This window comes from Heloderma suspectum, chromosome 1 (assembly GCF_057233095.1).
Source record: "Heloderma suspectum isolate Gila_16-S chromosome 1, 16-S_ref, whole genome shotgun sequence".
Taxonomy (NCBI): Eukaryota; Metazoa; Chordata; class Lepidosauria; order Squamata; family Helodermatidae; genus Heloderma; species Heloderma suspectum.
In genome coordinates, this window is record NC_139458.1 from 211,806,494 (window position 1) to 212,959,926 (window position 1,153,433).

At 43.5% G+C, this 1,153,433-nt stretch overlaps 2 protein-coding genes across 3 annotated transcripts; both read left to right on the forward strand.

Moving 5' to 3' along the window:
• The first annotated feature begins 91,419 nt into the window (after positions 1-91,419).
• Positions 91,420-771,333, forward strand: PARD3B (par-3 family cell polarity regulator beta). Its single transcript, XM_084818423.1, has 23 exons — positions 91,420-92,674; positions 133,887-133,988; positions 229,660-229,831; positions 242,891-243,000; positions 287,817-287,902; positions 299,796-299,882; positions 310,205-310,330; positions 313,351-313,709; positions 314,899-315,038; positions 317,023-317,151; positions 348,463-348,648; positions 358,834-359,007; positions 369,811-369,943; positions 383,185-383,281; positions 386,109-386,224; positions 413,486-413,530; positions 477,107-477,313; positions 479,646-479,904; positions 568,059-568,169; positions 602,028-602,324; positions 668,182-668,314; positions 717,361-717,440; positions 769,696-771,333. Exons 1-23 carry the CDS (start codon positions 92,555-92,557, stop codon positions 770,054-770,056), a joined length of 3,630 nt encoding a protein of 1,209 aa, XP_084674549.1. The 5' UTR covers positions 91,420-92,554; the 3' UTR covers positions 770,057-771,333.
• A 78,135-nt stretch (positions 771,334-849,468) lies between these two features.
• Positions 849,469-1,078,251, forward strand: NRP2 (neuropilin 2). Of its 2 annotated transcripts, XM_084818435.1 has the most exons (17): positions 849,469-850,394; positions 888,475-888,652; positions 940,491-940,672; positions 950,275-950,505; positions 952,280-952,435; positions 955,231-955,400; positions 958,158-958,313; positions 979,665-979,809; positions 982,869-983,218; positions 986,857-987,001; positions 993,538-993,654; positions 997,275-997,427; positions 1,019,134-1,019,396; positions 1,022,086-1,022,182; positions 1,029,391-1,029,435; positions 1,070,542-1,070,610; positions 1,073,014-1,078,251. In XM_084818435.1, the coding sequence occupies exons 1-17, from the start codon at positions 850,316-850,318 to the stop codon at positions 1,073,316-1,073,318; spliced, it is 2,841 nt and encodes a 946-aa protein (XP_084674561.1). In that variant the 5' UTR covers positions 849,469-850,315; the 3' UTR covers positions 1,073,319-1,078,251. The 2 variants fall into 2 exon arrangements, with proteins under 2 accessions (XP_084674561.1, XP_084674568.1); XM_084818442.1 differs by lacking the exons at positions 1,070,542-1,070,610; positions 1,073,014-1,078,251 and adding an exon at positions 1,041,211-1,044,115.
• Positions 1,078,252-1,153,433: the final 75,182 nt, after the last annotated feature.

Consider the following 1,153,433-nt stretch of genomic DNA (forward strand, 5'->3'; position numbering starts at 1 on the left):
TTGTAAGTGTCCAGGAGTGAGGTCTTACAGTAACTCAGTTGTATTTCTTCTTGGAAGGTGGGGCTCCCATATGATCCAGCACGGTGCTTTGTGCAGCCTCTGGAATCTTCTAGAAGATAGTCATTCTTTTGCAGCAGAGTTCTTACAGATTGTTGTTATCATTCTAACAAATTAATGCTGTAGGCTGTTATTGGACAGGTCATTTAAACAAATCCTTTGTAGTGATCGTGGCAGTTGTTTTGGAATGGTCAAATGCCAGGCCTAGATCATTTACGTGGTCAGTAGTGGTCAGCAAAAAGCATCACTTTACCTCTTTTGTAACTTTGATAGGACAAAGAGGTGGCACTCAAAGACATTTGTCGCTGCCTCTCACACACACGATATTTCAGAATATATCTTTGAATCCTGCGACAACCTCTCGGGACCCTAGATACGCACCAAGAAAAGTATAGCCCACAGGCATTCTGTGTCAAAGCAGGCTTGCTGAAGGTAATTGCTCAAGGTGGGCCTGAACACATTTATATGTAGAAGGGGGGGAAAGAACTGTATGCTTGCTTCAGGCAAGCATTAATATTATACTCTGAAGGCATCCAAAAGAGAAGAGAAAAACATACCTAAAGTACACTTACTGGAAATAGCTCTCTTCAACCAGACGCATCCTAGCAATTTGTTATATTTCTTTTCTTTATTATTAGTTATATTTGTAATCCTGCCCTTCCCCTCTGGATAACTGAAGGTTATTTTAGCTTCACAACTGGGCAAGGTGGGTTAAGCTGAGAGTCACCCAAGGCTACCCACTGAGTTTCATGGCTGAAGAGATGTTTGAAAACAGATGTCCACAGGCCAAGTCCAACACACTAAGCCGAAGATGGGCAACTTGTGGCCTTCCACATGTTTGGACCTACAAATCCCATCAGCCCTTGCCAGCATAGCTAATGGTGAGGGATGATGGGAGTTGTAGGCCAAAACATCTGGAGGGCAACAAGTTGTCCACCCCTGCTCTAACCATTATATCACTCTGGTGTGGGTGTTTTGTGTTTATTGTTATATAAAAATGCCCACACTATCCCAACTTGGGCCATATATACATGACAAAATAATGATTTAAAAGGAATACTAGTATTATTTGCCCATGTAAACCAGCCTTCTCCAACCTGCTGCTCTCCAGATGTTTTGGACCACAACTCTCAAAATCCCACCCCTGTACTTGATGGGGCTGATGAGAGTTGTAGTCCAAAACCTCTGGAAGTTTTTGACCATGTTGGGGCAGTCTGATGTAAAGCCACCTAAAAAGATAATAATTACCGTCTAATATACAAGTTGTGTAGTAAACCTTTCTTTCTTTTGTCACAGACATGCACTAAGCAAAATATAGAGCTGAAGATTCCAGCGTTAATCTTCTATAACGAAAAGGCTTGCCCTCACTTAATAGACCACATCCGTAGTACAAATAAATATTTCATTGCCTCTCCAAATGCCAGTGGCTCTTAGCTTACAAAGCAGAACTGATACATTGCAACAGACAGAGACCTTATAACATCATATGCTCCAGAAGTCTGAGGTTCATTCTTCACAAGAAAAGGGGGGAAATATTCAGCCAGCCAGTCACAGCCATGTATTTTCTTCTGGGAGCGGCAGCCCTTCCGACACAAGTTGCACCTTCAGAACTGGACGGAGACACTGCAGTCATTTGTGGACATATCCAGGCTAGTGCTAGTTTTGACTTTAAAAGCCCTTTGCAGCTTGGACCCAAGATATCTGAAGGACTGCCTGTCTTCTTCTCATGTGGCTTCCAGTGCACTGAGATCTTCAAGAGAGGCCCTTCATTGGGTGACCCTGCCATCAAAGGTGCAGTGGGCAGCCACTGGGGGAAAGGTCTTCTCAGGGGTGGCTCTCTAGAATGCTCTCCAAGGAGGCTCGCATTGTGCCTGTGTTGATGTCATTTCAATGGCAGTCAAAGATACTTTTATAAGTACATAATTTTAAAGACATTACTTATAAAAACAAATCTGTCTCTGCTGATCACTTTTATGCTGCTTTGTATTTCTTTTCATTCCTTATAAGCCACCCTGGGAATTCACAGATGGGTAGGCTATATATCCCTGCAACAGACAGACGCATAGATAGATAGATAGATAGATAGATAGATAGATAGATGCATAGACAGACAGACGGGCAGACAGACACCTTGTGCCTAGTCAGGCTGTTAGTCCATATATCCTGCTCCATATATTCCAGATGGCAAAACTAACAAAGCCATTTGTGGCACCTCCCTTAAAAGACGAATAGATTGGCTACGGCATAAGCTTTCACGAAGTAGATTCTGCTTCATCAAATGCAAGCCATCGGAAATACCTCAGGCAGGCAGAGTTACTTGTCTCAGATCCCTTTCTAGAGGTGCCAATTGAACTTGGGACCTTCTTAGGGTGGCCAGAAGCCAACCAGACTGCGAGGGTGATTGGCTTCTGTGCATGAAATGGGGACACCATCCTCTCCTTCGCCTCAAGTAGGGAAGTGTTTGGGGCCAGCCCTAGAGTTACAGTATGAACCCTCTTGACTTATGCTAAGGCAAACTTTGATAGCTGCCATCTTGGGCCTTACTGTGAGATTTCCATTAAATATTCCTCATTGAGAGGCCTTATGAAAGACTCACTTCCTTAGCATCTACCTGATGCTTTGCTTTGCAAACACTAATTGCATGACGTTGCCTGGGTTTCAGTGTGGGTTTTGCTCAGCCCCTCAAAATCCATTGTCAAAACGGCCAGAGAAAGGTACACTATAATGTTATCATGAGGTGCACTGCTTCCTGTTGCTAGATGGATAAATGCCTCTCCCTCAAGCTCCCTCTGTTGTGCCTACCTTTGTTTTAAAAAACCCTGGCACAGTGCCTGCCTTGGAGAGAAGAGATCTGTATGTAGGGGCAGAGATGTTATTTTCCTGCAGCAGCCAGATAGGCAAGGCTTTTCAGTAAGAGAATACAATATAGCCTGGGCTTGACTTCTTTGTTGTTGTTGTTGTTGTTGTTGTTGTTTTCTAAGTTTTACAGCCTTCCCTGTCCATAAATAAGAGAGTTAGATTTTTCGCCCCATAATGTGCTGCATAAATACAACTTCATGTATCTGAGAAGCTGACAGCTGCCCTGCGAGATATACTATGACAGCTTAAAAAGTCCACGAATCAATCATTTAGATATAGCTACTATGCTCTCTTCCTGCTAGGATGTATTGCAGAGCGCAGGCACTAGCTGTCTGAGATATGCCGTTATAACCCTGATAGATGAAAGCCCCACATCCTCCAGACAATTGTGTGTAAACTGGAGGGTATGGTGGAAGCCAGGGATGCAACTCTCTGCCAGGTTACAGCGCACAAGCAAAGAGCCAGCCGGGGGAAGGCAGCTCTATCTCCACTTCCAGAAACCTGCACAGCAGCATGATGACAGTTCTGTTCTCAAACAGCCCCATTACGACCTAATTAGCATACATGAAATGCAGATTCAAAGCATTAAAGTGATATACAAATCATTAATTTTTTGTCAAATCCATGTCAGCCTTGGGTACATGCCTTCTTATTTTAATGTTGCATGACAGCAAAAAGCTTAATCCCCTGAAAAGAGAAGAAAAAGAAAGATCTGGTGTGGCTGATAGAAGACCACTTTAAACACTGTAAATTTAAAGCTCGGAAGATTGATAATTTGCGTGTTGCGGGGGAAGAGGTACATTTGTCCTATTAAAGATAGCTGTGGAAGGGAAGGGAATGTTTCAACATCCTACATGTATTTTGCACACATGGCTTGGATGGGTGGCACATAAATGTAAGGAAAGCCTCAATATTAACAAAAAATATACGTGCTGCTCATTCATCTTTATTTAGATTTATTAGCATGTAGACGCATTTTATCCAATAGGAGAGGTGGATGAAAACGAGTAGCTTGAACCATTTGCCCCATGTGCAATTGAGATTTTGCTTTCTTTTTTTGGCCAGCATAAGCAATAGTAAGTGTGACGGGTGTGTACATGGGAAGCACCATTATACCAAGTCTGACCATTGGTCTATTTAGCTCAGTGTTGGCTACAAGCAAAGCAAAATTCCCACCAAGCTCCAGTCCTACAATTATCAAAACTATGGGTGGAGTTGGGGCCAAACCACATGATTATGGAAGCAGGCTATTGGGTTTCTCTTAATGCGGGTTGAAGCTTGAGCGTATGCTGTCTCCGAGGGTTGTGTGAATCAAACACTGGTCTTGAAAGAGGTAACAAAGGCACAAAATTAGCCAAAGAGTCTGATGATTCCAGTTATAACATGCAACATGGGCTTCAATGGTTTAATAAAGGTTACTAGACAGTTCTATAAAAGTGTTTTGAAATAAATGGTACTCTTCACCCAAGAATGTTTTAAAAACACCCATTTTACCACAATCAACAGTGTCATTTTTCAAAAACTACCCTGTAAACATTCCTGTGAATTATATGATTCCTGAAATAAATTACCATAGATTCCTTATATGATCAATTTGTTATCTACAGCACAGTCCTATATATATCTGCTCAGAAGTAAGTCCCATTAAATTTGATTAGACTTGCTCCCAAGTCAGTGTGTATGGGACTGCAGCCTAAATGCTGATTTTTGTAGAAGTGTTATTTGTTAACCTGTTCCATATATGAGTAGTCCCTGCCAGATATGAATATTTCAACTTGCTGGAAAAGAAGAAAAATGGGAATTTAGCGATGATGCATCAGCTCTAAGATGGAGCAATTGTAAAGAAGGATCTCCCAAGCCATGTGTGTACAGGAGTGACATAAATGGAGCATACAAGAACCACACATTATAACATAAAGAGTATGAAAAGTTACTTCAAGTGTGAGTACTTCATCCTATGTGCTTTTCATAAATGCAACTATTTTCTCAATCCTTAGGTTCAGGGATTGGTTGTTAAGATGACTGCCCCTTCTTGGGTTTATCTCACACTTGCCTTCCCAGGAAAATGGCATGTTTCTAATATCTTAGGCTCAAGAGCAAAAAATGGCTCTTAGGGGCTTGGAAGCTACTTGTAACAACTGGTTAACTCAACCAGACGGCCAGTGTGATATAGTGCCTAGAGTGTCTGACCAGGAAGACCTGAGTTCAACTCCTCACTCAGTCACAATGCTTACTGGGTGACTTTGGGCCAGTCCCTCTTTCTCAGCCTAACTTACCTCATAGGGTTGTGGTGAGGATAAAAGGTGGCCAGAGAACCATGTTATGGTGCTCTGAGATCTTCTGAGGAAGGGTGGGATAAAAATTTGGGCTTTTCTACATGAGGCATTTATCATGCTCTCATCATTCCCTACTGTTGTTTACAGGTTCTTTAGACAACAACATGACCCTCCAGTTTCACATCTGTGTCTAACCAGCACTTTCAGCAAGCTTTTGTAGAGCAGGGAAAATACAGCATTTCATTGTGAAAGTGAAAGAAAGAAATGCACAGCCCTCTTGTGTATTTGTGCTATTCTGCTATACCACAGTGCCACCTAGAGGTTATGTAGTGGAAAAGCAGGAAAGGAAGCACTCCTCGTGTAGTGCTCAGACGTCAGTTCCCTAGAACAACAGCCAATTAACAGGCTCATGAAGAAAAGCCCTAAAATCAACACAGCTCTCTCCTTTCTTTTTTCCTTCCCCTTTTCTCCATTTATGTTCCTAGTATGTCTCCTTTCCCTCCCATTGTACCCACTCAGAAACAAGCAGGGCAAAACAAAATCATTTCACAAGACTGAAACTCTTTGAACTCTCATAGAAAAAGGCCACTGTGCTACATACACGTTTGCAGCACTCCTGAACATCCCCTCACCACCCAATCTGTATTCAACCATTAGTGCTCACTGGAAACCCCAGGTCATCCATACAAATTAGGGTAGCCATTTGCAGATCACCAAAAAAGGAGAACAAAAAGAAGGCACAGATTTCCATGAAACTGGCATATGCTGATGTGTATGTATAGATGCAAATTTAGAAATAATTACTATAATTAAAATAGAATGACTAACTGCCACGCATGAGGGGATTCTGGTGAGGTTGTGGTTGGGGAGGGAAGGATTAAACCTCCTGTCCCCACACACTGTAGCCCCAATCTGGATTGGCAAGGCCTGTGCTTACTTTTGAGAAAACAAAAAACATATAAGGAGCTGGACCTGACATATTTAATGCAACATATAGTTTTCCCCCTTGTCTGATGTCCAGGTGCTAACTCGTGATGGGCAACTTCAAGGCCCCTTAAACTCTCCTTTCTTATCTTTATACTGCACTTGGACTGGATAGGACTGTCCTCTATAAAGTAGGGTGCATGGCCACCCTAATACAAATGCATTAGAAGTGTGGGATGGCGGGGGGGAATCCACCTTTTAAAAATTTAATTTTTCATTGTGAATTTCATAAAATATTTCCAAAATGATGGTTACAACAACGAAATGAAATCAGCTTAGCAACATGTTAAATCAACCACACTCTCAAAACTGAAGCTACACTTGCAAATCCCGCACATAGATGAAATTAGAAAAGAAATGTTTCACTGCTCTTTACCTTGAATGTAACATTTTCATTAAGTAGGCACCCAGAACAAGCTACTTCCTATTGCCTTTTTGGCTAGTGCATTCAAATACATTCCTGATGGCTGTTTGTTCAAATCTAATTTCATTTTACACAGGTCAGCCTCTCAGCTCTCTCTCTCTCTCTAGCATAATATGTTGTTCTGTGGAATTCAGAGGAGATTGATGTTGTGCAGGCCAAGATCATTCCCACAAACACAGATCAAAAAGCGTTATTACCAGCAGAATTCTGTGTAACTTCCTGGAAAAAGAAAGAGATGATTTGGCCCCTTTAGACTTCATCATTTCATCTGAAGTATCACTAGAATCTAGTATCACTAGAAAAAGAATCTAGTATCACTAGAAACAGAACGATCCTGACATGTCCCGACAACCGGAGATCTGCCACAGAGCCACCGCTGCATCCCAAAACCTGGTGTAACATGGGCTGGGTGGGGGATCCAATTACAGTGGGAGGAAAAATACCCATGCCAACCTGAGCGAACAGAATTCCCCACCCACAGAATCCTTTTGCTAGCTGCTGCTAGCAAGAACACCATCAGCAGCAGCCTTACATCCCCAGAGATTTCCAGAGGTGTAACTAGGCCTGGGGATAGATGGGAACCCCCCACCCACACCCACCCCATGCACAACTGCAGGAGCTCCTCTCTGTTAGCGCAAGGGAACTGCTGTGGCATTCTAACGCCCTCTAGCCAGAGGACCTGGGGGTTAGGACAGCAATTCACCTAACATTCCTCCATCCATTTGATCTCTTGATCATTTGATCCCCTCGACAGTGGTCTCATATTTGGGCAAGCCCTGAACAGTCTCCTCTGCAATTTTACTTTATTCGTTTACTTTTGGAATATGTGAATTGCACCTCTCTCTCTCTCTCTCTCTCTCTCCCCCTCTCTGTGCAGGCACCCCCCCCCTTCAATGACATTCAACCCATTAAACATATTCAAGTAACAAAATACCTTTCATTTAACATGCAGTGTTAAGGGCTTTCCATGTTCACTCAAGCTCCCAAATGCTGAGAAATTATAGTTGTTAAGGGCCACACCGTTAGCAGACCTGTTATTTAGGCAAAACGAATATGGCTTGGTATGCTACGTTGCAGTTCGTTCTAGCTTCAGCTACTTTGGAACCAGATGGCTGTCAGTGGCAGCCTAAGTCCCAGATTTCTCTGTTCACTGGAATGGACACATGGTAACAATAAGCTTAAATGCCATTAATTAAAAACAACAAACACAAAAGAGAGGGGGAATGTGTCTAATTTAAGCAAGTATTTTTAAAGGCGCTTTCTACAACAAAAAAAAGGTTGTTTATCCAATAGCAAAATGAATAAAATGACAGATCCCAGCATATCTCTTGGGGCAATTAATTTCACAGGGTGAGTGTCTCAAAGAAGACATCCTCCTCTGCACCCTACTTGGTGGTGGTGGTGAGGACCTGTAAAGCATGGGTAGGTTATTAACGATATGACTTAAGCTGTGTATTTGTATAAATAAATTAATACCATCACTATCTCCAGCAAATGCAAGTGATTTTTGTTTTTTTGAAAGAGGTGCATCAGTTTCCATTGTGGCTCTGCCATGGGGAGCTCTCGCTGACAGGCACTGATTCAAATGGAGCCGGCTTGAGTGAAGTTGTTTATGTGGCTCAGGATCTGTTGCTGCAACACATCGAAGGAGTTTCCTTTAGGGGAAAAGATTTGCTTTGCAGCTTGCGGTGTGTAAAGATTTGTGTGCTAGATTTTAAATAAAAACCTACGATGGAAGAGCCAGAGGGACCTTGCTGGGTTTCATGAGCCCATTGTTAGCAATGATGCAGTCCTGGGGCTAAAGGAAGGAAGACAAATACCAAGTTGAATTTAAATCTAGCTATTGGGGGAAAGAGAGAGCTTAGAAAACTGAACAGCTCTCCACAAATGAATGGCCTTACAATAATAATATTATAGCAGGGGTTCTAACCACCCTATTTTCACTATCGATAAATTTGTGGCTCCTCCAGCCTCCCTCTCCCCCCACCCCCCAAAGCGCCTTCACTAGACGGGCTGAAAAGCCCATCTCCTTTCAGGGCAATAGGCAATTTAAAAAGGCATGTACAAGTGATGGCCACCAACTTGGGCTGTTTAAAGGGAGATTAAACACATTCATGAAGGAAACTAAGGCTATCAATGGCTGGTACTCCTGATGGCTATATATTACCTCCTGTTTCAGAGGCAGTATACCTCTCAGTGACAGTTGCTGGGGAACATGAGTGCAAGGATGCTATTATGCGCACTGTGGCAACAGAACGCTGGACTAGATAGGCCTTCGGTCTAATCCAGCACAACTCTTCTTAAGGCGCAATCCTATGGACACCCTCACTGCTCAGAGGCCCCCAAATTCAGAGGCTTCTGAGATTCTTATGCCCTGCCAGACTGAAGCTAGCAGGGTGGGAGGAGCACCAGAGGCATTTGCCTCCCCATCTGCCAATCTTCGCCTTTTTTGTTAGGCAGGCTTTCAGCCCGTCTAGTGAGGGTGCTTCGGAGGGGGAGGGAAGGAGGCTGGAGGAGGCTCAGGATAAATTGTATCCTGACCCCTCCAGTCTCCTCCCCCTGCCCACTGGAACGCCCCTTTCCCCCCCTCTGAGGTCAGAGAGGCAGCTAGCACAGTTCTCTCTGTGCTGGCTGCAAGGGATCTCCAACTCCTCTTCTGAGGTCAGAGCACTGTATCCCACCTCAGAAGGGGGAATCCAAGCCATCCTATGGTCCCTGGGATGCTTGCCCAGGGACCACAGGATTGCTCTCTTACGTTCTTAAATGCATATACATATACACATAATCCAAGAAAAGTCAACAAGGCTTTTCCACAACATATGTGTATATCCCATCCACAACTAGGGATGGTGGCGAAGTCTGGTTGAGGGCTCAGATTACCGCTAGCTTGGCCCCCCAGACTGGTGTCCACAGACCGCTGCACTTGCCCGACTCTGTGCACGCCGAGTTGTGCAAGTGCGATGGGCCCACTGCTCTGCCGAGCCACCATTCTGCACAAAATGGTGGCTTGGCCTTTTCCATAAAGGCTGATTTCACATAAATGGCAGCCATAAAGAGGCCCATTTACACAGCATTACAGATGTAAGCGGTCTATTTTGCGCAGAATGGCAGCTTGGCAGAGCAGTGGGCTGCCACACACCATTCGCCAGGTGTCCGCACATTGCCCCACATGGCAAGGAGGGTCAAGCGGCTGGCAGGGGTGAGTTCACCCATCCCTACCCACAACCCTCCAGTCAGTGGAGGGTGCTGGGTGGTACATCCACTCTGGGTTTCAGTCAGAACTCTAAAGGCGCTATCCAAGGTGCTTTTCTCTCTCTTTCTGCCACCTCTTCTCTCTCCTTCTTCCTTCTCACGCAGTGGTCTGCCAGGGAATGGATAGATCACTCTTACCAGAGATCTGAACTGATCACATGTGGAGGGCTTTTGAAATTAGGCCAAGGAGCACATGAAATACAGCTGAAGGCCTCAAGCAACCCTAGGGCCCTGAGTTACCACATACCCCAATACAACAATTCCATATCTCTAATTCCCTTCTGTGCTGGCATGTCAGCTTTTTAAAATAAAACCTTGGGGCCTAAAACAATGATACTCTCCTACTTGTATTGCCACAGTAAACACAGTAAGAGCAGGTGACAGCCTTTCCACATCCCAGGAATATCACTATCTCCCATTCTCCAAACAATTCACCACTGGAACTTTAATTCCCCCCATCCACACATCCACACTTTAATCCATACACAAACAATCTTACAAAGCCACAGAATCCTTTGGCACCTCCAGCACAACCATAACATCATGCTGACAATACAGTAATGTTGCCTCAGGCACCTTTAGTCAGAAAGGCAACTCATGAATGTTATAAGTGAATAAAAACATCAACAAGCCTTCTCTGGGCACTTAGCAGCCCCTCGATTGCCAGCTCTGACCCAGATACTAAAATCCTGCTTCTTAAAGGGAGGGAGACAGAAATATAGTCAACTAGACCTCAGGGGTGGGAATCACCATTGCTGATTTATGTCCTGCTTTTCTGGAAACATTCAAGTGGCACTGCCTCTGGTCAGGAACTGGCAACTCTACAACTTTGGTTGCGTGGATGATCTACACCAGGAACTCAACAGGAGGAGTCTCTTCCTGTGGATCTCAGCAACATTCAGTACCATCAACCATGGTGTCCTTCTGGATTGCCTAGTTGAGATGGGCTTTGAGGCAACATTTTATAGCAGTTATAGGAGGGTTGGCATCAGAAGGGGACCCCCGGGGACTCTGTCAGGAGTGCTTCTGAGCACAGGGAGTGGGAGAGTAGTTCAGATTCTGAAAAAGAACCACCAGACATTGGGGAGGGATGTTCCCAGGCTAGTCCAGACATGGCTAGGCAGGGTCCTCAGGTTTCAAAGGTCCAGCTCCAAGAGGAGAGTCCCTCTTCACCCCCTCCCCCTGTGAGAGATGGCAAACAGGGAGAGGTGGAGTTTGGGGAATCTGAATTAATAGATGCCAGACGCAGACGCAGAGCAAAGAGGAAGAAGGCCGGGGCAGAATTTAGATGGTCTACCTGATTGGCCTTGCGTGAACAGCTGCAACTAGAGACCCCACAAGAGAGAGACCTCCCCGCACCCCTTAAGTTAGGCTAGTGAGACTGCTTTCCTTTCAAATGGCAGGCAACTTTCATAGTTATCCTTTGAACCCCCTGAAGGCATTTCCTTGTAGACTGAGAGTCCCTTGAGAATTTGCATCTGTATGACCCTTTGAAGAAATGGATTAAAAGTTGTAGATTGAAGCATCTTGTCTGTGTTTTGATTTGGTGTTTGAAGTTCAGTGGGGGCAAAAGGAATCCTGACAGACTCCTTAACACCTTTGCCATTGACGTATGGTGCTTTGCAGGGGTAGGGATGGCGGAGAATTCCACCACAGACTCCAATGAGGCTGTGGCGGAACAGACCTCTCACCTCTGCCATCCTGCGAAGTTCACGCCACCCGCTGCCAGTCTGCAGAAGCAAATGGCATCCAGCATAACGTACGCCATTTGCGTCCCTGCTCTTTGCCGTGATAGGCTACGTAAATCTTTACATAGCCTATTGCACAAGGGAGTGAAAAATCAGGTTTACACTTTGGGGTATTCCTGGACCCGCCTCACATCCGGATATCCAGATAGCAGCTCTGGCCAGGGAGCTTTTGCTGCACCCATTCTTGGAAAAATCTGACCTGGCCATGGTGACACATGTCTTGGGTACTTCGAGACTGAATGATTGCAAGCAATCCACTGTTCCAGAATCTTAGAAAACTTCAGTTGGTGCAGAATGTGGCAAGAGGAACGCTCGTTGGGGTTTGCCCATAGGAGCATATTATGCCCTATCTTGCAACAGTTGCACTGATTCCCAGTTTGTTTTTGGGAACAGTTCTCAATGTTGGCAATTACCTTTCAAGCCCTAAGCAGTTTGGGCCTAGAATACCCGAAGGACTGTTTCCTCCCATAGCAGCCTGTCCACTTCTTGAGATCTGCCAGGGCAGCTCTACTTCACGTCTCAGCAGTGGCCGAGGCACAGAGTCTGGCCGGGGCCCAGCAGAGGGCCTTCTCTGTGGCTGCACCCAGACTGTGGCACTTCCCACCTTGGGAGGTCCATTTGGCCACTCTCACCTTGCATTTTGCCGCCTGGCTTTTAAAAATTATTATTATTCTGGCAGGTATTTCACTGCCAGGTAGCAGATTCTTTTGTGGCTGCCCCTCTGGTTTTGTTTTTTTTTAGAATTTTTTTAAAAAACGTTTATTGGAAGCCATCCTGAGTGCTGCAAATGCAGTGAAAGGGCAGGATTCAAATATTTTAATAAACTCTTGTATCATAACGAGCATCATTAAACCAAGAAAATATGCTTTGTACTGTATTACTCATATAAAACAGACAAAACTGCCTATCTGGAAACACTGTCCTAAGGCCAAGGTATAAGTGGCTAGGGGAGAATGGAGGCTGTAGGAAAGGTGGGGGGAGAAACAGAAGCCTGTCAGTTGCTGCCGCCCCCCTTTTTCAGGATGAAATCTTTATCAGAGGCATCAAAGTGCAAAAATCTAGAAGGCTGGCCTCTAATTGTGGAAGTATTTCCCCCACAGAATGATATCCATCTGACTGGAGAGTTTTGCTTAAATCCCAGGGGTGTTCCAGTGCACAAAAATGAATTATGCTCACCTCACGCACTCAGCCCACACAGCCTTGACACCTGTTTGTCCTAATAATATTTGCAAAGAGCCATGCTGCTTGACATTGTTGTGACTTGTGGCAGGGAATGAAGTGTATTTTCCAGATCATTTAACAGCAACACTTGGGTGAGTTTAAAAAAACAAAACAAAAAACTTAAACTCAACAAATTCATTTTATCTTACCATAAAGAAAACTATAGAAGATCTCCATGAATAAAACATGTAAGAATGAAGTAACACTTGCAGCTACCAAATCCAATGTGTTTTATTATTTATCTGCACTTTCTAAGAAACAAGAATTCCAAACAGAATTAATAGCCTTTTCTCTGCAGACCAGTCCTATGTTCTGGCTGTCTCCACCCACTACTACATTCTGCTTGCACTAACCCAAGCTAGTCAGTATTCTTTGTTCCACTAACAGTGCCACATGCCTCTCTATCTACCTATGCGTACTGCCTGCCACTCCATCTTCCAGCTTTCTCTTGAACTGGCCTGGCTTTCTCCTTGCTGCTCCTTCGTGTGTATCCCTATTCCTTTGTCCTTTGGATGGATTCCTCAGCATAGCTCCCAGCCTTTGAGAGCTCTCCGGAGTATACAGAGTAATGCACTGCACGGAAAGGCTTCTCTACCTACATTCTGACTAGGGCCTCCTCCCTGTGAAGATCTGTACTTTCAGTACTGCTCTTGGCTTCCTATGTCCAGGGCTATGAAAGGATACAGCTGTCTTCTGTTTTTGTATTTAGCTGGTTTTCGGGTTATGGGGTTGAGTCTCTCTGTGTGTGTGTGTGTGTGTGAGAGAGAGAGAGAGAGAGTCAGTTTCAGCTAAAAGGTTAAAAGTTTAGATGTCAAAGGTTTAGTTAGAATGTAGAGCTCAGGAATTTTTGCTCATGAAGCCAGAGATTATGAGGTTCAAGAAAAGGTCAGAGGAAGAGTAGGGAGGGGGAAAGAGTTTTAAACTTGACAAATAGAAACTTAGTTTGCAAAGATAAACAAGAAACTATCCTGAGTGGTTGGAGCAGGGGAGAAAAATTTTAAGAGACAAATACCTAAGTCAGAAAGGCAGATCACCAGAGAAGCAGAAAGGAGAGAGAGGAGGAAGGAAACCCAAAGTCCTAGAGGAAAGAAAGAGTCAGAGTTGCTGGAACTGGAGAACTGGTTGAGAGAGCTAAACCAATTACAGTAAGTCATGGGACACAGTTTAATGAGGTTAGCTGGTTGTTTTATTTGATTGAGTGATTGATTAGCCGCCCATCTGGCCAGCTGCTCGGCCACTCTAGGCAGCATACAATACTAATAACAAATTTACATAATCAACTGAACAAAACAAAAAAAATTACCCTATTGCTCATTTGGGGGGGTAGAAAAAGTTCTTGCTTCTGGTCAAATGAGAGGCCAGGCAGGCGACAGTGGAGCCAACAAAGTTTTATTGATCGTTTTGCAAAACGGGTACAGAGCAGTCTGGACCCAGGGCGTGGTGCGCCCAACCTTTTTATACTCACCCATAACGGCTCAGTACTTTTCCATGAGCTCTCTACATATACTCTCAGCTTAAGCTGACTCATTGGTCACGTGGCATGCCTACGTATCTGAGTCACTAGTTACTTATGGCGTCCTTTTTATCTAACACTCCCCCCTTTAAGGCTTTACTCATGTCTCACAGCTTGGTTTTCGCGGTCCAAGTGCTTATCTGGTTGTTTCGGCTGTGTCGTACCTAGGGATGGCGGAGAATTTCTCCACGAATCTCAGGGAGGCCGAATGCTAACGCATTCGGCCCCCAGAAATTGGCAGTGAAATTCTCTGCCCCCCGCCCCCCCCCGGGATAGGACTTACCTCCCTCGAATGTCCCTCTCAGTGGCGGGTCCCGGCGGCGGTTCGGCGGCGGTTCGGCGGGGGTGGTGGCGGTGGCCAGTCTTCCAACCGGCTGCCACCGCCGCCATTACAAAATGAATTAAAAAAACAACAACACACACCCGTGATAGGCTATGTAACGATTTACATAGCCTATCACGGCTAGATTTCCAAAGTCACCCGTGATAGGCTACGTAACGATTTACATAGCCTATCACGGCTAGATTTCCAAAGTCACCCGTGATAGGCTACGTAACGATTTACGTAGCCTATCACGGCTGACTTTGGAAATCTAGCCGTGATAGGCTACGTAAATCATTACGTAGCCTATCACGGGTGTGTGTGTGTGTGTGCTTTAAATTCACTTTTTTATTTCGCGGCCGGGGAGATGGGGCACTTCTCCCCAGCCTGAATTTCGGCCGGGCGAGGCAGGGCACCTCCCCTCCGGCCTGAATTTCAGCCGGGCGAGGCGGGGCTCTTCCCCCCCCGGCCTAAACTTCGGGGGGAGAACTGAAGCGCCTCCCCACCACCACGAAGCAAGCTGCGGGACCAGGTAAGTGACTTCCGTACATCCCTAGTCGTACCCCAGCTGCACACACAAAACAACCAGATTTGTTCAAGGATTTGGCGGTGTACTTTACCCACTCTAACCATACATTGTCAGTATCTTTGGTCATTTGAACCCCAAGCCGGACTTTCCAGGGGCGATCTTCTATCTCTGGGACCTTTATTAGGGGTGGCGGACGTGGGGCTTTTGTGGCTAACCCGGCTTCCTGCACAACTTGCTTCATGGTCTGATGGACCCGCGGCGGACTCCACTTATCTAATCCCCACTGCCCTCCCTTGGTGAGGCAAACTTTGGCCCCTAGTGATAATTGGCTTTTCCGACCACCAGTGTAATTGGTGTAGGGTTTTGTCAATTGTACCTCAAAAACCTTTTTTCCTAAGCAAGTGATAGACTTCATGAATTTATAGTATTCTGTCCCTAGAGAAGTTCTGAAGACTATTTTTCCCCCTTCTTGGCAACAAGATTGCTTTGATCCCATTACTTCATTGGTAAGCAATGCTAGGACCCACAGCCGTCTCGCAACCCCCCCCTCCCATGAATCTCAGGCTCGGCTGAGTCGGACCTTGGCTTTCCCCAAGTGTTGGAATTTGTAAATTACAGGCGATTGTGGCTCCTGGGTGGTCTGTTCGCCTGTGTCCCTGGCAGCTTCTGAGTGAGTGCCAGGGAGCAGTGGGCTGTTGTTTCTGCCCATGTCCCCCTGTTCTTTCCGGGTAACAGGAGGAGACAGGGGCCTCCGGAAAGGTTTTATCCGACTGCAGTGGGTCCACTTACTTGAACCTACAAGTTTTACACATGAGTGACTAGTAGGTCCCACTAAGTAAGGCCCTTCCCACCCCTCCTTTAGAGCTTCTTTATTCCACTTTTTCAGCAGCAGCTCATCCCCTGGTTGGAATCTGTGGATTGGTGCATTGAATGGTAGCCTCTGGAATGGCACAGAGTAAGCTCGTAGCTGTGAGAGAACAGACTGCAGAGTAGTTAATTGCCCCCTCAACATCTGATCCCCTAGTTCCCATTTAACTTCTTCCCTTCTCCCGCAATGCACCTGGGGGGGGAACCCAAACATTAATTCAAAGGGAGAAAGTTTTATGCCCTTTCTGGGCGACTTTTGTCAGGGCGACGGGCAGGGCTTCAACTCACATGAACTTAACTCCTCTCTGGAGCTTAGTTAAAGTCTCTTTGAGGCTACAGTTGGCCCTTTCAACTTGGCCACTCGCTTGGGGTCTCCAGGGGCAATGGAGATGCCAATCTATCCCCAGGGCTTGGGCCAGTCCTTGGGTAAAGGTGGAAGTGAAGTGCGAACCCTGGTCTGACTCAATAGTTTCGGGCAAAGAAAACTGGTATTACCTCCTGCAATAATTTGGAGACTACAGTTTTTGCCTGGCAATTTTTACATGGGAATGCCTCTATCCATCCTGTCATTTGACACACAATGACAAGCAGATATCTGTAACCCCTGCAAGGTGGCATTTCAGCAAAATCAATCTAGACCCTTTAGAAGGGATAATATGCCCAAGGCCTCCCCCCTTTGGGCGGAGGAGGTGGTTTTGCAGGGTTAGTTTTCTGGCAGATTTCACAAGTTGATGCTAGGGATGTACGAAAGTCACTTACCTGGTCTCGCAGCTTGCTTCGCGGTGGGGGGGAGGCGCTTCGCTTCTCCCCCCGAAGTTCAGGCCGGGGGGGAGGCTTCCTGCCTCGCCCGGCCGAAATTCAGGCCAGGGAGAAGTGCCCCGTCTCCCCGGCCGCGAACTTCAAAAGAAAAGTAAAAAAAAAAAAAAAAGCCCCGTGATAGGCTACGTAACGATTTACATAGCCTATCACGGCTAGATCTGCAAAGTCAGCCGTGATAGGCTACGTTAATCGTCACGTAGCCTATCACGGGTGACTTAAAAAAAAAAAAAGCGCGTACGCAAATGTCGGCCCCCATAGGGAGCCGCCATTCGCGTTCCTTATTTGGTCCCTGTAGTCTACGTAAAGATTTATTTGCGTTGCCCTTATTTTGCTTTAATCGTCACGTAGCCTATCACGGGTGACTTAAAAAAAAAAAAAGCACATACGCAAATGGCGGCCCCCATAGGGAGCCGCCATTCGCGTTCCTTATTTGGTCCCTGTAGTCTACGTAAAGAGCTATTTGCGTTGCCCTTATTTTCGCCGTAGTCTATGTAAATCTTTACGTAGACTACAGGGACCAAATAAGGAACGCGATTGGTGGCTCCCTATGGGGGCCGCCATTAGCGTACGCGCTTTTTTTTTTTTTTTTAATCACCCGTGATAGGCTACGTGACGATTAACGTAGCCTATCACGGCTGACTTTGCAAATCTAGCCGTGATAGGCTACGTTAATCGTTACGTAGCCTATCACAGGGGCGTTGTTTTTTTTTAACTTTCCTTGTAATGGCAGCGGCGGCAGCCAGTTGAAAGACCAGCTGCCGCCCCCGCCCCTGACAAAGACCTGCCGAACCGCCGCCGGGACCCACCACCGGGAGCGAAATTAGTGAAAGGTAAGTCCCATCCCGGGGGGTGCGGGGGGCGGGAGGGCAGAGAATTTCTCCCCGAACAACCTTCGGAGGACCGAATGCGTTGGCACTCGGCCCCCCGAAGTTTCGGGGAGAAATTCTCCCCCATCCCTAGTTGATGCTAGCCGATGATCGTGGACTGTCAAACCTGGGGAAACAAACAGTCTTTTACAGTACTCAATCGTGGCTGAGGCTCCTGGATGTCCGAGGGAGTGATGCACCGTGGGGGACCCAAATTTCAGTGGGTCCTCCCATCGTCATCTTCTCTGCCTCTGTGTTGATCAAGGCTGTGGCCGCCACAGCTCTAAGGCAGCTTGGCCAGCCCCTTGCTACAACGTCTAGGACCTTGGAATAGTATCCCACGGGCCTCCAGGCTGGCCCTTTCTTCTGGCAGAGAACCACTGAAGCTATCCCCTTATTTTCGTGTATATAGAGCCTAAAGGGTTGGTTGGGGTTCGGTATAGCCAGAGCGGGTGGATTTACAAGGGCAGCTTTGAGACTGAGAAAAGCCTTATTCATCTCTTTGGTCCATCTCCACTCCTTTAGTTTGTCTTTTTGCAGTGCCTCATATAATGGTCGTGGTATTTCTCCATACTCTGTGATCCATAATCGACAGAACCCAGTCAGTCCCAGGTAGGCCCGTAGTTCACGAGGAGAGGAGGGAACGGGACAAGCGCAGATAACCTCGAACGTGTCTTGGCTCAAGATTCGTGTTCCCTGCATTAGTTGATATCCGAGAAACTTCACAACTTGCTGGACTAGCTGCACTTTGTCTCTGGACACCTTGTAGCCCCCTTCGGCCAGATGATTTAGAAGGGAGATCGACCCTTCTAAACATTTGTCCTTCGCATGTGACGAAATCAGGAGGTCATCACAACACTGCAAGAGATTTATCTCAGGGTGTTGGTGGATCCATGGCCCTAAATCTTTCTGAAGCTGTTGGCCAAAGACAACAGGCGATAGGTTAAGTCCCTGGGGAATCACTGTCCATGTTAATTGAAACTTCGCCTTGTCTTTTGGGTCCTCCCACTGGAAGGCAAATAACGGCCTCGAGTCTGGATGTAGTGGGATACTGAAGAAAGCATCCTTCAGGTCTATGACAATAAACCACTCATGGCTTTCTGGAATTTTTGTCAAGAGAGTGTGTGGGTTTGGCACCACAGGATAGGGGGCTTCTATCTGCTGGTTAAGGAGGCGGAGGTCTTGCACCAATCGATATCCTTTCCCTTCTCCTTTGGGTATGGCGAGGATGGGGGTGTTGTAAGGGGACATTATCTCGATTAGGCGTCCCTCTTTTTGCAGTCTTGATATTACTGGCTGTAGTCCCATTTTTCCCTGTCGCGAGAGGGGGTACTGCTTCACATAAACTGGCCTGGCTCCTGGTTTAAGCGGTACTCTGTAGGGTGTGGCTGTCTTGGCACGGGCCGCCCCTCCTTTTCCAGCCCAAACCAGGGGATTAACTCGGTTTTCTATCTGTTTCCATTCTTCCCTCTCCTCTGCATGGGGTTCCGGCATGGCGTTTAAGAGTGCCATCTGATAATTACTACTTTGCTGTTTGGGGAGCCGCACCTCCATTTTTCCATCTGGGGTAAATGCAATTTCAAGTTGGATTTTAGCCAATAGGTCCCTCCCTAATAATGCCACTGGACAAGAGGGGGTACAGATAAACACATGCTCTAAATGGGTGTTTCCAACCTTAGTGACGAGTGGTCGGGACAAGGGCACCCGGGCGGCTCTCCCTTCAATGCCCATTATGGTGGTAGTCCCTCCTGTTCCTCCTGGTGGCCGAGTAAGAGGAAGGACGGACAGGGCAGCCCCTGTGTCTATGAGGGCATCGTAAGGACAGCCCCCAACCTTAATTTTGACCATGGGGTCCCTTCTAGCCTCTGTTATGGCCAGGAGGGGGCCATGCCCCAGTCCGTCCTAGTCTTCCCTAACATGGAGGACTCCTTGGGCTCCTCCCTCGGCGTCATCCCTCTCTTTTCGGTTTAACGCTTCACATTCACGTTTCCAATGTCCAGTTTTCTTGCAGAAGGCACACTGGTCCTTCCCGAGGGGAGGCCCCTTTCTCCTTCCTTTCCCTCTCCTCCCCCTTTAAATACAGCTGCAATAAGCTTTGCCTGCCGCTTTTCACGCACTTTCTCTTCTTCTTCTTCTTCTTCACATCTCTCATATACCTTTTGGGCCACTTCCACTAACACCCCCAGGTCCGCTGCCAGCCCTCCTTCGACTTTTTGCAATTTCTTTCTAATGTCTTGGAACTATTACCCACGAACTGAGTCGTGAGAATTCTCAAATTATTGGGGTCACTCAGGTCGATGTCTGTATATTTCCCAAAGGCTTCCCTCAATCTCTGAAGGAAGGCTGCGGGCGATTCATTCTTATCTTGTTTTAATGTTAAAACCTTTTGTAAATTGGGGGCCTTTCGCGCAGCTTGTCTCATTCCTGCTAAAATGAGCCGAAAGTACTCGGCATGCTGTTGCCTTTGGGTAGCGGTGGTTACTCCCCAATCGGGCTGCCCTAGGGGCAACACCGCTACTATTTCATCCTCAGTCGCTTGGGGGCATTCCTCCCTAAGCTTGGCATGCGCCCCGGCAAGAATAGTGGGTTTCTGGCTGAGAAAACAAGTATTCAATAACATTTGAGTATCGTCCCAGGTTGTGAGTGAGTCTCACATTTTCCATTAAAGATAGGAATGGTCCGGGATCCTCATCAAAAGGGGGGTTGAATTGTTTCCAATTGTACAAGTCAGATGTCGTAAAAGGGACATATATGAACATAGTCCCTTGAGGATGTTGAGCAGTGGGATCTGGGACCTCTCTTATGGGAAGCGTCAGCTTGGTTGGTGGTTGCGGATCCTTCCGCAAATTATAGGTGGAACCTCCCTTTTCCCCTCTACTCTCTGTGCTAGCCTTTTGTAAGATGGGTCCCACTTCTTCCCCCATCATCTTTAGGGCTCTCTCAAGTACCTCCACACACTGTTGGAGGTGATGACAGTCTTCCATTACGAGATCACAATCTCCTTCCTCTTTACTGAGCAAGTTTTCTGCCAAGGGGGGAGGGGGGTTAACCAGGCAGGGTCGTGTGACGCCAGACGCGGCCGTTCCATAGGGCAGGGGAAGTAATGGATCCTCTGGAGCCGTGGGTAGGGCGGCCGGCGGCTTTTGTTTTCTGATAAGTCTAGTAGTTATTACGGGGAGGACCAGAGACGTGCATTTTACCACCCAAGTCACCGGTTTTCCTTCTAAGGGCACATTCATTGCCCAAGAGTCAATGTAGGGGAACTGGTCCCAACTTCCCCTTTGGGTAACTATCACATGCACAGCGGATACAATTTTTGGGTCGAAGGACCCCTCGGGCGGCCACCACGGTTCCAATACCGGCCACTCCCGGGTACAAAGAAGGACGAGACCGTCCTTCGTCATTTTTGTTCCATAATCTTGCTTAAACTTATTCCAATTGCGCAAACAACATCCTAAGGGTGTCTGAGACTTTTCTTCAGGCCTAGAGTGGGATCCACCCATGACAGCAGTGGTTTCAGCCAACAATTCGTATGCTTTACGAATTCGTATCCTCTGACCCAGCCTGTCGCCGGGGTAGGGAAATGCAGATCGGGGCTCCTCACTCGCTTCGCCCTGAGGCGTCTCACACAAATCTCGACACACACACCACTGTCCCACGAATTCCCCGAATGTAAGTTGTCACTTACCCTGAAGTCTCAGCACTTCGCCCGCAGCTGCATCCAGCTGCCTCATGGATCCACTGTCGGTGCCTTAAAAGGGTGTTCTCGGTCTCCCTTACAATGGCGTTGGTCCCCGAGTGTCTCCCCGCCGCCAGGGAGGGGAAGGCAGTATAAGTTAACCCCCTGTGTCCACTAGGGATGGCGGAGAATTTCTCCCCGAAACTTCGGGGGGCCGAGCGCCAACGCGTTCGGCCCCCCGAACAAGTTTCGGAGAGAAATCCGCACCCCCCCCCGCACCCCGCACCCCCCCCGGGACGGGACTTACCTTTGGCGAATGTCCCTCCCGGTGGCTGGTCCGGCCGGCGGTTCGGCGGGTGTTCGAGCGAGGCGGGAGTGGCAGCCGGTCAAAAAAAAAAGGGCTATTTGCGTTGCCCTTATTTTCGCCGTACTCTACGTAAACATTTACGTAGACTACAGCCACTAAATAAGGAACGCGAATGGTGGCTCCCTATGGGGGCCGCCATTCGCCTACGCGCTTTTTTTTTTTTAAGTCACCCGTGATAGGCTACGTGACAATTCAGGTAGCCTATCACGGCTGACTTTGCAGATCTAGCCGTGATAGGCTACGTGAATCGTCACGTAGCCTATCAGGGGGCGTTTTTTTTTTTTACTTTCGCGTTCGCGGCCGGGCGAGGCGAGGCGCCTCCTCCCCGGCCTGAATTTCGGCCGGGCGAGGCAGGAAGCCTCCCCCCCGGCCTGAATTTCGGCCGGGCGAGGCGGGAAGCCTCCCCCCCTGGCCTGAACTTCGCGGGGGGAGCAGCGAAGCGCTCCCCCCCACCGTGAACGGCCTTCGAGGACAGGTAAGTGACTTTCGTCCACCCCTAGTGTCCACTTCCCCACCGCGGCCCCTTGGCTCGATGCACGAGGACGCGCCCCAGAAGGCACGATCCGAGTCATGGCACCAAATTGTTAGAAAAAGTTCTTGCTTCTGGTCAAATGAGAGGCCAGGCAGGCGACAGTGGAACCAACAAAGTTTTATTGATCGTTTTGCAAAACAGGTACAGAGCAGTCTGGACCAAGGGCGTGGCATGCCCAACCTTTTTATACCGACCCATAACGGCTCAGTACTTTTCCATCAGCTCTCTATGCATACTCTCGGCTTAAGCTGACTCATTGGTCATGTGGCATGCCTATGTATCCGAGTCACTAGTTATGGCGTCCTTTTTATCTAACAGGGGGGTGTCCATTCAAATTTTAAAAAAAATTCCTATTGACATTTTCTTCAGTAAAATTTAAACATTATTTGAAACACGGTGATTTTTTTTTGAGGGGGGGTTAACCACCCCATGTCTAATAGCCAACTCCCCCCCACACACACTACCTGAGAGTGTTAAGGATGGCTTGGTGGAGGCAGCCAGAGAAATAAAGATTTCCACCCAGTGGCAGATGAATTAGGCCACAGAAAGAGAAGGGCAAAAAGGAGAGTGGTTTTTTGGTGGTTTTCCCTATTTGGTGACTTTCCCTTCCACTCATGGAACAGTGCATTGCAGGTCCATGACAAGGGCTAACAGCATCATATAGTCAACAACTCATCCATTACAGTGTCCATAGCAACTGTGTAGGCCCCAAAGCCATTGCAAATCTTAATGGTGACACAACACAGTGACTGTGGCAACAGCCCTGAAAACACCTCCAGAAAGGCAGAGATTCCAGTCGCATATACAGAGCTTACATGCATACTGTTTGTATGCACATGGGCTGTTTAAGAAGTTACACTGAACATGCATAGGGGATGGGACCACCAGGCCTCATCCCTCTTCCCCCATACATGTTCAGTAGCGTGGCTTGTAGGATCTACACAGCTCATATAAGGCAGCTTCCTGTGAGACACAAAATGAGCCACTCCTGAATCTGGAATGACTGATGCTATTATGATATTTCTCCCCACATCCATTTGAACTGGAATGGCCAGTGCCAACAAGCAAGAATTGACCTGAGTACATGGAACAGCACAAATCCTACCCATAGGCAAATAATCCAAAGGCATGGAAGGCCCTTTAGGTGCCTCTTTCCCATAAATGCCACTGAACAATGGCAGGAAGCTCTCGACATCTTTTGTTTGGCAACTGCTTTTTGCCCTCAGCAAAAGAGTCCCATCTTTCCTTGCTACTCCTTCGCTTTTATTATAGCCTAGCTATGCTCATCTTCAGCTAAACTATTCATTATTTCATTCTCTCTTAAATTGTCTTTTAATTACTTGGCAGGCTCGGCGCATCTAAATGTGCATTAGTCCCTCACATCATCTGACACTCTCTCATGCTATGATATTATTAGAAATAATTGCAGAGCCCCATCACTGAACACAGCACTTTATTAACACAAAAAGGTCAGAGGGATGGTAGACTTTGAAGGAACCTGAGCAGCATTCTTCACTAACCTGAAGGAGCTTTGCAAAGCAAGATCAACTACGCCAGCCTTCCCCAACCCGGCCCTTCAAGTGTGTTGGATTACAATTCCCATCATCTCATGATGGGCATGGTGGCTGTGGATGGTGGGGGTTGTAGTCCAGCACACCTGGATGGTGCCAAGTTGGGAAAGGCTTCAGGTTCACTGGCTATCAGTCTGTTTCTGGGCAGAATGTTGGTTATGACATATACAGCCCTATACAGTTTGGGAGCAGGCTACCCGAAAGACCACCTTCTCCCATATGAGCCTGCCCGGTCCTTAAGATGTTCTGGAGAGGCCTTTCTTTTGCGATCACTGTCATCAGAGGTGCATTTGGTAGTGATGCAAGAGAGGGTCTTTTCGGTGGCTGCTCCAAGGCTGTGGAACTCCCTCCCAAGGGAGGCTAGGCTCACTCCCTCTCTGCTGTCCTTTTGTCAGCACACAAAGACTGCTTCATTGACCTGTAATGGGTTGGGTGCTGTTTTTATTCTGTAATTGTTATGTTTTTATTGTATGTGATGTGTTTTATTCTTTTCATCTATTTTAATTATGCCTGCATGTCGCTGTGAGAGCCATTTGTTATAGGAAGGTGGAATGCAAATTAAATAAGTACATATAAAAACTAGCAGGGAAGGAACAGCCAGCTGGGCTAGGGAGGTGATTAATGCCTCCTTGTGAGAAGGAGTGGTCCCAAGCTGCCTGAAAGAGGTGGTGGTGAGACCACTCCTGAAGAAATCCTCCCTAGACCTAGAAAACCTTAATAATTATAGGCCGGTTGCAAATGTTCCATTCCTGGGCAAGGTCCTTGGGAGAGTGGTTGCCAACCAGCTCCAGGCACTCTTGGATGAGACCGATTATCTGGATCCATTTCAGTCAGGGTCCAGGCCAGGTTTTGGCACAGAAACAGCCTTGGTCACCCTGTATAATGACCTATGTCGGGAGAAAGACAGGGGGAGTGTGACCCTGTTGATTCTCCTTGATCTCTCGGCGACTTTCAATACCATTGACCATGGTATCCTTCTGGGACAGCTCTCTGAGCTGGGAGTGGGAGGCACTGTATTGCAGTGGTTTCACTCCTACTTGGAGGGTCAGCTCCAGAAGGTGGTGCTTGGGGAACACTGCTCGGCCCCGTGGAGTCTCCAAAATGGGGTTCCATGGGGATTAGTTCTGTCCCCCATGCTGTTCAACATCTACATGAAACAGTTGAGTGTGGTCATCTGGAATTTCGGGGTGCATTGTCATCAGTGTGCTGATGACACGCAGCTCTAGTTCTCCTTTTCATCTTCTTCAGGTGAGGCTGTGGATGTGCTGAATCAGTGCCTACCTGCAATAATTGACTGGCTGTGGGCTAATAAACTGCAACTCAATCCAGACAAGACTGAGATGCTGTTGCGGGGTGGTTCTGCTGACCAGATGGAGGGTGTTCAACCTGTTCTGGATGGGGTTGCACACCCCCTGAAGGAGCAGGTCCGTAGCTTGGGGGTCCTCCTGGAACCATCTTTGTCACTTGAGGCTCAGGTGGCCTCAGTGGCATGGAGTGCCTTCTACCAACTTCGGTTGGTGGCCCAGCTATGCTCCTATCGGGACAGGGATAACCTGGCTTCAGTTGTCTATGCTCTGGTAATCTCCAAGTGAGGTTACTGCAATGTGCTGTACGTGGGGCTGCCTTTGAAGATGGTTCAGAAGCTGCAGATCGTGCAAAATGCAGCGGCCGGATTGTTAACAGGGACCAGAAGGTTCGAACATATAAAACCGACTCTGGCTTGCTTGCAGTCGCTGCCTATATGCTTCCAAGCTCAATTCAAGGTGCTGGTTTTAACTTATAAAGCCTTACGCGGCTTGGGACCATAATACCTTATGGCATACCTCTCCCAAAATGAGCCTACCTGTACACTATGTTCAGCGTCTAAGGCCCTCCTCTGAGTGCCTCCTCCAAGGGAAGCTCGGAAGGCAGCAATGAGGGAGAGGGCCTTCTCAGTGGTGGCCCCCCATCTATGGAACAAGCTCTCTCTAATGAGGTCCACCTGGCGCCAACAGTATTATCTTTTCAGTGCCAGGTTAAGACCTACCTCTTTTCCCGACCTACCAGGCATTTGGCAGCACATGATGAGTTTTAATCGGTCCTTTAGTTATGTCTGATAGTTCAGTGTTGTTTTCAGTTATATGTTGTTTGTGTATATTGTTTGTGTGCTTTTATGTGTTTTTTTGTAAATGGCTTTTAAATTTTTTATATTGTATTTAATGTTTTAACTTTTGTAAACCGCCCAGAGAGCTTCGGCTATGGGGCGGTATAGAAATGCAGTAAATAATAATAAAATAATAATCATAATAAGTAAAATAAATAAAATAAATAACTACACTCCTCACTCTATCAGAGTTCCTGGTTCCTGCAAGACTCTACATCCTACTGCATATGGCTTTACCAAGATATGCACGCTTTGTTTAATAAAATGAAAGTAACAGAACTGACAACTGCGTGGTGAAGAAATATCACACGTATCAGAATAGGGAGACCAAAATGAGGGCTGAAGGAGTTAACAGCTGCCGTTTCTGCTGCTGCACCTGCTATAGTTTCATTAATAAGGGTTTGGAGGGTGTTTCTAAGCTCCCCCTTGACAATCATTGTCGCTGAGATTGATGTGTGCGCTGAATTGTCTGGCTCTGACTGGTGATAACTTGAGTTTTAACAAAGAACCTCCAGGAGGCTTAAGATGCAAGGCAACTAGAAGGAAGCCTGTTACGTTTTTGACAGACAGGACGGGCGGCTAAGGCAGCATTTTCTGCAAATGCTGCAGGTTAGTATCTACCTTCCTCGTCAGTATGGAATTAAGTCATGGGAGCGGCTGCTACACTGGAGACCTCATACTAGCCTAACCCCCTTTTTCTGACTGCTTCCATGCAGGTGTGGAGTGACAGCAACCCCAACTCTGCCCAACTAACTGCTCTACAGAGATTGGTCTACCTTGGGACTGATGGGGAATCCCCCCCTCCCCCCAGCAAAGCAAATCTCTTCAGAAGAGAGATTTTCCTCAGAAATGCGGTAGGGGAGGGAAGTCTTGATTTTGCCCTCTGTGCCTGCCTTTATCACATCAACTATCAGATCATTAACAATATCAACTAATTGTATTTGTCTTTGCAAAAAACCCTGGATGTCATCATTTATTTATTTTAAATTATTTTTAGGCCACCTTTAAGGATAAAACCCTCTCAAGGTGGCGTACAAGATAAAAAAAACCCCAATACAAACGTATACAAATAGAAAGGCAATAAATAAATATGCAATAAAATATTATAAAATAGATAAAAGTAATACAGTCTGCAGCCCACCAATTATGAAAAGACCAGCAAAAACAAGTCCAACAAACCCCTGACGGAAGATGCAAAAATGCATTTAATGTCATGTGTACTTCGGCCTTCAGCTCAGAAGCTGTGATACAAAGGGCTTTTCCACCTTTACCTTTTAATCTGCTACCTTGCCAAGGCTTCTGCTTCTGGATTTTTTGTGGGATTAAGATCGGCTCCTTTACATGTGTTTTTGACCATGAGTTTTCTTTCTCTGCCTTTCTATATGTTCCATTACACAACCACTAGGTGGTGCTGCTGGTATAGTGGAATTGTGCAAATAGACAGGATTTTATGCCCCTATTCAGACTTCCTTCTTAGGAAAGGGCGGGGGGGACCTCTAATGGTTGCAAAGCACAGGAGAGGATGGCAACGCTATGTAAAGTTCCCGCAAACTACCATGAGGAATCATGAGTGCACAATAAATGCCTCATGTAGAAAGACTCACAAACTTGCTGGCTGCTGCTGCTGTCCAATCAGCAGTATTCATCCCGAGTTACACAGTTCCAGTGGTCTTCTCCGCTACCAGCAGTATCCACAGTAGGTTTTACTATGTTATGCTGCAAGTACAGAGCCAATGAGGAGGTGCAAAGGTGACACTCTGCCAAATCTGCTGCCCTCACTAAGCCTCTCAAGAAAGCTGACATCATGAAGCACCTTCAGAACATTTCTAATTGTTCCAAAATGGAAAGAAAACATTACATAAATTTAGCATTATCTTAACAGTTCTAAATATATGACATGGCACGACTTCACATCCAACCTATTTATTCTGCTAGAAGGCTCAGACTTCCAGCAGAAACTTGGACACAGAGGGAGAGGGGCTTGCTGAGTCAGGAGGGACCAATAGCACAGACTGTAGAGGTGCTAGATGGCGGGTGGGGCTGATACTGCGCCTGATTCCAGCAACCAGAGACATCCTGTCCGTGAGACCCCTGAGCCCAGACCCCCACTCACTGCAGCTTCTGAGCAGACACCACTAGGCGGTCAGCATCCTCATGCCCAAAGGCCTCACATGCTACTACTGCAGGCAGCTTGCCTGATGAAAGATAATGAGGAAGTGACAGGATGCTCTATTCTACCCCCAAAGGCTACCTCTTTAAGGTGCTCACTTCTCCAGCAAGGGGTGGAGCCGGGAAGAGCTAGGCAAGTCTAAGGGCTATACAAGGGTTCGGTTAGCATCCAGCCCTCAGGGGTACAAATCTTCTCTTCCTTGGGAACTGTCCAAGGCCCTGATCACTCTTGTATTTTGATGCTTGACCTTTGATTGGATACCAGTCCCTTGCTAGTCAGTCCTCTCCTCTGGGCTGCTACTTGACCAGCTTCCTCCGGACTCCACTGTGTGCTCGACCTTGTCCCTGTGCTGGACAGCTAATGCTGGTGGACAGTATGCATAGGGAATGAAACCCACCCTATATGGATTGCAAGTATGAGCATGTCTAAAGAAGTAGAATACACTTCTGTGTGGGTCCCCTCTGCCATGCCTGGATACAGCCCCAGCCAAAAGCTCCCCTCCCTCCTGCTACTAACGGCCACTGCTGAGGACTGAGCCTCCACTGAGTTTAGATCCAACTCCATGAAATGCTGAACTTTCCAATTAAGAATTTAGTGGATGAATTGGCTTTTCCCCCCTCCTCCCTCCCAATCCTCTTTCGTTTTGTATCATCTCTGTTACATTGTAAGCCTGCAGGCAGGGACTGCCTTATTTCTAGTTTTGTAATTCTCTCTGGGGGCCCTTTTTAGCTGTAGGGCAGGATAAAAATGCTATGAATAAATAAGCATCCAACTTAGGTTGACCAAATATTAGCAAATCCTGTCCCAACATTAAAAACCCCTTTAAGTTAGGTAAGGACACCATTAGATAACTATAATGCCAGCTGACACAAAGATATGCTCCCCAGATCTTCATAGAACATGTAGGAGGAACTCTTTTTACTTTCGGGGACTTAAAAAAGAAAATAAAATCTCACTCTGTTTATGATTTAGCACTGTTAAAAAGCAGCCTTCTTATTCCCCCCCCCCAATATACTTTTGTGCTACAAAACCATACTAGACACTTGTACAGACTAATGAGAGAAGGGTTTGAATCATGTCATTTTTCAGTGCTGTCTTGCGCTGTGTCATGAGCACCTAAATGCCTTATATAGGGTGAAATATGGGAGTGACTGTGTAACACTGACCTTTTCAGCATTCTTGGTTTCCATTGGCTCTCTATTCAAGCAGTTCCAGCAAGTTTAGTGCCATCATTATAGAGAGAGGAGGAGTGGAAATGCCAGCCAGTGAAAACACAGAATATTGAAAAGGTCAGCATAGTATAGCATACTGCTGTAATTCATTTAGCCATTAGAAGTCCAATATTTCATCTTATGACAAAGATGATAATGAGAATCGAAAATGGCACCACATTAATTCATCTTTCTGGCAACACAACAATCAAAATGGAAGTATATGCACATCAAATGGTCTTTTTTACAATTTTTAAGAATGTAATCTTGGGGTCCTTCTCCTGTAATAGGGAGACTGATGGGCACAAAGTATGGCTTCTCTCCAAAGAAAAGCCCCAAACTTCTGTTTGTCACAAATGTTATTCAATCTGAACCAACCCCCATACTAATAGCTCAAAACTCTATAAGTGATGGAGAGAAAAGACAACAAAAGGATACAGATCTTAAGAGTGGGGTCTCCAGGTGCCTCATTTCAAAAATATCAGAATGCCATAGAACGTCGTTCAGACTCAGAACACTGTCATGCTTACAATACAGATGGATGCCCACTGTTACTGAACATCTGGCAATATTACATGCCCTTTAAATGAAAGGCTATCTAGCAGGGAAAATTATTATTGTAAGCTAACTCAAAGGCCTGATTTGGGCCAAAAGGTTGGCTAAAAGTTTAGAAATAAATAATGTCTTAAAATATCCCATATGTTTGCGCACTCTCAAGTCTGTATAGCAAGGGTGAGCAACTTGTTGCTCTCCAGATGTGCTCAGACTGCATTTCTCATCAGCCTTAGCCAACGTAACCAATAGTGAGGGATGATGGGAGTTGCAGCTCAACTGCATTTGGAGGGCCACACGTTCCCCATCCTTGCAGTAGAGGCAAGAGGAAACCACCACATCATCAAGTCCACCCTTCCCCAATCTGGTACCCTCCATATGTTTTGGACTACAACTCCCACCAGCCCCAGCCAGCACGGCCGATGGTCAGGGATGATGGGAGTTATAGTCCAAAATATCTGGAAGGCACCGAGTTAGGGGAGGCTTGTCAAGAGTGATTTATCTCTGAGACAAGAGTACTTTGGAATCCAGTTACAATCATTCATTCCAAGAAGAGCCATTGTGTCAGACAAAGCGGTTCTAAGGTAATACAAACGTCATGCGTGGTGTGATACAGAGCCAGTAATTCTGTATTCGAGCTGAAACAGGCTTTAGTAGCATGAGCAGGCCGTATGTATAATGAAACACTTTCCCCTTGTCATTCTGGTTTCATCATATACAATCACACTGGTAGGATCTCACTACAAGTGATGTAGCATTTTATATTAGACAGTATGTCAAGTCAGCATTATGTTGTGTTCTGCCCAGATCAACAGAAACAATCCAACAACTGGGGGGGGGGGAATCAACAACTGGATGTGACTAAAACGAACTATGTACATGCAAGTACCACTCTTGCACACATCATTTGTGGCCACATTGCAGAACTCAGTGGTTGGTATGTAACAAGTCCCAGCCAACAGAGCCCGTGGTGAGGGTTGATGGAAGGTGCAGTCTAGCAACATGTGGAGGGCTACGTGGTCCTCATCCCTGTGTCACAGCGCAACTGTGTGCATGTTTACACAGGGATAAGTCCTGCAGCTCGCAGCATCCCCCACTTGTGGGAGTTGTAGGGCTTATTTCGGTCTACACATGCATAGGATTGTGACCTTAGGGTCTAATTCTTTGCATGCTTACGTAAGTCTTACAGCACAGCCAATAACAATTTCTAGCTATTAATTTGTGGCCAGATCATGCCGTTATGATTAGCCCAGCCAAACCACATGAATCGATTACCTGGGTGGGCTCTTGGGGATGTGCTGTCTGCGGAACTGCTAGACCCTGCTTGATGTGCAGTCCAAGCCTCTGCATGTTTCTTAAGGGCTACGTTCAAGGGGCTTACTCCAAGGAAAGTAAGAGGCTGGTGTCCAGTAGAGGCTGGTGACTCTGATTCCAGTGGGGTGTGAATCCATTCTGGGTTTCGGTCATAACCAGCCAGAACTCTAAAGGAGCTATGCAAGGTGCTAACCCTATCCCCGCTATGGGTTCAGCACCTTGGATAGCTCCTTTAGAGTTCTGGCTGGTTCTGACTGAAACCCAGACTGGATCCACAACCCCATCAAAATCAGACCCATCCACCTCCACTGAGCATGTCTATGATTGCATCCTTAGAGACACTGTGTTTCACGTTTAGGCCCATGTGGCTTAATAGCAAAACATTTAATAGTTTTATGACACAGTGCTTTAAAAAGTCTGTGGAATTTTAAATTGCTTAATTTGCAGCAGGTTGCCTTTTCAGAACACCTCTTTCCTACTGGGATGTCACACTAATTGGTTCTTAATTGAGACATGTGCTTCCAATTTTCTATATCCAACGGACTATGAATCTGGAAAAGACAGGCAGGTTTCAGGCTGTGATTCATTCATTTCAATAGGACTGGCAAATCTGTTTAGAGTGGGTGCCTGCCTATGCAAGTCTTCCATGCGTGGTTTTCACCAGATCGCTTAATAGATACTAATTATCCCTTAACAAACTTTGGCCACCTTTTTGCTCAAACCATCAGAATGACTAACGCATGGTGGAAAGTGGGGATTTTGTCTCCTTTTGCCAAAGAGTAGAGTATTGGGTTGGGCTGCCGATTTGATGTGCTTTGTATGCGGCCTCCTTCACATAAGCCTATAACTGTGTGGCAGCCACTTCCCCCTGGTGCTATCCTATATACTGCAGAACGTGTATAAAGATCACAACCAGACGGATGGGGCAGGCCTTGTAGGTCTTTCTCACCAACAATCCCCCTGTCATGGTTTAGCAAGGCTGTGAACCCACACCTCCTTGTACCAAATCGAACACATGACTTGTTACCTCGCACTGGGTTTCCGAACAGCACAAAACTCCCTTGCTTTTTTCAGACACCAATCCACAGAGGCTGACTCGAACCCACAGCTTGCTGCACAGCAGGGCAGGCTCTTTAAGATCAATTTTACACAGTTGCTCTTCTGCCATCTTTCCACGGTTAATGGACAGCTCTTTTAAAAGGCTGGTGTGAGACTGTAATGCAGGATGGGAATTGCCATTAAGCTATGCTTACTATAGAAGAGGGTTCCTGCTGTTGGGTAATTATCTGGCAACGACTTAGTATTTATTTAGCCAAAGGGTGCAATGCGTTCCCCCATTAAACAGAGCAATGTATGGCCAGGAGGACTACCCCGTTCGCTGTGCCCACTGAGCTCCTTTTAAGATTCCCCACCGTTCAGAACATAATCAAAAAGGGACAGTGACCAATGTTCCTAGCTGTGGGGAGTATTAATGCACTGACTTGCTGAGCTGGATGACTAAGCACACAGTGTTTTGAGGGAGGTTGAAGGGGAATTTTATGTTGCAGCAGCAGCGAGAGACCATATTGTGCCAAATCCTGGAGTATGTGGCTCTTGGTGGGAGATTAGAGCAATAGGCAGGGTCTTGCCTATTTGTATCTGTGGACATACCTACCCAGAGCTTAGGAGAGCAGCTCTTAACACATCCTGTCTCTAGAATGTGTGCTACAGCTGTTCACAGCCTACCAGGCTTATAGGACATTTTGCTGCCTGAAGCAAAGGACAAGGCAGAATCCCTCCCATTCTGCTTGCAGCAGCCAACTGGACTGGCAGGTGAATCTGCTTGCTGGCTTGACTTCAGAAAGGTGGTACAGAAAGACAATCAGGGCAGTTTACAAAGATTTCTTCAACACTGCCAATGGAACGGTGTCATCCTTCACACCTGAAGGCAGCAGATTAGCTTAGGGGACAGAGGGTAGTCCACGGCGCGCACGCTGCTCCAACACCTTACTGGTACTTGCCACCCGCCAGCACCTCCTGCCTGAGACAGCTGCCTCTCTCTGCCTAATGGTAGGGCCAGCCCTGCATGCTTGTTTGCTAGTTCCCACTGCAGACCTTATGGAAAATGAAAGGGCACAGGAGACTCTAGAGACATGGAGACCTGGTATAAAGCTCTGGGGATATGCTTTATGCACCAGCACCATCTGTGAATGCACACACAGGGATGTAGTGAAGCACAGAAACAGAAGAAGGCTGGGTGAGGCCCTAGAATATGGGTCCTTTAATCAAATGTTTGTACAAGGCAGTAGTGAATTATTTTCATGCCATCTATTGCAAATCAGCGACCGGCCTAGCATACAGTCTTTATTTAATACATTTCCCCCACACACTCAATTAATTCCTTTTAGGGATTGTTTTGTGGACCTGGATCCCAATTTCCCCAAGCAACAGGAAGCTCCAGGAGTAGCCTTTACAGGTTTAATTTTCTTGTGAAGACGGAACCCTGGAGAGTTGTGGCATCTTTGTTATATCTTTAAACAGACATTCTGAGCATGGTTGGCAGGGAGAGCAGGTGAGCACAGAGGCAGTGCTCTGGTCTGCCAACCAGCATCACTTCACCCAAAAGCAAACCAGCATTCTCTCCCCACGGCCAGCAAGGCTTTCTTCTGAGCCAGTAGTGAAGCATAGAGTTCTGTTCTCTCTCCTTCCCTGGCCATGTTTCCCTTCACAGACCCTTCTCCGGGTGCTTTGGGGCAGGGGAAGGCAACCTGGTGTCCTCCAATGATTTGGATTACAACTCCCATCATGCCCATCTAGAATGGCTAATGGTGAGGAATTGTGGGAGTTGTAGTCCAAAACATCTTGAGGGCAACAGGTTGCCTACTCCATTACGGTGTGCTCGTTCTGTAATCACTAGCCATCACAGCTCATTAAAAAGAAGACCTGACTCCATCACAGGTGTTGACTGTATTAGGGGCTGAACCTCAGCAATCCCCAGTGGACCCTGCTGTACACAGGGTGTACAGAGTGGTAGACAAAGGGCGATATCATGGAAGACCAGGGACAAGGGTGTTAATTCGGCTGTCCAATCTCAGTTACATGACTAATATGGAAGAACAAAGACCCAACATTTTAACTGAAACAAATCAATTAGTTTGTTGATACACAATGACTTAAAATAACATGATCTTCATATAAAAGATAGTATATGTTTGTATTATCGTTAATGATTGAGAACAATTAGAAAAAGGCATAAAGAAGCAATCAATGCAACAACAAAACAATATAAATGGCTTAAGAATAGCATAAAAATGTCATGAACAAAGCAATCAGCACATGACAAAGTAATACATTAAATCAACTCTAACCCTTTTAATTCCAACTGAGGGTCTAGCTTCTTTCTCCTAATTCCCTCCTGCCCATCTGGATTGTCAGAAAGCATTTCCAAATTTCCTAGAAATTTTAGACTATTCCCATTATGAAAAGCAAAATTCATATCCACCAATCCAACTCTGTGGGTCACGGATCCTTCCATCTCCATCAGAGCCAGTCAGTGCAGTGAAGTGAATTGTTGCCAGTCAAGCTGTATCAGAGGGAAAGGAAATGGAAAAGATCCAAAAAGTATCCCTGGGAAGAAGGGAGAAGTAAGAGTAGAAGAAGTAGCCACTGTATATTCCCAGAACATCTTTTTATAATGATCAGAGACAGGAATAGATTTCACACACACACACACACACACACACACGCACACCAATCTTGTACATCAGTTTCCTCACTTGCGTGAAACTACAAAAGACATATGCAGAGGAAATGTAACTAGGACCCTGCTTTCCTGCAGATTTTAGCATAGGTCAGTGATATGACACATCAGCACATATGCACATTCTTCTAATAATATCCCAACAATGTTTATGTTCTTGCATTCTTTGTGAACCTATTGTGGTGCCTATTCATTATTACTCGTTGAAGTGAATTTTTAGGACCTAATTATCAACCACAATGCCAAGGTCTAACTTCAGTGGACGCTTAAGTTTCAGGGAGACTCTAAGGGTGCAATCCTATGCATGTTTAGACAGAGAAAAGGCCTACAATTGGCTGGGGGATGCTGGGAGTTGTAGGCCTTTTCCCTGTCTAAACATGCATAGGATTGTGCCCTAAGCAGCTTACACAGAGCTGGATTTTGTCCACAGTGAGTATCTATCTTAATCCATCATGTCGGCTCTATAACCTGCAGAATCCAATGGTCTTTTGGGCTTAAGAGGGCCAAACCAAAAGCAGAGCAGAAAAGAATCCTGGCACTATATGGATACAATGCTATTTCTGTTCCCAATACTACACTTCAGTGAGACTGTATTGTGAAAATCTTTTGTAAGCGCTTTGAGGGCCTATTGGGGCTATAAAGTGGGGTATATAAGTATTCTCAGCAAACAAAGCAAACATTTTCTGCCCATCAAAAGTAGCCTTCAGCAAGCTCTGGAGAGTGCTCATTAGCAAGCTGAACAAAAGATAGCTGCCTCTTCACTTGACACACCTCGATAGCCTCTCCAGTACATCACATCGTAACCGTTGTCACTTTCTGGAGCTAGCTGGCTTCCAAAACAACCTTCCTGGAAACAGCATCGCCACCATTCCCAGCCGTGAAGCTCAAAACAAGAGAGAGAGGCGTTGCAAGGAACCAGCAATCCGCTTCTCTTTGGCTTATTTATCATCAACCAAGGTGTAGGAGCCCTTTTATTGCAAAGCCTGCCTAGCAATTTAGTGCGCTGCCACCGTGCCAGCCTGCTGACACATCATCAGGCTAATTACACTCATTCACTAAGTGCCTGTCCTTCTTGTTAGAACAAGAACAGTGAAAAGCTAGTTAGGAAACAAAGTACTGCAAGGAGATATCACGGCAATGAGCTGGCACAGGAGAGGGATATTTGTCTGTGTAGAGGCTCTGTAATAAATGAAACATCTGGCAGAGGAGAATGTATTGGCAGCATTCTTCAATCTTTCCGAGGAACCGACAGTGTGCTTTCCCATCATGTGGCAGCCATTACAAAGAGGTTCTCTGAGCAAACTAATATAGATGATGTCAGCCTGTCATTAATTCTGACCAGACGGTTGATATCTCTCTTCCCCCCAGGAAAGAAAATAAGTATGAAGGGGTTAGGCTGATGTTGTGCTGCTCTCTCAAACTGGGAATATGAGAAATATATTTCATAAGAAGGAAGGGACTGACAAATCGATTTAGAACCAGTGCCAGGGCTGCAATCCAGATGGCTTCATGTTCCTAGCCATCCAGACTGAATCCTATTTTAGCCCTTTTGCCAGTTGCCAGGACTGGAGAATGTAAACAACAACAACACCCACATGGAGCATTCTTACAGTCCTGCACATGGATTTAGAATCATAGAATAGTAGGGTTGGAAGGGGCCTACAAGGCCATCAAGTCCAACCCCCTGCTCAGTGCAGGAATCCAGGTCAGAGCACCCCTGACAGATGGCTGTCCAGCCTCGTCTTGAATGCCCCCGGTGTGGGAGAGCCCGCCACCTCCCTAGGTTTGCTGTCACAGTGTGCACCTGTGCATTAATGAGTCACATGGTGGAGATCGTTATATTTCTAATGAAGCGCACTAGTCTGTTCACTGCTTGTTATCTCATCCTGGGCCATCTCTTAGGGTATGCAGCATCTGTGGGGCCACTGCAACCCTAGGCAACCAGACGGAGTGTGAGGTACAGGACACCAGATTGCACAACACATTCAGTCTCTAGAGACAAGATGAGGCATCCCTCCACAGAGGAAAGTCATTCCACACATGTTCAGGAGCACTTTACCAACAGCTACTTTTTGTAACACAGATTTTCCCCTTGGGAAAAATGATCACTTGCATGCTCAGAGGGACCCAACTCTAGGATCCACAATTTTGGGAAATCAAAAGATGGCAGCCCAGGAACAAAACATCTCATAAGAACATAAGAAGAGCCATGCTGGATCAGGCCAAGGGTATATCTAGTCCAGCATTCTGTTCACACAGTGGCCAACCAGTTGTCAACGGAACCCACAAGCAGGGCATGAGCACAACAGCACCCTCCCGCCCATTTTCCTCAGCAGCTGGTGTACATAGGCTCACTGCCTCTGGTACTGGAAGTAGTATACAGCCATCAAGACTAGTAGCCATTGATAGGCTTGTCCTCCAGGAATTTGTCTAACCCCCTTTTAAAGCCATCCAAATTGGTGGCCATCACTACATCCTGTGGTAGCAAATTCTGTGCTTTAACTATGTGCTGTGTGAAGAAGTACTTCCTTTTATCTGTCCTGAGTCTCCCACTAATCAGCTTCATGGGATGACCCCAGTTTCTAATATTTTGAGAGAGGGAGAAAAATTATTCCCTATCCACATTCTCCACAGCATGCATAATTTTTAGACCTCTATCACGTCTCCCCTTACCCTCCTTTTTTCCAAGCTAAACAATCCCAGCTGTTGTAACCTTCTCTCATAGGGAAGATGCTCCAGCCCCTTCATTATTTTAGTTGCCCTTTTCTGCAGTTTTTCCAGCTCTACAGTATCTTTTTTTAGGTGTGGTGACCAGAACTGTACACTGTATTCCAGGTGTGGTCACACTATAGATTTGTATAAGAGCAGTATGATATTGGCAGGTCTATTCTCAATTCTTTTTCTAATTATGACTAACATGCAGTTTGCCTTTTTTACAGCATCCGCACACTGGGTTGACATTTTCATCGAGCTGTCCACCACAGTCCCAAGATTTCTTTCTTGGTTGGTCACCACTAGTTCAGTTTCCATCAGGTTATGCTTGAAGTTGAGACTTTTTTGCCCCAACATGTATCACTTTGTACTTGCTTACATTGAACTGCATTTGCCATTTAGATGTGCATTCTCCCAGTTTGGAGAGATCCTTCACAATCCCTTTTTGTTTTAACCACCCTAAATAATTTGGTGTCATCTGCAAACTTGGCTACTTCACTGCTCACTCCTAATTCCAGATCATTTATGAACAGATTGAAATACATTGGTCCTAATACAGATCCCTGTGGGACTCCACTATTGACTTCCCTCCAATAGGAGAATTTACTATTTATTTTTACTCTCTGCTTTCTGTTCTTTAACCAGTTACTGATCCATAAGAGGACCTGTCCTCTTATTCCATAATAAGTTTTTGGACACAAACCTCAGACGTGGCTTCATTCGCCCCTCCTCCTCCCCTGCCTGTGCCCCTACCATGTTTGTGCACAAAAAATTGGGAGAACTCCACCTGGTGCATGACTTCAGAGCATTGAATTCGGTCTCGATCCCTGACAAGTACCCCCTCCCCCTCATACTGGAGATGCTGGAGCGCCTGGGGCAAGCCAAGATTTTCACAAAGTTGGACCTGCATGGCGCCTACAATCTGATTCGCATCCAGGAGGGGGATGAGTGGAAGACCTGTTTCGGCATCCGATACGGAGCGTATGAGTACCTAGTGATGCCGTTTGGGCTCGCCTGCACCCCCCCCCCCGACATTTTCACGTTTTATGAATGCCATCTTCTGGGACTATTTGGACACTTTCCTCATTGTGTATCTCGATGATTTACTTATATTTTCTGAGGACCCTCATGCCCATCAGCACCATGTCTCCGCTGTCTTCCAGCACCTCTGCGAGCACCATCTTTATGCCAAGCTGGAGAAATGTGCGTTTGACCTAACCTGTTTGGACTATCTTGGCTACATTATCTTAGCTGACGGCATCAGGATGGATCCTGCAAAGGTCCAGGCTGTCCTCTCCTGGCAGGCTCCATCCACCAAGAAGGACTTGCAACGTTTTCTGGGGTTTGCTAATTTTTACAGAAAGTTCCTGCCCAGCTTTGCTCAGCTGACATCTCCTCTCACAGACCTCCTTAAGGGCAGGAAATCTCCTTTTCATTGGACGGCATCTGTCCAACAGGCTTTCGAGGGACTTAAGAAGCTTTTTAGTTCTGAGCTGATCCTGTTACATCCCAACTCGAGGAAGCCTTTTTTAGTGCAAACTGATGCCTCTGACTTTGCGGAGGGGGTGGTGCTTTTTCAGCCAGATCGGGCGGGCGGCGGGTTGCAACCCTGCACCTACCACTCCAGGAAGCTGAACATGTCTGAGAGGAATTATACCACCTGGGAGAAGGAACTGCTGTCCATCAAGTCCGCTTTGGAGACGTGGTGTCATCTTCTGGAGGAGGCACAGCACCCAGTCGAAGTTAGAACCCACCATTGCAACCTGGAACATCTTCAGACAGCCTGTACCTTAAACCAGCGCAGATTAGGTGGTCGCTTTTTTCCCCCCGGTTCCACTTTAAGATTTGCCATGTGAAGGCCTCCGACAACCTAGAAGCAGATGCTCTTTCTCATAAGCCAGACCTCCAGCCAGGGGGTGAGGGAAATCCCCTCCCTCTGATTCTTCCCCCCCACAGCCTGGCGGCAGCTGTGGTACCTCACTCTTAGGAGGAGCTTATTCACTCTGAACAGGCTCAGGATGCTTTTGTCTGCACAAAAGTGGAGGGATTGGGGCTAGCCTCTGCCCCCACCACACTCTACCCCCTTCTCTTTGTGAGGTGGCCTGCTTTATCATTCCAGCCGGGTCTATGTGCCTTCTAGACCCTTCCGCGAGAAGGTCCTCCATCAGTGCCATGACTCCCCCACTGCTGGGCATTTTGGCTTTGCCAAGACCCTGCATGGAGTGACACAGGATTTTTGGTGGCCTTGTGTGTGTCGGGACATCAAGACCTATATCGCTTCCTGCCCAACCTGCCAGTGGACGAAGGCCTCCTCAGGCAAGCCCACAGGCTTGCTTCACCACCTGCCTACCTCCTCAGGACCTTGGAAACTGCTCTCCCTTGACTTCATCACTGACTTGCCTCACACACACGGTAAGACCATGGTAAGCAATCCTGGGAACCCACGGAAAATGTGCATGCTCCATTGCTGCTGAGATATTTCCACCAGCTGTACCCCCACAAACCTGGGATCCCAGGGGAGGAGCATGAGGGGGGGCCTCATGGGAGCGGGGATGATGTCAGGGTGGAAACTGAGCCCGTACAGCCCCAGAGCAGTTCTGATTCTGAGGAAGAACAGCAATCCATGGGAGAGGAGCTCGCTCATCTCTCACAAGCACAGCAGCTGGCAGAGATTCCTCCTGCCAGCATTCCTGGGATAGATAGTGACCCTGGCAGTGAGAGAACGCTGGAGGGGGGCTTGCTGGATGCTTGGCACAGACGCAGGGAGTGACGACAGATGGAGGGCGTGGAAAGGAGGCGTTCCGCTCGTTTGGCACTCAAACAATGGTCGCGTCCCAAGGACCCGAGGGAAAGAGGGAGGATCTCTCCATAGCCCCTAAGTTCAGAGTCTTCCCGTGGTTCCCCTTAAATGGGGACCAACTGCCTTACCTGGAGCTTAGGCTACTCTGCTATCTTTCCCCAGCGCTGTTCCTTGCTTAGTCGCTAGTGATTAGTATCTGAAAGAGTCATAAAATAATAAAGGAATAAAGCCTTGGAAAGAACCCTCATCATCTGTGTCCTGAGTTGGCTATTGGAGGGGACTGCAAGAGGCAGTTAGGGCGCACCTGACAAAGACAACACTGTCGAACACTCCTTTAAATCAGGAGTGCAATATCTCAGGCCTGGGGGACAAATCCAGCTCTCTGGCTGTCCCAATATCAACCTTTGGGGTTTCCCAGAAGGCCCCACTCCTTTCCCCCCAGCTACTGATCGGTTTAGTGGTTTCCTGACTTTTGTGCAGCTTTTTCCCCATTCCAAAGGGTTGAAATGCCCCTCCTAAGCCTTAGTCATTCACAGTAAGCTACAATATGCTGACATTTTGGCCTCAGCCCGTTTGCCTTTGGCCATACCAGCCACTGGAAGGTGGCCCCCTAGAGTGGAATTTGGTTCTCAGACTGAAAGAGGTTCCACAACCCTGCATATCCCCATCGCTAAGCGTGTGGAAGCCAGACCACCATAAGCAATTTTCAGCCTCAAGCATACCACTGACTGACTGTATCGGGCCTGCCATGTCACAGTTTCAGTACTGTCCTTTGGAGATTGGCAAAGTCATGTTCATCATTTATTCATTCATTCATTCATTTATTTATTTCTATAGGTGAAATAAATAGGTGAAGCTGTCTGAGCAGTTCACAAAAATTAAAACCACATAGTACAACATAAAACAATATAAAATATAAAAAAACTACAATATAAAAGTACACCCAGAATAAACCTAGCAGCTATGCAGAGATTTAAAATACAGATTTAAAACAACAGAGCTAAAAGACTAGAATGCTAAAATGCTGGGAAAACAAAAAGGTCTTCACCTTGCACTGAAAGGAGTACCACATAGGCGCCAGGTGAATCTTAACATCATCCCAAAAAGTTTTTCTTATTACTATTATTATTTTTCCCAGTGGTGTTTTCTCTTTTTGCTGTCTTTTTGAAGGTTTGATGGCTGCTTGAAATTGTATGTGATTATTTAGCTCTGGACTGCTCATTAGGCTAATTAATATGTTTGGCGGCAGGGAGAAGGACACAGCGATAACTTAAGGCTTCTCGACATGATCACTGAAAGTGTGCCAGTAGCATGTCAGTTATGTGCCTGCAAACTAGGGACTAGTGTTTGATGCTTTAGAAGTCCGAGAGAGACTGGAAAGTTTTATGTTGTGGGTCCTATGCCTTCCTACAGCCATACCTGTCCATAATCATTTACCCAGAATACCCCTTGTGGGAACATAAGAAGAGCCTTGCTGGATCAGACCCAAGGCTGTATCAAACGCTGGTCCCTCCATGAGTAGAATGGAGTCCCCCTGGGTGGGCTGAATTCCCCCTTCCCCCCTGCAGCCCCCTGTGCATGCCCCACATCTGGTCTGGAAGGTTGGGGTACCATCTGGAGGAGATCGGAGGCCCTCAGGGAACTGCACGGGGGAGGGAGGAAAAGAAAACTCCCATTGTGCAAGTTGAAGTCTGTTCACATAACATGGATTTACACACACACACACACACGCACCAAAAATTATCTAGCCTAGCATCCAGTTTCCAACAGTGGCCCAAGAGAAGTTCCAGAAAGTCCACAGAAAAGGCATGGAGGTGACAGGTGTCCCCCCACTGTTTGTCCACCAAAGCTAGTTGGAAGACAACAGCACCTGTATCCAGAGATACGTTGTCTTGAACATTAGGCATCATGGCACATCGCTTTTGGGAAGCTGTCAGCCATAAATGAGTCTGATCCTTTTTGTAAAAGCCAACAAAGATGCTGGCTATCAGGACCTCATGCGGCAGAGAATTCCGTGAAACCTTTCAGTCCATTCCACAGTCTGGGTGGTGCCAGTCTACTAATATTTAGGCTACTCTGTAATAAGGTCCAGCATCTAGCATCTGTGGCTTAAAACAAGTGGAAGATCTTGTACATGTTATGTTATAATGTCTTTTGATTAATGTATTGAGGGAACAATATTTGGGCCAGATTTTAGAGATACATTTGTGTAATCTACAGGAATGATTTTTGAGTCTGGCGGTGAAAAGAAAATCCGATGCTGTAAAGTACAATATTGTTTAGGAACCTGGAATGTCAGATCAATGAATCAAGGTACGCTGGAGGTGGTCAAACATGAGATGGCAAGACTGAACATCGACATCTTGGGAATCAGCGAACTCAAATGGACAGGCATGGGCGAATTTAATTCAGGTGACCATCATATCTACTACTGTGGGCAAGAATCCCTTAGAAGAAATGGAGTAGCACTCATAGTCAACAAAAGGGTGGGAAAAGCAGTACTGGGGTACAATCTCAAAAACGATAGAATGATCTCAGTACGAATCCAAGGCAAACCATTCAACATCACAGTAATTCAAGTCTATGCCCCAACCACTGAGGCCGAAGAAGCTGAGGTTGATCGGTTCTATGAAGACCTACAACACCTTCTAGAACTAACACCAAAAAAAGATGTCCTCTTCATCACAGGGGATTGGAATGCTAAAGTAGGAAGTCAAGAAATCACCGGGATAACAGGCAGGCATGGCCTTGGTGTACAAAATGAAGCAGGACAAAAGCTAATAGAGTTTTGCCAAGAGAACATGCTGATCATAGCAAACACTCTTTTCCAACAGCATAAGAGACGACTCTACACATGGACATCACCAGATGGTCAATATCGAAATCAGATTGATTATGTCCTTTGCAGCCAAAGATGGAGAAGCTCTATACAGTCAGTAAAAACAAGACCTGGAGCTGACTGTGGCTCAGATCATGAGCTGCTTGTTGCAAAATTTCAGCTTAAATTGAAGAACATAGGGAAAAGCACTAAACCATTCAGGAATGACCTAAATCATATCCCTTATGAATATACAGTGGAGGTGAGGAATAGATTTAAGGGATTAGACCTGATAGACAGAGTGCCTGAGGAACTATGGACAGAGGTCCATAACCCTGTTCAGGAGGCAGCAACTCAATCCATCCCAAAGAAAAAGAAATGCAAGAAAGCAAAGTGGCTGTCTGATGAGGCTTTACAAGTAGCTGAGGAAAGAAGGGAAGCGAAAAGCAAGGGAGAAAGGGGAAGATCTATCCAACTGAATGCAGAGTTCCAGAGAATAGCAAGGAGAGACAAGAAGGCCTTCTTAAATGAACAATGCAAAGAAATCGAGGAAAACAACAGAATGGGAAAGACCAGAGATCTTTTCAAGAAAATTGGAGATCTCAAGGGAACGTTTTGTGCAAAGATGGGCATGATAAAGGACAATGAAGGCAGGGACCTAACAGAAGCAGATGAGATTAAGAAGAGGTGGAAAGAATACACAGAAGAACTGTACAGGAAAGATCTGAATGTCCCTGATAGCCATGATAGTGCGGTCACTGAACTTGAGCCGGACATCCTAGAGAGTGAAGTCAAGTTATGCTTAGGAAGCATTAGTAACAACAAAGCTAGCGGAGATGACAGTATTCCAGCTGAGCTATTTAAAATCCTAAAAGATGATGCTGTTAAGGTGCTGCATTCAATATGCCAACAAATTTGGAACACTCAACAATGGCCGCAAGACTGGAAAAGGTCAGTTTACATTCCAATTCCAAAGAAGGGCAACGCCAAAGAGTGTTCAAACTTCCACACAATTGCGCTCATTTCACATGCCAGCAAGGTGATGCTCAAAATCCTACAAGCTAGGCTTCAGCAGTATGCGAACCTAGAACTACCGGAAGTACAAGCTGGGTTTCGAAGAAGCAGAGGAATTAGAGTTCAAATCACCAACATTCGCTGCATCATGGAGAAAGCAAGAGAATTCCAGAAAAAGGTCTATTTCTGCTTCATTGACTACGCTAAAGCCTTTGATTGTGTGGATCACAACCAACTGTGGCAAATTCTTAAAGTGATGGGAGTACCAGACCACCTTACCTGTCTCCTGAGAAACTTTTACGAGGGTCGAGAAGCAACAGTAAGAACCAGACATGGAACAACTGAGTGGTTTAAAACTGGGAAAGGAGTACGACAAGGCTGCATATTGTCACCCTGCTTATTTAACTCACATGCAGAGTACATCATGAGAAACGGCGGGTTGGATGAATCACATGTCGGAATTAAGATTGCTGGGAGAATTATCAACAACCTCCAATATGCAGACGATACCACCCTAATGGCAGAAAGTGAAGAGGATCTAAAGAGCCTCTTGTTGAGGGTGAAAGAGGAGAGTGCAAAAGCTGGTTTGAAACTCAACATTAAAAAAACGAAGATCATGGCATCTGGCCCCATCACTTCCTGGCATATAGAAGGGGAAGAAATGGAAGCAGTGACAGATTTTACTTTCTTGGGCTCCAAGATCACCGCAGACGGTGACTGTAGCCATGAAATTAAAAGACGCTTGCTCCTTGGGAGGAAAGCTATGGCAAACCTAGACAGCATAGTAAGAAGCAGAGACATCACCTTGCCGACAAAGGTCCGTCTAATCAAAGCTATGGTTTTCCCAGTAGTAATGTATGGCTGTGAGAGCTGGACTATGAGGAAGGCTGAGCGCCGAAGAATTTATGCCTTCGAACTGTGGTGCTGGAGAAGGCTCTTACGAGTCCCCTGGACTGCAAGGAGGTCAAATCAGTCAATCCTAAAGGAAATCAAACCTGAGTGCTCATTGGAAGGACAGATACTGAAGCTGAAGCTCAAATATTTTGGCCACCTAATGCAAAGAGAAAACTCTCTGGAAAAGACCCTGATGCTGGGAAAGACTGAAGGCAAAAGGAGAGGGGGACGGCAGAGGATGAGATGGCTAGATAGCATCACCGATGCAATGAATATGAACTTGAGCACACTCTGGGAGAGAGCACAGGACAGGAAGGCCTGGCGTGCTATGGTCCATGGGGTCACAAAGCGTCGGACACGACTGAATGACTGAACAACAACAACAACAGTTTACTTATTTTAGTAAGACATCCAGTTGATTCTGTATGATCCAGGTTTGTGTTAACTGCTTATAAATATATAATGACATTTAGTACCTTTTGTTAAATGTTTGTTTTATGACTGTCTAATGACTATATACAAATAAACAAATCTGATCTGATCTTTGCCTTATAGACGAACTATGCAAGAGAGCACTGTGATCTGCATGGAGCAAATTTAACAAAGATGAAATAGTATATCTTTTGTACCACCATTTCATATGTATTTTTTAATCTGTCTCCACCACCACTGATCCCATACATTAATGATGGGACACAAAACCATAGCAAAGGTGAGTTGGCTTGAAATTGCTGAAGCACAGAGGGCACAACCAGGGTTTGAGATTTTATAGAATCATTCAACTCGTGAGCAAATCAAAATGAATGTCATTCATTTCTTTGGGCAGTACGCAACACTGCCACTGCACTCCCGCTCGTTCTGGTGTGTCAGCGAGACTGCGGCTGGCAGAACGGGGAGGTAGCGCTTCCTCAGGCAACCCTGGAAACAAGCACGAATGCTTGCTTCTGGGTCAGGACAAGCAGCAGAACTCCCTTCTGCAAGCTGCAAAAAGGCATGTTTCTGCTCATTTCCAGTTGCTTTAAGAACCACCAGCTCCCCGCTGCACCAGTGGTGGATTCTGCTGGGGCAGGGCAGCACTGGATGTTGCCCTATACCTGAAAGAATCTGAGACTAGAATTCTGGCACCAAGCAAAGGAAAATACAGAATTAGGAAAAGGCTTTCTTAACTTGATGAATTTGGCAAAGGCATTGCCTGTTTCACAAACAAGGTGACATTTTCTCTTATTTCGCAAATGAATCGATTTCGCTAGTTTAGCATGGGATGCAGCTGAGGAATAGCCTTTCTGCCCCCCATAATTTTAACATCTAAGCCTTGCACCAAAACCGACCCACCTGACTTAGGCTTTCAAAAACATTTCTCCGAAGAAAAAATGAAACCAGCTGTGGTAGAAAACGAGGTTATCACTTTAAGAGCGCAATCCTGTGTATGTTTTGACAGAAAAAAGTCCTACAACTCCCAGCATTCCCCAGGCAGAATGGCTGGTGGGATAGTGTTGGGAGCTGTAGGACTGTTTTTCTGTCTAAACATGCACAGAATTGTGCCCTAAGTTCGTGAACCAGCAGAAGAGAAATCCCAAAAGTGAGCCAATGTAGGCATCAGTAGATATGTTTGCCCTATTTGAAGGCTCCAACCTGCACAAAATAAAATATTTATTGTAACCTGCTGCCGCTTAAGGCTACCTTAGCTGTCAGAACTCATACATAAAAATATCCCTTCTCCCCGAGAGTGCCATTCATCATTCAAGCAGTAAATATAACTCACTTCATTGATTATACTGTGATTATATTTTCTCTTTTAAATGGCTGTTAGAATCAGGTTTTAAAAGAGCCATTTGTTTCTTCAATAAACAATCTTCCAGATTTTAAAATGCTTCATTGTTTGAGTGAGTCACTGTAGCTTTTAAGTCAAAATCTAAAGCAGGGTATCTGCAGAATTCTGTATCTCTTGAGTCAGTCACTGAAAATTCCAATATTCTAAAGATCTATAATCTATTTATAGATAATTAATTATTCTTCTTCAGTGTATAGATCTCCATATATGTCAGAAAGATCAGAAATTATTTAAAACCACTCAACAGGTCAGAATAAGAATAGAAAAAGAGCCCTGCTGGATCAGACCATCTAGCCCAGCCTTCTGTTCACAAAGTGGCCAACCAGCTGTTGACCGGGAAACCCACAAACAGGACATGAGTGCAACAGCACCCTCCCACCCATGTTCCCCAGCAACTGGTGTACATAGGCATACTGCCACTGTCACATAGCCTTCACGACTAGTAGCCACTGATAGCCTTCTCCTCCAGGAATTTGTCTAACCCCCTTTTAAAGCCATCACTACATCCTGTGGTAGCAAATTCCATAGATTAATGATGCACTGTGTGAAGAAGTACTTCCTTTTATCTGTCCTGAATCTCCCACCGATCAGCTTCATGGGATGATCCTGGGTTCTAGTATTTTGAGAGCGGGAGAAAAGTGTCTCCCTATCCACATTCTCCACAGCATGCATAATTTTGCACCCCTCTGTCATGTCTCCCCTTACCCTCCTTTTTTTTCCAAGCTAAACAATCCCAGCTGTTATAATCTTCCCTCATAGGGAAGATGCTCCAGCCCTTTGATCATTTTAGTTGCCCTTTTCTGCAGTTTCTGCACTTTTTCCAGCTACACAATATCTCGAATCGATATTACTCTAGAATATTAGCTCTAGAATATTACTGGGCAGGATCCAGCAAAAATCGGTAGTGAATAAGGGTGCAGTCCTATTGATTACACCCTCAGTGATCAGAAGCCCCTGAACTTGGAGGCATCCAATCATCCAGTGCAGGGAGGGAGGAATGGCAGAAGTTATCTTTGCTTCCCCGTCCTCCTGCTCTGCAGAGTTTGGAGAGGGAGAAGAGAAGGCTGGGGGAGGCTCAGGATAACTGATATCCTGGTCTCTTCAGCCTCTTCCCTTCCCCACCCACCAGAATGCCCCCTTTCCTTCTTCGTTGAGGCTGCTTTTCTGACCTTGGAGGGCAGCCCGCGTGGTTCTTTTTGCATCGGCTGTGAGGGAGAGGAGGGCTGGATCTCTGACTTCCCCTTCCAAGGTTGGAGCACTTTCTCCGACCTTGAAAGGGAAAATCTGAAAAACCCTGTGATCCCTGAGACGCTCAACCAGGGACCATAGGATTGCTCTCTAAGCCTCACTGATAAATACAGCAGGGCCTAAGCAACTAAACATGAAGGCCTAAGCAACTTTTGCTGCATTTTGCACAGTGATGTTACATGCTCTCCTGATTAGAATATGAGCACGCTGTAAAAAACAAAACAAAAAAAACCCATGTCTCCTCTAAGGTATCCATTGCATGTGGAATTGGGTAATTTACCAGAAGGCTCTGGGTTGGAATCAGAGGTGTCCTTCCACTAGCTCTTGCACAACAATTCAGAGCAACCATGCCACAATTTCTTCCACTCATGCAGCCTTCCCCAACCTGGAGCCCTCTAGATGTTTTGGACAACATCTCTCAGGATTCCTGACTATTGGCCATGCCAGTGAGGCTGATGGGAGCTGAAGTCCACAACATCTGGAGGGCACCAGGTTGGGGAAGCCGCACTAACACATCTCTGGCTCCAACCCATGGCTTTCTCTAGGCTGAATCTTCCCTCCATTGAAGCCGATGTGAGGCTGGCCAGGCAATGTAAAAGACTAAGGAGACCTTTAGCTTTGACTAAAGTGTTGTGAGCATGCAGCATACAAGGGAATGTACACAGACATAACCTATTTTTGTTGCAACATTGATTATATTCACAGTGGTGTTTGAACTTGGATATGGATTCTAAATTGCTGTTCTATCCACCCAAGGGCAGATGATTTGCACCCCCTCCTCCGTTCCCAGGAGCAGACTTTCAGGGAGCTATGTAAGAGGGAAAGCACCGTTGTTGTTATTATTATTTGAATTTATGCATCACTTCCCACTGCAAAAAGCAGTCTCAAAGCACTTTACACACACACATACAGAAATATAAAAGAAAAAAACACCAAAATCAATAGAAACCATAACCAGCACAATAATAATAAAAACACCATGAAAACATAATCTAAAGACAATACAATACCATTCTGTGAATCCAAGCCATTGTGGTGTCTTATATTTTTAACTAAAGTGTGATATGTGAGTATACCCAAGCTCTTCTTATGTACTTCTCAAGCAATAATATAAATGCATTCCTGTATTTGTATGTTACAATGAATGTTCAACTTTTGGTGACCTTTTCTGAGTCACATATGGGTATTCATATGTGAATACCGAGAACCCCCAATAACGTTTTTTAAAGGCTTATGAAAAGATGTACATTTGCCCAAGCATAGGTGAATGCTGACTGTCCTATGTAGGGGATTACCAACCTTTACTGATGCATCACTTAGTTTTCAGTCATTCATAAGATCTGTCTGGGATTCTCAACATTCATATAGCAACAAACACAGACCCTTAATCTCACAATATGAATGGCACCAGCTACATACATCAGACTGCTCCTTTTAAGGGCTGAGCTTCACATGATGACTTTATTGGAAAATGGCATTTTTACTGACTTTATATAGAAAGGAAATTATACCAAGCCCCCCAACTACACATGGCACACAATGGGAAGATATTCTAGGTGGAATGGACTTCATCCCGATGCCTGCAAGTTTGATTAAATTGTATGCATAGCAATATATCTGCTGTAGAATTTCTCCCTTTTATTTGGTATTTTTACCTTTGACAAGAAAAACAATAAAAATGCATTTTTTTAAAATGAGGAACAACCTCTAGGCCAGGGGTGCTGAACCTCTTTCAGCCTAAGGCCCAAATTTAATTTTGGAGATGTTCTCAAGGGCTGTGTTCCATTGATGGGCAGGGCCGGAGGCAAAAGGGGTGGGGCCAAAGGCAAAGGGGTGGGGTCAAATTCCCCAAATACCCCAGTGCCAGGATCTTGTTAGATTAAGGGCACAATACCATGCATGTTAAGAAAGAAAAAAGTTGCAGGTGTTTTTTTCAGTCTAAACATGCATAGGACTGCACCTTTAACATCTTCTGAAGAATTTAACAAATATTTTAGTATTTTTGTGTTTAATTTTTTTAGTCCTGCAATGTGGCTTTATCTCTTATACCTGAAGTTGTATTTTATGTTCTGTGGCACGTTTATTAGTCGGATATTGTTGATTTCATTGTGACATTATTATAAACACCTAGAATTTTATTTTATGTGGTGTTTAATAGATATAAATAAATAAATAAATAAATAAGGAGAAGCATTTCAACCTTTTAGAATGGGGAAAAACCTGCGCAAACTCCGGAAAACCACCCAAACTATGGGTGGCCAGGGGGAAAGGGCGTGGCCTTCTGGGGAACCCAAGGGGCTGGATTGGGACTCCAGAAGGGTCAGATTTGACCCATGAGCTGGAGGTTCCACAGCCCTGCTTTAGGTCTTTCTTCAGAATTCCAGCTTTGCTGTCGAAGATGCTGACAAACAGCCAAGAGATGGGGGGGGGGGATTGGAACTATGGAATTCACTACCTCAGGATGTAGTGATGGCCACCAATTTGGATGGCTTTAAAAGGGGGTTGGGCAAATTCTGAAGGAGAAAGCTATCAATGGCTACTAGTCTTGATGGCAATGTGCTACCTCCAGTACCAGAGGCAGTGAGCCCATGTACACCAGTTGCCGGGGAACATGGGTGAGAGGGTGCTGTTGCACTTGTGTCCTGCTTGTGGGTTCCTGGTCGACAGCTGGTTGGCCACTGTGTGAATGGAATGCTGAACTAGATGGACCCTTGGTCAGATCCATCATGGCTCTTCTTATATTCTTATGTTCTAGCTACCTGGGGAAAAAAAACTTTAAATGAGTTTAAATGCACCTGAGCATGTGTAGGGTGCATTTTTTAACAGCCCTAAGGAAGGATGGGCAATTGACATGAGATTAAGTGAGAGTAGGGCCAGAATGAAGCCCCAGTGAACAGTACAATGGTGGAAAAGCCATTATTCAGGAAGCTCCTAGGAACAAGCAAACTGGAATTAATCCTTTGTACCAGAGCCTCTTCAGCCATACAACATACTGTTATTGTGAGAAATTGCCTTTTCATCACAAGAGCCTTGTACCATGTACATTTATAGTAACCTAAACATTTTTGCAATCTCTGATGAAGTAAAGTTGTTTTTTTAAGGGTGGGGAATTATAGGTTCAAGCAAGGTGTCAGATAATTTCATTTAATATGATGAAATTAAACTGAGATCCATACATCCATTATCTTCAAATTAGGTACCACCTGTTCTTCATAACTGTCTTATAAGAATGAGGAACACTGAGTTTAATTAAGTAGTACGTGTGGGTGGAACAGGCTTTCCAACAGCAGTGAGATTATTAATGGACAACTATATTGAAGTTCTTCACATTTCTGAAAAGCTAATTACAATGTAAATTTAGTCTTAAATTATGGCTTTGCTGTGGGATAGGAGTTGTCACTTATTAAGGGTTGGGTTTTTTTTCAAATCCTAGGGAAAACATTGGTTTGCCTGTACAAGTTATTCTTATTCCCTTATTTGTTTACATGAGGCTTATAGAATACTGCTACCTTTTACTTCCAGTTTGAGCATATTTCTAGATTTTAATAAAGCAGAAATTAAAAAGTATATATTTTGGCTTCACAGTATCTACACACATTCCTTTTATCTTTGAGTCTGTCACCCCTCTCCACTGTTTGTGTTTTGTGCCCCATCAACAGCATGAGGCAGAGACTTCTCTCTCTCTCTCTCTCTCTCTCTCTCTCTCTCCTTAGTTCTGGCAATCTATAAAGTGACATGTGCATTGATAGCCTTTGTACATAATAAATAATAAAACAAAAAGGTGTTGATTTACCCAACATCCAAAACTCAAAGGGCCAGTGTAGGTGTATTGCAGGTTTCCCCCTAACCCTGCGTAAGACATCAGAAGTCAGACTTGAAAACATTGTCCTTCCCCCCTCTGAAATGAATTTTCCTCCTCCCTCTTTAACTATGATTCAGGGAAATACAGGCACTGACCTTAGGCATGGCTGATGCTAACAGGGTTCCTCTGAACATAAGATCTGAAACCAACTTTAAACCATAGCTGAAGATCCCGGTTAAATGGAAACACCGATTAGCAAAAATCACAGACAACTTTCCCTTAACAGCATTTAAAGCCGATGGGGGGATTTGTTCCAGAGCAGTAAAGGGGAGGGGGGAGGGATATGCATTCCTGACTTTGGGTTTCTTATCCATAATTCAGATACAGCCAGTGTTACATCTGTACTGGCCCAAACTGACGTAAAAACTTAGGTTCTTATAATTAGGGTGATTCCTTGTCACACATTTGTCAGGGGCCTGATTTTGCCTTCTTGCTCCCAGTGGTGCCAGGCAATCTTCTTAGACACCCCTCCCACAATGCCTGACTCTAAAGATGGCCCCCCTCAATGCCAGGCATTTGGGCCTGGCTGGCTCTCTGAAGAGCTGTGCCAGCCATTTTTCCAGACGATGCAGCTCTTCGCGCTGAGAGGATCGTCAGAGCAAGCCAGAGGGCAGGTGGCTGCTCCAGGGAGCCCCACTGCTTGCTCTCACCCTGGTTGCATTCTGGAGCATCTGCTGTGTGTGGCTGAATAGGCAACAGCTCCAGAGAGCCCTGCCAGCCCTGCTTTCGTGCTGCAGTAAATACTGTGGTGGGAAAGTGGCCAGAGCGGCTCTCTGGAGCACTCGATGCAGTGCCGCTCACTGGCATATGGGGATCCTCTTGGTGGAGACGGGAGAGCACACAATCCACAGTTCTTCCTTTGCCACCGCCCGAGGAAGGGCTTCACCCTGCCTCATGGGAGGGCTGGCCCTGCTGGTGGTTGTGGCTATTTCTTTCTTATTAATGTGCTTTTATTGGATGAGTTTTAATGTTTCAGTTATAACTTTGTTGTTTTATTTGTGTTTTACTGTCAGCTACCTTTACAGATTATAAATTACATAAATAAATACATTTAATAAATAGACGGACAGACCAACTGATAGATTGGGTGCTATGCAGTGTGTGCTATGCAGGTTTCAGGTTGCACCTAGGACTGCTGGGAGAAAGAAAAAAATTGGGTAGTTTCACATAGTAGTTGGAGCTGGCTTGCTATTTTGTGACATTTTAGTTGGTCTTAATAAAAGCAAGAGAATTCCAGAAAAACATCTATTTCTGCTTCAGTAACTACACTAAAGCCTTTGATTGTGTGGATCACAACAAACTGTGGTAAATTCTTAAAGAGATGGGAGTACCAGATCACCTTACCTGTCTCCTGAGAAACCTGTACAAGGGTCAAGAAGCAACAGTAAGAACCAGACATGGAACAACCGATTGGTTCAAAATTGGGAAAGGAGTACGACAAGGCTTTGTATTGTCGCCCTGCTTATTTAACTTATATGCAGAGTACATCATGAGAAACGGCGGGTTGGATGAATCACAGGTCGGGATTAAGATTGCTGGGAGAATTATCAACAACCTCAGATACGCAGATGATACCACCCTAATGGCAGAAAGCGAAGAGGATCTAAAGAGCCTCTTGTTGAGGGTGAAAGAGGAGAGTGCAAAAGCGGGTTTGAAACTCAACATTAAAAAAACGAAGATCATGGCATCTGGCCCCATCACTTCCTGGCATATAGAAGGGGAAGAAATGGAAGCAGTGACAGATATTATTTTCTTGGGCTCCAAGATCACCACAGACAGTGACTGTAGCCATGAAATTAAAAGACGCTTGCTCCTTGGGAGGAAAGCTATGGCAAACCTAGACAGCATAGTAAGAAGCAGAGACATCACCTTGCCGACAAAGGTCTGTCTAATCAAAGCTATGGTTTTCCCAGTAGTAACGTATGGCTGTGAGGGCTGGACTATAAGGAAGGCTGAGCGCCGAAGAATTGATGCCTTCGAACTGTGGTGCTGGAGAAGGCTCTTACGAGTCCCCTGGACTGCAAGGAGGTCAAATCAGTCCATCCTAAAGGAAATCAACCCTGACTGCTCATTGAAAGGACAGATACTGAAGCTGAAGCTCAAATATTTTGGCCACCTAATACGAAGAGAAAACTCCCCGGAAAAGACCCTGATGCTGGGAAAGACTGAAGGCAAAAGGAGAAGGGGGTGGCAGAGGATGAGATGGCTAGATAGCATCACCGATTCAATTAATATGAACTTGAGCACCATCTGGGAGAGAGCGGAGGACAGGAAGGCCTGGCGTGCTATGGTCCATGGGGTCACGAAGAGTCGGACATGACTTAACAACTGAACAACAATAAAAGTATCCCCTGACCATGGATTTGGGATTTTTTTTCTTATGGATCAACACTGCTTCCTTCACTTTTTATTATTCTGACTGTCTTTTTCCAGAATGTATAGCTCATCTCCATGTTGTTCTTAGACAGAGAAATTAGAAAAAATGTCATTTTTTATCACTTTTATACATATAAAAACTGGAAAATTACTGTTGCAGCATAATTCAGTTGAGTGCTACCATCATATTCTCCACTGGTTCTGGAGATACAGGGAAATGCATAACAAATGATCCTTGCTCTCTGGTCTAGCGGCTAAATAGATCATTCCATTACTGTTTGATTTGTCGTGCAGTGATTTGCTTTAGCCTTAGGCCACTACCTTAAGCATATTTACTTGGAAGCAAGTCCTGTTCAAATCAGCAGGATTTCTAAATAAGTTCATGTTTAGGATCAGGCTGCAAGTAGGCAGAGAAACAGGAAACATGTCCAGTATCCTCCTTTCTAGAAGAGTGGTCATGATGGGTTGTAAACCTATGCACACTTACCTGGGAGTAAGTACCATGGAACAAAGTGGGACTTACTTCTGTGGAAACATGTGTAAGATTTTGCTGTTAGTCTGTTGCAGCAACAACCATGAAGAGCCCTGTGACATCTTAAAGACTATAAATATATTATGGCATACATTTTCATGGACTAGAGTCCACTTCATTAGATGAATGAAGTATTATTCAAAGTTATATTCTCATGGTTGAGTCGGGGGAATGGTGATAAGTGACATCAGAAGGAAATAAATGCAAACAGCAGACTGTACATGCAGAAGTATTAGAATGACCATTAGCAAGTTGGTAATAACATAAACATCCTGCCATTAGTAGGCTAATTAACCTGTGCAAGTGGGATTTAAAAAACACCTTTATCTTGATTCAAAGCCATAGAAGATAGAGTTGCATTTCTTGATAAGTTGTAATTCAGCAGTTTCGTGTTCAAGTCTCCTTTTGAAGGTCATTTGTTCCAGAATCATGGTTTTAAAATCATGCTCTTGACAGAGTTCCCTGGGTAGCCCAGCTTCAAACAAATTAAGCTGGAATGCTGTGGGAGGAATCAGCGGGGAAGAAAACATTATGGTCACAATCCAGCTAAAGTTAAGCTGGTGTAATCAGTACTGAATCAACACAAATCTCAAACGTTGTCAGTATGCCCCGCACTGGGCAAAGAGAGGGTGAGTGCATGTTAGCTTTAAGGTGTAGCACTTTGTGCAATGAGCATCACAGGCACCTGACACACAGAAGCCATCTAATGCAGACATGCCTTCAGAGGTCTCGTGGAGGGACCATACCTCAGTGGTACAACATATGTTTGCAGGCAGAAGGTCCCAGGTTCTGTCCCTGCTGTCTCCAATTCAAAGGGTTTTACCCTTGGGTCATTGCTTTGAGGTAAAGCAAGGAACAAGGGCCAGGTTATGTATGGTGGTAAAGGCCTTTGGTGAGGCAGGAGGGGGGTTAGGGTTTTATTTTGGTGATTTTGTTTGGCCTTTGTAGTGATCTGATTGGTGGTCTGATGTAGGAACAATGTAGCATACAGAATTTTGGGTAGATAGACTAGGTGGGGTTGAGATTGCATGTAAATACTTCACATTTTTTGGTATGCATTTATTCTAAAATACACATTTTTGTATGTATTTCCTCCTAAAATATGCATTTTGCACACATTTTGGTACTCATTTTAAGCCAAGAACTGCATTACAAAATTTAGAGAAGTGCATAATCTGAACGATAATTGCATTCTGATCCACATATTTGTTCAGGAAGTGCGAATTAAATTAAATTTCACTGAAAAAGGCAGACTGAAAAAATAATCCACAGGCATCCCTAGAGTAAGCATGCATAGAATTGGGCTCTTACTGTATGAATTCAGTGGGACGTATGCCCTAGAAAGTGACCTTAGGATTGCGGACTTAGACTCATTAAATCAATGAGACACGTTTGTTAGTGACTAACTGAAGCCATAGCAATTTCAATGGGACTTGAGTGCGATTAACGTTCTCTGGATCAGGCCCGTGTATTCACTGTATTTGTCACCCTGAAGTACATATGAATGATACTTTTTTTCTTCCCCACCATCCAAAGTCACACACATCACTGTAAAGCATATGTAGTCTTCTCCCAATTAATGTATTTGCATATAGGTACTGGAATGTCTTATCAGAAGCCACAAGTATCCTTTTACATACAAGAACATTTGGATCACAATTTATTCATCAAGTGCTCATATTTCATTTTTGGGACACAGCACAAAACTCCATTACGTGGATTTCTGGGCTGCTTGGAAGTCACATAATAAATGTGAATAAGCAAATGCCTTGGCTTGTGTTCAGATAACAGGGGTTCCAACATATCAGAAAGAAGGAACCTCTGAGGGTGCAACCCTATGCATGTTTAGACAGAAATAAGTCCTGCAACTCCCAGCATTACCCAACCAGGCCGGAGAATGCTGGGAGTTGTAGGGCTTTTTCTGTCTAAACTTGCATAGATTGTGCCCTAACACATTAATTTTACAATTTTCAACATGGCAAAAAGAACAGATATTTTAGTATTCCTTATGTTGTGAAACATAAGGAAACATATTGTGCAGCTTTGAAAAACTAAAGAAACAGCAAGCCTGAAGGGGGGAAAACCAGTTCAAATACAAAAATAAATGTAGAAAATAAGATGCCAGATGCATATACTTGTTTTTGTATCTACATCCTACAATAAGTAAAATGATAAAGTGGTTGACAGCATTTCTCCCCTCATGTCTGGATTTCATGTGTCAGACACTTTTAGAGCTCACTCCTATGCAAGTTTAGACAGAAAAAAAGCCCTACGACTCCCAGCATGTCCTAGCCAGGATGTGTGTAGGATTGTGCCCTTACTTGGGCTGAAATGGCCCTAAAAAAGGTAGATTAATTTCAGAATAGCCAAAAACACAAACCCACAAGATTGGGGTAGGAGGGACGGGGGTGCCGTTACTCTATATTGCCAAGGGAAGTGGTAATTGAGTGCTATTCTTTGGCTATATGTGACTGAACATTTTGAAAAGTGCACTGAGCATTTTAATTCTAAGAAATTTATTTATTTATTTATTTATTTATTAAATTTATTAATCGCCCATCTGACTGGTCACCCAGCCACTCTGGGTGATGTACAACCCACCATAAACAATTTAAAACAATAAAATTTTACCATAAATTTTTTTTAAAAAAATACCCTAACCCACCCCAAATGCCTGCCTGAACAACCACGTTTTTAATGCACGACGGAAGCTCATTAAAGAGGGGGCATGACGGAGTTCCCTAGGGAGGGAGTTCCACAGAGTGGGGGCCACCACAGAGAAGGCCCTCTCCCTCGTCCCCACCAGTCTAGCTGTCCTGGCTGATGGGACAGAGAGAAGGCCATCCGAGGCTGATCTTGTTAAGCGGCCTGTCTGGTGTTGCTGGAGGCGCTCCTTAAGATAGGCTGGGCCGGAACCATATAGGGTTTTAAAGGTCAAAACCAACACCTTGAATTTGGCCCGGAAAACAACTGGTAACCAGTGCAACTCCTTCAGCACTGGAGTGATGTGATCTCGCCGGCGGCTGCCTTTAATCAGGCGAGCCGCCGCGTTCTGTACCAGCTGCAGTTTCCGAACCGTCTTCAAGGGTAACCCCACGTAGAGCGCATTACAGTAGTCTAAACGAGAGGAGACCAGGGCATGTACTACCGATGGGAGCAGATGGTCGGGAAGGTAGGGGCGCAGCCACCGTATCAGATGGAGTTGATACAGCGCTGTCCGGCTCACAGCTGACACCTGAGCCTCCATGGACAGCTGGGAGTCCAAAATGACCCCCAGGCTGCGGACCTGGTCTTTCAAGGGTAGCTGTACCCCATTCAACACCAGGTCAACATCCCCCAGCCTCCTCTTGTCTCCCACCAAAAGTACCTCGGTCTTGTCAGGGTTGAGCTTCAGCTTATTCCTCCCCATCCAGCCACTCACCGTCTCCAGACATTTGGACAGGGATTCTACGGCCAACCTTGGTGAAGATTTGAATGAGAGGTAGAGCTGAGTGTCATCCGCATATTGATGACATTGCACCCCAAACCTCCTGATGATAGCCCCCAGTGGCTTCACATAGATGTTAAATAGCATCGGGGAGAGGATGGAACCCTGTGGCACCCCATAAGTAAGTGGCCATGGGTCCGAAACCTCCTCTCCCAGTGCTACCCTCTGGTACCTGCCAGAGAGGAAGGACTGGAACCACCGCAATACAGTGTTTCCAATGCCCAACCCCTCCAGGCGGTCCAGGAGGATACCGTGGTCAACGGTATCAAAAGCCGCTGAGAGGTCGAGGAGAACAAGGAAGGAGCATTCACCCCTATCCAGAGCCCTCCTCATATCATCCACCAAGGCGACCAAGGCCGTTTCTGTCCCATGCCCAGGCCTGAAGCCCGACTGAAATGGGTCTAGATAATCAGTTTCTTCCAAGTGTGCCTTCAACTGCACCGCCACCACCCGCTCAATCACCTTGCCCAAAAATGGCAGATTTGAGACTGGGCGAAAGTTGTTCAGAACTTGAGGATCCAAGGAGGGCTTCTTTAAGAGTGGTCTTATCACTGCCTCCTTGAGGGCTGACGGCATCACTCCCTCCTCAAGAAAGAAAGCATTAGCTGTGTGTGAAGCGCATTTGAAATGGTAGAGCACCAACAGAAGAAAGCAGATGAACTCAGAACTTACTGACAAGAAATACACAAATACCCGCATTTAGTAAGAACAGGGAAAATGTGGAGAAGAGCTATTGTGGTATCGCTCTCACTCAAAACTATGAACTCCAGCCCAAACAAGTCTCTCTGACAGGGGTGGGGAACATGTGGCCCTCTAGATCTCTTTGGACTCCAACTCCCATCAGCCCCAGCTAGCATGAACAATGAGTGGGGATTATGGGGATTGTAATCCGATGAAGTCTAGAGGGCGATATGTTCCCCACCCCTGCATTATGTTCCTAAGTACCAGCTAACTTTAGTAGGAATGAAAGATGGACTTGACAGGAAGAACCTCATCCTATCCTGTTGCACTTCCTAGCGGTCCACCACTACCATCACTGTTTAATTTGTTTATATTATAAACATTATAAAGCTCGTGAGCCGTCATTCCAATTCAGGAATGCAAAAGGAATGCACATCCAAATCAGCTGGATGATGGTGCTCCTGGAGCTTAAACCAGGATAGATCCCCCCCCCCATTCCTAGCCAGGATGAAGGGAGGAGACAGGGGTACCCCATGGCTTGCCTTATTGGCTATAAACAGCAGATCTGTCCAGCAATTGCTTGGAGCCAGGGTTGTGTTGCCCACTGGAGAGACAGCAGAAGGTTCTCCCTACTCTCTCTTCACAGTTCAGGAGGCCCGCAAGGTTTAGTTCAGCATTGCATTCATCTTGTTGTAGCGTCTTGAGTTTGTATTAATAGAGATGTGGTCCTTATACCCCATGCATGTCTCGGATATTCATTGCAGATGTGGGGTCAAATACGCGGGGGATCCACACATTGGGAACTGGAGTTGGCCTTGACTCTCTTTGTGTTCAGTTCCTTCTACGACTATGTAACGCTTCATGGACAACGTTTGCACAGATATTTCTTCCTTGAATTAGAGAGGCAGCATGTGCAGGAAGGAATAGGGTTTGTTGTTGTTGTTATTAAATGCCCATGTAAAAACAATGTTCTGTGAGGCAAATGTTCTGTAGCGTAGGTTCTAACTATTGTGGTGTGGATACATTACAAATGAAGCCAAAAATGTGTCCAAACTGATACTTACTCAAAGGATTTCACCTCACCTTGCCTTGACAATGCCAGGTATCCTGGGCAGACACACTGCGTCAAAATGCAAAGGGGAAAATGCACTACAATTTTCTTTGTAACTGATGGTGCTGGAGGATGCCTGCTGGGACACTTGTCTCCAAAAGCACTGGAACAGATAAATATTGGAAGCAGAAAATAAAACCTCCTACAGTAATGTTCTCTCCATGTCAGGAAGGACAGATAGATTCTCCACAGGTGGCTGTCATTCTTTACTTATGTACCCTTCTTGGCTGACATGCTTTCTTCCCCATCAATCTACCTTCCTAACTTCACATTTTCTCTGAAAAGTTACTGATTCACTAGCTCATAGTCAAAAGCCTTTTTAGCAGGAAGACCACTTATACATTGTCAAAAAGGAATAAATGCATTGCTGGCTGGGTGGGGGGAGACAAAAGAGGACACACATCTGTATAAAGTCATGTTGCATGTGTTAATGTATAGGTGCAGATGCAAATGTAGAAATAATTACTATAATTCCATTAGAAATACAATACATCTCACCAGGAAGATGGCGAGCTTTGTGCCTTTCTGCTGTCCAGGTGCTAACTGCTGGTAGGCGGTTCCTGTTGGTCTCTCTTCTGATGGTTCTTTATTTTTAAACTGAAGTTGGACTGGGCAGCCATTGAAACAGGAGACACCTTCAAACAGAGGACTGTCTTCTGTAATATAGAGCACATGTGGCCACCCTACTTTCTAGATGCTAAGGTTTTTGCAGGGGACCATGCAGCTGTTATCAAACCATGCATTCTCCAGTGTTCCAGCAAACACTCCTATTGACCCAGTTCACACAACACAACAAGCCAGAGTATGGGTTGAGTAAGGGTTGTTGTTGAACCATGGGTTGTTGTTGAATTGTGGGTTGTTGTGTTATGTGAATCCAGCCACACTTAGAAACCATGGTTTGTTAACCACAAACAACCCACAGTTCACAAGCCAAAAACAAACCATGGGTTCTCTTTGTGGCTAGTTCTTGGTTAACAAACCATAGTTTGTTAGCACAGCTGGGTTCACATAACAACAACCCACAGTTCAACAACAACCCACACTGAACCCATACTCTGGTTTGTCATGTTGTGTGAACCCAGCCATTGTGGAATAATCATTATTTACCAGCACTCAAACTGCTAAAAGCAGCCTGATCAAGTTATTTTTGCTTTCAGCAAGTACAATAGTGGGAGTGTTTTCTGGTGGGGACTGCCATTGCAAAGGGGTCATGCTAGGATTAGCAGATCTTCTAGGGCTCTGGCTCTGAGGTGGAACTTAGGAGATAGAGGTAGTTCCTTACAGATCAGGGGTAAAGCCTGGTAGTGTATAGATAGAGTGCGGGTGGCACTCATAGATTGTGGAGTGGGGGCACAGCTTGGCTGTGAGTGGTGGCTTAGGAGGACTTGGAGATGGAGCTAATAGCAAAAAAAATCTCAAAGTAAGTAGCCCTCCCCTTGATTCTGGATCCTCACCCTCAGATTTTAATCCTTCCCCTAGAGAATCTGACAACTTCAGTCAGATCCTGAGACCTGGCAGCCATTGGCCATGGGATATTGCTTGGCATTTCCATCAGGCACATCACACGCCTCCTGCCTCACCCCTTCTATTTTGTATTCCCTGCCCTTTTCCAACAGCTTTAGGAACATAGGAAGCTGCCTTATGCTGAGTCAGACCATTGGCCTATCAGGTTCGGACCATTTGATCCATACAGCAACTCCATGAAGTAATTTGGGCTTATTCCTATTTCTTACACTTTCCTCTATCAGGCTCCCTAAACTCCACCCCAGCAACCAGGGCCCTTGTTTGTGACAATGTGGCCTAAGAGAATTGTGATAAAGAGAAGAAAATCTCCAAGAGGCATGTCAAAGCAACTGCTGCACACCATCTGGAGCACAGAGCTGAAGACTGCCTAAATTAGAAGTATGTAATTGAAGCTCCTGGAGCTGATACATGTGGAGATTATTACTATTGCCTCACAATTACAAGCCTTCATCCAGTGCCAGCAGTTATATGTCGACATGACATTCTACATGATTCAATGTCTTCATTATTATTGTGTGCAGTGACATCCCTTTATGGACCGGATTAGTGTTTTATTATAATTGTAATTATTTGTATTCATGAAATCCCATTCTTTATTAGGCCAAGTTCCAATATTCAGGTAATCTTTTTATTTGATTTTATTTATTTACTTATATACTGTCCTTTTAAACTGCCCAGTAACAGAAGTTCTCTGGGCAGTGTACAATACGTTAAAACATACAGTACAAACCTTAATACAAAAAATAAAAACAGCATAGCATAAAATCAAGATAAAACCAGCAGCAAAGGATAAAACCATTACAAAATCATAAAACCTGATTAAAACCAGCAGCAGAATACAGTACTAAAAACACAAAAAGTAATTCTTAAAATGCTTGGGAGAATAAAAAGGTCTCCACCTGGTGCTGGAAAGACCATAATGTAGGTGCCATGTGAGCCTCTCTGAAGAGAGCATTCCAAAACCATGGTGCCACTGAAAAGGCCCTCTCTCTTGTAGCCACCCACCTTACCATATTTGATGGGGGTACCTGGAGGAGGGTGTAAGGCCCCAGGCCTGAACTAAGCTATTAGTAGTTTTAGAGAGGCTTAGATGCTCTCTGACTTTGGTCAGAAAGCTGCTGTTTTCCCTAACAGGCCTCTTGATTTACCAGGATGAGTCCAAGAGCATTAGGGCAGCCTCAAGCCCATTCCATACTAATGAGTAGAGTATCTTATCAAGATGTGCCTGGGAAGCAAAGTTTGTTTGTATTAAAGATGTAAGTGGCTGTGCTAGGAATGGATGCTAGTGGGTGCTTGCTAGTGTCATGCTGCCTCACTGCTAACATGTATGATATAAGACCCATTGTACCCCATGGCTCCGGGTTCAGAGAAGCTGTCTGATCCAACCATTAGATATGCCTGTGTGCTGATTGTACTCAACAATATATCTCCTTGTAAGTAAACCTGGATCTGATTTATCACTATCTTGGCACTGCTAAATTAAGAGTTCGAAGCCCATGGCTGGGGCAATACAGAGGGCCTCAGATGATGATCTTAATGTTCAGGTAGGTAAATATGGGAGGAGACATTCTTTGAGGTCTTTAAAGGTTAAAACCAGCACTTTGAATTGGACTTGGAAATGGACAGGCTGCCAGTGCAGATGGAGAAGTATTGGCATTAGCTGTCTAGTCACTGTATTTTGGACTAGCTGAAGTTCCCAGACCATTTTCAAAGGCAGCCCCATGCCTAATGTGTTGCAATAATCCAAACAGGAGGTTACCAGAGCGTGAATAACTGTCACAAGGTTCTCTCTGGCCAGGTAGAGTTGTAGTTGGTATAGCAACCTCAGCTGTAGTTGGTATAGCAACCTCAGGCACTCCAAGCCACCTGTACTTCTAGTGACAATGTTAGATCCAAGAGCACCCCCAAACTATGAACCTGATCCTTTAAAAAAAATTTTTTTTAAGGCATTGTCATTGTTCAACTAGTACAATTATCCTGAACTTTTCCCCCACCATAGAATAAGAATAAAAACCTGCCCCATTATGGGAAGTGCAACCCCCTCCAGAACAGGATGAACCCCACTTAACTGAATAGATGAACCACCCACAAAAAGTATCTCTGTCTTGTCTGGATCAAGTCTCAGTTTATTGACCCTCAACCAGTCCATCACCCTGCCCAAGCTCTGGTTCAGAACATCAACTTCCTCCCCTGTATTAGACGAAAAGGAGAGGTAGAGCTGGGTGTCATCCACATATTGGTGCCACCTCAGCCCACATCCCTGGATAACCTCTCCCAGTGGTTTCATGTAGATGTTAGAAAGCGTGGGGGGTAAAATAGAGCCCTGAACAACCCCATAGCATAAGCGCCATGGGGCAGAGCAATAATCCCCCAGCACCACCTTCCGGAATCCATCACTGGAGTAGGAGAACAACTGCAATGCAGTAGCCCCGCATCCCAACTCAGACAGTTGTCCACTCCAGAAGGATATCATGGTCGGTGGTATCAAAAGCCACTGAGAGGTCCAAGAGAACCAACACGGTTGTACTCCCCCTATCCCTCTCCCAGCATCTATTTCATCCAAGAGAGCCTGGAGATGATCAGCAACCACTTGCTTAAGCACCTTGGCCAGGTCCATTTATCTAATCCTTGGTTTCCATGTATATCAGAAGAGATTAGGGAGTGGTTTGGATGGAGTGAAATAAATGTGCCAGCAGTGGGGCAGCTGCAGTTAAAAGAAGGAGGGCGCTGTTAGGGAGTGCAGCAACTGACTAAGGAATGTTATCATGAAGTACAGCTGCCACGTTTTTACTGGCCCTGTTCTTATATACATGGACATTATGCAAGTGAAGCATTTCCCACCACTTAGGGTGCAATCCTATGCATTTTTAGACAAGAAAAAGTCTCACAACTCCCAGCATTCCCCAGGCAGCCATGCTGGTTGGGGAATGCTGGGAGTTGCAGGGCTTTTTTCTGTCTAACGATGCATAGGATAGTGCCTTTAGAGAGCTGTAGGACTTTTTTCTGTCTAACGATGCATAGGATAGCGCCTTTAGGGAGTTGTAGGACTTTTTTCCTGTCTAAACATGCATAGGATTGCCCCCTTAATCAGGAAAAGCTTCAAGCTGCTAAATTCCTGTCAGCACACTGTTAAAAGGCAGAAGAGCAGGACTAGTAAACAATCAGTGCTAGCCTTAACATGAAGGTATGTGAGGAGAGCGTGAACCTGGACATTATTTTGGGTGACTGATAAAATGTGTTAAAAGCCATGTTTGCCTGTAACAGCCATCCATTTTATTAAGTTAGACATTTCCAGATAGGCCCTTTGAAAATGCACACATCTAACTGGATTTAAATGTACTCTGTTTTTAAGGAGTAGTGGTTAGGAATATCTGTATGACTTGGGGAAGATTAAAGGGATGAGAATGAACACTTCACATCATAATAGGCAATTATGGAATAACCTAGGATGAGCTACCCTCTTATCGGGAGATCTTCGTCATGTAGAATAGGGCTGATCCTTATACAAACAGCCTCGTAGCAGTCATAAGACCTAACACAAACTAATCAGAAGTGAACTAGAGGTTTTGTTTGCTTTTCAAAATGTTGAATTTTATTGGCTTTATACGGAGTAGAACAAGACTGCCATGGTCTCCTAACCATGGAACAAAGATTTTAAAGGGCCCCCGAAACTTAGAGTGTATTTTATCCGACTCTAGGAAAATACCTAGATGCAGATTCTCCTCAGATTTATTGAGGCTTTGCACATGGTCATGTTGAACATATGCCACTTTTGGAGTTTGTGATCTAGTGTGAATTATTAGATGCTGGTATTTGGGGTTGAATCCCTTAGCTGGGACCATAGCTCAGCAGTAGAGCACCTGTGTTACATGCAGAAGGTTCCAGGTGCAATCCAGTTTTAAAAAGAACAGGAAGCAGATGGTGGGGAAAACCCAGTGGAGGCTGGTGGCTCAGATGTCAGTGGGGCAGTAAGTCAGAATTCTAAAGGTGCTATCCAGGGTGCTGAACCCATTTTGGGGATATGGCTCAGCACTTTGTATAGCTGCTTTAGAGTTCTGACTGAACTCAGCACCCCACTGACATTAGAGCCACCAGCCTGCACTGGAAAAACCTCTGCCTGAGACCCTGGAGAACCACTCCCAGTAAGAGCAGAGAATCTTGGGCTAGAGCCTAAATTAGGGGTGATAACCCAAGACCAGCAGGGCAAATTCGGCCCACCTGGGATGCCTATCCAGCCCTCTGGGGTTTACCAGGGGGCCCCATCCTCTTTCCTTGGCCCTACCCCCTTCCCTCCCAAACACTGGTTGTTTGGCTTTTGCACAGTTCCCCCCCCCCATTCTAAAAGGCCGAAGTGCCTCTCTTAGGGCTTAATTACTGGCAGTGAGCGCTTCAGGGAGAAATCCTCTGGCCCTAGATAGCACCTGGGGGCCATAGGATAGTTCAGATGCTCAGATCCAAAGTTGGAGACAGTGCTCCCACTTCAGATGGGGGAAATCTATGCTCCAACCCCCCTCTCCCTCTCCCTCACAGCCGGCATGAACCATGCTGGCTGCCTCTCTGGGGTTGGGAATGTGGACTTAGAGAGGGGGTAAAGGGGGCATTCTGGTGGACAGGGAGGGGAGAAGGTGGGAGAGGCCTCTCCAGCCACCTTTCCTCCCCCTCCGAGATGTCCCAGTTAGATGGACAAAAAAGCCCATGTAGTGAAAATGCAGGGTGGGAGGGCAGGGAGGTGAAGATCACCTCCGCCATGCCTCCCGCTCAGCGCTGGATGATTGCAAGCCTCCATGTTCATAGGCTTATGATCATCAAGGCCAGAAGTAATAGGATTTCACCCTTAAATGACAATATGCTGGTATTATTGGCCCCGCCCCTTTTGCCTTCCGCCCCACCAACCACTTCAGCCCCACCCACAGAGCTTCTCCAAAATTTAATTTGGCCCTTGGGCTGAAAAAGGGTCAACCTTCTTGGCCCAGATGGACAAATAATTTGGTATCACGCAGCTTCCTGCTTTTCCTGGAAGGTTCAGAACCGGTGTTCCAGACAACAGTCAGGCTTCAGGAATAGATTTTAACAACCTTTGCTGAATACAGTGGAAGAAAACTGCAAACGCTTGCACTGAAAATGAGAATTTCAAATCTGGAGTAGTACTAGATTGCAACAAAATGCCGTTATTATTTATACATGCCCCGTCGGTGTGCAGAGCACTTTACAGGCTTTCCTAAGTAGAGAAAGGCTAATTCCTGCCCATGGGAAGTTACAATCTGGAATTCAGCATTGGGAGAAGACAGAAGGATGGGGGAAGACAGGGAAACAGAGAGAAGGAAGAAGTGGGAGAGGCAAGAGGAGAATATGTGCAAATACCACAGTGTGCATCTAAAAACCAGTGCTCTCCATGTTTACATCGGAAGTAAGTGTCAACCGTTGGCATCACTTCATTTGGGGATGAGGACCAAGGAGTTAAAGCAAAGGTTCAGGGCTGGTGTCAGCACCCAGCACCCTTGGGCAGCTGCTAGGGCTCTCCCTGGTATGTCCATCATTGATGGCTTTCCCACTGGGGAGGGGGGCATCATTTTAATTTCCCCCAATGCCCTAGAGCAACAGTATGTCAGGGTCATGGCATGTAAATAAAAGGGTGGGTGTTTTGCTGCTGCCCACCACAAATCACAGCACTGCCCCTAGCAGCAAATAAGCTCAGCGGTGCATGCATGTGGGAGGGGACACACACTGATGCCAGAGGAGGTCTACCAGAGGGCACTTTGCTGGGAGCCCCCTCAAGCCTGGAGCTGGCCCTTTGATAGATTGTCATATAACGATACAAGAGCAACACGTGGAGGTACATACTGATAAAAAACCCAATTGGGGTAAAGTCAATAGAAATTGAAATTAGAATATTTTCAAACAGGTGTGTGTGTATACATTATATCAGAAATAATCTCCATCCCCTTCCTGAAGGAAATATTTTTATCCTTTGATCAGCACATCGCAGCCAAATACCTTGAAATTTACCTGAGCTGTGCCGAATATAAATAGCAGAAACCACAAAAGAACTTGAGATAACACACTTTCACGTTTCCCCCCATCACTAGCTTTGCAGAAATCCCAGACTAACAGGGCCCTCTCACTGACCATCCCTGAGGCACTTCCTACAGTCAGCCATCTTATGTTATCCTAAAAGTAGCATTAAGATTACATAATTGAAAGCAATTCTAAAATAAGAAAACAATAGACAATGTATACTTTTGTTAAACACACACACACATAATTAAAAATAGCCTACATGTTTTGCACATACACCAGACATGCCTAACTGGCAGTCTTTGGCATGATCCAGCTACAGTATGTGCAAGCCACCCTTAGATAAACAAAGGTATAGTAAACCAGATAAATATCCACAGGTTCGACAATGTGCCTATAGAAGAAAATGCAGGCTTACCAAACAGCCCCAGATCATCCAGTCATCAAAATGCTGCCAATTTTATATTTTGAGTTTTGTTTAGTAGAATACCAAATGATCAAGCATTAATCAGAATACCAATGTATGGTTTTAACATACATCACACTCTATGTGATGGAATTACAATATCTCTAAGTACATGATTATAACATTATGCATCAGAGAAAATGGCACAAGAGATAATTTTGCAAGCTATCCATTAAAGGAACAATGCTGCATCACACTGATAAATGTGAGAAGATGCACTTGCTTCAGAAAAGGTCAAAGTTACTTTTTCTTATTTTTAAAAAACAAAAATGAAAATCACTGTAATTTAAGTCACTGAAGTGGACATTCTGATTTCGCCCAAATGGGGGCTGATTATCTTAGTAAAACGTTAGGAATGCCACAGAGCATATTTCACCTGAAAACCATTTTACACATGCCTTACAAAATCTCCAGCAAGCTGACACCACGCAACCTCTGATGTTGCCCAGTGTCCTGAATGCTGGGATGGCTGACAAATTTATAGCAGACTCTTCAAAGGCTTTCTTCCCTACCATTTCTCCATGTTGTGTTATATCCAAATCAGACAAGGACCACCCCAAACTAACTGGAACACCAAGTTCTACTCATCATCCACTTCCTTATCTCCATTGACTATAAGCCAAGACAAGAACCCATTGCTCCTGACCTTCTCATCTACCCTTTCAGCCACATCCTGGCCATTTTACTGGACCCAAATAATAAAGGAGTGTGTGTGTGGAGGAGAAAATGATAGAAACCTAGATTTTGATTTTTACAAATGTATGATTAATTGCAGAACGACAGGGAGAAAGGGTCCCCTTTCTCATAGTTATTACTAAGAACACTACAAGTGCTGCTCTCTAGTTTAATGTGAATCAAAATATTCCCACTCGAGGGATTCTGCTGGTACATGCCCTATTTGGGTTAGCAGCACTTATCCTCCAACATTTTATGGGTTATGCACATGTACGCTAGGATCAAGATAAATATACACACACCACGTCAGAGATTTAACTAGAGGTGGGAAACCTGTGGCCATGCAGGTGTTGTTAGACTACAGCTCCCATTATCTCTGATCTTTGGTGCTGGTGCTGGTGCTGGCTGGTGCTGATGGGAGTTAGGTCTAAGAGCATCTGGAGGGGCACAGATGCCCCAATCCTGAAGAGACTTGGGAGTCTCTACAAAAAACAACAACAGGAACTGTCCCTCATAGGGATAGTTGGAGCATATGACAACAATCATTCCCAACTGCAGAATTGCATGCATTTGTTGGGGAAACATTGTATGGCTGGCTCCCCTGAACTTTTTGCACTGAGTGGGTGTCTTAGGTCAGTCAGTTTTCCTTTAGTCCCACAGAAAGGAGACTGATTTGCACACTGGAGCTTATTATGGCGATGCATTGTGCTTCCCACAAAGTAAAAATCAAGAGGAGAAAGTAGTCGCCCCTGACCTTAAGCCTACTCAGCCAGTTTAATGTCCTGAAAAAGTAAAGAAAGGGAAAGGAAGAAAAACGTATCAGTATTTTGGGCCTAAACTGTCACCATGACCAGACAGGTATTTCCAGTTACTGGAACTGTGAAACCTAGATATGTGGCTAAGGGAAACATTATTTTAAGCAGGATTAACTATAAATTGGTGCGGTGTTGCCATGCTGGCTGGGGAATGCTAGGAGTTGTAGGCCCTTTTTCTGTCTAAACATGCATAAGATTGCGCCCTAAACTAGTGTGATTTCTTAGCTCTAATAGTAGAACTAAGTAATGATTACTTAGGGAGCAATCCTATCCAGATAGGCGGTCGCCTCCGAATTCGGAAGTGACCCCCTACCCAAAGCAGGGCTGGAGAAGCACAGAGGGGATCATTCCCTCCAAGCTTCTCCTGCCCTGCATTTTTGGCTAGACAGCCAATTGCGGCTGCCTAGCCACAGGAGGATGGAGCAGGGAAGGAGGCTGCTGTACGACAGATTGGATGTGTCGTACAGGCATTTCTGCCCTCCCCGCCCTGGAACACCCCCAGCCACGCCCCTTTTCGGCCACTCCGCACTCCTCTTGCGAGCGCAGAGGATGGGGTTGTTCCGTGCTGCCTCGGAGGCAGCGCGGACATGGGGGAAGGTTGGTTCTCCAGGAACTGACCTGGGAGTGCGGGCTCCGAGATCGGTTCCTAGAAAACAACATATCCAATGGTCTTCTAGCCACTGTCTAGTGACCATAGGATTGCTTCCTCCGTTGTTTTACATTTGGCAGTATGCCCCCAAAAGTGTAACATTAAAATTAGAATTCTGTCAGCTGAAGATTGAGTAATGAATAAGCAAAAGCCATCACAGGCAAAAGCCTTGGAGATTATTTTTAGAAACTTTAATGACTCCAGAACATTAATGGCTAAAAGAGAGAAAAATCTATTTTTTTTTCACTTAGCGATCACATTTCATATAAACAAGTATGGCATAAAAATCATTGCCTTCAGATTTTTCATTTACTGAAGCAAGCACTCAAAATGAAATAAATAGCATAGATAAACTCGCATATCAAGCAGATTCCAGTTCCCCAAAATGTAAAACACAGCTTCTTGTATATCAATTCTCTGAACTCTAATCACTGCATTTTTTCCTACTTGTATGGTTAATCACTACTAATCAACACTCTCTTCTTTAGAATCTTGCTAAATATATCCGTTTTCAATTGATCCTCTTTCTATGTTCTGTAGTTTTCTTGTGCATAACTACCTCTGCAGGGTATTAATACTCTGTTCAGGTAATACAGGGAGCACTGTGAAACATCAGCATAATTAAAATAATGTCATCAGTCTGTGAAGTATACTCCCTACTGTGATGGATGGCAAGAAAACCCTCATAATGTACAACCTGGGGGTCTTGTACACAAAACTGATTTTTGCTACCATGCATTTCATTTGAAATGTTGTGGTTTAATACATTAAATGGTTGTTGGTTTTTTGGTTTTAAAAATAAAACCGGTACATCTCTAAAAAAATATATTTGTGTAATATATTCCAGTAATAGCCACTGACATGAGCTGTTACAAATGAACCTGCTTGGCTATTTCCATCAGTTTTCTTGCTAATTGTGATAGCTACTTGCTGCCATGCAGAACACTTCCAAACTGACATGTCCATGACCTTTACTGAACCATATCAAGTGTAACCGACCTTGGATCTGTCAGTCAAACAGACTTACCTGCAACATGGGTGGCTGTAGACAGAAACTAGTTGTTGCCAAGTGTTGAAGATGGTATTGGAGAGCCACTGCCACTCATGGTATGTACTCTCATCCCATAACTGCTTCCAATAAACAGTGTCTTGGGGGACTTCAAAATCCTGCAAAAACTGTTTGATCAAAGATGGCAGTAGCAGGAAAGAAATGTATGGGCGCTGGGCATCAGCATCTGGCAGCTCTAGGGCCAATTATGTCCCCTTGAGCAGTACCAACTGGACCAACTCATTTATCATGGAGATGTAAGTAGGATTGCCAACATTTTCAGTCAGCCATCTAACATCAGCTTGATATGCAAACATTAGCAGGCGGTAACATTTACCTGCATGCTGTGAAACGCTTCACCTGCTGATTTCAACACTTCAGGCTGACGTGAAAGTCTTTTTGCAGGGTATTTGGTTGTGCCTTTGCATGTACAACTGACTTTAGGACCGACATGTGGAAGGGCCAGCAGGTGTAGTTCCACTTCTCCACACGTTGGTTTTGTGACTAAGACTGGGAAGAGGCCAACTTACGTATGTGTGGTTCCCTGGTTTGTGGCAACCCGAAGCAACGCTGCATCTAAATCTGCAATCCTATATGCACTTAGCTGTGAGTAAGTCCCACTGAAATTATTGGGGCTTACTTCTGAGTAGATCTGCTTAGGGTTGCAGTGTAATGCCCATTAATGCAGATCTACTTACCTGCTCTAGCATCACCGATGCAATGAACATGGACTTCAGCACACTCTGGGAGAGAGCGGAGGACAGGAAGGCCTGGTGTGCTATGGTCCATGGGGTCACGAAGAGTCAGACACGACTGAACAACTGAACAACAACTTACCTGCTCACTTCGAGTGGGAAACAGTTACTTACCTCTGGTCAAGTAGTCGAGTCTCTTTCACGCACATTGTATGCAAGCGTGCAAGCAGCCCAACAATCTTTGCTACCATCTAGTAGGCTCACCAGGTGCAAAGGCAGATGGGGCTCCTTTACGGTTAATGGTTGTATGGAATAGGGGCTTCTGGCAGCTTGTCATACAGGGGACATGGAAGTTGCACCTGTGGTCATTTCTGCTTCTAAGCATCTATGAAATGTATAGTGGTGCTGGCCTCCCTTTAATCATTCTCTTTCCGTCCCAAGAAAAGCCCAACACTGCAGCATGATTACAAATGCACAACTCCATTCTCTCCTGGTCTCTTTAAAGTTGGCAGTGACAATGACCGGATTCACATGAACACGGAGGGGGAAATAAGCCACAGTAGTATATTTCCCTTTCCCGCTCCATGAACACACATGCTGGTCACGTGCCGGGGGATTTGCATAATTACCCTCAGCAGCCCAACTTGTTGTGTCATGCAGACCTGGCCAGGGTGGCCTGTTGCCATGGATAACAAGCCATGCAGAATCCATGGGCTATGTTGGGTTCTGGGTGGCTTGTTACCCATGGCCACAAGCCACCCTGGCTGGGTTCGCACAACACAACAAGCTGCAGTGCTGAGTCACACGACTGGCAGACACAGAAGCAGGAAATAAGCCACCATGGCTTAATTCCCCTCTGTGATCACGTGAACCAGGCCAATATGAACAGCCTAAGATAGTGACCAAGTGACCAAGATGTTGTAATAAACATATTGACTAAGTTCAGATGTAATGCTAATCTATGGTGCAGTATTACGTGCCTAAGCCTCAAGCTTGTGTACTCCCCATTCCTTCTGCTCTGTCAGTGTGACCACAAAGAGAAGATTGGAAGCTTTTGCTTCCATTTTCAACAAAGTAATTGCTATCTGTTGTGTGTGAGCTCAGAACTGTGGTTAATCTTTTTAACTATGGTTTAGGGAAACAAGCCAGGATCAGAAACTACAGCTTGAAATTGGCTTGTTTTCCTAAATCATAGATAAGACCAACCCACAGTTTGTCTGAGTTCACAGATAATGACAAACCACAGTTAGTTAAAAATGGTAATTGTTTCTATATGGTGTATCTAAACCAATTTCCTCCATCCAGCTGTGCTGAAGGAGAGAGGAAGCTCATGTGCCCAACTCTCATTCACCTATCTCTAAACTATGGTTTAGTGTTACTGTCCAAACACAGATACCATCTCTTGACTTTAAGTAACACAGGCACACTACATTAAAGGCACACTACATTACTTAAAGAGGCCACAAGCTTTCCTCAGCCATCCTTTTGGCCATTTGTATATACAAAACCTGAGAGTCTTTGGCCCTATGCAGGCATTCACTTGAACAAGTGAGGGCTAAAATGTATAGGGCTGGGGTGGGGGTAGATGCAGGCTTCACTCCCAATGTCCTCACATGTGTGGCCTCCTCATTAGACATTTGGCATTCAGCAAGGGTCTGTCTTTACAAGCGATTTAGTGTGAAGTTAGAGCACTCTGAGATCCTTCGCAACAGATGATGTCATCACCAATCATCTGCTGCCAACCAGCTGCTTCCCTCTTGTAAAGCTGCATTTTCCGAAACTCCTTTTACTCTGACTTTTTTTTTACTGAAAGCAGCTCCCTGGCAGTTTTACCACAGTGTGCCATGTCTCTCCCCACCCCCCCGCTTAAATCCTGGGTGTGTCTCAGGGACCTAGCAGTGATGTGGTCAAGGGGGTGGGACACCCCATTCCCTCTTGTATCCCCAATGGAAGTAGTTTTCCCATTGAGAAAATGCCCAGAAGTGCGGCAGCAACCCCTCACATTACCGTAGTAGTGGGGACACTTGGTCACCTTAGCTAGCCTGCTTTTAATCTTTAACATATCCTCCCCTTCTGTGCATATTTACTCAGAAATAAATAATCTCACTCTCCTGCAGTGAAAACATTAAAGGTTAACTTTAGTAACTCGCCCTAAAGCGCTCTTTCACTTCTCTGTTGCTCTCTTAAATCGCTATTGAGATGTTGGGTTTCTTTGATGTCCTGTAGTTTCTCTGATGTAAAGTTGTTTCTCCATTGTTATGTAAAGTCCCTTCTCTGCTGTATTGCAGTAATGATCTTTCTGGGTTACAGGAGCTTCTCATTGCAAGCAGGGAGAGGGAGAAAGGGGAGGTTGAAAGCAATAGGCAAAACTGCATACATGGGGGGAAATGGAGTGGGAGCAATAACTTCAGAGGAGGTTGCTGGCATGTGGCGAAACTGGGGTGGGAGCTCTCAGGAGCCTTCAGGTGCTGCACTGGAAAACTGGGGATTTTGGTTTCTTCAGGGAAATCTGCACAGATAGGGAAAATTAGTTACTCTCCATTCATAATGTAGTAGCAGTGAGGAGCTTGGACAGGGGTAGGAAACAAGCTTCTCTCATTGGTTGAGTAGCCCTTGCCAGTTTGATGACATTTCGTTCTACTCCCCCAACCCGGAATTATGTTCCTTTCAAGCACTGAAAACCAGATTTTAAAGGTACGGTACACTTAGTTTATCTTGCTTCGTGTGTCCCTGATGAGCCAAAGCCGATTCCGTGAAAATCTGGGTAATACTCCAACACGCTTCTCATTCCATTGTCATGAGTATCCCCCCGCCGCCAGTGTGAAGAGGGTTTCTAAGCACATTTTGCTGATGGTGCTTAGAAGCTCCAGCACAATTGGGATCCTGGCCTTATCATTCAGCTGAACACACTTAGAAACCCTCTTCACATCTTCATGCTGAATGCACAAAGGTCTGAAGAGCAATCTCTGCACATGAGGACAAGGGTGGGGAGAACTTCATGTGCACTGCCAGCCCCCTACATACTTTTAGCCTTTGTATGTTCAGGTGAGTGCCTGAAGTGGGCTTTTGTGGAAATCTTTCTACACATCACCAATAACTATAGATCAGGGGTGTACAACTGCGGCCCCTGAATTGCATGCAGCCCTTGTCCACATCCAGTCTGGCCTGTGGAGTTGTGGAGACCCTGCCCAGAGTTTCCCTTGTTAGCACTGGCATGAGCTGGGGAAAGCCTGAGATGTCCCTTGCCAGTGCTGTGATTAGTAAGGGAAAACCTTCCTTTATCTCCTATCTCTAGTGAAATTGAGGATCTCTAGCACTAGCAAGGGACGGTCCTGTCTTGAGGTGGAAGAGTGTGGGGCGGAGGGTGGGGCGGAAGCGCCTACGTATGTGTGCATGTGGCAGGGGGAAGAGTGTATGTGTATGTGAGTGTACGAGTGTGAATGTACGTGCATATCTGAGTTTGTCAATGAGTGTATGCATGCACATGCATGCGCATGTGCAACCCCTGGCACCCCAGCAAGCACCCGATATGGCCCTCAGGGCTGAAAAGATTGTGCACCCCTGGTGTAGGTAGGTAGATAAGGTGGAATCAACGAATTAATGACACAAAGGCTTTTCTGCCTCCTTTTTTTCACTGCGGTCCCTCACACCTCACAAAAATCCACTTCTGAGGGTCAGGGGAGTGAGGGACCATCTGGAATGAAACAGGACATCTGGCATGGCACAGGCAGCTGTAGCCATAATGGGGGATGTGGGTGGAAATTGGCAGCACTGCCCCTTGTGGAAGTAGAAGCACCTTCCCCTCATACGCTGCCCACCATTTTGCAGAAAATACATAGTACCGTGTAAGGCTGTATCCTCCAATGATCAGAACATTAATCTATGAAATCTAGCCTCTCTAGTCCTTAACCACTACAATATGTCTAGCAAAAGATGATAAGCGAAATATTAAAAATATAAAGGAGAATACATACTCTGGATATCATGGAGAGAGGGGCTCATCTTCAATAAATAGGGGGGCAGATCTCACACTTTGTCAAATAAATTTAAACACATCTTAAAGCACCATGAAATGATTTCATAAAATTGTAGAAATAATTGGTCAGTTTTCAAAGTTTCTTGATGATGAATCCAAATATGTACCAAATCAGCATGACAGGATCAAATATTCCTATGTCAACAATCAAAAACTTTAATCAAACAAACCAAATCAAAAATATTTTCTTGTATACTTCATATGTGCTTTATTGCTCTCCAGAGCTAATGAAGAAGAAAAAAGGGGCATCCCAGTATGAGTTTCACATGGCTTAAAAAAAACACAACTTCCTATTTGCTTTGCTTGCTTATGCATTTATTTATTTTATTTATTTTCATGTATTGCACTCTTAAACTGCCCAATAACCTACACTCTCTGGGCACTGTACATTAAAAACATAAAATGCAGACAATGAAATAATGAATAAAAACAGTACATAATAAAACAAAGATAAAATGAGCACCAAATAATAAAAATACTATAGCATATAAAACCAAGGTACAGCTAGCAGCAAAATAAAAGAGTGCTATGATCTAAAAAGCATTATGGGTGTAATCGTATCAGGATGCCCCTCAGCCTCCAAACTCCATCCTATGCAGAGCGTGACGAGCAGCAGAGGTGATGTTTGTTTCTGCACTCCTCTCGCTCTGCATTTTGGCTTTTTCACCTGTCTAGCTAGTGTCATGCCCTATCTGGAGGAGGAATCGTCTGAGGTAGAAAAGGAGGGGGAGAGCCAGCACAATGGGCCCCAGCCAAAGCTAAGCAAGGAACAGGAGGCCATGGCTGACAGTCCTCCGCTGGAAACATTACAGGAGCAACCTGGCCCCTCTCAAGCAGTTCCTGAATTTCCCCAAACGCTGGAAGCAGAACCTGAGATGATCCATCCCTCTGAATGGTGTAGAATCAGACGTGAGCAGCAAAAGAACAAAAGGAAGCCACCGCCTGGGGCCTCCCTTAAAAGCAACCCACTGACCTAATTAACCAGCTGTGCTGATTGACAACCCGCTGTAAATTCAGCTAATGCCTGCTCTCTGCTGCAAACAACGCCTTAACCTCCACTTTGTATTCCAAGATACCAGATCTGACAGGCTCCCAGACCCTTGGCTACCCATCTGGACAATGCTTTTGGACACCTCCCCCCCTCCCTGACTGGCCTTGACGCTTGATAAAATGGACGCTTTTGAACTAACCTTTGGTCTGCTTTGACCTCGCCTCTGCCTGTGCCTGCAAAACCTCCTCAGAACTCCTGTGTATGACTTTGGACTGAACTGGTTGCTCCCTCACTGCTGCTCCTGGGACTATCTGTGGGTTGCCCAAGGCCCTTGCCTATGTTGAAACAGGACAGTTTGTTTGCAACCTTTGACAATTGGCCAAATGGAGGCTGTGCTGCAGGAGAACCAGGTCCTCAGGAACCAAGTAGCTCAGCTCGCTGCTGCAGTAAACAACCTGCGGCTAGCTCAACTGAAGGCTACATCACCACCCACCATGAGACGTAAGTGCCCAGTACCACCCCCAGAAAAATGTGATGGGACTCCTGACCAGTTCCTGGCCTTCTTGGCACACTGCTAGATGTATATACAGCTCCATCCAGAAGTCTTCCCAACGGACCAAGTAAAAGTAGCCTTTCTGATCAGCCTGCTCACTGGCCCAGCTGCCAAATGGGCCATGCCCTATCTCCTCCGGAATAGCCCTCTTCTGACTGATCTCCCCGGTTTTCTGGAGGCAATGCAGGCCATTTGGCAGGTCCCCTAAAAAGAAGAATCCATTAACCGACATATTCGGTGCCCCCGCCAGGGTAAGCGATCTGTCACCAAGTATGCCAGTGTCTTCTGCTTGCTGGCCCAGGTCTTGACCTGCTGGAATGAGTCCACCCTAATGGACCATTTCTGGGAGGTCCTGGCAGATGACATCTTAGATGAACTGGCCCGTACTGACCCCCCTGAGACCTTGACAGCCCTGATGCAATGCTGCATGTGGATGGAGGGGCAATTGGAAACCCGTCACCAAGCCCACCGGTCATCGGCCTTTAAAGCAGCAGGACCGCCTGCTGACCCACCCGGGACCATGTGACTTGGGTCTCTGCCACCCACTATGGCTAAGGAACCAATGCAGTTAGGAGGCACTCGACCCTGACTGACCCCTGAGGAAAAGGAGCGATGCAGACGATAGGGATTCTGTACTGTGGCACCACAGGGCTTTGCCAGGAACTGTCCTGCCAAGAGAGTGAGACCCACACTGGAAGAAACCAACCAACCCCAGGCCTAGAAGGGCTCCTTCCAATAGCCCCATGGGACCTTCCGGCAGCCCCTGCTCCTGGCAACCTCCTTATGGGGCAATAACGATGGGGCCGGGTGGGTAGGGGCCATGATAGTCTCTGGGGCCTACAGTAACTTTATGGATGCCGAATTTGACTGTTGCCATCACATCTCCATGTGCTGGCTTGATGTGCCATGCCCAGTGGAAACCATTGATGGATGATTGCTCCGGTCAGGCCCCATCACACATGACACAGTGCCTTTGACCCTGGAAATTCAGGGTCACACAGAGCAAGTCCAGTCCTACCTGGCCACAGTACTCAACTTCCCGTTAGTCCTGGGCATGCTGTGGCTCATGTTTCATGATCCCCGGATCTCCTGGTCTCAGAGGGAACTACTCTTTGCTTTGGACTACTGCCAGGAGCATTGCTGGCCTGAGCGGGCATCAGCGGTGGTGGACCCAGAACTCCAAGCACCTGTGCTGTCTCCCAGCTAAGTACCAGGATTTCCAGGATGTCTTTGATAAGAAAGAAGTGGATCGCCTGCCTCCACATCAGCCCTATAACTGTGCTATCAAGTTGGTTCCCGGAGCCCCCATCTCTGCCAGCTGGATCTACTCACTCTCGTAGCCAGAACTTGTGGCCTTATGGGACTTCCTGGAAAATAATATTTGCTGGGGTTTCTTACATCAGCAAAGATTGCTCCCGTCCTGTTTGTTAAAAAGAAAAGTGGTGAACACTGCCTTTGTAATGACTACTGGGCCCTGAACTGATCACCATTTGCAACTGATACCCTCTGAACTTCTGGAGTGACTCCAGACAGCCAAGGTTTTCACAAATTTTATTGTTTTAAATTGTTTTATGGTGGGTTGTACATCGCCCAGAGTGGCTGGGTGACCAGTCAGATGGGCGATTAATAAATTTAATAAATAAATAAATAAATAAATAAATTGGACCTAAGGGGGGCTGACAATTTGATCTGGATCCACACCAGGGATGAATGGAAGACAGCATTCCAGACCTGTTCTGGCCATTATGAATACATCATCATGCCTTTCGGGCTCTGCAATGCCTCTAGTATCTTCTAGCATTTCATGAATGATGTCTTCCGGGACCATCTGGACCACTTGGTCATTATTTACCTAGACGATTTTCTGATCTATCTGCCAAATCAGAGTGCACGATGCCCATGTATGAGTTGTGCTACAGCAGTTGCGGTAGCACCGGCTCTATGTCAAACTGGAAAAGTGTGCTTTTGACCTCTTGGCAGTAGACTTCCTCAGCCACCACATCTCTCCTGGTGGGGTGCAGATGGACAGTTCCAAAGTAAAAACCGTGCTCTCCTGGCATCTGCCAAAAAACATAAAGGATGTCCAGTGATTCCTGGGGTTTGTGAATTATCATCGCTGGTTCATCCCAGACTTTGCCAAGATCACCGCCCCAATTACTGACCTGCTCCAGGGCAGGACCCCATTCCATTAGGGCCCAAATACCCAACTGGCCTTCCAGTGGCTCAAGGACCTCTTTGCATCTGAACCCATCTTACAGCACCCTGATCCCCACACTCCATCTGTGATGGAAACAGACGCCTCCAATGTGGCAATTGGGGCAGTGCTACTCCAGCCTTCCCAGACCGATGGTTACCTTCTGCCATGCACCTGTCTCTCCCAGAAACTGACACTGGCTGAACAGAACTATACAATTTGGCATAAGGAGCTCCTGGCAATTAAGGTTGCTTTTGAGACCTGGCAGCACCTCTTGGACTGGTTGTACCTGCAAAACCTCCTCAGAACTCCTGTGTATGACTTTGGACTGAACTGGTTGCTCTCTCGCTGCTGTTCCTGGGACTATCTGCACCTTGCCCAAGGCTCTTGCCTGTGTTGAAACAGGACAGTTAGGGCGTGTTGGAGGGGAAGGGAAGGAGGCTAGAGAAGTCTCTGGAAACATCGTATCCCAGTTTGCCCAATCCCCTTCCCTTCTCACCCACTGGCATGCCTTGTTTACCCACTCTCTGAGGTTGCCTGTGCAACCTCGGAGAGGCAGCCGGTGCACTCCATGCTGACTGCAAGGGGGAGTGGGGAGGGAGCACAGATTCCTGGATCCTCAGTCAGAGCACAATATCTGACTTTGGATCCAGGAATCTGAATTTCCTACCCCCCCAACTCTATCTAGGGGTCATAGGACTGCTCCCTAAAACTTTTTTTAAATGTCTGGGAGAATAAAAACTTCTTCACTGGGCACCCAAAAGACAGTGATGTAGACACTAGGCAAGCCTCTCTAGGGAGAACATTCCACAGACAACGTGCCACAACTGAAAAGGCCCTGTAGCTTGTAGTCACCTGCCTTGTCTAATTTGATGGGAGTATCTGGAGGAGGCCAAAGATGATCACCTTAGGGTCCAATTAGGTAGATATGGGAGGAGGCATTTGTTTGGGTAACCTGGCCCCAAGCTGTTTAGGGCTTTAAAGGTTAAAACCAGCATTTGGAATTGGGCCAAGAAATGAACTGCCATTGCAGATGGAGATTTACTAGCATAATACGATGACATTGACCAGTTCCAGTTAGTCCAAAATAGGGTGGCTAGATTGCTAACTGAAGTTTCTGGACCATTTTCAAAGGCAGCCCCACCTGTAATGCATTGCAGTAATCCAAATGGGAGGTTACCTGTTGCAGCAAGACCACCTCTCTCCAGGTAGCCTCATCGCTAGAATATCTGTCTAAGCTGATAAAAGGTGCTATGACTCACCAAGGCCACTTGTGCCCCTAGTGACAATGATGGGTCTAAGAACAAAATACAAACCTGTTCCTTCAGGGGGACTGCAACCCCTTCCAGAACAGGATGAACACCACTTAACTGAATAGATGAACCACACACAAGTATCTCTACCTTGTTTAGATTGAGTCTCAGTTTTATTGGCCCTCAGTTTTATTTACCAGTCCATCACCCTGCCCAAGCTCTGGTTCAGAACATCAACAGCCTCCCCTGTATTAGACAAAAAGGAGAGGTAGAGCTGGGTATCATCCACATATCGGTGCCACCTCAGCCCACATCCCCAGGTAACCTCTCCCAGTGGTTTTATTTAGATACTGAACAGCATGGGGGATATAATAGAACCTTGAGGAATGCCATAGTACAATTGCCATGGAGAAGAGCAATAATACCCCCACACCATCTTCTAGCACCAGCCATCCAAAAAGGAGTGAAACCGCTACAAAACAGCACCCCAAAATCCTAACTTAGCCTATCAAGAAGGGTATCATGGCTAATTGTATCAATAACTACTGAGCGGTCCAAGAAAACCAGTGAGGTTGTATTCCCCATGTCCCTCTTCCAGCATAGGTCATCCCACATGGTGAGCAAGGCAGTTTCTATTCCAGGCCTGAAACCAGACTGAAATGGGCCTAGAAAATCAGACCGCCTGGAGTTGATCAGCGTCCACTCATTGGAGAACCTCGCCCAAGAATGAGATGTTAGTGACCAGCCTATAGTTGTTTTCAGTGTCCAGGTTAGGTTTCTTCAGGAGCAGCTAGATTACTGCCTTCAATCAATCAATCAATTATTGATCCAGGCAACAAAGCTCACAGTAAGACTTATACATCAAATAACAAGAATAAAATTCAAAAACATCAATATCCATTAGCCTCTGGGGGCAGACCATTTTAATAGATTCCCTGCCCCTGCAGAGGGGAAAAATGCTGGCTGAGGCATGCTAGGAGTAGTAGGATTTTTTTTTTTCTGTCTGAACATGCATAGGATTGCGCTCTAAATGTCTGAGTTTTTATACCTGCTGGTAAGATCTTTTGCGTTCTGTTGGGGACTTCATCAGTATAGTTACTGTACAGTTATACATAAAATATTAGTGTTCTGATTAGGTATTTATCTTAAAACATGGATATTGGACTGCTAACAAAACTTCAAATGGCCTTGATCCTATGCAGAGATGATAAGCCTGAGCCCAATGATTTCAATGGACTTAGTCATGCCTGACTTTACATGAAATTTGGCTGGAAACTGCACAAATACCCACAGATGAAAAAGCAATTAGTTTGCAGTAGAGTCCTAAGTATGTTTACTCAAAAATAAGTGCCACTGAGTTCAGTCTCAGACTGCAATGCTATACACACTTACCCAGAAGCAAGTTCCATTGAGCAAAGTAGCTCTTATTTGTTTAATAAATATGCATAGGATTGATCTGTTAATCCCAAATACCAGTATGAAAAAAGTCTAGTTTGCTAAAATTAAGGATGCTTTGAACAATGGGAATCAAAATAACCTGTTCTTACTTTTCCTTTTTTGTTTGGTTATTAACAGTTTATTAGATTTTTTTCATTTCTCAGTACAATACAAACTGTAAACCCTTCCCCTCTCCTTTCCCTTTAGGTTTTGCCTTCCTTTTTTCATATAATCCTTTATTTAAAGGGTAAAGGTTCCATGACTATAAGTAACATCATTAAGCAAAAGTTGGATAAATTAATAGTTACACAGAAAAAATTAGAAAACAAACATTAAAGGGTCTGGCCTACACTGCTTCTGCAGTGGACCACATTGCTCTGCATCCCCATTTTAATTGGGAGTTATTTATTTAGCTTTAAAGATAAGAGCACCATATATCACCTACTGCAGGGGATCTCCACAGTAGGGGATTAAATTGGTCGCCTGAAGTTGCTTTCCTCTTCCTCTCTCTTTCCTGTCATTCTGTAGTTGGGGGCAAGTAAATCCACTGTAAGAAGCCCAGCCGCTTATTTCCAAAGAACGGGCAATCTGCAGTCCGAGACACTTCGCTGCCTGAGGCAAACAAGATAGCTCCTCCTCTCATTCTAAGTACAAAAGCTGACTGGATTAGCAGCTGAAACTTTCTTCAATACTGTGACTATGGGACAGCATCCTTCACTGCAATGTAAGGCAGCAGGTTAGCTTAGGGGTGCAGGGCAGGCCAAATGGCCCACAGCTCTCTCCTCCAACATTTTGCTGTCACCTCTCAGCATCTGCTGCCTGAGTCAGCCGCCTCTCTTTGCCTAATGGTACAGCTGGATCTGCAGCTCCCACTTGTATATCCAGCAGCTCCACTTCTCCATTAGGCCCTGGCCTACAAACTACTCGTGCTTAGAGGAAGTGTACATGTAGCCCAACAGCCAAACCAAATGACATGAATACTTGCTTGGTCTTTAAAAATAAAACAAAACTGGGGAGAGGGAGCACTGGAGGCTGCAATTGGGATCCTGTACCTGTCCCCAGGGAAAGGTAGGAAAGGAGTAGGGGTGAGGGGGCAAGTGATTTAAGGCAGAAAAACTGCAGGCAAGAACAGAAAGGAAGATGCTGCTTTTCAATTTAAAACAAATGTCAGGAGACTATGTACACATGCCTTATACATATATTATCCTTTGGTCCTCGCTGCAATTCTCTGCAGGCATACTTTTAAATGAATGGCACTTGCTTCTGAGTAAACATAGATAAGGTTGGGTTGGAAGACTAGTTTAGAAGTAAATTCTGAAATGATCATACTTTACGTAACTTATCTTCAGTATTATACAACATTCTCCTCTCTTTTTTTGTTCTGAATGTACAATTCATGCCTTTGCTTTCAGCAATGAAACTTCGTTGTGTGTAAAAATATTAGAGAGGAGGAAGCCATCACTAACTACAGTCAGACAAGTCGCAGAATCCCCTCAGAAATATCAAGGTGAACACACTGATCATTGCACACAGAGCAAAATAATGGTTTCAGATCATTGTACTGTTAGTAAAGATGCTGAAAAAAAGTACTGGTGCTGAAACAGAGAACACACTGTTAACATTATGGATATTACATATTTTGTTGTTCATACATAAATAGTGGCAAAAGTTAAAAAGAGAGGGAGCTTGGCATATTTTAGGTATACGCAAGAAACAAACACCATCTGGAGAAGAGATAATGTAAGGGAGTGTTCCTGGTTGAAAACAAAAATAAAAACGGAGAGGTAGGAAATTCAGCAAGTCTCGTACAGATGGCTATGTATAACTAGGCTAAGGAAAATGGAGTGTTTGGAGCTCCTTTCCACTTACGTCAGAGCGGGTACCAATTAGCTACCAGCCCTTTTGCACTTTCTGTATTAATACAGAATTTGCTTGATGTTATAAATTTTCATTCCCTGTTAGTTTATATTCATCCTTGTCCTTTGATCCATTTCTTGTTTGTTTCCAAATCCATTCTCATAGTCAAGAAACCTGATTATATTATGGGAGCTTTATGGCTTTTTAAAACAGTTGTGTTGCATTTGTATGGTGAAATTTTGGTGAAGACGTAACCAGAAAAGAAAGTTACAATAAAGAAACAAGGCCTTTCTGCTTGATGATTCCCTCTCCCCACCTCATCACTTCTGTTTAAAAAAGAGGGAATGAATTTGATGTACACATTTTCTGGTGTATACATTTTCTCTATTCCATGTTTCTCAAAATGTGGAATACACCTCCCAAAGGAGGTGTGATGGTTTCCTAATGGTCCCATAACTGGGGACCTTAAAAGGATATCATAGACTCACCAGCCCCTGCTCCCTTCCTCTTCCATTGCTCCGCCTACCCCAAGCCTCAGTGCATCTGTAACTACAAGCCAAACCATCTGTCCCTTTTTTGTCTTAATTTATATTTAAAGAAAATATGACAAGGTTTGTTTCATGGAATATGTAAAATGAGACAGACAGGCTAACAATAGAGTTCTCCAGTCCCTTTTAATGACTGGCACATGCTTTCTCAAATGTGGCTACCAAGTCACAAGGTTTTCTCCACTGACATGTGAAGAATATGACTTGACTATGCAGTGGCTCCACTTCCAGCCACTAGTACTGAGAAAAAACTAGGGGCAGTTTCACTAAAAACTTTTTCACAATAAAAATGAGCCCCCTTCAGTGATCTATGAGATTGTTGCATGCAGAGAAACGGTTAAAAGAGACTTACATCTCCCATGTGACCCAGTTCGAGAACCATTGCCCTCACTTTAATAAGCTTCATTTGCCCTTCGTGACACCAGCACATAGCTAAATTTAATTGGCCTATAGAATTGTGATACCATCACCCCCAGTATATGATCTCTGATTGATTGGGATCAGCTGACAAGGCATGAAGCAGAGAAAAAATGGCTGCCAAAGCGCAAAACAGGCATAAAACAGTGAGGAAGAAGTGGCTCTGAACAGTTGTGAACAGACATGGGAAACTTTTATGTAAGTCAGAATAAATTACATAAATTTTATACACATACATGATATGACAATATATAATGCACCAAAACTGTAAAAAAGAAATAAAAACACAAAAGTCAAAAATGACCAGCATAAGATAGCCTTAAAGGGTAGGTCTTGCACAGTGTTGGGAACCTGCAAAGAACACGTAAACTGTCTAGTATGAGAGCCTAAAGATAGATAAGGCTGCAATCCTATGCATGTTTAGACAGACAAAAGTCCTACAACTCTCAGCATGCCCCAGCAGCATGGCTAGAGTGTTGGACTGGGAGTCAGGAGAACCAGGTTCTAGTCCCCACTCGGCTATGGAAGCTCACTGGGTGACTTTGGGCCAGTCACAGATTCTCAGTCCAACCAACCTCACAAGGTTGTTGTTGTGAGGATGAAATAGAGAGGAGGATTATGTATACCGCTTTGGGCTCCTTAGGAGGAAAAAAGGTGGGATATAAATATAACAAATAAATAAATAAGTTCATATTTGCATCAATTAGCATATACTGACATTTACTTTTCAGACATAATCCATTACTTGTGAGGAATATTATTGTTGACTTCTCTCAAGGATATGTTTTCCCAGCATTCAAGTCACAATTGTTCTGGGGAAATGTAATTCCCCCCCCCCCCCATGAATGGGAATACTGAGATTTGGAATGGTGTCTGAAATGGGGTTGTGCAAATGCCATTACTCTCATATGTGCCTGCCCGGACCTTAAGATCATCATCAGAGGCCCTTCTCCGTGAGCCCCTGCCAAAGGAAGTGAGGCGGGTGGCTACTAGGAGGAGGGTTTTTTTCTGTTGTGGCCCCCCGGCTCTGGAATGAGCTCCCTAGTGAGGTTCGCCTGGCACCTACATTGTATTCCTTTTGGCGCCAGGTGAAGACCTTTTTATTTTCCCAGGCATTTTAGCATTTTAGCTTTCTAAATTTTTATCTTTGCTGTTTTAAATCTGTATTTTAAACTCCTGCACTGCTGCTAGGTTTTATTGTGGTTCTATTGTTATATTGTGGTTTTAATGTTTTATATATTTTAAATTGTTTTATTGTGTGTTGTTTGGTTTAATTTTTTGTGAACCGCCCAGAGAGCTTCGGCTATTGGGCGGTATAGAAATTTAAAAAATAAAATAAATAATAAATAATAAAAAAATTACTGATGATGACCATCAAAACTCTCTTCTCCACCCACAATCCTCCTGGATCCACAGTATAGGCTCTGTATTATAGGTTCTACTGCCGGTACCCTGTGGTGAGTCAGTCCTCTGCTTGTAAAAGAGGGAAATGCCATAGGAGCCACTTTGAAGTGGCAAAGGTAACAAGGGAGATGTTTTGAGCCAATTGTCTAGATCCGAGATACCAAAGTTTGTAGCCTTGACCACTCTGTTTTAAGAGAGTGGCATGGGATGGGAAGTGATCAGCTCCACAGGTATGAAGCACTTCTGCATAGGAGTGCACAAAAGCCACTTAACTGGTCTCGCAGCTTGCTTCGCGGTGGGGGGGAGGCGCTTCGCTGCTCCCCCCGAAGTTCAGGCCGGGGGGGGGGAGGCTTCCCGCCTCGCCCGGCCAAAATTAAGGCTGGGGGGGAGGCGCCTCGCCTCGCAATAAAAAGTTTAAAAAAAAAACGCCCCCGTGATAGGCTACGTGACGATTAATGTAGCCTATCACGGCTGGATCTGCAAAGTCAGCCGTGATAGGCTATGTTAATCGTCACGTAGCCTATCACGGGTGACTTAAAAAAAACAAAGCGCGTACGCTTTTTTTTTTTTAAAGTCACCCGTGATAGGCTACATGACGATTTACGTAGCCTATCACGGCTGACTTTGCAAATCTAGCCGTGATAGGCTACGTTAATCGTCACGTAGCCTATCACGGGGGCGTTTTTTTTTTACTTTTATTGGAATGGCGGTGGCGGCAGCCGGTCAAAAGACCGGCTGCCGCCTCTGCCCCTGTCGAAGACCTGACGAACCGCCGCCGGGACCCGCCGCCGGGAGGGACATTCTGGAAAGGTAAGTCCCGTCCCGGGGGGGTGCGGAGAATTTCTCCCCGAAACTACTTCGGGGGGCCGAACACGTTGGCACTCGGCCCCCCGAAGTTTCGGGGAGAAATTCTCCCCCATCTGTACTTCTGCACAGACCTTGTTTTCTACACACGTGTGTTAATTTACAGCAGGGGTGGACAACTTGGGGCCCTCTAGATGTTTTGGCCTACATCTCCCCTCACAATTGGCTATGCTGGCTAGGGTTGATGGGAATTGTAGGCCAAAACATCTGGAGGGTCAAATGTTGCCCACCCCTGGTTTACATATTGCATACAAAATCTGTAAGAGATTCAATACTGAAGGTGGAACCTCTGTTTCTTACAAGGAAGGGGCAGATAAAATGTGTGTGGGAACTACATCTGATCCTTGAGCAGCCATTTAGCCACCCCTTGTTTAGATCAACCCTAACAAACTGTGGCTTAGTGGTTAAGATGCTGAACTGCAGACTGGAAGGTCTGCAGGTCAGCAGTTCGAGACTCGAGTGCTGCGTGACGGAGTGAGCTCCTGTCTTCAGTCCCAGCTTCTGCCAACCTAGCAGTTCGAAAGCAAGACATTGCAAGTAGATAAACAGGTACCGCCTCGGCGGGAAAGGTAACAGCGTTCCGTGCATCTCGGTGTTCAGTCATGCCGGCCACATGACCATGGAAGCGTCTTCGGACAGCGCTGGCTCTTCGGCTTAGAAATGGGGATGAGCACCGCACCGTAGAGTCGGACACGACTGGTTGGGGACACCTTTACCTTTTTTTTTTTTTTTAACAAACTGGAATTGGCACAGTGGTCCAAAATTGCAGAATTTGTGATTCCAACTGCTTAGGGTAGATTCGTTCAGCCAACACAGCTACTTTAAAGCTAGCTGAATGTGGAAGTGGGTATCCAAGTGGAAATATGTGGCCACTCACCTTGTACAATAGATATGTGAGCCTGTCAGAGATGACAGAGATGGCATTCCACCAAGTGGTGAGAATTTTACCACACATCTGCATCCAGTGGCAGAGACATATTTTGCATCCAAAAGGCCCCAGGTTCAATCTCTGGCATCTCCAGGTAGGGCTGGGAAAGGCCCCTGCCTGAAACCCTGGGGAGCTGCTGCCTGTCAATGTCGACAATACTGAGCCAGATGGACCAATGGTCTGACCCAATATAAGGCAGCTTCCTGTGTTCTTAAAGCCATGGAAGACCCAATGTTTTTTTGATAGCAAAGGAAGTCCAGGTTCCTGGTACAGTGGCCACCTTTTTCTGCAGAGCTCCTATGACTGTAACAATTACATGGTGCATACAGGCTTTCCCCATTACTACGTTTACACGAGGAAGTCTGAACCTGTTGATTTTTTGTTCCTCATATCCATTTGGGGGTGGAGCATCTTTGATGGGAACTTTTAAAGAGGTATCTCCTCTGAGAATATAGTATTAAGATTTCTTTGTCCTATTTAGTTTTGGATAGTTATTACTGGACATCCAAAAGGGAGTTACACGAAGGTACAGCTGAATTATGCAAGACTGGTGCAAAGTAACACTACAGAATGATTAAGCCTCCATTTGTAAATTTTTTTTACACATGAGTAGTTCCATTGCAAAATAAGATTTGAATGTACTTTATTTGGGATGAGTTTATTGTTGCAATACTGGCACCACCTTTCTTTCTGCTGGGGGTGCTATCTCTTGAAAAGCTGTGTAACAAGCAGAGTTTAAACAGGCAAAACTTTCCCTAGCCCTGTGATGCATTGGAGAAAGCATCTACATTTTGATGCACCTGTTAAAGGCACAGTTACTCTGCCAGACCATAAAAGCAGCAAACATTAATACAGTGTTAAAAGACCTTTGTGGCAGCATTATTGGGGTAGTTACTACATGCTAAAAGTGTTAGCATTTTGTAATATTATTTATCCCACAGCATTTAGAAGGAGCATAAAAATGAATCCTCTTAGGGTTGAAAGTTATTAATAGATCTGGAAAAATAAAAAGGACTTAGTCTGACACCAAAAGTGTGACTATGTAGGTACTGTATCAGCCTCCCTGGGAAAAAGAGCATTCCTCAGCCCACCATGGAGAAGTCTGATTCTCCATCCACCATGCGGGGTGGGGTGGGGTGGGGGGCACCAGCCTCCACCAATGACCTCAGGGAACAAGCAGGCCCAGCCATAAATGGTTTTTAAAGGTCAATACCAGAACTTTGAATTGTGTCTGGAAACAAATGGAAAGCCAGAGCAGCTGTTTAAGGACTAACGAAATGTACTCCCACATTATTAAGTGTGGGTTCTATTTCTCCTTACGAAGCAGCTGATGGTGCAATCTAGGCATGTCTACTCAGAAGTAAGTCCCACTGCCTTCAATGGAGCTTACTCCCAGGTAATTGGGTATATGAGTGCAGGCCGAGTATCTCTGGTGAAGTTACTTTGAGGACCACTCCTCAGAGTTTAGGATGACCAAAGATTTGGAGTTCTCTGTGGGGACACTCTGGTTGTAGAATACAGGGCACCAACCTTATTAACCTTAAAATACCATGTCAAAACAATGTTATTCTCCTGAGCCTATCCTGGTCTGTTTTCTACTGCTGCCATTACTGTCATTACTCATACAGATTTTATTGTTGTTTTTTAAATTGTCAGTAGTTTTTATTTAATCGGAATTTTTGTAAAAAGTCCAGAAATGTGTACTCAAGATGGATTAATATGGATTTACAGTGCAACTAATTTTTGTGAACCGCCCAGAGAGCTTTGGCTATTGGGCGGTATAGAAATGAAATGAATAAATAAATAATAAATAAATAAACTCTATGCATGTTCAGTGGGATTTACCCCAGGTAAGTAGGTAAGGGTGCAGGATTGCAGCCTCAGACCGTAAGTTACGCCATATTTCCTAGGAGTAAACCCCAGTGAACAGGATTTACTTCCGAGTAAGCATGCATTGGATTGCACTACTCGTCATCCTTTCTATTGATTTTGGCCACTTATGTAAGGTATTCGAAGAATCGCAGGAGGATGTCCCCGCCCCTTTCCAGGACGTTCACTTCGCAGACTATGTATCTGTTTTGCGTAAATGACTGTGTGCACAGGAGAGGAGGTGACATTCTTTCCAGATCAAGTAATTCGAAGGTGTCAGTCAATCCAAAAAGATTGGAGAGATTTTGGCCAAACGGCCTTTACAGCCCCGATCCCACGCATGTTTACTCAAAAGGAAATCTTTCGTACTTCAGCGGGACAATACAGCGCGATCCTATGCATGTCTACTCAGAAGTTTGCCCTGTTGTTGTCACTGGGGCTTCCCCGCAGGAACAGGTGTGTACAGGATAGCAGCCTTGCTGACTTTCCTGGCTGATTGCAGCCAGAGGCAATTCCTGTGGATGGCTCATTCGGCGCAGTTTAATTCCCGCCTAAAGAAACACGTACAGGATCTCACTGCTCGTCCCACAGCGGCGCTTTAAGGAAGAACACGGAAAGCGCCGCACAGGCTTCTAACTACTCCAAGAGAACTTGGCGTAGCTTCCCCTCCCTCTCTTGCGAAGGCCGGGGGACTTGTTGCGCGTCCGGGCTTGCGCTGAGCGGTTCGGGTGCCCTCCTAGAACTCAGTCTGGCTGGCCAGGCGCCGCCGCGGCCCCTTTAAGAGCCGGGCAGGGCTCGGCGGCTGGGGTGGGAGCAGCGAGGAAGCGGCCGCGGAGATGCAGAGGACGCAGACAACTTAGACCTTTGGAGCGGCGCCTTCCCGCCCGGGATTCCAGAGCGCTCAGCTGCCGCGCGCTGGGAGGAAAGACCCGGGCAGCGCGCGCGCGCGCGCGCGCGGGAGAAGGGGCGGGAGCTGAAGCGGCGGCGGCGGCGGCGGCAGAGCAACAGCAGGGCGCCCCCGCCGCAACAGACCCAGGAACAAGGGGGGGGAGTGTGGTGTTGGGCGAGGGGCGAACACCCGGCCGCAGCCCTCGAACCCAGCCCCGGCATGAGGTGGGACGGCCGCGACTATCGGAACGGCGGCCGCCGCTTGCTGTACCCCCAGGCTCGGCCTGCGCTTTTCCCTTGAGAGCGGACGCTTCCTCCTCTCCCTTCCGGCTTTTCCCGCCGCCTCAGGGGAACAGCCTGTGGAGGAGGTTCAGCGAGGGGTGGCGGCGGCGACAAAAGACCCGCCCTCTTAACTAGCCCCGGGGTCGTGCTTGTCTGCCCGCTTTCTTGTTCCAAACTCCCACATATCTGGCTCTTCGTTCCTGTTTCGGGGTGTGTGCGTGTATGAGAGAGAGGGAGGGAGAGGCCGCCCTCCCTCCTTCCTTCGCCCCTCCCCCCCTTGTCCAACTCTTTCCCATCACTCTTCTGCTGCGTGGAGTTGGGTTTAGGCTGCTGCATTACCTAGAGTAGACCCAGCCTGGCTTAAATCCCTCCTTCCTCCCCTTCTGCCATGCAGACTTGTGTATGACCTTTGTTACCGTTTCGCTTGCCTCAAAGACAAGGGCTGATTGGTTTAATGCCTGCCTTCATTTCCCAGGCCTGCTTTTTTCTCTTTCTAAGCAGCTCTGGCCCTCTTTCCCCCTTCCCCGTCGTGTCTTCTGACTCTCTTCCTCCCGCCACGGTCAACCATAAACACCTGCTGCTGCTGAGAGTTATTTTCAGTTTTCCTTTCCCCTCCCCCCACAGTGCCTTTTATTCCCCTCCCTCTTTTTAAGGATTAAGCTTCTCGTGTCTTCATTGCTAGCAAGGCCGCTTACAACCCCCCCCCCCCGGTCATTTAAAACAACAACCCCAGCCCTCACCTAAACTTGTTTTTATCTGGATGAGATGAAAGTGACCGTTTGTTTTGGCAAGACGGGGATTGTGGTTCCTTGCAAGGATGGACAGATCCCGGTTAGAGACTTAACCCAGCAGGCTCTTCAGAGATACCTGAGAACCAAAGAAAAGGTAAGGAATGACTTCAGCTTTGGCACTGTAGTGAAAGTCACCTGGTACAACTCCTGTGTTCAAGGTGATTGGGTGCATCTGTCTTTCTATTGGATGCATACCTATTTTGAAGGAGTAACATATTATCAGTAGCTGAATGGCCTTTTTATTTAGATGAGAGATGGTAGACTGCTGACAAAAATGACACTGGAGTAAACTGAGAGATGGGATTGTGATGTTTCATGTCAATTTCCTACAAAAATGTTGCTTATGAACACATTGTATAGTTTCCTCTAAAGAATACTGTGGCGTCTTTGTGTGGCTGATGTTCTTCTAAAGACGTAATGTTTGTTACAAACAGCAATATCATACTTGGAGCTCATAGACTGATGTGATCCAGATGTATGTGTGAGGTGTTGCCCAACCAGTGTTGGCTATTGGATGTAATAAAGATAAGAGGTTGGAGAAATACTCTGAACTGTACTGCCAAATACTTCTGTATGAGTTGTTAAAATTGGAAGGACAGATCTACAGCTTTATTTTGTTTATGGCTTAAAGAGTCCTAAACTAATTTAAATGGTGTACTTCTAGAGCTCTCTGGGCCACAAATTTCAATCTTAACTGAGTTATTTTTCTTCATTTCTAAGTTACATACCAGAAGTGACCAAAGGTGCCTAAACTGAAGAGCCATATGAAAGGCAAAAGACCTACAGCACATAACTCATATCAGTGTTATTTCCCAGTATTCCAAGGGCCAGAGCATCCAATCCAATTGCCAAGGTTGTGCCATGAAAACCAACTGCTCTCTGATGAGTTATCTTTGCTCAGCTTGTAACATTTTAAAGCAATTAGGGTCAGCCATTCCTTTTTGAGTTTTCATGCTGCACCACATTCCTGGAGGGTGCTGAAGGAGGTATGGAGAGGAGGCTAAACATATTATGGCTGAGTTCCACTTACCTTTAAATGTTATGGGCTGGGAAGGGAACACTTACCATAGAGAGGCTATCTTCAGTATGCTCTTGCCCTCTACTGTTTTCTCCTGTCATTCTTAGAAATTCTTTACATTGAGGATTCACATTGGCATAACTGATGCCAATTGCCTCCATTTCCTGTGATCCTAGTATGTTGGCTGGTGTGGTAGGAGCAAGAGCAGGCCTCTGTTGCATCTTTGGTACACATATCCTCTAGGGGCATCTCTTAACTTTTTCTTATGCTGGGAATGGTTGAAAGCTGTATGTGGCTCCTTCTACTGTTAGTAAAGCTAACACGGCATGCTATTCATTGTATGCTTTACACCATAATACTATGGTTACTAGTTTTGATCAACAAAGAGCCCTACTTGTTAGTATAGTGACAAACATCACCAGCTGTTATGCAGGAAAACCAGGGTTTTCAAAGAATGTCCCAGGTTCAATGGCTTGGACTTCCAAAAGGCTTTTGACAGTGTCCCTCACCAAAGACTCCTTAGCAAACTAAGCAGTCATGGAATAAGAGGAGAGGTCCTCTTATGGATCAGTAACTGGTTAAAGAACAGAAAGCAGAGAGTAGAAATAAATGGTGAATTCTCCCAATGGAGGGAAGTAAATAGTGGGGTCCCACAGGGGTCTGTATTGGAACCAATACTTTTCAATTTGTTCTCAAACGATCTGGAATTAGGAGTGAGCAGTGAAGTAGCCAAGTTTGCAAATGACACCAAATTATTTAGGGTGGTTAACACAAAAAGGGATTGTGAGAGCTCCAAAAGAATCTCTCAAAACTGGGAGAATGGGCATCTAAATAGTAAATGTGGTCCAGTGTAAGCAAGTGTAAAGTGATACATGTTGGGGCCAAAAATCCCAACTTCAAGTATAACTTGATGGGATCTGAGCTAGTGGTGACCAACCAAGAAAGAGATCTTGGGGTTGTGGTGAACAGCTCGATGAAAAAGTGGACCCAGTGTGTGGCCGCTGTAAAAAAGGCAAACTCCATGTTAGGCATAATAAGAAAAGGAATTGAGAATAAAACTGCCAATATCATACTGCTCCTATACAAATCTATGGTATGACCACACTTGGAATACTGCGTACAGTTCTGGTTGCCACAGCTAAAAAGGATATTGTAGCGCTGGAAAAACTGCAGAAAAGGGCAACTAAAATGACCAAGGGCCTGGAGCATCTTCTCTGTGAGGAGAAGGTTACAATAACTAGGCTTGTTTAGCTTGGGGAAAAAGGAGGATAAGGGGAGACATGATAGAGGTCTAAAAATTATGCATGGTATGAAGAATGTAAATAGGGAGACACTTCTCTCCCTCTCTCAAAATACTAGAACCCGAGGTCATGCCATGAAGCTGATTGGTGGGAGATTCAGGACAGATATAAGAAAGTACTTCTTCACACAGTGCATAGTTAAACTATGGAGTTTGCTACCACAAGATGTAGCGATGGCCACCAATTTGGGTGGCTTTAAAGGTGGTTAGAGAAATACCTGGTGAAGAAGGCTATCAGTGGCAACTAGTCTTGATGGCTATGTGTTTCCTACTGTACCAGAGGCAGTGAGTTTATGTATGCTTGTTGCTGGGGAAAATGAGTGGGAGGGTGCTGTTCCACTCGTGCCCTGCTTGTGGGTTCCTGGTCGACAGCGGGTTGGCCACTGTGTGAACAGAATGCTGAACTAGATGGACCCTTGGTCTGATCCAGCATGGCTCTTTCTATGTTCTTAATACCACTTAAAAAATCACCTGCATTAGGACTGGGAAAGATCTCTGCTCAAAACCTGGGAAGTCACTGTCAGAGTAGACAATATTGGGCTGGATGGACCAGACACACTAATAGTAGAAGCAGCACAGTCACTTGAAAACATGCCTTGAATAGGAAAAATGAGAACATGCACATGAAAAATCCAGAGATTCGTGAGGCTTTTGGCTCCAACTGATTTTGTCTGTATGACAACTTGGTTTGGTTTTCCATTATTAAATGTTGTAAACACGCATTCCTTTCTCTCAACCCTTTTCTCCATCCCCGTGACAGGTGACCACTATTTTAGAACATTTGTTGAGGTGCCAAGCTTATACTGAGCTGTTTTAAATATAGTAGAGCATGGAGGAAAATGGAGTGGCAGAGTAGGGGTCCCCAATTTTTTGGGCTCAGGCTGTCAGGGTGGACACTGAGCCCATAGAATCCCAGAGTAGTTCTGATTCGGAGGAAGAGCAGTCACTCCTGGGAGAGGACCGCGCCCCTTTTTCCCAGGGCCCGCAGCTGACAGAGATTCCTCCCACCACATTCCTAGATTAGAAAGCAGTCCAGGGAGTGACCCAGCACCGATAGCAGACTGGTTGGATGTGCGGTGCAGACGCAGAGAGCGGCGCCAAATGGAGAGCGCGAAAAGGAGGCGTAGCGCCCGGTTGGCGCTCAAAGAATGGTTGCGCCCAGAGGATCCAAGAAAAAAGGGGAGGGATTCTCCCTAGTCCTTATATTCAGGGGTCTGCCAGTAATTTCCTTTCAAACAGGGACCAACTGTTCCAACTTAGGGCATAGGGATGCTGCTGCTCAGATCTAGTTGCTACCTGTATAGCTGTTAAGTTGTAAAAGAAGAATAAAGCTTTGCGTCTGGACTTGGCTACTGGATTAGACTGAGAGAGCCCTCCAAGGAGCCCTTGACACAGGCGCACATTCAGCATTTTAAAGAAATGTGGCTGTGACCACAAAATGGCTGCTGTGGGGATTGTAGCCAGTCACAAAATGCTGGGAGCAGGACCCTTGGTGTGTGTTTTCTCACAAGCGCACAGAGAGAAAACACACACACACACACACACACACACACACGGAAAAAAGGCCCACACACATAGAACACTTTCTCCTGGGGCCTGTTTCCACCAATGAATTACTCCAAACTGGCTGTGTGTGGAAGTTGTTAGGGATACATGATGCCATGGCTATCCAGCAGCTGCCCTGGATCTCGTTGCGGAAAAAATGGATTTTCTGAGACTGCTTAAAAGTCCAATTCTTTTCCTTAAGTTGGGTTCTCCCTGGTATAGTTGTTGTGTGCTCCAACCCCTGCATTGACCTCGGGTATGCTAGCCCTGCCCAGGGGTGCGCCTTTCACCATGACCCTGGTCAAGAGGTGTTTCCCATCCCTGCACAAACTCATTAGTGTCCCCTCAGAAGTAGCTCCCATTGTGGCATTCAAAGGCTTGCCCTTTGAATGCCCACAGAATTTACAGAGATTCCCCTCAATTGACATGGCACAGTTTAAAGCCCTAAGTGCGGTAAAGCGCAGTCTCAAGGCTCTGATTCTCTTTTGTTTGGTTTGTTGCCTTAGGAAGAAGCTTGACCCTTTGTTATAGAGGTCCTGCAGGTTAAAATGGGGGCTGGTTTCTGTCTTTGTGTTCTCCCTCCCACCATTTCCCAGCACAAGCATGTGTGTGTCTACTCGGAAGTAACTCCCATTATGCTCAGTGAGGCTTGCTCCTGAAATGCAGGTGCATCTGGACCTTCAGGGGAAAGGAGAAGGGGGGGAGTTTCTCTTATTGGTTGAACAGCCCCTGCCAGTCAGATGATGTTCACTCCACCCCCCCTCCCCCAGAAGTATGTTCTGTGATTTTTACTGTTGCAGAGAACCTGCTCGTAGAGCCCTGCATGGCAAAGCTGATTCCTTTTAAAAAGTCTGGTACTCCTCCATTAGCTTCTCCTTCCGTTGCTGTGGAAACATGGCTCTGGATGCAAGTGAATGGAATGATTTCTCAATTTATTTGCATTGTGGGAGGGAGGCAGAAGCTTGAGGATGAAAGACACCCCCCCCAACTAAGAACCCAGTTTCTTCAAAGGCCCTAGGTAGTGGATGGGCTTCCACAGCCATTTTTTTTTTTTTTTTTGCAATGCATCTCCCCCCGCTCCCCTCAAGGGAATGGAAAAATTGCTCGGTTGTTTTGCATAAGGAAAAAAAATCTGCACTGCCAAAAAAGCTGCGTTGCCCCTTTCAAAATCTCTGTTGCTCTAAGGGTCCTTGGCTGAGGGAGAGCTTGCCTCCTCCCACCAGTGTTTTTTTGACATTGGAGATCCAGCCCCCTGCCAGCCAATGGAGAAACTGCTCCGTTTGCTTGCATACGATACAGTGGGAGGCAGCCAGAGCCTGGTGAGCAATTTGGCAGGGCCTCACATGTGCACTGGTGCCTGTAGATGCTGTGTTGGTGATGCTGGTGGTAGAGCTTAAAAGGAGCAGTTGTGTTAGTAAACTTTCACTGTGTTACAACTATCTGCCTAAACAATTCTCAGAGGCCTTGGTTCTCAAATGAATGTGTTAGTAGCAGCTTGGTAAAGCCAAATTAGCACAATCAGTTGATTTTTTTAAAATGCACACACACTGGCAATGTAAACCAGGTACTCTACAAGTGTTCTCATTTTTATTGCTCTGTTAACACCATAAAACTAGGCACCTGTGTGTCATATGATTGATTTAGGAGATAGCTGCTTGCAGACACATTTTCTTTTTTGATAATGCTGCTTCACAAGCTGGCCTGAGTATTCTTTCATCCACAAGATATCCTATCAATGGAGGGGTTTGAGAAAGAGCCTTTGGAAACACTTCTAAGTTTTGCTGTTGACAATTTATACTAATTAACATGCATTAAAATTGTCCCACGAACTATGAATTACTTGTATATAGAACACCACATTGTAATTTTTGAACTTAACTTACAGTTCTGGTACTACTGATGTGTCACTACAGTGGTTTCCAATTTGTTTCCAGGCTCAGTTGTTGGTTCTGCTTCTCACCTGTGAAGCCCTCCTTGGTTTGGGGCCAGGATATCTCCTATGAGCCTGATGGTAATTTACAGTCTTCTTCAGAGGCCCTGCTATATGTCCCACCGCAAGAGAGGTTAGGCTGGCAGAGACACCGTGCAGGGCTTTTTCTATAGCAGCATCCCAGTTAAGGAATTCCCTCCAGGGGAGGTCAGATTGGCCCCATCTTGTAGTTTGTGGGTGCTCTTGGATCCAGCATTGTCACTAGAGGCACAGGTGAACTCAGTGGCACAGAGCACCCGTTATCAGCTTAGGCTGATATACCAAGGACATCCATATCTGGACAGAGCTAGCCTAGCTATAGTTATCCATGCTCCGATAACCTCTTGTCTGGATTCTTGCAATGCATTATATGTGGGGCTGCCTTTGGAAATGGTCCAGAAATTTCAGCTGGTCTAAAATAGGGCAGTGAGATTGTTAACGTGAACTGGCCAATGTGGTCATATTATGCCAGTACTTTTCCATCTACACTGGCTGCCAGTCCATGTCTGGGCCTGATTCAAAGTGCTGGTGTTAATATTCAAGGCCCTGAATGGTTTGGGGTCAGGTTACTTGAAGGATCCCCTCTTCCCATACACATCTGCCTGGACCCTAAGATCATCTTCAGCGGTCCTTCTCCGGGAGCTGCCCCCTGGAAGTGAATTGGGTGGCTACCAAGAAGAGGGCCTTTTCTGCTGTGGCATCCCAGTTGCCTGGTGCCTCCTTTGTACTCTTTTCAGTGCCTGGTGAAGACCTTATTTTACCAGGCATTTTAGTCTTTCAGTTTCTGTTGTTTTAAATTTGTTACTGTAGTTTCAGTCTTTGCACTGCCGCTAAGTTTTATTTTGGGTTTGTAGTTTTATTTTATACTGTAGTTTTAATCTTTAATATTGTATTTTATCATGTTGTATTTTATGGTTTTAATTGCTGTGAACCACCCAGAGAATGTCTTCTATTGGGCCGCATAGAAATGTAATAAATAAATAAGGCTTTGAATGAAAACTCAATGAAATAAATAGGGAACTGGAAAGGCTTGAATAATACCGCAGCTCTGTGATAAAGTCCAGGAAATTGAGTTCTTATTGTCCTAGACGGTATTGGGTATTGTCCAGTTTACTATACTTCTTATTGGCTGCAAATGAATGTTTGTAAGAAGAATCTAGGATGACGTCTGAGTTATGTGTGGTGGAGGTTTTGTGTGGATAATTAAACCTCACTCCTCAGCAGTATTTTCAGGGGAGGAAAGATTTATCTGGCTATTTATCTCAGCCCCAATTGACACTGATAATTACTGTGGAAAATCAAACACTCAACTTCAGTTTGTTTCATAAAGCAAGAGGTTATGGAATCCAAAGCAAACATTCCAGAGACCTGAAAAATTCGGGTCAAATGTCTAGAGTGAGAAATTCTTTGCAAACAGATTGTTCAGAATAATACGGATGGGCTGACCTTCATGTGTAAGCTCTGTATGTGAACAGAAACTTTAAAACAAAAAACTTTTTTTTATATATAAAGGAAACTTCATGTCATGTAAAGAAGACATGAGTGAGTAGCTAGTCCTAAAAGTTGGGAACCATAATCTGAAACAGGGGATTTTGATTGGTGGGTCAGATCTGCCCTCTAAAGCAATGTTACCTGGCCTCTGGTAGCGCTGCCAAATTTTAATCAAGGTGTGATTAAAAAGTTCTCAATATGTAAGAAACAGAAGCACTTGTTTTATAATGGAGCCTGACTAGGTGAGAGGTTTAGTTATGTGTGTCAGGATGCACCTTTGGACTAGGTACACTCTCAAGTAGGGATGTCGGAGAAATCAGCAACAGAATCAAATTAGCTCAGATTGCTATGAATCCAACTCATGGATTCCACCTTGGACTGGCTTTTTCTGAGTCACATGGATTCTGTGGGCATGTGGACCTTTCTTTCCCAGATTTTGTGCAAATGTAGTAATAGAAAAATACATTAAACAAAAATCCCTGGCTGAAACTACGCATTTCCCCCATAGGCTAAAGCATGAAAATGGGCATTTTGGGGGGATTTGTGCATTTTGGGGGACTTGGGCATTTTTGTAAATGCAAATTTGTGCTAATTCGGGAACTTGAAAAAAACCTGATTCTGTCAATGAGAGGACAGTGGAACAAAAGGCACCTGACAATCCACAAAACACAGACAGAATGGATTGTAGACGATCTATACATCCCTACTCTCAAAATCAAGGTGTCCTCTAAGAAAAGAGAAGCTAGCTATCCCTTATCTAAACTAACCTCAGGTGGTCTTTAATAGATAAAACCAGCATTTATAATTCTGGGACAAATGTGTTCTCTGCTGGGATATTTTGCCCAGTCTAAAGCGCTTTTCCATGGCAGGCCACATCTTCATTGCTGTTAGGCTAAACTTTGAATAGTATGGGGTCCTCATTGCCAACTTGATGACATCTCAAAATTTAACAGTCAGCTCATACAACTGAACATCTGAAAGAGTACCTGTGTACTGCATTGCTTATCTCCTCAACGGATCATAGTTGGGCTGGGGATGTTAAGAAAGCAACCAACTAAAGAGCAGTGGGTTGATAAAATTTGGAAGACTATGATTGTGTATAAAATTTACTCAGGAAGTGCAACAGGCAAGGAATCCTACCGTTAAGAAAGATATTATGGCACTGTGGTTTCCTATGTTGAAGCCCTTCAAACCTTTAATCAAAGTCCAGCCAAGTACAGTTGCCTATATATTTTTTCTGACTAGTACACAAAAAATAACACACATTCCTTTTATATGCTGTATAAACTGTATCTTTATTCTTTAATTAGATATTGAGGTTTATTAGATATTAGGCTGTTTTACTGTAGATGTTGCATAAGCATATCTAAGAATTCTAATTAGTGAATTCCTTTGCTTCTTTATTATGTATCTGCTTCCTTTTGTTGCGTTTATTTTGTTAACTATATTTTGAAATAAATTTCATGATAAAAATAAATCAGCCAGTGATCCTACCTTTGTAGTAGAGTAAGACTTATTAAGCTGCAGCTTGTAGCAACTGTGTCTCTTCCTTCATCTATTTCCAGCCACTCCATCCCATTTCCCAGGTTTACAGTCGCCCCCCAGCCACTCTCAGTCAGTAAATATTCTGTGCCATTGCGTCCTTGTGTATGGGTGCTGCTGTTTTGGCTACATTTGTGCAAGTAGGCAAAGACTTGAATTGAAAGTAAAGGGAATGATGATGCTTAAGTAATATGCACATTTTTGGGACATGATGCGGCTAAACCTTAATGCGGCTGGTATATTGGGCCAGTCTTTTCAAGCATGAAGTCCAATGCAAGTGCTCCTGCAAGACTGATAGCTCTGTTTCCAGTAGGCTTATTTTTTCAATGTTACTTAAAATCACTGGTTTTTATCAATGTTCTATTAAGTCTCTATAGAACATCGGTGATGCTGACACTTTATAAAGTTATTTACACAGAGAGTAATGGAGACACTTACAGATGTACATGTGTGACTTTCTCTAGTTGTGAGTGATATAAAAGTAATATTTTGCATTGGTTTGAAATGGAAGCTTTTGGACTGGGTGTGGGGAGGATGCTGGGTCTCTGGTTCAAAAGTGCATAGAAAACAGCTCTGAGGAGATTCCTGTGAAGTGTGCTGGAAGGGAAACAAGTGTTAACACTGTTAAGAGGGTGGATTATTGATCCAGTAGCGTTGTAAGCTCTTTCTGGTAAAGGCTTTCTAAAATGGCCATAGTTTTGATGAAATGTAGGGCTAAACTACATGTTCCTTAAATCATGCATAGCTCTGGAGCCTTTTTTTCTTTTTAACCCCCCCTGCGGGGTATGGTGGAATTTTTGGATGACAATGGGGAGCGGGGAGGGAATGCTTAAATCCTCCCTCCTAGAGCACCGTGGTCCTGATCCAAATTGGGAAAATGGGATAGGTAAAAATGGTAATATTAAAAAATATATGTCTCATGTATGCAAGGAGCTGGGGCTTATGGATCAGCCTCCCTGATGAATCTTGAAACTGCCCTAATCTACTTCTTTCGGAAGATCTGTGGCTGCTAAATTGGAATTCGGTCTTTGAGTTGTGTTGCTGCTTTATTTATTACTGTTTTAATTTGTAGTCAGTGCTGCTTTTTACTATTTTTATTGTTTATGTTCTGCTAGGAGTAGGATGTAAATTCTGTAAGTATATCTTGTAATGTATATGCAGCTTTTGTTTTACATTGTCAGTAGTGGTGATAAAAATACTATGGCCTGATTTGTACATAATGCTAACCCATGGTTTATTTTACCTAGGATTTTTTGTCCTACTTTGTCTGGCAGATGATTGAACAAACTGTGGTTTGTTTTCTCAATCCCTGGTTTTTTTTTATCTCTGTCCTCCTTCACCCACTCCCTCTGCATATCCCAAATGCTTGTGTGGCACTGTAATACTGGCATGTAAAGTGGCTATTTTTTTAATGACTCTTGCCCTTTGCCTCTATGAGTGCCCATGAGGGGTTAGTATGTTGTGTGAACCCAGGCTGTTCTTAGCAGGGTGGGTTGTTTTTATGAAACAGCCCACCTTGATAAAAAAGAAAGAACTGCACTAGGGGTTGCTTTACCAATGATGGGCTGGCATGTCGGGCGAACCCAGACATGCCAATCCATCACGGGTAAAGGGCATCAGGCAGTGAGCCACTTGGCAAGAGTGGCAGAAACTACTGCCCCTCTTGTTGGGTGGGGCCACGATTGCCATTCAGGATTGCAGCCAAGCCTCTGCCCATGCCCTATTTCCCTTGCCAGTGACGGCTGCTCCAGTGATCCTGGCTCCGATTGTGATCTTGATTGTGGCCGGAGACCTTTAAATTGTTTTTCCCAGCTCCATATGTGCACAGAAGCAGGACTGGGTAAAAATTTCCTGCACTTCCCTGTGCCTGGGGAATGTACACAGAAGTTTTTTTTTTAAAAAATTGAAAGCACCCCCATGCCGAAATTTGACGGGGGGGGGGGAATCCACCCACCTACCATGGACCCTTGGAGCAAGAGGGTCCCTGGCTAGGGGTTAGATTTCTCTCCGTGGCCGATTTTCAGCACAGGGTGCCTTTAAAAAAATTTGGGGGGAAATGTGCACATTTCCCAGGCTTGGAGAAGTGCAAAAACATTTTCCTGGTTCCATTTTTATGCACAAACAGGGCTGGGAAAATAAAAAAAGGGCTCCAACTGTGATCCAGATTGTGATCGGAGCTAGGAAATGGGACTTGGTGGCAGACCTGTCTTATCTGCTGCCAAGTCCCCTGGGATGCTGGGTGGAGGACTGAGGGGGAGGGAGGGGGGACAAGGGGGAAGACAAGCCGCATACTGTGAGTTGTTTCCCCAATCATCTGACAGGTGTGCTAACCATGCACTGTGGGTTGTTCGCAAAACAACCCACAGTGCATGGCCAATCACCCATCATGGACTAGCGTGTCTTGTGAATGTGCTCAGTGACAACCCATGGTTTAAATAACCCAGAGTTCACAACCCAAGAACAAACCATGGGTTCTCTTTCTGGATTGTTCATTGATAACAAACCATAGTTTGTTAGTGCAGCTGTGTTTACACATCACAACCACCCAGAATTCAACCCGTGGGTTAGCTTTCTGTGGAAACCAGTCTGTAGAGTTCAGTTCTTCTTTAAATATTGCAGGAAAGCATGTTTTTATGCACTCTAAGGTTGCAATCCTGTGTACGCTTACTTGGCAGTTAGGTGCACTGAAGAGTGGGGCTTGCTTATAAGGAAACCTACATAGGATTGTACTGCATAACTGTAATTCTAAGCGTAGAAGTTAAGCCCCCTTAAAACAATGGGAGTTTGCTTTCATGTAATGAGACCAGGAGGGAACGTTTTATCATTTATGGTGGACTTGTAAAAAAGCTAAAACATTTTGGAAGTGAATAGTTTTTAGCTCAAAGAATATTAAAGATTACTATAGAACTAAAGCCAGAAACTTTTTTATTGGGACCAACAGATAAACATGTAAAAGAGAAGGGGGAACCCTCTTTCTCTACATGATAATGGCTGTAAGGTTATTGTATGCACAAAAGTGGAAGAATGAAACAATATCAGCTGTGAGCGAGTGTATCATGAAAATGATGGAACTGGCAGAGATGGCAAAACTTACTATTATAATCAACGAAGGGTCAACAACTAAATTTATGTTAGATTGGAAACCTTTTATAGAATTTGTACAAGAAATAGAGAGAAATGATATCTATGTATGTGGGTTTTGAACTTTGAGATGGTTGATTCTCTTCTTTCTGTTGTTAAAATTAGGAGAAAGGAGATAATGTCTGTGAACTCCTTGTATGATATACAACTAAGATAAGAACTAGAGAATAATAATAAGCATTTGTTGTGTAAGGGGAGCCAAAGGTGGATATCTTACAATCTTAAGATATATTTTAGTGTATGTGTATTGTTGTTGTGTTGTTGTTGTTGTTGTTGTGTTTTTCTTTTTTTTTTAAATAAAAAATTATTATATCAAAAAAAGGAGAGAAGTGTAATGGTTGGACAGAGTCTACTGATAATTCACAAACAAGCTAAATCACAAGCCTTGGATTTAAACCGGTGTAGTCCCACATGTAAAGAAGTTAACTGTAATGTGGCTGCATCTTTTCTGCATCTAGAATTTTCTTCTCTTCAAAGCCCTCTCATCTTAAAACAGAAATTTTGTACTCATGATTTAGTTTTGTGTTTTTTAAGGAATGAGGGTTGCTCTAAAATGTGTAATCCAATTAGTGAGACTTCACGCACCCAGTGGAGTTAATGCTGCATGGATGTACTTCTGTAAGCGTTTTAAAGGAAACTAAGGTGATTAGCCATAGTTAACGTGGATTTTCAAAAACACATGCCAAAGCAACCTAGCGTTGGTGTTTTGCTTTTTTTTTTTGGCAGAGTAACTCATTTTTCTGCGGGTAGGCAGACCATTTACTCGTTGTCAAGCAGCAGGTAGGAAGAAGTGTCCTGACTTCATGATGTGCAATGCGATTCAAAAAAGTTAAGTTATGACTTGGATGAAGGTGTGCATATGATGAACTGAACACTAGAGAAATGACCAGGGCAATGAGAATATTGTGCTGAAAATCTCAATTAAAAAAATAGAAGTAAACTAGAACAGGTGAAAATATTTCTGAAAATAAATTGTATACATTAGATGTGGCTGAAGGGCAAATACTGCAGCTGATTCTCCACAAAGCCAGAGAAGCCAGTGGCAGAGAGATGTTTGCCCTCCTGCCCTAGCAAGAAGATGTATAGGGACTGACTTCCTGCTTGTCTTCCTCTCCGACCTGATAGGGTGCGGGAAGTGCAATGGACAGACTGAAGCCCCTGTCATCTTGACTGCATTCGTGGCTCTTAGGCACCTTTGAACATTTGTGCCTTAAAGGGACAGTGACCTTTAAGCGAATGGGTCTGTGACTGTATAATACAGCCTTCCCCAACCTGGTGCCCTCTAGATATTTATTTTATTTATTTATTTATTTATTTCTATACCGCCCAATAGCCGAAGCTCTCTGGGTAGTTCTATTTTTCTATAAAAATATAAAGTTCTATAAAAATATAGTTCTATTTTTCTTTATAGAACTATACCACAAGATGATCGCATGGATTTCAGATATTTTGCACTTCGACTCCTATCAGCCCCAGCCAGCATAGCCAGTGGTCAGGAATACTGGAAGTTGTAGTCCTAAACATCAAGAGGGCACCAGGTTGGGGAAAGTTGATATAATAATCTTAAAAATCTTTAAAGTAAGAGGGTACGGAGCTGAGAGTACAAGTCAGATGTGATAATGCCAGTTCCTGCACTCTTTCTTGATCTATATGCTTCACCGGCTACATGTGTTATCTGGGTATCGCCTAAGTATGCGTTGCTCCATTTAGAAACTATACTGGCTATGAACCCAAGGGTAAAGATTTATTGACCTAGTTTGCGGGGTTGCTAACGACCTGTGGTTAAACCGTGGGTTGTGGGAAATGTAGTGGGAATGAGCATGCATGCTGGTTCCTGTGTGCCTGCCCACTTCCACTTTTATAAACAACAGGTGGATGGGGTTCCAACCCTTGATTGTTCATCCCCTCGATTGTTCATCCCCTCGATTGTTCATCCCCTCAACAACTAAGTGTTCTAAGTTCAGATGCCACGTAAATAACCCATAGACTGAGCGTCCCTGGATTGTTCACCGCAGTGGAGATGGGCGGGTGTGTGGGAACCAGTACTCATACTTGCTCCTGCTGCATTTTCAACAACTGTGGGTTGTTGGCCATGTGCAAATGGGTCGCTGTCTTTAACCTTCCATTTCTAACAAAGCTTCATTAATGTATCACACAACAGGTACAAAATTATTTTACCGTATCACAACAACAGGTACAAAAGAGATTTTTAAGTTTACGTTTTGCTCAGAGTCGGAACTATTATCTTCTGAAACAGGATATACACTTACTTGAGAACATGTCCCATTGAACCCAGTAAAATTTACTTCTGAGTAAAATAGGGTCAAGCTGCAAGCCACTTGTAGGCAGCTGGTAGCACCTGAGCCAAACCCCTCACCTTTCTCTCTTTCATAAAGGGAAGCCCTGGCCAAATTCCTCCTAATAGCTGGCTTCAGAGGAGAGGTGGAATGTTTCTTGTAACGTCTCACTTCCAGGTCAAATAGAATACTTGTCTGGGTTCTTTCACTATCCTGGAGCTGGTGCAGAGAGAGGGACGCACCAAGTCTACCCCTGTGCTGTGTCCTGGATTGGCCTTTGAGTTCCTTTGGTGATCTCTGGAATTGGCCATTGATTTTAAAGGAATGTATTCCTAGGAATAGATCTGTGTTGCTAAAGCAATATGATACGTTTGCAGAAAAAAAAGGAGATAAAATTAATGCTTGTAACACTGGGTTTAGATATATTTCCTTTAGTTGAACATGGATTGTAATACCCTGCTTGGCCTAAGACAGTTAAGTTTAATTTTCCTGGTGAAAAGGATTATCTGTGTGTTTATAGCAGCAATAACTATAAGCTGAGCTTTTAGATACACTTACTCAGACATATCCAAAACTATACACTCATATCAATCTAAATATTAATTTATCCTCTTATAAATCAGAGTTCATTAACAATCCTCTAATTTTCCTCTAGTGCATCAATATATTTTCTTGAATAGAAAATCTTAATTAAGCTGTACAGCACTCCAGCTTGCTCATCATGACAAGCATATTAATAAGCTCAAATAACACTTTGTACATCAGTTTCTCATGTTATGGTGGGAGTTATGGATGATTGCTTGCCAAGTTTAGCAGAGAACCCCTTTCACAATATGAATCACAGACATGATCCTGTATCTATAGATGAGAGAGAACTTTATCTCACAGTGTTGAATGAAGGGGGAGAATTACTCCATGTTTATACTCCAAGGTATATATTTTTCTTTATAGAACTATACCACAAGATGATCGCATGGATTTCAGACTCGGAATTTCCCATAGTGTTATTTGTTAACCACAACTATTTCCTGTGTTTACACTTGTGGCATATATTGTTCCCCCAGTAATAACTGTTGTGGTTTTCTCTAATTTTTGCTGACGCATGTACTTGAGTCTTTTTACTGCTGATAAAATCTTAACTCCTCACTCCTAGTCCTTTACATTTGGCTTTTATTAGTAATTTAAAAGTTATAAAAACCAGTAGAAATAGTAAAAAAAATTGCTTGACTCCTACTGCATGCTCACAGTTTCAGTGGAATTAAAGCCTGTATATCTGTGTGAAGAATGGTAGCTTTTGGGCTGAACACAGAGTTGTAGGAGTCTGATTGTGCAATGGGGCATTTTTGCCCCTTCCTTCTACTGCAGCCCTCCAAAAGCTCTCCTGAAGATTGGGGGACCTTCCGGAAAGGCTCTGGATGTGGCAAAGGGGGTGCAATGGGAGAGGGAGGGGAGAAAATGGATGGAAATACTACCGCACTCTCTGTGCTGCATCCCAGGCCTTTCCTGAGGGCCCCCCCCCCAGGAGAGACTGTTCAGGGGGTGCAGTGGGCTCCAGTGGGGAATGGGGCTAGTAAATCCCCATTGCACAATTGGACTGCAGCGCACACAACACTGGATCCAAACTTTTTAAATTATTATATTTATATCCCACCTTTTTTCCTCTTGCAAGGAACCCAAAGTGGCTTACGTGATCCCCCTCACCATTTTATCCTCAACAACTTTATGAGGTAGGTTAGGCTGAGAGTCGGTGACTGGCCCAAAGTCACTCAGTGAGATTTATGGCCGAGTGGGGACTTGAACCCAGATCTCTCGAGTCCCAGTCCGGTGCTCTAACCACCACACCGGCTCTATGTTTCTTCATGTGGAAAACATGTCTGAGTGTAATTTCTGATAATTTCCTAAAATTAAAATGTTTTGCTTGCTTAACTCTTTGTACTGTTAGATTATGCGCAGCTTGCCTTAGACCTTTGTCATTAGAAAGAGACTGTTTGATGCAAAGCTGGCTGTTGTAATTATATAAGAGGGGCCTTCATTACTGCCACAGTGGCTATACTTAGTAAAGGAAGCAGAGCTATCCAGCTTTGCGTGCCTGTCTGGAAAATCTCCCCCCCGCCCCTTTCCTTACTATAAGGTGACATTGGCAGAATGGGCTCTTGTGCCTTGTAGAGGGTTGGGCAACCTTATTGGCATGTAGAGCCAATGGCGACTATTATGCAGGTTGTCAGGATTATATCTAGCTGATGGTGGCGTGCCATGAGTTGTGATATTGTTCAAGTCCTAGGATCCTTGCTGCTTATCCTATGCACTGGTGTGCTGGCTTAGTACCTCATAAGATACTTTTCTTCCCTGTAGGTTTTTATTTTAATAGGTTCCATGTACTTCTGTTCAAACAGCATAATACTTAAATCCAAAATCAACTTTGATCTAAAGTTGCCTTGGGGATGGGAAGAGTGGCTAAAGAATTTTCTAGTTGAATGTCAACAATAATTACTGGAATTTTTATTAGCATACAATAATTTGATTGCATGCTTCCTATTCACCAACTGAAATACACTAGTTATTAAGAAAAAAAAGCTTGCCAAATTACTCTTACTCCCATTTTTGTGAATAGCTAGTATCTTTTATATCTAATGAATATAAGATATACATGTAAGCTGTATTTTATAACATTATAAGGCAGGAGGCTACCAGCAAAAAGGCATTTTCTGCTGTGGCACCCCGGTTGTGGAACAAACTCCCTTGAGAGGTTCGCCTGGCGCCTACGTTGTACTGTTTCCAGCACCATATGAAGACCATTTTATTTTCCCAGGCATTTTTAGCATTTTTGCATTCCAGTTCTTTAGCTCAGCTATTGTGTTTTAAATATCTGCACTGCTGCTAGGTTTTACTCTGGCTGTATTTTTATTCTGCAGTATTGATCTGTTATATTTTTTATTGCATTTTCTGTTGCATTTTTGTGGTTCTGATTTTGTGAACTGCCCAGAGAGCTTTGGCTATTGGGTGTTAAAAAATGAAATAAACAAATAAATATTCCGTCTGGTTTGCATTGGTAAAGAAAGTGCTTGACCTTATCTAGATGCACATTGTGTGTGTGCATGTGATAAAATTATACATTAGAATTCGGGAAAGTAAAGCAGTTGATAAATTGTCCTCTTTATTATGATCCTGACAGAATATTTTGTTAATGTCTGACTTTGAAGTTAGCATTTAAAGTTAGCATTTTACTAAATGGAGTCACAGCCCAACCTCTGACGTTTTATCTTTTTTAAAGGTTTAAGAATAGATAATATGAAAGAACACCCTCTTGTCTCCAGATGGTTGCATGCTTGATGTGCTTTTATATTTAACTATCATTCAAATATAAACACAGTAGTAATTGTGTCCTTCCCCTTTTTTGTTTGAATTGTGACACAACCTTTTATGTACTGGTTTTAGATCGACTTGACTACTTGGCTCATCAAATAGAGCCAAGTGGGTAATTTGTGGCTCTCTAGATGTTATTGCCCCATCAGCCCTTACCAGCATAGCCATTGGTGAGGAATCATGGGAGTTGCAGTCCAACAACATCTGGAAGGCAACAAGTTGCTCATCCCTGAAATGGAGAGTCAGGAACAATGAGTGTTACTTTATAATCAAGCAAAAGCTATTCTGCAAAGTAGTTATGTTAGGGTTCATAAACAAATTAAAATGGACACTTGGGTGGTTGTCTTTAATACAGTAATGATAGATTTGTGTCATTTTTCTGAAGAATAGCAAGAGGAACATTGTGAATCTATTGTGGACAGCTGGCATCCTGAAAACTTCACCATATTAATAGACTCAAATTAATAAGCCTTGGGGCTTAAATCCCCCACTGCACATGCTGGTGGGATTTGCATAATTACCCTTGCTGGATCTGCTTGCTGTGTTGTGTCAATCTAGCGAGGGTGGCGTGTTGCTGTGGTTAACAAGCCACTCAGAATCATTGGGTTGTCTTAAGGTTCTGGGGTGGCTTGTTAACCGTGGCAGCAAGCCAACCATAGCAACAAGCCACTCTTGCCAGGTTCACACGACACAGCAAGCTGTGCCGGCAATAGCAATTACGCAGATTACCCCCAGCATGTGCAGCAAGGGAAATAAGCCATCCTGGTTTATTTCCCCCGCCATGATGATGCAAACTGGGCCATTGTACTAAGCACCATTGAAACAGGGCTAATGCAGCCAAAGCTTGGGAAGATGGTGCTTTCAGTTGGAATATGACTTGATTACCTGTTCATGGTGAGTTAGCTGTGTGAATGTCTTTAACAGAAATCAGAGTGCTTTGCATGCAGTGCAAGCCCTACTAAATGTAGATTTGCAATTGCATGGAAAAGGCTTGTTCTGAACACAGCAGCTACTTCACATGATTAGGTTGCATGAGCTGGGAGCCAGCATGAACTCAAATGCAAAGTTGCTACTACGCACTGTGGTTCATCAAGTTTGCAAATGATATATTCACAGTATAAGCTGCTTTGGGGACCCTTCTGAATGAAAAGTGCAAGGGTATGGAGTGAAGCTTTGGAATGAACTCTTGAAAGAATTAGAACTCTGGTCAAAATTTAAGTTCTTTGAGTTTTTGACAACTATACAAGTCAATCAAATGCAATAAAGCAACATATTTGAAAGGTTTTGAAATCCAATGTATTTGTATTTATTCTGTAATTGATTGTGAGTCTTCCATTTGAGCAAAGCATACTGATTTTCTTAATAGATTTATGACGTACCTGACACTCAAATATGCTTACTTGTAGTCATGACAAAGTCTGTTAATGGTAATGCTTTTTTATAATTGATTTATATTTGGAAAGCTTCCTTGTGGTTATATAGTAATTCGGTATCAAGAACATTTAATGACAAAAGGCAACAGATACAGTTACTTTACCCCAGTGGCAACAATTTCCAATTGTTTTTTAGGGTAGCTTTCTACTTTGTTGTTGTTGTTCAGTCGTTCAGTCGTGTCTGACTCTTCGTGACCCCATGGACCATAGCACGCCAGGCCTTCCTGTCCTGCGCTCTCTCCCGGAGCGTGCTCAAGTTCATATTCATTGCATCCGTGATGCTATCTAGCCATCTCATCCTCTGCCGTCCCCTTCTCCTTTTGCCTTCAATCTTTCCCAGCATCAGGGTCTTTTCCAGGGAGTTTTCTCTTCGCATTAGGTGGCCAAAATATTGGAGCTTCAGCTTCATTATCTGTCCTTCCAATGAGCACTCAGGGTTGATTTCCTTTAGGATGGACTGATTTGACCTCCTTGCAGTCCAGGGGACTCGTAAGAGTCTTCTCCAGCACCACAGTTCGAAAGCATCAATTCTTCGGCGCTCAGCCTTCCTTATAGTCCAGCTCTCACAGCCATACATTACTACTGGGAAAACCATAGCTTTGATTAGACGGACCTTTGTCGGCAAGGTGATGTCTCTGCTTCTTACTATGCTGTCTAGGTTGGCCATAGCTTTCCTCCCAAGGAGCAAGCGTCTTTTAATTTCATGGCTACAGTCCCCGTCTGCAGTGATCTTGGAGCCCAAGAAAGTAAAATCTGTCACTGCTTCCATTTCTTCCCCTTCTATATGCCAGGAAGTGATGGGGCCAGATGCCATGATCTTCGTTTTTTTAATGTTGAGTTTCAAAGCAGCTTTTGCACTCTCCTCTTTCACCCTCAACAAGAGGCTCTTGAGATCCTCTTCGCTTTCTGCCATTAGGGTGGTATCGTCTGCATATTGGAGGTTGTTGATAATTCTCCCAGCAATCTTAATTCCGACCTCTGATTCATCCAACCTGGCATTTCTCATGATGTACTCTGCATATAAGTTAAATAAGCAGGGTGACAATATGCAGCCTTGTCGTACTCCTTTGCCAATTTTGAACCACTCGGTTGTTCCATGTCTGGTTCTTACTGTTGCTTCTTGACCCTCGTACAGGTTTCTCAGGAGACAGGTAAGGTGGTCTGGTACTCCCATCACTTTAAGAATTTGCCACAGTTTGTTGTGATCCACACAATCAAAGGCTTTAGCGTAGTCAATGAAGCAGAATAGACGTTTTTCTGGAATTCTCTTGCTTTCTCCATAAAGCTTTCTACTTTAGAGTATAGTAATGTAAAGATCGGTGGATGAGAAGCCTTAGGACATTCTTTAAGCTTCTGATTGTCATCCATAGAGAAACCAGGATGAGAGAAACTAGAGCTGAGAGGCCAGAGTACATGTTTTGCTTGCAAAGGAGGAGGTGCAGGGAATGCTGATCCGATTTGCAGATGACACAGAATTGGGCGGGATAGCTAATACCTTGGAAGACAGAAACAAAATTCAAAGTGATCTGGATAGACTGGAGCGCTGGGCAGAAAACAACAGAAGTACATTTAATAGGGATAAATGCCAAGTTCTGCACCTAGGAAAAAGAAACCAAATGCACAGTTACAAGATGGGGGATACGTGGCGTAACACCACTACAAGCGAGAAGGATCTTGGAATTGTTGTCGATCACAAGCTGAATATGAGCCAACAATGTGATGTGGCTGCAAAAAAGGCAAATGCAATTTTGGGCTGCATGAATAGAAGCATAGCTTCCAAATCCCAGGAAGTACTAGTTCCCCTCTACTCAGCACTGGATAGGCCTCATCTGGAGTACTGTGTCCAGTTCTGGGTACTGCACTTTAAGAAGAATGCAGACAAGCTGGAGAGGGTTCAGAGGAGGGCAACCAAGATAATCAGGGGACTGGAAACAAAGCCCTATGAGGAGAGACTGAAAGAACTGGGCATATTTAGCCTTGAGAAGAGAAGACTGAGGGGAGATATGATAGCGCTCTTCAAGTACTTGAAAGGTTGAAATGGAGAGGAAGGCCAGGATCTCTTCTCGATCATCCCAGAGTGCAGGACACGGAATAATGGGCTCAAGTTACAGGAAGCCAGGTTCTGAATGAACATCAGGAAAAATGTCCTGACAGAGCAATACGACAATGAAACCAATTAGGGAGATAGTGGGCTCTCCCACACTGGAGACATTCAAGATGATGCTGGACAGCCATCTGTCGGGGATGCTCTGACTTGGATTCCTGCATTGAGGAGGGGGTTGGACTCGATGGTCTTGTAGGCCCCTTCCAACCCTACTATTCTATGAATGGTCCCAGGTTCAGCCCCTGGCATCTCAAAATAGGGCTGGGAAAGACTTGTGTCTGAAACCCTGGACAGTGCTGCAAGATAATATTGAGATAATATAGATAATATTGTAGCTAATAGTAGATAATAGATAATAGTAGATAATATTGAGCTAGATGGACCAGTCATCTGATTTGGGGTAAGGCAGCTTCCTATGTTCTTAATATCTTGCCTGACAATACAAGATTAGTCACTGGCCAATAATTGTCCCAAATAGTTGGATCCAATTTCAATTTATTGGCTTAAGCATTACCTCTTTCACAGAGACCTTAGGAACATAGGAAGCTGCCTTATATTCAGTCAGACTATTGGTTCATCTAGCCCATTATTGTCGACACTGACTGGCAGCAGTGGCTCTCCAGGGTTTCAGGGAGGATTCCTTCCTAGCCTATCTGGAGATGCTGGGGATTGATCCTGGGACCATCCGCATACAAAGTATGTGCTCTTACCATTGAGTCATGGCCCTTCCCCAAACAGAGCTCCTTTACTGCGTCTATTTCTAGCCAGGTCCTGGGTGACTTCACTAATAGGAATGGACCAGGGTCTAGAACCCACATGGTAGGTCCCATCCCTTCAGGTATCTTGTTAACACCCTCAGGTTGCACAAATTGAAAAGCATCCATCACAACATAACTACATGGTATTCTAGCTGCATCCATCTCTGACTCTGTCAAAATTATAGCATCAAAGTTGGTGCTGATGTGAGTTACTTTGTCTGCAAAATAACTCTCCAGTGAGCCTTTGAGGTAATCTCTTGAGCCTACATGAAAGAGGCTGTTCAACCACTTGACAAAGCTCTGCTGGACCACAATGTGCAGATGCAGTGGTGGCAGGGAAGTAATATCATTTACCGAAGGATCCAAGCCCAATTTTGGGTGATGCTACCTGTGCTCTATCCCTTATTATTCAGGCAGGTCTCCAAACCTCCCAGAGAGTCATTCCAGTGCATGTGGCTATAGGGGGGAGATAGAGATGGGAAGGTTTAATTCAGTGATTATTCTTAAATTAACTTAGGATCCAAGTTGATTTGTTTCTCTCTTGTTTCTTTTTACATATTTGAAATAAGTGTCAGTGCACTAAGTAAGGTGGGTTGACATAATGAAAAACAGGTCTGATAGTGCTTATGATGGTTGAGTGTAGAGGGAACTGTAACAACAGGTGCTTGTGGAATGTGAATTGATTTTTTAAAAGTTGAAATATAGATTTTGGTGGAGAAATAAGAATCCTAATCAAGTTTTAGATTGTGATAGGCACTATTGTATATCAAAGTAGATTGCCAGAGCAGTAAAATTAAGAAGCATTGTTATATTTAGTTTTATTTATTTTTTAAAAAACACACTTTGAAAAGAAAAGCACCATCACTTTCTAGGCATGGGAAGGACACGAACAGTTCAGCTGAAGAGCCTGAAACAGATCATCTGATTATTCCATAGATCATCTGTGAAAACTACAAAATGGCTAGAAATGTCTCTTATCCAGCGATGTTCCCAGCCTGTTCTCTTTTCTCTTATTATTCGGTGGCATTTAAAATTGAGAACTGGGGCAAAGAAAAGGCGTATAAGTGATTTAGATAATACCGCTCACATCTCAGTTGGCTTCAGTACATTTCAGTTGTAACCTAAATTGAATTCTGCTGTTGCATAATTACACATTTACTGCGTTGTAGTGTTGATAAGAGATCTGGTGTGCTTTGGAGCTATGCTTGTTACTTCTCTTAAGACAAGCCTGGACAGGCCATGTAAATTGTGTGACTAGGGGGAAGACGCTAGGTGACTTGGAAGGAAATTTCAAATAATCATGCTAACTGGTTGGAAAAGTTTCAGCAGCTTGATGGGTTACTTTCTAGAAGATCTCCAAAATCCACAGTTGGGCAATACCTTTATTAGCACCGACCAAAATATCACAAAATAATGATCACTTTTTTTGTTCTCCAGAACTCTATCAGGCTTGATGTTACTGAGGGGAGTAGAAGCTAAAACATTTAACTAAAGAGCGGTATAATCTGCCCTTTTCCATCATTCACTTATATACACACATTTGAAAGAGTGTAGCCCTTATTCAGGTGTTCAGAAAAGGGTTGAAGTCAACGTGTGAGCTTCGGCCCCGCCCTCACACTCCTCTTTCTTTCAACAGAAAGGTTGACCTTTGCCTCCCCTCCAGCTGGTTTTCAACAGGGAGGCTTTTACTTTTCTGTTAAAGCCAATAAACAGTTGCTCCATTGGGTTTAATAGGGAGGGGACCCCCTGCAAAAAATTGGTTGGGAAGTGGGCAAAGGTCAGCCTCGCCTAAGGATCCTTTTGCCCTAGGGGTTCTTGGTGAGGGGTGGACTTCATCCCCCCTCCAGCTTTTCCTTGGCAGGGGGCCTTTTTCCTTCTGTGCAAGTGAATGGAGGAATTGCTCTATTCACTTGCAGAGGGGGGAAACAGCTTTCTGTGCCACCTCAGCCTGGCCTTGTGGGTGCAGTGGCACCAGCAGGCACTGCATTGGAGTAAATACATTAAATAGCTGAAAAAGATCCCAGTGCATTGTAGTATGTGATAGTGAATAGAATCCTGGGCTTTGCCAGGCATTGGTGCATTTTCTTATGTGGCCTTTACATACTCATTTTCCCCAATAACGTGACTTTGGGCTTCTCCACACAGAGTTTTTATCCTGCTATTGAGACTGCGCACTCTCGGACGTTTGCGGGTCCTTTAGGTGACATCGTTAACCTCCCGGGCATCTCTTGCCATTTCCCCCAGCCTGTCCCATGTTTTCCTCAAATGCAAAAAAAATATTTTTTTTCCAGCCCATGACGCAGGAGCACCATAACCCCCCAGTGAAATTCTCCAGTAGCACAAAGAAACTGCTGTGTCTGGGCAGCTGTGGGCATTTGTTTTTGGTTGTTGGGGGCATGGTCAAGATGATGAAGGCATTGGGGATGGGCTGTGGGGCATGTCGCACCTGGGAGATCCTGAGCAGGGATTGTCTTGGCAAGGAGGGAAGAACAGACAGGAGGCACTGGCTGTCAAGCCTGCATGGCCTCCTTCCTTGCATGGAAGGAGACTGAGCAGATGTGACAGGCGTGAGGGCAGGAATCGCCCGCCAACTGCACTCTCTTCCTTCCTTGTAAGGAGGGGACGGCGCATGGTTGGAAGGCAACTCCAGCCTCCACTCGAGCCTTCATGGGCTCCTTGCTTTCAAGAAGCCAGTGGAGGTGGCGGGGGGAGTAAATATCAGATCTTGAGCACATGAAAGGAATCCGGCAAGTCTCTGGAAAACCAGTGCAGGTAGCGGGGGGACTCTCCACGTGTCACTCACGAGCCAATCCCTCAGTAAAATCTGAGGGGAGGAAACAGGGTAGGACGCAGGGAGGAATTTTCGCCATGGCCCCAGCACGTGTAATGAATCATAGTGGGAAAGGAGCAGTCTTTCTGAGCAGCTTCCCACCCCCCTTGAAAAGGTAAAACACAGAACATGGTGAGATGGGGACACCCCAAAGGAGCATAACCCAATCCCGCAATGAAACCGGATGAGGGAAGCACCGGGATTGTTCCAGATTTCTGCCCCCGTGTGATGGAGCCCTTTCTCTCACTTCTTGAAAATATTCCTGTGAGATTGCCATACTGTGTTTGTGTTATTTTTGAAGCATTCCAGCAAGAACTCTCCCAAGGCTCCTTAACAATTTTCATAAGGTATCTCCATCCACATTATCTCTCCCCACCCCCCACCCCCTGGCTTGAGTGCCCCACTTTGATCATACTTAGATGTTTTGCCTAGTTTATATATTGAGAATTTTTGAAAACTGTTGTAAAGAAGGACTTGGCTTTGATTATTTGGCGTAAAAGAGATTTTCATGACATACCCATCCTAACAGATGTTTTGCACTATCAAGTTGCTTCTGGACACCTATTTAGAAATGCTTTATTGCATTTCTCTTGAAATCAAGACCAGTTTTAGATCATTTTACTTGGGAGTTGTGGGGTATTCCACTTTTTCTGATGATTATATCATCCTTTTTGCAATAATGAAACCACTTAATAATGTTGTGGGGAACTGAAGACTCTCTCTTGGCTGGATGTCAAGAATCACAGACACATTATCTGGAGTGACTTTATTTTTCATGACTTTGGCATATTTCCTGGTTTTGAATTGAGGTTTTGTTTATCTTTTTAAGGCATATGTAAAGGAACGTGTTACAGTGATCCTAGCCATAAAGCCTCTGTCATAAGTGGTGACTTTATCAGTACTTCTAAACAGATCCATGAGGGAGCAGATTCTAAATATATTTGCTCCATTCCAGCCGTAAAAACGTACAGATAGTCTTATCTTCTGTTGGCAATTATTTAATATGTGTACACATTCTTTATTTTACCAGCATTTTTCAGCCAATAAACTATACTATCTTGCCTATTTTTATCTCTGTTTTGGGGCCAACAGGGTAATAGCGGTCTATACAAAGTTATACTATTATATATGGGGTTGAATCCAGAGTTTTAATTCCACCAGCGGGAGTGTCTCTGAACAGAGTCTCACTCAGAATGCTCCTGCTGGCAGAAAGGGGAGGGGGCAGAGGCAGTTTTTTCAGATCTCCCCTCCATCTGCAGCCTCCTGCACCCCTCCTCCCCACTGTTGCAGAGGAACTCTGAACCCTAAGGAGAAGATTTTTTTGGGGGGGGGGAACAGGACTGCGGATGAAGAGGGAATAGGTGAAGATTGCCTCTTCCCTTGTTCAGCCAGCAGAAAAGCTTCACTGGATCAAAAGCTTCTAGTGGATAGAAGGAGCCCTTCTATCCCCAGGAGGCTTTTGCTGGATCCAATCCGTTATTTTGATACATAATTTGGCATATTCCTTGGGCTCCGATTTTGTTGTTGTCTTATGTTTAGATGAGGAAAATTATTGTCTCTGAGAGATCACGACTTTGTTGGCAAGGCAAATTGAGGCCAAGGATTAATTCACATTTTTAGTATATTCTGTGTTGCTCGTTTCGTAACAAATGATTTTTCTTGGTCAGCAAGGCAGAGCAGTAGTATTTAGGACACAGTCATACATTTCAAGTTGGCATATTTGTTCTGCTATATATTTGCATCACTTTGCATCCTGTGGGGAGCAGGAAAGATGTAAAACTGCACATTTGTTGTAAAAATGTGCAGTTTTACATCTTTCCTCTCCCTACGTTCCTGCTCTTCACATTTCTGTTCAACTTACAGAAGTGATTTCATAGAAAAGTTGAAAATTAAAAATGTGAAGAACAGCCTTCCCCTGCCCCCACCCCCAACACACTGAACTGTTCTTCAGAAATGAAGTCTCCTGAATATTGTGAATTTTCTCGTGGGCTCACAGAGGAAAATGAGAAATAGTATCACAAAATAATTGGCATTTTCCAGCACAATCTTATGCATGTCTACACAGAAGTGTGTCCCACTGAATTCAGTGGGACTTACTCCCAGGTTGATGTGTATAGGATTGCAGCTTTAGAAACAGAAATCAGATATAGGCCCAGTTGGTATAGATTTATGGGGAAAAAATCTGATTAAAACCAAATAGGGATCAAACTGTGGTTTGTTAATTAACAATAGTTAAAACAAACCATAGTTGCGAGTTTGCATGTCATGGGGAACTGAGGTTAGTTCTTCTTTCTTTTCTTTTTTAAAACTGAGTCCAGGTTATTCTTTCATTACATTATTCTGAACAAATTCATCAATTAATTTCTGTATTACATCCATTCATAAATAAACATATTTGCAAAGAAGACCTGGAAACATAAAACTCATACTGGTCGAATAGTCCCTAGTGGTAAATAAGGTTGCATTGAATCCTGAACTTTCTCAGTCCAATATAAAATAAGACTCATTCCAGTGTGTGTGTATGTGCAGGTGACTTGCTGCCTAATTTAAGCGGCATACTGATATGGAGAGGTAAAAAGTATAAACATAGCTTGATTTAAAGGTAAACTTACCCCTCTGTAGTGGATTGCTAGTGCAAATTTTTGTGGCGCAGCAACAGGGGCAGCATCGGTGTTGCATTTGGCCCTCAGGCCACATATTGCCCACTCCTGGTTTAGTGTTCAGGTTCTGTGTGGCTGATTAAGATTTCACCCATTCAAAACTCTGAGTAATGTAAAGCTAAAATTATTTGGCAGGTATATTTAATAACCACAATGCTACACTGGATAGTAAAAGTACAAGTGCCTCCTTGTGTCTTTGCATCACAATTCATGAGGGCCTTCAGCTGTGTTTCCATCAAGTGAAAATCGTCCTTTGAACGGTATTTTATAGCAGCAGTTTTGTCACTTGACATACCTCATCGGTGAATGTAAGTCATCCCCACCTGAATACTGGCATGTAGTGAAATGGCAACACTTTTCTAACTGCTACAGTGAAACTGCCAGGTCTGAAAAGAGGTTTCTGGGAAAAGCACAGCACCATTTGTGTGTTGTTTAAACACAGGAGATGTGGCTAGGTTATCCAGCTGCTTTGTTCTATTCCAGGCCCGCTTCCCTGGGCTGGGAAAGATCCTTTTGTGTCCTGTCTCAGCTACTGCTCTTGGCACTTTAAAGTCAGGAGAGGCAGCTGGCATAGCACTTGCATTCTCCTTCCAACCTGGGGAATAATCTTTTCTGGGCTGGAAGGACCAGTTCCCGGCTACCCCCAGTTGCCTCTCATTGCTTGAAAAGGCCACAGAAGTTGCTGGCGTAGCTCAATGGTGTACTTTCTGGCTGAGGTAAGAATGCAGTGTTGGCAAAGGGATAGGGAGAGGGAGCAAGAGGTGGTGGAGGGAGGGTGATGTTGAACGTGGGATTTTGCCTACTATTTGCAAGGAAACAGTATTCAGCCAGTAAGGAGTTGTCTTGCTTGAAAATCTGTCAGTAATAATATCTAATCTTGATTCTGTACATACTATACCTTACTTCAGCTGTGTCAGCTACCTTATTTCTGCCTGTTGCTTTTTCTTCTGCATGCCAAATATTTTAAGTTACCTTGAGCAGCGGAAGAGACTGCTATTGTTATATCACTGCTTTATTGTTTTGAAATTTCTTTCTGAAAGGTTTGTGTGAAGTAGTAGTAGTGCTCTGCATCAGGGGTCCCCAACCCTTTTGTACCTATGGGCAAATTTGGGAATTTGAGAAACTGCTGTGGGCAGCACCACAAATGGGTACCATGGAGGATGTGGCTAGTCACATAATGGCTGCTATGGGGGTCTCACTAGTCAAAACACAAGCAATTCACCCAAGAAAATGAGCACAGAGGAAGGGTCCCAACTCCAAAGCCAATCTACATATTTGAGCCAACAGAAGTACAATAAAACACGCATTTAAGGTTGCAATCCTATGCAAACTTACATCATGGAACTTAATGATAATTACTTCTGGATAGATCTACATAGGATTGCTCTGCTCATCCTATTCACACAACCTTTCTCCACCCCCAAAAGAAAGGAAATGCATCCAGCTCCAAAAAGGAAGAAAATGTTTTCCCTTCCTTGACCCCAGGCTCTGCCACTTGGTTCCCCACCTGTCACTCCTACCCTCTTCTTCTGCCATCAGAGCCTCTGCCTGGGAAGGTGCCATGAGTGTGTGAAGTGTGTGTGAAGAATGAGGGAAGGGGCTAGGAAGGGAGAGAAAAGGAGCAAGGCTAGCAGCTGGGAGGAAGAAGAAATAGTGAGAAAAAGAGCAAGACTAGAGGCAGGAGAAACAGCAAGATAGAGAAGCGGGGGAGAGAAATAGCAAGGCTAGAGGCTGGGAGGAGGAAGAAATAGTGAGAGAAAGAGCAAGGCTAGGGACTGGGGGAGAGGGGAAGTAGCAAAAGAGAGCAAGGCTAGGAGGGGGAGGAAACAGTGAGGTAAAAGGGTGAGTGAGAGAAAGAGCAAGACTACAGACTAGGAAGGGAGAGAAAGAAGAGGGCTAGGGACAGGGAAGGAAGAGAAATAGTGAGGAAAAGGTGGGGAGAGAAGTAGCAAGGATAGAGGCTGGGAGTGGAGAGAGATCAAAGGGGAAAGGTCTGTATGGGCAGTAGAAGATTGGGCAGGGCCAGGAAGAAACTCTTTCCTTCTCTTCCTGCCCACTGAACAGATGATCAGCGGAAGGTTCAGGAGCAGGAAGGAGAACCTGACGATCTAATGTTTTTCAAGGTTTTTATTAAGAATAAATTTTTGAAGGGGGCAGGTTGTGGAGAGCTTCATGGCTGCCATGTTGGGGGTCCATGCTGTATACTCTGTGACCCAACAAGCTGACTGTGGCCCACTGGCCATGTCTTGTGGCCTGCCAAGTACTCGGCAACCCCCAGTTTGCATTCTTAGGTAGCAGTATGAAGTTTATTGAACCCCTGGTGGACTGCTGTACAGAGCCGGTGTGCTGTGTTGGGCCACAAGTTATGCATCCCCAGTGTAGACACATTCTTCTGTTCTGGTATTCATATATTTCATCTTCTATCAAGGACCGTGAGTCCTACGTAGTACTGAAAAACTCTGTTTTGTGAATCTCTCCCTACTCTCACATTCCTCTGCTATGTTGTCATTCAGGTAATGAGCTTGGCATTTAGTGCCTGGAGGTGAGGTAAAATTATTGGTGGTAATTTGATTTTCTTGAATAGTCTTCATTGCATGGTGTGACTTAGATTTGTCTAAATAAGCAACAATGGTCCCCACTTAGCATTTCCTTTTATTCAAGTGACTATTTTTTAAATATATGATTAGGAAAATATTTGCATAATAATCCCAAAAGCATTGCTCTTTGCATTTGATCATAAACAACCTTGAAATGGTTTGATGTTGAATATAAACATGGGTTGCAGCCCTTAGGCAAATAGCACATGCACATTAATGCTGCTATTCAATATTCATTTGAGAGGAGCTGAAGTGAATTAAACTAAATAGTCCCCCCCAAAAAAAGTTCTCATCTTTTAAAAATGTAATATAATATCTTGATTGAATCTATAGATAGAAATGCAGCTTAGCATATAGTTTAACATATGTTCATGCCCCACACAAGATATTGCCGTTCCTATTATTAGGAGTTTAGAAGTTTATTCAAAAGAGTGGTCTATACAATTTTTTAACTAAATGACCCCATTAACTCAGGAATGCTGACTGTAAATGTTTTTCAAGTTGTTGCCCAAGAACCTCTGTGTAAGCCTGGCTTTCTTTGGGGGACTGATGTGTTTCTGTTGTAATTTTAAAAAGAAAAAAGTAGGCTAAGAAGGAATGGTCTAGGACTAGTTTGCATGGAACATCCACAAGAGCAGCATAAAAAGGCAACTCAGTTAAAATTAGTTTAAAAAATTGAAGAGTTTTTTCTAGGTGTGTTAACTTTTTTACATTTTGAGAAGTGCATTTTAAATTTATTTTATGGTGATAAGCATAATGATTAAAATAGACTTTCATAATCTTAGTGACCCAATATTATTTTTGACTTACAATGTAATCCTATGCATTTCTACAGAGAAGTAAGTTCCACTGTGTTCAGTGATGCTTACGTGCAGGTAAGCGTGCATAGGATTGCAGACTTAGAGACGTTGCTTACTGAATTATTTTAAGTATCTTTACAAAAATTTCAGAACTTATCCATCGACTCTGTTTTCAGTGGGTTTTTAAATACTATATTGTGAACATTAGAAAAATACAGAAATAAAAAAGATGGAAGAGTTTCAGTAGCTTCGGTCATCCATCATCAGTTTACTAGTCAACCGACCATAAAACGAAATAAAAGTAATACAGTCCCAATAAAAACACATGTATATTTGATTCATACTGTTAGAGGTCTACTTATTAATAATAATATTATAAAACTTTGCAACTCTGTTGCAAAGCTGCCTGTTAACCAGCTCAAGCACCATTCATTGGCAGAAAGATGGGATATAAATTAAATAAATAAACTCTTAATGTTATGCTAAGCATAGATCCACCCAAGAAAGAGGCAAGGAGGAATTCATCAGATCATCCTGGACAGAAGCTCAGCAATAGGTATTCCCTTGCTCCCTATAGTAGCTACTATAAAATAACATATGGGAAATAGACTTAGGGCACAATCCTATGACCGCTAGTCAGTGGCTAGATGGCCATAGGATAGGTTGAACCCGCACTCCAAGGTTGGTTCCCTGAGAACCAACCTCCACCCATTCCTGCAGTGCCTCGTAGGCAGTGTGGATTGGCCCCGTGCTCTGCACTCGTAAGAGCAGTGTGGAGCAGCGAAAACGGGGTGCTCTTGGGGGGGGCTGGGGCGGGGAGTGTGGAAGTGCCTTTCCGACGCTTTTTATGTGTCATCCGGCACCTGCTCCCCTGCTCTGACTTCCTGTGGCTAGACAGCCGAAATTAGCTGTCTAGCCACGAGTGCAGGGTGGCTGAAGGGTGGAGGGGAAGATCCCCTCCACGCTGCTCCTGCCTTGCATTGGAAAGGCAGTCGCCTCTGAGTTCGGAGGCGGCCGCCTATCCCAATAGGATTGCGCCCTAAATCTCACAATTTTAAGAAGACGCTTAGAGTGATATTTTTGTCTTCAGAGTTGTTTTTATATGCTTGTAGCAGGTGTGGGTTCTGGTAAAGAGCAAGAAACTAGATTTTCTGCTACAGAAATTTAAGAGCTTATTTAAGGAATTATTTTCTTAAAAATGGTTACGAAGAGATATTATTTGTAAAAGATGAGGAATTTCGCAGATCACAAAGGGAAATGTGGTGTTAGATGATGATGATAGTAATAATAATTTACTTTTCTATACTGCCCCATACTTGAAGCTCTCTAAAGATAATGTTTAGTGTCTGTAGTCTGACTACTTGCAAATACTGAATGTAAAAAAATATTCTGATTAAAATTTTGGTTGGTTTTGTGTGTGTGCATTTAATCAGGTTTCATAAAAGATTTAGGTTTATGTTTACCCTAACTGGGTTAATACAGATGATCATAGGTTGCTGTTTTGAGTAGAACTTTGCTGAATTATGGCTCACCTATGCAAGCATTACACTGAAAATCCATTCCTTTGTAGTTTTGAGTCCTTGAATAAGGAGTGTGTGTGGCATGTGTTTGCAAGAAGGGTGGTCTTGTCTTCTGGCATCAGGTTGCATTCCTTAACAGCACATAGCTTTTCTTCCTAGGTCTTCAGCATCAATGATTTATTTGATCCTATAAACACATTGAATTCTGCTTTGAGTTTGGGATTTGTGTGTGCTATCTTGGGTGAAGGTAGTCACGCCAATCTAATGATATGTGCACAGAGAAGCTAGGTCTGTAGATGCGGAGTACATTTTAAAAAGCTAAACTCCCACAGACCCGCAGTTTGGGCGTGGGGTGGGGCTGAATGCAGCTTCTTGCTCCTCTTTTGAACAGCTAGTTGTTGGGATTTTAATTTCCAGTAAAAGGGCTCACTCAATGTGTGCAGCTCCTGCTGCTGCATTAGATTGGAACCATGCTTGTAGCATCTGGTTATATGGGTGGCCCCCTAATTCGGCTATGGATGTGTGGTGGACCTGGCTGGATTAGGATGAATGCGTGGCTATGTTAGGTGCCTGTATCTTGGATAAATTTTAGTAGGCATGTTGGAATACGTTTAATTCAGCTAATTTTTTTAGCATGATCTAGTCAAAGTTAACCAATGTTAACTTAGTTAACCAATGTTAACAATGGGATAGTATGTGCTTAACTATCCCATTCAAATATATGGAGTTCAAATGCTTAACTTTATCTAGGTCCTGCCCATAATATTAGCCCTTTGAATTTCATCAGTCATTTGAAAATGCCCTCATAAAACATTTAACAAAAACATTATTCTTCCTCCTATGATTTGTAATCGAGTTTTTAAAATTGTAAATTATGTCCTCAGTGCATTGGGAAAACAAACACCCTTCCACAGTTTTTAAAAAACCTACAAATACTCCTGTTTTTATGTGTTTGCAATGCATATTATAGAGATAAATAAAAATTTATGGCTTGTTTTAAAATTTCATATAAAAACATGTATGTTTAAACCTGTTAACTTGTAATGTATGCTAAATTATATAGAGCAATATACAGTGTATTTTAATTGATTCAGTTAACTTTAAAGTTCCCAAATTAGCATTTATCTATTTAATGTATGCAGCATAAATGGATAAGAATCTTAAACCTTTGATAGCAGCCTTAGTAAATTCCTCATCTTGTCATGGGCTGTTTAAAGGTTACTGCAATTATTCAGTCAACTCTTAGCTTTAAATTTGTGTATATCAATAGATACTTAGTTTAAAAATATTTAAACTTCATGCCCACTGTAATTCCTCTCAAGACCTGGATTCCAAGGGCTCCTGCATCTCAAAATCCAAGTGCTGAAAAAGAGCTAAATGAGGCCGTTAAAAGTTGCTGAATGTTCTGCACAAGTTTTGGTCTTGAAAGGAAATGGCCTTCAGTCTTGGCATCCCTATTTCTGATCCTGAACCACTGAGTGGGAGCTCTGTTCCTGACTGCATTGATGGGCGGACAATCACAAGTTAGGGATGTCAAAGAAATCCGCTGCGGAATCAAATGAGGCTGGATTCCAAAGAAATCCGCAGTGGATCAGAACTGCTTACCTCTGCTCCAGGAGGACTGGAGGCGGAACGGCATTAGGCTGCTTCTTGCCAGCCAGATCCGTTCGCCTCCTCCCTGCCGATCACCTTGTCTTGAAAAAAAAAAAAAGGCGATCAGCAGGATGCGCCCATAGACATATACGCAAAATAGAGCCATGAATTTTGCGTATAAGCCTATGGACACACAGACTTAAGATGCATGATTCATGGCATCCTGCCGATCACCATTTTTTTGTTTTTTTTAAAAGACATGGCGATAGGCAGGGAGGAGGCAAACAGATCTGGCAGGTAGGAGGGAAGGTAAGCGGCTCCCAAGCCGGTCCCCCCCCCCCCAGAATCCTCGTGGAGCGGAGACACTCCGGAGGATTCCGGGGGGGGGGACGGATCGCCTCCTCCCCCCATGGATTCCCCACCAGAACGGACGGTGGGGAATCTGTACACCCCTACAATCACTTGATTAATCCCCAGATGTTCAAGTATCTATGAAATTGCCTTAAAATAATGAGTTAAACTACACTCCTTGCAGATTTCCTTGCAGACACCTTTCCAAGCCTTTCCATTTGGGCTTTTTTTAAAGGAAATTCCCCCCTCCAGTTCTATTGAATTGTGAATCTTTTTAGTTTAGATTTTAGAATACCATCAAGATTTATTTTTAACACAGAAAGGGTCAACGTTACAGTACAGTATAATTTTGAATCTTTACAATGTGGGAGTAAATGCTATTTACTGTTTCCCGACAGACAGAACTTGTCTTTGTGTTGAAAAGCTCTTCCTCCAGTTTATTTCGTTTTAATTCATTGCCTGAGGTACTTCTAGCAAATGTTAAAATAATTGGAAAATGTGAATTTTGTGCACTTAAACTGGATAATACAGCTTCATGTTGGCACATGGTCTGTTTAAGCTATCGTCTTGTGTAAAGAAATGGATATTCAAACCTGCACAACACAGGTTTTATATTTTGCCATGCATCTGCGTGTCTGTTTCCATATTACACTTTGAATTAAACTAAGGTGACTTCACTCCAGAGCAAATAAGTTTGTTTGTTTGGGGCCTAAAGAATCATCTGAGGAGAAAAATCCAGTCCAGTTTTTTTCTCCAAATGTTCCTTTGAAGGAATACATTGGTTGAAAGGAGAAGAGGATTTGTTTCTTCCAAATGAAAAGAACCTCAGGGATGTATCTCAGTTCAGGCATCTGATAAGTGTGCGCACAACTTTTGTCCATACAGCGTGGCTGAAGCCATCAGTGAGATGCTCACCAGAGTGGAACCTTCACGTTCTTTTTCAGTACCAAGGTTCAGCTATGTCATATGCATGGTGGTCTTGTGAACACAGGCAGAGTTGTTGGAATAAGGTGGGCTAACCTGAATCCATGTATGCCTGAGCTGATTGGGAAAAAGAGAAGGATATAAATATGACGGTTCAACAGAGGAAACTGTGCTTAATTGTGGGTCTGGCGAGCACTGTCCTTACCTTTCTCATACAGTTATTCAATAGGAGGGATTTTGGAGCAGTTTGAGAAATAATTTGTACTTGGTGATTTGGGCATTGTCTGGTATGTGTGCAACTGATCCATACAACTGTGTGGTTATATCTGATATATACAGCTCTATCATTGCTGGATCAAATTCTGATGGAGCTTTTTCTGTGTATAAGGTTTTGGAATTTATCAGGTACCACATGAAGTGTGTGTATAGCATGCAGCAAAAGGACAACAAGATTGCTCCTGTGTCTCTGAAAATGCAACTGCCTGTATAAACTCAACAGCAGAGCAGGTGTTTAGCTTCATATTGACATATTAATCTGAGATAAATGTGAAATGATAGCCCCATCAATTTACCCCAGGTGGTCCTAAAAGCTGAAATAATTTGAGATGGGGTATGATAAGTGCTTGAACTGTTGTCGGAGAAAGTAAGCATGCTCTCTCAGCTTGCTTTTAACAAGCACATACCCCTAAGTTTGTAAACTGAATTGGTTAAAATTAGTCTAGTTTACAACTTGTAGAAGAAGGAGTAAAACCGTGTCAGAGGAGAATTGGCTGATTTCTTAATGAGTGCTTGCATATCTTATCAGATAGGTGTAGTACCCAGTTTTCTACAGAAACTTTGAAAAGGAAGTAGTTACCAGATAATACAGCAATGTGCAGAGAAAACTGGAATGTTGCACCGTGAGAAGATTTAAAACTGAAAGGTGTTTGTACCATAATAACCTTGGATATTGCTTGACACATTTTCTGGACTGCCTGGCAGAAACTGAAGCACAATTAGTTGTGCAACCGGTATATGTCAGTCAGTTGCAATGTCAAGTTATTTGTGCCCAGTTAATGTCAACTGCTGGGTTTGAGTGGGCACTTTTAAGTTTTTGGTGTTAATATTACTTGTTGGAAATACTGTATGTTTAACTATTTGTGAATATTGTCTCGTGCCCATATCCGGATAGTTCATTGTGAGTTTTACTAAGTGCTGCTGTTACTTGAGTAGCAGGGCTTTATAAGGTACCTTATATGTCAATCCAGTGTGTGGCTGCTGTGAAAAAGGGAAATTCCATGTTAGGTATAATAAGAAAAGGAATTGAAAATGAAACTGCCAATATCATACTGCTCTTATACAAATTTGTGGTGCAACCACACTTTGAATACTGTGTACAGTTCTGGTCACCGCACCTAAAAAGGGATATTGTAGGGTTGTAAAAAGTGCCGAAAGGGGCAACTAAAATGATCAAGAGGCTGGAGCAATTCCCCCATGAGGAAAGGTTACAACATCTGGGACTGAATAGATTAGAAAAGAGGTGAGTAAGGGGAGACACGATAGAGGTGTACAAATATTGCATAGTGTGGAGAAAGGGGATAGGAGGACATTTTTCTAGACGCTGTCTAGGGAGCATAGAATTGCTCTCTTATTTAGTTATTTTTCCGTTTTTTAAATATACACGCATGGATTTGTATCAAATGCATACAACTTTCTAGCAATTATACATAGGCTTCAACAAAGAGGGTCAAATATCCAAATAGGTATCCAACTGAAGGTGGTGTCTAAATGCCACCTGTTCAAATATTGAAAGTGTTGTAAGGTCCTCAATCCATTGCATTATAGGAGGCGACTTGTTAATCCTTCCAGTGTTGTAATATCAGTCTTTTAGCTGTCAAAAAAGCACAGAGAATCCATTTACGCTGACCATTTGTTAATTTCCATGAAGCAGGTAAATAATTTAAAAGACTATGTACATCAGTTAATATTAAAGACCTTTCCAGTACAAAATTTATCTGTGTTAATACCCCCACCCCCAAGAAGCAACTACTGGACATTACCAAAACATATGTTTAAAAGAAGCATTAGCTGTATTGCACCACCAGAAATTGGTTGAATTAGACAATCCCTTATTAAAGAGGTGTTGCGGTGTGCAGTAGACATGAAACAAAAGTTTTTGCTGAATAAGACGCAGCCAAAGATCCATAGATGCAACAGGTAGATGCCAAAGTGGTGATCCACTGATAAGGCATTTTGTGGTGGTGCCCACAGCAGTTTCTCAAATTCCCAAATGTGCCCATCGGTCCAAAAAGTTTGGGGACCCCTGTCTTATGTTAGCAAGGTGTCTGTCATGGGTGAGGGAATCATAGAAACGTAGAATAGTAGGGTTGGAAGGGGCCTATAAGACCCTCGAGTCCAACCCCCTGCTCAATGCAGGAATCCAAGTCAAAGCATCCCCAACTAGTGGCTGTCCAGCTTCATCTTGAATGCCTCCAGTGTGGGAGAGCCCACTATCTCCCTAGGTAATTGGTTCCAGTGTCATATTGCTGTAACAGCCATGAATTTTTTCCTGATGTTCATCTGGAATCTGGCTTCCTGTAACTTGAGCCCATTATTCCGTGTCCTGCATTCTGGGATGACTGAGAAGAGATCCTGGCCTTCCTCTCTGTGACAACCTTTCAAATACTTGAAGAGCGCTATCATATCTCCCCTCAGTCTTCTCTTCTTAAGGCTAAACATGCCCAGTTCTTTCAGTCTCTCTTCATAGGGCTTTGTTTCCAGTCCCTGATCATCTTTGTTTCCCTCCTCTGAACCCTCTCCAGTTTGTCTGCATCCTTCTTAAAGTGTGGTGCCCAGAACTATGCACGTACCTGAAGAAAGCCTTTTTGTTGCTTTTAGCATCCCTCGCTTGTTCTCAGCTTTGGCCTTCCTGACTCCATCCCTGCAATTCTGTGCTACCTTCCTGTACTGTTCCTTTGTAGCTTGGCTTTCCTTTCTATATGTGTCCTTTTTAGTTTTCAGGTCATCTCTAAGCTTTTTGTGAAGCCACATTGGCTTCTTCTGTTGTCTTCCACCTTTTCTTCTTGTTGGAGTTGTTTGTAATTGTGCCTTGAGAATTTCCTTTTTTAAAAACTCCCAACCATCTTGGACTCCTTTTCTCATTAGAGTTGCTTGCTGTGGGAATGTACTTATCATTGTTCTGAGTTTATTAAAATCACCTTTCCTGAAATCCAAGGGATGTGTTTGACTGCACTCGCTTTTGCTTCGTTTAGAACCAAGAACTCAAGTATAACATGGTCACTTTTTCCCAGAGTTCCCATAACTGCTACTTTATCCACTAAGTCATCTCTGTTGGTTAGGATCAAGTCAAGGATAGCCAATCCTCTAGTTCCTTCCTCTACTTTCTGTAGGAGGAAGTTATCAGCAGCACAAGTCAGGAATTTCTTGTGAAATTGGAGGGGCCATGTTTTGCAGAATTTGTCTCCCAACAGATATCAGGGAAATTGAAGTCCCCCATTACTACTACGTCATGCCTTCTTGAAACATTTGCAATTTACTTTTCAAAAGTTTCATCCTCATCTTCTCCTTGATTGGGTGGCCAGTAGTAGACTCCGACCACCATGTTCCTTTTAGTCTTTGCTCCATTTATTTTGATCCAGATGCTCTTGATGGGGCTACCAAACTCATCCTCCTGTATTTCTGTGCAGAGAAATGTATTTTTAACTTATAGTGCAACCCCACCTCCCTTTCTGTTCCTTCTGTTGTTTTTGAACAAGTAATATCCTTCAATTGCTGTATCCCAGTCATGGGAGTCAGCCCACCAAGTTTCAATTACACCTATCAAGTCATAATTTCCCTCCTGTATTAAGAGTTCAAGCTTGTTCTGTTTGTTCCCACACTCTGGGCATTGGTATATAGACATCGAAGACCATGTACTTTATAGTTTGGCTTTCTTCCTACATGTTTTTGAAGACTCTTACTGGGCATTGTTAGAGCTGTTCTCTCCATTGTGGTGCATGAGCCTTTGTCCACTGTTACCCCCAACTTTACATCTTCCTCCCCAGTATGATTCAGTTTAAAGCCCTTCTGATGAAGTTCTTCATGCTGTGGCCAAACACATTCTTCCCAGCTTTTGTGAGGTGCAACCCATCCCTTGCCAACAGTCCATCTTCCAGGAAGTATAGCCCGTGAATCCAAATCTCTCTCGTCGGCACCAGCTTCGTAGCCAGTCATTCACCCAGAGTATTTTTCTTTCCCTTTCTATCCCTCTTCTAACTACTGGAAGGATGGGTGAGAAAACTATCTGGGCCCCAAAGTTCTTGAGTTTCCTTCCCAAAGTTTCAAAGTCTGATGTGATTTCTTCATAGCTCCGCTTGGCAGTATTATTTGTTCCCACATGGATGAGAAGAAAGGGATACCTGTCAGTGGGCTTTATGAGTGCAGGCAATCCTTCAGTCACATCTGTAATCTGTCCTCCTGGGAGACAGCATACCTGGTGAGTCCATGGGTCTTCGCATACTTGGGTTTCATGCAACAAGGAGTCTCCCGCTCCTCCTCCTCCTCTTCTCTTCTTGTTGTTGTAGGCCTTGGTTTCATTGCCTCTGCTTGACTGAACTTCAGCCTTTTGCTCACTCTCATGAAGGTTCCCCTGTAATTCTTCCTCTGCAGGCTGTCCTCCAGCCTCATCCTCAAGTACCTGGACACGGTTCCATAGTTCCAGTGCTTCCACTGGTGTAGAGTGTCTTCTAGTTCTTCTGCTCCTAACTGTCACCCTTTTCCAAGGAGTATCCTCTACTACATTTTTCCTCACCTCAGTATTTTTCTCTTCTGCCTCAGCTTGCTGTTGCTCTTCTAGCTTCTGTTCTTCATGTTGCTGCTGTAGTTCCACTGCTCTAAGAAATCTTCATGTGCTCTTATTCCCTGGAGGGTCGACACTCGCCGCTCCAGTCCTCTTACTTTTTCTTCCAACAGGGTGATCATCTTGCACTTGTTGCACATGTAGGCCATGTTAATCTCAGGCAAGAAAACAAACATTGCACAGACCTTGCACGTCACCACCACTGGAGAGTCTTGTCCTTCCATAGTCTCTGTGCCCTTTATGTTTCTAGCTTTCTGATTGTACTGGGATAGCCTGTGCTTCATCCTCTACTCACTGGAGGTTAACAACAGAATCCCACTGGTATGGAAGTGTGTGTTACAAGAAAAAGAGAATTAAAAATGTAAAAAAAAAGTTAGGGGCCTCCCCCTTGACCTCCCCTGGCAAACTCCTGTTTGCTGTCCCTGTTTGCTTGCTCTTATTGCTCTCTCTCTGGGAGATTGCTTCCTTGTATAACCCCAAGACCAGAAGAAGTCTGGAGAGAGGGCCTATATATTGGAGGAGTTCTGCTGGTGCAATAAGTTTCTATGCAAGAGTGCATGGCTTAGTGTTATGTCGGAGCCTTATGTGTTATAGTGTGTTGAAGAAAATGTGATAATTTTTTAAAATCTAAAACATAATGCATTAGATCCAGAGATCTCCTTCTGACCTAGTGCAAGATCCTTGAGTGAGAAAAGAGAATGTAAATACAGAGATGTGCTTCTCAATTTTGTATATAGTGGGCCAGTTCACATGTCACGAGAAGCCACAGCAAACGCTGGCCAGGCTTTGCATATTCAGAATGATGGCTGGCACACACCATGGGTTAATTAACCCACAGTGGCTTGTTGTGATGTGCAAACTCAGTCAATTTGTCAAGATGCGTGCTAGTACAAGATCTGGCACAAGTCTTACATAATGCTGCACAGTGTCTCCCATTAACTCTTGCACAAAAATTCATGGAACTTCATAACTGCCAGAATTTCTTCTACTAGTGCATTTCTGGATCCAGCCCAATATGAATTTAAAAATAGCAGTTTCCATTTTAATCTACAACTATTAAATATAAAAAATTCACAATATTCTTAATCAAGCTCAGATTTTTTAGAAAAAATATAATTATATGCAATCTTTATTGAAATAAAGTTACTAACTAAATCTCTTCATATTCTGTTGCTGACTTAAGTATGCTAAAATGGTGATTAATGAGAACATTTACTTATGTTTCATTTGCAGGATCCTTCTTATTGGGTGAATATTCACCATCTGGAGTACACAGATGGGGGAATCCTGGACCCCGATGACATCCTGGCAGATGTTGTGGAAGACAAAGATAAGGTTGATGGAGACTAATACATTAGTTTTAACTAGAAATTGTCAGTTTGAATTAAGGCCTGACTTGACTTTGTAACCTCAAATAACTTAATATATTTAATAGCTGTATGGCAATTCGATATTGGGTTAAATACCCCAAATAATTAAACATATTGACTAGTTTTGGTTAGGTACTACTGCACAGTAAGGATGCTGGACTAAAAACAGCTGAAGCATTGCACCTTTCTATTAAGACTTTAATGAAAAAACAAAACAGTCCTTTAGCTGCTTTTGCAATGCTGAAAAAGATGAGGGCAAGCGTTGATTTTAGATGTGTATTGACTTGATACCTGTTAATTTGGTTTCACCAAGACAGCTGTGCTTCATTGTGTGTATGTGAAATATTTTTAACTCAGAAAACCACATGCATACACAACTTTTAATTGATCAACAATTTGAAACCACTGTGTTTTATGCACCTGTCCCTCTGACACTACCAGTGCATTTTTCATTGAAATTCTCTGCATCCCCTGACTTATCTGTATTACAGGTGCACATATGCCTTGTAATTCATGCTTGGTTTATTATACTGTGACATTGGTCCATTTTATAGATGACAACTATATCCTGTGGAGGAAAAATTTAATGTTATGAAGCAGCCCTGGGCGTTCTAAAACTCTTGGTTAATCATGTTGCATATTCTAAATGGATTTCTTATTTATATAGGCTTATATCCTAAGTTTTCATTCTGAATGGGAGTTAAGAGAATTCTGTACACAGAAGGGGTTCTTCTGTGAGTGGAAGCTCCCTTCATTCTCTTCAGGAAAAAAAGTGGTTGGACTGTTCTTAATAATAAAAATAATAATAATAATAAGTCGTTCGATTCAATAGAGCAGCGGTCCCCAACCTTTCTGGCACCAGGGACCGGTTTCGTGAAGACAATTTTTCCACGGACCGGGGGGGATGGTTAAATGTAAGCGCATTACATTTATTCTGTTCTTTATTTCTATTATTATTACTATCCCCCCCGCCACCCCCTGAAATCCCCCCGGGATGGAACCTACCTGGCGGCGGCTGGTCCAGGTCCATCTGCTGCTGTCCACCCACTGCGCCCGGACTGCAGACGCAAATGGTGTCCGGCATAGCCGACGCCGTTTGCATCCCTGTTCTTCAGGTAATAGGCTACATAAATCTTTACGTAGTCTCTTACTGCAAAGAACAGGGACGCAAATGGCGCCCACTACGCCATTTGCGTCCCTGTTCTTTGCAGTAATAGGCTACATAAAGATTTATGTAGTCTCGCCCACCGCTCACCTCCTGCTGTATGGCCCGGTCCCTAACAGGCCACAGACCGGTACCAGTCCGTGGCCCGGGGGTTGGGGACCCCTGCAGTAGAGTGAACTGCCGGACGAATCTTTGCAGCGCCTTAATCTTTGTTTTCATGATGTTGTCTGCTAGACTTTGGCATCATTTTATTCCTTTCAAGTGGCTGTTCTGTATTTTGTAAAATGCAACCTTTAAAATTTATATGCAACTCAATCTGGCATCCTCCATAGAATACCTTGTTATAGTCAACTGTGAACGGTGTGCATGTTAAAAGGGGAGAAAGAATAATGTTAAGTAACTAGCATCTTCTTAGTAGGCCAGTAGTTAGGAAGTATCTGCAGAAGGAATTAGAGTGAATGGATAAGACAAAAAAAAATTCTTGAAATAGTTTATCTTAAAGTAGTTTATCTTCCTATAATTTTTCAGGCAGAGAGAAAAGAAAAGAAGTGGGCATCACCCATTTCCATTTAACACATTGCCAAATAAAATATAGAGTGTTTTTTTTAAGGTTTGTCTATTAGCTTCTTACATGACTTGTTCAGTGAAAGCATGTTGGGTACTTCAAGCAATTTAACAATCTTAGAGTTGTCAAGGAAACTTGGAGAGATAGTTTTAGATGTAAGGCTAAAAATTTGCTTTCTCTTCCTTAAAAAAAGACACAAATTTGAATAATGTGCTGTTTCTAACTTAAGAAAATTACGGTATAATTAAATGTGGCAGGCTGTACATGTTTACTGTGTCTTGTTGCTAATTAAGTGTTGGGATTTTAGAGAAGAGCTGGCTAACAGCTGTTAGAGGTAATGGGAATGGGTAGGTTTTGGAGATGATGAGCAAAACAACAAAGTATTCTGGTATAATGAAACGCCTAAGTTTCCTATTCTTTTGAGGAACCAACTATTCATATACTCTGGATCATTTAGGAGAACTGTAAAGATATTTGATCAGAGAGGAAATTAAGCACATACCTTTTTAACTCCCGAATTTCCCCTGCCTCTTGTATGTCTTTTTTAAGGCTATGTTGACCAAATATTTCTCCAGCCAAAATCAAGCTGCCTTTCCATTCTGCTTACATAGCTTTTTCCTCTTGCTGCCTGGGCCACTCTTCCCTTGTGTATAATTAAAGCAGTTCACTGTCTTGAAGGTTCCCAAATCAGCAACTGCTACACATTGTTGACAAAACCTACCATGGCCCACCTGCTCTGCTTTATCTACTGCTAGTTAAACCTGCCTTATCTTTTGTGTCCTTATTGCTCCTTTCTCAACTCTTTTCTCCTTTCATCTTTCTTCTGTCCACATTGGTTACATTGCTTGGCTCACTGGGCAAGGAATGTGTCCCAGCATTGCTCCTCTCCATCCTCCTCCTTCCATGCTCTTCTTTCTAGTCGCCTGCTTCCATGCGCCTTCCTCATTTATACCCCTTAAGGTCTGTAATCATGTTACTCTCTCAGTAACCTTTAAACCATCCCTGTAAGATGGGTGGGCAGAAGGTAGAACTCCAGATGTTTGGAACTTCAACTACAGAAGCCCCTGCCAGCATGGCCAACGGTCAGGAATGCTTGGAGTTGAAGACCAAAACATGTGAAGATCTAATTTCTATCCATCCCTGCTGTAAGACTGGCTGGTGTTATTATTCTCATGTTACGGATGGGAGGGTGGAAATAATACTTTTTATAAGGCCATGTAGTGAATCCACTATGTGAGGTTGAGATGAGATTTCCACAAGGAATTCCCCAACTCTCCTATTGGTGTGGTGTGTAGTGGTTAAGGCAGGGGTGGGCAATATGCGGCCCATGTGCTACATGCCATCTACCAGTACAGCAGCTGCCAACATTCTCGGCAGCAAAAAAGTAGTCTGGAGACCATTTTCACCCCCCCCCCCGAGGGCCTCTGTAGGTTGCGCTCCTGCTGCCACCATGCTGCTGAATTTGGCAGTGGCAGCAAAAAAGGCCTTCTGCATATTGGCTGCAAAAAGCTACAGAAGGCGAAAATGGCCAAATTTAGCTGATTTTAACGCTAAATTTGGCAGTTTTAACCTATTGTAGCAGTTTTCTGCCAAAAATTAGTGGGACAATGGCAGCAGGAGCATGGCCCACAGGGGGGTGAAAATGGTCCCTGGATACCCTGATGTTGCCCGTCAGGGATAAGCTGGGAGGTTAAGGGGTAAGCTGGGAGGTTCCTGGTTCAGGTGTTACCTACACTGTGAACTTAGATGTCTTAGGCAAAGCACTTATGCTTAGCCTCAACTCCTCTTCCTCATCAGTACAGAGATAATAACACTGAACTTCCCTCACAAGGTTGTTGTAAGCATTATTGCACTAATGTATGTGAAACACTTTATAAAATGTTCAAAAAGATAACTTAATCCTATTGTTATTAACCATGATTCTTCAGTGTGTATGTGTAGTTTTAAAGGAATCAGTTTTAAGAAATACTTAAATATAACCATTTTTATCAGTGTGTTTTATCCTCCCCTTTTCAGAGATCCACCCATGACAAGTAACAGAAAGCCATATGGTGGTACTCATGGGACTAAGAAATCTGTGAAAGCATAATGTTATGTTGGAGTCAGCCTTCAGTTTGTAACTTTGCACACCATTTTTTTCATGCTGCTGTTTCGATGTGAGAGCACTTGGTTCAGTTTCTCATGTGAAGATAGTATATACTGGCAAGGTGATGTGTGTTGCTAACATAGCAGTGCACTTCACTCTCTCTGAAAAGTTTTCTATTAATGAACAGTGAATTTGGAGAGGGATTTTAAAACTTCAGTCTGTATACTCGAAAACAAATCGTTTGATAGTTGTCACTGTATAAATGGCTGAAAGTATTCATTGTGTGTACTTGGAAAAACTGGGTCATTGAGAATTAGCAGTCCTGCTGGTGTGTTATTAGTAAAATCTAATACAGAACTTGAATGAAAAGACAAATAAAAACATTATGTAGTTCATCTAGTAGATAGACCTATTGTTAATCTGCTGTTCTCATTTTGTTTTTTCAAAACTGTTTCATTACCTTTTAAAAATAAATCTGTCATATACAAGAAATATTGAAATAATTAAACACATTTGACTTTTATGCATACGTTTTCTAAAATTAACTGCCTTTTTCACACTAATCTGTCTTGTCTCTAATTGGGTTGAAATGTGTGAAAGGGAGAGAGCTTTGATAGAGAACAATTTTTCAAAGGAAAGCTTAGCTGCAGACAACATTCATGAGTTACTACTAGGTATGGGTTGCTGCAGAGGAGTGGGATGAGAAGAAAGCTTCTTGCATTAACAAGGAGCAGAAGCTTTTGCACTGGTATCCTTCCTACGGGTTAAATAAAGTATTTGCATATTAGTTACAAATGGATATTGAATATGTATGTGGGAATGAAAGCAGATTATTGCTTTTTTGAATGAGAGGGATGCTTGATGTTCTATAAAGAGTGGAACACTTGCACTTGATTTTCTTTTGGTTATATTTAGAGTGTTACATCCTATCACCTAGCTGATGCTTTTATGTTGATTTGAATATTTTGATGCACAAGGAATAGAAGTCTCTTGGACTATTCTCCAGTGTATTTGTTTCAGTCTGGGTTTTTTTTTCCCCCCTGTGGTGGTGGAAGGTAAGATCTAACGTATGCAAACATTGGACAATGACACCTGCCCAGAGGAAGTGTCCCACACCCATTATGTCTTTTGACCTAGCACTTGGGATTGAAAAGGATGGGAAGAATGTGGTCTGAACCATTAGCTGGAACAGTTCCTATAGCCACTTTTGGTCTAAGGTCAGTGTGGGAAATTGGGAGGGAGCAAATCAGTAACAGCAATGGGTTGTAGTAAGTCTTTGAGCTACATCCCAACATTATGTGAGCAGACTTGCACTTGTGTAACAGGACATCCCCTTGCTCCTCTCCTTCTGCATGCTCTCAAAATCCACACTACGGGGTTCCCCAACCATCCAGAGCAGATTTGGGAGTTTGGAAGGGAGAGGGGAATCCATTGGTGTCTGTTGCACGTGTAGACAGGCATAATTGGATAAACCCCCTGTTTCTCTATTAATTCCTTGCTCTGATATTAGGCCAAAAGCAAGAAAAAAACCACCACCATCACTAATTGGATCAAGCAAAGACCCCATTTTAAATATGAATTTTTATCTCCAATATTGGTTTTTATGCTATCCTGCCACTTGTCATGTTAGATTTTTTTTAATCTCGATTGGGTTTTTAATGCTGCGCTGAGAAGATATGTCTCTCCTTTGTCTTTTTTGCTGTTGGAAGGATGGAATATAAACCATTAAAATATAATCTTCAAAATGTAATCAAATTAAATTCTCCCAATCATTTCCATGCAATGCTAGTAGAGGGAGCCACTTTGGAGGGCAATGGCCCCGCAGAGGATTTCTGAAATATATACATATTGCTACAACCCATTTTTGGTAACTGTTGAACTAAATGTTCCAGAATTTCTATGGCTGTACACAGCCGCAAAGCTGGAAACCCCTGTAGGCAGACAATATTGTTATGCATACTTTCCGTGACTAGGTACAAACTAGAGATATACCAAGAACTGGTACACCAAATGAGACCAGCAAGTATATAATAACAGTAAAGCTCCATATAGCCCGTTTATTCCTCTGAACTGTTCTGTCATCATGCATCAGGTTAAAAACCAGGCATTTCCCAGAGGAATTGATACACTTGCTGTCTATTTGAATAGAGTGCACACGGGGCCTGAATACTCTCTGGGCATTTTTAATGTTTGGTTGTGTAAACACCTGTACTGGTGAAAAATTTCGCTACTGGAGTTCATAGTCTTTGTTACCACATCTAAAGAGAATTCACTGAGGGTTGTGAAGGGTAGACTTATTTATACATCCTCAGGGTAAAATATGGCAAGAAGGTCCCCCCTCAGTCTATCTTCCCAAATCATTGTGGCTTGTTGTAATTGCCTGCAAACATCTACTCCTGTAACAGATTTTGCTGAGTTCGGAAGTATGACCTCTATGGAGGGAGAATGGATAGATTTGATACTTCATCCTGTGCTCTATAATAAAAATCTTTTGTAAAAGTGAAAGGTTAGGAGGCAAAGGTTCATGTAATCTTTGCTATTTTTGCCCCTTGAGGCACTTGCCTGCAAAACGGTGGTAATTTCAAAATTATGGAATTGCCTTTATTTCTTCAGAGCCACTCTTTTCAATTTTGCCTCCTACTGCTGTGGAAAAGTAAAAGGAACAACCCTACAGAAAAAAGCTGCAGTGTTCACTTCTTCTAAGAGGCAGTGGGAGGTGGAAGGAACATCATTGGCAGTTGTCCTCAGGCAGCAAACTAATAATAGGAGAAACAGCTTATTGCCTATAAAACACCTGGGCTGCCTTGTCAACTGCTATGATAAACACATCTCTGGGAGCCATACAAGAGACATTTTGGTTGGACTACCTTTTTTTTTTAGCAGGCTGGAGAAAGACCTCAGTGGTACTTTGTGTACAAGGCCTGTGACTTGAGAGGATGTGATTTAAGCATTTAGAACAGTGTTACTGCAGTGCAACTATTTGGGTTATAAAAGATGGATGCAGGACTAATTCTGGGGTGCAGTACTGTGTTGCGTTTGTTCTTACGTATTTGAAATATTGCATTGGGTAATTACATCCAGAATTTTGGATGTGTAGATATGTCAAGGTCTCTGGGCAGAAGCATTGTCAATTAATTTTTAATAGAGCATGTAGAAATGTATGGGGAGATAAAGATGAAGAGGCTGCTATTGCGAGAGTTTTATCATTCATTTTCACAGCACTTTAGGTAGTATCTGTAGATACTTGTAACTTCATCCACATGAATGGTGCAGAATTAATATTGTGTGACATTTTAACTATCCAGCTTTTCATTTATTTCTACAGATAACAAATGTTTGTGGGCTTATCTGCAAAAAGGAACAATGCAACGTAAGAAATAGGCTGCCATCAAGATTTTTATGTATTGTTATAATTGGACAATAAAAGCTACCATCTCCTTTGTTTTGCATTCTGAGCCTTCTTGTTTCCTCTTCCCCTAGTTGGCTTGCAAATAAAATAAGAAAAAGTATATTGCAAATTCCAGGGGCTTGTCAGGTTCCAAAGGCTGCTCTGGGTGACTTGTGATATGCTTCTTAATCTTGGAATCAGTCCTGGTTGACTTCTGAAGCACTCACTCAGAAGCAAGGCTAAGCCAGTCAGATTTTATGACGGAGCCTAACTCCTCTGAAGAGCTTAATGTCTTAAGGCCATATGAAATGTCTCAGCCTTGCAGGATGTGTATGCTTATTTGCAGGATTGAGGCCAACCAGACAGGTAGGGGTCTATCCAAAAGATTAATAGAACAAAACGAAATGGGGGTAGAATTAAATAGGAGGGGCTTGGTCCAGAAAGCACATTGATGTCCTACAGGTGGGCTGAAGCCTGGAAACCTTGCTCATTGTATTTGGAGCACATAAACATTAAGTAGCTGGAAAATGCAAGGGAGGAATATGGTGGGGAACTAGAAGAAGAACCGAGGTCTATGACAGAATCAGAAAGCGTGTTGGAACTGAACATCCTTGTGGATCATATTCCTAGTAGCTCCTTCCTATTTGATTTTCATTGAATACACATGTGGATGTTCAGTTCTAGTATTTTTCCATGTAGGTTCAGTATTGGTCCATGTTCAGAGTTCAGTTCAGTGTTCTTCCATACAGGTTTCTCCATGGGAATCCACTCCAAGAGTATTCCTATGGAAGAAGACAGGGTTGGAAATGACCCTTTTGGAAAGATAACAAGACAGACAAATCCCATCATCCATAGCAATAGCAATGAATTGGCTAATGTCTTTAAAATGTATGCCTCCTAAATGGTTTGTATTGCTGTTGAACTGGATTCAGTTTCTCTTGATACTTTTCAGATGTCTGAAAGCTCCTGTATCCAGGGTTGGTCCTGTGTGTTCACGTCTTCTTTTCTCAAACTAACTTTCTGGCACATTTTCAGGTTTTGGAGTTTCTCCTTAATCACCATGAGTATATTTGCTGCTATTGCTTACAGTCTGTGGGTGGTTAAAATCAGGGATTTGGGGCACATGCCCTGTGAGGAAATGCAAATGAATTTGTGGGGTTTTGGGGGGCGGGGGGATATATATATATGTATGTAAGGGGGAAGCATAACTTTGAATGATATGGAGGGGTTTTTTGTTTGTTTTTTACAAACAGTAAGGATTTGGGATTATCCATATAATTTATTTATTTATTTTGCTAGTATATCCAGAATAGGTAAAATGGAAGTGTTTGATCTCAATAACACCACAACCCAAGGTCTAGCTTTGGAAGGGGAAAGGGCATCATCTGTGGCCATTGCCTCACCTTTCAAAAACAGTGCCAGCACACGTTTCTGATAGTTCTTCCCTCTTCCAATCAAAGTGGTGGCTGGGGGAGTGGGGATTGAGAGCAGAGCTGGATCTGCAAAATAGGCCTGCCCTTTGCTTTACCTCTGACAGTGGCTTCAGAAACATGGGGGGCGGGGGGGGGCATTGTGGGGAAACGTTCAATCTCTTCACTGTCCTGTCAATCATGAAAATAATTTCTTGCTAGCATAGAGAGGCTGTACAGGTGAGTGGACTGCTGACACAAGTTCAAGTGTGGGGTTGCTGAGCAGGTTAGATGCTGAAGCAATGGAGGTGTAATTGGGAGAAGGATAATCAGGAAGAGGTAGGGCTAGAGCCCTCCCTCCAAAATAACCTCATCCATAAATGCCATGTCATTTGAAAATACACACACTGGAGTCTGCTCTATTTTCTCAGGGGTTTCCCTCTTCATTGTGTTTCCTTGAGCCATTAATGATACTATCTGTTGGAAACTTCCCCCCTCCCCAGCTGTTGAACAAATCTTACATCCTATTGATTTTTGTTTTGTTCTCATCTTCCAGCAATATGTTTGAAGCTGGTGTAGAAAAAGCATACCTTCCCAATTTTAAACACTTCATTTTTAAAAAGTGCATGTAGATTACCATTCTCTTAAACTGCATGGCACATTTTGATGATAGCACATTTCAGGTGGGAGGGGCTGTGAGAAGCGAAGAAATGTAATAACTTAATTACCTTGTTTCAGCAAATTGCTAGTGTAAGATCGGAAGTGTAGAAAATTGCCATGATTCTTCCAAAGATAAATAAAGTATGAATGTTTAAAAAATAGATTTACTATCCCCTTTTAGATTGCTATTAAATCAATGATAATAATTTTATAGTGTGTTTGTTTCATTGTCATGATTTCTTGAGATTTTTTTCCTCTGAGCTGCCTTTATATTTTCTTTGTCTAGAATATTTAGAAGTGGAATGTTTGGATTGGTCAAACATGAATGTGTACATTTTGATTTCTTGCTATTTATAGACTTCCTGCTGAGTATGTGGTTCCTTTAACAAACCTTCGTGGCTATAAACTTTGGTGTGTCATTAACATATAGAAAACCCCCCACTTAATTCTGCAGTTGGATGGTAGATGTAGCTATGCTAAATGTTTATTGCTGGCCAATTTTGGGCTAGTGCAGATGTTAACACTACATGGTTAAGTGATTTGGTTAACACTACCATGGTTAAGTGATTTGGAGCAGACCATAGTATTTTGAGTACATTTTATTTCTCTTTCACTGTCTCTCACTCGTGCACACATACACATACACACAGCTTGTCTGCACATGATGACAGTCCATCAGATTAAAAACAGATGGGTTGTTGTGCATGGGTGGGGATGAGCGAGCATGTTGCCTGCAGCATGCCTGTCACTTCCACTTTTATTGCACAACCCACAATCGGCTCCTTTGTAGGTTGTGGAGTGTGGCATCTGAACCTGGACCGGTGGGTTATTTAGGAGCTAAACAACCCATTGGTTAACCCAACAACAAACCATGGGTTAACCGCTGGGTTGTTAAGCCCCTAAGCAACCTATCAGTCCAGGTTTGGTTGGCATGCTCCACATCCTACAAAGGAGCCGATCGTGGGTTGTGCAGTAAAAGCGGTACTGTCAGGCATGCTGCAGGCAGTGTGCCCACTCATGCACGACAACCTGTTAGTTTTTAAACTGATGGGTTGTTACGTACAAACTAAGTTCGGAGGCGGCTGCCTATCCCGGTAGGATTGCTCCCTCCGAGTGGCTCCTTCCTACTCCTGGCTTCCAAGAATGGCTATCCGGGCAGAGTGTCTGAGCCCTGCCCCTAACTTTTCCCACTTAGCTTTGTGACACACCTTAGTGTCTGTCAAGTCACACTTGTCTTCCTCTTCCTCCTCCTCGGAAACTTGAATTCCCATGGTGGAGGGAGGAGGCAGAGACTCAGACTATGCCATCTGTTTGTCAAGGCCATCAGAGCCCTCCCTGAACCCCACTATATTGGATAATTATCGGCTAGTCTCCAATATTCCATTTCTGGGCAAGATATTGGAGTGCGTGGTGGCCTCCCAACTCCCTGGATGAGACAGATTATCTAGATCCATTTCAATCTGGCTTCAGACCCGGTTATGGGACAGAAACAGCTTTGGTCGCCTTGGTGGATGACCTACGCCGGGAACTAGACAGGGGGAGTGTGTCCCTGTTGGTTCTGCTGGACCTCTCAGCGGCTTTCGATACCATCAACCATAGTATCCTTCTGGGCCGCCTTACTGGGATGGGACTTGGAGGCACTGTTTTACAGTGGCTCCATTCCTTCTTGGAGGGGTGGATCCAGAAGGTGGTGCTGGGGGACTCCTGTTGGACTGGCTTGTGGGGTCCCTCAGGGTTCTGCTTTGTCCCCCATGCTATTTAACATATACATGAAACCACTGGGGGAGGTTGTCCGGAGTTTTAGGGTTCGGTGTCACCAGTACGCTGATGACACCCAACTCTACTTTTCCTTCCCATCTAATTCCAAGGAAGCTGTTGGGGTGCTGAACCGGTGTCTGTCCGCAGGAATGGACTGGATGAGGGCAAACAAATTGAAGCTTAATCCAGGCAAGACAGAGGTGCTCCTGGTCAGTCAAAAGGTAGATCAGGGAATAGGGATACAGCTTGTGCTGGATGGGGTTACACTCCCCCTGAAGACACAGATTCGCAGCTTGGGTGTACTTCTGGATTCAGCCCTGAGCCTGGATGCCCTGGTTTCAGCGGTGGCCAGGAGTGCATTTGCACAGTTAAAGCTCGTGCGCCAGCTGCGCCCGTTCCTTGAGATGTCTGACTTGGCCACAGTGACACATGCCTTAGTTACATCCCGTTTGGATTACTGTAACACACTCTACGTGGGGCTGCCTCAGAAGAGTGTTCGGAAACTTCAGCTGGTTCAAAGAACTGCGGCCAGACTGCTGACTGGGGCTGGTTATAGGGAGCATACAACTCCCCTGTTAAAACAGCTTCACTGGCTCCCAGTCTGTTTCCGGGCACAATTCAAAGTGCTGGTTATGTCCTATAAAGCCCTATACGGCTCGGTTCCAGGTTATCTGAAAGACCGTATTCTCCCTTATGAGCCTACTCGTGCCCTGAGATCTTCAGGGGAAGCCCTTCTCGCCATCCCGCCATCATCACAGGCACGCCTGGTGGGAATGCGGGAGAGGGCCTTCTCGGTGGCTACCTCAAGGCTCTGGAACTCCCTTCCCAGGGAGGTGAGAGTGGCACCCTCCTTGATACGTTTTCGCAGGCATGCAAAAACTTTTTTGTTCCAGCAGGCCTTTGGGGATAACTAGTCTGGACCTGGGAAAATGCGACGTATGGATACCATTTTTGTTGTTCTGGTTGTCTTTTAATGTTTTAATGTCTTTACAATTGTAATATTGATGATTTAATTATATTTTAACTTTTATTCAGTTGTATTTATATTTCTATTTATAGGTTTTAATTGTAGCAGTTTTAACATTGTAAGGCTGCCTTGAGTCCCAGTATTGGGAAAAAGGCGGGATATAAATATAATAATAATAATAATAATCAGAGGAAGTCCTCCCAGTGTCTAGGTGCTCTAGGGAGAGTCCCTCCCCCATGCTTTGATCTAGCAGTTCTAACTCTGACTCAGAATTGGACCTGTCAGACATCTGAAAAGGCTGGGACTCATCCTTGACAGTTTGGGTACCTCTAAATGCTGACAACATAATACATATTCTTAGTAGTACTAGTCCGTTAATACATTTTATCTACACACTTTCTCTTCAGAGGAAACACCATAATAAATAAATAAATAAATAAGCAAGCAAGCAAGCTTCAGTTATTTTTGACAACAACTATATTTCAGGTACATTAAAAACTTAAACCACAGCAGGGAAATTAGGACTGTTTATGGCTGTGCATGTCAGTTAATCAACTTGCAGGTTGGTTGAATTTTCTTGTGCTGGCAATGGTTAACTGCCTCTTGTGTGTTTTGGTTTTCCTTAAAGTCTATCCATTTCTCTAGGACTTTGAATCTGACGATAAGAACAACTGGCATCACCTAACATTACAGTGGGATAATGATTTGTACTATAATAAATTAATTTACCAGTGCTTGAGTCGAAACTTAAAAATGGTCACAATTAAAGTATTTTTCTTTCAGCCCCAGCAGACTAATGCAGTGAATGGCTAGAGTACTACTGAAGCAAAACAGACTTGGATTTTGGATACCACCGTGTTGATATGTAGATAATTATGGGCTTAAATGATTATGCAGTGTTAACGTAGGGAATATTAGTTTTATATATCTTTCCATTTGTTAGGATTTACATTCTTCAGCTTCAAATGGAATTTAGGACCGGCGCCACAGTAGGCAGGAGAACTATTTTTAGATTGTGAGGTGGGAGGTGGTGGCTAGTTTGAATGCAATGCTAAACCATAGTTTAGTGTCATGAGAACCTGCTTGCTTGACCTTCAGGCTTGACTGCCCCTCCTTTGGTGCACACCAGAGGATGAGATTGGAAAAATCTGGTTTGCTGTGTCCGAAAAAGGTACTGCAGTTACCTTAATGATTTATTGAAACAAGCTGGGATCACAAACCAGGCTTGATCATGGCTTGTTTAAATTTTATTTATGTATTACATTTATGTACTGCCCAACAGCCAAGGCATTCTGGGCAGTTCACAACAATTAAAACCATAAAATACCATACAATAAAACCCAATATAAGATTCTAAAAGTTTAAAAGCAGCATGTAAAACCAGAGTTAAAACCAACAGCAGTTTCAACGCAGGGGAAGTCTGGGTGAACAGATGAGTTTTTTAGGAGGCACTTGAAAGATGCCACATTTTCTGCCTCCTGAACTGCACAGGGGAAGGTTTATTGACCATATATTATATGGTCAATAAACCATAATGTAAACTAACCACAGTTTGTACTTGTTGGACATAAAGAAAAAGTCTGGTTTGTTTAAACCTGGAAGGGTATACTGTATTTATTTATTAGTAGTATTTATAGTATCCTTCTGATCTTCTCTTCTGGCGTACACTTGGGGAGAACGCTCAAGTCCAAGGCTTGAGCAGACTCATTCATGTAATGCCAGAACTATGGTTTAGTGTTACATCTGAGCTGGGCTTATAGGTTGTATCCAGTGCTGCATGAGTGGATGACTTCTTGCACAAGGTGGCTTTCCCACCCATTGTCCATACTGCAGCCCCCTGCACCACCCCAAAAAGCATCTCCTGATGGTTGGGGGAACATCGGGAAAGGCCTGGCATGTGTAAAACAGACCTTGAGTAGGAGGGTGCAATTGCTCAAAGGCAGCTTGCACATTTTCTCCTCCCACTGCAGACCACCTAAACCATATTCCAGGCATTTCCTGAGAGTTTCTTGACCTTCAGGAGAGGCTTTGAGGGCATGTGCAGTGGGTAGGAAGGGACGGGAAAGCTTCTCTGTATAAGTGGCATTCTGCTTGCACAGCATTAGATACATCCCAATAAACAGAATGCTTTTGTTTTTAAATAAAATCTGCATAAATTATGTCTGTGTATGAAGATGGGATGAGGTAGGGATTAAGAGAAGATATGAACCAGTCACATCAGTTGGTGCCCTGCACCCATTTTAAATGGGAATGGATGCAACTCTGATGCTTCCTTAACTATGTAGAGCTGCAACAATTGGGTGTTCTGGATTCATTATTGCACCCTGGTCTTCAGATTGTATTAATAGGCAGGAGAACGTCTTACCCATTCTGTCTCCCATGAAGTTCATGGCAGCCAACTTGTGTTTATTAAACATTGCAGCCATTTGTAGGATCAACATGGCTGCAGATAAGAATAATGGTATTTTAGTTTGTGCTCAACTATCTTGAAGAGTGTGTTTCAAAAGTTGAAAAGTCTTCATATTCCCTGTGCTTCAAAAGTGTTCTCTATGCTGTAGAATACTTTACTTAATTTCCTGCATTAAAAATGAGGTCTCAAACTGTAATGATTAATTAGACTATCACAATGTGGTTAATTATGACACAGGCTGTATACATTTCAAACTGTAATTAGCCTTTCATGAATAACTATAGGAACGTAAGCTAATAAACATCCTTGCTTAATACTATGTAGCTTATATTTTAATAAATTCAGTCTGTGAGATTCAGTCTAGTAATCTGAAGCAGTCTAAAATAATGAAAAGCTGTTATAAAAATTTAATTTCTGACTCATTTAGTTTTTGTACTTTAAGGTGCTAAAGTGGGATTGTTCTGTTCCGTATAGCTTCAGTTCTAAAAGCCTACCCTTTTTGTTAAGACATGTCTTGTGAGACTTCTTGTCAGACATTCTAGGGTGATTTATTAACCCTTACACTGGTGAAGTCAGAGCTTTACTAATAAGGCTGAGCTAACCAAAATTCAGTTCTCAAACCTGTCTTGAATACTAATTCTCAACTCTGTTGCATGAAAACCAATAACAGGCTGCTACAGATGGGGAGGGGGAATAATTTTCTTCTTGGTGGACCCCTACTTTACAAGAGCTCCCCAGAGCTTGTGTGTGTAAAAGTGGCTTTATTTCATGAGTTAACCATAACACTAGGAAGGAACAATAGTCGAGATGACTGAAATGGCCTTAAGCTTAAAGATGATGTGCCAGACGGAAACATCCCAATCTTATAAGGGGTAAGATGCCCTTCCCACTAGATAAGATATCCCAATGAAGGAATTTGGAAGAATATATGGGCTGGGTTCACACAACATGGCAACCCACACTCAAGGTTAAGTTTGGGTGGTTGTTGAACCGCGGGCTTTATTTGTTTGTTTGTTTGTTTGTTTGTTCATTCATTTGTTTCATTTCTATACTGCCCAATAGCCGAAACTGTCTGGGCGGGTCACAAAAAACCGACAAGCACACAGTAAAACAATATAAAATATAAAAACATTAAAAACACAATATAACAATACAACCAGAATAAAACCAGCATAAAACCTAGCAGCAATGCAAAGATTTAAAATACAGATTTAAAACAGCAAAGCTAAAAGTCTACAAAGCTAAAATGCTAAAATGCCTGGGGAAAAAAAGGTCTTCACCTGGCGTCGGAAGGAATATAATGTAGGTGCCAGGTGAACCTCACTAGGGAGCTCATTCCACAGCTGGTGTGCCACAGTAGAAAAGGCCCTCCTCCTAGTAGCCACCCGCCTCACTTCCTTTGGCAGGGGTTTACAGAGGAGGGCCGCTGAGTATGATCTTAAGGTCCGGGCAGGCACATATGGGAGGAGGCGATCCTTCAGATAACCTGGCCCCAAGCCATTAAGGGCTTTGAATGTTAATATCAGCACTCTGAATCGGGCCCGGAAATGGACTGGCAGCCAGTGCAGCTGAAAAAGTACAGGCGTAATATGAGCTCGTTGGCCAGTCCCTGTTAACAATCTTGCTTCCCTGTTTTGGACCAGCTGAAGTTTCCAGACTGTTTTCAGAGGCAGCGCCACATATAAAGCATTGCACTAATCCAGACGAGAAGTTATCAGAGCATGGATAACTGGCTATCTCTGTCCAGATAAGGGCATAGTTGGTATACCAGCCTAAGCTGATAAAAAGTGCTCCGTGCCACTGAGTTCACCTGTGCCTCAAGTGACAGTTCTGGATCCAAGAGCACCCCCAAACTATGAATGTAATCCTTTGGGGGAGTGCAACCCCCTCCAGAACAGGTTGAATATTACCTAGCCAGGCAGACGAACCACTCTCTAACAGTACCTCTGTCTTGTCTGGATTGAGTTTCAGTTTATTGGCCCTCATCCAGTCCATTACTGTGCCTAGGCACCGATTCAGAACAGCCACTGCCTCACCTGGGTTTGATGAGAAAGAGAGATAGAGCTGGGTGTCATCCGCATATTGATGGCACCTCAGCCACACCTCCGGATAACCTCCCCCAGCGGTTTCATGTAGATGTTAAACAGCATGGGGGATAAAATAGAGCCCTGTGGAACCCCATGGCACAATTGCCATGGCACAGAGCAATAATCACCTAGCACCACCTTCTGGAATCGGCCATCCAAGTAGGGGCGGAACCACTGCAGTGCAGGACCTCCAACTCCCAACCCAGACAACCTATCCAGAAGGATACTATGGTCGATGGTATCGAGAGCCACTGAGAGGTCCAGGAGAATCAACAGGGTCATACTCCCCCTGTCCCTCTCCCATCAAAGATCATCCCACAGGGCGGCCAAGGCAGTTTCCGTTCCAAAACCAGGCCTGAAGCCTGATTGAAAGGGATCTAGACAATCTGTTTCATTCAACAGTGCCTGGAGCTGTCCTGCAAACACCCGCTCAAGCACCTTGCCCAAGAAGGGGATGTTGGCCACTGGCCTATAATTGTTAATGTCCTCTGGGTCCCGGTTAGGCTTTTTCAGGAGTGGTCTGATTGTTGTCATTCAGTCGTTAAGTTGTGTCCGACTCTTCGTGACCCCATGGACCATAGCATGCCAGGCCTTCCGGCCCTCTGCTCTTTCCCGGAGTGTGCTCAAATTCATATTCATTGCATCGGTGATGCTATCTAGCCATCTCATCCTCTGCCGTCCCCTTCTCCTTTTGCCTTCAATCCTTCCCTGCATCAGAGTGTTTTCCAGGAAGTTTTCTCTTCGCATTAGGTGGCCAAAATATTTGAGCTTCAGCTTCAGTATCTGTCCTTCCAAGGAGCACTCAGGGTTGATGTCCTTTAGGATGGACTGATTTGACCTCCTTGCAGTCCAGGGGACTCGTAGGAGTCTTCTCCAGCACCATAGTTCAAAGGCATCAATTCTTTGGCGCTCAGCCTTCCTTATAGTCCAGCTCTCACAGCCATACGTTGCTACTGGGAAAACCATAGCTTTGAATATACAAATCTTTGTCAGCAAGGTGATGTCTCTGCTTCTTACTATGCTGTCTAGGTTTGCCATAGCTTTCCCCCCAAGGAGCAAGTGTCTTTTAATTTCATGGCTACAGTCACCGTCTGCGGTGATGTTGGAGCCCAAGAAAATAAAATCTGTCACTGCTTCCATTTCTTCTCCTTCTCTATGACAGGGAGTGATGGGGCCAGATGCCATGATCTTCGTTTTTTGAATGTTGAGTTTCAAAGCAGCTTTTGCACTCTCCACTTTCACCCTCAACAAGAGGCTCTTTAGATCCTCTTCACTTTCTGCCATTAGGGTGGTATCGTCTGCGTATCTGAGGTTGTTGATAATTCTCCCAGCAATCTTAATTCTGACCTGTGATTCATCCAACCCGGCGTTTCTCATGATGTACTCTGCATATAAATTAAATAAGCAAGGCGACAATATACAGCCTTGTTGTGCTCCTTTCCCAATTTTGAACCAATTGGTTGTTCCATGTCCGGTTCTTACTGTTGCTTCTTGACCCTCGTACAAGTTTCTCAGGAGACAGGTAAGGTGGTCTGGTACTCCCATCTCTTTAAGAATTTGCCACAGTTTGTTGTGATCCACACAATCAAAGGCTTTAGCGTAGTCAATGAAGCAGAAATAGACATTTTTCTGGAATTCTCTTGCTTTCTCCATGATCCAGCGAATGTTGGCGATTTGATCTCCAGTTCCTCTGCCTCTTCAAAACCCAGCTTGTACTTCCAGCAGTTCTCAGTTCGCATACTGCTGAAGCCTAGCTTGTAGGATTTTGAGCATCACCTTGCTAGCATGTGAAATGAGCGCAATTGTACGGTAGTTTGAACACTCTTTGGCATTGCCCTTCTTTGGAATTGGAATGTAAACTGACCTTTTCCAGTCTTGTGGCCACTGTTGAGTGTTCCAAATTCGGTGGCATATTGAGTGCAGCACTTTAACAGCATCATCTTGTAGGATTTTAAATAGCTCAGCTGGAATACTGTCATTTCCACTAGCTTTGTTGTTAGTAATGCTTCCTAAGGCCCACTTGATTTCACTCTCTAGGATGTCCGGCTCAACCACACTATCATGGCTATCAGGGACATTCAGATATGTCCTGAGTAGTTCTTCTGTGTACTCTTTCCACCTCTTCTTAATCTCATCTGCTTCTGTTAGGTCCCTGCCTTCTTTGTCCTTTATCATGCCCGTCTTTGCACAAAACGTTCCCTTGAGATCTCCGATTTTCTTGAAGAGATTTCCAGTCTTTCCCATTCTGTTGTTTTCCTCGATTTCTTTGCATTGTTCATTTAAGAAGGCCTTCTTGTCTCTCCTTGCTATTCTCTGGAACTCTGCATTCAGTTGGATAGATCTTCCCCATTCTCCCTTGCTTTTCGCTTCCATTCTTTCCTCAGCTACTTGTAAAGCCTCAGCTACTTGTAAAGCCTCATCAGACAGCCACTTGGCTTTCTTGCATTTCTTTTTCTTTGGGATGGATTGAGTTGCTGCCTCCTGAACAATGTTACGGACCTCCGTCTGTAGTTCCTCAGGCACTCTGTCTATCAGGTCTAGTCCCTGAAATCTATTCCTCACCTCTACTGTATATTCATCAGGGATATGATTTAGGTCATTCCTGAATGGTTTAGTGGTTTTCCCTACGTTCTTCAATTTAAGCCGAAATTTTGCAAAAAGCAGCTCATGATCTGTGCCACAGTCAGCTCCAGGTCTTGTTTTTACTGACTGTATAGAGCTTCTCCATCTTTGGCTGCAACGGGCATAATCAATCTGATTTCGATATTGACCATCTGGTGATGTCCATGTGTAGAGTCGCCTCTCGTGCTGTTGGAAAAGAGTGTTTGCTATGATCAGCGTGTTCTCTTGGTGCGCTGATCTCTATTAGCCTTTGTCCTGCTTCATTTTGTACACCAAGGCCATGCCTGCCTGTTATCCTGGTGATTTCTTGATTTCCTACTTTAGCATTCCAATCCCCTATGATGAAGAGGACATCTTTTTTTGGTGTTAGTTCTAGAAGGTGTTGTAGGTCTTCATAGAACCGATCAACCTCAGCTTCTTCGGCCTCAGTGGTTGGGGCATAGACTTGAATTACTGTGATGTTGAATGGTTTGCCTTGGATTCGTACTGAGATCATTCTGTCATTTTTAGATTGTACCCCAGTACTGCTTTTCCCACCCTTTTGTTGACTATGAGTGCTACTCCATTTCTTCTAAGGGATTCTTGCCCACAGTAGTAGATATGATGGTCACCTGAATTAAATTCGCCCATGCCTGTCCGTTTTAGTTCGCTGATTCCCAAGATGTCGATGTTCAATCTTGCTATCTCATGTTTGACCACCTCCAGCTTACCTTGATTCATTGATCTTACATTCCAGGTTCCTAAACAATATTGTTCTTTACAGCATCGGACTTACTTTTCACCACCGGACACATCCACAGCTGAGTGTCCTTTCGCCTTTGGCCCAGCTGCTTCACTCTTTCTGGCGCTACTTGGAAATACCCTCTGCTCTTCCCCAGTAGTATATTGGACACCTTCTGACCTGAGGGGCTCATCTTCCGGCGTCATCTCTTTTAGCCTTGTGATACGTTCCATGGGATTTTCTTGGCAAGAATACTGGAGTGGGTTGCCATTTCCAATGGTCTGATTACTGCCTCTTTTAAAGAGGCTGGCACCACTCCCTCTCTCAAGGAGAAATCCCCTCCTTGTTGGATGTAATAAGCCATGAAGGGCAAGGGTCAAGCACACAAGTGATCGATTGGACTTGGCCAAGCTCCTTGTCTGCATCCTCAGGCCTCAGTAGCTGAAACATCCAATAAAACTGGACCAGACGGTGCTCTAAATGGTTGTTGTTGAAACGTGGGTTGTTCTTTTGTATGAATTCAGCTGCTCTACCAAACCATGGTTTGCTAGCCACAAACAATCCACAAAAGAACCCATGGTTCTTTTAACATCTATATGAAGCTGCTGGGGGCTATCATCAGGAGGTTTGGGGTGCAGTGTCATCAATATGCGGATGATACGCAGCTCTACCTCTCATTCAAATCTTCACCAAGGTTGGCCGTAGAATCCCTGTCCAAATGTCTGGAGACGGTGAGTGGCAGAATGGGGAGGAATAAACTGAAGCTGAACCCTGACAAGACCGAGGTACTTTTGGTGGGAGACAAGAGGAGGCTAGGGGATGTTGATCTGGTGTTGAATGGGGTACGGCTACCCTTGAAAGACCACGTCCGCAGCCTGGGGCTCATTTTGGACTCCCAGCTGTCCATGGAGGCTCAGGTGTCAGCTGTGAGCCGGACAGCGCTGTATCAACTCCATCTGATACGGCGGCTGCGCCCCTTCCTTCCTGACCATCTGCTCCCATCGATAGTACATGCCCTGGTCTCCTCTCGTTTAGACTACTGTAATGCGCTCTACGTGGGGTTACCCTTGAAGACCGTTCGGAAACTGCAGCTAGTACAGAACGCGGCGGCTCGCCTGATTAAAGGCAGCCGCCGGCGAGATCACATCACTCCAGTGCTGAAGGAGTTGGTTACCAGTTGTTTTCCGGGCCAAATTCAAGGTGTTGGTTTTGACCTTTAAAACCCTATATGGTTCCAGCCCAGCCTATCTTAAGGAGCGCCTCCAGCAGCACCAGACAGGCCGCTTAACAAGATCAGCCTCGGATGGCCTTCTCTCTGTCCCATCAGCCAGGACAGCTAGACTGGTGGGGACGAGGGAGAGGGCCTTTTCTGTGGTGGCCCCCACTCTGTGGAACTCCCTCCCTAGGGAACTCCGTCATGCCCCCTCTTTAATGAGCTTCCGTCGTGCATTAAAAACGTGGTGGTTCAGGCAGGCATTTGGGGTGGGTTAGGGTATTTTAGAAAATGTTTTTATTGTAGAATTTTGTTGTTTTAAACTGTTTTATTGTATGTTGTACATCGCCCAGAGTGGCTGGGTGACCAGCCAGATGGGCGATTAATACATTTAATAATAAATAAATAATGAAGTGGTTTGTTGTTGGGTTGTGAACTGTTTGTAGTTGTTCATTGTTCATAGTTAAGAAACCATGGTTTGTTAGTGGGGCTGGGTTCACATAACACAATAACACATGGTTCAGCCTTGAGTATGGGTTATCATGTTGTGTGAACCCAGCCAATGAGACATTCCTGGAACAATGCTGGGGTAAAACGTAGGATGGGGTGAAACTCGACTCTGGTCCCATCAGCATTGTAAGCTTCTACCTCTGGTCCCATCAACATTGTAAGCTTCCACCTCTGACCAGAACAAGAATATCGAAGTAGATGTAGCAAGGCTGACAGACACTTCACCTGACAGATACCTTTCCTTTCCTGTCTTGTCTTGTCTTTGCTTTGCTTTCAGCTTTGGCTGCACTTCCTTGCTTTTGATCTTTGCTGGACCTTTTGGCCCAGGGATCCTGGTAACTGTGGACCTGTTTAGCACTTAGGTCTTAATTTATTTTCTGAACTTAGAACTTAGAACTTCCATCTGAAGGTTGGAATTTAGAATCATTAACCAACTTAGCTACCTTGGAACCAAACTTGATTAACCCGTTCAGTGCCTTGAGATTTTGGTTAAGGAACGTTAGTTTCTCTTTAGATCTTCTGTCCTTAACTATTGAAGTTTCAGACTTTATCTTTAGACGCTGAGAGAAACTTAGTAATGCTTTTGCTTAGCTTTTTCACTTTTAAGTAGTGGGCAAGAGGAAATTAAGTGGAAGCTAGATTATTCAGGATGTTTTAGTTTAGCATTGAAGCGCTGGTAGAGTGCAGGAAAGTATTGTGGAGGAGTCATATTATTCAAATAGCAATGCTAGCAGTCAAATTACTTTAATTGCAAGATTTGTAGTGTTGGCTTTGTAAACGACATTCTTTTTTTTAAATCTCAAATTTGTTAACATTTTCTCTCATTGCTGATAATGTAACAATAGAAACCCTTCTGAATTATGCTCATGCAGCCACCATACTGACTATTAGATTTTGTAATTTTCTTAAGTAACACATTTAATACAGTTCAGTTTAATTCTGAGTCTGTGGTGATGTTTATCTATTTAGACCTCACTTGTTTAGCCACTGGGATGTCTCAATCCCAATTGGTCTAGGTTCTGAAGCTAAACAGGACCAAATTAACAAGCGCCCCTTTGGGGCAGCATATTCCACTGCTCACCCTGGTCTTTGCCACAGGTGCAATGCTCTTTTGCTGTTGCCTGAGTGGAAAAGTGGAAGCCTCGGGGAGAGGTCAGTAATGTTTTCATAGGATGTCACCACTTCTCAGCTTCCTGTCTTGGATGTTGGTATCAAAGACTCCTTTGGCAACAGAACTGGAGCAAGGCAGCGGTGGCTGCTGAGAGGAGGAAAGGTGTATGTGTGTATAAGCCTTGTCAGGCAGCATGGCAGTAGCAATCAAGAGTTTGGAGCAATTGCAGGAGCCAGAGAAACATGGCAATGGCGGCTGAGGATCTCCAGAACATTGTCTTGTAGGCCTAAAATGAGCAAACAAGCAATCCAGAGTTCTGTCTTGCCTGTTCTCTTCCCCTGTGTATTGGAGTGTTATCCCTCCTGGAAGGGGAAGGCTGGGAAGTTTTAGGGTGGGGTGAAATCCCTCAGTAACCTGAGGAGATAACTGCAGCATAGGACAAGGACAAGAATTGCTGCTTCTAATTAAGGAAGGTTCCCCCAAACATCCTCCACCTGCATTTGCAGATGACTTAACCTGTGTGGAAGCTGTAAGGCCATGTTTGTTCAGTTGTGAGGAAAATGCATTCTAAATATAGTCACAGCTTCTCTTTTGTTGTTTTCAAAGTATTATTTCACATTGAAAATGTCCCAGAGTTGAGCTCAGATTAAATCTTGGCTGTCTCTGTTATCCTTCCTGACATAGAGTGCTGGTTTGCACAATCAAAATAAGTCATGGTGGCTTATTTAAATCATGGTGCATGCAGGATATGATTTCCACTGTCCTGGCACAGCTTGTTGTGTCATCTGAACCCAGGAGGCATGGTTTGTTGGATGGGGAAAGAACCCTTCAGCAACCCTACAGCAGCCCATGGGTTACTGAAGGGTTGTTTCCCCCTCCAACAAGCCCTGCCACCCAGGTCTGGACAACAAGACAAGCTGCACCTGGGAAACAAGCTGCATCTGATTATGGAAATTGTGCTCCGCACATGCCATGATTTAAAAAGCCATTGTGGCTTATTTTGATTATGCAAATCAGGTCATTGTGTAGGCCTCTGAACTTACCTACTCTTCTTGGGGAGGTGCAGAGCTGATTACCGGTCCTGCTAGTTCATTGAGTCAATACTGTGGGGATGGGAAACTCCAGACTAAGGCTGATTAAATAAATGCTTTACATATATAAGCCCAGGAAATTTATAACCCTCCCTAAATGTTTATTAGCCTGCATAAGGGGCTGGCAGAGGAACAATGGAGTGTTCTGCTCACTCACCTCGATGCAATTCCTTGTTACCTATGGCAACCAGGTGAGTGGTTAAATACAAGGCTGCCTCTGGGTATACTCTTTTCCCTCCTCAGTTGGGCAAGAGGTGGGCATGTCTTGAAGCAGAACAAGCTGAGTGAGTTCTGCACCACTATTAGCTATCAGATAGTTTACTGTGAGGTTGAAGCTGGGGATTCTAGGATGCATTGGTGAGCGTAAGCATGGAACTTGAAGATAGCGGCTGTTTGTGATTAATTAGACTGCAAGCATAATCTTGATCAAGGTGTTACAGACTGGTCTGTGATCCAGGTGTGCATATTCAAGATTCCTTAATCTAGATTAGTAAAGTGGTCATAATTGTGATGAACAGAGGATGGGGTGTGAGTGTGTGGAGGCTTAAGAATTTTCTGCCATTGGCTCATTGACTGGTTTTTAGGCTTCTCTTTCAGCCTCAGATGTTTTTTGTTATTGTTTATTCGGTCAGTCACTTCCGACTCTTCGTGACTTCATGGACCAGCCCACACCAGAGCTTCCTGTCAGCCGTTGCCACCCCCAGCTCCCCCAAGGTTGAGCCCATCACCTCCAGAATATCATCCATCCATCTTTCCCTTGGTCGGCCCCTCTTCCTTTTGCCTTCCACTTTCCCTAGCATCAGCATCTTCTCCAGGGTATCCTGTCTTCTCATTATGTGGCCAAAGTACTTCAGTTTTGCCTTTAATATCATTCCCTCAAGTGAACAGTCTGGCTTTGTTTCCTGGAGTATGGACTGGTTTGATCTTCTTGCAGTCCAAGGCACTCTCAGAATTTTCCTCCAGCACCACAGTTCAAAAGCATCTATCTTCCTTTGCTCAGCCTTCCTTATGGTCCAGCTCTCGCAGCCATGGGTTACTACGGGGAATACCATTGCTTTAACTATGCGGACCTTTGTTGTCAGTGTGATGTCTCTGCTCTTAACTATTTTATCGAGATTTGTCATTGCTGTCCTCCCAAGAAGTAAAGGTCTTCTGATTTCCTGGCTGCAGTCAGCATCTGCAGTAATCTTTGTGCCTAGAAAGACAAAGTCTGTCACTGCCTCCACGTTTTCTCCCTCTATTTGCCAGTTATCAATCAAGCTGGTTGCCATAATCTTGGTTTTTTTTAGGTTTAACTGCAACCCAGCTTTTGCAGTTTCTTCTTTCACCTTTGTCATGAGGTTCCTCAGCTCCTCCTCGCCTTCAGCTATCCAAGTGGTATCATCTGCATATCTGAGATTGTTAATGTTTCTTCCAGTGATTTTAACTCCAGCCTTGGCTTCATCAAGCCCAGCACGTTGCATGATGTGTTCTGCGTACAGGTTGAATAGAGGTTGAATATGCAGGGTGAGAGTATACAGCCCTGCCGTACTCCTTTCCCAATCTTAAACCAGTCCGTTGTTCCATGGTCTGTTCTTATCATTGCTACTTGGTCATTATACAGATTCCTCAGGAGGCAGACAAGATGACTTGGTATCCCCATACCACCAAGAACTTGCCACCATTTGTTATGATCCACAGAGTCAAAGGCTTTAGAATAGTCAATAAAACAGAAATAGATGTTTTTCTGAAACTCCCTGGCTTTCTCCATTATCCAGCGGATATTGGCAATTTAGTTGCTAGTTCCTCTGCCTTTTCTAAACTCAGCTTGTACATCTGGCAATTCTCGTTCCATGAATTGCTGGAGTCTACCTTGCAAGATCTTGAGCATTTCCTTACTGGCATGTGAAATAAGTGCCACTATTCGATAGTTTGAACATTCTTTGGTAAAATGGTATGGAGGAGGTGGGGTGGACAGCTAGGCATGGTAGGGTGGAAGATAGATAGGTGCAAAGCTACTCAACTTTTTCTGAGGTCTTTTCTCGTAATGGACATTCATATGAATTTGTAAAATCTATGGATGACTCCAGATCTTAGTCCTTTCATGTCAGTGTTACATGAGTCCTAATCATCCCTGATTCTGCAATTATTGCAAGCCTTTTGTTCCAGATGCTTCCCTTCTCAATTACTGAATGATATTCCTTTCCATTGTGATATCACTTTCATGTTAAATGCTGACCTTCATTCCTGAATGATGAGCGTTCCAGATTAGTTCCATTTGGGGTGTGTGTGTCTGTTTGTGGGGTAGAATTAGGGAAGCTGAATCTAATAGCAAATCATAGTGCTTGTGTATTCCCCCACTCCCAGTAATCTCCCTTGATTAATTCATATGTTACATAATTTTTATTTGCATTTTAGTCTATTTTTATCTATGACATCCATGTGTTATGGTGGATGTAGCATGTGAAGCATGACCTGCAACTGGATCTTTGTGGCAATGATTGAGAGATGCTGACTTGGTAGGTTGCTCAGCCTGTATGCTTCTTGGCTCCTCTAGCAACATGAGTATTAAACATATGTGTAATTTCTGCCAATGGAAAACATGAATGTGATTTTAATTGTCAATAGATACAGTATTCTGTAAGATAATTATGTGATACAACTTAGAAAAATTGAGCAAACACTCTAGGTTAAGTGCATTGTGTGTGTTAAAGAGTGGTTTCTTTTTTTCAGAATTGTATTGTACCACATGTAAATATATGGTGCATTACATTCAGACAACCAGTATATCTGGCCTAGGAGCCAAAAATTGCCTGGTTGAATTAAGGATTAGTACTTCACTCCAATCCCCGCTTCCCCTCCAATACGCAATTGATTCTTGGCTCCCAGATCACTATGTGGAAGTGATGGTGGAAGCCACAACTTGCAGAATACCTTTCTGTGCAACTTGCTGGTCGCTCTTCTCCACTTCCTCCTTCCCTCTGATACCTGTATCTAAGTCCTTGCTTCTGAGCTCCCTACCGCTTAAACCTCCCTTTCTTTTGGTGTTGCTTCCCTGTGTGAGTTTTTATCACAGGCAAACTGATGACTTTTCCCTCTCTTTCAGATGTTGGACTGCAAATATTTGTTTCCTGGGCAGTTGGAATGTTTGTGAACGTTTTGGGCCATCACACTTAGTGCCATCACACCAGTGCAGACTATTGATCTCTGCCAATTGGCAACAATACCATATAGATGGTGTACTCTAATGAGAGATCGTAACATTTTCATGATTAAGCTTATGTGAAAGTCCTGAGTCCCAAAGTTGTTGTTTGTTTGTTTTTAAATCGATCACACAATCACTTTGAGATATGAAATATAAAGTCTGCATTATCAGTCTGCTGATCTCTTTCTCTGTATAACAGTGAGTTAGTGGACATGTGGGATGGGGTTTGCATGTCTCTTTCATTTGTGCTTGTTAATTGGAGAACTGAATAATTCAGAATCAGAAGAGGTGGATCTTGCACCCTATTTATAGATACATTTTTGATCTTAATTTTTATAAATAAATGTCCTACATTTATTGTGTAGCACAAGGCATTCAGTTGTGTTGCCTACTTGTAATTGTTTTTGTGCCTTTGAGTCGTCTTTGTTTGTATTCCCCAATTTTTGGTATCTCTTGCTCTCCCCACCTCTTATGTTTCTTCATTGCCCCCCCCCCCCCGGTACTACATACATTTTAATTACTTTGCAACAGAGGTATATTAGTTTCATAATAATAATCAAATAGTACATTGTGTGTGCAGGTACACACTTTGCAGTGTTTCATTACTGAAGCAGAGGAGTATGTGATCTTGAACATTTAAGCGAACTTTCCACAACAACTCTGTTGTAAATTGATTTTTTTAACTTTTAGGGTAAAAATGTATTCAGTAAGTGATGCAAGCTCACAGTATTTCAACTAATATTCATGGTCTGTCATAATAACAGACAAAATGTTATTATGATAACATTTTCATAATGTAACAACGAAGGGAAGATTGGAAAAGTCTGATTTGAGGCTTGTGAGAAGTTGAGGAAGAGATGCAGCTCTTGAGTTATTTCTAAATTCAGTATAAAGCATTTTATATAGAAATTGCCCTTGGTACTAACTGAAATAGATATGGTCATAGAAGTTTGATTTACTGTATTATTTGATAGCCTTCAAAATAATTTCACCAGTGCATATATTATTCCTGCTCAAAATACAGTAGTGAGAAAAAAAATCCCCAAGATTATTACTAAAGGATAATTAGCAGAATGAAGCTGAGTTAATAGGTGCGACATCCAATTATTTTCTGCCCTGGAGATATATTTCAAGTGAAGGTTGAATATTATAGCCGTGGCTTAGCTTTCCTGCTTGTTCAAAGTCACATTGAGGGGATAGAAGTTGTGGCACATAAAAAGATTTCTTTTCTGCCATTGGTATTGCAAATTGATTTCTAGAAGGAGCTTGTGGTTGCTCTAATGTGGTGCTTGTGCTGAAAGGGCTTGTAGCTAACTTCTTGACGTCTGTCTAAATCGTATTGATTTAGCATGAGCAAAAGAATACCTGACTTGCACAAAATGTTTTAATAACTTTTTGTGTGTTCCATTTCTTCTATTTATATAATCATCATGCTTTTGATTGGGACCAGAAAATTGTAAAACAGTCATAAAAACAAGTAATGAAATCCATAAAAGATAAAAACAAACTTAAATTGGGACTAGCTAGTAGGAATTGGCAGGGCAGGGTGGGGGAGGAAGAAGGAGCGGTGGCAGCAGTAATCATCCAAATATCTGCTGAAAAAGAAAGGTCTTGCAAACCATTCCAGGAAGCTACTAAAGAGGTAGATCTCCTAACCTCTTCAGGAAGAAGGTTCCAAGCCTTTAAAGCCATGCCCATACAGATATTGCTTCCAGCCATTAATGTTTTGACCTGCTGCAAAGATGGGATGGTGAGCAGTACCTGTTGGCTAGACCTCAACTGGTGGATAGATTTGTATGAGGAAAGACAGTTCTTAAGATTTAGGGTGCAATCCTATGGAGATAGTTGTTAGCCTCCACACTCGGAGGCTGATGATTATCCAATTTGCCTGTCTAGCTGGGGAGCTTCGGAACAGAAGGGCGGGGAGAGGCCACGTGGCACATTGGAAGCTGCATAATGCAGCTTCTGCGGTCTCCTCCCTCTCCACTCCTGGGACCACCCCCTTTTCACCATCTCTGTGCTGTGTTACTGAGCATGGAGAGAACCATGCTGGTTACGAGGGGGTGGGGGTGGGGAGCGCGGTTTCTGGGAACCAAGGCTTGGCTCCCAGAAACTGAAAAATCCTATGAAAAATCCTATGGCCCTCCAGACAGTGTCTAGCAGCCATAGGATTACTCCCTCCAAGTCAAAATCAGTATTTTGAAATTAGGTCCAGAAACACTGGTAACCAAAGTTAATTGATGCAAAACTGAATGAATATATGAATGCCTTTTCACATCTTATATGTGTAGCTGTGCAGCTGTGTTCTGAATCTGTTGACACTGCCAAGTTATCTTCAAGCTCCACATGGAACTTGCTGCAATAATGATGTTGGATGTTACATAAGCATGGATCAGTAAGGGAACTCAGCTTCCGCACTAAGCGCAGATAGAAAAAAGCACTCCTAGCAACAACTCCAACCTGCTTCTCAGGAAGCAGATCTGGTCCAGAGTACTGTATTTTATTTATGTGATCAGATAAAATCACAGTGACCACACCTTTTATATACAAACTTATTCCCTCTGGACAATGGCTGTTCCATGCATTCCAAAAATTGTCTGGCTTCTGTTTTTCTGTGGATTCAACTTCCTGACACTGGTTCAGAAACTTCTGGGTGTATAGTTAAAAGTATCTGGATGACCCCAATGCCAACACTGATGCTAACACCCAGCCATGTGGCATCTTACATAAGTAGTCTAGGAGGCTGCCCTAATGTCCCCAGTGATAAACCTCTGAGTCTGTTTAGACAACAAAGAGTCTGATCACTGGAATGCTTTCCCCAAGACACTTGACAGATGTTTGCAGGTGCTCCAAAAGAATAAAATGGTACTGTGTCAAAAGCTGCTGAGAGCTTTGTGCTGATGTTGCTGGACCTCCCCCCGCCCCGGGTCAATCTCCAGACAAAGGTAATCCACCAGGGGTACAAATGCAATCCCTTCCCCATAATCAGACTGAAAGCCAGGACAGGCAGCTGACGTTCCTGTATCTGCATGGGCACTGCTCCATGTGGTAGATGAGTGAGTTTGTTCGTGGACACGATTAATCAAATTTTGACCATGCCATTGTGTTAGCTGCTTGGGTAAATAGGGCATTGTGTGCCCTATTTCCTGAACAGCATATTATCCATGACCTATTAACTACTGCAGTGGGATCATTTGTCCTGACTTTGGCCCTGCCCAATCACACGGTTGCATTACCGGCTCCAAGTTTGGGGGGAGGTGGGGCTTGGGTAAGATGCCCCCACTGACTTGCTCTCTCCTTTTGGGCTCAATTTGCCTAGAGGGAGAAGGCTAGGCGAGTAAAGGCAGTGCTGCTGCTGCTCCTTCGTCCTGTCACTGCTTGCTTGCTTAGAGGTCACAGATGAACAGACAGTGACGAGGAGGAGGAGTAGCACAGGTAATCCCCTCCCCCTTTGTTGGGATGTCCCCGTAGATGCTCAGCAATGCCAGTACCTGACGCTGGTAACTTGGTCTGATCCAGAGCCTATCCATCTGAGCCTGAGCTGCCAGATGCTGCTTTGGGGCTGCTACTTTCAAATACAGGTCAACTTCTACAGAAAGGCTTATCTAACCAGGAGTGGGATATAAGGATGAGGGCACAGGTCACTACTAAAGCACATGCTTTGCCTGCAGTCCCAGGTTCAGTCCCTTTTCTCCTTTTAAAAGGCTCTTTGGTAGCAGAGCTGGTAAGGAACTTGCGTGAGGCACTGGAGAGCTGCAGCCAGAGCAGACAATACTGGGCTAAGTGCTCCAGTGGTCTGACTCTATGTTAGGCAGATTCATTTCTTCCCTCTGTCTGTTTTATCTTCTCTGCCCCCCCCCCCAAGTTATGAGGGTATTGCAAAGCAGACAAAATTATACAATGTACATTTCTGAGCTGCTCAGTGCAAGCTAGCTTGTAAAACGTTCTCTTTAAAAGAAAAGTAAAAGGGGTAGAGAGGAGACAGAGGCAGAGACCGCAACCACAAAATCCATTTTATTATGATCTTTGTATGTGTAGTGCAATAAACTACAGTTTCTGTGCAGACCTGAAATACTCCTCAATTTCATTTTATCATATGTTTGTTAAAGTAAATGATGCCCAGAATTACCTCAGATTGGTATTCCTGAGTAAAAGGAATAACGTCTGCATGTTACTGCATGAACTGGTAATGCCTATGACTAGGAAATAATTGTTTTTCTTCGAAGCTCTACAATTCATGATGAGCAAAGAATTTGACATAAGTGGGTGGGAGGCAGGTTTAAAGCTTACAGCTGTGAAAGTACCGTTGCTATTTGTTTGGAAAATGGTTGGTGCAATCTCAGAAGCAAGGTGGGGATAGGGCAGCAATGAACAAGGCTGCTCAACATTTTGGTCCCTGATGCAGAAAATCAAAATGCTCCCTGGTGGTAAAAACATAATAATGAATGATCCAATGGACAATTTACTCAGTTTAGTGCTACACCAAAATCTTATCGGCTCGGGATTGAGCTCCCTAGTGAGGTTTGCCTGGCGCCTACATTGTACTCCTTTCAGCGCCAGGTGAAGACCTTTTTATTTTCCCAGGCATTTTAGCATTTTAGCTTTCTAAATTTTTATCTTTGCTGTTTTAAATCTGTATTTTAAACTGCTGCACTGCTGCTAGGTTTTATTGTGGTTGTATTGTTATATTGTGGTTTTAATGTTCTATATATTTTAAATTGTTTTATTGTGTGTTGTTTGGTTTTAATTTTTGTGAACCGCCCAGAGAGCTTCGGCTATTGGGCGGTATAGAAATGAAATAAATAAATAAAATAAATAATAAATAAATATTCTCCTTAAGGTGGACCTCCTCTCCTTGCTTAAAACATTGTCTGCTCACGGGAGGCTTTTTTTGTGTTCGGGTGGGGGGAAACAGTAAAGTTTCCAGTGGTCCGCAGGTCTTGAATGCTCCGTGTAGTCATCATGCCTCTTTGTCCTTGTCAGGAAGAAGCTAAAACAAAATTAAAATTCTACAAATGTAACTGTATTTGCATGCATTTGCTAACTTTGTACGATTCATACAGGGCATTGAATATTAGTTTCCTTGACACGGAATTGTGTGTCTTTAGAACAGGTGTCATAGCTTGTAGCTGTGAAATTTTATGACATTTTTACCAAGGTAGCTGGCAGATTTACTAGTTTTTCTTTTGTCTTTTTGACAGAGGGTAGCACATTTAACGTTTCCACCCCTTTACAGACAAAAATATAGGTGGAATCCATTGGCTGCTTTGATGTTTTCTTTATGGTTCTTCATAATAAATTATATTTTGTCTCTTTTCCTTAATCTGAGGAAAGGTTTTGACAAATATTGCTGCATATGCCCCTGATTTGTATGTATAATAAAATCATGCCATCTATTTTTACTTTATCTTTAGCTAATTTCAGATGGTAAGTCAATTTTTCTGCTGTGGCTGTTTTGCCACAACTTCATGTACCTAGACTTCAGTCTTAGAAGTTATGCAGCATTCCCACTTTTAGCGATTACCCTGCAAACTGCCATCAGCATGAATATGATTGCGATTCTATGATTAATTCCTTAGATGTCACGTTTGCATTTTGTTCTTCCCATATCGTTAATAGAACGAATGCTGATGTAAGATACATAGTTTGATGTATAATATTTGCTGTTTCTGAGAATATTTATGTTCCAAAACTGTAACATGATGACAGGTCATGAACACTGCATATGAATATATAAACCTTACTAATTACAGTTTCTCCAGCTGTTTGTATTGCTTGTGTTTGCTATTCTTCCCGGACGCACTGGCCTAATATACCATTGGTGCAACAATTATAACAGATTTTCCCTAAGGATTGTTGATACAGTTTTCTTTGAGTCATCCATAATTTATCCCATACATTTTGCTCTATTGTTGTCCCAACATCATCTTCTGATATTATTTTTAATCTATCTGATGTATTTATGTATATTTCTATAATATATGAATATGTTTTAGAGATTAATCCTTTTGTATTGACCATGTGTTCCAATAAAAGGTAAAGGTAAAGGTGTCCCCAACCAGTCGTGTCCGACTCTAGGGTGCGGTGCTCATCCCCGTTTCTAAGCCGAAGAGCCAGCGCTGTCCGAAGGCGCTTCCGTGGTCATGTGGCCGGCATGACTGAACACAGAGGTGTATGGAACGCTGTTACCTTTCCCGCCGAGGCGGTACCTATTTATCTACTTGCAATGTCTTGCTTTCGAACTGCTAGGTTGGCAGAAGCTGGGACTGAAGATGGGAGCTCACTCCGTCACGCAGCACTCGGGTCTCGAACTGCTGTCCTGCTGACCTTCCGGTCTGCAGTTCAGCGTCTTAACCACTAAGCCACCGCGGCCCCTATGTTCCAATAATAGACCTTCAAATTTTGTCATACTTCTAGTTATACTTTGTCTTACAAGAGGCTTCGTAATAAGATAGTATATTTGAAGAAGGAGAATTCAGTTCAGTTGTATTCCCTGCAGTTTTTCTTTTAATTTTGCTATGGTGAGAGGAAGGGTTTCTTTTTCATAGAAATCCCTCATTCTATAAAACCCTTTTTGTTTTCACTTTGCATATTGCTCTTGTTTAGGTACATGAGAAAAATTTGGATGCAACAAAAATGGAAGTAATGGGGATATTTCCAGGCTAGCTGGCAGATTTAAATTGCAGCAGTGAACCAGTTCACTGAACGATTTCTTAACATTCCAATTTATTTTACTTGAAATTTTAAGCAGGCAACCAGATAAGTCATTCAGGTTCAGTTGTCCAACAGGAGGCCTGGGGGAGCCTCCTGTTGATGTGGCTGGTGCTCATGTCAAAGCTATATTAGATCCCTGGAATGAACCAGGCAGTTGACACCATTTCTCCTAAGCACTCTCTTCCACTGTTAAACTTGCTGCCACAAGATGTAGTGATTGCCCCTAGCTTAGATGACTTTAAAAGGGGATTAGACAAATTCATGGAGGATGAGGCTATCAAAGGCCTTATGACTGACTACTATAGCTTGGATAACTTTTGGTTGTTACGGCCTGAGGATGTGGATAGGGTGCTTGGAGTGCTTTGGCCCACGACCTGTGTCTCATTCCTTGCCCATCATAGCTAATTATGTTTTTCCAGGAGAGGGGGGCTACCTCTGTCTCAGAGGTCAATGTCTCCTTGGGGTGTCTCAGAGGTCAATGTCTCCTTGGGGTGGTGAAGGATAATCCTAGCCATCTTGAAGGTAGTAGTGAGGCAATTCCTGAAAAGAACCCTCATTGAACCTAAATGATTTTAACAATTACTTCTAGTGGTCTATATTCTGTTTTTGGGCAAGGTATTTGAATGGATGATGGCAAGCCAGCTGCAGGGATTCCTAGATAACGTTGATTATCTCAGCTAATTTCAGTCTAGGTTCTGAGTTGAGTTTGGTACTGAAAGAGCCTTGGTTGACCTCGTGGATAACCTGCAAAAGTGACAGGGAGAGTGCAGTCTTGAATCTTTCAGCAGGTTTGAGAACATCAGCCATGGTATCCTTCATAGACTGCTGGTCTGAGATGGGAATTGGTTGAACTATAGTTGGGTTCCTATCTGGTTGGTCAATTTAACACATTCTGCTTGGAGGCTGTTGCTCTGCTCTTCAGCATTTGTGATAAGACATTCTACTGGATTCCATTTTATTTCTAGTGCAGTTTGAAAGAAATAAGGGGCACATCTTGCCCATTTTAAAGTAACATAACTGGCTGACAGTTTGTTTCATGGCACAATTCAGTTTTAACTTTTAAAGCTCTAAATGCCTTGGGACCTGAGTAGGTGGGACCTGCCAGCCTAGTTTTTAAGGTCTTCAGCTGGTGGGTGGTGGGGGATGCTGCTCAATTATTCCCATCCTCTGAAGTGAAGTGAGTGAGAGTGAGAAACAAGGCCTTCCCTGTGGTGGTGCCTCATGTTTGGAACACCATTCCTCTCTCTCTCTCCTTTAGGCTGCCTTCTTGATCTCTTTTGGGAAGAACTTGGCTGCGTTTTTCTGCTGCTTTTAACACAAATTGGTGCTGCTGTTTCACCTAATTTTATATGATTTTAATTTGACTCATGCTCCTTATTGCAGTTTTAATGGAGGTTTGTGATTTTTCTTCTGTTATATGTTGTGAGCCTCCTTGTTGACCTTTCTGGCTTAGAGGCAAGATAAAACAATGGCCGATAGTGATAAAAAGGAGAATACTGTAAATATTCTTAGTTATATGAGGGAATATGATGGCTATTAAAGATATTTTCACTGGAAAAACTAAGTTTTTTAAACCATGGGAATATATATGATCTTAAGGTGGTTTCTAGCTAATAGAAAAGTACAATGTCGTAAATCGGGTGTTGAATCTCTTTTAGCCTGAGGGCCAGGTTCTATTTCAGAAAAGCTCTTGGGGGCAACATTCCAGTGGTGGGCGTTGTCAAAGCCAGAGGGATGTGGCCAAAATACCAGCATATTTTAACCTAAAGCTCTTACTGCCAGTATCTATGCCTTAGGACAGGCATTTCAACCTTTTAGAATGGGGACAAAACTGACAAAAGCTGGGAAACCATCAAACAATTGGTGGTCAGGGGGGAAGAGGGCATGGCCTTCAGCTTTAGCCCCCTGCCTAAGGCTCTGCACCCTTATCCTAAATAATATAAAGAAGTCAGTTTTCTAGGTTCTGGTTGCTTTTACAAATAGTGTTTTCACAGGTACGGAGTAGTAATAGGTATCAGTAATGTGTCCTCATGCTCATAGAGATTAAAAAGTAAATCTTACTGTGGAGGATTTTAATGAGGATTTTATCATAATACATAAGCCCATTCCATCTTTTGTCAGGCAAATTCTCTCTCTTCGAATATTTTTCGACTAACATCAGTGAACTTGTTAAGAATAGAACTGCTTTATCAATATGTCGGGTGTTACTTTAACATGATGTCTGTAAGCAGGATTTGGTTGTATCAAGAGTTAGCTGTTTGGATCTTCTTGTCAAAACTATGCATAATTTCCAACACATTTCCAGTACTTACGTACTTATTTTTCACTACCGTTCGTTTATATTGCATTCCTTTTTCTTGAAGGCACAGTGTGGGCAGCAACACTGCCTTATCACAGTTGTCACCACAACAATTGCCCTGTGAGGTAGGTCGTTTCTATTCCTATATTAGAAATAAGAAGCTGGTGCTAAGTGTGTGACATTTCCAGTAAGGTCATGGTAAAATTGGGATTGAATCCAGTAATCAGGATAAAGGCCTGATAGTTTAACCTTTTGAGTAAGAGCGGCTCTCAAATGTTTATAAATCTATCTACTCAGTATCCAAACAAAGTAGAAAGAATAACAAATAGTGGTCATAATACCCTGCCATGCCAAAAAGATTTCAGAGGATGTTAGTAAGATGTAGAATAAAGTTAGTAGTGTATTGTGCAAGGTTTATTCTGTTAATATGTTTGATTTTTTAAGCTCTTTTCAAAATCCACATTAACAGTGAGGCATTCCGTTTTCATCCAGCCTTTTCAGGACTGGTACATCTTAAAAAAGAGTTCTGTTATTAACACATAGTAGTAAAAATACTGCAAAGCTTAGCTAATGGCCCTCATTTTACATAATTCAGGGAAGAACCTCAAAGAGATCCTTGAAGGTACAGTTCTGATTTTAATAAGCATTGTACCAGCATATTTTAAGATTTTTTTAAATTGCGGGATATGCTTGGACACTTTCAAAAGACTCATGAATGGCCAATATTCTAATAGTGTCTTATGCTTGGTAGAATGAGGAGCATTTAGTTAAAACAGTGCCTCCTCCTCCAAGTAGACTACTGGTACGTGTGACCAGTAGGGAGAGGCCATACCTCAGTGTGAGAGAGCACATGCTTTGCATGCAGAAGGTCCCAGGTTCGAACCCCAGCTTCTCCAGGTAGGGCAAGGAAAGAATCCTGCCTGAAACCATCAAGAACTGCTGCCAGTCAGTGTCGACAATACTGGGCTAGATGGACCAATAGTCTGACTCCATATAAGGCAGCTTCCTATGTGATGGGAACGCTTCAACCAATGCAGGAGGGGGCACTGGGGTTGGTGGCAGAAGTGATTGGGTTTTCTAAAGTGGCCAGATGAGGGGGGAAAGCTGGGTGTCTGTTGCAGTTGCGAGTCTGTTAATTATGGTATTTGGAAGCAATCAGAAGCATTCTGGAAAGGTGAAGTCCAAAGAGAAGCAGAAACTGTATGGACAGCTGGGTGGCCACCTCTGTTGGTGTACTTTCTTTCTGCTGGAAAAGTTGCAGCAGAGTTAAATGAGGGTAGCAGGGACTGTTTGTTGGGGCTCATTCAAGGAGGGGTCTCTTCTCCCAACCTGTTTTGAATACCGGGATTATTTTTCCTTGTTTTAAAGAAAGGTTGTTGCCTGTAGAGAAACTTGAACATGTAAACCCTGAAGTCTAAAGAACTGGGTGGCTTTTGTATTCAAATTATTTCAGTGCTTATAGCCATAGACAATGTAAAGCAGAGGGGGACATAGTATAGTACAGACTCTGTTGAAAGCAGGAATAAAAATAATTCTATAGGAACAGATCCAAGAAGGACTTTGCAAAATGAATCATCAGTTTTTGTCTGAAATTATTGTAACTTGGGGCAGATTCTACATGCAGTGGGCTGCAGGAGGGAGTCTCATCTGCTCTCCCCCACCAGTGGTGCAGAACAACATGCATATGTGTGTGATTTGCCTGCCCCCTTTTTTGTGGCATACAATTGTACAAGCCACATTAAGTGGTGTTAGACTGAGGCTAGAGGTACATGGTCTTATGATTCTGTCGCCTTCTGTAATGCAGACTGCAAGGGGAAGGGGGCTTCTGAAACCCTGTTCCACTTGCCATTTTCTGGAAATTTCTTTCTCTCTCCATCACCCCTGTAACTGCTTTTATCCTTGCTGGAGAAAAGATACAGGTACTCATCTCTTTGAGTGTAAAAGCAGCTGTGGGGAGAGGTAAACTAAAGTGGGAAAATGGCATGAGGGGGGAAGCATAACCCGCCCCTCTCCTCTTGAGCTCCCCCCCCCTTCAAATTGCAGTCCCATGGCTTGCATTATGTAAAAGAAAGAAAAAGTTATGGAGCTCCGCATATCATGTAGTTCCATCCACATTTTTGTGCGCTCTGTTGCATAGAGTCTGTATGCTAGGGTATTTATTTATTTATTACATTTCTATACCGCCCAATAGCCAAAGCTGTCTGGGGAGTTCACAAAAATTAAAACCACAAAATACAACATAAAATGCATTATAAAATTTAGAAGTTTAAAATGACAGTATAAAAATAAAACCTAGAAGCAATGTAGAGATTTAAAATACAATAACAGATTTAAAACAACAGAACTAAAAGTCTAAAATCTGTCCTTAAACTCTGAAATATTTGTTAATACAAATAGGAACAGTTACTCTTGCTCTGTTCCATTCATATTCTGCATTGTTAGACTCTGACTTAAAAAGAACTATCAAACCATTTACGTTGGTGGCTATTTCCAGTTGGACTGCCAGGATATTTAATCAGATATCATTTGCCAGACATCTGACCATTTCTCATTATCTGAAACCTTGAAACCCTCGCCAGGTTCCTTACATGTCATTCATTCATTCATTCATTCATTCATTCTATTTAGTGCATTTATATCCTGTCTTCTGTCATGCAATTCAAGGCATCATACCTTGGGTCTTCCCAGGTGGCCTCCCAACCAGACACTAACCAGTCACAAACCAGCGCAGTTTCAGCTAGGTCGCTGCATTATTTGCCCTCAGACCATGCCCCGCCCCCTACATTTTTTAACATTGAGTTCCAAAAACATATTGAAAACCTTTGCAATAAAGACTATTTCTACAATAATGAGAGACTGAAGTAAAGAACCTATTCACATTTTACTATTTAGGGAGAAATTGCCACTTAGTATTCAGCTTGCATATTACAAACCCTAATCGCTGTAGAGAGAAAGTAATGAATGAATCAGGCGGTGCCATCTTTTTTAGAATATGGATAGTACCCAGTCAAAACCCTTCATTTTTCATTGAGATAGATCAGATGGTTCATGCTGCAGTCAAATAAACATAATACAGCCCAATTCACTACTTTTTGTTTGTTTTTGCCCTGCAGTGAATGAAGGCCAGGAGTGCAAGATATCTGATAGTACTACTGGGTTGAGATTTGTCCCTGAAAAGTAAGGAGTGAATAGGCCCTAAACTTTACTAAGCAGAGCTTTGAGAAGAAGTCATTAATGCACTACTTTTAATAAAAAGTATATCCTAGGTATGGCATAGTGAATATAATTACTTTCTAAGTATGTTCATAAGTAGAATAAATGTAGTCTTAACAAAACATTGCCTAAGGTATGCATTTAGAAATTGCCTAAGGTTTCCACCTCCTTTCCCTTGAGGGTTGCACAGGGAACCCAAGTTGCATGTATAAGAAGAATTGCCAAACTGAATTAATAGTTCAGTCCTATGTTTACTTAGAAGCAAGGCCCACTATGTTTAATGGGGATCACTCCCAGGTAAGTGTACATAGGATTGCAACTCAAGGGAACAGTTTAATGAATTTTTTGAGGAACTTTTCAAGAAAATAGGAATATAGCTCTCAGGACAAATTTTTACCATAAGTCTTAACATTCAGATGTTTTGCACTATTCAGATGCAAATTGCCCATGTGAATGTGGAAGGTATGAAATAATTCGTCTCTCTGCAAGAAAGACAGTATAGCTAGCTGAATGAATGAAAGAAGATGGAAAACTGAATCTTCTGCATGAGATGTGTATAGTAAATAACTTTCGGAGCCTCCTAATAGGAGCTGTCATTAATGCCTTTTACTTCCTTGATAGCTGAAATGATACTTGTATCCATCTCAAGCAACATGTAAAATGGACATTCTTGTGTGAGAGAGAAATTTCTTGTAAGTTGCTGGATGTTAAAGTCCTGGATTTTAAAAGCAAGCAAACTACTTTTTATTATCACAACTTAAATCAAGTAGAGAAAGTGCAAAAGCTGGGTTGCAGTTAAACCTAAAAAAAACCAAGATTATGGCAACCAGCTTGATTGATAACTGGCAAATAGAGGGAGAAAACGTAGAGGCAGTGACAGACTTTGTCTTTCCAGGCACAAAGATTACTGCAGACGCTGACTGCAGCCAGGAAATCAGAAGATGTGTACTTCTTGGGAGGAGAGCAATGGCAAATCTTGATAAAATAGTTAAGAGCCGAGTCATCACACTGACAACAAAGGTCCGCATAGTTAAAGCAATGGTATTCCCCGTAGTAACCTATGGCTGCGAAAGCTGGACCATAAGGAAGGCTGAGCAAAGGAAGATAGATGCTTTTGAACTGTGGTATTGGAGGAAAATTCTGAGAGTGCCTTGGACTGCAAGAAGATCAAACCAGCCCATACTCCAGGAAAGAAAGCCAGACTGCTCACTTGAGGGAATGATATTAAAGGCAAAACTGAAGTACTTTGGCCACATAATGAGAAGACAGGATACCCTGGAGAGGATGCTGATGCTAGGGAAAGTGGAAGGCAAAAGGAAGAGGGGCTGACCAAGGGCAAGATGGATGGATGATATTCTGGAGGTGACGGACTCGACCTTGTGGGAGCTGGGGGTGGCAACGGCTGACAGGAAGCTCTGGTGTGGGCTGGTCCATGAAGTCACGAAGAGTTGGAAGCGACTGAATGAATAAACAACAACAAAAAATCAAGTAGACAGAGATAGGAATTGAGGATATTTTTGGTATTGCAAATGACAACGATGGCCTTTCTTGGAAGGTGGTCTCATACTTGACAGAATCCAAAGAGATGTTTTAGGTGTTTCCACAGGCCTGGGCAATACTTAGTGGAATGTTTTTAAAAATTGTTCTTTGAACAGCAGTGCCACATACAATATCACAAACTACTGTTTAAACTCCTTTCAGGTTTTTTTAAAATGTGCTTTGTCATTGCGGGGTGTGTGTGTGTGCAGTGGGTTTGCTATTCAAGAAATATAAGTGCAAAATCCTCTTGGGTATGCAGAACTAGTTTCACAATTGTTTGGATTCTGGCCATTGCATTTATGAAACCTTCCCATACACTCTCTTTGTTTCATATTGGCAGCATTGTCCTAAAGCATACATCATTAAAAATTGGTTTGTTATAAAACTGTAACTGGTGTTGAAACTGCACTGAAATCCAAGTTACTAGCAGTTGTTGAGAAGAGTTAAATTAGAAGCTCTCTGTCCTTAGGGTTTTTTTTCTGTTAAATTAGGCTTGGATTTGTCTTGAGAGGGGAACTTTAAAGGATTCTGCCAATCTATATTTAAGTCTATCGTACCTTGGCTTTTCACTATCCTGAATTCCTTATTACAGCACACAGCTATTAAGATTGATCCTAGAGATAGCTTGTATTTTGTGGATGAAGAAAGCTTGCTGTTCATCGAAGAATTAATATGTCAAGCCATTAAAAAAACCCTCCTTTGTTTGTATCGCCCGCTTTGAAAACATTTTCTTTTCTATGTTATCTCCATCCAGACTCTCACCTTGCTCATTCCTTCACTGTGCTGAAAGTGAATAGGCTTTAAGCTCTACAATAACAGATAGTAGGCTCAATTTCAAAAGTAGGTGTTGATTTTTTTCAGACACCCTTCATTCTAGTCCAGTTTAATCTTCCCATGGCAAGAAAAGCATTGCAAAGGCACACCTTGATAATGCAGTTATTTCAAGCATACAATTAGGAGATAATTGTAGAAGCCTCAAATACCAGCGACTTAAAAAATACTAAGCACTGGCTATACTGTCTGGGGTGACTACCATTTCTAATGGAAGGGTATAGATCAGGAATTAACTTCTGTATCATTCAAGGGTTCACAATCCTTTAATTTATTGACAGAGGTCTATAAATTCTGACTGTACTTAATAGCCAGGTGCTACTGTCTAGCAGCCAGCTGTGAAATCTTAATAGTTAATAAATAAATACCACTGCTTTAAAAGATAGTGCAATCCTATGTATGTTTACTCCAAAATAAGTGATACTCTCATTGGGGCTTAGTCCATAGTAAACAGGCATAGCATTGAATCCTAAGAGTCTAGCATGGCAGACTTAGTTAATTTCTAATAGTCAGTTTATTTACATCTTGCATTTTTCACAGACATTTTGCTCAAAGTGGTTCAGAGAAAATAAAGTGACAACAATTGAAATACAATTACAGCATATATCACTTACCACAATAATTGTAATATATAATTAAAAATACATCAAATGTTAATAGTTCAATAATTCATTAACAGTTCTTTTTAGAGAATGTTAAAAGTTTAAGTGTGAAATGTACCAGTAGGTCAATTAAAATTATAAGATACAATATCAACATTATAGCCACATTAAGTAAATCCATTCAGCAGTTTCTTTTAAGAGACCTAACAATATTATACATAGTCCAAATCAAAACTGGCAGCAAAAGAGGAAAAAATGCAAGTAACAAAACTGAATTACCCTTGGCAGCAGCCCTCCACCAAGGCAGGTGTGCTATATCGCTATATATGAATTCACCAAGATATACAACTATAAGGCCAGATTTGTCTCATGTGAGATCCCCTATCTCACTGGGGCCCCAGCTCTACCCCCCACCCCCAGGCTGATGGCATTAGTCCAGGGATGGGCAACTTGTAGCTCTCCAGATGTTTTGGCCTGCAACTCCCATTAGCCCTAGCGAACATAGCCAATGGTGAGGGAACATGGGAGTTGTAGGCCAGAACATCTGGAGGGACCCAAGTTGCCCACCCCGGCAATAGTCCCTAGAGACTCCCACAAGCTTTTATAGCTAGGTCCCAAAGGCCAGAAAGTCACCTCGCAGGTTCCTAGCGCTGGGGTGTGTGGCAAGGCAGGTGGGGAAATACCGAACCTCTGATGGCAGACATGGAGTCTCTCCACCCTTGTATTCTGCTCCAGAGTCCTAAACCAATTTAATGTAACCCATTTTCTCTTAAAATGATGAAAAGCATGATTTTGATACCTGAGGGACAAATGCCTGGTTAAAATGTTTAATATTAATTATATGTTGTAACTAGTACTAAAGATCAGTGCCTACCTACTTTTGCTTACAAAATGCATACTTTTATCACTTGTAAACAGCCTCTTTTGTTCTTCTGTTGGAAGTGTAATGCAGATCTCTAGCAAAGTACCACTAAAATTTGATAAATTTTTTAAAAGAGCAATGTGCCTTCCATTTCCAGAGATGTGTATTATATTTAATAGTATTTGTGGAGCAGAAAGCTGAAGTTTGCTATCATGATGTCAAACAACTTTTCATAAATTTCTAAAGGGCACTACTAGTAAGCTTTTGGATAACCTACCTCTTTGAATTTTAACAACATTTTCAAGCTACTTCCCCCACCCCCGAGACTAAGGTTACCCAAATAGTCTTCTCTTTCTGTCTTTGAAATGGTCTCGAAGCCTTTCTTTGCTCTGTTACAGTCTGAGTTCATGCTTCACATGGTTTGCCAGTAGCAGGGGAGAAAGAAAGATGCATGATATTTGAACACAGGTGAAGGTGGTGGGGTTGTGGTAGGGGAAAGGGATGAGTAGTTGTCTGTCTTTAATAATAAAAGAGGATGTTTGTGTCCATCCATCTGTCAGTGCCAAATCCGGGAAACCTAGACACCTAAGTGCATGCTAAGGGTCTGCCTTCATTCAGATGGAATTGGTATAACATGTCCATCTCTGACAACTGTGTAAGTTTGCTTGAAGGGTTCATGGTATCAATTGACAGGCTATTCCAACCCATGTAAAGCTGGGTCCGTTTGCTCATACCTCTTAAAAGCTTTGACAAAATGGTCTGGGGAGGAACTCCATCCATTAATACTAGTGCATATTTGTGCCAACAGATCTAGGTGATGGGGTGGTATAATGTAGGTGAGGTGCAATTCATAGCTTTAGGCAGTTGCTTTTATATCATTCTGTATGATGTGGTATACTTTGGAAGTGCTTCATATGCTTGTACCGCAACCACTAAAGCTCTGGATAGGATGCCATTGCCCATTGCTAAGAAAATAATAACTTTAACACTGCCAATGGAACAAAAGCATGTAATCAGTAATTTTTATTTTTCTTTTGTCTCCTAATCTTGAATTCTGTATTTTTTGGCTGTTATCCATGGTAAATGCCAGTTGTTAAAACAATATAAACTCCTCCTCCTGAAAGCCCAAAGCCCAGATATGTTATCTCTGGCTAACAGTGTGTATTCTTGCACAGCACAGCTTGGTTTTCTTTTAAGGCAGAAGACAATATCTTTATACAGAGATGGATAGGCTTCTGTGTGCCCAACAGCATCCATTCAATATTCTTGCCCTACAGAATTAATGTTACTGCTAAAAAAGAAAAGAAAAGATCAAAGCAATATAATTCCTGGGTTGCAAATGAAGGGCTAACAATACAGTAGTAGTAACACTACATCCTTTAGATGAGAGAACATTGGGGAGTGTAATAATACTTGTTTTATTTACAAATATATAAACAGAGCCTGTGGGAAGCAAGCATAAGCAGCATATCTGCTAATCCTGCATTATTAGGATTTCCGAAGAGACCAGCTGCATTCCAAGGATGCCTTAGTTTTTGCCCAGTTTCAGGTAAAAACTCTCGACTTCCTTAAACTTTTCTATGGACTTAAACTTCCTTCTTTTTTGCCATTGACAGAGCATTAATATCAGACAAGATTTGTCCTGGCAAATTGCCCATTCAAGAAAACATTTCCAGTTGTTGGGTCCTATTCAGTAAATATCAACCAATCAATCCTGCCTATTAGTAAGCAATCAGCCTAACAAAGGATGGACAGATAGTATAGTTTTAATGCAGCACATCTTTAAATATGAAATTGTTACAGTTGTAATAGAGATTCAGAGGTATTCTCTGACTTCTACCAAGAGCAGCCACAGCTTCTTATGCAAGAACTTTAAACTGTTTTATTTTTTGGGTAAAAACACTACTGAGGCCCAGAAACTTTTACCACAGCCAGCCATCTTAACAGCAGCGATATTACCACTGACACCACCACCACTAAAAAGATTCTTCTTCCCACACTGCCCCTGGGAGGCATGCTCCCTATCTCAGATATTAAGTCTTCACTCACCACAGTACTGTTTACATGTACTTACCATAGTTACTGATTATAATGTTATATAATTACTAGAGTAATGTTGATGTATGTAGTATAACATCTCAGATGACGTTGCACCTACAGGGATCCTAATTAGATGTAGAGCCTATGTGCACATAGCTGTATGTGTATAGCAACGGTGGGCAACTTCTGGAGGTCTGGGAGCAATTTTTGATCTCTGGAGCAGGCTGCGGTTTCTGGGGCACTGCAGAGCACCTGAAAGAAATAACAACAAAATGGCCAGTTTGCTGCCGAAATTTAGTAGCATAGCACTACAGAGCGCTACAGTGGTTAAAAGTACTTTGTTTCCAGGTGAAATTTAACATTTTGGGTGCTCCATAGCAGGTACTGAGTGCCCAAAGGGCCAAAAGCAAGCTCCATAGTTGCTACGGATGCCATTTTTTTTAGGGGTTAAGTGTGGGCCTCCTCTTTTAAGTACCATACTGAACATGTGGAATTAAGTGTAGGGGCCTCATGGATATCATGGATATGGTCCCACTCTCCCTCTACACATTGGATATATGTATGGAGGGGTTGTTTGAAAGCAACTTATGAAGACAGGTTAATTTAAGAATTTAACTGAAAAAAATGTGGATAGGTGTGATATTAATGTCTTAACCATCAGTTGCATTCCTGGAATATAAATATTTATTATATTGGTATTACTTGAGTTTTCATTGATAGTGTTCCTCATTTTCATGGTCATTTTCTACTTTTGATGATTGAGAGCTATGTTTGCTTCATTACATTCAGTAAAAATGGAGTGGTTGCATTTTCCGCTTTTAAGTATTTTCTGTAGAGCTCCTTAACATACGCATACAGCCATCATCCTTTACCACAAATCTCCAAGCTTTGAGAGAATGCAGAATTATTTTAGTTTCCTTAAGTATGGTTTCAGTTATCAGATGTAGATTGTATTCTGGTTATGAGATTAATAGATCAATAATACTAAATGAGGCTGTAGCATATAAAATAGCAAAAAGAAAATTCAGTTACTGCTAAAACTTCTTTTAGGGCTTATATGCTTCTTTTGGTTCGTGAAAAGTCAGCTATTAGCTTCAAATCGAGCTGTGTTCACAGTTCTGCTTTTATGTTGCACTAAAATAAGGTGATTAAATTTAGAGTGTCATTTTTTATGGATTGAAAAAAATGGTTCACCATGGAAATTAGATAGTAGATAGCAAATATCACCTAGCTGCTAGGTCCTAGCAGGCTCCTAAAAAATAAAACTGCTGATGGTCTGAAATTGGCTATAGCACCTCATCTAAATGTAGCCGTTATCTTTTTAATAAAGAAAGCATGTAATGAGATAAGCCAAGTTTTTTTTTTAAATTACACTGAGTTCATCTACTGTGACCTTTAAGCATAAGAGTCTCACATACAATACCAGTAAGAGATGAGTCTTAAATAGAGAATTTCTGGGGATACTGCATTTCCCAAGAGGCTAAGTCAATTTGTCTTTGGTTTATGCTGTAATGTTCCAGAGACAAGTAATAATTTTACCGAAATACACTGCCCTAGAGTGTCTTAGATTTCTAATTATTCTATTTTTAAGTGCTGACTTATTTAAATTCTTCATATAGTTTAATTGGAATATGAACATACTTTATGATTACAAGTTGGGGTGTGGGGAGAGAGCTTAGGAGACTTTCATACATGAATGTAAAATACATAGGCCCAGGCCTGGATTGGCATGAAGAATCCCAGTTTTAGGATTTCAGTGCCAGGCTTAATTTTGAAGTTGGTTTGCACAAATTTACAGCTTTCACTATCCTCAGGACTTGGGCAGCTTACAATTATATATTAAAAATAAAAAGATGGATTGGAAGAAGTCAATGAATCCAAGGTGGATATGTTGTATTTATGTTGCACTTGCAATTAATGGCCCCCAAATCATACTTTCTTCCTAGTAACTTCTACTTGGATCCACAGGCACCCCTGTCCCATAAAACAGTTCTAGCGACTATCCTTCCTTTTTCACCATCTTCATTTCCAGACCCTGTGATTACCATCCCAAATCTGGTCCTCCTGCCCTAATCTTGAGCCACACAGTAAGACTCATCAGCCTATCCTTCTCCCAGTCCTCAATTTTTATTTAGTTTCAGATTTGAATCCTGCTTTTGACTGGAGCCCCCAAAGCAGTTCCTAACATTAATAAAATACAACACTTTGATAAAATCTCCCAATAAAAAAAGAATCTAAAACATAAAACTGGATGTATAGAACACTTCTTGCCAGCATTTAAACAGTTACATGTGGCTTCAGTTCCATTTGTCAGCAAAATTCAAAGTGCTGATTTTGACCCACAAAACCTGAAAAGGCTTGGGACCAAATTATTTGAATGATTGCTTGTTTCTTGTTTCCACATGAATTTGCCTGAGTGTTAAGATCAGCCTCTGAGGCCCTAGCTCAGGTCCTGTCATTTGTGAGGTGACATGGGTGATGAGAGGAGACAGGGCCTTTTCTGTTGTAGTAGCCCATCTGTGGAACTTACTCTTCCATGAGGTGTGCCTAGCACCATCTATGTTTTCTTTTTGGTGCCAGATGAAACCATTGTGATTGGTCTAGATCTCTTAAGTGTCTGAGGTTTTCTTATTTTATTGGTCTGTTGTTACTGGTTTTATTGTGATGTTTATTCAGTGATTTAAAAACCCTGCTGGTTTAAGACCAGAGTTAAGACTACCTCATATTGGCTCTTGTGCCCCTTTAATGATTGTTTTAAAATTGTGATTTCATTATCTCATTGTAAATTAGAAGTTGCACGGAGGGCTTTGCCAAAAAGTGGCAAATTACTAAACGAATAAAACAAATAGACCCTTGAAAACAGACAGGTGGAAGACTAGACTGGGGAGAAACAAGAAGCCAGAAAGGTGGGACACAAGTGTGTGTGGGGGGCAGGGTGGGGGGCGGGAAGAGAAGACAGTCTTGTCTGCAGCTGCCACCTTCAGTCTGATCCTCACTATGAGAGGAAAGATGCACATTCCTTGTGTTTCATTGCCAGCAAATCAATTGTTTCTTCACTAGCCAGTTTGGTAACATTAGGACAGTGTGACAGTGGAAAGCACTTCTGCTTGTGTGCAGGAGGAGGGGGAATATTTCCTTTTAGAGGCATGCTTTATGAGGGCCTCCTGTCCTGTACTTCTTTTTCTTACTTTTGGCAGTGCGGGACTACTACTGGAAACTCTGATGCAAAGCTGAGATCTAGGCCCCTAAAAGCAAGAGTGTTTTTTTTTTTTAAATCTATGGCTTTATGAAGACATTACATGAGTTTTAGTGCACGTGTTGGAAATTATTTGCCCAATATAGTAGCAAGGAAGGGCCTGACTTGGATATACTACTGCCACAAAAGGCATCTTTTGCATGATTTATCTTGGATTGTTTCCCCTATGCCCTCTTTGAGTTTTGGGTTATACAGAACTGCTTGTCCTATGAAGGGGTCTCTCAGTGTTTTTTCAATGAATGCTCCTACTCCTTCAGTCACCTTAGTTTAGGCTTCAAATAATGGTTTTACTTATAATTAAAGAATGGACATGTGTTGAAAGAACACAGGGACATCTTAAAAAATGTATTCACTAGTTGCCTGAATGCTTCGTATCAATGAGGTATTCTTCTGGTCTTGAATGTGGCATTGATCTGTTGTCCTCAGTTTTTCTTTTAGTTTAGTAAAGCCTAGTTTTAGCTTTCACCAGGTGTTTGGTTTATACTAGGGGTGTGGAATCTCAGGCCTGGGGGCCAAATCTGGCCCACCTGAGGTCCCAATACGATGCTCTGGGCTTCCCAAAATGGTCGCTCCTCATTCCCCTGGCCCCACTCCCTTTCATCAACCACTGATTGTTTGGTGGTTCCCCAGCTTTTGTGCAGGTTTTTTTCCCATTCTAAAATATTGAAATGCCCCTCCTAAGGCTTCGTTACTGTTAGGGTGGAAACTGAGCCCATAGAGCCCCAGAGCAGTTCTGATTCTGAGGAAGAACAGCATTCTGTGGGAGAGGAGCTCACTCATCTCTCACAAGCACAGCAGCTGGCAGAGATTCCTCCTGCCAGCATTCCTGGGAGAGATAGTGACCCTGGCAGTGAGAGAGCGCTGGAGGGGGGCTTGCTGGACGCTCGGCGCAGATGCAGGGAGCGGCAACAGATGGAGGGTGCCGAAAGGAGGCGTTCCGCTTGTTTGGTGCTCAAACAACCATCGCGTCCCAAGGACCCGAGGGAAAGAGGGAGGATCTCTCCATAGCCCATAAGTTCAGAGTCTTCCCGTGGTTCCCCTTCAAACGGGGACCAACTGCCTTACCTGGAGCTTAGGCTACTCTGCTATCTTTCCCCAGCGCTGTTCCTTGCTTAGTCGCTAGTGATTAGTATCTGAAAGAGTCATAAAGTAATAAAGGAATAAAGCCTTGGAAAGAATCCTCGTCTGTGTCCTGAGTTGGCTATTGGAGGGGACTGCAAGAGGCAGCTAGGGCGCTCCTGACAGTTACTGGCAGTAAGAGCTCTACACTAAACTATGCTGGTATTTTTGCCCCCACCCCATTTGCCTTAAGCTCTGCCCACCACTGGAATGCAGCCCCTGAGACCTTCTCTGAAATTGAGTTCGGCCCTCACGCTGAAAGAGATTCCCCACCCGTGGTTTATATGATCTTCCTGGTGTGAGTCCTGTGGGCTCCTGCTTGCTTCTTTTTGACGCTTACTATGTTTCTTCAGCTTTGTCCACCATTTTGGTATAGGTGTACAACAAAAACAGGTGCAGTCTTTGGGAGGTGGGTCTGCACTTGTGTGAACATATTATAAATAGTCTTCTATAATAATGCCTCCTGCAGTCCTTTACTGCTTTTAATTTATTTATCAGATTACATGGAATGCATTGACTACTCTCAGGCAGGACCAAGTACACTTTTTTCTTCTTTTCCATCATGGAGTCAGCTGTGTGCTGAAATAACTTTTGCTTTGCAGCTTGAAAAAAAAATGTTTATGGTGAAGAAGAAGTTGCATCTGTTTATAGCGTGCTATGGCTGGTGTGCTATGGTCCATGGGGTCACGAAGACTCGGACACGACTGAACGACTGAACAACAACAACAAGGCAGCTTGTAGGCAGCGCATGGCACCCCAGTGCTCATTATTGCTTATGGCTTCACCTGAAAGTGATAGATTAGAAAGAGAAGAGATGCATACTGTTCAAGATCATGTTTGAAAAAGTCATTAAAATAAGCACTTATTATTGTTTCAGTATTGTATTATGAATATCTAAAACTTTTAAATAACTGACAGCTTAGTCAATTGAAGCAGTAACCTAATACTTTCATTGTCAAACCATGCATGAACTAACTAGGTTACTTCAAAGTTCACCAATGAATGTCAGAGCAAATATTCATCATTATATACCATAGATGTTCAAAATGCAGCATCAAAAATAAAACTTGGTCTTATGAAAAGTAGGCTATGTGCTATTTACCATGAGAAAAATGTGTGTGTTTAGGTTCATATATTTGTTTTTAGAGTAGTTTTTTAAAAGGACATTTCCCAAGTTCATCATTTCAAGTCAACATTTATAAGAAAAGAGGGATTAAGAGATCATGGAAATTAGGAGGCTGAGGCATGATAACTATGAAGATACAAATATGGTTCCTTAATATTAAACTGCAGATTCTTTTAGATATAAAAATCTTTATAAATATGTGGACTAGGAGAAAAATGAAATAATAAACTCTTAATGCCCCAAACTGTTTAGATATAATATATTGTAATGGAAATACAAGCTTTTCTGGATTTTGCACTTTTAAGATTAGGAGAACAATAATCTTAGAAGGTCCCTAAAACGATACTATGATGCAGACTTTAGATGAAGTTTACTGTAGTAACAGCAGCAACAACAACCACAACAAAAAGCTAGGACTATAAACTATTACAGGAAAGGCTTAATTCTCACTTCTTGAGAGTTCTTGTTAGCTGTCAGGGAACTGTCAGCGGAGTCCATTATCCTTGATCTCATGAACAAACTTCTGTGCGATCCTTATTTATCATACTATAAAAGCAAAAATACAACTTAGCTGAAGCAGCATCATGGTTTAAAAAGTCTACAACTATTAATATATCTATATAATTAACCACAGTGATAAATCTGTGTCTGTGTGTGTCACTATTGCCTCCAAAGCTACTTTGTTAATGTAAGTGGAGGAGAAATGGTTGGAAAGTGGGTTTTGGAGAGCGCATAGGCTGTTTGATGAAAGACCCCTAAAATGTCCCTGCACCTTGGGAATGCCACAGCAAAGTTGTCCCATTGTGTCATTAAGACTGTTCAGTACCTGGCTGACATCAGGTAGTAGGCCAATAAATTTCTTGCTCGCTCGGCTATTTGAAATCAGTTTCCCAGCAATGCAGTAACCCACACTACTTAGTTATTCATTCATTGATTTAATTTACATCCTGCCTTTCCTCCAAGGAGCTCCAGGCAGAGTACATGTTCACTTCAGACAGAACACTTGCATGTATGGTCCCTGGCCCATGACCAATTACTGTCAAGTTTAACAGGACTGTAAAGTCATTGTAGGCTTGCTTTCTGTCTAAGGCTTTGCTTTCTCTGAGGTGGTGAACCTGTATCAGGGCTGTACCACTTCACAGCACATGGCCAATTATGTGATTCAGTGCTCCTTTGTACAACAGTAAAAATAAAACAAATTATACCATTCTGTGTCCAAATAGCATGCTAGGAAAAAGGCTAGAGCCTGTCTCCCTGATACGTCCTATGTGAAAGGATTTTTTATTTTTATTTTTGTTATGAAGAAACAGTCATTCTCCTATCTGCAGTCTGAAGTAATACAGACCAGATACAAGTTTACTGTTGCAGTAAAAATGCAGGTAAGAATCTTCAGATCATCTTCCGCTTTTCCATAGAGCAGTGGAGGCCAGCCTTTGGAAAGTGTGCCACAGTTCAGTTAAAAGTATGATACAATATCTTGGGACTTTATAAGCATCCCTGCTTTGGTTTTCTCTTTAGTATGTTAAGCCAGGAAGCAGATGGCACTAGAAATCTAGACAGGCATTTAGTGTGGCCTCCACGCTACAGCCAGGCCTGTGAGCTTTCTGCTCCTGTCCAGGTATGTCACTAATCCCAGCTGTGGAACTTGAACTGGAGAAGTAATATGGTTGAATCTGGAGGAAAACTACATTACCAGTCTCTAGCCATATCAAGCAAGGCATAAAACTGCATGGTATATACGGGGATATTTTTCGACTGAATATAAAAACTTTTAAGTTGAGAGTTATGTTGTCAATCTATTTATATTGCTCTTTCTGGAATTTTTAAAGCAGATGTGGGTTAAGGTAATCCCCTGAGTTTCTCCTACATCTGCATAGTAATTTAAAAACCATAATCTAGAGGCCATTGAGAGGAAAGATTTTATTATTCTATGCTGAAAACGTTCACTTCCCCGATAAGTAGAACCTCCAGTTTAACCTCTCCCAAATTTAAGCACCTGTGTACCAAGAACTGCAGAAGTGACCGTGTAGCCATCTGAAGACCCTCAAAAGCCATCTCTGACTTTGCTGGTACAAAACAAGAACATGGAAGGAGCAATCCTGTGTCCCCTAGAAAGCATCGGGGGGGGGGATAGGATTTTTTGGTTTCCTGGCTCTGAGCTTGAGACAGGGCTCCATGCTTGGAGCCAGGAAACCACGCTCCCCACCCCTTCATAGCCAGCACAGAGAGAACCAGCTGCCTCTCCGCTCTTGGTAAACAGAGCACGTAAACGGGGGAAAGGAGATGTTCCTGGGGGCAAGGGAGGGGAGACGGCAGGGGTGGCTGGCTTACACTTTTTCCTATTGCCGCCCCAGCCTCCTTCTCTCCCCCTTCCCAAAGCCTCCGCTAGACAGGCAAAATTGCCTGTCTAGCAAAAATGCAGTATGGGAGGCACGAGGCGCCTCCTGCGCGGCATAGAATACTTGTAATCCTCCATGTTTGGGGGCTTACGAGTACCCAAGGCGCAACCGATAGGGTTGCACCATAAGACATACAATTTTTCTTTCTCTCTGGTAACCTGCTCTCCAGTTCTGTATGTTTTAATCCTTTACCAATGTTTTCTTCAACCATGAATGTTTACAGCCCATAATGCTACTTGTGGCAATCTGTTTTTGTCACTAGGCCCATATTTCCCATCACAGTAGCTATCCCATAGTTTTTGACTCTGGGTATCTGAAGCACTGGAAATGACAAACAGAAAAAATCTCAATAAAGGTAGCCATAACATTTAAAAATAGTTATTTAATGTCTGTATTAATAATAAAATATTATTTGAATAAAACAATATAATGGCCCAGTTTAGACATCGTGATAAGCCAGGGTTGTGGGGAAACCCTGGCTTATCATTTACAAGCAGCATGGTGATGCATGCTTCCCTATTGCTTCCACTTTGCATCTCTTGCAAGTTTATTTTACTTATTTATCTATTTATTTCATAGAATAGTAGAGTTGGAAGGGGCCTATAAGACCATCGAGTCCAACCCCCTGCTCAGTGCAGGAGTCCAAGTCAAAGCATCCCTGACAGATGGCTGTCCAGCCTCGTCTTGAATACCTCCAGTGTGGGAGAGCCCACCACCTCCCTAGGTAATTGGTTCCATTATCGTATTGCTCTAACAGTCAGGAAGTTTTTCCTCATGTTCAGCCGGAATCTGGCTTCCTGTAACTTGAGCCCATTATTCCGTGTCCTGCACTCTGGGATGATCGAGAAGAGATCCTGGCCTTCTTCTCTGTGAGAACCTTTCACATACTTGAAGAGCACTACCCTATCTCCCCTCAGTCTTTTTTTCTCAAGGCTAAACATAGCCAGTTCTTTCAGTTTCTCCTCACAGGGCTTTGTTTCCAGTCCCCTGATCATCTTTGTTGCCCTCCTCTGAACCCTCTCCAGTTTGTCTGCATCTTTCTTAAAGTGTGGTGCCCAGAACTGGACATAATACTCAAGATGAGGCCTCACCAGTGCTGAGTAGAGGGGAACTAGTACTTCATGGGATTTGGAAGCTATTAATGCAGCCCAAAACAGCATTTGCCTTTTCTGCAGCCACATCACATTGTTGGCTCATATTCAGCTTGTGATCGACAACAATTCCAAGATCCTTCTTGTTTGTAGTATTGTTGAGCTGAGTATCCCCCATCTTGTAACTGTGCATTTAGTTTCTTTTTCCTAGGTGCAGAACTTGGCATTTATCCCTTTTAAATTTCATTCTGTTTTCTGCCCAGTGCTCCAGTCTATCAAGATCACTTTGAATTTTGTTTCTGTCTTCCAAAGTATTACCTAACCCACCCAATTTGTGTCATCTGCAAATTTGATCAGCATTCCCTGCACCTCCTCCTCCAAGTCATTAATAAAAATGTGGAAGAGCACTGGGCCCAGGACTGAGCCCTGTGGTACCTTGCTTGTGACCTCTCCCCAGTTTGAGAAGATCCCATTGATAAGCACTCTTTGAGTCCAGTTCTGTAGCCAACTGTGGATCCACCTGGTATTTGTTTCATCTAGCCCACTTTGAGCTAGTTTGCTCATCAGGATATCACGGGGCACTTTGCTGAAAGCTTGCTGAAGTCGAGGTATATGATGTCCACAGCATTCCCACAGTCCACAAGGGAGGTTACCTGATAAAAAAAAAATGAGATTCAATTAGTCCGGCAGGATTTGTTCTTGACAAATCCATGTTGGCTTCAAGTAATCACTGCATTGTTTTCAAGATGCTTACAGACTGATTACTTTATCTGCTCCAGAATTTTCCCAGGGATTGATGTCAAACTGACTGGTCTGTAGTTCCCAGGTTCCTCCTTTTTACCTTTTCTGAAGATAGGGACAACATTAGCCCTCCTCCAGTCATCTGGCACTTCACCTGTCCTCCATGATTTCTAAAAAATAATAGTGGTTCTGAGAGTTCTTCTGCCAGTAGGCAGTACAGTAGCACAGTACATTCTACTGTAGGATGCAGTTCATCTGGCCCTGGAGATTTAAACTCATTCAAAGTAATTAGGTGTTCCTTGACCATGTGCCTATCGATCTCAAGCTGCAATCCTGCCCCTTCAGACTGTACTTTACCTTTGCCAGGAGGGTCATAGACCTTCTTTCAGGAGAAGACTGAGACGAAGTAGGAATTGAGCACTTCAGGGTTGTTGTTGTGAGGATAAAATGGAGAGGAGGAGGGTTATGTATGCTGCCTTGGGTTTCTTAAAGAGGAAAAATGACGGGATATAAATGTAATCAATCAATCAGTCAATCAATCAATCAATCTCTTATTTTGCCATCCTTATTTAATAGCTGAACCACGGTTTTATCCTCTTTCCTCTGTCTTTTACTATGTGTGTGTGTATGTATGTATGTATGTATGTATAAACTTATAAAAATTGTTATGTGCAAACCAGGAAGTCTAGTTTGTCTCTTCCCCAAAGAAACCAAAGTCATAAGCTGACAAGCCATGGCTTGGAGCAGGAGCCAGGTGCAAGCTGGAACCTTGGCTTATTGTGTTATCTTAACCGGGCCAATCAGTGTCGGTTGTACCCACCAGTTTGTTGTGTAGCCAGGAAAGTCGGTATGCCCTTCCCTGTCTGGAGAATGAACGCAGACAGGAAAATCAGACCGTCATGGCCACTTGGCTGCTATAATTGACCTTTGGAGGGATGGGGAATGAGAGGCCTTTCTTTATCACTGGTTAGTAGATACAGTGCAGGGAAACAAAACAAAAAGTAGGACTAGAATTCCCAGCTAGGAGCTGTGCTTCACTTTTTTGCAATCATTAGCCTGGGAAACAGAAGGTAGCTGCAGGTTTACTACTTACTGTGAGGGGTACCGCTTGATATTTTTCTTTATTCCTGTAAGTAAGAGCTAGTTATGTATTTCCTTGTCCTTCTCCAGTGAACTCTGAAAGTTCAGTGAAAGGGCCTAGTATTAGCATTGTAGTGGTGTTTTGTACTGTGAGCAAATTATAGAACCTTACTTTTTTTCCTTATTCAAGGAGTTGCGCTACATATTATGTTCACCATGTAAGCGCTCCTAAGGGAAGAGAAACTATAAGACTGGCCAGTGGCATCTCCCTTTCTGGGAGTATGGCTGTGATTCCTCCCAGCTTTTCCCTTTCAGGGGAGGATTCTTCAGAATCCTTAACTAGCTGAATATGGGGGCTCCTATGGCATGGTAAGTGTAACATGTAGCCCAGCTCTAAATCCATTGAGAGATTCTTCCAGTAATCTTTATGCTCTTATGTTCCATTATAGCCGTTTGCTCTTTGGTGTGCTCTTTCAGTCCTACCACCCATGACCATCTTGTGGGATGCAGTACCTTTTCTCCTTATCAATTGCTCTGTGCCCCATTACTTTCCATTGTTACTTTCTGTGTGGAATGGAGAGAGTGTCACAGAGAGCATTTCCCTGCTACCGCTCTCTTGGTCATTATTTATGTGTTTTAAATAGCACCATCAGTGTGTATAGTGCTTTATAGAGTACAGGAGAACAGGATGGTGCCCTAAGGACCTCACATTCTAAAACTGGACCCACAGGAATTCTACATGAATTATAATATTTATATGATGAAGGAAATCTGTATGAACAGATTCAAGGCATATCTGTAACAGGCTGCACCCTCTTTAGCTGAGCTGAGGGATATGTGTTAAGTAGTTTGGAAGTTAATCTTTATGCTTGGGTAGCCTCTTGATATTCTCTGAGATGTGGTTTCTCACTGAAGAAATCACTGATTTGGAGCAGTGGTGGATATATTATGGCCCTCTCAGCTGAAGAAATCTTTTGATAGTTGATTCAGACTGTAATGCTGTGCACCCTTTCCTGGAAGTAAGCCATTGAACTCTGAGGAGAAATGTATAGCATTGTACTGTTAATCTCCTTGATTTAGAAATTGAGTGCTGTAATACATTTAAAGCAAGTGGTAGAAAAAGGGTCAGTGTAGCTGGGAAAGCAGTAATTCCCCTTTCTTCATTGTTGTACATAAAGGAAGATTCATCTTACTGAAGGACTTTCGTTTAAATGAGGATGAGACTGATGTAGTGGGATGTGGATGGAAGGGGGAAAAGGTTACTCAATTTTTTATTTATTAATGGAAGTAAATATGAAACCATTAGTCTTCTAGCCAGTAGCTATACTGTGTTAATTTTAAAAGCTGCTAACAATGCATGTTCAGTAATACACTTCCAGTTTTTATCATTAACACAGAGTTCCATTGTACAGAGCTAGATGGAGCTGTAAGCTCTATCATAAATGATTAAGGCCAATTTCAAATACACTTGTGGCACTTACCAAAATTTCTACTCTGAATCCACCACAGTTCTAAAAACAGGGATGGAAAGCAACAATATAGTGATGCAATAAGCATCCTTGGAAGTGATAGTCATGATGTTATGTAATACAGCTTAAAATAAAGATAATTATTTGTATTAGCTTATAATGATTGCACATTCTTTAACAGAGAAAAATATGTACACACATAAACATACATATACATATACATATATAACTATTTATTAAAGAAGCACAGCAGCGCCCCTTTAGGTAAAGCGAATTGCAAAACCCAACAACAACCCTGCCATTATAAGCTGTGTTAGATCCGGGTCCTGATTCTGTCAGGTCCCAGTCATCAATCAGATTCTTTTGATTACCAAGATGAAACAAGCCACTTGTGCAAAAGATGACAGTTTATTGATAGAAAATGGCTGCAGAATATATACATGCAAAGAAAGTTCACATCTCTTTCCAACTAATCAAGCTCTCATAGCTGGGTGTCTGTCGGGGCCCCATGATAGATAAAAGGCCGTTCCTTATGGCCACATGTTTCTCTAGGCCGGTAGCATGCATGCTCCTCCTTAGAGTGAGAACAAAGGGCGGGCCAGCAAGTTGAATCTTATACGCTTCTCTGTTAGATGCCTCCTTCCAGCCTATGAGCCACGCCTCTTCCCCATTCTCTCAAACCAACAGGCTAACACACACACACACGCACGAAGGGGGGCTTTTCTTTTACCCAAAAGGTTCTTGAAACATTTAGCTTGGGAATCTAACTGCCTTTCGGATGGGGGAATCTCCCTACCTTTCTGTGAGAATCGAAGCAACTCACCCTTATCTCTTCCTTCAGGATGACATAATTCAGCTGGCATAAACAGCTTCAAGGCAGGCTGTGAATTACCAGCCTGTGTTAAAGGCCTGCTTTCTTAACCGTAAAACTGCTGGTTAAGTTAAATTACAGAGGTCTCTATGCATTTAGGAACTCTGTGAAGTCCACATTTTCTGCTCACCAACCCACCCACTACATAAGCCTCAAAATTCTATTGCTTTTAGAAATGACACCTGTGGAGCTAATAAACTGAAACTTCTCATCCATGATCTACTTGATGTAGATTCCTCAAGCAATATGGTAAGACTCCATTACAAGGCAATACAGGACCAGGACAACATGGGACATCTTTGCTGGTCCCAGCAGACATTCCATCTGGATTTGGGCCTGAAAGACCAAGGAAGAGTGTTGGTGCATGGAGGGTAAGTTGTAAGCAAGCATAATTTGTGACATTGCACAACATCATCACTGACCATGGGGCACATCAGTTAAGGCATCAGCCTCAGCTTCCAGTTTTCTGGCATTGTGCAGAGCTAACATGAAATAACCTTAATTGTGGTCTTGAACAGGCAGGATTTTTAATAATTTAATACAGAAAAATGTACGCAGTTTACTGATATGTGTACGCTTTTCTTATAAATGCTGTAAATGTAGCTAAGTTCCACCCTCCTTTATCCTACTGTCCCAAAGAAGTTCACGGTTTGTTTTGCTGTGAATACATGACAAATATAAAGGCAGAGCTTAATATTGCTCACTGAGCAGAGGCAGGCGCTTTGCATTGTCTGTCAAATCTCTCAGTTGGACTGTGTGCAGGCCAGTCTATAAAAAAAAAAAAATGGAAGCCCTTAAATGTGAGTGGCCAGTTTTCAACAGCAGTCATTTTGGGCACACATGGATGGAAGGACAGGACAGTTCTGATTGTGGCAGAGTCAGTCTTTCACTCCTTCCTGCCCTTTGAAATGGTTGCAATATTTTAACAAAAGCAAAGGGGCCATGCATATACATTGCAATACACACTTGGCACTTCTCATACTTTGGGTTTGACTAATGACACACTTGGCAAAATACTTGGCCTAAAAGCATTTAGGCTTTTGGGCAGCATCTGGAGTAAAATGCAGTATAAGTTCAAATGTGAACCATCAAGGTAAACAAGTAACATAGGTCACGTAGTTAAATATTTGTAACCATTTAACATACATGATAATTTTCCTCTGTATATGAACAATTTGGAGAGTTACCTGAGCCCGAAGGAAATGTTTCCTGGGTACTTGAACCTTGCCAATGTATTAGTCTGGTAAAGAGGTTACTAGATCTAGCTTTCATCAGCATTCAAAAATGAAATCTGAGTCAGAGCTAACTGCTTTCTTCCTTAAAAGAAAAAATACTAGTCAGGTTTCTTACCTTCTTTCTAAATTCGTTTGTAGATTGTCTTCCATGATTTCTGATTGCTGCTGCTATATGTGAGCAACTGAAAGAAATGTTATCTTGGAACATTAATTTATTTTTGGGAAGTGTTTATTTTAGGACTTTGAGTTACTTCAGCTTGTTGCTCCCACAGTTAGGCAGTCAAATTACCTATGTATGTACCAAAAATAAATGGCTTGCTTGTTTTTTTTTTATAACTACAAAAGCACTGACCACCCAAGATCTCCAGACTCTCTGAAATCCGAACATATGTTGGCACTATTGTAATTGTATAGAAAGAGGTGTGTAAAACAGGTGTGTATGTGTGTGTCCTATCTATATATATACAAATGCATAGTGCATGTTTGAAAATATTGACCTTAGACCATAATTTACCCAGAATAGCCATTTAAGAGTTTACATTGCTTTCAGTTGCTTGGTGGGTGGCATAATATAATGTGATGTAGCAGCATTCTAATTCTAGGTGTTGGATAATAAAGTGCTAGACAAACTGAATTACTGGTATTTATTTTTTACTCTAATGATCTGCATGATTATCAGTTTTGGATTTCCCCTGCATTAAGCAAACGTTATTGGGCTACTGAGAATTACTGCAAAATGTAATCTATGGTATTTTTAGTGAATAACTAAAGAATAACATTTCTTTAAACGAAGGGGGGTGGAATGTTTCCTACTATTAAAGTTGTAACACGTGGAATAATTGCCCAACATAGAGCAGTCTTTGTTTACATGTACTTGCAAGATGTACATGTGAAGTCTGAAAATGGGTCATTTTTACCTCTCTCCCTCAAAATCCTGGATATATGAAATCCAAGGATATTTATGTACAACACAAGACAACAAGCTTAGGTCAGTGCGGTGCAGTGGTTAAGGTGTTGGCCTAGGTTCAAATCCTTCTTTGTAATGAAGCTCACTAAGTGACCTTGGGTCAGTCACTATCTCTCACCCTAATTTACCTCACAGGGTTGTGAGGATAAAATGTGTGACTGCATGGGGGAGGCCTGTGTACATTATTGCCCTGTACCCCATTGGTAAAAGGAGGAATAAAACTGCAATAAATAAATAAGGTGTAGGTGGGATGACATATTAAGCTACAGAAGTTCTAAATTTCTCCTGGATTCACAGAGTGGGGGCTCCTAGTGTTAACAGTGAATATATATGTACTTCCAGGATGCAGAGGATGAAGTTGATCCTGAGAATCACAAGCAGAAGGAAACTCATGGAAGGGGACTTCTCCCCCCATCCCCTCAGGAGGTTGAGCAAGGTGCATCTGCCTAATATTGGCCACTCCCCCAACAGCCTCCATTCCATGCCATTCTGGTGGGTTCCCTAAGCTTCAGGATAAGTTTTTTGGGCTGCACATAGGGCTGCTGGGAGAGCAGCAGCTGGAAAGTCTTTCTTCCACAAGTTCCTTCCACTTAAAACTTATGTAGCTATATTTTTTCTTGTTTTTCCACTTTTTTTTAGTTTAGTTTTGTATTGTTGAAAATTTACGATAAAAAACTAAGAACGTTGCTTCTACTTGCGGTTTGTAGAATCCATATCTATCTATTTACCTGTAAATTTAATTGGATGTGTACTCACACTGAATATGAACATCTAGTTTCAGAAGGAATTTGTGGACTGGTGACATACTACCTTGAACATGCATCAAACTTGCCCAAACAGCCACAGTTACAATATTTATCATTCCAATACTTTTCCCAATTATATTAGACTGCAAAAATATTGTAAGACTGATCATAGAAACACAGGAAGCTGCCTTATACTGAGTCAGACCCTTGGTCCATCTAGCCCAGTATTGTCGACACTGACTGGCAGCGGCTCTCCAGGGTTTCAGGCAGGATTCTTTTCTAGCCGAATCTGGAGAAGCTAGGCATTGAAGCTGGGACCTTTTGCATGCAAACCATCAGCTCTGCCACTGAGCTATGGCCTATCCCCAATGTAATCACATATTACATTGCGTGAACGTATGTATGTTTGTGTATGAGATCACACTCCCTTCCTGTGATGCACATTCAGCCTAACTTATATATGAGTCTATGTGTCTATCTGAGGTCCCCAGTGTCTGCCTGAGGTCCCCAGTCATGTGTAGAGAGTTGACACCTGTATACAGTTCGTACGCCCATAGGCTCTTTCAGAGGCTATGCCTGTTATGTCTGTCTGTCCTGCCGACCACACACAAGGATGTGTTGTAACATATTGAGAACCAGTATAGTTGGTAAAAGTGTTGCAGTGTTTCATAGCTTAAAACAGGAAATACTGTAACTGAGGCAGCTTCAATAAAATTATGATTTTTTGTTTGTTTCATAAAAACGCCACTTGGAGATAAATGAGTAGGAAGCAAGGATGTTAACCCATTTGTACCACATATTAATTACAGCACTCAAAAACCTGACTCCCCACCCCTATTAATATTTCCTCTTAAGAAGAACACATTTTTAAAATTGGATGGTGTCGTTTGGGGCAGGAGGAGAGCATAAGGTGTGTTCGGCTGCCTCCCCCCCCCCCCCCGCATTAATTCCTCCACATTTCTGTCATCTTTGGCTAGATGCCTGAGAATTATATGAAATGTTCTAGGAGGTGTGCAAAAAGCCTTGTTATTCACTGAAATATACAGCTGTTGTCTGATTTGTACTCAAGTTACTTCGCCATAGACAGGCTATGTTTTCCTGATGGGTTTTTTTTGTGTGGCTTTTTTGTTTTGGCATAAACCCATAGGGAACAGGAAGATAACTAATGTACTAATTACTTTGGAGCACAGCTACCATTAGGCAGTTACATTACAGCAGATGTGTTGAAGTGCCACTGTGATATTGTTCTTCTGAATTCTTGAATTAATGGTTTATAATCTTTCATAACTTTCATAAGCAAAATGTTCAGTAATCTAAAATTTCTGTCTTATTTAACACATGTGTGCATTGGGGATGAGCAAAGAAGGGGATCTCTTCATCTTTCCAAGCAGTAGTGGCATTACCACTTCCCGTTCATGGTTTTATTTTATTTATTATTTATCCTGCTCTTCTGCCAAAAATGATGCTCAAGGTAGCCAACAATAATAAAATACAAATTAAAAACAAAATCTTAATTAAAACATAATATAAAACCAAATCAATTAAAAACTCAATTTAAAAAGTTTGGAAGCCAACTAATTGTGTTCTGGAATATTTCCATCAATTGCATACTTAAGACATATTAAAATTTATTTTTTAAACATTTCATACTGCCCTTCACTGCAATACATGCTAGGATGGTTTACGACTTTAAAATACAACATATAAAACCAGTAAAACCATTTTTTAAAAGATGTAGTAGATGGGCATATTCACACCGGATTCATTCCAATCGTGCTGGTAGTGCTAGAATACTATATTCTTTGTATGTGCTCTACAGCAACCACAGAAGTAAAGAAGATTTGGAGATGGAAGGTCTGGGGCCTATGATGTGCTGTGGTGATTTAAGAAAAACAGATCCACGGGAAATTCATTGGGGAGGGAGGATTAGTTGCATAGAAGCCCTTCTTTACTCAACCTATCATTTGAGTTATGGAGACAAATTTGGCTGTTCACCCATGATGGCTTTTGATTTGTGTGAATGGAACAGAAACATGTTGCAAATGTGTATGTATTAATCAACAGCAGCTTATATAAAGAGGGACCTCCGTGCAACTACCCCCAATTTTCTGTGAAGGTTTAAAAACTTTCTGTAACTCACCTCATTTGTGCCAATATTGAGAAGAATGAGAAAGCAAAGATTTTGAGTTTTTGCAGTGCTTTATGCTAGAATTGATTTGGTGCTTATTTGGTGCTTAGCTGTTCATGGACACATTGCGTGTGTGTGTGTGTGTGTGTGAGAGAGAGAGAGAGAGAGAGAGAGAGAGAACATGACAGGGATAATTCTTCTAATATACTTCCTTCTGCCTTTATTATTACTGGTAAGGTTTGCATGGGCACCACTGTGCTGGCAGTCCTTAGTATGACAACCTCATCAGAGTACTGCTCCACTTTTGCAATGAAACTAGGCAAAATTCCATAGATGCCCTTTCAATCCTACAATTCCTGACCCTGATTCAGTTTATGTTGAGCAGAGAACAAATAATGTTTTATGGAAATGGATACCTTCTGCTTAAAATGGATACCTCCTGCTTAAATACACCTACCGAACTATCACTCTGTATAGAGGCAAATCTCACTGCTAGATAGCTCCTTCTTTGGCTTGATCTACTAGGGCTCTTCTTACGGGGATAATCCCCACCACCCTCTCTACCACTTTCTGGCATGTGTGACAACCCTCTGCATTCCTCCCAGCCTTGGAGCTTCTCGAGGTGTGTTGGGGCTTGTTGTGTCCACCAGAGCACAATGGAAGCATATAGGGCAAGGGTACACAGCCTTTTTGGCCTTGAGGGCCACCTGTGATGGTGGCTCTGGGAGCCACCTCCTGAACGCACATGCAAACATCCCAGTGATCCTGATACGAATCGCTCTTTCCTTGCTGCTAGCTGCTATGAGGATCGCTTGGGGAGGAGTGGGGAGAAGGCTCTTCCCTCCTCCCCCAGCAGTCCTGGTACAGAAGGCTCTCCACCCCCTTCCCTCAGTGATCCTGATAGACAAGGTGAAGCTGGTACAGAAGACTCTCCACTCCCTCCCCCAGAGGAAATAGGAGGAAAAGGGGAACGGAGTAAGTGCACCAAAAGGGAGGGGAACAATAACTCCCCATTGGCAATGTAATCCTTTCATTTTTAAGTGTTGAACTGACACTTTTCAGTGTCCGCTACCTTTTCAACACTTCCCCGAGTCTCCAGTGGTCCAGAACATAGCCACTAGAGTAGCCTTCCTCAACCTGGTGCCCTCGCAGCATTCCTGATCATTGGCCGTGCTGGCTGGGTCTCATGGGAGTTGTAGTCCAAAACATCTGGATAGCACCAGGTTGGGGAAGGGAGAGGGAGGGAGAGACAAGGGTAACCAGGGATGAATATGAACAAATGCAAGGATATCCTTAGGCTTTGTTCCAGTTGGGGTTGAGGATTAAGTGTTAAGCAACAGTGCTGTGGAAGAGGTGGGTTTGGAGAGAGAGAAGTGTGTAGAATTGTTATTCTTTTATTCCTAAAAAAAAATCTCATTCCAGAGGCTTCTTCTGGCCCTGGAATTTTATTTGGATCCTGGTTTTCAAAATCTACTTGGCAGTCATGAGGATGAGCCACATTTTAAATAATCACTGAGATTTACAGCATCTCAAAAGTTCAGACAGCCAAGCTGTGGTGTAATCGCAATCTTGTAGACTTCTCAGTCCTCTGTCTATATAATCAAAAGAATATCCTCATTGAAATGTGACTCTTCGCTGTGCTCTTTGCAGCTTTTTTCAAGCAACTCTAAGGCATATTAAGCTAGTTGAGTTTTCTTTTTTTGAAATCGAGTTTGATTCAAGACAAATGGTTCAGGCTAAGCTCTTAATCTGATCCAAAACATTTTGCATGTTACATAAATATTAAATAACAACAGAAACAAGCAAGCGAGAACATTTTCCTTTTATATGGCCAGTTAACCAAAATGTAGAATGTGAATTCAGTGCCAGGTAATCCACTTTCCCATCATGTAACTTATACTTCATTTATTAAAGAAGGATAGAGAGAATGTGTGTAGAGTGGATTCAACTCACTCATTACAGAATTGTGATGTGGGAGCAAGAGATGATGACTCTTGCAGTCAGTTGCTATGTGGTAAAAGCTTTAAAGAATTAAGCTTCTTTGATGAATAATACCTGAATGTTTCCCTAGAGGAGGGGTGGCCAACTGAGGGAGGTCCAGGGGCCATCCCCCCCTCCATGGACCACATTCTCTGTGTGCTGCAAGTCTGCGGAGTGCTCCCCCCCCCGTGTGTGTTTTTTACGTGAGAACAGCACTGGTTTGCCTCCGAAATCTGCTTTGTCACACCTCAGAGCACTACGAGGGTTAAACTTAGGTCATTTCCAAGCTAAATGTAACATTTTGCCACTCTAGTGGCTATGGAGTGTCAAAAGGGCTAAATTTAGCTTGCAAACAATTTGGGCCTTTTGTACTCCATAGTAGCCATAGCATGTCTTCTTTTGTAAAAAAAAAAAAAAAAAATGGGGGTGGGGGCTGCAGGCAATCCATGGGCCATGCTTTTCCCACCACTGCTCTAGAGTTTTTAAAACAATATATTGTACTAGTCTTTAATATAGAAGCTTCCAAGAATCCTAGTGTTCACCCAAGCAGCTGGGAATATAGTTCAGCAAGACGTAGGCTGGAACTACATGTTACATGAAACATGCACTGCTGCTGAAAATGGAAGCCACACATTTTCCTTCCTTCTCCATAAGAACTAGGAAAATGTACCTCTGACTGACACGTGACAGTTTTTTTTGTGTTCTCACCCTTTGTCTACCAATGATGTGGAGCGGGATCACAATACCAAGACATCGGAAAATGGGTAACCTGCCTTAGCTATTGTAGAGGCCAACAGATAATTAAATGTATGGGTTAGATTCTGACACAAACAGCATGATTAATATAATATGTAGTTCTAGCCTGAGGATACAGTTTATTTCCACCCATAATTATATGATCTCTTTATTAATGGAGATTCAGCAGTTCTTAATGTGGCAAAATATGTTTAAAAGAGTATCCTATGCCTATGTACAGCAGTTGCCGGGGAACATGGGTGGGAAGGTGCTGTTGCACTCATGTCTTGTTTGTGGGTCTCCTGTTGACAGCTGGTTGGCCACTGTGTGAACAGAATGCTGGACTAGATGGACCCTTGGTCTTAATGAGCTTCCACCTCACATTAAAAATGTGGTTGTTCAGGTAGGCATTTGGGGTGGGTTAGGGTATTTTTAGAAATATGATGATTTAATGTAGAATTTATTGTTTTAAAACTGTTTGTATTGCTGTACATCGCCCAGAGTGGCCAGGTGACCGGCCAGATGGGCGATCAAGAAATTAAATCAATCACTTAATTAATCAATCCAGCTTGGCTCTTCTTATGTTCTTAAGAGGCTCTGAAAAATGGATGTATTACAATTTGCCATGATGCAAAAAACAAACTCTTACCAACTGGTTTTTCCCCCCCATCAATAATAAACCTTTGACACTAAAATGGGTTTTCACACACACACACACATACACACACACACACACACATGCACAATTTATATCCCACACCTTCAATATAAATGTATGTTCCCGGATCAGCTAACGAAGTAGTAAGTTTAAATAAAAATATAACACAAATAGAAAATAATAAATAATAAAATAAAACATACAGACATGGGGTTGTCCTTCCACTAGTGGAATGGTTACCACCAGCAGATCGAATTCCCTCTTTTTCCTGCAGCCTCCCCCCTGCTTCCCAAATCTGCATTGGAGGTTTGAGGGACCCTTTGAAGCAGGTTTTGCGGTGTGTGTGTGACTGTAGGGGGGAGGAGAGGAAGGGAAATTCCCACTGCATGAGCAGATGTCTGAAGATAAAGTTGCTCAGATTCATCATGAATTGGACACCATGATTAATGCAGTTCCATTGGTAGAGGCGTTCAGAGCACTGTCTGGTCCAGTTTTATTGGATGAGTTTCAGTTATTGAGGCCTGAGGATGCGGAAAAGATGCTTGGCCAGGTCGGATCAACCACTTCTGTGCTTGACCCTTGCCCATCATGGCTTATTACATCAAAAAGGAGGGGATGTCCGGCTGGGTCCAGGAGGTTGTAAATTCCTCCTTGAGAGAGGGAGTGGTGCCTGCTGCTTAAAAGAGGCAGTAATCAGACCACTCCTGAAAAAGCCTAACCTGGACCTGGAGGATGTTAACAATTATAGGCCAGTGGCCAACATCCCCGTCCTGGGCAAGGTGCTTGAGCAGGTGGTTGCAGGACAGCTCCAGGAACTCTTGAATGAAATGGATTATCTAGATCCATTTCAGTCGGGCTTTAGGCCTGGTTTTGGAGTGGAAACTGCCTTGGTCGCCCTGTGATTGACCTCTGCCGGGAAAGGGACAGGGGGAGTGCGACCCTGTTGATTCTCCTGGACCTCTCAGCGGCTTTCAATACCATCAACCATGGTATCCTTCTGGATAGGTTGTCTGGGTTGGGAGTTGGAGGCACTGCACTGCAGTGGTTCCTCTCCTACTTGGATGGCTGATTCCAGAAAGTGGTGCTGGGGGATTATTGCTCTGTGCCATGGCAATTGTGCCATGGGGTTCCACAGGGCTCTATTTTATCCCCCATGCTGTTTAACATCTACCATCAATATGCGGATGACACCCAGCTCTACCTCTCTTTCTCATCAAACCCAGGTGAAGCAGTGGCTGTTCTGAATCAGTACCCGGGCATGGTAATGGACTGGATGAGTGCCAATAAACTGAAACTCAATCCAGACAAGAAAGAGGTACTGTTAGTGGGTGGTTCGTCTGCCCGGCTAGGTGATATTCAACCTGTTCTGGAGGGGGTTGCACTCCCCCAAAGGATTACGTTCATAGTTTGGGGGTGCTCTTGGATCCAGAACTGTCACTTGAGGCACAGGTGAACTCAGTGGCACAGAGCACTTTTTATCAGCTTAGGCTGGTATACCAACTACGTCCTTATCTGGACAGAGATAGCCTAGCTACAGTTATCCATGCTCTGATAACTGCTCGTCTGGATTACTGCAATGCGTTATATGTGAGGCTGCCTTTGAAAATGGTCCAGAAACTTCAGCTGGTCCCAAATAGGGCAGCAAGATTGTTAACAGGGACTGGCCAGCGAGCTCATATTACACCAGTACTTTTTCAGCTGCACTGGCTGCCAGTCCATTTCTGGGTCCGATTCAAAGTGCTGGTATTAACATTCAAAGCCCTTAATGGCTTGGGGCCAGGTTATCTGACGGATCGCCTCCTCCCATATATGCCTGCCTGGACCGTAAGATCATCCTCAGCAGCCCTTCTCTGTGAGCCCCTGCCAAAGGAAGTGAGGCGGGTGGCTACTAGGAGGAGGGCTTTTTCTGCTGTGGCACCCAAGCTGTGGAATGAGCTCCATAGCGAGGTTCGCCTGGTACCTACATTATATTCCTTTTGGTGCCAGGTGAAGACTTTTTTATTTTCCCAGGCATTTTAGCATTTTAGCTTTCTAGACTTTTAGCTTTGCTATTTTAAATCTGTATTTTAAACTCCTGCACTGCTGCTAGGTTTTATTGTGGTTGTATTGTTATATTGTGGTTTTAATGTCCTAAAGGAAATCAACCCTGAGTGCTCATTGGAAGGACAGATACTGAAGCTGAAGCTGAAATATTTTGGCGAAGAGAAAACTCTCTGGAAAAGACCCTGATGCTGGGAAAGACTGAAGGCAAAAGGAGAAGGGGAAGGCAGAGGATGAGATGGCTAGATAGCATCACCAATGCAATGAATATGAACTTGAGCACGCTCCGGGAGAGAGCACAGGACAGGAAGGCCTGGCGTGCTATGGTCCATGGGGTCACGAAGAGTCGGACATGACTGAACAACAACAACAACAAATGTTCTATATATTTTATATTGTTTTATTGTGTGCTGTTTGGCTTTAATTTTTGTGAACCGCCCAGAGAGCTTCGGCTGATGGGTGGTATAGAAGTGAAATGAATGAATGAATGAATGAATAAATAAAATGTCCACTTGCATAATGTTGGATTTAGCCCACAGCAAACTAAGACAGCAACAGTTCATTCAAATAGGTCAGGAGTTGGACAGCTTGTGGGCTTCCAGATGTTTTGGCCTATAATGCCCATCAGCCCTAGCCAGCATAACCAAAGGTGAGGGATGGTGAAAGTTGGTGGTCAAAACATTGGAGGGCCAGAAGTTGGTCACCCCTGAAATAGACAGTAAACATCGAAACTGAACTAAGCTTAAAAATGCTAACATTAGAAGTTCCTTTTGCTCGATGCCTAAATGATAGTAGCTTTCCTTCTTACCTGATCTTTTTGTGGAAAATGCACATTTTAGATTAAAATTTTGTTTTTGTTTTTTAAATTCAGTGCTCTGTCTTGAGCAATATGCAAAGTGCAAATTCCCAATGAATTGTTCAGTTTATTATGGCATTATAGGTCAGATTCTCCCTTCCCCCCACAAACGCAGTCCTTAATGTGCAGGAGTAAATTAATTGATTTAAAGTGGAAGCTGGAGAGGAACATTCTGGGTGCACGTGTATGCTGGTGGATGGAAGAAAAGGGCCTGGAGTTTGCATTTAACTGGGTTGCCAATTGAAGATTTAAATGTAAGGGATTTCTTAGACTTGTGGTGGTGGTGGTGGTGGTAAAGAACATTCCTTTTATTTTACAAAGTTAGCACCTTTTGGAATAAGGCCCACCCTATCAGGACATCCTGAAACTCAAGTGGTGGTGCCTGCAGCTGCTGAATGTTACAAGCAATTTAAATAATTCTAATGTTGTCTAGCACCTGTTTGATTATGAGGCTCTAAGCATGCATTAAGAGGGAGGCCTCTTTTTGGCTGATTTTCTTTTTTAAAAAATCCTGATTGGTCTATCATCTGCTTCTATGCTATGGAAATAGTTTTACAGAAGTGTGAGTGAGTGTGTGTGTGTGTAAGAGAGAGAGAGAGAGGATTTGTTGGCAGTTTTTCTACCTGTCTGCAGAAGTTGCATCTGATAGTAATCCTAGGTGCTTTACTAATAAGTTAAATGGTGCTGTTCATGAATAAACTGTCAGAAAATAATTTTCTCTTTATAGTGAGAGGTTTGTAGAAAAGTAATAGTTAAGTGGATCATGTCACATAAATTTTTAAACAAGTAGTTCCCATCTGTGGATAAATGATTATTGGAAATGTCTCTTGATTATTAAAATTAGGCAATTGAAATGTTCTTGCCTTGGGTTTGTTTTATGAATCAATCCCATTGTAAGTCAGCAGTATTTCCAATTCCTGCAGTTTAAAAGAGGGTTGTAACAAAGGTGGGGGAAAAGAGGGGGATGGTGAGAGATGAAGACATTTTGTTGAAAGACTAAAATAGAAGGGGGTGGCAGCATCAGCAGTCCTTAGAAATATATTAGCAAGAAAGATTTTTTGTAGCTTTTTCATCCTCTATAAACCCCCCGAAGCTGGTATTTTGGAAAAGCTGCCAAAACCAAAAGTAGTCAGTTCTAAGGTGGGGACATCTGCCCATTTGCAATAACAAAAGTCACTCTCAATATCAAAAGCTGTCAGAATGCGCTTGTTCGCATGGTGGCTTCTTTAAGCCATGGCTCATGCCGGGAACCATTTGCCTAATCACCTGCTGGGTGCAGCACGTTGTCTGAACCTGGGCAGCATGGCTTGTTGGAGGGGGAAACAACCATCAAATGGGCTTTTGTCAGGTTATTTGAGGGTTGGTTCAGCATCCAACAAGTTGTGCCGCCCGGGTTCTGATGACACGACAAGCCACGCCCAGGCAAATTATTAGGCAAATGGCACCCGGCACATGCCATGGCATAAACAAGCCACCATGGCTTGTTCAACCCACAGTGATTGTGCAAACCAAGTCAGTGTATCTTACAGAAGATACAGTAAACAAGTGAGGAAGTGTAATGGCCTAATTCAGGAGCCTGCGTGATTGGTTGTTCCTCCCAGGTAGTAACAAAGGTGCGCTATGACTTGTGATAAAATAAGAGATAATCTTGCGTAACTCATGGCATTCTTGTGTTAATACCATATTTCCTACTATACCTCAAATTTGTGAGACCTGCAAGAAAATGTTGCAGTGTGGAGTGCACCTGTTCCATTATTAGGACACATCAGAAAGCCAGAGAGACATCTTTCGGGTTATCCCATTCTCTTCTCTTCACCCCAGGTTTCCATTCCTTCCCCCCCATCCTGTAGCCACTGAGGATGCTGAATCCCCATTGGGCTGTTTTGATTGTGTTTGCCTCCATATGTTTTCCCCCTAAATAATTATTTTCTACTTCTGCAAACCTTTGGGGTTCATGAAGCATGCTGATACCTTCCCCTTGTTTCTCAATAGCCCTGTTTCTCATAGCCATCCTAATTCAGCCCTTGAGTTTAGTATTGGTATATGCAAGTGCAGCCCTACAACAAAGTAAGTGTGTGTGTGTGTGTGTGTGTTTCCAAGGAGGGAGGGGAAAGCTATAAAGGAGACCTGGAACTAGTTCCAACTACCCTGCAAGGTAGGACAGGCCACTTCTGGCCACAAGTTCCCCAAAACACCCAGTAGCCACCCATTTTGCCCCAAAGGCACTGAAATTAGTACTGAGGTTACCCAGAAGGAACTACACCAACCTCAAGTTGAGTAGAAGTTTATTTAAAAGGGTAGGGTAGAGGGAAAGGGAAGGGTAGAGGTAGTACATTATACAGAGGATTACAATGCTAAAATACTCAAAAAGAAACCCTTGTGAATAGAGAGCCTTTTAACAGCACACCCAAGCAAAATAACAAACTCTGGATAACCTATCCTTCTACATTACTGAAGTAAGGGCCTCCTGGGATAGAGTCCAGCAATCTGAACAAGTCCAAAGACCAGCATAAAGAGGGGAAGCAACCACACCTTCACTTCAGCTCCTTTTAAGGCTCAGCCCTGGCAACCCATTCCCCCAGCCAATCACCAGCCCAGTCCCTGGGCTCCCTCACCTCAGAAGAAGGCAGGATCTTCCCACCAAATCCAGGTATTACCACTTTCCCAATTAACGAAGACTGAGCTTGGCCTTGAGCACCAAGACCAAGGAGCTTCCCAGATACACGTTCACATCAGGTAGTTGCATCATATGTGAGAGCAAGGCCTAGCTTCATGGTGGAGAGAGCTGGCCTGCTTGGTGGAGAGAGCTGGCCCTTCCTGTAGGAGAGGGAGATAGCCTCTGCCTGTCCGTTTACCTCCTTCAATCTGTGTGTTTTCCTCCTTTTCCAGCCACACCATTCTCCCAACCTGATTTTCATTTTTTTTCTTTCAACAGTCCATCAGCATTCTGTAGATAATGAGTGTGCCCAGTTTTCATTGGGCTGTTTGGGGAAGAGGATTTCCTCCCCCCTTAGGGCTGCTGTAAGGTATGCTGTCCCTCAGCACAGCCCTCCAGTCTGCAGTAACGGTGAACTACACTGCAGAGTTGTTGTATACTATTCTCTCTGCCCAGCCTGCAATGTGGAGATAAAAGCAATGGTGATATTACAGGGTTCTTGTAAGCAACTCCCTCAGCTTCAGCCCAACCCACAGTGTTCAATAGGGATCTTATATTGTTGGCCAATATAGCTGGTTTGCTGTAAACCAATCAGTCTGAACTGCAGCTTCATGTGGGCTACACTGCAGAGCTGTGATAAGCCCCTGTCTTCTAGCCACAACCGCCTCCAACCTGCAGTCTGGGAATGAACTGTGATTGCTTTGGCACTTGTATTACCAGGGTTATTTCTTAAATGTTTCACACTAAATAAAAACTGAGTTAGAAAGACCAGGAACTCTTATATTTGCTTTTTCCTTTTTCCTTTTGGGTTTTGTGGGGTAGGGTGTACACTTCCAGCTACATTAAACTCTTTGACTTCGCCACTGATGTCTATGGGCATCTCTCACTTCTGTACCTGGGGACATTTAAAAATAGCTTGTCAGTGTGAATCAGAAAATGGCCTCTCCAAACAACGAGGTGTTTTTCTTTATATCTATGTGTCTCTTATCCCTCCTCCTTTTTCTGGCACTCCATTTTACCCCCCCCCCCCAATTTTCTTACCCTCGTTCCCCAACAGTCATTCTCAGTCCTCATTGGGCTGTTTTGGGGAGGTTCCCTACATTAGGGGGGTTTATTCTAAAGATTCTTGTACTTCTGCAAACTTAGGTCCCCCAAGTTTGTCAATATCTCTCAATTGTGTATGAGTGCTGCTGTTTGGGCTACACTCTTCCTTGAAGATCAGAAATAGAATACAAGATGATGATTCTACAGTTGTGCCTGGGGATCTCTATATCAATCTCCTATAAAACCTTTATTGGTTGTCAGAACATTCAGATTAAGAACTACTTGCTATTGTAACAAACAACATTCATTTACCTTTCCTAGCTTGCTCTGACTGCTTCTTTACTCCACTTAGCAAGTTAAAAATAAAGAAGAAAATCTAATACAGCAATAAAGTTATGTGAAATGAAACAGATAAAAGGCAGCATTAAACCAATTTCAGCAAACATTAAATGGCTCGGGAAAATCAAAAGCTTTGCCTACTGTTGAAAGATAACATTGCAGGTATCAGGTTGGGAGAACATTCCACAAATAGAATGCTACTACTGAGAAGTGCCCCTCTGCAGTCACCACTGTGTACTGTCAGACAGCGGGGGTACATGGAGTAGGGCCTCCAAAGATGACATCAGTGTATGGGTAGGTTCCTGTTTGGATTCAGAATCCTTCAGGTACCTAGGTCTTGAGCTGTGAAGGACTTTTAAGGTAAGCTGAACTTGGAGACAGAGCAGGTGTGAGTGACATTGTTTAAACACCGGTGATAGATGATCCCAGTGAGTAGTTTAGGGTGCAATGCTATGCATGTTTAGGCAGAAAAAGCTCCTCCAACTCCCAGCATCCCCCAGCCAGCATGGAGTTGGAGGACTTTTTTCTGTCAAAATATGCATAGGATTGTGCCTTTAGTGGCTGCCTTTTTAAACTAACTTTGGTTTCCAATGCGTCTTCAAAGGCAGCCCCATGTACAACACATTACAGTAATCTAATTTGTAATGCTCTGTTACTGGAACATGGATAACTGGTTATCTCTGTCCAGGACCTGATGAATTGATCTACTTCATCCTTCTGTTTCTGTGATGTATGAGATATTTTGGTTCGAATGAAGCTGTGGCTAAAATTTTCATATTAGAAAGGGTAGGAGCAGAATTTAGTTGTTTTAAATTTAATTTGTGTACTGTAGTACAGCAGATAGGTGCAATATTTGGCCAAATTGTGCTTTTGATGATAAATGCATGAGACTTGGGGCACAAGTAGGACATATTCTCAGAAAGATTTTAGGCTATAGGGCCAATGCAGATTTCCCCCTTAACAGCAATGGCAGATGTTTTTCAAAATGGCCTCCTAAGAAACATTTTTAGTCTGCCCTAATGTGCGTTTGATGCTCTGTGGGTCAAAATGAATGTGATTTTGCTTGAATTTGGTGTGTAAATACATGTGCAAATATCCACCATATGCACTCATACATACAAGCACAGGAGCACACATGAGTGTGCGCATGCACATGCAAAATGAAGTTAAGAAAAATAAGTTTATTTCATTTATAATGTTATCTTAATATTATAAATAATTGCTTATAATTTGTAATGTTCGGTAGGCTCCATATTGAGATGACAGTTTTCAAGGTACTTGGAGATCTTCTGGATGAAAGTGGGTGGACTGGAGCGCTTGTTCAGGCTGGTGTTACCACAGCAGGAAAAGCTGATTCATTTATACAGGTATCCCATGTGACACACACCCAAAGGGCTCATCAAATCATAGCCAGTAGTCTACGTGCTTCTCCAACAGGCCTATAATGAGAACAGCTAAGACTTAGAAGCCACTTCTTGTTGCTGAAAGACTGCTGTAATGAAAGAAGTAATGTATGTCCCCAGTTCCGATTCTGATGCATCAATCCACAGTTGTAGCTTGTCTTGATGACTCATGTGAGAGCGATACGAGAGGGAGACTTCCAGCTCTGTATTGAGACACTGTCCAAGATTGTTCCCTGGTTCTTTGCTTTGCACCATCCCCACTCTGCAAGATGGATCCCTGTCCACTTACGTGATATGGTTTCACTTAAAGAGTGCCATTGCAACATCTATGAAGAATTCATGAAAGGGAAATTTGTCACAAAAAAAGTCAAAACGTGCCTCCTCTGCTATTGCCATTGACCAGACCCACAAGCAGAATAATGCATCTGTAAAAGGAGATAGTGGGGCTGTAGGCCTAACAGAAAACTCAGCAGCTCTGTGTCGATGCATTGTGTCTGATCCTGAGATGACCCACTTAACTGAAGAATTTGAAAATTCAAGCAATAAGAGGTGGGACACAAATATGCATCACCACAAGGCCCAAAAGCAGTCACAGATGGCATTTGCAAAATCTGTTAAGTCCCTCACTCAAGCTATAGAAGATACGGGAAACCCATTTCGTGAAAACAGCTGTGATCTTACTGTACTTGACAGTAGAAACATTGCAGATCCAACCGTGGCAGACACACTACTCAAGACTGAGAAACTTGGAGTTGCCCAATATGAAACATAGGTCAGTGAGAGGCTTGTCAGCCAAGACAAACCTATCACAGATCCTATCAAATGGAACAACCTCCATATCTTCAGCCATCCTCCAGTCAGAGAAAAGTCAAGTAAATAGCTGCAACAGATATCCTTAAAGAATGACTGCTTGTTCTTCTCTAGACTTTACATTGCATCCCAGACATGCAATGGTGATCTAGATGACTTCTTTTGCCACGAGAATCAAGCCTGTCCTCCAGCACTGTCAAAGATGGGGAATCTGAGAAACAGAGGACCAAAGTCTGATTTGTTGCCCTGTTTGGACGAGTTCACACCTGTGAAAGAAGATTTCTCCAATGCTACAGTGCCCCCATTCTTGATGGTGCTGCCATCGTCAACATGCAGCGACCAGGGCTTGCAAAAACTATCCAGGATTATGCCACTGATGTTTTCCTTCCCTATATCAAATCACAACTTCAGTAAGTAACAAGATTAGACATCATCTAGGATGTGTATAGGCCTGAGTGCTTGAAGAGTGACACACACAGCAAAAGGGGAAAAGGTGTTTGGAAACGTGTTGAGCCGTCAAGTCCAGTCCCCAAAACTTGGCAAGAGTTTCTCCATGGTGACGATAGCAAGACTGAGTTGTTCTCCTGCTTGGCAATGACGCTAGCAGGCACTGACGCTAACAAACAAGTGGTTACTACAAACAAGACGAATGTGCTTTGTGTAAATCGTCAAGGTGTCTTGGGACCGGCTCCATGCTCATACGGAGAGGCAGACATTCGCATCCTACTCCGTTTAAGTGGTGCTGTGCAGCAAGAGCCCTAATGTGTACTTCTGACACTGACATTGTAGTGCTGGCCCTAACATTGGCACAGTGCCTGAACAGTACTGAACTATGGGTGGCATTTGGAGTTGGGAAAAACTTATGGTTCCTTGCTGCTCATAAGTTAGCAAGAGCTCTGGGTCCTGATCAATGTGTCGCCTTGCCAATGATCCACGTGGTTACTGGGTGTGGTGCTGTGTCCCTTTTTAGAGGCAGGGGCAAAAGGACTGCATGGGACACTTGGAATGCATACGGACATGTTACCTCAGCGTTCTGTACTTTGGCTGATAGGCCAAGACTGCAGGCAGCAGAAGAATGGCTGAAGCCACTGGAGAGATTTGTAGTTTTGCTGTATGACCGCACCACCAGCAAAGAGCATGTTAATGATGCAAGGAAGCAGCTGTTCATTCAGAAAGGTAGAGCAATTGATGGTCTTCCTCCTGCACAGGATGTGCTCATTCAGCATATCAAAAGGGCTGTCTACCAAGCTGATCACAGCTTCCCTCGCCGAGTGATTGGGGGTGGAAGAAGCATGGGGGTGGATGGAAAATACGCTGGACAACCCTACCAGAGGCTTCACAAGCTTGTAGGGAACTTATACCATGTGGCTGCAAGTAAGGCTGTAGGGTATATTGCAAGTGTCACAAGGTGGCTCTACAGTGTCCTGCTCTTTGTCTTTGTGGCACACTTTGTGCTGACTAATAAGGTGTGTGTGTGTGTGGTGGGGCGTCCAACAGTATCTAAGTGTATTTGACTTAAAAAAAATAATAATTTAGTGTGGTAGGCCTGGTAATGGCAACATTATATTTACATGAAATAAACAACCATCATTCTGTTCTTTTTAAAGTTATTTTTTCCAATGCCTAGCTTTAAAACAACAACATAGGTCTATATTCTATTACAGAACCTTAAGATTTATTGTTGTTATTAATTCCCACTTGGCTTTTTGTACGCTTCTAAAGTTATAATGCAAATAAATCAGCTCTCATAAATCCTAAAATATGCATGATTCTCCAAAAATTGAAGAACTGTACCTGCTATTAGTGGCCATATTTCAAAATGGCTGCCAATTTTGTTGCAGGGCAAATCTGAGATGGCCCTATAGCAAAAAAACAATAATAATGAAAATCAATGTGATACGGTCTAAAAGTGCCAAATTCTATGCTTGCATCATCAAAGGCACAATTGTTTCACCTATCTCCTGGTTCATTGACTACCTTTGGGCAAGATGGGCAAGTTAGGAGGAGAAGAACTAGATGCCACTCTGCACCAGCGGAAGCAGTGGAGCTGTGGAACCAATTCCAGGTACTTGCGAATGAGACTGGAGGACAGCCTGCAGAGGAAGAATCACAGAGGAACCTGCATAAGAGTGAGCAAGAGGCTGAAGGTCAGTCAAACAGAGGCGATGAAACCCAAATCTACAACAAGAAGAAGAGAAGGGTGGTAGTAGTGGGAGACTCCTTGCTGCGTGGGATCGAGACCCAAGTATGTCGCGAAGACCCGTGGACTTGCCAGGTATGTTGTCTCCCTGGAGGACGGATTAGAGACGTGACTGAAAGGTTGCCTGCACTCATAAAGCCCACTGACAGGTATCCCTTTCTTCTCATCCATGTGGGAACAAATGATACCCCCAAGCGGAGCTACGAAGAAATCATGTCAGACTTTGAAGCTTTGAGAAGGAAACTCAAGAACTTTGGGGCCCAGATAGTTTTCTCATCCATCCTTCCAGTAGTTAGAAGAGGTATAGAAAGGGAACGAAAAATACTCCGGGTGAATGACTGGCTACGAAGGTGGTGCCGACGAGAGAGATTTGGATTCTGGGACCATGGGCTATACTTCCTGGAAGATGGGCTGTTGGCAAGGGACGAGTTGCACCTCACAAAGGATGGGAAGAATGTGTTTGGCCACAGCATGAAGAACTTCATCAGGAGGGCTTTAAACTGAATCCTACGGGGAAGGGAGATGTAAAGTTGGGGGTAACAATGGACGTAGGCTCATGCACTGCAATGGAGAGAACAGCTCTAATAGCACCCAATAATAGTCTTCAGGCACGTGTAGGAAGAAAGCCAGACTATGAAGCACATGGTCTTCGATGTCTATATACTAAGGCCCAGAGTATGGGAAACAAACAGAACGAACTTGAACTCTTAATACAGGAGGGAAATTATGACTTGATAGGTGTAACTGAGACTTGGGGGGGATGACTCTCATGACTGGAATACAGCAATTGAAGGATATAACTTGTTCAAAAAGAACAGGAGGAACAGAAAGGGAGGTGGGGTTGCACTGTATGTGAAAAATACATATCTCTGCACAGAAATACAGGAGGATGAGCTTGGTAGCCCCATTGAGAGCATCTGGGTTAAAATAAATGGAACAAAGAATAAAAGGAACCTGGTGGTCGGAGTCTACTACCGGCCACCCAATCAAGGAGAAGATGAGGATGAAACTTTTGAAAAGCAAATAGCCAATGTTTTAAGGAAGCATGATGTAGTAGTAATGGGGGACTTCAATTTCCCTGATGTCTGTTGGGAGACAAATTCTGCAAAACATGGCCCCTCCAGGAAATTCCTGACTTGTGTGGTGGATAACTTCCCCCTACAGAAAGTAGAGGAAGGAACTAGAGGATCGGCTATCCTTGACTTGATCCTAACCAGCAGAGATGATTTAGTGGATAAAGTAGCAGTTACAGGAACTCTGGGGGAAAGCGACCATGTTGTACTTCAGTTCTTGGTTCTAAGGGAAGCAAAAGCCGAGTGTAGTCAAATGCGTACCCTGGATTTTAGGAAAGCTGATTTTAATAAACTCAGAACAATGATCAGTAAGGTCCCATGGCAAGTGACGCTAACGAGAAAAGGAGTCCAAGATGGGTGGGAGCTTTTAAAAAAGGAAATTCTCAAGGCACAATTACAAACAATTCCAACAAGAAGAAAAGGTGGAAGACAACAGAAGAAGCCAATGTGGCTTCACAAAAAGCTTAGAGATGACCTGAAAACAAAAAAGGACACATATAGGAAGTGGAAAGAAGGCCAAGCAACAAAGGAAGAGTACAGGCAGGTAGCACAGAATTGCAGGGATGGTATCAGGAAGGCTAAAGCTGAGAACGAGCTGAGGTTAGTGAGGGATGCTAAAAACAACAAAAAGGCTTTCTTCAGCTACATACATAGTAAAAGGCAGAGGAAAGAAGTGGTTGTTCAGCTATTAAATAAGGATGGCAAAATGATAACAGATGACAAAGAAAAGGCAGAGGTGCCCAATTCCTACTTTGGTTCAGTCTTCTCCCAAAAGAGGGTCTATGAGCGGGCAAAGGCGAAGTACAGGCTGAAGGGGCAGGATTGCAGCTTGAGATCGATAGGCATATGGTCAAGGAACACCTAATTACTTTGAATGAGTTCAGATCTCCAGGGCCAGATGAACTGCATCCTAGAGTAATAAAGGAACTGGGAGAAGAACTCTCAGAACCGCTGTCTATTCTGTTTGAGCAATCATGGAGGACGGGTGAAGAGCCAGGTGACTGGAGGAGGGATAATGTTGTCCCTATCTTCAAAAAGGGTAAAAAGGAAGAACCTGGGAACTACAGACCAGTCAGTCTGACATCAATCCCTGGGAAAATTCTGGAGCAGATGATAAAGCAATCCATCTGTAAGCACCTTGAAAACAATGCAGTGATTACTCGAGGCCAACATGGCTTTGTCAAGAACAAGTCCTGCCAGACGAATCTGATCTCATTTTTTGATCAAGTAACCTCCCTTGTGGACCGTGGGAATGCCGTAGACATCATATACCTCGACTTCAGCAAAGCTTTTGACAAAGTGCCCCATGATATCCTGATGAGCAAACTAGCTCAAAGTGGGCTAGATGAAACAACGATCCGGTGGATCCACAGTTGGCTACAGAATCGGACTCAAAGAGTGCTTATCAATGGGACCTTCTCAAACTGGGGAGAGGTAACGAGTGGGGTACCACGGGGCTCAGTCCTGGGCCCAGTGCTCTTCCACATTTTTATTAATGACTTGGAGGAGGAGGTGCAGGGAATGCTGATCAAATTTGCAGATGACACACTATTGGGTGGGATAGGTAATAGTTTGGAAGACAGAAACAAAATTCAAAGTGATCTGGATAGACTGGAGCACTGGGCAGAAAACAACCGAATGACATTTCATAGGGAGAAATGCCAAGTTCTGCACCTAGGAAAAAGAAACCAAATGCACAGTTACAAGATGGGGGATACTTGACTCAACAACACTACAAGTGAGAAGGATCTTGGAATTGTTGTCGTTCACAAGCTGAATACGAGCCAACAATGTGATGTGGCTGCAAAAAGGCAAATGCTATTTTGAGCTGCATTAATAGAAGCGTAGCTTCCAAATCCCTGGAAGTACTAGTTCCCCTCTACTCAGCACTGTTTAGGCCTCATCTGGTGTACTGTGTCCAGTTCTGGGCACCACACTTTAAGAAGGATGCAGACAAACTGGAGAGGGTTCAGAGGAGGGCAACAAAGATGATCAGGGGACCGGAAACAAAGCCCTATGAAGAGAGACTGAAAGAACTGGGCATGTTTAGCCTTGAGAAGAGAAGACTGAGGGGATATATGATAGCGCTCTTCAGTTACTTGAAAGGTTGTCACGGAGAGGAAGGCCAGGATCTCTTCTCGATCATCCCAGAGTGCAGGACACGGAATAATGGGCTCAAGTTACAGGAAGCCAGATTCCGGCTGAACACCAGGAACAACTTCCTGACTGTTAGAGCAATACGTCAATGGAACCAATTACCTAGGGAGGTAGTGGGCTCTCCCACACTGGAGGTATTCAAGACGAGGCTGGACAGCCATCTGTCAGGGATGCTCTGACCTGGATTCCTGCATTGAGCAGGGGGTTGGACTTGATGGCCTTGTAGGCCCCTTCCAACTCTACTATTCTATGATTCTATGATTGAACTGGAAAGGTACCGGGGTAAAAGTGGCTCCAGGCTCAATGTCTTTCACCCAGTAGTTGATGGTGGTGATGGAAAGGGCAGAGCAACTGCTAAGCAGGGTCCAGCTTAAGGTCATGAAGATTTGCACAAAGCCTGCTTTCTGATCCAAGATAGAAAACAGTGTGGGGAATGTGGGTTACCTGTTTCCTTTGACATCAGCAAAGAACTTGCAACTTGCTACATGGTGACATTTAATGAGACATTCTCTGAGCAAGAAAACTCATCTTCAATTGGAGGATGGAGAATTAGTGTAAATTAAAGTTAACCTACACCTAGTTAACATTTGGCTGGGTTTTCTATTTCCATGCATACACTTTGCCGGAATTGTGGCTTTTTGTGAAACATAATTCAAAATTTTTCTATTGCAATAACAAACATTGGCCAGAATCCAAAGAACTATAAAACTAGCTGCATAAGCCCATGGGCTTTACACTTGCTGCATGACAAATGACATTTGAAATTGAGATGAGTTTCAAAAACAGTTGTAGTATATGGCATGGGAACCTATTATACTTTTCAAAGAAAAAAAGTATAAAACATGTCCACCAAGTTAATGCAAGCTATCTAAGCAGCAGTAACTTCTAAGGCAGCCTTCCCCATCCTGGTACCCTCCAGATGTCTTGGACTTCAACTCCCTTCAACTCCCAGCTTGTATGGCCAATGGTCAGGAATGCTGGGGGTTGTAGTGTAAAACGTCTGGATGGCACCAGGCAGGGAAAGGATGATCTAAAGACTGGGGGGTCGGTTCTTATCATCATCATCACCCTCAGAGCCATCACCAGTATTAACTGCTTTATTATTATTTTTTAAGATCTTATGTTTGTTGTATGTGTGTTTTCTTTTGTTGTCAGCTGCCTTGGAAGCTTGTTATCAGGTAGAAAGATGGCATAAAATATTTTAAATAACATCCATTATTAAATGCAACCCCAGACACCATCATATTTGGGACATTGCTCTACCTGTCATTACCTCCCATGGGAATATAATGGTTAAAAAGAACAAAAATATACCTCCAGTTGTACTTCATGTTTCTCCATCTTGGTAAAAAATATAGTATTATTGAACGTGGCAGGCCTCAGCAGTTTAAAAAATTGGGAAGGAAAGTATATATATTTTAAATGTTCTGATAAAAAGCTAATAAGAGGGGGAAGAATAATATTATCTCATATCACTATCTCAAATAAGTACCTAGTACTGGATGGTCCAATCTCAGTAAATGTCCTCCACTTAAAAATTAAGAAATGTTGTATTTTGTCCACATTGCAGTGATTTCAGATGTGTTAATGTGTGTACAGAATTGGCAGTTCAAAAACTCTGACTTCAGACATTTCTCAAATACACATCACTGTTTAATACTTGTCCATTTTTCATTAAAACTTATGCCCTTGCCTAATCGCTTACGCTCTGCCAATTCTGCTGTGTAAATGCCCCCCATCGCTTGCGCAACAGCAATTTAGCACTTCCAGGGCGGCCCAAAATGAGCGGAAATGCAACAAACGCTAAATCTCCCTTGTGTAAGCAGTGGGTCCTGCTTGCGCAATGGAATCGACAGGACCCACCATTTGCAAAAGGGAATCAGCAGGGCAGAAGGGAATCAATGGGGGCGTAGGTACCTCATTTGATTTCCCCCATAGCTACAATAATTGGGTGTAAGGACATTTCAAGATTTCTTCTCTGTGGAGCCCAGTAAGATGGCCATGTCTTATTGTACTACAGCTCCAGATCCTTGTATCACCTGATAAGAAAGGAAGATCTGATGTATAAAATACCAAGAGCCCCACTAAAATTCTTATTCCTAGATGCCCATACTAATTTTATATCCTTATTTTGTAGCCAAGAGATTTGACTGATGATCTTGTTGGATAGTAAGGGCTAAGCTCCTCTCTAGCCCATATATGAAAGAAATGTGATCTAACTACTTTGTGGATAATAAGAAATCAAGGGTGCATATCCACATACAATATTTTGCCTACTGAATATAAGTATTGAATGAAAACTGTTTTGTGACTTCCATCTTCTTAAATGTCACTGTCATCGCAGTTCCAGATTTCTAGGGCTTGTGTTTCTTCAAACCAGGAGTTTTTGAGTTGGTTGGCAATTTTAAGAATAGAGCTTCTTGGGACTTGTTAAAAAATGTGATCTTCCTTAAGTTGAAAGGTAGAAGAGAAATAGTTTGTTCAACTAACGTTGGCTGTCAGGCACATTAGGACAACCATATTGCTGCCACACAGAATCTTGATATAGATTTTTCTCTTGTGCTGGGATGTAATGTCAGATACATCTACCAGCTTTCACTAGGATAGACGTTTCAGTGGCATCAACTCTATGCAAGAATTCTGTTTATGTGGCTGCTAAGTGTTTAATGTCACAGTCTTGTTATCCTAAGAGGTGATGCTAGTAATCAAGATAGAAAACATTATGATATATCTTTGCATTGGTGACTCATATAAAGACCCGATCTAATGAGATTTTTTAAAGTCAAGAAATTAGCCTGAAATTAAATGCAAAAATTATTTTTTCTCATTTGCTCATGTGCAGTATGTTGAATCTTACAGGCTTTTTATTTACTTAGCCTGATTGACAGGATTATAAATGAGAGCTGTGTGTGGAAGCCTCTAATTTTTCATAAGTAAATGAATTAATTTATCATAGCTGCACTGTGTTATTGCTGTCTCTGTGCCAGACTGGCCAGCTCCTTTTATTTTCCCCATTCTACCTTCTAAATACTGAATCCATGTCATTGTGTTTGACAGCTTTCCGATTCCCCTGTCACATGCAATTTGGTACTAATCACATTTCCTTTGCTTAGTGTCAATGATACAGACCATGCATAATATTCCTCTACCGTCCACTCACTTATGTGCCATGCAGCTGAAATGTCTTGGGCATTAATCTGATGGAGCTGCTGCATTGAAATGCAAAATTGACGCCTGAACAGTAAGATAATGTGGTGTGGCAGATGTGCAATAGATAAGTGAGGTTCAACTAGTGATCTTTACTAAGCTCTGCTGCATCTTATTTATCAGTTTACTGAATACCTCCTTTAAAAATGGAAACTGTAATCAGTGCTGGTTCATTAGCTTTCCATTGTTGATGATAGAATTCTTTCTTTGTGGTCAAAACATGAAAGAATTAACTTTTCATCTCAGTTTTAGAAGTGTATGCAATTGTTAAAACATCATATTCCTTCTGTTTGCTACTATGCATCTTGTGTGTGAGCTGACAATATGGTTTTACTCTAAAATAAGATCTATGTGTATTTAACAACTTAAATGAAAAATAATTATTTTTCTCTCTTGAATTGCTCTGCAGTTCCTATAACGACTGTGTCTTTAGAAGTTTGGTGTACATTAATATTAAAAGCTGTCTAAATATTAGTTCCCTGCAGTAGTTTTAGCATCGTAAATAAATACTATGGATGTCCTTTATCTGTTGCAGTCTTAGAAGAAAGTTTCCTAGGAAGTTGGAGAGACTGTTTAATATAATTCTCAAACTGGCTATGTACAGTTTTGCGTTATATTTCTCACTACAAAAAAATTGCAATCTCTCTGGGATTTAAGTGAGATTTTGAAGCATAGCTTTAGGGTATACTGGGAAAATTAGCAGGAAATTATGAACATATGAACTACTTTCAATTATGCAGGTTTTTAAAAAGGTTTCTGCATAGTTTGCATTTTCCTAGAAGTACTGGTACTTAGCTTCTTTTAACAAGATTATTCCCCAAGTGTTACAGAGGAGTTCATCTAATTCCAAATGTGCATCTCCTAATTCTCTTTGCTGAAGAATTAGGACTACTTATGTACAGAGTTTCCACCCAAGGGTTTTTTAAAGTTTGCGTGTGTGTGTGTTCCTTTTGTTTTACAAATGAAACACAGAGCCACTTAAACAGAGAAAACAGAATTAAACATAAGGCCTTTTCAGGCACTTTGGCGACACTTGACTCTAATTTTTGAACCATCATCAGGGCTAAGAAACAATGTGCTTAATAGGGCAAAGGGGTTGACCTACAAATGCCTGCCACTACATGTCTCCACTGTCAATGTTTGTGGAATTGTGGAATTTGCAGCTTTCCAGCACTTGTGGAGTATGGTGACTCTGATTATAAGGGAAGTTTAAATGGGCACAGTATGGGCTAGCATATGAGGGGAATTTGGAGGGCAAGCAGTAGAATGTGGCAAAGGGACCTAGATGGTGGGGAGCTGGGTGCTGCAGGGGGGATGCTCAGACATGGGTGCAAGAGCTGATAATTGGGAGCTTGGTGGAGTGTTGAAAGAGTGTTGACAGCCAATGTGTCGAATGGCATAAAGGCAAAAAGGAAGGGGAAAACACAAGAGAGCCTTTAGTACAGTTCAGTAGCAGTTCATGCATATCACACTTGGATCTGGTACTGAAGTTAATTTTTTATGGAAAGATTAAATTTTTGTCTTTAGTGTGTATTCAGATTGTACTGTAAAGTTACTTGACTCTGGTCTAAATGGATGTGGTGATGCATCAGTTTAGCTAAATCAGTTTGTTTCTACCTGACAATTTCCCCCTGGAAAAATTGTTCATGGGTGATGAGAATATATTAAACAAAACACCATAATAATCTAGGGAATAGTGTCAGATTCTGAGCGTTGGATCCAAACTTAGTCATACTTAGAACAGACCCAATGAAATCAATGGGACGTAAGTTAGTCATTCCTAACTTTAGTCTCATTGGTATGAGACTTAGTATGACTAAGTCTGGATCCAATCCCAAGTATGTTGTTATAAATTTTTGATAATCAAGAACAAATTCTGCCTGCCCTTTGCTACAGTGAAGGATGTTGTGCCAATCTGACATCCCATAAGAACAGAATCTATACGAAAAATGTTATGTCAGATACTTTTACCAATCTCATTTGCTATTTTGACAGCTGTATTACATAGTAGTTTACAGTTACCTTGTGATTCAAGCTATTTTCATCTCTTTCTTTAGCAGTAAAATTGGCAGTAAAAAAATACACATAAAAAACAAAGTAGAGGTGGGATGATTGGTAGAATCCATAGTAATAAGGGCCATCTCCCAGGTAGCAGACAGTGTGCACCAATAACCTCCAGAGCTATACTGATCGCTTACATGAGTGTTACTATCTATCCCAGCCTCTTCCTGGTCTTTGAGGAGTGGGAATCATAAAAGGGTATCCTGGAGTCTTGCACTTCATTGTTTTCTGATGGTGGTGGCACTTTGGGGCAAGACCTTTCTGGAAGATACTAACTCATGGTCAGGTTTGTATACACGATTTGTTAAAACAGATGAAGAATAGATTTTTCATTATATCGCCTTAATTTTAAGAGAGAGTGTTCTTCCAGTCTTTTATACCAATTCTGTAGGCAGCAAAGTTAGAGCCAGAAATGAGTTGTAGTCTTCCTTAATGTGTTTTTGTTTGGACAAATGAAAAATTAAAAGCTATTTCTTTTCATTCAAAACTCAGAGGTAGTCTTGCGTATAAATAAAAAATGAATGATTCTGCAAATAATATTGAACATGAACCTCACCAAACAGGAAGAGAAAAATAGCCTTTTGGTGGATTTATTTCACTCAAACCTAATAATGCTGACTTCCCTCAGATACCATAATAATAATAATCCTTAGTGGCTGAATATTAGGAGTTGAATGCATGCAGATAAACATAGATTTGAAAGAATTGCTGCATTGTAAAAAATTTTTTCTAAGTATTGGAGTCTGAATTTTTTAAAATCATTAACAGTCTTGAGTGCCATTTTTTTGGCAGAAAGGTGGGATATTAAACAAACAAGTTTGTTCAGAAGCAAGTCCCACAGAGTTCAATAAGTCTTACTTTCTCGTAGCTTTATAGTCATGGATGTTTTGTTTCAATTATGTAGTTTATTCAAAATCAGTGAGCAAAAATGAAATGGCAAATATATAATTATTTTAACAATAACATATCCACCACGAGAATTACAAGCTGGTGAATCAAAATTAGTGAAACTTGAGAAAAAACTCTGCTCATGGGAAACTCCTGCTGGAGGAATGTCTGTGGTTTTTGTTGCCTCCTCCTTTCCCTTGGGCCTCCTGAAAAGCTGCTATAAAGGGATGGGGAACACTCCAGAACCATGTGAGAGGTGGTGGTGGGACCTCAGAGGGAGCAGGAATTACTGGAAATCACCTCCCACTCTCATCTCCAGTGGGATCTTCTTCTGGATCTCAGTCCTTTCTGTGAGTGGAAAGAGCCTTCCTGTTTGTGGAAGGGACACTCTGGATTCAGTGTAAGATAGATTGGAGGATAGGGCCTCAGTTTTCCGGGAACCATCCTCAGAGCATGGGCCACAGGATTGCTAGCGGCCATAGGATTGCTCCCTTCAGATGTGCTGAGAATGCTGTGTGTACAAGTTATCATTCTGAGGCTGGCTTAGTTCTATGATTGCTGTTATTTTAATTATTTTAATGTGTTGTTTTTATACACTGTTTTATGCATGCTTGGGGTGTTGGGTGCTTTCACTATTTTAAATAGTAAAGCAGGTTGTAAATATGAGGAAATAAATATTGTTTTTAGCACTTTCCTTTATGCTCAGGATATGTGAACAGTTCTTGATTTGTTACTTCACTTTGAAAAAGCAAAAATAAAAAGAACGGAGGCCTTCTAGAGCCCAGCATCTAGAAGTTATGACAGACTCATTATTTTTTAGAAGGGCATTTTATCACTTACTAAAACACTTATTTTATTCAGGATACAATAAAAACAATAAAGCATAGCTTAGTGTGGTAGTCTTTGCAGAGCACACTAAGTCAAACAGTCATGTCACATGGAAACTCCAGAAGTGTGGCAAGATTTGTCTTGTGCCTCCCCCTCTCCTAAAATATTTCTCTCTCCTTTAATTATTTAATATGCTGCAAAGAAGTAAAAATATTTATTTCTTTAAATGATTCTTAACCTGGCAGTACTTGAAAGTTGATGAATTTAATTGCATGCAGGTTTATTTCCCCCCCCTTTTACATTGAAACCATCTTCTCTCTCCCCCCCCCCCGCCCCCACTCCTAGCTTTAGGGATGGGGAAGAAACAGAAATATCTCTTAAACAGTATGAGATCACTGTAGTTGTGTGTTGTTGTTTTCTCTTGGAAGAGGTTAATAAGGTCTTATCTAATTGAAATTGCTAATGTCGTTCCACATTTAAAAAAGGAAAAACAAATCCTTATAAAATAATTAGAATTGTATACAATTGATATAAATTAATTGCCTTGAGTTATAGATCTAAATACTTTAAAACAGAACCACAGTGTTTCCCTCTCCACTTAAAGGTGCTAATTTGTTTTTTTTCTACTTCTCGAAGCACTGAAACCTCAATGTTTTAATTGCATTCAGTAGTTTGTATGGGTTTGTTACATCTTCCATGTACTCTTTTTACCACTTTTATCTTTCCTACTTTGGGGTTTGGGACATGTGTGATGCTCGAGTATACCTTCACTCTCTGAGTTCCTCTGTTACTAAATGCCTGAAGAAGCCATTGAATTTTTTTTCTTCTAGGACTTACTTTTCTCAACTGACCATTTCTTTAATTTGATTTATAGTTTGCTGGCCCCAGCCCAAAGTCTTGGGATACATTAATTCAAATCTGCCAAATAATATACCTTAACTCGGGTGCAGAACCTCAGGCCTGGGGGCCAAATCCAGCCTGCCTGGGGTCAGATTCTGGCCCTCAGGGGTTACCCAAATGACCATGCCCCCTTCTTTTGGCCACCTCCTTTACGCCAGCCACCAGTCATTTGGTGGTTTCCTGGCTTTTGTGCAATTTTTCCCCCATTCTAAAAGGCTGAAATGTCTCTCCTAAGGCTTCATTACTGGCTGTAAGAGCTTTAAGCTATAGTGTGCTGGTATTTGGGGCTCAGTCTCTCTTGCCTTTGGTCCTGTCCCCTTGTACTTCGGGGCTTACCTACGACTGAAATGTGGCCCCTGAGAGCTTCTCTGAAATGGAATTTGGCTCTTGGGCTGAAAGAGGTTCTGCACCCCTGCCTTAAACCCCTATGCCACACTATCCTTGCCACAAAAAGTCAATTTGAATAAAAAGATTTTAGACAGGTCATCTGGACTTGTCCTCTGGCTAGTGTCCAGAGGAAAGGAATTCCAGTGCTGAGGGGCAGCCACGAAATACACTGTTGTGGTCTTGAAGGTGCTTAAGGGGACATTCTCATATAGTGCCAAAGATGAAAAACGACATTTCTGTGAACACCTACTTGGTTTAGTATTATCATTTTACCCAGTAATCCACATCTACTTTATTTTGAACCTTCTCTCTCTCTCTCTCTCTCTGTGTGTGTGTGTGTGTGTACATTGCCATTTCTACAGATCCCCAAGGTTGTTTGCATGTGGATTCTATTCTTCATTTTACGCTTATACTGCATTTATTTCATCTGTGAGTAAATATGGTACAGGTTCATTTAACCAACAGGCTTTGGGGACAGCCAAATTGTGTAAATAAGTTCTTAAGCATGATTGAATTGCCACTAGGCAACTATTTGCATGAATACTGAAAATGAGGAGATTTTGATAACTGAAGCTGATCTAATAGACTTGACAGATGTCAGTCTTGGATATAGTGTAGGTTTATGCCTTTTTTACTTTTTGAAATACTTTGTGCAAGAGAAACTTCTCAAGGTTTTGTTCTAGTAACATTAGAAAAGTGTATTCAATATTATGAATTCTACTATAGTGTAGTAAAAATGAATGTAAGTGTGTATGAATCTCTGTGCATGAAGACATTTTTTTAAAAAGTGCCTTGTGCATAAAAGGGCAAATATTGGAAGTCAGTATGAAATTGCAAGTGTAGGCAGAAGGCAGACATTTAATTTGGGCTAAACATGCTCCAACTTTATTAAAGTAGTTTGAGGAAGACAAGTGTTTTGAGGAGAAAATATGATAAGATGTGTATATGAGTGGTTGAAAGAATTGTACACAAATATTAGTAATAACTGCTTAACCATCTTGTTAGCAAGGGTGTCTAGCACCATTCTGTATATGTCAGTGTTGAGGCTGATGCTGTTCAACAGCTTCATTAATAGCCCCGTTAAAGAAGGTGGGTGGGAGTGATACAAAAATGAGAGATGCTGCAAACATTCCAGTGGATAGGCTAAAATATTCAAAAGTGCAGAGCTAGATAGATTATATTTAGAATGATGTTCTGCAAAGAAAAATGTAAAGTATTACAAATTTGAGGGAGTCCACTTAGTTGCAGAAAAGATGGTGTGCCAGAAACACACTCTGGCTACTGTCTCCCAAGGGGAACGTTTAGAGATGGATGTGATTGCTTAGAATGTCTTTCTCAAGACCTGCATCTTCAGAGGGTATTCAATTGCCTCCTTCTCGACAGCTAGTAACCTTGCATAGGTCTCAGCATAGCCTAACTGGCTTTCACTGACTAAAAGGGATAGAAGTCCAGAAGACTGAGTCCAGCCATCGCTACAATACTGAGGGCTGAGAAAGTCTAACACTGCTCTGACAAGTGGTACTGAGCATGCCTGAAAGCAGGTGCCAACTTTGGTACACCTATGCCCTTTTTCTTAAAGCATCTGTTGGCAGTATTTCTGTATATGTGGAAGTGAACAGAATTTGAATTGAATGGAAAAGGGCCTGGTGGAAGAATACATGCTTTATTTAAAAAGGGGCAAGTTACTATTGTTCTAATTATTATTCATGGGCATGCTGCTAAAACATATATTTGTGAACATGAGCAGACACACTTTTTGCAACCAAATTATACATGAGTAGAAGACGTAAAAACATCAATTTCTATGGAGCAGTTAATTTTTTCCCTGGTTTCTTTTCTTATTTTTCCACTCAGTTCCAGCGTTTGCATTGTTTTCTTGCCTCAGGCAAATGGGTTCCCTTAAATATTTGTCTCTTTGTTTCATTATTTTACTAACTCTAGTGTATCATTTTGACATGAATCTTCAAAGTGACAGAGGATCAGATACTACAGTAGTGTTTTTATTGTAATGAAGCAACACTCTCCCCCCTACCTTTTTGTTTTTGGCTTAGGCAAGCATGTGGAGAGAGTGAAATTTGAGTTCATAATGTTGCAATCCGTTTAATTTAGCTGAAATAGTTCTTCCCTGGGAACCACAGGTTCCCTTTGGAGTAGAAGGTACTTTCACTCATGCAAGTCTTCCACCAGTTCCTGACAGTTCTGTCGTCCTGCTGCAGCCCATGCCATGCCAAGGAGTCCCCTCCCATCTGTAGAAACTGATTTTGAGCAGGTGGCAATGGGAGGGTGGAGGCAGGAAAGCCGTGGTGCACAAGCAAAACTTCTCTTGTACTCTCTGGATCCCATACTTTAAAATCTTAAACATGAAAATCCTTTTAGGCCTTGTTTATATCAATAAAAGGAACTGTTTTTAGGCTTGGTGCATATAGAACAGTTCCCATTCTCTTAATGGAAAAGAATAGGAGGATTCTGTTGGATCATGTACTCCCTCCTCCTCCTCCTCCTGCTCCTCCTCCATGCAAATCGCCCTCCCTTCAACTTTTTAGCATTAACCATGTTGCATAGTGTTAGGGCTGCACTGAGGTCATTTCCGTTAAACCAGATTTGCAAAACAGTGGTAACCTCTAGTTTAAATCTACTCAAGGTTAGTGATGGTACAATTGCACACTTAACTCTACATAGTGATTAAAGTTGAAAATGGAATGAAAGGAAGAGTTTTATGCAGAAGAAGACAGTGAGAGTGTGAGGGAGGAGAAGTTCTTGTGAATACCAGGTATTTCCAGTTTCTTAACTATGTTCAAGAGTTTGGGAAACTGCACATTTACACTGATCTACACTGAATAAATTCAGTGATCTGTCTAACCCTAATGCAGCAACAAAGGGCCATAGCATATATTACTTTAAAGTCGTAGCTGCTTGCTATGTCTTGTTGTTTTTTACTCTAGTGTAAGCACAGGTCCTCCAATCCAGATCCATGCCATACTGTTGGGGGTAAGGGGACTTTCATCCTTTACATCCTGCTGCAGTCCTGATCTGGACCGGGAGGAATCCCTTGGCAGCAATTTATAGTGCCAAATATATGCTTTGATGGATCAGTATTTGGCACTAGAAATAGCAGGTGCAGCGGTCCCACTCTGGATTGGGACTGCATTACTGGGAAGGGTTAAAGCCCTCCCTATTCCCCACATTAGAATCCCCACCTAGACCAGCCCCCTGCACTTACACGAGAGTGAAAAAGAACAGCTAGCAGGTACATCTTTAAAGTACTGTCTGCTTTGGCTCAAAAACCATTTAAAATGGCTGGGGAGAGGAAGAACATAATGTGGTGGGTAGATATTTGAGATTCCCATCCAACATCCTGTATTTGCTAAAAGTGTAGTGCGCAAAACTGGCACTACAGTTTTTAATACTTGGAGGGTGCATTCTGTTTTTAAAAGAATGGTGTAGACAGAATCATTCTATTAAATATATTCTTTCTGCTGCATATTGAATAAATACTGCTGGGCAAAAGCTTCACTATCTAGAAACTAATTTTAATTTCTTTACATGACCTGTAATTCTGTTAAATTAGCAATTCCGGGTTAGTCGAGATATGCTACTGAATAATATATAGCATAATGGTAAGTTGGCTATGATATTCAACTACAGCAACACTTTCATAATCCTGAGGAAACTGTTAGAGCAGTCCCAATTCATCTGCCTGCCACCGAGCCATGACTCTCTGCGTTGTTTTTTTTAAAGTACTCTCACTGCAATCCACTTGTCCAGGTTGAAACTAAAGACCAGTTCAAGTGTATCTGCCAATCTGTGGTTGTCACCTTAAAGGCCTTTGCCTGTACTAGGAATCAACATTTGAAGTCCTCTCTCTAGTTTCAACTGCTCCAGCTGCATACAGTGTTTGGCAGAACTGACCTGGTGGACAGGGAAGAGTTCAAACGTTATTCCTTTTCATGGGTTTCCACCATTGAAATACATTTTGATAGCAACTGAAAACAACAAATTTCAGTCAGCCCTTATTTACCTAAGGTGGCCAGTAGGACCCAAATACATTATTCACCATATTAGACCTAAAGCTATTCCTCTTGCTATACGTTGCTTTAGGGCCAGTTTATTCATTCAGCAGACTCAAGCAGATGAGTGTTTCCTGGGCGGCACCACAGTTGGGGGACCACATTTTTGAATTTGTATTCCAAATGAAGGGGAACTTCACTGCATGCAGGAAAAGTAGCATGTCAAGGAGATGACTAGGCTGAACCCTTCTCTGTCATATGTTAGATTTGTATGTGCAGGTAGTTATTTTTCCATGGAGGAGCATTCAAACATGAAACATCCTGTCACCTGCAGCCTAAAGTAGTATAGTCCAATATACCACTTATTTCTCTTGAATATATCAGTGGGCCTTTAGTTTGGAGTAGTAGTGGCAGTAGTCTTGTTGACTATTCAGCAAGACTATTCTGGTGAAAATTACCTCTAGACTCCACATGGATCCTTGTATATTTAATGTACACAGGTATATGGAAGAGCCAGTGATATTAATGGGATTTGCATATGTTAATGGATGCCCGAACTGGAAACTTGAATTCCCACATTTGTGCTGAAGTCAAGCTCTTCATAAATCTTCTAAAAATCTGTGCAAAAAAGGGAAATAGTACTTGTTAGAGAACCATGTAGGTATCCACAAAAATATTGCAGTTTGGGTATTTTGTGCTTCCTCCTCCCTTCGTTATATCCCCTCCCCCTTTTGTTATTTACATTGTTGTAGAGAGATTTGTGAAGTGGGGTGTCTTCTGATTGCTGGATTTCTGCTGGATTAATGTGATATACCTCACATAATTTTAGTCTTCTTCCTAAAGTGAAAAAAAAAGAGTACCTGAGGCAAACTTTTTTTTAACCTCCTTTTTTTAATATAGAAGGAATTTTGTACTTTCCAAATAATTCTGCAGTCCTTAAGAAACAATATTTCCCTTTTGTTTTGCATAAGAAACTTTCACTACAGTGTCAGACCTGTGTTCAGGATACTGGCCTGCAGCAAAGTTTTCTATGACTTTCTGCTGTTTTGGATTATAAGGTAAAAGTGCTAAGAAGAACACATTTTCCGAAGTGTAGCCATAGTGTTAGAACTTTAACATATTTATTGGGCTTTTCAGATTATTGGGCTATTCAGATAATTCTTAAAAGAGCCTCCCTGTGTGCTAACCTGCAGTGCTGCAGACGGACTAACGTAACTGTCCACAGAAACGTCGGCATGATTATTTCATGTACAAGCCAGTCTCTCTCCTTCTTTTCAGTAGTAATACGCTGCAAATTGTTGGTTAGTTTTATCTAAATTATTGTCTCTTACTGCCCAACCGTAAGACTCAAACTGCAGCTGCATGAGCTTATTTCTGGCTCCAGGCTCTCTGTGTGAATTGTGTGTTATATTGTGATGCCATCCTGTCTCACAGGGTGGGAAGGCAAATACATAGCATGATGGCTCATAGTGTTGACTGAATGGATCCATTGGCATTGGCTTTCCCTGCTGTGGACACAGACCAATATAACTACGTATCGGTATAGTACTATCATGTGATTAAGACCAATTGTCTTGCACCTCTCCTACATGTAGAGTGTTGGACCACCTGCTGTTTTCATTAGGGTTACGGTAAAACCAATGTTCTTTGGGCGTTCTTCCCTGTTTTCCTTCATTAATTTTCTTTAAACCCAGCATATTGACACACGTTTAAAAACTGATACATTGCTTGGTATTTAGCAGGTGCTGCTCTGTTCTGTTTTGTTTTAACACATAAAGACATATTATTTGGTCCAGTTTTTATCACACTGCTGTTTTCTACATTCCTTTGCTTTTTACTTCACTTTGATGAACACTGATCTCTTCAGCTTTTTTGCTTTGCTACTTTATTTTCTGTAATCTAAGTTAATTTACAATGCTCCTGGGCTATGCTGTTTGGATACATGTATGCTTTCCTCTTTGCTTTAGGCATTATCCTACCTCCTTTTTTATTCTGCTTTCTGGATCACCACAGCATGCACAAACCACAGAACACAGTTGTTTGGATCTGAGCCATCATTTGGTTTTTATGCCTCCATAAAGGGATCCTATTCTTGTTATGAAAGTTTCATAAAGTACTCTTTCATTTTACAGTTGATTGCTGTGTATGATGAACAAGATTCACTCCCCAAGGCTGATGACACCAATGGTAGTTTGACAGATGGATACAGCCCGGATGCTTTTGAGACTGATGTAGCTGCCCAGCTGGCTGCATTTCAGCCAATTGGAGGAGAGATTGAAGTGACACCTTCTGCTTTAAAACTAGGTATGTGGTCATGGTTTTACATTTTTAAATAGTTTATTATCTTGGACGAGAGATATGTGCTGTTACTGCAGTTTTCTTGAGATACTTGCCTTCTTCAGGGCTTGTGTAGGCTAAGGAAATATGCATGAAGGAGTGCTTCCTCCCGTACCAGCTTGGCCACTCACTAAAGTCACCAGCTGATGCCTTTCTCCAAATACCACCTCCATTGGAGGGATTTTTTGCTGTCCCAAATGCCTATTCCAAGGAGGTACCCATGATGCCAACTTTTTTATTTACCCAGACATTTTAAAGCATTTGTACTACCTTAAGTTTTTAACATTTTCTGACTTTCAATTGCACTTTTATCTGTTGATTGTTCTATATGAATTTATTGTTATTTTATCTGTTTTAAGTGGCTTGCAAACAATTGCTTAAGCAAGGTGGACCCTGCCCACAGACTTACAGTCTAAAAAGAAGGGCACACAAGGAAAAAGGAGATGTAAGGGAGAGGGAATCCTTCAGAAAAGTCTCTAAGAGTTTTCTCCATTATAAAGACCTGTGTTGAAATGTGTTGGGAAGTCCATTGGTGTAGCTGTTACTTTTTTTATTTTTGTTTCCAGCCTTACACCTGTTTTTTTCTGATACCTATTGGTACTGTGGTTTAGGTGCAATCCTATGTGGAGAGGCGGCCGCCTCCGAACTCAGAGGCGACCGCCTATCCAATGCAGGGCAGGAGGAGCACAGAGGAGATCGTCTCCTCTGCGCTCCAGCCACCCTACATTCGCGGCTAGACAGCCTAGCTGCAGGACATTGGAGCATGGGGTGGGGAGGCCGGACGGCACATAGGAAGCATCATACTGGCACTTACGCAGTCCTCACCCCTCGCTGCCCCTGGGATTGCCCCCTTTTGCCCTGCTCAATGCTGCTGTTCCGAGCACAGAGCCTGGGGATGATCTGTGTCACCAAGAGGTGGCGGGGGAGGGGGCGTGGAGGCAGTTCTCCAGGAACCGACCTCAGAGCTCCAAGGTTGATTCCCAGAAACTGACCAATCCTATGGCCATATAGCTGCTGGCTAGCAGCCATAGGATTGCGCCCTTAATAATTGTGAAGACAAAGGGGCATATCTGGTATTGTTCAGTGTTAGAGAGGTCTAGATTTAGGTGCACCATCAACTACCACATAATTTTATTGGCTGTTAAGATGGTAAGTGGAAAGAAATTATTAGCAAATATTATTAAGAAAATAAAATAATATACATTACTGTTTCACTTGCTCATTGGCATAGTAATCCTTAGGTTATTTTTAACAATTGAACTAAAAATCCTTAGTAGTTGAAAACTGTAGAACATGGGAAATCAAAATGGCATTGAAAAAGTTTGAATTCTCATTTGGTGGGGAGTTATAGCCAATGTAAATAAAATCATAATCATAAAATGGAACTTTAAAATGTGTGCCCTTGCTTTGTCTCCCTTTTCACATCTCATTATTCCTGAATATTTCCTTAAAACATACTGCATGTGCCCATTCTATAACTTTATTCATTTGTGTTGTCGTCCCCCCCACCTTCTTCCCCTTCTTTTAGCCCATACTCTCCTAGAGACTAACGAAAGACCAAACTTAACCCTGTTCTGGGCATTCCTGTACCTACTTAGCCAAACACATGATTGGGGAGCAGGATTGTGCTTCATAGCCCTGTCCCCACATGATGCAGAGAATGTTGCAAAGGAGACTCCTCCTTTGCAGATGTCCACACTGTATGCACAGATGCCAAGAAGTCAGGGTGACATGACATCAGAAGATGGGCTATGTAGTGAAATTCCGAATAAAGCTCTTAAGACAGTTTCTAAGTCTGTACTTCCCTATTCACATTTTTAAAAGTGTGTAGGGAAGCCAGTAGAAAATGTCTGTAATAGTGAAAGGTTTCAACCCCACATGTGAGACATGTAAACTCTGGAGAGAATCCCTAAGGTGTTTGATAGTTGCTAGTTTAGTGCTCATGTGTTACCCTTCTGATACTTAAATGTTTTATGTCCACATCCATTGACCACTATTTTTAGTGGAAAGGAGCGATACAAATGTAATAAAATAAATAAATCACCTGTGTGCACATACGTGTGTGTGTGTGTGTGTATTGGAATGTTATATGGGAAGCGGTCCTCAGTGTTGCTAATGGTTCTAGGAAGCACTATAGCTTCAAAGCCAAGCCATACTTCACAGGTGGAGAAAATGGGGCAGTATCCAGAGCTGGCAGTCTGCCAGCACCAATCACATTGCACTACCAGGAAGTTTCACAGCATAACCCAGGAAACTAGCCAAACAGCCACTTCCAGAACAGGACAAGTCAGTGGAGCTCTCTTCTACAAGCTCCCCTGACTTATCCCATTCCAGCAGCAGTAGTTTCTTCTAGTTTCCATTGTGCTCGCTTGTGCTGGCTTCTTGTCGCACTTGCAGTGGTTTCTGCGAGTGCAGCAGCAGCACTGGATACTGCTCATGGTTTTGTATAGTTTTTGTTGTTGTACAATTGCTTTTGCTGTAAGCTGCCTTGTGATTCTAGTTGAGACTTCAAGGCAGGTTACTAGTAAACAATCAGTCTCTGGCATCTCAGTACAAATAATACAGGTGGAAACTTCTACATGAGACCCCGAAGTGATACTGCATTCATTTTGTTTCTGGGTCAGATAAACCATGGATCGGGCTTGGTTTAAGACACCTCCTTACTATTTTTTTTAAATCCTGTTTTGAAGGTGAGTAAAGAATGAGTGGTAATCTCACTTATCCAAACAGCAACCACAATAATATCACATGTAACTTATATGCCAGTTGGAAGTTGACAAGAAAGTTTGACACAGTCGTATTTGATTTGAAAAGGGAAACTGCTCAAGAATGAGGGGATTATTTAGAAGGAAGTTGAAAGGGGTAAAGAGATGCTTGGAGGTTCTTTAAAACTACAATAATAGAAGCTCAGGAAAGGTACCATCAAGTCCAAGAGGATGCCAGCTTGATTAATGAGCAGAGACAAGGAAGTTATAAAAGGCAAGAAGGCTTCCCTCAGAAAATGGAAATCTTGCCCTAATGAGGAGAAGAGAAAGAAGCACTAACTCTGCCAAAACAAACATAAGTTGACCATTGGGAAAATGAGAAAAGAATCTGAGGGACAAATTGCTAAATATACTTAGGGCGCAGTCCTACGGGGATAGTTGGCTGCCTCTGAACTTGGAGGCAACTGACTATCCATGCAGGACAGGTGGAGCTTGGAGGGGGTCTTCTTCTCTGTGCTCCAGCCGTCCTGCATTAGCGGTTAGGTGGCCGATTTCAGCTGTCTAGCCAGGGCACCTCGGAGTGGGGTGGGGGAAGGCGTAACAGCACTTCCATTGTTCCCTCCCCTTCCTGCCCCCAGGAACGCCCCCTTTTCAGTTGCTCCATGCTGCTCTTGCAAGTGCGGAGCCAGGGACGAACTGTGCTGCCTACGAGGCGGCAGGGGAGAGAGTGGGGAGCCGGTTTCCTGGGAACTGACCTTGGAGTGCTGGCTCCGATTTCAGTTCTCAGAAAACAAAACATCCTATGGCCATCTAGACGCTGCCTAGCAGCCATAGGATTGTGCCCTTACTTACTTATTGACTGCATTCCTATACTGCCTGACTAAACCAATCAAGGAAGTTTACAAAAGGTCAAAAACATCAAAACCATAATTAGATAAAAACATAGTCAAACAGGCAGAACAACATGAACAATCATAACAATTTTAAAAGCCAAGGTGAAAATGAGTCTTGATCCCTTTCCTGAATGCAGGGAGAGTGGGGAGAAGCAGGCCTCTGCAAGCGAAGGTGTTGTCCAAAGGGCCTCTCCCGCTGATATTAATAACTGAGCAGTTTATCCCAAGACAGGGGGTCTCTCAGATAGCCAGGCCTTAAGCCATTTAGAGCTTTAAAAGTGAAACCCAACACTTTGAATTGAGCCCTGAAAACGATTGATAACCAGTGCAGATCTCTCAGTATTGGGGGTATAAAAACATTACGAGCAATAATAAAATATATATATTTAAATTATCAGAAGCCAAAAGTTGGCCAGAGAGGTAATTGGACTATTAAAATGACAAAGGAGTCTTAAAGGAGGATGGGAGGGAGACTGCAGAAAAGTCGAAAGAGCTCTTTGGCTGGGTTCGCAAGATTATGTAGGAGGAAATAAGCCACAGTGGCTTATTTCCGACACAGCACGTGACCGCACATGCAAGTCACATGCCAGGAGGTTTGCATAATTAAGCTTTCTGTCACAATTTTCCATGTCATGTGAACCAGACAAGGATGGGGCTTGCTGGAGCTTACGTTAAAAGCTCTAAATGACTAGGGAACCAAGCACCTGAAAGAGTGCCTCTTCCAGTACCAACCTGCCTGCATACTAAGGTCATCAGACAATGCTCTTCTCCAAACCCAACCCCAACAGAGGTGAGGTTTGTTTCAACAATGGAGGGGGTTTTCTTGCCAGCAGTACCTCAGCTTTGGGATACCCTCCTTAGGGAGGAACACCTGGTGCCAACTTTGCTGTCTTTTCAGCACCAGGGAACACCTTTTTTATCAGCTGCTGTTTTGAATGTACTTACTGGTTTAATTTTTACAGGTTGGTTCATACTGGGGGAAGTGCTCTTTTAGGTACTTGGGTCCTAAATCGTTTAGAGTTTTGTACACAAGTACCAACATCTTGAATTGAGCCCGGTGGTACACAAGCAGCCAGTGCAGTGCTTTGAGGATCAGTGTCACATGATCCCACTTAACTGCCCTGCTTAACAGGGCAGCTGCATTTCACCCCAGCTGCAGCTTCCATCTTTAAGGATAGCCCCACATAAAAGCAACCCAGTTGTGAGGTTATTAGAGCATAGATAATTGAAGCCAGGCTATCCTGTTCCAGGAGTGGCCATAGCTGCGAGCTAGGCATAACTCACTTCTCACCACCTGAGACCACCTCTCCTGACACTTTTGAGTCCAGGAGGACCGATAGACTATGGATCAATTCCTTTAGAGGTAGTTCAACCCCATCCAGAACAGGCCGTCTCCTTAATTCCTGGACTTAAGAACCACCTACCCACAGCAACTCTGGTCTGGAATCTATTGGCTGGACTGGATGCATTATTTTTCCTGTCATAGATTTATCAGGGCAAAGTTTATATTGTTACAGTTTGGTTCCAGTCCACAGCAAGCCATGATCGTGCAAAAAGGCCCTTCGTGTCTGTCTTTGTTATAGAAGATGGCAAGACAGATACCAGTGCCTGAGCTTATTTTTCCAGGAAGAGTGTCAGAAGAATTGAGTCTTTATAAAGCTGAGATGAAGTTCTAGTAGGGCTTATTGACAAATTAAAAATGAACAAGTCACTGGGTCCATATAGCAGCCTCCCAAGAGTTCTTGAAGAAAAGAACTGGAATGTGAAATTGCTGATTTTTAACAATAATGTGCTACTTGTCCCTATAGTTGGCCCCCATAATAGTGGATTGGACAGCAGCTAGTGTAATACCAATTTTTTAAAAGGGATCCCGAGGCGATCCAGGTAATTACAGGACAGTCAGCTAACATCTATGAGGTTAATTAGTGGAAAGCATAATTAAAAGATAGAAATTATTAAACATAAAAAAACAACTTTCCCCAACCTGATGCCCTCCAGATGTTTTGGACTTCAACTTCCAAGAGTCCCAGCCAATATAGCCAATGGCTAGAATTGCTGGAAGTTGTAGTTCAGAATATTTGGAGGGCTCTAGGTTGGGGAAGGCTGATACAGAACAGCAAGATTTGATGAGGACAAACCAATGTGGCTTGTGCAAAGGGAAGTCCTGCCTCACCAATCTTTTGGAGTTTCTTTGAGAGAGTCAACAAGCACGTGGATAGGGATGATCCAAATGATACTATATACTTGGACTTCCAAAAAGTTTTTCACAAAGACCTTCACCAAAGGCCTCTGAGAAGACCTAGCAGTCCTGAGGTAAGAGGACGGTTTCTCTTATGGCTTGGTAATTGGTTAAAGAACAGGACGCAGACAATAGGCGTGAATAGGCAGTTCTGACATTGGAGGAAGTAAGAAGTGAGATTCCCCCAAGGATCAGCATCGAAACCGGTGCTAATTCACTTGTTTATTTCTCTACACAGCTTAAAAATGTGATTAGGAAAATGCATTCTTAGAAGTTGCCCTCTCAAGCTCAGAAACTGATCAGATCCACACCTACTTAGTTTTAACTGTGCTACAACATGAGGTATTCTCAGCCATTTGCTAGGCCAGCAATAGTTGCTTCTGCTACCCATGTTTATGGAACTTTAAAAAGAGAAAAGACTGCTAGAAACTCAGTAGTTAAATTGTATATGCAGCTGGAGCCATGACTGCCAACTCAAGGACTTTTCCCTTCATACTGAGGTTTTTTGTTTGGTTGATTGTTTTGTATCGAAAGTGCACTATAAAGCTCACCTTGGGTCTAAAAATCAAACTGGTTGGTTTCTGGCTTCTGTATCACAGTGTTAATAAATATTCTGCTATTGTTTACATCTCTGCAACTACTTTCTGCCCTCCACCACAATAGTTTAAATCCATAATGCAAATGAAAACGTCCTGTCCTATTTCTGCATGACTGGAATACAATCTGACTTGCTTAATTATGGGTGAGCTGACCCTGCTTAGGAAATTTTTGAAAAACAAAGTGTTGGAGGGTGGTTTTAATTAGAAAAGATATGAGACTTGGTATAGTGGGAAGAAAGCGTGATCAGAATAGAAAATCTACATGTTGATCATTTTTGTGCATCTTCCTTGGTCACTGTTAAACGCAATGGTCTAGAGAGTTTGCATCCATGTATCCAAGGTATTCTTTTGTATATTGGAAACTTATCTTCTTAGGGCAGCTCCATTCTTGAAATGGCAAACTTGTTTGCGTGTTCATCAGTAGTGTATCTCATGGAAGCACTTTAAGTATGGATATATTCAAGTGAATATGCATCTGGGAACAATGTCCAATTGGGTTTCCCAACTGCGTGCACATGACTGTCTGTTACCAGCACCTTTATATATTTATTGGAAGAAAAACAACTGTAACACCAGTATACATGCATCAAACACATTGACCATATAAAGTGTGCAGCTACCTGTAGTTGGCCCCATTCCAGCTTTATACTGTAGAAGGGTTTTAAAAGTCACCTTTAAAACCCTTCTAGAGTATTAAAAAAAGTCTAGCAACTTCTGGAAGCTTTTCTCAGGCAACACTAGGAGACTTTCTGCTCTGAGTTTGCATCTGTAGCATGTAGGATCTGAGGATTGGAACCAAATTGTAACAAAATAAACTTTGCCCTGGTAAAATCTTCAACAGGCAAAGTAATGGGTCTAATCTAGCCAACAGATTCCTGACTAAATAGAGGTGCTGTGGGGCCAGGAATTAGGGAGATGGCCTGCTCTGATTGTGGTTGAACTCCACAAGGCAGTACAGTTGACTTCCATGTCATTGAAATTTTAATCAACAACTAAACACGTATTCGTTCGCCAGGGCTTTTGGGGTGTTAGCTGGCCCTGGGACCTTACTGCTTTAAGAACCAACCTGTGCCATAAGATTGGCCAGGACACACTTGCTCTCAGCCCCACCAGTAGGCATGGCCCATGGTGCAGTGATGTGAAGTAGGGCCCTCTTGGTGGAAATGCTCTGATTATGGAATTTTCTCCACAGGGAAGTGCAGTTGGCTTCCATGTCACTGAAAGTTCAGTCAGCTACTAAAAACGTATTTGTTCGCCAGGGCTTTTGAGGTGTTAGCTGGCCCTGGGACCGTAGTGCTTTAAGATTATGTGTGTTGTGTTTTGTTCTCAGTTGCATGTTACACTTGATATTTTTAATTATGTGCAAATAATGTGCGTTTTATTACGTTGTGTACCACCCTGGGCTGCCTTGGGACGAAGGGCAGTCTACAAATAAAAGTACTATTATACTTATAAGTATTAACCACTTATAAGTCCCATCAGTAGGACAGTGTTGAGCACATGCTTAATTTTCCCAGGCTCGGCGTCAGAACACGGCATCCTTAGGCAGCTGCCAGGACCCACTGCTGATGCCTATGCCCAACTTTGCAATCATGTTTGGGTCCAGTAGCTGCCATTTTAATTTCCCGCAAAGTCCTGCGGTGATACTACATCAGGAGCAGTGTACGAAATTTAAATAGTGGTGCCCGAGCTGTGAGGTAAGGTGGAGGAGGTCCCCCTGAGGGCACTTGACCCAGGGTCCTCTCAGTACCTGAAACCAGGCCTCAACTCTTTCACTGAGAGAATTGGGACTGAAAAGTGCTTAGTATTGGCTAGATCAGCCCAAGTGCTTCTAAACATTTATTTTATTTTTAAAAACACTTGATATACCACCTTTGTTCAATTATTTTCAGGGTGGCTTACAAAAATTAAACCAGTAAGTACGTTCAAAACAGCAGCAGATAAAAAAGGTGTTCCCTGGTGCTGAAAAGACAGCAAAGTTGGCACCAGGTGTTCCTCCCTAAGGAGGGTATCCCAAAGCTGAGGAACTGCTGGCAAGAAAACCCCCTCCATTGTTGAAACAAACCTCACCTCTGTTGGGGTTGGGTTTGGAGAAGAGCATTGTCTGATGACCTTAGTATGCAGGCGGGTTGGTACTGGAAGAGGCACTCTTTCAGGTGCTTGGTTCCCTAGTCATTTAGAGCTTTTAACGTAAGCTCCAGCACTTCCAAATTGGGCCCAGATTTAAGATTGACAAGATGTGATCCTTTCAAGTAGTGCCAATGAAACATTCTGGCAACTGCATTCTAGACTTCTGAACCATTGTAGTATGCAGCCCTATGTAGTTAAATATATATACAGAGATTTGTTTTTGGAAAAATGTCTTAAAATAAATGTTGAAGCCTTTAAAACGTTTACTGTGCTCATGATATGTACAAATTAATACATTCAGATATTGACAGTCTCAGTACTGTGGACTAGTTCTCTGGTTTACGCATTTGGCTATATTTATAGGTTTTAATTCATGTGTCCTTGTGTTGCCTGGCTCTAGAATGTTTTGAAGATTAATCTTCACCCTGTATGAAAAAGAAATAAGCTTTTGCCATGCATCTACTTAGACCACAGCCTCTTAAGTATTTTCTGTGTTTGTAATACAAGGTTTAATATTGTCCTCTGATCCTGAAAGAGAGATCTTTCTCACACTCTTTTTTTATACCAAATAAAAACATGGTACAGTTAAATAGTAGGATCAAGTCTTATTGCTAAGAGTGACTTAAGTTGGACTCTAAAGTCCATGTATGTATGTAATAAGAACATAAGAGCCATGCTGGATCAGATCAAGGGTTGATCTAGTCCAGCATTCTGTTCACGCAGTGGCTATCCAGCTGCCCTCAGGAAACCCAGAAGCAGGACATGAGTGCATTTTTTAAATGAACATTTTTTTGCGGATATAATCTATACTTGTGTGGTCCTACAGGGCTTAATTGGAATAAAACTTGCAAAAGGTTAAATTGAACAAACTTCTGTTTAGAACTAGTTATACAAAACAATGGAACAATTTGCTATAGAGAGCCAAATAAATGCGTAAGTAATCTACTAACATACTTTGTTGGCAAAGTTAGTAACATATATTAAGCATCACTATATGTTAAGGCACATAGTTGCTAACAAGGGTAAGATGAGGATACTTGAAAGCAAATGAGAAAAGGCAGTGTTGTATAGAATCAAATCAATAGTTTAGAATTTATCATCTGCCAAGACAGAACCTAGGAAATTGGGGTTGGTAGCTGTCATGAGCAGAAATGTGATTTTCTGACTAGAGTAGTATCAACTGTATTGGAATTTGTTCAGAATATTTCTGTCAAAGGTAGTTAGAGATATCAAAGAAGTCTACAATATTGAGCACTTTAGTGGGGAAGCAAAAGCTAGAAATGGTAGATGTTAGAGAAAAGTGCTAGGTGGTAGGACAGATATGATGTCTGGTATTACCACCACTGATGCCATGTTTGCTTTGGAAGATGTTGGAAGAGAGTAGTCAGTGTCATGGTTTTTTGTTTGTTTCCTTGGGAGTTATGTCAAACTCCCAAGGAATAAAGAAATCCATTATCTGAAAAATTCAAATAGTGAACACCATTGAGAACAATATAATTTTAAAGTGCAGAAAAGGCCAACTAAAATGATCGAACAGCTGGGATTGTTTAGCTTGGAAAAACGGAAAGTAAGGGGAGGCATGATAGAGGTGTACAAAATTATACATGGTGTGGAGAATGTGGATAGGGAGACAGTTTTTCCCTTCTGTCATAATACTAGAACCCAATGGGGTCATCACATGAAGCTGATTGGGCGGTTCAGAACAGATAAAAGGAAGTGCTTCTTCACACAGCACAAACTATGGAATTTGCTACCACAAGACGTAGTGATGGCCACAAATTTGGATGGCTTTAAAAGGGGGTTAGACAAATTGCTGGAGGAGAAGGCTTTTAATCGCTACTAGTCCTGATCGCTATGTGCTACCTCCAGTACCAGGGATAGTATGCCTGTGTACACCAGTTGCTGGGGAACTTGGGCAGGAGGGTGCTGTTGCACTTGTTTCCTGCTTGTGGGTTTCCCGTTGACAGCTGGTTGGCCACTGTGTGAACAGAATGCTGGACTAGATGGACCCTTGGTCTGATCCAGCAGGGCTCTTCTTATGTTCTTAAAAGTCCCACTAAAATAACATTTTTTTAAAAAGTAAAAGAACACATTAACTGATAGGTTTGGCTCAAGGTTTTGCAAGGCACATTTCCATTTTAAAAATAATGCTGCTTAAATTAGTGGATAGGTTTTCAGAGTATTAGGTTTGATTTGAGATTTGATTTTAACTTTACTGCTACATGAGCTAAGGCAACAAGGCAGACCCTTCCCAAGAATAAGTCTAGTAGGTCAAGCTGGCCTAGTTGCCCTTGTGCTTGAATCATACATAGTGGATTACATATTTGATGCATATTGCAACTTGATGTAATGACTTGTGAATAATTAAAGCCCAAGCCAAGAAAAAACCCAAACTGAATAGAAAACAGGATTTATTCTCCAATTTAAAAGAAGTTTGTCAATGTGTAATACTTGGCATGGAATGAGTAATTAAAGTTGCTATCAGCAGCAGTTCCTCCCTTGAAAAACAAAGCTAAAATATTGCATGTCTTGGTCTCTGGCAGATTTAACTTTTCTGTGGAATGTCTAGTATGGAAGAGCCTCAAAGGGGCAGGAGATGTATCTGTCGGCTGATTCCTGTTCGTTTCAAGGGAAAATAATAAAACATAATTGTTTAATCCCAAAATTCTCAATTTCCCTGGTAACACATTCAACCAATGGAATATCCAGGGTTGGATCCTGGATCTGCCTTCCACGAGAGGAGAAAGGGCTTCACTTGCAGAAGGTCCCTCCACCTGATTTTTGAGGACCACCCCACACCCATTCAGGAGGGTCTCATGACTTAGATTCCTGCATTGAGCAGGGGATTGGACTCGATGGTCTTATAGGCCCCTTCTAACCCTACTATTCTACGATTATTCTATGACTCCCTGTGTAGCTTTCTCAGGGGGCTGGAAGAGATGCTGTGGGAAGGGCAGGGAAGTCCATTTCAATCAGCACAGTTGATCCATGGTAAGTCTGGATCTAACCCTTAGCTTACAGTTTATACCATAGAGGGGAAGGGTGATATGTACTTGGTTAACCTGTAAATGGCGCCAGTAAATGAAAGTGAAAGGATATGGTTAGGAACAACTTCTTTTGCCATAATTGAGAGCCAATGTAAATGACGATAACAGGTATTGATAAGAGTGTGAAATCAACTTAGACTGGAATCAGGAACCTATCATCAACAGATGATCCCACATTTTGATCAGAGAGCCCATCTGAATGAATTTTGCCATCTCCCTCCCTCCCTCCCTCCCTCAAATGCAAATATGGTTCGCCTGGCACCTACATTGTACTCCTTTCGGCGCCAGGTGAAGACCTTTTTATTTTCCCAGGCATTTTAGCATTTTAGCTTTCTAAACTTTTAGCTTTGCTGTTTTAAATCCGTATTTTAAACTCCTGCAGTGCTGCTAGGTTTTATTGTGGTTGCATTGTTATATTGTGGTTTTAATGTTCTATATATTTTAAATTGTTTTATTGTGTGCTGTTTGGTTTTAATTTTTGTGAACTGCCCAGAGAGCTTCGGCTATTGGGCGGTATAGAAAGGAAATAAATAAATAAATAAATAAACAAACAAATGTCTTCAAGTGTATATTTTAGTGATATATTGAACTATGAATTTTGGAGGCATCTAGATAAAATCAGAACACCTCCGTAATATTATCCTGTTTCAAGTTGTTTGCAAACGATAGGAAATCCTTTTGGGCTAATTAGTCTTCATTCTTGGCCCTGCTCCAAGGATAAATTAATCTGGAAACAGTTGAAGGAAAACATTTCTTGTGTTTGAATCAGGATTTAAAAAACAACAACTCACATTTATCACATTTGATGGAAGAAAGACTTGTTTTAAATGTTGCAAGATTTCAGTTGACACAGCATGGTAGCTGCTTTTCTGAGTTATCTGAAGTTTTTGACTGGTCTTAGAGTTGAATGACATGTAGAGTACATTGGCAATGATAAAAGTATGCATGTTGAGGACCTGTTGGAGACATAGACTGGTAGCCTTGCCAACTGCAAACACAAAACATGTTTATCTAGTGATGATAATTCAGGAATTATTTGAGGACCCTTAATAATTGCTGATTTTCTGAGACTCATTGGCATGAGTTAGGCTGCATCACGCTCTCTGTCATGTTTTAGAGTTCCAGACAGATTAGTTTTCCATTCTAGTACTCTTGTATACTGGAAAAACTAAGTAATGGCTGATTATTTTCCAAGATGCCATTAACTCATTTAAAAGAGTCTTCCTTTTTGTTCTGCTAACTACCGGTTTGGCTCTTAGAGTGTCATCTAGTCATTCCTTTAAAAAAAAAAAGCCGTTCTGGACATGTGTGAAGTTGTTACGTAACCTTGTTAGAATGTGTGCATGGAAAATGATATAATTATAGCAAGTTCCCTAGTGCCATATTTCTATCTTTCATTGTTTTTGTCTTTAGGGACTCCACTTTTGGTAAGAAGGAGCAGTGATCCAGCACTGGGCCCACCCAATGACTTTCCTGCAGGAAGTTCATATGCCGCTGACCATGTTCTGAAGACTTCCGTGTTGGTAGGTATTTTATGCTTCTGAACTCTGATATTGCTCTTCCTAGCATTATTAGGCTTCTTAGAAATTATGGGTTGCATAGTGTTGGTTGCATGAGGAGGGCAGCTCAGGCAACCAGTATTGCTCTTCCCTGTCTTCCACCTGCAGCTCCCTGTACTCTCTGGAAACCCTGTCCAGAAGCTAAGGGGGTCCTCCTCAATAATGGGGGCTGTGTTGTACCGGGCTGAAGCGAGAGGTGGGAAATCACCTGAAATCAAGCAGAGGAATCTTGGTGCAAGATCCCACTGCCTGATTTTCAGGTGTTCCCCCCTCCACCCTGTTGCTGCTGCTGCTGCCGTCATTGTAGTAGTGTAGTAGCTTGGATTTGACAGGATTACAGGCGGAGTTCCACTAGAGCTGTGGTGCTTTCCTGCCCCCTTCCCACACTCGCTTCATGCTGCTTGAAAAGTTGTTCTCAAGGGTTGTGGGAGCCTCCAAAAGGATGTTCAATGTGGCATGGACAGCTATAGTTGGAGGGGTGCTGTTGGTGGACAGCGGTGAGCAATCAAGAAAGAAAGGTGCTCAGAAGGCTCTTTGGAGCAATGCTGCTAATAATGATAATATATGTCTTGAGACATGGGCTGGGAAAAAAACTCACCTGGCATAGGTATGGCCTTATTTTAATCATGTATTACACACTTCTAAAGAAATATGCTGAGTACAGCATGTTATCATAAGACAAAGGCAGTTGTCAAGATGAGAGACAATAGGAGATTAGCTTGTAGTCACTCTTTGTCTCTTTCTTTTGTATGTATGTACATATGAATTAGGTTGCCAGTTTTGGCAGCACCATTTTTCTAACTTTATAAAATCCAGACTAGATTACATACTGTATTTAAAAACAACAACAACAAAAACCATCACAGCAGATTAAAATCTCAGTTTTTTACTCCATAAGAAGTTATTTAAATGATAAGATCAATACATCCTCAGATCATTTCCGCATTACTGTTATGCAGCAAACATATTATGGGTAGGCACAGGGCAAACTTGGGGCCCCTGGATAAGTGTGCATGGATGTTAAGGGATGAGCCCATGTGTCATTTGTGCCTTACATGGATGTTATGGGAAGTACAAGTGTAACATTGGTGTACCCCCAGCAAACACAATTGCTACGTAACTGGGGAGTGCCCCTCTCTGTTTCATGCTTTTACCCAGACCCATTGATCTGATGATCCTGATGCAGTTGTGCTGCTGAAGCTAAGCATGTCTGCCCCGCTAGTCTGTCTGAATGGGAAACAACCAAGGGAAACATATTTAAGCCACCTTGAGCTCCTCAGAGGTTGGGGAATAAAGCTAATAATAAAATTATAAAATGGGATGCTTACTAATTCCACTGAATTTGCAGCAAATGGTTTTGCTTGGTGTATGTGTAACTTTCTCAAGGTGACAATCAGCCATTATTGTTACATTTGTTCTTGGGTAGCAGCAGAGACATGGGAGATGACAAATGATTGCAAGAAGAGCATGGATTTTCTGCCTAATTCATTCTGTTGTTTCCAACAGACATGGGTTTTGCTGGCCCAGATAGTCAAGGTTCTCCCACCACCACTGCTAGTGAGGATGTGAGAATTTTTCTGCATAAAGCTATTAAATATTGGGGTAGATATTTGTGGAAAATTCTGCAGCATGTAGAATTTAATTTAATTTGACTGTGCATTATCTCTACAAAACTGCAGGTACTGAATGAGAATAGGCCCGTTTTTCCAGTGAGACTGAAGTATTACCTAATGTAGCTTGTACACCCCTATTTCTGCAAACAAATACGGACAGAAATCAAACAGTTCACAATGAGATATTTAACATGCATCTTATACATTAAGTTTGTCTAGAAATGGAAGTAATTAATCTTGCACTGATAGGCTGCACTACCAGGAAGATGGCTCAAAGGTGACACAGGAAAAGCTAAAGTTTAGTTCACAGAGTAAATTAAAAGTTGAGGATTTTCCTGATACAACATTTCAGGAAAAAAGGACCGACTTAGGCTGGGACACTGAGCCTTTCACCATTTCCAGGTTGTCTAACCAAGCTGGCTTCAGAATTATATACAGAACAGGCATTTCATATTTCTATCACAGATAGAAGCTAAGCCCGTTAAGTTCTTCTTTTTTTGTATATTTTGAGCCAAGTGACCAGGAGTGCGTATAGCTTGAAATGAAACAAAGGTTTATTACTTTGTACATGGTTTGCTGAACAATTGTCATGGAGCGGTTACAACAATTGTTAATCATTTTAAAGAAGAGTTTCATGCTGTCCAGTCAGTGAACTATACTGGGGGTGGGGTGGGGGTGCAGATACCATTTGCCTTAGAAGAATTGTCATTAGAGAGTAATGGTATACTATATTGCATAGTTGTTTATCCCTTACATACATAGTTACAAATAATTAATTGGAAAATTGCACATGATCTAAATTTGTAATACAGACTATGTAAATGCATTAAGTAGGCTAGGGGGAAATGGAACAATTTACAATGTGTATTAACCTAAAGGATGCTATAATATGTGCTCAGGCAAGAAGTATTTTCAATCTAGTCTTCTAAATTCAGCCAAGTTGTTTTTGTGAAATTAATAAACTTCAGGTCAGGTGTTGTTCTGAGATATGAACTAAGTATTGCTTCAATAAATCTGAACATGCCTATGGATTAATTAATATTAATAATTAATTTATTATGTTTAATTAATAATTAATTAAACATAATTAATTAACTATGTTTCTAAAATGTTTCATTGGAAATGATATTGAAGGTATGTTAAATGCTATTACCTTACGATAACAGTGTAGGTAGTTATGTTAAACTAAGTAGTAATTTTAAAGCTGAAATGAAGGTTGGGAAAAGGCTATAAATATTCATACACAGATAGATAGATAGATAGATAGATAGATAGATAGATAGAGTAACCAAGAGTATATTTTTATTGTGAGTTACATAATGGAACTGTGGGTTAGATGTGTAGAGTTACCTATAATTTTGAATGCAGTAGTTAGCTTGTTAGTTAAAGAAAGAAAAAGAAAACACCTTCCAGTGTTAAGAGTTTGGAATAAATTAATTTGATTTAGGACACAACCTCCAGACCTCTTTTAGGTACATACTACTATATGATCCCCCACCCCCTTTGAAAGCCAGTTTGTGCACTTCGTCACTGCATTTGCACAGCATGATAAGCCAGAATTCTCCAGAATTATTGTGAATGTTGGCTCCTGCTTTGCTCTTCCTCGTTACATCAGCTACTGAACAAATCAGGAAGGTTTGTTTAAAGTGTGTTGTCCGAACTGGGACTCCAGGCTTGTTGCTCACTTGAGAAGCCAGAAGCTTGACTTGTGCTTCTGTCTTTTGTTAGGTTAATAAGTAGAAATATGTCTTTGGACTAATGTATATTACACTTTAATCTCTGTTACAATGTATATTACACTTTAATCTTTGTTTGCTACTCTGTAGCAGTAAATATAAGCAAGCTCTATTAGCTCCACCTACTTTGAATTTATATTTAAATGCGTACCAAAATTAATTTCCTTTTATACATTGTGGACATATAATTGTAATTTGGAAAAGCGTTTTTAATCAGGTTTTTAAAAGGGTTTTTAATCAGCCCTTTTAATTTCTTGTTTTTTAAAAAAGAGTCAAGCCTCTGGTTCTTCTACTGCTAATTGTAATTTTAAAGTATTAGCTATTGTGATCAAGCATTTTAATATTAACATAATATATATCATGTCCTAGCCCAATGGATAGTATTTCATATTATTGTATACAGATGGGTCTGTTTGGAGAAGAAACAGTGTTGCAGTTCAAAAGATTATATTTGAGATAAAGCTATATCAGTTCACTAACCCACTAAAAACAAATCTCAACCCACAATGGGTCTATTTTAATAGAGGGGAGGGAGTTATCTTTGAAACAGAGCTAATCACACACATGGGTATTTCTTGACCCTGTGAATTAATAGTTATAGAACTAAGATGTCCAGCTGTTCAATCAGGCTGTGGTTAGGAAACTGAAATGTTATATGTGCCTGTGTTTTCAAAATGATTATATCGCTGTCACTAGTATTTTTCTTGGAATTATTCTTCATACTCTGGTCAGATTGGGAAGTGTTGCATCCTTATCCATGTAGTCCTGATAGAATTTAGAGATGTACATGGAATGTTAGGTTTCCGGTAGAAATTTTATATTATATTATGAAATGTATGCCTGGCTGTGATTAATGAATTGAGAGCCAGCATGATGTAGTGGGACTGGGACTCGGGAAATCTGGGTTCTAGTCCCCACTCAGCCATGAACCTCTGAAACTCCATGTGGTGTCATAAACAGGACCATTCCCTTCCCCTGACTTGGGAAATGGTTAGTCTTCTCTCTAACATCATACTTTGGTAACCAGAACTTGGTGAACTATTAAGGACAACCAAAATGTATGAGGCTCTTTTTTAATCTCTCTAAGGTGTTTCTGTCTTCCATTGATGCTGTTAATTCTGTAGTTCATTTTGTTCATTTTATCTTGGTTGGATTATTATAATTCATTGGTTCTTGACTTACTCTGATTTCATCTTAGTCTTGTTACTTCTGTTTGGGATTCTTCTTCTTGACTTATTTTTTCACCCTGTAAATTCATTCTCTTCATTGATAAACTTCTGTATTCAGTTCAAGATCTTGTTTCTAACCTCTAAGTGCATCCGTTCCATGGTTCATATCTTCTTTGTTTTCACTTTATTCTCTTCTGCAAACTGTGTTATCCTACGATTCTTTTTCTTTCTTTCTGAGCTGTATATTGTTAACCCTTTGTCTAGTTTATGTGCGTTTTCTTTCGTTGCTCCCTCTCTTTTGAATGTTATGTTACGTTACGGTTTATTTCTGTGCTGGCTTTTGGCCAAAAAGACCCCCAAAGCATTTCACAAAAATATACAAATACAATATTCAGACAGTACACCAAATACAAGGTTAAAGCAGCAGCATCACAGTGACTATTTAAAACTTTTTTAAAAAACAAAACTCTAAAGCTTGAGCACACCTTCTTCATGTCCAAAAGCAAAAACCCATTTGCAAAAGTGCCAAAGGATTGCTGGAATAACCCCCAGCTCCTTATAAGGTTTCCGAGGCAGAGGAGATGGAGCAGAGCAGATGAAAAGAAAATTGCCTTGATTGGAGGCAAACTGGAGCTGCAGCTTTGCTTATGAAGTCTCCAGATGGTGGGGGAGGGGTGTGTGGTAGGCAGGTGGAATAGCTCACCCTTCATGGAATAGCCTCTCTCCTCTGAAGCAGTGCTCTCCTTATTGAGATATGGTCCATTTAGTCCCTTGCAGTCTTTGAGAAATATCTTAAAACTGGGAGACCAGTCTGCTCAGGTGCCCAAACTGGCTGAGGTGATCTTGGACATGTTGTTGAAAAATGCAAGGGCAGTTGTCCTGAGGGATTTCAGTATTCACATTGACTGCTTTAAGAGGACCATCTCAGGACTTCATACCTGCCATGACAACCATGGGGCTGTGTCAATATGTTATTGGCTGAACACACTTTGCAGGACACGCTCTTGACCTGGTATTTTCAATGGAGCAGAGGCTGGAGGCCTCGAGTTGGGGGGGGGGGTGTTCTGTGACTCCATTGTCATGGCGAGACCACTTCCTTGTGAAGTTTAGATTGACAACTGTTGTACCCATCCACCAGGGTGGTGGACTTATTAAGATGGTCCACTCCCTGAGACTTCTGGAATCTGAGGGTGTTCTAAACGCTCTAGGGGATTTTCTGTCTGAGATGGCTGGTGAGCCTTTTGAAGCCCTGGTTTCACTGTGGAGTAGTCAGATGGAATGGGCTATCAACACAATAGATCCCAAGCATTCTTTTTGTTGCTGTGGAGCCAGATTAGTTCCCTGGTTTACAGAGGAGCTATGGGCTATGAAACAAGCTAGATGATGACTAAAATACAGATGGTGCAAATCTCATAGTTACTGTGACCAATACAAGCAAAAATACATTATCATGCCTATTTTGTGGCAGTGATGGGTGAAGTGATCCTTCTTCTTTGTCACCATTACATCCTCAAGTAGCCATTCAGCATAGCTTTTCCTGGTTGTGAACGGGCTATTACAACTAGACGCCTCTCCTCCCCCATGGTCTAGTGCAAGACACTTTGAAGGTAAAGTTGCTCATATTCCCTCTGAACCTGGTGTTGTTATTGATAGTTTCTGTGAAGGCATCCAGAGTGGCGTCTAGTCCGGTTGTGTGGGATCTTTTTCAATTGATGCGGCCTTAAGGATGTGGGCAAAGTACTTGGAATGGTTCAGCCAAGCACCTTTGTACTTGATCCTTGCCCATCTTGGCTATTAACAGCAAGCTGAAGGGGATTGACTGTGTTGCTGTACATCCTTATTCACATGGACCTACAACTTGCATGTATATATATGTAACAACCAAGATACGACTAAGAGAATTTTTAACCTGAGGTATGTTGTGCACACAGAGGACTTAATCACTATACTCTTACTAAATAGGGAATACCTATTACTGAAATTGGGAAATAAGCTCAAACATTCAAGGTCCAAAAATATGAATTTTATCTTTACAGATTATTGTTCTCAAAAACATGCATGCACATTCATTACAGAAGGGAATATGGCTTGATTAGTATTACCAGATTGGGGAAATTAGTGTTTACCAAATAAGGAGTGGAAGGTGGCATAACAAAATGGCAAAGCAGGGGACTGGAAGGCTATACAACCAAGAAGCTTGAGTGGCTGATGGAAATGGTGGGCTGTGGGGCGAAATTGATAGATTTAGAAGGAAAGGGAAGGAAATAGAGTAGGAGCAGCTATGATTGCTGGAGTTCAGAGGAAGGGGAACCAAAGAACTTCACTTCCTGTCGTGTTGCCAGATTTTTAAAAAATGCTGTAGGCAAAGTTCCAAATTACAAAAATGGGGCAATAGCTTCACATGCGATTAAGTAACAAATTATCAGGAAACATTAGGAAAGAATGGCTTTGATCATTTTGGAACTTGTGGCAATGATGGGGAGACTGAAGGAAGCTAAGCTGTTATTAACCGGCACAATTTTGGTTAAAAATAGGTTTAGATGGAAACCCTTGTCAATGGGGCTTCCAATTAAATCCAGAAATTTAGAGTTTACCTTGAGACATTTTATTAGCCACTTTCCAGTGCCCTATGCTTCCTTCAGGACCAATTTCATCCTTTGGACTCAGAAGTGGCTACTCTCAAGGAGGTTGCAGTCCCCTGCTGGGCACTGAAATTGTTGTGTAGAGCTGGCAGGTTGCACTGAACTGTGTGTGGAACCAGCCCCAGGACTCAATAGGGTGCTTTTCCACTGGAAACGCTCTCTCACTGGGTTTGTTTATTTACTTATTATTCCAGCTATATCCACACATTTTCCTTATATTTTCCATTTGTCTTGTGGGGACAAGTCTATGTCTACTTCTCCTGGTTCACCAAATCGTGCCTCCATCTAAATGCATCTAATCTCCACATGGTTCATGGCTCACTCACTCTGTCATACAGAAGCATTCATGCACTAATTGCAGTTATACAGGGTTTTGTGTCAGTACAATTCTCATGAGGCAATTTATTTTGTTTAGAGAGGTTGATAAAAGGAAAGGTGACAAACAAGTTTTTTTTGCTGCTTTGATAGTATTAGTAGTTTCAGTGTATCAAGTGATTTACAATTACTAAGTGTGCACTTAACAATCATTACAGCAGAATTACTGTGTTGTAATTCGCCAGGGGTCTCTCTGATGCTGAACCCATTACCTGTGGACCTATTTGTAAGAGGTCTTGAGTGTCCCCTTGTCAAGAACCATACTCCTGCTTCTGGGGTGGGGGTGGGGTGGGATTCTGCAAGGGCTGATTGAGGTTCTGATTAAAACAAGTCATGGGGAGGAATACATGCCTCAAACAGAGATGGATTGGTTCAGCCTCTGGAGAAGGAGAGCAAAGGCAAGGCAGGGTTTTCGGCATAAAACAATGCTGTTCTTCAGATTTAGGTGGCAGTCCAGGAGGGGGAATTTATTCTTCTTGCAGAATTTCCAGAGAGGAAGGGTCTCCCTTAAGTCTCATACCAGGAAGAGAGGAAACACAAGCACTTGGACTCTGAAGTTTTCTCGAGGAGTAATAGTCTGAACCTTTATGGAAAAGGGATTGTAGCTGCAGCACACAGAACTTTGCGTGGGAGGAGAGGCAAAAATGGAAACTTACGGTACTGTTGAGTTGTATCCTATATTGTTCAAGCTGTTTGTCCCTTGTTTAACCTTCATTTCAAAAGTCTATCCTGTAACAAACAGTTATGGAATATCAGTGCAGATCATTCCACTTACTAGAGCTACTTCAGAAAGGAGAGAGATTAACTCCCTTCTGTTTTCGTGGCTCCTTTTGGGAGTACTTTCTGCTGTGGTTACTGCAGTTCCCTGACAGTTGTAGGAAGAACCTGAGAAGGCAGATGAATGGGATGGAATGAATGGGGCCCCATGAGAGAGAGAGAGAGAGAGTAAATACCGATGGTGCTGATGCCCCATTTGCTCCATCCTGTTCTGCCACCTCCATAAAAATTGTTCTGTTTTGTTTTAATGGAGGGGAAATTTGCACATCTAGTAACGGAGCAGTTAATACAGCTGTGCAAATGTCACTTCCATTTACTTCCCAGCCATTGAATTTATGCAAAATTCCCCTTCATTTACTTCCCAGCTGTTAAATTTGCATATATTTCCCATTCCAAAAAATTGTGCAAATTTCCCTGACATGACCCCCACCCCCAAACATTAGAGGGTGGCAGGGTGGGATGGCACAAATGTGGTGCCAGCACCAGCAGTACTTGCATCCGCCCTCATCCAGTTGGGCCCAGTTCCTTCTGTCCCATGTAGTTGCCTTCTCCGGGTTTTTTAGAACTGTCAGGGAATTGCAGTGACCACAGCAGTAAGTACTCCTAAACAGAGCCATGAAAAGGTGTGGGGGGGGGCTTGATATTGCCCCTTTCTGGAGTAGCTGGCGACTCGGAGTAGTGTTGAAAAGGTGGGGGACACTGAGAAGTGTCAGTCCAACACTTAAAAGTTACAGGATCACATTGCCAATAGGGAGATATGGTCCCACTCCCTTTTGGTGCACCTACTTTTGCCACTTTCCCCCCCTTTTCAGTGCTTTTGCATTGATAATTCTACAATTGGACCCTGGCAACCCTGTGCAAATTACCTTATATGCAGTCTCACCTTGTCAGTTTCCTTGTATGTTGCCTTCTGCTCCTCCACACTCCCTTTGACAGCTGAAACACACAAGGAAATTGACAAGGCAAGACATATTGGACAGCCATAAGACTGCACTTGCGCACCTGTGAAAGACAGTAATAATAATCATTTTAAAATTATGAACACAGCTGCCAATTTTCTAGGGTCAGGAAAAAAGACCCCAATTTCCCATTTTGGGGTCTCAAAAAAACAAAACCAGTGAATAAAGTGAACGAAAAGGGGTAGCGATCAGAGAGGGGAGAGGGAGAAAAGATTGCTTCTGCAGTGAAGGCACTGGGATACTGACTGGAGCACTTGCGGGGGAAGGAGAGGGTTAACAAGCCACAGTGAGCCTGACTGTGCATCAGGCACACTGGGGGTTGTTCCACAAACAACCCACACTGCGTTGCTTATTTTCAGGGAGGCTTAGAGTGACATGTAAATGTGGCCAGTGTCTTTAGTATCTTTCTGTGATTCGCACTCTACTAACAGAGCCCAAGAAGATGCTGCTTATCCATCAATGTTATTTCAGTGGGTCGTGCTTTGAGGTAGGTTTTTTATGCTTATTTAGAACTGGCATGCTCTAGCTTGGTGCAAATATAACTTTGTGCAATCTCTTAACCATAGTTAAGAGACTGGGAGTACCTTGTGGACTTGCTTACTCTCCTTCCTCAAATTTCCCCTTCTCTTTATTTTCCCTTGTTAAATCTACACTGCGACACTAATTGTTGTTGTTGTTCAGTCGTTCAGTCATGTCCGACTCTTCGTGACCCCATGGACCATAGCACGCCAGGCCTTCCTGTCCTGCGCTCTCTCCCGGAGCGTGCTCAAGTTCATATTCATTGCATCCGTGATGCTATCTAGCCATCTCATCCTCTGCCGTCCCCTTCTCCTTTTGCCTTCAGTCTTTCCCAGCATCAGGGTCTTTTCCAGGGAGTTTTCTCTTCGCATTAGGTGGCCAAAATATTTGAGCTTCAGCTTCAGGATCTGTCCTTCCAATGAGCACTCAGGGTTGATTTCCTTTAGGATGGACTGATTTGACCTCCTTGCAGTCCAGGGCACTCGTAAGAGTCTTCTCCAGCACCACAGTTCGAAAGCATCAATTCTTCGGCGCTCAGCCTTCCTTATAGTCCAGCTCTCACAGCCATACATTACTACTGGGAAAACCATCGCTTTGATTAGACGGACCTTTGTCGGCAAGGTGATGTCTCTGCTTCTTACTATGCTGTCTAGGTTGGCCATAGCTTTCCTCCCAAGGAGCAAGCGTCTTTTAATTTCATGGCTACAGTCACCGTCTGCGGTGATCTTGGAACCCAAGAAAGTAAAATCTGTCACTGCTTCCAGTTCTTCCCCTTCTATATGCCAGGAAGTGATGGGGCCAGATGCCATGATCTTAGTTTTTTTAATGTTGAGTTTCAAACCAGCTTTTGCACTCTCCTCTTTCACCCTCAACAAGAGGCTCTTGAGATCCTCTTCGCTTTCTGCCATTAGGGTGGTATCGTCTGCATATCGGAGGTTGTTGATAATTCTCCCAGCAATCTTAATTCCGACCTCTGATTCATCCAACCCGGCATTTCTCATGATGTACTCTGCATATAAGTTAAATAAGCAGGGTGACAATATGCAGCCTTGTCGTACTCCTTTCCCAATTTTGAACCAATCGGTTGTTCCATGTCTGGTTCTTACTGTTGCTTCTTGACCCTCGTACAGGTTTCTCAGGAGACAGGTAAGGTGGTCTGGTACTCCCATCACTTTCAGAATTTGCCACAGTTTGTTGTGATCCACACAATCAAAGGCTTTAGCGTAGTCAATGAAGCAGAAATAGACATTTTTCTGGAATTCTCTTGCTTTCTCCATGATGCAGCAAATGTTGGCGATTTGATCTCTAGTTCCTCTGCCTCTTCTAAACCCAGCTTGTACTTCCGGTAGTTCTCGGTTCGCATACTGCTGAAGCCTAGCTTGTAGGATTTTGAGCATCACCTTGCTGGCATGTGAAATGAGCGCAATTGTGCGGTAGTTTGAACACTCTTTGGCGTTGCCCTTCTTTGGAATTGGAATGTAAACTGACCTTTTCCAGTCTTGTGGCCACTGTTGAGTGTTCCAGATTTGTTGGCATATTGAATGCAGCACTTTAACAGCATCATCTTTTAGGATTTTAAATAGCTCGGCTGGAATACTGTCATCTCCGCTAGCTTTGTTGTTACTAATGCTTCCTAAGGCCCACTTGACTTCACTCTCTAGGATGTCCGGCTCAAGTTCAGTGACCGCACTATCATGGCTATCAGGGACATTCAGATCTTTCCTGTATAGTTCTTCTGTGTATTCTTGCCACCTCTTCTTAATCTCATCTGCTTCTGTTAGGTCCCTGCCTTCTTTGTCCTTTATCATGCCCGTCTTTGCACAAAACGTTCCCTTGATATCTCTGATTTTCTTGAAGAGATTTCTAGTCTTTCCCATTCTGTTGTTTTCCTCGATTTCTTTGCATTGTTCATTTAAGAAGGCCTTCTTGTCTCTCCTTGCTATTCTACTGAACTCTGCATTCAGTTGGGTATATCTTCCCCTTTCTCCCTTGCTTTTCGCTTCCCTTCTTTCGTGAGCTACTTGTAAAGCCTCATCAGACAGCCACTTTGCTTTCTTGCATTTCTTTTTCTTTGGGATGGATTTCGTTGCTGCCTCCTGAACAATGTTACGGACCTCCGTCCATAGTTCCTCAGGCACTCTGTCTATCAGGTCTAATCCCTGAAATCTATTCCTCACCTCCACTGTATATTCATCAGGGATATGATTTAGGTCATACCTGAACGGTTTAGTGGTTTTCCCGACGTTCTTCAATTTAAGCCGAAATTTTGCAAGAAGCAGCTCATGATCTGAGCCACAGTCAGCTCCAGGTCTTGTTTTTACTGACTGTATGGAGCTTCTCCATCTTTGGCTGCAAAGGACATAATCAATCTGATTTCGATATTGACCATCTGGTGATGTCCATGTGTAGAGTCGCCTCTTGTGCTGTTGGAAAAGAGTGTTTGCTATGATCAGCATGTTCTCTTGGCAAAACTCTATTAGCTTTTGTCCTGCTTCATTTTGTACACCAAGGCCATGCCTGCCTGTTATCCCGGTGATTTCTTGACTTTCTACTTTAGCATTCCAATCCCCTATGATGAAGAGGACATCTTTTTTTGGTGTTAGTTCTAGAAGGTGTTGTAGGTCTTCATAGAACCCATCAACCTCAGCTTCTTCGGCCTCAGTGGTTGGGGCATAGACTTGAATTACTGTGATGTTGAATGGTTTGCCTTGGATTCGTACTGAGATCATTCTATCATTTTTAAGATTGTACCCCAGTACTGCTTTTCCCACCCTTTTGTTGACTATGAGTGCTACTCCATTTCTTCTAAGGGATTCTTGCCCACAATAGTAGATATGATAGTCACCTGAATTAAATTCGCCCATGCCTGTCCATTTTAGTTCGCTGATTCCCAAGATGTCGATGTTCAATCTTGCCATCTCATGTTTGACCACCTCCAGCTTACCTTGATTCATTGATCTGACATTCCAGGTTCCTAAACAATATTGTTCTTTACAGCATCGGATTTTCTTTTCACCACCAGACACATCCACAGCTGAGTGTCCTTTCGGCTTTGGCCCAGCCGCTTCACTCTTTCTGGCGCTACTTGGAAATACCCTCTGCTCTTCCCCAGTAGCATATTGGACACCTTCCGACCTGAGGGGCTCATCTTCCACATAGCTATGTTTATATTTACAACCAGAATTTCAAACTAGCTTCAAAACCTGGCTTAAATCTATCCATGGTTTAGTTTTAAACTCAGTGCAGAACTAACAAGACACTATAGCCCTATGTACAGGTTTGCCTGCTTGCGTGTAGTGCTAAAGTGGGGATGGAGGTGTGGACAAGCACCTAAGCCCTGTTCCCAACATCCCTGCCAGGTTTCCACTCATGGGAGTACTTTACGTGTGTTCAGCTGAACACACTTATAGAGCCCTTTTCAGACCTTTGTGCATTGAGCAGCTGTCAAGATTGGATCGGAGCCCATAGAGCCCCAAAGCAGTTCTGATTCTGAGGAAGAGATAGAAACTGTGGGAAAGGAACCCACGCGCTGTTCAGGGGCGCCGCCGGGGGTACAGCCCCTCCCTGATCACATTCCTGAGAGTGGTAGCGACCCTGGCAGGCAGGGGGAGGGACAACTGGAGTTTTGGGACACTAGGTGCCGGTGTAGGGACAAGTGGGAGATGGAGGGCGCCGAGAGGAGGTACTCAGCCTGCTTGGCGCGATGTCAACAGCTGCGCCCCGATGCCCCACAGGAAAGGGGTGGACTTTCGCCTCCTAGCCCTTAAATTCAGAGGCTTCCCGCCTTTACCGTCCAAATGGAGATCAACCTATTCACTAAGGCTAGAAACCCCAAGTAGGCAGCTCTCTTAAGTTTCCCTCATTAAGCTCATGCAATTAGCATCTGTAAGCGTCATTAGGTTGAATGGAAATAAAGACTTGGAAAAGAGCCCTATCGTCTGTGTGTTGATTCTGGCTACTTGAGGATTTCAGAAGGAGCAAGGGCCCTCCTGACAGCAGCTTGGCAGGACTTACATGTGCACCCACATTCTGTCTCAACTTTAGCCCTACACGCAAGCAGGCAAACACCTGCATAGGGCTAAAGGTTAGTACTGAAAAGTGAAGAGGAAACAATTTGAGCTAGGGGTAGGCACACTCACAGAGTGCTTTCGGTCTTTGAACCATAGTTACTGGAACCATTGCATTTGCCCCAGGTCTGAGATCTGGCCCAATGGGCATATGGTCTAAGTAGATGTGCTGCTTTCTACATTTGGTTCAAAAGCTGTGAGCCCTGAGATAAATATTTATTAAGTATCTGGCTTTCTTTTTCTTTGACTTTAACTACTGTTTTGAAACTAAAACTACACTGTACAGAAGAATGAAGTTTTTTGGAATGTATGGAAGAATTTTCTGTAATTTAGGATATAGAGCATTTATTTCCCTAACTGCTCATGTGTGCTTAAGTAAAGTCCTGATTTAGATGAGTCAATTAAAAAAAAAATACAACAAAAACCAAAGTTGCTACTGTATGTGTTTATGCTGTGGGAATACACACATACACTTACAATCAGTGCGAGAGCTTGTCGGGGTACAGCTTTTGATGTCTGATTAGATGATCACAGGGACATCTGAAGTGAGTTAGTTTTGGAGCTGTTGCTGTGATGCACTGCAGAAGCCAAAGCCGTCTTTCAGACTTGGTGGGGAGGGTGTTTTTCTTTTCTTTTTAAGAGCAGTCCCCCTCCCCACACTGCATAATATACAATTTAAATAAAGGACTACCAAGTTCATACTTCTCAGTCTCTTATGTGACCAACAATAATGTGCATTTTCTGTTACTTTACATGACAGAGATGTAGTGAATATGAACACAACTAAAATTGTCAGCTTAAGTGAAAAGGGGAGATTTAAATGGAATATGTTTTATGACTTCAACATGCTGAATTCATTGGCTTGGGGAATTGGGATAAAGTCAAAGCAGGGAGAGATCAAAGTGTACTGTAATAGTTTATGTCCTTTCCCTGACCTGTTTTTAATTCTGTAATCTGTGTAGCACTTGTTTGATTGTGTGTTTTTTCCTGTTTTATTTGTGCTTTTGGCTGTCAGCTTAGCAGAAAACAGAAAGAACAAAAGCACAGACTCTTGCTTCAGAGAGGCGCGTTGTGAATAGCTAATTTTTAAGACCTTCTTTTGGCTGCTGTACATCGTAATTTCCCTGTAGTTGAGATTCATCTTTGTTAAAGAAAAAATGTGTAAACTATAGTGTGTGAAGGGCAGTGCTTTGTAATCAACTCTGAATTTTAAAGAATTCATATTGTTACAGCTCCATAGCCTAGCCCATAATAAATGTATATCGTCCAGGTAAATGAGAGCCACTGGCTTGGTCAAGTCCATTGGGTGGCCTGGTGAACATAAACCACAATTTATTTCTTATTGCTCTTGACAACAAATTTTAATTTTGTAATTTATATCAAAGAAGTTAGAAACTATGCTGTAAATGTATCTTGTAGTAAATGTTAAAGGCTTGGTTAAAAAATATTGGCGTTTGCCAGTTTCTCATCTCCTGTTACATGCAAATATGGAAGGTGACACACTGAATGGTTGTGGAGGCACTTTTCCTCTCTACCACACCACCAATCAGGGTGCTAGGAAGAAACTCATTGGCCTCTACCAATTGGTGATTGTATTTCTATTGTATTGGCAAGTTGGCTAAACACTGCTGTTGCACTGCCTCCCCCCGCAAGCTGGGTTAGATGCACATCTACACAGATAACTACCATTGGTTGCTTTTGATCTGGATGTTTGGTGGCAGAGGTCTCCATAGGAAGGTGGGGGGAGGGGGATGTAACCAGAGAATGGTGTGACTACCTTCTCAGTTCTTATTTCTTATTTGCAAAGTTACTCTGTAGGAATCATAAAAGCTTGCATGCAGGCTGCACATCTGGAAGAATGGAGGATTCCTACTAAACAAAACAAGCCTACTAGATGTTGAGCTTTTTTTCTTTCTTTTTTTTAATAACATGCTTTCCCCAGTTGTGTATGGCCCATGGCTGTGCTTATTTTTAGAGGATTCTTCATAAGGCATCACATCCATATCATGCCTTGCAAAGTAAAGCAGATTGAGTTTGGCACCTTTTTCTGTTTTAATTTTACATAGTTGTCAGATGCTAAAAGTGCTTTGAAGCAGGGAGATAAACAAAGAGCTAAAACTAAATTAAAAGGAGCACAAACAGCATTTCATCTTGGTGATTTTGAAATAATCTGAATGGATATAGTAGTCTTGTGCCAGTGTAGTAAGTCTGCACATATTATCCGATCAATCTAAATTGAGTTACTGTATAGGCAGTAAGCAGAAACAGGTGGAAATTAGTTTATCTGTGCCAGACTCTTTCTGCTTGCTTTGAACATTTCAACATAAACTGTTTTTTTGTTTTTTTACCTGATTAGTTTTGGTTTTCCCCCACCCCCAGACTGGAGGTATCAGAACGTGTTCTAGAGCTATCCTAGTTTTAAAGTAGAAAATGTTGTAAAGGTGCTACACAAATGTGAAGTCTGCACCAGATTATGCAGAAACATGAAGATCTAATGTAGCAGGATCTAATGGAGAGACACAATAACAAATACAAATATGAGCAATTATCCGTAATTATGCTAAGGCTTATGATTATAAGCAGCCTGAGAACTTCACTGTTTTCACAGTTGCAGCTGCAGCCCAGCAGTGGTTTAAAACATTCCCTCTCGGCTCTATAGCCAGAGTAAAGTCTTACTGGAGGAGACAAAAAAAATGTCTTGTATGGTAATGATGTTTGGGAGGACTTGTCTACAGAAACTGCAAAATCCATTCATGATGTGTAAAGTAATACTCATTTTCTGAGCAATCCAAGTATTTAACTGGTAATAATAACGCATTTATATGCCACCTTTTTTCCTCTTGCAAAGAACCCAAGGTTGCTTATGTGGTCCTCCTCCTCTCAATTTTATCCTTCTCATCTTCGTATCTATATATGGGGATCTGGGTAATTTTGAAACTGCTTGCCCTCTGTAAAGTTATAGGAAACGTGAAAGATTGCACAGACTAATTAATAGAAATTCAGTTCATATGGTGTGTTTAGTCTTTTAGGCTGGTTCAGATGTTGAAGCTCCCATTCAAATCAAAGATTTATTACAGTCACAAGCCAGTGTAAATACAACTTAAACCAAGTTTAAAACATTCATTCAGCATTTCTACAATCTTATTCTCGCTGCATTTACAAATATTTTCACAAAAAATCCTCAATCTGATATCTGTTATTTATATAGAGCAGTATCCAATGCTGCCTTTGCAATAGCAGGAATGGCCGCTAATGCAACCGAAAGCTAGTGTCAGGAGGTTGCCCCTGCTGCCTTCTGAAATCCTCAGGTAGCCAGAATCAACGTGCAGACAATAGGGCTCTTTTCCAAGGCTTTATTTCCATTCAGCCTAATGACGCTTACAGATGCTGATTGCTTGCTCCTACGAGTGAGACTTAAGAGAGCTGCCTACTCAGGGGTTCTAGCCTTAGGAATCAGTTGAACTCCATTTGGTGGGTAAGGGCTAGGAGCTTATGGGCTAGGAGGAGAGAGTCCACCCCTTTCCCATGGGGCATTGGGGCACCGCTGTTGCCGTCGCACCAAGCGGGCTGAGTGCCTCCTCTCAGCGCCCGCCATCTCCCGCTTGACGCTGTGCTGGCGCCTAGCGTCCAGAAACTGCTGTTGCTCCTCCCTCTCCCTGCCAGGGTCACTATCACTCTCAGGAATGTGTACTGGGGGGGGGGCTCTCCCTCCGGCTGCTCCTCTGAACAGTGCGCGGGTTCCTCTCCCATGGTTTCTATCTCTCCCTCAGAATCAGAACTGCTTTGGGGCTCTCTGGGCTCCGATACAACCCTGACAGCTAGCACTTGATAGTGCAACCAGAAACTAGCCTGAATTAGTGCTTCTGGAATGGGACAATTCAGCGGACCTCGCAGAAGAGAGCTATGCTGATTTGTCCCATTCCAGAAGTGCTAGTTTGAACTAGTTTCTGGGTTTGCGCTCTGAAGCACTAGTTTCCTGTTGCAATAGTGGTCATTCCCACTAGGTCAGCATGATTGGTGCTAGCAGACTTCCAGCACTGGATAGTACCCTGAAATATAACATCCAATTAGCTTATTCAGAGATTTCCTTATGTCAGGGTGGACACTGAGCCCATAGAATCCCAGAGTAGTTCTGATTCGAAGGAAGAGCAGTTGCTGCTGGGAGAGGAGCGCGCCCCTTTTTCCTAGGGCCCGCAGCTGACAGAGTTTCCTCCCACCCACATTCCTAGATTAGAAAGCAGTCCAGGGAGTGACCCAGCACCGATAGACTGGTTGGATGCGCGGCGCAGACGCAGAGAGCGGCGCCAAATGGAGAGCGCGGAAAGGAGGTGTAACGCCCAGTTGGTGCTCAAAGAATGGTTGCGCCCAGAGGATCCAAGGGAAAAGGGGAGGGATTCTCCCTAGTCCTTATATTCAGGGGTCTGCCAGTAATTGCTTTTCAAACGGGGACCAACTGTTCTAACTTAGGGCATAGGGATGCTGCTGCTCAGATCTAGTTGCTACCTGTATAGCTGTTAAGTTGTAAAAGAAGAATAAAGCTTTGAAAGGAATCCCTTTGTCTGTGTCTGGACTTGGCTACTGGATTAGACTGAGAGCCCTCCAAGGAGCCCTTGACACCTTAAATATAATTTTGATCTAGTTTCTACATAAATTGGATAATATTTTATGTATTTATTTAAGAATATTTAAATAGAAATATATAGTAAGACATGTGCAATACTCCGCTTCTCCAATCTCACAAGGACTCACGCGCACACATATATAAATATAAATATAAATATGAATATCAAATCTCCCTTGTAGCAGTACAGAAGTTAAAACATTAAATATAGTAGTTAGTCTTAAAGTACATTTATATTAAGGAAGATTTAACACTTCTAAATAGTTTACCTCTTTAATCCCATTAGCAGGCTACACATGGTAGGAGTTTTGGGACAGGCCTTGTATGGCACTGTACATAGGAAGTCATGTGGAACCTGGACATTAGCACACAATCCTTTTCACAGTTGTAAGGTTGCAGAACTGGGGCAAATCACACGCAGATCTGGGTAACTCATGACTCTCTACTTTTGGTGGCAAATGCACAGAATCTGTCCCTGTATACGAAAACCAAGTCATTCTACGTATCTAGTCATTCTGTGGGCGAACAAAGCAATAACACTTTGGCCTAAAATGTAATAGAGGCATGATATTCAACCCCTAAAAATTATGTACAAATTCTCAAAGTACCCAATTAGGTTTTATTTATTTTGAGGTCTAAGGGTTAATGCTGATGTAATGTTGAGAGATTTCTTGTGATTGGGAATGGGCCATGGGAATATATGCTCCCACCAGCCCTTCTCCCTGAAAGTGAATTTTTCCATCCCACCATAGTTGCACTTAAGAGGCATTGTCAGTGATAATGATAGCAATCACAACTTAATGCTAGCTACGATCAACTAGAATCTGAAACCAGAAACTGAAGCTGGTTAATAATCCCTATTTAGGAGTAGAGATAGGAGAGAAAATAGTTTGGTTTGCGTGTAATATGAACCAAGCTAATTCATACTTCCCAAACAAATACTCAGACAAGAACGCATCCTTCAGTTTGTACACTCTGAATTTTCTGATGCAAGTTCAAAAAAGGTGTACAAAAATGCATACATTATAGAGAATTGTGCACAAAAAAGCATACATTAGGAAAAATGCGTACAACGTGCATGCCACTTTGTACACATTTCTCCTGGTGTATGAATTTTTGAATGCATTTTTCCTCATATATGCATTTTTGTATGCATTTCTATGTACATCAGTAAGTGCATACATCAGGATACGTGCACAAAAGTGCATTTGATTTTTGTGTGAACTTCTTACCTCAACATTTGCACACTGATGTGGAAACAAGACAGAAAGCACTTATGCTTCAGGAAGTTTGAAAGTTGTAGAATCCAATAGATGGATTTGTCCTTCCTTATTTAGTAGAGAACCTAGTTTGCATGCAGCAATTCATGCTCATGCAAGCATGTCTCCTAACTCTGTGTGTGTGTGTGTGGGGGGGGGGGGACATGATTCACTTTGGAGTGTGAATAGCATGGAATGAAGGAGTGTACGTGGTCCTATGACCTGCCAATCTCTCTCAGCTCTGGAGAGATTTTTGCACATTGCAGTAGATACTATAGTATGTCTTCCTATACAACTGGCCAAATCCAGTAGATTCAGATGCTTTCCTATTTGTTCTTAAGAATTGTTTAAGAATTGCATTCTTACCTAGAGATTTATGAGGATATATGAGGACTTATCAGTATTAGTAAAAACATTTATATCTTGTCTTTCCATATTAAAAATGCACAGGATGACTAACATACATTAAAACAAATAACAAATCAACAATAAACAATGCAATGTAGAAAATTAAAATATTTTTAAAAAATCAAAGGAAGATTAAGAACAGATAAAACCAGAGTAATTTCTGTGTATGTTGGATGGACTATAAAGTTTAGCTTGCCACCTGTTGTGGGTGAAGCTACTGCTTGTTTCCATATCCTGGTTCATTTATGTATGCCCTGGCCGTGGGGTGCTAAGGTTTGGAGGTGCCAAGATAATGATAAGCCAGACCCAGGTTTGCTTACAAGGAGACTTTATTGAGTACTTACAGCACACAGGTGTACCCAATGGTTGGATCAGACAGCTTCTCTGAACCCAGAGCCATGGGGTAAAATGGGTTTTATACCATACATGTCAGCAGTGAGGCAGCGTGACAGCAGCAAGAGTTAATTAGTGTTCATTCCCAGCATAGACTAACAGTGCTTGTTCAGAAGGAAAACAATCAGAACTTTCCCAGCACAGCCACCTTTAGCTTGGCATAAACATAGCTTCAACTTCTCAGGCACATCCTAGACCCTGATAAGATACTAGCCTTTGTTAGCATGGAATGTGCTGACGCAGCGCTATCGACCTTTGACTCATCTCACATGCTCAGAGGCCCACTAGCAAGGGAATTGCACTAATAATGAACCTAAGCAAAGCATTATGGATCTCTAGGCCCCTCTAAAACTACAGGTGACATGGTTACAGGCCTGGGGCCAATACAACTCTCTCTCTCTCTCTCTCTCTCTCTCTCTCTCTCTATATATATATATATATATATATATACACACACACACACACACACACATATCAGACTTTAAATTGCTTCATTTAGAACATGAGTTAGAAAACTGGTCACAGCGCAGAAAAAATGTCAGGATCATTAAAAACTGTTCGGTAATTTGAGCAGAATCTGAACCACTCTTACCTTTTTGTTCCATTTAGGTCTTCTTCCCACATAACACAATATGACCATTTTACAGTGAAGTGGGTTTTCTGGAAAATTTTGAACTGGAAAATTTACCAGAAATTTGCATAGGGTCATTTGCATCAGAAAAAAATCAGTTTGTATTGGGATTTTTGGGGGTGTCCTAGTGATCTAATTTAGTGTGTTCATTTTACTTGTATTTCATGAACAACAAAGTATGCCATGTTATTTTTTGTCCCAATACATCCCGTGTATTTGACCCGAAGTATTTTGAGGGGAAAAAATAAAGTACTCTTAGGGAGAAATCCTATGGCTGCTAGACAGTGGCTAGATGGCCATAGGCTATGCTTATTTCCGGGACCTGACCTCGGAGTCCACACTCCAAGATCGGTTCCTGGAAAACTGACCTCCCCTCACGTCCGCACTGCCTCGGAGGCAGTGCGGAGAAGCCCCATCCTCCACACTCGGAAGAGGAGCGCGGAGTGGCTGAAAAGGGGCGAGGCGGGGGCATTCTGGGGCGGGGAGAGCGGATCTGCCTGTACGACACATCTTATGTCTCGTACAGCAGCCTCTTCTCCCGCTCCCCCCCCCCCATGGCTAGACAGCAGAAAAAAGCTGTCTAGCAGAAAAAGCAGGGCAGGAGAGACGCGGAGGGAACTATCCCCCCTGTGCTTCTCCTGCCTTGCTTTGGATAGGAGGTTGCCTCTGAGTTTGGAGGTCGCTGCCTATCTAATAGGATTGCGCCCTTAGAGAGCAATCCTGTGTTCACAAGACGTTGTCTAGACTGCCATAGGATTTTTCAGTTTCTGGAAACTGAGGCCATCCAACCTCAGTTTTTGGAATCCCTCTCCCTGCCCCCTCCCACTCTCTGTAGTAGCTAGTGCAGTTGTTTCTGCTCCACCGCCGTCTCCATGTTCGGAAACAGAGCATATTCAGAAATGGAGACTGGGGAAAGGGGTCCTGGGGGTAGGGACGGGCAGAGACCACGGAAGCTGCTTTAGACAGCTTCCTATCAGGTCTCCAGGCCTGTTCCCTCCCCCTCCCTGTAGCCATGGCTAGACACGCATCTAGCCACAAAAGCAGGGCAGGCAGGGCATGGAGGGAGAGTATCCTCTCTGTGCTCTGTCCGTCCATCATTGGATAGTTGGTAGCCTCCCATTTCGGAGGCTTCCGACTATCTCAATAGGATTGTGCCCTTAATCTGATCTACAATGCAATCCTGTACCTATCTATTCAGAAGTAAGCACCATTTCGTTCAGTGGAACTTACTCCCAGGTAAGTGTGTATAGGATTGCAGCCTTAAAAGTAATATTAAATTATATTATGTGGACATTTTATTAGAATACTTGTAAAATGTAAACACAATATCACGTACAAAGCTACTGAAAACTGCTGACACACTAATCAATTTAGCAACCCAAAGAACTGTGTATGATATGCTGACACAATCACTTACCTATTTCAACAGAGTTCAACTCTCTTATGCTGAGGTTGCTGGGGTACCTTCAGTTTTGCTGTCACTACTTATTTGTTTTATTTCACACACACACACACACACACACACTTCAAGACATATATGTATTCTCTCATATACTTGCTCAGGATAATCACCTGAAAAACAGTAATTACAACCTTGAAACTGCCAAGTATGCCTAATATTGTATTTGCAGTTTGCATCCATTCATTGTTTCTAAGAAATGGAAAATTTTCTGTGGAAAAATAAAGCACCAGAAAATTGTCCACCCCACTTCACTGCTGTTTTAGTAACACTAGTTCTCACACATCTTCAGGCAATGGCCTGGATCTTATGTTTGCCTGAGTGGAACTCCACTCATAAGATGCCCTTGCTGGCATAAGGGAGAAGGCAGCTTTATGGGTCCATAAAAATTGGCTCTACAGGTTTGAGGGATGCTCCTAAATTGTGTAGGGTGGCTCAGGGGGCTTTAGCAGGGATGAAAGATCAACAAAAATCACCTGTCCCCTGTCTGCAGAGGGAGCCTTCACTGGACTGAAAGCCCTTCTGTGAGCACAAGAAGCCTCTCCATTCACGGAACGGAAACTTAGGATCCAAGCCAGTGATTATGACTTCATTCACTCATGTCTTTTAAAATCTAATCTGAGAGGTGGCATTTAGATTAATCTGTGAATTTAAATAAAGTCATCCTTGCTCCCCAGAATAATTTCTATAGCACTTCTATGGTGTTGTCACATTGATTACTATATGTTTGATTTCCATGTTGGAAGCCCACTTTTTTGCTGAATCATTCCTTTAATAGGCAGAGAGATTTACAATCTAGTTTCGCCACTCAAAAATACGCTCTAATTTCAGTTTTATAAATAGGAAACTGAAACTAAGCGCTTCATTCAGTTTTATATTTTGAGGTATGTATTCTTGGCAGGCAGCAGTGATTGCCCTTTATTTGACCTACGTAACTTCTGAAATGGCCCTGAGATAGCATTGCATATTCCTAGGAGACTCATAGCTGAACAGAGATTTGAGTTTCCATGTCCAACAAACAGCCATAGTAATTCTTGTAGGAAATACTGTTGGCCAGAAGAGCGTTTTTAGTAAAACAAGATAAATCATTTGATCAGCCATCATCAATGGCACAAATGATATTTTGTAGCTTGCAATCATTTCAGTTTGTGCTAGCTTGATATGTGGTTTTCAAACGTAGAACAAGAAGACAGTATTTGAAGTCTATAGCAGGGTGGGAAAACTCTAACACTTCAGTCTTACTGTGTAAAAAAAAAAATAATTAAGATTCCCCCACCCCACCCCCCGTTAAACACCTTTATCTTACATTCGGTAGCTGTACTGAAGTTACTTCTCACCGTAGAGTACACTACATCTAATTTTAATCAGTTCTGAAAAATTTATATTTTGCCTATGTGGAGATAGTGCTTTGAAATACTTAAGTGTTAAATAAAATTGCTTCATCTACCATACTTGGTCTTATAAATGAGACATTTTAAGAACTAAATAATTTGCACTTCTAACTTTTGTTAAAGTTTTTCATTTGATTTTCTTACTGGTGCAATAATTAAGGGAACTGCATGTTAAAGCAACATTAATATTTGGATAAATTCAATTGAAATGCCTTATTTAAAAATATTCTTAAATACTCAAAAACACTGAAATGACTTGTCACTTTGAGTCTGCATGTGTCCAATTTCTCAAAATTAGTCACACATGCAACCCAACTCCTGCTGTGCAGCCCTGTAAGGTGGTTATAACAGATAACAGACTTTGAAGGAAGAAAAAGCCTTACTTGGTAAGATTTTTCAAGAATGGAATGGTTAGTGAGATATTTGAGTTCTAGTTTTTTGTAAAGGCTTCATTATAGATCTGTCATTGCTTGTGTGCATAATTCACCTGTCAATCAGCTCCATCTTTCTACACTGGCTAGCTTACACAGGGGAACAGAGCCTCTAACTTAGTAATACCTTTTTTGTCCCATTAAAAAAAGCAACTGCCCTTCTATTAGCAATGAATATTAGCTGTTTTTAAGTGCTTAAGGGTGCAATCCTATGCATGTTTAGACAGAATAAAGTCCCAAAATTCCCAGCACACTGGCTGCGGCATGCTGGGAGTTGTAGGACCTTTTTCTGTCTAAACATGCATAGGATTGCACCCTTAGGCATTTAAACAGCTAATATTCGTTGCTAATAGAACCCTATCACCTAGCTTCTTCTCTGCCCCTTGTTACCTTCAAAGTGCAGTCCTTTCTAGCCATAGTCAAGTCAATTACAAATGTATTAGGAAGTTTGAGATTGACCTGCTGAAAAATTTCAGGAACTTGGAGAAACCAAAATATGGGTTGGGATCCAAAGAAATGTGCACATAGTTCTGGTCACCCAAGTGGCCCTTGGTTAGTGTTTTTTGAACAGCAGCCCCACCTCCCCATATGCCATGTGGCAACTCATTTTTGAAATTGAGGTGGTGCTGAAAATGGATTTTAATGTAGTATGGGGTTGAGGTATGTGCCTGATGTTCAAAGATGGGATGTGTGGGCAGAGTCAGATATACCACTGAGTATGTCCTAGACTTCACTGTGTCTAAAGCAGTTCTTTGGATCCCAACTATAATATATTAAAATACATAGATGGCATTTATTGGAAATGTTAAGAACTGTGCTCTTGGATTTCCTTCCCTTCATTTTGCTCAGTGGGGCTATCCAGAAAAAGAAGTCAATTGTGTGTAGATCTTATAGGCCAAACTGGAACTCAGAAACCCACACGAAAGGGGTACCCTGTTTGAGGGTCATTGTACTGTTGACACTAATTTTGTAGTAGAAACGTTTGGGTTTTCTTTTTGTTGAGGATCAGAAAAAAGATATGACCAGCTACAAGCTGATGGGAAAGTATTGGTGGGGATGCTGAATCAGCCAATAGGCTATGCGCTATCTCTTGACTGACTTCGCAACATCTCAGAATTAAGTTTTAATAATTTTCAAAATGGCAGTCAGTCACATTGAGCTCAGCTCCATCACAGTATTCTACTCCATAATTTCCTGTTTAAATAGGAAACACAACTTGAACACATTAGGGTCTTTGTAACGGTGAAACTAAAGAGGTGTGGACATTTTCATTGCTGATATGGGAAACTACTAGGAATCCCATTTTAAAGGAATTGTAGATTATTAGTTTAAAAAATTAATGTTGTTAGTCTAGGTGATCTAATAACTTTTGCCTGTTTTATCTTATTATGTCCATACCATGCTTGCCTAAGCATCAGCAATTTGCTCGCTGACCCTTACTCTACTAATTAAGGATGCAGCTATTAGTTTACAGCTGTACTTCAGTTAAATTGACTATAACCCCAAAGATGTTATTGTTGTCAATAAACATATCTCCTAATACGAAATGAAGTCTGCTGTGGGTAAATGACGTTAATTTTCTTTGAATTAATTACAATTTAGGAATATCAGCAATAGCTTTCATATTAGCTATTTTTTGTTGCATTAATGATATTATAATTCTGAGAAGGATGTATTATATAACATTCTTTAATTAGCCTTTATTGGGTTCTCGTAGCTGTGCTGTTTTTTAGTCCAGTAAATTTCTACATCGTGATCTCATTGCTTGTGAATGTTAATATATCCTGCTTTTCTCATTAATTTTTATCTTTAACAATTATTTTGCTTTGTTTCATTACAGGTTATGCCACTATTTTGTCAAATTGTTCAGTTGCTTATGTATTCAGAGCATACCCTGCTACTTCAGTACTGATTTCACTGAATTCCATACTAAATTATTAGCCAAATCATATTTTGCCAAAGGTTATTTTCTGCTGTCTCTTTACACACACAAAGGGATTTAAAATATCATTATAGATCCATGTGGATTTCTTAGAAATAACAATATGTTTTCTCTGGTAATCAGACTTTCTAGTTCCAAATTAACTTAGAGTTTAAAAGATAAACTATCAATATTATTTTTCTTAAGTTTGAATATGGCAAACACAACAGATTTATTCACCAAGCAAGTTGGGCTCGGCATCCAGTTTGATGTATGTTCGTAATACGTTTGTATAAAGCATAATCCAGCCAAATTTAAGCACTTTGAAGTCCCATTGATGTCCATTGGGAAGACTTAAGCACATGCCTAGATCTTCCACTGTAAGCAGTGCAGGTTCAAAGTTTATTTAGGGCGCAATCCTATGGCTGCTAGACGGTCATAGGATTATTGATTTTCTGGGAACTGAGCTCAGAGCCAGCACTCCAAGGTTGGTTCCCAGAAACCCGACTTCCCTCCCCCGCTGTCTTGTAGGTAGCATGGTTCGTCCCTGGCTCCATGCTCGTAAGAGCAGCGTGGAGCGGGGGTAAAGGGGACATTCCTTGGGGTGGGGAGGAGACGGCGGAAGTGCCGTTATGATGCTTCCTATGCACTGTCCGGCTTCCCTCCCCCACTTCAAGGCACCTTGACTAGACATACAAAATGGGCTGCCTAGCCTCAAATGCAGGGTGGCTACAGCACGGAGGAGATGATCCCCTCCATGCTATGCTTGCCCTGCATTGGATAGTCAGTTGTATCCGAGTTTGTAGGCAGCCAACTATCCCCATAGGATCGTGCCCTTTATACATTTTTATATCACCCTTCAATATAAATAATCTCAGGGTGCCTTACATTGTAAAGCACAGCAAACAAAACACGCAATAAGCATCATAACATTAAAATAGCCAATACAGCTAGTAGCAAAATTTTATCACAAATTGCAAATTAAAAGCTTAGGAGAATAAAAAGGTCTTCTGGTGGTGCCAAAGAGAAGGAGATGCTAGGTGAGCCTCCCTGGGGAGATACTTCCATAAGCAGGGTGGTTGAGAGCACTTTCCTCCAGTCTCCATCCGCTTCTGATTGTTGGGGGCACCTGGAAAACAGTCTGCGATGACTATCTCAGTGCAGAGGCGGGTGGAATTAGGCATTGCTTCAGGTACCCTGATCCCAAGATTTATGGGGCTTTAAAGGTGATTGTGTTTGAAACAGATTGGTAGGTAGTGAAAACACTTGAGTACTGGTGAGATACAATCCCACTGACTGTTCCCAGTCAAAAGCCTTGCAGTTGAGAAAGGTAATCCTGCCTTTGGCAATGCAGTTACATTGCATTGCGGTAGTTCATTCTGGTGATTACTAGAACACAGATAACTGCAGCTAGGAGGATCAGTATCTGGCACATCAGGTGCAGCTGGTGGAAGGAGCCTCATGGCAGTAACATCACTTGGGTATCCAGGGACAAGGTTTGATATTAAAACATCTCCAGACTTGCAGATGTGATCATTTAAGGCAGGCTTCCTCAGTACGGGTCCCTCCAGATGTTTTGGCTATCAGCCGCAGCATGGCCAGTGCTCACGTTGATGGGGATTGCAGGGCAATTATATAGAGGGATCAGGTTGGGGAAAGCTACTTTAAGGGTGCATCCCCATTCAGAACAAGTTGAACTCCACCTCCCAGATTAGACAAAACATCCACCAGTAGTTCCTCCATCTTGTCTGGATTGAGCTTCAATTTATTGAACTTCATCCCATCCATTGCTGATTCCAGACATTGGTTCAACACATCTATTGCCTCACCTGAATCATATGAAAATGAGTAGCACTGAGTGTCAACAGCATGCTGATTGACATGTTATCACAAATTCCCCTATGATCTCACCAAGTGGCTGCATAGGAGACATGATGGAACCTTGTGGACCATGTGGCATAAAAGCCTCAGGACCAAGCAGGTGTCTTAGCATCACCTTCTGATAATAACTCTCCAGGTAGAAATGAACTTCTTCAAATGAGTGCCTTCAGTCTCTAGCCCACAGAGCCTACTGAAAAGGATGCTATGTATGATGGTATCAAAGCTTGGTGAGTGGTTCAGGAGAATTAGCAAGGTTTCTTCGTGTGTCTTTTCTGGCATAGGTCATTAATCAGGGGAGGCCAAGGCAGTTGCCATATCAAAACCAGTCCTGAAACCAGATTGAAAGGCTTTCAGATAAACATTCTCAACCAAGAGTGCATGGAACTGAGTGGCTACCACCTGCTCAGGCACCTTGGCTGAGAAAGGGATGTTTGAGACTGGCTTACAGTTGTTACAATCCTCGGGAACCAAGGAGGACTGATCTCACAATTGCCCCTTTTAAGGGGGCTTTGACGTCCCCCTCTTGTTAAAAGGCATTCACCAACACTTGCTGGAACCAGCTACTCAACTGCCACCAACTAACTATCGTTAGTCACAAAGGGCAAATGTTGAGCAAACAAATAGTAGTACACATCCTCAGGCCACACCAATTGAAAATTGTCCAATAAAATAGCACTGCAAGTTTCTAGTGTCCTGCAGAAACAGTTACATCCAAGTTGAGGAAAATGGAACAGATTTTATCTTTGAAATGTTAATCAAAGAAGTCACAGTATTTAGCACAGCTTAGAAAAAAAAGACAGGACACCCTGGAGAAGATGCTGATGCTAGGGAAAGTAGAAGGCAAAAGGAAGAGGGGCTGACCAAGGGCAAGATGGATGGATGATATTCTGGAGGTGACGGACTCGACCTTGGGGGAGCTGGGGGTGGTGATGGCCGACAGGAAGCTCTGGCGTAGGTTGGTCCATGAAGTCATGAAGCGTCGGAAGCGACTAACCGAATAAACAACAACAAGAAAAGTAAAAACTTAACCTTAGCTGGATTGTGCCCAGTGTTGTTTGATCAAATATAAAATTTCACTTGTAATGTTCAGTGAGCACTTCTGTCCAATAAAGTATATACATACTGCCTCAGTCCCACCAATTCACTATATTGTATGATAGCTCTAATTTCTCTTAAACTTCCCATCTTGACGTATGTGAAGCTCCATTCACCATCATACTGTTTTTCAGGGGTTTTTCCCCCTTCCACTCACTCTCCATCAGTTTCTATTGTGTTTGACATGCACTCCATCCATTTCTTCTTTCCTCTTTGGATATCCTGCTGACAGCAGTTTATCAGTGACTAGAATTAGGGATGTCAGAGGATTCCGCCATGGATCACAGTGAGGCCGAATGCCAATGCATTCGGCCCCCCAAAATCCGTGGTGGAACGTAGCCCCCCCGCCCCACCACCCCGTGAAATTGGCCCGGAATGGAGCCTACCTTTGTCAGCCGTTCTGGTGCTCCTCGAATGGTGTTCACATCTGTGGCCGCCATTCGCCTGTTTCGAATGGCCGTGATAGGCTACGTAAGTATTTACGTAGCCTATCACGGCTAATGCAGGGATGCCATTTGCGTCCCTGCCGAGGCCATGATAGGCTACATAAATATATACGTAGCCTATCATGGCAATAGACAGGAACGCAAATGGCGGCTGCCGTAACTGCCGCCATTTGCGTCCCTGTCTTTAGCCGTGATAGGCTACTTATATATACGTATATAAATATATACGTAACCTATCACGGCAAAAGACAGGGGCACAAATGGCGGCGGCTACGGCGGCTGTCATTTGCGTCCCTGCGCAGCCCAGTGGCTGGATGTCTGGCTGTGGGCAGCCCTGGACAGCAGCTCCGCAGAGTTGCCACAGAGCGGAGCCGGCCAGGGAGGATTCCAGGGGGAGGGACGGAGTGCCTCCCCCCCACTGTGGATTGCCTGGCGTGGAGCCAGGTAAGAGTTTCATACATCCCTAACTAGAATAGGTATGACAAATGAACAGATTTTTATACTTGCTTTTCTTTCATGTTGTACCTGTTCTATTAATATATAAAAAGATGGGAAACACAGTGTTAGAAGAGATTGCAATAGATAAGTAGTGTGGTGGTCTCTAATTAATTTTTTCTCAGACTGTTAAAGAGCGTGAAGGACCCAGAGCTCAATGGAAGAATGCATGCTTTGCAAGTTTATGGCCCCAGATTCATTCCTTGGTATCTCCAGGAAATAGGTCTGTGAAAGAGACCTGGAGAATCACAGTGACCTGGTTCACATTTTACAGTGGGAGTTCCTGGTTTATTTAGGAAAAAAGCCAGTTGCGTGGTTTCTGCTTTTAATTAACAACCAAGGAATGCTCCCCTGGGTTGTTTCGTGATGTTTAAACCCAGTACTCTGGCTTCTTTATTATTTAAACAACCCAACATTTGCCCATGGTTTGTTGTTGGGTTAAGTCTGGGTTTGCACACCACAAAACAACGGAAGAATAGGGCGATCCTAGGTTGTTAATTAAAAGCAGATATGGGTTGTGTGCTGCTCGCACACTCCGTTCATCTCCACAATTCCTGGGTTAAACAAACCAGGAATTGCTGCTCTGATGTGTGAACCTGGTCAATAAGTCCAAGTAGATAGTAATGAGTTAGAGCAGCGGTCCCCAAACTTTTTTGCACCATGGACCGGGGGAGGGAGGTTTCGTGGGCGGACTTCCGGCCGCTGGGATGCAAATGGCGTCCGCACAGCGGACGCCATTTGCATCCCAGCGGCTGGAAGTCCGCCAGCGGCCGGGGCCAGCCGGCAGCTCCGCGCACTCACTGCGAAGCGGAGCCGGCTGGGGCCAGCGAGGATTCCGGGGGGAGGGATGGATCGCCTCCCCCCCCCCCACGGACCCAAGGTAAGGGGGTTTCACACACCCCTTCACAGCCTGGTTCTTAACAAGCCACAGACCAGTGCTGGTCCGCGGCCCGGGGGTTGGGGACTCCTGGGTTAGAGGGACCAACGTCCTGACTCTGGATAAGACAGCTCCATATGTGTTTTTTGTCCACTTAACATTAAAAAATAATTGAAAGATTATTTTGTTTGGTTATGAAATATATTATTGGTTAAAAACACTCTGAGACTACTCAGTCTAGTACGAAGTTAGAGCAGTTTGAGTTCCTTTGTGACAGATGACATCACCAATCCACTGCCAACCTTCCCCTTTCCTCTTGAAAAGTTGCATTTTCTGAAACTCATTTTACTCTTTTTTTTTCACACAATTCAGTGTGAATTGGCACAGGTTTTTCAATCGGAGGCCATGAAGGTAGTAAGGCAACAAATTATCACTGCCAAACACCAAGCCGATGGCGATGCCAAAGCTATGGTAGGGGCCATCGCGCGTCGCAGATGTGCCTGGTTGAGGTTGGCAGGCCTTGCACAGGAGGCACGTTCTCAAATTGAAGACCTTCTGTTTGATGGTGAGAGTTTATTTAACTCTAAGACTGACGAGGCCATGAACACTATTCAGAAGGCTAAGAACATGGCAAGGAAAATGGGTCTCTCACAGGCTCAGCTGCCCTTTAGACAACGATGGTGGTACCATCAGTCGACTTTTCCTCATTCTCGTCCTCATCAGGATTGACTGGTGCGACAGCAACAGGGTTTCTGACAGAAGCGCCAGTTTGCTTCAACATTGCACTTCCAGTCTTCCCATAGGAGGCCTGAGTTTACAAAGAAGCAATGTCTTTGACTGCTCCTTGGCACCGATTCTTCTCCAGGATTATCCTCCCCTTTTCCACTTCCATCTCATGGCCTTTTTTTGTCATGGCGGAGAATAACAACAGACTTGTGGGTCCTTGCCATTATTTGTCGAGGTTACAGAATCGAGTTTGACGCTCTTCTTGGGCATCACAACTGCACCCTCTTCTCCACTACTTCTTGAAGAGGTAGACAAGCTTCTTTCGAAGAGATCAAACAAACTGGTCCCTCCGATGGAGTTGCACAAGGGCTTCTATTCCCACTATTTTGCGGTACCCTAAAAGGATGGCGGGCTTTGCCCAATTCTGTATCTCAGAGAGGTCAATCTGTTCATTCCACCCAGAAAGTTCAGAATGACCATGTTGGCTTTGATCCTACACTTGCTACAGATGGAAGATTGGTTTGCAACCATCAGTCTGAAAGACGCGTACTTTCATATCGCAGTAGAGGAGTTCAGCCAGCATTTTCTCCATTTCTCAGTCGACGGTCTTGCTTACCAGTTCAGGGTGCTGCCGTTTGGGCTCGCCACAGCTCCATGGGTCTTCGCAAAATGCATGGCCATGGTGTGTGCCCATCTCAGGCTTCAAGGGGTCCAGATCTATCCTTAGATTGATGATTGGCTCCTAGTTGCTCCATCAAAGACTCGTTTGCAGAAAAGCGTCCAACTTAGGCTGGAATTTTTGGAAGACCTCAGTTTGTGTGTGAACATGAAGAAATCATTCTTAGTGCCATCCCAAATTGTTGAGTTCATTGGGGCCTCCATAAGTTCCCAGGAAGGTCAGGCGTTTCTTCCTCGAGATCAGGCACAAGTGTTAATGCAGCTTATCTCAGGTGTTCTAGCCTGCTGTACTGTACAAGCCTACACGGTACAGAAACTACTAGGGCTGATGGTGGCTACAACTGAGGTGGTCCTGTATGCCTACCTTCGCATGAGTAGCTTGTGCAGCTTGATTAAGTTAGGGACTAAGTGATCAGAGAGGCATCTGCATGTTCTGAAGGACTCACGCTGCCCTGCATAGGTGGTATACCTGGTGAGAGTCTCTTCTATTGAGTTAGAAGTCAGCCAGTACTGACTCCTTTGTCCTGGCTGATCCTAAGCCCTTCCTTAGTCAGCCTTCCTAGAAAGAATGGAGATTTAGAGGCAAGATGCTTGGATGATACTTGAAAAGGCAGAAAGAAAAAACTCTTTGGTAACACTGGGTGGGAGGGAGCAGGACAAATGGAATGAAGTATCCTCAAAGAAGGCATGGCTGGCTTTTGATGTGCTAGAGATAATAGGTGAAAGTAAATTAGAAGTGTGGTAAAAATAGTAGTATCGGTCACTTTCAAACAAAAGGGGGGGTGGCATGGCTGGCTGGAACATGGAACAGGAGCAGTTTATCCTGCAACATTTTGTTGTCCCACTTTTAAACTTTGAGTTCAAATAATTTCCTCTCTGAACCCTTGCCCAGTGATTAAATCTGAGTAAAGCAAACAAGTAAACAATCTTAATTTGAAATTATCAGATTTTTATTGTAGAGATTAAAATCTACTGATGAGCTGCAATAGACCTACTCTGCTGAAATCTGTAAATATCGTTTTTACATTCCATAAAAAGGAGAAGACTGGAGCTGTCCTGGCCTAAAACATTTTGGTACATGTGGTGAAATATAAGATGATCCTAATTTTTGTGCAGTAGGTGAATAGACTGGCTCTTGATAGTACTTCAGCACTAGTGACAGGACAACTTCCTCTACCACACCTGAAAGTAGGGATGTGCGAACTCACCCCCGTCCAGGTTCTGCGGACTCCTGCCCAGCCCCTGCCCCTGCTTGTCGGGCCCCGGACTGTGCTCAAACTCCTATTCTCAACGAGCAGCCCAAACTGACCTCAGTGGCCTCATCGAGCTCTGCGGTCACCATTTCTAAAAAAAAATTAAATGGCAATAGCAAAAATGCACATGTTTTTCTATGTACAAAAATGCACATTTTTGCAAATGCATATATTCTCATGTGTGAAATGCGCATTTTTGCAAAGGCACACAGTGTGTATACGAAAATGTGCATTTTTGTAAAATATGCATTTCTGTGCATATGCAAATATGTGCATTCGCAAAATGCGCATTTTCGCATGTGCACAAATTTGTGCATTTTTTTGATTGCCATTTTATTTCTCAGAAAATGGTGACTGCAAAGCTTGACAAGGCTGCCGGGATGAGTTCAGGCTATTCGCCGAGTGCGGACGGGGTGAGCAGGGGTAGGGGCTCAGCGAGTGGGGCTTGGGGGTGCGGGCAGGAGCAGATCTGCCAGATTCCCAGACCGAATTGGGCACCTGTGCTATCCCTACCTGAAAGCAACAGGGCTAACTTAAGGGAGTGTAGGGCAGACTCTGGTACACACAGCTGTCCTACGTCCTTTTCCCCACCCGATGCAGTTGCCTCAACGCACCCAATGGTAGGTCCCAGTCCTTATCTGAAGTTATCTCTTGAACTCTGATAATGAACCCTGAACTTGATGTGAACCTAATGCTTTCTTTAGAAAGAATAGTTACTTGGTACAAGAGATGTGACTTCATTCTTGGCCGCTTTTCACTCTGCCTCTTCTTTTTAGAAGTTTGAGAAGGAACTTGCAATATGAGCTCCACAATAAATAATTTAAAAACACAGAAAACCCCAAACATGTAAATCCTTTGTGTGCCAGCACATGATAGCATAATAAGACATGCTAGCATATGTTCATCACTGTTTCCTATCAGTTTCATTTTTATTGGCTTTTGTGCCAAGTGTCTTTATTGTTTTTTATGCTGAGTATATTTATAAAGCAGTTTGAAGTTTTGGTGAGAGGAAATGTTAATAAATGTCAAAAGTGATCTGAAAAATTCCACTGTGTACCCAGATCATACGCACGTACGTGTGTGTGTGTGTGTGTGTGTGTGAGAGAGAGAGAGAGAGAGAGAGAGATTGTGGATCACATCTTTGTGTTTGGGCATGGAGAAGAATGAAAAGGACAGACAGAGAGAGCATGCACCGAAAGCATTCTTTGTTAACTTCACATACAAGCTTATGTTGGCATAGGGAAACACGGTTTCAGTAAAGGAGAGATACTGGAAGTCAACTTTGGAATGGTTGGTAAAGATTAGCATAGTGGTGTGGAGTGATTAACTGTATAGGTAAAGAAACTTCTCCTAACCATTTCTTTAATGGAGAGGAGGAGGGCCATGTAAGCCACCTTGGGTTCCTTGGAAGAAGAAAAAATGTAGGATATAAATGTAATCATAATAATGATAATCATGAGAAGCTGCCCAAGGGCTTCATAACATATTGAACAGCTTTGGACATTAGTAAATAAGAACTGCCGTCAGGATATTCAGTTACTTCCGCATTCAGCTGGTGGTGTTTCTTGTAAGGATTTTGTAAGGAAATAGTAAACCTCATTAATATGAGTTATTAATATAGAAATCTATCTATCTATCTCAAGCTGAGGAGAAGCTCCTCCCATCTTTGGTTGCTAGTATCATGTGTTACCTGAGCCTCGTGCTCAGTAACGCACTTCCAAAATTAGTCGTGGTGGTTGTGGTAGTGAGGATATTCCCCTGTGGGCCTGGTGAGGCAATAACAGTACCATGATGGTGGTGTTACTGTTACCCCAGCACCTCCAACAGCCTCCTCAACTGAAAGCTTTTGAGAGCCAGAAGCAATTGATAGTATCTGACTGGGTGAGGCCTGCAAGATTCAAGGAAGAGTGCATTTGAAACTGTAGCGGAAACTTTAGAATTAAGGTGTTTTATAATTTTTAAATAGTTGCCTTTTTTTAAGTACGTAAACTGCTTTGAGAACTTTTTTGTGTGGTACATAAATATTCTAAATCAGTACATAGTTAATAAAATGACTCATGTGGTCAGTATCATCATTTTTCCATAACTTGTAATATTCAGTGTCAAAAGGCACTTGAACTTTATTCATTCATTCATTTCATTTCTATACCGCCCAATAGCCGAAGCTCTCTGGGCGGTTCACAAAAATTAAAACCAAACAACACACAATAAAACAATTTAAAATATATAGAACATTAAAACCACAATATAACAATACAACCACAATAAAACCTAGCAGCAGTGCAGGAGTTTAAAATACAAATTTTTAAAACAGCAAAGCTAAAAGTTTAGAAAGCTAAAATGCTAAAATGCCTGGGAAAATAAAAAGGTCTTCACTTGGTGCCGAAAGGAATACACTGTACGTGCCAGGCAAACCTCACTAGGGAGCTCATTCCAGAGCCGGGGTGCCACAGCAGAAAAAGCCCTCCTCCTAGTAGCCACCCGCCTCACTTCCTTTGGCAGGGGCTCACAGACAAGGGCCGCTGACGATGATCTTAAGGTCCGGGCAGGCACATATGGGAGGAGGCGATCCTTCAGATAACCTGGCCCCAAAGCCATTAAGGGCTTTAAATGTTAATACCAGCACTTTGAATCGGGCCCAGAAATGGACTGGCAGCCAGTGCAGCTGAAAAAGTACTGGTGTAATATGAGCTCGCAGGCCAGTCCCTGTTAACAATCTTGCTGCCCTATTTGGGACCAGCTGAAGTTTCCGGACCATTTTCAAAGGCAGCCCCACGTATAACGCGTTGCACTAATCCAGACGAGAAGTTATCAGAGCATGGATAACTGTAGCTAGGCTATCTCTGTCCAGATAAGGGCGTAGTTGGTATACCAGCCTAAGCTGATAAAAAGTGCTCTGTGCCACTGAGTTCACCTGTGCCCCAAGTGACAGTTCTGGATCCAAGAGCACCCCCAGACTATGAACCTGATCCTTTAGGGGGAGTGCAGCCCACTCCAGAACAGGTTGAATATTTGAATATCACCTAGCCAGGCAGACGAACCACCCACTAACAGTACCTCCGTCTTCTCTGGATTGAGTTTCAGTTTATTGGCCCTCATCCAGTCCATTACCGTGCCCAGGCACTGATTCACAACAGCCACTGCCTCGCCTGGTTTTGATGAGAAAGAGAGGTAGAGCTGGGTGTCATCCGCATATTGATGGCACCTCAGCCCACACCTCCGGATAACCTCCCCCAGCGGTTTCATGTAGATGTTAAACAGCATGGGGGATAAAATAGAGCCCTGTGGAACCCCATGGCACAATTGCCATGGCACAGAGCAATAATCCCCCAGCACCACCTTCTGGAATCGGCCATCCAAGTGGGAGCAGAACCAATACAGTGCAGTGCCTCCAATTCCCAACCCAGACAACCTATCCAGAAGGATACCATGGTTGATGGTATCAACAGCCACTGAGAGGTCCAGAAGAATCAAGAGGGTCGCACTCCCCTTGTCCCTCTCCTGGCAGAGGTCATCCCACAGGGTGACCAAGGCAGTTTCCGCTCCAAAACCAGGCCTGAAGCCCGACTGAAATGGATCTAGATAATCCATTTCATTCAACAGTGCCTGGAGCTGTCCTACAACCACCCGCTCAAGCACCTTGCCCAGGAAGGGGATGTTGGCCACTGGCCTATAATTATTAACATCCTCAGGGTCCAGGTTAGTCTTTTTCAGGAGTGGTCTAATTACCGCCTCTTTTAAAGCGGCAGGCACCACTCCCTCTCTCAAGGAGGAATTTACAACCTCCTGGACCCAGCCAGACATCCCCTCCTTGCTTGATCTAATAAGCCATGAAGGGCAAGGGTCAAGCACACAAGTGGTCGATCGGACTTGGCCAAGCACCTTGTCCGCATCCTCAGGCCTCAGTAACTGAAACTCATCCAATAAAACTGGACCAGACGGTGCTCTGAACGCCTCTACCAATGGAACTGCATTAATTGTGGTGTCCAATTCATGGCGAATCTGAGCGACTTTATCTTCAAAGTGCCATGCAAACCCGTCACAGGTGCCACCTTGGGTTCCACCGTCTCTCTCCTTGGCCCAATGTAATGTAACAGGCCGCGAACCACTTGGAAAATCTCCGCTGGATGACACTGAGAAGATGCAATACTGGTGGAAAAGAACTGTCTCTTTTCCACCCTCACCACCATAGAGTAGGCTTGATAGTGGGCTCTTACCTGTGTTCGGTCAGACTCAGCACAAGTTTTCCTCCACCTGCGTTCTAGCCGTCTCCCCTCTTGCTTCATTGCCCTCAGCTCAGGTGTATACCAAGGAGCTGGCTGGGCTCTGCTCAGAGGGAGAGGGCGCTTGGGCGCGATCGTGTCAACCGCCCGAGTCATTTCTGCATTCCACAGAGCGACCTGGGCCTCGACAGGAGCACCAGCCATACCAGCAGGAAAATCCCCCAGAGCCCTCTGGAATCCATCAGAATCCATTAATCTCCGGGGGCGGACTATTTTAATTGGTCCCCCACCCTTGCAGAGGGGGAAGGCTGCCAGAAGTCTAAACCTCAGCAGGAAGTGATCTGACCATGACAAAGGGACAGATGTTAATTCTTCCACTTTCAGATCACCATCCTCCTGCCCAGTTGAGAAAACCAGATCAAGCGTGTGTCCTTTTATATGTGTTGGGCTGATGACATGTTGGGACAGTCCCATGGTTGTCATGGCGGCCATGAAGTCCTGGGCTGCCCCGGATACAGCGGCTTCAGCATGGAAGTTGAGATCCCCCAGGACCATCATCCTAGGGGTCCTCAACACCAAATCCGAGACCACCTCCGTCAACTCAGGCAGGGAGTCTGATGGGCAGCGGGGTGGGCGGTACACCAACAGAATCCCTAGTCTGTCCCGGGTACCCAACACAAAGTACAAACACTCAAGATCTGCACTCGAATGAGCAGGAAGCCTGGAGAGGGAGATTGAATTCCTATAGACCACGGCAACCCCCCCTCCCCAACCCTCAAGTCGGTGGTGGTGCTGCTCTGAGTACCCAGGAGGGCACAGCTGGGAGGGAGTGACCCCTCCCAGTTCCCCCACCCAGGTCTCAGTAATAGATACCAGGTCAGCCCCCTCATCCACAATCAAATCATGGATGAGGGAGATTGTATTTTGGGCCAACCTGGCATTCAGCAGCAGCAGCACCAGACCCGAGGGCAGACTGGTAAGGCTGCCAGGAACCATCAGGTTGGGGGAAGAACCAGAAGAGGGGACAGCTGTAAGGTGTCTAGCCCCTCTTCTCCTCAGCTGGCCTGTTAATCCCCCAACGCCATACCTCCCCCTGCCAGTGACCACAGTTATAGTGGTGCCTCCCTGACCCCCTGAGTTGCCCAATAGTCCTCCCAGGCACATATTAAAATATTAGTGTATAAAATGTTCAACAGTATAAAAGAATATAAAAGATAAAAGAGAACAGCAGCTAAGAAGGAGCAGATAAAATCCACGTTTTCCCCTTTCCCCCTCGTCTTTAAAGCTGCTGCCCTGTGCTGCTGCTATTTGCTGCGGGTATCTGTGGCTGCTGGTGTCTCTGAAGAGGCAGGTGGGTGGATCTTCAGGTGCTGTTCCGTGCTAAGTGTGCACTTATCATCGCACTTGGCGCTGCCTCTGGCAGCCCCACCTTAAGTACCTGTTTGGCAGGGGCAGAAGCAGGCTCAGGATCCACCTGGTGCAGCTGGCTGGTCCTCCTTCCCACAGGCTCCTTCCCCTGTGATCTTGACATGAGAGTTCTGTTTAACACAACTTAGATGCATCCCTCTTCCCATGTGGCTTGCATGGAGGTGAAGGATGAGCTTATGGATGAGGCTGGGGGAGGAAATTACAAAACAGCACTTAAATCCCCATTCTTACCTGTAATCCTCATGAAGAATTTCTTTCTTCAACTCCATTTCTTTTCAGTTTCCTATGGCCCAGAAGTCAGTTTGAACTCTGAATACACTGAGGACTCTATACACACTTACCAGGGAGTAAGCTCCACAGAACTCAACAGGAGGACTGAAGTTTCAAATAATAATGCATAAGATTGTGCTTTAAGTATGCTACCTTCTTTGCATATGTTGTGTGTGTTCTTAATGCAAAGTTTTCATAGAGCTCCTTTCTTTGAAATGGCCCAGTTGCCAGGCTTTGTGGGAGATAAAATTTCCAGAGGCTTTGGTTTATGTAGGGGTATTGAGGACTGTCTAGATATATGTGTTTCAAGTATCATCTTATTACTATAAAATACACTTTCTTGCTTTCCTGTCTTGCCCTAAATTGAAAGACCTGTTTTTCACAGCACTTTCTCTCAATTACCAAAATAGGCTTAAAGTAAAAATATTATTGCTGTTCTGAGACATATGTGATTTCATGGCTTTCCCTTTTCTCAGGTAATTTAGCATGTTATGCTTATTATTTGCGAAGTCAAAGCTTCAGTGCTTTTGTATTATTATTTTGTCTCTTGATCACAGATGAGAAAATTGTATGGTGGCAAGTTTGTTTCTTTTGACACCATTGAAGCATCAAAAATCAGTATTTTAGACATTGCTGTGAAAAATAGTTTTTGGACTGAAAGGTCTTGAGCCTAAATCTGAGGTGGAAGATTTAGTACAGTTCATAGATGTCTTACCCCAGCAGTGTGTGTGTGTGTGTGTGTAGCAACTGAGTTTTCCAGTCTTGATATTGAATATCCCTTGGTACTGTCTGCAGTTTAATCCTACTTTAAGCAGTTTCTCTGTAATTGGAAATCTGCTCTTTGTATGTGTGTGTGTGTGTGTGTGTGAGAGAGAGAGTTTGTGGGAGGCGGGTTCAAATGTGTAATCTCACTTTATTCTTTAGCTATCTAATTCAAGTGAAGATGTGCTCACTGATCAAATACATTTTTGGGTCCTTGGGAGAAGCACTGGCTGGAACTCCACCAGTCAGCACCCCAGGTGGGGAGCTTGCTTTGCTCTGCTCTGGCTTTTTCCAGACAGTGCCCAGTCTAAGGCCCCAGCTAGAGAAGTGCTCCTCTGGCTGGTGCCTCAGAGAGTGAAAGAGTTGCTGTCCTGCTCCCTCTCCCTTCTGAGTGGGAGAGGCTTCACCTGCAGGCCAGATGGGCCAAATTTGGCCCACAGGCTGGAGGTTCTCCATCCATGCTTTAGGAGGACTGCTTCTGTGCAGTGTTCTTGCCAGCCAGGGACAGGAGCTTTGCAGTGTGATTCAGGGCTTGCAAAGGGAGGAAGAGGGTTTATGGGAGGATGGGGGGAAAGGAAAAAGAATGCTGTTCTTTCCCACACTCCTGAAATCTTCTCCTGCTTTTCTGTACATAGCTAAAAGGCACATGTTTGGGGCTGGATGCCAGTTGAAAACCTGGGCACTTTATTGATTTGTAGCATTGAGGGTGGGGGACTGTCTGGAGAGGGGGAAAGGAAAAAGGTGTTCTTTTTCTTCCTGAAGACTCCTTGTATAGTTTTGGAAGCAGCTCCTCAAACCCCAGTTTCTCTTCCCCTTTCACTTTCCAGGACACAAAAAATTGTTAGGTGCTCTAAAACTGAAGTATTATAACTGCCTTGAATCACAGTATTGGGAAACAAAGTTTAAAGGTTATATAATGGGGGGAAAAGAAATGGTTAAATACTCAAGCAGGCTAATTTTCTCCCCACAATTTTCTTTTTTTCATTTCCAAAACACCCTCAGTATGCAAATATGCTCAACATGTCGTAGGTGATGCAAGTTGAGGAATATAGGTCCTTGTTATTTCTATGGCAAAGCCCACTAAGAAGTATTCTTGTGGGATTTCCCACACCTCCCTCAGATACCTGTTAAAATGCAGTCCTGAAATTTGTCCAGAAGTGTTGCAAGACTCTCTTGTTTGGCTTGGCTTTTAGGAGGCAGGATTAAACTGGGCTCATTTTTATTCAGTTCAAAGATTGTGGTAGAATTTAAAGGAGAAAGTGGCCTCTGGTGTGAAGGGTGCATTCTTTTAGCGCTTAGTAGGTTTTAAAAAACCAGCATATTGAATTCTGCCTCGAAGATAATAAGGAGCCGGTGCTGATGTGGGAGTAGTGCTATAACCAGGTGGAGTTGTTGAAAAGAACTGTACATTGATAGTGCTGTGTAAATAATAATTCTGAGATTTTGTTAAACTTATTTTAAGACCCATCATACTCCCAGATCACCCTACTTCTTTAAATAAATCATTACTATGAAGCAAAACACTTTTCCAATACATTTGGTAGTGTACTAATGAAGGCAGTGGGCTTAATTTATTGACTGATTTAGCCAGCCTTCCCCAACCTGGTGCCCTACACAAGTTTTGGATTATAACTTCCAGCATTCCTGATCATTGGCCATGGTGGCTGGGGCTGATGGGAGTTGAAGTCCAAAACATTTGAAGGCAGCAGGTTGGGGAAGGCTGGGTTAAATATTCCAGTGGGATGCAAATAACTTGCCTGTATCCCTTCTATTTTATATCACAACTTTAGCTGATTGTGATGTGGGAAGAAGTGGTGTCTAGAGTATTGTATTGCTGTTTCTTCTTTTCATTATGCATATAGGCATCGGCAAGTTTTTAAGGAGAATGCCATATGTCACAATTTTTAAGGGAAATTATGCAATTATTCAAATTCAGATATTCAAATAATGTTACCGAGGCAGAGGGAGACATCACACTATTTTAAGGACACTACAGAACTAATAATGTAACTCTCTTCCCCTCAAACTCCTTCCCAAGCAGCCTCTGGCAGCCCCACCTTAAGTACCTGGTTGGGCAGGGACAAAGACAAACTCAGCCTCAGGATCCAGCTGGTGCAGCTGGTCCTCTTCCCCTCAGACGCCTTCCCTTTTTAACTCTTTTTCATTATGCAGCCTATATTTGTGTTTGCCCTAGTGAGAAAGAAGTATTATCAAACAGATAAGCCCACTGTCAGCAGATGATATATTGGTGATTCCATGTACTGTACACCTTTGTGACCCTCATAGCAATAATGCAAATACCAAATAGAGCAAAATTCATAACAAAGACTTTCACTGAATAGATCGTTTTTGCTGGCTAAAATATGCATACATACAGGTGGAATACATAAGTGTTCTATTTTAACACTCAAAGAATATTCAACAAAAAGCTTTAGAGAATAAAATAAAGGGTCCTGCCCCAAGGAGCTTACTATTTAATTTTTGACAGTGGAGGAGGCAACAGATGGGAAGAGAGTAAGGGAGGTGCAAGGCTGACCATTGGGAGAGGGGAGAAATGGAAGAAGCTACCATTCAATATATAAAGCTACCAAAATACCAAGGGAGGGGGCTGTGTGGGGGAAGGGTTGGATGCTTCAAGGCCCCCTCCCTCGTGGCAACTCCAATAAAGGCCAAATTGACCCAGGCTTAGAGCACAGGTTTTGCCCTCACCGCCAATAAAGTCTCCAAGTCCAGGACCGCATCTATATGGCACCACTTTGACCCTTCCACCCTGTCGCAACTGTGCAGCTATTCGGCTTCAAGTCAGCATGCCCTGCAATACACTCGTGATGTACTGCGTACTTCTCTTACAGACTCGCCGTGCCCCCCCCTTTTTTTTTTGGCCATTTTACTGAAATGTGCAGCTGTGCAGTCCCATGAGTGTGGGGGTGTGATACTTCAGTGGCTGTTTTGTATCTGAGGGACTCTGCTGTGTCTTTCCATCCCTTTTTAAGTAAAACATGAGTGTTTTGTGCTCCTTCATTTCTGCACCATCAGTTTGTCAGTTCCCTAGCCCGAGACTCTCATGATGGTTCGCACTCACAAGCATGAGCGCTACGTGCCTAGCCATCGCTCTGAAATGGTGGCCAGAGCAATGTTGGTCCTTCCCCAAGGGAACCCCCCCCCTTGAGTACTCAGTCCACAACCATTGCGAAGATACGAAGCTGCAAAACTGTGTGAAAGTGTGATTAAATAGATGAAAACGCCCCTCTGTGCCTCTGTAACTGCGCAGCTGCGAAGGGATGGGGGAGTAAAGGGGCGTCACAGAGTGATGCAGGCACTACGCACGCCTACAACATGCCCACTGTAAGTTGTGAAGTCAGTTCGGGAAGGAACAGATGGCCTGCAACCATGGGGGAACCCACAGCAAACCCACACCATTTCAGCCGTAAAGCTATTTGATTATGCTAAATGCAGCCGTTTACAGCTGCGTTTAGCTTAATCTAAGAGGTTTACGGCCGCAAATGGCGTAGTGGACCCCATTTGCGTCTGGAGCCAGCCTCAGCCAGCGATACGGCACGCCAATGGCGGCCATATCGCTGGCACTCCGGAGCCACTGGCGGGGATTCTGCAGGGAAGCAGAGGTGAGGGATCCTTTCCGCCACGGACTCCAGAGGCTGGATTCAATAGACCTCACTGGGGTCCATGGCGGATTTCTCTGACATCCCTACTTGATCCTATACTTTTTCCTTACAGCTTTAGCTTAATCTGTAGCCTCAATGTTTGATCTTAGCTGCAGGTGTTACATCGTGTAACCAAGCAATCACCAGTATTGCCCAGGAACTAAAGCAGTACACATAGCTTCTTCAGTTGTATACAGGGGGTTTCAGGCTCCCTCATGCTCTTGCTGCCCTTTAGAGCTGGGGGACTATATTTTTTTCCTCTCCCATGAATGAGTAAAAGCACTTTCCTCTCATGTGGTGTGTGTATGCACAATAAATTGTACAATGTTTTAAAAAGCCGCATTTTCGCCTTTTCTAGCCTTCCCACATAAGCTGTCATATAAAATGAGGTAAATATAGTAACATCAGGTCAATTACTTGGACAGCAGTATTAAGTCTGCTCTTGCAGTCTCATTGTAACAGAGGTGTAGAGGACTTAGTCAACCACAATGTGGCTGGAGTTCCTGGGCATTTGCTTTCTGTTTGTAGTTCAGATTCATCTAAGTAGTAGCAACTGTTCTGAATCCAGATTATGATATTGAACTTTTAAATGCACATCTTTAAATCTTTTTAGTGTTCAGCACGCTCATCTTCAGAAGACTGGGATCTCCCTGCACACAGCGAAGTGCTGACATCTCAGAAAACAAAATTCATTTTCAGGTATGAATACATTTATATTTCCTTTCCAATTGTATTGTTCCTTATCTGTCCTAGATGTCAAAACAGCCATACATCTGTGCAGATATATATGTATATGTGTGTGTGTGTATATATATATATGTGTGTGTGTGCGCGCATGCGCGCGTGTTTGTGTTTGCATGTCACATATATGCATGTGTTACATCGTGCCTATTATAGATTCAATATGTTTTTCCTTCAAACAATTTATTGAAGAGAAATGGTAATACAGTGAGAAATACTAGCACTAGGTGGACTTCAAACTAGCTTGAAAGCCTCTTCATTGCCATTTTACCATAATCAGATCTTCAAACATCTGTTCTTTGGTTAAAAACAGCTGGGGGGGACTGGATTGTGGACCTTTTCCCTTGCCATTTCCCCAGTCCCCCTCTCCAAGCTGATATAAGCCATGGAGGGGAGTTGGGGCAGACGGGGGGAAGATATAGTACTATGCTTCTCTATCCCACAACCTCCCCTTCAGTTAATAGCAATCATGGGGGAATTTTACTCAGAGGAAATGATATGGTGGGTGAGGAAAGAGTTAGCCCCCACATTGCCATGACCCCAGTTCAATTCACCCACACCACACACACACACACACACACACACGCTGTGTAGCTGCTTTTTAAAAAAGGACATTAGGAGATCCAGTCATGGATCTTCTACATCATATCTAGTTTGGTCTTTGTTGTCATGCATGCTAGACATTCAGAATTGAAAAAGGGACATGAGCTAAATAGTCAACCCCCCAATATTTGTTTGTTTGTTTATTTGTGTTACTTCCATACCACTTAACGCAATAAAATTCCTAAGTGGTTCACATATAAATATTAAAATACATTATTAAAAAAATTCTAATTACAATAATAGTATAGAGCAATACAAGGAGCAGTAAGATGGAGCAGTATGATTAATTATAATTAATTACAAATCAGGGAAAGCCTGGGTGAACAAGTGTATTTTCAGGAAGTGTTTGAAACATACCACATTTTCTGCCTCCCGAACTGCATGGGGGAGGGTTTTCTACAGGGTGGATGCCACCACCAAGAAGACCCACCTTCAACCTATTACATGGTGACATTCTGTTGGTCGTGGAATGACCAGCAAAGCCTCCTTTGAAGATCTTAATGGTTGGCTGGATATATACAGGGGGAGGAAGTCTGCTAGGTATCCTGGTCCCAAGTTGTTTAGGGCTTTGTATGTCAATAACATAACCTTGAACATGGCTCAGTAGCTAATATGCAGCCAGTGCAGTTCTTTTAACACAGGTCTTATGTGAAGATAGCTGGGTATCCCAGTGCGCACCCTAGCTGCAGCTTCTGAACCAAGCACATAGAGCACGTTCTAATCCCCACTTGGCCATGAAGCTCACTGGGTGACTTTGGGCCAGTCACTGAATCTCATACTAGCCTACCTCACAAGGTTGTTGTGAGGATAAAATGGAGGGGATGATGACTATGTAAGCTGCCTTGGGTTCCTTGCAAGAGGAAAAGAGGCAGGAAATAAGTGTAATAAAAAAATAAAAATAAATAATAAATCAAACTAAGCAAGCAAAGCTTAGAAGAAAAAGAAAGAGTGAACAGGCACGCTTGCTGTCAGGTGGTATGAGGCATGAGAGTTAGATGTTTTCTGTCACCCAGTCAGTCCCACTCTGCTCAGTTGTTTCTTCTGTACTGTAGCAGCTTGAGGAAGTGTGGTTAAAAGTCTTCTGAGTTGAGGCAAAGAGATACAATCTCTTCCTTTTTCTTCAATCTGTTTTTAGGAAAGCAGCAAAAGTTAGTGGATTTTGAAGAGGGATTTAAGAGGGGTGTGTGGGGGGGGTGAGAGAGAGAGAGAGAGAGAAAGAGAGAGAGAGAAAGAGAGAGGTGGCATTGTGTTAAATGTTCTGAGAGAAAGTTTCAGGTATGAGGAGCAGCAAAAGAGAATAAGTAGACCAATTCTGGAGAGCAGCTTGTTATTCGCTGATCCAGTTAATTTTATATAGTTACAATATATGTCTTAATGGTCATATTTAATAATAACAAGATCGTAAAGTGATGGCAATTTCTTTTGTTATAAACTTTATAATAGAAATCTAGCTCTTTAAGAGGTAAAATAGCTGTGAAAAAGAATGAACATTCTTGTTGGACCTTAACATATCAAGGAGCTCAAAATAGCAAACAGGTGCCATACTTTGTTATATAACCCTCACTCTATGCTGTTGAAGGTGGTAGTGGTGGTGGAATGTAGCACTGTTATGGAACTTAAGTGCATACTTTGCCCATTTGATGTGGTTCCCTGTTGTATGAGTACCAACGTGTACATTTTAGAAGCAGCTACCCTGTTGCACAGATAAGCATCAGTTATGAGATGGCACAATGCACAATTAAGAGAGCACAGACCAGCTGTTAGTTTTGATGAAGGTCTTTTAACCATTTGAGTAACCTCCAAAAATTATTGTCATTTATATAAAAGTCTGTTATGCCTTGGTCACACCCCAGTATGACCAAGGGATTGCTAATGCTGTTCAGGCTGCAGAGGGACCTCTAGTAATTCTGGAAAGTTACTGCTTGCCTTTCCCCCTCAATAGAGGAAGGGGCAGCCCTAGACTAGCTGCCCGAGGCAAACCATTCATTTGGCACCCCTGAACCGCAAGGGCAGATCTAGGCTGATATTTTTGGTAAACTGGGAAACATTTCTGCCCCAATTTTCTGTTTAAGGAAGAGGCACCCCCCCTGCAACTTTAGAAGCCAAAATATTATCATTTATACTAAAACATGCCCAAAATGTGTGTGTGTGTGTTTACTAAGCACTGTATCAACACAGAGGATCTGATAAAAATAACAACAGGAGATGAGCACAGCCCTGGAAGAAGGGTCCTGGTTGCATCCTCAGGGCGACATGCCCAACAAGGTGCCACAAGGCCCTAGACTGAATCCTCCAAGGCTGAAGGAAGCAGCTGCTCTCGGGAGGACCTCTCACTCCCTGCCTCCAACTGGGAACAGCAGCAGAGCAGGAGGATATCCTGTGTCACCTGAGGGAGGACCAGGTCCCAAAAGTGGGTGTGGGTGGGCAGCTTGACTTAGCCCCACCATCCTCAGTCAGTCCCTCATTCACCTCTAGCCTCAGTCATATTCCCTCTATACAGGCACGGGAATTGAAATAATGGCATCTTTGTTTAGTTGTATTTTTTTAATTTGAATTTTTTTCCTCGAATGTGGCGCCCCACTTAACTTGGCACCCTAGGCGACCACCTAGTTTTCCTACATGGACACCCTTGAATAGATGGTCCAGCTGTACCTAAATTCTATTAATGAGACTGACAGAGAAAAGGCTAGACCTGGTCTAAAATTTATAAATTTATTTACCTGGTCCAAATTTTAGACCTGGTCTAAAATTTATTTAAATTTATTTAAATAAATAAAATTTATTTATTAAATAAATTTTATTTATTTTTAAATTAAATAAATTTAAATTTATTTATTTAAAATTTTGGTCTCCATGTCCCCAGCAGCAGCACTTACTAAGTACTGCTCCTGCGGCAGGAAGGTGAGGAGGGCTATTATCACTGGAGAGGAATCGTATGGACAAGGACTTCTCTCCCCTTTCCATCATGGTGGTGAAAGGAAAGGCTGAACCCCGAGCAACTTGGGTATCTCAACCCAACATGCAGCTTTCGGACACTGATGTGTTAGTGGCAAAATTTGCCCCTTCCATCTGGTCCCGGGGTGACCAGTATTGTGAAAAGAGGGGTGCATTTGCACCTAGCTGAACAATGTATCTGAGAGTGGCCATTAACATCAATAGGAGAAAATAACAGGCTGCTCTCAGGGACAGCAGTTTGGTGAGGACCAAACCTGTGCCCTGAAATGGACCTGAATAACAATCACCTCACCCCTTTCCCAAGGAACTTAGGGAGGCATACATGCTGCCCCCAATTTTATTGACATAGCAATCCTGCGAACTAGGTTAGGCTGAGGGATAGCTGGCCCAAAGTCAACCTGGGTCTCCTTGGTCTAAGTCCAACATTGTGTCTCCTGATTACACTGGCATTCTCCCATGGTAGAGGTGGTAGGGAGCATGTCTCTGTCCTCCCTCACTGCCTTTAATCATAATGAAATCAAATTTTAACAATATGTAATCATAATTTTCTCTCACTGGTTACTGATTCTAGTTTTTATTCTTCACTGTGCTTTCTTCTGTTCCTTCTATATCTCATCATGTCATTCTGCTTCCGCTAAGCCAATTTAAGAACAGCATGGTCCAAATGAGAGCATTACTTTTAGGGAGTGGTGGAAAAAAGATGTAGTGGATAGTGCAGCTGATCTCTGACCTGTTGATGACTTTGAACTGCAGGGGAAGTGATATTAAGAATCAATGGGAAAACCAGGGTGATGTTTGTGGTAACCTTTCTGCATAGCTGCCACCTTCAATTATGCTACATTAGCATTATTCGTTTCAACATTTTTGAATTCAAGGATCTCTGTAGCCAGATCGCTAACTGGGAGGAAGAAGTGAGTTTCCTAATCAGATAAAGACTTGCCATATCAATATTCTTATGGAAGGTACCTTGTTATACCTGATATTGAAACTTGTTTGTGAGGGCAATGATGAAGCAGTTAAAAACACATTGTTAAAAAGTAGGAAACCTGGGAGCTTGCTCTCTCAAATTCAAAACTGTTTACAATTTTTACATTCTATAAGATTTTAAGAAAATCTCACCTGCAGTGTTGATAACTCAGATGCACGATAAAGGCATGGGGACATTTAGCACTTTGAAGCCTTAAACCAAAGCTTCTGTTTTGGGTGTGTGTGTGTGTGTGTGTGTGTTTTAGCACGTTTCCAGACAAGTTTATTAAATCCTTTCAGTATAGGCTTGCCTTCTTATTCCTCACTATATAGGCATATAGGCTTTCTATATGCCTATCTTGTTAAAATTATTAGGTGTAGCAAGAAGACAAAATAAATAATGTATTTTCCATTTCATCTCAAAATAGGTGATAGAGAGCCAATACCTAATTTTTCCTCTGAAATGTGAGAATATTTATTTACTTGCTTCTAGAAGGATGGGAGATATGCGGGGGAAGAGAAGGGTGTTTTGTTTATTACCAGTGAAAGGAAACTTGGATCTAGAGGGAAAGGCGTATTTTCTTATTTAGCAATAAACAAATGCAGGAATAAGAGGTTTGCTTTAAAAGTAAGCTCAATAAAATCATACATCCTTACACAGAATATTTAATGTGCCCAATAATAGCTAATGACTTAAGGCACTCTTTTACTTTCCTCTTTCTTAGATTCCTGTTTCCTGCCCAGAACTTCTTAATTAAAAGAGGTTGAAAATAAAACAGTGTTATGCTGTAGTTCAGGAATGTATCACAAGCCTTGAAATTCCACCCCATAGCACAACATGTGGAAACCGAAATGTAATTTTGCAAGCCTCATTTTGCAACATGTTTTTCCATAGTAAAAATATCCCTGTTGATGAAAAATTAAACTTAAACTATTAGAAAGTAGATACTTGATTTATTCACACTTGATTACTTGGAATTCTGAAAAGATTTCATGCGTGGGTTATTCATTATGTATTCTATCATAGCCACTGCCATGTTTGCCTTCTATGTTGTTTCAGATGGGGTTGTATCCGGCTAAGTCTGGAACCACTTGATTTAAATACACTTATTAAAAGTAACTATAGTTAAAAACTCCTTTTCTTTATCAGCACATGTAGTTTATGTTCTCATAACAGAGGTAAAACAACTTTACCAACTTTAATACCTGTGACCTGCATGCATTTCCAGTGTTAAGTACAATAGAGCTAAAAGGACAAAGTTTTAGTACTTGAAAAGCTTTTAGTTTTCTAGCTATGTAAAGTTACCACTGCTTGCTGTAGCTTAAAGCAGAACTAGTAACAACTAGATGTTATAGTCTCAAAAATGGAAGAACATCCGTTTTTGCTTTCTTTGCCCCAATAGCCCTGGATGCATCTTAAAACTCTCTTGCACATTGAGAAGCAAATCCAATTCTGCCTGCAAAAACATCTCCTGCATTCCAGCTCAACAGTGTTCTAAACTATAGACCTGGGAAGCAACTATACCACTCCTAGCTTTTTCTCTCCACCCTCACCCCCATTTTGTTTAATATTCTGTTAACCAAAAGAAATCAGAAAAGGAAGTTGATCCCAACCACAGAGGCAACAACAAAAAAATCAGTGATAAAGTTGGGACACACAATATTAAATGAATGAATAAATAAATTCAGCAAAGACTTTGCAGATAACATGTAACACCTTAAATACCCACAAAATTAAAGGCAAGTAGCTTAATGCATCTCTAAAGTAAATAAGCACAAAAATGCTCCTATGTAAAAGACACCAAATGCATTTTAATCATAAATTCATCATATTAGATAGTGGTATAACATAACATAACATAACAGTTTTCCACATAAGCACATGGAAAAATCAGAGCCCTGCCTCTAACCAAATCTGCCAAATAAAGTAAAACAATAATTTAACAGTGGTGTCACCAGTTAAGACATTATCATACCCATATCACAGACAAAGGAAATAAACAATTAAAAATACACACATACAGTCCCAGGCTGCAATGGGACAACTGCCAGTCTCTTTTGGTATTGGAGATCAGTCTCTGTTGGAGCTTAGAGATGTATGAAACTCATTTCTTGCCCTGCTGTAGATTTTTGGTTTTTCCCTAATGGCTGCCTCTGCTTTTTACTCTGGTAGGTTATTTCGTTCGTCTTAAATTAAAGGGCTGATTCACACATGCATGTAGATCACACTGACCTTTAGATGAATGTGTGAATTGGCTTTAGTGAAAAGTATTATTTGAGTTGATATGGAGTGATGTGAAAGTTCTCTTAGTGGCCATTAATCTTTGATGGCTTATTCATGCATGCATGTCTTCATCGAATGGTACAGCTAACGAATGATAAACATAGCTGTTTGAACTGGTGCCATCCATTTAAAGTTTCCCAGATAAAATGTGGTTGGTTAACTTGCCATGGAATTCACTGTCTCTTCTCTCTTATTTGTAGAACTTTTTGTGTCTTTCCACAGCATTTTCTAGCCATTAAATGGTCAGTTTCAGGTAGATTATCAAACTCTTACTATGTTGCCTTTTGTGCTTCCATAGACGCAGCGTTTTTGTGGTAGCAGTTTTCCTTTCTGATAGGGTCACTGCATGCAGCCTAAGACACACTCAGTTTCTTTCTGCTTTTCTAGATATGGGTTTCCTCTGACTTCAACGGCTGAATCAGAACAGGATCACTATTCTGATGGTCTTAGAGAGTTCAATTTAGCAGACTGAGTAACTATTTTTATTCTCATTATTTTGGATTACCCTTCCTAGTTCTAGTTACAACCTGTTTAACATCATCAATAACAGTGTTCTGGTTCTAGGTTCCATTATAATCAATGCTGATCTACTTTCTTGGACTCTTTGGAGGTGATCTTCTACCATGTATCAATACCAGGGAGTACTCAGCCTGTTTCAGTGTAAGCCTGTATAGAGCCCAGTCATGAAGGCAAGGTACATTTTTTGCTCACACTAGACATTTGGGTAAAGTAATGTTGCAGAGCGTTGATCTGATAATGTTCCCACTATAATGAAGCTAGAATTACAGCCTACTTGTGATCTGAAATACCTAGACACAGTGCTTGCATCTCTTCCGCAACGCTCTCAGCTCACTAGGGATATCTCTCAAATATGAAAGTTTACTTCAGCCTCTTTGTGATGTCTGGTGCTTGTCTGGACATCCACTTAGTATTGCTCACTTGACCAGAATGACTCTTCTTCCTGTTTTGTTGCCTGTTTAATTTCCTGCAACATTGTGGATTTAATCAGGAGATAATGCTTTGTGTTGATTGAGTCAATTTCCTGATTACCTTGTATTGCCTCCCCTGTGCTGTCATATGCCATGCTCAAATGGCAGCCATTGCTAATAATTTCTTAGGTCTGCTCTGTATCTGATTTCCACTAGGTACAGATTGGGAAATGCATCAGCCACTAACTAAGAAATTTTGTGGGCACAAAGGATCTTTTTTTATATCCAAAGTAGATTATGAACTGATTGTACTACCATGTGTTAACAATGTGTGTGCTGGTTAAATTGGTCTGTCTTAAGCTGCTGCTAGAGCTGAGTTACATGGTGCTCTCATTCCAGCACTTTGTGAACACCATTGGTGTGATCAGTGCTCAGATTTTAACTGGGCTGCAGCGTAATCTGGAGGCAGTGTTTGCACAGGCGATAATTTTTCTTTCTAGGGATTAGACATATACATTCACTATAGGAATAATGGTGTAGGGTGGTATAGGCTCTTGTGCTACATCATCTGTGTTATTCATTCCATCCACTGAAGATACAAGAAGCAATAGTTGCACGGTACTAGAAGGATCTTAAAACCTTTTCCCAGATATTTGGGGGAAATCCATGAACTGTAAGAGCTTTTCACTACCTGAGACACTATCTAGAAAGATTACAGACTCTCTTTCCTTGGAAAGTTTGAAACAGAGGCCAGGCCTCATGGCACGATTTAGATAAAGGATATTATGCTTTGGGAAAGGAGATTGGACTAGGTAAACCTCTTATTCTTTAACTGCTTTGAATGTAGCTTACATAGTAGGCATTGAAATTGTGAATTCAAAAGCTTCATACTGAAAAGTGCGCAATCTGTGATCTCATCTGTGCACAAGCAGTGGCCTACTGTCTGCTCAGTACATTCAAATATGCACGTTGTACAAATATGCACATTAATTTGTATACACTTAACATAACAGTGGGCTTCACTCTAATTATACATTTTGTCATGTTGCCCTCACTGCTCAGTTGTGATGTAGAGGCTTCATCAGTCATCTTAGTTTTTCAACTCAGCTGGATTTTTTTTTACCCTACAGAAAGCTGTCTTTTTCATCAAAGCAGTAATGGGAAACATGGTGTGGTTTTGAAGGAATAAGTCTTTTGTTTTTTGTTGTTGTTGATATAATGCCATACTTATTACATTTTGTGCTCCCAGGTTGAGTCAGTGAAAAGGAAGCTTGAATGCTGTAGCCAGGCAGGTTCAGAATTGTTGGGATATTATAAATGTATACTGCTAACATTTCACAGATGAAAATAGGGATACCCTGAGGTACTCGAAGCACCCATTATCTTACACTGAGGGCCACTGCCTGAGGAAGGGGTATTGTTCTTTCCTATCTAGTTCACTCTGCATTAGCATATTCTCCACTGACTTAAAAGCAAACAATGTTTGTTTTGGGGAAAATATAATAGAAAAACATTATTGTCCTATTGTAAGTTATCGAAAGTTCAGCGTGGCTGTCATCAGCCGCAGGCTGGGCACTGCATGATGCCTTAGTATATGCATATACGTTTAGATGTAAGAGCACTTACATCTCTTAGAGAGAGATGACTGCCCCGCCCCCCATTGAATGTCTAGAGACCCAACAACTTGCACCAGCAACATTTTTAAAAAGTATCCTCCAAACTCTCTGAAAGATAAAATAGACATAGGGCAGTATCCTATTTGGCACATAACATAAATTATGTTGCGCTAGCACAATTTACCTCTAGCAGAACGCCAGTAGCACTTCCTGGTGTGATGCGTTTCCGCAGAAAACCCGTCACATGAGCAAATGCTATTGGTGTTGTGCTAGAGGTAGCTTACGTTAGTGTTAGCGCCAGATGGGATGCTGCCCATACTGTCCCACTTTGGACAGCTTTTGAAGGCCTCATTCACAACCCTAAACGATGGTTTATGAAGCCAAGAACAAACATTAGGGATGAGTGCTCCTCCCTCAGCCCCTCCTTCTGTCACATGCCACCTTTGGTGCGAGGATCCTGGGTTATATTAACCCCTAGTTAATGTCAGTTAACAAACCAGTAAAATAAGCCAGGATCACATTCTGACATATTTTCTTTGTTAATTGACATTGCATCCAAACTGGGGATTTTGGCTTAAAGGGGAATTCTGGCTTAATGCAAGCCAGGCTCTTCGCACCAAAACTGACACGCAGTGGGATGGTGGAGAGGAGGATGGAGTGGAGGCGTGATTGGCCCCAACACTTGTTTACACGTCATACACCATGGTTTACCAGGAATAGATAACCAGAAAATCACTTCTATCCAAAAAAACATAGAGACAATTGGAGCATATGTTAATATCTACTATTGCCAAAACAAAAACAAACAGAAGTTTGAAAAGGGAAGTTGCTCCATAACACTACTACCCAGTATAATTAAATACCTTAAATAGGAACTGCATAGAATTAGTGATAAAGTGTTTTAAAACACCATTTATTTTATCTTGGAAGGAACAAATAGAAGCACTCAGCTATGTGTAATTTTGTTTGGCCAAAACCAGCTCCAACACAACCTAGCCCACATATTTACTGTTCCATTAGTGAATAGACATGCCATGAAATCTGCCTCACAATGAGCCCAGCTTGGCGTTGTGAAATTATTCCAAATGCTTGACAATACCATCTGGGCTTAATTTTGATTAGACTTCCTTGGGTTTATCATTCTACAGTTGATATACAGTTTGGCCAAATATTGGCCTGCCAACGGTTGGAAGAAATATCCAGCCATTTTTGCACTTACCCCCCAGAAAAATTATGAAGAGATGCTATTCACTTCCCTTTTAATGCCTTTTCAAAATGTCTGAGATATAAGTACTGTACAATACACAATACATTCCTTTTTTAAAGTTTTAAGATTTTTTCTGCCTCATGGAATCACTGTTATTGGTCTTTATGCACATACTATGAGGGCATTTCAGAAAATAATGGCAATTCCTCAACATATAGTTGAGCATTTACTTTTGCCATTACTTTCTGAATCCTTGTTTGATTGCTGCTGTTGCTCAGAGGTTCATACTATCAGAATTCCTTCTGGCATTTGTTTCAAGTACAACTGAGGGCTACTGCACAGGTCTGTTTGGTGGGTATCTTTGTAGATGTCAGTATAAATACCCACCGCTTCCTGGTGGGGTATCTTTGTAGATGTGGATTGAATATGGATATGTTGAAATAATCATCTGAGTGCTTTGTAGTGTTATCAGGACCCATTTTTAATTCTACAGCACAGTCTCTTCAAAGGTATCATAGGTGAATTGGGCTTAAAAGAACTATTGCACAATAAACAAAAATCTTGAATAAACTGAGTAATTTGTCCAGCTGTGCTGGAGGAGGAGAGAAAAGGGGATTTGCATGATTCTCTGGTTTAGTGTTACATCTAAACTGGGGCACAGTGCAGGAATTAGTCAAGTTTTCCCAGCAGGGGTTCCAGTCTTGCCTCCAGGCCTACCAAATGTCTGCATATATGACGTAATATAAAAATAGAGTTTACCCACCAGGAAATCCAAAGTATATAGGTCCAGCTCATGCAGGACAGTTTGTACATGTTGACTTGCATTTAAATAAGTCATCTACGTCTTGATTTTTTAAAAAAACAAAGTTAAATTGGAATTGGACTCCACATGTGCAGGCTGTATGCAAATATCACTTCAGTATGTGGATATTTGGTAGCCAAGCAATGGAATGGGAGACTGTGATCCCTCCCCTTCACTATGTGTAGATTCTACCTGTTTGGAGCCTCATCTGGACTCCTGCTAGTATATGCCAAGGTAACAAAGATATTGTGTAAGCTATGTTATACAGTTTTTAATTTCATAGAGGATAGAGAATACAGTTTAGCACTCTGGGTAGGTGTTTTGTGGACGTGTGAATGGTTAGGTGCAACCATTTATTCTGAGGATTGCAAGAAACTGAAAATAGTTGCTGAGGTAAGTGCATCCATAAGAGCTCAAAAAGATCTTTCTGCTTCTGTCTTGGTCTGTTTTGAAGGTAATCATGTATGTTTTTCTCCTCCTCTTTCTTAGCGGTGTGACAAAAATGGTGGAGATTTCTGGGGAAGGCGGCCCACTAGGCATACATGTGGTACCATACTTTTCGTCCTTAAGTGGAAGGTAGGAGAATTTCTTTATGGAGAAACATGCAAATGGAGAAAGTCCTCTGAGTTGCCCAAAATATCAGTAACAAAAACCTCAAGGGGAATTAAAGGTGCTTATAATACTTCTGTCTTGTACTGCAACCTTCCTCTAACCTGATTGCCATTTTGTTATGTATGACCTTGATTGATTGATTGCTTGTCCTAATCATTTCTGCTCCCTGCTCCCCCAAAGCACTTTAAGTGTAGATATGTTGAAATGACTCCTAAAAGATAGGGCATGTCTTGAAATGTAAGAAGGGGGGAGAAGATTTTGTGTGCCTTTGGGAAGAAAGTGGACACAACATTTTGTGTCCATAAATAGAAGTTAGGCTTCATGGATAGTGAAAGCAACTTGGTTGCCTGGATTGATTTGTTCAAGCCGCATTGTAAATTAAATTATGCTTTGCTTATAAAATATGTTACCATACCTTGAAAGTACTATGTCATGGCCTTTTCCTTGAATAACTGAACTGGAGAAGATTTTAACATGGTAGTTTGCGCACATCTTTATACTGACAAATTCATGCCTATGAATAGCCTATGCCTAAAGGATACTTTAGAGTATCTTTTTTTTTTTTTTTACAGACAACTGATTTTGGCTGTAGAAATCTCTATAGACTCAGTTTTGATACGCAAGCTCATGGTTATTAATTGTTTATGTACCTCATTTATATACTACCTTCCAACAAAGCAGTTATTTGTTAGTGTTAGCTATGTAGAAAAATGGTTGCTTTAAATATTAGGGCTGTACTTGTCTACCCTAAAGAAAACAGAGAGGAAAACTCAGGGTTAGCAGCAAGCATGTTCCAGCCTGTTTTTTAAAAAAATCTATTTTCACACTTTATAAAATCAGACAAAGTTTGGTATTCCTTAATTTTTGATGAAATTATGTCTGAGGCTGGAAATTTGATCTGACTTGTGTCACATGGGCATTCGCAGGAATTTTTCCAGGGAGAGGGGCAAATCTACCGAGCGATATGTGAGTGTAATTTGCACACACAGATCTGCACTGCTACAATGCACACACACACATTTTCCTTTTGTGTGTGTTTTGCTGCTTAGAGTCACATTCCATGAAATTTAGAAGGCTATGCAGAGTGGCAACGAATCCTGCAAATTCAACAGTACTAGTGCAGGACTCCATGAACTCTAATAAAACGTAATTTGAAGTGAGGGATATTAAAACAACAACAACAACAACCTAAGGACCAGGGAAAAAACAGATGCACCAACACAGTACAACAGGCTTAAGAATATATTGGATATTTTCTAGCATTGCCATCCTTATCACATGACTTACAGGAAAGGGGTCCCCTTATTTTAGAATAATTTCCTTCATCTTAGAAAGATTGTTGAACACTCTGTGGAGAGTTACAGTGTATACTGTAAGGAGTGTCTTTGGCAGGGGAAGGAGAAATGGGTACACTTGATCAGAATTTAGGGTTCTAGAGCAGTGGTCTCCAAACTGGGGTGTGCACACCACAGGGGGTGCGCAAAATGATCCATTGGGGTGCATGAGCCGCCTGATAATTGAGCAGCCTCCTGCAGCCCTGACGAGCTGCCACTGTGTGCAATGATGGTGATGACAGAGGCAGCAGGACTGGATGGGAGCCGAGAGAGAAGCTCCATGGCATTTCTCTCTTGGCTCCAGTCCTATCCTGCCTCTGCCACAGCCACCGAGAGCAACTGTACCACTCTCTGCCAGGTACGGCAGAGGAAGGCACAGTTTCCTGCTCTGCCATGGCACTGGAGGAGCTGCCATCCTGCTGAACGACAGCAAATTTCTTCCAAATTTTCTGACCTTTCCTGTGATGACAAGCAGCTGTCAGTTGTATGCTACCTAGCAGATACTTTTGAAAAAATAAACACACGTAATCTGTCCCTTCAAAGTAAAGGTGATGTTTTAACAATGAGTGAGAAAGTAAAACTGCATTTTGAAAGAAACTCATGTTATGGAGAGAGTATTTTGAAAATGGATGTTTGGAAATGTTTCCATCTGTATTTGATTTTGTTGCCGAAATGATGTAAGTGTGTCACCTGTACAGACTCCCATATCTGCACACTTAAAAAACTTGGAAACGGAATTTTCTAACCTGTTTAAAAATCTTCCAAATGAAGAGTTTCAGTGGGTTTTGAACCCATTTGTTAAAAATATAAAAATGCAACAACTTCCGATTAGTTTCCAAGAGCAACTGATTGACATCAGGGAAGATGGAAGTTTACTAGCTGAATTTCAACAAAAACCTTTGCATAATTGGTGGATAGGATTGAAAAATGAGTATCACGGTTTAGTAAGTGCTGCCAACGATGCACTTCTTCCATTTGGATCTATGTATTTTTGTCAGGTGTCTTTTTCAGCTATGACAGCCATTAAAACCAAGTATCAAAATAAACTGAACTTAGAACCAGACCTTTGAATCGCTGTATCACAAAGTGTTAAACCAAGATTTTAAAAAATAATGAAGCATCTTCAGTCACATTGCTCTCACTAAAAATATTATTATTAATAATAACATTCTTAGTGACAGCAAAACGGTTACATATAGCGTTAATAATTTTTTTTAAAAAATTGTTTATTTCATCTTTATCTCATCCTTCTATAAAATTTTCATTTTTGTGTACGTTTTATAATGTACATAATGTATTAGTACAGTAGTACATGTATATATTTATAAATAAATATACATATATTGGGGGTGCATGCTCAGAAAGTTTTATTGATAGGGGTGCACAATCAAAATGGTTGGAGACCGCTGTTCTAGAGGAGCCTGGACCCCTCGCTTCACTTTTCACATTGTTATCAGCCGCTTTCTACAGCCACTTGTATCGACTGACATGATACAATGTTTGCATTACTTGAACTTTGAACTGCAGAAATGTTCTTTCGGAACTGCAACACGTACACACACACTCATGAATTGCAGCTTTTGTGTGCGTTATGCTTTTAAAAAACATAGTATCAGACCACTGTTCTGCTATTTCTGGTAGATTTGGTGACTGAGCAGCTTCTAGGCCTAGGCACCAGGCCTACCAAGATAGGTAGATCTCACATCTGGAAATCGGCATTCCCGGTTTAGCCCTCTGTTTCTCTGTGGGTAGATCTGGTGCCCAGTCATTGTCTGTCCATCTGCAGCTGAACCCTTCAATTCCTTCCGGGGCTCCCTCCACCCATGTATGGAGGTGAACATAAGAAGAGCCATGATGGATCAGACCCAGTGTACATCTTGTCCGGTATTCTGTTCACACAGTGGCCAACCAGCTGCCTGTGGGATATGCACAAGTAGGACATGACTGCAATAGCATGCTCCCTATCGTGAACCCTAGCAACTGGTGTACACAGGCATACTGCCTATGATTTTGGAGGTAGCATATAGCCATCAGGACTAGTAGCCCTTCATAGTCTCATTCTCCATGAATTTGTGTAATTCGATTTTAAAGCCATCCAAATTGGTAGCTATCACTACATTTTATTTATTTATTTATTAAATGCCACTCTGGGCGATGTACAAAGCATATAATAAAACAGTTTAAAACAATAAAATTCTACAATAAAAACATTTTCTAAAATACCCTAACCCACCCCAAATGTCTGCCTGAACAACCATGTTTTTAATGCAGGGCGGAAGCTCATTAAAGAGGGGACATGGCGGAGTTCCCTAGGGAGGGAGTTCCACAGAGTGGGGGCCACCACAGAAAAGGCCCTCTCCCTCGTCCCCACCAGTCTAGCCGTCCTGGCTGATGGGACAGAGAGAAGGCCATCCGAGGCTGATCTTGTTGAGCAGCCTGTCTGGTGTCGCTGGAGGCGCTCCTTAAGACAGGCTGGGCCGGAACCATATAGGGTTTTAAAGGTCAAAACCAACACCTTGAATTTGGCCCGGAAAACAACTGGTAACCAGTGCAACTCCTTCAGCACTGGAGTGATGTGATCTCGCCGGCGGCTGCCTTTAATCAGGCGAGCCGCCGTGTTCTGTACCAGCTGCAGCTTCCGAACCATCTTCAACGGTAACCCCACGCAGAGCACATTATAGCAGTCTAAACGAGAGGAGACCAGGGCATGTACTACCGATGGGAGCAGATGGTCGGGAAGGAAGGGGTGCAGCCGCCGTATCAGATGGAGTTGACACAGCGCTGTCCGGCTCACAGCTGACACCTGAGCCTCCATGGACAGCTGGGAGTCCAAAATGGCCCCCAGGCTGTGGACCTGGTCTTTCAAGGGTAGCCGTACCCCATTCAACACCAGGTCAACATCTCCCAGCTTCCTCTTGTCTCCCACCAAAAGTACCTCGGTCTTGTCAGGGTTCAGTATGACATTTTGTAGCGAATGTCATAATTTAACTACACACTGTGTGAAGATGTACTTCCGTTTATCCGTTCTGAATCTCCCAGCTTCATGGGATGACCTCAGGTTCTAGTATTACGAGAGAGAGAACAAAATCTCCCTATCCAATTATTCCACATCATGCATAATTTTGAACACCTTTATCCATCTCCCCTTGCTCAGCTTGTTGACCACCCCTTGGCTCTACTCTCCAGGCAACACACAGTTCTTCATTACAACAAATAATAAGAAAACCCTAACAGCTGAAGAGTTGGATTGCACACTGCCTCAGCTCCAGGCTGCTAAGAGAGGGAAGGAGGGTCAGCCCCCCACCCCCCAAAGACCTCCAGGAAAAAGTGAAGCTAAACCTTGCAGGCTCTCTTTAATCTATACACACACATATATACATCACAGCACCCCCTAACTTAATACACTGCACTGCCGCTACAAACAACTTCACAGCTCCTCCACTGCATTTCCTTAAAACAAGCCCCAACACACTAGGAGACTGGATAACAACACTGGACTACACTGCAGGGCTGACAATACACTACTCCCATCTTCCTCCAGCAAAAATGAGTATAAAAACACAGGGCTATTTTGCAGGGATGGCATAATCCTCACTCTCTCAGTGTCAGCTTGACGCAAGAATGTGAACCCATTTTTGCTGCTACCTTTTGTTTGGGTAGACGTGCTACTTCCCAATCACAGCTGTGCCACAATCCTGGATTTCTGGGTTGGTTTTTTATGGGGCAGCAATCGCTTTGCACAAGGGAAGACCAAACAAACAAACAAAAACCCTTAAAAATGAACCAGGAAATTCCTTCTCCAGACAGTAAAAACACTGAAACTTGGGAATACATAAGTTTTTCACAAAATAAATGGACAGAATATAGCTGAATTTTGCCTCACAAATGGGCAAAATATGGCTGCATTTTGCTTATTCTACAGTGTTTAGAAATTTCCTTTAAAAAAACAACCCTGGTAATCTAAGATTATGGTTTATCTGGCAGAGTCAGACTGCAGCCCCCCAACCCCTGCCAAGACCAGTGACTGGCATAGAGCCTTTAGTTCATATTACATTGCAGATTTAACAGAAAATAATTACATGTGCTTTCTCAGGCACACAGATTACTTATTTCTATGTACTCTTTTCCTGATGTATTGGCCTGGTGGAGACATAAGATTTTCTGATCTCTTAACCATGGGGTTACATGCTCACTCCTTCTTGTGTGTAAGTACCCTCCCATTTTCAGCATTTCCAGTCACATTGTTTTATGCTCCTGTGCCAACATTAATCATGGTTACATTGAAACCAGGGTCTGAAACAAAGTTTTGAAGCTGTTTTGCATATGACAGATAAATATAATCATGGTTAGTATTATCTTCTGTCCCTCGCTTTTGTTTGTTATATTTGCAATTAAAAAGAGAGGGAGAAGCAATAAAAAAGGAGAGAGAAAAAGAACATGGCATAAAACATATCCATTCACAATAATAGTTTACAATACTGTTAATAAAAGAAGAAAAAGAGGTGAAAAAAGTATTTGACGTTTCTATTTCAAATATGTACATTAATATAAGCGGTCCATACAAGTATCCATACGAAATTGATGACTGTGGAATATATATTCAAATGTAGCAAGAGCAGTAAGATCTTCAGACCTCTGAATGATAGGTGGTGGGTGTTTACCCTTCCAGGCTTGAGATCTGAGTATCTTTGACACTGTAAGGGCTCTCAAAGTCCACTTTTGCTGTCCATCTGTTAATTCCCACATCACAAGAACATAATTTAGAAGCAAAAACATCTGCAATTATCACAGATTTTTCAAGGACAAAATTTATATGAGCAATGACTTCTAGCCCCAAAGAAGCTGCTGCAGGGTATGGTCACATCATATGCCTTAACAAGGCATTATCTGCGTTACATCTCCAGCATCCAGCGGAGCTAGCTATTGTGCTTTCCAATAAAATTGGTCTTCAGTTTTTGTTGAATCATCCCCAATTTTAAATCTACAGAAATAGTACATATGGAAGCTAGGGATACTTTCCATTGATTAGGCTGTATAGAGCATTCTAATTCCCTATTCCATTCCTCTCAAACATTCTGATCATCTACTTGATGACATTCCAAAATACATTGATAAACAGCTATTACGGGCTTAGCTTTCAGTAAAGAACTAATTAATTTTTCCAACAGTATAGGAAATGCTGAAGCACTCATCGCTGATGTCCCATATATAAACTCCAACAGATGCTGTAGTTGAATATATTGCCAACCAGACTAGACAGTAAGTTATTTCTAATCCGCAATACTGAAAATGTAAAAAACTCATCGTCCAATCCTGTCAAGTGATCTAAAGCATAGAGTCCAGTATCAACCAGTTCTTCCACATGAAGGGCCACCTCCCTACTTTCAAGACTGGATTCTCCCATAATATTAATTTAGCATGAGAATATGGATCAAACTGCATCTGATTGTATGCCATGTCTCTCTAGCTGCTAAAATTCCAAGTGGAGCCATTCCTTTCTTTTTAATATGCCTAGATCCTAACGCCATCCAGCCAAAAAGAAGTGCCAAATAAGTTGACTCCGGACCAACCCACGGAGGAACATTAAAAGAGAAAGATTTTTTCCAATCATTTGTACAAGTTAAAATAAGCCTTATGATATAAACAAAGACCTGGAAAATTAAATCCCCCCTCCCTGATCAGCAACTGCATCCTCTTTAGTGAAAAATGAGGAGGACCTTCCTTGCCCCATAAACTTTTGAAATGCTGCATAACATTCTTTAATATACAGAGAGAAATATAAATGAGTATTATGTAGTACACAGATTACCTGTGGCAAAACATTCCTCTTAACCTTACCCCAAGTACTTAAATTAACTGATGCCCATCTTTCCAAGTCAAGAGATGTTAGGCTATTGTGGGAACCATTTCTGTGTGTTTAATTAGTCATGTGGAAAGTGACACTTAGGGCTCAATCCTATGAATGTTTAGACAGAGAAAAGGCCTACAACTCCCAGCATTCCCCAGCCAGCAAGGCTTAATCAAAGGCTTTCCTGGGTTGGTTAAGATTATTCTCTCCCTGAATTTACTTATCTTTAAAGCAGAAGAGGAACTGAGTTTGTTTTATTAAGTACTGTGAGATTTTCAAGTGAAAGCTACCACTTTTTAAAAAGCCTTGGTTAGTAATTTACCCGTTTCACATTCAGTATGTGCTCTGTTATCTCACTAAGCGAGGATGCATGTTAAAAAGAATTCTCCAAAAAGCCTATCATGTTCCCTGGGCTGGTGTCTCTCGTGTCTTTCTTGTTGACAAATGTTACGAAGTCTGACTTGGCAATGTTACCTTTTTGAGTGACAGGCAGACTGTTTCATAATTGTCTTGAAAGAAAGATTTCATAATAACCTTCAGCAGAATTTATATATCAGCATGGTCTCCTCTTTCTTGAAACAAACCAAGTACATTTAGAAGTTGGCTTGTAGGGGTAGTTCAGCTATGAATCAATTTGGAATTGGAGAAAATGCGCATTTTTTCAAAAGGTTATTTTTAAAGGCTTCTCACTGCAGAACCCATAAGCATTGGATGGTTTCTCTCCCCCCCCCCCACTATATAATACTGATAGGGATATTTGTTAAAGAAATCATGTCTATTTTTCAGAATTCTTTGGTTTTGGTATTGGTACGCAACCAGCACCTTACATCTGCACTAACATCGGTTAACTGAAAGATTTTTTATTGAAATATGTATTTTACACTACAGTAAGAGAGAGAAAATTAAATTTTTAAAAGCACATTAAAATAATGTTAAAATTGAGACACTGCATAATAAAAGTAAGGAAGTAATTAGTTTACACTGCCAGAACAAACTTAACTGAATCCATATGTCGTATTCTACATTTCAAATGAAAATATAAGACCAGAGGCTTATCAAACAGAGCTATAGGATTGTTGCATTGGTCACAGCGGGGTTGATTAAGATCACTGATTGATAAAATGTAGTTTTAAAAATTTCCTTTTTAAAAAAAACCATAAATACATTTACTGTTGACATCTTGAGCTGGACTTTAATTGGATATTTCTGATGATAGTCACAAAAATGGAGTTGTTTTAAAAGTATGCTGCTTAAGAATTTTGAATCTGAGTATAACTGCAGAGCAGACAAGTATAATAGGAATTCTTAGTTTAAAAAAGTAAAACTTACTGTACGTAATGATCTACAATTAACATTTTAAAACAAGCGTAACAAAATTATTTTAAATATATATTGTAAGAGATGAAAACGAACATAAATTACTTAATTGTATTCTTTTATGGAATGTATTTTCATCATTCCATTTAAATGTTCAAAGTGGCCTACAGACAAAAAACATGAAAATGCAATACAACAGTGACAACCATTAGCAAAGTATAAGGAGGTAGAGGTAGGAGACAGAAACGGTCTAAGTAGTCCAAACACGATGCACTTAGGGCATGAGTCACCACTGCAGAAAGATCTGCATCCTTCTGGAACAAGTGCAGGTGGCCCACTAACCCAAGTTGGGAAAATGTAGACCTAGCCACGGCCACCACCTGCAAATCCAGGTTCAAGACCAGATCCAGGAATGCTCCCAAACAGCGCACCTTCGTTTTCAATAAGAGTGCTAGCTGCCCCATCCTACACAGGTTGGACTCCATTTCTAAAATCAGCCGTTCTACTATTCAGGCTTGTTGTAGCAGCCCTTCATCTCCCCCACCCTGTAAAGTGAGTCCTGAAGGTCTGACAGTACTGAAGCACCTCAAAAGGCTAGACCTGGCTGGGGATATCAGCAGAGATGTTGTGTGCATGCGGAAACTTTTTAGGTGTACGCAAAGTGGGTATTTGAGTTCCAGCCATTGTTATTTGTCCTATCCAAATGACCAACTGCTCCATATCTTTTTTTTCTGAGTACTTTTCAAATGTTTTAAGAACTGTCAACATATTTTTTCTCCTCTTTTATTTGGTGGGGAGGGCGGAGCAGAGGATTAGATTTGCAGTTTCCCTCTGATGAAAGAAAGGGAAGCTTTGGATCTAATCCAGAAAGGTATCTACACTCCTTCTTAAGAAGACATGAATAAGAATATGTCTGCATGTACAGTGTAAGGTGCCAAATGATCCTATAGCTATTGGGAGAAACTGAAAGGGAAGGCACTTGAAATCAAGGGGGCCTGTGCCCCATAGTGTAGACACAAAAGTGCATGAATAAAGGGAAAGGCTTGTTAAACAGTCCTACCTCTAGTCTGCATTGGCACAATCTCATAGGTATGACTGCACCAACTACCACTTGGAGAGTAACAGTTACAGATAAGCAACCCTGATTTCCTTAGTTTTGGAAAACATGTGTTCGCTAATATGCCTTATTCACTTATAGGGTAAGTCTTTATACACACACACACACACACACACACAATCTTTTAGGAAACTGTTTCTTCACCCTTTATTGTGTTGTCTTCAAATACATATCGCTTAAAAGGTAAGAAGAGTCATGCTGGATCAGACAAAGGCCCATCAGTATTCTGTTTCTCATGCTAGCCAATCGGATGCTTCATGGGAAGCCCACGAGCAGGACATTAAGGCTGCAGCCTTATCTGAGAGTAAGCCTAATTGAAATCAAGGGGACCTGTTTCTGAGAAGACATGTATAGGATTGCACTGTAGAAATACATTGGGTTGGATACTAAGTTGGCTATGGAAGGCTTTTGTTCTGGAAGAAGATCCCTCTGGCAGAAAGAGGGAGGAGGAATTTTCACCTGTTCTCTCCCCTGCGTCCCCCCACCCCGCCAGCCCCTCTGTCCCAGAGGGCTATCTTAACCATCCAAAGCAGATTTTCACAATTCTCAAGGGGCTTCAAGGAGAAGGGGAATTGGCAAACGTTATCTCCCCTTCCCTCCACCACTGGGAGCAAAGTCTGGACAAGCCACAGAAATATATCCAAATCACTTATCTTACTTTTTCCTCCAGGATTCTAGGGCTCTTTATTCGTGGCATTGAAGAGAATAGTCGATCTAAGCGGGATGGACTTTTCCGTGAAAATGAATGCATTGTGAAAATTAACAACATAGAACTTGCAGATAAAACCTTTGCACAGTGAGTTTTACTTTATAGTTTTATTCTGTTAACAGCCAGGAATGTATGCGGTGTAGATCAAGCCATACTTTCAAAAGTCAAGCAATTTTACACTGTTGCATATAATTAAAATACCGCAATTCTGTCTCTGTAACTTAGTTACAGAGTTAACTCTGCTGGGGGATGGGGGAATATAGTGCCCTTGGGAGTAGAATATTTTATCTCTAGTCGCTCTACAGCCAGATCCTAATCTTGACCTGAACATGTTACTAGCTGCTTTGAATAGTGGGTGTTACACAGGCTGTTCTGAGTGAGAAACCATAAATCTATTAATCCAACTCTTTTTAAACAACAAAACATAGTATGAGCAAATCCTTATTCACTGAGTTTATTGTATGTAGCCCCAAAGACTAGACCGTTGTTTTTAAAAATGCTTTTAGGACTATCAACTCAATGAATATATCCATTACTTACATTTCTTTTTAAAGCATAAACAGTTATTTCATTCTTGATTATTGTTTTTAGAGTTGTTCAGAGGACTGGTGCTGATTTCTCTCTATTGTTCATATGCAGGTATCATAATTAGGGATGGAACGTTTAGTCAATCAGATTTAAAAATCCTTTGCTGGAAAGGTGTCTCCAATTATTCAAGCTTTAGATTTTTTTTAAAAGAGATTATTTTTAATACGAGTAGTTACTAAAAATGTAGATGGCTCAAACCATTTTAGGAAAGGATTTTTTACCTAAGATATACCAAGGGCTGTGATAATTGAGTTTCTTTTCCCATTAAGCCATCTTGTGTCATTATGTGTGTTCTCCCTTTTTGTTTGTCTTTTTAACTTTGTTTCAAAATGAAATGCCATGGGAAGGATCAAATCATGTCCGTGCGCTAACACAATTGATGTTGCACTAGCATAAACTAATGGGAAACCTGTCATGCTAGCAAGTGCTATTGACATTGCACAAACATTGGTTTTCACTAGCGCAGTGTCAGTCGCACTAGTGTACGGTCACCATTGGATACTTCCCCGTGTGAACAATAAGAAAATAGATGTGGCTTTCTTCCTCTTTCTCACTCCCACACAGAAAATAATGCGTTTTCTAAGATGATACATATGTATCATCGAAAAATAAAGCATTTTTTTTCCCTTAGTGGGTTTTGTCCTTCACTGGTTTTATTCACATGCAGACTTGATTGATGGAGGGAGCAATCCTATGGCCACTAGTCAGTGGCTAGACGGCCATACGATATCTGGTTTTCCAGAAACTGACCTTCCCTCACTTCCACGCTGCCTTGTAGGCAGTGTTGAAAAGCCCTGTGGTCCACACTTGCAAGAGGAGTGCAGAGCAGCCAAAATGGGGCATTTCCGGGGTGGGGAGGGCGGAAATGCCTGTATGACACAGCCAATGTGTCATACCGTAGCCTCCTCTCCCGCTCTGCCCTCCTGTGGCTAGGCAGCCACAGTCGGCTGTCTAGCCAAAAATGCAGGGCAGGAGAAGCGCAGAGGGAACGATCCCTTCTGTGCTTCTCCTGTCCTGCATTGGATAGGTGTTCGCCTCTGAGTTTGCACCCTAAAACTTGTATGATTGATTGTGGCCCAGTTTAGATATACACTTCTTCCTGTCCCACCCAACTAGGCATGGCTGTCCTGGCTCTGAGACCACTCAACTTAAATGCATGGGTATAATATTTCAATGTGGCATATGTGTGTAAAATCAAGGCCTGAGCAACATGATTAATATCCCACTTACAATATGGGAATCAACTATTTGAGTTGGTCCTACACTGGATGCACTGTATCTATCCAGTTTAGGACCAGCTCAAATAGTTGGATGTATGAATGTATGGAGATAAGCTGTAGCTGGGATGGGGTGCAGTTTCACTCTCCTATTGCAGATTAGGACAAGATCTGTGAGAGTATCGTCTTTTGGGCACAAGATATTTTAAAATCAGATAATAGCTCTAATCATACTATTTCTATCTTAATACTTTAAAAAAAAAAGTTGAGTGGCTTCTTGTAGTGATGTGCGACAGGCAATGATTGAAGTTTAGTTAAACTATATATGTAGCTTCCCTGCATTTTCTAGTTGATGGTTTAGAGAAGAAGAACTTTAACTTGAAAATTAACTGAATGCACTAGAAAAATAAGCTGAATCTATCATTCAAATGTGTGGTTGTCCTCAGGGATCAGGTCAGATGGTGTTTTTCTCTTGTGTAGATAATTATTCCATTGAGAAGAATCAGGAGAGTTTTTTAGTAGAAGGTCGGTTAAGCAGAACTCACTGGTTTTACATAAAGAGACTGGGGTGGAAGACTGCATGTAAATGCTTGCCTGAGCGTTTCTCTCACATATGGTCTATTTGTGCAATTGGTATAGTGTATGAGAAACAAACTTGTGCAGTTCCAACATGAACACCCTATTTTTACAACTTAGTAGCAGGATTAGACAAGTTTCCAATCGTACATTACGCTGCTGATTTGAATATACAGCTCATGTAACATGTTGCATGTATAAGTAAGCAGGGGGAAATAATGTATGTTGCAACCTACTGTCTAACCTACACAGAGAATCTACCGCATTCAGTATTAGATCTTTTTAATAGAATAATACACCCTGTTCTGGTCTACTACAAGCAGAGATTAAAAACAACAACTACCAGCACCACTGAGATACTTACACTCTCAATAGTACTTTGGGGATTATTGTGGTATATCAGATACAGTATTGGGTTTGGGTCATGAAACTCCTGGGTTGAAATCCCTGTCCAGTTATGGAGCTCACTCCATACTGGAGTGCATATTGAAGTGCTGTAAAAGTCATTAAATATAAAGTATACTAACTTTTCTAAGTGGGGGTTTATTTTATATATCCAGCCTTCTACTTTCCTTTACAAAAGTAAAAAGGAGATTAATGTTGTTGGTAAGGATCTTTAAACGCCTTTCCGCTAAGTAATTTAAAACCTGTGCATGTTCACATGTAACATTACTCAAATTGTCAGATCTTTATATATTTTTCCTCTATCTGTGTTTTTTTCCCAAGAGCACAAGATCTCTTCCGGCAAGCAATGAAATCTCAGAATATTATCTTGGAAGTGGTTCCTCCATACGGCCGTGAACAATATGAAAAGTCTGTCATTGCACCTTTATATTCTCCAGATAATGCTGAACTTGTTTTAAAGACAAAGGCTCCACCTCCGATCTATCCAAAGCCAATGACAAAGGAAGTAGAACCGTCTGGAATGAACAATCCGGAGTCTGGTGTGCGGACAGGGCTACATCCTGCCAAGAGTCCCAGCTTTCCAAGAGTTAGTAGGAAGCCATCATCACCATCTTTGTCACCACTGATGGGCTTTGGCAGTAAGAAAAATGCAAAGAGGATAAGGATAGACCTCAAGAAAGGTAATGGTTAAGTGACAAGCTGTTGACCCTTTCCTAATCTGATTATTTTTAGGCATGGTTTATATGTTAAACTAGCAGTATGGGTGCTTAGGTTTGATTCATACGTTGAAGGAGTATTGTGTTTGCCACTTGGAGACAGAACCAAGTAAGCACTTACACGTGGGAGGTCATTTGCACAAAGAAGCTTCCAGGTGATTGGAGGTGTTTGAAAAAGAGGAGTTGTGGGTTCTACCCTTAAAGGCAGTCTAGAAATAATTTTAGATAGATAGATAGATAGATAGATAGAGTCAGTATGTTTGAAATAGCTGCAACTGCTTGTGGAGTTGCTTCACAGAAATTACTCCCCATGTAGAAGTACTTCCCATCAACAAGCACATCTCCACTGTAACATGTGAATTAGGTTTAAGGTAAATTGTGACTTGAAGCCCATTGAATATTAACAAGGTTTACTTAAATAGTCGTGCTGTATTCTACTGAGCAGTACAGGCTGCTAAGAGATTAACTGTGCTTTGGTGAAATAGTCAGTTTCTTAATGAACCTACGCTTGGAGCAGTTCTACCATAGTCCTAGAACAGCATAGCAGAATTAAAGGAATTTGGTCATACATCTTGAATACTTTTCCCTGAGCACTGAAATGTTGGGAAAACAGGATACCATTTTGCATTTTACGTTCAACCCAACAATTCAACCTGTGCACCAATTTTCAAGCATCTATAAGGGGGGAAACACTAATTTCAAATGGGCAACTTCGAAAGGTTTCATCATCATAGAAAGACAGCAAATACTGTTTGAAAAACTCCTGCAGATATTTTTATTGCCCCTTTGATCTTTTGTGTCATGATATCTCATTGGTTTGGGATCATAAATTGAGGCACCGCATTCCTTACCAAAGAAAAATGTACAGAACAGGAGGCGGAAAAAACCATATGGTAAATGATGCTCATGATGTTTGTAGCTGAAAGAAGACTGAAGGGGAAGAGGCTTAGCAGCTGCTCAGAGGAAGTTGCAATTGTGACCTTAATGCACTACTAAAATGAAGCAGGTGATTGGAACCCTGTAATGACACTTGATAACACAGACCCACATGAATTTAAATGTTTGATCCTTAAAATAAATGCTTTTGATAATAATAATCTTTTTGCTACAGTTATTTATCTCAGATTCACAGATTCTTCTGTCTGCTTTTCAGGTCCTGAAGGACTTGGTTTCACTGTGGTTACCAGAGACTCTTCAGTACACGGTCCCGGTCCTATATTTGTAAAGAATATTTTACCACGAGGTGCAGCAGTTAAAGATGGCCGTTTGCAGTCAGGGGATAGAATACTGGAGGTTTGGAAACTATTCCTTTGCAAATTACCAGAACAGTTATTATTCAGTGGGCTTAAATGTAGTGTACCGTTAAAAATATAATATGACACACACAAAAATGTTACTAGATGAATCCTGTGCTAAGGCACTAGGTGTGAGAACTATAGTGGTCTTCATTTGCTTGACTCATAGGACAGCTGATAAAAGGGATTCTCGATTCATTCACCCAAAGGAGACCTGTTAATATAATCTCTTTGTTTCTCAATTTTTAATCCTATATGGGGTATGGAATATGATCCAAACAACTACTTTAGGCATGCCTGAGGACTTGTGTATCCAGTAAGATTTTGATTTCTATATGGTTTGGGGTAGCGAGTGAGCTGCTGTTTGAGAAAGGCAAGTCCCAAGCATAAAGCCGCTTAGGGTGCCTGGAACCAGCTGTGTGATTCTCCTTTTCCCTGCCAAAACACACTAATTTTGTGCACACTGCTAATGATTGTATTGGGAATGCTCTTTATTGATTTTACGTTCTTTCTTTATTTCTATTTTTTCATTTAAAATCTCCCAGACTGTTGTGACATAAAACCTAGAGGTCCCCTTTTTATTGTAACCCTTACAATAACAAAATGCCCTCACCCCACGTTTTATTTCCTTCATCTTCAAATTGCTTGGAGCAGCCCTCCAAGCACTTGATGGTAGCTAGGGTACACTGGCATTTTCATAGCAGTCAAAAGTAAGACGTCAAGATACTTCAGCACACACTCGTATTCAATCAAAGCTAGGCTGACAAGAGCTGCCAATCAAATGCTGGGGAGTTACTTTACATATCACCTTGCCTTGTGTTAGGGAACTGTTCCCTGTGGTCCCAGATAACTTGGGCCTACCCTAGCTTGGTTGGAATGCAGTCATCTTGAGCCAGCTGTGTGTGGAAGGAACAAACGACTACATATAGAATGTCAGTCACTACCACCCCTGCCACCCATGATACAGAAGTAGTACAAATCCTTACACATGTAAATCATAACACAGTTAAATCTTGCTAGTTTGAAAGGATGTTCTTAGGCATGTTTGTTCAGAAATTCAGTAGGTCTTACTCTAAAGTAAGCGTGCTGATATTGCAACTTTCATCATTGTAGGAGCCAGAGTTAAAATTCAGGTACTGGTGGCTCTAGTTCTGTTGTAAGACAATTACTGTATACTCACGCACACACAGTCATACACACCAAGTTAAGAATAGTTGTCTTGATTCAGTGAAGGGTAATTAATTCATTGAAAAAGGTTTCTGCTTATACCCCCAGACACAGACACACGCATTTATTTATTTATTTATTTATTTATTTTATTAACAATATTTATAAAGTGCCCAATAAGTTGTCTGCACTGTTTACAATAACAATAAACAATATAGTACAGCTATAAACCAAGAGATATAAAACTGAATAAACTCAGCATAACAAAAAATGCTCAGTAATACCCAGAAATAAATTAAACACATTTTAGATGTGAAATTTAAAAGCCTCCAGAAAACAAAAGTGTTCCCCAGGTGCACAAAAGGTCACAAAGTAGGCACCAGGCAACTCTGGGGAGAGTATTCCACAACTGGGGTACCAAGACTGAAAGGAGCCTTCCTTTCTTCAGTAGCCAGCCACCATGCCTCACTTACCCAGAGAAGGGCCTCTGAGGATGGTGTCAGGGTCTGGGTGGTGATCCTTCAACTGGATCCCATCTCTTTAAAAGCTTTATAGGTCAAAACCAGGTCTTTGAATTGGGGGCCCAGAAATTGACTGGAAGTAGGCACAAGAGGCAGTGGTGCAAGATGGAACAGTCCTGGGCTGGATTGAGAGATCCACGAGTGCAACAGCTGGTGAAGATGCTGCACTTGTGATACACTCCACTGCCTATCACTAATGGGCAGAGAGCACTAACCGTGAGTTTGATAGTATGTATCTTAATCTGGGGCCAGTAAATGATTTTGCTGACTGTGTTTGTTTGTGGCAACCGCTAGGTGAATGGTAGAGATGTCACTGGCAGAACCCAAGAAGAGCTTGTAGCTACGCTGAGGAGCACGAAACAAGGGGAGATTGTCTCCCTGATCATCGCTCGCCAGGAGGAAACCTTTCTTCCCCGAGAGCTGGTAATATATTCTTTGTGTAAGAAAGTGAAAAGGAGAATTACTATTTTTCTTGGATGGTTCTTAATAACGATTTTTGAAATCGATAATAGATAATTTATCAGGCTCCGGATCAGAATGTTCATATTTAGCTTACTAAGTGTTACCTTCATCTCAGAAAATGCATACTTTGCATAACCAACGAGATGGAATAATTCATATATTGTACTAGAAGCCAGAGAACGACTAAAACTATATTATTCACCTTATTATTTTTCTTTTAATGTTAGAATCAGAGGGCAGGTCTTAATGACTTGTTTAATTACCAGTGTTATGATGTTCATTACTAGCGAGATTCACAGTTTTCCATGGTGGTAACAAAAATATTCAAAACTGTAGTTTAGTAGTAGAAACCTCTTCAATAAGCTGAAACTGAACCCTGACAAAACCAAAGTACTTTTGGTGGGAGACAAGGGGAGGTTGGGGGAGGTCAACCTGGTGTTGAATGGGGTGCAGCTGCCCCTGAAGGACCAGGTCTGTAGCCTGGGGGTCATTTTAGACTCCCAGCTGTCCATGGAGGCTCAGGTGTCAGCCATGAGCTGGGCAGCGCTGTACCAACTCCATCTGATACGGCAGCTGCACCCCTACCTCCCTAACCATCTGTTCCCCTCAGTAGTTCATGCCTTGTTCTCCTCTCACCTAGACTACTGTAATGCACTCTATGTGGGGTTACCCTTGGAGATGGTTTGGAAGCTGCAGCTGGTGCAGAACGTGGCGGCCCGCCTGATTAAAGGCAGCCATCAGCAAGATCACATCACTGCAGTGCTGAAGAAGTTGCACTGGTTACCAGTTCTTTTCCAGGCCCAATTCAAGGTGTTGGTATTGACCTTTAAAAGCCTATATGGTTCCGGCCCAGTCTATCTTAAGGAGCACCTCCAGCAACACCAGGGATGCTGCTCAATGAGATCGGCCTTGGAAGGCCTTCTGTCTGTCCCATCAGCCAGGACAGCTAGGCTGGTGAGGACTAGGGAGAGGGCCTTTTCAATGGTGGCCCCCACTCTGTGGAATTCACTCCCAAGTGACCTCTGCCATGCCCCTTCTTTGATGAGCTTATGCCAGGCTTTGTAAACCTGGCTGTTCAGGTGGGCATTTAGGGTGGGTTAGGGTTTTTTTTAGAGCAATGTTGTTTTGTTCAGTTGATTATGTTGCATTTTGTGTTGTTATTTGTATTGTACGCCGGCCAGAGTGGCCAGGTATCTGCCCAGATGGGCGGCTAATAAATCTAATAAATAAATAAATAAATAAAATAAAATTAGATGTGCCCAGATATATTGGGCAAGCCTGGTTGACCACCTGTTTGCTTGATCTTTGCCCTTCATGGCTTATCACATCAAATAGGGAGGGGATATTCGGCTGGGTCCAGGAGGTTGTAAATTCCTCCTTGAGAGAGGGAGTGGTTTCAGCCTCCGTAAAGAGGCAGTAATTAGGTCACCCCTGAAAAAGCCTAACCTGGACCCAGAGGATGTTAACAACCATAAGCTGGTAGCTAACATCCCCTTCCTGGGCAAGGTGCTTGAGCAGGTGGTTGCAGGACAACTCCAGGCACTCTAGAAGAAAACATATTATCTAGATCCATTTCAGTCAGGCTTCAAGCCTGGTTTTGGAATGGAAACTGCCTTGGCCACCCTGTGGGATGGCCTTTGGCAGGAGAGGGACAGGGGAATGCGACCATATTGATTCTCTTGGACCTTTCAGCTGGCTTTTGATACCGTTGACCATTGGTATCCTTCTGGATAGGTTGTCTGGGCTGGGAGTTGGAGGCATTGCACTGCAGTAGTTCCGTTCCTACTTGGATGGCTGATTCCAGAAGGTGCTGCTGGAGGATTACTGCTTTGTGCCTTGGCAGTTATGCTGTGGGATTCTACAGGGCAATTATGTATGGGGTTCCACTGTTTTATCTCCCATGCTATTCAACATTTACATGAAACAGTTGAGGGGAGGTTATCTGGAGGTGTGGGCTGAGGTGTCATCAATATGCAGAATGCACCCAGCTCTACCTCTCTTTTTCATCAAATCTAGGTGAGGCAGTTGCTGTTCTGAATCAGTGCCTGGGCATGATAATGGACTGGATGAGGACCAATAAACTGAGACTTAATCCAGACAACACAGAGGAACTGTTAGTGAGTGGTTCATCTGCCTGGCTAGGTGATGTTTAACGTGTTCTGGAGGGGGTTGCATGTCCCCTAAAGGATCAGGTTCATAGTTTGGGGGTGCTCTTGGACCCAGAAGTGTCACTTGAGGCACAGGTGAACTCAGTGGCATGGAGTGCCTTTTATCAGCTTAGGCCAGTATACCAACTGTGCCCTCATCTGGACAGAGATAGCCTAGCTACAGTTATCCATGCTCTGCTAACCTCTCGTTTGGCTTACTGCAATGTGTTATATGTGGGGCTGCCTTTGCAAACGGTCTGGAAACGTCAACTGATCCAAAACAGGGCAGTGTGATTGTTAACAGGGACTGGTGAACATAATCATATCATGTCAATACTTTTCCAGCCCGACTGGCTGCAAGTCCCTTTCTGGGCCCGATTCAAAGTGCTAGTATTAACATTCAAAGCCCTAAATGGCTTGGGGCCAGGTTATCTGAAGGATTGTCTCCTCCCATATGTACCTGCCCAGACCCTAAGATCATCTTCAGGTGTCCTTCTCAGGGAGCCTCTGCCAAAGGAAGTGAGGCAGGTGGCTAACCCGAAAAGGGCTTTTTCTGCTGTGTCACCCCGGCTGTGGAATAAGCGCCCTAGAGAGGTTCACGTGGTGCCTGTGTTGTGCTCTTTCTGGTGCCAGGTGAAGACCTTTTTATTTTCCCAGGCGTTTTAGCATTGTAGTATTCCAGTTTTTTAGCTCTGTTGTTTTAAATCTCTGTCTTGCTGCTAGGTTTTATCCTGGTTGTATTTTATACTGTAATTTTAAGCTATTATGTTTTACATTGTATTTTATGCTGCATTTTGTAGTTTTAATTTTTGTGAACTGCCCAGACAGCTTCGGTTGTTGGACGGTATAGAAATGTAATAAATAAATACACTGCATTTATCCCACCCTTCCTCCAAGGACTACATGGCAGGATACATGCCCCCGCTCCATGATGCTCACAACAACCCTGAGAGTGGGTTAGCCTCTAAAGTAGTGTTTGCTCCAAGGTCAGCCAGTAAGCTTAATAGCTGAGCAGTAATTTGGAACCAGGTCTTCCTGGTTCTCTTGTGACATTCTAACATTTTTGGACTGCAACTCTCATCTTCCGTCGCCGTTGGCTATGTTGGCTAGGGTTGATGTGAGTTGCAGTCTAAAAACATCTGAAAAATGTATATTCCCCACCACTGTTCTAACCACTACATCACACTGGTTCTCACTACGGCTGTTAGTGCTGTGGTTATGGGATATGTTCTACAGTGACATTACACCAGTGGTTTTTACCAACCTCTGCTCTATCCAACAACATCAGATAAAAAAATTATTGGCCTGGCTAGCATTGCTCATATAATCATACAGTTGGAAAGAGAAGACTTTTTTGCCAACCAATTTTACCCAGCCAACTCCCTGCAGTCTACACAATACAGACCAAATTGTATCAGAAGCAGAAGGCTGCCTTCAGAGCAAGTACCAGGTGAAGGTGAAAGAACCAGATTATCTAGACGTTTAAAACGTAATGTTACAGTATCTTAAATATTTGAAAATCCATATAGTGTAATACTTTCATTTGGCCAACTCAAAAGAGCACAAACATGTATAAAGATGTATGTGTGTGGAGACAGGGGGTGGGGTGGGGTTGGTTAACTTCGAGTTGGCCAAATAAAGGTATTACAGTATATGGATTTTGGAATTTTCCTTATGGCCAACATGGCTACCTTTGTTTTTTAAAATATTTAATAGTTGCTCATTTGTCAACTCGGCAGTGATAAATTGCAGAATGAATGTGCAGAGATAGAGAATGCTTTAATTTGAAAACGTTTTCTCTTTCTACTGTACCAATACATAAAGAGGTTTATAAATAAAAAGAAGGTGCTTTTCTGGAATGTAACTCTGCCATCTCAAAAAAATTTAACCTCTTTGGTCTCTTCCCTGTTATCTTAATGGATGTGTCTACTTTTTTTTAATCTTGGAATTTAGTAGGATAAAGGAAGGACAGCACTTCCTGCCTTTGTCTCATTCTCTCCTCTTGGAAGAAAAAAACCCTCTGTCTTCACTTTCTTACTCCAAGAACTCTTACTTTTCCCTTTGTCAAGATCTTGCTTTTATTTAGTTCTGTTTTTACACCCTCTTATTAGTATCACCTAATACAAAGATTGCTACTCTTGAGTGCACGTTTTCTCACATTTCCTCCTTTTGTTTCCTTTTAGCACCTCAGTCCTTTTTAGACTGGCTGTTTTGGCAATGAGAGTCCACTGTTGGTTGGTAGACCTACAGGAAGCCTTAGAGCACATTTAATTGTTGCAAGGTGATCCCCTTATCTTTTTGCAGCTTCTGTCACAGTTTCCTGCACTCTGTGTCCTGATAAGGCTAGAATGGAGTAGGAGTGCTGAGCTTATCCTCTTTCTGGGGATGGGGGGTAGTTTTACTTGGTTGTTTGCTTGCTGGAATGCTAGATTACAGATGAGGACCTTATGACAGCACAACAGAACACAATTAATGTTTCTAGTTTCTGGGCAAGATTTGTCTAATTTTTATATATTTTAACTTCTACATTTTATATTTTAAATGTTATGTGTTATAGTATGTTTTTTAATTGTGATGCATCTGACACGAATAAATAAATAGCCAACACAGGAATTTGAGAAACATTCATAATGCCCTACCTTGTAATTTGCCACTCACCAGTTTTCCTTCGATGAACAGCATCTCTGAGGCAAAATGTGCTGCTTTATACAGGATGCTCATCTAACATTTCCTGGAGTTGAGAAGCCTCCACACACTCCAATGCCTAGCCCAAGAATGGCAAATTTGACACTGGGGAGTAATTATCAGAAATTAATGATCTAAGGTAGGTTTCTTCAAAAATGGTCTCACCACTGCTTCCTCTAAATTAGTGGGGGACCAACCATTCCCTCAAGAAGCATTAATCCCCTCCGAGGCCCAAATACCCAGTGCAGCTCTGGGCAATTTCACAAGCCAGGATGGGTAAGTGGTGGGCCTCATCCTCCAAGCAGTTTGTCCACATCCCCAGGCTGTACAAGCTGAAAGATATCCATGATAACACTGCTAGATGGCACTCTGGATACATCCAGCTGTTAAAACGATAGCATCTAAATTGGCAAAGATACAAGCAACTTACAAAATGGATCACAGTGAGATTTGAGGGCTCAAGTTATTGTTTTCCAGGGCCTGCTCCAGCAAGGCCCTTCACCACCCAAAAGAGCTCTGCTAGGTGACAGATGCAGATGCAATGGTGGAGGGGAAATACGATCTCTTCACCACCATCACCACAGAATAAGATTTCAGTTGGATTTCTAAGTGTGTTTGTACTCGTTTTTTTGGCATTTGTGCTCTAGTTGCTGGCCCTGCCACTTCATTGCCCTTACCTCACCAGAATACCAAGGTGCTGATGTAGCTCTGCAACTGGGTTGAGGACATCGGGGAATGATCCTATTAAGAGCCCAGGTCATCCCCTCATTCCAAGTGGAGACAAGGGCCTTGGCAGAACTGCAAGCTAAGCTTGCAGGAAAATCCCCAAGAGACATAAGAGCATAAGAAGAGCCATGCTGGAAGACCTCAGAAAACCACCTGGATTTGTCAGCCTCCTGGGGTGGATCATCAAATTCCATCCACCACTGTCATGGATGTTACAGGCACCTTGAAGGTCAAACTGCTGTGGTAGTGACCTCCATGCCAATGGAGTCTTTAATGGCTCCCCCACCCACCATTATCCCCATGTCTACTACGGAAAACCAAATCTAAGGTATGTCCTGCCACATACATTGGGCAAGATACTGAGACAGGCCCATAGTTGACATGGAGGCCATTAAATCCTGAGCAACTCCTGTCAAGGCGGCCTCGAAATGAATATTAAATACCATGTTGTGGTCCTCAACACCACACTTCAGAACACCTCTGTCAGCTCAGGCATGGAGACTGTTAGGCAAGGGGGTGGCCATTACACCAACAGAATCCCAATCCTGTGTTGAATTCCCAACACCAGCTACTGACATTTAGAGCTGGCTGACTTGCTGGACTGGGTACCTGATGAAGGAGATGGATTTTCTATAGACCAGAGCTACCCCTCCTCCTCCTCATGCTGCACCATGAACCTTGATAGGCATATCTGAGAGAGGTTGACCCGAGCCCCTTCATCGAACCAGGTCTCAATGTTACAAGCCAGTTTAGCATGCTGTTCCATAATTAGTCCAAACTAAGGCACCCTTTTCCATTAACGAATCTGGCATTCATCAGCAGCACCCCCAGACTCGAGCTGATTGCAGGCAAGCACCCCCCTCCCATGTTACTGAGGTTGAGAGGCACGCTGGAAGAATAAACAGCACAGCATAGAAATTTCTCAGTCGCCTTCCTGGTGGTGTTGCCTCTCACCACCGCAACACCCTTTGCCATGCGTTATACTTATAGTTGCCTCAAGTTCCTCACCTCTGGAACACATTGCAGGCATCAGTGAACTTCAAGTCTCTCAGCCATGGAAAGGCCCTGTTGGCTGCTCGCCTCCAGTTGAGAGCCTCAGATCAAGAGCCCTTGTGCTTTTGCGCCAGCAGCTTGTGCTGCCAGCAAGTTCCAAGGCTTAAGTAAGTTTCCTGGGAGGGGAAGAACCAGCAGAACAAACGCACTGTCAAGTGCCAGTGTGTTTGAAACATTCTACCCCAATCTGCTGCCTTGCGTCTTACTAGAATCAGACTTTTTCTTTCTTTGTCTTGCTTGTTAAAAAGACAAGCATTCCTTCTCCCTGCTCCTACAACTTGTTTTCATTTAAGAAATCTAAGAATGAAATTCAAGCATTGCGTGCGAATCACACTTGCGCGCGTGCACACGTACGTGTGTGTGTGTATGCCTGAGTCACACACAATGCTTAACCGTGGTTTAGCACTATTTTCAGAGCTTGAATGAGATAAAGACATTGCTCCCCCCTCTCCCGTTTCTTAACAAGCCAACTTCCAAATGGTGGTTTCTGAAGCTGGCTATTTTAACTAACCAGAGTTTGTTATAAACCACAATCTCTGGTCATATGTTGCAACAAGCTAGTGTTCTTGGAAAGTGAAACTAAATGCAAAACATTCCTTCTCCCAGCTGCATGGGAGGAGCTTGTTCTAACTCGTGCATGTAGCACTGAAACATGGGTTATCACTGAACCGTGGCTTAGTATTTAACGCAGTTTTCTGTCAGGTGTTGAGGAAGCATCTATCACATGTTGAACTGTGGAGTTAATTTTAATGAAACTGACTATACTCTCCATGATTTCACCTTAGCAGGCTTCTGTTTGGCTTGGAAACCTGCTCTCATGATACATTTGACATAAATGGTTAGTTGTGTTCTAGGAAATACTGTTGATAAATATTTTGGAAACCTGCTACACGTTTCTATAATGCTTGTATCTTCATAGCTCCCATAGCCTGGTAATATTGCAGCTTGCTTTCTCTGCTTTGGTATTGTGTTTTGAAACTATCCAGGGAACCATTACATTTTTAGATGGGTAAAGCAAGACATTTGGAATTGTAAATATATCTATAATTTCTGCCTTTGAAACATGCTCGCTATTAAATTCTACGTTCCTGCAGCAAGGATTAACTGTCTTTCAAGGAGGGCACTTTGCTCCTGACTGGCTTGGTTGAGATCCCAAAAGGCAGAGACCTTTTATAATTTAGGTTTGACCTTCAGTGACATTGCTTCCTTTCTCTCTTAGAGAGTGATGCACAGCTGGTAGGCGTCACAGCAGTTGTGACATGTGAATTCTATATGGTACTCAATATAGTTTGGTAGCTCACTCCATAGCTATATAAAATGGTGTGTTCGGTAGCTGCTCGATGAAATAGTAGCTAGATGGTTTTTTATTGTGAGTGTGTTTTAAATCTCATGACACCTAAAACGAATCAGTCTGAAGTTGGCTCCCCCCACCCCTGCGAAAGTTAGTGCTACTCTTGATTTTCTTCCTTAAATATCACGTCCTTTCCCTGTGCTATCAACAGGATTAATACAAATCTTAATAGCGAAAGAAACTATAGAAGAGAATGTATAAGTACTGCATCCTTCTTTATAGTAGAAAAAAATACCATTTGTGGTTTTCTCTGAGTAAACTTCTGGCTGCTTGAGTATAATTTAGTTTGGGTCATAGTTATGGCGGACACAAATGGACTAAAAAATGAAAGGCATTATCATGTCCTTACCCCAGTGTATACAAGTGGGAAGGTATAGATGCTCTGTTCACAGTAGTATATTTGGTATCTGGGTCGGAACACCTGTGCAAGTTTGCCCCCATTTAGCCACTGGGTACAGTGGGTACACTGGGTACACTGGGTACAGTACACGTGTCGTTGAGTCCTATAATCTTCCTGTGCCCTCTTACACCATGTCTGACATGGAATGGGAAGGCAAGGAGAGGCACAACAGGTCGCCCCCAACTTTGGGCAACCAGCAGCTTGGTCCTTTATGCAGAGGCTGGTCCTACTTGAAGTGCACGGTGTACCTTTCTAGCTACAGCCCAACAGTCCCAATGACTGTGGTCTCTGTGTGTGGTGTGGTTGTGCATTGCCAGGCTGAGCCATCATTTAGTGATGAAGGAGAGAAGGCTGGAGAACACTTTGTTCAGTTACTGAAGAGTGTGAGGTGGAAGGGAGGTGTGTGACTAGGCCAGTTTGCAGTCCAAATGATCACCTTGGATTGCACTGGTTGGTGGGGATATAGCCCACTTTCCCAATTTCTCCACTTTTGCAGATCTCCCAACTGGCCTGGCAATTGAGCACTCTGGCCCCCAAAGGGGAAGAATTGTGCCCAAAGTTTAATCAAATTGCCTCATTCTGCACCTACCATAGTAAGTGCTGCATATTCAAGTTGGAGCTTACATTTACACAGTACTGGTTTGTGTAGACTGTGCCCAGTGGTCTGACACAGTTGTCATGGTTTGACAGTTTTACTCTTCTGGATTGTACTATGGCTGAAATGACTAAAAATAGCTTTAAAATTGTTAGTGAAAATGACACCTCACAAAATTTTACACCCCTCCATCTTTTGTTGTTGAGTTCTGCTGAGTGTTGAGTTTCCAAATTTCAGTGTTTGAGATATGGCATGAACTTTGGATTCTGAATTCTTCTGTGAGGAAAAACATGGTTTTTAGAAGTCTGCAATGTAGATTTCACCATCAAAACAAGATTTTCATTTAATTTGAAGCTTTTCTCTTATATCAGATTCTTAATTCATCTATTTCAAATGCATGATATTCATCTGATTTCAGTTTTTTGTGACATTCTTTCTGGCACTAGTTTAACACTGCAAAGGGGTTTCGTAGAAAGCTCACCAGTAGTATTAATGTGTTAGCTACTTCTTGTAGATAATGTAGTTTCAAAGATCGTTGCAGAAATGAGAATAAAATAATCTAGGGTTCCATTCTGGTGTCTGCCCTCTAGGTATTTTAACCTTATATAAGAATACTGGACAACATATTGCCATTGTTTTAGGTAGATAAACATCACAAAATTGATACATTTGTAATTGTTTTGCACAACCATCAACCACCTGGAGCAACTCATCTCCCACTGACCCCAAAACAATCTTGGTGACCTACAGCCCATAAGTATGTGTAGATAGAGCTGCTTCCTGTGTCAGTATTTGTCTAGGTTGCCAGATGCACATCTGAAAGCACCCTAGCAAACCTACGTTTGCCATATGGTTTTATAAATCGTCTTGCTCCTGTCATAGCATAGGATATAATGGCTGTTGATTGGATTACAAGATATTGGGGCTTAGTTAAGTGCAACTCTGTAAACGTTAACATCAAAGAGCTGTATAATTAACATTGTTTTCATATTAGAAGTGAAGTGAAACCCAGACAGCTCTTTGAGGTATTGCCATTGCTTCAGACGAGAATAAGAGAATCTGACGAAAATTCTTTTGTGAAGCTGATCAGCAAAGTAGAATTGCGACCAACCACAGACTGTCCTCCTTATTATCCAGTTAGCCAAATGTTACTAGTAATTCATGCCAGCTGTTGACAATGTAACAGCTGGGGTAAGGAGCTGGTTCCAAAACTCTGGGGGATTATCTTGATTTGCTTAATTACCAGACTCTACAGGCTGCCTTGTGATTAGTATATTTTATAAGATACATTTGGGTTTTCAGCTATGTAGTAAATACTGTGTTGACTTCTCTGAAGACTGTTTAAAGATTAGGAGAAGGGGGTAAACTGTCTGATAGTGATCTGGTTTGTATTTTCTGGCTGTTTTAAAAGTAAATGGAATACATGAAGCCATGCTACTGTTTCACCTGATTCTGGAAATATTCTTGCCTCCTCTCAACTATCATCCCCCAAAAGGATTGATCATGAGCCCACACTTTTTAAACCAACTTAAAGATGATTTTTCTTCATGCTGGCAAAGTAAGCAAGCCACTTTAATTGGAAACAGTTGTTGTTTAACCCGTGCTGGGCTGCAGCTGTATGTGCTCCCTGAGCAAAATGACTGTGAAAGATGCTCCTCTTATTTTAATGATAGTCCAGAGACCTAGAGATAGATACGCATGCTCACATATACACATGCAAAGGCTTTCACAAATAAGAAAGAGCTAAAAAAAAAAAAGATAGATTTGTCCTTTGTTAGGAAATGGCAGTGTATGTACCTGTGTTTATCTTTGCCTTCATATATGTCAATATCCTGGTGATATGATAGCTTTCAAATAATCCCTTTTTGTAGCAATTATTACTTGTTTCTTTAAAGATGTTACATTCTTGAAAGTAAGATTAAAATCCCCCCATTAACATTTGAGAGTTAAAATTTCCAGAAATTTTGAAGCCATGGGGAAAAGAACCCAGTTTTTCCCCACTTTTTTTCTAGAAAAAAAAAAAATTGGGGGGAAAATAAGCAATGCTTATTTTTTAAGCACTCTTTACAGATCTAAAGTTTGCTGCTTTAGGACAGCCTTCCCTAACCTGGTGCCCTCCAGATCTTTTGGGCATCAGCTCCCATCAGCCTCAGGCAGCATAGCCAATGGTCAGGAATGCTGGGCATTGTAGTCCAAAACATCTGGAGGGCATCAGGTTGCAGAAGGCTGCTTTAGGAACATAAAGCAGCCTTTATGTTCCTAAAGTTTTATTATGTATAACTTGGTTTGCTCATAAACTTACTATATTTTTTAAAACTTTAAAAAGTAAACTCTGTTAGTAAATTTGTAATTATTATCTGAACAAACTATACTTTTACATTTTACATTTAAACATGATAATTTTATGAGCAAACCAAGTTATACAAAATGTATTTTACGTTCCTAATTTATGTCTGACCACATAAAGTAGTCCCTGAAACATCTGAGTCATCCTAGAAACCAGAAGAAGCAGGAAGATCTAGAGGCAAAGGAAGACTTGCGTACAGAACTTGTTCCTGTTTATAAGGAAATTTAGAGAAATTTCTAAACCTGTTCCTGTTTGTGGGATGGAGTTTAGGGAAATTTGGTCTGAAGCAAAAGCTATTGAGATTTTATTTAGTTGGGGAAGACTTTCTCACCTATTGGGAATGGTAACCAGCCATATTTAATTTAAGAACCTTTAAGCAATCTCAACCTGTTATTTGAAGAGTGACATTTTATTCTCTTTTATTTCTGTTAATGAACACTGTATTTTTTGTTCATTTTGAAAGGTTGTCTCTAGTGATAGTGTCAATTCTATGCCTATGCTATAGGAACCAGGCTACTGGGATTCTTTTAGGTAGAGAGGGTTTATTCTAGTGGCAGCAGTTAAAAGGCTTTATAGTTGAGGCAGCATTCCTTAGTGTTATGATCTAATTGAGAACTTTATTAAAAGTTGTGGCAGTGAGTTCTATAGATCCAAGCCTCAAAATTAATTAAAAAAAGAAAAGAAACATAGATGAGTTAACCCACATGCTGTTCTGTCACATCTGGTGACAGTGGTGGGATAATGTACAGTGTTTTTTCACATGTGGGGTTTAGATTAGAGCTGCATTAATTGAGTGCTACAGCATCTCACCAGAACAAGTCCACAAATACAGGGCTCTCTAAAACAAAACAAAACTGTCTAAAAGGTAATATTTTCTTCCATGTTATGATATAAAAACATAAGAGCCATGCTGGATCAGACCAAGGGTCCATCTAGTCCAGCATTCTGTTCACACAGTGGCCAACCAGCTGTCAACCAGGACACAAGTGCAACACCACCCTCCCGCCCATGTTCCCCAGCAACTGGTGTACATAGGCATACTGCCTCTGATACTGGAGGTAGCATATAACCATCAGGACTAGTAACCATTGATAGCTTTTCTTCTCCAGGATATGGTGACTCTACTCATATGTTGTGAAACTAAGCATGACTTGGAGCATTCCTAAATGTCTATCAGCAAAAGATACATTAGATCAATAATTTAAATAAGGAATGGAAGAAATAACTCTGCTGGGAATCTTACAGAGAGGATTAAAAAAACATTTTCCCCATGGCTACATTATTTCCAGGCATTTTACATCTCTAGTCTTTCTATAAAAGTCTTCTTATTACACAGTTTTTAGATCTCATTTGGGGAGAGTAAAGGCTGGGTAACTATATATAAACACGTTGTCTTAAATTCTAAAAAATATGTATTTCATAATCCAAGGCTGTTCAATTTTGCAATTTTTCAGAAAAGAACAAAAACAGTCTTTGGGGGGAAAACCTGGGGAAAACCCATTTCCCCCCCAAATTTTTCTGGGCCTTCACATCTCTACTTAAAGGAGAGAATATCCATAAAAGTTTTAACCATAAATGTTCTTGCTGTGTGTACATTTGCTATGTGTACCTGTGCCATACTATGCACAGCACAATGCTCAAGTTCATGTAAAAGCTTCATTTTAAAATATTAAGTTATGAATCAGTTATGTAGATTTTAATAAAATCATTAGGAATAAACGTAACATCCCTTGTATATTTGAGTGCTTTGTATGCTTGTCTATATAAGTAAATTATGTGGTGTTCAGTTAGGAATTTGTTATCAGCGATCCTAATTTCTGGATAAGTGGAAAGGCCAAGAAAGCAGATAACTGGAATGCTTGTGCTTCCTTGCAAATTAGATGCTTTTAAACATGTGTTCAGTTAAAACATGCTGGTTTTGTATGAAGCAAGCAATTCACAGTTATGTAAATATTTTCTGTCCTTGACACAGAGAGCAACTTGACTGCTTGGTGTAGTATAGAGGTTTTTAAGACTGGCTAGGCACAGCCCATTCTAATTAAGTGGAGATTCTTGGGCTTAAGTTGATTTGTCCAGGCCAGTGTGTAGTGTTAGACTTGGATGTTTGAGGCCCCACTTAAAGCATCTTGTGCAGCTGTAAAGCTTGCTGGGTGGGTGGCCTCTGGCAAGTCAGAATCTCTCAACATAATCTACCTCTTGGGTTTGTTATAAAGGTAAAACGAGATCAAAGATAGAGCATAATTTGCCCTCAATACTTAGGGAGGAAAGAGTAGCAAAATCACCTTCACTGAGACTAAAGCTAAAGCTAGTACAACTTTCATTAAATCCCTTCATTCCTGTTATATAAATATGTGGGGGAGAGTTCTACAATTTGGTAACTCAAATTACTGCTAAACTGAGGGTCAAACTATGTAGTCTACAGCTTTCTAAGGATGGGTGTGTGTGTCCTGATCCAGATGAAGACCATGATGTACATGAAGGGAGAAGTTTAATCCTTCCTCCCCAGCCATGTGCCCCTACACCACCTGCACAGCTGCAGAGATAGTAAAAAAGCAAAAAAAAACCCAGAACCATTGGTGTAAATGGGAGCTGTTTTTACTACCTCCAACTCCTTTGCTGGGGAGCAGGGGAGCAATTCTTTTGTTTTCATGAGGGAGTGGCTAGGTGGGAAATATCAAACTTCCCGTCCTTGTGTGCTGCAATCCCAATCCAGATTGTCGCGGGGTGGCGGCGATGGGGGTTGAGTACAGAAAACACATGGGGAGCTTCAAACTACATACTTAATGTATGTGTACTTTGACTATTAACATGGACAATATTTGGAGTCTAGCATTGTTTTAATAAGACTCACTCATTAATATCAGTGCAACATAGATATTACCAAATTCTGTGTCTGTGGCCAGACTTTAAAAAATCTTACTAGAAAGGTAATAATGAATAAATATAGGCTGCAAAGCATCTTATTTTCAAATATTTCTGTCAGATAATAGTTATGTGGCACCAAGATATTGCTCTTTAATCTTGCGTGATTCTTTCTGAAAAGAACACTGGGAGAATGCAAATGCGTAAGCCTTTGAAAATGATCCCTTCTTAGTCCATTGCCTCTTGCACTCAGATCTGAATGGCACTCGGGGGAGTATGTTCCCCTTATCAGAACTGAGCAGCCAGGCAAGGGGGCAGCCAGCACACATTGGAGAGGCCGTGATGGTGTGTGCTGGTCAAGGACATCTGACAGTGAGTGAAAGGTCTCTAGCTATGTTAAATAAATGCTGTTTCCTTCCCGGCTTCAGAAAGAGCTAATGTTTTTGTGAGGTTCTTTTTTGGCCACAGAACAATAGGGATAGCTAAGACAGCCCTTGTGCCAAGGGAGATGTGCATTAGATTATCATAAATCCACAGATAGAAAGTGCAGTGGTCAATGAGTGTCGGCATTCTTAGATTAAATAACAGGGTTTAATTGAAAAGGCGTCTCGGGAAAGGGAGAGGACTGAGACAAGACTGAGCATACATTAACATCAGCTGGACAGAGAAGAATTTATGTGATAGGGAACAAGTTTAGGATGGTTTTAAAAAATAAGAATTTAAGAGTCCTTACCTTTAGTAGAGAAGGCTGACAGCACATTTTGCTGGCATCCAACATGCATGGAAAGTTACAGGTAGCTTCCTACTTTGGGGCATGGGAAGAGGTTTGTTTCATCTCCCCCCCAACACCCCTCCCCCACGCACGCACGAGTTCAATTTCAGTAAAATTGGCAGTATTAAGGCTATGCCATTCCCAACTGCAGAGAAGTCTGTGTTAAAATAAGAAAATATCACTTGTCAGTGTGCCAGGTTACATGTCCGGTATATTAGGAGAAACTTTTGGGAAGACTAAAACTATCTGATGATAACCGAAAGAAAATACTGTTATGAACTATTAAAGATTGGTTACAAGAAGGGGAGGACAGGCAGCAGAAGAGAAAGTAATAGTGAAAGAGAAAGTGGATTGCAATGCCACTTGTGAGCTTAGGAAAAGGGGGAAGGGTGGAAGGAGCGGTCAGTTGCTCCAGTCCAATGTAGCTACTTAAATTATTTCTAGCCTATGTAACAGTGATGGAAGCTTCTTCCTGCATCCAAGAAAACTATCCAAGATGTGAGAATTATTTAGCCAGACTCTCCGGCACTCTTTGTGGAATTTTCTAAGCTTTCTTAGCCAAAATCAAGCACGAGGTTAAATAAATTATTAGATGTTCTTAGCCAAAATTCTGCTCTTCGTATTTTCTTCATGGGGACACAGTAAAAACAATAACTTCTTTTGAAACAGCCAAATGTTCACTGTGGAATGTGTTACCTTTCAAGCTATACAGGAAAGGGTATGGTTGTGAGAGTATGGGGTTGAGCCTGGTTTATGGTTTATCTTAAGGTGGAATGAAGGTAATGCTTGGATTAATCAAGTCAGAACTATACTTTGAACAAAGAACTGCTTTGGGGCAAAAAAGGTTCCAAAGAGGGTTATGCTGGGACAGAAAAGAAAAATGAAGGCGCTTTCGTTGGAAATATTAAAACAGCAATATCTATTTGAAGCACTAATACAAAGGAGTAGGATCATAGCTCAGTGGTCTCCAAACTGTTTTGATCGTGTTCCCCTATGATTAAAAAAGTTTTGTGCGTGCACCACAAATATATGTTTGTTTATTTATTTATAAATTATATACATGTACTACTGTACTAATATGTTACATATATTTTATAAAACATACACAAAAATAGAAATTAAAAAAGGATTTTTTTATTTTTAACAGTACAACCCCCCTTTTTGCTTTCACTAAAGAAAATGTTATTAATAATAATATTTTTAGTGAGAGCAGTGTGCTTCCAATATGCTTCATTATTTTCGAAAATCTCGGTTTAACATGTTGTGATACAGCGATTTGAAAGTCTGGTTCTAAGTTCAGTTTATTTCGATACTTGGCTTTGATGGCTGTCGTGGATGACACAGCTGTCATAACATGCGCTTCCTTCTCGGCTTCCTTCTGCCAAAGGAGAGTGGGGAGGGTTAATCTCCTTCCTGATCTCCTTTGTCAGGGTGATAGCTGCTCTGGTGCTGTGGCTTCCTCTGCTGTGCATGGCTGAGACTGGCGCAGTTGCTCTCGGTGGCCACGGCAGAGGCAGGATAGGACTGGAGCTGAGAGAGAAGTGCCATGGAGCTTCCCTCTTGGCTCCTGTCCCACCCTGCCACCGCCACCATCGTCATCATTGCACACAGCGGTGGCTCGTCCGGGCAGTGCTCAATTATCAGGCAGCTCATGCACCCCAATGGATTGTCTTGTGCGCACCCCACTTTGGAGACCACTGCCATAGCTCAGTGGTAGCGGTAACTAGTTTATTAGTTATTGGCTTTCCACTGTTGTGCTCACATTGTTGTCCAGTTTTTAAAACTTGAAATGCTATCTATATATCTAAAGTGTGTGTGTGTGTGTGTGTATAATTTAAAAATCTCTTATTTAAATGAATGAGTAAAATGAACAGTGATGTAGGCATTTTTTGAATTCTTTTAATAAATTATTGATAGTCATCAGGACAAAGAACAAAGACATTCATGTTGGAGCTTTGGTTTGCTGACATGTGTCCATGCCTCCAATTCTAATTTAAGCTTAAAGAATATTGATTCAGCTACCCATTCCTGTCCAGTTCCTAAGTTTGATATATACTACATATGATGAATTTGCAGAAGCTTGCAATATATGAGTGGGAATTGACTGCAGACAAGTGCTTAAATTTAGTAAAATTACTATTTGTAGTTGTGTAAGAGTCTAGAGTTGCCAGGTAATGCCAGCTGTCATAAAATTGATTGAGAAGTTATTTATCCTTGAAAACAGATATCAGAGATGTACTTGCAAATCTTCCTGCCTTGGGACATTTCCTAGTGAGATGTCTGGTTAGTCCAGACTACTTGTAATTGAGTTGTTACATGTGGATGATCAGTGAACACGCTTGGTATTTTCCCAGTATACCTGATTATACTGCATGGCTTCTTTTTTTAATAAGAGAAGAATACTTTTCTATATGAGTGAAACCCTTTCATTTTCTTTTGTTCTTGCCATAATGTCATAGTGTACATTATAGTAAGGTTTTCTTGCTGATTCTGGTTTGTTTGTTTTATGTTTCTGTTGTAAAGCAGGTAGTTGGAAGCTACTGACACAAAGTGCTGTTTCAACTTGTATATGAGAATAGTTTAAGGAGAAGGGACAGGAAGGGAGAGGATTGGATTTTATTTTTATGTTTTGGTAGTGTAACCCATCTTGTCCCAAGAGTTCAGGTTATGCCGCATAGCTTACAAAATAAAACCAGACTAAAAAAAGAGCAGCCACTATAGCTACCTCTTGGAGAAGGGAGGCCATAGCATAGTAGCAGAGCATATGGTTTGCATGCAGAAGATCCCAGTTTAGTCCCCGGCAGCATCTCCAGTTAAAAGGTGTTAGGAAAAGAGGATGGGAAAGACCCCTGCCTAACACTCTGGAGAGCCACTCCCCATCACAGTATACAGCACAGGGCTAGATGGACAAACAATTTGACCTGATATAAGGCAGCTTCATATGGTTCTAAGCGAAGAAGGCTTAGGATGCAAACCTATGCATGTTTAGACAGAGAAAAGGCCTACAGCTCCCAGCGTTCCCCAGCCAGCATGGTAATGGCTGGGGAATGCTGGGAGCTGTAGGCCTTTTCTCTGTCTAAACATGCATAGGATTGCGCCCTTAATGGTTTAAGAAAATGCTCAAGCTCAGAACTGGGTGTGTCTTTTGGTGAAAGGGAACTCTAACAGAAGAACCATGAACAACCCACAGTTCACAACCCAACAGCAAACCATGGGTTCTCTTCATGGGTTGTTCATGATTAACAAACCATGGTTTGTTGGTGTGGCTGGGTTCAGAGAACCCACAATTCAATGACAACCTACACTCAACCCATATTCAACACTTGAGTGTGGGTTATTGTGTTGTCTGAACCCAGTCAGTGGCTGGGTTCACATGATCGTTTTCAGCCAAGGTGGCTTAAATAAGTGGTGAGCTGGGATCTTGCGGGTCCCTGATCATTTTGAAGCATGGCGGTGAGCCGGGAGTTTGCTGGCACCCATTCTGTAACCCAACCCCTGTTCAAAAGTTGCCATGTCATTCAAACCCAGTAAGGGAGGATTGTTGGCATGCTTAGCAAACCACCCAGAACTCATGGGCTGTTTTAGGGTTGTGGATGGTTTGTTAACCACACCAACAACCCACCGTCTCTGAGGTCAGAAGACACAACCTACAAATGGGGTTTGGGTTATGAAATGGGTGCCCAGGGGCACCTGGCACATGCCACAAGCCACAGTGGCTTATTTAAGCCACCGTGGCTCAAAATGATTGTGTAAACCAGATCAGAGTGATAGTATCCATGTTGCTTTGCAATAGACAGAACTAGTAATTGCTTGTCCCCTTGTGCCAGTCAGATCTCTATCCATTTATTCCAAGTGATGGGGAAAGACAGTCTAATATACCACCTCCTGAAAAAAAACAAAAACAGGGTGGGGATGAAAATCATATGCTTTTGGCTGATGGGGGAGGAGTCAACAGAAAGGTACTGGGTAGCTAGTACAGTGTCCAATCCTTCCTGATTGAGTGCCTTGGCTTCCTGGGGCAGGTAGCCTGATTCCCTACACTGTTCTTTGTTCAACAGGAGCATATCAGTGCCATCTCTTACTTTTTTTTGTTATTTACTTATTTATTTTAAAGATTTATAACTTGCCTGTTAGAGAAAACACTCCTGAGGCAGCTTATAAAATTTAGAACCAAAAAATACAACAATAAAAACAAAAATAAAATAATAATGTCAAAATTAACAATTAAACTAGATAATATCATATACACAGCAGCACCTGATAAAGTTCTGTTTCAATTATAGACCAAGGTAAACAAGTCTTTAGTGCCCCCTTGAAAACCTGTAATGTTGAGGCCTGGTGGGCATGGATTGGAACAGAGTTCCACAAGCAGGGGACCACTAATGAGAAGGCCCTATCCTTTGTGTCCACAAACCTAATTGCTCTTACATGTGGGCACCCATGTATGGCCTCTGATGTTGATCTCAGAGTCCAAGTAGGTTGGTATATAGAATGTAACCAAGCCCGGATGTCACCAAAGCATGGATAAGTACTTTCCAACTACTGCGACAGGCAACTGTTGGAGGGAAAGTGAGTGGATGATGATGTTTATTCTTCCTCTTTTCTTCCATGCAGTAGCGTACTTCTGCATAACAAGCAATGTTGCGGTAATTTACTGCAGTGCTACTGTTAACACTTGATGGCCGATGCAACTGCACCTAAGCAATATGATGCTGTATTCATAAGCGAAGTCTTTGTTGTCAAGAATGTAATAATGCCCTTCTAGTCATTTTAAACTTAAGCTTCATTTTATTTTACTACAGATTTTGCAGGGCATAAAATGTAAAGGGTAAATATAAAAGATATTGATATCTAGATATAAAAATAAATGGGCTATCAGGTTTAAATGTTTTATGCTTCACTGAATTTGAAGAACTGATGTGACAAGAACATGATCAGAATGGATTGTCCCTAATCTAGTTCGATCGAACATAGCTTTGTTTTGTTGTTGTTGTTCAGTCGTTCAGTCATGTCCGACTCTTCGTGACCCCATGGACCATAGCACGCCAGGCCTTCCTGTCCTGTGCTCTCTCCCGGAGCGTATTCAAGTTCATATTCATTGCATCAGTGATGCTATCTAGCCATCTCATCCTCTGCCGTCCCCTTCTCCTTTTGCCTTCAGTCTTTCCCAGCATCAGGGTCTTTTCCAGGGAGTTTTCTCTTCGCATTAGGTGGCCAAAATATTTCAGCTTCAGCTTCAGTATCTGTCCTTCCAATGAGCAGTCAGGGTTGATTTCCTTTAGGATGGACTGATTTGACCTCCTTGCAGTCCAGGGGACTCGTAAGAGCCTTCTCCAGCACCACAGTTCGAAAGCATCAATTCTTTGGCGCTCAGCCTTCCTTATAGTCCAGCTCTCACAGCCATACATTACTACTGGGAAAACCATCGCTTTGATTATAGGGACCTTTGTCGGCAAGGTGATGTCTCTGCTTCTTACTATGCTATCTAGGTTTGCCATAGCTTTCCTCCCAAGGAGCAAGCGTCTTTTAATTTCATGGCTACAGTCACCGTCTGTGGTGATCTTGGAGCGCAAGAAAGTAAAATCTGTCACTGCTTCCATTTCTTCCCCTTCTATATGCCAGGAAGTGATGGGGCCAGATGCCATGATCTTCGTTTTTTTAATGTTGAGTTTCAAACCAGCTTTTTCACTCTCCTCTTTCACCCTCAACAAGAGGCTCTTTAGATCCTCTTCACTTTCTGCCATTAGGGTGCTATCGTCTGCATATCGGAGGTTGTTGATAATTCTCCCAGCAATCTTAATTCCGACCTGTGATTCATCCAACCCGGCGTTTCTCATGATGTACTCTGCATAGAAGTTAAATAAGCAGGTTGACAATATGCAGCCTTGTCATACTCCTTTCCCAATTTTGAACCACTCGGTTGTTCCATGTCTGGTTCTTACTGTTGCTTCTTGATCCTTGTACAGGTTTCTCAGGAGACAGGTAAGGTGGTCTGGTACTCCCATCACTTTAAGAATTTGCCACAGTTTGTTGTGATCCACACAATCAAAGGCTTTAACGTAGTCAATGAAGCAGAAATAGATGTTTTTCTGGAATTCTCTTGCTTTCTCCATGATCCAGCGAATGTTGGCAATTTGATCTCTAGTTCCTCTGCCTCTTCGGAACCCCGCTTGTACTTCCGGTAGTTCTCGGTTCGCATACTGCTGAAGCCTAGCTTGTAGGATTTTGAGCATCACCTTGCTGGCATGTGAATTGAGCGCAATTGTGCGGTAGTTTGAACACTCTTTGGCGTTGCCCTTCTTTGGAATTGGAATGTAAACTAACCTTTTCCAGTCTTGCGGCCATTGTTGAGTGTTCCAAATTTGTTGGCATATTGAGTGCAGCACTTTAACAGCATCATCTTGTAGGATTTTAAATAGCTCAGCTGGAATACTGTCATCTCCGCTAGCTTTGTTGTTAGTAATGCTTCCTAAGGCCCACTTGACTTCACTCTCGAGGATGTCCGGCTCAAGTTCAGTGACCGCACTATCATGGCTATCAGGGACATTCAGATCTTTCCTATATAGTTCTTCTGTGTATTCTTGCCACCTCTTCTTAATCTCATCTGCTTCTGTTAGGTCCCTGCCTTCTTTGTCCTTTATCATGCCCGTCTTTGCACAAAACGTTCCCTTGAGATCTGCGATTTTCTTGAAGAGATCTCTAGTCTTTCCCACTCTATTGTTTTCCTCGATTTCTTTGCATTGTTCATTTAATTAGGCCTTCTTGTCTCTCCTTGCTATTCTCTGGAACTCTGCATTCAGGTGGATATATCTTCCCCTTTCTCTCTTGCTTTTCGCTTCCCTTCTTTCCTCAGCTACTTGTAAAGCCTCATCAGACAGCCACTTGGCTTTCTTGCATTTCTTTTTCTTTGGGATGGATTGAGTTGCTGCCTCCTGAACAATGTTACGGACCTCCGTCCATAGTTCCTCAGGCACTCTGTCTATCAGGTGAAATCTTTTCCTCACCTCCACTGTATATTCATAAGGGATATGATTTAGGTCATTCCTGAATGGTTTAGTGGTTTTCCCTATGTTCTTCAATTTAAGCCGAATTTTTGCAACAAGAAGCTCATGATGTGAGCCACATCAGCTCCAGGTCTTGTTTTTACTGACTGTATAGAGCTTCTCCATCTTTGGCTGCAAAGGACATAATCAATCTGATTTCGATATTGACCATCTGGTGATGTCCATGTGTAGAGTCGTCTCTTGTGCTGTTGAAAAAGTGTGTTTGCTATGATCAGCGTGTTCTCTTGGCAAAACTCTATTAGCCTTTGTCCTGCTTCATTTTGTACACCAAGGCCATGCCTGCCTGTTATCCCGGTGATTTCTTGACTTCCTACTTTAGCATTCCAATCCCCTATGATGAAGAGGACATCTTTTTTTGGTGTTAGTTCTTGAAGGTGTTGTAGGTCTTCATAGAACCGATCAACCTCAGCTTCTTTGGTCTCAGTGGTTGGGGCATAGACTTGAATTACTGTGATGTTGAATGGTTTGCCTTGGATTCGTACTGAGATCATTCTATCGTTTTTGAGATTGTACCCCAGTACTGCTTTTCCCACCCTTTTGTTGAATATGAGTGCTACTCCATTTCTTCTAAGGGATTCTCATGTAGCCAAAGGTCTTTGCCAACTTTCAAATCTATATGTTACATAAATAAACTATACAGCATTATAATATCAGTCAACAATACTCATAAAACCAATCTTGATTAAAACACCAAAATTAAAAATCAGTATCAGCTATCCTAAACTTTTTTTTTATTTTAGTAAATTAAAGTTTTGTAGAATGTATTTTCCTTATGCCTGAAGTGCTTCAGTGAGGTAAATAGCTGTGGAATGTTATGGATTCTAAACTGGATATCAACAGAGAGCTGTAGGAAACCTAATACTTGAAAATGATTTAGTATATTTATATCTGTTGTTTTGCTTCAACACATCTTAACAACTCTGTTTTGGTACAGATTGCATGCCCATGCACTCTGATGATAACCCAGCAGATTGGTGCAAAGAAGTAATGTGTGCAGTAAACTCCCTTTTAATAAACTAACAGATCTTTGGAAAAGCATGGAATGCTTGAGCATCTGAATTTGTTTGCCACGTTGTTTTTAGTGGTGTGTTTATTTTGGTAATCCAATTACGTGGCTATGTATTTATTTAGGAGTATAGTTAGACATAGAACTGTTTGTTCTCAAAATGCTCTAAATTTTCTAAAAAGAAAAATTCGCCCCTGTATTGTTGTTTTTCGGAGGAAACAAGCCACAACAGATTCTGCTATATTGAGCTGAATGTGATCAAAGGTTTCTGCATGCTCGATATAAGTATTTATAATAATACTCATAATAAAATTGTTGGTTACAGATGGAGACAGAGAACATTCTGGTGACAAATATGAACAGGTGCACAGAATATTTGTTGTTACACAAGCATGTTATATAAATTGAGATAATTGCTGTATTCCAATTAATGTTGTTGCTCCATTGGAAGTGGGAAGTGAAGTTACAATTTGGTACAATAAAACAACTTGGCAAAAAGAAAGTAAGCACACAGGTGCCCCTGTCTATATGGAGATGTAGGTGTGGTGCTTGGACATATTGCTTTGGCTGTGTCCAAATGTTTCCCAAGAAGCCAATATTGTTTTCTTGTTTGTATGTTAATAGAAAGGATGAACTGTAGACTAAGTATGCTGTGGGAACAGAATCTATTCCACATTTGGGCTACTCCCCTAATTTAACTATCTGATGGCACCTTTCTCTGCAATCCCGCATAACACATGGCAAATTACTTTGTATAAGGGACAGGTGATCATGTTCCTGTTATGGGAAGACTGAGGATACTTAATAGTCTGAATAGCAAATCATTTTAGAAAAGTTGGATCAGAAAGCTGTGGGTTTCCATCTTCCCTGCAATATGGCTGAATATAGGGTGGCATTACCTTAAATCTAAGTTGGCTTTTTCACTTTTGCTTTGCTTTCTTGGCTTTGTTTAATGGACTACAAATGAAAGATCTTCTGGACTTTCAAGGTGTGATAACTTCAAATCTGTGTTATTTTCTCCTTTAAGGTTGTGTTGCTTGAACAGCAGCACCCTATGCCACATGACAAACTACATTGGAATGGAAGGGATCAGAAAGCAGTTTGCGATATGCTGTGTGTGTGTGCTCTATTTTTCAGAGGACAATAAAACATCCCACTGCCTATTCCTAAGCCCTCAAGCATGCCTAAAGAAGCTATCTGGATCTTGGTCCTTGTCTTGAGACATGTTTTAGTGAAATGAATAACAAATGCCTTGCATTTACCTTGAATATTCTGACTGCTTAGGAGGAAGGTTTAGTCTTGGAATGACAGATGATCTAAAGGAAAGAGGAAGGTTGGTTGCACTGGCTGGAGAAAATCGCACAGTGCAGAAGGTACACTATTGGATAGGAATTAAAAGATGTGGGAGGTGGATGAATAAAGAGTGAACTAGAGGAATTAGTGCACTGAGAGAGAGGAGAATGTCCGAAGGAAAGATACCTTGTTATGACGAAAAAAGAGAGAGGGTGCTGAATATCACAGATACCTTGTTGTTCAGTCGTGTCCGACTCTTCGTGACCCCATGGACCATAGCATGCCAGGCCTTCCTGTCCTGCACTCTCTCCCGGAGCGTGCTCAAGTCCATATTCATTGCATCGGTGATGCTATCTAGCCATCTCATCCTCTGCCGTCCTCATCTCCTTTCGCGTTCAATCTTTCCCAGCATCAGGGTCTTTTCCAGGGAGTGTTCTCTTCGCATTAGGTGGCCAGAATATTTGAGCTTCAGCTTCAGTATCTGTCCTTCCAATGAGCACTCAAGGTTGATTTCCTTTGGGATGGACTGATTTGACCTCCTTGCAGTCCAGGGGACTCGTAAGAGTCTTCTCCAGCACCACAGTTCGAAAGCATAGATTCTTCGGCGCTCAGCCTTCCTTCTAGTCCAGCTCTCACAGCCATACGTTGTTACTGGGAAAACCATAGCTTTGATTATACGGACCTCTGTCGGCAAGGTGATGTCTCTGCTTCTTACTGTGCTGTCTAGGTTTGCCATAGCTTTCCTCCCAAGGAGCAAGCGTCTTTTAATCTCATGGCTACAGTCACCGTCTGCGGTGATCTTGGAGCCCAAGAAAGTAAAATCTGTCACTGCTTCCATTTCTTCCCCTTCTATATGCCAGGAAGTGATGGGGCCAGATGCCATGATTTTAGTTTTTTTAATGTTGAGTTTCAAACCAGCTTTTGCACTCTCCACTTTCACCCTCAACAAGAGGCTCTTTAGATCCTCTTCGCTTTCTGCCATTAGGGTGGTATCGTCTGCATATCTGAGGTTGTTGATAATTCTCCCGGCAGTCTTAATTCTGACCTCTGATTCATCCAACCCGGCGTTTCTCATGATTTACTCTGCATAGAAGTTAAATAAGCAGGGTGACAATATGCAGCCTTGTCGTACTCCTTTCCCAATTTTGAACCAATCGGTTGTTCCATGTCCGGTTCTTACTGCTGCATCTTGACCCTCGTACAGGTTTCTCAGGAGACAGGTAAGGTGGTCTGGTACTCCCATCTCTTTCAGAATTTGCCACAGTTTGTTGTGATCCACACAATCAAAGGCTTTAGCATAGTCAATGAAGCGGAAATAGACATTTTTCTGGAATTCTCTTGCTTTCTCCATGATGCAGCGAATGTTGGCGATTTGATCTCTAGTTCCTCTGCCTCTTCAAAACCCCGCTTGTACTTCCGGTAGTTCTCGGTTCACATACTGCTGAAGCCTAGCTTGTAGGATTTTGAGCATCACCTTGCTGGCATGTGAAATGAGCGCAATTGTATGTTAGTTTGAACACTCTTTGGCATTGCCCTTCTTTGGAATTGGAATGTAAACTGACCTTTTCCCGTCTTGTGGCCACTGTTGAGTGTACCAAATTTGTTGGCATATTGAGTGCAGCACTTTAACAGCATCATCTTGTAGGATTTTAAATAGCTCAGCTGGAATACTGTCATCTCCGCTAGCTTTGTTGTTAGTAATGCTTCCTAAGGCCCACTTGACTTCACTCTCGAGGATGTCCGGCTCAAGTTCAGTGACCGCACTATCATGGCTATCTGGGACATTCAGATCTTTCCTGTATAGTTCTTCTGTGTATTCTTGCCACCTCTTCTTAATCTCATCTGCTTCTGTTAGGTCCCTGCCTTCCTTGTCCTTTATCATGCACATCTTTGCACAAAACGTTCCCTTGAGATCTCCGATTTTCTTGAAGAGATCTCTAGTCTTTCCCATTCTATTGTTTTCTTCGATTTCTTTGCATTGTTCATTTAAGAAGGCCTTCTTGTCTCTCCTTGCTATTCTCTGGAAATCTGCATTCATTTGGGTATATCTTCCCCTTTCTTCCTCGCTTTTCACTTCCGTTCTTTCCTCAGCTACTTGTAAAGCCTCCTCAGACAGCCACTTGGCTTTCTTGCATTTCTTTTTCTTTGGGATGGATTTCATTGCTGCCTCCTGAACAATGTTACGGACTTCCGTCCATAGTTCCTCAGGCACTCTATCAGGTCTAATCCCTGAAATCTATTCCTCACCTCCACTGTATATTCATAAGGGATATAATTTAGGTCATACTTGAATGGTTTAGTGGTTTTCCCTACGTTCTTCAATTTAAGCCGAATTTTTGCAAGAAGCAGCTCGTGATGTGAGCCACAGTCAGCTCCAGGTCTTGTTTTTACTGGCTGTATAGAGTGTCTCCATCTTTGACTGCAAAGTACATAATCAATCTGATTTCGATATTGACCATCTGGTGATGTCCATGTGTAGAGTCGCCTCTCGTGCTGTTGGAAAAGAGTATTTGCTATGATCAGCGTGTTCTCTTGGCAAAACTCTATAAGCCTTTGTTCTGCTTCATTTTGTACACCAAGACCATGTTTGTCTGTTATCCCGGTGATTTCTTGACTTCCTACTTTAGCATTCCAATCCCCTATGATGAAGAGGACATCTTTTTTTTTTTTTGGTGTTAGTTCTAGAAGGTGTTGTAGGTCTTCATAGAACCGATCAACCTCAGCTTCTTCAGCATCAGTGGTTGGGGCATAGACTTGAATTACTGTGATGTTGAATGGTTTGCCTTGGATTTGTACTGAGATCATTCTGTCGTTTTTGAGATTGTACCCCAGTACTGCTTTTCCCACCCTTTTGTTGACTATGACTGCTACTCCATTTCTTCTGAGGGATTCTTGCCCACAGTAGTAGATATGATGGTCACCTGAATTAAATTCGCCCATGCCTGTCCATTTTAGTTCACTGATTCCCAAGATGTTGATGTTCAATCTTGCCATCTCATGTTTGACCACCTCCAGCTTACCTTGATTCATTGATCTGACATTCCAGGTTCTTAAACAATATTGTTCTTTGCAGCATCGGATTTTCTTTTCACCACCAGACACATCCACAGGTGAGTGTCCTTTCGGCTTTGGCCCAGCCGCTTCACTCTTTCATTAAAATGCTGCGCAGTGTCTTACTGTCCCTGTGTGCCAGTGGGAATCGCTGGGGGCACAATGGGGATTCAGTGGTCCTAAAAAAAGTCTAAAATGAGGGGAAACGCTCATTTCCGCAACAGGACAGATCAGCGGAGCTCGCAGAAGGGGCTTCGCTGACCTGTCCCAATCCTGGACATGAGATTTTCCACTTGTTCCCAGGGTTGCTTTTAGAGCTGCTAAATCCCCGTTGCACAAACGTTTGCTCCCAGCAGGACAACAGAATCTGCAGTCTGGTTGGTTATTGGATATTGCCCACTGTTACATCTTTATTTATATATTCCAACAAAAATGCATCAAATTCTGTCAACCTCTGAATAGTAGACACAATGTGGTTTTATACATATAGTTGATGGGAAGGCTAACATGGCAGTTGGCTCTGCACCAACCATTGTGTGTGTGCTTTTTTCGGACTTGCTTATTTTCATCTGATCTCCATTGTACCTCATGCTTATTAATTGTACAGAACTCTCTGTAGCTGAAGTGATCTAGAGCTGAGTTTGTGACAGAAAAGCACAGTCTCAAAAGGCTTAAAACCGGAATGTCTGATGGTATTCTTTTATTCAAAATAGGCATTGGGACATAATAATACGCAAATGGCCTTTATTAGGATTTTGTTATTCATTTGTAACTGGGAGCTTTTATGCATCAGTGATTTCATTTTCCAATAGCACCAGTTCTGCAATTTTGTTTTTAAGTATTTAAACATAAACATATGCATCTTTTAAAAAAAGGGAAAAAAAGAAATAACCCAGGAAAGACAACAAAGACAAGATTGTGGGTATAGGAAGTGCAGGGCAGATGGACTTTTAGATCAGACAATAATTATTAATGTCAACATCAGGCCACTTTTACGTTTTCCAGCTAAATGAAATGTATTAGCTTTGTAATGTGATTAAATGTATTAAATATTTGCTCTTGATACACATTAGAATTGAGGTTTAGAGTTCAGTAGATCCTGTATTTCTGTTTCTTCCCTTCCACAAATAATGTGGTGCCTTCCAAACTAAAAGTGTATTATTTATTTTTGTTTTTCACAGGGCTAAAAACAATAGGTTTTAAGTGCATCATTGGAGATTTTGGTTCAAGGGTTTTGGTGGGGGAGGGGTGAACTATGTTCTTGGCATAACTCCCTGATTTTAAAGGTGTTTCCACAGAAGAAATTCCCAGAAGGTGAAATTCTATGAAAATTGAATTTATTATACAAGGAATTTTGGAGTTTTTGTTGCAATTAAGAGAAGCATCCAGGTTGGCATGTTTGTCTAGGACTGAATCAAAGTGTGTGCAAGTGCACACCCACTTTTCATGAAAGCCCATCCCACTCACAAAAAATGTTTCCTCTGATGATTTTGGAAGGGACATGTGTCTGAAAATAGGGATTTATTATTTACATTTCTATCCTGCCCAATAGCCAAAGCTTTCTGGGTGGTTCACAACAATAAGGATGGAAGTGTTTGCCCATTCCGAGTGAGGATGGGAAGCATAGTGCTTACTTCTGAATTGTCTTTATGATGCCATCTTCACATAGCCAAATCTGATTGGCTACATTACATTAAGGTTCTCTCTCCCTCTCTCTCTGTCTCACCCCCCCCCCCACACACACACACTACATCAGGGAGAGAAATGGGACTGTGGCCATCTGCCCCACCCCAGTGACTACATGCCTTCCCCCAATGTCCATGTATTCAGTGGAATGTTGTCCACCTCATTGGAAGCCCAAATCACATAGGGTTCCAAGTGCAGAACATGCAGATGTAGACAACTTTCTCCAGAATAGGCCTCACGACTGGCGTAAGGAGGCCAACAGAACAACACTATTTTGATGTTATCCTATTATGTGATCCCTGATTGCCTGGGAGCATGTAGTGAGCATGAAGAAACTGAAGGATCAGCTCTCAAAAAATGACCCTGGAGAAATGCAGTACCTGTGAATAAAATTGGATCAAATTGATGTATGGAGTTCACCTTTGGGTACTGCGGGGGGGGGGGGTGTCAATGTATCTATAGAAAACAATCCACTCTTTTCTGAAAGAGATGTTTTGTGTTCTAAGATGTGTGTCCAATGCAGTCACAACTTGAAGTTGGGATTTGTTCATTGGAGATTATTGCATGGTCTTTTAGAATTTACCTTTGATTTTAATTGACAATTATTATTAGTCAGTCAGCTCAATTGGCTACTCAGTTAGATTAGAGAAAGTACATGCCTGTAGTAAGCAGAGCTTATTAGATTTTAAATTTCCAAAACTCTGTTGCTTCAACAAAAGGAGTTTGCTTGCCAGTATATCTTGTCTTACACCCTAAGACTCACCTGTGGCCTGTAGGCAACATTAAATATTCCCAAATAAAGAAAGGCTTTTTTCCATGGCCAGGATTCATCTTTTCCATCAGCAGTCATGGAAGGCTATTTTAAAGGCTTTCTCTGGCATATGAGTGTCTGCCCATGTAGAATGGAACACTACCCCATATTCTTCTGTATCGTAATTTCTATAGGGATATAAGACCTTCATTTATATCCTGGAAATTCTGATGACTTTTATTTCTCTACAGTAATGGCAGACACTAACACTAATAAGAGCCAGGTTTCTTGCTGCAGCTCTTAGAACAAGGTCATAGATACTAAGCAAGGCTGAGGCATTTTGAGTTTGATTTTATCACATCTTTTAGTTATTATGTATTAATTCTGTATATATTGAATGGATATGTTTTTAATTTTAGCTTGGTTTTGATGCCTAAATTGTTGTATATTTATTTATATGGTCTGTGAACTGGAATAAGTATAATAATTATTTAAAATTGAAGGAGTGTGGGAGGAGGTTGCAAAGCTCCCCTTGTGACCTGAAAATGTTTGCAGGCACAAATTCAACAGAGTTCTATTCTTACTGTATTTAATTTCAGTTTTATCCATTACTGTTGCAGTGCAAATCTTCATGCATTCCCTATAGATACTTTTTCCTTCCTCCTGAAACTTTGTTTTTTAGTGGTCTTTCTTAGTCATGAAATTCTCCATCACACCCTATTTTATCATGTTGATTTTGTTTATTAATATGTTACCTAGACAAAGGACACCACAAAAATAATTTGAGTTATACCTGTCATGGAGATTACATTTGGAACATTTATGACCATCTTAGTGAATTGACACATCAGAGAACTTTAGCAGCATCACACAATGGTGATGTATCTGTTTCTTTTTATTGCCACACTTCAGATAGGATTTTCTCATATTAATCCTTTTTAGCTTAGTCAATATGCAGCTCCAAGCATGAACAAAGAAAGCAGATAGCAGAATTAGTAGATGTGATTGGTGGCTTTGATGCTTCCTTTTGCTGTCCTTTTAATAGGACATCACAGTTTTGTCCCACAATCAGCATGGCTGGTCTTGTGAATGATTTTTAGAATACATGACCATATCTGGTTATTCCTTCATGACTAAATGGGAATATATTGGCACTGGGGGATAGCTTGCCTTCTTGCCTGCATATTGGTTTTGTTTATATAAATTTGAGAAGTTAAATCATGTATATTTTGAAATATTTTAATGTGAATACTGTCCGTATTATTAGTATTAATGTAAATACTACTTTACAGTAGTCCTTTCAAGTTGATTTCCAGCCAATGTGAGTTTAAAACAAAGGACATACATTAGATCCTTCGATGTCTGTCTGTTCCCTCAGTTCTTAGTTGTGTGTTGATTTCTTAGAAGATCAGGGCACTTGAGAAGTAGGTATTTACTGTTTGTTTATTGAGATGTTCTGCTTCTTTATTTGTTCATCTGACAGAAAGGAGAGGCCTACTGCAATGTTCTTTCACTTGAGACTACAGAGCAACTGACCTTCGAGATCCCTCTGAATGACTCAGGTTCAGCTGGACTTGGTGTGAGCTTAAAGGGCAACAAATCTCGAGAGACTGGGGCTGATCTTGGGATTTTCATCAAATCGATCATCCATGGAGGTGCTGCTTATAAGGTATGGAAAACATTAATTTTTATTTATAACATTTTAACCAAAACATTCTGCCTCTTGATTGTAAATAGGCAAACCATCTCCCAGGTTTGCGTGCTGTGCACGTACTTAAGAACATAAGAATCTCCATGGTGGGTCAGACAGAAGGTCTGTCTAGTCCCAACTCTGTATGACACAGTGACCAGTGGGGTGCCCCAGGGAAACCTCAAGCAGAATTTGATAGCAATCATGCATTATAGGTTCTTTCCATAGCTTTCCTGTAGCAGCTGTTTCCAGTGTGCCTTGCTCACGTGAATGATAACTTCTGGATTTTGTGGGGAGGGGAGGGAACAAACAGTTTTGCTGGCTGATGCAATTCAGTCATGCTAGGAATTGCTCCAAGAGATCCATTAAGAGAAAGTTATAAGTGTGCATATGGATTTAGTATCATTGCCATTCTCAAGTTTGTTCACATTAAGCTTCTCCGTTCCCTTTCCTGGCTTGGCAACAAACCTCAGGAACCCTGTGAGTTGAAAACACCAGCCTAACCTCATTGCAGCTCCATTGTTTTCAGTGCCAGACAATGGGTTTGACCCAGACTTCATGTTCTGCAAATGGAAGAGTGAGCTCCTTCCATCTGTGGAAGGTGTTTGATCCAGTGGAAGGTTCCACTGGTGGAAGGGGAGGGGAAGGCAACTTTTACCAATTTCTCAAATTAATATCATAGAATACTAGCTTATTAAGGAAATAAATTAAGTGACTTTCTGTAAGTGAATAAGAAAGTGAAACCCCAGAGTTTATTCTGAGGATGTGTGGAAACAACTTGTAGATGAACTTTCCTAATCCTACTGTAGAATTAAACAGTATGTTCTGTCTGTATTGTGGAAGCTTCTCAGACCTGTTCAGCATGGCCTGTCTAGCTCAGTATGGTCTATGCTGTCTGGAACTGGTCTTTACCAGCCCTGTTGAACATGGAATCTCAGACCTTTTACATGTGTAGCATGGGCTGTACCACTGGTCTATGCCCACTACAGGGGGGGGTGGGTATTACATGTTCTTGGCGTCTTTTAATTTACGTTACATTTTTTGTAAAACTAAGTAAGAAATACCTCTAGGAAAAAATTGCTCCTCCGTTTTATGGAGTCCTCCTTTAAGGTACTTTTTTGTCTTGCCGTGCAAACCGTTCCTCTCTGATTCCTAATTCTAAGTGACATAGGGAGCTTCCTTGCATTGAGTCAGACCATTAGTGTGTCTTGCCCAGTATTGTTGACAGTGACTGGCAGCAGTCACTCGCTCTCCAGAGTTTCGGGCAGGATTCTTTCCTAGCCCTAATTGGAGATGGCAGGGATTGAACCTGGGACCTTCTGCATAGAAAACATGTGCTCTACCACTGATTTTTCTCATTGCAGCTTTAAAAAAGTGGTTGTAATGATAATATTTTTAAAGGAACGGTGTAAATTACTATTTTTTTCATTTTCACGGATCTCACTTGTAGAGTGTGAAAAGAACCTCAGAAAATCACAGTTCTTTAAAATGTTCACATTTTTAGGATGGCGTCCTTGAATTTTTATGTTTTAATTAAGGGATTCACACTCTGCTTCGTGTGGCAAACTCAGCACAGTCTTTACTGCTAAGCCACTAGGGCGCCTCCATAACAACATACTGCCGTTTAGCATTCTCTCTGCATTGCTTTATGTTGTCCCTGGGGGCAACACAGCTGGACCCATAAACCAGCACAAAAGCAATGAAGAGACATATTTCTTGATTGTAGGAAGGAATAAACATTCAGCAAGCCCATGAGTTGCGAGAAAATGTATTCAGTTCGCACAAGAAATTAAAAACAGCTTGGCCATATTTTTATTGAATAATTAAAATAGTATTATGGACAAAAGTGCGACTTGGCAGGAGTTATATCAGTTTGCACAGAACTTAATTATTTCTGAGCTAAAACAAATCAGTGCAAGGAAAAGCTTCTGGGTCTTTCCATCATGTTGCAATGCAGTTAATATGTTATATTTTGTTTTAATTTATAAGAAGATTTGAGTAGATGTAAATATCTGAAAATTCATAAATCCTGTATTATTGATTTAATAGTATATTCACTTTTTCTTAAATGAATGTGATTTTTTTAAACTTGTCAATTCCTAAAGATTTTTTTTCCATAGAGGAACACTATTTCATCAATTTATATACGTTTATCTACTGGCACTTCTCTGAGTAAGACAATTTGTAATATGGCTGATCTATGCATTATGGCATATATAAGCAATTGGCCTACATGGTGAATATTCAGTACTCAATTGCCTTTATTTCCCTTTCTTAAAGGGATGGCCGTATTCTTGTTGTTTATGTGCAAATACAACTATTGAATTTTAAGCACCTGGACTTTAATTGTTAACGGAATTGTTTGTTTACGCCAGTGATCTTCAAAGTGGGGTGTGCGCAGGACAATCCATTGGGGTGCACGAGCTGCCTGATAATTGGGCAGCCTCCCGCTGCCCTGATGAGTCGCCGCTGTGTGCAGTGATGGTGGCGGTGGCGGCGGCAGGGTGGGACAGGAGCCAAGAGAGTAGCTCCGTGGCATTTCTCTCTCGGCTCCAGTCCTATCCTGCCTCTGCCGTGGCCACCGAGAGCAACTGTGCCAATCTCTGCCAGGCAGTGCAGAGGAAGCACAGCTCCAGAGCAGCTATCGTCCTGCTGAAGGCGAGCAGGAAGGAGATTAACCCTCCCCACTCTCCTTTGGCACAAGGAAGCCGAGAAGGAAGCGCATGTTATGACAGCTGTGTCATCCACGACAGCCATCAAAGCCAAGTATTGAAACAAACTGAACTTAGAACCAGACCTTTGAATCCCTGTATCACAACATGTTAAACCAAGATTTTTGAAAATAATGAAGCGTATTGGAAGCACACTGCCCTCACTAAAAATATTATTATTAATAATAACATTTTCTTTAGTGAGAGCAAAAAGGGGTTTTGTACTGTTAAAAATAAAAAAACTTTAAAAATCCTTTTTTAATTTCTATTTTTTGTGTATGTTTTATAATATACGTAATATATTAATACAGCAGTACATGTATATACTTTATAAATAAATAAACATATATTAGGAGTGCATTCTCAAAACATTTTTTTACTGATGGGAGTGCACGATCAAAAAAGTTTTGAGACTACTAGTTTATACTGTGGATTATCTCTGTCCAACCGAAAATGAAAATTGTGATTTGGACCTTGTCGTTTATACTGTAAGTTCAGCATTGGAGATAATAGGTTTTGTCTTCTGAGCCTACAGCCACAGTGTGGTCCAGAGGATACGGTATTGGACTTGTGTTGGAAAGGCCTGAGTCCGTCTCTGCTTATTGATTGGCTGTTGTCATGTAGTTCTATGCTGGGGTCAGCAACCCAGTCCCTATGGGCACCCGGTGCCTGCCAAGACCCGCAGTTGCCCCCCTCCACTCACCCCCATTGTCTTCCCCAGTCACCTCCTTTTCTCCCTCTAGCCACACTCAGCAGCTAGGAAGCAGGAAGTTGGCAAATTGGGAGACTTAACTCCAGATCTGCCAACTTCCTATTTCCTCAGTGCTGAGATGAGGGTACCAGGGGACAGAAGCAGTGGTGGGGGTGGGGTGGAATGATGGGGGTGAGAAGAAAGGTAGTAGGGGAAAGAAACCCTGAGCAGGAAGGAGGAGGAGGAGAAAGAAGAAGGTGGGGGGGGGGTGAAGGAAAGTGGGAATTCAAGAAAAAGAATCCCAAAATAAGTGTATGTGAGCTCAAATGACCGCGGGACAAATGCGTCCTTGGGCCTGAAAAAGAATAAGCGTGTCTACAGGTCAGAAAAGGTTGCCTACTCCTGTTCTACACACATTAGGTTCTAATGTGATTAAGGAGATGGGTTTTGGAAAGAACAGTGAAGCTAGATTTCTATATGCAGCACAGAAAACTTTATATAGCTCATATAACTTTTCTTCTTTTTCATATACGTTGTGAAAAGATTATTTTGTCTAGGGCAGCATATCTTTGGCAGATCCTAGAAATAAATGGGATGTATCCTTAGATTGAGGTTTTGTGTTTTTTTTTAAAAAACCAAAGCTTAAGTGATTACTGATGGACTCTTCCTTTCATTACTTCTCCCCTATGTCTCCACACACAGTACAATTCTTGGGTTTGAGCGCATTTCTTACTCTAAACTAATCAACTGGCAATGACTGAATTGAGATATCTTACATTATCTGACCATAGGATCTGATCTCCACTAACCCTCACTCAAACAAACAAAAAGATTCTGCAATTTGGGTATTACTTTTTATAGTGGTGAATGTGGTGAGGGAGGGACAGAGAGGGAACATGCAAGCCAAGAGCTTAGTACATTTATTTATTTATTTGATTTGATTTGTATCCCACCTTTCCATCAGGAAAACGGTGCTCAGGGCACCATGTAGAGTTGAGGGGAGAAAGTATATCCAGAAAGCCCCTGGAAGCAACACAGCAGATATTCATGGGAAAGCTGCTCTTTGGGGAAGAAAAGCCTTCAACGTTCAACCACCAAGAGTCCATTCTCTTCCATCAGAATTGTTCAGTGGGGTTTTTTTCCATCGTGGTTTGTGTGTGCGTGTGTGTACTATGTTGCTTAGCATTAGTGTCTGCTGTTAAAAATAAACTAGATGCAAACAACATTAAACAATTTGTGTATTAATGCGTATATCTTCTAATACACATCTTTTTGTCAACAAGTATGTATATATGTGTATGTGTGTGTTTCATACTGGTGGGAAATGCTGGGAGATGTAGGACTTCTTTCTGTCTAAGCATACATACGATTGCGCCTTTAGAAGGCAGTCCTATGCATGTCTGCTCAGATGTAAGTGCCATTGTGTTCAATGGGACTTACTCCCGGGAAAGTGGGTATAGGATTGCACTAGTAGTGTTGATAGTTTATAAATTCCATGCTCTTTTTATTTTTTCTTGCTGCTCTTGATCTTATGTGTGTGTTCCTTTAGGTAAACTCTTCTTCTTAGAGCTATAAATGTTGTTAGCTCAACCATCTGCATTGAATTTAAGTGGACTGAAGTTCTGCCGTGAAAATATAACATATAAAATCATTATTTTTATAAGGATAGTCTCTTTATAGATCACATGTGAGAACCGAGAGAGAATGTGAGTGTGAAGCTGGTCTAATAAATGAGTTTCAGAAATGCCTTGGGATAGCATCTAGGAAAGAGGTTAATGCTAAAGCAAATTCAATTTTTTCCACTGTAATATTGGACTAGAAATACTGTTCTTAGTTATAAAGGAGAATTGACTCCTGGGTAAAATGACTGTATAGATCTTTAGCAATTGCAGGAAATGAGTTATCCAGCACTGAGAATATAAGACTAGCCTAGTGAAGAAGGTGCTCAAAATGTTGACTATCTACAAGGTTCACTGACTTTTTTTTAGGGATGAGCTTTCTGAACTTGAGGCTTTTGTCCAAACTGTAACTTCCAAGAGACTGATGGACCTCTCCTTCCTGCCTTCATTATGGTTTCTCCCTGACAGGTGTGCACATGGAGGGCAGATCTGCACTGTTCAGACTGCAACATGCTCTGAGGCTTTGGATGGTCCCATGCATGTGCTTTATGACCCCTAGAGTGTAGTGGGTTCTCCCAAGGCCTAGCCTAGCAGAAGAAATTTCAATGCCTGCAAATTCAGTTAAATCCGAACTGGTATGCAAATCCCATATCACTAAATTTTAGATGTAATTAATCATATCTTAAATAGGTAGAACTTACTTTAAATAGTAGTATTATAAAAGGCTGAATACACTCTGAATAAGGGCCAATAAATTAAAATAAAACTCCTCACCCCTCCCTTTCACTTCTCCCTTTGCGTGCCTGGTTTCAAAGCTTCTGTCTTAGCTTGTTAAATCAGTTTCTTATGATGTCTGAACCAGGAAGCCATTGGGGTTGGACTCGATGGCCTTGTAGGCCCCTTCCAACCCTACTATTCTATGACTATTCTATGATTTCAGCACTGCTTACAAACCAGAATATGAAACCAGGGGTGTAGAGGGAGCATGCAGGAACAAAGCTTGTTCATGATCTGATAAATCACGGATATTGGACAAGCATCGTTACATCTGAACCAGGCTGTAGCTTGAAATAATCTGTCATAGCAAGTTAACAGTGTATACCAGAGCTCTCTGTGGTCTGCATAGTATGGAGCAATACAGCCACCCACCCTTAATTTATAGCATGAACGTTCCAAGCTCTACTTGAACAATTATTTCATAGGTTTGCACATATTTTAAAAGATCCTGAAGCAAAGAAGCAGCTACAGCTAAATGTTAACAAAAGAACTGAGACTTGCACGCACGAAAATAGTGGAAACGCTCTTCAAAATCTTCATAAAAGCCCTCAATGATAAAATCATGCTTTGATCTTTGAAATGAATGATTCCTTTCATTTTAGTGAAGATTTTATTAGAATACAAAGAGGTGAATGCATTGTCTAATACCTCTCTATACTTCTTTAGTATAGAAAAAGATCCCTGTCTGTTACAGATCACTTCCTCTAGGTGAATTTTTGATAGCATTGTAGTCATAGGGCACACTTCCTTTGACTTGGGCCTAGAAGTGTTCTTACTGTGTATTTCAATATTTAATTTCTTTTGTCATTTCTTTCATGCAGTATAGAAATGTTTTAAAAAGGAGGAAGAATGGCAGGTTTAAAAAGACACAGTAAAAGTCCAAGTAAAAACTGCATCGTATATCTTATTGTTCATGAGAAATGCTGGGTTGGATGAATCAGAGGTCGGAATTAAGATTGCTGGGAGAATTATCAACAACCTCCGATATGCAGACGATACCACCCTAATGGCAGAAAGCGAAGAGGTTCTAAAGAGCCTCTTGTTGAGGGTGAAAGAGGAGAGTGCAAAAGCTGGTTTGAAACTCAACATTAAAAAAACGAAGATCATGGCATCTGGCCCCATCACTTCCTGGCATATAGAAGGGGAAGAACTGGAAGCAGTGACAGATTTTATTTTCTTGGGCTCCAAGATCACTGCAGACGGTGACTGTAGCCATGAAATTAAAAGACGCTTGCTCCTTGGGAGGAAAGCTATGGCAAACCTAAACAGCATAGTGAGAAGCAGAGACATCACCTTGCCGACAAAGGTCCGTATAATCAAAGCTATGGTTTTCCCAGTAGCAACGTATGGCTGTGAGAGCTGGACTATAAGGAAGGCTGAGCGCCAAAGAATTGATGCTTTCGAACTGTGGTGCTGGAGAAGACCCTTACGAGTCCCCTGGACTGCAAGGAGGTCAAATCAGTCCATCGTAAAGAAAATCAACCCTGAGTGCTCATTGGAAGGACAGATACTGAAGCTGAAGCTGAAATATTTTGGCCACCTAATGCGAAGAGAAAACTCTCTGGAAAAGACCCTGATGCTGGGAAAGACTGAAGGCAAAAGGAGAAGGGGACGGCAGAGGATGAGATGGCTAGATAGCATCACGGATGCAATGAATATGAACTTGAGCACGCTCCGGGAGAGAGTGCAGGACAGGAAGGCCTGGCGTGCTATGGTCCATGGGGTCACGAAGAGTCGGACACGACTGAACGACTGAACAACAACAACAAATATCTTATTGTGAAATAATATTATATAGTATCCCTAGATATGCCTGTTTACAGTTTTCTGTACACTTCATGTCTCTTTAGAAGCGAATATTGCTTTACAACCATAATATATTTCTGAGGGTACTGTTGATATGTAAAAGTTATCGCAAATTTTAATAGAACAGACGATTTCTTGCAGTGTTGGATCTTCAAAAATGTATGTTGCTTATTAGTGAAAATGCAAGGTGCTCCAAAAGTCTGTAAATGTTTGAGCTGTGTCCAAGAGTGAGATACCATTGGTATATGATATTTGGATCATCCTATTACACCTCTCACCAAAACATTTTTTCTAGGTTAGATCTCTGGGTTGTATCTAATGGTAGTCCTACTTAAAGTAGACCCATTGAAATGAATGGGACTTAAGTTAGACTAACATTGGGTATAAGCCCTTGTGTTTACTGTAAGCCACCACCTCTTGTCCCACAAATTTAGTTTCTGATCCTGTTCATACACCTTTCCCCCTTAGATTCTGTGCTAGTTCCTACTGTTCTGTATATATTCTTATAACAGCTTTAATAGCTATTTAGAGGGAGAAAAATGTATGTTTAGACTTGGCAACAATGTAACATGAATATACTGAATGCTTTAATGATGGGAGGGGGCATCAGAATTGAAAATATACATATTATAGACCACTAAGATGTATGAGAAATGTAAGCGATTTTGACAAGTGCTTATAGAAAACTCTTAATGAGTTTATGATTGAATCAAATTCACTGTAAGCAGGCTAATGGTTTTTCAATGCTGCTTCCTCTTCTGTGAGTCTTTTTTCACCGCAGACCCTTTCAGTCCGTATTAGGTTTCTTCAGGTTTATGGCATCAACATGAATAATTTGAACTAAGATGTCTCTCAGATAAGAGAGATCACTTCCTTAATAAGAAGTATTATTGTATCTTTATATATGTTTAAGAGATAAATTATTGTATCCTGTAGGCATGCATGAATCAGTGGCAGATGCTATATTTTAAAAGGAGTAGCAGTTTGAAATCCTGTGTTTGCAATACATGACCCCAGTGGCATTAGAACAATAGGCTTCTGAACAAGTATATTTGGGATGGAGCAATAGGATGAGATTTGGGAATGCGCTTGGTGTTTGGCCATGATTGTGCCATCCATGTACGTTATACTCTGTGGTCGACACACAAAATCTGGTGGATTCGTTTTGTAAGAAGGCAAATTAGCATGCGTGCATGTGAAATATTAGGAGGATCGAAGCAATTTCTACTACATACTCAATATATGGAACCAGAAGTTCTGTAGTCAAGAAATGTAATTTTTCACATGATGGTTGTGCTTGTGCCTTTTACGTGTTGTTTCCCCCATGTTCTGTGAGTTTCAACACTCTTTTCCCAATACCATACAAATGGGACCATTTAGCGTAATGCATGCCACCCCACCCCAAACCATCTTCAGTCAACATTACATATGCAGATTTGGTTAATGTTGCTTGATGGGTTAATTGGAACAGTATACCAGACTCCTTTAGAAATGTTAAGAAGAGAGTGTGTCGTTTACTTAAAAAGATTATTCAAGGGACCTGCCAAAGATGGGAAAAATAGTGTCCACACTTTTTCTTACCCCATTTTCACTTCTATGAGGGCAATGATTGATTCAGATATGAACGATGCCAGAGGGCAGTTTCTTGGTTGAGCTGTTTAAATAACAGCGATCATCCATGACTGCCTCTGTAAGTGCTTTAAAAATTGAAATATGGATTACTATGTCTTGTGTAGTGTATGCATTGTCAGTTTCTTCAGGCTTTGCACTGAAGGAAGAATTACAGGGTCAGTTGGACTTTGAATTGGGAACAATCCCATTCCAAACCCTCTTCTATTGCAGATCACAATATTGTGATCACACCAGCTGGTGGGATGGAATTGATATGCAGTGCAGTACACATTTGGGTCAGGATCCAGACCCGTAGGTGTGTGCAGAGCTTCTAGATGAGTGCTGGGACTCTCCCATTGTTCTTCAGATTGGAGCTTTTTGTGTTGTGTCACAGGTCGCCTCCAAAATTCTGGCAAGTTTTCAATGCAGCTTGTTGGGCACCACGGAGGATGTCTTTCAGAATGGGGTCTGGGGCCTCAGAACTCCCACTGTGTGCCCAGAACACAGCCCTCTGAAGGTTAACTGCAGCCTGTTAAATAGCACTAGTTGAGGCAGACTCAGTATCCATGGTAAAGGTCAGATTTTGGAATACACTGATTATTGTTGCAAGAATAATAATTGAAAAACCTGCCAAACTTGCTTCTGGTGGTTTGTTTCTGAAACGATTTGTCCCTACACCTTGAAGTAGTCAGCAACCAAGATGAACTGTGTCTTCTCAAATGCTCCATAATGTCATATTCATAATACGTTAATAATAATAGTTATTAGCATTGCATTATTTAATAATGATGATTTTAAAAATATGTTTGCCAGTTTGTGCTTTAAGACTTCACAGATTACATGGAAAACGTTACCAGTCTACTATAATTATATTTCAGAAAACAAATGCATTCCATTTCTTGTTCTGATATTTTTCACTTTGAATATATGTACTACTCTTATTTTGTAGGATGGCCGGCTGCGAATAAATGACCAGCTTATTGCAGTGAATGGGGAATCTCTGCTTGGAAAATCAAATCATGAAGCCATGGAGACCTTGAGACGCTCCATGTCTATGGAAGGAAACATTCGTGGGATGATCCAGCTAGTAGTTCTCAGAAGGCTGGATAGGCAAACGGAAGTGGTATGAGAAACCTTTATTTCATATTATTCATTTCTGACAGTTGTATGCATCATTCTGTAAAAATTATTGTGGGGAGATGAACTTCAACGGAAGTTGATATAGTTGGTATTGTTAACGTTTTATTTATAACATTATTATCACAACCCAACCCCCCACCCCCGGTAGCACTGTATCATGACTTTATTACAAGAGCAAGAAGTCAGCAGTACTGACATTGGGTGATTCTAGCATTAGTGGTAATGGTGTTCCACACACCTTGTTTTGAAGAAAAAGCACCCCCTTTTTTGTTGTGGTGCTACCAAATTTTGGTGGCAAATTGCTGCTTTTCCCCATTGTGCTATTTCTGTTGTGCAAGTGTTGGTTTATGGTAGTGCAATTTCATTAGCGCTAGTGCTGGGAAACCATTGGATACTACCTACCAGCTGCATTTGTATATAATGGTTTCTTGAACAAGCCAGGACCTGGCTCTCAGATGATCAAATAGACTGTAATTTGTTTCATTTAATGTTGCTTTGTTGTCCTCCCATCTGCTCTGCAGTTACCCAGCTGCTTATCCCATGCTCCTTTGTGGCAGTCCTCATGGTAGCACCAGTTGTCTTAACATTAGCTGGCTGCAGAAACGGGGAAGGGGACATGAATGCTCTCTGTCTTGGAGATCTCCGGCCACTCTTGGTATGCCCCAAGCCAGACACAGTCCTAAAACTCCCCTCTCTTCCCCCATTCCTAAACACATCCTACAGAGGCTTGCGGCCATTGTCTTAACCCTGTCCTCCTGAGCAAAGGAATCCCTTGCTGCAAGATTTCTGCCCGCAGTCTCACGGGCTTTTGATGAAATTTTCTAGCAACCCCAAAAGTTGACTGGTTACTGACAAATGGATGTGTGAGAATTCTCCCTTCGCCACTCAACCCCACAGCACTAACTCCAGTGGAAATCCTTCTACATCTGACTTTACCAATCACCCAGTAAACACAGACAGCTCTCTTAACCCCATTCTCTGAAGAGAACCCCTGACCTGTGAACCCACCTCCTGTGCTGCAAGTCCCTTTTAATGAATTATTTCCATGGAGTTGTTTATACCCAGAAACACCAGCCACTATAGCACCCTTGAACGCAATTGAAGTCAGCACCCAACTTCCTGAAGACTAGCCCCTGACTCCTGCTTCCCTCATTGTCCGTATCCATTCATCCAGTAGAGAGCTTCAGCTGTTGGGCAGTATAGAAATGAAATGAATAAATCCATCCATCCATCCATCCATCCATCCATCCATCCATCCATCCATCCATCCAATAAAGACACATTTTGGATCGTTAACAAAAAAATACTGGTTAGCAAGGAGAACAACATTTGAAAGCAATAACTTTTATTACTTAGGCTATAACAGAGGCTTGAAGGGGTGTGTCAGAAACACCTGGAAATGAGCAGTTAGGGTGGTTGCTTTAAGACATACAGGAACAGCCTCAAAGCCTGGGCCATTGGTAACATATGGTTAATGGTTCCAAATGAACAGGCCTAAAGTGCTTCTGATGGTCCTTGCTTGACACAGGTAGGCTACCTCAGGCATTTGGCACAAGCACGGCATCCTTCTTGTCATCCAGTCCAGGGAGGTCAGGGTATTCTTCCAGGAGATTTTCAGCTGCGTTACTCTTGGCCACAGGAGTTAGGAGCAATCTACAGATATGAGAGGAATCCAGATCACCTATCCAGGAGAACTTAAGAGATATTGGGCTTTACTCCATTTGCCTTAGTCTTTATATTGAACAAAACTGTGCATCTGGTTTAAACCCATATTTTCTGTAATGCAACAACACGGGTTACCTGACTGTTCATGAACACATGCTCTACTATATGCAAACTAAAAAGAAAAACTACAGTACACTTTTCTGGTGAATAGTTGCCTGTAATTTTTATCCACAAATTAGGATAAAATTTTTGGTCTGCTGAAACAAAGACACTGGCCTTCGACTTTGGCTTTTCTAAAGAGGTTTTCCCATATACCCACCATACATTGAATATCCTGTTGTAATCCTGTACCAAAAGCTGTGTTGTCGTCCCCCTCCATACGGCTTTATACATCACTCAGATGTATGAAATGTGCACACACTTCTAGCACATGCCCTGTGAAGAATACACAATGAGCTCTTGATTGAATCAAACTCATTTTAAACTGAAATTATTTTTATAGGATGTGCTTGCAGTTCAATTGTAATTCCATTTGAGGCTGAAGACTATAGCAAAAAGGGCCATGACCCATTCTTTCCCTTACCTGAACTACTTCCCTCCCTGTTGTATCCCAGCTTGGTATAGCAGGATATGTTTAAAAATCCATTATTATTTTATTGGCTGGGACACTAATGGAACCTTTTCATGACAGCTCTGTTTCACTAGCTGAACACTCTAATTAGGCAGCATACTGATCAGTTGTTGAGCTATTGATTGTGTTATTTATCAAAGAGCTAGAAAGCAGATTTTCTCCCCGTTGCTGTTAATTTAAAGCTGCTTCTCCCACTAGGTATCGGTATTTAGTAATAGCTTTCCCCTGTGATTTATTCAGAACCATATGCAAGTTGTAGCATAAAGGATGCATAGTAATCTGTAACAGGATGGCATCTGTGTTAGAGGGTGATGTTACACTGGTTAAAAAATATGCCATTTTTATTAATAAAGAGAATGTTGGTACACTGGTTATATAGTTGTTGTATCAGTAATCTTCACTACGAGTGGGACCTGCAATAAAATGCTGCAGTGCATCCCCACTCTCTAGGATGAAAGGGATCCAGCTAGCCTGAAACAGCAGCTTTGTAGCACTGTCCTAACATCTCAGGAGGTGGAGGAGCGGAGAAGAGAAGAAGGTCACCCCCTCTCTAGGCTTTCCTCTGCTTTATAGTGCTAGATGTTTGGGACTGGCTGCCAGTTCTGATCGCTGACCATTCAAGAGGTGGTGTCTGGAGAGTGGGAAAGGGAAAAGATGTATTTTTCCTCTATTTCCTCATGAAGGGAAGGGAAGATTTTTAACCACTTGATACTTAGTTCTCTAACACTTATCTTTCCCCACCCCACCATCTCCAGGAAACGTAAAGCTATTACAGACTTGATTGGCCATTTTTCCTCTTTCCCTGCCCTCTATTGTTCTTTACCCCCTCAATTGACACCCTAACTGTCAGGGTGGACACTGAGCCCATAGAATCCCAGAGTAGTTCTGATGCTGAGGAAGAGCAGTCGCTCCTTTGGGAAAGGAGCGTGCTCCTCTCCCAAAGGAGCGACTGCTCTTCCTCAGCATCAGAACTACTCTGGGATTCTATGGGCTCAGTGTCCACCCTGACACTAACGTTCTTTCAACTGCCCTCAACTTGCCCTTCATTCCCCCCTTCATTTCCCAGCAGGCTCCCTAGTATTCCATGTCTTAACTATGGGTTAAATCGATAGACTTATACAATCTGCCAAACTCTGAATCCTGTAACCCCTCCTTTTTTTGCCCCCAGAGAAAAAATCATGCCCATAGAAAACAATGGAGAAATCCAGGATTTTAGCATAGTTGGTTTGGGGCAACAGTGTGTTACTGCACAAACTAAAGGTAGTCACAAAGGCAGGACTTCCTGTCTTCAGTGTTCAACGTGATCCCAGGCGTTCCCTCTCCAGACAGTGAGATTAGTTACTCTAGAATTTTCTTATATCTGTGCATTCATCCCTGCAAGCTTACAGGTCTTTGCTGCATCAGTTTTGGGAATTTATAATAATTTTTTTCTTTTTATTTGGAAATGCATATTTTTTTTGTGTACCTAGGGAGCCTTCTGAAACCACTCTCTTATTTTTGGGTGGCCCTGTTTTGCTTCCAAACCGATAGGCAATCGACTGTCCAAGTGTCCTATTAGATAGAATGATATTCTTATTTGCCAGGCTTTCAGGTTCAAGGGCAGACAGGCAGAGGTTTGGCAGTGCAGGGGTAGGACTTGGAAGGGTTACTGGTAGTTTTATATTGGCCAATAGCACTGGATTAGCCTCCCCACTCCTGGAGTCACCTGACTCCCTGGTCAAAGAAGATTTTTGGCTGCTGTGTCAGTTCTCTTCCCTCGCCTCCAACTCAAACTGGTTGTTTACTTGCTCCTTTTAATCTGTGGATTTGTGTGATTTATTCTTCTCCTGATTCTTGTTTGTATTTCACTCCTGACTTTGGTCTATGTGACTGGACTTTTTTTTATGGAAGAGGACTCCCCCTTTCTTGCCTTCCTGCCTGTACCCTCCCAAATTTGCTCTGGATGGTCCTCTAACACTGAAGGGAGCAAATTTGGGAGGGGGACCGCAGAGGGGAGCTGCCAGTGGTGCCCATTCTGCTGGAAGATGGACACAATTGGATACAGTCCTTCGAGTCCTAATATCCTTTTTGTCTCTTCTTCTGTTCTCACTCTGGTGCTCTTAATATTCATATTGGATTTCCTCTTGTGCCATGCTCCCTTTCATTCTGCTGGTCATATTTTAAACCAGGTTATTTTTCCCAATGCTTTGTCTTCAGTCCTGCTTCTGTTCCTTTTCCTGTTTCTGATCATTGTCTTGTTAACTTTAACCTTTTACATTTTCTTCTACTTGAGTTTCCAAGCCATTTCAAGAGCTTCATTCTTTAGATCCTATTCAGTTCACTGCTTCCCTTCTCACTAACCTTTCTAATCTTCTCCAGTCTCTGTAATATGTGCTGCTCTTTCTGGTCTGCTCTTCCTCATACTTTAGACTCATGTGCCCTCATTTCATTTTGTTTTCTTTGTCTCTCTCCTGTGTTAGAGCTGCTGAACATCTCTAGTGCAAATCTTGCTCTGTCTGATTTTGTTCATTATGAATTCATGGCTTCCTCTTATTCATCTGTTCTGTAATCTTATTTTTCTCCTCTTATCTGATATTCTTCTTATCCTCTGGCAGTTTGTTAATTTCATTTCTCTAACCTCATCCTTTGCCCATTCCTTACATTTCTTCTAATAGCTTTCCCAATATATTGTTGATTAAAATTTCTGTTCTTTGTTCCCCCCTTTTCTGCTAAGTATAATATTACTACTATTTCCACTGTACCAGATCCTCTCACTCTCCTTTTCCTTATTTGCTCTTGTTTCTGTCTTAATTGCTTCACTTCTGTTGTTGTTGTTGTTGTTGTTCAGTCGTTCAGTCGTGTCCGACTCTTCGTGACCCCATGGACCATAGCACGCCAGGCCTTCCTGTCCTGCGCTCTCTCCCGGAGCGTGCTCAAGTTCATATTCATTGCATCCGTGATGCTATCTAGCCATCTCATCCTCTGCCGTCCCCTTCTCCTTTTGCCTTCAGTCTTTCCCAGCATCAGGGTCTTTTCCAGAGAGTTTTCTCTTCGCATTAAGTGGCCAAAATATTGGAGCTTCAGTTTCATTATCTGTCCTTCCAATGAGCACTCCGGGTTGATTTCCTTTAGGATGGACTGATTTGACCTCCTTGCAGTCCAGGGGACTCGTAAGAGTCTTCTCCAGCACCACAGTTCGAAAGCATCAATTCTTTGGCGCTCAGCCTTCCTTATAGTCCAGCTCTCACAGCCATACATTACTACTGGGAAAACCATAGCTTTGATTAGACGGACCTTTGTCGGCAAGGTGATGTCTCTGCTTCTTACTATGCTGTCTAGGTTGGCCATAGCTTTCCTCCCCAGGAGCAAGCGTCTTTTAATTTCATGGCTACAGTCACCGTCTGCGGTGATCTTGGAGCCCAAGAAAGTAAAATCTGTCACTGCTTCCATTTCTTCCCCTTCTATATGCCAGGAAGTGATGGGGCCAGAATCCAACACTTGCTTCTTGATCCAGTTCTCTCTTACTTTTTAATAACGATGGCTCCATCAGTTCTTTTCTCTCTTACTCATATCTTAAATCTCTTTTTTCTTTTGATATTCTTTCTTTTGATGTTCTTTCCTTCGCATATTGTATCTTCTTGCTTTACAGATACCATTGTTCCTCCAGCATTTTAAATAACTTCTCTGAATCATCACCTCCTCTTCAGCTAGCATCCTGTTTCTTTTATTTATTTCTTCTTAACACCACTTCAGAGGGTTGTCTATTCTCAGTGCCTCATTTTACTTTCTTCTAATTTTTCTTTCAGTCCAACATTCAACTCCAGCATTCTAGAGACTGTTTTGTGTAAAGTCTCTAATCTTATATATGCTAAATCACAAGAGCTCTATCCTTCTTAATCTTTCATCAGTTTTTGATACAATTGATAATCTCTGTTTTTAGTTCTCATTCTTTGGAATTTGTGGTATTGGTTTCACTCCAGTCTCACAAGTTGTTCTTTTAAAGTTTCTTTCATGGTTCTTTTTTCTTTTCAGTTTCCTCTTACAGTTGCGGTCCCCGAGGACTACAGTCCTTCTTTTCACTCTTTATATATTTCTTCTTGGCAATCTGATTTCTTCTTTTGGCTTACAGTATCACTGTTACATTGATGCTGTCCAGTTCTGTTTTTCTGTTCATTTTTTCTCTAGTTCTGTTCTTACCAATATTTCCAGTTGTATTATGGCTATCTATATCTGCCTGAATATTGGATCATTATCTCAGACTAAATGCACACTTACTTTCTCTTTTTCTTTCAGTTGACATCACCCTTCAGTCTTCTCAACAATTTAAGACTACGGGTGTTATCATAGTTTCTTTTATTTCTTTTTCAGGTTTCATTTTTTAAATCTACCAACTCTACTGAAACTTTTATTCAGACTCTAGTTCTATATCATGTTGACTACAGGAATGTTTTGTTCATTGGTATTCCTGCCTCTCAGTTTACCTCTGTTGTCAACTGTTCTGTTCTTTATTTTTTCTTTCTGCGTGACTTAATTATGCTTTAATCATGTCATTCCTTTTGTTTCCGTTCACTAGCTTCCTATGCTTCATATCAAGTTTTAAACTTCTTTTCTTAACCTATACATCTCCTTATGATCTTGCTGGTCCTTCTCCATCTTCATTGCGCGCTCTCTCTCTCTCTCTCTCAATCCCTCTGCTCACCTAACACTTGTTAGAATCATAGAACAGTAGGGTTGGAAGGGGCCTACAAGACCATCGAATACAAGCCCCTGCTCAATGCAGGAGTTGTTGTTGTGCCTCAATTCCCATGTCCCTGACTGTTATTTTTTGGTCCCTTTTGTGTGGAAGTATTTTCCTTTAAATATTCTGTGGTCTCTTTGTATTACTGTAAGTAATTATGAAAATCCCACCTTCTCTCTCTTGTGTTTCCCTCTTGATGTACTACTTGGATTTTTTTGCTTCATTCGTAATCCTAGGTTAATTATTGTATTCCAGGGGTGCAGAAGCTCAGGCCAGGGGCACAAATCCAGCCCTCTCCATATGGCCCTACCTCCTTTCCTTCAGCCTCCAATCATTTCATGGCTTGTTGGCTTTTGTTCAGGTTGTTCTCTATTCTAAAAGGTTGAAATGCCTCTTATCTAACGCTTATTTACTGGCAATAAGAGCTCTAAGCTAAAATATCTTGGAATTTTTGGCCCCAACTCTTTTGCCTTTAGCCTGCCCACAACCAGAATGTGAAATGGAATTGGGCCCTTGGGCTGAAGGAAGTTCTGCATCCCTGCTGTATTCTTTAACTCTCTTTCTTTCTTCCAGGTTTTTCTAGCTTGCACAAAGTTTCCCCCTCCCTGCAGCTCCCCTCTTCTTGTCAAATTCTTTTTAGATTTTCAGCTTGGGATCAGAACAGAAATCTGTATGGCACATATCACATATTAGGCACTGTATAAATAATAGATGATAATGATAGTCAGAGCTCTATTTTGGGTGCTGGTTAAACGAAAATTCATCAAAATTCCCATTTTGTGGACTGAGGACCATAAGCAAAATCAGGGGGTCACAAAACTGCTTGAGCCATATGTGGTATAAATGCATATACATAAGACACTTTGGATTGGATCCAGACTAACTTAGTTGAACTTGGTTCCCACTGAAATCAATGAGACTTGAATTAGGTCATGACTAACTTGTCCCATTGATTTCAGTGGGACATAAGTTGAACTAACTTTACTCTACCTCCATTCCATTATAAAATGGATGAGATTTTTAAATGATAGTTCTCAAAATCCACTGCAAGTGATTCTACCCTGAAAGCAAGATATACTTTCCCTGTGAATTTAAATACACAAAATAGAGGCCAGCTTGGCATGAGTTTGCAAATACTTTTGAATGAAGGCAGTATGCTTTTAATAGTTGTAGAACTGGCGGGTGGGGAGGAATATGTCTCTCTCTTTTACAGTAGAACAGTTAATTAGTTCTTTAAAACTAATTCTATTTAGTTAATTGTTTATTTTTACAAAGCAAATGTCAGAAGAAATTTGGATTGGTTGTTGATGGGAGAAAGAAAAACTTTAAAAAGCCAAATACGTTGAGATATGGGTTAAGGGTTTGCCATTTACTTCCAAAGCCATTCTGGTGTGCATTCATTACAGCACATATGTGGCAGACACTGAGAGAAGGGAACCAGCTGGCTGTCAAAAAATTACCGTTGGCACAGCTTTTCTCGTCTTGACAAGGCTACAAGCTGCCTTCACAGATGGAGTAATAATGGGAAGCCAGTTGTGGTCAGAAGAAGCTGTATTCTGCATTCTGCCTTTGCTAGGTGTAATCTGGGGCTGTGCCAAATTTTGTTGGGCTAGAAATATTTTACAAAAAACATTTAGATTGTGTGAATATTCATCCCCCCCCCCCCAATTTGATTCCATAATTTCTCCTGGATGCGGTTACTTCAGTGCTATTTCTTCCCCAAATGCTTGCTCTTTCCTGGATTAGTTACTGCCAGGGAGTGCTAAACTGGCCCGCTAAGTAGTGAAGCAACAGAGACTTGCTGTGCATTCCACAAAACTTTTATTCAGTTAATAACATCTCTTCACACCTGCAGCATTTCGCCTAATTAGCTAAACAAAGCAAGGCAGTTGCCTGTCAACTCAAATGGACAGTTTCCTGCTGTGCCCAGACTTTTACTGGGCTCCTCCTTCAGGGAGGGTCCTCCTGATCCAACTTCTGACGAGCAACCAATCTGGCAGATTCTCTCCACTCTGCCCGCTTAACTCTGCACCAAACTTTGGTGCCTGTTAGTTCTGGGGCTCCCTCCCCCTCTGGCAAAGGGTGAGTTCCCACAGGGAGGGGGTTGACGGTCTCTGAACCTGGGCCTCTGGTCCAGTGTGCCCCTAGGAAGTGTCATCCCTGACTCCTGGAGAGTCTTGGGGGATTTTCTTCCCCTCTCCCGGTCTTGGTTGGGCTTCTTCTAGCTCTGCCTCCATATCTGAATCAGAGTCCAAAACCAAACCAGGGAGCTTGGGCCCAACCCAACAGTTATCAAGGTGATCGTAGCTAATCAGGAATCACACAGGGAGTGGGATGATACCACAGCATTATGTAGCCAATCAGATGATGTCTCTTAAGTCAGTCGATAGTCAACCAATAGTGAGAGCAATAGAGAGTGTTCTAATTGAATAGATGAACATTTTCCCAAGGAATGCCAAAAATCTTCAGAAAGGGGGGTAATCAATTGATGAAAACATTTCTTAAATGTTAAAGCATTTTTACCCCGTTTATCAAGCAAAAAGAGCACCCAAAATGACTTCCAAAAATCAATAACTGGACAGCCCCTACCCTCAGGCTAATAATCTTAAAGTCATGAGATATACAAGGAAAAGGGTTGGGAGGGAGGGATGTAAAGTATCGTGCTTCATGAGGCAAAGCCAAAAATCCCCTGCCTCAGTTTCAGGTGGATGCCATTTTATGTCCCTTGGAAAAATTCAACAGAATGGCACGACATAGCATCATTCTGAGGGAGAATTCTGGTACATAAAAATGTGGCTGCTGGCTTATGGCTCTCATAAGGAGTGCTGCCACAAAACAAGAAGTAGCAAAGACAAAGGGTTAAAGAGGTAGGCGAGTTTTGTCCTCTCCCTGTCCCCGCACACCCCCCCCTCCCAATCTGAGCTGAGAACTTACAGCTCAGACTTAACTGTATGCAGCTTTGATTCAGTCTTAGGCTTTCCTTCACACGGAGCTTTTATCCTGCGATTGAGATGGCTCCTTCACAGAAGTTCACGGGCTCTTTACAGGACGCTGCAACCTCCAGGGCATCTCCTGCACTAAATGCCCTTTGTTCCGTTTTTAAATAGATCACAGATAATGAGCAGTCAAATTTCCCCGTTGTGTACTGCTTGCGTTCCCTCCGTGAAAAGAGGAAAAGCTGCAAGAAGAGGAGCTCTATTAAAGTTAATGGAAGACTCAGATACAGGGAGAAGGAGGGGGAAGGGGGAGGGGGAGGGGAAAAGGAAGCAGGTGAAAGAGGGAATCGTTGTGATCCTGCATTTAAAACGGAAGCAGAAAGTCCTGTTTTAAATGCAGGATTTTAGGCTGGTGTAGAGATGCTATTAGTGTAATCCTGGAGCCACTTATTCTGCAACAGCCCAGCTGTACTGTGTGGGGTTCCTGGAAGACTACTGCAGTAATTGGGAGCATTTCCTAGTGAGTTGAATCATAGGAGGCCATTCCAGATGGAGATCTCTTGTTCCCTTGTCAATATTTACTGATAACTATTTTTAAAAGCAGTTTTACCATTTCAGATTGAAGAATATAAAATACTATGTTTCAGACATTAGAATATGAAATAATATCTTCTGTTAACTAGATAGATACATACATTCGTAGAGTATATATTCAATATCTTCTGTTGTGTATCTCATAAATAATGTACAAATTGAGTGCTGTATTGGGGAGTCTGATATTTTTAGGAAGTATTGTTAGCCATATACATCTATACATGTCATTCTGTTTCCTCTTAGGAATGCACAGAGCGTGTTGTATTATATCCCAAACTGGAAGCTGAGGGGAATGTTAATTTTGCAAGCATTCCTAGGCGTAGTGATGCTGCTGTGCAGTGTTTTGTAACGTATTGCCCTCAGGAGAGGTTGAAAGGTGAGTGCTGTGCACCCTACTTTTGCTTTTAACTTTTTGGTGTTGTATTGTTTTCAGAAACTCACATCAACTCAGAAAGCAATTAATTAGAGTAAGTGCAGACTTTGTAAGACATGAAAATTTCAGGGAAGGTGGAATAGCTGACTCAGAACCTGTGAATTAAATTCCTGGCACAAATACCACTTTTAAGTGTCAGTTTCTAGCTTGCTGCCCAAACACGTAAGGTTGGATATAAAACAAATTACAGGTACAAATTTTAGCTGTAATGTTTGTTCCTTACAGGACTTAAAGAATTCTAGCGTTCCTAAACTTGGGTATCTGGTTCTTATCTGGTACCTTTTTTTTATTGTTCTATGGATGTATTTTTAGTGATTTGTTTTCAGTTGTGTTTTCCATATATTGTTTATTTTGATGAATGTATGACACCTTAAAGACTATCTGAATTATAGGGCAGGATTTAAATTCTATGAATGAATGAATGAATGGCATGAAGGCTACAGTTTTTCATAGTTATTTGTAGCAAAGTCCATTCTGGTGCAGGGGGATAGCATGTGTTTATTTGTTCACAACATTACATACAATTGTATGTTGAATATACCAGCTTGTTCTTTTTTTATCAAAATGGAGACTACCGCAAATAACAAGATTATATATAAAATCTTTTCTTTTTTTTATTATGTTTCTATACCGCCCAATAGCTGAAGCTCTTTGGGCGGTTCACAAAAATTAAAACCACAAGTACAGCATAAAAACAATATAAATATAAAAGGTTAAAACTACAGTATAAAGTAAAACCAGAATAAAACCTAGCAGCAATGCAGAGATTTAAAATATATTAACAAACTTAAAACAACAGAGCTAAAAGACTAGGATACTAAAATGCTAAAATTCCTGGGAAAATAAAAAGGTCTTCACCTGGCACCAGAAAAAGTACAATGTAGGTGCCTGACGACCCTCCCAAAGATGGATTTTTTCCTCATGTACCCACAACGGAAAGCTAGTGGTTCCTGATCAAAATGATCAATCTCTTCCATCTAAAGAGTTTTACAGCTGCTTAAAGGATTCTCACCGAACTATATGACCTGAGGAAGGCCCACTTGGTAAAATAGTGCTTTCAAGGAATGAAATAGTAGCCACTTCTGGCATGCAGTTACTTTGGCTTAAATCCAAAATGCCCTTTTGCCAGCCTCAATCCTTTTCTGCTTGCAGAAGGGTTGAATCTGACCTGGTGGAAGAGCAGTGTGTAAAAATCCAGAGAAGTAGCTCTGATCACACAAGATTTTTTCAAGACCATTCTATGCCCACATGATTTTATGCACTATAGCCTGTATCTTCCTCATTCACCATGGCTTGGATCAGAGTTGGCCTTCCAGGACAGAAAGGGCTGGCAATCCAGCAGAGGCTACTGCTCAAGGAAATGGAAGAGGAAGCAGTGTTTGCCAATTCTCTTTCCCCTGTGCAGCCTCCTGCACCTCCTCTCTTGCTTTTCCAGAGTGTCCTCCAAACCTCTGGAGCAGATTTTTGAGGCAGTACAGGGGGGAGGGGAATCGGCAAAAATCCCATTCTGTGAGTGGAGCTCTGCTCACTGGATCCAGCCCCATTTTACATCTCATAATGCAATGCAGGGGTGGGCAGAAAGTAGACCAAAACCTACTGTGGGTAATTTGATCACCAAACACTTCTGATTCGATCACAAATTTGATCACCAAACATTGTTTTAACAATATCACCTTCTTTTTTCTGAATTCAGCTGCTGAAAGGGGAAAGCTTGGGGGGAAACTACAAAAGGGTTTTTGTGTGAAAGGACAGTGAACTCATTTCTGGGCTGAGATACACTCACATATCCCCTTTCCCTTAATTCTAAGTGTATGTCCGCCCCTCTTTCTAAGCCACTATTTTGCACTTGGCTCCAGCTGGTGGATCTTGGGATTCTAGGAAAAAACAAAAGTAGAACCTGCAAGCTTGAAGTCCACCCACCCCTGCTGTAATGTTAATTCTCAGTACTGCACTGCAGAAGAATCATAAGAGTTGGAGTGACCTCAGAGATCATTTAGTCCAACCCTGTGCCGATGTGCAGGAGTTACAGAACAGCATGAATACATTCTCCTTCCACTCCCAGTTCTTTGGATCAAAGTCACAGGTTCTGAATGAGTTCTTAAAAGGTAATAGAGAAGGAGGGAATAGGGATACAGAAAAGTGTATGGTATGGGACATCTGAACTGCTTATTTATAAACAACACTATTGTTGAAGCAGATATGATATTTGAAACACAGAGAGAAAGTTGATATATTTCAAGAAATGAACTACTAGTCCAGTGTGTTCTGCACTACTTAGAGAAGCACATTTAAGAGCAGATGCATCTGGCACAATTGCTTAATTTAGCTGTGGGGTGGAAATCACCATCAGTAGATAAGTTTAAATGTTTCTGTAGCTCTTATGAGCCCAAACCCCAATGGAAGTTTATTAAAGTGTTACTGTAGGATGATCTTACTGAAATTCCTACATCTCACAAGTATTTCATTATATATTCTTGGAATTGTTTTTTTATTTTGCAAGGTACTTAGAATATCAAATGTTGCTGCCGTGGTTTTTATCTTATTATCACTAACACATTTAGCTTATGTTATTTTCACTCTTTTGACTGTAGCATTTTAAGCAGTGGTAGAATAAGAGACTAGCTACACTCAGTTTAAGCTGGAAAAGCACTCACCATTAATTTAGTTCCTATTTTAAGCATTTGATGGATGCTAGAAATGGAAGAACCTACATGGTAACTTCTATCCAAAGTGTTTAATGCCAATGGTGAAAAGTCAAATAGAATGGCTGAAAAAAGACAAAACACTGGAAAGCAAAAGGAAGTTAAAATTGTAGAAATAGAAATTCCACTCAAAATGCATAGGATTAAAATTCATGAGATGGCAAGATTGAACATCGACATCTTGGGAATCAGCGAACTAAAATCGACAAGCATGGGTGAATTTAATTCAGGTACCCATTATATCTACTACTGCGGGCAAGAATCCCTTAGAAGAAATGGAGTAGCACTCATAGTCAACAAAAGGGTGGGAAAAGCAGTACTGGGGTACAATCTCAAAAACGACAGAATGATCTCAGTACGAATCCAAGGCAAACCATTCAACATCACAGTAATTCAAGTCTATGCCCCAACCACTGAGGCCAAAGAAGCTGAGGTTGATCGGTTCTGTGAAGACCTACAACACCTTCTAGAACTAACACCAAAAAAAGATGTCTTTTTCATCATAGGGGATTGGAATGCTAAAGTAGGAAGTCAAGAAATCACCGGGATAACAGGCAAGCATGGCCTTGGTGTACAAAATGAAGCAGGACAAAGGCTAATAGAGTTTTGCCAAGAGAACATGCTGATCATAGCAAACACTCTTTTCCAACAGCACGAGAGGTGACTCTACACATGGACATCACCAGATGGTCAATATCGAAATCAGATTGATTATGTCCTTTGCAGCCAAAGATGGAGAATCTCTATACAGTCAGTAAAAACAAGACCTGGAGCTGACTGTGGCTCAGATCATGAGCTTCTTGTTGCAAAATTTTGGCTTAAATTGAAGAACGTAGGGAAAACCTCTAAACCATTCAGGAATGACCTAAATCATATCCCTGATGAATATACAGTGGAGGTGAGGAATAGATTTAAGGGATTAGACCTGATAGACAGAGTGCCTGAGGAACTATGGACGGAGGTCCGTAACATTGTTCAGGAGGCACCAACTCAATCCATCCCAAAGAAAAAGAAATGCAAGAAAGCCAAGTGGCTGTCTGAGGAGGCTTTACAAGTAGCTGAGGAAAGAAGGGAAGCGAAAAGCAAGGGAGAAAGGGGAAGATATATCCAACTGAATGCAGAGTTCCATAGGATAGCAAGGAGAGACAAAAAGGCCTTCTTAAATTAACAATGCAAAGAAATCAAGAAAAACAGTAGAATGGGAAAGACTAGAGATATTTTCAAGAAAATTGGAGATCTCAAGGGAACGTTTTGTGCAAAGACGGGCATGATAAAGGACAAAGAAGGCAGGGACCTAACAGAAGCAGATGAGATTAAGAAGAGGTGGCAAGAATACACAGAAGAACTATACAGGAAAGATCTGAATGTCCCTGATAGCCATGATAGTGCGGTCACTGAACTTGAGCCGGACATCCTCGAGAGTGAAGTCAAGTGGGCCTTAGGAAGCATTACTAACAACAAAGCTAGCGGAGATGCCAGTATTCCAGCTGAGCTATTTAAAATCCTACAAGATGATGCTGTTAAAGTGCTGCATTCAATATGCCAACAAATCTGGAACACTCAACAGTGGCCACAAGACTGGAAAAGGTCAGTTTACATTCCAATTCCAAAGAAGGGCAACGCCAAAGAGTGTTCAAACTACCGCACCATTGCGCTCATTTCACATGCCAGCAAGGTGATGCTCAAAATCCTACAAGCTAGGCTTCAGCAGTATGTGAACTAAGAACTACCGGAAGTACAAGCGGGGTTCCGAAGAGGCAGAGGAACTAGAGATCAAATTGCCAACATTCGCTGGATCATGGAGAAAGCAAGAGAATTCCAGAAAAACGTCTATTTCTGCTTCATTGACTACGCTAAAGCCTTTGATTGTGTGGATCACAACAAACTGTGGCAAATTCTGAAAGAGATGGGTGTACCAGACCACCTTAGCTCTCTCCTGAGAAACCTGTACGAGGGTCAAGATGCAGCAGTAAGAACCGGACATGGAACAACCGATTGGTTCAAAATTGGGAAAGGAGTACGACAAGGCTGCACATTGTCGCCCTGCTTATTTAACTTATATGCAGAGTACATCATGAGAAACGCCGGGTTGGATGAATCACAGGTCGGAATTAAGATTGTCCGGAGAATTATCAACAACCTCAGATACGCAGATGATACCACCCTAATGGCAGAAAGCGAAGAGGATCTAAAGAGCCTCTTGTTGAGGGTGAAAGTGGAGAGTGCAAAAGCGGGTTTGAAACTCAACATTAAAAAAACTAAGATCATGGCATCTTGCCCCATCACTTCCTGGCATATAGAAGGGGAAGAACTGGAAGCAGTGACAGATTTTATTTTCTTGGGCTCCAAGATCACCGCAGACAGTGAGTGTAGCCATGAAATTAAAAGACGCTTGCTCCTTGGGAGGAAAGCTATGGCAAACCTAGACAGCATAGTAAGAAGCAGAGACATCACCTTGCCGACAAAGGTCCGCATAATCAAAGCTATGGTTTTCCCAGTAGCAACGTATGGCTGTGAGAGCTGGACTATAAGGAAGGCTGAGCGCCAAAGAATTGATGCATTCGAACTGTGGTGCTGGAGAAGACTCTTACGAGTGCCCTGGACTGCAAGGAGGTCAAATCAGTCCATCCTAAAGGAAATCAACCCTGAGTGCTCCTTGGAAGGACAGATACTAAAGCTGAAGCTGAAATATTTTGGCCACCTAATGCGAAGAGAAAACTCTCTGGAAAAGACCCTGATGCTGGGAAAGACTGAAGGCAAAAGGAGAAGGGGACGGCAGAGGATGAGATGGCTAGATAGCATCACTGATGCAATGAATATGAACTTGAGCACACTCTGGGAGAGAGCGGACAGGAAGGCCTTGGCGTGCTATGGTCCATGGGGTCACAAAGAGTCGGACACGACTTAACGACTGAACAACAACAACTGAAAGAAGAATGGAAAGCAGTAGCCTAATCGCTAGTACTACTGTATCAACAAGTAACATTCTTTGAAAGATGCACCTTGCCCATATGTCTGCAGGTTCCTGGATTATGATGTTATCACTTGTTTTTTAGACTTGGGGGGGTGTTTCCACCAATGATTTACTCTGAGCTGGCTGCGTGTTCAGGTCGTTAGGGATACATGACGTTGTGGCCATCCAGCAGTCAACCCGGAGCTTATCAGGGAAAAACTGGATTTCCTGAGGCTACTTGAAGTCCGATTCTTTTCCTTAAGTTGGGTTCTTCCCAGTATAGTTGTTGTATGCCCCAACCCCCACATTTAGCTCAGGTATGCTAGCCCTACCCAGGGGTGTGCCTTTCATCATGACCCCAGTCAAGGGGTGTTTCCTCCCATTGTGCTGAATGAGGCTTGCCCTCTGAATGTCCACATCAGGACTTACAGAGATCCCCCTCAATTGACATAGCACATTTTAAAGCCCAATTCGTTAAATGCGATTAAGTGCGATCTTGAGGCTCCGATTAATTGCCTTAGGAAGTAACTACTTCACAGCTTCCTTATAGAGATCCTGTGTGTTAAAATGGGGGCTGGTTTCCATCTCTTTCCCACAACAAACTCATTAGTGTCGCCTCAGAAGTAACTCCAATTGTGGTAAATGAGGTCCTGTGGGTTAAAATGGGGGCTGGTTTCTGTCCTTGTGTTCTCCCCCCCCCCCCCGTTTCCCAGCACAAGCATATGTGTGTCTACTTGGAGGTAACTGCCATTATGCTCAATGAGGCTTGCTCCTGAAATGCAGGTGAATCTGGACTTTCAGGGGAAAGGAAAAGGGCGGGGAGCTTCTCTTATTGGTTAAACAGCCCCTGCCAGTCAGATGATGTTCAAACCCCCCCCTCCCCCGAAGTATGCTCTGTGAAGCGATTTTTACTGGTCCAAAGAATCTGCTCCTGGCCACAGCAGGATTTAAAAAATCCGGTACTCCTCCATTCGCTTCTCCTTCCGTTGTCACGGAAGGAGAAACACGGCCTCGGTATATGTTTTAGGATCATAACTAAATAACACCATGACAGTCCCTCTAGCATATGATGCTTTCTATAAGTTCTGTGTGGTGACCTGTAGTAATTGTAAAAAAATCAAAACCCACCACCAGATGTTTTATAAAAATAATAGACCTAGACAGAGTAGTGAGTTTGTAACAAAAGGAGAAATAAAATGGAGCAACAGTAGTAATAGCACTTATTGGTCAAAAGAGTAAGGTGGGAGGAGGGAGGAAAGTCACTGAAGAAACTTTAAAAAGTGCAGTAGATGATCAAATTCCATAAAGACAGGAATAGTGCAGTGCAGAATAGAAGAGAGAGGCTCCAGATGAGAGACAGGTAGTCCAGAGAGCAGATCATTATAACAGGCAGGATAAGTGGAAGAATGTACAAGGGTTTTTGTTTGGGTGGTGGGAAAAGACAGAAGAAGTAATCCTAAAAATACTGAGTAACTGAACTCTTACAGGCCTTTTTAAATTGCATGAAGAAATTGGATTTGGGGTAGAGAGAGCATAACCTTAGTCTTAGACATTGAGGCCTAGTAATACTAGTTTGGAACACACCACACTGACGTCCTCCAATAGGAAGTTGAAATCTTTCTTAGGTATCCTCTTCACTCCTCTCTCCGTACCTCTATAAATGTAGCACAAATGCATAGGTCTTCTACCAGCTCAGCTTGGATTTTTAAAAGAAATCTTCTAATATTCTTGTAAAAGAATTAAGAGACATTAAAAAAAATCAGTTTGCTTTGCCAATGATTATTTGAAGGAATACTTTAAAATCCAATATTGAAATGCCAGTGTTCAGTCTATTTTTATATGAATAATCTAATACTTGCCACCCGGAGGTCCTCAGTTTGTTCCTCTGCCAAGCTGTTGTGCAGAGACAGCATTTTTTTTAGTACAACCTCTTCAAAGAAGTCTTACTTCAGTGCCAGCAATTTCACATTTCTGTTGCAGAAAGATTACTGGAATCTGCCTCATCAGAGAGTTTGTAACTTCCCAAAAAACTATCAGACTGCCAAGGGACTTGCTGTCATTTCTGTAGTTAAGTAGCAGGTTTTTGTTCTAATGTTTGCCTTAAGAAATGAATATTACTGAATCTTAGCGTAACTACAGGCAGCTACAGATAAAAATGTTACTTCATTTGAGGGCAGTCAACCAAAAAAAGAATTTTAGTTTATTAATCATCTTCCACGTAACAAATTCATTAATTGATTACATTTAATTATGTATGTTACCATCACCACATTATAGGGTTGTTGTTTTGAGATGTTAAGGGTGCAATCCCATACATGTTTAGATAGGAAAACGTCCTGTAACTCCCAGCATTCCCAAGCCAGCATGGCTATGATTATTTGAAGGAATTATTTGAAGGAACTTTTTTCTGTCTAAACATGCATAGGATTGCACCCTAAGGCAAGTATAAGAGAACAGAGAATTTACTTTAAAAAGTACTACAACCCATTCTAGAAGGAAATGCCATATTGAATACAAGTGTGCCCTGCAACAAAACGTTGCAGTGTGGAGTGCTTCTGTGCAGGTTACAGCCACACCGTTCCACCCTGCCCACCTTCTGATGGGTTTTTTTCTTCTCTCCTTCCAACACTCAGGCAGCATTCATCCTCTCTGAGCATCCTCAGTCTTGCTTGACTTGTTCTGTGGTCCTTTCTCCATTTTGTTTTGTTCCCCCATTTGGGATTGGGTTTTAAGGGGAGGTACATGTGTAGTGGATACACTGGTGCCCATCCCAGCTGTGTTTAACTACCTGATTTCTCCAGTATTGTCTATGGACAGTTCTATGTTCTGTCTCTGGGGGTATTTTAAATAACTTCTAAGTTTAACCAGGAGATGGTTCTTTCTGCTACTTGTAGTTCTACTTGGGTCCTTCTCCCTTTCCAAACCCCCTATCCTATCTCCCTCCTGCTTAGCTGTCACTTTGTTACTCTCTCACCCACTCGATGTTCCAGGCCACTGAGATTTTATGGGGCTATTTGTGGGATTTGTAGCCTCCTTAAAGATTTTTTTAAAATAGGTTTTGCATATCTGCAAATTTCAGGGTTACCCGAGTCTGCTGATATATCTTTTTTATGTGTCTCTTTTATTTATGTTGAAATGTAGGATTGTGTTCCATAGTATACAAATATGGCTGCCTGTTAAACAATGAGAGGGAGTCCTCTTCTAGCAGTAAGGTTAGATGCTTCTTAAGGCAATACGGGATAAGGACAATGTAGAGCATCTTTGCTGGTTCCAGGTGTTCCATCCTCTCCATCTGGATTTGGGCCTGAAAGACCAAGAAATAGTGTGGGTGCATGGAAGGAAAGGAATCACAATTTTTGACATTATGCAACATCATCACTGTTAATGGGGCATGTCAGTTAAGGCATTAGCCTTAGCTTCCAATTTCCTGGCTTTGTGGAGCTTGAGCCAGGAATAGCCTCAACTAGCAGGGTTTTTTTATCATTAACTTTTCCTGATTTTTAAAAAGGAAATGTATAATTACAGTGTTTATAATTATTGAGGGCAATCCCACCCTCTCCCCTATGTATTTGAATCTGATTTCTTGCAAGTTTACCTATATGATAAATGGGATTTACATTCTTAACTCATGGTAATCCTGGCTTATTTTCCAGAACCAGGACTCTGAAATTTTGGGGAGAACTTCTGTGGATAGAGGAGGCTGTCCTCTACAGAAAGTCAGCTTTCACATCTAGGAAGTGATGAGAATGGCAAGGGAGGGGGTGGAGCTAGCAAGCACATCCCTCCTTCCCTTCTTCACATGTAGAATTTGCACATGATAAGACTGAATAGGGCTAGATTCTCACAACCATCTTAATGAGCATACATAGAGTGGATGCACACTCAGTGTAACGTATGAACATAACTCTGGTGTGAGACACAACCCTTCTATGTTCTTTTCCCACCACACAAAAAGTAAGAGCAAGGATTGGGACCCCTTGCCCTGCATTTCTGCTTTCAGAAAGGTGGTGTGAGGCCCTGATTCTTCTGCTTCCTCCACTTGTGCATTCCATCCCCAACCCTCCCAAACTCTCTGAGGATTAAACTGCATGTTACTTTCAAGATGTAGCTAGTTTTTTCTTTTCTTATTTTCACTCTGAAGTAAGCTTATGGGACTTCCTATGGATCAGAACCCTAGGTAGGTAGGGGGCTTTAACCCTTTGCCCTATGCTTGCAATGTACATTACAAGTGGGTGCCTTTTTTGCGATGTACATTGGAGGCATGGAAAGCATGATCCAGATTGGGACCACAAAGCAAAGTGGCTGTCTGATGAGGCTTTACAAGTAGCTGAGGAAAGAAGGGAAATGAAAAGCAAGGGAGAAAGGGGAAGATATATCCAACTGAATGCAGAGTTCCAGAGAATAGCAAGGAGAGACAAGAAGGCCTTCTTAAATGAACAATGCAAAGACATCGAGGAAAACAACAGAATGGGAAAGACTAGAGATCTCTTCAAGAAAATCGGAGATCTCAAGGGAACGTTTTCTGCAAAGACGGGCATGATAAAGGACAAAGAAGGCAGGGACCTAACAGAAGCAGGTGAGATTAAGAAGAGGTGGAAAGAATACACAGAAGAACTATACAGGAAAGATCTGAATGTCCCTGCTAGCCATGAGAGTGCGGTCATTGAACTTGAGCCGGACATCCTCGAGAGTGAAGTCAAGTGGGCCTTAGGAAGCATTAGTAACAACAAAGCTAGCGGAGATGACAGTATTCCAACTGAGCTATTTAAAATCCTACAAGATGATGCTGTTAAAGTGCTGCACTCAATATGCCAACAAATTTGGAACACTCAACAGTGCCCACAAGACTGGAAAAGGTCAGTTTACATTCCAATTCCAAAGAAGGGCAACGCCAAAGAGTGTTCAAACTACCGTACAATTGCGCTCATTTCACATGCCAGCAAGGTGATGCTCAAAATCCTACAGGCTAGGCTTCAGCAATATGTGAACCGAGAACGAGCGGAAGTACAAGCTGGGTTTCGAAGAGGCAGAGGAACTAGAGATCAAATTGCCAACATTTGCTGGATCATGGAGAAAGCAAGAGAATTCCAGAAAAAAAGTCTATTTCTGCTTCATTGACTACGCTAAAGCCTTTGATTGTGTGGATCACAACAAACTGTGGCAAACTCTGAAAGAGATGGGAGTACCAGACCACCTTAGCTCTCTCCTGAGAAACCTGTACGAAGGTCAAGAAGCAACAGTAAGAACCAGACATGGAACAACCGATTGGTTCAAAATTGGGAAAGGAGTATGACAAGGCTGCATATTGTCGCCCTGCTTATTTAAGTTCTATGCAGAGTACATCATGAGAAACGCCGGGTTGGATGAATCACAGGTCGGATTTAAGATTGCCGGGAGAATTATCAACAACCTCAGATACGCAGATGATACCACCCTAATGGCAGAAAGCGAAGAGGATCTAAAGAGCCCCTTGTTGAGGGTGAAAGTGGAGAGTGCAAAAGCGGGTTTGAAACTCAACATTAAAAGAACGAAGATCATGGCATCTTGCCCCATCACTTCCTGGTATATAGAAGGGGAAGAACTGGAAGCAGTGACAGATTTTATTTTCTTGGGCTCCAAGATCACCGCAGACGGTGACTGTAGCCATGAAATTAAAAGACGCTTGCTCCTTGGGAGGAAAGCTATGGTAAACCTTGAAAGCATAGTAAGAAGCAGAGGCATCACCTTGCCGACAAAGGTTCGTATCATCAAAGCTATGGTTTTCCCAGTAGCAATGTATGGCTGTGAGAGCTGGACTATAAGGAAGGATGAACGCCGAAGAATTGATGCTTTCAAACTGTGGTGCTGGAGAAGACTCTTATGAGTCCCCTGGACTGCAAGGAGGTCAAATCAGTCCATCCTAAAGGAAATCAACCCTGAGTGCTCCTTGGAAGGACAGATACTGAAGCTGAAGCTGAAATATTTTGGCCACCTAATGCGAAGAGAAAACTCTCTGGAAAAGACCCTGAAGCTGAGAAAGACTGAAAGCAAAAGGAGAAGGGGACGGCAGAGGATGAGATGGCTAGATAGCATCACTGATGCAATGAATATGGACTTGAGCACACTCCGGGAGAGAGCGCAGGACAGGAAGGCCTGGCGTGCTGTGGTCCATGGGGTCACGAAGAGTCGGACACGACTGAACGACTGAACAACAAAGGGACAGGGTGGAGTGGTGGCAAAGGATTAAAGTCTCTCTCTTCCCATGCCAGGGTCCCAACTCATTTAGTAACTTGCAACCTCACCTTATGAGGTCACATTCTATAACTAAAGGCATTGAACATAAAAGCCCTCTGTAATAGAATTTCTCTGAAAAGCTTGGGAGTACTGGCAGCGTTGTAGCTTCAGAGTGAAACCGAGCATGCCCAACGTAACTTTGCCAGCAGTTGCTGCCATTTAATTGGGCAGAAAAACCTTAATAACTTTTGAACTGTTGCTCAGAATAGTTGTGCTTGTTTAGTTAGTCTATGCAGGTTGTTTAGAGCACAGTGTACAATTAGCCAATCCAAAAATTGAAGAATTGTCTCATCCTTTGTCCCAGAGATTAGTTAGGCAAAGCCTTTCTTTGCCTCTTGGTGCTTCAAGAGCATGACAGTAAGGATCAGTGCATGAGAGTATATTACTCAGACATCCCAGGAAAACTGTATTGAAATTGGCTGAAGGTTAATCAGGTTTCCATTTCTCAGTAGGAGAGGAAGCCAACTTGCCTAAAATTGCAAACAGTTTCTTGTTCCCTTGTAGTGAACTGAGGAGGGAATCAAAGGTGTCATCTCCTAGCGGGGAGAGAGTGAGGGTAACTTAACTTTGGTGCTTGCAACTCTGAGAAAAAATGTGGATGTTATTTTGAACATGTTTAGCAAACTAAAATTCTTGCCAAAGCTCAGATTGGCATTGTTGCAGGCGTGCTCTCACTTTTTGCTTGCTCCAGTCAGGTTAGAGGTATATTATTTATTTGTTGGTTGCCTTTCCACCAAATGATGGTGCGCAAGGCGGAGATATGTGACCATAGCACTGACAGCATTCTGTTTCGAGGCTCACAAAAACTTGAGGCTAATCTCAATTTGTGGAAAAGAAATCATACCAGTAAACAGCCTAGGCATGTTACAATACAGTTAATGCTGCAGGTATGTAGCTATTGAAAGTTTTATTCAAGCCTTATTTCAAGCATATGTTTTGTGTGTGAGAGAGAGAATATCCATTGAAATTAATAAAACCAATATAGAACTTTGACTCTTCTTCATCATAAGGAGAATTTCAATGTGTTTATCTTTAATTATGCATATGCAAATGGGAAAATTGGGTCTTCTGAAAATCCTGAGGGATATATGTTCTGCTTGGTGTAATTTTAATTCTAGTTTAGTTAGTTGGGAGATTTGTGTAATTTGTTACTGGCTTCAGGAGACATGCAGGCATGCCAGTTCAGTTCTTGATCAGCAAACAGATGTAATATATGTGCTGGTACCATCATTTATTATTTTTTTTCTTAATTTCAGAGCTTCATACATCTGAGAGTGGCATGGCTGAAAATGAACTCCCACCCCCTTTGCCTCCACATCCTAGTGACGAGCTGCTCACAGATTATAGTCATAGGTTTGAAGATGTTTACTATTTATGATTTTATTTCTAGTTGTAGGAATGCTTTTTCTTTATATGTGAAAAACATGCTGTTTTATATTGGCTTTACATCAGAACATATTTATATATTGCTTAGAGCAGGCTTCTCTAACCAGACGTCCTCCAGATGTGTCAGTCTGCAACTCCCATCTAGTGGCCATGCTGGCTGCGAATTATGGGAGTGCAATCCATCTAAAGATGGCTTAGGGGTATAGTTTTCCTAAGGTTTATTATAGGTATACGTTCTTTAGATTTTACTTGTATCCGCAGCAGTAGGTTGTCATTATTCCCACTTCACAGGAGGGGGCTGCTGCAGAGAGTCTTCCATAAGGCCAGCTGAAGCTGAACTGTTAAATCTCCAAAGTTAAAATCCAACACATTAACTTACAGAACTGTTATGGCTCTTGGTAGTAATTGTTTCCTACAATTAAAAGTTGACACAGATTTTATTTTGAAGACCTGTGTAATTTTACATTTCATTGAGCACCAAATCATTGGTTACTTTACTTGTAGTTATGTCAGATTTGCAGTTAGGTTGCACAGAACTTTATGGGCTGTGCAAACATAACAAAATGAGGCTTTTTTAACCATGGTTATAAAAGGGAAACATGTAGTTCCAGTCCCTCCCTTCCAAGGGCAATTGCTTTCCTCCGACTTGAATTGCAGTACAGGAGAGATCCCGCCTGGGTTTACACTTGAGAGTTAATGGTGTCCTTCACTGCATGTGTCCCTTGAAGTATAAAAACATGCAGAAGAGCTAGTCTTGCCTTTGATTTGGAGAAAACCTTTGTGAGGCTGCAGGGCTGAATGTAGCCAATGGCATGAGTTGCAGCTGACCAAGTTCTAGTGTTCTGTGGGCCTCTTGAAAGTGTGATGTACAAGGATATTCTAAACATGTTTGCTCAGAAGTAAAACCCATTGGATTCCAAGAGACCAACTCCCAAGTTTATGTAGGATTGTAGTCTCAAAGAAAGGCAGAGACATATATGTCTGCATACACTTGGTTCTCCATCTGGCCCTCCTACTTCCTCCTCTGCCATCACAGCCCCCACCTGAGAAGGTGGTGTGTGTGTGTGTGTGTGTGTGTAGAATGTAGGGATACTGGAGAAATTCGAGACGGATTAAAATGAGCTTGGATTTCTAAGAATCCAACCTGTGGAATCTACTGAGGAGCTCCCCCCTCAGGCTGTGCAGAGTCCGTGGACTTTCCCAAAATTTACACATATAAATCCATAGAAAAATACATAAGTTTCTGCTGAGGAAATTTTGAATGGAATGGGGGACAATACACTAAATGTTAGGTACTGAGGTAAATTATGTAAATACTTAAATACTTAATGTAAATATTTATGTAAATATTTCCATATTTTTCCACATGACGAAAAAGAAATATTCACAACCGTCTCTGGGCAGATGACGGAACGAAAGGTGCCTGACAATCCACGGAACAGAGACGGAGTGGATTTTACACAGTCCGTACTTCCCTAGTAGAATGAGAGAAGGGGCTGGGAAGGGAGAAAAAAAGAGCAAGGCCAGGAGCTGAGAAGGGGAATAAATAGTGAGATAAGGCTAGAGGCTAGGAAGGGGAGAAACAGCAAGGGAAAGAGGAGGTGTGGAGATAAATAGTGAGTCTAGAGACTAGGAGGGAGGGGGAAATAGCATGGCAAAGCAGTAGAGGGAAGAGAAAGAGTGAGGTACAGGGATTTGGAGGAGGCTAATGCCTGATACTGGAGAGAGAGAAAGCAAATGGGAAAGGGTGGGCAGAAGAAGATCAGGCATGGCCAGGAAGAACTTTTTCCTTCTCTTCCTGTCCGCCTAACAGCTGATCAGCAGCAGGTTCAAGAACAGGAAGTAAAAACTGGTGCACTAACATTTTTCATGGTTTTTCAAATTAAAAATTAATTTCTGAAGGGGGCAAGGAATGGAGAGCTTTACGGGCGCCATTGGAGGTTCCCATGGGTGCCATGGCAGCTGTGGGTGCCACATTGGGAGCTCCTACACTACAGCCTTATTATAATTGCTGAAACTTCTCCAAACCCCATAGGGTGAGTCTGGCTAAATGTTTCTCCTATGACAACCTTTTTTAGCACATGGTAGAGACCTATAGTTGCACCTGGATATGCCAATAGATAGTTCCACCCTTTTGGTGTGCCAGTGGACCTGTTTATGTCGTGATAGGTTGGTGGTGGTGGGGGTGTCTGTAGAGGGAGAAGTTTGGAGAGAGGGCTAATAGTTTGTCATTGAAAGCAGTGAAATTTTATATGAAAAGTTTTTGAAATCTGTGGTTTGTGGCATACAGAGCTGTTAATGTTTTAAAACAGTCTTAAAGTCATGGGTGAAAATGTAATCATCTCAATTAAAAAGTAAAACATTTCAGGAGTTTGGCCTTGACTTTCCTGCCAAGTATGTTTCTTTACTTATTGCCTCCATATTCACATTCTTTAACGTGAGAATGAGGCATATTTTGTACAGCACCTAGGAGTTTTAGGCATCCTTGATTATGATGATACAATGTTGATGATACAAGTATTAGAAGATAGCACTTTTTCTGTGTTTTAATACTGTAATTAATGCACTGAGTAAACCTTTAATATGATCACAGGATGGACAGACAGGATGAAATCCAATGCTTTTTGCTCTAGTTGTAGTTTTCTTAAATAAAGTAAGATTAATAGAGGTACTAGCTCATGCATAAAGCTTGAATGACTTATAATAACTGAGAAGGGGAAATGCATAGGGTGTAATTACTTCATTTGTTTTTGAGCTGGTGCCTATTTTTTTCTGGTATGGCTTCTTTCCATAGCTCAGCAACACATTCAGCAGCGTATTTACCAGATCAGCGCATCAACTTCAGATCTCTGACACTGGCCAAGCAGACGGAATCAATTAATCTGAAAGCCTCCAAGAGCATGGATCTTGGTAAGAATCTGGGTAACATGTCTGTCAATGCAATAAAAAAAGTCTGTCACATACAAGAAACTCATGATAAAGACCTGAGGTGAAACATTTTACCAAGTTTCTCTGTGGAATGTTTGTTCTAAGTGTTAATTTGAGCAGATAGAGAAGTTTCCTTCTAATAGTTTAAGATTACTTTTAAAATATAGGCAATATGTCGCTACCTTAGGGAAATACTTCCTTGTCAACAATACAAAATAACAGAGAACATCTTGGCTCACTTTTACAGACATGTGATTGGTGGCAACATTGTGCCTGGGTAGCAGTTAGAGCTGTGCAGAATCTATTTAAGTGTGGTAGAAAATAGTTTCCACACAGTAAGCACAGCACATAACTATTTCATTTGAAATTGCTTTCTGTGGAGAAAGGTGGCAGATCTTTTCTGCACAGTGGATTGCAGGTGGATATTTCAGCCTGGGCTTGTATTTTGTCACCAGCCAGAATAAATCTCGTGACATTCTGCCTGTGTTCTGAGTCATTGTGCTTTTTAGATCTGTCCATAAGATCAGGGTTTGGTGCCTCCTAGTTTTTAAGACATACCCCAAATCCACAGAACCACAGTTCATATGCCTGTAGGTTATTGGTAGCTTTCTGGAGGTGTACCATAGAGCTAAGGTTTGTAGAATGGCTTCAGTTCAAAAGCAGTGATGATCTCAAGACACCACCACCACCACTAACTGTATCCCAAGCTCCCTTCCCTTCCCTCACTCCATATTGGTATCACTCATTGGTAACTGGAACTGCTTCAGATGTTAGATAGGGCAGAGGCAAGTTCCTGTCGATCTACCACCTGTCTCTACAGAGAACATATTGATGTGAAGGGGAGACAAGCATCTGGAAACACGGCTCCTGGATTTGTGTTCACTGCTTGTGTTTAAACATAGGGCACTTCCACATGTTGCCATATTCGTTGCAGAGATGAAGTGGATGATGAGAAAACTCAGATTTCCCATAATGTGTGAAACTGTTCTAACTGAAAGATTGTTGTTGTTGTTGTTCAGTCGTTAAGTCGTGTCCGACTCTTCGTGACCCCATGGACCATAGCACGCCAGGCCTTCCTGTCCTGCGCTCTCTCCCGGAGTGTGCTCAAGTCCAAACACCTGGCTGAAAACAAATGATGGCTTACCATGTAACTGTTGCATTTATATATCCCACATGACAGCTTTACCTATGTGGGGAGCCAGTAGTCTCTCATTTCCAGCCAAAGTTTGAAACGTGCTTTACCATACCTCCCACTTCCCCTCAGGATAGTGCTTCCTGTAATGAGTGTTTTCAGAGAATAGGAACTAGGGGGTAAAGTGCAGATTGAAGGGGTTGGATTGCAAACAAAAAAAGCACCCGTGAAAGGATTTAAAGCTCTGCCCTTCAAACTCAGTTCCCTAGACTTCTCAGCCTTCGGCCAATCCTGCCTGTCAGTTTCAGCTGTTTTTCTCCACAATGTAGGGCTTAAAAACATGCTTTTGAAAAAGTAGATAACTGAGATCCTTAGGTTTCTATGCTGGATTCTGAATCCTGTGCTTGTCCAGCAGACATGTACAATTTGATTGGCCAAGTTTATGTCTTTAATTTTCTCCCCCAAAGGAATGATGGATAACCCAGAATAGTCAGCATCTCTGCAAAACTAGGACATTCAAATGTTAAAAGAACATTCACAAAGCATATGCGCACGATACAATTTTTGTTTCACCTGCTCTCTGCAGAATTTTATGTATGCAAGTGTTTATCTTGCAAAAGGGAGTTCTCATCCCAGAAGCTTTAAAAGAGCAGACTTCTGAGCATTTAGTGGAAAAAATAAAAAAGTAAGTTAGATATGAATGGTTAAATTATTTTCCTGCCTAACAAAAAATAGCTGCTCTCCTAATGCTTTGAAGGTGTCTGACAGCATAAACCAGTTCAAATGTTCAGTCAGGTTGTTCAGCTCGTGGTATAAATATCTCTCATATGAAGGAGTGACACACAAAGCACCTGAATCTATATTGATAATTCACTGTTTTTGTACGCAAAGCAATATGCAAATTAAATGTGCTCACCATTCCTTATGAACGCTAGTTATTTGTATGCCAACCACAAGTTTACCAAAATCTGAGAGTTTATCTTGGTCCAAGAGATTTGGATTTTAACCATGAGTTCACTGGTTAAATAGCCTGAATCAGTCTCTGTCTTTGTAGCTCAACCATGGAACAGGGATTACAGTACCTACGTTGCAGAAATCTTAGAAAGATGTGCAGCTGTCTTCTTGCACGATAATTATTGGTTCCTAAATACAGTGATCGGTTTGTGCCCTTGTATAAACAGATTAGTGCTGATAATTTATGCAGACAGAGGCTCATGGGTACAATATCAGTGAGAGATGGCTTTCCAGAGGGAGTTCTTCAGACAACAGACTGAGAGCCAATAAAATGAAGCATTAAAAGGCTAATGGTATTGGCTGCAAAAACAGTGACCACATTTAGACAATATTATTAAGCTGAGATGTGCATGAGCCTTTTGCCTGCAGATGCAGCCCATTCATGATGCACAGCAATCAAACCAGGAAGTCTCTCTGATTAACCACAGTTGCCAATTTCTTCCAATGACTACCAGCTTTGGAACAAGCTGGGATATTAAGCCATGGTTTGAAGTTGGTTTAATATCCTTGCTTTTTCTGAATCTGGTAATCATAGTTTCCTGGTTTGTAGGGATTAATCATGGCTTGCATGAAGGGAGGAGCAAATGGCATATATCACTGAGTACCAGTAGCCAGTTAATTTTTATTTTTCCTGAGGCATAAAAAAGAAGACTGTGCAGTATCTGCTAGAACTGGGTATCATTTGGTATTAAATCCAAATTCAAGTTATTCCCTACCCAGTCCCTAAAAATAATTAATTTGATTTGTCAGAGCTCCTATTTAGATAACCAACAATTTTGACATTTGTAATTTTGACATGTCAAACTGTCATAAACTTGAATCCATCATTTTATTAAAGAGAACTTTTTATAGAAAAATAAACAGATTTATATCTTTTCACAAAAACAAATTGAATCCCTTCCTCCTTTGCCATCCAGCTCTCTACAGTTATGACAGGTTTATCCTCCTTTCATGTAAAATATATACAAAACTGTAATTTCTCCTCCTTTTGTTCGCTAGCAAACGGACCCAGCTTCGGACAGGTTGGAATAGTCTTTAGTTTGACACAGTGAAGACTTCAAAGAAACTTACACAGCTGTGAGGGTTGGACACATGATGCCTGCCCTATCTGGTGAGGCCACACCTGCTGGCATTCCTAGGTACAGTCCCTGCTATGGTGCATCACTGTGGCCCCACAAGGGAGAGGTCTCTGTGTATCATCTATGTCCTTTGTAAAGCTAATGGGTCTCAATTACCCATTCAAGACGAAGCCACCTCAAAATACTTTGCTTTACAGCAGGGCAGCTCACAACAATATGTTGTTGCCAGGATAAATCCATTTTGACCCAGGTACTGTGAGGAGTGCACAGAAGGGAGCCGGGGTGCCTGAGGGGAATGGCAGATAACAGCATTGTCCCCGCTAATGAAAACGTCCTGGTGCTTCAAGATTGTGAGCCTCGGCTGCACTACACTACTGGACAAGACTACAGCTTTAATATAGCACATTTACATTTCTAGCTTTGTGCTTCTCAGGACTTGGGTGTTGCCCTCTTTTCCATCATCTCAACTCCATAAATATGCCAAGTGTCAATTTGGGGGAAATCTGAAATGTGCACCTTTTTGTGTATGTTCCATTGGCCCACAACAATATTATTTTAATCATTTTTTCCCTGTACTTTGGCCTAACATCCTACAAGGCAGATGACACATGTCAATCTAGTGACATGCAGAAGATGGTGGCGCTCAGACTGGAACCCTGGTAACATCAGTTCATATTGCTGAGTGAAGGGTATGTAACACAGGAACATAAAAAAGCTGCCTAACATCAGGTCAGACCATTGGTCCATCTGGTTCAATATTATCAACATTGACTAGCAGTGGTTCTTTGGGTTTCAGACAGGAGTATTCCCCAGCCCTACCTGGAGATGCCAGTGATTGAACCTGGAACCTTCTGCAGGCAAGGCACATGCACTACCATGCAAGGCACATGCACTATCTTGAGGGAGTTTTTACCCATGAAGGCAGCATATAAAACTTTTAAACAAATAAATAAAAATTTCCTCCTCTCCTCCTAGTGTTCTTCCCATCAGGGACCAGTACGCTTTGCAACTAACAGAAGAGGAGAGTGCAAGGCCTTTTCATGTTTGCATAGTATTCTTTCTAGCTGGCCAGAAAACTAGTTTCTGAGTTTTGTTTGTTTGTTTTGACATTGTTCTTATCAACAACCACCTTGGGTTTTCTCCTTCTACCCGCACCCCCCACCCCACCCCCTAAAAGGCAGGACATGCATATTAAAAAAAGAATAAATAAATGGTTCTGGTGATACGTTTGAAAATATATAGGCAGTAGTCCTTATTCAGTGAGGTTCTTTTATATATGTGCCTCAGTTGTTGTTACTTTTTTTACATTCTTATGTAGTTGCTCCAGCACTGGTTCAGAAGTGATCTGTGATAGGGCTGTCCCCTTTCCCTCGAGTCAGAAGCAGCTTGCCCCAAATTTGTTAGTGTGTGTGCGCACACGCAGAACATGAACATATAGTTGCAATTGTGTTTTGTAGATTTTGTCTTATGCTGGTGCTTGTTGTTGTTTTAAAATGTTTGCTGTTTTCATTACTGTATCAATTTTTATTATATGAATTTTACTATTGTATGCCCCCTTGGGAGGGCTCCTGCCCTGAAAGGTGGCCAAGGAATTTATTTATTTATTTATTTATTTATCAGACAAACAAACAAACAAACACATTCCTCTTTCCAGTATCTGGCTTCAGGGTACAGAGTTCAATTAAATGATTTGAGGGCACACAGCAAACCTTCCAACATGGTTTCTCTGACTTCTAGTTATGGAAGGTTTTTTTGCAGAAGAGCAGGGTAAAAATGCTTACAATACATAAAAGTAAATCGTGTCAAGTATTTGTTAACAGTACTTTACTCCTTCTATACCCCAGTAGCCATTGTTTTCTGTTACTGTTTGTTTGCTTGTCAAGTCAACCTTGGCAATCATGCTGTCATCTGTGTTACTGCCCAGGCATCGCGCATTAGTCGCTGGAAAAACGTCAGCGTTTTCTTCATTTTTTCTAGAATGGGAGCAAGGAAAAAAAATCACCAGTTCATTCCATTTCCCTATCTACACTTGTTCAGAAGGGCTAATCATGAGCATACGCTTCTAAACGCTTTTTCGTAACTATAACTGTGTAGGGAACTAAACTGCTGTGCATGTACATGCTGGCTTTTTTTTGCTTCCATCTGTAAAATCCTGTGTTTGATTACTACAAAATCAGTTTCCAATTAAATGTTGATATAGCTAATTAAACAATGTTGAGTTGTTGTTGTTGTTGCTGCAGAAGGTGGTACTCCAGAGCATTGAAAGGAAATACTTTTGGGGTCATTTTCATGCTACTGTTAAACTTTTATCTTTGGACTGGGTGAAGGAGGCAATCAATATTTCAGCCTCGGGGAAATGCAGTCCAGCGTAGCTGTTCTCAGGGAATGGTCTCATCATTATGACGAACTTGCCTCTTTCTCTGGCACAGCTGCTTTTACTATAGAAACTCAGGGGCTGGCTCATGCCTTCCCCATCTTTGTAATGTCGGTTCTACTCAGGAAGAAGTATCGGGCTCATGAGTGACCTTCAGTGCATGTAGAAAATGGTGCATGATCTGGGGTGTAAGCATATCCATACAAATGTGCCCCACCTATGCAATCCATGCCCCCTTTTTTTTCCTGGTGGTTGAATTATGCATATGGATGTGTTTTGCATACCAACTGTATAATGTGTAACTTTTTACATTGGGGCAGAGGGGGAGGTGCACATGCCCAAGAGCCTACATGCTGGGGGGTGCGGGAAGCATGATGTGGGATAGGAGTTTGGACACAGCTCAGACTTGGGTTGATTTCAAGGACCATAACAATTCTGGAGCTGCAGTATTGACCAGTTAACTGTGGCACTGACTGGGAGCAACTGGCAGGTTTTTATAGTCAGCCCAGGAGAGTCTTTTTGGAAGTTCCACCCACTCAGGTGCTGTATCTGGCTGTTAAAGGGCCAGCAGCTTTTTCTTGTGGGCGTTGGCTTCTCCTGGGCAGTGAAGGTTGGATAATCAAGAAGCCAATTGGGGACTGGTCCTCAGGGTCTTCCTGTCCTCTAGAGGAGTTTGAGGTCCACTCCTCAGAGTCAGGGGGCAGTGGCACCCTTGGGGTTTGTGTGAATATGATATGGGGTCTGAGGCAGTGGACCCCAGTTCAGAAGGACCAGTACTAGTGACACTTCCTTGGAGTCATTGTCGCTGGGGGCTTCCGTCTCTGTGGGGTCCTGGGACATGACAGCAAAGATTCTTTTTAATGTTTGCATTTCAACCGTGTTTGTTCATGGCAGAGGGGACCCAGTTGGCCCCGTTATCTCCAGTTCACCTTCCCCTGTAGTGCTCCTTCCCATCTCACTAACGTTCAGTATGCATTATGATGACAAGCAAGGACATGGTCTTGTCTGGTCTTGGCACATCTTCCTTGGTCACTCAACTTCATAGTCATGAAATCCACCTGAATAAGTTCGTTCTTGGCAGAAACATGATGCATCAAACTCATCTGGTAAGAATATCCCAAACCTTTGTTTTCCAGATTCAGACCTTTCCAGTGTTGTTTTCAGATAAATGTACTTGACTGTGCATGGCTGGGGGTGAGGGGTCTCTCTAATGACTAAGCTAGCTAGGCTGTTAAAAGGAGTTAACTAGAGGTGAATGACTTGAAACTGAGGGAAGGTTGCCCTTGGTTAATTACAGGTTCTTCTTGACATCTGCTGCTTCTTGGGATAAGTAATTATGTAAATAATAGCATGATCTCTATTTGGGATATGTAAATGTGGGTGGAGTTCAGAAGCCACTGACCTGAGAGTGCCTGCAGGAAGGATGCAAAAGTGGCAGGTGGCTAAAGCTTCCCTTTTGAGGTGGGTATGCTTGGTTTTGTTAACAAGCCAAAATTACTGGATTATGCTGACTATATTTTGTCTCCCACTACAAAGCTAGATGGTAGTTATCACATTTTTCTTTATGCATAAAATCTCTTAGGGCACCTGAATCGAATACAATCTGACCCTTAGCAAACAATTCCAAGGTCTGACCTTGTAGCTTTTGCTTTACAGACCTGAAAATTACAGTCCATCTAATTTAGAGCAGTGGCAGTACAGATGGTTTGTTCTTACTTTTGCAAATAAGCAAGACAGATGATATATCTGAGTGTTATCGGAGTTCAGAAAGGAAATGAGGGGAAATGGCTAATTACCGTACAGTTTATTGTAAGGATGATGCCACTTCCTATTCATGCACAATAGGGTAGTTGTATAGACCATAATTGCCACATTATGTACTAAAATGCATTAACTGGTCACGTGTACCCCAGTGTTCTTCTCCAGCTGCATTACAAAATGAGTTTTTACAAGTTGCAACAGAAGACGAATCTCGATTCTAAAAGCCTAGCATTTTATTATTTATATTAATATAACTTACTGTTTTCCATAAACATATATACACAAAACCTACTTGGGCCTTGTATAAATGATCTGTAAGAACTACAGCCATGGGAATTGCATTCAAACACATAAAAGCCCTGTTAGCTTTAGCCTGCAGCTAAATAGGGAACTGAATAATATTGAAGTACATATAGTTGTACTTCATCTCAAAGAAAACACCTGGTAGTTTTAAGGCAGAAGAATGACAGTTTATAAATACTGTGTGTGTGCATGCACATACTTTCTGACATATTTTGATTCTTACATTGAGTGTTACATGTTTTCAACATAGATATAATATCTGTTTAAAAATCATTTTTGCCTTTATTTTCACTTTCACTGTTAGGTTTTTTCCCTCCTCCTCATTTGAGAAGTTGGAAGCCAAACTGTGTAAAAATGGAATACTACATTTCTCATTAACATTATAAACTTGTTCATGATTAATGCATATCATGTATTTTAGCAAGCCATATGAGTAGAAAGCTGCCGTTGTACATTTGGTTGCCACTGGTAAGTGATTAAACATGGTGCTGTCTTTAATTGGCGTACCAGTTGAAAGGTCTGGGTGGTTGTTCTTTTCTGAGGATTTAAACAACAGTACAAACATCCAGTATTTTCCCATGCTCTTGCACAACAGACTAAAAGCCTTTCTTTAACTCATGTGTCATGGCAAACTATGTCTAGCAAAGACCCGGAAGTAAAGGACAGCCCTTACGTGTGAGGAAGGACTAGCAAGTGTTCATCTCTGTGGAGCAGTCCAGATTTACAAGCCTTGGCTTTGTATTAAATCTCAACAGAGTGATTCTGATCACTGAAAGAAACATAGTGACTGAGCACTGCTACAACCCTGCCCAATATTATTGTCCACAATTGCAAAGAAAAGAGGATAGACTGAGAGGACAAGGAATGTATTCCAGATGAGCCAATTGTCGAGTGTATTGTACCAGGAAATATTGTAGTTGTTTTGTGCTGTCTATACCTCATAGAAGTTCTGCTTTTGAATGCTGATTGCCTTCCATGGTTCTTGCCATGCACGTTATTACTTCATTAAGTGCCTACACTAATGTTGTGATATCCTTTGCTTATATTAAGAAAAACATACTGTGATGTGTCTCATCCTGTTGTTGACAATCGAGCAACTTCATACGATATTTTATTCCAAATTTCTGAGGAGATCTGAATTTCTACATATCTGCGCTTTTTTTTTTTTTTAACCTGGACCTTTTGGCTGCTATGAGATAAAGTTATCTTGACTAGGACAGTCTTATAATTAGATTAAGGTTGATCCAATATCTATTTCAAATACTCTGACCCTAAGGGCGCAATCCTATCCAGATAGGGGGCTGCCCCTGAACTTGGAGGCGACCACCTATCCAAAGCAGGGCAGGAGAAGCATGGGGGGGATCGTTCTCTCCGTGCTTCCCCTGCCCTGCATTTTCTGATAGACAGCCAATTGCAGCTGTATAGCCACGGGAGGATGGAGCAGGGAAGGAGGCTGCTGTACAACACACAGGATGTCTATACGATTGTGTGCTCCAGTTTTCATGTAACCATAGGATGTGTTGTACAGGCATTTCCGCCCTCCCTGCCCGGAACACCCCCAGCCACGCCCCTTTTCAGCCGCTCCATGCTTCTCTTGCAAGCGTGGAGGACGGGGCAGTGAGGAAGTGGGAGAGGTCAGTTCTCCGGGAACCAACCTCAGAGTGCAGGCTCCGAGGTCAGTTCCTGGACAACACGATATCCTATGGCCATCTAGCCGCAGTCTAGTGGCCATAAGATTGCTCCGTCCGCCGTGTAATTTTGTTGTCAAATAGAAATAAATGAGGTAAGAGAGAGCCTGTCCCTCATCTGCTCAACACACATACAAAAGTGTTATTCTTTCTGGGGTACATTTGAGGATTAATAGTAGGATTCATCGGGGGGGGATATTATTTACTGAAGTAGATGTATGTTGGTACGTGGAAATCTGCTAAACTGAGATATTGTATACATTTTGCATGGTTTGAGTGAGCCTCTAAAGTTTTAATTAAAAGTAGGAAGTATTTTCCCCTTCATGGGAAAACTGCCTTGTTGTGGCGAAGGGGCTTGCGTAACTCAGTGAAGCCATAAGCTATGCCGTGCAGGGCCACCCAAGACAGACAGGTCATGGCAGAGAGTTCTGACAAAATGTGGCCCACTGGAGAAGGAAATGGCAACCCACTCCAGTATTCTTGCCAAGAAAACCCGATGGAACGTATCACAAGGCTAAAAGAGATGACACCGGAAGATGAGCCCCTCAGGTCGGAAGGTGCCCAATATACTACTGGGGAAGAGCAGAGGGTATTTCCAAGTAGTGCCAGAAAGAGTGAAGCGGCTGGGCCAAAGCCAAAAGGACACTCAGCTGTAGATGTGTCTGGTGAAAAGAAAATCCGACGCTGTAAAGAACAATATTGTTTAGGAACCTGGAATGTCAGATCAATGAATCAAGGTAAGCTGGAGGTGGTCAAACTAAAATGGTCAGCGAACTAAAATGGACAGGCATGGGCAAATTTAATTCCGGTGACCATCGTATCTACTACTGTGGGCAAGAATCCCTTAGAAGAAATGGAGTAGCACTCATAGTCAACAAAAGGGTGGGAAAAGCAGTACTGGGGTACAATCTTAAAAACGATATAATGATCTCGGTACGTAATTCAAGTCTGTGCCCCAACCACTGATGCTGAAGAAGCTGAGGTTGATCAGTTCTATGAAGACCTACAACACCTTTGAGAACTAACACCAAAAAAAGATGTCCTCTTCATCATAGGGGATTGGAATGCTAATATAGGAAGTCAAGAAATCACCGGGATAACAGGCAAGCATGGCCTTGGTGTACAAAATGAAGCAGGACAAAGGCTAATAGAGTTTTGCCAAGAGAACACGCTGATCATAGCAAACACTCTTTTCCAACAGCACAAGAGGAGACTCTACACATGGACATCACCAGATGGTCAATATCGAAATCAGATTGATTATGCCCTTTGCAGCCAAAGATGGAGAAGCTCTATACAGTCAGTAAAAACAAGACCTGGAGCTGACTGTGGCTCACATCATGAGCTTCTTATCGCAAAATTTCAGCTTAAATTGAAGAACGTAGGGAAAACCACTAAACCATTCAGGTATGACCTAAATCATATCCCTTATGAATATACAGCGGAGATGAGGAATAGATTTAAGGGATTAGACCTGATAGACAGAGTGCCTGAGAAACTATGGATGGAGGTCCGTAACATTGTTCAGGAGGCAGCAATGAAATCCATCCCAAAGAAAAAGAAATGCAAGAAAGCCAAGTGGCTGTCTGATGAGTCTTTACAAGTAGCTGAGGAAAGAAGGGAAGCGAAAAGCAAGGGAGAAAGGGGAAGATATATCCAACTGAATGCAGAGTTCCAGAGAATAGCATGGAGAGACAAGAAGACCTTCTTAAGTGAACAATGCAAAGAAATCGAGGAAAACAATAGAATGGGAAAGACTAGAGATCTTTTCAAGAAAATTGGAGAGGGAACGTTTTGTGCAAAGACGTGCATGATAAAGGACAAAGAAGGCAGAGACCTAACAGAAGCAGATGAGATTAAGAAGAGGTGGCAAGAATACACAGAAGAACTATACAGGAAAGATCTGAATGTCCCTGCTAGCCATGAGAGTGCGGTCACTGAACTTGAGCCGGACATCTTAGAGAGTGAAGTCAAGTGGGCCTTAGGAAGCATTACTAACAACAAAGCATTACTAACAACAAAGCTAGCGGAGATGACAGTATTGCAGCTGAGCTATTTAAAATCCTACAAGATGATGCTGTTAAAGTGCTGCACTCACTATGCCAACCAATTTGGAACACTCAACAGTGGCCACAAGACTGGAAAAGGTCAGTTTACATTCCAATTCCAAAGAAGGGCAATGCCAAAGAGTGTTCAAACTACCGTACAATTGCGCTCATTTCACATGCCAGCAAGGTGATGCTCAAAATCCTACAAGCTAGGCTTCAGCAGTATGTGAACCGAGAACTAAGAAGTACAAGCTGGGTTTCGAAGAGGCAGAGGAACTAGAGATCAAATCGCCAACATTTGCTGGATCATGGAGAAAGCAAGAGAATTCCAGAAAAATGTCTATTTCTGCTTCACTGACTATGCTAAAGCCTTTGATTGTGTGGATCACAACAAACTGTGGCAAATTCTGAAAGAGACAGGGGTACCAGACCACCTTACCTGTCTCCTGAGAAACCTGTACGAGGGTCAAGAAGCAACAGTAAGAACCGGACATGGAACAACCGATTGGTTCAAAATTGGGAAAGGAGTACGACAAGGCTGCATATTGTCGCCCTGCTTATTTAACTTCTGTGCAGAGTACATCATGAGAAACGCCGGGTTGGATGAATCAGAGGTCGGAATTAAGACTGCCAGGAGAATTATCAACAACCTCAGATACGCAGATGATACCACCCTAATGGCAGAAAGTGAAGAGGATCTAAAGAGCCTCTTGTTGAGGGTGAAAAAGGAGAGTGCAAAAGCGGGTTTGAAACTCAACATTAAAAAAACGAAGATCATGGCATCTGGCCCCATCACTTCCTGGCATATAGAAGGGGAAGAACTGGAAGCAGTGACAGATTTTATTTTCTTGGGCTCCAAGATCACCGCAGACGGTGAATGTAGCCATGAAATTAAAAGTCGCTTGCTCCTTGTGAGGAAAGCTATGGCAAACCTAGACAGCATAGTAAGATGCAGAGACATCACCTTGCTGACAAAGATTTGTATAATCAAAGCTATGGTTTTCCCAGTAGTAATGTATGGCTGTGAGAGCTAGACTATAAGGAAGGCTGAGCGCCGAAGAATCGATGCTTTCGAACTGTGGTGCTGGAGAAGACTCTTATGAGTCCCCTGGACTGCAAGGTCAAATCAGTCCATCCTAAAGGAAATCAACCCGGAGTGCTCCTTGGAAGGACAAATACTGAAGCTGAAGCTCAAATATTTTGGCCACCTAATGCAAAGAGAAAACTCTCTGGAAAAGACCCTGATGCTGGGAAAGACTGAAGGCAAAAGGAGAAGGGGACGGCAGAGGATGAGATGGCTAGATAGCATCACTGATGCAATTAATATGGACTTGCGCACACTGCGGGAGAGAGCGCAGGACAGGAAGGCCTGGAGTGCTATGGTCCATAGGGTCACGAAGAGTCGGACACGACGGAATGACTGAACAACAACAACAGGAAGTATTTTCTTTATAATTTAATTTATTTCACTGAAATCATTATTATGGGAGCTCTCTTCTGAGTAGTTAATATTCAGATTTAGAATATTTTACTTCCACATCGTTTTTAACCATTTGTATAAAAGGTACACATTGAATGCAGAAAGAAGGGGGAAGAAGTGGGAATCCTTGACATGGCTTTGTAGAAGAGTATAATTGCACAAGAAAGATATTGCTGCTTTAGTTTTGGCTATGGGGGCTTCAAATAGCATAGTGAACTATGTTCTGATGATGTCTTGTAAAATGCAGAGGGCCCTTTGCATTTTAGTGGCTCCACATCTGTGGAACTCTCTCTCCAGAGAGGCTCACTTGGGGGGGTATGTCCATGGTTGATTTGCTGTGAGCTGGCTCTGTTTCGAGGTTGTTCGGGGCACAGACATCTTGGCCATCCCACAGCCACCCTGGAGCTTTTCGCAGAAAAACTGGACTTCCTGAGATTACTTTAAGTGCAATTCTTTTCCTTAAGTTGGGTTCTCCGGTGTTGTATGCCCCAACCCCCACATTTACCTTGCGGTTATGCTAGCCTTGTCCAGGGGTGTGCTTTTCACCGTGACCCCGGTCAGGGGGTGTTTCCTGTCCCTGTATCTTCCAGCACAACTCAATTAGTGTTTACTCAGAAGTAACTCCCATTGTGGTCAATGAGGCTTGTCCCCTGAATGCGCACTTCAAAATTACAGAGATCCCCCTCAATCAAAATAGTACATTTTAAAGCACTAATTCTATAAAGGCTGTAAAGCGCTATCTTGAACCTGCAATTCTCCATTGTTTAGTTTATTGCCTTTTGGAAATAACTAATTTGCATGTTCAACCCTGCGCTGCATCAGGTTAGACTGGTTTCCTGTCCCTGTGTTTCCTGTCTGTCTTTTCCAGCACAAAGATATGTGGGCCTACTCAGAAGTAACTCCCATTGTGGTCAGTGAGGCTTGTTCCCAAAATGCGCACTCTAGAAGTTACCAAGATTCCCATGCATCGAAATAACATATTTAGGAGCCTTAATGACGAAGCTGCGTGTCTTTGATGTTTGCTTCCTTGCTTTTCTGAAGTAATTCATTCACTGCTTCAATCCTTTGCAGCATCAGGAGCTTCAGCAGAAAGGAGAAAGGGAATTAGAAAGGGGGCTGGTTGGAGCCACAGTGCTTCAGAGCCTGTGTAGTGTAGTGGTGAGAGTGACGGACTGGGAGCCGGGAGATCCGGGTTCTAGTCCCCACTTGGCCATGGAAGCTCACTGGGTGACTTTGGGCCAGTCACAGACTCTCAGCCCAACCTACCTCACAGGGTTGTTGTTGTGAGGATACAACGGTGAGGAGGAGGATAATGTAAGCCGCCTTGAGTTCCTTGCGAGAGGGAGAAAGGCGGGGTATAAATGCAATAAATAAATAAATAAATTCAAGTATACAGAGGGTTAACTCTCCTAAAGGCTGCGCTATGTTGAAGCTGTTTTCTCATCTGTAAGAGAGTAATTAATGCGAAGGGTCAATTGTTCGCAGCTTTGTCAGCTGTAAGGAAGGATGGGGGAAGCCCCTCGCATTGGTTGATCAGCCCCTGCCAGTCTGATGACATTCACTTCAATCCCCCACCCCACCCAGAAGTATGTTCCTGTGAAGGGGCCTAGAATGGTGTGGTGCACTCATTCATGGAGCCTTGAGCAGACCAAAGCCAGCTGCTTGAAAAATCTGGGTAAGCCACCATTGGCTTCTCCTTCTGTTGTCATGGAGACACACACACACACACCCAGTGCTCACATTAATGTCTTTTCAGCACCATGCAAAGTGCTTTGTATTTTTCCAGGCTTTTACTACTTGAGGAGTTTTACCATCTGATATTGCTGCTGCTTTTGCTCTGCTATTTTAATCATTGATTTTGATATTTTATTATATTGTTTTGATGCTTTTATTGTAAACCACCCTATGAGTTATTGAACTGAAGGAAGTTCAAGAAATTTAATTGTTGTTGTTGTTGTTCAGTCGTTCAGTCGTGTTCGACTCTTCGTGACCCCATGGACCATAGCATGCCAGGCCTTCCTGTCCTGCGCTCTCTCCCGGAGCGTGCTCAAGTTCATATTCATTGCATCCGTGATGCTATCTAGCCATCTCATCCTCTGCCGTCCCCTTCTCCTTTTGCCTTCAGTCTTTCCCAGCATCAGGGTCTTTTCCAGGGAGTTTTCTCTTCGCATTAGGTGGCCAAAATATTGGAGCTTCAGCTTCATTATCTGTCCTTCCAATGAGCACTCAGGGTTGATTTCCTTTAGGATGGACTGATTTGACCTCCTTGCAGTCCAGGGGACTCATAAGAGTCTTCTCCAGCACCACAGTTCGAAAGCATCAATTCTTCGGCGCTCAGCCTTCCTTATAGTCCAGCTCTCACAGCCATACATTACTACTGGGAAAACCATAGCTTTGATTAGACGGACCTTTGTCGGCAAGGTGATGTCTCTGCTTCTTACTATGCTGCTAGGTTGGCCATAGCTTTCCTCCCAAGGAGCAAGCGTCTTTTAATTTCATGGCTACAGTCACCATCTGCGGTGATCTTGGAGCCCAAGAAAGTAAAATCTGTCACTGCTTCCATTTCTTCCCCTTCTATATGCCAGGAAGTGATAGGGCCAGATGACATGATCTTAGTTTTGTTAATGTTGAGTTTCAAACCAGCTTTTGCACTCTCCTCTTTCACCCTCAACAAGAGGCTCTTGAGATCCTCTTCGCTTTCTGCCATTAGGGTGGTATCGTCTGCATATCGGAGGTTGTTGATAATTCTCCGGACAATCTTAATTCCGACCTGTGATTCATCCAACCCGGCGTTTCTCATGATGTACTCTGCATATAAGTTAAATAAGCAGGGCGACAATGTGCAGCCTTGTCGAACTCCTTTCCCAATTTTGAACCAATCGGTTGTTCCATGTCCGGTTCTTACTGCTGCATCTTGTCCCTCGTACAGGTTTCTCAGGAGAAAGGTAAGGTGGTCTGGTACTCCCATCACTTTAAGAATTTGCCACAGTTTGTTGTGATCCACACAATCAAAGGCTTTAGCGTAGTCAGTGAAGCAGAAATAGACGTTTTTCTGGAATTCTCTTGCTTTCTCCATGATGCAGCGAATGTTGGCGATTTGATCTCTAGTTCCTCTGCCTCTTCGAAACCCAGCTTGTACTTCCGGTAGTTCTCGGTTCGCATACTGCTGAAGCCTAGCTTGTAGGATTTTGAGCATCACCTTGCTGGCATGTGAAATGAGCGCAATGGTGCGGTAGTTTGAACACTCTTTGGCGTTGCCCTTCTTTGGAATGGGAATGTAAACTGACCTTTTCCAGTCTTGTGGCCACTGTTGAGTGTTCCAGATTTGTTGGCATATTGAATGCAGCACTTTAACAGCATCATCTTTTAGGATTTTAAATAGCTCGGCCGGAATACTGTCATCTCCACTAGCTTTGTTGTTACTAATGCTTCCTAAGGCCCACTTGACTTCACTCTCTAGGATGTCCGGCTCAAGTTCAGTGACCGCACTATCATGGCTATCAGGGACATTCAGATCTTTCCTGTATAGTTCTTCTGTGTATTCTTGCCACCTCTTCTTAATCTCATCTGCTTCTGTTAGGTCCCTGCCTTCTTTGTCCTTTATCATGCCCGTCTTTGCACAAAACGTTCCCTTGAGATCTCCAATTTTCTTGAAGAGATCTCTAGTCTTTCCCATTCTGTTGTTTTCCTCGATTTCTTTGCATTGTTCATTTAAGAAGGCCTTCTTGTCTCTCCTTGCTATTTGTTCAAAATTGTTAAGTGACAAGGCACAGCACACATGGACATGCTTTCAAACTAGTGCCTATGTGTGAAAACCAGGTATCATCTTTTTATTTTATTTTTATTTATTAATTTTTATTTACAATATTTGTATTCCATTCTATATCTAAAACAGATTTCTGATAAGTGAACACAAAAGATAAAACAGTAAACAAATAAAAAGGGTAAAACACCATATTAAAATTATGTTTTTTAAAAAAACCCAGAATGCCAGTAGAAACTGTGGCTGTTCAATTAAGGAATGCCTCCTGGAACATTGTTGTTTTCAGGAGGCACTGGAAACAACACAGCAGTGGTGCCTTCCTGACATCAAGGGGCAGGGAGTTCCAAAGAAAAGGGGCCATCACTCTGAAGTCTCTTCTCCTGGTGGACTCCATTCGGGCCATAGGTCCATGTGGAACCACCAGGAGCATGCCCTCCAATGACCTCAGCGACCGGGCAGGTTGGTAAGGGAGAATGTGCTCTCTCAGGTATCCTATATACACTTACCTTTTAGGCTGCAATCCTATACAGACTTATCTAGGAGTAAGTCCCACTGAATGGGAGTGAGTCAGTGGGACCTACTGAATAGAGGTGCATAGGATTGCACCATTAGTTTTACCCTTGTGGCACTACGTTGCATCATTTTGAAAGTATGCCACAGTGTAGATACTTAATTTAGGGCATCATTCTGAGCCTCATGCTACTTTCCTCAGAGTATGGCTGCCAATTTTTTTTGAGTAATGGCAAAAATAAAAGGGAGCAACTAGGCTCAGACCTAGAGAGATCAAGATAGGAATGTACAAGTGGGATTTTCAGCAAAATATTGTAGTGTATACTTTCTCCTAAAAGAAGTGCTCCTGTTCAAGGTTCCAGCCACCATTCCCTCCAAACAAGGCATTCCACACTCTCCTCTTGCTCATGCTCCATTTCCCTCCAACTGTCACTCTATATCCCATGGCTGTTGAGCATGTTCAGTCCTAATTGGACTGTTTTCAGTTTGGTTTTTGTTGTGTTGCCCTTTTGGTGGATGTTAAAGATTCATATTCTTCTGTAAACTCTGGAATTCCCCCAAGCTTGTTGATACTTCTCTCTTATTTCTCAGTGGCTACAGTCCTGACTTTGCTATTAGATGGATTGATATATTTGTCAGTTTCAGAGAGCTTGCAGGAAGGGAGGAAACTAGGGGTGAGAGAGCTTGTTTGCTGCTTCCTTTTGCTGGTAACAGGGAGTGTGATAGTGTGTATTGCAACAATATTGTAGATAAATTGTAAATTAAAAGAATTTTCTATATGCAGCTTTAAATTGTCATATTCACCAGCAACCAATATTAGGGATGTTGCGAATCGGCAAAACCCAAGCTTGCCAAAGTACTCCAAATTCCATCTTGAAGCTCGTTCCGACTCAGTTAAGGAATTCCTCCGGGAACAGTGCTGTGTTCAGGAGGCACCGATAATATTACAGATTGAGAGCTTTGTTTTTTTCTTTTCGCATAAAAAACCATGCATATTTCTGTGTGTATTTTTCAAATATACACACCAGTTGTGTGACTCTATGAAATGTATGCATCCTAGTTCCATTGATTAAAGTGTATTTGTGTGCATCTTTGAAAAGTACACATTCTTCTTCTACTGATTAAAGTGTTTTTGTGGGCATTTTTCAAAAGTACACATTTTTTCATGCACATTTTTCAAATGTACACATGCTGTCAAACTTTTTTTTTTTATCTGCAAATCACATTGCAAGCTCAGAAATGTATAGACTTTGACCGAACATTGCACCCATGTCTGTGTTCGGGAGTTGCGAACTGGATAAATTGTGATCAAAGACAAACTGAAACGAATTTCTCAAACATCCCTGTCCAGTATAGAACAGGAGTTCTAAGGTGAAAATCTAGACTCAGAAGGCCCTGGGCATAGCAGTGGGAAAAGAGACAATATAGATTCCTTTGGTATAGTACTCAAGAATGGCTTGGTGCTGAATGTTAAGATTATTCTTTGCTAAATTCTGTTCGGTGAGAAGTTTTGATGGCAAAGTGGTGGTTCTTATGCCATGGAAACTGAGCGGAAGTGATAATGGCATACTGCAAGTTGAATTAGGATTTAGATTATTAATGTTTTACAGTATTTCATTCAAAGGGATTATTCTGCTTCATTTAGTGTTTGGGAAAGGAGGTGCAGTAACAAAGGTGTAAAATAAGCTATGATGGCCTTAATTAACAGTGCATTACTTAAGCATGAGAGGTGGAGGTGCTATAAAGAGAAAAGGAACAATTCACATTATCTCGATGACAACAATATTGTTTGCAGCCCAAGTGAGGAAAAAACAAAAAAATATTTGAAGTATAAAGTTGTGAAGGTTTGTCCACATATTATTTTTGCAGTAAGACATGGATAATGAGTTTTCTCCCCAAGTTCTTTGTCATCTGTTTCCATGTAGATTCTTGCTAAGTGCTTGTAAATCATGCTAGACGCGCTTAGAAAGAAGTTTGCAACTTATATCTAAATGTAGTGGTTGAAGGAAAAAAGGGTTCCTTCCCAGACATGCACATAGCATTCATGTAATGTAGTCTTTGTGCCCCCCCCCTTTTTTTAAGTTGTTTCCCTGGCTACAGCACAAGCTGTACCTTAAGTGAGCTGGGGAGAGAAAGAAACTAGTTTGTGATAAAACACAGAGTAGTTCCTGTTCACCCAGAAAAGTACAAAACCACATAAAGGGCATGCAAGCGTGTGGTGCTTTTCAGACATAATGCTAAAGCGTAGTTTAGTATTATGGGAATGAGCCTCTGGCAAGTGCACTTCCCTCTTCTTCTCTTCATGCGAGGAGAAGATTGAATGCTTCTTCTTTTGCTTCTGAACTGGCCAGGTTCCTGAGACATCTGAAGTCGAGACTGTGACTTGTTCTAACTATGTTTAGTTAAAATATAACCCTGGATATTATTTTATTATTAAATTTATTTTATTATTAAATTTATAAATCGCCCATCTGGCTGGTCACCCAGCCACTCTGGGCGATGTACAGTGTATAATAAAACAGTTTAAAACAATAAAATTCTACAATAAAAACGTTTTCTAAAATACCCTAACCCATCCCAAATGCCTGCCTGAACAACCACGTTTTTAATGCACGAAAGCTTATTAAAAAGCTTATTAAAAAGGGGGCATGGTGGAGTTCCCTAGGGAGGGAGTTCCACAGAGTGGGGGCCACCACAGAAAAGGCCCTCTCCCTCGTCCCCACCAGTCTAGCTGTCCTGGCTGATGGGACAGAGAGAAGGCCATCCGAGGCTGATCTTGTTAAGCGGCCTGTCTGGTGCTGCTGGAGGCGCTCCTTAATGTAGGCTGGGCCGGAACCATATAGGGTTTTAAAGGTCAAAACCAACACCTTGAATTTGGCCTGGAAAACAACTGGTAACCAGTGCAACTCCTTCAGCACCGGAGTGATGTGATCTCGCCGGCGGCTGCCTTTAATCAGGCGAGCCGCTGCATTCTGCACCAGCTGCAGCTTCCGAAAGGTCTTCAAGGATAACCTCACGTAGAGCGCATTACAGTAGTCTAAATGAGAGGAAACTAGGGCATGTACTACCGATGAGAGCAGATGGTTGGGAAGGAAGGGGCGCAGCTGCCGTATCAGATGGAGCTGACACAGCGCTGTCCGACTCACAGCTGACACCTGAGCCTCCATGGACAGCTGGGAGTCCAAAATGACCCCCAGGCTGCAGACCTAGTCTTTCAAGGGTAGCCATACCCCATTCAACACCAGGTCAACATCCCCCAGCCTCCTCTTGTCTCCCACCAAAAGTACCTCGGTCTTGTCAGGGTTCAGCTTCAGCTTATTCCTCCCCATCCAGCCACTCACCATCTCCAGACATTTGGACAGGGATTCTACAGCCAACCTTGGTGAAGATTTGAACAAGAGGTAGAGCTGCGTGCCATCCGCGTATTGATGACACCGCACCCCAAACCTCCTGATGATAGCCCCCAACGGCTTCACATAGATGTTAAATAGCATGGGGGAGAGGATGGAACCCTGTGGCACCGCACAAGTGAGCGGCCACGGGTCCGAAACCTCCTCTCCCAGTGCTACCCTCTGGTACCTGCCGGACAGGAAGGACCGGAACCACCACAATACGGTGTCTCCAATGCCCATCCTCTCCAGGCGGTCCAGGAGGATACCGTGGTCAATGATATCAAAAGCTGCTGAGAGGTCGAGGAGAACAAGGAAGGAGCATTCACCCCTATCCAGAGCCCTCCTCATATCATCCACCAAAGCGACCAAGGCCACTTCCGTCCCATGCCCAAGCCTGAAGCCCGACTGAAATGGGTCTAGATAATCAGTTTCTTCCCAGTGTGCCTTCAACTGCATCGCCACCACCCGCTCAATCACCTTGCCCCAAAATGGCAGATTTGAGACTGGGTGAAAGTTGTTCAGAACTTGAGGATCCAAGGAGGGCTTCTTTAAGAGTGGTCTTATCACTGCCTCCTTGAGGGCTGATGGCTTCACTCCCTCCTCAAGGGAGGTGTTCACCACTGCCCTGAGCCCCTCACCCAGTCTCTCTCTGCAGCCCATAATGAGCCAAGATGGGCAAGGATTAAGTAAGCAGGTGGTCGGCCTTACAGATGAAAGCACCTTGTCCACTTCATCAGAAGGAAGAAGCTGGAACCGATCCCACAAAACCGGTTTGCCACAGGCCGCCTCTTGCTCACTAACTGTATCCACAGCTTGTGGAGCAACACTCCTAATCTGATCAATTTTATCTGCAAAGTGCCTTGCCAAAGCTTCACAGGAGGCCTTAGAATGCTCCAGTGGTTCAGGAGCCACAGGACCGACCAGGCTCTGGACCACTTGGAACAGCCTCCTGGGACAGCACTCTGCAGATGCGAGAGAGGCAGCATAATATTCCTTTTTTGCTGCCTTTACCGCCACGTGATAGGCTGAAGATACAGCTCTAGCCCATGTCTGATCGTCTTTGGAGCGAGACTTCCACCACCGGCGCTCTAGCCATCTCGCCTCCTGTTTCAGAGCTCGTAACCGCGGATTGAACCATGGTGCAGTCCAAGCCCTGTTCAGGGGGAGAGGGCGTTTCGGAGCCACCCGATCTAATGCCCCAGTGATTGCGGCATTCCAGCCACCCACCAGGGTCTCGACCGAGTGGCCGTTGGCATGCCCCAGAGAATCCCCAAGCGCATTCAGGAATCCATTTGGATCCATAAGACACCTGGGGCGGACCATTTTAATGGGTCCTCCACCCCTGCGGAGGGGTTGTGGAACCGAGAAGTCCAACGTCACCAGATAGTGATCTGACCATGACAAAGGGGTGGTGGATATATCCCCGACGTCCAGATCACTCCCCGCTTCTCCAGAAACAAACACAATGTCTAGTGCATGACCAGCTACATGGGCGGGCCCAGTTAGAATATGGTGCAGCTCCCAGGAGGCCATGGTCTCCATGAAGTCCCGAGGTGCTCCTGTGAGGATGGCCTCTGAATGTACGTTGAAATCCCCCAACACCAATAAGTTAGGAGACTGTACACGCACATCAGAGACCACCTCAAGCACCTCGGCCAGGGAGTCAGTCGTGCAGTGGGGTGGACAGTACACGAGCAAACCAGAATTCCCCAGGTTCAGACATCATGTGGAGAACTGTTAGTTCTAAACAGGGAGCAGGAGCTTTCGATGTTGTGGCAGTGCACACTTCGGACCTAGTTTTCCGTGCTGGGTTGGGAGAAAATGATCTGCAGGTGGGGGAACCAGTGGTGACTCCTTTGGCATGGACAGATCATTATCTGATCAGTTTTGACCTTCAGGCCATCTGTAATCTCTGCAGGGGTGGGGGACCAAATTTGATGGTCCCTCCCCGGAGACTGATGAATCTAGATGGATTTTTGAGGTCTCTTGGGAATTTTCCTGCAGGCTTAGCTGGCGGTCCTGCCAAGGTCCTGGTCACCGCTTGGAATGAGGAGATGACCTGGGCTATTGATATGATTGCTCCCAAATGTCCTCAACCTAGTCGTAGAACTGTGTCAGCTCCTTGGTATTCTGAAGAGCTGAGGAGGATGAAATGACTATGTCAACAATTAGAGTGCAAATGGCAGAAGACTCGGAACGAATACGATCGAATACAGGTAAGAATCCATTTGCGATCTTATTCTGTGGTGGTGATGGCAGCGAAGAAATCCTACTTCTCCGCCACCATTGCATCTGCTCAGTGTCGTCCAATGGAGCTCTTTCATGTGGTTAAAGGCTCTTGGGTGTAGGCATTGGAACACAAGAACTCAAACCCTCAAAGCACTGCTGTGAACAATTTGCCAGACACTTTGCAGATAAAATTGCTCGTATTCGCGCTGACTTGGATGACATTGTTTTGACAGAGTTTGATATGGACGGGGCTGGTGCACCATCTAGTCATGTTATGGATACCTTTCAGCTTGTGCAACCTGAGTATGTGGACAAATTGCTTGGAGAACTGAGGCCTGCTACTTGCCCATTAGATCCTTGACCATCCTGGCTTGTGAAATCTGCCAGAGCTGGGCTGGATATCTGGACCTCATAGGTGGTAAATGCCTCCTTGAGGGACAGCAAGGTCCCCACAGCTTTGAAAGAAGCTGTGGTGAAGCCCTTGCTGAAGAAACCAAATTTAGAACCCATGGTTCCAGATAATTACTGTGCGGTGTCAAATTTACCATTCTTGGGCAAGGTGCTGGAGCGTGTGGTGTGGTGGCCTCACAACTCCAAGCAGTTTTGGATGAAACTGATTATTTAGATCCATTCCAATCAGGTTTCAGGCCTGGTTACAGGACGGAAACAGCCTTGGTCGCCCTGGTTGATGACTTACACAAGGGAATAGATGGGGGGAGCGCTACCCTGTTGGTTCTTCTGGGCCTCTCAGCGGCTTTTGATACCACCAACCACAAGTGGGAGGCACAGTTTTAAAGTGGTTCTGGTCCTTTCTGGAGGAGCGGTCTCAGACGGTGGTGCTGGGGGTACTTCTGTTCCACCCCATGGCCATTAGCCTATGGGGTGCCACAAAGTTCTGTCTTGTCCCCCATGCTTTTTAACATCTACATGAAACTGCTGGGGGAAGTCATCAGGGGGTTTCGGCTGCAATGTCATCAGTATGTGGATGATACTCCTCTCTACCTCTCACTTCCATCCCAGGGAGACTGGGAACTCTTGAACCAGTGGCTGAAGGCTGTTTGGGATGGATGAGGGTGAACAAGCTGAAACAATCCAGACAAGACGGAGGTACTGTGGGTTGGGGAACCAATGACTTTGGATGTAGGTTTACAAATGGTCTTAGATGGGGTTGCATTCCTCCTGAAAGACCAAGTACGTAGTTTGGGAGTCCCCCTTGGACTCTGAGCTAACTGGGGTAGCCCAGCTGGCTGTGGTGTCCAGGAGTGCTTTTTACCAGCTTAGGCGAGTACGCCAACTGTGGCCCTATCTGGAGAGGACGGACCTTGCCTCAGTTATCCATGCATTAGTCACGTCCAGGCTGGACTACTGTAATGCGCTATACGTAGTGCTGCCTTTGAAGATGGTTCAGAAACTCCAGCTTGTGCAGAATGCAGGCTCCTGAGTATGGGTGGGGGCAAGGCGATTCAATCTCATAATGCCTATACTGCACCAGCTGCACTGGTTACCGGTGTATTTCCAAGCCCAATTCAACGTGCTGGTTTTGACCTTTAAAGCCTTAAATGGTTTGGGACCAAGTTACTTGAAGGACCACCTACACCCATATCAGTCTGCCTGCACTTTAAGATCAGAAAGAGGGGCCCTTCTCATTTGCCAAACCGTGAGAGCAGTCTGGTGGGTGAACACACATGAGAGGGCCTTCTCTGCAGTGGCCCCACATCTTTGGAACAAGCTGCCATCGGAGGTCCACCATGCTCTGTCATTTCAGACTTTTAAGAAGGCCTTGAAAACACATTATTTTACCTTGGCCCTCTCTTGATATGACTGCTATTGTTGCTGTTACTGCTATTAACATTGTTGCTGGTTTTATTGTTGGCTTTTATTGTTTTTATTATGTTTTTATCACTTTTAATACTTTAACTGTTTTTATGTATTTTATTGCTGTAAGCCGCATTAGGAGGGCTTCTGCCCTGAAAGGCGGCCAAGAAATATTTTTAATAAAATAATAAAATAAATAAATAAATAAATTTGATCTTCCTGCATGTGAGGAGGAGGAGAGGTGAGGGAGGAGTGTATGATCTTATTCCTGTAATGCCAGAACATGGTTTAGCGTTGGAGCTGCACCAGGCCTATATATACACATAATGGGAGTTCCTTGGTCTAGGATCAGTGTGTGCCTTAACTCTGAAAGTATACATACACCTTGTTTTCATTCATCATTTAATAGCAGAAGTAATACTATATATTTTTTGAAAATATTGCTACATGCAAACATACAGGATGAAATTAATCTGGCAGCTTTTGTTAGGGTCTTACGAAGTAACACAGATTATGATGCTGTATTGTTCCTGTGACTGTGGCCACCTGACTTTTAGAAAGCAGGTTGAATATGAAACTTCTGGTCCACATTGTGTTTCTCGTTTTAATTTCAAAATCTGTGTCTTGAGTGTTATGAATGAAGATTGCAGTATTTTTGGGAAGTCATCCAAGGAATATGAGTGCTTTCTTTAGTGTATAACTGTAAAGTTAGTTCATTGCTTTAGAGATAAAGAATGTCCACTTACAAGAGAAAGAGCTTTCACTCAGAAATTAAAAAGCTAAAAAATGTATGCAAAAGGATGATTTCAAGCCAGAATTTAACATGTTCTCTGTGAGTAATATGCAACCTTCCCTAGATGAGGAATACTGCAGTGGAGAAATAAGAGCTGCTGTAGTCATGTTATTGGCACAATCATTGACTTAAAATTAATTGATGGTGCTATATCTTTATTATGCTGAAAGGGCTGTGTAAGGATAATATCCATCTGGAGAGCTAGCAACTGATTTTCCCCCTGCCTGCAAATATGTTTAGATCAGGGAAAGTAATTCATTTAGATCCTTAAAAGCATGCAAGAAATTTTTGTGTTTGGAAACAGGACCTTGGCTGACTAATTTGCGTTTTAGAAGATGTTTTTGGTTAAGTTTTCTACAGATAGAGTACTACTTGTGAATTTTATTGAGGTTTTTGGTAGATATTTTTCATTGCATTGTAGCGTGTCTAAATCTGTTGTGTTATAGGTCATCTAAACTTAGCTTCTCTCTCCCAAACCCCAAAAACACAAGCTGTGACAGAGATATAAAAAAGATGTCTGTACAGAGGAGCGATACTGTGGCCATCTTTAATGTAATGAATAAATCTTGACCTGCCAAATTTATCATTTAAAAGCTTTTTGTTCTGGAATGTCTGTTGACGGCATATTCTTGGAGGTTTGACTAACTGCATTAAAACAGATTTCAACCAGGCTCTTCCCTGTTTTTCATCTGAATATTAATCAGCTCAGTGTTAATGACGTCAAACAAATGCCCATGATTGCTTATGTTCTACATGGATCATAGTATTGCTCTTGACCGAATACATTTGTCCCATAGTAAAGGCATAGGACTTTGGTGCCAATGGGAGCTTTCCTCTCATTGTGAACAGCAAGTGCGGGGGATGGGGGGAACAATTCCAGTTGGATCCATAGTGGGGGCAAAGAGTTGATCCCTCCCCCCATGCCATGTTCCTGATCTGGCTTGGGCCTCACACACCAGCTATTTGCTACAAAAATAAAATTAGCCACACAAAGTCAAACTACATGACAAAGTTAATGTTTAGTTTGGCCCTAAGAAATACTCTTGGTAATTCTATAGATGGCATAAACGTCTGTGAACTGCCCAGAAAGCTTTGGCTGTGGGGTGGTATAGAAATGTACTAAATCATCATCATCATCATCATCCAGATCTTTATGGGGCTGTTCGCATGGCATGACAGCCCGCTGGAGGTTATTTAATCCAGGGTGAGGCTGTATGTGCAGGTCACATGTGGTCGCCATTTTGAATATTGAAAGAGAGCTTCGGCTATTGGGCGGTATAGAAATGAAATAAATAAATAAATAAATAAAATGCAGTCTCGCTTGGGGGTTGTGTTGTACAAACCTGGTGAATGTTGGTTATGTGAGGGTAAAACACTGTCTGTTTTAGGATTATGCACAGGTTATTTAACCCTCACATAACCCACTTTTGTTGGGTTTGCATGACACCACAAACCCTGAGCGGGAGTTAGATATGCAACCTGGCACCTGCAGGCACCGCACCTTGTAATGGGTTAAATAATCCATGACAAGCCACAGGATGTCATCCAAACTCAGTCTATGTCTTGTCTTTTTGACAGTCAACCTGTAAGCCTGATAGTATATTGATCTGAATGCTATTTCATGATGCTTGCATTTTATTATATGTCTGAAGTTACTTTCTGTTTTGGTTATTTAGAAGCCCCAGGTGCTTCATAAAGTGTTGATATAGGCAGATATATGGTATGAGGATATGTTCACACCTATGTTCTAAAATAGCAGTAGTTTGCTTCAGTATGAAGTCCTTACACTGAAGCAAATTATTTCTTATTTTAGGGCAATATCTAATCTTTGTGTGTTTCTCTTTTCCTTCCTTTTCCTCCAGTGGCAGATGAAAGCAAAGTTAGCTTGTTGACTGGGCACAAACTAGGTAAGAGATTCTTATTTTGCCTTGCTTTGACTGAATTATGCAAATGAAACAGCTAGTGTTGAAGTATCAGCTATCTAGCTTACAGAAACTAAAGTAACTGGGTTTTAAAAATATTTTAAAAATCTAAGACTTATCTTCAAACTCAGCAGTGCTAAAGTAAGATTTCTTTGTTTCTTCGCATTTCACATAAAATTGTTTCATTTGCAGAAACTGCAATAGTATAACTATTTTTAAATGATACATTATTAGGTAAGCAGAGTAAAAATTAAAATCAGCAAAAGGCAAAACTAGGCTCTTGAACCATTGTTAAATTGGGCTGGTCTCTTTTTCCAACCAGTAAGAGATAAGTAAACATTAAATCCAAGTGGGACTAGAGAGGAAGGGAACATTCCAGTGTCATTTCACAGATTTCTGTCTGCCTTAGCTACGGTAGAGAGCTTGTTTAGGAGCTCACTGATATTCTTCCTCCCTCCCTCCCTCCCTCCCTCCCTCCCTATGTTGTCTTGACAATCATCTCAGTTTGCCAGCTTGGGGTGCTGATGGGATCTGGCACTTCTGTAGATTCGCCTTCAACCATTTGGGGCATTAAATTAGATGAGTTAAAGACACACTCCACACACATCACCATCGCTTGCCTTACTGTTGAGAAATGTCACATGCCACAAGGGAACGTGATGCCACAGTTGAAATTGCACGGCCTAAGTGGCCTTCACTGAGCTTCAGTGTCACCCCAGATATGCAGGGTTGCAATTTCTTGTATTATCAGGTCCATGGAGCAGTACCCAGACCTTCAACTGCTAGGTGTAGGTCACATTCCTGACCAAGTTAGAAAATCCTTTATTTGAAACAATACCTGAATTTGAATAAGCTGGTGCTAGGCTTGGGCCTAACTAAGTATTAGATGAGACTGAATTTTGTACATGGAAACCCCAATTCCAAACTTTGGCTGTATCACTAGTTGAATTGATCCCATTTGTTGGGCTTCCTCATCTTGCAGTAAGTTGTCACAATAATATATGAGGTTCCTGCCTGAGTCATACAGGAATGTTGTGTTCATAAGTGTTACTTCAGGTCCCAGAAGTGAAGGACATGCAGTAGGCTGTGAACTAGATGGCTTTCTCTCTAGGGATGTCAGAGAATTCCACCACGGATCTCGGTAAGGCCGAATGCCAGTGCGTTCGACCCCCCGAACTCCGTGGCGGAACGGCCTGCCCCCCCCGCCCCCCCGCGGATCCCCCCCGGGACGAGACTTACCTTGGGCGGATGTTCCGGACGGCGGTTGTTCCGGCGCCGGCGGCTGGTCTTCCGACCGGCTGCCGCCGCCACCGCCATTTGCAGTTTGTCCCCCCCCCCCATTCGTGATAGGCTACGTAAAGACTTGCGTAGCCTATCACGTCTGGGTTAAAAAAAAAAACGCGTATGCAAATGGCGGCGGCTATGGCCGCCGCCATTTGCATTCCTTATTTTTGGCTGTCTTAGTCTACGTAAATATTTACATAGACTAAGACGGCGAAAATAAAGGGGGACGCAAATAGCGTAGCGGACGCTATTTGCGTTCCCCCTTATTTTCGCCGTCTTAGTCTATGTAAATATTCACGTAGAGTAAGACAGTGAAAATAAAGGGGAACGCAAATACTGTCCGCTACGCTATTTGCGTTCCCCTCTCTTGTCTACGCCTTAGTCTATGTAAATATTTACGTAGACTAAGACGGCCAAAAATAAGGAATGCAAATGGCGGCGGCCATAGCCGCCGCCATTTGCGTACGCATTTTTTTTTATTAACCCAGACGTGATAGGCTATGTAAGTCTTTACGTAGCCTATCACGGCTGAATTCAGGGATGCAAACGGCGGCGGCTACAGCCGCCGCCATTTGCATCCCTGCTAGCCAGCGGCCGGATGTCCGGCTGCTGGCGGAGCCTGCTGGCGGCTCCGTGGAATCCCTGTGGAGCGGAGCCGGCTGGCCAGGATTCCGGGGGGAGGGATGGAGTGCCTCCCCCCCAGCGGAACCCGGTGGAGCCAGGTAAGCGGGGTTTCGTACATCCCTATTTCTCTCATGTGACACTCTTAAGGTACACATCTGGACTTCTGAAAATGCTGATGTGGGCTGTTTAGTTCATTCGTATTCTTAGTTTTGAACCCATCTTATTTTTATACTGTGGAATAAGGCTTGGGCATGGGACAGAAACGACCTTGGTCGCCTTGGTGGATGATATGAGGAGGGCTCTGGATAGGTGTGGATGCTTCTTCCTTGTTCTCCTCGACCCCTCAGTGGCTTTTGATACCATTGACCACGGTATCCTCCTGGACCTCCTGGAGAAGTTGGGCATTGGAGACACCGTATTGCGGTGGTTCCGGTCCTTCCTGTCCAGCAGGTACCAGAGGGTAGCACTGGGAGAGGAGGTTTCGGACCCATGGCCGCTCACTTGTGCGGTGCCACAGGGTTCCATCCTCTCCCCCATGCTATTTAACATCTATGTGAAGCCGTTGGGGGCTATCATCAGGAGGTTTGGGGTGCGGTGTCATCAATTTGCGGATGGCACGCAGCTCTACCTCTCGTTCAAATCTTCAGCAAGGTTGGCTGTAGAATCCCTGTCCAAATGTCTGGAGACGGTGAGTGGCTGGATGGGGAGGAATAAGCTGAAGCTGAACCCTGACAAGACCGAGGTACTTTTGGTGGGAGACAAGAGGAGGCTGGGGGATGTTGACCTGGTGTTGAATGGGGTTACAGCTACCCTTGAAAGTCCAGGTCCGCAGCCTGGGGGTCATTTTGGACTCCCAGCTGTCCATGGAGGCTCAGGTGTCAGCTGTGAGTCGGACAGTGCTGTATCAACTCCATCTGATACGGCGGCTGCGCCCCTTCCTTCCTGACCATCTGCTCCCATCGGTAATACATGCCCTGATCTCCTCTCGTTTAGACTAATGTAATGCACTCTACGTGGGGTTACCCCTGAAGATGGTTCAGAAGCTGCAGCTGGTACAGAACGCGGCGGCTCGCCGATTAAAGGCAGCCGCCGGCGAGATCACATCGCTCCAGTGCTGTAGGAGTTGCACTGGTTACCAGTTGTTTTCCGGGCCAAATTCAAGGTGTTGGTTTTGTCCTTTAAAACCCTATATGGTTCCGGTCCAGCCTATCTTAAGGAGCACCTCCAGCAACTCCAGACAGGCAAGATCAGTCTCGGATGGCCTTCTCTCTGTCCCTTCAGCCAGGACAGATAGACTGGTGGGGACAAGGGAGAGGGCCTTTTCTGTGGAGGCCCCCACTCTGTGGAACTCCCTCCCTAGGGAACTCTGCCATGCCCCTCTTTAATGAGTTTCCGTCGTGCATTAAAAACGTGGTTGTTCAGGCAGGCATTTGGGGTGGGTTAGGGTATTTTAGAAAACATTTTTATTGTAGAATTTTATTGTTTTAAATTGTTTTATTATATGCTGTACATCGCCCAGAGTGGCTGGGTGACCAGCCAGATGGGCGATTAATAAATTTAATAAATAAATAATAAATAAATAAAATACTCCTGGGGCATTCTGCTCTCTAAAGTGTGAGAAGGTGCTTCATGGAAATGTAGAGCTCGCTTCCTTCATTGAATGAAACTGCAAGTCACTCTGGTTTCTCTCTGGACTGGACATTGAACATGAGTTGCTTACTTTGTAGTTCAAGTTGAAGTTTAGCCTCAGTCCACCTGGCAAGATTAATTCATGGATCATGCAGAGAAGAAAACTTCAGAGCTGAAAGTGCATATTTTTCCCCTCCACTTTTTCTTACAAAGCATTTAGTATCTGTCAGATTCAAACTGGTTTGGTGACTTAGGATATAGTCCCATAAATCCCAGCTGCAGTCAGTATAGCCCTTCTACTGACTAGAAGCATTTCCACAGCCAGAATGACCCTTGATTATATCAGGAAAGAGGCACACATGTTAAGAACAGATTTTTATGTTATCTTGCACAAGTTCAGAAAATTATGTCATTTCTCTTCAAATGGAAAGCTCGAAGGCTATCATTCCTGCAGTGTAAATATTAGAGATAAACATTCTTAGTCCATTTTCTACTTATCTTCAGAATCCATTCTTCTAAAAAAAAAGGCATGTGAATAAACTATTTTGAATAAGCATTGTAAGAATTAGGGGGAAAATGGCCTTTAATATGGATGCATTCATATGCTTGATAATGATGATGATCGTGATTATGATTACAAATTGTTGAATATAACTTTCTTCTCTGTATCATATTAATAACATTTCTATTCAGACTTTTTGGCATATTCCCTTGATTCAGAGTAGATATCCTTTAAATGTTCTTTTTTCCCCTGGCTTCTCTCCTTTGCCTTCTGTATTCTATTTGAAGCTGAGTTAATACCTTCCATCTTCCTTGCATCTGAGATATCTATTTCATCCTCATTGAGGAGAGCCTCTTACTATGAACTTTCCAAGAAGTGACTCATCAGCTGGAAAGGTTTGCCCTGCTATTACTCAGAAGGAGGCTTGCAAACGTTGCAGCAGCATTTAGTTTGCCAAAGATAAATGGGGGCCTTTCCTGTCAATCCACATTGGAACAAAGCCCGTTGCAATCATAATAGTTAGCAAGAAGTTGCTTTGAAAGTTATCAGGCTACCGTTTCAAGTTCCAGTTGTGCATGTTTTTCCCCCAGAAGTGTCCTACACTTATGGACAACTAATACAACAACCCTTGTTGTTGTTCAGTCATTAAGTCATGTCTGACTCTTCGTGACCCCATGGACCATAGCATGCCAGGCCTTCTTGTCCTCCGCTCTCTCCTGGAGGGTGCTCAAGTTCATATTCATTGCATCGGTGATGCTGTCTAGCCATTTCATCCTCTGCCGTCCCCTTCTCCTTTTGCCTTCAATCCTTCCCAGCATCAGGGTCTTTTCCATTGAGTTTTCTCTTCACATTAGGTGGCCAAAAGATTTGAGCTTCAGCTTCAGTATCTGTCCTTCCAATGAGCAGTCAGGGTTGATTTTCTTTAGGATTGACTGATTTGACCTCCTTGCAGTCAAGGAGGCCACTATTTTGGCCTACAACTTCCATCAGTCCTAGCCAGCATACCAAATCCTGAGGGATGATGGAGTTTTAAGTGGAAACATCTGGAGGGCCACAAGTTGCTCACCCCTGCTGTATATCATCTCACGGAACTTATTCTTCAATATGCCATCATAATAGATCTGGGACTAAAGCAGAGAGAGAGAGTAGTTTGCAGAAGACTACTTGGCTGAGGTGAGATTTGAAACAGAGGCTTCCTGGTTCACATTCTTAGAACTGCAGCACAGTTGTGCTGGTGTACATTCTATCATGCCATTCTTCTTCTAGCACTCATGAAGACTAGAAAGGCAATGGAGATTCTGTGTCATGGACCTGCTCCTTCAAGCACACACTCTGGAAGTCTGACACAGAACAGCTCAAAGCAGTGAGACCTCCTTTATTGTAGCAAATCCCATGGTAAAAGCTCAGTGGTTACACAGTTCAGAAATCATACATCTGATGACAATAAGCTATAGGCTCCATAAGTAATTCCACAATGGCCCAAAGCTAATAATTATAACCATGTCAGGTATCCAGACAACTTGTAATCTCTGTGGCTCAGGATACAGAGGAAGGGGCTTAAATGATTCCTGAGGTAAGCCTTCCCAGGCAATCAAAGACAAGGGTTTTCAAATACAGGGAAGGGACTTAGAAGATTGCTGGTGTAATCCATCCCAGGCAATCCAAGACAAGTGTTCCAGAAACAGACCTAAACAAATCCACACCTGCAGAGGTTTAGTCCAACCTTGAAATCTTTGTTGGAACCTCCATGCTACTCAGGTTAAGGCCTTTCAAATCGAAGAGTCAAAACAGGTTCAAGAGTCAGTCCAGAGTAATCCCACACGCACAGAGGATGACCATAGCTTTCACTTTGGTGTCTCCATGCTACGTGGGCCAAAGCATAGAAAAGTTGAAGACTCAGGATCAGTCCAAGTCATCTGGCAACAATGAAGACACATAATCCATAGCAAGCAAGAATTCAAGTTCTATGGAAAGTATAGCAGTAGTTTTCATGGCAAGTTCTTAACAATACAAGGTTCAAAGAGACAAGAGTCCAAATTGGATGGAGAGTCCACGTGAAGAGTGTTTCAAGAGGCTCAGAAGGCAGTAAGTCCAAACAGAGAGGATTTGGGGCAGTGGAGACGAGAATGTTTCTCGCAAAGGCTCCAAGCCTGGACATCGGCTTAAACGCAAGGTGTGGCTGCGATAGCCCTTCCCCTGAACAACTAACTGAGAAGGGATTTTAGCCCATCAACAAGGCCCCTGCCCAAATAGGGTGTCTCCATTTGGCCTGCCTGAGTTGACACTTCAACCTGTGTGACATCTCTGAACCCCACTACACCTTCCCCTTCTCTTTGTTCAATTCTCACAGAGAGGCTGCCAATGCCAAAGCTAGTAGCTGGATGGGAGTGACTTAACCCCCTCCTGCTTTCCTCTGAGAACACTGACAGAGATAAGCTGACACTGATTCCGACATTCCACAGGTGGAATAGGCCCAAACTCGTCCGAGCCACTTCTGACCAGATTCTGGCTATAAACTACAAGGCCCACTGCAGTGCTGGAGCTGGGCCACAACATTCTGAGCCTCTACTGTAGCAACTCACTATTGGGTTCTTTGGATTATTCACTCCTACAGCCATAGAATATTTAATGTGTAAATTAGATGGAAAGGCCTGGTGAAGTAAATTCACAGGTAACAATTGGAGTTGGGTGAACTGCTTGGTGTTAGCCTAGTAGACCATGCTAGATTCTTGACCAGAATGTGAATATTTATTTATTTAAACCATTTTTACTCTGCTCCTCAGCTGAAAGGGCTCCCAGGGCGCCGTACATAGATCAATAAAAACAAGACAGTCCCTTCCTAGAGGCTTACAGTTTATAAAACATAATACAAAAGGAAAAGAGGGATGAGAAGATGAAACTAGTAAACTCAGGACCCAGGTCTTATAAAGTTCTCACAGTGACCAGCTTGCATGGAACCAGTTGAGGGAGAAGAGGGGCCAAATGGAGCTCATCTCAGCAGAGCTGATGGAATGGCCCCACTTCCTATCCCTCCCCTGCAGCAGCCTGATGGACTAGCAGCTGATACTAGGTGACAGTTGAGGGAGGGAGGAACCGAATAGAGCTGGTCTCCCAGCCAAGCCGATGGAGTGGCCTTGCAGTCCCATCCCCCCCCCACCACCACGATGGAAATGATCTTTAATATTTTCCCAGGCCCCTTCACCTAGCTAGACACAGTGAACTGGAGGCAGTAATTATAAGGTGAAGTACATTAGAAGGTAAACATAAGAGTACAGAGGTTAATCAGAGGCATTTTGGAGACCTCGTTCTAGATTTTTATGGCTGTTTGTTTTGTTTTGTATTCTTTTAAATTCCACTGTACAGATATGGCATAGTGTTAGGATGAAATTGAGGTTACTGAGCAGGAGCAGCAACCACACCTCCGCTATGTCAGAAACGAGCTTGTTTCTTGCAGTTTTTCTGCAAACTGTGTTTCTGTGGGTGAAGTTTCAAACCTGATGGAAGGAAGTGGTATTACTGGCGTAGTATCCCTGCCACAAAAACACATGTGATGTCCATCTTAATTTAACCTGCTATAAATGTGTAGCTAACTGTTGTGTGTTTCTGTAGTTACAATGGAACAGATTGGAAGGATTTATGTACTGGTTATTGTTTGTATTGGAAAAATACTGCCCTTTCCCCCCCCCCCTTTTATGCAAAGTCACAAATAGTATTCCATTAGCCTCACAGCTATTTGCCTTATTTTTCATTTTTCATACGGCTTCTTTTTTTTGTTTTGATTTAATGCTTGGGGCTCTCTTAATATGTATTGACTGTCTGCTGAGGTCTCTGCTGACACAGCTCTTTAAAATGATGCAGTGCTGGAGAAAAGCTGATGAGGCCTTCTTTACAAGCTTTGACATATTAATTAGCAAAATGGACTAAAAGAAAGAAGCCTTTCCTATTTTCTATTTCAGTTTTCTAAAACACATGTATATTGAGATTTTTAACCAATAGCTCCCACCAAAAATCTAATGTGAGTCAGAAATGTCCCACATTCCAGCAGGTTAACACAGTGGTCTTTTTAACCTCTTAGGAACCTACTGGCTGCCATATTATGCTTCTTCTTGCATGAGAGTCTACTCCTCTTGTAGAGTGCCTTGTAATGTTGTACTTACCATTGGTTACATAAATACCAGTAAAAGTTGTATTTTCAAGGTTGTAGAGTTGGATATAATTCATTAACATCTTCCACTTGAAGGAGCAATTTGTTTTCCGTTAATACCTACAATAGGAAATTGTGTTCCATAGACAAAGTACAGCTATTTCTTATTTCCCTTACATTTTATTAGAGGGTACTTTATTATGGATTACATATTTGCAAGCTCCATTTATTATGGGTTCATTTTTCAGGACACTCAGTTAAAAACAAAGTTTATGAAATTTGTATTAAGCTCCTGGTTAGTTTTTATTTTTTTCCTTGGTTTTCATCTTTCTGAAGAAATATCCTTGGTGTACTTGGTTATTTTACCATATACAGCAATATCATGAGGTACCAGAAGGCATAACTGTTGCAGAAGACTTTCTGTTTATTTCTACTTCCCAGCTCATGGTTCTCAGTCCCTGTAAACTTAAAAACAACAGTTTGATGGTATTTCGGCCCCATCTACACGAGCCATTTACTCTGGGGCTGCTGCGATTCAAGGTCCTTTGGGACATACAATGTAGTCGCCACTTCACAGTCAAACCATGGTTTGCATGATTTGGAAAATGCGGATTTCCAAAGAGGCATTTTGCTGACATGTTTTTGGTTTGCTGCGGGCTTCCCGTGGTTGCGAGCTGTCTGTCCCTTCCGTGAACCGACTTCACATTTTGTGGTGGGCATGTGGTAGGTGCGCCTAGGGCTTGTGTCACTCTGTAACGCCCCTTCACTTCTCCCTGTTCCTTCATGGCTGCGCAGTTATAGAAGCACGGGGAAGTGTGCTCATTTCTGCAACCACACTTTTGCTCATTTCTGCAACCACACTTCACAGCTTCGTATCTTCGCAACAGCTGCTTTGGAGTCAGTAGCCAAGGGCTGGGGGGGGGGGTGTCTGGGAACAGAATGTCCAGGACCAACTTTGCTCCAGCCACCATCTTGGAATGATGGGTAGGCATGTACCTCTCATGGGCACACTCCTTGGCATGTGCAAACCATTGCGAGAGTCTTGGGCTGGAGAACTGCCAAACAGTTGGCATGGTAACAAAGGAGCAGACCACCCACATTTTACCTAACGTGGAATGGACAGGCACAAAAGAACCCCTAAAATACAAAACAGCTACTAAAACCCAAAGTGTTGCACCCCCACTTTCACGTGCCTGTACAGCTGCGCATTTAAATATAATGGTAAAAAAAAAAAAGAGCAGTACAACTGCCGCAGTTCACTTCACTTCAGTGGCTATGTGTCAGGGTACAGCGGATTTTCCCGTTGGAGAAGTATGCAGCAAATCATGCGTGTACCACAGCAGAAGCTAATTTGCAGCTGCGATGCTGTGCAGTTAACGACGGAGTGAAGGTTGAAAGCGGTGCCGTGTAGATGGCCCCTTGGGTGGTGTTCATCAGTAACTTTGGTTTCTTGTGGGATATGGAAATACTCTATGGCTGGCCAGCTACAGCCACTCTTCCCACATGAACAAACTCTCAAGGCAGAAACATGGACTATGAGGTTCTGGGTATGGCATGCTTCCATATCAGTAAGCTTCATGGCTGAATTGGAATTTGAGCATGGCTCTCCCATGTCGCAAGTCCAACATTATACATGCATCAGCATGCTATTATGATAAATTGAGTTGGATGTTATGTCAACCACGAAGTGCTGCAACACAAATGTTTAATGATACTTTAGAGAAGAGAAGCATTTCTATTCAGCATTGAATAGTAGTAATAGTACTGCTCTTCCTACCTGAGCTAGTGTAGCTGTTGCATTCAAGAAGAAATTCAGATCTTTGAGTATAAGATGTCTAGAAACAAAATTGTTAGAAGGAAAAGCCTGAAGATAGTGAATATACTTAGCCTGGAGAGGAAAAGAAAGACAAGTTGACAGTTAGCAATATTGCAGGGATGCCAAAAGAGGATGATCGTTCACTGAGGAAAAGCCAAGAAGAAATGGATTTAAAATATAGGGAGGTTGAATTAGTTTAAACATTAGGAGCATAACATAAGAACATTAGAAGAGCCCTGCTAGATCAGACCAAAGGCCTATGTAGTCCAACATGCTGTTCACATAGGGGCCAACTAGATGCCCATGAGAAACCAACAAGCAGAACATGAGTGCAATAGCGCCTTTGTACTCATGTTCCCCAGCAACTGGAATACAGGGCCTTACTGGCTCTGGTATTGGAGGTATTATATAGCCATCATGACCAGTAGCCACTGATAGTTTTATCCTGCATCAATTTGTCTAATCCCCTTGTGAAGCCATCTAAGGTAATTATAGAGCTATATCTTGTGGCAGTGAATCCCATAAATTATGAGTTGTGGGAAGAAATTTTTTTCTTTCTTCCCTGAATCTACTGCCAGTCAAATTCTTTTCCATGTTCTTGTATTATGTAAGAAGGAAAAAAACTTCTATCTTGTACATCGTACATAATTGTATATGTCTCTATCATGTCTATCCTTACAGTTGTCTTCTTTTTCTAAACTAAAAAAAAAAGCCCCAAATGCTTTATTGCTTTCCTTGTAGGGAAGTTGCTCCAACTCCCTGATCAGTTTGGCTTCCCTTTTTTTGTGACTTTTCCAACTCTGAGAGATCTTTTATGAGATGGGATGACCAGAACTGTACACTAGTCCAAACATATGACAGCACCATAGATTTGTAGAAGGGAAAAAAGTATACTACTCAAATTTATTTATTTTAATCAGGACAGTTAATCAGGACAGTGCATAGTTAAACTATGGAATTTGCTACCACAAGATGGCCAGCAATTTGGATGGCTTTAAAAGGGGGTTAGACAAATTCCTAGAGAAGAAGGCTATCAATGACTACTAGTCCTGATTCATGTCTGTATGCTACGTCCAGTATCAAAGGCAGTATGCCTATGTACATCAGTTGCTGGGGAACATGGGTGGGAGGGTGCTATTGCACCATGTCCTGCTTGTGGGTTTCCCATGGGCAGCTGGTTGACCACTGTGAGAACAGAATGGTGGACTAGATGGACCCTTGGTTATTATTAGGCAAAGGATTAAGAGTATAAAAACGTAAGAAGTTTTTATACTCTTAATCCTTTGCCTAATAATCTCTATCATGGAATTTGCCTTTTTGATAGCTCCTACACACTGAGTTGATGTTCTCTTTGAGCTACCCCCCCCCCCAAGATGGTTGTTGGTTAGTCACCACCAGTTCAGTGCAAATGTGAAATTGGGATCCACTTCACCCCAATGTAATCACTGTACACTTAGATAGATTCTCCTTTGCTATTTTGTTGTCCACTCACCCATTTGGGAAGATCCCTTTGGAACGTCACAGTCTTGTTAGGTTTTCACCATCCTAAATAATTTATTTTTTCTGTTATTTATTTATAATACTTCTCTCCATTGTGAGAACTCGTGTTTACTTTACTCTCTGCTTCTTGTTGTTTAGCCAGTTATCAGTCCAGAAGAGGACCCATCCTCTTATCCCATAGATAGTATGTTTCCTCAAGAGCCTTTGGTGAGGGATCTGGCTTTTAGGAAGTCTAAGTATATAATATATACTGGATCATCCTCTCCACGTAGTGGATGGTTTGTAATTGCTTGGATCTCCCAGATCCTTTAAAAAAATACTCATTAGGTTGGCTACTTTCCAGTCCCCTAATATGATTTGTAATATTTACAAATGAGTTGTATATTTTTGTTATAAGTTTAATGATTTTACATTTGAGTTATTTTCTTTAAGAACTCTCAGGTGGGTGCCATCTGGACCCAGTTACCTGTTCACTTTTTTCAATAAGCCCTAGAACATAATCAGTTACTACCTCTATTTGACTCAGTTCTTCAGAGACCTTTCCTGAAAAAATCAATCGAGACATAAGTATCTTTCCTACCTCTTCTGTCATAAAGACAGATGCAAATAATTCATTCAGCTTCTCCGTAGTCTCCCTATCCTCCTTTAGCCCTCTTTTGTCATTTAATGGTCCAACTGCCTTCCTGGCCATCTTCCTCACTCTGACTTATTTAAATATTTTTTTATGGTTGCTTTTAATGTTTTTAGCAATATGTTGTTCAAATAATAATTCTTCATCATACTTCACTATCAACTTAGATTAATTTTTGCAGAGTTTGTGCTCTGTCCTCTTCTCCTTCAGGCAAGACTTCCATTTTCTGAAGGAAGCCTTCTCACCTTTTTATAGCTTCTTTGGCTCACTGGCATCCTCTTGGACTTGATTATGCCTTTCCTGATCTGTGGCAGACATTCTAGCTGAGCTTCTATTATTGTGACTTGAAATAACATCTTGGAAAGATTTGACTCTCCCTTAAAACTTCCTTCTAACTAATTCTTGCATTACTGAAATGTTTTCCTTTAGAAAGTTGGTGCCAGCTTTGACTTAAATATCTGTTGACTGTGATAGCACTGGGGGTCTCTGTTCCAAATTGGTTCAACAAAGTTGGAAATGTGTGAATAGTGTCTGGTGAAGAGCTAAGGGAGGGAGGGAGGGAGAAATTGCCGAGAATGTGTAAGGTATAGAGCTGTAACGCCTTGGACAGATTGCATGGTGTGCTGATCCTGCCATTCTGACCGTACTACAATTCTACCCATTAGACCTCAGTTCCAGAATTAAATCTTAGAAATAAAATAATTATGCGAACTAATCCAAAATACATTTTTCAGTATTATGGATCCAACTGTGTGTGCTAGTCACCATTGTTAGTACTCTCGGAGCAAAAACAGGGTCCCAAATGCTGCTGCTGTTTACGGTTAATAGAACTTTTGTCAGGGCTCAGATTTCAGATTCTGCTTTGGGTCTTCCATCCTCTATAGCCATTAGTGGCTGCAAAAAGTTCAAGAATGGGAAAGGAACAGCCTTATTTCTAGTCTTGGAGAGGGAGCTAGCTGCTTAAAATCTTAAATACTTGTACCAAAGCACAGAGAAAGAGGCATAGATGTTGAGTATCATCAGAGGAATGGGTAACAAATGTTAGAAAGACATCAGGAAGACAGAAGTCCAGAACTCCAGCAGCCCACGTTTGTATTCAGGTTAAGGGCTATAATACCAGGAAAGCAGTAATAGCAATCATCAGAAGGAAGTAACGAACAAATTAAGAAGGGGAATTCATCGTCTTTTATCTGCAAGGAGAGATGCTCCAAAGTTCTTTGGCAAGTGAGAGTGAGGCCAAGTTCACATGTCTCCACACAATCATCAATTGTGTTCATTGGCAGTTGCTGGCTTAGGGGGTGGGAAATATAGAATGTTATGATGTCAGGAAATGGGCAAATTCTATTAGATAGCAAAAGGAGTGCAGACCTAATATGCAGCCACCATTTTCTGTGGCAACCATACATGTAGTGTTGCATCTAGTTTGGCCCTAAGAATAACCAAGAGCGTTGAGGTATCTTAAAGACTAATGTAAAATGGCATAAGCTTGTAGGTCAGATTGTACTTCATCTGGTGCATAAAAAAGACTGTAAACATGTTGAATGTTATACACACATATGGATTAAAGTGTGTGTGAGGTAGGGGGTGGAGATGGTAATGCTGAGTAAAATTAAAAGATAAGACATATTTTGAAATTGCAGTTGCCAAACCTGAATTAACTAGTTGATAGGTGTCAACCTGCCCGTGGATGTTGATAGTCTCAGACATACCCAACTAACTTTTGTAGGCTGGTGTTTAACCTGTGTAACACCACATAGGCGAAGGGGGTAACAAAATTATTGTTTTGTTGGGACCTAGCCAATCCCAGTTCTGGTGAAGGCCTGAAAATACAGTAGCAGATCTTTCAAAGAGCTCCAGAATCTTTATGCATAATCCTAGAAATCTGGACTGCTTAGTTCTTACTGGTATCCTTTGCTGGAATTGTGTTCCAACTCATTTTGGAGTTTATGTAGACCACTCACTTTCAGCAAACAGCAGACAAAATGCACCTAAACTCCTGGAAATCATGTATGATACATAATACTGTTAAACAGGGGTGGGTAACCTGTGGCCCTCCATATGTTGTTGGACTGCAACTCCCATCATCCCTTATCATTGGCTGTGCTAGCTAGGGCTGATGGGAGTTGCAGTCAAACAGCTTTTGGGGGGCCACAGTTTGCCAACCCCTATGTTAAACAAAGGCACTTAAATTAACATCTTTACCACAGCATCTTGTTATAAAATACATGCAAAATTCCCAAAGCATCTCAAATTGGCAAATAAAATTTGCATTTCTTCATCCAAAAGACCTCTGATTCAAAAACACCTTAATCTTAATGTGCTGTTAGATTGCCTTCCAGAAACTCTTCAGAAGTCCAATGTAACACCAATTTCCAAAAAAAGATCCGGGGGGATCCGGGAAATTATAGGCCGGTTAGCTTAATGTCTGTTCCGGGTAAATTGAAAGCATCATTAAAGATAAAATTAGGACGCATATAGAAAGACAAGCCCTGCTGGAAAAGAATCAACATGGCTTCCGCAAAGGTAAGTCCTATCTCACTAACCTTTTAGAGTTTTTTGAGAGTGTCAATAAACATATAGACAGGGGTGATCCAGTAGACATTGTTTATTTGGACTTCCAAGAAGCCTTTGACAAAAGTCCTTCGCCAAAGACTCATGAGAAAACTTAGCAGTCATGAAGTAAGAGAACAGGTCCTCTTATGGACCAGTAACTGGTTAAAGAACAGAAAGCAGAGAGTAGAAATAAATGGTAAATTCTCCCAATGGAGGGCAGTAAATGGTGGGGTCTCACAGGGATCTGTATTAGGACTAATGGTTTTCAACCTGTTCATAAATTATCTGGAATTAGGAGTGAACAGTAAAGTGGCCAAGTTTGCAGATGACACCAAATTATTTAGGGTGGTTAAAACAAAAGGATTGTGAGGTGCTCCAAAAGGATCTCTCCAAACTAGGAGAATGGGCATCTAAATGGCAAATGCAGTTCAGTGTAAGCAAGCATAAAGTGATGCACATTGGGGCAAAAAATCCCAACTTCAAGTATAGCCTGATGGGATCTGAGTTAGCAATGACTGATCAGGAAAGAGATCTTGGGGTTGTTGTGGGCAGCCCATTTAAGATGTCAACCCAGTGTGTGGCTGCTGTGAACAAGGCAAACTCCATGTTAGGCATAATTAGAAAAGGAATTGAGAATAAAACTGCCAGTATCATATTGCCCCTATACAAATCTGTGGTGTGACCACACCTGGAATACTGCATACAGTTCTGGTCACCTAAAAAAAGATCTGGAAAAAGTGCAGAAAAGGGCAACTAAAATGATCAAGGGGCTGGAGTATCTCCCCTCAGAGAGAAGGTTACAACATCTGGGATTGTTTAGCTTGGGAAAAGGAAGCTAAGGGGAGACATGACAGAGGTCTAAAAATTATGCATGGTATGAGGAATGTAAATAGGGAGACACTTCTCTCCCTCTCTCAAAATACTAGAACCCGGTGTCATCCCATGAAGCTGATTGGTGGGAGATTCAGGACAGATAAAAGAAAGTACTTCTTCACACAGCGCATAGTCAAAGTATGGAATTTGCTACCGCAGGATGTAGTGATGGCCACCAATTTGGATGGCTTTAAAAGGGGGTTGGGCAAATTCCTGAAGGAAAAGGCTATCAATGCCTACTAGTCCTGATGGCTGTATGCTACTTCCAGTACCAGAGGCAGTGAGCCTCTGTACACCAGTTGCTGGGGAACATGGGTGGGAGGGTGCTGTTGTGCTCATGTCCTGCTTGTGGGTTCCTGGTCGACAGCTGGTTGACCACTGTGTGAACAGAATGCTGGACTAGTTGGACCCTTGGTCTGATCCAGCATGGCTCTTCTTATTATGTTCTTAAGTGCCATACCATATTCAAACATGCTGACTTTAGGACAGCAGGCAAGCTATGAAATCCTCTAAACAATGGGAGCGAAGAAAATGGCCTCGAGAGCTCAAGTTTCTGTACTATGTCAAAACCTGCTTACGCCATAGCTAAGCCATTTAGAAATGTGGAGTGCTTTTGAACTTGCTCTTAGTTCCATCACAATTGGCTTTCGGCTCCATACCTGTAGTCATTGAGTGTCTGGAAAGCTTTTCAGGCCTCTTGTCCTGGTTGAGAGGTCAGCAGATGTACAGGAGCGAATCAGGGGAGGGGAAACCTCCTGTTCCACAGAGACATGAGAAGTTGGCTGCTGTCACTGGCAAATGCTATGAGTTGCTGCATGGTACTAAAGAAACCTGCAGTCACTGATGAGTTCCTAATTTTCCTTAATCCTTTCCCTCCAGATGCTAGGGTTTTCTGCTCGTGACACACTTCTGGCAGTGGGCATGCTGAAACCACTGATGCCTTGGACTTAATGAAGTTGGAACACTTCCCAGATAATACATCTGCCCTCCTAGTTTATACTTCAGAGGATGGGGAGGAGGATTAGCAACATATTTTTTGTTCTAGTTATGATTCAAGAATTGGCTACTGTCAACCATTCACGAAACAAAATAAGGGATATCTATAGGTCCCATTACCTCTTGTCATCGCTCCCGTCCCTCTTCCTCTTCCCTGATCTCCCTGCATGTGAAAAACTTACACCTTGGGAACAAAGGTCCTATTGTAGCTTTCTCCCTATGCTAGCTTCCCACAAACAGCATGTTTTTTACATAGAGGGAATCAATCATGTAATTCTCTCATTCATATTCTGAGCTTTTAGTTTAGTGTCTTTTTTGTAAATGAGTGCTTGAAAACCACACCTGTGTTATATGTGGCAGTTTTTCCAGTAATGCAAAGGAAGGCACCTTTTCCAGGTTTACTTGCACTATGTTTATTTTGAAAAGCTGTATTTTCCCCTTGCCACCCATGCTACATAGAGAGTTTCTCTAGATTGTAAAGTTCTGCAGCACTGAAGAGGGTTTACAGGTTATCACCCTTATGGAATAAAGCTGTTTATGTGTCATACATGGAAGAGTGTAAGGGCTTATGTAAAAAATACTTACACTTTTCCACATGGACAGCAGTGTCGATTGCACTACCATGGCCTTTTTAGAAAGCAATTGTAATAGATTTGTGGACATTTTACTATAAATCATGATTAGTGCCAGGAACTTTACTAGTATACAGTGAATGATTTAGGTAGCTCAGATTAGCCCATTACTTCTTAAACAGTTTCCTGAATTGTGGGTGTGTATAGAGTGGGAAGGGGGCAGACAGTAAATCTGAAAATCTCTGGGCACCCTCAACCCAAAATGTAAGCACATTTTAGTCTTGTTCATTTCAGTGGCAGTGGCTTTAAGCATATTGTTAATTTATCTATTGAAATCATAGAATAGTAGGGCTGGAAGGGGCCCACAAGGCCATCGAGTCCAACCCCCTGCTCAATGCAGGAATCCAAGTCAGAGCATCCCTGACAAATGGCTGTCCAGCCTTGTCTTGAACGCCTCTAGTGTGGAACAGCCCACCACCTCCCTAGGTCATTGGTTCCATTGTCGTATTGCTCTAATAGTCAGGATGTTTTTCCTGATGTTCAGCCAAAATCTGGCTTCCTGTAACTTGAGCCCATTATTCCGTGTCCTGCACTCTGGGGTGATCGAGAAGAGATCCTGGCCTTCCTCTCTGTGACAACCTTTCAAGTACTTGAAGAGAGCTATCATCTCTCCCCTCAGTCTTCTCTTCTCAAGGTTAAACATGCCCAGTTCTTTCAGTCTCTCTTCGTAGGGCTTTGTAACCAGTAACAAATCAGTAACTTAAGATCTTCAAAGCCAAATATTCAGATACTCAGTAGCTCTTATTCAAATTTAACGTACATGAAGTAATTATATTAGTGGGAAAGGGTATTTGTAGAGGGAATGTGTGTGTTTTAGCAGGATTGCATAGAAGACCAGCAGCAGTTAACACAAATACACATTCCTTAGGACTTAGGACAAATGACTTTAGGACCATGTGTATTATCTTTATAGATAATCTGTCTTAATTTTAGATAGTATTTTCAAGCATTTTTACATTACTCAAAAGGCTGAAATTTTAAAGATAACCAGTTTAATTTTAAAAAATTAAGACAATCTTGAGATTGATAGCAAACAGCTATACATTCTTCATTGTCATCAAACAATATTAATCAAATACTTTGTTCCAGATTAAAATTCAGACATATGCACTTCAGCATGCTCCAGTCAGTAAGATTGGTGCTACCAATATACAGTGATAAAGAACTCTGTTGCAATGACATATTTATTTTATTTTAGTTATTTATTTCATTTGTATACCGCCCAATAGCCGAAGCTCTCTGGGCAGTTCACAAAAATTAAAACCAAACGGCACACAATAAAACAATTTAAAATATATAGAACATTACAACCACAATATAACAATACAACCACAATAAAACCTAGCAGCTTTGCAGAAATTAAAATACAGATTTAAAACAGCAAAGCTAAAAGTCTAGAAAGCTAAAATGCTAAAATGCCTGGGAAAATAAAAAAGTCTTCACCTGGCACCGAAAGGAATACAATGTAGGTGCCAGGCGAACCTCACCAGGGAGCTCATTCCAGAGCCAGGGTGCCACAGCAGAAAAAGCCCTCCTCCTAGTAGCCACCCGCCTCACTTCCTTTGGCAGGGGCTCACGGAGAAGGGCCTCTGAGGATGATCTTAAGGTCCGGGCAGGCACATATGGGAGGAGGTGATTCTTCAGATATCCAAGAAGAACTGGCGCCAAGCCGTTAAGGGCTTTAAATGTTAATACCAGCACTTTGAATCGGGCCCAGAAATGGACTGGCAGCCAGTGCAACTGAAAAAGTACTGGTGTAATATGAGCTCGCAGGCCAGTCCCTGTTAACAATTTGCTGCCCTATTTTGGACCATCTGAAGTTTCCAGACCGTTTTCAAAGGCAGCCCCACATATAACGCATTGCAGTAATCCAGACGAGAAGTTATAAGAGCATGGATAACTGTAGCTAGGCTATCTCTGTCCAGATAAGGGCGTAGTTGGTATACCAGCCTAAGCTGATAAAAAGTGCTCCGTGCCACTGAGTTCCCCTGTGCTTCAAGTGACAGTTCTGGATCCAAGAGCACCCCCAAACTACGAACATGAACCTTTAGGGGGAGTGCAGCCCCCTCCAGAACACGTTAAACATCATCTAGCCGGGCAGATGAACCACCCACTAACAGTACCTCCGTCTTCTCTGGATTGAGTTTCAGTTTATTGGCCCTCATCCAGTCCATTACCGTGCCCAGGCACTGATTCAGAACAGCCACTGCCTCACCTGGTTTTGATGAGAAAGAGTGGTAGAGCTGGGTGACATCCGCATATTGATGGCACCTCAGCCCACACCTCTGGATAACCTCCCCCAGCGGTTTCATGTAGATGTTAAACAGCATGGGGGATAAAATAGAGCCCTGTGGAACCCCATGTCATAATTGCCATGGCACAGAGCAATAATCCCTCAGCACCACCTTCTGGAGTCGGCCATCCAAGTGGGAGCGGAACCACTGTAGTGCAGTGCCTCCAACTCCCAACCCAGACAACCTATCCAGAAGGATAGCATGGTTGATGGTATTGAAAGCTGCTGAGAGGTCCAGGGGAATCAACAGGGTCGCACTCCCCTTGTCCCTCTCCTGGCAGAGGTCATCCCACAGGGCGACCAAGGCAGTTTCCACTCCAAAACCAGGCCTGAAGCCCGATTGAAATGGATCTAGATAATCTGTTTCATTCAACAGTGCCTGGAGCTGTTCTGCAACCACCCACTCAAGCACCTTGCCCAGGAAGGGGATGTTGGCCACTGGCCTATTATTGTCAACATCCTTCGGGTCCAGGTTAGGCTTTTTCAGGAGTGGTCTAATTACCGCCTCTAGTCTATATTAATACCTTGTCAAATAACAAATGGATTATCATTGACTACATAGTTTACTGCATCATTGGAACTATATGTTTTTCCTCATAGAATATAAGAAAGGCAGAAGCAAGGTTCAAATAGTACTCAAAATGTATTTATCCTAGCTGCACAACAAATATTGTGTCCAAGTCTTTTAGGAGCCAGGTAGATTGTACTTCTAGTCTCTCCAGCTGAAGATACTGCAAAGAGTTGACTCCAGCTCAATTATAGGCTGACACAGGATTCATCTGACGTACTATACTTATCTCAACAATTCAAGTTCACTCTGGATTGAATACATATCTATAGGAATTTAATTTTACATCAGGTCAGTTGCTTATTTTCACTTTTAAAGGGGGCACATCTAAGTGGATTAGAAAAAGGGGACAGGGACCTGCTTGAGGAAGTGTACGCATAAAAGAAAATGAAAAAAAAAGTTATTTGTGTAATACTCAAGCTTCAGTCACCACACTGAAAATAAAGCGTAAAGAAAACCATTATAGTGGAAGGATGAGACTAGACTGAACCTCTCGAAAAGGAATGCAGTGAATGGAGCCAAGTAAGTACTACAACCTTATAAGAGAGTATGCTTAACTGAGGTAGGCAAGCTATTTTTAGGTACATTCATTTCTAAGAGACTATTTAAATGTTTTTTCGCCTTAAATTGTATATCATAATTGTTGTTGTTATGCCAACTCTGGATACAAAACCTTCAACTTCAAAAAATATTCTAATTGGTCAGAACGCCATGGACATCTAATGAGAAGAGAAAGGGAAGTACTACTGCACTTTTGAATGTGCACTCCCATCTTGTGGTACTGGTTGACCACATGGCGAGTATGAATGCCAGTGTGTGGTGCAACTACAAAGAAAAGGCAAATTCGGTTATTGAATCTATTAGGTGAGGGACTTCCAACACTGATAAATAAGAGCTCTTTTCCTTGTACAAGTTTCTGGTTGAGAGGCCACTTCTGGAATATTATGTGCCTCTTTGCTCACCCATGTTCAAGAAGAAAGAATTAAAAAAGTGAATAGTTGCGAATAAACTAAGAACTGTCTTACTTTAGCAGACAAAAGGTCCAGCATTTTCTTCCTAGCCTCGGGACATTTATAAGCAGGACATTGATTGATTTGAAATAGTCTTTGTCCTCCATCATATTAGATTTTCAGTGTGGTATACAAGCAAAAATGCAGATGTGAAGCCAATAGTTTTCCTCTGTTAGTCTCCAGCGCCTGTATTCAGAACTACATTGCATCTGGGCATGGACGTACCATTGAGCTATCCTCTATTAGAACTACCCTCCTCCATGAATTTATCTCCTCCATTTTGAAAGCCATCTAGGTTAGTGGCCATCACTGGGTCAAGTGATTGTGTTAAGTAGGTGTTTTCTGGAATTTCTCCCTCCCATCCTTAAATATTAAGAATTAAAAGTAAATGTCAACATCCAACCTTCAGACATCTCATTCACAGACATTTTGCCATTCAAATATTATTGCTTTGGGAAGCTGCAGCAGAGTATGTTCCATCCCATAATTAGGATCCACCTGCTATATGGCTTCTTTGCATTAAAAGGAGATATAAAGTGGTCCATTTGGTGCTTGAGAATGGGCAGTAGGAGTTTGTACTGTTCTGTAACATTCATCAGCTGTATTTCATTTTCTTCTTATATTGATGGACCTGATCAAAATAATCATGACTACAGATAAGCTATTTGAGCTTTGAGGAAGGCCCTCTTGCCAACCATCTGTCCATTGGAATTCTGCCTAGGAGTTCTTAATATCTGCCAAGAATGTAAGTTGATGGTTATCTAGCACTGGCTTCAGGCAAGAGATTGTCTTACAATTTCATGGTTAGCCTCCAAAAGAAATAACATACTTCCTCAGATCTTACAAGATGTAGGTGGATGATGCCACATATCCTTAAGTGAGCATTTTCCTTCTCTCTACAAAAAGCTAAGAAATTTGGAAAAAGCAAAAAATCTGAAGCTTTTTCAGTTAGAGATCAAGCATGTGAAAGCTTGAAAGACTCATAGGAATAGACATCTAGGCTGTAATCCTAAACCCACTTACCTGGGAGTAAGCCCCCACTTCTAAGTAGACACGTTAAGGATATCACTGTTGATATCTATGTGGAAATGGTTAATATGGTTGCCAGGCTACCTATATAGAGCATCACCCAGAAGTTACATAGGTCTCGATTACATTCACATAGAAGTGTGCAGCTACTGGAGATGTTGTGTAGGAGATACATCTAGAATCAGTATGTGTACCTTACCACTGCCAGCCTGTGCTTTAGCCATACACTGCTAATTTTATACGTATGCAGGCCTTGATCCAAGTGAAAAGAGAGTATGAGTTGAAGTAGAGTACAACTTAACCCCAAGGCTTAATAAGCAGATCATAAATAAGGCCCATTTATGGACATAGAGGTGAGGTGGAATTACAATGACTTGCTGAAGGCATGAAATACCTTTCTGAACCACAAGCTGATTTCAGAAGCTCATCACCAAATGGTAGGAGCCTATTTTGAATTGTTGGGGTGTGACCAGCACCCCAGCGGCCCATCTGCCCACATTTAAGGTCAGTCAAATTCGGTAAGACGTCGCATGCTCCTATGAGTCTCTTATGGTAACGGTGGAATATACCTAGAGACCCACAAGGGAGTAATCATTACGAGATTATTCTCAATACCCACTGAAATTTAAACATTAATTTATAAAAATAAGATCCAAACTTTTAATTAAAGGGAAGATAAAATGGATTTATGCTTTAAAATTAAGCAGCAAGTATGGACCAAATTCTCAGATGTTATTGATCACAGAACATGTACAGCATCATGGCTGTGTATGCAAGAGTTCGTTTACTGAACAGCTTCGCAAGCCACCGCTGTCTGGATTTCGCCACTCCAAGAGCGGACAGTATCTCTTTGTTTTTGACAGGCCATTTTCCACGTGCTCCCATCACAAAGCCATAAAAGCTCACATCTCTCGCTTCAGTCAATCACTTGACTTCCCCAGGTAGATCCTGGTAGTACTTTGCCTTCTCCTCGGCCGCACTCTCCAAGCCTCCAGGCAAGTACTCCCATCTGACCGTCACATCCACTACCAACGCTTGATGTTTCTGCACGAAAATTAGGTCGGGTTTCCTGAGTTCTCGCTGACTGTTCCTCAGGTGGGACTCGTTATACACAGTCCATTTCGCTCTTTTTGCCTTGCTCGCCAACAGTTGGCACAGTTTATTGTGGTGATAAATGCGGGCCTCTTGTATGGACAGACACTGTCCCGGTATATGTGAGCACGTCTCAGATGGGGCAGGACAATTCCTGCAATTTTTCGCAGCCACGTTGTTCCCTCTGCCAAGGAACTCTCGCGTTGGATATACATTAACTTGAAGCTTGAGTGCGGTTATGTATTCTCTCTGGGTTAACTCGCCTGGTGTCAGCAGCCAATCATTACTTATCGAGTCATTCTGAAAGTGACCTACACTATTTCCCTGACACAGGTACCTTTTCCACGCCTCTAACTCTTCCACTTTCCAATTAATTGGACTGACTGGTTTCTGCTCTCCTCCCACCTTCTGCACAGTCTCATCTTTTGTCAGCTTTGGTATCTCTTCAACTCTTCCTTCTGCCATCACCCACACCTTTCTCAGCTCCTCCTCCAGACCCACGCTCCTAGCCATCTGTCTAATCATATCATCGGAGGAACCGGCTATTCTTTGGAGTCGCTTTGATCGCATTACAGGAATGCTCTTTTCTAGATGGGGCAGTCCCAACCCCCCATCCTTCCTTCTTGCATAAATAAAGTTGGAACATGTGCTGGGCGGCAGATGTAACCATCTCTTCACCTCCCTCCTGATCTCACTATCTACTTTCCTCAGAGCCCCTTTCATCGCCCCCGTGTGATCCCCCAGGTACATCACACGAGGTAGCATGTATGTCCTTACCAATTCAACCTTTTGGGTCGGCTTCAACATCGCCTTCCCAATCTGTCTTAGCCAACTCTTTACCTGGCCCTCCACTTCCCATTTACATAGACCCACCCAAGGATCCACCTTGCCACCTAGATATTTTTCCGCCTCCCCTGGCTGGATCATATGTATATGTCCTCCACTCATCTGCCACGCAGCACAGTTATTGACCACAAGCAATTCCTTAGTTGGGTTTATGGCAAACCCATGATACTTCCTTGACTGTATCTGCAGTCCAGAAGACTGGTAAAACTTTTCAACTATCTGTAGGTTCACTCTCATCCCTTCGTAGTTCTCACTCACTATTGCCAAGTCTTCGGCAAAGGCCAATGCACACAGCTCCAATCCTCACCTTTCACTTCCTCACCTTTCTTTTCCAACCTCCCTATCAGGGGGTCAATGGCCAGGTTAAACAGCAACGGGGATAAGGGATCCCCCTGTTTCACCCCGATCCTCAACCGAATCTGAGGGGTAGTCCTCTTTCCCACCTCGATGGTAGTCTCCACATCCCTATAGGACTCTATAACCAACCGGATGATATGATCATCCATCCTTCTCTGCCTTAGGACCTCGACAATGTAGTCATGGGAGATAGAGTCAAAAGCTTTTGCAATGTCGACGAGCACCAGTCCCAGTTCTTTTTTGGCCTTCTTCGCTCGCTTGATCCACAGGTTCTCCGAGCATCCTGCAGCCGCAATGAAGCCTCTCTGGCTCTGATTTATAGAGCGCGCTTTTCCCAGCTGTCTCGCTAAAATCTTCGAAAACAACCGCAGCACCACCAGTTGCCTCTGGGTCTCCAGTTGCCTATAGACTTTAGCTTCTGCTGGTCCGTTGTTTTGGGGATGAGCGTCGACCGATTCACCTTCATCCCCTTCGGTATTATACCGGTCACAAGCCATAGGTTGTACAGTTCGGCCATCTTGTTCCCATCAGGGTTGTGTTTTCTCAGTTCTTTCACCATGATGCCATCTGGTCCCGGAGCCGTATTCGGCTTCATCTCATTCCGACATTGCTCCACCTCCTCTTTTTTGACTAGATCTTGAAAGACCACATTGTCAACTCGGTCCCAGGGGTGAAACTCACCCAATCCAGTGAAAGTCATTTCCGACTCCCACTTCTCCTTATACACCTTGTATACCTCTTCTATAGGGACCTCGCATCTCAGTTTTCGGTGATCGTCCAGAACATAGGTGGCCACCGCAGACCTATCCTTTTTCCACAGCTGCTGGAGTTGTTTATAGCTGTATCTCTTCACTGCCCTTTTCCTCATCCACTTACACCCTCTTCTCCTACCCTTCTTTTCACCCTTCTTCACACCTTGCTCCTTACTTTGCTCCCTCAGCTTCTTCCCCCATCCCTCAAGTAATACTGCAGAAACCTTATCCACCTCCACTCTTATATCCCCCCGCTTCTGCAGCCAACAGCGCAAAGTCCTTCCAATCCCCTCCTGCTGTATGCTGTTCCCTTCCAACATCTCCTTCACCATACTCACATAAACCTCCCTCAAACCCTCTCGATCTCTCCTCCCCCTTCCTCTTCCACTATCTTCCCTACCTCAACTCCTCCTTTTCCCTTCTGTTTGCCACTAGCATTCACTAGCAGCCTCCGCTTATATGAGATTTGCTTAGCTGTTTTGGATTGCAGCTCTTCCTCAATCCTTTTATTGATGTTCCGACATGCCGCATACTTGATGTCCAACAGCCTAAGCTTCTCCACCTCCTGTTCTGTCCAACACGCTTTATGTTTCCCCCTCTGACTGATCTTTTCCCGACCCACTTCCTCTATTCTCTCCTCATTTGTTAAGCTTGGGTGTGTGTGCCTCCTGTGTTGTGATAAGCCACTTTTGGTCTGAAAAGTCTCTTTGCATAACTCGCACACAAACTGTCCTTCCACTCTCAGCTCCAGCTCGGCTCCTTTGCACTTCGGTATATGGGTTTGAATAGACTGCACCTTTCCGTTCATTCGTTTGCAGGCCACGCAGCCATACAAAACCGAGATGTTTCCGTGCACTCCCCGTAAGTGCTGATCTAGCGCCCTCGGCTTGCCAACTATCGTGTGACACACAGGACACTCCAGATTCTCTTGCGGGAGCCAGACAATTTTAATCAGAGCCTGCTCTTTTTGCTCTGCTTTTTGTAGTTCCGCCTGCTCCTTTATCATTTCCGTCCTGTCCAACCTTTCTTCCTCCACCATCATCTCCGTGCGCCCATTCGGGCTGGGGCCTGAGCCCACCATCATGTCTGGGCCTTCTGTATGGTCCCCCAGCTGAGGGAACCCAGTCCTGGGCTGCCCTTCAGGGCCATCCATAATCTCTCTTGTAGTGACACCGACAGTACGTCGGGTCCGATCGGGGTCCTCCGTCTGCACTTCCACCAATCGCTGTCGCAACTTATGGAGGATTCTGCCACATCCGAAATCACTCTTCTCCTATTGCAGGGAGGGGGATTTTCCCACAACTTTCCTTGCCAGAAAGTAGGGGCATTCTGCGGTACGCAGGGAATTGTACACCATGCTTGCTGATTTAAAATGGGGTGGTGCGATCTTAGCTGAACTTCCAAAGAAGCCCATTGCCCGGCGGGGCCGCAAGGAGGCGGAGGATCTGTGCTGGGGCACCACCCTGTAACTATAAGAGAGTCATAGTTACTCCAAAATTTAAAACCATTTGTCTTACCTGCTAGACAACACTGCTTCTGTCACTATGTGGTCTAGCCCAGACATGTTGGAAAAAAGGAAAAGCACTTTTCTACTAGAAGACCCAGAAATGATCTTAGTCTGCAAGAGCCTCTTCAAGCCCATGGGAATGGTGTGTGTGGAGGCATATGTGAGTATAGGTGTTCTCTCTAGCATTTAAGCTGTCTCCTACTTGAACCAGCTGGATTCTGGGTACACCATAGCCCTATTGAGGCGTTATTGAAAGGGTTAAACTCAACAGGGCGGGGATGTGAGTGGGGATTGGGCCATGCTGAACTGAGTAGCCCCACCCCCAGTATCATCTGCACCGTGTAGTTCTGCCCCTAGGTGACTGTGTGTACAGTGTGAATGCATTCATGTCTAGAGCTGTACGCATGAAGGTTTCCACACAATTTGAAACCCCAATTGCACAGAGTTCTGAATTGTGCAGAAGCTTCCTCGTGTACAGCTGTACCTGTGAAGGCCTCCCTGCTGCAGATAGTTGTGCTGTATGTGCAGATGCCTGGGTGTGGTGCTATGGGGTGCACACAACATCAGGAGTGGGGCTACTCAGCATGGCCCCATCCCTGCTCACATGGTGAGTTTGACTCTTAATAATACTTAAATAGGGCTATGGAGTACATTATAAATGCCCTGTAGAAATCTGAATTGCGGCAGTCTCCCTGATTGAATGAGGTGTTCCTTTAAGTCCAAGCATTTTTCGTCCCCATCTCAATTTTGGATTGGTTTAGGATTTTTCTTTTTATCTATCTTGCCTCTTCTTCCAGTTCTCCTGAATACACACTTGCTTCTGTGGAAAAGGAAATTATTCTACATGTTGTGAGACAGCAAGAATATTTATTGATCCTACATAAACATCTTAGTTTAGCTTCTCAGGGTGTGAAGCAAAATCCCTTAATAGGAATATTTATTAGCATTAAACTTTGGAATAATAGAAAAGGCGAGAATATCAAGTAATATTAAACATTACAAGATTTGAAGAAGTAAATGTATTTTGCTTTATTTAGTCAGTAGAGATCTGGGATCAGTAATTGGAGAGCCTGATGCCACGTTCCTGGACGTAGCTTCACCTGGGAACCTCCCACAAAGGAACTGCTGTCCTAAAGCTACAGTGGTCAGAATGGGAGGCAGGAGCAGCAGCTAGGCAAACATTGATCTTTCTTGCCCCGACACAGTTCCACATTAAGCCCTCATCGTTACACATATATTCCAAAGAAACTGAATACAGGTGTTTTGTATGAGCAAAATATGCCCTACGGTTCAGAATTCAGAGAGATCGATGTGCCTTGGGGTGGGAGTGAAATTAGTTGATATAATTGAATAGACTTTGAAAAGGGTCAATCAAGCTATTCACAAGATAAATTAAAGAAAATAGCTACTCTTCCACTTCTAGTAGTGTATCTTTAAACTGTAGCATTGGTCAAAGCAACAAAAGGCATAATAAGATATTTGGGGGCTGAAGCACAATCTAGTTGACCTCTTAGTATATGTGCAATTGATTTTGAATACTAATGTGCATGGCTCTTACTGGCTTTAAGGATAGTATTTGTACAAATACAGTGAAACAGTCCAAACATTCTGCTTCTAGCTACCTTTATGTGAATGTGGAAGAATAAATGACAGTTTGCCCATTTATAATCTCTGAAAATTGAGGAATGCCATCGAAGAGTAGCATGTTCCCAACAACTAAATTCATATTTTTAAGATATAGATGTAATCTAAGACAAGAAGCATTTAAATCTTTTTAAGCATTTCTAGATAATTCACACATGTGCCTGAACATAACTCACTTCATCAATGTTTATCATTTTGTATGGGTTAATGGAAACATTGAAATAGTAGTTGGAGCAAAGGAATTATAGCTCTGCAAGGTGAGAAGAGTAGTAAAAAGCTCATGTGTCATGGTTGTTTTTGATGAAATTATACTTGCCCTTTAGTTCCAAGAACTACAGGAAAATTAAGAACCTCACAAAATTAAGAACTTATTTTTAAAAATAAAGAGACTGGTAAGTAATGTCAGTTCAACCAGCACCCTGAAAACACCCAGGATAATGATCCGTGCTTTTGAGGATTTTGTGTTTCAGCATTGCTCCCTTGGGCTGCTCTGGTTAATAACATGTGTTGTTAACGAGAGGAAAATAACATTTGTTCAATGGGGCTTACTCCATACTAGCAGTGCAATCCTGTATGTATCTGTTCAAAAGTAAGTCCTGTTGGCCATCTTTGCACATGCATCACACTACACCATAGTAAGAATGAGCTTCAGCCTTGATCTTTGTGTGTTCCTCTGACTTATTGTCACATGTCACTGGGAGGAGGAGATTAGGAGCTTTTGCTTCCACTTTTGCTAGACTTCATTTGTTGTGTTGACCGACAAACTGTAGCTATGGTTAGGTTCAAACAAGCTATCTTCAAACCACAGTGACTAAAGCTGATTTGTTTAAGCTAACCATAGTTAGAATTAACCACTGTTCTGGGTCCAGATGACATAGGAAACTGTGATGAAGCAGATGTGGAAGCTTCCAGACATCTCCCAGCTAAGCGGGAGGAGGCGAGGGGGAGCCTGAGACCCACACCTCATTCTTCTGTGTGTGTGTCATGCTAAAATATGGGACCTTTTTCAGCCCAAGGTTCACATTCCTTGTGGGAAAGGAAAGTTTTGTGGGAAACTTTGTGGGAAACTTTCCAGGGACCACATGCCATTGGTGGGCATGGCCAAAATCAAAAGTGAGCAGGGCTAAAGATGGCTACACTCACGCATACACTCATACACCCTCCCTCCCTCCTTCCCTCCACTGCACTTCTCCTTCCCCAAAAATCACATCCCAGAATGCTGGCAGGGCACAGAGACACACTGTCAAAACCCACAAAATAGATCCAGCTCAAATTCCATGTTTGTTCATTTATTTAAAACATTTGTATATTGCCCTATATCATTAAGATCTTAAGGTGGCGTACACATAAAATCAATTTAAACAGTATAAAACAATAAATAATTTAAATAGCTAAAAACATATTAAATTAAATCTAAAATAATAAAACAGGGTGCAAACTCAGGGAATCCAGTTAGCCCTCAAAGGCTTTGGTAAAAAGCCATGTTTTTACTTGGAGCTGAAATGAAACCAGTGTCTGTGACAATCAAGCCTCTAAGGGGAGGGCATTCCACAACTGGGGTGCCACAGCAGAAAAAGCCCTCTCCCACGTCCCACTATAGTGTATGCCTCACACTGGTGGGACGCAGAGGAGGGCTCCTCCAACAGATATCAATCCTCAGGCAGGCATATATAGGGGGAGGTGCTCCCTCAAATATCGAGGTCCCAAGCCACGTAAAGCTTTAAATGTCATCACTAGCACCTTAAATTCTGACCAGAAGCATATTGGCAGTCAGTGCAATTCCTTTAAGACTGGTGTTATGTGATCTTTACGTGATGCTCCAGTCAACAGTCTAGCTGCTGCACTAGCTGCAGCTTCTGAGTCGTCTTCAAGGGCAGACCCACTTAAAGTGCATCGCAGTAGTCTAATCAGGAAGTTACAGAGCATGCACTAAGGTGGCTAGGTTATCCCTGTCCAAGAAAGGCCATAGCTGGCCCCAAGTACTTCCGGCCACGGAGTTCACCAGGGGCTCCAGTGATAGAGATGGATCGAGGAGTACTTCCAAGCTACACACCTGCTCCTTCAGGGGGAGTGCAACCCCATCCAGGACAGGTCGCTTACCCAATTCCTGGACTTGGGAACCACCAATCCACAGAGCTTCTGTCTTGTCAAGATTCAGCTTCAGTTTATTGGTCCTCATCCAGCCCATTACAGCCTCCAGGCACTGGTCCAGCACCTTCACTGCCCCAGCTGACTCCAACAAGGAGAAGTAGAGCTGAACATCATCAGCAAACTAGTGACCCCCCACCCCCAAACTCCTAATGACCTCACCCAGCGGCGTCATATAGATGTTGAACAGCATGGGGGATAAAATAGAACCCTGTGTCACCCCACAGCTTAATAGCCATGGGGTAGAAATCCCCCAGTACCACTCTCTGGAATCGGCCCTGCAGTTAGGAGCGGAACCACTGTAGCACAGTGCCCCCAACTCCCATCCCGCAGAGCTGATCCAGTAGGATACCGTGATCAATGGTATCAAAAGCTGCTGAGAGATCCAGGAAGATCAACAGGGTAGCACTCCCCCATCTTTCACCCAGAGTAGGATGTCAGTCAGAGCAACCAAGGCCGTTTCAGTGCCATACCCTGGCCTGAAATCAGACTGAAATGGGTCCAGATAATCAGTTTCCTCCAAGATGTCTGAAGCTGCCCAGCCACCACACGCTCAAGCACCAAAAGGGGATATTAGCGATGGGGCGATCTCATACACCTCTGGGTCCAGGAAGGCCTCTTCAGGAGAGAGCGCACTACAGCCCTCTCCTTTAAAGGCAGCAGGAACCATCCCCTGACAGAGCAAAGCATGTACAACTCCCTGGACCCACCCAGCAAATCCACCCCTGCTAGATCGTATTAGCCAAGATGGGCAAGGGTCAAGCTAGATCGTATTAGCCAAGATGGGCAAGCAAATCCACCCCTGCTAGAATGTATTAGCCAAGATGGGCAAGGGTCAAGCTTGAATCCTGCGGTGGGCCGGACTGATTCAAGCGACTTGCCCACATCATCAGGCTGCAACAACTGAAACTGCTCCCAGGAAACACAACCAGATGGAGTACTGGACACCTCCCCAGACTCTGCAATAACTGTGGCATCAAGTTCTGAGTGAATACACGCAACTTTCTCCTCGAAGTGCCTAGCAAATTTATTACAGAAAATTACCGTGTTTAGACATGACCAAGCAGGCCACACAAACACACTCTCACTAATCTGCAGCCACCCCCGATACAGGCAGTCCTAAAACTCATCCTAAAAAACAGGCAAAAACATTTAGGCTTGACTGAGCGGGGCCCTATGCAGCCAGGTTAACCTTGGCAGCATGGAAGATAAGCAGATGGAGCTCCAGGGAAGCACAAGCTGTTGCAAAAAAGACCCAAGAAGACATGAGCATTTTGAAGCACTCTGGAAATACACAAATAAGATAAAAGTGTTCTAGAACCACACAAAGAAGGAGGGACATGTCAGAATGCTTTCTTAGAGAGTAGAGTGTGGGCTTCTCCACATGGGGCTTTTATGGGGCTTTTATCCTGCAATCGAGTTTGGTTACTCACAGAAGTTGCAGGTCCTTTACATGACGTATGTCATCCTCCTCCAGGGCCTCTCCCACTCTTTGCAACTATTATTGCGGGTTTTTCATGACAAAGAAAATCTTTCTCTCTATCGCGCTATATGCCGCCATAGAAGCTTCGTGAAAAGCCCTGTATTCCAAGTTCAAGGGACAAGGTTTGGGCTGGTTCTCAGTGGCAAGGAAGGGGGTGGATCAGCGCCAGAGGAGGGTGTGTGGCTGCGGCAAGAAAGCTGGGCAGCTGGATGGAGAAGCCTGGATGGCTGGAGATTCCCCACTAGTGAGACGTGCAAATGCGGCCAGCAAATTTAATGGGGACTCCTCCCAGGAAACTCAGTGCAGGATTGCAGCCTAAGAGATTTATTGTAGCATAAGCTTTTTTAGAGTTGAATTTTGGCCACAAAACTGCATGTCACAATAAATTTACTAGACTTTAAGGTGCCACAACACAGCTACCCCTCTGGAAGGAGGGAAATAGTATCTGAGGTAGAGGAAAACAGTTTTGGTGAGACATACAGGAGTCCCTGAGAGTATTGCTGGCCAAGCTCCATTGCTCTTGGAAGAGGGGGTGGCAGAGGAAGAAAGAAACTAGTCATGTAAGCTTCATAGTAGGGGTGGGCAACTAAAATTGGGTGGGGGGCAGATGATTCTCCACCCAACCCATTGGAGATAATGAAGGGATTGCTCTGCATGCCGCTTGCCCTTCCTGGGGAGACGGAACTGTGCATGGGGGAATCCTCTTCTTATCTCTGATAACAGGTTGGAGATAAGGGGATTCCTCTCTCTGTATCCTCCCAAAGCCCCAGGTAGCCTCCAGGCCACAGGGCAGAACTTGGGAAGGAGACAGAGCTAACCGAGGGGAGTGGGCAAGGCTAGTGGAGAGAGCCTAAGCATCTTAAGGCCAGAGGCACCCCACTTGTGCCCTATACTCATGAAGGATGTTAAAGTAATTCTGGGGAGATTGTTTTCTTTTTTCTTTTTTGCATTCCCTAGGTAGAAGTGCGTAAGCTAACTCATTTCCGAAAACTGAAGTTTTTATATAAGAGCCCGTGCCCCACTTTCAATTTTCATTAATTAAGCGATTCCATCGCTATTTAAAATCCTAAAAGATAATGCTGTTGAAGTGCGGCACTCAATATGCCAACAAACTTGGAACACCCAACAGTGGCCACAAGCCTGGAAAAAGTCAGTTTACATTCCAATTCCAAAGAAGGGCAATGCCAAAGAGTGTTCAAACTACCATACAATTGTGCTCATTTCACATGCCAGCAAGGTGATGCTCAAAATCCTACAAGCTAGGCTTCAGCAGTATGTGAACCGAGAATGACCGGAAGTACGAGCTGGGTTTCGAAGAGGCAGAGGAACTAGAGATCAAATCGCCAACATTTGCTGGATCATGGAGAAAGCAAGAGAATTCCAGAAAAACGTCTATTTCTGCTTCATTGACTATGCTAAAGCCTTTGATTGTGTGGATCACAACAAACATCGGCAAATTCTTAAAGAGATGGGAGTACCAGACCACCTTACCTGTCTCCTGAGAAACCTGTACGAAGGTCAAGAAGCAACAGTAAGAACCAGACATGGAACAACCGATTGGTTCCAAATTGGGAAAGGAGTACGACAAGGCTGCATATTGTCACCCTGCTTATTTAACTTATATGCAGAGTACATCATGAGAAACGCCAGGTTGGATGAATCAGAGGTCGGAATTAAGATTGCCAGGAGAATTATCAACAACCTCAGATATGCAGACAGTACCACCCTAATGGCAGAAAGCGAAGAGGATCTCAAGAGCCCCTTGTTGAGGGTGAAAGTGGAGAGTGCAAAAGCTGGTTTGAAACTTGACAGTAAAAAAACGAAGATCATGGCATCTGGCCCCATCACTTCCTGGCATATAGAAGGGGAAGAAATGGAAGCAGTGACAGATTTTATTTTCGTGGGCTCCAAGATCACCGCAGACGGTGACTGTAGCCATGAAATTAAAAGACGCTTGCTCCTTGAGAGGAAAGCTATGGCAAACCTAAACAGCATAGTGAGAAGCAGAGACATCACCTTGCCGACAAAGGTCCGTATAATCAAAGCTATGGTTTTCCCAGTAGTAATGTATGGCTGTGAGGGCTGGACTCTAAGGAAGGCTGAGTGCTAAAGAATTGATGCTTTCGAACTGTGGTGCTGGAGAAGACTCTTACGAGTCCCCTGGACTGCAAGGAGGTCAAATCAGTCCATCGTAAAGAAAATCAACCCTGAGTGCTCATTGGAAGGACAGATAGTGAAGCTGAAGCTCAAATATTTTGGCCACCTAATGCGAAGAGAAAACTCTCTGGAAAAGACCCTGATGCTGGGAAAGACTGAAGGCAAAAGGAGAAGGGGACGGCAGAGGATGAGATGGCTAGATAGCATCACCGATGCAATGAATATGAACTTGAGCACGCTCCGGGAGAGAGCACAGGACAGGAAGGCCTGGCGTGCTATGGTCCATGGGGTCACGAAGAGTCAGACATGACTTAACAACTGAACAACAACAACAACAATAGTTAACTATTTGGGAAAACCTTTATTCTTTCTAACACTCCCCCCACCCCACCCCACCCCCCAAAAACTTGGGCATAGTAGATTTCCCAGTTCTGGCAAAAAACTCATAAAGAAGTGTGCATAATAAGTAACATATTGGAGCAGCTTTTCAGCTGTCTTGGCAGATTACAGAGATGTGCTGCAGATCACTAAAGCTCTGCATATCCCCACTAGAGCCTCAGCTGGGGCTGGTTTCCAGTCCTCAAGCAGATACCACATACATGTCTCCAAGTCTGTAATTTTTCTTTTGTCATATGATTAAGGATTGTGCAAGTGATCTAGTGATTTTGCTTTTGTTTGATTGTCCTGTTTAAAAAAAAAAGTTCAGTTTCTCAGGATGTTGAAATCTGTGTCAGAGTAAATTGCATGTGTATATCGCAAAGTTATAGAAATGTAGAATATGAACAGCTGTTGCCATTTGGTTAGGGATGGGTGATTCTGTTGATGGAAGGTTGCTAAATCAACCACCTTGGTTAGTGCATATGTTTGTCTTGAATGTTCTTAACCTTAATATCAATGTAAATGGTTTGTTTTGTTTAACTTTGAACCATTAGGGTCTGTACCAGTACCATGTCATCAGTTGGTTCATCTGTGCAGCAAGTGGGCCCTTAAAAATGGACCTTTTTTTTTTAAGTGGAAAGGGATGCCCTGTTTCATCAGAAAAGGTGTTTTTCATGCCTGTTATGATGCTATTATTGAACAAAACACTTGGACTACGATTTGCATCTAGTAGCTGCTATATTTTTTCCTGTATTGTTGCAACCTGGCAGGTATCATATGATTTTTCTTTGAGCTGGGGAAATGGTCATCAAGTAGTTGCTTGAAATCATTGACTTATAATCATTTTCTATATTTAGAAAAGTGGAGTTGTATATGTGTATATGCTGATTGCAGGAGCTTTAGGACTGCACATGCACACTGCCCTAATTCTGTCAGGGAAATGTATGAAATGGACCTGGATGTTAGGCTGACCAGAAGCAAGTGGACGGTGGATTAAAGGGGGAGAGTAGCTCAGTGTGTGTGCTTTCTCTGGGGCCGACACGGCCCTTCTTCAGCTGTATCAGAGCTGATGTAGTATAGAGGAGAGAGTGTTGCACTGGGGAGACCTGGATACAAATTCCTGCTCAGCCGTAAAGCTCACAGAGTGATCTTGGGCCTGTCTCTCCCCTCACCCAACCTAATCTAGCTCTCAGGAAGAATTCCATAGGTTCTATCTTGAGTTCCCTAAAGAGCAGGCCTGATACAAATTTAATCAATTAACTGATTGTCATGGGGCTGATCTTTCAAGCACACACTCTGGCATTCTGACACAGGGCACTCCAAATCAGTGAGACTCCTTTATTGTAGCAAATCCCACAGTAAAAGCTTAATGGTTACATTCTTCAGAAATCATATACCTGGTGACAAATAGGCTCCATAAGTAATTCCAAAACAGGCCAAAGCTAATAACTAGAGATCGAGACAACTTGGTTACCTCATTGCTATTTTTACGGCTCAGAATATAAGGCAAGGGGCTCAGAAGGTTCCTGGCATAATCCATCCCAGGCAATCAAAGACAAGGGTTTCCAAATGCAAAGCAAGAGGCTCAAAATAATTCATATTATTGAATTATTGGCGTAATAATTCATCCCAGTTATTATTGGCATAATAATTCATCCTGGCATAATTCACCCCAGGCAATTCAAGACAAAGGTTCTAGAAAAAGATCTAAACAAATCCACACACACAGTGGTTTAATCCAACAGTGAAATCTTTGTTAGAACCTCTGCACTACACAGTCAAGGCCTTTCAAATCCAAGAGTCAAGACAGGTTCAAGAGCAAATCCAGAGTAATCCCATATGCGCTGAGATTTCAATGACCATAGCTTTCACTTTGGTATCTCCATGCTTCACAGGCCCAGGCATAGAAAAGTCCCAAGAGTCGTGATCAGTCCAAGCCAGCAAGCGCTCTGGCTAATTGACACTACACATACATAATCCATAGCAAGCAAGAATTCAAAGTCTATGAAAAGTGTAGCAGTACTTTTCATGGCAGGTTGTTAACAATACAAAGTTCAAAGGGACAAGAGTCCAAATTAGATGCAGAGTCCAAGTGAAGAATACCTCAAGAGGCTCAGGCAGTGGTAAGTCCAAACTGAGAAGATGTTGGGCAGTGGAGACGAGAACGTTCCTAGCAAAGGCTCCAAGCTTGGGAATCTGCTTAAAAGTGAAGGTGTGGCTGCAATAGCTCTCCTCCTGAACAACCAACTGACAAGGGATTTTAGCCCATCAATGAGGCCCTTGCCCAAACCTGGCATCTCCATTCTGCCCTTCTTGGGTGACGGTTCAACCTGCGTGGCACCTCCGAACTCCCCCCCCCTTCTGTTATGTTCTCACAGAGAGAGTGCCAAGCTTCCTTCCCTGCCAAGCAGCTGGAAGGGAGCAGCCTGCTTTCCTCATGAGAGCACTGACAGAGATAAGCTTGCACTGATTCCGACAATCCACAGGCTGAATAAGCCCAAACCCTTCCAGGCCACTTCTGATTAGATTCTAGCTATAAACTACAAGGCCCACTGCAGCAGCACTGGAGCTGGGCCACAACACTGATCCAGGACATTTTCACAGGTTCCTGCTTTTGAATATCATGCATACCTTAAAGCTGGTAGAAGAAAAGGACGTTGAACTACTCCTAGGAGGAACGGTCTCTCACTGTTCCTGCCGCTTAAAATGCTTACATGAACCTGGACTGTTAAGTGGGCTTGTCACAGAGCAAAGACTATGCTGAGAGAACTTGCGTGTTTGTCACACTTACAACTTCCCCAAATTACTTTTTCTAACAATAACAGCAAGATTAGGTTAGCCCAGTTTTCATTCTGCAAAGATGTCTTGGGTAGAGCTCCCACTAGCCAAGCTTGTCTTAGTAACAGGTAAGTTAAGGATGCCAAATTAAAAAGCAGACAGGAGTTTCTCAAGTGCACCTTTACACAAGTCGAACTTCCCTGGATTTTATGATATTCAGGCTTTTTGGAGCGATGGGAACATCTTCCTCTTTCACATGCCCATACTACTAGTTGTGATCCAGCATTGGTAGGTTTGTATTTATATTATTATTATTATTATTATTATTATTATTATTATTAAATTTATTAATCGCCCATCTGGCTGGTCACCCAGCTATTCTGGGCGATGTACAGCATATAATAAAACAGTTTAAAACAATTAAATTCTACAATAAAAACGTTTTCTAAAATACCCTAACCCACCCCAAATGCCTGCCTGAACAACCACATTTTTAATGCACAGCGGAAGCTCATTAAATATGGGAGATTATACAAATCTGATGGGGGACAGAAGAACTTCATTGCTGCGTATCATCACCATATGTGTGGAAAGGCAGGTTATATGGACGTACCTTGGTGATAGATTGTTGGCACAAGCGTAGGAGTTACTGTGATTAGAGTAACCCCACAAGATCTGAACTTCCATACATTAACAAGGTAAAAATTGGCTGAACTAAGGAAAGTGATGTTTTGATGGCTCCCAAACCACCATGCTATATGAGTTGAGCATCTCTGTGTTAAGCCATTTTAATATACTCTGGTGAGGCTGGTCCCTTCCCAGTCTTCGATACATTTGTAACATGCTCTTGTACAAGTGGATTTGTGATAAGGTTAATGGCTCGGATTTCACATACAGTTTAATTGTCACATGGCTGGCAAATATTAGTGTCCCACCTGGTGTCAGACTGTGGGGACTCGGGCAATGCAATCTATCTGAATGATGAAGGGCAAGCAAAATAAACACAGTACTTTATGTTCTCTTAATTCAGGTCCAAGTGGATTTGGATGAAGTGTTTATTTAGTTTGCCAGCTTCTTCAGATGTGCTGCCATATTGATTTCTTTTATTACTGGCAGCCATATAACCTGACCTCTCCCAGATCCTGTATTTTAAAAGCCATAAATTTTAACTTTTACTTGTGAGCAAGGAGTGAAATGCTGTGAAAGCCTTTTTATTAGTGGAGCTTTGCCTTGCTCCATGTGCCTGTGTCGCCCGTGGCAACAGTATTTAGAGCTTCTTAAATTAGAGTGGCTGCTGGGCAGCTTCAGGAGGAGCCCCAATAAGGCGAGTATATAAACTTTTCAAGTGTGCAGGATTCACTGATCAGACTGAGAACCAGCAGGTGTACAGAAGTGTAAGATTTCCCCTTAGTTCATTTTGGTAGACCTGTTTTGTCTGGTAACTTTGCATTCCTTAATGAGTGGCAAAATTGTGTGTGTGGGGGGTTGTTTTTGTTTTTGAAGTGTGGCTCCAAACAAGAAAATTGAATTCTCTCCTAACTTCATCTTCCCTTACGTTAATTTTCCACATTGTAATAATACCTTTAATAATTCCCCCACATAGGAAGCAGTCTTTATCCCATAGCCATTTATTTGTGTTTGAAAGAAATGTTCTATTTTATGTGAAAGTTGGCAGGGTGAGTTTGAACTTCATCAGTTGTATATTGAATAACTATTTTAGGGAGAACACTTTTTCATACACAAGCAAATAGCTCAAAAAGAAAGAAAGAATTGAAATCTTGAATAATGTACAATGTCACTTTTAATTAGTTGTTTCAGTGCTATATCTAAGGTGTGATTTCTTTTGAAAGTTGATAAGAACATAGATTGATATTCTGGAGGTGACAGACTCGACCTTGGGGGAGCTGGGGGTGGCGACGGCCGACAGGAAGCTCTGGCGTGGGCTGGTCCATGAAGTCACGAAGAGTCGGAAGCGACTGAACGAATAAACAACACAAAGAACATAGATTAGCCTTCATATAAGCCCCCAGTTCAGCCAAATTCATGACTCAATGGTAACAAAACCAGTGAGATTTAATCATGTGTTTGAGTGTGATTCCCATAGTTCAATACTGGGAAAGGTACTGCAAGTGTTGCTTACCAAGTATACTCTTTCCTAGTCTAAACTGTAGCACCCTGGCAAATGTCCTGTTTTTCTGTATCTTCTTGTCAATGCAGCAAAGGTGTGCTACTTTTAGCTGTTAATTGCACACCTATAGGATCTGACAGGATTGGATTTCAGGACAACTCTGGAGTCCTCCTCCATATTCAGTGCAGAGAACTGCTAACAAGTTTTTATTACATGCCCCCTTTATCTGTATGAGATAACTCGATGAGATATGTGGAAATCTGGCATGAGACAGATGCCATCATAAAACGCAACAGCACATCTTTATCGCATGGCCCTAGCCCAGTGCCGTCAATTTCTAAATACCATTGTAACAGCTACGCTTACTGATTAGATGTGGATTAGCTGCTTTAAAAAGAAAGAAGGAAAAAGAAACACTGACTTTAAAAATGGCAACCTTCAGAAACCAGTGACAGAACATTTCTGTCTTCTATGAGACTCTTGTTTTTGTTGTCCAGATTCGGACCTGTAATCTTTCCTGGTTACATAAACTGTGGTTTACGAAGCCTGGAGCAAGTGTTGGGGCTGAGTGCTCCTCCTTCGCTCCTCCCCTTGCATGCCAGCTTCAGCACTTCATTCCTGGCTTGTATTAAGTCAGAGTTCCCTGGTACATCTGAATAATAGTGGTTTGATCTCAGGTAACTAACCAGGACAATAAGCACAGGAAATGGGGAGGGCGGGTGAGGTAGTAGAACTCAGTCCTGATATTAGTTCTCCAGTTCATAAACCATGGACCCAGGAACTAAAGGACAGATTGAGTGAGGACAATTATTTAAATTTGGATGAGTATTCAAAGTACAAAGATTACAGGTCATTTTACCTGTATTTTTAAAAAAACTAGTGAAATGCTTGTTAATATGACAAAAGAGGAAGACTCTTTCCCCCTCTTTGGGCCATCATTGAAGCTGCCACCACCGCTGGGCAAGGGAGAAATGGGATCAGGCCTAGAGAACACACTTTGGTCTTCAGTTCCTTCCTCTCTGATATCTTGATCTGAGAGTGAAGTTGGTGACCAAGGCTGTGAGCAAAGACTCTTCATTGTACTTTGCACGCAAAAGGGCATTGCTCCACCTTCTTAGTATCTTGTACTGATCTTGACAAGAGGCTCACAGCAACACCATTGAAAACTCCGAATGAGCATCTTCCTCAGACTTCCAAATTTACTCAGATTAAGTGTAGGACAGGACTTCTATGTCTCCATAGTCAGACCATCCCTCTCAGGCTCCACCCTCTCTGTGAGGTATGGAAAGACTTAAAGGGGCAGGCCTCTGGCCTGGAGCTTATTATGTCTGCTCTTCTTGGACAATTGCCTCCAGCTTGTTGTTTGTACTGATGGACTAATATGGGTTTGTGGGTTCCTGGCATAAACCTAAGAAGAGCTGTGCTAGATCAGACCAAAGGCCTATCTAGTCCAGCATTCTGTTCATACAATGGTCTAGCAGATGCCTATGGGAAATCCACAAGCAGGTTATGAGCGCAACAGCACCTTCTTGCTCATTGTTTCCCAGCGACTGGTACTGAAAGGCATACTGTCCCCAATACTGGAGTTAATGCAGAGACATCATGACTCATACTCATAGATGGCCTTATTCTCAAGGAATTTGTCTAATATTTTAAAGCTGTCCAAGTTGGTGGCTGTCACTACATCTTCTGATAGTAAATTCCATAGCTTAACTATGTGCTGGGTGAAAAAGTCCTTCATTCCTTCTCCTTAGTTTCCCATCATTTAGCTTCACGTCCTGACACCAGGTTCTAGTATTATGAGAAAGGAGAAATCTATCCACTTTCTCCACACCAAGCATAATTTTATACACCTTTATCATGTGCCCCCTTATTTGCCTTTGCTAAAAATCCCCAACCATTTTAAGTTTTCCAGCCCCTTTATAATTTGGTTGGCCTTTTCTGCATCTTTTCTAGCTCTACAGTATCATTTTTGAGGTACGGTGAACAGAACTATACACAAAATTGCAAGTGAGATTGCACCATAGATTTGTATAAGAGCATTGTGATATTGGCAGATTTATTTTTGTATTCTTTTTCTAATGATCCCCAATACGGAATTTGCCTTTCGCACAGCAGCCACACACCTAGTCGCCCTTTTCATCAAGCTGTCCACCTCATTTTCTTCCTTACTTAGGGATTTACTTAGGGCTGCCATCAGTATATGTTCTCATCTGAGTTCTCATGTAACTACTAGAGTGACCACTTATACATTGCCCCCAAAGAGAAAATGAATCACTAAAAAAGAAGTCAGCATGGACAGCCCTTCAAATAGAGGATTGTCCTCTGACTCCCCTTCAAGTAGAACACTGCTGGATGTAAAGTAGGACACATTGCTACCCTGGTGACTTCAGTGCAACATCTGACTCCTTGTTGAATTAGTCCATATGTTCCCTCCTTACTTGCCTAGAGAAGAGTCTTTTCCTGGCCTTTTAGGTTAGAAGCAACCACTCTTCATTAATGAGATTAGGCCTGCGGTAGAAACTGAAATGCTGTGCACACACACACACGCACACACACAAACATACAGGTAGTAGGAACAGTGTAGCTATTAGTAAAACTGAAATCTGCAATGAGAGCTTTTAATCAGAGAACTTAACAATTCCCCAGACTTTGAATCCTAATTCTTCTTTTTTCACAGGCGTAACGTTATTCAGGCCTTTTATTTCACTTTCCAATTTAGGATCCTTTGCTTAAGGCAAAAGACCAACTAAAAGATAATCGTTATCACTAATTTTTGTGTATGAGGTTTAGCATATTTCTTTGCTTTTATCAAGCCTTTCATAATTCTCTCCATGTTTTCTAAATGAACCAGTGTTGAAAAGGCCATAACATTAGAAGAGCTTCCGATAGCTATTCAGCTGAAGAGTGCAAATTAAACAGTGTGATGAATATTGAAATCCCTCTGCCCCAGATAATTTTTAGTATCTCCGTAGAGATCATGTCTGAAAACATATATGAGTAATAACGAGGTAAGGGCAAAAAAAAAAAGCAGGGGAGAGGAAATCTTAGTGATTTTATAAAATGTTACGCTTAGTGCTAATAAGTGGAATCAATACTATTCCAAAATGTGAGTATTCTGCTGGTTTCTTCTTGTGACTGGGGAAGCAGGGACACCAGCAATCCCATTCTAAGAGTTTACAGATCCCTTTTACTAAGGCTGAGCCAAAATGAACCCCACCAGCACACGCACAGAGAGAGAGAGAGAGAGTTTCAGCAATTTGAGCTGAGAACAAGGACAAAGTATTAGCCCATTTTATCAGTAGTTGGGCTGGTGGTATTGGCTGGTGGTATAGGAGAAGATTCCTGCCATGTCTTCGTGGCAAGGAGCCATGTAGCATGTGGAGCTATAGGCAGACAAACTCCTTCACCTCCAGCCTCAATAGCTGACATGGTAGGAGTACGTTGTCTTGTAGGGAAGGAGTGTGTCTTGTCTGACATACTTACAATATGGAAGGTAGGTGAACATGGGAGCCTTTTCCCCTTGGTTCCAGGATATCACATCAGAATATTCCAATCCTTTTCTGCCCCAGTAAAAGGTCGAAGCAGAAGAACAATACACAGTTCAGAGCTTTTAGATGGATAAGAAATACAGAAATAGATCCATAATAGAACTACAAGACTAAAAGAACATTTTCACCTTGTGCAATCAGCAGTTATCAGTTGGAGAAAATCTTACATGTGATCCATGTAGGCAGGAAATGAACTTTTCCTTAGCATGGATAGGATATTATTTTTGTTACCTTTCCTATATTGTTCTGTACCTTAGCCTTGGAGTCTCCAACCTGTTGAACCTCTCTCAGTACCCACCAGGTTCCTTGCCCTTCCTGACTTTTATTACAATTTGTTTTAATATTTTTTTAACTGGGAGGCTATGGAAAGAACTTGTTCTGGTCCAGGAAGGTTGAGATTGGAGGGAAGATTGCTAAAAAGACGGAGAGCGAGAGAGAAAAAAAAACATTGTCTAGCTGATTTGGAAGTTCAGAGAAATTTGTGATTAATCAAGCAGCTCATGATCAAACTAAAGCAGGAAGGAGGAGAGCCCTCAAAGAAGAGCACCAAACAGATTTACAGACCCTCAATATAGCAAGGAAAGTTGATATTAAAATATATTTGATAGAAAGGTAGATGCATGCACACCAAACAGGACTAGCTGTAGCAGGCAGAAGTGCAAGGTCTCAAATAGACAATGGACCAACGTATCTGAAAAACACAGCTAGGTGTGGTAATAATACGACTGATTGCAAAAATTCTGTGTAGCAGGAATGCATATATGACAGAAAGAGATGATAGGTGATTAGTAAACTTGAGAGATACAGATGGTGTGACATCTACCATGACAAAATAAGTGATTTAAACAATTAGTGGTAATGAATAATATACATTTACCTTGCAAGTAATTACAGTGTGAAAATATATCTTATATTAACAATGGTAAATATACTCATATAAAAGTATGAATTTAGTACGTATTACTATTAAACAAGTAATAATAATAGTAAACAATAATGAGAACTCTGGAATTTGATGCTGTTTCTGTATTTCATCAGAAAGAGAAACTTTTGTTAATGCGTAATCACGGTGTAGTCAGACTGAGTACCTCTCCAATAACACACCCAGTTCTGAGAACTTGAAATTTTTTTGAAGCAATTGATTGGAGTGCTTCAAGAACTCCAAGAAAATGGTATATCTGTTGCTCAAGTATTCCTAGTCCTGAAAGAAGATAAATCCAAGCATGTGGAAGGTTGTCTGTAGCTTAGCTTACCATCCAAGCATGTGGAAGGTTGTCTGTAGCTTAGCTTACCATCTCTATTTCTCAAGTTTACTAATCGCCTATCATCTATTTTGACTCTGTGTTTGCAGCATTGTCATATCTACATTCTTGCTGAACAGAGCTTTTTTGTCAGTCTTATTGTTTTGCAATCAATCGTATCTGAAAAACACCTGGCTGTGTTTTTCAGATACATTGGTCCATTGTCTATTTGAGACCTTGCACTTCTACCTGTTACAGCTAGTCCTGGTATCTACCTTTTATATATTTCAAATATATTCTTATCTTGAGTTCCCTTGTTACATTGAGGGTCCATTGATCTGGTGCTCTACATGATCAAAGTAGACATAATGGATCTGTGGAGAAATAGTACTTAAGCAACAAGATGCAGTAGCATATGGTGTGGAGGAGTGCCGTTTAGTTTCCTTCATTTGCACACTCTTTACATAAAAAAAGAATATAGACTTCCAAAGACCAGGTCCACACCCTGGGGGTCATTTTAGACTCCCAGCTGTCCATGGAGGCTCAGGTGTCAGCCGTGAGCCAGACAGCGTTGTACCAACTCCATCTGATATGGCGGCTGTGCCCCTACCTTCCCGACCATCTGCTCCCATCGATAGTACATGCCCTGGTCTCCTCTCATCTAGACTACTGTAATGCGCTGTACATGGAGTTACCCTTGAAGATGGTTCGGAAGCTGCAGCTGGTGCAGAATGCAGAAGCTCGCCTGATTAAAGGCAGCCGCTGACGTGATCACATCACTCCGGTGCTGAAGGAGTTGCACTGGTTACCAGTTGTTTTCTGGGCCAAATTCAAGGTGTTGGTTTTGACCTTTAAAACCCTATGCGGTTCCATCCCAGCCTATCTCAAGGAGCACCTCCAACAACACCAGACAAGCCGCTTGACAAGATCAGCCTCGGATGGCCTTCTCTCTGTCCCATCAGCCAGGATAGCTAGGCTGGTTGAGAGAGAGGGCCTTTTCTGTGGTGGCCCCGACTCTGTGGAACTCCTTCCCTGGGGAACTCTGCCATGCCCCCTCTTTAATGAGCTTCCACCACACACTGAGTACTTTGTTATTCAGGCAGGCATTTAGGGTGGGTTAGGGTATTTTTAAATAATGTTTTAATGTATAATTTTACTGTTTTAAATTGTACCATTGTACATCGGCCGGGTGGCCGGCTAGATGGGCAATTAAGAAATTAAATAAATAAATAAAAAATAAACACACATCTGCTGTATACATGAGCAGGACAGGCATGTGCATAAATATGCATGGCTGCCCCTGTCAGGTCTAGTTTTGCCAACAGGCTACTTTTTTATGATGAAGAGACTGCTTTTTTGTGAGGGAAATGTATTGTATGCAATTATCTAACTTTCTCCTCTGAAATAGCTGTAATCTCATTATATCCCTTTAACATTTAAATAGTTAAATAACCTGTCTTACACAAATTCATTCCTCTGAACTGGCTCCCAGAAGCACATTCTTCTAGCTGGAGTTTACAAAGAAATTACCATATAAGATAAATTAAAATGTCAGTATTTCTACCACTTGCTAATTTACTGGCTCTGTTTAGTTTCTCAGTCATTAACTCTACCAGTCTAGCTGCCCAGTGGTCTTATGTTCCTGTTTCTTCAGATTGCATTCTCTGTCCCTCTAATCTTCTGTGCTGCCTCTTCTTTCAGTCATTCTAGCACTTGTTTATTTGCCAGTCTATTTGGTTTGGATGTGCAACAATTAGTTGCATGACAGGTTGGAGAGCTGAAGGGCAGCACGTCCTCCTCACCCATTGGTCAAGGGCGACTGGGAGGCTGTCTCTCCTGCCCGCCCACCCCCACCCCCAGGAAGAACATCACAGCAAGAGGAAAATCATCCTAGCCCCATACATCAACCAGAGAAGGAACAGCTGCAGGGAGAAAGAATACCTAGAACTTTATAACTAAGAACTGCTACCTGAGTTTGCTTTTTTCTTCCTCCCTTTCAATTCCCTTTCCTTTTGTGTTGTGTCTTTTAGATTGTAAGCCTGAGTCCAAGGAGTGCCATGCTGGGAGACTTTCTTGGCTGAACAGCTGAATAAAAATGCTTTAAATAAATAAATATAAAAGGGGATTGGGGGACATTGAAAAGAAAAAGCAGCTGCCACTGCCAGAATGGAAAACTGGATCTGAAACTTTGGAGCACATGATTCAAATTCCCTAAACTGAAATAGTTGCAGTGTAGGTGGTAGCTTCAAGGCTCGCTTAGTTTCATTTTGGTGAGATGTACTAGAGATGTACTAGAGAACACCGGTGGGTCCAAATTAGCCAGTATATCTAGTAAATAAATGCCCAGGAATGTATGGGACTGGGGGGGGGGGGGACATGTGTCCTTTGGTTAATTAGAAAGGGAAAAATTTTAGATGTGCAAAAAAAAAGGAAGGAAAAACAATAAGAATTCTGCAGCTGAATATTTCCTGGTACTTATTTCCTTTGCCAGTTTAATTGTACTTAGTTTAGTTTCTCACTTAGTCCAGATCATCAAGATTTACATCTTTCCACTCTCAGTGCTTCTGAATTGCCCCCCCCCCCGAGATACTATTTTGTTTACCAACACTACTCAAGCCAATTACAGTGTTCTACCTTTGGCTTCCCCTTCATGGATCACTGCCTTGTTGTGGCGAAGGGGCTTGCGTAACTCAGTGAAGCCATAAGCTATGCCGTGCAGGGCCACCCAAGACGGACAGGTCATGGTGGAGAGTTCTGACAAAATGTGGTCCACTGGAGAAAGAAATGGCAACCCACTCCAGTATTCTTGCCAAGAAAACCCCATGGAACGTATCACAAGGCTAAAAGATATTTTATCTTTTAAAATATAAAGGACGCCGGAAGATGAGCCCCTCAGGTCGGAAGGTGTCCAATATACTACTGGGGAAGAGCAGAGGGAATTTCCAAGTAGTGCCAGAAAGAGTGAAGCGGCTGGGCCAAAGCCGAAAGGACACTCAGCTGTGGATGTGTCTGGTGGTGAAAAGAAAATCCGATGCTGTAAAGAACAATATTGTTTAGGAACCTGGAATGTAAGATCAGTGAATCAAGGTAAGCTGGAGGTGGTCAAACATGAGATGGCAAGATTGAACATCAACATCTTGGGAATCAGTGAACTAAAATGGACAAGCATGGGCGAATATAATTCAAGCGACCATTATATCTACTACTGCGGGCAAGAATCCCTTAGAAGAAATAGAGTAGCACTCATAGTCAACAAAAGGGTGGGAAAAGCAGTACTGGGGTACAATCTCAAAAATGATAGAATGATCTCAGTACGAATCCAAGGCAAACCATTCAACATCACAGTAATTCAAGTCTACGATACTGAAGAAGCTGAGGTTGATCGGTTCTATGAAGACCTACAACACCTTCGAGAACTAACACCAAAAAAAGATGTCCTCTTCATCATAGGGGATTGGAATGCTAAAGTAAGAAGTCGAGAAATCACCAGGATAACAGGAAAGTATGGCCTTGGTGTACAAAATGAAGCAGGACAAAGGCTAATAGAGTTTTGCCAAGAGAACACGCTGATCATAGCAAACACGCTTTTCCAACAGCACAAGAGGCAACTCTACACATGGACATCACCAGATGGTCAATATCGAAACCAGATTGATTATGTCCTTTGCAGCCAAAGATGGAGAAGCTCTATACAGTCAGTAAAAACAAGACCTGGAGCTGACTGTGGCTCAGATCATGAGCTTCCTATCGCAAAATTTCAGCTGAAATTGAAGAATGTAGGGAAAACCACTAAACCATTCAGGTATGACCTAAATCATATCCCTTATGAATATACAGTGGAGGTGAGGAATAGATTTCAGGGATTAGACCTGATAGACAGAGTGCCTGAGGAACTATGGACGGAGGTCCGTAACATTGTTCAGGAGGCAGCAACTCAATCCATCCCAAAGAAAAAGAAATGCAAGAAAGCCAAGTGGCTGTCTGATGAGGCTTTACAAGTAGCTGAGGAAAGAAGGGAGGTGAAAAGCAAGGGAGAAAGGGGAAGATATACCCAGCTGAATGCAGATTTCCAGAGAATAGCAAGGAGAGACAAGAAGGCCTTCTTAAATGAACAATGCAAAGAAAACAAAGAAAACAATAGAATGGGAAAGACTAGACATCTCTTCAAGAAAATTGGAGATCTCAAGGGAACGTTTTGTGCAAAGATGGGCATGATAAAGGACAAAGAAGGCAGGGACCTAACAGAAGCAGATGAGATTAAGAAGAGGTGGCAAGAATACACAGAAGAACTATACAGGAAAGATCTGAATGTCCCTGCTAGCCATGAGAGTGCGGTCACTGAACTTGAGCCGGACATCCTCGAGAGTGAAGTCAAGTGGGCCTTAGGAAGCATTACTAACAACAAAGCTAGCGGAGATGACAGTATTGCAGCTGAGCTATTTAAAATCCTAAAAGATGATGCTGTTAAAGTGCTGCACTCAATATGCCACCAAATTTGGAACACTCAGCAGTGGCCACAAGACTGGAAAAGGTCAGTTTACATTCCAATTCCAAAGAAGGGCAATGCCAAAGAGTGTTCAAACTGCCGTACAATTGCGCTCCTTTCACATGCCAGCAAGGTGATGCTCAAAATCCTACAAGCTAGGCTTCAGCAGTATGTGAACCGAGAACTACCGGAAGTACGAGCTGGGTTTCGAAGAGGCAGAGGAACTAGAGATCAAATCGCCAACATTCGCTGGATCATGGAGAAAGCAAGAGAATTCCAGAAAAACGTCTATTTCTGCTTCATTGACTACACTAAAGCCTTTGATGGTGTGGATCACAACAAACATCGGCAAATTCTTAAAGTGATGGGAGTACCAGACCACCTTAGCTGTCTCCTGAGAAACCTGTACGAGGGTCAAGAAGCAACAGTAAGAACCAGACATGGAACAACCGATTGGTTCCAAATTGGGAAAGGAGTACGACAAGGCTGTATATTGTCGCTCTGCTTATTTAATTTATATGCAGAGTATCATGAGAAACGCCGGGTTGGATGAATCACAGGTCGGAATTAAGATTGCCGGGAGAATTATCAACAACCTCAGATATGCAGACAGGACCACCCTAATGGCAGAAAGCGAAGAGGATCTAAAGAGCCTCCTGCTGAGGGTGAAAGAGGAGAGTGCAAAAGCTGGTTTGAAACTTGACATTAAAAAAACTAAGATGATGGCATCTGGCCCCATCACTCCCTGGCATATAGAAGGGGAAGAAATGGAAGCAGTGACAGATTTTATTTTCTTGGGCTCCAAGATCACCGCAGACGGTGACTGTAGCCATGAAATTAAAAGACGCTTGCTCCTTGGGAGGAAAGCTGTGGCAAACCTAGACAGCATAGTAAGAAGCAGAGACATTATCTTGCCGACAAAGGTTCGTATAATCAAAGCTATGGTTTTCCCAGTAGCAACGTATGGCTGTGAGAGCTGGACTATAAGGAAGGCTGAGTGCCGAAGAATCGATGCTTTCGAACTGTGGCACTGGAGAAGACTCTTACGAGTCCCCTGGACTGCAAGGAGGTCAAATCAGTCCATCGTAAAGGAAATCAACCCTGACTGCTCATTGGAAGGACAGATACTGAAGCTGAAGCTCAAATATTTTGGCCACCTAATGCAAAGAGAAAACTCCCTGGAAAAGACCCTGATGCTAGGAAAGATTGAAGGCAAAAGGAGAAGGGGACGGCAGAGGATGAGATGGCTAGATAGCATCACTGATGCAATGAATGTGGACTTGAGCACGCTCCGGGAGAGAGCGGAGGACAGGAAGGCCTGGAGTGCTATGGTCCATGGGGTCACGAAGAGTCGGACACGACTGAACAACTGAACAACAATAAACCTTTGGCTTATGGCTAGGGCTAAGTTTGTTACTCCACCCATGTTGAGAATAGAACGGGGAACTGAAAATCTAATCCATCCAATCTAGTGGGAAGCTGTATTCTCTTCAATTCAAATCTAAACTCTAGATTAGGGATGGGCGAATCTGTTGATCTCATCAAGGTTCGCATTTTTCCAATGCCAAGCTCATTCCCAATTGGATTGTGAGTCTCCCCACCCCCACTCCCCCCGCGAACTCGTATATATTTCTGTGTGGATTTTTCAAAATATGTCTATTATTTTTATGCATTTTTTAATGGATGCATTTTAAATTCATCTTTCTATTGGGAAAAGCGGTTTTGTGCACATTTTTGAAATGTAGTTATTGTTTGAGTGCGCATTTCCAATGTTTGATTGGGGGTGGGGGATATATGAAACTCATGACAAGCCTTGGAAATATACAGATTTCATCAGTGACATGCTTTTCATTTTGTATTTAGTCTTGGGAGGAGCAAATTGGGTGTTCTTGCGATAAAATGTGAACCCAACACATTTCTCACCGATTCGCACTCTAGATTTGAGTTTGTCCCATACAGCAGAAATGGTTGCATAGGACACATTGGTCCCCTTTACAATTATTTAAGAAAATTATCCTATTCTCCAGTTTCTGGTGCTGCAACTTAACACACATGATATAGTATTGTCTCATTGTTTCTCAGTTTTGGATAGAGGTCATTGTCCATCTCAACTTGGTCCTGGAAACAGATCTAAGATTCAGAGACAAAATATCATTGATATAATGCGACCCCATTGAACTGAACTTTACCCTAGGACAGGAGAAATGGATTAGTCTCACCCTATTGGTCACCAAATGTATCATTTTGCAACAGTGAGAAAGTAAACACAGTACAACAGTCTGTTGGACAGAAGATCTGTCCTTACCATACACGAACTTGGTACATATTGTAAATAGCAAACATCCTTACCAAGACATATGCAAAGACTATGCTGAACGCTGTGCTTAGCTAAATTTAGAGGTGTTTTTGTTTATGACACCATTGAAAATGAATGAAACCTATGAACATAGTGCCCTACCCCATTTCCATATCAGCCATTTTGTTTTACTGCAGTTTTGCTTTTTGATATGTGCGTTGTATCAATATACACTAAAAACAAAACTCAGTAAAAAAAAATTACATGTTTTATTTTTCTTTTATACAGCTAAAAGTAATATAAATGTGAGATCTTCCCAGTATGTTTGTGTCTAAAAATACCATCTGATAAATAATTATAAATGAAGGGGGCCAAAATATCATTTTGAATAAGCTGTCCCAATCTCACTTGAAACATTGAGCTTGATTTCTTAAGATCTGGTGCTTATTTTGATAGACGTTTTGTGTAATCTATAAACAGGCATGTTTCCAGTTAGGATGGTTATTTCCCATTGAATTCCTGGCTCATTTAAGTCCATTAGTTGAAGAGTACAAGATCAAGATCTGAAGTCATAAACTAGGCCTTAATTGCAACATTAAGTAGTAGCTTGGGAATGAGGAAGGAAAGGAATCTGTAGCCAGGCTAGTAATGAATAGCCCAGTGTGGAGTTTCTTTCCAGGATCTCTAGAACCTGGCTCCTTTTCTACAATGAGAATGTAGAGAGAGTATTAGTCTGCACAGTGCTGCTAATAGATAGAAGGATGCTAACACTTTCAACACAGTTCTGAAATCATCAATACTGTTAGATGCCCATACTGTGTATCCATTTCATTATTTAAGTGGACTGTAACATTCAGTGAAATCCAACATTCCATGAGTGTTCAAGGGAGCTCTTCTCCCAGCACTTCCCCCAAGCCCCCAAAATCTGTTCTGGGGAGTCACCCAACCATCTGGAGCAGAGTTTGAGGCCACGACAGAGGCTGCGTGGAGGAGGAAGCTCTTTTTTCATATTTCTTCCACTTCTTTTTCCCATTTCTACTTATAGTCTATATTGGTTTTATTTATTCTTTTTATTTTACAGCCTAATCTATATGATGTCAAGACTGGTTCCACATATGGATGCCAGTTTTATGCTATGCATCATAAATTATTCATTTTAAACTAAAAATATATCTGCTTTTCAAGTGGCTCTTATTACAAGATGCACTGTGGTGCTATATTTTTGTAGCTAAAATCTTATGAAGACTTAAACATTGCTACATGAGGTAATGAATCTGTAGCTTGCTATATTACAAAGTGTATTTTAATTTGAGTCATGTGGTATGAAGGACCACTGTCCCTGTACTTTCTGTCTTTGACCCTGTCTTTATTACTCTTTGGACATTTTGCCATGAGTTACAATGCGTATGTGATAAAGATTAGAGGGAATAAACCAATCATTACATTCTCAAATAATACAGGGGAGCAGGAAATCTCCTATGGACATAATACTGATTATTTCACAGTCCTATAAGAGTCTCCTTCTGTCAAAGATTGTGTAGCTAGGTGTATATGAAATTGTGTACTGTGTTAGAGCTATGATACAGGACTCTTGCATTTCTATTAGAAATTAGGAAAATTGGCTACCATAATTGTCAATATGCTCTTTAGGACTCATTCATGTATTGCTAGTTTATTATGAGAAGTATCTATGCTGAAGTGGCCCCTAAACCACTTTGGTAACATAAATTGGATTTAAATAATTGTGTAGCTCATTGCAGACTACCGCTTCTGTATATGTTAAGGTCTAAGATCTTCTTGCATCCAATGTAATTTTTTGGTTTCCTACTATTTCCCGGAGTGGGATAGATTTTAAGAAAAGAGATTTGTTTGCAACCGTATAATGAAAGTGGCCATACTTAGCAATGACCATTATGTTGTTTCTGTCCATTTTTGCCCATTTGCCCATTTTCATTCAAATGCTTGCAGGGTTCAGATTTCAAGAGAATCCAGCAGATTTGCTGAAACAGCTTTCCCCAAGCTGATGCCCTCCAGATGTGTTGGACTACAACTCCCATCATTCCCAACCACTGACCATGCAGGTGGAGCTGATGGGAATTATTTATTTATTTATTACATTTCTATCCCACCTTTTTTCCTCCTTAAGGAACCCAAGGCAGCATAATCCTCCTCCTCTCCATTTTATCCTCACAACCCTGGGAGGTAGGTTGGGCTGAGAGTCTGTGACTGGCTCAGTCACCCAGTGAGCTTCCATGGCTGAGTGGGGACTAGAATGCAGATCCTCTGACTCCCAGTCCAACACTCTAGCCACTACGCCACACTGGCTGTCCATTGGAGTTGAAGTCGAAGACATCTGGAGGGCACAAGGTTGATGAAGGCTGGACTAGAAGCTCCTCTTACTGGATATTGGTAATTTACTGGGATTGACTACCCATTAATAGTGTGCATTATATTATAGTGGCTCCTTCCTTCCCAGAAGTGTGTCTGTCAGTAGCCTGGCTGCATCAGAGGGAGTAGTGAGACAGCGAGGCCGTTCCATTGGCTTGACTGGGGCTGACTGCTTCTGCCACTTCTGATCCTGTGATGCTGACTTGGATCCTGGCCCCTGCTTGTTTTTGGCTTTGTGCCTGCCTCTGGCCCCATTGATTATGTTTGCTGCTGTGGAACTTAACCCCTGCTGTTTTGGAATATCCATTTCCTTCCGCTGGCCTGCTTCGGCTGACAGCCAGTTGCTCTGCTCCCAGAACCGGTCTGCCTGTAAGGCTGGACAGGCCGTTTGACCATTCTAACCAAGCTAGACATGGTTGCCATGTTGCCAATGATGTGGCACGTTTTCCACAGTTATAACATTTTCTGTTCTTTAATTTGATGTACAGGATGGTTGCTTAGGGTATTCCAGTTTTTAAAAATGATTTATTTTGATTTGCTTATACAATTAATAACCAACCAATATGTTTAAACACTATACAAAACCCAAAATCTTCTTTTTCACCTGGATTCCAAAATATCCTGTAATTAGCAGGTTTTAATTTTTGAAATTTCCAATGTTGCCAATAAAAAAAGTCAGATAAAATTATTATATAGCCTGAGGAAAAGGGCAACTACCAGAGAGAGTCCTCACTCAGTAAGATTTTTGAATAAATGAGGATAGTTCTTTTTTTAAATGGCAGAACTCAGGGAGGTGACAAGGGGAAACACTTTCATTCAAGTGAGTGGAATGTGTAGTTAATCTTTGCCACTTCACTCCATATTTTGACAGGATCCCTATAAAATGCTGTTAGGCCATAAACTGAACATAAGCCTGCTCAACGTGTTCTCTAATTTTAGGTGCATTAGCAGGAACTTAAATGATCTAATGAGGTGTTTGACTTGTTAAATAAGTGCTGTTGTGTCCCCCCCCCCTCCCTCTTTTAAAAAAGTACCTGGGGAGGGTGTTATGGAATGTTAAAAACAGTATACCATTATTACTAAATTAATTCCTTTCTTGAGGCCAAATGGAACATTTATACAACAACAAAAATACTTTGCCAATAATTTTTTTCTCAAGTCATTCTTGGGTGTTAGAATGCCTTTTTAGAAACCCAAGATAATTTAAGCTTCAAATAACAACAATAATAAACATATCCATATTGCTTTTCAAGTTCACAGAGCTTTCCCAGTGTTTATGAAAGTTATGAAAACTGAGGACTCATCAGTTCACAGCTTTTATGTTCCTCATTTCAGTGTATAGGATCACATGGACAGATCATTATCAGGGGCATTTTGTGAATGTTATTAGTAGTGGTGATTGCATCCGTCAAGTGGGTCTTCTGAATGGCAATTATTTGCAGTCATTCCATCCCATCTGTAACCTGCCTGAGGTAGCTGTGAAACCCAAAGAAGTGTCAAACTGAACTTATAAGAGAACCCGGGATACCTGATCACAGCCATCTGCCCACATTAGTGCACCAAGAATACCATTATCCTTGAGATATATTTTCAAAGGCAAAAATGGCATTTACTTTTAATGGAAGCTAAACCTCCCAAGTGTCACTGTGAACACATATGGCATCTATATATCATTTTTTATGCCATATGTCTTTGTTCTGTCTTCCCAAGTTTATCAACTTAACTTGACTGGTATATGAAACAAGTTTCACGTTTGGTCTCAGTCTTAATTTAACCTTTTCCATAGTGCCAAAGCATTGAAATAAATGCCAACACCTAGATTGATCAAGAGAAAAATCTATTCAAGTCTAAAGACAAACTGAGTAGGTAGTTCCTGCTTCACTTGTTATTTCACCAATGTAATGAACCATTTGAGGACAATTTCATGGTATGTAGAGAGACTAAATGGTAGAGGTGGAGTGAGATCACACCTCCCTGCCCTGCTTACAAGGCCCTGAAAGAGGGACTTTGCATGGAGGGTTCCATCCCCTCCAACCACTAGGTAATTCGCACAACTTTGCCTCAATTGGCTTTTTTTACCTAGTGCACCACCTAAAATTAACCTCTGGCATTTTAATATAAGGACTGTCATGTTCCTCTGCACTTATGCTCTTTGCCGACTTAGGAACCTGTGTGTTTTGCCCAAGGCAAGAGGCAGATCAGAGTTACAGCCATACTTTGTATTTTCAGAAATGGAGATCAGCCATTGCTGCTCCTCTCTCCCAAAATGCATGGCTAGGTGTTATCTGATACTTGCAGCACGTACCACCAACTAATTCATTCACACTGCAAGTCTCCATTTTGAGACTGGGTCTATCTATACACCAGACCTTGTGGCCACAACACTTGGCCAAAATTTTTAGATTCTGCTGTTCCTTCCCTCATTGCCTGCTTTTTCTACCATCTAGCCTGATGGAAAGTTCTGGAGAACTCAAAAGCTTGCAGGGTTTTTTGGTGAAATTTTGGTTCGTATTGCCCACCTGTGGGATTTAGGAAGAGGAGAGTGTATCTGTACTTCCTTTTCCCACCCTCCCTTTCTAGTCAGGTATAATGGTTTTAATGCTACATAGTTGCATATGTTTTGTATATATTCTAGTTTCTATTTGTCCAAACAGGAATGTAGCCTTCAAAGGGCCTGGCGCATGCTCAGAGGCACTCTCCTTATTATGGATCTCTCTCTGAAATATATATATCCCAAGGATGAATCTGAACATTGAAAAGCTCAGCCCTGGCTCAAACTAAGCCCTGCAAGAGGAATCTTGTATTTTGAGCTGTGTAGTGATTTTCCTGTTGAAAGCTAGCAATCAAAGCTGTTTTCTCACTGAAAAGCAGCCTGGCTTTTTTTCTACTGATCAGAAAAGCTTTTACTTTATCTGTTTCTTCTTCAGTTATTATGCTCCTCTTTTCTGTTGTTCCTTCCCAGCCTCAAATGGGCAGTGCTGTACCTCTCACTGATGCTTATGCCTTGAATAATTTTAAGCACCTTTATGTTGCAAGCAAGGCAGTGCTCAAAATCCATTTCAGCAGTTGCTAATTTGGCAATAATGGTGGTCTCCACAATGGCAATTAATGAACAAAGGAAGCTTGCACTTTGTGACCTAGCAACCAGGTTTCCCTTTAAACTGGTTTTTCTCTCTCTCTTTTTTACACTAGATGTCAAAGTCCCCAGGGAACAGCAGTGTTAAATTGCTTTGCCTGTCGCTGATCTTTCACCAGTTGGTGGCAATGCTTACATTCATTTATTTATTTATTTATTTATTTATTTTATTCCTATTCTGGTTCCGTTAATCATTTGCTTTTATTTTAAATAATCTTCCAATTCTGCATTTTCTTATTACTGCGTGGTTTCTTACATTTAATATGGAACAGTGAATATTTCTAGCTCTCAAGACTACCAAGCTGCATTCACTACAGTATTTTGAATGTTAAGTTTCTTTTATAGCCTATGAAAGTATCTGGATATATCATTGTTCTTGTTGGTCCCCGTCCCCCCGCCCCATTTTACAGTTTTAACTATGCACTCTTTATTTCACTTAAGCTTCACATATCATCTATGGGTGCTTCCAAACAAGGCTTTTATGGTGCCACTGCCCTGCCTCATTCACTGAGGGCCGATCTACATTGCGCCCATCGTCACAATGAATTCAGTGTCCTGTCGAGTTAAGCGCTCTCACATTAAAACGTGATTATCTACACTTACCCATTTTCCCCGTTGCGGTGCTTCATCGAATGCACGAGCTCGGTTCACACTCAACCGCTGTGCTGTTTTCCTGCTCTTAAAGATGGAGGCTCTCATTGGAGGATCAGAAACTCTTCCTGTTTCTGCTGATTCCACGCCCACCACGGTCACAGCTCTCGACAGTCCCATGTCGTCTTCCGGCTACTGATTGCATAGCTTCCTCAGCATTTGATGTTTCCTCAGCAACAAGCAAAGGGCTGGATGTGTGCGCGCTTGTCTGATCTCGGAAACTAAGCAGGATCAGCCCCGGTCAGTAGTTGGATGGACAACCGCCTGGGATTCAGGCTTCCTGCATTGAACAGGGGGTTGTTCTATCCCTTCAAATGAGACTCAGTTTTACCCCCTTTGGCTTTTTTAAAAAAAAAATTAAGGTGTTATCTTCGAAGATCATGCCTAAATTAGAAAAAAAAAATCACGGAGAAGCCACGATTCTTCGAAGATAACGCCTTAATTAAAAAAAAAAAAGCTGAAGGGGGTAAAACTGAGTCTCATTTGAAGGGATAGAACAACCCCCTGTTCAATGCAGGAAGCCTGAATTCCAGGCGGTTGTCCATCCAACTACTGACCGGGGCTGACCCTGCTTAGTTTCCGAGATCAGCCAAGCATGCGCACATCCAGCCCTTTGCTTGTTGCTGAGGAAACATTGAGTGCTGAGGAAGCTATGCGATCAGTAGCCGGAAGATGACATGGGACCATCGAGAGCTGTGATTGGACAGGAGGGAAATACAAACACTGCCGTATATGGACAGGCAGGGGAGGGGACTACGAACAGATATGGTAGTGAAGACGGAAAATCAGAGCACATTAAGGGGAAATACTGGGATATCAGGGTATTGAAAGCGGGAGCACGGAAGCAGGAAATTCCAGTTCCAATTCGAGGCGGGAACTGCGTAGTGTGAAAGACGGGCGGTGAAATCTCATTGGAAGCGGAAAAAAAACATAATTGTAGATCAGCCCTGAATATTACGAGAAGCAGGGAGGCCACTGATAAGATCTTTCACTCATAGCCCTCTCATTTTTCCCCACTGTTTCTTCCATCCTTTTCCTTACCACAAAAAATTGGTTGAGGAAAAAAAGATGAAATTGCTCCACGATACCTTCCGATTGTTAGCGCTGGGAGCCCTTTGTCTAGAAGCACCCTGTATCTAGCTCTTCACTTCCTAGCACAACTTGCAAGTTGAAACGTATTGGTAGATTATTATTCCTAAACAGCCACTATTGTACAAAATAGGTCCCTGCTGTAGTTCTCCTGTGGGCCATGCAGGTCATGCACAAAAAGAAGAGAGTGAGTGGGAAGACGGAGCCCTTTTTTTTCCTATTTCATTTTTTTATGCTGTCTCATAAAGTGCAATGAAATGTGTATTAATCAGCATCTTGCTAGAAATATTTATGTTTAATGTTTAATTCATGGAGACCATGCTGATACGTTGATAGCATAGCACTAAGTTTGGCAGGCATAGCTTGGAATGACTTATTGAAGACGTTGTAAAGATTCTCCAATTTAGTAATTCTGGCCCTTGCTAAAAGCAAAACATTAGTCTTGAATATGCAGAGGAATATTCTGCATTACCAGCATTCTTTCTGTTATCAGCCAGTACACATGAACATAAAATGGGAAACTTTGTTTAAACTCCTAATTGGAAGTAGGAGCACTTAGACCTCTGGTTAGGAATACTTTAGTTGTACTTTGCGATACAACTGAGTGATACAGTGCCTCTCCAAAATGCCTCCACTTTACAAGAACCATGTTTTACCTCATGGCTGAACAGGTTGAATCAATCTGAGACCAGTTTTACATTTTTGTTACTAGGGCCTCATGGGAGCATTTACCAGAGAAAAGCATTTTTGTTCCAATTTTAGCTTATTGTGATCCTTTTACCCATTCTCTGTTAATCCCCATTTTCTTTCTATGCCTCGTAGCATCTGTCTGTCAGGGTGGACACTGAGCCCATAGAATCCCAGAGTAGTTCTGATTCTGAGGTGGAGCAGCTGCTCGTGGGAGAGGAGCGCGCTCATCCCTCCCAGGGCCAACAGCTGGCAGAGATTCCTCCCGCCGGCATTCCTGACATAGATAGCGGTCCCGGGAGTGAGAGAGCGTGGGAAGAGGGCTTGCTGGACGTGCAACGCCAACGCAGGGAGCGGCGCCAAATGGAGGGCGCGGAAAGGAGGCGAAGTGTCTGTTTGGCGCACAAGCAACAGTTGTGCCCAGAGGATCCAAGGGAAAAGGGGAGGGACTCTCCCTAGCCCATAAGTTAAGGGTCTGCAAGTGATTCTCCTTCAAATGGGGACCAACTGTTCCAACTCAGGGCATAGGTACTCTGCTGCTCATAGCTAGTCGCTAATAGTAAAGTTGTTAAGTTGTAAGAGGAATAAAGCTTTGAAAAGAATCCCTTTGTCTGTGTCTGGACTTGGCTACTGGATTAGACCGAAAGGAACCCCTAACACTGTCTAGGGATGTACAAAAGTCACTTACCTTTTCGAAGGGTGACATTTGCAGGGGGGGGAGGCGCTCCGTCCCTCCCCCTGAAATTCTGTCCAGCCGGCTCCGCGGAAATTCCGCAGAGCCACCAGCCAGGGCCGTCCGCAGCCAGCCACTGGGCAGCCTGCAGGGACGCAAATGGCGGCTGCCATAGCCGCCGCCATTTGCATCCCTGTATTTTGCCGTGATAGGCTACGTAAATACTTACATAGCCTATCACAGCTTCTGCAGGGATATGTATTTACGTAGACTAAATACATGTTAAATACATGTAAAATACACGTAGAGTAAAAAGTATTTACGTAGCCTATCACGGCTATATGGAAGAAGTGAATGGCAGCCGCAGACACGGCCGCCATTCGCAATGCAGTGCAGACGGCAGCAGGTAGGTGCTCCATTCCGGGCCCATTTCGCGGGGTAGGGGGGGCCGGGGGGTTTCGTTCCGCCACGGATTTCGGGGGGCCGAATGCACTGGCATTTGGCCTCACCGAGATCTGTGGCGGAATTCTCTGTCATCCCTACATCTGTCTCTGCACCATCACTGGTGTCTCTCAACTCCTCTCTGTTAAGTCTCCTCCCTTGAACTCATAGCAAAATGCACTCTCTGTCCTTCACACCCCCCAGCATTTCTGTTTTGTTTCCTCACATACAGGTCTCTCTGCACCCCATAATGTATCTCTGTGTTTGCAGCACCACAGTGTTCTTTGAAACTCTAGGTTTGCTACCTCCCTCCTTTTCTCTCTCCTCACCCAACCCACAGCTCTCCCAGTCCTTTCAGTTGCCCATGTCCATTAGTCTCAGTTTGCACCAGATGTTACTCCTTTCTCTCTGCACCTTATAGTACTCTCTGCTCTCCTGTACAGTTGCATCTCTCTTTGAACCTTGCTCTCTCAGTTCACCACATCTTTTTCCCCCCTTTCTCATGCCATTGGTGTCTGTAATGCATTCCCATCTCTCTGTCTTCCCACCCCCAACTTTTTCCCCTTCAGTCTCTCTCTTTTGTAGAGGCTGTCCTCTCTCCCCCTTCCCTTCTCCCAATATTAACACCCCTCCTTCCTGAGTTTGGCAGCACTGCATACATGGCTTTCACTATTCCAGCAGTTCACACACTGAGGCGTCTCAGATGCACGTAGGCTGTGCAACCTGGCTGGTTGTCTGCAACAAACTGGAAAAGCTGGCATCCACTGCCTTAGGAGAAGAAGTAATTCAGACATAGTAGCTTCCGCCACTTTTGATGCTCTTGGCCAGACCTTAGTTACACAAAAAAGGAGGAAAGGGCTGCAAACACTGGATAGTAGGAATTCCCTCCTGTTGTGCAAGAACAAAGAGAATGCGAAGTCTTGAGAAGGTGCACTTGAAAAAGTATATTGAGGCCCAACAAGATAGCAGATAACATACAGAAATGCTCTAGCTGTCTTGATGAAATTGTTTTGCCTGATGAAGAACCATCTGAGGGGCTGTTCACACAACACGCTAACCCACACTCAGACTGGGTTCGCACAACACACTAACCCATGATGGGTTGTTTTCCCATCCTAGGTTAGGATGTCACAGCTTGTCATCTCTGAGCTGTTTTTCCACCCATGGTGGCTTGTATCCCTCAAACAGCCCACCCTGAGAACCCACAGTCTGTAGTAGAGCTTGTTTTACTTACGGTACATTAGCATGTTGCCAGCGTGAGTTATGGCAATCTCCTACAGAGCTGCTTGGCAAGAGCAGCCCAAAGTGCTGCAGCTGCTCCACTCCACTCGAGTGGTCTCTCTTCCTGAGATCTGTGCAGCAAGAGACTGTGTTGCCGCCGGCGCACCGTCCCCTTCACCACCCATCTCCTCCCTCACCCAGCCTTTGGTAATGCACTCTTCAAAGTTGCAAACTTGCTTTCCCTCACACATGTGCCTAATTGGTGTAGCAACCTTGAGCAACCTTGTTTTCCTGCCATATTCAGCTGTGTCTCTGACTCCAAATCATCTTCCTCCCTGCTCCCACATGGTTCCAAAACAGCTTCACCTATGGTTAAATCCCTACTTTTCCATGGAAAAGCAAAGCTGCACAATTACTCAGTAGTGCATGTGGTGGCTCCCCATAAGGGGAACCTGTATATTGAATTTCATCCAATTTCTGCAAAGTTTCAAAGCGTTGGAACCCCCCCCCCCCTTTTGGTAGAATGTTCCCACAGATAGATTCAAGGCAGTATTAAGCAAGCCCAGTATTAAGCAAGCCAAATAAGCCACTTTGTATACCAATAAAAAGTTTATTTTCTGTGTTGTTGATTTGTTGCTGGTGAAGGGAGAGCTGGCAAAGGCTTGGAAATTGGGGCGGTGGGTAAAGAATAAGGACTTGGGAAAAGGGGCTACGAGTGGGAAGGGAAGCAAATGGTTTGTTTCACCTGTGGTTAAATCTTCACTTCTCCGTGAAAATGCAAAGCTGCGCATTTATCCAGTAGCGCATGTGGTGGCTCCACAAAAGGGGAGCCTGTGTATTAAATTTCGTCCCCATACTGCAAAGTTTCAAGGAGTTGGAGGGGCCCCCCACTCCTTTTTGTTGCACACAGGCAGGGATGGGGGGGCAGCAAAGGCTTGGAAAGGCAGCACAAGGGTCGGCAGGGTCTGGTTTCCCACCCAAAGAAGGCTGGGATGGCTAGGTGGGAGGACTACAGGAGGAGGGTGGGGGAGGAGGAATAAACTACACTGCGTAGCTTGTTTGCCTGGACGTCTGAAGGGAGCACAGTAGGTTGTTTGCAAAACAACCTAATCTGCATAGCTTATCCACCATGGATCAGCATGATGTATGAACAGGCGCACTGAGGTTGTGTGTGGGTTGTTTGTTGAACTGTGGGTTAGCATGTTGTCTGAACGCAGCATGTTTTCCATGGGGTGGGTTATCGTGTTGTCTGAACGCAGCCAGGGTGGCTTGTTAACCACCCTGAACAACCCAACAACAAACCATGGGTTCTCAAGGTGGCTTGTTCAAGAAAATACACCACACTGCATGGTTAACAACCCATCCTGGCTGTGTTCAGACAACACACTAACCCACAGTTCAGCAAACAACTCACGGTTCAAAAAAACCCACACTCAATCACTGAGTGTGAGTTAGTGTGTTGTGTGAACAGCCATGCTGGGCCTTACACTGTATTAAGGACACTTCTTGAAGTTTCCTCTTCTCTTTGTTCCTATGCTGATTTCCCTTTCTTCTTCCCTGGGCTTACTTTGTGCAGCCCTGCCCTATAGCTTCTATTGTGTTGGTCCTTTTCGTGTAGCACCTTGTCCTCTGATGCCCTCCAATGCATTTGAATCCCCTCCCGCTCCTCAAAAGGCCCTGCTCTGTTCTTCAGAATCCTATAGGACAGTCGCCTTTGCTGGCTCAAACAAGTCAATGGTGGGACTTCCATATAAAGAAAATACTGACTTGTTTTCTGAGAAGAGTTCTTCTTTGCCAAAAAAAAACGGAGAGTTACTTAATGGAAAGCAATTAATAAAAATATTTTATTTTAAAAAGGGCTGAGCAATAAGAAGGAACCCCCCTATATGTCCCAGTCTACCTAGCACACAGGTTTAGGATTTCTGTGGCCATTAAAAGTGACTTCCGTTGCAAGTGACTTCCGTTGCAAAACAAGGATTCATTCATCTTAACAAAATCCCGTATCAGTTGTGAAATTAGGTTGGGATCCTGATGAAATAGCTGCTTTTAGCCTCTGCTATTTTGGTTACCCTGAAAGCTCAGAATACTAGTACTGGTTTGAGGTACATATGTTTCCAGACTTTGTGTTTTATATTTTCTATACCTATGAGGTTTACAAATCTAATTTATTAGACTTAAAGCTCTGCTTAGTTTTGGGGAGCAAGAGGTGACTTCCAGTTTTGCAACTGCAGGATCTAACATTTTGTAGGTGTACCAAGTGGAACTCTTCTTTAAAACATGTGCATGTGTATAATTTTATTACTAGTTTGTGTCGTTTAAATATTTCTCCCTCATTCTCTTACTTTAGAATCTCCTGGCAAGGATATTGGTCCCACCCTGGGCTTAAAGAAGTCGAGTTCCCTAGAGAGTCTTCAGACAGCTGTTGCTGAAGTGAAAAAGAATGAGCTTCCTTTCTATAGACCAAGACCTCACATGGTCCGTGGCAGAGGGTGTAATGAGAGTTTCAGAGCTGCCATTGACAAATCTTACGACGGGCCTGAAGATATAGCAGATGGTATGTACTTCAAAATTTCTCTCTTTTTTTCAGCACAGGCAAGTTTCCATATATTTATTTAATTTCTATACCACCCAATAGCCAAAGCTCAGTGTGCCCACTTTGTTCTAAAATACTTTTCAGCCTTCCCCAACCCGGTGCCCTCCGGATATGTTAGATCCCATCGTTGTCAGAGATGAGTTTCAGCTGTTTCAGATGTCTGACAGCTCTGATTTCAAGTCGAGAGTTAGAACTGCTAGTTCAAAGCATGGGGGAGGGACTCTGTCTAGAGCGCTTAGACACTGGGAGAGATTTCTCTGAAAGTTTTGACGAACAGATGGCTCAAGCTCTGCTTCTTCTCTTTACTGTAAGAACTCAAGTTTCTGAGGAAGAGGGATGTGACTTGAGAAACGCTAAGGCACGTCGCAAAGCTAAGTGGGAAAAGGTAGGGGCAGGGCTCAGACACTCTGCCTAGATAGCCACTCTTAGAAGCCAACATAGGAGGGAGCCACCCTAAGGGAGGAGCATCACTGCAAAGGAAGCCTGGCCATGAAGTTCATACTCTACCCTCTGGTTCATCTCCTCTGCTTAGAGATTGTTGATTAGTTGTTTAAAGCCTGAAGCAGTCTGAGAGTTTCCTTGGATGTGCATTTGTAGAAAAGCTAGTCTCTAGTAAAATAAGACCCTGAAGCTTTGTTTATTGTGGTGTTGATTGCAAAGGGGAAGGATGATCCATTTCTGACAATCAAGCCCTGCCAGCATGGCAGTTGTCAGGGATGATGAGAGTTGTAGTCCAACCAGGTTGGGGAAGGCTGACAAGTTCTTTCAATAAAGACCTGAATCTGGTGTATGTTCTTTTGGGTCCTGGTTAAGTTCTCTATACATAATAATGGAAAAGGTCCTATAGATTATTGTGCGAACTGTATTGCAGTTCTAGAGTTGGGGCTCATCCCAACATCTCCAGAAGCATGGCTGGAGTTCAGATATGACTGTTTGGAAACTTCTGCTGTTGCAGAATACAGCTACTGGAGGCTGGGCAGTTGGCTCATGTGACAGTGGTACTACTGCTGCACTGGTTGCTAGTGTGTTTCCAAGCCCGGTTTAGGGCACAATCCTATTAAGATAGTTGGTAGCTTCCGAAATTGGAGGCTACTGACTGTCCAAAGCAGGGCGGATGGAGCACGGCGGGGATCCTCTCCTCTGTGCCCCACCCGTCTGCATGTGTGGCTCGATGTGTGTTTTCGGGAGGAGGGAGGGAACAGGCTTGGAAATCCGATAGGAAGCTGTCTAAAGCAGGTTCCGCAGTCTCCACCCCTCCCCGCCCCCTTTATCCCGTCTCTGTGCTCCATTTCCAAATGCAGAGATGGCGGTGGCACAGAAAGAACTGCACTGGCTACGTGGGGGAGGGGGCGGGAAGAGCACTTTCCAGGAACCAAAAAATCCTATGGCCATCAAGACCGTGTCTAGTGGCCACAAGACTGATCTCTTAAAATACTGTTTTTAACCCTGAAAACCTTAAATGGTTTGGGTCCAAGTTACTTGAAGGACCACCTCATTCTGTATTAGTCCGCTTGCACTCTGAGTTCATCAACAGAGACCCTTCTCACTTGCCCACCACCCGTCTGTTTCCACTGGCCTTTTAAAAAAAAATGGGCTGCTGGTTTTATTTATAATCATTGTTTTAATTGAATTTTATTGTTTTGTGTTGTTTTATTTTGTACATCTCCTTGGCGAGGTTCCCCTTTAGAGGCAGCCTAAAATTAATTTTAAAAAAAATGGTGGTGGCGCTATTGGTGCTGTCTGCTTAGGTTACCTCATGATCTAGCTGTGGCTCACAGTCCACCTGTTGAAAACTAGCGCACTGCAACACCCTGTCAGAAGTTCTGGAAAACTGCTACTTAGAGGTGCCCTTGCAATGGTTCTGTAATGGATTTGACAATATTGGTCTAGCTATAATTACAACATGTGTGCTCATAAATCTTGAGTTCCAATTATGCTCCGTTAGTTCCTTGACTTGAATAACCTCTGCCTCTGTGTGTCCCAAGAGGCACTATATGATTTTTTAAAACTCACAAGGCTTAAGAAGCCTAGTATCAGCAAAGATAGTGTTGTGCTATATCTATGTATTACCAAATATAATAACTTGAAAATAAGAATCCATAACGTGACCGTTTTTAATTTCCAACAGTCATGTTGGAATTAGCTGGATATATTGGATGGTCTCTTGATGATCTCTTAAACATATACAATTTGATTAAAGTGCATTATAGTACACCTTATATGGTCACGAGCCCTGCAGTTTTCATTTGTACTAGTTCATCATAAATGTCTCTGGTCTGTTCTTCTTTTGCAGATGGTATGTCTGATAAGAGCTCTCTTTCTGGTCAGGAAGCCCAAAACTTTGAATCAGCCTTTCATGTGAACTCTGAGTTAGAGGATGTGGAAGGCAAGGCAAAGAAACACAAGAAAACCAAAGAAAAATTGAAAAGGAAAGAAAAGAATAAAAAATCTAATCTAAAGAGCAAATCTAAAAGTAAAGAAAAGGACAAAAAAGAAGAATGTGAAGATCCAGAAAGAAAAACAAAGAAGAAAAGTTTGGGTGCCATGTTGAGGTAAAAGGCCTTGTTATATCTTTATTTTTTCCTGTTACTGCTGTTTTAAAGTATTTATCTTTTTTGTCCTGAGGCTACTTGATGAGTTTGATGATATTCCAGGTACAAGCCAAGCACGGTATCCACTGAACCACATTTGCTTTTGATTGAGGGCCACTTCATATGCTACTTTTGTTTATATAGCAACTAATCTCTACAATTGAGTGTACATTTTGCAACATGAACTTTTAAATTATTTGATTGAAATATATGCCCCACCTTTCTTCAAAAAGAACTAAAGGCAAGTCAGAACATATAAAGCCAGTGGCTTGGATCCAGACTTGGCCGTGCTCACAGTAGACCCCTTGAAATCAGTGATACTTTGTTTAGTCATGAGTAACTTAATAAGCCTGCTCTAAGCATGTCCAGTCTGGATCCAGCCCATTAACTTTAAAGTACATGTAGTAGCTTAATAATATGAACTTCTTGTTGTTCAGTCGTTAAGTCGTGTCCGACTCTTCGTGACCCCATGGACCATAGCACGCCAGGCCTTCCTGTCCTCCGCTGTCTTCCGGAGTGTGCTCAAGTTCATATTCATTGCATCAGTGATGCTATCTGGCCATCTCATCCTCTGCCGTCCCCTTCTCCTTTTGCCTTTGATCTTTCCCAGCATCAGGGTCTTTTCCAGGGAGTTTTCTCTTCGCATTAGGTGGCCAAAATATTTGAGCTTCAGCTTCAGTATCTGTCCTTCCAATGAGCAGTCAGGGTTGATTTCCTTTAGGATTGACTGATTTGACCTCCTTGCAGTTCAGGGGACTCGTAGGAGTCTTCTCCAGCACCACAGTTCGAAAGCATCAATTCTTCGGCGCTCAGCCTTCCGTATAATCCAGCTCTCACAGCCATACATTACTACTGGGAAAACCATAGCTTTGATTATACGGACCTTTGTCGGCAAGGTGATGTCTCTGCTTCTTACTATGCTGTCTAGGTTGGCCATAGCTTTCCTCCCCAGGAGCAAGCGTCTTTTAATTTCATGGGTACAGTCACCATCTGCGGTGATCTTGGAGCCCAAGAAAATAAAATCTGTCACTGCTTCCATTTCTTCCCCTTCTATATGCCAGGGAGTGATGGGGCCAGATGCCATCATCTTAGTTTTTTTAATGTCAAGTTTCAAACCAGCTTTTGCAATCTCCTCTTTCACCCTCAACAAGAGGCTCTTTAGATCCTCTTCGCTTTCTGCCATTAGGGTGGTATCGTCTGCGTATCTGAGGTTGTTGATAATTCTCCCAGCAATCTTCAAATAATGTTGAATTGGATAAAACAGCAAAAGTAGTTAAAATTAACCAATAACATCAGTCATGGCAGAATAAAGATGTCTTCACCGGCTTTCTAAAAGCCTGCAAGGTTTGAGCTCATTGTGCTTCTCTTGAGATGGTGTTACAGTCATAAAAACATTCTCTGCCCCACATCGCCAGTACACAGAAAAGGGGACCATATCAAGGCCCCTCCAGATGACTGAAGGGCACCGGGAAGTTCAGAAGGGACTATGCGTTCTCTAATCCAGCCTCCCCCAACCTGGTGCCCTCCAGATGTTTTGGACTTCAACTCCAGTCAGCCCCAGCCAGCATGGCCAGTGGTCAGGAGTGCTGGGAACTGTAGTCCAAATTTTCTGGAGTGCACCAGCTTGGGAAAGGTTGTTCTAAAGTGATGTGGCAAGGAAATGCTATGTGAATGTATTTCCTGCCTCAGATATATGTGCTGATGTTTTCCCCTGTAGGAAATGCAGGACAGGAAGCATCCCTGAGGAGCTGATTTTATACATAGAATGTCCTCACTATCTGTCTTCCTATTGTGAGCATACTCCTCCTCTTGGAGGGGCATCCCAACTGTGTTCTGTACAATTGCTCTGCTAGGTGCAATGGCTGTAATCCACCACTTTGCATGCAGTGTTCTGTATGCACAAAAGGAGATTTCAGTTTTCCCCTTATAGCAGCAGCTCCCTGCAGCCCTGAAGCCCCCACCCCAAGGTTAGGGACCCTTTGGAGCAGAACCACGTGTTATCAGAAACACTTTCTCGGTGCACATGGTCTTCTTGAATCCTCTGTAATAATATATCTTACAGCTGTATAAAGTACCCAGCATTTCAGACATGGAGCTTGCATTTCTATGTTTTACCATTCTGCGATGTGGGAAAATGATCCTCTGCTTTTCTGTGTTGCAGGCAGAGATGGGTGGGAGGCATAGTGAAGACCAGCCTTCCCAAAATGGTGCCCTCCAGATATTTGGACGATGGCTCCCATTATCCCTGACCATTGGTCATGCTGGCCTGGGGCAGCAGGGGATTGTAGTCCAGAATCTTCATGCTGGGGAAGGCTGGTATAGATGGTCTGTATATGAGCATGAGCTACTTGGCACACAATGTTTTCCCACATTGTCCATGTTGCCAACTTCCTCTTCTGGTGACCATGGAGGCAGAGAAGGCCCTGACAGTCGCCTACACAAATGTTGTCTCGGTTTTACAAAGTGTCTGCTTTTCCAGAATATCAATTTGCTACAGGTATATTCATTTAGTTGGTTCATTTCACACCAGCTTTATTTGTAAGATGTTTGACTTCTCCTTTTCAGTATTAGCTTGTAACTTCAGCCACTCGCACTCCTTCAGCAGCTCTTAACTTAACTGGAAAATGTATGGCTGAATGGCCAGCCGCAACCACTGGTGGGGCAGAGGCAAGAGTTTTGGGAAAGGGCAAGGAGAAGCATCCCAAGGCTCTAGGAGAGCCCCAGACGGCTTGGGTGGCAGCGTTTCCTGAGACTGTGCTGGCCCCAGAAAAGGAGGCAGTGAGAGGGACATATCATGAAAACGAACCATTTTATTATTTGAGGGTTTTTTCCTGCATTTGTTTGTAACTTGTGTTTTCTGTCGTTCATGTTCCATTAAGCCAAAGCACTTGCACCCATCAGCTTAGAAGAGTCTTCTCCAACCTGCCACCCTCCTGGTTTGTTGGACTGCAGTTCCCAGCCAACATGGCCTGTGACCGTGCTGGCTGGAGGTGATAGGAGTTGTGGTCCCAACACATCTGGAGGGTGCCAAGTTGAGTTAGAGGAAAGATCATGTTACTCTGTTCTGTGCATGCTCTTACCAGTCTGCCTTCGGCTTGCTGCAAGAAGAGAGGGCTCCTCCTTGAGACTTCCTACCCAAGGCTTCGCTTACGTTTCACAGTCATGAGGAGGGGCTTAACTATTAAGTAAATGCTAAATGTTACCTTTCTCTGTGGACAAGTCAAGTCTTTAAAAGGTGAATGTTTGGCTTGGCTGGTAACCAAGATGTGTAGGGTCTTACAGACAAGGCAAGTTGCTATTTGCTTGCAGGGTCTGGACATTACTTTGGAAGGTGTTTGCTTTCTTGCTAAAGGTTACCTCAGCATTAAATTTTGTCAGGGCGAATATGGTTTTTCAGAAAAACCATTATACAAATCATGCTGTGACAACTGTGCAAACTGCATGTTGTGTGTGTGTGTGTGTGTGTGTGTGTTTATATATATAGCAGAGCAGGAACTTTAATCTTCCACATTCTTATGACAACCACAACCAACACAATTTGGGTCAGTGTGAAGATAGTAAATCGTTTGTCACTTTCTGAGTGCTTAACTATGGTTATCTCAATGCTTGCTCATCCAAAAGGGTGTTATGTGAAAGCATATTCTTGTGTTTTCTGGAATGGATGATGGGTATTAAGTTCTTAATTTGTGGCCTGGTTAGTTTAGTTATCTGATCTGAAATCATCACAGTCAGTGCATTTTCTTACTGCAAAGCCAAAGCTTTGACTTCATTTTTAAATTAAGTTAAATACAAGCGGAACCTTTTAAATCACCAAGAGAATGTGACATCTGTCATGGTACACTGTTGCTCTGTGGCCTGATCCCAGAGCAGTTGTTAGAGCCACGGTGTATAATAAATGTAATGTGACTGTGGCCCTGTTACTACCTTTTCCAGATAGTGGTTGTAAAATTTCTGGGTTTACCCTTCACTTTTTATGGGTATGAAGGTAAGTTAGCTAATGGACTGCAGCCATACCAATGAAATTTTAATAGCTAGCTCCCTATAGGCAGCCAATAGGCTGGAGTCACAGTGTTTTGCTTTATAAAGTATAGACCAATTGTATATCTGGCGATTTCAGTGGAAAGAAAAAAGAATAACTATTTGTGTAGAATGCAGAGCCTCAAAGCCTCTTATTCTATCTTGAGTCAGGATGCAGATATTTTAAAACACTGTTGGTGGTGGTACAGCAGGAGCAGCATCTCTCTTTCTGTAATTTAATTAGCTTGATTATGGTGGTGGTGGTACTGGTGCTGCTGGGGAGTACTGATGGACAGTCCTGATAAATAGTAGTCATATTTCAGTGCAAAGCTGTTTTCTGTTATGTGTTCCTTTATTAGGCTTGCAGGAGAATTAATAAAGTAGCTAATATGAGCTGTAACTACTATTTTCTTCTTTGGAAGTATTATATTTTCTTGCTAACAATTAATCTTGGAGTATTTACTTTCATTTTCACAGTATGAGCCATTTTTGGCTGCCTTATTTGCCAGTATTGCTTTGAGCTAAGCATCTGAGTGATTTTAATGTTTCATTTTAGCTAGAAGAGAAGAAGCATTTTCATTATTAAATGAAGATCCTTTACAACTGTACTTTTTATGACCAGTAGTGTTGACTCTGTAATAGTATTGCTAAGTAGGTAGCATAATATGAATGTAGTGACATACACAAATGCATAGCCTCTACGATCCTAAATCAACAGATACAGACCAGTAATGGGCTAGTCATTCAGTGCATTATGTGTATAGCCACATGTGCCTAACCAGATTGTCACAGGTCACTGGTGCTATCAGCTTTGAAAGTGCAAATCACCCTTTGGGGAACCTGTATAAAGTGTCTGCAGCCCTCGTTCCCCCCCCCCCAACACACATGCACACGCATAATATATATATATTCCCCCACTTTCATATGGGTAATGCATATATCTTTCCAAATTCAGTGTTGGATGCCATGCCCGCAGCACCTAATACTGGATGCAGAAATGTGGTGCTGAGAACCAGGCATGCAATATACTTGCATGAACCAATTGTCAATCCAGAAGAGAATACCGACATGAAAGCCTGATTTTGTGTATGCATGCATGAATGTAAACAGACTCTCTCTTTGACTCTCCTGGGCCCCACTACGGCATAATTAACTATTTTTAATACCATTTAATGTAGGTAGGAAAGTGATGGAAATAAATGTCTACAGTGGTACTGCAAAGAGAGGACTAAATTATAACCAGAAGTTGTTTAGAAGGTTTTGTGAGGCCTTCATTTTAAATTTTTCTTTCCTGATTTGTATCTGTTGTACAAAACTGTTGGTTGTTAAATAAAACTACCATGTTTTAGTGATTGCAGGCTAAGGGAATGTGTGCAATAATTAATCTGAGAATATATGCATAGCCTATTTGTCATACCATTAAAAAAAAATGCTGGCTGCTTTATGACACCCTCCTCTTCTTACCCTTGCAATCTTGATTACTCCTTAGTTGAATTTATCGTTTGTCAAATGCAAAGATGAGAGGTATATTTTCTTATTAAAATGCTCATGTACATAATGCTAAAGGTTTATTTGTTTAATTAGGGTTCTATTCTTCTCTTAGCATATATGCATAATTCTCATTAATGTTAACGAGTTAGACCAGTGCATCATAGGGGAGTATAGCTTTCTAACTCATTAGTGTACTTTCTTAATAAGATGACCTGTATTTGTGGGCAAATATAGCCAAGCTTCGAACTTGTTTTGGATGGAATGGAAAGAACTAGAGATCAAAAACTTGAAAGAGGCAGAGCACAGTGTGTGTGTGTGTGTGTGTATGTGTGTGTTTGAGAGTGTGCAACTGTAGACAGGGTGCTACCAAATTAATGAAATACCTAATTTTCATTTTTAAATTGAAGTCTTTAGGAGATTGCCTTGTATGAGTATCTTTAAAAACCAACTTCTCAGGGTACAGATACTTAGTTTTCAAGCTTTTGGACATGAAATTAAATACATACATACATACATACATAATCTTCTTTTTTCCTTAGGAGAACATGCCAGAATTGCAGGGTGATTTCTCTCCTTGCTAGACAGACTTTTAAGTCAAAGCTTCATTCTGCTTTTGCTATGTTATTGCAACATAATCTAAAGAATCTTAAGTATGGTGTGAGCTTTCAAAAGCCACGATATTGGTGCAATAGTGATCCAGTCTATAGCAGTATTTTTCCTACTGCCTTTGTGGTGCACTGTTCCTGAGATCCCCTGGGGTCTCACATCCCATTTCCTTCATCTTCATGGGTATTTTAAAGAGCACTAGCACATAGGTTTTGAGGCAGAAATACAACACAGAACGCACCTGGAAGGAGTGTGGGACCTGATTTTGCAGTAGCAAAATTTATTATGAGAACGTTATGGCTCACTACAGCTCATTGTCAGGTACGTCTTTTTGACTTTTGCTGTGACAATGACACACATCTAACACAATTGAACCAGTTACCAAAAAAACACCCCCCTTGCTAAACATTCGCATTATTTTGATATGGATCATTGCCCTTTGTTCCTCTGTAGCTGCTTCTGCTGTTTCTTGGCACCATTTTCATCCTCCTCCTTTACCCTCATTGTTGGCCTCCTTTGCCCATGGTGCTATTTAATCTGCCTGTCTTGGGTAGCCCACATAGTTCTGTTTCTGAGTGTCCATGAGTCATAACATAAAACATAGAATTCTAAAGTTATCAACAGAATAATTTATGCCTGTTAAATGGCACAAAGTGTGGGGAAATGAGGCTGTGAACCACAATGGCCAGAGAAATAATGCATAACAATATGATACAAAATGTGTTACAATACAAATTCATGGCAAAATATAAATAAATCAGGAATTGGGGCGGAGGGAGGAATAAAACCATGAAACAGGGCGAGCCATTTTGGTTCAGCCCAAGGTCCTTTCCGTGTTTTGCTCCTATACAGCTCCACCTTTCTAGCACAGATTCCTGTGAGTGAAATAGCCATCATTATATGCATCCAAGATACCTCTCGGATAGCTGGGAGGTGGGAGTGGGGAGGGAGAGTAGGGGTTGTCTCTTCATAGAATCATAGAATAGTAGGGTTGGAAGGGGCCTACAAGACCATCACGTCCAACCCCCTGCTCAGTACAGGAATCTAAGTCAAAACATCCCTGACAGATGGCTGTCCAGCTTCATCTTGAATGCTTCCAGTGTGGGAGATGTTAAATAGCAAAGATCCTTGCTATCATAGGTGTCTTTCTTTCAGAATGTATTTCCTATATCCAAGAAACTGGTGGCTAAGTTAGAGATAGGATTGCAACACTGATGCAAACAGGTTCTCCGTTAAGTACAAATTGTCAATAGGTATTGCTCCTGTAGAGAAAAATATATTGTCTCATGTTAGGCAAAGGAATCAGACCAGAGGAACATTTATTTTATAGTGCCCTGACACTGATTAAATGAAAAAGTCATCTCAAATCCAGTTGACATTTTAAACCAAGATTATTACAGATATACAGTCATTAATCTAATGATTTAAAAATACATTTGTTGTTTTAAAAGATGAAAATAAGATCTAGCAAATATTTCGGTAAGTTGACCTTTTGTTGGGTGATTATGAAAGAAAGAAAGAAAGAAAGAAAGAAAGAACTTCAGAGTATGCAGATGATTGAAATCAAATGGAACGTAAGTAGCCCACAAAACATCCTTCTCCTTTGTGCCATCTTCCCTGAGTTTGTGAGCTAGTTGTTTTAAACAGAAAAATGACACAACCTTCCTACTTACTCATGTTGTTATCATCTCTTAGGGCAATGTTTCCTTACATTCCAGCCTACACAGTCTCTCTGCAGCCTCCATGTAGTAAGAGAATGGATTCACATGTTAGTGTGCGTAAGCCCAACCCATGCACTCTCTACACCTCAAAATGGGCTGGGCCTGCATGTTTTATACACTAAGGTTATAGTCTTAAACATAGTTATTAGGGAGTACCCCGCTATAGTCTGCCATGAAAACGCCAGCCAAAACGGCGTCCCTCTAGGAGTCAGCAATGACTCGGTGCTTGCACAGGAGGAACCTTTCCTTTCCCATCCAGCACAATGGGACTTACTTCCAAGTAAGCATGCAGAAGATAGCACAGGAAACGACAATTCTATTCACTCTTTCATCCCCTTTTAGCCTGCATACAATTCAGGCATACAGTTCAGTTCCTGTCGGCGTAGACCTTTTGTTTACTTGAGCAGAATCTGTCAAATTTCAATGTTTTACTCTCTCATCTCTCCTTATTTTTCATCTCTCCTATGTACATTCCTTTTTCTTTTTTTTTTTAGGTGTGTCTACATGCTGTTCCTTAGGAAGCCTGGCTTTAACTTAATGTCAACATGTCTTTCCTCACAAAATTAGCTTTGTGCATGTAATGAATGCTCCACATCCTGCACATGTGCAGAGTGATGGGTAACATTGTGATGAGCAACATTGAGTGATGAGCAACAGAGTGATGAGCAACATTGCTCAGCTGATATTTAGTAGCATCTAGCAAAGCTCCCTGAAAATGGTTCACTGACGGCATGTCTCAGTTTTTACTTTAAAACCAAGGAATATTATGGTTGTAAATGCTACCTCAACCTCCAGTTGCGGAGGTGCACAGTCTGTTGTAGGGTGGATTAATAATACATTGCACTGAAAAATCCCCCAAGCACGTGTTTGGTCATAAGAGGTGCCTATACCTCTATCAATGGAATTGTAGTTTGCTCCTTCTTAACTTCATGCTTTCCATTCTCACTTTTTGTAGATCTCACACAAGGGGTACATCAGAGCAGCCTTCCCCAATCTGGTGCTCTCCAGGTGTGTTGGACTGCAGCTCCCATCATTCCCATCCATTTTCCATGCTGGCTAGAAATGATGGGAGTTGCAGCCCAATACATCTGGAGGGCACCAAGTTGGGGAAGGATGTGTTAGAGCCAAGGGATTTTCGTGTTGTTTACCCATTGTCCATTAATGAGATAGCTACTTGGCTGTAAGAAAAAACTGTAAAATATGTTAGATCAAAGTGCTTTCTGAATACCGCAGGAGGTACCCCTGAGTAAAGATTTACCAAGACTATGAAACAGATATCACTGGTTTCAGCCCCACCAAAACATCCCACAGTTTGTTTCCAAGCATATACAGACAAACTTTTCCTAAAAGTTCACAAGATCCGTTGTATGCTGATCTTGCCAATCTGCCACTATCTTGAACTGCATGTATGAACCTTTATGTGAATGTGAGGCAGATACACCATTTGAGTGTGAGCAAATGACATGGTCAAGCCAATTTAAGCACTGCAGTAGCTTTGCATGCCAGTGATAAGCCACATGAAATGACTGAGTCTGCTCAAAGATGGTTGAGGACTGCACCTGCAGATTCAAGGTACTATTGAATCTGCAGAAATACTATTCCTAAATTTGTGGTGACTCTTCTAATGCAGCCTTTCCCAACCTGGTCCCTCCCCCACCTTTGAAGTTTTGGGCTACAACTCCCAGCATCCCTGACAATTGGCCATGCTGGCTGGACTGATGGGGCTTGTAATCCAGAATATCTGGAGGGCACCAGGTTGGACTCAGTCCACTAGTAGAGTGATTGAGTATAGTTTTCTTCCACAAGTTTTGGGCTTGTTTTCCTTTTCATAACCTCCATCTTTGCTAGTTTAGTTTCAACTGAACATTAAAATGACAGCTTCAGCATCCTGTAGCAACACTTGTGTTTCATCAACCCTTAAAACGTAAACAGACTTTTTTTTCCCTGTGAGATTGTCCTATTATATATCTTAGCAGTTTTACAGCAATGACTCTGTGTAAGCTGTTTAAGTTCTTGATTTGTATGAGAAGTATGTTGTACCCACTGGGTGGTGAAAACCGATTTGGCATGCAGCTTCCTAGTTCTGAGTGGATAACTGGCTTTACTCTCCACTTGCCATAATAGCATGCGATTCGTTCTATTACACATCCTGTTCAGAAATTGCTATTACAAATATGTCTTGTAGAGATACTCCTTATTTTACAGAGATTTGTACATTTCTGAATTCTCGCTGGAGGAACTGCACCACTAGGCATTTTGTGATGTCTGCTCAGTTTAGAAGCACATCAGATTTTACAAATGTGTAAAATATGCTTTGAAAATGTTGCACTGGGAAAAATGTTTATACCAGACTTGTAATCATGCATCTTCCCTGGATTAATGTTTTATATTGCCAGGTAACTCTGATTCTTCTTTCATCACTAGGTTCTGAAACAAGGCATAGGCAAACTGATAATAACTCTCATGGGTAGACCTCAGGTTTATTTATTTTGTGTTGTATTTTCTTTACATACATCAGTACTTGATGTGCCATGGCGTGCTAGTATGTTGTTAAAGTGGTAGGCTAGTGTAGGGCAGGACTGAAGTCCTAGGAACCCACAGCAACTGCATGCCTACCAATTCTGATCCAGGGCCAGTATAACTATTGCAGTTTCCCATTTCTGGCATAGTTGCGATGGTGTGCTGCCCTGCCCTCACCTAAACCAATGGGAGTGAGATGAGCATTGCCAAAGATGCTTAATGTAGTTCCTACTTCAGTATCCTATTGCAGAGCCTGTTATCTTCCAGAGTAAGTCGAAGCAGTTACCACTGTGCTCAACCTAAACTCCCTACCAAGTCCAAATATGAATCCATCAGACTATGCTGCTGGGGATAAAAGGCCAGGATGAGCAGGTCATTCAGCAATGTGACCAGCAAAGTGAAGAGACAAAATCCATCTGCCATAGACAGCTTTGCCCTGCAGGCTCACTACCCATTTCCCCATCTCCCTGTTTCCCTTTTCCTGCTAGCAGTCAGTTCGAGATCTTCTTTATACATTTAAGATCAGCAACAGTAAAATTGCCTCTTCATGCTGGAAAACCGGGCTGCTTCTTTCACTCTTGAAGAATCCACATGCCACTTGCCTCCAGCTTTTGCTTCATAAACCTGCCTATTATGCTTTATACTCCTGCGAGAAGAAGAGGAGAGATAAATAAATAAATGTTTAATGAGTAAGGGCAGGCCAAGCATAGGAATTCTCTATACCTGGGACATACTTATAATTGGTACCCCTCCCACCCCACCCAGCTATAGCTATAGAATGGGGAAGGAGGAATTTTTGGCAGTTCCCCTCTCCCCCTGCAGCCCTTGTACCCCCTCCAAATCTCCCTCAGAGGGTCCCCCAGCCCCCTGGAATATATTTGAGGGGCTGCAGGGGAAAATTGCCAAAAATCACCTCTCTGTTGATGGATGCCTTCTGTTGACAGAGGGACACTAGTTGGATCCTACACTTACCTTGTATTAAAAGTAATTCTGTTACTCCACTGGAAATACTGGTTTCCTGTTTTGCGGCTTTCATGCAAATTGGAGAGAAAAGGTGGAATCATTTTGGGTTTGGAACAGGAGTCCTAAAGAAAACAAGATACGGCATGAATATAACGAGGGAACTTTATTTTAAATTCCTATAGCTGTGGCATATTGTGGAAAATGTGCTAACATAGCCAAAAAGAAAATTGTTGGAAATTTATTGATGCAGAAACAGACTTGGTTATACAAAAATACTTTTGAATCTCACGTTTTTATAACATTTATAAAACAAGAGAATGAAATATTAAGATGGTCCAAGACTGGAGAGAGCAGTTTTGAGAGCAGTGCTCACTAAAAATAAAATAAATATATCAAAGTAATAGAGCCCAGGTGCATCCTAGATCTCTATCCTCCACACACATACACACACACACACACACACATTCTCTATGAGGGTTTGCATGTAACATCAAGCCAGGATTTGTTTTAAACATGGTTTGTTGAACCAGCCAGGTTCAGTCTTGCAAGTGAGCAAAGAAGCCCACCAATCCTGATTCGTTTCCCCTCCCCAGCTCTGATATACCAGATGCCTTTGCAGCACCCATGGATTGGCATAGCCTCACCAGCCAATATACCATTGGTGAGCTTGCTAATTGCTCTGAACATCTGGGGCCGATCTTCATGGTAACGGAATGAGACGCACTTCCTGCTTTATTTTTCATGAAATCGGCTTTTGTTTATTAGGTGGACACAAAGCAAGAAAAGCAGAGTATACACCACCTAAAAACCCACTTTCACAAGTCACACACGCACTTTGAAACCGACTTACTTTGGGGTGCGTGGGCGGAGTCCCGCGAGTAGAACTGAATGTCATCAACCAGTAGATGCTGCTCAGCGAATGGGAGAGGTTTGTCTCCTGCGCCGTCCACTCTCCCCTGTTCAAACAGGGAAGTTTAGTGAAAGAGATGAATTTGGTCCCCATACCTCTCCCCTCGCATCCACCATTATTGACTGCCCTGCTCCCCGCCTGCGTTGCTTTGCCATTGAGAGAATTAACGATATTGAAGCTCTGCACAGAGGGAAAGAACTGGCTGGAGATGCCTCCCTCTGCTAGCCCTCAGTGGGGCAACAGCTGCTGCTGCTGCTGCCTCCTCTGCTGGCCGCTGCATCTCCTCACCCTCAGTGCATTCTTTAGTTCTCATTGTATCACAGCAGCTGTACAGAGAAATACCATGGCTACAGGCTCCCGCTCCTGGCCACCACCTCTTCTCCTCCTCCCAGCATCAATACAGCTGGCCGCTTCCTCTCCTTCCCCTCATGCATTCTTTAGCTTTCACTGTATTGCAGTATTGAAACAGCGAAATACCACGACTGCAGGCTCCCACTCCTGCCTCCTCCCCTTCCCCTCTTTGTGTTCTTCATTGTGCACTACATACTCCACTATTGTGAAGGGAACTGCTAGTGTGAATAGGAAAAGGAGGCTAGATAGCTAGTACATGAAACAGCATGGCTCTGATTTTCTCAGTGGGGAAAAGACATTACAGATTCTCAATGGAGAAATGCATGGGAATGAGAAGTAGGAAGAAGCCTGTGTCCAAAAAGAGGGAATGGGGTGGAGGGGAAAGGGGTGGCTCTACCCCTTGACCAGGTCACTGCCATGTCACAGCCAGTTCACAGAATTAGACATGCCCAAGGTTTAATGCCAGGGGATGGTGCACACGACTGTGGAACCACTCCGGAGCCATCTTTAAAAAAACGCACTAACATGACTTTCTGAAAATGCACCTTTTCCAGAGGGAAGCTGCAGGGTGGCTCCAGCTTGGGGACAGTGTCAACTGGCATGAACAATCCTAATGTGCTCTCCCTCTCCAAGCTGAACCAGCTTACCTCCCTTCTCCTTTGTAGATGCAGTTAATGCAGGGTTGATTCCCGAGTTTGTTAAACTTTATCTTAACACCAGAGGAAGAGAGAAATAGTTTTCTCTTCAAGACTGTTCCTTAGCAGCCCTGTGGGATTTTCCTGAAATCTATTAACTGCCAACACAGCTGGTTTAGCGGAGGTGAACAGTTATATGAATACTTATCCATTCAACCACCCCAGCACCTCCCCAGATGCCACCACCTTAGAGTACCTCCAAGTCTCCATCAACTTTTTCTGGGTATTTTAAGCCTCCATCAAAGTTTTCTAATTAACTTGTGGTCACAAGTAGAAGTTCCTCAGCAACAGAACTGGTGGGGAGGGGAGGTGGGGAAATTAACCTGTGAAGAAAGGCCAATAATACCCACCGAGGGTATATCAATTATAGTAGTCAGCTAAGTGTGCTTTTAACGTACAGTCCACGATAGATGTTAGTTAAGTAGGCAGAAGTCTCTTTAAATTTTCTCTTCTTACAAAGCAGCAGGGCGCCAGAACAAACCAGGAATAAGCCAGGATCCTATACTAAATGACAAACTATGCTCAATTCAAAAACAAGCAACAAACATTTTTCCAGTTAGTGGTTTGTGGCTCCAATTTGGGATTTGGACATTCAGACAAACGATGGTTAGGCAAAACAAATCCTGGCTTAGTTTATGTGTGAACATGGCCTTTGTCTGTCTATCTACATGTATACACCCAGAATTAATTTTCTGAGAAGAAATCCCTAAGAAACAAATTGTATTGGGGAGGCGGAGAGTTTTGTGTGTGGGTCTCAGCATTGTCTATCATCTTTCTGGTCTAGTTCAGATAAGTACATCCAGAAGCTAATTTAGGAAAAAGGCAAGGAAAAGCTGTGCCTCCCACTTTGTGAAACGTGGCCTCCTGTGCTTTTGACAATTGTGCCCCTGTTGCAAACAGACAAAGGAAAATTAATATTTTGCTGGAATTCATTTTAGCTACTATCCAATACAAATACACCAAAATTTAGCATAATGCAGCACTTACATCTGCAGTTTAATAACTGTTGGAGGCCTAAGTCCAGTGTTCAGTAAAGAAACCCAATAAACTCCGTCTACACTGTAGATATGCAATCTACCTTTTTTGTCTGAATCTTTATTAAAGCAGTACATTTCACACACAATAAAAGTGGATGGTAAAGCTAAAATGGGAACATTTAGCCCACCCTCTGGTGAAGCCTGTGTATGTGTGTAATACACACATACACACACACACACACACATATATATATATATAGAGAGAGAGAGAGAGAGAGAGAGAGCGCAGTTCATTAAACCACTGAAAGAGGTTGAGGAACCATCTGCTAAAGAGGCCCAGATATAGGATTGTCCTACCTTAGATTACCTATATCCTAGACTCATAGGCCTGGTTCACATGTAATGGCAACCCTGAGTATGGGTTGTTGAATTGTCAGTTGTCATTATGTGTAAACCTTGCACTATGGTGTAACTATGGGTTGTTAACCATGAACAACCCAGGAAGAGAACCTATGAATTCTTGTTGGGTTGTGAACTCTGGGTTGTTTGTAATTAACAACCCACAGTTAAACTATAGTGCAGGGTTCGCATGTAACAACAACCAATGAATCAGCGACAACCCATACTTAACCTGTACTCTGGGTTGTTGTTACATGTGAACCAGGCCATATAGTATGCAGTCTTTTAAATCTTGAATAATTTCTTCCTTAATTACATCAGAGTACCAAGTATGTAACTTCAAATTTCTGAAAAAAATAGTTAAGGTAGTAAAACATCTGGATTGTTAGGGGGAAATCTCCTGAATATCATTATCAGGCTGTAAAAGTACATCTAAAGGTGCAGTTCTATGCATGTTTAGAAAGAAAAAAGCCCTACAACTCCCAGCATTCTCCAGCCAGCCAAAAATTGTAGGACTTTTTTCTGTATAAACATTAGTAGGACTGCATCCTAAAGCATTTTACTTTACTGGAAAATTTCCTTTCCAATTCTGAAAGAAAAAGTTCAAAGCGGCTTACGTTAATATAAAACAAACAATATTGTTATTGATGAAACAATAATAAAAGTTAAGACAGAAGCAAAAGGGCAGCAGGTAATAAGGAGCCAACAATCAAAAGACAATTTTTAAAACTTATAGCTTATTGGAAAGGTAGGGTCTTTAACTGACAGTGGAACACAGTGGGGGTTGGACTCGATGGTCGTATAGGCCCCTTCCAACCCTACTATTCTATGATTCTAAACCATAATTCAGTAGATCCCTCAGGCTACAGTTGTTTTTTGTCCATGCTTCGGGCATGATCCTCTTGCATGGTGATAGCTGTGCTTGTGCATGGAGAATTCCCATCCTGTTTTTCTCCTCTCTCAGTAAACAAGTGTGCAGGCATGCACATAGACAGTCTGTGCACACCTCCCTCCATCTCTCTCTCTGCCCAACTCTCAGAGCACAGGTACATTATGTCCAGGTCTAGACTGGGGATATGGAAAGCATGTTCAAAGCTCCAGTTCTCCATAACCTCCCACTGCCAGGGTTCCTGGAAGGTGAGGCAGAGCAGGTCTAGCGCTTTCATGAGCCAAGGTGAGACCCTTGCTTCAGACAGCAGAACACTTGAGACTGAGGCATTGTAGGCAAGGTGGCCCTAGAGAAGGCCTGCACCGCCACTTCTTTGCCACAACGATGGCAAATAATATTTAAAGTTAATTTAATTTAAAATTAGTTTTAAAGTCTAAAATGACTTTAAACAGTTCTTGCCACCATTGCAGCAAAGCAGAGGTGGCACAGGCTCTCTCCAGGGATACCTCACAGTTCCTTATTCTGAGGAAGACCCCTTCCTCATTGCATGGTATTGAGGGGCAAGAAGCCCTGGGGATGTCCATAGTGCCACCATTAATAAGGCAGCCAAATAGTAAACAAAAAAATGGTAAAGCCAGGGGGCAGGCATAGGCGAAGGAGGTCAGTCCACCTGCCCACCTCAGGCAGTTCTGTACCAGCAGTGGAGCAGAGGGGACTGGACCCCCCCACCCAAGATCAGCCAGAAGAGACTGCCCGCTGCCAGGAATGATCACGCAAAACAGACTGCTGTTGTAGTCAAGGCAGATTGATACTGAAGAAGAAGTACAGCCATCTTCTAGGACCCAGCAACTGCTTGCATTGTGTTGCTTGCTGTGTTTTAGAAGCAGAGCTTGGCTGCAGAGGGAGAAGCTAAGCTAAGCGCTTATGTATGTAGAGAGAAAGGGCAACAGCATTGGGGTGAGAACAAAGAAGCTGAGTCCTGAACAGTGAGTTTATGTTTCAGTAATTGGTTCCTTTTAGTACAGTTGGGGATCCCTTTTGAATTTAATCTTTACTTTAATATTGAGCTGCTGTTAGACCCTCCCGCACCTTAACAACACTACCCTAATCCCTACTCGTTGCATTGTCTCTGCACATAGGTAGGCAAAAACAGGGTTCTTTTGAGTTCTATGGGCATCTGAAGGTACTGGACCTGCAATGTGAATGGATTGTGCTCTTTATAAATATATTTTTAGACTGTTTGTAATTCTGCAAACATCATTGAAAGAGGAATGCAAAGTAGAGGAGTACTGTAAAATAAACATAAATCTATATAACATGTGCATATAGATAATTAAAGCCCTGAGATTTAATTTGAAAAGTACAGAATAGCTGCTGTTCTCAAGAATAAAGTGTATTGCTCCAAGCAGATATTTACTGAATATCCATGGGGATTTTAAGGGCAGATTCTTTAAAAAACAAAAACAAAAATCTGAGCCAGTTTTACTCTGAATTGCACAGGGACTTTAAGCAAACTAGAAGTTGAACCATGAGAAAGTCCAGAGATTACTTCCAGTGTGGTGTAAATCATCTTGCAGCCAACTGTATTGAACATTGCAAAGAAGCTGGATGGAATCATCCTGGACAACAAACTATTTGTCCAGCTAGCAGAAAGATCATTACAAGACTTTAATATGATAGTTTCAGTTGAGCTTTGATGTGTTTTGAAACCCGCATTTAATTCATGAAGAAACAGAAAGTTCCATGGTAAGCTTAATCTTTCAACTGTGAAATAATTTTTTTTAGAGAATTAAGAAATCTGTGGAAGACTGTCATTCCCCTTTTTGAAAAGTATACATTTGGGGTGGACAGTGCATATTAAGATCTGGAAGAAATTAATAATCCATTCTAATACAGAAAACAAGAAAGTATATAATCAGTAAGTAACTGGTTTTGGTGTAGAAATCAACACTGGCATGCAAACTGAAGCTGAGTAAAATGGCCAGAAAGTGATACAAGAGGCTGTCAGCAAGTCTGATGCTAAATAATACCTCTAACATACTAGAAAGAATACTGAAACTAACTATCTCATTACCGAGGAAATTAGCAAGCGACTATGGATTGCTTAAGACTCTTAAAGCTGGCATGACTGGTCCTGAAGCAAAGCTTTAAACATAGGGGCTATAGTTTTTCAGCCTCTGGGATGTACCTAAATTAGTGTAAAACTACTGGTTTTTAATGGGGAAATGTAGACCAAATGTAGATGCAGTCACTCTTCCCTAAGCTTTCTCAGGCTTACTGCAGTAAATGTGTTGCCCCACCCACATACAAAGAAGTCAGCCAGAGGTGTGATATCTGAGGAGTTTGTCAGCTGCAGTAGTGTCCCATGCTGCCCTCATCCAACTTCTTTCTCCCTCACCCCCTACAAAGAGAAGCCAAAGGGAGGGAGCCCAGTTTCTCTGATGTTATAAAAATGCTGTGGTGAGATTTCATTCTGTTACTCTGTATCAGAGGAAGGGAACCCGTGCCCCTTCACATGTGGTTGGACTACAGCTCCCATCATCCCTGACCATTGGTCCTGCTTGCTGATGCTGGTGAGAGTTGGAGCCCAGCAACATCTGGAAAGCCACTGATTCCCTACCTCCCGCTCTATATGAAATGTTTTCAGTTTACTGAAATGAAAGTAACTTTCATTTTTAGTTGTTTTCAACTTGGCCTCATTTTACAGCCCAGGGTGTACACATACCCCTCTTGCCAGCTAGTAATCTTGCATATATATTTCTAAGGACTGAAATTCAAGATGTATTTATCTCCCCTCATGCCTTGCCACAATATAAATGTCTTAGAGACCGTATTCTGACCTCCCTTACACTTGTGCAATCCAGTTCTCTTAAGTGCAGCCATACAAGGAGGGAGAAGATGAAAATGAATTAACAGTTCTGTAGAGAGTTCACAGAGAGGCAAGATGACAGTTCAGCATGCTCTGGTTCTTAGTGCCAGCTCCAGTGTGCATTTGATGGGAGGGTAATGGTTTTGCAATTTGTGTGCAGTCAGATGGGGAATTCTCGATATCCTGCTGATTTCAGCCGATGGTGTCAGTAGAGAAGGGGAGTCATTCATATAACTTTAAAAGATGGGTGGGAGACTCCCAGTCCGCAAGAGGAGAACTTTCAGAGCTCCATAGAGGTTTAAGATTTTTCCTTTGAAGATTCCCCCAAAACAGGGGTGACAACCTTTTTTTCCCCTGAGGGCCGCATTCCCTTGGGGATAAGCTGCCAGGAGCTGCGTACTGCATACAAACCCCAAAGTGAGCAGAGCTGGTGGGCTGGTGGAAAAGGGGCGGATCACTCTTGCCAGAGATCTGAACTGATCACTTACAGAGTACTTTTGAAATTAGGCCAAGGTCTGCTTGAAGTTAGGACAATGGCTGTAGGTTATCTACCCCTGATCTAAAAAGATACATTATTTTAGTATTTATAACAGTATATTTTTCATGGAAGAATCTTTTGTGTAATGTTGTATTATGAACCTTAAACATAAGATTTCCTGGGGATGGATGTTTAAAAGGCTTAAACTAAACTTGTCTGGAGAGTTTCATTCCTCACTACCCAGAACAAACATACAACGAAACTGCCCCCCTGTACTTCTTTCAAGAGTTCCTCCCTCCCAATTTTGTATTTTAATGTAAATGAGGTACAGAATCCTGAAGTGGACTATCATTTATTTATTATTTGTTACATTTATATCCCAACATTCCTCCACAGAGCCCAAGGGGGAGTACATGATCCTCTTCCTCCTCTCCATTTTTTCTCGCAACAGCCCTGTGAGGTAGGTTAGACTGAGAGTCAGTGATTGGCCCAAAGTCACCCAGGGTGGAGTGGGCAGGTGGAGACTAGAACACAGGCCTCCCAACTCCCAGTCCAACACTCTAACCACTACACCACACTGGCTCTCCATGCCACTGGCTGCATCAGGCAGGTCCATGGGGCACACATATTAATACTGACTAGGATCATGCAGTGGCTCAAACATGAACACTGCAGAAGGCTCCTATGTAACATTATCCATATAGTTAAAATCAAACCTATATGGTTACAAGTGGGACCCGCAACAAAATAGTAATGTGGAGTGCTCCATTCAGAGTTCCAACCAGCGGTGTACTCTTCTGGGATGCTCCATTTCATCTCCCCCCTGATTTTCCAGCCCCCCCCCCGCAAATGTTAGCATTTGGTGCCCATGGGGCATGCTCAGTTGTCATTGGGCTGTCTTGAGGGGGGGGTCCTCACTCTCAAATCCTCCCCCCTTAGGTTTTTTGTACTTTTGCAATCTTGAGGTGCCCCAGAGTTTGCTCATACTCTCGTGCATGGATGTTTGTCAGGGCCCAGCCCCAGTGTGGCAGTGAGCCCTACAGTTTGCAGTCAGAATCTGATCAGAAGTGGTCCAGAAGGGTTTGGAGCTCTTCAGTAGTAAGAAGGTGGTCCTGGACTTGGTGTTGAGGACCCCTAGGATGATGGTCCTGGGGGATCTCAACTTCCATGCCGAGGCCGCTGTATCCAGGGCGGCTCAGGACTTCATGGCCACCATGACAACCATGGGGTTGTCCCAACATCGGCCCAACGCATATAAAAGGACACACGCTTGATCTGGTTTTCTCGACTGGGCAGGAGGATGGTGATCTAAAAGTGGCGGAATTAACGTCTGTCCCTTTGTCATGGTCAGATCACTTCCTGCTGAAGTTTAGACTCCTGGCAGCCTTCCCCCTCTGCAAGGATGGGGGACCTATTAAAATGGTCCACCCCCGGAGATTAATGGATTTGGATGGATTCCAGAGGGCTCTGGGGGATTTTCCTGCTGGTATGGCTGGTGCGCCTGTCGAAGCCCAGGTCGCTCTGTGGAATGCTGAAATGACTCGGGTGGCTGACGCGATCGCGCCCAAGCGCCCTCTCCCTCTGAGCAGAGCCCGGCCAGCTCCTTGGTATACACCTGAGCTGAGGGCAATGAAGCAAGAGGGGAGACGGCTAGAACGCAGGTGGAGGAAAACTCGTGCTGAGTCTGACTAAACACGGGTAAGATCCCACTATCAAGCCTACTCTGTGGCGGTGAGGGTGGAAAAGCGACAGTTCTTTTCCACCAGCATTGCATCTTCTCAGTGTCGTCCAGCGGAGATTTTCCAAGTGGTTTGTGGCTTGTTATATTCTGGGCCAGGGAGAGAGACGGTGGAACCCTCGGTGGCACGCTGTGACGAGTTTGCACGGCACTTTGAAGATAAAGTCACTCAGATTTGTCATGAATTGGACACCACGATTAATGCAGTTCCATTGGTAGAGGCGTTCAGACCACCGTCTGGTCCAGTTTTATTGGATGAGTTTCAGTTACTGAGGCCTGAGGATGCGGACAAGGTGCTTGGCCAAGTCCGATCGACCACTTGTGTGCTTGACCCTTGCCCTTCATGGCTTATTAGATCAAGCAAGGAGGGGATGTCTGGCTGGGTCCAGGAGGTTGTAAATTCCTCCTTGAGAGAGGGAGTGGTGCCTGTGGCTTTAAAAGAGGCGGTAATTAGACCACTCCTGAAAAAGCCTAACCTGGACCCAGAGGATGTTAATAATTATAGGCCAGTGGCCAACATCCCCTTCCTGGGCAAGGTGCTTGAGCGGGTGGCTGTAGGACAGCTCCAGACACTGTTGAATGAAACGGATTATCTAGATCCATTTCAATTGGGCTTCAGGCCTGGTTTTGGAGCGGAAACTGCCTTGGTCACCCTGTGGGATGACCTCTGCCGGGAGAGGGACGGGGGGAGTGCGACCCTGTTGATTCTTCTGGACCTCTCAGCGGCTTTCGATACTATCGACCATGGTAACCTTCTGAACTGTCACTTGAGGCACAGGTGAACTCAGTGGCACAGAGCACTTTTTATCAGCTTAGGCTGGTATACCAACTGTGCCCTTATCTGGACAGAGATAGCCTAGCTACAGTGATCCATTCTCTCATAACTTCTCGTCTGGATTACTGCAATGCGTTATACGTGGGGCTGCCTTTGAAAATGATCCGGAAACTTCAGCTGGTCCAAAATAGGGCAGCAAGATTGTTAACAGGGACTGGCCTGCGAGCTCATATTACGCCAGTACTTTTTCAGCTGCACCGGCTGCCAGTCCATTTCCGGGTCCGATTCAAAGTGCTGGTATTAACATTTAAAGCCCTTAACGGCTTGGGGCCAGGTTATCTGAAGGATCGCCTCCTCCCATATGTGCCTGCCCGGACCTTAAGATCATCGTCAGCGGCCCTTCTCTGTGAGCCCCTGCCAGAGGAAGTGAGGCGGGTGGCTACTAGGAGGAGGGCTTTTTCTGCTGTGGCACCCCGGCTCTGGAATGAGCTCCCTAGTGAGGTTCGCCTGGCACCTACATTGTATTCCTTTCGGCACCAGGTGAAGACCTTTTTATTTTCCCAGGCATTTTAGCATTTTAGCTTTCTAAACTTTTAGCTTTGCTGTGTATTTTAAACTCCTGCACTGCTGCTAGGTTTTATTGTGGTTGTATTGTTATATTGTGGTTTTAATGTTCTATATATTTTAAATTGTTTTATTGTGTGTTGTTTGGTTTTAATTTTTGTGAACCACCCAGAGAGCTTCGGCTATTGGGCGGTATAGAAATGAAATAAATAAATAAATAAAAGAAGCTCACGGCCTACACATTTATCTATGCCTTGTTAGTCATGTAATGGCAAGAGGAAAGGTGTGTGTGTGTGGGGGGGGTAGTTTGGGCCTAATCAGCCTGTGGGATGTCAGAAGAAATGTGAGCTTATCTTTGTCAGCTTTCTCAGAGGAAAGCAGAGGGGAGTGAGTCAACCTTGAATGACATGCCTGTAGTTAAGATAGCTAACAGCCAATCCATGAGAAACTAGCAGAAGGGATGGGGTTTTTATTAGAGGTTTCACACTGGTTGATATGTCAACTCAAGAGGGTGGAATAGAAATGCCCTGTTAAGTGTAGCTGTTGTTTATGGGCTAAGATCCCTTGTCAACACGGATGACCACCTCCAGGAAATCCGGCCCTTTGGGGGCTCACCGGACTTCCACCATGCACCCTACTGAGCTTGCTTTTGCGAGCCAAGCCACCTGGTTTCCCACTGTTCCAGGGACTTTTACTGTATTTTTTTAGTCTCAGTCATAATTTGTGCAAATAGAAATTTATGCACATTTCAGCTGCAAAATGTACAAATTTGCATCAGTTGTGCAAATTTTGGCTGTAAATTGCACACATTTGCATGATTTTTGCAAGTTTGCATAATTTGCACAAATTACAGTTGAAATTTGTGCAAATTTGTGTATTTTGCTGCCATAATTTGTGCAGTCTTTTATGCAAATAATAATGTGTGGAAATTCCACCAGGTGGCTGGACTCGTTGCGCGTGGAGTTGGGCCAGCTGGAGGAAGATAGAATGACGTCCCAGTGGGCAGAGCCAACACAAATCTGTTGAGCTCCACCCCTGAAGCAGATTCCTTCAACATCCCTACCTGTCAATTAGATCATTAGCAGGTGTGTAACTGCAGACCCACCCTTGATTTTAAGCAAATGCTCAGGCTGGGAGTCTTTCCTGGGAACATCATCTTTAAGGTCCATCTTTTATTGTTGGTTGTTACGTGGAACCCTGCATGTTTGGGACTTCCCTCCATCTGAGCTGTAAGAAAAACCTTTCACTTGGACTTTAGTGTGTTTCATCTGCAATGTCTTCCCTTGAAATCTGAAACGTTGTCTGTTGAACTGAATCAGTAAGAGCTGCCATGGAAGGTATTGGTATACTTTTCATAGACCTTGGATTCTTGTTTGTTATGGATTGTGTATCTTCATCTTCGATAGCCCAGAGTGCCTGCTGGCTTGCACTGATTGTGACTCTTGGATTTTTCTATGCATTGACCCATATAGTGTGGAGATACCATAGTGGAAACTATGGTCATTGAAATCTCTCTCTGTGTTGGTCTTACTCTTTAACCTATGTTTTGAGTCTTGTATTTGATAGGCCTTGACCCATGTAGCATGAAGGAACCAACAAAGATTTCAAGGTTGGACTAAATCTCTGCATATGTGGATTTACTTAGGTCTTTTTCTAGAACCCTTATCTTTGACTGCCTTGGATGGCTTACGCCATTTGAGTTCTTACTGTTTCTGGTGTTTTGTGTTAGCGTGCCAGGATTTGTTTCTGCCAAAAGATGGGCACAGGACAATGCTGACATTTTAGCTCCATATGGATCCACACTTGGAGAATGAATTTGCTATTAGTAGATAGGACTGCTAGGTCAGAAATGGATGTTACGGTGTGATTTATGGACTGCTGCACCAGCAAACTAGTAATTAACAATGGGACATATTAATGAAACATGAGGTTACCCTGGCATTGTAATGCTGGCAAATCTACCATCGCAAATGGTTGGGAGTGGGATACCCGCCAGAGTAGTAATATGAAAAGTTTTACAGTAGTTTATGTTTGCAATGAACATGTTACTTTTAAAGTAAAGAAATGAGTGACTGGGCAAAGAAATGAAATCCTGCTAAATAATTTCCCTTTCTTCCCCACCCTAAACTAAAATGTAAAACTTGCCAATATGAGAAATTATAGACAGCTTCTCTAATATGGTATTTGAAGCCCCAAAATGAACAGTATAAATATTCTGCAAGTAGTTTAAAAAAATCTTATTTATAAAATCATTACTATTAAAACAAGAACCTGACCTATGACAGTGTTATTGGAACCTTGAGCAGAGCCAAGGGTTTTTTTTTTTTAATGAATTCAGGTTATGATCAACCAATAATGTGTAGTAATATGCCTTCAATGAGCCGCTGTCTCATAAGCATTGGGAAAAGAGAGTAGTCAGTCAAGTGTGTGTGTTTCTTGGTAATTCATTGCTTTAGCTTCTACTCTGAAACTGGGAAAATACGTTAAAGTTGAGGAACTTCGCCAGAATTGTGAATTGGTTCATATATAGTCTCTTCCCTTGAAAGGGCAAGGGAAGTAGGGGAGATTGTCAAGATCCAACCACATGCTTAGAGGTTTCTGCTTCCTAGTGTGGAAAAACCAATCCACCCAGCCTCTTCGGACACATCTTCCTTAACCTTCTAAGTGCAAATGCATTGTGGCTGATGTGAACACATAATTACAAAGTGAGGAAAGAAAATAGTGAACTTGAACATGAAACTTCCTTTGTTTTTCAGATACAGCTATAGTAGCCCATGAAAACAGATGCTACTGTTAGTTCAGCGGCTGCTGCTGCTGCTATTATTATTATTGCCAGAGAGACAAAAATGAGATGTTTGACTATTCCAATTTAATACAGAAATATGGAATTTTTTACATGGGCTACAACAGTTCATGGGTGGTACCTGAGGTTTCTAATGATTTCATCACTGATCTCTGCATGGTCTCATGGATCTCTGATACCTTATTCATGTAGTTTTTCCCTCAGCTCAAAACCTCCTGGAGGTATACTTTTAAAAGCTAAATGATTAATGCCTCCTTCGTTTAGGTACTGCAACAACACAGAGTAGCTGTTGAGCTGAGTTTTCATCAAGTTGGGGTGCAAACACCATCCCTTTAGTTGGAGTCCTGTGTCCTTTTAGAACATGAACACACGCACACACACTATGAAGGTGGGTTGAACCCCTTAGTACACTCAACCTCTTATTCTAGGAGATTACATAGAGTATAAAATAGCATATATTAGGAGAATGTTTTGTATATTTTTATACCTCTTGGTGTCAGTTATGATTCCAAATGTATAGGAGAGTTAAAATTTATCATTATGATGAATATGATTCTACTTCCTATCCTATGTATTTATTACTTATTTATTATTTATTACCAATATTTATATACCCCTTCTCATGTGAAACCAATCAGATTTACAAAAGAATAAAAACAGACAAAAACTACACACGTACATACACTCACATAATATCATGAGGCTAGTGGTACAAAGATAGCCTGTGACTCAGGAATGCCAAAGTAAGCAGATACATTTTCAAGAAATGTCTAAAACATGGCAGTGATGAGGCCTGACATACCTCGGAGGGGAGATCATTCTACAGAGTGGGCATCACTTATGTACACATAAGTGATACTAGCTAAAATAAATGGCCTACTTCTATTAACCTGTGATTAATGTCTAGACTCCTAGCTTTGATAAAGAGCACCAGGCATATTGCTTCTATGGTATGTCCTAAGAATATGTAAAGGGGGGGGGGGGTCTCATGCACGCATAGAAATAAAAATCACAGTCCTCCAATCCTCCAAGGTCCATATGACACACATAACCAATCACATAGAGTTTTACCCTTGTGCATAGGGGCTTTTCAGCCACCCTTCCAGGGGCAGACTCATGTGCCCCTGAAAAGCCACCTCCAAAATCAAAAGGCCCCTGGAGCATAACACCACGAGGAGCTGCTACTGGAAGAAATTGTCATCACCATCACCACTGTGCATAAGTAGAAGGCATTTTCCAGTAGTCCAATAGATTTTGAAGTTCTTGAAAAGATATCAACTCACACCAAAATTATTTAAAATTTTCTTATTTAAAAAATGGCATTAGAATACACATTTGATGACAGGAGAAAGCTGGGGCGGCCATGTGGCCTACTTTACAAAGGGCAATTGTCTGTTTGAAGGCTTATTAGTTCTAAATTTGCATATATATATATAAATTAGCATATGTAGATTTTATGCCAGTTAGTGTCCCCTTTTATCCTCTTTTTTTGTGGTGGCCACCCTAAACACTGAAGAACCACATTTCTAGGTATTATGCTTTCAATCCAGAGTCTGAATCTTTCACTTGATGGATGTACGTGCTTAGTTTTATTGTGCCTTGACACAAAAGCCTGCTAAAATAAAACCTGCCATTGTGCTTGTTCAAGTTTGAAGAGATATTTTAAATTATTTAGGAGGGTCAGAGGTTTTTTTGAGACTTATCTCCCCCCACCCCAATTCTACCTGTATTCTGTGTAAAGAGTAGGGTTGGCGGAGAATTTCTCCACGAATCTTCGGGAGGCCGAGTGCCGACGCATTCGGCCCCCCGAAAGTGTTGGGGAAATTCTCCGCTGCCCCCCCGCCCCCAGGATGGGACTTAGCTTCGGCGAATGTCCCTCTCGGCAGTGGGTTCCGGCGGCGGTTCGGCGGGGGTGGGGGCGGCGGCCGGTCTCCCGCCTGGCTGCCGCCGCCACCATTGAAAAAAAAAAAAGTAAAGTAAAAAACAACACACACCCGTGATAGGCTACGTAACGATTTACGTAGCCTATCACGGCTAGATGTCCAAAGTCAGCCGTGATAGGCTACGTAAATCGTCATGTAGCCTATCACGGGTGACTTTGAAAAAAAAAAACCGCGTACGCAAATGGTGGCGGCCCATGGGCGCCACCATTTGCATTCCTTATTTGGACAGGGGTAGTCTACTTAAAGATTTACGTAGACTAGACGTGCCAAAATAAGGAACGCAAATGGCAGTCCCCATGGGAGCCACCATTTGTGTACGCGCTTTTTTTTTTTTTCAAAGTCAGCCGTGATAGGCTACGTGACGATTTACATAGCCTATCACGGCTGACTTTGGAAATCTAGCCGTGATAGGCTACGTAAATTCTTACGTAGCCTATCATGGGTGTGTGTGTGTGTGTTTACTTTTTTTTCGCGGCCGGGTAGATGGGGTGCTCCTACCTGGCTTGAATTTCGCCAGCGAGGGATGGGGCGCCTCCCCCCCGGCCTGAATTTCGGCCGGGCGATGTGGGGCGCCTCCCCCCCCTCGCCTGAACTTCGGGGGGAGAAGCGAAGCGCCTCCCCCCCATCACGAAGCAAGCTGCAGGATGAGGTAAGTCCCTTTCATCCATCCCTAGTAAAGAGCAGAGATGCACTTGGAAAAAGGGACAAGAAGGTGAATCAAACTTTTGGGTATTTTTAATTGACTTTATGTGTGTACCTTGAAGTTGATGGAAAGGTTGCAGATGGTATGTATTAACAAGTCCCTTTATACTAGAGTTTGTTGTGCTCCTGGGCATAGTGATTGAGTACTCTCTTGTGGAAATGTCTGTTTACCTATGGTGCATATGAAGCATTGCATTTCAGTCCTACACATTCTTCATTTATCATAAAACTAACCTTGGAAGTATAGTCTGGCTTTTTGTAAAGATAGCCCTGCCCTTTCAACAAAATGGGTTGCTTAATAATTGAGTTTGATAATAGGCAAAAACTCCACCCCCCATTTTATTTGTAATTGGTTATGTTAATATACAAGACGTGTGTACAATTACTGTAATACAGTTATTTTAAATTTTATAATATAGAAACTGGCATTATTTCATCCATACTCTGACATGTATCAAAACTTAGTATACTGTATATCTGCAATTTCTTCTCTCCTTCCCATTCTCTCCCATATCATGCAATAAATTAAAACATCCAAAGTGATACTCTACTCCCTGAATCTCACCACCCATAGCTACCAGCCTGTTCTTTGTCTTTGTATCAGTTTTGTATTCTCATACTAGATTGATCAACTACAATTTTAAGTACTGAAATCCTGTAGCATTTGAGACGTAGGTTTGTGTGACACCAATTAAGGGGCATTTGCAGGGGGGGGGAGTATTATAAAAGGCTTGAGAAACTGAAGTTTAGTTTCCAAAATTCCTCAGTGGGGTCTACTAGTTACCAGGTCTCATGGAAGTGGCTTAATTGCTATACCACTATACAAGGAAAAAATTCACTAGGGCATTGGTAGGCAACTTGGTGCCCTCTAGATGTTTTGGATTACAAATACTATCAGCCCCAGCCAGCATGGTCAATGGTAAGGGATCGTGGGAGTTGTAGTAAAAAAACATCTGGAGGGCACCAGGTTGTCTTACACCTGCACTAAATAATTTGGTTCTTGTTACCTGAGTGAAGAATTTTCATTTGACCAAGGTTGGAGGGTTAAGTAGGCAGCAGCATAATTTGGCTGAGACTATCCCATCATGGAGGCCTGATTTAAACTAGCTGTGGATGCCAAGTAGGGATAAGAAAGAGAGCAGCATGGTTGGGTGGAGTGTCAAGGGGACCTAATTTTTCATAAATCTGAATTGCCAGGCTTCTTGGATTGTGGCGAAAGTGTTTGGCATCCTTTATGCTTGTCTGCAATTTTCTTTTGCTTCCAGCTATGGCACTTCAGAAGGAGACTGCTGTTCATGGCATCCCCTCCCCTCCCAATTTTCCATCTGGCTGAATTTGATGGGCTTCCATGAAATGCATGGAGAAACATCGCCTGGCAGAAAAGATTCCCGGAGTCTCATCGTACAGCTGCTGGGTTGCTAGCAAACGTGAGTTCAAGGGGCTCAAGTTTGCTAGCAACTGGCCTTTATACATTTATGACCAGAGTTTTCCTTTTTTTGTCTGGTATAAACAGCTATCCCTACTAAGCACATATGATACCACTGGAATACATCATGTTTGGAGTAGGTGTTGTGAAATTGATTCAGGCTCTAAAAATTAAGGTGTCCAAAACTGTACAGTGGAGAGTTATAATATGTGATCTGTCTCCCTGTTCCTCATGCATCTACAAAGCTTTCCAGTTTATTCTAAAGTAATATTTTAATAATGAGTAATATAATTATCATTATAATTCATTGCCCTATCAGCTGTACTATGAATGGGAAATGTTATGTCAATTCTGAGGTCTCATTATTCCCCATGATAGCAAGGAGAAAAGATTGGAGATTTAAATGGCCTTCCTCTGTGTGATCTAGGTAAACAGTGATGACTTTTGGGGAGTCTGCATTTACTTTTGGATCTATAATTCTTCGGAATACAGTATGTGTAGAACAAAAAGTATATAAAAATATTAAGGTATTGGTTAACCTAGGAATAACATGGAAGGAAAAAGAAACTGTTGTTAACTGTGTTAACTGTGATTTATGAATGCAAAAAGTTACTTGTTGAATGCAAGCATAAAAACAAACAAGAGAAGGTCCAGCAGGAAGATGGAAATATATAGCATATGTAGATAAATGCCTACATATGTAGTACAACCATTAAGCACTCTGTACACATGTGCACATACTGGATCTGGGAATGCAACCTGGGTCATTATCAGTTGCATCAAAGAATGTAAAGTACGTGCTGTGCCATTTGCCAAATGATAGCTATTTCCTGAACAACTGGCCTCTGTTGAAAATCCTTGTGTTATATCTACCTTAAATGAGCAAGCTTCTGCTTGGCGCACAGAAAGAGAGTCTGGAAATTATCTTCAAGATAGCAACCGTGGAACTGGTAATGCTTTTACATTTTCTCCCTGCACATTGTTTTACTGGCCTCCTTGGTTCATAATGCTCAGTGAACTTGAGTATTCTGGGTCAGAATATTTCAAACCATTTAGAAAGGGGTTTCAAAAACATTGTCAATATGAGTCTAAAAGGACAAAAGAGAGATGTGCCTCTTCATAATGTTACTGAAGTTCCAAGTGCTGACCATCCTATGTATTGCAAAAAGTGGATCATTCTTAAGAGATCTATATAAAAACTATATCTCAAATTCCTGTTTAATTGTGATTTTTCTATTAAGTAGCTAAGATTGCTGGACCCCTTTTACAACTGACAAATGTGTTGACAATTCCAAGCTGTCATTCAGAAACCTGGTAAATTTTGATTAGTTCCTGTTATTTTGTTCATTGTTGTTTCATCTTGGTCCATGAAGACGTAAGCTGGTGGTGATGAGCACATTTTTAAGTGAATCAATGTATCTCAGTTTCAGAAATTTTTTTTGCTAATTAGCACAACATTTTGTGTTCAACAACAGATCACTTCTCATCTTCTTAATGTATTTCACTGGTCTGTTTTGTTGGAAAAGGATTTGTCATAAATGTGTCAGTTAGAAGCAGTATAATGCTTCCTCTTTATTCACAAAATGATACCCTGTAGATAGCAGGTACCACAGCATAAAAAACATCGGGCATGATCCAACCAAATTTCTGCACCTTGATCTATATATTTCAATGGGAGAATTAAGTAAATGCTAAATTTTCTCCCCACTCAGCCATGAAGCTCACTGGCCAGTTACACACTTTCAAACTAACCTAATTAATGTGAGGATAAAGATAGGGGGAAGCAAGTACACTGCCATGAGTTTGTTGGATGAAGGGACAGAATAAAATGTAATAAATAACTGAAAATAGAAATAATTGAAAAATTGGAGGGGAAAAAGGCAATTTGTAAACACTGACTTGTTCAGCATTCCTATTCTACTATTTTCAAAATTCCTAGTAATATTGCTAAAATATGTTCATATAAAGAAACAAAATTTGGGGCAAATCATTTTCTGGTTTAATAGCAATATCAGTGTAGTTGGTTGATTTGTTTGTTATACAGTTGTTTCTACTGGAGGAATGCAATACAATAAAGCAATTAAAGCTTCCCTTTTACATTTTCGTTTAGGACTTCTTGCTTGTCTGTGTAGACAAATGCAGTTAAGCTGTTTGCCATGTTCTTCGCCCTTGACTCACACATAAGCACAGAGGAGGACATAGGCTGGGAGGGAGGCTGTATCCTGCTCTGGGGATGGACGATGCGGCTTGATAGGACTCCTCAGATTCAGAAGACTCCTCTTGGGGCAGCCCACATCACCCCTATGCCATAGGTGCAAACAGCTGCAGAGCAAAGCAGCACTCTTTTAGGGGCACAGACAGCGCCTTGCGGAGGCCAGGTCAATAGCAGCAGGATTAGTCCAGGCAGCCTGCCAAAGGCCTCAGAAGGTCTTTGTGCCTTGCTCTCAGTTGGAACACTATGCAGCCCCTGCCTTCTCACAGTGCTCTGTCCAAGGTCCTGACAAGTTCTGCCTTGTTAAGCCAGCTCCTGCTGTACATGCCATGACTTTTCTCACCTGCTATGACCTTATCTTACTGGGTGTGAATCTGCCTTGTCTCCTGTTACACTGCCCTGCCAGTAGGTGCCACTATTGCAGTCCACTTGCCCTGTGAACTCATTATAGGGATGGACGAAAGTCCCTTACCTGGTCCCGCAGCTTTTTTCGGGGGGAGGAGGCGCTCCGTTTCTCCCCCCGAAATTCTTGGCGGGTGGGGAGGCGCCCCGTCCCTCCCCGCCGAAATTCTGGCCAGGGGGGAGGTGCCCCATCCCTCCCCACCGAAATTCTGGCCAGGGGGGAGTGCCCCGCCTCTCCGGCCACGAAAGAAAAAAGTAAAGTAAAAAACAAAAAAATGTGAAAGGCTACGTAAAGATTTACTTAGCCTATCACGGCTAGATTTTCAAAGTCAGCCGTGATAGGCTACGTAAATCTTTACGTAGCCTATCACGTTTTTTTTTTTACTTTACTTGGAAATGGCTGTGGCGGCAGCCGGTCAGAAGACCGGCCGCCGCCAAACGGCCGCCAAACCGCCGCCGGGACCTGCCACCGCAAGGGACATTCGCATGAGGTAAGTCCCATCCCGGGGGTGGGGTGGGGGGTGTTGGAGAATTTCCCCACCAATTTCGGGGGGCCGAATGCATTGGCATTCGGCCTCCCGGAGATTCGTGGAGAAATTCTCCGACATCCCTAGAACTCAACTCAACTCACTCAGAGCCTGAGCAAAAACAGGACACTATTTAGAGCATGAAAAATGTATCTGTCATAGTACATTTTACTAAAAATCACATCTGGTGATAATGAAATAAAATACATGTCTAATTTGTTTCATGTTGTTTAAGGTAAAGCAGCTATATTTTTTCCTGTATTGTGACAACAAGTTCTTCCTTGCTGGTGATTGCTAAACCATGGTTAAACAATTGGGAAGTGGGCTGTAAGATTACACGCTTTCTCCTTCCTGGCATAACAATGGTTAGCTGTTACATGGGCGTTGACAATGATCATGGTTAGAAGAAACCATGGGTTTTGTAACTAGGATCTAAACCATAGTTTCAAGCCAGTTTCAAATTGTGAGAGGTTTGGGAAGTCTGGTTAACCTTAACTGCAATTAAAGTCAATGCCAGTGTTGTGGTTAAGCGTACTTATGCCAGGCAAGGGGAATTCATACTTCAGAAGAGGGAGGGAGTACATGATCCCTCACAATAACTTAATATTAATTTTAGTTGAGTGATCACTAACATTACAGCTCCACCTGCCTCTTGAGTCCATACGAGAGTAGCCACTTATCATCCCAAAGGAGAAAATGCATCACCAAAGAAGAGGACAGAAGAGGCTAGGTATCTGCATAAAATATGCATATGTTAATTTATATGTATATGTGCACTTTTAAAAATAATTACTATCGTTTAAATAGAACGACAATACATTGCACCAGAGTGTGGAAGACTGTGACCAGGTGAGCTGTGTGCCTGCTCAGTCTGCTGTCCATGGGGCTCAGTCTTGATGGACAGTTTCAAGACCCCTTTGTGCTCTCCCTCCTGATGGTTCTTTGACTTTGAACCATACTTGGGTTGGGCAGCCCATCAAATAGATAACACGTTCTGTAAAGTAGGACACATGGCCACCCTAGTCCATGCACAAACCTATGTGAAATAAGTGATCCAAAGAAGTAAGCAACTATTTTTAAGTTGGAGTGATGCTGTATAAGTATAATTACAACTGGATCCCTTTCAAAATTTGAGTATCTTTTCTTAGCCTAGTCTTCCTTTATTTACTGTAGAGAACAATGCTTTCTGTTTATTTTAAAAATGTATCCTAGACAAGATATGCTTTGAACATTTTTCTTTAGTGATAATTTAGTTTTCTCATCCTTGAGCAGTGGATTTCCTTAAAATTTCCATCCACACGTTTGGTTTTTGGCTAGTGCCAGTTCAGTTTGTACTGCCATTCCTTCAATATAATGAATAGATTTCTTCAGCTAAAAGCTCTAGCTATTCTATTTATTTTTTCTGTGTGTGGAGTGGAGGTGGGGATTGCATGTGTGTGTTTGGTTGTAGTTACACTGCATTGTGGGTTTTGTAATCCTAAAGCTGAATAGTCATTGTCGCATGTGTATGCTCTTTAGCAGGAGCTGTCTCTCACTGTCAGGAAGATCTCATGTTCATATAAACACAGAATCTCTTTGTTTGCTCATTACCCTGTAACCATGGTGGGGATTAAAAAGGACGCACGTGAGCCATAAGGCGAGTCCTGATATTATCTCAGATGAAATCTCGGTGGCAAAGTAACATCTGAACAGGCTCTCTTGCTAACCATGAAGGCAAAATAGAACCAACATGAGCATCCTTTGATTTTGATATATTTTTCCTTGCCCGGTCTCTTTGTCTTGTTTTTATTGCCTTTTTTAGGGCATCTGGCATGATTTGTACAACCTCTAAGAGGTTCAGAGCAATAAGCAAGAGATCAGGTTTTTTCTCCCCATAAAAAAGTTCTACACTTGTACCATGGGAATTTAGTGTCGATACAAAGGTTAACTTGTGCTCTTGCAGCACCTTCTTTTCCTGAATACTGAACTCGACACCTCTCTCAAGTCAGAGGGCGGGAAATGTTTTGCTCTCATGAAGGAAAATGTGTCACTCTTTGTAGCTGCTGGTTGATCTGGCTTTCCTAGAAATTTTTGTCTTTCATTCCATTTCATACACACTTATGTAATAGAGCCAAGCCCTTGTAGGCAAGATCAGCCACACTTACTGAAAGGAAGCATAACAGCTTCATTCAAGCTTTCTGAGAAGCTTTTCTTTTTTCTTTTAAGTCTTATTTTATTTTAGTACAGCATAATGCAATTGTGACTCCCTTCCCCAAACAGCCTTATCGTGTAACGCTCTGGTCTCTCATGTGGTGGCCGTGGGCACCAGTGTGCCCACAGATACCCCTCTTGCTGCCCTCCAGGCTCCCTGCCCTTCTTGATTTTAATTTTATTTCTTAAGGTTTTTAAAAAATAATAATACTTAAAACAAAAACTGGAGCCCACTGGCTTGCTGCAAAGGAAAGTGATGCCCTCCAGCACCATCTCTTCATTTAGGTTCAAAAGAGTTGTTTTGTGTTTGGGGGCTCAGCCCCCACCTCTGCCTTGTCCTTAGGTTCTTGGGCAAGTTCCTTTTCTTCTAGCCTCACCACTTTGCCTTCTGGGAAATGAGTGTTTTACGATCAGCCATGCCCACCATTGTAACATATAAACAGACACATACATATGTAAGTTCCTACAGATGGATTTAAAAATCATACATTTTAATTATGCACTAGAAACTGTAATGGCCAGCCAATGCACAAAATAATAAGAGAATAAAAATGAGAGAGAGCAGATAAGGGTGCATGGAGGGTATATACAAATCCCATATAGTAACCAGCCCCACAAATTTTTAAATTGCTCAACTTTCTGCTCATAAATAAGCCTTCCATACATAGCCTGCGCTGCCATTTGCGTTGCCCAGATTGCAGCAAATGGAGGCACAGGGGTTTTTTAGGCACCAAGGACAATGCCACCAGAGAAGCTCTACATAGCCATGAAATCTCCTGGTCTTCCGTACAATTGATATGTAGTCTGATATTAATGTACTGAAACTGAATGAGCATTTAGGTAGATTCACCCTATCTATAATTTCACACCAAAGGGATTCTAATCTGTTAGAGGCTCTTGGCTTGCGATTATACATTTGCATAGAATCATAGACTAGCAAGGTTGGAAGTGTCTTTTATTCCACGCTTCCAGCAATGTCTTGTATGAACCCTTCCTTTTCTTTTAGTTTTTCAGGGGTCCAATATTTTATATGCACTTTTTCTTGTATAAGCTGTAGGTTGAAATCATAATTGGCTGCAAGTAAACTATCCAATATCTTTCCTAGTGATTGGTTATTATATGCTCAGCAGATTATTCGTTTTATTCTTTCCACAACTTGCCAGTATCCCTTAAAGGCAGTATAAAAATGTCATAAACGTTCGGTTTTTCCTAGCATCTTTGATACAGAGGTCTGTTAGGCTAAGAATGTTCTCTGTACTCTTCCCATGCTAACAGAACTGGTGGAAGATATGTAGCTGCCAGGCTATGGAGCCCAAATGGACTCTCCAGTGCATGCTTTCATTCCCACTTCACTTGAGCTGTTAAATTATATGATCTCTTTCACTCTCTAAAGGAGTAACATTTATGGTGGAAGCCGCTTAATTGCTCTAAAGAAAATACTGCTTTTGTTACATCAAATTCTTGCAGATAAGTTGTCTCCGGTTTGAATCATAGCCTACCCCATGCAACTGTGTTCATATGAGCAGATGGATTGGTGTGAGAAATGCCAGTGACTTTCAAGCAGCATGTAAGTGTTGCAATAATAGTGGGAAGTGGTCCCCATGAATCTCTTTGTTCTTTTTTCCTCTAGTGTAAGTGCAGGATATCCAATGGAGATCAGGACGCTAGCATTGGGGTGGGGGTAGGTAGGGGGGCCTTAACCCTTTCTCCACCCCCACTGAAGTCCTGATCTGGATCAGAGGGCCCACCTGTAATTTTTAGTGATCTATAATGGATGTGCTTACACTAGAGGAAAAAAGAACATCGGGCCAATGCTCATGACCAGGTTGTTGACACATTGTGAATGTGGGCTGAGCGGACCTGTGCAGAGTTAAGGATGTTCTGAAGAGGCTGTAGGATTTATTTCTTTAAATTCCAGTATTTATGCACCACTTTTCAAGATAAACATATTTACAAAGCAAATTGCCAAACCAAATAAAACAACAATATAAATATAATTAAAATCAAATTAATTAAACAATAAAAATGCAGCAGTATAACATCCAAGAGTCCAGTATAAAACCAGAGCAAATAGTCACAAAAGGCGTTCCGGAATGATTTTTTAAAACTCTTGAAGGCCCATCTAAAAAATGGGAAGAGAGGGGACTTCGCAAACCTCTGTGGGGAGTGAGTTCCACAGCCGTGTTGCTGCCATAAAAAATGCCTTATCCCACACGCCCATCAATCAGCACTTCGCTAACAACACTACTGCCGATCTCCGCATTCAGTTAGGTTTGTGTGGGAGTGCTTTAGTGTAGAGCTGTGCACCGCTTCAGTCTAAAGCCCAAATAACAAGGCGAAGCAGGCTGACTTGGAGGTGCCTCATCTCACTATGAAGCAGATCAGAACAGCACCGAGGTGGCCTGAACCGAAGCGGGTCACCTATGAGGAGCCTCAGTCCACCTTGTATATTCGGAGCTCTTCTTATGCCTTCTGAGCAGCCCAGACAGGCTGTCTCCAAAATGTATCAACTTCTGAAAGATCATGTGGGGTGGGGAGGGGAGAAGAGGCGGAGATGCCAAATGTATCAATTTGAGAGAGGTCCGGCCACAAGGAGAGGCAGAAGATGAGGGGGGACGGAGCTTTGCTGTGAGTCAACCTCCATTTGCTCATTGTGAGAGAGGTGGCGTTACTGGAGAAGAGAGAACTAGAAGCTAGAGCAGTGGTCTCCAAAGTGGGGTGCACACACCTTGCAGGGGGCACAAGATGATTTATTGGGGTGTGCGAGCCGCCTGATAATTGAGCAGACTCCCGCTACCCTAACGAGCTGCCATCATGTTCAATGATGGTGGTAGCAGTAGCAGCAGGATGGGACGGAAGCTGAGAGGGAAGCACCATGGCATTTCTCTCTCTGCTCCAGTCATATCTTGCTGCTGCTGTGGCCACTGGGAGCAACTGTGCCACTCTCTGCCAGGCACAGCAGAGGAAGCCTTAACCCTCCCCACCCTCCTTTGGCAGAACGAAGCTGAGAAGAAAGTACATGCTATGACAGCCATGTTAGCATCTCCCCACCCCACCCCACCCTTCTGTAATAGGTTTACCGATCATTCTTGTTGTTTGTTCATTTAAAAATCCAGAAAATTTCACTGTAGTTGCTTATCTCCCCACGCACCTGCACACACACCTTTTCAATTCTCTCTCAACCTTTAGTTTGCCCTTACTTTGATTCTATCTAGGGTTTTTATATATATAAATATAGTATTTTAGTTTCCTTGTTCTTGGTTCCCCTCCACCTCCCCTTCTCAGTTCCTGTATTCCTTCCCTTCCCATTTTTGATCTCTTTTCCCTAAAAAAAAAAAAAACCTTTCTCTTCTGCTAGGACTATAGTTAGCCCCACCCGCCCACTTTGCTTGTAGTTTAGTCTTTTCTTTTGCATGTGTGCGTGCGTGCGTGCGTGTGCTGTGTGAACAAGCAAACAGTGTGTGTCAAAGGAGTACACGCAGTCCACATTTCCAGAGACAGTGGGCAAAGGAGTACACACATTAACAGCTATTATTTAAATCATGTAATACTACACTGTGTGTTGCAAAGCAAGCAAGCCCAATATGAGGCATCTTCGGGGTCTTTGCAGGGGCAGTGGTAGGTGAGGTGCTGCTGTGCCCTCCTGGCAGGATTGCTGTGTTGCTTCCTTCCTCTGTCAGTCTAGCAGACAACGGTCATTGCTCTTCATTCAAGTCAATGTGCCCACCTGGGAGGGTTGCTGTTTTTGTTTGCTTCCTGCTTACCAGCCAGTGTTTTCTCAGACATTTCAGCCAAAGAGACCCTGAGGTTACTGACTATGACTAGTAAAGTAGTACTAGGGGAAAGGGGTTATTTGCACTTCAAAGAAACCTACAGCAGAGTTTAGGGATGGTGACCTCCTCACCGCTCAGCACCTATCTTGATTATCCCTTTATGAACTTTGGTTTGAGTTTCTGAGGACAGCACATTTTACCTGTGCCTTGCACAAAAACTCCTGGGCCAAACTGTCTGAGACTTGGCAGGTGGGATGCCCCCCAGGGGGGCTGTGCATTCCCAGTGTTCATGCACTTCTGTGCAAGCAGTGAAAAGATATAGCTCTTTGCTTTGAGAGATTTCTTTGAAAAAATCAAATTTCACCTAGCACAAAAGCTACTGGGCCAAATTGCCTGAAATTTGGCAGTTGGACACCCCTCCAGGGCGGCTGAGAGTTCCCCAAATTTCATGTATGTATCTTGAAAACTGAAAAGGTTATGGCCGTTTGTGATTTCCCTTGCAAGTCAATGGGAAAACGCCAAAAATGAGTAATTCAGATGTCCAAATCTCGATTCCAAACCAAGTCAAAGCAGATGGGGTCCAAATAAGTCTGAAGCAAAGCAGGGCTGCTTTGGAAGTTCCAAAGCAGTATCCGAAGCGAAGCGGAGGGGTCCATATACAGCACTACATTAGTGCAACCATCTCCTGCCTGGTGCCATCCAGTTGTTTTGGACTTCAGCTCCCATCAGTCAAACTAGCATGGCCAGTGGTCAGGAATGCTGGAGTCCAAAACATCTGGGGGATACCATGTTGGGATAGGCTGCTTTAGTGTATGCCCAGCTCTCAACACACAGTTACTGTTGCTGAAAGTGGATTGAGCTTTGGTGCTGTAAATGTTGGTTGAATTTCAGGAATACTGAATGCTGAAGCATTGTGCTTACTAGTTGCTACATGGATCCACATTCTTGTAGCATCAGTTTGGTAGTGTGAGTTGGCTTACACTCTTTTCCCACAAAGCTTTGCGCTTTGCCAATCAGACTTTTACAGGAGACCCGTGCATTTCAGTCATTCTGGTTTGCGCTGTTGCTTTGCCTAATCATCTCCTTCTCAAGATCAAGTGTGTTTGTATTTCCTGTGTTCACATCAGATGTTGATTTACAACTGGCCTGTCTTTGCATGGGCAATAATTTGACTATCTGGTGTCTGTCTTTCACAGATTTCCTGTTCAAAATGTTGCAGTGGGGAGTGCACCTGTTCTGGGTTACAGACTGCCATGTCCCCTTCCAGGAAACTCCATTCTATTCTCTTCCCCACTATTCCCCCCCCCCCCGCTGCCCCAACAGTCAGTCAGCCAGTATTCCCTACCCACTGGGCATGCTCAGCTCTCATTGGGCTGTTCTTAGGGGTTTTCCCCTAAAGATCTTCTGTGCTAATGCAAACTTTGAGGTTCCTCCAAGTCTGCTGTTACCTCTATCTTGAGCATGGATAGTGCCATCTTGGCTTCATAAGAATCCACACTCAGAAAATGAGTTTGCTGTTAGTATATAGTATTAAAGTTGGTAATATTTAGCTATTGTGCATTTGCATCATACCTGAACAGTGTGATCAACCAATTTAACTGTATATACATTTCAGACGAAATCATGGGTAATGGGCATCAGTGCCGAGAAGCCCATTGTTTCCCCCTGGGGTTTGCCAGTAATTGCTAATCATTTTCCCACGCAGAAGTCATTTCTCTCGTATTACTTAATTTGGAAAATGCATGTATGGCCTATACTCTAACTACAGGTGTCAAAGCACATTTCAAAATACTTTATATCAAGTTGCTGGTTTACAGATGTGATCATGGTTCCTCAAGAGGACATTAGTAGGTGTTTGATAGAGACCATGATCTTTCTTTAACAGGAAACAATTCTGTTACATTGTAATAGCTGAAGGAAGATTTGCAAACGTTGGGAACTGCTGCACAGGGTCTTGTAGCAGAGCTCAGTACTCTTGTGTGACAGTATATGAGGTTCACATGCACATAGGGCTGAGTATTTAAACCATATGTGCATGAGCAAAATCAGAGACAATTTTGACTTTGCACTGCACAGTTATGGATTACCTTTCATGGCTAGATTGCCTCTGATTTCTTGCGTCCTGGATCAAAGTGGGTCCTGTAAATAGCTTTCAAATAGATACTTTTGAACCTGAAAATCTCTCTTTGGAATTGATTTTTTGCACAGTTTTAATTGGACCTTTAACACCATGGAGAAATAATAATTGTCTTGATTTCTTCTGAATTTCCCCCCCCCTCAATTCCCCCTGCCCCCACCCCTGTCTCTTTGGTGCCAGTTACATTACACTTACATTGAAGTAAACACCTGGTCACCACAGGCGACAAGGAATTCTATGCAGGTGCAGGCGCATGAGCGGGCTGGCAGAGAAAAAGATCTTGTCCCTCCTCTGCCAGCCCACTTCGTTTCTATGCTGGCCATGGTGAAAGAGCTTCCCCTTCACTGTGGCTAGCATGGAAGTGCCAGCTACTAGCAAGCTAGGGAAAAAAATCGGCTAGTACGATATGTGGGCTTATTTACAAAGGTGCTTTATATGTTATCCAAACTGCGTGGGAGGTGAGACTGCTGTTACATGAGCAGTTCCTGTGGAGCTGGAGTAATGCTTAGATGACTGAACAACTTGGATTGGATCTAATTGCATGGGCCTTTCCCAAAGAATTGGTAGCCCCTCCTGCTAGGGCGCCAATTCCATAATTAGGACTCACACAGTAGATTCTCACCACCCCTCATGTGGTTCTGCTGTCACTAAAATGTTCCCCAGTGGCATGGAAGCTGCTAGCAGAAAAGTGGCTCTCATGCAGCTTAAGTGATTTGGAAACGTCTCTTCCATGCTAAAATGTTGCCCGAGGTTCAGGGATGACTCAGGAGCTTAAAAGTGAGTGAGCGGAATAGACTTTAATCCCTCTAAATCAAGCTTGCACGGGGAAAGCTAAATATAAAATTTTGAATCAAGTTAACGAATTCATTAAAAACAGACATTCAGATCTGAACTGGATCTGTTCCTTTGAAAAGAGTTACGATGCTGATGACAGAAATCTTCTTTCTGCTTTCCTTTGATCCAAGCAATGTGTTTAAAATTAGTTGACTCTATTGTCTTCATTACATATCCTCAAAACATCTGTGATGAGATACTACAGTATTTTAATTGGTAAATTAATCAGCTAAAAGCAAGACGAATGGCTTGTAGAACGCATTAATTGGTAGCCTTGTGTCTATTGTTCTTAAACTTTATTACTGTTATTACTATTTTTGTTTTTATCGTTATGCCTTGAAAGACTTCTTGGATTCAACGAGACTTCAAGCAATAATAAAATTATACATCCTATGCCCTGAATACTACAGAAGTCCTCACTTCTAACTCAGTTTAGCAATCCTAATTTATGTAATTTATAACATGTGGCTAAGAACCTTCTTGTACCCACTGAATAATTCCCATAATCTAAGGCTGCTGTTATGAACAAATATGTTGCTAAACATTCTTGTTTCTAATTCCTTTCATGAAAGGGGCCTTGAAGCTAGCCCAGTCCTATCACAAATGAAGATTCATCTTCAGAATGGCAAGCTTTATGTAATAGACAGAAGAAAGAATGAGAAACACATTATATTTATATTCCCCAAGCAACTAGACCAATCGCCTTCTGAGGTTGAAGTAGAGAGGACAAACAGGAAAATGTCAACAAATCTACAGTTAATGTTCCACGATGTGCCTTATTATCAATAATCAGTAACATGCTGTAGTATCCCCGCCAGCTTTGTATGTGAAGATTATAAATCCTCCTTTGGCACCATGAGCATACCACTATCCATTTATGAATATGTATTGCAGAATGATTTACTTATTTAATTTGCTGTTGACATGATGCTGGTCCATTCTATTAACTCATAAAAAGGATTTGTGGGTGGTAGTAATAATAGTAAATATGCCTCCTTATCCCAGTGTCTTTTTGTTATACAACAAAAGGCACGCTTTTTGCCTAGATGAGAATCAGGAGAGGTAATATAAGATCAAGGAATAAGAAAATTGCTGAGTAAAGATGTTTTACCTGCTGGCCGTGGAAGTCTCACTTCGGTCCTCTCTGATTTATCACCCATCAGCAGGAATACCTAACACATTTTCAAACAGACACCCCACTGTGGTACAAATTTACACTTTTGGAAATGAAATGAAAGCTAAGAAAATTCAGGTTCTTAGTAATGTACAAGATTCTGGGGGTAGATATGAGGGAATGGGGTGTAATTTCCCATAACCCTAGACCTTTTCTACACAAGGCTGTTAATTGTCTGTATCTGTTTTTGGTTTCATCGCAGAATTGAGATCCAAGCACTACACAAAGATCGTTTCTTTTCCTGCTTTTCCACTATATAACCTCTAGGAGGCACTGTGGTATAATGGAATAGTGCAATTACACAAATGGAGAAAGCATTTTCTTTCACTTTAATAAATAATCCCGCGTTTTCTTTCCTTTAAAAAAACTTGCTGAACGTACTGTTTAAAAATAGAAGTGAAACTGGAGAGTCATGTTGTAACCTCGTAAACAACCATGAGTAGGGAATAATGAGTGCATAATAAACTCCTTGTGTAGAAAAGCACCTAGAGAAATGACCAGTGGTCATTATACCCTGTAAAAAGAGGACAGATCACTTTGCCTTCAGCTCCTAACTACATCCTATTCCCACTCCCCCACCCCTTCAGCCTTGCACTATTAGGCTTTCAAAGTGCAGACCAGATCTTACTTATTTGTAACTGTGACTGCTTGTAGGAAAAACTTTTCCAGCACTGAACAGGTTTAACTGATGGTTTTGGAGAAGGGATGATAGGGTCTCTGTTTCCCCTTTCCTGTCTTGGCTGGCCTCATAAGAAGCCCAGCTGCTATCAGTGAAGTTTAAACTGGTTTAGCAATGTTTTCTCAATCAGCCAACATCTGAATATCAAAGAGGGTCAGGTTTATACATTAGGTGCACACTGCACAAAAAAACTAATTCTGTATGGTGTCAGTATGTGCTTTTTAGGGGCTGACAATTAAACCCAATGACATATGACTTATGATGTTGGCAATTAAATAGTTTGATTTAGCAGAGAGAGAATGTTCTGTTAATTTTCCTATGTGCATTTAGAAACAAAACTCTTCAACTGCCAGCTAAGTGTTGTTTTCTAAAAGCATGAGGATTCCAGATGTATGTTGTGTTCCAAACAATCCAAAATCCCATTGACTTAATTTGACACTCTCAGCTATATGTCAGGTCCATTCAATTGCTTTAGAGCATTAAACATGGTGCAATTGCAAATGGACACTCAGATGTCTAGGATGAGAGTCCTTGAAAGTCAACAAATTCCCTAGAACAGTTCTCCAAGCAGAAGCTAACAAAACATCTTAGGAGGTAGGGAAGAATGAGTGAAGTTCTGTAACTTTCTCTCTTAACATGAGCTATATTTTGGCAATTGGAAAAATTACACTGGAAAAGAAAGTAACCTTAATATTACAAATTACTGATTAAAAATTACAAATACTGTGCTGGGCAAGAGGGTGTTTTGTTTTTTGAGATGAGACTGTTTGTCATAGGCTGCATTTGCACATCACCCTAAGCCATGGTTTTATGCAATATGAATGAGGAGGAAGAGCTGCAGCAAGCCACGTGCACCCCCCCTTCCCCTGTGCAGCTGGGAAGAAGTTTTCAGAAGGGCTTTTTCCCCACTTTTTGTTAACCATATGGTGGGTGAACAGCAAACTAACTATGGTTAGCTTAAACAAGCCAGCTTCAGAAACCACTGTTTAAAGTTGGCTTGTTTAAAACTAACCTTAGTAATGTTAACAGTTTGTGACTACAGACAACATGACAAACTGTTGTCTGTAGTCACAAACTAAAAGTAGACTAACCTAACTAAAAGTTGAAACAAAAGCTTGCAAACCCCGCTTTGCCATGTGGGAAGAGGAGCGGGAGGGGGGCCCTGAGAATGTCCCAATCGCCTTTCCATCACAATCCAGCCCATAATTATTGGGACAGATGCCACTTGGTGGCATGGATCATTGCCTAAGCATGGAGCCTATTGTCTGCTAGGAATTAAATATTGTTCGTGATAGGTGAACCACTCCTACCCAGTCCGATTCAGAATAGGCTCAGGGAACTGAATTCATGGCAATTACCTGAACTCTCACAATTACATTATTATAACTTAGGAGCTCATTCCAAATCTAGCTAGCAGTGGCTAAAGCAGGGGGAACGCTGGTTCCTTACGGCTCTAGATGCTGCCATGATTGTGTGTGGCAGCATCTAGGCCCCAGATTTTAGGGCCTAATTTGGGTTCTGCCATGAGCCCTTCTCACTGCCACCAGCAGGTAAACGCTTTGGTTGGAAAGGGATGGGAATGGTAGGGACAGTGGGGAGGTTCATAATGGGGCAAGCCCACTATGAACTAGGATCAAAGGGGGACCAGTATTGTATCTGTGTGTTTTCCCTATAGAGAAAGTAGGCTTGTGGGAGGCCATTTTCATCAGGAAAATGATGAGGGGGGTTAACCCAACTAGATAGGTTGCTAAAGAGTGGAACTCAGATCATGGATCCTACACAGACCCTGAGTTTGCATTTTCTAACAGCAGCCTACATACAGCTACTACTGCAGTCCTTCCTTACATTGATGTTTATTATATTTGCTTCCCAAATACTCAAGCCCCTTGAGATATTGAGCAAAGGGGCAGATAGTGCTCTCACACTTCACCTTCTCTTGGCTTCCCGCACCCACCACCCCCTGTCTCCTCTAATCCCTACAGCTAATATTCTTCCTCCTTCAGCTCCCTCCAAGCTCCCCTTCCCTTCTCTGTGATGTTTGTGGTGATTCGGGGTGCAGGGGTGGGGTGGTGTACACCACCATTCTTGGTGTTTGGATGTTGTCCCTATGAGGCTCAGAGTTGTGGGCAAAAAATGTTCTTCCCCGTGGCCTCTTGCTGTATTGTTACTGGATGGATCCTTGAAGGGAGAAGCCACAGGAATCCCCTTTCCTATCATTTTTGAGTCCTCTCACAGGCTCTGGTTAGGACACTTTTTTCTTTGAATGTATTCATAATTAATCGACACGTGTTATGCTGCCATGACTAAGATTGTTCATCCTTAAACTTGGTTACGTTCCCTGATTTCACTGAGTTCACATCTGGTGTTTTATGCATTGCCAGCAGTCAAGATAATAATAACGACCTGCCAATTCTAAAAGACAAAATTATTTATAATAAGTCCGTTGTCCACAGAAACATCATCATCATCATTAAAATTTGTGTCACTTCCCACCACAAAAAGCAGCCCCAAAATGACTTACACACACAAATTAATGTAAGAGAAAAAAACCCCAAAGATCAATATAAACCTAATCAGCACAATAATGCAAATAAACTCCATAAACAATAAGATACGAAAAGTGTTCACCACAATACACAAATCCCCCACCCCACCCCACCCACAGCTTAGAATGAACACCACAAAAGCACCTCACAACAATGGGGCCATAATTAATGTCCAAATTGCCAAGGGTGCTTAGTCCTTTGTATCTGTTAGGATTGTCCCCAGTGAATGGATCGCTGCCTTTCACTGGCCACATTTTGACACAGAGCAAGGTAAGAGGCAGCAAGGGATTTATCTTTATGGTGTGATTCTGGTACTATGCCAGCTCTTAACCTTCTATTTCTCCAATAATCTGGCCTATGCCTTTGATCTACATCAATTTGAAACCTCAGATTCTGCAACTTTTGCTAAATTTCTCCTTGGCAAAAGATGCTGTGCTGTCATCTTACTTCTGCTGCTGTTATTATCCCAGGGCTGGCTTCTGATCTGGCCTTTTGAGTACAGCGTGATGACCTGTTAACAGAACGACTGCCCTGGCTATTCAACAATTACTTTCCATGTGGTTGTAATATATACTCTCTGCCCTCAACTAGATTGGTGCGTGCCTTCTGACAAGAAGCTATTCTTCATTTACCTTAATTGCATATTTAGTGTTTCTTAAATAAGGTTGCATAGGTTTCTGCCCATGTATCAGGACTACTTTCTGAACCTGTCTGCTTATTATTTTGAGAAATTCCTTCCGAGGTCTGACCCTGTTTAGCTTGTACACTCTGACATAGTTACAGCTCAGAACATTAGACATAAATGCCAGAGAGCACTTGGAGGGAAAGGTGCTATTTACTAAATCACTTTTAACTACTTGTAGCAAAAAGAATGTTCTTTGAATGTTTGGAGCTAGGTTACAAATAATTTCCATTAAGGAGCTACACTGCTACCCATTTCTGCACATTCTGCTCTTGAAGCGCTTCTAAGGCTTGCTTAGGGGAAGGGAGGAATACAGGCAGAAACCATGTATGTATTTTTAACACACGTTAAAACATAGCTGTATTGTATATGCCTGATAGGGTATTTGATCAGAGTTTTAGCAGCAACTTGTTGGTGGCAGGGTACAGCTTTCTACAGATATTTGAAACAAGTGATTTATAATACACCTTTTCCCAAATGGGAACTGAAAGCAGCTTTAAAGGGCTTTTAAGAGGTTTCAAAAAGAAGAAAGGGGTTCATGGTGAAGATGTAGTAATGACAATGTGCTTTAATGTGGGGAAAAGCTCATATGTAACCACACCTGCCAAGCCATTTTACAGTACTACTCTGTCAGTGTTTCCCTTCTTTTCACTCAGAACAGTGCTAGTCATCCGCACTGTGAGCATTCGTGATGTTCTGCTTACATACGAATCTTCAAAGTTCACTTCTCCAGATAATCTAAATTTCCAGGAGTGGCAGCACTGATAATGGAAGGAACTGCGTTGTGGACTCTGCCTTCTGGGCCTGTGGTTGTAGCACTACCTTCGTTGTATGTGAAGAAAATGAATTGCAAGGGTCTCACAGGCCATGCTGGCTCGGAATGATGAGAATTGTAGTCCAACTCACCTGAAGGGTACCAGGTCAGAGGAGGCTGCCTTGTGGGGTGGGAGGAATGATCCCATCCAAATGTCATCTCTCTGAGATCACATAATTATCGTCTTACCTGGATTTAGCTTTAGTTTAACCTTCATATAGCCCAGAGCCACGGCTTCCATGAAGAACAACAGAGTCTTGTGTGTTTAGAACATGTTCAGTAAGAACTTTGTATGGAACATTCCTCAGCAATTACTGTTGTGCTGCACCTGAGGTCAGCTTTTTTGGCTGCAGCTCCTTCTCAACAGTATGTATGCACCTTACTGGTCTTTCAGATGTTTTGAAACAGATTCTTTGAAAACGGTTTATCCGTTATTATTTTTTCTCCAAAGCTAATTGAAGAATGGATTTTCCTCTCAAATCTACTGGGGGGGGGGGGCGGTTAATATATTCATTGCTAAAGCTAAACATCTCAATCCATTCTTTGTTCTGTTGACAAAAGCAATCCAGTGCCTCTTTCTTATATAGCCTTTCCATGTAATGTTTGAATGGAAAATACCAGTAGCCAATGAGGGGGTCTATTGTCCTACCAAAGTATGCAGCTATACATACTAATCAAATCCTGTAAACATTGTCAATGTTCTGCTGCATTCTGCACTAGTTGCAGCTTCCGAACCAGGCACAAGGGCAGCCCCACATTACAGTAGACTAATTCTGAGGTTACCATTGTATGGATCACCATGACTAAGCTGCCCCTTTCCAGGAACAGGTGTCATTGGTGTACCAACCGAAGCTGGGAATGGGCGCTCTGGGCCACTGAGGTCACCTCGGCCTTCAGTGACAAAGATGGATCCAGGAGTGCCCCCAAACTACATACCAGCTTCTTCAGAGGGAGTGCAGTGTCAGGGTGGACACTTAGCCCATAGAACCTCAGAGCAGTTCTGATTCTGAGGAGGAACAGCCGTCCGTGGGAGAGGAGCGTGCTCATCCCTCCCAGGCCCTGTAGCTGGCAGAGATTCCTCCTGCCGGCATTCCAGAAATAGATAGCGGTCCTGGGAGTGAAAGGGCGCGGGAGGAGGGCTGGCTGAATGCTCGACGCAAAGAGCGACGAGCTATGGAGGGCGCGGAAAGGAGGCATAGTGCCCGTTTGGCGCGCAAGCAACGGTCGCGTCCAGAGGACCCAAGGGAAAAGGGGAGGGACTCTCCCTAGCCCATAAGTTCAGGGTCTGCAAGTGATTCTCGTTCAAACGGGGACCAACTGTTTCCAACCCGAGGCATAGGTTACTCTGCTGTTCATAGCTTAGTTGCTGGTGACAGAGTAATTAAGTTGTAAAAGGAATAAAGCCTTGATGAGAATCCTTTGTCTGTGTCTGGAGTTGGCTACTGGAGTAGACTGAAAGAGGCTGGCTAGGGCCCCCTGACATGCAGCCCCATCAAGAATAGGCAAACAGTCATATTTCTGGATCTGTGAACTGACCACCCATAGGGACTCCAACTTATCAGGATTCAGCTTCAGTTTGTTAGCCCTTTAAAAAGCCATATGTGCATTCAGGTAACAGTTCAGAACGTGTGTGGCCTCTCCTGCTTCAGATGTCACAGAGAAATAGAGCTGGGTGTCATCAGCATACTGGTGATCGTTGTTATTCAGTCGTTCAGTCGTGTCCGACTCTTCGTGACCCCATGGACCATAGCATGCCAGGCCTTCCTGTCCTGTGCTGTCTCCCAGAGCGTGCTCAAGTCCATATTCATTGCATCAGTGATGCTATCTAGCCATCTCATCCTCTGCCATCCCCTTCTCCTTTTGCCTTCAGTCTTTCCCAGCATCAGGGTCTTTTCCAGAGAGTTTTCTCTTCGCATTAGGTGGCCAAAATATTTGAGCTTCAGCTTCAGTATCTGTCCTTCCAATGAGCACTCAGGGTTGATTTCCTTTAGGATTGACTGATTTGACTTCCTTGCAGTCCAGGGGACTCGTAAGAGTCTTCTCCAGCACCACAGTGTCAAGGGCTCCTTGGAGGCCTCTCTCAGTCTAATCCAGTAGCCAAGTCCAGACACAGACAAAGGGATTCCTTTCAAAGCTTTATTCTTCTTTTACAACTTAACAACTCTACAGGTAGCAACTAGATCTGAGCAGCACAGTACCTATGCCCTAAGTTGAAACAGTTGGTCCCCGTTTGAAAGGGAATTACTGGCAGACCCCTGAACTTAAGGACTAGGGAGAGTCCCTCCCCTTTTCCCTTGGATCCTCAGGGCGCAGCCGTTGTTTGGGCGCCAACCGGGCACTGTGCCTCCTTTCCGCGCCCTCCATCTGGCGCCGCTCTCTGCGTCTGCGTTGTGCATCGACCAAGTCTGCTATCTCTGCTCGGTCACTCCCTGGACTGCTTTCTAATCTAGGAATGCTGGTGGGAGGAATCTCCATCAGCTGTGGGCCCTGGGAAAGAGGAGCACGCTCCGCTCCCAGGAGCGACTGCTCTTCCTCAGAATCAGAACTACTCTGGGATTCTATGGGCTCAGTGTCCACCCTGACACACAGTTCGAAAGCATCAATTCTTCGGCACTCAGTCTTCCTTATAGTCCAGCTCTCACATCCATACATTACTACTGGGAAAACCATAGCTTTGATTAGACGGACCTTTGTTGGCAAGGTGATATCTCTGCTTCTTACTATGCTGTCTAGGTTTGTCATATGTTTCCTCCCATGGAGCAAGCATCTTTTAATTTCATGGCTACAGTCACCGTCTGCGGTAATCTTGGAGCCCAAGAAAATAAAATCTGTCACTGCTTCCATTTCTTCCCCTTCCATATGCCAGGAAGTGATGAGGCCAGATGCATGATTTTAGTTTTTTTAATGCGCTTTTGCACTCTCCTCTTTCACCCTCAGCAGGAGGCTCTTTAGATCCTCTTCACTTTCTGCCATTAGGGTGGTGTCATCTGCGTATCTGAGGTTGTTGATAATTCTCCCGGCAGTCTTAATTCTGACCTGTGATTCATCCAACCCGGCGTTTCTCATGATGTACTCTGCATATAATTTAAATAAGAAGGGCAACAATATGCAGCCCTGTCGTACTACTTTCCCAATTTTGAACCAATCGGTTGTTCCATGTCCGGTTCTTACTGTTGCTTCTTGAATCTCATACAGGTTTCTCAGGAGACAGGTAAGGTGGTCTGGTACCCCCATCTCTTTAAGAATTTGCCACAGTTTGTTGTGATCCACACAGTCAAAGGCTTTAGCATAGTCAATGAAGCAGAAATAGATGTTTTTCTGGAATTCTCTTGCTATCTCTGTGATCCAGCGAAAGTTGGCGATTTGATCTCTAGTTCCTCTGCCTCTTCAAAACCCAGCTTGTACTTCGGGTACTTCTTGGTTCGCATACTGCTGAAGCCTAGCTTGTAGGATTTTGAGCATCGCCTTGCTGGCATGTGAAATGAGCGCAGTTGTGCGGTAGTTTGAACACTCTTTGGCGTTGCCCTTCTTTGGAACTGGAATGTAAACTGACCTTTTCCAGTCTTGCGGCCACTGTTGAGTGTTCCAAATTTGTTGGCATATTGAGTGCAGCACTTTAACAGCATCAAGTTTTAGGATTTTAAATAGCTCAGCTGCAATACTGTCATCTCCGCTAGCTTTGTTGTTAGTAATGCTTCCTAAGGCCCACTTGACTTCACTCTCGAGGATGTCCGGCTCAAGTTCAGTGACCGCACTATCATGGCTATCAGGGACATTCAGATCTTTCCTGTATAGTTCTTCTGTGTATTCTTTCCACCTCTTCTTAATCTCATCTGCTTCTGTTAGGTCCCTGCCTTCTTTGTCCTTTATCATGCCCGTCTTTGCCCAAAACTTTCCCTTGAGATCTCCGATTTTCTTGAAGAGATCTCTAGTCTTTCCCATTCTATTGTTTTCCTCGATTTCTTTGCATTGTTCATTTAAGAAGGCCTTCTTGTCTCTCTTTGCTATTCTCTGGAACTCTGCATTCCGTTGGATATATCTTCCCCTTTCTCCCTTGCTTTTTGCTTCTCTTCTTTCCTCAGCTACTGTAAAGCCTCATCAGACAGCCACTTGGCTTTCTTGCATTTCTTTTCTTTGGGATGGATTGAGTTGCTGCCTCCTGAACAATGTTACGGATCTCCGTCCATAGTTCCTCAGGCACTCTGTCTATCAGGTCTAATCCCTGAAATCTATTCCTCACCTCCACTGTATATTCATCAGGGATATGATTTAGGTCATACCTGAATGGTTTAGTGGTTTTCCCTACGTTCCTCAATTTAAGCCGAAATTTTGCAAGAAGCAGCTCATGATCTGAGCCACAGTCCGCTCCAGGTCTTGTTTTGACTGACTGTATAGAGCTTCTCCATCTTTGACTGCAAAGGACGTAATCAATCTTATTTCGATATTGACCATCTGGTGATGTCCATGTGTAGAGTCGCCTCTTGTGCTGTTGGAAAAGCGTGTTTGCTATGATCAGCGTGTTCTCTTGGCAAAACTCTATTAGCCTTTGTCCTGCTTCATTTTGTACACCAAGGCCATGCTTGCCTGTTATCCCGGTGATTTCTTGACTTCCTACTTTAGCATTCCAATGCCCTATGATGAAGAGGACATCTTTTTTTGGTGTTAGTTCTAGAAGGTGTTGTAGGTCTTCATAGAACCGATCAACCTCAGCTTCTTCAGCATCAGTGTTTGGAGCAATACTGCTGATACCATGTCCCAAATCTCATAATGACACTCCCAGTGGCTTCATATAGATATTAAATAGCATTGGGTACAAAATAGTGCCCTGTGGCACCCCACAGTTCAGCTGCCATGGGGCCGAGGGACAGTCACCCAATGCTATTCTCTGGATCCAACCCTGCAAATAAGAGCTAAACCACTGCAGAACAGTGCCTCCAACTCCCAAGTCATGGAGGTGGTCCAGGAAGATACCATGGTCAATGGTATCGAAAGTTCCTGAGAGATCAAGAAGAAGTAATGGGGTTACACTCCCCCTGTCCCTCTCCCAAGGAAGGTCATCCATCAGGGCAACCAAGGCTGATTCTGTCCCAAAATGGGGCCTGGACCAAGACTGCAATGGATCCAGATAATCAGTTTAATTCAAGAGTGTCTGCAGCTGAGATTCCACCACTCTCTCGAGCACCTTACCCAGGAAGGGGATATTTGTGACCGGGCAATAATTGGCATGTATCTCTGGGTCCAGGGAGGGTTTTTTCAGGAGTACCATCACACAATGATACATTCACCATTCACCTTTTCCATTTGGTCAGTCCCCCGCAGCTAGCTTGAATAAGCCATGAAGGACAAGGGTCAAGAGGCATCTGGTGGGTCTCACAGATGCATGCATCTTGTCCAGATCCTCAGGCTCCAAAAACTGAAACTGATCCCACAAAACAGGATAAGACCATGCATTGGGCACTTCAACAGACATTGCATCAACAGTGGTGTTCAAGTTAGCATGAAAGTGGGTGAATTTATCCTTGAAGTGTCTGGCAAACTTGTCATAGCAGGCCTCTGAGGGCTGCAATATTGGGTTCACTAGGGTAAATGAAAGCAACTCCTCAACTGCTCGGAAAAGCTCAGCTGGATGGCTGCTCAAGGACGCAATGGACGCAGCAAAGTAAGCCTTCTTTGCTGCCATGCAGAAGATGCAATTATCTGCTCTTACGCAGGCTCGATCACTTTCATGAGGAGTCTTACGCCACTTAAGCTCCAGCCATCTTCTCACCTATTTCTGAGCACCTATTTGGAGCTCCCCAGTAAACAAGGGAGCCTTCCAAGCTCTGTGGTGCTGAAGAGGTTGCTCAGGAACAATCGTGGTGAAGGCCTGTTGCACGTCGCTATTCCATAGTGGGAGAAGGGCCTTGACAGAATCGCTGCTCTGGCTGCTGGAAGATCCCCCAGAGTATTCAGTAATCCCTTGGATTTCATAAGTCTCCAGGGGCGGTCCATTGTAATGGATCCCCCGCCTCTGCAGGGAGGGACTGGCACTGTGAGACCGAACTTCACCTTACAGCTGAAGTGCAGCAGGTCTCCTGACTGCCCGCCCCCAAAGTCTCCTCCAGTAGCCTAAATCGCAGCAGTTGACCCTCTACTGCAGCAGGCAGCAAGACAAGGCTGGAGAAGCAGCGGCTGCAGAAAAGAGAGACTGAGTGAATGAGAGAGAGAGAGGTGGAAAGCCACACTTGGGGTTGATGAGAACCACCAGTGGCCCTCCAGCCTTGCAGTGAAGAACACCACGCTAAGTGATTAACCATCTATTTTTAAAGTACAAAATGTAAGGGACACTGTTTTGATACATACACAGTGGGACAACTAGGTGCAAATTAACTTGCCCATGATAAGATATGTGTGCAATAGGTTCATGGCAAGGGGTAGCTAGTCCTGTCTATAAGCATCTCTTCATAGTAATTCTCTACTGTAATGTTGTGCAGAGTTTACTGATACCAGGCCAAGCTACAGTGTTTAAAAAATAGTCTTCCCACATTTCGATATGAATTGGTGCATGTTCCAATCTTGTCCCAAAATTGACTCTGCTTTAGGAACCACTGAATGACAATGAAGTGTGAACTGTTTTATTACTGTTCTTGCTTTGCATAATATGATGGACAGCTAGTGGAGGAAAATTCTTGATATCACAGACACATTTACTAAATCTCAGGTATTATGGCTGACCTTGGTTGTTTCCTGTTTCTCAGGACATAAAGCTTCCATCTGCTGCATTTAGGCCCTTGGATTTTATCATAAGTTCTACTTTATTCTCCTATATCCTGTTGTTCTTTACCTCTAAATATCACAGGCCAGTATATTCACAATTCCCGCCAGTACAATTGTAGAACTGGAGTATTAAGGTGACAGGAAATTGTATGACTGAAGGAAAAGAATGAAAAAGGGGTTTCATTTCCATCTTTATTAGCAGGGAGGAGAATGTGACTGAGATTTATAGCTTGAAAAACAATGCTGAAAATGTTAAGCTGTCTTATATAAATCGATAGTGTGCTTTCACCAGGAAAACTGAAACAGAAGGGGTCAAGAGATGAACAAATATTAGTCATATGAAGTCCATACAATATTAGTCTATACTGAGTGAGTGATAAAACAGGGTTGAGGCTAGTCAGATTAATAAGAGGTGCCAGCAAGGGAAGTATTATGAACTGATATCAAACAATAGGCAATAGATGATTGGACACAGTAGACGAAAGAGTCTGAAGTCTTTGTAGGATCAAGGCCCTTTTTCTTTCTGCTCTGAAGCATAGAGAGCACTGCAGCCAATCCTGTATATGTCCACTCAGAAGTAAATCCTATTGAGTTCAATGGGGTTTACTCCCATGTAAATGAGTATAGGATTGCAGCCTCAAGTAATCCTTACTTATCAATTCCTCTTAGGCATATTCTAGGAATGTGCAAACCCACAGGAGAAATTCTGTTGCCAATTACATTTTCATGGCCCCGAGTAACAGACTTCTGCCAAACTTTTCATGACCTATTTCTGTGTTTGCTTTCAACCTCCAGTGCTCCCTCAGCTCATTTTTAATTCAAGACCTGAGACATTTTTGCTCATGCGTATTTCATTTGCATTGCATCATGGTTTTGTTGTATTAAAGCTTCTGTTCTTCTGATCTGTAATGAAACAGGAGGGAGCAAATGTTCAAAGTTCTCAGTAGATATCTGGCACAGAAAGATGATGTGGGATGGATGCAACATACATGAGATGGTTTGACATAAATGGGTTAAAATATTTTAAGAACACTGAACGTTAGTTACATGGTATTGAATGCTCTAACACTTCACAGAAGACCGTTTACCAGATTTGACAAAAGCATTGCAGATTTCAATAAGACTGCCTGCAATTTCAGAACAATATTCTGATTTGATGCAATTGCATATCTTGACCTGAATTATGCTGACACAATTTGCTCGCAACCCTATATGATGTTGTTGCTTGCCTGCCTGCCTGGTCCCAGCCATTGTGTATCATCATGCCATTATCCGAACAGCTTTGCTTGTATAGCAAATGTCGGGCTCGTGGAAGGGTGGATGGAGAAGGGAGGGCTTCTTAGACTTCATTTTAGAACATTGTCATCCCACCATGGATTTGATATACAAATGCTAATAATAAACAGATTTAGAACATTCATGGTTAATGTATAGACTGAGAATAGAAAGAAGAGCTCTGTTCAGGACTAAATTATTTACAAATTGGTTACAGATGTGTGGTATTTATCAACACATTTTCATTCATCTCAATCATTGATTTTTCTGTCAGTTACAGTAGCATGCTGTGTAATTGTTTAAAATATCTGCCTGGGTTTTTCTGTCACATCCTGTCTCAGAGAGTCTTAAGTATGTGATAGTGCTGTGTGGTACAGATTATTATTATTATTATTATTATTATTATTATTATTATTATTATTATTTTGCCCTGTCAGGCCCCATTCAGACCAAACAGACCACAGTTTATTGGACTGGCAATGATACCCGCACAGTCCCTCCTTGCCTGTTCCTTTCTCTCCTCACCTCATGCACCCAGCTTCAGTGAAGCTTTCCTTGTTTGTTAAACCACTGTTTCCCATGATATCTAAAATAGGAAAATGTACGGAAATAGGGATCCAAAATAGGAAGATCCAAAATAGGAAGATCCGAAGTAGGAAAATGTACAGACCAGAACATTAAGTCACAGTTTCCTGGTTCTGGTGTCATTGGAAGCTGTGATTCAAGAAACCAGGAGTCTTGAGGGAAAGGGAGGAGCGAGGCAAGATTATTGGAACAGGATCATTACATCTGAACCAAGCCTTAGTGGTGTTTTGTCTTTTTCTTTACTAGATATAATTGCATTCAAGTGCTTAGTGTGGGTTGTTGTCCTGATTGGCATTTAGTTATTACTGTAGGTCAGCAGAATGAGCACAGATTTTGGATGATAAAGTATGCAGTGAAGAAACGGTACCAAAAAGAGAGAGAAAGAGATAGGCACAAAAATGTGCAAAGGAAATAAAGGGCAGTATCCAGCTGAGTCATTCCGTTAGCACGAATGATGTTGTGGTAGCAGAAGCTAGGTTCTGAACTATGTTCAAGAGAAGAATCCAACTAATTTTTGTACAAGCACAGTTTCTCAAGTGGTTGTGCATTATGCTTGTGCATAACTGTTGTGCAACCCCTTATGCAATGTATTGTACATAACTGTTGTGCAATACATTGCACATAACTGCTTGCACAACAGGTTGCATAAGCATAATGGGCAATCACTTGCACAATTGAAAGATTCGGTGGCACTGTTTGAGTTTGTGGAATGACACCGTTGAATGCTGCCCGAAGGCTCCATGTTGTCTGGAAAGTAAAGGATGAAATAGTGCCACTCTGATGCATGCTACAGTAAATATGTAGTCCTTTTTGCTTTGGGATGGTTTGCCTCTGGTCTACTGAGCATTGGACCAGGCTACAATGAAGTTCTCACTCTACCTGAGAGCCAGGTCCAGAGACTCTCTTGTCCCTTTTAATTGTGCCACGAACGTGCTCTGTTTGTGCCACTAGTGGAATCTGTTTCCATGGCTTGGCCATCCATGGCACCCACTAATGTCTTGGTATTTCTCAGAGGTCTAACATGGAAAGAGTGACAGTCTCTTTTTTTCTTTTTTCTTTTCTTTGTTTTGAGGGTGGAGGGAGAATTAGAATTTAAAATCCTTACCACTATGCAACAGTTAGTACAAAACAATACAGTACATTAGCTCCCCAGGTCTCTCTCTCTGTTTCTGTGACCTTAAAGACGAAAAAAAAAAAATAATCCTCTAGACCTTTAGGTCTTGCAATTTGATAAATACTCCTCAGTATGGTTTATTTCAGTTGGATTTTCAGGTTATTATTTGCTTGCTATTTTTATTCATATAGGAAACATGTTAAAAATATAGTATCTAACAAACATCAAGCCTTATTAAAATGAATTACTTAATCCTACAGCTCTTTGTTGTTTTGAGATGCAATTTTATACATATAAGCTTGTATTGGTTGAATAGACAAGTATATATTTACCTAATTTCTTGACATTTGGGGTAAATCTATAGTGTATGTAGCCGTTGAACAAATTCTTCCCTGTCTTGAGCACTTCAGAGCAGAAAGACGTCTTGCTGATTACAATATTGTCCTGAACTTTTGCTTTTATTGATTGGGCTTTCTGCTGGCATTGTATTTGTACTAGACATTCAGGAGGGAGAGAATCTTATTTATCTTACTGGCTTCTTCTTATTCATACATCTCAACCTGTCCATAAGACAAGATAATGAATATGCAATGCCAATATTTAATAAATCCTTTCTTTAGAAGCTAGCTTTAGCCACACTTTCTAAAGCCTAAACGTATCTGCAAGAAATCAATCTGATTTCTAGTAACTGTGTCAAAGCTCCCATCTCGGTCCAGCCTGGGGCACTGAGAGGTTGCAGCTTGTCTCAAATACTTTTCTTTTAACATTGCTATCATCCATTGTGTTGTTCTTGACATTTGACAATTGGCTTTGTGTCAACCTGGCTGGAGGTAGAAGCACATCCTCCCAAGATTGACAACAGAGGCTCCTGCTTAATTAACCAGCAGAGACAGAGTGTTTGAGTGACAGAGCCTCCTTCAGTCCCCATAACAAGGTAGTGTTAATCTCTGCAAAAGCATGCTCCCCTCGATACGTGCACATAAGTCTTATTAACACTAATGAGAGTTATGTGCTTGTATCAAAGAAAAAACAACTACCTTTGCTCCTGAGTCCCCCCCCAATTAGATTCTTCTACTGAGCAATATAATTGCATCCTTCTGCTAGCTTTTATGTACTGTATTTTTCAACTGTTTCATTATTTCCTGTTCCTATTTAGCAGCTGCCTTGCAGTTTTTGCTAAGCCATCTAAGAAGAATGACCCAGATTTGTTAAGATGTCCCATTCAATGAGTTTTTAAGGTAACTTAAATGCATATATAAAGCTGTCTAAGGGGTTAATATTTCCAACACAATTATTCTGGACATAGCTTTTAAAAATGTAGGCATCTATCTCCCCCACCCCACTAACACCCCTTTTTGGTAGGACAGTTCATTTTTCTTTTCTTTTTTAAAGTTTCGCTAACTTAATACAAAATCAGTCTCTCAAATCCCACACACATCACTTAAAAACTCAGCTACCAACAAAACAAAATGTAAGGGAAAATGTATTTACAGTTTATAATTGATCGCCACCCTTTTGACAGGCAGACACATTTCTCTTGCCAGTGCTTCAAGTGATTGGACTCCAGTGGTCCTAAGCATTAGCAGAATTCAGCTGGAAAAAAAATCTACAAACTCATAATAAATCTCACAGGAATGATGTTAACCACATTCTACTATGTCAAATTAGAAATGTATGAAAGTGCCATGGTTATAGCCAGTGAGGGAAGATACTATTCATCATGCAGCCTGCTTTTGACACTTTAAAGATTAGATGTTTTTGATATTGAGACATGTCATTTTCATTAGAAACAATGTGTTTTGTTTGTTTTTAAAAGATTTTTAATTTTTGACTACTGCATTTAAAAATGCTCAAACAGCCTGGACCTGAGCAAGATTGGAATTAATTATGGATAAACTACAGAGCTCCACTGAGAATGCTGATATGAGCCCTTTTGTCCAGCGTTCATTCTTGCATCACTCAGAGAGGGGGTTGGGCCTTCTAAAGTTTGCACTATACAGCCACACAAGAATCCTTCTCAGGTGTTACATTGGAAACACGCCTCATTTGTGTTTCCACTTCTGCTGCTCCTTTAGAACAGGGGTGAGGATGTTGCTGGACTGCAACTCCCATCAGCCCTAGCCAGCATAGCCAATGGTGAGTGACAATGGAAGTTGCAATCCAACATCTGGAGGTCCACATGTTCCCCATCCCTGCTTTAGAACATACAAAGCAAAGCCAATCTAAGATCTGTGGTCTAAATCAGTGTTCTTCAGTGCAAGGCCTGAGGGCCACTGGCAGCTCCCCGTAACCTCAGTCGCGGCTCTCTACATCTCTCTTTTTTGTAGTAGCTGCTCGCTCTTAGCAGGGGCTCTCTAGCTTTGTCTTCTTGTTTGCTTTAGCAGTGGGCTGGCTGCTGTGATATGGGCTAGTGGAGGAGGCTTCACAGATGTGAAGTCAGGAGTCCCACTGCTCTTGTCAACTGTAAGGTGGCAGGAGGAAGAGGGAAACACAGGAGCAGCCAGCCAATTAGCGGGGGGGGGGGATCCAGGAGGCAGAGAACAGCACAGTTGGCTAACTGCACTGATGAACTCAAGGTGCTGGAGGTGGAGGAGAAACTGAATGCATAGGCAAGAGAGAGAGAGAGAGAGAGAGCAGTGTGGGCCTGGGAGACTGTGCAGCACTGAATAGAATAGAGCACTCTCTCGTTGATAAGAAAAAGATACATCCACATCCAGGGACCAAGTCAGAATGTCCCTGCCTGGTGAGTTGGTGATGACTGATGAGGCTTTACTTGGATGACCTAGAGGGAGATGTGGAGGAAAGGACCTGAAAGGCCTCCAGCCAAGTCCGGTGCACAGCATCACACCTTAACCAAGGGAGGAAGAACAACCTGGAAAAGGCCCTCATGCTGCAGTTGTTGTTGTTGTTCAGTCATTAAGTCATGTCCAACTCTTCGTGACCCCATGGACCAAAGCACACCAAGCCTTCCTGTCCTCTGCTCTCTCCCGGAGTGTGCTCAAGTTCATATTCATTGCATCGGTGATGCTATCTAGCCATCTCATCCTCTGCCTTCCCCTTCTCCTTTTGCCTTCAATCTTTCCCGGCATCAGGGTCTTTTCCAGGGAGTTTTCTCTTCGTATTAGGTGGCCAAAATATTTGAGCTTCAGCTTCAGTATCTGTCCTTCCAATGAGCAGTCAGGGTTGATTTCCTTTAGGATGGACTGATTTGATCTCCTTGCAGTCCAGGGGACTCGTAAGAGTCTTCTCCAGCACCACAGTCCGAAAGCATCGATTCTTCGGCGCTCAGCCTTCCTTCTAGTCCAGTTCTCACAGCCATACGTTGCTACTGGGAAAACCATAGCTTTGATTATACGGACCTTTGCCGGCAAGATAATGTCTCTGCTTCTTACTATGCTGTCTAGGTTTGCCATAGCTTTCCTCCCAAGGAGCAAGCATCTTTTAATTTCATGGCTACAATCACCGTTTGCGGTGATGTTGGAGCCCAAGAAAATAAAATCTGTCACTGCTTCCATTTCTTCCCCTTCTATATGCCAGGAAGTGATGGGGCCAGATGCCATGATCTTAGTTTTTTTAATGTTGAGTTTCAAACCAGCTTTTGCACTCACCTGGACCCAAATTGGCTCCCACTTGAAAAATAGTGAAGATCGTTGACCTAGCACCTTAACGATTAATAATGTTTTTGTGGACTAGTTACATGTATTAGTCTTTAAGGTGCTACTCTTTGCTGTTTTTTCCGCAACAGACTTAACATGGTTGCCCCTTTACTAAATGCCTAGAAATTGAAATTAAGAGAATGAACTCTTAATTTTCAGTGCAAGATCAGATATCTTAACTCAGCATATGTCCCATTGAAGTCATTGTCCTATGGCTCCTCACTAAGATTGACAGTGGCTTAGTAATCAGAAGACCAGCCCTGTCTTTGTCTCAGTCTTTAGCCATTTTGGTATGGTGAAGTGGGTAACTCAGACACTGAAGCAACCTCAGAGTGGGAAAGCCACCTGTTGGTTAATAAAGATAACGTTTTGAATGTTTTACACAGAAGATAGGAGGGGACTTTTAGAAAATCAAATGATAATTCTAAGTGTAGATACCACATTCAAGTTACAAACAGGGGACAGAAACAAAATAATTAAAGCATCATGTGCGTGAATGGCCTAGGAAATGGATAAAATATTGATTTAAACGTGTAGAAGGCCCCTATATTTGGGTCTCCTGATAGGTAACTTTTTTCTGTATTCCTACTTTACACTGGAGCAATTCAAGAAGAGGTGGTGGGCTCTCCCACATTGGAGGCATTCAACATGAAGCTGGACAGCCATCTGTCAGAGATGCTTTGACTTGGATTCCTGCATTGAGCAGGGGGTTGGACTTGATTGTCTTACAGGCCCCTTCCAACCCTATTATTCTATGATTCTCTAGGCAAGGGTTAATTAAGCCAAGCCTGCTGACCACCACTTTTCCCAGGTAGGCCCAGGAATAAGCATCACTTTTGTCAGCGGCACCCCCCCCCCAAAAAAAAAAATTGGGAAATGAAAAGATGTAGCTATCATCAATATAAGAAACTAACATGTTTTTATATATTTATAAACGAATGAATGAATAAATAAATGTTTATCTAGCCCATTTCTCTCCTTTTCCTGCCTCTGCGCTTTCTGTTTTTTCTTGTGCTGTTCTCCCTCACTGCTTTGGGAAGTTTCAACCCCCTCAGTCCACCCCACACCCTCTCTCTCTTTCTCTCTTTTTCGTATATACGTTTATGTTCCCCCATCCTATTTTTTTTTCCTACTCCCAACCCAAGAAGCCTACTACCATTATGCACCATCCACAGGTTGAGGGCTTATCCAAGAAATCAAAGCAAATTTAACTCCTAGGCAGAGGAGCAATTGTATCCTCATGATCACAATGAGTCTATAGCTGAGAGTTTCTCTCCAAGGAAGCTTCTCTCCATTACAAGAAAGGAATACAGGATGCATGAACAAACCATTAGAGAGTACACAAGGGTCACTCTTTACACAGTACCCAGAAGTGTAGCTACATAGTACACAAGTGACTTACGCATACTCTTTTACCATTTTTTATAATGTGCAAAGCAGCCCTTAGCTGGGGTTTTAATAATTCTTAGTCCTTCCTGACTAATGGGCAATGCAGGCCAATATCCAAAAAGGATTATTAGCATCTATTTCAACATAAATTACTCCTCTGTCATATTGCAAAAGGGGAAATGATCAGCTTCAGGATGGAAGAAGAAAAAATCCAGGAAAATATGGAGAAATGGTACTTACACAGTCTAGTGGACAAGCAAATGGAACTACATGCATTGGACAGACTATAAATCAATTTCTGATTTCTGTGATCGAGTTGTAAATCATTGCCGTTCTGTAGTACTGTAAGGTTTTATATTTACTGATTTGCCTACAGGTAGAGCACATACATGTATTCCTTGGAATGAATTCTCCCCCACCCACCCCCCAAAAGGAAGTGGAAATGTGCATTGCATGTCAGTGCTCCAATTTTAGGTCTAATTGCATCAGAATATGAAAAGGAATGTGTATCAACCTAAAGGTAATGAGGTGTGGAATAGACAGTATATGTAGTCACATATGCACCATTGTAGCTTCCTCCAGTCACATTCTCTTGATGTCATAGGGACTCATGGACCCAGTTCTCATGTAACACCCAACTCCTGGGTTAAACAACCCAGGAATTTGCATGGCCATGGTTTGTTGTTGGGTTAACTCAGGGTTGTTTAACCCCTAAACAATCCAGAGTTCTGGGTTCAGATGTCACATTTCGAAAAGTAGAAGTGTTGGGCAGGTGGGAGGCTCACTCCCTCATAGCCCTGCCTATTCCGGGGTTGTTTAACCCAGGAATTGGGCATTACATGAGAACTGGGTCATGATATTGGAGAAGGACTTGGATGATGTGGATGGTGGGACTTTAAAACAGCCCAGTTGAAAGAGAAAGAAGGGACGGTTGGGAAGGGCTGCAAAGGAAAGGGTGATAGCAAGAAGCCTGGCCAGAAGTGGCAGCCAGAAGGGCTGAGGCCAGAAGGCTGGAGCGCAGCAGGGTCAAACTTGCTACCTTAAGCCAAAGACACCTCTCCCTTCCACTTTTTTCTTCTCTCCGCCACGCTCCCACTATATCTTAAGTAGAGACAACCCCAAAGTATGAGAGAAAGCATACCATGGTGAGGCATATGTTGAAGAGAGTTTATAAATAACATTTTACCTGTATCTCCTTCAATAAAGAGACTTTGCAACTTACCCTGTGATATGTCCTGTAGTTTATTGTACGGAAGAGCTTCTCCAGAGAAAACAAGTGGGGTGCCACATAAAGGCCCTGCCCCAGTGACATTTGCCACTGATCCTCACCTGTTCCAGAATAGCAGAAGCATGTTCACACAAGGGTAGTGGGGAGAGGATGTCTCTTTGATATGTTGGTCGAAGAAATATGCTATTCCCTACAGTGTTAACTGGGATAGACACCAAGGTTGTTCCAGTTGGTTATATCTGCTCCAGTTGGCTTATTTTTCTGGTTCTTAACAGGTTTATGGGCACTTTGTTCATTTAATGAATCCTTAGAATTTCTAGTACCAGCTGTTTTCCTGAATGACATCCAATTAACACAACTTGATGAAGGAGTATAAAGAAGCTTTTTAAAATTCCAGCTTACCTCCCGGTACCACTTGCATTTGGGATATCAAGCCCATATGAATGTGCTACTTTGTACTAATGTGCCCATCTGTATGTCCTTCCTTAATCGAGGTGACTTTTCATAATCAGGTAGATCTCCCATATGCCCATCTTCAGGGTGACATAGCAGGTTTTGATGCCAGCTTCAGAACGTGGATATGTACATTGTTCTGCAAGCCTATAATTGGAAGCATTTTCATGTACAATGTCAGGGTGGACACTGAGCCCATAGAATCCCAGAGTAGTTCTGATTCTGAGGAAGAGCAGTCGCTCCTGGGAGGGGAGCGCGCTCCTCTTTCCCAGGGCCAACAGCTGACGGAGATTCCTCCCACCAACATTCCCAGCTTAGATAGCAGTCCAGGAAGTAACGGAGGGCGGATAGCAGACTTGGTGGACGCAGACGCAGAGAGAGGTACCAGATGGAGGGCGCGGAAAGGAGGCATAGTGCCCGGTTGGCGCGCAAATAACGGCTGCGCCCAGAGGATCCAAGGGAAAAGGGGAGGGACTCTCCCTAGTCCTTAAGTTCAGGGGTCTGCTAGTAATTCCCTTTCAAACGGGGACCAACTGTTTCAACTTAGGGCATAGGTACTGTGCTGCTCAGATCTAGTGGCTACCGGTAGAGTTGTTAAGTTGTAAAAGAAGAATAAAGCTTTGAAAGGAATCCCTTTGTCTGTGTCTGGACTTGGCTACTGGATTAGACTGAGAGAGGCCTCCAAGGAGCCCTTGACATACAGATGCCCCTATGTATGGCTGAACACATGGCTCATATCTGGTAAGGAAGCCAGTGTATGACGGATGATGCATAAAACCACATTGGAACATATAAAACGTAAATGTGTGTAAACACTGAACAATTCTATTTTGAGCCATAGGGTTAGAAACTGTTACAGCCGTTTCACACAACCAGGCAATTATAACTAAAGTACTATTGTAACTTTAAGATGAGAGAGAGAGTTGCTAAAATTGGGCTGAAGATCTAATTAAAATCATGATCTGAATGATCATTCAAATTAAATATTCTTCGTGAGATCTCTGTTGCTTAATTATATTGATGGTTTTGAAAGAACTTAATCAAGAGGACCAAAAAAAAAAAATCTAAACCATCCACCCTGGCTCCAAGGATTCCTTGCTGAATTAATAAGTGTGCTACAATACCCCCTTCCTTGCTTCCTTCCTTCCTTCCTTCCTTCCTTCCTTCCTTCCTTCCTGAAGGCCACTGGTTTCAATCTGATTATTCTGCTAGTGGCATATTCTGCATGCTAAAACAAAAAGATAGATTGTGATGCAGAGAGTTAATGCTCTGTGTTTTTCATTTAAAATTCCAAATAAATATAGTTTCAGCTTTGATCCTATCTGGACTAATTTTTTGTCACTCTACTAATTAATTCAGCTTGTTGGAGAAAAGATGCTAATTTGAGCATCAAAGTAGTAGTTTCTTGTTGTTTAATCAGAGTTGTTGAAAAAGATAGTTTAACTCCCGTTGGACTGTCTAGGAGTTCAGTCATTTTGGGCTTGTTCTTCACAATTGAATGCTGGAAAAAATTGCTTTTTAAAATATTAGGTATAAGCAATAGCATCAGCCAGTATTGATCATGTTAGTGCATTTTATTTTTTAATGAGGCTACTTCCCATTTCATAAATAAGGCTTCTGATCATATTTTGAATTGCTTAACTGCTCCTTTATTTTCTTGATAAATAGTAACTACTATCTATCAATATTGTGGCAACCAGTTTCTTTTTTAAATAGATATGAAAATGCCTCCATGTTTTTTCAGTTACCTTAATTCCAGTCAAGTTGCCATTTCTAATAAAATTGATAATTGAGTAACATCTGTTTAAATCTTCTTCACTGCTGTATTCCTTCTCTTTCTACTGAATGCTGGGCAATTGTGCCTTGTGTGCTGAGATCTTATGCCTCCTCTTATAATGGACTCCATCTAAAAGTCTTGGGTGGTGGGAAGTGATACTGTGGAATACCAGAATCATACTACAAATCAAACAGCAATAATTACCAGGGCCAATCCTACCATTAAGCAGAGTGAGATGGCCACGTTAGGTAACAGGGCCACCTTAGGCAGCAGATCCTGGAGGTCAGGGAGTGGTGGCTAGGTGTGTTCCACATAATTTGCCCTCAATCCCCTAAGCTAGTTTTCTGCCGTCATGTAGGGTAGAGGCAGCCAGCAGTGAAGTAAGATTCAACTGCAAGTCTGGCTGGCTTCTGTACATGGAGTATGGAACTGCCTTTTTGTCCTTTGCCTCACACAGCAAAATATATTGGGCCATCCCTAGTAATTACTTTATATGTTTGACATAAAACAGACAAGTTGTTTTGATGGGTGAGACCAAAGCCCCATTAAGTCCAGCATTCTGTCTACAGCAATGGCCAATCAGATGTCTCTGAAACTCACCAGCTGAGCATATTGGCTTCGATCCAAAGCAATACTCGACCAAAATAAACTGTTGCCTAAAAAAAAAGGACAAGATGCTGTCCCCCATTCCATATACAGAAGCAGTTGGACAACACTGGCTATGTGACAGCATCTTCTACCATACCTGAGGGCAGAAGGCTAGCGTAGGGGGCACTGGGTACACTATTTACTCTTTGATTTGTAATTATTCTGGTATTCCTCAGTCTCCGTTCCTACCACCCATGATTTAGATCGAGTCAATTATAAGTAGGAGGCATAAGATCTCAGCATTGTCAACTCATAAGACACAATTCTTGCACCTAGGAAAAAGAAACCAAATACACAGTTACAAGATGGGCGATACTTGGCTCAAAAATACTACAAGCAAGAAGGATCTTGGAATTGTTGTAGATCACAAGCTGAATATGAGCCAACAATGTGATGTGGCTGCAAAAAAGGCAAATACTATTTTGGGCTGCATTAATAGATGTATAGCTTCCAACTCCCATGAAGTACTAGTTCCCCTCTACTCAGCACTGGTGAGGCCTCATCTTGAGTACTGTGTCCAGTTCTGAGCACCACACTTTAAGAAGAATGCAGACAACCTGGAGAGGGTTCAGAGGAGGGCAACAAAGATGATCAGGGGACTGGAAACAAAGCCCTATGAAGAGAGACTGAAAGAACTGGGCATGTTTAGCCTTGAGAAGAGAAGACTGAGGAGAGATATGGTAGTGCTCTTCAAGTACTTGAAAGGTTGTCAGAGAGAGGAAGTCTTCTCGATCATCCCAGAGTGCAGGACACGGAATAATGGGCTCAAGTTACAGGAAGCCAGATTCCGGCTGAACATCAGGAAGAACTTCCTGACTGTTGGAGGAATACGACAATGGAACCAATTACCCAGGTGGTAGTGGGCTCTTCCACACTGGAGGCATTCAAGATCAAGCTGGACAGCCACTTGTCAGGGATGCTTTGACTTAGATTCCTGCATTGAGCAGGTGGTTGGACTCAACGGTCTTATAGGCCCCTTCCAACCCTACTGTTCTATGATTCTATGATTCTAATTGGGCCAGCATTCTGTCTTCCAACACCTTGGTCTATCTTGCTTGCCACAGCTCGCTCACTGCTCTGCTTGGTTGCCACCCCCACCCCAGCATCTGTCGTCTGAAGGAGCCACCTCACTCTGCCTAATGGTAGGAGCAGTCCTGAGTACTTTTCAATGCACAGAAGGGCTGTTTCTGACCTAGTGGAAGAATGCTGCGTGAACCCAAATTCAGAAAATTTCTTCTGTTTGCACAAGTACTTATGATAGACATTCTCAAGACTTCTTAATAACCCAGTAGAGTTTACACGCTATAGTGTGTATCTTCCATATTCACCATTTTTCTCATACTATAACTAGGGATGTCAGAGAATTTCGCCACGAATCTCGGGGAGGCCAAATGCCAGCGCATTCGGCCCCCCGCAATCGGTGGCGAAACAGTCTGCCCCCCCCGGGACGGGACTTACCTTGTGCGAATGTCCCTGGCAGCAGCGGTGGTTCGGTGGCAGCGGCGGCCGGTCTTCTGACCGGCTGCCGCCACCACAATTTCTAAGTTTAAAAACAAACAAACAAAAACGTGATAGGCTATGTAAACATTTACGTAGCCTATCACAGCTAGATTTAAAAAAAATACCGTGATAGGCTACGTAAATGTTTACGTAGCCTATCACGGCTGAGTTAAAAAAAAACAAAACACCGCGCGTACACAAATGGCGGCGCCCATGGGTGCTGCCATTTGAGTTCCTTATTTTGGCACGTGTAGTCTACGTAAACACTTACATAGACTACTGTGAAAATAAGGGGAACGCAAATAGCGTAGTGTCTACGCTATTTGCGTTCCCCTTATTTTTGCCGTAGTCTGCGTAAATGTTTACATAGACTAGACGTGCCAAAATAAGGAACGCAAATGGCGGCGCCCATGGGCGCCGCCATTTGCGTACGTGCGGTTGTTGTTGTTTTTAACTCAGCCGTGATAGGCTACGTAAACATTTACGTAGCCTATCACGGCTGACTGCAGGGATGCAAACGGCGGCGGCTATGGCCGCCACCATTTGCAGTCCTGGCAGGACAAGATTCACAGCGGGAGGGACGGGGCGCCTCCCCCCCGCCAGAATTTCGGGGGGGAGGGACGGCGCACCTCCCCCCCGGCCAGAATTTCAGAGGGGAGGGACAGGGCGCCTCCTCCCCCGGCCAGAATTTCAGGGGGTAGGGACGGAGCGCCTCCCCCCCACTGCGAATCAACGTTCGACAAAGGTAAGGGACTTTCGTACATCCCTAAGTCTATAACACAACCCCTTGTTCATTGTAGTGGTGCAGTGTGGGAAGTCTTCCATTAGCTTGCATTAGAGCACAGATTATATAGATAATATATATATATAATTTCTCCATATTGTTTGATCCAAGTCATTGAGGATTGTCTTCCCCTGCCATTGTTTGTTCTCATAATCTAAAGTTATTCTGTCTCAGGACAAATTAGTAGTAGTAGTAGTAGTAGTAATGCATTGCTTCCCATTGCAAAAAGCTATCAAAGCATTTTACACAAATACAGAAATCCATAATTAATATAACTAATACAATTCAAAACAAAAACCAATCAAAGCATTTTACACAACTACAGAAATCCATAATTAATATAACTAATACAATTCAAAACAAAAACCAATAAAAAAGAGATTCAGTTTGGCTGTGATGGCTAATAGCTATTGTAAGGCCCATTCTCCAGAGCTCCAGGGGGGGCATTCCTTCACTTTGGGATGGCACCTCCCTCTGGACCACATAGACAAAGTGAATTTGTCACTTCTTCAGAGGGAGGAAGCACTCCAACTTCATGATCATTTTAATTGTCCTTTTTCTGTTGATACAGCATATTGATCTTGCTGTATCAACAACAACAGCAATAAGAATTTCTATTAATATCTGATGATTGGAGACTGCCATCACAAGTACTATTAATGGGTAGCTAATCCCTACTGGTTCCCAATGTTCAATCAGCAAATGGGAAGTGTAGTCCTTTGCATTCTCTTGCAGTTTGCTGAGAATTTTACTCAAAATATAAAAACAGGTGGGGCGGGGAGAGATACTTCAAGCTTTGGGGATTGAGTGGGGCCACTTTCATTTTAATCTAGCCCAATCTGGGGAAATGTTTGTTCCCCTTTGTGAACACAAGGCATCTGGAACCTAGCTTGTTCCAAACCTGGAAACCATAGTTTACTGATTAGGGGGTAGCAGGAAACTATGGAAGACTTCCTGGGTTAATGTCAGCATGTTGAGAAGGGAAGGAGCGACACAAGGGTCATATGCTCATGCATATCTCATGTATTAAGCTGAAATTTGTACATCCAGGCCACAATGTCACTTACTGGTCTCAGAAGAGATTTGATCCTGGTTCTTATCGCCATTATATTACTCCAAGTGATCACGCTTATGAAATGGGGGAGGGCTTCTTTACTGCTTTGTTGCTGATTATTTAGTGCTTTTCCTGCCATCCTGTGCTTCATAAGTAATCTTGAAGGCTGGGGTTTTCGCTTTTTGGTTGGTTTGTATCAAGATCCTATGTGCTTCTCAACACGTCAGGGGATTCTTGATCATCAAGTACAGTGAACGATTTTTTTTACTGCGATAATCAATGCAATGGGGTGTTTTTAATTTATCTCTCCAAAAATGATAAAATACGTAGAATGAGTGCATGCAAGACTAGACATACTCTGGGCAGTAAGCACTGTTGTATCTGAAGGGGCCATACTTCAGTTGTTATTCCATAGCTAAGTAAATAACAGTCTAGGTATGCATCTCTCTAGCAAGTTAAATAAGATGAGTCTAATTGTCATCTGTTCTCTAAGAATACGACATTTGATGGCAGATTTGGAGAGCTTTAGATTCTACATTGTTATAATGTATTGTAGAATCTGAATTCTTCCATAATTACATTTCACTGATAAGGGGATGATACCAGTAGCTGAGAGAATAAATAGTTCAACTTATTTTTGTTTCACTACTCTTTTAATCTTGCATTGCACTTTGATATTTTAATTTGTTTTATCTTTTGTCATCTTTATATTTCATGAGAGTGGAAGAGTGATATGTATTATTATTATTATTATTATTGCTGCATACCCTTGAATTTTTATTTTTTGTCCATCAAAGAATACAGAGTCTGTTATGATCAGCTCTTTTATCTCTAAAAATCCACAGCTGATTTTCAAAAACTGGTTAAGGAAGAATATAATATGGTGGATTGCTGACATATTCTCTGGGGCTTTCTTCACATGGAGCTTTTATCCTGCGATTGAAATTGCTCTTTCACAGAAGTTTGCAGGCTCTTTACATGACGCCGTGACCCTGCCATGACTCTCCTGCACTAAATGCCCTTTGTTCCATTTTTAAATAGATCGCAATGAGCTATCAAATGACCCCGTTGTGTTCCGCTTGAGTTTCCTCCATGAAAAGAGGGAAAGCGGCAAGAAGGGGAGCAAGATCAAGGAAAGATAATGGAAGACTCAGATACAGGGAGAAGGAGGGAGAAAGGGGAGGGAGGAAAGGAAGCAGGTGAAAAAGGGAGTCGTGATCTTGAATTTAAAAGGGAAGCAGAAAGCCCCGTTTTAAATGCAAGACTTCAGGCTGGTGTAGAGATGCCCTAAGAGTGGTTGCTCAATTCCCTATTGTGCATGTACATCCACTTTTGTTGTTGTTGTTCAGTCGTTCAATCGTGTCCGACTCTTCGTGACCCCATGGACCATAGCACGCCAGGCCTTCCTGTCCTGCACTCTCTCCCAGACATCCACTTTAGCTAATGGTTATTAAATATAATTCTTGAGTTGGAGAGTTTGGGTGATGAAAGCTAAAGTTTGTAAGACAGTCCAGAGCCTTTGGTCCCATGTCTGATCAGTTTGTTACCCCAGAAATATAACTCACAATAAGTATTCCCAAATATTTTGGGAGATTTATTTCTCTCGGATCACTGCCCTCAGTGATCATATATTCTATAATAGCAAGGGGAGGCGTCATGGTGGTGGGAAAGAAAATCTGTGTTCTTTTCCCTTTAGCCCCTCCTGAAACTCTCTAACCCTCCAGAAACCTGAATAGCACAACAGAGCTCTTGTTCTGTGCTGGCTGGAGACTTGACCAGGAACACTCCTCTCGGTGGTTGGGTATACACTGCGCTGTGTTTCAGATAACACTTTCTGTTGTCCCAATTATATTGTGTCAATACAACATTAATGATTTTGTGATAACAGTTATAAGTATCTTTTTTCTAACTATGTTACTAGTCATTAAGTGCATTTTTATTTGAAAACACTGGATTGGATCCAGATTAAATTAGTTGAAGTTAGGTCCCACTGAAGTTAAACATGACTTGGATTTCTTTGCTTTTAATAGTTTTAATCAAATGGGTGTTAGGTTTTTTCCAAAACTTTTGTTTCAGTTGTGTATTGCTGATAAATATGCTCTGTTGAATGCCTTGATACTTTTATTTTTGCAACACAACTACCAGCTTGTGTCAGTTAGAGTGAATCATTCTGCCGAGTGAAAGTTCCCGCTCTGTGCAGTCACTACGCATTCATCTACTTAATCCACCATTCTGAACATTGGAAGTTGCATAAGCTATCCGGTGTTCTGAGTTTTCAGAAGAAGGAGAATTCTTATCATGTACCTAATGCTTCCTAAGTCTTTAAAGTGCTTCAGAAGCATTGGCTCAGTAACCCTGACAGAAATTCAGTATGTGATCCCAGTGTATTCATGGCTGAGATGAGTTTTGAAATCAGGGTTTCCTTGCTCACATGTTCAGCCTGTGTGCCACACCAGCTCTCGACTTCAAAATGCTGTCAGAGAGCTTTTTGCTGCATTTTCAAATGTGTATTTATCCTGTATCCTCATCGGATCTACTTAAAGAAGTGATGAGGATTTAACCATAGGAGACTGGGTCATCCCTCTCCTGAATGATTCCATGTTCAGGCTTATCTTTTCCAGCTGATAACACTATTTCAATATATTTGTCATCCTCCATTTATACAGAAAATTCAGAGTGCAAAATGCCTTGCATTTTTCCTTTCTTTATCTCATTTCTGTTGATTAGAGTGTTGGCCATTGTTTTGTTTCATGTTCTAGGATGGAAAGTGAGCCCAGACTAATGAGCTTAGATCTAGATGCTGGGATGTGTCTAGAATCTGTCTCCTATTGATGGAAGAGCTCCTTCCATCCATGAAAGATTTCTGATCGAGCAGAAGAATCCTGCTGATGGCATGAAAGAGGCAATTTTGCCAATTACACACGTGCGCGCGCGCGCATACCCCTGCACTATTCTCCAGCCAGCCACCCGCTTTTCCCCATAAAACCTTTTCCAGAGAGTTGGGGAGCCTCCAAAACAGTGGGGAAAATGGCTCCGGGGGCTTCAAGGGAGGGGGAAATTGGCAAAAATTGCCTCCCCCCTTTCCGTCAGCAGGACATTCTTAGCGGGACTACCACCAGTGGAAGACCTCTCTGGATCCAACACATTATGCATATGCCATAGTGTCTCATTCCAGCACACACGCACACCTGTCAAGCAAAGCAGTGGCCCTATGTCTCCCTCTCTTCTCCCTACTAATAATACATTGTAATTTTTCTGCCCCAGAAACATGGAGAGGGGATGAGGGAACTTGCAATGTACTGCTGTACCATCATAGGTTTCTGGGGCTGCTGCTTTTAACAGCACCCACATATGTGGTCACATCTTGTGCCAACATCAGTTAGTCCTTGACTGAGCTAGAACTGAACCCAGATCTCCAAAATCTGCTGTACTAAAGCAATAAAAGAAGCTTATCTTTACATGTAACTTAGAGCATTTCTACACCAGGCTAAAATCCCCAACCCTTACCAGTGTTTATGCTTTCCGATTCCTTGAGCTGAAGATCGGCTCCTTTTCACGTGGTTTCATCTTTTTTTTTTCTTTCTGGGCAAGTTCTGTATTATACAGCCACTAGATGGCGCTGCAATATAGCACGATCCCAGAATTTCACCAGAAAGTTATTGCGTGTTGAAGTCCCTTATCGCGTTTTCTCCATAGAGAATTAAGCCACTATAATGGCCAGAAGGGATGGGAAGGTTGACGACGTTGTGTGGAGGGCCTGCAAAAAAAGTTTGCAACTAATCATGAGTGCACAATAAAATCCTTGTGTAGAGATGCTCTAATTTTGAGAAACAGCAATTTATATTTGGATTATAAAGGGAAATGCAGATGATGGGAGTATATTTGCCACAATTAAAGAGCTATAGAAGCTTAAGCATTCTCTAGCTATGCTTTATTTGAACATAGCTTGTATGGCTTCCAGTTTTATGTATTGTAGTTCTCACCTAGGGTGGAGGACTAGGTGTCTGGTCGACTGTTCACAGAATATTAGCCTGGTTCACTGTGATTTAGTGGGCATATTCTCTTCCCCCCACCCACATCCCTCCCCAATGCAGTAATTTCAACAAGATATGTAGAACTGCAGTGTATAGCACCCATAATTCTATCCAATAAGTAAGAATATAACCAGAAAGCTTTTAGGTAGTTAGAAAAACAATAAAAATGTAAAAGATTTCTTTCATTAACACTCCTATTAACATAAATGTAAAATGAGTCTGGGCTGGTAATCACAGGCAGCCAGTCCGACTCACTCCAGCACTAATACCCTGTAAAAGCTTATGTATGAAAGTAATTAATCAAAGCACGGTGCCGCTCCAAGAGAGTATTTCTCCTGCTGTAAAGCAGAGTGATAAAATAACTTAAAACACGCGGCAGTCATGGCAGTTAATAAGCTTTTTATAGTCCCTGTGTGGACCTGAAAATCATACCTTATTAGTATCTTTATCTTTCTCACTCTCTTTTTACTTACATTTAAATTTAACATTGAGGCTTTTTTCTATATGTATTTTCCCCAGAATTGAGAATATTTTTGTATATTTTTATTTTGCTTGCCCTGAAATGTATTGAGGAATTACACCTTCTGTTATTTATTTTGACTATAATCAGTCTTAACTTGAAAGACTCAAGGTGAGACATGGAACTCTTACAGCAGACACATCTGTATCCCCAAAGGAAATCTTTATACCAGGCATTTTTACATAACGTGCATCTGAGACTCCTTCATGACAGCCTGCAAATTGTAGATCCTAGATTATAGGCCCAGTGTGGCAGTCACAGATCATACAATCAGGGTCATCACCATGATCCCCATCAGCTCGCAAACCTACACATTCCTTCAGGAAATCACTTGGAGGCCATGGCAAGTATGAACTAGGCATAAATGTACTGAGAATATCTTGTACACCCATAATTCATTTGATTCTATGTCCAAGTCAGTAGACTATATTGGGGAGGTTGGGTAGCATGAAAATTAGTTGCTCTTCTATTAATTGAATTAATTAACAGAATTCAGTTGGTACATGTCCACCTATCCACCCAACTCTACAAACAGACTGTGTGCATGTGCACCTGTGTGTGCATACGCACCTGTGTGTGCATGCGCACATGCACACACATGGGTGTGGGTAGGGCTGGCCCGACGGTTAGGCAAAGTAAGGTGGCTGCCTTAGACTGTAGATATTGGTGGGCCGAGACCAGCAGTAAGATGTTAGAGGGCAGAGCTTAGGTACAATGGAAGACAGCACCCCATCGCCAACACTGAAGTAAAATTCACCTGCCGGTCTGGTTGGCTTCTGTATATGAATGGGGGGAGGATGCTATCTTGTCCTTCTCAGGCAATAAAATGTCTTCGGCTGGCCCTGTGTGCATGTACATTGCAGAGGCTCACCACATTTTTGCCTCCAGTAAAATTACATGCAGTCATTTGTGTGTGTGTGTGTGTGTGTGTGTGTGTGTCTTTACAGTTATTTATTTAAAGTAGCCCTGTAAGTAATTACATAAACCTATCCAACAAAAAGTATAACCCAATGTCAGAAACTCTTAAGTGTTGGCAACGCCTGTCTCCCACTGGAGAGCTGGCAATACTCAAAATAGATGCAGTATCTGGCTGGCAGGCAGGCAGTCAAGTTAGGGAAACAATTGGGAGCTGCAGAGGGATTAACCTAGTGCCTTCTTTCCATAACAAATTAGCTAGACTGAGGAAGCTCAGCAAACACTGCTAGAGCAATACATGGGATTGGCAATCTAGGGAAACATGTTTCCCCAATCCAGGAGGTGTGTGTTGCTTGTAATCCAACTGACTCAGTGGTGCATGGAATAAGAAATAGGAAAATAACCAGGGGTCCACAAATTATGTCCAGGCTTAGCAGCCAAAAAGCCTCTGAAAGTATGCAGAGTGTCTTTCCCTTTCCACCCAGCAAGTGGCCTCCTGCCCCACCCACAAAATTAAGAAGGGCTAATAGTGCAAAACGGTGGTATTCCCAGAAGCCTGAGTCCCCTGTATTTGTCTTTTGGAAAATTCAACGTTGCCCCCACTTCCCTGGCAAGCCACAGCACAGAAAGGATCTGTCTCCAAACCAAGGTTTAAAAAACCTAGAAGACCCAGACTTTCCCTCTCTCCCAAATAAATCCACTCCAGATTTTTCTTCCTTTCTTGCAGCAGCTCCACTTCACAACTCAGTTGATTTGTTTTGTTATACTAATCAGACTTTTTCTTTCTAGCATTGGAAGAGAGTGAGAGAGAGAAGCCAGTTGCAAGTGGGGCTAAAGAATGGAGAAACGCTGTAGAAGTAGGGATGCTGAGGGAAGCAAAAGTGAAATTTGAAATTGCCCTCTGCCTTCTTCCATTGTCAGGAATGCCCCTGTTGTCTTCTGAACCCTCCAATAGCCAGAATCATCAGTCAGACAAAAGGGCTGCTTTCCAAGGCTTTATTTCCATTCAACCTAATGAGGCTTACAGATGCTAATTGCCTGAGACTCAGAGGAAATACAAAGGAACAGCCTACCAGAGGTTTCTAAGAGGATGTCAGTTGGTCTCCGTTTGGAGAAAAGCGCAGCAACTCTCTGAACTTAAGGAGTAGGAGGGGAAATTCTCCCCCTTTCTCGTGGGGCCTCGGGGTGCAGCTGTTGACGTCGAGCCAATTGGGCTGAGCGCCTCAGCTCGGCTCCCGCAACCTCTCACTTGTGCCTGCGCCTCACGTCTAAAAGCTCAAGTTGTCCCTCCCTTTCCATGCCAGGATCACTGTCGCTCCCAGGAATCTGAGTGGGGGGGGGCTCCCCCTCCAGCTGAGCCTCTGAAACCTGAGAGAGTTCCTCTCCCACAGATTGTATCTCCTCCTCAGAATCAGAGCTGCTTTGGGACTCTATGGGCTCAGATGCAACCCTGACACTCATCCAGTCAGTTAATCAATTTACAAAGCTGGCCTTCCTGTTATTCTTATAAAATCTACCTGCAACTGGAGCTTGAAGTGACAGGAACTTGTTGACTGGGAGGTATTTGGCAGAGGTGGCTGGTGCCCACTGGAGCTGGTGGGGTGGAGGACAGGTCACTAGAGGCAGAGCAGTCTTTTGAATCCCCAGCAACCCATACCACAGTAAGGGGAAACTGAGTCACATGAACTTTAAGATTGAGAGTGAAAAGCAGGGGAGTGAAATCTGCACAGCAGCACCAAAGCACTGCTTTGGACGCACATTCTCCTGTTCCAGCAACAACTCCCATTGCACAGATAATCAAGTGACTTTAAGATACCCCAGGGGTGGGGGGAGATCTACACAGCCACACATCACCATAATCATATCCTCAGAGTCACACAGAAAAGCAGTCTTTGGAACCCAGCATCAAGTTCTGACAGCATCCAAAATCCACCACAAAGCAGCCCCCAAACCACCCCTCAGCATGCCTACTGGATTACTCAGGAGTAAGCATGAACAGCATGTTCTGAGAGCATACAAAATCTACCTTTTCATATCATCATCATCATCCACACAGCCACACAAAACCACTTCTTCAGAAGGAAACTGAAAGAAGCATGCAAAATAGTATGGGGGATGGGAATCCACTATCCCAGACAAAAATTCATAGACCCCACACTCACCTGAGAGAAAAATCCATACACCTCACACTCACTCCAGACAGAAATCTATGCACACAGAAATCTATGAGTCTCACACTCTCATCCCACAGTTAGCCCAGTGACACACACACACAGGCAGCAAACACAGGCACATACGCATATGAAAAGCATAAACAGATATTTTCAAAACAAACCCCTCCCCCGTCCAATAGATTATTCTGTGACAGATAAGGGAGGGGAAAGGGAAAAAGCTCTTGCAGATGCCATTCAGAACTGGAGAAAATAGACTGTATCACAAAAATCTACTCTAGGTTTTTCTGGCAACCAAATTTAACTGCTTTAATGCTCCCTCCCTCCCTAAGCACTTTGGCTTGCTAAGGGCTTCATCACACAAAGCTTTTATCCTGTGATTGAGATTGCTCCTTCACGGAAGTTTGCAGGTTCTTTACATGACGCTGTGACCCTCCTGCACTAAATGCCCTTTGTTCCGTTTTTAAATGGATCGCAGATAATGAGCTATCAAATTACCCCATTGTGTCCCGCTTGAGTTCCCTCTGTGAAAAGAGTTAAAGCGGCAAGAAGAGGAGAGAGATCAATGAAAGATAATGGAGGACTCCGATACGAGGAGAAGGGTTGCGGGGAGGGAGCGCATGTAAAGGGAGTCAGTGGTGATTCTGCATTTAAAACAGAAGCAGAACCCCTCATTTTAAATGCAGGATTTTAGGCTGGTGTAGAAATGCCCTAAATCAAACACTTCCTCACCTCTAATCTGTTGACAAGTGAGTTTGTTGAAGGCTGCACATAACCCATAGGCTTTCTTGTCCAAGCCCTGTGGCACTTGACATAGAAAGGAGGAGGACATCCTTTTGTTGCCAGCCATGTATAAATCGACTGTAGCCATTTCCAAAGTGTTGCATTAGGGCAGGGGCGGGCAACCTGATGTCCTCCAGATGTTTTGGACTGCACCTTCCATAAGCCCCAGAAAGGATAGCTAATGGTCAGGGATTATGGGAGTTGTAGTCCAAAATATCTGGAGGGCACCAGTTTGCCTACTTCTGCGGATTATGGGGCCTTAAAGAGCCTGACATTGATTAAGGCCACTCCCAGCTGAAACAGCAGCAAGGATGCTGATGAGTTTCCTGCTGCTCTCTCCATCCCCCACTTTATTTTTTGTTCTATAAAATTTACAAATCACTTTGAGTTCAAAACGCAGATCACATCTACAGATGACACCATCTAAGCATGAGTTCTGTTTTTGTTTTTCCCCCCATTACTGTGACCTTTTGAATTAATGTTCTTTTCTCACTAAATGCTTCAAATACCATTGTGTTCTCAGTTAGCTCCAGTGACATCTCCTGATACGGGAGACCTAATTAACCAAAAGAATTCCCAGTTGCAGAATTTAGCTAGCAATCTGCTTAGGACTCTGTCCAGCAGATGTTTTTCCTGCATTAGAAGTCTGGGGACTTTGTAGACCTCCCTGCTCTTTAATCCTCAAAGTAAATATCAACACATTTGAGATGTGGAAACTGGCTCTTCAGCACAGAAATGAAATGTTACCATGGCCACCACTTTTAGGTCCTGCATGTAAGAAATTCATCATGGGAGCAACAAAGTAGGCTCACAGAACAGCAAGTTCATTTTAAGCCTGCCTCAAAATTAAAAATGAAACAAAGAAAAGATGATGTCAGTGGGGTGAGTAAGTAATCTGCTCTTAGCATCGCCTGGACAATCGGCATAGAAAAGGAAATATTGCCTCTGTGGACATCAGAGATGGGAACATATAACAATAAATGTTATTCTGTGCAATTGCACATTTGATATTAGAAGGATGGATCCAGATTTTTGCAATGGACAACAAAAAGTCCTGAAGCTTGATCCTAGGAGCCTGCTGTACTAATAGCTAGAACTCTTGTAATCCACTTCCAGCTGGGGGAGGACAGAGGTGGCGGTTGTTTCTTATATAGCACCCTAAGTAGGCTGCTACTCAAAATGTGCTGCATTGGAACAAGCCTACGCCCATCTGTTTTTAGCACATTTAGGGTGCTGGGTGGTATGTGTAAGATGCTGCTTAAGCCACTGTGGCATAAATCACTGACTTGTGTTCCTGTGGCAAGAGTGTGCCTGTAGAACATGAGCCATTTCTTCTTTTCAGGGTCTTGATGCTAAAGCTAATATCAGAAATGAGGAATCCATTGTATTTGCACAACTTGTTCTCAAATACAGTATGTTGCCTTCTACATTAGGATGACTCGCCCATTTTTGCTTTTCTAAAGTCACAGAAAAGAGAATCCCTACCTGCTTTTATATGCACATCCAGTATGCACAGTGCATTTGGAACATTGCCCTCCCATTATAGACAGCATACTCATGGCTTCAGCTATAGATGCCTTCATGTTGCGTTACAAACGTCAGTCTGTGTCACCAAAACACTGTACAGAGTGGTATGAGGCCATAATGTTCTTTATTTTCCCGTTCTTTTTATATAGTTAAAAATATATTAAATGTTACTCATTTTTTCTAAGTGTCTTTTCTCCTCATTGAACTAGCACTCCCTGCTTACAGATTTGACTACAAAGGCACCATTTCAGGGGTGAACAACAGGCAATTCCCTTCTGCTTTCCCCTCTCCCCCCAACCCCACCTCCAGCCCAGTATTTAATCAAAACAAATACTCTTAAAATACAAAGCTTTTGCTGAAGTTTCAAGAGCAGACTTTTAAATCTTACCCCCATTCAGCTTTTCTGGATGTGCGTAATTCTTCACCACCTCCACTGTGCAGCTCACAGTCTTATCCCTTTCGAGAACACCCCTCTTTCTATCAGCAGCACATAGCATCTCCAGTTCCTGGGCCCTCTTGGAATTTGAACTCTCTGTTCCACTTTCTCTTGATTTACCCCTGTGCACAAAATAGCATAAGCAGAGTCCTGCTAGATCAGACCAAAGGCCTATCTAGCCTGCATTTTGTTCCCGCAGTGGCCAACCACCTATGGGAAGCCCACAAGAAGAATATGAATGCAACAGCACCCTCCTGATCATGTTCCCCAGTAACTGGTATCGAGAGGCATAGTACCTCTCATAATGAAGATAATATATAGCCATCATGACTAGCACCCTTTGATAGCCTTATTCTCCATGACGTTGCCTAATCCCTTTGTAAATTCGGTCCCATTTAACCTGAGAACTTGCACCAAATGGGTCCGAAGCACCCCAGTGGGTAACCAAGCTAATCCCAATGGACAAACATCACTACAGACAAAAGCGTAGATTGAAATCTATTCAAGGCTTTATTTTAGGGAAAATAGAAAATAAAGGAAGTGGCATGGTGGTTGTATGAGCATTAGAAACTTTGCTACCATTACAGGGAAAGAGAATGCAACAAAAATAGAAGATAAATCAAAAGAATTGCAGTTGCCAAAGCTGGTACTATGAACTTGGCCAATAAGATAACGGCTTGAGCTTCTAACATTGTTAGGACTCCTCTTTCCAACTTACTCCTGTTTATTACTTGCAGTTCAAAACTAAACCAAAATAACCTAAACTGTTAACCCTCCCATTACCTCCTCCTGCTTCTTACTTGAACACAAAAGCTATGCTAAAGCATTACGATGTTCTTCTAGGCATATGAAGAATAGAGATAGGAGTTAGAGTGAACAGAAAACCCATGACCTGAAAATAATTCCATTTGGCACCTCTGAAGATGGAATTCCAAATCCCCTTCTCAGAAATAACCTCCGAGTCTCACCCTCAGAAAGCACTCTAAGTCCTAAACTCAGAAATAATTCTAAGTTCTACTTTCAGAAAACACCTTAAGTTCCAAAGTCTAAGAGTCTAAAGAGGTCCATAGTTACCCAAATCCTTGGGTCTGGTGGCACGGCAGAAAGGGTGAAGCAGCAGTAGGAACCAGAGCAACAGGAATACAAGTGCCACCCCCAGAGCTCCCATTCCCTGTGCTTTTATACCCCTACTCTGGTCAAAGGTGGGGCCCAAGGAGCAATGAGACAATCAGCTTCCAATAAAAATGGGGTGCATGTGGTTAGAGCATTTGCTCACCAATCAGAAGCAAGGTGTCTCATCTATCTCGCACAATTCCACATGTCTGGGGAACGTGTCTGGTACCATTACAAATAGGGTTATTTTGAAATGTCCCAAAATATGACCCCAAGTCTGCCATCTGGGCATGTTATCTTGATTGACGCATTTCTCTCTGGTATATCTTCTTTGAACTCCCCATCATCTTTGGCCATTTTTTTGCCATATCCGCCCAAACGCCTCCTTCTAGTTGTCGCTCATGCTCAGGGCTACACTTCCCCACCCAACTAGCATTGAGTAAGGACATTCTCTTACCAGCAGGTGTACACCACGAGATGTCAAAACAGTACTTTTCCTTCTCTCAGTAGGCATCTGAGCATGCTCAGTTCTGCTGTTAATCTCACTCTGCCAGGATGTCGTGGCCTCTGTGAAGCCGCTTGTAAAGACAGCTGCATTTTTTTCCCCTTCTTTAAAGACAGTCCTGCAAAATCTCAGAGTCTCAGTTAGTGAAATAACATCATTTAGCATAGAATCAAACTTCATAGTCTTCTCGCCCAGAGGTCAAGAGTCTGGAATGTAAAGCTGGTTACGAATCTGGGGTCTTCTAGGGGCTCTTCTTGTAGGCCTCCCCCAGATCAAATCAGCCATCTTTACTCTTTGTTAACCCTTTTAGTACCAGATTACCACCCTTTAAGAAAAGTTCTTTGTCACTATGCACATGTCACTATGCATTCCTCTCACAGGGTAAGAGCATGGGCTCTGTGTGGCTTTGTATTGACCACAGAATGTTCTCTCTGACACAATTGGATTCAGTGAGAGGAATTCGGAGCAGTGGGCAATACCTGTAAATAAAAAGCCAACATGATTCATAGTGTGATCCCAAGGCTATTTATTATTTATTACTTCCAACCATATTCATGCAACAACAATCCTTTCAGAAATCTACTTTTGCCCCATCATCTTGTATTTCTCTTTTGTCTGCTGCTGCTGCTCTCAGTTCCCTTTCCTACTCTACCTTCAAATGGAATGCTTGTAATTTGGCCAATAAAAAACAAAGGCCCCCAGAAGAAGGGAGTACTGTTTACTCTGGTTGTTCAAAACCATCACTCTCCTTTGCCTTTCCCAGGCCTGTCTTTCCATAGTTAGTTGATATCCTTCCTCACATAATGTGATAGAGTCCTGTTGCACCTCAAGGACAAACATGTCCCAGGAGGACTCCATCATATTTGCTGCAATAGACTAACACAGCCTATACTTCTGAACGTTAACACTTAAAAGTATTCATGATCCTGGCGCACCATGATTTTTGGAAGAGTGCTTTCCTTCTCCTTCACAAAAGGATGTGCTACAGCAGCCTTCCCTAACCTAGTCCCCTCCAGATGGGTTGGACTGTGACTCCCAGTGATGGCCACGCTGGCAGGGAATGATGGACCCTAACACATCTGAAGGGCATCAGGTTGGGGAAGGCAGTGCTCCAGGGTATAACCTCAGCAACATGAAGCATGGAATGGGGAAAAGAGAGAGTACGAAAGGGCTATAAATTTTGGAATACAATGAGAGGGAGGATTGATGTTTCGAGGTTTCATCAGACGTGCATTTTTAAGCTGGTGCCATTTTATGTTTTCAGCTTTTTGTGCACCTTTCTACTTTGATGTAAAACTAGAGGGGAGATCTTTTAAGGGTTGCATGAAAGACAAAAGAAGTAAAAAACAAACAAAAAACATTTTCTAGCCTGGGGCTACAGATTGTGTATTTAGTAGAGCAGGTGTGCTGTGTAACTTCACACAACTCCAGTGTGAAGCTAAAAATAGCAGAGAAACACATTTTCATCTATATTTACTAACTGCTTGTTAGTTTATAATCTGAATTGAACTTACCAGTTTCTTCTAGCAACAGGAACCATGCCACCAGACCAACAGTGCTTTCACATTGTTGTTATGTTGACAGTTTTTACAATTAAAACAGTCATTTTATTTTTATTTTTTGTGAAGGCTCTTTTATCCCTCTGTTCAAAACACAGTATCCAGCTTTGAAGGAGGGAGACAGGCACATTTTTGTCATCGTTGCATTTCTTTTTATTATGTAACTTGTTTTCCTTTATCTTCTAAAACATCAAGGCAATAATATTTTTAAATGTTTTAATGTTTAAAAAAATCTATACATGCAAAATCAAATACTAGGCCCCAGGCCTGCTTAAATGAAACTATGTGGGAAAGGGCAGCAGGTGGAACAAATGTATGATCTGGAATATGGCCAGAATGCAAGGAATAATGTGGTCTCTCTAGAAGCAATGAATTATCCATTGAATATGTATGTATTAGACAAGCTATAGAAAGGCGGGATATAAATGCAATAAATAAATAAGAAATAAATAAGAAAGCTCTCTTCTCAGTTGCTATTTGATTCAGACCTTTTCAGCACTGGCTTGAGGGCCATTTTACACTATGCATTTTGATTTTACTTACAAAGTGGTGTGATAAAGTTATGCTCAAATCCTCTTCTCTGTGTTTAGGTTTTGGCAAATGATGGGGGTCTGAGCATATAAAGTTGTTGACACACCGCCTGTGTAGATGATCTCCTTGTGTTCATGATATATGTAAAATGGTGCATGGATGTATTCTGAGTGCAGTGTAAGCTTCCCACATCCTTTATAAGAGGAATGTCTGTCGATGTGGAGCATCTCCAAATACCTTCCTCTTCTGATGGTCTTTCTGCCTGCTCGGAATTCAAGACAAAGGGGCTCTTCTCTACAGATGAGTATTTCCCCCTTCCATCTTGATACAACAGAGGGAATGTGGAAAGCACTGCTTTTCCTGCAGTGAACCTTTTGTTCATGCTCTTAAGTAGTCAAGTCCCATTTTCTTCCGTGTTTTCTGTTTTTGTTTCTCTGTTGCTCCTTTAATGCCATTCCTTATGCTCAACAATCACGGCACTTGGTGACAGGTATGGAAAGAGGAGCCCCAATTTGTCTGAACAAAGGCAGGCAAGAACTTCCCATTCAAAGAAAGGCAAGTCTTTGCACCCAAGAGTAGAAGATATGGAGCCACTGAAAGCATGTATAGGGGGCTTTACAGGGAAAAGATCCTTTTCCACATCTGCTAGCAAAGAGAGAAGTACTTAAGAAATTTCTTAGTTGCTTTACAACAAGTGACGGGGCCCGGAAACAATACATTCATGGACTTGCATGGTGGTACATTTTTTAAAAATCTGCGTAAGTATAAGCACCACAGAATACTGTAAGAAGCCATGAGTTCTCCACTGAACATATATCGATATTCTCTCACTCATACACACACACAATTAGGGCACAGTCCTATGGGTTAGATGCCCATTAGACCTCTGACCGTCCTACACTCTGCCAACAAGAGCCTTGCAGAGCGGGAGGAAGGACAGAGGCTATTTTGTCCCTTGTTCCTCCTTAAGTGTATTTTAGATTAGACAGGCCTCTGAGCCCATCCGACTGCCTTACCTTGCCATGGGCATGGGTGGGAGCTTGAGAGGCCTGTGAATCCAGTAGAGGCTTGTGTCCTGCTCCCAAACCATCCATTTATGCCCCTTCCACAGTGGCAATAACAACCTTGGGAGAAGGAACCATCACTTTTCATGGCTGCTGTGGGGAAGGGGAGTGGGAGGAAGATCCATGATCGAATCTCTTCCTCCAAGGTTGAAGTTCTGTCTCCAGCTTTGGAAGAGGAGGTCTCTAGCGTCCTATGGCCCCCCAGACACTGCTCTCTCAGATACATTACCAAAATCTCCACAAAGACTGTAATCACTGTGAGAGAGAGAGAGAGAGAGAGAGAGAGAGAGAGGCAAGGAACTGGGTCCTAGAGGACTGTCACACCTATGCACAGCACTTTGAAAATGCTTCCAGTGTTCCCATTCCTACTCTGCTCCTACTCATTTCGAAGAGCCGGCATATAAGACTTCTCCACTCTGTGTGTGAGTTCCTTCCACCGCACATGCTCCATATGTGCATGAGGATATCCACCTCGTACAGCTGGCATACACACATGAAGATCTGGCACTCTCTTTTTCTGGTGAGAGCATTTTCTGGTCTGCAGCACACACTTGGGAACTTGGCTGTGGTAGTGTGTTGCCTTTTAAGGGCTAACTGTGTTGCACTGTAGCCTCGCTGCTTGAATTCATTAGTAATTTGAGTTAGATAAGGTTGCAATGAAACCCAGAATTTCAGTGTTGGTCACTGGAGAAATGCCAATATACCAGAGAACTATAGTTCAGCCAACATGCTGAAGGCCACAGAGAGCTGCTTAATGAATAAAAGAACATTTTCTAGACAGGCACAAAAGGAATTGAAAAATCACCTAAAGATTATGCTGATAAATACAAAACGTGCTTATTGGATACGTTTTGGGACTCCTGGTTTTAAATAAAGTTATCCGTAAGGGTCTAGAACACAAAAAGTAGCATTTGGACCAAGAAAGATAGTGGATGAAATCAATTTTAATTTCTAATGTTATGAGAAATAGAAAGATGAATACCTTCTCTTACAGAGATGGCATTAGGGATGAATGGTAGATGAATTATGAAATATTCTACGTGTTGAACTATGCAAGTAATGAATAATAAAAAATGTCTTAGGGTATGAGTTAATACATTTCCAAAGTTGTGATACATGGTTACAAACAACCTGGTTTAAAACAGTGGTCCCCAATGTGGTGCTGGGACTTCTATCGGCACCCATGAAGCTCCCCATTCCCTGCCTCCTTCAACAAATTATTTTTAATAAAAATATTGAAAATATTAGGGTGCCATAACACCCTAATACGTTCTCTTCCCTGTTCCTGCACTTGCTGCAGATCACCTGTTTGGTGGGCAGGCAGAGAAGGAAAAAGTTGCTTTCTAGTCCTGCCCAATTTTCCGCCCACACAGACCTTTCCCCTTTGCTCTCTGTCTCTCCAGCCTTGTTTTTTCTCTTCCCCCAACCCCTTTCCCTGCCATTTCTCTCCCTTTCCTGTCTCTAGCCTTCTTCTTTCTCTCTCTTCCCAGTCTCTAGCCTTGCTCTTTCTCTCCCCCACCTCTTTACCTCACTGTTTCTCCTTCTCCCAGCCTCTAACTTTGCTCTTTCTCCCTGTATCCCTTTGCCTTGCTATTTCCCCCTCCCTCTCAGCCTCTAGCATTGCTATTTCTCCACCACCACCACCACCACCCTTTTAGCTCACTTTTGACTAGGCAGGCCTCCCACAGCAGCCATTATGTGACTAGCCACATACTGTGACAGCCATTTTTGCTGGTATCCACAGCAGTTTCTCAAATTCCCAAATGTGCCCACTGGTCCAAAACGGGGACACCTATTTTAAGGGACTGCCTTTATCTTGCCTGTGCTTTTAAGTTAGTTTTGGAGAACCTGCTCAGAGGCCCCTTGGTGAGATCAATTAGGCTGGCAGGCACAAGAGATGGAGCTTTCCCAGTGGTGGCCCCAAAACTGTGGAACTCCTTCCCAGTTGAGGTGGCTATGGACCCATCCAAACATGCCTTTACATGCATTACATGCCTTTACATCATCAGCAGCAGCCCTTCTCCGTGAGCCCCTGCCAAAGGAAGTGAGGCGGGTGGCTACTAGGAGGAGGGCTTTTTCTGTTGTGGCACCCCAGCTCTGGAATGAGCTCCCTAGTGAGGTTCGCCTGGCGCCTACATTGTACTCCTTTCGGCGCCAGGTGAAGACCTTTTTATTTTCCCAGGCATTTTAGCTTTCTAAATTTTTATCTTTGCTGTTTTAAATCTGTATTTTAAACTCCTGTACTGCTGCTAGGTTTTATTGTGGTTGTATTGTTATATTGTGGTTTTAATGTTCTATATATTTTAAATTGTTTTATTGTGTGTTGTTTGGTTTTAGTTTTTGTGAACTGCCCAGAGAGCTTCGGCTATTGGGCGGTATAGAAATAAATAAATAAATAAATAAATAAATAAAAATAATTTAAAAAACCCTCTAAAGTTGCTTTCTTTTAAATATATCAAGAAACTGCTGGGCTGAAATGGTAAAAGTAATTGCTTTAAAGTGTTTTAGTTGATTTTAATGGTATGATGCTCACCTATTGTTGTCGTTGTGGCTATTTTTTATCATTATTGTTAGTATTTTTTCATTCTATTGTTTTAAGGTATGTTTTTCCTAAATTGTAAAGTGTATTTTATGGTTATCCTGTGTATATTTTGTTCATTATATTTTGAATGTTTTATGGAAGCTGCCTTGGGAAGTTCCTTGCTGTAAAAGTCAGCCTAATAAGATTTAAATAAATTAAATCAGTATGAAATCAAATTACAGTTTTGCAGCCCACGGCCACATACACGTTTTAACGAATAACAGTTTCATTTGTATTGTGCATGTAATTTGCGTTCCTTCATCATACACCAGGAGTGGGAAACATGTGGCCACTTCCCAGTGCAGCCCCGTACCATTCTCGAGTGCTCCCAGGTTTTTTTCAATTTTATGAACAGAAATGGCATCCATAGTGGCTTTGGTGCACCAAAAGGGTTCAATTTAGCTTGGAAACAAGCAGACATTAGCCCTGTCATATTACAGAGCAAGACTGGGCAATAAACAGGTGATTTTGAGACTGAGGTGGACTGTGGTCCACAGGGGGCGTCTGGGACGAAATGACACCAGACCTCCCGCAGTTGTCCACCCCTGCCCTATATTATATTATATTTATTTGGCTAAGCTTTCAAAGGAACAATCCAACTTTCACATTGAGCTAGTAAAATTATTAATTAATTATTTATTATTAGACATTATTAATTAGGAAAAATTGTAGTAGGGAGATAGATAGATAGATAGATAGATAGATAGATAGATAGATATTAGCAGACTTGAGAACCACTGTTTGCAAGACCTTTAAGTCATTAGCATATACAAGTTGTTGTTTGTCATGAAAAAGAGCATTGGGTTTTGCAAAGTTTTCCTAAATTAGCACTGTTTAGAGCGTAGCACCATTTATTCTGATGCTAACTGCATTTTACCTTTATTTTAAAGGTAAGTTGAGCATAATCAGGACTGTGTATGATAGAATAGCAAGTTGTGCTGAGAAGAGCAGAGTATGGTCCTTTGCATTGGCTTGAGCACTTCCAGGATTACTTACACACACACTGTCCTTGAGGAATGAAGACCCCGTCAGCTGCTTTAAAATTTATGCTAATAATAGTTTACCATTGAAAACCCCATTCATGTAGCATCTTAAGAAATCTTTCCATGCATTACTCATGGTGTCTTGGAAAAGTTAAGCTCCAAGTGTATGGAAAATTAGTTAATTCATACTCTGAGGAATTTTTAGTTTATTGAATAGTGTATCAGCTCAATTTCAGATGTCATAGCTGAAGCAAAACCACGTTATACTGTACTAGTTTAAATCACTCAATGTGGGTTTTGGCTGATGCATATTTTTCCTACTATTTATACCTTCTTTTCATGTGACTTTCCCTAATTTGTTAATCAGGTTTGGCAAGAAAAAAGAGGATAAAGGTCCAAAAACTGATCAGAAGGGAAACTCCAAGCCTGGCACTCTCAAAGAAGAGGACCTAGAAAAGATGAAGGAGGAGCGGGAAAGGTGAGCTGCATGGCATGTGCATGTTTTGTCCTGTGTTCAGTGAACAGGGAGGATGGACAGTTTGCAGGGGGAGGCCAAGGGAGTTACTTGCATCCCATACATCTTGCAACCAGTCTTATCGGTCACAAGTCTCAAAATGAGCACATCTCTTTTTACATCGCTTCCTGGGCTCTTGCACAACTATAACAACTCACACTTTCCCCTACCAACACACTGCTTTCGATTTCTTGTCTCCGTATTAGTGCCTTTCACTCACTAGCAACTGTCTTTGATATCTAACATCTCAGGACAAGGGAAAGCTGCCTTCTTCCCCAGCTCCCACATGTGAAATTGTCCACCAACAACTGCAGCTGAAATTCTCCATGCTGGGCTTTTCCTTCCTCAGTTCTGCAACTAATCAGGCATTCATTTCTGAGGGGAGTGAGCCACACACCCTCTCCCCAGTCCTACTCTTCATGTGTAGCAAAAAGTAACTTCTCATCTGACACAATGCTGGGTCAAGGCATGTATGAGATTTTCATTTTTGGTCGCAAAACATGTGAGTATGACCCTGATGCTGGGAAAGACTGAAGGCAAAAGGAGAAGGGGACGGCAGAGGATGAGATGGCTAGATAGTATATCACCGATGCAATGAATATGGACTTGAGCACACTCCGGGAGAGACCGCAGGACAGGAAGGCCTGGCGTGCTATGGTCCATGGGGTCACGAAGAGTCGGACACGACTGAACAACTGAACAACAACAACAAATGCCCTGTTTGCAACTCCGAATGCAAGCACATGCATGTGTCTGCTGAAAATTTTTGTAAATTGCCAAACATGAGCTCACATTCGATTCGCGCAACTTTCCCTGATTGATTTGTGCAAATGACCTAATTTGTGCAAATGTCCCCCATAGACTGAAACCACCCCGTTTTGTCTATGGAGGAAATTTGCACAACTTAGGGCATTTGCGCAAATTCCATGTTTGATCGCTGCTTGATTTGTGCAACCTTCCCATCGGTGTAGACTAAGCAGTGATCGCCAATGGGAATTGGCACAAGACAACTGGTGAGCCGATCTTCGGGGAATCCTGGCAATCTGGAACATCGCTTGTTTGCCCGTCCCTGGCTGGGGCTCTCTGTACCTGGGATTGCCCTGAACCTACTCGCCTGTCTAATGCTGAAATTACAAGAGATCTTTTTGTGTTTTCCCCCCTAGCTACTGTCTTTAAAAAGTTATGGGGGACTATTTGACTAAAACCAAAGGGAATTAAAGATATTTATTTATTTATTTATTTATTTATTTATTTATTTCCATACCGCTCAATAGCTGAAGCTCTCTGGGTGGTTCACAAAAATTAAAACCAAAGAGTGCACAATAAAACAATACAAAATATATAAAACATTAAATTTTATATATTTATATATGTATATATTTATATAAATATGAATTTTAATTAATTTTAAAAGTCTTATGGGTTTCTTCCCCCTTCTAATTCAAGTATGGTACCTGTTTCCAGACTAAAACAGGTGTGTGTGCTTGACAAACAGACAGACAGACAGATAACTCTGAAGTACTGGTAAACCCCCATTATACTGAGCCAGGTGTTACTTTCTAGTTAGGGAGAATTGTGTGAGGATGTGGTGCATCAGAGCCAGAGATTTGTTGCCCTTTTGTCACAGGTTCAGAAATAAACCTCTGACTAGGCCCTTCTCAAGCTCATGTTGTCTTACCCAAGACTCCCTTCCTCAACCATAAACCTTACCCCATATGCACCAAAACCAGGCTTGCTAATTGGTACGCTAGAAAACTCAGTGGCTCTGAACTGAGCTCATACACATCCTTTGAAGCATCCTGTTGGCTTGAGGCCACATTGTGGATTCATGGAATGCAAGAATATCCATTTAAATGCCCCAAAACCAGTATTGTTCCTGTTGTCCTAGTTTTTTCCTTTGTCTGTGTCTCTTTCCAAGCCATGTTGTTGCAGTTTGCTTCTGGAATAATATTTTATTCTCTATTGCCTTTGCTAAAAAGTAGAGTTTAGTTGGCAGGGTCTGGAACCTGGAGAGCAGAATGTGTGGGAGGGAGGGGGCATCCTAGTTAAGAGCGTTGGGTTAGATCTCTAGAGACAAACATGCTTCAGTTTGTCTTTTCACACGTACAGTTAGTTGAGTGTTATGAACTGTTCTTCATTCACTTGGGTAATGGTAATACTACATAGCCACAAAGTCTTGTGCCTCCCCACTCATCTCACCAAGGTAGGAACATCCTTCTGATTTCATATTCTTCTTGTGCAGGCCTGCACAACTTGCAAGCCTCCAAGTCAAATGAAGCCAGCCAGCCAGCCATGTATATAGTGACTTGCCAGATGCTTGCCCACCGTCCTGGGTTGTTGTTTTTTTCTTTGGACCGCAAAAACAAGAGGTGGTTGGCTTGTTGGGTCACAAGTTGTGCATGATCACTGAGAGCCAGTGTGGTGTAGTGGCAAGAGTGTTGGACTGGGAGCTGGGAGATCTGGGTTCTAGTCCCCACTTGGCCATGGAAGCTCACTGGGTGACTTTGGGCCAGTCACACACTCTCAGCCCAACCTACCTCACAGGGTTGTTGTTGTGAGGATAAAATGGAGAGGAGGAGGATAATGTAAGCCACCTTGGGTTCCTTGCAAGAGGAAAAAAGGCGGGATAGAAATGCAATAAATAAATAAATAAACAAATAAATGATGCTATGCCTATTGTTCGTTGCTCAGTTCAACAAATTGCTGTTATTATAGTGTATTTATAAAACACTTTTCTATATTTAAATATGCTCAAAGCATTATATAAGTGATAAAATCAGCTAACAGTTTCTGACAGTCATAATAACTGCAGTCATTCCAAAACAATCCAAAAGCAACACACCCTCCCCCAATATCTTTTATGGCACAAGTGACAGCCTGTCTAGTAGAGATGGTACTTATCTTGAATATACATGCTCAGTAGTTGGATGCTGGCAATTTGAGAGGTACATGTCCTTCATTTTACAGAAGCCAATGTCTTTTATTAGGATCCTGGCAAGCCAAGAAATATGTATCCCATCTGTTAAAGGGCCAGTGTCATTTGCTAAAATGTTGGCAGACTTGAAGGAATGATCCCGTCTGTTTCTAGGGCTAATGTTCCAATTGGACGTGGAGTAATTGTTGTTAACATTTCTTTTAGTGATAAATTCTCTTTCGAAATAGAATGTATTCCCTGGAGTGACAGTTAATTGGTAAGAACCTATTAAAAACAGTCAGCTCAATGCCTTTATAATTCTGGTTTATCTTCTCTAATAATTATTCACCTTTCTGACCTGGAAATGTTTGAGATTGAAATGGAGAACAGCAGGTGTGCTTAGAAGCTGATGAACCTAGATGATATTTTTAACTCACATATTTGATTCTTATCCCACAATTAACAAGAACAGAAATACCACCTTTTTCCATTGGGCGATTTCGTTTCTTTTAATTCTGCTTTAAGAAAAAGTGTTTATCATATTAAGATGTCCAAAGGAAGTCTTTAAAATATATCATGTAGGCAAGCAGGTTGTTTCTGTTTTCTCTGTCATATCTGTGTAACATGTTAACCTCACTTCTAGCTTAGAGCAGTGGTAACTAGTATTTTGTTTTGGCAAGCATGACTCAAATTAGCTGAATTGGATGAGAGTGCATTATTCTAATACATACTTCACCATACATGCAGCCCCACAGACTTTTTTTTACCTCCAGTTGTCTCTCCCAGTTGCCAGGGAGAGATGGCAGGAATGCAGGACTTGATCTGTCATAACCAGAGCTGTGAGTCGCCTACCTCCTATCTAGGTGTGCTTCAGATGCCTGTTGTCATCCATACTGTAGGCTGGCTACCCATGGCTTACAGTAACTATATCTGGTTTTCTGCCAAAATGGTGCTTTTGTGTGAGAAGCACATCTGCAGAGCTGTTGCTGTGCTTGGGTGTGTGCCATCACCTTTGTGTGCCTGTGCGCAAAATTCCAGAAGGGTGCAAATCATAATCTGAAATGGGAGTTGGGGTGGAATCTCATGAATTATGACTCTGGGGGAAGAGGGCAAGCCAGCAGGTGACAGGGAATGGAATAAGCACAAAACAACTTTCCACCCATTCACAGGGGTTCCTTCCGTATACATTTTGAAATGGTAGAAGCAGTGAAGATTAACTTTGCAACAGTGCCCCAAGGTTTATTAATCCCATAGGGCAGTATGCAGCGCTGCCTGCATATGAGTGGGATGCACCACTAGTGCAACAGAGAGCTAGCAGTACTTAAAGCAGCTGGAAACACTAATTTACAGAACAGGGCAGGTCAGTGAAACTTGCAGAAGGAAGCTCTGCTGACCTGTCCTGACCTGGAAATTAGGGTTACAACTCATTTCAAGGTTGCTTTAGGCAGCACTAACTCCCCGTTGCACTAGCAGTGGGTCTTGCTGGTACAACAGAATGAGCGGAAGCACAGCAGCAGTATTGGATACTGCCCATAATGTAAAATGCTTTAGATTTCAGTGCACAAAGCAGTACAGCCTTTGGTGTGCCAATCCCCACCTCTCCGTGTAGTCCTAGATTTTAATAGTGCAGGTGTCAGCTGCACCTTCCATGTGCCTCAAATTAGTAGTCACCAGTGGTAAATGCCTACAGCCATTACATGCGTGTGTGTACCCCACCTGATTTCTCATTGCTTGCTCCATCGCTTCTTTACTGCTTTCAGCTGTGAGTGAAGCGACTCCAACAAAGACCACTGTGTTTGAGTGGATGTGAAAGTTCTATCTTTAGTGTAGTTGACCTGTAATAGCTCATTTGCAGATAAAAATCACCACATGATACTTTGGTCATGAAACAATAAACATGCGTGTATGAACAAGGCTGAAGTAACCGTTTGGTGTATGGTGCTGGCTGATAAAAATAATGTATTGCCCAACTCTTGAAAAGGTAGCAGATGATTTTATCAATAATAAAAAAGAAAGCTGGCTTCCATGTGTCATATTACTATGGACAAAAAACACAGGAGACGTTGACTAAGATAAGCTCCAAGTTATCCAGTTGAGTGGAACTTTAGTGCTTTATGTTGTTATTGACTGTTCACCTAATGATGGCTTATGCAGACAGTAAAGATGAGTTTTATAACTCTGCCCCAAGATTCACTAATCCCATAATGTATAATGTAATTCAGGCCTAAGATTTTAATGCACATATTGGCAACAACAACTACACAGTGAGTCTGTGCCATAGATCTTGCTGCCACTATGACTTCACTAGCTGCATACTTTGTCTTGCCTTCTGAATGGACCAAGCTTCAAAAAAGATTTACTAGAATGTAGGCTCTGCACACTCAGCTGCTCATTCCTTATTAGGAGAGAAATTAACTTGCAGTAAATCTAACCATTGCAGTGGCTCATGATAGAAGGAGAATTATATGGTGAACAAAAGCTACACAAACAGCTCAGCTTTGTATCCAATTTTAATTGCTTTCCTAATTACTGACATTGGTAAAACTTGGTTAACTTTCCATGCCTGGTGGTAACATGACTGATGTTGTTGTTGTTGTACTGGTCAGGGGAATAGGGAGAAGATTTTTACAAGTCCATGCTCCCTGGCCTTGCTCCAGGTCATCTTCATAAAGGAAAGTTCTGATAACTCCCCCCATGCTCCCACCCCAAGATTGAGGCCTTTGTTCTAAGCAATTGGTGGGAGAGTTCAGCATAGCTGATTTTGTGTGTGGATGTCACAGGATTCAAGATCCAAGTCCTTTCAGCATGTTAGCAGCTGTGACCCCTGCATAGCTCAACAGAGATCAGAGATTCCTTGGCTAGCACTAGCGCGGGAAACCCCAGGCAGTGTCGCTGCATTTTTTTCCAGCAGCAGCAGATGCAGGGGGGGTCTGACAGGCCTCCAGAAATGGCTTGGCAGGCTGCATTTTTGGTACCCCTGCTTTAAATTTTAAATGGTTAATGAAATTTCAGTCCCTGATTCATGGTATATAAAGTCACCATGTAGGTCCTGCTTTACAAAATTTGGCTAGATCAGCTTCAAAGGCCTAATGATTTATTATAAAAGGGAAACATTATTTTCAGTGTCTGTGTGTGTGTGTTTTTAAATGGAGATGATTCATTCTTTAACCACTATGGATTTAACATTCAGTATAGAAGAGGCAGACTTCCTTTTTCTGAAATGAAAATGCCTCTCCCCCGGTCCCATCCCTAACTATAAGGCAAGTCATGTTGCTTTTTAATATTCTTGCTTCTGAAGTTCATCCTAAAGTAAACCAGATGTATCAGGTAGCTTGTGCTTTACCATACTTTACCCTCTTTTCAGCTATATTTAATATTAGTATCCGCTAAAAGACAGCTGTTTTTCCTGGTTGCTTCTCTGTTTTACTTAAGAATCCCTACTGAGATGGAGGTCTTCTTTCCAGGGGGCCTAATATCTTACTATTCATATGTAGACATACACATATGTGTGAAACCTGAATGTTTTTAATAAAAAGCATACAGAGCACACAATATGAATTGTGTATATAAAGATGCTCTATAGGCCACGTTGCATCTTCACTCTGGTCGATTTATGAAAGGAAATGCCCTTTTCTTTGGGTTTCTCACTGGAGAAAACAGGCCTACAAATAGAAAAGTAAGAAGTAAAATGTACATCTGGCTCTTGTTTTCAGCAGCTGGTGAGGATTGAGTATTTAGGAGAGTGAATCTCAGGACCTTGTAAATGATATCACGTTTGTAGTTTACTTGAATTATAGGAAGCCTTCCAAAGATGTAGAGTAGCTCTCCCTGTCTTATCAGCCTCAAGCCTTGCTGCATGCTAATATACTTTAAATCAATACATATGTTTTCGATATTTGGGAAACGCCAATTTAATATTGCAGCTATGGGTACCCTGCACACACTAATTCATCCCAGAGAAATGAAAATATTTTAACCCCATATTTGAACGAATGCTAGTGACTTGAAATATATTTCTATTCTATCAGTGTTTATTTTGGTTTGTTTTATTGCCCCTCAAAATTATGTGATACTGGAAATCAACATTATGGCAAATTGTCCCTTGGATTGTGTTATGAAAGGGATAAGAGAAATAGATACTTGTTTCTTTGGTTCTAGAATAACATTATATTGAAAAGTTTAATGTCTAAACTAGTGCACCATATGAGGCTTTATTTCTCTACTCTCTTTCTCTCATTGAACTTTGGGGAAAGACAGGCAGAAAACCAAGCCTGTAGTCCAAAGTTGCTTGTGCTTATGGCGCAAGTAAGTCAACGAATGGAACTTGTGCCTGTATAATCATACAGGATTGCAGATTATTATGGTAGAAAGATTGTTTTCATTATTGAATTCCTAATAAAATCTAGCTAATATTATTGTAACCGCAACTCAACTTCAGAATGAGTGTATCTGTGTTGAAACTCTTGTGTATTTTTCATCATATTTAGTAAGACTTAATTCAACATAGCATTTCTGTTCATTGAATATTCCTGACTTAGCAGCACTGCTAGGTTCTGTGGTTTATACAAAATAAAATGTTGGATGAGATCCCAGTTTTAATAGTCCCAATTTATTATAACCATTGAACCCTGATCAGATCACAGATTGGATGAGGTCCCAGTTTTTTAAATGTCCCAATTTACTGCTGCCTCAGAACCCTGATAAGAATACATATTTGATTAAGGCATTGAAGGTTTAAAAAAAATCCAGTTAATTACTTTTAGATTCTTATTAAATCATAGCAGCATAGTTATGGTATGTGCAATTTATGAAAAAAAATTAGTGGATGATGTTGTGCAGGTCAAGGTCATCATTATGCTTACTACATGAAGTTATCAGATATCTGGTTTCCCAAGACGCAGCAATATCATGGGACCAAAATAGATTAGTCCCATCCAACTGATTTCAGGTGATTCTCATTTCAGATCTGTTGTGGCTGCTGCTGCTGCTATACACACCAGAAAACGTAACAGCAGCTTCACTTCCGCATTGACCAATTAGGAAATTAGGAAACTGGCAGGCCAATATCAACAGTTTTGTCTCTCCTTCCATAAGTAGTAGCTGCTGGGCTGACTAAAGCAGAGTTGGGACCTGACAGATCTGTTGTTGTTGTTCAGTCGTTCAGTCGTGTCCGACTCTTCATGACCCCATGGACCAAAGCACACCAGGCCTTCCTGTCCTGCGCTCCCCCCTGGAGTGTGCTCAAGTTCATATTCATTGCATCGGTGATGCTATGTAGCCATCTCATCCTCTGCCGTCCCCTTCTCCTTTTCCCTCAATCTTTCCAGCATCAGGGTCTTTTCCAGGGAGTTTTCTCTTCGCATTAGGTGGCCAAAGTATTTGAGCTTCAGCTTCAGTATCTGTCCTTCCAATGAGCAGTCAGGGTTGATTTCCTTTAGGATGAACTGATTTGACCTCCTTGCAGTCCAGGGGACTCGCAAGAGTCTTCTCCAGCACCACAGTTAGAAAGCATCGATTCTTTGGCTCTCAGCCTTCCTTGTAGTCCAGCTCTCACAGCCATACGTTGCTACTGGGAAAACCATAGCTTTGATTAGACGGACCTTTGTCGGCAAGGTGATGTCTCTGCTTCTTACTATGCTGTCTAGGTTTGCCATAGCTTTCCTCCCAAGGAGCAAGCGTCTTTTAATTTCATGGCTACAGTCACCGTCTGCGGTGATCTTGGAGCCCAAGAAAATAAAATCTGTCACTGCTTCCATTTCTTCCCCTTCTCTATGCCAGGAAGTGATGGGATTAGATGCCATGATTTTAGTTTTTTTAATGTTGAGTTGCAAACCAGCTTTTGCAGTCTCCTCTTTCACCCTCAACAGGAGGCTCTTTAGATCCTCTTCGCTTTCTGGCATTAGGGTGGTATCATCTGCGTATCTGAGGTTGTTGATAATTCTCCCGGCAATCTTAATTCTGACCTGTGATTCATCCAACCCGGCGTTTCTCATGATGTACTCTGCATATAAATTAAATAAACAGGGCGACAATATACAGCCTTGTCGTACTCCTTTCCCAATTTTGAACCACTCGGTTGTTCCATGTCCGGTTCTTACTGTTGCTTCTTGACCCTCGTACAGGTTTCTCAGGAGACAGGTAAGGTGGTCTGGTACTCCCATCTCTTTAAGAATTTGCCACAGTTTGTTGTGATCCACACAATCAAAGGCTTTAGCGTAGTCAATGAAGCAGAAATAGACGTTTTTCTGGAATTCTCTTGCTTTCTCCATGATCCAGCGAATGTTGGCGATTTGATCTCTAGTTCTTCTGCCTCTTCAAAACCGAGCTTGTACTTCCGGTAGTTCTCAGTTCACATACTGCTGAAGCCTAGCTTGTAGGATTTTGAGCATCACCTTGCTGGCATGTGAAATGAGTGCAATTGTACGGTAGTTTGAACACTCTTTGGCATTGCCCTTCTTTGGAATTGGAATGTAAACTGACCTTTTCCAGTCTTGTGGCCATCGTTGAGTATTCCAAATTTGTTGGCATATTGAATGTAGCACTTTAACAGCATCATCTTTTAGGATCATAAATAGCTCAGCTGCTGTCAGGGTGGACACTGAGCCCATAGAATCCCAGAGTAGTTCTGATTCTGAGGAAGAGCAGTCGCTCCTGGGAGAGGAGTGCGCTCCTCTTTCCCAGGGCCAACAGCTGATGGAGATTCCTCCCACCAGCATTCCTAGCTTAGATAGCAGTCCAGGGAGTGACAGAGCGCGGGAAGCAGACTTGATGGCGCAGAAAGGAGGCGTAGTGCCCGGTTGGCGCGCAAACAACGGCTGCGCCCAGAGGATCCAAGGGAAAAGGGGAGGGACTCTCCCTAGTCCTTAAGTTCAGGGGTCTGCCAGTAATTCCCTTTCAAACAGGGACCAGCTGTTCCAACTTAGGGCATAGGTACTCTGCTGCTCAGATCTAGTTGCTACCGGTAGAGTTGTTAAGTTGTAAAAGAAGAATAAAGCTTTGAAAGGAACCCCTTTGTCTGTGTCTGGACTTGGCTACTGGATTAGACTGAGAGAGGCCTCCAAGGAGCCCTTGACAGCTTGGTCCCCGTTCCTCTTTTTTTTTTTCTCTCTCCTCTCTCTCTCTCTTCTCCTATTGCCTTATGGAGGGTGCCGGGAACCCAGCGGTGCAAGCTCTGGCGCAAGAGAACCAGATGCTCTGTGATCAGATGGCTCAACTGACGGCTGCCGTGCAGAATCTAGAAGCTGTGTTTCAACCCCCTCCACCTCCGATTCCCCCCCGCCGCAAGTGCCCGGTGGCTTTGCCAGAGAAGTTTTCTGGTGAGAAAGGACTTTTTCAGATTTTCAGGGCCCAATCAGAGCTGTACATGCGTCTTAGGCCTGAGGATTTCCAGACAGAACAGGTTCGTGTGGGTTTCATCATTAACCTACTGTCAGGCATGGCATCTAAGTGGGCTTCGGGGCTCCTGCTCGCTAATTGACCCCTGCTCGGGGACTATCAAGGTTTCATGACAGCCATGGCACATTTTTTCGGTGACCCCCTGCACACGCAGATAGCTTCTCAGGAGATTCGCCACCTCCAGCAGGGCAAGGACTCAGTTTCCAGCTATGCGACAACCTTTCGTTTGCTGATGCAGGATTTACAGTGGAATGATGCCACGCTAGTGGCTCAGTTTTTGGATGGTTTGAACGACGAGATCTTAGATGAATTGGCGCGTGCACCCAGCCCACCTACTTTGGAGGAGCTCATCCAGACCTGCCTTCAGATAGATAGTCGGCTGGAGGGGCACCGGCAGACCCGGCAGGGCGCCGGGGGCCGGTATTTCCCTCCTCCCATTCCCCCACGTTTCCTGCCTCCTCCCCCACCCCCTGCTCCGGCGCCGGGGGTGGAGGAGACCCCAATGCAGCTGGGGGCTACCCGAGGCTCACTGCCGCCAGAGGAACTTGAGCGCCGGCGAGCTGAGCGCCGATGTTTTCGATGTGGAAACCTGGGGCATTTCGCCAAGACCTGCCAAGTTAAATCCACAGCTCCGCTGCATCCTCCTCCTCTCCTTCCCCCCCCTCCTCCTTGTCCCCAGGCCTGACTAGACTACCCCCCAATCTTGTTGGGGGCCTCCGGTGTGGGGGTCAGTTCCCCACCGGGTGGGTGCCTTCCCCAACCCCCCCCCACCCTCCCATCTGCTGTTGCATGTTCACCTCCGCTCGTCACAGCGGGGTGGGGTGGAGGCCCTAGCTTTAGTGGACTCGGGGGTTACGACTAGTTTCATGGATGAGACCTTCGCCCTCTTCCACAAGATTCCTACCCTGCCCCTTCCTGCCCCCTTGGCAGTGCAGACCATTGATGGGCGTCCTCTCTCTTCGGGCGAGGTGACCCGTATTACAGTTCCGCTCACTCTGCGCACCCAGTCCCACGTTGAGCAGATTCAGTTTCACTTGGCCAAGGTTCCCTTATACCCAATCGTGCTGGGTGTTTCCTGGCTCTCTAAGCACAACCCTCAGATTTCTTGGGGGCTTCAGCAAGTGGAGTTTGCGTCTCCCTACTGCCGGGAGCATTGCCTCCCGGAGAAGGCGCCAGTCCCAGCCCAGGCATTAACCCTTCCCCCCCCCTCCTTGTCTGCTTCTGGCAGTCCTTCAGCTACCATCATCCTCCCAGAGAAGTATGCAGCTTTTCAGGATGTGTTTGACAAGAAGGAGGCTGACCGGTTTCCCCCCCAAGGCCTGGCGGCAGCTGCGGTGCCTCATTCTTGGGAGGAGCTCCTTCTCTCTGCACAGGCTCAGGATGCTTTTGTTCGCACAAAGGTGGAGGAATTGGGGCTAGCCTCTGCCCCCCCACTCTACCCCCTTCTCCTTGCGAGGTGGCCTGCTTTACCATTCCGGCCGGGTCTATGTGCCTTCTAGACCCCTCCGCGAGAAGGTCCTCCATCAGTGCCACGACTCCCCCACAGCTGGGCATTTTGGTGTCGCCAAGACCCTGCATGGAGTGACGAGGGATTTTTGGTGGCCTCGTGTGTGTCAGGATGTCAAGTCCTATGTCCTTAGGCACCCTCAGGCAAGCCCACAGGCTTGCTTCACCCCCTGCCTACCCCCTCAGGTCCTTGGAAACTGCTCTCCCTTGACTTCATCACAGACTTGCCTCGCTCACACGGTAAGACCACTATTCTGGTGGTGGTGGATTTGTTTTCTAAGATGGCCCATTTCATCTCCTGCTCTGGGTTGCCCACAGCCAGGGAGATGGCAGAGCTGTTTGTGGCGCATGTTTTCCACCTCCACGGATGGCCCGAGGGTCTCATTTCCAATAGGGGGGCCCAATTCACTGCCCATTTCTGGAGGGAGCTACTGGCGTTGCTCCATGTGACGCTCCGTCTTTCCTCCGCCCACCATCTACAGACGGACGGTCAGACCGAGCGCACCAATGTGACTCTGGAGCAATATCTGCGCTGTTATGTAAATTACCAGCAAGATTACTGGTTTTCCTTGCTGCCTCTCGCAGAATTTGCTTATAACAATGCCTGCCATGCTTCCACCCGCCAAACTCCATTTTTTGCCAGTTTTGGTTACCACCCCAAGGCCTTCCCGTCCACCTTAGCTCCCTCTTTGGTGCCAGCGGCCCAGGACTTTTTAGAGGAGTTGCGAGCGGTACACCACCTCTTACGGGTCTCCCTCGAGCAAGCCAAGACGGCCTACAAGGCCTCTGCAGACCGGCGGCGCCCGCCGGGTCCGTCTCTGCAACTGGGGGACTGGGTTTGGTTGTCCACCCGATACTTCCTCTCTCACTCGCCTTCAAGGAAGCTCGCGCCTCTCCGCACGGGGCCTTTCGAGATTACGGCCCAGATTAACCCTGTTGCTTTTCGCCTGGCTCTCCCCCCCTCCATGAAGATCCATCCTGTTTTTCATCGGTCCTTGCTGTCCCCCCTGGTTTCTGGCGACCCTCATCGCTCAGTCGGCTCCTCCCCGCCGCCGGTGCTGGTGGAGGGGGAGGAGGAGTTTGAGGTCACGGAGATTCTGGACTCCCGCCTTTCTCGTGGCCGCTTGCAATATCTGGTGGACTGGAAGGGGTACGGGCCTGATGAGCGATCCTGGGAACCCGCGAAAAATGTGCATCCTCCGTTGCTGCTGAGGCGCTTTCACCAGCTGTATGCCCACAAACCCGGGGCCCCAGGGGAGGAGCACGAGGGGGGGCCTCATGGGAGCAGGGATGATGTCAGGGTGGACACTGAGCCCATAGAATCCCAGAGTAGTTCTGATTCTGAGGAAGAGCAGTCGCTCCTGGGAGAGGAGTGCGCTCCTCTTTCCCAGGGCCAACAGCTGACGGAGATTCCTCCCACCAGCATTCCTAGCTTAGATAGCAGTCCAGGGAGTGACAGAGCGCGGGAAGCAGACTTGATGGCGCAGAAAGGAGGCGTAGTGCCCGGTTGGCGCGCAAACAACGGCTGCGCCCAGAGGATCCAAGGGAAAAGGGGAGGGACTCTCCCTAGTCCTTAAGTTCAGGGGTCTGCCAGTAATTCCCTTTCAAACAGGGACCAGCTGTTCCAACTTAGGGCATAGGTACTCTGCTGCTCAGATCTAGTTGCTACCGGTAGAGTTGTTAAGTTGTAAAAGAAGAATAAAGCTTTGAAAGGAATCCCTTTGTCTGTGTCTGGACTTGGCTACTGGATTAGACTGAGAGAGGCCTCCAAGGAGCCCTTGACAGCTGCAATACTGTCATCTCCGCTAGCTTTGTTGTTAGTAATGCTTCCTAAGGCCCACTTGACTTCACTCTCTAGGATGTCCGGCTCAAGTTCAGTGACTGCACTATCATGGCTATCAGGGACATTCAGATCTTTCCTGTATAGTTCTTCTGTGTATTCTTTCCACCTCTTCTTAATCTCATCTGCTTCTGTTAGGTCCCTGCCTTCTTTGTCCTTTATCATGCCCATCTTTGCACAAAACGTTCCCTTGAGATCTCCGATTTTCTTGAAGAGATCTCTAGTCTTTCCCATTCTATTGTTTTCTTCGATTTCTTTGCATTGTTCATTTAAGAAGGCCTTCTTGTCTCTCCTTGCTATTCTCTGGAACACTGCATTCAGTTGGGTATATCTTCCCCTTTCTCCCTTGCTTTCCGCTTCCCTTCTTTCCTTAGCTACTTGTAAAGCCTCATCAGACAGCCACTTTGCTTTCTCGCATTTCTTTTTCTTTGGGATGGATTGAGTTGCTGCCTCCTGAACAATGTTACGGACCTCCGTCCATAGTTCCTCAGGCACTCTGTCTATCAGGTCTAATCCCTTAAATCTATTCCTCACCTCCACTGTGTATGCATAAGGGATATGATTGAGGTCATACCTGAATGGTTTAGTGGTTTTCCCTACGTTCTTCAGTGTAAGCCGAAATTTTGCGATAGGAAGCTCATGATCTGAGCCACAGTCATGGAGCTTCTCCATCTTTGGCAGCAAAGTACATAATCAATCTGATTTCGATATTGACCATCAGGTGATGTCCATGTGTAGAGTCGCCTCTTGTGCTGTTGGAAAAGCATGTTTGCTATGATCAGCATGTTCTCTTGGCAAAACTCTATTAGCCTTTGTCTTGCTTCATTTTGTACACCAAGGCCATACTTGCCTTTTATCCTGGTGATTTCTTGACTTCCTACTTTAGCATTCCAATCCCCTATGATGAAGAGGACATCTTTTTTTGGTGTTAGTTCTAGAAGGTGTTGTAAGTCTTCATAGAACCGATCAACCTCAGCTTCTTCAGCCTCAGTGGTTGAGGCATAGACTTGAATTACTGTGATGTTGAATGGTTTGCCCTGGATTCGTACTGAGATCATTCTATCATTTTTGACATTGTACCCCAGTACTGCTTTTCCCACCCTTTTGTTGACTATGAGTGCTACTCCATTTCTTCTGAGGGATTCTTGCCCACAGTAGTAGATATGATGGTCACCTGAATTAAATTTGCCCATGCTTGTCTATTTTAGTTCGCTGATTCCCAAGATGTCGATGTTCAATCTTGCCATCTCATGTTTGACCACCTCCAGCGTACCTTGATTCATTGATCTTACATTCCAGATTCCTAAACAATATTGTTCTTTACAGCATCGGACTTTCTTTTTCGCTGAGTGTCCTTTTGGCTTTGGCCCAGCCGCTTCACTCTTTCTGGCGCTACTTGGAAATTCCCTCAGCTCTTCCCCAGTAGTATATTGGACACCTTCCGACCTGAGGGGCTCACCTTCCAGCATCATATCTTTTAGCCTTGTGATACGTTCCATGGGGTTTTCTTGGCAAGAATACTGGAGTGGGTTGCCATTTCCTTCTCCAGTGGACCACATTTTGTCAGAACTCTCTGCCATGACCTGTCCATCTTGGGTGGCCCTGCATGGCATAGCTTATGGCTTCACTGAGTTACGCAAGCCCCTTCGCCACAACAAGGCAGTGATCCATGAAGATCTAGGAAAGTACAATTAGCAAGTGGTACTTAAATTATATTTTTGCATTGTCTGTTATTAAAATGGAAAACATATGTGGGCTGGGATTTTAATAGCTCTCTTCCATTTTCCATCCCACATTAAGAACATTCACAAATAACGCATTCAGGGCTAGAAGGGCATGTTCCAAGCATCATTTGTGGAGCCACCACATCTTCTGATACTACGTAATCAGAGACATAAACCTAGAATGTGTTTGTGAGAGTTAAGATGATTGTGCTTGCGTTTGAATTGAATTTGAGCTGGCTGGTGTAATAGATCGCTTTTCTATTGATCCTTCACTAGTCAGATGTCTTCCTTCGTAGAACTCACACTGGTCATCTTTTGAAAGTGAATAATAATGATTTGTAGTAATTATAGATTGGAAGAGAACATGGCATTCCATATGTTGCAAGAGGCAGCTCTGAATCATTTGCTCTGCTGGTACTCCTTTTGCAGCCAAAAATGCTTTACAAAGGAGGGAGGAATACCATGCTGTGTGTTTAACTGGTGATAAATATTTTATACTGTTATGGTGTGGGCTACTGTACTTTCCGCCTCCTGTTTTTGTGCTCTTATTTTCTCCCTCTCTTTAGCATCACGGAGTTCAGTTCACTACAAACCAACATTTTCATGCATCTTAGGTTGGGGTGGAAATGGAGGAGTTTTTATTCTCATGTTCTTCTTTTATAGTCAAAACAAGCTCTGGGTCATAGGTTATCTTTGGTCATCAGGCCAAAGCCATACCTAGAAATGCCTCTCTTGGTGCCCTCCTGGTGATTTTTGAAATTGCATCATTCCACGAGTTTGCTGACATAACAGTAACTCAATCCATGTAGCCACAACTGAATGCTCAATGTGTGCACCAAAGAACAGAGTGTTGTTGTTTTTCTCCCTCCCTATTTTAATTAACAAATGACAGCTAACTTGGTTTTTTGACCAGGCATTCACAAAATTGTAAGTATTGAAATGCTGCATCTCCTTCCTATCCTGAAAATATTTGAGTACATGTTGTTGATTCTAGTGGTCAGTATTTTGTACTGGTAAGCAAGAAAGACGTCTGTGCAGTTTACGTTATTGTGTCATGGCTGAAAGGTGTACAGTGGCAAAAAAAAAAAGGTTTGTGAACCCCTTAGGATTGTCACGTATTTCCACCCTAAAATGTTAATAGTTCTTAATCTAACCCCGTAATCCTAGATTAAGAACAATAGATAACCTGATTAAACAAATGACACACAAACATGATGCTTTTTCAACATTTATTTATCCACAACTGATTCAACATTCAATTGACAATATCCATGTGTGAAAAAGTATGTGAACCTTTAGATTTAGTCCCTGGTGGCACCCCCTTGAGTAGCAGTGACTTCAAGTAAGCATTTCCTGTAACTGTTGGTCAGTCTCACATCGGTTTTGAGGCATTTTGGCCCATTCCTCCTTACAGAACTGCTTCAACTCAGTGACATTTGAGGGCTTCCTTGCACGAACAGCTCGCATCAGGTCCTGCCACAACATTTCTATGGGGTTTAGGTCCAGACTGTGACTAGGCTATTCTAAAACACAGAATTTCTTCTTCCACAACCATTCTTTTGTAGATCTGCTTATATGTCTAGGATCATCGTCATGTTGTGTGATCCACTTTGGTTCAGTTTCAGCTCATGGACAGATGGCCTGACATTCTCCTCTAGAATCTTCTGATACGCTTCAGAATTCATGGTTGTGTCAGTGATGACAAGTTGTCCAGGTCCTGAAGCAGCAAAGCAGGCCCAAACAATCACGTTCCCACCACCATGCTTGACGGTTGGGATGAGGTTCTTCTGTTTGAACTCAGTGTTTGTTTTTCGCCAACCATACCGTTTCTCATTGAGGCCAAAAAGTTCTGCCTTTGACTCGTCTGTTCAGAGAACATTGTTCCAGAAGACTTGGGGATCATCTAGGTGATCTTTAGATGGGCAGCAATGTTCTTTAAAAAGCAGTGGTTTCCTCCAGGCTCTCCTCCCATGAACACCATACTTGTTCAGTCTGTTTCTGATCATTGAGTCATGAACACTCACATTAGCCAAGGTGAGAGTGGCCTGCAGATCCTTGGATGTTACTCTGAGGTTCTTTTTGACTTCCTGAATGATGTGCTGGTTTGTTCTTGGAGAGATTTTGGTAGGACAACTGCTCCTGGATAGAGAGACTGTGGTCTTGAACCTTCTCCATTTGTAGACCATCTGTCTGACAGTGGATTGGTGGAGTCCCATATCCTCAGAAATGGTTTTGTAATCCTTTCTAGACTGATGAGCAGCAATAACTGCTTTTCTCAGAGGTTCTCAGAGATGTCATTTGATCGTGGCATAATGTGTTTCCACACAAACATACAGTGAAGACCAAACTCACAAATTTTCTGATCCTTTTATAGAGCGGGGCCTCCCAAACTCACCCCTGAAGATCTATCTAATCTGATTCTAATTATTCCCTTTAATTGAGCTGAATGCAACCAGGGGTTCACTTACTTTTGTACATACCCTGACTCTTAAGTACTCATTGTTTGCCTAATTTATACATCATTTTATTTCACAAGACACAAACTTGGTTAAAATAAGCTCTATTGGATATTTAGCAAAGGACTGGTTTTGATTCACAAAGGCTATCATGGTAAAACTATGGAATTTCTGTAATTAGCACTAGGGTTCACAAACTTTTTCTCACCACTGTATATAAAAGACTGAATGTATTACGAAATACTGTAGAGTGTATAGAGATTTCTGAACTGAAGTCAGAGGCAGTCTTAAGTCAGTGGTTGACAGGATAGGTCAGGGCTTGAATCTGGTGCCTTCTGGTCTATGAAGTGATCTTTCTTGGAGGGCTCCGTGGTGGATGAAGAAGGATTAGTAATGTCTTCTGAGATCCTAGCATTTCTCCCCCTTCCCCCGTCTCCCCAAAAAACAGCCTGTTGTTCCCCTTACTCAGCCTGGCTATAAACGCTTCCAGGTCAGGCTTTTGCCTGGGTAAAAGGTAGAATCAGGATTTGTCTCTTCCTAGGCGAGTCTACATGTTAAGCTGCCTGCTTCCTTTGCAGATTTTCCTCTCTTTTTTTTACCATCTGCCTCCCTTCATCTCTGATGCTTCCTTGCATCCCTCTTCCAGTCTCCCTCAGGCAGACTCTGCTGGATCCCTGGCCTGTGACTGACTTCAACTCAAGGTTGACTCTCTTGGATTACCATTACGCAATTCTGCTTCCTACATTTTAACTAGGCCGTCCTTTGCGGTCTGCCCCCATATTCCAACCCAACTCCTGTCCCAATCCTACCAGGACCATACTTTCAGCCTGTAGCTTGCTGTTGACAGTTTTCAGTTACTCCAGCTCTATTGCTGGGATTATGGCCACTCAAAAACACATTATAAGTTGGCAGTCTGCCACCATCTGCTGGGTTTTTTATTTACTTTAAAGCAGCAGGATTCTGAGATTACGGATTCGGTTTAGCGATGTTGGTTTAAGTGTCCATCTGCTGACTCTTCATGTTCCAATTTCTAACCACATATCATCACCATGCACATACAAACCTATCACAATGAGTTCTTGCAGTAGATTTCATGAATACTTCTGACCAAAAGGATAAAGGCAGTAATGTAAGGTAACATGAGCCTGTTAGAATTCCCCCAGATCAGAACACACGTGTTCTCTTAGCCATGAGGTTAGGTTTATTATTTAATAGACACACAGGAAGAACATAGATTCTTAGGTAAATAAATAAAAATGGAGCTTAATATTTGCTCTAGGTGACCTCACTTATGAGTTGGTGACTTGTGGCTTACTTGATTACCAGAGATCCATTGTAAGAATCAATTATTCTTGGAGATAAGAAATCCAAGTCCTCTCTCTAAAAGGTGCAAAGTGGAATCTAGCTTTTGCTGTCAGCTTTTGCTGACAGAAGGCAGCTTTTAAGAGCCTTGGCTGTATTTTTATACATGAGCTGTTCTGGGAACTGGTGGCGATATGCAAAAGCAGTAGGCTTTGGGGACCAGGATGGTTCCTCTTTTGAAGGCTGCTACATATATATTCTTCAGCAAAGGAGATGGTTACCTTGTCGTGGTGCTGGAGCTTGAGCACCTCAATGACATCATGAGCTAAACGGTGAAGGGACACCCAAGACGGGAAGGTCATGGCAGAGAGGTCAGACTAAATACAATCCCTGGGGAAGGAAACAGCAACCCACCCCAGTATTCTTGACATGAAAACTAAATGGATCAGTACAACCAGAGATATGTCGATATACCATCGGAAGATGGGACTCCCAGGTCGGAAGATGGTCAAAATGCTACTGGGGAGGAACAGAGGATAAGTTCAACTAGCCCCAGATGTGATGACGCAGCTAGCTCAAAGCCGAAAGGACGGCTAGCAGCCGATGGTGCTGGTGGTGAACGACGAATCTGATGTTCTAAAGATCAACACACCATAGGAACCTGGAATGTAAGATCTATGAGCCAGGGCAAATTGGATGTGGTTATTGGGGAGATGTCAAGATTAAATATAGACATTTTGGGTGAACTGAACTGAAGTGAAGTGAACTGAAATGGACTGGAATGGGCCACTTCACATCAAATGACCACCAGATCTACTACTGTGGACAAGAGGACCACAGAAGAAATGGAGTAGGCTTCATAATTAATAATAAAGTGGCTAAAGCAGTGCTTGGATACAATCCAAAACAATGACAGAATGATCTCAATTGGAATTCAGGGTAAGCCATTTAACATCACAGTGATCCAAATATACGCCCCAACCACAAATGCTGAAGAAGCAGAAGTAGATCAATTCTATGAGGATCTGCAGCACCTACTGGATAGTACGCCAAACAAAGATGTTATTTTCATTACAGGAGACTGGAATGCTAAGGTGGGTAGTCAAACGACACCTGGAATTACAGTCAAGCATGGTCTGGGAGAACAAAATGAAGCATGACATAGGCTGCTAGAATTTTGCCAAGACAACTCACTGTGCATAACAAACACTCTCTTCCAACAACCTAAGAGACGACTTTATACATGGACTTCACCAGACGGTCGACACCGAAATCAGATTGACTACATCCTTTGTAGCCAAAGGTGGCAGACATCTGTGCAGTTGGTAAAAACAAGACCTGGAGCTGATTGTAGTTCAGATCATGAACTTCTTATTGCACAATTTAGAATCAGACTAAAGAGAATAGGGAAGACCCACAGATCAGTTAGATATGAGCTCACTAATATTCCTCATGAATATGCAGTGGAGGTGAAGAATAGACTTAAGGGACTAGATTTAGTAGATAGGGTCCCAGAAGAACTATGGACAGAAGTTCGCAACATTGTTCAGGAGGCGGCAACAAAAAACATCCCAAAGAAAAAGAAAACCAAGAAGGCAAGATGCCTGTCTGCTGAGACACTGGAAGCAGCCCAAGAAAGAAGGAAAGCAAAAGGCAACAGTAATAGGAGGAGATATGCCCAATTAAATGCAAAATTCCAGAGGTTAGTCAGAAGAGATAAGGAATTATTTTTAAACAAGCAATGCGCAGAAGCAGAAGCAGATACTAGAATAGGAAGGACAAGAGACTTCTTCCAGAAAATTAGAAACATCGGAGGTAAATTCCAGGCAAAAATGGGTATGATCCAAAACAAAGATGGCAAGGACCTAACAGAAGCAGAAGAGATCAAGAAAAGGTGGCAAGAATATACGGAAGATCTGTATAGGAAGGATAATAATATCGGGGATAGATTTGACGGTGTGGTCAGTGAGCTAGAGCCGGACATCCTGAAGAATGAGGTTGAACAGGCCTTAAGAAGCATTGCTAATAACAAGGCAGCAGGAGATGATGGTATCCCAGCTGAACTGTTTAAACTCTTGCAAGATGATGCTGTCAAGGTGATGCATGCCATATGCCAGCAAATTTGCCAACACCAAAGAATGTTCAAACTATCGAACAGTGGCACTTATTTCACATGCCAGTAAGGTAATGCTCAAGATCTTGTAAGGTAGACTCCAGCAATTCATGGAACGAGAATTGCCAGATGTACAAGCTGGGTTTAGAAAAGGCAGAGGAACTAGAGACCAAATTGCCAATATCTGCTGGATAATGAAGAAAGCCAGGGAGTTTCAGAAAAACATCTGTTTCTGTTTTATTGACTATTCTAAAGCCTTTGACTGTGTGGATCATAACAAATTGTGGCAAGTTCTTGGTGGTATGGGGATACCAAGTCATGTTGTCTGCCTCCTGAGGAATCTGTATAATGACCAAGTAGCAACGGTAAGAACAGACAACGGAACAACGGACTGGTTTAAGATTGGGAAAGGAGTACGGCAGGGCTGTATACTCTCACCCTACCTATTCAACCTGTACGCAGAACACATCATCCGACGTGCTGGGCTTGATGAAGCCAAGGCTGGAGTTAAAATCGCTGGAAGAAACATTAACAATCTCAGATATGCAGATGATACCACTTGGATGGCTGAAGGCGAGGAGGAGCTGAGGAACCTCATGACAAAGGTGAAAGAAGAAACTGCAAAAGCTGGGTTGCAGTTAAACCTAAAAAAAACCAAGATTATGGCAACCAGCTTGATTGATAACTGGCAAATAGAGGGAGAAAACGTGAAGGCCGTGACAGACTTTGTCTTTCTAGGTGCAAAGATTACTGCAGATGCTGACTGCAGCCAGGAAATCAGAAGACCTTTACTTCTTGGGAGGACAGCAATGACAAATCTCGATAAAATAGTTAAGAGCAGAGACATCACACTGACAACAAAGGTCCGCATGGTTAAAGCAATGGTATTCCCCGTAGTAACCTATGGCTGCGAGAGCTGGACCATAAGGAAGGCTGAGAGAAGGAAGATAGGTGCTTTTGAACTGTGGTGCTGGAGGAAAATTCTGAGAGTGCCTTGGACTGCAAGAAGATCAAACCAGTCCATCCTCCAGGAAATAAAGCCAGACTGCTCACTTGAGGGAAGGATATTAAAGGCAAAACTGAAGTACTTTGGCCACATCATGAGAAGACAGGATACCCTGGAGAAGATGCTGATGCTAGGGAAAGTGGAAGGCAAAAGGAAGAGGGGCCGACCAAGGGAAAGATGGATGGATGATATTCTGGAGGTGACAGACTCGACCTTGTGGATGGATGATATTCTGGAGGTGACAGACTCAGCCTTGTGGATGGATGATATTCTGGAGGTGACAGACTCGACCTTGTGGGAGCTGGGGGTGGCGACAGCCGACAGGAAGCTCTGGCGTGGGCTGGTCCATGAAGTCACGAAGAGTCGGAAGCGACTGACCGAATAAACAACAACATATAGATTACTATAGGAAAAGAGAGGAAAGAAGAGTTCATCATAATGTTAAAAAGCACACTTGAATAGTGAATTGGCAACCCCCAGTAGAGCATAGGGCAAGACATAACCAGGCTAACAGGAAGAGACCTGTTTAGGATAACTTGCAGGTGTCTGGGGTTGCCAGGAAACAGCTGTGAGGAAAAGAAGGATAGCTACAGGCCACCACACATTTGGAAATGGAGGCAGTCCAGCCAAGGCACACTTCACAAAGGATAGTACGTAGAGCAGCTCTGTGCTGTATGCAGCAGGCAGGTTTGATGTGGGTATGCTGGTTTTTCCAGCAGACATGTAAGGATTGGGTGACATACCTGCACCTTTAAACACCCATGTACACATGCCTGGAAAATCTGAGTGAACCTGGATTCCTTGATGAATGTAACCAAGTGTTCAAAGATATGTCATCCACACGTTACATGTTTGCTGCTGAAAACATTAATGTAATATCAGTGTACCCATAGCAGCCATGTCTGTTATGTATAATGTAGAACTATCCTAAACCAGACTAGCTATATACTATGTTGCTAAACTGTGTGCAACACTTATTCTTTAGTTTCATTCTCAGCTAGCTTTGGGTCCCCAAGCTTTTTGGACCTGTGTGTTTGGGAATTTGAGAAACAGTTGTGGACACCACCACAAAATAGCTCCCATGAGGGATGTGGCTAGTCACATAATGGCTGCTGTGGGGTCTGGCTAGTCAAAAGTGAGCTACAGAGGTGTGGTGGTGGTGGTGGTAGGGAAATACTGAGGCTACAGGCTGGGAGAGAGTAGGAAATAGCAAGGCAAAGGGATAGAGAAAGAGCAGGGCTAGAGGCTGGGAGGGAGGAGAAAATAGCATTGGGGACCATTGGCCTATTGGAATCTCTTTTAGATACAGAGTTGTTAAAGTGGGAGGTGGGCATCCCTAAGAAGGAGCAAGAAATCACTAGGAAAGGTGAAGGCTTCTCTTCCCTATTTTTTAATTCTATCTGTGCTTTCATCATCAAGAGGCATCTTACGCGGAAGTATGGTAGTTGTGATCTTATGTTTTATTCTCTGTCTTTTCACTGCCATATTTTTGGCTGATGAGTGACATGTTATTTGTTGATACACATTTACACCCGTCATTTGGCAAAACTCATCCGGTGAACACAGCTGCTCCAGCCAAATAGCTATTGCTGTAGATCTAAAGTTTAGTTTGTTGATGTGGCCATCTTTTGTAATGAGGGTAACATGTGTGCCTGCTCTAATTGTTAGATATAATAGCCAGTTTCCAATGTTCTACATCAGCCTTTCCCAAACTGGTGCCCTCCAAATGTTTTGGACTTCAGCTCCCATAAGCCACAGCCAGCATGGTGAATATTCAGGAATCCTGGGAGTTGTAGTCCAAAAATATCTAGAGCAGTAGACTTCAAGCTTTTCAGACATGGGACCAACCTTTAGTCCAAACATACATTTGGTGACCCACTTCTTAATTTTTTCTATTTATTTGGTGGTGTTATATCCTTCTTTAGGTCTGGCTATGAGCCAGTGGTGGGTCCCGACCTACCAGCTGAAGACCATTGAGGGCACCAGGATGGGGAAGGCTACTCTTTATCATGCTCTGAGCTGCTGTGCCTACAATGTGTGCAGGAGAGAGAATGCTGGGAAACAACTGAGTGGGGGAAGTAATGGATGGAAATCTATGACCAAGTGGATCTGTGCCTTGAAGGAGGTTACACTAAGCAGCAAAGCGGGGGAAGGAAATGGAAGCTTTTCTTCTGATTGCTTCTTCACCACCACAGATGGGTCAGAGTGCATTGTATGGGAACAGGGAAGGTTGTAGGTTGTATACTGCTGGTCACCTTGCTGGTGGCCCCCCAGCTTCAGTGAAGTCAGAGCACTCTGACCCAAGTACAGCTGAAAGGGCGAACTCTTGCGTTCCTTGAATCCTTTTAATTCTTCTTTTTGCCCTCAAACATAAATAACATCGAAAATGACAACAGTGTTCAGGGAATTGGTTTTAACCGTGAGACAATATGGTGCAGTTGTAAAGAATCTAATGTGGACTCTGTAGTCATTAGTCCATCCCCTCTTTGAGGCTGTTAAGCTTGGCAGCTGAGTAAAGAGGCACCAGCAGTGGGAATGGAAAGGGAACGGAGGAGAGGGAGACTGGAGAAAATGAAGAGGAGCTGGAACAGCATCAGACCTCGGGAAGTGGTAGGACGAGAAGTGACAGTAATGGGAGGAGGGATAGGCCGGAATCGTTTCCCCCAATTCTGGCCATGAAATGTCTTGGGTCATATATTAGTAAATAATAGAAACATTGGTAAATGAGGTAGAAAATAGAATGAAATGCTGTGGAAATATTCAGTTAACGATGTTCAGCTTTCAGGGTGAGGTAAGAAAGAAACTTTTCTGCCCTTTTGTGGAAGGCAGTAAACTTACCAGATATATTATGTACCAGTTATATTTTTTCCTAAGAAACTGATAACATATTTTTAACAAATTAAATTTTGGGAGATAGAGGAGTGAGTCTTAACAAGGCAAGAGGAATAAAGTATCAGGAATATAGTAACATAGGCAAAACTGTACACACAGGATTGTTCAGACATTGTAACTGAACTGCCAGGTGAAAAAATAAACTGGATAAAAGAGAGATCATTGATGGAATTTTATAGATTTTCCACAGAGGGTGAGAAATAAACAAGAAATATTAATGCAATTATAATAGTCCTGTCGAAGAGATGAAGCATTGATCATGGAAAATTCACATAACCTGGTATTGGCTAGCCAAGTACAACATAAAAAGGAAGCCATTGTTTTTTAGGAGGGACAACCTGCAGCTGTGGAAGCAATTGCTAGCTGCATTTATAGGAGGGGGAAATGGAAGAAGCTGGATTTTTTTCTGTAGCAACAAAAGAAAATTGTGCTGACCCAGTTCTGGCTTTTGTTATGTACAAAGTACCAGTATTGACAGCAGTACAAATTATTGTCACTATCAAACCTGAAATAATGTCACGTGTGAGATGGATTGAGCCACTGTGGTGGAGGTCTTCTCCTTGGATACAATATTAGAAATCTGTTAAGTTTCTGAGAGAGATAAAAACTGGGCCTAGTACTTTTGATAAGCCTCCTTGCAGAACTCTTGCATCACGATTTAAATGTTCATATTTTAGCCCACTCATTCCAAAGGTTTGGAGTAGGTAACAGTATTCTCACCCACATCCCAAAACACCTCTTAGAGCATAATCCTATGGATGTTTAGACAGATAAAAATGACTTTTAGACTTTTTTTTCTATATAAACATGCATAGGATTGCTCCCTTACTTACCTTTTACTCCTATGGGAGGAGTTCACTTGCCTGGGAGGAATCCCTCCTGACTATAGTGGAACTACTTCTGAGCAGACATGCATATCAATCTATAGAATCCTAAACACCATACTAATATTATTCTTGTGACATCCGTTTTGACCAGTTTAACTCCAGTGAAAAATAATATCTTTTTTATACAAGTTTGTTATCAGTGGAAAGGAGGTTTACCTTCTAATATCTGAGACTGCCTTCAAAGTTCTTTAAAAGATCAGATATTAACTAATGGTCATATATTTGCTAATCATATTGAAGTCCCAGTTTGGTCAGAAGATGGGGTAAACACTTTAACACAAATAACAATAAGAAGTATGCTGCCCTGCCCCCCCCACACACACACCTCTCTGATATTTTTATTCTGTACTAATGAAATTAAAATGTCCCTAGACAAGCTAAATTCTGTGCCAAGAAAAGCTTTATTCCACAACATCTATAAATTGTGCAAATTGAGCAAATTTGTGTGATTTCTCTAATTTTCTTTCTTCCTTTTGTATTTTACATAATTCTGGTTTTACTAGTCAAAAGGGAACGAGTTATTCAGGGCAGAGATGTCCCACCAACAAGTAATGATATCCAAGTTCTCAGCAGGCATTGCTGACAGACTTTCAAGCATTTGTTTGCAGACATAAGGGCTAGAAACTTGATTTTCCTTTAAAATTAAAGCTGAGATACTCAGAATTCTGTACTGAATAATACAGTCTACAGTTTTGTGCTCCTTTGAATTATTGCATACACACAGTGTCCCTCTTATGACTTAAATAATAGACTATTCTATTGAGGAAAATAACTTAATAAACCTGCAGTTCAAGCCAACACACATTTTCCCATAGCAACAACTGGGGAAATTAACTAATCTGTTTGGCTAGCAATTTCCCCTGGCAGAAGCTAATACAGAAGTATAAATGAGCCAGTCAGACATATGAATGCATTTGCCATATAATAGCCACATCTAGATTTGAACTACTGTTGTAGAGGCTAAAAGGCAGTCGAAGAAGCAGGAGGGATCTCATACAGTACCTGCGGTGTGGATGGGATCTCATCACAGCCCTTAAGATGCACATGTATGCAGCAGACATCATACAAATATGATGTAATGTTGAATAGGGTTGTAGTTCCACCAGCGATTTACTCCAACCTGGCTGTGCGGTGAGGTCTCTGTGCTACCATGACGTCGTGGCCATTCAGCACCAGCCCTGCATTTTATCACTGAACAACTGCTTCTTCTGAGTCTGCTTATAGTCCGACTTTCCAGCTTACCACGGCTCCATTACTGACCTGTTTCCACAAGCACACTGGGTCCGGCATCATAGTCCTGCCAATAGGGTGTGTAGCCCGGCCTTTGTGGCTGTGTCGCTCTGACCTCAGTGACCCAACCCTTTCCCTCCCTGTTTTCTGGAAGTTTCATTGCCGTTTTGGAGCAGGATGCCTAAGGACCAACTATTAAAACATTACTGAAAATAAAGCACTAGAACACAGCCCATGAGCCCAGTCAGGTTTTTTTCTCCCTTTGCGCTGAATGAGGCTTGCCCTCTCAGTGACCACAGAAATAACAGAGAAGCTCCTCAATTGACACAGCACATATCAGAGCCCAATTCCTTAAATGCAATTTAGCGCGATCTTGAGGCTTCGGTCCATTGCCTTAGGACATAACTCCTTCGCAGCTTCCATACAGAGATCCTGTGCGTTAAAATGGGGGCTGGTTTCGCTCTCTTTCCCACAACAAACCCACTACTGTCTCCTCAGCAGTAACTCCCATTGTGGTCAATGAGGTCCTCTGGGTTAAAATGGGGGCTAGTTTCCCTCTTTGTGTCCCCCCCTTCCCAGCACAAGCATATGTGTGTCTCCTCGGAATTAACTCACATTGTGTTCAATGAGGCTTGCTCCTGAAATGCAAGTGCATCTGGACTTTCAGGGGAAAGGAGAAATGGGGGGAGAGGGGGAAAGCCTCTCTTCACAGCAAAGCTGATTTGTTTTTAAACATCTCGTACTCCTCCATTAGCTTCTCCTTCCATTGTCCTGGAAACACAGCCAAGGAGGCGGGAACACGGATGAGATAATCAGACCCAACCCAGACTCCACTCAGACTCCACCCAGCCATCAAGAAAATAATTCTATTAGAGCTCAGCGGAAACAGCACAGAGCCCCAGCGATGATAAGAGCTACAGCAATGATAAGCCAGGACTTTAAGCACTGTGGAAACTGGAAAAAGAGAAGATGTCATTGAAGAAACATTGCTACAAAGTTGCAAACAAAGTGAAGCCAAAGCATGATGCTTATCCTAAGCTGACATGCCTCATATGGATAAAGCAGCTCATGCCCTTTCAAAGCCAGTTTATTCAGGCACTATGTACTGAGTTGTAACCCTAAACAGCTTATTGTTCTCAAATCAAAACTGGCTGGAAATGAAATCCCAGGTTCTTGAGTTGTGTGTGTTTTGTGCACTGCACACAGATACATAGAAAATATATGGGATTGCCTGTTTCGTTCTAAGGTTGCAGGGTCCCATCCACCCAGCTGCTTACTCTGGTCTTATTTTGTCAATGGCACACAACTCTAAACTCTAAAAATCTTAAAGAACAGTTCCCAAAGGTTATGAAGCAGCAATTTCTGCTTAGTAATATGCAAGTTGGTGTGGCATGATTCAATCAGAGCGCTGTGAAAGAAACCCCAATGTGCCTTTCCTGACAGGATAAAATTGGCCTCTTTGATGGTACAAGGTGCAGAATCATGTGCTGTGGAGCAAGCACAGAGAATTCCCCTCTTTGTGCCTTGTTGTTCAGACCTGATGGGTGGATGATATAATCAGGCAGGAGCTCTTATTTTATTAATCCCCAATAAGATTGCATTCCAGACCAATCAGGAGGAAGATAAATGAATATATTATAATATTTTAATAAGATATCACATTTCTCAAGATGTCTTGCAAAAGTATTCCAAAAAATAATGCCAGCGATTTCTGATCATTTTTACAAATAGGTCTACCTTGTTGGATCCTTGTCAATTTGACCATTATCTCACTTGTAAGCATCCGGAAGTTTGCTCTTGATTTTTGAAATTAGCCTATAGTTCCTCTATTACATTCTCAGACCTCCATTACATTTTCAGCACAAAGTACACATCTTTAATATGAGTAGAGAAATTTCTGATTCTCCTCAGTCCTCACTAGCACAAAAACAGTGTAATCTTACATAATGTTAATGAGCAAGATTCTCACTCGATATCGGCTATAATACATCGTTCTGCTGATACCAGTGGAGTTATGACAGTGGCAACCAGCTGTACTCCTGGCTTTCATACCTTAGGCAGGCAAGTATCTTTGCAAGCACTTCAGCCCATTCAGTTGCTATGCAAAACTCTGATGGCAGAAAATGGAACCCTTCAGAAACAGATGCTAATGAACTGGCTAATAGAATTTTTAACAAAGTCAATTTAAGGGGCTTTATTTTTATTTCTCAATGCAACACCATATTGGGGTGTGTATAATATTAATCTTTCTGCATGATAATTTCTCTTGAAATTATATGCTCCATGTATACAAGAAAAAATGAGACCATCCATTCAGTTGCCCCCCCCCCCAATCCTTTTCTGTATTGATGTTTTTAGCTTCATTTGTAATGGAAATCCATCCCAGCTGTTGCCATGCAGGAGGCATTCCCTTGCAGTGGGATCCATAAACTGCACTCTCACAGGAAGGATTGTTTTTGTTGACAAAAATTGATCAGGTTTTAACTTTTCACATATATATCCATGAGTTTGTTCCATCAAGGCATTGAATGGGTAGGCTGTGCCTCTGCGTCTCTCTCTCTCTCTCTCTGCTATGTGATCTTTCTTTCAGCTTTCTTTCAGGAGCCCTTGGTGGATTAAGCCTCTTGCCTTTTTTTTAATCTGTTCATTAATTACTTGTGCGCTAGCGATTGTTACATTCTAGAAATAAAAGGAAATACTCTTCCTTTATTATTATCTGTGGTGACCTCAAAGCCTCTGCTTCATCTTATTTTAGTATGTGGGGGTTCCCTTAGTCATGATTAAAGGACTGAGGATGCACTTTGGGCTTCTTCCCCAACTCAATCTATTCTACAAGGAATCCCATCTGCCTTTCTATCAACACTGGCTTTAACTATGTTTAGGGCCAATCAGGGTTCCCTGTTTCACAGGGTTTGGGAACTAGATTTGAACTGGACTGGGGACTAGAAGAAGGAACCACATGATCCTGCAGCCCATTCTCAATCTGCCTTCCCTATCCCCTTCTCTCCCTCCGTCAGAGCTAGCAGGAGTGTTGCCACCTAGACTGAATAGAGACTACTGTGGCATCACTGTTTATTTATGCATTCAGCCCCTCCCATTGAATGTTGCCCAACCCCAGTCTTATTCAGAGTTAGTCACTTGTCTCTACATGCATTGAAATGATCATTTTATTGAAACTCATTGCAATCCCCAGAAGTATGCTGTGGTTTGCAGAACAGTAAAGGGGTGGGAGAGGTACAGTCTGCTTGAGAAAGGGATCTGTGTGGCTTTGTAGCATTTGGAAAATGGAGATGGGAAGAGCAGTTTTGCATATTAGGATGAGGCCAGCTTCAGCAAGCTCTCTGAACTATTATTAGGGGTGCAGTGCAGAGGGGATTGTGTATCGGCCAGCCTTGAAAAAGATCAAAGTTCACATTACACAGTGGCTTTGTAGAAAATGCTTAATGTAGGAATTAATGTGCAACCCATTTGTAGACTGTAACCCAGGACCTCAAGGCTGCAGGCCAAACACCGCCATCAGGGGTTCCACACCTCCTTTCCCTTTCCCCTTGTCAGGGGTGCCTCTGAGCATAGGCAGTGGCAGAGTAGCTCAGATTCCGAAGAGGAACCACAAAACGTGGGGGAGGAACTTTCCCAGACTCTTCCAGACAGGTTTCAATCCTCATCAGTCTGCTCAGGTTTCAATCGTCCAGCTGGATGGAGAGGGCCTCTCTTCACACACCCCTATGAGAGATAGCGAACAGGGAGAGATGGGGCTTGGAGAGCCTGAATTCTTAGACACCAGATGCAGAGCCAAGAGAGAGATGGCGGGGCAGAGCTTAGGCGATCTGCCCGATTGGCCCAGCGGGAACAGCTATGCATAGAGACCTCACGGGATAGAGAGAGATCCCCACCCCACCCCTTAAGTTAGGAAAGCGTGCCCAGCTTTTCTCAAATGGTGGGCAACTTTCAACCTTCGTAGCTTCCCTTTGAACTCCCTGAAGGCATTTTCTTTGTAGACTGTGAGTTACTGACAGTTTGCATCTGTATGACCGATTGAAGTAAAAGGATTAAAGATCTGTGGATAGAAGCCTCTTGTCTGTGTTTTGATTTGGCTATTTGAAGTTCAGCAGGGACAAAAGGGAACCTTGACACCCCTGGCTGCCAGTCGTTTGGTGATTTCCCAGCTTTTGCATGTTTACTTCCCCATTCTAAAAGGTTGAAATTCTTCTCCTAAGGCTGAGTTACTGGCAGGAAGAGGTTTAAGCTAAAACATGGCTGGGTTTTTTTGGTATTTTTGCTCCGACCCTTTGCCTTTGACCTTGCCCTGAGCTGCCTTTGGTGCCACCCACCACTGGCAGGCAGTCCCCAAGAGCTTCTCCGAAATGGAATTTGGCCCTTGGGCCAAAAAAGGGTTCAACTCCTTTTTTGCTGTAACATATGACAGAGGCAACTGCCCACGGGCTTTTTCCGATGGCTCCTGCCCCAGCTATGACACCCAGCAGCACAGTGCTCCTTATCCACACTCCTCCAAGACCTTTGCAAATTTTAGTGGAACAAGGACAGGCCTGTCATTTCATATTGAGCTCTTTGGAGCAGGCAGAACTCTGCGTGCTCTAAAGCTCAGATGAGCTTCTCTTCCCCTTTCCCAGAACCTCTGGCATATGCAGGGGAAGAAGGGGAAGGTCTCTTATGCCAGGCTTTGGAGCTGGCAGAAGCTGCATGATTCTCTCATCTTTTTTACTGCCTGGAAGCTGGGCGTGACATGAGACCTCCCACACTCCTCCCTTCAGCTTCTCTGTTTGCTGGGGACTCAGGAGGAGAGGGGTCAACAGCATCTGTAAATAATGGCTGAATAAGCCAAGCCAAAGTTTTGAACCCCTGCATGTGACCATCACAGGCATTGGCTTTATATAGCATCTGCATAAGCAACCCTTTCGTCTAGTTGTCTAGCACCCAGTAAGAAACCCTGTGTGTCACATATTGCAGTTTGTACTCTGGCCATTCACACAGTGGTAAACCTAAGTTGCTCACTGGGTGTGCGCCCAACAAAGAACTGCAGCCAATCATATCATAGTGTGATACATGGGTTAGGGATACATGGGTTGCAAACACCTCTTAGTTTATGTTCACACTTCCATTTTTAAAAGTACACTTAAAAATGTAAAGCCCATAATGTGTGGAGAGGCTCTCTGATTTCACACTCATTCTTAGTGAAAGATCCCTCCATATAATAATTTTGTAAGTGCATTTACTGGTTGCAAGTTAAATCTTGATGTCTTCATTCCCTCTCGTTTCCGCTCACGTTCCTTAAATGTCTTTTCTGTTTTAGTCATTTTCCCTCTCCGCTACTAAAGTCCATTTTTGTTCTAATTCGTCATTCAGCTGCTACTTTATTGTTCTTAATTTTTTCCAGCTACAAAAGGTGATGGTGTAACAACATGTATTATTATCTTGCCATTCTTTTTATACATCCTTTCCACCTATTTGCTTCCAGGAACGTCTTCTGTGCTTCAGAATTTAATAATGGTGGGTAAATCCTGACTTTTTAATTGACAGCTTTCCTATGCTTTAATCCCCCTCTCGCTTTTCATTCTCTGCTCTCTATATACCAGGCTGATCTTGCTGCTGTGATCTTTTCTGTTGCTTTAATTATGGAGTCAGGCAGCTGAACGTTTAAGTTTCATATTATTAATAGTGCCTTGTTTAAAGTTTTCAGTTGCAAAGCAAATGTTGAAGCATCTGAATTTGGCTAGGTTTGAAATTATACCTGGGTATTTTTTACCATTCCTATTCCCAACAGATTACACAATGGCACTGATTAGCCGCAGCATTTTGTAATACCACTTAAAGCTTTATCATAGTGGAGTACTGCCAGTAATAGTTTTTAATTCACTTATATGTACCAATTCATCTCTGTCAGGCTTCTGTTCATTTCTTCACTGTCTTACTCTGTCCCTAGCGCCTGTATAATGAGGTATGATGTCTCCCCACTTAAATGGGGGGTGGGGATGCAGAAACCCCCAGTCAATTGTGTCTGGTCTTTGACTTTTCAGATAACCAAGCCCCCTCTGCATTTATGTTCTGACATTATTGCAATTCTCACATGATTTATTCAGCGGAATCTTAGGGTTGAGGGAAGATATAGAGAAAGTGGCAATGATAACGTTGTTGGTTAATTCAGATGTTAAAAAGATGGGAGTTTTTAACAGGCATCTATGTCCTGGTGTAAAGCAACCTTTTCCATAATTTCCAGTGTAATGCATGCGTGTGCATTTATGGTTATGTCTGGGCATCTGAGCCACCGGTGTGCAAATGCTTAAGTGGAGACTGGGTGCTTAGCTGTTGTGAGTCATGGTGGATTTGTGATGGACCCGCTTGCTTGATATGTTCTGTTCAACACCAGAGCATGATTATAAAGCATCCAGTGTTCCCTAAGATTTTAGCTGGCATTTGTCTTGTATGTGTAAATTGTCCATTGTTTAATACAAACTAGCCAGGAGCTCTTTCGTGAAGGGGCTCACTTCACTGTTCTGGGCATTAAAGTAAATACTAACATTGGTTGTTTTGTTTCCTAGGATTGGGGCAAAGCATCTGGAGCTGCGGCAGAAGCAGACCAGGGGACTCGCTGAGTATTCCCCTGGTGCTGTGGGTCCACCGCCTGATATTGATGATGATGAGATGGACCCAAATTATGCACGAGTGAATCACTTCCGGGAAATGTATCCAGGTGTCAGTGCCTATAGGCCATCTTCTCCACCTGTTTCAGAAAGCTTTGAGTGCGATAACCCTCCAGCACCTGTGGACAGGGACCACTTAGAAGGACTGTATGCACGGATAAACAAGCCACCCCATCAGCATGCTCCTGTTGAGAGGTAATGCTGTTATCATGGAAACCATTTAATGCGTGCGTAGATATTATAAAATGTAACAAAATGGCATAACACCTGTGTTATATTTTGAGGAGTGATTTTTTGGGTTGAATGTCTTGTTCCTAAGATTTTTTTCAGTAGCATATCAATGGATAGTACACACCATTGGTTGCACTATGCAATATTATCGCAAACAGTGATATTATGCAAGCCTGATGAGGACTTGGGCATGGTTGGCTAATAAACCAGTGTCTGTGTTCATGATCAGGATGTTAAGAAGCTAAGCTTCAGGTTCCTTAATTCCTAAATCAATTTTTCTTTTTTTTCTTTTTTACAATAAGAGAGATCCTTATTACTAAGTTTGCTTGAACTCTTCTGTAATTTTACTCAGATGGGCCGCATGATTTTTAATGATCAAAGCTTCATATTTGCTTAAAAGGAAACAATATCTTTACTCTACATTTGCACCAGTAACAGTCTTACTACTCAAGGTCATAATAAAATTGAAATCATTATAAAAAGGCACCTATTTCACAAATTGACTGAACTGACCTGCTTCAAATCCAATTGCGGTGCTACCGAATAAGTAGCTTTCTTCTTTTTCTGCTCTGAAGAAGTTGTAATTCGGCAGCCCTAAAAGACTTTGTGTGTTCAAATTGCTTTTTGCCCCACACAATCATTTGGTGCCTATTTGCTGCAAAAGCTGGTTGCTTGTACAGTGATTTACTGTGCATGCTTACAGTTTACATTTCCCCTGTTGTGTGATATTATGCACCTTCAATTAAGTTGGAGGGAGGACTGAGAATCATGGCACTTTTATGCATCCTGTAAAGTGTGGCTTCACAAGACAGATTACCTTTCAGCGTCTTTCCAATAACCAAGTAGGGCAGGGAGGAAGGAGCCATTTTTAATCCTTACTGTCAAGCTTCCAGGTTGGTAGCTTTAAGAAATACAGAAATCTTTTTCTATATAAGTTAAAAAAGGAAGCACACACATCTAGGCACAGTCATAGAGCCATCACCAGGAAGTCCTGAAATCTGGCATTGGAGAATACAAAGTAATACAGTACTTGACTAGGTTTCCTATGTTTAAACGAATTCAAGGCACTTTCAGTGGGCAATGTGAAACAGATAGACAGTAACAGAAGAGTGAGGAAGAATGTTTGTTACTGAGGCTTGTATAACTTGGTTGTCAGCCCTTTGACTTACTTCTACAGTGTATATGCAAATAAATACTGTATACTTAATATGTACTTCTTAATACAGAAGTAAATAGTATGGCTTTAAAAGGGATTTAATTGGGTCACTATTGCTAGGACGAGAATTCTAAAAAGACCTGATGGTTTGGAAATCGGCATGCCTAGTTTGTCTCCATTTTTGGAGCAGGAGCACTGGAGAAAGATTTGTTCTTGGAGAGGTAACTCCACAAATCCCTTTATACCCAACCTTTATTTCAGTCACCAGGAAGTTTTAAATGTGGGCATTATCTTTGTTCTTCCTGTCTCTAATCTTCATGTTGCAAAGTTAAGCTTTTTTGTGAACTAGGGCAAAAATTACCTGAAAGATGTAATTTGCCATGAAAGGGGTGGTCTTTTCCACACAAGATGAAGGCCTTTTGTTCACCCAGGCCTTTTAAATAACTCATGTAATCTGGGTCTCTCAGTTTTAACATCCGTATGTTTAATTTTGAGGTACTGTGAATTTTGTTTTGTCTTTATGTTTTATTTTTCTTTTGATTGTATGGTTTTATGTTCTGTTATGTATTTAAATTGTTTTTATGTTTGTTTATTGTAAGCCACCCAGAGAACTTTGTTATGCAGCTATAAACAAATGTCATAATAAAATAAAATACGAAAGGTCATTGGTTGGGGCTCTGCCTTATAGTTCTCCCCCCATGTGAGAAGTTTGGTTTTTACCAAGGTAGTAAACCTTATTAATCCCACCTGGCCTTTGGTAATCTCCGATGAATAGAAATTACAGGTGCTGTTGCACAGGATATGGATTTTTGGCTGATTCTTCATTATGTTTTTGTCCTGATTTGATTATGTTTGGTTCTTAATTGCCATTTGTTATGTTTCTTTCTGAGGAGCCTTTGTGAAGTGTATGTGTGTGTAGGAAATGAAATCTATCTTGGTAAATGCTTTAAATGCCAGATATTACATTTTAAAATAAATTAATGAAATGCCCAGCCTTTTCACATTGACAGTGTCTTTAAGCAAGAGCTAGGGCAAATGCCTGTGTTCATTAGTTTATGGCTTTTTCACATCAACCAGTTTAGAACTCCTTTTATGTACTTAAGAGTGAAATTGGAAAGAAGTTGAAAAGTAAGTATTAGGCCAGATCTGTCCATTTCCATAATATGAAATATAAATTTCTATTGCTATTATCATTAAATTAGAAATGGCCAACAAATGTCAATCCCAAATCCACTAGCATTCAGTTATCCATAACTAAGGTGGACATGTGTGTTTTATGTGGACCCAGTGTCTTGGATTATAATTTAGGTTAGGCATTTTAAAAGCAAAATTTATAATTAAAAGATAACCAACTTTGGTGGCCACAACAGGGTACTGACTCCAGTCTACCATTTTACATCAGCACTTGCATGTTAGGAACTTTTTCAAGATGCTTTATTGCTATGTTTTATGATACCTGTTAGGCTTTGCTAGAGGCTGAAGTAGGATGAGTGTCTTAACATAGAGTTGGGATATAGGTAACAGGGCAGGGTTTAATCAGGCCATTTTCTTTCTAGCAAAATCTTGAGCTGTGAACCTCTTTTTTACCTCTTCCCCAAGTTTTAATGCACGCTGTTGCTTGTACCCACCTATAGCAGCTTGCTGGGTTGGGACCACTATCTTCTAGATAAGATGTTTATAGCAGCCATTGGATCTTTATGAAGACTGGAGAGCCAGTGGGTGGAGTGGTTAAAGTGTTGGACTGGGACTGAGGGGACCTGAGTTCTAGTCCCCACTTGGCCATGAAGCTCATGGGGTGACTTTGGACCAGACTCTCAGCCTAACTTACCACACAGGGTTGTTGTGATGATAAAATAGAAAGGAGGAGGATTGTGGAAGCCACCTTGAGTTTCTTGGAGGAAAAAAGGCAGGGTATAAATGTAATAATAAATGAATAATATAATATATTTATACATTTGTACCATGGACTGAAATCTTGAGCGAATGGTTCCTTTGAAAATGAAGGAGGCTGCAAGAAAGGGAGACTTATTTGTTTTTTATTCCAAGAGAATTAAATAGATAACATATATAGGCAGCAATGTGAAAGCTTGGAGAAAAACTGGGACACACCCCCAAAAAAACATTCAGAAAAACTGTCCCCCCCATTTCCCCCCCAAATCCCTGGAAATAATACTTTTCCTGTTTTTTTCTGCCCCCCTTTTTTTCCTTAGTTCCCCCCCCCCCAGGCCTTCAGGTCTCTACACATGGTAACTATCCAGTTATAGAGCAACTATAGGTGCATATGTAACAGCTGTTACATATACATCACATTAAACTGCCTCTGTGGTAGCTGTCTGCATGCCAACCTCTCCATAAAGATCAGAGGATTTCCTTCATGCCACTTCATTCCTCCAAATAAATAAAACCATTTTTAGTGGCACGGAAGGAACCACCACTGAATATTCATTGAATGTGTTGTACTGTATGGGGATTAGGGATGGGTTAGAATTCTTTTTCAGTTTGGTTTTGATAAGAATTTACCAAAATTCGTGAAATTCTCCATATTTGGGTGAAAAAACTCGAGATTAAAAAAAAATGAATGTGGAAGCAAGTGAAACACACACATTTCTCCATCTAGGCCCAGGGCTTTGAGAGCTTACCTCTTAGAAGTCGAGTTTTGAATCTTTGTGTGTTCAGTCATGTTCGTAGTGATGAATGAATCAGGGTTACCACCTTTTTGCTGCCAGGCCCCTTATCTTTAATAGCTATATTGCAGGCATGTAGATCATGGTCTTCTCGCTGGGAACAGCGGCACCTAGTGATCATTTGGCTGGCGTAGGTGGGTGAGGGTGTCACTGAAGTTTGTTTTTAATAGGAATTTACGAACATTCGCAAAGTTCTTCACATGTGAGGAACAAAGAATTTGAGATTCTAAAAAGCTGGATGCAGGAGAAAGTGAAACTGACACACTTGCCTATCCCTAGTGGAGACAGCCATCACAATGAGCTATTTAAAGTGCCCTGCAAATAGCAGCAGTTTTGTGTGTGTCATTTCCTCAGTAGGTCAGGTATGAAATCTGCTTTGTCCACCAAATCAGGATAAAGAAAGAAAATGGAAATGTCTTATTGGCCAAAAAAAAAGTCATTTCATTTTTATAAAGGTTCAGCATTTAACACTCGGTTTGTTATGCAGTAGTTTCACCAGTCTTCACTCTCAGTCTTAGTTACTCTTTGTGTTATTTTATCACAGTTAATTTTATTTCAAGTTAATGTATCTTTTTTCCCACCTCTTACTCACAATCTGTGACACACAGTGTGAGGACCTGAGAAATTACTTAAATTAGTTGGGTTCCTCCCCACCACCTTTATTTATGTATGTATATATTTATTTTTCCAACAAACAAAACCTAGATGATCTCATCTGAGTTTTAGAATTCCTGTCATGGGCCATTACTATAGAGAATTGAATTAAAACTCATGCATTGAATCAAGCAGTCACTTCCCCCCCCCCCCCATGAAGAATGTATTATCATCCCTTTAATGATTTTATAAAATTATGAGGCAGCTTATAATAAAGGATCCCTGTGGCTTGATCACTGTACCTAATACTGATATACAATTAGCCATGACTCTACAAAGTGCCCTATTTTTATGTCCTACTTCTTGTTTGTCTCAAAACTATCCCAATAATTAGGAGCCTCTCTGTACTTCAAAGGGTAAAGAAGAATCCCAAATATAAGTTCTAAAACCATTTATTCAGCAGTATAGCATTAATCCCCCCTATTGAATGCTTACAGCATGAACTTGTAGTAATCTTGATGGATACAAACTTGAGTCACCTTCTTTGATGGTGGCTTAGTGGTTAAGACGCTAAACTGCAGACTGGAAGGTCGGCAGGACAGCAGTTCGAGACCTGAGTGCTGCGTGACGGAGTGAGCTCCCGTCTTCAGTCCCAGCTTCTGCCAACCTAGCAGTTCGAAAGCAAGACATTGCAAGTAGATAAATAGGCACCGCCTCGGTGGGAAAGGTAACAGCGTTCCGTGCACCTCGGTGTTCAGTCATGCCAGCCACATGACCACGGAAGCGTCTTCGGACAGCGCTGGCTCTTCGGCTTAGAAACGGGGATGAGCACCGCACCCTAGAGTCGGAAATGACTGGTTGGGGACACCTTTACATACTTTTTTCAACTGGATTCCAGTGTTTGTAATTGAAAGTAGATATACGGTCTGTAAAATTCACACAATTACCTTGGTGAAATACTTTGAGTGGTTCTTATATTTCATCTAGCTATGTCTTTCTTCAAATTCTTTGAAACCTTCGTGTGGAGTAGCGGGGACGGGGGGTGGGGGGCAGAGGTCAGTGGCAGAGTCCTTTGTGTACAGAAGGTTCCAGGTTAAATCCCTGACATCTCCAGTGAAAAGCATCTCAAGGAACAGGGGCTGAGCTGGCAAATCCAGACCTTGGAGAGGTATTACTTGTCAAAGTAGTTACTATTAGGCTAGATCAAGGGTAGACAATGTGGTGGCACCCTGGACACCTTTCTTGGAACCCACCACAGTGCCCTACCTCTCCCAATTTTTCTTTTTATTCTTACCAGCAGCTGGGATTGCTGTGAAATAGGTTTATGTTGGTTCTGAAAACTATGATTGCAAAGGAGTTGTTTAGTGTTGGGGTTCAGACCCCACCTCTGCCTTGTACTCATTTGGGGGGGCCGGTTACCCATCCCTTGTCATGCCTCCCATGGCAGCCATTTTGTGGTGGTGTCCAGTACAGTTTTTCAAATTGCCAGATGTGCCCACAGCACAAAAAGGTTGCCCACCCAAAAAGGTTGCCCACCCCTGGACAAATGGTATGAAAATCTATGAGTGGTCAGTATGGGTTGAGCCCCCACTCACATGTATTTGCCCCTGATTCCCAAAACAAGATAGGGACAGATTTTGGAGTCAAAGTGCTCCACATTTTTATTAAGGGGGCTGCAAAAGAGAGGATATTAAACCAAACAATCCTGATAACTCTTCCAGTGAGTGCCAGCGTGTCAGCCTATTTAGGTCAAGGGAATGGTGTTGAAAGCACAGCTCTGTTATCAAATGTAAATGTATTTAAACTTTTAATACCCAGCGGGGTACTTAAAGTTTAAATATCTTTAAATTGCTCTTCTCTCTGATCACTAGTAGGAGATAAGAATGGGGTTTCTCTACATACTGCTAAAGAGAGCTTCCTTTCTTTGCTCTTTCTGAACTCCTCCCTTCTCCTTTCTTTTCCCACAGCCCAACTGATCAGTGGGTGGAAGCTGCACAACCTTCAAGCAAGAGCCATATGTAGCCCATGGGTTGTGCACCTCATTTTACATTATCGAGAATGAGCCATGGCAAAACTTTTGCTCGCACACACCTCCTTCCCTTTCCTCCTTCTTCATGAACAAGAGGAGAGTGAAAGCTGCTTATTTTGTTTGTGACTAAACCAGTTTCCTGTTATGTATGAACTCATAATTCTCTCTCTCTCCATGGCACACACTCACACACCTCCCTAGAAGTATCAAATATGCTTGGGTTCATGTGGTTTTAGCACTTATGTAGGATAGGTTTGGCCTTCTCTTTATGAGTATATGCTGTTCAATGGAGGAAGGGTGTCATACGAGTGTATGCTGCTTCAATACTTCAGTTGTCAACGTTCTTTACCATCTTTATCTCAGTGCCACTTCACGTGCACTTTTCCCAATATGGAGATCAATACTAGTGTAGGGAAAGTGAGTAAAATGGAGTGTATGAATGCCAGTAGTGGTGTTGCTGTTGATACACTAGATTTTCCACAGTGCTGTAGCCCTCGGTCATTTCTTATATATGAAGGGCTAAGCAGAACAAAGAGGCCTCTTACCATAGCATTTCACACCCTCAGTTTTATTGTTGGTATAGGCAAGAGCACAACATATGAACAGGAAATGTGTCAGTGTGGTTCTGCGTTGGATCCATATGACCAGGACTATGCTTATCGAAATAAGGAGCATAATTATAACTTAGTTACAGTCATACCATGGCTCAGTTCAGACATCACTCCAAATCATAGTTTTAGCTAACCATAGTTTTGATCCAACTATCCATAGTTTGAGCTTCATAACTTAACAGGCAAACAGTGGTTTGAAGGTAATTATCTGTTTGGGGGCAGTATCCAACAGGGCGCTTCCACCACGGCAATTCTGTTGTGCCCCCGCCAGTTCCGTTCCGCAAGTGAGACCCACCACTTGCGCAATGGAGATTTTGTGCTTCCAGGAGTAAGTGCTCATTTCTGGAGCAGGGCAGATCAACTGAGTTCATACAAAGGAGCTCTGTCCTGATCCAGAAACAAGCATTTCTGCTAATTTCAGGGCTTCCTGTAGGAAGCATTAAATCTCCATTGTGCAAGTGGTGGGTCCCACTTACGCAATGGAATTGATGGGAGGGGCCGCTTGCACAACAGTCCCATTGGATACTGCTGTTGGTTTCCATTCTGCCTAGCAGTCCCACTTCTTATGGGCAGGGGCCTCTAGAAATGAGCCAATGGCCATCACTATGACTTGTCAGTTCAAACATCACATAAAGCCCAAGCTGTGGTTTGGAAACCCACTTCAAATGATGGTTTCTTGTTCTAGTTTGCAAGCTGGTTGCAATTCAGCTTCATCTGGTTCATCAGTTGCAAACCTTTTATGAACTTCGGCTAGTTCATCAGCTAGATAGGGATACTTAGGCTACAATGATCAATGCTTTAATAACCTCCAGGTTGGATTACTCTAAAGTACTACACATGGGGCTGAACACAGTCCAGAAGCTTCAGCTAGTTCAGAATTCAGCTGCTAGAATTCTGGCTGGTTTGCCTAGGTGGAGCCATATGACATCCACTCTGAAGGAGCTACATTGGCTGCCTATTTGCTTCCGAGCCCAACTGAAGGTGCAGAAGCTTACATTTAAAGCTCTAAACAGCTTGGGGCTCAAATATCTGAAGGAGCACCTCCTCCCATATCAACCTGCCCCTGCAGTAAAATCATCAGAGGAAGCACTTCTCTGTACTCCTTCTGTAAGAGAACTACATTTAACACCTACAAAAGAGAGGGCCTTCTCTGTGGTGGCGCCTCAACCAGCAGGGGCTGGGGCTGGTGGCTCTGATTTTGTTGGGGCTGTGAATCCATTTTGGGTTTTAGTCAGAATCAGCCGGAACTCTGAAGGAGCTATCCAAGATGCTGAACCCTATCCCTAAATAGGCTCAGTACCTTGGATAACTCCTTTAGAGTTCTGGCTGGTTCTGACTGAAACCCAGAGTGGAGTCACAGTCCCACCAAAATCAGAGTCACCAGCCTCCACTGCCCTCAATTTTGGAATGACCTCCCATGGGAAATGCGCTTAGCTCTAACTCTGTGCTCTTTTCAGCACCAGGTGAAGTTGTTCTTATTTGCACAGGAATTAAAAAAAAATCAATGTTTTTATATTTTCAGATTTAAGTTTGTTACCTTTTAGCTGGTTGAATTTATTTTCATTTCATTTATTATATTTCTATACCACCCCATAGCAATGCTCTCTGGGAGTTTCACAAAAATTATGCCTTTCCATTTTTGATGCTTAGCTTTTAGATGTTTATTGTATTCTATTGTATTGTTTTTAGATAATTTTATGTACACCACCGTGAAGTCCTTTGGGGATTATGGCATGGATTATACATATTTTAAACAAACAAATAAATAATGGCTTGTCAATCTAGGCATAGTGCCAGCCATAATTTAGCTTCCTTATATCAGAAGCAGGAAACCAACGAGGGAGGCAGTTTGATCACTGGATGACAGTGGAGTTAAAGGAGTACTAAAAGAGGACAAGGAAATTGCGGAGAAGCTGAATGAATTATTTTCATCCATCTTGAGTGCAGAAGATATAGGCCAGATGCCTCTGCCTGAACCGATGTTTTCAGGAAGGAAATCTGAGAAACTAAGGCAAATAGTGGTGACAAAAGATGAAGTCCTCAACCTTATTGACAAATTGAAAGTCAATAAATCACCAGGCCCAGATGGTATTCATCCTCGAGTTCTTAAAGAATTCAAATATGAAATTGCTGATCTTCCAACAAAAATATGCAACATGTCCCTAAGATCAGCCTCTGTACTAGAGGACTGGAAGATGGTCAATGTAACACTAATTTTTAAAGAGGGATTCGGGGGGAACTGGGAAATTACAGGCCAGTCAGCATAACGTCTCTTCCAGGTAAATTGGTTGAAAGCATTATCTCACTAACTTTTAGAGTTCTTTGAGGGTGTCAAACATGTAGATAGGGGTGATCCTGTTTTGCTTACTTCGATTTCCAAAAGGCTTGTGACAAAGTCCCTCACCGAAGACTTCTGAGAAAACTTTGCAGCCATGGAATAAGAGGAGAAGTCTTCTTATGGATCAATAACTGGTTAAAGAACAGAAAACAAAGAGTAGGAATAAATGGTAAATCTTCACAATAGAGGGAAGTAAATAGTGGGGTCCCACAGGGAACTGTACTGGGACCAATGTTTTTCAACTTGCTCATAAACATTCTGGAATTAGGAGTGAACAGTGAAGTGGCCAAGTTTGCCAGTGACACCAACTTATTTAGGGTGGTTAAAACAAAAAAGGATTATGAGGAACTCCAAAAGGATCTCTCCATACTAGGAGAATGGGCAGCTAAATGGCGAATGCGATGCAAGCAAGTGTAAAATGATGCACGTTGGGGCAAAAAATCCTAACTTCAAGTATAACCTGATGGGATCTGAGCTAGTGGTGACCAAACAAGAAAGGGATCTTGAGGCTGTGGTGGACAGCTCGATGACAATGGTAACCCAGTGTGTGGCCGCTGTAAAAAAAGGCAAACTCCATGTTAGGCATAATTAGAAAAGGAATTGAGAATAAAACTGCCACTATCGTACTGCCCTTACACAAATCTATGGTGTGACCACACTTGGAATACGGTGTACAGTTCTGGTCACCACACCTAAAAAAAAGATATTGTAGAGCTGGAAAAAGTGCAGAAAAGGGCAACTTAAAATGATGAAGGGGCTGGAGCATCTCCCCTATGAGAGAAGGTTACAACAGCTGGGCTTGTTTAGCTTGGAAAAAAGGAAGGTAAGGGGAGACATGACAGAGGTCTAAAAATTATGCACGGTATGAAGAATGTGGATAGGGAGACACTTCTCCCTCTCTCAAAATACTAGAACCTGGGGTCATGCCATGAAACTGATTGGTGGGAGATTCAGGACAGATAAAAAGAAGTACTTCTTCACACAGCACATAGTTAAACTATGGAATTTGCTATCACAAGATGTAGTGATGGCCACCAGTGGGGAGGACTTTAAAAGGGGGTTAGACAAATTCCTGGAGGAAAAGTCTGTCAGTGGCTACTAGTCCTGATGGCTATGTGTTACCAGAGGCAGTGAGCCTATGTACACCAGTTGCTGGGGAATATGGGTGGGAGGGTGCTGTTGTAATCACGTCCTGCTTATGGTTTCCTGGTCGACAGCGGACTGACCACTGTGTGAACAGAATGCTGGACTAGATGGACCCTTGGTCTGATCCAGCATGGCTCTTCTTATGTTCTTACATTCTTAAGCTGGATTTGGTGTGTTGTCTGAATTTAGCCATTGAACTTATGCCTGAGCAGGAATTTGAACTTAGGGTTCACCAAATCCATTGCTGGCCAGGGACTAATTTTTTTCTACATGCAAAACCAGGCAAAACTTATTTTCATTCTCACCCTACTCCCCAGTATTTCTCTCTCTTTATAATATTTCCATTCTGTACACAATTCCACAATGTCCTTTAACCTTTCACAGGCAGCACAGTAATAAGAATGTTAACGTTGTGTGTGCGCATACACATAATTTTTTTTTTTAACCTGCCATTTAATTTTAAATGCTAATATGTGTGCGGGTAATTAAGAAGCCAAAATTGACTATGAAGTTGGTAAGCTATAAGAATGGGAGAGGGAGATCATTACGCCTCTGCTCATGGATAGCTATTTGCAAACCAGCTGATAATGTGCAAAATGAAGATTTCGTAAGTGGCATTTTAAATGAATGGTTAATGGCTTGAAGATTAATTAAATAGTCAGAGTTGTTCAAAAGAGAACCTGCTAAAATCTTGTTTATAGGCCAGTCGCCTGTATAATGGAAGTGCAGCACGGCTGTGGTATTTCCATCTTGCAAGCAAGCAATTTAGAACATTTTTACCCTTGAACCAAAAAATATCTTTCCAGAATATGTTCCTTAATTAATATGTGCATGGTCAAAAATGTTTTAACGCAAAATACGTTACTGCTAAATACATTCCATAAAATAAAAGATAAAACCTTGAATTTATTGTTCTACCAGTATAACGGGTATTCCTGGGATGATGTGGAGAATCATATTTCCCAGCTACAGAACATTGCTCCCTTTGAGAGTTGGGGAAATGCATTATTCTTTCACCAAAAGTGCTAGCTTGGAGAAAACATCTGGATTTCAAGGCAGCAGCAATAATATGATTTTCTGGAAAGACCATTAATGTGCAGTATCATTCCTAGACAACATCCAAGCATGCAGTTCATCACAGATTTAAGCATTCTGAGTTGTAGATGGGTAGTAGTATGACAGGGCTTGGATACATTTGGTGCAGAGTCATGTCTGTTGTGCAACCTGTATATCCGTTTGTTGTTGTAATGCACACATTCTGACTATCTTCTTTGTTTGGGCCCATACTAGAGAGCATGGTTATCTGTGTTCTTGATTGTGTGAGGGCCAGTTCTCTCAATCAGGCTTACCACAACACAAGCTGATGACTGTAATTTCATAGCTTGATTGTATGAAAGAGCAATTAAAGATCTGCTGTTGCAACTAAAGCTTCCTTATCCCATGGACGATGTACCTGTCAATGGCAGAGCATGCCTACCAAGCAGTGAGCTTATCACTTAACAAAATCCATTTAACTGACAGCCCAAATTGCTTTTGAGTCAGTCTGCAATGCAGTGCACAAATGATAATCATGAAAATTGAAAAGCAGATATTCCTGTTCCCAACAGGTGGTGGTGATGGAAAGTATTCGGACACAGATAACAGCATAACCCCCGTTTGATGGAGAAGCAATTTATAAAGCCTTCCCAAGCCATTTCCAACCTTGAGTTCTTCCCTGCACTGATTAGCATGATTAAGCAGGGATGTCAGGCCCAGTTCTCCCATCTATATCAAAATAAATACTGCAGTTGACCAGATGACCTCATAAGCGTGAGGTCAGTATGGAGCAACCAAGAGAGCTCCCCTGGCAATTATTACATGCTGCTTACTGCAAAAGATTTGTTAGACAGTGATGGAAAGTCTTAATGCATGAAGTGGAGGAGGAGGACACGTACAATGATGATTAAGATGACAGTAAGCTGGAAACAGCTGCAGCACCCTCCCTGGAACTTGCACTGCTAAGATAAAGGCCACCTGGGCTGGCTACTGTGTCTGATTTTAAGGAGAGGTGGGGGAGTGTGTGGCAGTTCTCCCATTGTACACGTCTCTATACTTCAGTAGTTTTTAGAAGAAGAAAAATCATTGTTAATGTCTGCAGACAAATATCTGCAGTCATTATTTATGGTATATGTATATACTATTTATATGAACATTGTTGCTGATATATGGAGCATGGAAACTGAATCATATTTTAAGAACGTAAGAAAAGCCACACTCCAGTTGGAGATGCCAACAGCCCTTTCCCGCTGTTTGTTTCTGGTGTTCGGAGGTACACTGCCTCTGAACATGAAGGTTCTGTTTACCCATGAAGGGTAGTAGTTATTGATCACCTCTCCCCCATCACCATATCCTGTGGCAGTGAACATCATGAGTTAGATACGCGTTATGAAATAGTTCTTCATATTCATGGCCTCTGTGCAGTTTCACGTTGGGAACTGCACGTGCTGTTGGGATCTAAGGGAAATCAGCATGCGAAAGACATTGCATTGGCTCCAAAGGTCCCAGGTGAGCTGCAATTGGTGGTGGAGGGTGAAAATGACTCATGTCCAAGTCACAGTCCCCTCCAGACCATTGCCTTGATGACACAACGTGTGTGGGTGCGGGTGGGGGGTCTAATCCTGTGCATGGAGTTGATAAGGAGAAAGATATATTTCTTCTCTGTATTAACGTATTGAGGTATTAGCTAATTAAAATAGCTAATTATGGGGAGAGGTGTCTGGTATTTTTGTGGGAGAGTGTCACGTTACCTATGTCTCATTCCAGAAGAGAAGATGCAGTGGGGAAGGTTTTGTAAGGAGTGGCAATTTTGTTGTCAAAACCACAACTTATATGGCCTGCCATGTTCTGGATTGCACTGTAAGAACTATTGTGGCAGCTGGTTTTTTGTGTGCATGTTTTTTGAGAAGGCACATTTGGCTGCAGTTCACTGTTTTGCCAGCTCAAATGAAGGCAATCATGGAAAATCTCCCATTTGAAGGTTCAGAACTGTTTATTGTCCTAGAAAAGACAATAGGTTTCCAGGTTTCTCGGAAACATCAGGAAAAATAGGTTCTCAGCCCAGTCCTTAAGGCTTACAACTCCTCGGAAGACAAGTTTGAGGTGTTTCGTGACACCTCACATATGTTGTTCTAGACATTCCCTGTCTATACAATATAATATTTATTATAAATCTCATTATGGCCACCAGCAACAGGGCTGCCGTCATTTCCAGAAACTTAAGGCGAAATAACATTCAGACTCTCCTAGAGAGAGTTTTCTTTGACTTCTAAGCAGGATTTCTAAGCAATTGTGTATCTACCTATCTTTGTGTAACACGATCTCCATTTTGAGACCCTGGGGCAGACTAGTGGGGTGATTCTATAATTTGTAGTGTTTATATGATAAAAGTTCATTCCTATTCTTCCCAATGTGCCAATAATGTTTTCAGATGATCAGCCCATCCCACACCTCCAGCAGGAAGCACCTTCATAAAGGAGCTGTGGAATTGGTGCCTACCCAATAATTAGTGACAGGATTTTGTTGCAGGAATTTTCTGATCAGCTAAAAGGGAAAGAGCCTATATTGGACTCAAAGGCCCTCACCCAAGTATATCAAGACTACAACATTCAGAAAGTTATCTTGGTAAAAAATCCTATTGGTTTTATACAAAGTCATGCGGTTCACCGTTATGGGTTTAAAAGACACTTATTTTCATATATCAACATACCAGCATTGCAAGATGTTCCTGAGATTTCTCTGTGGGGCTCAGCATCTGCAATACAAGGTAGTTCCACTGAGATTGTTTGTTGGATGGTTGGGGGAGCCTATTGTGCAGCAAACTTAGTCAATAGGAGATGGTCCAAACAAGAAAAAGCTCTGCACACTGTACATTAATGTGCTAAAATTTAGAGCTGTTAGAAACGCACTGATAGTCTTGGCACCTGTAGTGATGGGCAAGATTGGGCAAGCAGCTATAGATAATATGACATCAAAGTATTTTGTGAAGAAGCAGAAAGGTACTGAATCAATCTGTATGTGCAAAGAAGTTATGCACGTATATTTGCTTCACCCAATCACTGTTCAGGCAGTTCATGTTGCATAAAAATGAGTAGTTATGTGCACTCTGGACAACAAATATATTTTGCTGGGTTTGGGAATTTGTGGGTTTGCATATATGAGTTTATTTGTGACCAGACATAATTCCATTGTCCATAATTGTGCACAAAGGCAGCTCAAGCTCTGTTATTCCTAAGAAAATCTTTACAGGTGGTTTAAAATGGAGTCTTCTTATATGCCTTGTGGCTATTACTACCTCTTATCAAAGTGTTATTCCTAAATAAGACAAGAAGGCACTCGGCATCCTGGCTGCTCCATATTGGCTGAAGTAGGCATGGTTTTACAGCTCTCACAGCACTGATGAGCGGCCAGTCCCAGAACACATTAGAAAAGAGGTTATCTACTATACCCCAATAATCAGTAACTTAATCACTGTGGGAAATAATGGCACAATAAATTAATTTCCAGGAAAAGTACAGGATGCATTTCTATAAGCACAGAAGCAGTACAAGCGCATAAATCGTATTCTTATGAACTAAATTGTTTTTCAGGAATGGATGTTTAAGATACAAAGAGTCCATGTCATGTGACATAAATTGTATTTCATTTTTTATTTCCTTCCTTCAAGGCCCTGTATCTTCTCTTAAGGTTTAATTGCTGCTATTTGCTTGGGGGAAATCAGGCTTTGCATGTTCTTAAATATTTTTGAAAGGTGTATTGAATATGTATCCTCCAATTTGAGGAGCAGCACTTGTCATAGCCTCACACCCACCTCCTGGTAACTGAGCATTCTAGTTTCCCAGTATGAGACTGCAACGTAGCAAAGAAGAAGACAGAGCTGTGGTTCCTGTAACTGATGTTCGTTGAGTGCAGTCACACATCCCTCTTACCTTTCCCACCGTGGATGCTTTATGGTGCTCAGTAGAGGAGTTTCCACAGCAGCTTGGGAAGGAACTGAAGGCAGAGGGAACAGAGGGCAAAACGATTAGCCAAGGAGAGCAGAAGAGCACCTTGTACTCAGGAGAGAGCTCTGAATATTTCTGTGGCTGGCCTGCACATTTGTAATTCCCAATGTGTGGCTTCACAGAGAGCTCCTTGCTGAGCATCAGTAAAAGGTGATGCAACCCTGTTTTCCTTCTGTCCATTCTGAACATATCACTGATAAATTTCACTGGGTGACCCCCAAATTCTAATATTGTGAGAGAGGGATTAAAATTTCCCTCTCCATGTTCACGATACTGTTCATAATTTTAAAACCTCCACCGTCTTTCCCCTTTAATCATTGTTTTTTTCTAAACTAAAAATCCCCAAAAATGTTAACCTTTCCTTGTACCTTTTCCAGAAGATAAACTTTTTTGAGATTGGGCAACCAACACTATAGCCAGTATTCCAAATATGCTGCATCTTCAATTTATTTAAAGACATTGCCATACTGACAATTTTATTTTCAGTCCTTTCCCTAATAATTCTCAGTGCTGAGTTGGCCTTTTTCACAGCCACTACATACTCATCCAGTATCTTCAGCAAGCTCTCACCATATCCTCAAGATCTTTCTTGGGCAGTCATAGCCATGTCAGACCACATCAGTGTGCCTATGATACTAGGATTGTTTCCCCAATGTGCAGAACTTTGCTATTTTGTTAATTATTCATCCAGTTTGGAGAGATCCTTCTGAAGTTCCTCACAGTCTGTTCCACATTTCATCATCTAGAATAGCTGCACATCATCTATAAACTTGGCTAGCTCATTGCTCACCACAGATTCCTGGTCATTTGTGGATGTTAAACAGCCTCAGTACTGATACAGATAACTTGGGAAGATTCACTGCTTTTTTTCTGTTCCGTGTAAATACTGGCCATTTATCCCTAATTTCTGCATCCTGTTCCTTAACAAGTTGCCAGTACATAAGAGGAACTCATGTCTGCCAGGACACCCCATCTATATGCTTGTTGGCACTTTCAAAGAATTCTAAATGATGAATGAGGCAGGTCTTCCCTTTGGAGAAGCCATGCTGATTAGTCTTCAGCAAGGCTTTTTCTCCTATATAGTTATCAATAGTAGCTGATAGGCTAATATATCTATAATTTCCCAAATTCCCCAGATCACTTTTTTAAAAAATTGGTGTTGCATTGGCTACCCTCCAATTATTTGAAAAAGAGGCTGATCTTAATAAATTGCATAGCACTAGTTTGACATTTGAGCTTCTTAAGGACTTTTGAGGTGAATGCTTTCTGGTTCTTGCAACTTGTTATTTTGGAGTTTGCACGTTAACTTTAAAACTTTGGCCTTTGTCACCTCTTTTTGGCATAGTTCAGCAGATGCCCTTCCAGAAAACAATGCTTTGAATATTGGTATCTCTCCAGCATCTTTCCCATGAAGACAGAGTATTCATTTAACTTCCCTGCATTCTCCCTCTCCTGTTTCAGTACTCGTTAGACAACAAAACACCCCTGAAACATTAATTACATAAAGGGGACTGCACGCAATTAAAGCAAGACAGAGCTGCACCTCTGGCTCCATTTCACATCTTCCCCACCCCCAATATCCATGTGTTAAGCATGAGCTGGAACCCAAATCACGTAGGGATCCAGCTCACATGAAAGTCTATACATGTATAGGCCAAGGTATGGGCTCTGGGGCAGGGGAGCCATGCAATACCAGAGGCAGGGCTAGCACTGCAGCCCCACTTCCACTTATTTGCATGGAGCCCCCTCCTGGTGCATGAGAACATAAGAACCATGCTGGATCCGACCAAGGGTCCATCTAGTCCACCATTCTGTTCACACAGTGGTCAACCAGCTGTTGACTGGGAACCCACAAGCAGGGCATGAGTGCACCACACCCTCCCACCCATGCTTCCCAGCAACTGGTGTACATAGGCTCACTGCCTCTGACACTGGAGGTAGCACATAGCTATCAGGACTAGTAGCCATTGATAGACTTCTCCAGGAATTTGTCTAACCCCCTTTTAAAGCCATCCCCACATCTTGTGATAGCAAATTCCATTGTTTAAGTATGTGCTATGTGAAGTAGTACTTCCTTTTATCTGTCCTGAATCTCCCACCAGTCAGCTTCATGGCATGACCGGGGGGGGAGGGGGGAATGTTCTAGTATTATGAGAGAGGGAGAAAAGTGTCTCCCTATCCACATTCTCATATCATGTGTAATTTTGTAGACCTCTGTCATGTCTCCCCTTATCCTCCTTTTTTCCAAGCCCAGCTGTTGTAACCTTCCCTCATAGGGGAGATGCTCCAACCCCTTGATCATTTTAGTTGCCCTTTTCTGCACTTTTTCCAGCTCTACAATATCTTTTTTTAGGTGTGGTGACCAGAACTGTACACCGTATTCCAAGTGTGGTCACACCATAGATTTGTGTAAGGGCAGTATGATAGTGGCAGTTTTATTCTCAATTCCTTTTCAAATTATGCCTAACATGGAGTTCGCCTCTTTTTTTTTTTACAGCGGCCGCACACTGGGTTGACATTTTCATCGCTCTGTCCACCACAACCCCAAGATCTCTTTCTTGGTCGGTCATCGCTAGCTCAGATCCCATCAGGTTATACTTGAAGTTAGGATTTTTTGCCCCAACGTGCATCATTTTACACTTGCTTGCATTGCATTGCATTTGCCATTTGGCTGCCCATTCTGGAGAAATCGTTTTGGAGCTCCTCACAATCCTCTTTTTGTATTAACCACCCTAAATAATTTGGTGTCATCGGCAAACTTGGCCACTTCACTGCTCACTCCTAATTCCAGGTCGGTTATGTGTAAGTTGATAAGCATGAAGCCCCCATGAAGGGGGACTAAGGTGTGAAAAGGTTCTGCCGCTATCCTTGCTGGTTTTCTACTCAGAAATACTTAAAACATTTGCTGGGTTTTCTTTAGCAATTTGCTCCCCAAATTCCTTCTATGAGGAGCAAATTGCTAAAGGCATAAAAACAACTTACAGGGCTAGGCCTGCTTAGCTCCAGCAGCAAAACAACATCATGTGCTTTTAGACATGAAGTCCTAGGACATCATTCAGTCATTTTTCCTTATTTTCTCGTCTCATCCCTTTCGTGTTGCTGTGATCCCACTTCCCCCCACCCCAGAGGCCAAAAGTCTCTTCATCCGCCATTGTTCAGCTGTCACACATTATTGTCACGGTGTGTGCCCTTCCCTCTCAGTTCATCTCTGAGGGAATGAGAGCTTTAGTGTCTTGCCAGGAAGGCGTTAGATGAGAGTACAGTTACAATGGAGAAAAAGGGCAGTGAGGTGCCAATATTTTTGCCGGCTTTACAAATAATCTGAATAATCAGCCCTTCTGACAGCCCATTGTTGTGCTTGATTCTCCTCATTCATTTAAAATTTAAATGATGATACATTATAATTTTCAGTGTAATAGTTACTTCAGGGTGTTGTCTGTCAACTCAATAATCACTGAAAACATAGCCTGTGCTAGTTTCTGCATTTATCAGCTCTAAACACTTCTGCCTTTGGGCTTTTAAGCAGTGTTCAGCCCAAAATGTGAGTTTACCTCATAACTAGGTAGGAGCCTTCTATAATGATTAAATGTGTCAAAGGGGATGCGTTTAATTTATTGGGAGTGGAGCTGTATGTGCAGTTTAAGGATATCAACCAAAAGTGTTGTAAATCAACTTTTGAGTTTTAAAGAGAATCTTGAAAGTGGTTGTAACATATATAGTTTTAAAAAGCAGGGGGAAGCATTCAGCACTGATGGAAGGGGTAAAAATTCACTCTTTCGGAGTAAAGGGGAGTGCTATTTTCTGTTTCTGAGCGGCTGTAATGCTCAATAATTGCCTGAAAGGGCTGCTTTAATTGAGCACTTCTGTGCAGTAAGTGTTCTGCTAACCAGGGGACCTGAAGTGCTTCTGATCCGTTCGCAGGTAATGACAGAGGAGGCTTGTTGCAATGCAAGTCCTTGCTTTACAAATCAGTAGCTACTTTTGCAACATGATGGAGGGCTGTGGGTTAGTGCGGGGAGAGGGCTTTGGGGAACAGCATTAAATCAGCAACAAGCCTGTCCCTAATTGTTATTGATTGTTAAGTGCACAAATTACAGGGAAGTAGCCCATGCAAGTCCCTCACCTGAAGAAAGTCTTGTTTTCTTCCTTTGATATTTTCAGTAACTGCAGCTCCTGATTCATAAGAATACAGAGGCAGCTATTTTGTGCCTGTATTGAAGAAAATAGCAATGTTTATGCAGCTGCTGCTGCTCCTAAATGGGGGGAGGGGGTAACAGCACAGAAGAGGGGGACTAATCTTTTCCTTCTTTTCCTTGTAAATGCCACTGTCTGCATCAGTGTTGGTGCTTTGACCTCCAAGCGGCAGAGCTTGAGAAGACGTTTCCACCTTGAGCAATAGGGGCTGTCTGTGGAGCTGAACAACCAGAAAATCTCATTCTCATGTCTTGAATGCTGATGCCAACTTGTAAATATCTTTATCCATTCAGCGATTTCTAGTTAAACCTGCTCTACTTTAGTGGCTATTCTTGGGGTGTTTCACTGTAAAGAAAGTTTCATTGGAATGAACTCCACTTACCATCATGTGAATGTGTTTTAAGGTTGGCATGCCAGTTTAAACAATCTTAAGTCTAATTTCTTTTAGTTTTTTTTATCTATGCTATTTCATTTTTTCACTGAGCTCCCTATCCCATTAATCCATTTTGGAGCACACAGCCACTTCAGAAGTCTTGCAGTACAGAAATCTGTTAAGAAGCTAATTGGGTGTGCATTCAAACAAGATATTTGCAGTTCTTTGGAGGCACAGATGTAACCAGCAAGGCTCCTAATTTAAAGCATAAAGTGACAAGCAGCCCTCAAGTGCTCTGCAAACTTGGGGCTGGGCACCATTTAGATAGGGGTGAGCAACAAATGAGGATCTTTAAAACAGAAGTTACAGTAGCAGTCCCTCAGTTAGGATTGCCATGTTTCAGTGTTTGACATGAAGTTGGAGGGCCTCAGCCATCTTCTCAAGTGTGGATGTTGCCAGCATTGTTAAAACTGGAGAAAGTTTATTTTCTACTACTTGAACTTTGTATTTGGAGGGTTAGATTCTTTGCAGCCAATAGGAGGGATTCATTTCAATTCGATTCTGCTTCTATTGACTATTCTACCTAGTACACCATATAAAATTAATCTCCAGCTTTGCTAATATAAAAAACTGCCATGTTTGTTTTTACTTCTGTTCCCTCCCTAACAAGGAAACTGTGTTTTGCTTAAGAATGGAGAGAGATCTGGTAACAGCTGGATTTTTTATTTTCAAAAAATGGGAGCTAGTGTATGTGTTTTTGCCCCAGCAATCCTAGATGCAGCCTGAAACCTGCATGATACTTAGCAGAGTCTGCTATCTCCCCCTGCACTCCATTTTAACATTGTCAAGTGTGGACTTTGTGGCTTCGACCTAAAGCCAGCTTTTTTCTACCCCCATCTGCTCCCTGCATTGCTTAATATCCAGTCTGATTAAGCGTTCTGGGGAATTCCAAAGCTTGCTCATTATTCTGAGACATTTTGGTTGGCCCTAATAAAGGTACTGTCCAACTGTGGCAATACCGTGGATTGTTGACATTTTTCTTATGAACCAACACTGCTTCCTTTGGTTTTTTTTGTGTGTGGTGTTGTTGTTTGAACAAGTTAATGGAGTCAAGGATCAATGTATATTAGGCATAATAGCTACTAAATGGCAGGTCAGTATTCAAAGGCCGATTACTTGTGAGCATCTAATGCTGGGGACACAGAAGAACAGGAGATCACTGTTGTCTTCATGGTCTGCTTGTGGACTTCCCTAGAAGCATCAGGCTAACCACTGTCAGAAACAGGATGCTTGGCTAGATAGACCTTTGGTGAAGTCCAGCAAAGTAGTTATAATATTCTTTATGTCTTTGACAATAGTGTGAAACAGAGGGTAGGTGCTAGTTGGAAGTGCCCCAAATGAAGACATTTAGTTTTACTGTGTGTAGATAAAGTAGCAGAACGTTTTCAGAATGCTTTTACTTAAATGAGATATGATAAAAAATAATGCTATGAGGCTCTGTTGGCACTTCTTTGAGATGGCCTAAGATGTAGTTTCACAACTTACCTAATAACATGTAACGTTTATGCAGCACTTTTACACTTACAGAGCAACAGGGTATGAATTCCCACACAGGTTCCCTTGCGGGAGTGGCCTTCAGTATTTTCATACTCAGAACATTACCCTGAATTGTGAGGTACAGGAGTGATTAGTCAGGGAGAGGATGAGTTAGAAATCTTTAAAAGCATGTGTTGAAAGTGGAGGGAGAATATCTCCCCATATAGGGCAACTCCTTAAAATCTACTCTGTTGCCTTAAAATTTAGCGCATATGGGTACACATTAGGCAAGAGGGAAAGAGGTGCTTCCATAGAATGCAAAAGTTTATACTTTGAATGTTTGCACAACGTATTTTGCATTATTTCTGTATGTTGATACAAAGGAGCACACCACTGGGCCATCCCTCAGCCCTGCCACCTGAGATTCTGTGAGTTGGAGATGCCTGGAATTCAGCTTCAGGCCTTCTGTTTGAAAAGGGATGCACTCTTCCACTGAGCTACAGACCCTCCCCTTCTGCATGAAGGATAAAATAAAATATTCTTTTCTAGTTTACTGTGAACAAAGTCTTGGGCAATCAGCCAGTATTCCTAGAAGTACACATAAATGCGTACTCAAATAGTAGAGTGGAGAATATAATTATTAAAGTAATGATGAAGCTGCTTTCTTTTCTACTTCACTGCTTTGGCATAGTAGCTGAAAGGTGTTTTTTTTTCCCTTTTCCCTTTTTTTATAGTTACATTACCTTCTGGTTTGATCGTTCAAAGTGCAGCTATCAGACAGAATAACTTTTTACATTCTTTTTCTCAAGTTTAGAGCTAGCAGTGAGCAGCCTACCCAAAATAAATTTTCTGCAACGTTAATTGCACTAGACCATAGCATTTAAAGCAACCTATTCTATCGTCCATTTACCTCCCATGTGAAATGAAAACTCTGTTTTGATTTGAACTGTCACAGATAATTTCTGCACATAAAACACATCCAGGGACAGCTTTCAAATGGAGTTGTCACTTCTTGTTTAGCGGGTGGGGGACTCTCTATTGTTGTCAAACCTTCTTTGCAAAAGCATCACTAACATGCTGATATGCACAGCTATTCGGAAATGAAGGAATGGATACTCTGCCGCCAAGAGATGCTAGAATCTGCTTTGTGTTGCATTCGTCGTCTTAGAGGGATGGCTTTAAATATTATTGTAACCAGGTTTTCTGCTCCTTTTGTTGTGTAAAGTGCAGATAGATTTACTCATCAGAATTACATTATACCTTTAGCAATAATTTATGGTGTATAGTACAGTGTGGATAGTAAAGGATCTTTGTGGGAAATGCACTCAATGACAATAAAATGTCAAATTATATCTCCAAGTAAAAAGCCAACTGATTTGGCCTGAATCCTTGCCTTTAGTTGCATTAGGGGGGAAATAGTGCGTTTAATTAATACTAAATTTTCATACAAGAATGATGCCATAATTAAGTCATACTGTGACAAAATCTCAAATGGCCTTCAAGGAAAGCCAACTATGACTAAAATGGATACAGAGTTCTATTTCAGTGCATAGATATATCTGCTTTTGGGTCTTCTCTGTGTTTAAAATACAGAGAGGCTTCCTATCAGATCTATGTGAAACTGCCACTTTGTCCACTAGCAAAAGCATCAAGATAATATGATTGTCGCTTGAAAGTTGGCACTGGGTTCTTCAAAATCTAAACACAGATGACTCCATTGTCCTGTGCTGCCATCAGGCTACGCAGAGCATCTTTGGGTGTCCTAAACAAAAGGAGAGAGGAAGGAAGTGGGCTCTCTTGTATAAAATGCCCAAAGCTGAGCAGGGGACTGCACACACATCATCCCATGGAAATACATTTGGGCCCAAATGTGGCCAGAGGAAGCACATCTCACTTCTTTAGAACATCCAGAACCACTCGATTTCTAAATTCAGGTATTCCCAAACCTCTTTTAGCCAATCCCTCTTTATAGGAAAACTTCACTTCCACTTGCAGTACATTAGATCATCTAGCTAAGTCACACTCTTCTGCTGCCACTTTTGCTGTCACTCAATCCCCTGTCAATTTCTATATGTTTTGCAATGTTGAGGATGAAGCATAAAGTTACTGCAATTTCTCCCAGCCTTGTCCCTTCCTTAATGCTCCTTCACACCCACTTTTGCTCAAAGTCCCACATTGGAAGATATCCAGAAGATTTGAATCCTTGACCTGATTGTATCTTCTCAATTTGTGCTTAAGCCCTTAAAAAACATAATAGTGCTACTTGGCACCTCTGATGTATTCCAGGTGGGAACTCTGGAAGGGATAGTCACACGCAATGGGGTGCAGCTGCCAGATAGACATAGATCAGAATGGGGAGGGGAGCATGACAAAATCACCAAGCATGTTTCTCCAAATATAGGCTTGAAAGTCTCTGGGCAATCCATGGTTAAGTCTCAGAATATTGGAGTGAATGGGCAGCTGGCAGGATTTTAAGTGCCCAGGTATGTGGCTTCAGTGCTCTTGAGTAGCTCCTTAACCTATGTAGATTTCTATGCAATCTCCGTAGATTTCTGCATAATCTACATAGATTGCAGAATTCAGTGTGTTGGTTACCTTGGCACAAATGTTGATTTTTTAAAATAATAATATTTTATTGATTCCCATTTCCTATTTAGAAAACAGTTTAGTTTTTTTAAGTGCAGAAAATATCCAGTGTTGTGCATACTGAGCTTTCACACACTGGAGTAATCTAGGGCCAAACTAGATATGATGAAGGCTACTACATTATTTATTCATGGGGTGTATCCTACAGTGTCATTCCACTAATACAAATTACGTTGTGCTAATGTAAGGGACATCTAGTGCAACACCAATGGCATTAGCTTGCACGACAAGTTTGCCAGAGAATACCATTGCACAAGCTAACACTACTGGCGTTGCGCTGGAGGTATCTTACACAAGTGCAATGTAATTTGTGTTAGCAGAATGACACCATAGGATACCGCCCCATGTGTCTGCCCTGCTTCTCACATATAGCAAGGAAGGTGAGGGCCCTGATTTTTATATCAAAATGTGTGCATGGGTGAGGGGAACTGAACTCTTCCCTTCTCCTCTGCTCTGTCTTGCAGCACATCATTGCTTCAGTTAATCCTCCCGCTCCCCCAGCCTAGTTAGTTTCCAGTACCAAGCATGGGAAGGAGAAAAGTGTGTGTAGCAATGGAGTACTGGTTGGCAAGGAGGGGTCAATTCAGAGCACCTCTTTCGACATTAAAAATATCTCCACTTTATATGTGAATTGGAGAACCATGGCTGCCCCCCTTCCATTACATCTACTTTGACCCTAAAATTACTAAGTGAAGTGTGATGAAAACAACAACATCAGTTAAGTAAGAAGAGAAAGTACTACGAGGTCTGATTTGCGCAGTTCATTTTTACGCTTGTAGTCAAAACAGGTTGATTCCCCCCCAACCCACCCCACCAGTTAAACTAATTCACATTTGCACACAGTGAACTCACCACCTAAGCAGATCATCACAAGCTTAGATCTCTGGAGTGCCTATGATGGGTTGTATACAAAATGTCACACAATTTATTTTGCTGATGAGCTGGACTCAACCGCTCAAGTAGCCAGCTCCCAAAACATTATGAAAATTCCATCAATCCAGTTTGAAAGCAAGTGTGAAAAATTAGATTTTGTGGATACAATAAGGCTGGCTGATGGCAACAGGTTGTTTCACAGGAAGAACTGTTCAAAGTGAACAAGGAGAAACCCAATAATGAGAGAACATATTTAAAATTCCAGAGGAATACTAGCAGGGAGTGTCTGCTGGTGAGACAAGTCTAGGGTAAGATGCTGCACTATACCATCCATTGATTGGTGAATTTGGTATCCAGTTTTGGGACAGTGCTGTAGCTCAATGGCAGAACACCTGTTCTGTGTGTGGAAGGTTCCAGGTTCAATCCTTGGCATCTTCAGATAGAGCTGAGAGAGACTCCTATCTGAAACCTTGAAGAACTGCTGTCAATTATTGTACATCAGGGTTCCCCAATGCAGTGCGCTCAGGGCCCTCCAAGGTGGCCACAAAGCTTTCCATTCCCTGCCCCTTTCAAAAAATTATTTTTAATTTAAAAAACAGTGAAAAATGTTAGGATGCCAGATTCGCCTTCCTGTTCCTGAACCTGCTGCTGATCAGCAGTTGGGCAGGCAGGAAGAGAAGGAAAGAGCTGCTTCCAGGCCCTGCCCAATCTTCTTTCATCCATACAGACCTATCCCCTTTGCGCACGCGCTCTCTCTCTCTCTCTCTCTCTCTCTCTCTCTCTCTCTCTCTCTCTCCACTCCCAGCCTCTTGTATCACTATTTTTCTCCCTTGTACCCCTTTGCCTTGCTATTTCTCCCTCACTCCCAGCCTCTAGCCTTGTTATTTCTCTCTCTCCCCCACCTGTTTTCCATGCTGTTTTCCCCCCTCCTAGCATTGCGCTTTCTCTCATTCTTTCCCTAGCCTTGATCTTTCTCTCTCTCTCTCTCTCTCACCACTGCATCTCGCTATTTCTTGCACATCCCAAGCCTTACCCTTGCTCTTTTTCTTTCCCTTCCTTTTTCTCTCATTCTCTCTCTCTCTCTCTCTCTCTCACTCACAGAGAGAGAAAGAGAGAGAGAGAGAGAGAGAGAGAGACTGCCTTCCCAGGCAGGGGCTGTGGTGGCAGAGGAGGAAGTAGGATCATCAGGTGGGGAATGGTGTGGTGAGCTTGGGGTTGGGGTAGAGAAACCCTTTCCTTTCCTTTCCTTTTTGGGACTGTGGGCATTTACCTTTCCTTTGGAGCTGGAGAAAGGTGTGGGTGTAGGTAGGATGAGAAGAGCAATCCTATGTACGCCTACTCAGAACTAATTATCATTGAGTTCCATGATGTAAGCGTGCATAGGATTGCAGCCTTAAATGGGTATTTTGTTGTGCTTCTGTGGGGTCAAATACGAGAATTGGCTTTGGAGTTCCTCTTCTTCTATTGTTACTTGGGTGAATAACTTGCCTTTTAACTACCCAGGCCCCCATCGCATTTTGTGGTAGTGCCCACAGCAGTTCCTTAAATTCCCAAACATGACCACAGGTCCAAAAAGACTGGAGACCCCAGTGTAGACAATATCAATAGTTTAATTTGGTACAAGGCAGCTTCCTATGCCCCAGTGTTTTCATACTGACACAATAACTACACAATTAAAGCAGAATGTGGTCCAGCTGACCCTTTTCAGGTCCTCAGTTTATGGGTTGGGATTGCTCAAGCACTGCAAGAAAGTGAGTAACTTGTAATTCTAAGAATAAATTTGCACAACATTGCTCAGGATCCCCCATTTAATTTAGTAAAATTGTTAATCTATATATGACCCCTCTGCATTATCATCATCTAGCTTTCAGTATTTAATTTCTGCTTTGACATTCCCACTGACAACACACACACACACACACACACACACAGTATTCCTTGTTTTCTAACTGTTGCCCAAGAACAAATATTTTTCTCAGCAGTACTATCATCCCTTTGTATTCACTACTCACCTTCAGCCGGTGCCCCCACCAGCAAGGCTAACTTTCTGACTGTGTTATAATGAAGAATAAAACCTTCAGGCTTTTTAATGCCACAACTATCCTTACTTTTTGAGTGAGTGGAGAGTGTGACAATAAGAGCAGTAAAAGAGAATTTCTTCTAGATATTTTTCTGCTCATGTATGAATTTTTATTCCACTTTCATTATTATGGTGCTAGCACATGGGGTACTTCACTCACCTAGCAACAATGGGATGTAAATTGTTGAATTCTCCCTAAATTTATAAGCCAAGCATAGAGATCCTTCATCATCTTTGAGACCAGAAACATTATTTTATCATGCTAATGTGACTTTTTTCTGGCAGTGTTGTTACTTTGACTGCATGGCTTTGGAAAAAATAATAGTGCTTATCAGTGGGAGAAAAAGAATGGTATGTCAGGGTCTGGACTTTGCCATGACAACACCACCGCAACTTCTTGCCCCCTTTTAGTCTTTTTTTCTTTCCTCCGTATTTCACAAATACTCTATTTGCATTTGTAACTAAGGCATTAAGATGTGCAAATACTTGGATGCTTCATTGATTTGAGCAGCTGAAAGTTTTATCTGCTGACCAAAGTGTATTTGCACCCCTGAGATTCTCAGCTGGGGCCCAAGGATGGGGGTGGGGGCTGGAGCTCCACAGGTACAGCCCATGCTACAACTCCATTACCATGAGCGGGGAAATGGGGCTAAATTGTAGATTGTGCTATTGCTTAATTAATTAATTACATTTCTTCATCACCCATCTGGTCAGTCACCCGGCCACTCTGGGCGATGTACATCAATACAACCAGTTTTAAAACAGTAACATTTTACATTAAAACCTCATATTTCTAAAATTACCCTAACCCACCCCAAAAGCCTGCCTGAACAACCATGTTTTTAATGCATGGCGGAAGCTCATTACAGAGTGGAATTTTATGGACATTTATTTACCCACTGTACCGATCTTATGAGATTTCCTAGCACCAATCAGAAGCAGCATTAGAGCAGAACAAGCAACATTCCAAACAGTAAGTCACTGCTGGCCCAGGCCCTTCTCCGGAACAAAGACGTGATTGTAGGACTTGTCCTTTGAGAGACAGAGATATGTATTTCCCTATGAGACGTCCTCTCTCAAGAACTACTAGTCCCAGAGTTCTTTGTGCATAGGCAGGAGGAAGGGATAGCTCATGGGTAGAACAAAGTGCCATAATAATCAGGGACATGGATACCAAGAGCAGTAGAAGTCAGTGCTGCTGGTTGGATTTTACAGTCACAAAATATATGTGAGTAAGTTTCTAGGACACACACACACAAACCGTACTGCCACGGCGATGAATACTAACTAGGCAGCCAGAAACGTAAGGAGGTTAAAGAAAGGGAATTAAAATAAGTTAAAGTATATCAACCAGCCATCCCATTTTCCAAAACGAACAAGGCCTTCTTGCAGTCTGGCTTGGGCAATACATAACCAGAGAAGCAGATAAACAAATCTATATGACGATTTTAATAGGGACTGTGTCAGTAGCAAAGGAAGATGAAGAAAAGCTGCCAGATGCATCTTGCATCTCTAATGCTTTCAGAAGATAGTCAAGTCATATCAACATTAGCACTACCATATTTAGACGGACATTTACAAAAAGCTAGAGAGCTTCTACACTATCTGATTCATGTGTCCCCCCCCCCCCAAAAAAAAAAAAAGATACAGCTTGGTGAACTAAAAACATAACAGATTCTATCCATCACACAATTATTTTGTCGGGTACACTGACTTCTGAAGAAATGCAGAAGCTAGAAAAGTCAATGCCAGCAGATGTTGGTGGGCATAACTTTCCTGAATTACAGAAACAGATCATGGTATATGAATGGGGGAGGGACTATGTTACAAGTTTGCACTGGGCCCCAAAAAATGATGCTAGGGTTCTGTTTTCAGCTTTCTGTTCCAAAAACCATAGGGGAGAAGAGAATTCTGAAAACATGACTGTGCAGTGTGATTTAGGCAATGTTTCCTAACAGAAATCACTGTAGTGGCAGGAAGCCAAAAGTGGTGTTCTGGCACATAGAGATTGCTCCAAACCGAAATCATTGATGTTCACTGATGTTCCCTCCAAATGCACCTGCTTTAAATGTGATTCAGAAAGGAGCAGAATCTTAAGACATGGCAAAAGCAGACATGACTTTAAATCCTTATCTAGCAGCTAAATCCATATCTAGCAGTCCTTTTTTCTTCTCATTTTTACTCTAGAGTAGTTGCAGAGGCTCCATGCCAGGGACCCTGGCATGATGGGTAGGGGCCTGTGCACCTGCTCTGGAGTGAAAATGAAAAAAGATGTAGCTGCTAGATATGGACTTAAAGTAACGTCTGTTTGGGCCCTTTACACTGCAGTCCAGTTTGCTGTGGCTATACTAGGTTTACGCTGTTGTTTCCTGCAATAAACACATACAGAATGGTGGAGAGAGGTGCATCTCTAAACATATGGTGGACATGTGCCAGACAGCTGTGACCAATCAGAGCTTCCACCCACCCAGCCAATCCGTGCTCCTGAACATTTAGGGAGGTGCATCTGCCCTTCACACACTGTGCGTTTACTGTGAGAAACATTGGTGTAGCCATGACCAGCAAAGTGTGAGGCAGCTCTTAAAGGAAATGATCCTAAGGTACCTGAAGGGAAGGGGCAGAGCTGGGAAGGGGCGGCAAATATTCAGGAGCATCTTAGAGAGGTTCAAGAGGCTATGTAGTCATGTGTGAAAGAGGCAAATTGAGAATTGACAGACTGAAGGGATTTAACTGAAAGATTTTTCCATTTGCTCCTTGAGTAAACAGAACTGTTGTACGCTTCTTACAGACACAAGTCCTTTGGAGAAAGATATTTTCAGTTGGTATGTCTCCAAGTCAGAGTCCCCAATTTTCACTTCGCCCAGGGGCCCTGCAATATATTAAGGAAGCCTGTTTTTGAAAACCACACCTTCCTTGCTCATGTCAGAATCCCTTTGATAGACAGAAAAGCCAGACTTTCTTTATAGTCCATTTCTAAAATGAAATCATAAATTTAAAGGCCAGGCTTCATCATTGCTCAGAAAAAGCTTTTCCAGTCCGCTGATGAAATATAACATTTAATAGGATTTATGAGGCCCAGATTCAGGAAGATCATTTTCAGGGCAGTTAAAGCGGCTTTCCCCCCTGCTCTTTGCCTTTCCCCATCCCAAAGGCAAAAGCATAACACCCACACACATTAAAATCTGTTAGTAATGAAAAATTATTAGAAATAGCTCAGTTGAGCCTGTACAAATTTCAGTTGGTGGGAGAAAAGTATAGTAACGGGGATTTACAATGGGGAGTGCCTCTGAACAGAATGCTAACTACAAGCAGGCAGCATGTTTATTTTTATAATATAATTCATAAATACAGCACAGTACAGGTTTGAGTTAGTAGTTTGCTCACACCAGCAAATAGTCACTGAATAGCCTTCCTCCTAAAGAGAAATAAAAGATCTTGCTGCTGTACTTGGATGCTTGCTCAGGCTCTTTCTGTATAACACACACACACACATACCCCTGCAGTAGAAATTTTGCAGGGAAAAATAGACCCTCTGTAACTTGTGATCGCGGTGTCCATCAAATAGGAGGAAATGAAGAAAATCTGCCAGACAGTGTCAGATTTATTAACAGCTCCACAACTCTCCAAATTAATGTGTTTTTCTTGTCTTTGACGAGCCGAGATGCCCATGTGTTCTACTTACCTTAATGGACGAGAGAAGGAAGTGGTGCTCATCAATTAGCCATCTCATTAAGCTGACTACAGCTTCATTTGGAACACAGGGACGAGAGCTATCTACTCAGGAAGGTTCTTTGCAGAACTATGGTTGTTTACTATTTCTACTACATGAGTGCCAGGAGGCCCCATCAAGGCTCTATAGTGCAAAAAGGATACTGTACTATCACCTGAAGCAATGCTATTTTTGCTTCAAATTATATTCTAAGATGGTGCATTCATAAGATGGTTGCATTCATAAGGCTGTGGCTGACTCATACAATCAAAGTTATTCCAGAATGAGAGTTAACTACCCCTAGCATTCTGAAAAAGCTATAGGGTAGGATATGTTATGTTTTTACTTGTCTTCTGATTAGATTGTTTAGTACCAAGGGCTCTCTGACTGTATTGTATTGTTTGTGGTTGTAAACTACCTTTGGGGCCCTTTTGAGGGCCAAAAGGCAGTATATAAATATTTGTATAAAAAACGACGAATTCACATAATTTGGTTTCTGCCTTTGTCAAAGATCATCCTCTTTTAGTTAAAATATTTCATGTTAATCAAATCAGACATTACCATTAGGTAAACCTATGTTCTTTTTTCTATTCACTGCCCCCTTCTCCACCCCTTCACTGCCCCCTTCTCCACCCCGATCATGGAGTCTACCAGGAGTGACACACAGTAAAAAAAAAAAAAAGGGGGGGGGGGAGAAGACCATCACTTAAAGCAGCATCAAAGAAAAAGATTAATGCACCTTTTAAAATTTGTTTAAAAACTTGGTGAAATAAAAATATCTTGGCTGCCGATCAAAAAAACATGAAAGACCGGGCTAATCAAATTTCTGTTAGGGGAGAGTTCCGCAACCGGGCTTTTGCCGCCACTGAAACAGACTTTGAATTGCGCCCAGATGGAATAGGGTTGGCATAATATGACCCTAATAGAGAGTGCCAGAAAGCATTCTGGCCACTGCATTTTGCACTAGCTGTGGTTTCCGGATGCTTTTCAGGGGCAACACCATATGAATTGTGTTACAGTAATCTAATCTGGGTGTGACTAAAGCATGTACAACTGTAGCCAGATCCACCTTCTCCTCCAAGAAGGGATGCAAGTGGCACATCAGCCAAAGCTGCTACTTTGATGTCCAGGTACAATGCCAAGTCCCCAAGCGCTGAACATGGTTCTTCCCCATCCAGAAAATCTGTATTTCCTTGTCGAGATTGACTTATCTACTGACCATCAGTACTTCTGTCTTGTCTGTATTAAGTTTCAGCTTGTTAGGTCACAATCCAGTCCATCCCTGAACCCAGACACTGTTTCAGGACTTCTACAGCCTCCTTGGCATTAGCTGAAAAAGATGCCATCAGCATACTGCTGACCCCCAACCCCAAGGCCACAGATAACCTCTCCAGCAGTTTCATGTAGATACTAAATAGCATGAGAAAGAATAGAACCATGCAAAAGCCCAGAAGCCAATGACCAAGGTTCTAAACCATAATCCCCCATCACCATGTTCTGGGAATACTCAGCCATATAGGACTGAAGGCACTGCAGCACAGTACCTCCTAATCCAGCCTTTCCCAACCTGGAGCCCGCCAGGTGTTTTGGACTGCAACTCCCAGGATTCTTGGGAAGGCTGTCTTCATTCCCTACCACACAGAAGGATACCATGGTCAATGGTACTGAAAGCCACTGAGAGGTCTGGCAGAACAAACATGGACACGTTCCTCCATTTAGCCCTTGGTGCAGGTCATCCCCAAAGGAGACTGGGGCCATTTCAGTCACAAAACCTAGCCTAAATCCAGATTGGAAAGGTTCTAAATAATCAGTTTCCTTCAAGAAATCTTGGAGTGGAGTTGGCTCTAGTCACTGTAACACCTTGCTAAAAAAAAAAAGCCAAATTTAAGACTGGTTAATTATTATCCAGGTTGGTAGCTGTTTAAGTAGAGGGCTCCTTCAATATAGCAAGAACACAGCCATCCTCTAGAGAGGCATTTATGATCTCCATCAACCATATCGCCAGTCCCCCTCTGGCAGTTTTAATCAGCCAAGATGGACATGGGTCTAATGAGCAAGTGGTTGACCTCAGCCCTCCAGACAACTTGTCCACATTGTTAGGCTGAGCAAGCTGAAACCTATCCAACAAAATAGCACAAGAAAAATCCTTAGGTCACCACCATAAATCCTGCTCTTAATGTGGAGTCCAAGTCAGAACAGATGTGAGTGCCTTTATTGCAGGGAGTCACATCGTTAATTTATTTGGTGCAGTTCAGGTTCAGCTGGAACTGAAGTTATTCCGGGTTGGGTCCAGTTCAGGCCAATAAAGGTTCAATACTGGTTCAGCACACATAGCCAACCAGTTCCATTCTGGTTCACATGAGAACATTTACATATAAAGCACATTATTTATAATGATCATTTGCACAGCAGGGGTGGAGCAACCAAAGGTCCAAAACTATTGCTACAGAGAGTCAGCAATAATACTAAGTACTTAAAAGTGCTTATTTTTCTTAATTTCTTAAAAATGCTTAACTTTAGTTGTACAAGCACAGCCATGTGTAGTGGCAAAGCGACTACTTCGGTTTTAAAAAGGAAGGAAATAACTACAGAACCCTCACTGTGAGTAGTTAATGTCAATATTATATATGTTTCAACTGATTTAAAGAACTATGAGAGAAACAAGAGCTCCCTCTTCTAGATAGGGTAATCCCTCTGCTATGTAGATAGATTATGTACCTGTTATTAACATGAAGGATGGCAAAATGATAACAGATGACAAAGAAAAGGCAGAAGTGCTCAATTCCTACTTTGGTTCAGTCTTCTCCCAAAAGAGGGTCTATGACCCCACTGGCAAAGGCGAAGTATAGGCTGAAGGGGCAGGATTGCAGCTGGAGATCGATAGGCATATGGTCAAGGAACACCTAATTACTTTGAATGAGTTCAAATCTCCAGGGCCAGATGAACTGCATCCTAGAGTAATAAAGGAACTGGCAGAAGAACTCTCATAACTGCTGTCTATTCTCTTTGAGAAATCATGGAGGACGAGGGGAGTGCCAGATGACTGGAGGAGGGCTAATGTTGTCCCTATCTTCAAAAAGGGTAAAAAGGAGGAACCTGGGAACTACAGACCAGTCCGTCTGACATCAATCCCTGGGAAAATTCTGGAGCAGATTCTAAAGCAATCCATCTGTAAGCACCCTGAAAACAATGCAGTGATTACTCGAAGCCAACATGGATTTGTCAAGAACAAATCCTGCCAGACGAATCTGATTTCATTTTTTGATCAGGTAACCTCCCTTCTGGACTGTGGGAATGCTGTAGACATCATATACCTTGACTTGAGCAAAGCTTTCGACAAAGTGCCCCGTGATATCCTGATGATCAAATGAGCTCAAAGTGGGCTACATGAAACAACAATCCGGTGGATCCACAGTTGGCTACAGAATCGGACTCCAAGAGTGCTTTTCAAACTGGGGAGAGGTAACGAGTGGGGTACCACAGGGCTCAGTCCTGGGCCCAGTGCTCTTCCACATTGTTATTAATGACTTGGAGGAGGTGGTGCAGGGAATGCTGATCAAATTTTCAGATGACACAGAATTGGGCGGGATAGCTAATACTTTGGAAGACAGAAACAAAATTCAAAGTGATCTCGATAGACTGGAGTGCTGGGCAGAAAACAACAGAAGTACATTTAATAGGGATAAATGCCAAGTTCTGCACCTAGGAAAAAGAAACCAAATGCACAATTACAAGATGGGGGACACGTGACTCAACAACACTACAAATGAGAAGTATCTGGGAATTACTGTCGATCACAAGCTGAATATGAGCCAACAATGTGATGTGACTGGGAAAAAAGGCAAATGCTCTTTTGGGCTGCATGAATAGAAGCATAGCTTCCAAATCCCAGGAAGTACTAGTTCCCCTCTACTCAGCACTGGTTAGGCCTCATCTGGAATATTGTGTCCAGTTCTGGGCACTACATTTTAAGAAGGATGCAAACAAACTGGAGAGGGTTCAGAGGAGGGCAACAAACATGATCGGGGGGCTGGAAACAAAGCCCTATGAAGAGAGACTGAAAGAACTGGGCATGTTTAGCCTTGAGAAGACTGAGGGGAGATATGATAGCGCTCTTCAAGTACTTGAAAGGTTGTCACAGAGAGGAAGGCCAGCATCTCTTCTTGATCATCCCAGAGTGCAGGACACAGAATAATGGGCTCCAGTTACAGGAAGCCAGATTTTGGCTGAACATCAGGAAAAACTTCCTGACTGTTAGAGCAATATGACAATGGAACCAATTACCTGGGGAGGTGGTGGGCTATCCCACACTGGAGGCGTTCAAGACGAGGCTGGACAGCCACCTGTCAGGGATGCTCTGACTTGGATTCCTGCATTGAGCAGGGGGTTGGACTCGATGGCCTTGTAGGCCCCTTCCAACCCTACTATTCTATGATTCTATGAAGGGTGTTCAAAGCCTTTTTAATCCCCTGGAAATCAGGAATGCCCAGAGGCAGACCAGAAGTGGAACACCCTCTACAATGAGCCCTCCTCTCACACACACATCCTCCCCATGTCATCAGCCTAGGACAGCCTGCTCACTCACCTCTCTGATTCTCAGAGTCTGGACTAGGCTAGTAGGCTGCTGCTACCCTGTGCAGCCTTGCCTACCTGGGGCCATCAAGGCCTAGCTACCACAGATGCATTAACAGTACAGTCCCACGTATGGCTGAGCACTATAGCATGGGGCAAGTTTCATTTTCCATTCTGCAGGGCACAGCAATAGTGTACTCTCCCCCCTTTCTTTCTTCTGATAGGTGTACTGCAAATCCTTGTCGTTTGTATTTACACACTTATTCATTTGAATGGGCCCTGTTTGCTCCTTATCTCTACTTTTCCTGTTTTTCTGTAATCTTATTTCTTGTTTTGCTCCCCCCCCTCCCTTGGGGTTCACAGATTAATCCCTATTTCAAACATATTCCTGTTTCATTTTCCACTTACATATTGCACTGTACATGTAAAGGCCACTTGATAGACACCGAATATGATCGATGTCACCTGTGTTTTGTATTGTTGTATCAGCTCACATATGTGTTGTAAGCTCATTCCTTCCATGTTGTGACTTGTTTGTTGATCAGAGCCCTGTCACAAAAGGGGAAGCAGGCCTCCATTTCAGTTACTGCCTAATGCTTCTCAGGCCCAGCCCTTGAAGAGGGCAGCATACTGAAGCCTGTACAAACTCAAAATATATGAATCCTCACAGATATTTGTTGTATTTTATGCGCTCATTCTGTTGAAGCCAATGTACGTGTAACACATCAGATATTTTGTTATTTGGTTGAACCCTCATTCTCAACCTATTTTTCCCACCAGGTCTGTTCTGGTTGAGGTTTAGCAGATACTTTCAGTTAATTGTTCAGGTTCTGTTCTGGATCAGAAAAAAATGAACTGTTCTGGTTTTGGTTCAGGTTTGGTTTTACTCCCTTCTTTATCAGAGTGACTCGCAAACTGGTCACAACAGGCCGCCAAAATTTCCTCCTCATTATCTTGGACTGCAGCAATCCCCACGTCTCTCAGTACAACTCTACTGGCTGGCACTGTGCCAGTGCAAGGGTGGCAGGGAAATATTTCTACTCACTGCCACAGAATAGGCCTTGAAATGAGCTCTAGCTCATGTTCAGTCAGCTTTGTCCTGAATCTTTCTTCACCATCACTCTTATCATCTACCCAATCATTGCATCTCTCCAAGCTCCTCAGAAGACCGAGGAGCCAGGCCTGTTCCTATTGATAGAGTGCGTTTGAGAGTCCTTAGGCACATCTCAGGGCTGAACTGTATGTGATGGCAATGAAATGGAAGCCACCAGAAAGAATGTGTGTGTGTACTCATTATAGCCAGCATCATGTTTTAATGGCTTTTTGCACCATGTGCTAGTCCATATGTGTCTGAATGACATGATCTGCCTCTATCAAAGCACTTCGAAGATTCTCCCCACTGGCTGCTTAATACCAGCATTTCAGGTATATAAATAGTTTCTTTTTAATATACATTTCAGGTATATAAATAGCTCCTTTCAAAACATATTATCTCCAGCAGCAGTAATCTACTTCATCTTATCTGTGGAAAGACTGTATATCAGTAGTACTTTCTCAATAAGCAAAAGCCCACACCTCCTTCATGCACAGTATGCACTTTACCCAATACTTTCTATCTGCAGTCTGTGGGTGGCTGTGCCACAAAGACCTGTCTCTTCTGTCCGGTAAAGCCAAGCTCAGTGATTAACGGACTACACTGCAAAGACTGGATTCATACATTTGAAAGAGGCCCTTCTTTCAAGACCGCTGCCTTCAGAGGCACATTTGATGATGACGCGAGAGCGGGCCTTTTTGGTGGCCGCTCCCAGGCTGTGGAACTCATTCCCAAGGGAGTCTAGTTTTGTTCCCTCTCTGCGCCATTTCCACTGGCAAGCAAATACTACTTTATTTAAGAAGACCTTTAGCCTGTAAGTGGGTCTGTTGGGTTAGGTGCTGTTTCTAATATATATTTTTCTGTAATTGTTATGTTTTTATTGTATTTCAATGTACTGTTTTAATCGATGTTAATTTTTTCTGTATACCGCCTTGAGTGCCAATTTTTGGTAGAAAGGTGGGGTACAAATAAAATAAATAGATTTACTGACTTCCTAGCAAACACACATGTACAGGGTTAACTCAATCACTTGTTTCTCAGCAGGAGTAAACTTCAGAACAAGCAAAAAGAAGCAAACATTTCCTCTACAAGCAGCTAGGCACTTGCCATTCTTTTTGCTTTGCAAGCACATAATGCTGAGTGCGCCAATAACAGAGCAGAGGGTGGCTTTCAAACACAGAGCTTTTTAGGTAGAAAACAGTCAGAGTTGAGGGTTCTAATCTAGATTTGGGGTTTATTGTCTCTTTTATGGGGCATGGAGCCACATGGGGAGCAGTGGAATGGTTGTTTACACATCACTCTGGGTCTTGTTAATACATTAGCTTCTGTAGAAGTTGCTGAGCTGGGTCAGTTCCATGTCAGTCAGAGCAAAACCGTTTTTGTTATTTTGCCCTCTGGCTCACCCAGAGCAAAGAGAGTTGATAATGCTGTAATGAATTTTAATCGTCAGTTTAAAAGTCCTAGTGTGCGCCTGAGAAAGAGTAATGGTGGGAGCACTTGGTAAATCCTATTGTTGCCAGGATTTCAGATACATGTACCTTCCACGATATAGTTAGGCTCCATTTCAGCGCAGGTGATCAGTGACGATATTCTCGTTACTGTATCTCTGTTGTTTAAAAAGCTCATGTGCAACTCCATTATACATATAACACATAATATTCAAAAAGGTTTGCATGTGTGTGATGTTTGTGTGTGTGCAACTGCACTGTGGGGAGAAAAGGGGAGGGGGACTCTTACATCATGGCCAAGGAAGAGTAACAGAGATTGCCCTCTATATGTCTATGCTGTTTATTTGTATTTTCTATTTTTAAAAAAAGTATACCACATCATTTTGTTCAGAAGTCCTCAAGGAAATTTGCAAAATCAATGCAGTTTGCATAAAACAGTAACCGTAAAAAAGCAGTAGATAAAAACCATTAATAAAATCACAGTCTTAAAAACAACAGACAGAAATTATAAACTCCCTCTTATATTCCCCCTCCCCACAAAAGTCTGGGAATTTGAGGAAGAACCTAGACAGTTGCAGCAAATATGGGATTTTGAATTTGCCTCCAAATTGCAAAGCAAGAATGGGATGGGGGAGGGTACTTCAGGGAAGAAGTAGGCAGAAGTAGCTTAATCTTTCCCCCACTCGGTGCTTTTCTTCTACAACCCCTTCCCCGCAACCTGGCTCCAAGACCAAGTTTCTGAGTAAAATAGGCAAAAGCAGCAGGGGAGACTGGATGCAGAGGGAAGGGCTGGTTGCCAAGTTGGTGTGGGAAGGGTTAAGTGCGTGCCTGCCCATAGCTTCTTTCCTGCAAGCACCTCACCTACCCACAACTGTTGCACATTGCAGGCAGACAACAAGATTTCAGCACAGGGAATAAGTGATTATATTCTCATTAATGTATGTTTGTTGTTTAAAAAGTTCGATCTCCCACTTACCGCTGAGCATCTCATTCCAACCTGAGAGAATTGCATTATTGGAGGGGGGGGCGACAAGAAAATGTTAGCAAGTGAAAAGGAATTATTTATCATTTTCATTTGCCCTTCTTCGTTTCCTCCAGCCATCTGTAGCCATTATTTATATTGTGGAGACTCTGATAACTGTGATGAAAATTGCTGCAAGGCCCCCAATATAGAGCAGGTGTAAATATAAATAAGTCAGTTTCAGGGGTGCATTCTCACTCTAATAAAATACATCTTGTAAGCCCCCTGAATGCTCTGCATAAGGCTTGCACAACTTGTGATGTGCAAAGCCAGAACATGGTGGCCTGTCAACTGCTGGACAGCTCCCGGTATGCAGCAAAACATGATTATTGAGCTGGTGGAGAGCCACCATACATGACGGTTTGGGTTTTGTTCAGCTTGGTGCATTGCAAGTTTTGCAGGCCTGGTCTACACGTTTACTCCATTGTTACGCTTGCTATATGAACGTCAAAACCCCACCTGAATTATTTCCTTAATGATTCAAATGTCACTCCTCTTCTGTCTGTTACGTGAAGTTTCCAAAGGCTCCTTGAGAATGATGCGCCATCTACTTAAGAACTGTACTGGTGAGATGTTTGAGCAATGCCAACCACAATAGTTTCTGGTCCCTGCGGTCAAGGCTCCTGAGGCAGTATCATAATAATTATAATACTGATTAAATGTGCACATCTCTGAGGAGTTCTGTGTTCTGTAAAAGCTATGCTGTCATGCACAGCTCCTAGTCGGCACACTTTCATCCTGTCTCACATCTTGCGCTGACAGCTAATGAAATACTCTACATATTATTTCATTTGCTGTTTACGCTTTTCCTCGTTAAATTGCCGTTAGAATGCTTGATTCTTTCCTTGTAAGGATTGCACCTTTCACCTCCTGCTCACTTGTGGCTTAACCAGAACATCTGCTGTAGAAAAGATGCTGATTTTGTCTTTACATCTGTTTGGTTGAACACAGAAGTACAACTGAGATGTAATTAGGTGTATGGGAAGACGCATTTCAAAATGGGCATTCTGAGATGGTATGCCTGGCGTTCTATTGTTTGCAGTGTTAGGGGTCTCAATTTGAAAACATATGTAAGACATTTCTAAATCACTTTCCTCTTTATTCATCAAAGTGTTAAAAAAAACCAGTTTTATCCAATTAGAACTTTGTTATAGAGTGAGTCATAAGTTTAGTAAAAATTTCCAGAGGAGTAGCTGTGTAAGTGCCAAACTACTTATGACACCCCTGGCTTTTTAAAGTAGCTTTAAAAGCATCTCCCAGGATCAGGTCCTTGGGGAATATGCCGAGGTTTTCCAATCTGGTGCAGCTCAGGACTTCATGGATGCCATGACAACCATGGGGCTGTCCCAAAATGTCATCGGCCCAACATACGCAGCAGGCCACACTCTGGATTTGGTTTCCTTGGTTGGGCAGGAAGATAGTGATCTGAAAGTGTGGGATTTAAAATCTACCCCTTTGTCATAGTTGGATCATTACCTGTTGAGGTTTAGAAATGAGAAGGATCTTGGAATTGTTGTTGATCTCAAGCTGAATATGAGCCAACAATGTGATGTGGCTGCAAAAAAGGCAATTGCTATTTGGGGCCGCATTAATAGAAGTATAGCTTCCAAATCAAGTGAAGTACTAGTTCCCCTCTACTCAGCACTGGTTAGGACTCACCTTGAGTACTATGTCCAGTTCTGGGCACCACACTTTAAGAAGGATGCAGACAAACTGGAGAGGGTTCAGAGGAGGGCAACAAACATGATCAGGGGACTGGAAACAAAGCCCTATGAAGAGAGACTGAAAGAACTGGGCATGTTTAGCCTTGAGAAGAGATATGATAGCGCTCTTCAAGTACTTGAAAGGTTGAAACCAAGAGGAAGGCCAGGATCTCTTCTCGATCATCCCAAAGTGCAGGACACGGAATAATGGGCTTCAGTTACAGGAAGCCAGATTCCAGCTGAGCATCAGGAAAAACTTCCTGACTATTAGAGCAATACGACAATTGGTATTAGAGCAATACCAATTACATGGGGAGGTGGCGAGCTCTCCCACACTGGAGGCATTCAAGATGAGGCTGGACAGCCAACTGTCAGTGATGCTTTGACTTAGATTCCTGCATTGAGCAGAGGGTTGGACTCGATGGTCTTATAGGCCCCTTCCAACCCTACTATTCTATGATTCTATGACCAAGGCGATTGACATAATAGTGCCTAGAGCCAAATTAGCTCCTTGGTACACCTTGGAACTAAGGGCAATGAAACAAGTGGGATGTCAGCTGGAACACAAGTGGAGAAAGACTCGTGCTGATTCTGACCAAACACTGGTTAGAAGTAATTATTGAGCCTACTGTGTGGTGGTGGTGAGGGTGGCAAATAAAAAGTTCTTTTCCACCTCTGTTGGATCTTCACAGTGTTGTCCAGCAGAAATGTTTTGGGTGATGATGGGACTGATACAAACTGACCCTTAGAGGGAATCATCCTCAACAGTTTGCTGTGATAAATTTGCACAACACTTTGAAGATAAAGTCGCCTGTATCTGGCATGACTTGGACTCCTCTATTAGAGTGGTTCCATTAATGGAAGTATACAGAGCACTGTCTGCTCCAGCTGTATTAGATGCGTTTCAGTTGTTGAGGCATGGGGATGCAGACAAGGTGCTTGGATGAGTTCGACTGACCATTTGTATGCTCAATATTTGCCCATCTTGGCTTGTTACATCTAATAAGGAGGGGATTGCTGGTTGGATCTAGGAGGTTGTAAATTCTTTGTTGAGAAAGTGGGCAGTACCAGCATCCTTAAAAGAGGCAGTGAGGGCCAACTAACTGAAGTTCAATCCAGACAACATGGAGGTACTGTTAGCAGGTGGTTTGGCTACCTAGTTGAGTGGTGTTCAACCTGTCCTGGAAGGGGTTGCACTTCCTCTGAAAGACCAGGCACACAGCTTGAGGGTGCTCCTGGATCCATCGTTGTCACTTGAAGCCCAGGTGGCCTTGGTAGCAGGAGCGCCTTTTATCAGCTTGCTGTACCAGCTGCAATTCTACCAGGACAGAGATAGCCTGGCAACAGTTATCCATGCTCTGATAACCTCCCGCTTGGATTAGTGCAATACACTGTACATGGGGCTACCTTTGAAAATGGTTCCAAAACTTCAGTTAGTTCAAAACAGAGCTTCTAGCTTGCTAACTGGGGTTGGCCAATATGATCATGTGGTGCCAGTGCGTTGTCAGCTGCATTAGCTTCCACTCCATTTCCAAACCCAATTCAAAGTGGTGGTTTAAAGCCCTAAATGGCTTGGGACTACAGTATCTAAAGCACCATGTTCTCCCACATGTGCCTGCTCAGACCCTTACATCATCTCCGGGTGTCCCCACTGAAGGAAGCTAGGCAGGTGGCTACAAGAGAGAGGGCCTTCTCAGTAGTGGCACCCCACTTACATCCTCCCCAAAGAGGTTCACCTGGCACCTCCGTTGTTACCTTTTTGGCCCTAGGCAACGACTTTTATTTTCTTCCAGGTATTTTAGTGATCTAGTTCTAAGTTTTTATGGCTGCTTTATAGATTCCTCTACTGCTTCTTGTTTTGTATCATATTGTATTTTATTAATCATATTGTATTTTATATTTTTGACTGTTCTATGGCATTTTAATGCCTTGTAATCCACCCAGAGAACATTAGTTATTGGGAGAATTAATAAATAAATGAATAGGGTACAATATCTCTCCCTTCCTCCCTCACCCCCATGGCAAACAGCAGCTTAGGGTGGCAATTTCCGTCAGGGTTGCCATCCTAAGCTACAGGGTTAATCAGCACCACCAGCAACCCAAACACAATCACCTCCTCACTGCGCTCATTTTAAGGCTAAAGAAGACATTGCAAGATCCAGTCATGTATCTCTCTTGCACTGCATATAGTTTGGCTCTGAGCCTGTTCCCGCAAAAAAACTGACAGAGTCCTGTGGCACTCTTAAAACTAACAAGGGCCCACTTCTACAGGTGCGTATCTACAGATGCATATTTACTATTGTTTCACTCATTGAGATGTTTCACATTTTTGTTTTACAATTTAATTGACACTAGAGCCTCGTGTGGCACAGAGTGGTAGGTGGCAGTACTGCAGCCGAAACTCTCCCCACGACCTGAGTTTGATCCCGGCAGAAGCTGGTTTTCAGGTAGCCAGCTCAGGTCGACTCAGCCCTCCATCCTTCCGAGGTCGGTAAAATGAGTACCCAGCTTGCTGGGGGAAAGGTAGTCACGACTGGGGAAGGCAATGGCAAACCACCTCATTATACAGTCTGCCAGGAAAACGCCGAGGAAAAATGGCGTCCCTTGAGATGTTTCACATTTTTGTTTTACAATTTAATTGACACTACAGTATGCTATAGTCATTGAAGTATGATATGTAGCCAACTGTCAAATGCCTGGGAATAGAGGAAAGTCTTAACCTGGGACCGAAAGATGAGTTGTGTTGGTGCCCAGCAGACTTCAGTGAGGAAAGTGTTCCACGGTCGGGGGGTCATCACCAAAAAGGGTCTCTCTCTTGTTGCCACCCTCCAAACCTCCCTCTGTGGAGGCCACCTGGAGGAGGGCCTCAGGTGATGATCATAGTGATCAGATGATGATCATGGAAGATGATAATAGTAGGTTCATCCCAGGAGATATGTTACAATCCTAGTCCATTTTGTACCCTTTTATTCAAGTTTGTTTTTTGTTCTTTGACTCCTTTACAAACTGAATGGGCCTGCTCTGCGTTTCAAATATAAAACATAGACATAGACATATATATGGTGATAAACGTCAGGAAGACAACTCCTTCCCTTTCAGTAACGATCCAACAAGATTACTTATTTTTCAATAGTTTATATGAAATGGTGCGTTTTAGTTTTTAATTATATTACACCCAGAGATGTACATTCATTTCCATTGTATCCATTTCTAGAGACATTCACATGCATGTTTTCATCAACAGTGTGCTTATGTCCATCACTTTTTTATTATATTTAATGGAGGGGTTTTCCTTGTGGTCTTCTAATAAACACTGATGGCGTTACTAGTTTGTATTGAAGATTTGGTATGCTTCATCAAAATGGCAGCTCTAATTAGGTTCCTTGAATTAGCTAATGGATTTTGAGAAAGATAGCTTACAAAGCTCTTACAGCTGTCCAAGATATTCCTGCCATGGCAGAAAGACAAAAGGCCCCTGGAAGCTACAGATTTTAAAGCTTTAGAAATGCAGCTGACAGTTAAAAAGATAAATTACATTTGTATTTTTTCCCGTAAAAGTCCTAATACTGGATTAATGTTATCCCAGTAGCCATCATCCATTAAAAGCTTTCTTTTATTATAAGGATGCTTTTTGACCACATGATCTATCAACTTTCCTGTGACATCCTAGGCAGCCTATAAATAACCTTTAAAGAAGAGAGAAGCAAATAATTTCTTCAGAATTACCAATGCAGATAATTTAAAATTTAAGGGTACTTGGCTATGGCAGTATATTCTTACAACATTTCTGCTTAGGGATAACTATTATAAAACGAAGGAACTCCTCAAAATGGGCCACTGAACTTCTGCTGATGAGATTGGTTTATGGATTCATAATAAGCATAATTTAGGGTTTCTATCCCAAAATGTAGGGTTAATTTACGTTGTCACTTTCATTTTCAAGTTTTCCCACAAAGAGCTGTAAATCCTGAGATTGCACAGTGACTTTAAAAACTAGAGTGATAAGTTTCCCTAATGTACATATCCCTGTTTATAAAGTGATAACCACTGCTATTGTGGATAGAATGTTTGGCTTGAATATGGTTTCTGACAAGGAAAGAGAGACCATTTTTGTGTGTGATCATTTGGAAATGCTGACTGGACTTGAGTTGAAGAGGTGTGTTTTTGGCTCTGGTTAGGCTGTGTGAAAAGTAATGGATTGAAGATTCTCAGCCTCTTCCTATGTGACCAAACCCCTAAAGGTGTGTCCATAGCAGCTGTTTTTTGCTGAGCTGATCCTGGGATATCACTCGTGTTATCCACACCACATTCAGATGGCGTTTCTGATTAGGGTTCTGCTCTAGGGTTTGCTGCTGAGCAACTTGGATGTCTCTTTAACAAAGTGCTGGTTTCCCCCAGCACTGTTTCTTGTGAGGACTAGACAGATACTACAAGAAGCAGTGCACCTACCAAACTTGTGCTTGAAAAGGCAAGGTTGTTTGCTTGTTTACTACAAAATCCACTCAGAGATAAGTATCCTGGACTGCTGTTTAGAAAGCTGGCTGGAGAGCTCTCTTCTGGCAGATACATATGAGGAGGGGGACTGTTGTTTCAAGTCTGGAACCCTTATTCTCAAGCAGATCCTGGCAGGCAGGTTCTGGTCTACTCAGTTTCACTTCTAAGGGTGGGCAAAATACTCCTCTAGACCTTCTTTCCTTGCAGCCTGATAGTGAACAGGCACTTTCTCACTGCAGCCCCTTAATTTCATGCAGTCTCTTAATTTCACACAGCAACATGGCAACTAAAAGCAAAACCCACACGGCCATTCTAATGCCGAGAATGCTCTGTCCTCTTGGACTGGTATGACGAAACAGTATTTGTGAAGATGCTGCCATAACTGCAATAGTCATGAGGGGTGGGGGAGTGATTTTCATGAACCTCTCCTTCCCCACCCCCCAGTGAAAAGCACCCCTGCTTTTCCAGTGATATTTTTTTTTCTCACACCTGTTTGCAAAAGGGTGTGAAAGAGTCAAAAAGAGGTAGGCACAAAGAGGAAAGAGGGCACATATCTCAGCTGCCAAGGCAAGCAGCTGATTCTCCCTCACCCTGATCTACTGGCATAGAGCTTTTCTACACAAGGCTGTTAACAAGCTGTTAATCCACTCTGTCTACTTTCGGTTTCCTCGCAGAATTGAGATCCAAGCACTACACGAAGAGCATTTCCTTGCTTGCTTTTCCACTACATAACCTCTAGGTGGCACTGTGGCATAGCAGAATAGTGCAAATACATAAGAGGAAATCACACTTTCTTTTGCTTTCACGATTAAATGCCGCATTTCCCCTACTCTAAAACAACTCGCCGGAAGTGCTGGTTAGACACGAAAGTGAAACTGGAGGATCACGTCATCTTTTAAAGAATCTGTAAACAACGATAAGAAAGGAATGACGAATGCATGATAAATGCCTTATGTAGAAAAGCCCATAGAGTTGACTAGTTGTGATTGAATGTGCATGGCAATGTGAATCTAAAACATTCAGCCCCAGCCATATTTCTCTGTAGCTACATGTGTCCAGAGTTGAATCAGACTGAAAGTCCTGCTGCACACTGCTAGTCGACAATGTAATCACCAGCATGGGAAGACGGGGAGTGTTGGTCCAGTTGCCTTGGCCATGGGGACATATTTCCTTTCCCCCATTCAGAATTAGGGCAATACAAGAGCTTCATTAGCGCTCAGTAATGTCATTGATTGGCTACGTGGCACTGTGGTGCTATCATATTCACCACATTATCCTTAATTGGCTGGGGTCACACAGTGAGGAAGAAGACCTGAAGTGGCACCAGAGGAGCAGCATTTTAGGGGTATGAGTAGGTGTGGGGTGAGGGGAATGTGAAAGACCGCTCAGGAAGAGGAATTCTTTGAGAGGTCTTTTGCACCAATCAAGTGCCTACTTCTCACCTCCAAAATATTTGAGTGTGAAAAAGTTTGGTTAGCTATTTTTCCAACGTTTTGTAAGACAAAATAACTGAACCACACATTGGCATCCCAAACCCCTTCTGTGTACTGCTGGCTTCCTTCAGAAGAATGATAGCTCAGGTATGTCTTGTAGGTATTGGGCCCAGTTTCTTAAAGTTGAAACCAGAAAATAAACAGTTCTCAAAGTTGCTGTGCAATGTTCCTTGTATACAGGTGTGATAGGCATTAAGGCTGAAACGCTATGCTCACTTACTTGGAAGTAAATAATATTGACTTTTTAAGTAAAGGTTCGTAGGAATAAGGTGTAAGGAAGATAGCAGCAATACTTTTCAATAATTTAGCATTCAGCATTAGCTTAGTTGAATTGTTACAGCTGTTGTAAATTGAGTGGGTGGGTTGAAAATCTGCGCTCTGTTGGTATGACCTATATGTTACAAATATGCCAGCTGCTTTCTCTCAGTAAAGTATATATATGCATGGTTGTAAGTCGAGAGAGTGCCAAAAGAAGGCAATTTTAAGTATTCTGCTGTGTGTATCCTAAGGAAATTGCCATATAGAGATTACCCTCCACTATTATATCTCATTAAGATCCTGTGATGGGAAGAAGTAATTGATGTCATCTTCTTTTCTCTTTCTTTCTTTCTTCTTCTTTTTTCTTTTCTGGTATAAAACAGGCCAAAGCATTGCCTGGGGAAAGAAAACTTGGGAGTCTCTTTTTTGTTATTTGCCATTGTATATATAAGCTGTGGAAAGCTCAGTTGTTGTCAGCAGCTGAGTCCCCTAATCTCCTTGCTCTTTGTAGTCCTTTACAGAGTCACTCATATTGTAGAACAACAGGAGAGAATATATATGCCAGAAGCTCAGACATTGCCCTTAACTAGCTCAAACTTCACCTTTGTAGTATTATTTTTAATGAAAATCGTGAGACTGTTTTCCCCTGTACAGGCACATTTTGGCTAAGTACCTTTCAGCACAAGAAATGGCTTTTCCCAAATGACTCTCTTTCTCATTCATATGACCATAGAAAGCCATTTTGCCCAGGAATCATATTTTCCCCTCTTCTGTGCCTCATGTTCTGGTGAGGCTAAAAATTAAACCTTTGTTATACCAAATACTGCCCTCAGTGAAGCAAGGAGGACAGGACTGCTTTTCTGCTGCTAGAAAAGCAGTCCTGTCCTCCTTGCTTCACTGAGGGCAGTATTTGGTATAACAAAGGTTTAATTTTTAGCCTCACCAGAACATGAGGCACAGAAGAGGGGAAAATATGATTCCTGGGCAAATTGGCTTTCTATGGTCATATGAATGAGAAAGAGAGTCATTTGGGAAACGCCATTTCTTGTGCTGAAAGGTTCTTAGCCAAAATGTGCCTGTGGTGCCTGTCAAACTGTTGCAGACACCACAGGACCTTAAAGCTGGACAGTTTTCAAGCCGGCTAGCCCTATTCACAGTGGAACAGTGTTCCTTCCTTATGCTTTCCAAAGCAACACGGGGGGCGGGGTGGAATGCAAGGTGGAACTCTTCTCCAGCTTGGTGCTTGATAAATTTCATCTATTGTAATTCTCCCTTCTGTGCAAATCATTTTTAAGTATTAAATTATATATTGGAATGACACCAATAAAATATATCTATAAATCAGTACACTGATTTCACCAATTATAATTTCTAGCACTTCCATTACCTCCGTTAACTCCTTCTACAGTAAGTAAAGTTAAAACATAGCTCATCCAAAATAGTTTTACTTCTGATAGTAAGCTCAAGTGATAAGTGCCAACAGCACTGAGCCAAAACGGGGCCAGTTAGAAACAGGAGGGAACCCTGAGATTTGCAGAAGTACAACACATTTTTTTAACAGCTGGAGCAGAGCTTTCCAAACTTTTCATGTTGGTGACACACTTTTTAGACATGCATCATTTCGTGACACGGTAATTCAGTTTTACCAGCAAGGAAAGGAAAGGAAAGTTTCCTCCTGTGCAAGCACCGGATCATTACTGACCCCTAGAGGGACGCCGCTTGCGCTGGCATTTTCGTGGCAGACTGTAGCGGGGTGGTTTGCCATTGCCTTCCCCAGTCATGACTACCTTTCCCCCAGCAAGCTGGGTGCTCATTTTACCTACCCCGAAAGGATGGAAGGCTGAGTCGACTTGAGCCGGCTACCCGAGACCCAGCTTCCGCTGGGATCAAACTCAGGTTGTGGGGAGAGTTTTGGTTGCAATACTGCCGCCTACCACCCTGCGCCACACAAGGCTCTTTTACTAGCAAACCGGAGGTTAAACTAACCCGTTATAAGAGATACAGACACATACATAAATTGTAATAACGAAATGTATGGGGATAGAACATATCTCATGGAAACCTTTCATTTATATTTTTAAAAATATATGATTTGTAAGATAATAACATACATTGTTGTCATTTATGAGTAACAGTATGTAAATATGTGCAAGAAAATGTGAAAAATTAACAAAATTAACTAAAGTATTTACAATACATATTAGGACACATAGGCCCAGGTAGGAGTTCAGCTGCAAAAACACATGAAGTAGAGAAGCAAAAGTCCAACAAAAATGGTGTAAATATATATGTCTCACTACAAGGCTATATTGCTGTAAATATTTGCAGTGCCTATGTCCAGAGTCCAGTTCCAGCACTCTCCGGTGGTACACTGCTGGTGGGTGGTTAATCCACAATTACAGCAGAGTAAAAATAAAAATAAATGGGAGAAATCAAATTATAAGTGCCACGTGGAGGGTGGCTTGCTGTTTGCCACACTAGGTTGGGGAGGGTGGCCTCCCTTCAGCCAGCAGCAGGTGGGTTGACTGGGGGACAGCCTGCAGCTGCACTCGCCCGGGTGCTTGGGAGCACGCTGATTCTGAGGCTTCTGGCCTCCACTGAGCTCCGTTCCGACTGGCCAAGATGGCGGACGGCCCTCTTGGTGCAGTCCCAGTCCCAGGCGGCGTTTCCACCCACGTGCTACCCTGGCCTGGCCGTGCCGGAGCGCAGTGCAGAAGTCCGCGAAGGGTGCGCTCGAAATCTCGCAGGGCTGGTGGCCGCTGCCAATTCTCCGCGCCGGCGTCGACCAAGCTCTGCTCCCAGGGCGGCGCCTCCTCTCCCCTCTCTTCGCCCCACACCTCTACCTCACTGTACTGCTCCAACACCGCCAATCACATGCGTCCTACATCAAGACGCCACATGATCCCAAAGCAGCTAACGTTAAATCAGCTAAGCCTTAGCTGCTTTAACATTAGCTGCTTTAGGAAGTTCCGGGGGAGGGGCCAAGGGAGGCAAACGTGAGTAAGGGAGCTCCGCAGTGCCCTTCTGCACAATTTTCTGCATTTCGTGCGACACACCTACACACTGCCACCAACACACTAATGTGTCACGGCACACAGTTTGGAAAGCTCTGAGCTAGAGGGACAACCCACCCTACCCCAACAACCCAATAAGGACTGAGCATGCTCTGTAGCCATGTATTGAATGGGCGTGCTATGGTCCATGGGGTCACGAAGAGTCGGACACGACTTAACGACTGAACAACAACAACGATGAATGTAGAGTGAGAGATGCAAAAGAAAAACAGAACATGGAGGGAGAGTGGAATGGCCTACTTGGAGGGAATGGATGGTGGCACCCCTGACAAGGAATACTTCTGTTAGGAGGTATACCGCAATGTTTTGTTGCAGGTCCAACTTATCAAAAACTAAATGCACACCATTCTACAGTACCAAAGTTGCTGCATATACATTATCATTAGAGAAGTATATTCCAGTATCTTACAAAGAGATTTCAACATTGCATGCATGTACATATTAAGGAACCCCCTCCCCATGCACCCACCTCAAAAGATGATCTGGGCCTTGCTCATTAAGATGCAGAATTCACTTAACCTCAGTCAATCCCAAAATATGTTTTCCTCAGCCTCCTCTTGATGATGTCAGTCGAAAGAGAAGTCTATGACCAGCTGCAGGTTACAAAATCAAGGGCTATGGGTTGGAGGCAGGGTGGGAAAAAAAGCTTCAGTGAAGAAGTCCATTGTGTGTTTGAGAAGATACATTATGAACTCTTGAGGAAATTATTCAAGCACATTAAATCACACTTTAAAAAAAGAAGACACTGAGATGTTTGCAAAAACACTGCTGCTAGTCCAGGCAGCAAACTTTTAATTCTGCTCAGTGCTTTGCTACAGGTAAAAGAAGAGCCTAATTGTTTTTTAATTAATCCCTGGGAGCCAAAATAATATTAGCTGCTGCATTTCCACTAAGCCCCCTCTAAAGTCAAAGAGTCACAAGTGATGTTACAAGGTCACTGGAGCTCAGTTTTCATTCAGACAAATGATGGTCATATGTTGCTTTAGGAATCTTTAACCTTTTGGACTGAAGTGGTTGTAAGGCTTTTATGCAAGTTTGCACGGTTAAGAGGTCACAGCATGTGACTCAAAAAATCTTTTTTAATAAGTATTTAAAATTAAATAATGATGTAACTGGTGTTCTTATGGGGCAAGTTAGAACCAACTTCTATTTCCAAATGAATCTCTGTACCATTTTCCCCTCCATTTGTTTTGTGTTCATGCATATGACTGAACGGGGAGGTATGTTTCTGTCACTCCTGTTTTTTTACTTTGTTACTCTGCTTGAATGGACTTTCACCCACAATGGTGTTCTTAAAATTCTCAGATTTCCATTTTTAAAACTGTATTACTCTCCTGGTTGCCTACATTTTCAAATCCTGCTGTCAACAACACTGATATAGAGGTGAGCACACCAGTTTTCAGAGATATTTTCAGCAATCTACATACGCACAAGCACGCATGTGCGCGCACGTACACATACACACACACACACACTGTACTCCCCTGAGTTTATACTGCACTTTTAGCATTTGCCAAAAGAGCAGCTGAATAACAAACTGAAGCAAGTTTGTAAATGCCTCCTCCCGCTCAGTTTCCCCTTCAGCAGCTTTCCAAATGCCCAAACTGTTTTGTCTAAGTTTGCCTTTCCACATGCTCTTTCAGACTATGACACACACACACACCCTTCCAGGGCTGGGCCTGCACATAAGGCGGGGTGAAACCCCCATCTCAGTCGGCAGAGTAGGAGAAGCAGCAAATTGTGTGTTCCTCTGTCCCCACCAAGAGGTCCTGCCATTGCCACCTCATTCCAGCAAGGTGGCACGACGCTGAGTGCTTCGGAGAGCCCCTCTGGTCCCGCTCTCCCACTGGGGCATTTGCCACAGAGCAGCCAGAGGACAGGCAGTGGGGGTGGGGTGGGTAGAGGGTTACAGGCGACGCAGCAGGCTTAGAATAAAGCATGCATTTCAAGGAAGTTGATTCATTTTTTTAAGTGTTTTGTACATAGTTTTTATGAATCAGTGCAGCACGTGTATCGCTCTGCTGTATTCAGAAGGCTGCATTCAGTTGCAATGACTGGAATCCCGCTGTTGTTTCACAGGACATTAGCTATCATGAGCTAATGAGTTGAGCTGAGCTCTTATAATGGCCTCATCCTATGTTCTTCTAGGTTAAGGGAGCGCCTCATAGGATCTTCCATGATGGATCTGATGGCATGGGCTCTGATGCACAAAAAACTTCAGTGAACACAAATGTATTTATCTTTAAGATGGGGGAAAACTCTTTGTTGTTTTTGCAGCAACAGACAAACACAGCCACAGCCTTGGTTGGCTTCAGAAAGGTGGTATAGAAATACCATACATAAAGAAATTAAAATGAATAAATAATGGCTGTAGCAGTAGTGATAAAGGAGCATCTAGCAATGGTGTGAAGTTATCAGGGTGGGCCATGGGCAATCTAAGGTGATCTGGAAACCAGAAGCCATGAGACAAAAGTAAAAGGACCCAAGAACAAACCAGGAGATGGGACTGAAGAATAAGTCCATTGTGTGGACCAAGGGCTACAGGACCAAGGGCTACAGGAAAACACCAGAGCTCAGGAGGACCTTGTTACTCAAGTGAGGCTTAACAGAAAAAGGAAAGCTTTTTATAGTCCTTTCTATCCAGGGGGACCCAGTGGCCAGCCTGGATGGCTATAGGGCGGCCACTTGCACATTGCAAAGAGGACAAAATAAGACACTGATTTGCATATGTGCATGTGCTAATGAATACGCAGAGATGCAAATTTAGAAAGAATTGTTATAATTTAAATAGAAATACAGCAAATGAGGGGTCCGTAACATGGCACCTATGGCTGCCCTATCACCCACTGGGACCTCTAATGGTGCCCATAAAGCTCCCTGCTCCCTGCCAGAGTGCAGGACACGGAATCATGGGCTCAAGTTACAGGAAGCCAGATTCTGGCTGAACATCAGGAAAAACTTCCTGCCGGTTAGAGCAATACAACAATGGAACCAATTACCTAGGGAGGTAGTGGGCTCTCCCATGCTGGAGGCATCCAAGACGAGGCTGGACAGCCATCTGTCAGGGATGCTCTGACCTGGATTCCTGCACTTAGCAGGCAGTTGGACTCGATGGCCTTGTAGGCCCCTTCCAACCCTACTATTCTATGATTCTATGCCCCCTTCAAAAATTATTTTTAATTAAAAACCTTGAAAAACTTTAGGGTGCCAGGTTCTCGTTTCCTCTTCCTGCACCTGCTGCAGTGCTTTCTGGCCCTGCCCAATCTTCTTCCACTCACACAGACTTTTCCCCTTTAATCTCTCTCTCCCCACTCCCAGTTTCTAGCCTTGTATTTCTCTCCCCACAACCCCTTTCCTTGCTATTTTCTTCCTTCCCCATTCCCTACCCTTCTTCTTTCTCTTCTTTCCCCGCCCCTAGCCACCTTCTTTCTCTCCCTTCCCAGTCTCTAGCCTTGCTGCTTTTCTCTCCTCACCTCTTTAGCTCACTGTTTCTCCCCCTCCTAGCCCTTAGCATTGCTCTTTCTCTACCCCTTTGCCTTGCTGTTCCCCCTCCCTCTCAGAATCTAGCATCACTATTCCTCTCCCCACCTCCTCTTTACCTTGCTGTTTCTCTCCAGCCTTGCAATAAATTTCCCCATATTGGTCTAGACTGTGACCAGGTGACCTCCTGTGTGTCTACTGGTCAGGTGCAACTTCAAGGCCTCTACTCTCTTGTCTTATGGTTCTTTCCCTTTAAACCAGGCTTCAGATTGGGCAGCCTCTCAAAGAGGACACCTTCAAATAGCAGACTTCTCTCTGACAGCCCTTCAAATAGACAAGTGGTTTTTTGTAAAGTAGGTCACATGACCAACCTAGATGGGTCAGTCAATCCAGCACATGAAGATACTAAACTGCCTAGGTTGATGCTACAACATGCAGTTCAGTAGCTCACTACACAGACCAAAAAACTACTAGTCCTGATGGTGATGGTGCTTTTCTCCCAGCCCATATGAAGCTCAGGCCTTTTGGCAGCATCCTTGTTGGGATATGGAGGCTGGGGCTAAGAGGAGAAATGGCCATCATAAACTTGGTCACAAAACACTTGGCTGGTGCCCTTTTGAGGAATAAGTAATGAATGGAAACCAGTTCTGTCAGTCACCCCACCCACCTATAGGTCCAGAAAAGCCATTGCTGTTACAGAGCATTTGTTCTGTGTGCAGAGGGGGCCCAAGGTTTTATCTCTGACACCTCTAATGAAAAGGAATTAGATAGCAGAGCTGCAAAGACCTCTTCCTGAAACCTTGACGAGACACTGCCTGTTAAACTTGACAACACTGGGCTAGATGAGACGGTCTGGTTCAGTTTAAGCAGCTTCATATGTTTATGCCACGTATGTGCATGTGGTAAAATTAGTTGCAGTCGCACACACAGCTGCTGTGTGCATCTCCTTACAGCTTCTTGACAACTTAGTCCTACTGCAACGTTCTTCCAAGATCACACTGTTTGTTGGATTAGGCCTAGACATGTGGCACCCTGCTGGACTGCATTATCCCAAATGCCTAACTATAAACATTTGTTTTGCCATTGCAATAAAGAATCATGGTGGGAAAACTCCATTTAGGTAATGTGCTACCTTCACTCTTTTCTTTTTCTTTTTAAGCAGTGGTCTTTTCCAGGTTCAGAAAAAGAAGATAGGAACCTTCTAGTTTGCTTTTGGCTGTGAAATGTGCAAGCTGTGCTTTTACATTTTGAGCAGTCTCTGTTTGAATCTTAACTTCTGTTATCTTGCAGAATTGTCAAAAAGCCTTCTATTGGAATCTCATTCATTTGCTCAAGTAGAAATGTAAACACCAAAAGCTCATTTCCTTGTAAACTATCTTTCCCCTGTATGGCTGACAAAGATGAAAGCTTGAAATATTGTAAAGTTATGTTCTTAGTATGGGTTTTATTTTTATCATATTTTTAGCCATTCTTTTCTTTCCTCCTATTATGGAGGCTGCTAAATCACTTCAGTAAAACATTCAAGATTTCAGTGTTGTGAAATAAATGCTAGTGTAGCCTTTGTAACACACCCTTTGAAATACATTAGTCTTGACTTCTTAAGTGAGTGATACCATAAATGAACAATGCTGCTCAGTAGTGCTTTCCCACATGTTTTATGTATGTACAAGACAAGCACATTCCTATCAGTAGATCCAGTTCTGTTTTGACTTTTGCAGCATTGTAACTGGAGGAATCAGCACGCTCCTTTAATCAGAGTGCAGTTGTTATATGAGCTTGTGAATGGAAGACTTCTCCCTCTCAACCTAGAATTGCTTAAAAGAAAGGTACATTTTCTTTATGTAGATTAAAATAAAAATCTCTAGTGCACTACTATACACAAATATTTATTTGGAGCCGGGGAGACCTGAAGATAAAAATCATCAAGGTTTTAAACCTGTACAAAGTCTTAAGATGAATTAAGTACCCCTTTTCCCTTCCCCCTGCCCCAAGATCAGCTTAACTTTAGTCCAATGCCCCAAACAGGAATGCCTTTTTCAGCAATCCTGAAAGATATTCAAACTTTGGCAGCTCTCCAAGGGGGAAAAGAGATCCCACCTGGAACGCATCTACAGAGAACCACCCATGTGCAACCTGTGGCATGAACTTGGCCTGCTGACAGACTGCCTTGCTGGTTGTAGAAGAAGAACATAGGGAAGGAGATGATCTCCCTAAACTGGGCATCTAGGCAATGGAGACCTGAGCTTCCCATCCGACCTCCAGCATAGCCCCTGATCCCAGCCACCACCACCCTCAATTATGGACATCAGCCACTTTCTCCCAAACAAAGGGCATAATTGAACCTTTTCAATTATGGGTTTGGATTCGATGGTCTTATAGGCCCCTTCAAACCCTAACTGTTCTATGATTCTCCCAAGCACAGAAGTGTGAACAGCAACAGAGACTCATGTTGAGAGGCTCAACATGGAAATTTTGACGCTCTCCCCTTTTTAACTCTCCCTCCGTTTTTTAAAAAAGAGGGTTTTTTCAGTTTTGGCACCCCTCCACAACTGGATTCTGGAATGTCCTCCTAGCGAGAGAGGCTTACCTGGCACCTAGGTTGTGATTTTTTCAGTCCCAGGTGAAGACCTTCTAGGCTTTTTAGTCCTTCTGTTTTAAAAAAAAATGCATCGTGCATTTTAAGGTCTTTGCACTACTGTTGCCTTTTACTTTGGTTTTTATTCTGGTTTTAGTCTGTTGTTTTAACTTGTTAAAGTATTTATTTATAACACTGATAGACTGTTCTACATCTAGCAAAATTCCTGAGCAGTGAACAATAAAAAGAGAAAAAGAATCATTTATAAAATAAAAGATGGGAGGTCCAATTTTTAGAATAGGGTTTCTCAAACTTTTTGAATTCAGGTCCTCCTTCTGAACGTACAGAATGTTCACACGCAACCACATGGTATGCAAGCTACTGGTGTGGATTGAGGATGTAATCTAGCACTAGAAGAGGAGAATCACAGGGCGTCTCAGACACCCTCCTAAATCCAGCTTCTGGATCTGTCAGCTGCAGGTCCTTCTGTATCACTGGAATATCACACCCCCTCAGTGAGTGTCTTGTGTTTACTTGCGGGCCTGTCCCACAGTTTAAAAGCCACTGTTGTAGAGTAAGAGAGGGGTAAACATTAAACTCTCCCTGCACCCATCACTTATCTCCCTATGGCTTCTCCTGTCAGATGCTTTTCTCCCAGGTGGCTTCACTTCTAATATCAAAGCCCAACTAGGGGAAAGGTAACATTAGGAGAGATTGTATTGGTTGTACCCCACTTTGGGATTGTTTTATAATGAAAAGCAGAAAATAAATGTCATTAACAAACAAACAAAGGAGAGGTAAGCCACAGGCAGAGTGAGTGTTTAGTATTCCCCATCCAGGCTCCCTTTTTGCTATGAAATTGTCCCTCCAGACCCCACTTTATGCAGGATTGGGGAGACACAGCATTAAACAGAGAGTTCTGCTGCCATCCCCTGGTCAAGGGAGATGTGGTGTTGGGAGGAGGGCTAGCCAGGTTAGGGGAACACAGCCCAGACAGTTAATGGCTGTGCCGTGTTCCGGCCCTCCCCCCAGCTGCAGGCATGGTGGTTGCCCTGTCAGCCTGCCCTCAGGTCTCCAAATGCTGCTTTTAAATGCCAGATTGGTTCAAAATAAGACCTGCCTCATCCATGACTTAACAGTGGATGGGGCGGCCGATCTGGCATATATAACTGAGATCTGAGTAGGTGAGCAGGGAGAAGTTCATCTCTCCCAGCTCTGCCCATCAGGGTACTTGGTTCAGCATCAGGGAAGACCTGAAGGCCGGGGAGCGGGGTTGCTGTGGTCTATAGGAATTCCATCTCCCTCTGGAGGCTCCTTGTCAATGTGACTACTGGCCTGGAGTGTTTGCACCTTGTGTTGGGCCAGTGGGACAGATTAGGACTGTTGGTGTACTGCCCACCCTGGTGCTCAACAGACTCCCTATCTGAGCTGGTCTCTGGTGCGCTGTTGTGATCCCCCAGACTGTTGGTTCTGGGGGATGTCAACATTTGCGCTGAGGGCACCTTGTCTGGGGCAGCTCAGGATTTCATGGTCTCCATGATGACCAGGGGACTGTCCCAAGATGTCATTGGCCCACGCATGTAGTGGGGCATACTATAGACTTGGTTTTCTCAACTGGACGTGAAGATGGTGGTCTGAAGGTGGGGGACTTTGCATTAGTCCCCTTGTCATGGTCAGGTTACCTGCTGAGGTTTAGACTTAAAGCAGCTTTTCCCCTCTGCAAGGGTGGGGGACCTATTAAGATGGTCCGCCCCTGGAGGCTAATGGATCCAGGTGGTTTCCAAAGGACTCTGGGGAGGTTTCCAGCTGATGTGGCAGGCTCTCCTTGCGAAACCCTGGTTGATCTGTGGAATGCAGAAATGCCCCGATCGGTTGACATGATTGCTCCTGAGCACACTCTCCTGAGTAGAGCTTCAACTGCTCTGTGGTATACCCCACAGCTGAGAGCGATGAAGCAAAATAGGAGACGGCTTGAGTACAGATGGAGAAGAACTCCTAGTGGATGCAATTGAATGCTGGTATGTGCCTATGGTAGAGTACATTCAGGGGCAGTGAGGGTGGCAAAAAAAATCATCTTGCAACCTCTGTTGAATCTTCCATCTGCCGCCCAGTGGAGCTTTTCAGAGTCATCCAAGGGCTATTACATCATGCAGGCCCTAAGGACACTGTAGATCCCTCTGAGGCCCGCTGTAATGCATTTGCTAGGCACTTCCAGGATAAGATCTCTTGCATCCTCCAGGACTTAGATTGGTGAATCTAGTGAGGTATCCAGAGCACAGCCTTGTCCTGTTCTCCTGGATGAGTTTCAGTTGGTACAGCTCGAGGATGTTGACAAGGTGCTTGGACAGGTTCGTGCAACCACTTCCGTACTGGATCTTTCCCCTCATGGCTGATAAAAACTGGCAGAGAAGGAACAGCTGGCTGGGCCACGGAGGTGATTAATGCCTCCTTGCAAGAGGGAGTGGCCCTGGGCCACCTCAAAGAGGCAGTAGTGAGACCAGTCCTAATTTTAGGGCAATAGCAAATGTTCCTTTCCTGGGCAAGGTTGCCAGTCAGGTCCAGACACTCTTGAATGAGACCGATTATCTGGATCCATTACAGTCAAGGTTAAGGCCAGGTTTTAGCATGGAAACAGCCTTGGTCATCCTGTATAATGACCTATGTAGGGAGAGAAATGGGGGAGTGTGATTTTGTTGATTCTCCTTGATCCTCAGAGGCTTTCGATACCATCAACCATGATATCCTTCTGGGGCGATTGTCTGAGCTGGGAGTGGGAGGCACTGCACTGCAGTGGTTTCGTTCCTACTTGGATGGTCAGCTCCAGAAGGTGGGGGAATATTGCTCAGCCCCGTGGATTCTCCAGTATGGGGTTCCACAGGGCTCAGTTCTGTCCCCCATGCTATTTAACATCTACATTAAACCATTGAGTGTGGTCATGTGGGATTTTGGGATTCGTTGTCATCAGTATGCTGATGACACATAGCTCTATTTCTCCTTTTCATCTTCTTCAGGTGAGGCTGTGGATGTGCTAAATCAGTGTCTGGCTGCGACAATGGACTGGATGAGGGCTAATAAACTGAAACTCAATCCAGACAAGACTGAGATGCTGTTGGTGGGTGGTTCTTCTGACTGGATGGAGGGTGCTCAACCTGTTCTTGATGGGGTTGCATTCCTCCTGAAGGAGCAGGTTCATCGCCTGGGTGTTCTCCTTGAGCCATCTTTGTCACTTGAGGCTCAGGTGGCCTCAGGGGCATGGAGTGCCTTCTACCATCTTCGGTTGGTGGCCCAGCTACGCTCCTATCTGGACAGGGATAACCTGGCTTCAGTTGTCTATGCTCTGGTAATCTCCAAGTTAGATTATTGCAGTGCACTCTATGTGGGGCTGCCTTTGAAGATGGTTCAGAAGATGCAGCTCGTGCAAAATGCGGCAGCCAGACTGGTAACGGGGACCAGAAAGTCCAAACATACAATCCTGACTCTGGCCCGCTTGCACTGGCTGCCTGTATGTTTCTGAGCCCAATTCAAGGTGCTGGTTTTAACCTATAAAGCCTTACATGGCTTGGGACCACAATACCGGACGGAGTGCCTCTCCCGACACGAACCTACCTGTATACTATGCTCAACATCTAAGGCCCTCCTCCTACACCGAGGGAAGTTCAGAAGATGGCAACAAGGGAGAGGGCCTTCTCGGTGGCTCCCAAATTATGGAATGATCTCCCCGACGAGGCCTGCCTGGAGCCAACATTGTTATCTTTTCAGCCCTTTCTCTTCTCCCAGGCATTCTACAGCATATTCGTTTTAATTGATCCTGGAATGTCTTATGGTTATGGTTGTTTGCTTTTGAGGTTGTTTGTTTGAAGTTGTTTTAGATAAATGTTTCTTTTGTGTATATTGTCTGTTTATGTATTTTTATGTAAATAGCTTTTAATCTCTGTATATTGTATTTTTAATGTTTTTAATTTTTGTAAACCGCCCAGAGAGCTTCGGCTATTGGGCGGTATAGAAATGAAATAATAATAATAATAATAATAATAATAATAATAATAATAATAATAATAATAATAATAATAATAAAAAAAAAATTCCCTGTAGTTTGAGCCTGAGAATATGACTTCAGCAAGAACAGTTTAGTTAGGAAGCCACCAGAAGCAAAATATTTACGTTTTGAAAAACCAAATGTATGTATGCATGGTAAGTTTGCATATCTTTATAAGGCATGGCTAAGCCCATGTTGATTTATCATTGTGTTTTGTTAAAAGGAGCCCAGTAAGACATCAGTCATGACAAAAAAAAGTTGCTCTGTTGACTGACATCCAAATCAGATTCTCAGAGGTGAAGCAGCCAAAGTACCTTTGTGCGGTACCTGAGGCATAGCGATATATATTGTACGCCACTGATTGATATTGAATGGATAACATGGAAAAAAGCATCCCTGTTATGAAGGAAAGTGCCATTGCCACACTGATTATTTCGCCAGGTGTTCAAAATGCTTCAAAAGGAAATGACATTTAATAATATACACAACAGCGTTGAATACATTTTTTTCTCCTTTGCTGATTGCTTCCCAGAAATATTAAGCATTACATTAAACCTTGTTTTGCACACTTAGTAAACGATGACATGACATACAAATGAAGAAGGAACCTGACTAAATTAATTATATGACATCCATGCATTCTCACTGAGGATCAGAGACAATACGCTAAACATTTTGTTTGTTTATTAACATGTTTACATACTGCCCTTCAACTTACAGCACCAGGGCAGTTTACAAAATGTAATAAAACTTTTGAAACTTTCTTATAAACCCACAATAAACTACTACAACAAAAAGAGGCATAAAAAGGCAGCTATTCCACCCAACTTCATAAACTAATTTAAAACAAATAGGCTAACAAATAGGTGTTGACCTGGTGCCTGTAATGTCAGCACAAGTCACACCTCCTGGGAAGGTTGTTCCACAATCAGGGTGCCACAACAGAGAAGGCTTTCACCTTTGTTACATAATGTACCATGGGTACTTGGAGAAAAGTCTCCCCTGAAGATCGTAAGGCATGGACAAGTTGGTACAGGGAAAGGCCCTCCTTCAGATATTTGGGTCCCAACAGAGCCGCCTCAAGGCATGTTTTTGCCTGAGGCAGAGCAGCAAACAGCACCCCCAAATCAGTGTGCATAGTACCTAAAGCTGGTCAGGTTATTTTGGCACCAAGACACAAAATCCCACAAACACCTCTCTGCCTCTCTGGTAGTAAATATTGTTGTTTATTCGTTAAGTCGCTTGCGACTCTTTGTGACTTCATGGACCAGCCCACACCAGAGCTTCCTGTCGGCCGTCGCCACCCCCAGCTCCCCCGAGGTTGAGTCTGTCACCTCCAGAATATCATCCATCCATCTTGCCCTTGGTCGGCCCCTCTTCCTTTTTCCTTCCACTTTCCCTAGCATCAGCATCTTCTCCAGGGTATCCTGTCTTCTCATTATGTGGCCAACGTACTTCAGTTTTGCCTGTAATATCATTCCCTCAAGTGAGCAGTCTGGCTTTATTTCCTGGAGCATTGACTGGTTTGATTTTCTTGCAGTCCAAGGCACTCTCAGAATTTTCCTCCAGAGCCAGTGTAGTGTAGTGGTGAGAGTGACGGACTGGGAGCCGGGAGAGCCAGGTTCTAGTCCCCACTTGGCCATGGAAGCTCACTGGGTGACTTTGGGCCAGTCACAGACTCTCAGCCCAACCTACCTCACAGGGTTGTTGTTGTGAGGATAAAACGGAGAGGAGGAGGAAGATACCTTGGGTTCCTTGCAAGAGGAAGAAAGGCAGGATATAAATGCAATAAATAAATAAATAAAATCTTCCTTCGCTCAGTCTTCCTTATTCCAGCCCACCCCCTTTGATTCCAAAACTTTAATTTAAGGAGGGGGCATCTTAAAACTGAGGGAGCTAATGCATCTTCCTCAGCCATCTTCTAATTTATACAGAAAACACAAGTCTTATTGATACATTCCAGTGAGAATACATATTATATAAATTGATTTTTGAAGTTGGCGTGATTTTTTAACAAATTCTGTTGTGAATTCTGATTTGTTTTCAGGACAAACATTTGTTCATCATATGCACTCGAAATTTGTTTTCTTCCTCCATTTCTTACTTTAGAATGGCTATCTGATCAAGACCATATTTTTAAATATATGTATTTATAGTCAGATGGGAAACTAGGTTTGCAGTCAGAGTATGATTTCCCCCCCTGCAAATGTGAGAAAACTGTGATCTTTTTTTTTTAATATTGCCTTATCAGCGTCTCCTTTATTATTATTACTGATGACTTCATTCAGTTTGAATTCAGTGCTTCGGTTTCTTTGGGGTAAACTAATAGATTATGTATGCGATATTTGCCTGGCCCTGATTGAATTCATCTGGTGAGTTTGAATGTGGTTCATATATTCATGTAATTGTCAGGAGCCAAGCTGAAATTCAGAACTGTTGATGATTGGGCATCACAATCATTTCACATTGCTTGGAACTTGAACTACATTTTTGTTACTCAGTTCATATATCTCTCCTTAGTTAGACTTAACTCTTTTAAAAGCCAGTACTTTTAATGTATTGATGTAGACAGTTATTGAGAAAAATTCCTCAAAGACCATGTCTGGTATTTTATGTGTAGGGGATAAAATGGGGGTAGACTGCAAAGGTTTGCCTTTATCACACAATCCACACACACACACACGCACACACCATTGCAGAAGAAGGTTGCTCTTATTTTAGTATGGAACTTTGTACCCCTGACCTGCAGCTAAGTTGTGGGTGATTTGCTGATGAACGGTCACTACATTCATTCTAAAGCATACAGCAACTTGATTTTTATAGAGCCCCTAGAATTCAAGGGTGGGGGCCAGGTTAAGCTCACAGTTATCCTGCAGAGGATATCTTAGAAGAGGTTTGCTGCACCACAAAAATTGCCAGCATCACCAAGAGATCATCATATTTTACAGACAGCCTTTCCACTAAGGGCAGCATCCCGCATTATTTGATGAAGACATGGGTGCCTGCAACCTTAAACAGTCAGTCTGGTGTCTGAAAACGAAGACGTGGATTTTTAATGAGAGAAATTACATGAATTTGCTCAGATAGAAGTTGTGTGAACTGCAAAACCATGGTCAGAGACAATTCCAGTGCTGGGAATTTTCCAAGCAGGAAGTACTTCCATGTCGAAAAACATATGAAACTTGTGATATGAGACAATGGCACACATTTGGTTCTTGCTGTGTGCACACCCCTATGGAAGCCACATCTAGAAGCATCACATGTAAGAAAATGTTGAAAACACTACACCTTTGCTGCTTGCTTTTGTGGTGTGCTATGAAACAGGTGATCTATTGTTTTATTATCAGTTCATTAAATTGTATTATGTATATTTGAGTGCTTTGTTATAATCTATTTGCATGGTAATTCTGGCATTTTGTTCCCATCGTTTGACTATGTTATTCCCCCAACAAGACCTCCTTCACCCTACACAAAAATTATTCCTTCTTTCTTGACATATAATCCCTATATTTGGGCAGACTTAGGAAATGTATATGGCATCTATAAATGTCACTGTGAATCAAATTAGTTTAATATCCTTATATTTAAATCCACAGAAGGCAAGAAATATAAATCTTAACCAACTAAGAACGCTCTTTTTTCTTTTTTTTTCTTTTTTTCTTTTTCCTTCATGCATATAATGCACACTTAACATTACTGTAATTTAGAGATGCCATGGATCATACATCATAAAAATCACTGTCTCCTTCATCTTACCAACCGTGGCTCTGTCTTTCCAACAAACGTCCTGCAGAATTTAATTGTGGGCCATTTTTGTTAGGTGATAGATGAAGGACGATGGAGAGAAGAGATAACTAAATGGACAAAACCAACACTGTGTTAATAGGAACTGGAGGGAAAGGCAAGGAGGACACATGAAGTACCTGGCCCACCTGTAGCAACCATTGTGACCACATTGGAGAATTGTTTGTTGAAGCTACCTAATTGTTTTAAGTAGCAGGTTTAAGTTGTAGCAGGAAAATCAGCCCTTCTTCAGAGAAGAATAACTTGATCTGAGAGTAGCACAGGTTCCCACCAGGTTCAGGCCAGTTTCCTTAAATGTTGCATGAAGATGTTGTAGATTAAGCTCCGTGTTGTTGTTCAGTCGTTCAGTCGTGTCCGATTCTTCGTGACCCCATGGACCATGGCACGCCAGGCCTTCCTGTCCTGTGCTGTCTCCCGGAGTGTGCTCAAGTTCATAGTCATTGCATCCGTGATGCTATCTAGCCATCTCATCCTCTGCCGCCCCCTTCTCCTTTTGCCTTCAATCTTTCCCAGCATCAGGGTCTTTTCCAGAGTGTTTTCTCTTCGCATTAGGTGGCCAGAATATTTGAGCTTCAGCTTCAGTATCTGTCCTTCCAATGAGCACTCAGGGCTGATTTCCTTTAGGATGGACTGATTTGACCTTCTTGCAGTCCAGGGGACTCGTAAGAGTCTTCTCCAGCACCACAGTTCGAAGGCATCAGTTCTTCGGCGCTCAGCCTTCCTTATAGTCCAGCTCTCACAGCCATACGTTGCTACTGGGAAAACCATAGCTTTGATGATACGAACCTTTGTCGGCAAGGTGATGTCTCTGCTTCTTACTATGCTGTCTAGGTTTGCCATAGCTTTCCTCCCAAGGAGCAAGCGTCTTTTAATTTCATGGCTACAGTCACCGTCCGCGGTGATCTTGGAGCCCAAGAAAGTAAAATCTGTCACTGCTTCCATTTCTTCCCCTTCTATATGCCAGGAAGTGATGGGGCCAGATGCCATGATCTTCGTTTTTTTAATGTTGAGTTTCAAACCGGCTTTTGCACTCTCCACTTTCACCCTCAACAAGAGGCTCTTTAGATCCTCTTCACTTTCTGCCATTAGGGTGGTATCGTCTGCATATCTGAGGTTGTTGATAATTCTCCCGGCAATCTTAATTCCAACCTGTGATTCATCCAACCCTGTGTTTCTCATGATGTACTCTGCATATAAATTAAATAAGCAGGGCGACAATATACAGCCTTGTCGTATTCCTTTCCCAATTTTGAACCACTCGGTTGTTCCATGTCTAGTTCTTACTGTTGCTTCTTGGCCCTCATACAGGTTTCTCAGGAGACAGGTAAGGTGGTCTGGTACTCCCATCTCTTGAAGAATGTGCCACAGTTTGTTGTGATCCACACAATCAAAGGCTTTAGCATAGTCAATGATGCAGAAATAGACGTTTTTCTGGAATTCTCTTGCTTGAAGCTCCGTAGTGACCCATAATAAACCTGTAATATATACAAACCCACATAATTGCTAAACATGTAATTCCAAATTTGGGACTTTGCAATAAAGTAGAATTGTATAAGCAGGTGTCTTTGCTAGCATGTTCACACATGAGCTGTCTGCGTTTCTGTGTGTGGGAGTGTATGTATAGTCATGGCTTAGGAAGAACCAGGAACATTCAGCTTTTGCTGAAACCTAAGCTAAAAGGCTTAGGTTGATTGAGTTCAGTTACATGCTTAAAGATGAGGTGCACTCAGATAAGTTAAGCTGCACTTTCTACTTTATCCAGTGACCGTCCAACTGGAACTACGGACCGCATCCAGAAGTTACGAAAAGAATACCATCAGGCAAGGCGGGAAGGCTTACCTTTCTATGACGAAGAAGAAGGCAGAGGAAGGCCATCTGATTATGATCAGCACTGGGTAGGTGCTCAACCAAAGTCTAAATCAATATGTGTGCCTCCAGCATTAAGAGGGAGCACAAAGAACCAGTTGTGTTTCTCAGGTAATTCACTGGTAAGTGTATGTAGGCTTTGGTAGGTAAGGAAAAGCTGTTGTCCCCAGTCCATGGTGTACTGGATAGAAGTTACGCTAGTAGGTTATTTCAGTTATTGGGCAATACCACACAGATTCCGGGAAAGGAAGAAGATGAGCAACCTCACCAGATACCTGCTGTGAGCATGGGGTATCCTTTTCTCTCTCTCCTTGCCTTAGCAAGGTTTTTTGTTAGCCTTGATTGAAACGAAACACCAAATACTATACATGTGACATTACTACACATATACATGAAAATAAATAATGGCATTTGATTTGTTTTTCTTTCTCTGTAACTGTGATCAGCTCCCTCCCACCCACCCACCCCAACATAGTTCATAGCTACAGAGGCTTTCAAGACCAAATTGACCATTATGCTAAATAAGAGTTGTGTCCCTGTGATTGTGTAGGCATAAAGGAGAATTCCTGGGTAAATATTGTACCTCTTCTGCAGTGGAGGCTGGTGGCTCCAATGTCAGTGGGGCGGTAAGTCTGCTTCAGGTTTCAGTCAGAACTCTAAAGGAGAAATCCAAGATGCTCCACATCCATTAACTTGTCCCAGATCTCAAGAGTCTGGTGGCTGTTTTCTTATCACAAGACAGAGGAGCAGAGACAATTGCAATTGTTACAAAACGTATCCTGATTTTTATGACATGTCTAGGCTGCAAATACTCTCAGAACAACACCCTGGGGCATTCTACAGGTTATGCCCAAGCAAATGGCCAAACTGAAGTTGATTTAACATTAAGACTGTGCCGACTGTTCACAAAGCAATAATTTGACACGAACCATGGTATTGCAGGGTCAAGATGTTCCCTGCAAAAAACAGCTACTTAACCCTCTTCAAGTGTTACTCATTTTCACGGCTCTTCATGCCCCTTTGCTGTCCCTTTAGCAGCTGCTTTGGTACCATTTAAATAAAAACATTTTTTTTCCTTGCTGGAAATATGATCCCAGCCAGTTAGGGGTCATGCTGTCCACTAGATAATGTCTACTGGATTATTATGTAATAATAATTAGATTATTAGATCTAGATAATGTCCATAATAATTGGCATTGTGATGTCACTATGTGACATCACAATGCCAATTCAGAGTGATGATATTGTATTGTCCCCACTCTGAATGGGTGTTGAGGAGAGAGGAACTACTACAAATTATTTCACCCTGTTCACAGACCCTCCACTAAATCATTTTCTGAGCACTTTTTGAAGGAAGTGAAAAAAACATGCAAAAATGCTCTCTCCTCCCCCCCACCCTTTCCTCCATCCACTAATCTGCGACATACCATTAGGCAGAGTGATGTGGCCACCTCAGGTGGCAGATGCTGGGGGTGTAGGGAGCAGTGGTGGCAGCAGACCCCTAGGCCATTCCTCCTGAGACTCCCAGCCATTCCCCTCACCTGGAGGAGAGAGCACATGCGTGGCTGCCTGGGGGCCCTAAGGTTGGCCTGCTTCCTTCACAAGCAGCGGGAGATGCTGCCCCATCACCAGTACTGAAATAAGATCCAGCTGCCTGTCCACTTGTCTTCTGTATGTGAAGTGGCTGGGTGGAACACCACCTTGTCTTTCACCTCAGGCAGCTGAATGTCTTCAACTGGCCCTGAACCTATGTTAACACTTTCACTAATGTTAAGTCAAATCCACACAGTTTCAGCCCAGGCTGGACCAATGTGTAATTTTGTATGGCATTAGCTAGGATCAAGTACTCTCTGAAAGTTTAATGTCTTTAGATCTGGAATCTTGTATGAGCTCTTTTACTAAGGTGTTGCTTTCTGATATTTTTGTGCAATATTTGTCTCCTCAATTAAAGCCATTTCAGAATCTCTTTGCTTTTATTAGTTATAGCAGTATGTTTAGGTGACAGATTTATTTCAAGTTGTAACTAGTAGAACCAAGCATTATCCAATGGGGCTGTGTTAAATATCAGAATTGCTAATTGCCCAACACTATACCTGCACCTGATTTCTTTTGCGCTGGACCAGAGCTGCCTAACGCAGAAATCTGAACTATTAATCAAGTGGGAGGACAGGTCACACCAGACCAGACCTCTCCTCCACAAGGCCACAACTCAGGTCCCGAAGGCTTCAGGCTCTCAGGACCTGGATTGTGGCTTCTTTTATGGGGCAGTTCTCAAAAGCCAGGTCTCTTCTTTGTGACTTTTTAGTTGGTCGCAGTAGAGAGAGTGCTGTGGGAATGCGTCTCAGTAAATCATTTTAACATACTCTTTGATTAAAGACAGCCTCATTTGGCAAATTTACACATCCTTAGTGCTTAGCTTGGGAGGTGTGGGGGAGGAAGAAAGCCTATTCTCCAAACCACGTTTATGAATAGCGTGCCTGTGCTCCCGAGGCAGATGTTTAAAGAACAATTGATATCGTGGAAAATAATCCAGACCTGGTCAATGAAGCTTTGGGAGCTGGCTGAGGATTCCCGTTTCTTATCAAACTTTGAAGGGCTTTATTACCTTTTTGAGTATGGCCCCATAGAGTCTCCAAAGCTTCACAAAGGTCCCTTCTGGGTAATCCCCTTTAAGCCGTTTCTATTAGGTGTAATACCCTAAGATTACTGATTCCCAAGGCTACATGTTTTCTGTGAGAGAAAGAGTTGTTAATCAAAGCACCCAAGGTAGCTTTAAAGCTCTCAGTCTCTCTGATTAATATCAGAAGCCTCAAGATTGTTTCCATTTCTCATTCAAATGCATTTGCACTAACATTAACTCTACACACAGCTTTAACACAGGACGGGAGGAGGCAGGAAACACAACTTTACTGGTGTTTAGGTGCTTCCTGAGTACCGTTGTTCACTGCACAGGTTCTCTTAACCACCAGTGCTACTTGATTTGGGAATGTGTCATATCACAAGTAAGAGCAATACAACATGCCCTGAAACAAACATGGCCTGGAAAAGGAGAACCTTTCTCTGTTGCCCTCCTATAATTTTGCCTGCTTTGTGTCTCATGTCCCTTCCCTTACCCAGGACCTCTCAGAACTGGTGGCCTTAGTGGATCATATGCAAGGTCTTAGTGCTCAGTAGTGAGGATGTATGAGAATTTCATTTCAGTTTGTTTAACGTCAGAACTTGCCCCATTCGCAGTCTCCAAACGTGAATGCATTTTTCAGGCAAAGCTTGCATATTCCCAAGCTTGTGATTGTGTTTGTAAAATACATTAGTTAGCAAAATGTGCACTTTAAAAATGTGCATTTTGAAGAAAAAAAAATATTTTTTACACTTCAGTCGGGGGGGGATATGCATTTGGGTGCGCACTTTGAAAATGTGCCCCTTAATGCTCACTTTTCCTGTACCAACAACAGCTACAAAAGCTCGCATATGGGAACAGGCAGCTTCAAGTAGGGATGTGCAAATCAGCAAAACCTGAGCTCACCGAAGTTTTCCAAATTCCATCTCAAAGCTTGTTCTGACTAGAGTCCATATCAGATTGTGAGCTTTGTTTTTCTTTTCGCATGAAAATCTGTGTATATTTCCAGGCGTATTTTTCCAAATGTACGCATCAGTTGTGTGCATCTTTGAAATGTATTCATTCTTCTCCCATTGATTAAAGCGTATTTGTGTGCATTTTTCAAAATTACCCATTTTCATACACATTTTTCAAATGCGCGCATGCTGTCAAACGCATTTTTTTGATCTGCAAATCACATTGCAAGCTCAGAAATATACGGACTTCAACCACGGGAACTCAGAGAACTTTGGCATGCTCAAGCCTCGCTGATTCTCCCCTCCCTGCTCAGTAGAGGTATCTGGAACTTTGCCACACTCCATTCCACAAACAAGCTTCATGGACTCAGTGATGCAAAAGCTGAACACCCTGGAACTCTTCCCCAGCTCAGATTAAAATATAGGCTGCAGAAGGGTTTGCAACTTCATATAAAGACAGCTGGGGCTGGGGGGGAAAGCTTACCACCAGTGGGGGACCATCTCACCCTGGGTTTCCCCATGGAGGGGGAACTTCTCCAAGGGCAGCTCTTCAGATCACCCCCTGACCAAAGCAATTGATTTCTCTGTTGCTTTGCCAGAGATCTGCATTTTAGAGCTGCCCCTGTGACAACTGGGGTGGGGACAAAAAGCCCACCCCACAACTGACTCTTAGGTAAGAGGGTTTCCCATGATGATAGACTTTGGCACTGATCCCAGTTTTCCCAGGGGCCACTCTAACAGAACAACTCTCTGGCAGAGCAAGGGAGACGTTTCTACGTGGCTTTGTTAGGGAGGTGCATTTTAGAGCTGACATGGGAAAAATGAGGTTTGGGTGCAAAGCCAAACAGAGTACCATATCCTAAGAGATCCCTGCATGGGTTAGACTCCCCCCCCCCCAAGCCCTCGTTTTCTGGGGGGCAGCTCTAAAATAAATCTTCCTGGTAAAGAGGTATTAACCTGCTGTTTGCTAAAGAGCTGCATCTTCATCCTTTGGTACAGCAACTTTTCCTCCCTTTCCCAGGCAAATGCCAAGTACTGAACACTGTTCTTTTTCTCACTCCTGTCCCGGCAGTTTTGCTTCTCTCTCAGGCTTTCCTAGTTGATGCTTCCTCTGTCTACTTTCCTCCCTCCTGCTGTACAGCCCCAGTTTTGGGGGCTCCAGTCAGCAGTGGGTCACCTGCCAGCACGTGGGCCCCAGAAGGTCTCCTCACCATGCTGATCAGTGATTCAGGCCCGCTGTTCTAGTCCAGTTTTCATAGATTGACTTCATCAAATGTTACTTCATTTGCATGCCACCCTTCAATATAAATATTCTCCGGTGGGATTTCCTTCCACGTGCAGAAGGAATTCCCTTTTGGAATAGGCATGAAAGTTATTCGTACCGTTAAAGGTCAACTACTAAGCACACCTACTCACTATTCCAGGAGAAATATCTCAACACATTTGTGCACACGTTTGTACACATGTGTAACATAAATGCATTGTAAGTGGAGCAGCTGCCCTCAACCTGGTTGTCAGGAGGCCCTAGCCAGCCTCTTTCAGTCTACTCCAGTAGCCAACTCCAGACACAGACAAAGGATTCTTTTCAAGGCTTTATTCCCTTTACAACTTAATAACTCTATCACCAGCGACTAAGCTATGAACAGCAGAGTAACCTATGCCCCGGGTTGGAAACAGTTGGTCCCCGTTTGAACGAGAATCACTTGCAGACCCTGAACTTATGGGCTAGGGAGAGTCCCTCCCCTTTTCCCTTGGGTCCTCTGGACACGACCGTTGCTTGTGCGCCAAACGGGCGCTACGCCTCGTTTCCGCACCCTCCATAGCTCGTCGCTCTCTGCATCTGCGTCAAGCATCCAGCCAGTCCTCCTCCCGTGCTCTTTCACTCCCAGGACTGCTATCTATGTCTGGAATGCCGATAGGAGGAATCTCTGCCAGCTGCAGGGCCTGGGAGGGAAGAGCGCGCTCCTCTCCCACGGACGGCTGTTCCTCCTCAGAATCAGAACTGCTCTGAGGTTCTATGGGCTCAGTGTCCACCCTGACACTGGTGCCCTCCAGATGTGCTAGGTTACAACTCCCATCATCCCCAGAGAACTAGTTGAGGATTATGGACATTGTAGTCCAGCACATCTGGAGGGTGCAAGGTTGGATTGGAGAGCAGCCTTCACTCAGAATACACTTTGATGGCACTAGAGCCAGGGAGGGTGGGAGTGGGGATACTGAGGGTCGGGGGGTTGCATCCATGCCTTCAACTACACACACACGTGCACACGCATGCACACACACACACACACACACACACACAATTTAAGACCCCTCTTGTGAGCAGGCATAATGCCTATTTGGGTGCTTGTGATACAGGAAAAGGCAGTACGGCTTCCATGAAACTGGCAAAACTAAGCTGCTGCCTTCTTGCAGAGAAATGCCGCTCTTTTCAAAGAAGATTCCTCCTTCTTTCCTTCTAATAACATTTCCTTCTAATAAAATGTTCCTAGAGTGAAAGAGTGATGGAGGATTGGGGGCACAGAATCCCTACACTTTGTTTTTTTAATCCTAGCAGGGCAGGCATGGTGCTAGACTAGTACTTTTCTCCCTGACATTTACATTTCTATATGCAGGAAGGGTTTGAGGGGTGATATTGGGATACCATGCAATCATCCAATCCCCAGCTGCAGTCTGAAATGGTACACTCCATGACCAGTTTTAACACGGGATCTTATGTCTGCATAATCTATGTAGAATTCCTTGATCAGCTACTTCCCCTGCTTTGAGTATTGGAACAGAAAACTAGATGTTCCAACTCTGGTCTTCTATCCCTTCCTCATGACTCATCTAGGCGTGCTTCCAGATGGGGCTTTTCTTGTGCAATCCCCCTACTTTGTCTTCAGAATTGGGGGGGGGGCAGATGATGACATCATCTTCCGCTCGTAACCCTCCCATCGTTTCCCACCACTTCTTCAGTCTTTTTTCTTACTGCAGAAAATCCATTAAGGAAAGACCGATCTGCTGTTAGCACCAGAAGCCCTTTGTCTGGAAACACCCAAGGCCCTTGTGTTGGTACCCAACATTTCATTCCTCTTGACACATTTCCTGCCTGCCTGGACTAAAGGCACTAACTTTGCTACAAAGCCCCATTTCTGGACTCAGTTTAGAGATGAGGTGATCAGGTCAGTCATGAAGCCACATCCAGATGGGTGCATTCTTGTAATTGGTTATTTGCGGCTGATGCTGCATCCAGCTGCAAAAAAACCCCTCCCATTTGAACATTGCTTCATATCTTCTCATATAAATAGTATATATCCCCCTTCCCATGTGGTCAGCAACCAGGTTTGAGAATATCTACTGTAGACTATGATCACTAGCAGACAGACTTTCCAGCTTTAACTTTGGTCCCTGAGAATAGGGCTTGAGGAACAGCTGGATCTTTTTGTATAAGAAAAAAAGGAAAAGCTAATTTCATAATTGTGATTAAATTGAAAACTTATTGTAGTCTACATCTTTCCAGGTCTTTCTTCTAAAGAAGGCACATAACACTGAGACAGGAGGAAATCCTGTTGTTAAAGGTTTTTCCTTTCCCCTGTATAGGAGATTCACTAGGGGGAATGCAGCTGGTGACCTCCTCATATATATAATACCAGATAGGTGCTCCCTATGGTTTTGTCAGTTAGCCATGTTACCTAAGCCATCTTTCCTTTATAGTGGCTTGCTAATGTATAGCAGCTGCCATAATAACGAATCACTATCTATCCCAAGTACCAGATTGGTTGGTATCTGCCACTGATCCACCAGCTCAAAAATAGGCCTCAGCTATTCATGCAGTAGGGATGTCCAGGCTAGACTACTGCAATGTGCTGTTCATGGGGCTGCCTTTGAAGTCAGTCCAAAAACTTTGTTGTTTATTCGTTCAGTCACTTCCGACTTTTCGTGACTTCATGGACCAGCCCATGCCAGAGCTTCCTGTCGGCCATCGCCACCCCCAGCTCCCCCAAGGTCAAGTCCAAAAACTTTAGCTGATGCAAAATGTGGCCACCTGAGTGTTGGTGGGGGTGAGGCGATTAGATCTCTGGAATAAGTTGCCATCAGGGGTCCATCAGGACCTATCATTGCAAGCTTTTAAAAAGGCCCTGAAAACTTACAACTTCACTCTGGCCTTCCCCTGATTATATTTTATTAGACTGGGTTGTAGCTGCAGTTACCTGTTGTAAGTTTTATTTTATGCTGGTGTTGGTTGGTTGTTAGAATATTTGGCACTGTTACTGTTTTATTGTGTTTTTACTGTTTTTATTACCACTTTGGTTTTTATTATGGGTTTTATTGTTGTACACCGTGTTTGGAGGGATCCTGCCATGAACAGTCACTTTTTAAAAAGAACATGTAGGATACATCAAGTAAGGTGCCAGCTGTAAAACCACCTTCATAAAAGGAAACGGTCCTGTATTGGGAAACTGGGATACATAAATATTTAAAAGTACGGTCAAAAAAATAATGATAAGTAAGCCTGCCATGCTTTATGTCTTCCTGATCTTTTTCAGTTCTCTGCAATTCATCTCTTTTGTTACTGTGCATGTTTTTGCTAGGGATGAGTGGATTCCCCTAGTTCTACCCGATTATTCCACCATTCTGTTATGTCTTAGCTTTCCACCTCAGTTGTCTTTTGGCAAGAAGGGAGAATTTCAGAACATTGACCCTGGATTGGTAACACATGCACAAAACAAAAGTTTTTCATTTCCCTAAATTGAAAAAAAATGTTTATTCCTTTGAAGTTTGTTCTTTTGTTTTATGCTGCTTTCTGCAGGAGCTCACTCACTCACATACAACCCCAGAAGAAAATAACTTTTCTTTTGCAACCCACAAAAATTATAAAGAGCTCAAAGGAGCACACAGCACGTAAAGATAAAAAACTGGAAGTTGTTTAAAAAAAAAAAAAAGTTAAATAAATAATTAAGTCTTCCCTGGAAGAAAAGAATATGGTTATTTCATTGAAGGGTTTATTTTCCCTTCCTGCATGAGTGCTCCACTAGTCCAACACAAAATAAAAATATGTTTTAAATTCATAGTATGCATTTTTATTTAGGAAAATTCCACTTCCTTAGAAGAAAAACCATCTATGCATAGATATAAATATATTCATTTGAGGGATTTTTCTTAATGTTCCTTTTTGAACAAGTTCTTCAAATTAAAAAAAAACCTGAATTTCAGATTCCAACATTATTAGTGCCACTCCAGTAAAAAGTTCTGGTAATTTGGAACCCCCAAATTGAGACAGAATTTTACATTAGCACCCTTTGTTCTTTATTTACTTCCTTGTTAGCGCTCCCTCTTCTCCCTTCTGGTCCATTTTGACTTGTCTTCATGTGGAGAGAGATGTAATTATGGAAGGGGTTGTGACATCGGACTCAAGTTTTTCTTCTTCATTTGTATTGTTTTGGATGATTAATTTCTTTTAGTTAACCATTTTTGTCTTTCTCAAAGCAGTAAGGGGCGGGGGAGGGATAGCTATAAATATATTTGTTTTAAAGCAAAAAAACACACAGAGCCAGTTTCCCAGGTAAATGCATATATATTTTTAAGAGTATACTAGTGTGGTATCAAAAAGTTTTTATATTGTTTTCTGATAGCCCTGTAATGGTTTAAGGCAGGCTTTGGTCTGTGCTTTTAGGGATCTGATCTAAAATCCTTTGAAGTCAAACACAGTATTTCCTATTAATTTCAATGTACTTCCTTCTGTTAACTTAGACCACAAACAAATAGAAAATTACAGGAAATTGAGAGTACATTTGGGTCTTGGTACATTTAGGAGGAGTTCTTTGTTCATGCTCAGGGCATAATTGTGAAGTTCAGAAAAGAATTCGAGGCTACAGAAGGCAGTGTTGCCACAATCCAGTTAGGAGCTATGCACCCACTGAAGCAGGCTTCTACATACATATCCCTGCCTGGACAGGGGAATGCATCTTTTTTTTTAAGCTGCGTGTGCCTGATCCAATAGCTGGTGCTGCACGCATATAGTCCTTTTTAAAAAGCTGAAATCCCACTGATCAGCTGTTCAGGAGTGGGAGTGGGGGCTAGATTTAGTCTCCCTATTCCCCATTCCCCCACCAAAAGCTGATCAGCAGAATGTCAGCTTTTAAAAAAGGGATACCCCTACATAGCCCCGATTGCTTCATGCGTGCTCTGTTGGATTGGAACAACTGAATATACATGTACACACCCACAAAACCTAAAATAGCTAGAAATTAGTAATCTCTTTGCACATTTGTGTGGATTGCTTTACAGATCTCACACAGAGATTTGGTTACTTTATAATCTTAGCCCTGTCTTTCGGTGTGGCATTAATTTCCTCCCTTTCGCTTATCTTTTGGTCTTCAAGAACTGCATAAAACACAGTAATTGTGTAGTTCTCCACTGGTAGGATGAATGCAGACGGCATGACAATTTCCTTTCATGATGCCTTGTTTACACCTAGTCTCATAACTCTGTTTTTCTTCTCTTTTGCAAGTAAGATTTAAATGTTGATAAATAACATCTTAAAAAAATAATCACATGTTTTATTATTTGATCTACTCTCAGCCATTCCCAGTTTCAGACCTGTGTAGTTTGGCCTGAATATATGGTCTGTCAACAAGTTTTGACAAACACTTTTGTAACACACTAAGTTTTGTCAGTTCCCAATTAAGGTTACAGAAAAGAAGAAGAATCATGCTAGTTCGTGTTAAAGGCCAAGGAGTTTATTATACCTCTGGCACGGATCCAGACCTCCAAAAAAGTCAAACTGAGAATAAGAAGCCTGAGAACTGCATTATTTTTCCATAACGTGTCAAAAGGTTCTGTGCTTACTTTGGACTGAGAAAGGAGTTCTTTGTGCATTTAATGAGCAATTAATTCCAGTTTCAGGATGTTGAGTTTAGAGTAGGTTAGGCTCCCCAAAACCACAAGCATTTGTATTGGATCATGGTTTTCAAAAGGTGACATTCCAGCCCAGAGAGAGTAATGGCATTCCTGTCTTCTCGTGCAATGGGAGAAGTGAGAACTTTATGTTGTACGGGAACCCACCGCAGAACCGCCCTGTGAATTCAAGTGTTCCTGAAAGCCCTCTGGCTGATAAAGTCAACTGGACAGCCCTTATTCATCCCCCTCTTTACTCCTTTTTCGAAAAGCAGTACTGAAGTCTCAGCTTCTGAAATGTTCCATAGCAGTTTACCTTTAATGAAGATACTTTATGACTAGCTTTGCCCCAAAACCAAAACCACATCATGGGACATGCTATTCTTCTCTGGCAGAAAAGGAAAGGCATGCTTTTTTCTCGTTGTGTATCTGGATAGCGGGTATCACATGCTTAATTAGCACTGCGTGGGCAGTTGATATTCCTAAAGCCAGGAGTGTGCCAGTCACACCCACCTTTCTGGATAGGAGATCTGAGATCCGTGTTGAGCCTGGATGAAGACGTGGCAGGAGAGAGTGGGTAGAAATAAAAGAAGCTGCTTGAAACTAGCTAAATAAAGAGAAACAAAGGCAGCATTTTTGCAGCTGCTAGCCTGAAACAAGCTGGATATTTGAGGAAAACAAATGCTACCTGAAATAGAACAGGGTGTCTATCTCTTCTCCCTCCCACCCCTCCTGGTCTCCACTTGTATATTTTTAACCAAACTGGTACTACAAAAAATCCAGCATTAAGGGGATTGGCATCACTGAGCAGCTGGCAAGGCTCCTGCACCTTCAGTGGGCCCCTTGTCGCTGACTTCTGACCAGCTGTGCTAACCAGCTGCTGAGAAGTAGCCACAGCTACCAACTGAGCATCAGTTGGGCCCACAGGGAGGTGCGGGCCCTCCTCCACTGCACTCCTCATCCTTCCAGATAACTCGCTGTTGCTGCTTGTTCCCTTGCCCGCTCCGTCTGGGAGTTGGTGGGCATCAGACCCACTGAGCACCAACCCTCACTGCTGCCCAAAGGGCGAAGGCAGGTGAGTGAGTGGAGAAGGCAGCTGCTGCTGCTCCTTGCACCATCCCTCGCTGGGCAACATCGGGGGCGAGGAGGAGGTAAGAAGATGTGGGAGGGGAATGACAGGGGGCCACCAGAAGGTCTGTTGCCAACAGCCATCCGGACTCTGGAACTGGCCCTGAGTACTCTTCTCACAAGGGGCCTCATGATGATGGCTCCCGAAAGCTTAGGGAAGTGGGAAACGCAGCATGGTATGCGGCCTAATGGGAATCTTAGGGCCAAAGGAGACTTAGCATTAAGTACATGAAAACATTTTTAATAGCAGCTGGGGGGGGTGAGACATTCAGAATCAGGACCATTTTCCACGTGGGGGGAGTGAACCTTCTCCCTGTGCCAAGGTCCAGTGAACGCGCACGCGCACGCGCACGTCAGGCTGCTGTTTGCCTTGGGAAGGGAACTAGTATTGGTGCTAATAGCAGCTCCCTTCCCATGGCAAATTGCAGCTTGGAAGGGGGGATCTCATTGGGATCACAGCAGAGAGGGTTATCCCTTCCCTGCGCACCACCCGTCCTCCTCCCAGCACCCCCTTTAAAAACACCACCACCAGATATGTTATATGGAATCCCACGTTTACTAATAACTATTAAGAGATGACTTCTTAACTCCTTCCTTCAGTCCACAGGTTGTACCCCCAGATCAATCAAGCCTTTTATTGCCTACTCTCCCGCCCATTTCACTTTTCAGAACAGAGCCACTGGCCGCAAGAGGGAACAAGCCAGGCCCATTGAGTTTCATATGCGGGCACCACTTAAGCAAGGGCCTCTCGCACAGCAGTGGTAACTGCTGCGCCAGCGCTTGGGTAGAGCCAGGTCTGGCTAAAGAGCCTTCAAGCCCTGTCCTTGTTGCTTGGCTGCCCCTTCTTTGGCCATGGCCGCAGGCTCTTTGTCAGTTTCTGTGTAGGCATGATTGAATGAGACCCCAAGATGTCTCTCTGTATTTGTGGACTAAGTCCCACAGCTCTTTAGATATCTGCCGCTCCCATTCCCAGAGCTCTGCCTATGGTAAGGTGGTTGAAACACACATTTCCACATGCTCCAGACTTGAAATTGACCATGCGTATGGAAGAGCATGCATCACAGCAATAGTGAAAGATCTTTTAACAGATCTCAGCCTGCCTGAGAATTAACCACACCTGATAGTTCTCTGTTTGAACCTTCACTTTCTTATTTGAAATACACACCCAAATGACTGCTCTACTCCTGAAATCTAGCACATCAATGCCATTTATGCCAAAGGATAAAATATAGTTTTTTTCTGACACCTAACTGCATTGGCAAGAAAAAGTGGAGTTGTTCTTGAAAGACTGACAAAAGTCTGACACCTCCTTACCCACCCACCCGCATGGCAGTAAGATTCTTTCTTGGTAACTTTAGAAATGAGCTTCTGCTTTTCTGAAATCAAAAAAGAAAAACATGCTCTTTTTAAATCCTTTTCCCTTAGTCCAAAGGTTAAGGCAGCTGTAGGGAAAAAGGGGGTCCATGCTGACTTGCCACCATATCTGCTTGTGCTAAACCATTGGGAGTGTAGCCCATATTGGCTTTTCATATACTGTGGCAAATACACCATTCTTCTAACATCTGGGTACTGTGTAAAGTCAGTCCTGGCTGGATTCAGTGCATGGTGGTTGTTTAATGCTGGCTGATGTAAATGAAAGCCAGCATCCGCGGACTTACCCCCTGCAGGTGCCACTGGTTAAAAAAGTAACATGGATTAAGATTGAGATCTAGGATTCGTCTGCAGCAGGAGTGGGGCACCGCAAGCCTAGATTTGTCCCTCCTGGGGTCCCAATCCATCCCTTCAGGGTTACCCATATGGCCATGCCTCCTTTCCCTGGTCCCACCTCTTTTCACCCAGCAGCTGGTTGTCTGGCGGTTTCTCTGCTTTTGCACAGTTTCTTTCCCTTTCTAAAAAGTTGAAAAGCCTCTGCTAAGGCTTAGCTACTTGCGATAAGAGCTTCAAGCCAAAATATGCTTGTGTTTTTGGCCCCACCCATTTTTCCTTTGACTCCACCCACCACTGGAATGCAGCCCCTGAGAGCTTCTGTGAAATTGAATTCAGCCCTCAGGCTGAAAAAGCTTCCCCACTCCTGGTGTACAGACTTTAATGTAAAAGGAGTTCACGGTGAATCTCTCATACTAACTTTCATGCTTTCTAGTTCCATTCTGTTGGCATGTTCCTTACAGAAGTAGCTGGGCCTATTTTTCTTTTCCCATTTCTCCTATTTGTCAGGAAAGCCAGGAAACTTCCCATACTCCTCTCCCCCCCCCCCACTCTTTGTCTTTCTTTGTGACTGCATAACCATGGTGGCAATCTAGCCATCAATTTCAGTCCAGATAGATAAAGATAATTGGCCCTTGCTATGGGACCATCTCCACTCAGTCCCCTAATGCAGAAGCATCAGGAGATGGGCAGAAGAGAGTCAACTAGTGACTTTTGAGCAATGCCAGTAGGGCATTTAGAATGGGGCACAGGTACACTCTAAAAATAAAGAAGTGGCTTTGTGAGGTGCTCAGGCCCGAAATTTCTCATAGTGGCAAATGGCTATAGATGTATTTTGAGTGGGATGATGTTTTGAAGACAACAGACAATTGACAGGAGGCCAGAGCAGAGTGCTGCGTGATAGGTACCGTTGCTGAAGCTGGCGGATGACCAGGAGGTAACAAAGGCCATTTCCTCTCTGCCCCTACCCAGCTGAGTTGCTTGAAGGACTAAGTGGCAGGAAGTTTGGAGAAGAGTCATGTTGCCACGATCCTCAATCTGAACTGATGGTGCAGGTTGCATTGTATGAAGTCCACAGTGGACTGATGATGTTAAGTTAAACTCAGTTAGTTAAGATGAGGTGCTGCAGACCAACACCAGGAGCACAGCAGGTGACAAGGACCGGATTAGTTTTATTTCCTTTTCTTTTTTCATGTTTAAAGTTTATAATGTATCCTTTTCAGACTCCTTGGAATAAGTCAGGCCATAAATTTTCGTTGGTAATACTCCCGAAGCTGATAAAATATATTGCCATTAAAGGTGTTCTGCAATTGCCTTGCTAATCTACATCATAGCTGCTTCTGTTCTTAACTACAAAGCTTAAAAGTGTGGTGGCTACATTGTTGTCAAGTTGTTGCAAACCCTAAAGAGTTTGAAGTCTCTCCCCCCCCCCCTTTCTCAGCAATGATGTGAAAATTAGAATGCATTGCTGGGTGTTGTATAAAGCAATTATCTGTGAATATAAAAAGGCTTTTTAACAAACAAGTGGCACTGTTATAATTATTTTAAATGAAAAATAAAGTCAGTGGCTCAGACACCTAGAGATTGTGTGGATAAGTTTATTAGTTCCCACTTCAAGGTCTGCAGTGCAAATGCTAATCTAATAAGAATGCATTAAAGTACAGAACAAAATAGGACAGAAGAAACCTTTATTTGCTAAATCAACCCCTGGCATTACAGAAACTTAGCCATTCTGTCACAAAAAAACCATCCCCCCCCCCTTTTTGGCAGTTTCCTGCCCACAGGTTTAAGAGTTAGTGAAAATTTACAAAAGTGTGCTGAAACTCCCCCACCACCCCCGCCTTTTTTAATGGTGGAAATGTTATTTCATTAAAAAGTATTCTGTTCAACAAATGCTTTGTGTTAAAGCATCAACTCAAGTTCTCAGATAATTCCATTTTGTTTGTATTTCTAAATTTAAAAATCTTTTTGGATGTGCCTCTGTATTTGAATAAATTGGATTTATTTAAAAAAAAATGCACACAACGCTCCTATGCTTAGGCATTTTTCCAGCTGGAGAGAGAGAGAGAGAGACTACATTAGAGTGATGAGTACATACACTTCAACAATACAACCTCATTTAAAGGATGATCTATGATGTTAAGCTTATATTTGTATGGCATTGTGTCATAGAATCATAGAATAGTAGGGTTGGAAGGGGCATATAAGACCATCAAGTCCAACCGCCTGCTCACTGCAGGAATTTAAGTCAGAGCATCCCTGACAGATGGCTGTCCAGCCTCGTCTTGAACGCCTCCAGTGTGGGAGAGCCCACCACCTCCCTAGGTAATTGGTTCCATTGTCATATTGCTCTAATAGTCAGGAAGTTTTTCCTGATGTTCAACCAGAATCTGGCTTCCTGTAACTTGAGCCCATTATTCCATGTCCTGCACCCTGGGATGATCAAGAAGAGATCCTGGCCTTCTTCTCTGTGACAACCTTTCAAGTTCTTGAAGAGTGCTATCATATCTCCCCTCAGTCTTTTCTACTGAAGGCTAAACATGCCCAGTTCTTTCAATCTCTCCTCATAGGGCTTTGTTTCCAGTCCCCTGATCATCTTCATTGCCCTCCTCTGAACCTTCTCCAGTTTGTCTGCATCCTTCTTAAAGTGTGGTGCCCAGAGCTGGACACAGTACTCCAGATGAGGCCTTACCAGTGCTGAGTAGAGGGGAACTGGTACTTCATGGGATTTGGAAGTTATACTTCTATTAATGCAGCCCAAAATAGCATTTGCCTTTTTTGCAGCCACATCACATTGTTGGCTCATATTCAGCTTGAGATCAACAACAATTCCAAGATCCTTCTAGCTTGTAGTATTGTTGAGCCAAGTATCGCCCATCTTGTAACTGTGCATTTGGTTTCTTTTTCCTAGGTGCAGAACTTGGCATTTATCCCTATTAAATGTCATTCTGTTGTTTTCTGCCAAGCGCTCCAGCCTATCAAGATCACTTTGAATTTTGTTTCTGTCTTCCAAGGTATTAGCTATCCTGCCCAATTTTGTGTCAAGGGTATATTAGCCTTATTTAGCATAGGCTATACAGCCATATTCAGTGTATGTCTTAGTAAGTTAGCATGGTGAATGACTTGACCCACATTGAATTTTTCATTTGTTTTGACTATGCAGAGAGAAGATATGGCAGATCTGCATCCTTGTTAGTGTTACTACTACTTCATGGTCTCTGTGACACACACATATGGATTCTGTGCCTGCACAGAACAATATTTGGACCATTCTAGAGCTGAGCAAAGTTTTGGCAGGAGCCCCCCCCCATCCTCTGCACATGCTCCTAGGCATGGCTCCCGCCTTCCTTCTCAGTTCCTTTTCATCAACAATATCAGTGTTTTGCAACATTTTGAAATATTCTGTTTTTGCCTCGACTTTTGGCCCGTTGGCCTGCTGGGCAGTGTTTCCCTTCTTTCTTTGTTTTTTAGTTGTTTTTCTTGTGTTTGTTTGAAGTATCATTGTTTCTTTTTGTTAGTCACCCTGGGGGCTTATAGTCTCTAGGGTCCTCTTCAAGAAGTGCTCATGGTGTGGTGAGAACATACTTCGCACTGACAGCACTCCCTCTGCCTGTTCTGCCTTGGAGAACAGGTTGACTTGTGTAGTTGATACCAAGTATTTACCAGACAGCGCAGAGAAATTGGACAGCTCATCTTCCTGCATTGCAGTGGGAGCAGGCCTTAAAAGCCATGAATTCAGCAGCTCAGAACCAACCACTTCATATTGCCTCTTCAGCTGTCTGCACCAGGCCAGTGCTGTTAGTGTGACTGTTGGTATCTCTGCCTGTTTGCCCAGTGAAGACACCCTCAGACTAGGGTCCTTTGCCTTTTGGTAAAGCTTCAGAGATTACTCCTGGAGCTGGCACTCCAGTCCATATCTGCTGTTGTGGTACCTTGCATTCGAAGGCTTTTCTCAACAATTTGCTGACTCTGGATCTGGCTGAACTGACCAAGCCACACTCATAGCACTCTTCAGCCACTATTGCCAGAAGAAAATAGAAGATACAGAAGGAAAAGAATCACCCAATCAAATCCAATGAGGACCTGCAGTGTACAGTGGATTCTCAAATCGCAGGCCCGGCTGCCCCATTTCATGATGTGGCGTTGACTTCAGCTCTGACAGAAGTATAGCCACTCACCTCCCTGGCACCACTTCTGAGGTCACCTGTCCTGATTCTGGAGAAGCTTCAGTTACCCCTTACTTATCCATCTTCTGATGAAGTGCGATGGATGGGATCAGTTTCAGAGTGTGAAATCCGAGTCAAGTCTCTTCCATGGGTGTGGTGCTGACAGCCCTCACCTCTATGCCACTCCCCCTCTTCTTCACATCTGAGACACCATTCCCACCATCAGGGTTGTTCTTCTTGGTACTGGGAGCCCTTCCCTCATCTGTCTTCTTTGGAGGGGTTTCTTCACCATCATTGAGATCTTTTCTTGGATAATCACTGTCCATACTATGCACGGTCTCCGCCATGTTATTGTGAGGACTGATGTCCCCAGAGATGGGATTATCTGTCTTCTCAGTATACTGCTAGGGATGAACCTTGATTTCCCCAATATGACCAAAGAGACGTTGAGCATTGCCACTCAAGTGTGCCTCGAACACACTTGCCCTCCCATAAAGATAATTCAGAACCGATGCATACTGCCTCACGACCAGCGGACACCAAGCCTCCAGCCACTCACTCTGTGCAGGCCATGCTACTGCCTACACCACTCCCAGCACTGACAGCTATAGTTATGGCACTGCTTCTGTCAGCAAGACCACCCTTTACCTCCATTTACCTCCCAATCTCTTTCAAGATGTTATCCTTCCAAAGATCCCAACTACCACGGTGAGGGTTGTAACCGGGGCTACGACACCTACTGTGACACAGCCTATAGTAACCTTAGTTCTGCTCCTGCACCTGCGGTGCTTTCAGGTTTTAGCCCTGCCACTACCACAGAGGGTTGGTCATCGCCTAAGATGCCCCTTTCTGGAGTTGCTCGCACATTGTTAGAGATGCTGCTGCTAGAAATGTAATTCATCTTGAATGCTGCAGTTTTGTCACTTTTGAGTCTTAATTCAAGTTCTGGCAACCATTCCAAAATCTGTCATGCTTTCCATGTATCTTCCTGTTCTTATCTGAATGAGCTTTATATGATGCCCTGCATTTTTTGCAGTGTTTCTTCCTTTTCAAGCAAAACGGTTCTACATCCGTGCAATACTGTAACATTTTGGTACCAAACTGTCTATATCACAACAAGCAGAACATGCATGTGTGAAAGCCATATTGTTGGTATTGCAATATTTTAAGCCTTTTCACGCTGAACAGCCTCTATTCTTGCTAGCAAAATAAGCACGTTCAAGAATAATTATTTATACAGCCTTAAAGCTTCAACACCTATGATGCCACTGGATACAAAACAGACCTGCATAAAAATATATGTGGCCTATAAGCAAGTAATTGATCATGCTGAGGAAAATGCAGTTCTGTTGGAACTAGCCAAAATTCAAACAGTCAGATGTATTTCCCATGGAAATGTGTTGCTTGGAGCAGGGAAATGGAACTGAATATATATCTTTGGTGGAGTTTGCTAACTTGTTGAGAGAGATGCAAATATGTCCTTAGTCTTCTGGATCATGGATGAATTGTTGATCACGGTTGGTATTCTGTCTGCGCTATCGCATGCTCATTCCCCTATTGCACACCCATAAGTCTTACATGGGATCTGCCACATTCATTTCATTGGAAAGGAGCATGACTATGCATGCAAAGAATGCATGCATAGATCACCTTCCTCAACTGAAATTAATGGGGTGCCTTTGGAACTACTGTGCTCAAAAGCAAGCTCAAGAGAAGCTGTGCTAATGTGTTTAAGAACACATTGCATTCGATAATCTATTAAACTTTTTAAATATGTGCAATAAATAAGCAAAATAAATAACACACACATAATTCATAGCTACAAAAGGAACAGGTCACTTTGAGCAGCGTAGACATCCTACCTGTTTATATTTACAATGACTACATACTGCTTTTGTGCTATTTGAAGTAGGATGGAGAGAAAGAAGAAAAGTGGAGGAGCATTTCTTGCTTACTCTGTCCATTCTAAGAAGGATTTTTCTAACTTTTTGACTCAGAAGTGTGAAGCTCTTTGAGAGAGATATGAGGCTGTATCTTTCATTGCTGCCCTACCATCATCCAAAATCATAAACCCGCACATGGTGTGGAAAACGTGCACAAAGCAACAAAAGAAAAAGTAGTTGTTAGATACAACTAATGAATTAGCTTGAATATTTATTCTTGCATTAGAAGCTTAATTTTCCCTGATAATTTGTCAGGGAAATACCTGACAAGATGGCAATTAAACTGTACTCGGTCACCAAGATGTTTACGTGGATTAGTAGATCTTTCTCTTGAACATTATGTTCATGAGTTTTGAAATAATAGCTATAATACGTAGTAGCATGACCCCTCTTGAGTCTTACCAAAAAAAAAAAAAAGTTCTGTCATTTTAATGCAAATTGTACCTTTGGAAATGTTGGCCTGAAAAGAAAGAGTTTCCATGGTAACCTTAGGGAACCACATAACCTGTTTATCATAACTTCTCCATGAAGCAAATTATAGAGTGGAGAGCAGGCTTTGATGTCAGCTGTATTTTCCTGCAGACACCCTTCTAAATTTAAGGACAATTTAACTCAACGCTCTCAAACTTTTTTTTTTCTTTTTATACATAAAGTAGGGGGATGGGGGGACTTGTAAAATCACATTTGAATTAGTTGCCTCAGGCTTCATTCAGGACTATTTCTATATTTCAACTCCAGCTTGAAAGACAGGTCAGCCTCTTGAAAGACTATATAAAAAGCAAATACCTACAGCAAGCCTCTTCCTCTGCTTTCCTCCTCCCCCTCCACCTATGCAGAGTGTCCAGACTTGAGCATTCCTGGAAGCTTTTGAAAAGTTTTGTTTTGTTTTTGCTCCATTTTGCCACAAAGAAAAGACAGAGTTTGAAAGCTGCCCATCTCAGTGTCTGGAACTCTGTATTTGTTGTTTGGCATAGGAGAAGAGTATATTGATTATACTTTGCATTCTGAACTGACGCTGGTGGCATCTGGGCCCATTTACCAGGCAAAGTGTAGAGGCCAGAAGCATATACTTTTTTGGCAGCTGTCTATTAACTTCTGGTTAACTTAAAAGAGAGCATGGCTACCCATCGTATTATTTTTTTAGGGTCACTAGGAGTAAGGAACAGATGTTGCAGCCCCCCCCTATTGTCTTGCTTTGAAGTGCCATTTGAGACGACCAGCTGACAAGACTTGACCCTGTATATGGTGATTTTTAGAACTGAAGCTCAGAAGAAGGCGTTGCCCAGTATTGCCCATCTGGCATCCATCTGGTACCAAAGAAATGACAGATAGTACCAGATCACAGAAATACTATACCAACTGCTAAATTGGTATCAGCAAGGAAGGGAAGGGTGCCACCCAATCGTTCATGACTGCAGGCTTAAGGAAACAATATCTGTATCATTTGGAAAGCTGGGACCAACGAGATCCAAAAAAAGCCGGATGGCGTGGCATATGGAACATAGCTATTCTCAAAATCTTCCGTGGATGGCTTTGATAAATGTTAGTGCAGAATTGCTGGATTTGGGTGGTGTGTTTTGTTGATGCACTGAAGGTGAAACTTGGAGAGGGTTTTTTGCCTTAATTATTTAAAGTGGGATGGAGAGAAAGAAGAGAAGAGGAGGGGAATTTCTTGCTTACACTATCCTATCTATTTTTAAAAGGATTAAGGGGGATTCACTACTCTAGCCATTAAAATTCCATGAATGCTATTCCAGTTTATTATTAGATTAGAAGAAAAGCAGGGTTAAAATTTAACAACAAAAATATTGACTATTCTATTCACTAGGGGTGTTTTGGGTTGTCTTTTTTATAAACTGATTGTTCTGTCCCATCTCCCACCCCCATAAAGTATTATTCTGATTTGTGCAGTTACTAAATGTTTATAATGTAATAATACAACTATGAAGAATGTATTTGCCTCTAGGCTATTCCTTCTACTCATGAGAGCCTCCAGCAAAGCAGGATTATTATAGACAATGAGAGGCCCTTGTCTCTCCTATGTGTATAACAGCCAGTAAGAATATTTTCACTGTTTTCACCACTTGATCTGCAGTGTTGTCCTATGTTCTGCTGTGACAAGAACACACATGTATATAGGTGCATGCACATATTTTCACAACGTACTCTCTCACGTATGGCAGTACAGTTGAATCATTGTTGTTGTTCAGTCGTTCAGTCGTGTCCGACTCTTCGTGACCCCATGGACCATAGCACGCCAGGCCTTCCTGTCCTGCGCTCTCTCCCGGAGCGTGCTCAAGTTCATATTCATTGCATCCGTGATGCTATCTAGCCATCTCATCCTCTTCCGTCCCCTTCTCCTTTTGCCTTCAGTCTTTCCCAGCATCAGGGTCTTTTCCAGGGAGTTTTCTCTTCGCATTAGGTGGCCAAAATATTGGAGCTTCAGCTTAATTATCTGTCCTTCCAATGAGCACTCAGGGTTGATTTCCTTTAGGATGGACTGATTGGACCTCCTTGCAGTCCAGGGGACTCGTAAGACTCTTCTCCAGCACCACAGTTCGAAAGCATCAATTCTTCGGCGCTCAGCCTTCCTTATAGTCCAGCTCTCACAGCCATACATTACTACTGGGAAAACCATAGCTTTGATTAGACGGACCTTTGTCAGCAAGGTGATGTCTCTGCTTCTTACTATGCTGTCTAGGTTGGCCATAGCTTTCCTCCCCAGGAGCAAGCGTCTTTTAATTTCATGGCTACAGTCACCGTCTGCGGTGATCTTGGAGCCCAAGAAAGTAAAATCTGTCACTGCTTCCATTTCTTCCCCTTCTATATGCCAGGAAGTGATGGGGCCAGATGCCATGATCTTAGTTTTTTTAATGTTGAGTTTCAAACCAGCTTTTGCACTCTCCTCTTTCACCCTCAACAAGAGGCTCTTTAGATCCTCTTCGCTTTCTGCCATTAGGGTGGTATCGTCTGCATATCGGAGGTTGTTGATAATTCTCCTAGCAATCTTAATTCCGACCTCTGATTCATCCAACCCGGCATTTCTCATGATGTACTCTGCATATAAGTTAAATAAGCAGGGTGACAATATGCAGCCTTGTCGTACTCCTTTCCCAATTTTGAACCAATCGGTTGTTCCATGTCTGGTTCTTACTGTTGCTTCTTGACCCTCGTACAGGTTTCTCAGGAGACAGGTAAGGTGGTCTGGTACTCCCATCACTTTAAGAATTTGCCACAGTTTGTTGTGATCCACACAATCAAAGGCTTTAGCGTAGTCAATGAAGCAGAAATAGACGTTTTTCTGGAATTCTCTTGCTTTCTCCATGATGCAGCGAATGTTGGCGATTTGATCTCTAGTTCCTCTGCCTCTTCAAAACCCAGCTTGTACTTCCGGTAGTTCTCGGTTCGCATACTGCTGAAGCCTAGCTTGTAGGATTTTGAGCATCACCTTGCTGGCATGTGAAATGAGCGCAATTGTGCGGTAGTTTGAACACTCTTTGGCATTGCCCTTCTTTGGAATTGGAATGTAAACTGACCTTTTCCAGTCTTGTGGCCACTGTTGAGTGTTCCAGATTTGTTGGCATATTGAATGCAGCACTTTAACAGCATCATCTTTTAGGATTTTAAATAGCTCGGCTGGAATACTGTCATCTCCGCTAGCTTTGTTGTTACTAATGCTTCCTAAGGCCCACTTGACTTCACTCTCTAGGATGTCCGGCTCAAGTTCAGTGACCGCACTCTCATGGCTATCAGGGACATTCAGATCTTTCCTGTATAGTTCTTCTGTGTATTCTTGCCACCTCTTCTTAATCTCATCTGCTTCTGTTAGGTCCCTGCCTTCTTTGTCCTTTATCATGCCCGTCTTTGCACAAAACGTTCCCTTGAGATCTCCAATTTTCTTGAAGAGATCTCTAGTCTTTCCCATTCTGTTGTTTTCCTCGATTTCTCTGCATTGTTCATTTAAGAAGGCCTTCTTGTCTCTCCTTGCTATTCTCTGGAACTCTGCATTCAGTTGGGTATATCTTCCCCTTTCTCCCTTGCTTTTCGCTTCCCTTCTTTCGTGAGCTACTTGTAAAGCCTCATCAGACAGCCACTTTGCTTTCTTGCATTTCTTTTTCTTTGGGATGGATTGAGTTGCTGCCTCCTGAACAATGTTACGGACCTCCGTCCATAGTTCCTCAGGCACTCTGTCTATCAGGTCTAATCCCTGAAATCTATTCCTCACCTCCACTGTATATTCATCAGGGATATGATTTAGGTCATACCTGAACGGTTTAGTGGTTTTCCCGACGTTCTTCAATTTAAGCCGAAATTTTGCAAGAAGCAGCTCATGATCTGAGCCACAGTCAGCTCCAGGTCTTGTTTTTACTGACTGTATGGAGCTTCTCCATCTTTGGCTGCAAAGGACATAATCAATCTGATTTCGATATTGACCATCTGGTGACGTCCATGTGTAGAGTCGCCTCTTGTGCTGTTGGAAAAGAGTGTTTGCTATGATCAGCATGTTCTCTTGGCAAAACTCTATTAGCTTTTGTCCTGCTTCAATTTGTACACCAAGGCCATGCCTGCCTGTTATCCCGGTGATTTCTTGACTTCCTACTTTAGCATTCCAATCCCCTATGATGAAGAGGACATCTTTTTTTTTTTGGTGTTAGTTCTAGAAGGTGTTGTAGGTCTTCATAGAACCGATCAACCTCAGCTTCTTCGGCATCAGTGGTTGGGGCATAGACTTGAATTACTGTGATGTTGAATGGTTTGCCTTGGATTCGTACTGAGATCATTCTATCATTTTTAAGATTGTACCCCAGTACTGCTTTTCCCACCCTTTTGTTGACTATGAGTGCTACTCCATTTCTTCTAAGGGATTCTTGCCCACAATAGTAGATATGATGGTCACCTGAATTAAATTCGCCCACGCCTGTCCATTTTAGTTCGCTGATTCCCAAGATGTCGATGTTCAATCTTGCCATCTCATGTTTGACCACCTCCAGCTTACCTTGATTCATTGATCTGACATTCCAGGTTCCTAAACAATATTGTTCTTTACAGCATCGGATTTTCTTTTCACCACCAGACACATCCACAGCTGAGTGTCCTTTCGGGTTTGGCCCAGCCGCTTCACTCTTTCTGGCGCTACTTGGAAATACCCTCTGCTCTTCCCCAGTAGCATATTGGACACCTTCCGACCTGAGGGGCTCATCTTCCGGCGTCATATCTTTTAGCCTTGTGATACGTTCCATGGGGTTTTCTTGGCAAGAATACTGGAGTGGGTTGCCATTTCCTTCTCCAGTGGACCACATTTTGTCAGAACTCTCTGCCATGACCTGTCCGTCTTGGGTGGCCCTGCACGGCATAGCTTATGGCTTCACTGAGTTACGCAAGCCCCTTCGCCACAACAAGGCAGTGATCCATGAAGGGGTTGAATCATACAGTTGAATCATGCTAGCTATTAAACATAGAATAAAGGCTTTAATTGGCTAGTACCAATTAATGAAATTGGATATTTTGGTCACCCTGCCCTCATATGTTTCCTCAATTTTGACATCACACTGACTTTTCTAAAAAATCTTTTGTATGGCTTGGACCACAAAATTAGCCCAAGAGGTAGCACTGAATGTTGAGAGCTCAACATACTTTAGGTTAAAAGTTAATGTGATGGGAGGAAATGCTTTATAAGAGCTTGGAAGTACAGATAACAATTCCAAATGTTAACAAGACAATGAGCTGACTTGAAAGAGGAGCAGTTTGTAATCTGAAAGCAGTAGTTATCTGGATAAACTGTGTAGTAAACTAACTGCAGAAAAGGGAAGAAGAAAGCAGTGCAAGACTGGAGGAACAAAAGGTGTTTACTCTCAATCACAGGAAATGTCAAAAGGTTGGCTTTAATATTATGTATGAGCCAAAAGGGCAGATTGTCATGGTGGTATTAAATAAATGATGTTGATCCAGTTCAAAGAAATAAACAGAAAATTGATCATTCCAAGTGATTCCTTCTCGTGGGATGCCTGGAAAGTGGTTCATTGTTTTGTCTTGAGTTCTATGTACTCTTAAGATTCTGAAATATTCCTCATGTGATCTATAGGAAAGGAAGACTGTCTCCTTGTTTGAAATAGAAGTCGTTTTAGCATTAAGTTGAAGGTGTCTACTGTTTGCTTTTCTAGTTTATCTCAGGGTTAGGTTGCAAGTCTGAGGGGCTCACCAATCTGGTGTGCATTTAAGACAATTAAGGGGTCAAATTAACAAAAACAAATTATGGGATTAATGGGAAGGAAAGCCACCCATGGAGAAGGGCACAGAGGAGGCAATGATCTCATTTGTAATAGGCAAAAAACACAGAGACAGCCTGTAAAGGTTTTGAATGAGAAGTTTATTGAGCTTGAGATTCTGAAAACAGAATAGCCAATATGCTCAGGGTTTAGACGTTTTCAGTGTCATTTTGGATGCATTTGCATCAGGATTTGCTGTATAATTCATTACAATGCAATCTTTTCCATGTCTACTCAGAAGTAAGCCCCACTGCGTTTAATGGGTCTTACTCTAAGGTAAGCGTGTATAGGATTGTAGCCTAATCCCTTTTCTAAAATGTGATACACCTAACTCTGAATTTAATCTTCTTGTTTAAGTAACACAACTGATAGAGTTCTAGGCACAGGCTTTTGCTCTTAGTTTAGTTGCCAGAAATTCCCATCTGCATTTTGCTTTCTTTATTAAGAACTATTCTGCGTCCAAGTCTAACTATTGCATTAGTGAGAATTGCTAAAATATTGGGATAATAAAGTTGGCATGTTGTTGCCTTAGAAGCATTATGCTGGTTCTGGTACAGAGAGAAGAACTGAAATTTAACTATATTAGCAGTGTCATTATCTAAGCACCACTGTTTATATTTCTTTCACTGTCTTTCTTTTTCAGAATGTGAAAGATGGGGAGATTAAAGGGACACTTAATTGTCTGAAATAATTGTCTGAGCCTCATGTGGTACAGAGTGGTAGGCGGCAGTATTGCAACCGAAACTCTCCCCACAACCTGAGTTCGATCCCAGCGGAAGCCGGGACTTGGGTAGCCGGCTCAGGTTGACTCAGCCTTCCATCCTTCCGAGGTCGGTAAAATGAGTACCCAGCTTGCTGGGGGAAAGGTAGTCACGACTGGGGAAGGCAATGGCAAACCACCCCGCTATAGTCTGCCGTGAAAACGCCAGTGAAAGCGGCTTCCCTCTAGGAGTCAGCAATGACTCGGTGCTTGCACAGGAGGAACCTTTCCTAATTGTCTGACTTTGCTTTTTAGTAAAAGTGTCCAGAACTGCTAACCAGAGACACCAAGGTCATCAGTAACTTTAATGCTCAAGTCTGTTGTCGATCTTTTATGGAGAACAGGAAGGATGGTGTGATTATTCTATCTAGTTACTTTATTCAAGGATGTTTTCCTGACCCATGGGAAGTGCATTCTAGTGACATGAACATAACTATTAATCAACACATAGCGGTAATCAGTGAGTGAAAAATGATGACCAGAAACTGAAAATGCACCAGTAAAACTGTCTTAGAGGAGTTTTTTTCTCCTTTGAGATCATGCCCTTGCATTTTTAGAATGGATAATGCTTACACTGTTATGATGATATATTCTAAAATGCAGTGATTTAGAAAAACAGTTCAGATCCATCGCTTCTTTAAAAAGCTTTACAGAATGCTTTGGAAACCATGAAAGGATTACGATCATGATGGTTGGTCAGTTATGTAAAGACTTTTCTGTAAACTTCAGGAAAGGACTGAGTTAAAAACAAAAAAACAAAAATGCATACCCAGAAGCTAAATTTGGCAACCTGCCACTAAAAATACTGATCTGTCCACACCACCCCACCCCAGCCTTCTGAGATGTCCTGAGGCATTGTCTACATACCTCCCGTCTCATATTTAGGGCTAGAATGCTCTTTTTTTCTGCACCAAACACCAAATTCTACACTTGTATAGTGCAAACATGGATGTGCAGCATGGGCACATCTCTGACTTAGGACACAACGGCACAGGACTCTTCTCAGGGACTGGATGCACTCACTGAGGGCATCTTGAACTTCCCCCTCCCCGTGTGTTCCCTGAACTAAGCCTTTACTAATCCTTTTATGTGTCTGCATAGCAGACAGACCACAATACAGCCTAAGCTGTGGTAACAACCATGCAGTGCTCCCTCCAGCGCTGTGTTGTCCCTCTTTTTCTGCCAACTCATGCTTACAGATTTGGCACTAGAGCGCTGAACCAAGATTGGGGAGATGTTTTCATGAAGATTTACACTTGCTAACTCAGCGCTAGGGATGGCCAGATCTGTGAATCTCAATCTTGCAGAGATTGTCATTTCTTAAGGTCCAGCTCGTTCAATCCAATTTCTGCACGAGCTTGTGATTTCAAAAAAAAAAAAAAACTATATGGAAATTAGTAATTTCTGTGTGCACATTCCCCCTAATGTATGCATTTTTGTGTGTATTTTTTAAGCGTGTGCATTTTTCCAGGTACTTTACATTGCAGAAATGCAGTTTTGTGCATATTTTTACCAAATATCGGTTTTTTGTGCTCACCTTTCCCTAATATGCACATTTGTGTACATATTTTTCCTGAGGAAAAAAAAAAATTCATCGAAAAGCTTGCAAAAATTCAGATTTCCGTAACCAATTCTGTCTAGGCTCGCTGAAAGGCTTGGGAGGTGCAAATACGGTAAACATGTTCTGTTTTGTTTTTTTAAAAAAGCTCAACAAAGCAAACTTCTCACCCATTCTACTTCAACCGAATAAACTACAGGCTCTTTCAAACTGATCCATTTTAATGTAAGTTTGGGCTGGCCATAAATGGGAGTGATCCCAGAATGTGCCTGCACTCCCTCTCTGCTGCAGTCATTCAGGAGATGCCTTTATATACTCACTGCACAATCCTATACAAGATTACTCAGAAATCAGCCCCTCCTGGTAAGTGTGTTTAGGACTGAAGACTTACTTGGATAATGCTCCTTAAGGCCCAATCCTATGTATGTTTAGATGGGGAAAAAGCCCTACACTTCCTAGCATGCCCCAGCCAGCATGACTGGCTAGGGCATGTTGGGAGGTGTAGGCCTTTTTTCTGTCTAAACATGCACAGGATCGCTCCTTTATTGGGTTTTTCTCCTTCACATCATGAGGGAAGGGGGAAAAACCCTCAAAGGTTCAAGGTGGTGAAACACTCCTAACAGCCCAGAAGAACCATTCTTCTCCTCCTGCTCCTTTTTATGACTGGGAAACAACTGGGATACCGCTAGCTCAGTATGGTGGCAAACTCCAACATCCCCCCTCTTTTTCTAACTATATTTTACAGCCTCTTTCTCTTTCCTTCCCCCTCAACTTCTTGATAAAACAACCCCTCCCTTTTCAATTGCTCTCTCTCGCGCTCTCTCTCTCTCAACTCTCAGCCCACCAAGCAATCTTTCCTCTTCCTTTTCCTTATTCCCTGCCAGCCATGGCCCTTGATTCATCTCTGCCTGTCTGTCCTTGTTTGTTCTTAACTGGTTCAACCCTTTGATCATACCTCTCTACCTGTAAGGCTTTCTTTTGCTGAAATGGGCAATTCCTGCACTCCAGCCCCGAACATATTTGGTGGGAACACACAGAAGGCCTCAGCACACTGCTTTCCCACGATAATCCGTAAAACAAAACAATGTCTCAATGGTCATATTAAAAGTCCCTGGTTGCTGCATTTGAGAAACTATGGTACAGGCCTCTAGAGTTTAACCTCTGAGCTCCCTTCTGACTTTGCCCATGTGTGTGTTTTGTCTGGGCCAGATGACAAAATGGTGACCTAATACCTCTACTCCCTCCAAGCCAATATGACCATGGTAAGTGTGTAGGTTATGGCATTGTTCTGTCGAGGTCACTTCATTTGTAATGCAGGAACAGGGGGCAAAGACCCTTATATTTCCAGGCTGTTTTCTTCTCCTTAGAGTCTTGTAAAACATGCTACAGACCAACAAGGCCCTTCTACCCCCAATTTCCTTTTCTTTGCCAGCCCCTTGCTTGGGGTGAAGAGTAGAACAGCCAGCTGAAGCCATTGTTGGTGTTTTTATTTTAGCTGTGGTGGGAAGGGCTGCGGGGGGAGAGATCTGGTCCTTGGGAGGCACAAAGTCATACTGCTTAAAATTCCCTTTTAGAGATAGGCTGTTTGACAGCTATGGAGGAGCAGATCTGCTATTTTCTTGGGCATATATAAATTAGGTCCAATCGAGCAGCTTCAGTGTGCGCACGCACACACGGAGTTCGGCACAATTAGGGGCTACCCTAGTGCCAAGCAGAGAGTTGCACGCTTATTGAAGGTACACACATGGCATTTTCCCAGTGTTGAATTCAGTTGTTTTTCTGTTTGCTCAGAGCTTTGTGTTCACGTTGCCACCCCGCAAAGAGTCTGTTTTGGGGTAATCACATTTTCCCACTGTCATAGTGCAGGCACCGTTCACTGATAAACCTAACATTGTGATATATGTAGCTTGGGCTTTCAGAGGGATAGTTGTGTTTGTTGCACAAATAACACCCATATCAGCCTGCCCGCACAGTAAGATCAGAAAGAGAGGCCCTTCTCATTTGCCCACCTGTGAGAGCAGTCAGGTGGGTGAACACACATGAGAGGGCCTTCTCTGCAGTGGGCCCACATCTTTGGAACAAGCTGCCATCGAAGGTCTGCCATGCTCCCTCGCTGCAGTCTTTTAAGAAGACCTTGAAAACATATTATTTTACCTTGGCCTTCTACTGATATGACTGCTACTGTTGCTGCTGTTAACATCATTGTTGGTTTTATTGTTGGTTTTAATTGTTTATTGTTGGCTTTTATTGTTTTTACATTTTTATCACTTTTAATATTTTAATTGTTTTTATGTATTTTATTGCTGTAAGCCACCTTGAGAGGGCTTCTGCTCTGAAAGGCAGCCAAGAAATATTATAAATAAATAAACAAACACAGAATGCTGTGGCCCCTCTAAGAATAACAGATTTGTTGTAGCATAACCGTTCGGGGAATAGAATAGTAAACAGTGAGGTTTAAAAGCCATGAAATGTAGGGCCAATTGGTTCTGAAAAGTTCTGAAAATGCCACTGTATTTACTACTGCCTGTTATATTTACGGGCCTTTTTGTCCCACCCTTTACAAGGGGGTTTTCCTCTCTGTACCCATGTACACATACATTGTGTACATACACCAGCAAAGAATAACACTGATGGAAGTGAGTTCTCATCCACAAAAGCTGATGCCACAACAAATCTCTTCACCTACAGGATTCCACAAGACTTAGTTATTTTCACCATTTGAGTTTAGTATAGAGAGTTGGGGTTATTTCAGAGGGTGTTGGATTCTAAAAGGCTGTATTTTATGTTTGGCTAGCATATAATACCAATACCAAGTAAATGAAAAGATAAAATAAAAATGGTTTCTGCTGGACATCATTTGGATCCACTGTCACTGCCACTTTGCAATCCTGAATCATCTGTTGTAGCCTTGGCTCACAAAAAGTACAGTCTTAATGCTCCAATACTTTACACAGTTTCTTGGGAGTAAGTCCCATTGAACAGTGGGACTTACTTTTGAGTAAATGGAGTTAGGATCAAACTGCACAAAACAGGGCTGAGTGATACCTTCTGACATGGTCAGAAGATCTTGAGTCATGACAGCGTGTAACTTTCTGTTAGTATGTTTTTCATGGATGATAGAAGTGAAGAACATTTTTGTGATTAGGCCTTTTATCTATTTGAAGTGACTAAAAAATATTTGCTTTTATGAGCTGTCACTAACTAACTGCTTTTCCATTGTGCCCAGTGAACAGTTTTGTATAGGGCTGTCAGATGGTTAAATAATTTTTGGTTGATTAATCACCTACCCTTTAATAGATGAATAACATTTAAATATGTTTGCATATTACCAAAACCTCAAAGCTTTTGTTATATATTGAAGGAAATGTAAGCTTACAAATTATTAAATACAGACTACCACCCTTTGTTGGAAAGAGGCCATATATAATGTTTCCCTGTTCATTCCCTATTACAGTTATCACACTACGATCCAACTATCCAAAAAACATACAAGAAGACTTGCATTTGTAGCTCCGCCAGTTGCAATCCCCGCCTCTCCCTGACAATGGGATTCTCAGACCCAGCCTCCCCATGAGGTGGGGCAGGTGCAAGACACCCTCTGATGCCTACTTAGGGGTATTCGTTGCCACCATCCACATTACTAACCCTTAGCCTGACCATCCAGACAGGTCAGACTTGCAGTTTGCACTTATGGAGAAGGATACGCTTCCTTGAAGCTACTTGAAACCACTGTGTATGCCAAGTAGCCTAGCATGTGAGTACAGCAAGTCTCAGGTTGTGCAAAAGAATGTAATCAACTACAGTTTCAGCCAGCTTTCCTGAGGGCCCTGCCGCCCCCTGGTGCCACTTCTATCGCCGCTGCTCCCCTCCACCAGCCAGTTCCCCCACCCCGCAGTCACCCAGCCCTTCCTCCTTCCTTTTTTAATTTATCTGCTGGCAGTGGTGGTGGCGATGATGGTGGCAGGAGTTTGTCTTCCTCTTCCTCCTCCTCCTAGCCCAGCTGGTCCCACACTGGGAAAAGAAAGCGCCAGGGCAGGCCCCACAGCACACTATTTTGAACGCCACCTTTGGAGATATCCTGTCTCAGCACATGTTTTCAAAACAAGCCGCTTACTCTAACTGGGAGCCCTGCCGGCAGAGTAGCTAATTAAAATAGCAGCATCAAGGTCACTTTTACTCACAGCCACCGATAAGGCGCAAGACCGAGAGCAGTTTATCAAGACAGTCTAAAATCCAAGCCATTCAGATTTCCAGATACAATATCCAAACAAGGGTGAAGCAAAGGTAAAGTCAGGTTCAATCCAAAGTCATACACGAAGTCCAATTCAAAGCCAGGAGTTCAGGATCAAGGAGCAGGCATGGATACCAGGAGTGAGTAGGGACGTTGTTTCCAACAGCCTGCTCTGCCTGCCTTGCAGCCTTTTATACAGGCACAGCCTGGATATGCCAAACTCCCATCTGCAACTCATTAAGGAACTTTCTGGTGAGGTCGGCTAAAGGAAGGCCTCACAGAGCCAAATTCCTTGACTGCAGCCTGATGCTTCTCCTAAAGGGTGGGGACTATTCTCTGCACTTCATATGTCATTGCTTTTGAGGGCTGGGTGGTCACACTAACTCTGACTCAGAGTCCAGTCTGTCCTGGGAAGAGGGAGGCGGAGGAGGGAGGCTCTCACCAGATATACCAGAGCAGTTGGCCTCCTCTTCAGCTGCACATCCAACTCCTTCCTGAGATGCTGCCTTTGGATCATTCTCAGGGGGAGACGAGTCTTCAAGCTCAAGAAGGCCAAGTTCCTCCTCAGAGGAAGACTCTTCAAGAGGTGGGGCATGACGGGGGGGGGGTCTGGCCAAGGAGCACACAGGAGCAGTGAAAGGGCAGTCTTTACATCGCTCCTGTGCCCTCATTGGTCATATCCCCCAAAGGTAGTGCCTGCTTGGTTTGGATCACTGCTACTAAAAACATTTTTTAAGAGTTATTTCAAGTGGCATGCCTCACCTCAGGCTTGGCCAGCTGGCTGCCATGGTGATTCCTTTTGCAGCCAGCTGGATGTGTAGCCAGGGTCAAGTTGAATGCAAGGAGAGGAGCCACTGCTCCAATTTCAGAAGCTTGTTTGGGGGCCCTTAAAGGCCCAGGGTCCCAGACTTGCACCCCAAGGCCCACAGTTTCTAATTAAGTATATTTTATGTAGGAACCAAGCAGAGAAAGATTCAGAAATAAGCAGTTGCTTTTTAAAAGAAAAGAAGACATAGAATTATTCAGAAAACTATCATGGAACAATTCGCATTTCCAAACAGCTTAGAGGTAAGGGAGCACTCAGATTCCTTGGGCAGGGGAAACAAGTATTGGCTCATAAGGTGGCAAATCTTGGATTAATTAACCCACAATTTGCCGGGTGGTGTGCCATTGCTGTTTTGAATACGCAACGTCCGATTGGCCTGATCAGATGTTGCTCCATGATGTGCAAACCCAAACACTATGGCTATTTGTGGGTTAAACAACCTGAAGTTAACCTAACAACTAATCGTAGGTTATCTGTGAGTTATTTAACCCATGGATAACCCCTCGTGTCCGGGTTTGCCTGTAACTAAGCAACCTACTGTTGAGCCGATCAAAGCTTGTGTATTTAAAACAGCACACAACCTGGCAATTAATTCACCCACAATTTGTTGCCATTATGTGTGAACCCAGTCATAGGGTGCTTCCAGATGAGGTCTTTGTTGTGCCATCACCCTGCCTCATTCACAGAATTTTATGGTGGGGAGGGGGGCAGACAACTTGTAACCCTCCCATGTTTTCCCACTACTTCTTCTGTCTCTTTCCACAAAAGATGGAATAATGCACAATGTCATTTGACTCGTAGTGCTAGAATCTGTCTGTCTGAGCTGTCTGTCTGGGAGTGCCCTTAGCCAATAGCATGAAGACAAAGCAAAATTTCACAATCAGAGGAGGGCAGGAAATGCCAAGAGAGGGGTTGAGAATTCAATATGTCTAGTCAGTAGCCTGAAGTGACCCTGATCATGCCTCCTTCAGGTGATTCCTACTTATGCCTATTAGCATAAGGCTGAGTCAGGGGCATGGGGAGTCCAACCTCAGATGTGGAGCAATCTACAGATGCCTGGGTATGTCCTTTGTTCAGAGATACGTTCTAGAAGGAGGGGAAAAGCTGGATTTTCACATACTCCCTTAATCAATTAAAGCATTAGTTGATACATCTCTTGTTTACGCATGCAGGTTTTGTGTAACTTGAAAGCTTGCATATTCCTTCATTGACAACATTTCCAATAAAAGGTGTCCATCTTATCTCTTTTGCACACCTTGAAAAGAAAGGACAAGTTATTCTATGCAATAGAGGAGTATGAAAAGTGTGTCATCAAATAACAGCACAGCGATATTGATGGGATCACATAACCCTAGCTCTATCTTCAAGAGATGGCTCCTGTCATTAAAATCAATGCAACTTAATTAAAGCAAATTATAGACAGATACGTCTATAAATAAGATATTAAAGTGTGCCGCTGAATATGATAATTGCTGCATATTTAGTAATCAGTGTGTGTGTTCTGCATTTGCCAAGAGGGATTTCATTCAGTGGAATCAATGGAGTTTTATTAAAAACCATCCAAATTAGAGGCAGAAATGACGAGTGTTATAATAATGCAAAATCACTGTTTCAACTTTAATCGTAAAAAGCAGGAAAGCAAAAATACACCCCCCTCCTCTGTGTAAAGAAAACACCAGCACTGTTTTCTTTCTTCCCTATTTTTTTATGAACACAAGAATGTTTGAAATTTTAATTTGCACCTTTTTGATTAAATAAAAAAAACAAATGGACAAATCTTGAAAGGTTTAGTAAATAATGTGTCATGGAATCTAAGGATAGAGGGGAAAGCATCAATTTGGTCTGTCCTCTTCCAAGATGTAAAGAAGAAAATAGCATTTTAAATCAAGAAGACTGCTGTTTTTGTAGTAAGCCCTATTACTATGCAGTTGGGTTGAATACATATGATACGAGTGGGCTTCTTTGTTTTTTTTTCTTCATGACTTAATGTAGCTTTGGGTGGGCAGTGCAAGCTACACAATATTTTTTTTTTTTTTTGGCCTGCTTGCATCCCCCTTCCCTAAATGTTCCAAGTAGAAAATAAAAACTCACAGCGGGGAGGTCAAAGAGAAAATTCCACATGGTTCTGTGGCTCTTTTCATGCCTTTGCTTTTCAGCACTTGATCAGAAATGTGGAGGGATTGCAAGGGAAGGAGGGGGAGAAAGAGTACTGAAGAAGTGAGGTCAGGAAGCCTTCTGAGGCCAACCCCCTTCACACAATGAGGATGGGCGGCAAAAACCGGTGAAACTTCGCTTGAAAGGGCATCGGTATTGTGTCTGACAAAGGTAGGGGAGATACTGGGAGTAAGGCAAACAGTGCCACCTAAGAGTTGCTAATGCCACCTTTCACTGGTGAGAAGGTGACACACAAAAGAGCAGCTGGCAGTTTTTGGAAGGGAAAGGAAAGGTTCCTCCTGTGCAAGCACCGGGTCATTACTGACTCCTAGAGGGACACCGCTTTCGCTGGCGTTTTCATGGCAGACTATAGCAGGGTGGTTTGCCATTGCCTTCCCCAGTCGTGACTACCCTTCCCCCAGCAAGCTGGGTACTCAATTTTACTGACCTCGGAAGGATGGAAGGCTGAGTCGACCTGAGCCGGCTACCCGAGACCCAGCTTCCGCTGGGATCGAACTCAGGTCATGGGGAGAGTTTCGGTTGCAATACTGCTGCCTACCACTCTGTGCCACACGAGGCTCTTTTGAGATGAGCACAAAGCCTGTAACATCCATAGAGCTAGGAAGTGATGGCTGTCATTAAAGGTAGCAAACTATTATGACCATGGTCCTGTGCACAGTTAAGGTGCTTAAATCCCATTGACGTTGGTGGCCTCTCTCTGCTTAAGACCCCAATCTATATGGAATGGTTTCCCAGTTTCTCACAGTCTTGACTCAATTCACTCTTTGCAGATGTGTTCTTCAGAATGGCCTTGCAAAGTTCTGCAGCTGTGAGAACTGATCGCTAAGGTCTGCCAGTCCACTTCTTTCCTCCAAATCAAAGCTTTCTTATTCTTCTCCTTCCTAGAGGTATTTGCTAAATAGAACCCTTGAGTTAATATGGGAAACTGCTTCATTCAGCATCAGTACTAAATGGGGGTGAAAAGGAACCGTGTGTGAAAAATCCCTTTACTTTTCAGTCCTTTGAACTTGGGGGACCACCCAGCACAAGCAGGATGTCATCTAGAGGGAGAAGACATGGGAGATGAAATGGAGACTGGGCCCATTCATAAAATCAAAACATTTTTGAGTGCCAGAGTCAAGGAAGCTGTACATTGCTTTTTACCTTTGAGTTATGGACACCTATCTTTTGGTAGTTACAAGAGAATCTGTGAACACTCCCTAGAGCAATTTCACCACAAATAAGCCTGATCCATGCAGGTGGCGGCTATAATCGACCTCTAGCATAATCTGAAGCCATGAGGCAACTACCCCAGTGTAAATACTGCATACACGTCATTTCCACCTCAATCAGCAAGAGCAATTTCCCTTGCTAGATGTGCACCAACTGTGCACACATAGTACAAATCCTACATTGGCTTCTGGGGTGGTATATGTGCTAGAATGCCAGGTCTGCCAGTCAGGTGGCTGGTGCTGTCAGTGTTGAGAACTGAATCTAGGCACCACCATCCACTCACTCTCCTTGATTGGTGTGTGGTGCTGTCAAAGCCAGCAGCATCAGAAAACTGCTCAGCAGGGCGATTGTCCTCCCACAAATTTGTGCACAAGCCTGAACTGTTGACCCCTGTTTTCCAAGTACCCTGATCCCTGTTGGCTCATTCCAGAGAAAGTTAAGTGTGCCTAAGATTTGAAATGAACTGAAGCCAAATACCATTTAGCTGGCACCCCACAATGTAGAATAGGCCTCAAGAATCTGGCTTATGCTGTATTCAGTGGTTAGAACTTGCTGCCTTTGCTGCTATGTGGATGGTGTGCCAGTTGTACTCTTGCACTCACCTTCAGTTGATATGCAGCATTTCCCACCTAGCCTGCAGGTCCGTTTTCTCATACATTTGTATGGTGTGTGTTTTTCCTGGGCAGATCTCATAGAGAGAATTGTCAGGCTGTGAGAGATTATTTGCATCTAGACTATCACCTGCTGTTATTACAGACCTCAGCTAAAGCACCATACAGTTATCACATTTGACAGGGCCATACCTTACATTTACACCTGCACATCTCTCTCTCCTTCTCTCTCTGTCTTTATTGCACTCCATTCCTCTTGCATTGAATTATGCAGTGTGCACACCCACGCCTTGCTACCTTGCCTCTGTTTCATGATGATGCTCACAGACTCAACACCATGGTAAGACTGATGGTCCATTCACTTCTTCTCCCCATCTCCCTTGTTCAATATCTGCCTCGAGTTCATTGCAGCAGCGTTGTTGTTGTTGTTGTTGTTGTTGTTGTTGTTGTTATGCATTGAGACATGCATAATAATGTGCTGTATCTTTTTTCCCTTGAAGTGGCCGTTTTTACTGCAAAATAATTTTAATGCTGCAGTAAGAAAAGTGGCTGCTGATGAAAATGGTGGGTGGCCTGAACAGATAATCAAACAGCAATAATAGTATTAATCATGCAGAAAAAAAGTTGGCCTGGCATGAGAGGCTCACAGTTATCACACCAGATCAGAATGCTAGTCCTGATGATTTTGCTTGTGCTCATCTCTCATCTGTGGTCACTCTTGACTGTTTTTGAGAAACTAGTGCAAAAAACATTGATGTGAAACTACAGCAGGATATTCTGTTTACATCAGAGATTCTAACTACCTTACAGTTAGAAATGGGTTTATTCCATGTGAAACAAAGGCTTTCCTCTTGTCAAACTCCTATCCTTCATTCCAGGGGCAGGCCAAAGGTAGATTGGGATCTACGGGTAGATCTCTGAGTGATTTGCAATAGCCCAGCAAGCGTTTCTGATTCCAAATGTGTTAACAATAGTGACAACAAGAAACTTCTTTTCCCTGTTAAATTAGTCTGCTGAAAACAAGAAAATCTGGGGTGAAACAGGAATGGATTTATGCTTGAACGGGTTTGGGGGCAACCTCCTGTTCTGGTACTGAAAACAAATTCCTGGGCTGACCGTGAAGTTAGAGATGCCTTGTCCTGCAGTTCTACGCCCAGCTCCTTGTGTTGTTATTTTTCTTGTGCCACTGTCCCGAAAGCCTAAACTAACTCTCTCTCTCTCTCTCTCTCTCTCTCTCTCTCTCTCACACACACACACACACACACAGGTTTATGCTCTTGCTTCCATGTGACTTCATGTAGATTCTCTCTAGCTCTTAGTTTGGAGTTATTTCTAGGGTCAGTGGAACCGTCTACACAACACACTAACCCACATAACCCCAGTGGTTCAGTGTGGGTTGTTTGTTGAACCATGAGTTAGTGTGTTATCTGAATGCAGCACATTTTCTGAAGGGTGGGTTATTGTGTTGTCTGAATACAGCCAGGTTGGCTTGTTAACCATGCAGTGTGTCTTGTTAACCACCTTGAACAACCCAACAACAAACCATGGGTTCTCAAGGTGGCTTGTTCAAGAAGTTAAGTCACACTGCATGGTTACACGATAACCCACAGTTCAACAAACAACCCACGGTTCAAAATAACCCACACTCAAATACTGAGTGTGGGTTAGCGTGTTGTCTGAACAGCCCCAATAAGTTCCACAGAACCGTGATTTTATTTTCTATATTCTCTAATTTTACTATTATTGCCCATACCTGTTTAACATTATATTAGTAAAAAAAAAAAAAAAAGTTTGGTCTATGTACTCTAGTTAATTTTTGTTCACAGTCTCCTCTTCAAATAATCCTAGCCCTTTGGATTCTTTTTAGGATACCATTAATCCACATCTTCTCAAACGTTATTATTTGAACTGGCTGCCTGTTTGCTACTGGCCCAGGTTTAAGGTATTAGTACTAGTGTACAAAGCCCTAAACAGCTTGGGACCAGGATTACTGAGAGAGTGCCTTCTCCTTTACCAACCTGCCCAGTCACTGAGGTCATCAGAGGGCATGTCCCTGGTGGTTCCATATGGACCCATGGCCCGTCTAGAGTCCACCAGGAAAAGAGCCTTCAGTGTGGTGGCCCCCTTCTTGTGGAACTCCCTGCCTTTGGAGGTCAGGCAGGCACCAATGTTGTATTGTTTTCGGTGCCTCCTGAAGACATTGTTATTTCGAGAGGCCTTCCTTGAGTGACCAGCTGCGGTTTATTAAATTCGGGATTTGTTTCTTTTTAAATGTTTTAATTGTCTTAATATGGTGTTTTATTCTTTTATATTTGTTGTTCACCACTCCGAAATCTTTTGATGTGGAGTGGTATATAAATAATTGCAAATAAATAAATAAATTATATGGAACCTTCCTAGATAAGAGACCAAACAGAATCTCTCCCATGCACTCTGATCCTATCCATGTTTACTTGGGAGGTCCGTTCCACTGTGTTGCTCCTAAGTAAGTGTGCATAGGATTCCAGCTTCAGGCTGTGATCATATATACACTTACCAGGGACTAAGTCCCATTGAACTCAATAGATTTACTTCTGAATAGACTTACATAGGATTCCAGTCAAAGGCAACAAAACAAAACAGCTAGTATTTTGTTGCCAAACAGAGAGGGTTTCCTCATCAACACCCAGCATTGTAAGTCCCTCAGCATCCTCCTTTAGATCAGGGACAGGGAGCAAACCCTATCAAGGCCATATCCAACAGAGACCACCGGTGAGCGGCCAGCCCTGCCGATTCCCTTCTGCAAGTGGCACTGACCACTCACAGAAATGGAGATGTAGCTTCTGTGAGCATGCCCTGAAACGAGCAGAAACACTCATTTCTGCAACAGCCCAGCTGGCAGAGCTTGCATAAGGGAGCTCCGTCTACCTGCCCCATTCCAGAATGAGCATTTCAGCTTGTTTAGGGGCTTGCCCGCGAAAGTGCTAAATCTCTGTTCTGCGAGTAGTGGGCGCTGCTTGCAGAAAAGACTCAGTGGGGCTGACTGTTTGCAGAACGGAAGTGGCAGTGGGCCCTGCTAGCGAACTGGCAGCATCAGATACTACCCAAGAGCAGCTTGTTCCTCAGCATGACTCTCTAGGGAACCTTACCCTATACTTTAGAGAACAGTTGCCTTAATAAATTTGCCCCTTTTCCCCCTGTGAGATGCTAGGAGCAGAAATTAGTATGCTGTTGGAAGTGGTAGAAGCAATCACAATATCCTCTCCCCACCCCAATCATTTCTCCCAATGTTCACTGTATTCTCATCCATCTCCCGGTGTTTTCCAGCCTGATCCACAAATCAGTTAAGCTGGAGTATTTAAACTGAAACCCATTTAGTTCCACTTAAATTCAAATACTTCGGTACAACTAGTTTGTTAATTAAATTGTTTGTTTGCAGAGCTGAACAAAAAAAATTCAAGATGTTATAGCAACCTGGGCTCTCTCCGATAGAGCTGAGCTCCTTTTTACTGAAATAACTGTTTTATTTAGAATCCAGTCAGGTGTGTCAATTTAAGCTTTAAGGCTTTTGAAAATGTTACTCTCTCTTCATTCTGTACAAACGTGAATAATGTGTCCAGGTTTTTTTCCTGCCTGTTTTGGAAGTGTAGTTTTACATCTAATAAGACTCACTTTCAGCTAGAACTATCTGTTTGTGTTTGTTGTTCTTTTTTTAGGGCTTTGGGGGTGTGTGTGTGTGTGTGTGTGTATGTGTGTTTGGAATAACAGTGCAATAATTTATGGAATAAAATTCAAGCAGATGAAGAGAATGGTAATATAAAGGTGTGCTAAAAATACATACAGAAAATGCATATGGCAAAAACAAAACAAAAGAAATATGCTACTCTCCACTTAAGGGCCGATCTACACTTACGGGTTTTTTCACTTCCATTGAGGTTTCACCGCCCGTCTTTCACACTATGCAGTACCCGCCTCGAATTGGAACCGGAATTTCCCCCTTTTGTGCTACTGCTTTCAATACCCTGAAATATTATCAGGGTATTGAAATATCCCAGTATTTCCCCTTAATGTGCTCTGATTTTCCGCCTTCGCTACCATATCTGGTCGTAGTCCCCTCCCCTGCCTGTCCATATACAGCAGTGTTTGTATTTCCTGTCCAGTTACAGCTCTCGACGGCCCCATGTCACCTTCCGGCTACTGATCGCATAGCTTTCTCAGCACTCAATGTTTCCTCAGCAACAAGGAAAGGGCTGGATGTGCATGTGCTTGTCTGATCTCAGAAGCTAAGCAGGGTTGGTCCCGGTCAGTAGTTGGATGGGAGACCGCCTGGGAATCAGGCTTCCTGCATTGAGCAGGAGGTTGTTCTATCCGTTCAAATGAGACTAAGTTTTACCCCCTTCTATCCCCCGCTTCGAGGTTGTTGTTTTTAACCACGATTAAAGCCACGATTCTTCAAAGATAATGCCTTAATTTAAAAAAAAAGCTGAAGCGGGGGATAGAAGGGGGTAAAACTTAGTCTCATTTGAAGGGATAGAACAATCCCTTGCTCAGTGAAGGAAGCCTGATTTCCAGGCGGTTGCCCATCCAACTGCTGACGGGGCCAACGTGAAGCCTTGAATCTTCGAAGATGCCAGCAGCCCCCCCCCCCCAAAACACAAGCACTGGGTGCTGCCACCACTGCTCCTCTTTCTTGCGTCAGCTGTCAAGGGCTGGTGTGGGGAAAAGAGCATTGGTAGACATCCCCCAGCCGCTCGCCCTGGCCTCCAGCAGGTGAGGGGGGAGAAGGGATAGGTGCCACCTTCTTCCCTCCACCCCCACCTGCTACAGCGGCAGTGGCAAGGGTCGTTTTCCCCAAGACCAGGAAAACATGCAGAAAATGACAAGCCTCTCCCACGCCACTGCCGCATGGTGGGCGTGGAATCAGCAGAAACAGGAAGAGTTTCTGATCCTCCAATAAGAGCTGCCGTCTTTAAGAGCAGGAAAACAGCACAGCGCTCGAGTGTGAACTGAGCTCGCGCATTCAATGAAGCACCGCAACGGGGAAAATGGCCGAGTGTGGATAATCACGTTTTAATGCAGGAGCGTTTAACCCGACAGGACACCGAATTCGTTGCGATGGCAGGCACAATGTAGATCAGCCCTAAGTCTTACAGGGATACTGATGGAAAGGAGAAAAACGAAGCCCCCAGTAGATTTCTAGTTAGTCATAGTCTTCAGTGCTTATCACAACCTGAAGTGGGACCTTTCATTAAGTATGTAGAGTTGCAACAAAGGGGGATTTAGTAGTGGTTAAAATGAGTCTAGAAAGGGAAGGTTTTAAAAGGCTATAAATGTATGACGTGGACAGTCCTACCATAGTGTGTCATCATTCTTTTTTTTCTCTATACATGGGTTTGGATGTAGAACATCTGGCATTTGGAGTTTATTTCATTTTTATACATAGGCGGTCTGTGCAGTGGATGGAAAGACATTATATAAAAACATTCAGCTGATCAGTTCCATAGAGGAGAAGGGAGGAGGACAATCTCTAAACTAAATGAGGTTCTAAACTCATTATGCTACTATCTATTGTGTGCTTGACCTCCAACTCAAAGGTAAACCTGTTTTTGGTAAAAATGCCCCATGTAACATCTAGTTATTAGCACAAGTAGCCATAATGACAGCCTAACTGGACAGGTGCTTCCAGTCCTGTCCCCACACACATGCGCGCGTGCGCGCGCACACACACCCTTTATGTTTGTATCAGGTCAGATATTCTTTCTTTTGCTTGATTCACTGAGCTAACATCTTGACTTGTGTCTAGACAGATGGTGAGTGGAAGAAGGGCTGAGTTGAGCCTCTAATGAAAGACACAGAACCTTTGTCTGCTCTTTGAGCTTATTGGCCAGTTTATCCTAAGCAAAGAATCTATCAGCTGTGTGGAGCCAAATTTTGTAAAACTGTATCCACAATCAGTTTCTATAGCAACTGTATCTTAAAGCACATACACAAACAGAACTGGCAGAGGGATTTTTTTCCTTCTTTTCTTCTTCCTCCTCAGAAAGAAATAATCAGAAATTGGATAGTGCAGGGCTATTACAGGACACACATGTAATGCAAGGGCTTTTTCCTTGCACAGCAGCTGTGTTGGCTTGTCTTGGTAAACAACAATACAATTCTTCTTTTTTAGTGTTTTTGTACACTAATAGACTTCTTATTCTTCGTAGGTTTGAGAAGTTTGCTGTTATGTTTTATAATACCCAATTACTTACTTTAAAGAACATTTGCCCTGTAGATCTCCTGCCACTCCACATTATAATTGACTGTTCCTGATCAAGCACAGTATTTCCATGACTTTCATGTTCTCTTAACCCCTAGAACATGGATTTGTTTCACTTTTCCACAAAAGAATTCCACATACAAGAAGACTGGATATAGTGTTTCAGGTGTGTCTGTAAGCAGAGTTCCTGATTATTTAAGGCAATCAAAGTCAACCTTCCCCAACCTGGTGCCCTCCAGATGTGTTGGACTACAAATCCCATAAGTCCCCAGTCAGCCATGCTGGCTGGGGGATGCTGGGAGTTCTAGTCCAACACATTTAGGAGGCACCGGGTTGAGGAAGGCTAATTTAACTGTTTAAATCAGAGGTGTAACAACAGTACCAGCAACTGCATGGTTCGTTTGTTTTTTACTTTGTTTTCCAGAAACACTTGCTGCCTCTTCAGGTGAAAAACTGGAGAAAAATTATTTAAGCCATGGTGGGTTGCGGTGTGTGCCAGTGGCTATTTTTAATATTCAAGCCATGGCGAGTGGTCACCGTGGCTTATTGTGTTGTCTGAACCCAGCAAGGGTGGGTTGTTGGTGTGATTAACAAACCACCCACAACACTAAAATAGCCCATGGGTTGCAAACAAACAAACAAAAAGCAAGCAAGAAAAATAATGTACTTTTGAAATCGTCCAGTATTTTTCACATTGTCATGATCAGCCCCTGCTATGCTTCTGTTGCTTCAGGGAGAGAGGGAAAGAGAGCTCAGACAATGGAGGAGCTGGATTGTGGGGAGAGATTTTTTTAATCGCTCTACTTGAAAACAAACGAACAGGAAAATCCAAGCTGCAAAGCCAGGTGCTAGGAAAAGCAGGCAGAGGACAATAGTAGCATGATAAATCTTTATCAGAACTGGCAGAAGAGTTACTTTGGGGTTGGTTGGTGCAGTAGATTCACCAAGGAATCCCTCTGTAGTGACAGGCAGCAGTCATAAGAATTGTGAATATAATATGTGTGTTTGTCCAGGGTTACCCTCTGCAGACTTCAGGAAAGTAGGGGGGGGTAGGTTCAATAGACCCTGTTCTAAGTTGGATTCTGGCAGCTTGTCATCTGGTTTGGGGCTTTCAGTCCCCGCTCTCTAGTTTCTTCCTTCTTTGTTTTGCAAGTTCCAACCTGCCCCCCACACACACACACACACTGGGATTGAGTACCTGACTGTGCAAAGGGAGTGCTGGATTTGGGGCGTGGCTAATTTTGTAGTGTTGTATGGCGCACACACACACAGTCTTTGCTTTGCACTCATGACTGTGAGGTTACTTGCAGCTTGTCTTTTCTGTGCCATGGGGTCTGCTGGTGGAGCAGAAAAATATGGGTCTGACGGTGTGCTGTTGTGTGAATGTCCCCTCTCCCTGCTTTGCGTTCATGATCTTGAAGTTACTTGCCTCAGTTGCTGCTGTACCAGATAAATGTGAGCTCAAAGAAGTGTTTTCATATGTTGTGGAAATCAGACCCAAACTCTGCCTACAATCATATTCTCTGCCAAGTAATTTGCATGTCTTCTTCAGTTTGCTTTCATGTGAAATGAGTTTCACCTTGAGCCTTTGTTTTTTCCCCCATTTTGAATCATGGACAAGTGGGATGCTTAACCAGAGGATCAGGCTGGGCTTAAGGAAGGGAGGCATATACCTTTTCTCCCAGCACAGACCAAAGTGTGACATCACACAACTTGCTGAACCAAGGCGTTCCTGGCTGAACCTTCCAAACTATTCTTAAGAAAACCTCTTAAGAAAAGAGGTCCCACATTATCCCTGGGCAGCTTGTTCTTCTGCTTCATGGTCTCCTTGCAGCCCCCCATATAGAAATGTGGCCATGCAGGGTACAGCCAGGACTTTCTAGGAAACTCTGGAAGGAGAGAGGCACTGCACCTCCTTGCCCATGTGCCTGGTTTGGTGAGAGGCGGAGCCCGTGCCTTCCAGGTCTAGAATGAGATGAGGCTAGCAGAAGCTGTTTCTATTCTCAGAAAGGTCTAGTTCAGATACAAAAGTTTGGTCATTTTTATCCTTGATGGCCTTGTAGTCCCCTTCCAACCCTACTACTGCTCTATGATCTCAAAAGTAAAACACAAGCTTAAGCAGAAAGCAACTGGTGAATCCTTCCAGTGTAACCTCATCCAGGGTTTGTCTAGAGTTTGTGAACTCTGCCTCCCTTCTACATGTAGCTTGGCCACCCACCAGCAGCTTTGTCTGTGGCAGGTGAATGCATAACATCCTGATATGCAACTCCCTGCAGGGTTCTGTGGTTATGTTAGTGTGATGGCTAAGCTTGCCCCAAAACCTACTTGGCAATGGCATCAGCAAAGGGATGCCTTGCTGGAGACCTCTCTGCAAGGCCTCCGTTCCTCCCCCCCCCCCCGACACCTTGAACGCTATCTCCCAGGGAGCCCTGGGACATGCATTTTATAAGGTGCCTGGTGTCCATACTCAGGCTCCCTGGAGAACTACATTGGGACACTGCCATTGTGGGAAGGGAAGGGAGGAGAAGGGGCCCATGGCAATGGCAGGGTCCTGTGATGATGTCAAGGAACAGGTCAGGGCCAGCTCAAGGTCAGAGGGGGGCCCTCTTCTGTTGGTGGGCTCTGGTGAGCTTACCTGGCGGCGGCAGCACTCCAACAGGTGCCTGGTGGTTGGGGCCACCCCTTAAATTTCCCATCACACCCCAGCATGGCGCTTCGTCAGGGCCATGATGGGAAATTAAAGTGGCAGTTACACCAAGCCACCAGGCGCTCTCAAAGCGCTAGGCCAGAACCTCTTTGTACAGAGGGCCCAGGGCAAGCATCAGCAGTAGGCCCTTCCAGAGCCCTGAGGAACCCACAGCTGACCAAGGGGGCTGCTGCTGACTTCAGCCCTGGAATCGTGTGTGAGCCAAAACAGATCTTTGTTGGACGTGGCTTATAATCATGAACGAACTTCATTTCTGAACTCACTCACTGAAGCGCTAATCCACCAATGGCATTCCAAGAAGACACTGAAAGACATCTGGCGTGGCATAGTGGTTCAGGGTGCCGGACTGGGCCTGGGGAGACCCGGGTCCTAGTCCCCAGTCGGCCATGAAACTCACTGGGTGACTTTGGGCCAGTCACTGACTCTCAGCCGAACCTACCTCACAGGGTTGGTGTGAGGATAAATTGGACATGGAGGAGAACCATGTAAGCCACCTTGGGCTCCTTGGAGGAAAAGGCAGGATATAAATGTAACAAATAAAGAAGAGTAAAACCGCCCTGCCAATCTGGGAGAATCTTCTGTGATCACAAGTTCCCGTATGTTCCCTGTCTCTACAGCTTCCATGGTTACCGTAGTTATTTTGGTGGCTGCAATGCTAAGCCTCTGCTGATAGGAGAAGAGTCTGTCTCCCTCCCTGGGAATTTAAGAAACCCCTCCGTCTCGTGGATCTTCTCTCCCCCCCTCCCCACAGTTTGGGAAGCACAGCTTTAATGAATAAATGTATCTGTTTGCTTTGCTTTCCTCCCCCCCCCCCCCATCCAGTGAATCTGCCCAAGAGTGTACATGAAAGTGTCACATATAGGGGAATAATCATTCATCCAGGTCATTACACCGCCTTTCCATCACAGCAGTTTTTAAATCTCTTCAGCAAACTTGTGCATAAATTACAAGACTGGAAGAAGTGTTGTCTTGCCTGTAGAACACGAGGAACACAAATACAATATAAAAACTAGTTTGCAGAAAGACTGGCACAATATTTTAAATGAATTGTTAACAATGTTTTGAAAATACATTAAATCCTCCCCCTTCCATTAATCTGTATTGGAGATGGGGGGAAAAGATTTTAAATGGCTTCCTACTATATTGTTTTATAAAACTGCTGATTTTAGCAATTCTGGAAAAGAATACACAGTAATGTAAGAAACAGGGGAAATTGTGATTGTAACTTCTGCCTTTGCTGAAAACGAATTACAACTTCAGTTGAAGAACCTTCTTAGTACTTAGAACCATCAGCAGGCATCAATCTGAATCAGACATAGCACCAAACTGTGGTTTAGGGTTATGTGCATGAGCCTCAGGCTCGTGTGTTCCTTCCTCTTCTCTGGTGCAGCCATGAGTACGAGATCAGAAGTGTTTACTTCCATTTTCAATTAACCATGGTTTATTGTTATATCCAAACCTGAAACTGGTTAATCATAACTATAGTTTAGAGAAACAAGCCAGGATTATAAGTCACACTTTGAAGTTGGCTTGTTTTTCTAAACCAGGGGTGGAGAACCTGGGGCCCTCTAGATGATGTTGTACTGCAACTCCCATCAGCTCCAACCAACATGACGTGGTCAGGGATGATGGGAGTTGTAGTCCAATGACATCTGCAGAGCCATGATTTGGCATGATTTTATTGAGCCATTGAGTGAATTAAATTGGGAAGACTCTTCCTGAGATCAGAGCATCTCAATTCAGTAATCGTCTCTTTTTGCATTTTCTGGATAAAATAGTGCAACCAACTAACAGGCCAAGCTGAGAACTGTTGCTTTTACTGAATGAACTACTCCAACACATGATAAATGCACACATGGCCTTGTTCATTCTTCAGCTTTGCAAATTGCTGGATATGTTGTTTGTAAAAGAGGGAAGGGGCTGTTGCTTGAAGCAGGCTTTTAAAATAATAGTGAACACCTCAACAACCAGTAGTAAGCAAACAAGATGGAGATTTGTTCATGTTTCTGTAGCATTCTTTTAGCACCTTCGGGATGCAAAGGGCAGTATCTTATACCGCCCCAACCCTAGCAGAACAGACCACTAGCACAAGCAAACAGGATGGAGATTGATTTGTATTTCTGTTAATGGGTATTAATTCCTGTAGCACCTTTGGGATGCAAAAGACAGCATCCTCCCTGACACTAGTGGAACATATCGCTAGCGCGACAGGAACTAGTGGTTCCAGGGGGAAAACAAAATGAGTGGAAATGCTCATTTCAGGAATGAGGCAGGTCAGCAGAGCTTCCCGAAGGGAGCCCACTGACCTGCCCCATTTTGGAAAGGAACATTTTCACTCATTTCTGTCCTTATTTCTGGAACCACTAGTTCCCGTTGTGTTAGCAGTTCATTGTGCTAGCAGTCCATTTTGCTCGTGCAACGGAACTAGCGGAGGCGCAGCGGCAGCATAGGATATTGCCCAATGCCTTTAACATTCTTTTGCATAGAATGCAACCCAGACAATATCCCCATTTTATAGATTGAAGAACTGAGGCTGAGAGACTTGTGCATCATGTCCATGGCCTACACCTTGATTTGAACTTAGCAATCTTGGGTCCAATCACAACAAGGCCCATAATGAATTGTTTTCAAGGATTGTTTTCACTTCAGCCAATACTTTTCTTGATTCTTTTTCTTTTAAACGGTTTGAAGGATATAAAGCATCTTTTCCATTGCCCCATGTTCCATACAGGATTGTTTTCAAGGATTGTTTTCACTTCAGCCAATACTTTTCTTGATTCTTTTTCTTTTAAACGGTTTGAAGGATATAAAGCATCTTTTCCATTGCCCCATGTTCCATAGAGATTTACAGCACCTCTTCTGGCCTGCATCGGGAATGACCATGAGGAACATAAGCACTCTTTTGATATAAATTATCTTTTACATGTTATTAATTGTGATAAGATTCAATGTAGATTCCTCTTGGGCCTCGGCATTTCTTCTTTGTTGATTTTGGCATGCTGGAGCATCATTTGTTCTCTGATTATCATTTTTAGAAACATTGTCAGTAACTGGGTTGAATAATTGATTTTCATCTCTAATTATGCTGTTCTTCACAGGTGTCTGGGAAAGTTCCAGATGGGACATCACACCACCTCCAGTTTGAAGGAATAGAAAGACAATATGCCTCCTTACCCAGGTAAGTTTTATTTTAAATTGTCATGCTCTCAGTCTCGTCTACACAGGTGTGCATGCATGTGTCGTGCTCCCTCCATAGATGGACAGAGAGATCCCCCCCCCCCCGGCACTATTTAGAGAAATCTGCATTGAACAGACATCTGGCAATGAAATGAGAGATTATGTTGCAATTTTGTCATGCTGCCCTTCTGCTGATGATTTAGTGCCATTTTTATAGTTCTGTTAATAATTTAGACAGCCAGTTTGGGGGCAGGAGGGAGGGAAGTAAAGTATCTTTCAATGAACATGTCAGCAAGAGTCATGATCTGCAGGGGAAGAACATGACACTGAGGAAGCTTATTCCACAAGAGTTATAGTGGGTCTTAGCCAGGCCTAACTGAGAGAGAAATCATAGCTAGCAGTGACAGAAGGCTGCTGTGAGGAGTTCCCAGTGCAGCAGTCACAGCTACGTTCATGGCTCCAGAGTTGCTTGAAGGAAATTTCTCACAGCCGTAGTCCAGTATGCTAAGGCTGCAGTCCTATACAGGCTTGCCTGAAAGTGAGTCCCAATGAACTTGAGAGAACATGGTTCAGAAGAAACATGCTTAGGATTATGCTGTTAGTGTGCTCTGTGACCAAAGACTATTAGGAAGTAAGAGGACTTGTCAGAACGTCTCTTTTTCTTTCCTGTCATTTCCAAACTTTCTTTGAAGACCCTCTAATGGCTTAAGGTCAGCTGGGAGCCAGAAAATGGAAATCAACCTCTCCATTTGCTGGGGAACTCTGCTAAGACAGTCCCTGGAAACCCCAGTTGCAGTGACGATTGTGTCTGAGGAGCAACTGTAGGAACGTCTTTTTTCTGCCCTGGCACTGGCCCTGATCCTGCATGATAGCTGAAAAACAGTACAACTGCCTCCACTCACTTAAGGCAGCACAGATGAGAAAGGGTTGTTTACTTAGCCCTTATCATTTCAACCGCTCCTCCTTGTCCCACAGAATGCAAAAGATATGTGAATTGACTAAACCAGGTCACACACAGTTTCTGGCCTAGTCGGGTGCATTCTCAAGGTAACCTTTATTTTTGGTTCTTTTTAAAAGGTTGCCTTACCACTCTATCCTTTCACAGACATTTAAAAAAATCAGTTCCAAAAATACTCTGGCACAGGGGATGTTACTCATAGCAGGTACTACCTCTTGGATAGTACCTGTGACTGTTGCACCAAAGCATACATATATTTTTGGTTAACATTATACTGAAAGACTTTTTTAGAATGTGTGCACATAGAAGTGGTCCTCATTTGTCCTTTAACATCTCCCCTCCTCCAATTAGGATTTCTTTGCTCCCTCCTGCTGTCCAAAATATACAGATATCTACATAGTCTCTCTTTCGTGAGGTGGTTTCAACTTTCCCAAGGTATCCCCTGAAGAGCTGCAAAACTGTCTAAAACTGGTCATGTTAGATATTCATATACACAAATGAGTATCTGTACTCTAGGCAATAGCAGCTCCATGGTGCCACTTCCAAGTATCTGAAAAGCTGTGATGGACACACAGCAATACTCATGTTGTTTAATCCATATCTATGGTCAAGGGGAGAGGAATCATCTACAGTTTTCTCTGATTTGTTCTCCTCCCTCACTTTTCCAGGAGCCAGCTTCTCATGCCCATCACAACAGGCAGGCATTCGTACTTTAGGAAACTCTGAGATAAAGAATAATTTTAGCTAGGAATCAATGAAGCGTGACAAAGCAGAAAGGCTCTTAGGAATTATGCCAGGCTGTCAGGCTTTGGTGCAAGTCACAATAGTGGTGGGTAAAAATTAGCAATGTTGGAAAGGAAATTAAGAACAGAGAGAAAAGAAATATTAATTATCTGCCTAACTTGCTAAAGCAAGCAAATGGAACCTGGAATACAGACCCCCTTTCTTAAGTCAATGACCTACGTTGCGCGGTTGCAGGGTGGTTTAGCGTGATGTCCGAATCTTGTGCGGCTTTTCCATTGTAGGTTGTTTATTTCGCAAACAAGCCATCTTGAGAACTCATGGCTTGTAGTGGGGTTGTTTAACCTGGCTTATTGCCAGGGTAGCTGGTTGTGATGTCTGAACCCACCAAGTCACTTCAGCGTGGGTTGTTTAAAACAGCAAGAGAGCCACCTGGCAGCAAAAAAACCCTGCCGCTGCTCCTCACAATCTTGCTAGTCCTGCAGCCATCCGGCATCCTCCATTGCTGTTGATGGACACTGTCAGCGTCCACCCCTTCACCAATACTGCATGGACAATTGGCAATGCCTCTATCAGGTTGGCAGCCCTTTTTTATTTATTTTTTCAGTCCTTAATTGCAGAAATGGGTTTGTTTTTGTTTTTTAACTCCTTCAGTCTTGTGCAAATGCACAAGGCACACATGCACAGGACCACAGCAAGACATATTTTCCTATTTTATTCACATGGTTCATTGACTATTAAACTGGCAAAGCAGAAATAAGCTCAACATAGTCCCACAGTAATTACACCTGCAGCAAAAGCTCCCGTCTTCGTCGCCTGCCCCTTTGGGATTTCGCTGTCAAGGCAAGTGCTGAAGTGGAGGAGAAATTTGACAGCTGGCACTTCAACATGTTATGAGAGGGGGAATTTGACAAGTGGCATTTCTAGACGTGCAGACGGCATATTGACATGCTTGGGAAACTGTACTAGCTGCTGTCATTGTCACGATTCCCTTAGCCCCCACTTCACTTCAATGCCCAAACATACACAGACGAGAGGCTTCAGTCTACATCTTTTAATCCATTAATTCACAGGGTCATACAGATTCAAATTCTCAGAGAAACTCTCCGTGTACCAGGAATGCCTTCAGGGGATCCAAATGGAATTTACGAGAGTTGCCCACCGTTTGAAGAGGGAGGCGGTCTCACTAGCCAAACTTAAGCGGGGGAGGTCCCTCTCTTCTCATGAGGCCTCTAAGCGCAGCTTCTCACACAGGGCCAATCGGGTAGACTGTCTAAGTTCTGCCCCTGCCTTCTCTCTCTTTGCTCTGTGCCTGCGCCTGGCATCTATTAGGTCAATCTCCTGTTCTCTGCCTCTCACGGGGGTGGGGGAGTGAGGATGGACCCTCAAACTCAGCCATCTGTACATTTGTAACCTGAGAAGCAGGCCTACTCATATCTGGACTAGCCTGGGAAAACATGTCCCCCATGTCTGATGGTTCTCCTTCAGAATCTGAACTGCTATCCTGCTCCCTGTGCTCAGAAACACCCCTGACAGTCATAGTAGTACAACTTAAGCATGTAAACTGCAGTCCTGTGAATGTGTGCACTTGCCAACTTGTGAAGGACCAAAGGGGGTAGGGGGAATACTGAACCCATTTATGCAAATGTGAAGGACCAAATTAAAAAACAGTGTGGAACAGTGAGATGCAGAGGGCCATTGACTTGATTGCACCTGAGTGCCCTGTCCAGCACTGTGGAGCCTGTTCTGCTCCCTGGTATACTGGGGAGCTGCAGTCAATGAAACAGGCTGGACGTCAGCTGGAGTGCAAATGGCGCAATACTCGAAGTTAAGACGTCCGAGTACGCTCTAGAGTGCATAATCATGCCTACTGCGTGGCAGTGCGGGCAGCAAAGAAGGTTTATTTTGCTGCCTCCATTACGTCCTCAAGTAGCCATCCAGTGGAGCTCTTCCGGCAGTTAACATCTTCCCTAGTAAATGAGGCCCTGGCCCCGTCGAAGACCCGCTGTGATCTTTTTGCATTGTCTAATAAGACGATAATTTGCTTTGTCTAATAAGAAGATATGTATTTCACCAGCATTGCCATCTTTTGTTTTGGCCATGCCAAAGCATTTTGTTACAGTTGTGATACCAATGTAAAAAACTGCTTTAAAAAGCCCTTTACATAAGTTGTAATGAATGTCCGACATTTGGTGAATATCACGATTCACACATGAATGCCAATGAACGCAGACAAATTTTGTGAATATCCAAAACGTTAGAGATACACCAGTGAATGTTGACAGTCATCTCCATGTGATGGTCAGTATTCACTGGTGTATGTGCAAAATGTGTGGGGAAAATGTGTGTTCAGACATTTCCGACATTCATCTGGGATTGTCAACATCCAATAAATTTTAGGCATACATGCAACATATATACTGTTATAATATAACTCAAGAGTTCTGGAACAGGATAACCAGAGGCAGGACTACGGGACCCTAATGTGATCCTTCATGGTGCAGTGAAATTCAAAGTGCTGGTGTTGTCCTTTAAAGCCCTACACGGCTTGGGAGCAGAGTATCTAAAGGCACGTCTCCTCCCACATGTACCTGTTCGGACCCTTAGGTCTTCTTCAGAGGCCCTCCTCCAGGTGTCCCTGCCAAAGGAAGCTAGGTGGGTGGCTGCAAGAGAGAGGGCCTTCTCGGTGGGGGCACCCCATTTATGGAATAAACTTCCCAAAGAGGTTCACCTGGCACCTACATTGTTATTTTTTTTGACACTCAGCAAAGTCCTTCCTTTTCTCCCACAGATTTTAGAGACCTCGTTCTAAATTATTATGGCTATTTTATTGATACCTGTGCTAATTCCTTTGCATTATATTGTATGTTATTCTTTTAAATATTTGTATTGTATTTTATATTTTTAACTGTTCTATGGCATTTTAGTTTTTTAACTATTTGTAATCTGCCCAGGGAACATTAGTTATTTATTGCAAGGATTAGGAATGTAATACATAATAAATGAATCAGCTATCACATACTTCAGAACTTCATCCGGTTCCTGAGCAAAGAATAATCTGATTTGTGGGTGGGTGGGGAGATAAATATTTCCATTTAGCATGTAACCTCTCCTGTGCAACAGAACCTGTGCTTTTAAAGAGATTGGCCAATGTGTGTGCCTTTTCCTCAGTAGTTCACACACTCAGAATCCTTTCATACCTTGAGAAAAGTGGCTTTGGATTCAAGATAGCTTGTTGGTTCCCTGGACAATCCTTACAAAAATAGCACTCTTCACAGTCCGAGAGTCTGCTTAAACAGGAGTCTGCCTCCAGCATTCTCCATACTTTCAGGCTGCCCATGTTTTTCCTCAGTGACTCTGTCAACATATTTTATAGGAAAATGGTTACAACTGAGCTGTTACGGCACTGTGTTTATGTTGTCTGTCATTCATGTGGCATAACACTGCATTATCCCAAAAAAGATCGCCTAATTCTGCCTCTGCCCCCACCCCCTGCCTCCCTTTTTGAATAGTGGACACTCTGGAGTAGAACATCTTTCAGAAGTGATGTAATAAAAAGAGAGAGAGAGAGGTCATGACATGAATGGGGTATAGCTGTCCATATATTTTATCAGGATTTCAATTGCATGTTTTATTTTGCATTATGCTTCTTTGGGTTGATGCTATCTTGTTTGAACAAGGTTTTTTTCCTAAAATCTAAGGCTTACATTAAACAGTATTAAGAATACTTGAATGGATTTGTTAGATCTCTCCTATGAGACAAGTTTTCCCAGCCTTTGACATTTTTAAATAGACACTGAAACTGTGAAATAATACTCTCTTGTTTAAAGGGGATTTTACATTTCAAGCAATCTCTTTCATTCACTTCTGTGACAAATGTGGGCCAGAATTTGCTAATTTAATATCAGAAGACCTATATTTCTTACAAGTATAGTTTGGATCCCTGCAGTCCCCCCCCCCCCCAATGCCTCAGGTAATGAGATATTTTCAAATTCTCTTTTAATTGTAAAAAAAATCTTGTCTGCAACTGCCCGCTTGTTCCCCTGGCTGATTCTATATTGTAACAACTCACTGCATTTTATGTTTTCATAAAGGAGAAACCTAAGGCGCAGTGCCCACTACACTCCTCTGCCCTACCCTTTCCTTCCATCCTTTTACTGCATCCTCCTCGCTCATTCATTTAGTCTCCCTACTTAACAGGATCTGCTCCATTCAATCTCTCCCTTCAAGTCCAAGTCTTTTCTAGGCCTTGCTGCAACCACTGCGGTCTTCCACCTCATCTCTGAATCCTCTCTATTTCTTTTACATCTGCTCTGTAATAGATCATCAGAACTGAATATAGTACCCAGCTGTGCATGTACTATTGATTTATATGACATTGGAGCTTTTTCAGTATTATTTTCCATTCGGTGCTCCTCCATCTCAACATCTTGTTTACTGCTTTGGCTGCAGCTTCTACTGAACATTTAGTAGCCCTGCTCTGAACTGTTCACATGAACGCAAAGATGTTCTTTCCTGATCGATTGTATCTAAGTCAGGCCGTTAATCTCACAGCCTTCTTCTCCAAATTTCCGTTATATCTGTATTTGGGATAGGTATTTGGAAAGGATTTAAGAAGCAATCAAGGTGTTTCATAGCTTTTGCATTTGTGAGGGTAAAAGGAGTTTCATTTCTGCTCGGTGTCCGTCGGCTGGAAGATTAGAGGCTGGTGCATGTGCCACCCTTCAGTGCCCATAAGAATATCTGAAATTCTATCCTGGAACTAAAATATGCAAATAAATCTCATGTAAATGTTCTTATTTTGTATAAGCCTATTAAGTTTGCATATTTATCTCTGAACATTGACATTCCGCAAAATCTGTGTGTTTTTTAATTTTTATTTTGTTGTTTATCAGTAGTGTGATAACAGGAATATACTTCAGAATATGTGCAGAGCCATGAGCCATAAAAATGGCTTCATAAATGTGGGAAGGGTAGTTAAATCATTAGGAGCCCCGAGAATTGCACACAATCCAATGAACAATTTGAATACCTAAACTCCCTTTTTTGAGGGGAGAACAGGTCCATTGTTCCTTTCTCAGCTTTCTTCCCATTGCAAATGGTGCCGGGGGGGCGGGAGACCTTTCTGATCAGGACCGTGTCAAGTGCAAAGGGTTAAAGCCCCCTTCCCCTAAGCAACAGCCCAAGCCGGTTCAGGCCCCTCCACCCTGATTTTTTATTTATTCTAAATTAGCCATGCAAGGGTGGGGAACCTCAGGCCTGCGGAGTCCCAGTCCATCTTTCCAGTGTTCCTCAGATGATCACACCCTCTTCTCCACCCCCTTTCCCCCAACTGCTGATAGTCCACTGATCATTTGTTGGTTTTCTGGCTTTGGGGTAGTTTTTCCCATTCTAAATGGTTGAAACGCTTCTCTTAAGGCTTAGTGATGGGTAGTAAGGACCTTAAGCTAAAGTAGGCTGGCATTTTTGTTTTGTGTGCGCATGCGTGCGTGCATATTGGCTCCACCCCCTTTGCCTCTGGCCCTGCCCACCAGTTGAATGCGGCCACTGAGAGCTTCTCCAGAACTGAATTTGGCCCTTGGACTAAAAGGGCTTCACCAACCCTACTGCAGGGCGTGGGGACTAAAGGGTTAAACTAAAGCAGCCTCCCGGCATTCCTGGCCACTGGCCTTTCGGGCTCTGGCTGATGGGATTTGAAGTCCAAAACATCTGGAGGGCACCAGATGTTGGGGAAGGCTAGGCCAAAGCATTTGTGGGAAAAGTGGGTTTTGAGGACGGAGGAGGGAGGGCACCACAACACTGTGATGTGGTTTGGGCTGGACAAAGACCTTGGGCTGGATACTGGACTGGGTTGCAAGCCAGAGTTGGGATTTAAGGAAGGGCACTGCATGGTCTGAGCAAAAAGAGAGGTTCATGAAATTGGATTTTCCTCAGAAGTGTGTCACTGGAAAAATGCAATTCTCCTAGTCTCCCCCTCCCCTCCCCTCCCCTCCCCTGATGCTTTCATTACTCAAAGGATTCACTGTCTAGAAAGTAAGTGGTGTTGCCATTGTCGCAGGTATCTGTTGGCGACTGCCTGTGAGGTGACTGATGACTGGCCAGACAAGCCTATGCCATTTAGTCACCTTTTGTGCCTGCGGCGGCTGTGGAAAGGAAACTCTTTTGCAGATCAAGCTCAGGAATCATCCATGGTTGTGCCGGGAGGTGCTGCATGTGGCAGCCACCTTCTCAGCTATTTACCCTCTCCTGGCCCGGACTGCATGGTCCAGTAGAGGGGTGTGTGTGTGTGTGTGTGTATTTAAAGGGGACAAATGGCACCTCCCATAGCCACCAGTACCATATGGACTGGACATTGTCCCGTGTGCAAGAAGGACACTCTTGGTAAGTTGTGGCTGGAGCAGACTTTGTTCGATTGCCTGTATAAAACTGGAGGCTGAGAAGGGTCCCTTCCCGAGAGCAGCTTGCTGCAAGACCTGCCTCCCATCCAGATTGGGCAGCATCAACCTAGATGGACCATTGCTCTGGCTTCTCTACTACAGCACTTCATATGACTAAACAAGTTTAGCTGGAGCCAGTTACTTGGAAGAGGAGGAGGGGGTTGGAACCTTGCACATCGGCACAAATAATTAGATGCACTTGAGTTACTGCTACCCGGCAACTGTTAGGATCCATGCTAGGAAGCAGCAGAGGCGGGAAAAGATGAAGAGAGAAGCATTGGCAAGCCTCTGAGATGGACAGGAGGGATCTGTGGCTGCAATCAAAGTATTCATCTGTTCGCCTCAAAAAATGTGTTGAGACAAGAGAGGAGGAGGCATCTGAAACGTTTCCCAGGTTTGATACCATAGTTTTGCCTGAAAATATAAAGAATTCGCTTTATATTTACAACATTTCTGGCCCTTGCTAGGAAGTGGGGTGTGGTGTAAAGTGGGCCAGCTGTAAAGGATACATGCATCGCTTATCTCAGAAATTCCTAATTACTGAAGAAACAGAAAGAAATCTGAATGCCTGCAACACCACAGTAACTTTCTTGTCTTCATACCATGGTTTTTCTCATTTCACTGATACAGCAGACTGCATTCACCATCCCAGGCACTCACAAGCCATTCACAATTTACATGGAAATCACGCTCAATTTACATGAGAATCACCCCAGGTTCAATTACTTACCCGCAACAAACCCGTAAAGTGCAAATGGAAGAAGCATGTCCTGAAACACACATACAGGTAGGAGTCCTGTTTGCCTTATGGTATCCTCCCATACACCCCCAAAACAACAGATATACTGTATACCAATCTGTAATGATACACATCAATCATTTATGTTTCATATAATCACTGGTATAACATGAGTGTACCTATGTCACAAGTGGTTAGTCCATAAAGGTGTGAAGTATCCCCTCATTTGCTGGTGTAACTTCTCTTAAAATCAATAAGGGTAGCTCTAATATCCTTTAAAACAATAAAACAAAATAAGCAGATAATAACAATACATTGATGTATTTTAGAGACATGTCCTTCCCCACCCTACTTTTGATTGATTTTTAAAGGCATTTTGTGGCACTTTAAAGAATAACGTAATGGTCTAGAATCTACTTCATGAGATGTATGAAATGTTATCCTTAGTTGGAAAAGAGGGAAGAGAGTGTGTATGGTGTGCACGCATGTACACACACAGACTATTACAGAGAAAAATGGTAAACAATGAGGCTAAAATATATGCAGTGCAAGTGCTACAGCCTGCGAGATTTCTATACAACAGTAATTTGCAATAACCATCTTCTTAACTTTGCTATCCTAATTTAACAACTGCAACAGGGATGGGCAGGACAGTAAATAACCTTTTTCTTACTTGAATCTTAAACAAATAGACTGAAACTTGCTGATAAATTCAGTTCAGCAGCTTTGCATTGGAGTCTTCCTTTGAATTTTTGTTGTTGCTGTTGAATTACAACAAAGCATCAGAATTAATGGAGCAAGGCTCCTAACCCTGTGTGAGTTCTCTGCTGTTATGAAAAGCTGAAAAGGAAAATAACCAGGAGTCAATCAAATCAGTCATGTGACCTTTTAAAAAATCTAATATTAATCAAAGTTTACAGTCATCATTTGGCAACCTTTTATGAGAAACTTTCTGCTAAGTCAGATCTTCCCAAGGGCTCAGGAGTGAAGTGATGGATACTTGTTCTCATACCGGATTGTGTTATTTAATCTCCAGAAGGGAAGGAAAAGAGTAAAAGCAAAAGCCAAGGATTTGCAGGAAAGATAGAGTTCTTTGCACTCCGTAGTTGCCCTAGGGCTCTAAGGCAAACCACTGCTGAATAGTATTGAGCAATGTTAAAGCTTCTCACTTAGAAAGAAAATAGCATGATTCTTGCCAACTCGGCAGTGCTATTTTGGCACGAGGAACTTGACCATAATGCAAGGTACTGTAAAAATATTTGGAGATCTTTACCCCGACCCCCTAAAATAAAAACAGCTCTGTTTTCTAGTTTCATTAGTAACATAGAAATACTTCAGATGATTTTCATTTTATGTCTTTATATTTTGCTGATGCTGAAATAGGCCTGTTTGTTCAGAGGCTGCTGCTGCTTTTTCTTTTTTGCTTTTCCTTTGGACTTGGGTTTCATCACAGTCTCCTTTAATTCAAGGGATAACTTTGCCAAGAGCATCCCAAGTCAGAGAAGTGTTGATGTCTTTGGATGTGAAAAGTTTCTCCATTTGGACCCAAAAATAGACTCTGAACCAGAAGTAGAGGTCAGTCACTAAGACCTTTAATGATCAGTATTAATACGATATACCTCCAGAGTCTCAGCTACCTTTCTAGCAAGAAATGCTGATTCTAAAAAAATCAATGTTTCGATTCTCCTCAGTCCTTGTGTTGATTCAAGAACAACATTTCATAGCAGAAAGGACACCAAGGTAAAACTGAAAAGACTAAAGGGAGAGTTTTTCATTGTAGAACTCACTTCTGAAGCAATGAAGAAAAGCAGGGAGGGGGCAATCCAGGGCGACACACCCATCTTCACAATTGAAGTGTAAGGTGGGCCTCAGAAGGAACATCTAGGTCGGGTCACACATAATGCTAAACCAATATTTGTTTAGCCTAACTGTGGCTTGTTTGAACATCTGAATGCACACCAGGCAACAAACTATGGGTTGTTTTTTTGGCAACAACTCCCAATTTGAAGTCATGGTTTGAAGTTGATTTATGCATCTACACTTGCTTTAACTGTGATTAGTTGCTATGTCTGAACCCAGAATCCTGGCTTATTCCTCTTTGTATCTGTGCCACACCCAAGCCTTTCACCAATCCACAGAGTTGCGAGGCAAGAGCAGCTAAAAAAGGAACTGCTCCTCAGGCTAAACTGCTCTAGTACTTTTTGGGGTGAACCCATCCCTCTTCATTCTCCCTGGCACTGGTATACTTACCATGCCCAACTCCTCCCTGAGCAGAAGGCAAAGGTGGGGTCTGACCTCCAAATGTTAAACCACATATTTGCTGTCACAAAGCACAACAAAAACCCATGTCACAGAAGGGAAACTGGTGATGCACAGAAAACACACACACAGGGGGACACACACACCAAGAATCCTCCCCCCATACTCCCCAAACACCAGCACAAACACACAACATGCAAAAATTCCCACAAACACACAGGCAAAATACACACACCATAAAAGCCCAGACACAAGCAAAACACACACCCTAAAATAAATTTTATAAGCACTGTATCCACAAACACACAGGCAAATCAGTCCTTTACTGCTGCTAGGGAGTTTCGGATACCCTCTGGGTACTGGCTGAAGACACAGAGGAAAAACCAAACTAGGAATTGGCCAAACAAGCTATGATTACTTTGTTCATCTGGTTCTCAAATAACAACAACCCAAAGTATAGGTTGAGTATGGGTTGTTGTTGAATCAAGGGTTGTCATTATGTGCAAAACCTGCACTATAGTTTAATTATGGGTTGTTAACCATGAACAACCCAAGGTTCACAACCCAACAAGAAACTATGGGGTCTCTTCCAGGATTGTTTGTGGTTAACAACCCATAGTTAAACCATAGTGCAGGGTTCACACATAACAACCCATGATTCAACGACAACCCATATTCTACCCATACTCTGAGTTGTTGTTACATGCGAACCATGGTTAAAACAAATCTTGCTTTAGCATTATGTGAGAACGTGGCCCTATAGTTCTGTTTGTCCCTGGCCACTAAATAAATTTAGTGAATGACAAAAGGGAACAAAGGCTTTCCTGCAACATCATTTGTTACAGTAATTTAGTGGGGTGGATTAAATAATCTTGAGACAAAGGGGGAACAAGTCAACACTATAATCCAACTGCTATATTTGCATAAATTCAACATCCTTGCCAAACCTTGAAAGAATGCATTAATTCATGTCCATAATCGCCCTGAGATTTGTTAGACTCATGTTCTTTCTCTTACACACACACACACTGCCCAACTAGTCTCTCCCATGCTATTGTGCAAAATTAATCTTCCCAGTAGAAGGCATTTGTCTTCTGGAGTCACCTTCTCATTTTGAATATTCCCCTCGAGGTTGAAACAAGATGCAGAGTTTGCAATTACTTTTTCTTGCAAGGTTACATGTAGATGTAGGCTCAGGATAACAGTGGATGTTCTCTGTGTTTCCTTGTCTATTTTATATAAATGTGTATATATATGAAATACAATCTATTTTATATATTTCCTAGCAACATATAGGACTATGGAATTTTATTATCCTTTTATTGGGGTTGATAAATATCTGCACAATAGATTTATCATTGCTCAGATTCTCCGCCCCCTCCCCTTGGTTTGAAAATCGAGGTTCTCATGGACATGGTAAGATTAAGCTCTCACATCTTTCCATTGACCCACATGCTGACAATCCAGTTCTGAGCTCCTCTGCTTACTGAAGTCAGATACCTGTTGGAGTCGTATGTAAGACTCTTTTTGCTAGTATCTGAGCTTACAGATGTAACAAGCTCAAAGAATGGCTTGCAACAGTCCCCTCCTTTGTGGAGAAGGCTTATAGGTCATAGTAGATCACACACTTTGCATGCAAAAAGTTGTAAATTCAATCCCCAGCATCTCTAGGTAGGGCTGCGAAAGACCCCTGACTTATTCATTTATTAAGATTTACTATTTCCATTGTAACAACCACATTCAGGAAAGTTACAGCACATTACAACTAAGTTTAAAAACCAGAAATTTTGACATACGCAATTAGGGACAGGTCACAGCAGATGAAACAGAAACAACTAGGTAGTGAAGGGCTCCACAAGAGGAGCCAAGGGATGTGGCCATAGAAAAGGCCTTTCTCCCACTGCCCAACTGGTCGTGCCTTTGCCACGTGTGGTATACAGAGAAAAGCCTCCTTTGCAGACCTTAGCAAGCACCTTCAGATGGAAGGAGATGATCCTCTAGCAGCCTGGGCCCAAGCCGTTTATGATATTAACATGATAAACAGCACTTTGAGCTGTGCCTGGAAACAGTCCCATAGCCAGCCTGAAAGTTCAGGGGGGAAGTAGAGGGGCAGGCAGTTCATCTCGTTTGCAGGCCGTTTAAAGACAAAATTGTAACCTGTTTTTTTAATTATTTTTTATTATTATTTTATAAAAATAAATTTAGGGAGGGGCAGAGAAAATTTAGGTGGCCAGCCCACCCCACCAGCCCACTCCTGGCTACAGGCCTGCTTGGAAACAAACCGTAAGCCAATGCAGCTGTGGTAATATGGATGTCACATGCTCCCAGGGATGAGCACCCACTAGAATCCTCACTGCTGTATTCTGGACCAGCTGGAAATTTCCAGGGACTCTTCAGAGACAACACAGTGCAGTAATCCGATCTAGATATGACTAAGACATGTATTACAATGGCCAGGTCTGAGCTGGTGTGGGGAACATGGCTGCCTTCAAGCTACAGACCTGGATATCAGAGAGGGGTTACTATTTTAGAGCTGCCTTCCTCAACCTGGTACCCTCCAGGTGTTTTCGACTTCAGCTCCCAACAGCCCAACCAGCATGGCCAGTAGTCAGGAATGCTGGGAGTTGTAGTCCAAAACATCTGGAGGTCACCAAGTTGGGGAAGGCCATTCTAAAGGAACACTTAATTCAGCCCTGTGAATAAGTGCACAAAAGTTATTAGCTTGCAAAAAGGAAAAAAAAAATACTAACCTGCTGGGTTAGTGCCGTCCCTCCCACAGTGGCCCCACTGCATTTCTGCTAGCCCATTCATTCAGCTGCATGTGATCCTATGCAGTTGCCTGCATACAATTCCTGGTCACCTATGGCCAACAGATTTATGGTGCTTCCAGATATGGCTGACTTAATTTTGTGAACTGCAGTCTGAACTGCTATAATCCCAAAACAGTTTTTAGCCCCTTGTCTGCTGCTTTTAAGAGCCACGCCTAAAATGGAAAGAAAGTGATTATTGCTAAAGGGAAAGAAATGTAAGGGTCTGGTGCCAGAATTATTCCAGAATTGCTAAGGCTACAAAGTAAGCTATGGGGAGTGAGAACAAGCTAGGCTGTTTTAGATCCAGATGATAAAAGCCATTATATTAATAGGTCACAAAAAGATCTAGTACTGCAAGAGCAAGTGTCTTAGATGTGCTGTGCCTGTATCCAGTACTTTGATAGACAGGATTCGGAGCTGAGAGCTAGTCCTAATCCCCATCTTGGCCTCAGGCCGTATTTATACATGATGCTAAGAACACTTTTTAGTATATACTGGTCACTTGTGAACCTTTGCTAAGCTGAATAGAAACTGGATGAGAGCCAGTTTTAAAAATAATGGGTTGAATCCTGAGTTGTCTTTCCACAAATGGAAGCGCTCCTTCCATTTGCAGAAGGGACTGCAATCCAGCAGAAGCTCCTGCTGGAGGAAAGGGGCCAAGACCATTTTGGCTGATTCCCCATGCAGCCCCCCATACCAGCTCCCATGCTGTTCTGGGAGTGATCCCCCAACTCTCCAGAGAAGTTTTTCATGGGGCTGCAGGGGAAAGGAGGAATCATCTGGAAATCACTTTCCACCAGCAGGAGCATCTCACAGGCAGAGTTTCACTTGTGGGGGGCCCAAGCTAATGTACATTCCAACCAGCATGGTGTAGATAAATAGTCTTGACCCTAACATGTTTACACCTTTAAGAATGCTTATCTCTGCCCAAAGACTCTATCCTCCAATGTAGTGAATTCTTGGAGTGTCAGACCACTTGGTCAACTTGGCTACGTACTGGCTTAAGGGGAGGCAAAGTGGTGGCGGGGAGCAACTGTGGGGTTGCAGTTGGCAAGAGCAGACACAACTTCCAGTTTAAACTTGCAACTTCTGAGATGCCTTCTTGCTCAGGGGTAAACCTAAAACTTGGGGCCAGGAGCATCAAATGGCTTCTCTAGGTAAGGGATTTCTGCTATCAGTTCTCAGTTTTGGATTTGACCAGGAAATCCTAGGTTTTGGATTTGATCAGGAAAATGTAGATGCGAACAAAACGTTGAGCATGACCAATTTTGACCAACTGTTTTCTATCTGGGTCAATCTGGAAATATATGGTTTCCAGTCTCTGTCTTGAGAAATGTCCAAATGAAATAGCTTTAGCTTTTTCCTGGATTTTTTCTGAGCTATCCTGATTGTTCTGTGTTTCTTGTTTCACTAAAAACAGATCCACCTCACTGACTTTGAGGGATAAGTGCAGTTTTTCAATTAAGATTTATTACATTGAATTCTTCATATAAATTAAAGTACTTATTTATGAATTACTCTTAAGGAAACTCTTTGTCCCCTGATTGCCACCTTATCTTTGGTATCTTATAAAGTCAGGGCAGTGATAGATTAAGTGTGAATAACCCTTTAAACTGAGAGTGTAACATGTCAGTTTAAGAGAAGTTGCCTGTTGTAGGAAAAAATGCCTTTGATAAGAGAGTCATTGTAATTACAAAACATAGCCACCCAACATCCTTGTGAAATGCATGGAAAAGATAACAGCCCCCCAGCAGAAGGAGAATATAGGTTGCAACAAGTGATGTAAGGGGCAATGAATTAAAGAAATACTTGATATAGTGGAGGATCAATGTGTTATGTTTTGCTAAAATTGTAAAGAATGGGGAAAGTCTGAGGGGAGAAAAAAAATTCAAATATGAGTTATTTCAAGTGATTTTGTTTTAAATCAATGAGACCCGGACCTTATTTTGTATCACACAGTTCTCAAAAATCATTTCCAAAGAGTGAAATGCAGTCACTTCCAAACCAAAAATTGCTTGTGATCATAGGAGCTCTGATGCCTGCAAAGGATTTCTCATTCCCTTGAGCAGAGATGATTGCTCTGCCTAGAAAAAGCCCTGGCCTGTTTACTCTGATGGAAGTGAAGCAGAAAGGCTCCCCACTCTGGAGCGCTGGCTGCAGCTCAGTGCACTCTGGAGTGGCATAATTCGTGCCAAGTGTTTAGAGCAAGTGGTTGACCACAAGGTTGATTGGAACCATAGAATCATAGGGTTGGAAGGGGCCAACAAGACCATCAAGTCCAACACCCTGAGCAAGAGCTAGCCGTGATGCTCAGCAAGCCCAAGACCCCTGCTGCTGCTTCACCTGTGCACTCCTCCTCATCACATGAACCATCTTATGCACTTTCCTGCGAAACTTGACCTAACATTATTTGCGTGGATGCACGCTTAATTCTGAGAAGTTTAAATAGCAGCCATGAGGACCTATGAGAGAGGCTGAGGTAGTAGATTACTGACGATACATTTGAGTGATCTTAGCTGGGAAGTACAGGTGACAGCAAGTAGTCTCCTGTCATCTTCTCTTCTCGGTCTGTCCTGTAGTAGATTATCCCTGGCTACCTGAGTAATGTACCATAGGACAGACCTGGAAGACCCATCCTGGACAATGACACTTCCCTCTCATAGGTGGGAGGCCTGTACTTGCTTACAGACAGCCTCCCAACCTGAAAAGGATACGCACCAGCAACAACAGACAGGAATTCGACCCTGTGGCAGACCTAGAAGCCAACTCTATCCCCATATCTTTTCTAGCAACACTGTTGCAGGACCTAATAATACCATCCAGAGCATCAGGGGCTCATACACCTGCTCATCTTCCAATGTGATATATGCCATCATTTGCCAGCAATGCCCTATTACATTGCATTCTACATAGGATAAACAGACCAGGCTCTGCACGAAAGAATAAATGGACATAAATCTGACATCAGGAATGGGAATGTTCAGAAACCAGTGGGAGGACATTTCAACCTCCCAGGACACTCAGCCAATGACCTTAGGTGGACATTCTTGAACAAAGGAATTTCAAAGACAGATACCAAGGTGAAATTGCTGAAGTACAATTCATCAAGATTCAGCTCTATTTCTTGTGATCTGAACAAGGATGGCTTTTTTAAATGTCTCACCATTGCATATGTGAAATGTCTCACCATTGCAATGATGTATGTGTTATCACACAACAATTTGTGAATAGCAGCCATCAAGGTAATCATCACTGTCTGTACTTTTTGCATTTAAATTCTCTCTGACCACAAGATTTACATCCCCACCCCACAGCATGTGTATAAAAATCTGCCAAAAATCTGAGGTTAACACTTCATGCATCTGATGAAGTGGGCATTGTCCACAAAAGCTTGTGCCAAAACAAATGTGTTAGTCCTTAAGGTGCCACAAGTCTCTTTCTTGTTTTTGCTGCAAGAGACTAACAGGGCTACCCCTCTGGAACTTGTTACATATGTTACCAGATGTATTTGCATTTGAATGCACAAGACTTTCTCCTTTAAAGAGTAGTGGAAATTAGACCAAACACACGAATACAAAGATTGACTTTAATAATGAAGAGGAATAATTTGTGCTTCCTTAAAGTAAAGTAGAACAAAGCCTGTAATTAACAGGTTGCATTTTCTGAAGGCCAAATTAGGTCCTTTATACTGAAAGGCATTCTTTTTAAGGAAGTCAAAAAGGTCACGAGGTCAAAGCATCAAGTCAGGGAGCGCAGCTGTCCAACCAGATCTGTAATCTCCAAGGGAGTAACTAAAGAAATTTCAGCAGAAGGGGGAAAACACACCCTTGTATCAATGAGGACATTTCTTTAAAACCACATTTAAAAAAACAACACACCCTGAAAGCTTTAAAAACCAGTTGTCCCAGAAGAATACTCATGAAATGCAGACTAAGATAGAAATGAAAAGAGAGGATTAGATTTTGTCGTTTGCTCTCTTAGGGCTCTCAGTCCTTCTCTAGAAAGAACCAGTTGATATAAATGGAATGGTTTAAAAGTCAATTAGGTTTTTGAAACTAAATAGCTGAGTATATAGAAAAAGGGATACTTTTAAAAATTGTTCCCTTAGTGGTACATACATACATACATACATATATAAATATAAAGCATAGGAAAGGTTCCTCCTGTGCAAGCACCGAGTTATTGCTGACTCCTAGAGGGACGCCGCTTTCGCTGGCATTTTCATGGCAGACTATAGCGGGGTGGTTTGCCATTGCCTTCCCCAGTCGTGACTACCTTTCCCCCAGCAAGCTGGGTACTCATTTTACCAACCTCGGAAGGATGGAAAGCTGAGTCGACCTGAGCCGGCTACCTGAAAACCAGCTTCCGCTGGGATCGAACTCAGGTTGCGGGGAGAGTTTCGGTTGCAATACTGCCGCCTACCTTGTATATGTCAGCAAAAGGCCCTTTCACTCAGAGCAAAGCATAAGTTCTATACATTTTGGGGAAATAAAATTCTAATGGCAGAGAAAACAAGAAACAAAAATATGAACAGCCATTTTTGCTCAAGATCTCTGGAAAAAAAGATAATTGGATGCCAATTTAAAAAAACAACAGTGTTTGTCCCATAGAATGCCAAGCTGTCCTGCAAAATGCAACCTTGGCATTGTGAACACAGATATTGAAATTGCCCAGGAGACTGGCAGACTGAGAATTGAGAATCTCAGTGGGCTGTCTTGAAGAGAAAGTGTACCATTGGAGATGCAGTGGAAGAAATAGCTATCTAGAGCCACTGAGGTGTACTGATGGACTGTTGGACTTGGGAGACTTGTGTTCAAATCCTCACTTACCATGACCTTTGCTAACCTTGGGCCACACATGCTCTTAGCCTAACCTACTTTTTAGAAATGTCATAAGGATAAAATGGGATAACCCCTGCATTCACCACCCTAAGCAATGTACACAATTACCATTTTTTGAGCAGTTGGCATCACAAATGGTGGGAAATATGTTAACAGCCCCCACATGGAGGCACTGGTTGATGTGATCAGTATCTTCCCTGGGCTTCTGGCTAGACCACAAACCTACCTGTATATTCTCACAAATGATCACACAAGGTCTGTTAAACATATGAGCTAGGGCTCATTCTCTGCTGTTCTCTTCCCACGGTAGAGGAAATGTCATCTCAGTTGGCTGGGTGAGGGCAAAGCTTGTAATGAAGATGCACTCCCATTGTTGGATAAACATGATGAGGTAAGAGAGATTCAATGGGGCAGCTGAGGTCAATGGAGACAAGACAGTTTCAAGAGACAGTCTTTACCTATACATGGATCATGAAGAAGGAGCTGCAAACACAGGGCTTCCCCCTGTTCTATGCTTTATTTTTCCTTATTTAGAATACTTTTAGGCCGCCTTCAAGGGTGGAACCCTAATGCTGACCAAAATAGAGATGGATGGAGCGAGGCAGGTGTGTGAATGAAAGAGCAGATGGAGAGGAGGAGAAAGCAGGTGTGTGCATTTCTGTGTGTGTGTGTGTGTGTGTGTGTGAGAGAGAGAGAGAGAGAGAGAGAGATTGCCAATATGCATGTGAAAGACAGACACTCTAACTTTAAAATCAGAAGTTACACAGTCAGTGTCAGGGTTTGGTTGTATTTATTTGTTGGCGAGCAGTGATGCAGCCATGGCTGGGCCTTGAGGCCAAAGTCCAGGGCTTCCACATCCCAGGGGGCCCCAAATGACCACCCAGGCAATGGCAGGTGATGGGGGTGGTGGCAAACAGCCTACAGCACCTGGGTAGGCCTGGGCATGCCAGGCCTACCAGGGCTGATGCTGCTTACCGCACCATCCCTTCTTATTTTAAAGCATTTTTAGACTTAGAGTTAGCCAAATGGGCAATTCAGGGTGCAATCCTATGCATGTTTAGACAGAAAAAAGTCCTGCAACTCCCAGCAACCCTCCAGCCACCCGTGCTGTCTGGAGTATGCTGGGTGTTGTTGGACTTTTTTTTTTTTGGTCTAAATGTGCATAGGATTGCATCCTTACTGGTGCTCATTTTATTAATTTTACTTTTCATATGTTGTTGTTCAGTCGTTAAGTCGTGTCCGACTCTTCGTGACCCCATGGACCCTAGCACGCCAGGCCTTCCTGTCCTCCGCTCTCTCCCGGAGTGTGCTCAAGTACATATACATTGCATCGGTGATGCTATCTAGCCATCTCATCCTCTGCCATCCCCTTCACCTTTTGCCTTCAATCTTTCCCAGCATCAGGGTCTTTTCCAGTGACTTTTCTCTTCGCATTAGGTGGCCAAAATATTGGAGCTTCAACTTCAGTATCTGTCCTTCCAATGAGCACTCTGGGTTGATTTCCTTTAGGATGGACTGATTTGACCTCCTTGCAGTCCAGGGGACTTGTAAGAGTCTTCTCCAGCACCACAGTTAGAAAGCATCGATTCTTCGGCACTCAGCCTTCCTTATAGTCGAGCTCTCACAGCCATACATTACTACTGGGAAAACCATAGCTTTGATTATACGGACCTTTGTCGGCAAGGTGATGTCTCTGCTTCTTACTATGCTGTCTAGGTTTGCCACAGCTTTCCTCCCAAAGAGCAAGCGTCTTTTAATTTCATGGCTACAGTCACCGTCTGCGGTGATCTTGGAGCCCAAGAAAATAAAATCTGTCACTGCTTCCATTTCTTCCCCTTCTATATGCCAAGAAGTGATGGGGCCAGATGCCATGATCTTCATTTCTTTAATATTGAGTTTCAAACCAGCTTTTGCACTCTCCACTTTCACCCTCAGCAGGAGGCTCTTTAGATCCTCTTCGCTTTCTGCCATTAGGGTGGTATCGTCTGCGTATCTGAGGTTGTTGATAATTCTCCCGGCAATCTTAATTCTGACCTGTGATTCATCCAAACCGGCGTTTCTCATGATGTACTCTGCATATAAATTAAATAAGCAGGGTGACAATATGCAGCCTTGTCGTACTCCTTTCCCAATTTTGAACCAATCGGTTGTTCTATGTCCGGTTCTTACTGTTGCTTCTTGACCCTCATACAGGTTTCTCAGGAGACAGGTAAGGTGGTCTGGTACTCCCATCTCTTTAAGAATTTGCCACAGTTTGTTGTGATCCACACAATCAAAGGCTTTAGCGTAGTCAATGAAGCAGAAATAGACATTTTTCTGGAATTCTCTTGCTTTCTCCATGATCCAGCGAATGTTGGCGATTTTATCTCTAGTTCCTCTGCCTCTTCGAAACCCAGCTTGTACTTCCAGTAGTTCTCGGTTCACATACTGCTGAAGCCTAGCTTGTAGGATTTTGAGCATCACCTTCCTGGCATGTGAAATGAGCGCAATTGCACGGTAGTTGGAACACTCTTTGGCATTGCCCTTCTTTGGAATTGGAATGTAAACTGACCTTTTCCAGTCTTGTGGCCACTGTTGAGTGTTCCAAATTTGTTGGTATATTGAGTGCAGCACTTTAACAGCATCATCTTGTAGGATTTTAAATAGCTCAGCTGCAATACTGTCATCTCCGCTAGCTTTGTTGTTAGTAATGCTTCCTAAGGCCCACTTGACTTTACTCTCTAGGATGTCTGGCTCAAGTTCAATGACCACACTATCATGGCTATCAGGGACATTCAGATCTTTCCTGTATAGTTCTTCTGTGTATTCTTTCCACCTCTTCTTAATTTCATCTGCTTCTGTTAGGTCTCTGCCTTCTTTGTCCTTTATCATGCCCGTCTTTGCACAAAACGTTCCCTTGAGATCTCCAATTTTCTTGAAAAGATCTCTAGTCTTTCCCATTCTATTGTTTTCCTCGATTTCTTTGCATTGTTCATTTAAGAAGGCCTTCTTGTCTCTCCTTGCTATTCTCTGGAACTCTGCATTCAGTTGGATATATCTTCCCCTTTCTCCCTTGCTTTTCGCTTCCCTTCTTTCGTGAGCTACTTGTAAAGCCTCATCAGACAGCCACTTTGCTTTCTTGCATTTCTTTTTCTTTGGGATGGATTGAGTTGCTGCCTCCTGAACAATGTTATGGACCTCCGTCCATAGTTCCTCTGGCACTCTGTCTATCAGGTCTAATCCCTTAAATCTGTTCCTCACCTCCACTGTATATTCATAAGGGATACGATTTAGGTCATTCCTGAATGGTTTAGTGCATTTCCCTACGTTCTTCAATTTAAGCCAAAATTTTGTGATAAGAAGCTCATGATCTGAGCCACAGTCAGCTCCAGGTCTTGTGTTTACTGACTATATGGAGCTTCTCCATCTTTGGCAGCAAAGTACATAATCAATCTGATTTCGATATTGACCATCTGGTGATGCCCATGTGTAGAGTCGCCTCTCGTGCTGTTGGAAAAGAGTGTTTGCTATGATCAGCGTGTTCTCTTGGCAAAACTCTATTAGCTTTTGTCCTGTTCATTTTGTACACCAAGGCCATGCTTGCCTGTTACCCTGGTGATTTCTTGTCTTCCTACTTTAGCATTCCAATTCCCTATGATGAAGAGGACATCTTTTTTTGGTGTTAGTTCTAGAAGGTGTTGTAGGTCTTCACAGAACGGATCAACCTCAGCTTCTTCGGCCTCAGTGGTTGGGGCATAAACCTGAATTACTGTGATGTTGAATGGGTTGCCTTGGATTCGTACTGAGATCATTCTGTCGTTTTTGAGATTGTACCCCAGTACTGCTTTTCCCACCCTTTTGTTGACTATGAGTGCTACTCCATTTCTTCTAAGGGATTCTTGCCCACAGTAGTAGATATGATGGTCACCTGAATTAAATTCGCCCATGTCTGTCCATTTTAGTTCACTGATTCCCAAGATGTCGATGTTCAGTCTTGCCATCTCATGTTTGACCACCTCCAGCTTACCTTGATTCATTGGTCTGACATTCCAGGTTCCTAAACAATATTGTTCTTCACAGCATCGGACTTTCTTTTCTCCACCAGACACATCCACCGCTGAGTGTCCTTTCGGCTTTGGCCCAGCCGCTTCCTTTACTACAACAAAATGGTGCTTATTCCCAAGGAAAAGTGTTTTGAATCAAAGCATGCTGGCTGGGGAATGCTTGGAGTTTCAGACCTTTTTTCTTTCTAAACATGCGTAAGATTGCACCCTTAGACATGGGGAGACCAATCCTATGGCCACTAGTCAGCGGCTAGACGGCCAGAGGATATGTGGTTTTCCAGGAACTGATCTTCCCCCCCTTCCGCGCTGCCTCGCAGGCAGCATGGAACGGCCCTGTGCTCCGCGCTCGGAACAGGGGCGTGGAGCGGCCAAAATGGGGCAGGTGGAAATGCCAGTACAACACATCCTATGTGTCGTCCAGCAGCCTCCCCCCCCCACTCCACCTTCCCGTGGCTAGACAGCCAAAATCGGCTGTCTAGCTGCAAATGCAGAGCAGGAGAAGCATGGAGGGAATGATCCCCCCTGTGGTTCTCCTGCCTTGCCTTGGATAGGCAGTTGCCTCTGAGTTCGGAGGCGGCCACCTATCCCCATAGGATTGCGCCCTTAACTTGTGTGATGTGAAATAAAATTACAATTCTCATGCCGATTCTCACTTTATATTGATAATGTTTTTGAGTTGGGGTGAGTGGGTACCAGCACAATATCGGACTGCATGGTAAACCACGCTCAAAGTAAGAAAGAGCAGCAAAGGATCCAACACATTCAAAGCTTTAGAAGTTTAAGTGTTGAAACCCATGGTGAAACAGTTGACAAAAAAAAAAATAGCTTGTTGGGACAGACAGTGTTCTGTTTTGCAAATGCTTCCATGATTCAAAAGTTATTAGGATGCTGGTTTTCTTCTCAAATTCAGAGAAGCAGGTGAGACAAACCTGAATCAAAGTGCTGTCTTATGATATGTTTCTGAGCATGCATGTAGTGGAGTTGTGTACTGTTCTACATTACGCTGACCTTTTAGCTTTTTCCTTACAAAAAGCAGAAATTAATAAAACATTTTAATGACAGCAGCAGTATGATCTTGCATTGAAAATATGAATTTGACCTATAGTAAAATTAACATGCAACATTAGCCAGTTATGTGTGTGTGTTTAATAAAATTATTTCTTACTGCTAACTTTCATCTTAATACTAATGTGGGTCTCACATTACTAGCTTTTCACTCCTTATTTTGCCCTAAAAGACTGAAATGTGAATGCAGTCCTGTGAGATTCTTGGGTAAATGTTAGTTTTAAAAGAGTTAATACCCTCTGAACCATGTAATAATAAAAGGGAACGAGAAGTCATGAAGCTCTGATTCAAGAGGAGTCCAGGAGGCATGAATTTAAATGGTGGAGCTGTTGATAACAGTGGTGAGAAGTAACGTTAAATGGAGAGCCATTACCCAGGTCAGCATCCTGCCTGCACAAAGTAATTGATATCCAGTACTTTTGCAACAGCTGAAAAAACAGCAGAACATGCTCGACACGACGTAACAGCCGTAGGAGTTGAGAGGAAGGAGGGTGCTACCCTTGGAGGAAAGTGAGTTACCTACCAATTTGGTCCACTTCAGAGTTAATTTAGTATGGAGAAAGGAGGACTGCACATTCAGCTGTTTTTAAGGCCATATTCTAGAAATTGGTGGCACAGCATCATCAAAGAAGCAAAAGCAAGTGTGCATTAATTCATGGTTGCTCCTGATACAGGAGAATTGGAGGAGCACCCAGGAAATCAGGGGTGTTTCATGAGATACTAAATTGAAATGTGTTGCTCTTATTTAGAACCTTTGCTTTCTTGGTGAAACAAGGTATTCCACTGAGCAATCTACGATAGATAGCAACAAAATTTGGCAAGCACAAGCAATCTCGGTGGGATTTCACAGTTGAAACTCCGTGCAAATGACTTTTTATTTGGATCAAGGTGACAGCAGCAACTGTATTATATGACAACATTTGACATTTTAGTTATCGGTTTTCATTTTTTACATTTTATTTTTTGAGCAGAGCTTTTATTGAACTAGCAGAGAAACAAACACACACAAAAAGAATATTGTGCACTTTGATGTGGATAGATGTATCTGTGACCTAAGGAAAAGAAGAAAATGCACTAATCGTGGAACTTCCAGCTTTTAATTATTCCTGCTAAGTAGTAAAATATTTTAAAACACAAAGTATCCAAATAAGATCACCTGACATTTATATACAGGCTTTTGTATAAACATCCTTGAATCGCTGATCACGGCTTGACTGTACAAGTTGCTAAGTGCATCAGTGAGAGATGAGGTGTCTATAATATGCACTTACTTCTCTTGTACCGTCTGCCCTCAAGACATCTGGAAATCAGTACTGAGGCAGTGAAAGTTATACCATTTTGAAGAAGGGCCAAATATGATGCTAAATTGTGTACAGACAATCTTGCAGTTGTTATTTGTCAGCAGAGCTCATTGTGTCGTTGTATCCTTGCACGCAGTCGGGCAAGTAAAATATTGCAGATTTTTCCATGTGTCAGCTTTCAAAGGCTCCATGTAATGCCAGATCTATTCATAGGAGGAATGTTGGGAATTCTTCTTTTTCTCTTGTTTATCTTTCATGTGATTCTGCTGTTCCAATATTACACATTTCTGCTGTAGTATAGCACAGTTTATTGCGATACTTTAAAACTCACTTTAGGAATGCGATAAGCAAGAAAACCCTGGCATTGTTACCTCTCCAGCACTTCTGGAGAAAGCAGAAAAAAATGTGCACTGGTAAAGAGAACGTGGGAAGTTGCAGCAACGCAAAGCAACAGCATTAAAATCAATGTAAATCAAAGCACATAGAATACACTCGGAATATATTGTAGCACAGCAAACCACTGTAGCTGGGGAATGCAATTTGCTCTTTTTGCACGCTGTAAAGTCACATTGGCAGCCTGGTTGCAATGCAGTCAAGGAGACATACCAACATAGGAAGCTCTCTTATATGGAGTCAAACCAGTGGTCTCTTTGTCTGGATATTGTCTACACTGACTGGCAGTGGCTCCCCAGCATTTTAGACAGGGGTCATTCCCAACCCTACCCAGGGATGCCAGAAATAGAACCTGGAACAGTTTGCCTGCAAAGTAGTGCTCTACCACTGGGCAACGGGCCTTCCTCTAAATGGCAAATAGCACAGCTAGCAGCTCGTGTGAAGTGCCATCCATACGCGTTGGGTTAAGCATGCCAGGGAGTGCACGCAACACTGATGTTTTTCCTGGTCTGTTTAAAATCAAATTGAACGACATGGACATCACTTTACACAACCTGCTAACCATACAGTTCAGCACCCACACCATTACTCTTCTGTAAGCAAGCAAGCGGTACCCCTTCAATATACCACGATAATGCCCATTTATTCATTAGTACCCAACAAATTGTGAGGGTGTTCATTTATTGTCTAAAACTATGCCACATTTTTCTACAATGCTTGTTAAGCAGTCAGCTTTAGATACTCTTGTTTCAGACTTAACATTTTACAGCTCAGTCTTCTGTTTATAAAGACCACTAACAGTAAAGCTCTTCCTTTCCTAACCAGAGCAGCAAAATTTCATAAGAACTTCTTGGAAAGTAATGCTGTTTGCTATGCAGACTATGGGTGAAATCCAGGTTGTGTGAGCAGACTGGGTCTTTCCCCTCTTCCCTTCCCCTGTGCTCCCCCAAATCTGCTCCAGAGAGCCCCCAGCCCTGCAGAACAGATTTTGAAGGCATGTGGGGGTTGTAGGGAATGAGGAACCGACCCCTCCCTATGCTGCTGACAGAAGCCGTTCCACCAGCAGGAGCTGTTAATTGGATACCACCCAATATTGCTTAATTTTGAATTTGTCATCTGTAAGTGGGAGGAAAAATCAGTACAAGCCTGTTAGGCTTTTTGAGATGCTTGAAAGGTAGTAGGACACCAAGCATGCCTCGTCCCATTGGTAACAGTTAACAAATTTTAAATGATATCTTTGACATACAAATGAAAAATTTGCATCCACCAAGCAGTGGTCCCCTTTGGCCCTGAGAGAGGCAATTAGAAGATGCTTACTCAAAATTTGCTATATACCATCTCTCCTCCAGATACTTTGAGGTGGCTTGGTCTTTAGTTTATAGAAACTGTTTTTATTAAGGATTTTACGAAGTTGAATAAAAGGTTTTCTCATACATGCAACAATAAGAAAACACAGTTCAGTAGTAAGCTTGGGTCTAAAAGGTTTGTTCAACTGTGTTCCAACTTTACCTTAGGGATGGACAAATATCAAGCTTGTTGTATTTCTCCACATTCTTCCTTGAACCTCATTTTACCTCAGATCTATTCCTGAGATGCAAGCATCTTTTTTTCCAATTGAGAATGCAAGTGTGCATTTTCAAACATGAACACACGTTCAGGAAATTGGCACTCACGTTTGGGGTTGCAAATAAAATACATTTGCATGGTTTGTGAACAGGAACAAAATTCTCTTACATCCCTACTCTACATAATACCAAGCGTTGTTGTTGTTGTTCAGTCGTTAAGTCGTGTCCGACTCTTTGTGACCCCATGGACCATAGCATGCCAGGCCTTCCTGTCCTCCGCTCTCTCCCGGAGTGTGCTCAAGTTCATAATATCAAGCATTAGCACAATGCATATTAAGATTTTAATAAGGAACAAAAGACAGTACAGAAAAGCTTAAAAACAAAAATGAGGATTACAAAAAGGATTATGCTTTAGATGTGGTTCATGATTTAACTTTTTTATTAATGTTACTGTTAATTTATGTAATATAGTTATATGTATAAGCATCACAAAGAACATTTCTATATAAAGAAGGGAATCCATGTAAAAGAAATAATCAATTTTCTTAACCAGAAGTAGAATCAAACAAGGTTCAGTGACATGAAGCTATCGCAAAAGAGTTTAGGCTGCAATCCTATGCCTTCTTACCATGGAGTATGATTCATTGAACACAATAAGATTTACTTCTGCATAGACACATGTAGGATTCCACTGTGTGGATTGTTTATATCTACCAGTTGAGAAGGGAGATGAGAAATGTGGGAATTGTACGTGTAACTACATCATTTGCTGGCAATATTCAAGTATGAGGGGGGAAAACTTGGAACTGTTCCCAAATGTCATGGCACTGTGGTCTTAGCCAGGACTGTTGAATGCTGATCCATGTTTTGTAATATAAATACACAGCACACCACTGGTATTAAATAAAAGTTTAGCAGTAGCAGCAGTTGTTGTTTCTGGGTAACACATCTATTTATGTCCTTTTTTTACTTAGTAATGTTTGTGGCTACTCTGCACATGAAATAAAGCCACTTCAAATTGGCAGAGGGCAGCAGCTTTAAAGACCAGGAAGATAGGGGAAAACACAGATCTTATCTGCCTCTTCTTAGCTGCTGCTCTCTTTTATATTCTTTTATACTGTTTTACATTTTACATTTTAATATGTGTCTGGAAAGTCCATTGAACAACTCAGGGGGTTGGGGAGGTGCCACCATAACTGTGGTCACAGGTAGGGGGAGGTATGGTGTTGGGGGATTAACAGGCCAGCTGAGGAGAAGAGGGGCTAGACACCTTATGGCTATCCCCTCTTCTGGTCCTTCCCCCACCCTGATGGTTCCTGGCGGCCTTACCAGTTTGCCCTCGGGTCTGGTGGTGCTGCTGCTGAATGCCAGGGTGGTCCAAAATAAAATCTCCCTCATCCATGATTTGATTGTGGATGAGGGGGCTGACCTGGTATGTATTACTGAGACCTGGGTGGGGGAACTGGGAGGGGTTACTGTCTCCCATCTATGCCCTCCTGGGTACTCAGTGCAGCATCAACACCGACTTGAGGGTCAGGGAGGGGGGGTTGCCATGGTCTATAGGAATTGGATCTCTCTCTCCAGGCTTCCTGCTCATTCAAGTGCAGATCTTGAGTGCTTGTACCTTGGGACAGACTAGGGATTCTGTTGGTGTACCGCCCACCCCGCTGCCCATCAGACTCCCTGCCTGAGCTGATGGAGGTGGTCTCGGATTTGGTGTTGAGAACCCCTAGGTTGATGGTCCTGGGGGATCTCAACTTCCATGCCGAAGCCGCTGTATCTGGGGCGGCTCAGGACTTCATGGCCATCATAACAAACATGAGGCTGTCCCAACATGTCATTGGCCCAACACATGTAAAGGGACACACGCTTGATCTGGTCTTCTCGACTGGGCAGGAGGATGGTGATTTGAAAGTGGAGGAATTAACACCTGTCCCTTTGTCATGGTCAGATCACTTCCTGTTGAGGTTTAGACTCTTGGCAGCCTTCCCCCTCTGCAAGGGTGGGGGACCTATTAAAATGGTCCGCCCTCAGAGGCTAATGGATTCCAGAGGGCTCTGGAGGATTTTCCTGCTGGTATCCTGCTTTTCCTGTCGAAGCCCAGGTCGCTCTGTGGAATGCAGAGATGACTTGGGTGGTTGACATGATTGCGCCCAAGCGCCCTCTCCCTCTGAGCAGAACCCGGCCAGCTCCTTGGTATACACCTGAGCTGAGGACAATGAAGCAAGAGGGGAGATGGCTAGAATGCAGGTGGAGGAAAACTCGTGCTGAGTCTGACCGAACACAGGTAAGAGCTCACTATCGAGCCTACTCTGTGGCAGTGAGGGTGGCAAAGAGACAGTTCTTTTCCACCAGCATTGCATCTTCTCAGTTTTGTCCAGCGGAGCTTTTCTGAGTGGTTCGTGGCTTGTTACATTCTGGGCCAGGGAAAGAGACTGTGGAACCCTTGGTTGCACGCTGTGACAAGTTTGCACGGCACTTTGAAGATAAAGTCGCACAGATTCGCCATGAATTGGACACCACGATTAATGCAGTTCCATTGGTAGAGGCTTTCAGAGCACCGTCTGGTCCAGTTTTATTGGATGAGTTTCAGTTATTGAGGCCTGAGGATGCGGACAAGGTGCTTGGCCAGGTGTGATCGACCACTTGTGTGCTTGTCCCTTGCCCTTCATGGCTTATTAAATCAAACAAGGAGGGGATGTCTGGCTGGGTCCAGGAGGTTGTAAATTCCTCCTTGAGAGAGGAAGTGGTGCTGGCCTCTTTAGAAGATGCAGTAATCAGGCCACTCCTGAAAAAGCCTAACCTAGACCCGGAGGATGTTAACAATTATAGGCCAGTGGCCAACATCCCCTTCTTGGGCAAAGTGCTTGAGCAGGTGGTTGCAGGACAGCTCCAGGCACTCTTAAATGAAACGGATTACCTAGATCCATGTCAGTCGGGCTTCAGTCCTGGTTTTGGAATGGAAACTGCCTTGGTCGCCCTGTGGGATGACCTTTGCCAGGTGAGGGACAGGGGGAGTGCGACCCCGTTGATTCCCCTGGACCTCTCAACGGCTTTCGATACCATCGACCATGGTATCCTTCTGGATAGGTTGTCTGGGTTGGGAGTTGGAGGCACTGCACTGCAGTGGTTCCGCTCCTACTTGGATGGCTGATTCCAGAAGGTGGTGCTGGGGGATTATTGCTCTGTGCCATGGCAATTGTGCCATGGGGTTCCACGGGGCTCTATTTTATCCCCCATGCTGTTTAACATCTACATGAAACCGCTGGGGGAGGTTATCCGGAGGTGTGGGCTGAGGTGCCATCAATATGCGGATGACACGCAGCTCTACCTGTCTTTCTCATCAAAACCAGGTGAGGCAGTGGCTGTTCTGAATCAGTGCCTGGGCACGGTAATGGACTGGATGAGGGCCAATAAACCGAAACTCAATCCAGACAAGATGGAGGTACTGTTAGTGGGTGGTTCATCTGCTCAGCTAGGTGATATTCAACCTGTTCTGGAGGGGGCTGCACTCCCCCTAAAGGATCACGTTCGTAGTTTGGGGGTGCTCCTGGATCCAGAACTGTCACTTGAGGCATAGGTGAACTCAGTGGCACAGAGCACTTTTTATCAGCTTAGGCTGGTATACCGAGTACACCCTTATCTGAACAGAGATAGCCTAGCTACAGTTATCCATGCTCTGATAACTTCTCGTCTGGATTACTGCAATGCGTTATACGTGGGGCTGCCTTTGAAAACGGTCCGGAAACTTCAGCTGGTCCAAAATAGGGCAGCAAGACTGTTAACAGGGACTGGCCAGTGAACTCACGTTATGCCAGTACTCTTCCAGCTGCACTGGCTGCCAGTCCATTTCTGGGCCCAATTGAAAGTGCTGGTATTAACATTCAAAGCCCTTAATGGCTTGGGGCCAGGTTATCTGAAGAATCGCCTCCTCCCATATGTGCCTGCTCGGATCATAAGATCATCCTCAGCAGCCCCTCTCCGTGAGCCCCTGCCAAAGGAAGTGAGGCGGGTGGCTACTAGGAGGAGGGCTTTTTCTGCTGTAGCACCCTGCCTGTGGAATGAGCTCCCTAGTGAGGTTCGCCTGGCACGTACATTGTATTCTTTCTGGCGCCAGGTGAAGACCTTTTCATTTTCCCAGGCATTTTAGCATTCTAGACTTTTAGCTTTGCTGTTTTAAATCTGTATTTTAAATTACTGCAGTGCTACTAGGTTTTATTCTGGTTTTAGTCTGTTTGTATTGTTATACTGTGGTTTTGATGTTTTATATATTTTATATTGTTTTATTGTGTGCTCCTTGGTTTTAATTTTTGTGAATTGCCCAGAGAGCTTCGGCTATTGGGTGGTATAGACATGAAAGAAATAAAAAATAAATAAATAATTCAAATTGCAGCATTACCTTGCTGTCCTGAGGAGTCTAGGGTGTAATAGGGTTGGCAGTGAAAATGATCTATAGATTAACACTTCCTTGGGTAGAATAGAAACATCCATGGTATCAGTGCACACATTTTAAACACATTGACAAATCAGCCAGACTTATTTTCACATCTTTGAATGTGCAACACTATTTGCGCAAGCATATGTCAAGTGTGCATTTCTGTGTGTGTGTGTGTGCGCGCGTGCAGAGCAAATTAATATGGATGAAGTCCAAATCACCATGAGTGGTCTTGCTTTTCAGCTTCTATTTGCAGTCCCCTCTTCCCCCCGCCAAGTCCTCCCAAGGTCAGGGGGCCCTGTAGAGTGGCACCCTATGCGTTGTGAGGGGCTGGCTGTGGAAGGAAATATTGTGTCCTCCTCTTGTGCTTGCAGAAACATTTCCCACTTGTATAGGGGGTTGGATCCTGGCCTTTATTTATAGGAGATGCCACAATAAAATATTTAATATGCTTTATGAGCCACGTTATAGTTGACTTGGACACTTCAGTTAATATGGTCTTCATATTGTGGGCAGTATCTAATATATGGCAGGAGCATCTGGAAGTTACTTGTGGAATTAAGGTGGACTCAGGGCTCTGTCCCCCCAGTTTCACAGGAATTGTCCCATCCAGTATCGCCAAGGATCCAGCAAGGTGGGAGGTGCTTCTCCCACCTTGACACCATCGATGAAGATCAGAGAGGTTGCATTTCCCTGCAAACCCGAGTGCAGCGCCAGGACTTCCTGCCTTCTCAAGATCTAGGGCAGCAGGAGACCTCCAGCTGTGTTCCCTGGTTGGTGCAGAGATGCATATGTTGATGACCAATGAGAAGTTAAATGTCGGGTGGCCACTTATATATTGCCCAAAAAGAGGAAATGCATCTCTGAAAAAGAGGACAAAAGCGCACACAAAAATCTGCAAGTGCTAATTTATACATACAGGTGCAAATTTAGAAATAATAACTATAATTTAAGTAGAAATAAGTAAATCTCACCATAGTGTGGTAGACTGTAACCCAGTGCCTTGTGTCCCTGCGTGTTCAGGCTGCTTTCCAGGTGCTCACTGTTAACAGGCAACATTTCTTAGGGTTCTTTATCTTTAAACTGGAAGTGGGCCCTTCAAAGTGAGGACTATCCTTTGTAAAAGAGGACTCATGGCCACCCTACCATTGGTGCTGCTAATGCATCCTTGACTGTAGTTATTAACGTTGGTATACCATTGCTAATTAATGCAATCAGCTTTCTTTAACAAATAAGCCCTGTAAATATCATTGAATTATCAAAGGTAAATGGGCTCCCTCTCCCCCTTCAAATCTACCATCTGAACTTTGTCTGATTAGAAAGAAAAAAAGCACAGAAATCTGCTCTTCAGTTGCTATGGCTATGAAAGCTTTTCTGGTCTGACAGTAGAAGTGCTTGGTAAGAATCTCAGTTCAGATAGCCAAACAAAAGATGTTGACAATTATGGTTACTTCCATCACACGCTTGCAGCATTAGTTGTTTGGCTTTCATCGAGTCTCTCTTGAAGAATGAGGAAAGTTGCTTACTAGAGTGCTGAAGGAATATGGACTGTCTGGAAAACTGCAAGGACATTTTGGAAAGCACCAGCAAAATGGTTCCCCACGAAATAAAGCTGAAATTGCTGTGTCTTTCCAAAACATCTTCACATATACTAAACACCTTTATGTATGCCTACAGATAGAAATGACACGAACTAGCAGAAGCAGAAACAGGGATGCTTTTGTTACTTGTTTTAAGGACATAGCTGTGTGTTAGGCAAGAGCATGAATTGAAATATCATCTAAATAAAAGCAGTGACAAAGTTTTTTAAAAAAAGATAATGAACTTTCTTTGAAGCTTTAGGTATGAAAAATAAAAATGAACATTTCAATGAGTTTGATTGAATTACTATATCTATAAATAACTTTTTAAAAGTGGAGGGCAAATACAATCTTTCTGCTCTGTAATTTATTGAAGCATATTTTCTCTTAATCATAGAATATAGTTGAGGGTGAGCATAGATAGCATGGGGGAAACCAACAAAGAATGATTTAATTTAGTTGGAAGATTTTAAAAATAAAAGTGCTATAATAGCATTAATAACCTGCTCTTATAGTGTTTTAACGTAGGTTCTAAATATCAGCCTGTATATTAATAATAATCTGATATCTGAATAGCTAGCAACTCTGCACCAGTTGCTATTACTTAAGGAGGAGACTCTTGCTAATGGCTTCTATTATTTGTTGAAAATCCTTTTTACAATGGAGCTGAATGTTCATTGTGCTTTAAATTCGTTTCATGTGTAAAATGAGAACTGATTAAAATGTGGCTTTTATATGACTTTCAATGTGCTCTGCAGAATGCTTTGGATATTTGTAGTGTAGTGAACGTACAGGCAAAGGGAGAATGATTGTATACATTGCAAGAGCTCTCCTGCAGTCCTGTTCCTTAGAGCCAATGCTGGGTTTTTTCCTTTGCATTTCAGAGGAGTATATTTTTGTCAGAGCACCAGAATTACTATTTTAAATCTTGGCAGTTACCACAAGCCAACAGTTGGCAGTTACCAACAAGCTGCATTCTGGCCTGTTAGGCTTATTTTCTGTAATCAGGTGCCTCATTGACATAGTTGGATCCTACGCGAGCTGCACCGTTCACGCCAACACAGTTTATCCTTCTACCTGTACCGTTTTCCTTGGGCCATGCCTCCAGAGCAAGGGCGCCCCATTGCATTTGGGTGCACTGGCTTTCCTAGCCATCATCTTGTGTTCACCTGTGTGAGAACCACGTCCTGGAGCTGTTCACACAACACGACAGCCCGCTGTGGATTAAATAAGAGAGGCTGCAGCATGTGTGGAGGGCGTGCATCTGCCATTTTGAATATGCAAGCCCCACAGGGGTTATGGTGTCATACGAACCTGGCGAGCATGGTCTGTTTTAGGGTTATGCAAGGATTGCTTAACTCTCACATAACCCACGCTCACCGGGGTCGCACGACACGACAAGCCCTGAGCAGGGGTTGCATATGCAAGTTGGTGCCCACAGGCACCACCGCTCATTGTGGGTTAAATAACCCACAACACGCTGCAGCATGTCATCCGCACGTAGTCCCTGTGTCCCTCGCCCATTGGGTATTCCAGGGCAACCAAGTGATCTCTAGAGATGTGTTATACTTTGGTTTTCTTCATGCTGCTGCCTTCTCCCCTCCCTCCTCCTTTCCCTCCCTTTCAACATCCCAGGGATGAGAATTGTACTGTAGCGATTGATTCCTCTTTCTCTCAGATAAGAAACTTTTCTACTTACTTTTTCAACGAGAAAAATAATGTCTGATTTGCCTAGTGAATTCCTCAGTGAATTGTGGAACCCAAGTCCCAACAGATTGTCGTTGTCTGCTACCTGCTGCTACAATTTCATATTTACACCACACTGAGCATCTAAGGCCCTCCTCCGGGTGCCTCCTCTAAGGGAGGCTTGGAAAGCAACAGCAAGGGAGATGGCCTTCTTGGTAGTGGCCTCCCAGTTATGGAATGATCACCCCAACGAAGCCCATTATTATATTTTCAGTGCCAGGTTAAGACCTTGCTCTTTTCTCAGGCATTTGGCAGCGTATAATGAGTTTTAATCAGGTCCTGGATTTGTCTTATGGTTTGGTTGATTGCTCAAAATTGTTTTTAGATATATGCTGTCTGTTTGTGTGTTTTTATGTAAATGGTTTTTAAACTTTGTATACTGTACGTTTAATGATTTTTAATCTTTTAAACCACCCAGAGAGCTTTGGCAATGGGGCAGTATAGAAATGTAATAAATAATAATTTATAAATATAACGCCCAAAGGTGGGCTCCCGGCCTTGCCTCTGTTTCCTGCTAGTGACTGTTGGTTGATGTCCTGCCTAGCCCGAGTCCTGTCTTGGCCCCTGACCAGAGGTCAAGGCAAATTTGTGGGGGGGGGGGGCCTGCAGTTGTGGGCTGGCCCATGTCCAGGAGAATAATGATGCCAGATGATTATCAGGGCAGTCCAGTAAAGCTAAGTCTCAGAGAGAAGCTGGGATCAAAGTGGAGCAGTCCAAGGATGGGTGTGATTCCAGAAGCAGTGTCGAGCAGGGTTCCATAGCAGTCAGTGTGGGAGACAATGTCAAGAAGCTGGGTTGTACAGGACTGAGATGAAGACCTGTGTTGTTCCAGCAACCAGCAGACCATAAACTGAGATGTAGCCTAGTTCCCAGATTCTTCCCAGACCCAGCTGCAAGCAGCTAGTCTAGGCTTCAAGGCCTCCCTACTCCCCAGGAGCCCCTTACGCCTAAGGAGCCTGTTACCTTTGGGTCTTGAGGCACACACTTCATCATTGGGTAGCCACCTTCGCCAGCACCTTCTGGCATCAGCACTCTCTGGGGTCAGGTGGCAGATCAACCTCCGCTTTTGACTCTGCAAATGAGGCATTCACCGTAAGTGTATTGGGGACCCCTTCTGTGGGTCTTTCCTGTCCTCCACCGTAGGCAAACCTGGTGAGCACCTTCCAGGATATTGGGGGTGTCTGAGATATCACTGGACATAGGGTCTTTAGGCTCCTTGCTAGCTGGATCCTTACCTGAGGAGATATCCTGGGTTGGACCCGGGCCAGGTATGAACATTTCCCCTCTCTGGTAACATCAGGCCCTCAGTCCATCCTTCACGAGCAACCAAAGCACGTGCCCCAAGCCAGTGTTGGGATGGGAAAGTCCCTTCCATCTGACAGAAGTGCTGCTCCAGTCGGCTGCCGAAGCATCCCCACTGTCCCATGGAAAAGTAATGCAAAACCACCTTCCACATGGCCAAAAGAGATTGTGTACAATTTCTCTAATAACCTCCTCTCTAGACTGATCGGAAAGTTTAATTCAATGAGATGCCAAGTGCTCTTTCCACAAGGCTGAGTGTTTTTGTCTACGTACAGACCTAAGCCCATGCTGATCCAAGGAACAAAAGGCCAGAGAGAGGGAGACCCCAAATCCTAATCCTGGGTTCTCTTAATAGGGCAAAGGGGTTGCAACACAAAAGGCGTGACTACTTAGCATGGAGAAGGGAGCTGTTGGTGCCAAGAGGTTAATGACTCTCAAGGTATTATGCTGCGTTGAATAATGTGCAACATGCAGAATGACACATGTTGTTAATTTAAGTAGCAAGTCATTACAATCTGCTTTAGCCCCTTTCAGTTTTGAAAGGTCACATAATAGCAGCATGTTGCTCAATAGGTTCTTTAATTTCATGCACCCCCCTAGAGGAGAAGCCAGCACCACTTGAGGTTATATGAATATAAAGAGCCTGCGGGCTAAGGAAGGTCGTCTGAATAGTCACTTTCTCTTGTGGCTTAGTCCAAAATCTATTGTGTAGTTCATGTAAATCTTATTCCCATCTTCATTGCGTTGTAGATCGTGATAGAATGCCAGCCACCACAGTGTTCACCTTAAGTGCAGGGAGGATTTGTTAGTCTTAAATAAAAGGTGTCTCTGTTTTCAGCTTTCTAGGCTGGGTCACTTGCACTGCTTCATCTGCACGTGGCAAATATTCTAGTACTAATTGTTCTCTGTTTACACTCATTTCTCCCTCCCTCCATGTCACATTTGAAAAGCCTTTGATTGTGTGGATCACAACAAACTGTGGCAAATTCTTAAAGAGATGGGAGTACCAGACCACCTTACCTGTCTCCTGAGAAACCTATACGAGGGTCAAGAAGCAACAGTAAGAACCGGACATGGAACAACCGATTGGTTCCAAATTGGGAAAGGAGTACGACAAGGCTGTATATTGTCGCCCTGCTTATTTAATTTATATGCAGAGTACATCATGAGAAACGCCGGGTTGGATGAATCACAGGTCAGAATTAAGATTGCCAGGAGAATTAGCAACAACCTCAGATACGCAGACAATACCACCCTAATGCCAGAAAGCGAAGAGGATCTAAAGAGCCTCTTGTTGAGGGTGAAAGTGGAGAGTGCAAAAGCGGGTTTAAAACTCAACATAAAAAAAAACGAAGATCATGGCATCTGGCCCCATCACTTCCTGGCATATACAAGGGGAAGAAATGGAAGCAGTGACACATTTTACTTTCTTGGGCTCCAAGATCACCGCAGACGGTGACTGTAGCCATGAAATTAAAAGACGCTTGCTCCTTGAGAGGAAAGCTATGGCAAACCTAGACAGCATAGTAAGAAGCAGAGACATCATCTTGCCAACAAAGGTCCATATAATCAAAGCTATGGTTTTCCCAGTATGGCTGAGAGCTGGACTATAAGGAAGGCTAAGCGCCGAAGAATTGATGCCTTCAAACTGTGGTGCTGGAGAAGACTCTTACGAGTCCCCTGGACTGCAAGGAGGTCAAATCAGCCCATCCTAAAGGAAATCTACCCTGAGTGCTCATTGGAAGGACAGATACTGAAGCTGAAGCTCAAATATTTTGGCCACCTAATGCGAAGAGAAAACTCCCTGGAAAAGACCCTGATGCTGGGAAAGACTGAAGGCAAAAGGAGAAGGGAGCAGCAGAGGATGAGATGGCTAGATAGCATCACCGATGCAACAAATATGTATTTGAGCACACTCCGGGAGAGAGTGGAGGACAGGAAGGCCTGGCATGCTATGGTCCATGGGGTCACTAAGAGTCGGACACGACTTAACGACTGAACAACAACAACAACAAAAATCCCCCTGCAGTGAGTAGAAACCCCCAGGAGCATGGTATATGCTGCTCTTGACATAGGACACCTTAGACAACTATGTCACCATGGCAGGACAGAAGCAGGTTGCAATTACATCTAAGAACTAGCCATGTCGCCTCTTTAATGCTTTTTCCCTTGGGATACTACTGCTTGATTTTGCAGTTGAAGAAACATTTGATTTAACATCAGACTACTTCCTGCTAGAGTACGCTAAAGTGGCAGGAGAACTCATTAATTCCAGCAGTAACCCAGTTGTAAAGTGCTATGCCCAATCCATATTTGTACATACATACATAACAGAAGGTACATGGGATCTTTTCAAAACTGGAGAGCAACTTTCCTGGAGCACAGGGTAACAATGCAGCAGACGACAGGGCTCCTGACCCGAGGATGGTGTAGAAGAGGGAAATTCTTCTACACAGCTATTAAAGTGGCAGGAGCCCTTTTCTCCTTTGCATCTGGTTACACTATTGGAGCAGAGTATTGAAGTTTGTTAACACTGAGTTTTCTAAGCGAAAGGTCCAACTAGTTAAAACAGCCAAGCTGATTGATTTTATTTGACAACCCTTAATATGAAGAGTTGTCACTGGAGGTTCAGCTTCCCACTTCAGGGAGGTCTAACCAGGCACCAGTGGAGGCTTCTCAGTATTGACAACATCATTCATTTTCTTTCCATGGATCAGAACAGGAAAAGGGTGGAAAATATTTTGAACCAGCACACCATCCCATGTTTTCACTCTGAGAGTGAGTTAGGGATGACCATGGTTATTGTTGGTGGAACTGCAGCTGAATGCAGTTGTGTAAAGGAGAAGAGGGGGCCCAATCTATCCACCAGCTATGTTAAAAAGTACCCTTACTTGAATAACACTTCCAGCAAATAGTGAAAGAACTTCTGCTCTGTGCAAATACAAGTAGCAGAAGTGAAGACTTTTGTTTTTCAGTATTTGTTTTCCACCCAGTAACTTAGGTCATCAAATTATCATTATTTTTTATGGATCTGTAAAGCCTAGAGAAGTCAAAGCTCTGTAATACATAATGTTGCAGAGTGGTTTGTTAATCCTGTTCAGCCGCAGTCGTGCCTGGACCCGGGATGTGAGGTCTGGTAACGGGAAATCCGACACTGTAGGAATTCCAAACACACTCCTCCAACTAAAAACAGCTCCTACTGCATGGCATGTGTTGCAGAAAAGCGTTGGATTGTACTAGTTTACATTATCTGATTTTTTAGCCACACATTGTTGATAAAGAACAGGAGAAGAAGAAAGCACCTTTAGCAGAGCAGCCCATAAATAATCTGTGTGTGGCATACTTGAGGTCTGGATGGCATTGCTAGATGTCTGCTTTATACTGGGAGGTACAACAGTCTTTTTTGGACATCAGCAGTAGCAAAAAGAACAATGCTGCGTTTTCTTTTAGCACCTCAAGTCAGTTTGGATTCCTGCAGTTTTAAATGCAGAAAGCATGACCCTCTTCTGTAAATATTACTTTAAAATTATGAAAGCAGTTAACATTTGAGGAGTCTGTGTGTTCCAGAGACTTCTGGGGTTGTAAAATTGATTTTAATGAGCTGTGGCCAATAGCCCTCCCCCTACCCATGCACACACACACTGGGGGAGGGGGTCCTTTTCTTCTTAAGGTTTACCCATGCAAATGTCCATTTGTTCAGCCCAACCTGTCAATAGGCCTTCCTCCCTCAGAAAAAAAGCCCTTTAGGGTGCAATCCTATGCATGTTTAGACAGAAAAAAGACCTACAGCTGCCAGCATTCCCTGTCCCCCTGCTCCAAACTACGCAAGTGCCCTCAACATTCCTCAGATGTTTTGCCTGAGCCGGGACCCCTCCACATTTGCATTGAATGACAATGCCCCTGACAGGCTTCAGAGCTGTAGGGTAGAAACAACCGCCTCTTCCCCATGGGAGGCTGCTGGTATCATCTGTATCCCACCACAATTTGCCTGCTTGCAAATTGCAAAGCTGGACTCCCATGTGAGGAGAGTGAGGAGAGACTGGCTTATTGTAAACATTCCTCCCCGCCGAAATGGTCATGGGAGTGGATTATTTAACAGCCCTAGTTTTCAAGTCTAAGCACAGTAACCAAGCAATCCCGACTCACATTTGCGTGGGACTTGGGTAGATACTTCGGAAATCCTCTTGCAGAGCAACTGCCACTTCCATTGCCCTGCTGTTTTGCTGTGGGAAGGGCAGGAGGTGTGGGGGGCAGCTTTTCCTTCTTCCCTCCCATTGACTTCAGTGTGGTGTAATGAATGCCAGGGCTGGCGTAGAGTTGTGCAGTTTCTGTGGGCATACTGGGGAAACAAAGAAGATGTGGCGTATCTTCACTCCTACCAAACATGCCCTGTTTGTTCCCCCTCTGCCAGGGGAACATCACTAGAGGAGCTTCTCAGCGAGTGTGGCTTTCCCATGGCATGACAGGGGAGGACTTGCAGCACATCATTCCATTAATTTACCTCCCTCAGTGGAGCAGCACATATGCCGTTTCCTAAGGCCCTTCAGCTGGTCAGGTTATGATTGCGCCCTAATTTCCTAAGTAAATGCCTACAACCATAACTGCTTTAGCAAATTTGTGCAGTGTAAAAGAGAATGTGTGGCTGAACCAGTTGCAAATTTCTGTTACAAGTAGTACTTATGGGCCACTCTGTGAACAGAATGCCGGAATAGATAGACCTGGGTGGGTAGTTTTCACCACCACCCCAGGCACTCCTGCTGCCATCACTGGCAACTTGCAGATCTCCACAGGGCAGCAGCCAAAAAAACCCTTCCAATTTGCCACCAAAAACAAACTAAGTTTTCCCCAGGTAGCATTCCATTATCAGTTTTCCGCCAGTTTTCAATGGCTAATCGGTTTCTTGCCACCATACTGCACTGTGGTCTGCATGTTGCCCACCCCTGAGATGGAGCCTTAATCTGATCCACCACGGCTCTTCTTGCGTACAGAGATCTAGTTCTCACTAGCCTTGTGTCTGGAATCGACCACTTTAGACTGCAAGAGGGGGTTCATGTGATTTGATCCTCCTCCAACCAAAAAAGGAATGCCCTGCATGCAGAAAACTATTATCTCCAGAAAAAGACAGGACTAGAGCCCTTCTCCCCGAAATCCAGTTTTTGAGGCACATTCCATTATGTGACCTCTTACCTGTACAATTCATACACAAGTTCACCACCTCAGTGGATGGTAGGCCTGTGTTTAAGACCCACTAGGAATCCATCCCTCATGATTTAGTGCAGCCTTCTTCAACCTCTAGGTGTGGCAGGGAGTGATGAGAGTTGCAGTCCAAGGTACCAGGTTGGGGAAAGCTGGTTTAGTGGTTAGACTGGTGGTTCGGAGGCTGTTTATATTACATCAAAAACTAAACGTTTCATAGAAATATAATGCCCATTATGATTTTCTGAAAAAAGTATCTGGGTTTAGGAGTGGTAATAACCTTGTTAGAAGCAGAACATTCCTATCAATAAAGGGAACGTACAGAAAAGTAAGGAGAGGAAATTTTGAATCTTGCATCTGTTTCGCTTTTTTTTTACACTAAAGAGAAGATGAGGAAGTTGAGCTTAAGTGAACTACCACTATTTATCATTTCTTTAACATTTTTAATTTGCATAGTGCTTTATAATTGTCAGTGAGTTTGCCCTCACAAACCCCTGAGATTTCCCATTTTACAAACGGGAAGCTGAAGATGGGAGAGATTGATGCTGAGGCTCCAGGGTTACTCCATGACCCAAGTAGGGTTTGAACCAGGGTCACCCAGATCCAAGATCAAAGCTCTTTCTGCTGGACAATACTAGCTGTTTGCTGTGCATGGCTCATATTCTTTTTAGCCCTTTTGCATGAATACATTAGTGAAAATGGGTTTTGGTGCCTATGCCACTTTTGCTTTGATTTAGTTTTATAAGCTCTTACTAGATGGTCTTGAAATTCATGGGAAGTGGTCCAGTTCAAATGACCATTTTTAGCATGGTAATGGATGTGCTAAAAACCCATTAGTTGTGAATGCTGTAGCATGAATCAAGATCATAGTGAACCAGTTTAATTGCTTTTTTAAAATGCCTTAGGGCACAATCCTATGCATGTTTAGACAGAAAGAAGTCCTGCAGTTCCCCAGTCATGCTGGCTGGGGAATGCTGGGAGTTGTGAGACTTTTTCCATCTAAACATGCATAGGATTGTGCCCTTAAAGTTTCTAAAATGTTGTTTGAGAAAATGATGGCCAAGAAGACCCACCTCAGGGAGGCCCACCTGGAGCCCTTGTGACTTCCCTTTAGGTGCCAGGCAAGCACACACCTGTTTCCCCAGTCTTTTAAGGAATGCTAATACTGGCATTTTTGCTTGGAGTAGTTTTGATGTTACTGTTTGTTTGAATGGACTGTTGCTCTTTCAGTTTTTTGTGATAGTTCGTATGCGTTGCTATTATGTTGTCCTTTTTTGTCTTACTATTTTGTTACCCACTCTAGAACATAAATTTATGTCGAAGGTGCAGGATATAAATTATGTAGGTAAATAAATAAACAAATAAGATCTCAAAACTTTCTGAAGCATTCACAAAACCAGTCATTCGCACACGCACGCACGCACACAGTCACCTCTTAGTGACTTCACTTAATTGAAATAAACAGTGGGTGAATCAGCCCTATGGCTTTTCCATTAAGCATATTGTTGTTGTTGTTGTTGTTGTTGTTATTTACATTTCTATATTGCCCCATAGCCGAAGCTCCCTGAGCAGTTTACAGATGTTAAAATGTTCAATACAATATAAAAGTTTAAAATCCATTTAGATAAAAGCACACAGACAATATATATAAACAACATAAAAACGTTGAACTTTGAAACAACTAATGAGGAAGGCCTCCTGCTCCAGACAGGACATTCTTGTCCTGTTCTTGTCTCACTTCATGTTATTTAATGCCCATCCCACCCGGGTCTTTCATACAAAGAAAGTTAATTGAGCAGTTTGTGTTTCTGTCAGTGTAGGATTCATATGTTGCAAGGCACAGTATTAAATCCAACCACCATGGGAAAAATTGCTGCAGGATTGGAGAGAATCACTCCTTTGCATATGTAAATAATCTCCAAGTTCTAGGCCAGATTACAGTCAGTCGCCACCCTTTTTAATACATGGGCAGTCATGGTAATGTATTAATGATGTATTCGTAGCACATCATTCTTTCCCCATTTCATCACAGTGCTGGGGGAAGGAGCTGCATCTGTGGAACTGCTGCCTGCACATCTCTATTGAGTATGTGAGGCACAGTGTTTCTGTTATGGCAGGACAATGCAGAGTACCAGAAGCCTCAAGCCAGCAGTTCCAGGTACCTTATTCATTGCACCCCGTGGCATCTTGTTCCACAATCTCAACTTGTTCAGACAAAAAAAATATTCCTTCCCCGCCTGGATTAACTGCTATCTTGCCAGCCGTGACACACGCGGATATAACAATATACGTGGAAGAGCCCATTGGTTTTTCACCTGTTCTTCTGGGTAGCTAAATCCTCTTTGGCCTGTGTCCAGTTCTTTTCCATGCCTGAGTCAGGCAAACCTCATCTCATCATTTCCTGTTACGGAGGAATGTTCCCCACATGCTTTCTTGAGTGGTTGGGCATGCAACAGTCCGCTTGGATGAGTCCCAGGGGTCATTATTTTTCTACTCCTCACTGTTGGCCTGACAGACATACCCTCTAAACCATGGGTCACTGGGGAGGCATGAACCAGGCTTCTGAACTCTGAGCTGTTCAGGAGTCAACAAAAACACGAAGAGGGGAGGAAAAAAATTCATTAGGGCCTCCTCAGAAGTGACCATTTCTGCAAAGAGATTAATGCGGCATTGTTTTGCTTCTGTTTGGAAAGGGGTTACCAAGACACATATGCAGTCTGTGTGCCCTTGTGTGTTTGTTTAGTGGGCTTTTAGGGAAAGTAGTAACAAGTTAGGCATTGTGTAAGGTCAAGTGAAGGTGAGCTGGGTCAGAATTACAATATGTTGACACTTCTGCAGTTTCACCCTTTATTGGTCTTTCATAGGAAAGAAAAATGCCTGTAAATCCCTCCCCACACTTACTCTGGCTTCTAGGGCCCATGATTTGTATTTTTCAGTTTGATACTAGAGGGCAAAGCTACATGTTACACTCAGCCTAGGCCTGCAGCTTAAAACAACATCCTCTTGTCAAGTTCTCTCCCTTATTGCGTTGGAGTTTCACTCACGCCACAGCCTGACGTCACGTACATTTCCCCCAAACACTCTACATCGTTGGCTTCCAGTGCTAAGGGCAAGGAAACATACAATGTGATGAGAGCCGGCAAACCAGTTGAAATTGCAAATATGAATATATATGTATTTGCTTGCTTGCTTGCTGCATTTTTACCCCGCTTTTCAGGCAATTATTGTCTTTCAAAGCGGCTCACATCAATAAAAATGAGCAAAACAGGCCTTGCTGTCAGGTTTAAAAACAAAACAGAAGGGAAGGGGAGTGGAGTGGAGTGGAGTGGAGTGAAAAGGGAGAGGAAGAAGACCAGATTTTCAAGACCAGAACAAGCTGGTGAGCTATAAGCAGGCATTTATATCTAGTTCAGGCCATGCAGATCTTTTCTGGCTGTCTTCTAGCTTGAATAGCTGTGGGTGGCTCTCATTCCTTTAGCCGGTGGATGGGGCTGGAGGGCTCTTTCCCCTTGGTCTGCAATCCCAGGGCAATGTGCCATTGAAGCGGAGTGTCTTTTCTGGCATGGAGAGGGAAGAGAGCTCCTTCTACAGCTCCTCCTCCTTTGGCTGGTGGATGAGGCCAGGCCTTATCTTGATGTTCTTCATGGGCGGCAGGGGACGCTGCCTCTCGGTGGCCCTAGGTTCCCCGGCCTAGGGCAGAGCGTGCTTCTGCTCTGCAGCCCCAGGGCAATGGGAATAGGTCCTGTTCCAGCTTCTGTGGCTGTTCATGGCATTGCTAGAAGCAATAGCTGAACATCCATGCTCACAAATCTGCACGAAAAAGTGATTTCAAAATAAAAATTGGGGAGGCGGTGAAATTCTCTCTCCGTGGAGTTTTGCTTGCATAATCTAGCCATGCAGCTTGGTCATATCCATCAACCAGAGAAGGTTGATGGATATGCCTTGCCAGGATTCCACAGCCTGTGCAGGGTTTTACATCCTGAGAATGAGGGGGGGGGGCGTTCCTCTCAGGAAAGTGGGGAGTGACACTTCAGTGCTCTTTGTCTCTCCCCATGATAAGCAGAAATAATATGCAAAACTTTATTTTTAATTTTGATAACTTCCATCCTCACTTTTTCTACACAGAGTCTACTGAAGGCTATACAATTAAAGTGTGCATACTTTTTACCAGTCACAGACTGTGGACAACCGTGGTGCAGAATTGGTGCAAATAAAATTTTTGTTTTTAAACCTTTTTTCTGGGCGAGCCATGGGCAGTAGTGTGTATGGCTGGATTCAACTCAGTCATGGAATGAGTCCTCTAGAATCTTATTTCTACTGCCCAGATTGTGAGTTTTCTGCTTTCTCAAGGATTCCACAAGAAATATGTTTCATTATCTGTGCTAAGCCAGCCAAACTTAAAACTTCCTGTAATGTCATCTTCCCATACAAAACATGTCTGTAACAACAGTGACAATCCAGCACCTTCCAGGCCACAAAGATCCACTTCCTCCTCAAATTAGCTCAAGTGCACACTTTAGTTTATTTATAATCCCAGGGAGGAATGAAAACAAGTAGGTCATTCTGGACCTCCAGGGCCTCAAGATTTTGATCCAGCCATACAAGGGGAGAATTGCAAAGTACATTCTGGGAGTCTTCCTAGCTTCAGTAGGCTTAAATAATCCTTGCTCTATTCCATCAAAAACAGGATCAATTTTTATGCTTGATATATGCAACCACAGGAACAGTTAATCCTGCTGCCTGGTCTTTTCTCATTCACCTGATAAGACTAGTGGGACTTGGTGCTCAGTCCCCCCCCCCAGCCCCCACTTTTGGTAGAAGGGGCGTTGGTGCAATAAGCAATCTAGGTGACCTCTGATTGAGAGTATCATTAGAAACCAGTAGAAAAACCAGTTAGCTTCATGATGAATTACTCTTGTTGTTCAGCAGAGAGAGAGATGATAGAGAGATCGATCAATAGGTAGATAGATAGATAGATAGATAGATAGATAGATAGATAGATAGATAGATCTTTAATTTAAAAAACCAAGTTGTTGACCGATCTAACACTTTTTAATGCAGTTTTAACTTTAGCCCTCTGCTATCTATGTGAGAGCCAAATCTCATCCATATAGTGTGTGTGTGGCCTGTGCCAGCATCTAACCTGCACTCCAGCCTCATTGAGAATTATTTTGCATAGAATGAAACGCGATGTGCACGTTTCTTTTTCCTGCCGCACTCACTTAAGCCCATGGGGTAAATCACCAACATAGGCAGCATACAGGCATTATATGCCTTGAAATGAACCTACACTCTCCCCCTGGAATTGCTTAGTGCAAATGTTTCCTGTTTAAAGTGGAAAGAGAGAGGGGAAGAATTCCAGGCCTTGGACTTTCAGGACCCTTGCTTTCCCCAGAGATTTTTCACTTTAAAAACAGAACTTTATAAAAGACAGGCCCTCCCGGTTCTACATGAGAAACTCCAGACAAAGTGCTGAAGGGGCTGAAGCCACCCTCAGAGATACTAAAAGGACTCCTGAGTCACATGTGTGGAGACAGCTACTAGCCACAAAACCTACATTTCAGCAGCAGACCTGACACTGCTCTCCTTCTATCACACACACAAAGTGGAGAAAACCAGTACATTCCCTAATCATATTGTGCCTTGCATATTTTTGATGTTTTTTATGATTGGAAGTTTGTGTTTTATGTACAAGAAAAGTAACATTAACAGCTGTTCCACACTGACATACAAAATTATGAAGATGTGCTACAATGTGATACTCCAGATCGGCCAACTAGCTTTGGGCCAGTTCAGATGTAACAAATCATTTTGCCCACACACTTCCTCTTCCCTTCTCTCTCACACCTCATTTCAACACTTCTGAGATATAATCTCAGACTACAAACCAGGATTGATGAACAGTTTGGTATTCTGGTTTGTACTCCAAGATTAAACCACTATTTCCTGGTTAAGATGTAAAAGGAAATGGTGGTTTAACAAATTCCAGAAGTATTTTAAGGCACGAGACAAAGGAGAGGTGGGAGTGCACAGCCACAATGCTCATTCTCAATCAAGTAAATCATAATAACAAGCATATGACCGTCATAAAGACTTTTTTTAGTCTATTATGGATCTTGGGCTCTTAACACATTCATGAATTGATTAAAAAAAAACTTACAAATCTTAATATTGTGATGTTGAAATTATTTAACAAAGATAACATTTCCACTTGACTAAATGAAATATTTAGCATACATTGTTTGGAAAATCTTCTTACAGCCCAATCCTATCCTTGTTTCTTCAGAAAACATTAAGTCCCTCTTGGAGCTTACTCTGTGTTTAGGATTGTAGGCCTTCAGGCACTGTACCAGTGCTTTGAGTGGTGCTTACGCTAAGTCCATGAGTGCTAGTTGGGGTTTTCAGTCCCTGATGGAAAGATCTTCCTTTACCAGAAGAAGCAGTGGATGATACTCCTGCATCACTACCTGATCTTTGTACCATGGATATTACATGGGAACTACCCATGCACTGGCTTGCTGTCAGGAGAGTGACAGGAGGAAAGGCTAACCATAGAGCTTATGGTTATGGGTAGATAATCCTTCAGCCAACACTGCTCCACCCCAATGTTTTTCAGTCTCATCTTTGCTTCTTTGGCATTCTGTGTGGTTGTGAAAAAATGTCAGCGACTGCTGGCATGGCGTTGATCATGGCTGCAGTCATAATCATCTAGAAGAGCTCTAAATGTCCATTCTTCTCAGTCCAGGCCAGGGGTGCTGAACCTCTTTCAGCCCGAGGGCTGAATTCCATTTTGGAAAAGCTCTGGGGCTCACATTCCAGGGATGGCTCAGCCAAAAGCAAAGGGGCAGCGCCAGAGGTAAAAGAGCTGGGGCAGAGTATCACAATATTTTAGCTTAGAGCTCCAGGGCATTCCAACCTTTTAGAACTGGGGGGCACAGGGATGGGATGGGACTGCACAACAGCCATGAAACCATGAAACGAGTGTTGGTCAGGGGAAAGGGGGTGGGGACAGGGGAAGAATGTGTGACCACCTGGGAATCTTGGAGGGGCAGGCTGAGATCCCAGGAAGGCCGGGTGGTTCTGCATCTCAGATCTATGCTTTGATGACCGAGCTTCTTCACAGAGTCCTTCTCAAGGGCTTCCTTAAGAGACAATAGGGAGGATTCATCTTGGTCTAAGAGCGCATTTGCTTTGCTGGCAAAGGAGCCAATCTCATTCCTCCTTGACAACTTATGAATAAAACCACTGAGGTGTTAAATAATAGAATGATGTGTTTTCCCCGATGATCAGAGTGCCAGGCAGACTCTTCTCTGCTCTAAGCAATTGATACTATTTTGAGACTTTGCCCTCCCCAAGGCACAGTGACATGCATCCGTTGTTATTTGCAGCCTCTCTGGCTCTGTCAAGGGACCAGCCTCAGACCTCTCAAGTAAAAGCTGTTGCTTTAGTGATGGCTAAACCTGAGCTGGGAGGTGGGAGTTTCAGCCTTTTTTCCCAATGGAAGATGCTGCTGCTGCTGCTGCAAAAGGAAGAGTGGCAGGGACTGGTGGTATCAGTCTCCCCAACTGTGCTTAACACCAGCAGGCTACGAGGCTGGATAGACCCAACAAGCTGAATCGTACAAAACTGCAAGGCTGTTCTTGCCCTGCCAGATGTTTTTATTCCTTGCTAACCTCTCGCTTTCAGTCATATTTATACCACTGGGGATAAGCCCATTTTGTCTGCACGCACTGCCCGATCACCCCTGCTGCAAGTGGGAGCAGTTAACAAACGTGACGTGCAGACCCAGGCCTCTAGCCGTTCTCTCCCCTGACAAGTCAGAGAAATAATCCAGCAACAAACCATGGGTCGGTGGTTGTTTAGCCACACCCACTCACAGCAGGAAAGGCCAGGCAGCATTTATGAGCGTGCTGCTCATAAATAAGCCAGGCTTCTTTCGAACCCCGGCTTATCATGGCATGTGAACCCTCCTGCTGGGTCAGCCCCTAATGAAGAAGACTCTGCATTTCAATTCAAGAACACTACTCTCGAGACAGACCAAGGCCTCAGTTTTCTCATTGCAATCTCTGCAGCATTTACAGAAGCAAGCCACCAGGAACAAGAGTCATGTCCATGGGATCCAAGTGAGTGTGTGGTGCTTGCTCACATATATGAGCTCTTAATTTTATGTTACACCTTCTCTAACAAATCAAAAGCAAAAGTGCCCTTTCTAAGTTAAGCACAGCTCTTTTTCAGTTAAGTTAAATGAATGGGATTCTCTCAGGTCTTGCTTGGGGGCTTCCCAGGAGGCATCTGGTTGGCCACTGTGGGAAACGGGATGCTGGACAAGAGAGTACCTTTGGTCTGATCCAGCAGGGCTCTGCTTATGTTCTTACCAGGTGGACATCTTTTAATTTTCTGAGGCCTGCGGAGTTTGCTTTGCTTTTAGTGATTTATGTTGTTGCTTTGTGGTAAATCCTTGTTGTTGTGCTTTTTTTCCTTTTTTTACTTGCTGCTGATATGATTTTAAATAGCTGTATGCTACACTGGGGGCTTTCTGGCAGAAAAGCAGCCTATAAATGCAAATAGAAATAAAACAAAACAGAAATAGAAATAATGAATGTGAGAACTCCCACAGCTCTGGTGGCTGGGTTCAGCACTCTGGATTTCCATGGTCTCTAAATATATGCAGCCTGCACTGCTCCTCACTAGTTCACAAGCCGACTCAAATAGTGTCATGACTCCCAGCCCTCAGTGTGCAGCAGAGAATTATGATGAGTACAAGGCAAAGGCTACTCCCTCAGAGATAGGATGGTTACTGCCCTATTCACAGTCCTCCCATCCAGCGGACACAGGCCTGCCATCATATTCTGGCTCAGAGGACGAGTCCCTAGCAGAACCTCCATCTCTCCAGAAGTCCCAGGCTACAAAATCAGGTGAGGACCCTTTAACAGTCCAGTCAGCTCCTCCAGGAGGGGCGGAGCTGGCTACACTATGGGTCTTGTCAGCCTACATAGGGCTTCAGTTGGCTTTAGCTCCCTGGTGAGACAATATCCTCCTATTGTTGTAGTAGGAGAGTACCAGCCTATCTGGAGTTCCTGCCATCAGGTGCTACCCGTGAGCCTCAAAGGACCACAGAATAGCACAGATAGGTTTGAGCTGCAGGGTTCTCGCAATGAGTGCAGGGGTGTCCTGGTGGCCTTTCCCTGAGATATTTAATGTGCTTTCAACTGCATGCTACAGCACCAAACCAAGAATGTGAAGGCTGCATCTGGATGCACCCTAAGAGATGCTTTTAAAGATCCAGAAAACCAGAGCTGGGTGGTGGTGGTTTTGTTGGCTTGTTTTGTTTTTTGGATAATCTGCCACTGATATGGAAAGAGTGGGAACTATCGAGATCTGACACTTTTTGAGCTCTTCTTCCTGGTTGTGTGTGTGTTAATCTTATACCACATTTAAGAAGATACAAGCTTTTCCACAATTGTTCTGAATGAAAATGTTGTACGGTCTTCCTGGCCAACGTCCTACCTGTCCTCTTTCATTATCAGAGTCTTTCTCCTATTTGCTTGTGGTGAATTTGTGTTATTATATTTAAGCAGCCATGCACCTAGATTTCTTTTCACAGAAACTAAAGCTGGCTGTCTTCCAAGGTTCCATCCATTTAGCTTGCAAGTTGGATCAAATTTATGGGGGAGAGGAGAAGGAATGTAATTGCACAAATTCAGCACTTATTAAGAATAAAGCTTCTTTAAAAAAACACACTGAGGCCCAAGACAGAAGGCACATATGTGTGGAAAATATAAAAAGATGGATTGCAATATGATGTCTGGTCTGAACAAACCTTGCACCAAAACACTATAGAAATTGCGGCATCTATTTTTGAATCACAAAACTGTTGCAGTTCTCTTCAGAGCCAGTCAGCGTTCTTTCTCTAAAGAATATTTAAGTCCAAAGAGAACGACCCCTAATCACACTGAGTTTTTGTGGCTTCTGTGTTGACATCTACATATAACTGTTATTTATTCCGTGTAACACTTATCCCAGCTTTATCCTTATTAAGGAGAATCCCTCATTAATGTAAATCCTGGAATTAAGACAGAGAAAACTACAGAAATGACTCCATAATCAGGCCCCCTGACATTACGTGGTCGCACATGTTGCTTTTCACATACACGAGACCTTGTCAAATCCTTATTGATGCAGACAAGTTACAGAGCTGGCTCTAAAGATTCAGGCTCTCCTGTTCACATACGTGTGTGTAGAGTGCGTGTGCTCCCCACACACACACACACACAAAATGTTATTGGCAGCCAGCCCACTAAACATGGATACTATATCCTCATATCCCTTAATGTTTTCTTCTGGGAGTTCGAGGCTTTCCAACTGTGGGGCTTAGAGAGTTTTATGGACTGACATGTTTGAGACAAAAAAACCCTGGCAAAACAGCTTTGACGTGTGACTGTTGGTGTACACGAGCCTTGTGGGGCTTGCTGGGATGGAGACGGAACTCATCTGTTTATCCTCAGGCTAGATAAGACACAGTCAAGCGCACCTCGCTGAAAGGGTCTTTGTTTTCCGTTATTGCAAATGGCTCCCGAGTAGCTGGCATTGTGAGCTGGAGGGTTCCAGTGGTGCCTCTTTGTAAAGAAGCTGCAATGTGTGCTGGACCTTTGTACCCACATCCTCTGTGTGTTACCAATCTAGCAGCATGCAACTGAGGGAAGTCTTTATTCTGCTTTGACGTCACATGGGCCGGTTGCTAGAGAGGGTGGCATTTCTTGTTCCAAAGAAATTGAGAACTTTAAGTGAAAGTGATGCTAGGCTTTCAATTTACAGCTTTTTTCTCCCTTTTATTTCCCCTCCCAGGCATGGACCTGTAGAACCAATGGAGTATTTAAAAGGGCTACGGGTAACATACAAAGAGAGAGATCTTCCTTACTATCAAGGAGGTCAGCCTGCAGTTCATCCCTCCAAAGGGAGCTACATGCATCCACAAGATGGCCCAAGGACAACAGAGTTATGGTATCCTCAGTATTACCCGCAGCAACCAGTAGCCCAGCACAAAGGACCCCTCCGCCAAGATGTGCCACCATCACCACCTCAGGGCCACAGAGTTCTGCCGTATAATGACATGGGCAGAACAGGCCATCGTCGAACCAGTCCTGATCAATACCAATATAGGCATCGAGATCCTAGGCAGAAGGACCCCATGACTGCAGCTGTATAACTTAAAGCAGAACGCTTGTTGATACCTTACAAGAGGACTGACATCATCTTACAGCTGGTCCTACTGAGTTTGTCCACCCCAGGGAAGACGTCCCTTAACTCTGGCCAATCTGCACCCAGGATATGTTCCTAAACATATTGCCAGCTCATACAAGGCGGTACATGACTTTTAGCTATCAATGTATCAGAGAGTTGTGGGTTTTTTTAAAGGTTGCTTGAACACAAAAGATGATGCATAGGCAGAATTTCTAAGCACACGACAAAGTGCCACTCAGGGCTATTTGCAACTACACAGGTACATACGAAACACCCATATTGCAGGAATCTATTTTGGAAATGGTTTCAGAAAAGGTATTCTACCAGTGCCACTGTGTGTGCACTCAGTATAGCAGGCTCTTCCTTACTAAGACCTCCTCTGACTGGCCAACCTGGGGTAATTTCCAGTGTGCCCTGGCAAGTTTACAGAGGGCTTCACTGTGTTGGGAGATGCGATCCATTCATGGCGTGACCTTGTTTTTGTTGTCATCGTATTGAGAATATTGAATTTTTCTCTCATTTTACTCTTCTCAGTCATCTTTTTAATTGCCTCTGGGAACGTTCCATTTTATTTTGTTTTTTTAATTGGTCCTGTGCCAAGATCTCTCACACACATGTGTGCACTGTGAGGGCTCCTGGGAAGAGATATACAAGGGCTCAGTGTCTTACCTCTGATTTCCTGATGGTGCAGAGTTTTAGTCCATTTGGGGGCCTGTTTGTGTTTGAAGAGAGCTGGCTCCTTACTGGTAATGTCAGAAGTGCCTCCCACATATCAGTTAATAATTGTTTGTCAAGGGCCAGTAACAACTGGATCATGAAATACCAAACCTGGCCCTTGAAGAACATGATTTGGTCTCCACAGTTACCAGCCCAGAGAAAAGAAGGTTGTATGGCTGTGGAATATGACTCACCAGCAGCCCACTTTTGGCAAGCAATAACAGGAACCTAGCCTGCCACCTTCTCCTCAAACTAGCCTTCCCAGAAAACTAGTTGCTGACCAAGTTTGTAAGCCTGTAAACACTTGGATATCCCATTCAGCTGGTGGTGTGTGTCTCGGGGGGGGGGGGGGGAGACGTTGTTTTGTTTGTGCAGTGTCATTTGTGAAAGGTCTTCTGCAGATCCCAGAATGGAAAAATCAGCCTCTGGAAGGGCTAGCAGAATGCGAAAATGACAAATGATGCCCGGTTGCATGGCAGGAATTTTGTGGGGCAGCAGCCATGGGGGCGGGGGAGTCATCTACTTAAACAAGAAAAGAAAAGATGGTTAACTGATGAGAGAAAAAACACCCGAGGATAGGGGATACAGGATGAAGAGTTTTTAAATAACTTTCAATTGTTTGCAAACAACGAGGGCAGAGGAGAGAAGGCTGAGGTTCCTGGTGTTGCTGTGATCTACATGTGTAGAAGAGAGCTTAGGGTTGCAAGCTGGGAGGGGAGAAGATGGTAGCACTTACAGGTTGTTGTGAAGTATGGCGGAGGGGGGGTCACTGATGCTCTGTAGATTTTATTTACCACCCAGTTTACTGAGGCTTCTGAAACTTATTTCAGGAATGTTGAACAGCTCCAGCATGTCTTTTTAGTTTCTCAGACTCTGACTTTGGATGCATTTTCAAGCCTATGCTTTAGTCCTTTTCCTTTTGGGGGAAAGACCTTCAGCCTGGCCACAGAAATGTATTAGATGATCTGTTGGTTTTCGTTTGGTATGCAGCAAATTAACAGGATTCATTACACAGGTCATCTCATAATTATTATATATCGCACGGGAGGGGTCATCTACCAGGCACAGCCATTTATCATTTACCCTTTCTGAAATGGCTTCATTATACCGGGTGGCCTCAAGAGACTTGGCGCATAGTGAATCTATCACGGCATGCGCATTTGCGTTGCTGCATTTCTAAGTGTCAGCTCCTCCAGTGCCCATGAAAGATTCAACGGGTTGGTATGGAATCTATAGGCCCAACATTGTTGTCCAGAGCATTCATATTCAGATAAGTAATTGAATTTCAACAAAACTCACAGCCTCAGATTCAAAAGTCCCTGAGTAATGATTAGTGGGTTTTGAATCCAAAGTTGTATGTCATATCCTTCTCTAGAACTGAATGTCATGTACATCTCTAAACAGGACTGAGTGATGAGAAATGCCAAGTATGTTTCTATGATTAATTCTAACAGGGAGATGTCACCAAGAAGTGACTTTTCCATCTACTTATTCTGTGATTACTTGTTCCTAAAAATGCACCCTTGCACGGTAAAATAGAGATACCATCATGTAAAGGCCAATTTCTATTTCCAGTGGATAAATTTCATTTCAAGTGGCTGTGAATGAGTGACCAACCAGGGATGAATTGTGGGCAATTGTGAGTTCATGTCAACGTTTCCTTCAACAAGTATTTATGTAAATTACCTTAAATCTTGTTGTTTCCACTTTTAAGTGGACAGCTGATTTTCCCCTTCACTCTCATGTAATCATGTCAGTTAACATTCTGCAGGCTTATTGAAGAATGAATGGTGAGTTGCTTACTCCATTCTTATATCTTGTAGAGTGTCCAGAATGAGGTAAGCTACTACAGCAAGGAAGGAAAACAGTGGCATATTGTAATCACTGGTATATAGTGACTTTCCACCCAAACATGATCCAGTCAGGCAAGGCCTTATTTTTGTATTAGACTTGGCTTTCATGTTTCCAGCCTGATTTAAGGTTCCTTAACAGGGGGACACAGCTATTTCTTGTGATATATACAGCACTTTATGAAGAAACATAAGAGTGTTTTCTGCTTTCCGCCTTCTGTAGAGCTGCAGACTATGTCAGGTGTTTAGGTAATTTATAGCTTACTCCTAACAGTGGAAGTTATTGAAAAGTCAGTTCTTTTCCACTTTGAGCTGCCAGTGCTTGACTTTTCTAGGTGAGCTAGATCGCAGGATGGTCCCAACCAAGCTGCCTTTATGTCAATCCAGAACTGATCCCAGTCATCTCACCCAGCCTCTGGGGAAGTTCCCTGTGTTGAAACTCTACTTCACTTTATGCCTTGACTCTTGAACTCTTCTGAGAACAGCACAGATGTGGACATTTGTCTTGGGTGTATGCAGGCGAAGAATCCATTGAGATTACCTCAGTTTTGGATGTGAAGCAGAATTGGTGTTGGAGAAGCCCTTCCGAAATAAAAACACATTCACTTTCCCCTTGGGGTGTGGCACATGCGCTTCTGACCTTATAGCCTTCGGTTCCTGCAAAATAAACCATATATGCCGAAGGATCCTCAGGTGAACAAAGATCTGGCAGCCAAACAATAGGTGCAGAAAGGCCACTAGAAGTGAGATGAATTTTAGTAATGCACTTTGCTTTTGTATAAACATAACCTATGATACATTGGGATCCTTCAGTAGAAGAAACTAATGTTGATGACGGTGGCTTTATCTAGCCTGATCACAATTAAGAGGAGCTTTGGAAGATAAGCTCCTGCCTTATAAATCACTGCCTCCCGGCCCTTTCTTGTGCAGTTTCATTCCCGTTTACAAAGATAACTGACAGCATTTCAGGAGCAAGGGATAAATCCAAATTGGATGGAAAGAGCCTGTCTGGGTTATTTATGGGCTTTGAAGCTCATGTTCTGTTGTTTCCATGTAACCTGAAACACCCCTCTAAAACTCCCATTGACTGCAGTGGCTCCATTTGGTAGGGCAAGACAGGTCAAAGGAGACCTTCTCAACTGTTAATCTCAGCCAATGGCTTATTAAAGCTTTTAGATCGGTAGGAGACTTTTTCCCCTTTTAGGTAAAAAAAATAGATGTAGTGCAATATAGATGCTTTATACCCTACTGGTAGCTGTGAAGGGAACAAAAACTCTTGACCTATTTGGGGGGAGAAGGAGCTCAAGGAACTGTCTGCTTTCCTCATCAGTCCAAAGTGCCATGATTCTGACTGGGGGAAAAGCTGTTTTAATGGACTCCTAGAGGTAAGTGTGTGTGTGTATGTCTGTGTATATATATATATATATAGCCTGCTTCTCTGCAATTATGTAAAACAAACTATCTCAGCACCATATTGCAGACAAATGTGTAGCAAACACATGTATCACAAGGTGCTATAGCTGATGGATGAAAATATATCACTTGAAACAACAAGAAATCCATATGAGCTGTTAAGAAATCAACTTGCTCTTTTACCCCCTGTGCCCATATGTTTGGGAATATTATGGATCGGAAAAATTATATTCTGAAATGCCTTGCACTCCGCTTCTGTAAAAATGTGCCAATCCGGTGGGAGCCACCCCAAAAACGAATTTGGTTCTGCATGATTTTGCTCTGCCCCTGTGAGTAGACTCTGTTGCATGTTCACAACAGTGTTAGGGATGGGAATCAATGGCTGCATTCAGACGATTGCAAGGGTGAAAGAAGCCATTGTGGCTTCTTCCTCTGTATGCATGACCATGATTTGCAGAATTACCCACAATGCAGAGCTGGTTGCCATGTCATCTGAACCCAGTGTCTTGTGTTGTGTGTGGTGAGGGTGGCTTCTTACCCATGGCACAACCTCTACTACAAACCATGGGTTGTGGCGTGGGTAAGAAGCCATGCATACCGTGCCAGGTTCAGACAACACAGCAATCTGTGCTGCATCACAGCTAATTATGCAAATCGCAGTCACATGCATAGGGGAAAGAAGCCACAATTGTTTCTTTTCCACTGCTGATCATCCGAACCCAACCACTAGGTGACCCTAGTTGAATATATTCACAGCATTGGCCCACCCTATGAAGAGATGGGACGTCTATCCAGGCAAGTTGATCCCTTCTACTACAGGCCCTTTCTGCTTTTGGGTAAAACTTTATCTAGTAAAGCAGAAAGCACAGAACCTTAAGAATGTACATTTGACTAGTTTGTATTTTCCTGTCCAGAGGTAGAGAGAATTTTACCAGTCATCAGGCATAGCACAGGGGCCATCTGTATCTAACCACACTCTGTTTCCAACTTAACCTAAAAAAGACTAAGGAGCACGCTGCCGTTTGCTAGTCAATCTTGATGTGCTTTCTTCAAAGACTGGCTGTTTGAAGTGGGACACGCCAAAGTAAAGGGGACTGAAAGATCTGCTCATAGTGGGGTGGGGGGCTGAAATTGTAAGGGTGTACAAGGGAAGAACTACCTCTGGATTCATACCAGAGCAGTCAAGAACCCAGATCTGGCCTTGTACACTTATTCCCCAAGGGCTGGGCTGGCTTAAGTATTGCATTTGGAACAGAGGCCTGGCTGGAAGCCCACTAAACTTACTGGAAACATCAGTATATTTTGGATCAAACTCTTGCTGCAGCTTCTAAAAAAGTGGATTGTCCGTGTTAACAGTTGAGCAACTAAAGATTTAGTATGGACACCAGTAGTTCCCTGAGCCACCTATTGATCTTAGCCCATGGTGGGGACGAGCATTAGCATGGATCACAGCAACTGAAAGGGTGGCTCTCTGAGCAGTTTAAGGCAAGGGAGGGGAACTGGGAAGTCAACTTTCCAGATCGTATTCAGGAGTGCCACATTCAAACAAATGCCCTTAACCAGAAACAGCTTCACATGCTGCCTAATTTTTGCACAGAGCTCAAATCCTTTCTTTCTCTCTCTCTCTCTCTCTCCCCCCCCCCCCCCGATATTCTATTATGCGCTCTCGGGTAAACTCCATTTCCCTTATGGGAACTAAGACGCATGTATTACCTTCCCAGATCAGACCCTTGAATATAACTTTTCAAGAATATTCCAACCATCTGTGCACTTACTCGAGAGCTGTTTGCTTCGCAGTGCATAAGCCAGAACTTTTTTAAATCCCTCAGTTCACAAGCCATCCACTTCAGATTATTTCTAGTGTAAATCCACTGACTTCAGCAGTTAAATTATAATGGGAGTTGCTCTGCACATTGCTGCCCTTTTCTATACTCGTTTAGCTTTAAGAACAAAATAAAAATATATTTGTGTGTATTTTATTGTTTAAAAGTTTGTAAAATTTATTTGGGGAGGGAAGAAATTTGAGCGATCATTTGGTACCACAACATAAAGTTTGATCTTTTTTGTTTGTTATATATCGCCATATAAATGTTGAATGGTTTTATTTTGCATTAAAATAAAGGCTTTAAGAACAAGCGCCAAGGGCCTGTTTGTGATCTTTTGCTCCTTCTCAACTGTGGTCAGACTTCAGCAGAGGCTCTTTGAAGAGAAACTTGGGGTTTCTTTCTTGTCATTGTGTTGCACACCCCAAATGTTCAGGCTGCATTCATCCAATGGCAAGGATAAGGGTCCCCGAACTGCGTTCGTAATGCTCACGTTTCTCTTGTCAAGGCAGCAAAACCGAAGTACGCGAGCATGGAAGTAAAATCACCTAAAGCCAGTAGAGCTTCCCATATGCTCCAATGATCCCTATTTACCATAAGAACCTACGAAGAGCCCTGCTGGATCAGACCAAGGGTCCATCTAGTCCAGCATTCTGTTCACACAGTGGCCAACCAGCTGCCCATGGGAAGCCCACAAGCAGGACCTGCGTGCAACAGCACCCTCCCACCCATGTTCCCCAGCAACTGGTGTACATAGGTGTACTGCCTCTGAAGGTAGCATATAGCCATCAGGATTAGTAGCCATTGAGGGACTTCTCATCCAGGAATTTGTTTAACCGCCTTTTCAAGCCATCCAAATTGGCCATCACTACCAGGGACAGGTCCAGTTTTCTGATCCTGTCCCTGGTCAACCAATTCCCCAGTTTTGCCTTACGGGGGGAAAGGGATTTTAAAGAGATTTTAAAAGAGGGGGTGAATTGCTACAAACGCCATGCTTCTGGCTTCAGCTCGTTACTTTGGACATCATTTCTAGTGTACAAGTGTGTAAATGCATACTGTACATGTGAACACGAAAGCTTTAAAAGGGGATTGGACAAATTCATGGTGGACAAGGCTGAGTATCTGTTTCTCCACAGTAAGAATAGAATGCTGGACTAGACAGGCCTTCAGTATGATGCAGCAGGGCCTTTTCTTACGTTTATGTTCATTTTACATGCTGTAGCCGGTAAGGGCCATCAATATAATGTCAAGTTGGACAATATAACATAGGACTTTTTGATACTTGTATCATGAGCCAAAATTAACAAATACCTCCTTTCCTTTTAAATCAGGTGAGCTGTGGCTGAATGATTCTTTCTTGGTTGTCTAATAATGCAAAATGCCAATACAACATTGTAAATGTTGCTCAGTGTGTTTTGATTGCTACTATTCTGTAATACATTCAGATCCACTGGGAGTATATATACCGTTAACATTTTTGAAGATTTTTAAAAACTTATGGTCAGCCGACAAAGGTCTCTGCTTTAGAAGTCTGTTCAGGACAGACTGTTAAGAGAGTAAATAAACACAAAGTACAACAAGTAGGAAAGGGCCTTCAGTGGCTATGTGCCACAGTGCATATGTCTGGTCTTGTAACTTCTACTCCATGGTTTGTAATGTAAGCCCATCAATCAAGGCTGGTGTGTAAAGTCTGCCCTTTTCCTGCATCTGCTTAAACATTCTTATAAAGCATTTGGGCGAATCAGTCAGACTGATGTCAATGGACTGTTTAAAAGTCCACATCTTTGCAGGGTCAGAGCTACTATTTGAGAGGTTGTGGCCTAGCAAAAAAACAAGGAACATATAAAACTTATTTAAAAGAAAAGAAAATGGAATCCTGTGTAGCAGCCAGTAAAGAGCTTATTCCACTATGAATAAAGCATTTCCTCTTTTACAATATTAAATGGAGAAACTGAATAATGATGAAACTGCAACACTAGAGCAAGAGGAGGTCTTCAACGCTATCAAGGGTTGTGACTGGATTCATTAAAACATATTCAGTGCTCAAAGTCCAGGACATATATATATGCAGAGTTTGACATTTATACCCAAGGCATAGACAACATTAAGTTGGTTTTAGCACATATTAAATGATAATCTGCGTAGACAGCAATTCTGAAGGGGATTTCTGTCAAGTATGTTGCACCTTTAGCTAAATCTACATAGGTAGATAAAACTCTAATGCTTTAATTCCCTCATTTCCTGCTAATGATATAAACAGATGAATCAAGAGAACTGGAAACAGAAGAAGTCTTTTAAGCACAGAATCTGGTGACTGTCTTTTTTTTTTTAAGCTGCTTTTAAATCTTGCTTCTGTTCCCCACCCTCTGCCAAGTTTTCTAAAAACAGAGGCTTGAATCCCAAGTTTCCTGTCCCTGCGCCCTCTGAAATGTCTCCCCAGAGGGTCAGGAGGCTTCTTCTCAACAATGTGGGGGGGGGGGTGTCACCCAAAATTGAGCAGACCTCTTATCAGCAGGCTAAGGTCTTTTTCATCCAAAATCAAAATGAAAGCAATTCAGTATTCTGAGTAATCAGACTTGCAGTGGTACAGCCCAGTCACAGGGCTTACGACCTCAGTGAGAAATAAACCTCCCTGTCTTACAAATCTGTTATAACTCATCCTACCTACTTGCTGGGTAAACCTTGCTGAGAGCCAGTGTGGTGTAGTGGCAAGAGTGTTGGACTGGGAGCTGGGAGATCCAGGTTCTAGTCTCCACTTGGCCATGGAAGCTCACTGGGTGACTTTGGGCCAGTCACAGACTCTCAGCCCAACCCACCTCACAGGGTTGTTGTGAGGATAAAATGGAAAGGAGGAGGATAATGTAAGCCACCTTGGGTTCCTTGCGAGAGGAAAAAAGGCGGGGTATAAATGCAATAAATAAATAAATAAACCTGACAAGAAATTCTAATGTAAACAATCCAGAAGACAGAGTAACACTCTCTCATCCCAGAATGTAAAGGTGACAAGAAGGAGGACTAGAACTTGAGAGGTTGAGGAATAAGTCTAGAAGACTTGCAGAGGGTGAGATTTTGTGCTTTGGCTTTTCCCGTACCACTTGTATATAGTACAGATCCATGCCTTAAGATGAAACGATAACAGGATGCAGTTGGTTGGAAGCTGAACAATTTTAAAGATAAAATTGCACTGATCGAGGCCTTGGCCTTGGCATCAGGAGAATACCAATGTATTTGGGCCCTGCAAGAAGACAGTGTGGTAGGACACAAACTGAAGGCATTTGCAGATGGCACAGCCCTGTCTGTAGAGATTCCATAGACGATTCTTCCCCATAAGTTCCTGAAGAGATCAACAGATATGGTTACGTTTCAGGTAATACACTAAGGCTGCAATCCTATGGGGATAGTCAGCCGCCTCCAAACTCGGAGGGCAGCCAACTATCCAATGCAGGGATAGTTCTCTCCTCCGCACTCCAGCCGCCCTGCATTTGCGACTAGCTGGGGCATGTTGGGGGGGGGCGGACAGCACATAGGAAGTGTCATGACGTTTCCGCAGTCTCCTCCCTTCCCTGCCCTCAGGAACACCCCCTTTTCCCCTGTGCTGATCTTACAAGCATGGAGATGGGAACAAGCTGCGCTGCCTACAAGGCAGCAGGGGAGGGGGTGGGGAGTGAGGTTTTGGGCCTCTGAGCAAAGTTCCCAGAAACTGAAAAATCCTATGGCTGTCTAAACACTGTCAATCAGCCATAGAATTGCGCCCTACATTTCTCAAAATTATAAATATTAAATATATCAGTCTCAAAAGAGCAATGGGAAGATCTCCAGCCAAAACCCCCCAAACCTGCTAGTTTCTGTGGAAGGGAAAAAAATGATAAACTTTGGAGTTTAAATACCCTCTAGTACAGGATGGACAGAAGGTAGACCTCCTGGTGTTTTGAACTTCAATTCCCATAGCCCCCTGCCAGCATTTCCAGTGGCCAGGAATGCTGGGAGTTAAAGTCCAAAATATCTGGACATCTACCTTCTCGCCACCCATCCTAATACAGCCTGAGCTGGTTGGGGGAGTTGTAGTCAAACACATCTGGAGGGTACTGGGTTGAGGACATCTGCTCTAATATATCAAGAACCTCACTTGTTTGAATTATACTCTGTACACCACACAGCTTAAAAGATATTGACACAGACTGGGTTATGTCAGTGGGAAGTTTGGGGGAGTTTCTACTATCCAGAGTAATGTCTTACCCCAACTGGTTTTTATTCCAAATGTTTCCCCAATATGAAACAAATGAAAAGGTAGTAATCAGTGGAGCACAGCTACAGCTGGAGAGTGAAGGAGGTGCAGGCAGTAGTAATAGTAAGCAGATCTGGTAGTAACGATAATGAAATCAGGAGGCTGAATACTCCCAACGTAAGGCTATACCTCTTACTACATTGTGCAGCTGCACTGGATGCTAGGTTGGCCTAGCAAATCGGAAGACAAGCATTGGACTAGCATATTTGTTAGGAAGGACATCATTGTATATTACCTGATAGCAGCTCAGGTTGAACAGGCTATGCAACACAACTTGCCTAATCATGGACACACTTAAACTATGGGGCCCCCACCCAACTGACTCCACATATGTGACCAGTGCCCTAATATTTATTCCACTCAATGTTCACACACTAAAGGCACAATCCTATACATGTTTAGACAGAAAAAATACCCCTACAACTCCACGCTGGGAGTTGTAGGACTTTTTTTTTTTAACTAAACATGCATAGTATTGCGCCCTAACGGGGAAAAAACCCAGAAGCACCTTTGAATCCTGGGGTGCTTCCAGAGAAGGCTTTTATAGCACCATTGCCCTGTCTCATTCAGGGGGAGGGGGTGTCCAGATAACAATGTCTCCCACTCATAACCCTCCTGTGTTTTCACACCTGTTCTTCCATGTTTTTCCTTACCTCAGAAAATCCATTAGGGAGAAAAAGATGGAATAGCTGCACAATGCCTTTTGATGGGTAGAACTAGGGCCCCCTGTCTGGAAGCACCCATGACCACTGTATTTATATCTTCACTCAGAAACAGTTTGTGACATATGATTCTCTAACAGAACATAGTCAAACCTCAATTTTTTTTATCAGAGCCTGCAGGTAAAACACTTTAGAACATCCTTACATATATTCAAGGAAGCATACAAAAACCTCATAGCATTTGAGGATCTCCTATGGTAGACAGCGTGGCTGGCTGGGGGATGCTGGGAGGTGTAGTCCAAGACATCTGGAGGGCACCAAGGTTGAGAAGGCTGCCTCAGCATTTGGAGTCTCCTAAGGCAGAAAGTGGCCAAAATATAGACAATTATCTCAGATACTTTAATCAGGATTGTATATATGACAAGATAAAACAGAATATATGAAGAGGTGGGAAAGGGATCTTCACAAAGGAATTAAGAAGGGTAACAGGCCCACATTTAGGCCTTAACTGTTTCATCTCTTTGTATAGCAAAAATGTTTGAGTAAATGGAACCTTATTTCACAATTTAAACAGACTTCTGTGCTATAAGGAACATAGGATGACTGGAAGATGTATTCCTGCATGTACCATCATTCTGGAAAGCAGCTTAATAACATAAGAGCCACGCTGGATCAGACCAAAGGCCTACCTGGTCCATCAATCTGTTCACATAGTGGCCAACCAGATGCCCACAAGGTGCACAATTACAGCATTCTCCTGCTCATGTTCCCCAGCAACTGGTCTTCAAAGATCCAATCACGTGTTGCACATTGCCTATGTCCCCTCCGCAAAATTAATTCTACTAAAAGTTTGTTTCTTGCCCCACCTAAAGTTTTTTCAAGCTTGCTAGCACCAGCTAAATACCATAGGGCAGGACTGTGAAGGTTTGACGTCTACACAGGCTAAGAAAGGAAAAAAGTCAGGCCTAGAGGCCTGGAGTTTTTTTCTTATGGGAGGGGGTATCCCTAAGAGGTGTAGTTAATTTCCCTGGTTAAGTTTCAGTTTCATTTCCCCAGTTAAGTTTAATTTCTTCAGGGTTGTAGGAGTACTTTCGGTTTTGAGGGAAGAGGGTGTATATATATCTATAGAGAGAGAGAGAGAGAGAGAGAGAGAATAACAGCAGAGTCAGGAAACCAGAGCCTGAACAGGAAGTAGGAAGAAGCAGCCTAGCGAATCTAAGTACAGCTAGGGTAAAGGAAGTTGCATTTTGCAACTTCTGTTTTCTTTTAAGCCCTTTTGCATCACTCAGCTCTGTTGTGTAAATACTTATAGTTGTAATTGCTTGCTCTAAATTTACCAGTAAACTCAAGTGTCTGGTGTGCCAATCACCCCACATCTACAGCCTAAACCCTAGATTATTGGGAAGGAGAAGTTTAAAAGATGGAAGGTGAGACTCTTAAGGAGGCAAGAGATCCTTAAGGAGTCGCTCAGGTGGTCCAGATCATAAGCGGAACCCTGACAGGACATCCTCGGCTTCCCTAGCAATCTCACATTGGACCCATAATGTGGGATACAGTGATTATGTAAAAACGAACTGAGCAAGGCATGAGAAATAACCTTTTAGATACATGGGCCCCAGCTGTACCAAACATGAACTAAAATAGGCATTCATTTCAGAGATCAGAACCATCTAAACTCACACAGGAAGTGAAACCTGGAAAAGATGACTGATTGATTGATTGATTGATTGATTGACATACAGACATCATGGCAGAACTTATTTTTAGTTAATTTTCCTGTTGATTTAGAAGGTTGGGGTGGGAAATCTGGCCCAAGGCATTCCAACTTTTCTGCAAAACGAAAGCAAAGCCTATCTGAAATACTCTCCTGTAACGTACTATAATGAGATGTAATAACAGTGTACTGAAACCTAGTTTGTATATGATGTATTATGGATGTAACTCTCAAACCGCTCTATTTTTCTTTTCCATGCAGCAGCATTCCATGCATGTTTACAGCACCCAATAAAAATGCAGGCTTGGAGGATGCTGCATCAGATGCCTCCTCAGCATCCAAGAGTACATAGAATGCAGAACCAGCAATTTTAGGATGAGACAAGATGATGAAAGTGAGAGCGCCACTTTCCTTTATTTGAAATGAAGTTCTGGGAACAATCCCTGCACAAACCGAGGAAAGAGAAGCCCAGGAGGTACCTTCACCTCATCACAGAATCATAGAATAGTGGGGTTGGAAGGGGCCTATAAGACCATCGAGTCCAACCCCCTCCTCAATGCAGGAGTCCAAGTCAAAGCATCCCTGACAGGTGGCTGTCCAGCTCCATCTTGAATGCTTCCAGCGTGGGAGAACCCACTACTGCCCTAGGTAGTTGGTTCCATTGTCGTATTGCTCTAACAGTCAGGAACTTTTTCCTGATGTTTAGCCAGAATCTGGCTTCCTGTAACTTGAGCCTATTATTTTGTGTCCTGCACTCTGGGATGATCAAGAAGAGATCATCATCTCTGTGACAGCCTTTCAAGTACTTGAAGAGTGCTATCATATCTCCCCTCAGTCTTCTCAAGGCTAAACATGCCCAGTTCTTTCAGTCTCTCCTCATAGGGCTTTGTTTCCAGTCCCCTGATCATCTTTGTTACCCTCTGAACCCTCTCCAGCTTGTCTGCATCCTTCTTAAAGCGTGGTACCCAGAACTGGACACAGTACTCCAGATGAGGCCTAACCAGTGCTGAGTAGAGGGGAACTAGTACTTCCTGGGATTTGGAAGCTATATTTCTATGAATGCAGCCCAAAATAGCATTTGCCTTTTTTGCAAAAAAAAAAAAAGGCACCCAGAGCTCCAGTGATGCACAGAGGCTTTGGGATGCACCCCTAAAGCAATATGCATCCCATCAGCCCAAGAGAGAGCTGAGAATTCAGGCAAGCTGCCTCCCCCCTGCTCCTGTAGATCAAAGCCAATGCTGGATCTGGTGTGGGGGGGGTAATGGGGTGGCATAGAAAGGTGGTAGATGTGGCAATACTGGAGTGCTGTGGTCTTGGGCAACTACAGTGGAGACTTTAGACTGCTGTCTGCCACAAGCTGGCTAGCAGTAGGATCCTCTCTCTGTCAAAGGCTCCTTCACACGGAGCTTTTATCCTGCGATCGAGATTGCTCCTTCACGAAAGTTTGTGGGCTCTTTACATGACGTAGTGACCCTGCCGTGACCCTCCTGCACTAAATGCTCTTTGTTCCATTTTTAAATACATCGCAGGTAATGAGCTATCAAAGTACCCCTGTTGTGTTCCGCTTCAGTTTCCTCCATGAAAAGAGGGAAAGTGGCAAGAAGAGGAGCGAGATCAATGAAAGGTAATGGAAGACTCAGGTACGGGGAGAAAGGGGTAGGGGGAAAGGAAGTGCGTGTAAAGGGTTTAAATGCAGTTGTGATCCTGCATTTAAAACAGAAGCAGAAAGCCCGGATATAAATGCAGGATTTTAGGCTGGTGCAGAAATGCCCAAAGGCTTGAGCAAATGCTGTAGGATAAGGCAACGCATCCCCTCGCCCTCTGCCCCACTGTGAATCTGGCAATCAGTCAGACTGTGAGCATGAGCAAAAGCCATCTCTTATCTGCCACCTACACTTAAATTGCAGCATTAATCCACCCTGTCCACAGGCCCGATTCTAGTGGAGGACTCACTAATAGCCCAGAGGGAAGGGGGAAAGCCCAGTCAGGGACCATGGAAGAGGCCCGTCCTTACATCCCTGTCACGTTGTAGTTTGTTCTCTTCCTCAAGCTCAGAACCTCTGTATACTCTGATTCTTCTTTTCTCCAGAAACCACCTCTGTACCTCGTAGAGCCTAATTTGGATGTCTGCTGCCTTCCCGTCCCTTTTTCCTTTATGTGTCATGTCTTTTAGATTGTAATCCTAAGGGCAGGGACTGTCTTGCTACTGATATTTGTAAGCCACTCTGGGAGCCTTTAAAAAACACACACACTAAAGAGTGGAGTAAACGGGCTTTAAATAAATGAGTAACTAAATGCAGACTCCATGGCTTGAACATCAGCTGCTTCCCCCATCGTCATCGTCATCGTCATCATGAGTTGTTATGGCAATACTGATTTTGGAAATTTTCTTTTGGAATTCCTCTTTTGGCCAACATTACTACGTTCACAAAACTGAAGTACGTTGGCCACATAATGAGAAGACAGGACACCCTGGAGAAGATGCTGATGCGAGGGAAAGTGGAAGGCCAAAGGAAGAGGGGCCGACCAAGGGCAAGGTGGATGGATGACATTCTGGAGGTGACGGACTCGACCTTGGGGGAGCTGGGGGTGGCGACGGCCGACAGGAAGCTCTGGCGTGGGCTGGTCCATGGAGTCACGAAGAGTCGGAAGCAGCTGACCGAATAAACAACAACAACAACAACTACGTTCACTTCTTTTTTCCTGTGTGTATGATCTTGCCAAGTCTTGCTGTTTATATCTCATCAATATCTTTAAAATTCACTCTTCTCTCTACTTCTCTCTCTGTTCCAAAGTTTACAATGGAACATTGTAATATGCCTCTTTATTGGTCTCTTATACCTCTCTGTAGCTTAAATGCTACAGATGGCTGATATTTTCAGGAGAACCTGTTCGGACTGCTTTGCTTTTTTATAGGGTCACTGTTGCTGGCTGACTATTCCTTTGTTAGGCTAATAGACCAAGTTGGTTAGCTGATGTTTCATCAATGGAACTGATGGCAAGAGCTAATCTCCTGCGGGCTGTACATCTCAAGTGTTTTGAAGCAGAGAGCCATCAGAGCTAAGAGAGAGTGTGTGCAGTTTGCAAGAGACAGAGCTGAGAGTTTCATGCTGGCATTACCTGAAACTGGGGGCTAGCTCTCTGAGATGCTGGTTTGCCTCCACTGATGCTGTGCTTCAGGGGCAGGGGACCTTTTTTCAGTCCAAGGGCCAAATTTCAATTTGGGAAAGGTCTCGGGGCAGGGGGGGGACTCTCTTCCATGTGTGGGTGGGGCCAAAGGCAAAGTAGGCAGGGCCAAAGGCAGCATGGGCAGGGCCACAATGGGATTCTTATTGCTTTTAAGCCTACTCAGAAGTAACCAAACAGGCCTTTGCAGGTCTGCTCATGAGTAAACAGGACTGACTCAGCAGCACTTTCAAATAGCATCCCAATACCAAGCCTCTGCTTGAACAGCATGTTTATTCAGGCAAACCTCTGCAGGTCTACTCAGAAGTAAGTAGGACTTAATTACTGATACCAACCCTCATTAAACATTCAAAATTTGAAAAACATCCTCTTGATTCTCATATGCCCTACCCATATCCCTCCACCTTCTGCATGAACATCAACTCAAACAATCCTTATTAAAAGCAAAACCAGCAGAGTCTTGTGGCACCTTTGTTGTTGTTCCATCGTTCAGTCATGTCCAAGTCTTCGTGACCCCATGGACCATAGCACACCAGGCCTTCCTGTCCTCCGCTCTCTCCCGGAGTGTGCTCAAGTTCATATTCATTGCATTGGTGATGCTATCTAGCCATCTCACCCTCTGCCGTCCCCTTCTCCTTTTGCCTTCAATCTTTCCCAGCATCAGGGTCTTTTCCAGAGAGTTTTCTCTTCGCATTAGGTGGCCAAAATATTTGAGCTTCAGCTTCAGTATCTGTCCTTCCAATGAGCAGTCAGGGTTGATTTCCTTTAGGATGGACTGATTTGACCTCCTTGCAGTCCAGGGGACTCGTAAGAGTCTTCTCCAGCACCACAGTTCGAAAGCATCAATTCTTCGGCCCTCAGCCTTCCTCATAGTCCAGCTCTCACAGCCATACATTGCTACTGGGAAAACCACAGCTCTGATTATATGAACCTTTGTTGGAAAGGTGATGTCTCTGCTTCTTACTATGCTGTCTAGGTTTGCCATAGCCTTCCTCCCAAGGAGCAAGCGTCTTTTAATTTCATGGCTACAGTCACTGTCTGCGGTGACCTTGGAGCCCAAGAAAATAAAATCTGTCACTGCTTCCATTTCTTCCCCTTCTATATGCCAGGAAGTGATGGGGCCAGATGCCATGATCTTTGTTTTTTTAATGTTGAGTTTCAAACCAGCTTTTGCACTCTCCACTTTCACCCTCAACAAGAGGCTCTTTAGATCCTCTTCGCTTTCTGCCATTAGGGTGGTATCGTCTGCGTATCTGAGGTTGTTGATAATTCTCCTGGCAATCTTAATTCCAACCTGTGATTCATCCAACCTGGCGTTTCTCATTATGTACTCTGCATATAAGTTAAATAAGCAGGGTGACAATATACAGCCTTGTCATACTCCTTTCCCAGTTTTGAACCAATCGGTTGTTCCATGTCCGGTTCTTACTGTTGCTTCTTGACCCTCGTATAGGTTTCTCAGGAGACAGGTAAGGTGGTCTGGTACTCCCATCTCTTTAGGAATTTGCCACAGTTTGTTGTTATCCACACAATCAAAGGCTTTAGCGTAGTCAATGAAGCAGAAATAGACATTTTTCTGGAATTCTCTTGCTTTCTCCATGATCCAGCAAATGCTGGCGATTTGATCTCTAGTTCCTCTGCCTCTTCGAAACGCAGCTTGTACTTCCGCTAGTTCTCAGTTCACATGCTGCTGAAGCCTAGTTTGGAGGATTTTGAGCATCACCTTGCTGGCATGTGAAATGAGCGCAATTGCACGGTAGTTTGAACACTCTTTGGCATTGCCCTTCTTTGGAATTGGAATGTCAACTGACCTTTTCCAGTCTTGTGGCCATTGTTGAGTGTTCCAAATTTGTTGGCATATTGAGTGCAGCACTTTAACAGCATCATCTTTTAGGATTTTAAATAGCTCAGCTGCAATACTGTCATCTTCACTAGCTTTGTTGTTAGTAATGCTTCCTAAGGCCCACTTGACTTCACTCTCGAGGATGTCCGGCTCAAGTTCAGTGACTGCACTATCATGGCTATCAGGGACATTCAGATCTTTCCTGTATAGTTCTTCTGTGTATTCTTTCCACCTCTTCTTAATCTCATCTGCTTCTGTTAGGTCCCTGCCTTCTTTGTCCTTTATCATGCCCATCTTTGCACAAAATGTTCCCTTGATAGCTCTGATTTTCTTGAAAAGATCTCTAGTCTTTCCCATTCTATTGTTTTCCTCGATTTCTTTGCATTGTTAATTTAGGAAGGCCTTCTTGTCTTTCTTTGCTGTCCTCTGGAACTCTGAATTCAGTTGGATATATCTTCCCCTTTCTCCCTTGCTTTTCGCTTCCCTTCTTTCCTAAGCTACTTGTAAAGCCTCATCAGACAGCCACTTTGCTTTCTTGCATTTCTTTTTCTTTGGGATGGATTGAGTTGCTGCCTCCTGAACAATGTTACAGACCTCCGTCCATAGTTCCTCAGACACTCTGTCTATCAGATCTAATCCCTTAAATCTATTCCTCACCTCCACTGTATATTCATAAGGGATATGATTTAGATCATACCTGAATAGTTTAGTGGTTTTCCCTATGTTCTTCAATTTAAGCCGAAATTTTGCAAGCAGCAGGTCATGATCTAAGCCACAGTCATGTTTTTACTGACTGTATAGAGCTTCTCCATCTTTGGCAGCAAAGTACATAATCAATCTGATTTCGATATTGACCATCTGGTGATGTCCATGTGTAGAGTCGCCTCTTGTGCCATTGGAAAAGAGTGTTTACTATGATCAGCGTGTTCTCTTGGCAAAACTATTAGCCTTTGTCCTGCTTCATTTTGTACACCAAGGCCATGCTTGCCTGTTATCCCGGTGATTTCTTGAGTTCCTGCTTTAGCATTCCAATCCCCTATGATGAAGAGGACATCTTTTTTTGGTGTTGTAGGTCTTCATAGAACCGATCAACCTCAGCTTCCTCGGCCTCAGTGGTTGGGGCATAAACCTGAATTACTGTGATGTTGAATGGTTTGCCTTGGATTCGTACTGAGATCATTCTATCGTTTTTGAGATTGTACCCCAGTACTGCTTTTCCCACCCTTTTGTTGACTATGTGTGCTACTCCATTTCTTCTACAGGATTCTTGTCCACAGAAGTAGATATGATGGTCACCTGAATTAAATTCGCCCATGCTTGTCCATTTTAGTTTGCTGATTCCCAAGATGTCGATGTTCAATCTTGCCATCTCATGTTTGACCACCTCCAGCTTACCTTGATTCATTGATCTGACATTCCAGGTTCCTAAACAATATTGTTCTTTACAGCATTGGACTTTGTTTTCTCCACCAGACACATCCACAGCTGAGTGTCCTTTTGGCTTTGGCCCAGCCGCTTCACTCTTTCTGGCACTACTTGGAAATTCCCTCTGCTCTTCCCCAGTAGTATATTGGACACCTTCCGACCTGAGGGTCTCATCTTCCGGCGTCATATCTTTTAGCCTTGTGATACGTTCCATGGGGTTTTCTTGGCAAGAATACTGGTGTGGGTTGCCATTTCCTTCTCCAGTGGACCACATTTTGTCAGAACTCTCCACCATGACCTGTCCGTCTTGGGTGGCCCTGCATGGCATAGATTATGGCTTCACTGAGTTACGCAAGCCCCTTCGCCACAACAAGGCAGTGATCCATGAAGGGGAGTGGCACCTTAAAGACTAACAAATTTATTCTGGCATAAACTTTCATGGATTGTAGCCCACTTCATCAGATGCATGGGGTATTATGGGGATTTTCATTTTTTTTATACAGTTCATATGGGATGTTTGTGGGGGGGGGGAACTGTAAACCATGAGATCAGAAAGGAATGACATGCAGAAAGTATTTAATGAAGGACAGTATCCCTTTCATTAAACACAGTCCCCCTGCCCCACTGCATTTCCCTAAAATAAATAAACAAACAAACCCACTAGCAAATTAGATAACAACTCTGGACTACACTGCAGTGATGTCATACACGAATATGTGTATAACAGCTATGGGCTATGCAGTGCTGGCGTAACTATAGTCAGACACAGAACATTCTCAGAATCTATCATTCTGAATGTTGTACTAACAATACTAAGAAGAATCCACACAAAAGCACTCCTTTGAAGCCCCATTTTTCATTCCAGCAACAAACCACATTGCACAGAAAAGGAAACTGAATAACCTGTCTCTGAAATCATGAATGCCAACTGTGTTCGGCAGTGTGTGTGTGTGGGGGGGGGCCTCTCTTCACCCTGGCTTTTCCTGATGACTTGACCCTGCTTTCCTTTTCCTATCCTTCCCTCTCCTCCCTCATGTATGCTGTTCTTAATCAGACTGTAAGCCTGTAGGCAGGCACTGTCTTATTTTTTCAACACATGGTATATGCCCTTGCAGATCAAAATCCAAATGGAGAATAATGCCTGAAGGAGAAGGGGACAAAATCAGAAAAGAAAATACACAAAATACAAGTGTAACAATATAGCAACAGGAAAAATGTGTAGGGACTCTAGGGAGCAAACGTATATTTACATTTACCTTTAGTTCCATGGTGTGTTCCATTGGCTGAGCTGATTCAGACATTTAATTGCATGCCTAAATATACCTTTGCAGACTGAAATCCAGGAGAAAAAGTTTTCAAGAATAGCACACGAAGTAAAATACAAACATATGCATACGACACAGAGAGAGAGAGAGCAAGCATAGAGAACGCAATCTATGTTTATACTTTAGTTGAGGTATACAGAAGGAATACTTTGGCTTTCCTTACAAAAGCCACTTACCACAGTGGTCCTTCAAAGGGCAGATACCAGGAAGGTCCAAATGTAGGGGAAGGAAAATAGTACCTATTGTAAATATGCACACTGTATTTATTTAAAACATGTATACCCTGTCTTTCCGCAAAAGAGCAACAGGTGGCTAACAACAAAAATAAAAACCTAACAGCTTAAAACATCGATTACAATCTAATACTAAAGCATATCAGCAGAAAACAACAATACAGCAACACTAAAAGTTATTAAAAAGAAAATAAACCATGTACATAGAATCATAGAATCATGGAATAGCAGGGTTGGAAGGGGCCTACAAGGCCATCGAGTCCAACCCCCTGCTCGGTGCAGGAATCCAGGTCAGAAACAGCTAACAGTTACAGTTACAGTTAAAACCAGTTCAATTTACATCCCTAACACTTCCCTAAAAAGGAAGGTTTTTACTAATTTCCAAAAAGCCATTAAAGAGAGGGTGAAGTGAGCCTCCCTCAGGAGGGAGTCTTTCAGCCTAGCCACAGAAAAGGCCACCCACCTCCTTGGTTCTAATCAAGAATATTTCTAGGGGCACTGGGACCCACAGGAGGGCCTCTGAAGATCATCTCAACAGGTGGTCGGGCTCATATGGGAGAAGGTGTTCCTTCAGATATCCTTGTCCTAAACCATTCCGGACTTCAAATGTCAATATCAGGGCTATGAACTGTGCCCAGAAACAGAATTGAATCCATGCAGCTGTTTCAATAAGGAAGCGTCATGCTCCTTCTAAGAGCCTCCTGTTAAAAATCCCCCACCCCCCATATTCTGGACCGATGATAGCTGCTGAGTACAGTAGGAATATACACGTGTCTGTATATGTATCGGCTTTATTTAAGAAGTCCATCCCCTAAAGAGCATATACCACACAGGTCCAAATCCAGAAGGCAATGCTATGTCAGTGATGCAGCCTAAGCCATAATTCGTATGCTCCTTGTGTTGTGGAGGAGCGGTGCATCCCATCCCCTCAACCACACAGAAGATGTGGCTGCCATATGGCTGCCACCCTATCTGAGCAATACCCCTTCCTTCAAAAAAAGGAGAGAAGAAATCACATGCATCACACACAATCAGGCATTCATGTGGATGATCGGACTCATAAGTTAAGGCCATCTGTGTAACTGAATGCTCACTACTGTTCCACCAGACAAACACTCCAAGTAACCTATTAAATAAGGCTGAGTCATGGACTCTCTATGCATCTTAATAGATTTTTTGCTATGGACACCATCACATGAAGGCACAATGGCTGCCAGCATTTAATAAGCCAGGAAGCATAAGGTTAAGAATGCATTGGGACATGCACTGACAAACTAAGCACAGTGAAGCTGTACACATGGCCACCATTTGGCGAGTATTTTGCTAGTAAATGCTGGACTTTACTTGCCTTTAGTGAACAGGTAAGGAAATTTTTGGAAACTGGATGAAAAGGGATTCTTTATTTTTGTGTTAAGTGTTTGATGCGCCACAAATTGCTTCCTCTGGTAGGCAAGGGTATGTGGGCTATTCTAAAAAGATGTTGTCTTGTAATGTCTGTGGATTGACTTGCAAACCTGGTTTAATTCCTCACCAACATACTGCCTAGATTTGTGTATTTAACTTTCCCTGTCATCCATAGCTTGATTCAGCAGCTGCTTGTATCATTGGGAGTTATTTACTCTCTGTGCACTCTATTCTGCTTGTGACACACATGTATTTTGAATTGTGCTGATTGATTTTTTGAGGGTGTATTCCAGGTCTGGTGTCAGCTCACGGCAGAGCTGGGCAATTGCTCATCCCCAACAGCCAGCAGGTTTCACCAGCACTCACCTAGTCCCTCCATGCCAGGCAGCTATGAGCTGCCAATTTTAATTTTCCATAAAGAACTGAAGCAGCCAAGACAGCATCAGGCTGTGGCATTGTGGGTTATTTTAAATGATGGCGCATAACCACTTGCCTCTGCTGACAGCTAAATCCATAGCTTTTTAGACCCGCCAATGGAAGAGGGGCTCCACAGACAGCACTTTGCTAAGGGTCCCTCAAACCTGGAGCTGGTTCTGGGCTGATATAATGTGTAGATGGCACCACGTGACACAGGGCTTGAAAGAACATGGCAATAACAGACAGAAGAAAGAAGTTTTGCAATTGGGCCCTCGCTCTTACCCTAGCAGAGACTTCCCCCTTATTTCAGAGTCTCTGGGGACCTGGCAATCTTAGTAGGAACTTACCACTCACATTTGCAGAAGAAGGTCTGCAACTGAAAGAAAATAAATTTCTTAGGGAATCTGTGCAAATAAAATGGCAAAATCAGGCATTCAGTGTAGATTCTATATAAAACCATGCCCTTTGCCTCCAATACACAATGAATAAAAAATGATATAAAGAAGCAATGAACATTCAATGTTTCATATTTAAAATATGTTTTTGTGAGGGAAAACAATGTGGCATAGAAATAGAGCTGAAACATTCTCAAAGGATAATGCCAGCAACTGCAAGATGTTAGCTGCATTGTCATCCAGGTTTCAAGGCAGGTTTTTAATTTTCTCTTATGAATCGCAGCGGCTGGGGTGAACGTTGCCATGAAAATTCATTAGAAAGAGAAAAAAAGTAAACTTCCACTAAAAACTCCTCAGTTCCCTTGCAGACTTCTTGTACTTGTTTGTGAGAAGAGTGAGTTGGCCTTCCTGCTAAGCCTCACTTGCTCGAAGTGATAATCTAACCAGAAACTCTGTGAAACTGGAGTTTCTTCTGTATCATAGCAGTGCTGCAGGGTATTCCCCTCCCCACGCCCTTCTCTATAAACAGAGATGGTTTGAAATGAAGCTTTAAAATAATAGGAGAAATAAATTTCTCACTACATATTTGTCACTTTGTGCCCCAGTGGTGGCACAAAGAAACAGGTGACAGGAACGGTTGTTTTCCTCACTGAATCAGCCTGTCCTAATTTGCAGTGATGTAACTTCTACCATATGAATAAGTGGGAAAGTGGTGTAATTTGCCTAGTTTATGGCCTGCTGTGGAGAAAATCTATTTTGGTAGCACTGGTGTCCTGGCAACCCAGGCAGAGAAGAAGCAGGATGAAGGAGCTCCCCCCCCCCGCTGCCCCCAGACACCCCACACCTCAGAAAAGCAATGAAAGGCTGCTGACCAGATTTTCTGGGTGGAAATAGAGGAAGAGGATAAGGCCTCTTTCATTTCACCAGGCTTAACTAGGTGCCTTTCATTTCACAGAGGGCATAGCTAGGTTTAGAGCTGTGCACAAATGGCCTCTTGAAATTTTCCACCTTACTTGTGGCCAGAGAAACTTGGGGGACAATTTCACCGACTCTCTCCAGGAGGAGGAGAAATTCTCAACAGTTTCTCAAAGGTAGGGCTCCCCATTGGCAGGGCTTGTAGCACAGCTTCTTTCTTTTTTGGTAAGGGTGGTGGTGGTAATGATGGGGGAAGAGGTTGATGTTCAAGCCATGAAGTCTGCATTTAGTTACTCACTTATTTAAAGCCCGTTTACTCCACTCTTTAGTAAAACAAACAAACAAACAAAACAGGAACACTTGGCAAGATCATAAACACAGGAAAAATTAAGTGAAGGTAGTGGTGTTGGCCAAAAGAAAAATTCCCAAAGAAAAATTCCAAATAAATACTACCATAATAACTCTAATGGAGATCTCTCCAAACTGGGAGAAACTCCATGTTAGGCATAATTAGAAAAGGAATTGAGAATAAAACTGTCAATATCATAATGCCCTTACACAAATCTATGGTGCAACCACACTTGGATTACTGTGTACAGTTCTGGTCACCACACCTAAAAAAAAGATATTGTAGAGCTGGAAAAAGTACAGAAAGGGGCAACTAAAATGATCAAGGGGCTGGAGCATCTCCCCTATTGAGGGAAGGTTACAACAGCTGGGCTTGTTTAGCCTGGAAAAAAGGAGGGTAAGGGGAGACATGATAGAGGTGTACAAAATTATGCATGGTGTGGACAACATGGATAGGGAGACATTTTTCTCCTTCTCTCAAAATACTAGAACCTGGGGTCATCCTATGAAGCTGACTGATGGGAGATTCAGCACAGATAAAAGGAATTATGATTGACTGATTGATTGCATTTATATCCCGCCTTTTTTCCTCCAAGGAACCCAAGGCGGGGTACATAATCCTCCTCCTCTCCATTTTATCCTCTAAACAACCCTGTGAGGTAGGTTGGGCTGAGAGTCTGTGACTGGCCCAAAGTCACCCAGTGAACTTTCATGGCAAAGTAGAGACTAGAACCCGGATCTCCCAGCTCCCAGTCCAACACTCAAACCACTACACCACACTGGCTCTTGCTGTGTGAAGTATTTCTTCACACAGCGCAAATTAAAGTATGGAATTTGCTACCACAGGATGTAGTGATGGCCACCAATTTGGATGGCTTTAAAAAGGGATTGGACAAATTCCTGGAGGAAAAGGCTATCAATGGCTACTACTCCTGTTGGCTATGTGCTACCTGCAGAACCAGAGGCAGTGAGTCTATGTACACCAGTTGCTGGGGAACATGGATGGGAGGGTGCTGTTGCGCTCATGTCCTCCTTGTGGGTTCCTGGTTGACAGCTGGTTGGCCACTGTGTGAACAGAATGCTGGATGTGATGGACCCTTGGTCTGATCCAACATGCCTCTTCTTATGTTCTTAACTGTCTTGGCAGGCTGACCCCCAGTTTGCATCCACCACAATGCAGTTGGGGGCAATGTTGTGTCTAGCTCCAGAGATGAGGACTTAGTGCTCTGCCAAAATCTGTCCTCCACTTTCCTGCAAGTTTTCTCCCCGTATGAAAGAGGCTTCCATTATTCTGCCTCATTCAGGATGTTTTATAATTTATGTTTGTATGTTTTTGAGTTTACCTAATCACAACTAGTTTCCCAGGCTGCCTGCATGACCTAAACTGAAAAAGCCCAATGAGAGGAATTACCTCATGGTGCCTTAAACTAGGCTTTAACTGAAGTGTAGGAAGCTGAGGAGGCCACAGGCAGCCAGAGAGATGATGGTACAATGAAAAACAGGACACTTGTGCTCACTCCTCAGCCACCTCCTAAGTAAGGTAAGCCCAAGAAACCCAAACCCAGCCCATGAGAATTTCTCAGAAATTTCTTCACCATTGAATTTCTTTTCGAAAGCAATTTCTCTTCCATCAAATTGAATGAGAATGGTAAAAAAAAAAAAAAAAAGTGGGAGAAATTTTCAGCACAGCACTAGCTAGGTTAGCGGCAGTGCATGTATTTTTATTTTTGTATGTTTCATGCATTAATTCCTTTTGTAGTCCACCATTCTGTATAAAATGAATCCACTGATCTGACTCTGACTGTGAGAAGTACAACTGAAAATCGTTTGTAATTTAAGAGGTGGGACTCTTAGTATTCATAACAATTATGTGAGGAAAAACACACACTACAGTGAGGGGTGGGCAACTTGTGGCCCTCCAGATGTTTTGGCCTACAGCTCCCATCAAGCCTAGGCAGCACAGCCAGTGGTGAGGCATGATAGGAGTTGTAGGCCAGGACATTTGGAGAGCCACAAGTTGCGCAACCCCTGCTGTAGTGGGTGTTTTTGTTCTCTTAATAATCCTTACCACGGGATGGATGGATTTTAAAACATCACCTTAAAAGGCGGGCCTGTTTAAGTCAGGTCCTGTCTTCCAATTCATATATTTCTTGAAGTAGAGGATGTTGTCATGGGTTCAACAGAAGCAGACAGCACTTCAAACCCCATTCCCTCCATGCATTGCCTGGCACAGACCACACAAAAGGCGCACAGGTCTATACAGGGCTGCACTCAGCACCAAGCCTTCAAAAACAGAGAATGCAAAGGCATAGAGCTCTCTGTAAGCAGTTTCCTAAAGGGGTCAGAGGAAAGGGGAACCCTGCCTGGGTCCAGTCTGAACTTCTCTTCGCAAAGGTTTTCCAAGGGCTTCCTATTCCAGGTTTTCCTCCATTCCCACAGGCGTTAGTAACACTTACTAACGGCATCCCTGTTTTCTCCCAACCTCTCTGCGAGTCCCACAAATATTTTAAATAATAAAAACATTCCACACCTCAGGGTAATTAACATGGTTGCCCCTGCCTAAGCTGACCCTGGATCAATTTCCCTCTGGTCTGAGCTTTCCATTGTTTTCAGGGCCTGCTGTCCTCTGTGCTCCTTCAGCTCTTGGCCATCCATTGCACCACCCTGCCACCACCACTGCTGCCTCCTCCTCCCTCTCCTCCCTTCTACTCTTGCCTTCCTGACGCTTCTCCACTGTCCCTTTCTTCCCCTGCTCCAGGTGACCACATTTTCCTCCCTCTGCCTTCCTGTCATTTACCACAGAGGGCTTTTCCCCAGAGGAAATGATGCAAATAGCATAATTTTCCAGGGATTCTGGGGCAGGTGATCCAAATTCCATCCCCAGCAGGAGGATGTTCCAAGGGGGCTCTTGGAATCTCTGCCACTGATGCTGCTTGCCTCCTTCCTGTTCCCTAAGTTAAACCTTGAATCAGAGGGAGGAGGCAGTGGCTGTGGCAGGGCCAGCCTTATCATTAGGCAGAGTGAAGCAGTCACCTCAGGCAGCAGATGCTGGGAGGTGGCAGCAAGGTGCTGGAGGAGAGACCTGTGTGTGATGCAGCCTGTTCTGTGCCCCTGCATTGGCCTGCTGGCTTCAGATGCAGCGGAGGATGCTGTCCCATCATCAGTGCTGAAGATAGATTAATCTGCCAGTCCAGTCAGCTTTTGTAAGGTGGAATGGGACTGGGTACCATTTTGTTCTTTGCCTCAGGCAGCAAAATGTTTTGGGCTGGCCTTGAGCAGCAGGACTGTCAGTATCAAAGTGAATAGTGCCCTGCTTGCCTTGACAGTACTGCTCATAAGCATTCCAATGATCACAATATCCTTACTTCTTACTAACCCGTGAAGGGAATAATTTGTACAGCAGCTTACACAACCAGCTCCCAAACGTTTGGGTGGGGAACAGGAAGAATACAGAGGCTGGTCAACCTTGTATAGTTCATGGTGGTAAACATACTTGGAAGTTAAAACCAACAGCCACAGAATTTTAGTTGTAAGCTCTGTTGAATACTGAAAATGCTAACAACTTTTTCATTTGCTGGTCATGGAAAGAGTCTCCAGTTCTGCATTACAGCAAAATATATACAACCTGAGAAACACATTGTGGTCCCTTGTCATGGGAACAGTCAAGACATTGGACAAAGTTCAACCAGCTCAACTCTGTGCACAAGCAGATTTCTCCAGGGGAGCTGCTTTGGAACCCCCACCAGCTGTGGGGGGCTTCTGGCAGGTACAGGGACTGCAATTTAAAGAGAGGGGGTTTAAAAGCTCCAATGCATGAGTAGGACACTTCGTATGGTGGTTGGAATCCCTGCCATTAGCAACACTGGTACTTACTTACGGTGCCTACAGCGTTATCACTACTCTCAAAATTATGTCAGGGAGTACAGTCTTGGGATGCTGTGAAGTATCACTGGGCCTGTTCAGATGTCACACTAAACCACCGCTGTTCAGGTTTTTGAGTGAACCATGGTGCCTTAGTGTGGCGTGTGTGCGATCAAAATCCTGACCACCATGCCTAGGAAAGCATCCCAGCTAACCACCCCTCTGCAGCGGGGTTAAGGGGCCCTGGGATGGCTTACCGTGTTGTGTGGCAGAATCTCCATTGTTAAGAATGGCTGCTCTGTATGAAAACGCAGCTACCACAGAGATGGCAGCCTAGAGCGTCCACTACTTCCGGCAACGCTCTAAGCAGTGTGGCCGGACTTTATGGTTGTTGTCGCATAGCAATGCCTTGAGCAGCCGGTCCACACCATTTCCCAGCTCGATGGTCACTGGGATAAGCAGCAGTGGCGGCAGGAGGAAGGCGCAGTAACCACACAGCAGAGCTAGGTAACTAAACCACAGCACACCACGCAGTTCCTGGTCATGTGATGGGTACAAATGTCGCGGTTAGCCTAACCCTCCCTGCTCCATAGTTACTCTAACCATCCTTCCCCCTTTCATGTGTAAATTGGGCCACTGTCTCAGTGAAAGAGTGCCTTTAATTTTCAAACACTTCCTACATAACCATGAGGTCTAGAAACACATATTCTGCATCCTGTGGTGGGATGTCATTCCAAACAGGGATCAGCCTCACACTAATAAGGCTCTGTTGATTTAACTTGCAAAAGTCTCCAAGGGATTTTTAATGATAGGCTTGAACTTGCTTGACTTTCATGTAAAAAAATTCACTCTTAGCCTGCATAAACAGAAAGATATTGAAGCCTAAAAAATGAGAAGGGATCTTCCTGCTTATTACAGGAACTATGATAATAAAAGCCCCTTGTAATCACTTTGCTTGCTTTGAAGTCTTTATACAGCAGTGGAATTGTTGATCACCCTGTACCTTGTTACTTCTGAATTACCAGCTCAGCCTACAGTCTATGTTTTGCATGCACTTTGCATGGGAGTGACTTAGTGGCACAGGCCAGGCAGCAACCCTTGCCCAAACCTTCTAGAGGACCTGAAAGGACACGCCAGTAAAATCCAGATGGAATCCAAGCATGGCCATCAGTTACTCAGAGGTGATTCCTAATTAAAAAGAGGCATATGGTTAACCTTTCTCCAGCAATTCCCCCACCATCTACCGCAATAAAAATGACTCTGATATCATAAAGCATTATAGCTTCATTTTCAGAGCCAGCACAAAGTGGCCGTAGAGATGTAAAACCTAAAATACTGAAACAATTTCCATCAGCAACTCTCCCTTTATCTCTTGATTTTATTATTGCTCAAAGTACTGATGTGAAGGGGAGGAAATGAAGGTATAATGGGCAAAGACACAAACAGAGGATATTCTGGTGCAAATCCCACCCTGTAATGAGCTCACTGGGTGACCTGGGGACAATCAATATCTCTCAGCCAAACCTACTTCAGTTTGTTAGAACAAACTTTGAAAGATGAGGAGGGGGATAACCCTATGTCCACTGCCCTGAGCTCACTGTGATAAGAACAGACGCTAGTCAGTGGTGACGAAGATGGCTGTTGTATAGGTAGAAGGAATGAATGTAAGTATCAGCAGGCCTCAAATACAACTGTTCTTTATTTATCACACACAGAAGTGAAGAACGTAGCAGAAGCTCCACCCACTGTTGCTACTCCCCACTCTAGAGGAGCTGCCAAGGTTCAAAACAATAACTAAGGGAGCAATCCTATGGCCGCTAGACAGCGGCTAAACGGCCATAGGATATCTGGTTTTCCGGGAACCGACCTCAGCACCTGTGCTCCAAGGTCGTTTCCCAGAGAACCAACTTCCCCCCTCTTACACGCTGCTTCGGAGGCAGCCCTGTGCTCCACGCTCACAAGAGGAGCTTGGAGTGGCTGAAAAGGGGCGTTCCAGGGGGCATTCTGGGGCAGGGAGGGCAGAAATGCCTGTACAACACATCCAATGTGTCATATAGCAGCCTCCTCCCCCACTCAGCCCTCCTGCAGATAGATAGCTGCAATTGGCTGTCCAGCCAAAAATGCTGAGCAGGGGAAACATGGAGGGAATGATCCCCTCCTGCCCTGCATTGCATAGGCGGTCGCCTCCAAGTTCGGAGTAGGACTGCACCCTAAGCCACAGTACCCCCGCCCCCGGATATATAACAGTGGCCTACTGTAGCTCTGATCAGCATATATTATTCTAACAAATATCCAGCCCTGCCAGCTATCTACAGCAGCCTTGCTACCATTTGCTAGTGAGTAACCCTGGTATAGCAGCAGGCCCAGCAGAATCTGTGGTGGGAAAGAGTCCCTAAACTTCCCCCAAACCCAGATTATAAGGGAAAGAGATAGGTTTTAATTTTATATATTTATTTATAAACGTATGAGTCACCTTTCACCCCAAATGGGCCCCTGGATATAACTTACAATTAAAACTTTAAATGATTTAAAAAAATGTTAAAAACCATTTTAAAAGGTTTAAACATCATCCACAGTAGAACTCAGAGCAGGAGAGAATCGTACAGTTGATAATGCTGGTTGATATTGATGTTGAGAATTGCCATGGCTCTAGAGTGCCCTGTTTTTGAATTCCCATTGTCATCTATAGAAGATGCATTGAGCATGTGGATTTTTCACTTGAGCTGCTCTTCCACATGGTTTCTTCCTTTCATTTGTCCTCCATACTGCTTAATATTCATCCATTCAGTGAAAGCGTAAAGATCCTGCAGAGTGACCACTCAGGGGCTGGGGCCAAGCTTGGTGAGAATCGCAATTTTATAACTTTGGGAGCTCCTTGGGAGAGAGTTGGCACCTAGACTCCAAGCATTGGAGTGGCCAGGGTGGGGGGGACAGAAAAAGCCTCCACTTATTAGAAAGAGGACACCCAAATACACCTTACTGCACGCACGCACAGGGAAAAAACGCACTCCCACCCCCTGCAGGTAAAGTGCAACATGTACCCACACAGGGAAAATGCACTGCATACGGTGTTGCTGCAATGGCACAGAAACATGGACTGGAGGCACACACCCTTATAGAGCCTCAAGATTTTTGCAAGGGATCTCCCCTCAAACCATCATCGAACTGTAGGTCACCTCTGTGTCCACAGAAGAGTCCTGTGATTAGATAGTTGTTTTCTTGGCATCCTGTGTAAAAATCATAAAGCTCCATGCCTTGAATCCATGCTTCTGTGCCATAGCAATGCCGGCACACAAAAGGACCCACTGTGGCATGGTGGTACTGGCACAAGAAGGATCCATGAGAATCCCTTTTTTAATTTACCAGAGCTGATCTTTATCTTGTTCCTTTTCCATGCAGTGGATTGTTCTGGCCTGCTATGACTAGCCATCCCCTTAAGGCAGCTGTTTTGTAACTGCCTCCCTGCTGCCTATGACAGCCATTTTGTTGTGCCCATGACACTCAAAATTCCAAATGTCCCCAGTCTTTTTTTTGCCCAGGGGAACATCTGTAGACCAATAGGTTTCACACTGATCCAATGAACTCTGGAATACCCAGAACCTGCTTGGAAGCTTATCAGGGGTTTCTCAAGGCAAAAATTAATAAGAGAGGGTAGACCTTCCTAAAAGATAGCTTGCCCAACGTAACTGAGGGCTCAGCTACATGTGACTTTAAATGTGTCTTTAACATGCAAGTTAAGGGCTGTAAGCACATTTAACAGCAAACATCTGCTGGGGTGGGGCTGATAATTGTCAAGATCATAGCTGGTATGGAGGGGGCATTTGTTTACCCATTTCCTTCCCTGCTACAGTTCTAAGGAAAATCTCTCCTCTGAAGGTGCTATTTGAAGGAAAATCACCATGGGCACAAACAGGGAAATTCTCCTCCCTGCTTACTATGATCCGGATGATTAACAGCCACCCCCAGCTCTCTCTCTCTCTCCTCCTCTCCTCCCCCCGCAATAGTGTTTCCCTGGTTCAGGAAGGCCTTTGAGCTGTTGCTCCAGCAGTGAGACAGCTTAGTTAGGGAGCTTATGTAGGAGCCAGAGGTTCTACCCCTGCCTGGCTCTCTTATACATGCCCCCCCCGAATAGACTCATGTGCAGCTACTTGGGCATTGTGCCAGCAGCCCCTGAAGCTCATGGCTGGCTCTCTGCATTCTCTACTCCTGTGATCCTAGGTGTGATAAAAAGCAGGCCAGGAAACTAGTGTGAAGACCTCTAGTCCTTAAGTGCCTGGATCTGACAGCTCCTCAGGCTCACTGGCAGTCCAGGTTCTACTACAGGGCCTCCTCCCCCCCCTCTTCCAATGAGACCCCAGGTTCCCAGTATGGGCAAGGCTGAACCCTGACACTGTGAACTGAGAATGCTGCAAGATGCCGCAAAATGTTCTACAGGAGTTCCTTGGCAGAGAAGTTAATATGGAAAGAGATTCTCCATGAAGGACGAAAGTTTGAAAAATGCTGTACTGGACAATTTGAACTTTGCCTGTTGACCCATCAACCTTCTGATCTGAGGTTACTTTGTTAGCCATGTAAATAACTTTTTAAAAAATGTTGTCCCTATCTTCACTTTATACAACTGAAATATTTGCAAATATCTGGTTAGATGCCATTTCAAAGCATATTCTAGCAATTCCAAGATTAGAAAAACATCTGGCTGTCTCTTTGGACACTATTTGTCTCATCTGCCTGGTTCCAAATAAAAAGATATACAAGAGGTCCTAAATGTACATAACGTTAATTTCCCACAAACCAAGCAGCACAAGGCTTGAGATTTAATGTGTTGGACTACGACTCCCATCCTCCCCCAACCAGCATGGCCAATGGTTGGGGAAGGATGGTATATGATATGTCTCTAGGTGAGTGTAAAACAGTGTATCAAGCCCATGCATAGATGGACAAATGTATGGATTTAATTTAAATTTGTAGCCCTCCCTATACCACAGGCTGAGGTCAGATGACAGCCTCACAGACCTAAAGGATGACATCTGAGGGTCTGTCTGGAAGGAAAACAAATTCCTGATAAAGTTGTAGACTTCTGGGAAAACTCCTGCTAAGAAGTACAACTTCACCGGCACACAACGGTCTCTTCTGCCTAACTCTCAAGAGTTAGGATGAGCTTCCCTCATCCAGGAAACTTGCAAGCCTCCCTAATATAAGGTAGGAAAAGGCAGGAAAGTCACATTTGGTATCATTCATTGCATCCTAATGAAAATATGTGAAGAAAAGGAAGGGGTTTTCACACATACGCTATATGGGTCCATTTGAATGACTGCCTGAAAGGAGCTGTTCTCTCTTCTACCTCAAGGGTGTCTTATTGTTAGGCAGGACAAGGCCATCCAATTCTCGATTTATTAGTGTGTGTGTGTATTTATATTTTACGGGGGGGGGCACCCATCCGTTTGGAGGAACTGCTTGAGTCACCAAATGTCTTGGCCAATCCATTCCTTCTTGCTTCACTCCCAAACTTTTTCCCTTTCACCTTTTCCTTCTCCCATTTTCACACCTCCTGGCACAACTGCCACAACCATCAGATTTACTTTGCAGCCAATCTTAACTTCTACCACCCGCGCAGGTGCTGAACAGATTCTGCACTATATCCTGGTCTCTCCAAAAACTAGAGAAGGCATTTGCAGAACAAATGCAAATATTTCTTTTATAGATTTGCAAGCATGTTAGATCAGGGATCTGTACATCCTAGCTTTCAATTCTGGGCATTTCGAATTGGAAACTCTTATTTGAGACTTTTATCCAACTGCCATTGTTGTTGGCAACACATTTTTGTGCTTGCTTGAAAGGGTTTTGAGGTGAAGTTGGGTGTGGAGCCTGAGCGGCAACATTCCCTGCCGTCAGCTCTCTCAAACCAAGTGATTCCCCGTTGTCCTTATCATCCAGTGCATAAACATTACATTGTGGGACTATAAACACAGGAAAAGTTCAAGATGAAAATGAATTCAGGATGGTGTTGTTTTTGCCAGGATATTTCTTTTCCTAACAGGATATAGTCTTCTAATTGTTTTAGGGATGTGCATTTTAAAAGAATTTAAAATGTCATTGGGATGCATTCTGGAAGCTTAAAACTTCAGGGTACAAGGCCACACAGCACCAGATAATGCTGGTTTAAATCCATTGGAAGCAAAACAAATCTGAGTTGTTTGGGCTTGTGAGTTCAAAGTATGCTGTATTAATGGGTCATGTGGAATTATTGTTGCTTAATGGGTTGTGTATTTAGCTGGGGAAAAGGTTTTTTTAAATTACAGGGAAGATGAGAGGGAGGGAGAGAAGGCGCTTTCCTTGAACATGCTGCTCTTGGCCCTCTACATGCAGAGAAATTTGGGGGGAAATATGGCATTTATCTATTGGGAAGGTTATCCCCCCTCCCATTAAGAGTTCTGTGCAACATTGCTGCACCCTTATCATAGCCACCTATTTATTTACTTTGAAGATTTATACCCTGCCTTTCATTCTCAAGATTCTCAAGGTAGCTTACAAGCAACAGCCAACTGTAACATAGGAAGCTGCCTGATACTGAGTCAGACCATAGGTTCATCTAGCCCAGTATTGTCAACAATGACTGGTAGTGGCTCTCCAGGGTTTCAGATATGCATTTTCCAAGTCCTGTCTGGAGATGCTGCTGGTGATAGAACCTGGGACCTACTGCATGCAAAGCATGTACTCTATGCCACTGAGTTACAGTTCCCCTCCTGCAATAACACAACCATCCCATGGAAAAAAAAAAAACCCACTCACTCTCTCTCTCTCTCTCTGTCTCACTCACTCACTCACACACACACACCAGCAACCTATGGGATAGAACTTATATCATCACTGAGGACCAGTGACACAACTCCCTCCCCCAAGTCCACACTAGTTTGTGAATTGCATTTAAGTATAATTTATTTTGCACTATATTCTTGGGAGACTGAACCACTCAAGTGTACTCATCTAGTCTGTTAACACATAAGCAAACAATTACAGAAACCAGCAAGGCTACTTGCCGAGTCCCTCCATCAATGCCCTGCCATTTTGTAAGCCTTCTGCATCTTCTTTTTAAAATGTATTTATTGGTGGCAGTGCACTCCCCCTCTCTAGTGAGCAGACCTTTTCTATTGTTCATTTTTCTGAGGAAAAAGTGGCACCAAGGAATATAAGAAAGCGCAGAATAAATTTTGTTTTCTGCCTGGCAGAATGTGACTCAGTAGACAAGACTTCGGGGTTATTACTTATATCGACATCCCCATCCTTCCCTAAAGAGCCAGAGCAGCTTGCAATGTTACACTGGAGAAAACAACAGGAACAGAATTTAGAAATGGAATGTTCCCCAGTTCATTCCAAACACTTCAAAATAGTGAGAGCCACACAGAAGATGCCTATGAATTCACAGAGCATTCAGGCTAGAAGGGAGGGTAGCCTGGCTGGAGCAGCCTTCCCCAATTTGGTGCCCTCTATGTATGTTGGACTATAACTCCCATTATCTCCAGCCAGCATGCCCAATGACCTGGGGGTGATGGGAGTTGTAGTCCAGAGGAGAGGGCAGCAGGTTGGGAAAGGATGGGTTAGGCCACATCTCCTTTGCTCTCCCTTTGGCCAATTTCTTGCTGGGAAGAGGCACTGGCTCCTAGCAGGGGGTTGGACTAAGCTGCCCTCAGCATTGCTCCTTGTGCAGCCTCAAGTGTAGCTAGGAAGTTGTGCAGGGGAGAAAATATGATACAACAATACCCACATCCACTCTCATCCTATAACTGCCTGCTAAATCCAAGCAGGGAGGACCATAGAAAACAAAAGGAAGGTTTGGACAAGTTTTATCTTAAATCAATGCTCGGGGCTCAGTGGGACGCCTTGTGACCACAATCCATTCTATGGGAGACTTTTTTTCTTTTCTGGCAGCTGCTGCAGAGGACGGGCGGGAGGGGATGAAACCTCAGCAAACAATCTCACAATTTAGAACAACAGTCAATGTCAACTCAAAGGTGTGACAGGACTTGAAAGTTTTGCCATGTGGGTTTGAGGGGTTGGGGGTATGTTTGACTTGCTCCAGGTCTCATAAATTGAGTGTTTTCTCCATTTCTCACCCCCTGGCAGATGCCTTTGGAATGTCCTTGCCAAGTCTTTGTAGCTGTGATGTTCCTACAGGACACAAAACCCAGAGAAGGAAAGAGGGCTTTGCATGCTATTTGGATGTAGGGAGAAGAGGAAGCATGGGTGAGTTGTGCTTCCTGCTTTTGCAGAGCTCGTGTAATGTCTGAAAATAAACTTGCATGGAGCAACGTGCACACACCAGATGCTGAACACAGCTTAAGCATCTCTCCCACGAATGTTCCCTTTTGATTGTAACATCAGCTGCATGCAAACAGAACACTCAGCCCACTCAGCTTCCTGTCCTTCATCTAGATAATACACACACAGCCAATTGTAGACATTTACCTTTGACTGAATTCATCTGTGGTTGAAATGCTGCAATATAGATTTTGAGCCATCCAGAATTCTTTTTCAGACTTAAATCGTCAAGCAAGTCTTGTCTTTGTGACTCTAGCCTGTTCTGCTCAACTCTTTTTAAAAATACATATAATTAACACACGCAGTTGACTACACAAGATGACCATGCGCTTAGATGGTGTTATGCAGCAAGCCTCTGAACGTGACATGCTGGGGACAGCAACAGGGGCAGGCCTGTCACTTGTGCTTGTGAGTGCCCAGAAGCATCAGACTTTCTACTTCTGGAACCTAGATGCTGGAAAAGAGGAGCCCTTGGTCTGATTCAGCAAGATGGTTCTTCTGTTGTTACTCCTTAGCCTCCTCCCACACTTTGGCAATAAGACTGGGGGGGGGGGAGGATGGAATCGATGGCACATTGCTAAGCATGTGTTTACCTACCTGTCTGTGCTGCCTTTCAAGGCAAGACACAAAACAAAATGGAAGAGAGAGCAATGAAAACGATATCTGGAACAAACCCAAGGATCAGCACCAAAAGCACCTGTACAGGGCCAGTGTGGTGTAGTGGTTCGAGTGTTGGACTGGGAGCTGGGAGATCTGGGTTCTAGTCCCCACTTGGCCATGGAGGCTAACTGGGTGGCTTTGGGCCAGCCACAGACTCTCAGCCCAACCTACTTCACAGCGTTGTTGCTGTGAGGACAAAATGGGGAGGAGGATTATGTACTCTGCCTGGGTTCCTTAAAGAGGAAAAAAGGTGGGATATAAATAAAGTACAACAATGTAACCGGCACGCAACAACCTCCTCCCTCCCCATCCCTTTTCCCTTGTGTGTCATGTCTTTTAGACTGTAAGCCAGGGGGTAGGGATTATCTTACTGATGACTTTTGGAAGCCACTTTGGAAGCCTTTTGGCTAAACCAGGAGTAGGCAACATATGTCCCAGGGGCCACATGCACTCCCCATGGCCTCGAATTCAGTCACTACCACCCCTGATGCCACTCCCCTCTGCGCTGCTGAAATTTGGCAGTGCAGCAACAAAAGAAATCAGTGGTTTCCGAGCTAAATTTGGCCCATTTGAGCCTCTGTAGTGATTTGCCGCTGACATTCAGTGGGAAACCACCAACTTTTTTGCTGCTCCAGGCAGTGAGGCAGCAGGAATGCAGCCCCTAAGGGAGTCTGGGGGCTGGAAACTGGCACCTGTACTGCCTGAATTTGCCCATCTTTGGCCTAAAGAGTGGGGTGAAAATACCTTCAACAAACAAATAATATTAACAAGAAGCATTTGTATTATATATCATAGGGCTGAGGAACCTGTGGCCCTCCAGATATTGATAAACTATCACTCCCAGCATCCCTTACCACTAGTCATGCTGGCTCAGGCTGATGAGAAATGGAGTCCAACAACATGTGGGAGCACTGGTTCCCCAGCCCGGATATATCACTTCTGTAAGTATCAACATACAGCAAACTGACATTAAAAACCAATCTCAAAGTACCAAAGCATCAGGGATCAATTGTTACAGATGTTAATTTGGTTACATATACCAGCGAGCAGAAAAGAGTGGCAAACCAGCCCCAACCCTGGGTTCTGGGGCAGTTGGGGCTGTGTGACTCAAAACCCTTCCCACTCTGTTGTCTGGGGATAAGTCACTTTGGCTATGTCTGTAGATTATGCCAGGTCAATACCATCGATTTAATTAAAGTCAAGTACCTGAAGTTGTGCAAAATCATTGCTGTCCCTTCCTGACCTGATGTCAAGCGGCTAAGAAAGGCGGTCCAGCCGCACACACACACACACACACACACACACACCTTTTCTCCAGATTCAGTTAATTCCTCATTACTCTTTGGTGCACAGTCATGTATGATTGCGGATCTTCTGAAAAGACACATAACTGGTACATCTGCACATGTGTGCATGTGTGTGTGTGTGTGTGTATGGGGGGGGGATATCCAAAGCTATTTCATATTTTACTAATTTAAGATAACTTGCTATTTGCCACCCTTTAAAACCACAAGCTCTTGTAAGGCATTAGGGAAGCACATATACTTATCACACTCCTTTACTCCCTTCTCTTTTCCTTCCCTGAATAGGCCAACACACTTGCTGAACAGCCCCACATATGCGGGCTGGGGAGCCGGAAGGTAGGAGAATCAGGGGGTTCCAGTCTGCTGTAATCCAAGACAAAGCCAGGAGGCTCAATACACCACTAAGACATGGGGGGGGGGGGAATTTCCATTACAATAAGCACATTTGCTTATTTAATTACCAGGAAAATGTGGCCTTTTTGTAGAAAGCATCATGCTAAAGTGGGAGGGGGAAGCCCATGAACACCAGCCCAGAGGCCCTCCTGAAGGAGTAGGAACCGCTGAGTGAAAGCTAGAAGGATAAGCGTCAGTGTTTCCCCAAAACTCTGATCAGCTATTATATGAATGACATGCATGCAGGCCGCTTCACATCTCTGCAAAGTGACAATAATATGGCTTCCTGTAAGAAAACACTTTCTCTGTCCAGCTGCCCCCCTCCCCCGTTTGAAATCTCCCACAGATGAACGCTTTGGCTTTGCGGCAGCTGGAGACGGAGCTTCCCTGTGAAGTTCCTTCCTCGCAGCCCCAGTGCGTTTCCCTCTAATCCAGTGCTGCAGGCAAACACCGGCCGGGTGCCCTCTGTTCTCAGCCCCTGTGAACAGGGCATTGCAAAGTGCTTCTCCATGTTTCTGAAGTTTATTCATCTCCGTCTCCTTGAAAACAAGCTCAGCTAAAGAGGCCCCTTTCATCCACTCATTATCCCTTTACCGTAATAACCTCAAACAGGGAGACTTCAAAGGGTCGGGCCAAGTTTGATTATAATTTGCTACCAGATTGGCGGCATGGAGAGACCAGAGCGGGGAATGTGAGGACGGATGGGCGGAGGTGTCTTCTTCGGCCTTCAAGGGGCCTCCACTCACCTGTTCGTAGAAGGACACAGTCCGGGGTTTCCTTTCGGATTTCTTTGGTTCCCCCCATTAAAACACACACAAAAACAAGAAAGGAGGACTCCTCTCCCCGTCCCCATCTTGGTCTGGCGACAGCCGGCCATTTTGAACTCTTCCGCCACACATCTCTATGGAGGATCCATGTTAACAACAGGCCCCTGCTGTACCTTCATTAATCAGAGCAGTAATTAGAGCAGAGGTGAGGACTAGGCTGGAAATGGGGAGAGGTGCAGGGCTGTTTGGTGCTATAAATCATTTTAGAAGCCTGAGGCAAAATTATTTGAAAACATTCCAAATCCTACCATTGGAATAAATTAAAAGAACAAAATAAACACGCTTGAAACAATTTACCCAGGGTGGAACGAAGCAGGTGCGTATTCTGAACTCTTCTGTTAAGTGCAGAGGGCAAATGTAGGGACAGAGGTGGCATTTCTAGGGGGAATCATCAGGTGGGAGGAAAGGGTGCTCACACACCCCCATTGATTCACACACACTCACAAATGCCCCCAAGCCATTTCTCTCCCCCACCCATCTGGGCTTAAATCTGTCTTGCTTTGCAGGGGACAATTGGTGGATGGGGTGAAAGTTAACTCTTCCCTCCTGCAAATGCCCCAGTCTCTTCCCATATTTGACTTAGGAGGAAAATGTGGGTTGGGAACCTCACATTTGCCTTGTAATGTGCCCCACCAGGAGTTTGCAAGCTTGTCCTGTGTTTACCTCTCTGGGTTTTGGAGGAAAAACCTGTGTGTTATTTCCCGTTTCTTTGTAATACACAGAGGAAAGAAAGATAGGAAAAGAAACAAAGCAGAAGGTATGTGGGCAAGGGGACTGGCACAGAGCCTTCACTGAAGTATTTCTGCAACTGCTGTGAGTATTGACCCAGACCCTTAGTTACCCAAGCGGCTCTGAGCTGTGCGCTCACCTGCTAGATTATCTACTGCACTTGTCGTGAAATGTTTTCACCCCATCAGCCATACTCTTACAAGTGTACAATAATCAATCTCTGAATTGCTGACAAAGCTTCAAAGGCTGGGATTTGATGTAGAACAGGGATATTTAAAGAGTAGGTAGTTAAATGTATACATCCCTGGTCATCAGAAGGGCCACTCTGAGGAGAGGCAGGGCCAGCTCTAGGTTTTTCTGGGCTCTCGATCAGCCTCACCACAGCTGTTCACCTATTCGCCCTCTTATTCTGAGCCCTTTCCTCACCATGGGATGATAGCAAGCTGCTGTTCCTCCTCCTCCATAGTTGACCTTCTACACTAAGGTTAGGACTCCATTCTTACACACAATTACTTGGAAGTAAGCCCCACTGAACTCAGGAAGGGCTTACTTCAAAATTAACTCCTATAGATAAGACTGAGTTAAAGAAATACAACTCCCAAAGCTGTCATGAGGAAATCCACCAAGCCTCTCCCCTTGAGGTGGCAGTGTGTATATGTCTCTCCTGGGAGTGATGGAGGGGTTTTGTCCTGAAAACATCTGAAGGCAGAGAAGGCCTTTAAAAAGCCGAGCAGTGATTTATTTTCCCCTAAACTCCCTCAATTCCCCTGGTGCTTGCACCTTTGGTTGTGGGGCAGGGGCAGGTTTAGAGGCAATCAATGACTCATGTGGAGTTGGGCTGAGTACCACTTTGTGGTTTTAATTTTTGTGAACCGCCCAGAGAGCTTCGGCCGTTGGGCGGTATAGAAATTAAATACATACATACATACCTGTCTGGTAGTTAGTGCCCCTCCAAAACTAATCCACTCAGCAAATGAGAAGGCAGCTGCGGCTCCTGGCTGGGATCCTAGAATGCTTTGTTTATGCTGGATGCTGCCTCTTGGCCCCAGTCCCAGAAGAGGCTGAGCCAGGCAGTGGGGGCAGCAACATGGATGGTCCTGTGAGTTATGCTTAGCTACTCCACCAATGGGGCTGTGAGAAAGCAGCTCACCTTCCAGCTCTGCATCATGGGTAACAACAGCCTTGGCAGGGACCAACCAGAAAGGCAGATCATTGCTGCTGTCATGGCACATGGATGTGAACCAGCTCTTAACAGCCTCCATGGCCAAAGGAGTAGCACGCTCCGCTCCATCCAGTGCAAAACAGACCTGGAAGGAAGAGAAGCAGTTTCCAAGGACTCCAGTCAGTAATAGGGCCCCTGCCAGTGTGCGAGTCACCCCCAGCTGATGCCCAGCCATGCTTAGCAGTGTTGCTGGGTCAGAGAACAAAGTGGAAGGTCATGAGCCTCCTTACCCTCTTTCCCAGCCTAAACAGACTGCCAGCATCCCAACTCATCTTGCTCCACAAATCCTTTGGGGTTGGCAAGTGGGCCCCTGGCTGGTGCTTCTTAGGGGGCCAGATTTGGCCCTCAGGGCCTCCAGTTACTCTTCCATGTTACAAATGCACCAGGAAAGATCCTACCTTAATAACCTAGCCTGGGAATTTTCCCCACTGTTCTTTCTGTGTCACAGAGACATTAATGGCTCTCTTGTTTGAGTCCCAAAAGGATCTTCTAGGGTATAATTTCTGAAGCAGCCTTGTGTACATCCTTAGTGGCCAAGTTCAAATTTCTGAAAGTCAAGTGTCTCTCTCAGCACAGCTCTTCTGTTTCTTCAGCTTCCATGTCTCTTCAATCATGGCTCAGAACAAGAGCTCATCAGGTACTCCCATGTTTCCCATCCCACTCCCATCCCTGCTGTAGGTTGACAGGCAACTAGACCTCATGCAGCCTATTCAAATCTGTAATTCCTAAACCCAATTCTAGAAAAGGCGGGGAGTGATTGTATGGGGCACAGATAATTTTTCCCCCCTTTCAGAACAGCTGGCCAGGCTACCAGGTGACTACCCTGGTCACCACTGCTATGGGAATAGTCAAGCAACTACTTATTAGAAACCCCTTTAGGTTGGATGCTGCTGTTTTCCAAACAGCTGCCTTTGTTCCCTTCCCTTCTCCTCCCCTCCCCTCCTTTCTCTTTCTTTTTTAGGTTTGTTTTGAATCAAATCCACATGGTGCTAAAATCCTGGCTTCCATTTACACATGGCACAGAACACATTCTGGAATTTCATTTCCTTCTGACTGATCAAAAAGAAAGAGAGAGGGGCAGTGGTACAGAGGGACTGAGCTGACGTGGGCTAGAAAGCAGAGAGCCAAGAAACAACCAGTTATGGTATTTTAAAAAATAAAAGCGGAAGTCCAGGTGCACAGCTACTGTGTGCCTTTCAAGCAGATGTCTTTCTGTAAAGCTCACACTGCCACCCCATTCCCTTTGTGTGCTGGTGCACTAAGGGCTAGAATGAGAAACAATATAAATTAATATCTATTGGAATGACAGCTGTTTGTGTCTCTCACGTAGCCAGGGACACGTGCCTTAGAACTAAAATTGATTACTGGTAATGCTGATTAATTTCAGAAAAACTGCAGCCTTTTATTTTAGTTTTCCAGCAAGGGCGCAGAATCCTTAGCCAAGAAAAAAGATGGTACATATTTGTTTTGCAAACTCTTCAAAGATTTTCCAGCTTAATTTTCAGAGGTGTTGGGAACCAGCAATTCCTGACAGTCAATGATCCTTTGATGCAATCAGCACCTTTGAAAGTCATCACTGTGTTATCTTGAGCACTTTGACACAATGGGTGGGGGTGGGATTCAAGCCTCCAAGACAAAAAGGCTAAACAAGATCTGATGAGCTGTTGCTTCTCAATATACAAGTATGAAACCCTGCAAAAAAAGCCCCAATACAACATGATTGTACCTATAGCCATAAAAAGATTTTTAATTTTGTTTTGTCCCTAATTGTCTTTTTTCCCTGGTAAAGCAATAAGGTACTTGTCAGATGAGTGTCCAATTAGTAGCTGTAATGAGTTGTAGTAATATGACGGCAGCTTCCATTCCAATTCCTCAGCAACTGTAATTGCAGAGACAGATTGCATGTTTCTTTTGCCCCTAAGAAGAACTTGAGTTATGCCGAGTGATATTTTTAAATGAAAATGCTAATGGGCTATACAGTAATATTCAGCTGGTCAGTGACCCAGCAACAGCATCTGTATGTGGCAACAATGGCTGACCATATATATATTCAGCGCTCAGAAAATTCCTTCTTTTATTAGAACTGCAGTAATTCACAATGATGCAGCTTTAGATACCTCCATATGCCATGGAAATCAATAGTGAAGGCTGAGATAGTCTGTTGTTGTTGTTCAGTCGTTCAGTCGTGTCCGACTCTTCATGACCCCATGGACCATAGCACGCCAGGCCTTCCTGTGCTGCGCTCTCTCCCGGAGCGTGCTCAAGTTCATATTCATTGCATCCGTGATGCTATCTAGCCATCTCATCCTCTGCCGTCCCCTTCTCCTTTTGCCTTCAGTCTTTCCCAGCATCAGGGTCTTTTCCAGGGAGTTTTCTCTTCGCATTAGGTGGCCAAAATATTTGAGCTTCAGCTTCATTATCTGTCCTTCCAATGAGCACTCAGGGTTGATTTCCTTTAGGATGGACTGATTTGACCTCCTTGCAGTCCAGGGGACTCGTAAGAGTCTTCTCCAGCACCACAGTTCGAAAGCATCAATTCTTCGGCGCTCAGCCTTCCTTATAGTCCAGCTCTCACAGCCATACATTACTACTGGGAAAACCATAGCTTTGATTAGACGGACCTTTGTCGGCAAGGTGATGTCTCTGCTTCTTACTATGCTGTCTAGGTTTGCCATAGCTTTCCTCCCAAGGAGCAAGCGTCTTTTAATTTCATGGCTACAGTCACCGTCTGCGGTGATCTTGGAGCCCAAGAAAATAAAATCTGTCACTGCTTCCATTTCTTCCCCTTCTATATGCCAGGAAGTGATAGGGCCAGATGCCATGATCTTAGTTTTTTTAATGTTGAGTTTCAAACCAGCTTTTGCACTCTCCTCTTTCACCCTCAACAAGAGGCTCTTGAGATCCTCTTCGCTTTCTGCCATTAGGGTGGTATCGTCTGCGTATCTGAGGTTGTTGATAATTCTCCCGGCAATCTTAATTCCGACCTCTGATTCATCCAACCCGGCATTTCTCATGATGTACTCTGCATATAAGTTAAATAAGCAGGGTGACAATATGCAGCCTTGTCGTACTCCTTTCCCAATTTTGAACCAATCGGTTGTTCCATGTCTGGTTCTGACTGTTGCTTCTTGACCCTCGTACAGGTTTCTCAGGAGACAGGTAAGGTGATCTGGTACTCCCATCACTTGAAGATAGTCTACCTCCTCCCTTGTCCTGCTCAAAATAGCATAGGGAGCTGCCTTATACAAAGTCAGACCATTGAACCCATCTAGCCCAGTATTGTCAATACTGACGTGCCAGCGGCTCTCCAGGGTCTCAGGCAAGAGTTTTTCCTGCTCTACCTGGAGATTCCGGGAATCAAACCTGGGGCCTTCTGCATGCAAAGCTTTATTTATTTGTTTGATTATTTGTTTATTTATAACATTTATAAACCATTTAATATTAAAAATCTCCAAGCAGTTCACATACCAATATTAAAAATCACATTTAAATACAATATTAAAACACTGTTAGAACTATTTCAACTACTACAACAAATATATTTACAATATACTATTAAAAACAATTTTTAAAACTACAATAACAATATATAAAACAATACAAAATGCAGTGAGATGGAGCAGCATCTGATCAATTGCAGTTATTTACAAGCCAGAGAAGGCCACAGTGAACAAGTGGATTTTCAGGAGGTGTTTGAAAGTACCACATTTTCTGTCTCCCTAACTGCACAGGGGAAGGTTTTCCAAGGGTGTGTTCCACTGCTGAGAAGGCTTGCCTTTCAGGTATTACATGGTGACATTCTGTTGGTCACGGAATGACCAGCAGGGCCTCTCCTTTGAAGATCTCAACAGTCAGCTGGGTACAGAGTGTAGTGGCAAATTCAGAAGTGCGAGGTCCCTTCATGATAGTCACAGCAACGCCCCCTTCTGAGATTATACAACTATGTAAAATTATACCATAAAAATGAGCTTTCAGTCACCTTGGCGTTCTGTTGAGTGATGAATGGGGAATAGGGTATGTCTTTTTGAGATTCAGCAAGAAGAAGACAATAATAGCTTCCAGAAGTTCCAACTGATCACCCACAGTGCCAGAAACACATGTTGTTATATTCTCCCTAGAGCAGAAATCTGGACTGTTGATCGCTGCTTTGGTTTCTTTCTGCAGCCACTGACTTCATAGGGTGTTGTGTGTGTTTTTTTTATGAGTCCAGAGTCCATAGTTCAGTAATCTCTTATGGTGTTTTAGTTGGATCCAGACTTAGTCATGCTTAGAGTAGACTCACTGAAATCAGAGGAGCTTAAGATAGTCATAAGTCATGACTAACTTTTCCCACTGATTTCAGTGAGTAAACTCTTAAGCATGACTAAGTCTGGATCCAACCGTTTATGTGGCCTTCTGAGCAATGTCTCAACCTTGGGGAAATCACAGCACACAAAAGCACTCCTCTGGACCCACATTCTCTTGTTCGAGGAATAACTGCTACTGCCACTGCTCATGATGATATCTTCAAAGCCACACAGCAAGAGCCAGCTCAAGGCCATGATGGGAGTAGCCGTCCTTAGTGAGCCTCCTACTCTGCCCCCGGTACTGAACTCACACACAACCTACACACAAACATACACACACAAAGAGAATCAACAATGTACAATAATAATGCAAAAACATTTTTCACTGGGTATATACAGGGGGAAGCGGTCTGGTAGGTATCATGGTCCCAAGTTGTTTAAGGCTTTGTATGCCGACAACATAACCTTGAACATAGCTTGGTAGCTAATAGGCCAGTGCAGTTTTTTAAACACAGCTCTTATGAGAACATAGCTGAGCACCCTAGCTGCTTCATTCTGCACTAGCTGCAGCTTCTAAAACAGGTTCAAGGGCAGCTCCACACAGAAGGTATTACAGTAGTCTAATTGTGAGGTTGCAAGTGCATCGATTACTTCTGCTAGGCTGTCACTATCCAGGAAAGGGTGTAGTTGGCGCACCAACCAAAGTTGGTAATGGGCACTCTGGGTCACTGAGGTCACCTGGGCCCCCATTGACAGAGATGGATCCAGGAACACCCCCAAACTATGGACCTGCTCCTTCGAGGGGAGTGCAACCCCATCCAGGAAGGGCAGACAGTCCAATTCCTGGACCTGGGAACCACTCGCCCAAAGGATCTGTCTTATCAGGATTCAGTTTCAGTTTATTAGCCCTTATCCAAGCGATAATTGTATCCAGGCATGGCCTCTCCTGATTCAGAGAAATATAGCTGGGTGTCATCAGCATACTGGTGACATCTTGCCACAAATCTCCTAATGGCTGCTCCGAACAGCTTCATGCAGTTATTAAATAATATTGGAGACAAGATGGCGGCACACTGCAGTTCAGCTCTCATGGGGCTGAGGCACAGTCACCTAATGCTATTCTCTGGATCCAACCCTGCAAGTAAGAGCCACACCACTGTAGAACAGTGCCTCCAACTCATGAAGGTGGTGCAGGACAATACTGTGGTCAATGGTATCAAAAGCCACTGAGAGATTGAGAAGAAGTAACAGGGTCACACTCCCCTTGTTCCTCTCCCAAAGCAGGTAATCCCTCAGGGTGACTAAGGCGGATTCTGTCCCAAAATGGGGCCTGAACTCAGACTGGAATGGATCCAGATAATTAGTTTCATCCAAGAGCATGTGCTCTACCACTGAGCTACAGTCTCTCCCTAAGGCTGGATCATCCCTTGACAAATCAACCTATGTACAGTCAGGGCCAGAAATATTGGAACAAGGATAACTGTTTTGGCAGTTGGCCTCTGTACACCACCACATTGAAGCTGAAAGGAAACACACCCAGATGGGAGCAAAGTCAGGACTTTCAGCTGTAATGCAAGGGGTTTGACAAAAGTGGGGCACTAACCATTCAGGAAGGGCAGCCAATGGCATATGCATACGCATGCATACATATACATGCATACATATACACACACACACACACACACCCCGTTGGTGGCTCATAAGTAATGGAACGAATAGCTGACAAGCAGCTGCATGGCCAGGTGTGACCTGTTTCCTGGGTACCCCATGACCATTCAAGCAGATAAAAGGCCTGCAGGTGGTTCTGAGTGTTACATTTGCATTTGGTAGCTGTTCACTGGAACTCCCCACATGAGGTCCAAAGAGGTGTCCATGCGAGTGAAGGAGGCCATCATTAGGCTGAGGAAACACAATAAACCCATCAGAGAGCAAAAACAGTGGGAGTGGCCAACACAACAGTTTGGAACATGCTGAAAAAGAAGGAATTAACTGGCAAGCTCAGCAACAGCAAAAGCCTGGAAGACCACGGAAGACAACTAAAGTGGATGACCGCAGAATTCTGCTCATGGTGAAGAGGAACCTTTCACAACATCTAGCCAGGTCAAGAACGCTCTTGCAGAGCTAGGCATGTCATTGTCAACATCTACAGTCAAGAGATAGCTTTATGAATGTAAATACAGAGGCTTCACAACAAGTGCAAACCACTGGTAACGCTCAAGAACAGACAGGCCAGATTAGCCTTTGCCAGCAGACACCTAAAAAAGCCTGCCCAGTTCTGGAATAAGATTCTTTGGACTGATGAGACCAAGATTAACTTGTACCAGAATGATGGGAAGAGAAAAGTATGGAGAAGGAAAGGAACAGCTCATGATCCAAAGCATACCACATCATCTGTCAAACATGGTGGAGGCAGTGTTATGGCATGGGCATGTATGGCTGCCAATAGAACCGGGTCACTGGTGTTTATTGATGACCTGACTGCTGATAAAAGCAGCAGGATGAATTCTGAAGTGTATAGGGCTATACTTTCTGCTCAGATTCAATCGAATGCTCCCAAACTGATAGGACGCTGCTTCATATTGCAGATAGATAATGACCCCAAACATACAGCAAAAGCTACCCTAGAGTTTCTCCAGGCAAAGAAGTGGGATGTTCTTCAATGGCCAAGTCAGTCACCTGATCTCAACCCAATAGAGCATGCTTTTCCCTTACTGAAGACAAGACTGAAGGCAGAAAGACCCACAAACAAGCAGCAGCTGAAGGCAGCTGCAGTAAAGGCCTGGCAAGGCATCTCGAGGGAGGAAACTCCGCATCTGGTCATGTCCATGGGTTCCAGACTTCAGGCAGTCATTGACTGCAAAGGATTTTCATCCAGGTATTAAAGGCGATCCTTAAGTCTGAAATGAAGTTGGTTTGTTCCATTACTTACAAGCCACGAACGATGGGGCGGGGGTGTATGCCATTGGTTGTACTTCCTGAATGGTTGGTGCCCCACTTTTGTCAAACCCCTTGAATTACAGCCGAAAGTCCTGACTTCGCTCCCATCTGGGTGTGTTTCCTTTCAACTTCAATGTGGTGGTATGCAGAGGCCAACTGCCAAAACAGTTATCCTTGTTCCAATATTTCTGGCCCTGACTGTAATTGTGCCATAAACCATGAGTCAGTATGTTTGAAGAGGTGTTTCTTATGGAGCAATAACCTGAGATTACTTATGCAAGTGACCCAAGCCATATTCAGCAAGAAAGGGAAGAAATACAAAAACTGCATACACACATTAGCATGGAAGAAAACACATGTACTTACTTAATGTTAAAGATGCAATCCCAATAAAGTTGAGCTTTCTGAAGCTGCTTCTAAATGGGGGAGAATTAAACAAGGGCTGAAATCTCTCCCACAGAAATCAATTAGAACTTGAAAACCTAGGCTGGACTGTGCCTGAAGTCAGGATGGCAAATTTCTGTATTGATCCAGAGGCTTGAAGTGAATTTTGCCATAGAAACTGATCCTGTCTCCCTACCCCCAATGCCAATTGATCAGGATCTATATTAAAGTTGGCACCATCTAATGCTAAGAATTCCACAGTGATGGAGTACATGAGCTCAGGCATAGCTGGAGTATTAACATACAAAACCCAAAGAGAGATGCAGAACATTACATGGAGTGTGTTGTCTCTGAATGTGACACACCTTCCAGGCTGTTTCAAGGAGGAAAGAAAGTCTCTATCTCATTTGCCCCACCTGATGCAACAGGTGTGTGTGTGTGGGGGGGGGGGGGGGGTTGCAGTTCCTTGAGGTGGCTGGTTCCCTCAGCCAATTCTGTTAATCCCTTGACCATACTCAATGGGAGATCCCTCATCCTGCCTTCTGTCACCAGTATTTGAATACTTATAGCAGCAGAGGGAAGTGTGTACAGTATGTCCCTCCCACTGCTCAAGTTGGGGTTTGGGGAAGGAGGGCATTGCAGTACTCCACTATTTTTAGCAAGATTAGGGAGGGGATCTATATCACAGACATCCCCCCCCGCCTACTTTGCCCTCCCCCGTTTGTGCGCCAACGTATATATACGTTACATACACACACACACACACACACACACACACAGAGAGAGAGAGAGAGAGAGAGAGAGAGAGATTAGGAATCATATGTAGCCTGAATATTAGGCTCCCGAAAAACTTCCTTCTACCCTTTGCTGTTATTTTCTCTTCTCCCTCCACATGTCTTTTCTCTTTTGTCCTACCCAACACCTCCCCAAATCCTCACCCTTTCCAGCTCCTGGGTCCTTTGCCTTCCTCACATTCCCTTGCAGCTCAGGGACATTCTCTGAACAGTTTGCCTCTTTGTTTTGGCTGTGCCCAGTCACTGTTTTGCCTGGTTCCTTGGTTCTGTGGTTCACCCATGACACTATCTTGAACTCGCCCACACCCACCCAAACGGCCCCTTCCCAGCTGCTGCTATCTAAACTCCTGGTCCCAAACTCTTCACAACAACAGTTTTGGGAGTGACGAGGCAGTTAATATGCATTCTTTCAATGGAACAGTTTAAAACAAGAAACCCCCCAAAATAAAATAAAATGTTTTTGCAGCGACTCCCAGTCAGAGCTGCTTTGACTATTGTGAGGCAAAAAACTCTAAGAAATGGCAGCTGTAAAACATATTATAAAGTGTTTTATTCATTCCTCTCACAATGTGGCAAAAGACACTAAATACAGCTTTTCATTTGTTTTACTAAAAGCTGCCATTCCGCAGTCTCTTTAATGGTAATGATCCCCAGGCTTACAATCCAACCAACACAGTCGCACACACAAAAACCCTCAAAATTTATACCAACTTTGCCTGGTGAATTATTGATGACTGGATCCCACTAATACTATGCTTTGAGAGACTGACAGGAAAGCTGAATGCACTACATTTTTCTTCTGGATGTGTTTAAGAAATGAAGAAATGGGCACACTTCCTAGTGATCCTATAGAAATGGCCTCTTCTAAGGATGACGTTCGGACTGAGAGCCCATTAGGTCAGAAATGGGCAGTCCTGATGCTCCAGGAAAGCCTTTCCCAAACTGGCACCCTCCAGAAGTACTCGACCACAACACCCATCATTCCCAGCCAGCACATCTGGGGGTGCCTGGTTGGGGAAGGCTGCTCTAGGACATTACATTGTAGATATTACACAGAGGACACTGGAAGGTGGACACTAATAATTATATAAACAACACTTCCAACCAATTGATGGCTCTTAGTAGTTAGCTAAGGGCACAAGCCTAGAAGCCTATGCATGTTTAGATAGAAAAAATTCCTACAGCTCCCAGCATGCCCCAGCTAGCATGGCATGCTGAGAGCTGTAGGACTTTTCCCTGTCTAAACATGCATAGAATTGTGCCCTAAGTTTCTATATCTTGTCTTCTTGTTTTGTCCTGGAGAAGTTCTTGGAAAGTGCAGATCTATGATGGAGGCCTGAATTCTTGGTTTAATATGCAGTTCTCTAATAAAATAACGTCCACACGTGTTACAGCTGGTGGCAGCAGGTTCAAGATGGCAAAAGCCTTACCGCCTGACAAGAAATATACTGGCTGTTGCACATAAGAACATAAGAAGAGCCATGCTGGATTCCTGCACTTTGCAGGGGGTTGGACTCAGTGGTCTTATAGGCCGGCCCCTTCCAACCCTACTATTCTTTGATTCTGTGATCTGCGCCTTCTACATTTGGGCAATCGAAAACATTTCCATCTTCATCCCTTTGGGATGATTAAACCTGAACCGGATGCTTCCCAGCTCCTGTCGGCTTTCCCCAGGGTTTAGTTTAAAAGCTGCTCTGCCACCCTTGTTATGTTTCGCGCCATCAGTCTGGTTCCCTTTTGGTTCAAGAGGAGTCTGCCTCTCTAGTACAGGCCCGGCTTGTCCCAAAATGTTCCTCAGTGCCTAACAAATCTGAACCCCTCCTCCCTGCACCACTGTCTCATCCACGCAACTCCTCAGCTTTGCCTGTCTAGCTGGCCCTGCGTGTGGAACAGGTCACATTTCAGAAAAAGTGGTCCTGGATTTCAACTTCCTACCTAGCAACCCAAATTTGGCTTCCAGGACCTCATGACTACATTTCCCCACATCGATGGTACCAACATGGGGCATGACCACTGACTCCACCTCAGCACTATCTACTAGGCTACCTAGATGACACATGATATCTGCAACCTTCGCACCAGGCAGGCAATTCACCATGCAGTCTACACGCCCATCACAAACCCAGCTGTCTATGTGTCTAATGATCGGATCTCCCACTACCACAAGCCCACCTTCCCCTGGAGGGAGGGTCAATGGAGGATTGGCCTATTTAGACACAGAGACACAAAATATGTGGTTATTATGAAAGAAAAAGAGGCCAATTTGCTGTTTTGAAGCTTCAACAGCTTAATGACAGGCAGGAATGCAAGAGGTAGAGACTCTCCCAGGATGGAGATGCAGCGATGGAGGCAGGGTTCACCTCTTAACCTCCTCTTGGGAACACACAGGAGTCCTGTTGGGGGGCAGGGTGAGATGCAGCCTGCCCTGGGATCTGTTTTCCCAGTCATGGACAATTGAGCCCAAATGCTCTTGTGTAGCATGCTGCAACCTGGGAACTTGCCTGTCATGAGAGAATGACAGATGGGAGTGGAGAGAAAATTTTGTCCAAAAAGTCAGATACCCCAAAGAGGCCTCTCAAGTTATTAGTCATAACTGCTAAACTAGCCCTAGATTAACATACGATATAATCTTACTGTTGAACATAATGTTATTGCCTTATCCTGAGCCAGATCATGGGTCCATCTGGCCCAGTACTCTCCAAGGTCTTAGGCTGAGGGGGGTCCTTCCCAGCTCTGCTATCTAGGATCTTTTAAACTGGAAATGCCAGGAAGCAAACCTGGGACCTTCCGTATGCAATGCATGTGCACTGTCACCGAGCCACAGCCCCTCCCCAGTGTGTGCTAATAGGATAGTTAGAGCATTATATCTAAGTCCAACTACACATTAAAGCTTCCGAGGTGTTTAAATTGGGGTCTTAATGGAGCTCTTTTCTCAAAATGTAATTTGAAAGCACAGCCTCCTGATTCCCCTTAGGCTGGCAGAATAGAAGTGTTTCACCGTAGTTTTCCTTTCAAGCTGATTCATGTAACATTTTGCAGTGGCAAGATGTGGCTTGCTACCAGGTAAATGATAATGATAAGCTTTCATTTCATGGTTACGCAGACATCTGGTCACTTGGCCAATTGCCCACAACATGGGCTCCAGAGCAGCCACTGCTCAATTCACTTCTGGGAGGTCTGTGTTGGCATGCGGTGAGCAACCAGTAGTTTTCTCTCTCTTTCTCTCTCTCCCACTCACACCCACGCACATGGAGTTCATGCATTTAATGTTCTCCACTTGCCCAGGTTCACCACATATCCCACCACATGTCATGGTTGTATACCCATAAATTACACATTATGGAAGATTCAGTTGCCCCCCCTCCCCTCACAATACAAAAACACAGTCATGGATTTGTGAGGGATTTTGCGTAACCACGCAGACTAGGCCTCTTGATGTGCCTGCTCCTCCCACTGACATGGGAAACCGCCTTATACCAAGTCAGACAATTGTCCATCTAACCCAGTATCATCAGCACTGGCTGGCAGCTGCTGTTCAGGGTTCCAGGCAGGACTCTTTCCTAGCCCTACCTGGAGATGCCACGGGTGGAACCTGGGACGTTCTGCATACAAATCACAGCTCCTCTTCCACCACAGCTCTGGTGGCCACACACACATCTGCCTTCTGAGCATTTGGCATATGTGAGAAGGGCTCTGTGCATGCAGTGATGTATCCCCATAGAGATCCTCCACTAGTTCCTTAAATGTGCATGTGTGGGGGGAGATCATGTGAGGAGGTCTTGTATACCTCTAAAGGAATTTCATTATATTAGTTTCCCTTTTCTAAGCTGAGTTTTAAAAGAACATATAAGCTAGGATGAAGACGACATCACCCTGAAATTATTCAAGAAATGTATTGTGCCAAGGATAAACAGACAGATTGCCTGTACGCTGAAGCATTTATACATCAGCGTACATCTTAGACTGTCTTAGAGGGAGGCAGTATTCAAAACTGACTCCCAACCTTTTCTGGCTTTGCTCTTTTTATAGGCTACCGATAAATGTATATGTTTTGATATATGGGCACATTGGAGCTCCTGAGCCTGTAAGTAACTTGTGGGTCAGGGAAAAATGTGAATTGCATTTTATTTTTTAAGGGAGATTGGAGCTTGTGCAATTACTTAAATATTTTAATGCATTGATAGATATTATGAGATGCCACCTTTTGGAATTGAAGTTTTCCTAGACAGTAGCCTTTCTTTTAAAAAATTCCATGGGAGGAGTTGCCACAATGGAAAAGGGGTGTGTGGGAAAGGGGTTGCCAAGCACTCACCACATTTCAGCTAAACAGTCCTTCCTCAAGGAGGGTTTTCCTGAGAAAAGACCATTTGGGGCTTGTTATGTGTACTGGCATGTCATGTGTAGTTCAGCCTCCCCCAGCCTGGTGCCCTTCAGAAGTTTTGGGCCTCAGCATCCATCAGCCCCAGCCAGTATCGCCAATGGATAGGAATTCTGGGAGTTGTAGTCCAAGACATCTGGAGGGCACCAGATTGGGGAAGGTTAAAAAGAGATTGGCAATCCTATGTACGTCTTCTAAAAAATCAGTCCCATTGACTTCAGTTGAGTTTACTCCTATGCAGGTGGGTACAGGATTGCACTGCAGGAGGATTAAGTGATTGGCCAAGTCCTCAGGCAGTATACCTCTAGATATCAGATGCTGGGAAGAGGCGAGAGGGGAGCGGCTTCATGCTCTGCTGGTAATCAAGCACACCAATTTTCCTCCATAGCATGTTTTCCAGTACGTGTGTGATGAGCCTCTGTGTGTGTTATGCAGCATCTGTACCAAAATTTTCTGGAATCTGATTAGTTCCCCCCTGGGCCCCGTTGCTTTCTTCCTCCTTTTTTCACACTCTGTGACATTGCATTTCATGCTGAGAAACTGCCTCCAAACAAGCTGGATCAAGAAATTCTCGACTGCGTGATCTGAGTAACTGTGAAAGTGAAGATTGTCCTTAACAACAACCAAACGTCTTTTCTTGGGTACCATTTCAGGCCAGGGCTTGGCAGGTTTTCTTTGGGGTGGGGGGTGATTTTGGTGAGAGAAAGAACAAGATTACCATAGGAAAGATTTAGCTTTAAAAGAGGATGAGACAAATTCATGGAGGGTTATGGCTATCACTGGTTTCTGGTCATGATGCCTATAGGCTTCTTCCAGAATCAGAGACAACAAAATACCAGACACTGGGGAACAAGAGCAGGGGAGGGTGTCCTCATGTCCTGTTTGTGGGCTTCCCAAAGGCATATGGTTGGTCACTGTGAAAAGCGGGATCCTGGACTAGATAGGCCTTTGGTATGCTCCAGCAGGGCTGTTCTTATGTTCTTATTTGCAGCAAGCTCCAGAGGCCTTTTGGATATATTCAAGGTTAAATTGCACATGAACAGTGGGCATGATTCTTCCTCAAGTAGGTGTAGCAGCTAAATGAAGAAGGATCCCCACAGAGTGCAAGACAGCCCTATTCATCCTCCTTCAGCACACATGCAGGCCTCACATTGGGCGGTTATAAGGAATGGAAGGCCTGTATGTACCTACCCTGCCTCCACCCAGCCCACTCCCTCTGCTTGGTCAGAGAATATCAGCTTGCATTCCTTCACTGCATGGTGGGCTTCCATTCCTTATATGCTTCCCATGTCTTCATCCAGACACCTGCTCCGTTCAGTCCAAAGCCAGCACAAGCACCCAGCTCATGCACCCAGCTTCTGTTCCGCTCATTCCAAAGCCAGCACGAGCACCCAGCACCCTCAGGGAAGTGCCAGGGCCCACTGGCACTGAAGCCTGCCCTGAGCCCCCATGGCAAGAGGTGGCAAACTCTCACTTTATATGTCCCCAGTGCTTGCCACAATCCTTGATGGAATAATAGTGGGAGGACTGGAAAGGGGATTGGTGAGGAACGTGCAGCCCTCCCCCCATTCCCTGTGGTGGCCTGGTGTGGTGTCTGCATGCTCAAGGGAGAAACTAGGGCTCTGTGATGCTCTATGGCCAGGTGGGGAACGTGTGGCCCTGACACCAATGCCCATCATCCCCAGCCAGCAGAGCCTATGGTCAGGGTTCATGGGAATTGAAGTCCAACCACATTGGGAGGGCCACAGGTTCCCCACTCCTGCTCTATGGAATATACAGGCACTTCATCTGCAGAGGAAAAGTATCATAAGCCCAAAGGATTGTAAGAGTATTGTTTAATATATCCTTACAAGCAGAAATAGATGTGGCCTGAGGAATAATCAATCCTACGTAGCCTAAAATATAGCATGGTAATGGCCACCCCTGCCCTCCCTAAATGGCACCATGGCCTCTTTTGCTTTTTGTCCATAAGAACCCCTGGGCTAAGGAGCTCTTATGGGCTAAGGAGTGATGTGCCCACATATTAGAGCATTTGCAAAATTCTGGACTGGGCAGATACACAGCCCACAATGAATGATTTACCATGACAATATATACAAAAAGGGACACATAAAGGAAGTGGAAGGAAGGCCAAGCAACAAAGGCAGGCAGGTAGCACAGAATTGCAGGGATGGCGTCAGGAAGGCTAAAGCTGAGAACGAGCTGAGGTTAGCGAGGGATGCTAAAAGCAACAAAAAAGCTTTCTTCAGCTACATGCATAGTAAAAGGCAGATGAAATAAATGGTGGTTCAGCTATTAAATAAGGATGGCAAAATGATAACAGATGACAAAGGCAGAAGTGCTCAATTCCTACTTTGGCTCCGTCTTCTCCCAAAAGAGGGTCTATGACCCCCCTGGCAAAGGCGAAGTACAGGCTGAAGGGGCAGGATTGCAGCTGGAGATCGATAGGCATATGGTCAAGGAACACCTAATTACTTTGAATGAGTTCAAATCTCCAGGGCCAGATGAACTGCATCCTAGAGCAATAAAGGAACTGGCAGAAGAACTCTCAGAACCACTGTCTATTCTCTTTGAGCAATCATAGAGGACGGGTGAAGGAGGAGGAGGGCTAATGTGGTCCCCATCTTCAAAAAGGGTAAAAAGGAGGAACCTGGGAACTACAGACCAGTCAGTCTGACATCAATCCCTGGGAAAATTCTGGAGAAGATTCTAAAGCAATCCATCTGGAAGCACCTTGAAAACAATGCAGTGATTACTCGAAGCCAACACGGATTTGCCAAAAACAAATCCTGCCAGATGAATCTGATCTCATTTTTTGATCAAGTAACCTCCCTTGTGGACTGTGGGCATGCTGTGGACATAATATACCTCAACTTCAGCAAAGCTTTCAACGAAGTGCCCCATGATATCCTGACGAGCAAACTAGCTCAAAGTAGGCTAGATGAAACAACGACCGGGTGGATCCACAGTTGGCTATAGAATCGGACTCAAAGAGTGCTTATCAATGGGATCTTCTCAAACTGGGGAGAGGTAACAAGCGGGGTACCACAGGGCTCAATCCTGGGCCCAGTGCTCTTCAACATTTTTATTAATGACTTGGAGGAGGAGGTGAAGGAATGCTGATCACATTTGCAGATGACACAAAATTGGGTGGGATACCTAATACTTTGGAAGACAGAAACAAAATTCAAAGTAATCTTGATAGACTGGAGCGCTGGGCAGAAAACAACAGAATGAAATATAATGGGGATAAATGCCAAGTTCTGCACCTAGGAAAAAGAAACCAAATGCACAATTACAAGATGGGGGATACGTGGCTCAACAACACTACAAGCGAGAAGGATCTTGGAACTGTTGTCGATCACAAGCTGAATATGAGCCAACAATGTGATGTGGCTGCAAAAAAGGCAAATGCTCTTTTGGGCTGCATTAATAGAAGCATCGCTTCCAAATCCCAGGAAGTACTAGTTCCCCTCTACTCAGCACTGGTTAGGCCTCATCTTGAGTACTCTGTCCAGTTCTGGGCACCGCACTTTAAGAAGGATGCAGACAAGCTGGAGAGGGTTCAGAGGAGGGTAACAAAGATGATCAGGGGACTGGAAACAAAGCCCTATGAGGAGAGACTGAAAGAACTGGGCATGTTTAACCTTGAGAAGAGAAGACTGAGGGGAGATATGTTAGCACTCTTCAAGTACTTGAAAGGTTGTCACAAAGAGGAAGGCCAGGATCTCTTCTCGATCATCCCAGAGTGCAGGACACGGAAGAATGGGCTCAAGTTACAGGAAGCCAGATTCCGGCTGAACATCAGGAAGAACTTCCTGACTGTTAGAGCAATACGACAATGGAACCAATGACCTAGGGAGGTGGCGGGCTCTCCCACACTGGAGGCGTTCAAGATGAGGCTGGACAGCCATCTGTCGGGGATGCTCTGACGTGGATTCCTGCACTAAGCAGGAGGTTGGACTCGATGGTCTTGTAGGCCCCTTCCAACCCTACTATTCTATGATTCTATGATAACTATAGCATTTAAATTGAAATGAACTTTGAAACACACACACATCAAAGGCCAGAGAAAGATGACAGGGTACCATGTCCCCTTTCCCTGAGAGTTGACCTGAAGCTGGTTTTAAAAAGGGGATTACTCTTATATTCAAAGCCTGTTTGACCAGTGGCCTGGTACAAACATAACATTTTAGCCTAGGTAGTGCAGAACGTTATTTGTTGCCTTAATTCTGGACAAGGCCACAAATGTGCACTGAGACCATGATTTACCTTCCTAACCTATGTCCTGCTCTTGGAAGGCATGACCTTGCAATCAGAGAGACTGAAGAGGCAGAGAAATGGCCTAAGTCACAGTTTGCTTTGCTTGGGGAAAATGTTAATCTTGAGCCATAATTAATGGTCTCATACCTGAGAATGGGGTGTTGAACCTCTTTTAGCCTGAAATGTTGGAGAAGCTCTTGGGCAGGGGTAGGCCACATGGTGTGCACGGACTCCAATATACCTCCAGACACCTTCGTTAGTGCCCACCAAGGCACCCTACTCCTCCCAATTTTTATTTTAATATTCTAGTATTTTCTTACTGGCAGCTGGGATTGCTTCAAAGCAAAGAGGGAGTCTGTAGCTGCTGTTATCTTAATTTCCCATGAATACCTTTGGGCAGGTTACTTGTCCTCTGTGACTAGCCATGACCACTCATGGCAGCCATTTTATGGTTGTGCCTGGAACAGTTTCTCAGATTTCCAAATGTGCCCATGGGCCCAAAAGCTTGCCTACCCTTGCTGTTGGGGATGACATCCCAGGGATGGGCAGGGCCAAAAGCAAAATACAAAAAAATGCAAGCATATTTTTTCTTAAGCTCTCACTGCTAGTAACTAAGACTTAGGAGAGGCATGTCAACCTTTTAGAATGGCCAAAAAAAACCCTGCACAAAAGCCAGGAAACCACCAACAATTGGCAGTCAGAGGAAGGGGGTGGGGCCAGGAGAAAGGGCGGAGCCATCTTGGGAACCCCACTATAGGACTCATGATGCCTGATTAGACAGACTTTTGGTCTATGTTCTTATGGACAAAAGCAGTGCGTGCGTGTGTGCGTGCGCACCGTGGGAAGTGATGCCTCTCCAAAAACAGTTTAAGGGTACAATCCTATGCATGTTTAGACAGAAAAAAGTCCTACAACTTCCAGCATGCCCCAGCCAGCCTACAATTCACAGCATTCCACCCCATGCTGGCTGGGGGATGCTGGGAATTGTAGGCTGGCTGGGGCATTCTGGGAGTTGTAGGACTCTTTTCAGTCTAAACATGCATAGGATTGCACCGTAAATCTTTTAAAGAATATTGTGTCTTCAGCCAATACGGAAAGGAGTTTCAGCAATCAAGCAATGCACTTATTGATAGAACACATTGGGCCTTGTGTTCCGCTAATGGGGAGGGCATTTCACAATCTCATCTAGTAACATGTATGGAATTAATTCCCAGTAACGACCGTGCATTCTGTGAGTGTGGTAACATGAAAATATATTCCAAAAATGTGTGTAAATATTGGGGAGATGAGAGGTCGCAAACTAAAACATGACAAAATGTAGGTAGCGAGGAGAAGGTAGCTGAAACATACATAGATCTTCTTGCCAGGGCTTATCAAATGGAGAGTCAAAACACTGCAAATCACACTTTTAAAAAAAAAAACAAAAGGGAGGAGGGGGAGAAACAGGATGGGGTGAGGGGGAAATCACTTCTGGCCGGGGAATTTATTTGCTAAGTTTCAGGCAGGAGGCAGATGAAATATCCCTGTGATAATTTGGTTTAGGGATCTATTTTTATGGCAGTGTGTATAACAGAACTGCTGGCAGAAAAATAAATATAAAATAAAATACTGTGCAGACCTTCTGGCATTTAGTTCTCTGCCCCTGGACTCTGAAACGGGGTGGGTTCACTCCTGGAATGTTGAAAAAGAACATGAAATCTGCAATGCTGTGAAGAGCACAACCAAATAAAATGTAGCTTGTTCCTTCCAAGAAACTCAGCAGAAAATAAAATATTGTTTATATATGTGAATATTGTACTTGAGACATCTTTCTAGCAATCTGTATTATTTGGGTGTTCATGATACTTTATGGATGTGGTACATAAACATTTTAACAGTGCAACCTTATGCATGTTTAGACAGAACAAGCCCTACAACTCCTAGCATTCCCTAGCCAGCCATGCTCCCTGGGGGATGCTGGGAGCTGTAGGACATTTTTCTGTCTAAACATGCATAGGATTGTCCCCTAGTCTCATCCATTTTTCCACTCCATGTGTCTTAGCTCAGCAACCAGAAACCTTTTTTCTCCATTTTCTTTAATGTTCTCAGACCATTCACTGGGCCCATAGTTAAATATACTTCTTTAAAGGGGATTTTATACAGAAAAAGAATCTTAAACTATGGGCCTGTTGAATAGTCTGGGAGCACTTGATGATGCAGAGTTGCTGAAGTCAGGCAGGTGAGGACCAGGGATACGGATATCTGTCTATTTTCAGTCCATGTCAATTTTGCATGTGTTCACTCATGTGTGTGCACACACTCATATATACCAACATACACAGCCATGAACATCCACATATAAAAACATATCCACATATAAAACATATTCAGTATTTAAAAATGCTGATTTCTAAGCATATTTGTTCCTCAAAATACACATTTCTAAATGTATTTTAATACAATTTTTGAGCTGAAAACTACCTTAGAACATTCTAGAAGTGCAAAATGTGGTGAATAACTTAAGTTCTGATCTGCATATTAGCCCCGGAGGTGTAGATCAGGTCAGTTTATATCAGAATTCACAAAGATCCAATTCCTCCAGCAGATCTGCAACATGGACCAGATCTATAACCTAGATGGGAGACCACTGGGGGTCCCACGTAAGAGTGGGAGATTATAATAAACATTTTCAAAGGTTTTAGTGTAAAGCAGAATTATGCACTGCTAACTCTTGATTATATGCTCAATATTTAGCTCTCCCCACTCTAAGCTGCTGCAAAGGATGTAACATGTTCCTTTCCCAGTGCAATCCTTCTCTGTTTTAATTGAGAAGCCAGTCCTATTCATTTATTTATTTATTATTAAATTTATTAATCGCCCATCTGGCTGGTCACCCAGCCATTCTGGGCGATGTACAACATACAATAAAAACAGTTTAAAACAATAAAATTCTACAATAAAAACATTTTCTAAAATACCCTAACCCACCCCAAATGCCTGCCTGAACAACCATGTTTTTAATGCATGACGGAAGCTCATTAAAGAGGGGGCATGACGGAGTTCCCTAGGGAGGGAGTTCCACAGAGTGGGGGCCACCACAGAAAAGGCCCTCTCCCTCGTCCCCACCAGTCTAGCTGTCCTGGCTGATGGGACAGAGAGAAGGCCATCCGAGGCTGATCTTGTTAAGCGGCCTGTCTGGTGCTGCTGGAGGCGCTCCTTAAGATAGGCTGGGCCGGAACCATATAGGGTTTTAAAGGTCAAAACCAACACTGGAACCAGTGGAGGCTGGTGGCTCCAATGTCAGGGGGGCTGTGAATCTGCTCTGGGTTTCAGTCAGAATTCTAAATGAACCATCCAAGGTGCTGAATCCAACCCCCCAAATAGGTTCAGCACTTGGATAACTCCTTTAGAGTTCTGGATGGTTCTGACTGAAATCCAGAGTGGATTTACAGCTCCACTGACATCGGAGCCAGCAGCTTCCACTGGCTGGAACTGAGGGAGATCTAGGTTCTAATCCCCATTCAGCCATGAAACGTTGGGCCAGCCCTTTTATCTCAGCCTCATCCAGGACACGTAGTTGTTAAACAACTGTATCCCACGGGTTCTCCTTAATGGCTCTGCTTCAAGCTGGAGGAAGGTCTCCAGGGAATGCCATGAGGCTCTGTCCTGTGCCCTGCATTGTTCACCTTTTAAAAAAATTAATGTCTTAGCTGACGGTTTGGAAGGAATGGTTATTAAACATGCAGATGACCCCAAGCTGGGAGGGATAGCTAACACCAGAGAAGAGGGAATTAAGGTTCAAAACAATATTGATAAGCTGGAATATTGGGTTGAAACAAACACATATAAATTCAACAGATATAAATGTAACACCCTTTATTTAGAGGGGAAAATCAAAGGCACAAGAATAGACCTGGCTTGGCAGTAGTATATGCGAGAAGGATCTACCTGTCCTAGCTGATCTCACATAAGCCAGCAGTGCAGTGCAACTGTGAAAAAAGCTAATGCAATCTTAAACTGCATTAACAGAAGCATAGTGTCCATATCCAGAGAAGTAATAGTTCCACTCTATTCTGTGTTGGTCAGATGACATCTGGAATAGTATGGCCGGCACTGGGCACCACATTTTAAGAAGAACATTGACAAACTAGAATGGTCCAGTAGAGGGTCTAGAAACCAAATCCTATGAAGGATGACTGAAATTGCTGACTATGTTTAGCCTGGAGAAATTAACATTAACCTGATAGTGGTCTTCAAATATTTGAAGGGCTGTCATGTAGAAGATAAAGCAAAAGTGGTTTCTGTTCCTCCAGGGGGCAGGAGCAGAACCAATGTGTGCAAAAGGGAAAGAAACAAATTTGGCTAAACATTAAGAAAAACCTGCTAATGGTAAGAGCTGTTTGACAGTGAACAGATTGCCTTGAGAGGTGGTGGGTTCTCCTGCACTGGAGGTATTAAAGCAGAGGCTGGATGGCCTTTGTTCAGGGATGCTGCAGTTGCAAGATCCCTACACTGAGCAGGTGGTTGGACTAGATGAAATACAAGGTCCCTTCCAACTCTATAATTCCATGTATCATGTATTCCTCTTTGAAGGAAAGGCAAGCTATAAAGGTTATTAATTAATTAACCACTGCTTAATTATGCACTGCTGTATTAATTTTATTTGCACTAGCCTATCCTGCACTGGCTTAAGCCAAGATGTTATTTGCTCATTTGGCTAAAGATATGTCAGAAACACATGCAATGTCATCTCACAAACGATTCAGAAAATGTCTCTCCAGAATTTATATTGGGTAATTGGGCCCCACCACTCTTGAGTTCATGTTGACATGTGCAATAAAAGGAAAACACATTGCGATAAACACATCCCAAGTCTCAAACCCTCTCATGATCCTCATTTTTTGTGTTAATTTCTCTGAGAGTGTGAAGGACTGTACTGCGTCCATCCACCTCTGTTTCAAGAGGCTTTCACCCATTTTCCAGCGGGCAGCCACTTCCATTTGGGCACAAACCAAAAGAAGTCTCATCAAGTCCTTGTGAAGCAAATTTTTGTTTTCATTAATGAAATCAGACAGTAAAATAAATGCAGAACAACAACAAAAATAACCATTTGGTTGGTCATTTCACTAAGTGCCCAAAGTACATTCCAGCAAAACTCTTTGACCACTGGGGAAAGAAGCCACATATGTATCAACATACTCCTTTCACCACAGCCTCACCCACATACCTGGGACAACCTAGGATTAAGTCTAGAAAGCCTAACAGGGGACAAGCGCCAACGCTGTACAGTTTTCATAGCTGCTTCCTTGACTTGCTCTGAATGTACTGAATGTTGTTATACCCTATTAAATTAACTTAAAAACTGAAAAGAAAGGGAATACATAATGGTTTGACGGTATGGTCTCACAATTCAAAATATGCCTTTGAAACGGCAGTGTGTGAAATGGCAGGCTGTGCATTGCACGGCACTTTAATGTTCATGCACATGCATTTATGCACATGTGCATTAGAGTTAATATGCATCCATCTCACCCACCAAGAGATTCAACTAGAGACTCCAGGGAGCGATCAGAATCCTGAGGAACAACAGGTGGAGTAACTGGCACTTACAAAATGTTTACATACCATTGCCAAATGGCAAAAATAGAGACAAAATGTAAGATCTATCTATCCTTCTATCCTCTAAATGAGAAATGGGGAGAGGAACAGGGAGAGAGAAGTAAGTATTTCCTAAAAATTGAGTGCATGAAATAGCCTGCCTATTGCCTGAGACAAACACATAGATGTGTGGGCCAGCCAGCCAGTATTTATATATTTGGGTGGGCTAGTAACCTCTGGGGACTCATTTGCTAATCCTGTCAGGGCCTGAGTTTCGGGTGTTCCTCCTCCAAGGGATGTAGTGAATTTTGAACACAAGAGGAAAAGCTCACTCTACTAGTCTGGGGGAGAAAGGAAAGGAGAGCAGAAAAAAAAGCCTAGTGATCAAGCTTGGAGACACCAGCTGCATAATGAAAAGTGGAACCAGAAGGGAAACACCATCCATTTAGATCCTTTATCACAGAGAGGTCAGTAGCAGAGTACATACTGAGTCTCTCCCTTCCTTAGAATTCCATTTTCTAAGGTTCTTGTTCAGCTACATTTCAGATCCTTGGGCTATTTCTTGCCAAGGGCCTGGGCCCTGTGTGTGGAGCGTAATTAATAGCTGCTGAAGATCCGTCTCCTGTCCAAGGTCCTGTGCCCCCTCCCTTTGCTCCCATCCCCGCCCATGCATTCCATTCACTGGTGAAAAACATCCGTTTACAATCATGCCACAGAGGGGTTTTCTTCTCTGCCTAATGTAGCCACCCAGTAGGGATCCCAGCAAACATGAAAGCAGCTGAAGGAATCCTTTAATGAAGTTAACCTGCTGGAACCATGAGAGCGCTTGGGATGAAATGCACCTTGAAAGCCTTATATTATACAGAAACTGCTTTTTAAAAAAGAAAAAGATTCATTGCCTCCTTTTATACTGCTGAGGTATTGAGAGAAATAATATTGGCACCTTTATATTCAGTCTCATTGAGTCCGCTTGCTGAGGTCTGAAACCTTTTTTATTATTATGATGAAGTCTGAAGGGGACCTCTCTCTCTCTCTCTCTCTCTCTCTCTGAAGGAGCTTTCGAAAGATTTAAACCTTCGCAGTTCATCAGTGTTTAATTCCCTTCCTCTAATATGATTGTGTATTTCAACATCATTAGTTTTTTTATTTCTCTAGCTGATCATTTGTTTTCACTTCACCCGTCTTATCTTTTTCTCTCTCATCATTTGCTCTTTCTATAGATTTTCCCACTACCATTTTTTTACCTTTGTTCCTCTATTTGTCTTGTTTCTCTCTTCTTTGATAGTTCCTTCCTTTTAGTTTTACCCATCATCTCTCTGCGTTCTTTATTTTCCCACTGCATTCTTCTGCTTTTACTCTTTTCTGGTCACAGCTGCCCCCTGATGGTTTCCAGACACATTACAGCTTCAAAGTAATTGCACGGGGCGGGGGAGGGGGAGAAAAAGCTATACCTACCATGGATTTACAATGATTCCGACTGATCTGAACAGGAGGCAAGGAAGCATTGCATTCAGATGTACTTTTTTTTTTTTTAAACCCACTATCTTAATGTTTCTTTCCTCACAAACATTGTCATAAAGAAGGAAACACGCTTGACCAGGAGTGACATCTGGGATAAGAGGCTTAGTGGATCCAGAATCCATGAAGTCACTACTGGCTAGTCCAAGCTGATGCCCTCCAGATGTTTGGACCAACGCCCATCAGCCCAACCAGCATGGCCAATGGTCAGGAATGCTGGGAGTTGTAGTCCAAAACATTTGAGGGGTGCCAGGTTTGGAATTAACACGGGTAACGGTAGTCCAAGTTCCCCCTCATCTCTGAAACTTATCACAGTCTCTCAGCCGAACTTCAAAATTTTGTGGCTACAAATGCCACTCCAAGCTTCTTCGAGGAAGTGTGAGACAGAAGTATAACCTATAGGTAAATATTACATGCGTAGTGCTGATGTAGCATGTGGTTAGAAGAAGTCCCTGGATTGATTCCCGCATCATCAGGTGGCCTTAAGCAAGCCTTCTGCAATATGGGGAAACTATTTTGGCCAACCTTACAGGGTTGTTGTAAGGATTCCAACTAGATAATATATGTGAAGTGCTTTGAACAGTTTGTTATACTAATACTAGGAATATACTAGGAATAATGATGACTTATTTCACAATGAAGCTGGTTAACATCAAGATACAGATTTTAGGGTCCGTGATGTTTCATTCCTGTTAGATGTAATATAAAATAAAGTAACCAGCTAACACCTTATATGAACTATATTATATCAACCATAATATCACATCCTCAGTCTGACAAAATAATATCAAATGGGCTTTTTTCAGGTGTATTTTGCAAAAACACAATAAGGGCAATGAAATAAAAAGCAGTCCAAATGCATTAACATGCAGAGTTGGCATGTTGTGTGTGCTTCTGGGTCAGCCCCGCCCCCTATAGAAATGTTTGACTGACATCTCTGCAAACTGTGTAGGATGTGTCTGGAAAGGAAGAGTGGCTGTTCGTTTGACCCACTCTGAAGTCTCTTGGGTGCCAAAAGGTTGTCTCCTCTCCTCCCAATTTCTCCCTCTTTCCAAACTCAAAGCTATTGATTTCACACTGAAACAAGGGCTTCCCACCCAAGGTGCTAATTACGGTAACAGCTGTTTGCAGGTTTAGGAGGACAGTCATTCAGAAACCCTCAGATCTACCATTGTATCTTCATGCTTACATTTTCCCAAGTGTTGAGATCTGACCCTATCTAAATGGGACTTTGTTGGGCATAATCTGTCATTACACCTTTGTTATGGAATATGCTGAGACGTGGTTGTGTTTGGCCAAGGGGAGCAGGTTGTTATATACCAGGGGTGGGCATTTTTGTCTCACGGATTACCCTCCCCATGCCTGGGGCACCATGCCCTCTCCAGGGTGTCTAGGGGAAAACTGGTTTGCTGCCAAAATTCAAGGGCAACCTGCTACTAAGTGCTAAAAGGGGCCAATTTAGCATCTTCTCAAGGTAACTTGGACTTCTTTGCACTCTGGAACAGCAATGGAGCATGAAAAGGGTCCAATTGAGCCTGAGAACAAGCTAAATTGGTCCCCTTTAGTGCTCTGTAGCACTAAAACTGAGAATCCCCCCGCCCCTGGCCACCAAATCTGGCAGCAGAAGGTGCATGCAGGCTGCAGGCCATGTGTTGCTCACCCCTGTTATATACAGTGGTTGCCATGTTGACATACATTAGTTATTTATTTTATTTACTGCATTTATATCCTGCCTTTCCTCCAGGAAGCTCAAGGTGGTGTGCATGGTTTTCCCCACTCCCCACATCTTATCCTTACAACAACCCTGTGAGGTAGGTTACTCTGAGAGAGAACAACTAGCCCAAGGTCACTCAGTGAGCTTCATGGCTGAGCAGGGATTTGAACCTGGATCTTTCCAGTCCTAGTCCAGCACTCTAACCACTACACCACACTACACCAGGATGTGGTGTGTGCCAAAATCATGACGGTTATGTCTTTGATAGGATCAGCTACAGTTGGTGTTAGAGCTGGACAAACTCTTGAGTCTGATTCAATTCATAATTGACCCATTTAAATTAGATTAATTAAAAGGTTGTCTGCTGGACACCCAAAATGTATTTGCTTTTAAAATCGGCCAGTTATGAATGAGTAAGGACTCTATGCCTCAGTGTACGACCTGTGATGGAGCATATGAGGGCCTGGATGCTTCCCTGCACCCCTCTTGCAGCCTGTGGCGGGTGTGTGCCAGAGTGTCCTAAGTGCAGTTTCAATTTTTTTTGGCCTGCTTGGGTGCTTTCCATAGCAAGAGTAGTCATGAGGCTGGACTCCATCCTAGTCAAGAGAGGAGCAGGCTGAAGGGAAGAATCTAGCGTGGTATCATTAAGACTCAAGAGTGTGTTGGGGCCAACAAAAAACAGACTCCCCCAATTCATCCTCCAGGCCAGTCATTTATGGAATTCAGTGGCCAGGTGCCTTCTTTTACAGTCCTTTGTTTGAAGGGCAGCTGCAGGACCATACTCTATTTGAAGGCATTGTCTACTTGAAGGGCTGCCCAGTCTAATTCCCCTTCAGAAATAAAGAACCATAAGAACTGTTGCCCATCCATAGTGAGCACCTGGGCAGCCTTCTATAGTTTGGTGGGGTATACTGTATTTCTATTTAAATTATAATTATTATTTCTTAATTTGCATCTATACATATAAATCAGCATATGCAAATGTTATGCAAATCACTGACCTCTTTTGTCCTCTTTTTTGGTGATTCATAAATGCCACCCCCCCGGTGTGCTGTCTTTCAAGCGACACAGAGCTCTTCATCAGAAAGTTTCAGTTCACCTTGCAGTTTACCACCAGCCCAGAGTGAGAAATGTTTGTTTTGAGTTGTTTTTCTGGATGAATTGTTTACCAGTGTCTCTGTTCAGGCTGCCCCGAAATATGAATACATGCAGATGGCTGGGCTGGTAACATGTTCTGACCTTATCTGCTTTTTTTTGTTTATACGTATCTGCTTCAGCGCTCCTGTGTTGCCAGATTCTCCTGCAAAAGGTATTACCTTACACATTGTGTTATGATCTGCATGTGTTTAGTGGAGGAACTCAGCATTTTAGATCTTATTTCATAAGCAAAGGCTGCTGATACTTCGCTCACATAATGGGCTCAAGGTTAGATGATGACTTGAAACCCATAATTTTGCCATTGGCTTATTGCCTTGTGCTCTCACCACGACATTGTTATTGGTTTCTTGCCAGAGGGAGACATTCTGCTCAGTGCATTTTTGTGGCCAAATGAATCTGTGCTTGCCTTTCTGAAGTGCTAATTCCAGCCCTGCCATTTTGTTTGCTACTTTGGGATGGTGCCAGGGGTCTGGGATAGAAGCAATATGTTGCGACATAAGAGCAGTGAAAAGAGCGTGGTTTATCTGAGCTCAGTGGCCTTAAAAACCCAAGGTATTCTTGATCTTTTAATAGATAACACCTCTGGCTGAACTTATTTTACATGTGTAATGTGCAGCTAAAATGTTGCTTGGAGCCCCATAGTGAAATCTTGGGATATAAATATAACAAATAAAAGCAGTTGGGTGGGTGGAGAGGGCTTCTTCACCTTTCGGCTCCCACCCCACAAGTTCCAGTCTTTTGCCCTATACTTCCAGTCCAACTCTTTCTACTTCCTCCGGCTTTCCCCACCCCTCCTTGCTCCTGTCTGGAAAGGCAGTGTCACTGCTTGGAGGGGTATATATCCCATACTGCATTGCTCAGACCCTCCTGCTCCATACTGCCACCATTGCTATGTCATGGGAACAAGTCAGGGCAAAGACCTCCTGTGGGGAGTTTGCCTCCTGTGAAGGCAGCAGCGCTGCCAGTGACAGGGAGGCTCTAGGCCAACCTTCTCCAAAATAGTGCCTTCCAGATGTGCTGGGCTACAACGTCTGGGATCCCAGGCCATCCATGTAAGCATTGTTTCCCAGTCCTTCCAGTACAGCATTGTCCCTATCAGCACAGCCACAGCCTTATGGGCCAAGCAAGGGAAGGAAGGCCTCTTCCATCTTGCTTGTCTAATGCAGCAACAGCACTCACATTGATACAGTCGCTTTACAGCAGCTTCCATCTCTTGCTTATTCAAGAGGGTGACCAAGATATTTTAGGTTCTTCCATATATATATGATGAGAATTAGAGCCAGTTCCACAAATACTGCTTTCTGTCTTCATCAAGTGAGGTCAGTGGAGTGACATCATTCAGAAGGAGTCCGTTGCACCACCATGCTAAAGGAAGATGACAGCAGTTTTTTTAAGAGATAGGAAGAAAGGAAAGGTGAGATATTGGAAGAGGAAATCCTTTCCGTCAAGAGAGGAATAGAGAATAATGGGGGGAAATAGGTTCCATATATGAAGGCACATTGGGGCCCCTCTCCAGTGAGAGGAAATTGCATCCCAGGCAAACTCCAGCCAGGATTTCATCTGTGAAATCCTTCCAACCAAATTTAATGCAGATGGCGAAGTAAACAAACTATTAAAGAGCAATTAAATTACAGATTGTCCTATTTTCTATGAGGTTTTATGGATGTTTCTCATATACTGAGACGGGGAGGTGGGGGAAGGAGACAACCAGTTCTAGTAGTGTGTTGAGAACATTAGCTGAGCCTTTAAATTCCAGTGAACAATAACATGGATGGACCAGTCTTCTCTACTCCTTGTAAGCGGAGTTTCTGCTGAGGTCAGTGGAAATGAAGGATCCAGATCCAGAGTGGTTGTTCCCAAGAGCCATCCCTGCAGTGGGATTGTGTCTGCTTCATCTGTAGGCAAGTTGATTCCAAGGCAAAGCAGTTATGTTCTGGACCCTGGCAAGGGACCTAGCTCTGAACACCCCATAAGTCAAGACACATACCCGTCTAATGTAGATCTCCCTGTCATTCAGTAGTAGTAGATGCTGTCCTATAGCCACAGCTGTTCTTCTGTGATTCCTCTCACATGGAATCCTGTGTGGGATCTGGCACAGAAATTAGATTCCAGAGAATCTCAGTTTTCATTCTTTAAAGACAACTCCGTAATTCCCATAGCTGTGGAGAGACATATTTGGAAAAAAAATGCTGGCAGTTGTATACTGGGGGGAAGGGTAGAGCATTTGTATTGCTTTTCTCCTCCAATTCCCACTTGATGGCATTGGCTAATCTGCTCCTGCCCATACGCCATTACATGTTTTTCAGTCAGTACTACTGTACATCTCCTGTCACCACCATGCTACTTGCCAAAAATTCTGCAAATTCTAAATTCTGCCCCTCCCCCAAAAATAGTGCACATGCACACGCACACACATAAAATCATGACCCCTCTGGAGGAATCCTTCTCAGATGACAATCTGGAGCCTTCTGAGCCAAATGTCTGTGAGGAACGTGATGCTTCAGGGGATCCTGGGGCGATCAAGAAGGTCCTGGGCCTTCAGGAGAGAGGACTGCAGACTGTCCCCCTTGAAAGGTGGGAAGTTCTGCTTCTGAGTCAGAGGGTGATGCTGAGCTCTCGAGAACGCTGGTACCTGAGGGTACAGACTCAAACCATGGTCAGATGAAGGAATGCTTGCTTGCAAAGAAGGACTCCTCCTGAGAAAGTGACTCCTCATGAGTAGGGCTCTGGCCAGAGAGCCTTAATGTGCTGCAGCTGAGCCTGGGTGGAGCTCAGCAAGCTCTGGTGATAAAAGCCTTCAGTGGGTGTCTAGCCAGTGCTGGAAATGAGGGTTTGCCAGTTTCTACTGCTGTGTAGCTTGGGTTTCTGACCATACCTTAAGATTGACCGGCCATGCTAGTGATCTTGGGACTCCTGATCTTGACTTTGCTTCTGGAGCCTTCTGAGCCAAATGGACTGTGTGATATAGCTGACTGCCTAACTGTGTTTTGACCTCTGCCTGCTAGCTTGACCATGCCTGCCTTTGCCTGACCCCATGTATCTGGCTGATTGCCTGTGCTTCAGCCTTTGCCTGTTTCATTACCTTGCTTTGCGGTTAGGCCCTTCACAGACTGCTGCAGCCAATGCAGGAGTGCATGCATGTGTGTGCACGTGTGTGTGTGTGCACGTGTGTGTGTGTGCACACACACTTGCACTCACTGAATGTGCTCATTGAACAAAATAAGTTTGCTTAATGGTATTAATGTTCACACTGTATTTTGGTGCAGAAGTTGTAGTTTTGAATGTGAACCGGAGGACCCCCAACACATTGGTTCAGCGCTGTCTCTGTATCCAGGAAGCCCCAGGCTTAATTCTTGTCATCTCCAAATAAAATAAACAACCAAAAATTAGGCAATGGAAAGACCTGGCTAGATTAACCAACAGTCTGGCTTGGCAGAAGGCAGCTTCATATAAATAGCCTTTCAAAGAATATGTGATTGGCTTAAACCAGGGGTGGGCAAGTTGTGGCTGTATGGCTGATTGTCCCTACAGCTGTCATGATCCCTATGCTGGCTAAGGCTGATGGAAGTTGTAGGGCAAAACATCTGGAGGGCCACAAGTGGTCCACCCCTGATTTATAGGAAGAAATGGTGGCACTGCAGTGCCTTAAAGTCCAGGTATTTGGTGGCTGCTGTGCATGGCGAGCTATTCATGTATAGCAGCCTTCCCCAACCCAGTGCTCTGCTGGCTGGGGCATGCTGGGAGATGCAGCCCAACCTGTCTGGAAGGCACCAGGTTGGGGAAGGCTGATATATAGCCACTTACCACACAGGATTTGTTTTTTGTCTGCTTAAAATGGGGATGGGGACCTTTTTTTTCTGTTGAGGGCTGCATTCCCTTCAGGGTAATCTGTCGGGGACCACATGCTGGTGGACCCCTTGCTCCTGTTTTTCTGACTCTCTTTTGCTCTGCACCCAGTAGGAGAGGGACAGATAATTCTTGCCAGAGCTCTGGGGTGTCCTACTTTATAGAGCACACTCTAGTATTTGATGGGCTGCCAGAGGACCATCTGCCCAGTCCACATCCAGTTTAATGTCAAAGAACCCCAAGAAAGGAGAGCAGGGGCTTCGAAGGTGCCCATCAACATTGCCTGGACAGCAGAGTGAGCAGGCACAAAAGTCACCTGGTCACAGTCTTCCTTACTAGCGTTGGACTGTGTTTCTATTTAAATTATAGTAATTATTTCTACATTTGCATCCTCTGTCTACATAAATATGCAAATTTTATGCAAATACATATCCTCTTTTGTCCTCTTCTTTGGTGATGCATAAGTGGCCACCCTACAGAGGTCTGAACTGATTGCTTGCCAAGGGCTTCTGGAATTAAGCCTGCAGGTTTTAAAACTACCTATACTTTGTGAGGAAAGCTATGAACTGGAGGAGAATGCTGGACTTCAGCTGACAACTTTCTGGCTACTTGTTTCTAATAAGGCTATTGCCTGCTCTGGCAAATTCATCATATTGCTCTAGCTGAATTTTATATGTGGCTTTTTAATGACATAAAGTTATGATGATAAAGTTCCTACTGCAGTCTATGAGTATTTATTTTGCCAACCTTCTGAAAATACTTGGGGATCGTGCCATCGTGATTCAGATTGATCCCCTTCTTATTCTTGTGCTCTCCCCGCCCCTCCAAAAAACATGTATTGGTAGCCAAATAGCAACGTGGAGGGATGTGTATTAATATATAAACCACAAGGAACTACGTTATGGTTTCCCAGATCTATTTATATACTCCAAAAAAAAATAATCCTGCTTGACTAGTTTGATAGTAGTCTAGCCAAAAGCTAACTATCTAAAAGTCACAGATTTCCATACTGAACATTCAGTGAAGAAAGGACCTGATTATGTTCCTATTTTCATCAATAAGAGTCTCTTAACAAACTGCTATACATGGCAGATGAGATGGATCAAAACTGAAATGTCTATAAAAATCACAGCAGAAACAGCAAGCAGTCAAAGTAAAAATTATAATTATTTCACAGAATGGGCCTACATCGGAATCCCTTGGCTTCAATAGGAGATGAGACATATATGTGAGAGACAGAAAGAGGCCGTGTGTTTGTGTATATGATGGATCACAGTAATATACAGGTTTTATTAGTATGAATCAATCAACAAAATTTACAACCTTTGTTCAGTAAACCATACATATGTCACTCTAGCACAACATGTATATTTTACTTGTAAAATAACTTTTTGTCTTTTAAGATGTTTAATCGCGGAAGGAAGAATGGGTAGTTCTTAGAACTCCTATGTCCAGGTGCACTGCACTTGGTTGTGTACAAGCGATAAGAGACCGAAATGATATGAACTACCAAAAAATCCATCTTTATATTATCAGACCTCCCAAGTGCCTTGATCTCAAACTCCTTGCCAGCTCTGGCCAAAGTGTAGTGTAGGAACCTTCTAAAGACACACTAATTTTTTTTAATGACCCCCCCCCCCACACACACAGTGAGAGTGAGTTATGTAATTCTGGTTTTCAGAACAAAATTAGGCATCAGATTGTATGAGAAATGCTCCTTTGACATCTGTCAGACTTTGGGAAGTTACAAGATGTTTCAGTCTTTTAAAAACAGCAAGTGCAGTTTGTCATAAGGACAAAAATAAGCATTATTGGGTAGTTTACAGAAATGCTTATTACAAATAACTTTACTAAAAATGGGCCCAAACCATTGCGAAGCTCTTCTGTGCAAGTGCTGAAGAGGCAATGCCTGTTATGACTAAATTAAAAGCCAAAGGCAGTCAATCTGGGTGCTACTACCAGACTACTATTGATATAGTCCTACAAGCTTTAAAATGATTTCCCCAGTAATCCTTACAGGTGGGCTAGTATTATATCCCTCTATAGGGCAAGTAGGGAGAGAAGGGCAGGGGCTGAGAGGACAGTGGATTATCTAGAGTGAGTGAGTACATGGCTGTGGTAAGCTTTGAACTGGGGACTTCTTAGCACGCACTTGTAGCTACTACAGTACACCAGCCAGCATATACAGAAGTATACAGGAAGCTGCCTTATACAGAGTCAGACCATTGGCTCCTCTCACTTAGTATGGTCAACACTGCCTAGCAGTGGTCCTCTAGGGTTTCAGGCAGAAGTATGTCTTTCCCAAGTCTACCTGGTGACGCTGGGCATTGAACTGGGGACCTTTTGCGTATAAAGCATGTGCTCTACCATGGAGCTAGGACCCTTCCACACAGTGCAGTTATTCAAACATGCAGAGTTAGCCTATCTCATGATACAAACATTAGACCTATCCCCAACACCCCAGATAGAATTCCTATTAATGCCGACTTTGAATGAGGAAATGGCTTTAACTGGTAAGCTGTTTGCTAAAACAACAACAACTCAGAAAGGGAAGTGTGGGATTTGACAAGGACAGCAGGAAAGGAGATAAAGCTGGCAGGAGGGGAGAAGAGGAGGGAAGCTGGATGACTATCTAGACCAAAAGTGGGCAACTTGTGGCCCTCCAGATGTTTTGGCCTACAACTCCCATCATCCCTCACCATTGCTTCTGCTGGCTAGGGTTGATGGGTATTGTAGGCCAAAACATCTGGAGGGACAGAAGCTGCCCACCCCTAATCTAGACTGTTGTAGGCTGGAGGAAGGGAAGCAGTGGATATGAACTTCCAGTGATCCTTAAGGCTGCTCTTTCCTGGTGATATTTATCATGATAAAATCCAGTGTAATGACCACAGATCTGAAGCTGGGCTCAAAGCATAGGTACAAGCACTAGAGAATGACACCACTGTGGGATTCAGAATAGCTGCCTTTTCCAAAACTAGCACCTCCTGCTAAAACAGGGATGTTGAATGTGTCTTTCCATTTTGAAGACTCTCTCAGGGGTAACATTCCAGTGGTGGATGGGGAGCAGAGTACAAAAAGGGTGTGGCCAAAGGGTGTGTGGCCAACATACCCAAAACGCCAGCATATATTGTAGTTTCAAGCTCTGACTGCCAGTACCTGAGCCTTAGGAGAGGCATTTCAACCTTTTAGAATGGGGAAAAACTGCATAAAATTCAGGAAACAACCAAAATGATTGGAGGTCAGGGAGAGGGGTGGGGCCTGGGAAAGGGGCCTGGCCATCTGGGGAACCCCAGAGGGCCAGAGTGGGACCTCAGGGAGGCTGAATTGCCCCCTGGGTCTGAGGTTCTGAACCTCTCTTCTAAAATTCTTATCTGCCCCCTTCCTACCTTGCTTCAAGGGAGTATCGGGCTTAACATTTATACTAGGGTGGAGAATCTCTGGCCCTTCAGATATTGTTGGATTCCAACTCCCATCAGCCCCAGCCAACATGACCAATGCTCAGGGGTGATGGGAGTTGTAGTCCATAAACATCTGGAGGGGCACAAGTTTCCCCACCCTGGTCTATACAGTCCTTTTCCTAAGTGTCCAAAGCACGTCACACACGCAGTTTTCAGGAGTCCTCTTTCTGAATCTGCATTAGATAGTAACAGACAGGTGGGAGATGTTAGGCTTTCACTGATAAGCTGAGGGGATGGGCCAAGGGAGAATCAGATAACAATGGAAATGCAGGCAGGATGAGACGTTTGCTGACACATACAAGGTGCGTGAGGAGTCATTTGTCTACCTTTACCATGTAAAACAATTACCAGCGAAAGCAGAATCAGGTGGGAAGGAAAAATAATTCAACACACAAAATATAAACACCATTTTTTTTTTCTTTCAGAAGGAGTGACAGGGTGAGTGCATGTATATTTTGATCCTTTGGAGCTGCCCTACCGAAGCTTGTGAAGGTTCTATCCATCAGACCTATGTCTGGGGATAAGGTCAGATGTCCTGCTTCTGTTCACAACTAGGGAAGCCACGCTGTGCAGTTGCAGAACTGCTTGAACCATTTCTGCTGAACTTCACAGCTTTGCTGTACATTTGTTTGTTGCTGGAATCCACAAGTCCCATCTCAGTATCTAGAGCTGAAACTTCAGTATTCACTGAAGTAGCCACTTTGCCAGCACCCTGACCCACCGTCCACTGCCACCACTTCTGCTGCACAGAAGAGCAAGGAAACAGGAAGTCCGCAGACTGGGAGATAAGTCTGCGGACTTCCTGTTTCCTGGCTGCAGAAGTGAGCGGCAAGCGAGTGGCAGTGGGGAGGAAGAAGGGGAAGATGGTGGGGTCCTGGCGGCTGCACTCAGGGCACTTATGGGTGCTGTGCTGCCAACCCCTGGTATAAGCTGCCTGTCTTCCAACCCTTTTTGGAACACTTCCTTCCTTCTCCTTTAGATTAATGGTTGGCTCTCACTGGTATATCATACCAGTGAGAGCCAACCAAAAACTTGGTATGGTAAAGGTATCCTCTCAGCCCACATATATTTAAGAACAGTTCATATACAGCATACAGCAGTAAATCAATGACTGTCTTTATCACAGTAACAAACAAGAACACTCTTTTAATGATGTGGATCATTAGCATTAAATGTTGCCTGATTAGTATTCACTTGGAAGGGCAAAGAACTGATTTGAGTCATTGCAGCTGACCCCAAGCTATAACTGAGGTCACTTGTTTTTGAGATGTCCTCATAGCCCCAAGTTAGATATCTGTGGATCATTTTCACCTTCCGTACTTGGCACGACACTCCTAAACACATGTGCTCTGCAGCCCCACATCATCCATGTTTACTCAGAAGTGAATCCCATTGTATTCAATAAAGCTTATCCCCAAGTAAGTATGCAGGGTACAGGATTGCAACCTGATTCACCATTCCGATTTACTTGTAAGTAAGGGCCGCGGTGGCTTAGTGGTTAAGACGCTGAACTGCAGACCGGAGGGTCGGCAGGACAGCAGTTCGAGACCCGGGTGCTGCGTGACGGAGTGAGCTCCCGTCTTCAGTCCCAGCTCCTGCCAACCAAGCAGTTCGAAAGCAAGAAATTGCAAGTAGATAAATAGGCACCGCCTCGGAGGGAAAGGTAACAGCGTTCCGTGCACCTCGGTGTTCAGTCATGCCGGCCACATGACCACGGAAGCGTCTTCGGACAGCGCTGGCTCTTCAGCTTAGAAACGGGGATGAGCACCGCACCCTAGAGCCGGACACGACTGGTTGGGGTTCACATGCTCTCTGTGTCTGAGGGATTGCCAGCCGTGTTGCTGTTTCCTGACCAACCATACACTGTGATTTGCACACCACCCACTCAGCTCATTTTATATATTTTTTTCCAGCAGTGTGCAAAAGCACAGCCTATGCTCAGATGGCCTTTTCACTATGAGAACTGGTGGAGTCCTCATGCATGTGTAACATGGGGTTAGATCCAGATTTAACCTGGATCAACAGCACAGGCAGAAATGGGCTTCCTTGCTCCCTCCTTCCCATGGTAGCCCCTCCAGCCTTGTGAAAATGCCACACAGACAGTCAGGAGACCCTGCTGGATGGAGCGAGCTGTGGTGTGTATGGAGGGGAGATCCCACAAAACTGGGCAGAGGGACCTTCTGTGAGCAGAGCCCATTCTTTCAAGAGCCCTTCCTCTTGCACAAGGCAGAGCCTGGATCCAACCCTGTGTCTGGTGTGAATCAGCTCAAAGGGCCAACTCGTACCACCACTGCTGCCATGGTAGCTTCTGTGCAAGCTGAATTCCAACCACAGCAGGTGCCACATGTGGAGTTCATGTGCATGGCAGAATTTGATCCATGCCAAATTCTGTGCACATTGACTGTGAGTGCTCTAAAACAGCTCTTAGAGAGAAACATGCTAAAAATCAGTGTGCCAACAACATTCACATGATGGGCCTAGCAGCTGAAATTTGGTACACTCAGTGGCCACTGTACCAGACACGGTCGTACAATCAACTTTTGTGGTTTGGTAGTGCATGTGCATGACTGCTGTGCTGGCCTTTCTCTGGTGGTGGCAGGATGGTGTGGGGAGCATGGAGGGGGTGCACAGAAAAAGGGAGGGCCTTCTCCCTTCTTCTGGGCCAAGGGCCACCCACCCCTGCTCTAAGTCCTCCCAATTTTGGTTTGTGTTACTTGCACATATATGCTTTTAGGGCTGGGGTAGTAGGGAGTGGCTACAGAATAGGCACAGCCATTTCTTCTGTTCAGGCTTTGGCATAAATGCAGAAATGTCCATGTTCCACAGAGGTTTTCATCAGGCTTCACCCGGTCTGCTGAAGTGTTCTGTGCAACTGCAAAGCCTGCGTTCTCATGCTCCAATGTCCATTAAGCAGTCACACATTCTTCTTGCTGATTTGGTCAACAATTGTTGACACCAATCTCTTGATAGGGCCAAAACTTTACATGCTTGGCCTGATCCCAGAGGTAAATTTATTTATTGCGCTGCTGGCAAGTTTTAAGTAAAAACCATTCCACGGTGTTATAGCAAACAACGTGTCTCCTGCCAGCCTTTTAAGTGTTATTTGTGTCTTGCTCTTTGTGTGGGTAGTGTTTGGAGTTCAGTATTTTGTTTTATATTTGGAGGAAGCTGCTAAGCACTGAAGCTATCACCTCCCCACCCACCCCCTTCTCCTGACAGACCCATTTTCTGGACTTGTGTGTGCGTGTGTAAAATTACATAGATTTTATATACGCATAGTGTAATATGTAGCATGTACACACACACGTATCCCCGCCTCCCCCCAACAAGCGGTGGGGAGAGTCTCCCGAGCAACAACAGCCGAGATTCCCAGTGCAAGATGCTAGCATGTGGCGCGGGGGGCCGGGGGGGGGGGCGGGAGAGAACGCCTTTGCATTGGACTTGTTGCTTTCGCCAAGGGCGAGGCGTGGGTTGCAGCCGGGAGTGTAGGAGTTAGTCTGGGGCCAGTTTCAGCAGGATCCACGCTGATCTTGTCAGGGAATCAAGACGGGCTTTGCTGCTGCCTTGGCTTCTTCCTCTTCTTTTGGCTGGATCCCAGCCGAGTGCTGCTGAACGTGGAGTGCTCGGCTTTCCCCCTCTCTCCCCTCCCCTTCTCTCTCTCTCTCTCGGTGTGTTTTGTTTAAATGAGAAACATAGAAGGGGCGGGCCCTGGGCGAGCGTGTAATCCGATAGCTCTGCCTTTCTGTCTGACATCCACATGCTGCTCTGCCTGAAAAGGCTGCGAGGGAGCCGAGAGGGAGCCAAAGGAAGGGAAGGAGGCACCGAGACCGCACCGTCGCCCGCGCATCTTCACAGAGGAGCGTACGGGAAAGGGAGGAAGGCGGCGGCGGCGGCGGCGCGGCTGGGGCAAAACTCGCGCAGCAGCGGCAGATCGCGCAGCGGAGAGGCAAAGGCGGCGGCGGCGGCGGCGGCGGCAGCAACCAAGCCGCACTTTAGTGCTCCTTGCCGGCGCTGCATCCGGAACACGCCTCTAGCGTGAATCTGACCAGGGGACTAGCAACAGCAGCAGCCCCCGAGCGCACGCGGGCAGGGGCGCGGGCCCGGGCAGATCTGGCTCGCGGCTGCCGGCGGGCTCGCGCGTGCGTCTCTGCGAGGCTCGCCGCGCTTTGCCATGCCGAGAGGCGCCACCTCCCCTTCGGCGGCTCCGCGAAGAGCCTGGGCAGCCGCGCTGCGCCGGGGCGCGGCGCTCTGAAGCAGCGGCGCCTCTCTCGCCCCCTCTCTGCCGGCGGGCGCGGGCGTCCGCGCGGGCGCGTCTGCTGCGCGGCCGGGTGTCACTCGCGGCGTGCGCCTTCCTCAGCCGCTGCCGGCAGCGCCGCCTCCTCTCCCGAACTGAAGGAGTTCCCCCCGGCCTGCCGAGCCCGCTCGGCAGTGGGTTTGCATCGCGGAGCCGAGGCGAGGCGGTCCCGAAGAGGACTTGAAAGGGCGGCGGAGGACGTTCTACGGCGGAGCCGGTGTCACCTCGGAGAGAGAGGGAGGGCGGGGGAGAGGCACTTCGCAGTGCAAAGACACCCCCCGCCCCCGATCCAGCGCCGCTCGGGCGGAATCGCCCTTCTGCCGCCGGGCATTTCCTCCCCCCTCCCCAAAATGGATACAGTTCCTCTTCTCTGGGGATTTCTGCTTCTCTGTTTGGTCGTCTCCGGCGGAGTCACGGGGCAAGCAGCAGGTAAGACCAGCCAACTCCCCTGTTCATTTCTTTTTAAGGACTCTCCTCCAACGCGCCTGTTGAGGAGGGGGGGGGGGGGAGGCGACCAGTCTTCTTTGTAGCGCCAAATTCCCTAGCGGATCTATGAACATAACTCTTCTCCTTTCCTAAAACACAACTTTCAACCCCCCACCCCCCACCCGAGTTGGCTGCAATGTGGATGGATGGCACTCTTTGCAACGGGCTGGAGAGTCTGAGGGGTTATTTTGGGGGGCGAGGAGGAGTTAACTGTTGTGTTCGGACGTCTCATATGGAATAACTCAAAAGGTTTAAAAATACTACAAAGTCCCGGCGCCTTACAGGTTTTTTTTGGCGGAGAGGAGATTGTTGTTGGGGTCCACCCCGCCCTAAATGCGAAGTATAACTCCCCAGAGTCTGTCCAGCCTTTACCTGAAAGACATAGTAAATCATTTATAGCTTTGAAATACATTTTCGCGGATTCACAGGTTTTTATAAAAAGAACAGACCAGAGGGAAAGAGACAGTCGCGTACTCGCAGAAATCGAAAACTTCGTTTTGTTTAGAGTAGGTGACCGGGCTGGGGAGCGAACATCGCATCTTTTCTGCCTAGTATCTAACGACCGCAATAGCTGAAGGAGCATAAGCAAAGGGCACCCCTACCCCCCCCCCCAAATCTGGCCTTTCTTCCTGGGAGAAAAGGAACCACCTACAGCCTTCCCCAACCTAGTACTTCCTAGATGTGTTGGACTACAACTCCCATGGCTGGCTGGGGATACTGGGAATTGTAGTCCGACACATCTGGAGGGCGCCGGGTTGGGGAAAGTTGTCCTGCTAAATACACGGCATTATTAGCGGAAAAACTCGCAAGAACATAGACCTCTCCGTGAGATGGACAACCTTCCAAAGTGGTTGGAAACTTTTCTGGATGGAACTTAACCCCCCCTCCCCCGATGCGAGGAGGAGGAATCACGGCAAGGCGATGCGAACGAACTATGCTGAGATAAGGGGAATTCCGCGTCCCCATTCCAGTCCCAAACCGCAGTGAATTGTTACCAAAAAAGTAAAACAGACTGGTTCTTAAAAAAAGAAAACCTTCCTCCAGTCTTGTTACTGAAAGAAAAAGGGAGTTAATCCCTGTTCACGGGAGAAGAGGGCGCACTAAACCCATCCGCCTTAATTACTTCGTCTGAGATCTGACACCCATTTCCTCCGAATTAGCCACCGAGGAGGCAGTGAAAACTCAGATAAGGCAGATCAGAAACAAAACGACAGGATTTGGAGAGCAGAGGGAGGGAAGGAGGAAGAAAGGCGAGAAAACACCAGCCTTAAGAGGGGCACTTTGAGGTAGTTTTAAAATAAAAGCTGGAGCGGGGAGGTATCGGTTAGGCGCAGCCTGCGCTATTCCTACAGGTCAAGGCGAGTACCGGTCATTCCCCGCAGCGCAATTCTGAGCATGTTTATTCGGAAGTCAGTGCCATTCAGTTCAATGGGACGAACTCTCTAGTAAACGTGTTTAGGGCTGCAGCGCGGCATTCCTGTGCATAGTTACTCGGAAAGCTCACCGAGCGCAGTGGGGCTTGCTCCCAGGTGAACCGGGTCCAGAATTTCAGGCTGAATCTCAGTCAGTCGTCCTCCCAATAATCCTGCCAGGATGTATCATGTTTTTACAGACAAGGAAACCATTTTGCTGATGAGGAAACCGGGGGGTAGTTTGAGCCAGGGCTCGCTAGGCACTGCAGCCCGTCTTTTCATTACCGTGTTTTTTGACCTGGAAGATGAAAGGCACGAAGAGCGGCTCTGAGCATAAGCAAAGTGCCTTTTCCGCACCACAGCCATACGTCTGGGCAGAAGGTGCAGAGTTTTCGCGTCAGAGGCGGGGGGGGGGGCTTGTGTTTGAGCCCCGGCATCTTTCCTTTGAGAAATGACGGCCTGGAGGAAGCCACAGGAGAGCTGACATTTGAACCCAGGGCGCAAATGGAGGTGGGGGAGGGAGATCCCAAAGCGCTAGTCCCAGCAGACTTGGTACCCCGAGGATTTTTGCCTGTCTGGCCCAATAAAGCATTTCTGTTATTTAAGGGCGGCGGCACCCAGTTGTAAGAAGAGCCGTGTTTTATTGGTGGATAGGCGGACAGCCTGATTTTAATCCAAGCTGTTTTCCAACACACACACACCCCGCTTAAAAAATCATAATATGGAAAGGATCTTCACCGATCGTTCCAAGCGGCATCGCGGCAAAGCCAGCCAGCCAGCCAGCGAGCTCTGTGCAAGCCCCGTGGCAGAGGGCGTGCGTGCGTGTTGTGTGTGCGTAGGCGGCGGCGGGCGTTAGAGACATTCCCGGGTCTCTCGCCGCGGCGGCGCTTCCTGCCCAGGGCCCAGCGCGTGCTGCACGCCGCCGACGGACAGGCTCCCTTTTGGCAGCGCCGAGCCTTGCGGCAGCGCCCGCCTCTTCTGCTAGGCTGCTGCGCGTAAACACATGCATCAAGCCCTGTCTGAAGAGCTGCCTTGCAATGCCGCCCCCGATCTCTCTGTCGCCGCCCTTCCCCCGCCGTCCTCAAACCTCCCCGAGCGTTTTACACCCCCTGAGCTAAAAATCCCCCCGGATTCCACCACTCTCCAAAGAATGGGTTGTCTCCCACGTTAACCTAACTTCAGCCCCATTCATTTCAATGGGTCTACTCGAACACTGGATACAAGCCAACGTCTTCAGGCTAATTTACAAAAAGGCAGGATTGGCTCCTTCCTCAGCCGTGTTAGGTGGCGAGGGGATTGGGTCTCATCTGAACGCCAGAGGGTGAAAGTGCCCGGTCTGCCATTTTTTTTCTAACCTCTCCCGTGTGTGCCTGGCCAACTGCAAGTCTTTCTCTTCTCTGGCAGCAGAGATCCGCGCTACGGTATGGGGAAAGGGGTGGGTGGAATTAAAAGATTTACAAACCACATCAAGCGAAGAGTGGGGGGCGAGGGGAGAATTGAGCGGGAAGGGCTGTGGAGCCATAGTAAGCCTGTCCAATGTAATGACTGGATCAACTTGCTTCTAAAAAGGAAATAAAAGAAAGGGCTTAAAATGCAGCCATACCCAGCAACCAGGCAGCCAGGACAAAAAACCAGAGGGTAAGTAGGAAGGGAAGACCTGGAGAAGGTGGATTGAAGGTGGGCACCAGGCGTGAGAAACCCTGTTAGGCTTGCTTATAACACCCCTACAGTACAACCCACACACATCTATTCAGTTCAGTGAGACTTACTCCCAGGAAAGTGTGTTTAGGATTGCAGCCATAGGGTTGGATCCAGTGTTAGTCCTACTTAGAGTAGACCCCTTGAAATGAAGGGGCCTTGAGCTAGATTAGTGTTGGATGCAACCTGACACTTAGCTATTATTTAGGAGCACCCTTAATTTGTTTCAGGGTGGAATTGGCCAAGGAGCAAATCTAGAGTCTCCAGTGAAAGGAAGAGAGGTGAATAGGCCCTGGGTAATAAGGGCTGTACTATGTTTTGGTTTAGGGAAAGGTAAGAAACAAGGTAAAGCAGTAGCTGAGAAATCCCAGGCACACCCTCTCCTTCTTCCATGGTTATCACTTAGGTTTAATGGGTGCTGCTGAAGCCACCAGGTTGTTTTAAAATCTGCCGTGCCAAAAGCTACCCCAGAGTGGATTTTGACTCCTGGGATAAGTGAGGTGGCTGACTGAAGCTGGTTCCCCCCTGCCGCCGTGAAAACCCCTCCTCTCTAATAGATTATTAGCCATCTCATCGCCACTGTGGTGTGGAATCCCTCCAGAGGATACACTCCTCCTCCCCAGTCCCGGCCCGATGATTTAAGTGAAATCGGCAGGGAAATCAGAAGCATGTGATTTGGAGTAATGGAGGGGAATACAGAAGAGGGAAGGGGAGGAGGGGGATGAATCTGTAGTAGAGACAGGCCTGTTCCTCCGCTCCTGGCACTGGTACATTGCTGCAGAGGGCTGCTCTCTTGCAGACTGCAATAGCAGCCCTGAGCTGACAGCAGGCTGGGTTTTTAAAACATGCCCATCTTCTCACAGGCACAGGCAAAAGTAAATGGGGGTCTCTCGAGTGTGTAGCACTATATATGATAGATTTGCAGGTAGTGGCATTCTAATGCCTGCCCAGCTGGGAGCCCCGGAGTAGCCATTTGGGCAGGACAGCTGTTGAGCTGTCTGTGGGGCCTCCTGCTTGGATCTTCCGGGCAGCCCCACATCACCATCCCTGTTCATGGGAGAAAGCTGTTTAAGGATGTACAAGAAGCGCATGCACGGCAAGGGCTGAAAAACCTGCCAGAATCTCTCACCTGGTGAATCTACTGCAGCCTCCCCCAACCTGGGGCCCTCCAGATGTGCTGGACTACAACACCCAGAACCCTCCATAACTGGCTGGGGGATTCTGGGAGCTGTGGTCCAGCACATCTGGAGGGCCCCAGGTTGGGGAAGGCTGATCTACCACTTTAAGAATCTTGGGGCTTTCATTAAGTCAGGCATTGGTAACAGATGTGTGGGGTGTAACTTTATTTGTATGTGGTGGTGTTTTACAAAATCAAATCTCTGCCACTGGGTATGAAAAGTATATTTCTGGATCTTGAGAATTCCCGGGCTTGTTTGCTTGAGCTCTGCGGAGCAGATTTGTTGTACAAGCACTCCCACCCCTGCCCCAATGCACCTGCTTATGGTGCACTGTGGGGCAGCTGGGGCAGGGGGGGAGACTGCTGAATGAAAAGTGTTACCCTCCTGGTTGGTGATTGGTTGGAGGAGTCCTTTGGTCCCTCCCAGCTCTTGACGATTTTGTGAATAAGAAGCACTGAAGCACCTTGTTTCTGCTCTGCAGCTGTTGTGTTCGGAGAGTTCTCTCTTGTTGCGTGTGGGAGATGTTGCTGGCAGCGCTGCAGCTGTAATGCTTCTATCCCCACTGCAGAGGAATGATGTAACTTTTGCAGGCCACAGTGGAGAATGTTCTATATTGTTAACATTCCAACTAATGCTTGATGCAAACCAAATGGCATTGCTAACAGAGTTGGGAAAGGTATAAATTGGGTGGCTTGGGTTTTTGCTGGCAGAACTGGGTGAACCACTAACTAACTTTGCTTTCCGTGTTGCCTCTGGGCACAACAGCTAAAGACAGAGGGTAACTCCAGAGATCTGCTTTTGCCTGGTCCTGGTTGCTGATTCTCATTCCTTCCCAACTGGGAGCGGGGAAGGAGGGAGAAGGGCAGTCCTTATTTGCAGTGAAGAACAATCTCTTTTACCACTTGGCATTGATTTGCTTGGGCCACTGAAGCAGAAACAAAACCCAGGCAATTCATAAAAATTCTATTAAGACAAAGATTACCCACCCAAACAAAATACAAGTACACAGGTAAGACAAATCAGCTCTGAGTCCCTAAGTGGTACCTTTAATAGCTTTCCCATCTAGCATGGAGGCTTAGTCTGGCTGTGGGGAGCTAATGGTTGAAAGAGGAAAGGCAGGCAAATCAAAATGTAGAAAAGGTGCACATGGTGAATGTTCAGCATATGTAGTTGAACTGTGAGGTCTGACTTTGTACAAGGGAAATTCATTATTTTCAGTGGAATTTTCATATTTTGGGGTGAGGGGCATTCCATTAGAATGCGGGTGGACTACATTGCTGGTAGAAGTTCTCTGTGGTTTGCTTGTATGGCCTATGGCCTTTTTTTAGAATCTTGAGAAGCTAACCTTTTGCTCATTTTGAAGTAAGTGTCTAGTCCTCAAGATATCAGAGATAAAATTGAAAATTTTGGTAAACAAATGCCAAAGTCTTAGAAACAACAATTCAAATTGCCTTCATTACATCTTTAAATGCTCACATTTATACATCCGAAGATGCATCAAGACTTTTCAAAAGCTTTACACAAGCATTTTCACAATTGTGTTACAGAACAAGAGTATTGTAAAGAGTGCGTGCAGTAGGTCCACCGACTGTAGTTTAGCATCTGCTGTGTTCTTGAAATGAAATGCAGATTGCATTAATTACATGTAACTATGGTGTGCAAATTAACTGCAGCTTTCCCGCTAGTGATATATTTCTGCTGTGGCCTTCAGTGCTGCTGAGCAAGTTCCCAGACCCTGCTTGAAGTGTAAACTTAAGGGATGCTTAGAAACCCAAGGAGGGGGAGATGTATTGCAGAGGAAGCTCGCTCAGTTTGGGAGCTGAACCGTTCTTGATCTCTCGCCACCCTCAGGAGCAATTTTGGTTGCAAATGAACCTCTGCCTGTTGTTGCTTTTCCCACGTGAGGAGGAAATTGTGGCTAATGCTTCATTTCAGCTGATTGATTTCTCCTTAATACCGGCATAAAGTTAATAGAGGAGAGCAGAGCTGTGATTAAGCTATATAGCCCCAACCGCTTGACTTAGTTTGATTGAATCTCTGTTCTTTACAAATATAATCAAAGAGCCCTGAAACTTGTTTTGGATGAGCAAAGCTGTTAACGGTAAAGAGGAGGAAGAAAGGGGCAGCTTGCAGATCAATCTGGTGTAAATACTATAGACTTCAATAGAGCTACACCAGTGTAGGTGGGTAAGGAAGTTGCCCCCTAAGGCTCCATCTTCCAAGATAATTAATGTGGGTGAGAATGATCCTTTAACTCTCTTTAATCACTCTTTTGTACTTGCATGAGGGTAGTCAAAGTGTGGTTGAAAAGTTGATTTCCAACTGTTTTTAATGAAAAACTTATAATGCAAAAAATAAAAATTAATGCAGTGATTCTAATATGGTTAGTTATTGTGAATACATAATTGAGGGTAGTAACTGTAAATTGGCTAACTATAAATAAAAAGGAGTGAGTAAAGAGTAGATGTACTAAGTCATCCTTCCTCAACCTGGTTCCTTCTAGATGTTTTGCACTTCAACACCCATTAGCCACAGTCAGCATGGCCAGTGGCCAGGAATGCTGGGAGCTGAAGTTCAAAACACCTGGAGGGCATCGGGTTGGGGAAGACTGCACTAAGTTTGCATAGTAGCAACCTTTCAAAGGGGACCTTCCTGCAAGCCACCGTGAGCACTTACACCCAGTAGAAGAGCAGAAGCTCAGTCACATTGGGAGTTCCTGTGTGGTTAGTGAGATACCTTGTGCAGTAATTTGTGTTTAACATTTATTGAACCTGATTGACAGCCCTAGGAAGAGAAATCCCCCCCCCCTTTCTAGAAGTAAAGTCAGTGGCTTTCTTCTATTGCCCTGGTCCTGACCCAGACAGACCACATCAGGGAGGGCATGTGGGAGTTTTCTCTCCATGGCCATTTATTCCTTGCCCTTTCGGCTCATTCTTCCAATTAGTTCTGTAATAGGGAGGACATCTGTGCTGGGTTAGGTGTCAGGTACAGGCTGTGAGAAACACATATGCTGTACTCAGTTGGGTAGATTGCTGGGAGCACTTCAGGAGGGGTTGTTCATCCTTTAGCTTCAAAACTTGAACCTGGACTACTTCAGCTACTGGAGACCAAAATGTCCTGTCACTCAGTAGTCCTTTGCTTTTATTTATTTATTCAGTGCATTTCTTAGCCACCTTTCAAGATTTCAGTCTTTTCTCAAGGTGGCTTACAACATAAAAATATTTTTCCAGAGGGGGGAGCTGCATTAGTCTGTTGCAGCAAGAACAACAAAGAGTTTTGTGGCACCTTAAAAGACAAATTTAGGATGGCATAAGGTTTTGTGGAGACTGTCCACTTCATTGTACAATTCAGCATCAACATAAAAAGTTCATGAAATCATAAATCATTTTGAAACACCTTTAAGAATGAGGCAGTTGCAATGAAATACCATTTAAAACAATCCAAATCTTAAGTAATCACCAAAGCAGCATATATCATAAAAGCCTTTCAGTTAAAAGCAAAGCAAAACATAAGTTTTTAAAACCCTCTAGAAAAGGGTAGATGTCTTACATCAAGCCCAGAAGGGATGCAGGGAACATTGGATGCAATAGCTGAGTTCTGTCTCTATTGCTTATCAAATTGGTGCAATTTGAAGAGGGAAAAAGCTGCCACTATTGACTAGTCTATCCTCTTGTTACAAAGCAGGATCACCTAGTCAGCTGCCCCTCTGAACCTCAATCCTACAGTGCCACAGTCAAGAGAGATGTGTACCTGCAGAGCAAAAATATCTGCATGACTCAGGCAAGTGAGCCTTGCCATATGAAATATGGGAAAGCAAAAATAAATCCCAGTTTAAAAGACCCAGCGTCACTAGGTGATGTAACCTGGTAAAAAAAAAAAAAATCCCTACTCCAAATACTCATCCGGAATGACCAATGGTCTTGATATCTTTGATGAAAATTCTCTAAATGATTGTATAGTGGTATTTGGGTTAATCAATTAAATACATTATACTTATTTATATATTACTTGCATTTTTAAACTGTCCAATAATGGAAGTTACAATATACCAAAATGTAATATACAAAGTAGCAAGAAAACGAAACACATCAGATAAAACCAAAATAAAAACAAGTAACATAAAAATTCAATAAAACAAGACAGATAAAAGCCAAGATAAAACCACCAGCAGCACATAAAACAGTGCAAAGATCGAAATGCACTAAAACAATTTGTATAATGCCAGGGAAAATAAGAAGATCTTCACCTGATACTGGAAAGACCATAATGTAGGTGCCTGCTGAGCCTCTCTGGAGAGGACATTCCACAGACAGCATGCACTGAAAAGGCCCTCTCTCTTATAGTCACCTGCCTCACCTCATTTGGTGAGGTCACCTGGAGAAGGGCCTTAGATGACCTGAAGGTCTGGGTAGGTAAATATGGGAGGAGGCGCCCCTTCAGGTAACCTGGTCCCAAGCTATTTAAGGCTTTAAAAGTTAAAACCAGCACTTTGAATTGGTTCCAGAAACAGACTGGCAGCTAGTGCAAATGGCAAAGTACTGTCATAATATGACTGTATTGGCCTGTCCCAGTTAACAGTCAAGTGGCCGTGTTTTGAATTAACCGAAGTTTCTGGACTGTTGCATGGCTGTGTGGCATTTGATTGACTTCACATCTGTAAAGTTTTCTTTGCAATCATGTAGGTTGGGAAAGTGCTTTTATTGGAAAAAATAAAGGGCCCTGCTCTTTTAGTTAATCCATTGCCTCCTCAAAAAAATTCCGTAGGCTGTTCACCGGCACAACCTGTTTTTGGGGACTGGTGTGATGGCTGGTAACCCTGGAAGCGTCTATTACTTCTGAGAGCCAGTCATTTTGTGGGAAAGGTGGCATCCTTGGCACATGTTCTTGGCTGTACACACCCCTTTACCTCCAGACAAATCCAGGGTTTAAATATAGATTGCAATGATAAAATGTTGCAAAGACACCCCACCAAAATTCCTGCAGTTTTTAAATAGGGCAATTTTTGCCTTATGCAGGGCTTGTTGGCCTTTTCTCATTTGCTGCCAAGCTTACATTCTCTGAAGCTGGAGGTTCCCCAGGACAGTGACCTATGTATATACCCTCCATCCCATGGCAATGCAAAGGCCACTATGCACTTGTCCCTGTATTCCATCAGTCTGTTGTCGTTCGTGTGGTGGCCCGATTCTCTGGGGAGCGAGTCTTTAAGTTCCCGGTGGTGAATTGAGGAGGTCTGCTTCTGAGAGTGGTCCCTCTCTCTCTTTCCTGCTTTGTTCAGTTAGAACAGGAAGCAATAGAGAGAATGCTTGGACTTGGGATCATCCAGTCCCATGGACTTGCTAGAAAGGTTTATGTAGTCACTCTTTCAACCTCAGTTCCCCTTCTGTCATATGGGAGATGAATGTTTTGCCAAGATGAATGAGAATGATGACAATGATACTTGGTACTTACCAGGTGAAGACTTTTTTGCTCAGTAAAAATCTTATGTAGATGATTATTAATAACTAGAGATTAGCTCGTTCTTTGGATCAATATATGAAATTCAGCTCTCTTGTCCTCCTTTGCACCCCATCTTCAGTGAGCATTCAGTTAAGCAGAGTTGTTAGTGTGTGCATGCGTGTATGCATACATGCACTCTCACACATCTGTGTGCATGCGTTTATGCATACACACAGTCACACACATCTGTGTGCATATATATATCACACACATACACAATAGATATACATCTTTGCATATGATGTTGATATATCTGAATTCCAGCCCATCTCCCACAAAATCTAGGAAGACAAAACATGGCATATTCATACTTTATCTGTAGGCAAAACTTCCCATCTCATAAATCCTGAGAGGTGAAAATCCCTTACTCCCAATTTAGTATATTGTTGTTCCTCAGCAAATCCTCACCAAACTATGTAATTTACAACTGTTTATTGGAATGTGGGATACTTGTTTTTTTCAGAAATTCAGAGATGCCCACTGGATTTGGTGGAATTACTGAATTTTTAAAATGAGTTTCCGCAAAGTCCACAAGGATGATCCCCAGTACTGCCGATTATGTGCCTGTGAGATGATTTTAACTTTTCTAAATAGTGGGGATATTTTACTCTCAGTGATGTTAAATGTGATGTCCAAATGATGGAAGAAATTAAGAAAAAGTTGACTGAGGGTGCAATCCTATGTATATTTAGACAGAAAAAAGTTCCACAACTCCCAGCATTCCCCAGCCAGCACTGCTGGGAGTTGTAGGCCTTTTTTTCTGTCTAAACATGCATAGAATTGCACCTTAAGAGGGGGAAAAAATTTCAAAATTGTTAATAAATCAGTCCAAGAAGACCAAACAAATTATAATTCGGAGATATTAGAATATACATAGAAGAAAACTTCCAACTGCTTTATGCAGTTTCCCTTGAATCTCTTCTCTCATCCAATCTGACACTCTATATTTAAGCAACATTTATAAGCACAACACATTACTGCATGGAAGGCTCAGTATATTTTACAAGAACAAATGTAAACATTCCCAGCAAATCTCCTTCAAGTAGCTTTCTTTGCCAAGTGCTGCTGCCTCACTGTGGCAGCGGGAGAAGTTATGTTTAAATAAATAGGAAACCAAAAGGAAGGAGTTCTTGCTTCTTTCACCGCCAGCAAGTTGCGTATAAAACAGAGAGGGAAAAATGTGGGCGCATTTTGGTAATGGGGCAGAGGCTGTGGTTCTAAACATATTTATTCGGAAGTAAGCTCCATTGACATCAGTGTGACTTATTTCCAAGTAATATTTTTAGGATTGTTCTGTTTTACCAGGGTGCACAACCTTTTTGGCCTCAAGGGCTGCATAGGTGTTTGCTGGGGTGGCAGGGGCTATCCATACATGTGCACACACCTTCACGCCACTTGCACACAGCCTAGCAGCAACAGATCTTGGTTTTGCAGCAACAGCATATGTTGCATGTCATAGCATCAAGGTGCTGAAGCCCCCAACCCGATCACGCACAAAGAGAGAGGAAAAAATGCTCTAGGAACAGGCTGTATGGTTTCTGCCATAGAAGCCTCATTCCTAGAGCATCCACAGCATGTCCTAGGAAGCTAGCAGGAACCTTCAGGCATGGCTTCCTAGGATGCTCCAGTGACACTCTAGGAATGAGGCTTCAACAGCAGGAGCAATAGGGCCTGTTCCTAGAGTGGTGGTCTCCCCCTCCCCCATTTTTGTCAGTGGCAGATTCTGGGGGTCTGGGGGCCTCTAGAGAAGACTTGAACTGCAGCCCACACTTTTTGCACCCTTGTGTTATACCATGGTAGATTCACAGCCTGATCCCAAGCATATTTTCTCAGAAGTTAGTCTCAGTAAGTTCAATGGGGTTTACTTTAGTGTTTTTAGACTTACAGATGCTCTCCATGGTGACTTTTTGGGGGTCAGCCCAGATTGAACGTTGAGACAGTGTAGCAGTTGTGTCCCTCTTCAGATGAATTACCTTGAACAAAGACCACCTCACTGTGAATAGAAGATGAGGCCCAAACAGTGTGATGATGTTTGAGTCACATTCTCTGCTGATCTCAAGGTGTGCCAAGTGATCCTGAGAGTTCTGAATCTTTATAACAGGATCTCAAGACTGCCTCTCTAGTCCAGTGGGTGGAGAATTCTAGTCCAGTGGGTGGAGAATTCAGGCATGGATCAGGAATACCTTGGTTCAGCTACCATTTCTGCTATGAACTTGTGGTGTAGTCCTGGTTTAATCACTATCGCTATTCTCCTTCTTCCCAGGGTTGTTGTGTGCTAGAGCCAGCCCAGGTCATGATGAATGATAGGACATGTAGGGCAGATAATTCAGAAGTAGGGCCAGATGGGCAGCACTTCTGCCCTGCCCCTTGGCTCCTGTACATACTGCATACTAGCACTGTGCCGAATGTTTTGATCTATTCATTTTCGACCATTCGTTGGGTGGGAGGGGCAAAACGAAATATATACCCAAAAATTTTGGGAAGGGCTGAGAATTTCAGATACATTTCTCAGGGTATGAGGCTTCAGTGCTTTACCTTATTGTAAGGAGGTGGCTGAGGGGTTCCTGTGTGCTGTTTCTTTCACCATTTCCCCCTGCTCTGTCCTTGCATTCTCTCCAGCTGCTTGAGCTTCTTGGAAAACCCCCTAGAGGACTGGCCAGGACTTCCTCCCTTGGGGCTTTCCAGTGCGCTGCCTGCTGAGGGCCTGAAAGCTGAGTGAGGCATTTTTGGTTTTGCTTTGTTGTTATCAGAACTCCTTTTAACAAGAGGAGGAAGAAGTAGTAGTAGAAGAGCAACTATTCCTCGCTCAGCTTTCAGGCACTCCGCAGGCAGCCTCACTGGAAAGCCCCAAGGGAGGAAGTCCCGGCTCGTCCTCTAGGGGGCTTTCCGAGAAGCTCAAGCAGCTGGAGAGGACAGAACGGGGCAAATGGCAAAAGGAAGAGCATGCAGGAGCTCCGCGGCCACCTCCTTGCAGTAAGGTAAGCGGTGAAGCCCTGTGCCCTGAGAAATGTCTGGGAAATTCTCAACAAATCCATGAAAAAGGCAGAAAAATGACTGGCTCTTTCTCAGGGAAACAACGAGGTTGCGAAAGGGCTAAGTGGGTGTTCGGTGCGGCGCTAGTACATACACATTCAGATGTGCTTTAGGATGTGTGGGGATTCAGGAAAACGGCTGTGGCTCAGCAGTAGAGCACCTGCTTTGCATGCAAAAGGTCCCAGGTTAAATCCCTGGCATCTCCAGGTAGGGCTGGAAAAACTCCTCTGCCTGAAACCCTGCAGAGCTAGTCACTGTCAATGATACTGGGTTAAGTGGACCATTTGTTTGACTTGCTATAAGATAGCTTCCTATGTTCCTATGCCTCCAGTCTTTCATCCCTGGTGTTCAGAGCAAGGCCCATGGTGAACCGAATTTCATGTATTTATTGTAGAGATACTAATGTTGCATTGCATTGCTGAGCCTTAGCTGAATGACCCATTAAGCTCAATGCTTGCCCATTTGGCTCTGGGTATACAGGAATTTCTGCTGGTCTTTCCATGTTTGTGAGTTTAGGTTTATAGGGATAGCTAGCACAGAATGAAGAGAATCTCTTTGCAAAATACGACAAGGACCTGTTAATGCCAAATTATGTCTAATACTCCTAGAAGCACAGATCATATTACCATTTTACAGCTGGTCATGTGCATTGGGAAGAAGCAAAGTTTACACAGTTTGCAAATTCTCACTGATTAACCTGCTTGTTATGAAGTTGGACAGAAAGAGAGGGGTGACAGACTTTTGGGTAAAGAATAGAAGAGGAATCAGGATTGGGAGGTGGAGTTGCTTCAGTTTACTTGTTATCTTATCACAAAGTATTTATCATTGCAAGCCGTTCACATAGTCAGCTGTGAGCCATTAAGTGTTAAGTAATCTATGGATCGGTGCATGTGGGAATTGCTCCTTTGTCTTCCTCCCCAACAATAGTCTCTCTTCCTCATGCAAGCATCCCATTTCTAGGCTCCTGCCCATTGCCTGTTGTTTGAAAAAGATATTGACATAGTGCTGGATCTGGTAATTAAATCCTAATCCTATTTATATCAGCCAGGCTCTATCATCGAAGAAATGAGGGTGATATCTGAGATACAGTAATGTGTCTTCATAATCTAGCAAGAGATAAAGATAAATTGTGACAAGGAGGAAGCCCTGACTTCACCACAGATGGCTTTAGTAATTAACAAAGGAGGGTAAGAAAACATGCTAGAGGTAGATAAATTTATGTCAAAAGCTGGTGTGTTTGAAAGCTTTTCCTCATTATGAAAGTCTGTCTCAGCTCCGCAAAGGAATGAAAGATGAGAAGAGGAAAGAGTTTTAAATAGACAATAATATGGTAATCTACACACACAGAGAAAAGCCTTCTGCAGTGTATATACATTTTTTAAAAAAACTGGAGGAAGTAAACAGCACAGCTGCCAATTTGTATGTAGTCAAGCATATGTCAAGACAAGAGTTTAGGGCAGTGGAAGGGAGACCAAGGATAAATCAGATGCTTGGAGAGCAGGTATTTCCATCTCCCTTGGCTAGTTAGAAAAGTAAGCTGGGGTAAAAGCATCTAGTTTTGGGTGACCATGGCACAGAGCAATTCAGATATACTGTTTATACAACTCTGAGTAATGTGTGCTCATAAAGATGTTGAAATGTTTTGCTAAAAGCTAGTATTTTTAGAAATGACTTCAGTAAATCTAGCAGAACATATTGCAACGAAGAGATGCAGGCCTGCAGCAATTATTTTGTGTACACAGTTGCTGGTTGGTTTGGCTCTGTAGCTTCTGAAATCCTGGTTTGAAGATTTTATTGGAAACGAGGATTTACAACAGGAACTGGACAGCTGTCAGAAGCATCATTAAAACATCCTTGCTTGCCTTTAATTAAGGATGCTAATTCCCGTTATTAGGACAGTGATATTGCATTGCTAACTTCTGGGGCCTGGAATTCTGGTATCTGCAGTGGGAAGCCTACCACATTCCTCAGAGGGAGCGGGCTTGGCCATGACAATTTGGAAACTCTTGATTGTGCCTTTTGTTTTGGCCTGTCAGGCCGCCTCCTACCCCAGAAAGCCTGCCACACTTGAATGACTGACTAAGTGTTGATTGGCTCTTGAGTATTCAGCTATCGTTGGGAAAATGCTGCCATTGGAAAAGCATGTGCCCACAATAGGACATAATCAAGCCAGTTAAACAGTTGGAAGGCTCATTTGTTTCAGTGAGAGATCTGGTTTGCATGAGGGTGGTTAATAAGCGACAGTGGCTTATTTCCCCTCCCTGCATGTGCCATGGGGTCTGGGTGGCTTCTTACCTATGGCAACAAACCACCCTGGCTGGGTTCACATAACACAAGCCATGCTGCCAGGGGTAATTATGCATGGTATGCGACTGGGGGAAGGGAAATAAGGGGAGGGAAAATAAGCCACCATGGCTTATTTCCCCTTGGTGATTGTGCAGACCAGGTTAGTGGCAGACCCATCTGGTGAGGAGCATGTCAGAAGGGTAAACAAGCTCATAGAAGGCTCCTACTATTCTCTGCTTCTCTTTCACTTCCCAGTAATTTATTTTGTATTTTAGATACGTTTCCTAAGATCATACTCAGATGCAACAACGCTGAGAGCTAAGCGACTACTAACAGGCCCCAAATAGTTTGGTTCAGTTATCTGATCCCCGCAACTGTCACTGTACCCATGCCAAACCTGTACCTTGTAATCTACATGCTTCAGACTGGCAGAATCCTGTGAGGGTGGCAGGATTTACATGAATGATAGAAATATGCACAAACAAACCCTCATTTTCTCCTTGATGCTTCTTCCTGCACATCTGGTTGTGTGATAATAAAGTACCAATCTTGAGTCCAGAGGAATCTATTATGGGGTGGGGGAGGGAAGGGGAACACCCTTATCCTCATTTAACAGGCAAGGTACTGAGGGTGACACATGTGACTTGCTTGACATCCATGCTCCAGTCTGAGATCTCCAAGGGGTGTTGTGCTAAAAAAGAACAACAGCAATGAATCAAAATTCTATGCCAACAAAATCAAAATTGTGTTCCAAGAAAAGCTGACTTCTGTGACTGGTGTAAATTAGGAAATGTGCAAATAATTGGTTTATTTTGCATAAATAATTCTGCTTTTGCTAGTTGTGAAGGTGTGTGTGTGTGTACAGAGAGTTATGCAGCACATTAGCCTTCCCCAACCTAGTGTCATCCAGATGTGTTGGATTACAATTCCCATGATTGGACTACAACTCCCATCAATCCCATCCAACATGCAGAGGGCACAAGTTTACAGAAGACAGCAGTACCCTAAGCCCCTTCCCAACCATGGGTAATTCTGCACAGCTCTCCTTTTGACTTCTGAGATTCTGCAAACATTTTCTGTCTTCATAGCCTAAAGGGCTAGAAACATGCTGTCTTTAAAAAAGAAAAGAAAAAGGGAGAGCGAGTGAGAGAGTGCTGAGATTCTCAGGATGCACAATTCTGTGTCCAGTGGTAAATTCTGCACATGCACATTGCAATTATAGAATACCAAAATGCAATGTGCAACAACATTTGGCAGTGTGGAATGCTGTGGTTCAGGATTCCAGCCTGTCTCTTCTATTCCCCCTCCCACCAGATGTTCTGTCCCCCCCTACAGTCAGTCAGTATTCCAATGCCACTGAGCATGTGCAGTTCTCATTGGACTGTTCTTTGGGTTCCCCCCTTAGGGTTTCTATTCCTCAATATTTTATTTTGTACTTCTGGAAACTTCGGGGTTCCCCTAAGCCTACTGATAACTCCCACTTGTGTGTGGATGATGTTGGCAATGTAAGGAGCAGCACTTGGAATTAGAATATAAGGTGATGATGATTCAACATATTATACTACCATCTGCTGCGAATATATGTGGATTGTCGTGAGGCTGTGTTTAGGTAGCAAATTCCTGTTTTTCAACCTCAAGGCTTTTATCAAGAAGCCATCTCTCCCTTTCTAATTAAAAATAACACCACTGTGTGCACGCATGCAAATAAACAAATAAAAAGTGAGGAGGAATTTGGTTTGATTTCTTAACAGGATTCTAGCCTGGTCCTGTTCCAGGGCACAGCAGCCTTGTACCACCAATAGCTGTAGAGGAGAAAGCATCCTTCATAGGCTTTAGGAAGCTGTCAGGTTCAGATAAGGCTGGGATCCTATCCTGTGGGACCCTCAGTAGTATTAATAAGGAAAAATTAATTTTTAACCACTGGGATGGCTGCCAAATCATGTGACCTTTCAGAGGACCAGCTGTGCTATAAAAACAATTGCAGATATCGAAGAACCGTGCAGCAGGGGGTGGAGGGATCGTAACTCAAAGCTGAGAATTTATCTGTGATGGTGGGGGATGGGTGCAGTTTTGTGCTGAAAAACAAACCAACAAATGGAAAATCTGCTAAAGCCTCTCTCCTCTTAGCGATGTGCAGTTGCAGATTCAAGCACTGCGCTCCCCTTGAGGTCCCAGATTACTGTTGCCTAATCCAGAAAGTGTGGAGAGATGACAGCAAAGGCACACCCAAGGGAGCGAGGGAGGTGTTAACAATTCCAGCTTTACTCTCACCCTAACCACAGCCCTTTGACACTTCTAATTAATATACATACAAGCTAAAGGAGAATTAGGTTCTTTGCAAAAAGCTTTCTCCATGTCCTAATGCCTGAATTCCTTGTAGCTGTGATTGCTGTATTGTAAATCACTTCCGCTCTTGTCATGGTTTAACACTGGCACTTCACAGAAGATGCATAGTTTTTAGTCACTATGTTGTAAAATAAAGGGCTAAGCCCTTTGAAGTCAAAGGCAAATCAAAATCTCAAAGGAACTGGCCCTGATGTCCTTGAGTTTCTCTATGTGTAATTACAGACCAAAAAATCTCACTGACTGCGGTAGGAATTTTGCCCGTAATAAAGCCTTCTGGAATTTTCTGACATTCACTGGTGTATACTTTCCAATACAAGGTTCCAGTCCTCTTGTTGCTCTTTCAAAATATCACAGTGTAGATGGCATTTTCCGTTGAATTATGAACTTTTGGGATCATGTTATTACATTACATACACCCCATCACTTATAATTTTTCAATTTCCAGAGTGGTATTTGCCTTATATTTTTTCAAAGCTCAGATAAGAAAAGGCTGGCCTACAAAATGGATAAGTAGGATTCTTTTCCCTCATTCCAGACTTCAAAGAGGAGCCATGCACTTGGCCAATAAGCACTCCTCATCTAACTGTCCCTTACATCAGAGGTGGGCAGACTTCAGGCTTGCTGGATCTACTTCGGCTTTTACTAGAATCCCAGACTCGCTAAGCCGAGTCTGGTGCAAAAGACATAAACTTAGAGAATTCTGACCTAGGAGTTGCTTTTGATTGCCAGAACTGAATGAAGCTCACCGTCTTTCCATGCAAAAATCCATTCTTGGTTATCCAAAGCTTTCTTCATTTCAGGAGTACAATTTAGGGAGGGGATGTGTTTTTCATTTTGTTGCTGTTCTTAAATAATTGGGAGTCAGAAATGTTTGCCATTCAACTGCAAATCAGCCAGAGATCTACCTGTAGATTCAGATTTACTTATGGTCCATCCCTGCATTACATCTCCTGGATGCCTTGTTTTGCCAGTGTGAGGGACAGAAAGAAGCTCTCTGTGGTTGCTAGGCAACTACAACAGACATGCCAATTCTCCAGCTTTGAGCAGTGAACTACCCATTTTTATGTCAAAACTCCCATCCTCCCTTTCCTTAGCTTTTAATCTTCCAGTTCCTGGCACATTTGCCATGGTCCTTACATATACCCCACTGCTGAAACTGTTGCTGGTGGTCTGATCCTGGATTGCCATGTTTTTCATGTGTGATATAGGACGTGAACATCCAGGCCAGTATTCCAGCAGTGATGGCTGTGCTAAGGCAGGGGTCAGGCCAGGATTGGGGCTGTGGATTCTGGGCCAAATATTTTGAAATGTGACAAGAAGGAGTACCAATCCTCCAAAACCAGAAGGCCTGCAAACATTGCCCCCTTCTCTACCCATCCCTTTGGATTTTAAAAACTCTAGTTATTTTGGTATTTTCTGATTCTCATTCCTGATGATGATGATAGTTGGGCCTCTGTATAACACAACTGAGATCAGTATGACTGTTCTATGTGAATATCCAGCATTTAAGAAATGCCTCTTCAGATAACATCTACTATTTCCATTCTCAGGATAATGACACCCAAGTCTGGGACATCAGGGTCCAGTAGGGTTCCCACTATTTTTTTTTCCTTTTCCTTTTCCTTTTCCTTTCCTTTCTTTTTCTGGAATTGCTCCTGTGCCTTCAAAAACTGTATTACAAGTAGGATTGTAAAAGCACCCTCTGCCAGATGTTTTGGACTTCAATTCCCATAAGCCCCAGACAGCGTGGCCAATAGTCCGGAATGCTGTGAGTTGTACTCCAACACAGCTGGAGGGCACCAGGTTAGGGAAGGCTGATTTAAGGTGCTGCAGCCATTGGGAAAGCTCCACCTGATGAACTTTTCCCTGCTATGCTGTTCTTAAAGGCACAAGGGAAACTCTTCAGTAAAGAGGCAGGGGACAAGCACGGATGCATCAATGCCAGTAGTAGCTCATGGTATTACTGACAAACAGTCCTGGCTCTTCTGGAAAAAAGCACAGCCCAGTGATTGCTCAGCCAACTCATTATTAGAAGTCGGTACACAGATAGAGCTTTCTTCAGTTATTACAAGACTGCCCTATCCACTCTTGAGTCCTATAACTGGGTCATTAAGGGCACAATCCTATGCTTGTTTAGACAGAGAAAAGGCCTACACCCCCCCCACATGCCCCAGTCAGCTATGTTTCTCTGTCTAAACATGCATAGGATTGTGCCTCAAGAGTGCAATCCTACGCAATTCTACTCAGAAGTAAGTGCAACAGAGTTCAATGAAGCTTACTCCCAGGTAAGTGTGTATAGGTTTGCAGACTTAGGCTTACTTGAAAGTAAGCTTACTTCTGAGTAGACTCATATAGGATTGTGCTGTAGGAGACTTTGGTACTCTAGCTGCAAGCAGGTGGTTACCCCCCAAATACTGAGTAAAAGAGATGCGAATGTGTGTCTGTGGATGCACATATATGCTCTTCACTTTCTGTGGCACATGTACTAAGCTGGTTTCCTTTGAGGATTGCACACGAGTAGGAAAGTATGCACACCTAGAATACTGTTGGCATGATTTAACTGTACTAGCAGAAAGAGCTAGGTAAACGCTGAAGAAACCAGGTTCACAGCTGTCTTCTCTGCATGTGTCTACCCTCATGGTGCTACGGTTCAGTGGACAGAGCTTCTGTGTTACCAGTCATTGTTTGTAGTTACGTGTCACAAGCCACGTACCTCTGCTGCCTCTTACACAGGGCTGATTTAGACTTTATTTTTTGTACTTGGGTATAGACATGTGCAGTAAGTCAGTTGTGAATGACATAAGTACATCTGGAAGTAAAAGTTATGGTGGATGCATTAGTACATCTCAAAGCTTTAGCCTCACATCCTCATTTTCTTTCACCCCTGTCATGTTTGGAAGTACAAAATGTGTGATGTGACAATGTTTTGTTGTGAACTTCTCTGCTCCCATAAGAGACAGCCAATGAAATCAAGAGGAGTCAGGGAAACTCTTAATATGGTGACATCCTGTCTCATATTTTGCATTACTAAATGTTACAGGATAGAAGGGAGAATACAGTATAGCCACTGCTTTAGACAGCAATCAAATATCAGCTGCAATGTGAAGTCCCAGCCTAAGTGACTACATTTCCTTGCTGCACGCATGCACTCAGCAGTCGTAAAGGATCAAGGCCCTGTTTCCGCAGAGATTGTCAGAAAATTTGAACAGTTAAATGCACCTGCCCCATCTACAATTGTGGTATTCCAAGTACGTGTATTTTGTATTTCCTTATCAATACCCAAGTACCAAATGTAAGGTGAATATTGGCCCGTGCTCATAGCTGTTTCAGCAGTTTCCAGAAGAATTCAGATACAGCAGAAATCATATTAAGCTAGTTCATGCAAGACAGCTACACTTGCATACATTGTATTGTTTTGTATAATTCATTTCAAACACAGAATTTCAGCTTCCTTTACTGGAGAATTTGAGTTTCATTTGCACATGCGTGTGCACGTGTACATATATGTGGTACACACACACACGTATATACTAAGAGCCAGGGTGGTGTAGTGGTTAGAGTGTTGGATTGGGACAAGGGAGGCCTATGTTCAAGTCCCCACTCAGCCATAAAGCCCACTGGGTGACTTTGGGCCAGTCACTGACTCTCAGCCTAACCGACCTCACAGGGTTGTAGGATAAAATGCAGAAGAGAAAGATCATGTATGTCGCTTTCAGCTCATTGGAGGAAAAGGCGGATATAAATGTAATGAACAAATATATATAGCATGGTATCAATATGTTGTTGTCTGTATTGAACTGGAGTTTATCCAGGATATAACCTCAGTTTATCTTGTGCTTGCAAACCCTGACTAGGGACAACTCTAAAACATATGGCAAAATCATATGTCAGAGGCTGAACAAAGATGGGAAATTTCTTAGTAGAATTCACATTTTTCTGGCATAAAAATATATTGGGATCAACATTGCTGATCATATTGTTGACATTACTTGTCCAGATGTTGTGGTTCTGGACAGGAAGAATGAGCACACTTTGATGTGACAGTACTCCTTGATGAGAAATTCCAGACATTGTGTGGACACAGAACATGAGAAAGAACCAGTTCCTTGTTATGAGTTAATACAGGAACTAGAGGAAGTGCTACTTATTACTTTTTTAGTCTAGGCTCCATAATGAGTGGAAAGTGCCCTATACCAGCTTCCCCAACCTGGTGCCCTCCAGATGTGTTGGACTACAACCATGCTGGCTGGAGATGATAGGACGTTAGAGTCCAACACATCTGGAGGCTTCCCTATACCATTTCTGCTGAATTCCCAATCTACATTCTTTACTGGAGCTTTCAGTGTAGTACTGATGTGCACACCTGTGTCTCGGGGAGCATGCAAAAGTCTTATGGGAATGGTTATATGTATCTTCTTTTTGGAGCAACGTTGTGTTGTCCTGACTGCTTCAGAGGTTTTGCTGAGCATCCCAAGTCAAACGTGTAACAGCCTGAATGGAGCGTTGTCATGTGCCACTCCGTATCAGCATGTAACACCTCTGCCCAGGGCTCTGCCCTGGCTGCTTGTATGCTACCAGGCCATGCTTAAGGTTCTTGTACTAGTCTATTAAACCCTGAACAACTTGGGATCAGGATACTTGAGGATATGCATTCTCCCTTAGCATCCTTTCTGTTCATGGAGGTCCTCTGAAGAGGTATTCCTGGTGGTGCCACATGGGTCAGAGATCTGCTTGGAAACTACCAGGAGTAGGGCCTTTAGGGTGGCGGTTCCTAACTTATGGAATGCCTTTTCAGCTGAAATGAAGTGTGCACCTACATTACTCTGTTTTCGGTGTTTACTGAAGACTTTTCTTTTTAGGCAAGCATTTCCTGAGTGGTGAGTAAATGCCAGCCACTGTTTTATTGATCAATTTTTTTTTTTACTATAACTTTTTGTATTTCATACTTTAATTTATTGTACACTGCTCCAATATTGCTCAATGTGGAACAGTTTATAAATTGTATAATAAATAAAATAATAATAAATGCAGACTAAGTTGCACTCACAATGCAGTCCCATGTGACTCAGAGGTCAGTCCCACGCTGTTCAGTGGGACTTACTCCCTAGTAAGTTTTTTAAGATTGCAGACCCAAGATCCTGGCTGTCACAGGTAATACATAGCCCAAATACAGGCCCAAAATGGCACTAAGAAGCTTATTTCCATACAGGAGGAAAAATCCATCATCATCAAAATGTAATTTGATGAAACCTTTAAAAAGATGAATTGCAGGTGAACACAATATAGAGAACAATGTATTTTCCATCTCTTGGCCATCCTAGCAAGTGGATAGGGGGACATTTCTCTCTCTCTCTCTCTCTCTCTCTCTCTCATAATACTAGAACCCAATGGGGTCATCCCATGAAGCTGATTGGTGGAAGATTCAAGACCGATAAAAGGAAGTACTTCTTCACACAGCACATAGTGCGTGGAATCCACTTCCACAAGATGTAGGGATGGCCCCACTGAAGAGGGGAATGGACAAATTCATGGAGGATAAGGGCAGGGCTGGTCCTACAATTATGTGGGATGAGGCGGGCGCATCAGGTGGTGTGGAATGGGAAGAGTGGTGAATTGTGCCACTCTCCCCACTCAAAGGGCCTGCTGCTCCCTCCCTCTGTTGTGCTACTGCCTCTGGTACCCACCCACCTCCCTGTTCTCTGGGCGGCCTCTTGGCCGGCCACATAAACCTTTTTCCCCAGCCGCAGGGGACTCTTGGGAGAGTCAGCTGAAATATCATCAGCTTGGCCAGGATGTCCCATGATAGTTCTGTGCCTGCCTGCCTTCTGCAGTGCCTGCCCACCTGTATGCTCACCTGCTGGCCTACTGGCTGGCCACTTCTGTTTTCCCCAGCTGTGGGGGCATCCTGACAGAGTTGGCCGAAATATCATGATTGGTCCTGGGCACTCCTGCAGCCTCTAGTAATATTTTGGCCAGCTCTGCCAGGAGGCCCCTGTGACCAGTGAGTAGGGAGAGAGGAAGGGAGGAGGAGGAGCCATCACTGCTGCCATCTTCCAGAAGAAGTGCTGCGGTGGCACCACCGCCAGGGGCAGCACTGCCTCCTTGCTTGATGCAGCAGGATGTCTGGGGCCAGGCCTGGATAAGGCTAGCAGTGGCCACTGGTCCTGTGGCTATATGCTACCTTCAGTGTCAGAGGTGGTATGCCTATGTGCACCAGGTGCTGGGGAACATGGACAGGAGGGTACTCTTGCACTCATGTCCTGCTTGTGGGTTTCCTATAGGCAGCTGGTTGGCCACTATGTGAACAGAATGCTGGCCTAGATAGACCCTTGGTCTGATCCAACATGGTTGTAATGTTCATATAGAGAACCTAGCAAAATGATGCCACCATTATACTTATCCAGACTGGAGTAGAAGCAACTATGGAAGTTGTTGCTGGTTTTATTGTTGGCTCTTATTGTTGTTTTTATTGTTTTTATGTTTTTATCACTTTTAATATTTTAACTGTTTTATGTATTTTATTGCTGTAAGCCTCCTTGGGAGGGCTTCTGCCCTGAAAGGCAGCCAAGAAATGTTTTAAATAAAAAATAAATAAAATGGCAGTAGCAGCATCCACACTGCTACGTCCAGTGCGAGCTGGCATGTGAAGGCTGTCTAAGAGCTGACAGTATACAAGGCACCAGAGCTGCTGTGTATTAGGTAGCACCAATGATTGATGTTGCTATGAATTATAATTCCAGAACTATCAGCAATGGCCCCAGAATTGCATTTGCAGTAATGCTTGGACAATAATGGGCATAAATATAAATTAACACTATTAAATCTCATGTTCTATTGGAATTACATTTGTTTATGATATAAGATGACAGATAATGATGTTAGTGTAGGTGACATTCTGGGTAATTCAGGATGTAAAATCTCATCAGTTACATTTGTGAAAAAGCAAAATGTGAGTATTAAATGATAAATTGTGGGTTGTCCCTCTAGCCTTCTGTAAACAGCTTTTTTCTATTGACTTCCAAAGTGGCTTGGCTTAAGGGGCAAGCTATACATTATACACAAACATGTGTATAGTGTGTAGCAAAATGCCAAAAGCTTTTAATTTTTTAAAAGTGAAAATAGCTTTGGAAGGAGGAGATTTAGAGTGAAGAAGCAGTGGGATGCTTAACCATTTCCTTGCCGCTTATTTTTTCACTCCAGCATCCCTGACCCAGGAGGTTCAAAATGCTCGATTGTTATTACAAAAACAACTCGCTGTGGCTGGAGCCTCACCATGGAGCGATTTGCCTGGAGACCAAATATGACTGGCAGGGAAAGGGTCAAACATCCCATCATTCTATATTCCACCCCTCCAAATTGCTTTTCATTAAACAAACCAACAAATGACCATTGAGACCTCTTGGTTATGTAAGTTTGCATGGAACTCACACATACTGTAGTTGGCTCTAAGTTGATCTTGCTTTGTAAATGTAGGAGATGTATCTCTATTCTCCCTTTACCCTGTGAAGATTCTGCTTCAGGAGTCTCTGTAGCAAAACTTCCAAGTCCTTGGAATGCCTCAGGGATGGGCAACATGTGGTCTTCCAGATGTTGTTGGACTGCAACTCCCATCAGCCCTAACCAGCTTAGCCAGTGGTAAAAGATGATGGGAATTGCAGTCGAGCAACATCTGGAAGGCTACACCTTCCTCATCCCTGGAAAACATAAACAGTCACACTTGGTTGAACAGCAAGAAATTCCAAGTGTATTAATGTGTCAGCCTATGACGCTTGCTGTTAGACATAGCCATACAGATGTAGGGCTAAAGATAAAATGAACTTCCTTCACTATATTGGAGGGAAATTCTCTCCTTCTAGGATCAAAACTGTTCCTCAGATTCTGAAGGAGGAGAGATTTCCCTTGCTGCTATTATTTATTAACCATATTTGTGCTCCACCCTCCAACCATGAAACTTGTGGAGGGAGCATACGTAAGGTTATTCTATAAAATGGAATATTCAGGGTGGCCACTTATTCATGAAAAAAAGAAATATGCATCAACAAAAAGGAGAACAGAAGAGGAAATATCTGCATTACATGTTCATATGCTAATTTATATGTATGTATACAATGTTTTTAAATAATTACTATAATTTACATAGGAAAACAATACATCTCACCAAGACGTCTGTGAGCAGGTGACCTGTGTGCCCGCTCTGTCTGGTGTCCAAGTGCAAATTCCTGATGGGCAACTTCAAGGCCCCTTCTTTCCCTTGTCATGGTGCTTTCTCTTTAAAGTGGACTTAGACAGGACAGCCCTTCAAATAGAGGACTGTCCACTGATAGCATTTCAAATGAAGGACTGTCCTCTGTAAATAGGATAGACACATGGCCACCCTAGGGATACCGGATGTGTGAAATCCATAACTTTGTGCCTTAAAGACAACACTGTGAATCCAGAATCCCCCCTCCCCCCTCCCCAAAAGGATCTGAAATCTGAACATTTATTTTCCAGATTGGGCAAATTGTGCTGCTTAGAATCTTGTGTGTCAGACACATATTGGATTACACATTCTGGCAGATATCTGTTAAAATGTGTGTGAGAGACAGGACAGGAGGTACTAGAACTGCTGAGAGTAAGTGTAATCTGGTGGTTAGAGCGTCAGACTACGATTGGAGAAACCCAGGTTCAAATCTCCACTCAGCCATGAAGCTCGCTGGGTGATCTTGGGCCAGTCACTATATCCCAGCAGAGCCCATGGCGCATATAGTTCTGTGAATAAAAGGGGGTGGATGGGGGAGAAACTATGTGTATCGCCCTGACCTCCTTGGAGAAAGGTTGAGATACAAATACAAAACATAAAAACTTTCAAAAGCTGTTGAAGTAAACGAGTCTTTGCAAGACTAATGTCTAAAATATGTCAGAAAATTTGGCTGTTTTTTTTTAAAGACTGATCTCCTTTTTATCTTTCTTTGAGAAAGGAAGATTTAAGCTGGTTCCTGCTCATGAAAGTTCACAGAGAAAAATAAAGCCATATGCTGAGACTTCAGGAGTTCATTACTCAACTGCTGTCCTGTGCTATAAAGTGGATATATTATACCCCTTCCCACTTTGCCTTAGGAAGTGGTCAAATGGCCACATTCTTGGGCTGATGGATTGGCTCCTCTCCTTCACTTAAACCCAGACATGGCATTTATGAGGTTGTCTCATGACAGGCTAAAGTAGCTTTGAATAAAACAGAATTTTACTTCATATCATAGGGAAATGGGGGGAAACCTTAAAACCAGCTTAGCTGTGTCCCTAGCATGAAATTTAGTTAAAAATCTGTCTGGGTGAACACTGAAGGATTTATTGGCAATGCGGGGTTGATTTTGAGCTTCTAAGAGGCTAATGGAAAGTTGTGTTCCTGTATGTGCTTACTTGCATTGTGATTCTGTTGCAAAACGCCTGTGGCATTGTACAAGTGTAGCATATTTGGGAATATTTCTGTATCTCATTTTCTTCCTTCATTGTTATCAAATTGTTTTAGGAGTCTTTTATAACCTACCCCACAGCACAAATTAAACCAGCCCGATACTTCTCTTAAAAATGACCTTTGCCATCAGGCTGAAGCTGTCTTTTCTCTGCCTTATTAGTGACTCCTGTCTTGGATGTCATTCTTTGATAAATTACTTTCATAAGCGCTGTTGTTTAAATCACAGGGTGTCAAATTTACATTATTCGATCCCTGTTCGTGCCTCTAGGCTACAGCTCTCTGCTGGGATTTTGTCTTGTGATCTTTAGAATATTTTTGCCTCTGAGACTTCTAAGTGACTACTCGCAAACCTAGATCATCTGTTCCCAAATCTTGTCATAGTGTGAGCTTCCTTAGAACAAGGGAAATGTTTGATGTAGTGTGGAATAAGACAACGTCCCGCAACCTGGCACTCTCCAAATGTGTTGGACTACAACATCCATCATGCCCTAACCAGCTAGGGAAAGCTGGAATAAGGGGATGTAGCGAAATCACCCTGAGACTTCCTACCCCTGTGAACAAATCTAAGATGAGCTTGTTGAAACCAACATCTCTAAAAAATGACTTTCAGAGGGGTAGCTGTGTTTGTCTGTTAATTTAATGAATTTGTTTAGTACACATACAGTATATCCTGCTTTCTTCCATTGTGAAACTCAAGGCAATATACACAGGGGTTCCCAGCAATATACACAGGGGTTCCCACAGAGCCTCGTGTGGCGCAGAGTGGTAGGCAGCAGTATTGCAACTGAAACTCTCCCCACAACCTGAGTTCGATCCCAGTGGAAGCCGGGTCCCAGGTAGCTGGCTCAGGTCGACTCAGCCTTCCATGGGTGCTATGGCACTAAGCACCCTAAGCAAATGGGTGCTTAGTGCTATGCAGAACAGTGCTTAGAACCTTGCAGGTCTGAGATTTTAAGCTATTGATCCATGGAGCCTTTAAGCACACTTCTGTGCAGGCGTGCTTCCAGGGCTTTGCTAGGGAAGTCTATGATTTGCAGAAGGGAGGCCTGATCAGGGTGGTACCGATTACTTGCCAGGCGTATGGTCTGCCTAGAGAGTTGAGAATGCTCAGCGCTTTTTGCAAGAGGTGCTCAGCCTTCACTGGCTGAATCTTTAGTGAGCTATAAATGTACACACGTGCTGGTGTGGAAAGCTGCCTTTGGGAAATCTTCTGTACTGAATTGTGATGAGCAGAAAATCTTCTTTTTGCATGGAAGGCAGGCAGAAGCCAAGTGTGGACCCAAATGTGTGTGGCATTTAGAAAAGAGTAAATAAGATATTCAGCTTAAGGAGATGGAGCTGTAGCAGCTCAGAAATTCAACTTTCTATACTCGTTCTTCCTTTCCAGTTGGACTCGGAGCTCTTAGTTGGAGCATCTCCAGCATCCTGTCTTCTGCAGCATAATTTCTAGAAGCAGAAATTTCATTTTGGAAGGATTTTATGTGCCAGTAACTCTTCACTGCATACATGCTTTTATTTTTCCGTTTGGGTTGGATGATACATACATTTTGTGGGAGTGGGCAGAGCAGCACCTGGGATTTGCAGCTCCAGCATCACACCTGGGCCCCTCTGCTGTTAAACAGATGCTCCCGATTTAGCTGCAAGGAGCTTTAAATCCCACTAGGTCCTTTCTTCATACAATCTATCCTCTTCCAAAATAATAATAGAGCATTAATCTGGCAACTTTATGTCTCCAGTTACTAGGAGCCCTTTAAATTTATTTATTTATTTATTTATTTATTAAATTTATTAATCGCCCATCTGACTGGTCACCCAGCCACTCTGGGCGATGTACAACCCACCATAAACAATTTAAAACAATAAAATTTTACCAAATTTTTTTTTTTTTTAAATACCCTAACCCACCCCAAATGCCTGCCTGAACAACCATGTTTTTAATGCACGACGGAAGCTCATTAAAGTAATGCTGTGAGGCTCAAGAGAAAATTCTGTCTGAATTTTTTGTAGGTTTGTATGTAGAAACATTTGTTTTGTTTGTATGAGTAATATTTTCAGTGTAAGTTTTTTTTTGGTGTGTGACATTCCTGTTTAATGTAGAAACACATTAAGATTGTACTAGCTGGTAGAAAAAGAAAACATCTCCTGTTAGAAGTGATGCTAATACAAATGGCATCTCTGGACCAGCCTAAAATCCTGCATTTAAAACAGGGCTTTCTGCGTCCATTTTAAATGCAGGATCACAACAACTCCCTTTTTCATGTGCTTCCTTTCCCCCCATCCCCTTCCCCCTCCTTCTCCTGTATCTGAGTCTTCCATTATCTTTCACTGATCTCGCTCCTCTTCTTGCTGCTTTCCCTCTTTTCACGGAGGAAACTGAAGCGGAACACAAGGGGGTAATTTGATAGTTCATTATCTGCGATCTATTTAAAAATGGAACAAAGGGCATTTAGTGCAGGAGATGCCTTGAATGATCACTGCGTCATGTAAAGAGCCCGCAAACTTCCGTGAAGGAGCAATCTCAATCGCAGGATAAAAGCTCAGTGTGAAGAAAGCCAGTGCATCTTTGTTTGTGGAGAAGGTTCTCTATTGGTGTTTGCTTTTTTATTGTTATAAATGCTTAATGTTATAACAATAGTTTTATAACTTTGGGGGTTGATATGCCTGGAGGAAAAGAAAACCACTTCTTTTAGAATCACAACTATCTTTGCTATTCATTAAAAAACATATTGATGTATTATGATGCATGATTATTTCATATGTAAGCATTTTGATCTAGTTATGCCTTTCAGATACCAAGGCTTGTTGGAGATTATGCATATTAAGTGGAGAATGTACAAAACTGTTGTTGAGATATGCTCATTCCCCAAGGCTTGTAGGAGATTATGTGTATTGACCAGAGAATTTACAAAAGTAAAGCTGAGATATGCACATTCCCCATGGCCTGTTGGAGAGTATGCATACTGACTGGGAAATATGGAGAGTATGTATACTGACTGGGAAATATGCACAACTCCACCTTCATGGACAGATGATATGCACACTATTCATGAGGTGTCGTGAATGTGCACAGTGGCCAGTTGTGTAGCTTAAAATTGGGTAATGCTGGTTGCCATTCTCTCCCGCTCCCTACAATAAGGTTGTAATGGGTGAATTTAGAGTGATTTAGTGCCTCCAAAAGCCTTGCTTGTATTATAAGGCAGTGATTGTCAGCTTCTGACTCTTTATTTTATGTCTCTTAAACTGTCCTTAGCTATGTACCTCTGGTTTAACACTAAACCCTATATGTTGACATTGTGTGTGCTATTTTTCTGTGTCATTACGTGAATGGTTTTATACTTTATATAATGTATTTTAATGGGTTTTTAATTCTTGTGAACTGCCCAGAGAGCTTCAGCTATGGGGCAGTATAGAAATATAATAAATGAAATGAAGCGCTATGTTATTGTAGACATGGGGTGGCCATTGAGAATGGGTTCCCCTTCTTCAGTTTTCTCTCTCTTTGTAGATTGTCCTTTCACATATCCCATGCATTGACAGCCAGAACGTCATGTGTTCTCTCCTTCACAAGATTGACTACTGTCAGTGGGGAGGGCACAATATGACAATGTCATGTGACCAGCGAGTGAGACTGCATGTTACAGAAAGAGGAGAAATGCTTTTCTTGGAGGCCATTTTTGGTGGCCACTCCACATCTGCTGAAATGTGTAGTTTGAGCCTCTCCTAAGTTCTGTGTACATGATCATTCCATTTATGGTGGTTGCTGTTTCTTATTAAGGGCAGGGTGCGGTGAACTGCCAATAAAGCCCATTCTCTCTCCTTTTCCCAGGGAAGAGCAAATCACTTACTCTGTTCAGCACTAGTTATAGGGTCCTTTCCTCTCATCTTGACCTCCTTTAGTGTTGGCAGTGGCTGGCCAGCGCTCAGCTGGCTGGTGCTTGTGAGCCTCAGTTTTCCCTTTCTATGTAATGGATTCCTGCTGTGGAGCAGACCCCTTGGTTCCACCTGTGCTTAACTCCCCACTAGCCTCAATGGGCACAAGCCACCAGTGGGGAACTGGTTTTTCAGCTTATTTGCCTTGAGTAGAACCTGGAATTTTGCATGTATCCACAAACCTCCTCGGTGTGAGTTAAGGCTAGAGGCAAGATCTGGGTAACTGCTGGATTTTATATATTAAAAAAATGTGTCTCTCTTTGTCCCAGCAGCTCTCAATCTAAACTAAAATTTGCATAGCACTGATGGATTAGGACATGCGTAGGCAACCCAGTGCCAGTCCAGATGCTTTGGACTACATCCCCCATAACCCTCAACCATTCAGAGGAAACATTCAGAGGGCACCAGGTTGCCTACTTCTGGATTAGGAGAACCTAATCCAATGAAGCCTTCTACTTCTTCCTACATTCCATCTGTGCTGACTATGACCGATGATGATGATGATGATTTACCTTTCTGTACCGTCCCATAGCTGAAGCTCTCCTTACTTTTTTTAGCATGAAGCCGGCTCTCTTCCCACCCCCAATGCTTTGCTGAACATCTAGTTTGATGCAGGGTTCTGGAGAACTTGAAAGATTGCTCACTGTTTTGTGACGTTTTTGTTCTTAATAACTAGATTATGACTGGATTTTGGATTTTTATTCTTTAGGGCCAACGCAGCTATCTTTACTTTTAAAAATGTGGGTTGAATGGCGGTATGTAAAATTGCACGTGCTTAGGCCCATATAAAGGCCTAAATAAACAGTACATTTCTAGAAGCACACCACAAAAAGGTTTAAGTGTACACCTAAATGTGTAAAGTGTGAATGCAACCATCATGTGTTTGTAAATGTGACTATCACACACATATATGCTTCTCAAGGAGCCAGGATTTACTGCAGCTACTTGGAAAACCTGAGTTTGCCTTGTGTAATGTGTGAATAACCTTACATGTGTGAATGACCAGCGTGGTGTAGTGGCTAGAGTGTTGGACTGGGAGCCCAGCGATCTGGGTTCTAGTCCCCACTCAGCCATGGAAGCTCACTGGGTGACTTTGGGCCAGTCACAGACTCTCAGCCCAACCTACCTCACAGGGTTGTTGTGAAAATGGAGAGGAGGAGGATCATGTAAGCCGCCTTGGGTTCCTTGCAACAGGAAAAAAAGGCGGGATATAAATGCAATAAATAAATAAATAAAGTGTTTAGGCTGAAAAACGTCTATATATGGATCATGTATTCTTCTAGTACAGTATTAAGTGAAGTAACAGGAGCTAAGAATTAAGTGGTTTGAAGTTTCAGGTAGATATATGAGAGGTAGGCAGATAGGGAAATGTGGAACTGAAAATGCACTCAGTTACTTCTCATTCTTACTCTTCTTTTTTTTCATAGTCTAAGCGTACATGGGAATCCTGTATGCTGTGTGAGAGGGAATAATGAAGTCTAGGAGGTGTGAATATGTTTTCTTTACTTGAAGTCTTCCAAGCAAAATATAACATGTCACTTGAATGCTTTTGTTGGAAGAGTTTATGCTTGTGCAAATGGCAAGTGATTGTTTTTATGGGGAGGGTGCAAAAGTGTGTACAGAAGGGAATCGTAAATGGCGTGTATATATCTACATCTGTCAAGTTAACTGAAAGATGGGTGTATAGTTTGCCTACATAAAATCTATACTGGCATACAGGCATGTATGTGTGTGTTGCTTACAAGTGAGGGAAAGAGATTTTAGAAAGAACTGTAGGGTTTGCAGAAATGTTTTTGTGTTGAGAAAGTTCTCTCCATGGAACAAAACCAGATGTTTTTCTAAGTCCTTACGTCTTAAATACTTTCTTGTGATTTCTCCAGAATTCTTTTTTCCATAAGGGGAGTTACATAGAGTCTTTTGGATGCCATGTGAAGAGGAGAAAGTATTTCAACAATCTGTGAATTTTAGAACAAAGCAAAATGCATGCACACGCGCGTGTGCACACGCACACAACAAGACAGACTTTATTTGTGAAAGGCAAAAACAGTATTTTCTGGAATAGGAAGTGATGACTCTCTTGTGAGATGGACAGAGGGAGCCAAGTGCGAGGGGGTTTCCTGTTGCCATTGTTCCCCTTCGCTGCTTCTGTGCAAAGCAAGGAGTCTTTCTTTTGGGAAGGAGAGAGATTCTTCTTCCAGCCTCGTGGGGGGGGGGGGGAGCAAAGCAGTGTGTAAAGTTAAAGTAGCTTTTCAGGACCTTCCTGCTTGCCTTCCTGGGGGTGTTGGCTTCTGGCTGTGCTATTCTCATTGGTCTCACTATGGCATGCGGGATGTGGACTCCAGGGTTGCAGGTTTTCTGCCTGAGTTAGCAGGGGAGCATACAAATTGGAAAATTACACCCTTTGCAGCTTGGGAGCCAGCTGTGTTATTACACCTGGCAGGCCAGGTCCTTATTGGGTGAAGTCGGCACATGGTTCATGAGCCGCCTTGCTCGCCTGTGCCAGTTGAGGTGTCTTGGCCTCTGCCTTCTCATTCTCGCGATATAAGCCCATACTGCTTTCAGGCACTCGTACTAAAGGCACCCCTCTGGTATTCAGTGGATACATGGTGTGCCTAGAGAAAATGTAATTTGGTTTGCTTGCAACTGTGGAAGAGGGGTGGGTGAGGGGGGGAGAGCTTGGGTGTTCAGCAGTGGGATGATTTGTGAGGAGCTAAATACAGGATTGTGCACACCCATTAAAGGCAATGGCCTGATTTTGTTACGTGATTTAGTGCAGCTTAGTTTACCTCATCTGAGTTCCAGCTAGACATGGAGACTGGGTGACTTTAAAAGGCCCAGCCGCAAGAACGTGGAGAGGTTTGCGGCCAGGAAGCTGAGTTCTTTCTTTGCCTCCCTGCATTTGGGCCCTCTGTGGCAGGCCCTGCCTGAGGCAGAAATGTGGGAGGCTGTAATTCTGTCAGGTTGGGAGTGGGGAAACGGCACCTATAGGGAAGAATGCCCCTGTCCTTCTATTGAGAGGTCGCCGCTGAGAAGTAATATATAATTCACAAGGCCATGCTGCTTCACGCAGATGGTGATATTCAAGCATGACTGACATTAGAGGAGCAAAATCTCTGAAGCCTTTATTTTCTTCACCCTTTCTCCTTCCTCTCTTCGCTGTGGTCGGTTGAAGCTTTCAGCGTTAAAAATTTCCCAAGCCTGGAAACTTCAGGCACTCTGTAATTTTACAGTGCTCCTTCAAGTCTCTAATTTCAGCCTTTTGCTTATAAGTCTATCCAGCCCAGGAAGTATTTCCCATACATACTTCACCCTCATTTTATCTGAAGGACCATGAGGTCATTCAATGCATTTGGGTAATCAGAGGTTTGGATAAGCACGGAGTATTATTTTTGCATGGTTACACTGGATGTGGGGAACATAGAATTAGGCTTCTCCCCGCCCCCCCCCCACCCCGTGTTCCTTGTTTTAAAGGGTATTCCTTATTCTACAACGTTACCTCTTTGTAGAACTAAAATTGAGACAAAAGAAAAAGAGGGTGTGTGTGTCTGTGTGTGGTGACGGCAGGGCGAGGGGATGATTCATAAGCTTATGGCAGAGGCAGACAACTGGTAGCCCAGACGCTCTGTTGCCATCTGCCTCAAGGTGGCCCCCCAAAGACCCCTTTTGATGCACATCTGCTGGTTCTCCTTGCATGTCTGAGATAGATACAAATTGCCTTTTTAACCCCCCCCCCCCCCCCGGACTTCCCCTACCAGTGTGAACAGCAAAAAAAGGCTTTGGCAGAGTTCTCCCCACTTGCCCCTATGCCTTGATTCACATAATTGAATTAGCAGCTGAGGTGTACAATAACAGAAGAACTTGTTCAAAACTTTTGTTTCTGTTCCGATGGAGGAGGAGATGGCTAAAGGGTCTGCCCCAGTTTCTGTCTGGTGTTCATTGTGTGGCCCTTTGAATCCTAGGCCCAGAGTCCTACTTATTATGATAGGTTAGGAAAGGGGGTAGATGACCAGACCCCTTACAGGCAGAACAGGTAGGAGAAGCCGAGGCTGCTGTGAGTGCTTCCCGACAGAGGGCTCCTACCTAGTACTATTGGTCTGCAGGCCTTGTGCAGCTATTCCAACTTTTCCTCCTTAACAGCTTTTTTTTCTGGTAAGAAAAAAAGACGGAAATGGTGGGAAAACACAAGAGGGTTACAACTGGAAGCCATCATCATTTGGATCCCCAATAAAATTCCATGAATGAGGCAGAGCAATTGAAGAATAAAAGCAACTTCTGGAAATGCCCCATGTTTCCAATGGTGTGTGTGTGTATGTGTGCGTGCGTGCGTGCATGCGTGCGGGGGGAGGGTACACAACAGATCTCAGGGTTCAAACCTGACAACCCTGCTAATTTGATTACTCTTATGTTTTCTCAGATATAAATCCCACAGATGTCAGTGGGGTTTACTTCCAAGTATGCTTAGGACTGCGGTGTTAGATACACTGCACAAGAGAAACTCATAGGGCATTTCTACACCAGCCTAAAATCCTGCATTTAAAACGGGGTTTTCTGCTTCCTGCTTCCGTTTTAAATGCAGGATCACTACTGACTCCCTTTACATGCACTTCCTTCCCCTGCCCCCTGTATCTGAGTCTTCCATTATCTTTCATTGATCTCTCTCCTCTTCTTGCCGCTTTAACTCTTTTCACAGAAGGAACTCAAGTGGGACACAACAGGGTAATTTGATAACTCATTATCTGCGATTCATTTAAAAACAGAACAAAGGGCATTTAGTGCAGGAGGGTCATGGCAGGGTCAGGGCATCATGTAAAGAGCCCACAAATTTCCGTGAAGAAGCAATCTCAGTCACAAGATAAAAGCTTCGTGTGATGAAGCCCATAGAATTGCACTTGTGCCAAGTGTTTGCTTTATTCTTTACCTTCCTGTCTCCAGGTTTGGTAATACAGAAAATAATGTCTCTCAGCCAAGGATCTGATTGCAAGAGAGAACATCACTTAACTCTTTTGTGTCTGCATTCAGAAAGGGCCATTTCCCCTCTTCTGTTACCCTTCAACACTTAGGGCTGTTGCCATTTGAGATAGCTGGATCAAGGACAGCCTGCAAAGCCATCCCTATTAGGTTGCTGCAGGGCATGATGATCTGCTGGTGGCAGTGGTGCTGCTGTGCAGTTCTGTTACTTTTGATGGCCCAGTGAAAATAAAAGCTCTGTGCCATTTAGACAGATGTTGTGTTGGAAAAGGGAACGTTGCTGGGATTCTTTAGTATGTTATCAATTGTGTGTATGATGCAGATTTCCCCCCTTAGCCAATAATGAAATAATAAATCAGATTTGTGGCATTTGTAAGATGAAATGTTTTCTTGAAGATGAAATCACCCTCCTGGGGCTGTTGTTATATAACCAAGGGCTGAAAGTGCTTTCTTCGCTCAAGATGTAATTGTTACCAGGCTATTTGTGGGCTAGTACCACAAAAACCACCACCGTTGATTATTGCAGTCTTTAATTCCAACTGCTTAGCTTCGCTTGAAATGTTGGAGGAGACAGAGAGGAGATGAAGGCAAAGCCAAGAGGGAGAACTATTTGGAAAGGAGGTGGAGAGGGGCGTGGAAGCACAGTATTGTGGTTGGAAATGAAACAAGGGATGCGGAGATGTGATCTGGAAGCCATTCCTAGTTGTGCCAGAAGCTTCATGTGTGGGCTTATGTGGGACACATAGATCTTCTCACACAGACCAAACCCTGATGTTGGACAGCAGAGATATTTGTCTGGGATGCCAGCTTGTAAAGAGCCACTATATGGCTTAGTAATTGCTTGGGTTACTTCTGAACAGTCTCTTCAGGGTTTCATGAGAAACATGTAGGTAAGCCACTTGTTTCAGACCACACATGATTGTTCTTCAGGAGGAACACGTGCATTTCTAGTTCTATATAATGCTGCGACTAGATTTATAAAACATTTAATAGACTGGTAGATTTGATAGCCGTGCCAAAATCCAGTGTGGTCAGAGTGTTGGACTAGGACTGGGGAGATACTGGTTCAAATCCACCCCTAGCCAGGAAGCTGATGGGGTGACCTCAGACCAGTCACCACCTCTTAGCCTAACTTACCTCATGGGTTGTTGTGAGGATAAAATGTAGAGGTGTGTATGCCATCCTGAGCTTCTTGGAGGAAGGGTGGAATAAATAATAAATGAAATTCTCTTGCTTTAAAAAAGGATGACTTTATTCTGTGTTGGTAATATTGTTATAATTGTTCTGAGGTTTTCAAAAACGTATTAACATGCCATCTTGGTGCTTTTCCACAGTTTAACCCTGAATATATGCAAAAGCACAGGTATTTGTGCCTTGCTGTATCTTGCCAGCTTTCTTCAGAAACCCTTCCTCCCTTCACCCCGTCTGAAATTATGCTCTTGAAAGACAGATCATTTGGACTGTTTTTCGCTAGGCAGCCACAGGGAGGTTCTGTTCTTCAACAAAATGGCAGTCAAGCATGGAAGCATGCTTTGCAAGCTTTGCTCAATCATATATAGTCACATGACTCAGGGAAGGAAGTGGGTGGGCACTGGGGTTGGGGGAGGGCAATGCAGGACCAGAAACACCCTGGGGGCTAATTTTGCCTAGGACGCCAAACATATCATGTTCAGTCCAATTTCTCTACTTGAGCATTCCTGATTTGGAAAGCAGGGATTCTCGTTCCTACTTTGCAAGGGTGGTATTGCTATGTTTGGATCTAATAATGTCTGTGAGGTGCTGCTAGGGCTACTATGGAAGAAAGCCATAGCAGTGCTTATAAAAGAGCTAACAGGAGGGAGGAAATAACAGGCATGTCTATTTATTTCAAATAATCTGATGTCTGTGTTGGCTGTTTGAAAATAAAACAACTGAAATTGCGTAGGTGGGCCCATTTATAGCTGTTCTTTTTCTGGTCTGTCTAAGATGTGGAATGTGTCCATGCGTGGGGAGGATTATTGTGTATAGTAACCGTCTTCACTCAAAGTGTCCAGAGATTTGCTTTGTACTTGGAGACTTACATGGCTGTAAAACCAAAATGTCTGTAAAACATTAAAAAATGCAACCCCCAAACCCAGGCATCAACCGGTACAAACCCAGAGGAATACACTGTAATGTGTTTGAAGTGCCTAACCAGTGTCAGCTGCTTTTATATTAGGCTTTGTTTGTTTGTTTGTTTGTAGCTCAATCGTGTGGGGGCCGCTTGAATTCCAAAGATGCTGGCTACATCACTTCACCTGGCTACCCACAGGACTACCCCTCCCATCAGAACTGTGAGTGGATCATTTATGCCCCGGAACCCAATCAGAAGATTATCCTCAACTTCAACCCTCATTTTGAAATTGAGAAACATGACTGCAAGTAAGAGCTTGTTTTTCCTCCCTAACAGCCCCCCCCCCCCCCCCGCAGCTCTGGTTCAAAAACTCTGTTTGCTCCTCCTGGTTCTTGGTCTTGTGCTGTCTTTAATCTTACAGCGTGATGAGTATAGTATATCTATAAGAACCAATGCTGAGAACGGAGGGAGTGTGGGTGAGCGGGAGGTTGGAACTTTGAAACTGAAGTTGATGATGCCATTCTGAAAAGTTGCATAAAATATATCACATTTCGAGCAAAGTTAATAAACACCAATGTCCAGTAAGCCCTTATTATATTTTACCCATTTTTCATACACATACAGTCCATCCGTTAATTCCAGTGGTGAACTGAAATCTAGGATAGCCTTAACTATTTTGCCACAGGGTGTAGATTAAAGGAGGCTGGGAATGCGTATGGAACTGCCTGTTGGCTTCCAGAAGTTCTGTGCCCATTGATCCTTAATCTCACCACTTGTGCACTGAAGGCCGTATTGCCCATGTAGGCAGACCTTACCAACATTTTCAATTTCTTCATGGCTGGGAAAAGTGGCCATTGTTCATCAGATGTGGGAAGGGAAAAGCCACCTTCTTCTGAACTACAGGAAAACAAAGCAATGTATGGGATGCCATCCTAGTGAGAGCCCCGTTTGGTTGGGAACCATATACCGCATCATACTTCTACACTGTGATCCAAAGTAAGAAGTATTCAGATGTAAGCCTGAACTTAAAATAACATTCTTAGAGTCATACTATTTTGTTCATACCGGTGAACATAGGAAGCTTCCTTACACTAGGGCTGACAGGTATAAGGGAGGGACCGTAGTTCTGCAGTAGAGCACTTGCTTTACAAGCAGAAGGCCCCAGGTTCAGTCTCTGGCATCTCCATTTAAGAGGTGGATCAGGTAGCAGATGATGGGAGCAACCTCTGACAGAGACCTTGAAGAACTGCTGCCAGTCAGAGTAGAGCATTGTTGGCTCGATGGAAAAATAGTCTGACCTGGAATAAGGCAGCTCCTTGTGTTCCTATTTATTGGAGGCAATAATGCCTCTCAGCACCAGTTGTTGGGGAATCTGAGTGGGAGGAAGCTTTTGTGCTCATGTCCTGCTTGTGGGCTCCTCATTGGGGCATCTGGTTGGCCTCTGTGGAACAGAATGTTGGACTAGGTAGGCCTTTGGTCTGATCCAGAAAGGCTCTTCTTTTGTTCTTATTTGCCCATCTGGCCCATTGTGTATGTTGTAGTATGGTCTAGTCTGACTGACTGCAGCTCTGAATTGTCTCAGGCAGGGGTCTTTCCCTTCTCCTGCTACCTGATCCTTTTTACTGAAGATGCCACTGGGGGTTGAATCTGGGACCTTCTGCGTGAAAAGAAGGTGCTCTACCACCAAGCTACAGCCCCCCCCCCCCGCCCCACAACAGTGCCTCTTGATTTAAATTGAGACATACCCATTTTGGCAATTGCAAAGCATGATGGTAGATTACTGGGATCCTCATGATGGAGAGCACCAGGATTGCTGCTTAGATATTGCAACTGTGGCTGTGAACAAGTCCTGGCATTAATGCATTTAATAGCATTGTCCTTAATTAACTCTCATGACTCCAGCATAGCAGTTCCCATTGGTGTGGGGTAGTGATTAATTACTGAACTGGATACTGATGTGACCACGAGTAGGGGGAAAAGACCACTGCTGCTACTACTCTTGATAGTATACTTGAATCCCAGTGAGGAACAGAAGATCTCTATCAGAGTACTATATGATTGTTTAACTCTCAATTGCATTAATCAGATTCTGGTAGGTTGATCAGATACAAAGGAGCGCAGGACTTTTTTTTTTTTCTTTTTTCAGTAGGTGGAGCTTGTCATGCAGGGGTGAGAAAAGCTGCACTTCCCAAAATTTCCTCTAACAAACTATTAGTAGAAGAGGTTCGTCCTACTCTACAGCTTGTCATCCTAGATTCAGGGGCTGTACTATGCATTCCCATAAGAACAGAATATGTTTGCTTTGTTTCTTTCGTAAATCAGGCAGATTTTACTGCATTTGGTGGACTGCAAGACGAGGGAGCTGAATGTCCAAGAAAAACAATTAGCAGCTAGTAAGGAATAATTAACAGCTTCAGTGAGCACCATTAAAAGCATGAATTAATGAGGTGGTCTCTTGGGTCTTATAGCCCTGTTTGAATGTCTGTGGCCTAGAGGCTGTCTAAAATGTATAGCTTTTCCTGAGTGGCTAGAACTGGGCCTGATGGTGCAATATTTCCATGTGGTTTTAAATCCCATTTATTTCAGAGGGATGGCATGCAGGAGCCGATGGGCTGGGTAACTGGCTGCACAGATGATAGTTATGGCAACTACTCTCAGTCTTTCCAGTATGATTATGGAACTATGGATGGGGGAGAAATTTGCTCAGTTCGTATTTTTTGTTTGGTTTGCATTTTAATACTAACATTCCTAATGTGCATTTCCTGAACCAATATGTGAACCAAAATTCAGTTATGGTTTGGTATTCACACTTCTGTGAATTTTGCCATACAGTTTTCCAGTCAAAAATATGCACAGAAATGCCTATATTAGGAGAAAGTGCACACAAATGGTAAAAAATAACACACAAAAATGCATTATATTAGGGGAAATTGGTTGCAAAAATATGTATAAACAGGCAAAATTGCATGTGAAAATGTGCACAAATATTCATGCATGCTTAATTTTTCCCCACAAACTGATGTGGAAATAGGATGGAACAAATTTAGGATTAAAAAATGAGAAACGGAGAGAAACTGAAATTGACAGGTTCATCCATCCCCATGGAACATTGTAGTATTCAACCAATGTTCTCTGAGAGGATTGCAAACAGTTAAAAGACTAAAATGCCAACCAGTTAGAAATAAAATGCAATACAAATATTTAAAATAATACATAACATGTATTTTATTTTAAAATAATACCATGCAATACAGCACAGGAATCAATAAAACAGCCATAAACATCTAGAACTACGTAGATACATAAAAGTACTTTTTTGGATGAAACCGATTACATGAAACCTTTCTAATCTGAGTTTAGGCCTAGTTTTGGGCTACAAACAGTCTTCGTAGTTTTGGTTGGTTACGTATGTCAAGAATAGGGTGAGTGCATCCCTGTTGGTTCTCCTGGACCTCTCGGCAGCTTTTGATACCATCAGCTATGCTTCTTGAGCATTTGGCTTTTATGGGATTTTGGGGCACCATTTTTCAGTGGTTGGTGCTGGGGGCTGTTGCTCCCTTACACTTTTTAACAGCTTAATGAAGCCTCTGCGGGAGTTTAACCAGAGTTTGGGGATTGGGTTTCATCACTATACTGATGAAACTTAATCTCCCTATCTCTGTCTCTAACTCTCTTTTTCAACTAGTAGGCTGTGGAAGTCCTAAATTGTTGTCTGGATGCAGTGATTAGTTGGATGTAGGCTAACAAGTTGAAGCTCAATCTAGACAAGATAGAAGTTCTTTTGTTCAGTGGGCAAGTTAAACTGGGTCTGAGGGTACAGCCTGTTTTGGATAGGGCTGCACTCCCTTCTGGAGGATTAGATGGCTTCTGTAGCCACGAGTGCCTTTGCCCACCTTTGGCTGGTGCACCAGCTGCATCCCTTCCTGGAGAAGGCTGATCAGGCCACAGTAATCCATGCCTTAATCATGTTCTCTTTAGATTGCAGCAATGCACTATACATGGGGCTGCCCTTGAAGAGTGTTTGGAAACTGTACTGATGCAAAACGTGACAGCCAGATTGCTTTCGGGTGTGCACTTTGTATAAGACTGTTAAACCAGTCTTATACCAACTGCACTGGCTTCCAGTTTGTTTCTGGACCCATTTCAAGGTGCTGGTTCTAATCTATAGTTTGGGGCCAGGATATCTGAAAGATTGTCTCCTCCCATATGAACCTGCCTGTAGTTTACAGGCTTCTTCAGAGGTGCTGTTGTTTTTCCCACCACAAAGAGAGGCTAGGTTGGTAGAACACAGGACAAAGCCTTTTCTGTGGCAACAATATGATTGTGGAATTTCCTCCATAACGAGGTCAGATTGGCTCCATCTTTGCTTAGTTTTAGGCTGGCTGCTAAAAGTTTTAGGTTCCATTTTGCTTTTGATGGGTTTTGAAATGGGGTTAATCCCTCTCTCTGATATGTTTTAAAGATGGGTTTGGTCTGTTCTTAATTTTGTTTTGATATGTTATTGTTTTTAAATTTGTACATCACCTTGGGGGTGCCCTTCTGGGCAGAAAGGCAATTCATAAACATTTTAATTAATTAATAAAATAAATAAAATCTAGCTCTGATGATCTGTAGTGTCCTGACCTCTGTTGTAAACCTGCTAAGAATCATCAAAGGCAGTGCAAGTGAACACAGCAGGGGATGAAGCTCCATGGCAAAACATGGGCTCAGTTTCATTGTTTGTGCTGCCCATAGTCTAGAACCCAAACCATGATTTTTGGCTCCCTTTGCCCTTCTGTCTGCTCAGTACTTCCATTTCAATAGGGCAAAGGCTTCTGGAGGCAGAGCAACAGCTGTAACCATGATGTGTCAATTCACACATCACACCAAGATGTTGTGTGTGCAAAACCCATTTCAAAACATAGGCTCTGGTTGCGATTTACTGGCTAATCACAAACCACGGTTTGTCAAGTCCGACAGCACACCAAACAATAATTAAGGTTTGGTGTGAGAGGCTTTAAGATCTGACATGAAGCTTTCCCTATTTCTGGGAGTCCAACACTGTTGCAGGTAACAGTAGTTCATTGGTCTACTTTTCATGGACTCCTCTAAAGTAAAAGAAGCTGCATTCGCTTATTCAGGATGATCACCTCAGCCTGGGATAGGCAACTTCATGCCCTTCAGAAGTTCGGGCTACAATTCCCATAATCTCTGACCATGGGCCATGCTGCCTTGGGATTATGGGAGGTGTAGTCCAGTACATCTGGAAGACACTAGGTAGCCTACCCATGTCTGCTGAATGCATTCAGGACGTTTCATCTGTGGATGTGTGAGCAGCATTTTAGCCTTTGTGAGGCAGCCTTAAAAGAAAAATAAATTTAAAACAACATGCAAAAAGAGCCAGAGTTCATTAAATGATGGGACAGTGCTGTGTGGAAGATGTTGGCCTTGAGATCATGATGATTGGGCAGACCTTTCAGGAGAGGACAGGTGTGATAACTGTAGCAAGTGAAGCTTATTACGGCAGGTCTGCATAATCCATCTGTAGTTAATATGGTCAGCTTGCACTTGTGGCATTTAAACTTTGTTAAATGTGATATGTTTACATTTTAAAGGATAAGGCTGCTTATTCCACTTACATGGGAGTAAGTCACACTGGGATTTGTCTACTCAGAAGTAGGCTTGCACAGTCAAAATCTGACCTTGAAATGTGCACGAGCCACATATGCAAAGTGGTTGAAAAACATACTTGTGCTTAATGCTGTTCTGTACTGTAAAAACGTAAAGGTGTCCCCAACCAGTCGTGTCCGACTCTAGGGTGCGGTGCTCATCCCCGTTTCTAAGCCGAAGAGCCAACGCTGTCCGAAGACGCTTCCGTGGTCATGTGGCCGGCATGACTGAACACCAAGGTGCACGGAACGCTGCTACCTTTCCCGCCGAGGCGGTACCTATTTATCTACTTGCAATTTCTTGCTTTCGAACTGCTTGGTTGGCAGAAGCTGGGACTGAAGACAGGAGCTCACTCCATCACGCAGCACTCGGGTCTCGAACTGCTGACCTGCCGACCTTCCAGTCTGCAGTTCAGCGTCTTAACCACTAAGCCACCGCAGCCCTCTATTGTAAGGTACATACATAATCGGCCTTCCAGCATTTCGGGGCTTTAAAATTGTTGCCTTTAATTTGCATAATGTAACATAGAAATCTTCCTCTTGTAATATAGTTTTCACTGTTGCTGAGCTTAAAATACTTCATATTTTTAGCAGAAGCAAAAAGCCCCCTTTCTGATGATTTTGTGGGCACTTTTTGTGAAATGTTTGCTTATTAGTTCATCTTGCCCTCACCCTCCAGTGCCCTCGTGCCTCAGTGACATTTATTAATTGATTATTTATTAAGATTGATACCTTGACTTTTCATTGAGTGAATTGATTATAATAACACACATGCACGCACGCACGCACAGCCCCAAACTCATATAAGCTAGCAATCTGTAGTCCCTGGCCAGAGAGTGCTTCCTCTCCCTCCAGCAGTCCCAGAGCAACTAAAAGTTGGAGATGAATGTTCTTTCTGGGAAGATCAGGTAAGCAAGCTCCTTGCAGCTCCTCCTGCTTTGGCTGATGGATGAGGCCAGACCTTGTCTTGATGTTCCTTGGAGGCAGGGGGTGCGGCCTCTCAGTGGCCCTAGGTCCCCTGCCCGATAGGAGAGGGCAGAGTGCACTTCCTTTCTGCTCTGTAGTTCTAGGACAACATCATAACATAGCCAGATGTGATTGGCTTGGTAGCGCTGTGATGTAAGCTCATTCTCTGTATGATTCCTGGCTGGGCAGGATCACCCACTGGACTGATTCAGGAAAAAGGAATTAATAATGCCACTGATGTAGCAGCAGCTGAATGATGCTGAAAAAAATGTTAAAAACTTGTATATTCACAAAAATATTTTTCTGAAGAGATTTCTACCTCTCCGAAATGGCTAATGGAAAATCAAAACTTAGGCACACCTCTAGTTTTCATAGTATCTTATCTTCAGAGAAAGGTGCGATTTCAATCATGTATTCTAAAAATTCAATTTAAAACAGGGCTAAAAGAAGCTATTCATGTTCCTATTTGTATCCACTTTGTTTTGTGGAGGCTCATTCGTTTGTGTGTTTGGAGGTGTGTGTGTGTGTGCGCGCGCGCGTGTGCGTGTCCATCTCCATTAGGAAAAGACTCTGCCTTTACCTTCCCCACCATGAAGGGAATCATTTGGCATAATCAAAGCATCATTTGCTCCCATGGCTTTGTTTCTGCTCCAGGAAAGCTCCTTCGTTTTGGAAAGCACTTCAAAACCCAAGAAAATTGGCTTCCTTCTGTTATTGTACCCTGTGTGTGTTTGTGATAGGCACAGCCGGGACCCTTAATACTTGCAGGAGGGGCACTTTTCTGAAATGAAGGTTGGAAGCTGAACCATTGTCTGCTCTGCTGCCCTTCAGAAGCAATGACACAGCAGCAAACCAAGAACGAAAGGGGAAAGGGGAACAGAAGCTCTGATTAGAGGCGTGCCAAACTATTCGGAAATAACTGTAATAGCCCCCGTCTGCTTGCCATTTCTTCCTCTCAGCGCTGCGAGTGCAGCTGCCGTTTTCCTACTGCTGCTCTTCAGCCCCCCATGCCGTGGGATTGGGTATCTGCTATTTGAACCGGGAAGCGGCATCTAGTTTGAAAAGAGCATGCTGCTTTTTTAAAAGGTTGCCATTCTGTCACATTACATCGGGTAAAGCCCCGCTGCCCTGCCCATGCCAAGGTTTATTTTTGATCTGGGAGAGAGAGACTTGAACCAGCCTTCCTGGAGCTGTGTGAAGATGATGACTTATTTCCCCCTCCCCTTCTCCTCCCCCTACTTGCAAGATCCACTTGGTCACGTAGCTGTCCTGCCCAGTGCTTCTATAATTGCTGCTTCTAAGTTCTTTGCCTGCGTTGGAAAATCCGACTGTGAAACCTCATCAGTATGTGAATCACTGCACTGAAGGCCTACCTTTTCCATTCACCCCCTCCCTCCCATAGCATCTTTCAAATTCAGGTTTCACTTTAGAATTTGTATGCATGCATTCCCTTCCCCAACCCCCTACCCGACCACTTTCTCAATTAATGCTCCTGAAATGTGCCACCCATTGTTCCTCACTAGACTAATCATCACGCTGGACGATCGTATTGGGTGTTCCAGGGGGTTTTCATCCCGTCTGTTTCGCATAAACATGCTCACTCCACATCAGAGTGGAGCAGCCTCCCTCCCACTGCAAGTAACGACATTTCAAAGAAAGAACCATAAAAACCAATCTAGCATGTTTCCCCGTCATCATTTACTGAACATGACACTCGATTGTATCATGAGTAATCCAGTGGACAGCCTGTCTATGCCACTCTCACACTCGCTGGCATGTGTGCATTTGTGGCTTCAGCAATAGGAGCTTTCAGCCCCCTCTGGTGGTGACGTGTCAAAGAGGACACATGATCTGTCAAGACTTTGGTTCTCCGAAGAAATGGCTGTTGAGATTGGTGGCTGTGGCCAAAGAGATACTATAAAATTAAGAAAGAAGTTGTCTCTGAAATTCCACATGCAAGCGTTCACCCTAAAGTGAAGTTGCTTTCTCTGTGACTGAGTGTAAACAAACATAGAATGCAGCATGAAGAACTGCAGGGAATTCATGCAAACCGTCATGGTGTACAGTGAACAAAAAAAGGCTGGTAAAGGCTTCAGAAAGCAGGCTTTAAATGCATTAGGCATATTATGCATTGTGCTTTAAAACTGCTGTCTTGATCCTGGAAAATAGATCACCTGCCTCCAGAGTATATTAAGAGCATTGATTTAAAACCCAATCTCGTTCTTCTTTCATTGTGCCAATGTTGCTTCTTAATTATTCCATCTCATCTTGTTTAAGGGCCATGATATTATAGGTGGTGTGCAAAGCTGTGCAGGAGGAGGCATTCCATGCCCCAAAGACAAACAAGCGGAGGATACGGATGGAAGCTTCAATAATAGAAGCTCAGGTAGAATGTATGCCACAAGTTAGGAAAGGTAGCACCAAGTCCAAGAGGTAATCAGCATGGTTAACGAGCAGTCAAGGAAGCTATTAGAGAAAAAGCTTCCTTCAGAAAATGGAAATCTTGTCCAAATGAGAACAAAAAGGAACACAAACTTGCACAAAGGGGATGCAAGCAAACAATAAGAGTTGCAAAAAAGCATTTTGAGGAGCACATCCCTAACAACATCAAAGTCAACAGTAAAGAATTCTTTAAATATATCAGAGGTAAAAACCAGCTAGGGAGGCAGTTGGATAAGGAGATTGCATAGAAGCCGAGTTAATTCTTTTCATCTGTCTTCACTGCAGAAGATGTAGTACAGATACCTGTGCTGAACTGAAGTTTTCAGGAAGGGAGTCTAAGGAACTGAGGCAAATAGTGGTGACAAAAGATGAAGTTCTCAACTTTATTGACAAATTGAAAGTTCATAAATCACTGGGCCCAGATGGTGTCCATCCTAGAGTACTTAAAGAATTCAAATGTGAAATTGCTGATCTTCTAACAAAAATATGTAACATGTCGGTAAGATCAGCAACTGTACCAGAGGACTGGAGAATGGCCAATGTAATGCCAGTTTTTAAAAAAGGATCCAGGGGGGATTTGGGAAATTACAAGCCAATTAGCTTAACATCTGTTCTGGGTAAATTTGTTGAAAACATTATTGAAGATAAAATTAGTAAGCATATAGAAGGACAAGCCCTGCTGAAAAAGAATCAGCATGGCTTCCACAAAGGTAAGTCATATCTCACTAACCCTTTAAAGTTCTTTGAGAGTGACAATAAATATGCAGACAGGGTTGATCCAGTAGACATTGTTTAGTTGAGTTTCCAAAAGGCTTTTCACAAAGTCCCCTACCAAAGACTCTGAGCAAACTTAGCAGTTATGGAATAAGAGAAGTTCTCTTATAGATTAGTAACTAGTTAAAGAACAGAAAGTAGAAAGTAGGAATAAATGGTAAATTCTCCCAATGGAAGGATGTAAACAGTGGGGTCCCACAAGGATCTGTATTGGGACCAATGCTTTTCAAATTATTCATAAATGATCTGGAATTAAGAGTGAACACTGAGGTGGCCGAGTTTGACGACACCAAATTATTTAGGGTGGTTAAAACAAAAAGGGATTGCAAATAGCTCCCAAAGGATCTCTACAAACTGGGATAATGGGCATCCAAATGCCAAATGCAGTTCAATGTAAGCAAGTGTAAAGTGATGTACAATGGGGAAAAAATTCCAAGTTCACATATATGCTGATGGGATCTGGCGATGACTGGCCAAGAAAGAGATCTTGGGGTTGTGGTGGACAGCTCGATGAAAATGTCAACCTAATATACGGCTGCTGTGAAAAAGGCAAATTCAATGTTAGGCATAATTAGGGAAGAAATTGAAAATAAGACTGCCAGGATCATACTCCCCTTATACAAAACTATGCTACAACCACATTTGGAATACTGTATACAGATCTGCTCAGCATACCTAAAAAAGTATATTGTAGAGTTGGAAAAAGTGGAGAGAAGAACAACTAAAATTATCAAGGGGCTGGTCTGATCCAGCATGGCTCTTCTTACGTTTTTAAGTGAAGCAATATGATCTGAGAGCAAGTTAGTGGCAACTCTGGAATTGGAGTTGCCACCGCCTACTTCCAACTAAACATGTTTAGTGCTGAGGTGTACAAGTGACTTCTTCCAGATTACTGATGAAGCCTGGGACCGAACAGACTGAGCCAAGAGTTTTCTGGGTGCCAATATTTCAAACATCCCATGGATAGTTTTTCCTTCACAAAAGTCATGCTCTTTGACTTGATTTCACTAGCAGATGTTTCTGCACCGGATGGGAAAATTAATTATTTATTTAGCTCTATTTATATCCCACCCTCCATAAAAACCCTGGGGTGGGGTGGGAAAACCTTGGGAGTACCATTACCTTATAGTCTCTGTGGGCAGAGCTGCACGTTCTGCCCCCATCACGCATCTTCAGAACCTCTCCAAGACTGAGAAGGGGGAGGGCACAGTTTCTACCCTTCTGATCACCCCCTGCTTCCCTACAACTCCTCTTCCCCAGGTGCTTTTTCCTAGCACAGGATCCTTCCAGACCTGTGTTTACAATAGTAGTTGCTCTTAAAAGCCCAGGATGAGGGGATTTTATCTCCAGACAATAAGGGGTGTGTGTGCAGATAAAAATGCCAACTTTCCATTCAGTTGCTAAAAGCTTCAGATCTATACCATTCATAGAAAACTAAAGCACTCTTCATGCATTCTAAAACTAAAGCCCTGAATGTGGAGCTGGGGCAGTGTTCACCAGCCACACCCCCTCAGATCCCTAACTTTGCCATGTTGAGTTGAGCAGCAAGGACTGCAGGGGAGTTCTACTCATGGCTGCTTGAACATAAGTATACCTCTCAGCACTATCGGGAACCTGGATAAAGCAGGGTCCCCAGTTGTATTGAGTGTTCTACTTGCGCTCGTGCAGATGTGACTAGAACACCCCTGCAGACCTTGCCTCTCAACATGATACATTTGGGGATCTGAGAAGGTGGGACCAGCACGCATGGGGCCATTAGAGGCAAGGCCAGTGTGCACATCCCCAACCCCAATTTTAACCCTCAGGTAGACAGGAGAATGCATGACGAGAACTTAAGAGAAACAAGTAGACACCATAACATGTCATGCTTGCATTATTTGTCTAATGAGGTGGCGATTTCTGAATGCCTGCCTCTGCAAAATGTTTAGTCACTCTGCTTTCTAGATCATATGAACTTGAACAGACTGTTTTCCTCCAATTTCTGCCAAATGTGGCCTGCTTGGAAGCCCATTTGTGCTATTTTCTGCTGTTTAAGGAGCAATGTGGCACCCACAAGGAGCTAGCAGGCAGCAGGCTGCTTCCCTGCATCACGACAGTGAAAGGCACATCTTTCAGATCTAAAATGAAAAAAAAACACACCTGTGATTTCAGGGTCCCATTTTTAGTTTCCGAGAAACTTACAATGTATTCACACAATGGGGTGATGGGTCATCCAGTGGTGAGCAGCACAGGCTTCAGTATGAAGTCAGTGGTTCATCCTTCCTGCTTCCTTGAAGAAACTGGAGCGGAGTAAGGGCTCATGGAAAATAAATATGATCAGAGTTCACAGAATTGTTGGGGAACAGGAGATGGAACTGGTACTCCTGTTACAGTACCAGTGCCTCTTATGAACTGGGAATTCCCTGATCCATATCTCACCTTAGCAATGAACTCACTAAGTGATCTCAGGTAAGCCATAATCTCTTGGCCTCAGTCCACCATTTTTGTTATGGGAATAATAATGCTGACCTACCTTGCAGGCTTATAAATCTTATTGAGATAATATATGTTCAGCATTTTGAATGCTCCAAGCATGATATAAATGGAAAGTGTGGTGTTGGTGCATGTTTTGGGGAATCGTCATGGGTGAAAAGTAACATTATATGAAGGTACATCAAATAATGCTTCAGAAACAGGAATTGTTGCATGCCAATTTTGTAACAATTTTGTAACTGGGGGATATGATTATTATGTAAATGTGGATTTTGTTTTTCCTACCCTTTTAAATGTTTAAATGGAGGGAAGCAGAATAGTGAGTCCATAAGTATGGCTATGGCTATGACTGGACTCACCCTTTTTCTTTTTCTTTTTCTTTCTCTCTCTCTGTCTGTCTTGACAGACAGACAGACAGACATAGATATACACATATACAATCCCCCCTCCCAAAACAGCAGCTGATGATTATAATTTTAGACTATCAAGCCATGGCTGTGTCCTTCTTCACAAGAATGCAGTGTTGCAAATGGTCTTCTTTCCATCAGCTGAGGTCAAAGAGCAGTTGAGGCAGCAATTACTGGTGGATAATTAGATAGTGTTTTGAAAATTGATGAATAATTAGCTCATGCATAAAAGCTTGGAAAACAACAAATTTATCTCTAGAACTGGGAAAGCTGCTAGAAATATAAACCATCCAACTGAAGATATATGTAAGTACATTATATCTTTTTTCTCCCTGCTTTAAAGAAACATCTAGTCTATAGTTTGCATACCTTGTATGTGTTTGTTTTCCAAACTTAAATGAATTGTTTTGATCTGACATAGAACATTGTGTTCTATAACTTTGGTGGAAATTGGCTTGCCATTTTTTCCCCCCAGATCTTGCACATGTCAGTATTGAATGGGTAACTTCAACTGGAACATAATTTGGGATGCAAACGAAGCCTATATTAGAGGCATTTTTATTAATACATCAGATGGGTTGAACAAATAATATAAGGAATCATAGAATAGTAGGGTTGGAAGGGGCCTACAAGGCCATTGAGTCCAACCCCCAACAAACAAACAAACAAACAAAACTTAATATATAAAATTAAAGACAGAATGTATGCATAAGAAGGCAGTTGATTCTAAAACCTTTAATGAACGATATTCATGTAGGAAGTGGTTAGATTTCAATTGCATGTATAGAGCTAAAAACCCCTGAGCTTTGTGAAATAATTATTTGAAAAAGGAAGCAAAGCAGACAGATTATTAGTTTGTTGTATTGCTAATGGTGTTAAAAAAAAAGAGATTATATCTATGAGATATAATAAGATGCAGAGACAAGCTCAGAATAATGAAGAATTGATCATTGAAATGTTTTTATAGAGTTCTGTATCCATCTGATGGTCCGGACTCAAGAAATGCTAGAAGCTTTTCTGCAAGATCTGGAGAATACTATATTAAACAATATCAACAAATAGACCACTCTAAATCTCATACCAAATATAATTCCAGGTCCTGTTGGCGTGCCAACAGAATGTTATAAAACTTTTTTCTAATACTTTGATTCAACCACTAACATCTTTTCAATGAATGTATGGAGAGATGACATAGTCCAGGCTCCTCAAATGATACAAAATTATGCTTTCATATAAATCAGATAAAGACCCTAGCAAAACAAAATTTGTATATATTGTATAGACTCATTTCACTTTTAAATTAGGATTTTAATGTATGGCTTTGTGGGCCAATAGGTTAAATAAGATAATTGCTAATAGTATACATTATGACCAGCCTGGTTTTACATCAGGATGGCAATTATCAGGCAACACTAGAAGATCCTTATCCATAATTAACAAGTATAGTGAAACAAAGGAAGATGTATTGATGATCATTGATGCAGAAAAAGCTTTCAATAAGGTGGAGTGGCAATATCTTTTTGCCACGCTGCAGAGTTTTCGAATAGATGGACATTTACTGGACCGTAAATCTTGGTCAAAACTGTGAATTAATGGACAAAACTCAAACACTTATCTGCAGGGAGGCACCCATTAAGGGTGTCTTCCAGCCATATTATTCATGAAACATTTAAACCAGGGGAGGGCAGACTTCAAACTTCTAGATCTTTTTTTACTTGAACCCCAAGTTACACTTAGGATTAAGGAACAGAGTGCCTTTTTGTTTTCAGCACCAGAAGTGAGTTCACAATTCTCTTACACAAAAATTGACTCCTGGTTTTCTTCATTTTAGAAGCCTAATTTGGGGTTGAGGAGGAAGCATTATTGCTATTACCATTGTTAAACAATTAGGAGGTAGAAACCCTTGCTGATCTACTGAAAATCCCAATCAACCTTTTGTCCACCCTTGATTTAGACAAATGGATGAAATTGAACATATATTTGTTAGGCAGATTTGTCACTATTAGAATGAATAACCTCCCCAAATTTCTATTTGTTTATTGGAAATTGAAATAAGGCCACAATCCTATGCACATGTACTTGGGAGTAAGACCCATTGAATTCATATGAGGCATACTACCAAGTAGACACATTTAAGACTAGACTGCATAGGTCACACAATTATTGCAGAGAAGACACTTGTGTAGGAAATAATGTATCACTTGAAGGGGTTTTTGCTGTGCAGGGCTGGTCTGTGAAATCATGGATGACCATTACTTCTTCTGAACACATATGCAATGATACCTTGGTCTGGCTTCCATGCATAGATTCACTTGTGGAATTAAAAACCACATACACAAACTAGTGTCTCCCTTACTTCTTTCCCCAGTAATGTTTAGTAATGCAAAATGCATGATGTGACTGAAATCATCACGTTTCAGCAGTTATGGGGAAACTTACAACAGAGTGACATCATCACATAATTTTATTTATTTATTTATTTACTTACTTAATTTCTATACCGCCCAATAGCCGAACCTCTCTGGGTGGTTCACAAAAATTAAAACCAAACACACAATAAAACAATTTAAAATATATAGAACATTAAAACCACAATATAACAATACAACCACAATAAAATCTAGCAGCAGTGCAGGAGTTTAAAATACAGATTTAAAACAGCAAAGATAAAAATTTAGAAAGCTAAAATGCCTGGGAAAATAAAAAGGTCTTCACCTGGCGCCGAAAGGAATACAGTGTAGGCGCCAGGCGAACCTCACTAGGGAGCTCATTCCAGAGCCGGGGTGCCACAGCAGAAAAAGCCCTCCTCCTAGTAGCCACCTGCCTCACTTCCTTTGGCAGGGGCTCACGGAGAAGGGCCGCTGATGATGATCTTAAGGTTCAGGCAGGCACATATGGGAGGAAGCGATCCTTCAGGTAACCTGGCCCCAAGCCGTTAAGGGCTTTAAATGTTAATACCAGCACTTTGAATCGGGCCCGGAAATGGACCGGCAGCCAGTGCAGCTGAAAAAGTACTGGCGTAATATGAGCTCACAGGCCAGTCCCTGTTAACAGTCTTGCTGCCCTATTTTGGACCAGCTGAAGTTTCCGGACCGTTTTCAAAGGCAGCCCCACGTATAACGCATTGCAGTAATCCAGACGAGAAGTTATCAGAGCATGGATAACTGTAGCTAGGCTATCTCTGTCCAGATAAGGGCGTAGTTGGTATACCAGCCTAAGCTGATAAAAAGTGCTCCATGCCACCGAGTTCACCTGTGCCTCAAGTGACAGTTCTGGATCCAAGAGCACCCCCAAACTACAAACCTGATCCTTTAGGAGGAGTGCAACCCCCTCCAGAACAGGTTGAATATCACCTAGCCGGACAGACGAACCACCCACTAACAGTACCTCCGTCTTGTCTGGATTGAGTTTCAGTTTATTGGCCCTCATCCAGTCCATTACCGTGCCCAGGCACTGATTCAGAACAGCCACTGCCTCACCTGGTTTTGATGAGAAAGACAGGTAGAGCTGGGTGTCATCCGCATATTGATGGCACCTCAGCCCACACCTCTGGATAACCTCCCCCAGCGGTTTCATGTAGATGTTAAACAGCATGGGGGATAAAATAGAGCCCCGTGGAACCCCATGGCACAATTGCCATGGCACAGAACAATAATCCCCCAGCACCACCTTCTGGAATCGGCCATCCAAGTAGGAGCGGAACCACTGTAGTGCAGTGCCTCCAACTCCCAACCCAGACAACCTATCCAGAAGGATACCATGGTCGATGGTATCGAAAGCCGCTGAGAGGTCCAGGAGAATCAACAGGGTCGCACTCCCCCTGTCCCTCTCCCGGCAGAGGTCATCCCACAGGGCGACCAAGGCAGTTTCCGTTCCAAAACCAGGCCTGAAGCCCGATTGAAATGGATCTAGATAATCCGTTTCATTCAACAGTGCCTGGAGCTGTCCTACAACCACCCGCTCAAGCACCTTGCACAGGAAGGGGATGTTGGCCACTGGCCTATAATTGTTAACATCCTCTGGGTCCAGGTTAGGCTTTTTCAGGAGTGGTCTAATTACCGCCTCTTTTAAAGCGGCAGGCACCACTCCCTCTCTCAAGGAGGAATTTACAACCTCCTGGACCCAGCCGGATCCATAATGACCTCATTCACACGATCAAAACAGTCCACTGTGGGTTGTTTAAGCCACAGTGGGCTGTGGTGTGTGTCAGTGCATGCTGGGCAGGATTTACATATTCAACACCTGGCTACGGCTTGTCATGTCATGAGAACCTGGCGACTGTGGGTTATGTGAGGGTTAAACAACCCTCACATAACCCAACAACAGACCATGATAAACTGCAGTTGGCATTGGCTTTTCAAAATGGCTACTGGCACATGCTGCAGCTCACTGTAGCTTAAATAAGCCACAGTGGTTCAGTTGCGCAAACCGGCCCATTTTGTGTTACTAAATGCTGTGAGGAGTGTGGTAAAGGAGATGCTGGCTTTTTGCAGTAGCCATGTGTTAGCTGCAACTTAATGCCTAAGATATGGAAGCAGGTATGGATCAGCCAACACAGCCCTTTATAACTTACTAGAAGACAAATGCACAGGAAGAAAGGCAAATTTCAGTTGTATACAGAAAACAAAAAGGATTAAATTGGCAGGTGCAAAAATCCACATACTGTATTGTAAAAAATATCCAGTGTGCACAGCCTTAGATGTCACAACCCTGTAGTGGTATATAGCCAATTATTGAGATGAGAAATGTGCTAGTGTTCATGTAGGCAGTTGCTGATATCTATTATCCTCTACTACTTGTAACAGGGAACTTTTCTGGCATTCTTGTAGTAGAATTCTGTCTCATCTAATCCTAGCACATTGCTCTTTTTTAGTTACTTGAGGATTAAGTGGCTTTAACTCGAGAAGCTTTCTAAATATTAGCATGGAGATTATTATCTTTCTGATGTCTGTTCATGTCTGCAGTTTCCAACCCCACAGGTTTCTGGAATCTATAAGGTTGGGGTAGGGGAGACTTTTTGGTGGATTTTTGGGGGGTGGGGCAAGAGCGAGAGAGTGAGGGGGAGAGAGAGAGAGAAGCCAATGGCTGTTAACATAGGTATCAGCTTGTGTGGTTTTACTTATACCAGTATTATGATACATTTTAAATTATTTTATGGTTTTTCTCTGCACTAATAGCTCATCATTAATTCTTAAGAACAATGTTCTAGCCCTGTGTTTCAAAAAAGACATATGGATAGTTGTCAAGTTCATCTTGCAGCACTGGTAGCAAGTAGCTGCGCACATGGGACTAAAGAAATATCAAAACACCAACAGCATATATGGATATATCCACATAGAGGAGGGATAGATGGCAGCAACAAAAAACAAAGGAAGAAGAGACTTGTGTGCTTTTTCAAAATTTTGGAATGACAGAAATAAAACGTTCCCCAAGAGTATAGATCACAACTGACAAACAGCTCAGGCTGTAGCATCTAACCGTCTTAATTAGGTGAACATAGGTGCAGGGGCATCGTTATATACGGGCCCACCTGGGCATGGGGCACGGATCTTTTTTGAGCTGTGCCCCGGATCTTTTTAGCTGTTCTAATTGCCATTTTTTAAAAACATTTTCCCATTGACTTGCATTGGGAAACAAAAACGGCCATAACTTTTTTAGTTTGTATGATAAATACATGGAATTTGGAGGCTTGGGAGCCCCCTTGGAACTGAGTGAATCTGCCACATTTCAGGTAGTTAGGTCCAGTGGTTTTTGTGCTAGTCACAGGTAAAATTTACTATTTTCAAGAACATCTGTCAAAGAAAGAGCTATATTTTTTTTATGCTTCCACATATGTGCATGGAATTTGGGAACCTGGAAGCCCCTATAGAGATGACTGAGCCTGCCAAAGTTCAGACAGTTAGGTTTAGTGGCTTTTGTGCTAGCCATAGGTAAAATTTGCTTTTTCCAAGAAAATCTGTCAGAGTAAAGAGCTATAATTTTTTTGTGCTTCCACATAAATTCATGGAAATTGGGGACCTAGCAGGCCCTATGGAGCTGACTGAACCTACCAAATTTCAGACAGGTCCAGTGGCTTTTGCGCTAGCCATGTGTAAAGTTTCCTTTTCTCAAAGCCTAAAACAAAAAGTAAAAACTGTCAAGTCACCCAGGGGATTAGAGATCCCAAGCAGAAGGTGTTTAAGGTGACCATTAGGAGGTCACTATCCCTAATCTCTGGTGTAGGGTTTTTTTTGAGGTGCAAAAAACCTCTCTCCCCCTACTTTTCTTTTCTGCTCCTACATGCCCACTGTTGGGAACTTGCCTGCAGTGAAATTTTGAAGAGGGAGAAGGAAGGAAAGAAAGAGCTGCATGTGAAATATTGGTATTTCACACAGCATCTGATTTTACTGTCCCAAACTGGAATGTTTGGATTCTGCAGAAGTTTAGTAGCTTCAGCACAGCAAAGGATCCAATCAGTCTCCACAAACTTCTTTCTCCCCCTCCACTTTAATTTCTCCTAAATAGCCGTAGGACTCAAATAATCCCAAAGGGAGGGTTAAGACTCTGTAACATCATGATCGAGAAACTGCTGGGGCTTTTAAATACGTTCTACAGTTTTAAAAAAGCTAGAAAAAGCCCTCAGCCACCTCACCTCATAGAGTTCATTTAAGTACGTGCAATCCTTATAACCCCTCCGCAGCTTCCGAAATTCCTCTGAAGTACTACCTCTCTGAACGGAGCCACTTGGCTTAGGGAATTCTCTCTATCCCCCACCCCCGCACACATTTCCAATCACCATTCTTCTTCTCCCCTCCCCTCCTCCCTTTCTTTCTTTCTTTCTTTCTTTCTCTTCTTTATTCCACCCAGAGAATATCTTGGGGAATTCTTAAAGAGAATTCTCTTTGGTGGGCAAGAAAAGTTCTGAACTGTATTTGACTTTATACAAACAGACAAGAGGGTTGGGTTTTCTCCTTCTCACTTAAGCCTTTGAGAAAAGTGGGGTCACATGGTTGCAGAGAAACAAAACTGGGGCTGTGTTGTTTGTCAGTTGCCATTATCCAGCAATAGGAAGGGCTGTAGTTCAGTGGTAGAGTGCATGCTTGGCATGCAGAAGGTTCCAGGTTCAATCCCCAGCATCTCGAGGTAGGGCTAGGAAAGAATCCTGCCTGCAACCCTGGATAGCCACTGCTGCCAGTCAGTGTCAACAGTACTGGGCTAGATGGACCCAGGGTCTGACTCAGCATAAGGCAGCTTCCTATGTTTCTATGAACAGAAAGCTTTAATAAAAAATGAGGTTTTGGTTTGTTTTTTAAGTGGAGGGGAGATAAATGCTGCTCATTTATACAAGCCTATGTATGCCTACTCAGAAGCCCCATTATGTTTAATGAGGCTTACCCTCAGGAAAGTGTGCATAGGATTCCAACTCAAGTTACTTTTGCAAGGAGCTTTGCACCTTGATGTTCTGCATGTTTACTCGGAAATAAGTCCTCAGTTGTGAGCATGGTACTGCAGGCTTAATACACTGCCTACGCAATTCTGTCTAACGAATTGACTACCCTTTCAGCTCAGTCCTATGCATGTTTTGTCATTTGTGGGTTGGGGTGGGTGGGTTGCATGAACTCTAGCTTCAGTGGTGAGGGAAAGGCACTTAGTGCACGCTCTGAGTTTCTCCATAACTTAGCCCTAGTTTTGAAAATAGACTGATTGGCTGAATCCTGGTGAAGTCTTGGCACAAATGAAGTTATGGGAAGGAAGATATAATGAGAGTTTGTGCATAACAAGGAGGAGGTAGAGAGGAGTTGCACAAAACAAGACATCTGTTTTTATGAAGAGTTGCTGGAGGATGGTAGGATGAGGAGGGATGGTTACATGGAGGGGAATAGAATTGATAGGGGGAGAATATAAGTGCTCAGTGGTGAAAGAAAAATGTTCTGCACATGCTCAGAGGCACTCTCTATTTAAGAACATAAGAAGAGCCGTGCTGCATCAGACCAAGGTCTATTTCGTCCAGCATTCTGTTCACACAGTGGCCACCCAGATGCCCACTGGAAACCCACAAGCAGGACATGAGTGCAATAGCACCTTCCCACCCATGTTGCCCTGCTGCTAACATTGGTGAAATGTAAATAAATTCTAGTAATTCTAAATTAGAATGCATGTATATCCTTCAGAAACTTTGCAGGTTTCTTGCCTGGGGGACACCTCTTATGACCTGTGCATTTTCTTACAAATTTACCCAAAAACTATTGGGGAAGGGGTGAATGGAAGGGGAAGCAAATCCCTCCCTCCCCCAAACTGGAGAACTCCCCTTCCACATGAACTGCTGCACCTATCCTTCTGAAACTTTGCTGGTTTCTTACTTAGGGACAACTGTAGGCTGTCTGCAATTTTCAGAACAATGGTCCACAAGGAACATAGGGAGGTAAGTATGTCTTCTTTTGGAGGCCTCAAAATGTCAAGGCCACGCTTGCACAAAAACCGTTGTGGCTATCATTTTGAAATGTGGCAGACATGATCTCCTCTGATGGGGCAATGAATCCTGAAATGTTTATCCAATTCTTCCAAGGAATAAAAAATGTTATTGGCAGTTCCCTTTAAAAGAAAATCAAAATATAAACCCTGCACCTATTTTTCTGACATTGGGCAAGTGTAATCCCCTTCTAGGGGGCTTTTGTTGTTCAGTCATTAAGTTGTGTCCGACTCTTCGTGACCCCATGGGCCATAGCATGCCAGGCCTTCCTGTCCTCTGCTCTCGCCTGAAATTACCCAGTTCTGACCAAGAGAAAAAGATTAGTTTTTTTTTTCGAATTTCCCATGGTAGTCAACAGGAAGCATAAAGACTCGTTTTTCCAAACCTTGACTCAGGTTTGGTGCTGAGCTGAAGTGGTCTGACTACAAATTGGCCAGAGCAGAAGTGGGATGTTTTCCAAAACGCTGAATCGGGGTCTGAGTTGAAGTTGAGGTGGGGGGGTCAGTGCACACTTCTTATGTATGTACGTATGTATGTAATCTATACACACAAGCAAGCACACTGCATGCACGCACCACACACACATATATATGCGCAGATTTGTGTTATGGGCCTGTGCCTCCGATCTTTTAAGACCCTAGCAATGTCTCTGCATAGGTGGATACTTCCTCCAGAAATAAGCTGACTAACAAGATTAATTTCCCTGGCATCCTCCGGACATATAGAGGATAAATCAAGCCTGAATTTGGACTGTGGATTGGACGCCTAGGCCCTAACATGCAATGATGACATTGTCATGGGCCAGGCCACGGAGGCTGAGGTCTAGAACCTTCAGGGTGTGAATAGAGCTCCTCCTTTCACATTAGTTAATGCAGGCAGTGGTGGTACCTAATGCTGCTGTGGCCTTCAGACTGTAAATGGAGCTCTTCTTGCAGTCTCTGGCAAGTTAATATGAAATGGGGTTGGGGGGAGGAAGAGGGACAGTAATGGTGGGAGGTCTCTGAGGGGTTGGTTGCAGTTCCCAGACAAGAAGTGAATATGACTCACTTAGCAAGTTTACTGTTGTCATGGGGAGGCTCATATCATGACTTCAGAGATGAATTTGTAGCAGATTATCCAAGAAGGATGGTTCTTTGCATGTTTAAATATGGGATCCTATGGAACGTCTTCTGATGTCTAACAACTCAATAGGAAGCACTCCTACTCGGCCCCTCATCCTTACCTCCCCCTTTCATCTGGGATTTTACAAAATGGTGACTTGTAATAGAGTCTTGCCTAGTAAGAGTGAAAGAGGAAGTAATTGATTTACTTTCTCTCTCTGTGTGCGCGTGTGTGTGTGTGTGAGAGAGAGAATTAGAATAATTTGCCTTTGATAACAATGGAACTGAACGAAATTTATGAATGACGGGGCGCGGGAGTGGGGAGGAACATCTTGGGGCAGGGAAGCAATCTTGAAATAAAGCACTGACTTCAGCAAAAAAAAGAGAGAGAGGGAAATTTCTCTAAACAAAGCAGTGTCAGGGTTCCTTTATTGTGAGCTGGAGAGCGAGGGCATATATAATAGATATATTTGAATTGTGCAGCAGAAGGAATCTTCCCGACTTACAGAGTGTATATATTAATCTATTCCTGGCCTTCCATTGTCTCTTTTCCCCCTGCCCCACCATTTCACCCCTCTCCATTGCCCATTTTCACCAATTAGTTGCAAAGATGGCGCCGGTAATAGAAGCTGTGATGTAGCCTGAATGTTAAGATATCAGATGTTTGGCTCCAGTAAGAGCTTATGTTCTTCTTGCTTATTAAAGTTACAGAGGCTTAGTGTGATCTGTGAGTCAGGAAGTTGACTAAATATAGGCAAAAGCTCATTAAGGCCTGACCTGTGTGGCAGTGATAGTGGTGAATTCACATTCTTTCTTCTCTGCCCATGCAGCACACTGCCATCTAGGGGAGCCTTTTGGGGTACTATTAGGCTTTGGTCTGAGCCTCAAGATGAGGGGATAGATTACTTGGTAGCCCACTTGACATATTTGCAAAGCTCTTTACTGATAAAATGGTTCACATCCGCTCTGACTCAGGCACCACTTTTAGTACAGTTCCTGCTCAAGAGGTGTCCTTGGCCTGCACTTATCCAGTTGTTTTGGATGAGTTTCAGCCGTTTTCAGCCAGAAAATGATATGGCCTACTACTTGTGCTCTAGATCCTTGCCCTACTTAAGTGGTTAAAGACAGCCAAGGTTGGTTGGTTTTGTTAGGAAAGTAGGAAATGCCTCATTGAGAGTCAGAGTGAACCCTGACCTTATTAAGGAGGCTTTGAATAGGACTCTCCAAGTTAGATCCTTGGAAAGTACTGACTGGTCTGAAATTTGAAACTTTTGGATAAGGTAATCTGAGGGTAGTGTCCATTCAGTTAGATCAGGGGTGGGCAGCATCCCCATGGCTGTTTTTATGCCCTGTCCTGCTCCTACCAAATTTGGTGGTGTTGTGGCAGAAGCAAAAAAAAAAGTGGTTAGCCACTGTGGTAGCAGGATATTGGATTAGATAGGCCTTTGGCCTGTTCCAGCAGGACTGTTCTTATGTTCTTATTTGAAATATGGGGATAATAATAATCATAGCCTGCTTAACAGGATTGTTGTAAAGAATGCTGAGATAATGTATGTGTAGGGTTTGGGGCACTTGAAAAGTTGCTGTTGTTGTTGATGGTGATAATACTTAGCACAGTGCTTTATGCAGCTCCGTTGCTGTTTCAAGAAGCTGTGGATACCAGTGGGTTAATGGGCAGGATACTCATCTAGTGCCTCCTGAGGAAGTCTGGTCAAATAATCAGGAAAGCATAGACCTGCCACAAATCAGAGCTACATTGTTCTCTACTGCTCTCTGGCTAGTGGCCTGTGCTTCTGGGTGCTGGGCTATGTTTGACATTTAGATCCCGTGCCTAGTCAGACAAAAATTCAGACAATATATAGAATCAGAAAAATGCTTCCAGCAGCAGATGACTAAAAATGTGTTAGTCATTTTTTGTTTGAAGCTCTGCAACCCAACATTCCTTGATTGGCCAAGATGGTCAGTATTACTATATTTTTAAAAGAAATTAAATGCACATTATTAAGATGTACTTCTATTTTAAAAAGTGGAATGCAATAAATGGTTTCTCCCACTGTTTAATCCTTGTCACCGTGTACAACTGGAAACACAGCCAGTCCCCTCCCTACGGCATAGGAGGAAAAATTCAATTTTCAATCCAGCCTCATTGTGTCAGGACTGCCTTTTAAACCCAGCCAGAACAATGTCTTCATAATTCATCTGACAGGGGAGGTGCCAGAAAGTAGAAGAGAGTTAAGACATTGCTGAATGAAACAAGCTGCCTCAGCAAACCAGCCACTGGGAGATACCCTGTGCTGTCCTTAATGCCCTGTTGTTAAAAAGAAAGGGAGAAAGAAACTGTTCTGAGAATTCATGTGCAGTGATGAGTTTCATGCAGGGGTGTAGTGCTCTGGGGTCACACCGGTGCTTCACTCTTGCACTTTTATTGGAGCTGGCTCCTAGCAGGGTCGCAGAGAGCAGAGGAAGGGAGTGCGAGTGACTGGTGGCTGCCTCTTGCCTATCATGCAGAGCCCACCAGACAAAGTTGAGAGAGGGAGCCTGAGGGAGCTCTGCAGCCTCCTCTCGGCACCCCCTATTCTCCTCCTTGGCTCTTGGCTTCTTCGCCTTCCACTCCCTGAGCAGCCGCCATGCCTCGCAACTTGACCATCCCCAGCCGGCCCCTCAGCTTCCTGACCCTTTTCCTACCCTGCTGCCCGTTCCCTGCTCTGTGCCTGTGTGCCCAGTGCTGCCCTCATCATCCTGCAGCACTGGCTGCTGCTGCTGGCCATGGCAGGAGCAGGCGGGGGGAGGGGGCGCTGCCACTGTCTGTTGCTCATGCTTATGTGTGGGGTTTGCCATGTGTGGGAGAGGGATTCTAGTGGGCCTGATGTGCAGACATTAGCAGGGCATCATGTTTTAGCACCATGCAGTGAAAAGTTTTCACTAGCTGTTTGTTTGCACATCATGTTTGCCCTTCAAGGCACAGGAGGGGGCCTGGGGTTGGATCCAACCCCTCTGGTTGACAGTAGGATCATAGGTTTGTTTACTCGGGAGTAAGTCCCAGTGAGTTCAATGGAGTTTATGTTGGGGGGACTAGGGCCATGAGTCACTTAACCTGAACTTGAAGGGTTAATATGAGTATAAGGTGGGAGGGAGTGAGAGCCCTCTTCTGCCTTTTCCTTGTCTCCTCCCTCTACTTTCCTATCTTTTTCCTTCATCTTCCTGAAAGTGATGCTGACCTCAGCCAGCTTATTTTGAGATGTAAGTTTGTTTTATCTCCAGTAAAAGTCTGTTCCTAACCCACCACTTGAGTGTGTTTTGTCTACATCCATGGCTACTGATGGGGGGCGGGGGGGCTGATTTGGACTTCAGTTTACTCCCCACTTGTAACCTTGTAGGGCAATCCTACTTATCTATTCAGAAGTAAGTACCGTTATGTTCAATGGGATTTATTCCCAAATAAGTGTGTATAGGATTGCAGCCATAAAGGAGTTGTGGGTCACCACGGACTAAGTTCCATTGTTTTAAATGGGGTATTGCTTCACACCTGGTCACAATGGCTCTTCATAATAATTAATAATAAATATACTATGATTATATTATTATTATTAATACTATTGTTGTTGTTTCTTAAATTAAAAAGGACTAACTTTTTAGTCCACACTAGAGGCATTCATGCTGAAGCTGGACAGCCATCTGTCAGGGATGTTTTGACTTGGATTCCTGCATTGAGGAGGGAGTGGGACTCGATGGTCTTATAGGCCCCTTCCAACCCTACTATTCTATGATTCTATGATTAACCAAATAATATTTTCTAGCAAGTTGCTGGACATGACTTTGTATGTGTGTGTTTTCAAATGGACCTTTTAATAATTCTGAATTAGGGTGACCGGATACTTCAAACAAAGTTGACTGAAAGCTCATTTGTATTGTATAATCTTGCAAGGTTGTATAATTTTAGAAGGGGGTGCAGCTGTGTGGGGGTGTGACTGTGACTATCATGAAGGGACCCTGCACTTCTGAATTTGCCTCTACACTACTGGTTTCATGTTCCCTTCTATAGGATGATATTGCTCAGTGGTATTTTTTAACAATGTGAGTTAAGTCATATACAGAGACAGGGAGTCTTTCAATACATTATGCAGAATGAAGTGGTTGACCTAGTTGGTAGAATTTGGTACTTTACCACTGCAAGCAGTAGGTGTGGCATCTGTCTATCTGTCTATCATCTATCTATCATCTACCTAATCTATCATCTTATTGTTGCTTGTTTTCATTTTTATATCTACATCTACATCTACACATCTCTACATCTACATCTCTCTACATCTATCTCTATATATATCTATATCATAACACACCTTTTCTTAAAGGCACATTTTATCACTCCATCAATAGCCAGTGTTTACTCAATATTATTTATTACATTTACATCTGTCCATTCCTGCAAGGAGCTCAAAGTGGCACGCCCCATCCCATTTTATCCCCGCAACAACCGTGTGAGGTAGGTTAGGCTAAGAGGTAGTGACTGGCCCAAGGTGAGTTTCATGGCTGAGTGGGGAATTGAATATGGGTTTTTCCAGTCCTAGTCTCACACTCCCTAACCACTGTACTATTCTATACCATACCATACCATACCATACCATACCATACCATACCATTATCTGCTCTATCTATATCCTAAAATTAACTAAACAGGATTTCATCCCCTAAACAACAATAATCTCTGCCTACTACCCTTCCCTAGAAATGATCCAAATAATAAATACAGGAGACTTCCGGGAACGTGATCCTCTTCACGTGATCCCTGCATGCCGTGTTTCCCTGCAAAATCACTGCGATATTTGCTGCTGCTGCTGTAGCAAATTCAACAGCAGCAGCAGGGAAACTCAGTGGGCTGCAAAAACAGCTACAGCGGGCTGCATGCATCCCATGGTTTATCAAAATAGCATGATGTCTTAAAATCCAGATTCTGAACCAAGATAAGATAAATTCTGTAACCAAAATAAAGTATTGCTTATTTTTAATATAATTGGGTTGGATACAGAATTAGTCATGATTAGAGTAGACCCACTGAAATCAATGGGACTTAAGTTATTAATGACTAACTTAAGTCCCATTGATTTTAGATGTTCTATTCCAAGTATGACTAAGTTTAGATCCAATCTTTGTTAATTTTTGTACAATTTATTCTGTTTGCATCAAGCAGCTGAGGACATAGGTTAAATCTCTCTCTTTTATATGCGAATTTACTACTTGCATTTTTTTAAACATAGGGAAACATTCAGATATGTGAAGTACCCCTCTCCTTGCCATCTGAAGTGGTACAATTAACAATATTGCCTCTTTAGTCTACCACCTCATGTTGTGTCATGTATGGAGCAGCTCTTGGGGCCAATTCACACAAAGCGGTTTTTAAAATCATTTATTTATTTAATTACATTTCTATACTTCCCAATAGTCGAAGCTCTCTGGGGGGTTCACAACACTTAAAACCATAAAATACAAGGTAAAATAATATAAAACTTTAAAAAGTGCAATAGAAAACGAAAGTGAAGGTCAGTAGCAGTGTAAAGATCTCAAAATACAACAGATTTTAAAACATCAAAAACTGAAGGACTAAAAGGCCTGGGAGAATAAAAGGTTCTTTATCTGGTGCCAATAAGACCAAGACTGGGGTGCCACCACTGAAAAGCCCCTGTCTTTACTAGCCACCTGCATCACTTCATTTGGCAGGGGGACCCTAGAGGAGGCCCTCTGAAGATGATCTTAGGGTCCGGGCAGGTATATATTATAGGTTTCTTCTACAGTGGGAGCAGTTTCTATATTCCCTGGGTACACAGTCTCATAGACAACTGTAATGTATGAATGGGGTGATCATAGTAGATCTGGCAGCAACTCCATGATGATGGAGCAACTGGGAAAAGTGCTGGAGCTTTCACAGGAATTGTTGCCAGTTGTATCTGTGATCACCAGACAGTTCATGTGTGCTGAGGATGGCCAAGAATGTACTGCAAAATGTCTGGTGTAATTTAGCCCTTAAAGCAGAGAATAAAGCTGGACAGGGATCCAGCTGGTAAAGGCCCTCTGTGCTGTAAAGTTCTTACCTGACTCCTTAAGCGTTCTTTTGACAGGGAATCCAGCCTGGATATGATGAGGACATTATTCTGGATTGGTTTGTCATCGATCTGTTGCCTTGGTACTGTTCAGAGTGAACATTTGTATTATCCTTTATTATTTTTTCCTTTTCGTGATCAAGTACCACTGAGCAGTGACAGTAGAGTGAAATAGAAAGCAAAGTCCAATTTTCTGCACAAATGGATTGTAGTAGCGCTAGGAAGGTACGAATACAGTTTCTTAAGGGTCCATGAATCCTTGAGAGTCACATTTTCCTATGTGACTGGAGGATGGGGGCTGTGCTTTTCTTTAATATGTATTCTATTATAACATAAGGATAGGATGTAGAATAATGTGGAAATAATACTGTTTTGTAAAATTGTTTTTAATATTTGTTTTATTCCAAATTTCTTTATGAGTTTTTGGCCTCCTTCATGAATGCTTGCAACAAAAGAGCATTGCAGCTTAAACAGAAGAGTGAGGAAGTAAGAGAGGCGAGTTCTACAGACGCAAATAGAATTAAACAGTCACATATGACTAAGGAATGACAAATTGCAGAAAACTTTGCAGGCGTGTGTTAGTGTACCATGTTTCCTTATCCTTCATAGTTGAACTGTTTCCCAAATCTGGCCCATCTGAGTCAAGAGAATAGCCTTTTCCTGTGGTGCCCAACTCTGTAGAATTTTTTCAGCACTATCTCAGAGCACAGCCTAAGAAAGAGATGAAGGTAAATTATAGAGAAAGTAATCAGCAGCAAAGGAAAAGAAAAACAGGGACTGTTTTATCTGCCTTTCAACTGCATTGAGAATGAAATTTCATAATTAAAGCAATGTTTAAGTAAGCCTTTCTTCTGATTTTTATCATGTCCATATGCAACTTCTTTTTAAATATGTGTATCAGGACATGAATGGACCTGATTCTACATGCATTGTGGGTGACTACAGTTTACGGTAATTTATCACACTGTGCATGTAACCATTTGTAAGGCTAGTTGTCTGTATTGTTTTTCTGAGTAATCAGGGGGATTTTACTGTGCTGATGCTTCCCCAGATTTCTGGCCCAAGTGCAAAAATGTGGTTTAAAACTCCTCAATACTTGGCAGGATGATAACAAGGACTTGAGTACCAAGTGGTCACACAGATGCATCATGGTAAGTTGCCCCTTGGTAAATAGTTGCCTGTATTTCTCACCCACTGTTTCAAGATCTGAAGACCGCTTATGAGCACTCCACAGTAAACTGGAGGAATGTTGGTAAGGTTAAAATTAAAGGTTGACGCTCACTGGGTGACTTTCGGCCAGTCACTGATTCTCAGCCTAATCTACTTCACAGGGTTGTTGTGAGGATAAAATGGAGAGGAGGAGGATCACGTGTGCTGCCTTGGGCTCCTTGGAGGAAAGGCAGGATAGAAATGAAACAAACAAACAAACAAACATTACCTGGCCTTATATTATCTGACCTAAAAAGAGCCAGGGGTCAGTGCTGTTCCATTTGGATGGTGTGTCTGCATGTGGAACGCTCCTTTTAGGGCATACCATGACCCCGTTTCCCCTGCCTTGGTGTACTGGCGTGTGCAGCTCCCATCTCCCCACAGAACTTGTGCTCCTTGTCTGAGCACAGGGGATGGGATGATGGATGGAGAACACACAGGCTTCCCATATCTTGGTGCAGTGCCTGCATATGGCCTCCTACATGTGCAACAAGGGGTGAGGTGGGGGAACAGAGCTGGCTCTGTTATGCCCGATGGAAGATCCCTCTGTGCACAGATGCTTCAGCTGCATGGGTAAGGTTCATACCCCAGATTCTTTGAGAAGATGAGTCAAATTCCAAGGCCTGAATTAATTAAACGCATTTGCATATATTTGCTTAACATACCATAATTTATTCTGCTTCTTCCATCCAGCTATGGGCGCAGTTCAGCAAATATGCAAACCAGCAAAATTCCAATCCAAATCCTTGGAGTAGACCTTCCTCTGGCTTATGAGATCTCAGCAGCCATTGCTCATGTATTAGCAAGCTTGCCAATGCAGCCAAGAGGACTAGAAGCTTACTTTAAAAAAAGTAATCACTGAGATGTTTCATGATCCTGCCCAATGTCTATATCTGTGCTTCCTCAGTACAGTACAAGAGGGCACAATACATGCCGTGCTGAATAAAACATCAGAGAGAGTGTGGCATATAGTGTTTGGCATTATCATATGACTTGCTATAGATGGCCCTCATGTCCTTTGACCCTACACTAACTCCAGGACTGAAAAGTACAAACAGTTATCAGAAGCTTGTAAGATTAAGGTTTTAACTGATACCCAGTACCCTAATCTTTCTGTTTTGTATTGCTTATCTGACATAGGCTTAGTCTTCTACAATATATGTCAAAGCAAGACTCTGTTCTATTTTAGTCTCTCTTGGAAACTTCCTGTGTGACCTTGGGCAAAATATTGACCCTCTCTTCTTTCCTCCCTTGACAGGGGTCTTGTAAGGATAAACTTGCTCATGTTTGCCAAGGGCTCAGTTAAGGCAGCAATGAGTGCCACAGAAATAAATTCTTGCTGATAAAAGTAATAATAACAAATGGCCAGAAATGTTTGTATCCAGATTTGTGCTTTCCCTGCTCCCTTCTATGAGATAACAAGGCTAAGTAATTTCTGGAGAAAGGCTAGCTTAAAATAATAGGGCACATTTTATCTCATTTTCCCTCCTGCATGTGATCAGTAAACTGTGAAGTCCTAGAAAAGGCTATATTTCATGGGTGAACTTCAGAAGCGGTTGGTGTGTTTATACTTTTGTTGAGAAGGAAGGATGGAAGGCAGAAAGGCGAGTTGGTTAGACTTTGGGGAAGCTGATGTAAACAAGGCCTAATTGCGCAGATTTGATTGGTTTTGCTTTAAACTTCATCTGCTATTCCCTCCTTTGTCTTACTGCTGCATTTTCAGAAATAAGGGCCAAAGTGAGAATCTTGGAGAAAGAGTAGGTGCAAAGAGGTTTGCCTGACTTCTCATTTTGAACTAGGCAGTGAGAGTTCAGTGTTTCAGTTCAGTCCTTCTATGAGTGTCATTTGTAATTAAGTTGGCTGGAAGTTAATTTGCTACAGCAGTGTTGGCAGCAGAAACACCTTTTAGACTGGGGAGAATGCTCTGAAGAAATTCTGACACCGCTTCCCCTGCCCCTGGCCTCCCTTTGGCATGGCAACCACCTTTGAGGGGAGCAGAAAAAGGATTCATATGATTCCACTGTTGGATGGCACCTGGTATTCTGGATTTTTCATTGGACAGGCAATATGGCCCACATATAAATATAATTTCATTATTGTGAAGCGCTGTGAGAACCATTATGGTTAGAAAGTGGTATAAAAATATTGTTTAATATGTAAAGAAATAAAGTCCCTGGGTCAACTGATGCTGAATTTTTCGAGTTGATGAGTTAGTTCAAGGCATGTTGTTGTGGCTTCAACTTCGGTTTCTTTACAACAGCATTCCCCAACCTGGTGCCATCCAGATGTTTTGGACCATCTCCTGTTAGCCGTAGCTAACAGCCAGTGGTCAGGAATGCTGGGGGTTGTAGTCCAAAATATCTGAAGGGCATCAGGTTGGGGAAAGCTGCTTTACAATGTAAAGTTTACATGACCTGAATTACTGCAGTTGTTTTCAGGGTTGTTACTTCAAATTTACAGACGTATCTCATGTTTGATCATGCAGGAAGAGAATCAAGAAAGTCATTTCAGATTGTAGGTGGTGTGGTGTGAGGAAGGGAGATTCCCAGCAAGGGTCAAGGACCCACTTTTTGATATACTCAAGCTTCAGATTGCAGAAGAACACCACCCAGAGTATTTTAAATGTGTTTGAGAGGTGCATAATAATGAGAGGTGGAAAGAAAAGTGGTTCTGTGGAATAATCACATGTGGTCCATCTCTCTAAGGGATGCCCTTGCAAAAAATATAAAGATATTGATCCCCTATCAAATCTTACCGTGAGTTATGAACTCCACCTCTACGCAGCTTCCTGGTATATTGTCTATGTTACAGTTCAGCTGGTCAGTTATTCTGAACCAGAGCTCAATATTTAACTTACATCAAGCTCAGGTTTCCATTTGCTCTGTGCCAACATATCTAAGACTGAAGACAACAGTTTAGCCATTGTGTATGGCTAAGTAATCTTGCCAATAACCCCAAATATGTGGGAAGGATTTCAGTTCATTCATTTGCAAGAGAATAGTGTATTTCTTTTTCTTGGGTGGTGCACCAGAACCAAGCTGTAGGACAGAAATGAAGTGACAGATTTTCTCCTGAGTACTATAAACTGGAGCAACAAATAGATGGCTTTGTTTGTTTGTTTGTTTCCCTTTTTTTGCCTATAATGTTTTCAAGGCTAATGGAGAAAACAGAGGCATGAATTTCTGGGAAATGGATAAGTGTTAGCCACAAGAGACAGGAGAGACATTAGAAGTAGCTTATTCTGAATAATAACAAAACAGTACATCAGAATGATTTTCTCTGAAGAAAATATCTGTTTAATAAAATGAGATATGGAAATGCTTTCGTGGTTAAAAGCCCTTCACATGTTGGACTCTCTTCCTCATAAAAGGAACAACAGTGTGGGTACATGAGGAAAATTGCATTGTTTCTTGCCTTATGACCTCCTCTCCATCATAGTCAGCATGTCTCTCTCTCTCTCTCTCTCTCTCTCTCTCTCTCTCTCAAAAGAAAAAAATAGTTGATAAGGGCATCATGTATCCTAAGACTCCTTTGAAGATCCCTTTCTCTCTCTAAGGAGATCTCATCCTGTAGTCCCTGTTGGCAATATTAGGCAAATGCATTTTTTTGTTATCTATGAAGAAGTGCCTTATTTCAGTCCAGTTTGAATAATTGGCTATCTAATTTGACTCCTGTAGAACTCCGCCGTTCTGCAAGTAAGACATGGTGCATATTAGTTATGAGAGCATAGAGCCCTGCTGGATCAGACCAAAGTTAGACTAGTCCAGAGCCTTATATCAACAGTGCTCATTCAGATGCATCCAGGAAGCTCATCAGCAGTGCATCTGGGCAACACTCCTCCTGCATTGTTGCTTTCAGCATCTGGTACTCAAGAGATAGATTCCATTTAACTACCTTGGCTAACAGCCATTGATAGAGCTTATTCTGTCTGAATTTATCTTATCCTTTGCCACTAGTCTGTTTTAGCTGTAATTGTTTATTGAGCGTTTCAGTAGTCATGTTTAGCATGTAAACGGCTTAGAGATTGTTAAATATTAAGCACTATGCAAGTATTATTAATACATTAAGGGTGCAGTCCTATTCAGATAGGTGGCCACCTCTGAACTCGGAGGCAACCGCCTATCCAGTGCAGGGCAGGAGAAGCACAGAGGGGATCGTTCCCTCCGCACTTCTCCTGCCCAGCATTTTCAGCTAGACAGCCAATTGCGGCTGTCTAGCTGCGGGAGGGCAGAGCAGGGAAGGAGGCTGCTGTATGACATATAGGATGTGTCGTACAGGCTTTTCCGCCCTCCCCGCCCTCCGGGAATGCCCCTTTTCGGCTGCTCTGCGCTCCTCTTACGAGCATGGAGCACTGGGCTGTTTCGCATTACCTCGGAGGCAGCATGGAAGTGGGGGGAAGATCAGTTTTCCAGGAACTGACCTCGGAGCACAGGCTCCGAGGTGGTTCCTGGAAGACCAGTTATCCTATGGCCGTCTAGCCGCTGTCTAACAGCCATAGGATTACTCCCTAAATTGAATAAATAAACAATCTAGATGGCTTTTAAATCACATCTTGTGGCAATTAAATCTGTAAGTTAATTGTGTGTTGTGAATGAGCACTGTCTTTTGTCTGTCCTAAATCTACTGTCAGTGGGCCGCTTCGTACGATCGCCACAGCAATTTGTGCTGGCCACTCTTTTGAATATTCAAGCCGTGGTGGGCATTTGCTGTGGCTTATTGTGTAGTGCGAACCCAGCAGGGGTGGCTTATGTGAGAGTTAAACAAGCCTTTCATAACCCATGGGCTGTTTTAGGGTTACGCATAACCTACCCTTGCCGGGTTCGCAGAACACAACTGCCCACCACAGCTTGAATATTCAAAAGGGTGACCAGCACATACTGCAACCCACCATGGCTTAAATAAGCCAGGGTGGCTGCAGCGATCATGCAAACCTGGTCGATCAGTGTCCTTGGATGACCCCAAGTTTTAGGCTATGGGGGAGAGAAAAAATGTCTCTCTTATCTGTCCACTTTCAGTACAGCATAGGTATCTGAAAAACAATGCTCATTGTAATCAGGATTTGATCTTGGTCAGACGTAAGCCCAGGAACCTGTTTTCAGTGCCATGGCTTGATCCTACAAGTCACAAAGTGGAACATGTTTCACATGTTGGTGTCCCGCTAAGTCTCTCTTGTTGTGTATTAGCTGTGATTGTGTTGTGGGGTTGTTGTTTTTTTTAGCCTTTAGACCAGCTGCTGAGGAGAGTTCCTCTAAGCCATCTTTCCCCAAATTGGCACCCTCCAGATGTGTTGGAATACAATTTCGATGATCCCCAGCTAGCAAGGCCATGTTGGGATGATGGGAGTTGTAGTCCAACATATCTAGAGGGTACCAAGTTGGGGATGGCTGCTCTATGCACATGCAAAGAATCTTTCCCCTCCCTACTGAGAACTCACAGCTATAGTTTGTGCAGCAGCAGGAGTACTGGGTACAGAGGAATTGCTTCCAGGCAAGCTCAAATAACTGTACTTCTTTCTTTGAAAACTGAGCACCTATTTTAACCAACCGCAACACAGTCTCTATTTGAATTTTAAAAACAGCTGTCTGATGATTGGCTGAGGTAGCTTTGGATGCCATTATGGCACAAAATGGCCTCATCCACCAACGGGTGCGCTGAGTCATAGTTTTCTGGAAGTGAAACTAGAAATTATCTGCAGTGTGTGAGGTTTTTGCAAACTGAAAAGCAAAACAAAATCATCTGAGCTCTAGGGAAATCCTATTTTAATGTGGCTTGAGCAGTGACACTAGTGGGATTGTGGAGTTCATTTGTGTGTGTAAGTTGGAATTTGGAAAGGGCAGCAGTTACTGCATGGTTAAAACAAACTTGGATTTTTATCTCAATGCCCAGGATTTTGGAATAAAATGGTTCTCTGCTCCCCATTTATCTCCTAAACTAACGGAAAGCACATAATCTCTAGCCAAGTGCCTAGACAGTATGCTCTGGCAGCAGCAGTATCATGATATAGATTATCTCTGACTTTGCAGACCTCTTTAGCAGTGCAGTAAAACTATATTTGCATGAATGAAGACTGCAGGAGATGTGCTAAAAACTAAAGTGGGCAAATGGGCCTGTGTCTACATTTATGTCACATTTGGCATAGTTTATTGTTGTTGCTTTTGCATCTCTTTCTCTCTCTGGATACCTTGTCACATTTATTACTTTGTAAAAAGGGAGATACTATGAATTATGCCTGTTGGGTGTCATGCCCTGTCTCCTGAAAGTCCCTCACCCTCAGACTAAAGTTTGTTGTGCTTCAGTTCCATGCAAATAGATGGTACAAGTTAGTTGTGATTTGTTTAAGACCCCTTGATGTGTGGATATTTTTAGTTGGTTTGAAGGACTTGTGTTTATTCATTGGTGAGGAAGAGTCTTCTTGCCAAAAATCTCTCCTTTGTTATTATTTACTTCATGTGTTACTGGGCTGAGCTGTGCCATTAATAATAGGTTCTGGGACCCTGCCTCAAATTAATTTGTGGTTGTTCATACAACATTGGTTATTAAGGATAGGCTATAATATTGTAGGAGGAAGAAAATTTCTTGAAATGTCTGGATGGAGAAAATGTGTAATCTAGCTGAGTAACAAATCAATTATAATTTTTGGCTTTTGTTCTGCATATGAATTGTCCATCAGCAGATTGTTAAAATTTTAATGTTTCAGTTGATTTGAGGGGGAAATTCTAATAATGCCTTCTGCTGGTCTGTGGATTTGTTGACAAATATGGTGCAACTTCCATGTCTTTGGGAAGTACATGCAAAGAATTAAATTAGTCAGGAGATCAAACAGATGGTGATTCATCTTATTAGTGTTAATGACAGCAACAATAATAACAACAGTTTTTGATTCCTGAAATGCATCTAGGCCAATTTTGTATGAACAGAATAAAAACACAGTACATGATTCACTATGCAAGCCTATACATGACTACTCAAAAGTAAGTCCCAGTAGGTTCAGTGGGTCTTACTCCCAGCTGAATATAAGATTGCAGCCTGATATTCCTATGAGTTTATTTATTATTAGTATTATTTTTTAAATCCAGCTCTCCCTCTCACTTATAGTTTAGCAGCTTGTTTAAGAGTGGTCAGGGTATGCTTACATTGGCTTTTTTTCCACATGCTGTACTTCAGCACTAGCAGGTGCATTTTAGGCCTTATCCCAAGATCTGTGTCTGATCATCCCTAATGGGCACATCCAGATTTTATTGCAGAAAACCTGATACTTTCTTGAAGAGGTCCTACGTTTTCTGCATAGATAGCCGCTGGTGTACATTATCTTCGCTCTTGCAAGCACTACCATAACCCTAACCCTTGCTGAATCTACACGTAGCCATTTTCCCGTTATCATACTGCAGTGATAACTATTGGTGCCCATTGATGTCATGTGCACCAATAGTTATCATTGGAGTATGATAACGGGAAAACTGCTATGTGAAGATGCAGCCCCTATTTTTGAATGAATTTACTCACTTATAGCATCTGCAACATGTAATTTCAAGTAGTAATTTCTCGCACCTACTTACAAGTGCATTTACGTACTAGCAGGTGAGGCACTGTGTGGCTCATGCAGCTAGGTGTGGCAATTGGCTGTTATCAGGGAGGAAACTGCTGCACTTACATGCAAGTAAAACTTTCGGGTGGGCATGGCATTGAGCTGCTTGAAAAACAGTTGCTACTTAGCTACATTTTGAGCCTGAAAACCCAGCCAGCTAGCTCCCTTTGTACATATTCAACCTGGGTTTAAACCCCCCTAGAAAAACTCAATCCCAGGGGCATTCCATAACAGAATTAAAAAATAACATGCAAAGACAGCTTGTTAGTCGTTCAGTCATGTCCGACTCTTCATGACACCATGGACCATAGCACGCCAGGCCTTCCTGTCCTGTGCTCTCTCCCGGAGTGTGCTCAAGTCCATATTCATTGCATCGGTGATGCTATCTAGCCATCTCATCCTCTGCCGTCCCTTCTCCTTTTGCCTTCAATCTTTCCCTCAAGGTCTTTTCCAGGGAGTTTTAGGTCTTTGCATTAGGTGGCCAAAATATTTGAGCTTCAGCTTCACTATCTGTCCTTCCAATGAGCACTCAGGGTTGATTTCCTTTAGGATTGACTGATTTGACCTCCTTGCAGTCCAGGGGGCTCGTAAGAGTCTTCTCCAGCACCACAGTTCAAAAGCATCGATTCTTCGGTGCTCAGCCTTCCTTATAGTCCAGCTCTCACAGCCATACGTTGCTACTGGGAAAACCATAGCTTTGATTATACGAACCTTTATCGGTAAGGTGATGCCTCTGCTTCTTACTCTGCTGTCTAGGTTTGCCATAGCTTTCTTCCCAAGGAGCCAGCGTCTTTTAATTTCATGGCTACGGTCACCGTCTGCGGTGATCTTGGAGCCCAAGAAAATAAAATCTGTCACTGCTTTCATTTCTTCCCCTTCTATATGCCAGGAAGTGATGGGGCCAGATGCCATGATCTTCATTTTTTTAATGTTGAGTTTCAAACCAGCTTTTGCACTCTCCTCTTTCACCCTCAACAAGAGGCTCTTGAGATCCTCTTCGCTTTCTGGCATTAGGGTGGTATCGTCTGCGTATCTGAGGTTGTTGCTAATTCTCCTGGCAATCTTAATTCTGACCTGTGATTCATCCAACCCGGTGTTTCTCATGATGTACTCTGCATATAAGTTAAATAAACAGGGCAACAATATGCAGCCTTGTCATACTCCTTTCCCAATTTTGAACCAATCGGTTGTTCCATGTCCGGTTCTTACTGTTGCTTCTTGACCCTCCTACAGGTTTCTCAGGAGACAGGCAGGTTTGTTGTGATCCACACAAAGGCTTTAGCGTAGTCAGTGAAGCAAAAATAGACGTTTTTCTGGAATTCTCTTGCTTTCTCCATGATGCAGCGAATGTTGGCGATTTGATCTCTAGTTCCTCTGCCTCTTCGAAACCCAGCTTGTACTTCTGGTAGTTCTCGGTTCGCATACTGCTGAAGCCTAGTTTGTAGGATTTTGAGCATCACCTTGCTGGCATGTGAAATGAGCGCAATTGTACGGTAGTTTGAACACTCTTTGGCATTGCCCTTCTTTGGAATTGGAATGTCAACTGACCTTTTCCAGTCAGGCCATTGTTGAGTGTTCCGAATTTGTTGGCATATTGAATGCAGCACTTTAACTGCATCGTCTTTTAGGATCTTAAATAGCTCAGTTGGAATACTGTCATCTCCACTAGCTTTGCTGTTAGTAATGCTTTGTAAGGCCCACTTGACTTCACTCTCAAGGATGTCCGGCTCAAGTTCAGTGACCGCACTATCATGGCTATCAGGGACATTCAGATCTTTCCTGTACAGTTCTTCTGTGTATTCTTGCCACCTCTTCTTAATCTCATCTGCTTCTGTGAGGTCCCTGCCTTCTTTGTCCTTTATCATGCCCGTCTTTACACAAAACGTTCCCTTGAGATCTCCGATTTTCTTGAGAGATTTCTAGTCTTTCCCATTCTATTGTTTTCTTCGATTTCATTGCATTGTTCATTTAAGAAGGCCTTCTTGTCTCTCCTTGCTATTCTCTGGAAAGCTGCATTCAGTTGGGTATATCTTCTCCTTTCTCCCTTGCTTTTCGCTTCCCTTCTTTCCTCAGCTACTTGTAAAGCCTCATCAGACAGCCACTTGGCTTTCTTGCATTTCTTTTTCTTTGGGATGGATTTCGTTGCTGCCTCCTGAACAATGTTACGGACCTCCGTCCATAGTTCCTCAGGCACTCTGTCTATCAGGTCTAATCCCTTAAATCTGTTCCTCACCTCCACTGTATATTCATAAGGGATATGATTGAGGTCATACCTGAATGGTTTAGTGGTTTTCCCTACGTTCTTCAATTTAAGCCGAAATTTTGCAACAAGAAGCTCATGATGTGAGCCACAGTCAGCTCCAGGTCTTGTTTTTACTGACTGTATAGAGCTTCTCCATCTTTGGCTGCAAAGTACATAATCCATCTGGTTTTGATATTGACCATCTGGTGATGTCCATATGTAGAGTCGCCTCTTGTGCTGTTGGAAAAGAGTGTTTGCGATGATCAGCGTGTTCTCTTGGCAAAACTCTATTAGCCTTTGTCCTGCTTCATTTTGTACACCAAGGCCATGCTTGCCTGTTATCCCGGTGATTTTTTGACTTCCTACTTTAGCATTCCAATCCCCTATGATGAAGAGGACATCTTTTTTTGGTGTTAGTTCTAGAAGGTGTTGTAGGTCTTCATAGAACCGATCAACCTCAGCTTCTTCAGCGTCAGTGGTTGGGGCATAGACTTGAATTACTGTGATGTTGAATGGTTTGCCTTGGATTTGTACTAAGATCATTCTATCGTTTTTAAGATTGTACCCCAGTACTGCTTTTCCCACCCTTTTGTTGACTTTGAGTGCTACTCCATTTCTTCTGTGGGATTCTTGCCCACAGTAGTAGATATGATGGTCGCTTGAATTATATTCGCCCATGCTTGTCCATTTTAGTTCACTGATTCCCAAGATGTTGATGTTCAATCTTGCCATCTCATGTTTGACCACCTCCAGCTTACCTTGATTCATTGACCTTACATTCCAGGTTCCTAAGCAATATTGTCCTTTACAGCATCGGACTTTCTTTTCTCCACCAGACACATCCACAGCTGAGTGTCCTTTCGGCTTTGGCCCAGCCACTTCACTCTTTCTGGCGCTACTTGGAAATTCCCTCTTCCCCAGTAGTATATTGGATACTTTCCGACTGAGGGGCTCACCTTCCAGCGTCATATCTTTTAGCGTTGTGATACGTTCCATGGGGTTTTCTTGGCAAGAATACTGGAGTGGGTTGCCATTTCCTTCTCCAGTGGACCACATTTTGTCAGAACTCTCCACCATGACCTGTCTGTCTTGGGTGGCCCTGCACGGCATAGCTTATGGCTTCACTGAGTTACGCAAGCCCTTTCTCCACAACAAGGCAGTGATCCATGAAGGGGGCAAAGACAGCTAGTGGTGCAGAAATATCAAAGTGGAAACAAGCATTGCAAACGAAGGCTATGCCACTTTATGTCCAACTTCCAATAAATTATATATTTAGCTGGATCTAATCAGCATAATTTCCATATAACTTGGTAGTATTGCTGATGTGATGCAGGTGATCACTTTGTGTTTATTCTACAGTACTGCTGTTCTTAAAAAAGTCTGTCTCTCTTTGAACATGAATCTCTTTCTCTCTCCTCAGAATGGTTGAAAAATGGAGTGGCCCCAGTCAAGAGTAATTTAATTGCTTTTAATACCCATTGAAAGCACACTGACAACTTACTTATGACCAATTTAAGTCCCATTGATTTTAAAGAGATTTAAGCAGGACTGTATTTCTTTGGACTGGAGCCACTGAATTTGGCCTTCATCATTCTTGCTTCCTTGTTTTTGTCAGTAGGTTTTAACCTTTCCCCCACCTCACCACTGCTTTCTGAAAAGAAACAAAAGATGGGATTTTCAGGATTCTGGAGAGTGCCCTGGGGCTGCCTGATCCCAACCCTAAAACAAGGTTGTCTGTCAGACTGCGGGTTAGCAGTGGGACTTTCTTCCTGCTGTAGAAATAGGGGGACTGTGTTCAGGGCTGGTTGGTTCCATATTTTATGTTGGCTTCCTGGCAACAGACTCTCCCAGGGTTTGCCAATCCTGTGCTCTTAATCTCTCAGCCTCCCAGTGGCCTCTCTTCTCCCTGCCTTTAACATGTGCCTCCCTTGTAAGGGAGGGCATCTAAGGGCTTCAAACATTTTAATCTTCCAATTGCCTTCTCCTTTTTCATCCTTCAAACACGTATCTCTCAGACCCCAATCCTGGGTGGTGGTGGTAGTAAGGAGAGGGGTATTGAATGCTGGAAGATCTCTCCTGCCTCTCTCTTTGCAGTGTTGAAGGGACGCCTTCTGCTCCTGCAGGCCCAAGGCCAAGTCCTCACCGGTCTACTTCTTTCCATTGGAAGAGGTAGCAAATGCAGAGGACTGGGCTGGAGCATGCCTCTTAGCCGAGTGTATAGACTAACCTATAGAGATTATAGCCCTACGGTATCCTAGGTGCTCAAAGGTTCCTGGCTGCTTCCTAGGATTCTCTAGGAACAAAGCTTCTGTGGCAGGAACCAGAGAGCCCATTCCTAGGGTGTTTTTTTTCTTTTTCCACAGTGGCAGAGGGAAGGGTTAAAGTTGTGAATGAGTTGCTGTGTATGTGTGGGTGACTGGAGGGAACTGACTGTGTGAATGAGAGAGTGAGTGGGCGGGGGAGGGGAGTGGATGTGGATGTTAGTGGGGGTAGTTTGTGTGTGTGAGGGGAGCATGGAAGGACCCCAGCCCCTGACAGATTATCTTCAAGGGAATGCAGCGCAAGTTGCCCAACCCATCTTAAAGTGAAGGGTGTTTAATATTAGAATGTATAGAAGACAAGTACAGTGTGAGTGAGTGAGGTGTGTGTATGAATTGTATGTGAATGTGCATGTGTGTGCATATGTATGGTAACACCCACACATGTGCCGCCCCAGCAGACACTTGATGCGGCCCTTGAGGCTGAAAAGGTTGTGCGCCCCTGCCGCGGGCATTTCTTTCTGGAGTAAAGCCTGGTTAATTCCCAGAAAGGAGTGAAATCAGGGGCTGTGTTTCCACCAGCGATTTACTCCAACATGGCTGCGCGGTGAGGTCTCTGTGTTTCCATGACGTTCTGGCCATTCAGCACAAGCCCCACATTTTATCGCTGAAAAACCACTTCTTCTGAGACTGCTTATAGTCCAACTTTTTCAGCTTACCACGGCTCCATTACTGACTTGTTTCCACAATCGCACTGGGTCCGGTATCATAGTCCTGCCCATGGGGCGTGTAGCCCAGCCTTTGTGGCTGTGTTGCTCTGACCTCAGTGACCCAACCCTTTCCCTCCCTGTTTTCCAGAGGTTTCATTGCCGTTTTGGAGCAGAACACCGAGGGACAAACTTTTAAAACATCACTGAAAATAAGCACTAGAACACAGCCCATGACCCCAGTCGGGGGGGGGGGGTGTTCTCCCATTGTGCTGAATGAAGTTTGCCCTCTTAATGACCAGAGAAATAACAGAGAAGCCCCTCAATTGACAGGGACATATCAAATCAAATTCCTTAAATGTGATTAAGTGTGATCTCGAGGACGCAACTCCTTCACAGCTTCCATATAGAGATCCTGTGCGTTAAAATGGGGGCTGGTTTCCATCTCTTTCCCACAAGAAACCCATTAGTGTCTCCTCAGAAGTAACTCCCATTGTGGTGGATGAGGCTGAGTTTCCCCCTCAATTGAAATGGCACACATTAAAGCCCAATTCCTTAAATGCATTTAAGCAACCAAGTGAGGCTCTGATGAATTGCCTTAGGAAGAAAGTACTTCACAGCTCCATTATAGCTCTCCTACAGGTTACAGTGAGGTCTGGATTCCATCTTTGTGTTTACCACTATCTTTCCCACAACAAACCCATTAGTGTCTCCTCAGAAGTAACTCCCATTGTGCTGAATGAGGCTTGCCTTTGAATGCCTACATCAGGGCCCCATCTACACTGGGCTTTTACTCTGGGACGGGTGCAAGTCGAGGACCCTCGTGACAGATGACACAGTCGCTACTTCTCAGCCATCCGTGGTTTTCGCCCAGAAAATGCGGAGTTCCAAGGAGTTGTTTTGCTGCGATTTTTTTGGGTTTGCTGCGGGTTTCCCCTCAGTTGCGGGCTGTCTGTTCCTTCCCTGAACCGACTTCGCATTTTGCAGTGGGCGCGTTGTAGGCATGCGTAGTGCCTGCGTCACTCTGTGATGCCCCTTTACTCCCCCCATCCCTTCACAGCTGCGCAGTTACAGAGGCACAGAGGAGCATTTTCATGTATTTAATCACACCTTTGCACAGTTTTGCAGCTTCGTATCTTCGCAACAGGGGCCGGGAGGTGGTCTTGGGGAAGGACCAGCATCGCTCCAGCCACCATTTTGGAGCGATGGCTAGGCACGTAGTGCTCATGCTTGTGAGTGCAAACCATCGCAAGAGTCTCGGGCTGGGGAACTGTCAAACTAATGGTGCGGAAATGAAGGAGCACAAAACACCCACTTTTTACCTAAAAAGGGACAGAAAGACACAGCAGAGCCCCTCAAATACAAAACAGCCACTGAAGTGTCGCACCCCCACACTCATGGGACTGCACAGCTGCGCATTTCAGTAAAATGGTGAAAAGGCACAGCGAGTCTGTTAGGGAAGTGCGCAGTACACTGCAAGTGTATCGCAGGGCACGTTGACTCAAAGCCTCATTGCTGCGCAGTTGCGATGGGGTGGGGAGTCAAAACGATGCCATATAGATGCAGCCCAGAACTCCTTCACAACTTTCATATAGAGATCCTGTGTGTTAAAATGGGGGCTGGTTTTGCTCTTTCCCACAACAAACCCATTACTATCTTGTCAGAAGTAACTCCCATTGTGGTCAATGACGTCCTCTGTGTTAAAATGGGGGCTAGTTTCCTTCTTTGTGTCCCCCCTTCCCAGCACAAGCATATGTGTGTCTACTTGGAAGTAACTCCCATTGTGTTCAATGAGGCTTGCTCCTGAAATGCAAGTGCATCTGGACTTTCAGGGGAAAGGAGAAATGGGGGGAGAGGGGGAAAGCCTCTCTTCACAGCAAAGCTGATTCATTTTTAAACATCCCGTACTCCTCCATTAGCTTCCATTGTCCTGGAAACACGGCTGAGGAGGCGGGAACACGGATGAGGTAATCAGACCCAACCCAGACTCCACTCAGACTCCACCCAGCCATCAAGAAAATAATTCTATTAGAGCTCAGTGGAAACAGCACAGAGCCCCAGCGATGATAAGAGCTACAGCGATGATAAGCCGGGACTTTAAGCACTGTGGAAACTGGAAAGGAGAAGATGCCATTGGGGAAACATCGCAATAAAGTTGTAAACAAAGTGAAGTCGATTGTGTGGAAACACACCCAAGGCTTCTCAGTTGGTCAGTCTTCCCGGTAGTGCATTAAGTCCTTATAACTTCGTTTAGGGTGGTTGTTTGGCAATGTGTGTCTTGCAGGAAAGGAATGAGTCACATGAGAGTTGTTTCATGTCCAACAAGTTATTTTTCCTTTCAACTCTTGATTCACAAATAGAGGAACTTGTGACAAAGCCAGAAGCCTGGCAGTGTATCACTTTTCTTTCCTCCCCAGCCCCTTTGAGGAGGAGAGTGGTAACATGCTGTTTTAACAGGTTGACACAATGCATATAAATAGAGGAAGGGAGACGGGCGATTTCCTGCAAATGATGTTATTGTGAGGACAAAAGTGTTCACAGCACACAACTACACTTTTTGTACAAATTGCAGGGAGAAAGAGTTCATGTCAGAGACGACTAGACTGGATAATATTCAGATGAAGCAGTCAGAGTATAAAATACACCACCAAGCTTGCCTTAGCAGCACAGATGAAAAATCCAGAACCCAATCTTTATTTTGAGGAGTGGAGGAGCTATTTCATAATTTTGCAGCAAACTCTTCTTCCAAATCCATACTACCCCATAGCCCTGGGTTTTCTTGAGAAATTTCCAGGAGACCACAGTGAATTGTAATGTGTTAAGACTTTGGCCATGGTCTAAGGAAGATCAGACAGCTGCTGGGCAAGACAAAGAAACTGCTGTTATAAAGATCTGCAGGAAGAGCCATTATTGCTGCAGTCCTCTCTGTCATATGGAAGTGATAATAATAGCCAGGATTACTCACCAGGTATTTGACCTTTACAGCGGGGATGGGGAACCTCTTGCCCATGGGCCTAATCTGGCCTGTAGAGGTTCCCCATCCAGCCCATGAAGGCTTGGACTCTCTCTGTGGGCCCCTCCCTAAACTCAACCCTCTGGAGGCTACTGGGGGCTTGGGGAGGAGGTGAGGAAAGGAATCCCCACTGTTAACTCCAGTCAGCGGGAGGGCGAGAAGTGCACAAGGGAATCCCCGCTGTTATCTCTGATCACTGATTGGAAATAACAGGGGGATTCTCTGTTCAGAGGTAACAGGGGGATTTCAGTTGGGAGGGGGAGCGGTGCACTAAGTGCTTCGCCCACCCTGCTTCCTCCCCAATGCAGGAAGGCACAGAACAGGTGCCCTGACAGAGGCACGGAATGGAGGAGCACTCCTCCACTGGTGCCTGTGTTGGGGCTGCTTTGGGCTGTGTGGGTTTTCCCTGGCTGGGGAAAGCCAGCACGCAATGAAACCAGGTCCCCAGCTGAGACACTGGATTGAGGAGTTCCAGCTGGCACTTCAGCTGGTGTCCAAATGACAGGGCATGTAGCCACACCCCCGACATCATCAAGCACACAGAGTGCTGGGTGGGGCATTATTTGCCCCCCCAACCCATAAAAGTTCCCCACCCCTGCTTTATAGGGCTATTGTAAGAATGACTTAGAATGTATCTGAAGCACTTTGAACACTACAGTGCTGTGAATGCAGACAGAGAGAGGAAATAAGGACAAGAGAAGAAACCTTCTTGGAAGTCCTGCATTTTCATTGAAATCGTCACTGGGACCTTCACATAATGAACTTGTAACATACAAGATCAGCCTGCAATTTAGAATTATTTGTGGAAGGTGGACTCAACATTTATTTATTTTACTTTAAAAAATCTGTATCCTGCTTTCTCTTTCAAAAGAACTCAAAGTAGCTAAAAGTTAAAACCATTAAAAACAGTGAAAATTACTGTCAAGCAGTAAAGAAAACAAAGCCACAACAAATAACAAATACAAAGAGGCAAAACTTCATTTCGCAATTTACTTGATGTTAACAAGGGGCGGGGGGGGGGGAGTATTTATATCTCTAGAAGAAAGAATTAAGCATAACTAGTTCCTTGCAAACCTTGGCTCTGTCTTCATTTTATTGATGAAAACTTTTATTTACCTGTACTTTAATTTATGAGCTGATATTTTATAATCTGGCTAACTCTGAAGTCACAACTCTGGAGACATCTGTCTGGAATCAAATGGAATGTGATGACCAAAGGTTTAAGATACTCAGACACACAATCTGACGAGCAGAAATATAGCCAGAGCTACAACTTAATTCCCTAGTCAGCAATTAGGTTTATGGGACAGCTGCTTTGAAGAGATGATGGAGGACAATCTCTCCCCTCTCTCCCATGACTGCCAGTTAAGAACCAGTGCCACAGTCAGCACTTGCTGCATACTCTGGGTTGGCAACTGAGGAGCCAGCTGGTACAGCCCAGGGGCTGGATACGGCTTGGGTGTCTCCAACTTTATCCCTAACAATTCAGTGAAACGCAGAGGAGCAGAACAAGCTAGTTGGCACAGACAGTAGCTCTGAATGAATGAGTGAGCCTTGGACTCTGAGCTCTAAAGCTAGAGGTAATCAGACATTCTCCTGTTTGTCTCAGAACTACTTGGATTTTGCAGTCCATTCCCTGTGAATACTAAAAAACTTTGCAGGGTTTTGAACATACTAGCAAGAAGTAGCCATAAAACCCACTTGTTTTTTGTCCCTCCCTAGTAAGCAAAAAAGAATGCCCTCCCTTTGCAAGACGGGGAGGGGGTGGTAACCAGCAGCAGAAGGCTCAGTCCTCCAGATAAGCTCACTGGCTGGCCTCGCTTGGCCAACTCCCAGAATTTGAAATGATTCTTCTGAGCATCCTCATCAGTTCCTGCTGGGATCTGTTTCTAGAGGGGTAACTATGCTGCAGCAGAAACAACAAAGATTCTTGTGGCACCTTAAAGACTAATAAACGTATTGTGGCATAAACTTTGGCGGAACAGATGTTCACTTTGTCGGATGCATAGTATGTTGCCCTGAGTTGGAACATAGGTGTAAAGGGGAGGGGGGATGTTAGCCGTGAGGTCAAAGGGAAATGCAAAGAAGAGAGACAGTCTGTGATAAAACTATAAAATCCCTCAATCCCAGGAAGAAATTATGCTTCTGAGTGTCATTTCATCTTCTGGAGTTGGCTGGGCTGGCCTGCCAGAAGTAAAGGTAGCTCCCTGCTATCACCGTTACTCCCTTCCAGAACTGAATTTTTTGTTGTTGAGGGGTTTGCTCTTGAAAGGGGAAGGTACTGAGAGGATGGGCAGTGGATCTGAATTTGCAGCCCATTTCAAGGATCAATCCAGATTTACACTGCTCTGAATCAAGTTTGTTTTTCATTTTGAGCCTCCCCAATTCAAAAGTCCTGCCCCATCCCTACTTATAGGAGGGCTGAGAAATGATTATGTTCCTTCTGTGAATGAGAAACATTGGCGAGGATGCCAAATGATTTTTTGTGGACTGCCCAGAGCGGTATAGAAAGGAAATAAATTAGATGGGTAAATGAATTAAATTTGTATTCTATAATGAAAATAATTTATGCATTTTGATAATTATGCAAATGTTTCCAATTTATACAGTTTGTTTTCTGTTAGCATGGTTGGACCTTAACCTGTTTCTTTGAACTTTTGTGGATTTTTGGAAACTTTTTTTTAACAAGGAGTAATGTGGTGACACAAACATATCTCTGTCTGAGTATTTTAGGGGTTGCGGAGAAGTAGTGAATAGAAGTTGAGGACTAGTCAGGTGATGATCCCCTTCATGGATCACTGCCTTGTTGTGGCGAAGGGGCTTGCGTAACTCAGTGAAGCCATAAGCTATGCCGTGCAGGGCCACCCAAGACGGACAGGTCATGGCAGAGAGTTCTGACAAAATGTGGTCCACTGGAGAAGGAAATGGCAACCCACTCCAGTATTCTTGCCAAGAAAACCCCATGGAACGTATCACAAGGCTAAAAGAGATGACACCGGAAGATGACCCCTTCAGGTCGGAAGGTGTCCAATATACTACTGGGGAAGAGCAGAGGGTATTTCCAAGTAGCGCCAGAAAGAGTGAAGCGGCTGGGCCAAAGCCGAAAGGACACTCAGCTGTGGATGTGTCTGGTGGTGAAAAGAAAATCTAATGCTGTAAAGAACGATATTGTTTAGGAACCTGGAATGTAAGGTCAATGAATCAAGGTAAGCTGGAGGTGGTCAAACATGAGATGGCAAGATTGAACATCGACATATTGGGAATCAGCGAACTAAAATGGACAGGCATGGGCGAATTTAATTCAGGTGACCATCATATCTACTATTGTGGGCAAGAATCCCACAGAAGAAATGGAGTAGCACTCATAGTCAACAAAAGGGTGGGAAAAGCAGTACTGGGGTACAATCTTAAAAACGATAGAATGATCTCAGTACGAATCCAAGGCAAACCATTCAACATCACAGTAATTCAAGTCTATGCCCCAACCACTGAGGCCGAAGAAGCTGAGGTTGATCGGTTCTATGAAGACCTACAACACCTTCTAGAACTAACACCAAAAAAAAAAAGATGTCCTCTTCATCATAGGGGATTGGAATGCTAAAGTAGGAAGTCAAGAAATCACCGGGATAACAGGCAAGCATGGCCTTGGTGTACAAAATGAAGCAGGACAAAGGCTAATAGAGTTTTGCCAAGAGAACACGCTGATCATAGCAAACACTCTTTTCCAACAGCACAAGAGGCGACTCTACATATGGACATCACCAGATGGTCAATATCAAAACCAGATTGATTATGTACTTTGCAGCCAAAGATGGAGAAGCTCTATACAGTCAGTAAAAACAAGACCTGGAGCTGACTGTGGCTCACATCATGAGCTTCTTGTTGCAAAATTTCGGCTTAAATTGAAGAACGTAGGGAAAACCACTAAACCATTCAGGTATGACCTCAATCATATGCCTTATGAATATACAGTGGAGGTGAGGAACAGATTTAAGGGATTAGACCTGATAGACAGAGTGCCTGAGGAACTATGGACGGAAGTCCGTAACATTGTTCAGGAGGCAGCAACAAAATCCATCCCAAAGAAAAAGAAATGCAAGAAAGCCAAGTGGCTGTCTGATGAGGCTTTACAAGTAGCTGAGGAAAGAAGGGAAGCGAAAAGCAAGGGAGAAAGGGGAAGTTATATCCAACTGAATGCAGCTTTCCAGAGAATAGCAAGGAGAGACAAGAAGGCCTTCTTAAATGAACAATGCAACGAAATCGAGGAAAACAACAGAATGGGAAAGACTAGAGATCTCTTCAAGAAAATCTGAGATCTCAAGGGAACATTTGGTGCAAAGACTGGCATGATAAAGGACAAAGAAGGCAGGGACCTCACAGAAGCAGATGAGATTAAGAAGAGGTGGCAAGAATACACAGAAGAACTGTACAGGAAAGATCTGAATGTCCCTGATAGCCATGATAGTGCGGTCACTGAACTTGAGCCGGACATCCTCGAGAGTGAAGTCAAGTGGGCCTTAGGAAGCATTACTAACAACAAAGCTAGAGGAGATGACAGTATTCCAGCCGAGCTATTTAAAATCCTAAAAGATGATGCTGTTAAAGTGTTGCATTCAATATGCCAACAAATTTGGAACACTCAACAATGGCCGCAAGACTGGAAAAGGTCAGTTTACATTCCAATTCCAAAGAAGGGCAACGCCAAAGAGTGTTCAAACTACCGCAAATTGCGCTCATTTCACATGCCAGCAAGGTGATGCTCAAAATCCTACAAGCTAGGCTTCAGCAGTATGCGAACCGAGAACTACCGGAAGTACAAGCTGGGTTTCGAAGAGGCAGAGGAACTAGAGATCAAATCGCCAACATTCGCTGCATCATGGAGAAAGCAAGAGAATTCCAGAAAAACGTCTATTTCTGCTTCATTGACTACGCTAAAGCCTTTGATTGTGTGGATCACAACCAACTGTGGCAAATTCTTAAAGTGATGGGAGTACTAGACCACCTTAGCTGTCTCCTGAGAAACCTGTACGAGGGTCAAGAAGCAACAGTAAGAACCGGACATGGAACAACCGATTGGTTCAAAATTGGGAAAGGAGTACGACAAGGCTGCATATTGTCACCCTGCTTATTTAACTTATATGCAGAGTACATCATGAGAAACGCCGGGTTGGATGAATCAGAGGTCGGAATTAAGATTGCTGGGAGAATTATCAACAGCCTCCAATATGCAGACGATACCACCCTAATGGCAGAAAGCGAAGAGGATCTCAAGAGCCTCTTGTTGAGGGTGAAAGAGGAGAGTGCTGGTTTGAAACTCAATATTAAAAAAACGAAGATCATGGCATCTGGCCCCATCACTTCCTGGCATATAGAAGGGGAAAAAATGGAAGCAGTGACACATTTTATTTTCTTGGGCTCCAAGATCACCGCAGACGGTGACTGTAGCCATGAAATTAAAAGACGCTTGCTCCTTGGGAGGAAAGCTATGGCAAACCTAGACAGCATAGTAAGAAGCAGAGACATCACCTTGCCGACAAAGGTCCGTCTAATCAAAGCTATGTTTTCCCAGTAGTAATGTATGGCTGTGAGAGCTGGACTATAAGGAAGGCTGAGCGCTGAAGAATTGATGCTTTCGAACTGTGGTGCTGGAGAAGACTCTTACGAGTCCCCTGGACTGCAAGGAGGTCAAATCAGTCCATCCTAAAGGAAATCAACCCTGAGTGCTCATTGGAAGGACAGATAGTGAAGCTGAAGCTCAAATATTTTGGCCACCTAATGCGAAGAGAAAACTCTCTGGAAAAGACCCTGATGCTGGGAAAGACTGAAGGCAAAAGGAGAAGGGGACGGCAGAGGATGAGATGGCTAGATAGCATCACCGATGCAATGAATATGGACTTGAGCACACTCCGGGAGAGAGCGCAGGACAGGAAGGCCTGGCGTGCTATGGTCCATGGGGTCACGAAGAGTCGGACACGACTGAACGACTGAACAACAACAACAGGTGATGATGCAGAGTGACAAATCTCTGCTCTGCATGGTCATGCCTGTTGTAGACACTACCCAAATAATTTTAAGGGCCCTTTTAGCCACCTTAAGAGCTATTTTTGGGTTACAGTGCAAGAAGTAAATTAAAGAAATAATTACATTTCTAAATATGCCATAAAGCCTGACCACGTTATTTAAAAACGACAGAAACTTCCCAGATTATGAATTTTGCACACAAACAATCAGCAAAGAGAGGCAGCTTGGAATATAAAATGAAAACAAATGATTTTTATAGATAAGTGCATAGAAAGGCCAAAGATTTATTTATGGACTCCAGGAAGAGCAGGGGAATGTCCATGGCTCTGTATGTTTTACAGATTATGATTGCTATAAAACTTTATCACAATGGCTCATAGGACATCTAAAATGTTCAGATAATGAAATGCTTTCAATAAATGAGCAGAAGTGCAGATTTCACCACGTTTCGATGCTGTCAAGCTATTTTGAGGGTATTCAGTGAATGCTACTGGATAATTTGATAGCAAAGTATTAGATAATTGAATACTTTGCAAGAGCTTATTAATTAAGTAAAATATAATGCTTTCTGCTTGATGAGTAAAGGATCAACCCTCTGGAAAAGATTTATGTATATAGAAGGGACTGATATTCTAGACAAGGTAAATCACCATATGTTAACTATAAGGTGTCTGTAAAAATATTGTTTTAATTTTGTTTTTTTCTCGATATCTTTCTCTTAATTGTGCCTTGTTTTATCTTCTTCCCCCCATTGACAGGTATGACTTTATTGAGATACGGGATGGGGACAGTGAAACAGCTGACCTTCTGGGAAAGCACTGTGGAAACATCGCTCCTCCTACTATCACCTCATCGGGCCCATCTCTATATATTAAATTCACTTCAGACTATGCTCGTCAAGGTGCCGGCTTCTCTCTGCGCTATGAGATCTACAAGACAGGTTAGTGTCTAAATGTTCAAGAAGACACAAGTCCTTCCTTGGCTCCCCTCAAACAAGTTTTTATGTGTGTGTTTTGACTGGGTCAACTTGCTTTCTCCTTAATCTATGTTGATAGTACTGGTACCCAGTGGAACATCTCCCAGAGCATGGTCTTAACCAAAGACATGTGATAAAGCCACTGTGCTGAAGCTAAGTAAGACTACATCTGGTCAGTGCCTGGATTGGAACCCTGCCTATATCACCTTGAGTTTCCTGATCAAAGAAAAGTGGGATTTTAATGTAAAACTATAGTTTTTATGCCAGGGCTTTTTGTTTTCCTTGGGGAAAACCCTCAGACATGTCACATGCTTATTTATTTGCTTCAGAAATAATACTCTGTTTTCTAGTATCCTGGATAGTGTGAGCATTGCTTGCGGAGTCAGTCTTTTGTGGTTTACTCAACCAGTGGGCTGAATGTATAAGTACAGCTTGAAATTGTCAGATGGCTTTGACCAGATCAGCTGCTGTTGTCCACCAGTCAACATACTAGCTCTACATTTATCCCAGCTAATACATGAAGGAAAAAGTTGATGGCTGGGACCATCAGGCAGGTAGAATATTGGACTGCCTTAAATTCTCAGTTGTTCAGCTGCTGTTCAGAAAGCAAGAGCCTCAAGGCTGCCTAGCTACTTATTGTCCTTTCCCCAACTTGTATTTGGGGGAAATGCTGTGGAATGGGGATGGCTCTGCAGCTTCATTAGCCTAGGGAAGGGTTTGGTCACTTTGATCTTTAGCAGTCTCCAGGTGACAAAAATTGAGAGTCCTTATCCAAGCCATATATGAGAATCTCCTTATCTTATTAAGCTTTACATTCATTGTGAAGTTCCTTTGCCTCCTGTGTGCTGCTCTGCTTCCCAAATCTGTTTCATCAACCCCTCTAAGGAGGTTAAATATTTTAGTGGCGTATTGACAATTTTGATTTCTACCTTGGCATGAAAAGCAGGCTTCTTCATTAAATGATCTCATGCGTGCTAGAACTACAAACAGTGTATCTTTTCTCTGTGGCATGCATTAAAAGCTTGTTAAAGTCAAGGCTAAATAAAAATTGTCCTCTCTTAGATCTGCATAGTGGTCTCTCCCCGCCACCCCCTCCTGTGAATATGTGATTCAAACACTGATCAATAGCCTTGTGTTTTCTCTTTTCAAGAAGCCAAGGGTTTTGTAACTGGTGTAATGCTGGCTTGAACGGACTGCTGTTGGCAGTGCCGTCAAGGGAACAAGACGGGCGCCTCTTGTGCTCTGTATAAGAGGAACTATTCATAATGCCTTTTTAATACAAAACAATTCTCGGATAAAGTAAAAAGCTAATCGGAGGCCTTTTTAAATTGGCTCTGTCTAAATATTTGTCAGATTGGGGTGTGTGGGGTTGAGAATTCTTGAGAAATAAAAATAGTCTTGTTTTGTGCCTGCAGGCGTGGGTGAAACACTGTTTTGTGTGCTCATGGAGAGGCCTAACTGTGTCTTGCTTGCCCAAAGATAGTGGGGGCTCTTGGTCATAAGACCGAGCTGCCTACCCACATTCCATTGCTAGCATCTTGGATGGAAACAGAAGATTTACGTCACCATTAGAACATGAAACAAATACTATGGAGAAACTAACCCCCAAAAAGCAGCGGGGAGGGAGGGAGGCAAACAATGTACCAGAAACCTTGTTGAATGGTAGGAACATAAATGAAGAGGTACACAGATACTTAGTTTTGGAGGTTCTGACATAGATGTATAGTCCATGCTTAGATGTATAGCCTCATGCACAGGGATAGGAGAGTGATTGACATGAGCCTTCCAGTTCTGAACTTTAAAGAATGTGCTGAGGTGTAGGGCATAGGGCTATCATTTACTTTATTCCTACAACATGGGGAATGACTATTACCCATAATGGGTATGTCAAAGATCTCAAACTGTGCCAAAAGTAAGCTTCTTTCAGTCAACACTTTCTGAGGCTGCATTGGGACATAACAATAAACCATCATAAACATAATGATAAATTATGGTTTCTCATTACATGAACAAGCCTGGGTAAGCGTCTACTTTCCCCCTTCCCTCTTCTCCGGTGGGGTTGCAAGGAAGAGATTGGAAGCTTTTGCTTTCATTTTCAATTAACCATAGTTTAATGTTTCATCCAAATCTTAAACCATGGTTAATTTTAACTATGGTTTATTGAAACACCAGCGTCATAAACAAAAATTTGAAGGTGGCTTGTTTCAGTAAACTATTGTTAAGACCAGGGGCATTGCTAGGGTCTTAAAAGATCCAGGGCACAGGCCCATAACACAAATTTGCATACACATACACACACGTCTAAGCGCACGTCATGTGTGTATGTGGTGAGTGCATGCAGTGTGCTTGCATGTGTGTATAGATTACATACATATGTACATACGTAAGAAGTGTGCACTGACCCCCCACCTCACTTCAACTCAGACCTCGATTCAGCATTTCGGAAAACAACGCACTTCTGCTCTGGCCAATTTGTAGTCAGACCACTTCAGCTCAGCACCAAACCTGAGTCAAGGTTTGGAAAAACGAGTCTTTATGCTTCCCGTTGACTACCATGGGAAATTCGAAAAAAAACTTGTAACTTGTTTCTCTTGGTCAGAACTGGATAATTTCAGGCATAGTAGCCCCCTAGAAGGGGATTACACTTGCCCAATGTCAGAAAAATAGGTGCAGGGTTTATATTTTGATTTTCTTTTAAAGGGAACTGCCAATAACGTTTTAATTCATTGGAAGAATTGGATAAAATTTTTAGGATTAATTGCCCCATCAGAGGAGATCATGTCTGCCAAATTTCAGAATGATAGCCACAAGGGTTTTTGTGCAAGGGTGGTCTTGACATTTTGAGGTCTCCAAAAGAAGACATACTTACCTCCCTATGTTCCTTGTGGACCATTGTTCTGAAAATTGCAGACGGCTTACAGTTGTCCCTAAGTAAGAAACCAGCAAAGTTTCAGAAGGATAGGTGCAGCAGTTCATGTGGAAGGGGAGTTCTCCAGTTTGGGGGAGGGAGGGATTTGCTTCCCCTTCCATTCACCCCTTCCCCAATAGTTTTTAGGTAAATTTGTAAGAAAATGTACAGGTCATTAGAGGTGTCCCCCAGGCAAGAAACCTGCAAAGTTTCTGAAGGATATACATGCATTCTAATTTAGAATTACTAGAATTTATTTACATTTCACCAATGTTAGCAGCAGGGCAACATGGGTGGGAAGGTGCTTTTGCACTCATGTCCTGCTTGTGGGTTTCCAGTGGGCATCTGGTTGGCCACTGTATGAACAGAATGCTGGACGTTAGATGTAGCACGGCTCTTCTTATGTTCTTAAATAGAGAGTGCCTCTGAGCATGTGCAGAATGTTTATCTTTCACCACTGAGCACTTATATTCTCCCCCTACCAATTCTATTCCCCTCCATGTAACCATCCCTCCGCATCCTACCGTCCTCCAGCAACTCTTCATAAAAACAGATGTCTTGTTTTGTGCAACTCCTCTCTACCTCCTCCATGTTATGCACAAGCTCTCATTGTATCTTCCTCCCCATAACTTCATTTGTGCCAAGACTTCACCAGGATTCAGCCAATCAGTCTATTTTCAAAACTAGGGCTAAGTTATGGGGAAACTCAGAGCGTGCACTAAGTGCCTTTCCCTCACCACTGAAGCTAGAGTTCATGCAACCCACCCCCCCAACCCACAAATGACAAAACATGCATAGGACTGAGTCAATTTGAAAGGGTAGTCAATTCGTTAGACAGAACTCTCTGGAAAAGACCCTGATGCTGGGAAAGACTGAAGGCAAAAGGAGAAGGGGATGGCAGAGGATGAGATGGCTAGATAGCATCACCGATGCAATGAATATGAACTTGAGCACGCTCCGGGAGAAAGTGCAGGACAGGAAGGCCTGGCGTGCTATGGTCCATGGGGTCACGAAGAGTCGGACACGACTGAACGACTGAACAACAACAACAACCATGCTCACAACTCAGGACTTATTTCCGAGTAAACATGCAGAACATCAAGGTGCAAAGCTCCTTGCAAAAGTAACTTGAGTTGGAATGCTATGCACACTTTCCTGAGGGTAAGCCTCATTAAACATAATGGGGCTTCTGAGTAGGCATACATAGGCTTGTATAAATGAGCAGCATTTATCTCCCCTCCACTTAAAAAACAAACCAAAACCTCATTTTTTATTAAAGCTTTCTGTTCATAGAAACATAGGAAGCTGCCTTATGCTGAGTCAGGCCCTGGGTCCATCTAGCCCAGTACTGTTGACACTGACTGGCAGCAGTGGCTATCCAGGGTTGCAGGCAGGATTCTTTCTTAGCCCTACCTGGAGATGCTGGGGATTGAACCTGGAACCTTCTGCATGCCAAGCATGCACTCTACCACTGAGCTACAGCCCTTCCTATTGCTGGATAATGGCAACTGACAAATAACACAGCCCCAGTTTTGTTTCTCTGCAACCATGTGACCCCACTTTTCTCAAAGGCTTAAGTGAGAAGGAGAATACCCAACCCTCTTGTCTGTTCGTATAAAGTCAAATACAGTTCAGAACTTTTCTTGCCCACCAAAGAGAATTCTCTTTAAGAATTCCCCAAGATATTCTCTGGGTGGAATAAAGAAGAGAAAGAAAGAAAGAAAGAAAGAAAGAAAGAAAGAAAGAAAGAACAGGATAGGGGAGGGGAGGGGAGGGGAAGGGAAGGGAAGGGAAGGGAAGGGAAGGGAAGGGAAGGAAGGGAAAAGAAGAATGGTGATTGGAAATGTGTGCGGGGGTGGGGGATAGAGAGAATTCCCTAAGCCAAGTGGCTCCGTTCAGAGAGGTAGTACTTCAGAGGAATTTCGGAGGCTGTGGAGGGTTTATAAGGATTGTGTGTACTTAAATGAACTTTATGAGGTGAGGTGGCTGAGGGCTTTTTCTAGCTTTTTTTAAAACTGTAGATCCTATTTAAAAGCCCCAGCAGTTTCTCAATCATGATGCCATGTAGTCCTAACCCTCCCTTTGAGATTATTTAAGTCCTACAGCTACTTAGGAGAAATTAAAGTGGAGGGGGAGAAAGAAGTTTGTGGAGACTGATTGGATCCTTTGCTGTGCTGAAGCTACTAAACTTCTGCAGAATCCAAACATTCCAGTTTGGGGCAGTAAAATCAGATGCTGTGTGAAATACCAATATTTCACATGCAGCTCTTTCTTTCCTTCCTTCTCCCTCTTCAAAATTTCATTGCAGGCAAGCTCACAACAGTGGGCATGTAAGAGCAGAAAAGAAAAGTAGGGGGAGAGAGGTTTTTTGCACCTCAAAAAAACCCCTACACCAGAGGTTAGGGATAGTGACCTCCTAATGGTCACCTTAAACACCTTCTGCTTGGGATCTCTAATCCCCTGGGTGACTTGACAGTTTTTACTTTTTGTTTTAGGCTTTGAGAAAAGGAAACTTTACACATGGCTAGTGCAAAAGCCACTGGACCTAACTATCTGAAATTTGGGAGGTTCAGTCAGCTCCATAGGGCCTGCTAGGTCCCCAAATTCCATGAATTTATGTGGAAGCACAAAAAAATTATAGCTCTTTACTTTGACAGATTTTCTTGGAAAAAGCAAATTTTACCTGTGACTAGCACAAAAACCACTGGACCTAACTGCCTGAAATGTGGCAGATTCACTCAGTTCCAAGGAGGCTACCAAGCCTCCAAATTTCATGTATCATACAAACTAAAAAAGTTATGGCCGTTTTTGTTTTCCAATGCAAGTCAATGGAAAAATGTTAAAAAAAAAATGGCAATTAGGACAGCTCAAAGATCTGAGGCAAAGATCCGGGGCCCAGCTCAAAAAGATCCGGTGCCCGTTCCCAGGTGGCCTTCTTAACGACTCCCCTGGTTAAGTCTGTTGACAGTTTCCCCAGGTTCAGACATAACACTAAACTGTGGTTAGATAAAAACAGAAGCAAAATCTTCTGATCATCTCCTTGTGGCTGAGCAGGAGGAAGAAAGGGGAGGGGGAGTGCATGAACTGAAAGTTCACCCAGGCTCATTCACGTAACAATAATCCATAGTTTATCATTATGTCTGAATGCAGCCTAAAGTCAGTTCGCACATGATATTTTCTGATTTCAGGATCCTGCATTTCTCCCTGGCTCAAGCTGGACACATTACGCTACTGGTGTGTACAAATGGCCTCTGGAGCCAAATTCAAGGGTTGATAGGATGGGAAGATGACATGTTTCATGTTTCTTTGGGTGTCCAAGCACATATATTATTACAAAAGTGATCCTGGGACTGGAAAATGTGATGTTTTCAAACAAGTTTAGAGTCTGGGGGATGTTTTGATCCAGCTGTGCTTGTTGATAAGCAGGATGATGTAGTAGCTAAAACCTTGTTGTCAGCTCCAGTTTCTCTGCTGGCTCCACCCCTTCTTGAACAGAGAGAATCTTGCCATGCGAATCCATTCATTCATAACCTTCAAGCTTCAATACTTCATTGAGTGAGAGCCCCCGCCCCCCCCCCCCCCGCTTTATTAGCCTTCTGGAAGGGAGTGCAAAACACATTAGCCTTCTGGAAGGGGGTGTAAAACACATCTCTTCTGTTTGATCTTCGGTTCAGTTGGTTAGTTTTGTTTGTTGTTGCTGCTGTTGTTGTTTTTCTTTGTTTGCTGGTTGCCGTTTGTCACTGTTCCCCACTTTGAATGGCAGCTAATACATGATTTCAATAGTCATAAGAAATGACTTCACTTTTAGTTACATTTGGGGAGGCTTAAACAATATATCTTGTGACATGGGGAAGCTTATCGTGCTAAAGTTTGAACATCTTTGTTCTACAGCAGGTGGGCAGAAGGTAGGTCTCCAGATGTTTTGGATTTCCACTGCCAGAAGCCCCTGCCAGCATGGCCAATGGTCAGGAATGCTAGGAGTTGAAGTCCAGAACATCCGGAGATCTACAGAGCCAGTTCATACGTAGTTTCTCCTATGTAAGCAAGCTGCATCCACCTCTGTGACATGTACCTTGCATGGGGAAATGCTAGCATGGACTGAGTTGTAAAACAGATACTGCTATAGCTATTCCCATGATTGGGGGCGGGGGGGGGGGCAGTGCTGTCATAGTTGTGGAACTGCTCAAGGCTCCATTCAGCCTTATTTTATTCTAATTAGGATTGCAGTGTTTCATCAATTAATTGGTTAGTTTAATTGCTTAAAAACCTTTTGATTGGTTACAAAAAAAGATGCCCTCGATTCTTTCAGCACCAGTTGCTGTTGTTGTTGTTTTAAAACATGACATCATTTTTAATGTAAGTTTTTGCAAAAAAACTGCTGGCACCCTGCCCACCTTGTAAGAGGCATTCTACTTTCCCTGCCACCCAGAAAAGGGAATGCCTCTTCAAAGACGGTGCCTACGGTGACTTAGGCATGTATCACCTAAAATAAAGGAAGTGCGATTTATTTCAGAACTGTTGCTTTTTTATATGCAAATATATACAGATTTAACCAATATCTAATTAAAACTCCTGTGACTGATCAACTACGGACACAATCCTATGCATGTTTAGACAGAAAAAATCCTACAACTCCCAGCATTCCCTAGCCTGCCATGTTGGCTGGTGAATGCTAGGAGTTGTAGCATTTTTGCTGCCTAAAGATGCATAGGATTGTACCCTAAAATGTTTTTTAATGGGTGACAGCCCTAACACCAATATGTCTCCATGCTGTTTGCAGGGACACGTGTGGCTAATTGTGTATAGGGCAAACCAACTGTGAACTGACCAGGAAGACAAGCAGGCAGCTAGCACCCACCTTTCTTTAGGTGTAAGACACATAATTTTAAGCGATTTATTTACTGCACTTAGACTCCACTATTCCCCTCTAAGAGCGGCTTATGAATGGTTCCCCTGCAGTGTCCCACTTTACAGGGCCAGACCTGCTTAGCTTCAGCAATAGAAATATGTCATGTGCCTTCATACTGTCCTCTGGGATATTTGGTCTCAAATGACTTCTGGACTTCTTTATTATGTTTGCTCACCTATTTCTGTGGTTGATTGGCAGGAGGGAAAGGAAGCCTCTGCCAAGTCTCTTCTTCCAAGAATTGTTCTGCTACACTTAAGAATGTCAGACATACTTTTTGTGGGGCCAGGAGTGATGGGTGTCAGGTTCTTTGCAATCATGACTTCCACCGTTAGGGAAGCCTCCCTGCCGACATTTTGAATACTGTGGGTATTAGCTCATAGGGAGAAATTTGAGAAATGCAAATGGACACAACAGCCATCAGTCAATTTATTATTGCATTGTTCATTAACAGGGATGTTGCTGGGCCCCGTGGAAGATGCTTTGCATTCCCAGAGTTCCCCCCACCCATATTACGCTGTGGAGTTCAATACCCCAAAATTACAAAACATATCCGAATACAATATGGTGTATAATGCTCAGTATCTCATGATATCTCTGAATTGCACATTCAAACTATATGCAGCCATGCAGGGTTTTCTGTTCAGTGTCTTTGTTAACTGTCTTCAAATGAAAGGAGAATAGGAAGAAGCCAATTACATGCGGCCTGTTGTGTTAGCAAATTTGGTTATTTGTTTTCAGATGCCTATATCTGAGCTGGTCAATCAGAGTCTACATCATTGCCAGCCGATCCAATTAAGTCCTACTCGTTTTGGAAGTCATCTGATTAAATACATTTCCACATCCATTAGTATAACATCATTGTTCATCTTTCATCTCTCTGAAAGGGAGCTGATCTTTTTTTCCTTTTTTGAAGAGCACAAACATCCATTCAAGTTTTGTTGTGGTGGTTGTTAGCAAAGTGTTAAGAATTGCTCAGCACTGGAATTCTACATCTTCTGAGCAACTTCTCCATACTAACAAAAGGCGGAAAGTTAATCCTCGGTTACAGCCATGGAACCACAGGGTCTTGGAACATCCTCTGTCCCCCCACCCCCACCCGTAGCCTAGAGAATTCCATTGTTAATTGTCTGGTCCCTACAGAGCAATAGTTTTAATGCAGTCATAGCCTGAACAGAATGCAACCTCCTTCTCCCCCAAGGCACCTTGGGTCGGCAAGAAATAGAAGGCACTTAACCGGCTGTGGCACAATGGAGGCCAGTGTTGGGGTCATCACTAAATAAGTGGCAATATTGTCTGCGCTCCTGGCAGTCAGAAAAGCGTTCCTTAAGAATAGAAATAACTTGCATTCTGGTGTGATGGTTAACATGGATGAGTGAGAAAGGCGGCTCTGTTTCTCCTTGCAACAGAATCCCTCCTGCGTACCCCCTTCCTACCCCGAGCATTTGTAACATAGCCATTGTGAAAGTTGTGCCTATTCATGTGCCATTTTTCAGTGCTTAAGAGGCCAGACTTCAGGTGTCACTGCAGTGAGGCCACTTTGCTAATTGCCACTCTGATGGAAAATAAAACGGGGACAGTAATATTAATAATTAATACTTTTTTAAGGCTGTAGCAATTTTCTGCATGAGGGATTTAAGTGCTTCAAAAAACAATTATGAATTACGCCTCTCAGCCTGACTACCGTTACCGAGGTGGCTGACGATGTAGTATGTTAATGTCCTGCCTTGGTCCCCTTGTCTCTTGCTGTAGGCTCTGAAGATTGTTCTAGAAACTTCACCGGTTCGAACGGTACCATCGAATCCCCAGGATTTCCTGATAAGTATCCTCATAATTTGGACTGTGCTTTCACCATCATGGCCAAGCCAAAGATGGAGATCATCCTTCAGTTTTTAACCTTTGACCTAGAACATGACCCCTTGCAAGTTGGGGAGGGAGATTGCAAGTATGATTGGCTGGACATCTGGGATGGTATTCCTCAAGGTAAGGATTAAAGTGATGTATCACTAATGCTTTCTTCCATGTCTGGTTGTTGTCAAGCTAACAGCATCAATTTTGAGTCTAAAGAATTCCATAAAGGTCATAAATTGCGAACATTCTGCAGCGCTATCCAATCTCATATATTGTTGCCTTGTCCTTAGCAGAAGCCAGAAGTTAAATTGAACAGTGATGGAGTTCCCTTCTCTATTTCTTGTGCTGGCATTGCACCCTTCCTGGTTCAGTGTAACTTTAGGTGTTGTAAAAACACATTTAGTCCTTCAGATAACCTGATTTATATAATCAGATCATGGAGATTAGAAAGTGGAATCTTGGAGACACTGAAGTATTGTTTACTTATTTATTTATTACATTTCTAATCCACCTAGTAACTAATGTTTTCTGGGTAGATTACAAATAGTTAAAAAACTAAAATACCATACAACAGTTAAAAATATAAAATGCAATACAATTATTTAAAAGAATAACATACAATATAATGCAAAACAATAAACAGCACAGATATCAGTAAAGCAGCCATTATAACTTAGAACTAGGTCTCTAAAATGGCTGGGAGAAAAGGTCTTTGCTTGGTGCTTAAAAGATAACAATGTACGTGCCCGGCAAACCTCTTTGGGGAGTTTATTCCATAAGTGGGGTGCCACCATCTAGCTTCCTTTGGCGGGGGCACCTGGAGGAGGTTCTCTGAAGATGACCTAAGGGTCAGAGCAGATACATGCACTAGGAGACATACCTTTAGATACTCTGGTCCCAGGCCTTGTAGGGCTTTAAAGGTCAACATCAACACTTTGAATCTGGCTCGGAAATTGACTGGAAGCCAGTGCAGCTGACAAAGTACTGGCATCACATGATCATATCAGCCAGTCCCAGTTAGTAACCTAGCAGCTCTGTTCTTAACTAAGTGAAGTTTCTGAACAGTCTTCAAAGGTAGCCCCACATACACTGCATTGCAGTAATCCAATGAGGAGGTTACCAGAGCATTGGATAACTGTCGCCAGGCTATGTCTGTTCTCTGATTTCAGGGAGCCCCTTAACCAGAAAGTATAGAATAAACATTTATTCTACATTGGTTGCATACAGTAAGGCTTTGTATGTCACCTTGAGTACAATTTTTGTGAAAGAGTTACTTAGACGGATTAATGAATAACATTTCTATCACAATTTTGCATTCCAGTGAAACAACGAATGCAGTAGAATCATAAATTGCTGTAGATTAGGGTTTTCAGCAACACATATGCAGGACTGCTGTGTGTTCACAGTGAATCTTCACTGTGACCAAGCAGAAGAGCTTTACAAATATGGATTCTTTACAGTGCAATCACTGTACCCCTTTCTACTTTCTAATCCTTTCTACTTTCTACTCAGAAGTAAGCCCCACTGAGTCCAATGGGAATTAACTCCCAGGTACATTGGATAGGATTGGAGCTAAAGTCATTCAAGGCCAAGCAATAGAGGATAGAAAAAACCTTTGTAGAACTCCGTGCAAAGCTAGCTGCAGATAGACCTTTTAAGCTGAAGCATCTATTTAAGCTGATCTACATTGCCACCCTTACAAGGAAGAGCTCTTTCAAATTTGTAGCACAATACATGTGAGGGATTTCACCCCTCTAGTGTTTTCATTTTCATTTGGTTGGCTCTGTTTATGGATGGCTTGCTCTTGGCTGTTACCCCAAGGACCTTTCTAAGCCAAGTAAGCAAGGTATCAATGAGTTTGTCTAACTGAAAGGTAAGCTGTGCTTTTCTTCTGTTTCTGTTGTAGTTGGCCCCTTGATTGGCAGGTACTGTGGCACTAAAACCCCTTCAGAGATCCGCTCAACTACTGGTACCTTGTCGCTCACATTCCACACAGATTTGGCGGTGGCTAAAGATGGCTTCTCTGCTCGCTATTATTTGGTCCAGCAGGAGGTGCCAGAGAGTAAGTTGGCATGTTGTTCAGTCTCAGTGTTCTTCAGTAGTACTTCTCCAATTCCAGCTTCTGCACTGGATACATGGAACAGAAGAAACACGTAGCTGTGTTTGAGCGACTTCTGAATTCCCCATCTCTGAATGCAACTGCAACACTCAGATGGTGGTGGTGGGGAAAACAATATTTAAATTATTTTTAGTTTTGATAACTGAATGTTGCCATTTGAATTTCATGACAGAACTCAAATTTGTCTACCCAATATTTGTCATAAACTGTTTATTTTGTTTTATTTTATATTTTTCTGTTTGATTACAATTGTTGCACCACTAACATAGAATCATAGAATAGTAGGGTTGGAAGGGGCCTACAAGGCCACTGAGTCCAACCCCCTGCTCAATGCAGGAATCCAAGTCAGATCATCAGGCTTCAGTGCTGGATTTTGAAATTGCTGTAGAAACTATAAACCAAAAGTAGAATTCCAAAATCTTGCCAATGTTTTAATTCAGATTTTTTTTTTTTTAATCTTTCAAATTCATGGTTTTTAGAACTGAAATGAGTCTGAGTTGTGCTTTGTATAGGAAGAAGGAAGGCTGACACTTGAAACCATGTGAAGAATTTGGGTATTTGAATACTTGGAATGTTATCAGTTGCTTCTTCCTCTTGTGTTGGACATTAGATCTGTTTCTTTCTTGTCTGTATACCACTTCACCACTTCTACAGTATGCTTAGAAATCAGAGGAAGTCAAGATGGAGCTTTCAGTAGTCAAGGAGTGGGCTAGATGTGAGAAACAGCCACTAGCTAAAGTGGGGCCAGGCCTACCATTAGGCTGAACAAGGCAGCTGCCTCAGGCAGCAGATGCTGTGGGGTGGGAAGTGGTGGCGAGCGTGAACTGGAGGACAGCTTTGTGTGCCACGTAACCTGTCCGCCATCATCTAAGCAAGGGGTGTTGGACTGCTTTCAGCCCAAGGGTTTCAATTTCAGAGAAGCTTTTGGGGGCCAGTAGCGGGCGAAACCAAAGGCAAAAGGGGTGGGGCCAAAAATGCCAGCATATTTTAGGCTAAAGCTCTTCCTGCCAGTAACTAAGCCTTAGGAGAGGCATGCCAGCTTTTTAGAATTGGGGGGGGGGGGGACGCAAAAGCCAGGAAACCACCTAACGATTGGCAGTCAGGGGGGAAAGCGGGAAGCACTGGTGATGTGGGGAAGGGGGTGTGACCAACTGGGGAATGCTGGAGGGCACAATTAAGATTCCGGGCAGGCCGGATTTGGCACCCAGGCCTGAGGTTCAACAGCTGTCCCATCACTAGTGTTGAAGTAAACTTCAACTACCAGTCTCGTCGGCTTCTGTATGTGGTGTGGCGAGTGGGCACCATCTTGTCCTCCACCTCAGACAGCAAAAAATCTTGGGCTGGCCCTGCCTAAGTGGGTTTTGGAAGGATTAGACCAGGGATGGGGAATGTGTAGCCCTCCAAAAGTTGTTGGAATGCAGCTCCTATCAGCCCTCACCACTGGCTGTGCTGGTTAAGGCTGATGGGAGTTGCAGTCCAGCAACATCTGGAGGGTCACACGTTCCCCACCACTGGGTTAGACAAAGGGCTTCTCCATGTGGGGCTTTTATCCTGTGATTCTGATTGGTTACTCAGAGAAATTTGTGGGTCCTTTACATGATGATGTCAACCTCCACCTCCTCTCCTGTGGTTTCTGACCATTTCTGTGGCTTAATTTGAAATGGAAATAATGAGCTAATAAAAAGAAGCGGTTTGAATTGGTTTGAATTTGTCCGTGTAAAGTGGCACTATAACAACAGCACCATCTAGTGGCTGTATAATGAAGCATATAGAACTCACAGATAAAGGGGAAAAGGGATGGGGGAAGGGGGAAGGGAAGAACAGCACATGTAAAGGGCCAGTCTTACTCCCACAAAGAATCCGGAAGCAGAAACCCCGGTAAAATCTTGAGATAAAAAGCCCCTGTTTGGGGAAGCCCAAATTCATGGGGCTATGCATTGCTAATAGCCATGACAGTTAACAGGCACAATACCTTTGAGTGCCAGATTGTATGGACAAACAACAAAAGGGTTGTTTGTCCATACAATCTGGCACTCAACAATCTGGCACTCAACAGTCTGGCAACACATGCTCTGAACTCCTCAAGGCATCTGGCTGGAAACAGAAGACAGGACTAAATGGACGTCTGGTCTGACCCAGCAAGGACATTTTTGTGATCAGTGCCAGCCCTAGGATTCTTGCTTCTATACAGCTCTCATATACAAATGGTTTATGAGTTTCAGTTTTCTTTCTTTGCTCCAAGACAAAACAAACAAAACCCTAGAACAACAACAAAGATAACATAAAAAGTGATAATACTGCAGAAAAACTCAGTATACAGATGGTTTGGAAATTAGCTCTGAACACTTGTAATATATTTATTCCACTCACAAAACATAGGGGTTTCTGCAGGTTTGTGCCTCTTAGTGCAGAATTCTAGGTTTTCTGGTTCTTTGCAGGAGATTACTAGGCCAAGAAAGTTTTGCATCTGCAATGGCTGCAACACTTCACTGCACATGTGAAGGGATTTGACAGGGCTCCATATGTGAGCTCCTTCATGCCTGTTTCTGAGCATTAACATTTAAAACATTTTATTAGCTTTTCATAGGAGCATAGAGGAAAGTCTGTGCTCATTTTTGCAGCCACAAATGCTTTTATTTGATAGGATGTTGAGTTGCTTGCAATGCTTTTAGTGAGGAGTGGAACACGCAGGCTGTATAGAGGTATTTATCTTTTTTTTCACTCTCTTCCTGCTGTAGATTTCCAATGCAACAGTCCACTGGGGATGGAGTCAGGCCGCATCTCCAACGAACAGATCACTGCCTCCTCTACTTACTCCGATGGCAGGTGGACCCCACAGCAGAGCCGACTCAATAGTGATGACAATGGATGGACTCCTAATGTGGATAACAACAAGGAATTCCTGCAGGTATTTTCAGCTCCTAGTATATTGGTACCCAGCAACTACAGAAGGATACATCACAATTTAGAAATGTTGGGAGTGAAGCCATAATGTGATGTCAGGCTTAGCAACAGTTGTGTTGTCAGACAACTGGTGTGATGTGATGTTTAAGTCAATTTTGTCAAGACGTGGCCAGCTAAAGTCCCCAGCCTAGCATTCTCCTCTATGAAAAACTTTGCTTGGCATGGGCAGGCACGCTGTGTGTCCATGGAAGCAGGCTTGGCAGGGCGATGTGTGGGTAACAAGCATCTTTGCTTAGACACAGAATTTGTCTTGGCAGGGAACAGCTACTACCCTTCAGACCTTCAGGTTCTCTCCCCCCCTCACCCCCAATGCACACACTTTTTACCCTTGAACCAAACTGCTTATCATGCTGTTAAATTGACCCTAGAACATGAGGCTTGTGGAATCTTCTGTTGCTTTTGTTGCATGCTGGGAACCAGCAGGAGAGGCTTGAACTGCTGTTTGGCAAAGGCAGTGTGACTCTGTCTTCATGAACTGAAGGCTGCACTTTTGGGCCATTAACATTCCTGCAGAAGTCTTGGCTTGACCTGCTGCCCCCTGATCCTTGATCGGCTTTCCAGAGGGCTAAGAGGGATTGCTTGTGGCCACTTACAAGGCCTGTTGACTCTGTGGTGATCTAAACAGGCGGGACTTTCTCGCATGTGTTGGGCAAGTACAGCTAGAATAATATTTATTCTGCTGGGGAACTGCAATGCCTACAAGCAGCTGGGAACTCCAGCAGGAATGTACGAAGGAAAGGCTTTAGCAGGGCCTACACGGAACCAATTCATGGCAGCAAATAATTGTGGATCGGATGGAGCACTGTGGGATGGCAAGTGCTGAAGGGGAGACACTGGAAGTATTGAAAGGTCATTGCCTGCAGAAGATGACCAGTTCTTCATAGAACAATTACTAGGCTGGCATGCCTATGACCTTTTATAATCTACATCACTATGAAATTTCTGAAAAGTATGGGCTGGGCATCATGACTTAAATCTTATGTGTGAAAAAGACCCCCCTTCCTCACCCAACATAGGCTGGCCTCTGTTCCACCACAAATGAGGCAAGATCTCAGTTTTGGTGAGGATTCTGTTGCTTGAGCTTGGGTTTTATTCAACCGTAATAATGTCAGGGCCAGAGTTTCAGAGTTGCTCAGCTCAGGATTGGGGTTTTTCCTCTCCCTGCAATCCAGCCTGAACCAGAAAAATCCTTCTTTCACTACTGAACGCTGTCGGCATTTGCTTGCAACAGATTTAGCAAACTGTTGCGGGGGGTGCGGGGGAGCGCGCTCTACTCTATATGATTAATTACACACTGGTAAAGGGGCACACAGCCTGCTTAAGCTCAAATTACTTCCACTCCAGTGTGCAATAGCCTTTACTTACTTACTTATTTACTTACTTACTTACTTACAACTTGCAACTGAGGCTGTGTATTGGCCCCAGGAGCGTAGCCAAGTCATTTATAGTGTTAGAATGGCCTAGAGATCCATAATGCTTGCTTAAGTTCATTATTGGTGCAATTCCCATGCTAGTAAGCCTCTGAGCATGTGCAGATGAGTCAAAAGGCTGATAACAGCCTTCTTGGTGCATTCCTTGCTAACGAGGAGAGTCTTTATCTCTGATGTGCCTGAGAAGCAGAGTTTGTTTACCTTCAAGCTACGGGTGGCTGTGCTGAGAACCTAGTGCTGTTAGTCCATGCTGGGAATGCCTGCTAGGGGGCGCTTGCTGCTGTTATGCTGCTTATTGCTAACATGTATGGTATAAAACCCATTTGACCCAATGGCCGTGGTTCAGAGAAGCTGTCTGATCCAACCACTGGGTATGCCTGTGTGCTGTAAGTTACCCAGTAAAGTACTCCTTGTAAGTAAACCTTTGAGCCTGATTTGTCACTATCTTGGCACCTCTAAATTAAGAGTTCGAAGCCTGCGGCCGGGGCAACATAAGCTGGAACCTAGTTTTGCTGGGCATTTTGTGAAAAGCATCGGGAGGATTTTATCCCAGAAATGTTTACAGTCCAATCCGATGAGGCAGAGAAACAGGGGGATGGGGTGGGCAACACCAAAATGTGCTACTCTCCCTCAATTATGAAAACTGCAACTAAGCCAGGCAGGCTGAAAACATTTCCTTCTATGGATCACATGCTGCCACATCTAGGAATGTTAACTCAGCTGGTCTGAAAATTGATCCTATTAAGTTCTTATACTGGAACAGAGCTTAGACAGAATAGGCAACTCTAAACATGGCCAGTGGCAAAAGCTACAGCTGCGTCACAGCGATCTACTGAAAATGAAATACTGTCATGCTGATTTATACCAGCTGAGCACCCGATCCTCAGGTCTGCTTTAAGACCTATCCTCCTTGAAGCAGCTGCAGCCCAGCACAGTGAGTCCTGGAGAATCCCCTTAGCACAGCACACTACTATTGTATACTGTCGGTATCTCTGAGATCCACTGGGGTTAGCCAGAAGGCCAAAGGGAGTCCACAACTCCACGTTAGAATGATATGCTCATGGCAAGTTCTGTGTCAATGGCTTTCTAGTTCTCACCATCTTCATACGCAGTCTGGTCCAGTTTGACAACTACTGAAGCTGCTTCAAGAACGATGTTATCTGAATGAACCTAAAATGTTTCAAGCAAGACAAAGATCCATTTTATTGCTGATCTTGTAACAGTCTTGCCATTCTTCTTTCATCCTGGTCTCCCCCCCCCGGCCCTTTTAGGTGGATCTTCGCTTTCTGACAGTGCTGACAGCCATTGCTACACAGGGTGCCATCTCCAAAGAAACACAGAATGGGTACTATGTTCGGTCATACAAACTGGAGGTCAGCACAAATGGCGAGGACTGGATGATGTACCGACATGGCAAAAACCACAAAGTAAGTGCTTTTCGCCTCCTTCCCCAAATAATTCCAAACTGCAAAAGATTCTATTGATGGTAGAATGGAAGGTTTAAATCAGCTGGAGTCCATAAAGAGTTTTAGTGCCTTTGGGTTCACTGCCAAGACACAAAATATGGAGTGTGCTCCCCAACCCCACCCCAAGTAATCCTTCTTACGTCTTGAGGGATGAGGAAACAGCGTTCCTTGGAAAACCTGGCTGCCGTTGTGCCTTGCTCAGTGGAGAGAGAGCCTGCGGCATGTCTTTTGACTGCAAATGAAGGAGAAAATGCTTTCACAGCCCATGTTTTTGCCATACAAGATTCATTGAGCATTTATGGCCTGAGCCTCGTCCACATGCTGGGTTAACAATCACAAAACCACATGAAACTGCAGTTCAGGAGTTATTGAGGCCTGGAAAATGAAAGGGCACAAATCCTGAGAGGGGATCACAGTGTCCTAGAGAATAAAGCCCAGCGATAAATAATGAGGAGCAATCCAGTTTGTCAGGGATAGGGGACGTGCAGCCGCAGCGGTGGTTGGCAGTGATGCATCGAGTGCTCTGGGCTTGCGCCTATAAATATGGCTGTGTTGACCTTTGCTGATCCCTCACCCTCAGGATGCTTAGTGTGTGCTCGGTGGGGGTGGGAGGTGGGGGAGGCACTTATTCTGTGCTCTGGGCAGGTGCGCAAGAGAGCGTTCAGTGTGGAGTGCAGCTGTGCATAATAAAGCTGTAGCTGCTCCTGGGAAGGTTCAGAGCCGTCAGTCACTGGTGCGTTTCTTGTGAAGGTGCTTCTGAACTGACCCTCGGTGCTCTGCTCCAGAATACCGTCGAAGAGGAATTCTCACACTCTGTCTCTGTGATCCACCTTAAGTCAAGGGGGAGAGAAACTTTTTGAAGCAAGCCCTCAATACAGCAAGGGCTGCTGATGGGGGGGGGGGGTGCTTCCTCTTTCCTGCCAAATCTCCCTAAAGAAGACACTGGCAAGTGCTAGGGGACTTTGAGGTGCCTCTTTCGTTGCTCCTACCCCCAGGCCTGTTACCCCCAAGGGGAGCAGCAAATAATTCCATTCCAACCCAACCCTGGTTTGTATCGAGAGTGGGTGGGAAGGTTTTCATTGGCTACCAGAAGGAAGAGTCCTATCATTTCCCGTTCCTTCCTCACAAGCAAACAGGCTAGAATCTCCAAAAAGTGCTATTCCTGCTGCAGCTCTATTATTTAGATAATAGCATGGGCAAGGCAGAGGAAGCACACTGGAGCTGTCAAGGTGAGGGATCAGCCTCCCTAAAAAGGCCCAGTATTGCTTGAGGAAGGGTGAACCCCCTGAGTTCCAGATCATGCCTAGGGTCATGTTTTCACTACTGCTCTGCTTCTACCTTTCAGTGGCTTGTGGGCCATCCTTATTTTTATTATTTGTTTTAAATTATTTTTAGGCCACCTTTAATTGTTAAATCCTCTCAAGGCAGCATACAGGATGAAAACAATACAAAAATATGCAAAAACAAATAGAATGCAATAAATATTCAAAAAATACTCTAAAAAAAATAACACCAATAAAACCTGCATCCCACAGATTATGTGAAGGCCAGTGAAAACAGGTGGGTCTTCAGAGCCTTCCTAAGGACCTGCAAAGAATCATAGAATAGTAGGGTTGGAAAGGGCCTACAAGACCATCGAGTTCAACCCCCTGCTCAATGCAGGAGTCCAAGTCAAAGCATCTCTGACAGATGGCTGTCCAGCCTCATCTTGAATGCCTTCAGTGTGGGAGAGCCCACCACCTCCCTAGGTCATTGGTTCCATTGTCGTATTGCTCTAACAGTCTGGAATCTTTTCCTGATGTTCAGCCAGAATCTGACTTCCTGTAACTTGAGCCCATTATTCCATGTCTTGCACTCTGGGATGATCAAGAAAAGATCCTGGCCGCCTTCTCTGTGACAGCCTTTCAAGTACTTGAAGAGCGCTATCATATCTCCCCTCAGTCTTCTCTTCTCAAGGCTAAACATGCCCTGTTCTTTCAGTCTTTCTTCATAGGGCTTTGTTTCCAGTCCCCTGATCATCTTTGTTGCCCTCCTCTGAACCCTCTCCAGTTTGTCTGCATCTTTCTTAAAGTGTGGTGCCCAGAACTGGGCACAGTACTCCAGATGAGGCCTAACCAGTGCTGAATAGAGGGGAACTAGTACTTCACAGGATTTGGAAGCTATACTTCTGTTAATGCAGCCCCAAATAGCATTTGCCTTTTTTGCAGCCACATCACATTGTTGGCTCATATTCAGCTTGTGATCGACAACAATTCCAAGATCCTTCCTGCTTGTAGTATTATTGTTGAGCCAAGTATCCCCCATCTTGTAACTGTGCATTAGATTTCTTTTTCCTATGTGTAGAACTGGCATTTATCGCTATTAAATTTCATTCTGTTTTTTCAGCTCAGCACTCCAGCCTATCAAGATCACTTTGAATTTTGTTTCTGTCTTCCAAAATATTAGCTATCCCACCCAATTTTGTGTCATCTGCAAATCTGATCAGCATTCCCTGCACCTCCTCCTCCAAGTCATTAATAAAAATGTTGAAGAGCACTGGGCCCAGGACTGAGCCCTGCGGTACCCCGCTTGTGACCTCTCCCCAGTTTGAGAAGATCCCATTGATAAGCATTCTTTGAGTCCGATTCTGTAGCCAAGTGTGATCGTTGTTTCATCTAGCCCACTTTGAGCTCGTTTGCTTATCAGGATATCATGGGGCACTTTGTCAAAAGCTTTGCTGAAATTGAGGTATACTATGTCCACAGCATTCCCACAGTCCACAAGGGAGGTTACCTGATCACAAATGAAATCAGATTAGTCTGGCAGAATTTGTTCTTGAAGGAAGGGGTCTCCCGAACCCCTGATGGAAGCTGATCCCAGAGGTGCAGAGCCACCACTAAAAAGGCCCTTTCCCTTGTACTCACTAGCCTAACCACCCTTGGCAGCAGGCAGGTGAGAAGAGCTTCTGCTGATGACCTCTAGAGTGCAGGCAGGCTGGTTAGAGTGAATACAGTCCTTCACGTAACTTGTGCCCAAACCAATTAAAGCTTTAAAGGTTAAAACCAGCACTTTAAATTGGGCCTGGAAGTACATTGGCAACTAGTCCTGGTTTTCACTGGTTGTTTTGATTCCTTTTGATCCCTCAGTTTGAGAACCTAAAATATTCAGACTATTCAGGTGGGCATGAATTGGACTTGAGCCCTTATGCAGGCATTATGAACTTATATGTGTGGAAGGGACACAGGAACGTGCATGCCTCCCCCTCCCCTCCCGACCATCTCAGGGTTAATTGAAGAGAGATTGTAACTGCGTTCAGCTGTAACAACGGGTTTACAGTGCTCCATGGAATTGGGATCCCTGACTGTGCAGTGTTCCCAGCCGGATTCAGCCAAATGTGGTTACAGCCTCTCTTCCTGAAGAATACGTGGAGGTCAGGGGTGGAGGGCTGGGCTGGGCTGGGCTGGGCTGGGCTGCCCTGTGTCCCCTCCGTGCTTATAATAAGGCTTTTGGCCTTCGTGGCTTCCTTTAATCCCACTCACCTGATCTCCCACCCGCTGAGCCTGCCTTTGTTTTGTCTTCAGATACCCAAACATTTTCCATCCCAGAACACCTAAAAAAGAAAGAGAGCTCTCATCAGCATCCCTTTTGATGAATTTGAGCCAAGTTTCATCTTCCAGCAGGATTCAGAGGGAGATGATTCATGTGAGATTATATCTGCAGTGTTCACGGATTTGGAGAGCAGTTAAAAACCATGCTCAGGAAGAAAAGGCAATCAATTACTTGAGATTGTCACTTATAGGAAATTTGCCATTCACAGCAAACTGAGATGTGAGGTGGATTTTGATCAGACTTTCTCAACACATCTGGTTCTCTTCTATTTAACCCATTTGGTATGGTGTTCTAATAATACCCATCTGGAGCAAATAGGTTGAAGCAGCAAGCAAGTCAATGATTTCTAAAGCTGATCCATCTCAGTTGAGCTGCCCATAACTTGATATTGCTCCAGAAATATACTCCCTGCCTCACGTTCAAAGTCTGTGTGGAGGGTAACCGGGGCTTTACATGCCGATCCTGCCCCCAGTGTCCTGCTGGCTCCACCCTTGACCGTCATGTGTTGAGCAGGATGGTCTGAAATGGGAATCTTTGTGCATTTGGCTGAATATGCTTAGAGTCTTCCCCATATTATTTGGGCACCCTCTTGTGACCAGGGTTCTCAGTCACAGAGAGGATGCTAAGCACATTCAGCCAAACATACAAAAATCTCCCCTTCAGACCTTCCCTCTCAAGGAGCTAGAGGGGCGGGGACAGTGGGGGCCAAGGGGCTATGCTTTCCTTCAAAACTATTCTCTTTCAAGATTTTCTCCCCTAAACAGAATCTTCTCCTAGTTTACTAGACATTTGGCAGCAAAGATGGAATCCTGTGTTTCCCTGTGATGTGCAAACATTGCGGGGGTGGCCATGGGATCTGCCGGGGAGAAGGGTCAAGCAGAAAGAGGAACACCCTTTCCTCACCAGCTGCTTTTCCTCTTCAACCCCTCCTTCCAGTTACTTTCCGTCGCTTGACAGGGAAGCTTGTTTTCCAAGCCCGGTTGGATTGTGGGGTGGTTGCAGAGAAAAAGCAGCCACTGGAAAAAAAGATTAGGCCACCCACCCTCAGTTGGGCAGATTTGTTTGTTCTTCATCCCCCATTTAAGCAGCCAGCCTCAAAGTAGCTCAGCGATTGCAGGCTGAATGCTGAAGATCCTGGCCTGGAATAACATTTGCAGGCACTGTTATGTGGCAGCAAGGGTGCTAGTGGGCACTTGCGTGTGGCAGTTTGTCACACCCATTTTACAGCAGTTCAGTTCTGGGTACAATTTGCAGTGTTGGTGATTATCTTTAAAGCTCTAATGGCTTGGGCTCAGGATGCCCACAGGAACGTGATCTCCCATAGCAGTTTTCCTGTTCCTTAACATCTGCTGTGGAGGCTCTTCTTTATATCACTTTAGTGGCTGAGACGCAGGAGAAGGCCCTCTCTGATGGGATTCCTGACCACAGAAAGTCTGTTTTGCCCTCTTCTTGCTGCCAGGCCAAAGCTTTTTCTAAAAAAAATTAAGCAGGCATTTGTCCTGCCAGGTTGAGGATCTTTTTGTTTTGGGGTTCCTTTTATCTGTTGCACCTGTTTCTATTTTATTACTTTAGTTATTTTTAATTGTTTTGTTCATTTTTGCAGGATCTAAGTGTTTTTAAATTGCTGTAAGCTGCACTGAGCACTGTAAATACAGTAGAAGGGTGGATATAAATCTTTCTGATAAATAAATGAGTAAATAAACTCAAGGAATTGTATTCTGTATAAGTATCATTAATGTTGGATAGAGAGTGGAATGGATGCCAAACATCCATTCTATGCTGCTGCAGGTTTTATATTTTGACTTCAGGTGGAGGAAATGCAAAAGTATTTTCACTTGTGATAATGGCCTTGAATGGTCACTGGGGGAAGCTAACTGTGCTTCTCTTCTCTCCAAGGGTGCGTTCCTTCAGAATGCTCCAAAATGTCAGTGTTTCATGTTCAGATTCCATGCAGGATGGCGTTGGTGGGTGGTGGTTTTTTTGTGGTGCATCAGTGCAGCACTCTGCATAGTTCAAACTGTAATAACTATGCCATGCCAAATAGATTTGTCAATTCTGCCGCAGTTTGATTTGGTGCCATGGAGTGCAGGGGAAGGGGAAGAGGATGGAAGAGGACTCTGTCAGATCCCACTTATGCACATATACGTACGTGTGTGTGTGTGTGTGTGAGGGAGAGAGAGAGAGAGAGAGAGAGAGACTACTAGAGCCTGCAGCATGTCCCTTCCCTGCTGAAGCTGTAAGTGGGCTCTGAGCCAAATTTAACTGATACTACTGACAGGTCAGCTAACATCTACATCTTCATGAAAGAAACTGAGAGAAAGAGAGCAGCAAAGAGGCAGGAAAAGCTGCGTGTAGCAGAGCTTGAGAAGTAAGATAATATTTTATCCAGAAAGTAGAGAGCAGCTCCCCACCCTCACTTGTTGCTGGAAGTGAGGGAGATGCAAATAGGGAGGGACATTTCTTTGGGCTGTGAAGGCGAGCAGACATCCAGTTCCCCAGCTGCTTCCAGTGTCGATACAATGCACCAAAGGCAAGAGAATGTTGTTGTTGTTGTTCAGTCGTTCAGTCGTGTCCGACTCTTCGTGACCCCATCGACCATAGCACGCCAGGCCTTCCTGTCCTGCGCTCTCTCCCGGAGCGTGCTCAAGTTCATATTCATTGCATCCGTGATGCTATCTAGCCATCTCATCCTCTGCCGTCCCCTTCTCCTTTTGCCTTCAGTCTTTCCCAGCATCAGGGTCTTTTCCAGGGAGTTTTCTCTTCGCATTAGGTGGCCAAAATATTGGAGCTTCAGCTTCATTATCTGTCCTTCCAATGAGCACTCAGGGTTGATTTCCTTTAGGATGGACTGATTTGACCTCCTTGCAGTCCAGGGGACTCGTAAGAGTCTTCTCCAGCACCACAGTTCGAAAGCATCCATTCTTCGGCGCTCAGCCTTCCTTATAGTCCAGCTCTCACAGCCATACATTACTACTGGGAAAACCATAGCTTTGATTAGACGGACCTTTGTCGGCAAGGTGATGTCTCTGCTTCTTACTATGCTGTCTAGGTTTGCCATAGCTTTCCTCCCAAGGAGCAAGCGTCTTTTAATTTCAGGGCTACAGTCACCGTCTGCGGTGATCTTGGAACCCAAGAAAGTAAAATCTGTCACTGCTTCCATTTCTTCCCCTTCTATATGCCAGGAAGTGATGGGGCCAGATGCCATGATCTTCGTTTTTTTAATGTTGAGTTTCAAACCAGCTTTTGCACTCTCCTCTTTCACCCTCAACAAGAGGCTCTTGAGATCCTCTTTGCTTTCTGCCATTAGGGTGGTGTCGTCTGCATATCGGAGGTTGTTGATAATTCTCCCAGCAATCTTAATTCCGACCTTTGATTCATCCAACCCGGCATTTCTCATGATGTACTCTGCATATAAGTTAAATAAGCAGGGTGACAATATGCAGCCTTGTCGTACTCCTTTCCCAATTTTGAACCAATCGGTTGTTCCATGTCTGGTTCTGACTGTTGCTTCTTGACCCTCGTACAGGTTTCTCAGGAGACAGGTAAGGTGGTCTGGTACTCCCATCACTTTAAGAATTTGCCACAGTTTGTTGTGATCCACACAATCAAAGGCTTTAGCATAGTCAATGAAGCAGAAATAGACGTTTTTCTGGAATTCTCTTGCTTTCTCCATGATGCAGCGAATGTTGGCGATTTGATCTCTAGTTCCTCTGCCTCTTCGAAACCCAGCTTGTACTTCCGGTAGTTCTCGGTTCGCATACTGCTGAAGCCTAGCTTGTAGGATTTTGAGCATCACCTTGCTGGCATGTGAAATGAGCGCAATGGTGCGGTAGTTTGAACACTCTTTGGCGTTGCCCTTCTTTGGAATTGGAATGTAAACTGACCTTTTCCAGTCTTGTGGCCACTGTTGAGTGTTCCAGATTTGTTGGCATATTGAATGCAGCACTTTAACAGCATCATCTTTTAGGATTTTAAATAGCTCGGCTGGAATACTGTCATCTCCGCTAGCTTTGTTGTTACTAATGCTTCCTAAGGCCCACTTGACTTCACTCTCTAGGATGTCCGGCTCAAGTTCAGTGACCACACTATCATGGCTATCAGGGACATTCAGATCTTTCCTGTATAGTTCTTCTGTGTATTCTTGCCACCTCTTCTTAATCTCATCTGCTTCTGTTAGGTCCCTGCCTTCTTTGTCCTTTATCATGCCCGTCTTTGCACAAAACGTTCCCTTGAGATCTCCGATTTTCTTGAAGAGATCTCTAGTCTTTCCCATTCTGTTGTTTTCCTCGATTTCTTTGCATTGTTCATTTAAGAAGGCCTTCTTGTCTCTCCTTGCTATTCTCTGGAACTCTGCATTCAGTTGGGTATATCTTCCCCTTTCTCCCTTGCTTTTTGCTTCCCTTCTTTCGTGAGCTACTTGTAAAGCCTCATCAGACAGCCACTTGGCTTTCTTGCACTTCTTTTTCTTTGGGATGGATTTCGTTGCTGCCTCCTGAACAATGTTACGGACCTCCGTCCATAGTTCCTCAGGCACTCTGTCTATCAGGTCTAATCCCTGAAATCTATTCCTCACCTCCACTGTATATTCATCAGGGATATGATTTAGGTCATACCTGAACGGTTTAGTGGTTTTCCCGACGTTCTTCAATTTAAGCCGAAATTTTGCAAGAAGCAGCTCATGATGTGAGCCACAGTCAGCTCCAGGTCTTGTTTTTACTGACTGTATGGAGCTTCTCCATCTTTGGCTGCAAAGGACATAATCAATCTGATTTCGATATTGACCATCTGGTGACGTCCATATGTAGAGTCGCCTCTTGTGCTGTTGGAAAAGAGTGTTTGCTATGATCAGCATGTTCTCTTGGCATAACTCTATTAGCTTTTGTCCTGCTTCATTTTGTACACCAAGGCCATGCCTGCCTGTTATCCCGGTGATTTCTTGACTTCCTACTTTAGCATTCCAATCCCCTATGATGAAGAGGACATCTTTTTTTGGTGTTAGTTCTAGAAGGTGTTGTAGGTCTTCATAGAATCGATCAACCTCAGCTTCTTTGGCCTCAGTGGTTGGGGCATAGACTTGAATTACTGTGATGTTGAATGGTTTGCCTTGGATTCGTACTGAGATCATTCTATCATTTTTAAGATTGTACCCCAATACTGCTTTTCCCACCCTTTTGTTGACTATGAGTGCTACTCCATTTCTTCTAAGGGATTCTTGCCCACAATAGTAGATATGATGGTCACCTGAATTAAATTCGCCCATGCCTGTCCATTTTAGTTCGCTGATTCCCAAGATGTCGATGTTCAATCTTGCCATCTCATGTTTGACCACCTCCAGCTTACCTTGATTCATTGATCTGACATTCCAGGTTCCTAAACAATATTGTTCTTTACAGCATCGGATTTTCTTTTCACCACCAGACACATCCACAGCTGAGTGTCCTTTCGGGTTTGGCCCAGCCGCTTCACTCTTTCTGGCGCTACTTGGAAATACCCTCTGCTCTTCCCCAGTAGCATATTGGACACCTTCCGACCTGGGGGGCTCATCTTCCGGCGTCATCTCTTTTAGCCTTGTGATACGTTCCATGGGGTTTTCTTGGCAAGAATACTGGAGTGGGTTGCCATTTCCTTCTCCAGTGGACCACATTTTGTCAGAACTCTCTGCCATGACCTGTCCGTCTTGGGTGGCCCTGCACGGCATAGCTTATGGCTTCACTGAGTTACGCAAGCCCCTTCGCCACAACAAGGCAGTGATCCATGAAGGGGACAAGAGAATGGGTAGACGTTAAATAAAGAGGAGGATGAACAAGATTAAGGAGTGCTTATAGCAGTAGGGGATGGCTGTGTTGTTTTTCATAAGGAGTGGTGCAGCATTTGGGGAGGAGGAGAGGGGGAGGGCGGAAAGGGGATTGCTTACCACATACCTGGCCAGAACTGATTGAACTCTCCAAACTTCTCCTCCTCCTGCAACAGCAACAGGAAGAGGAGAGTGTCCTTTGCACATATGGAATGTAGTGGGCTGTCCCTCCCGCCCCCACCAAAATACCTGTGTGGAATAGGCAGCCCTTATTTAAATTAGGAACACCATTCCTGGAGGGTGGCTTACACGCATACATTGCAACAAGTGGGAACTTGTGAAAATGTTTTATGGGATGGGGGAAGAAGAGAAGTGGGACAAAGAGCAGGAAATCTCCCTCCACCCACCTGGGTCTATCGAAATGGATCTGGGGTCAACCACTGCAGCCTCCCTGCTCAAGCTGGGAGTCTCCCCAGACTCAGGAGACCTGCCCTTCTGCCCCAGCTTGGGCATGATTCCCTGCAATCTATCCACCAGCTCTCTGCTGGCTGAGGGTTCATCATACTTGGTCCCTGTTGGCCTTGGGGTATGGGAATGGGGAATGTCTGGGGCTGAACCCCAGAGCTGAAGGGACTTGCTCCAGATCTCTCCTGTCTCCTGTTTCAGCATCTAGTGCAGCCACACATGGGACACCCTCTTTATCCACAGAGGGAGGCAGTGATACATCGATCTAGAACTGGAACATCCCAAAGTGCTGAACATGGGTGTGGGAGGGGTATCAGCAGAGAGATGGGACTTGGTCTGGTTCAACTTCCTGACAGACATTGCATAAGACAGCCTTCCCCAAGCTAGTGCCCTCCAAATGTGTTAGGCTACAACTCCCATAATCCCACAGCCAGCTATGCTATGTTAGCTGTGACATCATGGGAGTTGAAGTCCAGCACATTTGGAGGGCACCAGCTTGGGGAAGGGTGGCATAATTCAGTGTTCCATCTCAGGGATGTCCCAGAGTGAGGCAACCCAACGGTCCTTACATTCAACCCATTCAACATGTCCACTTACACAGTCCCATTTTATATGCAGCAAACCAGTTTATCCCAAACAGCCTAAAATGTCAGAGTTTAATTTGAGGGCCAAGGGGAGATGGTATATACACCATATTCCTTTCACAGGTTTGAAACAGTCTCTGTGCAAATTAACGTTTTGGCATTTAGCGAACATACTGGGCTGTGTGGTGCATGCAGAGCAAGAGTGACATTTCCAAGGCCAGCAGCTACTCTGGTGTTTCCTGTGGCTTGGGTTAACTTAGTTAACTTTGTGCCTCACTTCTTTGCTCTAAGAGATGAAGCAAGATGTGCCTTCCATGTGCTTTGAAATCTATTGGAGAGAAAGAACGAAAGAGCCTAAAATAACAGTGAAGTGACATTGGCAGGCACCTGAGTGGTGTGCTGTTCTTAACACTTCAGGAGGCTGTGAATTGCTAATGTATTACTCCTGCATCCTGCCTTCACTCCATGGGGCACAGAATGGCATTTTGCCATTGCAACAACCCTATGAAGTAGGATGGGCCAAGAGATGGTGACTGCTCAGTGTGTTTCATAGCCAAGTAGGGATTTCAGCTGAGGTTCCCCAAGCCCAATCCTCTTGCCCAGGAATGCACAGCCTGCATTGCATTTTGATTTAGTGGGGCGTAGCAGCTGCGGATGGTAGCCCACCGTGCTTAACAACTCCCCACTTTTTGCTGTCTGCCTGGGACCACAAAACTGGGGAGTTTTTAACTGCCTGGCAGTCCAAAATACAAAATATGACCACTAGACTGCATCTGGCTTAGTGGATCACCAGATGTACAAGCCTGATCTAGTCACTACTCCGCACTGGATAGGTGAAATAACTATTCTTATAGAGCAGGCTCCCCCAACCTTGCGCCCTCTAGTTGTTTTGGACTACAACTCCCATCAGCCCCCAGCCAGCATGGCCAATTATCAGGGATGATGGGAGATGTAGTCCATAACATCTCGTGGGCACCATGTTGTGGAAGGCTGGTGTAAGAGGATATCTGGGGTGAAAATTTTCCTTTGATTTCATTTATAGAACGTTAGATAATCACATAGGGTAAGGAAGAGGGGATGTGCTTCCAAATTAATCCTGTTGAATCACCATACAGGATCACACTAGATTTGAAGAGGTCAGCCATTTCTGTTGTTCATGTGTCTGCCCTGGTCACGTACAGATTGGGGGAATAACGGGGTGTGGGGAGTTAGGTGTGGCGAATGGGCTACCATAGAATTGGGACTTGTTAAATACCACATTTTATTCGCTAAACACATGCTGTACAACACTTTTTTGGGGGTCCATGGCTCACGTTGCAATCTTGGAAATATGCAGACTGACTGTAGATTGTGTCAAAGTCCGTGTTCAGTCTGGAAGGCGTGAACTGGTAAATCCTGATAAAAAATGAACTGAAACAAATTTCTCATATATTCCTAGGTTCAGCTCAGCTTCTCAGTGTGTCCCTTTTCCTGCGAAGATTAGACCCTCACCCACCCTTTGCTTCATAAGTGAGTGGAGCAGAAGCTTTAAACAGAGCTGGTAGTGTCATCCCCCCCTCCCCCCAGTTATCTCTGCTTCAGTGTGAATGGAAGTGGAAATAAAGCAAATAACCCCTGTTGGTCCACAGAGGCACTGGTCACGTGAGCATAATCTTAAATTAGTTGCAGGGTAGGAGGCCAGTTCTCTTTCACACTCGTAGTCCTAGTGCAGCCTTCCCCGACCTTGGGTCCCCGGATGTTGCTGGACTCCAGCTGCCATCATTCCTTTGATCACCGTGGCTTGGCATGATGGAAGTTGTAGCCCCAAACCTCTGGAGGGACCCAAGGTCGGAAAAGTCAGTTCTAGTGGATAAAGGTTGGTTCACATGTTACACTCAGACACCCTTTTAACGCATGTGGCTTGCTCTCCTGGACTGTGTCACCTAAGAGGAGGGAACCCATGCAGTGCTGCAGATCAACTTGAGGATGCTGTAGGCATAGCAACTGAACTGCAGTATTGTGTGAGTTCACTTCTCATGTAAGTAGATCACTCGCATGAGATGGAAAGTGCACAGATCACCATCCATATATAATATAGGAATTAGTCTTAAGGTCAGGCCTGTTTCTTCTTTATTTTCCCTTCTGAATCTTCATGTGCCTGAAATTTCCCTGCTCCTTATTTGAAGTTCTGCCTCTCTGTCAGAAAGATCATGTCCGCGGGCTTCCCCCCTTTTCTCCTTCATGCTTCTCCATCTGAAGTCCTGAAGCCCTAATCCTGTTAGTGTTTTTCTGCCTCTATGGGGGTAACATAATCCTGCATTAAATCTAAGAAGTCCAGGAAGGCAGGCCCAGGCACACATACATACAGAGAAGTTTCTTCCAAACGCTCATCCCCTCCCAAAAAATACAACCCCGCTCCTTTTAATGTCCTTAGAAACTCTTGATGACAAAACCAGCACTAAAAAACAAATAAAGCTGAAGGGTCTTGGGGATCATAAACTGCTTCTTGGATGTAAGGTCTCCCCCCTCCTTTGTTTTCGGTTCTGACGCTGCAGCTGGCAGGATTCCCATACCCACTGGAATGAATGCAGCTTAAAAAAACCAAAATGCTGAGGTGACAAGGGAACATTTTAAGATGAAGAGCAGCATGAGTTTGATTTGCACTTGAGGAGCATTGGCGTGTGTGTGGGAGCGAGGGATATACTCACAACATCCAGCCATGTCGTTTTCCACACTCCCTTGGTGTTTTAAAGCAAATTAATGATGTCAGTCAGATTTTATTGATCATTGGGACACTTCTGTGTGTCAGGTAGCCAAAAAGAGAATGCTAAATGTATGTATAGAAATGTATGTGGTGGAAGCAGGATGGGGTGGGATGTGCATATCTTCAGGGCAGTCGCAGTCAAAAACAGCTTTCCTTAGGATGCAAAGGAAGAAGTTCAGCAGATAAATGGAAAAACCATTAACAAATTGAAATGTTTTATACTATATAAGTTTAAAGTTTAAACACTGCCCTTAACTTTGCCCTCCCCCCTCCATGATGTAGAATTAATATACAGAATTAATGTTTTTTCTCTGTGCAGCATCCAGGCAATGTTGCTTTCCATCCTCCCAAAGCCTAACCTGCAACCCTGAGGGCTCCCTCTTTTGTGGCCTCCACATCCTTCCCTTCCCTTTCTGCTTTCCTTGATCACAATATGCCCTGTGAGAGAAGATCTGGAAGGGCAAAGGGCAATTCTCTATTCCACACACTTCCCCTTACCTCCTTGTGACCCACACAGCTGAAAGCAGCCTATCAGGGACTCTGTAAGCCTGTTTTGCTGGCTGCTTGGGACTGCGGGAACAATTGAGATGTCATGGACTTGGCAAGCTGCATTACGTTGTTCAGCAGAAGCCATACTTTAACTGCATGGGAGTATCATGTGGCTCAAGAAGAGTGTACCAGGAATGCCCCACTACAGCAAATGAGCAGAGTTAAGAGGAGAAAAGGTTTCACCCTGGCCTCCCTTCACATGGGCGTACACTTTAGGAAAACAGGTTTCCATCAGCTAAGTATCTGACATGGCATAAAGGATGATTGGGATGAAAGGTTTAAAATCTGGACAAGTGTGTGAAGTTCAGATGTTTTATGCTTGTGTGTTGAGAAGAACAGCAAAAAATACTTTTTAGAAACTCTGAGCTGTGCGTGTTTTCCTTTAATAATATAACTGGGTGATGCTGTGTGTGCCTTGGGAAGCTGCCTGTTTGCATTTAGTTCCAATATAAACTAGGGAGTGGGGGTGCAGTGTGCTCTCAGCAATATATCAAATACAAGGATCCCAGAAGAGGAGAAAGCAGAGCTTGAGTTTTCCAAACATACTTTGATTTTTGGAGCCAGTCTGAAGAAACTTGAAACAGTCCTGATATCCAGAATGCTTTGAGCACTAAGCCTGTGAAGATCAGATTCTCTATGGATTCTCAAGTTTGGATGCCAAACACACCAGAGTAGGAGCTAGTTGCTTTGCATTTATTTATTTATTTATTTATTTATCTATCTATCTATCTATCCATCCATCCATCCATCCATCCATCCCCTTCAGGAAGGCAGACTCCAACCAGGCAGAGACACATGATATACAAGTTACGCTTCATACCAGCCCAAAGATGAGTTAGGCCAGAGATGGTAGGGTAGCCACATTACAGTATCCGTGCCTTATCTTTTAAATTTGCCAATACAGTGAGACATGAAATCAGTGCGGCTCCTCCCAGCCATTCCTCCTATGGCTGCTCCCCACTCCCACCCATTGTATAGCATGTTTAGAGTGAGGGTGGATGACAGAATTGGGGGAATATGTGAAGGGATTTTGGCAATCGTAGGCCACCAACAATATACTACTTTTTAAGAGAATTGGAAGTAGTAGATAGTGACTTCACTGCACACACCCTAATTTATTTTGCCCCAGCATGGCTTCTAAACAAACAGGTTTTGCCGATGTTTGGGTGGGATGGGGTTGAATAAAAACACCCTAAGCATTGTCACATACCACCTTCAGGTTTCTGACAAAAATCTGATTTATCTCCAGCCTTAACCTGCATCAAGATAGGGATGAATGGATCTGTCTATTTCTGGTCTGTGTCACCTTTACTTGTGTTTATTTCTAAGTCTGTTTCATCCTGTTTCCTCATTAATCTGAGATTTTTTTTTAAAAAAAACCACCTACAATGTTACAAGGTAGTCTGAGTGCTGCCTTAGAAATAAAAATCCTCATCTTCATTTGCAGGTAATAGCTGTCCCGAGCAGCTTCAAAATGGGGCCACAAATGCCCCTGGGAGTGCCATGACATGGTAACAGGCCATCCCTCTCAGGGGCATTGTATGGAAAAATGATGGCTGCTAGGCCAGCCATTGGTTGTTTTGGTACAATGTCCCTGAGAGAGACAGCATGTTGCCACATTGTATTACTCCTAGGGCCCTTTGCAGCCCTATTTTGAAGGTGGTGGCGGCAGCAGCCAGGCTTTTTAGCTGGGGGGGGCGGGGGGGGGCTGAGAGCAAAAAAGGGGGGGAGGATAGAGGATTTTTTTTTAAGCAACCCTTAGAGAACTGCATTGCAAAATTCAGAGTGGTATGAAATCCGAAGGGGAGGGACGTTCTAGTCCAGGAGGTACCAGTCAGGTCAGTTTGCTTTGGAATATGTGCAGATTGAATTCCTCTGGCACTCCTACATCCAGTTGGCTTGCTTGAGAATTGGTGAGAAGGTGGGGAGAGGGGTGGGCTTTACCAACAAGTAGGATGAGCAGTTAAGGAAGACAGGGCTCCTTTAGTAAAAGGGGGAATTTTAGAAGACGAGACTTGTCCTGCAGAGATCGGCTGGTGGGCCAGTTGGCAGGCATCAGGAGTGCTGAATCCACAGTACCCAGCACTTGAAGAAATCCCTCTTCCTGGGAGCATCCTGATCCTAAACATCAAGGAGAGTGATACGTGAAGCCGTCTTGAACTTGGAAAGCAAACTTGGGGAATGTGATCAAGATAATGTTGCAGGGGCTTTTAGTGGCACTAGTTTGTAACAAAGGCACTGTCAAGAGGAGCGACAAAGACACTGAAGCTGTATAGAATTTAAGAGATAATATTGTTGCCTTTTAAACTCCTTGAAATAAATGCTGGAAGTAATTCAGTTTGGATGTTGTGCTCTGTATCACTCTCTGTGGAGTAGCAGGGAGAATATTATTGCTCAGGAGAGGGTGAAGCCCTGGATAACAGCGGCTGCTCCCTGGCCTTTGAAATGGCACAGTCTGTCTAGGAGTGCTGTGTTTGATTTTTATTGCAAGTTACACACACCTAAATCCTGCAATTTCTGGAGGTAAGGCCAGGATAAGAAGAATTCAGAAACCTTCAGGTTTTGCCCATCTGTTTGGAATTAGGCACCTGGCTGAATCATGGTGTATCTAGTGAATGTAGCCTGAAGTTGTGATGCAGCAGTAAAGTTGTTAACACTTCTTTTTTCCAGCTTTGAAATTAGACCCCTATCTGAGGGCTATCGATCAGGCTTGCAGAAAGGATCGATAAAGATGATGCACCCATAAAACTCCCCCCTCCCCCATTCCTCCAACTCTTATAAGGGTATAAATGAGGAAATGAGAGTTGCTAAAGTTAATAGCATGCTGCACCACTTCAGATAAAGAATTACCTCATATAACTTTCACACGGCAAAGGAGGCTTTAAAAAAAATAGTGTGTAAACTAAGGAAATAAGTTCGATAAGGAGCAATCACCATATGGAACACATCAGAAGAGAAGGTGGCTGAAAGGGGGGAAAGATAAATAAATTTCAGAGACACCTAGATATGTGTTTGGAGAAGGAAGAGGTTGAAGCAAAAGTTGAGAAAGCAGCAAAGTAGGATTAGGAGGGAAATTGGAAGAGGGGCAGGCACGAAGGCCAGATGGGTCTCTCTTGTCTTAAGTTCTTAGATGATATGCTGCAGATCAGCTTTGTGGGTAGATGCAAAGCTGCAGGCTTTACTACAGTGTCGAAATATATCCTTGCACACGCTCTTGGATAGTGGCACACATGAAGACCACTCACAGCAGATACTGATGCTTCCAGGCCTCCTGCTGCAAGCAGGGTATTTGGTGACTGCTGAGCAAAGGAAAGGGGGGGGGGGTGTCTGCTGGGATAAAGTAGGATATTAAAAACACATCAACCATGCTGTGTTTCTAAACGGTACCAGCGTGATATATATTCTTTGGATTAGCATTTCTGTTCCACCCTAAATCTACTCCAAATCCCAATTATCAACACAGATTTGCAGGCGAAGTCCTCACTGCAATATTGCTTGACTTCACTGTCCTAAAGGCAAGAGCCTACCACTACAAATGCCTGCTCTGGCTGTGGCATGGTTGTTAACAATGAAAATGGGCTGTCATGGATTTATCTCTGAGTCCTTCTGACCCTGCTAGTGCAGTCTCTTGAGTGGATGTGCTGGACTCCCAAGAGCCATTCATACAGGCTGATGAATTCTCCCTGTAGGCTTTTAAGTTTCAGTAATAATAGTAAATGTAATAATAATGATAGTGATAATAATCATAACCTCATTTGAACAGAATATTGTGAAGAAGAGCTCTGCTCCCATGCCAAACCCGAGATAAAAAAAAATTCTGGATGTATTTTGCATATGCCTTTCCAGGCAATAATGATATCTTATTATACTCATATGGTGTCTTCCATTGTAATAATTCTGTTCCATCCCTGTGCCTGGCCAGTGTCAGCAGTGCTCACATTTGCTGGGGCCCAGATACCACTGAAGCACCTGCTGTTGGTCCTTGCCACTGCCCTCTCTCCTAGGATGTCCACATGGCTGCAATTTGCCACCCACATTAGCAAGAGGAATTTGGGGTGTGATCTACAGGTGTACAGTCAGAGCCAGAAATATTGGAACAAAGATAACTGTTTTGGCAGTTGGCCTCTGTACACCACCACGTTGAAGTCGAAAGGAAACACCCAGATGGGAGCAAAGTCAGGACTTTCAGCTGTAATGCAAGGGGTTTGGCAAAAGTGGGGCACTAACCATTCAGGAAGGACAGCCAGTGGCATACACACATCATTGGTGGCTCATAAGTAATGAAAGGAATGGCTGACAAGCAGCTGCATGGCCAGGTGTGGCCTGTTTACTAGATGCCCCATGACCAATCAAGCAGATAAAAGGCCTGCAGGTGGTTCTGAGTGTTACATTTGCATTTGGTAGCTATTCACTAGAGCTCCCAACATGAGTTCCAAAGAGGTGTCCATGCGAGTGAAGGAGTTCATCATTAGGCTGAGGAAACAAAATAAACCCATCAGAGAGATAGCAAAAACAGTGGGAGTGGCCAATACAACAGTTTGGAACATGCTGAAAAAGAAGGAATTAACTGACAAGCTCAGCAACAGCAAAAGGCCTGGAAGACCACAGAAGACAACTAAAGTGGATGACCGCAGAATTCTGCTCATGGTGAAGAGGAACCTTTCACAACATCTAGCCAGGTCAAGAATGCTCTTGCAGAGGTAGGCATGTCATTGTCAACATCTACAATCAAGAGATGGCTTTATGAATGTAAATACAGAGGCTTCACAACAAGGTGCAAACCACTAGTAATGCTCAAGAACAGACAGGCCAGATTAGCCTTTGCCAGCAAACACCTAAAAAAGCCTGCCCAGTTCTGGAATAAAATTCTTTAGACTGATGAAACCAAGATTAACTTGTACCAGAATGATGGGAAGAGAAAAGTATGGAGAAGGAAAGGAACAGCTCATGATCCAAAGCATACCACATCATCTGTCAAACATGGTGGAGGCAGTGTTATGGCATGGGCAGGTATGGCTGCCAATGGAGCCGGGTCACTGGTGTTTATAGATGACCTGACTGCTGATAAAAGCAGCAGGATGAATTCTGAAGTGTATAGGGCTATAATTTCTGCTCAGATCAGCCGAATGCTGCCAAACTGATAGGACGCCGCTTCATATTGCTGATGGATAATGACCCAAAATGTACAGCAAAAGCTACCCAAGAGTTTCTCCAGGCAAAGAAGTAGGATGTACGTGAATGGCCAAGTCAGTCACCTGATCGCAACCCAACAGAGCATGCTTTTCACTTCCTGAAGACAAGACTGAAGGCAGAAAGACCCACAAACAAGCAGCAGCTGAAGGCAGCTGCAGTAAAGGCCTGGCAAAGCATCTCGAGGGAAGAAACCAGAGAATGGAGGACAGGAAGGCCTGGCGTGCTATGGTCCATGGGGTCATGAAGAGTCAGACACGACTTAATGACTGAACAACAACAACATGGGTTTCAGACTTCAGGCAGTCATTGACTGCAAAGGATTTTCATCCAGGTATTAAAGGTGATCCTTAAGTTTGCAATGATGTTGGTTTGTTCCATTACTTATGAGCCCCCAACGATGGGGGGGGGGATGCCACTGGCTGTACTTCCTGAATGGTTAGTGCCCCACTTTTGTCAAACCCCTTGAATTACAGCTGAAAGTCCTGACTTCACTCCCATCTGGGTGTGTTTCCTTTCAACTTCAATGTGGTGGTGTACAGAGGCCAACTGCCAAAACAGTTACCCTTGTTCCAATATTTCTGGCCCTTACTGTAGCTTTTATAAAAACGTGAAATGACAGGTGCTGCCTGGAAGTAACAAACATTGTCCTGGACACCCCTTTCCCTTAATGTCAGATGGTTTTGAGGCTGGCTGTGGGAATGCAGTGATGAATTACACTGTGCATTCTTGAGGGCATCATCTTCTCATTTAAATTTATAGAAGCAACATCAGACTAGGAAGGCCCACACAAGCTCTATCTGCATGCTGTGATCTCTCGTGGTGCACATCAGTGCCTCTGTTCCCACGCTTCATGCTGGGGAATGGCTATCCCCATGCATTCGTGCAGAGAACAAGTTCATAGAGAGGACACTGCAGTTGTGATACATAGACTCTGGCAAACTATTTCTGCCCTGAGATGACTGAAGTTAATTGTTTCAAACCCAGGAAACATCTGCATTATCCCTTTAATGCTGGTTCCCCTGGAATATGAGGGAAATGCTGCTGGATCTTCAAACAATACCTTGTCTTGAATCCCAGGACTCTTAAGATTAAGTAGTTTAACTTTTGCTTTTCGGTCAGTGCTAGTTAGATTCAGTTCTACTTAATCCAACATTGAAGAGATACATGCAAAAGCAAATGCAAACTTGGCAGAGTTTCCTGCACCTAGCAAAATACATGCAAGAGAAAACTGTATGAAAACTGTATTATCTGGCTTGAAAAATAGACAGTGATTTAGCCATGAGACCCCCAAATTCTGGCATGCAGAGAATGTGTCCCAAAAGCACAGACTTGAATGGCCCAGGGTGGTAATGGTAGTTTTCTTCCTAGAATTTCTTTTTGTCTTTCCTCTTCTTCTGCACATAGAACACAAAGCCTGAAACAAAATATGCTGACACTAACCCAAGCTATTAAAATAGTGGAAGGAAGAGGGGGGGGAAACTGGTCCATATGGTAATTATTGATTATCGCCATCTGGTAAGACAGGAGTTTGTTTGAATAATACTGCAACATACGTTGCACCAAATGAAGATCTCGTTTAAATTGTTTTTATTTTGTGTGTGCGTGTATATGCAGGTGAGTGTGCATGGAAAGGAAATGACTGCCTTGCTTCTCTTTGGAAAGATTGGTTTGTACATGGCAGAAACTAAAGGATTCCAATTATAGCAATATTCCTTTATTAATCTGAATCTGCATCGGCAACATTTATGAAAGAGAATCATTATTACTACGCCCACTTTGTAAATATTGAAACTGAAGTACAAATGCATAGAGTCACTAGTTCAACTAATACTGCTAATCTTTGCTTGTATGCTCTATTTCAGGCAAGTGGGATCTAGATTTTAGGAGTGTTTTGAACATCTTGCGCTCCTTGGAATTATACCAAAGTACTGCAGACTTGCCCATCAAAAACCAGAAGCTCTTTTTATTTAATTGATTTGTCTGGGACTGCATTTAAGTTACTGTCCTGATGGAGTAGGACAGAGCTAAGGTCCCATCGGTCCTACTTAGTTTTGCCAGCTGGCCAGTAAAAAACAAAACCACACATCCTGGACTACTCTTTGCTTTTAACAGCAGCCTGATCGGAAGAAATCAGCAGATGAAGGTTTTCATGCCATAGAGTTAAACACCATAATCTGCAAACGTCTGTGGATTAGGGTGCTGTGAAAGGCAAAGAAATTGGGGCTAACTGAAAAGTTGGCAACCATAGCCCATTAACTTTTCTGCTGTTCTGCACTACCATTTGGACCATTGCCTTATTTCTTACCTCTCTCCTCTCTCCTCTCTCATCCCATTCTTTCTGATTTTGCTTAGGAAAAGGTAAAGCTATATTAACTCTCTCTTTCTCTCTCTTCCAGGTATTCCAGGCGAACACCGATGCTTCTGAAGTGGTTCTGAACAAGATCCATGCTCCAGTGCTGACTCGGTTTGTGCGGATCCGCCCCCAAGTTTGGCACAGTGGGATCGCCCTCCGACTGGAGCTCTATGGCTGTCGGATCACAGGTGTGCATTTTCAATTGTGCTTTTTTTGTTGAGTAAGACTCTCCAGCGTATGGCAGAGAGGCCACCAGCCAAGCTTGGGCTCTGCTCATGAATGTAGGACTTAGCCCAGTGGCAGCCACTGGCACCATGGAGGCAGCCTCCTGTGCAGAGACATCTGGAACTCTCTGAGACTTAACGCAGCTGGTTTATGTCATGACACTGTAGAAGTATAGGTTTGGGAGGCATCAGTCTAGTCTGGGAACATGGCCCACAAGCTGCAACCAGTCCACCAAGGCTTTTCCTCTGGAGGAAAGCCACCCTGCCCCAACCTGCAGCTGACGTAGTGTAGTATAAGCTACTTGTCACTCTCAACTTCAGCCACCCATCTGCAATATGGGGATAATAATACTCACCCACCTTACGAAGTTTTTTTTTTTTAAAAATCTGGGATGTTTTCAGGTGCTGTGCAACTGACACGGCTTGGATGTAAACCCAGTCAAGCAGAAGTGACAGAGGGCTGCTGGCATGCAAGCCCCTGCCCCCTCCCTTCTCTCTCTCTCTCTCTCTCACACACACACACACACACACACACACACTTCTAGGCAAGGATGAAGAACAACTGGAAACAGTGGCCTAGGGGATGGAGGCATTGGCAGACAGAGCAGGAAGGCATACAAACCTCTCTTGCCTGCCTGAGGAGACACCAGACAGGAATGGCTGAAGGAAAGACCTTCACTGGGGCCATGGTGCATATACAGAGGGATCTGCTGGTGTGTGAGGTGGGCCCTGGGCCCTGCAGTGAAAAAAGGGGCAGGCAGGGACTCGGGGGTCCCAGAAAGCCTGGCTCTGCTGCAACTGTGAACTCCGAGGCAGTGAGGGCAGAGGGAGGTGCTGTTTTGGCTCATGGTTAGAGAAGCACTTCAAACACTCCAGTGCACTATGTCCATACTAAAAACTGTTATTAAGACAGTCAGTCTGAAGGCCAAACTAGATATGCCTTAAAGGCGTCTTAAAAATTCGTCTTTCAAAACATGCACATTTTTAGAAACTTAACTAAAAGTGTTGGGGAGGTGGGCTGATAATTATCAAGATTGCAGCAGGCAGGGAAGGGAAGCTTAACCTTTCTCTGCTGTGGTCCTGATGAAAATTGCACCTTTGAAGTTGCGGTTTGCATTGGAAGGAAAGCCTCTGTTGGTACCTGTTGCAACCCCAATAATTGTCAGCTCCTGCCACCCCCACCCTTCCAGCAACTGCTGCTTGTATTGAAAAAGGAGCATGTTAAATTTGGCCCCAAGTCACACCATGGCAACAGCTCGTGGATGCACAAGTTTAATTGGTGGAGAAGGTCCTGGTGGCTCAGATGTAGCTCACGTTACTAAGTGTGATCCAGGGCTGGCCCAAGATATTTTGCTGCCTGAGGCAAAGGACAAGATGGTGCTCCCCCCCCCCCGCCCCAATTCCACCTACAGAAACTGACTGGATGGGCAGTTGAATCTTGAAGTAAGATTCAACACTGGGGATGGGACAGCACCCTTCGCCTCACCTGAGGGCAGCAGGCTAGCTTAGGAGCCACAGGGCAGGCTGCATGGTACACATATGTCTGTCTTCTAAAACCACCTGAGGTGATGACCTCACTCTGCCTAATGGTAGGGCCAGCCCTGTGTGGATCTAATCCATTGCTCTGCACTGTATCAGGATTCTCCATATTAGAACTGCTCAGGCATATTTGCTTGTATTATCCAAATTATGAGCAAGGTGGACAATGCCAGAAGTGTTTGTAGGTATTTCTCCACTCGCTCCATCTCTCCCAGTCATTAGCCAAAATGACTTGAGGAAAAATTCCCTCATGTTCTAAAATATGACAGTGTCAGAGACTGAGGATTAAAGAAAAACACATCTGCCAAAGGTCACCATCTCCTCAAAGAGACGCAGAGAGAACATTCTAGCTGCCTTCCTACTAGACTCCGCACCAGTTCATGTACACATTCATGTACATCACCCGATTTCTCTGTACTTGATGATTCACAGCGGAATGTATAAACGGAATCTATTGAGAAGAATGAGGTGATATAAAAGTCCTCTAGGACTAGATGATCTCTGGTGCCATTCCAATCATGGGGTGGGTAATACTTGCAGCAGCTGAGAGGTTGGCAGACTTGTAACAAAGAGGGACAACTCACAGGGTAAGGACCCAGTTGGCCCTTCAGTCTCTAATCTGTGGTCGGTGATAATGGCTCATTCAAAGCAAAGGGGGGAAATAAAATATTTTTGTTTTTTCATATGTGCAAATCATCTGTCGAAGTTGTAGTCATCCAGTGATGGGAAATCATATGATGTTCATGCATGGGCCAACAAGCTCTACCCCATGCACCATTTTGGTATGGGGTGGTGATGTGAAGCCATCACAACTAGCTTCTTTTGGCATGGCAGTCAGACAACTGAATACTCTGATGTGTGGAGATTACAGCTCACACTTCTTAGCTCAACCCCTTTTGAAGAATTTCCAGAACATTCTGAGCGAAGGTCATCACTCACATTTTAGACTTGTTGGAGTATTTGCAGGACTGTTTCTCCCCTTACCGCCACCCCCACATTAGTTGTGGTACCAATGGTATTTTCCTGCCACGTTAAAAGGCCATATGAGCCAAGCCTTCCTCTGAATTGTTTCATATTATGGTCTGCAGTTGTGGTTTCTCTCTCATTTGAACGGACTTAACTGGTATTTATTTTTAAAGAGAACTGAAGCAGCAGCAGGAGCAGCCAGGATGCTGTTGCTGGACGTGGTTTTTTACTGACTTGGGAGACTGGGGGCGGGGAAGGCCAGGCTGGCTGGAAGCTGAGAGCCATTTGGATGAAGATTACGATAGCGAGGATGTTCTGAGCGCCCATCGAGGGGCCCCTGCAGCCCGTGATGGCTGTTATAAAGTCAAGCACAGCTGGTTTAAGTGTTTTGACATTTCAGTGCCTAGCAGTTAGTCGCAGTGGGATGTTACTCCTCCCGTGCTGTTCTGGTGCTTACATCATAAACCTAATTTTGTGTCATACTCATTTCTCTCCTCACCCTGCTCCTTTTCACACAGATTCACCCTGTTCAAACATGCTGGGGATGCTTTCTGGGCTCATTCCAGACTCCCACATCTCAGCTTCCTCTACCAGAGAGTATCACTGGGTCCCCAGCGTCGCGCGGCTGGTCAGCAGCCGCTCAGGATGGTTCCCACGCATCCCTCAAGCGCAACCTGGGGAGGAGTGGCTGCAGGTTGACCTGGGAGTCCCAAAGAATGTGAAAGGAGTGATCATCCAAGGGGCCCGAGGTGGCGACAGCATCAGTGTGGCGGAGGCTCGAGCTTTTGTGAAGAAATTTAAAGTGGCCTACAGCATGAACGGGAAAGATTGGGAATCTATACAGGACCCCAAAACAATGCAACCTAAGGTAGGACCTCTCAGCTGGAAAGCAGCGACTGATATGACTCTGCTGTGGACAAACCTTTTTTTTCTTATTTGTTTCTTGCCCTGCAGATGTGTTTCTTTCTTCATGGTGAGATTTACCATGGCTGGATACACCCCAGTAGGAGCGTATGGTTTAGGAGACATGAAAGGAACCATTCATTTGTTCACAGTCCTTGTGTAAACCACAATACTGCCTTAAATGTCACACGCCACCGCCTGGCCCAGTTGCCCTTTTGAGTAATAAAGAATAGCCAACCTATCCCATTTGGGGCATGCCTGATTACATGACAGTACTTGTCAAGTGGGAGGGGGAGGAGACGCTTCCTTCCTTGAGTCCTACCCATTCCCTGAGGAGGTCAGAAAGTTCCTGCTGGTGCAGCAGCAGGATAATCCTTCTGTAGTTGAAAAACATGAGCACTCAGGAGCTGGGAAGAGGCTTGGAGCCTACTTCACCCCTCTCTGGCTGAGGCCTGCCTCTCACTGAGATGGTAAACCTGTGCATGGGCTTTTCCACTTCAGATTGCAGCTGGAGGCTCACATGCTTGAATGGCCCTTCATACCAGCTCCCTACTCTCTGTACATAGAAAACCAGATGTCAGAGAGAAGGGTTTTAGTCTACTCTCTTTTCCTCCAGCATGCTAGTTTTCCATATTAACTTATTAAAAAAAATGTCGGGCTAATGTTAAATCCCTCCCACTCGCAACTTGATCATGCTGTTGCCAAATCTGAAGTTTGGGAGGAATTTTGATGACTTGGGGAGCGGAAGCAAGAACAAAGGGCAAAGTAAGCAACAGAGTTAGCAGTAGCGGCAGCTGTGCGCATTATTGCTGCTAGGGGCCACTCCCACCACCACCACCACCACCCACGAAATACTCTAGAAGAGTGAAGGCAGGAAGCATTGTCCTCACTCTGTTTGCCTCATGAGTGTTCCTTCCCTTTTTTAAAAAAGAGTGTTCCTGGTTCTATGTACAGCCCAGACACAGGTTTACCATCTAGGCATCAGTCTCTACAAGATGCAGAAAGAGGTGGGGACAAGGTGGTAGTCTTGAAGTGGTAAAGAAGACTGTACTACTTCAGGCTGCAAGTAGGAGACAGACACCCCTCCCCTTTAGCTAATCTTATAGGCAAGTGAGAAAATTAAAATTATGTCAAAATTACACATATTAATTATCAAAATATTTAAAACATGATATTCAGCTTTTCACTCCCAGGACACGTGAATGAGGAGTCCACAAAGAAATGGACCTGTTAGAATAGTGGCTGTCACAAATTGAGGGCACAGGGCCCAATATTTCTTCAAGAGGCCTCATCAGCTGGGTGAACAGCCAAGTCTGCACAAAAAAGGAGGACATTGACCATTTATTATGCTGTGCTCTTGCTAAAGTTTTAGGCCAGCAAATATTAAAGGCAGCTGCTGGTGTGATCACATCACTCCAGTGCTGAAGGAGTTGCACTGGTTACCAGTTGTTTTCTGGGCCAAATTCAAGGTGTTGGTTTTGACCTTTAAAACTGCATATGGTTCCGGCCCAGCCTATCTCAAGGAGCGCCTCCAGCAACACCAGACAGGCTGCTCAACGAGATCAGCCTCAGATGACCTTCTCTCTGTCCCATCAGCCAGGACAGCTAGGCTGGTGAGGACGAGGGAGAGGGCCTTCTCTGTGGTGGCCCCCACTCTATGGAACTCCCTCCCTAGGGAACTCTGCTATGCCCCCTCTTTAATGAGCTTCTGCCACGCATTGAAAACTTGGTTGTTCAGGCAGGCATTTGTGGTGGGTTAGGGTATTTTTAAATAATGTTTTAATGTATAATTTCACTGTTTTAAATTGTACTGTTGTACATCGCCCAGAGGGGCCAGGTGACCAGCCAGATGGGCGATTAAGAAATTTAATACATACATACATACACACGTTGTATGATCAAAAATATTTTAGGCACCATGTATGAGGGAGTGCTTGAGTATATTGAAGGTTCTGCTACATTTTTCCCCCATTGGGGTGATGTATTTTATCTGTTTGAAGGCCTGAGGATCAAATTCCTATAGAAACACAAGTAGTACATTTGGCTTCAAAGAGAGATGCCCTTCGGAATACTGTGGAAATGTGGGGCAAAAGACCCATTCAAAACAGAGAGCCAGAAGCCAGTTGTGTTTACACAAGATGTAAGGAGAGCTATACCAGATTGGAGTTGGTCTATCTGACATCAGGATCTGGCTAAGAGGATGCACGTTCTGTGCCAAAGCATGCTGTGTGGTTTTGTCAAATGGACTCCATTCCACCTGGCAACAGCATATTTTTCTCTTGCATGAAACTTCTTTCGGTTTGGCCACAAGCTCTGGTGCAGGGAGGCAATAGGGAGGTGGGAGGGGAGGCAGCATGGCCTAATTCTGAAGCAAAGTGACAATGCCATATTTTGACCAGACAGTCAAAACTGCCTCTCAGGTACTTGCCCTCCAGATCAAATTTGTTTTTAAGATAACCATCTTGGCTTTTTCATTTTGTGTACAACACTATGGGATTTTTCTTCTCTGGTTTTTATTTGCACAGCTGTCCACTACAGATATCAGAAAGCTATGCTGTGTTTTACTCATGAATCTCTATCACGGCTAACATAAGGTCATTAAGATCTGTTTTGTGCCTTATATGGGATCTGTTGCAACTTGAGTAGGATTTGAGTCAAGAGTGTGTCTAACTCATTGTGCTATATTTGTAGCATTGTTCCTAAAAGCCATGACACACAAGCAATAGACCAGCCTTTCCACCAAACTGGTGGACTCCAGATGATGGGAATTGTAATCCAACACACCTGGAGGACATTAGGTTGTGGAAGGCAGCCTATAGGCCATCTCTGCAGTGGGCAAACATAACTGAATTGGAATCAAATTAATGTAGCCTTACTAGCAGTTTCACAGATTGATATAGTTCAGAGGTTTGTTTATTGGTCCCCTTGTCCCCTGCAACAGCAAGATTCATCCTTAAAACCTCCAGGGAAGGAGGTTCTTCAACTCCCCTAGACAGCTTGGTTCCATTGTTCAAACATTTGTGCACTTAAGCTTAGGAAGCATTTCTTTATAATCCTAGCCAGCCATGGTACAGCTTGTATCCCTTACTTTTTGACCTTCCCTCAGAGGCAATGGTAAATAGGTATACTATTTCTTCTTTATGGTAGTCTCTTAGACACTTGAAAAACTGCTTTCATGCTACCTCCTCTCCTCAAATCAACCTGATGACAACACACTAAGCTTGGATAAGCAAATAACATGGTCTCCGCTGTTGTTTGGGTTTGGTCTAAAAATGTCTGCACTTGAGAAGCTTCTGTGTAATTTGAAAGCTTTTTTAAAAAACAGATCGGGTTGGAACTGTTGAAAAAGTTTCTTTTCAGCATTCCCACATTCCCTCTTTCCAGTGCTTGCTTTGTAACCACTCGCATTCTTCAGGTTGTTCTGATTTCTTACAGCAGGCATGGTTGTTGCTCAATAGAACACAAAGTTCAAATGAGCTGGAAAGAGCAACTGCTGTCCCAGAATGCTGCGGCCCCTTTCAGAACACTTCTTCAACCAGCTATTTATTTTTGGTGGATAGTAGCCAAGGAGGCTCATATTTAACCTCTGTTTCTCTCTCCAAGATATTTGAAGGAAACATGCACTATGATACCCCTGAAGTTCGGAGGTTTGATCCTGTTCCTGCACAGTATATCAGGGTTCACCCAGAAAGGTGGTCTCCAGCAGGGATCGGGATGCGACTGGAGGTGCTCGGGTGTGATTGGACTGGTAAGGCACCTATGAATGCATATCTTGAACTGATTACTTCAGCCATTTGATCCTAAGAATGCCTGAATGAATGATCCACCCTCACCCTCTGTCCACCAGTGCAGCTGTAACAGCACAAGTACTACTGAATGTGAAAGACAAATTCGTGGAGATCAAAAGCATCATTAGCCCCTAGGTAGGAAGCTCAGGGAATCCATCCCAGTGTTCAGTGCCTTGATGTCTAATGGCCAATGTAACTCTGTGTGTGTCTCTGGAGGAAAGTGTGTGTGTGTGAAGGGTGTCTGTGTGTGTGTGTGTGGGGGGGAGTTTATGTGTGTGTCTGTACGCATGCTTCCATTGCTGGCCCTGCCCACCAGTGTGGCCCTGCAGCCCTGCCAAAAAGGTTGCCCACCCCTGTAGTTGAGTTGTACTTGTGTATCTTCAGAATGGACAGAACTTAAAAGTTGGGCGGGGGTTAATGATAGAACATAGGGTGGTTTGGTTTTGGGGCTCTCTCTTTGTAAAGCCCTGGGCCTTTTAGAAAGCTGGTGAGGAGGAGTGATGGACAGGAAGGAGCGTTCCAAGGCAGTTGGGAGAGTCAGAGTCAGGGAAAAGAGGTTGAAGTAGGGTGAGGGCGACTAGGAGACTATAGAGAGACTTTTCACTGGCTTATAGTCTCGGGGTTGACTGTTAATTATTATTAACATATTATTGGGATTATTTGTTAATACGATAGCATCTTATTGTTGAATTTGTAATTACTTATCTGCACGTTATGTGACAACAGCGGTCTCTGCCTCATCCATGTACCTGGGCCTGACTTGCAGTTCTTGAGGTTGGATCTAGCAATAGCAACACTTTCACAAAGTTCTGACATTGCGATCTGGGCTTTCTTGAATTCTGGATAGCATTCTGAGGATCAGCTGAGGTTTCTATCTCTCTTAGTTAACAAAGTAACATTGGATAGACCCATTCTAGATGGGACTGGGCTGTATTCTGTGTAACTTCATAATGCTTCTAGGATGGGTCTTTCGAATGGTACCTTACGGAGAGAGACAGCTGCAGACAGACATAGTTTTAATAAGTGGGTCCTGCAGCAAAACGTTGCCATGCATCCTCTCTCCTAGCAGTAGTGCTCCTGTTCAGGAATCCAGCCAGTCAGCCATGCCCTCCTTCCAGAATACTTCATTCGATTCTCCCCACCTTTGTCACTTTTCTTTTCTGGCTAATGTTTAATGGCTACTGAAGATACTCAGACCTCATTGGACTTTGGCAGGGGTGGTGTGGTGGGAGTGGTGTTATCCTAAATTTTGTACCTCTGTTCCCTTGAGCATGCTCGCTCTTGCTTTTCAGTGGCTCTATCTGGGCTTCATTTCTGTCAGTACTCACCACCTGAATTCACTATTAGAGGGACTGACTGAGGAGTTAGTGGCCTGTGGACTATAGTGTAGAACCCTCATATTTGAAGGTTCTTGAGATACTGTTCTAATACAGGGGTAGGCAACCTGGTGCCCACCAAATGTTTTGAACTACAATTCCATAAACCCCAGACAGCATGGCCAATGGTCAGGGATTATGGGAGTTGTAGTCCAAAACTTCTGGAGGGCACCAAGTTGCCTATTCCTGTTCTAATACTTTTCCGTCTAAGGAATCTAAATGTTATCCACATGATTTTATAAGTAAATTGCTCCTCTTTGCTTTTGTCATGCAGCTTTAAACTGTGAGAGCTGTCAGCTGAATTTAGTGCTCTAACTTCCAGTGGGTCATCTGAAATGACAACAAACTAAGCACAATAACCCACCAACACAAAACCATTTTTGCTGCTGACTGTTAGAACCAGAAAGCTACTCTTTCTCCTTTATTTTGTTAAGATGCATCTAATGTTCAATCTGCTTTCCAGATGTCACTGGTAAAAGTGGTTTGATTTCCATTTAGAAACCACATCTGTAAAAAGCATTTTTGTATGGGCTCCTGCTGTAAGAAGCTCAAAAGAAACAGTCCATGCGTAGCCCTTCACTGGATAGTTATTACCATTTTGATAATAAAGCTGTACAAGATAGCATACTGCAAGTATTCATCATCAAATTATGCAACAAGAAAAAATAACAAGACACTTAAAATACTTTAAACACAAATGGATAAACTGCCTAGAATGGAATTTCAGAAGGTTAGCCTTCCTCTTCGCATATTCCACCATCACAGCAATGATGGAAGTCTACATGAGGGCTTTTTATTTATTCTATTGGGAATGTCTGCACCACAAACCTAAAATGGTTTAACGTCATAGCATGTCCCTTCCCACTTTGGAGATCTTGTGGGCACCTCCCATGCTGCTCTGACAGTGGTGTGGATGGTGCTACCCACATGATCTCTACATTTAATGATCTCTACGTTACTGATGCAATATGAAACCTGTCTATGCAGGAAAAGGTTTTCGGGCATTTGTCCAAACATGCATGAATAAGGCCTTCGATATAGCAACTACAGGCAGAGAGGCTGACAGTCCTTGTCATAGGGGCAGGGAGGTAGAAAAAGAAAAGAGAGGTGGGTGAGTGGGAGGAATGGGTGCATTGCCTGTTTTAAGATTCTTGGATAGGCAAATGCTGGTGGAGCAAAGAACTTGTGCTCCACCTTCTTCCCACATTAGCAAATGATACAGAGAACAAGGACCATGGCTTCCTACTTTGATGTAGTTCTTAGTGAACCTGTTTCTGAACTGTACCACTTCAAGTAGGGGCTCAGTTAACTGAATGGACCTTCATCGAAATAAAAAGAATCCCTAAACGTAAACACTAAATGTTCAGGAGAAGGGCTCCACCCTAACCATCTCCCTGCAATGTTAGTTTTCTATGTATAGGATTTTTTTTAATGGAGGAGCATTCATGCAGCTGAGTCCTAACCTGCAGTCTGAAATGGTACAGCTCAGTCACAGGTGTGGCCATCACAGTTAGAATTAGACCTTTGTATCATTTGAGAGAAAGGAACTGATCATCTGCCTTCTGTTCTAATGAAGCTATGGGTAGAATCAGTGGGTAGAATCAGTGAGGCACTCATGCTTTTGCCTGACCCATACCACACCTCACCCTATGGGGCCTGTTAATTGAATCAACCAACGCATTTAAAAATCAATTTGGGTTCCTAATCCCAAAGCTTTAATGCCTGTTTGAAGAGCATGTTAGTTTGCAGCACAGTTCTAGACGTCTCTTATCCTCAAGGGAATGTGAGCCATGGCAATACTTTGGCTTTGTTTTTGACTCCATAGGTAGGTTTTATTCGTTGATTCAAGCATGCAGTAAATGACCAGTTGTAATTTGTGCACATGTACCTGGTAATATTTGTTTTATACTGACAAATACTGAAATATTTGTTTTGGAGTACAAGAAGTAATAGCTGAAGCAGCATCAATAGAAGCTAGTTCAGGACCTAATTTACCATGTATAGCCAGTTGGTAGGGGGGAAAGAATTGAAGCAGTAGGTCAACAGCTGGCTTGTTTCAAGGACCTGCCAACATTTTTTCCCTCTGAAGATTGACGAACATTAGCTCGTGACTGGTCTTCCCTCCTTTGAACTTATAAACATCTGGTTTCCATTGCTCGACTGCTTTGTAACAGGATCCACAGTTGCCTCTTGCAGCACATACACGGCCCGGCAGGAGTGAGGCCATCTTTTGCTTACTTTCCATTCTTGGAGCATGTTGCCTGCCCTGCTGCTGTGGCAATTTTGCTTTATTCTGCCGTGAAACCTGTACAGCTCTATTGACCATACAAGACACTGGAGAGCTTCTAAATTACACCGGCAGAGGATGCAGGCACAGTATGGGTCTTTCCTGTTCAAAGATCTCTCACACAGTTGTGTTCCTACTGTAAATCTCTAGGCACACGGAAAAACAGTTTACTACATCTGACTTTCAGCTTTGGACTTCTTGCTTTAAAACAGCTGTTTCTAAATAGTCATTTTGTTCAGTTCCTTGCATGTAATTTGCTTTTAGACACCTTTGGAGTTTTATGCCGTTAAAACAAACATGAACTTAAAAATCAGGCAGGTTTGAGCTTGAATCGTATTTTGCCAGAAGTCAGAAGAGACTGTTGAAGTTTACTCTGGAATATTCTTTAGAAGCAGAAGGCATGGAAGATATATGTCAGCCTTCCCCAATCTGATGACCTCCAGAAGTTTTGGACTACAATTCCCAGCATTCCTGATCATTGGCCATGTTGGCTGGGGCTGATAGGAATTGAAATCCAACACACATGGAGGGCACCAGGTTTGGGAAGGCTCATCTATGTCAAAGGAAAGGTGTTCAGTGCAATTTCCTTCAGCTTTCAACTTTATTTAATGGTAAGCTGAAGATGCATAGTAATGAAATGTATTTGCCAATGCTTCTCATGCAGAATTCCATTAATAATCTGGTTTCTGTCTTCCTTCCTTACTTTCTACAATTAAATACATTTCTAGCCCTCAAGGTTGTGGATATACATTTGAAAAAATACGCACCCAATATCTGCAAAAGACATAGTGTTCAAGGAACAGAATTTTTATGTGTTACATGTCTGCTTGTTTCCCTACTGGCGTCTAGTCACAGGATGTATTCACACAACCCTTTGCACACACTAATGTTTGGGCAGAATGGAGGCTGTACAGAACAGCTATTTGTCCATGAAGCAATGAGATGATACTTTACCCAACACCTATCTGCAGCAGACGCTCAGCTTGACCCAAGCGTCAGTATTTGCAAAGTCTCATGTGTTCTAGTCCACACTGTTCTCTCCATAAAATTCCCATGCCCCTGATTTACCCACCTCTCTCTCTGTCTCTGTCTGTCTGTCTCTGTGGCCTCTACCAAAACTTTTCAGATTCCACAAAAGCTGAGTTAATTGGGCTCAAAATAAAGCATTGATCAGATTTTTTGCAAAAAATTAAACTCCCACCAGTTCCATTGATTTTCATAGTTAATTTCTTGCACAGAATTTGAGTTTCCTTAGCCAGAATTCTGTTTCCATATCACATCATCTTTGATCTTTGTTTAGGCACCGCATTTAGAACAGTCCTGCATATAATATGTCACAATTCTTTCTCAAGGTTGGGAGTGTAATGAAATTCTTCAAAATGCTACTCCAGCCTAATTCTTTCCTTAAGTGAAGCAGCAAGTGCCTATAATCTACATTACTGGTGATCTTACTTTCAAATATTTGTGGCTTAAATTGCTCTTGTCACCTGCTCTTAGGTAGTTTCCTGGAGTCATTTTCTGTGGGGGTGGGGGCTATGGGATGAAGCGTGTGGCCAAAGTGTGAAACCAGATGCTTGTCTACAAAGAGCCCCAGTCTACCAAACATTATTTTGGTCCCTTCAGTAATAGCATCATTTGTGGTGATGAGTGACTTATACACTGGCATGTTTGGGTTGCATATGTACATGTCTGTCTTTTTTGTGTCTTATTCTTTTTATGAAGGAAAAAAAAATGTGTTGTCTGTGATCTCAATTTTCCTGGAACTACACTGAACCCCCCCCCCCTGCTTTTTAAAAGCAAAACCCACTAAGAACATAAGTATAAAGGAGATTGTTGTTCACTGGAGTCCAAAGATGAAAGAATTCCTTATTTCCTCTACATCCATAAATCAAGCTTTACAAGTGATTTGAGCCATGTTGACATCTGTGGCATGTAGGAAACTTCATGGCTTTTCTTTGCCTACCTTATTACCTTTGCACAGAAGGAAGCTTTTCTGTTAGGTTTCATCTGGTGATTGCTTTCTCCTCCTTTTAGTTCTGGCTTACTTCCAGTACATACTTCCTGTGCTTGGGATCAATCCTTCACATTCCTAAATATCTCTCCATTGGTGCCTTCATAGAATCATAGGCCACATCAGGCTCACCAATTCTCTGCCACTGGTCCTCTGAATCTCTGCCTCCTGCTCTTCCCATTGCTTCATATTTCAATTCACATGCAGCAGTAGCTGCAACAGTCCTGGTGGCCATGCTGCCTTACGATGCTTCATGTGCACAGTACCTTAATGAACATATGATGGCCAGGATGGGGGTCTTGGCAGGCTCCAAGAGTAGCAGGTGCACAAGGGAACTGAAATATACTAGTCTCAACCTTCCCCTCCAGGACAGCAAATTGGGAGCTGGCTCCTAGCGGGCTCTATAATTCAGCTGAATATAAATAGTCTGATTAGGAATTCTCTTCCAGTGAAGCCATATCTACCCTTTTCCCATACAACCCACTTTCTCTTGGTTGCAACATGCCACAGGCAGAAAGCAAGAGTGAACTTGGTGCTCCATATGCCAGAGGTTCCTGAAAAATCATTTAGCACAACGATCTAGTGAATGGCTGTGGAATGAGCCCCTTCACAACATACAGGTGATTTTTTGTTCTGTAAAAGTCACCCTTGTGACTGGGGTTTGGATACATTCCCTGAAGCATTCTGTTGAGTGAAACTGCATGCTACATGGGGAGGCAATCCTCCCTCCTGTCTGCACAGGGTTGGTAGCCAGTTTGACTTCCTTTCTGAATCCAGTGAGATTTTTCATTCTCTTTTCTCATTTTCTTCTTTTAATTGCAGATGTAAAGTCCACTCTAGAGACACTGAAGCCCACTGTGAAGGGTGAGGAGATCACCACTCAGTTTCCCACTGATGAAGAGGCAACGGAGTGTGGTGATGGCTGTGTGGAGAATGGAGGTATCTACACGGCCAGTACAACTATGCACGGGCTGTGCAAAGGTTCTGAGTCAAAGAGATGTTTACGTGGCCAAGGCCCACAACTGCCTCTTGTGAAACTCCTCCTGGGCGGTCGCACCCAGGGGCAAGTGGACAGAATGGCCTCAGCAGAAGGAAGCAGAGGTTACCTTACCAGGCCCCCTTAAGCTTTCAGCTTTTCTTCATTCTCAGCCATGTCCACAAATGGTCTTTATAGTTCACCTACCCACCATGAAGTCAGGAGGCAGCTCATGGTCACCTAGATCCTACCTCCTCCACGTTCTCTTCCTGCCATTTTCTGCAGGATGTACACAGGCTCCTGGCTTAGTAGCCAGTCAACTGTCCCCCCCCCCCCATCTCTTACACTGCTTCTCATAGACCCTATATTTTCTGCTTTCCTCACAACTGAACTAGGAATCCCTAGCCAAACTGTTCCTGTTCATAATCCTAAGGGAATTCCAGATTGGGCCCTTCAGCAGGTCACGCTGCTGACAACAGCCATTACCGGTATGTCTTACCTCCTGAGCTTGCTCAGCTGTAGGGCCAGAGCACATGTTACATTTGCCATGCGGATCCCACCCAATAAGGCATCTCTATAACAAGTTCATTCTCCCTACCACACGCACACACGCACACGATAACATTTAGCACTTAACATATGGGACATGGCGGTCGTATTGGGAGTCTTCACCTCCCCTGCTCCACTTCGCTGGCAGTGGCTTAAAGACGCATATCACAATGCAGCTGTAGCACCCAAGACCCATGGCAGGGGATGGTAGAGAAACTCACTGTGAAGAATAGGGAGGCAGTTTGGAGCAGCACCCCTAGGGGAAGTGCAATGTGTGCATTGCCTCCCACCCCACCCCCCTCTTTGGCTAGGAGAGAGTAAATTAGTTCTCTATCTTGAGTTGGGCAGGAGCCAGGCTTGAACTGCTTGGAAGCCTCATCCCAGGTCTTGAGCTGCAATTTGGCTGTTCCAGTTACATTGTTGTCAATAATGAGTTTGCGGCTAAGTGATTGCTCTGATTTTCCCCTCTAGCTTCTTAGCCAAGGGTACTGAGGGTTGCAGAATGATATTACTAGTGACAGTCCAAGCTCTAGAGAGGCTTGGTCAGAAGTCTGATCTTATTTAATAGCAAGGAGTGAATGAGTTCACAAAACGCTCCATTGATTTACTGTATTGTTAAAAGTATTTTGTGAGAGGACTGCCCTGATGTATGGATGTTGCTCATATATCCATTTAAACTATCCAAAGATTGTCTCCCTTCCAGCCTCATTTATTCCACTGATCCGGGAGCATCCACATTATTTGGATAATTTACATTGGTATGTTTCAATCTATCCTCTCTGACATGCTGGTTTTCTGTGTGGAGGGGTTTTCTTTGTACAGAAGAACGTTCAATCTTGTGAGACCCCCACCTGCAGTCCCAAGTGGTACAGCCCCGAAACAGGTTTACTTCCCTATTGTGAACTAACCCTCCATACATACTGAATTGCTACTCTGTCTTCTCCTTCACAGAAGAGTTTGTGGGTTTTGCTCATTGCACATTTCAGGGTAGCAGTCAGTAGTTTAGATTGTTTTCCTTTGATTTAGCTATGATTTTCATTCACAGGATTTACAAATGTTTGGTTTAGTTAGCTATGGTTTTCCTTCTCAGGCATTACAAACAATAATGCACATTTCTCTACACAGTCAGATTTATGGAAGTCTAAAAGAAACAATGCTTCTCTTAGGAGAATAATTAGATTATATAATAATACCAAAGGAGCCATGTCCATTATTTTGATTATGATTATGTTTATTAATTTCTGGAGCTGGGATGGCTTGTTTCCATTTCTTTATAAATGGGTGACTGAACTTTTCCTCAGTGATCATTATCTTTGTGGGCTTGATGATGTAAAACTTCTTCTTTATTCAGGAAAACTACAAATAAGCTGCAGCTCTAACTGGCATTGCCACATATTCTTCTGAATGTCCTTTCTGTGCTTGGAGTGATTCCAGAAAGTGAATCACTTTCTGTAGAATGCATCTCTGCTACAGCTTCTTTGTCAGTCTTACCATTAAAGTTGCCTCCAGCTTTCTGGGCTCTGAAGCTTCTTTTCCCACTTCCATCCTTTCTGGAATGGCCAATTCTGAGGATTTGTCCTTTCCCCCCAAAATTGAATGACTTTTACAAATCTTTGTGTTCACTCACATACATGGGCAAATACTTTGCATAAATGAACAATGCATATAAAACTAGCTTTCTCATTTCACCTATGAATGTGAGCACTGAACACAACATGAAATCTATGGAGGCTCCAATCATGTGTATTTCCCATTCATGTAAGGTATATCCGCACAAGTATGTAGGACCCGTCTTCAGAAAACATTCCATGTCTGGAAAAAGTAATAAGATGATTGTCCCTCATGTCCTCTACAGTTCCTCACATTGCCTGCACTTGTATTACAGAGGAAAAGGCCACTTATATTTATAGTTGGAGGTTATATTGCATTTTTTGAATGAAGCTCCTTGTAGTTTACAACAAACCATATGCAGCAGGGAAACCAAGACTGGAATATGGAATAACAATGGGGCTTCTGGACTCTTATTCCTCTGGTCCTTTGGTGAATCTTCTAGAACACAGCTGGACTAAGGGCACAGTCCAGATAAAGTTGTGCACACCAAAATCCCTTTCAGATCAATAGGGCATAAGCCATTACCATTGGCATTAAAGCCCATTGATTTTAGTGGGATAGTAGAGGGATGAGTTCACACATTCATGTTCACCATTCATTCACTGCAACATAGCAGATGTGAAACAGCTGGCACAGATCAAACACCACCATCAAAGCTTTTATATAATCTGATAGCACCTCAGATGCACAACATATTTCTATGGAGTCTGGTGACATATATTGAGGAGTGGGATATTCAGTGCAAACATGAATCAGCCCTGAGATACAACTCTGGATTGCACCCTGTGATAGTTTTTGCTATGGTTACTTGAGTTCTTGACCCTTATAGAACAGCCCCATTCTACGCATGTTTTCTTTTAGCCTCCTACTGTGCGCTCCTATACATGCCTACTCAGAAATAAGTCCCATTCAATGGGACTTACTCCCAGGTAAGTGAGTATAGGATTGCAACCTTGGTGTTTTGATAATTATTCAATAACCAGAAATGTTGAGGCCCCTTGGAGGAGTCGTCCTCCTCCTTCCCCTTCATTTTTGGCACCATCATAGCACTGTGCAGCGCAGCTGGAGAACATGGCAAACAGTCCTTGACATTTAAAATGTATACTTTTCTGGAAAAGAAAGTGCTGGTTAGATAGAACAGAAGCACTTGATCCTTTCATTTATATTTGCTTAGCTGAAGGATGTGGGTATGTACATTTTGATGATTTGGAACTTAAGACTGATCCCCAAGTGGTGCCGAAACATGAGACATGTTAAAAGTATCATGTGGCGGAAAGAGAGAGAACGTGCACGCATGCATGCCAGAGACTTCATGCTTCCTTAACTATTCATGATTTGCCAGCTATGTTAGTTATCAGATAGCATTTCTCTGTGACTGGCCTTCCTTTGATCCTTTTTTATGTTGTTCTGTTCTTGTTATAAGATTTCCAGATCCCTATAGGATTCAACTGCAACTTTGATCTTCCTGGAGACCTTTGTGGTTGGACGCATGATACGTCTACAGGATTTACATGGGCTTTCCATTCTAGAAGCACCTGGACTAGCCATTTGGGACCGGGCATTGGGGCCTACCCAGGTAAGCCAGTTCATGTAGTCTCTAAAGGAATGGACATACTGTGTACTGCACATGAACTGTGGAATGAAGTAACACGTTTCTGAAGCATCCCTTAAGAAATGTTAACATACATTAAGAATTCTATGAATATGCTGCCTTTTTAGGGATTCTGTTGTAATTATAAGTTTGAAGAAATATCACACTGCTTTCAGATAGAAAGAGTTTATAATTCAGATTAATATGTTCAGGAAAAGTACACGGTAGAGGCCTCCTAGGAAATCACATTTGTGAAAACTGATTTATGGCAAAAATGTGCTGCAAGTGGAATGCTTAATTTCAGAGAGAAGATTAGGAAAACGTGGTAGCTTTCCACATCCATGGTGTGTTCTAAATAAAATGCAGTTTTTCCCACCAGGAGCATATCCAATGATACTGTCCTGAGGGAATGAGCATAGCACTTTTTCTGTATTGTTGAATTGGCTGTGAGATATCTTTGAACCAGAAAAATCTCACTCTGAATTTCCCAATATTTAGAAGACTTCAGAGCTCATTTGAACCTTGACTCATACTTGATGACTTGGGGCCTTACTACTTTACACCCATTTGTTCTGTCTTCTGCTTTTGTATCCATTCTCTTGTACATAATTGTACATTTGTCCCTGAGGCTAGAACTCACAAGGGCCTGTGTAAGAAGACTCCTGTTCGCATTTGATGCTGGGACACTTCTGCTATGACAGAGGCTTGTGTTCTGGGACCAAATGACTGAGGGCCTTTTTAGGATTGTGTGAACATGATAAGGCCTTTACAAAGTAACCCTTGTACAGTGGGGAGGACCTACATTTGCTTGGCAGCTGAAGGTCTGTTCCTTCATCAGTTGCAACAATCTTTGGGGCTTATGCTCTCTCCCACCCCCCATTTGCAAAGAGAATTGGAAAAAAAATAGGAGAGGCTTGCTGGCTTTGAAGAAATATTTGTCTGTACTTGCTTATTTTTCATGAACATGCATTAAGATTTCACACCACAAGTCCAAGGATTACTAGAAATCAGCCTGCTCTTTGAGGGGAATCTTTCACACTGTTTAATTGTATCCTGGAGGCTACCTGAGCGCAATAGCACTGATCACTGTAACATCTGTACATGATGAGCTGTATTCAATAAATCCAATTGATTCCCCTCCACTTTCCACTGGGTCTTGACTAAGAGGACAGTGTTTTGAAAAGTAGCCATTAATTTTCCCTGATGGCTGGTGGTGATAACTAGATTGACTGATCTAAGAGGCTCTTGAAAGGAAGAATAGCATACCCCTACTAGGCAGAACCAGAAAAAGGAAAAAAGTGTATGAAATATAAACAGTGTTGCTGATTAATTTGTCATTTAGCTGGATGACCATCGGTCTTTGATTACAGCAATGGCTTTCAGAATGAAGGTCTTCAGAGAACACTTTTCATATCTGATGTTCTGCAAATCAACTGCACATGTCTGCCAGAGAACCCAAGGGCATTGCAGCAGATTCTGGGGCATAGTACAGGACATACACTCAATTCATGTGGGCCACTAGCCTTGACTGTTGGGCCACTGGCCTAGACTGTTGCAGAGCACGATCAGCAGTGGTGGCAAGCTATTTTTCAGGGAAGATTGTCTGCCTACTCTCAGTCATCTTCCAACCGAGTGCCGCTAGGGATGGGGGAGGAATTTGGTGAGTTCAAATTCCAAAGCAGACTCACGTGATCTTGATCTCCCAGAATGATTGTAGTTTGGGCATAGGTCCACTTCGGAATCCAAACTCCTACCAGATTCCATGATGAGGTGGTCTGAGGGCTGACTCTTCTTATTTCTTACTTTTTGAAAACAGATTCCAGCCACCTGGAGTGGCTCGTGCACATGGCTACTGCTGCACTCATTGGAAATACAGCTGCAGTTCTCCCTGGGAGCGACAGAACCTGATGATGTGCTGCTGCTGTCAGGAACATTGTACAGAAAAAAACATGGGTGCCCTGATGGGTCTATGGGGACAGCTATATTTTTTCCCATAGTCTCCCTGACAGCAATGGCATGTCATCAGGTTTTGTCATTACCAAGGGGAATTTCAGCTACATTTTCAACCCATGTGGCAGGAGCCATGGGCTGTAGGCGCACCTGTAAAGAAGAAGAAAAAAGAAGAGAGGCAGTCCTAAGACACCTCATAAGTACTTTTAAAGAATTTATTATTTTTTTCATTACTAAATCCATATTTTAAAGGATGTTTTCCTTAAAAATCAACTCAGAAATGGGATGGAATGGAACACATGCGAAATAGACATGAACTGGATTAAGATTATTCTGTCCATCCCTAGTAAACTTTCAAAAAAGCCAGGTGGGAAGGATTTGTTTTCCAACTAAATTTCCAATACTTCTGGGTGATTGGCCTTCCAGGTTCCCTACATCTTGGGGTGGGGTGGGGAGAGAAGCTGAATCGAATGTGCTGAATTGGATTATCAGAATCCTGAAAAAGACGCTATGTGGGCATGCTGTTACAGTCCATTCTGACGTAACATTTCGATGAGTGAGTGATTCCTAAGCCTCATGTATGTCAAAATGTGTCATGCAGTGGATCACCCATCCAATGTGCTGATGAACGAAACCATGAAGAACAGGTAGACTTTGAACAGTCACCACTTGCAACTTTCTGTAAGAAAGTTACACAAATAAGTGATAAGTACAACACGGCCTCATGTCAGAGTATGTCTTTATGTTTACTGATATGAACTATGGGCTGCAAAATGCCACATGGGAATAGGCCCTTGTACACTTAATTAAGGGCCAAAGCAGACATGTCCCTGTTTGGCAGAAATGTGGATGGGGTGTGTGTCTGTGTTTCTACTTTTCTCACTAAACTGAGTGTGCAGGGAGCAGGAATAAAACTTGTCTTCTTCCCCATTTTACCTCCTAGCACACTGCAGCTTGAAGATTACACACACACACACACACACACACACACACCCCTGGCTTCCATTCAATATGGGAACCAGGCTCGTGGAAGTGGGGGTGCGGGAGGGCAGTAAAGCAGTAGTGTGGGGAGGCAAGGTGGCGGGGGGAGGGTTGCTCCCATCCCCCACATTTGGCATTTAGTGATAAAAGTGGACTTCAACCCCTTCATAGCCAAACCTATGAGAAAGTGTTTTAACAAACATGCACATATCTGGTTTGGTCCTAATGTCCACACACAATTTCCCCAAGTGAGTTATGTGAGCCACATAACTTACAAAATAATCTGGTTTAGAAAGAAGCACAGGCTGCCTGGGCATCTAGCAAATATCTTGGGTTGATGTAGGGTCATGGTATCTGTGGGGGTGGGGGTGGAGGAACATTTTCATATTTCAAGTGTTTATCTCTTCAGCATTTAGAGTGCTTTAGAAGATTAATATCAGGGGATGACTGCAGCCTCAGGCAACAGGAGAGAACATTTACAGCCAGCCCCAGATTTCATAACCCTCCCCAACTCATTCACTGTAATAATGTTTAATTAATATAATAAGCCTCCTGCAAGTAGACAAAAATTACTTATTTTTATAACTCACTCAATTTTTCATTCCATTTCCTCTCCCCTGACATTTCTTTTAATTAATTGTTCTTTTTTTTCCTTAAGAGTTTATGTCTGCATATGTTTGGTAAAGAAGCAATTTGCTTCAGATTGCTGATGTGCAGATTAGTGTTTTGTATCCTCAGTCAGTGTGCCCAACCTACATTTTAGCCTTAGTGTGACTCCCTCAAACTCTTTATGGGTTGGGATAGTTGAGTCTCTTTCAGTGGCTTGTGCACAGGAGAACTTTCCAGTGAATTGTTCCCCAAAGCATCACTCAGATTTTTCATTGGAAGAGATGAGATATGGGCGGCTGTGTCAAATCATATACTGTAGTGCGCTTATGGTGGTGAGGCCTTGTCAGGAACAGTGCATCTGTCAAGGAAGGAGGGAAGGAGACAGCTGGAAAGAAGGGGAGAGGGAAACCCAGAGCAGTGGACTACTTAGTGGATGGGCAGGAGGGAGACTCTCTGCATTCAGCCTGTTACTGAGAACAAGTTCCTGGGCTGAGCCCTGATCCAATACAGAATAGAGAACTTGCTCAGAAGGGCAAAGAATTGTGAGGGAAATGAACTTTTGTTATGAGCTACTCAAAATGGGTCAGGAAGAAAACCAGGAGTGAGCTTTCCCAGAGAAGAACTGGGTTTCTGATTTCACATTATGCTGGAAAAGAAAGCAGTGCTTAAGTTCTAAAAAGTGCTGGGCCTGAAATATGAGGGAAAGTCATGCCAACAGACCTGTCGGCCTGCTTCCTTAATTGAAAGTGTGTTATGGAGTGTATGTGGATAAGCTGTAGTTCTTTGGTAGTGAGGGAAATGCACTATGCCTGTAGTCAGAGGCACTTTTCCTCATGTATTTTGGGGCTCTGCTCTTGTGTTGAACAAAATATTCCAAGGTTTATCCCTTGAGCTCTAGCACAAATGAAGCCTCTCTGTTTCTTTGTTGCTTGAACTGCTTGGGGTTTTTTTGTTTGTTTGCATACATTTGTGTGTGCATGTGAGTCCTTTCCTTCCTGAAAAGATAGACTTGAGAGTATGCGGCTTACAGGCAACAGGGACATAGGCAATACACTGATAACCAGTGAGAAAGTAGGCTGAAGGATTATATCCTACATACAATGTAGGCACTGAGTACAGAGACACTCACTTAAAGAAATCTGCAGTGCAGTCCTGTCCATGTCTATTCAGAAATAAGCCCCATTGAGGTGCTCAGTTGTATACGATAACAGCCTTGGGAGTAAATCACTGGGGCTTGCTTCTGAGTAGACAAACATAGGATTGCACCCTTGAGATACTTGGGGCCTTCTATAGCTCAGTTGCAGAATGCATGCTTTGTTTGCAGAAGGTTCTTTCAGGTTCAGCCCTGGCATCTTCAGTTAGAGGGACCATTGTGCTGCTTACTTGTGGCATGCAGAAACATGAATCTCTGCTAACTGAACAGGCCAGGGGCTTCTGCACGTGCTCCACAACTGAGCTACTCCACAACTGCCCTCCTATGCAGCAAGCCAGTGTAGCATACAACACCTGCACAGGTGGGACTGTGGACCAGTGTGCAATTTACATGTGCTCTTTTACACCTGCTCTAGGGATTCCATTCAGAACAGCCTCCCCTTGGTAGGTGATTCCTGTTCTGCTGTAACACTGAGAGTCATGCAGGGACATGCATGACCCTAAAGGGACATGCAGGTTTATAACCCAGTAGTATGACCCATTACGGCAAACAGCAGTTGTAAACAATATGGCTAGGAATCACTTGCCACAGGAAGCCTGCTTCTGAGGGTATCCCTGTTGCCAGGTTAATGTGTTACTATTTCTGTGATCCTCCTTTGAACCTCTCTCGGAAGTGCTGTGTTCTCTAACATCCTTTTGCAGGGGCCTATAGGCCCTTACTTGTGTTAGAATGTTGCAGCTCCATCATCATCGTCGTCATCATCATCATCATCATTATTATGTGTTGCTTCCCACTGCAAGAAGCAGTCTCAAAGAGACTTGCACACACACTACAGAAATCCATGATTAGTATAACAGGAAGAAGAGAAAAAAAGGACTGGGTTTATATGTTCACATTGCCTAGGCCCAGTCAAAAACCAGGCTGCTGAATTCTGCACTAGCTGCAGTTTTCGAATAATCTTCAAAGGCAATCCAAAGTACATTGCATTGCAGTAATCTAACCTAAAGGTTGCCAGAGCATAGACCGCTGATGCTAGGCTATCCCCATCTAGATAGGGTCACAACTGGGCTACCAACCAAAGCTAGTAGAAGACACTCTGTGCCATAGAGGCCACTTGAGCCTCCAGTGACAGTGAGGGATCCAGGATTAACCCCAAGCTGTGCACCTGCTCCTTCAGGGGGAGAGTGACACCATCCAGAACTGGTTGCAGTTCCCCCATCCGGACAGAGGAATCACCCACCAGCAGAGCCTCAGTCTTGTCTGGACTGAGCCTCGCTTTATTGGCTCTCTTCCAGTCCATTACCAAGGCCAGACACTGGTTCAGCACAGCCACTGCCACACCTGCCTGAGATGAAAAGGAGAAGTACAGTTGTGTGTCATCAGCATACTGATTACCCTGCACCGCAGAACTCCAGATGACCCCATACAGCAGTTTCATGTAGATGCTAAAGAACATGGGGGATGGCATCGATGTTGTTGAGTATACACCTCATGTGTTGTTTGAAAGGCAGGAGGTACTAAGATGTGCTGGACCTCTCATTTTAAGGAAGGGCTGAATGCTATCCTTTTACATTGCAACTATCTGCTCATTTTATCAGATTAATAAAAAACAAGCAATGTATCTATCTTTCACCCTGCCCCTCCCCTTTAAAAAGATCCTCTTGTAATAGGCTAACTGGAAGAAGAATAGTGATATTGTCCAATTCACACTCACTTTTTTTTAAACACTTTTCTGGCAACCCCTTCTATGCCCCAAAAATCAGCATTAGGCCCCAGGCAAGAAAGAATGAGAAAGGTTCTTTCTGTTTGGAGAGGTTTTGAAATTTGGCAACTCCCTCCTTCCCCAGGGCAAGGCTGTTTTCAGTCAATGGCCGGGACAGATGCTGTGGTTCAGAGGTGCTAAAGGTCCCTCTGTATTAAGTATAAAAGGTCTGTGGCTACAGAATAGACCACTAGAACGCTCCATACTCTGTAGCATGGTATGACTCTAAGAGGCATGTGGAAAGTGCTCAGGATAGCAATACAAGACAGGCATTAAGTTAGAGCCGGTGGGGCTCTGATTATTAGAAGAATGAAAAGGAAGGGCAGGCCCTTGTCAACTGCATACATGAAGAAGTAAAAGAAACAAGGTGGAAATATTTGCATCGCAGTAATCATTTGAACGGTATTTGTTTGGTCAAGCCTGCACAAGGAAGCCCTCTGTCTACCTAGGTCCTATGCTTTCCATGCCATGTGTGGATGTACATCTGCACAGTTTTAGAGTTCTCTTTTGACATTGGGGATGACTCCTCGAGACACACACTGCTTTCATTCCATTTTTTCCAAGATAGTCTTTCAGGCAGCTTCATGTTTCCTTTTTTAGCCCCATGCTCCTTGCACCTTTAGCTTCACAGATTATCCCCATGCCATCCCCCTAGAAGCTCCCGTTACAAAGTCAGGGACCCCTGTTGACGATAGTGGAGCCAGGCAGGTCATTCTGACATATCCCCACCCACACACACCATCAGGACTCCAGCTGTTATCCAGGGCAATGGAATATGCATCCTTCAGTCCTCATGCCTCTGGGAGGGATTGCAGACATTTTTTCCCTATGGATTTCCACGTGCCTTCTGTAGGCAAACAGATTCCTCTGCTAGATCTTACTGCAGTGTCCCACAAAATCAGGCTTAGGCTGCAATTCTATACCCATTCTCGTGGGAGTAAGTCCTGTTGAACTCAGTGGGGCTTGCTTCTGAGTATACATGTATAGCATTGAGGATAAAATCGAAGCCCTGCTTAGAATAAACCCATTGAAATGAATGGGACTTAAGTTAGTCATGACTATTTTAAGCCCATTCATTTCAGTGGATCTACTGAATACAGTATTGTCCGCATAGACAATACTGAGGTAGATGGACCAATGTTCTGACTTGGTTAAAGGACTATGTCATAGTAGTAGCAATAGCAGAAGTAGTAGCAATAGTAATAAATAATAATAATAATTTAAAAAAACATGACTAATGTTATTAGTATTAGAATTTATAGAGCACTTGAGAGGGTTTAAAGTGCTTCACATACATTATGCCAATAATCTTTACAACAACCCTGAAAGGTAGGTGTTGTTATCCCCCCTGTTGCATTGCACAGGCTAAGTGTGAGGTAGGCCAGGAAGAGAGTGGCATACCTAATACTACCCAGTGAAGCCATGGCTGAGTCTATTTCTTCTTGGTTAAACAACTCAGAGTGTCCATGTTCAGATGTCACGCTCACAACCAATGAATGGGGTGCTCATAGGTTGCTTACAGAAAGCAGAAGTGAGGAGCACACAGGATAGCACACTCACTCGCTCTTGCTCATGCCCAGCAAATCGTGGATTAATTAACCCACGAGTCATCGTTATGTGCAAACAGGCTCATTGACTTTCTGGCTCCCATTCCTTCCTACTACTCTAATACATTGCAAGTCTGAACATTAAGATCTAGTTTGTGGTAATAAAGTGGTTAATCATTGGTGACAATTGTAGCAAAACCAGGCACAGGGTTTTCCTTAGGTAAATGGGGCCTGTAACAGACATGACATTCTCCAATTAGTTCTACCTACACTCTGCCCTCTGGGTTTAGGCATGTAGCCTCTTCCAGCTCACCGGCACAGAAGCTATTATGAACTTCTCCAAACTGGCTTTACATCTCATCTCAGTTCCTCCCACTTACCCTTGGGGAGGGGGCACTTCCTCTGTGCTCTGGGAAAGAGTAGAAGCCCTTCATGTCTAAGTAGCAACCACTGGGGCTTGCTTAAAAAAAATAATGTAATTAGCTGCATCATTCAATGGATTCATAGCTTATCATGCAGCAAGGTAGTAGAAATATTTCTGTTGTGTGGAGGGGGGAACAGATGATGCTACTACTTGAATTGCACTTATCTATGTGCATGATTCAGACACATGCAAAGGTGCATACAAAGCCTCCTAGCCTGTGCAAGGTTCTCTTGCATTTAGTGTGAACATTATGCAGTAATGGCTGTTAGCCTGATTGTTGGAGGTATTCAGTAGGTTGTGATAACCGGACTCCAGCTAAACTTCGTGGGAGCTGCAGTTGCTGTGCCGTTCAGAAAAATCAAGCTTAATTAAAAGAGATTGAAGCGATGGGCCTGATCATCTTACTGGCTCCCCCAAATTAGATTAAGGGCTTGACTTTGTGCAGGCTTGCAGTATTGTAAGTCTTCATTGATTTGGCGGATAGATGGATTTTTATTTAGAAAATAAAATGGTGATGACTTGGCAAGTAAATTATCAGGTAATCAAATTGAGAACGTTTTCCCTGTGAGAGGAGATGCCCACCTGGTATGAATATTACATTTATTGATGATTGATTCATTTTTATCCAGACCAAGACTACTGCCGGGTAAGAAGGATGCCATGGAGACAAAGGATACAGTTTTAAAAGCATGGGCTTTAGCTGGCCTGGCTGTGTATTTATTGTTACATAAGATATTTACAGCCAGTCAGGGATTTCATCCTCCCAGAATCCATAAGTTATAGATTTATTATCTCCATTTTAAAGATCAAAGGGAATGGGGGTAGAAAGATGAAAGTCTTTTTTCAGGTGGTGGTAAATGCATCTTTTGCACCTTTCCTCTCTCACATGAACATAAAACCCACATTGGTTGGAAGGTATGCTTAAAATGTCTCTCTTTCTGTTTCTCTCTTGCGTTAATAATATTCACAAAGGTCTACAAAGTTAACTTCAAAGGCTCAAAAGCATTTTTACGGTCCTCTATGAAAATGCCTCCAAAGACTTCACTTAGGCCATATACAAAACCGTTGGCCTAAGCAGAAACTCAACCCATTCATCAAAAGCCTCCACCCATATTCTCAGTAGAGCGAATGAGTTGAAGGCAGGCCAATTTTGATTTCATTAATGTCAATTAGAATGAAGCAGGCATGAACAACTCAAAGCAATTCTCTGAAAGTAGCAGTTGGAGATAAAGACCTATAGAGTAGGGATCATTTGTTCTCTTTAGAAAAGTTAGGTAGTTTCTGGTGAGATGTGGAGCTTTTTAAATTAAAGTATGCTGACTTGTAGAAGCAGTGTAGAAGAACAGAAATACTAGTTCTGGATTGCCTTTTGTGGGTCACCTGCAACATAAGCAATGTCCAGTGAAGAAGAAACACCTAAGGCCCATTGCTGAGATTGGATAATTGATTTAAGTGCATCTTATACAATGACCTAGTTTGCACATAATGCTGATCCATGGTTTATTTAACCCATAGTCTGTTGCCCTACCCAGGGCTTGTCTGGCAGATGATTGAACAAACCACAGTTTGTTCTCTCTATCCCTGGGTTGTTTGTTTCCTTCCTCCTTCACCTGTTCCCTCCCGTATCCCAAATGCCCTTGTTGCACTGTAGTGCTGGCATGCAGAGTGGCTGTCTTCTTTTTTACCACTCTTGCCCATTGATCCTGTAGCCTGGCTGAACAACCCATGCTTCTGGGTTCACATGTAAGAAAAACCCAACAACCCAACCATTGAGTTCTCTTTCTGGGTTGTTCATTGTTAACAAACTATGGTTTGTTAACATGGCTGGGTTCACACATCACAATAAACCGGAATTCAACAATCCATGGGTAAAATAAACCATGGGTTAGCATTTTGGGAAAAACTGTGTCCTGCTGGAAACAGTCTCATCTGCATTGCTGAGACCATCCTCCTTTGCTGTCTTCTTTGGGAATGTGTTGTTATTTTTTGCGAGAGGCCAGGTTTAAACACTGTGCTCTAAAAGATAAGCTGCCACACCACATCAGGATCTTTGGGATTCCCAGTTCCTCACTATCAGGAAAGAAAGATATAGATACTTACACTAACTGAAAGCCTTTCGTGTTCGCCAGATGATTTGTTTGGCTGTCCAGATGGCCAGATGGAAAGATCAGCCCATGATTTACCAAGGTGGGCGCATTGTACTGTTGCTTGCTGAGCGACACTTAGTTGTACGTTCCTGCTGCTCTAGCTTTGTTGAATCCAGATGCTCTCATAAATCTCCATAAGAAGCAGCGCGCAGAACTGCCAGAACTGATTTGCCCTCAGCCCTTGGGGCCACTTTTTTTGAACATTTGATGCCAGTTCAGTGGCAGCTTTATCTGTTGTCTCTTTCCTAAGAACAGATACTTGTGATCTGGAAAGTATTGATCAGAACTTCCTACAAAAATCCTTTCTTCAAATGGTTCAGTGTCAGAGAGATTTTTATTTTTCCTCTCACTTCAGGTGCCTCCTTTCCTTTGGTGCCAATTGCTATCCTCCCATTAACTGCATCAAAAAATATGTATTACTGGAATGGCTTGGCTGAGGCCAGCTGTGTTGGCAGTTAGCTCTGCAGCAGGTCTTGTTTATTTGGCCACTAGGCTTTTATTAGATCCCTTCAGCCATTAGAGCAACCCACCAATTCAGGCTTAAAATGACGCAGGAGCAGGAAATGCCTACTGACTTGACGGTACTCATCTCTCCAAAATATATCATCAAGCTCAGAAGCACAGATCCAGTCCCATACAGGTGGGAGTTCGTGAGGTGCCCAAAGAATAACCTCGCTTACATCAAAGCTTTTGGAATTGCCCAAAGAAATCAAAAGTGATCAGCCACCTTGGTAGAAAGGTGGGATACAAATTACATAAATAAGCACACTTTCTCACTTAGTGAGAATGTGATGTCTTCTCTCCATCTGTTTCCATTTCTGATTAGGGCTGGCCATAATTACTTTGGGTGTCCTAAACAGCTACTCTGATATTCTTTGATCCTTTTTTCTTTCTGCCACAGAAGTCTTCCCAGTTTCAAATACGTCCCACATACCTCTTCTTGTTGCACCCAACTGTTACGGGGACTGAGCTTTGAAAACTCAGATACAAGGCAACTGTATTTTTAACAGTTGTGTGATAAGGAGAATTTCAGTCAGTGACTAGTATCTTTGTGATTACACCTACCAATGCATTTTGGGAGAGAGGATTATGTTTCTCTGCATATCAGCTCCATGCCAACTCCAGAACCTGTGTGTTTTGGCCAAGGCAAGAGGCAGATCAGAATTACAGCCGGACTTTGTGTTTTCAGAAATGGAGAACAGCCATTGCTGCTCCTCTCCCCAAAAATGCATTGTGAATTGTAATCTGATACCTGAAGCACATTTTTGGACTTTTCTGTCCCCACCCTACCCTCCTGCCCTGCTTTTTGCACCCTCTAGCTTGATTAAAAGTTCTGGAGAACTCATACTCTTGTGGAATTTTGGTTGGTTCCAAATCCACTTTGGATTTTTTTTAATGATTGTACTTGGAGACACTCTTGAACTAAGCATCTCTAAATATGATTTCTCTATGTATACCAGCTACACTTGGTAGGAGAGAAGCACAGTGTGCACTCACTGAGTGCTTCTGGGCTTGCAGGATAGCCACATAAATGTGCATAGGACCTATATGAGTAAAGTACAACACCTGTAGGACCCAATGTTGTTAATGTTTTTAACTGTAGGACCCAATGTTGTTAATCCACGCAAAATGGGAAATTGCCACATAGTTTGGCTTGTGCATGCATGCAGTTCGGACCTTATGCACATAAATGACCATGCAGTTTGGACCTTATGCACAGAGACCCAATGCATATGTTAATGTCTAATGTGTGAGAATTCAAGGCCAGAGGCAGGACAGCTGTGCCCTGTGGATAGGTGTAATTTAGTTTCCCTACAGCACAGAGGATCCTAATTTAACCTTCCATAATAAGGACTCCTTCTGTCTATGGAAGAGGGGGGAGGCCAGCAGACACCCCCCCCCCCAAACGTTCCAGAGGGTTTTTCACAGCTTCAACAAAGAAAACCCTTTAGAGAATGTAAGATGTCCTTAGATTCCACTATTACATGGCCGCTTTGATTTCTTGTAAGGGTTTCTCTCCTATTGGTCATATTGGCAAGGAAGTCAGTGGAGTGTCTGGACAATTTTCACTTGATTCCCTTGATTCAGTTCCTCTAAATCCAGTGACACTTTGATTACATGTTTTTAATGAAGAGGGCTACATTATGATACTAGTTGTGTGGCTGTAGAAATTTTGATGCCAGAGTGACATTCGAGTGTCTGACACCTATTAATTTCAATGGAAGATAAGTGCCTAAGAACAATTTTGCCTTTGAAATATCTACTTGGAAACTGAGCTCTCCTCAGTCTACATGTCACTCACTTCTGAAGGTAGGGAATTATGAAGAGTAGCTTGAGTCAAAGGCTACCATGAGCTATCCAGCTTACTGAAATAGGTACAGCCATGTAGCATCATTTTTTTTTCTTGATGTAAGTTCAGCCCAGCTGAAGTAAGTTTGGCACCACATTTGGAAAGATTTAGAGAGAGCATTCAGATGACTAAAGGTGCAATCCCATGCTCGCTGGGGCATGCTGGGAGTCATAGGATTTTTTCTGTCTGAGCATGCATAGGATTGAGCCCTAAATGTCTCACCACATGGTGATTATTTTCTGCTGTCCCCATATGGTGGGATTCAAGTCTGTCTTGCTGAATATCTAGGTTGTTGAATTCGTATGGACTATGTATCGAACACTTTGACATGTTTCCTGTTTGCTCCAACATATGAGGTATTAGTTGCAGAAGGAAATGAAATCCATGCTGTTAAGAAAATTGGTTGTCTGAAATTCACCTATAGAAGAGCAGAATAAATAGATAAATCAAATCAATGGAGACTCCATAGCACAATATGCACATGAAGGATGGTTTGAAGGAGTAACATTCAGCTTAGAAAATGAAAAGATGGAAGGATGCAACAACGGTTCTTGTATATTTTTAAACTTGACATAGTTGCCACCTCTTGGAATCTGGCTATTGATCTATAGTATTGGACAATTTATTTAAATTCAAGGACATTTTAAAATTGCCTCCTTAGCAATGGCATTGAGTTGAAGATCAAGCTGTCCAAGGTTTAATACCAGCCATTGACATCACTGAAAGAAGCAGAGCGTAATTGTCCTGCTTTGGGAGCAAAGATAGTTCAATGGCAATGGCCACAATCCAACAAGGAGTTGGGTGCATTTAATCCAATTGGACAGTAATGGGAATATGTGTATAACTGTATTAGCAATTTGCATAATGCAAGCAATCACCCAGAAAAACTGTGGAATCCTCACTCCTTTTTGAATGCATTCTCACTGAGGTGGTAAACTTATGTATTGCACCACTTCAGTTTAAAGTGGCATTTTAAGATTAAATGCTACTCCATGCCAATTAATTAAATACTATTTAATAATAAATAAATTATTATTAATAATAAAGGAATAAATCCCTGCACATGGCAAACAAGTATGTAAAGGTAAAGCCTAGGCTAGGACCCTTCCCACAGACTAGTTTTTTATGTGGAGGGAATCTTATTTGTGCGGAGGAGCATTCAGTCATGTGAGTCTCCACACATGAGGTATAGCCCTGACATGGGTTTACCACTAGACTCTGAAAAGGGACCTTGATTGACAACTGAGAGTAATAGTTTATGCTCAGACAATTTGCCCTTTGCCCAGCAGTCTGAACTATGGCTTAAATTCAACATCATACGAACACATCTCCACTTGTGTCACAGGACTTCCCCATCCTCCCTCCTGCAGCTCCCCGCGTGCCCCCAGATCTGCTCAGGAGGGTCCCCCAATCCTCCCAAATAGATTGGGGGGGGGAGGGTTGCAAGGAGAAGAAATCCCTTCCACCAGTGGTTTCCATTCTGCTGGCAGAAGGACACTGTTGAATTCAAACCTATTTGGTTTTTGTAAACTGCTTTGGAAGTTCTTCTGAAGGGCAGTATATACATCTTTTAAATAAAATTCATACATGACATTTGAGTTTCTATTTTTTCCTTTAGTAAAACTGCCCCATTCATAATCTTTGTGGTCTAATTACATAGAGCCCCAAGCAATCCTCCTGCATTTGAGCCATACTATTCTACTTGGACTAAGATGAGTTGCTCAGGTCTCTTACCCACTATATTCCATTCTGTAGCCCTTCTCCATGGGGATGGCAAGAAAGTAGGCATTTACTATGAAAAGATGGGATGTCACATTCCACACCATATTTGGGTGCAGCTCACTGACCTGGTGTGTATTACTGAGACTTGGGTGGGTGAGCTGGGTGGGGTTGACATGACTCAGCTCTGCCCACCCGGGTACTCAGTGCAGCACCAACATAGGTTGGAGGGCCCAGCTGGGGAGGGGAGTCACTGGGGCTCATAGAACCTTCATCTCTATCACTAGGAAACCAGTCCACCTTGGAGCAGGTCTTGAGGGGTTGCACCTGGTGTTGGGCCATAGAGACAGATTGGGGATGCTGTTGGTGTACTGCCCACCCTGCTGCCCAGCATCCTCTCTGACTGAGCTGGCAGATGCAATCTTAAGTGTGGTGTTGGAGGAACCCAGGATGACTTCAGCTTCCATGCTGAGGCTGTCTCTGGAGTTCCAGCTTGGGACTTCATGGCTTCCCTGACAACCATGGGGCTGTCTCAGTTTGTCATCGACCCAACGCATGAAGCAGGGCATACCCTTGATTTGGTTTTTGCTCCAAGTTGTGAGTTGGGCAGTCTGAAGTGTTTTTTGTGGGGGGGAGTAACCCCATTGTCATGGTCAGACCATTTCCTGGTGAGATTCCAACTCGTGGTGCTACTTCCCTCCTGCAGAGGTGGGAGACCCATTCGGATGGTCTGCACCAGGAGACTGATAGAATCCAATGGATTTCTGAATGCTCTTGCGGGTTTTCCAGTGGAGAGAGCTGATGATCCAGCTGAGGCCCTAGCCTCACTGTGGAATAGTGAGATACAGAGGGCCATCGACTTGATTGCACCTGAGTGCCCCCTCCAGTGCTGTAGAGCCCACGTCGCTCCTCAGTATACTGAGGAGCTGCAGTCAATGAAACAGGCTGGACGTCAGCTAGAATACAAATGGCATAAGACTTGAAGCGAAGCGAAGACTCCGAGCACACTCTAGAGCACATAATTGTGCCTATTGCGTGGCAGTGCAGGCAGCAAAGAAGGCTCATTTTGCTGCCTCCATTGCGTCCTCAAGTAGCCATCCAGCGGAACTCTTCCGGGTGGTCTGGGGGCTGTTAACACCTTCCCCAGCAAATGCGGCCCTGGCCCTGTCGAGGAACCACTGTGACCTTTTTGCATTGCACCTTGAGGACAAAATCACTTGTCTCCGCAGCAAACATGATGCTTTTGCTAGTGCAGTTCCAGTCGAGGTGTCTGATGCCACCATCTGCCTGCTTTTGTGGAATCAGTTCCAGTTACTGTGGCCTGATGATGTGGACAAGGTATTTGAAGTAATGTGACTGACCATGTGCCCTCTCGATCCCTGCCCCTCCTAATTAAAAGCAAGCCGAGGGGGTAAGACTGGGTGGGTCCAGGGAGCAATAAAGCTTCCCTACAGGAAGGGGTGGTCCCTGCTTTCCTTAAGGAGGCAGTAGTGCGACCACTCCTGAAGAAGCCCACTCTGGACCCAATGGTATTAGACAACTACTGCCCAGTCACAAATACCCCCTTTTTTAGGGAAGGTACTTGAGAGGGTTGTGGCAGAGCAACTGCAGGTGCTCTTGGAGGATACTGATTATCTAGACCCCTTCCAGTCTGGGTTTCGATCTGGTTACAGGACTGAGTCAGCCTTGGTCGCACTGATGGACGGCCTTTATTGAGAGAGGGACAGCGGGAGTGCAACCCTGCTAATTCTGCTCAACCTCTCATCGGCTTTTGATACCATTGACCATGGTATTCTCCTGGATTGACTCCGTGGGATAGGTATTGTGTTACAGTGGCTCCGGTCCTACCTACAGGGCCAATTTCAGAGAGTAACGTTGGGTGACTATTCCTCAGCCCCTTGGCAATTGGGCTGCAGGGTGCTGCAGGGTACCATCTTGTCCCCAGTGTTGTTTAACATCCATAAGAAGCCACTGGGAGCAGTCATTAGTGGATTTGGAGCTAAATGCCATCAGTGTACTGATGACACACAGCTCTGTCTCCCTGTGACATCTGAATCAGGAGAGGCTGTGCAAGTCCTGGATCAGTGCCTAGACTCAGTAATGGGCTGGATAAGGGCCAATAAACTGAAGCTGAATCCTGGCAAGATGGAAGCCCTGTGGGTGAGTGGTTCCCAGGTCCGGGAGATAGACTCATTGCTTGTTCTGGATGGGGTTGCACTCCCTCTGAAAGATCAGGTCCGTAGTCTGGGGGTATTCCTAGATCCATGATTGTCGCTAGACGCCCAAGTGGCCATGGCAGCTCAGAGTGTCTTTTACCAGCTTTGGCTGGCCTGTCAGCTACGGCCTCTCCTGGACAGGGATAGCTTGGCCATGGTGGTACAGGCATTAGTAACCTCAAGTCTGGATTACTGCAATGCACTCTGTGTGGGGCTGCCCTTAAGGCTGCTCCGGACGTTGGAGCTAGTGCAGAATGCAGCAACTTGGCTGTTGTCAGGAGCTGCCCCTTTTTAGCATGTAACTCCTTTGCTGAAGGAACTGCACTGGCTGCCTATTTGCTACCAGGCCAGGTTTAAGGTATTAATACTAGTATACAAAGCCCTAAACAACTTGGGACCAGGATACCTCAGAGAGCACCTTCTTCCTTATCAACCCGCCTAGTCACTGAGGTCATCACAGGGCATGTCCCTGGTGGTTCCACATGGACCCATGGCCTGGTTGGAGTCTACCAGGAAAAGGGCCTTAGGTGTGGTGGCCCCCTTCCTGTGGAATTCCCCACCTTCTAAGGTCAGGCGGGTGCCAACACTATACTACTTTTGGTGCCCTCTGAAAACATTATTATTTCAAGAGGACTTCCTTGAGTTACCAGCCACAGTTTATTAAATTCAGAATTTGTTTCTTTTCGATTGTTTTAACATGGTTTTATTCTTTTATCTCTTTTGATGTGGAAATCTTTTGGTGTGGAGTGGTATATAAATGGTAAATAAATAGATTAAACTCATGTGGCCTATCCCACATTTGAAAATCCAGAAGGTCCACCACTCAGATATAGCTGCAGACTAGGCAGAGAGGCAGGGCATATGGCTGTTGGTTATGTTTAAAACATAGACAGACCTTGCAAACTCAAACTACGTTCAGCCAATCCACATCTCATCACCCTAGTATAGTTTTTCGATTTTCCTCAGAGAGTTGTCAAAACAAAAGTAAGCACCTAGGGTTACTATCTTGTTTCCTGGTAGAACTTTAGGTTGTTGTTTTTTAATAGCTGCACAACAGGCAGTATTTCAACAAGCCAGGCACTCCCCATTAATGTATCTCTGCCTGTTGCCTTGGGATGGGGGGCGGGTGTGTCTGTCAGGACTAAAGGGACAACCCTACACCTGCCATGCTTTCCTAACATTCCAAGGCGGTCATAGTGAACTGAGGCACCAAGTTTTGCCTTCATCTGAAAATACCCCTCTTTGCCTGAACACCTGCTTCAGGTGTTTAAAACACCTTTGCGTGGATCGCTGACAGCACCGACGTCATCCTACTGTTTGTGCTCGAGGGCCAATCATCTGCAATATGAAGAAGGGGAAGGAAGGAAGGAAGGAAGGAAGGAAGGAAGGAAGGAAGGAAGGAAGGAAGGGATTATGAGCACCATTCTGCTTCACACATCAACTAAATTGTCAGCTAGGCTCTGATTGCCAAGTATTTCCTGCTGGGGGCGGGGTGATGGGCAGACGGACACAAGAGCCCCACACACAGTTTGTCTTCCCAGTCCTAAGACGAGTCTGAAATATTGGCAAGTGGCAGGGTGGTGGGGATCAGCTTCTGACTTGCAAGCTGAGCAAATCTGAGACAGAATAAATATGAGCTCCCCCCACCCCCACTCCCCAATGCTCTGATAATGTCATGATTACAGAGTCAATCTTTCTCTACCGATTACAGCACTTTCACTTGTCCTAATTATGTCAGTCTTCTGCCTTAAGCTTTCCAGGGTCTTAATCAGCAGACTTCCATGCTTATGACTGCTGGTAAAATAGACATCCTCCTTACTGATCTGTCTCAGTCATTGTAATGTGCTGTCTTTCTATCCATCCAGTGGACATTCCTCTTCTTGAGTCTAGCCTCTCTGTATTAGCTTGTGTGTGGGTAAGACAGACACCTGTCTCAATTTCTCCCGCTGTTATTATTTGTCTTCTTCTGGGGACATAGAGGCCGTATTTTCTCAGAACATCAGTATTTTCTACAAATCTAACACTGTGTGGGCTATACAAGCTGAAAACTACCAATGAAACTTTTCCCAGTATGTAGATGTGGGAAAAGCTTTGGAAGCTAAATTTCTTCTTGTTGTCCAGCTGTTAAAGGTACAGGAGCCTTTTGTTAAAATGTTGACAACTCTATTATAATCTCTATTGTAATCCCTTGTTTAGGCAGAGGTGTAGGCAGCTTTGCAGGATCTGAATTTCAATAGCCAGATCCTACAAGTCTTGCCACGCCACTGCCTTAGCAAGGGATTGCTTACATTGTAATAGGTTGCCAATTTTTTAACAACTGTAATGAGGTTGCCAACTTCTCGGCTGCAGAGAGGCTTGAAGCAGCCCTGTTGTCAGGCAAGAAGGTCAGAATTGATTGACTGATTGATTGATTGCATTTATACCCCGCCTTTTTTCCTCTTGCAAGGAACCCAAGGCGGCTTACATTATCCTCCTCCACTCCATTTTATCCTCACAACAACAGCTCTGTGAGGTGGGTTGGGCTGAGAGTCTGTGACTGGCCCAAAGTCACCCAGTGAGCTTCCATGGCCGAGTGGGGACTAGAACCCGGATCTCCCAGTTCCCAGTCCAACACTCTAGCCACTACACCACGCTGGCTTCTGTAGCATTACAGAAACCAGTAATGCTAATTTGCAAGACGGCAATCCATCCCTAAATGTTAGTGTGGAGCATCCAGTATAACTGACAGGGAGGGGGACCAAATGCAAAAGAGAATAGTCTTCTGTACTGTTAATAGTTGCACAGAAGAGGGAATCCCTGCATGACATATTTCTCCCATTCAAATATCCTCTTTTACACAACTGTTAAAGATATGGGAACTCTTCCCTGCTTTGCATCTATACTCTATGTAGAAGAGCTTAGGTACATATCAAGGCTGAAGTGAAGCTGGAGACAATGTATTTTGGTAGGATTCAGGAACAGGGAAGAAGGCAGCAGGTCCCTGACTCCAAGGAGGCTGTGACGGGCAACCTGCTCAAGTGGCATATTTCATTTTGACCTGGCTGTCTGTATTTTTGCAGTGTGTTAAATAATTTGGCCAAGTATCATGAGACTTACCTGCCTGTGTCCCTGTTGGTGCACCTCAGTGGTGAAATCTTTAATGTTTTGTATCTTAATGATCTATTGCTGCTTGTTTTCCTGCCTTGTGCATGCTTTTTGCACCCTTGCCTCAATTACCACACATCCATGCCACCGCCTCTACCTCCTACTCTCAAGATGGTTTGTTTTTTTGCATTTTGAGGACAAACTTAGTGCTGTTATTTTTTTAGTACGATATGCTCCCCTTTATACACTACTGACTTTGCTATGGTTTGCAAAATCTGGACAAAGATAGATTGGGGACTTTTAAAGACATCTTTGTAAGGGACTGCGAAACGTGCAGGCATGTGCAAAGTTACAAATAAGTCTTGAATAAGTGGGTATTTGGGAATGGATTGATATGTGGACAATCAGATTAATTTTTAAAAAAACTGATTTTAAAAATTGAAATGAAAAATGAAATTCATGAGGTGAAACAATTGTCAGGATGGCAGGAATTGTGAAGACAAGAGATCACTGCAGGGTAACATGGTAAGCTTGTTAGTTCCTTTGTATACTGAAATCTAATTGTATTTATTTATTGAAGTGTAGGCCGCTTTTCAGCAACAAATGTCCAAAGTGGCATAGAGACAACACTAAAATAGAACCAGGGATTAACCCTACAAGAAACCATGGGTTAACCACTGGGTTGTTTAGCCCCTAAAGAACCCAGGCCTCCAGGTTCAGATATCATGCTCAACAACCTACAAATGGGCTTGCTCTCTACTGCTCATACCCAAAAGCTCATGGGTTGCATAACCCATGGACTGTTGTGACATCTCTACTATCACCAGGAAGGCCCTATCCCAAGTACCCACCAGCCACACATCAGATGGTGGTGAGACACAGAACAGAACCTCCCCAGGAGTTCTTTAAAAGGGAGCAGGATCATGTGGAAGCAGACTGCCCTGCCAGTATCCTAGAGCCAAACAGTTTTTAGTTCTAAAAGCTAAAAGTAGAGCATAAATTAAGGCAGGAGGACACATTTGCTGCGGACTGCATGACCTGCTGGAGCAAATAGCATGAAAGTTGGCTGGTGCAGACGTAGTCTAGTGTGCCTCCACAAACGTGAAGACTGGAAACTTCCTGAAAAATAAACTTTATTATTAGTAGTATTATTTTATTTATAAGCTGCCCTTCCCAGGGAGCCCATCTTCATGTGTGTAACTTCATGTTATCCTGGCAAACACAGGCTCCAAAACAGATTGCCAGACTAATAAAAATGTGTGTGGGGAGGGGTGCTTAGCCTTCCCCTGCCCACTAATTCTCCACTGCAACCCCTCTCCCCAGACCATCCCCAGCCCCCTGCAAGTCTCAATTTCCTCTCTTGCAGCCTGACTGGAGGGGGCAATGGTAAAAAACAACAACAGTCTAGGAGAGGAGTATAAGGGGAGAATTGGCAGGCAGGGGGATGGCCCCCACTCCTGTATTAGCATTAAACATTGAGGTTGAGAACTCTGTGCATTCCATGTAACATATATAGTTCCTTCGTCAGAAATTCAACTTCAAAATGTGCCCAGAATCTCAGCAGTGCAGAGCAACCCTACCTGTGGGGCAGGTTATGAGCACCCCCTGCTCCTGCATAGTGCTCATACGGATGAGACCAGTTGCCATCAGGCTATTATTTCTTGAACTTCTAGTTGGCTTTAGCCAATAACAGCAAGAGGCCACATCCATTGCAAATGCTGATTGGAGATTAACCTTCTCCTTCAACAGATGGCAAGAATTATTTGAGGTTGCAGAGCAGCGCAAGAAGAGAGAGACAACACGCTCGGCTTGTCAGCCCCATGGTCTTTTTGCCCAGGAGTGCTGTGTGCATGATATTCCGGTACCAGGTATCTGGTGGGAGTGGGACGATGCTGCAGGTGCGACGGGAAGCAATGCATGAGAACAAGCTGCTGTGGATCATCCGGGAAGACCAAGGGGATGAGTGGAGAGAAGGCCGGATCCTTCTGCCTAGCTTTGATATGGAGTATCAGGTGAGCTTGTTAAGGTGGTTTTGGCTTGAGATTCAAGTGGATTTCAGCTGTACTCATTTCAAATACTTCAACAGACCCCATTTCATTCATCATTAGAGAACATTGTTGAGCAGGGCTTTTTTCTCCTTCATTGTGTTTTCCGTGTTGCCATAGTAACTAAATGACACTGTATTTGTTATTCAGAGTTTGCCTATTTTATACATAGATTTAGGTCCTTTGTTCATACTGTTTCCTTTTATATTCCTAAAGACTCTTCTTTGCACACACACAAAATTCCTCCCATTTTCTCTTAGATGATTATCAGATAGTCTGTCAAGGAGCTGCAGACCTGTAAGGGATAAACACAAGTGCATCTTGCAACCAGGCAGAGGGCGCAAGAGCTTGTCTAGGATTTTATTTTTATTTTTTTAAGAGAGCAAACTATTCTGGTGACAAGAAGGAAGCAATTAGCACTTTCTCTGGTTTGGGGGAGGGGAGGGGCTGTGCGAAATGAGCTCCCAATGTGGATTCAGAGCTCTCAAACACCTTTGACAACAGCAGAATGCTGCATACAAATAGATAATTTGGGAAAGAGGACTTAAACACATACTCTACTAATGCTTCTGCACAGGCAGAATTGTATTCAAAATCCAATGCAGAAATGGAATCCCACAGACTATTTGAACTTTTCTTGGGAAATTAAGTGTATAGCTCTCAGGGTGAGTGAAATATTTGTCACTCTAACTACACCCCCAAAATAAATCTGTTTTATACTACTTTAAATGTCACGGCTGCTCCCTTCCAAAAATTCCTAGAAATCGTAGTATGGTCAGATACTGTGAATTTTCCATTAGAGAGGTCTAGTCCCATCTTCATAGAATGACAGTTTCCAGGGTTTCTGGAGAAGAGGGGATGACTGTTCAAACAGTTTTCAGGGCATCTCTACACCAGCCTAAAATTCTGCATTTAAAACAGGGGCTTTCTGCTTCCATTTTGCAGAATCACCTTTACATGCGCTCCCCCCCCCCTTCTCCCTGTATCTGAGTCTTCCATTATCTTTCATTGATCTCGCTCCTCTTCTTGCCGTTTTTACTCTTTTCACAGAGGGAACTCAAGCGGAACACAATGGGGTAATTTGATAGATCTGCGATCTATTTAAAAACGGAACAAAGGGCATTTAGTGCAGGAGACTCCCTGGAGGTTCACGGTGTCATGTAAAGAGCCCGCAAACTTCCATAAAGGAGCAATCTCAATCGCAGGATAAAAGCTCTGCGTGAAGAAAGCCTAAGTCTGTAGTGTAGATACAAGGTCAGAAAATATACGGGAGGTATCTGCATAGTGCTGGGGTGAGAACCACTGTGCCATGCGTGGCTGGCTGGCTCCACCATGTGGGCCTCAGGCATGTTCTCCTGGCCACATTCCCCTACTGACTCTCGTTTACCCATATTTTCTTTCTGTTCCTGATGCTGCTGCTTGCCAGAAAAATCCTACAAAAATGGCAATATCAGGCTTAGAATAAAGCATGGAAATTAAAACTGACAAGCACATTTGCATACACTGTAGTGAGTCGCATAATTTAGCTGAACATGGACTTTTGTTTTGGATTTTGTTTGTTTGTTTGTTTGTTTGTTTTTTTGGTGCAGCATTTGCCTTTCCTTTTACCAAAAGCTGGATTTGTCTAGCATGCAGTTCAAACAGCCCTGCTTCTTAATAGCCATTGGGAATAGTTAGAGATGGCCCAGAGCCCAGGCGAGACATTCTGGGTCTTATTTGGCAACTGCCTGCCCTTGGAGTTCTTGCTTTTTTGCCAAGGCCCCTCCATGAAGTCCATGAGAGGGGAATGTGCAGGGCCAGGTGGCCCTCAGCATATTATTCCATCTCTCAGGAAAAAACAGCTATGGCAGGGTAACAAGGCCAAGTATCCCAGCATGCCGAGCATCCCAGAGGGAGCAAGCTGCACTTAGTGCTGATTGAACCAACGAGCCCTACCGCTGCTCAGCACGGAATGGAAAACATCCATAGGACTAACACTGACACGCTCTCAAGTGATTTCGTTGTGAGATATACCTAGATAGAAGGGAAAAAAGGCAAGTGACAGATAACCATGATGAAAACAAATATGCATTCTCTGGCTTCCTCCCACAAAGTTTAGATTCCAGATCTGTGTGGCTTTGGCTGGCTCTTTAGTTCAAAATCCAATAGGCAGAGTTTAAAACAATGGATTGCATGTAGTGGTTGATTATGTATTGGCGGAATGATGCAAAATTCAGCTGTCATTCATTATGTGTTTTGCCCTACACATGTGTTTAAGGGTCAGAAGGGAAAGAAAGAAGGTGAGTAGGCCCATTGGAGTTGGTTAGTAAATGCTGGGTATGCTCTTCAACCACTTCCAGGTCAAACTGGAAGTAACTGGAAGTGCATCTTCAGATTTCAGGGCAACCAAAATGTATTTCTCCCTCCTATGGCTAGTTTGGGAGTGAAGATACAATATGCTCATTTTCCTGTTTGGACTTGGCAGGAAAGATTGTGGTTTAAGTGGTTCTCTTGCTCTACAGCTTCAATTGTCAGTTGGAAGCTGCCAGGATGAGGGAAAAACACTGCCTTTTGCTAGAAGGGTTGAGTGCATTTCATGTCCTTTCTCTGAAGGACACAATGGCTGTTTGGGGGCTGGAAGCATAACACTCACTATTCTGTTCATATTCACTCCTAGATTGTGTTTGAAGGAATCATAAGCAAAGGACATTCGGGAGAGATTGCCATCGATGATGTCCGGATAGGCACTGATACCTCCTTGGAGAACTGTATGGGTATGTAAACAATGCATCTCATCTATAGCAGCTTGATAGCAGGAAGCTAAAATACATTTGCATGCAGCAGGCCCAGCTCATTCAAAAGGGCACCATGTATTCCCAGGCTTTGCTGTGGTGCTTCTTGTCCCACACAGCAAGTACTGATGGTGCCAAGTGAGGAATAGCTGTGCACACAGCCATCTGTTGATAGGCCGTGGCACTTCTGGTGTTGGGGCATATCTGTTTGGCTCGTTCTTCCTTATGTCTTTGGTCCATGACACACAAAACAACGGGGGAGGGGCTTGAAGTTGCATTTCTGTGGTGACTGCTGCACATGGCAAGCTGTTCATGTGCATGTAGATTGGCTGCTTGATGTGTCTTTTTCTCTGTTGCAACAATTGCCAGCTGGAGTATTTGGTGGAAGTGTGGAGAGATCTATGCAGCTGTTTCATGAGGAGCAGCCCATAGATGCTCCCTGTTCTAAGCACCCAATGCCACTGTTGCACAATATCATCCCAAAGCAAATCACTGTTTCCCAGAGATTTCCCTGTTTCCCAGAGAGCCTTAGCAACAATGGGGTCCAGAGGAGTTGGGGTCTGGCTCTGACCATCTTCACCACTGTTCTACGTCCCTGTGCAAAAATTACTCAGGCCTACTTCCCACAAACAGCACATGAAATGGTAAAACTGTTTGTGGATTGAATATTGCAGGTGAGGGGAGTGACATGACTGAATACTTAAATGGGGTGGGGGTCTCACCTGTATAAACCTAGCCTATTACGGGCAAGGCTAGGCTGGAAGTCTTCCCTGGAAAGTCTATAATTTCACATGTGTAGGTATGTTTTTGCTTTTTAAAAAAATATCAAGAGGCATTCAGTCCTGTGATTCCCTCCCCTTCCAGCAGTTGGGAATAGCCTAGAAACAAAGTCAGAGGGCTAGCCAAGGAAATCAGGGTGCACAGAGGTGGTTGTGGTTGTGGTTGTGATGGGTCTGTGCGTGGCACACCATATCCTCTGTCTCTTTCTTGGAGATAAACAAAGCAACACCTCTGGTGCAAGGTGCATGTGGCTGACTCTCATTGCAGCAGCAAGTAGCAGTGGGAGAAAATATAGGTTTGCCTATAGCAAATGTCAATGTGCGAATCGTTCCTCCTGTGTAGCAGAGGCCAACAGATCACACAGGAACCTTACATGTAGGCAGTCTTCTCTCAGAGTAGTTAAGCTGACAGAACCCCTGGCCTGCAGTGTAGCAAGTTTCAGGAATTCACTTAGTTTGCTCTTTCCTTCTGGAGGAATGAGTGCCTAGGGAAGGCAGGTACTGATGGCTTGCCTATCAGCTTGTTGAAAGGATAATGTTTGTCTCTGTGATGGCAGGGGATGGCCAAAGTAATAGGAAAATATGCAAGGAAAAATACACAAGAAAAAAACCCAGCTGTCAATTAGCATTATCTGCTTAGAAGCGCTGATCAACTCAATACGAACCTTTTATTAATAAGGAATAATCAGTGGGGAAGTCTTAGAACATTATTAATAATAACAAAACTGATTTCTGCTCTGGAATTCCATCACTCCAGGAGCTGGGACAGGAGCCAGAGAGGAAACTTTAGTGCAAGCACCATGGTGTGGTTTTATTTGATTGTGTTGGTTTTTTTAAGTACTAAGATGCTGACACAAGAATGTTCCATTTCCTTTGCCACTAGCCTGCCCTGTCCATCTGCAATTTCTTGTTTATATGAAGCTGATCAAGGGCTGTAGATTCTTCCTTAATCATCACATTTTTATCTCCCCCTTCCTCCAATTCGCTCAGGCCTGGGTTTATCCCCATTTTATCCTCACAACAACCCTATGATGAAGGTTAGACTGAGAAAAGGTGATTGAGTGGCTCAGGGTCCCCCAGGGATGTTCAGGGCTGAGTGAAGATTTCAACCTGGGTCTCTTTGAACAAACCCGATACTCTATCCACTAATCCACATTAGGTCTCTAGTTCAGGGATAGGTAGACTTCAGCCTTGCGGGATCTACTTTGTATCCTACTAGAACCCCAAGATCCATCAACTGGAGCTTGATGTAACAGACATCAACTTAGAATTAAAGAATTCTGAGCCAGGAATTGGTTTTGAGCACCAGAACTGAGCGGAGCTCATAGTCCTTCCACACAAAAATCTACTCCAGGGCACCCCAAACGTCCTTCATTTCAGCAGCATAATTTAGGGTGGTGGGAGGGGGGGAGTGATGCTGCTGTTGCTATTGTTTAACGATTGAACATCAGAAATTCTTGCTGATCTACTGCACATCAGTGGTCTGGCTCCACCACCATTACTGCGGATTTTAATATCACAACAGCGTTTGACATTGAATGAACAGTTGGGGATGGACTGTGTAAAGAGTCTGCTTCCAACCTTTCTCCACTGCTGGTGCTGCCAGGATTTCATGGAAAGGGCTTGATTCCTCTCCAGCTCCAGGAGAGTTCCTCTGCTGCTTTGTACCTTTCTAATTATCACAAGCAGTGGCATTCTTCCCATTGACCCAGGTGGAACTGGTTCACACCCAAGACCTGCCGAGCGTAGCAAGGACTGCTGCAGCGCAGTTCCTCTTCAGCCGAAGTCATCAACTGTGCAAATGGGTTCTCCTCCCTCTGGCAGGTTTCCCAAGTGAAGCAAGATAATCCCCATCACTATATCCCAGCCAGACACTGGCGTCCTAGGAAAAGAGCCCGCCATGCTGTTTTCTGGGTTTCTGAACATTCTTTGAACTTTGCTGGCCGCCCAGGGGTCTTTAATTTCTTTAATGTTAAAATATTATCTGTCGGCATTCAACAAACACTTTTCATCTCTCTGCTTCCACAACACATACCACCTCCCATGATGAATAACACTAATAACATTTCCCCATAATTTTACAGTATTTTGAAGGGGAGCCGGGGGTGGGGGGACGCCACTAAAACATGCAAAGTAGTGGTATCACACCTACTTCTCATGCACAAGTCCCAGGTTCAGTCCCTAGACCTTGGAGAGCCACGGCTGCCAGTCAGTAGGCGTTACTGGACTGGTTGGACAATAGTCTGACCTGGTCTAAGGCAGCCCCCTATAGTCCTATGAGCTACAGCTCTTCAGGGCTTCACCATGAAATCTGCTTCCATAACTGTTGGGAAATGTTAAGAAATAATTCTGAGTGTTGTTGAGCGTGTTCAAAGTGCCTTCCCCTCTCCACTGAGCAATTGCAGCTAGTTGCCTTATCTCTGGGACTAGGGGTGGGGGTACAGCATGCGATTTCCGAGCAGAGTTCTTACTGTGAGAAACTAAGTACTACAAAATATATCCACTGTTATCATAAATGTTTTAGGCAGTTCCACACTTTAGACACAATTGCTGTAGATAGACTTGATGTTTACAGTTGTGAACAACAGACACGGCCCCTTAGACACCTACGTACTTGCACCTTGTGTTAAGATTTCCCAACGCACATAATGGGCACTTAAAGGTTTGGGTATGTCATCAACACGTACATGTTTGCTACAGGAAAGTCTATTATTGCACCCCCATAGTTATGTTGTCTGTGGTGTACAGGGTGAAGCGGTCTGAGGATCAGACTAGATGTGTCATGGGAGATTCATGAATAGGAATTCCCATCGTTTTTAAAAATGTAAAAGCAGCTGGAGAGGTTTTAGGCTGGGGTTGTGGCACTGGGGTGGGGTGGGACTTTAGTCTTTTCCCTCGCACCATTTTCTTGATTTTAAACTGCTCCTCCTCTCGAAGTAGGGTTTTGAAAACAGCATCTACTGTGGGAAAGAAATTAAGCTCAGGGATTTGTGAAGTTGGTTCTTCTGATGTATCATTCATTATATGAAGTAACATCTGGGTATTGCCATTCTCTATACCTCCCCCACCCTAAAGGCTATAAAAAGGAACTGACTGGAGTGGCAAGCTTCTCTTTTAAAATTGTAATCTGGAGAAGTAATCAAATTCCTTTTCAACTTGAGAAAAGGATCTAATAACTCACAATATTACTATTTTTTTCTTTTGACAACCCTGTCACTTGGTTTCTGAGGTATGGTGACTATTCTGTAGCACTCCCCTGAAACTACAGTTAGCCAAGAGACTCCATTCGCAGGAAAAATGCAGAAGTAATCTAAAAGTAATCAGAAGAAGGTTTTTTTCCCCATTTTCTCCAGGAAAGTAATCAGTAAGACACACTGAGTGTTGCTTTTCTATTCCAGTTGTTTGTAACCGATTATTTCTTCTAAGAAACTTTAAAATTATCCATCTTTGCTTAAGGTTTTGCTTAGGTGGGGCACCTGACCTTCCTTGGGGCTTTGGATGCCTTTTGGGGATGGGGGGCAGTAAGGAAGATGCATGAGACTGGGGAAAGTTTAGATGGAGGAAACTGGATCTCCTTCTGCAGAACCATAGCACTGTTGCAAAAATATGAGATAGGTGAAGCAAATGTGATAAAATGGTGACTCTTGTCGGGAGACTTGAAAAGATCTTGACTTGATGAGCAGAGTTCACATTGGGATTGGGTGGCAGGATTCTACGTTCTAGGATATAAAGGTGATTGGATCCTGTGTTTTCTTTTGAAGAGCATTGTAAAGAGGTACCTGGAAATTAGCAGCACATTGAGTTGCCAACTCTTTTTTTCTGGCAAGACTTTGTTGCCTTTAGGAGTTCTGTGACCTGCAAAAATTCTGTGGCCTGCAACAGCTAAGGTTTTTGCTACCATTGCTACCATGTGCTAGGGAAAAACTCTACCTGAAGAGTTTCTGCTTGTAACATAGCTTTTAAAGGCACAGAAGCCCTGCTAGGAAAAAAAGGCACCCGTAGTAGTCCAGAATCTTCCTTTGAATATGAAATCACAGGCAAACACCTGAGACAGTTCTAGGATATTCCAGAATGTCTACAGGAAAATCTAAACTGATCTTAAAGGGTAGGAGGGTAATTTTCTTCAAGGTGGAAGAGCATGTTCCTTTGAGTTCAGTGTTGCTTCTGGGATAAGGCACTCCAGTACAGCATATCTTAGGGCCAAACTGCACATTATGTCAGTCACACTTTTTTAAAAGATGTGCTGCGCAACCTGATTTGGCTCGTGCTCCTGAGCCAGTTTCCTGATGAAAATCACCCCTCTCTGGCTGCTGTTTGTCTGCAAAGGTTTGGACTGAACAGCACCTTTAGGTGCAAACAGCAGAGTGTGTGGGAGGGGGACTTATGGTAGAAAATTGGTGCTGGGGCCCAATCGGGAACAAATTCTGGCTTGGGGCTCTGCACTTGCTCTTTCTTCACAATAAAATTGACCAGCATAAGCATGGTAAGTAAGATAACATGTTGGTTTAGCCCTTATTCAGTAACTGGGCGAGACTTCTCATTTGAATTGCCACATACTGCCTCATCACACAGGCGGCTTGTGTGAAAAGGATGGTGAGGAGAGCGGCATCGTCGTTCATCCCACCTACAAGTCCCATGCCTCGGCTGACGCTGCTAAGGTATGCATATAGACCCAGACTCTCCCAACCTGGCGCCCTCCAGATGTGTTGGAAGGCAACTCCCATTGCTGCCATGGCCATGCTAGCTGGGGACAGTAGGGGCTGTAGTCCAAGACATCTGGAGGGCAGCAGGTTGGGGGAGGCTACACAGAGAGAGAGAGCGCACCATATCCAACCATGTCTCAACTTTTTTCATTTTAACTTTTCAACTCAAGCAGAGCTGTGGCAAAAGCTGTACACATACGTGGAGTTCCTGACATAGCACAGAAAGTGATGTCGATTCGAGTGCCTGAGTGCCTGGAAAAAAATAAATAAACAGAAATCCCTAGACTAAAATCATCTCTGGGAGATGCTGGCCACTCTCCTGTTAGAAAACCTCCTCAAAAGGGCACTCCACTGCCCAACTGTTTCTGCTTTTAGAAGCATTTCCTGATACTCCTCATAACATGCTTCTTGCATCTCCTTCACTGGACCTAGAATAACAACAAATTAAACACATACACACACGTTCTTTCTTCTGAAAACCTTTCAGATATATGAAAGACTGATTATATTCTCCTTCATCACATCCTAGTAAAGATGAAACTACATATAACAAACATATGTTGTCCCCCTGCTCTGCCCCCATGATATGTTCTCCTTTTAAAAAACAAACTGTAAAGCAACTACCCAGGCTGCAGTCTCCAAAAGGAGACCAGCAGGGGTGAGGGTGGGGAGATGAGGGAGGGCTGTCTTAATCCTTTCTGTACTTCAGTCCTCCTTAAAACAGGACACAATGCTGCAGTCAATGCCATTTAGCTGGTACTGAGTATAGATATACATCAGCCCTTCCCAACCTGGTGCCCTCAAGATTTTTGGACTTCAACCCCCATCAGCCCCAGCTAGCATGGCCAATGGTCAGGAATTCTGGGACTTTTAGTCCAAAGCATCTGGAGGGCACCAGGCCGGGGAAGGCTGGTAAAATACTAAACACGACTAATAGGTTGTTGAAACACTGGATCAAGAGCAGAGGTCATTGCCCACCTTCAGTGTTTGAGAACTGCAACTTATTCCTATCTAAAGCCTTCACATTTCTGTTTATCATATTTGTATCCCATCCTTCTCCCAGGAATGCTTGGTGGCATCTGTGGGGTTATTCCATTTTAGCCTCACAACAGCCCTGTGAGGTTGAGGAGGCCGATGACTTTCCCTGCCCCCCCCCCCCGTTTTATTGCCAAACACAGTTTTGAACCCAAGGCTTACCAGTTCACATCTAACACTCAACCCACTATGCAGAAAATAAGATCATGGGAATTCTTTCACTTCTCCATTTGTTAGGGCTAGCCTTCTTTTGGATTCTCTTAAAAATAGAATAATAAACTTCTTGCCACCAGTTTGGACTCCCAACTGCTTAAGGAGTTAATGTTGAGATGCATTCCCTCATGGCAACTTAGAGGAAAAAAGCTGTGTGAGGCTGCAATCCTAAACATATTTATTAGAGAATAACCCCCATTGAACACAGTAGGCCTTATTCCAAGGAAACATGCATAGGATTGCTCTTCCACTTGTAAATTTTACAAAGGAGGCCTTTCCTTTAGCAGATGAGTGCAGCAAAGTAAATACATTAAAATTGCCATTTGGGAAAAGCTGCACAGAGAGATTTTTGTGGATTTGAGCTGTTTGCATTGTCATAAGGATCACATGTGTCTATCTGGAAGATCTATAATTCGCTGTCTTGGAGATACTAAATTTCACCTCTTCTGTTTCTTTACAGAGCCCATCGCAGCTTTCCCCGGTGAACACACTTTTGAAATTTCAGGTAAAGATGCATTGCTTTTAGCAGTTTTTCTTGCTGCATGATTTACTTTCTGTTTTTTAAAAATATATATTTTTAAAAATGAATGCGTGTGCAAAGAAAGAAAAACAAACCCTCCCTACCCCCCACTAACACAAGACTGCTACTATGCAAGTTGTTTACATTTGCAATATGCCTTAACATCAGCAGGTGGCACGCAACCAGATACAGTCTGTGGGCAAAAAACCACAAGAGCACAGTCCTTTGACCAATAAAATACAGTCACTTTTCTTCAACCAGCTTCAGTTGCTTGAAAGTTTGCAGAAGATTTTTAAAACTGTACAAGTTTCTGTGTCAGACATAGGTGCTTAGCCCCCAAATAAAAATGGGGTGTGTGCATATTGATGCATGCCTGTGCTAGTCTGTAGTGCTTCCTGTTCACTGTACTGCTCTAGCGGAGCTGGAGGAAGTGTGCTGGGGAGCTCAGGTGCCCTTTCACTTTGGTCAGCATCTTGCTGGCCAGGACGGGAAGCTAGGCTTGCATGTTTAAGTTTACCACTTAAAAAAAAAAAAATTAAGCCAAACTCTTACAGCTTTAGCAGCTGTGTGACAGGCAGATGTTCAAGTGGTGGATTTCCCCCCATCACTATATCGCCATGCTGGGAGATGCTTCGTTTATTAAAGTTCTGCCTGCTGTGCAGGTGTTAAAAGCACAGGCCCTCTGTAAAATGTAGCAACCTGTGCAGTTTGCACAGCCTGCACTGGTTACTTTGAGGACTGTCATCTTGGTGGCTTCATCAGGTGAGAGGGGGAAGGTGATGCGCCCCATGTGTCTTGGACAAACAGAGAAGCTGTGGAATAGAAATCTGGGTCTTCTGAACACGCTCTCTGTTTAACTGGGAGTTACAGCACAGCCAAAAAAGTCTTTTATGGACAGTGATTTTAAAAGGATATCTAAGAATGTTGGAGTTGCACTGTTGGGATAGCACAGCAGCTACACCCGGATCTAATGGAATTCAGGTCAACTAATAATAGAGATAAATAAGGATGCAGATGAACTCCTCCGCCTTTGCAACGCCTAGGGAGGAGCAGTGAGGCTTTACGATGTAAGACTGGGGGAATAAACAGTATCCACAGAGAGGCTTAACCCCCAAATCAGCAGTGAATTAGAAGTGCAATGAGGTGGCAATGATGAATATTTAGTGTGGAGATGTTTTCCTTTTCAAGGAACAAATGCCAATGCAGGGGCTGCACCAGGAGTCTTAGTGAGGGACCCTGGCAGGCAGCGGGGGAGGGAACTGAAACACAGGAACAACTGCCACCCTGAGTTTGAAGGCTGACATTTAGTAAAAGTGAAGCAGGGTGAAATGGTGCATTTAATAGCTTAATGCCGGCCTGAAGAAAAGAAAATGGGATGCCTCGAGTTGATAAAACCTGTAGAGGGAAACAAAAAGGAGCAGGATTCAGAGAGACTGTCCTCATTAAACTTGTTTCTGAGTCAGTGGACATGCTCTTGGGTGGGGGAAAGAGTGAGGCAGCACCTTTCTATCTGGAGTGATTTTTCATTTTGTTTCATTGTGTAATGCTTTCTGCCTTTCACCTGTGGGATGGAAAACCCCAGCACGGCAAAAAAAAACAGGAAGCATTCACTTCCCAAAGCTTTCTGCTTATATTAAATCATTCCCTTTTTATTTATTATGGGATGGACTGTTCTTCTTCAAGCAATCTCTCAAGCAATTGCTGATGTATTGCTGAAACTGCTGCCTTTGACTTCCAGAAGAGATGCATTTTGAGTGGTTGGGAGAAGTTGGCTTCTCTGTGAAAAATAGTTTGCAAAGTCCATTAGCATTAAAACTGAGAGTCTGGTAGAAAATCTGTTGTAGGTAAGGGTGAAAGGTACACTACTGGCATCCATAGAATTCTGCTTTGGTCAGAAGTTAATGTTAAAAGCTGTTTAGCACCTAATCATGATTATTTTAATACTTTGATTTTGCCAGCTCATTTATTATTTTCCTAATGGAAAGTGGTCTAATAGTTCAATCCCAGATTGGTACAAACTTCACCATCTGGTGACATTATGCTGATATTGCAAAGATGTTACATGGGCATTGTAGGGAAAATGCGTAGAATTGGGTGACGATCCTTTTAAATCTTTAAGCCTTTTAAGTCTTCATTGATTTAGACTGAGCTATGATGTGATAGCTGCAGCCAACACATGCATAATGTTGCACTTGTCCCCCTCCTATAATACCAGCCTCTTCTACATTTGCTGTGCTGATGATGCTCAGGCTAGGACACCAAATTTTTTAGAGTGGTTAAAACAAAAAGGGACTGTCAGGAGCTCCAAAAGGATCTCTCCAGGCTGGGTGAATTGGCATCAAAATGGCAAGTGTGGTTCAGTGTAAGCAAGTGTAAAGTAATGCACGTTGGGGCAAAAAAAATCCCAACTTCACATATATGCTGATGGGATCTGATCTAACAGTGACTGACCAAGAAAGAGATCTTGGAATTGTGGTGGACAGCTCAATGAAAATGTCAACCAAATGCATGGCTGCTGTGAAAAAAGGCAAATTCTATGTTAGGCATAATTAGGAAAGGAATTCAAAATAAAGCTGCCAAGATTATACAAATCCATGATGTGACCATACTTGGAATACTGTGTACAGTTCTGGTCACTGCACTTAAAAAAGGATATTGTAGAGTTGGAAAAAAAGTGCAGAAAAGGGTAACTACAATGATCAAGGGACTAGACCAGCTCTCCTGTGAAGAGAGGTTACAACATCTGGGACTGTGTGGCTTAGAGAAAAAGCGAGTAAGTGAAGACATGATAGAGATGTACAAAAGTATGCATGGTGTGGAAAAAGTGGACAGGAAGACATTTTGCTCCCTCTCTCATAATACTACAACTCACCAATCCCATGAAGCTGAAGCTGATTGGTGGAAGATTCGGGACAGATAAAAGGAAGTATTTCTTCACATAGCACATAGTTAAACTATGGAATTCGCTTCCATGGGTTGTAGTGATGGACACCACTTTGGATGGCTTTAAAAGGGGATTCGACAAATTCTTGGAGGAGAAGACTATGAATGGCTACTAGTCTTGATGGCTATATGTTACCTCCAGTATCAGAGGCAGTACTGGGATGATAAACCACTCTTAGGCTGTACCCCTTCAGACCGCAGGCAGGGATTTACATGAATACTCTTTTGTACAACAACAACAAAAGCGAACCCTGTCTTCTCCCTGATGTGCTAGCTTTCTGTGTACAGGGATTTATTTTTTTTTTAATATGGAAGAATATTTAATCATATGAGCCCCCATTTTTAATTGGTAGTGGTACAACCCAGACCCAGGTTTCCCCCCACAGTGAGAATTCTGAATGCCCGTCTGCATTCTATCTTACGTTAATTCAGTGGTTTTGTTGAATTTTCCTTACTCTTTGTACAGAAAGTTAGGCCATTGCAAATTGCTAGCCACTTCTGAAAATGAAAGCCGAAACGAAGCCCTGTGTTTACTGAAACTAGAATTTAGAAACACCAGCTTAAAAGTAATTTTGTTGAACATATGAGATTGTGTGGCCTGAGGGATGGATTTTATGAGACTGGCTGGATGTGTTTTCACTCTGCTGTGTTTCCTAAGTGAAGCACCTTAACCTGACAGAAGCCCAGGCCCAGCTGTACTCCACATCACCACCACTTTGAGTGATTCATATACAGTGCCTCGAATGTTACAATTGAAGGACATAGGATGACTTCCACAGGCCAGTTCTGTATCAGGAGAGATGATACAAACATTTTGACAGAGTGAGTTAGGATTGCCAGATTGCAGCCCAGAGATTCCTCCCCACAACCCATCGTACCTATAAGCCTACCAATGAATCAGGAGACAAGGCAGCCATGGTTCCTCCCCCCACCCCCTGCCCATCACTCACACACACCCCCCTCACCTCTTCTCTCCCTCCAACTTCTAGAATGTGTCCTTTCCAGCTAATTGTGACAGGATTCTAGGTGCACTGCTTAGCAAGAGGGTGTGGGGAGCAAATGGAATAGCTTTAGCTGCCTAGTCTCCTAATTCATTGGCAAATTTGAGGGGACAAGGGGAAACTCCAGGTACCAACCTGGCATTTTCAGTTCAAGGGGTGTTTCACACACTGTCGAACGACAAACCTGGATTTGCCAGCAAGTGTACATTCAACAAGAAGCTGCATGTGTTTTCAACTACCTGGTTATCATTTTTGTTCTTTGCATATTTAAGTGTGTACAGTACACCTACAAACTGTAATGTGTGAAGAGCTATATGTCACAAGAAATGATCCAACAGCTTGAAACAATTACTGGTATAGTTTCTACTTAACCCTGCAGTTTGTTGTTGTTGTTTTGCTTTGAGTCTGGGAGAGAAGGGTCCATCACTTTAAGAAAATGTATGTAAGGAGCTGTCTTATGCTGAACCAAGCCATAACTCTACCCCACCCATACTGTCAAATGCAAGGAGCGGCAGCTTGCAAAGCATATCAGCTGTTATTTTACCTAGCCCTGCCCTTGAGACCTTTATAGTGAGCATTTATCTGCCTTCACCCCACATCTTTGGCTATCATTGGGGTTAGGGAAATGACTAGGTTATGGAGTGGGAGGAAGAGGATGGGAGATGGGTCTGCCATTTTAAGCACCATCCCTGTGTTTATTCCTCCATAAGGATCTCAAGTAGCAGGGCTAAGGAATTGCTACGGAAGATAACCTCTGAAGACTGTGCAAGTTGCTGCCACTGGCCGTTGAGAATACAAGGCAAGGTGGACTATTGGCTGACTTGGTATAAGTCAAGTCCTTGTATATGTCGCCTAGATATGATGGTATCTGCAGTGTTAAATAGAACGTATGATAGTATGACAAAGATGAGTGCTCCAAAGTTGTTTTTTTATTACAGAATAGAAAATGATTAGAAGAAAAATGACAGTGGCTTCACTCGTTTACTTTATCTACATGTACTCCCTGTAGCATCTTTTTGCATGTTACAGGAGAAAACACTTGTGTGTCTGACTGCATGCTGCGGGAGAGGAGGCTCCACATATACAAACAATGTGGGTGTAGGCATGATGCATGCATATTTGAAGCCAGGTTATTAGGGACCTTCAGTGGCCACAGCCCATTGTTCAGAAGCCTCCTTTAAGGAGGGTCAGGGGAACACAGTGTGGTATGATCACTCCTACTGAAGTTGTAGAATTATACATCCTTTTGAAGTGGTATCACAGAGCCAGGACCCAAACCAGCTGAGAAAGTATTGAAAAGTCTGATTAGATGAAATGATGGAAAGGATCCAGGCGTGAGATTGATTTGTGAGATTGATACAAATTCCTGGTTCTCCCAGGTGACTCGTTCTTTTTCAAAAACAGTAACCTGTACAACTTTATTTCTGGACTTCGGGTTCTACCCAACATCACCACTTATGGAACTGGACTTCCCCTTCCACTCCTCCCCCTGCACTCCCCGTGCATCCTCCAAATTTTTTCCAGAAGGACCCTCAACCTCTGGAGAACATTTGAGGGTAATGTGTGGAGTGCTACATGTGGGAAGGGAAATTTGTTCTGCCAGTGGTGTCTATTCTGGTGGTGGACAGGCACAGTTGGATAAAACCCTAAAGCAGTCAAACATCTTTTAGGACTGAATTCCATTCTGTAGAAGCTCTTGGGGGCTGCGTTCCAGTGGTGGGCAGGGCAAAAATTACCAGCATATTGAAGCTTAAAGCTCTTACTTCCAGTAACTCAGGGCCTTTCTACATGAGGCTTTTATTGTGCACTCATGATTGCTCACTCATAGTATTCGCGGGTCTTTTATATGACATCCTCTTCCTCCAGGGCCTCTCCTATGCTTTGCAACCAATATTGCGGGGGGGGGGGAGACTGAGGAAAGTGCAGTATTTCCCCAAATTTCATTATATTTATAGTGTGTATTTGTGCAATTCCACTATACCACAGCACCATCTAGTGGTTGTATAATGAAACAGACAGTAAGGCAGAGAAAGGAAACCCCCAGAAGAAAGCATGTGTAAAGGACCAATTTTAATCCCGCAAAGAATCCAGAAGCAGAAGCCTTGGTAAAGCTGCTGTGCAGGATAAAAGCCTCATGTAGAAATGCTCACAGTCTTAGGAGAGGCAATTCATCCTTTCACAATGGGGAAAAACAGCACAAAAGCTAGGAAACCACCAAACAATCAGCTATTGGGCAAAGGGGGTGGGGCCATCTGGGGAACTTTGGAGGGCCAGACTGGGAACCCAGGTGGGCTGGATATGACTTGCGGGCCTGAGTTTCAATACTCCTGTTCTAGAGAAAGGAACACGGACTGCCACCCCTCTAGTATTGGAAGAAAAGTCTATCTTACAGTAGTAGCCCACCCTGTGTGGAATAATTAGTAAGGTCTCCTGACTTCCATTCTGTCCTGAGACCTCACAAAACATTAAAATGTTCCTCTTCATGGATCAATTCAGATCATATTTTTCAATGGAGGTTTTTTCCCCTGCCGGTTCAACTTGTGTTTTCCCATTAACTGGGTCAAGATATGCACCTGTTCTTGTTTCATATGTAATTCAACAAGTTTCTCCTTCTCTGACCTCTACCACAGAGAAGGGAAAACAACATCCTTCCCAAGGGATAGCCTTAATGACAGAATAAAAGCCCTCTAGATCTGTTGGGCTGCAACTCCCAGTGGTCATGCTGTCTGTGGATGATGGAAGTTGCAGTCCAACACATCTGGAGGGCACCATGTTGTGGAAAGCTGGAAGAGACAGCAGCACAGATTTTGGGTAGGAGGAAAGGTTTTTCCTTGAGTAGGGATGGGGTTGTCTTTACTTCACTCTCGACTTAGTGCTGAATGGTACTATCTGAGAATCCAGGCCTTGAAGTGCCAGTGACTTGGCTACAAGGGGCTGGTGATTAAACTGTCATTTGTGTTTTCATGCGTGTGCTGCCTGGGTGGCAAAGCAGGGAGATCAACTGGAGATATTTACATCATTTGTCACTTTGTGGGACAGTTTGTACTTTTTGAGCCTCCTGGAGGAGATGGGCAGCTTTATTGCTTCATTGTTGTTTTGTGGCCTCCTTTGTAAACTTTTCGTCTCTGTGTTTGAAACAAGGCACAATTTCCACCAGAAAATTAAACAAACATTCCGTTCAGGGAAAAGCAAGGGAGGTAGAGAGGGTGGGTGGGGATCAGGCTAATCAGAAATCCTCTGAATACATGTTGTCTTCCTCCTTTTCCTACAGCCCCCATCACAGGCTGATTATAAATTAGGCTCTTCCCCCACCTCCATTTTTTGGTTCATCTGGTATGCCAGGACTAGAGATGGGATGTTGGGTGGCCTGGAGTTACAACCAGTAGCGTTTCCTGTGCTCTCACTTATGGTCTGATTACCACTTGTATTTAGGGTCAAGCAGTGACCAAGCCATGGATTCAGAAAAGATGGCACCCAAAATACCTTAGGAGTTCCAGTCTCCAGTGGCATGACTCCAGAGGCACTGGACACAGACCTACTCACCCAGCCCTTCATGCCAGAGCCATCTGAGGCACCACCCTCTGGGCCAGAATCCCCTGAGGCCTTATGACCCTCAGCTCCAAAGACCTCCTGATCTCCAGTCGCCACCTGGCAGAGCCAGCACACCCAGCTAAACCTAGCTGAGCACTGCAAGGCTCCAGGGCTGGGGACTGCCGTTTCCAGCCTCTCTCTGCGTCCCAAGGAAGGCTGAGCTGGAAATAAGTAGCCAGGACAGGGAAGGGTATGTGGGCTCAGTTGGGCACTAGCCCCATTGGAGCAAGTGGTCAGCCCAGAGCTCCAGCCTAACCTACCTGTGGCTCCAGCCTAACCTACCTCCTCCACTGGCTGGCTGATTCTGATTCAGGGTGGCCGTCCCTTGGATGGTCTATGAGTAAGCAATCCTTCCACCTCCTGAAGCCCTCTTGCCTCATGTGTTCTCACTCATGTCAAGCAGGACAAGTTGGTTGAGTCATCTGGAGCTCTTTGCTCAGCAGTTTCTCCTTGAAGTGCACCCAGTCTTTGCTTGCCACATTCTGTGATATGAACTGGGTGGGTTGATTTATCACAGGTAGTGGCCCTACCCTGGGGAAAGGGAAACTGGACATAGATGGCCTTTTGCCCTTTCCAACTCTATATTTTAAGTTTGCTCACAAAATTTCCACTAGAAATGCAAACTTAATTTCTTATTAGTACAGGTAGGGTGTGTGTGTGTGTGTGTGAGAGAGGAGGGATGGGGAGAAAGATGTAAGGGGGAAAAAACCCTGAGGGAAATAAAGGCCAGCCCAGCCTTAGTCTCAAGTTATTTCAGACACAGCTTGTCAAACCTCTTCACAGAAATAACTGGAGTGAATGGGACAGAGAGCATCAAGCATTCTGCTTCCTAATGTTGCAAGTTGATGAAGAATGAAGACTGGCAGCAACAGAGTCTGCCCCCCCATCCCCCCCCCCCCGCCTCCTCCATCCTCCAAGCCTTCTTTGGGGAGAGGATCCTGCAAGCCGATACCTGCTGCAGAGAGTCTTAACATTCAAGGCTCTCTAGTTATGTCTGGAACAGGCTCGGTGCAAGCTTAGCTGCACGTTCTCACTCTGGGTCATTCCACTCTGCCGCTGAGGGGTTGTGTCTGGTGGAGGGTGAGAAGAAAGGTCACCTTTCCATTACCCTCTCCAATAAACGGCCTCTCAGTGGAGATGGGAGGTCACTTGCTGATGGCTGTGATGGTAGTGTCTAGCTTGTGTGAGTGAGGAAGGATTGTACATTTGTATCACAAATTGAATCTTTCTTGCTTCTCTCTTAACAAATACCCAAGTGGCTGCTGATTTTCTGTTCCTGGAGAAGCTTGTGCTCTGGAAGTCATTTCAAACCTCATTCTAGGCCCCAGCATTTCTATACCTACGAGGCAACTGAACCATAAACTAACCAGCTGAATAGGTTGACGGCATTAAAAAGAGCACTGAATGCATGGAAGGCAACTTGCTGGTGTCTTACAACAATCCTATGCAGTTTACTCAAAAGTAAGCCCCACTATGTTCAGTGAGGCTTACTCCCAGGTAAGTCTGCATAGGATTGCAGCCTTAAGAAGAATAGGTTACAGTAGGGTTGTTTTGGGGAAAGTTTCCTTGCTTCGTTTAGAGCCATGCATACTCCACTCTGATTTGTTTCCTCTTTGGGCTATTCTGAGCATGTGTGGAACACACACAGATTTGGTTGCCAAGCAGCAGAAGTTCCACCACTGAGTTGAATATGAAATGGACACCAGCTTGCAGAAATCCAGGAACTGCTCATTTAAGGGAACATGGACAGTTTTTGCACATGCCCTACATTATACATGTGAAATGGATAAATGTCAGCTGCCCAGTGACACACCCACCCACAGAATCCTGTCAAGATAATCTCAACTTCATATATCTTACCTTTTCCTTAAATGAGTATGTTCACAAATAGAGAAGCCATTTCTCAGTTCCCCCACCATGATGTGTGCATGCTGCTGTTGTAACCATAGCCAAGTGTGCTGGGGAACAGGGTGGGTGGAGAGGGGATGAAAGTCATGTGGCTTCCTATGAATACAGCTAGTTATATTTCCCTATGTGTTAGTAGATTTGCATGTTGGGTAAAAGATAACATATGAAGCAGCCCAGAATCATGTGAGCAGCCATGTTTTTTTATTTGGTTTTTCATGTTTCTGCCTTGCTTGCATATAAATCGGTGTGTGTACCCCTAATTTTTACATTAAAAGGGCACACAGGGCTGGGGAGATTAATCCTGCTTCTCTGGAGCTGCAGTCTTTTGCTCTCGGCACTTCTCTTCCCAGCATGGTTCACTTCTGGTATCAAAGCTGGATTTGGAGAAAAGAGCCTGAAGCAGTGGAGCACAGGGAGATATGGTGGCAGAGGTGGAGGGTTCAGCTTCACTCACCCAGGCAGCCCTTTTGTTCTTAAAATTAGACATACACCCCTTTGCTGCTCTATACACGAACAGGACAGACATGTGAATAAGCAAATGACGTTGCTCTCTTCATGTCTCATTTGGGGGAGAAATCAGGGCCAGAGCATCTCATCTCCGGAATTGCCTCTGAGACATCCTACCACCAACTAGACAAGGAGGAAATAGATTTCCTAGATTGTCGCCCATGTTATTTATGATGACTTGTTTCCAAGTGCCAAGTTTGGGAAGACTAAATGGTCTGTGTATGAGGAGAATGAATACCTCCCTACTTTTGGAGGGAAGGAAGGGGGTGCTCATGCAAAAGGTGAACAGAAAGATCTCTGCAGCTGCGGTGTTCCATATCTGGGTGTGTTGGGGAATAGCAAGAAGAATCGTTTACAAATGTGCACATGGGGTACATACAGAAGAGTCCTGATGTGGCCTTTCTGAAAAGTGCTGCTGCAGACAATTAAGTTGGGCATAAATTAGAGCTTTAAGCTGTAATTGGTTTAACTAATATATTAATCAACTAAAGCTTTAGTTGATTAAAGCTTTAGTTGACTAATAGGAGAGGGGTTTAATCAGTGATGAAAATGCCAATTGGTGAGACTCAAGTTAAAGGCATACCTGTTTATTTTATTTTTTTAGACTGGTGTGTTTTTGCCATAGGAAATGAAAAAAATAATATATATATTAAAGATGGGGGCTTTCCTGTTAACAAATGCTAGCTTTCTTTTATTACATTTTAAGTTTTACCTTACAGATTCTTTAGTGCTTTAAAAAGGCAGTGAAATAGAGATATTGTTGATATACGTATGCATTTAAAATTAATTGATTAATTGGTTAAATAGATGATTAATGATCACAGTGTAATCGTATACATGTCTACTGAGAAAGTAAGTCCCATTGAGTTTAGTGGGGCTTACTCCTAGGTAAGATTGCAGCTTACTAGTGCTTTAGTTGATTGTAAGCTCTAGTATATATGTACAATTCAGGGCAATTTGGGGGGAAGGGTTGCTTAAATATTCCAGAAAAATTGGAACATGAGAAATATAGGGATTCTAAGAAGTTATAAAGCCTGAATTTGTAGTTTGCAGTAGGTATTAGGCATGAAGTTATCATTTCTATGAAATACACTTCAACTGCAGTGCTACATACACTTACTAGGGAGTAAGCGCCATTGAACACCTCAGGACATACTTCTGAGTAAATATGCATAGGACTGCCCTATAAGTCAATCCTTGGTTTAGCTGTGATTTGGAAAGTCATACCAGAGTCATGGGAGGGGAGCTCAGTTGCCTGTTCTTTCCAGCAGATCAGAGTTGGTGGGTGGGGGAGACAGTTTTAAGAATCACTCGGTCTCGGTGCATGATGGCCTGTGGAACAGCAGAGTTTTGCACCCAGATTCTTCTCCGCTTTCTTTTCCCATGGGAATGAAGCATGTTTTCCCCCCTTGAGTATCTTTCCTGTGATCCTGTCACAACCTACTTCGTACTTTGCAATTAAACTCTTGTCACTTGTTTAAAAATGTGATGTGTTTTGTCATTGCTTGACAAACAAGTGCCACATTGCAACAAGACTGGGCTGATTGGTGACGGGGAGGTGGCGGAGGGGGGGCTGTTCCTACTAAGTATAATGGCTATTAAATTTACATCCTCCCCCCCCACCAAATTAATGAAATGCTTTAATTTGCCTGCTTGTCAAAAGTCCAAATTACATTCCCGCCAAAGGGAAAACAACACAGACCTTGTTTAAGCTGCTCAGAACTCTCAAATGCATGTGTGTGTGTGTGTGTGTTTATTTTATTAGTCTGCATGCATCCCATCTAGCAACATTCTTCTGTCTCTCCCCCAGGGGGCACCCTTCTACCAGGGAGCGAGCCCACAGTGGACACGGTGTCAGTGCAGCCCATCCCAGCCTACTGGTATTACGTTATGGCCGCCGGAGGTGCTGTTCTGGTTCTGGTCTCCGTCGCGCTGGCCCTTGTGCTCCACTACCACCGGTTCCGCTATGCGGCCAAGAAGAGTGATCACTCCATCACCTACAAAACCTCCCACTATGCCAACGGGGCCCCTTTGGCTGTGGAGCCAACCTTAACAATAAAACTAGAGCAAGACCGCAGCTCGCATTGCTGAGAGTGGAACAGGAACACAATAAAAACAAAAAAATTAAGACTTCAAATATGTTGCCTCAATTTTGCACTTTTCTCCTTACCCAGCATCTGTGTGAACTCAAGACATCTCTTTCCCCACCCCTTTGTTCTTTTACAAACTCTTAACTATAATGCTGCATCTTGGATCGCAAGAAGAGACGCACCTCTCCCTGTCTCTTTGAAAGTGAATGCGCCTTTATTTTTATTTTTCAAAGACTTGATTTTGGTTTTTCACAGTAGACAACTTGCAAGGAAACTCAATAGCAAGTCAGGAGGGGTATGCAAGAGTATAGGCGTGTGTGCTTCTATATCTATATCTATATCTATATGTATGTAAGTGTGCATGTGTGTGTGTTTTCGGCTGGATGGCTATTTCGAAAGGTCCTTTGGGACTTGTACCGCTTAGACTTTCACAGGGAGTGCTTTTTCCTGCCCTACCATGTGGAAGGCCCGGAATACCTTTTTAATGATGAATACACTGATTTGTTTACTTGGAGAAGTGAACGATACTTTTTGTTGCCTTATCTAGCTCTGGCTGGGTTTATGTTTGATATCCTTAAGAAAGTCAGCAGGTTCAGACTGGTGAAAAAAGGAAAGGCTGTGCCAAAGGAAAATTAAAATGGCAAGCAAAAAAGAAAAGAGCCACAGTGGATGATGGGAAGAACCAAGAAGGGATTGGAGATGATCAGATCTAAGATCTTATAGTGTTTTTTTCCCAGACGTCACAAAAACATAGCCATCGTTTTGGTAGTGGAATTAATCCCTCAACAAAACAAATATTTTTCAAGTTGCCTTATACAAGAGAAGCTCATAATGAATGTTCAGTTTATCTGTTAAACCCAGCCTTAGAGTTATGCATAGACATCAGTACATCTGAGGTTTTAGAAAATGCTGTAAGTCATAAATCTGAGGTTTATTTATTTTGATTAGTAAACCTCACTCTTAGTGATGCTTTCTTTTCTTTGTTTTGTGAGAGTAAGGAAATTTGTTCCTTGTATTTTTACTAGTAATTTACAAAAGACAAAGAATGGTTTCCCCTCTATTTTCTCTCTCCAAGTTCACATAAATGGCTGACTGACCCAGTTAATGTTTGCGGTCATGTTGCTGCTTAAGATGTCGGTAATGACATCTATCAACCAAAACCCTGAGAATAGGGCCTGCTAAAATCCAGATATCTCTGCATCTTTTAACGAAGGTGGCATAATGGAGTCCACGATAAGCCTCTATCTATTGATTTGCTCTAAAGTAATGCAATGGAAATGCCTTATATAGATTAACAAGTGATAACACACAAAGATGTTTGGAATGGTTCAATCTGATATATTTTCAGGCAAAAATACATCTCCACTGAACACAGTTTTCCAGTGTTGTTTGCTTTAAAAAAATATCCAGTAATGAATAGTTGTTATATGCTTCTTAAAATTACTGTCAACCCCTTTTTCCTCATGAAAACAGAAATGTACAGTACAATCCTATACACATCTACTCAGAAGTAAGCCCCATTGAGTTCAGTGGGACTTAGTTCCAGGTAAGGGTATATAGGATTGCAGCCTTAGAGCAGTAGAATTGTTGTGCTGGGGGTGAAGGCCATGGGTGCATTCCATTTGGGGTGTCTTTGGTGCAAGCCCTACTAAAATCAATGGGGCTTGTGCTGAAACATTGGTGCCCCCATGAGCAACTCCCATTGGTTTAATTATGTGGGACAAATACCCAGTGGACTGAATCCCATGTATACACAGGGTTGGCATGGGTCATGAAAGAGCCTGGAGATTCTTTGCCAGTTCCCCAAAAGAATACTTTGTCTAGAGATGTATGTCACATCCTTCCACCCTGTGTTGTTCAGGTAGCATGCTCTAGTGCATGTAGCAAATTTACTCTGCAGAGATGCTTGCTTAGCTGGGTTAACGCCACGCAGTGCTGTTTAGTAGAGAAACTGGTTTTTTAAAGTCCAGAGTATATATGAAAAAAAAGAGTGTGTGTGCTGATAAACTACATCTAGAAAGAAGGGATATGTGAGAGCAAAGCGATCATGCGTCTCATATCACATACTGGGGAGGGGGTAGACATCCCTCTTCAAAGAGGGCCTCTGAGCAAGGTGACTTCATTGTAGGTCAGGAGATAATCAGGAAGTCACCTCTTAAGATGTGTTTGGTTAGCTTTGCAGGTCTCAGGAAAACTTCCAGTGTGGAAATAACACGTTAGCAAATACCTTGATTTCTATAGCACTGGTACTCATGATAGGAATTCCCCAAAATGAAATAATGACAGGTAATGGTGAACTTGACTGTTCCATCCACTGTTTTTCTTGATCTTGCCCATTACAGCAGTCAAGTGTAAATACATCCAACAGTATTCCAGATTTCAGACTGGGTAAAATATGCTCAATCTGGCTGTGTTTAACCTGATTGAGATACCCCATTTTAAAACATTCGCCAAAGACCACCCTGCCCACCCCTGAGTTTTACTGCCACCTTTCACCCCTCCCCTTACAGCTGTGACATCGTCAGCATCACCCAGTTGCCTGTGTGTGAAAATATCTTGTGGAATTTTGAAATTCTTGACAATGTATTGTGTGGAATGTAATAAAATGATGATATTTTTATACATAGATCTGTTCTTTCTTCTCCGTTTTGGATCATTAGAACAGTGTATCTGAACAAACTATATTTCCAAATGTCTGACCTGGCATGTATTACTGAGACCTGGGTGGGGGAACTGGGAGGGGTCACTCTCTCCCAGTTGTGCCCTCCTAGGTACTTGGTGCAGCACCAACACCGACTTGAGGGTCGGGGAGGGGGGGTTGCCGTGGTCTATAGGAATTCAATCTCCCTCTCCAGGCTTCCTGCTCATTTGAGTGCAGATCTTGAGTGTTTGTACCTTGTGTTGGGTACCCGGGACAGATTAGGGATTCTGTTGGTGTACCGCCCACCCCGCTGCCCATCAGACTCCCTGCCTGAGCTGACGGAGGTGGTCTTGGACTTGGTGTTGAGGACCCCCAGGATGATGGTCCTGGGGGATCTCAATTTCCATGCCGAGGCCGCTGTATCCGGGGCGGCTCAGGACTTCATGGCCGCCATGACAACTATGGGGCTGTCCCAACATGTCATCGGCCCAACGCATATAAAAGGACACACGCTTGATCTGGTTTTTTCGACTGGGCAGGAGGATGGTGATCTGAAAGTGGAGGACTTAACATCTGTCCCTTTGTCATGGTCAGATCACTTCCTGCAGAGGTTTAGACTCCTGGCGGCCTTTCCCCTCTGCAAGGGTGGGGGACCTATTAAAATGGTCCGCCCCCAGAGATTAATGGATTCCGATGGATTCCAGAGGGCTCTGGGGGATTTTCCTGCTGGTATGGCTGGTGCGCCTGTCGAAGCCCAGGTCGCTCTGTGGAATGCAGAGATGACTCGGGCGGTTGACACGATGGCGCCCAAGCGCCCTCTCCCTCTGAGCAGAGCCCGGCCAGCTCCTTGGTATACACCTGAGCTGAGGGCAATGAAGCAAGAGGGGAGACGGCTGGAACGCAGGTGGAGGAAAAGTCGTGCTGAGTCTGACCGAACACAGGTAAGAGCCCACTATCGAGCCTATTCTGTGGCGGTGAGGGTGGCAAAGAGACAGTTCTTTCCACCAGAATTGCATCTTCTCAGTGTCGTCCAGCGGAGCTTTTCCGAGTGGTTCGCAGCCTGTTACATTCTGGGCCAGGGAGAGAGACGGTGGAGCCCTCGGTAGCACGCTGTGACAAGTTTGCATGGCACTTTGAGGATAAAGTCGCTCAGATTCGTCATGAATTGGACACCACCATTAATGCAGTTCCATTGGTAGAGGCGTTCAGAGCACCGTCTGGTCCAGTTTTATTGGATGAGTTTCAGTTACTGAGGCCTGAGGATGTGGACAAGGTGCCTGGCCAAGTCCGATCGACCACTTGTGTGCTTGACCCTTGCCCTTCATGGCTTATTAAATCAAACAAGGAAGGGATGTCCGGCTGGGTCCAGGAGGTTGTAAATTCCTCCTTGAGAGAGGGAGTGGTGCCTGCCGCTTTAAAAGAGGCGGTAATTAGACCACTCCTGAAAAAGCCTAGCCTGGACCCAGAGGATGTTAACAATTATAGGCCAGTGGCCAACGTCCCCTTCCTGGGCAAGGTGCTTGAGCGGGTGGTTGTAGGACAGCTCCAGGCACTCTTGAATGAAACGGATTATCTAGATCCATTTCAATCGGGCTTCAGGCCTGGTTTTGGAACGGAAACTGCCTTGGTCGCCCTGTGGGATGACCTCTGCCGGGAGAGGGACAGGGGGAGTGTGACCCTGTTGATTCTCCTGGACCTCTCAGCGGCTTTCGATACCATCGACCATGGTATCCTTCTGGATAGGTTGTCTGGGTTAGGAGTTGGAGGCACTGCACTACAGTGGTTCCGCTCCTACTTGGATGGCCGATTCCAGAAGGTGGTGCTGGGGGATTATTGCTCTGTGCCATGGCAATTGTGCCATGGGGTTCCACAGGGCTCTATTTTATCCCCCATGCTGTTTAACATCTACATGAAACCGCTGGGGGAGGTTATCCGGAGGTGTGGGCTGAGGTGCCATCAATATGCAGATGACACGCAGCTCTACCTGTCTTTCTCATCAAAACCAGGTGAGGCAGTGGCTGTTCTGAATCAGTGCCTGGGCACGGTAATGGACTGGATGAGGGCAATAAACTGAAACTCAATCCAGACAAGACGGAGGTACTGTTAGTGGGTGGTTCGTCTGCCCGGCTAGGTGATATTCAACCTGTTCTGGAGGGGGTTGCACTCCCCCTAAAGGATCAGGTTCGTAGTTTGGGGGTGCTCTTGGATCCAGAACTGTCACTTGAGGCACAGGTGAACTCAGTGGCACGGAGCACTTTTTATCAGCTTAGGCTGGTATACCAACTACGCCCTTATCTGGACAGAGATAGCCTAGCTACAGTTATCCATGCTCTGATAACTTCTCGTCTGGATTACTGCAATGCGTTATACGTGGGGCTGCCTTTGAAAACAGTCCAGAAACTTCAGCTGGTCCAAAATAGGGCAGCAAGATTGTTAACAGGGACTGGCCTGCGAGCTCATATTACGCCAGTACTTTTCCAGCTGCACTGGCTGCCAGTCCATTTCCGGGCCCGATTCAAAGTGCTGGTGTTAACATTCAAAGCCCTTAATGGCTTGGGGCCAGGTTATCTGAAGGATCGCCTCCTCCCATATGTGCCTGCCCGGACCTTAAGATCATCATCAGCGGCCCTTCTCCGTGAGCCCCTGCCAAAGGAAGTGAGGCGGGTGGCTACTAGGAGGAGGGCTTTTTCTGTTATGGCACCCCGGCTCTGGAATGAGCTCCCTAGTGAGGTTCGCCTGGCACCTACATTGTATTCCTTTCAGCACCAGGTGAAGACCTTTTTATTTTCCCAGGCATTTTAGCATTTTAGCTTTCTAAATTTTTATCTTTGTTGTTTTAAATCTGCATTTTAAACTCCTGCACTGCTGCTAGGTTTTATTGTGGTTGTATTGTTATATTGTGGTTTTAATGTTCTGTATATTTTAAATTGTTTTATTGTGTGTTGTTTGGTTTTAATTTTTGCGAACCGCCCAGAGAGCTTCGGCTATTGGGCGGTATAGAAATGAAATAAATAAATAAATAAATAAAATAATGTTTGTGTGTGGGTGGGTCAGGTATATAGGGGGGGCAGGCATGGGGAACCTGGTGCCCTCCAGATGTTGCTAGCTCTCATGATGGCTGGGGCTGATGGGACTTGCAGTCCAACAATATCTGGAGGGCGACAGGCTCCCTACCCCTGTTCTAGGGAATCTTTTTTCCCCTCTTGAGAGTTGGGCCTCATCAGTATGAGACACCCAGGGGAGAGGGAACTGAGGGAGGGACAGGAGGTGAAGAGAGAGTCACAAAATATGGAGACTGGTTGGATGAAACTGCAGCTTCCCAGACTTCCTGCATTATCACAAACAGGGCTGAAGTTATTATGCACTGAACAAGAAGTGACAACATAGAAATGCAATGCAGGAGGCCAGATAAGGTGACTAAAGATGACTGCTATGTTGTGGCTATGGATTTCTATCACGCAGGTGGGGAAGTATGGAGGCTTATGAGGCTCCTGTCTCTCCAGAAATTCTTGACATTAAACACTCTGCTTTGGAGAGTTGAGGCTTAAATCTTAAAACATTAAAGCCAATGACTGAAGTGAGGGGGAGGGATGGATTGGATTTTATCATCATATGCATAAGATCACAGACTCTGGCTCAAGATAAATTTTATCCCAGAAAAAAACTAACACCTTCTTATTCCATGCTCACTACCATAGACTAGTGACTCCCACATCACCCATGGCCCATACTTTGAAAGACTGGATGCTTTGAATATAGTTGAATGTTGAACGTACGTTACATACTGTATCTATTCAGATGGTGCATACAGAGAGTGACTCAAGTAGATGAGGGGATAGGTGACCCACATAAATCCATCTTGAGCCACATAAATCCATCTTGAGTGTGCAGTGTCTTAATAATAAAAAAGAAAGAGGTGCTGTTTCCTAAGCTCACTCTACTTGACTTCACATAAGAGCAGCGTCCATTACAGGCAGAGCTGAGAGCAATGTGGACTTGAGTGTCCTGTGTCTAACCTCTGCTGATCCTCTCACACACCTCAGAGGGTCCATGGCAGAACATGGGGAACATAGGAAGCTGCCTTGTAGTGGATCAGGCTGTCTAGCTCAGCATTGTCTACACTAGAGGTGCAGAACCTCAGGCCTGGGGGCCAAATCCAGCCTTCCCAATCTGGCCTTCCAGGGCTCCCCTGATGGTCCTACCCCTTCCCCAGCCCTACCCCCTTTCCCCTGACCAAGCATTTGGTGGTTTCCTGGTTATTGTGCATCCCCCCCCCCTTTAAAATGCCTCTGCTAAAGCTCAGGTATTGGCTGGAAGAGCTGGAAGATCAGATATGCTGGTACTTTGGCCCCCTTTGTCTTCTGCCTCCAAGAGCTTTTCGGAAGTGGAATCGAGCCCTCGTGCTCAAAGGGGTTCAACACCCCTGATTTACATTGACTGGGAGTGTCGTAACAGGATTTCAGGTGGGGGGGGCTGGGGTTGGTCCCCAGTTGTACCTGAAGATGCTGGGGATTGAACCTGGGACCTTTTGCATGCAGAACATGTGCTCTACTACTGAGCTACAGCCCTTCCCCAATGCCACAGAGGGATTGGCTGACAGCCCCCCCACACACACACACACACAACAAACAGAGGGGTCTTTGGTTGCATCTCGGAAGTCTTAGGGTCTAATGAGATGGCACAAAAGAGATACTGCTGCTGATCGTACCCAGAATCTACTGGGACAGGAGAAGTGAACAGGGCTTTCTAGTTGAGCCCTGGCACCTCCAAACACAATGTGTGATGTCTTCATGTTTTGCATTGCCCTGCCGCCTGTCACATATCACTGGCCGTTGGGTGGGAGAATGCATGACACAGTGATATCACACAAAAGAGTCTACCCAGATATTATGAAGAAGAGGTGAAAAGAGACAGATGTGACAGCTCCATGACTCTCCTAATGGGCAGAGTTAGAGGGCAGAGTTCCAAGTGGTGACCAGATCAGGGCCCCAAGGTCAGGAGGGCTATTGGTCAGGTAAGTGGCATCATTGAAGGTCAAGTCCCCAAAATGGCTACTAGTGGGCAGATGGGCCAGAGGCAAGCATTGTAATCCAGGCAGGCAAACAGTGAGGAGAATCTTCTCACTGGGAGTCAAATTGCTCAGTTGGAAGAGCAGGCCTTGGGGTGGAGTCTTTGGAGAACCACGTGAAGCCCCATTGGTTCCTAGGGTCAGCTGACCAGGTGCTGAAATCTGCCAGTGGTGGGCCATCTTACGCTGTCTGGGTGGCACCTCTTAGTAATACAGTTCAGCCTGCAATTCCTTCAGCAGATGAGCACTGTAGTCTGGTTGCCAGGAGTCCTGGTTTTAGATCCCTAGTGTCTTAGAGAACCTCCACCTAAGAGCTGATTCATACATAATCTGGCATTTAGTGACTCACAAGAATGGTCTACTCATGTGAGCAATGAATCATATGAGGAGGGAACACACAGGATACTGCAGATCGACGTCTATGAGTAGGGATTCTTGGCTGTAGCACAAATCCTGCTCACGGAAGTCGATCTGCAGCATGGCATCACTTCTGTCCTTAAAAATTATACTGCCCCTAGTCCACTCACATAGTTATGAACACGAGGATCTGACAGATAAGATTTCCTTTCTTTGGCGATTGGAGGTCCAGCACAGTGAACTAAATGAGGGCAAGAGAGAAAAAGTTTCTGACTGTAGATTTGTAGAAGATCAGCATTTACTGCACTGTCAACTCCTGCCAGAATGTGGTGAAAGCTGGAAACAGCTGTAAGGAAGCCACAAATCCCTCCTGTGATAAATTTTAGCACAGAGAAATATGGGACTATTGTGGGAAACCTAGTAGGGGGGAACCCAAATGAACAAGAGGCTGGATGCTCAGCTTTTTTTTTTTTTTTTTTTTTAATGCAGGCCTTCATTTGAGTCTGGGATTGCTTGAGCCCAGTCCCTGGATCCTGATTTTCAATGCTGTGTCACTGAAATGACATGAGTAGGGATGAAGAGCTACTCTGACCATATGTGGTGTGTCTTTCCCTTACCAATGAGTAATCATATCCAGCAAACACACATCTGGGACGGGAGGTGAGGAAGGCTTTCCCCTGGTAATAATTTGTTCTAGTGGTGTTCTGCTGATTCATCTCAGCCAAGGAACAAACCCCATTCCTGCATAGGATACAGTCTTAATGATAGCTTTTATTCCAGTTTTTCCTTCCTGTCATTGCTTGTTAGAAACTCAAATGTCTTGATCAGCTGAGCCAACCCTTATGATTCACTGGGGATTTTCCTAAGTGTTCAGTTGCTGATTGTGATTATACCAGATTTCTCAGGAGATGAGACACATCATTTCAAAATGTCCCAAAGGATTCAGGATAGCTCTGCTATAGCAAAACAAGCTGCCATTCAAAAAACACATTTGTAAAACTTTTGCTAATTAGGATGGGTATCTGGCCAGCTTGCCCATCAGATGCTTTTGAGAGAGAAAAATAGCTTAGTCTCAATCTTAGGGATTCGGCCACTTCAAGTTTGCATAGAGCTAAATGAATTTACATAGAGAAAGTGGGTGCCATTTCAATGTTAAGAAACTATACTTTGCATTGTGCACACTAATGTGAGTTAATAGGATAGGGCGTACACTTGGGAGAAATGTGTCTTAATAGTACATTTGCCACTGAAATTACACCTGGAGTGAAATTTGAAGGGAATCTGAGGGTTCTTTGACAGGCAAAACAGCTGAGGAATTTCAAGGGAAGCCAAGAGGGCTCTAGTAAAAGTAGTGAAATGTCTCAGAGGAGTTTGCATGTTTCTAGGTAAGGTGTGATGGATTCTTCTTTCAGGGAAGGAGGCTGGAACAGGTCACCTTCAAGGGATACTGTTCAGCCATTTGACCCCATCCTCAGCAGGACATGATGTGTACCTTAGTGCAATATCCAAAATGTTATGCTATTTGTTGCGGGTCGTGAATTGATTAAACATTTCATTTTTTAATAAGGCAATTGATTCACACAAACATACTTGTTTCAAAACATGTGCCAATTTAAAGATATTTAGCAATGGCAACACACTTCTCAGCTTAAAATGGCTGCTTCCAAACTGAAGCAGAGTTGGGGGTAGGGTGTTTTTTATGCTGACTCAGCACACTCTCTGCCCATAAGATGCAGAGGGATTGGGGTCTTCCATAACAGCTGGGAGGCATTTGCAGGAAGACCCCAAGTGGTACAGCCCAAGCCAAGGATTAACAAAGAGATTGTTGTACAATTCTACACTTTGTTTTCTACAGGCTCTTTGTCCCACATTTCTGGGTTTAGCAGTAAGCTGCACAACAGCAGTTTGGGAAAGCTACTGCTGAGGTGTATCCTACCATTGGCAAATGATGTTTAGAAAGTTGACTTGAAGACATTACCTGAATCAAGTGAAAGCACCTCGGTAATTCATAACAGTGCTTCAGCAGCACTTAGCAGCCTTTTGCAAAAGGTAAAGTCTTCTTAAAAATCCACATTTCCCCCCTCCTTATTCAGTGAACCATATCGATTCATCAGAGCAATTAGCTTTCAGCTTTAGTATTGTCTTAATCTGGATAAAGCAGTACTGGGGAACAAAAATGGTCATGTTCACGGTAGATATCAGTTTTCATGACTCTCCTGTCTTCAGACACATTAGACAGATTCACCAAAATTTGATTTATTACTCTAGAGACAGAGACAGCCCAGAGGAACAAATGTGCATAGTTAGAGGAAATCTGATGGCAAAGTGTTAGAAGTCAAAATGGCAAGTGGGTTGTTAGGGTCAAACTTCAAGCGGCTATAATTTTAAAATGGGAAAGCTTTTTGCTGCAAAACACTTTCTATATGAGGATAGGATAAAAAGATGAAGGGGTTCAGCTTAGAACAGAAATGGCTAAGGGAGGTATGTCCAAATGATCAGCATTTAACTTATAATGAGTGGCTTTCAAAAGCATGAACAGTTTATGTACCCTTTTCCACAATGGTAGAGTAGCAGAATGCACTATCAAATTAACACATGGCAGACTTGAAACAAGACCAGGCCATGTTTTTCACACTGCACAGGGCTAATCTGGGAGTCAGATGCTCATCTCTGCCACAGGACGGCAAAAACATGATTTCAAAGCTGAGCTAGAAAAATTCCTGGAATGTAAGAATATCAGCAACCGATTCTGATGAAGTTGCTCAAGGTTCCTCCAGAACATCTGTTTTAATGCTGCAGGTATTCTCAGTACTTCTAACAATTGCAGCCTCCATATAAAGAGATGAAGGACAGCTCCATTTAATCTCATGTGCTGGCAAAACACCTGGAGGTATCTGGATTGAAGGATTTATGAGACAAGATACTGGCCTGGATGGCTCATCGGTCAGGCTCATGACCTGTAAGTTGCTACAACAGGAGTAGGCAACCTGGTGCCCTACACATGTTTTGGACTACAAGTCCCATAATCCCTGGTAATTGGCCATGGTGCCTAGGGCTTATGGGAGTTGTAGTCCAAAACATTGGAGGGCACCAGGTTGCCTGTGGCTGTGCTACAGAGTGAACCAACTTCAGCCACTTCCCATGTTAAGAGGCATTTGAGCTTCCTTAAAACAGGGATGCTGGATTGGATCCTGTCGGTTTACAGATATAAAAGATGGTGGATTCAACCACATTGCCTGCCCTGCCCCTTGGCAAATCTGCCATCCACCTGCCTGCTATGGGGCAAAATGAGAATCCTTGCTCAAGCAGGTGGGAAAGGAGAGAGGGATGTGGGATCCAAGGGGAAGGGAAGCGGGAGAAGCTGTTGAAAAGGCAGCATACATTGCTGGGAGCACACCACAGGGAGTCTCAACCAATCAGGAGCCCCCTGTAGTGCCAAACACATGCCTGAAAGCACCAAATGTTTCTTTTTTCCATCACGGAGGATGCAGGCATACGGTCCAAACGTTGCACACGAAGCAGCTGCAGTGCTTCGCCCTAGGTTTTGCTTTCAGTGTAAAAAACAATTAACAAGCAGCAAAATGAAATGCGTTTATTCCCACCCACAGCATTCTGAGGACATTTTCACACATGGCTCTTAAATCGCCTTTCAGCTGTCGTACGCTCTTCATGTCATCTGTACAGAGGGGGGGCATTTGTGATGCAAGTGCACATTTTGGCCATCGTAAATCGTGCATTGACGTTAAGCAGCTAATTCAAGTGAAAGATACTTTTAATTCTCAACTGTGAAAGCCCCCTAACACTCCTCAGATGTTTGAAGGCTCTCTGTGGGGTGTTTTATTTTGGCAGGGGGAGCGTTCTCTTTGGGGACAGGGTTCAAGTATAACTATTTAGTGGAATTGTTCAGGAAGTTTCCCATAACAGAGAAGCTAGGAATGGGGGCCATAGTTCAGTTGTAGAGCACACGCTTGGCATGTAGAAGGTTTGGGGTTCAATCCCTTAATAAGGCAGCAACTTACGAAGCAAAGTCTCTATTTTTTCCAGTTACAATTTGCCGTCATTTTACTTTGAACTTCTTTGCGAGTAGGTGCCTCTCCGTGGTCTGAAGCTGAAGTGTTTTATAATCAGGAAAGACCCATCCAGTGTGGAAGCCCTTAACATGCAACACAGTCGTTGTGCGATTGTGTAGCCAGCCCCGTGGGTTGTCAGGCTGACACCAGAAGCATTTGTTTTTTGTGTGAAGCTCTGTCCAAAACATTTCAACTTGGCAGGGTTTGATTTAAACATTTCAATTTGGCAGAGTTTTTTAGTCTTTATGTAAACTAAAAGGAGTTCAGAGTTGCTGTTTTTGGGGGGTGGGGAAAGCAGCTTGTCATTGATCTGGATATTTAAGCACTGAAATGCTACGCCTGTGCAGCAGTAGCATTACACAATATGTGGTATGTGGTTGCAATCCAGCCCAGGAATTCAGAGAGGCAATGTGGAGCAGTGGATAGTGTTATACATAGACCAGGGGGACCAAATTTCCCATGAAGCTCACTGTGTCCATAGGAATTAAGAAGCTGCCTTATAGTAAGTCAGACCATTGAACCATCTAGCTCAGTATTTTCTAATCCGGCTGGTAGTGGCTGTCCAGGGTATCAGACAGGATCCTTTCCTAGCCCTACCTGGAGATGCTGGGATTGAACCAAGGACTTTTCCCATGCAAAGCAGGTGCGCTACCACTGAGCTACAACCCTGGGATAGTCATCCCTCTCTCCAGGGCCTCCCCGCCCCCCATGAGACGGGGTGAATCCCCTGCCTCAGGTGGTGGAGCAGGAGGAGCAGCAAATTGCATGCTTTCCCTCCCAGGAGGTGCCCCCCCCCACTACTTTGCTCCAGCAAAGTGGATGTTCCAGAGAGTCCTGTCAGCCACTCTCCCACTGTGGCAAATGCCAGTCATAGCAGGAGAACAGCCAGCAGCGCTCTTCAGAGCAGACACTCTCCCTCTGGATCGCTCTGAGGATCCTCTCAGAGTGAGCCAGAGGGTGGGTGGGCTCTCAGAAGAGCAACTAACACGGTGCATCAGAGAGCTGGCCAGACCCAAATGGCTGGTTCTGAGGGGCTCTTTCCTCAAAGCCAGGCATTGTGGGAGAGGAGTGTGGATTGTCACCCAGCCCACCTGGTGGTGGTGTGGTGTGATGCAGACTTCTGTATAACCTTCACAATGTTTGATGGCTTGGAATGCTATTTTTAACCAACATCTCTTTGCAGTAGTGTCTGCTTCTCCCATCTCTAGACAGAGATGCCAGCTGAGATTCAACCCAAGCAGGAGCCTGCTCTTACTTTCCAGAAAAAACATGTGCTGAAGGTGTCTGGAAACACCACTCTTTGATCTAGAATCCCCTGGGGACTCAGTGATGAGTGAAGTGCACTCTGCACCATGTACTTTTGTCTGTTCATATGTTCCAGGGTGGAGTTCAGCCACTGAAAACAGATCTGAGCCCTGATGCAAGTTAGCACCCAGCTCTTGGCAAAAGATCTAGGATTGGGTCAAACATGAGCATTCTGGACTGGTTCCAATAGAGTGGCTAACTTTTTTCCCCAGCAGATCTTTTGTGTCTTTAACACCTGCACAATACACAGAATTTCAGTAGGTGGGGTTTGTTTCTTTGCCATCACATCACTGTCATGTCTGGAAAAGCTTCAGCTGTTGAATGTCTGCCTGCTTGCTACGCAGATGTTAAAAGCACAGGAGCGTGGACAGATGAAAAGTTGGCAGCCCTAGATTCTAGTGATGCATAAATGGGTACTTGTGTGGTCGGTGGTGGGAGCCCAGGGTATCCAGAGATGCCATTAAATCCTGGTTCTTGCCTTGCCTTTAAAAAAAAAAGTATGCATATCTCTTTCTCTGAACTCTAATGCACATCTAGGAGATCAAGACAACATCTGTAATTAGTAATGGGCATGTTTTGATGGGTAGTTATGGTGTATCAGCCTTTTTCTTCTGCTTCCTAATGCAAGGTTATTTCCTGCAGTTTTTCCTTTCCCTGGGTTCTCTTGGGAAATGCCAAGAGTCCCTTGCTTTTCTGGTGAAAGGTTGGTGCCAAATTCTTCCTTAGTCCGTTCCTCTGCTAATGCAAAATAGTCTTGGCTTAAGGCTCTGCTGTAAATCATAGTTTTTCAGATCATTAATTTCTAGAACACCCTAGTATATTTTATTAAAGTAATTGTATAGATTTAAATGCGTACGGCAGTAGACTTCCCAGGAAGGTATGGCAGCTCCTTAGCTTCCTTAGCTTCTCTGCATTTTGAATTTAAATGTTAGAAGATATGATATTGCACATTCACAAAAAGAGAGGGCAGCTGGGAGAGAAACCTGTGTCAGCCCTTGCAGTCATGGATGGCTATTCAAGGCCATTGGAGGCAACCTCCTTTACAACTGCTTCGACATTACGTTGGGCACATCAAATGTTTGTCTGCAGTAGACAAAGACATCACATGAGTGTGATTAGGCTGTTCAGCAGCCAGAACGGGAATGGTGCATCTAGGAGACTTGTATTTGTCTGACTCATTTTCTTGGACTAACAAAGTCATGCTTTCCTCTGCTGGAGCCTGGACTAATCAAATCAGCACACAGGACAGACTGAACCACATCAAGCCAGCCCATAGTGGTCAATGAAGTGCACCCAGTAGTTAATTATAAGCCATCATTGCTGAGTTTGGCCAATACAGCAGCTCACAAAATTGAGTGAGGGAGTCCTGATAATGGCGCAAGGCCATGACTGGTGCACTGTTGTCAGGACTCAATCCCAGGCACACTGATGGCCTTTGGATCTTGCCCCAATGTAGTGCAGCAGTATCATGCTAGAGCAAGTGTCCTGTGACACCCTAGATGAAGAAAGTGACCTCTTCCCCCTCTGGTCCCACTACAATTAAATCACATGGAAAGAACTAGGCTGTTAGTCATGGGATTTAAGAAATACTAGTACCACTGACTTCATGGCAAAGGGGTGTGTACATCACAGTTGCATTGAGTAATCAACACTGCAGAAAGCTGTAGTCCTGGGAGTTTCCTGTGGTTTTCCTGATTCGTTGTTACTGGTAGCAGCACTGGGGGAGGTGTTCTTATGCTCAGAGCCAGCCACATTTCTTTGTCATTATGTTACATCAGTCAGGACTCAAGCCTGGCTGGTATTGAAAATATGAACTGTGGCACAAAGGAGGTCTCGAATTAATTAGGGGAATCTCAAATGTTGTTTTGCTCCAGACAAGGGATGCCCCCCTGTCAGCCACAGGTTGCATCCTGCTCTGGGGTTTCTTGGCCCCACCACTCCCCGCACCAGATTGGGAGAGTGAGGTGAGCAGCCTAGAAGGACATCCTTTTCATTTCCCATCTGGAGGGGCACCTGCAAGATGCAAAGAGGTGCAGGGCCTCACATTTGCAACCCTGAGCAGGGAATGAGTGGGGAAGGCAGGAGAGTTGTACAAACCCCTCCCTTTGGGAAGATAATGAAGGTCAAAGCGGATGTGATGTGGGTGATCTGCAATCTGAGATGATGTCTTCCCTACTTGAAAGCAGCTGTGGAGGAGCTCATTCTGAGCAGGTTTTGATCAGAGCAGTGGTGCTAGTACAGGGAGTGCTTAACTCTTTCCTACTGCCTCCCATGCTGTGTTCCCAGTCTAAATCACAGCCCCAAGCTGCTGTTAGGGCATCTCTACACCAGCCTAAAATCCTGCATTTAAAATGGGGCTTTCTTCTTCCGTTTTAAATGCAGGATCACAACTCCTTCTTTCACCCGCTTCCTTTTCCCCCTCTGCTTTCCCCCTCTGCTTTCCCCCTCCTTCTCCCCGTATCTGAGTCTTCCATTATCTTTCATTGATCTCGCTCCTCCTCTTGCCTCTTTTACTCTTTTCATGGAGGAAACTGAAGCAGAACACAATGGGTAATTTGATAGCTAATTATGTGCAATCTATTTAAAAACAGAACAAAGGGCATTTTGTGCAGGAGACGCCCTGGAGGGTCACGGCATCATGTAAAGAGCCTGCAAACTTCCGTGAAGGAGCAATCTCAATCGCAGGATAAAAGCTCAGGGTGAAGGAGCCCTTAGTCCCGCTAGGGGAAAAACACAGTTACCTGTATGTGCCTTCCTCTTTCCCTCAGCAGCAAGGCTAATCACAGTTTTGGAGGCGTGGATTAAGATTGTGGAGACCATATGTTATAAGAGTGTGTTAAACATCACCTTCCCCAGACCTACTGCTCTGTTAAAATGCAGAACTCCTCTCTCACAGCTTTGAAGAGGTGAGGAGAGAAAATAGCCTTTATTCTCTTTCTCCCCTCTTATCTTTTTTTGTATTGAATACAGAAGCACCTGAGTGAAATTATGCTGTGTGATAGCAAGAGGTTAGAGACGATCACCTTGCCTACTATAACCTATGCTGTTTGCATATATGATTTAAGCCTAAACTAAAGGAAAGCATCTGGAAAAGTCACACAGTGGCTGTGTACATCTCTTCCCAGACTTTCACATGAACATTTTAAAGCACTATACATTTAGTACCCTAATGCAATTGTCAGTCTCTCTTCTTTGTACTTTCTAAAGCCATTTTGAGCAGATATGTGCATTGCGCTAGAGATGTGTCATATACATGGCTTAAAACCCAGCCTTCCTCTTTCAGGATTTATAAATTATCCTTCTCATGATGAAGAAATGCAGGAAAAACTGGCAACCAGCCATTTCATAAGGCATTGCTCACGAGGGCGTTATTTTTATAGCTTATCGCCATAGATCAGCCTTCCTCAAACTGGTGCCCTCCAGATATGTTGGACTACAACTCCCATCATACACAGTGGCCATGCTGGCTGGGGGTGATGCAGCTGTAATCCATCACATCTAGAGGGCACCAGGCTGGAGAAAGCTGCCATAGAGAGTTTGTAATCCAGCACATATTTAAGAAAGTTACTGCGCACTGGAGCAATTTTTTAAAAAACATAATTACATAATTACACAGTTGCTTTCCAACTTTGTTTCCTAGCCTTTCATAACATTATTTTGTGTTTAAAATATCAACTGAATGTAACTGAATTGATTTGATATCTGGGTGTGGTATTTTAAATGACAAATATATATTGGAACTCATATGCTTAATCTGAAGCATTTGCCCTGGACACAGTTTTTTAAGAGCTGGCATATCTACTTCCCAAAATCAGATTTGGAAGGAATTTACATTTTTAGCTACTTAAGCCAGAAGTGTTTTTGCAAATTGCTTTGAATTATTTTAATGTCAATATTAAAATCTATCTTTTGATGGGAATTATAACAAACCGTCAGAGAGTTCTGATCTGCTTTTGGATTGCATAGCTATGGAGACTGCCTGATTGAGAGGACTTTTCTAGCCACATCCATCAAGACGGAATATTTGGGATGCAAACCCATAAAATGTATTGCATTGTACACCACCCAGAGAACTTTGGTTACTAGGCGGTTTAAAAGTACAGTAAATAAATAAGTAGATAAATAAATAAAAGACCTGATTCACAGCTCTGAAACCAAAAAGAAGAATTTACTACTGCTGGAGGATTTACTACAGCTTGGAGCTGTAGTAATTCCCTGCAGACTCCAGCTTAAGTGAATGGGCAAAATGCTTCTATGTGTAAAATGCCTCTGTATAACACAGTATGTTGTTAGATGGTGTGACACCCACATCAACCTGTGAATCACTGTATGCTTATGTGGATAGTTGTGCTGAGGCTAGTGGTAGCAGCGTAGCTCCTTCCAGCGGTATTACAAATTGGTCTGTCAGTCACCCCGAAGCCAGCGGGATTAAACTGACCTCACATGCAAATGCTCTGGCTGCAATAACTTCTGGATCATGCTGAGAGAATGAAGCAGCTTTCGTTTAAAAAGGAAACCACATGGTAAGACAGCAGTGGAAATGTGTGCATCACAGTGTAATTGTATCCTGACCTCGCGGGACCCTTCCCTGTCTCCATTCTCCAGTGATCAGATTTCATGTTGCACTCAGTTCTTAGCATCTTGGCTCAGGTTTGCCAACAAGTGTGCTGCCTAATGCCAGCCGGTCTACAGTAATATGCCGCAGCAACTGGAAACTGAAGTGATGGGCCACCAAATCTATTTCTCATCAAGCAGCCATTGCTTGCGCATTTAAGGGAGAAGCGGCAGACGGGCCGTGAAGTCTGCTAGAAGCCATCACTCTTCCAAAGGAGCCTCACATATCACAACTATAGGTGGCAATTTGAATTCACAAGATTTGCTCATTCAGAATGGAGCCCGTGTGGCCTCCTGCTCATATCCCACAAGTGCCTGTGCCTGAATCCCCAAACAATTCCCCACTAAATAGGATTAAGGCTTCACTACAGAACTGGACTAGGAAAGGAAATGGGATTGTGGGGGATAAAGCTTTTGATCAAACACAAGTACCAGAAGTATTAGCAATGGGAATACAGAAAATTACTAGCAGAGTAAATAGCTTTTTGTATACGTGTTCTCTTTATTCAAATGTTCCCCAGTGTATGCTTCATTCTTTAAGGCCTGGAGAGTATGTTTTCTTTAGAAAACATTGATTATCTGATACTCTTATATAATTCCCTGCCACTTCCCACAACAAACTGCAGAGAAGAAAAATAAAACCAAGGCACACGGCCACAGTCGATGTGAATTGCCCTATTTCACAGATAGGCACTTATAAAATCTTTACTTTTGCCAAAGAGACGGGCCCACAGTCTCAGCTCTTGAAGGGAAGAGGAGCAGAGGAGCACTTCTCCTTAAGTGAAGCAGCAGGCATGTGGTCTTACGCCCTTTTCACCATGATTAATCCCCAGAAGCTCCACCTGGGGGAATTTTGCCGTGTCTTGGGCATGCAGCCAAGGTGATCTGTGTATAGAAATCACTTTCCATACACAAATTAGTCCTTGCTCAATTGGAGCAACTAATCATTCTGCAGTAAAATTATAAGTTTGAGAATATAAGGAATTTGAAGTATATGTTGTGCCCAGTGCTACAGCTGGGTAATTTTAGATCCTGGACTTAATGGTCTCATGCCTTCAGACAGCCATGTTGTGAAGCACACAGTTAATATTTCTCTCCCACACACACCCAAATCTCCCATCCATTCCATGTTTTATAACTGCTTCTACATTCCTGTTATATTAGAGTAAAAAACAGCGGGGGGGGGGGGACCTGTTTGCTACCTCTGATAAATAAATACTCTGAGTATGTGCAGTTTCAGATTTTAGTCATTTAAATCAAAGCACTGTCATGAAATAAAATGGGAGCTTGCTTCTGCTGTTATAATACTACACACGTTACTTGAGGAAAAAGTACCATTTTGTTGTAGAAAATGCATATATTGATGCTAGATTTTACTATGTCATTTCCTCCCAAGATTGGTAATAGATGGGATTAGATCTAATGTATGTGAAGTCTCCACCCACTTTTTGCATGTTAACAGCCCCTTAGCCTTCTTTCAACAGGAGTAATTTGTCCAAAATCTGCACTTATATGTAATTTAGGTATCTTTTGGTATTTCTCTGCCAATTTTAGAGGGCTTTCAACTAGTATCTCATTTTATTCCCTGTGTTACCACCACTTCTTTGATTCCTCTCTCTTTTAGCTCAACCTCTGTTGTTGGATTATATTTGTCCTCAAAATAACCCTGTGATATAGGATGCTGCAGTTCCTTTCTTAAAGTGGGGAAATGAGGCTGAAAGCAACCTGCAAGTCCACAGCTTAGCAGGGAACCCAGATCAGCTGCCCAGCCTCCTACCCACAGGGCCTCTGTGTAATTTCCCTTTTGTTTACTCCTTCCTTTGAGTACATGCTTTAAAGATTAATGCCCAGAGTGTGAGCCTTTTGCATTTGGCTAATACCGACATTGCAGAGAGTATTCGTTTCTGTTAAATTCTTTCTTAGCATGCACTGTTTCTCCAGGCTCCCCTCCTTATGTAGGCAGGCTCCTCTGTGATGTGGAAAGCAGCCCTGAGAAGCTGAGCGTTCACCCAGTTTACCAACCAATGGCTGCAGGTCTTCTCTCCTATGAAAGTAGGCTGGAGTGTGCGTGTCAGGTGGAGTGTCAGGCCATTTCCAGCTTCTGGGGGATTATGTGTAAGCACCACACACACACACACACACACACACACCTGGGCTCATTATCTTCCGCTGATCCAGGCTGACAAAGGTCATGTGAAAGAAACCCTGGAAATAATCCAGCCAAAGTTAAGCACTTTTCAGTCCCATTGGTTATAAGTGCACTCTGTTCACCTCTTCCATTAAAATCGAAAAGTAGCTCTTGTTCCATCTGCTGATCCCATCCTTTCAGATCCAATGGGGTCACAAGGGTGAACATCACCATTTGTTTCTTGATTTGTAACTGGCCCATGGTGCACCCTCGCAGGCGCACACACACACACCCCGCCCCGAACTCAATGGCACTGTACACGTTGGGTTCTGTTTCCAAGATGCACTCTGGCAGATTTTCAGCTCTTGAGCCAAGATGTTTCCATCTGGGTCTGTTGGTCCTGAAGTGGGCTAAGAAATCTGCACTCACTTTTAAAATAATTATTTCCTGCAAATATGATATAGCTTGTTGCTTTTATTTTATTGGTCAAACAACAACAAAACAACCCAATTCCTACCCCTCACTCTGTTCTGGTTCCAACTGTGATTAAGCTGGACAGAATTACTTTCCATAAGAAATCTTTGCATCCTATAAGGTCTCCTGGACAGAACTTTCTGAGGCCTGCTTTACCATGAAATAATATGAAACATTTGCTGCAGACTGCAGATTTCCAGATTTGGGGATGGGGACATATTTCTGCTTCTAATCTCTTTCTCATGTATGTTACTTAACAATTAGCTCCAGTCAAAAGCTGGGGTATCTAAAGCCAGAACAGGTTATTTCTCTTTGGGGGAGTGAACAGTGCTGTGGCCATGTGTCCTACTTTACAGAGGACAGTCATCTATTTTAAAGTACTCTCTATTTTAAGGTTTCTCAAACTTTCTGCTCCCAGGACTCACTTGACAGGGCTGAAAATCACTGAGACCCAGTAGTCACAAAATGGGGGCTGGTGCAGGTGAAGCCAGAACGCAGAACAATGATCACTGGAAGCAACACTAAGGCTAGTTAAGAAAAACCTGGATGTATTAAATATATTCTTCAAAATAATATTATTAAGAATTAAATCACAATTTAAAAAGAAACTAATTTCTTACTTACAGTCAGTAAATCTTCAGACTTACACAGTTAACAGTTTTCTTCCCCCCACCCCCACCAATCCAAGTTGAACAACTGTTTGCCAAACTTGCTAAAAAATAAATACCCTTGAGCATGAGCAATTTTTCACTTTAAGCTCACATATCATTTCACCATCATGACTGCAGGCATAAAATGGAGTTTGCTTCTGCTGCCCTGATGCAGTCTAGTTCTCCTCTACTCAGCACTGGTTAGGCCTCATCTGGAGTACTCTGTCCAGTTCTAGGCACCACACTTTAAGAAGGATGCAGGAGAGGGTTCAGAGGAGGGCAACAAAGATGATCAGGGGACTGGAAACAAAGCCTTATAAAGAGAGACTGGAAGAACTGGGCATGTTTAGCCTCGATAAGAGATATGATAGCGCTCTTCAAGTACTTGAAAGGTTGTCACAGAGAGGAAGGCCAGGATCTCTTCTCAATCATCGCAGGGGGCAGGACACGGAATCATGGGCTCAAGTTACAGGAAGCCAGATTCTGGCTGAATAGCAGGAAAAATGTCCTGACTGTTAGAGCAATACGACAATGGAATCAATTACCTAGGGAGGTGGTGGGCTCTCCCACACTGGAGGCATTCAAGATGAAGCTGGACAGCCATCTGTCAGGGATGCTTTGACTTAGATTCCTGCACTGAGCAAGGGGTTGGACTCGATGGTCTTATAGGCCCCTTCCAACCCTACTACTCTATGATTCTATGATTAAAACTAGTAAAAGATTTGTGCATGTGTGTAATAAATGAAAACATGGCCCAGGCTATCACATCAAGCCAGCCATTTGTTCCCCACAAAGTCTTGCTACCCAGACCACATAAAGTCAGCAGATAAAAAATTACTACAGTTTACATCACCTGCCTCCCAGGAAGAAGATCATGGCTAGGGGGAGACCAACCTGGCCCCATACATCGGCCCCAGAATGAACAGCTGCAGGAATCTTGTTTCACCTTTCTCTGCCAGAAAAGAACACCTAGATTGCCTGAGTTTTGTTTTTTTCTCCTCCCTCCTCATCCCTTTCCCTTTTGTGTCTTGTCTTTCAGATTGTAAGCATGAGGGCAGGGACTGTCTTATTGCTAATCTGTGTAAGCTGCTCTAGGAACCTCTTTTGGCTGAAGAGCAGGGTAAAAATGCTGTAAACACACAGAGCTCACTCACAAATAACACATTAAGCCAGCCAGCCAACCACACCTCCCCCCCCCCCCCCCCGCAATAATTTTGGCTAACCAAACTGCATCAAACCAGCAGGAAAAAATTATTACAGTTTACACAACACAGAATCCCATCCACCCAATTACATACCACATCAGACATACCAATAAAAAAAAAATTAATTCACGTTGCCCAAGGTTTTTTTAAGCAGAAAAATGTACAGGCATGACAGGCCCCAAACAAGCACTGATTTTAACTTTCAGCCAGAACAGCTTCTAAAGCTGCAATCCTATACCCACTTGGACTCTACTAGACTTCCTTCTGAGTAAGCATGGATAGGGTTGCACTAAAAAATAGAAGTGATGATGATGAAGAAGAAATACCTTTTTTTAAGGCTGGAATCTGAGGTGAGCAGTGGTGGTGCCAAAGCACAACACACATATACACAGTCTCCCCCCCCCTCACACACACACACACACTCACACACAGTATTTCATTAATGAAATAAGATTGATGACCACGGTATACTGCTCTCTACTCAACACTTCCTCTGGCTTTCCAACTCAACTATGCATGCCTGCCCAGGATTTGGAAAATAGACCTTGGTTGGATCCAGAGCAGTCCACTCTGGCACCCAGACTGCTCCCCTTGTTCTGCGCTGTTAATGTTTGGGGTGCGGGGGAGGAATTTCTTTCCAAATATGGCATCCACAAGTTCCATAATCTTAGAGCTCCACTAGATGCAATTATTTCCCTGTCAGACACTGGCCCGGTTTGCATGATTACAAGCCACAGTGGCTTGTTAACTACTCTGCGTATGCAAATTGTGTTCCGGCTGATTTGCATAATTGTCCCCACCAGGGGCGGCTTCTCATCTTGTCCAAACCCAGCAAGGGTGGCTTGTTGGGGTGGTTAACAAGCCACCCAGAACCCATGACCTGCTGTAGGGTTGTGGGGTGGTTTTTTAACCACCACCACAAGCCACCCTCGCAGGGTTTGGATGACGCAAGAAGCTGCAGTAGTGGCGACTTGAACTGGCGACCTGGTGCCCATGGGCGCCACAACCCACCCTTAGCAACAAACCATGGTGGGCTACGGTGATCTACGGTGATCATGCAGACCAGGTCACTGTCTCCACAGAGGAGGAGAATGGAAGCCCTCTCAGCTACAGAGGGGCGTAAACAAAGCTTTGTTTTCACACTTAAAGAGCCTGGGGCAGTGAAAGGGGAAAGGAAAGCTTTCTTTTAACTTTTAGGGAGTCTGGGGCAGTGTTTGTGTATGTGTGCGAGGGACAAGTAGGTGCGACCCAGATGGAACTGTCCTGCAACCCTGTTGTGGGACACGACCTACGGTTTGAGAAACACTGCTGTATTTGAAGGGCTGAGTGTCCAGCCCAAGTCTGGTTTAAAGATAAAGAACGCTAGGCAGGGAGAGCAGCAGGGGCCTTGAAGTTGCCCGTCAACATTTAGCGTCTGGACAGGCACACAGGAGGCCCCCTGGTCACAGTCCTCCCCACTATGGTGAGAAGCATAGGATTTCTGTTTGAACTATAGCAAGTATTTCTAAACGTGCATCTACGTGTATGAATGATCACATGCAAATTTATGCAAATCTGCACCCTCTTCCATCCTCTTTTTTTGGCAGTGCATTTCCTCATTTTTGGCAATGCATATGTGGCCACTCTAATAAATGGCCTTGCAAAATACAGCATTTGTAATATGGAAGTTTGATTTGTTGGAATGACATTGGTTCTGTGAAGGTTTTATTGGCAGTGCATATTCTTGTTTGGGCTGTCACTGTTGTTCAGCAATACCTTCTTTACCATGGTAGCAAACATGTTTGATTTCTGATGCTGCCCCACTAAAAAGCAGGAGTTTCTCATGCTCCTGAATGGGGCATTGAATTTCTGGTGGTTTGTGGAGGGCACTTCCATTATTATTATTCCTTGATTGGAATATGAGAATTTGTGCCATCTAGTGCTCTTAGGTTGACAGTAGGCTCTCTAGTAAACATTACACTGACCATCCTCCCACAGTGGCTGTTCCACCTGGTCATTAAACAATGGTGAAGAATTAGCACCTGCATTTCCTGTCGCCTACCTATCTCTTCTTTCTTCTGTGTCATGTTTATTAGATCATAAGCTGTAGGCAGAGACTGTGTTGTTTTCAAATCTTTGCACAGCATCTAGACAAATATAGGCACCTAATAAATGACAATCAAGTTAACTAACGCTGAGTCAGCCCATTGTTCCATCTATCTCAGCCTTCCCCAACCTGGTGCCCTCCAGAGTTTTGGACTACAACTCCCATCATTCCCAGCCAGTGAAAAGCTGTAGTAATACAGTGTTATGCATGTGCACCCCACTTCCAACTGGTGAGAAATTTCAGGGGTTTGAAAGTTTACCTAGGGTTGTTAGCGCAGAAGGACATCACTAGTGTTTCTGTGATATAAGGTTTATTTACACACCCATACAGGCTGAGCATGAGATGAGGATTCACAGCATTAACACTCCAACAGATTCCTGCTACCTATCAGATGTCCAGGGGAATCTATAGTGCTGTGACAACAAAGACTGATTGTTGTTCTTTTGCTGCAAGAGACTATCATGGCTACCCCCTCTGGAAATCGTTATTAGGATAGGATTTCCTGCAGAGAGGAAAAGCAGCTCTCTCCCTCCTTTTCAGACCCAGTGCTAGCACAGACTGCCCAAACAATAGGGCTTGGTTTGCTCCTGTCCTTCTCACAGACCTCTAAATTAGCACATTCCTTAGGGAGGAGGGAAGAGAAAGGTACACCTCCTTCCAGAACAGTCTACCTACAGCCATCTCTGAGAAGTCCTTTGAATGCCTAAAATTAAGAGCTTCTTCTCACATGATGATATTCACTCACAGAAGGTGGGACATAGTGGGTAAACCCTGAGCAGAATGTCACCTTTGATGTTAGACCACATCTGTATTGCCCTGTAGGTACACACAATACATGAAAGTCATGTAATAAACAACTGCATACATGCACTGGGAAGTCACAGACAGTCTTTGGCTCTCAGAGCACATACACCGTGCCTGCACAACTTGTAGCACACCAAGCTGCACACCCAGCTCACCTGTCACACGTTGTGGCCTGCCAGGTTCTTGACAATCCCCCAGCTTTATCATGACAGGCAGGCCATAAAAAATGGAGGTTTAGCTAATCTCTGGTGGGCCAGCATATATGTGCTGATGAGACGTGCTTGGCTTGGAGGGTTGCAAGTGGTGCAAGCCAGGTTTATACATAGTACCAGGCACGTGTGCAGTTGTCAGATGTGACACTCTACACATAAATGCCTTCGACACATAAATGCCTTCAATACAGGAATTTCGTCACTTGTGAAGTGGTGACTTGCACACTCTTTTTTTTCCCATGGAAGTGCTTTAAGTATGGGGAAGGTGTCACACTCTAAGCATGCTAGGGCTCTGTGGCTACTCCTGAATCCCTTTCTGAGTGGCAGTCTCTCAGCCTGGGACCCTCCTGCCAGAACCAAGCACAGGAGCTGACCAGCACAGCAGCACCAAAGGCCGTGGTTGCGCCAACGTTGGGGATTGGTTTTTGTGTTGGCGCAAGGGGACCGGTTGTACTGTGAGCAGTGCCAGCCATGCAGCAGGGCAAAGTGGCTTGGGAAGGCAGGAACTGGAGCCTGAATAGTGCAGCCGGACTTTTAAAGTTTTGGCCCTAGCAGATCATTTGGACTCTGCTCTAGAAAGTAAAATGCCTTGGGCTGGCACTGGCTGGGATCCTGAAACCTGATCATACAAACTCCTGAATCAGTTCTTTTGCTCCTGCTGATCACACTGTTCGTTTACCAGACATACTAACCTGTAGTGGTGTGGTGGTGAGTTTTGAAGGCCAGGCGCTCATCATCACAGTCCCCATAGCCATGCCCCCACGGAGAGTCCAAAAATGCAAGCATCTGTGTTGATGTGTGTATGTGTGTGTTGGTATGTGTGCGCACATACAGACATACCAAAAAGCTGCAGCGCATAGCATAATAACCACTTTATCAGGATCAGCGGACAGTCAGAGAAGAGTGAGCTGGCAAAGGGCAGCGTAAGTGGCTAGCATTTTGGACTCTGGCTGGAGAAGCCTGAGAAAGGGAAAGAGAGGGACACAACGAGTCTCCAAATAGCATAAGACTACCAGGGCAACATTTTCCATGTTCCTTTTCCCAGCACCAGGGAGAAAGTTTATTTCAAAGTCAATAAACCAGTTCTAGCAGTTTTCATCTCCATCAGGAGCAGGAGTTTTGTAAAGCCAATGGATCATAATTGCCCATTCAAGACCAAGCCACCCCCAAATACTTTGCATTACAACAGGGATAATTTGCAACAATATATTTTGCTGGGAAAATCCATCCGCGCCCCCCTTTGAAGATTGCTGCTAAGCTCAGAGGGAACAGAGGTTGTGGGGTGGCCGATGATATCATCGTCCAGCTAATCAAAAAGTCCTACCACTTTGACCCTGTGAGCCCAGGCTCCACTACAACACTGCTTAGCTGGTGCATGTTCCAGCAGTAGAGCCCCATACAGTTTTCTGCACAGCAATTACTGTTTTAATAATTACTGTTTTAATAATTGCTTGTAATTCTTGAATGTTATATCACCACACTGCTTGTGAGGCATTTGTTTGTGCAGTGCTTGTCAGGCACATATTCACGTTTCACTTCATTGGCCTTACAAATTGTCGGCGGATTGTTTGTTTTTTGTTTGTGTTTGAACTTGTGTGAAAGATGCCGAACAGCAGAATACATTTTTCTAGAATGACAAAAATGTTTCTATGTGACTCTGGTTTTTGGCACTTAATGGAAATAATTTAGGACAAAAACCCAGCAATTCTGTTCTTTGAGTTCACTCTTGAACATGTTTGAGGTTCAGCCATCTTCGGCCCCTGCTTGCACAAGCGTGTTCAATGCTTGATAACATCAGTTGATGACTTGCATGTGTGTAAGCCATCACAGATTAGATGCCACTGATAGATGCTTCCTATCATCTCAAACACAGCCCGTTTCAGTAGGAACAGTCCACACATTTAGGTCTACACGATGGCAATAGTCCCATGTGCCAGTGTGGTGTAGTGGCGAGAGTGTTGGACTGGGAGCTGGGAGATCTGGGTCGTAGTCTCCATTCGGCCATGGAAGCTCACTGGGTGACTTGGAGCCAGTCGCAGACTCTCAGCCCAACCCACCTCACAGGGTTGTTGTTGTGAGGATAAAATGGAGAGAAGGAGGAGGAGGATAATGTATGTTGCCTCGGGTTCCTTGCAAGAGGAAAAAAGGTGGGATATAAATGCAATAAATAAATAAATAAATAAATAAAGTGCTTAAAACAGAGATATACCAATCATGTAGAAAGAGGGGAAGAACTGTTTATAACAGTAAGAGGAAATCTGGCAAGGAATGCAGAACCCTTGCCTAAACTTTCCCGAAGCTTTTCTCTCTGAGAGGAGAGGGGCTGCAGAAAAATAAGCAGCAGGTATGGAGGGGAGGGTTTAGTCCCCTCTCACCTGTGCACCCCTTTTCGCTGTTTAAAATTGGGCCTCCCTACCTACTTAGGGGTCATTCTGCATTTGAATAGCCAGAACTGCTGTGCCATCTCATCTTGTTTGGCACTCAGCTTGCCAGCCATCAAATACTGAGTGAAGAAGTGTTGTGTGTCCATGTGTGAACGAAGCCTCTGCTACCTTTGAATGTGGGGCTTTGTGCAGATGGTGGAGTGGAGAGCTAAATCCCGACCACATGATGCATTAATCACTAAAGAAACATACATTGAAAATATGCTAAAATGACTTCTTTCATGTAGGTACGCATTTATTTATTTAGAAAATGTACCAACTGTCTTTCAGAAGCAACTTCTGAAGGAGATGCACATTGAAATACATATTGTGATGAAACCTTAGCACAGTTTTCACAATATTCCTTCTTCAATCTGTTTCAAAGAACCGAAAGAAAGGTCTCTCCCAAAGGAAGGGTTTGGTTCGTAGAGATGATTTGCATGACTACCTGAATATGGACATCAATTTGTTGAATTTCTACACATTACTAGCATATTCTGGCTTTTACATTAATACATAGGTAATGATGATGCACAGCTTCCAGAAATCACCTTGAATTCATTTGGACCAAGTTGAAAGAGGGTCATTTGGTCTTTGCGTCTACTGAGATGCATGTCAGATGATGACATGCAGAGTGTGCTAAATAGATTTTGTGTTAATGGTGACTAATGATGTGCACTGTTGAAAGTTACAAAGTTAATACCTGTGATCATGGTACTAATGAATTATAGCCATTATGAAAACACCACCAACAATGTTTCAATGGCAATCAGAATTATCTAGTTTCACACACACCCTCTCATTTTCCCTAAAAGCTGCTAGAAATTAAATAAAAGGTACTATGATGCACATGACTTCCTTTGTATGCTCAAGAATATTAATGGAAGCTTGCCCTGAGTATGAATAGCCTTGGAAAAATTGCTTCCTCAAGCCCACATATCTTATGAAAAGTGTTGGTTATTGCTAATTTGTGAAGTAGGATTTTAAAGTAATACAAAATATTTGTCATTACAGTGGATTTCCCAGCATTAGAGGATGATGTTTCAATTCATGGGGAAGACTTTGGAGAAGACGGTGAAGATGGTGAATATGAGATGTGATTTGCATAACAACTACCTTAGAGACAAGGGGTTCATATCTATCTCAGTAACAGCTGCCCAGGTGGCCAGGGCAGGTTTTGACTTCATAATGGATGTTGCTAACTAGCATTTGTACAGCCCAAATGCATGTGCTATAAATATTGGGATCCTTATCTGTTACTGGTAGGAAGTATATAGTGATGCAGTTACATGTGACAATCATGCTGAACTCCAATAATCAGAAAGAAGAGAAAAACTGAGGAAGAAATGTTTTCCGCAGATGGAGAGACATTCTCACCCCCATGGATAGTGACAGATTATTTTATCCAGAACAGTTTAGAGTATAGCAAGCTAATACCAGGAGTACATTCTTCTCAAGGCGTTCGTGCAGTGTAGTGTGGTAAGAAAACTAACTGGCATTGCATAACTATAAAACCTGTTGCTGAACTTATTTCTTATTTCTTATTTCTTCTTCTGCTGCTGCTGCTGCTTCTGTAGTTATTTCTGTCAGCACAGAATTAACATCCTTCAGATACAATAGATCAAAAGGAACAGAGATTTAGGGAGCAATCCTATGGCCGCTGGGCAGCATTTAGACAGCCATAGAACCAGCTTGGATCTTGGTTCCCAGAAACCCAACTCCCCGCCCCCTCCCCTGCCGCCTCATAGGAGGTGCAGGTCATCCCCGTGCTTGGAAGAGCAGCACAGACTGGCCGAAAAGGGGGCGTTCCTGGGGGCAGGGAGGGGAGGGGACTGCAGGAGCGCCGTTATGACACTTCCTATGCGTCGTACGGCCTCCCCCCCACTCTGAGGCGCCCCGGCTTCACAGCTGAAATAGGCTGAATAGCCGCAAATGCAGGGCAGCTGGAGTGCAGAGGAGAAGATCCCCTCCGCGTTCCGCCCGCCCTGCATTGGATAGTCAGCTGCCTCTGAGTTCAGAGTCGGCCTACTATCCCCATAGGATTGCACCCTCCAAGGCTTAACTGAATCATAAATTAGGGACAAATTAGGCGTGGAAATTTGGCAACAAAAACAGTTTGTTTCACTGCCAGTTGGGGGGGGGGGAATCTTGCACTCTTTCACGCTAAACCAGAACCACAAAGAAATTCTTTGAAACAAGCAGAGAGAAAACATGGAATAGGAAAAATCTTAAACTGAGATAATGTAGAGGTCTAGGTGACACTGCCCATGAAGGAGTCCTGCCTCTTTGCAGAGGACAGATTAGAAGGGAGGGCTTCACCAATGCATGTGGCTTGTGGGAGATCAGTGCACCAACAGACTCTCCCATGCAGTTACACCCATTAAGATCCAAGGCAATGTTTATGCAATTTATTTGGTGTCCATCGTAAGCAAATTGCACAAGGAGTCATGAATTGATGTGATGACACCGATGTTGACAGAGAACCAGTGCGGTCCAGAAGTTAGAAAGTTAGGCTGAGCTACAGGAAATCAGAAGTCTTATCTCTGCCGTAGGCTTATGGTGTGGCCTCAGGCAAGTCCGTATCTCTCAACCGTTCCATCTAACTAGAATAACACTGTATAACTGGGAAAGTTGCCAACTTTTTTCTGGCAAGGCTCCTAGGCTTGTAATAGCTGTGTGACAAGCAGAAATTCAGCAGCTGGTGAAGCTTTCTCCTTCGTCATTGTATTTGAATTCTGGAAAATGTAACACCTGCTGAATGCCTGCTTCTCCTGCAGATTAAAAGCACAGGAGACCTACCAGGGAAAAATGTTGACAACTTTAGTTGTTAGGGCAAGCTCAGTAAAAAATGGCATAGCCCTTTGCAGATCAGAAGTGCTATGTAAGCAAAAAGTAATATTTGACTTTATTGTTGGCTTCAGCCATTTTAACCACATTAAATATTATTGACAAATGAAGGGCTAATTCATACATGAGAAAGTCTCCCATGATCACCATGGGAATGTGTGGCATGCCTTCAAGCCAAACACACATGGAGGCATCATTTTTGTGACCTGGCATCTCCATCCAGGTATATAGAGGAGATCTGCATGGATCCCTTCACTGCTTGCATTTAGGAGGACAGTGAAAACTTTTTTTAAAATCAGACTTTTGACCCCTCCTAGATTTTGACTGCTGTGAGTTCTCTTGTTTGTTATTGTACTTTAAAAAAAAAATGTACACTGTTCTGATCTCCTTAGGGAGGAAGAGCAAGATATGCATGATTAAAACAAAAAACATACTCCAGTTCCCAAGATAGCAGTAACAGGAGCAGATCTTATGTATACCACAGTGCACACTAGCGGCACCTCCCTGTAAGCCCACCTCTGGTCCCCTCCCCTCCCAATGCAACCACATGAGGACTGTCTCGCATGTGAGCCAACTCTTAAGACGCACACAAGTGGGAAATGGCTCCTTTTCTGACAGGCTACTTCAATTATATTTCAGACTACTTAGGCCTGGAGAAGAACAACACAGCCTTTTCAACCAACTCACCAATAACTCCAAAGGTGGACAAGGAGAAGAACTGGCTGTACACTCTTGACCCCATTCTGGTCACCATCATAGCCATGAGCTCTCTTGGCGTCCTCCTTGGGGCCATCTGTGCTGGGTTACTGCTGTACTGCACCTGCTCCTACACTGGCCTGTCCTCTCGGAGCTCCACCACCCTGGAGAATTACAACTTCGAGCTTTATGACGGCATCAAGCACAAGGTCAAAATGAACCACCAGAAGTGTTGCTCTGAGGCATGACTGATTGCACCAGAATTGCATTTGACATTTCATTCCAGCAAGAGGGGCTGGTGAAGATTACTTTTTATATGGGAACTGAATGCCATAATCTTACACAAGCCGGTGCTGGAATACTGAAGTGGGGAGGGGTCATTGACAGTCCTGTTATTTTAAAAAGGAAGATGATGATGATGGCAGACAAACTTTAAATAAGAGCTGCAAGAACTATGGCTAATTGTTTTCGTGGTAAGAACTGGGTTGGGGGCAAGCAAAGGAGCTGCAATGCTGTTATTTCTATGTCTTGTGTGACCAAATCTGATCCGCAGGAGTCAAAATGTTTGGTTTGCATTTAGGAAGTGAGGAACAAAATGTTGATCATTATTTTCCACTTCCTTTCTCTGACAGGAGAGCTGAGAACTCCAGAGAGTTTTTCTCTCCCCCGCCCCCCTCGGTTGCTCCTCCTTTTTAGTAGCCATTCTATCCCTAGAAATTACACACAATCACACAATCAAGCCCCGTCCAGCTGGTCACCATTCAGAAATGATCCTTGATTTTAAGAAATTTGTTCTGTGCTGTAGGTAATACCAGCCTAGGAAGCTGTAGCTTCTAGGCCCCAAAATGAAAGCATGTTGTTGCCTTTACCTTTTTCTGATCAGGAAGGGACGGCAGTGGGGGGGATTAGGTTTGCGGGTCAATGGGAGCAGCAGTGCTTTCTTTCCAGATCACAAAGCAAAAGAGAAAGGCAGCCTGAGGTGTGAAAGTCGACAGAAGCGCCTCCTCTAGAGAAGCTGAAGAGCCTTAAAGTGATTTGTGAATAAGAGCCATTTATTAAATCCAGATCTTGGATTGAAACAGCGGAGGCCTTCATCACAAGGGCTCTTTCTTTTACTTTTCTTTATGTCCCTTAAAAAATCCTGTTCTTTTATTATAAGAAAATTGCAGCAAACAAAAGACACAATTATTAGGTGCCCAAGAACTCAGGAGATGGCTTTTTATATGCTTCAAGAGGAAGACAGGCTGCTATATATATTTTTGTTAATGCAGTGGCCACTCTGATGGGAAAGAAGTAGAGCTAAAGGGGGTGGTGGTGGAAAGAATAGTTATCCAGCGCATTGTAGAGTGGTATTGAAATCTCCATGCTCTGACAGGTGTGATTTCATTTCTTCATTAGCTAGTAATAAGGGCTTAATTCTACAAAGACTTATAGCATGATATGCCCTTTGAACAGATCACTGACATCAGGGACTTGATTCTTGTGCTGTCTGTCTGGCAGAGGCATAACCTCTTCGCAGATTTTGGTCCTTCGGTGAAACCCCACCATTACAACCCTTTGGGTTATGCCCATTGCAGGGTATTGAGTCTAAGCTGATATTCTAGTGTGGATGTGGGATAGAAGGTCTGGAGCAATCTGTTGTCACCTTCTTATCCCTTCAGAATGATGCAACTTGCTTCTTTGTGATTTTCAAAACAAATTGTTCATTTTTGAAGGGTTTGGTGTGCGTGTGTATCTTTTTTTAATCAAGTGCCTTAGAAAAATATTTTTTTCTGTTTACTTAGAGATGTGTGACGTATCAAAATACAAGGGAGACATTCACCCTTTCTCCTGTTCCTCTTCTTTTCATCATCATCATCATCATCATCTTTTTCTTCTTCATCATCATCATTGGATCTCTACTGGGTAGAGTTTTGTCTTTTCAAGTGGTCAGATATATTTCTAATGCTGTTATGTGTACTGCTGTGTCATGCTCGAGGTGTGTTGCAGACCAGAAAAAGAAGTTTACAAATGCCAAGTTTCAATTTCCAATGCCTTTTGTTTCAGCTCTTGGCAGCAATCTTCAAGCGACTTTCTTAGGAGAAATCAAGGTGACTGAAATGTAGGAAATAGAATCATAGAATCATAGAATAGTAGGCTTGGAAGGGGCCTACAAGGCCATCGAGTCCAACCCCCTGCTCAATGCAGGAATCCAAGTCAGAGCATCCCTGACAGATGGCTGTCCAGCCTCGTCTTGAAGGCCTCCAGTGTGGGAGAGCCCACCACCTCCCCAGGTAATTGGTTCCATTGTCGTATTGCTCTGACACTCAGGAAGTTTTTCCTGATGTTCAGCCGGAATCTGGCTTCCGGAAAGATCTCCAGATGGGATTTTCAGCAGAATTTCAAAATCGGTGGTAGTTTGAGGAGTGCCACCTGACAGCCCAATGCTAAACATTTATGCCACTGTGATATTGCCGCGACACTGGCATAACATCATGTTTTGTGATGTTGTGCTGGCACAGCTGTTGATAAGCTCTGTCCTAGGCAGATATGTAGTAGTCCAGTGAGAACTGGGGGCTGCTTCACACGTTACACTTTTTAGGTGTGCACTTTTAAAATGTAACCTGGGAATATAACAAATATATCTTAGCAAACAAGTGTGTCATACATGTAGACATGCAAGGAACTGAGGATTTGGTGCAGCTCCCTGTTTACCATGTAATGTGTGAAACGGTCCTCTGAGCAGCTTTGCATGCATGCTTACCACGCTGAATATCCACAGCTTTTGGCATGTGTGGTTCTCTCCACCAGGTACACAAGTGCATGAGCAAAGCACTAATTTCTAGTAATGTGCTGAGGCCACAATCCAGCACGGTGTTAGACCCATTGATTTCAGTGCATTCAACTCTGTGATGGACCATGGCCTTAAAACAGTGGTTTTTACACTGTGGCCTGGGGCTCCTCAGAAGCTCTTCAGGAGTTCCACAATGAGATCAGAAATAATAGCAGACATACATCCCTGAAAAACAACTTGACCATGCACCATCAATCATTCGTAAAACGAAGAGCAACGCTGGGAGCCTTGAGCTTTTTCTAAGCTAGAGCATACACGCCGTTCACACAGGGCGAGCAGCCTGCAAGCCTGTGGCTCGTGTGAGCCGTGCACGTGCTTGAGAATATGCCCCAGAATCCCATGCAGGAGTTACATGGCAGATGCTCAGGGTAGGGATGGCAGAGAATTCCGCCACGGATTTCAGTGAGGCCGAATGCACGGGGATTCGGCCCCCCGAAACCCGTGGCGGAATGGCCTCTGCCCCACCGTGGAATCCCCCCCGGGACTAAGCTTACCTGGGGCAGATGTTCCGGCAGCAGCGGCTCCAGCGGCGGCGGCTGGTCTCTCGGCCGGCTGCTGCGGACTCAAATGGCGGCCGCCGTGGCGGCTGCCATTTGCATCCGGCCAGGCTGCCGTGATAGGCTACGTAAGTATTTACATAGCCTATCACAGCAAAGGCAGCTATGCAAATGGCGTGGCTATTTGCGTTCCCCTTTTTTTTGCTGTAATAGCTTACGTAAATATTTACGTAGGCTAAAACAGCGAAAAAAGGGAACGCAAATGGCGGCCGCCGTAGCCGCCGCCATTTGCGTACGCTGTTTTTTTCCCCCCCAGAAGGCTGCCCAGCAGCTGGATGTCTGGCTGCGGGTGGCCCCGGCCAGCGGCTCCGCAGAATCTCCGCGGAGTGGAGCAGGCTGGATTAGGATTTCGGGGGGGGGGGTGCAGAGCGCCTCCCCCCCACCGCGAATCACCCCGTTAAAAAGGTAGGTGACTTTCATACATCCCTAGCTCAGGGGGTTCCTCAGCAGAGGTCGATGTAGAAAAGTTTCCCTGGTGGTAGAAAACGTGAAAAGCGCTGCCTTAAAAACAGCCCTGATTTTTAGCACTCTAAAAAGAGCACCAAAAAAGTGTCCCTTTTTATAGATAGATAGTTATTGTATCTATCCGACATATGCCACATACAAACACACTTCTATTTTCCTAATCTTAAAGAAACACAGAGAGTAATCATCAAATTTACAGGGTCATTTTGCAGACAAGATTGCTGCTACTATCATTAAAAACAGGCCATGGCTCAGCCAGAGTTAACCACTTTTCAGTCCCATTGATTTCAATGGGAGAGTTAAGCATGTGCTTACCTCTGGCTGGATTGTGTCCCAACTTTATTTCTCTTCTATATGTGTGAAGGATGAAGGAGGACAGGCTGTATCTGTAAAGGTCACCTGACAGGAGTAATAGATATATTAAAAGGTAGTATTGCTGTCTATAGTAGACATACAGAGAGTGAGAGTTCGTGTATACATATATTTCAATGCATATGTGTTTGCGCGTGCTTGTGAGTTCTCTGTATGTGTTATATATGTGAGTGGTGATGTGGGACTACTTGTATCTTGAATTGGAGGCCGGAGGATGCTACTGCCCTTGGCGTGAATTCAACGGGGAGTTTAGCGCAAGCTGCATACAATGAAACCAGCTCCCTCTTGAAGAGTCCCATACTTTTGTATTCCATGTTGGTGGATACAGGGGCTTGGCTGTGTGCACTCAGTGAGCGGAATCAGGCCATAATGCTGCATAGCTGATACCTCACTTACCTCTCTGCTGAGTGCTTTATTGTTCTAATGCAGAAAACTGTGTTTGATTGTATTTTTAAACAGGGCGAGGAAAAAATATATGGGTGCGTATATTCATGTCAATACATCTTCATCTGCAAATATATGTTATCTTTGATGGTCCATGTTCTTTGGCTGATTCCCCCTTTGGAAATACAGGGAAAAACCAGCCAACCCAGTGTTAACAATGCCTTTGTTGAAATACATGTTACTCCCACGCCTTCAAGGTCATCTTAGTCATGGCCAACAGGAGGGCTGCAGTGTAGTTGATCCTTGTTTTATAGGGAGGTGTCAACAAGGAAGCATGGGGATTTAAAAAAAAAATCAATTGGAAAAATTGTATGCAGGAAATAAAATTTCTCACATTTTACCAGCTCAAGGTAGTTTGACCATTTACTGGCTGAGCCAGAACATGTGGACTTTAAAGCTTTTACTGTGATTCTTCAGTGTTTAAAGAAAAACAAACTCAAACTGTGTTTCTATGATTTGTATAAAAGCCTTTTAAAAGTACTATTTAATAAACATTATAGTAGAGACTTTTTTCCTGGTTCATTTCTTTTGCCGTTGAGAAGGCCTTCCTTCCTTTATGCTTTTCAACCTGATCCATCAAGGGACAGCTGCACACCAAAGCAGAAGTGTGGATGTGGGTGCAGATGTCCATGTAATAATCCACTGCCCATTAAACTGGCTGGATGTAGATGAGTGATGCGCACCCCCACCCAGGGATACCAGTTGTGCCACACAACTAGTTGCTTGGAACTAGAACAGGATGGAGGTGTGAATATGTATCACTGCAATCTCTTGAACATCTATGGCAGTAAGTAGTTTCAAAACCACTTGTTCTATAAAATCTTGGCTGCAATCCAGCTAAAACTATGGTAACTGTCCCATTGAAACCAATTAGTTGCGGCTCATGTCCCTATTTCTTTCAACCGGGAGAGCGGGGGGAGAGTGGGTAGCTCAAATCTATGCATGTTTACTTGGAAGTAACTACCACACTTTTCAATTGGCTTACTATCAATATGCGTACATAAGATTTGGGCCTTAGTCAAGACTAACTTTAACTAGTTAGGACTTGTTTTATAACATAAACACGGATGATAAATATTGGACGAGAGCAGTCTGAATACAAGAAACGTTATCACCTGTGCCAGTTGATCTGCCATCACTATACACAAACACTGCCGGGGAAGGTGCAACATCTTATTCCAAGTTTGTCATGGTAGTCAGCCTTGGGATTTCACACGGAAACCTTGTGGAATATTCATGCCTTTGGGACGGAATGGTCCTCTGTCCTGTGATGGAGTGCATATTTGGCAGGGGGGACAATATACAACCCCTCTGACTTCCCTCAGTTTTGATCAAGTCATGCACATACACACCCTTTCTAAAACAGTAGCTGACAAGTAAAGAGGTACAAGATTGTGTGTGTGCTGGAAACAAATCAAAATTCTGTGCCAAGGCAACCCAAATTCTGCACAAAGAAGAGCTGGATTCTGTGACTTTACCAATGATGCAACCATGCATATTCATGCTCGTCTGGCATTCTTTATTGTGCTGCATGTCGTAATGGGGAGGGGCATGATAGCCATTGGGCACTTAGGAACACACGCACACATACCCCAAACACAGGAGATCTTAGCCATACATCTGGCCTCTGATAATTCACAAGGCATTTCCCACATATGCTCAAGCCCATCTTCAGAGCTACAAGAAAAAGAGAAGAGACATGCATTGCTTTTAACATGAAAGCAGAGATTCCACAGAAGCTTATGTTCTTTGCCCAGGATCACATTCCCCCGTGGCTTGTTCTTTCTTCACTTGTGCAGAATCACAATCACAATACAACCAGGGGCACTCAGACCTGTGGCCCATCAGCATCTTCATTTGTGCTATACTGCAAAGTTCAAGGTTTTGTAAGAAGTGTCATACTTCCATTCAATGGTTCCATGTAGCGATGCTGCCGAATTTTGTAATTAGCCAGCTCACTGGTCAAACTTTGCCTATTTGTAATGCTCACCTTTTAAACAAACCTGAACTGGCATTTTACGAATTTGCTATTCAGTTCAGAATTGATCACAAGCTTCTGAGCACGTGCAGCCTGTATCTAAACAATGCTATTTCTACACACGCACTGAGTTGGTTGGATTAACCCTTTTCTTGCTTCAGTAAACTGTAATGAGGTCAGACCTCTCTCTTACTCTTGTCGAATTGGATTTGGGTAATTGTTGTTTGTACCCTACTTTTATTTTGTTCCGTAACTAAACATGCCACTGGTGGGTGGAGTGTTTCTGTGAGGGACCATGAAAAAATAACTAATCAGGAAAGGTGCACATAACATTGTGACAGATGATGTCATGATGCACTATGCATTTCCAAACTACAGTACCCAAGATACACTTTGCGCAAAAGCTTGTTTAAGCAGAATGAGAGTTAAGAATGTAAGATGAGCCCTGCTGGATCAGACCAAGGGTTCATCTAGTCCAACGTTCTGTTCACATAGCGGCCAACCAGCTGCCAACTGGGAACCCAGAAGCAGGGCATGAGCGCAACAGCACCCTCCCACCCATGTTCCTCAGCAACTGATGTACATAGGCTCACTCCCTCTGGTTCAGGAGGTAGCACATAGCCATCAGGACTAGTAGCCATCGATAGTCTCCTCCAGGTATTTGTCCAACCCCTTTTAAAGCCATCCAAATTGGTGGCCATCACTACATCCTGTCGTAGCATTCCATGCTTTAACTGTGCGCTGTATGGAGAAGTACTTCCTTTTATCTGTCCTGAATCTCCTCCCCATCAGCTTCATAGGATGACCCCAGGTTCTAGTATTTTGAGAGCGAGATAACGATGTCTCCCTATCCACATACTCCAAACCATGCAGTTTTGTACACCTCTATCATGTCTTCCCTTACCCTCCTTTTTTCCAAGCTACACAATCCCAGCTGTTGTAACCTTATCTCATAGGGGAGATGCTGCAGCCCCTTGATAATTTTAGTTGCCCTTTTCTGCACTTTTTCCAGCTCTATAATATATTTTTTTTAGGTGTGGTGATCAGAACTGGACACAGTATTCAAGTGTGGCCACACCATAGATTTGTATAGGGGCAGTATGATTTTGGCAGTTTTATTCTCAATTCCTTTTCTAATTATGCCTAGCATGGCGTTTGCCTTGTTTACAGTGGCCGCACACTGGGCTTTTATCAAGCTGTCCACCACAACCCCAAGATCTCTTTCTTGGTCACCACTAGCTTAGATCCCATCAGGTTAAACTTGAAGTTGGGATTTTTTGCCCCAACATGCATCACTTTACACTTGCCTGCATTGAACTGAATTTGCCATTTGGAGGTCCATTCTCCCAGTATGGAGAGATCCTTTTGGAGTTCCTCACAATCCTTTTTTGTTTTAACCACCCTAAATAATTTGGTGTCATTGGCAAACTTGGCCACTTCACTGCTCACTCCTAATTCCAGATCGTTTATGAACAGGTTGAAAAGCATTGGTCCTAATACAGATCGCTGTGGGACCCCACTATTTCCTTCCTTCCATTGGGGGAATTTACCATTCCTACTCTCTGCTTTCTGTTCTTTAACCAGTTACTGATCCATAAGAGGACCTGTTCTCTTATTCCATGACTGCTAAGTTTGCTCAGGAGTGTTTGGTGAGGGACTTTGTCAAAAGACTTTTGGAAGTCCAAGTAAATAATGTCTACCGGATCACCCCTGTCTACATGTTTATTGACACTCTCAAAAAACTCTAAAAGGTTAGTGAGACAGGACTTACCTTTGCAGAAGCTGTGTTGATTCTTTTTCAGCAGGGCTTGTCATTCTATATGCTTACTAATTCTATCTTTAATAATGCCTTCAACCAATTTACCCAGAACAGATGTTAAGCTAATGGGCCTGTAATTTCCCAGATCCCCTCTGGATCCCTTTTTGAAAATTGGTGTTACATTGGCCATCTTCCAGTCCTCTGGTATAGAGGCTGATCTTAGGGACATGTTGCATATTTTGGTTAAAAGATCAGCAACTTCATATTTGAGTTCTTTGAGAAATCTAGGATGCATACCATCTGGGCCCAGTGATTTATTTGCTTTCAGTTTATCAATAAGATTGAGAATGTCATCTTTTGTTGCTACTATTTGCCTCAGTTCCTCAGACTCCTTTCCTGAAACCATCAGTTCAGGCACAGGTATCTGTCCTATATCTACTGCAGTGAAGACAGGTGAAAAGAATTAATTCATCTTCTCTGCAATCTCCTTGTCCTCCTTCAGTGAAGGGATTTAACCCTCTTGACTCCCCCTTTTAACTTCCTTTTCTCCAGTTTCCTCATTTTAGAGAAGTTCCTCTTTTGAAGTCAAATGGGACTGTGTTGGACTTCCTGGTCAATTTTCCACTTAAATATATATTAAATCTGATAGCACTGTGATCACTGTTTCCAAGTGGTTCAACAACATTTACATCTCGTACTTGATTCTGGGCGACACCATTTAGGATTAAATCCAAGGTCGCCTCCCCTCTGGTCGGTTCCATGACCAACTATTCTAGGGCACAATCGTTTAGGGCATCAAGAAACGTAACCTCTTTATCGTGGCTGGAACATGCTTTTATCCAATCGATGTGGGGGCAATTGAAGTCGCCCATTATTATAACACTTCCTTGTTTGGAGGCCTCCCTGATTTCATTTTCCATCTCAAGGTCACTCTGAGCATTCTGGTCTGGGGGACAATAGCATGTTCCTAGCATTAATTAGTTTGGGACCCTGGTATTGTCACCCACAGTGCTTCTGTGGAAGAGCCTACCCCTTTTAGGTGTTCTTGTCCGCTTGACACTGTGCCCTCTTTGATGTACAGGGCAACACCTCCCCCAGTACACCCTTCCCTGTCCTTCCTATAGAGTTTATATCCAGAGATGACTGTATCCCACTGGTTCTCTCCACTCCACCAGGTTTCTATAATGTCCACTATATCCAGGTTTTCCTTTAAAATCAAGCACTCCGGTTCTCCCATTTTGGCTCCGAGGCTTCTAGCATTTGCATAAAAACACATCTTTTTATGTGACACATCCTCTGTCGTGTGCATCTTTTGCTATGGGATGTTGGCCCCTTTAATTGGCTGTTATGTTCTGCCTGGCCTATTTCCTCCTCTTCTACATTTGGGCAATCAAAAACATTTTCGTCTTCATCCCTTTGGGATGATTAAACCCAAACTGGATGCTTCCCAGCTCCTGTCGGCTTTCCCCAGGGTTTAGTTTAAAAGCTGCTCTGCCACCCTTGTTATGTTTAGCGCCAGCAGTGTGGTTCCATTTTGGTTCAAGTGCAGCCCCTCCCTCTTGTTCAGGCCCGGCTTGTCCCAAAAGTTTAAGGAAGAACTTTTGTCTGAGCTTACAGTTGCTAGTTCTATACTTTAAACACCACATTGACAGCAGCAGGTTTTAGTGGCTGGCTGTCCATAGGCCAACAGCTCCCTCTTTCTCTTCTGCACCAGACGACAGCAATGTCCTGAAAGGTAAGGCCACATGGGCTCCCAGATATTCATAATATCTGTTTATTCAGCACAACATATGGGGAGGTGGGAATTCTTACACTGGGGTTATTATTATTATTACTACTAATATTTATTACATTCCTATATCGCCCAATAGTCAAAGCTCTCTAGGCAGTTCACAAAAATTAAAACTCTAAAATACAACATGATAAAACAATATAAAACCTTTACAAATTTAAACTGTATACCATTTACCAGCTCTGCATTCCATAAAGTTTAGGGACTGCACCATCCACCAGTAGGTCAGTAGTCAGTACTTCTTCTTGGTAGCAGGCTGGTGACAAAATAAAAGCTGGCTGTTGTAATGTCAAGCATGCCTTCTGATCCATACAGAATCAACTACTGATCTCAATCCACCTTTTAAGTAAAAATGTGCATGCCTTGCAAAGTCCTCCTTCATAAACTCTTTGACACTTAATTGTCACACATGGTACAGCTGTCCAGCAGATGGGACAAAGTGAGCCCCTTTTTATCTACATTCTGTAGAAATTAAGACATTAAATCCTATGGGGTCACGAAGAGTCGGACACGACTGAACGACTGAACAACAACAACAACAAAGTTCTGAGTAAAGATGTATAGGATCCTGCACATGTCTTAAAGTGAAGGGAGACTAAAGACCAACAATACATTGCATTATATGTGTATTCGTGTGTGTGTGTGTGTGTTGTGTTGTGTTGTGTTGTGTGTGTGAGAGAGAGAAATAGCTTCTATGCCCCCAATCTGGATTGGGACCACTGCACCTGCACCATGGTCCTGACAGGGATCATCTTCCAAAAGCAGCTATTTGCTGCTATTGGCACTGATATATATCACTCTGGCAAAAATGTCCAGTTTAACACATACATATTTTGGGTATTAAATGGTGCACTGGATGATGAGACTAAGTTTGTCATCCTTTTTTTCTGGAAGGCTTCTGTGCCTCATATAGTGGCATGCTTGGCGGAAATTAAACAAAGGGCGCTGTCCCTAGCCTGGAGGTGCAGGACTGGGGAAAGCTTCACCTATTTAATTTCTACTTGATCTGCCAATGTTAAATGGCAATGAGGCCTGCTGAAGAGGGGCAGCTGCAGCCATGAGAGGAGCCATCCAAAAAGCAGCTATGCTCCCCATACAGGTGGGCCAATCTCTTCCACCATTTTACCCCAGGCTTTTTTCATACTTGTCTATGGTGGAACAGTGGAAACGGTATGACCCACATGGTGATCCGCATTGGAAGTGGGCATTATTTGTATGTTTCCAAGTAAGACTCTGTAATTTTAAATAACTTAGAAATGTCAACTACACTGACATATTTATTGTAGTTATCCTAGGTCAGGGATGGGGAACCAGTAGACCTAAAGATGTTGTTGGACTACAGTCCCTATCATCCCTGACCATTGGCCATGCTGACTAAGGCTGATGGCAGTTGGAGTTCAACAACATCTGAAGGCCCACAGGTTCTCCACCCCTGTGCTAGATACTCCATGTAATTATTTTGGAATCAGAATAAGCTTCAGATGACTGGACAGAATGCAACATGGGCAAAATCTGTTTATAAATGTGGTGTGGATTTAGGTAGGATTAATACATCTACTGGATTAGGTGTTCTGACCTAGCATGTCTCACAAAATATGAAAATATTATGGGGATACAGATGTTTTGGCCTACAACTCCCCTCGACCCTAGCCAACATAGCCAATGGTGAGGGATGATGGGAGTTGTAGGCCAAAGCATCTAGAGGGCCACAAGTTTCCCAGCCCTGATGGACAATAATATGGCCACATATAACACACACTACCACTTTCACATGGTGATTAGACCACAAAAATGTAACAGTCATGCTAGACTGGGCAGCAGTACGATTGCTGCTTTCAAGCTATTCTTCTGTACAATAGCCCAGGTTCTCCATACTGATACTCTCCAATAATAGCTACTGGAATGTCTATTAACCTCAGTAAGAAATTGAGGACTTGGCTCGTCTCTTTAATTGAGTTGCATGTTCTCCCACATGATCACACAACACTGTACATGGTGTGAGTATCAAAATAAGGTTCAGAAAACAAGTTGTAATGCTCACGTTTACTTTCTTTTTTTCTTGTACAATGTCCTTGCAGCAAAATATTTGACATTTCTTAATGGATTAATAATGCCTGCTGGCATCTAACAACCTCTTATTTGCAGCGAACATTTCCCTCTTATCTTTCTTTTCACTACAAATGTTTACACAGGCCCATGGAAAATGGTGCCAGATTAGGCATGGCCGAGGCCTCAAACTGGATGAGGCACAGGCAGCAGTGGCTGAGAAGAAACATAGGCCATCTGGAACCTGGGGCCATTCTAACCACTGTTGTGTTTCAGACTGACACTTGGCTTTCCATCGTCATATCTTTCATCCAGGCTTATCACAGCTGGAGCCAAATCAAACCTTGTGGAATGTTCCTGTTTTGGGGCGAAATGGTCATCTGCCCTGTGATGGAATGCATATTTGACAGGGTGTTTCTGCTGTGGTTGAACTCTGTGCAGCTTCTTGGGAGTTGTTTGTTAGCCTTGCCACATTTCAGTATAATACTGTGCCTTCGTATTATTATTTGTACAGCACCGTCTGTGGAGCTTGGTGGGTTTTACAAGCAAAAATAGACAGGTCCCTGTCCCCACGGAGTTTACCTGTTCACTTTATGCTCAGATGAAAATGGTTTGAATGCAAGAAACATAATCATGTGTGCCAGCTGAACTGCCACCACAATACACAAATACTGCAGGGCAGGGCCGGTCCTTCCAGTAGGCAGAGTAAGGCAGCTGCTTCAGGCAGCACGTGCTGGGGGGGTGAGACAGTGGCAGCAGTATTCCTCCTGCCATTCCCGCCGAGTCCACCAAGGTAGCCTGCCACGCACCCACTAAAAGAGAGGCTGATGTCCTCGCGCATGGTGGAGAGGACACCATGCTGACATCAGTACTGATGTAAGATTCAACTGTCACTCAAGTCCGCTTCTGTATGCGGGTGGAATAATGGTGGTGGAGGAGGCGTCATCTTAGTTTTTGCCTCAGGCAGCAAAATGTCTAGGGCTGGCCCCACTGCAGGGGACGATGCAATGGCTTATTCCTGGCTTGACACAGCCACCGGCCTTGAAACTTCACAGTGCTCCACTGCAAGCCAGTTCAAGACGGGTCAGGGCACCATGTGTTATGACAGAAGCTTTGAAGCCATTCACGCAGGGCTTTCTCTTCTCTCGCAGCCTTGGGCTCATTCTTACTCAAGATGCCAGCAGCAAGGTTCACTTTCAGTCAGTTTCAAGTCAACATGAGCAATTCCTCCAGGGCTCAAATGATGGCAAGGAAAGGACGTTATGGTGGCGGTGGTGGGGATATAATCAAGTGTACAACAGCTGCCAAAATTCCCTCAGTTTTGATCAAACTATGCATGTACACACCCCTCCTAAAAACAGTAGCTAAGAGGGCCATCACAAAGGGTAAAGGGGATGCCCCCCTCCCGCTCCTGTAATTGGAGCACTGGAGGGCTCACTCAGGCTAAATAAGTTGTTTCCGTTGCCAAGAGTAAACTCTGGACCAGGCAGTGTTGAATCTGAGCTGAGGCTTAGCCTCTGAGCCTGCTTCCAACATCAGGATTCAACGTGGGTCCTGTTGTTAGAAAAAGAGACTCCATAACCAGTTGGCGCCTCAGTTATGTAAGAGCCTGAGTGGCGGGAAAAATGTGGGCAGAGCAAAAAGGGAACCATACTGACGCGCTCATGACTAACGGCTTGGTAAGCTGATGCTGACTGTTTCATTGGCTATTGACTTGGTAAGCTGATGTACTGACTGTTTCACTGGTTGCTGGCAAGAACAATAGAAGTGATATGGTATAAAAGGCTTTTGCACACGTGTCTCGGGGTCCAGACTGCTCTGCACCCGTTTTGCAAAACGTTCAAACGTTCAGTGTTGGATCCACAGCTGCCTGCCTGGCATCCTTTTCTTCTAAACCGAAAGCAAGAACTTTTTATCTAACAATTTGGTGCCGTGACTCGGATCCTGCTTCGGGGAGCGTCCCCTTCGCGCTGAGCCGAGGGGCCGCAGAGGAGGAGTGGCCACAGGCGGTTGTTTTACACTGCCTTCTCCTCACGTCGGCGGCAGCGAAGGTGCTTGGGGACCAACGCCAGAGGGAGAGGGAGACGTGATCACTCCTTTTTGGCACTGGCAGTGGATCAATAGGTAGCTGGACGCGGCTGCGGGCGGGACAGAGGAGGCCTTGGGGTAAGTGAAACAGCTTACTTTAGGGGATACACGCGGGACGGTGGTACGTTTGTGATTGTGTGAGACGCCTACGGGCGAAGCGAGTGAGGAGCCCCGATCTGCATTTCCTTGTCCCGGCGACAGGCTGGGTCAGAGGAGGGCAAAGCGCGAGATTTGTTGAGTGAAACCCCACCGTCATGGGCGGGTCCCAATCCAGGCCCACGGAAGAGTCCCATACGCCCTTGGAGTGTTGTTTGCGCAACTGGTCACATTTTAAGCAAGATTATGGAACTAAGATGATGCAAGATAGACTTGTCCTTCTTTGTGCCCGGGAATGGCCAGTACTAGAACCCAAATGGCCACCCGAGGGGTCTTTTGACCCAACCCTGGTATCTGCTGTGTGTATAATAGTAACACAGAGGGGAAGTTGGGATCAGTTCCCCTATATTGATTCATGGGCAACTTGCGTACCCCTCGGCGGCAGGCCCGCCTCATGGGTAGTTAAATTGATGTCCTTGGCCCTCCCTGTGATAACTGAGAAAAAATTGACGAGGAAGGGATCACCTAGGGTGGTAGCTATGGCCCCCGAGGATCCGTTGCTTCCTCCTCCCTATGGGACGGCTGTCGGGAGGGGACCACGCCCGCCCCAACCTCCATTTCCCCCAAGGGAGCCTGCCCAAGAGTTGCAACCGTTAAAAATTCCCGAGATTGGGTCTATGACTGAGTTCGAGGACACTCTCCAAGATCGTTTGGACACCCTCGAGAAAGATTTTAAAGAGATGAAGGGTGCTTGGGGGCCTCGAACCCAGGAAAAGGCGCCTGATAAAGAGGAGGAAACCAAAGGAGGGCCTAATTATAATTTACGAAAGGACCCTCAACCATTAGTAAAATTGACCTTCCCTATTAGAGAGGTCCCCGATCCTACCGCCCAACACCCTCAGGGGACAATGTTTGTTTACGTCCCCTTTACGACATCTGATTTGTACAATTGGAAACAGTTCAATCCTCCCTTTGAGGAGGACCCTGGTCCACTGTTGTCCTTAATGGAAAATGTGAGGCTTACACACAATCCTACCTGGGACGACACACAGATGTTGTTGAACACTTGTTTCCTTAGTCAGAAACTGACTATTCTTGCGGGGGCGCGAACTAGATTTAGAGAGGAGAACCCCCAGGCGACTGAAGAGCGGGTGGCAGAGGTTTTGCCCATTGGGAGGCCTGACTGGGGAGTGGCCACAGCAGCGCAAAGGCAATTACATGCCGAATACTTTCGGCTTGTCTTAGTGGGCATGAAACAGGCCGCTCGAAGGGCCCCCAATCTGCAAAAGGTCTTGACGTTAAAACAGGACAAAAGCGAACCCCCCGCCGTCTTCCTCCAAAGGCTGAGAGAAGCCTTTGCTAAATATACTGACAACGACCTGAATGACCCAAATAACCTACGAATTCTCACAACGCAGCTTGTAGGAAATAGCTGCCAAGATATTAGAAAGAAGTTACAAAAAGTTGAAGGAGGACTGGTGGCTGATTTGGGAGTCCTGGTTGAGGTAGCCCAGAAGGTCTATGAAAGACGAGAGGAAGAAGAAGAAAAAGAAAAAGATAAGAGGCAGGCAAAACTACTTGCTGCCGTTCTCAAGCCAGAGCAGGGAGGGACTAAGAAGGGTGGAAAAGGGAACAGAAAAGGGCCTCCCTTAGGAAAGGATCAGTGCGCTTTTTGTAAAAAGATTGGACACTGGAAGCAGGACTGTGAAGCCCTAAAACAGAAAGAGAAAGGAAGCAGGGGGGAAGAACAAAGAGTGTTGTATGAACAAGAAAGAGATTAGGACAGACCGGGGCCCGCCCCCCTCTTGGCTGTCTCCGAGGCAAGACGGGACCCCATGGTCAAAATTAAAGTTGGGGGCCACTCCTATGATGCCCTTGTAGACACAGGGGCTGCCTTGTCCATACTCCCCCTTAACAAGCCACCAACGGGAAGTGGGGGAACTACCACCATAATGGGGGTCGAGGGAAGGGCAACGCGAGTGCCCCTTTCTCGCCCTTTGTTTACCAAAATTGGAGAAACACACCTAGAACACGCGTTTGTCTGTACCCCCTCCTGTCCGGTGGCATTGTTAGGGAGGGACTTATTGACTAAGCTCCAAATTGAGATCGCTTTCACCCCTGATGGAAGAATGGAAGTATGACTCCCCAAGCAACAGAGCAGCAACTATCAAATGGCCCTTTTTAAAGCCATGGAGGAACCCACCTCAGAGGCAAATGAAGACTGGTGCTTAATAGAAAACAGAGTCAACCCACTCGTTTGGGCAGGGGTTGGAGGGGCCTCTCGTGCCAATCAGCAACACCGTACAAAATTCCTCTCAAGGAAGGGGCGAAACCAGTTCATATGAAACAATATCCTCTTGCCCGCCAAGGGAAGCTGGGTCTACAACCAGTAATAACGAAGCTCCAAGAGGAAGGTCGACTCATCGAAACAATGTCCCCTTACAACACGCCCATTATAGCTGTGTCAAAGGGGGGGGGCAAAGGGTTTCGCCTTGTGCAAGACCTCCGCCTCATTAACCAGCAAATCGAGGCCCCCCACCCTGTGGTCCCTAACCCACACACCCTTCTCGTAAGAATTCCAGAAGATCATGCGTGGTTCACTGTCATAGATCTAAAAGACGCTTTCTTTAGCATCCCACTCCACCCTGATTCGAGGCCTTTGTTCTCCTTTGAGTGGGAAAGCCCAGAGAGTGAGTCGAAGGTTCAATTAACATGGACAGTGATCCCTCAGGGGCTCAATCTTTCACCAGTCGTTTTTGGCCAGCAACTTCAAAGGGACCTCGAGCCCTGGGTCCATCAACACCCTGAGGTGCATCTCCTCCAGTACTGTGATGACCTCCTGATTTCAGCCAAGGCTAAGGACATGTGCCTTAATGGAACAATTTCCCTCCTTAATCATCTAGCAGAGGGGGGCTATAAGGTGTCAAGGGAAAAGGTGCAGCTAATTCGACCAACTGTAAAATTCCTAGGTTACCACTTAGCAAAGGGGACCCGAAGCTTGGGGTCAGAAAGAGCTGAAGTCATTCGTGATACTCCTGTCCCTATGTCCCCCCGTGAGCTAAGGGCCTACCTGGGATTAACTGGATTCTGTCGGCTATGGATAGCCGACTATGGGGAAATAGCACGGCCATTATATGAGGCACTGTAGAAGGATAAATTAGACAAATGGAAATAGACTAAAGAAATGAATAAGTCTTTCCTCAGCCTTAAAGCTGCCCTTGTGTCACCACCGGCCCTCACCATGCCAAATCCCAGTTGACCGTTTAGACTCTACGTGCATGAGAATAAGGGCGTAGCCTCGGGAGTACTCTGCCAACGGACGGGCCCTTCCTGGAGGCCAGTGGGCTACTACTCCAAAGTCCTTGATATTGTAGCACGAGGATGGCCGAGCTGCTTGAGAGCGGTAGCAGCGACAGCCTTAATTTGCACTGAAGCTGAAAAAATGACAATCGGAGGGACCATCGAGGTCTGCGTGCCACATGGGGTGCCGCAAATCCTAGGGTCAGGAGGAGGAAGCAAATTCCTCAACCTGGCTCGGCACTCCCAATATGAAATAGGCTTGCTAACAAACGAAAGCCTCACTTTCAAAGCCTGCTCTAGCTTCAACATCGCCACCCTGTTACCGGCAATACAGGCCACACGTGGGCCGGGGCTCCCAGATCATGATTGTCTTGAAGTACTAGACTTGGACACCAAGGGTTGGCCAGATCTTGAAGATGAACCGTTAGAGGGGGCCGAAGATTTGTTTGTGGACGGGTCCAGTTATATGCTAGATGGGAAGAGTTACATAGGGGCGGCTGTCGTCACCCAAAGCGAGAGTGTCCATGAAGAACGACTGCCTCCTCATTTCTCCGCCCAATCCGCTAAACTGGTGGCCTTGACAAGAGCTTTGCAGGCAGGCAAAGGAAAGCGGGTAAATATTTACACTGACAGTAAAAATGCTTTTGCCATTGTGCACGCTCACGGACAGTTATGGAAGGAGAGGGGATTCCTTACAGCAAATGGATCCCCAGTTGCCAACAGCGGCTTAATTGTGGACCTCGTAGATGCCCTCCAGTTACCCTTACAAGTGGCTGTTATCCACGTCCGAGCCCATGGAAGGGAAAAGGAGGAAAAGTGGAAGCAAGGAAATCAAAGAGCTGATGAGGCCGCAAAGAGAGCAGCCAGGGAAGGAATCCAAGGAACATTCCTTGTCTTACCCAGAAGGGAAGAGCACCCCACATACTCCCCCTCTGAGTTGCAAATGGCACAAGAACACAAAGTGAGTCCCCGCAACAATGGATGGATCCAGATGATGGATGGAAGACTGCTTCTCCCACAGACCCTACAGGGAGCTATCCTGGAACAAGTGCATCATTCTCTTGGACACCCTGCGGCATCAGCCATGATTGACTATTGCAAGAGGCTATTTGTCTCTCCTGGCCTAACTGTACGTGCCCATCGACTAGCCGCAACCTGCGAGGTCTGCCAGAAAACTAACTCTCCCAGGGCACCCCCTCCACCAAAAGGAGGGTGACCATGGGCGTACTATCCCTTCCAGAGGGTACAGATTGATTTTGCTGAAATGCCACCGTGTAGGGGTTACAGGTATTTGCTTGTAATAGTGTGTCAAATGACGGGGTGGGTAGAAGTGTTCCCATGCAGAAACTGTCAAGCAAAAACTGTAGTTGCTAAGTTGTTACAGGAGGTGGTGCCCAGGTTCTCCTTGCCTGAAGTTATAGAATCTGACCAGGGCTCACATTTCACCTCAGCTGTTACGCAAGGGTTGGCACGAGCCCTGGGGGTAGAGTGGCACTTACACTGCCCCTGGAGACCCCAGGCGAGTGGGCAAGTTGAAAGAACCAATCGGAGTCTCAAGGAGGCTCTAACCAAGCTCCAGCAGGGGGCAAGACTCACTTGGGTTGAGGCTCTGCCAACAGCCCTGACAAAGCTTCAAAAAATGCCAAGAAAAGACATAAAACTGTCCCCCTTCGAGCTAATGTTTGGATTTCCGCCTCGGGTACACTGTGGAAGGAGGGAGGAGGTCAAATGGGAAATGGGAGATCAAATGTTAAGGGGCCAGTTGACTTCTCTACAGTCTGTTCTTTCACAGCTACGAGCCTACTCTGTCCCATTCCAGAGATTGCTGCTAGATGCCCCCATCCATCTTTTCCAACCGGGAGATGAAGTATTGCTGAAAAAGTGGAATAAAGAAGCTTTAAAGGAAGGGTGGGAAGGACCCTACCTAGTGGGACCAACCAGCCATTCATGTGTAAAACTTGTAGGTTCTAGCAAATGGACACATTGCAGCCGGTTGAAGCCATTTAGACGACCCCTGCTTCCTCCTGTCACCCGGAAAGAACAGGAGGACACGGGCAATGGTCCTCTGCTCCCTGACACCCCCCCGGAAGCTGCCAGGGACACAGGCGAAGAAGCCATCCAGGAGCCACAATCGCCTGTAATATACAAGTCACAACATCTTGGAAAGGTTCGGGTTCGAATTACAAAAAACTTGTAATATGAAGCAAGTATTGTGGGTGGTGTTAATAATGCTAGTTAAAGAAATATTAACATGGGTGGTGATACCTCAAGGGTTTAAGCTTGACAGCTTTAAAGTAAAACCCCAAAGTGCCACACCTGCGCCTCCCAAACCACCTCTGGTGCAAATCCCTGAGGAAGAGAAGCGTCCCTGGAAAGCCAGGTTAGGAATCCCAATAACAGAGGAAATTGATAATGTGTGGTTAGAATGGGTAAAGTATACCGCCAAGTCCTTAAATAAGTCTAACTGTTTTGTTTGTGCCGCAGGAAGGTCGGTAGCGAAAGTGATGCCTTTTCCTCTAGGATGGGACACTCCTTCCCTCCTCACCTGTATGATCCGCTTGTTCCAACACCCTGACGCATGGGCAGAAGAGGAGTGCCAGACTCTCAATAAGTTATACCCTCCTCTCAAATTAGAAAATCGCGTTAGACCCTCCATAGTCTTTTTGCAACAAAGAAATCATACTGGATGCATACACCGGGACCTTGCAGGGATGGGGGAGCAGTTAGGGAACCTGACAAGCAAAATAAAATGTGTTAATTCCACCCGCTTTAGGAATAACTCCCTTCCAATCCCACGGGTTGATCTCTGGTGGTACTGTGGGGGTCTAGAGTTATATGAAGTGCTGCCCTCCAATTGGTCCGGAGCTTGTGGATTAGTCCAGTTGGCAGTCCCCTTTTCAATTGCATATCATCCAGTAGAGAGAACTAACCAACCCCGACGGAAGCGGTTGGTAACCCCTTTTGATGATCAAATATACATTGACTCTATAGGGGTGCCACGGGGAGTACCAGATGAATTTAAAGGGAGGAATCAAATCGCTGCAGGATTTGAGTCTACCTTGTTTTGGTGGATGACAATTAACAAGAATGTAGATTGGATCAATTACATTTATTACAATCAACAAAGGTTTATAAACTACACCCGTGATGCGGTAAAGGGATTGGCTGAGCAGCTAGATGCCACTAGCCAGATGGCCTGGGAAAATCGGCACGTTCTTGATATGGTGTTAGCAGAAAAAGGAGGGGTATGTGTTATGCTAGGTGGGCGATGTTGCATCTTCATCCCTAACAACACTGCTCCAGATGGTACAGTAACGAGGGCCTTACGGGGCCTCACCGCCTTATCCGAGGAGCTAGCCGAGAATTCAGGGATTAACAACCCCGTGACTGCCTGGTTGGAAAGATGGTTTGGAAAATGGAAACACCTAGTGGCCTCGATCCTTATCTCGCTTGCAGTAATGGCCGGAGTCTTGGTATTATTTGGTTGCTGCATTATCCCCTGTGTCAGAGGCTTGTCCCAGCGATTAATTGAAACTGCTCTGTCAAAACAGATGCTCTTGCTTTATTGTACCAATAAAGAGGCTCTGTTTTAAACGCTTTAAGACGTGAGTAAAGACTTAAAGGAGGAAATTGTTAGAAAAAGAGACTCCATAACCGGTTGGCGCCTCAGTTACGTAAGAGCCTGAGTGGTGGGAAAAATGTGGGCGGAGCAAAAAGGGAACCATACTGACGCGCTCATGACTAACGGCTTGGTAAGCTGATGCTGACTGTTTCATTGGCTATTGACTTGGTAAGCTGATGTACTGACTGTTTCATTGGTTGCTGGCAAGAACAATAGAAGCGATATGATATAAAGGGCTTTTGCACACGTGTCTCGGGGTCCAGACTGCTCTGCACCCGTTTTGCAAAACGTTCAATAAAATAGTGTTGGATCCACTGCTGCCTGCCTGGCATCCTTTTCTTCTAAACCGAAAGCAAGGACTTTTTATCTAACACTGTGAAGTGGAGTACTTTTGAGCAGGCTTATAATAAACAGCCCCTGACATGTTTATCTGTGGTAAGTGAAAGTTCCCCCTCCCCGCCCCTGATTACCAGGCTGAAAAGCTGTTATAAAACTCAATCTTTGGGAGCCACAAAGAGTTAACATAGAGGTCTGTTTACTAGGCAGCTGGCTAGTGAAAATGTTTGTGGGTTTATTTATAAGGCTGCCTTTGAGCACTGAAAGATGCAGAGCGACCTTCCCATACTACCGAGTAGCCAGCATCACACCTGGGATTAAGAAGAAGAGCATCCAGTTTGGTATATGTATGAATGTCTCCCCGGCAGATTCTGAACCACAGCAACTTTCATTTTAGAAATTAAAGAACATGGCTGCACAGAGTTCAGCTTGCTTAAGCCCACCCATCTACTTATTTTTAGAAATACGATGTTTTAATGTGGAATTTTATTGTTTTAAACTGTTGTATTATTGTACATCGCCCAGAGTGGCCGGGTGACCGGCCAGATGGGCGATTAAGAAATTTAATAAATGTTTTAAAAAATTAGAAAAAACTGGGCATAAGCCCCATTGAGATCAGTGAGACTTACTTCCGAGTAAACTTGGACAGGCTCAGGCCGAGAGTGGTCTGAACTCTGCTGGATTGTGGCCAGCATGTGGGAGCCTTGAATGTACAATTTCTGAGCCAGGTGGCATATTACGATTAAGCTTGCTGTGGCACCAAGAGAAAGCAACCTTACTGAAAACTCTCCTCAAGCTAAGGGTCATAATTTCTCTCATCCAGTTTTGCTTTGGCTCAGCACAGGCTCATTGCTAATTAAACCCCAGCTGCGCAGGTCTTGTTGGAGACTGTTTGGAACCCAGATGCAAAAATGTTCCAGTACAGTTAGTTGGTTTCTACGTTTGAAGGCAGACAGTCTAACTGAGGAGCAATGCATAGAGTGGTGTCTTGATTGGGGATGTAGCCTTAACAAGCTGCACAAACTCAGTGTGCAAAACTATGTTGGAGCTCTACTTTCAGCATCAAAATATTTTTTTTTTCTTCCGTTGCCCTACACTGGATGTAAATACAAATTGATTGGGTTTAAAGGTTAGAAAATGGACTTGAGTTCTCGGATCCAGTTGTTGTTTAAAAACACACATGCACGCACACGCGTGCGCACACACACCGACAAACCCCAAACACCTTATTAACTAGCTTCATTTAATAGTAACCAGATTCTCATTAGACAAGGCATCGCAAAGATGAGTAAAACTAAGAGACTCTGCCTGCTCGCTGCCTATCATACAATCCTGCTAATAAGGCACTCAAACTTTTTTTTTTTTTAATCTCCAACTGGTACAAACATACGAATCCAAGTGCTGGGCACATACAAGGTGGGAACTAACCCTAGTGTCCTGGATGCCAGTGCAGTCCGAACAAGCTTAACCAAAACACATTTCCTTGAAACAAAGGCCTCGTTCATACATGCACATACATGACTCAGACTATCTATACTTGATGAGTGACAGCAGAATGTGTGTAAAGCACACTGTTTGAAATGCTCTGGACAGTCTTAAAGCGCTTTTCAGGCATTCAGAATTGGAGATAATGAATGCGAGGAGGTTCCTTAACACGGAGACTCCACCTCCTATGAAGGACTGTTCATTAGAAGACTGGAAGAGAGCCCATGCATATAAACATGGGAGCTCTCTTCAGATATTATGACAAATGCATGTAAGTAGGGGGTGCAGCCTACGCCCACCACCTCCTGCGTTCGTTTCCCCCCATTTGAACACTTAAAAGAGACTTACAAGTTGCAGATTCAAGTGTGCAAATCATCACTGGATGTTGTTCTGTGTGAACCAGCCCCAAATGAATGGCTAACAAATATAGAAGAATCAGAACATGACATGCATGCGTGAACATGGCTGAATTGACCTACTCACTTGTTACAGGGAAATCTGGAATTCTTATAATCCTTCCACAGGCCGTTTTTACAGCCCACCACTGTTGCCAACTTTGCCACGGAAATTTAGCAGTGCAGCAGCCAAAGAGGTCTGACTTTTCCTTGAATTAAGGGAAAACAAGCTGCAGTTTGCTGCCAAAATTTGGCAATGTGGCAGCAGAAGAGGGGAAAATCAGCCATTCTGGGGTGCCCCACCACCAAATTTCAGGGGCAAATTTGGTGGCACAGCAAGTGCAGCCCCAGTGGCTCCCAATGTGGGGGGAGGGGGAACTGGTCCCCAGAGCCCTGGGTGTTGCCCACCCTTATTATAAATACAACACACACATACCTGGTAGAATAAAGGTGTTACCACAGGAAAACATAGCAGTAATTCTCCACTGATGAAATTGGAAGTTTGTTTATCTTGCTTCTCTACTATGGGACAGGAGATGATCCTGGAAGAAGCACAGGGGATTTCTTATCTTTAAGTCAGATTTCAAAGCGTTAACGGCCAAGTAAGTGCATGCAACACAGAGTTCTTTACAGGGCCCAAGCATGGGGCATGTGTGAAGAAGGGTACACTTTATTGGCCCCCAGTTATCCGGGGGGGCCAGCCTAGGCTGCAACTGCATTACCATGAGGGGCGGGAGAGGCGGGAATATGCTAAATTGTACTTCATGCTTGAGGATATTTATGGAAACCTATTTTCCTGTATCTGTGTGCCCGTTGTCCAGATGCTATCAGTTCTGAGGAGCCAAGCAGAAGCAGTGTTAGGGCAGAACAAGCAGCCTTCTGAGTTGCTGCTGGCCAGGGCCTCCTCTGGAACCCGGAGAGCGTGTGCTTCTGTACCTAAACTAGCACTTGTCATCTGAGAGACAGAGCGACTTCTGCTTCCCTGTGTGAGACTTATTTCTCTCAAGAACTACCAGTCCCAGAGTTCCTTGTACATAGGCAGGAGGGAGGGACAGGAGGTGTGTGGGTCAAAGCACCATAAGAATCAGGCACTGTGATAGACAGTGTGACCCTTGGGCTTTACAGGCCCAAAATATATGTGAGGAAATGTCTGGATACCCTACCGAGCTCTCTGAGAATTCCCAAATGAATATAACCATGCATTATGCCCGTATCAGTTCTTACTATCCTCAAAATGGCACTTGAGCCCGGCTAGGCCTAAAGAGTTTGCGATTTCAGCCTCACTTCTAATGTCAAGCGCTTCATTCCGTGGATGGCAAGTTCAGTTTATCCTTGCATTAGCATTTCCCCAGATTATTGCTCAAAGGATCGATTGCCCTGGGTGGCAGGTTCAGGGAGAGCCAGCCATCTACAAACAGATGGAGAGATCAAGCGTTATTCCTTAAAAGGGCTCTCTCTCTCCCTTTCCTGCTTCTTCAAATATCATGTGTGTGTACGCAGGCTGATCAGCCTGCTCTGGTGTCAAAATCAAACACAAGCCTGCTTGGAAGGCAGCCGACCCTTTGTTCAGTCAGATTCTGCACAGCCAGCCAGGGCCTGCCCCAGGGTTCCCAATACTTTTTAGCTCTCTCTGTCAAATTCCGCCCTTTTGCCCTGCGTGCAGTAGAATCCCTGTTTAAATAAAGATATAAATAGACACACGTCTGTTCTATAATATTCTCTGTGTCGTGGATGGAGCTATCTTTCCCCCCATAAACCCCAGCATGGTTTGAGCCATAGGAATATGTATCAGGCTAATACTGCAATCCTATACAGATTTACCAGGGAGCAAGTCCCATTGAAAGCCACGGGACTTACTTTAGGGAAGATATGCACAGGGAATCTCTTAAAACGGGCTTCATGCAAAAATTAAACTTTCATTTTCAAATCGGTGCAAATCCTCCTGTAGAGCTAGTTGTCTGGGCTTCCCCATTCGCTTCACTGGAGGGGATCTTGAGTCTAAATCCGACATAGCATTAGCATTCTGGCAGAGCTCTGCTGCCTTTTCCCATTGCACAAGCGGCTGTGCAAATGCTGGAGAACCACTTTGTAAACCTGAGACCCACAAGCAGTTGCACAAGTGGAACTTTAGTTGAATTCTCCCCTTGTGCATAATTTGGACTTGATTTCCAGTAGCACTACATCATTTGCACTAGTGAGATAATGCCATTGGATGCGACCTTTGGTATTCATAACCCTTTCCACATATCTGGATTCAGCAGTTAGGTCAAGCAAGAGATTACCTAGTCCTCACTGTGATACATGAGCTGCTTCTTGATACATGTAGAGACAGGACTACAGACACGCCATACCCCTACTAAAAGACTGTTCCATAGGGACTAAGTTGTGGTCTCTGTTTAATAGTCATTTTGGAGAAGCAATTCCTGAAAGGGCCAGCATAAACCTTTAGCTGGATTGTGGTATGGGTTGGTTGGTCTTGAACCTGGGCTCAAAACTCAGCTGAGCAATGGACTTGCTGCATGTCCTTGGGCAAGTCACTCTGGGCTTCTGCAGTAGTAGTTGAAGAATGTCATGGACTTGATGGGAAGAGGAATGAAAGAAAGAAAGAAATATCGCTACCTGCCCTAGTGTCTATAAAACCCAAGAAAATATACATGATCCAGATTTACTTTTCGGAGTAAACCCACAGGCTCTTGATTTTCATCTCAAGTACAGTTCTGGCACACTCAGAGTGAAGCAGAACATACGTAATGCAGGTTACTGTTGACCTTACAAATTACTTTCAATGGTTCAGGACAAAAACACCATCTACAAAAAATCAACCTGTACTTAAAATCAGTACAGATAAAATGAACTGTGCATTATTATCCAGTATGACAGAAATGGATTAGAAGTCCAGACAAATTAAGCATGTGGCCATAAATCTTATCCACCCCTCTCCCATAGCTCCTCACTTTCAAGCTGGGTAGCTCTTGGATCCACATCTCCCACTCATTTCTCTCCACCCTAACTGCAGCTAGAGAGATGTGGCATACCCTTGGACAGCATCAGCTCCCTTTTCATTCATGCTACCATGCTTGATTTATAAGGTGCTGCAACCCAAAGCTGCAAACAACAGGCCAGCCATTTCTAAGGAAAAAGTAGACAGAATGTCAAATCTTCACACTGGGTCATCTTATAGTTCTGAATGGTGAGCTTCTAACTTACCCCCAATTTGCAAAAGGCATTTGGCCAGCCGATGATCATCAATCGGCAATATTTAGAACATATTCTCATGTGTGTCTGTGCCTGTGGTCCTACCACATACAGTGCTTTCAAGTCTCTTCTGACACTGGAAGAACCATTCAAATCTGCACCATTCATGCACAAATGGGTCCTGGAAAGAGCCATGTGGTCTCTTTGGGAGGAGTGGAACAAGGAACTGAAACACCCCCCAAACCAACACCCATGGATGTAGCCCTTGCTTCCAGCTGCATTTCCACACTAGATCTTAAATCACATTTTGCCTGACAAAAACTGCCATTCAGACACATTGGAGTCTGCTGTGACATTACTTAACTTACCTAACTCTGCTAGTTGTTGGCAATGTGGATACAGCCCTGTTCTGTGTTCCACATGATGTGGCAATGGCCAGTGGCCTTCTCTGGGGAAGATGCGTCTACCCAGATAAACATCGTCTTATGTTTGCTGACAAGAACATTCTTCTGAACTCTGTGCCAGCAGTGTAAGAATTCTCGGATGGCCAACGGATGTGGAAACTACATGGACTCCTAGTGGCCAAATGGCTAGTGCCCCAGCACCAAAAGGCCAAATCCTCTCGCAATTCTTCACCAGTCAACTGAGGACCACTGCACTGTGCCTATGGCATAGTGCTGATAACATTGTGTAGCCACCTGTTTAGCTATATGGACAGCGATGCTGATGTGTATGCATCAGTCTCTTTTTTCATTGTGTTGGCTGAAGCTTACATTACATTACATTACATTATATGTATATGTATGTGTATATATGTGTGTGTGTGTCTGTCTCACTGACTCTCCTACCTTGTCAGCAGACGCCTTCTCCACTGCACCCTCCCTTTTAATAGATTTATTTATCTGAGTTGTTACTGTTATAACTGAGCTGTAACCGTTATGAAATCTGACAATTTTTAATTATACATATACATGTATGTCTCTGTGTGTGTCTGTGCATACACACACACACACACACACACACACGTGCAGTCCCTTGATCCCAGGGGCCATAGGATTGTACAGACTCCCTGCTCAGTGGAGAGATCTGTCCTTGGATCCCCTCTCCCAGCCCCTGTGGAAACTTCCAGTTTTTCCCTCTGTGAGAAAAACAGAGGGAAAAATGTTGAGGGAAACTTCAACAAAAACTTCCAGTTTTTCCCTCACTGGAGAGGGAGGAAAGGAGGCTTGCGAGGGTTGTGTAGGGGGGCAGCCTGGGAGAGGCTGTGGATCCAAAAGATCCATAGCTATCCTGCAGCCCAGACATGCCACACACATACCCCAACTAGATGGCAATCTATGCCAGCCCTGGAGCTAGCATCAATTAAGAGAACTGATAAATAAAAAAATTATGACAGCTGGGAGGGGGAAAAGGAATGGACATGCTGTTCCTCCCTGACTTCTATCCTGCCAGCGTGAACCTGGCCGGGCTTTCGATATCTTGGAGATTCCAACATCAGAACTCTCCAAGATAAAGGTTAGGATTGCTCTGTGAGGCTGCAACCCTATAGAACTCAATGGGGCTTACTTCTGAGTAGATATGTGTAAGATTGTACTGTCACACACACAGAAGGAACTGCCGTCCGATTGCCTGAATATAAACCCAGTTCAATGGCCTGAAGATTATAATGCACCACCTATAATGCCTGATACCATGCAAGTTCAAAATGCAACTTCCTTGAGATTTAAAACTAATACTGAGCACTCCCAACAAACCCTTTTTCTTTACATCATCCAGTAAAGTGTTTCATATACACCCTCCCGATCATGTCACTTTCTCTAGCTTTTTGTGAGATCGTATCTCTTCAGGAATAAAGCCTTTTGTATGGCCATCTCAGTGCTCAAGTCCCCTAAAATATGCAGTTTGTCATAAAAGCCATCCATCTTGCCGGCATCTTGCCTGCTTCCCACTTCTTATCATTTTTCAGAGACGTGAGGAGAAAATGCCATTGAGTTGGGGATAGACTCTATGGCCAGGCCTCAGCCTTGTTTGTACCACCACAGTGTCCTTGCTCCACCCTCTTCTTCTTTATGAGCAAGAAGAAATCCAGGGCCAGTTACTTGTTAATATTTTAATAATCTGATTTGTTTGGTTTATGACAAGATATTTGCATGTAAACCAGAGATGCTCCCACACACATATACACCTCTCTCTCTCTCTCTCAGCTGTAATAACATCACATCCATTTTGTGCAAATTACCAGTGCCAGTTTTTAAGATTGCGATGACAGGTTAACCTGGCAGAGAGGAAAATGTACGTTAATTCGGGGACATCTTGGAAAAAGAGAGCCAACTGATTGGAACCAGCAGCATCCAAAGCAAGCAGGGTTGCTGCTGAACCGCCAAGTGGCATCTGCGGTCTCCCTCTTGCTTGCGTGTGGCAAGGAGAGAGGCTCTTTAAGCAATGAGGGGCAGCTGGCAGGTTAGATGAATATGACAGTCCAAATGCGACCCTGACAGCTCTTCCCCTCACCTAGGCTGAAAGAACTGATGTGCTGATTGATACCTGAGGGAAGGGCTGTCATCGGGCCAGCCACAAAAAGGGAGATAAGCGACTCAATCAGTGTCAGGCCTGTCCTTCTCTAACAGCCTGCAAATCACTTTGGCGCGAGATTCTCCGCCATTATACCGGAGAGCTAAAAGGCAGGTAATAGAAAAACAAGAGTCGAAGCAGCTGCGTTCGCTGGCGCTGTTTAAAGTCTAATAGATTGGGATACGGCTCAGGCAATGTGTCGAGGAGAGGTACCCACACTTTATGGACCCTAAAAGCTTTTTCATTTAGCTTAGGAAGGAGAATTGCCCTTTTCTTTGTGCTGCTTTTGTATTGGGAGGGGAGGAGGAGGAAGGGGGCTAAATAAATAAGTAAAATGAAAGCCATCTAACACTGTCCCCACTCCGCCCCAAGTGCCAGTACGTTTACATGGGGAGGGCGGGAATAAATCGATGCGCCATCAGTGCCTCCCAATACCATCTGCCAAATGATAGGAGTTGATTTTATGTGATATAACGGTAATCAAAGGCTTAACGTTTTAATGAAAGCAATTTCTCTGTGTTCAGATTGCTCTGAGACTGGGATCCATTCCCTGCAAAGCACCCTCAAGAGCTGATTACAATCTAACAAACATATTCTTTCTTTTTTTTAACTGTTTAGAAGCATACCTAATGAAGATGAGAGTATTTTTTTCTCCCTTACAGAAACAACTTTTTAAAAGATGCTGGGAAACCACGTAACAGGAGGATGTAGGTGAAAAAAACCAAGGTCTTACTTAATGAATGAAGCAGTAATTAATTGGCAGCAGGTGCAGGTAGACCAGCCTATGACTCTTCGCTGCTCATTCTCTTCCTCTCTCCTAAGATCTTGTCGCGCTCCCATTTTAATTAATTTCTTGTCACCTAGGCAAGGGATCTTATCAAATATTCAAATGAATCGAACAAACACTGTCAGCGCTTGGCTCTTACTCCTAAATCCCAGCCCTGGCCCCCATCAGAGTACACCTGTAAGGAGTATGAAAGGAGTGGCATTTGTTGCTCCTCCTTCTCACCTCCTCCTCACTCCTCCTTCTCACCATTGTTTGGGCCAGAGCAAAAGGCAGGTGAACAAGCATGTTGCAATGGTGAAAAGGAGGAGCAACTCCAGGGGGCTCTTGAGAGTGGGCCCCTCCTGGAGTGCGAGCCCTCAACAGGTGCCCAACCATGCCTACTCCGGATGTGTGTCATTTTAGCTATCTACCAGTTAGATCAATGGGCCTTTCATGTGCATACAGGCTTCTGTTTTAGCACCTGGTTAAATCATTCTCCTTTTGGGTAAGGAAGCTGGGGACTCTGTTTGCTGCTGCTGCTGCTTGGCATAAGCCTCTGATCTTGCTGTTTGCTTAACAGGCCATGGAGGAAAATGAGCCTTGTAGAACATCTATCGAAGAACAAAGCAACACCCTTTCCTCTCCAAACCACCCTTTCCCCCCTTGTCCCAGTAACCGATATCCTCCACTCCTACTAATGTTTTGGCTTAAAAAAAAAATAGGCTGACAGCTTTGGTACAGCCATCTCTTGATCTGCCAAGTTTCTGTTTGTTTTCCTTGGTCTCTCTAATGACTTTTTCTTTTCTTTTCTTGCTTAAAGTTTTCATGCATCAACAGCAAGGGTGAGGAAAGCAGCTGACCATGGAAGAGTGAGGGGGCATATACATTTCTTATTTACTTAGGCTTTAAAAGTTTTAACTTTTCCTAGCAACATTTTAAAATTAATTAACTAATATAGCACCCTCTATGTCCATGGTGCTTTACAGGTTAAAAGAATTTCAAAATGTATATTTGAAAATGTATATATTTTAATTATTTTTGCCTCATTTATGTCATGCACATAATATTGCACCAACTATAATAGAATCCGGCTAGAAACACGTTTATGCATTGTACAGTTAAAATCAGTAATACTAAGATTATAGATTCTGTGTTACATAAATGCCACTAATATGATTAATCAAATCCATAATTAGCGAACACTGAGTCAGTCCTACAAATTCTTTCTTTCCATTCGGTGACAAAGAAAATTTCGGATCTTAAGTCATCCCATTCAAAATGTCAGTATTTTCAAATGTATACTCTGATTAAGCCATCTGACTAGACTGCTAAAAGTATATTTTGCTTAACTCCAACGACTGACAACCCAGTCACAGTTTTCACAGTAACTGCCAGAGTGTTACTGTGTTAGTGTTAGTCCATTGCAGAAAAAACTAGGGAAATTTTCTTTTCTTATTCAATCTTTCTCTTCCTTCCCAGAAGCTTTCAAAATGTGTGAGTTTAACCATATACAAGGAATTATCTTTCTTAGCTAGTCCACTGGCCAAAAAATATCAACCTCTTTCTATCAGCTTTTCAATACTTGGTATAATGAGATAGAGAGATAGATATATACATACATACATAGATGACAGTTTGTGAAAGATAATCAGGCTCAAGCTTTGTTGGATCACCAAAGGAAGCTCCAAAGATAAGGAGCAGGTCTCAGGAACACATCTTTTCATATCCTTGCTGCTTGTATCTGGTAAATACAGAGGGCCATCTCAAAAGGCCACCCATCAAAGGTTCGTCATCAACTTGGATGGAAGTTTTGAATGGGATGCCACAGAGCCCTGCCTGATACTTTTTACATATTTTATCAATTACTTAGATTAGACTTTTCCAACCTGGTGCCTTCCACATGTTTTGAACTACAACTCCCAGCAGACCCACCCAGGATGGCAAATGAGGAATGATGGAAACTGAAGTCCAAAGCATCTGCAGGGCACAAGGTTTGGGGAAAGCTGACTTAGATGAGGTGGGTGGAGGGAATCTTTATTAAATTTGCAGAGTACACAGACTGGGTGGGATAGCTAACACTTCAGAAGACAGGAATAAAAGTCAAAGTGACTCTGATTGAATGCAAAACTGGGCTTAAACAAAATTAAATTCAACAGAGATAAATGCAAAGTCCTGTGGTGTGGCTGCAAAAAAAGCAAATGGAATTTTAGTCTGCACTAATAGTTTCCAAGTCACAAGAAGTAATCGTTCCACTTCATTCTGCGCTAGTCAGACCTCATCTGGATTACGGTATTCAGTTCTGGGGACTACACTTTAAGAAGGATATACACAAATTGGGTTCAGAGCAGGGCAACGAAGATGGGCAGTGGTAAGAAAAACAAGTCTATGAGTAAAGGTTGGAGAAACTGGGTATGTTTGCTCCGGAGAAGAGAAGACTGAGGCCAGGGGAATGTAATAGTGCTCTTCAAATATCCAAAGGGCAAAGACTTGTTCTCTGCTGCCTCAGAGAGCAGGACTGAATTGAATAGGCTTAGGTTACTGGAGGGTAGATTTTGGCTGAACATTAGACAAACTTCTCTGTGGGTTTCAAGCACTAGATCCCCTTGCATAGCTGTGACAGGACATTTCAGGTTACTCGAGACTCTGGAAAAGGTAGGCCTAGGAGGAGGCATACACAATCCCTCTGCAATGCCCAGGCACTGCTGAATAAAGAAGCAGAGGTGATGATGCCCTTTAGCTTTCTTCAAGGACAGGGAAGAGGCCAAGCAAACTTCAAAGCATATTTTAGAACGGGGCTGGGGAGGCCTTTTGAGCGCAGCAATAATCCACCATTGTAGCATGAATTCCTGACCATCATATCCTTCCCAGACCTCTCCAATGGAGAAGCTTTATGAACTTACAGCACAAAAAAATTCTAAAAGCAAAAGCCTCTCTTAGCCTAGATAGAAACAAGGACAATTTAAGCAAAAGCCGTATACATTTAAGAAAGACAGAGAGAGAGAGAGAGAGAGAGAGAGAGAGAATGTGTTCATGTCCCTCAGCTGACACATCAGAAAAATATAAGTGTAAAATGCATTTATTAAAGGAATAGGTTAGGCATCTGTAAAGCCAGCTTTTTCAAGCACTCGTGTGATAGCATTTTAATAAAAAGCACAACAAGACCACAGGATATCTATAGCTTTGGAGGGAAAAATGCCATTCCCTGTCAAGTTATGAAGAACTGTCTGAGCTCACAGAAAACGAACTTCATTTGTAATACCATGGGCAGAGTGTGTGTGTTAAACTCTCCTTTCCTGCTATTTGGCAAATACACAGTGAACTGCAAAAAAGTTTATTAAAAAAATCGCCACAAATCACAGTATGAGAGGTGAGCAAGCTTATCCAACTTCTCAAAGGTCTAGGGAGGAAGAGGAGCTTAAGGAAAACAAAATTTATAGTTTTGACCATAAAATTATTAAGAGATCCTTAAGAAAAGCCATGAACCTAATTTGGGAGAAGTCTGTATCAAGCAAATGACTGGAACTCTTGACAATGGATATAAATTGCAAACAGAAATAAAGCCCAATCAAACCCTCTTCAGGAAGAAGTGGGGAGAAGTTCTAAAGCTAGTTTAAAAAAAAGATGGAGGAAGAAGAGGGCACTATGGGAAATCATTATAAAGAATGTGCAGGCACAGGAAAAATGGCCAATTGTGTTGGTATTAAGAACAGGATTTTCAAATGTTCTGTTCATAGTGAGGACACCTAAATCAAGAAAATGTTGTTTGGGCGGTGGTTAGCACCTTTTACACAATAACATATGCACTGGCCCTCAGTCTTGAAAGAACTAGGGGTGTTTCTTCATTAAGTAAAACCCTTGCAAAACCCCACATCCTTTCCGGAGCTTCCTGCTTTCGGTTTCTTTGCGGGATTAGGAAGGGCTTCTTTACATGGCAGCCACGTGGTTTGAACTGAGGGAGTGCCTCCCTCCCTCCCTGGCATGTGTGCAAAGGAGGGGTGGGGGGAGTCTTGTTTTCATAGCTTAACTTCTGCTGTACTGTTTTCTTGCAGCCCCCAGGAAACCTCTGACTTACTTCTGAGAAGACATAAAATGTAAGATTATGCTGTAAGTCTTCAACCCTTGGCACACTTATGTGGGAGTAAGCCGCATTGAACTCAATGGGACTTACTTCTGAGTAGACATAAGAGCACCCTGTAAGTCTGCAACCCTCAGCACACTTACTTGGGAGTAAGCCTCACTGAACTTAATAGGGTGCTCTGAATCAACAGAGGACGTTGCTTCTGAGCTTGGTGGGGTGGGTGATCAGATGTGTCTCCCTTCGTTGCAGGGAGGAATTTTACCCTCTTCTCCCTCCAAATGAGAAATGCAGAGGCAGGAGATGCAATTGGCAGGTGATTCTTGCCCTTGCTCCTGCCAAATCTCATCCTGACCACCCCCAACAATTGAAAACAAATGCCCACAGCAGGCAGACACAGCGGTTTCTCCCACTATTGGAGAATTTCACAGGGAGGTCATGGCGCTCCTTTTCTGTGGGCTGGAAAAAATACCGCATTTTTTTGCGTTTGGGGAAAACATAAGATAGGCTGGAGGAAATGGCGGGAGACACCCTGGGTAATGGCGTCATCTAAAGAGCCCGCAAACCTCTGAGAGAGAGCCATCTCAATAGCAGGATAAAGCTCCATGTGATGAACCACTAGGACTTTAGGACTGTATTGTTCTTATGAATGATCCCTGACCTCCATTCACAAGAATAAAGGTGATTTCCCCTTGGTCTACAGCACAAGGCGTGCGTGGGGGGGGGGGTCACCTGACCTTCCTCATGTGTTGAAAGGACACAAGGGGGTTGTGCCATTTAGCCCTGCCCTGTGGCAACAATGTGCACACCAATCCCATACCCCTCTGGCCATGTGCATGTGCCCCATGCGCATACTAGCGCATACCTGTAAGGCTTCTCCACACAAATGGGAACCCTGATTGGCTGAGGGTTCCCCTTTGTGTGGAGCAGCCCTATACATACACATGTAGAGCTCCCTTCACATCGCTGCCAAATGTGGCACATCACTGGGGCAGGGGTGGGGGGAACTAGCCAATGCGCCCCCTTGACACATGCTTTCAATACATGAACCCCTCTTCAGCCAACTCAAACCAGGGGAGCCACATGGCCACTCCAGTCCGAGTCATAAGAGTTGGGGGGGCAGCATGTTTTTCCACACACGCCTAGAACCCTGCAGGGGAGGAAAATGGCAGGCTTGTGAGGGAACTTGGAATGGAAAATTGCCAGGCTGAGAAAAGGTTAAGCATGGCCTTCCCAAATCATGACCTGCCCCACCTTCCCAAATACCTCTCCTGGAGTTGGGTTTAGATGATGCACGTGTTAAGGACCTAGGCCAGGGGTGTAGAATGTCATGCCCAGGGGCCAAATCTGACCTTCCAGGATTCCCCAGATGGCTACGCACCCTTCCCCTGGCCTCATCCCCCTTCCTCCCAACCATCATTTCGTGGTTTCCTGGTTTTTGTGTTGTTTTTTCCCCATTCTAAAAGATGGAAGTGCCTCTCATAAGACATAGCTACTGCCAGTAAGCGCGTTAAGCTGGAATGTGCTGGTCTTTTTGGTGTTTTGGGCCTGCCCTTTTTGCCTTCAGTCCCACCCACCACTGGAATACAGCCCCTGAGAGCTTCTCCGAACCTGAATTTGGGCCTTGGGCTGAAAGAGGATTTGCACCCCTGGCGTAGACCCTCCAGAGAGCTTCACAACAGGCCCATAAAATGGCTGCCGCAGCACAAGGCCAGGAGACAAGCCACATGCTTCGCCACTCCCTGAACCTGCAAGATGAGCTAACACCCGGCCGTCCCCCAGCAACTCTGGCAGTGGGGGCAGGTCCCTGCCAAGTCACCTGGAGCTGGCGCTTGAAGAAAACCTTCCCTTGGAATGGCGATGAAAGAGTTTGCACAGAAGAGGCTGCTCTGCCTTTCTTCCTGGCCCCCATCTCGTTCCAGTGCAACTGTTTTGCTCTCCTGGGTGGGCCAGATGGAATGTTGAATCATTTAGATGAAATTGAAGGACTTGGTTTAGAGATCAGAGGAGGTGAACCTAACAGCTCCTTTGATGTTAAAACATCTTTCCATTCTTTGGCCAGCGTACCTGAACCAGATCAGGCCTGTAGTATATATTCATTCTTGCCTTCCTGGAGTAAAATAGAAACCAGTAGGAATGTCTCTCTCTTGGAGCAGTTGACACATAACATGGGCTCAAACTGGGAGTAAGAGGGATCATTATTCACTCATCGTTCATTACCCGACACTCTTCTATCTCTACCCCGCTTGTGCAAACTAAAGACTAGTTAAAGCATATTAAAGGGCAACTAATCCATGTTAAAAAATCTTGAAAGTATACCAAACAGAAGGATGCATTTATCCTTATTTACAGATGAGAAAGGCTGGCAAGCCTCTGAATTTATGTATTTTCCAAACTCGTATTACTGCCTTTTCTCTTTTTTTAACTGGACCTGCACGTATGCCATTAACAACAGCCAGTTATCCAGAAATTTAACAGGTGAAGCTTCTGTAGGCATGTATATGTGTGCTGAGAAAAGATTTCCCCATCTTTAGGGGACCCTTTTGAACTGGAAAATGATATGTGATCGTAATGCATGCAAAGTGCACACTAAAACAACACACCTGTACAATTTTGCCCAAGTGTGGGTGTGTGCGCACGCATAGTTTTTGCTTAGAGTCACATTTCATGATATGTAAATACCTACACAGAATGGCAGAAAATCCTGGGAATTTGACAGCACTAATGCAGAAGGGTGTTATATTCAAGCTTCACACAAGAGGTATCATGAACTCCAACAAAAAATTGTTTGGAGTGAGGGGGAGAGAGATATAGATACACACACATACACATAAAATGAAGAACAAGAGAGAGAGAAAAATGCATAAACACAATACAGCAGCGTCTGATGAGAATGTCATATTGGATGTTTTCTGGTATCACCTCCCTTATAATGTTGACAGCTTCACATGACTTGTCAGGAGAGGGGTCCTCATGGTCTGGAATTATTTCCTTCATCTTCGAAACATTGGAGAGCAGTAGTTTGAGGGGCGCGTCTTTGGCAAAGGGAGAAGAAATGGGTATGCTTGTCAGACTTTGGGGTTCTAGAGGAGCCTGGACTACTCACTTCACTTTTCACATTGTTATCAGTCAACTGTTTTACATCAGATAATACAACTTTTGCATGACTTGAATTTTGAGCGGCACAAGTGTTCTTTTGGAACTATGTATTTTTTTCTGGAACTGCACATTGTGTGTCTGGATGCAAATTTTTATTTTTTAAATAGCCGTGTAAATTCACCCACTAAATTTCTAGTTGTCAGACAGCTGTTACAGGCACGTGAGCAGGGCCAGTAAAAAAAGTGGCTCTGGCAACCCAAAAGAGTCTAAGGATGTATTGAGCCCATAGTGAACTCATGTCACGTCAAATCTCAAAATAGCTAATATGATGTAGAAATTATTACAAATAGTATTTCCTAAGATACAAGTGAGCCAATGGAGTAGAACAGCTAACCATGGTATTGAACTGAGTTAAAATCCTAGCTCACTTTCACTCAGTTGACAGCCACATCTCACCCTCAGTTCTTCATCTGTAAAATGGGAAAAATAAGAGACATCCTTCCAATTCAGGGAATTATTTTTTTAGGATAAAGAAGATTTGGAAATGTTAAACTGCCCTGGGCCTTGCGGTGGGGGGCAGGGGAGGGCAGGGGGTAAAAATCTCAATAAATATCACTAACCCCCACAATGAAGATGCAATTTGCAAGATACAATTTGCTCACCACAGACAATTGGCAATCATGCAAATCAGCATCAATCTGGGGTGTGTTTCCACCAGCGATTTACTCCAACCTGGCTGCGTGTGAAGGTAACGTGGGCTACATGACGTGTGGTCATCCAGCATCCACCCCGGAGTTTATGGAGGAAAAAATGGTTCTTCTAAGACTTATAGTCTGACTTTTCCTCTTTATTTTGGTAAAGTTACAGTCCTGTTGGAGTGTGTTCCATCACCCGCACTCGCTTTGGTATCATTGTCCTGCTCATGGCGCATGTAGCCCTGCCCATGGGGGGGGGGTGTCGCTCACCTGGCCATGACCTCACTGACCCAGCCCCTTTCCTCCCTGTGTTTCGGAAGTTTCATTACCATTTTAGAACACAATAGGGAGCAACCAACTTGTTAAAAAACACTGAGATCGCAAGTGCCTATAAACATTCTTTCTCTGGGGAGCTAGTACTGCCAGCACAGCCTACAAGTCTGGTTCATCTCAGGTAAGCAACTGCCTGCTCAGAGCCGGGCTGCCAAGCATCCTCCGGTGGAGGAAGAATGGCTAATATTCCTTTCCGTCCGTTGGACCATGGGAACGATACCACAAGGATTGTAACTGCTTCCCCGATAGCACGCTGAGGCGCTAAAGTGAAATATCGCTTTAGCGAGCTATCGGGAACACGAGCAAGCAGGGAAGAGCATTCTTACATGTTTCCTGTGGAAACAGGCTCCTGTGAATCCATCAATACCCCCACATTTCGTATCTGTGGAATTTCTCCAATACGCACCTCCAGTTCCTGAGCACCCTATGCATTTTGTTGCGCTTTTGTTAATGCGCCTCTGCTCTTCTTCTGGATATTGTATTTGCGCTTTAAACTTACCCGGACGGACTTATACTGAAGTTCCATTAAGTTCAGAGAGCCCTCATTAGAAGTTCTTCCTGTGCTTTTTGGACATACAAAGACATGGTGGGACCACTCCCCCCACCCCCACAAACCCTACCGTACTTAGATTCCAGCCATTTCCCACAGGAATACAAAGAAAGAGCCTGGGAATTTCCTCTATTTAGAAGATTCCCAGAATTCATAGCGCCTTCCCAGGGCCAGCAGTACTGATGGGTTGATGATCTGCCTATGCAACTTCTTCATCCTCCAGGCTGCTGAGAGGAGCACATGGCCATGGCAGAGTCTGCAAGCAAGGGGCGTGGGGTGTCATGGAGGAGGTGATGGATCTGCTGGACATTTGAGGGGAGCAGAAGGTCCAGGAGCAGCTTTGTGCCAGCCACCAGGACAGAGATCCTTATGAGCAGATACCCCATCAAATGTCCATCTGGGGCTACTGACGCAGCGCAGTGGAGTGCCTGACAAAGACCAAAGCACTGCGTCTGGAATATGGAAGCGTGGCTACACACAACTCCTGCCCTGGGAGTGATGCAACTACCTGCCCTTCCATAAGGCGCGCCATAGCATCCTTACAGGGGAAGCTACCATACAGCCCAAGCGTCTCTGCAGGAGCATCTCCATTCACCGCACATCAGCTCCTCCGGCAGCTTCCCCACCCCCAGTGGCCAAAGGCTTGGAGGAGCTCTTCACCCATGACCTCCAGACTCTTAATGGGGGGGAATATCTTGCACCGTTAAAGAACAAATGGGTGAACTCACCTCTCAGGGCTATCCCCTTTCTCCTATGGCTGCTGGTCCTCATATCTGCCTTTCCTTATATGCAGGAGGAGCTGACTCTGCAGAGGGTGAAACTCTGCCAGATCAGCTGCAAGGTGAGTCTGCCCCTGCCCCCGCCCCCCGCCGATTGCCACCGTTGGAGCACTGGGCGGCACTGCATTTAACATCAGGAAGGAATCCCTTTTGGCGACAGCAGCCACTCACAACTGCTTCAACCTGCATCTTGTCCTACATCACAGTCTCCAGACCAGGGTGAGACTGAGGGCACTGGAAGACGCTGCTGCTGGAAATGTGGAGGACTAAGTAATGTGGACCATGTACAAACTACCGCCAAAGCATTGGCGAATGTTGGGAATCGCATATAGGGTGCTCCACTACCTCCCTGGCTGCTGCCCTACCCCAAGGGAAGGCCCCCCAACTCACCCCGTGGCCCAAGCGCCTCCCAGGACACCGCCCTACCCCAAGGGAAAGCACTCCACCTAGTGCCACTGCCACCTAGGAAAACACCCTATCTGAAGAACCACTTGGGAAGACAGTGGTTCTCTCTGTTTGTCCTCCTTCTCCAGACCCCTGCATCCCAAACCACATGGCCACCTTGTCCCCTGCAACAAGGTTAGCAATGGCCAGGAATCGGAGGCCAGGATGTTCTTCCTTGCTCCACCCGGATCAGCTGTTACGGCACACTTCCGCGGAGAACGACTGGATGCTCCGTTTTCTTGAGCAAGAAAGCCAGAGAGCAGCAGCAGATGAGGAGTATTGGAAGCGGAGCCAGCGTTCAGTGCAGGCAACACTCGCCAGGCAGGCAGCTGCGATGGAGACACTGGTTGGGGGCCAGTGGGGGAGCTGCGCAAAGGAGGCCTGGGGCGTATTCAGCCCAACACCATGGAAGTGACCCCTGAGCTGAGAACTGACATGGAGGCTGATGATGCCAAGGGCCAGCACCAGCACTTGTGAGTGTAACTGCGGGGGCACTTCACAAAGGCAGGGGAGGGGGTGCACATGCTGAAGCAGACGATTCCACCCCTGACCTCAGTTCTGAGGTAGAGGAGGACGAGCCCTTCTCACTCTTCCCAGCCCCGCCTGAGCTCCAACCACCACTCCATCTGCCTGGACTCTCAGCCGCTGGACCACCACAGCATGCATCCACGCCCCCCCCCCCGCCCCGGAAGGCCAGTCAGCTCCATCACAGAGAACTGCGCCGGGTGCAGAAACCACAGAAGTTCTCTCCCTAGCGTCTCACCGTTGGCCCACTCCTGTCCTGGGCAGCACCCAAAAATACGCGGGAACACCAGAATAATTTCAAGAAAAGGTTTGTTTTGTATTTAAAATAAAAAGGGGGTTGGCAAATCTAAGCAGGGAGGTAGTACAGGAGCGGGTTATGGGGAAGGTGGTGGGCTTGAGTTTGGAAGGGGGGATGGCGGCCGGGGGGGTAGGTTGGGGGGGTACAAAAGGCTTGCTCTCTGTGGAAAATGGGGGGATAGGGGGCCATACACAAATGACAAGTATTTAAATGAGGAGGAGGAGGAGGGAGGCCCATCACTACCCCGGTTGTGGAGGATGCGTGGCGGGCCGTGCATGCTGCCCTCTCCTGCTGGGTTGCCACCGTGGTCCCCAGCAGGCACCTTGCTGCTGCTGCGGGTGCTGTTGCTCCACCGTGGCCTGCTCCAGGTCTGCCACCCGTCCTGAAACATTGACCACTAGGGAGAAGGGGGGGGGAGAAAGGTCACTGCACAGGCTCATCAGCACGCATCCCGACACGGGAGATGCACGCACTGCACTCACGTTCTTGCCAGATCCTGAGTACACGGTCGAGGACCTGCTGCGGCAGGGCAGTGGAGAGTACAGCGGCAGGGTGGCCCCATGTTGTGCCACTGGCCGGGGTCCCCGGCTTTGGTCTTCAGGCGGCAGCTCCTGCGGTGGGATGGGGGGTGGAGAGGGGGGTGGTAGCAGCGGAGGCACTGCTGGCTGAACTCCTGCCTGTTCCTCCAGAGGACGTGGGTGGGCCGCTCCTGTGCGGGTGGGAGACAGGACAAACTCAGGACTGTCCTGACTTTGGGCCATCAACAGGGCTTTCCTGGGGAAGCGCAGAGGATCACTGCCCAGAGACTTGCCCTGGACTGATGGTGGCTCCCTCCGCTTCCCCCCACTCCTCACCCCCTCCGGCTGCTCAGCGTGGGCTTGGGAAGGAAGAGCGTATCATGTCACCCACAAGTCTTCTGTTGCTGTTATGGTCGCCAGCCCACTGTCATTGCTAGGAGAGGTGGATCTCTTCTAGCTAATGCCCTCTTCGCAGTTGCCCCGAACTGACTGTCCTCATGTCCACCCAGGGAAACTTCTTCTCCCTCACCTCACAACTGTTGGCACTGGTAGAACCAACCACAAGGGCCCCTGCTGGGTTCCAGGGCGTAGTCTGATGCCAAACAAGGGAGGCCCCTTATGCAGCCAAACAGGTCAGGGCTGCCAGGGGTGGGGTGGTGGTGTTGAGACGTCAGAAAGCAACAAGCAATGCAGGAAGATGCACTCACCTTGTGACCTCCGCAGCCTTGGGTCGGGCCGCCCAGCCATCGCCCAAAGCTCCAAGAGCTCTGCAAGGAAGGGGGGCCGGGCAGCCCAGGGTGGAGCCTCCCCATGCAGCTCCAGGTCCCGGTGGAGGCCTCCCCCAGAGCCTTAAACTTTGACCTGCACTTCAGGGGAGTCCTGTTGAACCCAGAAGTGGCCATCTCCTTGGCAGGTGCTTGGCACGAGCCTGCAAACCCACCCACTGTCTCGAATGAGCCTCAGCACTCAGAATGAGCACTTCTGGGCCCATCCAGTAAGCCCTCCCTCCTGTGCCGGGGAGCCGTCTTGCCCTGGAGCAAGACCCCTGACGTCCTGGATACGCTGGGACAGGGGATCACTCTGGCGCGTCTATGGTTTAAAGTCTTAAAGGGATACTCTGTTCTTTCCCCCTGGAGAAAGAAACACAGGGTAAGAAGACGGGCATGTTGTGCGCAGGGCAGTGCACGCTGCAACCCTCAGCTTGGACAAGGTAGAAGAAGCAGAGAGCGCAGCAGCAAGGATGGTTGTTTATTCCCGGCACAACCAAATAAGCGCCCCAGCGATCACTTGGGAGTGCAGTGCGGAAAGCAGGACAGGACATAGGAGTGAGTTGTCAAGGGCTTCCAGACTGGGAAACGACTGGGAGGATACTCCATAAGTTTATTTCCGAAAGGAATCCTTTCAACGTGAAAGGCAGCGCACTCTCAACCCTCGATTAAAGCGGAAAAGCACTTTTTCGGGTTCACGCAGTCCCAATTTCACGTGGGGACATTCTCCAGCTGCATTTACAATAGGAGAAGTCCCGCGGCATTGGTGTGCCTCTTGGGACGTGCCCGCACAAGCACGATTATCGCGAGTTAGCGCCTTACAGAGTTCTGCAGCTGGAAATACTTCATAGCCTGGCAGCCCAGCCCTTCCCTGCCCAGCACCAAAATAGACATGGCCAGCCCCAGGGCAGCCATCCCCCACCCCTGATCCCCAGCTCCTCTTCCCCAGCATGGTGCTCTGCCCCCCACCACTGATCCACAGCGCTGGGTCCAAGACCAGCTGGTTCCAGCCACTCCAGTGCCAAATCCACTTGCCAGACAGGATGCTGTCCTGCCCAAGCCCCCAACTCACTTGCAACACATGGTGTTCCCCCCACTGCCCAAATTCAGCTTGACAAACAGCCCACCCCGGGCCCAAATCCCCTTGCCAGAGAGGGTTCCCCCTCCTGCCCAGCCCAAAAGCCACTTGCCAGACAGCCTGCACCCACCACCACCCACTGAGACCCAGCTCCTCTTCCCACCCAGGCTGCGCACAGCCCCACCCACTGAGGCCCGTGCCACCAGGAAGTCATTCCCCCACTCCTCCACCCAGCAGTCCCAAATGCATTTTTCAAGGACATTCTGTGTGAAAAAACTAATAGCTTTATTTACAGGCACTGCCCTGCAGATAGTCAAATAGCCTGTATTTTTAATTGAGAACTAGGAGGTTTGCAGAGGGGCTACTAGGGGCCCACAGAACTCCACAGCCAGTTCACGAGCGCAGCCCTCACCAGCTCCCCTGCCTCCATGTGTTCCCGCTTGGCGTGCTGCGGCTCTGCACCCAAAGTGGCCATATCAATTGCCACTGTCTCCTCAACATCCATGAGAATTGTATGCCCCTTATTCTTGCAGACATTGTGTAGAATTATGCAGGAGGCGATTACAGGAGTTATGTTCTCCTCTGCAATCATCAGCCTTGCAGTGAGGCAACTCTTCAGCTGTCCAAAAGCTCTCTGCACCACATTCCATCCGTGCCCATAGCAGTAGTTGAAATGCGCCTTCTGCCAGTCCAGATGTCCTCCGTATGGTTTCATGAACCATCTCTGGATGGGGTACGCGCTATTTGCCACTATCAAGGGTGGCACCACAACCCCATAAATGGTGGTGGTGGTGGGGTTCTGAGGCACAAAGACGCCGGCATCCATTGTTTCAAAGAGGGCAGATTTACAGAACATGAAGGTGTCGTGGTCCTCTCCACTCCAGCCCAAATGTCAATGAATCATCCAGCGTGGTCTATTGCTCCTTGGAGGAGGATGGAGTAGAACTTCTTCTGGGTTTATGAAGTCGTCGCCCTGCTGTGTCAGAGAAACTATTGGCACGTGACACCCATCTATGCCGCAATCATCCGAGGGAACCCCAACTTTCTGAAACCTCCCATTACCTGAAACAGAGGATGTCCATGAAAGCTCCTTGGAAGAAGTGCCTGCATCCCTGCTATTGGATTCCTCCCCTACCCAGAGGTGCAGTCCCCTCCCACACATCATCCCCTTCTCCCTGCCCATAGGCTGCCACCTTACCCAGACTTGTCCTTTCCTGAAACCCATCATCCACAGGCCATCCAGCCCAAGGCAGCACCCTTATCCTGGATTTGGCTCACTCCAACCAGCACCCATACCCATCACTCTCTGCCCCCCCTACCCAGAGGCAGGCCACCACCCATCATCCCCAGCCACCCGTCCCCAGGCTACACTGTTAGCCTGAGTATGGCTTTCCCTCCACCCCTCATCCACACCCCACCTGAATAAGTGTCATAGAATCATAGAATAGTAGGGTTGGAAAGGGCCTACAAGGCCATCGAGTCCAACCCCCTGCTCAATGCAGGAATCCAAGTCAAAGCATCCCTGACAGATGGCTGTCCAGCCTCATCTTGAATGCCTCCAGTGTGGGAGAGCCCACCACCTCCCTAGGGAATTGGTTCCATTGTCATACTGCTCTAACAGTCAGGAAGTTTTTCCTGATGTTCAGCTGGAATTTGGCTTCCTGTAACTTGAACCCATTATTCCATGCCCTGCACTCTAGGATGCACCCCCCTAGGATGATCAAGAAGAGATCCTGGCCTTCCTCTCTGTGACAACCTTTCAAGTACTTGAAGAGTGCTATCATATCTCCCCTCAGTCTTCTCTTCTCAAGGCTAAACATGCCCAGTTCTTTCAGTCTCTACTCATAGGGCTTTGTTTCCAGTCCCCTGATCATCTTCGTTGCCCTCCTCTGAACCCTCTCCAGTTTGTCTGCATCCTTGTTAAAGTGTGGTGCCCAGAACTGGACACAGTACTCAAGATGTGGCCTATCCAGTGCTGAGTAGAGGGGAACTAGTACTTCCCGGGATTTGGAAGCTATGCTCTTATTAATGCAGCCCCAAATAGCATTTGCCTTTTTTGCAGCCACATCAGATTGTTGGCTCATATTCAGCTTGTGATCTACAACAATTCCAAGATCCTTCTTGCTTGTAGTATTGTTGAGCCAAGTATCCCCCATCTTGTAACTGTGCATTTGGTTTCTTTTTCCTAGGTGCAGAACTTGGCATTTATCCTTATTAAATGTCATTCTGTTGTTTTCTGCTCAGCACTCCAGCCTATCAAGATCACTTTGAATTCTGTTTCTGTCTTCCAGGGTATTAGCTATCCCACCCAATTTTGTGTCATCTGCAAATTTGATCAGCATTCCCTGCACCCCCCCCTCCAAGTCATTAATAAAAATGTTGACGAGCACTGGGCCCAGGACTGAGCCCTGCAGCACCCCGCTCATTACCTCTCCCCAGTTTGAGAAGGTCCCATTGACAAGCACTCTTTGAGTCCAATTCTGTAGCCAACTGTGGATCCACCAGATCATTGTTTCATCTAGCCCACTTTGAGCTAGTTTGCTCATCAGGGTATCATGTCGGGCTCCTCCAAGCCAGCATCCCCTGTTGCCCTGCCCTGGGCTGCTCCCCCTTGCCCAGGGGTAGGCCCCACCCACCCATCATCCTCAGCCGCCCGGACCCAGGCCACTCCCTTACCCAGAGGTTGGCTCTCCCTCCACCCACCATCCACCTGCACACCCTCCACATGCCTGCTCCCTTATCCAGTGCTGGGTTCCCCCCCGCAACCATCCCCAACTGTCATCCCCAGCCTACCTTGGCTGCATTCCCGAGCCTATCCGTCCTTCTCAGCAGCAGGTGCTCCATGGCCAGGCAGACCTCGATCATGACTTTGCACTCAGTTGCTCTGTCCATTCCAAATTGATGAGCTCCCTCCCTGCACACACACTGATTTGCCAGGCGCCATATACAGATTGCCACCCATTTCACAACTGGGATTGGCTCCCTCATAGTTGCGGTTTCCCCTTCCAGTGCTGGGTGGAGAAGCTCCACTATTTCAAAGAGGGCCCCCCGTGTCATCTGGAAATTGGTACGCCACTGCTCATCACCCCATATTTGGAGAACAAAGTTCCCTGAGTGGTGGGGTAACGCCACCAATGGTGCTTAGTGTGGCTGCCCATGCTGAATGCAGCAGGGTTCCCCTTCTAGTAGAGCCAGCAAGGTGTTGGGTTGCTGCTCCTAGCCCTGAGCTTCTTGAGGGTTGATACTTCTGCACAAGTTGCGGAAGGGTGGACATTACCCCAGCAAGATGCAGATCACGGAGAGGCGCGTCTTCAGGCACTGAGGCTCATGATGGAATGGCTACTCTGCATGCTAGCTGGATGTCGCCACACATCCGCTTCGGGAAGCCCTGTGTGTAGGAGAGCAGGAGAGATGATATGGGAGGGAGCAGTCCGGCGGAGGTGAAGATATGCACATAGAAGCCCACCTGACCTACAAGAGCAGTACACCCCCACCCTGGGCATCTATATGAAGTTGCCAGTCCTTTGGAAACCATCCCATGCACAGAGGGTGCAGGACCAGCATAGGAGGGGAAAACAAGAAGCTTCGCAAGAGCACCAACCTGCAGAGTCATTAACCCGTGGAGTCCTTAGTGCCCTCCTGCGCTTTAAAGGCGCCTCTAAAGGGAAACAACAGGGCGAATAAAAGGGGAGAAGAGACGGGAGGCAGCGTGGTGACTGGAGTGGTGGGCCAGGGCACCAGTGGAAAGGGCTGCAGTGCTAGTTAAGGTAAAGATGCACCTTTACCATTTCTCGTCTCTTCGTTAATACACAATTGCACTTTAAATCCCACGGGGGGGGGGCTTGGAAGGTAGAGAGGACACTGGCTAGAGCGAGATACTGGAGCGGAGCAGAAGGAGGAGGAGGCGGGAACAGGAATGAGCTAATCAGACCCAACCAGGACTCCGCCCGGACTCCGCCCAGCCATCAGAAAAACAATTCGATTAGAACTCCGTGGAAACAGCATGGGCCCCAGGGAACAACAGTGCTAAGCCGGGATTTTGACCACCGTGGAAACAGGAAAAGAAGCAGATGTGATGGGATGAACACCGCAGCTAAGTTGCAAGCCAGGTAAAGCCGACATTGTGGAAACACCCCCCTGGATACTGCACATTCTGAGATAGTTTTGCAGCTTCTCTCTGAATCTTCTGGTGTTAGGAACAACCATTAAAGCTACAGAGGTCAGAAGAAGTTTCCGCTCTCCGTCTCTGATTGGCTGATGTGTGTGAGAAATAAGTTGAAACTTAGTTACTTTCCACATCCCCTTCCTGTTTAAAAATGGAACCATCTATTCTGAATGAAACTAAGTTAAACACGTGAGATGAATTAGACTCGATCGGGGTTTTTTGTTTTGTTTTTGAGAGGCTCATTTGTATGAGAGATGAGGACAGATTTTAAATCAAGATGGGGGAACTGCAGCCAAAACTATTAGTATGTTGGGAAACGCAGTGCAATGCGGGCCAGGTTTATTAAAGGCTTTTAGCCAATCCTCTGAAACACTAAACAAAACCAACACTGAGATATATTTTGAAGGAAAACAAGAAGCATCTGGTTCCCTTTGCTGGTGTACATAACTGGGGAAAATGTTGGCAGTACATTTGATTACCATAAAAGAGTGAGCTATGCACAAAGAAAGCCACAATACAGAGTCAAATGTCTGAATTCGTTTTGAGTGCATATTTGGTCAAAATGTGTACGAAACTTGGCCCAGGAAACACACGAGAACAGTGAAGTGAACTGAGCCTCCCGAAACGGGGGGCGGGGGGACTATATGGGATGGTGACAGACCTAGATCTTCAAACACGGCTCATCGCTAAACAGTTGTAAAGGGAGAGAGTAATGCAAGCAGAGAAGTGGTGGATGGGAGGCAACTGCAGAACCCTTTCTCCCCTTGTTCCTTTTTCCTTCCCAGCAGGGCCAGCCTGATCATCAGGCAGAGTGAGGTGGCTGCCTCAGGTGGCTTTGCAGGGGGGCAGCAGTGAGGTGTTGGAGGTCAGGGCTATACAGCTTGTCCTGCACCTCCTAAGCTAGCTCGCAGTCCTCAGGTGTGCTGGAAGATGCTGTCCCGTCACCGCTGTTGGAAGCGGTCCACGTCTGTGTGTGGAACGGGAGAGGTATTTGATCCTTTGCCTGGGGCAGCAAAATGTCTTGGGCTGGCCCTGTTTCCCAGCCCCTCCCCACAGGTGCTTTTCTGCCAGCTGGGCTCCAAGGTCAGAAGTGAGCCTGACTTGAGGGAGAAGGAATGATGGAGAGAAGTTTCAGCACCCCCACCTGCCTTTTCCCATCCCCCCCACCACCCAACAGACACACACACACCGACACACGCACACTTTACAGGTGTTAGGCAGCAACCCACATTTGAAAAGGGTCAAATGTAGAAAAAATACTTTCCATGGACTTCCTCTCTTTCCACACAGCTAAGGCAGATGGAGCTGCACTTTTGTGTAGTGCTCATTTAGTACGTTTGCATCCTGCCTTTCCTCTGAGGGTGCACAACCTTTCCAGCTGCTCTGAAGGCCACATATGAGGCTGGCTAGGGTCCCACACACGCACATGCACACTCCTCCCCACCCCTCTCCCTGGTAGCAATCGCGGGAAAAGTGCGATCTGTATCAGTTTTCTGCGGGAGGGGATGGAGAGAAGGCTAGTCCTGAAGTGGGGGCTGTAGTTAAGGCCTGGGGGGGCACACAGGGTTAGCACCCCTGCTCTGAGGAGTTTGACATGACATATATGTGGTTGCCACCAAATCCCAGCAAAGCGGGCAAGGGGATGACTTGAGGGGCATTGGGGCAGGCAGGAGGAGGATGCTGAACGTTTCCCTTGCCCCCACCAGCACCACCTCCTCCAAACCCACTCCCCAGCCATTCCCCCCCCCCCCGATACTGATACTGAGCTCTGATACTGGCAGTAAAACTGCTGGGGTGGTTACAGGGATAGGAGTGTGAGGTGGGGGTTAGACTCAGCAGAGACCCCCTGCTTCCGCCATACTGCTTAATAAGGATCCTGTCTCTTTGTCCGGTGTTCAGTGGTGCTGCCGACTTTTCTAGTTCAGCCCTTAAAAGATAGCTACTGGCCCAAGGTCATCCAATAAGTTATATGGGGGAACGAGGATTTGAACCCAGATAGCAAAATTGGACTTTTGAGAATTATTGCTTTTGATGTTACCATAACTTACGTGGCAATATGACTACCAACACACACATACACCCCCGCCCACCCCAATATAAAAACAAACCACTGAATGTCACAGTTAAGAGTGCATTAACAGTGGCTGTGGTTAAGCCACTTTTCCACTTGGATATAGGGGGTGGGGGTGGAGAGAGGTCTTTTATCCTCTATTCGAGATGCATAGAATAACAGGACAAGTCCCACACATTCTAAATGAAGAAAACAATCCTCAGTGGATATGCTTACTGGAGAAAGAAATGCTATACAGGACTGAATGCTGATTTTCTGAACTTCAAATATACAAACACCTCTGCTTTCCCAACAGCGCGTCCAATTTTTGCATAGAGCAGCGTAAACAAACTGAAAAGGGGGGGGGGTGATTAAACATCCAGAGAGAGGGAGAAGGGGAGAAAGGGTCTCTTCTTCTATTAACCCCTCTCAGTAAATTGCAAATGGCATAATTCTGCATGATAATGCACACTGGGAATTTTTTAAAGGAAGGCGTGTGTGTGTGTGTGTGTGTGTGTGTGTGTGTGATCAATAAACATGACCTGTTTGTATCATTAGTGTCAGGCAGCTGGCAGGCCTGATCCTAGTATCAATACACATTGCTGAGGCAGCCAACACAAAGGTCGTCTGCATCAGTTTAGCCACAGCTACGGAGTTGGGCCAGCAGGGCCGTGCTCAGCGGCCTCTGCCACCTGCCACATAGGTACCTACTAGGCAGCAGCTGCCTTATACCAGGTCAGACTAATGTGTTCCCAGTGGAGGCTGGTGAGTGGTGTCAGTGGGGTAGTAAATCCACTCTGGGTTTCAGTCAGAACCAGTCAGAGCTCTAAAGGAGCTATTCAAGGTGCTGAACCCTATTCCCCAAATAGGTTCAGGACCTTGGATAGATCCTTTAGAGTTCTGGCTGGTTCTGACTGGAGCTCAGAGTGGATTCACCATCCCACTGACACTGGAGCCATCAGCCTCCACTGTGTGTTCCACCAGCTCAGTACGGCTGCTCTGACTTGCTGCCTGCTCTTTTTCACTGGCGATGTCAGGAACTGAATCTGGGACCATCCACATGCAAAGCACATGCTCTGCTGCCTATGGTCCTTCCCAATTACCCAGCTGCACTACTGTGAGGAGGAGGGTGGCCACTTACACACTGTCAAAAAAGAGGATGCCACTTTGCATAACATTTGCATATGCAAATATATATGTGTATGTATATACGCAAGCTTAGAAATACTCCATATAATTTAATGAGAAATACAATGCATCTCACCATAGTGGAGAAGACTGTGACCAGGTGAGCTGTGTGCCTGCTCAGTCTGCTGTCCAGGGTCTCACTGTTGACGGGCCACTTCAAAGCCCCCCCCCCCCGCTCTCCCTCCTTACGGCTCTTTGACTTTAAACCACACTTGGGGTGGACACCTCTTCAAATGAGGAAACCTTCAAATAGAGGGCTGTCCTCTGGCAGCTCTCCAAATTAGAGGACTGTAATGCAGGCCACCCTGCCACCCTAGAGAAGCCAAGCCTGGAGCAACTGCCTGAGCAGCTTGCTGCACTGGGCAATAACAAGGACTCTCTGCCTTGCCTCCTTGATCTGGGATCTTGCCACCCGCCTGTGGCCAATTCTCCTCCCTCTATGTTCTTGTCTGGCTGTTCTGGAACCAGACTCCACCCACCCTCATCTGTCTTCAACCACAAAATCCACCTCTGCCCCTTTGGACCTCAGTCTGCCTGTACCACACTGGACACCCAACAATAGTCTGTCTCTTAGATTGGCCAGGGCCGTATCATCTTTCCCCCATCACCTAGCTAACAAACTTAATAATCAGAAGGAGGGGGGGAGGCTAATGCATGCATGCATGCAAATGAAGAAGTTTGTGATAATTCTTTTAAATCTGCATAATTTATTCCAATTACAAAAATAGAATTTGATATGCTTTTTTTTAATGCAAGGTTCTAAATCCCTTCTGAATTCCCATGTGATCCATGGGCCTATCAGATATATTCCTAATGCCTCTGTTTCCCACCTAAGCATATTGGAAAGAGGATAAATACATCCCTGTTTCCTAGGAATACTGAAAGATTAAATCCTCTGTTCACTGGAAAGTGTTAGATTCTGCAGTGATAAAGGGACATCGTTAGGAATTCTTCGCACGGTTCGTGAGCAACAGGCAACTCAGCTGCTTTGCAAGGACAACTGGAATAATAACAGCAAACTGCAACAGAGTGAAACCTGCAGCAGAAATACACAATGAATAATTTAAAAATTTTCAGCTCTTAGTTCCATAGGGCAAGCCCCCCTTTTGGAGGAATCTGCTGACGAGAAGCGGACCTAACTACTATCTGGGACTAATAAAACCTGCTGTCAGGTCTGCCATCATCTGGGCTGGATTGCACATTACTTTAAGTATACTATAGAGGTAGACCCAGATCAAAGTGGACTCCTGTATTAAAACACTGTTCTTCTCTGTTCACCTCAGCATTCCTTGATCACATGTTAAGGAGAAAAAATGTGCCCAGCTATACTTCTCAGTTCCTTTAATATGAATGGCTCCATAGGGGGCAAATCCACTCTCCTGCATTCACAGTTGGCTTTCTAAAAACCCACATGTTTATACCCCCCATCCTTCTCAACCTCCCATTACTTGGGTCTGGTTTATGTCTAAGCCTTCCCGGCTGTTTTGGGGCATGGAATCATGTGACTCTGCAAACAGAGGTGTAGTGGAGCCAGGCCTCACAGGGACACAGCATCGACATATTTTTATTAGCAGAGACACTGACATCATCTGCCACCCTACTCAGACTTCCCTGTTCCCTCTAAGCTTAGCTGCAATTCTCATAATAGCTGGGGAAATGAATTTTCCCCAGCAACAATATATTGTTGAGAGCTAGCCCTGTTGTAATACAGGATCTGGAATGGGCCGTTAAGACCCATTCGCTTTTCAGAAGACCTGCTCCTGGTGGAGATGAAAATGGCTAGAACTGGTTTGTTGACAGGGATCAACGCAGCTGCCTGCAGTTTTGGACTGTCTTTAGGGACGTGGCTATGGGAAGTGTCATGATGAGTACCTGAACTTCAACATTTAAGTATATATCACTGTCTACAAGTAGCTGTTATGTGTGGTGTTATGTTGTGCCTCGGCCTCTTGGGCCACAGCACCTGGAATGGTCAATATGAGGAACTTAGCTTCAAATGAAGCTCATTAGCTGGCCTGGGGCAAGTCACTGGGGCTGTTCGCATGACGTGAAAGCTCACCATGGTTATTTAACCAACGGTGAGGCTGTGGTGTGTGCTGGGTTTTGAATATTCAAGCCACGGCTTGTCATGTCATCCAAACCTGGGGACTGTGGATTACGCAAGAGTTAAGCAACCTTCACATAACCTACAGTCCCTGGGTTCAGATGACACAAGTCGTGGCTGTGGCTTGGATATTAAAAGTGGCAGCCTGCATGTGCCTCATGCACCACAGCCCACTGCAGCTTAAATAACTCACAATTGGCAGTTTGATCACGTGAACTGGATCCTTGTGTCTCATTCGAACTTACTTTACAGGCTGTTGTGAAGACCAAATTACTCCACTTTGTACTTCTTGGAAAAGGAATGGGGGGGGAAATATAACTCCCACAGGCCTATGTGTAACTTGAAATATGGCAAGGTTCTGACATCTTTACAGTGCACTCTACTCAAAAGTACCCCCATTGAGTTTAAAGAAAAGTACTTCTGGTTAAGTGCATATAGGATTGCAGCCTTAGTCTGCAAGATGCTTCTCTATTTCCATCTGAAGGTTGAAACAACTGAAAAGCTAGGATAAGTGGCATTATATAACCACAAACATAATTTATTCCTTTAAAAAAACTTGACCATCCAACCTGAGGAAGAGTTCTGTATACCTCAAATGATTGCATATTGCCTTGGTTGGACCTAATGAAAGACATTCTTTTACTAACCCTGTGAGTTTTTCATCTTAATCAAGTGATATTTGATTTATACACACACGTTGCATTCCTTTCACAAGCCCTAGCATTAGCTATAATAAATGCTGAGTCAGATGGCACAGAATGTGGTCTCACAGGACATGAAGGGCACATACTCAAGATAGCAGCATTTTTTTGTTACACTAATTTCCTACTCTTTCTCCAAAGAGTTCAGAGCAGCTGACATTACATATGAGTCTCCAGGTGGTCTCGCATCCCAGCAGCTTACAAGGCTAGACTTGCCTGCTGACCTTTTATTCAGTAATAAAGCTGCAACATCTGCCTTCACACAAGTCAGACCAATCTTACCTCTTACCTTCGTTACCCTTTAATTATACCTTCCAAAGTCTGTAACATGATCAGGGTGGTTAGAGAAAGCAATAGATGGGTGAGGTCAGATGGATGTCTCTGGATGGAACAGGTCTATTTTGCGCTGGTGACCACAAATAAAGAACCACAGGATGATGACTTTTCCAAATGAAGAAACCTGGAACATCATGTTTATGTGATAAGAGAAGCTTATTTTTTTTACTGAATATTAGCCTAATACTATAATAATCCATGGGGACAAGCTGATGGAAATGATGTGCTCCAGTACGCATACTTGAGAATGGTCTGAAGATGCCGCCCATGTGGTGATGTTAGCTGGATCTGCCTGGATAGGAGACCCCCCAGGGAATGATATGCACGCCATTCAGAACATCTCGAGAAACAGTGGGGTAGAAGTGGCCTAAATCAACTTGGAAGACAAATAAAATAGGCATGTATCAAGGATCCCAGGTGGAAAAACGACTGAGGGAAAATACACTTGAGAAACACATGTGTTTTATGTGATATTACATTGTACAATTATATGTTCAGGTGACCAAGAAGAACCAGGGAATCAAAATTTAATTATGCCATCTTTAGCCACCTCCGAGTGTGTTGCAGTACTTATGCAGATGGAGAGCCATCTTCTCCCGCTTACCAGGGTTGAGGTGGACTTAACCTGTGAATTGGAGGTGAGGGGTGAGGAGACAACATTAAGGAAGCATTGGGGAGGCTTTCAAGTAGAATATTCCATTCTGATGGGCAAGTGTAAATTTCTGTGTCACTGGCCAAAACAGACATTAATTTAAATGCTTGTCCAGCAGCTATGCCTTTAAAAACCATTTTTTTAGAGTAGGTGCAAGGCACCCAATCTGGATCAGGGCCCTAGTATGGGGAGTAAAGGGCTTTACATTCTAGATTTGGCCCCCTGCACCTACGCTAGTGTAATTTTTTTAAGGCATAGCTTCTAGACACACATTTAAAGTAATGGCTCAGTCCTCAGATTAAAAAAAAGATATGTAAAATCAAAGCCTGGGACTATCAGAGGGGTCCTGTATTTCAGATAATGCTTGATTTGTGGAAGTCAAGGCAGCAGCAATCTGCATTCATTCCTATGTTTTTCCCCAAATGTTAGCCCTTGCCTGGCACTAAAGCGTGCTAACATTTTCTGATCTTGACTGAAGTCCAGGAGTGCTACCAAAGGTAGTGCAGAAGGGGATCAAAATCAGCAATGTGCTCTGTACACAGAACAGATTAATTAGCCTCGCTGACCAGTTTTCAAAATCCAACTCTACACCACTGATCTAATCTGCAGACTTCATTAAACTGTACCAGTGTCATATACAGAGTGCGCAGTGGGCTAGCAGGGTGGTAGTGGTGGTGGAGAATGGTGAAGACTGGTTTCAAATTTTGGGGCATTGTGATAAAAACATTAAAAGCACCCTGTCTGTAATCTCTGAAAGATGCGATCTCATAAATATGCGGAAGCGTAGCTTTTAAAAACAACACACAGGAATCTTGCAATAGACCAGGTTAAAAAGAAAGAAACAATTGTGACCGATTTCAGAGATGGTGCCGATGAGAATTTGGTCCCGTCCCTGCCCTCTTCCCCAGAAATAGAGGATTCTAAAGGTGATTCTGAAAGAGCAAAACTACTTCTCTGCATCTGATATTTATGGAAGTGCAGAGTACGGTAAACAGGACATTGCTCAATGACTTAAAAAATGAACAACTCTGCCTTAGGTTATCGTCTCCTGGATAATGACAAGGTTATGAATGCAGCAACGTTGCTGAAATTGAACAGATTCAGTATCCTGACTCCAGAATAAGTTATGATGATTCCCCAAGATACTCAGGATGAAGCAGTGATAATGCTGATAAAATGCATGGCAGGAAGAGAGCGGCGTGGAGAGGCGCTGACTTAACACAGCTGCCTCTGTGATTTGGTCACCTCAGAAAATATTTTAACAGGTTTCAGTAAGACACTCTCTGGTGTTTGCCCTATCCCTGAAGGGTGACCCAGCAAGGCGCACAAGCGGGAAGCACAGACAACTGCAGAGCTGGTTCCTGTTACACACACACACACACACACACACACACAAAACCAATCCAGCCCTCGAAACAAATCACACACAGATCAACAGACTGCATATAAAATGGGTTGGTTTTGCATACATTAATCTCTTTGAATGGCTTGATACTGATGCAGCATGTTGAGTTTTTCTGATTTCAAAAAGATTGAGCAAGGAGATATAATGGTAGTGGTTCCCTGCAAGCTAAAGCTGACAAACCAAGGGTCAGCCTCAGGAATGCACATTCCCTTCCCCTTCTTCCCTCTCTGGTATAAATTCCCCCCATCCCTACCCTTGTTAGATCGAACCATGCTTTAGTCTGATATTTGCACCAGGGTTGATTCCTACCAATATCCCCACCCTAACCAGGATGTAAAAGTCAGAAGTGGTGCTGGAAGCCATGGTTGATTAGTGTTAACCATCATTAGCAGGGGTATTGTAATGTAACACTAAACCAGGTATAACCCTGAGAAGGAAAGGGCGGAGGGGGGGATTCATAATGGGAAGGGAGAATGCACTGCAGTAATCCCCAGGGGGGTCCTGGTTAACAAGAAGCACAGTTTGCAATGAGTCAGCATTATGGAAGTGTTCTACCAAGGTGAGAGGCAGTAAAAATGGATGAGTCAGGGAACATGGCTGCTATGCCTCATGGAGAAGCCAGGGCAGGCCCACCCATGAAGCAGGGTGAGGTGGTTGCATCAGGCAGCAGAGTGGAAGGAGTGGTGAATTGCTCTATAACCTAAAGCTTTTTGCAGACATTGGGCCGGATCCAGAGAAGCTCAAGTGTAAGGGGTCTTTCCTGGCTCTTCCCATCCCCTACTACAGCCCTTTGTGCCCCCCCTAAAATTGTTCCTATGGGTTGACAGGCCCTCTGAAACAATGCAAGATGGGACACGGGGAGCTGCAACAGGACAGGGGGAAATCAGAAGAATTTGGCAGGGCTGCCATATGCATGCAGAAGTGCTTTTCTGTTCTCACAAGACAACTCTTGAACCAAGGCATTTGTCTTCTGACTTCAGGCTAAGTTATTTCTGCAGCCAAATATTTTCCAAATGGTTTTAAAATTCAGTCTGAGAACAACAGTATCTTGAAATCACAAGCAACTTTGTGGGCCTGTAATTTCAATAAAGAAACAGCATGGCGGGGGGAGTCCCCCAGTGCAGAGATCCCAGTCTGATTCAGATCCTCCGTGGCTGCTTTGAAGTTATTACAAAGATCTAGTCATGGATTTTTTGCCTGCCATCTTGTCTAGCTGTGCCTTAAGAACTAGACCTTAAAGAAGGACCTTAGCTGACAACTGTTTAAGGGTCTGACCTATAGGGCACTTCACTTACTGTGCAAACCAATGCATGCTTACTCAGAAGGAAGTCCCACTGCATCCCATGGGGCTTATTTCCCATTACTAATGACCTGGTTCATGGGTCTCAAACAACCCACAGTTAACAAACTGTGGGCTGTTGGAAATGCAGCTGAGCAAACACGTGTGCTGGTTCAACACACCTGCCTGCTCCCGCTGTGATAAATAACCCAGGGACATTCTATCTCTGGGTTGTTTACATGACTTGCAAACCCAGAACTCTGAATTGTTGGCAGACAAACAACCCAGAGTTTGAGCCCATGAGGCGTCCTTGGGTTGTTTATCACAGCAGAAGAGGGGGAGTAAGCAGGATCCCCCACACACACTGGGTGCCTTCGTACGACATGCTAACCCACAATGGGCAACACGTTACGCACTGTGAGTTGCTTTGTGAACAGCCCACAGTGCGTGGTTGGTGTGCCTGACAGACCATCGGGCACACCACTCACAGCATGTAGCTTGTTTCCTTCCCCCTCAGTCCTCCAGCCAGCTCCACCTGACATCCCAGGGGCCTTGGCAACAGAATCCACCTTGTCTGCCACCAAGCCCTCCTGTCCTCGCTCTGATTGCGGTTGGAGCCCTTTTTTTCTAGTGCCTCTTTTCCCTTCCCAGCAGTAGCCTCTCCAAAGTGCCCAAACGGCACTTCAGAGGGGCTCCCGCTGCCTCCCGGCTCCCACCAAGTCCACCCATCCCCACTCCAACTGCTTTCCCCGGCATGGAAAATAGCAGGAGGTGGGGATGGGGTGTGTGGAAATTTAGAATGAAAGAACTTCACAACCCCCCTCCCCTTCACAACCCCCTCCCCACTATAGCTGCATTTAACTTTTTTAGAAAAAGGAGTTCATGTACCTCCCACCACCTTGTCTAAATTAGAGGTAGTAAAGGTAGTAAATCTGTATCTGGACTTTACAGGTCTGCTGGTCTCACATGGTTGAGCCCTTCTGGATAATGATAACAACAACAACAGCAACAACAACAGATATGAGATAGAACAGTTTTAGGCTACCCTTCACCCTAACATGTTAGTTTTCTATGTCTAGGAATATTTGTCACATGACCCCCCATCTGAATACAGTTTTATCACCTTTGTTAAAACTTAGTATAGAGCAATGTGTTGCCATGGCGAAAATCATAAAGTGTGAAGGAAAGATACATTTCTGTAAATACAAACTGGACAAGTGCCACTGGGTTCCATGGACTATTGCAGCTCCCAAGCACAGGCCACCCTGTGTTTTAGGGTGGCCACTTATGCATCATTTAAAAAGAGGACACACATCTGAATAAAAATTGCTTATGCTAATTAATAGAGAGAGCTGCAAATTTAGGAGTAATTATTAAAATTTAAATAGACATACAGTATGTCTCACCACGGGAAGGACGACTGTGACCATATTACCTTTGTGCCTGCTCAGTCTGCTGTCAAGGCACTACTGATGGGCAATTTCAAGGCCCCTGCTCTCCTTTCTTTGGGTTCTTTCTCTTTAAACTGGATTTGAACTGAACAGCCCTTCCAATAGAGGGTGGCTCAAATAGAGGACTGTCCTCTGTACAGTAGGATATCTGGCCACCCATTTGTGTTTAGAGATACACATCTTCCTTCACACTTTACATAATTCACCCAGAGACACTGGTGTAGATGTGGCAGACACATTTGTCATGTAGAGTGTGATTCAGCCCTGACTGAACATGTAAACAAATCAGAGGTTGAAATCTGTTCTGAAGTTGTGTGGTACTGGGGCCATTTTCATAAGAAGCCCACAGAATGCAAATCTTTCTATATTTCAGATTTCTCTTTCTTTCGATATTTTAAGGAGTTACTATTTTTTCAACCCCTCACATTCTGACAAGTTTGACTTTCTAAAGATGTCCTCAACCCCAAACAACTGTCACATTTCTTTGAATGCCACAATTCCCCATGTTATTACACGTGCCTACACCCTTTACCAAAGGTCTGGAAAGAAACACTTATGGCTGCAGTCCTATACACACTTACTTGGGAGTAAGTCCTACTGAACTCAATAGAGCTTACTTCTGGATTGGCATATATAGGACTGCACCATTGAAAAGTACTGGAAAGCCTCAGTCACGGTGCTATAAGGAAACGTTACCCATTTCCTTCATAAACATTTACTAGTTTATGTGGGAAGGGCTATACAAGTACATCACAACTTCATATTTGCTGGGGATCAGCAATGGAAAAGAATATGAGGGAGTGTGAAATCGATGATATCAACATGTTTCCACCAAAGAGCTGATCTTATATGTATTGCTGCTCCCGTTTGGCAACAACTGGAACTTTGACCTACTGTCCCAAACTCACTTCATGCCTAACCAATTGTAAGCAAGAGAGCCCATTTCTCCACACTGCCTAGGCCTTAAGGATTACAGCAGAGATAACTGATTCTGTGATAGTGAGTCCCCCTAAATCAAAGCAAGGCTGCCATTTCAGGTTTCAGGCTGTGGCTATGTGAGAGGCAAAATTCAGCAAAGTACAGAGCTTCTGCCTGCTCCTGAAAATACTGCAGGTTAATCTGTGAAAAAAGAAGGGGCTGTATCTAAAGGTGGCTTTCTGCTAGTGGAAAGCAATTCCACTGGTTCAAAGCAGAGCATCTCTACCCACCACACCCCCGTATGCTGCCAAAAAGGTGTTCCTGAGGGCTGTGGCAAAGAGGGCTGCAGTAGGTAGCAAGGGGCAGGGGTGCCTCACAGGGCCAGCATCAAGGATAGGCATGGCTGGACACCTGCCAAGGGCCCACACTTCAGCAGGGGCCCTCTGACAAGAGCCCCCCGGAACTGCCCCTCCTCTTCACCCTTGCCACCTGCGTGTTCGCCTGCCTCTCGCCCTGCCCAGACAGCCTTGGCGGTCAGGAGGAGGAGCGGCAGTGGATGCCGCTGCCCGCGTGCTCCCTGGCTCTCGGCCTGTCCAGCAAGCCAGCGGAGCCATGCTGAGGGAGAGGAGGAGGAGGAGCAAGAGAAGCCGGGGACAGTGGCGGGGAGAAGGCAGGCTCACTGCGGGCGGGGGGGCAAGGGCCCTCAAAAACCTGGAGCTGGAACTGGTACCTCGCTTTGAATGAACGGGTGCATTTTTCAGTGGCACAAAGCCACCATTAGATACAACCCAATAAATTTTTACAGCATTTGTTGTCTATCTCATCATAATTAACGGTAATACAAGACAATCTCCTCCAATGCATTTATTTACTTGCTAAGGAAGCAAAGGGATGTATGCCTTTGGCATGCATAGCTAGCAGATAAGCCCCTTTAATTGTGCATAAGTAGTGGGGACGCCATATTGGGAACGTGGTGGTGGTGGGGAACATTGAGTATGATTCGTCAGGAGCATCTTCACCTCTGTCCAGTTCCCTGGTTCTAGCTATTGGGTAATGTCTGTTATGAACAAGTAAATGTGCCTATAAATTAGGTATACAAGCCACAGGCAGAATCGCTTCACTTTAAAACAAAGTGCCTGTGATTGATTGACCTGCATTGATCAGATTGCTATAGCTATTATATGAGGTATAAGGCTGCAATCCTAGGCTGAATCGACATGGATACAGTTTTTGAGGCAATTCTATTTAAATATAGATTTTCATGAAATCGGGTTAGCTCCTCCCAGGGCAAACGGTAGCCAGTAATGTGGTGTATACGGCACCTGAAACCACGTTAGTTTGGGAATTGGGTGAGCGGAACGCGTGAGCGGAGGCTGGCTTCCCCCCTGCCCCCCTGCGCTCAGTCAAGCTTTTAAAATCAGTACTGCTCTGCATACCCTCGCACTTCCCCTGCTCCACAACTGCAGTTTCAAAGCATCAGGCCTGGCTCCCCTCCATTCTCCCGACCCCTCTGTTGCACAACTGCATGGTTTAAAAGCATCAGGGATGGCTCCTCGCCCCACTCAGGTGCACAAACAATAGGCAAAGGAATTCTCCCAACCCCTCTGCTCCTGTACTCAGCAAAGTACAATTGAAGGCAATGAGTTACTTCTGGGTAGACATGTTCAGCCCTCTGCTCTCCCCATGCCCCTATCCCACGCAACTTTCCCTTCCACTAATCAGCACCACTTCCACCAGCCCACACTGAAGCCAGCTGAGGTCACATGGACTCCCAAACTGCACTGAAGCTGCTGTGACGGGAAAATCCATCACAACTGCATCTGAGGAAAAACACCATGCTAGCTATGGGGAGGGGTGTGCGTCATCCGACACGATTGTATTGAAGGTGCAGTAGAACCAGAGTAAAAGCCCCTATATACACTTGCCTGGGAGTAAGTTGCACTAAACACAGTGGGGCTTACTTAAGAACATAAGAAGAGCCCTGCTGGATCAGACCAAGAGTCCATCTAGTCCCACATTCGGTTCACACAGTGGCCAACCAGCTGTCGACCAGGAACCCAGAAGCAGGGCATGAGCGCAACAGCACCCTCCCACCCATGTTCCCCGGCAGCTGGTGTACATGGGCTCATTGCCTCTGGTACTGGAGGTAGCACATCGCCATCAAGACTAGTAGCCATTGATAGCCTTCTCCTCCAGGAATTTGTCCAACTCCAACCCCCTTTTAAAGCCATCCAAATTGGTGGCTATCACTGCATCCTGAGGTAGCGAATTCCATAGTTTAACTATGTGCTGTGTGAAGAAGTACTTCTCAGTAGACATGCATAGGATAGCAGTGTAAAAAAAAAAAGGAACCACAGCAGGAGCTCTTTAAAAAGAAAAGCGGGGAAAAAAGCCACACTTTTTTTTTTTACTGCCATCTTCAACTTAGAAAAGAGCAGGCCTTTGACTCTTGCTGTAAATCTCAAATTTTGCCCCCCAATCTTGAATGAAATGGTGCTGCTATTTTTAATAGCCACTCAGTGTGTAGAGCCAGTGGTAGAACAACTTGTGAGCTGAAACACAAAGGGCAAATAGCACCCCTGGCCTGCCTCCATGAGTCCTTGAAGCCAGGTGTTTGTGGCGAGAAGGTGTTTTCCCTTCTCTTGAGAGCGAGACTTTATTTTGTGGCAGACAGAAGCTGGAAGAGAAACACTGGCCTCTTCTGGCAATCACTGCCTCTTCCCTACCAAGGCCTAGCTCCACTTTCAAGAAATGTGAGGCCAAATCAGTGCTCCTTCCCTAGAACAGCCTTCCCCAATCTGGTGCCCTCCAGATGTGTTGGACTACAACTCCCATGATTTTCAACCTGCATGATGTACTGCACTACAACTCCCATAATTCTCAGCCGGCATGGCCAATGGCCACACTGGCTGGGAGTTATGGGAGTTGCAGGCTAACATATCTGGAGGGCACCAGGTTTAGGAAGGCTGCCCTAGAACCAGGCGCATACAAAGAACATTAAATTAACTATGCATTAGATTACTTTCATCTTTAGTTCGAGAGAATAATTCTTATCCATTAAGGCTGAAGTCCTAGACTCACTTACCTGGGAGTAAGTCCCATCAATCTCAATGGGACTTATGTCTGAGTAGACATGTGTAGGATTATTGCGCCCTAAGTTATTCAGGGAAGTTGTAGTCACTGATGTTGCTCAGATACGATATACATCCTACATTTCTGTCCTTCTGCCAGATTGACTGCTGTCTTCCAAGGTTATGGTTATAACTTTCTAAGTGGAGAAAAATGCTGAATCAATACCCACATTGATTTGCACACAGAGTATTTATCAATAACAGCCTCTTCCGAATGTTCTTCTCATTAAGCTCATCACAGGCTAGTCAGCAGTCTGGTGACATAATACAGCAAATGATTCAAGGTGATTTCATTGCCCAGTGGGTGCCCAGTAACTCAAATCCCATCATGCTAAAACGGTCTTGTGAATCAGCCAGGGAATATTTAAGGTCAGCCATTCCCAGCCTTTTGATTCAGGTTATCCTGGTCGTCTCAGACTCTGACTCAGAAGAAGCCATTCCTTCTCAGCTGGTTGCTGTCCTCCCAGGCCCACAGTGGGTTGCCTGGCAACTAGCTCATGAGGCTCCCAGAACTGCGGGAATGGAGACAAATCATTGTTTCAGCACCCACACTGGGGATGCCGATGTACTTACTGATCGATCGATGAATCGATTGATTGAGTGCCAAAGCTTCCCAGTAAACATGCACAGGCGAGCACGCTCTAAAGCATGTTATTATTACACACATTTCACTTCCCCAAGGAATGGGAAATCCAGGGGCAACGCTTGTCTGGATCCAACCAGTTTACTATCCAGGGTTTGGTTTGTATTTGACAAGGGACTTAAGGCATTTCTTGTAATATTGGAGTTTGTTTATAGATACACCACAAGTGATAGGGTGGCCGAAGGCAAAGGAGGACCGGGCCGTTGCACCTTTTAATATTTGTGTAGAAGAGGAGATTTCAGCAGGTGTCCCTTGCATGACAGGCTATGCCTGCTGAAATCCCCTCTTCTATAGAACTATTCAAGGAGCAGGAGCCCTCTCCTCTGTTGCATCTGGCCACCCTAGAAGGAGTGGGTAGGTATAGCTTAAATCAGGCATAGGCAACCTGGTTCCCTCAAGATGCTATGGACTATATCTCCAGTAAGCTCCAGCAAGCATGGCAAGCATGGCTAATGGTCAGCAATTATGGGACCTGTAATCCAAGAAATCTGGAGGGCACCAGGTTGCCTACCCTTGGCTTAGATTATATCATCCTTGAGCAGGGCAGGGCAGGGCAGGGCAGGACGGGAGAAAGGAATGCCTCCGTTCAAAATAGCCCTTCTGGCTATTTCCTAGCTATTGAGAAAGCATCTACAGGCCATGTAGCCAGCAATCTTCCTAACAAAAGGAAACTTTGGCCACCAGAGTTGACAAGTAAGAAAACTTGTCCAAACCCCAGGCTCCTTTGTGGCAATGTGATAATAAACTGGTTGGATCCAGGCATAGTCATACTTAGAACAGACCCACTGAAATCAATGGGGCATAAGTTAGACATGGCCTCATTTCAATGGCTCTACTCCAAGGAAGTGGCTGTGGGTCAGCAGTAGAGTACCTGCTTTGCATGCAGGAAGTCCCTTGGCATCTCCAGGAGGGTTTCTCCAAGAAACGGGAAGGAGAAGCGAATGGAGGATTATCTGGATTTTTTCAAGGGATTGGCTTTGGTGTGCTTTGGCTCACACAAGGCTCCACGAGTGAGTGCATGCACCAGTATAAATCACTTCACAGAACATACTTCTGGGTGCCATGGGTGGGGTGGGGTGGGGGTTGGAGTGAAGATCATCTGACTGGCAGAGGCTGTTCAACCAATAACAGAGGCTTCCCCCCATCCAGGCTCTCCCCCCACCTTCTCCTTTGATGAAATCCTGGGAGGCTTCCTCCTAAGTCTTGACAGAAATCACTCTCCTTCTCTTCCTTCCCCACCTGCATTAATTACTTCCTTAAAGCAACAATCATAACTGCAACACAGTGTTCTCCCTGCCCTGCTGTGATCAATCAAAGCTTTGAAGCTTTGCAATTAAGGCTTTTAAAGTTGAGTTTATGGGGTAAGGTGAATATACTTAAGATGAATTTGTTGTTGTTTATTCGGTCAGTCGCTTCCAGCTCTTCGTGACTTCATGGACCTGCCCACGCCAGAGCTTCCTGTCGGCCGTCGACTTAAGATGAATACCATACCTCAAATTATTTATGTTATATGTGGGATCCCTATACTTAAACCTGGCAAATATTTTCAAAAACTTAATGTTTTGTTTCATAAATTCTTCTGGGGTTCCTCTCCACCAAGAATATCTTTAACAAGGATGCAACTTCCAATTAATGAAGGCGGGTTCACTTTTCTAGATCTAACTATGTACCATTGGGCCTATTTGCTGACCTCTACTAAATTTTGGTCTTTTCCATTCAGATTAGATTTTCCACCTTGGTCAGTGTTGGAATCTTCTTGTCTGGAGCCTCTCTTTTAATGGATGGCATTAGGTTCTCGGCATATCAAGGTAGACAGAGCTCCTCCCACAATTTTGTTAGAGAAGTTTGGCGTATAATGTCATGTCAATTACAATTTGATCCATTTTCCCATGCTAAACTGACTTTATGGGTAAATCCAGATTTAAGAATTGGTAAGAAAATGTTTTTATGGCAGACCTGGACAGATAAAATGATCTTTACTCTGGATCAATTAGTGGGGGTTGATGATGAGTTTTTGTTATTTTCAACTTTGCGAGATAAATTTGATTTGCCTGCTACAGCAGAATGGCAGTATTTGTAATTGAAATATTTGTTGGTAACTCGATTCGGATCTGCTGCTTTTACTGCTTTGGAGTGTCCTTCGCTATTGGAAATACTTATTGAAGCTAATCAGATATATCAACCGATTCACGTTTACAAACATTTATTATCAATGAATAAATATGATACAAGTGGTTTACAGCAGGAATGGAACAGGGAATTGGAGCGTCCTATTTTGCTTAATCAATGGACTGCCGTCTTGTTGTCTGTATCAGTCATTTCAACAGAACTTCGGTTATGCTTTATCCAGCAAAAACTTATGTTTCAGGTCTGTCGGATGCCACAAAATCTTTTAAATAAAGGCTTGTCAAATTCAGCTAATTGTTGGAGGTGTAATGCAGTCAATGCTTCTCTTATTCATACGTTTTGGAAATGCTGGATGGTTGCCTCCTTTTGGGAGGAAGTTATTATACGGATAAATTTTGTATTGGAAAGTTCTTTAATATTTACTAATATAAATGTTCTTTTAAATTACTTACCTGCATCTTGGAATGTAACATACGGTCAGCATAAATGGATTTTTTGCACCCTTTTGGTTGCTAAAAGACTGATATTATGATATTGGAAGGATAAAAGCCCACCGCCTATAACACAATGGACTGAAGATCTAACAACACTAGCAATGTTTGGAAGAGTGGTATATAGGCATAACTTGCAGACGGACTTATATGTGGATATTTGGTCTGCTTTTACTGAAGTGTACATGTAATCTGACTGCGGTGGCTTAGTGGTTAAGACGCTGAACTGCAGACTGGAAGGTCAGTAGGTCAGCAGTTCGAGACCCGAGTGCTGCGTGACGGAGTGAGCTCCCGTCTTCAGTCCCAGCTACTGCCAACCTAGCAGTTCGAAAGCAAGATATTGCAAGTAGATAAATAGGTACCGCCTCGGCGGGAAAGGTAACAGCGTTCCGTGCACCTCGGTGTTCAGTCATGCCGGCCACATGACCACGGAAGCGTCTTCGGACAGCGCTGGCTCTTCGGCTTAGAAACGGGGATGAGCACCGCACCCTAGAGTCGGACACGACTGGTTGGGGACACCTTTACCTTTTACATGTAACCTATCCCCCCTCTTTTTTCTTCTTTCTTTCTCCAATATTGTAATATTTGAAACTGAGGATTTTAGAATATGTTGTATTTTTTTGTTTTTGTTTTTCTGTTTCTGTTTTTTTTTTGGTTTTGTTATGTTTTCGGTTTCGGTTTATTAAAACTCACAATAAAAAACTGGGTGGGGGGAAGGCTCTTAAATGTGTAATTTTGATTCAATGGGATCTCGGTAACTTCGGGAGTGCGCATGTCAAGTACAAGCCTCATTAACCACAATGGGAGTTACTTCTGAGTAGACACATTTGTGCTGGGAAAGAGGGAGGGTAAACAAAGGAACTATAAGCAGTCTCAGGAAATCTGTTTTTTCCATGATAAGCTCCAAGGTGGCTGCTGGACAGTCTTCAAGTCATGTATCCCTAATGACCCCCAAACGCAGCCAGCTCAGAGTAAATCGCTCGTGGAGGCAACCCCCAGGTAGGACAGGAAATTCTCCTGCTTGGAACCCTGGAAAGCCGCTGCCAGTCAGTGTCAACAATACTAGGCTAGATGGGATCAATGACCTGACTTAGGATAACGCAGCTTCCTATTTTCCTATGTACTCTAAGTATGACTAAATCTGGACCCAACCCCAATGTAACTAATGCACTTGATCTTTTTTTTTAACTGATTTTTCTCATTGTAAAATTTTCAACCAAAGAAAAGAAAAAGAAAGAAATGTGGCTACATAGATTTGAATATATCAACTTCAATGCATATGTCTGAAATGTGTGCATATGCATATTAGCGCAGTGCCAAACCCCCACTTGCCCTTTCCCAGCCTCTCCATTTGCCTGTGAAAGACGCACTCGTTTTTCTACCTCTTTCATGGGAATGCTGAGAATTTTGAAGAAATGTCTCAGTGCTCAGGGCTTCAGTGCTTACCTTATGGTAAGGAGGTGGTGGCTGAGGAGCTCGTGTGTGCTATTTTTTCTATCCTACCTCCCCCCAAGTTTTGTCTTTGCATTCTCTCCAGCTGCTTGAGCTTCTCAGAAAGCCCCCTAAGGCACAATCGTATGCATGTTTAGACAGAGAAAAGGCCTACAACTCCCAGCATGCTGGCTGGGGCATGCTGGGAGTTGTAGGCTTTTTCTCTGTCTAAACATGTGTAGGATTACACACCTAGAGGACTGGCCAGGACTTCCTCCCTTGGGGCTTTCCAGTGCGCTGCCTGCTGAGGGCCTGAAAGCTGAGCGAGGCATTTTTGGTTTTGCTTTGTTGTTATCAGAACTCCTTTTAACAAGAGGAGGAAGAAGTAGTGGTAGAAGAGCAGCTATTCCTCGCTCAGCTTTCAGGCGGCAAAAGGAAGAGCGTGCAGGAACCCCGCGGCCACCTCCTTACAGTAAGGTAAGCGGGGAAGCCCTGTGCCCTGAGAAGTTTCGGAGAAATGCTCATCCCTTCCCATAATTCGATACAATGCTTTGAATGCACAACTAACCTGATATCATTGTATCATTAATCCATGTAAAACAAAAACAAAAAACAAGAAGGTGGAAAGCCACAAATGTCACAGTGCAAGGAGGAACAACAACCCTGTATCCGCTTAGAGCTTCTGTGTGTTTTAAAAAAGGTAAAGGTGTCCCCAACCAGTCGTGTCCGACTCTAGGGTGCGGTGCTCATCCCCGTTTCTAAGCCGAAGAGCCAGCGCTGTCCGAAGACGTTTCCGTGGTCATGTGGCCGGCATGACTGAACACCGAGGTGCACGGAACGCTGTTACCTTTCCCGCTGAGGCGGTGCCTATTTATCTACTTGCAATGTCTTGCTTTCGAACTGCTAGGTTGTCAGGAGCTGGGACTGAAGACAGGAGCTCACTCCGTCACGCGGCACTCGGGTCTCGAACTGCTGTCCTGCCGACCCTCTGGTCTGCAGTTCAGCGTCTCAACCAGTGCATCTCTAATAATTAAGGGCACACTCCTATGCATGTTTTGACAGGAAAAAAGTCCTACAACTCCCAGCATCCCTCAGCCAGGCTGAGGAGTGCTGGGAGTTGTAGGACTTTTTTCTGTCGACTCAAAACATGCATAGGAGTGTGTCCTATATTGCTGAAGGGCTTCTTTGCCTTGCAACATTCTTTCTCTGAATTCTGGGCAGCCCTGTAGTCATTTAATGGCTAAGTTTTAAATTGCAGTGAAACTTCCTTTTGTTGCTGTTATTGTTGAGATTTGGCAGCATCATGAGGGCCCAGAAGGTGTCAAAGAAGGTGAGGCCAGGACTTTGTGTACTCCTGAGCAAGGAAATGTTCTCAATGGTTTGTTTGTTTTTTGCACTCCTTTGAGGACTTATATTGTTTCTTTTCAGAAGAGTAATTTTGGTGCAGGGCAAGCCTATTCAGGTTTACTTGGAAGTCCCACTGGAATCAATGGAGCTTACTCCCAGGTAAATATTAATGGGACTGAAACCATTCAGACAAATCGTAAGCATGCTATTCAGAAGAAAACCACTGAATTCAACTGGGCTTACTGCTAAGTAAGTGTGTATAGCAGCCTTGCATAATCTGGTACCCTCCAGATGTTTTGGACATTAACAACCATCAGCTCCAGTCAGCATGGCCAATGGTCAAGAATGTTAGGAATCGTATTCCAGAACATCTGGAGGGCACCAGGTTGGGGAAGGATTGCAGCTTTGGGGTTGGATCCAGATTTAATCATACTTAGAGTAGATCCATTGAAATAAATGGAAATTAAGTCATGACTAATTTAAGTCTAATTGATTTCAATGGGTCTACTCTAAGTATGACAATCTGGATCCAACCCTTAGTCTACGGCAGCAAAACTCAACAAAGGGTCATGTGGCACTAAAGGCTCAGGTATCCTTCCCCACCCTGGTGCCCTTCAGATGTTTTGGAATACAACTCCCAGGATTCTTGACCGTTGGCCATGTTGGCTGGGGCTGATGGGAGCTGAAATCCAAAACAGCTGGAGAACACCAGGGTGAAGAAGCCTGGGCTATGGGAATGCTTAAGTACTTATAATCCACGCTGGTTTCAATGGGAATGATTTGAGCCCATGTTTAAGTCTGCAATCCTATACTCACTTACCTGGGAAGAAGTCCCATTGTATTAGAGATATACATGTGTAGGATTGCACTGTACTTCTCCCACTGAAATCATACATGTGCTCAACTTTGATGGAGTCCTGTCCTAGCCAACTTACCATGTCTTCCACCTTTTGTAGAGGTGGGCAACTTGTGGCCCTCCAGGTGTTTGGGCTTACAATTCCCATGAGCCCTAGTCAGCCAATGGTGAGGGCTGAATGGGGTTGTAAGCCCAAACATCTGGAGGGCCACACATTACCCACCCCTGGGCTAGAGCCTGCTTTGTCACACTAGACTTTTCTCCCTCTTGTCTCTTCCCTGCCTCTTTTGTTTTCAAGAGTGGTGATCATATTGGTGTACTACTGAATTTGTGCACATTTTAACTGCAGCATGGTAAATGTATAGTGCAGCAGGAACCAGAGCTATGTAAGCTGTAATACAGTTAGGAAAAGGGGAAAGTGATTTAGAAAACAGAGCATTTCAAACTAGGCGAGAAGAAAATTCTCAAACATCCTGTAAGGTCTGGAATGTTGGGGACAGCGAGTGGGAGCCGGGTCAGAGGAGTCAAAGCCCAGCCAAACTTAAAACATGCTCCACAAGGCAAAATATGGAAAGTTCATTGCTAAGATCTCATTCTAAAAATGCCTGTAGGACAGGGTGGTTGTTTCCTTTTCCTGTATGGCTCAGGACAGCCAAAAGGCATTAGCAACATGCTGCGCCAGAGGATTAGAACACTGTTCTTATTACCAATAACCTCTCTGGCATTTTTAGCTTCCCCAAATGCTTCCCTGTCTTTTGGCCCTGATTCTCCTTGCTTGCAGCACAATACTCTGGAGGAGGATGGGAGCACTTGGAGCACAGCGCTGAACAGAGGTCAGATTTGATTCGGTTCCCACATCTCGACAGGAGATTGGCACTGTCAGAGCTGGAAGTGCTGAGCCTTCTGTTTCCAGCTGTGTGCCTGGCTCTGGCCCAGCAAGAAGAACCAACCAACCATGCTGTACCCCTTTTGCATGCATGTACAGTGGACCTGATCCAGAAAGGGTTTCTGCATGTGGATTAGCTTTGCTGATTCAAGGCATTTGAAATAGATTGGCAAACTCTGTTATGTAGACAGTGTCTCGGCCAAGGCCACCCAGTGAGTTCATCATTGAGATCTAAGCCTAGGCCTGCCAAACCCAAGAGCAACCCCTCTATCCCAGCAGTTTTCAGACCTATCTTTAGCCCCAATTTGCAACATGGTAGATTCTTTTTCTCTCCCCCCCCTCCACATTTGTCCACATTTGTCCACATTTCTCCTTTATCTTTCTCTCCTTTCATTTTTCTCTGTCTTTCTCCAATAATAATAATAATAATTCAGTGTTTAAATGCATGTGCATCATCTCAATAATCCTTGCCATAGCTCAGTAAGGTAGGCCTATGCTATTATGTCTAAGAGTGCAGCCTAAACTGTAGTTGGCAGGTGGGGAGGGGGAGGAGAGAACAGTGACTTCGCTAATGCCCCCAAGAGAGTTCACTCACTGCACCAGTGAGCCTTGAAGCAGGGACCTCCTGATTCCCAGCCCGGCAGTCTCAGCTACTGCACCACCCGAGCTGTGATGCAAGAGAGCCAACAATAGAACCGGAGTTTTCACAAGAGAGAGCTGCAGCCTAGTGTAAAGTAATTAAAGGGCACACAATCATTGGCTTATGCAGTAGTGGATGTCAAATTTTCAAATAATTTTGAGGAAGTGTCATTATCTCTCCAAGCAGTAGCAGAGAGGGCAAGTGCACAATCACATTTAATCGTCCAAACTCCCAACCAGATGATCATCAGACAATCTAAGGACTTTTCATTAGCTCTAGAAGAGGGGGCTCATCCCATTGACACCAGTCAGCGCCTGCTTTTCATTGACACTGCTGTTGAGGAGTCCTTCGCATGAGGAGTTACTGGAACTAACTGCACTCGAGTGTATGGCTAACAAAGAAGGGCAGATAATATGTAGGCTGGGCTTGTTGACGCTTCAAGCAAAATGCTGCAGGCCTTTTTTTGTCTTTTTTTTAGTGTTCATGCTGGTCATAAAGGATGGATAAGAGGCACAATCTAAGGGCCCGGAAACCAGCTGGAAGAAAATGGAGTTGAATCTGCCACCCAATCTCCACTGAGCCGCACCAGCACAATTCATTGGCTGAAATACATTTAAATCAGGGGTGGGGAAGCAGTGGCCCTCCAGATGGTGGTGAACTACAACCCCCATCATCCGTGCCCATGCTGGCTAGGGCTGATGGGAGTTGTAGTTCACCTATGTCTGGAGGGCCACTGGTTCCCCACCCCTGGTTTTAATGACAGTGTAACACAATTGATCCTCGCTATGAACGGAAGCTCCTTGCGTTTGGGTATGTCTATACTACAGATGCTAATTTGATTTGAGGCACAATCCTATGCCTGTTTAGGCAGAAAAAAGTCCCACATCTCCCAGCATTCCCCAGCCAGCACCTGGGAACCCTGGGAACAGTTATTCTGGGAGGCAGGGCCAAAAGAGAAAACACATCAGAACTGCTCCCTGCATTGGGCTCAGGATATGGGCCCTGCACCCTTGTTCAAGGGATCAGCAGCCACGTCCCCAGGTATAGGTACATTTCAGATATGAATAATCTGGCAGACACAATGTGCAAGGAATGGGATGGCTGTAGGGTGGCCACTTAGACATCTCCAAAAACACAAACGAAAAAGGACAGTAGAGATTTGCATGAAATGCGTGTGTGCTCATTTACATACATATAGATGCAAATTGAGAAATAAGAACCTGGATTAAATAGAAAGAGAAAACTTCTCACCACAGTGGGGAAGGCTGTGAGCTGGTGCCCTCCTGTGTGCCTGCTCAACTTGCCTCTCCAAGTGCTAAGTGTTGATGGGCAACTTCGAGGCCCCCGGACAAGACTGGCAATGGGCCTGATGCAGATAAGGACCATGAGTACTGAGCGCCCAGAGTGCGGCGCATTGCCTTGTGAGTGCCTTGAATTCTAACCTCTCCTTGCTTGTGCAAAAATCTTGGGTCTGAATGAAACACACTTTATCTTACACTGCTGCATGGAATGAAACTGCCAGTTTTGCTTGGAACTCTTTTCTCCCACTCCTCTTCCGCCCCTCTCCCTCCCTTTGGGTTCTCTGTCTTTATTCTGAACTTAGACTGGACAGCCCTTGAAACAGAGGTCACCTTCAAACAGAGAACTGTCCTCTGATGGCCCTTCAAATTGAGGACTTTTCTCTGTAAAGTAGGGCACATGGCTAGATAGAGAGATGAAAGCAAGTGAAACCATCACTTTCCAGAGGGATACCCGTGTTGGTCTGTTGCTGCAAAAGCAACCAAGAGTCTCTTTACACCTCTGTCCTGGAAGAGTAGAAAAAAGAGCTTGAAAGTGAGGTGTGTGGGGAGAAATCTACCCAAGTCAAGCCAGCAGACTTGGGCTTATGGGCCTTCCCTGCAGCATGTGGCTTGGCTCCCTTGCTCAAATGATCTTCTGAGCTCTGTGCTGTACAGGCCATTTCCTGCAGTCGCACACACCTCTTCTCTCCTCTTGTCACATGATCTGGATCATGTTGGTTGAACTGCAGTGCAGTTGGTGGGTCGTTGCTCTCACCTTTGGGGCAGGGTGTTAGACCTGGAGGCCTCTTAGCACCATTCGGTTCTAAGATTGCTTGCATCCATGAGAGAAAAAATATATACTTGTGTCATTTGAAACAGGAAGAGTACACCTCAAAAATGTAATGGAACAGTAGGTTGGGTCCAGCTTCTTCTTCCCTGAGCGGAGATCAGAACGCTCCCACTGGCAGAAGGTGGGGGGGGAGCAATCTTCACCTATGCCTCCGCTTCTGCAGGACCCCCCCCCCTTCCAGAGGATCCTCCAACCCTCTGGAGCAGATTTTGAGGGGGGCAGAGGGGACTGCAGTGGGAGGAGGCAATCAACACAGATCTCCTCCTCCTCCTCTATTCCACCAGTGGAATTCCTCAGTTGGATCAAAGCCTCGCACAGACAGAAGGCACCCTTCCATCTGCAGAAGGCAGATTCTGGATCAAACCCATGGTTGATTAGCGGAATACAGGAAAGAATAAGCACTGGATTGTATATATTGAGTACGTTCATTCCTGAGTACTTCAAAGACATCCAAGTGATTTAGGAAGCAACATCTGAAGGAAGGTGGATGGGGTCTGAGGTGGCCCTTGTAAGAATGCATCCACATTTCCAAGTATGGCGAGGGCCTGATTTCAGATGACACAAGAAGGAATACATAGTCCTGTGTACCTCTGTGATCTGTTGTGTTGCAAGTGCGGGAGATCTCCCTTCCAAGACATGCAGGGTTGGCTGACACATGCGCTGTCTTGGGGTTGTATCCAATGTTAACCTAACTTAACTCCCACTCATTTCAGTGGGTCTACGCTAGCCAGGACTAACATTGGATACAACCCATAATTTGATTGCTGCAACATCCTGTCACCGTGTGAGAATGTGAATGAGCCATCACAGATCTAATTGCACAGACAGACCTCTCATATCCTTTCAAACACAATGCTCTTCAGTGGAGATAGTTCACACATTCATTTGCAAGTTGCCAACTAGAGCAGGGGTGGGCAACTTGTGGCCCTCCAGCTGTTTTTGCCTACAACTCCCATCATCCCTCAGCACTTGCTATGCTGGCTAGGGCTGATGGGAGTTTTAGCCCAAAACAGCTGGGGGGCCACAAGTTTCCCATCCCTGACCTAGAGAAATCAAGGCCAAATAAATCAAGGGATTATGTGCTTGTGTGAATCAACCCCAAATTACTCAGACCCCCCCACATTTGGTGGCGGCTTGTGCCAGTTTTAATAAGAATCTTACCCCCCCCCCCTTTGATGCTGCCGCAGTTGCCATCAGAAGAGATGCAATTATAATCCATCAATTACAGGATTCCGTAGGATTTAAAACTGTATTATTCATTTCCGTTATTGCTTTTCTTGTTGCTATTTTAATGTGGTTTCATGGGTAAGAAACGATTTGAGAGTCCCAACTTGAAGAAGGATGGCTCCACTGTTACCATAATCAATAACTCCTGGTGACATTGGTGAGGTTAAACATTTGCACAAGAAGAGTCATAAGCAGTGGAAAGCAGCCAATGTTTCTTCTCCTTGCCTCCCCGTGATTACCAGCCCGCCCGTTGTAGGTAAAAAAACACAACATTTGGGACACTGCCAGTTTTGTTTCGGTCCTGCGAGGTTCTTTATAATTAATCATGAATACAGAGCCTGCGACCTGAATTAAAAAAACAAAAATCCTGGCTTCTTCCCAGGTTCCATATGTCAAATGGTTATGTACAGTCTGCGATGCTGTACAAAACCTCGGCCTGTGCCAGGGCACTGCTGTGCAAAGCAATCAGAGTGGGCATGACTCATCAAGCACCACATTCTGTGACTTTATGCAAAACCCAGGATGCCGCCAGCTCTCGGTGTGGACCAATTGGACTACGCAAGAGGAGGGCACCATGTGAAAATACCTGTGAAAGGAATTCATCTGGGCACTGATTGGCTGGCACAGTCCGGCGAATCACGAGCCATGTGCGGAACAAATCTGAAGGGCGTCTATCTTGTAGACTGGCCAATCCTCAGGGCCCAATACATCAACCCAGTTATAGACGACCGTGCAAAGCCAAAGGCCCTTTGCCTGATCTATGGTATAAAATGCTGAGTCCTGGCTAACTACCCCATGGATAGAATCCTGAGCAACTATGACTAATTGTGAAGCAGATGCTATGACATTACCTCAGTTTCGAGACTCTGCCAACATACTGGAGAATCCAATTGAAGTGGGCCTGTTGTGTAATAAAACATGGGCATATATTTTGTGTATGTTGGAAGGTCTCCTGCTTTTGCTAATGTGCTGTATCTGTCAGTCAAAGCATAAGCCATCCAAATATGGCTCCCCCCCCCAATATCCAGATAATTCTGATATAAACTAGCATAGAGGCTCAACAGGGCAGGGGAGGGAGTTCTGATTTGGTAGCTGTGTCTAATTGGCTCTCGACATCAGCCTTTCCCAATCTGGTTCCCAGCATCCCCCAGTCAGCCATGCTTATGGGAGTTGTAGCTCAACTCATCTGGGGGGCACCAATTGGGGAAGGCTGCTCAACACAAACAGCTTATCACCGGGCAAAACTGCTTCTGTAGAACTTCAGACGGGCAGATGGAGGATTGTCTGCTGGAATAGGTTCTAATGGGGAAAAAACCCTGCAGGTAGAAAACTAGCGTATCGGGGATAAGGAAGGCTACATAGAAGCCTTCCCCTTGACATCTTGTTTTCTATGCATGTTTGGATGCTTTTCAATAAAGGGGGGGGCATTCAATCCTGCATTCTTCCCCCCTACATTATGAAGTAGGGGGGAGGAATGCAGAAAGAAGAGTTTCCCCACAGTGTAGCTTGTTTGTTTGAAGCAATGGCCATGCTGACTGGAGATGAATGGAGTGGTGGTCTAACACATCTGGAGGTCACCAGTTTGGGGAAGGCTGCTTTAGAGAGCCCCTCATGCCAGAGCTTTGCAAGCAGCCACTTTGCTCATTCCTCCCCCTTCCCCATGTCTCTTCCAGGACAACTTTCCCATGTCCTCCTTGTCATGGCACCGTGTGTGTTTTTTCCTACCCCTGCCTGGCACCGTCGGCTTTGATGAGTTTGGAGGTAGACAGCATGCCATCATCTCACTGGAATTAAATAAGCAGATCGTGCTGCCTTTGGAAGAAGCCCCATGGTAAGCATCACATGGATAGTTCTGGCCTCATACCGTGTACTGGTCATGAGCATGATGCATGGAAGATAGTTAAGGTTTTGGAACGGTGTAAGTGGACCTTACTAAGGCCTTTGCCTTCTTTGCCCTGCACCATAAGAGTACGTCAGTCTTCTCCAACCCGGCACACTCCAGAGGGATTGGACTACCCATCATCCCCAGCCAGCATAGCACTCTCTGTCATGTGGGGGACTATGGGAGTTGTAGTCCAACCCCTCTGGAGGGCTGGAATAAGTTCTATCACGTCCGAGAGGAGGTGACTCTTGTTTGCGTGTATATATATATATATATATATATATGAGTTGCAGCTGGGAGTAGATGTAGTTGGAAAGACATTTAGAGCTTCCTCAGTGCTGTAGCATGGTGGGGCTTGGGCTTGGATACCATTTAAACCCTGCCCCCCCCCCCGAGGCAGCTGCAACATACCCCAGCTGACTGTTCCCCAGGAACCATCTGCCTGACGGGGCTGCCAAGGCACAGAGAGCTGCTGAGCTGTTCTGCCTAACAGACCCTTTCTGTGCTCTTCCTTGTCCAGATACATCCTTAACCTACCAAAGCTGGGCAGGGGGAAGAGGTCTCCGGTGCCCGCTAGGGAAATCACGAGCCAGACACTGGGTGCTCTGCTCCTTGCACCATTGTCTGAGAACCACCAGCCTGAGGATCTGCTGCCTGGTTGCCTTTTAGCACCATTTAAGGCCACTGGATTAAGAAAGAAAAAGGGATGGTGCACCAGGAAGCTGCTGGCCTCCGCACAGATCATTAGCTTGCTAACAGCAGCATATGTGTGTCCGTGAAAGAGGCAGTGGGGCTGCTGATGCCAGCGTGACACATTTGGTTAGGTTTGCAATGGGGAGGATTTCAATTCCCCATTAATTGCCTTCTTACAGATGGCGTGTGTGTACCTTGCCATGTCTATCAACATCCTGCATAAGCAGAAAGCTGGGAGGCACTGCGGGGCAACGCCTGTGCCAGCCCCACCACAGATGCAGCCAGGGTTATGTGGGTCGGGCTCCAGTTGCCATCTGGCCATGTTGGAGTGGTCCTAAGTCAGCTACCACTGTTGGGAACCATGCATCCCAGCATGCCAGAGAAGTGCTGTTACGAAGGGCTGAGTTTATTTACCCTACCAGCCTGATGATATATGTGAAGTTACCCTTAATGAATGAGGCAAGAATCCAGCCTCAATATACAGAGCATAACTAACCCCTACTGTCAGGTACAGGACTTGGAACAAGACGTATTTCATATTGTTATAAGGCAAAAGAGTTCCGTCTAGTACAGCCTTCCCCAACCTGGTGCCCTAGGGCATGCTGAGAGCTGTAGCCGAACACATCTGGAGGGCACCAGGCCGGGGAAGACAAGCCTAGTAGTAAGAAGGCAGCATAACAGGAGTTTGTCTGTATCTGCCTTGGTCTCTTGTTATGGGTTGTGTGCTGAAGTATGGTATAGCTCCACAGACTTGAAAGGCCAGGTAGGAAAAGAAAACTGCTGGCGCTAATCCTGCTACTATTGCCCACCCCCCTCCAATTAGCATATATGACACAAGTGTCTCTCTCCAAGTGAGTGTGTCTGACACCCTGGAGATATGTGGAAACAACATAGAGCTTGGTTTGGGAGAGAATGCAACCCATGGGTATCCCTGCACCACCACAACCCTGGTTGAGAGGTGTGAAGGTTTGAGGCCTACCAAAGCAAAAGGAAGAAAAGGTCAGGCTTAGAGGCCTGGAGTTTTCTGTTGGGAGGGGGTAACCCTGAGAGGAGTCATTTCATTTCTCCCCTTAAGTTTCATTTTTTCAGGTCTGAAACAGTACTTTTGGTTTTGAGGGAGGAGGATATATATATAAAGAGGGGGAGAGAGCCAGTAAGAGTCAGAAAGACCAGGCTGCAGCCAGAGGAAGAGCAGAGACAGCCAGAGCCTGAAGTGAGAGCAGAGTGTGAGGAGTGAGCAGGAAGAAGCAGCCTAGAAAAGTTTAGGGACAGCTAGGGTAAAGGAACTTGTGCTTTTCAACTTTTATTTTCTTTTAATGCATTTTGTATCACTCAGCTTTATTGTGTAAATACCTTTAGTTGTGCTAGCTTTAAATTTACCAGTAAACTGTTGTGATTAAACCCTGTGTCTAGAATGTCAGTCACCTCACACCTACAGCCTAAACCCCACATTACTGGGAAGGGGAAGTTTAAAAGAAGGAAGTGGGACTCTTAAGGAGGCAAGAGATCCTTAAGGGTTGCTCAAGGGGTCCAAGTCATAAGTGGAACCTTGACAAGAGGGGGTGGAGTAAAGTGAAAGTGCCAAAACAGACGAGGCAAAGTGCCCCAATCACTTGTCTGGACATGCCAAATAAGATGTGGCAGGACCAGAAACAAAGGCCATTTCTGCTTCCTCTCTCAATGGTCGCACCTGAAGCAGGGAGTTGTGCATTTCTTCCATGAGGAGGTACACATTCTATCCCCACACTGGGAACATATTCATCTCCCTATGAAGGAGATGTTAATCTCTCCCCTTCAGATAAGACCCAAAAACAGGGTGTAGAAGCCCTGGCCTGCAGGCCTAATCTGGCTCATGGAAACTCCCAGGATTCCTTCAGGGGTGGAGCTTGGCCTTCAGCCCTCACCCCCTGGAGGAATTCTCCCCTCCCTGAGGGCACCATGCTGTTATCTCCAATCTCAAATCAGAGATAACATCATCAGAGATTCCCCTGTGCACCAGCAAAGGAATACCCACTGTTATCTCTGATCTGAGGTCAGAGATAACACCGGGGCTGTGGGCAGCAGAGGCATGGGGCGAAGAAGCACAAGTCCTTCCAGCTTCCTTTTTCTCACTGCTTCTTTGGGACGTCAAAGCAGGAAATCTTGATTGCAGGGTGTGTTTTGGTCCCACAGAAGGCAGTGTGGGATGCTCACTGGAGGCTTAATATTCCAAAGGATATTTAAAATATATTAGAAAAACCTGATTGCCCTGTCATGTGCTCCTATACTGAACAGTTCAAAATTAATTTCACTAGCTACAGCTTGTGAAATAGCAAGCTGTGCACAGCATGGTGCCTAAGGGCCAAACCACATGGCACAGTAATGGTGTGTTTACAGTTGTGTGCTAAGAGACATGGCCATTGCTTTCTTAACAAAAATAGCTGGGGGGCGGTGGGACCACAGCTGCTTTCTATTAAGAAAGCAATAGCCATGCCTCTAAACATGCTGTTATAAACACATAGTTACTGTAACCTGTAACATGTCATTTGGCCCCTAATGTTTTATGTGTGTGCAATGACATGCATGTTCGGTGTTCAGAGTGTGTGGGATGGGACGACATCCCACTGGTTTTCAGTGAACCTATAATTATCCCACTTCTGAGTCTGGCTTAACCATCCCACTTCCACTTTCCCTTCCCACATCAGGCACTGTGCGTGAGCACGAGAGCCAAGATCCATCTGTGGCCCCTGCCAAGACTTAGCCTCTTAGGGCGAGGATGGGAACATGTGCACACACACACACCCCGGATGTTTTACTGCAGTTCCCATCATCCCTCACCATTGGCTAGGCTGGCTAGGGCTGATGGTACTTGCAGTCCAACAACATCTGGAGCACCACAGGTTCCCCACCCCTGTTCTAGGAGGCAATGGCTGAAACTCGAATGACAGCTGCAGGCCATGAATCAGAGCTTGCTAGCAACATCTTTAATAGGCACCCCTGAAATATGACTACAAAGGGCAAAATTAGGTCGAAACTAGGACAGTTAAAAAGGAAGAAAGAAAAAGATCAGGGGCACGTATCAGAAAACTGAGACTGTAAAGCCCACGAAATAAGGGTGATTGGAGCATGTGGTGAGCAGTAGCATCCCCCAGCAACAAGGCTATTCTGTCTCGTCTCCCCCCGCCCCCTGCATTACATGGGGGGATAGGGATATCATGCTCTTGGCATTGTATGAGGATGTGTGTAAGATATTGAAGTAAGTTGTTGGTACACTTATTGGTGCATGCTTGACCCATGGAAGACCCCACAGAATTGGAAGGAGACAACAGTCATCTAGCCCCACCATTGCTATAGGGAAGGGTCATCAAGCAGCCCACAGGCTTGCCAAAA

Bases quoted from the DNA above. Each gene is read 5' to 3' on its own strand.
- PARD3B (XM_084818423.1), top strand. From the start codon at position 92,555: ATGAAAGTGACCGTTTGTTTTGGCAAGACGGGGATTGTGGTTCCTTGC. The intron at 383,282-386,108 runs GTTTGAAGATGT...TTCTTTCCATAG, and splicing joins CTCACAGATTATAGTCATAG to CTCAGCAACACATTCAGCAG. The intron at 668,315-717,360 runs GTAGGTGCTCAA...TGTTCTTCACAG, and splicing joins CTGATTATGATCAGCACTGG to GTGTCTGGGAAAGTTCCAGA.
- NRP2 (XM_084818435.1), top strand. From the start codon at position 850,316: ATGGATACAGTTCCTCTTCTCTGGGGATTTCTGCTTCTCTGTTTGGTC. The intron at 940,673-950,274 runs GTTAGTGTCTAA...CTCTTGCTGTAG, and splicing joins CTATGAGATCTACAAGACAG to GCTCTGAAGATTGTTCTAGA. The intron at 1,029,436-1,070,541 runs GTAAAGATGCAT...TTGTCATTACAG, and splicing joins ACACACTTTTGAAATTTCAG to TGGATTTCCCAGCATTAGAG.